The sequence below is a fragment of the Phyllostomus discolor genome, chromosome 2, assembly GCF_004126475.2.
Source record: "Phyllostomus discolor isolate MPI-MPIP mPhyDis1 chromosome 2, mPhyDis1.pri.v3, whole genome shotgun sequence".
Taxonomy (NCBI): Eukaryota; Metazoa; Chordata; class Mammalia; order Chiroptera; family Phyllostomidae; genus Phyllostomus; species Phyllostomus discolor.
Genome location: NC_040904.2, coordinates 35,602,735 through 36,525,829, shown reverse-complemented (window position 1 = coordinate 36,525,829; position 923,095 = coordinate 35,602,735). Strand labels below are relative to the sequence as shown.

Genomic DNA, 923,095 nt, shown 5'->3' with positions numbered 1-923,095 from the left:
CTTTAGACAAATAAGCAATACAAACTAAAGTTGGGAACCTAGAAGATTTGGTCAAATCAGATTAAAAAAAAGAACAGCTTGCCTGAGATATTTTGGTCAACAAAGATAATTCTATTCATTTTTTGATGGAGACAAAACTCACCACCTAATTTTGTGTGAGTATTAACCCCTCAATCACCTGACTTCACTTCAATGTACATTTTAGTTGAACTCTTGGCACTCTGTAAATTGAACCTTAACATATGGGCTTTTGAGCCTTTTGTGAATTTATCTGAAGGTAAATTTTGACTAATGAGCATTTGCTTTTGAACCTTTTAAATCCATCATTAATTAATGTCAATAGTAAAGAATAGAGAGATCCTCTTTTCAAGCTGTTTATGAATATAGTATAATAGTTATAATTAAGTTATATCAATTTGATGACATTTACAAGTGCCTTTTATACAACTGAATTGAACCTTAGCATGCTAATATGATTTTTATCTAAGATTTTACATAAGGTGACATTGGAAAGGATTGTTGGATTGCAAAAAGCTGTGTTGTGCTAACTTCAAACTTCAGTGTGGAGAGGATTTCGTGCCACACTTCAGACACTATTACAACACTACCTGTTAAATCACTACCTAACAGAAACAATAGTTAACTAGCCAGAGAGCCTCAACGAGTTTGTAGTTTCCGAAACTAACGTCAGGAATGCTGCTGAACACTGCCATCAAAACCGAAGTGGGATTCTCAAGCAATACGGGAGCTTTAGCTGAGAATTGTTCCAAGATGACAAGCTGATCCAGCTCAACAAGGGAGGACAATCTTAAAGATACAAGTCTTTGTTGTTCTCTGTCAACAACATATATGTACTAATAGAATCTGTTGTACATATTTTAGAAGAGATCTACTCTAAATTAGTCAAATCTACAACACTCTGGCCTCTTTAGACACTTAAGGTAGTTTGAAGTATGATCACTCTATGGTTTGGGTTTTTAGGCAATGTCACACCTAAAACTGTTCAGGCAATTAAAATTTTCATTAGTAAAATAACTGTAGGACATAGGAAGTCCCACTGATTTCTGATTGGGGTGTAAATTGTTACAATCTCCAATAGAGAACAATTTGGTAACCATCAAAATTATAAACACCAACATTTTATTACCCTTGAAGCAGCTAAGTTTTATGTGAAGTGACTTATAGAAATAATACATATACAACATTATTCATTACAATCACAAAAGTTTGGAAAAACCCAAAAGTTCATCTGTAGCAGCTTAGTTAAATTAATTATAAAAATTATAGAATACTATACCATAGAAGGTATTCTATGCAACTATAGGAGGAAATAATAGAATTAGAATGAAAAACTCTTTGTTCACCACAGCACTCTTTTGTTTTGCTTTTTATTTTTAATCTTTTTATTGTATTTTTACATCACCTTTTAGTCCTCTTATACCTCCTCCCCCTAGCAATCACCACACTGTTGTCCATGTCCATGAGTCCTTTTTCTTTTTTGCTCAATCCTTCCACCCACTAACCTCCCCCACCCCACAACAAGTTGTCATCCTGCTGTCTATCTATGAATCTGTCCACATTTTCCTTGTTAGTTGAATTTGTTCATTAGATTCCACATATGAGTGAAATTCTGTGGTATATGTCTTTCTCTGACTGAGTTATTTCACTTGGCATAATGTTCTCTAGGTTCATCTATACTGTTGCAAAGGGTAAAAGTTTATTTTTCATGGCCATGTAGTATTCCATAGTGTAAATATCCCATAGTTGTTTTATCCACTCATGTACCCATAAGTAAGATCACAAGGTCAAAAGGCAGATCCATTTTTAATTTTTGAGGTATCTCCACACTGCTTTCCACAGTGGCTGCACCAGTCTGCATTACCACTAACAGTATACATGCAGAATGCCAAAGATTTCACCAAGAAACTGGTAGAATTGATAAGTGAATTCAGGAAAGTAGCAGCATACAAAATCATATCCAGAAATCAGTTGCATTTTTATACACCAATAACAAATTAACAGAAAGGGAAATCAAGAAAACAATCCCATTCACAACTGCTTCAAAAGGAGTAAAATACCTAAGAATAAACCTAACTGAGGATGTAAAAGACCTGTACTCAGAAAATTATAAGACACTGAAGAAAAAATTGAGGAAGATGTAAATAAGTGGAAGCACACAGTATGTTCATGGATAGGAAGATTTAACATCATTAAAATGTCCCTGCTACCCAAAGCAATCTGTAGATTCAATGAAACTCCTAACAAGATTCCAATGACATATTTCACAGAACTAGAACAACTATCTCAAAAATTTATATGGAGCCACAAAAGGACCCACATAGCAACAGTGATCCTGAGAAAGAACAAAGTTGGAGGAATCACACTACCTACTATCAAAGTGTACTATAAGGTGATAGCAATCAAAACAGCATGGTACTAGCATAAAAACACACACATAGATCAATGAAACATAGTAGAGATCCCAGAAATAAACCCACACCTTTATAGTTAATATTTGACAGAGGAAGCAAACACATACAATGGGCTAAAACTGGTTTATTAAATAAATGGTGTTAGGAAAGTTGGACAGATGAATGCAGAAAAATGAACTTATACCACTTTTTTACACCATACACAAGAATAAATTCAATCAAAATAATGGATCAAAGACTTAAATGATATACCCCAAATCATAAAAATCCTAGAAGAAAACATAGGCAGCAAAATATTGGACATTTCTCACAGCAAATTTTTATTGGGTATATCTCCCCAGGCAAGGGAAACAAAAGAAAAAATAAACAAATGGGACTACATCAAACTAAAAATATTTTTGCACAGCAAAGGTAATCAACAAAAAGACAACCCACATATGAGTTGGAAGAATATATTTGCTGATACGTCTGATAAGAGGATAGTATCCAAAATTTACAAATTACCTACAAAACTCAACACTAAAAAAACAACCCAATTAAAAATGGACAAAGGACCTGAATAGACACTTCTCCAAAGAGGACATACACATAGCCAATAGACATAAGAAAACAATGCTCAACATCACTAATCATCAAAGAAATGCAAATTAAACCACAGTGAGATACCATCTCACACTTGTAAGAATGGCCATTATCAATAAATCAACAAGCAACAGGTGCTGCCGAATATGTGGAGAAAGCAGAAAAAAAACTCTTCTGTAAACAGTTTCGGGAAATAAAAGATACATAAAATGAAAAGCAAATTACAGAACAATGTGAAAATATGGTACTGTTGTCTGTATAAAGAGCATATATTTTACATTTACTTGTACATGCATAAAGAAAATCTGGAAGAAAACATAAGAACCTATCAGTTACCTAACTGGGAGGAAGGTCAAGGTACTGATTGAACTGAGGGAGGAGGGCAAAGGAGACTTTTCATTGCACACATTTTTGGTTTTGTTTGAAAAAATTAGTTAAAAACATGCCAATAGTATTCACAATGTGTAAAAAGATAAAGTGGGAAAAGTGATTTAAAATTGAAATTATCTCCCTTTTTTAACCCCCAAAATACTGGTTTACTCTTAATAATTTGTGCTAACTAAATTATTAATTCTTTGTACACCTGTTTTGACTATAAAGATCCTTAGTATTTGAAAAAAGCAGATAAACCTTCATACACAAACAAAATGCACTTTTATTCTTTCCAATTAAAGTTTCCACTAATAGAGAACTTATAGATAAAGTAGTACTATGTACCCTATGCTAATTAGTTACTCAGAGTCTCCACAATTTACAATTATTTTGCTAAAAATACTGTATAGTAATAAATTCTACATTTTAATTCTGTAATGACTAAAAGAAAATAATTCTTAAAGTACCTTTGAAGTGCAGACTTTCTCTAATTATTAACTATATAAAGTTTCTGCTATTTCAAATGCTTTTTGGGTAAGTAATGGCCCTAATATGAGGAATTCAATAAAATAAATACACAAATTTAAATCATTCTGCTTACAGAGTGTTTTGAGTTTTTGCAGAAATTTATCTGTATAGTGAAAATTACTTAGCTGAGAAAGGGATGTCCAGGAGGTGTTGACAATATGTCAATGACTTTTTTGAAAATTAAGCTGGGTAGCAGAAACTGTTAGTCTCACTAACGTCTGCATTTAGTAGCCTCGCTCCCCGACCCATGTTCTAACTCTCCATAATTTCAGTTACCTGTGGTCAACTGTGGTACAAAAATACTAAATGTTAAATTCCTGAAATAATGTATGTTTTAAGTTGTGTGCAGTTCTGGGTTGCATGATGAACTCTCCTGCCTTGTAGCTCCACCCTGCCCAGGACATGAATCATCCCTTTGCCCCACCTCTCCACACTGTATATACTGCCTTCTCATTAGTCACTCAGTAGCCACTCTAGGTTATCAAACCAAGCACTACGTAGTGTTTGTCACTACATAGTGACACTATCATAGTGCTTGTCTTCAAGTCACCCTTGTTTTACTTAATAATGCCCTGAAGTGCAAGAGTAGCGATGCTGGCAACTCAGGCATGTGAAAGAGAAGCCATAAACAGTGCTTTCTTTGAGTGAAAAGGTATGTCTGTACAGGAGAAAACCTAGTAAAAAAAGGGCATTCTCCCAGCTACTGATTGCACCTCAGGGGCTCAGAAGATGGACCCAGTGGATGAAACTCTGATTTCTTGACAGGGGCACAGTTGGTTGCAGCTGACACCACTGAGAACAGAGGACCAGCTCTGGGAGAAGCAAAAGACAGCTGAGACCATGTCTAACTGTAGTTGTTCAAATGGTGCTGACAGGAAAAAAGGCAGTCTGCTTTTTCCTTCTCCATTTTTGTGCCACCTGTTAGCACAAATTAAACAGTGTCTCAGAAATGTAACCCATCCTAGCCCTAGCATCACAGAAGACACTGCGGAAAGTAGAGTTTGGAGCCCAATCGATACCCAGCAAATACCCAGCTGAGCAAATACCCAGCACATTCCTAACCTTTGTCATCTCAACATCTGTACACACCCCTTCTCACATTCTTTTAAAGTTCTGTAGTGACAACTTCATGCTTCTGCATTTATTGAATCAGAAAATACTCTTACACTCTTCCAAAAAAGGGGAGACACAAACATGAGTATAAACATTATCTTACCAATGTATGGAATAGCTCTAGTCTATAACAGAACATGACTGTAAAAACACTAACAACCATCACCAATCCTTCTTTAAAATAATAGTGATGTAAGAGGAAAACGGAACAGTCTTTTATGCAAAATTACTGGAATACTGGTTTCTGTAACTAGTGAGAAGGTAGTTAATGATGATAACTGTTCTATTACCCATTGTATGTTCTTTTGATCTCAACCAGTGTCTTTGCTGGTCATGGCTATTGAGCAGGCAGAGTATTTAAATCTTTATTCTTAAAAAATCTTGCTTCAGCAATTGTGTCTTTAATGAAATGTTATAGTTCCATTAAGTTTTACTATTAAATATGTGCACACTAAGAAGTAACCTAGATGATCCACTATGTTCCAGATATAGTCCTCTGTGTTCCCAGCAGAGAGGAAGACTCCCCAGGTTGTGGGGCTGCAGTCTAATCTTTGCTTGATGATCAGCATCAATCACTTCAGCTAAGAAAGTATGCCCTCACTGCCAGTTATTTCAGTGACATGAACAGCTCAAAATGACCAAGGGGGCAGCCTCAACTTCTGATTCAAAGGAATAGTTTCCATGTCCCCGTGTCCCATGGTGGGAACACTCCTTAGTTCCTTGGGAACTGATGTCACTAAATCACAGAATCCAAAGTGTCAGGGACAAGAACACTCAAGAACACTCCTTCATGGCAGACAGAGCTGAAAAGATGAGAAGAACCTGGGTCCTGGACATCTCCTTAGAGGAGAGCCACTAGGAGATCTACAGAATCAAAACCATCTGCTTTGGAGTTTGTGTGGAAGCAGTAAACTTTTATTGAATGAAGCCACTGAGATGTTGGTGTTACCTGTAATAGCATTTAGCCTATTTTGACTAACTGAAGTGGAATATCAGCCTTCCACAAGAAATAAAAATAATTCTAAAACTTCATGAAATGGTTAAAGGCAAACAGTATATACAAAACTTTATTTTTTAACATATAATATTAAGAAATCCACATATTTCTGTTGATCTATTAAGTTTCCTATCTTCATTCAGAAGTGATTTTCTATGTCTGAAATCATTAAGATAATTTGTATTACTATTATTATTTAGTAGTTTTACTATTATAATTGATTGATTTTTTCAAAATAACAATATGTTAAGTATCTCAAAATGTTTCTTTTTGTCTTCATGAAAAGGTATGTTTTATTTTAAAAAATCAGACAAAACTATACATAAAATCAAAATTTTACTTATTCAAAACACTAAAGTCAAGATTCTTTACCTCTATTCTTATTTTCTTCTTATGCACCCCACAATTAGCTTATTTTCTCATTATATTTCTGGTATTCCCAGATAGTTTATTAACTGAAAGGTTAATTTTATGACTTCTAGTTTTTTTATCATATTACAAACTATTAAAATGTGATTAAATCTTGAAAATTCATTTTTACAAAAATTATTGATACATGCCTAGACTGTAAGGTGAAAATAAAGACGAGAATTTCTCTTTTCCTGGCGTTCATATACCAGATGAACCAGAAAGAAAATTAAATGGTATGTGCTGCCCAAACTCTGTTTATGGGATGGATAGCTTAGCATAAATATCTGTGAGAGTTTTCCATACTAATGCATGTCTTAAATAGCTATAGCAAAACAGTCCTAAATATGATTTAGAGTTCACTTCAATATAGAAAAAATGATTGCTTAATACAATACAGAACAGTTTAAATGACTTAATAAGTCTTGTATAAGCAAAGACAAAACAACCCATTCCAAACAGTACATAACATTTTTCTTCCAACTTTCTTTGTATAATCTATATATTTGGGGTTTCCTCAGTTCATCACGTTCATGATTTTTCTATTAAGTATGAAATTTTATCTATTGGTATAATTTTAATCTTTTCTATCCTAGCATTTTAGTCTGCACAATGAATATATGCTACTCTACACCCCCCACCCCCAACCATATGTTCTTACCTTTGGGGAAAGGTTTTTTTAATCCAATATGAATCTGATAAGACTATCTAGAAAAAGACCCTGCCTCCACCAGCAGATCCAAAAATACCAATTATAATTCTTAGGGGAAAGACCATCAAGTTAGAACACTGGGCAAGCCCAGCTGCTGTCTGTTTTAAGATAGAAGCAGTATACAGAGGCCTGGGCTCAATCAGGCCCAGGGATCCTGAGTAAGCTGTAAGAATGGATGGCCCAAACCCCCATGTCACTTGCAACTGTTGCATTAACAGCTCCTCTAAAGCCTCATGGAAAGGAAGTAAGTTTGAGTTTGATCTATGAATGAACTGTCTTGGTATATGATTGCAAACTGAATATAACCTGATATTTTTACTATATCCACTAGTTAGAAATGACCCTGAAATACAGTGGTAAAAATAATCCTCTCAATGGACAGAGCATCAGCCAAGTCATCAGGTCATTCACTTTATGTAGAGAGAGAAGTGGTCCAAAGTTAAATGTGTACCTGGAATTTTAGGCAGTGATGAATGGTTCAGCTTTTTGATTAGCAGTCTGGAAGAAGCATGATTAGAAGACTGGGCTCCAGTTGGCCTAGGAAAAGGGCATGTGTTTAGACCTATGGGAGTGGGTGTGTGATGTGAACATCTTGGTATCACATGCTAACAACTCTCCCCACCCCAGTTGATGACATTTCTCATTAAAGCTATGAGATCATTTGTACTGCAGAACTTCTCACACTGTTCCACTGGACTGACTGTATCAGTGTGGTATTAATTAGCATGTTCCTCCAAACCCATATTTTTGCAGTGATCTGGCAGTAGATGCAGAACAGACTCAATTAGATTAAGTTATTCTCTCTCTCTCTCTTTCTCTCTCTCTCTCTTTCTCTTTCTCTCTCCCTCTCTCTCCAGTAATAAACCACAAAGAGTTAATATCATATGTACTTTCTATTGCATCTAATCAAGAGCACTATATGATTATCCCACTTTTATTTAGGTTAAGTTGGTTCAAATGTCATCAGCCATTAAATTTTTTTCTTATAAATCTTTCATCTAGTAGTTTTAACACTTATTATTTTGTTGTGTGTTGAAAATTGTGATGTTCAAATTTTAATATTTCTCCTAATTCACTAGTTATGGTACTTCTATAAAGAAGAACTTTCAGAAGAGAAGTAACAATTGATACCACAGAAATACAAAGAACTGTAAGAAGTTGCTGTGAATGACTATATGCCAAGTAATTGGATAACCTGGGTGAAATGGACAAATTCCTAGAAACATACAATCTTCCAAAACTCAACCAGAAAGAAGCAGAAAATCTGAATAAACCAATAACAACTAGTGATATTGAAGCAGTAATCAAAGAACTACCAATGCACAAAAGCCCTGAGCTAGATGGCTTCACAGGTGAATTTTACCAAATATTCAAAGAAGAACGAACACCTATCCTCAAACTATTCCAAAAAGTTCAAGGGGAAGGAAGACTCCAGCCTCTTTTTATGAGGCCAGTATTTTCCTAATCCAGAAACCAGGTAAAAACACAAGAAAATTACAGGCCAATATCTCTGATTAACACAGATACAAAAATCCTTGACAAAATACTAGTAAACCAGGTCCAACAATACATTAAAAAAATCATACTCCATGATGAAGTGATATTTATTCCAGGGATGCAAGGTTGGTATAATATTTCCTATTGGGAACCACCCTGCCTGTTTTTAGAAGCTGTAACCCCCGCCATGGCTAAGGCTGAGGGAATGACCTTGGACCATAAGCCACCAAGGAGACAAAGCATATCTCCCTGGCAGGAGCGCCACTTCTGCTCCTTTTACTTCATCCATAACTGGCCCCCAATGCTTAGTCAGTTAGCCAATGATGTGTAAAATTCCCCAAGGTGGGAATAATCTAAGACAGGCATGATCACGTGGGAGGCCCCCAAGGAAGGACTTGGGGGGCTACAGCAAAAAAGAGTGATGGACCCTCACCCCTCAGCTTTGACAAAGCCTGAGTCCTCGATGTCTGCGAGAAATCTCCTAATCTCTTGGCTGCCTTACTTCCCTTGCTCCACCTAAGCCTGAAATAATGACAGAGGGTGGTGAAGCCCTGTGCTGGAAAGGGCGGGTTCCCTGGGTGATCAGGCCTAAGAAAGAATATGTAAAATCCTGTGAAACCTGCTTTGTTTAGAATGATCTCAATTAAATGATAAGGGTCCAGGGAAGAAGTAAGTTTGTTCCTCAAAGTTTTGCAGCTCTTTAGCTATCTGACCCTGACTCAAAATAGGCCCTCAGAGTTCTTTGTTATCTATTGTTTGATCCTTACTGCCTGGTAATGATTAATGAGCATTATCTGTATTCCTGTGCAAATGAACTCAAGAAAAGTCCATTGAGGAACAGGCTCCTGGCCCTTCTCATGTGAGAGATCCACCACCTTTCCTCCCCAAGCAGATCGTGTCTTGGTAGATTTATTCTCATCTGTGGCAGCAAGGGGGATCCTGTGGGCAGAGCCCCCTCCCCCACAATTTGCAAATCAATAAATGCGATACATCACATAAACAATATGAAAGACAAAAACCACATAATCATATTAACAGATGCAGAAAAAGCATTTTATAAAATCCAGCACCATTTATAATAAAAACATTCATCAAAGTGGGAATAGAGGGAGCATTCCTCAACATAATAAAGGCCATATATGAAAAACCTACTGTCAACACATTCTCAGTAGACAAAAACTAAAAGTGCTTTTGTTAAGATCAGGAACAAGACAGGGATGTCCACTTTCACCACTCTTCTTCAACATAGTACTGGAGATCCTAGCCACAGAGATCATATAAGAAGAGGAAATAAAAGGCATCCAAACTAGAAAGAGGAAGTAAAACTGTTATTATTTGCAGATACCATTATTTGCAGTCAACATAGAAAACCCTATAGGCTCCATCAAAAAACTTCTTGACCAATAAGTGAATTTGAAAAGTAGGGGGATACAAAGTCAATATTCAGAAATTGATGTATGTCATTTTTGTCCACCAACAATGAACCATCAGAAAGAAATACTAAGAAAAAAAATTCATTTACTATAGCAACAATAACAACAAAATAAAGTGCTTAGGGATAAATTTAATCAAGGAGGTAAAAGACCTATGCTTGGAAAACTATAGAACACTGAAGAAAGAAATTCAGGAAGTTACAAATAAATAGAAGCATATACCCTGTTCATGGATTGGAAGAATTAACATCATTAAACTGTCCTTAGTACTCAAAGCAATCTATAGATTCAATACAATTCCTATTAAAAGACCAATGGCATATTTCACAGATCTAGAACAAATACTTCAAAAATATATATGGAACCAAAAAAGACCCTGAATATCCACAGCAATCTTAAGGAAGAAGAACAAAGTTGGAGGAATTAAAATACCTGATATTAAACTATACTACAAGTTCACTGTAATCAAAACAGTCTGACATAGACATAAGAACTGACACATAGATTAATGGAACAGACTAGAGAACCCAGAAATAAATCCATGTCTCTATGGTCAATTAATATTAGACAAAGGAGCTGTGAACATACAATGGAATAAAAATAGCATCTTCACTAAATGGTGTTTGGAGAACTGGACTGGTAAATGCAAAAAAATGAAACTAGACCAACTTACATCATACACCAGAATAAACTCAAAATGGGTGAAATACTTAAATATGAGTCATGATACCATAAAAAATCTAGAGGAAAACACAGGCAGTAAAATTTCAGATATTCCATGTAGCATTATTTTTTCTGATTTATCCATTAGGGCAAGGGAAATGAAGGACAAAATAAACAAATGGGACTGCATCAAATTAAAAAAGCTTTTGTATGGCCAGAGAAACCACCATCAAAATGAAAAGGGAACTGACTTCATGAAAAAACATATTTGCCAATGATACATCTGACAAGGGTTTAAGCTCCAAAATATATAAAGAAGTCAACACCAAGAAGACAGCAATACAATTAAAAAATGGACAGAGGATCTGAATAGACACTTCTCCAAGGAAAACAAACATACAGATGGCCAATAGACATACGAAAAATGTTCAATATCACTAGCCATCAGAGAGATGCAAATTAAAACCACAATGAGAAATCACTTTACACCAGATGGAATGGCCATCACTAATAAATCAGCAAACAAGTGCTACTGAGGTTGCGGAGTAAAGGGAACCCTAGTGCACTGCTGGTGGAAATGCAGACCAGTGCAGCCATTGTGGAAAACAGTATGGAATTTTCTCAGAAAACTAAAAATGGAACTGACTCTTGACTCAGAGATTCCACTGCTGGAAATGTATCCTAAAAATGCTGAAACAGCAATTCAAAAGAACATATGCATCTCAATGTTCATAGCAACCCTATTTACAATAGCCAAGTATTAGAAACAACCTAAGTGCCCATCAGTAGATGAATGGATTAAAAAACTGTGATACATCTATGCAATGGAATACTATGCAGCAGAAAGAAAGAATAAGGAATTCCTACCCTTTGCAACAGCATGGACGGAACTGGAGACAATTGTGCTAGGTGAATTGTCAGTCAGTGTAAGACAGATACCATATGAACTCACTTATAAGAGAAATCTAATTAACAAAATAAACTAAAAAGAAAAACAGAAACAGAGACATGGAAACAAGGAACAGACTGACAGCTACCAGAGAAAAGGGGAGAGAGGAGAAATGGGAAGAAGGGGAAGGGAGTAGTCCAAGAACATGTATGAATGACCCACGGACATGGGTAAAGGTGTGTGGATGGAGAGTGGGAGTGGGGGGTGGGCAAGACGAAGGAAGACAAAGGGGAAAATTAGGACAACTGTAATAAAATAAACAAGAATTAAAAAAAGAACTTTCATTTTGGGGTGGTATTCTGAAATACTTTCTGAAAAAAAGGCAGAATAAATAAATATTTGCTTTTTAATTTTATTATTATAATAATGTTTCTGTCTTATTAACCATCAAAGTTGAGTAATGAGTTTTATATTTTAAAAACAATTATGCATTTTAGGATATATGTTTGTGTGTACAGGGTGGGGCAAAAGTAGGTTCACTGTTGTTCATATGGAAAATACAATAATCACTAATACAAGAAAACTGTTTTGCATACTCACAACTGTAAACCTCCTTTTGACCCACCCTGTATATATCAGACATTCTGATCTATTGCAGTCATTTTTTTATTGCTTACTTTGTTCTATCATTTGCAAATGGTAATAGGAAATACATTTTAGAGATAAATAAATCATAAATTTGTTATTTACTAATTTATTTGATTTTATATTTCTATCTGTTCTGTTGCTTTAAAAACATTGTTCCTTAATGACATAAATGTAATTATTCATTTGCTTTATTAATGTATATATACAAAATGTACATAATAATGTGTTTACCAAATACCAAAATAGGGATACCAACATTTCTACTAACAACAAAAAACCACTGAAAACAATTTCAGTGGTTTTTTGTTGTTGTTTGTCTTCCTTAGGATATATCCAGTAGGGAAATAGAGTCAAATACTTGTTTTAAAGTTATTTGAAATGATTCTGGACTGTGTGGTTATGGTGCCAACCAGATAAACACTTAGGTTGACTGGTATCACTTTTTTTTTTTCAAATTTGGGGCAAAGCTTATTATGTCACTCTTTAATTTATTATTTTTAAAAAATACATATGACATTTACACAATATGGCATTCAAAACTAGCTTCCTTCCATAGTCTTCCATCCTGGAACACTATGCTGTTCTTTTGTCTTTGCATAGCTAACCCATTGTATTCATTTTTGGCTTGCCATTGTTTTGGACTTTGGACTCAAACCCAGGTAGTCAGGTTCCTTAGCCCATGGTCTTTATAAAAATGGACTGAAACGGCTTCATCAGAAATTACCAAATCCTGCAACCCAGGCATGTGCCCTGACTGGGAATTGAACCTGTGACCCTTTGGTTTGCATCCTGAGCTCAATCCACTGAGCCACACCAGGTTGCAGGTCAGGTCCCTAGTAGGGAGCACACGAAAGGCAACCACACATTGATGTTTCTCTGCCTCTCTTTCTCCCTCCCTTCCCCTGTCTCTAAAAATAAATAAATAATATCTTTTAAAAAAAGAAATGACCAAATCCTTTTTTATTTGGGGGGATGAAGTTGAAAATTATATATATTTGTAGTAGTTCTTAAGATGTATACTTGGAAAATATCATTCCACTGCTCCCTGCATGTCTCACCTCCTCCATCACCCCATCAAATTTAAAACTACCAGACAGCAGCTAAAAGCCTCTTTTATGGCTTTTTGTGTTCCAAAGCTTATGGTCTTAACCCAGATACCTACTTCATAGATTCATAGCATGCAAGCTTTGCATATATTCTTTTGAAGTTTGCATTTATAAGTCTTTGTGTATCAGCTTCTGTGAATTTCCATGTGACCTGTCTGAACTTCTTGAAGACAGAGTGTGAAGAAACATTACAAGCTTTTTGTAAAAGTGAATGTAGGCTCCATATAAAAGGTTTTACCTAAGTCCCATTGTATCTCCTGTAACTATCCCTGTTCATTCTCACAAAGTTTCACTAGCCTTGGTTACTATCACATGGCTCTCCTCTCCTACTTTTGCTTGAATTCCTTCCTGTATCTCTAACTGAGTTTCTCAAAAACTCTGTTGAGTTCCCAGGGCCTACTCAGCATAATAAAGGCTGACAGCAGGTGGAAGTGGTTTTAGACAACAAAAGCACCAAAGCTGGGTTGTTAGTCACTTTCTAACCACCTACTGTTCTTTATGAATGCCCTAAAGAGTCCTCAGTTTATCCAGTTATACTTCAAATTTTTCATGACCTTTGACCTAGTAACTCCTCTGGGAATCTAGCTCAATAGAGTAATATAAACTGGTGCAACAAATTATCCACAAAGATGTTCATTGCAAATTTTGTATAAAAATTTAAGTTTATTACTACCCAAGTGTCCAGCAATATGAGAATGATTAAATAATGATAGCTATAGTAGGCTATTAAGGATTAATTATATAGGCTATATTAAATTATACTTTAAGGACAGACATCTTAACAGCATAATGGCTTAAGATAAAATATAAAAAGGTGATATATGAAAAAAATATGATAATTGTTAACAATATTTTTTAAAAATCATTAATAATGATGCACAACATTCCTTCCTATATTTTTCAAATTTTCAAATCGGGGATATGTTACTTTTATTAATACCACACACACACACACATACCACAAGACTATAAGCCTGTGAGCTAGATGTTCAAGCTTTTTATGTCTGTAAGAGACTGATGTGAAGGACAATAGTCCACAGAGAAAAGATGGGGTTTATAGAATATCATAGTAAGGATGTGAGCTTCAAAGGAGGATAGTTTTCAAGTGAAGACAGACAAAGTCAAGATCTGGAAAAGATAATGAGAGAATGCAACTGACATCTGCTGACCTTATGGTAACTAGGATGTAAGAGAAAGCATAGCTCATACTGGAGAAAGTGACAATGGTATTGGAGTTTTCAATAAAAAATCAGGATGACATTAAGGTAGCACTTTAAAAACTGAAGTCATTTGAGATTTTTGCCATCTTTACTTTCTACTTATTTTATTGTTTTCTCAATAATCAACTCATGACCTCTATTTTTTCAAAATCAATGTGAAAAATGACTCTGATATATTTTTCTAATGCACATTAAAATAAAATACAACTATTAAAATTTAAACATGTATCCAATAAACAGCTTAAAACGACCTTCAAGACATTCCTTTAGAGCAAGCAGATAAAAAGAATTTTTTCTGCAGAGACTGAGTATGCAGATAAGAGTAGTTGACCAGGGAATGAATACCAGGGTGTGGAGGGCAGTCAACAGGACCGTGGGAGGTAGGCTGGATGGTAAAGCAGACCTTCAAATGAGAGAACAGAGTACTATGCCAAAAGAATCTGCAGTTTGGGTATGCTTAAGCATTAAAGATGTGAAGCATGTATTATTTGATCTATAAGCATTCACCTTTGGTTAAAGTTATCTTAAAATGTGATGTCTAGAACAGGTAGTGTGGACCCTGCAGGTATTGTGTCCTTAGTGCAAGGTGGGAAATGTCTCTGTAACCTAATGGCCTGAGGACGTTGACTCCAGGTGGTAATTAAGTCCTGAGCTAGGTACAATATTAACATCAGATTGCTGGCTAAAATTCTTCTTTGGTTTCAGAAGGGAAAAGCTACTTCAGATTTTTTCCCAAGTTATCAACAAAACCCAACTTCACTCTAAAACATGTGCACCTAATTTTTAAATGAAGAGGAGAGAAAGATTAAGCCTTTCTTGGAAGTGAACCAATATGTCAGGTATTTAACACAAATGCCTGAGGTTTCTGACTTTTCATGTCTGGGGTGCTGTTTTGTACATGTACTGAAAAGACATGGGAAGAAGAAGGAATACAATGATTAAAACTCACCACATTAAATAAAAATTATCTTTAAATCATTAATGAGATTTAAGTCCGTGGCCTAGATCACATCTCATCAAGGAATAAACAATTGAATAGGTATACCCCCACAGTCTACCAGCATTAGAGGGTTAAAAAATCAATGACTATTGATAATACACTAAAAAAGAAAACAACAGAAATATGTAATTGTTTCTGGTATTTCAGAATTCCTAATATTGCCCAAATCACTTCCATTCCTAACTGGGTACCAATTTGGTGCTTGTTATGACTGCAATATGTACATCTCTCTTTCTGTAAAGTGACGTAAATAATATTGCATCTCTAGTCACCCCCAACCTGGGCCCTTCCTTGCCTTCTAACCCAACTTCTCTCTCTTCAAGTGGCCGATGCTATCAATGAGTACTGCACTGAGTCCCTATAATCTTCAGACTCAGGACACAATTTTTCTTCCCTCAGACTGGAAACCAGTCAAAACCACTTTACTGTGGCTGGGCCAGGTAATTTTTCTTGAGGCAGTGAAACTGTTAATGCCCATCTCCATCTCAATGACATGGCAAGGGGAGGCTGCTTGTGCTCTCTTTTACAGGCTTGAAACATTCTGCTTTACTCATTCCGAACACCTCTCTTCATCCTCCTTTGCCCAAGACTCAGGAAGAGTCTGTGGAACACTTGTCCAGCATTAGTCAATCAATCAATTCCACCAGGATACCTAAGAGATATTTGTTTAATAAACCTCTTCCACCTCTTCCAATCAATTCCACCAATATACCTAAGAGATATTTGTTTAATAAACCTCTGCTCTGCGTCACTTTCTCTTCGAGGAACTGAAGATACAGAGGTAAAAAAGACAAATTTCCTCCTTTTATGGAAATTATATTTCAGTAAGCAAATTAATGAAATAATGTTCCATTTTGTGACAATATTAAACAGAACACTGCCTGTTAATAAAGCAAATATTATTGTCATTGTATCTATTTGATGCCCTAATCTAGTAAAGTTAAAGTCCGTTTCGATATCTATGAATAGACCCAAATATAAGGAACTAAAGACATATTCCTTTACTTTGGCCATGTGTGAGATTAGGTTTTCCTTCCCTATCTTCCTTCCAGCTGAGCAGGGGTATTTCTTTGGGTAACTAGAGGTCTGTTCCCCCAAAGTTCTCTGGATTTAGTGTTTGCAAAGCCTGTCTCTGCTGCTTAGCCCTCCATTATCTATAGATTTAATGTTGCCTCTGTTGGCTAGCAGGCTCCCTGTTTGTAAATGATCTTGCTATGCTAGGTTGCCACTATTTTGGTCCTGTTGTTTGAGGTCCAACTTCTTCCTTCTCTCCAAGCTCCCTACTTTTTCCTGTTTTAAATTTCCCCTTTTAATGGTGTTCCATTGGGACAGATTCACCAGCCAGCCCCCTTTGGCCTATTCTAATAACACAGAAGCAGGCAGGCAGCGTTGCAGTATTTCCATGCTCCACTAATATGATACCCTCCTTACTCTCCCCAGTGTTCTCTCTGTGAAGAACAGATTAGCTATATGCCTAGATAAGTGGTAACATATGTGCCAACCATTCCTGGCTGTAAACTCAGACTGATGGGGTTCAAATGCCATTTGTACCACTAATATACAAATGTGTATGAAAAATTAAGTTGATTTTTTTAACCTCACTTTCCTGTTGTTTAAAATGGGATACCTAAATCTTGGGGAATGCTGGTAACTCCAAGATTTAGAGAATAAGCTGCCCCTCACCCCCAATACTACTCTCTAGCTACAGAAGTATTCCTGGGTAACAAAGAAGAGAGAGTGAATGGATTGGGTACAGCCATCCTCTGATTTCTGGACAAGATCCCACAAGGGATTGCCTGCCTTATGTTTCTAAGCAATTAAATCCTCCTAGGAAGTACTTAGGAGGCAACCTTGGCTCTTAATGACAAAGACACATGCATGGTTTCCAGGACCTCTGGTAAGCAGAGAAACAGAAGACTATGATTTGAGCTAAGGAAGCCAAGCAGAGAGGATTAAGACAGAGTGAACACTTACATGGGCACATCATTCAAAGACACTTTGGGGTTTCCTTCTACCCTTCTGTGCATTCACCCAGCAGCTGAGTTTCAAGCTTCCAGATGAAGACTGCCTGGATTTGAATTGAGCTCTGTAATTTAGGCAAGTAATCTATTTTATTTGTGCCTCAGTTTCTTCATCTTTAAAATGATAATAGTCACATTTTCTACTTAAAAGAGTGGTTTTGAGGATTAGAAAAATTCATATACCTAAATGCTTAGAGCAGTGCCTGGAATGTAGTTAGCACCTTGTACGTGTTAGTTACTGTGTTGGGGAACCCTTGGGTTGGTGATTTGCTGGAACTCACAGGGCTCAAAAAATCCATTATACTCACAGCTATAGTTCATTTATTTATGTTTTTCAAGTTTATGGAAATATAACTGACATACCACATTGTGTAAGTTTAGCATATAACTTGCTAATTTGATACATGGATATATTTTGAAATGATCACTACAGAAGCGTTAGTTAACACTTTCATCATCTCATATCGTTATCATTGTGTGTGTGGTGAGAACATTTAAGATCTATCCTCTCATCGACTTTCAAGTGTTTAAAATATAGTTGGTTAACTACAGTCACTAAATGGCACATTCTAGATCCCCAGAACTTGTTCATTGCATGACTGAAATAATGTGCCCTTTGACAGACATCTCTCCTTCTCCCTACCTTCTCTCAGCCCAGCAACCACCATCTACTCTCTGTTTCTAGGAGTTAGCTTTATTTAATACCACATGTATGTGATATCATACAGTATTTGTCTCTCCCTGTCTGACTTATTTTAATGAGCATAATGCCATCAAGGTTCATCCATGTTGTCTCAAATGGTATGATTTCCTTCTTTCTCATGGCTTAATAATATTCCGTTATAAATCCCTTTTTTATCCATTCATCTGTAGACAGACACTTAGGTTGCTTTCATATCTCAGCTAATATAAATAATGCTTCAAAAAACAGGGGTGCATATATATCTTTGAGATTCTAATTTAATTTCTTTGGAAATATACCCCAAAGTGAGTTTGCTGGATCATATGATAGTTCTATTTTTTTTTTATTTTTTGAGGTACCCCCTTACTGTCCTTTTTCTCCTCATCCCCACCAGCACCTGTTATCTCTTGTTTTTTTTTGTTTGTTTGTTTTGGGGGTTCCTTTTTAATAATGGCCATTCTATCAGGTATGAGTTGATATCTCCTTGAGATTTTTGATTCATATATCCCTGATGGTTCATAATGTTGAGCACCTTTTCATGTACCTGTTAGGAATTTGGATGTCTCTTTGGAAAAGTGTCTCTTCAGTTTCTCTGCCTGTTATTTGAGTTGCTGTTCTCTTGCCCTTAAGTTGTATGAGTTTCCTATATTCTGGATATTAAATCCTTATAGGAATATGGTTTGTAAATATTGTCTTCCATTCCATGAGCCACTTTTTCATTTTGTTGCTTGTTTCTCTTGCTGTGCAGAAGCCTTTTAGATTGATGTAGTCCCACTTCTCTATTTTTGTGTTTGTTGCTTTGTGCTTTTGTTGTCATATGCAAAAAAACAAAACAAAACAAAACAAAAAAACAACAACAATTGCCAAGAACAATGTCAAGGAGAATTTGCCATATGATTTATATGAGTTTAGTGCTGTCAGATCTTATGGTCAAGTCTTCAATCCATTCTGAGTTAATTTCAGTGAGTGACATAAAATAGAGGTCCAGTTCATTTTTCTGCATATGATTTCCAGTTCTCCCAACATCTTTTTTTGTGAAGAAACTACCTTCTCCCCATTGAATATTATTCTTGGCTCTGTTGTCAAATATTAGTTGATGGTATTAAGGAGGGTTTGTTTCTGGCTTCTCAATTCTTAATTTTTCTGTCAGTTTCATGACAGTACTATACTTTTTAAAAAAATTACTACACCTTTGCAATATAGTTTGAACTCAAGAAGTTGATGCCTCAAGCTTTATTCCTTTTTCTCAGGATTGCTTTCATTATTCAGAGTCCTTTGTGGTTCCACAGAAATTTTAGCATTATTTTTTTTCTGTTTCTGTGAAAAGTACTATTGGAATTTTGATAGGGATTGCATTTAATGTATAGTTGGTTTTGGGTAATACAGAAACTTTATCCGTATTAATTTTTCTGGTCCATGAACAAGGGATACCTCTCCATTTATTTGTGTCTTTTTCAATTCATTTTAAAAATGTTTTATAGTTTTCGGGGTGCAGATCTTTCACCTTGTTGGTTAAATTGATTCCTTAGTATTATATTATTTTTAATGCTATTGTGAATAAGATTGTTTTCTTTTTTCTTTTTTGGATATTTTGTTGCTAGTGTATAAACTGCAACTAATTTCTGTATGTGTGATTTTGTATCCATTAACTTTATTGAATTTGTTGATTTAGTTCTAAGAGATGTTTGGTGGAATCTTTAGGATTTTCCACATATAAGATTATATTATCTGCAAACAAAGAAACTTTTACTCCTTCCTTTCTGACTTATATGTCTTTTTGTTTTCCTTTCTTAATTTTTGCAATTGGGACTTTCAGTACTACGTTGGATAGGAGTGGTGAGAATGGGCCTGTTTTGTCTCCTTCCTGATCTTAGCAGGAAAGCTTTTACTCTTTCATCACTAAGTGTAATTTAAGCTGTGAACTTGTTATATATGACCTTAATTGGTTTTGTGTATTTGTCCTATACCCATTTTTGAGAGTTATCACGAAAACATGCTTAAATGTCATTTCTTCATTTATGGTAATGATTATATGATTTTTATTTCTCATTCTATATTTATTAATTTGCAAATATTGAACCACCCTTCTCTTCCAGAGATAAATCCTACTAAATCATGGTGCATGGTCCTTTTTAATATGTTGTTGAATACAATTTACTAACATTTTGTTGAGGATTTTTGCATGTTTATTCATCATGAATATTAACCTGTCTTTCTAATTTCGGTTTAGAAAATCAGACATTTTCTAATATCAATGAAAAAATTGGAAAATCTCTAACCTTTTAGACTTAGGACATGAGTTATAGAAAAGTAAAGGTTTTTGCACTTGAGTTCTGAGCTGCTGCGCAGACCACTGTTGGTATTCAGGATTCATGACGGGATACATGAATCACGAGGATTTAGGATTCATGAGGGACTCAGAATCTTCAGACAAAGATCCTGTAGCACAGCTCATGTATTCTAAATCTCTCAATCTTCATACTGGAGGTAGAGAGAAAGCAGAAGTTTAATCCATCTGTTACTGTACTCATCTTTTCGTATTGAGGGTCTTTGAACATGCTGTTCTTTCTCATTGCAACATTGATCCTCTGCTACGTCATTAAAATGATGGACCACCTCTTGACTTTCAGGTCTTAGGGTTAGGGAAACTTTTCTTGATCTCCCTCATCATCATTCTCTCTTCCTACACTGTCTGAGTCATACCACTTATTGCAATTTTTAACTGCATATTTGTTTACTTGGTAATCATCTATCTTGCCAACTAGACTCAAGATCCAGAAGTACAGAGATTCTGTCTTTTTTGTTCCTCTTTCAACACAGTCCAGGTGCTCTGCAGAGGCCCAGTAACTTTGATGAAGTGAGGTGTGAAGTGAAATAACAATGAGTGGTTTTGAGCCAGGGAATTCATCTGAGTTCACACTGAGTCTATCCATTATTTTTAGATCAAGAGGGAAAAAAAGACTAGTTTTACAACTTAATCTGATATATTATTATTAAAGTTGAGAGTAAACAATTTACACAGAGCAGAATGGGGTGACAGATGGGATCTGGGCGGTTTCTTGTTAAACTGTAGTTAAACAAATAAAAAAGATAGTGTTTTCCCAAAGAAAATATAATTATTTAGTGTCTAATGATATAGGAAAAAATGCCTGATTTTTAAAACTGGTGTAATAAAATGTGGTTGAAAAATTCTTATAGTTGTTCAGGAAGGAATTTTTAAGCTAGGACAATTTTACAATATATAAGCTGCAGTGTCTAGTAGAATGTTCAACCTTTGTTTTCATTAAGTTATTACATTTTTATACACATTTATATTGGTAGATTACCGTTTATTAATTTTTTCTTGATATTTTTATTTCAAAATGGGGATGAGGAGTCAGGTAGTAGGGAGGGATGAAAGAAAACATGTCCCAAAGAAGAAATTTGTGAAGCTTTTGTGTTCTCATTTGTATAGCTCTTAGAATCCTTCCTACTCTGCAGTTTCATTAACAAGTACAAGATTTATCAGTGTCAATATTAATTTGTACCCGAATTTCCTCATTTACCCATTCCTTAATTTATCAAATTCCTTATACTCCACTGTAAGTGTGAGAAATGAGAGAGAAATTTTTCAGCTGCGGTCATGTTTACAGTGAAGCTTCTTTTCTCTTGTGTGCTTTGTGTTAGGAGCAACCCACTGAATCACAATCATGTCCACAGGTCACATCAGTAGGGCTTCCTGAGATTCATAGAGTACAATGGGAGCTCTGGCTGGTAGAGGGGAAGCAATTTGAGTTTGGGTTCAGAAGCCACAGGTAAATACATCTATTCTTTCCTAAGCGCCTTCAATTTCTCCTGAAAACTATAATATAAAAAAACCTTGAATTAAACAATTTTACCATGAGTTTAAATGGGCAATTTTATGACGTGTTCCATTTCAAACCAAGGGAATCAAAAAATGTTCACAGATAGAAAAATATTTCAGTTAAACAACAAAAACAAATTAATATGAGGAATAACAAAACATAACTGAAAGTAAACACAAGTTTGCCCCTAAAATGTAACATGACTATGGTTTATTGAGCCTGCCCACACAGGGAGATAAGGCTTGATAAAAGACGGTGAATAGTAGAGGGAAGCCTATGGGTGCAAAGGCTCATTCTTTGGCAGGTATAGTCTTCTCTTTACACCATTTTAAACCTTTTTTTTTTTGGTCTTTCTAAGGCTCATGGATATTTTATATAAATCGTTACTAAACTTATAGCTCAAACAGTTTTAGGATAAAGGTGTTTAGGGCAAAATAGAGTAAAATGTGAGTGCTACCAAAAATTTGGAAGTCACCCAAGTTCACAATAGACTAATAAAATCAGAGAAGATATTGTTTCATTCCTTTTGAGTATATCCAAACATAGAGTACAATTTAAATTTGTTCATATAATATTCTCTCACTAGACAATCTTGTGATAAATGGGTTGGTGTGATTTTGCCTAAAACTATAATGCCAAAATATAATTTAATGTACACAAGTAATTTAAGGCATTTTAGGTTTTTAAAAAGTTGTAATACTGAGAAAAAATAATTGTCTGGAAATGGTACAACTTTTCAAGGATCTGAATGTTGAAAGTAGTAAACTGAATAGTCACTCGGTATGGCTAAGACTGTAGTTTTCTACTAAGCTCTTTCCCAGATTCTGGTTTGAAGGCAAAAGAGAAAAATGACACTTTCTGAAGCCATTCATTCATAAGGGCTACTGAAGTGCCTCCGCTCTGATTCTTTGCTTCTGGAAATAGACACATATACTATGAGACATCCTTTCATCCTGACCATTGAACAGAAATTCTGCAAAGAAAGAAAACGAGCAGCAAAAATAGAAACCAGATTTGATAGGGCCAGCTGTATCTTACGCCCCCATTTCATGTGAGTATATCCTCAAACACACCTCCTGATATTGCACATCGAGGAAGACTCATCCCACACTAACTTACTCTTTGTGTTAGATGTCTCTATAATGTTGATTCTCATGGCAAGGTAGAATTTTCCTAGACATAAGTTTGACACTAGGAATTCATATTTGCAATGCTATTTCATTTTTTAAAAATGTGATCTTGTGCAAGTTACTTAACTTCTCTGTGCCTAAATTTCCTCACCTATAAAATAGAGGTAAGTAGTATGTAGTTCCCTTATAATGTAAATAAAATGAGGCAATATATCAAAGTTGTTAGTTCTATTCCTGATACAGAAGATTACTATCACATGCCCTTCACCACCAAGAGGACAATTTACTTATCCACCAGAAAACTATACCCTTTTCTTAATTGTGGACATTTAAAAGTCTGAGTTAAACTGAATTTAACCTCTACCTATAAAAAAGCATGATGATAAATGGTAGGCAAATACGAGGCAAGAGATAAAAATTATTGAAATTATTGATAATATTCCTTTAGTATATTCCTTAGGCACTGGACAGACAGAAGTAATTGGGGCACTGATGAAACCAATCAGCTTTAAAATGAGAATCTTTTATGAGTAAGTAAGTTTGGCTTCTTTCCTCTGGCCATCATTATGGATTATTTGTAGAACTGGAAGGTGGTAATGGCCAGCAAGGGAACATCATTTGACCCTCACTAAGTAGAGTGGCAGATCTACAGATTTTACCAATGACTCCCAAATTATTATATCTAGTGGATCCCTTTTAACAAATATTTTAATACTGTCTTAATCATGTAAAAGTTAGATTTATAGTTAATATATCCTATTTACACCATAACAAAATCAATATATAATATAATTCATATAGAGGAGGAATAAAAGAAATGTGATTTACTTTTACCTAAAGAAAATATAACTTAATTATGTGGCTTAAATGATTATATAGGCCTAAATCCATGCCCCCTCACCAACATTTTCTAGTAAGGGAGGACTTATGATACTCCAGACAAGTTTGCTCTACCCAGGAAATAGTTATCAATAATGTGAAATGCCTCAAGGAATGATGGAAAGGTAATTGCAATATCAAGATTTCTTGTGACCTTAGGAAAAACAACTTTTATGGATTTATGTGTTGCCGTAGGAGACATGCTTGGAGGTGATGATATGGAACCAAATATGCCTGGTTATAAAAGAAAAAATATTTTTTTCTCTTGCTAATCTGTCTTTTCTCACCTTAATTTGCAGGCCTTCAAATAATAAGCATAAAATGGTACAGGAAAAGTACTTTTCTACCTTGACAATAGCACACCTAGCTAGAGGGAATTGAGAAGCAGAGAGGATTATTTTGCTTTTGAAGACGGAAGAAACTGAAACAGATTTATATGCAAAAGGGAGAGGGTCAGTAGAGGGAAAATGGTTCACACATGCTGAATGAAGCTGATCAATGAAAGCTGCATTTTTTTGTGCACACAGAAGGATGGAGTGGGAAAAATGGTGAAGGAATTTTTCTTAGACTACAGAAGAGATCAGCCATGGGAGTCAAACAAAAATATCCAGGGATTTAAAGTCAACTCCAGGGAAAAGCTTGGGAATTCATGAATTTTACCCAATATGTATAATCATTAAATTTGAATTATATCCTGAGTAGATCTGGGAGTTTATTAACTTAGTTTCAACTAATTAGTTACACTTAAGCATTCATTAACTGTTTATATAAAGTATAACATGCAAATAAAATTGTATGAATCATGAAATTATAGCTCAATAAATTTTCACAAACTGCATAAACCTCTATACCCACCACCCAGGTCAAGAGACACAGTGTTACCACAACCCTAGAAGCCCCTTCTCACCCTTTTCAGCCACAGTCTCCCCACAGCAGTGACCCCTCATGCTCCTTTTAAACCATAGAGTAGTTTGCATGTTTTTGAACTTTATAAAAGACATGGCATCCTATAATATGTCATTTTGTATTTGACTTCTTCCCCTCTACATATTTTTGAGATTTGTTTTGTGTGCTTGTAGTTTGTCAGTCATTGCTGCATAGATTTCCATTGTATGTACACATTCCCTATACAGTTATCATTCTACTCTTTATTTTATATAATTTTCCATCATTATTTGTGCCCCCTATATCTCCTTCCACCTCCAACCAGCCCCCTTCTCACTGCCCCCCCCCCAGCAATGCCCACATTGCTTTCCTATCAATGAGTACTTTGTTTTTTCTTTTTTGCTCAGTCCCTCTACTCTAAACTCCAAGTTTCTAGTTTTGGATATTATGAATAGTATTTTTTTTGTTTTACACATTTATACATTTCTTATGGTTGCACACTTAAGAATAAAAATACAAAGTAAATCATTTTCTTTTTTAACTGCCAAAATTTGTTGCTTCATTTTGCTAGCATGTAGAAACAGTGACATCTGGTGCATGAAATAATACATTTCAAGTCTTAGTGTGCATTTGAAAATTTTAAGGAATCTATTTTTAAAGGTAATCTGAAATCTTATAAGAATCTATATGTACAATGAGCTTATAGTTACTACTCCTAATATTAAAATCAATCTAAAATGTATTCACTTTAACAATTGAATTTGAAAATTAAATTTTAAACTCTTAAATAATTGATAAAACCAAATAATTAGATATCATTGATAGATTTGTGGAAGAAATGCTCCATTGACGTGTTCTAATGACAGTATTTCTAAAGCAAATCACCACCATTAAAGTTGTTACACAGTGAAATATTTTAGGGTTTGTGAAGTACAAACTCTTCTTTCTAACTTAAACCAGTAAAATCCCAACAAAATAAAGTACAAATACACACAAATAATATTTTATAACAATTAGAATGAAAAATTGATTTATATATTGGAATTTTATTGAATTCAATTAAGGGAGTTCTCTGTCCCTTTGAAATTTTCTACCTCTATTGAAAGATTAAACTTTATTTCCATTATATATATATACATGAATAGGAAACATACATGTGCATAGTACTTCATTTTTGTGTGTAACCTTGTTGTCAAAACAGGTGGGGGGCGGGTTAGGGATATCTTTTAAGACATCATTTGGATTTATACATACTGTTCCAGAGGGATGACACAGTTTTCTTCCTTGACACCGAGAAGCTCATAAATCAAGGTTTATCACTCTGAAACTTAATGCTTTTCCACATTTATTTTACAAATGTTTATCATAACCTTTTATTTGCCAAGCATATTAAGCTAGTGGAGTCTTGAAGGCAGTTTCTCTTTCTCCCTCCTGCCCTGACTCCTTTCTTTGCTTTTTTCTTTCCTTCTTTCCCTCTTTCTTTCCTCTATCTCTTCAGCATGAAAGAGGCCTGAGTAAATGAAGTTAAGTGCTGACAAAAACAACAACAAAAACCTTGTTCACCAGTGATGGTGAAGACACAGGAGAGACCTGGAGTGACCGATGAAACAGAAACCAGAAAAACAAGAATAGAGGCCATTAACTTCAGTTAGGGGAAAAAAAATCCTTTCAAATTGTGTCAGGGAAAAAGGCAAGAAGGAAAGCAGAATTTGGTTACTGTTTCCTATGAGGTAAAGTCTGAGATCATGTTCTGAAAGTGACATTGGAAGAGGTATCTTTCTAGTTTGAGGAAAGTGAAGAAAGTTTATGGTAGTGATTGTTGACAGTTGCTGCGAGTGGAAGCAACTAGAGGAAATGCATTGCATGGGATTCTTGAGCAGCAGTGAAGGCCCAGCTGAGGCAAATGGTGTTGAATTTGTAATGGTGCCAATCATCAGCAGTGCTCACCAAGCAAACTTCCGTCAGAGAGAAGGAGGATAGGTGAAGTGAGGTAGGATGAGTTTTTTTAAAAATATGCATAATTACTGGCTGGCGTAGCTTAGTGGATTGAGCATGGGCTGGGAACCAAAGTGTCCCAGGTTCGATTCCCAGCCAGGGTACATGCCTGGGTTGCAGGCCATAACCCCTAGCAACCGCACATTGATGTTTCTCTCTCTCTCTCTCTATCTCCCTCCCTTCCCTCTCTAAAAATAAATAAATAAAATCTTTAAATAAAAAAGAAAAAGAATAAAAAAAAGTTTTAAAAATATGCATAATTAAAGATGAAGGGCCAGAGAGATAAAGCCTACAAAATGGTTATGAAAATATTTCATGGAGTTGATGTTGATCAGAAGAAAAAGATGTTTTACAGGTAGATCAAAGATAGATTTGGACAAACAGAGAATGCTGATGATTCTTTCTTACTTGGCAATTATATAAGGAAAAGTGTTACATTAATAATAAAAGAGGAGAGCTGGTAGGGTGAGAAGGTTCAGGTCAGAGAGAAATTGTGAATTTATAACTTTGAGAAACATTTGCAGTGATGCGAGTGGCAAATATGAAGTAAAGATGGAAGTCATTGGAAGTGAGAAAGTCAATAAAATGAGAGGCAAAAAGATTGGATGGATGTTGATACATAACCAGAATAATTGCAGAATTTAAGAAAGTTTGGGTGACTAGGCTTTACAAAGCCTTTATTGAATGAGTATGTTAGTAGAAGAGAGTAGTATGTGTGAGAACCAAAGTAAATGATGGAAAGAAATTAATAATTTTCCACAGAAGGAAATTAACTGATTAAGAAACCTATAAAACTATGTTCAACTTTCTTATTAATAAAATATCTGTAAATTGAAAAATTGAGAAACCACTTATCTTGTTCCTGAAATTAACAAAAGTAAAATTATTGTCAAGGGTATAATTCAATAGACACTTTAGTAATGTGAATGTAAATATTCAAATATTTTTAAACAATTTAGGAAGCCCTGGCTGGCATAGCTCAGTGGATTGAGTGCGAACTGGGAACCAAAGTGTCCCAGGTTCGATTCCCAGCCAGGGTACATGCCTGGGTTGCAGGCTATAACCCCCAGCAACCGCACATTGATGTTTTTCTCTCTCTCTCTCTCTCCCTCCCTCCCTCCCTTCCCTCTCTAAAAATAAATAAATAAAATCTTAAAAAAAAAAAGGAAGCTTCATTTAAACCTAGGATTAGAAACAAAATCTTAAAAAAAAAAGCAATTTAGGAATATTTATTAGATATGTATCAATACCAAGTAATTCCACTTCTGGGAAACTATTCTTAATGGATTGTACAAAAATCACTGTAGTATTATTTCAAACAACCGAATGTGAGAAGAATCTGAGTCAATAACAAGAGGGAAAATGCTTTTCATATGTTAAGTAGAAAAATATCTTACAATATTTTATAAACTTTATGATCAAATTGTTTAAAACCAAACCTGTGCATATAAATTAAAAAATTGAAAAAATGTCCCAAGAAGAAAGAAAATGAATGCTTTTTCACTAATTTAAAAGTATTTTTCTTTGTGTTTGTCAAATTTTCCCTAATTAGTGTTTTACCAATTTTTGATGCAAATACAAAATGAAGTATATTCACAGTATAGATAACACCAATGACACCAGCAACAAAAGTTTTAATTGGCTAAAATATAAAAAAAATTACATGGAAAACATCAAAATAAGTAAAATTTAAAAATACTAATCTGAAAGAAACTCTAATGGTATTTATAAGAAGAATCTGATAAACTGATGGTGAAGGAATTCTTGAGGAGTAAATGAAACAAGAAAAATGTATTGTGAAAAGTTTAATTTAGTGGAGGCTCTTTGTAAAAACTATAAATATTTTAAATATGTAGACCCTTTGACATAACAATTTCATTTTGGGAACTCCAACCTATACAGTTTTTAGAACAAATGTAAAAGATATGTATGTAATATAATTATTTCTTTTTTTATAATAACAAAACCCTATAAATAACTTAATTGCCTTTCACTGAAGAATGGTTAAATAAATCAGGCTTTCTGTGTGTTATAGAATGCTACTCCGCACTAAAAGGAATGAGACATGGTAAGTGCCATCAAAAGATACTGAGGATATACTGCAGGTAAAATAATTTATAGGACTTCCAGCTTCTATTAATAAAGGAATACCAGACTCACTCTTCTGCTGCCAATAATTATAAATTGTGGAGGAAACAATAGAAGCAAGATTGTTAAAGGCAACCAAATCAGACAGAAAAGGTAGGCAGTTAGATCCCTGGAAGCAAAGGACCCTGTCAAGACTGACAAAACTCATTCAGTATTCTAAACTCTAAATTCTGGCTGCATTTGTCTTCAATCTCTGTCTTCTCAATTTGGTGATAATGTTGGCTGCTTCTTGGGTTTACCTTCCCTGTGCTAAAAATCCGGGAATGACTTCCAGTCAGAGAGCCAAGGCAATGACAGCACTGAACTCACTTCTCTTCCTCTTCTCAGGGCTATGCTGTCTATTGCCCCCCATATGAAAATCTCTTTTGTTTTCTATAATTTTTCCATTTTCTACTTGACAGAAAGAGGCAATTCTAAACCATCTTATTCCCGCATTGGCTATAAGCGGAAGTCTCACCTAGAATTTTAGATCTAGCAAAAATATCTTTTGAAAATGAAGGAAAAATAATAAATTTTCAGATAAAGGATAGTTGAGAGAACTTGTTGCCAGCAGAATTCACAACAGTACAAGGAATGTTAAAGGAATGTCTTCAGGAAATTGATGCCAGATGGGAATTTAGATATGCAGGAAGTAATGAATAATACTGGAAAATTACATACAAAGGTAAAGATAAAATATTTTTCATTTATTTTCTTAAAATTTTAAGCATGGACTAGTTAAAACAAAATTAAAACACTATATTGTGAGGTGTATAATATATGTAGAAGTAAATATATGATTCATTATTGCAAAGAGTGGGAGCACTGTTAACTGAATTTTACTACTTGTTTTTAACATAATATGTGAAGTGACATAATATTAATTCAAGGAGACTCTGATTAATTAAGGATGTGTACTATAACCCCTAGAGGAAACATATCAAAACCCCAAAACAAAACAACAAAAAGAAGCAAAACGCTTCACAAGACAGTATTAGCTAAACAGTCAATAGAAGGGATAATATAAAATGTTAAAAAAATGTACTAACCCCAAACAAGATAGAAAAGGAAGAAACAGAGCAAATAGAAAGCAAATAACATCATGGAGATTTTATCTTGACCATACCAATAATTTGAATTCAGAGTTTGTCAGACTGCATAAAAAAGCAAACCCCAACTATTTTCTGCCTGTAGGAGAGCCACTGTAAATATAATTATATATATGAAAATGGGAAAAGATACACCGTGCACACCCTCAGCACACAAAACCCAGTATGCTATTCAATGTCAGACAACACTGACTTTAAGACAAGAAGCATCACTACACATTAAAGGGTCATGTTATAATCACAAAACAGTCAACACACCAAAACACAACAATTCTAACATGAATATACTTAATAATCATATTTTACAATACACAAAATGAACAGAATTAGAGAGAAGTGGAAAATTTCCCCAAATTGGAGATTTTAATACTTCTCTCAGTATGCAATAAGTAGACAAAATATGAGTACAGCTCATATAGGAGATTTGAACAACACTATCAATCCACTTGATCTAAGTGACATTTACATGATACTATATCCAGCAACTATAGAATGTCCATTCATTTCCAGAACACATGGAACATGCACTAAGACAAATCATATGCTGAACCATAAAACACACTAACAGACTTCAAATCATGTTTTGAAGTCATGTTTTCACCCTCAAACGAATTGAAATTTTAAAGTAGTTAAACAATATAGATGATGTGATACAGTTTATGTTAAAACAGTATATGCATGTACAAGTATAAAATATAAATGGCAATACAGATCAAAGATATCTTGAGAGCAGAATAAAAATGGGAAAGCGATCAAGAGGAACAATTATGTTGATTTGTATTCACTTATCACTTGTGCATTTAGGCTGGTAAAATAAGTCTTATAAATTATAACTGAAAACAAAGGTCCACAAAAGGTTTTACGAAGAATAGTGATGAAGAAGGACCTGCCCTTCCTCTATCAGAAAGTTTTAGATAGTTGTACTTGAGGGGCAGTTACAGGAAGCAACAAAGACCAGAGTGAAATAGAGTCCGATAACAAATTATTACATATAAGCATTAAGTAGATGGCATTTAAAATTACTGGGCAAAGGATGTAATCAGTAAACAGTGTTAGAAAAATTGGCCAAACACTTGGGGAAAGAATTAGACACCATTGTAGTCGCACTGTCCTTTAAACACTGTCAGCTATCTCTAGCCTCGTGGTTGAATTGTACTGCCTCACCGCCTTTCAGGTTAGGTGTGGATCGTGGCTGGTTTTGGCTAATTTCTTTCCTGCTGTTCCAGTAATAACTGAAGTACGCAGTGAGATAGCACCTCTGTCAGACTGGCTCTTTAAGTGACACAATGAGCAGAATGCCCTCTACCTGCCGGTGTTCGACGGGAAGCACTAGGGAAAAGTAAAATGCTATCATATTTAGTCACTAGACTTTGGGTGCATTTCCTGCTACACTGTAAAATGATTAATGTAAAAATTGTTATCTAGAATTTTGGAAGTATCGTAATAGGAAACCCAAAATTTATTGCATTGGCATGGAGGCTGGGAAGCAGGTGGGAAGAAAATTATCATTTGAGGATAGAATATTTCTCCCTGCTCCGCAGTAGCAAAACTTATCATAAAACTGGTGCTCACAATGATGTGGATGACTAATTATGTATCTAATGAACTTTTTGTCCTAAGGGGAAAAAATTGGAAAACGGAATGATAGTAACAGGCTTTGGCTGACATAGCCTGAGTCTGGCAAATTATTATAAGAAGGTTAGCTCACACAGAAATTGCCATTTTGCAAGCATAAACAAAAAATAGTATAACAGAATCTATGAATTCATGAATTTGTAGGGATGGAAGAAGCAACTGCTTTTTAACCTCAAATAGCTAAAGGTAAAAATTAAAAATAATTACTTTAACAAATGCAATTTAAAACTCAGCTTTAGTTTATTTATAATTGCCCCAAACTGGAAATAATTCAAATGTCTTTCAACTGGAGAATGGAGAACACACATAACTGGAAAACACAAAGGTTTCCATCCAATGGAATGCTACTAAAAGGAATAAATGACTGATATATATATATATATATATATAGTATGTATATGCAATAAAATGAATACATTTCAAATGCATTAAACAAAATGAAAGAAGTTAGGCTCAGAAAGCCACATATCTATTTACATGATGTGTTTGTAAAGGCAAAACTACAGGAATAAAAAGCAGATCAATCAATGATTGTCAGAAACTGGGGGTAAGGAGAAGGCTCAAAGGAAATTAGAGGTGGGGGTCATTGAACTCTGTTTTTGTTATGGTAGTGGTTAAATGAGAGTATACATTTATTGAATCTCATAGAGTTGTACACTTAATAAAAGGTATACCTGAACACATTTGTAAGCCCAGAAAGAACTTTTTTTTAATGACTAAAATGCTGAGCACATGTGGAAGACATTTGGTGATCCTAGAGAAGATGGAATAAATTAGCCTTTCTGAGAATGAAAGAAACATTTTCCTCAGAGATAAAAATAAAAATAACTATTTCTTGAGCACCTATGGTGTGCCAACTAGAGCCAATCTACTAAGCACATTTATGTAGAGAGGTATACTTCATCCTGAAACCTTATAACATCCTGTGGTGGAAGTGGAAGTATTATCATTCCCATTTTTAAGGGTACTGAGTTGCAGAAAGATGAACAAGTGTGCACAAAGTTGCTCAGCTACAGTGTATTGAACCCAGGCAGATCTGACTGTTAAGCCCTGGTGGCTTCCTCGGTATAATGCAAAACGTAGAATGAGTGATGATAGCGATTCAGGTGGGAAAAGGAGGTTTAGTAAATTATATTCAGGAGACTGCTATAGCACTATTATAAGACTGGGCCATCTGTTGATTGTGAAGGGATTAATGGGGTAAGGTAACGTTGAAGCCTTGAGTAGACTGGGAAAAATTAAAGAAGGTTGTGATGATTTTGACATTATTTGTTCTAGTCTTTGTCCTTAAATCTTTGGGATAAGACACCATTCCATTCTCGGATACATTACAGGAAAGGAATCCTGTAGCAAGTTGCAGGAGGCTCACAATTGTATTCACTGGGTGTAGCTTATCATAAGAATGTGCAATTTGAGGCCCTCTTATTTTGCAAAGACCAATTCTAATCCATTCCCCAAGTCCCATTTATTTCTGTGTTCTGTTTATAAAGAGTGTGTCATTGAAATTATAGTGTATTCCTGAGGGTGGGAGAGAAATTTTGAAGTATAAAAAGAAATTGTAATTTGCAGATGAGTGTCATACTGCTCTCTGATGAACTGATTAACTTTGATTTCTCAAAAAAAAATTTTGGATTCCAGAACATAACTGGAAAGTATAACATGTAAGATTACAACTGCCAACTCCATACCTATAACATTGATGAAACACAGGCTGGATTCAGAGAGACCTTTTCTATGAATCACACTAGACTAAATTGTAAAGTTCATGTCAGTTTCCTTTTATAAAGGTGTGTATCATGAAACCCTGGATATTTTCATGGTGGATATGGTGGGTAACATTTAGTGTTGAAAGTATCAGGAAACTTTCATAAAGCAAAACTGAAATGATTCAAACAGTGGTAAATGGGAAGAAGTCTTAAAATAATGTAGTTCAATTTCTTCCCTTTGTTTATGAGTGAAATAGCATGGATTAAACAATTTTGTCTTAACTCAGGAAAATTTGTTAACCATTTGCAGCATACCTTTAAAGAAATTGGTATTGCATTATATATGCCTTTATCAGCCTTTCTTATACTGTGCCCACAAGGTGACAACTAATAATGTAAAAAAGTAAAAGACAAAGTTACTCTGAATAGTAACGCATGAAGGTATTTGAAAGTACTTTTACATGCATTATATTTTTTTGTTTACTTTGGAGGCAGGATAACAAAAGAACAGTGGGTTAGCGGCCCGAAGACAGAGTTCTAATACTGATCTCTCTCTTCACGGCTCAGTTTCCTCATTTTATGTTCTTGGTTCCCCTAGAAAGTAAAAATCACACAGTTTTTGAAAAAAATATTATTAAAATAAGTGAGATGCTTTTAGATGATTATATAGAAGCCCTTCTTATAAGTTGGATGGTTTAAAAAAAAACTTGAAAATCATGTGATTCCTGTCCGAGAGTACATTTATAAAGAAAACAACCAACCATTAGTCTTGAATAGTGTTGAGATATTTGGAGACAAATTTGTAAATCTGACAGTCTCCTGAGGTTTCTTCCAGATCTATATAGTCTTATGAGTATGTCCCCAGTATAGTAGGTGAAATATAGCTTAATAAGTTCTCATGATTGCAGAGTTTATCTATAGATTCACAAAATCCTTCTGCATTACTATTGGTTCACCCATGTGCCCTAGCATGCTGGAGGTGGCATCAAGATTGTAAATAGATGATCTTTTAAACTTTTATAAGAAAATAGTTTAAATAGAACTACATTGACTAGCTGAAAATGAGTATTTATTGTGTTAAAGCTAGTATATTGGTTAGAAGCTGAGTTCTGAAATCATATTTAAATATTTTCAAAGATATCTTATAAAATGGGCAGAATTATTATGAAGGAAAATAGTAAAATAAAATAAAATAAAATGGGAAAAGTCTTTAAGCATAAACGAGTTGTTCTTTACACAGGAATGATAATGACAACACCACTGCCATTATACAGTCTCTCTGGGAGTGTTTCTCACTGCAGCTGTGATGGAAGAATGAAAGCTTCAAGACTTGGGAATGCTGCATTTTTATGTCTGGCGCTCTCCCATTAGGTCGCACTGATAAAGGCACATTGCTTTCCTAAAGGGGACCTTTCCTTCTTCACAGCAGGCCCTTATACTCTGCTTTTGGCTTCTCTCTTTCCTTGTATGCCATGCAAACCACCTCATTACAACAGAGTGAAAATGGTTCCTATGGAAAGCGTATCACTGTTGGCTTAAGTGGTTATTATAAATATAAAAAACATAGTTTTGATTTTTGGAAAAAAGGGGAAACTATCTTACAAGTTATATCTGGACATCTCCAGGAATGAACAGACATGAAATAGGACTGCTAGCATTTGCACAGTACATGTGTGTGGCTGCTTCTATTATGGTGCAAAGGAAGGGTACAAAGATGATGCCACACTCCCTGAAGAATAGGGAGGGGAAAACCCCAATGTACAAGGCTTATTCTCATTTACCTACATGCCCAACAGTGTCAGGATCCTTCCACAGAAGAAAAAGGAGTAGAGAATATTGTGATTCTGCCTTCTTTTCAATTACTTATCTTTTTTCTCTTTTAGTTGTTCAGGACCTTGAGTTTTAAAATATCATCTTGACTTTCTCCAGCGAAATGTCAAAGGGAGTTTCCTCTAACAGAATGCTAACTCTCTTCCTTTAAAACCTAGTGATGTAATTTCATCTGATTTCCCTTCTTTTTTTTCCTGCTTAAAATCTGGGCTCTTTACAGAAACTTAGAACAAACTCACAGATATTAAAGATATGTACATATTTTTGTTATTGTGAAAACCACTTTCTGGCTTAAAAAATATAGTAGAGATGTTCTTCATATTTGAAGATGACACTGGAACATGCCCCCCAAATTCAGATAAATAGCAAACTACCCTTCCTGAGCCAAGCAGCTGTTGGACCAACTGACTGGGCCTAGAGGGTATGAGCCAGGCCTTGGCTCTTCCATGAACAGATGGAGAGAAATGAAAGACCTTTTGTCCTTCTGTTCTTAGAATGCCTCTGGAGACAAATGATGGAGAGCTATGAGGCACTGATCAAAATTATATGAATCCTGGGGAGAGAGTTTGCCCTGCGGAGACCCACAAATCCCCAGGAGGAAAGATGAGCACTCCTGGGAAACATAATGGTCTCTCTGAGCCAGCAAGGATAGCCAAACAGGTGGTGTGTATCCTTTCTAACACCAAGGCCTGGGAAATGATAGCTTCTGCACATGGATACAAACAGAAAAAGTCTTCATGATGGTGCATCTATTTGGGACCGACAAACTGCGGTTTCATACCCACTAGCCCTTTGCTGTGCATGGTGTTGTGCCTCCCCAAACAATGGTATCACCTGGTTTCTTAATGAAAATGCAGAATCTCAGGCCCTAGCCCAGGTCAACTGAGTTAAAATTCACTTGGGATTTTAATAAGATTTCCAGGCGACCTATACACACTTAGATTTTGAGTAGCCTGCAGATGCAGAGGCAGTTTCATTTCTCTTCACCTGGGGTATTATCACATTAAGGTAGATTAGCAGTTGGACTCAAATCCCACTGAGAAAATTAAAACCCCACCAATGGTGGCTCTTACCCAAGTACTGCTGAAGGGGGATGATAAGCACCTCAGGAAAAAAATAACTTTTTTTGATGTTGAGAAACTTGGTGTTTGAAATGAAAAAGTTAATAGATTATTTTGAAGATGAAATGTAGTTGTTAAGACTTGACTAAGTGGTCTTAAATATTAAAATGAAAGAAATGCTTAAAACAAAAAAAAAACCCACAAATGGGAATAATGAGGAAAATCATAGAAGAGGATAAATTCAAAAATATTAAATTCACATAATATAGGTTCTAGAGGAAGAAAAAGGATAGATATGAGAAACTATTTAATTTCACAAGCAGCAGAAGAAAATGCCCTATCCTGAAGATCCATTGGAATCTGTAGATTGATGGAATTTAGCAAATTCCATGCAACATTGAGAAGAAAAGACAGATCAAACATGTCATGATAAGATTCTAAGAATAAGGAGAACATTTTACAAACTGGATAGAAATAAAAAGTTGCTTTCAAAATGAAAAAATCAGATTGACATTTAATTCATGTCCATGTCTATCCTTAACATAGTCCTCATGTTAATTTTTCTTTTTATTAAATATTTTGTTGTTGTTCCCTTACAGTTGTCCCAATTTTTCCCCTTTGCTCTCCTCCACCCAGCTCACCCCCAGCTCCCACAGTCAGTCCCCACCCGGTTGTCTGTGTGCATGGGTCATTCGTACATTTTCCTTAACTAGTCCTTTCCCCTTCCCATTCTTTCTACCCTTATTTCCCTCCCTCCTCCCCTCTGGTTGCTGTCAGTCTGTTAAGGAAAATTGTAATCATGCATAAAAGTGTACAGCATAATATAATAAATCTCTATACACTAATTCAATAACTTTAAAAATTAACACCTTTCTTCCAATTTTATTTTGTCTGCATACTCATCCATTCTTTTTCTTTTTGGAATATACAAACATATCCTAGTATCACATAGTTTCACTCATAAACACTTCAATTAAGAATATTTTAAATGAAAAAAATAATAGGACTATTCAGTAGGTCTGGGTGGAATCTGACATTCTTTGTCTCTAATAAGCTTGAGGGTGATATTGAAGACTCAATTCGAGTGATACATTTTTTAAGGTCCTAGAGCACAGGTGGCAAACACAAGGCCCATGGGCCAAATCTGGCCTTCCACCTTGTTTTATCCGGCCCGGCAACTTGTTTCTACCCAGCAGCAGTGCTGAACTCTTCCTTAACTGTTAAGGAGTAGTTACATTTATACAGTCCTAAAATTGCATTGGGCCCTTTGAAGGCAACTGTGAGGCTGATGTGGTCCCCGGTGAAAATAAGTTTGATACCCCTGTCCTAGAGGATGCAGACATGACCTCCTATCCCCCTTTTCCACGGTTAAGATACTGAGATGACCACCAGATAGGTAAGATGTGGGTTGTATTCTGAAACTACCAGACTTTTGATCTTCCTTTTTATTTTGGGTCAAGAGGTGAAAAAATATAGAAGCTTTGTATTTAAATGAAAAGTGTATACACATATTTCTGTTCCTAATCTTTAGGCACATCCAAGAGCAAAAATTATCTGAGATTAATTTGAACAAATTTGATATTGAATGTCTTTGTTTAGACTCTTCCAGAAGCAACCCACGAAACAAAGATTTGAGTCAGTAAGGAGGCAGTCCCAGGAAACACCAGTACATAGGAAATACACAGAAAAGAGAAGGCAGGCAATAGAGAGTACATTTTACCACCATGAGCAACTGGAGTTTGATTCCATCAGGGAAATATGGGAGCATGTGCAGATTATACCTTTGAATTATCTCTAGAGATAGAGGCGATTTCTTCTTTGAGACCTCCTCCTAGGGAAATGAACTCCTATCACTTTCGTCTTGCCCTGATAACTGATGTACTGTGCTACCAAGCCAAGAAAAATAAAGTAGCTAATAAGAAACCACACTTATTCAAAGTAAGCAGCCTTACTTAGCCTAGAGGTGAGCACTGAGCAGACATGGGTAGGACATGAACAGCAAGTGCTCCCTGAGTAGCAGGGGCTTTTGCTAACACACAGATGAGAGGTAATTCACATAATACCCTGAAGAAACTGTGGAAGTTTCTGATCAAGGAAAGAAAGTTTCTGTCACAAACAACCTTTTCTACTGAGGGTTTATAACAGGGCCCTCTGAGAGACGGTAAGGTATCCTTGCAAATGGATGCAACCTTGCTCTTTTGATGAAAGCTCTGTTTTCTTTATAGTCATCAGCTGGAACTGCTATCTGGTAATACCCATTCTGCACATCTAACAAGGTGAACTGTAGGTGTTCTTAACAAGAAGTCTATTGATTGCTTTTAGTTCAGCATTAACAGTATGATAATTCACATGCTTTCAATTTTTTTCAGACTCCTTTTTCACTATCCCAATTGAAGAGGCATATGGACTATGATTCTGTAATGATCCTATTAACCAACAGTTCTTTGAAATGATCCCTGAGGTCATTAATCTCCCACAAAGCAATCCTCCTAGATTGTTCTGGAAATGCCCTTGAGTCATTTAACCTGATGGCGTGCTGCTCTCCTTGGGCACATCCCACAGCCTGGTTTGTAGGGACTGACATCAGTTTTCACCTGGACCTCGCCTCCTGCTCAATGCTGAAGATACCAAAAAGTACAAGAGCCTCAGGTCATGGGTGTTTCTCAGACAATGCTAAAGAGAAGGAAATAAGGGCTCATTTTCCCCCTGCCTCCATGTGTGGGTAAGGCATTGTACATTAGACATGTTTGATGTGATTAAATATCTCCTAGTGCTTGGTGCTGGCCATGGCGTTCTATAAGCTGTAGGGAGAACTAAACTTCAACAGATCCACTACTACCAAACCTGGTGAAACAGTACACATTGTACAGTGTTTACTGGCAGACTGCAATATCTCCAAGGGATATCAGAATCATTTTGTCACGTACCTTGGTAGGACTTGCTCGTGGTACTCAAACCCAGTCTTGACTGGATCAGATGTTTACGCTAGAAGTACTTGAGCATCATCTTTATTCATATTGCTGTGGCATGGTCTTTTCTAATTTCTGGATGTCCTGCAGTTCCTGAAGGTAGAGCCAAGAGATCTGAGTTGAGTCTATTCTTGGAGGGTTCTTCCCTGATTTTCACTGTTTTGTAGTGTTCTTTCATTGTTGAACTACTGTGGTAACTTTCTGACTGGCCTTTTATAGTCTCTACTTCCCGATAGTGAGAGGGGAGCTTCTTTGGTGCTATCACTAATACTGACTTCACTGAAATTTCCCTACATCTCTAGCAAAATGAAAGCTCAGAGTGATGTTCTAGGCTTTGTTTCATTCTTTTGCAGGGAGGGGCGAGGGGAAAAAGAAAAATTGGGTTTTATTTTGGGGAGAGGAGAGAACATCTGGCCCTTGTACTCACAGAAGCCTCTATGCTACAGATTTGGCCCCAGGGTATACATAGTGATGCCCACCACCAAACCTAAGTTAGGCCACAGCTACTGGTTCTTCAGTTTTATATTTTGTGACTTAAACTTCTAAATTGGCTGCTTTTGCCTTGTCTTCTGGGATAAGAAATCATTAGTAGTGAGGAATTAGGTAGGGGAAGGGGTCACTCCTTCAAGGGGTCAATCTCACATACCCATAAACTTTCAAAGGTTTTGAAGCTCAAGTTAAGTACAAAGCCTCTGTGTCCACTGCTCTAGGTGAAACTGATTTGCTAATTTTAACTCAAAAGACAGCTTGCCTGTTACTCTTTACAATAGGCTTTCTAGCACAAGTGACGATTATTTTACTCATTCGTGGTGTTCATGTGAATTAACCTTCCAGATCTTTCTTAAAGTGTTAATTCATTTTGTTGCCTTTGACTTAGTCAGCTGTAGTCCTAGAGATTTCCATAAGGTGATCCCAGCCATCCATAACACAGTGAATCTGGAAGCTGAATCCTGAGAAATCCTTAGCACTACCCTGTGCTGTGCAGTAAGGATGCTTCATTCTTCCACAGGTGTAATCATGTCTTGTCAGTACCCAGGACTGACCTGCTAGGATGTCAGCTCCTGCACTAGATAGCCTTTCCCACTTCCATGTTTTTGCTTTCCCCATACAGCTGCCTATGAAGAAAAGGGGTTACCCAAAGAATTCTTTCTTTTCCCCCCAGGTACTGGTCACAGACATTTCAATCTACTTTGAGACTGCCACTTCAGTCCAGTTTTCTGAGGTTTTATTTTCAGACATTTACCCCAGTAATATAGATATTGTTCTCTTTGTTATTATTTTTTTACATATGTAGCTGACTCAAGTCTTTCTCTTTACAGAGAATGTGCTTAACATATCTGCGTCAATAAAGATCCACTGTTGTGTCATCCAGAACATCTATTTTTCCACCCTTTTCTTCTCTGAGATAGACTTTTTCTTGTCTAATAGCCTTTTTTTTTTCTCTGAAAGGTACTCTAACTCATGTCCTTCTCCAACTTAAAATACTGAAACTTAATGGTGAGAAACCCTGGTGAGAAAAAACATTAATAACAATTTAATGCAACTTTCATAGATGAGGGTTCTGAGTGTCAGAAAAGTTGTGACTAAATAGATGGCAAACAGCTATTTCATGCAGTACTAGGGCCTGAATGCAACACACCAGAGTTGCATTGATGCTCTTTCCTCAATGAGACAAGTCTTACAGTTTGTAAGCCCCAGACTTTTGGTCAACATGTGGTACTTGTCACATTCTGCTATTTATTTATCAACATTTGTTTGATTGTCTTATACCCCTTTTATGATTATAAACACTTCCCAGGCAGGGGTTGTGTCTCACTCTTGTCTGTATTTCCTTTATTATAAAGTACAGTGCCCTGCCCTGGGAAGCAGTTGGCATTCACTAAGTGTTTAACTGCTAAACAATGCATGAACAAAGAAGTGAGTGCTCTTTTGCTAACAGTTATAAGGCAATACAATTAAATTGGAAGAAGTAATGGGTGGCTTGGAATGCCAGTTGTTTTGCACGGCGTTACCCAAACAGCTGGCTAATTTAAAACTAATATGAGTCAAACCAATGTTTTGTCATCACGTAGACAAAAATTGGCTCATTAACTGGATTGTTCACTTTCCAGTTTGTGGCTGTGAGATCATGTAGTTAGAAATTCATAGTGTTTTCATCTTTTGCCTAGATAAAGTGATGTTTAATTGGGTGATCTTGACCAAGGAAATTAAAATCCCCCTGGGTCTTCTCCTCTCCATCTGCTAAACCGTGTAGTCAACTCTGCCAGCTCATTTGCCTCCCAAGGAAATTGTCACACCAACATTTTCATAAAAGAGGATGTTACAGAGAGAAATAAAGGACCAAGTGGCCTACTTCCTGTCTCCTCCCAAAGAAGATTCTGTAAATGAATGATTTTATTCTAACTCATCCACCCTAATTTGTGCTCGAGCTATGGCAATTTGTGAGGCGTGGACTCCTCAGCATCATCCTTATTTTTACATCCTCACCCTTGGTTGGATTTGCTCAGTAATGTGATTAAAAATAAAAACACAATGGATTTTCTTAGGTTCTTTGGTTTGTGTGATTCCTTGGACTATAACATGCATACCCATACGCATATACAAACACACACATTGAGAGAGAGATTTGCTTTTGATTATATGTAAATTCTTTGGTTATTGGATTTCTTTGCCAATAAAATAAAATAAAAAGAAAAAATCAATACTGACTTACTCTGACACATAATCTATTTTTTGTGAGTTTTTAAAATGGGAAATTCCAAGATTTAAAGGGGATCGACACATAGCCCAAACACCTGACATATTCATACATGATATGAAATGCTCCTTTCTCTCCACGCCTCCTACCAAGTCTCAGTCATCTTAAGCTTTCTCTGCCTCTATTTCCTTTGTCCATCAAATCATCTTCTACATTGCTACCAAGTCCATCTTCAAAACACATCTTTGATCAAGTCCTTCTCAAGCAGCCCCAATCATTCATTACTGACTATAGCAAAGCTTGTCAAACTATGGCATGTGGACCTAATCCAACTTACTCTCAGTTTTCATAAATGAAATTTACTGTAACACAGACATGATTATTCCCTTACTTATTGCCTATGACTGGCTGCTTTTCTGCTGTAGCAGCCATGTTGAATAATTGCTCCACACACCATATATCCCACAAAGCCTAAAATATCCACTATCTTGTACTTTACAGGAGAAAAAAAGCCGATTTCTGAACAACAGGATAAAATAAAAACTCTAAAGCCTGGCATATATGGCCTTTCATAGATGGTAGTTAGCAGGTGATCAATAAAAGCATAATCCAGGTAAAAATTTATGCTGGAAACATCCCACACTATTAACTCCTAGCACAGTCTCTTAGTGCCAACAGTTTCTGTCTCATTAGGGATAGTGTGCGGTGAATTGTCAGGGCACACACATAGTCTGAGTTCAAATTCAAACTTCAACATTTACTAGCTGTGTGACCTTGACTTTTCTTTTAAGAAACCTCGTTTCCTCATTTGTAAGATGGCTTCATGAGATTATAAGAATACAATGAAGTAACACATTTAAAGTACAATGCCTGAAATACAGTAGTCACACTCAAGAAAGGCTATTGCATGGTTTCTTGATTAGTACAGGAGATAGGATTTCCTGAAGGATATATTAGTCATCCCAGGCTGCCAACATATACCACAGGCCAGTGGCTTCAATAACAGAAATTTATTTCTCACAGTTCTGGAGGCTGGGAAGTGTAAGCTTAGGTGTGGGGGGGACTCTGACCACAGGGACCCCTGGCTGCCACGAATAAGAATAAGTCTACCAAGACATGATCTGCTTGGGGAGGAAAGGTGGCCGATCTCTCACAGAAGAAGGGCCAGGAGCCTGCTCCTCAATAGCCTTTTATTGGGTTCATTTGCACAGGAATACAGATAATGCTCATTAATCATTACCAGGCAGTAAGGATCAAACAATAGATACAAAGAGCTCTGAGGGCCTATTTTGAGTCAGGGTCAGATAGCTAAAGAGCTGTAAAACTTTGAGGAACAAACTCACTTCTTGCTTGGACCCTTATCATTTAATTGAGATCATTCTAAACAAAGCAGGTTTCACAGGATTTTACATATTCTTTCTTAGGCCTGATCACCCAGGGAACCCGTCCTTTCCAGCACAGGGCTTCACCACCCTCCATCATTATTTCAGGCTTAGGTGGAGCAAGGGAAGTAAGGCAGCCAAGAGATTAGGAGATTTCTTGCAGACAGAATGAGGACTCAGCCTTTGCCAAAGCTGAGGGGCAAAGGTCCATCACCCCCATTTGCTATAGCCCCCCAAGTCCTTCCTTGGGGGCCTCCCACGTGATCATGCCTGTCTTAGATTGTTCCCCCCTTGGGGAATCTTATCTGTCATTGGCTAACCAACTAAGCATTGGGGGCCAGTTATGGATGAAGTAAAAAAAGCAGAAGCAGTGCTCCTGCCAGGGAGATAAGCTTTGTCTCCTTGGTGGCTTATGGTCCAAGGTCGCTCCCTCAGCCTTAGCCTTGGTGGGGGTTACGGCTTCAGAAACCAGGCAGGGTGGTTTCCAACACTCAGGTGTTGGCCAATTTGGTTTCTGATGAAGGCTTTCTTCCTGGCTTGCAGATGGCCAATTTTTTGATGCATCCTCACATGGAAAGAGAGTAATCTCTCTGGCATTTCTTCTTATGAGGACACTAATTCCATGGGGTTAGAACTTCATCCGTATAATCTCATTTAAACTTAATTACCATGGAATAGGCCATATCTCCAAATACAGTCACATTGGGGTTACAGTTTTGACGTATGAACTCTGGGAAGATTCAGTTCAGCCCATAGCCCGTGGCATAGAAAGAAGGGTGATTGACTGTGGATCAGCTGATGTTTGGTCCTGGCCAACACACACAGAGACGCAGTTAGTCCACACCAATCCATTGGAACCCCAAGTGCCATTACCAGGTAGGCTACTGAGTCAAAAAGGGTTTTCACTGACAATCTCAACACAAGTATTGGAACCATAAAGCGTGTTAGTATTTTAATTTATTAATCATGTAAAGCCAAAGAACAAATAAACATTATGTACTATTTGTGTTACAGGGTGCAGCTAAGAGGGGGGACCCCAAATGGGCATTTGAAATGGGGTCCAGAACTTAAGGTGTCCAAGAGATTTTAAGATGTCTCCACCCCCCACCGCCCACATGTGGGTTGGGGGAAGGGACATATGGAGCAGGACCTTTGAGAGCTGTTTTGCATAACAACAGCCTTGTAGCTAACCTCTGGTGTGGTCATTTAACATATCTATAGCCTTTGGCTGGTCGCTTAGATATGTTAAATAGCTGTGGCCCTGCTCTGAGCCAGGAGAATGGAAGTAACTTCCCCACCAAGATGTGACTGGGGGCAGGTCCCCTGAGCTACAGTGCCTGCATGGGAGCTTGGAGAAGATTGGCTCCAGGACTTGGGGCCACACCTGCCCAGACTCATGATGGCAGTCCAGTAAAGCTGGGAGGGTATGAGTTCTGGCATGAGAAGCCGAGTGTGGGAGGAGTCGGAAATGGGGCTGCAGAGGAAGATTGGCGTGGGGATTTAAACCGAGATGCGGCAGCTATCTAGGAGAGAGGACCACACAGCTTTAGCAGAGTGAAGACTCCTGCGGCCCGGAGGGGGAGAACCATGCAGCTGTGGAAGTGCAGAGAGGATCATAGCCATTGAGCAGAGAGAGAACCACACAGCTTTAGCAGAGTGAAGACTCCCGAGGCCCTGAGGGAGAAAACCACACGGCCTTGACAGAGTGGAGACTCCCACAGCCCTGAGAGGGAGAACCACGCGGCTCTGGCAGAGTGGGGACTTCGTGGCCTGGGGAGAGAGGACCACGTGCCTTTGCCAGAGTGGGGGCCCCCGCAGCTTAAGGAGATATGATACTCTGGACTGGGCAAAGGGGGAAGGAAGGAAGGACTGTGTCTGTTTGTGGGTGTTTTAAGGGACTTTGGGATTTTTGATAAAGACATTAGGTCACTACTTTAAGTTTGTATAGCATTAAATAAACATTTCTTTTCCTTTTCACAAATCTCCGGCATTGAGAGACGTCTTTCCTCTGGCGGCGGACATAACGGACCTGGGGGCTTCTTTCAGTAATAGTATATTGTCCCAGGCCCCCCGTTGTTTGTTCTGTAACATCTGAACCCAGGGATATTTTCTAAGGATGGATATTGGGGGCAGGATAAAATATCCAGGTCCATGTGGCATGGACCAAAAATGCTCACAGACATTTTGCATAAGACTAAATATCAAGGACCTTTCGGTGTGGACAAATGTGTTCGTGGATGTTTTGAACAGGACCAAATGTCCTGCAAGGTGCAGCTTGTACTTGGTGGATTGGCCATTGTATTTCCCACACAGTGGGTTTCATGTTAATGGGAGTGGGCATTTGGTTTTCAAACTTCAAAACCCTGTCATCTTATTGTCATAGTATGACATTTATGTATACTGTTACTGCAAAGCATATTATAGAACTTTGTATATAGTATATTTACCTTTTTTGTAAAAATACGTAGAAAAAAGAATAGCAAGATACACAACCACAAATTAAATAAGGTTATTTCTTGGTGATGGAATAATGGACAATTAAAATGTTTTTCTTTTTTATTCCTTACCTTTTATATAATGAATATGAATTGCATATATAAAGGCATAACATGAAAAATACTTAGGAAGGTGCTTAATATGTGTGATTGTTGGATAGGTGTCAGCTGTTCTTATGGAGTGTGTTCAGATGACTGGGATTCCAAGTCAGATTTCTAACAAAAATGTAAGATACAGCCATATTAAAAACATAATGTAAGCACATAATATAAATAATAAAAAAGTATTAATTATTTACTGCTTATAGTTTCTACAGTAAAACAATATTTGCAGATTCTTCCTAGATTTTTAGGATTTATCCTCCATATCTTTCCATTCCATGACTCACTTTTTATTTGATGACCTTTAGTTAGCTTTTTTTCTAAAGCATTTACTTAGTTTTTATGTAAGTTAACATAATAAAGATATTAACTCTCACTCACTTTGCACTCATATATTCTATCTATGCTTCACTATTTTGTGTAATTATATGTCTCTAGTGTTCATGGCACTGAGCAGCTCACTGGACTTGAGTTTTCATGTGCTGGGAATGTTAGTAAATTTTATGAAGTGAATGAGTTTCTAGTAAATCTAGGGGCTGCTTGAGTAGAACTTGATAAAAACCTTTAACTTTTTATGGCAATATCTGGAGGAATTTCTACCAGCTGCAAAGTTCAGTAACAATACATGCTTGCTTAACTCCACATTCTGCAAAATATGAAACAGAACTTGGCATATTTATTAGGTCAATAAAATACATCAATATTTGTGGTAACTTTTTTAAACATGGAAAAATATAATATTACGATTTAAATTTTGAACACAAATAAGTCTTGAGGAGGAAACTGTGGCTATAAGTGATAGGTTAATATATTTCACCTGCATGACTATACTTTTTTCTATTTATTAAAACTTATAATGTAGACAATTTTGATGAATAAATAAAAAGTAACAGAACTTCTGGTTTCCGTTCCCCCATGGAGACAGCTTGGAAGTCTGGAGTTTTATACTTATAGCAAGGAAAAGCTAAACAAATGGAAAATCAACAATTGTCCTTAATCCCATAAGATAACTGAGGTCACAGGACAAACTGCCACCAGGAAATCTGTAAAGATAGCTAAATCCAGAAAGTCACAGTCAAGGTCTTCTTACTTGAAGTGGAAGCAACTGAAAGCAGAAACCAGTAGGAACACTTAAATGGTGATTTTGATGAATCGTTGGAATTTGAGGGATGGCATTCTATTGTGGTGCTAAACCTCTACCTATCTCTACTCACTCTCACAGCTTCATCTAAAAGCCAGAATGGTTTATGGGTTGAAAGGGATATAATTTCATCAACCCTGAATTTGTTTTCTAAGACTGGCTTGACTTTCTAAGCTGCTGGACCTGTAGAACAAAGCTGTGAGGTTGCACTATAAGTGGTCATTTGAGACCCTGTGGTTCTCACTTGCACGAGAAGAGCTAGGAGCACTGGTGGGGTGGCTTACACAACAGAAGGAATCTATATTCACCCCCACTGAGGATTGAAGCTGGGAGAGCTGCTTTGTTCCACGTGGGAAGGAAACACTGCATATTCCCTGCTGTAAGCTATGTGAGTTCTTAACATTTAACCCATCATGGAACATCCCACAGAAGCTGGCCTGGAACTGTTTTGGAATGAGACTACAGAGACAGATGCCTGTGGTCATACTCTGTATAACTGTTTTCCTCAGATGTCACATTTAAATTATATTACGTTTTAATAGTCATTCAAGTACCCTATAAACAGAGCTGCTGCTCAATTTGCAGCACTTCCATTACTTGTAACATTATATCCTAAATGGGAGGCCATCTCTAAGGAAGTGATTGGCAAGTTGACTGAAGCTCCTTCTCCTTGTGTTAAAAGACCGAGACCTATATACTTTTCACTGTGTAATTTAGTAGCCTATGATTTTAACGATTGCCTTGATCCGATTATTTTGTCAGGTATCAAGTAAACTCTAATAACACTGAACATTACCCTCTTGGTGTTTGTCGGTAGGGTATTATTTAATTTAAGATAGCTCTAGCACTTCTTCTTTTAAAGCTGCAGCAGATACTTTAACTGAGAAATGAATTTTCCCAAGTATGTCCTTCCCTTCATCAAACCTTTATTATGGTGTGTTTTATTTCCAGGGGAATAGATTTTTTCCTGTGTTTTAAATTGTGTTTTAAAATATAATATAATTGTGTTTAAAGTGCATCATAACTTGGGAGTATTCTTTTCTTATTTATTACCTAGGAATCTAAAGAGAACAAGATAAAGATGTCATCTTAATCAGCAGAGTACTTATGTGAAACCTAAATATTTACATTTAAAGCAGACCCTTTAAAAATTTTTGTTGATGAGCAATAGTAAACATGATACACTGATACAATAGAATGATCAAAGGCATCGTACTACCATCACTTACATAGAGATGAGGTGAAATAGAACTTCAAATACAAAAGTGGTCATTTAGTAACTGAGGTGTGAAGAAAACAATAGCTGCAGAACTGAAAAGTTAATTGGGGAAAAGTTTCTATTGAGGGGACTCACTTTTACTCATTTTTTTTCTTATTCCAGATTTCATTGGGTCTGGCTACTTTTAGCATGTTTGCTTCACTATCCTCTTTCTTACACCTTCACATTTTTCTCTCTATTAGCTACTGCTGTAAGCATTCTTAAATAACCTCAGTTCACAAAACAACTTCCTCTGAACCTCTTCCCTTCTGTCTATTGTGTTATAATTCTTCTTTCCTTTATTCACCTGTAAACATGGTGAAACTTTACTAACCTACCATTTATGTTTCAGTCTTCTGCAAACTGTCACTTTGCAACTGTTTTCGTTCCATTATGGATTATCTTCATAAACTATCTCACAACAGGAATTCTGTCCCCAGTATGCATTCTGCTCCTGCTTATCACATGAAATATCTCCTCTTTTCCTGGCTTCCTGGATAACACTCTGTTTTTTCCTTACCAAACATTTTCCCCGTTGTGAATGTTTTTTATTTTATCCCAGGATGCCTCCTCTATGCCTGGCCCTGGACTTTGCACTCTGCCCCCCACCCAGCCTTCTTCTCAGTCTGTGGTATTGCTGAGTGATCTCATCTATTACCAGCGCTCCGTCTCCCATTAACATGCTGATGAATCCAAATTCTAAATGGAACAGACAAAGGAAAGTTACACTAATTTAAAAAGAAAAAGTAGACACTCTGGGTAATAAAAGTGAAAGGATAATTTTAGAAAGGTTATGAAAGAATACTCAATACATTTGATTACAAAGTAGATTTACAGGCTCTGGCTATTAAAGAAAAAGAAAATTGACCTGAGGCACCGAATGTAGAGGATGTGAAGATAATGGGATTACTGAAGACTAAGATCAAAGAGTCCTCATAGTTTTTGGAGCTTAAAAATGCTCCCTCCTCTTCCCTGGATGGAGCAGGAAGTTCTTGATCCATGGCTTCCATGTCGTTTGTACTAAATAACAGACAATGTCAGCTCATGAAATTTTCTTGCCATGCAGCTTGTGAAGGAGGGAGAAGAACTAGAAAACAATAACAGGCAATAGCAAACATCAGGATTTCTGAATCAGTCATAAACTATGCTTTTACCACATCTCAGAGTGACAAAATGAGATGAGTAAGCAGATGACTTAACAATGTTAAGGCAAAATGGTCCAGCAGCCATTGCTGACTCATTGGGAAGCATACGTGGCAATGTACAAAGCAGAACCTGAAAATATTGCCTAAGTCAGAAGTGGATTTTGTGGGGAAGCAGTAACATGTGGGACATGCAGTATAGCTTAAGGAAGAGGCCAGGCTTGAGTGAGGGTACAATACAGAGTACAGTGTAACTGTACTTCATATTCCTCTCGCCCCCCAAAAAAGCACTGTACTGATTAAGTAAAGTCATGACAAGTGTTTACTAACAGACATAGCATCTGTCTGTTAGACTTCCATCTTGTGGGCCATCATACCAGGTAGCCTCTAAAAAGTAAGGGGAGTTAGAGAAATTTAAGGACATTCTTTGTGTTAGAAAACCACTTCAACAATGCTTTGCCCCAACTACATAAGCATCAACATTTATTCATTCACAGGGGAAATGGTAAGTTACAAAGGGTGACTGACAAACACTTCATTGTTTCTTCTCCTCTTCAGCAGCCCACAGCCTTCCCAGCATTGTTGGCTGCTGGGACAATTTACTACTTTCAAAGTTCTCCTAATTTGGAGCTGAGATGCTCAGGAAATCATCACACTTAAATGAAGAGCCTGACTGCTATTTCCAAAACTTGGAAAATTTTGGAAAAGAACAGGAGCACAAACTTTCTTTGAAGTGCTTAAGGCCTTTGCCATGTGAGCTTCTCCAGTTTAAGAGGCTACTTGGCTCCTGTTTTAAATAGATAAGCCCATAGCTCCTTCTCATGTAACAAATCAAGTGGATTTATTTTTTTGCAGTGGGATTATTCCATTGCAGACTTCTCTCTCTCCTTTTGCTTGATGATTAGTAATTTAGAAGTATCTACAAATATTGCAAATGACCTAATTTAATTAGAAATACAATATAGATGAGAGGTATATATTGAAATAGATTTTATGGTAAAGTAGTCAGACTTTAAATGAGAAAGGCCCACTTTCTTGTACAGCCCAGGCATCCGTGGCAATTGGGTTTTGGTAGATATTCTTAATTTCATTTTGTTATGCTACCTGAAATTCCTATAATTATAATATGTGAGCTCAAAAATAATACTCTGATACCTTTGCCACACTTCTGGAAATGGTAAATAGCTATCAGGCATTTACATATTAGTACGGATTTATTTAATCAGGCTGTTTCCCTCCTAAACTCAGCTGACCTTTGAATATATGAGTTCTTGTTTGGAGAAAGAAAAGCAAATCATTTGAAAATGGAACACTTGGGTTGTTGTAGACCAGGTCTGGAAGGGCAACCTTGTCTGAGAGGAAGAACACTGAAGATAAAGTTGATGAATTAAAAGGAGAGTTATTTTTAAGTTCCCTCTGTTCTCTGGATGGGTGTATGCACACGTACACACACACACACACACACACACACACACACTAGGTTATATTCAAGATCTCAGTTCTACCAGGAAGTACAACTCAGGGAATACCAATAACACCATAACAATGAGCTATTTTATGGCTTAAGGAGCTTTTATAGACTTGCCAAGAAAATCTTTGTGAATTTCAAATTACAGACAAAAACAATAGGGCTTTGTAGTATAATTGGATTATAAATTTTTAATTCCTAGACAGCAATAAATAAAAGCAAAGCCTCTTGGATAATATTTAATGTAATACAATTATTTTTAGGGTTTTACACCCCTAAATGATTTTTCTCTTTGAAGAACTGGAAAGTTTTCTTTAATCACATAAGAATTTTGTGTCTCTTTTGGTTCGATTTTTAATAAATTCAATTTGAGACCTAATCATATTAACAAAAGTAATTCTTTTATGAGCTTATATGCTGCCCTTTCCTTTTAATTGTGTGAGTTGATATTTCTAATAATGCAACCTAATTAGGAGCTGCCTCATCTCTTTACAAAGAAAATATGGTAACTGAGAGAAAAGGGAAAAGAAACAGAATGCTGCTGTGAACAATGTGCTGCACGTTACACCCGTATTATTACCTCGGTTATTCCTTTTATTCCTTCCAACGACCTATGACATGGGTCTTATTATCCCACTGTCGTGAATGAAGCTGGGTTCAAGCAGATCTGAAGGACAGTGTTAATATTCAGACTATAGACCCACTGTATTGAATGAACGATATTCTGATAGGTTATAATCAGGACACGGGCTTTTCTTTCTTTCATGTTTGCATTTGAAGAAGATTCTTTGTGTGTCCTCGTCACTTGATCAAGAGGTTGTGCGATATTCAGTCACTTTCAGCTTAAGGATACTTTTGATTTCCAGGTATTACCAAACCTAACCTTTCCTAAAACAAATCTTCAAACATGCATCCAGTTCAAAGTTTTATCTTGGCCTTGGCTAAGGGTTGAGCCAGGCATAAGGGATTGGAAGGTAAAACTTCTGTAGGCTTTTCCCTTCTCTCCACTTACTCTGTAGTTGGCAGCTGCAGAGTCCAGGTGGGAGGTTGTAAGAGTCTGGAGAGGGGTCGGGGGGAGGAGTGGAAAAGTAATGACTTTTTTGCAGTAGGGCTCTACTGCAAAAAATAATTCCTATCTTGGTGTACTCTTTGATGGCAAGCTTCCAAATGCTGGCCGTCACAGGAGATTCACTTTCTGGCTGACTTCTTAAAACTTCACCTCTCCTGTAGTGAGGCACATTCCCAGCTTCCTCCTGTGGAACACCCATTGGGCTGGAGTCCACCAACATATTTTAAACTCCACCTTCCAAGTAATCCATTTGGAAGGAAGGAACACAAACTTGCTTCACTAAAAGCATTTAGAGTAGTCTGCTTCCCACTGTTGCCCTCTCTATTTGCCTTGCCATTCATATCAGTTGAACCGTCTTCTCTCCAGAGCACTCCAGGTAAGAGGCAGTGAACAGCCTCTGGGTTTGGATAGATCCCGGGATTATGGCAGATTCTACCAATAGCCAGGCGGGGAGTGAGATATCCAGTGTGTCCTTTTAGAAACTCCTAATATTTTTGTCATTTAAAAAAATTCTTCTCACTTACCTTGAGGTTGGGGGTGGAGTTGGGGGTGGGGTGCGGCATACTCCAACAAGGCTGATAAGTCTTTACCTTGATTAACCTACTCAATGAACTAGCTGTTATGTAGCTAGGAAGTAGGGGTCAGTTGCTGCACTGATTTTGCTGCCTGTATGGGTGTATGTATCACTTCTTCTTTATAATGTAGGGAGTATCTATCATTCATTTTGTCAGTCTTGGGGCTTCAGCTGAAATTCAGAGGCAATAGGACAAGAGCTATTTAATACCTTGTGATACTATTTATCGAGTTCATAGTGTTTTCATTATAAATGTGCTGTTTTCCCAAATTTACCTTAAGTGAATCTGCTGACATATTCTTCCAATGTCCCTCTTTAACCTAGGAGTACAATATAACTATAAATGTTTATATGATACATAAAGTGAGCAGACCTTATACCGTGAAACTCTTTTCTCTCTGTTGTCTTTTATGAACACCAGGTACATGTTTTCTGCTACACACAGAGTAATGAACTGCAGCTCTAGAGATTGTCAAAACGTCAGTATTTGCCAGACCCAGCAATATTTCAGCGGAAATAGTTGCAATCAAGCACTAAGGACTTAATTTTGGTTTCTTTTCAACATGGATACCAGTGAACCAGTCAAATGTGTCCTACAAAGAACAGCTATTTGAAAAAGGGTGTAGATCCTATTTTTGGCCTTAGTGCTACATAGTCATGTGAACTTGGTGAATATGGTAACCTCTCTTTCACTCAGAGTTCTTACAATTAAAGGATCTTACTAAGTAATCTTGATAGCCACAAAAGGTGAAGCATGCGCATAGTGCTTAGAGGAACCATTTCAATGAAGCACTGAAATCCTTCTAAATAAAGCCAGGGCCATTGAAGCTGCTGACTACAAAATATCCCCTGACTGGTAATACATCTGGACAAGCCATTATCCAGGATGGCTTGCTTTGATTTCAGTAAAGTGAAGTGCTAATCTAAGCAGTTAGTGCTTCAGAGTTTCAAGCAACTTAAGCACACTTACAGAGCATGTTGGTTTTTAAACTCACAATGCAGTGTGTGTGTGTGTGAGCAGAAATTAATAAATAATGTTCTGATATTTTCACAAGGAATAAACTAACATTTCCAAATACATATGTTTTCAAAATGCAAGTGAATATTCATTGGCTCCAGGATAATAATCAAACTCCTTGGTATAAATTGTTAGGACTTTGTATGACCTGGCTTCTGTTAATTTTTTTGGTCTTGCCTCTTCCCTTGCCCTGACTCAATATCTGTCCTACAGCAGTACTCAGCTACTTGTTCCTGCTCGGAAGCACCAGGATGTTTTAAGCCTCCCTAGTTTCTCACAGGCTGTTCCCACAGTTTCCTGTTCTAGTTATCTACTGACGTATAATAAATTATTCCCAAACTTAGGGGTGGTCCTGGAGTTGGCAGGGCTTAGCCAGGTCATCCTTACAGAGCGTAGTCTCTCATGTGGATCCAATCAGATGGGGGCCAGAACTGGAGTTGTCAGAGACTCGCTAACTCACATGTTGGATCCTAGGCTTAAAAGACTCAAACAACTGGATTCTGAAATGGCTGCCTCCTTGGGCACCTCTCTTTATGTGCTTTCTGGAAATGGTTTCTGCAGCGTGGCAGCTTCAGGATAGTCAGACTTCCTATAGAAGACTGGGGCTAAAAATATATATATATCCATAGAACAAGGGAGTCTGGTGGGAGCTACATTGTCCTTGATGACTAGCCTTTAAAGTCATACAGTGTTTCTTCTGTTGTGTTCTACTAATTAGAAGTAATGACAACCCATGCTCAAGAGCAGGGGGATTAGACTTCATTTCCTGGTAGAGGGATTGTCAGAGAATCTGTGGACATGTTTTTGATCACCACACATACGCGGCAAATACCTCTTCTCTTTCAAGACACAGCTCAACAGCCTTCGTACAAGGAAGCCTTTGGGCCGTGTTCATGTTTCACCTGATTTCTCCCTTCCTCAAGTTGACCATTTGTTCCACTGTACCTCTACTCTTCCTTGTACCTGCTTCTATTATTATACGTATGCTGTCTTTTTTTGTATCTATATTAGTTTATGTTTTCTGACATATTAAAACACACATTTCTTAAAGGCAGGTAATGTTTTATATATCCCCTTCTTTAGCCCTATTATTTGTCCTACTGCCTGAATAAAAGGAGGTCTGTTCACTGAAAAACTAATGAATTGAAAAGAATATTGAATTAAGAAACATGAGTATATATATGAAGCTTATTGATATCAAGAAATTAATTTATTACAAAACAGATTTATTTTTTTAATGGTGTTAAATTATTTTCCCAATGCTAAAACATGTGACTTTGGGCATTAAAAAAGTTACAATTTGCTTACAACTTTGTCCATATTGAGCCACAGGTGACAGGAAATCCTGAATTTATTTTTTCCTTGCTAATATTATAACCATTGAAAGCAATGTGTCAGGTTAAGATCCCAGGGTCTTTGTTTTGAGGCACTAAAAAAAAGAGAATAATATAGAATATATTCATCTTCTTTCTCTCATAGAATTTTAGTCTATGTCAATCTTGTAGATTTTCCATATGGATTACTGTGAGAGCCATTAAAGGTCCATAAAAGCTCAATACAGTAATGGAAGAAGGAACTTCTCCAAAATGAATTTAAGATGTGATGGATTTGCAAAACGTAATGGTTAACTTCCTGGCAATTGTGTAATGAAAGATAAGCAGAAATTAAGCAATGCACTTCTATTTGCTTTAGATTTATATGTTTGCCTTATGGATACATGCTGGCCACTTAAATTGACAGCATTAATCTTTGGCATCTTCATTTCATTTCCTCTATAAAAGCTAGTTTAATAAGATGTCACAGTTCTCACCCAAATTCATGGAAGCAAGGTTATTTATATTTAATTTTCCCAAGAGCCAGACTTTTTACTTCCTATGCATTTCTATATCAATATCAGCACTTTGGATTTTGAGAAATTCTAAAAGTTAAACAGTTTACTGGCATATTTTGGCAACCCAAGATCTCTGCCACTGGCAATCGTGATTGCATGGGGAATGGGTAATTATTCTTTAATAGTAGAAGAATAGTAGGGGTCACATTTGGCTCAGAGTCATGGGTAGCGTTTTCATTAAATATCATCCTGCAGTCATTACTCACTGTACACTTTAGCAAGACAGCTGATAAGGAAGGACGATAGAGCGGGCACATTGCCATCAAGAGGCAGAACACACGGAGGCTCAAGGATGTAATTTGGTTCAACTCGTACTTGGAGACACTTACTTTCACGTTACGTCACCCCACAACTGAAGAGTTTAGGGGATAAAAACTGTTGTTTAGGGAAAATGTGTGGTTGTCTGGTGGCACACACTTCAAATTATGTTAAAATAAAAGCTAAGACAAGTGAGAGATTCCACCCACTCTATTGTGCCTTCAGTGAATTTTAGGGCATTCAGTCCGCAGTTTAATAATGTTCCCTTAAGGAATACATGCAATAGTGTCTTTCATGCAAGTGATATGAAGTGAAACATGATGTCCAATCATTATACATAAAGCTTGAAAATAGAGGGAGGTTGAAGCAGGGCTCTTTTACTGGTTTTTCTGTAGCATTTAACATAGGATGATGAACTTTTACACTGATTCCTATCACTGTTGTTTTATAGAATGTTACTGTTATAGTTCAGAAATAGCCATAACTGCAATTGCTCATTAATTTTCAGACATTTTAACTCTGATCCCTTGCTTTGTTATTTTTTTGTGTGTTCATAAAGTGAAAACCAAAACCAAAAGGTATATGTGGTGTTTCGCGTCAGCACACAGGGATGGCTTAAGATTTAACCCTTTCACAATTTCTATCAACCATGCTTCTCTCCTTAAGCTTTCACTGAAGAAAACATCCTCTCCAATAAGCAGTGAGCAGGCACATCCAGCACATCCATCAGATAAGTTTCTGAGCCTCTGATTCCAGTCAAATCACTCCATGTAATTCTGAAGTGGTCACTGCTACATTATTTTCATTGAAACACCTAACTTTCATAAAAACAGTCTACTTCAAAAATAGATACTTGCAGAAGATAGGAAAAATATTAAATCTAGGTATTATTATTCATAATGATATATTATTTAAATGAGGAGAAACTTATATTTAGAACTCTGTTAGTCATCTGTGAGGTCTAAAATAAAAAAACTGTTAATGGATTTTCTCTCATTTCCCCCCATTATCCCTTCCCCTCTCCCCTCTGGTTACTATCAGTTTGTTCTTTATTTCAATGTTTCTGGTTATATTTTGCTTGCTTGTTTGTTTTGTTGATTAAGTTATACTTACTTACAGGTGTCATCATATGAGATTTGTCTTTCACTGCCTGGCTTAAAGGAACATGTATAAAGGACACATGGAGAAAGCCAAAGGGGGTAGGTTCAAGGGTGGGGGGCAGGGATGGGTGGAGTGGGGGAACATGGTGGGGTGAAAATGTAGACAACTGTACTTGAACAACAATAAAAAAAATAAATAAATATTGAAAGAATAAGAGAATGTATATGGTCAGTATGTAATAATAATACATGCTTAAAGTAATTTTGGAGGGTTTTATAAACTTATTTTGGGAAAATGTTCTCTTTTACTTTAGGCTTCATGTCTTTACTAGTTTCTTATCTAGATGTTCAGTCAGTGCTGGTGTAGTTTTCTGGCCAATGGAAGCTTTTACTCACTCACTCATAAGACTAAAAAAAGTAGAAAACAAGGCAAAAGATTTATTTCTTTTTTTTTTTAAGATTTTATTTATTTATTTTTAGGTAGGGAAGGGAGGGAGGGAGGGAGAGAGAGAGAGAGAGAGAGAGAGAAACATCAATGTGCGGTTGCTGGGGGTTATAGCCTGCAACCCAGGCATGTACCCTGGCTGGGAATCGAACCTGGGACACTGCAAAAGATTTATTTCAAAAGAGGGGATGGAAAGTGACAGCAAACACACTCTGCCTTTGTCTTTGGCTTATCTAGGACTGTCTGTCATATTTTCCTTTTCCTACCTATTGTTTTTAATTTGGCTTCTGCTTTCTAGATGACTTTAATGGCTCTAGGAAATGCGTTTTATTTTCTCATTTAAAAAGTAATGGTGACTATATTATGCAGTGCATAAAACGTAATGTAGTTTTAAAAATAATTATACATATCTTATATACATTATCTATACCCAGAGCTGAATCACATTTGGCCCCATTCCTTGATAAATTTACAATTTTAGTCGGAAAGAGACAAAAGTAACTAAATATAATGAAATGTTATAGATATTTTGAAAGACAAATGCATACATATAGACAACCAAAATGAAGTATGGCCAGTTGTATTCTGTTGGGGTGAGGAAGGAAAGGCCAAGGATGCTTCAGAGATGAAATTATAGGTTAGTCTTAGTCTTAACAGGCCAATGAGCAACTACCAGGTGAACAACAAGGTGGTCCCGGATTCTATCAGAGAAGCTGCAAGCCATTGAAGTGTGAAAAATGTTGGCATATTTTAAAACCACAAGCAACATTGTAGGATATAAGCCTGGAGAGGGCCTGAGTGCTTGACATGTTCTTTGTAATCTCAGTTCTAAAGTTTGTGTAAGATAAGCCTGTGTACTTGGTGACCTGACACAAGGCTGTTTAGGTAGTCCAGGAAAAGATTAAAGTATGGATTAGGAAACATGATCACATTATGAAAACTTGAGGACTCTTTTTAAAAATTCAATTTGAAGGAAGTACCATTTTCAAGAATTATTGATTAATTGGATTTAGACTGCAATGAAGGAGGATGTAAGAATCTCTTATTCTAAGAGACACTCCTTAGGTTGATGGTGATACCACCATGTAAGATATAAAATTCAGAAAATTTGATCCTAGACACAAATTTGGATATAGTGGAATTTATGATTGGTTCTATTTCTCATCTCAGCTCTAGTTTTCAAACAAAGAAAGGCAACATTAAGAAGAAAAATAACAGGGGGAAGAAATATAGAACAAGGAGTCATTGGGAAGTGAGTGCCATGTGATCATTTGAGACTTTTTTCAGCCAATGTATGGTCATTTATATCCAGTATATGTTTCACTATCTTTACTTTTGTGTTCATTGCAATTTTACAGCATGGCTTTTTAATTAACATTACAATAATATGACCTTGAATTTTATCTGACACCAGTTTTTGGACACCCACACCTACTTAGAACATTTTGGTCAAGTTCTACTGTATAGAAGGGGGAGAGGGTCAAAGATGTTAAATTGAGTTTTGATATTGAGTTTATGGTGCTTGCCATGCACGAACATAGAACTCATTAAATAGATATATGCGCACATATATTTGAATATCAAGACTATTTCAGAGGAAAATATAGATATGGTTGCCATCAGTATATATTGGTACTTGAAATTAATATTATATTTTTGTGTAAAGTTGGTACTTCAATTGTAGACAGAAGAGAAACCCACATAGAAAACAGAAAAAAAATGATCATGCTCAGAAATATTTCAGGTGATCCAATGAGTACAGAATAATGCAAACTGAAAGAATAGAGTAAATTTGAAAAGAAAGAAATGAGACAGTCACATAAGAATGAAAATTTCCTCTCTATTTGATAACAAGAAAGCAATTTTTGCCCTTCGTTAGAGCCATTTTGGTAGCATTCTGGAGGTGGAGGGCAGATTGTAGTGAGATGAGAAATGAATGCAGCTAACAAAGCAACATGAGTGTATTTTCAAAATGTTTGAATGAGAAGGAGAGGATAGAATTTAGAGGTAGTTATTCAAGCAGATAGGGTCAGGAGGCTTTATGATGGGAGAAACTTGAGGCTGTTTGTGGTACTAGTGGCCAGAGAGACATCTAAGCCTCAGGCGAGGGAGAGGGTTGGCTATAGAACAAATCTCTTGGATATCAATGAAAATTAGGTCAATTGTCAGGATGGCAGGCTGAGTTTGCAAAGGAGGAGAACTACCTTTTTCTTAGGTTAACCAAGATAAAATTAGCATAAATTTGTATGCCAGAAGTAACCAGAAATAGATCTGAAGGAATCAGAAATAAAATGTGAACGTGTCTGCTGGCCTCTATTCTTCAAAGGAGGTAGAAGGGAAGGGTTGGTGGCACACCATCTAAAGTGGCTCTTGGATGTAAACTAACCAAAATTCAAGACTGGTTAATGTGTATGAGTGAGGAAACTACCAAAGTGTACCAAAATACTTTATGTTTTCTTAAGTAATTTTATAAAAACACCCTATTGAGTTGGTGACTAAAAAGAAGTAATCAGAAAAAAGCTTGTTGAAGGAGCACTAGACTCTTAGAAAATCTGGAGACAGGCTTCTGATATCCATCTTGCCATATTTCCAGCTTCATTATATTAGACACACTGATTTAACAGGTTTCTCATCTGAAAAGGGAGAATTAAACTAACTGACCTCTAAATGTCTTTCCTGATACAAACCTAACTTTTCCATTTTAATTTTGATAAAGGCTACTAAAAAGTGTGAAGAAATTTTTAAGCCACACCATTTAATTTATATACCCATAACTTGCTGAGGATATCTGGTGGTAGAAGACTTAAAATATAGCTTCAAGTATGAAGTAGAATTTTTTACTTATTTCAAAAATATTTATGGCATTTCTGCTTTGAGTCAAACACTGTGCTAGGTGTTGTGTGAATAAAAAGGTATATTTGATGGGTTTGAGTCCTTGAGGGAGCTTAGAAACTAGTGAAAGAGTGGAATGTACATCTTTCAAATGTTGAAACTATAAAACCAAAGACATGAAGAGAAAATAAACATTCAAGGACTGAGCATAACAACATAGATAGTCTTTGTTCCCAGGCTGTTTGTTAATTGCCATAGACATTTGCTGTTAATTGGGCAGGACATTTTCCAGTTCAGTTCATGTGATGTGCTGCTCGTTCCCTCTTGTCTACTAAATCTGTTGCCACCATAGCCTGGAGAGATCCTAAAAGCACCACAGAAGACTACAGAAATGTTATCTCCCTGCAGAGGGAATTGGTTTGGGCATGAACTCATGAGCAGTTTAATGTCATTCAGCTGATGTCGTGTGTTATCCTTGAGCTAACTAAACTCTGCCATCAGAATCAGGGTTGCAGCTTGGGGCCTGGGGATTGGGGAGTTTCAAGGAATAGAATTCTCTTAAAGTTGGCATTAATTCCTCATCTGCATATCTGCAAACCAAATGAATTTCCACCACTCCTCCTTTCCTCCCTCCCTCTTTTCTTCCCTCTCTTTTTTCCAGCTTTTCTCTTTCTCTCTTCCGCTGTTGTTTGCTCATATCATCTATATACATTTACCTCAATTTTGGGGGGGCCCTGTGCTAGATGATAAGAATGTAAAGATAAAAATATGGTTTCTGTCATAGAGTTCATAGTCAGAGGAAGAATACAAACAGATCTTATTAATACACCTTGATAATTATTTGGGGGGTATTGCGCAATAAAGAAAAAGAGAAGTGATCCACCTAGAGAAGAGAGAGAGAAAAGGGACAATGGTCAGGGAAGAAATTCTGAGTCGAGTATTGAAACAGATGTGAGCCCACCTGTGCATTTGCATTTGCTTTCTGGGGAGGAATTATTGCATCTGCAGAAGCCTGAAGCAAGAAAGAGCCACACATGGGAGAGTCTGATGGAGGTCTGAGTAGTCTGTCTCTGATTTACATGGTGAAAGAGAAGCTGGGAGCCTCAATCCTACTTCTGCTGCACACCTGCCCAAGTGGAGTACATCCCTCCTCCTTTCCTATTGTATGGCACTTTCTCTCCCTTAAGGGCATTTCATCTAAACGCCCTTGGGCACATTCTCAACATACACCCATGGCCCTCAGGACCTTATTCTATTCTATTTGAACTGCTTAAAAGAAAAAGAAGAAAAGTCAGGGTTTTGGGGGGAAAATGTCTGTGTGATGTCACCCATTTTTACTAGTCAGGCTGTGGAGAACAGGACCATGCCAGGGTGGTGGAAATACTATTGGGGACACAGGAGTAAGGAATGCTGGGTATGAGATTAGAAAGGTATACAGGAGTGGGAGCTAGAGGTGTCTAGTGTAGATCTTATTCTGAAAGTGATGAGAACCACAGAAGATGTTCAAGAATGGGAAAGAAACAATCATACCTACATTGTGTAATAGACATGATTAATCATATTTCATAATGTATAAGCAAGATTTGGGCATTGTACATAGATGGGTCTGGACTTTGCCCTCAACTTCTGGGAGGTAATCTGTGACAAACCTGGTAGGAGTATCTTTGGCCAGAGTGAGGGATGGGTTTACCAAATCTTAGCATGGAGCCAGTCACACTTGAATATCTTAGGGTAGGGATGAATTATGCCAGAGGGTACAGCCATGCAATTTAGGGTGGGGTCATGGGTATCAGTCAACCTGGAAACTGAGATCAACCACACTAGCAATTAGTCAATCCTCTGTAATGCAACTCCAATAAAAATCTCTGAGTTCTGATGCTTGGGTGAGTTTACTGTCTCATGTTGATGCTGGAAAAGTAATGAATCCTGAGTTCAGAGGGAGCACACCAAAGAAGCTCACATTTGGAGCTCTCCTGGGCTCTGCCCTATGCATCTCTTCTATTGTCTGGTTTTAATCTCTATACTTTCCCTGTAATAGATTGTAATCATTACCCTAATAGATTTCAGTGAGTTTTATGCATCCTTTTATTAAATTATTGAAACTAAGGGTGGCTTTGGGCATCTCTCTCCCAAAACTTTCAGTTGTTGTCAGAATTGAGGGCAGTCTTGGGATGGCACCCTATATCTTTGAAGTTGGCTGAAACATCTCACACATGAGTTGGCTGAAAGTTCTTGGACATAGCACAAGAACAAGCTTTGGAGTCAAATCTGGATATAAATCCTAGCTTGGTTACTTTGCTTGGTTACTTTAATTTCAAAGTTTTACTTTCTTTATCAGGAACAGATGCCTTTGGTCCTTTGTCACCTCCCTCGGCTTACCTTGGATTTAGTTCCAGCTGTGCTTCATAATTCCATCTGAGCTCAGACTCACCTCGCTGTGGTAATAGTGTGTATTGTAGATCTCAAATGTGTGCTGTTTATCTTTTCCCTTTCTGATCCTGGGCTGGAGAAACCTCTCAGTCAATGCAAATATGGCCCAGGGCTAGTCCTTACCGTGGGAGATGGTAGCTGTAATAAATGCCCTAAACTTTCACTTTTTGGATGGCCATTTATTGTAGGAATTCTGTTTATTTCTCAGATATTCCAACTCCTGTTGCTTATCGCAGCAACAATGATTAATGTACATTATTCTGGCTTTTCTTCTGATTGCTAAAAAAGCTATCTGCTTTTTTAAAAAAGATTTTATTTATTTATTTTTAGAGAGGGGGAAGGGAAGGAGGAAGAGAGGAAGAGAAACATCAATGTAGAGCTGACTTTCACACGCCCCCTACTGGGGACCCAACCCACAACCCAGACATGTGCCCTGACTAGGAATCAAACTGGTGACCCTTTGGTTTGCAGGCAGGCTCTCAATCTACTGAGCCACACCAGCCAGGTCTGTGTTCTACCTAAGACCTTTTTCATGAACTATTTTAGAAATTAGAGACACTATCACTGTCTTACTATATAGTCTGAGATAACACATTTATTTGAAAGAGATTTAATGCTTAGTATATAAAGGCTGTTGTAGAAAAAAACAGAAATCAAGGTAGTATCTATACCTTGATGGTATAGTCTTCTATCTACCTGAGATGGCAGAAGGGGATTCATTTGAGAGATTTTGGGGGGTCATCTGAGAGATTTTTAAGATGCCAGACAGGTGTAAAATCTGGTTAGATTTACTAAGGGATAGTGAAGAATACAAGATAACTCTCAGATTTCTGACCTTGCCACTCTTTGAGAAAGAGACTATGAAAGAGAAATACATTTAGTGGTAAAAAGTGTTGAATGTGATATTTGATATGTAAAACTTGATATTCCTATGGGTAGACAAGTGGGACTGTTCATAATATGGTTCTTTCTATGCATCTAGAGCTAGAAAGACAAATGGTCTAAAAATGAGTTACCACTGGTCCTAAGTAACCCTTGACATCATCAGAGGGATGTATACAGATAGAACAGCGGTTATAAACTAGACCTGTTAGACACACATGTGGCTCTTGTGTGGTCTGAATAGTGCTTCCCCATATGAAGATTTATCATCTTAAAAATTCCAAGATTCTATTATTCTCAAAATGAGTTTTGTCCCATTTTTATCCAAAATGGTAATTTGAGGATATGTAAACTGTGGTGATTATGAAAATGCTGCTCTCAGAGCCCTAACTGTAGAGAAAATAATTCATGAATGGCCCCAGTTGCAGCACTCTGAAACCCAAGACTACAATCAAAACAACACAACACCCGGTCTCTTGCTGCAGGTACAGGAGTGGGAACCAGGACCCTGTGGCTGGGAGGGAAGGCCAAAGATTCTTTTAAGAAAATTGCAGGCTAACTAGATATGGGGGGGGTGGGGGGAATTGCCAGTTTGGATAAGGCCAAGCTAAGGAAGAGATCATTAAGCTAGAAAAGCAGAGTCAAATTTCACAAGAAACTGGAGATTCCTCACTCCAGTCATCTTTGAGATCTCAGTCGTGATCTGGAGAAAAAGCTACCTGCAAATTGGACATGTGAGACCAATGATGCTGTGAACCTGGGCACTCTGCACCCGTGCCATTGGCCTGTGGATCTCTGAGGACACTCTCCCCTGAGGCAGACTGCCAAATTCTCCACTTTGCCTTGGGATGATGTAAAAAATTATTTGTACAATGAACCTTGTGGGTAAAACAAAGCAAAACAAACAAAACAAACAAAAATGACAACACAGCAGATTCTGGGGGCCACTCCCAGGTCGTGACTGCGTACAGCAGGGATATTGGTGCAGGCCCACTGCTGGGGAACGTGGGACTTGTTGATGGCCAACTTTGGTGTGAGGACTGCTGATCGATATTTTGACGTGCCTCTGGTCTAAAACTCTTCTACTGACCTTTATTTCTTCTTTTTCTTTTTTATGGGAATCAGTCTGACTTTGCAGTCTGTTGGCTCTTCTAAGCTCCTGTAGCTTCATCCTCACTTCCCTTCACAGGCACTCCTTGTAAATCTTTTTCACATTTAATTCCAGTGTACTGTCTGTTTCTTGCAGGACCTGAACTGTCACACAAAAGAAACTTTTCCCCAGGGCCCCCAGGCACATGGCATTGTCTCTCGCTCATATCTCTGCTTTCCTAGAAAGCATTTCTGTGATAAATCCCAATTCATTCAGAAATGCACTATCCAAATTAATGGGTTCCAAAGTAGAATTTCCTCCCATTTTTCAGTTAATGTCACTTCCTGACCCTGCACATTTTTCATCTTCCCCTCTCTTTCACTCTAATTCTCCCCGCTCCCAGAAAAAGCAAAAGTACAACCTCTGTCTTAATTTTAAGCTGTAAAGCTTGGCCTGCATGCCGCCTTGAGAGGAACACAACAAACCACCAGACAATGGTGAACTATGCACATAGGACCAAAGCTTATTATGTGAAGCACACATACCTGTGTATGTGTGTATATAAAAGGACTTGTTGGCAAACTGGAAATGGCAGCAATGAAGAAAAAATTAACTTGATGTGTGGTTGAGGGGTTAGGTTTTTGGCTCTAGTCCATCCTCTGCTAATAGAATATGACCCCTAATAATTTCACTTGGAGTTTTTCCTTTCATTCTTTTCCATTCTGGGTTCCTTTTTTTTTTTGTCCTCTTCATGGGTCTCACTTTTACATCTTTCACTCTCTTTCATATACTACTACATCTTCAGAGAAGAAATGGACTCTTTTCTAAAGCATATAAGCATTTTTTAATCATCTTCCAACTAAATAAACAAACAAAACTTAATACTTTCTACCATCTCTACCTACCCTATGACAAAATGATTGATGGCCATGAAGCTGACTTGCTATAAACTCCATGCAAACAGGGACCGTATCTACCTTAATCTGTGTTGCATCCCCAGTCTTTTGCCCAAATTGGGTCATGACAGAAAACAAAAAACAATCATTGTATGGCTGAATAGAAAGTGGTGTTCAATACATATAGAAAGGCATTTATCAATCCATTTTTATCTTATTTTTGAGTAAACTTACTGAAGTGTAGAACACATTCAGAAAAGTGCACACATAATAGCACAGCTCAGTGACATTTCATACAGTTACCACATTGTGTAGCCAGGGCCAAGATCAAGGAATGTGATACTACTGGCACCCAGCATTTGAGCGTTCCAGTCGCTACAAACCTTCACACACCAAGCTTTCTTGTACTCAGTTTAACTGATTCAGCTTCTTGTTTGGGAATTTTACCCAGATTATTTTGTGTCGCTAATTCATTCTCATGGCTATGAAATATTCTATTGTATAAATATGCTAAAATTCACTTATCAGTTCTACTTTTGTTAGACATTAGAGTTATTTCCAGTTTTAGGCTACTATGAATAGTGCTTCACTGAACACTTTTTAATATGATTTATGGTGTATTATATTGAGGAGTGAAGTTACTAGGTCATGTAGTTGAGTTTTTAAAGATATACATTAAAATGCCTCCTGTAAATATTCCTAAAACATCTAATGAGAAATAGAAAGTCACTCAAGTAAAAAGAATATTATTGAAAAGTACACAAATTCCACAGAATTCAAAAAGGCAGGAAACTACCAAAAGCAGACATGTGACTTCATAAAGCATAGCATTTGGATTTAAACAGCTCTATAGTTTAATAGGTCCAGAAGCATTTAAGTTTTATAACCCAGAAGGATGCTCATGAAAAGGCCACTAACCCATCAAGAACAAATTAAATTGTCAAGGTTGTATAATATATTTTCAAAAAAATTATTTAAAAAATTAAAATGTAATTTGGATTTTAATAAGAAAAATATTTGCAATATCGGAATATCTCCTATCCTAATCTTGCTTTATTAAGAAGTTTAAATAGCTACTATTTTATTGAAAAGGGAATAAAAATACTTTTTTCTATAGTGAGGAGAAATACAATGGGGAACACTTAAATTTACTTTTAGAGTATTTCAGTTTTACATTTTATATACTTTAAATAAACCCTTTATAATGATTTACACATAGTAACCATTTAATAAATATATTCCTACATATAATAATTATATAATTATCTTACGTATAATAGACACACAATGAAGTACAACTAGAAGGACTTTCATTAAAATGTGGTGATTAAATATCTATATAGTGCATATAATATGTATTATGTAAATTTTATCTCCATCTTCCTACATTATTAAAAGTTCTATTGACCACACAGCTCCTCACAGGTGATAAATTTGTGCTATAATTTTTATTCTGATTTTCCGAGTGATAACCTACCTATACCATTAGGGAAGTAATTACTGTTTTGTCCAGGTGCTTACACAGGTGACCTCATGCTTTGTTATTCAACCTTCACTGAAACGTGTCATGAAGTGGAAGAAAAAACAGGACTATTATATTATTAGATAAGCAAACCTATCCCCTGAGTAGTTCAAAAGGACATTGTAAGATTAATGAGATTATATTATTGAAGTACCTTTAAATACTGCAAGAACTCAAACTATGTAAATGGTTATGACTTTAAAATAATCACCAAAGGTGTATTTCAGGAGTTTGATTGTATTCCATTCAAAAATCATTAAGTCAATAAATTAGCTTTATAATGTCACTTTTACTAAATTCAAAGGATAGACTCTTGAACTGATTTAACTTCTGTGAAGAGGCCTTTTCAGTAAGGCAGTATTCTCCCGGTTGCAAGCCTGAAAACCCAGCCCAAAGGGGCTAGCTATTAAAGGGAAATGATTGGCTCTAGTAATTGAAAAGGCTGGCAATGGTATAGCTTCAGGCATGACTGAGTGTGGAGTCTTAAAAAGTAGAACGGTGAAATAGTCACTCTATTCTCAGTTTTGCTTTCTCATAGAGTACTGTCATTCTCAGATAGGTCCTACTATGTAACATCATATTTGGTTAATAACAGCTTCAGAGCTTTCTCAACCCACAGGGAAACCCCAGAGGGAAAGGAAAGCTGATCTTTTCCAACAGTATTATGAAGGTCTCCAGACTATTATTGGTCCCCATGGTGATGTGTACCCACTGCGGTCAGTGAGATGTGGCCTTTGTTAGCCAAGACTGGGTTGTCCATGTCTCTCGGATTCAGTATTTCTGGTACTGGCTGATCCATAGACAGAGCAGGCAGAGGCTGGCTGCCCAAGGGATGACCGGAGGATGCAGCTAAGGGCAAAAGTGGGAAGAATCAAGATTCCTTGCACCAGCATGAAACATGTAAATTGGGAAGTGTAAAAAGAGAAATTCTGCTACCAAACCCAGTTTTGTATTTAACATTTCTTAAAGATTGAAAAAACAGCAGTTTTGTGACTAAATATTCTGCCACTGTAAATTACCTCCTAAGCTTAGCAAAAGTACGTGTCAAAATCTTCATGACTCTGTGTTTCAGAGATTCACTGCCACCTTTTTCCTCAGGGAGATCACAAGTATACACGTGTTAATCGGGATATTTGGGACCTTTAGTTAAAGAATTAAATGATATGTCAGGCAAATCAGATCGACCCTGTCATGTCTGAACTCATACTAATTAGAAAGGAAGCTGTAAGATTTTAGGGAACAAGTGCATGTTAAAAACTCCAACAGTTAGAGGAAGACTAGAAGACTAATCCACCCGACTTTCTCTGTACAAGAAAGGCTCCACAAATAAATAATTAAAAAGGAATTTTGAGCCTCAAGGGAAAAAATAAGATCTTATCGAATAGCAGGAAAATGTAACAAGGGCAAAGAAAGTTAAGTTACAACAGATGTACTTGTTGGTGGGTCATTTGAATTTTGCTGGCGGGGTAACCCCAGCAGGAGGGGCAGTTTCACGTCGTTTAGCAGAGGCCACAGCAGGGATAAGGAGTTCTAATCACTTTATTAGAATCCCAAAGTCATTAAAGGAGGCATGGGCATGTGGGAACTATTTATAGAAATATTCAATGAAATGCTTGTGTGACTACGAGAAATAATGGCAAGTAGATGTAGCTCATGAACACATTAAGAGAACAAATGATTTATTTTGCCTGAATAGATGGACTCATGAGATTCTCTCTGGCTAAGGAAAGAGCTGTTCTGAGAATAAGGTCAGGCTGGCAGTTTTAGGGCACAACTGTGGACCATCGGCTCTAATTAAGTTCTGACACCTCCTTGGTTACAGAGATTAAAATATTAATCTACCTTATAAGGTTGATTATAATATAAAAACTTGGACAGAGTTTTTAAAAAATCACTTTTGAAAAGGGAGTTTTGAACTATTGGGGATTCTGCTTTTTCTGTCAATGCTTTCTTAATGAAATTGTTTAACCTAGATACAACAGTTCTTGGTGATTCCATAAACCTAATTTTGCTTTTTAAAATCTGCTGATTCATAACACCAATCTTACTCATATTCATGGTTCAGAGAAGTCAAGTTTGGATGAGGGTTGCTGTGCTCAAGTAGCAACTGTCAACCGTAGACCAGGGTCACTTTTAGGCAATGTGGGTATTCATTTCTCATTGCTGTGAAACAAAGCACCATCATTTAGCAGCTTGAAACAATACTCATTTGTTAGCCCACAGTTTTATAGGCCAGAATTTCAATGGTTGAATTTTCTGCTCAGTGTTTTTCAGAGCTTAAAGTTTTGGCCAGCTATATTTTCATTTGGGGGCTCTGGACAAAATCGGTTCATTGAGGTTGTTGGCTGAACTCAGGTTCTGGTGGTTGTAAGACTGTGCTCCCTGTTTCTTAGCTGGCTGCCAATGGGGCTGCTTCCCACTCCTAGTGACTGCCAGCATACCTTGCCACATGGCCCCTTTTGTTACCATCAGTATTTAGCTAATTATTAATAAAGGTAAGGGAAACAAAGGGACTTAAACATTGACCTTAGTATACCGGAGAGCATAAGCCTGCTTGCTTAGTCAGCAAGCTACAGCTTCACACTGAAGGGTATTACAGCATTGCTCCACCAATAAGATTAACACTCCTCTCTTCACCCGTCCATACTGGATCTTTGGGGGGGGCACAGAGGCAGGTTCTAGACCACAGAGGCCTGTCAGTCTAAATAGGGGGTGGCCCTATCAGAAGTTCACGAAAGCTTGGGAAGTCGACTGGTCATTTTGAAAATGCTCTTGGTTGTAACCCCAGAGGAAGAACAAAGAACTCTCTCTCTCTCCCTCTGTTTCTTGCCCAACGACCAACACTGGCCCAGTACACTCTCCTGTTCTCCCCATGTCCATGTGGCCCTAGAGGTTCTGTGGCCCATGAGTATGTGAATTCCACACGCAGGCTTCATGTGGGAGCCTGAACACCATAGCACAGCAATGGACTATAGCTGGAAACACACTAAGCTAGCCAGATGCTGGACTGACCTGCACACTAATATGGAACAGAAACTTTGGGCAGTGGCCTTATTCTGGCCCTACTGAAGATAAGATTAGACCTTTTCTATGGCAAGATGGACAGAGATGGGACATTAGAAAGTCAGGAGGGCAACACCCTTAATTTTACATCATGGGGAAAGTTTACCACAGAACCCCATCCTCTCGTGTGCATCTCAGGAAATTCTTTCCCTTGTGACACTGTGAGAACTCCTCTTCCACTGATAACACTTTTACCTGCAAATCCAGCAATGGGGAATCTTGCCAAATGTCTCTTAAGTGCTGAATCTCTTGAGTTCAGGAAGAGCACAATTCCATTTATGATCTACTGATTAGGTCTGGCTTACTCAGGATAATCTCTTTTTCAAAATCATCCATCCCAATTACTACAATAAAACCTCATAATGGGAGAAGAATTCATCACATTCACAGCTTCAGGGATTATGCAGGCCATGCCTCACACCAGGGAGCAGGCATTTTGTGGGTCATCTTAGAATTCTGCCTACCACAGGTAAGCCAATATCTTTGTATGACCTAAATGTAGGTGGTTAAGTCTATAATGGTTTGTATTTCAAGCAAAGAAATCAGCGGTCTAGTTTTCAACCTATTTCCACTTACTTATCACCACCTCCCCAGCCATGAAAACTGCCCAGTTATGACACAACACTATGCAGTGATTCCCAACCTTAAGTGTGAGTGAGTCCTTCTAGGAATATGGTTAAATTTGTGGGTTTCTGGCTACCACTGCTTAGAAATTGTGGCTCAATAGGCCTCAGAGTATGTGTTTTAATAGTGATTCTGATGTATGCAATGAGCAGAACACAGTTCAGGAAACACTATTGCTTCGAAATCTATGCAGTGATCTCGGCAGTCTGCTTTCATCAGAGAGAATTCTCAAAGCCTGGCGTACATAGCATTGTTCAAACTGAAAAACTGTGAAAATTCCGAAAATAGTTGAGAACTAAATTTGAGATCTACTTTATCTAGTTTTTAAAATGGCAAATTATTTTAATGTAAAGCACATTCAGATGCAAAACATAAAACAGGATAAAATGAGACAGGTATTATAGAAGAATTACTTTTCTTAAAGAGTTTTTGTGTTATTTCTTGAGTACTGTTGTTAAAATTGTCATCTTTTCAATCTGTGCTATATTTTGTTAGATTTATATTAGTCATTCTTCATTGAGATGAAGTGTCATGAATATTGATTGCATTTTGCTTGTATTCATACTTAGTAACAAGCACGATATAAAACATGAAAAAAGTTCTGTATACTCAGCACTATGGTGAAAGAAATAGCCCATTTTGAGATCATCTGTTAAAGTTTAAATATAGAGCCAAAAGCTTGAGTTATGAAGAGAAATTAAAAATGAAAAATAAAAAAATATCATCATAATAAGGAACACACTCCAAAGGAATGGTTTTTTAAGACGACAATTTTTAGAGTTACTATAAAATAGGATTGTTTAATCCCCTTTTAATTTTGATGACTTCAGTTTATTCGCATTTTATTTTTCAGGCCTTTCATTCCATCATTAAATTAAACCCTGTTTGTCTCTGTAAAGTATCAAACACTTTAAAGAAAAAATTTGTGCATTTCAACTAATGTATTTGCAATCAAGCATACAATGGGTTTCCCTCATGATCACGCCACTCTTTGAAAAACAATGTAGTAGATAGAAATGCAGATACTCTCTCCAGGAACTGTAATCCATATAAAATGCTCACCTTACCTTACGTGGTGAAAGGGAAATAAATCTTTTCAATTACCACTAGTGGCAATGATTGTGGTAATAAATGAATATGAATATCCAGCTTCATTTTTACTTACCCATTCACATAAACCAGTATAATATAAATTTATTTCATTTTCATGCCTGCTAATGCTACTATTAGATAAAAATCTTGACTTTTTAAAAGCAGAATTCCATTTGATAACTAAACATTTTATATGACACTGCTATAGAAAGTTATTAATTCCAAAATGTGTTAACATATGGTAATTCCTAAAGCAAATAAATCCTAGAACATATTAATTCAGCTATTATGGTTGAAATGGCAGTGTATGTCAGTGGCCTGCTTTTTCATATAAGTTCTTCCCAGGAAATATGTTTCTTCTTTTGAATTTACACCCTCCAGTCTCATCCCCCCAGTGAACTGAAAGGCAGTCTGCATTCTCTCAAGTTCAGATCTTCCTTGAATATCTCCCATAAGTGCATGGCCCTTACTTACCTATGTTTTCTCCTCTTTTCCTTATTGGTTTAAATTCTGATGGTCTTGAATTTCCCTAAGGTATTGAAAGACAAAGGTTGTAATTTAAGTAATTTCCGTAATTTCCATCACCTTTCCATCACCCTTATCACTTGGAGACATGGCATAGGGTCTTCCTCCTTTTTACTGAGGTAAACCTAAGCCCTCACACATAAAGTCCCATAAATTCCCTCTGATTTCTTCTCTGCAACTCAAAATAGATCCATATAGCATCCCCTGCTTGACTGACAGAAGAAATGCCATATTGTATTAATGTTAATTTCTTTGAATCTGGTTGGAATCTAAATGATCATTTCTCTTCTGAGAACTGTTCTATCACCACCTGCTTTTGGTTTTCAGTTTGACTAACTTTTTCTCTTTAACTTAGTAGGGGAGGAAAATTATTTTACCTCTGCCCTTCTAAGTTCTCTCTGAGACACCACTGTACTAAATAACACATTAACACTAGAAAAATTAAATTGTGTACATTAAGTACAGGGCCCCCACAAAGCTATGAGACTCAGAAAGCAGTCAGATAATTGAATATTATGCACCATACCAAGTTAAGAAAAAGGGGAGAGGTCTGGGCCTTCAAAGGGAAGAAGGCAATTAATGGGAAGATGAGAAGAGGAGATATTTGGTAAACAAAGTTTGCCTTGCCATGCAGGTAGGTCTCTCAGGTAAAATAGTGCCCTCTCATAATGGCTCTCTTCTTGGTACAGCCCTTCTTTCTAATGTAAGCTTTCCTTACAAAAGGTGAACTTCTACTTTTTTCAGAGTTTCTCCTCTGTCTGTGGTTTCTGAAAATAATCAGCTCAAAATAATCCATTGTTAAAGAGACATATTTAGGGGTGGCACATTTTGCTCCCCTTCAGCTCAAAAGCACATTCACATCTCTTTTAAATAATTCTCTCACCAAACCAAAATTACCTAGACATGCTGACTATTTATTCTACCACCAAGTTTTCCTAAAATGTCAGTCTACATAAACTTTCTCCATTTCTTATTTTTAGCTAATAATCTCTTGTGTTCTACCTTTTCCTCCTATAAACTTTCACTTTTCTTCTGAAAAATTTCTCTTCCTGGCCTTTTCTCTTTTTATTCAATATGTCCTCATGTTAATATTGATTACTCCACCACTTTGGAAACTATCTTACATAAGTCATTATCACCTTGGTGATATCCCAGCATTTTTGTTTTTCCATTATTTTATATCCATCTGTAACAAATACTAACTTAGCCTTCTTGATTTGCTTTAACAAGTTGTATACTTATATCAGTGTCCTAGTTTTGTATGGGCCTGTTGTAGTACAGCATTCCCCCACTAGGTGAATGTTCTAGGAATGCATCTGTATCAATGTCCAGCTGACATTGTTGTGAGAGGTTGCATTCAGCTTCAGGGAATTTTTTAAATACTCTTTCAATGTATTTGCCCATTTCATGATGGGTGATATATTGAGTGCACCTGCCAACATCGTACTGCGTGTTCAGCAGTTGAGCAAAATCCCCATACCTCACCCTCCCTATTCAACCTGTCTCACTCCAAGTGACTTTTTTTTTTTGTTTTCCTGTATGAGAAAAGTCCTCAAAGGGAAACGTTTTGCCAATGTGGAAGAGGTAGAACAAAAAAATGGCAGAAGTACTAAAAGGCATCAAAATTGATGAGTTTAATAACTGTTTCGAGCAGTGGAAGAGAGTCTCAGTAGGTGTATTGCATCAAGTGGAGAGTACTTTCAAGGTGACTAAAGTTTAAACATGTAAGAATAAATTCACTTTTTTATAAGTACATTTCTGTTTTGGGGGGTCTGCCTCAAATGATGATAACTGGGAAAAGTAACCACCTAACCACATTTCTCTTAAATTAAATTCTATCTTGAATTTGAAAACCACCTTTTCAATTATTTTGCTGCCTATTTCACATGGATATCCTACCTGAATCAAAGTTTCAACTTACCCAGAACTGCCACCATCATAATACTAGTCACTTTTCTAGAATGGTGCTCCTTTCTTTTCATCTTTATATTTCTACTGTTTGGCACTGGGAAGAATTCAACTCTTAAATAAAAAGCTTGCAAGGATGAAAGCTTTTCTGAATGAAAGGATTTGTTGAACCCTATGCTATCTCCTCCCACCCCTACTCTCTGAAAAGACCAGGTCTTGGGCCACGCAGTCTGAAGCTCCAGCAACAAGGCTAGGTGAGAAGGAAAAACATGTGTTCAATACTGGAATTGATGGGTTCTTTTATGAAAATAGCTTGGAGAAGAAATAATTCACTTTGGCTATTAGTAGAGGGGGTAGAAAAAGGGTTAGAGCAGAGTGAGGGCAGAGGGGGATAATGGAGAAAGAAGGGGAAAGGGGAACAAAGGGGAGAGGTCAAGTCAAGAAACATGTATACAAAGGACCCATGGACAAGGACAAGGGGGGGGAGGATTGAATGTGTGAGGGGGGATGGGCAGGGCAGGGGAGAGTAATGGGGGGAAATGGGGAAAACTGTAATTGATCAACAATAAAAAAATTTTAAAAAGGAAGCTTATAGCAGTACACACCTACATTAAAAAAGAAGAAAAATCTTAAATACACTAACTTTACACCTCCAGGAACTAAACAAAAGAACAACCTAGCCCCACATTAGCAGAAGGAAGGAAATAATGAATTAGAACAGAAATACAGCAAGGAATAGAAACACAATAGAAAAGCTTAATGAAAGTAAGAGTTGATTTTTTGAAAAGATACAACATTTAACTAAACTTTCTAAGAAAAAACTCAAATAATTAAAATTAGAAATTAAAGAGGAGACATTACAATTAATGCAACAAAGATAAAAAGAACCATAAGAGATAATTATGAACAATTATACAACAGGCTAGATAAATATCTGAAATGGAAATTAGGAAAAATTTCCATTTACAATAGCAACAACAACAAAAAATTACTAGTGAATAAGCTTAACTAAGGAAGTGAAAGACTTTTACACTGAAGACTAAAGGGCATTGATAAGAGAAATTAAATGAGACAATTGAATATGGGAGGTAGGGCTGGGCAGGGCAGGGGAGCAATGGGAGGAAAATGAGGACAACTATAAATGAACAACTATAAAAAAAGAGTAGGGTTTACTTCTTTGTATTGTTGGTGGGCAACATTCCAGAAAGTTATCGCATAAGCAAGAAGTAGAGACTCCTGGTGGCTGATTGTACCTGGTTAATCATGGAAATAGCCGCCTGGAAGTTAATTCAAATTTCTAACATTCATTCAGAAATACAAGATGTCCTTTGTTGGTTTTGCCTTTCTGTTAGGTGATTAACCTCTCTTGTCTCTTCCTTTCATCCTCCAGCCTGCTGTAATCAATTTAGGACATATGTCACAACAAGTTCTTCCATCTCTATCATGGGTCTTTCTTTTTTACCTGTTACTTAGGTTTAAGGCCCTAGAATTTTTTTAAATCCTTACTTTCCTTGATCATCAATATCAAAAAAGTCCTGCCAACCCAACCTTTGAAATATGTCCTGCTGTCACAGTCTTTTTTTTCCTATTGCTTTTGTCTTCAGCTTCATGCATCACAAGAGGGCAAGGACATTAGACTGTTTTGTTCTCAATATTAGCCTACGTGTCAGGCAAGTTCTTGGTACGCAGACAGTGCACAATAAGTATTTGTTAAACTGAATCAAGGGTTCTTTTTTTTATGTGAACTATTACGATAGCCTTCCACCTGAACTCTGCATCCAGTCATTTTTCTAGCCCATCCTGCACACCACTGTCACTTATACACTATAGCACCCTAATCTTGGTATAAAAATTCTCAGTTTGAAGTATATGCCACTCTTTATTCTGTCTCATAGCTATCATGGTTATTTCCCATGATAACCAAACTCTTGGTTATTTTCCAATATTCGTTCAAGCTTTAGATATATAAAACATATTTTTCTTCTCCATTTCAAATCATGTCATCACTGTGAGTACTTCAGTATTTATGTATATTACCCTTTTACATCAATATCAATTTCTAATTCATTGTATGAACCATCCAGAAATTACTGAATAACTTTTAATTTGAGAGTATATAGTCTAGGCCTTTGATGAGGTGTCCCTATTCCTTTACTTGCCCAGCATTTCCTTGAGGTTTATGGAATGGTGCTAAAATCAGAAAATAGCTTTGGTACTTTGTACAAGCCTTCATAATACTTTGGTTTCATGAAAAAAAAATTGAATCTCCACAAGACTATAACTTCACCTCTCTGATGTGGAAGACTGAGATGGAGCTCAAGAAGCTCATTTTAAATCAAATTGCAAGTGATTAACTTAATATATTGAGAAGATAATATTCCATAAATGATCCTGCCAGACTTTGTAGAGACCTTCTGTTGGGTTCTTATGAGCAGCTCTCCTTGGAAAAACAAATGATTTTCTGAATCTGAGTTGCCAATCCATTTATCTACACTTTAATCAGATTAGCAAGACTCTCATTTTACTCTTTGCATTATACCTGAATATAATATTACTGTAAAACATCTTTTAATTGGCTTTATAAATATATGATCGATGGTAATTCTACTTTATGCTCTAGATCTGTTTTGAAAAAGTGCATATAAAATGGACAGCATTTTTTGGAGCCATGTTTGTGTTTACATCTGTTTCATTTCATTCTCATGCATGGGATGAATGGGATTCCTTCATCATTTAGCAGAATATGTTCCTTGAACTGTCGCCCTTATTTCAACTATAATTTGCATGATTTTGGTATTCTACATGTTACAAAAATACCCAAACCTAATTCCCTTTAAACATTGAGTTATTGTCACTCATCATAATTTAATAGTTTAAGGCATCTCCTTGCCATCACCTGCAGTCTGTTGCAGAAAGCTTGGAATTAGAAATATTATCAATACATACTTTTGAAAATTGAGCTCATATAACATTAGCAGCATTTTCTGCATTACCACAGATGCAACAGTTTGTATATTTTAATGCTGACTTGATTAGCTAAGGTCAGTTACTTAAAAATTCTAGTTCAGAAGAAAGTTAACAAAATTAAAATTAAGAAAGGCAATATGTAGGAGACCATTCTGCATGGCTCCCACTTGGAGATGCACAGGACCCACACCCCCAGATAGGTTCTCCCATGGAGAATCAGGCCTGCAATGTACCTAGGCCACTATGAGTCTTGCTTTTTGCTAAAACTCCCTCACCCTGAATTGAGGACATTTACTGCAAAGCAACTTCCTAAAATCCATGCTAAACCTTCTGATGATAAGTATAACTGGCTCAACCACTTTTGCCTTTTCATTTGCAAATATCCCTCTTCTGTGATATGATTAGCAGCATTGGCTTCTTTGTTTTCTGTAACAGGTAACCACCTACAGAAAACCTGTGCATAGTAAATGAGGACCATCATACAATGGGTGAAGAAACCCAATAAAGGTCTGTCCTGGTGGAGGCCGAGGCTTTTGCGCCCCTTGAGAGAAAAGCCATGCTGTCCCTTTTCCTCCACCGGACTCGGTGGTCCGTGTGAATGCCTCATTTCATCCATAATGATGGGGACACTGCAGGCTGGTGGCTGTATCAGCAATAAAAAGAATAAAAGTTTTAAATTAGAAAACCTTAATGAAATGGATTATTTTCTGGGAAAGTATAAATTGCCAAATTTGAACCAGGAGTAATTTTAAATATATAGCTAGAACAACATGGAAAGTGGATAATAGTATAAAATAATTATTTCTAGCATATCTCTGAAGCAAGATAGCTTGTTTGGCCAATATTTAAAACTTCAAAATGCGTAATACTTATAGGACATAATAAATTACACAGCATAGAAAAAAACTATCCAAATTGATTTTTAAAGCTAGAAAACCTTGATAGCAAAACTAGAAAAAAACCTTTAGGTCAATATCATTTAATAATATAACTTATAAATAAATATTAAGTTGAAATAAAATATTAGTATGTCAAATTATAAATAACAAATAAATATAATTTGTAAATAAATATATAAGTATGACTAATTTAACTTTACATTAAAAACCATCATCTATCATGACCAAGTAAAGTTCATTCCAGGAAAATATAGATGATTCAAGCTTAGAAAGTCTATTAATATAATGTGTCACATCAAACTGTCAAGGAAAATAAGTTTTATGATCATTCTAATCAAGTCTAAAAAGGTTATTTCCCAAGAATACCTCTAAGAAAACTCAGAAAAAATGCTTACTTAAACTCATAAACAATATCTACTTTGACCAATAGATCATTATAATGGTGAAACATAGAAAATTGCCTTAGAAATCATAAACAAGATAAGAATGGTTTCTGGTTGTCATTTCTAAAGGAAATATAGCCAGGATCACAAGATCTTCTAATATCTTTCAATCATCAGTTGCTGATATAGTTGTTGCTATCTACCCTTAGTTTTTACACATAAAATATAACACCTTGTCTTGTATGCTACGGCTTCAACCATGCTATTGTGGAGGATGCATGAAGCTGAAATATAAAACTCAGTTTGTTGTATGGTTTACTTACTAGTGAGAAGACTAGTCAGTCTGATAGGAAACCCATCAGTCTCAATATTATTAAACCATCTGCATTACTGTCTAATACAAAGATCAAAACTAGTTTTCCTTGGTGGCCCTGTAACCAGTACATGAATGAGATCCACTGGCTTAGATGAAGAACATAAGAAAAATGAAGTGGTTCTTCCTTTAATTATTTTTTAAGTAGCTATGACTTCCCAGGTGTTACCAGTAAATTAATATGAAATGTAAATACCAAATATATTCTATAATTGGTACCTTAACCCGCACTTTCTGCTTGTCAACAAGCTATATGACATGCCAACATTATCATAAAATTGAGGTCAGCCTAGGCTCAGAAAAAGGAATACAGTCACATGATTTTAGTTTACAGTAATAGTAAAAATATCATAAGAACAACAGATACTACTTGTATTAATCTTCTATGGTGGCATAAAAAAATTTCCACAAACTTAGTGACTTAAAACAACACAAATCTATTCTCTTACTGTTTCCATAGGTCAGACATCTAATTATGGCTTAACTGAATCATCTGCTCAGGATATCACCAGGATGAAAATAAGATAACATCCAGGACTGTAGTGTCACCTGAGGTCTGAGATCCTGTAACAATCTCTCTGGTTATTGGAATGATTTATTTCCCTGCATTTCTATTACCTCCCATTTTCTTGTTAATTTTCAGCTGGGGAACTACCTCAACAACTGGAGATCACTCTCAATGTTGGCCCATGACTACCTCCTCTTCCAAAATGGATGTCCGCTTAGTCTCTGAAGCCAGCAGAATCTTTTTCCATTTTTTAACATTTTATTTTTTATTATTTAAAAAAATATTTTATTTATTTGTTTTTGGACAGAAGGGAAGGGAGGGAGAAAGAAGGAGAGAAACATCAGTGTGTGGTTGCCTTGCATGCCCCATACCAGGGACCTGGCCCACAATCCAGGCATGTGCCCTGACTGGGAATCAAACCAGTGACCCTTTGGTTCACAGGACAGTGCTCAATCCACCGAGTCACACCAGCCAGGGCTCAGCCTGCTTTATATCCCATATAGAACTGTCTGATGGTGATTTAAGCAAAGACAAACAAAACAGCAAATAAAACTTCTGCTCACTTGGTTGAGGCTCAATCCACTGAGCCACAATAACCAGGGCCAGGAGAATCTTTTGAATTTCAAATTATTCAAATGATTAAGCCTAGCCCACTGAGGATAATCTCTTCTGATTAACTTATTGTCAATTGATAGGCATCTTAAATGTAGAAGAGATGCCCCATTGCATTCACTGGTTCTTGCCAGTGAATATGATGATTAATATGAGGGAGTGCATGAGAGGAGGGAATCTTTGTGATCACCTCTGAATTTGGCATACTTCACTCATAATATTTATTGAATACATACTTCATGTCAGGCATTATTAAAAGCCTTTTATGTGCCTTATTTTGTTATTTTGTTTTATAAAGCCCTATGATGCATATACTGTTAGTCTTCTTTTAGAGTTGAAAATATTAAATGTCTCCGAACAACCTTCTCAAATTATCACAAGAAATAATTGCTGAGCCAGAATTTGAACCTAATTTTGAAGCACCCAAAGTAAGTCTGCTTTACCTGCATACTACATTTTCTTTTCTTTTCTTGCCATTACTTAGTAGAACAACTCTTGGTTGTGCCTGATACTAATGACTGCCCTTGACATTGCTTGTGTGTGTATTGGGTGTTTTGTCTTCTCTCTGCATCATTCATGACCACATCCTCTTCTGATGGATATATTCTTAAAGGTTTTTTATTAAACTCAAGTATTGCTGGCTCTGGAGCCTTAAGGGGGTTTGGTTATCTCTGATCTTGTCCACCAATTTTTAATGTAATGTCCTGAAGGCAATTTATTTCATCATGCTCCTGGTATTCCCTGCAGAATTGTGGAAGGAAACATCAAGGAAGAGCTGAGTCCTGGAGAGTTCACTTCTAAAAAGTTATAGTTTTTCTCACATGAGGGAAATATAATATTATAGACACTTTCCTCTGAGGAAAAAAAAAGGATATTTTCTTCAGTAGAGTTGTTGTTTTTAATCAAAGGTTATGTAAATCTTAGTTTTATAATTTATCTCCTTTTGGAATGTGTGTTTTAAGTGTTAGGAAGTTTACTCATGGTAGTTTCTGAAGAACTGGAACAAAATGCCTGACACCAGGTGAAAGCCTTCCTCATTTCTCTTAGTGCACCTGTGAACCCCTGATTCACATATTCACAGATTTCAATGCTTCCTGTGTAGTTATACACTGTAAGAAGGATTTTTCTTTGTTTACTACTCACTCATCTTCATATCCTCGAATCACTGTTATAATGGGCCACCTTGCTGATGGAAGTAGATACTATCCTTTGAGTGTGTTACTGCTGAAAAATTATTTGAGAATAATGGCCTGGAAATTAAGAAATGTATTGAAGAATGTTACTCAACTTTTTTAGCATGTATCAGTACTTTATTCCTTTTTTCCCACATTTTTTATTGTTTTTCAAGTACAGTTGTCTCCATTCCCCCACTCTACTCCCCTGCATCTCAGCCATCACCACTTTCCACACTTGATCCTACCACCTTTTGGTTTTGTCCATGTATCTTTTATAGATGTTCCTAAAAATCCTTCCCATTTCCCCCCTTATCCCCTTCCACCTCCCCTCTGGTTACTGTCAGTTCTTGATTTCCATGTTTCTGGTTCTATTTTACTTGCTTATTTGTTTTATTGATTAGGCTCCACTTATCGTGAGATTATATGCATTTGTCTTTCACTGCCTGGCTTATTTCACTTAGCATAATGCTCTCCAGTTCCAATCATGTCACGAAGGGTAGGAGCTCCTTCTTTCTTTCTACTGTTAGTATTCCATTGTGTAACTTTCCTATTACCATAACTTTTGCAGCATCCCATGAGTTTCAATATGTTGTACTTTCATTTTTATTTACCTCAAAATATATTCTAATTTCTCCTTATATTTCTTTTTGTATCCATTGTTTGTTCAAGAGTATGTTGTTTAATTTCTGCATATGGTCACAAACATTTACGTGAGTATTTTGGTGTGTATATGGCTTTCATGGTAATTATTTTTTCATTTTGTATGTCTGTGGGACATTTGGTATCTCCTTTCTTTTCTGCAGCACCCTGTGTCCACCTCTACTATTATACATATTACGTTCCATTTTAATAATTGTTACACCATCACTCACAGATCCCTGGATTATAAATACATTAAAGGTATATTCTGATCTAGTCTTTATGATTCCAAACTCAGTGTCTGGTGGTTTATGGACACAAGTAAATTATTACTGAAACAGTGAGTAAATTAACAGAATTAAATATTTATGTTACCAGGTGTGTTCTAACATCCCCTAACCAATAAACAAATGCACCAGGAATATGTGCATGCTATAAACATTGAATTCTGAAGCCAGCACAATTTTAAGAAGTGCATGAGGTTTGAAGGAGAGAGTGGCATCTGTATCAACCTCAGGAGGCACTGCAACTAATCCCGTGTTTGAAGGCATGAGTAACACTTCATTACAAAAGTCAATTTTCTGCCATATCCCTAGAGCAGCTAACACAGGAATTGTCAGTTTCCAACCTATTTGCAACTGTTGTATTTTATTTTATCTTCAAAGGCAGTGTGGATTTCAGCAACTTTAGTGCTTTAGAGAAGCATCACATCTGAGGCACAAGACCGTTCTAATAAAGCAGGTAGCTGACCCTTTAATTCTCTGACAGTTATGTTGTGTTGCTGTTTCCCTCAATGAAATAAAAGACTGGGACATTTTTAGAAAAAGTTTAGGAGTAGACAGTGAGCCCAAGGAAAAAATTAAAAGAAGTCTAATAAATCCATATATATTAATCTCTCACTGTATACCACTCAGTCTAGAGCAATCTAAGTAAACTTGTAAAACAAATATTTAATATTGTGTCTTGATTTGATTCAAATACTTCAAAGGCAATTTGCTTTAATGTTAATTTTTGTCTTTGCACATTTCATCTATATTTATATGTTGAAATAATCATAAATGTATTTATATATAAGAGTTTCTTTGTTACCTAAGTGGCTTTTTTCTATACCTGTATATTCTTTGCCATATTTAAGTTTTACATGTCTAATTCAACAAGCCTTTATTCTTCCTAATTACAGGTGGAGATTTCAAGTTATATTGCAGAAATTTAAATGTGTTCAACTCTGATATAATTGACACATACTGTTTTGGTGACAAATCATGCTGATAATTATCTCTTGACTCTCACCAGAATAATAGTATATCTAATAACATGATAGAAGTTCATGGGGAAAAATAGTTCCATATAGTACCAAAACAATGTCATTTTGTAGGATGGCCCTTTATAAAAAATTGTTCTTACAGTTTACAAAATGTTTTCACACGTGTTTTTTGATCTTCAGCTCCATATTACTATTCTCATCAGGGAACTTTAGGAACTTTCCCCTCATTACTCATGTCAAGGGCGTGGCAAGGGTGCCAGGTGAACTCAGATCATCCAAGCACCCATTTTACAGACAGCCTATTAGGAACACACCTGTTAGGTGTGTGTGTTTATGAAACATCTCATTAAGCCTTGAGAACAAAAGCAGAGGTACCCTACTTACTGGAATAAACCAACCAATCCTGAACAACAATAAATGAATACATTGTGCATAAACAAACTTTATTCCCATCATTAAAGTAACAGGTACTTCAGTTTCCTCCAAATCTTGTAAGGTTTGTAACAGGAGCTTATAATGTTTCAGATGACATTATATGGAGTCTCCTTGTGGTAGCATTCTGTAATGGCATGGGAGCAATGCTTCCTTTTAGACTACCTTGTTAATCACTTTCACTATCAGCAGCTCACTACAGTGTCACTTCTGAAAGGTAGTTGTTTAATATTTATTGAGTTATTGTATATGTTAGATTCTGTTCAGAATACAAATAGCCTAAATCCTTACTCCCTGGAACAGTGGTTCCCAACCTGACACCACCAAGATGCTTTGCTGCAATTTTTCTTTCCATTGACAGTTCAGACAAATATTTTGTCTTCTAAGGAAACTGTTTACAATAGTTTATTGTGGTTTTATTTGGGGAAACAGAATTTTTCTCCTAAGGGTTTTTTTTCCAAGTATTTAACTTACTTTGAAACTCCTGCGGCTACTTCTTGGGTGTGTGGGTTCTGAGCATGCTGGTATCTCTGTGCCGAGCCACACATCCACATGCTCGGAGAAGCTGGCATCTCCATAGCGGAATAACCATCTATTTCTCTGCCTGGGCACGTTCCCTACTCCAAAATCCCCACATTTTCACTATTTCCTTGGGCAAATTGAATCGAGGATCCAGAAGGGTCTTAGTTTTTAATCCAGAAGTAGCTCTGAAGGAGAAAACTCTAAACACTAAATGTTGGACAGAGAAATGGAATAAATTGAGAGAAGCTGACTAAATAAGAGAGAGCAGGATGTGGAAAGATTTGACTGAAGAGGCTGTGGGAAGCCTGGAGGTGACTTGGGAACAGTGACAACGTGTTATTGCACTTAGCCTAGCCCCATGAATTACTGAGTTTAGTGCAGCCAACATAGCATGTCTTTTGTCTATTTCCTGTAGTAACCTCCCACTGCAATTACAAGGTTAACATTGTTTAGAACACATTATTTTTTTTTCTTTTCTGCTTTCATCTCTTTGTATTTCTTATTTGGTGTGATTTGGTGGGCTAGGATTTCCTTGGCAGTGTCTAGGCTCAAGTTTAAGAATATTAAGAGTTCTTCTAATTCTATTAAATTGAGGATATGAATATTGCTTATTAGCAAATATGAAAGCCTAGAATTAAATGAATTATCTAAATATTCAAATAAGATTTACTTTAGGTTGTAATAGGATATGAGTACTACTTTTGGCTTCAAAAAACCTGTCTCCATCTGTGGTCAGGTGTGGGTCTGTTATGCTCCCTGCACTTTAGTTTGGGCTCTGTGTTAGCCTGGACTGGGGAGCCCCTGGGGAGACTTCTAGCAGTATTACTTCATGTTCAGTGGGAGAACACCAAATGTCCTTGGTAATTTAACTGGGGGACCTTGTAGAAGACAGGCTAGAGGAGCTGATTATATAGCATGAGATCATATTATAAAAGAATATAAAGCTAAGAAATGATTTACTGCATAATGATACTCAAACCAAATGTCCAATATGAATTATTAGCTGAAAGTGGGCTCCTCTTGATTTAACCAGATGCCAGAAATGTTGCTTTAGGTGCATTTTTACTGAAGAAATAAACACACACGTATATGCTTTAACAACCTAGGGAATTCTGGTTCCCACAACCTTGGGAATTCTGGTTCGGTTGCTATTCCAGACTGATCAGAGCCAGTTAGCAAATGAGAGGTACGGTTGTTTTACTTAAACAGTCTTTAAAATTGTAAAATATAATATATGTGTATTTAAAAGCATAAAATATGAATGTATAGATTAATTATTATAAAAATGAACAATCGTGTGTCTGCCCCTCATTTCAAGAAAGATGATGTTGCCAGCACCTCTGTAGCTTCTGTGCACCAGCTCCCAGCTGCAATCCTCTGTCTTCCCCTTAGAAATCGTCCCAACTCAGCTCCTACCAGAATCACTTCTTTGTTTCACCTTATAATTTTAACAACAAAGATTACATTTTGAGGCAAAACAATTTAGTTTTGCTTGTTTATGCAGACAATATATTTTGGACTAGAAGTGGCTTAGCATAAGTAGAAGCACAGATTATCACCTCTCTCTACCAAAAAAGCACAGTCAACATGACCCAGTGACATAGGACAGGCAAAATGTGTCCCCCCAAACAGCCTAGCTTTGCATTTATTAACAAGAAGTTAACAATTTAAAAAATATATTTTCTTCCATTTAAGCTCTTATTCCCTTGATTCCTCCTTTTTCATCTCCCTGCTCCTTTAAACGAATATATACACTAAAACATGGTTTTACAAAAGAATTTTTTAAAAGTCTTGGGCTATATCTATAGTCATGGCTGTAGACTGTTTCAACCTTGACTTCAATGAAGCTAATCAACTACCATTTGTCCACACAAAGGTGTGATTGTCAGGAGCTGGGAGGTATTGATTAATTCAGTCTCGCTGGTGTCTGTAAAGACCGTTGAGCCATTTAAAAGAAAGTTGCGACTTGGACGGCTCTTAGTACCATTCTGCCATCTCCTGCCTAGACCAGTCTATTGATCTCATCAAACTTGTGGATGTACGCCAAATTGTTTTACTTGTACAAACCAATCTAAGAAGAGTTTAGCTCTTTTAAAAGGCAGCTGCAGGGCGTGGAGAGGCTAAAAGTTCAATGCCTCAGAGTATTTGGGACTAGTAGAAAAAAATGAAGTTATTTTTCTTCAGATCAAAAAAGACTAAGGGACAAAGACTCCAACACATTAATAAATGAGATATGACCCTTTCCACTGATCCCAGATATTAAGGCAGCTTGTCCAAAGTAAAAGTTTTATTTTTGAAGAGAGACAGGGTCATGTGGGAAAGAAAAATATCAGAAAATGAAAGGTGATGTCACATCAAAGTAGTTATAATTAATAAGTGTTACTAGAAACACTCTGAAAAATGTCAAGAAACTAAAAGAACACATAATTTTAAATTACTATTGTAACTTAGAATATTGTTCTCAGAAGAAAAAATTACTTTCAAACACACATTTTTGTGTGTTCAATCAAATTGAGCATAGTCACAATTAGGTTAAGCGTCAGCTGTGAACTAACTGATTTCAAGGCAAGTGGAATTCATCTCTCTTAGTTCCTCATGTGAAAAATGGTAAGTCCTTTTATGCCCAATATTTCTTTATTTTGGGAACAGTATTAACAATATGTTAAAAGACTTTGTTGTATGGGGAATCTAAAATATATGTGGACGTGGAATAACAAGGACTTCATGTTGCCATCACCCACCTTCAACAATGGTCAGCTCAAGAGCAGTGGTGTCCTCGCTGGACACCATGGCATTCCATTAGTCAGTAATATTTCAGCACTTACCTCTGAACACATGGATGTGAATTGTCATTTTTATAGGTATTGGTGGTGTACAATGTTTGTAAAATCTTTTCTCTTGAAAAATTACTTCATATTTTTTTCTCTCTCATATGAGTTCTCAAAGGTTGGTGTAGCTGAGAATCATCAAAAGAACATCTATGATAGAGTTCAAGAATGTTCGTGTTAGACACATGTACTGGAAAGTTTGATACTCTTGATCTATGTAGCACACTTTGAGAAACATGACTGTAGAATTTTGTACTAGAGCTTCAAAATAATTCAGTGTGTTAAAAAGAAAATGTATGCAGGCCCTGGCTGGGTGGCTCCATTGATTGGAGCATCATCCTGTGCACCAAAAGGTTGCAGGTTCTATTCCCACTGGGGGCACACACCTTGGTCGTGGGTTAAATCCCCGGTTAATGTTTCTTTCTCATGTCAATGTCTGTCTGTCTGTCTGTCTGTCTCTGTCTCTCTTTCTCCCTCTCTCTTTCCTTCCTTTTCTCTCTATATAAGATCAATAAACATATGCTCAGGTAAGGATTATTCCAAAAATGTGTATGAAGGACCCCTTTAAAGTTTCTTCCCCTCCACGTCCATTTTAAGTATTTAGAACTGATCAGTGTAACACTATTTAATACTTCCATTTATGATGATTCTACATGTTCTCTGCTTAACTAATGTTTAAGTCTGATGTAAGTAAATAGAGGTATTATATTCTCACATAAATCAGGGTTTTATCACTTCTTTTAGGAGATGTTTTAGAAAATATTTTCTGATCCTATAGGAATTATTAAATATTTAATTTTATAAATTGCATGCTGAAGTACTCTTGGAAAGAAGGACATAACTTTGGATTTTTCTTAGAAAAAAAAAACAGCTAAATGCAACATGGCATTTCTCCTGTCAGCTAAAGAAAAGTTTAAAAATCATTGTTCTGGTGCAGAAAGTTTCAAATACTCTAGTTCATCTTTCTGACTGTCCAGGAAAAGAGAAGCAGGAAATGAAACATGGTGGTTGGGGGCGGTGAGGGGCGGTGGGGAGACGTAGCAACTAAGCTAACTTTGAACAAAATTCTTGGAGTAGAAAGATCATTATGAGGAAAAGCTAATGACTGCTCTTTTATATGTTGTAAGTAAGCAGGGGTTCTCACTAGAAAGACAAACAATAGCCTTCCATGTTCAAAAAAACTTAAATAGACATTTAAAAACACTCCAGGCAAGCATCAGTGTAAATGATTTGTATCTCTACTGGCCAAAAAGGCAAGTCCTACAAGAAGAGGTCACTAAAATTCCCCAAAGAAAAATGAAAATCTAAGATTAATTTTCCTGCCCATAAAACAGCCTTAAAGAGCTGCCCTTGTTTTGGCTGCCCACTCTTGGCTGCAAATAAAAGGGCCTTCACACCAGAGACCTACATTTTCAACTGATTTTCCTAAATAACCCAACAGTGCACATTTCATCTCTTGTTCTTCTTGATCTCTTCTCTGGCCTGAGACCAGATCCAGATGAATCTGTGTCTCAAGCCTTCAGCGGAGATGTATTTCATACTCCTGGGATCATTATTCTTTATGCCCCACCCCCCTTGCTGTGACTCCTGAGTATGGAAAGGAAGGAGGCTTGAGGAGGCACCTGGACTCTGTCTAGGAAGGAGCAGGTCTGGGTTCCTGGGCTTGCTCATATGCCCCTTCCCACACCCTTTCCCAGTGACAGCAGAAGTCAGATTTCTTTGTGGAATGTTTTAATACCTTGGAGCTGTTCCATATTGTACAAAGACAGCTCTCACCACTGCAAGAAAGGGCCATTTTTTTAGTATGTTTGTTTCTCATCTTGCATCACCCATGGGGGGCTCTGAAGCCTGGGATGTAAACACGTGTATAAATGATGGTATGCTACACCTGTGGAGGAAGATAGGCTTCTTAAGGTAGAATTTGATACTTTCCATCATGTTCAGTTCCTTCTGCTCTTAGGATAAAGGTAATTTGGATGTTGCAAGAAGGTCCAAAGAACATCTTATGGTAGATGTTTTCATGAGGCTTAATACAATTCCTATACAGTTGGGAGTATATTTGAGGTCCTCCTAAGTAATCAGCTATTGGAAGTTATTAGCTCATGTAAAAGGCAAATGTGGCACCGAAGGTCAAAGAAAAGCAAAGTAAATGGAACTTATAACTTCAATGAAATAGATTATTATAAGTAGAGAAATGCAGGGAGCTATATTCAAATTCTTTTTTTTTTCATTATGTCCTATTTTTTAAAAGAATTACTTATTTATTTTTTAGAGAGGGGAGAAGGGAAGGACAAAGAGAGGGAGAGAAACATCAATGTGTGGTTGCCTCTCCAAAGCTCCCTCCACCAGGTCCCCTCCCCCCACAACCCAGTCATGTGCCCTGACTAGGAATCAAACAAGTGACCCTTTGATTCACAGGCCTGTGCTCAACCACTGAGCTACACTAGCCAGGGCTTTTATGTCTTATTCTTTAATATAAAATTTTCACTGTTGTTTAATCATAATTGTCCCCTTTTTCCCATTACTCTCCCCTGCCCTACCCCCACCACCTCCCAAACTTAATCCTCCCCGCCCCTGTTGTCTTTGTTCATGGGTGTTTTATACATGTTCCTTGCTGATACTTCCCCTTCTTTCCAATAGAATAGAATATTATAACTAGAGAAATGCAGGGAGCTAATTCAAATTCTAAGGTATCCAGGTCAATGCACCAGGAATGTGGCAGTAGGCTGTACAGAAATACAGATATTCTAGCGGTTGATTGATATGCTCCACTAGGCAATCAGCTTGATTTTTGTGTTGGAGATTTAAAGCCTTTGAGCTCCTTAAACAGTGTCATGAAAAACCATGAGACATTTGGAAAAGAATGCCCTTATTTAAAGGACACATGTTTATGCATTTGGTTACGTGTCAGAATATGTGCAACTTCTCCCCCAAATAACTCAGTCAAAAGAGAGAAGGCTAAAACAAACAAGGCAATTTACCAGTTAAGAACTGGTAAGTTTCAGTAAAAGTTTTCATTCTTTCAATGCTTTTGTGACTTTGAAAATTTAAAAATGAAAGCTGGAGAGTAAAAGTAATGGTACAAGTATATTTATATGTATAAAGACAAATACCACATAAAGTAATCAAATGAGTTGAAATTGATTTTCCATGGAGAGAGAAATCTGATATCAGCGGCTGACTGCTGTTTCTCATTATATGACTTCATAACTGAATCTTTAAACCCTATGAATTAATTCTTTGACAAAGAGTAAACACTGACTTTAAAAGAAAAAAAATGATATACACAAACTGGGAAATTAGATTGCCAGATGCTTCATGGATTCAGAAAACCCATTGATAAATACACTGGGACAGTTTTATCTACATGTATAAGAAAAAAAAGTGCACCATCTCTGAGAAGAATACAGTCACTCCAGGCAGAAGAAGATAATTACATAAGAGAGCAAGTCAGAGATGAAAGATAGAGAATCTGAGTGTCAGGGGAGAGGACAACGTTCTTTCTTTCTTAAGAAGTAGTACAAGATAATTTATTCACGAAGAATAACATGACTCTGGTTATTTCACAGATCCATTGAAATCACTAGATGCTTTTACTTACTTACTATGTCTTAAAAGTCATTGTCTATACTTCAGCCTCCTCTATAGGTTGTAGATGTCCTAGAAAGCTCAATTACTAACTACTGGCCCTTGTTCAAGAAGTCAGAGGTCATCGTAAGTAGAGGAATACAGGAAGCTACTTCACATTCTGTGATTGTAATAGGGAAAGAACTCACCATTCTGGTGTTTATGTTTTTATTTTATTGTTGTTTTTTTTTTTTTTTAACGAAAACATTAGGTTCCCTAACAAGAGAGAAAATCCTGATGATACTTTTCTATATTCCAAAGGTTGCGTCACACCTAGATTAACCATTCTCAAGAGAGCACATTATCTTCGCTGCACTATAATCCAATCTAATGATCCTGTAATCCAATCCTGGAGCAGCTTTTCCCCACCTCCATATAATCTTTCTTACATCACCTCCTTAATTTCAAATGTGTGAAAGAAGCTGCAACACTGTTACTCTCTGGAGTATTTGAGATCTTGCTTCCTGGCATGTGTCATCAGTTTAACTCAAATAAACTCATAAAAATTCTCTACAGGTTTAGATATTATGTTGACTGTTACCTAGTGTTTGGTTTCAGATTCATTCCCAGCCTTTGTCTGCTCAGTATCACAAGGGGTTGATCCTGCTGGTTTCCATTTATTTCGGCCAACAGAAGGAATTGGTAAGAAATTGGAAGGCAGAGAAGTGAAGAGACCAGAGTTTTATTTCCCCTCTTGCACACTGCCTTGGGAGAACATCATGGTAGTGCCTTTGCCTCTTCTTGTGGCACCAGATTACCATTCAGTTCTTCCTTCTGTGGTCTCTTTTTCTTTTTTTAACCTTTATTTATTGATTGATTTGAGAGATTGGGGAGGGGAAGGAGAAAAGGAGGGTGAGAAACATTGACATGAGGAAGAAACATCAATCATTTGACATTTGCACACACCCTAACCAGGCACTGGACCTGCAACCTGGGCATGTGCCCAGATGGAATCGAACTGGCAACTTTCAGCTTTGTGGAATGATGCCCAACCAACTGACCCACACCAGCCAAGGCTGTGTGGTCTCAGTTTCTATTGAGCATTGCTGGCTCCTAGGTTCTAGTAATTCTATATCGTGTTTTGTTTTGTTTTTAAATCCCTGAAGCCCGAGGGACAATCGTTGCTTTCTGTTATTGCTAAAGTAAGTGTTGTCTCATCACCCATATGGTTTTGCATCTCTTTCAACACCTTTGTAACTGTTCCCTCCATTTAAGGTCCCTTTAGAACTATCTGTCAAGGGCTCAGTTTTCCTAATTAGACCTGGTTGACCTGGGCTGTAGACCTTACTGAGGTCCCAAGAGCAAGGATTGTATGTAATGATGGGAATGACCTTTAGACATAGGGGAATATAGAAGGTGATACTATTGGATTTGTGAAGACATTTGTAAAAGATCCTTGGCAGAATGGGACATTGAGGAAGGAAGATGTATTTTATGGGATGCCCATACTGGAGCTGTTAGGTGAGAAGTATGTATATTCTGCATCTAATTATTGCCATGTTTTTTTCTCTCGGTTTTGACTAGGTGTACTTGGAAAATCCTCAGAACATCTAACCTTTCTCCTCCTAGCTCGTTAGAAAGATCTGAGTCTGAGTTTTTCTGTTAATGAATAACTACACTCACTATGTCTCTAGGTGTCCAGGTGAAGACCCAGACTTCAGTAATAAACACAAGTTGTTTGGAGGATTTATATGTGCATTTTATTAGGTCAACTTTCTTTTCCATCCAGATTTTGACTTTTGCAGGTGGTAAGGCCTATATGCAGATTCTGACCCACTTGCTAGTGAAGAAAATAAATCATGCCAATGCTTAAAAATGTTGGATACAGGTTCACAAATGCAATTATTAAAGCAAAAAAATGCCTACTTAAAAATGATTAAACTAATAAATTCTTATTTGTTGTGAACACATTGAAGATTTATTTCAAGGTTAAGTGTGACTAACAGTGTCTATTAATACAATAAAAGTTTATTTATCAACTTAATTACTGCTCAAAAATAAAAAAAGCTCTATGTCCTTCTAATAGTACTGAATATAGACTTAACTAATCTATTTTTTGACCATTTAGTTAGTATTTTAGTATGACCTTTAAGCAGTTGCTGAAGAAGTACTTTAATTCAGTTCCTTATATTTCTACTCAATTCTTCCATTGCTAGTAATTTTTCTTTAATTAAGTGCATCATTGTGTTTATAAAAAATAAATGATACCATAATAATATCTGTAAAAACATTCAAAATATAAGTTCTTAAGTTTTCCACTCATAAATTCACTTTTCACAGTGAAATGTGAGAGAAAAAGAAAGGAAAGAGGTGAGCTTAAATGCCATGAACTCGTATTTGTTCTAAGCTTTTGGAGAGAAGTTATAAATGGCTCAGGAAGAATGTTAAAGACCAAACTGAAAATCGCTCTATTTTATTGCAGCATGCTTCATTTCATGCTTTTGAAAACCTCACCTAGGTGATGTGTACTCGCAGTGGCAGATGCTCCAGGATTGTTTGCACAACTCCATTCAGGCAAACTGGGTCAGCGAAGGCTGCATGATTGAAATGACAAATTATTCCAGTTCTCTTTAGATTCTTTCTCCTCTCTATCTAGTTATCTCTAAACTGTTATTAAAGGGAAATTCAGATCCTGCTTCCTTTATAGACATTTTCTTCTTTGCAACCCTTTGCTTATCCCTAACCTATTTGGTCTCACTGTTGGTGCCTGTAATCGACACATTACACGGTGGGAAATTCCATACCATTTTTCTTATTGCACTCTTGAATACATTTCCCCCCTTCAAATGTGACTTCCTTTAACTTAAAAAAATCAGAAAAACAGGCATGTTGAAAAAAACTCAAATAATGCCAAATAATTGTAGTTTAAATGGGATATAGTTAAAATGTTTATTTTTCTTCCTCAGGGCCTGCTCCCTCCCAGGTGTAAACCTCAGCTCCACACGTTTTCACACGTGCTCTCTCACGCTTCCAGGGCTGCACCCGTCGTGGTCCTCAGCCTGGAATGCGTTCCCACATTCTCTGTCCATCTTTCAAGTCTCTGAAAAGGGTCATGCTCTGTAAACTGTTTCTTGATACCCTTAGTTAGCATTCAGCATTTTGTTCTCTGTGCTCCCTGCTGTGCTGCTCATACTACTTGACACTCATTTCATTCTGTCCTGTTTTGTAAAGAAAAACTCTTTACTTATTATTTATTATAGTTATTATAATAGGGTTTATTATAGTTACTTATTATTACTTATAGTTTCACTATATTATGTTACGCTTTCCTTAATGAAATGAGCCTACTTTATTCACCTATGTATCCATTACAAAACCCAACCAAGCCACTCTTACTACATATTTAAGTCATTGAATTGAATGTACATAAAGTACTATATTCATTATTCATTTTATGAGGCTTTGTCACAGCCAAACTGTCCATCTTCTTAGGACAGGGGCTGAGGTATTTTGCTTTTGTAATATAATAAAGATGGCAGTAAATTAAAATACTCGGACTGCAACCCGGACTGGAATCTAGGCTTTCCAAATCAATGTGTATGCATATGCCTGTCCCCTTAGGCCTAAACTCTGGGCTTATACTCAGCATTCTTGCAGGAAGCTGCAAACAACTTGCCTTTGCCATCATCCTGCTTCCATTCATACTCCATAGTCTAAGATACCACTGCAGACTGCTCTCTCCTGGTGAGAGGAGAAAACTGATGTTAGAGAAGTTAGGTGACTTGGCCATGGTCAAATAGCTATCTAGAGGCCCTATCCACCAAGTTGCCCTTACTCTTGCCTCGTGTGACCGACACTTTTTCATTTAATCTGGATTGACCCTGTGTGAAGACAGCTACATTAGCAGGAACAAAAGCATCAGGCCTGGCTCCAGACATCAGGAAAAAAAACAATGTATCTCTTGGCCAGATAGCCTCAGAGCAATATGGTAACATCACAGAGGGGGATGATTAGGATGAGGAAGATAGTAAAGACTCAGAGGATGATGAGGCATAGAGGATGTGGATGGGATGAATGATTAGAGTGAGTAGCCTGATGACAGAGGGGTCATTGAGGTGGACATGGAAGCAATGAACAGGGTCAGGACCAGTTGATAATGTAGTGTAAGCCCTGATATTTGTCTTTTTTCTTCTTTATATAATGCAAATGCCTGATTTTAGTTTGATCGCAAAGGCATCCACTGCAAAGAGCCATCCACTTCAAACACAGCTATCCACAATAAATACGTTGCCTAAATAAAGAGCCAGACCACCTCCCTCATTGATGCTCTCTTTTGTTTGTTTCTTTTTCAGAAATCTTCTTTGAGTTCAATAATTAACCATTTGGGCCACTGGTTTGTTCTTCCTTCATTTGCTTTAAGTGCTTCTTTGATGTCTTCAATTCACTAGAAAAAGTGATCTCATGAAACCTGAGGCCTCTACCCTTGATCCCAACAAAAGCAGAACCACCGGCCCATGTGTACACTCTTTCTTTCTCTACTCTAGATCTTGTGGTGTGGCCCCACGTGTGTGGTGTTATTTATAGTCTTGCAAATTAAATAAAATATTTCAGACTTTTCAAAGTTTCCTGATGATTATTGCTGAAGGGTGTGCTGCAATCATAAAAACCACAAGGCTTGGTCCAGCCACAGTACTGGTTATTGATAGGCTAAGATCAGTACAAAGCAGATAATCTAGGTAGACAAAGCAGTGTAGCCTTAGGAAGATTGCAGGGCAGCCCAACCTGAAGCGCTTTTTTATATGATTGTATTTATTCATTTTTAGACAGAGGGGAAGGGAGAAAAAAGAGAAGGAGAGAAACATCAATGTGTGGTTGCCTCTAATGCACCCTCCACCAGGGATCTGGCCTCAAACCCAGTCATGGGCCCTGACTAGGAGTCGAACCAGAGACCCTATGGTTCATAGGATGGTGCTCAATCCACCGAGCCACACCAGTCAGGGCTCAACTTGCTTCAACGTGCTTTATATCACATACAGAACTGTCTGATGGTGATTTAAGCAAAGAAAAACAAAACAGGAAATAAAACTTCTGCTCACTTGGTTTACTTTTAAGAAAATGTCACATTCAAGCCATCAGAATAAGGAAATACAGACAGTAAAATTGTCAATAATTTACTAAACTGAAGAGGTTTATCTGTTTTCCATGAGTGAGTATCTAGTTAACATAAATTGGTTAAAATTATACATCCAGTAATTGAAATTATTACCCATGAAGTGGAACCAGGGAGAAATAGATACTGAACTGTAATGCATTCCACTCACATTCCCAACACATTGATTCTGCCAACCGCACTCTCCTTCCTTTATTAAAATTTGTACGAATTAAGTTGGAAAAAAGGAAATGTGGCATGTGAATAGCCAAGCAAAAAAGTGTGTTTAACAAAAAGAATAAATCCTCACGTGCATTCACACACTATGCTTCAGTATAAGGAGACTGAAAGCCCTTTCAGTAATTGGCTCATATGATGTCAAAGAAAGTGACCCAAAGAAGTAAAGGGAATTGGAAATGTATAGGGGTTTGAAGTTCCTGTGATGCCATAGAAATGTTTGCTGGGAAGATTTTAGCAAATAAAATTAACAGCAATTCCTGAAGTTTCTCTGCTTTAGATCAGAGCTCCTGAAATTTGTAATGTGTAAGTGAAATGAATTGCTTGTGGATATTGTGAAAATGCAGATTCTGATTCAGTAGGTCCCTGGGGAGTATCTAGGTTTTCCTTCTCTCACCAGATCCCATGCGTGCTGATGGACCACACTTTGTAAAGCCGTGGACTATGGTAAGCACTTCTGGGGTGCTGAAACACTGACATTCTCCTAAATGATTGTTAATATTTACATCTGCAAAAAATGCATTGGGGTCAGTCAGAATGTGCCAAAAAATATTCTTTATCTGGATTAATGATGGTGGAAAGCCAAATCATGAGTTAAAAGTAGGCTCTGGGGCCAACTTGAGTCATAATGACGTCAGTTTCAGAACTTGTTTTAATCCGTATGGTGATAGGCCTACATTGTTTCTCATGTCTGTTAGTAGTGAATTATTCATATGACTGCTTCGGAACAGCCTTCTATAAATCAAACAAAGAGAATTGAATTAGGAATTGCAATGGTGAGAAATTTTGAGCTCCTAACCAGATTTACCTGGGCTCTCTCTCTTATCTTTCTTTTGTTCTGACCAAATCATTCCTGCTGATTTAATAGCACCTAAATATAGCCTCAGAGACTCTTTCATTATGGCATGTGATTTTTCAGCTCTGTGATTTTAAAGCCTTGTCAGATGGATATTAGAGTGGATATTGAAATCTCAAAGTGCCAGGTGAGAAATCTTCTAGAGAAAGTTTGCAGTGGTTTAGTCCAATGGTTTTTCTTAATTAACAATGTTGGACTAATATGACTCCATTAATAGCTAACTGTGATAAAAGCACCTGATCCAACTCAATTACAGGAATATTTTGTTATTCCATCTAATAATAATACAATGTTCTCTCCTGTGCCCCTCAGGATAATGTGGTTTACAAAAGAATTGAAAAATTTTATATAGAAGAATTTCAATCATTGGCATTGGTTTTCTGTTGGTAACTACCTCCAAATTGGGGGCTGGGAAGAAATTGTAGTAAGAAATTGAATACGTTGCAAATTATATATAAAGAATTTTAAATGAATTAAAGCCATCATCAGTATAATAAAAATGGTCCTAAGACCGATTTTTTAAAGCTAGCTTTAATAATGCTTTGTCTTGCCAGCTTCAAAAGACTGACTCGATCCAGGGTGGCAGCAGAGTAGGTGGATGTTGCACTCACCCCCTCCGAGGACCAAACTGGAATCACAACTAAAACACAGAGCAGTCAACCTGACTAGCCAACTGAACACTGAAAATAAGTCTTGTAACAAAGGATTTACAGAAGAAGCCACATTGACACTAGGGTGGAAATGCATAAAAAGGCCAGCCCTGCTCCCATGGGCGATGGCTGAGATTCTGGAGGGATCTCTCAGCTGCAAATTTCCCCCCTGAGAAAAGTGGCTTCTTAACCCCAAGCGAGGCTAGCCATCCCAAGAGCACCAGAGCCTGGAAAGGGCACTCAAATAACACCTGGCTGTGAAAATCAGCAGAGATTCTGTCTGCCGAGTAGAGACAGTGTCTGCTTAGAGACACGGGTGTCCTTTTAAAGGGCCAATGCACAAAATACCATTGGCAGCCACTTACCCTGGGCTCTGGTAGAGGGAGGGCAGAGCAAACTAGAGTTGCTTGAGGAGAGATAGGGGTTTGTGGTTCTGGGGCGACAGCTGAAGTGCATGATACTTGCACTGAGTCACTCTCCCATTATGCAGACACCATCTTCCTTGGGTGGAACACTGCTCTTCTTATGGTCTCTGCCTGTGGGAGATGCAATAACCCCACTCTCTGGACTCCCTGTAAACACCTGCCATGGAACTTGCAGCCTATGAAGTTAGCTAAATGGCCGAGGATGTAGAGATCTGAGCACACTGAAGGGTGTCAGTGACTGAGTGGTGTGGCTTTGAGATAGGGGCCATTCCCCCCACCTTCCCATGAACCTTATTGGCATTCCCCCTCATAAGAGATTTGCTAGCCCCACTCTCTGGGCTCCTGTTAGTTCCACCCTGCCAACATCTTGCCAGAATCCAGGACAGACTGAGCTTTGTGGCTTTGGGGTGAGGGCCATTCTCGCCGAGTTCCTTCAAGCCTGACAAGAAACTCTTTCTCACAGGAAACCCACCAGCCCCATTGTTCTGATTCCTGATGGCCCTGACCTTCTGAGATTAGGCTTCTGACAGTCTGGGACAGACTGAGTTGTGTGGCTCTAGGACAGAGTTTATTTTTCCCTTGTGTGCATGAGTGGTGCAGAGAGTTCCTGTCACACTGCCAAATCTTGATCTGTTTAGGCCTGATAAACTGCTGCTTCACCCTGACCTCTCCCTGAGACCTCACTCTACACTAAAGTGTGCAAACACCCAGTAGGTGTCAGCTAGAATAGGTGTACCCTGGGGCATTTGCTGAGTGGTCTTGAACCAACCACTAGCAGCAAGTTTGAACCTATATCAGTCTGGAGAACACTACTTATCCCTACCTGGTGATTCACTGAGAAACTACCTCATGCACCTTGAGTATCACCAGAGGCTCTTTCAGTGACTGAACCCAACAGGCAGCTGACAGGTAGAGGGAAGCCAAGGCAGATGCTGAGGCACCTTGGGACTTTTGCTGAACTACTTTCAAGTCCAATGCTGGTAATAGCTGGCCACCTTATAGAGCTCCATATTTCTAGCACATACCCAGGCTCAGCAGACGCAGCCACAAACTGTGGATCTCTTTTTTGATCCAAACTGGTTGCCTATGGTTAGTCATAGGCAGCGTCTGACATTGGCCTGCACCAGAGTCCATCCCAAGAGATCCAAGAACCAACATGCCCAGTGGCAACAGCAGTGCATGACCTAATTAGCTTCACAAACAATATATCCCAAGAGAGACTTTTGCTAGGCACCAGATCCTACTGAAACAAATTCACATTAGCTCATGTAGTGGGGTTGAGGTTGATCCTCACAGCCCGTCAGCCTGAGCGTTGACCTGATGCACAAATGGGCCAATAGTAATCAAGACTCCATTGCAACAGAGGGGCCCACATAACCCGCAAAAAAGACATTCAAGGAGACTCTGCTTCTGGGTTTCACAGGACACCTAGTACATAAGACAATGCTATCAGGATTGGAAGTCATAGGAGAGCTATCAAATTATAGGAATAAGCACAAAGAGGCACCCAAAGTGGGGGGACAAAGAAATATACCCCCAATGAAAGAACAGAAAGAAATCTCCAAAAAACAGCTAAATAAAATGGAGGCTAGCAATGATCAGATATAGAGTTAAAAAAATGGTTATGGAGACACTCAAGAAACTTAGTAAGAACTATGACAGTGTGAAAAAGAACACAGAAACCATTAAAAAGAACCAGTTAGAAACAAAAATATAATATGTGAAATAAAGAAAACACTAGAAGGAATTAACAGTAGGTTAGATGAGGCATAGGATCAAATCAGTGATTCAGAAGACAAGGTAGCAGAAAACACCCAATCAGAGCAGCAAAAAGAAAAAAAAAGAATAAAAAAGTGAAGGTATTTTAAGGGACCTTTAAGACAACATGAAGCATAATAAATTTCACATCATAGGGGTACCAGAAGGAGAAGAGAGTGAGCAAGGAATAGAGAACTCCTTTAAAGAAAGAATGACTAAGAATTTTCCCAACATGGTAAATGCAAATACACACAAGTCCAGAAAATGCAATCAGTCCCAAGCAAGATAAAATAAAAAAGACAAACACTAAAACACATCATGATTAATATGGGAAATTAATGACAAAGTGTCTTAAAAGCAGCAAGAGAAAGATAGTTGCCTGCAAGGGAGTTCCTATTAGATTGTCAGCTGATTTCTCAACAGAAACATTTCAGACCAGAAAGGACTGGCATGAAATATTCAAAGGGATGAAAAACAAGGACCTACATCCAAGACTGCTTTGCCCAGCAAGACTATCATTTAAAATTAAAGAAGAAAAAAAAGCATCCCACTTAAGAAATGGTTAAATGAGTTTGTTACCACCAAACTAGTATTACAAGAAATGTTAAAGGGCCTCCTTTAAAAAGAAGAATAAAAAACAGAGGAACATAGTTAAAATTAAAACCACAGTGAGATACCTACCTGTCAGAGTTCTATCATCAATAAATTCACAAATAAGCGTTGGCGAGGATGTAGAAAAAGGGAACACTTGTTCACTCCTGTGATTGCAGGTTGTTACAACCACTGTGGAAAGCAGTATGGACCTAAAAAATTAAAAGTGGAACTGCCTTATGACCCAGTGATTGTACTTCTGGAAATATATTAGAAGAAACCTGAAACACTAATTTGAAAGAGTATGTGCACCACTATGTTTATTGCAACATTATTTACAATAACCAAGATCTGGAAACAGCCCAAGTGTCCATCAGTAGATGAGTGGATGAAAAAGCTGTGGTACATTTACACAATAAAATGGTACTTGGCCATAAAAGAAAGAAAATCTTTTTTTGAGACTGCATGGATGGACCTGGGGAGTATTATACTAAGTGAAATAAGCCAGTCAGAGAAAGACAAAAACCATGTGATCTCACTTATATATAGAACCTAATGAACAAAATAATTTAACAGAGTAGAGGCTAAAGCATAGCTACATAGAACAGACAGACAGCAGTCAGAGAGGAGTGGGTTTTGGGGGTGATTAAAAAAAGTAAAGGGATTAAGCAAAACACACACACAACTCATAGTCACAGACAACAGTGTGGTGATTACCAGGATCCCAGAGTGAAAAGGAGATGGGGGGAAGTAGAACAGGGTAAAGAGAGGATAAATGGTGATTGAAAGAGAAGTAACTTGGGGTGGTGAAGATATAATACAATATACCAATGATGTATTTGTAGAACTGTACACATGAAACCTGTATAGTAATTTTATTAACTAATGTTATTTCAATAAACTCAATAAAATTTTTTAAAGGGAGTAAAAAATAAAATAAAATGTAGAAATAAAAGATTGCCTTGAGGATCAAATAAAATAATATCTTTGAAAATCATTTGTAAAGTCTAAATTACATTGCTATTTTACTCCCCTCCTACCAAACATTTTACATAAGGCAAGCAGATTAATCTTCCTGAAGAATCACTTTGATTACATAATTTCCTAGTTCAGATACCTTTAATGCTCTTCCCAACTTCTGATGAATTGGGCTGGGCTCCCCTTGGCATTTAAGAAACATCATGCTGGCTTTCTAGCCCTATTTCCAGCTATTTTCCTATTCTAGCCTCATATTCCAAGGCTTTTTGGTTACATCAGATCTCCTCTGGGTTCCTGGACTAAATTTTCTATTTCTTCAGGAAAATATCATCTGGTTGTTCAATAGTGACCATAATACCAAACATGTCCAAAACTAAGAGCATGAGCTTTCTTTATGTATTTCCTATTTTCCTTCAGTTGCCCCAATCAGAAAATGGGGAGCTCTTGTTGTTTGTTTGTCTGTTTTTTGTTTTTTACCTGCATGTCTCTTTCTCAAGCCCACTTTCAATTAGTAATAGGAAGTTTTTCTTTAACAGCCCTTCTCCTTCAGGCCCATCCTTAATTGCTACTCACACCCATAATTTCTATCAGATATTTTTTAGGCCAAAGAGCCTATGGTTCTTTGGGTGAGCAAATATTTATGAATCACTTGACATGCATTGGCTATTGCATCAGTTTTATATTGTTGCTATAATACATTATCACAAATTTAGTTGCTTATAACGACACATTTCTCATTTTTAACTTCTGGAAGTCACAAGTCCAAATGGATATCACTGGGCTAAAATCAAGGTGTAGGCAGATCTGTGTTTTTTTCTGGAGGTTCTGGGGAGCACTCTATTTCCTTGCCTTTTCCAGCCTCTAGAGGCTGCCTGCCTTCCTTAATGTGTGTGCCTGTGCCTCTTCCACATTACAGCTACCTAGTGGATCATTTCAACCTGTGCTTCTGTTGCTCACTCTCTCCTCTGATGGTGACTATCATGCCTTTGTCTTTCACTTCTAAGGATCTTTGTGATTACATTTAGGTTATACCTGGATAATCCTGGACAGTCTCTCCATTTCCAAATTCTTAACTTGGTTACATCTGCAAAGTCACTTTGATACAGAAAGATGGCTGTGATCAGATGGATCCAGATACAGTGTTGTGTATACAGAGGGCTGAAAGGGAATATTTTTGGCTTAGAGAAAGCAGGGAAGACTTCACAAATGATGTCTGATTTGGGCTGGGGTTCTAAGGATGGCTGGTTGAACTTTGGTCACATTCGTGCTAAGAGAAAACATAAAAATGGGTGCATAGTCTAAGTCGCTCTTAGGTAGAGGAGTCAAAGGTTTCTGCAGAGTTCTTGGAATCTTTAAAAATCAGTTGAAGGGATGTGAATTCTAACTACAGTTTCATCTGTTTCAAACAGAATTATTCATATACTTCTATTGCTTCCACCAAGTCTTCAGAAAGATTTCTGCTATAGTTTGATAAGAGAAATACTTAGAAATAAATCAGATATTTCCTTGTTAGAATGAGAAATAGTAAGAAATTCACAAAGCACAAGAATTTTATTACTAAACATTTTCTAGAGAAAAAAACATTCATAACTTTGGGAAATTATTTTATAACAATTCATTCAGTGTATATTAAGCACTGACTATGCAAAACAATGTGATAAGCAATGTGGAGAATATGAATATTTTAGGACATAGTCCTCTTTTTGAATCTATTTATTTTGGTAGAAAAAAATGTTGATTGGGTTTACGCTACAAAGCTGTGTGTGACTCATGTGACACATTTAGGATATAGATCAGATCAATTCTAGTGGGTCTGATAAGGGAATACTCATGCAAGACAGAACACTCGAGTCTGATCTGAAAGAATAAGCAGGGCCCAGGCTTGTATATTGGGCTGGAGGGAGCATAAACTGGTAGGGATAAAATTGAGGCAAAAAAGAAGAGCATGTGAAAAATCATGGAGGTAGAAAACAGTATACTTTAAGGGAATGTACATGCCATTCTCCCCCAGATCTAAGCTGAGCAGTAAGCATGGGGAGTACAACAAAAATAATTGTGTTCCTGACTTTAAGGATTTTACAGCCTTGGGGATGGTGCAGAGAAACAGACAATTGTAGTGGGATTTATGTTGTGGTGGAGATCAATAGAGAGTCCAGTTTTTACCTAGATTAGGAGTTGCAAATATCAGAGACAGCTACCCAGTGGAGGTGCCACCTCAACTGAGTCCTGACGGATGATGGCTTTGAGTTGGCTAAGCAAAAAGAAGGAAGATGGAGAAGTCTGTGCAAAAACCCAGAAGAGGGACACCAGAAGCACAATGCATTTGGAGAACTTCTTTGTGGCTGTAGTATAGGCATTATAGAACAAGGATGGGGAAGACTGTTGATTTAAACAACATTGGATGTTTAAGGATGGGTTATACAGGATTTTAGATACTAAGTAGGAGGCTGTATAACATACAAATCAGTGTGGTTGAGGGCCAAAACTATGAAATGTCAATGGGGTTAATAAAGATAATAAGGGTGAGATAGATATGAGATGCATAAAAGGAGATCTCTAGAAACTTACTCAACTTGGGAGGGGTTTAACACAAGAGGTATCCATGGACATATTGCTTTAGAGAATGGTAAGAAAACATACTCAGTAGTCAAGCCAAGGCGAAAATGATTAGGTGGTGTGCCCAGACAGAAAGGCAAAACAAGTTTGGAAATAGAAGAAGAAAGTTTAGGGGTCATGGAGGGTAGGAATAGTGAGGGAGGAACCTCAGGAAACTCAATGAAATGTTCCTTTTGCATAGAGGCCAATGTTGGGAAGTGTCCTGCCTGGTTTCAGAAGCTGTAATCCCCTCTGTCTAAGGCTGAGTAAAGGACCTTGGGACCACAAGCCACTTAGGAGACAAAGCTTATCTTCCTTGTAGGGACACCACCTCTGCCCCCTTTCTCTTCACCCTGCTTGGCCCTGGGCAGATGACTGGTTAGCCAATGATGGGTAAGATTCCTCTAAAGAGGGATAACCTAAGACAGGCATGGTTGCAAAGGGGCCCTCAGGGAAGGACTTTGGGGACTACAGAAAAAGAGAGTGATCTCCACTCAGCTTTGACATAGCCTGAGTCCTCATTCTGTGTGCAAGAAGTCTCCTAATCTCTTGGCTGCCTTACTTCCCCTGCCTGACTTAAGGCTGAAGCAATGCCTTAAGCCTGAAACAATGCTGGAGGTGAATGTGGCCCTGTGCTGGAAAGGGTGGGTTCCCTAGGGCGATCAGGCCTAAGAAAGAATGCATAAAATTCTATGAAACCTACTTGGCTAATACCCTCAATTTAAATAATAAGGGTCCAAGCAGGAAGTGGGTTTGTTCCCCAAAGTTTTATGGCCCTTTAACTATCTGACCCTGACTCAGAATAAGCCCTCAGAGTTCTTTGAATGTTATCTATTATTTAAGCAATTCTGCCTAACAATGATTGATGAGCTTTATGTATATACCCTGTATTCCTGTACAAATTGAACCCAATAAAAGCTCGTCAAGGCAAAAGTCGAGGCGCTTTCCCCTTGAGAGAGTGGCCGTGCTGTCCCTTTTCCTCCACAGGACTCGGTAGTCGTGTGAATTTGTCTTGTCTCATCCATAATGCTGCGGATCCCAGGAGCCGGGATCCATGTTAGACCAATATAGACAAAACTAGTTAAAAAGTAGCCTTTATAATGAAGTCACTTTAGGTGGGTAAATGGAACTTGATGGTTCTTTTGATCTAAGGTGCAGAAGAGTGGCTAGATGGTTTGGCCAAGATATTTAAAGCTGAATCCTCATAAGAAAAAACAATCTCACGAGCCTCAAATCACCTACCTACTGTTTCTGTGGTATCCACAGCAAAATGAGGCCACAATATTTCCTGATAGCTGAACATAGTTACCTTTATGTCAAAAGTATATAGATCTGTAGTTTTACATTTGTTGATTAATTTTGAAAAGAACCTTCTGATTTAGGATGGGGAAAGAAAATATTTAACACAGGATTTAAACTGTGGAAAATCCAAGGGGAAATTGACAAGACTGACTTCTATTGATGAATATTATCTTGAAGACTGCTTCTTCTCTTTTAAGACTTTTCTTCATAAATAATGGTTCCTTCAACTTCAGCTGTAATTACTGGGGACCCTCAATCAATCCCAATGGCATTACAGCCCTGAAACAAACACACGTGCTTATTATTCAAAGAAACATTTGATCACCAGAAAACTGGGGGGAAGATAATTCTGTCCCTTAACACCTTTTTACATCTGTGGAATCACCCAATTGTTTTTTCTTCCTTCTTTTACCTAACCCACCCCAAAATGTTTTATTTAAAACTGCACACATTACTAAGCTCTTTGTTTTGTCTCCCAAATGTTGTGTGCATACATGATTGGGCATAAGTAAGTTTACAGTTGTTTGTATGGAAAACAATATAATAATTAATAGATAGTGATACAAGGATAAACTATGTTTCAAATACAACTATAAACCCACTTTTGTCCCACTGTATGTGTAGCATGGTAACCTGATATAGACATACGATATGTGGATGTAAAGTGTACTAAGACTACCAATTAAAGGGGTTCTTTACAGTTTGACTCACACATTACCAATTAACTTTAAAAAAATCTTCTTAAAACATATAGACCTTTATGGCATGAACTTATTTACCTTAACTAAAAGCCTTCATGGAAATTTGAACACAAGTAGATTTTGTTAAACATTCTTCAGTGTAGAGCCTTTTATTACTTCCTTTTATTTATTTGTTTTTAAAATAGCTGTTCTTAGGATCTTTGAGGTTTAGGGTAAAAAAAATATAGAAAGAAATCATACAGCAGTGTGGGCCCCAAATATCAATCTCAAAAAAAGTGGCCAGAGAATTGAAGATGCAGTAGCGAAACAGATGTCTTCATCAATGAGGAAGCTAGGCAAACAGCTTAGGTCTTTCTCAGCAGCAGGAGAAGGTGATCAGATTACATTCTGTTTCACAAGCTTAAAACCACCAAGTAGGGTTCTTAAAGGCATCAAGATAACTACTGTTTCTTTAAAATATGGTAATTGGTCTCTGGCAATCCTCTGGCAGCATCTGTAAGGCATTTGGTTTAAGTCTGTAAGTCCAGAGGTAGGTGGAGGTGTGATTTTGTTGTTGTTGCTCTTTCCTGATTCCAACCTAGCTCCAAATAAGTACCCATCATAGTTCTTGCTCTTGGTTTTTTGATTATACAGCCCAGCAGACTTGTTATTCTTAAGTATTTTTATAATGAGACAATATAGTTTGTAGATGTGAATAAACTGCATGTTCCAAAGCCCCATGACAGCACCTGTGTGCAGACAGATCATAAGCCAGAAGACCTTCTCTCCACTGGCTGGAACTCTTTGGGAGTTCCATATTTGAAAATCAGATGTCACATACCGAAGGAGCAGGCAGTTTTCTGGCATAGGCATGCAAGGAGATAGAAGTAATAATTCACATATGGTTTCACTAGCATCTTGCTCTTCTATAGTCCTATAGGCTTCAGTGGCTGAAAATAACAAATTCTCAGCTTTCCAATAAAATAATCCATTTTACTCATCTGAAAAGTATTAAATCTTGACTTCACTAGGAAAAAAAATAAAACTAAATTTCTCTGTTATGTCAACATAATTTTTAAATGAATCAATGATTTAACTATAAACATACTAAATACAGAAAAAATATGAGCAAATTAAAAAAATCTTGGAATGGGGTACATTTTCTAAGCAAAACACAACATCCAGAAAACATAAAGGAAACTGATACATTTAAATAATACAACTCAAACATTTCTGCCCAGCACCAAATAACAAAATTAAAGAAAAAAAATTGAGCAAAATTACTTACAACACACATGACAAAAAGTACTGATTTTATTTATCTAGAGAATTCTTATAATTCTGTAAGAAGAGATTAATAAACAAATAGAAAAATATACAAAGTAAAAGAAGGCATTTAATATAAAAAGAAATACAATGGCTTATAAGCATAAGAAAAGATGCTTTACCTCAATTTAAAAATGCAAATTAATGCAATAATGATTTTCTGTTTACATTAAAATGAAAATAATAAGAAATTGTTAATTACATTTTTTGACCAGAGTGTAGGGAAACAGGTACTCTAATATACTGTTGTCGAAATTCATGTAACATCTTTGAAAATCAATCAGAAAATAGTCAAAAAAGGAGAAAATATCCTTTGATCCAACCTTGCTATTTGTAAGATCTATCCCTTAAATATACTTTCATTCATATATACAATACATGTTCAAGGATTACAATCCATTTCTTATAGTACTTTTGTTTCTTTTTCTATATTTACAATGATCATTTTGTCAGTTGCTTGATTTTTACGGCCTCCCCAAATTCAGCAAAATAATTAGAAAATCATACAAATAACATTTTTGTTTTCACACAATGAAACACACCTGATGCTCTATCAGCTTTAATTTTATTCTAGAGACATATCTACTTGGGTCCCCAGTGTCACCCTCTGAGCAGGACCAATTGGCCTCTGGCTTCCTGAGCGGTCACTCCGGGTGTGCCCTTGATTTCCCTTGTGAATGCATGCTTTCTTTGGCTGATCTACTGGACTAACATTTAGTTTAAATATAAAATTATAGGTTGATCATAATTTCTCCTAAAAACATGAAGGCATTTATTCAATGTCTTCTAGCTTCTGGAGTTGATGTTGAAATGAGAACTCTTTTTTTCCCCCCCTCTCTGAAGCTTTAGGAACTTCTTGTTTCCTGATGGTGTGCCTTGATGGGTGTGCTCTCCATCCTTTATACTAAGCAGTTGGTAGGCCCTTTCAGATAATAAAACTCATATTCTTTACATCTGAAACCGTTTTTATGTGTCAACTTTTTTATTACAATCCTTTTTAGTAAAACATAACACAAGTACAGAAAAACCTGATGAAATAAATGCTTGGATTAATACATCATTGGAAGAGACATACTCTGGGAAAAAACACCCACATTAAGAAAGTCAGTATCACAAACCACCCCCAAAATCCTCCACATGCCTCGTCTCAGTCACAACTTCTTTCCTCTTCTATAAATAATCACCAAATTGGAGACTTATTTACCCACTAAAGCCAGGGGTTTTTAAAAAAATTTTACTACATTTTTCTAACTTTCATAAGATTTTTTTAATCTGCATATTATCATGTCATGTCTTTTGCTTGCATGTATTCATTGAAGAAACCAGGAAACAATTGATAAAATGTTCTGTAGTATGAATTTTGCTGATTTTATCCTCATAGTGTATTTTAACCTGCTTCTTTGTCCTATATGTTTCCTAATCATTGAACCTAGAGATTTCATCAGATAGAGGTTCATTTTTGGGTGCAAGTCCTCTTCAGAGATGGTGTTGCATATTTCTTTTCAGGAGGTACATAATGACTGCTTGTTTCTATTTTTGTGATGTTACCAGCCTTCTGAGTATTGAGTTACCAATACTCAATAATTAAATCCATTAATTCATTAGGAGTGAAAAAAGGGTGAAATTCTAATACAATGATTCCTCCTCTTGTTAGCTGAAATGTTTCTATAAAAAGTAAATTCCCTTCATCTACTATTTGGTAATTTATATAGTTAATAAGTGGTATGACAAATTATTTAATGCTTCATTTTATTAGTTTTCAAGACAATGAGTTTAATTCCTGTAGTCATGTTCCATAAGTGACTGAAGAGTTTTTTTAACCAAAAATAACTTTTTGGATTTCCATGTGATGTGTTTCAATCAACTGAAGTTATCCTTACTGATGTTCAAATTGTCTCATCATTAGAAAATGAAGTATTTCTCAGGTTGGCTCTTGAGTCTTTGGATAAGTCATAGGACTCTCTGACAACACGATCCCCATTTGTCTTGTGCAGTTTGTGATCTGGGCCTTGGAGATACTCACTGCTACTGGCCTGGTCATTGTTTGCATAACTTTTTTGGTTGTCTATTCTGATACACATTAATACTCAAACCACAGAGTTTATCCTTAACTACTTCTATCTTGCAAAGACAGTAAAGATGGTGATAGAATTAGCATATCACAATATTCCCCATTTGCTGTATCTGTATCTCTCATTGGACAGATGAACAGTTCCAGTGTAGCAACAGCACTGCTACCAACAATATGATTACTGACTACAATTAAAATTTTTGCATATGATTTTCCTACTCTCCTCGCACTGTATATAATTGTACTATATCTACATAGTCAAAACATATAGCCATTGTATTATGTACTCTCCACCTTATAACCCTCATTTAGTCATACTTCTTTGAATAAATATGTATTGAGTGCCTATCATTAAATAGGCCTTATATTAATATCACCTTTCTGTTTGTCTGAAGGCCATTTTCTGGTAAGTTTCTCAGGAAGTATTCATGAGAACAACATTCCCTGAGTTCTTGAATGTTGGTAACAGTTTGTCTGCAGCCTTCATACTTGTACATAAAGTAAAGGTAGTTTATGGTTGCGTACAAAAATCAATGAGCATGTTACATATGCTACTCAATTCTTTTTCCTAGCATAAAGCATTACTTTTAAAAATTCTTATAATAATCTAATTATGAGAGTCTCCATTATAAGAAACTTGTTCTTTTTACTTGTATGTAAATGCCCAAAGCAATATCTTTCTTTGATATTCAATTACCTTATCAGAATATGTCTTAATGTTGGTCATTTTTAAAAATCAGTTTTCTCAGATACTCAGTCCATCCTTTCAAAACTTATTTCAAATCTTTTTCTGTTACTCCGAGAAAGTTTTCTTGAACTATAGTTTTCATTGTACTTATTCTATTCACTGTTTTGGTTTTCTGTTTTGAAGATTCAATGTATACATATAGTGAATGTATATGCTGAATATATACATATACATATATCTTTGTCTCTTAGTTTATTTTACTCTTGAATCCCACTCTCCTTCTTTTTTTATTTTTGTGCTTTTCTTCTTTTATACATTCTATTTCTTTTTAGGCATTTTTAATAATATATTCCTTAAAGCATTCTTTGCTCTTGTGTTTGTTTCAGTGTAATCTTAACTTTGAAATCATTGCTTCTTTTACATAAATTCTTTCTTGAGTTCAATTAAAGCATCTCTTAACTTTTATAATTAAGATTTATATTATAATTTTTAAGTTGTATTATTTCCTTAATATCATTTAGTTTATCTAATTATTATCTTCCAAAAAACTTCTTAGAACTTGTCATCTATTATTATTATTACTGTTTTTATTCTCTTCTATTTTTCTTATTCTTATGGGTTTATGTGTTTTTTATTCCTTTTATTTTTTTTGTGAAGATTAGGGAGAGGGCAGAAACAAAGATGCTTTTCCATCCATAATATTTAATTAGTCCATTTTTGCTTGCGCATTGTCTTTTCCTTAGTGATTTATAGAAATTTCTGTTCAACACTTTAATTAACCTTTCATTGCTTAAGCACTGTAAATATTTACTTTCATTATGTGACTGTCATTATTTTAAAAATCTCACCTGATGCATTAAGATTTAACATCAATTTCCTATTCTTTTGTTCATGGTTGGAAGTGTTTGTGTCTTAATAATTTTCCCTTACTTCAAGTACATCTATTTTTTTATCTATTCTCCTAAAACATTTAAAATGTGCTTTTCATATGAATACCTTTAATTTATGAATTGTTATTTGTGTGTGGTATAACACAGAGGTAATTTTATCCTGTGTTGATAGCTATTACCTGGAGAGTTTACCTGGACGGTTTATCCTCTCTTCTAATGTTACTTTAGCATACACCAAATTCCTTCTTTTTAATAAGTCTGTTTATGAGTTCACTGTTATTCACCATTTGTTTCTCTCTGGATTAATACTACATTATTTTAATTATAATAGCTTAATAGTAACTTTTGAAATGTGATGGATGAAATAGATGCTCCTTACTGTCTTGCTTCAAAATGATCTTGGGCATTCTTGATGTTTAGCCATGTAACATCTGGAAACAAACAAACAAACATACTCTGTTGCAATTTTTGATTGGGATAGCTTTAGATTTATACAGCGTTTTGAGACTGATTTTTATTGACCTTGCTTTTCTCTAAAGCAGACATATAGTATGTTCCCATAGGTTATTTTCCAGATGAGTTAGAAAAAATAATATATACATATAATGTGCCCCCATATATATACTTTGACAATAAACATTTGAATGTACTTGAACATGAATGGAATATTTAAAGAAATATGTATGCAAGTTAGTAACTGTAAAATATTTCATTTTTTTACCTTGAATATGTATTACTTTTCTATTCAGTGATCCCATTTGAAGGCTATACTTGACTAGCTTAAATCAATATTTTAATTATGACATGTGCTTGGTGAGAGACTTGGGGAAAATATCATGGTGGCAGAACCACATTATTTTCTATGATTTCTTTTATTTTTATACATAAAGCATCAATAACTCAGAAATATCCATAAGGATGACTATGCTGCCATTCAAATATGTAAATGGAAAGTAGATTATTCAAATGTATCTAACAATGCTCTTGTGCTTTGTGTGTAGACAAAGTGAATTGATCATTTGGTTTTCTAGTAATGGGAGGACAAAGGCTAAATTTTATTCACTTTTTTATCACCAGTAGCTCAGTAAGTCATATATAACAAATTCTCAATAAGTACCTTTTAGGAAATGAATTAATGAGTAAGTATATTCAAAAGTATTGGTATTTTTTAACTTTTTAAAGTGTGACATTTATTGTACTTTTTATATTACATTTTAGTTCCCTTATATCTCCCTCCCTGCAGCAATCACGATTGGTACGTATTTTTGAGAGTGGCATATTTTGGTGTATTTTAGGATATGATACAGAACCCAAAATATAGTGAGTGCTCAGCAAATGTCAGTTGTTGTTTTTCTCAGTATTTTACTATCTCTATTAATATTTCACAGCTTTGTTTCAACCTGATTCTGAACATATTTTTTTAATAAATGATCTGAGGAAAGATAGATGTTATGTTTATTACTTTATTAGATTTCATGACTCTGGGATAGATAGAAAGATATTCATAGGCTAAAACGATGTGGCAAATTTAATGAGATGAAATTTAATAGTGTTCAATATCCTGAAGATGAAGTAAAACTCAAATTATCAGGGACAAGATAAAGGCGGAATTTGTTTAACAGCAGTATATGTAGAAGTTTGAAGGAGTTTTAATAGAAAGTAGGTTTCAATCTGAATTGCTAGTGTGCTGTAGCCACTAAAGAGAGTAACACTACCATAAGTTGTATTAAAAATACACTCTGTAGTGACAAAGTTGATAGTAAACTCTATTAAGTACAGATCTACTTATACTTGAAGCATTTATTATATTCAATCCTAGATATCACATTTCCTAAGAAACTTAGGCTTAGGGAAATATTAAAAAATGATTAGAATGGTGAAAAACTGAACTATTTGGAATGAAAATGGGAAATTGTGCTTTGAGGAGAAAAATGTCTCATGGAAGATATGATAGTTGTCTTCCAATATTTGAGGAAAAGTCAGATGATGGAACCTTTGAGACCTTTATAAGTAAAAAGTGAACAGTTGATCAATATAAGGAAGAAATTCCAAATGGTCTCATACTTAGCCACTTGCTTTAGAATTCCAGGTCTGTGGTGTTATGCGGTGTTAGGGTTCATAACCACATATTTAGATAGAGGATTAAGGAATCAGTTAACAGGTTGGATCAGATGAGCTTTAAGCTAGAAATTTCATATTCTGTGATATATTTTGGGACAATATAGTGTGGCTTCAGATATGGCCATATTTGTTATTGGGAAGGATTGCTACACACCTGCTTTTATTGATGGACTTGCTCAATAAAATTCAAATTAATATGGCTGTGAACTCGACCAATAACTTTAGTGTTTGCCATTTTAAAACATAGATAATATTTTTAAAACCTACTTTTGCTCACCCGTGTAGATAAAACAAGGTATTGTACAATGATTTGGTATAGTAGATAACACAAAAAGATGATATGGGTAGTGTCTGTGTATGGCTATTCCATGCTTGGAAATACTTGTATGCTGAGGTAAGTCATAGGGCAGTCCCATTATTTAACATGTGACACTGTCTGGCAATGGCGGGCACCATTTGTTGAGTGAACGAATGACTAATTCCTCTCATTGCTTGATTGATGTTTACCAGCTTCCAACCTGCCTGAACCACCACTTATTTACATCATGTTAAGACTTTTCCTACAAATTCTATACCCCTGGAGAAGGCATAAGTGATAATAGAAAAAGGCATGAAAATAGAAGCTTCAGTAATGGGTGGGAAGTTTTCCTCTCTTGTATAGGATGTCAGCTGTGAGGGGGAAATTGACTATCTTCAGGAGAAAGATAGAAAAGTTTTAAGGGGACATTCAAGTCAACTCTCCAATATTGGATCAGCAAGAAGTGCTTCAAATTATAGCACTCCATTGGGAGATACTGCTTTCATAGGAACAATTACAGGGTAAATTGGAATTCCTTTTTGTTTTTAAATTGGAATATCATTTTTTCTTTTTTTTTGAACTCAGAAATAATATTGTGTAATCTGTAAGGAAATGTAAGATTGTAGTGAGAAATAGTAATCATATAAAATAACATCAAATCCTGCAAAACATCAAAACTCTTGTGAAAAGTGACACTCTTGGAATGTGTTTCTGAACTGTTTATTTGACATGGATGGCTATATGCAGCCATGGAAACTGCAAAGTGATGCCAATTATTTTATTTAGCAATTTGGTAATAACGATCTTTAGGCCACGTATAGGGAAAGTCTTTGATGTCTCATCTCTTTGTTGTATTTTTGTCTTGGGCTGTGTTCAGATAAGAGTGGCCAGTATTTCACATAGTCTTCTCTACCAACATCACTATTAAATGCATAGTGGAAGACTAGAAAGACTAGAAATACATCACTCTGGATTTGTTTGTTTGCTTCCAGTGACACCTTTGACCAAGAGTTGACTCATGAATTAAATTTCTTGTTTCATTCTAATCTTTTCTCTAAGAACAATAGATTATGGTTTAAAGGTTTTTTTTTAAATCTCTCTGTTCTCTTTTTAAATAAACTGTTATACATCTTTATTTAAAAAACTATTTGAAGGCAAAAAAAATATCAAAGAGAAAAAAGTGAGTTTTCCTTTCTTTTTATTCTCCCTCATTTCCTTACTCCTATTTTTTTCTCTTTCTGTTTATGTTTTCCTCTCTTTCTTTTCTGACAGGCTATATAAAAACTGTAGGAAAGTTTCCAAACCCTACTCTCAAATTCTTCTCTTACACTCACCCAGAGGTGAACAAACCAGACAGCATCATTTCCATCAAATCGGAACTGTCAGCACATGTGTGGATGATTCAAAGAAGTTGTGAGAGAACATTTATCTTGAAAATGTTTTTTTTGTATGTCAAACAGAGAAGGAATCATTTCTTATTTTAAAAATAGCCAGCACAACTTAGAAAATGCAGTAATATTTATTCATGATAAACCTGTTTTTAATGAAAGCCATGAATGTCCAAACACAACCCGAATGATGAAAACCACATGGCCTTTTGTACAAAAACCATGACATATGTTCCATTAATTTGCTTAATGATATGAGTGCAGAAAAGATGAATTAAAAATGCTAAAATCCTTTTAAACACACTATCTAATATAGATATCGACCATGAACATGGTATTCAAAATTAGTTCCTTAAAGTTTATCTGCTGAGCTTTTGTTACTGTATCTTTACAATTTTCTTTAAAGCTTTAATTGTTATCATTCATTTCAACACAGAACTACTGGTATTTTGGCTTGACTTTCCATAGAGGACTAAGTTCTATGACATTAGTACATATATATAAAGGTATAGAAAGTCTTTTGTAAATATATGAATCTGAAAGGGCCATCCTAAGTATCCTAAACCATTTAATATTTAAGATATATATATATATATACATATGTGTGTGTATACATACACTCACATACCATATGATATATATAAGGACTGACTAGAAAAATTATATATCTGTCTAATTTATGTTTGTCCCTAATGACTTCAGACTTCTTTTAAATTAAACTTAGCTAGTATTTGGGGAAAAGTTAAAGTTCATTAGAGATTTAGGTTTCTACACTTAAAACCACTAAATCAGATGCCTAGATAATTGTCACTTTCCAAAAATGCACTTCACTCTTTCTCAGGAGTCATTTGGACCCATTTGATATCATACAAAAATAAAATAAAATGCAAGGAAAAGAAACTTCCTAATAAAATTTTCTTATTGGAGATTTATAACATGGTCATCATGTTGTAACTTTTAAAATGAATTATCAGGCTCTGAAAATTTTTTAAAAAGTCAATAAGGTTTATAAATCCAATCTCAGGAAGAAAGGCACTTATGCCCTGCACAAGGTTATTCCAGTATGTATGCTCCGCAACCCTTATAAAATGGAAGTGATTTCTGGTCTGAAAACAAATACAGGAAAGTGTTAAAATTGAATCAAATCAGAATGCTTATGAAAAAAGCATTCTGATTATGAATAAAATCAAGTTAGGCCACCAAATGTTTCACACCAGTAGGAAATAGCTTTAGAAACTTGTGGAAATTTGAAGTATATGTTGTATCAAGTTCAGGAAAGGTATAAGGCCGTTGGAGAAATTCCCCCAGTTTATTGACTAAAAAGTCAAAAGAATTGTTGTTAACAGTAAAGCTTGACAAGATAATTAAATTAATGATAACAAAATCTCAGCAGGGAAGTGCCCATTAATTGAATTTATTTGGGAGTGTGTTTTCACAAGTCTAACCAAATTATCTAATTTTCACTTACATTAAAAAGTGATAGTCAATAACAACTAATTAGTAGAAATGATAGAAAATGCCAGCACTCTGAACCAATAAAACAGAAGAAAACAAACATCAAAGAGTGACCATGATATTTGACACCTTCCTGAAAATTTCATTCATCATTTGCCCTGTGAAATATTTCTGTGAAACTCACCAAGAAAAAAAAAAAAGAAAGAATCCCAGTAATTCCTATGTAACGGTGTCTTTAAAGCTGGAACACATTTACCACATTCTTTGTATCCTTTTGTGACATTGACATGTGTGTCAGTAAAGCCAACAGGTGAAATAACGGAGAAGAAGGACATGTTGCAGACACAGCAACTGGGTTTGGGCATTTTCTGTAAGAAAATTAATGCCATTCTGGTTTCCAGTTTACTATTACATATGGTTAATGTATTTTCTTAATTGCTGCTATTTTCATGTTGTACCAATCAAAAAATCTAAATTAAATCATCATTATAGTCAACTTTTACATGTGAAATGAACAAAATACTCTGTATTTTACTCAGATTTTCTGCTTTAAGCTGCTGGCATAATGTCTCCAAATTAAAATGGGATATACTTAATGTCTTAGCAAATGACTTTCTAATCTCCATGCAGTTAATGATGAACCTCATAATATATCTGTAGTACTCAACTAGATTTTGTTTACAGTCAATACATTTAATAGATATGTAAAACTATGAAATCTGTCACTTTTATTTTCATTCTCATACTGTAAAACATTAATCTTTTGATAATGTTTTCACAAATTTTAAGGAGTCTTGACTTTGCAGTTTAATCTGAAGCAGGAATGTCTGAATTAATAAGTAATATCTAATATAGTTTTTTAAATTTGTAACTTTTTTCTAAACAAAATTATCATCTACATAAACACATTTTATACATGTTGTTTAAAATTTAATAACAATATTCAAAATATGTCTTGCATTTAAAAATTATGTTTCAGCTTTAAAAACAGTTCTTCATGTTCTGTTTATTTTGGGGTATCATTGTACATTCAGAAAACTAGCTGCTGTAATTGTAGAACTAGGATCCAACACTCATTCACAATGACTTCATCACAACTTGGGAACAGTAATGGAAACTAGAACTGCATTATCTGCAACAAAGTCGGTACTACATTAATTTAGAAGAAAGAATAAGGCTATGCTTTGTTTTCCTTAATCATTTTTCTAAATTAATACAAAATAGATGTCAGTTATGATATAGATAGGTAAATTGAATGACAGATACATTTAGAAAAACAGACAAGTACATAGATATCAGTATGGCCATCATTAAAATAGAATGTTTGGTTTTTCTAGGAGAAATAATTCATATGAAAGACTCCATTCATACTTTATTTTGTTATTTATGTTTTTGTTATTATCTTTTGTTCAATCAATACAGTAAAACAATTTTTCCACTTAAATAGTATTTTATATGCTAAATAATTATTTATATTGGTTTACATTGTCAGTTTCCAGTCTAAAAGCATCACTACATCAGGCAAAAACTGCACGGAGGCCACTCTGGATGCTGAAGAAAGTTTGCTTCTAACGGGGATTTTTACTTGAAGTTATGGAGCAATATCTACATTTTACTGACAGTTAATAATTAGGGCTGGGAATTATACGCAAAAAAATTTCTTGAAATAGGAGATTTTATCTCTTAGTATCAGCTTAATGTCTTGCTCAGCACTTTAAAATTCCCTTAGAAGAATAACTTTCTATTCATTACTTTATGATCGTTCAATCACCCTTATATTATGAACCTAGATTTTCTCATTCCATGAAACAGCACACATTTATTTCCAATAGACCTTTTCCTCAATGAGCAGAACTGGAACCTGTGTTTCTAACAGAAAACAATTGGCACATTTTATTTCTCCAACATTTTTGTATGAGATATTTAAAAGTACAAAGCTGATATTTTCCACAAGTCCCTGGGCTTCTAAATTTATAATGTTAAATTTTCATCAGTTTCATCTTAGTCGACAGTTGCCTATAAACACATGATGTGTTTTCTGAAGTTACCTACATGTCTTCAAAAATTTGGTCTAGAAAAATGACTCTGAGGCAGTCAAGTTTCTTTTGTTTGTTTTTTTCTTAAAAAAAGACAAAACAGCAATAAACATTTTAGCTCTTTAATGAGCAAAGATCATGTCTCTTATCATTGGACTAATAGTCATTATCCAGATTATCTTTATTTCACGCAATGACCAGTGACATGGCCAAGATGTACAAAGTTGGTTCCATCAAGTAGTATACAATTTTTTTTGTATAATAAGCTTTCATTCTTGAAAAAGAGTAACTGAAAAGAAAGGTTTCTGTTACTGCAGTTAGTTTGTCAGAGAAAGTTCTTTGCATTATCTTACAAACTATCAAAATTGCTAGTCATCTGAAAAAATGTAAAAAAAAATCACATAACTTTAGTCTAATAGAAATATAGTACAGGTAAGAGAGAAAGTATTTATTAGGATGTGCTCTTTAAGTCCATCTCAATTTTTTTAATACAAATGTACATCTGATTACATATACAAACATTTGGAAAGGTCTGTGATATACTGTTACTGGTAAACAACAGGGGATGAAGAGTTTCCTGTGGTCTTAGAATATTCATTTAAAATCACACATTTGTGTAAGACTAAAATCCTCCTGGTGTTGACTCTCTTTCTAGGTTCTGCATCTACGTTGTACTCTACTGAGATTGCATGAGCAAACTGCAGTGAACGAACCTCAGTGAGAAAGATACGTGATGTGAGGAGGGACATAACTTTATATTGAATTATTAGTAGTAAACATTTTGTCATGCAACATGAGTAAATCAATTAACTGAGAACTGTAATCAGAGTGGTAATTTGGGGCATCCTCATATTATAAAAGACTGTTGCAAGTAACTCTTTGGACACACTTCATCTTACCAAAAGGAACAAAATACAGAGTAACAAAAACCACAGCAAATTATAGATCCTGTAACACATATCCAATTAGGGTTATATTTTTATAAATTATTTAGATGGGAATGAAAAGAACATTAAAAACACAGGAAATTGTTTGTTCTGGGATTCATATCAGCGACTATTCACCACTATGCCTATAGTTTCTTCAAATACCTTTATAACTAATTCCTTCTATTATTGAAACTACTGTGAATTATTTAATTGTAATTACTTTTGCCCCTTAAAATCTTCTTTAGGTTCTGCCAATTGATGGAAGAAGCTTCTATTAAAATTCCAATGGGATGAGAAGAATTTTAATTACAGCTTAATCAGCAGCACAGCCACCAAGCATATAAATTATCATGCACATCGTGCTAAAAATATCCAGTTTCCTTTATCCCCACAACTTTATACTGACAGCACTTAAGTGATAATGTGGTACCTGCCAGTCTTTAAACTTCTTTGTTTTACTGGCAAATTTCAGCATGAGCCTCCGCTAAGGCCCAGCATTAACAGCATTGGTGCTTTGTGTACTTATCCAAACATGTAAATGTGGTCTACACACAATAAACTGCTCCAAATAAAAACTGGTGAAAATTATCTGACATTCCATTGGTGTGTCCCTTGTGCATATTCATGGTTGTTTTTTTATTTTTATTTTTTATATTTCAGACATAGTTCTTTCCTGTTTGGTGTTCCACATGCCTAATTCCATCATGAACATAAATCTTCAAAAAATTAATTCTTGAATGTGAATGAAAAAGTATCATTCAGAACAATTGCTTCAAGCAATTGAAATTCATTTTAAAGTTGATTTGTGTATATATATATACAATTCATTTTTTTCAAAACCCCCAAAGTTCTTGATATGTATATTCACATAATATTCCTCCTTATTTAAATAGTAAGAGTCTTGTAGGTTGAAAGCCACGGAATCTTCAGTAATCTTATACTGCAATCCATCAAAAAAATAGAGTTTGTTTCTCTTATCTGGCTATACCCTGGTTGTTGAATGTGAATGGGGGTGGGAATGGGGATGGGGCAGCGTATTGTTCTGTCCTCCAGTAAATGTGTTGAATGTGTGTAAGGGCTGAATCCCCGGTATAGTGTTGGGAATCATCGTGATGGTGTTGGGCGTCATTAAGGGAACATCATCTGGTGACCTCCTCATAGCTAGTGTGTAATCTGGGGGGCAGGCGGTCCGCAGAACCACCTCATGTGGATGGATGGACTCACATTCATGATCCAAATCAGTGTGCTTCATTTGGAGGGACATGATCTCCTCTTCTTGTGCATGGGTCAGATCGTTGGTAGTAGTACGCTGAGGGCTGCATCTCCTATGAACATCATGTTTCCTCTTATCCTTTTTGTAGTAAAGAGCTGCAAATGCCAAGATATTCAGAAATAGCAGTGATGCACCAACTGCTATGGTGACGCTCAGCTCGGTGGAGTAGTCCCTTTGATCCACTGAAAATGGACTTGGTTGTTGTTTGGGATCATCCTGCTTGGCAGTGGGAAAGGCTGATGTGACAGGTACAGAATTTTTTCTCGTAGGTCTGAAAGTGATGTCGGTTGATGGCACTTTAGTTGTTGTAGAGGTATACTGAGAAATGTCATTGAGATTATGCAGATGAGGTACAAGCTCCAACCAGAGGTTCACCTTATTGGCTCTATAATGTTCTTTAACTCTTGGTTTTAATCCAATATGGAGATACAGTTGATCTTTCTGGGAATATCTGGTCCATGCTACTTCTTCAAAACGATTAGGTTTGGTATGAATGAATTTTGTGTCTTGAGGGACTGGTTGATTTGGGTCACTAGAAAGAAAAAAAGCAATTATGAGAACAAAATTACTTTATTATTTTTCTTAATAGAAATAGTGCCAGGTTAACATATAAATCAAGAGGTAATACAGAAAGGCTTTAGACTGTGTTTTAATAACAACTTGGGTTAATTTAGAAATATAACTCCCATTGCAGGCAGATTGTTAAATGGATAATGATGTAAACCTGAGTAAGCCTCACATTCTACCTGAAGATTTAAATATTCATATGCCTGCGCTTTGTCTCATAGGCAAACTAGAAGAGACAATGTGAGATAGTGGAAAAGACAAGTAGTGGAACTGGCAGATGAGGATTCGAGGCCTAGAACTGCTACATACTAGACATACGAATACCTATATGAGACTCTGATAGCCTCATGTCCCTTCTTTGTAAAATAGAATTAACAATATCTGGCCTGCCCCACAATAACAAGTTAATTGGGATTATCAAAGGGCATATAGTACTGTAAATTAGAAAGCACCCTAAAATAATATCTGTCACTTTTGAACAATAATATTAATGTTTTATGCAATTGAAACACCAAAATAAATTTAATTGTCAACTAATGCAATAGAAGTATAAGCCTTCTTAAAAAACTAAAAAGTAAGAACTAATAAAGCAATAACTTTTGAAACACCACATTATAGAATTTTGAAACAAATAAAGTCAACATATTGCCTGTATTAATCTGTTAAATCATTTGGATGCAAAATGTATATTACTTTTAAATGCTTAAAGAGATATTTTTATTAAATTACAGAAAACTTTATTCCTTAGGTACATACCCGGTTTTAGCAAAATTTGTCCAGTATGTCATTACAACTGCACTCAGCATCACATCATTTTTGGAGAAATTGCAAGGAAATAACTCTGTAGGTCCAATCATGGGGATTCCTAGCACATAGGGAACCTCATCTCCATGAGCTGCATCAGCCCAAGCTGGTACCTGATCTGTTTGGCAATGATGGTAAAAGGCATAGAAATATGTAGGTGAACCAAAGTTTGAGTGAAGATCTGCTGTAGCTACAGCTGGTGCCACCCACTGATGGTCCGTAAACAAGGCCAATAATGTCTTTCTTCTGGTTTCAGGGTTATGACGGTCAGCCCAGTCAGTATACATGAATTTAATGGTTTCTCTCAAAACATCTTTGCCTTCTGGATATCCATATAAATGATCAACAAAATTGGAAACAGCAAAGTCAAAATCACTAGCTGATATACCATCATCACTATCTACTATATTCTCAACAAATTTTAATCCCTCTCCTTGGTTAACCCCTAACATTATGTCATAGTTGAGGAACTCTCCTTGCTCCATCAATATCTGAGGGTCATCGGGTATTACATCACCATCAATCACAGGTCCAAAGGCTATGTGGTATCGTGCTGGTTGAATATCTTGGTCAACAAGTTCTTTGTAAGGCTTCTTCTGTAGGCATTCCACTAATTCTACTGTGTCTGAAACATTGCAACCAACTTTTGTGGCCAACATTCTCGCATATTTTGCAGGTTGGAAACTAACAGCCCAGCTGGAAAGGGCTGTTCCACTTTGAGCTATTGCTCGTTGAAAAAGTCCTATGGGAAAAAAAAACAATAAGGAATTTCATACACCCTTTGAATAACATTGTGGCAAAACAATAACATTAGATATTTTAGCCATGTATATAAAAACCCAGATACAACTCAAGAACAGGGAGATAAAGACATTTTTGCTTAAGAGAAAGTACATAGAGGCATCCCCAGGGTATAATGAATCAGAAAAGTGGACTCAGTTTTCTCTTTGAGTTACAACCACTTCAGAGATCAAGAGGTATAAACTGATTCTGTTTCAAAGAGGCAGTAAAGGAAGGAGAGGAGGAGAATATGTAAATACAAGTGGTTAAAAAGCCCCAAATATGTCTGTGCTCAGCATGTAAACACTTATGTTGTTATCAAAGCCAACCAAAAGGGGCCAACTCTCTCCCCTTTATCTCTTCATCAGACTCTAGGATGTCTTTGAGAATATTTCCTCTAATTTGGCTGCATTTTTCTTCCTTTAGAATGACTCTGCAAGTTTATTTTAATCAGATTTTATTTGAAAAAGCATTGTTAAGAGCTCACACAACAACTAAGGCTGGAGATTTGCTAATACCCTGGGGATAGCCCTGAGGCACACAAAACAGAATATCACTTCACACATACTCCTAGCTCTTCAAGTCTGACACAGTATGCTGAATATTCATCTTTCAGAAGAAGACATAGCATTTGGAGTGTTTTCACTGGGTTAAACAAAAAACCATCAGCAGAAGGATTTTGTGGGGTGTGGTTTAACTTTTTCCAGTGTTGAATAGGCACTGTTACATTTTATCTTAAAAGATAAAAAGTACAGGGTCCACTGCTTTTCACTTAATTGCATTTTAAAATTATAAAATGGCCCCATCTGCAGGTTGATTAGAGCTGTATGCCATTCAAATTTACAAATGTACTTTATCTACTCACTAAGGTATTTTCAAATAAAATCTTTGTGTTAAAATATAATTTATCTATTTTCTTTAAAAATTATATTTGTTATCATTTTCCAAATGCAGTTTGGAGTTTGGTTATTTAAACACATGCTCAATTATCCATATGTGTTAATGAGATAAAAACAGTTTTTACAAAGGTGCTAAAACAGTGTTTGAATTAGAAGCAAAATTTTAGATTTTTCTCCAAACACACATATATATTAAAAATGCAGGCTGTAATATGTTCCTAGAGAATTCTAAAAGTATTCAAAATGTCAAACAATACTTATTTAAATGTACTTTTGTTTCTGACATCTTTATGAACATATTTTTAGCTGGCTAGAGCAAAGTATGCTAGAGTAAATGATATAAATACAGATAACTTCAAAAATTATGTAGGCTATGTGTCTCTCAATATTTTCTCAGATAAATATTTTACTAATTAAAAAGTTTACAACTAAAATAGACCTGGTGATTTCTATAATACCCCTTCCTTTTCCAGGGACTTAAAGACATTAACTATATACACTGAAAAACAGTTGAAGGAAAATAAATATTATTAAACATAGTCTGAAATATGCCATCTAGATGGTACTGAGAAAAACCATATCTTTTATAATTAGTGACAATGCCTGTTGTGTGTTCGCAAGCTGTGGCTGACTCCTGGTTGATACAGGCCTGAGCATTGCTGCAGCCCTGGAGGGTTTACAAGCTTAAAAGTTTATGTCTGCACGGGAGACAGAATTACCTGCCTCTTTCAAGACATCTCCCAAGCATCTCCTGGTCAAAATCAGAAAGCTTTGTGGAGATAAATTTAGGATTAGACCAAACATAAGTCCATTCATATGGCCAGGCCTGGACGGATTTCCTTGAAGAGGGTGATCGAATGCTGCTATATTTTCAATTGTTTGCGTAACCACTTGCCATGCAAATAACAATGCTAGCCAATGAGCCTATTGATTCATCTCTTTATATTAAATACTAGTTTTATACTGGGTAAAATTGGCTTTGGTGCCAGTTTTATTTTTATTTTTATTGTTTTTTTTTGCTTTGTATATACAAATAGTGCTAGAAAACCTAGAAGGAAAACATTTGCAAGCAAATGGCCCTAAGAAGTCTGAAGAGATTGCCTAAAGTTAACCTTGATAAACATTAGCTTACTTACTGTAGTCCTTAGCCTAGAAAAATATAATCTGTTCTATTAAAAAAAACAACAACTAAGTTTGTTATTTCAAAATAAAGTTTCCGCTACAGACCAAAATCTTTATACAGTTCGAAATGTTCTCATATGTGAATTTTGCCATCTTGAGTCAGGACTCTAATACATATGGGATGTTACAGAAACTATATCTATAAATTACCATATTTTGCCATGTATAATGTGTTCTCGTGCATAATGCACATCCACCATGTTTTTAGCCCAGACTTCCAGGGAAAAAAAATTTGTTTTAATTGTTAATTCAATTATTTATGTATTTATTTATTTATATTTAGAAACCAAACCAATTATTGTATTCCTGGGCATTATATCGTATATGGATATTGTTATTGATTTCTAGAGTTACACTTTCAATGCATAAGCATAAGTAAAAGAATTAAAAACATTTATACAGATATAAGATTAGTACTGCCCATGTACAATGTGAGTTCTTATTTTTCCCTCAAAAATTTGGGCAAAAAAGTGTGCATTACACATGGCAAAATACAATAGGTTATAATGATATATGATTTTCCAAGTATATATACTTACTTAATTACTGGCTGATCTTTTGAAATTCCTCATTAATGTATCTTTGATACCAAAAACAAGTATTCTATATTTTGTACTTATAAAAATCAGTCTTATAAATTAAGATATTTCCTGAATAGTTGACAGTATATACTTTCTTAATACATAAAAAATGACCAAAAGTATGGCCTATGTTGATGTCTATTTTCTATTTTTCTATCACTTATGTATGTATGATGGAGAGAAAGTATTTGCTTTTGCAAACTTCTCCAATTAAACATGTCTGTTCTTGTGGATATAAGTTAATAATGTAAGTTGAATGAGTGACTAAACTCATGGTAAGATGGGAGTCAATAAAACTGCAACATTATGAGCTTTGGACAGGCACTTCAAAAAAGTGCCAAGGCCAAAACATGGAGACAAGGAAAATGTTTCAGGGGTTTAAGCCTTATCAGTGCTCCACGCTGCTTTGCCAAGCTTGAGGTTGAGGGGTGGGTGGGAACACTTTTGGAGTTGAAAAAGCACAAATTTGAACCTATTTTTTAAATCAAAAGCTCTTCTAGTGACCTTGATGCTTTGACAATTTTGGATCATGCATGCAAAATAATCAAACATCCACTTTTTACTCAAACAACAAGTGAAAAATCTTATTTCTAGACAAACTAGCTTCTAGCTGCTTCCTTCTTACTAGCAAAGGGTTTTAAATGTCTATTTTGTTAAAAGTAGATTGCACCTTATCTTTGAATTAAAAAACAAAACAACCTTGTCTTTGATTTTGACTACTGAATACACAGAGATGACAGAACTATGAACATCTTTGATTTTCCCCAAAATCACCCATTGGAGGAAAGAAAAGTAACTGTGATGCTAACTATTATGAAGTGTGCTTGAAAGGACATCCTTACCAAGCTCCACAGGAGACAAAGAGTTTGACAAAAATCTGAACATGCATATAAAAGCTAAGAAATCAAAATTTTAAACAGTTATTGAGTTCAACCTGACACTCAGTTTGAACATAGATATATATACAGAGCATCACATACTACTGATGGTGGTGGCATGCAGACACCAAAATTGTCAAAATTTGCAACCTGCATAATACCTTTGGTTGAATTGCTCCAACGGTTACCTTCAGAATAATGGGATAAAGTCAGAAGATTGACACATGAACCCCCAGCGCCAGATCCAAAAACAGTGATTCTTAAGGGGTCACCACCAAAGAATCCAATGTTCTCACTAGTCCATCTTAAAGCCTGTATGAGATCAAGGAGTCCATAGTTTCCTTTTGCAGCCTGATCCCCTGTGCTCAAGAAACCTGAAAAATAGAAATAAAAAGACATCTTAGAAAACCCTTTTGATTTGACATGAACCAAATGGGCATTACATTTAAATACAACTGAAACCTGTGTTCCTCATGGTGAGTGCAAGTTCTTTAGTAAAAATTATTTCCCACCAGAATAAAAGAATTTACTTTAGGAAAAATAGAAGAGACTAAGATCTGAAAAAATGATATTTATCTTTCCCAAGTTATCCAGATAATAGGCAACAGGGTACAGATAAAATGAAGGAAAACATTCTGAAAGACCTCAAGAGAGACATTCCAGAGGCCCAGTTGCTTGTTGGGGATATTTGGGAGAGTATCATGGGGCATTTGTGAATGTGCTTTTGTGTAAAACACTGTGTCAGTCCTCAGGTTGCTCATGGTCTAGCGTGGTTGGAATTTAAAGTATGTGTAGCCGAGTGGCAGCATGTGAGGGCGAAGAACATGTGTATTTTTCTAAAATTTGTGAATAAAATTATATGCAACTCTCTGCGTGATATGTATGTACACACTTTTATCGATGATGTTCCATGGTTAAGAAAGATCACTCTGTTAGAGGTAATTTAAACCATTTTTTATGGAATATTTTAAATGCTAATGTGAGGCTTGCTAAATTAGAAAACAAGGTAGAATAATTGAAGATTTTTGAAAAGTTCTGATTCATATTTTTAGAATGCTTGAAGCTCTACTTTATAGTGAATCTGGTAATGAGGAGTGAGAAATGTTGCACGGCAGAAAGAATGGGGTGGAAGGGTCTTATACAGGTCTGAAATGGCAGCATGGCAAAGGCAATTGATAAAAAGGAGATAGAAAAAATATTGCGGCAGTAAGAGCTGAATGAATTTCTAACGTAGTTGTTGATCCTTGAATAACATCATTTCATGCGATGTCATTACAATACCAAGACGCCTTGGGAACTGAACTCTTTTTTATATCAATTAGCCCGTGGTAAAATTGTTATATGTTAATTTCCTTAAAGTCACAGAACCTGTGGATGACAGTAAGTGATGGCTTACAATATATTGAAGTTATAGAGAGAAGAGTCAAATACATTAATTTTATAATACTTTAAACAGAGTCATTTATTTTGCTGACAACAGCTTTATACTGTTTGTTATAAGTTATAAAACAAACATCTTTCTGATATGTTTCTGCATTTGATATGAATTTGGTAAAAATGTAGAAATCATTTTTATAAAATATTCCATTTTATAGACTATATATTATATAAAAATGTTTAGAGATATATTACACACAAATTGATTAATTATATTCAGGAACATAGTTTCCAAATACAACAAGTTTATAAAAATAATTTTTTTAAAGATTTTATTTATTTATTTTTAGAGAGGGAAGGGAGGGAGATAGAGAGACAGAGACAAAGACAGAGAGAGAGAGACAGAGAGACATCAATGTGCAGTTGCTGGGGGTTCTGGCCTGCAACGCAGGAATGTACCCTGGCTGGGAATTGAACCTGGGACACTTTGGTTCGCAGCCCGTGCTCAATCCACTGAGCTATGCCAGCCAGGGCTTATAAAAATAATTTTTAAAAATTAGATTTATTTTCTTTTTGCAGACCCATAATAGAAGCTCAACATAATGGTTCAGTATTGTGGTAAAAATTATTTTATCCAATTTGTAAAAATATAATTCACAATTACATTTGTGAAAATGAGACTGTGATATGGTACCTATCAACTGAGTAAAATCAATCTATACCAAAATGAATTTATGGACAAGAAATTCTTTAGAATCATTATAGAAGAAATAAATTTGAGAAAATATATAAACCAAGATGATTAGCCCTTCTTTTTCTATGAGAATAAAAATCCTAAGAAAAATTCTCTACTCCAATGTGTGTGTATGTGCATGTGTGTTTGTATTTGTGTGCATAACCCTGAAAGTATTAAATCATCCTTGAGATGGAACCTTTTAAAAAATAGGTTCCAATAAACACACATTTCTGGTCATACTCACTTCCTTTTATTGAATCTGCATAACAATTTAAGAAGATTTTCATTTAAAAAATTAAAAAAGCATTTTGAAATACTCGATAGCCATATAAATAAGAGCATATTAAAATACAAAACAAAAACATGGTAAGGATTTTTTAAAACTTTATTTACTCAGGTAAATTTGGTGTAAAAGTTAACCATTAATTTAAGCCTCTGAAGGAACTTACGGCATGACTGACGGCACAAACCCTGAAAACAGCATCATGGAAGGATGACTGTATATTAAATGGAAAGGCTCTTGAAGGATACAGGAGATATGAATGAGTGTGTGTGTTTGTGTGTGTGTTAGAGAGAGAGGGAATGAATTGAATGAGCATATACTGTAGGTAGTTTATCACCTATAGTTCTATGTTACAAATATATTCAGACAGGAATTTGGTTTTTGAATGTAGCTTCTGCCATTCAACGCAATTCAGGATTTGCACTTAACTCCCCTTGAAATAATATTGAATAACTCTAGTTTCATTCCAATAAATATTGACATTCATATAAAATGGATTCACTAGTAAATTAATCATTATTCAATGTGGAGCATGTAGAGAACCATATTGATAAGATTATTTATGTCTACATTAACTGAATAGCATCTATAGCCTTTGTAGTTCCAGTTTTAGTAGCACCATTTCAACTACTTTGGTATTGGTCAAGCAGTTTTGTGTTTACATACAAATTCTATAAAAACATGCTAATTCTCTAAAGAGCAACTTCTACCTTATACATATATTTTAAAGAAATCTTGTAGTATCTTCAAGAAAAAAAATGTACACAAAATTAGCTGAATTCCAAAATTACACTGTTAAGACACTGCATGGAAAACAAAGTGATTCACCAGGTACAAGCCAGTGTTGTAAGCACGGAATGCCCAAACTACTCTATCAAACTCTAATTTTACCCTTCAGTTCTGAATTGAATTGCCCTCATTCTTGATTTCTGTATCATGTAAATGCTCTATTTGCCTATTTGTTATCTATCTATCTATCTATCTATCTATCTATCATCTATCTACCTATCTAATCATCTATCATCCATCATCTCTTTCCAGTTTGGAATGAATGCAGAGAGTCACCATGAATTATTGTTAGGAAAAAATGATAGATATTGGTTACATTTACTAAGGCTAGCCAACCAATCAAATCATATCCTGTTAGACTTGATAAATAGATACTACAGGCTTGCATTAATTCTTTGATTTCTGATGCTATATATAAACAAAACTGTGTAGCTCATCTAAGGACACAAAATGAAAAAATATGAAATAAATCACTACTCAAAAGATACACAGTTTACTAATTACCCAAGTGATGTACATTGGCATTATTCTTTATACCTGGCCATCCAGAGAAGTGCTTTATTCATTTAAAGTTCTGTTTTTAAATTGTTACATATGGTGTCCTTGACAGCAGAATCATTTCAGATCACTCTAGTTGAACTTCACATTGAACTGCTCAACTACAATCCAGCCATGGCAAAACTCAATTTTGCAAAGATCTGAAAGTGTTCCTTACTTTTATCATTACTTTGGAAAAGATTGTTCCTTAATGTCACTGAAATTAGTCTTAACAAATTGTCATTTACTTGATCTGGCTTTTTCTGGCCTTTAGTTGTGAGCTCCTAGTGTGTAACTAATTGATATCCTAACACACTGCCACATTATTTTTGTAAGATAAAACAATAATGATTATAAAAACAAGCAATAAGATCTTCTCTTTGTGTGTGTGGGGGGGGGAGAAGTAGCAGAATATTTTTGGAAAAATTCAACTTGACTCAAATATAAAACCTTGAAAAAATTATCACATTTGAACTTAACAGAAATTTTTAAACATTTTAATTATTATTATGTCAAGAATTGTTTCACCAGCTCAAGTATCTACTGTAATTGTCATTCAACTATGTTTTCAAACAGAATTTATTTAATACTATGCTTTCCCTTTAAAAATTCATTCTATTAAAAGCATCTTCAATCATTGCTCTGCATGGAAATACTAGTTCTACTGTTATGATTAAATTCACTGAACGTTCAGATTAGACGTCAATTTGATGTTTACTAGAACTAGCAACTAGGATTATTTCCAGGTGTTAGAGAGAAAACTTAGAATGCAAAAACCAAATAAATCAGGTAAGGGGAAAATAAATAAAGACATATACATATTGTGACCAAAGTGTTGGCTTGGGCTGCTGATGTCCATTGAACTCAGACAGCTTGCTGAAGGAGTATGGAGCAGCTGAGTTATAGTGTCTGAGAGCAGCCCTGCAGCTTATTGGCTGACCCAATCTGTGTTCAGGTCTCTTACACGCAAACCTATGGGCAATGTTATTAGAACGTAAAAACAAGGAATGCAGAGTGTTTCTCAGTAGACAAAAACACCTCAACATATTCAGGGAGGAAACTGAGAGTAGGAAAATACAGACTGTTTACTTGTAAGGTGACATCTAGAATGTCAGAAATTTAAGATTAGTGAATCTATATTATAGCTGTGCTTTCTTTTTTGGGACAGATGGGCAAATATGAAAAACTATGTTTATGATATTTAATTTATGGGATTTCTTAATAGAAAGATATATATATATTCCATAGTATGTAGTTCTTGCTATTCAGAGAAAGGCAAATGTAGGTTTATAGCTGTTTCTATGGAAAATAATATAATAATAAATAAGAACACAAGCATAAGTACACAAGCACCTGTGTTTTGTGTACTCACAACTGTAAACCTACTTTTACCTCATCCTTTAAAGAAGTAGGAAAGAAATCTTCTTTGTTTTCATCAATGCCATTTTCAGAATACAGATGATTGTAGTCAAATTGATAAATAGCTCAAAATAGAGACCACACGAAGCATTAAAGAGCCATCTTTGCAGATATGACACTTTAAATTATGGTGAGGCATCCTTCTGGGAACTTGGGAATATAGATCAGACAATAACTCATTAAGGATTTTGCATCTTAAACATAAAAAAATTAAAGCTGTGGAATTAATACCTCAAAATTTCCCAACTGAAAATTCAATGGGAAATCCCATGGACTACTTTCTTCTGTCTTCTTAGTTGCTTAGTACAACCAGTTCTTCCTTGCATTCTGTCTGTCTCCTGCTTTCCACTCATGTCACTGACTTACTTTAGGCCCTCGTCTTGTCCTGTTAGACTTTTGAAATCTTTCTACTAGTCATTCAACATCCAACCTTACAGCAAACAGCTACTACCTTCTATTCTGTCACCTGACTTGCTTTGAAAAATATTCTGTTTTAATGTCTATTGCTATATCAAAATAAAATTATCATGTAAGATATAATTGAATAGCTTTCCTTCTTTCTATTTAAGTCAAGATTTACAAAATGTAATGGTTTAGAATTCCCCAAATTGGAAAATTTGGGGTCTACATAGGGAAAAAGCACACATAATACTGTTTAATTACCCATCACCTCTAGCTAGTTTCTTTGCTGTTGTGTTCTCTTGAGAACTACATTCCTTGTATGTATCCTCTGGCAAAAAAAAAAAAAAAAATTGCTCTGAAATGAGGCTGATATCTTAATACCATATAACTTGGTGCCATTTTCAAAATTTTATATTTTGGTTTGTTTATTTATTTATTTATTTTATTTGGATATAATTGCTTTTTAATGGTTCATCTGGAAGATCAAACTGAGTTAATGGACAAGGCTTTTAGTTCCTGAGAGCTGGATGTGGAGGCATACAATGGGAAACAAGAAGGTGACTGCCACCAAATGCCTAGGAAGAAAACACCTGTAGATACTTCTCTATTTCATTCGGTCCCCCAAGATCACAATTTTTACCGTCTCTGAGCTAAACAGCTGAAGAAGCCGATTCTTCTATGTTATATTCAGTTTTAATATTTGTGACACCTTTTTCCAAATGGAACTAAATTTTTTATTTTAACCATTTCTTTCTGACTATAGATAGTCATGGAGAGAAAACGGCGTTTATTTGCTTAGCTCTAAATTACATACACTAATCCCCCTTCAAGAACGGTCCAAGACACTGGGGAGAAAGGAATTCCCAGACCCAGCTTTCATGTCATCCCCTTTATTCTCCAGCCCAAACTAAGTTTGTTGATATTCACACTTCTTGGTCTGCATGTCAGAAAAAAAAAAGAAGCTTATCTATCATTCCCTGAAGTAGACTATGGTTTATTTCTTGTGTATATCAATCTGGGCAACAAACCTATTATCAAAAAGTGATGAAATTTCTGTGCTTTCTGAATAACTGCTCTCACAAAGAAGTAAAAAAGGAGAAATCTCAATTAAGTAAATGTTAATCCTATAAAATATATTCTAATTGATATAGGTCCCCTATGTCTCCTGAATCACCTGAAAAAGTTGCCTTAGAAAAGAGCTAAATATTACAATGTTTTATTTATTTATATTTAAAATTTTTCTTCTTGTTCAAGTACAGTTATCTCCATTCCCTTCCCACCATTCCCCACCACCCAGCCATCCCTACCTCCCCCCCTCAATCCTACCCCATTTTGGCTCTGTCCATGTGTCCTTTATATTTGTATATTTTTCTTACTATGATTCAAAGATCATAAAAAATATTTTCTGAATTAAAAAAGGATAAATCTCCCTCTAAAAAGGCGATTCAAAGAAATCCCATTGTTCTTTTCTAATTGTTTTGATTATGCAGGAATGTGTGTGATGATTTCAGTGCATAATTTACTTCAACACATGACAGTGAAGGAGTCACAATGACTACCACACAGGAAAAGCCTTCAGAACTACATTATATAACTTCAGGAACAATAATAACTGCAACAATTATGTAAATTCTAACCATCTAATGCATATTTTGGTCTCATGTGATCCCACTATAATGTGAATGTCTGTGTGTGTACTTTGTAATGTATAAATTGTATTTATAACTCATTCATGTCCTTTATTTCCCTGGACTGTGTGCCTGCCCCACAGTGGCCATTCTATATGTGTTTGCTGAATGAAGGCAGGATCAATGCCTTACAGCTCTGTTACCACATAGGGACCAACCACTAAATTTTCCAAATGAAAGAGGTCCAGGTATAGCTTTTCTTTCATAGCAGCAATGGAGTAGGAATTTAGAAGATAACCCTCTCTGCAGCCAATGCATAGGAAATGCTCTTTGACATAGAGTGCATGGCAGCAGTTTTAAAGAAAATATAATAGGACAATACTGGGTAGGGCCTACACGAAAGAAGAGGTCATATGGATCAGTAGGCAGCCCAGATTATTGGACAAAGGACATAAAGTTTGAGAGGCACTTGAGATTTTCTCAATAGTATTGTGAAAAGAACACCAGACTTCATAGGACAACTTGGGTGTATAAGCAAGTTACTGAGTACAACAGGTAGATAGTCTCTCTGAGTCTCAGATTCTTAATAGATAATTTTTATAGTAGTGCATACCTTACAGAGTTATCATTATTTGGCACACGGGAGTGTTTAATATATTTTGGGAATAAATGCTTTGGCTTTAATCAACTAAATTTCACATTTTTCAAGCATACCAGCTTATTCAAAGTAAATCATTCTTCCATCTTTATTAAAAAGAATTATAAATTTCAGAAGAATTTAAAGAAAAATGTTTTTGAAAAATTACAAAATTATTAAACATGTACATGTAGACAACAAGTTTAAATTTACACAGAGGTTTTAAAATTGCTCCAAAAACTATAGTTGGAAAGACAACTGAACATACTTATATTGCAATCTAGGTTTTAGTCAAGTAGTAAGGGTATTCGTTATATCACTTAAGCAATCCTATTAAAGGTAAAGAACATGTTTGTATTCACTGTAGATAGTTCCTGATAATTCAACTCAAACATTTAAATGGGTTGTATTATAAAGAAAATAGTTTTGTGAGCCAGAACTATGTGATGATGATTAAGTGGAAGACATTTTGTCTCAATTTGCTGATCACTTTAAGAATACTTAGAAAAATTGCTAAAACATATTAGTAGTACATGGTTTTAGACTATAGAACAGCAGGAAAAAGAAAATATAAGTGATATGTATGTAATTTGAGCATTATGAAATAGTCAGTGGTAGTCAACTTCATAGAGCTGGGGCCTTAGTGGAAGGAGATATACTGTGTGCTTCGATCCCATACCGGCTAACCCTTGACAAAGACGCAATAAAAAAGAAAGAGTAGGAGATATGGTCTGGGTAATGAAAGAAGCTCACAAGACATCACAAATTTCATATGAATATTGATGAAATCCCAGATTATTTTATTTATTTGTTTCTATAATTATAGGGTTTTTTAAAGATAAATGTCAATCTAAGGTATAACTGGTAAAATATGGTATTCATTAAATGCTACTTTTAATATTTTCTCTACTACAAATTACTTGACTGATTTAGAGATTTTAAATATTTTTTTTAGTTTTCATTTAAAATGTTTTCAATTACAGTTTACATTTAGTATTATTTTGTGTTAGTTTCAGGTACACAGCATAGTGGTTAGACAGTCATATACTTTACAAAGTGTTCTCCTTGATATATCCAGTACCCAGCTGGTATCATACATAGTTACTGCAATATTACTGACTAGATTTCCCATGCATACCCATGACTATTTTGTAACTACCAATCAGTACCTTTCAATCCCTTCATTGTTTTCCACACTGTCCCCCAAAGCTCCTCCTTTCTGGCAACTATCAGTCTGTTCTCAGTGTCTATGAGTCTGTTTCTCTGTTCTTTGTTCATTTATGTTGTCCTTTAGATTCCATATACAAGTGCAATCATATGGTATTTGTCTTTTCTGACTGACTCATCTCAGTTAGCATAATATCCTCTGGGTCCATCCATGTTGTTATAAATGCTAATATTTTGGTCTTTTTTATGCCTGAGTAATATTCCATTGTTTATTTACCTCCATTTTTTTTACCCACTCATCTATTGATGGGCACTTGGGTTGCTTCCATAGCTTGGCTATTGTAAATAATGCTGCAATGAACACAGGGTTGCATATATTCTTTTGAATTAATGTTTTGGGTTTTTACAAATATATACCTAGAAGTAGAATTCTTGAGTCATAAGGCAGTTCTGTTTTTAATTTTTGGAGGAAACTCCATACTGTTTTCCATAGTGGCTGCACCAATCTGCATTTCCACCAACAGTGCATGAAGGTTCTTTTTCCTTCACATCTTCAAGGACACTTGTTGTTTGCTGATTTATTGATGGTAGCCATTCTCACAGGGATGAGGCATTATCTCATTGTGGCTTTTATTTGCATTTACTTCATGATTAGTGATGTTGATAATTTTATGATAAGTCTATTGGTCATCTGTATGTTCTCTTTGGAGAAATGTCTATTCAGGTCCTTTGGCCATTTTTAATTGGATTGTTGAGTTTTTTTCCTGGTGTTGAGTTTTGTAACCTCTTTTTAAATTTAAGATATTAACTACTTTTCAGATGTGTTGGTGAATATGTTCGCACATTCAGTGTTTTATCTTTTCATTTTGTTGATGATTTCCTTTCCTGTGCAAAACCTTTCAGTTTGATGCAGCACCATTTGTTTATTTTTTCTTTTGTTTCCTTTGCCCAAGGAGATACAACAGAAAAAAATTGTTATGAGAAATGTCCATGATTTTACTGCCTATGTTTTCTCCTAGGAGTATTATAGTTTTGAGTCTTATATTTAAGTCTTTAATTTTGTTTTTACTTTATACATGTATATGGTGAAAGTAATTGATCTAGTTTCATTTCTATGCATGTGTCTGTTCAATTTTCCCAACACCATTTATTGAATAGACTGTCTTTACCTCATTATATGTTCTCACTTCCTTTGTCAAATATTATTTGAAAAGGGAACTAAGAAAACAAACACACTTATAATTTTTATCAAAATACCTAGGAATAAATTTAACCAAGGAAGTAAATTATAATTGAATCAAAAATACCCAGGAATAAATTTAACCAAGGAAGTAAAAGTCCTGTACTCAGAAAATTATGACACTAAATAAAGAAATGGAAGAAAATGTAAATAAATGAAAGAAGTTAACATGTTCATGGATAGGAAAAATTAACATTGTTAACATATCCATGCTACCCAAAATGATCTATAGATTCAACACAATTCCTATTGAAATACCAAAAACATATTTCCATAGAACTGGAACAAGTAATTCAAAAATGTATATGGAACCAAATAACCACAGCACTCTTAAGAAAGAAGAACAAAGTTGGAGGAATCATGCTACCTGGTATCAAACTGTCCTGCAAGGCCATGTAATCAAAGCAGCATGGTACTAGCATAAAAACAGACATATAGGTCAATGGAACAGAAAAATGAACCCAGAAATAAAATGTTTTATTTTTAAATACTTTTGGTATTACATAAATGTACCAAGAACAGTACAAAAACTACCCTATACCCTTAACCCATATTTCCTAGATATTAACATCTTCCTTTTTTCCCTCTCTTCCTCCCTGCCTCCCTCTCTCTTCCTTCTTTTCTCCTTTCCTTTGGCACTCTCTCTTTCTCTCTCTCCCCCGCTATCAATTCTGGAGTCACACATTAAATTTAGTTTCCTATTTAATCTCCTTAATTTTGAATAATTTGTTGATAATTCTTTGTTTTTCTGTACTTTGACATTTTTTTACCAATATAGGTCAGTTATTGTGTAGAATGTCCCTCAACTAAGGTTTGTTTATTACTTATCATGATTATAGGAGGAGGGATCCCCAAAACCACAATTTATTTATTAAAAATGTTTATTATATGTTTAAACTTTAGTCACCTTCAAAGTACTCTCCATTTGATGCAACACACCTACCAAGACATTTTTTCCACTGCTCAAAACAGTTTTTGAACTCATCAATTTTGATGCCTTTTAGTGCTTCTGTTATTTTTGTTTCACCTTTTCCACATCAGCAAAACGTTTCCCTTTAAGGAACTTCTTCATTCAGGGAAACCAAAAAAGCCATGCAGGGTGAGACCAAGAGAATAGAAAGGGTGGGGCATGGGGATCATGCTGGTTTTGCTCAAAAGCTGCTGAACACTAAGCACGGTGTGGGCAGGTGCACTTGTAAATCACCCCTCATGAAATAGGCAGATGCATTCAAAGAGCCTTAAAAATATTCACTGAATTTGAATGCAGACTCTCTCAACAATGCCAGCTGGTACACTGATACAGATGGGTTCCTAGAACACTCAACTTGGGGGTGGGGAGCCTGTACTACAGGAGACCCGCTCTCCAGAAGATAATTCCATTTTGGGGGTCCCCCTCATATTTCCTTAGGTTAAGAATTTTCAGCAGAAAGGTAATAGAAATAATATTGCACCCATCTCAGTGCATCATATTAGATGGCACCCAAAGTTGAGTTGTTCCACTTAGTTAAGGTGGTAATTTTCCAGATTTCTCTGCTATTAAGTTACTATGTTTTTTGTGTTAATAAATATAAAGTAGACAGATAATGCTGAGACTCTCTAAATGTCCTGTTTTTCATCATGCTTTCTTCGACTAATTTTACCATCTGTTCATGATTCTTATATGAAGCAAATATTAATTTCATCATTTATTTTATTATTAGTTGAAATTGGCAGATTTCCCTTATCCCCAGTTTGCATTCATTATTAATTCATTTATTCATTCACTCATTCATTCATTTATATTGTTATGAACTCATGGGTTCTTATTCATTCTAGGGGTCATAATCTTTTATTACCCATTAATTTGATGCTTAAGTTGTCCCATATTTGTCCAGTAATAGTCTCTCCAAGCTGCCGCCTATGTCAATTTGATATGTCCTCATCGTCTTTCAGCACATCCTTACTTCCCTTTGACACAATAAAAAACAGCATTTTTGTGAGAAGCTTATAACTAGTTGTATGATCTTGGCCTTCACCCTGGTTAAAATGTTTAAATAGTGTTTTCATGTATAAAAGAATTTAAAATTTCTGAGTAATTATAAAATTAATTACATTTACAAAGTAATTTAATAAAAGTAAATTAATTAAGGTTAAAATAATTTATAATAATTGCAAAAATAATTATCACAAAAAGCAAAAATGAAGCTTATTTCTGAATTTTGGAGTGTAAGATATCTCATTGGTGAAAAAGTGGCCTACAATGCTCTAAAACACTCATCTGGAACAACACTAAATCATCTCACAAACCCCACATACCCAAACACCAACATGCCACTATTCACACACAAACACACACGATCACACCAACAAACACAGACAACCAACAACAAAACTATAACTCCGCCTAGCTAAAAATATTTTTAGTGACAATGTTTTTGAAAGATGGAAAAAGCATGGCTATATGAGTAACCTAGATGGTGCCAGTAGACTAAAATAAAGTCAGTGAGGAGAGCAAGGGAGCAAATTCTTCTTTGAAGGCTTCAGCTGTGCTCTGGACATTGCAAAAGACAGGAAAGACATACATGAAGTGACTTAGCACCCAATCCTTTGGCTACCACCATATGAGCTCTTCTCACGTTGCATTGTTACTTGGGCATTGGTCTATCTTCCTAAATAAAGAGAAAACATTTTTGTGTTTTTCACACTTAATTACCATTGAATAATATTCCATATAAAATTTAATAAATAGGTAACAAATTAATGAATTTCCTATCTGGGCTTCTGCTGGTCAACTCCTTCTTAGTCTTCAAGGCTCAGTTCAAATGTTGTTGGGAAAACCTGGAACACAGTTAGTCCACCTTCCTTTAAATGCTCAGCTTACTCTGGACATTCTTTGGGAGGGATGTACCAGCACTGACCTGTAATTACTTATTTGACCTTATTTCCAGATGGAGCACAGTGCCACACATATAGCCAGTGTACAGTAAATGCTTATGGAGTTAAAGGTGGCTATTTTTACATACCTTTGATTCCAGCAGCCTAAATACAGATATAGTTCGACTATTCTGTGTTTACATATACCAGAAAAATCTGGCACCATTCATGACATTATTTAGACAATTACTAAGGAGAAACTAAACCCCCACAAGATGGACCCAGTAAAGGTAATGTTTACTTTATCTAATATAATCATCCATGATTATGGGTACAATAGTTAAATGCAAAGGTGAAAACAAGAGTCGTGTAAGCGTTCCAGAACAAACAGTCTAAGAACATGTAGATTGAGAAGTCTCAGGTTAGAAGTAGTGAGAGCTACAATATAAAGAAAATTACACTAAGCTACTTCCTAATAATCAGATCTCAAATAACACTGGGATGATAATTCAAATTTCTGACTCCCTCAAAATTTAAATTAGAAAGATATATTTTTTAAATGCAACTTTTCCTAGGAAGGTTCAATTAGTGGTTCTTAAAAGAAAAGCTTGTGAACCCTAGATTAGGGCCATATGGTGTGCATTATGGAGCAGCTGCTGGTGTGCAGAAAGGCATTAGAACTGGGAGCCGGAATATCCTGAGGCAAATCACTAATTCAGCTACCAGTGTAGCAGCACCAGCAGTTAGCCTCGGGTCTTCTTATTTACTCATGCAAAAGGAATGTATGATAGATAAGTCTTAATTAGGTGTTAACAATAAATCCACCTAATAATGAAAATTGGAATTTTTTCTTTTTTTTTTTTTTTTTGCTTTTGGGTTTTACTTAAACCTATGTAACATGGTGTGATTGGTCCCCTGCAATCCATAGGAAGTATTGCCTTAAGCCCCAAATCTTTTGCTGTGTTAACCAGTGAAGGTTCACCAAGGAGGAAATTATTCATGTAACTTGGCCTTCAGTTAGAGGAATTGTTCTGAAGTTTTCCTAGCCCAGCAATTCCTGCAGTAGCTAATAGGGCTCTTCAGTGCCAAGGGTCACAGAATGCTGTTCTCGAGTGAAGAAAATACTGAAACAAGTACAAGGTCAATTTAGAAGAAGCAGTGATCTGAATCACCCCCCACAGGGTGCCCTCACATTAAGCTTGGGATTGTAATTGAAAATAAATCTTTCATGTCTGGGTGACAAGTCTGAGGTCCTGTCCTGGGCACAGTTTTCACTAAGCACTATATTTTCCAGCCTGAAGTCATTGTCTTTTTCAGCTGATTTGACCTGCAACGCCACAGTAGGGTGTTGGCTGCCAAGTGATTAACTATTCAAGAAAAAGGTGGAACGAATCTTTGTATTAATATATATGAAGTCAAATGAGAAAGAATTGGAGAATTGAAGGCACAGAGACTGATGTTACAAGCCGTGCAATGAGGCATACTCCCCCAGATCCAGCAGCAAAATCAAACCCCATAAGGAAGGGTGACATTTGGCAGAGGTGGTACAAGACACAGCTGCCATGGGTTGAAGTGACGGTTTGAATCCCAGTACTTAATGTATAAAGAGTTAGTCCTTTTTCAGACTAAAGTGAGCATCCTGTTATCATGCCACTGAGTAAAAGGCATACAAATGCAGAATTCTTTTTTTGTTTGTTTGTTTTATATTGAGGATTGGAGGGGAGCTATGTTGAAGAGAAGGCATAATTTTTAAATTTTAATTTGCTAACTTAACAGAGTACTTTACATCAATTTGTAGCTACTAGAAACCTCTATAGCCTATCTTCCTTCTGTTAGAAATGACCCTCTTTCTCTTAGAAAACCATATATTATGAATACGTTAATACACCTTTGAATGAAAATAGTTCATTAAATCAGCATTTGTTGGGTACCCACTCTTTGCCTAGAACTATACTAGTTACTCAATACACAAATTTAATAAGATGTGACCCTGTTCTTCAGAAAGTTAGGTTTTGCTTAAATGTTTCTTGGATACATTCCTCGACTTCCTGTAATCTCACCATGAAGAAAGTATATGAAAAAGAGATTTTGGATTCCACCTGCTGAGTCAATATCTGGGAGGGGCCTAGCATCTCTGGGGGTAGAATCTGCACTTTTTGCCAGCTCCCAGGTGTTTTTGATATACACTAACATTTGAGAACTCTGATATCTTAAAGATAAAACATGTAAGAAATTCTTAAAAAATGTTATGACTGAAAACAATTTCAGTAGCTGGAGCAATCACATAATCATACAGGTGAGAAAACTGGGGATCAGAGAGTGCATATAAACTGCCTTGATGTCAGAGTTGGCCAGGACCTATTTTCCTGTCTTCTAAACCCCATGCTTGTAAAGGGTGAGAAGCAGGTTGTGGATTTTTTTTTTTACTCAAACAATTTACTACATGTTCTATGCCCCCTCTTTTGTTCTCTACTAATCAACTGTTTCTGTGTAACAGTGTTTTGTGTTATAGGCTAAAATGACAAAAATTTGGAGTATGAAAATACCCTATTGACCTCTTCTCCACTTTTAATTGTTCTAGAAAAGCAGGGGTGTTTTCCTGTGGGGAAAAATCGGTTGTTCCACAACAAACAACAAGAATAAAAGGAATGCACAAGGCCTGTTATATAGACTTGAATTTTTCTTGCAGTTAAAAATAACAATTTTACCTACAAATTACCCCATATTCCAATGGAAAGGAAAAGTTGGATTTTAAAAGGTAGGACAATAAAATCCTTAATCTTACCTTTATGGTTCTATCTACCTTGGGGAAAAGTGTTCTCATATAACCTAATTTTATCATTCTCTTTGCAAGAAAATTATTTTCAGAGCTGAAATATCTATGTAGCGTGAACCAGTTTCCTTTTATTCTGTGCTCACAGAAGATGGAAAACATCTGTCAGGTTCTTTTGGCAAGACATTCAAGGAAAATCTTTACTCTTCAGGCAAAATTATCTCATTCTCTTTTGTCTACATTGTATGGAACTATTCTCTAACTCACATAAATGAATAAGTACATAATACAGATGAATATTTGTTGATCTGAGCCAAGTTGTAGTAATTTAACTTGCAATTTATTTGAATAATGTTAATGATAACAAAGTCAATATTATAAATTCTACAGAAAATGATTTGCTCTTTAGGTTTTTCACCTGTTGCCTATGTCAAGAGAAATACTGTGCAGTGTGCTAAGAAGTTTTTGAGCCCACCGAAGGGGAAGACGCACTGGTATGTTGCATCTGACCATGTTCACCCACGTGCCATAGGGTGGCCCACAAACAGGGCCCCCTCCTGGTGAAAAAATTGCCATGGCACAAAGGAGTCAGCCTGCAGGGAACGCCTCTTCCTAACTTACACAAAGGTGCCTTATGAGTCGGTGGCAGCTGGCTCAAGAGGTCCACTATAAGCTCTGCCAAGTGTTCAGCATTGTTTGCATGCAAACAGGCCTAGACTCTTCCTGTAGGTCTTGAGAAGGCCATTCCACCAATCTTGTGAAGAAAACAAGAATACCGCCAGTAAATTCTACACTGCAAATTGGTCCAATGTTAAATTAACAATATTTGAAAAGTTTTCATTTCTTAGTGACCATGTCTTTGAATATCTGAGTTGTAAAAATGGCAGTTTCCTACTTTCTAAATAGTTTCCTTATGCTTTTTATTATTATAGTTGATTGATATTGCTATCATCTTTATCACTGAAGATGAAGAATTAACTCCACCAAAGCACATGAGGTGGGGTGGGCTGACTCATAAAAGTGGGCCGCACCAGCTATCTGTGCAAGCCTGGCAATAAAGCAGCCCTTGATTCCCCAGTACTCTGAGCTGATACAGTTATACCGGGCTCAGTGGTAAAACAAACAAACAAGCAAACAAAACAGCCCTTTCCTTGTTAAAAGCAGCATGCCAGATTCTGCCCAGGGAAACCTTGCTCAAAGGAACAAGTGTAGCTCCGAAGGTAGAAGAGGTAATCAATATTTGATTATCTATATATCCTAGGTCAGAGCTGCTTTTTCTCCCCGAGCTGGGCCATAGTTCATCTTAAATTATTTATGATCAGAAGAAAGAATGTTAACTTCTCAAACCCAGCTTCCAGGCTCAGCACCACCCGCTCTACTCTATGACCTCCTCTCCCTCTCCTCTCCTCAGGCTCTTTGATTCAGCCAGGGCAGGCGTCTACTCCCTCCCTTTCTGAAGTCTTCCTCCAGGTTCTCAGCCGTGTCAGTGTTCCTCAATGTGTGTTTCCTTTGCCATCTTAAAGTTTCTTTGCAACAGATCCCCACTCCACAAGCAATCATTTTTTTTTATTTTATAACCACTTTCCCTGAAATAAACGACTTAATTCAAATAAAATAAACAAATGCAAATAAAAAACAATTACATATATATTTGGTCTTTCCAGAATATGAACTAATTACATGATTTTAGTAATGCCAATTCTATTATATAGCAATTAATAATGCTGATTAGTCCTATGTAATATAACTAGAAATTGTTAAGAAGCTTACTTTATACTAAGCACTTGGTTAAGTTTTTTGCATAAAATGTTTCATTCTGTCTATATAATAACCTTGAATAATAGATAAGAGTTTGGGGTTATCTAGTGAGTCAATAGTCAGACTTAAAAGCTTTGTCCTGAAAAAAGTATGTACTTAATATTTTAATAATGAAGTATGTCTTTATCCATGATCTTCTTTAAAGCAAAATATTCATCTACTGTAGCAACTTAAAATAATTTTTTTCTGGGCTTTTAAGCATCTCTCTTCTGAGCACTTAACTTTTTTCTCCTTTAACAAATCAACCAGCCTACATAACTTCTTTCTTTTCCTTGATAATATAATCTTCTCCTTTCCATAGGTCACACACTGGAACAAATGTATGATCCATTTGTGACAATGAAACACAGCAGCCTCTTTCTTATAATACAAAGGCACAATCAGAGAGGAGAAAAATAACAAAGCAAAAAAAGGAAAGTGGAAGAAAACTCCTCTGGCTTTAAACATCACTCAATAGAAAATTTGTCTTTCATCAAAAGTATTTCTAGGCTAATGACTTGTGGTTTCTTCAGCCTTCATTTAAGCAGAATAGGACTCACTTTTCATAAAGTAGGTAAGTGGATAAAGTACTCATTCAATTCTACATTAATTTTAAAGAGAATGAGAACTGCCTTCACTTGATATGAGCATTCCTCTAAAGAAACCTGGCTGTCAGGTAAAGCTCCTGGGGATAGAACTGTCATTTTATTTCAAGAAAGGGCCATATTCACAGCCATGAAACTTAAACAGACTGGCATTGGACCTTTGCCCTGACTTCTCTATTCCTTTATATCTTGCCTCAATTATGTGGTTCTAAGAAGTGGGTAAAAACTCCCTTAATTATATTCAGAACATATCTTGCAGTTCAATTCAAAGTCGTATTGATGGGACCATGTGACAGGAACCAAGGTTAGAGAAGCATGGACAGAAGCAACACAGGAATTTGAGCTATCACATGAAATGCAGTAAAAGAAGTGCTGAAAAAAGTATGTACTTAATATTTTAATAATGAATAGTAAATGAAGCGGCAACATGATGTGCAAGGTGGAGGAGAAAGACTATCTACAATAGGTAGGTTTTTCACCTCTAGAAAATAGGACTTCAGGTGTGCAGCATTTTATTCAGAATTGAAAGCTATATGTAAGAGACAAATATGTGGGCCCTGATGTACTTATATTATTCTCTTTAGATTTCCTTGCAATGTTCATCTGAAACTTTTAATTGTATGAAGGGCTATCACAAGCCTCCTGTACACAGAGAAGCCACAGAGTACGGCTCAACAGAAGGTAGGATAATAACATTATGGAGGTGATATAAAAAGCTCTAATATAAAGATTGTAAATTGGATATAGTGCGCATTTTTATTCTAACCTCCCACACTGTAATCTGACATACAAACTTTATATTAGAGTTCTCTATTATGCGATACATCCCTAGAATACTTCCTAACAAATAGTACACTCAATAAATGTTTGCTGAAATGGTGACTATACATTTTTATTATGGATAGTCTGTATAAATAGTTATGCTCATGAATGAATCTTTTCCATGTTAGACTATAAACATTTGAAGGAGCTTGAGGGGGGGATAAAAGGAATTCACCTTTGTGTCCCCTGACAGCCTTCCGCACATAGTTCACTAGAGGTACAAATTTATAGAATAAAAAAATGGTAGATAAATTTAAGTATCATTTTCCTAAACCAAAATGGGGACTCGGCTCTGCTGCCCCTTCTGTATATCCCTCACTTGCTAATGATCAAGCTGAGCTCTGCTTGCAAATCCGAAGGTGTAGCTAGAAGCCTGGTGCCTACAATTCCAAGCTGAACTGATTGTGCAGCAAGGCACAGCATACACTAGCACAGCCAATATGAGTGCATTAGTCAGGCCTGGTCTGCTTATTCCTTATGTACAGTCACAAGCTAAAAGCATGTCCTGTGGATTATTTTTCCTCAAGAATCTGCAATTTACACACATCACACATCTGCAAATTTTCAGGCAGATTCACAGACACTCCCAGTCTTTATTCAGATAAAATCACATATTGGAGCAAAGCAGAAGAGTAGCCCTCACTGTGAAGGCTGAAATGTCTAGCCTTTCACAGCCAGGGAGGTTTCCGGCTGAGATGGCTGTGAGCGCCTTCCTGAGATAGCTGTAATGGACTGTTGGCTTAGGTTCTCTATCTCATCTCCAAGCTGGGCTGCTTGATCGGTGAATGATGAATGAAAGTAGGTTTAGCTGACAGCTGTCCACTACCAAGGGGCTATAGATAACTGTAAGTAAAGTTAAAGATTGAAGAGTCTCCTTGGCTGCACTGATAAAATCATTCAGATGAGAAGTCTGAATAAGAGGTAGAGTTGTAAGACTGAGTCAGGACAAGACAGACTTGTCACTAGGCCTTCCCTAAGGATTTTGAGAGACAGATTCTTAACAGAGAAATGGAGGTTGGCTTTTCTCTCAAAGACATAAAACATACCTTCTGCCAGTTATGGATGGAGAACCAGTGTTAAGAAGCAGCTCACTGAGTGGTGAGCCTATAGAGGTCAAAGTTTATTGTTACAGTTTCTAAGTGATATGTATCCCTAGGGCTTGACGCATAATAGACAATAAGTATTCATGGATTTGAACAGAAAATGGACACAGTTCTATCAGGACTAAAAAATCACCTTTGATTTTAGTCTCCAGTTGCCAAAAAACCCCCAATGATGACTTGTAAATTTTACTGGCATTATAAAGAAGCATGCATAACTTTCTTAATACATGATTGATTTACAGTACTTTAGATAATGCTTAAGATGTATCGGTCTTCAGATTTGGAAATGCTACAATTATATAGACTCTTGTGCTGTCGGTTCTTAAGAATTAGTCTGTCTGAGTGTCTACACGGCCCACAACATAACAAGGTTAGGGATCAATGGGCATTTCAGTTGGAATAGCTCAATACACGAATCACTGTCTCATAGTAGACGAACTGCGCTGCCTTCAGTTCCTACTGATCGCACCCATCAGTGTGGCCATCTGCTGATTTATCAAGCGCTATTCTTTCTCTCACTGTAAAGGGCTTAACCACCCATTTATTCATGAATGTATTTCCTCTATGATCCAGAAAATGACCTTATTAAAAATGGAATTAGGCTCATCCCAGTCAGTTTTTTTCTAAAGAATAATAGTCCTGCCTATTCTTTCCACAAAATTTTATCTGTGTGTGGAAAGCTAGTTTTGCAATAATAATCAGTTGGATTTTGAGATAAGATCATATATAGAACAACCAATATACTGAAAGGTCAATGATTTCATTTCACTAAACTTGACTCACAAAGTAGATAAGAATATGGTAGGAATCTTGCCATTTCTGCATTTTTTTTAAAGATCTGTCTGTTTTCATCTAGACTCAGCAGGAATCCAATGTTATCTTGGGCCAGTACTACCATCCTCCTTCCTCAGACACTTATTTGGAAACTAGTTAAATAATTTGATGAATGCTTATTGAAGTATAAGAGTCACTTAGTGTGCATCCCTCAGCTAACACTTAATAGACACTCAATAAATATAAATAAACTTGAACTGAAAATGGGCATAATTCTGTCAAGGACAGAGATTCACCTTTGATGTTAGTCTTCAAGTTATGCAAGTTAGGATGCCCATTACGTAGCATTTTAACATCTTCATGTAATAGGAGACTTTTGGAGACAACATTCAGAACGGGTTATAAGTCTTAAGAATGTGAAAAGTATTTGGGCAGAATATATGATCAAAACACAAATTGATCAACTTGTTTATATAGAGAAATTATAAAACTTACATTTAGAAGACACCTAAAGGTATAACTCTTGATACTGTTAATATTTTTTCATACCATTGAGAATTGGAAAGCAACTTCATCATCACTTTTAGTCTTTGTATAGTACACTGTATCTATATCTATTCAGTAACTGTAATGGGAGACCAGATTGATTCTCTTCATGGTTTTTAATTCCAGGTCAAAGCTAGTAAACCAAGAATATTTTTTCCACACAATAACTAGTTAGGAAAAAAATAGAAACTATATGTTAAAATCAGCTACCAATTAATACTCAGTGGCTATTGGCAATATGTTCTTTCAACAGTTTTTAGAATTGGTGGAATGCAGTCCTTAGTATCAAGCTCATTCATGTTGACCTTCCCCGAATTCTAGACGGAAAGCTTACTTAAGTCATGTTTTATATATTAAACAACAACTATGTAAGAGAATTAGTTTAAAAATAATAGAGGCAGTTGCCTTTTGAATTAAAAATTACAGAGACGCTAAATGCCACCTTGAAAAAAAATGAGTGCTATTAATCTACTCTTTCCAAATGGAATCTGGGGAGATTAAGCTACTGCTGGCTGCACATCTGTTACAAAAAACAGCTGCATCAGAGGATATAGATTAAATAGAAATAGATGGTGCAGATGCTTTCTGGCTCTAGAATATCCTTATAAAACACCTGGCCATACACAGTCTCCCTCTAATTTTCTAGCAACAATTTAAATAAATACAAGATGTCAGACAATAGTCCCAGTTCGGGGGGAAAAAGGCTTCAATTCTACCTAAGTTAATTGAGGCTAGAATCATTCCTGCGACATCTATGGCAATTTCACATCGGTGCACTTCAATTAAGGAATAATAAGAGTGCAAAGTAATTTATACTCATAGATTAGATGTCTTCTGTGAAAAATTACCGATTAACTCAAAGGCGGCCTCTGGAGTGCTCACCAAGCATTTTAATGGTGGTCTCTCTGTCAACTCTTGTCCTATTATCTGGTCAGAAATGAACAACAACCTAAATTTGCCTTTTAAAACACTCAATCTACCTGTTTTACACATCTATGACTTCCTGTTTTAAAATTTCTCAAACCACAACTGTTTTGAAGTAATAATCAATTTTAATCATCTCTGATTTTTTTACTATTTTACCTATACTTTTAAAAATTTTAATTATTGTAGTTTTACTTACCATTAAAGTGGATTTTCTTTAATAATGTAAGAATAAAAAGGCATTGTTTCTGATAACATTGTTATTCAAATGTTCTGCATTATATTTCCACCTCAATGAGCATACACAACTACTCTCAACAATGAGAAAATGTAGTGTTTGTAGTAAGGAGAGACCAGACTCTTAATTGCTGTTTTCTCGAAACTAAAATTTTGTCTTAATAGATGGTAATACTATGGAGAAAATTTTGTGCATAATATTTGACCTTGTAAAACTCTTTACAAATTAAGCAGGAGGATTATCACTTGATTATCTGTTCTCAAATCAATACTTTCTTCAAGTATCTAAATACATGGCTAAGACACATTAAATTAAAGTAAAAATACTAAAAAATAGCTTTATTGAAACCACTACTTTCCTTTTCTTCTTTGGGTATTATTTGAAGGAAAAAAAATCCTGAAACTTAAAGAAAACCAACATTTATTTTATTAAGGGAGAAAATGCTCTACATTCAGTTATTAGTAATTTATTCTTAGGAAAAAGAAATACCAAAATCAAACACATGTGGCAAGTTCACATCTTTCTTTTTCCTGTGATGATGGAAATGTCAGAAAGTTTGGACCTAAGAAAGCTAGGAAATCTGGGTCTCACAGTGGGTTCTGCTGCTTACTGTTGGTGTGAATTTTGAATGAACATTTTGACTTCTATGAAAGTGTTCTCTGAAAAATGAGGCAATACCTCAATAAGCTGAGGCATAAATGTATTAACGTGTTCATTTTACATAATAGGGGCAACTGTCATGAAAAAGAGATAAAGAGGGAAATTTTAAAGACATTTCAAAAAAGAAAATGTCTACAATCGTGAGCTAGCTAATGTAATATCAGGTAAAAATTTATGAGCTTACAATAATTAAAATGTGGTTCTGTGTTTGGTTTAGAAGTCTTGTTTTGTGTCATCAGCTTATTTATGTTGCTAACGCTATTTATTTAAACCTGTAATTACCATAGTAACTAAGTCTCCAGGCTGCCCACCCACAAACCTGAACTGCCATATTAAGTCATTCTGTGAGCTCTAGATCCGAGTAGATGAGATATGTTTGAAAGAAGGAATTTAAATATGATCTTCTTCCTTGAAGCAAAAGGTTATCAAAGCAGAAAAAGAAGAAAAACAAATGAGACCACCAACTCAAAATGGATAAAGCACTTAAATTTAAGTCATGAAGCCATAGAAATCCTACAAGAAAACATAGGCAGTAAAATTTCAGACTTCTCTTACATCGACAATTTGCTGATATGTCTCCTAAGGCAAGTGAAACAAAGGAAAATAAATAAATAAATAAATAGTATTACCTCAAACTAAAAATGCCCCGCACATCAAAAGAAACCATTAACAAAATGAAAAGGGAACCATTGTATGGGAAAACATATTCATTAATGATACATCTGATAAAGAGTTAATCTCCAAAATATAAAAATAATTTATACAGTTCAACACCAGGACGACAAATAATCCAATTAAAAAATAGGCAAAGAACCTGAATACACATCTCTCCAAATAGGACATATAGATGGCCAATAGACACATTTAAAAATCCTCAGTATTACTAATCCCCAGAGAAGTGCAAACTGAAACCACAATGACATATCACCTCACACCTGCCAGAATGGATCTGATCAGTAAATCAACAAGCAGCAAGTACTGAGGAGGATATGGAGAAAAAAGAACCCTACTGCACTGTTGGTGAAAATACAGATTGGTGCAGCCACTGTGGAAACAGTATAGGGTTTCCTCAAAAATTATAAATGGAACTGCTTTTTGACCCAGCACTCTTGTTCATGGGAATATATCCTAACAATCCTGAAACACCAATTTGAAAGAATATGTGAACCCCTGTGTTAACATAGGCATTGTTACAATAGTCAAGATCTAGAAACAGCCCAAGTGCCCATCAGTAGATGAGTGAATAAAAAAGCCATGGTACATTTACATAATGGAATACTATGCAGCTATATAATAGAAAGAACTCTTATCCTTTACAATAGCATGGATGGACCTGGAGATTATTATGCTAACGGAAATAAGCCAGTCAGAGAAAGACAAATACCATATGATTTCACTCATATGTGGACTCTAATGAACAAAATAAACTGATGAACAAAATACAAACAGGGGCAGGAATACATGGGACAGGCAGACCAACAGCTGTCACACTGTATGTGGAGGGGGAGACTGAATGAAAGAAAGTGAAGGGATTAATCAAAGAACATATATGCACAACCCACAGACACAGACAACAGTGTGGTGATGGCCAGAGGGAAGGGGGGTGGGCTTGGTGGAGGTGGGCAAAGGGAGAACAAATAACAATGTCTGTAATAGTGTCAACAATAAAAATAAAGTTAAAAGAAGAAATGTCTGCAATTAACATTTAAATATATCAGTGACCTGGGCCTATATAGTTATTCCACTCAGCTTTGCAAGTTTTGGAATTAAAAATGGTATGTAATCAAAAAACCCCAACATACCCTCTCTCAATTTTCCTTCCAATAATGAAAGAGACATAGAGAAATAAAAGGGGTGAAGTGATAGTGAAAACCAAGGCTGGGAGTTCAAATTATAGTAAGCATCTTGGAGGACTGGGAAAGGTTATAAAGTTGATCAAGGTGGATTTTATTCATTTATCACCAAAGTTCAATTGTCATACATGAAGCAGTCTAAGTAATTTAAAAATGTTGACTCATTCCATCTTGATTAACCAGTGTTAATACCTTCAGCTCAAAATCATGCAGCTGGTAATAAACTGAGCCTGGATTTCAACCCAGATGCTCCCTCTGACTCCAAAGTCCACTCTCAAAACCAGTATCCTTGGCTGCCATGAGAAACTAGATTAAGGACATGAAACAGCTGCTGTGCTCTGTTAGCACACACCCAAACTGACAAAAAAAGAAAAAAAGGTGGGTGGGTTCATCGGTTTCTTACCTGTCTCCCCTAAACACTGTAAGATCCTTGAGAACAAGAACCATGTTGATTTTGTTCATTTATGTATGGTAAGTACCAGGGACGTGTTAATTTTTTTCTGTATTGGTAAATAAGCCTGAACAACGGCTAGGAAACTATATCTAAGTGTACTGGCTCAGAAGTCCAAGGTCAACACATGGTCGGGCATCCACTTCCATACTGTGTGAAAACTGCTTTTTAAAGTTTAATCATCTTTTTTAATGGTAAAAGCAGTATTATAAAGAAAACTTGAAAAGAGAAAACAAAAATTAAAATATAAAATAGAGAAAATACTAAGTTCACGTTAGAAAGAGAGAAAAATAGTGACTTAAGTTACAGACTAAGGCTTTTAAAAAGATGTAGAGTTATGTTCAAAGTTCCTAGTAATTAAAGTGATTATAATAAGACCTCATGTCTGCTTTTCCAGGAATGGAATAAAGAAGAAAAATTGTGTAGTGTTCAAAGTAGTGTGCAACTCTTGAAACCGTGTTTTGTCATTGTTAGCAAGTGTTAGCCTAGGACAGCACCTGCTATTTTAAGCAGTCATCAAATAAGTTGAGATAGGCTATCTCAGTTGTAAAATGGACGATGTGGCACAAAGAACACATTTTTGAAATAGTGGGGATGGATGTGTGGAAGCAGAGGAGAAACAGCTAAGGAAAAATGTAGAGCCCAGTGTCTCTCCTGGGTGTAGAATTCCCCTCATAAGTTGCAATTCACTGAATTCCTGAATTGGGGGCAAACACAGTATGGAAAGAACCATAAATCTTTTTATATGTACCATGTGCTTAAATCCTCACTGTAGTTTCAGGATGAATGCAGGTATGATATATATTCTGAGCTCTTGAATATCTGAGAGTAGAGATTTTTTGTGTGTGTAATGTCTTTGAGTTACAACGTTTTTGCCTAAAACTCCATGATCATAGATTTGTCCTCTTCTGCAATGAAGTTGCAGCAAGGACAAGGGCCAGGCTGATTTTTGTTCCTTTCGCTTTTTTCTTAATATTCTATCAGTTGGTTGTTTTCTTGTTTTCTTTATGGACTTTTTTGAGAAAAGGGAATCTGGATAATGCATGCATCTTTCATTGTTTCTAATTCAAGGTGTCTCTTTTTCATCTTTGCTTATAAGAAGGAATTCTCTTTTAATTTGGTTAATCTGGCCATTTTATAGACTCCAGGAAATTCTTCTGTAATATATTCTATTATTCTTCTATTCCAATTTTTATATCTTTTTAAGAAAATTCTATTATCCTAAAGTTAGTTTTCCATATTTTAAATATCATACCTATTATTTTATCTCTCCTCATTTCAATTCTATGTTCTTTCTTTTAAATATTATGAGTAAGCTTTTGAAGAATGACCTCCACATCAATGAATCAGTTTTCTATGGTACTGAATTTACTCTTTAATAACATCAATCATTGTAGATTTAAAATCTGCTGTTACTATTTAATTTTCTTGATATGCTGCCTTATCTCACCACCCATTTTTTAATATCAGCCTTATGTCTTTTATTTCCATCTATTTTCTCCAAATTGATTTATACCTCTGTTTCAGAGGTAATGCATTATAAATTCTAGGAAAAATGTCAAATTTCTAAAATGATATTCTGGTTTCTATATAATTTTCAGAGGCCAGCTTTTCTTTGAGTAAGGTGATAATTCTCTCTTGCTTGATAATATTTTTAATTAGAAAACTATTTTTTAAAGTTTTTATTTTTTTCCTTAAGCATAATATCCAGACCTAGAGTTTGCCAAATTATGAGTTTTGACTTGTCCTTAGTCCTAGTTAGTCAACTTTTCATTGTCAAAAACCCATCTTAGATCTGAGTCTGGATGATTTGTTGATATACGTTCTTAACCCAGTTTTTAGCACCTACAATTTTACAGACTTTTCAACATGCTAAAACACAAAGCAAAATAATAGGGAATTATTCAAGAGGACTCAAGCAAAAAGAGCAACAATAATAAAATGAATTTATCAGGTCATATAATGAAATAACAAAAAGTAATTGGTATTAACCATGGCTGAATCCAGTGGTTTAACCCCTATCATCAGGGCCCTTTCTTGAATGAGTTCTAGATACTAGAGGCCAGGAGAACATTGGTACAATACAAACATACTAGATGCAAATATATTAAGTTTTCATATGTAAGTGGCACACCAATCTGCTGTTTAGCTGTAGGTATAAAATAGGTATCTAAACAGCTCCTGGGTAAGTATTTAATAACCAAAGTTGAAACATTCTGCCCATCCTGTTGAGTAGGTAGTAGAGATGATATTTCATCTGAGGATAAGAAAACTAAAGAGAGAGAAAGAGAGAGAGAAATTATCTGCATGAACTAGAGTGAGTGCTTATTTCTAAAAATTACTTACTACAGGATTGGAAAACAAATACAGATACTATTATTTTGCATTCTCTCTGTAGGGTACTGTAGGAGACTCTTCTGTGTGGTGTGAGTCCAGCTCCTTCTGGGAGATCCACAGGACCCACACCCACAGATAGGTTCTCCCATGGAAAATCAGGCCTGCAATGTACCTAGGTCCCTATGAGTCTTGCTTTTTGCTAAAACTCCCTCACCCTGAATTGAGGACATTTACTGAAAAGTAGCTTCCTAAAATCCATGGCAAACCTTCCAAGGATGACCATAACTGGTTCAACTACTTTGGCCTTTCCATTTGCAAATATCCATCTTCTGTGATGTGATTATCGGCATTGGCTCCTTTGTTTTCTATAAAAGGTAACCACCTAAAGGGAACCTGTGCATAGTAAATGAGGACCATCATGCAATGGGCTGAAAAACTCAATAAAGGCCTGTCATGGTGGAGGCCAAGGCTTTTGCTTCCCTTGAGAGAAAAGCCATGCTGTCCCTTTTCCTCCACCGGACTTGGTAGTCCATGTGAATGTCTCATAATGACATGGACACTGCAGGCTGGAGTCTGCATCAGGGTACAAAAATATATTGTATGTGAAATTGGATTAGAAAGTCATAAGGATAAAATAAGCCTGAACTGAAAATAGAATCTGTAAGAAGGAAGAAAAACTTAAGAACCCCCCTTATAATAGACAGCAAAAGAACAAATACACACACAAAAAACAAAGAACAGAAATTAGAGACTGAGAATATGGCTATGTAAATGAAGAGTTACAGATATATATTCCAGGGGAGGACATCATTAGAGCAAATGCAAAGTAGGTAATTATCGAGTATAAATTAGCAAGACAAAAAAAATCAAGTATAGGGATATTATTTCTCTGAGTATAAAAACAAAACAAAACTTCTCATTTACTTGTTACTATTTATTGGAGAGCCACTGTGAGCCAGCAATTGATGTGGAGCTTGGCTCGTGGGGTCCACCACATTGTGGATGAGATACGAGAAATTCACACAGACTACTGAGTCCTGTGGAAGAAAAGGGATGACATGGCTTTTCTCTCAAGAAGAGAAAAAAGCTTCGGCCCTTGCCATGACCAGCCTTTATTAGGTTTCTCAGCACATTATGTGAAAGTCCTCATTTACTATGAACAGGTTCGCTTTAGGTGGTTACCTTTTACAGAAAACAAAGAAGACAATGCTGCTAATCACATTATAGAAGAAGGATATTTGCAAATGCAAAGGGAAAAGTGGTTGAACCAGTTACAGTCATCATTGGAAGGGTTAGTGTGGATTTTAGGAAGTTACTTTGCAGTAAATGTTTGCTGCCTCAATTCAGGGTGAGGGAGTTTTAGCAAAAAGCAAGACTCAGAGCAGTCTAGGTATATTGCAGGCCTGATTCCCTGCGGGAGAACCTATCTGTGGGCATGGGTCCTGTGCACTTCCAAGTGGGAGCTGGGCCCATGCCATACAGAATGGTCCCCTATAAGCAGTCCCCTGAGCACTGCACACACATCAGTGAATGACACAGACAAGCCCCCTGCTTTCTTAGATTTTAATTTTAGGTGGGGCAGGGGAGGGGCATGAATAAACAAATAAGCCGGTATATATATTGTGCATCGTATGGTGAAAAGTGCAATAGAGATAAATAATGATGTATAAGGGGAAGCGGGGATGATGATTTTGGAAGAGTTTATTTCTTGCTTTTTTGGTGGAATTTTTTTCAAACCCACTGAGAATTGGGGCTATTCCTATTTCTGGTCTTTAAGAAAACGCTGTTCAGTTTAGAATTAAGCCTTTTATAATTTTACAAAAGCTATTTGACCATAACAGAGTAAGTTAACAAATCCACACTTTAATATGAAAGTAGCAACTATAAATCCTATTTATAACCACAAAGAACATGAATTGATAAAATATCAAGCCTATTAAGGAGGATTTTCCACTTTTAATTAAACTAGATCCACTAGTTTCTTTTTTTTTCTGGTTCTTGGGAATCTGAACTTATGATACATCTGACCAGAATACTATAAGAAAATAATTGGGAATATGTACTAAAAAAGGTTCGTTAAGTCACTGCGTGAGAGTCACTTTATCAGACACAGATGCAGAAAAGTACTGGAGTGTGAACAAGTAGCTGCATTAAGAATATGCGCTCTCCACTGTTCGCTTGTCCTCATGCCACTCTCACTGGAATTCAATATTATTACTCCCTAGGACTGAGGTCTCAGCCCAAAGAAAAGTTCAGAGGAAAAGAGAGAGATACTTTCCCTGTAACAAGGAGGGGTAAGCAGGTGGACAATTCTGATTAAGTTCCCTGTTTCACCAAGTTAAATGTTCTCAAAAATCGATTTCTACATGAATTTGGGAAGAGATATTCTTGAACTTCAGAACATATGAAATCTGAGTTCTCAGCCCAAGTAAGTGACAAGGTTGAGAGAATTCAAGTCAAATGTTGTACATGTTGGTTTGATGTATTACTACTAAAAAAATCTAGACATCATTAAAATAATAAGAGCAATGATTTTGTTTGTTTGTTCATTGTTACAAAGCCCAAATGACGGGACATAAAAATAAGCATCAAAAAGAAGAAGTGTGAAGGGAAATTACTTAAAAATTCAAAATATATTAGATTTACTTATGTATTTTTAAATTGATGTTATAAGCTGTGAAATTTTATTTTACATTAATTTTTGGTACTAAAAGCAGAGCTGAATGATTTAGTGTGGAATGGCTAAATTTAATATTCTTTTATTTGCATGGAAATTAAAGAACTATAGGCTGATAAAGTTTAACTTCCCACATAATGAATAAAAATAAAAAGAAACTGTATTTCAACATCTAATAGCCACAACAAAAATATCTAAAAGTAGCATAGAATATTGAAAGTAATAAACACTGAATTTGCATTATTATTACTAAAGAATTAAATGGGTAGGGTGGTAATGGTACCCACTCTTCAGAGATTTGTTATTTACTAAATACCATTTTTGGTGCACAAATATCTGCTGAAATTTCCACACTTGAAAATCATTCCTCTCTCTCAAGAAGACAGTTATTCACATATTCTATTCAGCTATCAGTTTCCCAGAAAGCCAAGGAATGTACAACTTCATGACTTGATAGAGGATTAACCCAGATCTAGAAAAACAAGTGTATTTCTCCATACAACCACCAGGAAGGGGAGCTTTGACTGGTGGAGCCAAGAAAAGAGGCAAGAGTGAGCATGTCAGCACTGGCCAGGCCAGCCTGACTTAGAAGGGGCATCCCCATTTGGGTTTCTGGGTGACAGAAAGGCACAAGAGCCATGGATATCAGGAATCATGAGGCTGGAGACTGCTGGACTGGGGAGAATGTTACTGAGCAGAGAAATGAGAACTACCAAAGGCAGGGTTCACCTATGTGACCACTCCTATGCCAGTCCAGTTGGCAGCCTGCAATCTCAAACATTTCAGACATGCTATTTTGGAAATTGCACTCTGGGAATACAGATAGAAACAAAAGCAGTATTTTCTGGTCAATGAGAAACCCAGACCTATAATAAAAGATAGCATGGAAGGTGTAATAATAGAGAGTATAGAAACAGAAGCAGCCACAGAAAACCTAAGGAAGGCTTGCTGGAAGAAATAACATAGTTGGTTTTTGCAGGATAATAATAACAAAAGCTAGTATTTACTGAGTGTACACTGTGTTGTTGGCAGGAGCCATATTATGAAGGATCATGTATGCCATGCTAAAAAGCTTATCTTCTAACCTCACAGCATGGGGCTTAACATATAGGGGGAAATAGGAGGTTATATGGATCTTCTGTCAATTTGGTAGCAACCATGGAAGTTATATTAGAAAAGTGTGAATCTAGAAGGAGGAAATTTACTTTAAAATCTATAGGGTTATTCTTGGTGTGGGATGATGCCATCTAAAACTGAAGCTGTAATAGTGAGAAGGGAAAATAGTTTGTTGGAAATAACACCTTGATTTGTTACATTTTGAGGTATACTTGCATAGTGTCAGGGCTTACACCTTCACCAAATGAGGACATTGTTTAGAGTGAAAGGGAATGCTGTTAACAACTATATCTAGAAAGGAGGTGTAAATCAGATCTATTCCTAGTAACCCGTTTAAATTTGTTTTAAGGAAGTAGTGGTAGACTGACAGAGAAGTCATTTGTAAGTGATAAGGACAGAGGCACCTCAGAATGTCACAGCAGTCAACTCTTGAGAACTGTCCTGGTGAATCCTAACTCAGTCTAGTTCTTGGAGTACATAGAGCAAATGTGGATCATTCTTCAGCCATGACTATAAGATATACAGCTACCCAACATATAGAAGTTCCCAGACTTACTGTGACAACCAACTTTTCACTGAGGTGAGTTCTCAATACCACGTACCTCCCCATGGCTGTAGTGCTGCTTCTTTGGGCATCTCCTAGTTCTCCCTGAGTTCCTTCAAGCGACTGAGCTGAAGTTGCTGGATGTTCCCTTACCCTAGCCATGCTGTGATTGAGATGTCAGAGGGTTTCACAACACTCCTTAGCGTCTGAGCAGTACAAACCTAGCAACGGGCCAGATGTGCTTACGGGGGCTGCCGCTGGACATCATGTTGACACTTAGACAAAAGGAGAGACTATCAGATGACTTTCTGCATCAAGGGATACAATTTCTTCCCCACTGAGTTCATTAGAAAACTACCTGCTATGTGGATCAGGGATTAAATGAATGTCCATAAGCCAATCATATGCTAACATTTTAGAATACTTTGTTGTATTTTATGTCATTGGTGTTCATCATATTTCCATAGTTTAAAAAGGTATATAAGTGACTGTAATAGCATGCCATTGTTAAAGAATTAAGAAAAAGAAAACTATGCAAATGAACATAATTACCACCCATTTCTTCATCTGAATATCTACATCAAATAATGATATTACATTTATGTACACATGTACAAGTTTCATTTTGCTTTTTCACTTAAAATTTATCAGAAATAATTCCCTATGTCATTGAAGTCAATCTAAAATATAATACGTAATAGCAGGAAAATACTTTGCTTATAAATGAACTATGATTTATTAATTACATTTCTATATTTGAATGCTTAGAATAATGCCAATATTTTACTAAAATAAAAAATGCTTAAGTAAACACCTCTGTGCATAAATTTCCTTTTTTTCTATATTATGATCTACTTTAAATTTCTAGTAGTAAAAACACTGGGGAGAACTCTATTCATGTTTTAAGGCAGATGTAGAGCATGAAATATCTTTCAAGAAAATTTATATTTCTTTACACACCTACAATAGTGAATGCTGTATCCATATCATGCATTACTTTTAGCACTGGGTATTATAATTTTGTAATCATCTTTAATAATTTCATGGGGATAATGGCATCTCATTTTCTTTAAATTTGTATCTGTTTTATTTTTTAGTGAGGCTTAAAACTTCCTCATGTCGTTCATTGTATATATTTAAGATTTCTTGATTGAAATTTTCCCAGGAAAGTACTTATCTCAAGCCTCAGTCATCTTTTGAAGTTGAATGCAGTGCCTTTTCAATTTTAACTTTCTCTCCATGGACAGGGCTCCCTATGGCCCCTGCAAAGGCACTCTGCATATAGTGGGTGCTCAGTACATATTAGGGTGAATACCTTGTTTGCACCTCACTACATTGTCTTCCTTGGACATTTGAGGCCTTTGTTTCTTGGGAAATTTTCTAGAAAAAAAAGTATCTGAAAGCACTGGCTGATGGAGCTCAGTGGATTGAGCATGGGCCTGTGAACCAAAAAGTCACAGGTTAATTCCCAGTCAGGGCACGTGCCTGGGTTGCAGGCCAGTCCCCAGGAAGGGACACACAAGAGTCAACCACAGATTAATGTTTCCCTCCCTCTCTTTCTCCTTCCCTTCCCCTCTCTCCAAAAATAAATAAATAAAATCTTAAAAATAAATAAATAAGTAAATATATTTTTTAAGAAAGTATCTAAAGACTATAGTGAAATGGGGAAAAAAACGTTTTGATGAAAGGCATTTAAGGACCTCTCTAAATGTCATCTAGTTTCTTAATTCAAAAAGAGTGCGCTTCTCCTCGAATGAATATCACAAGAATTGGAGGCTTAAGTGTCTGCAGCACAGGCACGACTGGATAGGCAGGGCCCCAGTGCAGGCAGTAATTAGTAACGATAGCACAATAACAGTCTTTTATGAACGAGGCCACAGAAATTGTAGTGAACTTCCTACCAAAGGAAGTCTTTTTGAAAGTGTTATCACATACTCACAATTACAATAAAATGGAATTCTATTATATTCTTTTGCTTTTTTGTTATTGAAAACTTCCTTAAACCAATTCACCAAAATTCTAATCATAGTTTAAAGAGTTCTAGCAAATCTACATATACAATACATGCATGCATACATATGTATGTATTATATACATACACATATAATGCATACATGTGTATGTGTGTATAATACAAACATATGTGTATATATGTATTTTATATATACATACATATATAAAACATTTATATATATAAATGTCATTAGCAGGAGATCTTTGCCTAAGACAAAGACTCAAAAATGGTATATTATGCTTCAGTACAAACTACTGAAATGAACTTAATTGTTTCAATTTCATTAATTTTGAGATTATCTAATTTGATTTTGTTATAAGATTGTAAAATGAGAGAGAAGGGGAAAAAGGGGTGTGTATGATAAACAGGGACTGATGTATAATAGTTCTACTTTTAGATGAGGAACGTTAGACATATTTTTGAAAACTTGTCCTAGATTACATAGGTAGTAAGTGGCAGACTCAAAATTAGCACCTACTTCTGCCTGACACCAAGGCCATGTCCTTTCTACTTCACTCTCTGTCTTCCAGGTCTTGTTATAAATCCCACAGAAATAATAGCTTATTTAATTCTCTTAGTAATTTTATATGATGGAAACTATAATTAATTTTATTTTACTGTGAGGAAATATAAACACGGACAGCTAAAGAATTTGCCTGAGATCACACAGCTAGTAAGAGCTAGAAATCAAACCCAGGTACTCTGAGATTAGAGTCTGTGCATTGAACCACAGCATGACGGTACCTCTTGACATGCTGTGGAAATGTTTGTAGACAGAATCACTGATCTTCAGTGGGAAGAGGGCACTACAGCCTAATTTCTACAAGGTAACATCCTCCAGAAAATCATCAATGTCTACTTTAGAAATAATATAATACAGTAGTCTACTTACATGATGAATATTTGTACTATTTCTTGTTCCAGCACACTAGACTACAAACACCATGTTATTATTTCATCACTAAGATTTGTATAAAAATGCTTACTAAGGGGCTGGGCATATTCTGAAGAAGAGCTGTTTTCACCTGATGCAGATTAAGGGCAAACGAAATTTTATTTGCAGGAGCATATCATTGTGGGATTAAAATAGCAACTGTACAGTTAACCCCACACTAAAGAGCATCTGTGTTTCATGCCCTGCTTCTCCTTATATTCATGGTCAAGAAAATACATTGATGTGTCCAGTTGTTTTCTTAGCCTCCCATATAGTAGTTTCCTGCAAATATGTGTCTTTGGGGATGAAGGTAAATGATTTATGTTAACAGAACCATAATGAGACTCATAGTTGTGTCAAATCTCTGTTATGTAGAACTGCATGCCATTTGATTTGCTAAAGGTGTTCCATCTGACTTTACAGGAGAATTCACTTATGATGTATCATTTTAATTTCTTTCATGAGCACTCACTGGGAAAAACACTAGCAAACGACAAGGTTGTTTATTTGTTACAGTAGTGTTCCTTCAACATCTAATGAACAAAGGTAACCTTAATATTATGAATCAATTATCTTAATAAATACCTATGTAATCAACTGAGGAATTCTCTTTGGGAAAAACCAATTGAGAAATGATTTTAATATAAGAAAGCAAAAAGATAAAATAATAATTCTAAGCTAACAACAAACATTCTTACCACTATCAAATATGGTATAAGAGCTTTTATAAGTACATGTAAAATAAATGAAAGATCACTTAAGTACGTATAATGTGGAAATTATGTCAGATTTGATTCTGTTATTAAGGAACTGAAGAGAAATGTGTTTGAGTCTATGCTATAAGTCTGATGAGCTTTTCATCCTTCTATTAATCTTTTTGAGCTTTAGATTCCTCATCTGTAAAATGAAGATGACAGGAAAAATCTTATTTTTTCTTAAGCAGCAAGAGTAGGTATTCCTTTAGGTGACTATGTTTTAGTCTCACAATTCCACAGGAATTTGCCTAATATAGTAAATCCATAGTTGTTAAAATTACCTAAGTGTTCACTTAGCTAATTGCACGACTACTGAATATGGCTTTATGTTTTTCACATGAAGTCTACAAGTTTCTGGCAGGTAAGTACAACAGTTGCTATTTCTAATTTATAAATTCAAGTAAAGTCTACTTAATTAATCCAAATCACTCTGATCAACTTACCTATTATAAACCTTACTAAACCAGGCCTAAAGTTATTTTTCATATTTAAATCACTAAAATCAAGATTGTGTCTTTACCAACTTTCTTTCTTGTATACCAGCAACAAATAACTAGGTCTTTAAAATATAATTTTATGAAAACACATGTGCTCCTTTGCAGCTGGGACAAATGAAAAAAGTCATCACCTCTGGAAATGACTACCCATATTTTGCTGTGTATAATGTACACATTTGCCCAAATTTTTTAGGGAGAAATAAGGGTGTGCATTATACATGGATATAATGATGACATATCAAGGGGTATAATAATTCCATATTTAATGTGCACTAAAACATGGATGCACACTATACACTGGAGTGAATTATACATAGCAAAATACGGTAATTCCCTGAACTGCCAATTTGGAAGCAATGGGCAAATTAAGGCAGCCTGAGAATTGGGGGCAATACTCACAAAGAAACATTTCAGCAAGTCACTTTTTCCTTTTAGTGTTGTTTTAAATTTAGTAGATGGTATATAGCCTTTTTTAATTGAGTAACAGACATACAGCACCTGGTTCTTATGTTATAGGATACTTAAAAAGTAAAGCAAGTAACAATAAAATTCAGTGCATCATGAGTCTAGTAAAAGCTGAGCTCAACAAAAACTAGTCTAGGAGTGTCTCACATAATGTCATTAACAGCACCCCAATGTTACAGCAATATAGAAAGTCGCTGAAACCAGAACTTAAAATTACCATTTCTATGTCATGTTAATTAAATAAGAAAAAAAACTCATGTAAAAGCATGACCTGTTTTGTTCTTCACACTGAGCTAAGCCAGGCTCTTGCATTGTATGAGAGATGAATGGTCATAGATACATCTAGATAACCAGGGGAGAGCAGCTAATGGCCCATCTCTTCCCTCTATGATGCAGTATGTGCCTTTAATTAGAAACCATATGCTTTCCTGGCACCCACAATTATTTCCAAGCTGCACTCATAAAAAACTTTCTTGCTTTCTTCATAGCTGGGATAATTCCCATAATCTGTCTCTTAATCATCTCTTTGAACAGATTTTGATGATGCAGGAGGTAATAGTCTTGGCGGTCATTAATTAGTTTCAACTTCATTTCATATAAGAAACATGACATTCGGTAAAAAGGAGAAAACTATATAGAAATTTGTGATCATGTCTACTCAACATCCAATGACATAACATTCTTCTGTTCTTTTGCTATATTTACTATTGGTATTTCTGTTCTTGGAATTTTTCCTTGACTTGCTTAATGTGCCTTACTACTTTAAAGCTTAATTTTAGTAGTACAAAACAAAAACAATCCAAAATACCTGCTAAAGTGAAGATATTTCATAGTCCTAATTATAAAACTAGTGTTATCTACCTTTATATTTTTGATGTGTAAGAGTAATTGAATAGTACAGGGATAAACCAACAGAATATGACATATTGTTTCAATTTGGTTATTCATGTTACAAGTTAGTTGGTCCAGATACTGGATGTTGAACTTTCTCTTCTCTTGCCTACCACAAAAAATAAATGCCCAGTAAGCTTTAGGGGAGGGATTCCTTATATGGGATTCCTGGACATGTTTAGTGGGGTCCAAAAACCCTTAAAATTCCAGGCATATTTTTTTTTTAGTCTGTAGAAAAAGGACATATGTTTCATAAAAAATTCAAGTAAGATTCAAAACTTCTGTCTTGGGATGTTTTGAGAATATTGTATTGTAGCTAAAATCTCAGACTGCACAGAAAGCCCTTCCCAACCCAAGCATAGAGTTGAGATATTTAGGACAATTGTCTTTTTGTATCTTCAGAAAAGGTAGAAGGGAAGAAAAAAAGAGAAACTCATATCAACCTCCACCCCCAAAATGGGCTATAACATCCAAGTTTTCCTTTTGAGTTAATCCCTGATAGCTCTCCGAATTTGGACCTATCAATTGTCCCATTGTCCTCTGATTTCTTATCTCTCCTTATCTCTGAACAGAGCGAGGCAGGCTATACCAGTGAAGTTCAAAGCACGTTCCTTGATGTCCTGGAGGTTGTGAAGGTATTTTAATGATCTTCCCAGCATGAAAGACCAGTAGAAGGAAGTTCATTTAGCTTTATGAACCTCCTAAAAGGAAAGATAAAGGCTGTTGATGCCAGCTAATGCATCAATTGACTTCTTCAAGATAGCAACTTTAAGGAGAGAATCTTAAAAGCAGCAAGAGAAAAGGAGACAGTTACCTGCAAAGGAGTTCCCATCAGACTGTCAGCTGATTTCTCAGAAGAAACCTTACAGGCAAGAAGGGGCTGGAAAGAAGTATTTGAAGTCAAAAAAGGCAAGGACCTACATCCAAGATTACTCTATCCAGCAAAGCCATCATTTAGAATGGAAAGGCAGATAAAGTGTTTCTCAGATAAGGTCAAGTTAAAGGAGTTCATCATCACCAAGCACTTATGATATGAAATGTTAAAGGAATTTATCTAAGAAAAAGAAGAAGATCGAAAATACCAGCAGTAAAATGACAACAAACTCACAACAATCAACAACTAAACCTAAACACACACACACACACACACACACACACACACACACACACAAACAAACTAAGCAAACAACTAGAACAGGGATAGATTTGCAGTAATGGAGATTGCATGGAGGGTTATCAGCAGGTATGGGGGAAAGGAGCAGGGAATAAGAAGCATAACTGGTAGGTACAAAATAAACAGGGGGAGGTTAAGAACAGTATAGGAAATGGAGAAGACAAGGAACTTAAATGTACAACCCATGGATGTGAACTAAGGTAGGGGAATGCTGGTTGCCGGGGTTGTAGGGGTTGCAGGGTGGAGGGTGAGAAAGGGGAGAAAAAATGGGACAACTGTAATGGCATAAGCAATAAAATATACTTTAAAAAAGATAGCAACTTTAAATTACTTTGGGTCGTTCCTGTGGATTCCCATGTTATTTCTTTTTGAGATATTAAAATTGGTCAAACCTCAAAGAGAATGCTTTACATATGGTATGGTAATTATTAGTTTATAATTCTTTTTCGTCCAATAGGTTGTAAGTAACTCAAGCAAGACATTGTTTCTTGTTCATTTCTAGAACCTCAAAAGTAGGAGAAAAATAAGCAAATAGAATGTGAAGGAAAATAATTTATGAGACAGAATAGAAGATGGATTAAATGTTCATGACACAGACAAGAGATAAGCAGAATTATCAGGAGTACTATACAATACTAGTCCATGCAGTGGAATAGAGACTTGGGGTTAAACTTGAGGGATATTTAATAAGTGGAATGCTTATGACTTAATGGCAAACGTGGTAAGACATATGTAAGACATATGGGGGAGAAGAGTCCATGATAACTTTCAGATTTCTGTATTGGGGTCTCATTAATCAGGAGAGCTATTACAGAAGGAGAAGCAATTTGGGAGATAACGATGATTTGTTAAATAGTGGTCATGTCTATTGGGGCACCAAGTCTTGTGGCCCTTTGGTGTTTTGGGGTCTACATTGTGACTTAAGATGCAAAATGCATGCATTTCTGCGGGCTGCAGTCAACAAAGTTTAAAAACATTTTTTAAAGAAGTACACATGAGATATTCAGTTGTCAACAAAGTACTTGTTCTGGATCTAGAATACATATTTAGAAGTCAGCAAAAGGCAGCCAGCTGCATGCACTGATTTAAGAGTTGCCAGTGGGCAGCTTAGTTGAAGGCAGGTGAGTGAGTAAGATTAGGTACAGGAAAGTGAGAAGGAAAAAACCCTGGTGAATACCAATATTCAGGGACAGGGAGAGGAAAAGGAGACAAGAAAAGACATGGAAAAAGCATCCTGAAAGCTAAGGGACAAAATTATACTTGTTGGAAACTTAATTTTGTGTGATTGTTTGGTTTAGTGCCAAGAAAACAACACCAATTTGAACTTGTAGGAACTTATCATCAAGAACCAAAATGACATTGACCAAATTAACAACTATTATAAAGAACAGAATTGGCCCATTGATTTGGCACAAAGGGAGCCCAAGCTAGATAAAGTACATGTTTAATTAGGAAGGCAAGGGTGGGAGGAGAGGTGGGAGGTGCTGTGAGGAATAAGAACAATGTGAAGATATCAGCAATCCTGTGATCGATCTGAGAACCCTATTAGGAGAAGGCAAAATACTCTCAGTGATTTACAGAGGAGATATATGAAATCCCTGAAGGAGTCAAGATTGGCTATTTCCCTCTCTGGTGGCACAAAACATTAAGAATCTGGGCATATAAATTAGATGAAATGTGAGAATAGATTTTGAAAAAGTGAAGAAAATATTCGTGGTAAACTTTAAAAAGCAAAGTAGAACCTTAGAATGGTAAAAGTATGAGGGGAAAAAGTTCCATTATCAAATAAACACTGCCATTTATATCAATTCAGCAACTCCATATGGTAAAATAGGTACGAACAGGAGCTGGAATGGACTAATCAACACCTGAGAGGAAACGGATGAAAGGAATGAACCAATGGTGTGTGGACAGGAGATTACATTTACATGTGTCTCGTGAACCTGAAAAATGAAAGAAAATTGCAAAGTCAGAGAAAAAACAACTTTGCTTGCCCAAACAGGAATCTTATTTGGACAGATATGTTTTCTGAGCTGAATCTAATGAGTTTTTGAGCACACATAAAATGGACCCCAAACCTACCTAGGAGCCTTTTATGCTAAAAATGATTGAAGAGAACCATGTTGATTGTGAAATAATAAATTATTGCTTTGCAAGTCACATATTACATCTGTTTACCATAAGAAATAATGTGTGCATTGAATCTGGGCAGTGAGAAGGCTTTTACTTAACAGTTTTCTAAACCTTAAATCAGATTGTCTTGTGCCTACCATGTCACTATACAGAGCAAAAGAATGAGATATCAACCATGGATGTTCTTCGCTATGTGAAGTATTTGCAAAACGAAGGACAAGAAAGAATTATACTGCTTCTATTATAGCTAACTATCTAAGAGGTTTCAAATAAAACAAATATTTGCTGCATAAATTAATATACCATAAAATCAAGTGGACTATGTCTGTATGTAATGCATATATGCAATAACCCATTAATGAAAAGACTTATGATTTAAATTGAATACTCATGTATGTTCATCTCAAAACATTAAAAAAATGTAAGACTATAAAATTAAATCTCCTACAGAATGGGGTTGAAGAGTGTCTCCCCTAAATTTATGTTCTCTCTGAACTTCAGAAGATGAACTTATTTAGAAATACAACCTTTGCAGATATAATTAGTTAAGATAAGGTCATACAGAATTTGGATACATCCTACATCCAATGACTAGTGACTCTATAAAAGAAAAGTGAGGGACATTCACACACAGGCACACGGGGTGAAGGCTATGTGACAATGGAGACAGAGATTGAAATGGTGTCATGACAAGCCAAGGAACACCAGAGATTGCTGGGAGCCACAGAAGAGGCAAGAAAGGTCCTTCCCTAGAATTTGAAGAGCATGCACAGCCCTGTGGACAAATTGATTTTGGGCTTCTAGCCTCCATAAGTTTGAGAGAGTACGTGTCTCTTGTTTTGAGCCATCGAGTTTTCAGTCATTTGCAGTGGTAGCCTGAGGAAGGAAATACATCACTTTTTTTAGAAAGGAAAATGTTCATGTATGTTTATGGCAGTGCTGCTTATTTAGGAATCTGACTTCTGACAACCTTCAAAGATGCTTCATGACACCAAGAAGTGGAGTGATTTGCCCAAGGTCATTTGGTAAGTCTGCATCTTTGTTGTAATTGGAACCCAAGACCACCACTTGTTTAGAGTGTTTTCTGTAGTCACCGCTTCTCGCTGCCTCTGACTTTATGAGGATAATTCTATAGAAAAATGACTCCTGTAAATTCTGCTGTCAGTCAGTGGGAGCTGGCAAAGTGCTCGTGCTGATGGCTTTCATGATTAGAATGCAGGGCTAACAGCCCCACACTCTGGCTTATAAAACAAGCTTAAGTGTCGCCTGCTCCCTCACCTCATCATTCCTAGAATGGTACTTATCTTTCAAGCCACAAAACAGTGCTGATGCCAAGGCCATAAAAAGTATTATATGGTTCTGCCTGCCATCTTTTCAAGGTGGGCTGGCAAAGCCGAGGACCACAGACAGAAAAATGGAGTAATAAAGTTTAAATAGTAGGCAATAATATTAATCTGCTGTGCTGCAGTGCCGATTAAGAAATTGAACCAACTCCCTGCAGTTCTAATTGGATTTTCCTGTGTTTTCTACAACCCTTAGGGCTCTACACTGATAAATCCTATTTTTGCTTGCCATTTATTCCCCATGAATGACTCTGTATAATGGACTTCTCTGTAAAAAACACACAAATGCTTGTATGGCCATAGAATTTGTTTTGTGGTTTTCTTTGCAGATTGCTGGTGTGTTACTTTCTAAAAAGCAAACAATTAATACACTGAATCACTGGGCTAATTGCTGTCTAAATATTTCATATGCAGAATAAGGTATCAGGCTATAACTCGGGTAGTGGGAAAGCACAATCACTTATAAAGTGATGCCCTGGGAAACTATTATGCTAAGACTAGGAAGATAGATCCATACATTATGAAGAATAATATCTGAGGTATTTAAAGTAAAATAAAAGAAGAATGAAGCTTTACGTATATTATTCATGTCACGTATTTTTTTTCAAATCTGTAAGATAATTTTCACATGTTCAATTCACTATCATTTTTGAAATATGCTCTTTTGTCTAAATTGACTTTTAAGTGCGTGCAGCCAAAGAACTTCATTGTCAACATATTCCATACATAAAGATCTAATCACTGCTTGGTTATGATTCTAATAACAACCAAGTTAGTTCCAGTTATGAAACCTTAATTATATATTCCTAGATCTAGATCAGAGATGGAGAGTGTTGCATTATTGCCCCAATAGGTGCATCTCTGCAGGAGATCTCTTTACTGCGTTAGAACCCAAATTTTGATTGAGCAGGTCTGCTTAAGTTGTCTGATTTTGTCGTAGAACTAATGATGCTTCTGTTTATCTTCAGCATGGTTTTAGTTTTGAGCTATTCTGTTATAACCCCTGAAACTACCAATCTCTGGTGATTTGCATATTAAACTTTCCCCTGCAAATTCCCAAACTCAGATAGGTTACCAAACTTTCTGCTTTGGACTCCCAAGGCAAAATCTCTGTTCTCCAGCCTGTGGTATCTTGCTCCTCAGACTTTATGGACACCTTCGTCCTAACTGCCACGAGTCTACATCATCTCTCTGCTTGGACCTTTCTTGCTACAGTATCTGTTATATCTGTTATATCTTTTTCCTTCTATTACCTTCCTGATAGCTTCTACCTGTCTGATACCTGGTGATGACCCTTCTGCCATGACACTTGGAAAAAACTGGACCAGAGTTGGCAGTCCTGCTTATTTTCTGATGGTATGCCTTCCTTCTGTGTTGTTTCACTTGAACCAAACATTCCCTGATTCTTCTGGTCTTTGCTTTGAACTCTGATGAGCGATTTCTAACCATCTACATCAACAAAGTGTATTGAATACCTGCCAGGTGCCAAAGAATTGGACTATTGGGCATACAAGGGTGAACGGGCACCATTCCCTTTTTCAAAGAGCTGATGGTTTGTCCCAGATAGATCTGTTTTGTTGTTCTCCTACTATATAGCAGGTGGTATACACTTAAATCTCACAGCTGTGGTTTTCTAGGCTTGGCAGGGCTGATAGTCATCTGGGATGTTTGCTAAAATGTCAGAGATCTGAATTGCATTCCAGATTTATTGAATCAGAATCTTCAGGGATATGTTCTAGGTATTTGCCTAGGCAAGCAACCCCTGTAATTATGTGATTGTGTCATGGATGATCTGAGGACCCAGCCTTGAAATAGACTCTCATAGCAATGCAGTGGAGTAGGTTTAATAATCTCCTTTTACAGGGGAAGATATTGAGGAGTGGAAAGTTACATAACTTTAACAACTGAATCGTGAAAGAGGCAGGATGCAAACCCAACTTGTATAGCTTGAGAATCCTTGTCATTTACACTCTGTTTTTTCACAAAGCCTCTTACCTGTGCTTTCATGGGGCTCTGGTTCCCATTCCAGAGTGGTCCCCCAGACAATCTCCATAATTATGGCAGTAACCAGTACTAGTGACTATGATGGTTAATTTTATGTGTCAAATTGACTGGGCTATGACGTGCAGGCATCTGGCCAAACATTAGTTTGGATGTGTATGTGAGGTTAATTCCTGATGAAATTAACATTTGAATTGGTAGACTTGGTAAAGCAGATTGCTCTACATAATGTGGGTAGGTCTCATGCAATCAATTAAGGACTGAACAGAACAAAAATGCCAAGTAAGAAGGCCTGACTGCTTAGCTAGAATGTTGGTCCTTTCTGCTCTTTGGACTTGGACTGAAACATCAGTTCTTCTTGAGTCTTGAGCCTATTTGCTTGTGGACTGGAATTACGTGTCAGCTTTCCTGGTCTCCAGCTTGCAGACTGAAGTTCTTGAAACTTCTCAGCTTTCATAACTGCATGAAGTAAGTCCTTAAAATAAAATTATATATATGTCTCATATTGGTTCTGTTTCTCTGGAGAACCCTGACTAATACAACAGCATTTGCTAGCATTTTAAACAATATCTTGACAAGTTGCCTGAAGTTAACTTGGAAATTTTGTACTTATTTTTAAAGAGGTAGACTGAGTATGAACAAATATGGCAGAGAATGATCTAGGTCAGAATGAATCATCAGCTGCACAGAAGCCACAATAGTCTGTCAAAACTAAAGCATCATCCCAATTTTGGTAAATGGCAATAACAACCCAGAGGCAATCCTTCCACTTTTAGGGAGTTGATGAAATGCTTCCAAACAATAGAAAATGGGCTACTGTCAGCTGTATCTGTCCTGAACAGAGTGGGAAACTTAGAGAATGTCAAGAGGCAAGAAACTGCAATTACAACAATGCACATAAAGGAAAATAAAGGTTATGTATCTGATACAAAGCTCAATGAGCAACACCTCAATTATGCTGTTTTGATGCACTTCTCTTCAGAGTAGTCTTATTTTGAAAGTGGAGTCCACCTAAGACCCCATCTAAGAGCTTTCCAAACATGAGGATATTCGTTTGGAAGGAGGTCCACAGTATGGACCTTGGCTGCAATACTATTGTGAGTTGAGGTTCTCAAGGACATAACCACTGTTTATTAAAAAAGCAACTCTCTCTTTGTGCTGAGAGGCAAAGAAAAAGAGTATTTGTACTAACAAAGATTTTGGTTAAACTAAGAAAAATTTATAAACCTGATTGAAGTAAGGCAGCATTATGCTTAAACCATTTCTGATAATCTCTGTCTTATTCCTTAATCTCCCTCAAGGAAAGACGACGCAGCAATACTGCAAAAAACTGTACTGGGAGCATTTTTATTATCTGTCTTAAATCCCCCCTACTGCAATTTTACCTTATTACTCTCAGGAAGGTAAGGGTTGGTCGATGGATGGCATTAGTCATAGTTTTCTTGGTATGCTGTATTCCCTGGTGGTAGATTCTATTACCATGAATATTCTCATTTTACCTTTGCTTGACTATTTAAAGGGAACTTAAGTGGTACGGATTCCACTTTTCTAAAGCATTATTTTTTTTTCCCTAGGAAAAAATGGTGTAAGCCATAAAAAAGCTGTGAGAGGGCCAAAGACAATTTTCAGAGGAAATTATTCATTGACTTAATTTACATTAAATTGCAAAACTCTGCTTCTAAGTTTACTTATCTTCTGGCCAAGGCAAACTCACTTTGTAAATTCCTCATCCCCTTGACTCCTTTAGCTCACATAATCTTTTGTTGCCCCTGTTTGACACCTGATATACAGTCTTCTGGGTGACCAAGGATTGCCCTTCATTGAATCTCACTTGGGACACCACACTGGCTTCGTTCTGTGCTTCTTCATATTCTCCCTACTCTCTCACTGTCTCTCTTAACGTCATACAAACTATCCATCTTTTGTCATCATTTTTTTCGAGGTTCTTGCTTTCTTCTAGGTGAGGTCTAACTAACCGGATAAAAAATGTGTTAAGGGAAATTGTTATGATTTAAATTGTGCCTCCACCAAAACATGTTGAAGTCCTAACCACCATTACCTCATAATATGACCTTATTTGAAAATGAGGTCATTGCAGATGTAATTAGTTAACATGAGTTCACACTGCATTAAGGTAGGCCCTAAATTCAATATGACTGGGGTCCCTATAAGAAGCAGGCACATGAGAAGAAAACATGATGAGATGTCAGAAGCAGGGATTAGAGTTATGCTGCCATGAGCTGAGGAATACCTGAGGCTACCAGAAGCCTAAAGACTTTGGAAGGAGCATGACCTTACAAGCACCTTGTATTTAGACTTCTAACCTCCAAAACTATGAGAAAATAAATTTTATTTCTGAATAACATACTTATGTCTATTATAATAAGGCTATCAGTAGACAATGACATAGCAGAAGCAATACCACTAATGATGTGACTCAGGTACCTGACAGGTCAATGAGAGAGATATTTTGAGATGGAAAGGGATATGTGGCATCCACCAACTAACTACATGTGACAGATCCAGATTTCAGGCTTCTCTGAGCTGACTCAGCATCACAACCTGACCTCTAAACTATCCAGTGGAACTTCAGTTCCTAAATACTGCAAATACAGAGATGGACGTGGAAAGGGAGATACCTATCATCAGTTGAGAGCCTAACATATCAGACACCTTGGTAGATCCTCGTTCTTCTGCAGTTTTGCTCCTCATTCAGTTTTCTCCATATCTGGAAGGGCTCCTTCCATCTACCCAGGTGCTCATGGCCAACATAACTGAAAAATGGAAGAACAGAGACTTCTCCCCCTTGAAGCCTCAGCACCTTGCATAGTGCATGGTACATAGAATGTGTTTAAAAGTTATCTGAAAGAATGAATGAAATAATAATAAGTCTAGAAAGCCTAAACTGACTTATCCTTATGACAGGGAGTCACTATTAGTTGAGGTTTTGTGGGTGATTTGCTGGGCAAGCCCTATGTCCCTCCATTTATCTCTCTTACTGGTTCCATGAAGCTTTTTCTAATCTTTGAATGCAAACCTATTAACTGGTGATGACAAGGTGAACAGAAAGAAGTATCAGGGAATAAGTGGGAGGAGCCCAGTCTCTGGCTTCAACTCAGCTACTACCCAGATACCCAACCCTGGACAGGGCATAATTTAACAGAAATCATTAAAGAACAGAGTAGTGCAATGGAAAGTGGATTGGAAATCCAGTAAAATTGGATTTCTAATCTCTGTACTGCCAAAAAGTCACTTGTGGCATTGTCATGACTCTCCTATGGGCCATATTTTTCTCCCATGAATATTAAGGAGATTTGATTATTTAAACAGAAGTGAGCATGAAGCAATTTGACTCTGTGGAGTGCGGGGGTTTGGCAGAGTAAGAGGAATGGAGGGAGGGAGGTTGTTACCTTGGGAAGCTGCAGCAGAAAAGATAAAAAATATCGTTTTCTTTCAGAGCCAGCGATTAGTATAGAAGTAGTTTTCTTTTACTGTCCTTAAGTATATTCATTGGCAACACACTGCCCTTCTGTTACATTTCCATGGTTTCCTGTGACCTACATTTACTATGATGTTTTACTGACTCCTTCATTTGAATCAGCTGCTTTTTTTACATGCTTCCAAATGCCATTATGAATCACTGAAGCTCAGAACCATCTATCACCCTTACAAGGCATATAAAAGATGACAATCATCAGTCAAATATTTTCACTCTGCCTGAAACAGAGTTTTCTCAGTCTAGAATAAATACTTTTCCTCCTGCTGGATTAGCTAAGATTTATACTCCTAATAGGCAAATAGTCCACAAAGTTTTAGATAAAGAAAACTATTCCATGTCTTGGCTCAATCATAGTCAGAGATATAATTTCAAATAGGTATTTCAGCTTTCATGCTTACTGACAGGCTTCTGGAAGAGTCTTGTTTTTATTAGTGGGACAGCAAGTGTCACTCTGTGTTCTTAATATTTCCCTAAGGATTTCTCGGTTTATGTCTTTTTAAAAATATATTGTTTTTCTATTACAGTTCTCCCATTTTTCCCCTTTGCTCTCCTCTGCCCAACCAACCCATTGCTCCTGCAGTCAATCCCCCACACCATTGTCTGTGCCCATGGGTCATCCACGCATGTTTTTTTGACCGATCTGTTCGGATAGCTGTCAGTCTTTTCCATGTGTCCATGCCTCTGGTTCTATTTTGCTCATTAGATTATTTTGTTCATTAGCTCCCTTTTATTAAGTGAGATTATATGGTGTTTGTCCTTCACCAACTGGCTTATTTCACTTATCACAGTAGTCTGTAGTTCCAACCATGCTGTCTCAAAATGCAGAAATTCCTTGTTTCTTTCTGCTGCAAGGTATTCCATTGTGTAAACACACCACAGTTTTTTAATTCACTCATCTACTGATGGGTACTTAGGCTGTTTCCAGCATCTGGCTATTGTAAATAGCACTGCTATCAACATAAGGGTGTATAAGTTCTTTTGAATTGGTGTTTTGGGACTTTTAGGGTATATTCACAGCAGTGGACTCGCTGGGTCAAAAAAAGTTCCATATTTTATGTCTTAAGTATGTCAGAAACCTACATGATAATAGTTAAATCCAACCATAATTTGTTTCTTGGGCTGAGAAAAAAAATTATTTAAAAATAAAAATATAAATTGCAATACATTATAAAATCACTGAAATTTTGAAGTGGAGGAAACCCAAAGCATGTTCACTATTAAGTCATATGATAATTTGAGATTCAAAGTTTAGGTCCTTTATTCAGGGGAAACTTCTAATTAATGTTAGTTGGGCCTGAAATTCAGAAGTATTGACTTTGATCTGAGCTCTCTGTCAATTGCATTAAATTCTAATAGTTTAAATAATTAAGTTTAGCAGAAACTGTTCATTACCACTGAATATTCATTTTTGCCTTCCTTATCTGATTTTACCCTGGGTATCAATGCATCCAACCAAAAAACTACATTTTCTAGGTAAGTTTTAAATAATTTAAGTGTAAGGATTTGGTACAGTTTCTAAGAAGCTGCCATCATGGACTGTAAGGTGACCTTTAACAGGAAATTCAGGTGAAGATTATAGTATCCTGGGTTCCTGATAACTATAGATTCACCCTATTGATAATCTGATATCTTCTTTTCCCTGAAAAACAAATTATCACCTCTTTCATAAGCCACTATTATTTTTGGCTTTGTGTGCTATATATAGCCAAGACTAATTCTAACTGTACACTAGATTATTGCTATACTTACAAAAAATAGAAATAAAGAACGAATGAAGGCCTTCTAAAAACTGAGTAACTATATGTTTTAGAATTTGCTATCTTGGATAACTAAAAAGGGCATGTGAGTATGGGTCTATTCTTAAAGATATAATAAGCATTATCTCAGGACATTACACTAAGAAGTGTGCCTATAAATATGCTAAATACTGATTAACTCTTTTAATATGTACCACTGTTGTTGAATGCCAAAGAAGGCTAAGAATTCACTAATTACTGTCTATTTCCATAAGCTACTTTCACAGCAATTGACTAAACATTGCAGAATAGTTAACGCAAATCCAGGTTATGAAAAGTTGGCATAAATGAAACCATTTTAAATGACAGCTTGGGCAGTCATTCCCAAGGCACTTTGCAGGCTTTACTCCTTAAACCTTTGGAATGTCTGAACTGGGCAAAATAACCTTTGGATTGGGCCAAGCCAGCCTTGTCTTCCAAACAGCACAGTAACAGAAAACCAGGGATCTTGACCCCAAAGACTAAAAATCAAGAACATTCTTTAAAACGAGTAAAGAGCCATGTATAGCCTAAAACACTACTTAGCTTATTAGCACCAATAGAAAGTCCTTTCTTCTACTCCTATAATCATTTCCCTTCTCTGTCTCAGGAAAAACAAATGGGGACACAATTTAACTTCTTACCTGAATCTATGTCTCTGGATTATAATTGCTTTAATCAAGTAAACACTTGTTGCTTCTCACTTTGGCTTTTTATTTTTAGGTTAACAAGATAAATAATTACACATTTCAAGTGTCCCAGGTTCGATTCCCAGCCAGGGTACATGCCTGGGTTGCAGGCCATAACCCCCAGCAACCACACATTGACGTTTCTCTCTCTCTCTCTCTCTCTATCTCCCTCCCTTCCCTCTCTAAAAATAAATAAACAAAATCTTTTAAAAAATAATTACACATTTCAGAAACTCAATACAAGGCAAACAACAATTCTGAGGACATAACAGGCATTGTTTAATTCATTTCTGGTATTCTGGATTTTGGTTTGTGTTGATAAAAACAAAATGCCAGTATTTTAAAGGCACAAAACTCAGAGTAACATCAACATCAACATTGTTATTAAAATAATGTTTCACATATATTTTCTTGTGAATCTTTAAAAAGTTCTTTAAGATAAATAATTATAAATTAGGTATGGTAAAATAGAGTTGCTAAGTCTTTCATGCTTAATCTAAATCCAAGGGAGACAAACTTTATTACTCATCACCTACAAATACAATCATTTTCAGAAGTAAATTGTAACCTTAAAATTATGCATAACTTTTAACTCAGTAGTTTTTAAGAATTTCATCCTAAACTGTAAAATTATCCAAAACTTAGAAGTGACGCAGAAGAATGACTGCAGGTCCTTTAGTGCCATCCTCTCAACAGGGCCACACAAGGATTAAAAATCACCCAGGAGAGCACCCCTGGATGTTCAATGGCAGTGCAATATTGTGAAGTTACAACTTAACTAGCAGATTTCTCTCTGGTAGGAAAGAGTAACCTCAAAGGTTGTAATCTTATGGACATATAGAACATTGAACAGTCTTGTTTCTTAAAACTAGCAAAATCATTCAGCATTTCTTTAATTATATACACCTCTGTTCCCCATATATGCCTCTGAATCAGTCTTACGATCATGGCTTCTTTATTAGTTAATAAGGTAAATAAGATGTTTGACCTACGTTTATCTCAAACTTTATGTGAGAGTCCTATTTTAAACTTTTAGAAAATTATACTTTAATAGAAAAATGAAATATAGATGTGAGCCACTATATCAGCAAAATTTATTAACATTAAAAATGGCCTACAACCCAAATGATGCCACATATCCCAAAATGTGAACCATAATTATATTGGAAGAGGGTGATGTCATACTTTTTTCATATTGCTCCTTTCAGGATGCATAATACCACTCCCAGATGTCCACATTCTAGCCCCCAGAATTTGGGAATATGCTACCTTACACAGAAGTTTTCAGATGGAATTAAAATGGCTAATTAGTTGACCTTAATATAAGGACTTTATCTTGGATTATACAAGGTGGACCAAAGTAAACACAATGTCCTTAAATGTGGAAGAAGAAGAAGGAAGAGAGAAAGTCAGAGTGATATAAGAAAGGACGGGCCACTGCTGCCTTGGAAGATGGTGAAAGAGAGCTTCCACAATTCAGAAAAAAAGAAAAAAAAAGAAATTAAAAAATAGAAAGAAAGAATGAAAAAAAAAGAGGAAGTTGATTCTCCTCTAGAGGCTCCAGAAGGGAGAGCTGTTCAACTAACACTTTAATTTTAGCTCATGAGACCTGTGTCAGATTTCTGACGTACTCAGCTGTATGATAATAACTTTGTGTTGTTTTAACACACTGCATTTGAGGTAACTTGTTGTAGCAGCCATGGAAAACTAATAAGCTTCTCTATATTTAAAAATGCCATTTGTAATAAAGCTAGTAGGACAGTTCCAGTTTAGAGCCTCATGGTCTGAAGCGGGTGGGGGTTTGGAAGCAAGAGGGAAAACAAAGCAAAGATAATAGACTTTGTCTCAGTTCTGCCAGTTATCACCTGGGAGACTGAGAATTTCATTCCCTTTGGGCCTCAAGCTCTTTCAGCTTCTAAATTCTATGAGATTTTTAGGGCCTCAGCCAATTTAGTCACTAGGAAGAATATACGGTGGTCTCCTCCCTACCTTTACATTCCAGTTGCTTTTATTAGCACTGTCTACAATCCTCTTTGAAGAAAACAGTAATTTATTCCAAAAATACTTCTTGTGTACCTGCTGTGTGCTAAGACCTCGTCAAGGTGCTTAGGGATACAACAGTAGATAATATAAACAAGGCCTTTAATTTCATGGCTCTCTCACATGGGAGAAGAGAGGAATACACAGGGAACACATAAGAAAATAAGTATGGCACATTTAGATAGCGGTAAGTGAAGAATGCCAAACAAAAGAATGGGACGGACAAAAACTGGTGCTCATGTGTGAGGGAGGGGTTGGGGACTATAGATGATATACATTTTATGGGAGTGACATATGATCTCATATATACATGTGAACGATAAACCTGCCACATGAAAATCTGAGGGAAGACCATTCCCTGAAGAGGCAACAGAAAATCCCTAAGTTAGGACCACCCTTGGCAATTCTAAAAAGAGCTAATGCCAGGGTGCCCATGGCATGAAGACCAGAGTGAAGGTAGTAAGAGATAAAGTAGGACAGGCAACAAAGTAGCCAGTGGGGAAGTAACAGTGTGGTGACCATCATCCTTCCTTCAGAGGGACAACATGACTTCTCAAATAAACACATATTCATTCTCATTGGACCCAACTACTTTATTAGGCTTTTGTTTCCAGGAACATGTTACCACTGTGGTGAGAGATCCACTGAAAAATACAGGATTCGTACTGTTTTTATGGTGACAAGTATCAAGAAACACCAAACTTTCTGATATTCTTCCATATCCTGATCTGAACTATGTATACTGTACAATGCTAAAGATAGCAATAAGAAAGAAATAGAAGAATGGTGCAGTCACAGGGAAAGATGCAGAAAGGATTTAACAAATCATCAAAACAAAAGTAGCAGCCCCTCAGTTAAAAACAGAAAATTGCTACCTGCCTGTATCGCTAGACTAAGACACACACATTGCTCCCTGCCACAAATATAGTTAAAGGCCCTTACAAACACAGCAAAAGGAAGAAAGAAAAGATGAGTATTCGGTTCTTTTAGGTCTGCTGCTGATTTCCTTTGGGCCTTTGCTGATTGAATTGAGGTTTTAGGCACTGTGCTTATTTTCTCGGCCCTCATGGTTGATCAAGTATTCTCTTTTTCCTCCGTAACAACATTATCTTCCAATAATGGTACACCTTTGAAGACACCATATGGATAGGCTGTCAGATTTATAAATGCAGACTACTTAAGGCCAACTATGTGCCAGCACTATTAGAGAGGGTTAGGGAACTTTCACTGACGACTTAGACTAGAGCTGATCCCAGACCTAGTTCTTAGAAGTAATACTAATCAGATCTCAATTTGGTGTTGGGTACGGGGGTCATGTCAGCTACACAATAGTAAATTATCTGCCTTTACCTACCATTTGCTGCCTCTTCTTCTCTGAATAAACTTCCTGATAATGCTATGGTAGCAAATCATATCACCCCCAGCCCTGCTCTTTGCTTCACAGATTCAATACAAGCTTTACTAAAAAAAAAAAAAAAAAAAAAAAAAAAAGTCTGACCTGATTGAACTCAACCATGTCCCCACTTCCTACAGACTACGCTCCCTTTCAACGGAGAATGCAAAGTCAGACTGCTGCTTTCCTTCGGTTGGTCATGCAAGAAGCGTAGAATTGGAAATGAGTGATATTTTCATGATCTGGAAATAATGGGGAAAGGACGTCTTTTTATATCATTCATTCATGTCCCCAAAAGACATTCTTAAGAAATCTCTGTTAAAATAAATTGATTTTCCTTTTGCTAAAGCTTTGTTTTATAAGGTGTCAAGGGGTTTGAAAAATCTAGGCAGTTTTCAGAGAAAGCAAAGCAAACACATGCAGTGTTTGCATTATTTACCAATTAGAATTTGGCAAGCAGTTCTAGTTTGCATATATTTGAATCAAGAGAAATTCATTTGTATGTCTCTAACAATATTTTTTTCAATTTTTACCAAAGGCCTAGAATGTGAAAATTTCTGCTGTGTTTGGCATCATGAGGGGCGCAGAGAGAAAAAAGAGGTTATAGTTTGGTGAGGCAGCAAGACGCATGAGTAAAGAATTATTAATAGTTATGAAAAGATACAGGCAAATGTCTTTGGGGACAGTTATTTCTGACTGTCTTACTTAAAGAATGGGGTAAGAAAAGCATCCTAGAGTACAAAATATCCTTATAATGGAAATTTCTCATAGCCTGTGGCATCCACGGATAGGAGCCACATACATTTGAGCTATCCATAAAATTTAGTCAGTTTGCACACTTAGCTGGGCAAGAGAATGCACATCAACATTTTTGTAATAGAAAAGATATTAATTTCGTTTCTAATTGAGCTGAGAACAGAACTGCATGCTGTGTGTATCCTTGGACTGGGACCCTTTGTGAGACAGATGTATCCTGAGTGCCTACTGATTGCCAGGCCCTGTGCCTAGGTTAAGGGACCTGTTGGGGTCTCACACTGCATGGGACCTAGGCAGAGCCGTTGCACCAGAAGATGAAATGGGGGGTATACTAACCAAGTATCTTATCGTCATTTATTATTAGCATTTTTTGTCTTTAAATCTTACCTTCTGCATCATGAACGAAACAAAACAATGTAGAATCCTCACGTACACTCTGTATCCCTCAAGTCTAAACACTAACCTACTAGCCCTAAGCATCCAGATTTCTCTTATTTACTGTTCTCTTGACTCCTTTCAGACAGCAATTAATTCTCCAGAGGTATATACCCTCAAAACATAAACACCGTTCAGTTTCAAACTCTCATCACTCTGGAAGAAGAGAAAAGAGAAAGAATTTTTGTTATCCTTTTACTTATCCCACGAAAGGCTAAACCTGCAGCCCTCGGGCCTGAGCAGGGCTGTTTTGCCCATTGTGAGTCTGTGATGTGTGTGTTTCCATTGTAACTCTGACAGTAGTCAGGGTCTGAAAAAACAGAGGATCAGGTACATGTGCAGGAGATCATTTCACATTCACATCTCACATTCTCAGGCAGAAATAAGCTTTCTTGGATAACCTCAGAGGCTTATGTCAATTGAGTATGTTTCTTTGGGGGGGGGGGGCATACCCTGTACTAGGCCTTCTGAGGTAAATAAAGGCACATTTCTGCATTCTATCAACTTTCAGTTTCACAATGAGAGGAACGTATGGTGCTGCCTGGGCTGTAATGCTCTTCTCCCCATTCTTCTCAGTCTTGTGAATGCCAGTGAAGATGAGCAGTACAGCAAGCAGTTCTCGGCAAAGAAGATCTTAGTGTGCATCATTTCACCAGGAGCTACAAAGAAAGCCTGGAAAACCTCAGCAGGTAACTTTTACAGAACACTGACAGGTGTCCAAAGCAGTTTGGAATGCAGAGGAGTGAGGGGATGAGTCTAGAACACATGGCCCTGCTTCCTTGTCTGGGAGTGGGAGACCTTGGAGAAGAGCAGAGGTGAGAAGTCTGGAGCAAATGAAGGGTTTGAGGGGAAGTCACTGAGGCAAGGCAAGTAGTATGAGGTAAAAGAGGGGTTCTCTCTGGCAAGATGGAAAAGTGTTCTAGTTAAAGCTCAGTTTAGAGTTGTGCCCAGAACTGGCCCTGCTTTGATGGAGCCTGATATAGCCTTCCCGACCAGGACCTTGGTTGACCTTAATGGCTAAAAGCCCACTTGGCTAAGAGCCCACTTGAGCTCTGGGCACACTGATTTTTCTCTTCTCACCAAGAACACAGAGGAGACCAAGTGGAGAAAGGGACACAGTATACCCCTGAGATTTTTGAAGGTCCCTACTCAGAAGATGATCTTTGATTATTTTGAGAGAATATAGGCTGCATTTTCTTGATCTGAAATCAAATCATACCACTTTACTTTTGGTTTGAAACACATATGGTCTTCATATCTAAAGAGTTTTGGCAGATTTGGGGGGCTTTAAGTGTTGAAGTGTTTGCTCAGTTGCTCCATTTGTTTTTGGGGTTCTGGACTGACACAATTAACCACATAATTTTCATAGCCATTTGATCTACACTGATTAAAAAATTTAATAAAAATAACCATGCCCACTGACAGACACTGGGTACTAGGCACTGCACTGAAGAAGTTGAGGTGTAGTTACCTTGGCAACCCTCACAAGAACCTGGTAAGGTTGAACTTAGAAGTTCAGTGACACAGTGTTTGAAATGGAGTCTTCCTTTCTCTGGAATATATTGTGGACCATTTCTAATCAGAATTTAAGTGCCAGTGCATTTCTTATTTGAATACATATATAACTTATAGTCATGTATATCGCTATTTTTAAATGCAATATCATAGAGATTAGAAAGATGGACATATCTTCAGATAATTTAGTTCATTATTTTGCTATTGTAAAACTCAGTTTTCAAATGCCTGTTAATATAATTTAAAAAGAAATACAAAAGCACTGCACATATATACTTACAGTGAGTGCAAAAAGATTTGAAAGTCTTGAAGAGTTAAAAAATTAAAACAATGATTGTCATAATAAGCACTCAAATGTTATTTTCAGTAATAAAAATGCAGTTAGTTTGGTTTTCAATATTAACTAAAGATAAAATCTTAATTTATATTAAATTTGGAGAGTTGTACATACTAATTATGAAAAAAGTACTAAAGTAACAGCGAGAAATGGAATTTATTCACATCCCCGTTTTCTTTTTGAAAATTGCATTGATATAATTTTTACTTTTAATCTCAGGCTAATTGTATTTTGAAAAAGGAATACGACAGAATCAATGTTAAAATTTCAAGAGCTTTGTTTTGAATATCTTAGTTTTCTTAAGTACAAAATTTAGTGGGTTACTAAGAGTAAAATTACTACTGTTGTATTTCCATGTCATTTGAGATACTTGTTGAATCTCTAACATTTTCTTCTTTTTAATCATATGAAATTTATAAAAGTGCCATAATCATTTGCCAAATATTTGTGTGAAACACAATTACATGATTTTCTAGATCAAAACTCTGCAACCAAATCATTATATGACTAGTTTTGTAAGTTCTGTGATAGGCAGACCAACTCATTGCTGCCTATCACATTTAAATCCTTCTTCAATAAACCCCTGCAGACTAAGATATGATATCTAAAGGTAGATAATCCAGAAGGCTTTTCAGGTAACATTTAAGAAGGAAAAAATAAAACCTCTTTGAAGTTTAATTCATAGATATTTTAAGGTTTTAGCTGCCTAGAAATTCAAAAGTTGGGAAGTTGTGGTAGATGACATACTAAGTTGTCTTAGAGATGGAACATTACCTACATTATCAACCAATGTCTCCATCTATAAAGCTTTTCTCGGGTGTTAGTTATGGAAACACCATACTCTATAATGTACTATATACATAGATACAAATCCTGCTAATCAGATTACATCTTTGCTTCTTCATGAGCTTATGTTGTCTCAGAATTTTTACCCCAAATTTAATTTTTTTTTAGGAAAACAACAAAAACAAAATCAATCTTCAGTGGAGCACATACCAACAGAATCGGGCATGCTCCACTAACATCACAGGACATTATTTACCATTCATGAATGGGTATATCTTGTGAACGAATACAATGATCGATCAGCAGGAACCTTCAATAAAGATTTTTTTACATCAGTAGAAACATAATAAATTTAAGGTTTTAGTTAATTAAGTTTCAAGGTAAAAAAGTTTGTTTCATGTATAAACAATATTTCTCTCTCTGGAAACAAGTCTAGAGCAGTGATTTTCACCTGAGGTGCTGTAGCACACAGGTGTGCCGCAAGAATTTTTAAAACATGCAATACCTATCTACTCAGGGGCCCTGACCTCTTTTGCCTTAGATTGTCGAATAAAAAAATGACAACAGCCCTGGTCAGTCGGTGATGCCCTGGTTGGGCATCATCCCACAAACCAAAGGTCCCAGGTTCGATTCCTCATCAGGGCACCTACCTGGGTCATGGGTTTGTTCCCAATTGGGTTATGTGGGAAAGGCAACCAGTCCATGTTTCTCTCTCACATTGATGTTTCTCTTCTTCTCTTTGTCCCTCCATTACCCCCTCTCTAAAATTAATAAGCATGTCCTTGGGTGAGAATTAAAAATAAATAAAACATTAAAAAATTATAACAGCCAATACAACAATAGCTGCCTGGTGTAATGAATCAAAATTATTCCTATTTTTGTCAGATCAGCCAAAAATATAATATATTATTTATAATATATTATTCTGGTGTGCTGCAGAATTTTAGTAATTAGTTTATATGTGCCATGAGATGAAAAAGGTTAGAAATTATTTGTCTAGAGTGTTGTGGAATGATAAAATATATTCTGATTCATTGTCCTTAAAGAAAATCAAAACTACTCTGGCATTAGAGGTTATTAAATACTTAAATAATATGCTAATTTTATAAATTAAAAAACCCACTGCTATACAAAAATATTAGACATTTGGAGAATAACCCATATGTAATTAATAATTAATATATTTAATTAATAATGAATAATTACTACATAATTTCATTTTACTTATGTAGATACAAGTCTGTTGTTTCTTATGCTTAATGGAAAGATATAAGAAAGGTAATTTTGTCCTCTGTGTGGGTACAGCCATGGAGGCAACTCTACACACAAACCAAATGTTATCAGTCAATTTTAGCAAATTTTCTTTCTGAGCCCAAATATCTGCAAGACCATGGACAACAGACTCAATATGCTGCTTTGATATATCAGTTGAGACCTACTTTCCATCCTTTTGATAGACTCTCTGAATATTTGCCTCCACAAATTATGAGAAATATATGTTGTCATATATTTCCTTTTCTTCTTTCACCATTTCAGCCTTACTCTTCCCTTCAGGAAACTAATCACACAGAAAAAAATGACTATGTAGTGTCTATTGTATGCTTGGCACTGCCCTAGATAAATAATTGCCAATTTAATCCTGAAAATAAAGCATTATTAATTGTCAACATAGTGCTTTAACAAGCATAACATCAAAACCTGTGTCTTTTTCTATAAAATAAAATTAAATAAACAAATAACATTAGATGAATTTTCTAAGATTCAAAAGATGGTACATTTTAATTAGGTTTTATTTATCTTCATAGTCTGCGTGTTTTTAAATAGCAGGACTCAGAGTTGTTTCCTATACTGAATCACCTACAAAATGTCTGATGTCATTGTGTCTATTGTACATGAAAAGTGAATGAAGGGCAGAGATCACATGTCAATCAGATCTTAAACAAAAGACTAAGAAACATCTAAAGTTACAATAAGAGTGACTTAGGTGAAACAGGATTTATGCTGAGTAAATGATTTAAATGAATGGGTGGTGTTTCAAATTTAACTCTCCTGTTAATAGAATTCTGTGTGTTGTTTAATTTTGTTTTGAGTCTGATTTCTTTAATCTATTTTTCAACATGCAAATGCTAAATACAGTCCTTGGTACTTAAAGTGTGATTTGACCATAATGTTTTAGTGGCTTTTTCTAATTATGACTCATGTTGTTTGGTTTACACTATAAAGTTTTGAAAGACTTCTCTTTCCTCAGTGCTCCAAAGGGTAAAATGTTGAAGTTCTTTACTTATATATTACTCCATAAAATGTTCACTTAGAGAGAAAAAAAAGAAATGCAATTTTGGCATGAGTTCCTTTCCCTAAAAAATGTTAATGCATTGAGAGGAATATCTGTACAATCATTATAATTTTAAAATAATGACTCCAAAGGAAGTTCTATGTTATCTCAATCAAATTATAATATGTACCCAGGAAATGTGTTTTGTGTCTGTGTTGCTATGGAAATGTTTTGTTTTGTTTTTTAATAAAGAATGATTGGATTAAATCTCTAATAACAACTGAATAGCTACAGCTTTAACATTCAAATCTAGAAATTCTGTAGAAATATACTGAATAAAAATCTACCTCTTTCAAGATCCTGCTTCATGAGCTACAGTGTCACAATTCCTAATTTATATCTGTGTAAAATGTCATCCTATGTCCGTGGTGCTGGGGAAGAGGCAATGGAAGGCTGTTGTCTGGTCTTTCATCCATTTCCTTTGGATATATGGGTATCCTGGATATATCAGATCTATATCTGCCTTTTGCAGCTGAAATAATATGGTTGACGATGGAATAGCTGTGCCCAGGGCAAGAAAAGCAAGTCCTGAGACAAAACACTGGAGGAAAGCATATTTATGCTGGCTTCCCTTTTCTCTAAAATCCATCTGCCTCCAGCTGTCCAGGAACAAATGTGCAACCAACTAATCCGCAGGTGTGAAGCCCTACATGCTCCCCCCACCCTCTGCTCACCCCAAGACCTTCCAAAAAGAATTTGAAACATCTCCCAGTGTAGGAAATCCTTAGTAGCAATTGGAATAGTAACCCTTTGCCAGATTGCACAAGGGCAGAAAATTACTCCTCTTGTCCAGGTCACTGCAACATCAGGGGATTTCTGCTAGCCAGGGGTGTGAGATGGTGGGTAAACAAGGCCATGAACTCTAATAAGCATAGAAGAGGTTTTAAGTGTGTGCTTCACTAAACAAGCACTTCATACAGACATAGCTGTTCATTGACACGTTCAAATCTGTCAAAAAAATTGTAAAGGAAGTGTTTTCCCTTTTATAAGAAAGAGAAAATAGAATCCAGGACTTCTAACAGAAAGTAAGGGCAATTTACTTGACTGACATGCTTCCGCACTCACAGAGGGCTAAATATCCACTCATGTGCAACTCTCTAACTTCGAGAGTGCTGACCTCTGTTGTTACGGCCACAGATATTTATTCCTGAAGAACAGATTTTTGGATGAGTCACACAGGTTCTCCTCTACTTCCCCACAGTAATGCCAGAAATCTTCATTTGCATCTCTGTTGCCATGGAAAAACGAACATTCTGAAAAGCAGGCAGGATTACGAGTTTAAGGCAAAGTCTAATGGTAAGGAACAGAGAGAACCCAGGTTGAAAACAGACACACACCACAGCTCATATTATAGAAAAATGGCAACTTAAATAACAAGAAGCAGAAAATAGAATTCCATTGAATCTCTGATCTTTTAGATAAAACATTTTGAGTTTTAAAATATATTTCAGGGGTTTTTTTTTATTAGAAAAACACCCTCAAGCTTAGGAATAAAGTAGTCATGCTGTTTTCACCACTTGGTGCAGAGCGGCTGACAGGAAGGCCATTGTGCACCGAACAGCAGATCATTGAATTTCCTCTGCAGTGTGAGCCTGCTACATCATTAGCAGTCTTTACATTTGGGAATAGATGTCACTATTTAAGAGGAGCAGGAAAACAAGAATGAAATACCACGCCCTCTGTGTTTAGCTTAGTAGTCCAAAGGGTTTATATCTGGATCCAAGTCATTTTATACCAAATTCCTCAAGTACCATAAGTATTGTACACAGAAGACATGTTTTAAGGCACAGAAATAAGAAAAAATGAAGAAAGACATCAAGAGACATGGGTATGTCAAGATAGTAAGACAAGAAGACAGAAGACTGAGAGTATAAGAAGAGAAAGGAAGAAATAGAGAGACAGAGAAAGAAGCATAAGAAACAAAAAGAATGATCAAAGATTAAGAAGCAAAGAGATAAAATGAATGGAAAGAAAGTTGAATGGAGAAGAAGACATGAAGGGGAAAAAATCTGCCTTCAACCAGAAACTTCACCTAAAAGGTCTGGGCAGAATAGGTAAAGGAGAATCTTGGGAAGAAGTTAGGAGCAATGGAACATTAGTATCATCCTAGACTCATTATCTTGTCCATCTAAGTGAGGTTTCTTTCTCTCACATGTAGGCACAAGCTTTGGTAGGAAGTTAATGGAAGTCCTAGTGGGAGACTTTTATATATGAGAAGTCTCCTTTAACGTTGCCCTCTCCTTTCATTTTAGCTTTAACAAGAATTTGAGGATTTCTTGATTTTTTGGTTCCTACTTTTTGTTGGACCTTATCCATTCAAATTCACAATCCCTGGATCTTCAGGCTGCAATTTTTAACCAGCCTATCCATGGGGCGAATAAGCTGTCAGTGACCTGCCGTTGCTGAGGAGAGGTGATGTGATATGCAGGGTAGAGAGAAAGCAGAACCGAGAGGCAGGAGACCCGGAATCAACCTCAGCACTGCCATTAAGAAAAAGAGACTTTAGCAGAGGCAAGAACATGCTGGAGCTAATTTCTATTCTCAGGACATACTCACTTGAAGATTCTGAGGATACTGCTTCTCAAGGGTAAGATAAAAAGGTTATCAGTGCTTTATACTCTATATGATTGGAATATTCGTGCCTGCTGGCTAAGGAGAATAAATAGCGAGAGAGAACTAACTGGTCTGTTTAGGGTCCAGTAAGATAAAGTTGCCCAATTTAATGGCTGAGAGGGCATTTGGAGTGAGATTTTAGTCCCAGATAAAAGCCCATATAAAAGGAAAAGGTTGTTAATATTACTACCCTGTGACCTTTATTAGTTGGAAGTAATCTTTCTTCAACATTTATAGCACTTTCTCTGAACTCTGTCCTGTTGAAGCATTTACCACTTTCTACTATGCGTACCAATTATTGATGCTTATACCTCATCTTCTCTGCTAGACTATAAGGACTTTCAGTGCCCAGCCTGTGTCTTATTAATCTTAAAGCCTTCCACAGCACCTCTATAGAGAGCCTTGTGCACAGTTAGCACTCAGCTTCCATTTGGTGTATAAATGACAGAAACAGGGAAGAAGGTCTTTTTCTTGGTGTGGATTTGAAGAGTTAAGCTTTGGGCTTATCTCCATGGGAACTTTGAGGCAATTGAGTTAAGAACACAGTATTCAAGCCTTAGAAGTTGAGTGGCCAGCACCTGAGTTATTAATAATAATTATAAATTAGTAGTGTGTGCTGGGAGATTTAAAGCAGTTACATTACCATGGCAATGTAGCTGTTATTATCTCCATTTTATAGTTAAGGAAAGAGAGAATTGAGTTGTTTGTCCAAGGAGACAGACACAATGAGGAAAGGGGGCTGAATTCAAATTCAGGGCTCCTGGTGCATTGGGATGGGACTAGAGGCCTGAGCTGCCCATATTGGAACTATATAACTTTGCCTGTTAAATCTGGTCTCCAGAGAGCTCTCTCCAAGCCCAGATGTCCAGAAAAGGCCACTAGTAAAGGGAAAAATTCTAGACTTAGTATGATGATAACTGTAATCTTTGGGCAAACATTAAAGCCCTATAGCATTTGCTTCCTCCTCTTCAAATAACTACTCTGTAAATAATAGTACTTCCTTTACAGCTGTTTGGTACATTTTTGAGTTATGTTGAAATGGAAAGTTTGAAAAGCTAGAAGTGCCTCAGCACATGTTGGGAGCCTCAATGAACACTGTTTGAATGTGAATCTCTGCAGAAGAAGTAAAATGGAATTTGGGGCACCATAGTGATAATGCGGACAGTTTCTTTCCACGAACCTTTAGAGCACTTATTTGAGAGCTTCTCCAGCTCTGACCCAAACTGCAGGACAAATGTCATCTAACTGTTTTATGCATTCACTGAAACAGGAATTTGCCCAGTGAGAGGGTCATGCTGAAAGGGGCTCTCCTAGATTTTAAACTCTAGGACAACCATCCTACCCTGTTCAGACTTGCTTCCTTCTGCGTGTAGTTCAGATCTCCCAGAATTTAGAATACTGTGTTGTAACAAAAGATAAGCTTGACTACACATCCACCCTCTCACTCTTTATACTCATACCACTATGACTACTGATAGTAGCTGACTTCTATAAACGCTAGAATGAGTCACACATTGTTCTAAATTAATGTCTTCCTTCATTTAATCCTCACAACAAACCTACAAGGTGTATACTATTATTACTGTCATCATTTTACAGGTAAGGAACCTACTGTTTACACCCTTGTCACAGCATTATGTAATCTCAGTGTAGTAAGGTTAAACTGAGTCTCATAAAGGTGCTCCATAAAATAAGAATAAGCAACCCAGCATAAGACCAAATCAGAAGGGATTCCACTCACATTACCTTTGTTATTAAATAATATCTCAGGAAAGAGAAGTGTGGGTGGGCATGAGATAAATATGGTCCAATGAATGTAACCTAATTACAATAACTATGAAATAATTAGTGGAAATATAGCCAGTCTTATCATTAATCACAAATACACAGTAAAATAAGATCCTGTTTGTTTAAATTTGAAAATTTAAATGATAATGCCACATGCTGGGAGTCATGTTAATGAAATTATCATTTTAATAATCTGCCGGGGGGGTAAAAGACGTATATTTGTAGAGGCAAAATGTATCGAGGGCTTTGCAAATTTCCACATTCTTTGATTTAATTATTCCCCAGGTAGGAATTTATCTCAAGCAAGCTGTACAAAATAATTATATGGAAGGGTATACATCATAATAGACTAAATATTAACACAAAGTAATAGCTAGCAGCTAAGAACACAAGCTCAAAAGATTGTCTGGGTTCAAAGCCCAACTCTAGTTGCTATCTCTTTGAACTTTGGGAATTTTATTTCCCTAAGTTTTAGTTTCTACCTCCATAAATTGGGACTTTGGAGAATGTTTGACATGTAACATGTGCTTAACTATTAACTATTTAATTTTTTTTTAATTTTCTCCATTACCATTGTTACTTATTAAGTTAAATGTGCAGCAGTGTGGAATGGTTTCATTATATATGAAACCATCATCTACTTAATGGAATCATACTTCTTTTTTGGAAAGACTTTATTTATTTATTTTTAGAGAGAAGGGAGGGAGAAGGAGAGAGAGAGAAACATTGATGTGTGAGAGAAACATCAATTGGTTGCCACTTGCACACCCTGGACTAGGGAACTGGCCTGCAACCCAGGCATGTGCCTTGACCAGAAATTGAACCAGTGACATTTTGGTTCATAGGCTGGCACTCAATCTACTGAGCCACACCACCCAGAGCTGATGGAATCATACCCTTGAACATTAGTGATATATAGAAATGATAACAATCAACTAAGTGACAAATATGTATTGAACAACTACTGGAAGGTTGAAACCATGAATATCTGTGGGATTTTGACTGCGTATATCTATTCCCATTTTCTAATGATAAACTAAATTGTCTTTCGGAAATGTAAGCCCCCCTTCTCCCATCGTAGCCAAAGAAGAGTCATGTTACTAAAGCCAGGTTAGCTGAGTCCCTCTTTATTAGAATTTAAATATAGGATTTGAATAAAGCAGCAAACAGGTTGAAAATATTTAGAATTCACTCCTCCTGTCATGGCTCCCTTGACTACTCTCTACTTAATATAAACTCGGCCTATAGTTCTGCTTTTTTCTCCACCAAGATGTAACTCCTGGTAGTTTCCAAGCTTATTTCTCCAGCCTTCCTCAGAGTCTGTGGCCTCACAATATTGTTCCAATACATTTCCTTTTGCTTCGGGTAGTGAGAGTTATCTTCTATTACTTACTACCAGAGATCACTTCACTTGGGCTTAAACTATAGTCATGAAGAAATGGCTAAGTAAAAGCTCATTAACTCATTAATGTTGGCTTCAAGACATGCAAACAATTTTGGTTTATCATTAGAACACAATACACACTATGTTGTTGAATTTGTCCTTGTTTTTCAGTCCTATGCTCTGCTTATTACGACTGGATACATAAAACTTTCTCATCTTCTGTGGGCATGACCTACCCAGCATTTCAGCAAAGGTGATGGCTAGAGAGTATAATGATTGATTGATCAATTGATTATTTGTTTATTTGTCTATTGCCATTTATGCATCCACAATAACAAAAAATGTTACCAAAAACTGTTTTAAATAGACAATGAAATGCTCATTAAAATACTGAATCTGGGCTAAGATGAATGACCTTGAGAAAAGTACCTAACCTTTGGTTTCTTCATCTGTAAAATTAGAATCATAACAGTTTCTATTCATATGGATGATATAAAAGTTAATAAAGTCAACATATTTAAAGCACTCAAGATAGAGCCTGACATATAAAAAATTCTACATGTGTTAGCTATTTTTTTCTATACATTGTGGAACGTGACAACATTGATTACTGGTCACTATTTAAAATTTAACTGATATATTCTTCAAATTGCTAAGTGTCATATGACTATTTGTTATAAAAAAATAAATCCAAAATATTCCTAGGTGATTTTTATCTATGATCAGTGAAAATGCTGTGGAAAAGAGGACCATTCTATAAAAAAACACAGGAAAATTGTAATGAAAGAACAACTTTTGTGCATGAACATTAAAATCATTAGCTATGGTAGATGGTTATAATAATAAATCTGAACACATTCACATTTAATTGATAGTATTGCATGCAGACTGTATCCAAGGTGAATAAAACTCAAAATGAAGACCTTTGAAATGGATTTCAACTTTTAGTTTACAAATGAATATAAATGAAAATCTCAGTAATTACAATTTTGTATGACCATTGGACGAACCTGGAAAATCTGATATTCAGACTATGTACAAAGTAAGAAAAAATTGATATACAGAAGAACCCTCTGATTTATCAGTAGTTCTAAAATTATGTTAGGTGCTAAAAAGAAAAACTAAATATGACAAAATTCCAGATTATGGAAAGTTTAGAGAATATTGCCAGGTCTATAATAGTTATTAGTGAATGAAATGATACTATTTAAGTGAATATGTTAAATTACTTTTTAAGAACCAAAATTTTAAGTTTATTATTGTCAGTCTCTACCTTCCTGGATGCAGTTGATTTATTGGTCATTGGAGATTCAATTTACAGGATTAGAGTGGCTTCTTTCCCAGTCAAATCTCTTCAATCTTAGCTAATGATAGCCCTGGGGTTTCCATCCAGTGTTTGGGGTCTAGGACTGAGTTTTAATGTCTAGGTGTGGTGCTTGATATTCCTGGAATGAGCCCCCTGAACTGCAGCCTACCCCTAATTTATATGAATGTTTGACCAATCCATATTAGTAGATTTTCACTTTGACCTCTGATTAATTATACTTCATATCTCCTGATACAGACAACTTTTTCTGAGCTTTAGCCTGCTTCACTGATGGTTTCTAAGAATTGGGCCATGATTCCTGTCTCTACCACTGTCTGGGGACATCTCTTTTAATATAGATAGAACATATGAAATCCAGATGATGTGGCATGTGAGGAAAGAGGTGTTGCTTGTTTGCAGACACTTGGGCTATCTTGTACAGTCAGTGGTTTGACCCCTAGAGATTTCTCTGAACCCCCACTCAATCCAAGTCCAAATACAGATGCAAAATTTAGCTTGTGAGATAATCATAAAATAATCTGACCCCTTATACCTGCAGTATCTTTTCTTGCTGTATTAATTTACTTCTTCAGATTGTCTCTTTGAGTGTTAATCTAATAAATCCTCAATTATTCTTGTCCACTTACTAAAGCTTTTTATCCTATGTTTCACTGATACAATGATAATTGATGTTAAGAATGATAACTGAAATATCATTAAAGATTTCCCTAAAGGCTCTGTTTTCCCAGCAAGAGAGATCATAAACTTTTTGTATACTTTATTTTGAACATGAAATTCCAAAAATTATTAAATACAATGGGAAGAGAAATAGTACAAAACAGAAGCCTTCTGTGTTTGGGCCCAGCTGTGACCTGTGTAAAAAACATGAATTAGAGCAGGTCATTGAAACTTCCTGGTCCTCATCTTTTAAGATTTTTTTTTAGTGAAAATGTTGTACTTTGTTATCAATATTTCTTTCAGTTCTAAAAGGTGATGCTATACCTACTTATGTCTACATCTATAAATCTATATTTATATCCATGTGCATGTCTGTGTCATATATCTAACTATAGGTAAATGTAAACAAACAAAATGATAAAATAAAGTTTATTCTAAACTCCAGGGAAACTATTAACTTCTAAATTATTTTTAAAATTAAATTTATAAAACAAATATAAAATAATACCAGAGAAAACATTTTAATACATATTTTCTGAATCAAAGCTTAAAAAATAGTAATCTTGAAGAAGGTAGCACAGTGGTGCTACTTTTAGAAATGATAGCTGGATAACTTTGTTTTTCCTTTGTAAAATCAATTATTCATCCAGTCTTCCCACCTATCCATCTACACTATTTTTCCATGGCAAGATGAAATAACCTTCGTCATAACTTATTTTCCATACAATAGCAATTTCTCCATCTCTCATGAAAACCTCAAGAACTAAAGGACTGAGACAGGTAGATTGGTAAGAAGTTTTTGGATTGTGTTATTGAGCCTCTGAGAAAATTCTTATTACCCTTATTTCTGCTGCTGCCTGAAAACTCACAATTCAAAATCTACTTCTTTGGTTTAAGGTAATTTATCACTCATTAAAATGTAAAGATTTCTGGCAAGAATATCATCGTTACACTAAGGATCTCCTTCCCAACTGTGGTGTGGAACATTTTAATGTGACAAGCTTTTGAAGTAGAGAAGAGGAGGGTAAGAACTCTGGGGAATCAAAGAGTGGAGGAGTGTAAAGAAAGGGAGGGAGTAGGGAGCAACCACAGACAGAATTATCCTCAATGTTTTAGCCAATGGTAATTCTCAGACTAAGTCTGAAATGCACCTAATTCCCTTTAACTACAATATTTCATCTTGTTTGTTCTTTTGTACCAGTTGTTATATGTCACTTTGTAGATGCTCATATGTGGCATAATATTTTGACATGGTAATTTTAATGAGACTGCATCAAAAAGTAAAATCACCAAGTTGCCAACAGATATCTCTAGAGTCACCTTATTCCTCATTCTCACTTTCTCACTAACTTCTACCCCATCACTGATTCTCACCCGGATATTTCTACTCACTAGAAAAGAATTTGACAGCACTAATAAAAAAAAAGTATGTTATGATGAGATTTAAATATACAGAGCAAGAAAATGTTGGCATGAAAGCGCAAGAGAAAGAGAAGAAAGAGGAGGAAAATGATAAGCAACACTGCAGTGAGGAGGGTGCAGGATACAAAGGTAACTGAAGCACAGCCCCTGGAATCTAGGAGCCCACCATCCCAGCAAACGCCTGACATCGCTTTTACCAAAGAGAAAACCATGCTGGAGATTAGAGTCAGGGAGTGGTTCTTCCATCAAGTTAAGATGGAGCTAACAAATAGTTAATGTCATCATTCCTAACTTTTAAGAAGCTCTCAGCTTAGAGGCCTAACTCTAAAGTTCGAGGGCTTTTGGAGGACTCTGTTGGATTTGGTTTACTCCCTACTATGGTTGCCAAATTTTCTAAACACATCTGTGCTTATAAATCCCTAACTTCCTGATCTGAGGTAGTAAGCATGACACTAGAATAAGATTTAAAGTTCTTTCTAGCTCTTGTTATGGCTACTAAATGAAAAGAAAATAATCAGCCACTAACCATACTGCTGGACCATGGTTTAAGACAGGACACATCATGAAGAAAATGACTTGATCTGAAATATCAAGAAGGGCTACTACCACACTTTGCTCTCACCCACTACTTGTCCTGTGGCCCCCTTTCTTTTCCCCACAACCACAATCTGTCTGTCCATATTATCCTGTGAGGGTAGAACCATTTATTTGTGTCATCCCACACCCCCCAGGATAGCATGGTGCTTCATACACTGTAGGCATTCAATATTTAGATAAATATAATTATTAAGGAAATTAATAATCTACAACAAATCTCCTGGCCATTTGAATTATTGTGTATAGTCAGTGCCCTTCTCCTCACATTTTGCCTTTCCATTTTCTGCATCTAAATCCTACCAATCTCTAAGCCTCAGATGAAATTCAAGTTACTGTTGAACCAAAAGCACTATTTCTCTAAACTCTGAAAACATTTTACTAAGTGTCATATATGTGTGTCAGGCACAGAACAATGCTAAGATATGCACATCTTGGCCTCTGTTATGTGCCCCCAGAAGAAAAGGTTTGGCTTTATTCAGATTATAGGTTAATAATTCAGAGACAAAAATCAGTATTATTTATTTTTCAAATGAAAAAAGTAAAGCTCAGAGCAGTTAATGTATCATGTCTAATGTCACACAGCTTGTAACATGGGAGCCAAGTACAAATCCAAGGCTGTTTTATCAGGTGTGTGTTCTAAATAATTGTGCTAAATGTAATCAATTTCTGCTTTGTAGCAATTATATACATATCTTATGTGTCAGAAGAGACCATATTGTTTAAAATCAGGTTCATGCATGATTTATCTCTATGTCCCTCAAAACACTTAGAACGCAGTCTTACACAGTAAGTGGTTAATAAATATCCTGGAATTGTGCACTTGAAACCTATATAACTTTATTAACCAACGTTACCCCAATCAATGAAATAAAAAGAAAAATCTCTGGAATTACCATATCTGATTTTATCATCAGCAATCTAATAAAGACCCGCTTTCTTACTGATTTTTAAACTACCTGGAAGAAGAAGAAAAAAGTAAAGATGGAAGCCAAACTTGCACTTCCCAAGGGCAAAGTAAAACGATCCCTTCTGATCTGACAGGGCAACTATGCTCAGAGGAGCAGCACTGAGAGGCAAATGTAACCAGACTTCAATCTATCAGAAATGACAAATTGGATATGCTAGTCAACATGTTAGGTCTGAAACAGAAGATTAGGCAAAACTGCAATTTATTCTGATTAGTCTTTGGTGACATTTTTATCCTTGCGTACTCTTAAGCACCTTCCATGAGAAAGTAAAAGGAAAATTCTACTCTCTTAAGTTCATGGCAATATTAAAAGAAATAGTGAGAGAGGAAAATTTAAATCTAAAAGCAATGGTACTGCGTAGAACAATGGGTGGAAGACAGGAAGAAAAAGACAACTATAATTTTGTTTTAGGAAGTTATGTGAAATTACACTTAGAGGTTTATTAAGGTGTAAATACAAATCAGGTAGATGCTGTAGAATATGTTATTGATGATAGTCACTTAGGGTCTTTGCAATAGCTATTCCTCCCTTCTGAACATCAACTTTGATTTTATTAAAATAGTTTATTTCCTGTTTTATCATTTATTTTTCTTATGCAATACACATTACTTAGTATCAACTATGTTCTAGGCTTTATGTTAGGATCTAGGGATGGAGTGAGATCAAAAGTATGTGTTCTCAAACAGCCTAATGTTTGATGACTTTGATAGAACTGAGACAATATGGAGATAAGTATAAAACATGTTTCACTTTAAGTCCAGTTCCCCCTGAGGTCTTTTTTATCTTTCCAGCCCAAAATTTTAAGACCATGCCTGAACTGTAGAAGTACTCAACACTGAAACCCAACAGCAATTTCATTCTGCTCTACATGATAGAGCTTATATTCTGGCTTCCACAGTTCCTCGCTGTTCCCACTGTTAGTGCTGTCTTCCGACTGTGCTTCAGTGCTCTCTGTTTCTTCTGTTTCCCTCAGTGCACTGCTCAGCACATATGCAGGTGTTCTGATCGACTGATATGATAACCGGCTATAACTCAGTTTTGTTCAGCTTCAAAACATATTGAACTTAAAGCCTTGCAGGCACTCTAAGTCCTGGAGATAAAAGATGAAAATAAAGAATGAAATAGAAAAGTACTATTATACTTTGGGGGTGGGAAATTAAAATACATATATTTAATTGTTTTAGGAAAATAGTTCAAAGTAACACTAAGGTTGTTCTCATGTAGTGTGATATTGCTCTTTACAATATGAGTAATGGCCCATTGATATTTTTATTTACATTAATTTTTGGCTTAGTGCTTTTTGTTTGAGGTGAGATACACTGAATATTTTTTAATCATTTTACTCATTGAGTAAATGGCCCACTGTTCTTTTCATATTAATGATATAAGGTTTCTGAGTAATAATAATTCTGATAATATAATTTATTTAGTGTAAATGACAGGTAATCTTTTAAACTATTCATCTGTTTGACTGCTTATCACTTTGTCTAATGTTTTCGACTTTTATATTTTTCTATTGAGCAGAGGTCTAGAAAAGATGATAAAGATATTCTTCCCTTTTACCGATATGATCATTTATGTGATTTTCTCATGAATTACTGTGGGGCATGATTTATTTTTATTCAGGATCATCTTTGAATTGCTCCCTGACATTCAAGGTTGAGCTTTGCTTTCAACTGAAAAATAATAATTCACCTATGTTGTCTATAAGCACAGCCATGCCATCTATAAATAGGAGAAACATCGACTGCTCTCACCATGAGACCTTTCATTTCTGTTCAATCCAATATCTGAGACACAACTTCCAAGACCTAGACAAATACTAAAGTCACTTGAAAAGAAGGAGTATTCACACACTTTTCTATCTTTTCTGTTGATTTCTGGAGCTGGGCTAAATTTGGTAGAATGTTAGGGCAGCTTAAATTATGAATATGTGTGTGTGTGTGTTCACATGCCCATGTGTGAGGTAACAGACACCTCACATGTATATAGATGTTCCCCCCTCCTTACTGCAGTGTTTCTTAGCCTTTTCCTCCTGTCTTTTTCTCCTGCTCTTTCATGCCAACATTTACTTCATCTGTGTACTGAAATCTCATCACACTGTGCATTCGTTTTCTTTATTAGTGCTGTCTTAAATTATTTTCCCATGAATAGAAATATTTGTGGAGTAACTAATTATGATACTTTCTTTCTTTCTTCTTTCTTTTAACTGATAGTTATTGAAATATCTTGTATAATTTGAACGTAGCCTTATAGTTAAAAGATGCAAAGAAAGGTGAAATTCAGCTCTTTCCAAGGAGAGGCTCATATGGAAATGGCATCAGTGGAAATAAATAGAAGAATGCGATGATATGTTATGTGCTATGGAAATTAAAGAACACTGAAATATCTAATGTCTTGCTTGACTTGCCTGGCTAGTCAAGGCAGGCTTTGGGAGGAAGAGAGTTTCATCAGAAAGATGGGTACACTCTGTCTGATAGACTATTGGGACAGGGCTTTCTGCGCAAAGGCAGCAGCCTGTGAAAAGTAGAGGTGAGAAAGAATGTGGTGAAGCCATTGTGAATGTAGATTATATGTGGGGGGAGTGGTCAAAAGTGAAGCTGGAGAGCTAGGCAGGCTGGATGGGAAGAACCTTCAAATCTGGAGTCTTTACAGCAGGTGATGGGCTCCAATCCTTGGAGTAAAAGTAGAATTTGTATTTTAGAAATATCTGAGCATACTTCAGAGGATGAATAAGGTGGTCGGGAGAAAGAGCGGGAGTGTGATTATGCTGGGAACATTCAGGAAGGCTCTAGAGAGGACACAAGAAGTGAGTCAAATCTTAAAAACTGGCTGGGAATAGGGCATGGACTTACCGTTTCTTGACTTATGTTCTCTAACCATGCAGAATTTTTATTATATGAGGGGGGACCCAAAAAATGGAATTCATTTATAAAAAATTATGTATTTATTCTTACATGATTGTACGTCAGGCACATTCAAAGTACTCTCCATCTGATGCAGTACACCTACCAAGGTGTTTTTTTCCACTGCTCAAAACAGGTTTTAAACTTGTCAATTTTGATGCCTTTAAGTGTTTCTACCATTTTTGTTCCACCTCTTCCACAAGGCAAAAGATTTCTCTTTGTAGACTTTTTGCATATGGGCAAACAAAAAAAAAAAGTTGCTCAGGGTGAGGTTGGGTGAATGAGGAGGGTGAGACGGTGGGGGGGTCATTCCGTTTTTGGTCAAAAACTGCTGAACCATGAGGTGAGGACAGGTATGCTCATAAATCACCCCTCATGAAACGGGCAAATGTATTAAAGGATTCCAAAAACAAATTCACTGAAGCTGAACACAGTCTCTCAGAACAATGCTAGCTGGTTGGTTCACTGATACAGATGGGTTCCTAGAGCACTCACTTAGTTGGGGGAATACTTTACTATAAGGTGTCCACCCTCCAGAAGATAATTCTGTTGTTTTGGGTCCCCCTTGTATTTCCCACTGCCTCCACAAAGCCTACTTGCTCATAGAATCTTCACTATGAGGTGCCTCTAAGGCACTTAATGGGTTTTAGTATCTCTGTTCAAAAGGTGGTTTACAGACAAGCAGTACCTCCACCATCTTGGAATTTGTTAGAAATGCAATATCTCAGGCATCACCCAAGAACTACTGAGTCTATATTTTTGTAAAATCCCAGGTGGTTTGTATGCAGAGTGTACTTTGAGGAATGCTTTTTCTCAGTTCTGCATGTTAACATTAGAGTGTTTTGGGAGTAGAGTGGTCATTTTTATGTTCTGATTCTTCTGACTCTCCCAAAGCGCATATTGCAGGTGTGAAGCCGGTACTTGCAAGTTGATTTATTCTCAAAATAAGAGTGTTACTTTAAACAAGTCAACCATTTCAATTTAATAGACATTTATTGCAACTGGGAGACCAGTTAAGAGGTTATTGCAATATTGTCTCCGTGAAGAATGAGGTACTGCATTAAGGCAATGATAGTAGAGATAAAAGAAGAAGTGGCAATGGAAAAGAAATATTTAGAAGGAAAGATTGCTAGGTTCTGCTAATTACAGATATAAAAAGTGAAAGTGGGAGAAAGTACAGGATACGTGGGCGGGGTGAGTATAACTACCCACTGATTTTAATGGCCATCTAAAGATTGAATGAGATTCCAAGGTCATTGAGAGACATTCTTTCCACATTTTTCTTTTTTATTTTTTCCAGTCAACAACATTTCCCAGTCAGTGCCTCCCATAGGGCAGGCTTTGTTCCAGGTGCCATAGATAAAAAAGCTCAACTGATATGACTTGGTCTTTGCCTTTAAGGAATGTACAGACTAATGGAGAAGATACAAGAACAAACTGGCAACTGAAATAGAATGAAGTGCTGTGTTGAGGGTAAAAGCAATGGGCTGCATGGCCCTAAAAAAGAGTACTTAATCTAGATTTAGCATGGGTGGCTTCAGAAAAAGGCTTCTCAGAAGAGGGGGTTCCCACATGGGCCCGCAAGACCGAACAGGTAGCCAAGTATATGTACATATATTCAGTGGATAAGAAGGGAGGATGCTGGTGGATTCTAGGCATCTAGGAAACCATGTAGAGAAGGGCTGGGAGAGTGAGCATAGATGGTTTGTTCAGTAAATTTATGTCGTGATGTGTGGCAGCAGTGTGCAGTACCAAGAGTTGCTTTGCTATGTTGAAATACACAGGTAAATAATTTACAAATTGCTACCTATCTGCTTAATGGAGATCAAGGTACACAGTAATTTCTTTCAAACCATGTCTTTCACATGGAAAACACAGCAACTTGGTGTTATCCTTTTTCCTCGTTTGCAATGAACTAAATCAAATTTAAATGTTTTGTTTGCACTCTAATCACTTCCTAGAATCTGCTGATCTTTCAAAACTCATTTATAAGTAAATACCTCTTTAATTAAAGAAGCTAAGCCATATTTTTCTCCCATTTCTATAATTTCAAAGTTTGTTGCACCCCATTATTCATGGGCTGCCCTTTCTGAGAGTCTTAAAGTCTCATTGTCTGAGTCTTGTACTTGCTTGTGATCTCCAGGAAGTAAAGAATATTCTCTCGTTTCTCTTTATAAACACCTCAGTCACTGATATCATGCTTGGTACAAAGTAGTCACAGGATAGATTTGTTATTGCACACAAATTAACGGGATTCTTACATTGTTGGGCTAGATAAATAATTGATGATACAGGTGAAAATTGTCATCTTTATAAGAAAATTGAAAGAGGGCTTTTCCTCAAATTTGCTTCATATGCATAAATTATTAGACTTAAATGAAAGGCTTTAAAGGGGGGAAGATTAGCAACCTTTGTCCTCATTAAACCTTTGTTTCATTAGAGCCATTTGTAACTTGTAAAATATTTCTGGACTGCACATCTGCTTTTGCTATAATTGCATGACATTTCTATCTAAACAACTCAGAAATAAATTTGCATTTGTTCATTTTCTTTGTTAGCTGAATGCAATTGTTCATCTAGGTCAATTTCACACTAAAATTGGGCAACTCCTGGTAGCCTACAGGACCGAGAAATAAATATAAAGCCACAGACGTTCCCTCAATCACGGGTGGTTTCTTTTCGTGAGGTACCGATTGCCAGTGATAGTGGTGTCCTTGATATTTTAGTCTCATCTCCCTAATGTTTGCTAAAAGGCATTCTTACTTTTGCATTGTGTTGAATTTTTCATTCATCTCTAACTCTTCTGTGACTCTTTTGCCTCCTCACTAAATTGAAAGGAAGTGCTGCATTCTTTTCATATAGAAATGGCAATAAGGGGCATAAATTGTGTCTGACAGCTCTTTTATTTTATTTTATTAAAGAAAAAATAGATGGCTTCACTGAATCAGCTTGGGATTATATTGCTATAATTCTGTCACTGTTTTGGAAAGAACGTCCCTCTCAATCCAGGCTGCCATAAATGATTAACCACGAGCACAGATCAAAGGCTGTCACTAGGTGGACTCTATGGGAGGAGGTCACAAGTTAAAAAATATATCACATTGTGGCCTTGTGGACATTTCTCCTTAAAAATGGATTTCAAATGAAAACTCTGTCCTTAAATTATTAAGGACCTTGTTAGAAAACTGAGATCACATTTGGATAGCAGTGTTCAGGGTAAAAACCCCCAGGAATATCCCATTTCTCTAGAATTCAAATATATCCATCTATCTAAAGCAGTGTATAATATTCTCATTTTACAAGTGGACTGTGTGTTGACCCCTTCCTCTCAAGACCTGACATGATACTCTTTAAAATCTACAAAATAAATGTTTTAAGTTAAAATATATTTATACAATAGTAAACTTTTTTATTGCCAACATCTAACAAATAATATTAAGGTGGCATGGTCTCAGTCTGGGATACTTAAAAAAATCTTCTTGATATTTGATCCTGTCTATGTGTACATCAGAAACGGTCTGCAAACTGATGATTCTCATTATTCTATTACAACACTACAATCTATTTTCTCTCCCACTGCACCCATCACTTTCTCAAATACACATATTCAATTTTACCTAGTCCTTCTCTTCTGCTGTTTTTCATGTTTCTAAATATTCTTGCAAGTGTACACGGACCTTAGAATCTCATTTTTTTCTACATAATCAAGGAAAAAAGGTAACTTGCCATGTAACCAAGAACTCAATTTAATTCTATTTAAGTATAACTCAATAGTTTAAAATAGTATTCTCTTGTGAGGCAGGCAATTCATTTAAAAATATGACATATCTAATGTCATAATCTTGGCCCAAAATTGTTGCATATTTGAGGAATCCAGCAACAATCTTTGGTTTATTGCTATCATTATGGTAATCTCCACAGGTAATAATAGCCTGCTGACTTAAAAAAAAAAAAACAACTGAAAACTAATGATGTGGTAGTTAAAACGAGTTTGAATCACATCTTCCCAGATCTATCACAGAATGATTGTATAACCTTGAGAAAGTCACTGCACCTCTTTGTGCTTTTATGCTGATCTCTTTGAAATAAAGAAAATAACTTCACCTTATTATCTATTTCAATGAAAGATATGAAGACTAATAAACATAAAAAGCATATCAGGCTTTCAGGGAGCCAAACTCAGTATAAATATAAAATATTTATGTAAAACAGCACACGAAAAATTTGTTAGTACAGAGTTTTTATAATGTGTCTTGGAAGAAATACATGATATAAATAAATCACACCTTGATACTAATTTTCTGAAGTATCCCCTGCATTATTAGTCCAAATGAAAGGCCTGAAGGAATGTTTATGTCATTACATGTAACATTCAGCCATGGCTTCCCATTGCTAGGCAGTGAAACAGTCATCTTCTACGTCAAGTACCAGATGTACTGCTCCTAACGGGAGATGTGCTTTGGTTCTAAGATCACAAATAAGAATTATGCCGAAGCAATTACTCTTAACCTCAGTTTGCTCGCCTTGCTTGCAGTGGGGTACTTTCATCTGTTCCATTTATTTTCATTCTTATTTTGGCCTGGAGGAATTTCTAAATAAATCAATCACAGTAGATGTTGAAACAAGTCTACTGAGTAACACCTATTCTGGCTACAGACATTGTGTGCAGAATGGAGAAAATTATAATCTGAGTAAAAAAACAAAATATACTTCTGGAATCAAGGGGAAAAGCTTTTGCCCTAGATTAGCTAGTTTCCTTTCTTTTCCACATATTCTTGTGAGTACAGGGACAGCATTTGGTGTGGCAAATGTAAAGTAAATTATGCACTGCCTTCTTTCTAAATAATTTGTCAATACCCCACATAGTACGCATGACTTTCTCAACAAACATAATTGGTAGAAATAACTAATTATTACTATAATAATTGTTTTTCTTTATCATGAACTTCCTACCATGTCAGACACTATTAAGCACTCTACCATTTTTATTTCTATGTTGTAGATGAGAAAACAGGCAAAGATTACAGTTTGCCCAAATTCACAAAGCTAATGTGTGGCAAAGCAAAGAATTCATCTCGGGTCTGGCACTGGAGCCTTTGCCTCATCACGTTACTCTTCTACTTTCCGCAGATGAGCCAAATGCAGCACAGAGAAGTACTGCTGTCCAACGTGTCATCACATCACAGGTGAAGGCTGATTTTGCCGTGAAGAATGTACTAAAAGTTTATTAATTGTGACTGTGCTTTTATCCCCATTATCAAGACCACTCATACTTCTTGAGAATAAAACACATTGAATGATCATGAGTAAATGATTATATTTTCACTGTATGCGAGTATTATTGAATAAGAAAACCTGTCATTTTTCTTCACATTGAGACTTGGCTAATCAAGAAATAATCTATTTTTTTTGTTCTTACTTGGGGTCAAATAATTATGTCTCTTAACTAAAAAACTGAAAAGAATCTTGTTCTATTAACATCTCATAATGTTGTCCTTTGTCAAAGGTGCTGACTTGTAAATTGTTATTTCTTCATATTTACCATATGCAATATATATGTAAAACCAGTAATGCAGTTTATACACAAAGGATTCAAAAAATTTTTGTTAACAATCACTATGCTCATTGCTTCTAATCAGAATACTAAATAATGTTGTTTTTCAGTACATATTACAATTTTGTTCTCTATTTACTGATTTTCTAAAGTAGCTCTTAAAACCAAAACTATAAAATACTCACTCCATATAGGAAACTGTGGAGAAAATAAATGTAAAAAGAAGGGAAAATATCACCTATAATTCGTTCATTTGGAGAAAAACAGTGGGTTGGCATATTTTCTTCCTATTTTTCCCATGAATACTTTAATAATAAATTATTTTGTTGTTGAACTAGAAAGTTTGTACATCCAAAAGTTGAAATGGTTTCCAAATCTTCAGTATAGTATATATAGGAGCACAGTTAAATTATAAAAGTATTCTCCTAAAATGAACACTATGTTTTATAATAGCATCATTTTAAGTTAAATATTTATAGTTTGTGAGATTATAGAACTCGTCTACTCTAGGCCTGACCAGATAATTATTTTTATGTGTTCCATAACATTTAGCACTGCATAGTTAGAAGCCTGCATGGGTTCATTTTGATAACTCTAAGAGGCAAATTTCAGCTGAAGCAAGTTATTCATATGGCCAGAAACTTTTTTTTCTATCTGTATATGATGTGTATACATTATGGCCAAATGATATTAACTGTGAGTGTGTGCACATGCACACAATTGCATCTAAAAATATATGCTTGTGATTTTAGGTGCAAATAAAATAATGTTACTGGCCTCTGCTTCCTTTTGTACAGCAATATATATTGCAAAGTCATTATTCACTGTTCCTTCACTGTTTGGCACTTGAACACACAAGACAATTTACAATCTTTTGCAAAAAAAAAATTTTTAATTTGGATACTAAGCTGTAATGTCTGTCCTTCCCAAAGAAGCAGTCTGCTTAGCAGAAAAAGGGACTCTTACATCTGATGGTCTGCAGAAAAGCTGTTCACTGTACATGCAAAGCTCATTTGTTCCATATTTCATGGTTGGAAGTTTCAAAATTCCACTGGAGATTCATTTCATGTATACATAAAATTAAAGTCAAGCTAAGAGAGTAAAGTTTTAGACATGGTTTGAAAACTTTTATTGTAAAAATTAGAATGTTTGTTTAGTATCAGAATTCAAGAGATTCTAAATTGACTACTTCCTATGTTTGATTCAAATCTATTTAATAAAACTCCAATTGAGTAATCTAAAGTGAAAAGTGAAGGGTACTTTACACTAAAAATAGTTTTATATTCCTATTTTCCAACCCAACTTCTAAACTATATAGCAAAGTATAATACTTCAACAAAGCAAATTTTGGAGCAAGAAATCTGACCTGAAAACAGGATGACTGGATGTGTATTAAGTACAAAATGACCTTTATAACATGTGCCTTGAACTTTTTTGTAAATATGGACTTAATACAAAAACACATGCTCAATGTGGTGAATGGGAAGGAGAAATCTAATATTTCACCATAGGTGTGAGAAGATAAATATCACAAACGCATTCTCAACAGCTATCACACCAGGGGCAAGAGTGGCAGAGTTGTTAAGAAGGCATTATGATATCTCTAGCATGTAGATACCAGGATTAGTGTGGTTTTTACCTAAGCCAGGATTACATTACATTGGAAAAGTCTTTGAACCTCCTCTAAGTCTCATTTTCCTCACTCTGAAAAGGGTGAAAAATATCTCTGATGGTTTACAAATCTTTTAAAATAATTAAACATTGAGACACTTTATAAATGCTAAAGCCCCCTGCCCATGTGAGGTAGAGAGGTTAACAGATGGCACTGGGTTCTGGGAGTGGAATTTTTATGATGAATTCCCATGCTACTTCATGCCACTCAAGTAGTAGGTGGGTGTTTTAAAGGTCAGGAGAACTTCATAGGAGATATTTGGCATGCTAGAAAGAACCTTGGGAAAAACACTTAGCATCTAAAGATCTAAAGATAAAACTTTAAATATTACCCGAGGATTACATTAAAATTTGGGGCTTAGCAAATAAATTGGAAAAAAGGTTATTATATTAAACAAAACAAATAATTTGGTATAGATATAAAAATTGGGGGACATAATGAAAAAAATAGCTACTGTCACCCAAGCTGGTGACCCTAACATTTGGAACAGGAGTTTCTCACGGTCACAACACCTAGAGTGAGAGGTGAATAAATTGATGACAAAGAGAGAGTCCTAGGACTGTCGAAACAAGAAGTCAGTTTCTGTGGTTAAATGTTTCATAGTTTCAGAGTAATATAATAGTTGAAAATTAACAATCCCAAAGTATGTGATGATTTGTGGTGCTGTTTTTATGAGAGCTCTGTAAATATGCTTATGAATTCATTTTACCCAATTTTATCAGTGGCCTCAGAAGGAAATTAAAAATTTCACCATTTAAATTTTTAACATAAAAGACCTGAAAATTTTCAGGCATATTCAGGATAACAGATATCATGAGCTTTGTCCTAAAATGCATTTAGTTCACAATGTTATTTAATTTAGGAACAAAGAAAAGCAGTGTAGGCAAAATTCAGACCCACATTGTCTTCCAAAGCCCTTGTTTTCCACATGCTCCAATGGCAACCAATAGTGACGCCTGCTTTTAAATTATCTTTCAGAGTTGTGTAAGGTGTTTATTTAACTTGTTTGCAAAAATATTGACTTTATTATTCTCGAAAACATATTACTGTACATTTCAAACTGATTCAAAATAACTAACTCAGAGATTTAATCATATATTTGTCTACTCTTTCCAGCATATTAATTCCCTAATAAATGTAGAAATTTAATCATATATTTGTCTCGTCTTTCATCAAACTTATTACTACCTTACCAAATGTCAAGTATTGAGTAAATGAATTACAGGTTCATGATTGGTTTTCCTTAACAAGAATGCAAATTTTTGTTTTACCCTTATCATGTACAAATATGTAAATAGGGAAATTCAAATTCAGTGATAAATCTGTTATGACAAGGATATAAAATGTAACAAGTAGTTAATTAAACACTTGAGTTAGTAGAGCAATAGCATACATGTGTTATACTTACTGAAGAATCAAAATGCACATATTAGAAAACCTATAGTGATACGACTAAAATTTTTTCTTTAATTCAGATGATTCCAAGTCCTTTTAAGATGTTGCTGAATACTGCAGTCACCATTAGGCACAATAACTGGAAACATACTTTTAAATAAAAAAAGATTCTATCTTGTGAACCAAAAAATTTGGTGGTTGCTCTCACATGTATATAATTCAACACAAAGTTGAAAGGTATAGTGAGTTTTCCTACTTATCCAGACCCTTTTAAACCTTTTTTTTTTTTGCTTTCATTGGGATTAAAACAAATTTTTGAAAGAGGCCTACTTGAAGCACGCTCTTTCCTGTCAGCCTTTGTGCTGATGACGTAATGCAATAATCCATCATGGAACCAGGGAGCCCTGCTGATGGATTAAGGCAATGGATCATCCATGTGCCCCTGTGCTCTGTAATGCACCACTAGCAAGGCACAGAAACAAAGGTGCCTTACTAAAAATTCCAGGAAATTTGGATTGTTTTTCAAGTTTAAAATATGTCACTAAAGGTTGTGGGAGATGAGAAATGTTGATGGATGAACTGATCAAAATTTAAAGTTGTCATCAAAGGAAAAACAAAAAGTTTTCTAGGTTCTGATTCACATAAAAATTTACTTTGTATATTAAAGGAATGACTTAACTTAATTAGAAGAATTAGGTTTAGAAATGCCCATGGCAGGTATATGATGATCTCATGAAAAAGAGGGTAAAAAAAGTAACTTTCTAACATACAGAGGAAGGTTGGTGCTTTCCCACACAGTCCTACCTAGCAAACATTCTAGTCTAGCAGGTAGCAGTGACCTGTAGTTAGTAATAACCTTAATCTGAACAGCATTTATTAATGAGAATTTACTTTGTGAAGTTTAATCTCATCTGTGTTCCACTTGAAGATGAAGATCCAAAGGGCATGCTGTAATTCTTGGCTAATAAATGGTGGATAAAAGATGTGACCTGAGTGTCTGGACTTTAAATTTAATGTGGTCAAGTACAAAGAGAACAGAGGCTGTTGGATACTTACAGATAAATGTCAATAACAGTGATAATTCATATATCTAAACCTGTGCCTGGCAAAAGAACAGCCAGAGAATTAAAATGATTTTTTTTCCTTTCCCTTGTCCTCATTTAAACAGATGTCTGCTCCTTGAGGCCATCCTGATGTTCAATGTTGGGAACCGCCCTGCCTAGTTTCAGAAGCTGTAACCCCCCATGACTAAAGCTAAGTAAGAGACCTTGGAAGCATAAGCCACTAAGGAGACAAAACTTATCCTCCTGGCAGGGGTGCAACCTCTGCCCCCTTTGACCCCTGGAGGATGGCTGGATAGTCAATGATAGGTAAGATTCCTTAAGGAAGGAACAACCTAAGATAGGCACAGTCACAAAGGGGCCATCAGGGAAGGATTTAGGGGATTGTGAAGGAGGGACAAAAGACTCTCGCCCCTCAGCATCTCAGCCTGAGTCCTCATTCTATATGTAAAAGTTTCCTAATCTCTTGGCTGCCCACATCCTCCACTGGATTCAGGCCTGAAACAATGCCAGGGGTCGGGGGATAGTGCAGCCCTGTGACACACTGGGCAGTTTCCAGCTGGGGGGTGATCAAGCTTAAGAAAATATGCATAAAATCCTGTGAAACCTGCTTTGCTAAGAATGCCCTCAATTTAAATGTTATGGGTCCAAGCATAAAATTAGTTTGTTCCCCAAAGTCTTATGACCCCTTGGTGTCACTGTCTATCTGACCCTGACTCAGAATATGCCCTTATAGTTCTTTGAATGTTCTATATCCCTTGATCATTACTGCCTGACAATGATTGATGAGCTTTACTAAATGATTGATATGCAAACTAAACACAATAAAAGCCCAGGGAAAGAGGTGCTCGGGGCCCTTCTCCTCTGAGAGATTGGCCACCTTTTCTCTCCAAGCAGACCTTGTCTTGGTAGATTTATTCTTATCCTTGGCAGCCAGGAGAGCTCTGGTGGACGGAGCTCCCCCACAGTTCTACATCTGAACCAGGGAGATGGTTCAGATGTAGAACTCTCGACTGCATCTCATGTTAGTAAAGTACAGAAGAATTGAATAAACAGGGCCAGGGAAAGGGAAAAAAAACAACAACCTAGGAGTAACAAAAATGTTCTTATTTCCATTTGTGTGTGAAGGGTATAATGTTTTTATTTTCATGTCTACATTGCTAAAAAAAAAAAGGCATGACTAGGACATATAGGTATAAGGTACTCAGGGGCCAGATGTTCCTCAATTTAGACATAAATTATCCAAACATACGTTGGCTATTTTTTATATGACTGAGGGAACAACTGTGATTTCGGGTGAATTAAATGCCAGAAGATTCTTGCATTAGATGCATCTTTGGACCAGGCATTTAAGCCTCTTCCAACCCTAGAATTCTTGATTTTGTGGGAGCAGATGGAAGCTGGTGCTCATGGTAATGAAAATCTTAAGTCACATTGAAATGATTTTTATATAAGCTCATACAAGCACATGTATGTATTGAATACATATTAGGTACCCAGTAAATGTTTTCCTTCCTTGATTTCCCCCAGGAATTTCATGTATTAGGGGTGCCCAACCACTAATACATGAAACCTGCATGCAGCCCAAGATGGCTATGAATGTGACTTGTACACACAAAATTGTAAATTTACTTAAAATCTTTTTTTTCTGCTCATTAATTTTTGTTAGTGTTTGTGTATTTCATATGTGGCCCAAAATAACTCTTCTTTTTCCAGTATGGTTCAGAGACACCAAAAGGTTGGACACCTCTGTTAGATGCTACCTACACCTAAGCAGAGTCCAAGTGAAAAAATATCTTCCTTCTAAATAAATATTGTGCCTCTGACATGTGAAACTCTTGACAGTGAGTCATGGTTTTCAGGTCAATGTTTTTGGTTGTTATTTGAATTCTGAGCTATGATCTATTAGACTGAAAATTTGTTACATATTTTTTGTCACAGATACAGAGTTAATTTCACAATGCTTTACTCAACTTAGATAAAAGAAAAGAAAACATCTGCATTATTAGGTTGTTTTAAAAATTGATGATCATTTTTTCAAGAAAATGAAAGTGACTACACATAATATATGATATATGATATAAAATGATATGATATAACACATGATTTATATTATATATGATATGCATGTATACTATATATTATATTGCATGCATATATGTTATGTAACATATTATAATATAGTATGTGTATATATTGATATATCAATATGATGATATAGCCCATATATTATAATATATTATGTCAATACATTAATGTATTATGTGTATATGTTGTGTTTATATATAATATGTTAACATAATATATGTATAATATAATAATAAATCATATATAATATATATTATATTTATATACTGTTACAATTGATATTTAATTAGGTTAACCCTTAAGATTGCACTAATTTTCAGTGTAGGATTAGAGGTAACACTAAATAGAATTTTCTCCCAACAACTTACTAAAAACCAGAAATGTTAAAGTCAAAATATTATACAATAATAACATGCCACAAAGGACTTCATACTATACAAAGAACACTCACAAATATTCTCATTTAATCAATAAATAAAAGAGAAATGCATCACAGTTAGCAGGAGTACTGTGGTGTGAAAGGACTAAGGTAACACGCTGTGTTTGCAAGCTGTGTTTGGAGAGAGTAATCTGGCCATGATTGGCCAATAAATGCAATAGAATATCCTATCATTTTATTTGGAGAATAGGATCATCAGGATCTATATGTGTACAAGTTCCTCACAGTTGGCTCAGGAAAAAAATAAGAGAAAGAAAATTCAAACGTGGTAAAATATTAATATTTGAAAAATCTTGAAGTTTTTTGTATACAATTTTAACTCTTCTGTATGTTTGAAATTATTTTAGAATACAAGATAAAAAGAAAAAGATGTAGTTGGTGCTGTTTGTAGAACCTGTGTGTGTGTGTATCTATGTCTATTTTGGGGTTCTGAGCTGGGTGAAAAGATAAAAAATCAATGCTAAAAATCAAGGAGCAAGCTGAGTATGTATTTTGCATGAAAAAGAGAATCCCACAATAAACTGATTTCATCTGGCCCATGCCATGTACTTAAGAGATGCTATTGTGTGGCTTTAACACTGCATCTAAGAGAATGAAATCAGGCCTCTATAGAGGCCTTCAGGGCATCTCGTTAAGTATCTATTGAGGGTTAGGCATAATAAGAACAGTTGAAGAGTAGTGGCTAGTGGGTAATTGCCCCAAAGCACATTCGAATTTCAAAGGATAGGGATAGCAGGTGATAACTTACTTTGATGACTGTAGTACAAATAAACTGTGGAATTGGACCAGCAGCCTAACTTGATTAACACGTCAACATCATAGCCTAAGGAACTTGTCTCTTGCAGCCTCTCTATTTTTTTTCTCTTCGGTGTGATTTTCTTTTTATAAGTTATTTCTTGCCTCCCCACCTCTTTTAGATCTCTTTTCTTGTTGAGATTTCTTTGTCTTTTCTTTCTTCCAACATTTCACTAGGTTCTGTTTCTCTTTTTTACCAATTCCTGTTTGTATACTCAGAAGCTGGACTTCATAAGATTGAGTTACTGAATTCAGTGAATAATGGGAGTTTTACTACATTATATTTAGAGCTAAATTTAAAAAAATACTTCTCTCAGTTAAAAACTAACCTCAGATTGATATTTCCTTGAATTTGGTCCTTTATTTATTTATTTATTTATTTTTTATTGTTTGCTGTGGTTGAGTGACTCCTTTTAAAAACGGATCAAAATGTAACTGTAGTCATGTAGGAATAGATATAAGCAGCTGTTCCCGTGGCCTGTAACACAGAAGGTGATGGGAGAGGCCTAGAGGATGAAGGTGAGTTTATAAGGTGGAGTTCAGAAGCTCAGACATGGTGAACCTGATGTCTGCATTAAGTGAGCCTTGACAGTTGGATTAACAGGGTTTTCAAATGTAGTATGCATGTCCTGCCCTGACTTCCCTCATTCCCCTCCTATCTCCTCAGCCCCTTTCCTTAACAAGTAAATAAGCACCCACATTAAAAAAAAAACACTGTTCTACATTAAGAGTTTCTCAAACATTAATGTGCACACAAGTCACTTGGGAATTTTACAGAAACACAAATTCTGACTCATTAGATCTGAAATAGAGTCTGAAAGCTTGTATTTACATCAAGCATGTAAGTGTGCCCAGGTGCTCTGGTCCATGGACCACAATTTGAGGAGCATGTCTTTATATCATGATGAGTTTCTGGTGGATGTCAATGACACCCTATCTTATATTGGCTCAATGTTTATATGGTTATAGATGTTATCTTTCCTCCTCCCAGATTTCTAAATTATTTGGGATTTGGTTTCTATTTATATTTTATCACCACATAATGTACACAGCTCCAGGTACACAGTAGGCATTCAAGGAACACAAGCTCAAATAAATTCTACTTTAAATTGTATCACTTCATGTAATCTTTGGGCAAAAATTTCATCTTCACACAAGAGAAACTCATGTGTGAAATTTTATTGGTTAGCACCACAAAACAGCATCAGGATAACTATTTGATTGGAGGAGAGAAAACACACTTAACAAGGTAAGTAAACACAAAACTGCTGTTTTGTCCAAGCTTAATGTCATTGGCACTTTATTTATCACAGATACTCTCTCCCACTTCTGACCTTCCAGAAGCCCCACAATAGATGAACTAATGGACTGGAAAGTGTGATTTCTACTTAGGGCAATGGCAAACAAACAATTTTAGTGCATGGTCTTATAATCTTAGATTGTGGTTTAAGGCTAAAAAGTAGTAAAGTAAAGAAAAAATGGCTGTGATCTAGGAAAATATCTTACTAACATTTATTATGGTTCTTTTAAAATGTTTATTTCTTCCCTGTCCCCATTCTGTTTCTTAATCTCCTCGCAGGACTTTTTTCTTTCTTTCTCCCCATGTTTGGAGAAGCAGTGACTGCCAAGTCATGACTAGGACAGTCTATTTCCAGGAGGTAGAGGGGTTTGAATAGCAAGTAAAATTTCTTAGGATCAATTAGAGGTGAAAGAGACATCTGCAATGGTCTCAGCCAAATGTGCAAATAGAAATGTGTATAAATGTGCAAGTTGAAATATACATATATTTACATATTTACACATACATATGTCATGCTATTTTAAAAAGCATGTTCTACTTTAACAATAAATAGCAGCGCTCTTTACAAAAGCCAAGTGCTAGAAACAACCTAAGTTCCCATCAGTAGATGAGTGGATCAAAAAACTGTGTTATGTATGTACACACAACGGAATACTATGCAGCAAAAGGAGGAAGGAACTCCAAACTTTTGGGACAGGATGGGTGGAACAGGGAAGTATTATGCTAAGTGAAGTAAGTCAGTGAAAGACAAACATGATCTCAACTATTAGAGGAATCTAATGAACAAAATAAACTAATGAACAAAATGGAACCATGGGAATGAAAACATGGAACAGACTGAAAGTGCCCAGAGGGGAGGGGAGTGGAAAAATGGTGGAACGAGGAAGAGAGGGAAAGGAGTAGACAAAGAACATGTATCAAGGACCTGTGGACACGAGCAACAGTGTGGGAATTGACTGTGGGCGCGGGGGTTGTGAGGGGTGGAGGAGGGCCAAAGGGGAACAACTGGGACAACTGTAATAGAATAACAACCAAAAAATCTTCTAGAAACCCCGATAAATATCTAACATTTATTGAGCACCACCAATATATTAAGCATTTTGTCTCTTTTTATTTATTTATTTTGGGGTAGGAGAAGGGGTTTATGTTAACTAAAGCCTGTGGGGAAATTAAAGCATATACTTTAAAAATATATAGGGTGGGGCAAAAATACATTTAAAAATAATACAATAATTAATAAGTAATAATACAAGAATAGACTGTGTTTTGAATATTCACAACTGTAAACCTACTTTCACTCCACCCTGTATGTAAATTATCTAAATCTATTAATGATAGGGGAGAAATTGGTGCTCATCAATCATATTTACTAATATGTTTTGTAATACTTTTTAATGAGCAAAAGTGTGTACCTTATATAAAAATATACTATATTACTTATTTTACTTAATATGCTAATGCATGGTAATGTGAAAGAGAAAAAGTGTTTTAAAGTTACCAATTCCACTGGTCTCTTTTTAGTTAAATTAGCATCTTGTTAAGAAGAACCCTTGAATATAAATGATCTAAAAATCTTGTTCACAGCATATTAGTCAAATTGGCTTTGGAGTAAAACACCCATTTTCTTTCCAACACATCTTCAGCTGTACCTCTCACCAATTGCTTTTGAAATTCTTGTGTTAATGTAATGCATAATTAAAATACAGGGCATGTTCATGTTATTTAAGGAATATACATATGTGCATTTATAAATGTGTGTTTACATATGTAGGGTTTAATTTTTTTAATCAAATGATTTAAATGACTCCTTACACATGATAGTGAGATATTTCCACTTATCATATTAAGTGGTATTATAGGGCGGGAATAGAGTAATATATAGTTTATAAATCACTTAGCTATGTTTGCAATTAAATTTTTGATGATTTTTGTTTTAAATGTTAGCATTAATTGTACATTTTTGTGTAAAAATTAGACTGTTAATGCTAGCAGTATCATACTCTTTTAAATTTGCATATTATAAATATGAGGATCTCCTTAAATGAAATATTCCTTTATGCTTTATATTAGACTGTGTTAATTAACATCATTCTTGAAATAATTACTTTTAATACATAAGTATCAAACCCATGTTACCCATAACAGAATTGTATAGGAAAACCTCACTTTTCTCTTTGACTAATTATATAAAGTCACTCTATGAAAGAGGTTTCTAAATATTCCACTCAAATTAAATTATCTAATTTTTATTCAGAAAACTAGAAGCATTAAAGAACAAAACAATACAAGGTAGGTCAAAAAGAAAAGTCTGCTGCTAGGAACTAAATTATTACCCTAATTCAAATGTTAAAAGCCCTAATCCCCCAAGTGATGGACTTTGGGAGACAATAGATAATTAAATTAAGATCATGTTAAGAAGATGGAGGGTGGAACCCTCCTGATCAAATTAGTGTCTTTTAAAAAGAGACGCCCAAAAAACACCACCTCTCTCTCTCTTCCCCCTCACCTCTGTGTGTGTGTGTGTGTGTGTGTGTGTGTGTGTGTCTCTGTCTCCCTTCCTCTGTTTTTCCCTTTCTTTCACTCCATCCACTTGACCCCCCAGCCTCCAACATGTGAGCATGTGAGGACACAGTGAGACGGTGGATGCTGCAAACCAGCAGAGGGCCCTCACAGGGAAAACAAATCAGCTGCAACTTGATCTTGGACTTCCAGCCTCCAGAGTCATGACAAATAAATGCCTGTTGTTTAACCCACCTGGTTCTTGGTATTTGGTTATGGCAGCCCACACTGACTAAGATACAAGGCAATAGAAATGAACATATTTCTGGGAGCCCGACTCACTTTGATCAAAATATCTCCTAGACAGATTTCCCAGAAAAATTAGCCATTTGAAGAATAGGTGTTAGTTAAAAAAGTTATACTATAGTATTAAGTCAGCTGATTGGTTTAAATAGTATTTCTACACCATCCTATAAACCAGGCGTGTCAAATTCATTTTCACCGGGGACCATACCAGCCTTACGGTTGCGTTCAAAGGGCCAAATGTAATTTTAGGACTGTATAAATACAACTAGTCCTTAACAGTTAAGCAGGAGCTTGGTGCTGCGGCCAGGCAGAAACAAGGTGCCGGGCCGGATACAACAAGGTGGAGGGCGGGATTCAGCCCCACCCCAGGGGCTGGTGTTTGCCACCTGTGCTGTAAACAATGTTTCAAGTGCCTGTATCCCACTTAGGCCTTAAAGCAGAAAAGAAACTTGGCATGATGTTGCTCATTAAAGAAAAACAACTTTTTTTCACCAAGGCCTCTGCCACTGCCATTAACGCCTTGACTAGTTAAAGCTGGTAAATTTTTTTTCTCACAGCCTATGAACCATGATACTTAAAATAATCATTGTGTGACTTAAATTTGGTTTCCTGCTGGTTTATATTACCATGGAAGGGGTTTCAAAGTATTGTAGCTAGCTTAGAAATGAAGACAAAAAACACTTGTAAGGAAAAAATGTAAAGGAATACCTTTATTTTTTCTGTAAAACTTATAAAAGAGATTTCACTAAGATTTGCTTTGCTGTCTGAAAACACTGCAAGGCTTCCTTTATATCACACACACACACACAAAAGTGAACACACTCCACTTCTTGCCACTCTTACTTATTTTAATACTTCTTTATTTACTTTGCATACCCTTGCTTATTTTCATTGCAATTTATGCTATATACTACTTCTTAATATACAGAAACTCTAGCCAGGGAGACATTTCTTTTGTGTGAAAATGAGAACAAACTGGAAAAAATCCATTACACCCTAAGTAGCCATGTTATTTGACATATCATTGAAACCTGAAAGACATACCAGTAAGATTTTCCTATATTGTGTAATGGAAAGTTTGTAAGCATATTTTCAGTAAATATTGTTCACAAATGCTTCATTGTCTCCTGACAAATGGTCTGTAGCAAATCTCTAAAATCTTCTCTTGCAGTACTACAGCTTAAAAGATTCATCCCATCAAACACCACACCTCAAAGGCTAATGTCTAACTCTCCAAATTTCAAATACCGTAGCCTAATAAAAATTTCAAGTCTGAGCTCCTCGCCAGGGAGCAGCTGTCAAGCATCTCTTGAAAGAAAGAAACATAAGCAGCTTCCACCTAGGGTACCAATGTCTTGTCTTTGAGAAAAGACATAGTAAGGGCAAGCGGTTTTTTTTAATTAAAAAATCCAAGTTATGCTATTTGATGTTAAAATGATGGGATTTTGATTTCCCAATAACTGAAGAACAAAATTGTTCCAAATATGTCAGATATGTTTAGGAATGAAAAATAAAAATCTCTATATATGAAGACACACACACATTTATGCATGAACATACACACACATATTTTCTATTTTGGGGACACTGCTTTTACGTTAAATTTTCTGTGTAAAGTCAGATTTATTTTGCTCAAAGCTGCATTACGTTAAGTCACGGTTGCCCCTGAGATAAAACAAAGTTCATTTTATCTCAGCAGCATTTCACGTTTTGCTCTGCTCTCAGTATGTTCCTTCAATGATCCTTCATTTACACTTTCTGGTTCAGTAACATTTTTTTGCAGTTATACTCCTTCATAAAAGCTTGATCTGAAAAATCTTGTGTGGAAAGAACCAAATCACTTACTTTATGTTATCCACAGTACAATTTGAGTACAGAGAGCCCCAGATTAAATTGGAAAGATTGCCACTTGCCTTCACAAAAATGCAATCTCATTTCTCAATTACAGCATCTTAAATGAATTTATACTATCACCCTAATAAAGAAACTTATTTAAAATCCGTTTAACATTAAATTTTTTATAGCATAAAGTAAAACTATCTTTTTCGTGGTTCATTTTCTGTCCAGGATGCCTTCTGCTGACTTCTGGTTTGAGAAGAAAAAATGATCTCAAAGAATAATATGTCTAGATTCTTCCCTGATACTCTAATAACTTAATATAATTCAGTGAAAATAGGTTACCTTTAAAAATTTTCCATGGCCATTAACCACATATGGAAATGAGTTACATTTTAGTTAGGTTACACTGTGGTTCATTTTTTGTAAATATCAAGGAAAATAGAAAACACAAATGGAGAAAACCGTAAGCAGCCATTTTGAATTGACAAGTGTTTAGAAAAATAGTGACCACTTTAAGGGGAAAAGATTCAGTTGAATTCACTCAAATCATCTGCATTTACAAATTTAGTAGTTATATGCATATTCATCCATAATTTCTTATCCAAATTATTTTGATAATTTGATTGTATCCAAACATTGTAAGCCATAATAATTTAGTACTATTTATGACAAAACTTTCAAAGTGACCATTTAGTAATTGAAATTTGGTAATTAAAAATGTCACAATAAAAAATATAAAACAATATTCAATTATAATTTTGAAATATTTATGGTTTAAAATGCAGCTGATTTTTTTAATTAATACTACAATATGTTCTGTTTTTATTCTGTGATGATGAGCCAAATCTAAATTTAAATGTAATAGAATCATAGGCTTATCAAATATGTTCATTATTTTAAAATCATGAAAAAATAAGTATAAATAGGAATGTTATTAAGTAGTATAGTTGACATTGGGTCAAAAAAGGTAGGATTTCTAGCCATAATATATGCTATTTGCAGTACTATTTGCTCTTTAAGAAAAATGCCACATATATCTAAACTATGGTTACTTTTAATGTGTGGAAATGTGAATATCACCCTGTTTATTTCACTTTTTTTCGAAACTGAGGGAAATTCACATTAAATTTTTTCTTAAAAAGATTCTTCCCTTGCTTACATTAAGTACACTGGTCATACCATTGTCTTATAAAAATGCAGCTGTCACAATTTATCAAAATTATAAATTGTGATAAGTTTTATGTGATGCGGAGAAAGACATAAAAGAGTGACATATTATAGGTAAACCTCTTCAAGAAGTGCCATTTCAGCTAAGACTTGAAGATGAAGTCAGCTAACAGAAAACCTGGGTTGCCCAAGAAGAGGACCTAAGCTGGTGTTTTATGGCTGACTGGAACTCAGTGAGAGAGGGAGATGAGAGAAATGGGGTAAAGTTGGAGAGGTGGGCAAGAGCTAGACCACACTGAACTCAGTAGGAACTGACAGGGAATTTTCATTTTATTCTGAGTGCATGATGGAAAGTTATTGTAGACATACAAGCAAAAGAGTAAAATGATTTGATAACTTTTAGGGCACTGGTAGTAGGTGGTACACCGAAGTAAAAGGTTTAGGATTTTTTATGTTATATTAATTATCTAGATTTCTTATTTGAGTATGAAATTTAAAAAAGGTTTCCTATAGCATAATTCACTGGGCAGTCAATGAATTTTATGTGCAAGTACCACTCATCTTGAAATTATCTTTCTCTTCATTGAAATTAAGAACATCTATTCTCTCCTTCAGGTGAAGAATCTTAATATGCTAAATATGGTTCAGATGGTATGCTTATGCATAGAGGCAGGCAGAGAGACAGACAGATATATGGGTAGACAGATGTAAGCATACATACATATTATATATAATTTTTGCTATATGAATTGTACATAATACATTTGGAGCAATCCTAGGTAAAAAGTTTAGTTCTACTTTTCTTTAAATATTTTTAAATGTTTTATTGTTATTCAAATACAGTTGTTCTCGCTTCCCCCCATTACTCTCCTCTACCCTACCCACTGCCACCTCCCACATTCAATCCTCCCCCTATCCCATTTGTCTTTGTCCATGGGTCCTTTATACATGTTCCTTGAGGACCCTCCCCCTCCTTTCCCCATCATTCCCCTCCCCCCACTCTGGTCACTATCAGTTTGTTCTTTATTTCCATGTCTCTGCTTCTATTTTGCTCACTTGTTTGTTTTATTGATTAGGTTCCACTTATAGATGATGTCATATGGGATTTGTCCCTCACCGCCTGGCTTATTTCACTTAGCATAATGCTCTCCAGATCCATCCATGCTGTCACAAAGGGTATAAGCTCCTTCTTTCTCTCTGCTGCATAGAATTCCATTGTGTAAATGTACCATAGTTTTTTGATCTATTCATTTACTGATGGGCATTTAGGTTCCTTCCAGCACTTAGCTATTGTAAATTGTGCTGCTATGAACACTGGGGTGCATAGGCTGTTTTGAATTAGTGTTTTAGGATTCTTAAGGTATAATCCCAGCAGTGGAATTGCCAGGTCAAAAGGCAGTACAGTTTTTAGTTTTGGGGGGAAATTCCATACTGCTTTCCACAGTGGCTGCGCCAGTCTGCATTCCCACCAACAATGTACTAGGGTTCCCTTTTATCTACAACCTCACCAGCACCTTTTGTTTACTGATTTGTTTATGATGGCCATTCTCACTGGTGTGAAGTGGTATCTCATTGTGGTTTTAATTTGCAACTCTCTGATGGCTAGTGATGCTGAGCATCATTTCATGTCTCTGGGCCTTCTGTATGTCATCTTTGGCAAGGTGTTTGTTCAGGTCCTTTGCCCATTTTTTTAATTGGATTGTTTGTCTTCTTGGTGTGGAGTCGTGTGAGTTCTTTTTTTAACATTTTTAAAATTGTTGTTCAATTACAGTTGTCCCCATTTTCCCCACATTACTCTCCCCTCCCTTACCTACCTCCTACCTTCCACTTTCAGTTCTCCTCCATTGTCTTTGTCCATGGGTTCTTTATACATGTTCCTTAACTTGGCCCTTTCCCTTCTTTCCCCATTATCCCCGTCACCCCTCCTCTCTGGTCACTGTCAGTTTGTTCTTTATTTCCCTGCCTCTGGATCTATTTTGCTCCCTTGTTTGTTTTGTTGATTAGGTTTTACTTATAGGTGAGATTATACGGTATTTGTCTTCCACCATTTGAGTTCTATATATGTTTGGGAGATCAAACCCTTGTCAAAGGTATAATTGGCAAATATATTTTCCCATACAGTTGGTTCCCATTTCATTTTGCTGCTGTTTTCTTTACCTGTGCAGAAGCTTTTTATTTTAATGAAGTCCTATTTATTTATTATTTCCTTTATGTCTCTTGCTCTAGGGGACATATAGGTGAAAAAATTGTTGTGTGGAATATCTGAGATTTTCATATGTTCTCATTTACGACTTTTATGGTGTCACAACTTCTACTTAAGTCTTTTAACCATCTTGAGTTTATTTTTGTGTATGGTGTAAGTTGGTGGTCGACTTTCATTTTCTGGCATATAGCTGTCCATATCTCCCAACGTCATTCATTTAAGAGGCTATTTTTACTCCATTTTATGCTTCCGTCCCTTTTGTCAAATAATAATTCACCATAGAGACTTGAGTTTATTTCTAGGCTCTCTATTCTGTTCCATTGATCTATGTGTCTATTCTTATGCTAGTACAAGACTATTTTGATTACAATGTTTTAGTTGATCATTTTTATTCCCTACCATTGTAGTTTGCAATTCAGAAGAATACAAAAATCACACCTATACTAGTTTGCTGCTTTACCATATGATTTATGATTAAGCCTTTTTATTATGTTTTGATATAAGAACTAATATACTGAAGTGATTTTGTACTTATATTTTTCCTTCAAAGCCATTTTCTTTTCTATTCACATAATGAGGTCCAAAAAGTGTTAAAAATGTTCATGAGATATGTTTTTCTTAGATAACTTTTAACTTGGAGATGGGCTTTTGAAATAATTTTTTGTCCATCTACAGTGTGGGAACCAGTTTAAAAAAAATAAAAGAAGAGAAATTCTAACTATTCCAAAGGTTTTAAGAATATCTGGATCTCATGTAATACGTAAATAGTACAGGCAGCATATTTGGTCTAAATCAGTCATGCAGTCCTTAATGTAAAAAACCTTTTTAGAACTAGGCCACACAAAGGAAATCCATAAATATAATACAATGATCTGAATAAATCCATACTAAGCTGTGCTTGTTTTCTGAAGGCTATATAAAGGTATACAAAGAACAATTGTTCTAGAGATTCATGGGAACTTAATCTGCCTGTGATAAATTCTTAGGAGAAGTTTATTTGGGAACATAAATATGTTCTAACTCAGATGCTTGAGGACATGTGAACATTCCAGAGAAAGGCAAACAGACACATAATATGGCAGAGATGTCAGAAGAATGTTTTAAAAACTGTGCACACAACCAGCATGTTCAATGTGACAGCAACTATTTGAAATACCTGGGGGAGGTTCTCAGAAGGTAATGTAGGTAAGACATAAAACTTTAAAATATTAACAAGCATAGATTGATTGATCAATCAATAGATAGTAATCGTTCTGTTAATACACACCATGTTATAAGTTGTAATTCAAAACACCTTTTTATGCCTTGGCTGGTGTGGCTCAGTGGATTGAGTGCTGGCCTTAGAACCAAAGGATTGCAAGTTCAATTCCCAGCTAGGGTGCATGCCTGCATTTCAGGCCAGGTCTCCAGTAGGGGGTGCTTAAGAGGCAACCACACACTGATGCATCCCTTTCTCTTTCTCCCTCCCTTCTCCCCAGTCTAAAACTAAATAAAATCTTAAAAAAACCACCATTTTATAACTTAGTTAAGCAAATTAAGTAAGAACTTCTTTTATATAACTCAATGCTCCAAAATGAAATTTTCTTTTGTTATTTTCTATGTGCAAAGACCACCACTTGCCAATATATGATATTGCAGCCCTGCTCTGTTAGATTGGATAAACAGAGGGAATTATGAAAACGGTAGGGATGTTTCCAGATTTGGGAAAAAACTATCTATGCTCCAGGGATTTTAAGGGCACAGGGGAGTGCTTGCAGTGTGGAAGATGCTATAGAGACCAATGGCCTGCTGGATCAAGTCCTGCTAGTTTGAGAGAACTGAGTTAGCTGGCATAACTAATGAGGTACTATGGTTAGCATGCTACCTAATTAATTTTTGTTTTAGAATTTTTATTAGCAAGAATGTGTTCCTGAGTATTTTATCATGTCTTATGTCATTGGATTCTCCAATATTAGAACTTTGTATTCTTTCCATCTCTACCCTTTCCACTCCAGATAAAAGTAGTGATTTACCATATCTTCTAATATATACCTCCTGAATCTCTTCCAATTCTGGTCACATCCTTTATAGCTTCAACAACAATTATATAAAATGTTTTAGGACTCAAATAGTGTCACATTAGTTTAAGTTGTGTGACTCTCCTACTCCTGGCTTACCTGCAGCCCTTGCTCCCGGGATAACCCTGGCAACCCGAGATGAGCTTTAGAACAGAGATTCTTAACCAGGAGCACTTTTACCCTAGGGGAGATATTGGCAATGGCTAAAGATATTTTTGGTTGTCACAACTGAAAGTGTGAAGAGTTCAGAAATGTTATTAAACATCCTGCAGTGTACAAGGCAGCCCTCACAACAAATACTTAATTTGGCATAAGATGTCAATAGTGCTGCGATTGAGGAGAAATTCTGCTCTAAAGGCATTTGTTTTATAATCAACTCTGCCAAAACACATGGATCTTGATATAAAAAAGAGAAGGGGAGGGGCTTATTTTTGTAGCTGTTAGTAAAGATTTACATTTAAAATATTAACAATGTCTACTATGTGGCCTTATTTCTGATATTTTTGAGGAATAACTAAGTTTCTGCAGGATGGATTTTATAGTCTATATATCGTTCAAGTTACTAGCTGTGTTCCTTTTTCTATAATGTTAACTACATTGTGACTATTTTTCTAATCTTCAATTACAGAGTAAATAAAGAGAGGGGAAAATAATGCTTTCAAGTTTTCCTGGCCAAAAGGAGTAAAAGAGTAGACATTATCCATCAATAAGGATTAAAAGTTATCCATGTATTGAATAGCCATTTGTTGAGTTTATAGGAAAACGTGGGTTTGTAGGTAACATTTGACAGAACCTGACATCTGTGAATTCAGTATGTTTCCCCTCAGTAACCTGCTTGTCCAAGTTTCTTGCAATACCCAATTTTGTTATCTTAGTTTCTATCTTTAACTATTATCTAGCTTTGTTATTCTAGTTTTGACTTGTAAATAACTTCAAATAATTTTAGAGATTGTTGGATTAAAGTTTTTAATGGTATTCAATTTATCAAATATTTTTCCAGTGCCTATGTTAAGAAAGTGATGAATGTTTTGAAGGCCATAAAAAATAAGAACCTAACTCTCCTTAGGCTCAGGGATTTTTACAATGTGACATACAAATAATGAGAAGCATGCTAATAACAAGCAAAGCAGAAAACTTAGAGAAGATAGGGATAGACTACAAGTTCAAGATACTGAAGTCACTGCTTTTTGTGAAGGAGAGAAGTGTGAAGCTTCAGGATAAAGGTGGCTACCAAAATCTAAGCTCTTAACAGGTGGGGATGTCAGAGGAAAAAGGTATTTCAAAAGACTAGTATAAAGAAAGATGAAGATTTATAAAAGAATGCTAAGTTTAGGTTACAGTAAATATTTGTGGAGACCACTATTGGTGGATTAGTCAGTAGTTTTGGCTAAGGCATGACTGTGATCCAATTCTAGCCAATGAAACATTGGGGGACACCCAGGGTGGGCTTTGTGCTACTTTGAAAGTCTTTCCTCTTTGTTCAAGTAGGAGAGCTAGATGACTCCGAGATGAAGCCACACTTCCAAACCTTCCTTGTTCACCAGTTCCTTGTCAATAAAAATATTCTGATTAATCATATGACCAGATGTTACTGGAACATTGTACACATATATTTGATGAATAAATGAAGAAATGAAACTGTATAAATAGTTATTATACAGTCTTCAATAACTCTTAAGAGTTTAATGTTTTGACCCTTATTTAATAAAGCTATTTGGATGTATAAGTAAAATTTCTTAGAATACATCTGCAAATGTAAATGGTATGTGTTTCAAACAGATCTATATACTTAAGTGGGAGGACATAATTAAGTGCTAGTAAATTCAGTTACACTGCTGAGTATTAAATTATATGTTACTGAAAAGGGATTTAAAAGAATATAGGCAAGACATATTCCCTCTACTGGAGAGGGAAAAAATGAATGTAGCATAGAGATATAGCATATATTTTCAAATCAGTAAGGGGGGAAATGTTGCATATTTATATTTATTTATGCACCTGTAAGTAATGAAGAATTACCTACTATTTAGGTATAATTACTTTTACCTTACCACTTGTACAGGTAATGTATGTCTTCTGTAAGACTGTATAATCTAGAACATCCTGTGTCACTTTTGAATGTAATCTAAACTAGTGAAACTAAACAGAAAACCAACTGCACTCATAAATGATACATTTTTCTAAGGCTTTTCTTTTTTTTCAACCAGAAAAAGGTTTCTATATCTACAAGTGAGAAGACACCAATACTCCTTAGTCAAACTGGAGAATAGCTGATGTTTGTCGCTGACAAAATTAAAAATTCATTGTTCAGTTCAGTAGCTTGAAATGCTGTTATGTCACATTCTTCACCAGATGACACACATTCTTTTGTAGAGTGTTCTGTTAAACGCACACTAGCATGCTGGTAATTGGGGCATGCAAATTTGTTCTGCAACTAAGAACAAGAGGTGGATTTAGAAGCTATTTTAATGTGGTGGTACAGTTGTGTTTAAAGTACAATAATATCCATGTCATTATCATGTATTATTCATATGCAGTGTTTGAAGTTGAAGTCTTTCCAAATATATTAAGCAACTCTTATTCACAATAATCTAATTAATGCCCACACCCTCCCTTCTTCTGGCTTTAGCAAATGTGAATCATCAGGATGAATTCTATCACCAGCTAGAAATGGGCACCTCGAGGGACTGATCCCGCCAGCAGTGTGTTGGTTTTCCTCACACAGTGTTTCATTTAAAAAAATTATTTGCCAGAATCTAAAAATAGGAAACAATCACATAAAATCCAGATTTTCAGTCTCTTCTGTAAAAAATCAAAAGAGCTGGTGACAGGGAGCCCACATTTCTGCATGGCAACAATTTGTTCTTCAGGTTCGACCTGTAGGTTGGAGGCTCAAGCTCCGATTCCATGCAGGCCCCACTGTGCTGTACTTGTCTTCCCTTGGTGTAAAAAGACTTATCCAGCTCTGGGAACATTTATGATACTTCCCCTGACATTGTTACACACAGCCCAGTTCAATTTGATAGGCTCTGGCTTTAGCTGTGCTTTGGCAGGAATAAGAAATATTGACTACAACTAGAATGCTATTTTTAAACTGGGGATGAATGGCAAAGCCAATCTCAACTGTCGGGGAATTCACTGGGTGTCTACAGCTATAAACTGTCCTGAACGAAAATTTTCAATTCTGTTAAAAAGGTGTTTTCACCCTTGTTAAAGCACTTTTCATGACCTAAATTTCCTTTTTCTCATACACCATTTTTTATGTAAGCCTTACTAAAAAAAAGGACACCCTATAAATTAGGAGTTACTTTTTTTAAAGGTCCACTTTGTAATTCAGATTCATATCAGCTATTTTATGAGTTTTGTTCAAATTATCTATAAATATTCAAAAGTATTTACTTTGATTTAAAATTAAAGTTATTTACACCTTTACATTTATGGGACAATTACTATTGGTTATAAAATTGTATTGATTAATTTGCATGCATTATTTCATTTAATCTAAAAAAAGCCATATAAAGTATGTGTTATTGTTATCCCAGTTTTACTGCTAAAATTAAGTCACTCCTCTAAGATCTCAGAGCCATGAAATCAAGTCTTGAGGTTGATTTTATTTGACTTCAGAGTCATGCTCTTTATCACCACCGCAGTATGAGAGAAGGACAGGGAAGAATGAAAGACACAAGGTAGGAAGGGAGGCTGGGAGGGAATGAGGGAGGAAGGGAGAAAGGAAAGTAGGAAGAAAGGGACAAAAGACTGGAGGAGAATAGAACAGAGTAGAATAAATGAATACAATAGGCTGCATCTAGGTAGATGCATATTTTAGTGGTAAATTTTGATTCTGAAACTTTTGATGCAGTTATAAGGTTTGCTCATGTACATATGTGCACATGTTTGTGCATACATGTTGGGAAAGATGTAAAATATACATGCTAGGAAGGATGTAAAATATTTTTTCACAGTGCTACAAAGGATGTAAAATATTTTTCTTACTGTAAAATTTAATCAAAAAGTGTAAAACCATTTTACTATAAGGCTTATTGTCTTTTCCTAGTAGAACTTTTAATATTTAATGGAATTGTTTTAATATTTTAGGTAGATGTTTAGAAGTAAACATCTTTTTAAAAATATATTATGATCCTTAAGTATGACAGTCCCCAAAGTGCTAAAATGTATTATAATTTTACAAACTAAGAATATTTGACATATCCTAGATATTCTTAGTCATTATGTACTCTTTTAAAATGGAGAATGTCACTGGGATAAAATAAATGGACCACATAATGCAAGTAGCAATGCCTGAAATTTAAGGCTGATGACTCATTAAAAACCACAAAGTTATATTTACCAGTGACGCCTCAGACAAGGGTTTGGCCTCCAAAATATATAAAGAACTCACACAACTCCACTCTAAGAAGGCAAGCAACCCAATTAAAAAATGGGCAAAGGACTTGAACAGACACTTGTCCAAGGAGAACATACGGAGGGTCCAGAGATATATGAAAAGATGTTCAGTATTGCTAGCCATCAGAGAGATATAAATTAAAACCACAATGAGATACCACTTCACACTGGTGAGAATAGCCATCATAAACAAAGCAACAAACAACAAATGTTGGAGAGGTTGTGGAGAAAAGGGGACCCTAGTGCACTGTTGGTGGGATTGCAGACTGGTACAACCACTATGGAAACAGTATGGAATTTCCTCAAAAAACTAAAAATGGATCTGCCTTTTGACCCAGCAATTCCACTGCTGGGATTATATCCTAAGAATACTGAAACACCAATCTAAAAGAACCTATGCACCCCAATGTTCATAGCACCACAATTTACAATAGCCAAGTGCTGGAAGCAACCTAAATGCCCATCAGTAAATGAGTAGATAAAAAAACTATGGTACATTTACACAATGTAATACTATGCAGCAGAAATAAGGAGCTCCTGCCCTTTGTGACAGCATAGATGGAACTGGGGAGTATTATGCTAAGCGAAATAAACCAGGCAGTGAAAGACTAATACCATATGATCTCACCTTTAACAGGAACCTAAACAACACAACAAACAAGCAAGTAAAATGTAACCAAAGACATTGAAATTGGGAACAAGCTGACAGTAACCAGAAGGGAGAAGGGAAAGGATAATGAGGGGAAAGGATGAAAGGTTTACGGGAGCAAGTATAAAGGCCACATGGACAATAACAGGGGCGTTGAAACAGGGAGGGAGGTGGGGAGGGGTGGGGGGAGGGCAGAAAACTGTACTTGAACAATAATAAAAATAAAAAATATTTTAAAAAACATAAAGTGAAATATATGTTTATCAATGCCTTTTTGTTTAACTATTTTGTCTAATTATTTTATCTTAAACACTGTATTTCTTCTATGGATACAAGGTAGACACATTCATTAATCAGGTGACACTGCTGTATTCATCTTTGTAAATGTTTAATTAGTAGTTAATTTCTGCTGTGATGAGTTTGTTAATAAATGAGAAACTCATATCTGGTGGAGAAAAATAAACATATTAAAACCTTAAATAACTGACCATAATTTCATACTTAAGCTGTTTCTGTGATTATGCCCAAAGGTGCTTTGTGGAACAGGCTTTCAACATGAATTCTTCATTGGCACCTCACAAAGTTAACCCTAAATAAAAAACTGAGTTTGATCTAATTTGTCTCATGCTGGTTGCTTCTCAGCCAGAATTATCAGCTACCACATCCATTTGGATCAAGGAGATTATGAGAGGTGACATCTTGAGTGAGATCAATTGCATTTTACATTAGAAAAATAATTGTAAAGCTATGGCCAAACATCCATCACAGCACCTTTGCTTTTTATGGTTTTCTTCACTTTGTTTTCATTACTTGGAGTTTTTCATAACATGCAAAATTCCCAGTGACTAACAGTGGCTTCAGTTGTCTGCTTGCTCTATGTAGTCTGTGTCAGTCTATAAATTACATATATATAAGTTATTTTATTGTTTGTTTCTATATGTTATATAATAATGTGTTATATATTATATAATACCCAACTCTGTCATATATCTATATATTATTAATATATAGTATGAACACATATTATTAATATAAAATAAACGCATATAAATTTGAAGTTGGTCAACAATCTGGTCTAATGCATAAAACCATATACTCCTCATTCTGATGACTATTTCTGATGTCCTACAAGGTTACGTCCTAAGTTTTAGACCTATTGCTGTGTTTTAGATCCTCAGCCCTTCTTTCCCTTCTTAGAACAACCATGCTCATTCCACCTTAGGGCATTTGCTTCTATTTCTCTTTGTGTAGAACATTCTATATCACATTTCTAGGTATCACTACTTGAAAAACAGAAAATGTACCTAGAAAATGTGAACACTGACATAGCCTGTGACTCAGAAACTCACCTAACTACATACCCATAGAGAAACATGTACGTATCGGCTTAAATGTATGATAAAAGATGATCAGACCTATGTTACCTGTAATTGCAAATAAATAGAAAACAAACAACCTGGAAATAATCCAACCGCCAATAGAAAGCAGAATGAGAAAATGGCCTGTGATAAACTGAACAACTAGAATATCATATATGGCACTGAAAATATATAAATATGCATCAACATGGATGAATAACAGAAACATAGTGTAGACCCCAAAAAGTCAGTTATAAGAAGAAAAGCTATGAATTCATTTTTATAACATTGTAAACATGCAAAACTAAGCAATGTATTTTCAGGTACATATTCGGTTGATAAAATCATTAGATAAGCAAATAATAAACACAAAATTAAAAATGGTGGCAATTTTTGGAGGTGAGGTAAGAAAGAAGTTAGATAAGAAGGGTAAATAAAAGCTTCAAATGTCTTATTTCTTAAGCTAGATTTGGAGAAGCTGCATATTTTAGTTTTATATATGTGAAATACATATATGATAAATACAGGGGCTGGCACAAATAATGCCCCCCTTTTATTACAAAATCTTTTATTACAAAACCATAAGCATGTAATTCTGTAACATAACAATATTATACTCAAGTACACCATATGCCATTTTAAGTGAAATGTTCTAATTAAAACTATAAATTATTATACCCATATTATTACTCTACCAGCCACACTTAAGCAGGTGTTATTTATGCCATATCCTGCATTATAAATAATAGTATTAAATAGTAACATTTTATGTGTTTAATATTTAAAAACTAAAACAGTAAACTACCAGTCCTGAGTTCATCATGTTTCATTTCCTCATAACATCATTGCTAGTAATTCCCATATTCATTTATTGCTGATCTGTTCATGATTTTGTCTCTCTCCCTTTCCCCACCAGACTGCAGGCTTCACAGAAGCTGGTACCTGTTCTGTTTGCTTCAGAGGTCAAAATAGCAGAGTGCCTCCTATTTAGTAGGCACTAAATATAGTTATCTATTGATGTAGTAAATATGTATTATCATATTCTAACTGAAGAGTATTGTACATTATTAGGTATAAGTATATGTTTGTTTACTTATATGTGTGTACATATTGTTCCCATAAGGGTCTTTAATTTTGATCATATATGCTCAACATTATCAACATTATGTAACTTCAGGAAAGCAAACTGTTTTCTTATCAAACTACATTTTCCTTTTATGCACCCATTGCTCATCCTTGTATAGCTGACCATCAAAGTGTGTGATTTTATTTTTATCACAGGTGGCATTTTGAATTTTGGCATTTAATGAATCCTAATGCGACAAAATGAAAGATTAGGAAACACTTCAACAACCCTCCTCTCATCTATTCTATCACTGGTTAGGAAAATTACTGCTAAATTTCCTGAAGGATGTGATCCTTTTCCTGTTAACTGCCTGAAAAAATAATTTGCTTGTATTAAAGAAATGTCATCTTCTTGCTGATTGCTTAATGAAAAACTGTGTAGAAAGTATTACTTAAATAGCATGGAAAAGCTCAAAGTACTTAATTACTAAAGGGAAACCAGAAAAATGTTAAGCGAAGTGTAACAACAATTATAAAATGAGTTAAGAAGCCATTAAACAACATTTAACATATGTATTTTAAAATTTTGCTTTTACCCAAATTGCACTATTTGACTGTTTAATTATTTTAGAAATAATAAATGATAATACTTTAATGTAGAAATCACAATAGATTCCTAACATCATTCCCAAGACTTTAGTTATTACTAATATAATTTTTTCTTAATCATAGAGTTATACAAAAATCATTAAACTTTTGGCTACATACTGCTAGTTATAACCATTTATAGAAGACATAATCTAACTGAAGTGATACCTTCTTTCTCAGGAATCTCCTCAAAATATTCATATACTCCCTGAAAAAAATAACTGATTTTTTGTTTTAAAAATTAATCTACAAGATGGAAAACTTAAGGAGATATTACCAACCAAAAGAAATGATAATTTTTTTAAAGTGTATTTTTTTTTGTATTTTTTTTTAGATTTTACTTATTTATTTTTATGTAGGGAAGGGAGGGGAGGGAGGGAGAGAGAGAGAGAGAAACATCAATGTGCGGTTGCTGGGGGTTATGGCCTGCAACCCAGGAATGTACCCTAGCTGGGAATCGAACCTGGGACACTTTGGTTCCCAGCCCGCGCTCAATCCACTGAGCTATGCCAGCCAGGGCTTAGAAATGATAAATTTTAATGTCCCAGAAAAGAGGAACAAGGTGTTCAGTAGTGCACTATAACAACAGACAATCCCAGGTGGCAGAGAGAATATATTGCCTGGGTGTGATCACGATCTTCACTACGTATGAAAGAGTTGTATCATCTTCAGTAAGTTACTTCCTCTTTGCCTCATTTCCTATCCATAAAACGGGGATAATAGTTTCTCTCTCAGAGAGTGTTGAAGGTTGAATGAGATTATACACACAAAAAAACTTGGAACCCCCCTAGCATATACTATGTTTTACCACTGCTAAACTAAAATAAAACTTAAAGAGTAAAGATTAATTTATTGACTCTTAAATTCTATGTTACAGAAAAATAAGTATTTTATAAAATATCTATTAAAGCCTAGCTCTAGTCAATGACCATGTCTAAAATAAACTTAAGAAATATATTAGAAATAGTCAAGTTAACATTCATCTGGCAAAAAAAAAAACAACCCACAATCATATATTTAAAATTTTATAGTAAAAGTTTGCTCATCTGAAATCACAAATCTCTTTAAATTTGGAAAAAATAAACAATGCATGACTAATCACCTTAAAGTCACAGCTAATATTTCTATAGGAAAAAAAAGTGTCTGGTCAACAGAAGGACAATGCAAGCCACAGACCAGGGGAAAATATTTGCAATATGACATCTGATAAAGGAATGCTAAGCAAAACACAAAAGAATTCTTAAAACTCACCAATAAGAAAACTAAACACAATCTGAAAATGATCAAAAGTCCTGGGCAGTCACCTCACTGAAGAAGATATATAGATAAAAAGCAGGCATAGGAAAAGATTAGGGAATCACAAATTGAACGGCAATGAGATACCACCACATACCTACTAGAACGGCCCGACTCGGAAACATGGATGTCACCAAATGCTGGCCGTGCTGTGGGGCAACAGGACGTCTCGTGCATTGTTGATACAAAATTGTGCAGCAACTTTGACAATTTTTAAATTTATCCTCACCCAAGGATATGTTCATTGATTTTTAGATAGAGAGGAAGTGAGAGAGCCGGGGGGTGGGGGGAGAGAGGAAGAGAGAGAGGGAGATATGTGAGACAGATACATGGATTGGTTGCCTCTTTTATGCTCCCTGACTGGGGATCAAACCCACAATGTAGGTATGTGCCCTGACCAGGAATTGAACCCACAAACTTGTGGTGTGTGAGAAGATGCTCCAGGGGATTAAGCCACATGTCCATGGTGACAATTTGACAGTTTCTTATACAACTAAAATATTTTATCATACAATCAAGCAATTATGCTCCTTGATTGACCAAAATGAATTGAAAACTTATGTCAATACAAAAACCTGCACACAAATATTTGCAGCAGCTTTATTTATAGTTGCTAAAATTTGGAAATAAACAAAATGTCATTCAGGAATTAAATGGATAAATAGACTTTGGTACATAGAGACAGTGGAATACCATACAGTGCTAAAAAGAAATGAACTATGAAACCACGTGAAGACATAAAGGAAGCAAATGCATATTTCTAAGTAAAAAAAGCCAAGCTGAAAAGATTACGGACTGTATGATTCTACTGGGGCCCAGGGCAGGCTGCCCCCAAATATCTCACAATAGAACATTGATTGCTTGAATTAAAGTTACCTGACAAGCAGCCAGTACAAGGCGGGCTTGTTGACCCTCCCTTGTCTCCTCAAATGCAGGAAATATGAATAAATCTCCCCTGTGACAGGTGCCTTCCTTGCTGCAGACTATAAGAATGACACCCTAATTGCTAGAGTTAAGCAATCCAGAGCCAAAAAACATGCATAAACAAATCTTACTCCTTTACTAATTACTCCCCAAGTGCAAACTTTGTTCAGATTCCTCACTAATGACAATCCAAACCTAACCTGCCTTTGTCCTGATAGTTTTTCATAGATTTATTGTTTTTCATTTTATCCAAAAAGTATAGAAAGCTGGCTGGTTCATAATTTCTAGGGCCATCATCATTTATGACCCCTTGTGCATATATTAAATTGTTTTTATTACATTTAATCTGGTCTTGTGTCAATTTTATTATTAGTCTAGCCATATGAACTCAAGAAAGGTAAAAAGGGTGAAATTCTCCCCCTTCTTAACAGTTTCAATTCTGTGCCAGTGTGAAGTGGCAAAATTATGGGCATAGTTAAAAGATTAATGATTGCCAGGGGTTAGGGGGGCAGATCACAGAGAGTATTTTTGAGTAATGAAACAATTCTGTATGATACTTTAATGGTGGATATGATACATGTCATTATATACCTGTCAAAACCCATAGGCTATACAGCACCAGCAATGAATCCCAATGTAAACTATGAACTTTGGGTGATAACGATGTCAGTGTAAGTTCATCCATTGTAACAGATTTACCATTCTGGTACAGGATGTTGATAGTAGGGGGTGTGCACCTATATGTGGTTAAGCGTTAACCTGGGGTAAAGGTTAATGGGAAATCTGTACTTACCCTTTAATTCTGCTGTTATCTGAAACTGTTTTAAAAATAAAGTTTATTAATTAAAGAGTTTCTGGAATGTAGATATTGACTAATCAATATACAGCAATGTTATTAGAATATAAAATCTAATCTTTCTGCAAAAGATTTTGAAAATAGGTATTAAAAGTGTATTTGGCCTATATACCTTTTAGCCATGATAAAAACAACCAAAGGATTAAATTCAAATACAAAAACAAAAATGCTACAGAAGGCATGGGGCGATAAATAGTGATGGAAGGAGACTTGACTTGGGGTGGTGAACACACAATACTGTATACAGATGGTGTACAATGTTACAGAATTATACACCTAAACCTATATAACTGTATTAACCATTGTCACACTAATAAAGTCAATTAAAAATTGTTACAAATGGATTGTTTATAATTAAGCAACTTAATGATTTAATATTTTTATTTTTAACACCCCTCCCTCCCTTTCACTGTCTTTTTGTGAACAGCCAAAAATGGAAAAATAAAGATTGGTAAATGAAATTAAATAGTAATAAATTACATAAATAAATTACAACTTAAATATAAGTATGTCATTCTAAGTTGCAGCTTTAGAGTTAAGTCTTGAGAAGGTAAAAAGCAACCTTATTAAAAATAATTTGCATAAATTTTGGCAACCAACATTTCTTTCTGGTAACTTGAATTACTTGAATGACTAGAATTAACTTACCTAGAGGCTCTATATATTGGAGAATAAATTTCCATGCCAAATTTCAAATAACTGCTATATATGTAGCATACTATGTATTTTATGTATTTGTAAGACTGAACTAGTAAATGTTCCAGAAAAACAAGATTCTGCAGTCAAATTAGTCTGGAAAATCTAATATATTAGCACCTTTTAACAGTCAATGGACTAAGGCCTGCAGTAAAGCTACCTGTTTAACTTTGAAAGAGATCCCTTTGTGGTATAACCTGAATTGATTTAATCAGCTCCTTTTCTCATGGAATGAATTAGTGCACAATTGGCCTTGGAACAGCTTGTGAAATAGTACTTCTTTGGAGAAAATGTACTGAAAAAAATAAATGTTTGTAATATATAAAAAATAAATATTTGTAACATATAAAGAAAAAATATTTATTTTTTAAGTTAAAGCCTTGACTCCTCTAATTTAAATGATTAAATTATTGTTATCATTTTAGCATTTGATGGGCAGGAACTATATATTACTCATCCTCTTATTTCCTGTTAATAATTGCTGGGTAATAATGCTATTGTGTGAAGAGTAAAAATAAATGTATACTTAATTTGTAGTAATTTTCCTAGTACTGAGTAAATAAGTTACAAAGAAAAAATTAGAACTCTAACCTTGAGATCTTTCTTCTCTTTTCACATGAGAATACAAATGTACACACACAAACACATATACATTTTTAAAGAAAGGTAAGCTCAGAGGATAACATAGTATAGAGACAACGCATTGACTGAAGAATACTTCCATGATAGAAAGTGAGTGGAGAAAAGGGAACCCTAGTGCACTGTTGGTGGGGATGCAGACTGGTGAAGCCACTGTGGAAAACAGTATGGAATCTTTTCAAAAAACTAAAAATGGAACTGTCTTTTCACCTGACAATTCCACTGCTGGGATTATACCCTAAGAATCCTGAAACACCAATCCAAAAGAACCTATGCATCCCAACATTCATAGCAGCACAATTTATAATAGCCAAGTGCTGAAAACAGCCTAAGTGCCCATCAGTAAATGAATGGATCAAAAACTGTGGTACATTTACACAATGGAATACTACACAGTAGAAAGAAAGAAGAACTCCTACACTTCATGATAACATGGATAGAACTGGAGAGTATTATGCAAAGTGAAATACATCAGGCAGTGAAAGACAAATACCATATGACACCATCTATAAGTGGAACCTAATCAACAAAACAAATAAGTGAGCAAATATAACCAGAGACTTTGAAATAAAGAACAAACTGACAGTGACCAGAAAGAAGGGGATAAACAGGGGAAAGAATAGGAAGGGTCAAGTCAAGGAACATGTATATAGGACCCATGGGCAAAAACAATGGGGGGATGGGGAGGATTAAAAATGGAAGGTAGGGGGTAGGTAGGGCAGGGGAGAGTAATGAAAAAATGGAGACAAGTATAATTGAACAACAATAAAAAATTTTTTAAAAATTAATGAAGCTAGTTTTCTGGTAATAAAAGATTATTTTGCTTGAAGAAGGAAGGAGGGAAGGAGGGAAGGAGGGAAGGAAGGAAGGAAGGAAGGAAGGAAGGAAGGAGAAGAAGGAAGGAACTGGGGGAGATAGGGAGGGAGGGAGGGAGGAAGGACCCCCCTCCCTCCCTCCCAATGTTGAGTATAATGCTCTTAACATCTTCACCAGAATGCTATGACAACACTCTAACTCCTGTGAAGGCAGGAAGTGTATTTCCTTCACTATACAGTACCTGGAAGTTGACTGAAAGGGACATATGGTATTTGCGGAATGAATGTATAAAGGAATCTGTACAATTCCTGTCCTTTTAGCATAATTTGATTAGTTTTCTCTTTGGGTCAGAGAGCTAAGAGTATCTTCAGTTAAAAACTCCTAGTATTTTCTTCCCATAGTTTGTTTTCACTGAGTAAGTTTGTAGGAAAATAGCTTCCAACCAGGATTTGAAAAGCAGTGACACAATAACATGATTACAATTAAGTCCCAGGCATAGAGTTGTACAAAAAGATCATTGCAGAATTAGATCACTACCAGCTATGCTACTGGTGAGTCTGGGCCAGGGCCAAAATGGCCTTTAGGTGCTGTTATAATCATGAATGATCACCCTTTTTTGGTAATATCTGGCTCTAGAGATAGCTCAGAAGCCTAGAGGGCTCTGCCTAATTCCGGAGCACATCTCCCTGTCCTGAAGTCACATGCAAAGCTGCAATTGGCAGATCTGCCCTGAGCAGATACATTTTTAAGCGGAAGGGAGTTAGTTTATTTATGGAAACTGAGTTGTATCCCTGGGACCTATTGAAAAAATGTCAACAAAACAGTATTTCTCCCCTGCCTCTAGCAAAATCCCCTCCCCAACTTCCTTTTAATCAGATGATCTGTACCAGGTCTGTTTTTCCTAAAACATTATAGTTAGGTAATTCTCACTGTAAAAACAATGGTGTTTGTCCACCTAAATAAGTATAAATATTTCTCTATATTTAATCTAGCCTTGTGGGCTCACAATTCAATGACTTAAGTCCAAATTTGATAACACTGAGACATAAGTTTAGAGTTAGGGTTCATGGAACAAGTGAGTATTCATTTGACCTGGTACCTTCATATAAAATGTATCTGAAAAGTAGAGTTAATAAGCACAAATAATATGTATGGTTATGTACCTTTTATTTCCCTGTTCTGAATATTAATGTGAACATCTCACAAATACATCAGGTACATATTTTGGAACTTAACAAACATCTGCCATATTGTGTGAGTTGCAAAATACTCAGTAATAGAGAACTGTTCCCATCTTGCAATTTTGGGAGCAAAGATCCAAGCCCTCTACTACTGTATATGTAGCTTTAAACATATTAGAATAGAAGCTATGCCATGTTTAGTAAGAAATAGAAGGGTCAGATTTTAAAATTTGAAACAAATGGTTTGCAAATAAGAGTCACTTTTCACGTATTAACTTTTAGTTTCCAGTGCTTCTATTTCTTTATTTGACCAGATTCAATCTAGCTCGGAAGCTTAAAGATAGATTTTTTTAGAAGCACAAGTTTAAAATAATCAGGAATTACTTAGACAAGATAACTTTTGATCCGTAACTTTTATGTTACATACTTAGTAATAAACATCAATTTGTGTTTTAAATGAAGCTAAAGTGGACCCTGTATCCCCTAGTACCTGCAGGCCATATTTGGAACCCTACAAGTACATACATTCAGTTCTTGGGAGATCTACAATCACAGAATAGACTGTTAAAGTCCAAACTGTAAGAATGCTAAACCCAATTATGTAGAACAGGAGTGAAGAACACAGCTTGCTATTTAAAGTATGTCTTTGGATTATGAATAGGAATCATTGAAACCTTCTGAAGGTTAGAAACATTGCCCTCTCCAAGCATATTTCACATTGTTTACCTTGAAACACATGTTACAGCCTCATGTCACCTGCCTATCATTGGGATACAACCCAAACCAATTCTACTATGCATTCTAGGTAACTACTCACAATTGTAGCTGTCAAAAAATAAAAAATAAAACTTTACACCATTCATTCACTCAGTATTTTCAGACAATTATCTAATAAATAATTTAAAATGAAGGTTCTGGGAAACATAATCTTCATAAAATTGTCTCAGATGCGGTTAACTTAGGAAACCAAATGTCTGATTAAGATGCATTGGAAATCTTAAGAAACAAGAATATTACCTATGGGATGATCAAAATGATAGCTTTTATAATGAAGACATTAGGGAAATGGTTTTAATAATCTCAGAACTGTGGCAGAGCATTAAACCACCGTTTTCTATATGAGAAGTAGCTACAATTGTTTGTGAAAAGAAAGCATCGATAGCAGGTTCTTGCAGGGAGGGTGTCAGCCCCTCCAGGAGTACTGCAGAGAGCCACAGACCCGGGTTTCTCTTGTATTCCTTTCTGAGGGTTTGCTTGGTGTCTGGGAAGGCAGGATTAGTCCCTGCGCTGCGATTTCACACGAGTACCCAGCTATACCTCCACCGGTCAGCTAGCATTTCACTGATAAATTGATCCGGTCCTCACTCCCCTGTTGGCTTAGAAAGTTTCCTCAGAATCACTGAGGTCCAGGCTGTCCAGCGTCAAGCAATTTACTCAGAAGCTGCAGGCTCCTTTGGGCCTATGAAGACATATCAAAGATAAATCAGGTTCCACTGTCTCCTTCACACGCCTCAGTCTTTTTAGGTAATACCATACTGGGCACCCACCATGGGCCTGGTTTCTTAACCTCTCAGTAAAATTAGGAAGGGACAATACCTCTCATTCAGCTTCACAAAGAAATACAGATTTTTCTCTCCTCAAAGCCTTTAATGCACATACAATTTAAATTAGAAACCTTCCCAAAATGATGTATTTAACTTTGTGGCTAAGTAAATTGCTTCATGTACATGAAAGTATTGAACTGATAACCAGATAAGATGGGAAATATTTGGTTTTCCCATTTCTCTCAGTTTCACCCTTAGACTTCATAAAAGCATTGTTGGTTTTTACCTCACCAATTCCTCAGGATCTATTTAGTTCTTAACATTTTGCAAACTGGCTTTTCCATCCACTGTTTTCTAAAATGGTCTTTCTGATATTCTTCTCAGTCTGTTGACTGCTTACCCTGTTACTGTCCTATTTCTGTCCTTTAATTATAACCATTCCTTCTTGGACTTACAGCTGCAATAAAATATAATTTGCCCTCTTCCTTTACCTTCAAGATCAAAACCAAAGAGGAACAAGGCCTTGTCTAAGAACCTATTAATTGTCTAAGATCTTACTAGTGGTAACTTCAAAGCTATTTCCAGGTACGGAAATAACCATGATAGGTCCGCTTCCAATTTAAAAAAGGCTCAAATTTAAAAAAAAATTGTGTGTGTGTATGCATGTGTGGTGTTGTGTAGCTGTGTAGTGTGGGGTTGTGTGTTTTATGGGGGGTACAGTGGGGAGAGATTTTTAAAAATCACTAGTTTGTGTAGTAATGAGAAATAGTCACTACATTGTGAGAAAGATGCCCTTGCTACTTAAGAAGGCCGGTGGGAGAATGTTTTTCTCTTATGGATTTGAAATACTGCTTCCCCAAAGTTATTATTTATCTTTGGCAAGTGTGTGATTTACTCATACACACAGAGGACTAATTAAGGTCTGCAGTTCACACTGGAAGAAGAGTTCAGTGGGACTAGACTGAGAAGGCTTGTCCACCAAAGACTTATGCCTGGTGAGGAGCACCAAAGCCTCTTTGACCATCTTCTCTTTCGTTGGTACTCAACCCTCCACCTGCTCCCAACAAAAGCCCAAGTTGTGCTTGATTCAAAAGGCAAAAGTCCTCTAAGAACTGATTGGCAGATAAACCAGGTACTGATTCACACTAAGTTCCTTACACTTGGCACGTGTACTGTTGGGAAGAAAGAGGTTCTGAAGGAGGTATCCAATGGATGGAGTTTCCTAAAGGTAGTTAGAAATTTAGATGGCCAAGATTAGAAAGATATTTTCCCAGAGAGGCTCAACCTCAGGGTAAAGAAATGGGTTACAGTCCAGAATCTTTTATCAGGGAATGTCTTGTGAAAGTTTGAACTTCTGAACTGATTTTTCTATGGTTTTAAATCTTCCCCTTCCCTAAAAACCATTAATGTTATTGACCATATAACTGCTCAGAATATTTTAATAAATACAAAAACAATCTTTGTTTTCATATGAAAATCAAGGTACTGGGCTGAGCTGATTTGAATGGAATAAGAATTGAATTAATTCACAGGTAGTAGGTGAGTGGAGGGTAAGGTGATCCTGAAATTCTGTGGCACCCAAGGGTTCATAAATTTGGGGAAGGCAGGCACTGGAATTTCCACAAATTATGGCCTGGGAGATGCCTAATTTATCTGTGGGTGCAGCACAGAGCGATCCTAGCAGATTTATGGATTCTGTACTTAGTAAACATTGCCTGTGACTCTCCACCTTCACGCCCTTTAAGAAAGCTCATCCACTCCCTTGGCAGAGAGCACTCTGACACCTGGGACACGTTCAATCATCTGTTAGATTGAATTTCTTTGTTGAGATCACTTAAAATAATCTCATTACTGGATAAAGAACAGAATTATTTTGCTGACACCAAAGGCAGTGACTGAGTCCATTCTGAACACTGTTAAGCCTACAGTGACTAGTAGAGAGAGACTTGAACTCTGGGAAGTGCTTAGTAAATGTTTATTGATAATTAATCCAAAAGGTTCCAGAAGCTTTACAGGAGGTTATAAACAGGCTGAAAAAAAAATCTATAAATCCCTCCAGACAGGGCCAGACTTACAAGAGTATTGAAAATGTTTTCTCTGAGGCAGTTTTAAAGAAAAGACACATGAAAGGAAAATTCTAAACAGTCCATCTTTATGGCACAGGTTTGCAATAGCAATTAGAAAGCCAAATATTAATACAAAGAGCTTGGCTCTTTTGGTTTCTCCTTCCATTTTGCCACTTTCTATTATGAAAAATATCAAACAACAAAAAATTGATATAGTAAAATGAATGCTTATATGTATGCCATCTAAATTCAAAATTAAAAATATTTTGCCACACTTGCTCATTCTCTTTCTCATTCTAAGAGGGTTTATTTTAATGTAAATTTCATGTGTAAGTCCTCCTCTCAAATAATTCAATATCTGTCTTCTAAGAATAAAGATATTCTTATGTATCCATATTATCACACTTAAAAATTTAACAATTCTCTACTATCATCGAATACCCAATTCATATTTAAATATTCTCTATTGTCCCTGAAATGTCTTTTAGAGCTATTTTTTTTCAAATAATGATCCAGTAAACATTCCCATTTTACATTTATTTGTTATGTGTAGGGCAGCCTCTCTCTATTTTTACCCCCCTACAGCATAGGCTTTTTGAAGAGACCAGGCCAGCCACCTTGCAAAATGTATTTTTTTTAATTGTTTCTTCCTGGGGTTAGTTAACCTGTTCCTCTGTTGTCTGCATTTCCTGTAAATTGGAAATTAGATCTAAAGGTTTGGTTAGATTTACGTTTAATATAGTTTCTTCAAGAATACTCCATAGGTGACACTTTGTACCTTACATTACCTCAAATCAAAAGGCACATAATGTAAATTTATCCTAGTATTAATGAAGTTAAATTTTATCTCTCGGATAAGGTGGTTCCCACTAGATTTCTCCATAGTAAAAGTCAATTTCCCATTTGCAATTAATAAGGAATTTGCAGAGTGATACTCTGAAACCTTGCAGTTATTATGTTTCCCACCCAGAACTTCCATATAGGTTTTAGCAACCATTGGTGATCCATTTCTGAATCAATGCTTTACTGGGGATTACTAAACAATTTTTATTACTACCATAACCAAAAGTTAAGTGATATCTTGAGAAAGCGAAAAGAGGACGCTAAACAATTAATAGAAATGTTTTTGTCTTGAACTCATTCAGAAGCCTCTAGATCCACATTGAAATTAACAGATAGATAGCAGATGAGATATGCTGACCACCTAGCAGAATGTATTTGTTTTTATGGAATGGATATTTGAAAATTCGTTAAAAGATATAGGGAAGTTTGAAGAAGATACTCTTTGTAGTTTACCATTCATTATACACCATGATGGCCTTCATCAGTTGTTAGTTAACTTATTTGAAGAGAATCTCGAACAGTTTGATAACAAACATATTAGAATCAACTACCAAGAAACAAGAAACATACAGGAGGGGGGAGTCACATAAACAGTCAATACCTTGGAAGTCTGAATAATAAGATCCTAAATGTAATTTAAATTTGAAAGATGAAGGAGTGACTTTAACAATGGGAAGAATTCTGTATTTCTCTAGGGCAGAGAACCCTAAATCTTCATGAAAATCAAGGACTGAATAAGTACAAAGGAATGGGAGTTCCTGGAGTCAGGAAGACTCACAGGGGATCTGTAAAGTAAGTTTGTGAGTTAGAGTTACTCAGATGATTTTGTCAGCCTGTGATTTCATACGCTTATTTTTCCAGTTCTTTGATTTGAGTTAGAAATACCAAGTTTTCCTTTATTGCTTTCTCTGAGTATAAAACTTGATTATGTCATTAGCAAAAATAAGTAAAAATTATTAAAAAATGAAGGTCACCCCTAATTATGCCATTTAGATAAATGTTTTCTAATATTTTGGTGTCCATCATTCAAAATGTTTTTCCATCATTCATGAACAAAAATACAATTATACTTTTGTATTTTTGTAATCTATTTTTCATCTAATATATCTTATGGACATCTTTCTGTGTAAATAATACAGTTCTATATTGTCACTGTCATGATGAAAATTATTATATTGTGTAGATGTGTTTCAATTTATTAAATAATATAATAATCTGTTGCAAGAAAGAAGGCATTGTCAGTTTTCACCGTTGTGAAGCATATAGCAGTGGTCATTCCTATATTTCACTTTTTGTGCATTGTCCTATAATTCTCTCATACAAAACTCCTAGAAGTAAAATCATGAAGTCAAAAGATATGTACTTAAAAAAACAACTACTTGCAATACATTTTTATTGCTACACGTTTAATTGCCCATTTAATTGTTTTGTCTAAATCTGATTCATGCCTAAATCTAGTTTTTAGAAACTTCCTTATCATATATAATTTTTAAGATTCTACAAACTTACCAGAAAGGTATATATAACATTACCTGTAACGGTCTGCTGGTCTTGTAAATAGCTTTTGCCTCTAGAATCAGAAGCTAGTGGGGTTGTAGATTTCCAGGCTGCTGGGCAGTGTATGACAATGAAAATGAGCCTTACACCACATTCTTTAACAAAGGTGATTGGCAAGCAGATTCAAGCATTGCCATACATCCTTCTCAAGGCAGCTTACACTCTGTACTGAGGAACTCTGGAAAAATCGATGAATGAACATTCCTTTTCTTTTATATCCTAGGCAGATGCAACAAAGGTAGGGCCAGTCAGTTTTTGAGCAGGTCAGGCAATAAAGTTCTCCATGGAATGGGGGGGACACAGTACCAAATGGAAGGCCAGACCTGGATCACATTTCTGAAGATATTAAGCTGTTGAGCTTTTTGTATCTTAACACTTTGTTTAGGAAAAAGCATTCAGATCCTTACCACCTTTCCAGGCAATGACAGATTTTAAATATATGGCATTTCACTATATAGATTCCTAACATCCCTTGTACTATTTGGCAGGCTCTCCAATGTAGTTTCATTAATAATATTTGAAATGCTTACATAGGTACCTTGGAATATGGATTTCTGATTACTACCCTTCAAATGCTTAAGTATGGATTATAATTGATTTAAACAGATGCATGTAAACACATTATTCTTTTTACACCAAGTTTTTAAAAAATATCCTCAGATAATATAATAGGTGTTATTATTTATTATTATTGTTATTAATATAATACTATTATTCCCATTTTTCAAATGAGAGAACTGAAGCTCAGGGAGTTTAAGTACTTTGCTCCAAATCATATATGAAAAAAAAAACCTTTGTATAAATCAGAACTCTGCTATGGGCTTTTATCATTCACTGTTAAGAGGCGATTGGCTTACACAGTTTTCTCATGCCTAATAGAAGAATCCAGAGAACTAACAGGAATATGTGTAGAACATTTATAAAAAAATGGTTTGGACAATGGCATAGGCAATACATTTGTCCTGAATAATTTGATCAATGTGCAGATATTCCCATGTGTAATTATTTCCTGCATAGCTTTGGAAAAAGGCAAGGGTGCTGTGCTATCTGCATAAGGAGATAAAGCGCATGATGATGCTTAAAACTTCCTGGTGACCTGGCTCAATATTGAGATGAAGCTCAAGGAATGAATGATGAACACATCCATTACACTATTTTTTCTTCCCTCTGGAAGGGGGTATGATGAATAAGAGTCACATGAAGATCTTTCACAGTATACTTGTATATGTATATCCTTGTGACAATTTTTAAAAATATTGTCTCAGTGAGCATTTGGCAGAGATAAATGCCAGACACTACAAAAATACAATTTCTAGCAAGTGGTTTCAGAATAGGCATTCTCTGATATTGACTGAAGGACATTCTGCATGCTCTTAATTTTCAGTATAGAAACCAAATGTCTAAACCCAGTTTGTTTCATATTTTCTCATTTCTATTCCTCTTATACATTATTTTTCTGTCTTCATAAATAACTGAAACTCTGCTAATGTACTGTCTTGTCATTTGCCTTTATTCTTTTTAAAAAATGTTTATTGATTGAGAGAAAGAGGAAGGGGGAGAGACAAGTGGAGAGAGAAGGAAGATATATAGAAACATCAATATGAAAGAAAAATTGATTGGTTTCTTCCCATATACATGCCCAACTGGGGATCAAACTCACCACCTAGGTATGTGCCGTGACTGGGAATCAAATCCCCAGCCTTTCGGTGCATGGGACGATGCTGCAGCCAACTGAGCCACACCAGCCAGGGCTGCCTTTATTCTTGCTGCATGCTTCACCTGGCACATCCTCACCATGCTCTCTCATGGTCACTACCTCCCACCTTTCTCTTATCTATTTGTTTCTTCTACGAACCACAATGCCTGGCATATCTTAGGTCCTCAAGACTATGTGGAGTGAATAAAGACACATATTTATTTTTATTTATTGTATTATATAACATTTGATTCATTTAGGTTCCCCAGGATTTAGAGATACCAGACAAGGAGAATATTTTGACTTGGAAACTGGGAAAGATTCACAGGCATGTGAGTGGTTCTGCAACACAGTGATTTGATCTCACAGCATTATTATTTACTGGCTGCTCTGATGCTCTATCTCTTTCCTTGTTTGTGCTGCAGCTATATGCTGTAGGCTAGTATCAGACAGACCCCTACATATGCTGCTGGTTACAAGACAAGTGTGGATTCAATGACCAACATTGTGTGATCAGTAGTGAATCCTAAGACATCGTTTACTTGGATATTACATACAAACTTTCAATGGCAAATGTGTTGGAGCAAAGAGTGAAAATTTATACTCAGGGCCCATTTAACTTATATTTGGTATCTTATTCTATAAAGCACATTTGTTACTTTATCTTTGCATTTCAAATTATTATCAAATATAAATATTTCTTCACATACATGGTGGTATGGATTGACATAGTTCCCAGTCCTAGGCTTAAAGATGGAGTTGTACTGTTTCATTGATGTTGATACCCACCCAGCCACAAATTTTAAAAACGTCAAAGTCCTCAAAGAAGCCACCAAGTCAATATTAACCCAAATGTCACATTCACCTTGACTGCTAAACCTTTGTAAACTTGGGAAAATTCTCATTCCTTAAGAACATATGCAAGTTGTGGCTGTGGATATTTTCAGTCCCACTTCACATATTTAGTAGATACACTGGAATTACTGTGTGCATGTGTGTGTGTGTGCATGTGTGTTGTATACCTGACAGGGGAATAGGATGAATGGTATTGTGATGAAGCACATTTATTAATCCATTTCATACCAGCTGACTGAGATTTTCACCTGTTTAAATTCTGAGCCCCCAAAATGAATTGTCTGGGCCCCCACATTTCTAAGTTTTGAAGGTACAGGGTAGATAAATTCTCTGGCAGAATGAAACTTCTCAAACCAAATGAAGGCCTAATAAGGACTGGACAGTCATCTACTATATGATACATATCTGTTGGTGTATTAGGTCTTTCATTTCCAGATCTGATGACGGGCTAACCATACTTGCTTAGACATGTTTGAATGGAGGATTGTTAGCTATAATGTCTAGGTAATGACCTCAAACAGATACAGCAATCTTTTGCTCTGCACAGTACAAACAAACACTCTGAAAATAAATATGTCTTTAATTTTCTTTGTTTCCCATTTCTCTTCTGAATCTCTGAACTGGCTGTATTTGGCAGCCAGACACATTTTCCAGATGAGGCAGTGACGAAGGCAACAATCAGGACCTGCTTTATGATGTTCTTTTCAGGTGGCTTTGTGTGGCACCATATCTAAAGAACCAGCCTTCCTGAATGTCCAGGCAGGTGGCTCCTTTATGAAGCCCACTGAAATAGCTCATCCCAAAATGGACAAGTTACAAGCTACCAGCTGAGCAAGTAAAAGCACTGCACTCTGGGTTCTGTAAGGTCAGTCAGTTTGACTAAATGTACAAAGACAAGAACTACATGGACTATAGGCTGCTTTTAAAATGGGTCAATAAATAATCACCATTCAATCAGAACAGCAGTGAAGAGACCAGATGTATTCAAGGGCAATAAAATGGAGGTGAAAGCTACTTTCTTTCCATTTAACTGGGCTGTTGTAAGGATCAGGAGAGAATCCAAATGAAAATGTTTCAAAAAATGTTAAATGCAATTTCTATCTATCCTCTACTTTATCTTTTCTATTATTATTTCACAATTTTTCATGACTCTAGCCTGAGAGAAGATAGAAGTAATATTTGAATTATTAGCCTATATAACATTATTATAAATTAATTTCCTTTAAAAAAAAACAAAGAATGGGTAGCATATTCATGGCTTTCAGGTCTAGCTTGGTCTGTAGATGCATTTTGCCAGAACCGACTTTACATTTTAATGGACTAGTCATCCAAATTAAAAATTCAAAATGTTTTCTAGCAAGAAATTTGGATTTCTCTTTTTTTTTTTACTGAGAAATTAAGAGATTTGTAAGCCATGGTCTCTCACTTAGCATTCATTTATTCAGTCAGTCAGTTACTCATTCAATAATATTTATTGAGATTCTATGTGCCGACACATTTTTAGGTATTGAGAAAATGACAGGAAAAAGTCTGCCAAAAGTAAGCAAAAAAAAAAAAAAAAAAGCAGGAGCTGCTTCTTTACACAAGCATATGCTCCCTAGCTTTATCACAGACCCCACCATACCTGTATTATACAAGTATCCTGACTACCAGTTCCACCATATTCAGTATTGTAACTACCTGGTCCCAATAAACACCTGTGTTTATGATGCTTGCAATTTACTTGCAATTTACACATAGTCACTCAACTTCTAGAGAGAGATATTTAATGGACCCTCTTTCTCTGGGACTCCCCTATAAAAGGAATATTGGAACAAAATGTCCCTGATACCCTTTCTGGATTTACTAGTCTACAACTTTAGAGCTGAATTTTGGGTTAAGATATACATTTGCAAGTTTAGATTTCAGTTTTTTAAAAATCAAAGTGAGACCAAGTTTGTTCTGATGATTACATGGCTCTGGGTGCCAGCACCCACTATCACAAACAGGTAAAAAACAAAAACTAAATAGGTACATCTTGGGATGTACGCTTGCTGCTGTCACCCAAAACACCAGCTCTCCTACTTCCTTCTTGGGGGACACTGCCAACTTGGTGTCAATGGATAGGACCACCTACAGGACAGGGGGCAGAGAGGGAGCCCAGTCACCCCTGGATGGTGTCCATGAGCTCTGACCAGGAGCAGGTTGGTACCAGGCACTGAGGCTGCAATGGCAAAGGGCACAGACCCAGTCTCAAGAGGACTGAATAGAGAAAAGGAGGTGGGATGTGAGTCTTGGGGAAGTGTTTCCAGCAAGGGCAATGACCTGGAAGGGGAAGTGAACAGAGAGGGGGGAGAGGTGAAAAACAGTGAGCAAGTGCAGTGGGGCAGGTATGGTGGAGGGCAGATACAGCTGAGGAAATCAATCATGTCCAGAGGGCAGGTGAGACTGGCAATGGGGCAGGGCCAGAGCATGCATAATATTGCCAGCCAGCCAGGGCAAAGGATAGAACTGTGGGGAATCCACAAATATACAGGAGTTTACAAGGATGAGATGCCACATCCCTGGTAGCAGTGACAGTGGGGACAGCAAATCAAGGCCAAGAGGGGACATGCTGCCCACAAGCAGGTCTGAAGATGAGGATGACCAAGAGGTCCAAGCCAAAATGAGTGGGAGTAAGACCAGGGACTAAACCCACAATTACATTACCAGATAGCCACATGGTCAAAGGTGTTCTTTGTACTCTGGAACAAACACTAGGTTAGAGGCCAATGATCTGACCATGGGGTGGAGGCACTGTGGGCCTGGCCTGGGGTCAGAAAGTGGGCAGGTGTACAGGCTTCACCTCCCCTGCCCCATTGGTTTGTACATTTTCTATAAAGGAAGTCTTTAACAAACAGTATTTTAAAACAATAAAATAAAAGGTAGCTGGCTAGACCAAAAGGTTAGCTAGACCCAAAAGAAATTAGGATCTAATGGATAGAATACCAGTCTTACAATTGGAAAGATATAGGATTGTCTCCGCAGTAATGACATTTGCTGCTCACAGGATATCCAAGTGCTTTTCCACATTTTCTAGGCCTCTTCTAATAGTTAAGACCCTGTAATTAGTTCTGGCAATTGTCTGTGAGTAGGAGTGATGCAGACCACTTCTGGGATGAAAATTTTAATGTGTCAGTCCAGTATGTGACTCTCTAGGTCATCTTCCATGGTGATGAAGAAGGCCCCTTGATCCAGATGCTATAGCTATATGATGGTAAAGCTTCAGTCAGCCAAGGTCTTGAATAATCATATGGAACAAAACCCCACATAAGCCCACATGGATATGAACCATGAGTAAGAAATAAACCTTGGTTATGTTAAGTCACTGGGACTTAAAGACTACTTTGTTTCTGATATTATCTGGCTAATATAGTCCACAAGTCTTACCAAATTTTCTATGTATTCATTGAAAAGGTGTTTGACTACTCCAAGCCTCATTTTCTTATTTTAAAAATATGAATACTAGACTTCTGACCAAGATGGAGGCATAGGTAGACTTGCTTCACCTTCTCGCACAACCACAAGAAGGATAACAACTGATTAAAAAAAAAACAGAACTTCCAGAAAATTGAACTGTATGGAAGTCCAACAACCAAGGATTTAAAGAAGAAATATTCACCCACACAGATAAGAGGGGTGGAGAGGACAGTGTGCTGTGGTGAGGTGGTAGTGGAGGCGACAGCAAGGTGGCTGCAGCACATGGAACTGGTGGTCCCACATTAGAGTGCAGTGGATAAAAACCAGGAGGGACAACTGGGGAAACAGCAGTCCCAGCCCCAGGCCAGACCATACAGCCCAGGGTTCTGTAATAGGAGAGTAAAGCCTCATAACCTCTGGCTATAAACCAGTGGGGGTTGGTACAGAGGAAGAAACTGCCAGTCTCTCAGGAGAGTCTGTTTAAAGGACCTCCAGGGTCCTAGAACATCTGCGAACCCACTCACTCTGGGAATTAGCACCAGGGCGACAAATAGAAGGGTGTTTGACATTTTCAGAAAGTGATTGGAAATGGCCAGAGTCAACAAGCAGCACTGTTACCTCTGACTCCTCCCCCACATACAACACCACAAAGCAGCAAAGAGGGCTACCCCACCCCGGCAAATACCTAAGGCTCCACCCCTTACAATGTGACAGGTACATTAAGCATGGGAATAAAAGCAGTTCTATACACAGAAACTCAGGGAGGCTGTCAAAATGAAGAGACAAGGAGAGAAGGCTCAAATGAAGGAACAGATCAAAACTCCAGAGAAAGATCTAAGTGACTCAGAGATAGCCAACTTATCATATGCAGAGTTCAAAGCACTGGTGTTCAGGTTGCTCAGATAAATGAGTGAATGCAACCACAAAATAAAGGAAGAAGTGAAGGCTATGCAAAATTAAATAAGAAAAATATACAGGGAACCAACAGAGAAGGGAAGGAAGCTGGGATTCAGATCAACAATTTGGCACAAAAGGAAGAAATAAACAGTCAACTGGAACTGAAAGAAAAAACAGAATTCAAAAAAATGAGGAGAGGTTTAGGAACTTCTGGGACAACTTTGAAAGTATCAACATCCAAATCATAGGGGTGTCAAAGGAGAATAGAAGAGCAAGAAATTGAAAACTTATTTGAAATAATAATCAAAGGAAACTTCCCCAATTTGGCAAAGAAATAGACATACAAGTCTAGGAAGCTCAAGAGTCACAAACAAGTTAGACCCAAAGAGGACCATGCCAAGGCACACTGTAACTAAAATGCCAAAGGTTAGAGATAAAGAGAGAATTTTAAAAGTGGCAAGGGAAAAGGAGAGAGTTACCTTCAAAAGAGTTCCCCTAAGACCATCAGCTGATTTTTCTAAAGAAATCTTGCAAGCAAGAAGGCACTAGCAAGAGATATTCAAAGGCATGAAAAGCAAGGACCTACATCCAAGATTACTCTATCCAGCAAAGCTATTATTTAGAATGGAAGGGCAGATAAAGTGTTTTCGAGACAAGGTAAAGCTAAAGAAACTCATCATCACCAAGCCCTTGTTGTGTGAAATGTTGAAGGGACTTATTTAAGAAAAAGAAGATAAAAACTAGGAACAGTTAATTGACAACAAACTCACAACTATCAGCAACAGAATCTAAAACAAAACAAAACAAAACTGAGCAAGCAACTGGAATGGTAGCAGAGTCATAGAAATGAAGATCACATGGAGGATTGCCAGTGGGTAAGGGTGGGAGGAGAGTGGAAGAAATGGTACAGGGGATAAGAATAATAGTTGATGGGTACAGGATATACAGAGGGGTGTTGGGAATAGTATGGGAAGTGGTTAAGTCAAAGAACTCGTATGTACAATCCATGGACATGAGCTAAGTGGAAGGGGATCGTTGGCAGGAATGGGGCTACAAGGTGGAGGGGGGCCAAGGGAGAAAAATGGAACAACTGTAATAGCATAATAAATAAAATATACTTAATAGAAAATAAAATAAAAATATGAACACTAATGCTTTCCTAATTGACAAGAGGATTATATGAAAGCTCTTGGTATGCTTGGCAAATAGGAAATGCTAAATAAATGGTAACTATTGTAATTATTGAGTCTTACACTATATAAAAGTAACAAGAAAGATAAAGTGACAAAGTATATAAAGAACCTGAAGAACATTTTTTAAAGCCGAGCTTATTATTGGATCTCTATGCATGGCTTATAACTATAAAGCAACTAAAGAATATTTCTAATACAATGCATAAGCAGGGTTATAATTTGCACCTATTTTATAATTATCTCCTGTTTTGGCAGCAGCATCTACAGGCCTTTCTTTTGTTAACTGTCACCCAATTTTCCCTGGGAACCTTTCTCTTCCTCCACTCTCAACCAATATTCTTCAGGTGGAGTTCCAGAATAAGTTCCAGAATGTAACACATGACTTAAAGCTTAGTCAGTTATCACACTTTTGGGCCACAGTAATTGGTTCTCAGAGCCACTGAGATGCAATGAGAATACTGGGGATCTTGAATAAAAGCTTATGTCATTCTCTTCCCATTTGAAAATGAGATGTTGAAATATCTGGAGATGGAGCAGCTATCTTGAGCTACAAAGCAAGAGCCTGTGAGAAAATATAACTAACATGGAGGTGAATGGTACCAGGTGGAGGGTGGTGATGGAGAAATTAGGGTGTAGTGACATTGTTCAAATGCCTGATCAAGCCTGTGCCTGAAAACAAAACAGACCCTGAGATTTTCACTTGAATTAAAAATTATTAATGTAATCCAATTAAAATGAGATGTTAGTCAGAAATTATGTTTGGGTAGTTCAAAAGCAAAGTGGTCAATTCTGACTAGAAGGGGCTAAAATTTGGATCACATTCATCTATACATGATTCCTTCCCATTCCTGGAACTCTACAAATCTTTTTGTCATTCTTCCTGGATTCTGTATCGATGGTGAAACTACATGTTTTATAGCCAAAAATGTTATGGTTGCAGTCTTCAAATTCATGTAAAGTATGCACATAAAAATTAAATATAATGTTTATGTTATACACTAGTAGATTTTAGAATACAGGTGAAATGAGAATTCAAATAAGAATACATGGCACTGATAATGTTTCTGAGCTTATTAAATAGATAAAATATGTGTTAGTAAGTTTCTTAGCTTTAGTCTGTTTGAATCTTACACATTTTATAAATAAAGCTATAAATTCTATATTTTTCAAAAAAATTGTAAATATGCTGTGGTAGAGAAAGTCACCAATGCTGTGCTTAGTACATATGTTAGTCAGCTTGGGCTATCAGGATACCATGAACTAGGTTGCTAAAACAACAAGTTATTTTCTCACAGTTCTGGAAAATGTAACTCTAAGATTAAGGTTGCAGAAGGGCTGGTTTCTGGAGAGATCGCTCTCCTTGGGTTACAGAAGGCTGCCTTCTCCCTTTGTTCTTATATGGCCTTTCTTCTACGCACTAAGGAGAGATAGAGAGACACCTCTGATATCTCCTCTGCTTCTTATAAGGACACCAATCCTATTCAATTAAGGTTCCATACTTATGATCTAATTTAATTTTAATTACCTTCTCAAAGGCAATTTGTCCAAATATAATCACACTGGAGATTAAGCCTTCAACATATGAAGATGGGAATGACACATTTAGTCCACAACAATACATATAGTGAAAGAAGAAGTTAGTAGAAAAAACAGATTCTGACTTCAAATATGCAAGTTTTATGATCAAGTTCTAGGGGATCTTTAAGTTGTTTTCCATAAAAAGAATGTCTTATGAGCAATAAAGTACAAGAAAATCAGATTTTTACTATGTTCCATCTTTGTACAAGCAGGTCATTCCTTATATTTGAAAGTGAAGAACTGCTATACTTTGCCAAATATTTCAAATCATTCCTAGTCCAGAAATGCAGACATGTAGCACCTAAATAGCCAAGTTTTGACATGCAGGGGCCAGGGGTGTCCAACCTGGGGCCTACAAGCTGCATGCAGGCCAGGATGGCTGTGAATGCGGCCCAACACAAAATCATAACTTTACTTAAAATATCATGAGATTATTTTTTGTGCTTATGTTTCTAATTGTATTTAATGTATGACCCAAGACAACTCTTCTTTCAGTGTGGCCCAGAAACACCAAGAGGCTGGACACCCCTGAACCTACACTGGATGTTGCATATCACAGAGCTTCAGTCCCATCTTCTTCTGCATTCTCTCCTGGAGCAAAAGTAACACTCCAAATGCCATGCACATGCTCAGGTTGCCCTATGTGAAGGGCAGCATTCCTGCCCCTACTACATGGAACAAGTGTGGAATGCTGAGCCTACTCAGCATCTCACCAAACATACACTGTCAGTGTCTGGAACAAAATTGCTGAACCACAACTTCAGTCCCCTGATGACATACCACCAACTCTTTCACATTTTGCTTCACAAATTTACTTGACTGCTGCCTTTACCCTCAGGTCTTTTTTTCTAGGAGGAATGTGAAAGTACTCAAATTATAATTTTGTAGTCACACACAAATGGGAAGCTACAGTTAGTCTAAATGAGATGGAATACACAGAGATGCTACATAGTCATAGACACCTTGAAATCTTCTTCAGGTTGATAGCACACATTTTTGTAAACAAGTAAATGTTCACATTGCAAACTAAGTACCAGTGAAAACTTTCTTTTATGGAAAAGAACTTTTGAGAAACCTTCAGTGTTAGCTGTATAATCTCAGGTGAATTTCTTAGCCTTTTAGAGCTTCAATTTCCTTAATAGAAAAATGAAGTGGATAATGTCTATTGCATAAAGCAGTGGTTCTCAAACTTTGACATGAATCAAATTACCTGGGGTGCTTACTGAAAATGCAGACTCTTAGGCCATGCTTCAGACCTACTGGGTAGGTATTATCAGGGTCCTGTGTTAAGAAATGTTATTCTAGCAACTAAATTTAATGAGAAAATATGAAGCACCTGTTCTTATTAGCAGTACTAATCTTAGTAGTAGTCATTATTTAGAACCCCTACTCATCCAAATCTGAGATGAAAAGTGTTTTTTCAAGACTCACTTGATGAGAAGAAAAGAAAAGAAAAGAGAAGAAAAGAAAGAAGACATCAAAGTATCATGGCTAAGTACAAATAAACATAAACAAAACAGACTGGTCTGTACTGGAATGAACCATGTCAGCAGGTATTGTACAAGATTCAGGCCAGTTACTCTGTTCTCTTTCAAGAGGCTCATCATAACTGTCAGAGCAACAGCCACCTACCGGATGCTTATTATACTGAAGTGACAATGCATTTAAACATGTGACCTTAGAACTGGAACCTCAACTGACAAGACCAGAGAAATATGTCAGGTCTACATGTATCCAGTAATCTATGGAGTGAGCAACCCAGTGCAATAGCCCAATAGGGGCACCCCAAACAGGAGGGTACATTTTTGACCCAATCAAATTGTCTCTCTTAGAGATCTTCCATCTGAACCATATTTGAACTTGAAAGGGATGCCAAAGCTGTGTTCCATTCTCATCCATGATCCAGAGCTCCTAAGTAGGGTAGAAGGGTAGTGAAAAAGAGAGAAGTACTGTACCTATTTGTCCATTCATGACATGTAGGCATTTCCCTGGCAGAGTGGATTATAAAATCTGGTCTTGGACTAGGTGAAGCATAAGATGCTTTGGGCAGTTAATTTCAAGAGTTAGGATTCTATTGGTTAGTTTGAAAAATTACCAAGTAATTACCCAGCAGGGAAGTCTATTCGCCAGTGAGGAGAAAGGAAAATGGAGAGATGAGTGGGAACAGTGAAAAAATGAAGACCTGGGCCTTACCTGGGGTTGGGGGCTACTTTCTACCCAGGGTACAAAGAGTTGCATACCACCAATTGAAGAACGCCAGTAGTTTGATAGTAAGACACAGTTTAAGGACATATTAATTACCTTGGTCACAACACTTCCCATTCCTATGAGTTTTATCCTCTCTGTGTGTAAATCTTCTCACCCGTTATACGGGTGTCCCACTAGTAGCTATCTCATAGATTTAAGAGATTATGAGAGAATGCTTATAATGTTGGCTTTAAAAAACATTAATGGCTAGACCTGTGCTATGAAACCATTATGAAGCAACATGCCTCAGTCATGTTTTCTCTGGTTCCTGAAGGAAGTTTTGTTGAGTTCACATTTAATGTTACAGTGTTTTTTACATGGTTGACATGAGAAACATTTAACTTTTCTTGAAACCAGAGTTTTGCATTATCTGTTGTAGGACTCTTGTGTGAATTGTAAGTCCTTCCAACTCCAAAAGTAAAATGAGAAGAGGGCATAAGAAGGAAATCCACAAAAGAACAAAGACAAACTTCCACTGAAAATAAGAAAATTTAAATATTCTCAACATGATTAATACAGAAATGACAATTAAAACATCAATGAGGCATTATTTTCATGGGTCTTGTTGTGAAGAACAAAATGTTAATTCTCACTATAAAATAGCAAAATAAGTGTTCTCTTACTGATACTGGTAAAAATTGGTTTGAACTTTCTGGAAAGAAATTTGATGATATGTATTAAGTAGTCTAAGATTTTTCTTGGTTCTAACCCAGTAATTCTACTTAAGGAAACTTGTTCAAAGAAAACACTTATGGATGTGTGAAAGAATTTGTTTTCAGTATTGCTTTTATTTTGCTATATTCTCTCTCCAAAATCTTTAAACTACAATAATAGGACATTAGTTAAATACATTATGATATAGAAATGCGTGGAAATACTATCCATACAGCTATTTTAAAGGCTATTTAGTGGGGAAATGTTTTCTTGCCATAGTATTATATTTTTAAGAAAGTATAGGGAATTTAAAATTTTATTAAAAGTTTGTACTGAAAATGACATTTATAATTACCATGATTCCAATTATGTATGAAAGTGTTCATGATATATTGTGTAGTTAAGGAAAAATGGATTACAACTGTAATTTTTTATAAAAATATATTTCTAGATGATATTGGAATTCTATATGGTAGATGTGAATAATGCTTATTTCTGGAAGCTGCAATTGATTATGAATGATTTTAATTTCAACATTTATATATTCCTGTATTTACTGATGTTTCTCTTAAAATTTAAAATTGAGTTTAAGTACACAAGTAATAACACACACACATACACATTTACTGTAATAAAATATTCAAATGATACTGAAGTATAAAGTAAAAAGTGAAAGTCTGCCTTTTGTAGCGTTTTCCTCAAATGCCCCAAATGCTGATGCTCACTAGTCATAGGTCATTTGGAGTATCTTTCCAGAACACTTTCCAGGGATTCCCAAACCCTACCCTGCATTCCCTGCATCATTTTACAGCTTGCAGGCCACAAAGTGGTCTCTTTCAGCCACTTTTCCTGGGCTGTTCTGGATGCACTGCTCTGCCGAACATGGGGCTCCTCTATGGGGCTTCCGGCATCCCCTACCAATGCCAAGGGAACAGGAACTTCCTGGAAGTTTCTCCTGACCCTCTCCTCCACTTAATGACCCTAATACTGTCTGTGCCCTTTGCTTCCCTCCTCTTCCTTTGCTCTCAACCAGAAATGTTTCCTAGTTGTGGGTATGAATGCCAGATTTTTTTTAAACCTTTGGATTTTGAAAACTTTAGGCTCAGCCAACCAAGCCTTGGATTATAAAGGAATCTTTACAATAATGAAATTTATTCCCAATAAATCTTGTCTTTAAAGACTTTACTTCTCCTTTCCCTTACAGTTGGAGTATATGCCAAAGAGCCTCACATCATATGAGTTAGACTAAGCATCTATGGCTCCACTAGCTGACCACACAAATGCATAACTGGTAGCATTGACATCTGCTTCCTTGCTGGTTCCAAGTCCTGCTCAAACAACGGAGGATATTTCATACACGCTTACTATCTTAAGAAGCTCTCCCCTTATCTTAGTTAAAGGATGGAATATTTATTTGTCATCTGTTTACTTTTAATTTCTTTACTTTTAAAACAATTTTACTTTTAATTTCTTTATTTTTAAAATGATGTGATACTGAAATAATTTTTTTTACATTTCTGACTATAGAGCAGTCCCAGCTATGAAAAAGAAAGAAATCTTTTTTCTCTCTATTATTTAAAAACCATAAAATAACCACGGACAGGAATGATTTTTCCCAGGTTGAAGAAGCCAGAGCAAGCAATCTTTGTTTTTGGAGATCTAGCTCTAGGTTTTGGCTTAAAAACAATGCCCTTGTTAAATCTGAAGGTCAAGCTTGCCACCTGGTAATCATGGGGATATTGTAAATTGCATTTTTCCCTTCTCCATAAAGAGGTTATTACAGAACAAGAATTATTTTGAAAATGTCATCAGAGAGGTAGAAAAATATAATCTCCCCCTCTAGATAGAAGATAATAAAAGAAAAGGGAAGAGATCCTGGTGGATTTTCAGCTAACAAAGGGCACAACCCTTCTCTCAGTTACAGTAAGAAAGAATCAAACAAGGTTACATTTCCTTTGTATGACCCTGCTATTTTCATTTTGTGGTTATCAAGCCTTCCTTTTATGCAGAAGCTCCTGTAGAACATGCAGAAAGTCAATTTTCAAAATGGGTTAAATTTTAAGTGAAAAAATTGTGCTTTCAAGGAGTTTACCTCTTAAAAGAGAAAAAATAATTAGATGCAGGTGGCACATAAGAACTTACAATGATTTTGTTGAGGCTGAAAATGGGCAGTATGACTGAACTTAAGAAATATGTTTAGTCGCTTTTCCTGTCCTGCTTTTTCTTAATTCCACAAGACATTTCAGGCAGCATAATCAAGAGCCAGTCCGGAGGGGAAGAGATTTCCAAGACGGGAAAGAGAAGTCTTTACTCATGAAAGATGGGAAACTTTTTTCACATACATGACATAGGGTAAAAGAATAGATGGAGGAGAGTGTGGTTGCAAATTAGAAGCAGATTTAAAGAAACAAATGACAAGTGCAAGAATAGTGAGTGCCATTTCTCATATTTATATGCTCATGTAGGTTCAGCTCCACAAAGTAAGGAAATTAGAAACATATGTTCTAGTAGTACATTTTAGTTTATGATTTTGTCCTCATAAAATCTCATGTACCTTAAATGATGTGTGATTTAACATGTGGGCATTTAGTTTTCATTGTGTAAGATCCTAGAGGTGTAGGAGTTTGAACACGAAAACTGTATTTAATGAAAAATTCAGTGGTGAGGACTGGAGATTTAAACATTCCGGAAACGAATCTATTCAGAACAAAATTTTATTCCCCTAACTATGAAGCAATTATTTTCCCTTCTTTTTCCTGTGCTGAAAGCCTACCTTAGAACAAATGTCTGGGGCTACTCAAAGCTCAAGCCTCAATTGCTGGTTGCATTAGCTAATCCTATACACTTGCCAACTTGTCTGGAATACAAATGTGGACCTACGTGGCAATGTTGCCTCGTGCTTTACACACAGCTTTTCACACAAAGTACAGGTCACCCTACTGGGTGGAATGTGTCTGGTCAGTGATCTCAAAATAAAATGCCGTTGTACACAATAGCGCTCTGAAGCACAGAGTGGAGGTCAAGTAGAGTTGAAAAGGTCAAGGGGCTCTTAGACAGAATTCACTGCTTTTGTTCTTTCAAGTACTGTCACTAGTTACTGCTCCAAAACAGCAGAAATAATGAGCATATGTGCTAGGCCTGAACTCTTGATGTTTTACCAATTGTAGGGCACATGCAAGGCTACACAGTTGACTCTAAAGGTATCATTCAAGTTGAACTTGAATTTCCAGGGCTCTAAAGTACTTCCTAGTACATAAGCTACAGGAATTTGAAAGTCACACACTATTAGGTTACTACAGTAAATGGCTAACATAACAAGGCCCATTGCTCTTCAGATTCACATGTATTTCAGGTCACATAATGAAAGCTGGGCCTTACTCTACCAAGAATCTGGAACACAGGCAGCATAGTGATGCCAAGTGAAGGCTGGCTTCAGAGTTAAGTAGATCCTGAGTTCTAGTCTTGGTTCCAGCCTTTTTAAAATGTTATGCCTTGGCCAGGAAACTTTATCATTTCAAAATTTAAAATTTAAAAATTTACCTTTGGGGAAGGTTTAACTTTTCTCTGTCAACTCAACCTCCACTCCACTAAGAGAGCAAGAGAGAGGCACAGATGTTTTTTCTAAAATTCAAATATGACCATGTCACATCCTGCTTTAGCATCTCCAGTTGTTACACAGTGCCACAGGATAAAGCTTAATTCCTGAGGAAGGTGAAATGGAACACTGGTAAGTATTTTCCAGAGAGTCAAATCACAGATGGTTCAATGAGATGACCAGAGTAGAGAAGTGGAACTGATGATGATAGGACCGCAGTTTGGAACACTATGTATTTGCTATGTACTTGATGTCCTGTTGTTCATATCACCATCTCATTTGATCTCCACAATAATGCCACACTTATTTCTAGTGATATCCTTAACTCTACCATTTGATGATACTTGGAATTTAGTTCACCAGAGTTTGATATTATTAATGAGCATTTTGTGAAATATCTAGACATCTAGACCTGTGGTTCTCAAACTGTGAAGAACCAATATTTCAGGAGAAATAGTTACTACTTTAAAAAGGGGTTAGCATTCAGCCCTGGCTGGTGTAGCTCAGTGGATTGAGCATGGGCTATGAACTGAAGGATCGCGGGTTCAATTCCCAGTCAGGACACATGCCTGGGTTGTAGACCAGGTCCCCAGTAAGGGCCACATGAAAGTCAACCACACATTGATGATTCGCACCCTTTCTTTCTCCCTCCTTTCCCCTCTCTCAAAAAATAAATAAATAAAATCTTTTTAAAAAAGGGTTTAGCATTCATATTAATAAATGATATATTAAACATAGGTAAATAAGTTTATTTACTACAAAAACTTTCTGACCTATAATATTAGTTGGTGCCCATGAATACCTAAAGGGAACTAAGGCAGTATTGTATTATATGACAAAGAGATTGCTTTGGGTTGAAAACCTATGGAAGTATATTAGTGTACCACAGAACACAATTGGGAAATCCTGATCTAGATAAATAAATCCTTCAGTGATAAGTCTTGGCCAAACATTCCCAGAGTACTTTCTATGCAAAAAAAGAGCATGCTGGCACCTAAAGGTGTGGCTTTTAAGTGAGTCATACAGTAATCCTATAGCCATTCTAGGAAGAAATCCTTGTTTTGAAGCTATTTTCGAGCCCCTAACAAGAGCATGAAGTGTAGAACAGAGGATCTGAAATAGAAGTCTCCAGAACAGTTAGAGATATATGATAAAACTTTTGTACATCCGTGTGAAATTAGAACATTGTCTAATCTGATAGATCTGTACAAAATTTTAAGAGAAGAGGGATTTTAAAATTAATTATGATAAATCCAAGCTATCAAGTACTTAGAAGCAGTTAAATAGAATGAGGTAACCATATGTGTACAGTAGGGAAATTTGTCTATGGTCATTTTATTAAGTGAAAAAGAAATAGTTAAATAAGCATATTATATAATGATTGCATTTATATTGTTAAGAAACATGTCCATTTAGAAATGCATGGAATTCAGTCTGGAAATGCACCTAAAAATCTCTCAATTGTGTTTTCGGAAAAGATCAGTTGAGGGAGAGGGGATGAGTTATGGGAACAAAAAGACAATCAATTTTCACTCTATTAACTTTAGTATTGTATGACCTTTCAATAACAAGCATGTTTTGACATAGTTTTAATTGACTCATGCATATTCTGAGCATGAGGGAAAAAACATGCTACAGTGATTATTTTCTATGCCCCCTGCCTTAACTAGGGATGAAATGTCAATTAATATTGCCTTTAAAAAGAATTATAGAAAAGAATATTGAAAATGCATAGGTTCCATTTACTATAGATTCTAGAAAACATCAGGCTCAGTCAGCTATGTAATCTATACCAGCCAGGGGTATAAACAGGAAGAAACACACCATGGCCATTAGTTTGGAACACAAAGCTACCACCACCTTACTTTGCACTTCACACAGGTATAACTTCTTTTCAGACTCTTCCAAATACGTAGACTTCCCCATGCTCCTTGTAGATCATGCAGAGAGGCAAATGCTAGAAACAAACTTCTTTTTACTCCCCTTCTCAGCCTCACGTTTTTGTTAAACATGTAAGAGTCCTTCAGCTGTAACTTCAGGATTTTACTCTGAGTCCCCTGACTCAGCTTCTTTGACACTACAAATAAATAAATTACTGGTTTTAAAATTTAAACCTTAGCACTTGTTACAATGTATTAAAATCTTTGTATAACCTGAGCTTTTAACACTAAATTATGTACACTTTAAAACAAATCTGTATTTATTTATTTCTTAATTTCCAGAGCCTGCATACAACAGGGTTTGTAGTCAGTACTCAATTAAGTGTTTAGAAAATAGATAGCTTTGGTTATGGAGTTAGGATGCCATATGCACTACATTATAGTAAGTTTTCTGAGGGCTCTGAGTGTAGTAGACTGTTCCGCATGGCGTGGGCCCAGCTCCCACTGGGAGATGCACAGAACCCACACTCACGGATAGGTTCTCCTCTGGGGAATCAGGCCTGCAATGTACTTAGGTCGCTATGAGTCTTGCTTTTTGCTAAAACTCCCTCATCCTGAATTGAGGACATTTACTGCAAAGCAACTTCCTAAAATACATGCTAAACCTTCCAAGGATGAGTATGACTGGTCCAACTACTTTTGCCTTTTCACTTGCAAATATCCCTCTTCTGTGATGTGATTAGCAGCATTGGCTCCTTTGTTTTCTGTAAAAGGTAACCACCTAAAGCAAACCTGTGCATAGTAAATGAGGATCATCAGGTAATGTGCCAAGAAACCCAATAAAGGCCCGTCACGGCAAGGGCCAAGGCTTTTGCTCCCCTTGAGAGAAAAGCCATGCTGCCCCTTTTCCTCCACCAGACTTGGTAGTCTGTGTGAATGTCTCATTTCATCCATAATGACTTGGACACTGCTAGCCAGTGTCTGCATCACTGAGGCTGAAGCAGGTATGGATGTTCCCTCTAGGAAAATATGTGAAACACATACAAAGAAGTATAATACTAAGAAGAAAGTGATTAGGAACATGAGAGAAATTTGGAGAAAATGTTTGCCTTTCCCTCTCCCTAAAAAAAATTTTTAAAAAGTTGAGCAGTTGTATATAATATTGGCTTAAACAATTCATGAATTTTAAAAATAAAGATAAATTTTAAAAATGAAAAGTGAAGTTTTAAAAATAGATGAAAATTGCCATGGCAAGTGTAGCTCAGCTGGTTGGAACATCCCTCTGTACACAGAAATGTTGCATGTTCGATTCTCAGTCAGGTCACAGACCTAGGTTGTGGGTTTGATCCCTTACATTGGGACATGAAGGCAACTGATTGATGTTGCTCTCTCACATCAATGTTTCTCTCTCTCTCTCTTTCTCTCTCTCTCTCTCCTCCCTCTCCTCTCTCTACAAAGCAATAAAAATGTTTATAGGTGAGGATACATTTTTTAAATACAGATGAAAATCAACAAAAAATAAATGTTAATGACATGACCTTAGCTGAATAAAGAAAAGAAAAAAACCTCCTTGTGAAGCAAATTATTCTCTGTATATAGGATTTCTTCATTCACTTTGAAGCCAGATTTGATTCAGATCCTGAAACAGAGTATGGACTTGAGTGTCTGTTAAGATTTTATGTTAAATAAGAACATTCGTAATGGTAATACTAAAAAAGAAAAAGATCTATGTACATGGAAGTGACAGAGTTTCCTTTTCATCTTTGGTTGAATCAATCACATGTTTCATGGGCAGCTGAGCGCCCCAGTTGGTAGGCAGAAGCACAATGGTGTGTCGCAGAGAGGTTGCAGGAGTATTAGATATTGACCTCTGGCTACCCTCCGGGCCCGTTCCTCACCAGCGGTAACCAGTTGGCTCATTGATCCCAGTGACTTTCTTTGTGTGCATTGATATAAAACACTTGAGAAACATTGATTTACTGTTATTTGAAATCTTCATTCTTTCATATAAGCCAACTTTGTGATAAATTCCTCTTAGAGATGGTAACATAACTGAAGGGGATGGCAGCAAAATAAAATAGGATATAATGTTTAAATATTAATAATCATTACAAATTTAAAATTCTGTGTTGTTAAAAAAGTGACTTGCCCACTTTTATCCTTAGTTTGCTTGTCTGTAAAATAGATAAAATAATATCATACTTTCACATGATTGTTACAAATCTCAAATAAAACACCAGATATAAAAGTGCTTTGAATTCTGTATGTTATTAAATTATAAGGCTGTCAATGCCAGCTTATATTTTCTCCCTCTATGGGATAGAAATCACTTTACATATATCATCCTGTTAATTCTTCTGAGAAAGTCATTCAGGTGAATGACATTCATAAGTGAAAGTCATTCAGGGCTGAAAATTTAACTGGAATATGGCTCATATGCCTTCAATTTCAATTGTTATTATCTAAGAATGTTTGAATTCTACACTGAGCTGAGTTGATATTGAAGTCCAACATCAATATCCAGCTTTTTGGTGTATGAGTAATGAGTATATGGTTTCCACATGCTGTCTTTGCTTGTGTATTCCAATAATATTACATGTCTCAATTCATGGTATAGTACATAGTGCTGGTTAATATAATGTAATGTTGATATGATATGTAATATGCAATATGATAGTAATGTTGATGTTGATGATAATGCTTATGGTGATAGTGCTGCTGGTAATGATGGTGATGAGGATGATGATAATAAAAATCTTTCACATTTGACTAAAACTTTATACCTTTAAAGCCTTTTTGTTATCTAGTGTAACATTTATAAAAGTGATTATACAAATTCCATGGAGGATATTAAGTTTGGGAATTGAGGAGTTAATAATTTTCCATTCCTACTGAACTTTAATATCCCTAGAAGATTTAATATCCCTAGAAGTTTTTATTATAAATTTTCAGAAGGTTGATGGCATATGCAGAATTTCTTGTATAAACATTTAATTCCTTCAAAACATCAAGTAGAATACTAAGTATTTAGTGGAATGTGATTTAAGATATTCTCATATAATGTATACATACATAGAACCTTAAACTTGAAGGTGACCATGGTCACATGTCATCTAATTCCACATGTTGAGCACATGGGGATTTAGAGATCAGAGAAGTTAAATGGCATCATTTTTACAAAGATTTTATTTATTTAATTTTAGAGAGAGGGAAAGGGAGGAAGAGAAGGAGAGAAATATCAATGTGTGGTTGCCTCTCAAGCTGTCGCTACTGGGGACCTGTCCTTCAACCCAGGCATTTGCCCTGACTAGGATTTGAACTGGCAACCCTTTGGTTCACAGGCCTACACTCAATCCACTGAGCCACACCAGCCAGGGCTAAATAACATCTTTAAGATCTCCCTACTAAATTAGTGGTAGAGGAAAAATTACTGTCCAAACTTCTAAACCTAAGGTTTTACGGTTTTTCATTCCACCATCTAAGGTATAAGAATAGTCCCAGATTTCCTTTATCTCTGCTCAGTCTCTAAGTGAACCCTGCCACACTTTTTTCTTATCACATGTTCATGGATTCACACCTCTAATTTCTTATATCGGGAATTCAAAAGTTATCTCCATGACCTCCAGGCTCTCTGGCTTCAAGGACCTCTCCATGAATCATTTATCTTTATATGGACTCTGTAATATGGTTATACATATCTGTTTAACAAATGAGGGAAACGATACTCAGACACTTATATTTGCTCAAGGTCACACGACAGTTTGTGACACAGAGAACCAGCCAGGGTGGGAGCCTAAACAATGCCTGATATGTAATTCCATTTTCCCATGTCTTTGTATTTAAAAATATAGCTATTATTTATTGAACTTCAGTGTTAGGAGTTGTACTTAACTGAGCACTTTACTTATCTCATTTGAGTCATTTCATTGGCAAATGAGTAAACTCTGTGTGACTGAAATGCTTTCCAAGAAAGATCCCACAACTAGCAAGCGGCCTTACAGGATTTATTTATTTATTTTAATTTTAATTTTTTATGACTTGAATTTTTTATTTATTTACCCATAGTTTTCAGACGATTAGACACAGCCCCAAATTTGGGAGGAAAATGGGGGTGCATCCTATAGTCCGAATGTAGCTTACCTGGCTCACTGTTGGGGGGGAGGGCGTCAGCCTATGTTATTTATGTTATTAAATATTTTACCACATTTTTTGCTTCAAAAATTTTTTCCCTATTTTCCTCCTCTAAAACTTAGGTGAATCTTACAGTTCAAAAAATTCAGTATTTTATTGTTCATGAACTTACAGTTGTCCCACTTTTTCCTCTCTTGCCCCCCTCCACTCAGGCCACCTCCCACTGCCATAATCAGTCCCCTCACCGTTGTCTATGTCTTTGGGTCCTCCATATATGTTCTTTGTCTAATCCTTTCACCTTTTTTCAATCAGTCCCCACCTCTCCCATCCCCACTTATAGCTGTCAATCTGTTCTATGCCTCTGGTTCTATTTTGCTCATTAGTTTATTTTGTTCAACAGTTTTCCCATACATGAGATCATATGGTATCTGCCTTTTACCAACTGGATTATTCACTTAGCATAATGCTCTCCAGTTCCATCCATGCTGTCACAAAAGGTAGGAGTTCCTTCTTTCTTTTTGCTGTGTAGCATTCCATTGCGTAAATGTGCCATGGTTTTGTTTTTATGTGCTCATCTACTGGTGGGCACTTAAGCTGTTTCCAAATCTTCACCACTGTAAATAGCACTGCTCTTGGGGGCGCATAAATACTTTTGAATTGGTGTTTCAGGATTCTTCAGGTATATTCCTAGTTTTGTAAGATTTAAGTGCAAGTCTAAACTCAATGTTCTGCTTCACTGGCCACACTTTGCAGACCATGATTTTTAATTAGCAAATAGGAAAAACCAAATTCATAATAAATTTTAAAGGAGACACATAGTCCACAGTCATGGGACCACTCTAAATATTGGTGTAGTCAAAAGTCTTTTGCTAACTGGATAATAAGTATGTCTCTGCCAAGGTTTGAAAAACATAGATTCCAATCCAACTTTTATTTTTCTTGGCTTTGTCATCTTAAGCAAAGTACTCTGAACCTCAGTTTATTTGCCTTTAATGTATGAAAAAAAAATGATGCCTACTATTTCATAGGCCAGTGTGAGGTTTAGGGATCTGGAGAGTCAGCAATGATTGAGACTTGGGAGACCCTTCTCTTTGAGAGAGGTGACCTATAGGCATTGCTAGGAATCTACGAGCTGCAGTAAAAAAATGAGCATTAGGTAGAGACGTGTTTGCTGGGAACATCTGTGAGGTAGACAGTGCTAACCAGTAACATAGAAGTGCATGTAAACTACACAGCCTGATATAAATGTGACAAACGTAACTAGAAGCAATGTGAGCAAAATCATGTTCACCAAATTTGTAATTTAAGAGGGGACAGATTTTTTAAAAAGAAAGCATGTTTATTTTTTGCTGTTGTTTTTGACAGATTAATTATTTTTTGTGACTTGGTCTAGTTGTAACTGAAAGCCTCATTGAGTAAGGCATCAGATAAATTGGTATGAAGCATCCACTTTACAATATTTAGAGCACTCCTGGGAGTTTTGAAATTGTTTATATGACATTTTAAAATGGAAGATTATGCAAAATGAGAGAAGAGATCATTTTAACAACTTCAGTCATATTACTGGGGGCTTTATGTTGATATTCATAGATTGGTATTTTAATGAGTGACATAAAGTCTCCCCCTTAATGTTTATGACATGTTTGTTACTGCAAGCTGTGTTTCTAGGAACTTAAATGCCTAAATGCTTCTAATATCCTAAAAGCCATGTGGGTGAAAACAGCCCAGGAATATAAGCAGGTTGGATCACATGGCATAAAAACCAAAGCCTGTCCATGCACAGCACTGAAAAAGTAAAGCCAGTGCCTCAGCCTAAACTAACAGGATGCAGAAATATAGTTATGTTACACAAGAGTAGTTCTATTTCATGTATGTTGAATATTTCCAGCTAATCTTTGTAGAAGAAGGGGGAGATAAAGTTAGAGAGTAAAGCTTCTGGCAAAATAAAAAAATTGTCTTTATTATAAGTTTCACCTACTATTGCTGTGTTGAAGTTGTGTTTGAGCTGATGTTATAAATCCTGATTTCCAAAGATTTATAGTTTGAATATGGACATGGACAAAAGGCTGGCAGTTACAGTTACTGGGGGGGAGGGGGATAGAAGGTGACTAAATGGTAATGGAAAAATATCGTAAAGATTACATATTTTAAAAAATGAAGAAGATGATACAGACCCTTCAAATTTTCAGCATTTAAGATTTAAGTTGAATCATTCAAGTGCAGTTATGATATATAAGAACTTAATAACAATAAGCTTATCAAAATATCAGAAATACTTTAAATTATTATTACATTTCTAAATATTAGATGCATAAGACCTATAAGAATCATTTCACTAAATCTATATAAGAGCCTTATGACATAAGTGGTATTTGCATCCACACTTTAAATAATTAAATTGAGGCTCAGAGGAGTTAAGTGATTATTCCAAGGTCATGCAGCTAATAAATGGCAAAACTAGGGAGGCTGACTCTCAGCTGCAATTTTTAACAATGTAGATGTTAAGCTCATTTGTTCCTATTATCAGACCTGAAACAACATGGAGCATCTCCAGTTGTCCTTAGAGCAATAATTGTTCCAAAGTCCTCAGGACAAAAGGGGATTTAAATTCATTTTAGCCAAGGGATACAAGAACAATGGGAAAGTCATAGTACCACAATGTTTAAATCACTTCTTATTGACTAATAAATACTAGAAAGAGTAAAACATATTTGAATTAAATAGTAAAAAAAGTTTCATAAACTTGGATCTCATTTTGCATTGCTTCCCCCTTATCATTTTCCTTTAGAAACATTTGGAGCTCAAAATCACTCCATGTGATCGTTTGGCTCTTGGAAGATCATTTTCTGAAAGTACATAAAATTAATATCCTAATCTACTAGCAAGTGAAAATGTGTCCTTTGGAACTTATATACTGTTGACAGCAAATACTCAGGAATGATTGATTGAAGTGAGGAAAAATGTCAAAGCACTTACTCATGGTATAGAACATAAAAAGTAAATATTAAAAATCTAGTATGAGTCGTAGAATTATTTCTATTTTAACTATTCTCATTTTTCTTTCCTTACTAATGCTTCTATCCTTTGATAACATTATTATTCCATGGCAATAAGAATGCAGAAATTATAGAGGATACATGTGCTTGTGGGCATATGTGTTTTCAAACATATTCTATAACAATAATACATGCATGCATGCTTGTGTTTTAGTGATAAATGTTTATAGTTTCTATCAAGTTTTTTTGAGGATCCATTAAAGGAGAAAAAGGTCAAGCCTTTAATTCATTTGTTCACCATTTATTGAGTGCCTACTATATACTAGCCACTGTGCCACATGCAAGACCAATCAATGACAGGCCCAAAATAAAAAATAAATCATACTTGCATTTTAATTTAACATCTCTTAAAAATGTGGTAGTATTGCCTTATAAATAATTTACTTTGATTTCCTACTGTTGAATTCATCATTTTACTACAGATGCAGGAGTAATGAGTGATATTTGAGAATGACTTTTCAATACAACTGAAGATTTAAAGTCCCTCCTGCATCTGACCCAGGCAGTTAATCTGTGTCATGGATCTATTGAAAAGTGAGCAGGACAGAGTAGTATTAGAAAATACCACTGAAATGACATTGAATCAAAAAAAAAAAAAGAGAAATAAGAATTGCAATGATAAGTTCAGGATAATAGCAATAATATTACTGGCTTTTTCCACATTTCACATTTATTTTAATGGCTATATTTATGAGGCTCAAACTCTACTTTGTGAATTAGTTCTTATATTCCTAACAGCCTTCTGAAGTATAGGAAAGACTTTTTAGAAAATTATTGATAAAGTAAGGAAGTAGAAAAAGTTTAAATATATATCTATCTATCTTAATATCCAGGTGACTCTTTTCAACTGGAAAAAGTGACCTTGTAAAGTTCCTATGTATAAACAACCTGTACATCAAGACCTAGTTCTTATACTTCACATAGAAATGTTTAAGCCATTAGAGAATTCCCTAATTCATGATCTAGTGCCAACACTTTTATATTAATTTGGCAATTATTCAGATATTACTTTGTGACATTTCTTGAGTCACTTTATTAAACTCTTATTTGTCCTACATTTCAACCTCTCACCTACATAATAATCATATTGCTAGCTGTGTCCTTCTCCTAGAATGGACATGGAAAATTGGTGGACCAGGCTCACTAGTAGACCTAAGAGTATGTATGTTTAACTTGGTCTAATAAGCTTTCTAATTAAACTTAATAAGCACAGAATTTAACCTCTGTTTCATGAAATACTTCCCTTAGTTATTTAACTCTCACTTGAAAATGTAGTAGCACTCAGGACCCCTTCACTCAAACTGTAAGACAGGACCTTAATAATAACCTATATCTAATAATTTATTCCTTTCCTTCCTCCACCAAATGTAATTCCCAGTCTGTATCTTTTGTGTTCATCATTGCATTGTTTTCCTTTTCTAGAGTTTTACTGAATATGCATATATTTGTTAAAACTAGATTTTATAACTTTAAACTTTCCAAAAATGTAAAAGGCTAAGTGAAATATGGGGTAACTATATTTTGTATTTGATATTATTTAATCTTTAATTGTATTGTGTATTTTCTCATAATTTGTTTGTTGTAAACACAGTGGTTTTAAAGACGCATGAAATAATTGCCACTGTTTAAAGATTGGGAGGGTAGAGTTCAGAAAAAAAGCCAAAGTTTCAGGTTCCCTTAAACAATTGTAATCAACCAAGGGGTAAGAATCAGCTACTCTTTCCCCTGGGAACTGTGCTTTCTAGTCCACATCACCTTCTACAGCTCTGTCCCCTGCCAACCTCACTCCCCCCACCCAGCATACTATGGAATATGAGTTGGTACACCTTCTCTTCGACTGCTTGGTTAAGTATTACTTTTGTAATAGTTTCTTAACTATTACTTTAATAATTAAGAAAACCACACAATCTCCACTCTTTTAAATGCCTTTAAAAATGAAAATGATAATTTAAAAATGATCTGTTTTGGCTGATCCATCAAGACAAAGTTCTAGCTACTTAGTGCCAGGTCGTACCCAAGCATGTATAAGGACTGACAAATATTTTTTCAACACTTGTCTTGGGTGTTTCTGAGTGTGACCTTTAAAAAGCAGCAGTAACTACCAAAAGCCAGAGAAGGATTGTTCTCCAGGATAATATATTTTTCATTAAGTGCTTTAAATTTGTTTAATCCATCTATATTTTTCCTTGGGTATCCCTGCATTAAAAAGAAATATTCTAAGACTCTATGTTTATGTAGTCAAATACATTGAAAAACTGATGCACTTATGTATGTAACTTAAGCAAATAGCCATGTGATCAGAAAAATAATTTCTTGGTCAAAATAACATATTTTGACAGTCTACATCAAGCAACCATACTTTATCCTTTATAATTATTCATTTGTTTATACAATGGGATGTTCTTTGAGTAACTACTATATACTAAGCATTGTTTTTGGAGTTTGTGTTATATCAGTTAACTCTCTATCAATAATGTTCATTTAGTTTTACAATGTACTTAACCCTACAAAGAATACTTAAAGAACCAATTAGTCAGGAACATAAACATATGTTTCCAATTGGTTTCAGGTTGTTCTTATTTTCCTGGGTGTCTGATCCAAGAAACAGGAATAATACCTAACCTGACCCAAAACTATGCAAGGAAATAAACATCCCAGGCACAGTAATAATGCAAGAAACCAAACTCAGTGCTGTGAGTAGTTCATTTGGGAGGTAGAGATGTGGAAAAGAAAGTGCAAATCCATAGGGAAATGGAGCATGGCACCTGATGGAATAGAGAAAGAACTACAAATCAGGGAAGCCACCCAAACGAACACGGGCAGTTTCGAGCTTTAACAAGTCTGGGGCAGTCTGTACCAGCAGAGTGTTCACATCTGAAAATGACAAATCAAGTTTATACCACCCTGAAAAAAATTGGGGAACACCTCACACAATTCAACAAAGGCAGTGCTTTAGGGTTTTGTGGTTCTCTGACATGTCTTTAATTCACAAAAAGGCCTTTGCATTCTCTCCCCTTTCAATCGACCAAGAGACACGGTTTAGGAAACCATGGGCAGCTCTTGATTTTTCTTCAGATGTGAGTGTTCCATGAGAGAGTAGCATTGAATGTGACCCTAGAAGGAATATTTAGATGCTTAAAATATCTTCACATCTTTGCTTATCCTAAATATCCCAATGAGGTACAGCACATTAATGACTAATACTTTTTTACTCTCTGGATAAAAATTCAATTGAGTCAAAATAAATAAAGATAAAGAAATAGTTTTAATATATTAGTTTCTTTATAGGGCAACATGGTCAGCAAAGGAAAAAAGGCCATCAAAAGAAAAAAGTGGGAAACTTTATTTTAAAAAAACACAAGGTTTAAAAAATTTTTAAAGATTTATATTTATTTATTTTTAGAGAGAGAGGAAGGCAAGGAGAAAGAGAGGGAGAGAAACATCAATGTGTGGTTGCCTCTCATACTCGCCCTACTGGGGATCTGGCTTGCAACCCAGGCATGGGCCCTAACTGGGAATTTAACTGGTAACCTTTCAGTTCGCAGGCCCATGGTCAATTTCCTGAGCTACACCAGCCAGGGACGAAAGTGGGGAATTTTTTGATGGTGTAGAGAGACTTGTTTTTAGATTATATTATGGTATTGTTTTTCATTTCTTTTTTTGCCAAATAATTGAGTTAAATCTAAAAGCTTAGGAAAAAAAAACACAATAAGACAGTATAATACAAAGTTATTTAAATATTCAGCATGCAACTATACAAACAGCTCTATTAAAACCTAGATTACTTTTTGCCGTAAATACATTGAACACTCACATTTATAAAATATAGGTTGACTCAATATTAAAGATGTTTTTTATACTTTATTATACATAAACATAGGTATAGATACATATACAATATATGCAATCAAATACATGAATCTCCAGAAAATTAGGCTGAGTAAGAAATGCCAGTCCCAAATCTTACTTACTGCATGATTCCATTTATATAACACTTTTGAAATGGCAAAATTATAGAAGTGAAGAACAGATTAGTGGTTGTGAGTATGTTAAGGAGAAGGTGGAGATGGAGGGAAGTGGGCGTGGCTGTCAAAGGGCAGCATGAGAGAACCTCAGGATTGAATTATTCTTCACCTTGCTTGATTGTTTCAATATCAATACCTGGGTGTGATACTGTACTATAGTTTATCACCACTGTAGGAAACTGGCTAAACGTAACACAGGGACTCTCTATTTATTTCTTACAACTATATGTTTATCTATAAATATCTCAAAAATATTTAATTAAAATGTGTTACACAAATTCATGGCTAGTAACTGCTTTAAATGCAGTACAATTATTTTCAAAATCAGTATAAAAGACCAGAAGAGAATATTTTCTTGAGGAAGCCTAAACATAGATGACTAGAGGATTTTTATACATTTGCTTCAAGGTCAAGGGGTATTGAGAGAAAGATCAGATAGAAAAACTCTTAACTTCAGCTTATAATATAAAAATGTAACCAACCTTGAATTTTTGAGGCAGTATTACATTCAAAGGAATAATGCTAAGTTTTTGGAGAAAAAAGCATATATGAGAGAATCCCTTAATCTCAAAATTTCATGTTGTTTATGAATTTTAACTAGGACTAGATTCTAACATCAGTTAAAATCATTCCTCCATGACTTTAGTTCTGAGACTGGTCAAATGATTTAACCTTTTTGAACTTTAATATGTCTACCTTGTGTTATATGTTATATTATATGTTGAATTCTTAAAATGTATATTATGGAATTCTCAAGGTGAATCCATGTCTAGCGAGATGAGTTTCGAATCCCCAGTGGGCTCTATGGCACACATAGAACACTTAGTTCTGAATGTGCAGTAAGTATTTTTGAGTAAACAAGTGAAACTGCACACATATGCATTCCTTTATAAATATGCTGCAGGGCAATATATCTAATAAATGCTCAGTAGGAGTTATTTGAGTAAAACAGCTTCAGTGAAATATTGTAATATTTGTAATGTTCACATGGTCAATTTGAGTGAAGCATTACTATAATGTTTTTGATGCCCAAATAACCAAATGATAACACATGAATAGAAGGACAAGTAACCAAACAACTGCACAAGAAAAAATGGAAGTAACAAAGGCTTAAAGAATAATTTGTAGCCCTGGCTGGCGTAGCTCAGTGGATTGAGCGGGGGCTGGGAACCAAAGTGTCCCAGGTTCGATTCCCAGCCAGGGTACATTCCTGGGTTGCAGGCCATAACCCCCAGCAACCGCACATTGATGTTTCTCTCTCTCTCTCTCTCCCTCTCTCTCTCTCTCTCTCTCTCTCTCTCTCTCTCCCCGCCTCTCCCACCCTCCCTCCCTCCCTTCCCTCTCTAAAAATAAATAAATAAATAAATAAAATCTTTAAAAAAAAAGAATAATTTGTAATACTTAAAAAAATTAGACGCCTTTGTGAAAGACTAGGAAATGAAATACTGTATTAAATATATGAGTTAACATAAAATAAAGTGAAATAATACTGTATGAGATAGAAAAAATTGGTTTTTTATCTGGTTTATATAAAAGATAAACCAGAAAATGCTATGAATAACCTATACATGTAGGGAAAGGAAAAAATAAATATCAATTGTATGAATTGCATAATGTTAGGTGTCAAAGACAAGTGAAAAAAATGAGAAAAGGTATTAGACTCTAGCCATTTCTTCTCAAAATCTTAGAACAGGTTTATAGAAATTCAACAGGCAAGTATACCATTATGTCATACGGTACAGACTATATTCAAGAAATTGATAGTGAGAAATCTAGGTGTGATTCTAATAGGCAATAATATTTGATCTTATATACGACAGTTCCCCATACTGCAAATGCACTGCAACATAGCAGGCTGTGTTTCCAAGGCATATTTTCTTATGAAGTGTAGATGGGTTGTTATTTTACTATATAGCAGTAACATATTTGATAATTGTGCATTCACCAGAAAATTTAACTGCCAAGAAAGACCCACTCTCCCACCGTTGAGTTTAAAATAAAATCTAAAAATTCAGATGAAATGATTCTCTGGGTCTTTGTGACTGTCTTTTCCAACAGAAAATTTTTAACTCGAGGGAGAGTTAAGGATAAGCAAGAATTACTCTTTAGAATATTCCCTCTTTTCAGTCCAAAAATTTGTGAGGAAATTGTTTTTACCTCTAATCAGTTTTCTGCTTAATCAAAACCTTTCTTAAAAGAATTCAACAAATGTAACACACCAGGAACTTCTATGTAGAAAGTGAAATGCTAGGCACTATGGCTAACTTCTAAAGCAAATAAACCCAAATGTCAAAACAATGCAGAAGTTATAAGTACAACTGGAAGCAGAGAACAAGATTTACAGTTCCTCCCAGTCCCCAATGTATTTTATAGCTGCCATATGAGATTTTATTTCTGGATGAAGCTGCATTGATAAAGAGGTTTAATTGTCTTTCAGCATGCCTTATGGCGAAGTTGCTTCATTTACTTTAAGCCTGAATCTTATTACCAGTTCAATTCTCCAGGCTCCTCTCCATCTTAAGGAGGTGCTTAATTAGTGTAACTCTGGCGACGAAGGAAGATATGGCATGCTTTCCCTTCCCCACCTTCTCCTGACAAATCTAATAGACTATTGATTTTCCAGTCTCAAACAGATCAGGCCCCATTCAGTCATATTAGGTGTCTGTTACCTTGAATCCACCACTCTGATGGGCTGTCAACACCATCAAGGCCATTCAATCAACCAATCAACACCTAGGTAGCACCTGCAGGAGACACTCTGAAAACCTTGCCTCAATTTCTGTTCTTTGATAGTATTTCCTCCAATGAAGTTTCTGCTCCTATCCTCATTTTTCTTATTTAGCATTTGAATGGGCTTTCATTTCCTAACAACTATACTCAGAAAGAGTTGTTTGCTTTTGAAAGGTTGAATTGTGTTATTCTGCCGACAAGCCATAATTTTACTCAAAACTAATTCTACCCCTTTTCCACATCTGTAATATTTTGAAAATAATCTGACACTATAAACAGTTGGAACTTGTCAAAGCAAATAGATCCTTCTAATTTTAGAAAAAATCTCTTTATTAATTTCGACTGTAGTTTTAGAAATGTTATCATATTAAAAAGCAAAGGAGAAAAAAATGAACGTCTCGCTGCCCCACCACACATGTACATACATGTTCAGCAGTCAAACCAAGAGGAAAAGAAAGCCTTGCTGTGAATTTTTTAATTGCATATCAACATAAAAGGAATCACAGTCTGCAATACCTCTTTCATTGAAAAAAATAACAAAGACAAAGGGTTCTTCAGAGGATAGAAAGTCTAAACCTTCACATAAATTTTAGAAATATTCTTTGCTATATTTTAAAGTTACAGTACATATCATTTACTAAGATAATCATTGTACAATAAAAATATGGTGGCCATGACCTTTGTCTGGGATGCCATTTCTTTTCCCATCTTTCCACATGTTGAAGTTTAAGTACCATTTTCTCTGTGAATGCTTCCTGGTCCCCCCAGTGGAAACAAATGCCATTTAGTCACTAGTCCCACTGTCTTATTATTAGGACACTACTGACACAGAGCATGGCTTATATTAAAGACTTTTTTGTTCCTTTGAGGCCAGGTAATATATCTTCATTCACTCGTTCATTCATTCATTCATTCATTTATTCACTCAATCAGTCATTCAGTCAGTCAGTTAATCATTTTTTAGTCTTTTATACATTGGTAAAGCATTTATTACAAATCTAATGCAGCAGCTACTGAAAAATAGATGAAAGGCAAACACAAGTCTTTCTTTAAAAGGCTCAAGGTCCAGTGAAGGAAGTAACGTGTAATTACAACATAGTGCCATTAAGTTAAAAAGGAAACTGGAATTTATTGAGAGCCTGTAATGTACCAGTCACTAAGCTATGTGCTTTGCATGTATAATTGAATTTAAAATTACAAACCACCAGAAGTTAGCTATCATTTATGGATGCAATATCGAGGCCAAAAATGTTAGTAACTGTCTATGTTTAGATCACACAGTTAATAAGGCTTTGAAATCAGACCAGGTTGACTTGAAAACAAGCAATGCTCTTGGCCTTTTATTTGCATCATAAGATTTAATAGGTATAAACTGACTTTCCTCAGCAAACCAGGAAAAATGGCCACTCCGCTTAGAAGACACACCTTGCACACACCCTTTACAGTGAATTTAGAAAGCTTCTAGCTGGAGGTGACATTTGAGCTGAAATTGAGCAATTTTGGAGAAAGAACAAAGTGGCATTTTAGATATAATCCTCAGCCTGAGAAAAGTGGCTGGAGAGAGGATGGCCAATTGGGGGAACCACTCTCAGAGACAATATAGCTGGGATTTAGCATGTGAGATGAAGAGACTGGATTATAAATCTGGGTAGGCAAGGCCAGATCATAAGAAACCTTTTATGACACACTAAAGAGGTTTAACTTTATTTTAAAAAGACTTTGGGCAACAGGACTATTGTAGGACTTTAAATCCAGAAGTAAGATTAGACATATACTTTTAGAATATGATGCCAGCAATGGGACAGAGCTTAATAAAAGTATGTTAAATTAAATTAATAAAAATGGTATAATTCATGGTGAATAATATAGGATAAGTCAAATTAAAATAAACTCTTTTAATATAAGAATTTGTTGATTCATGCAAAATGTGAAACCATGCTGAAAGATTCCTAAATTGTCTAGGCTGTGGCATGACAAATAGAAACAACAATAAGAGCAGATTATTTTGGCAGTTTTCATTTCAAGTAAAACCTTAAAAATCTCACAGAAGAATTTTCTTCCCTTTTTTTTGTGCTCAACAAGGAATATCAACCCCATACTCAATGCAACATCTGAATAAACTAAACTGCATATACCTCCCATAGTCCACACAAAGGTCTCAGGTTCACCACGGGTCATTTTACGGTTTTAAGACATGTTTAAAGATGATGCATCCACCTTGACGGTTGCCTTGAGGAGTCCCTGACTCAGCAAAACACATCAGAACTCTATCCCATCCATAAGTGAACATCCAGAAACACTGAAACTTTTGAAACAAAAGCTCATTGCCTGAGAGAATTAACTCCACAGATATTTTCACAGCTTATCTTCCTTTGAGATACATGTGTTGACTAACAGTAGGGTTTCTTTTCACAAGAGTGCCTATTTCACGCTAGCAAACTCTTCTGAAGTTTTTACTTATGAGATTAATTAAGGCTTTTTTTCTTAATTTCTTTGCCATGTTGTAGCAAATGGCTTAAAATAATGGCACTTATATTGCAAGTTAAAATAGTCACCGACGTTATCACTAAATACGTTGTAATTACTCTCTGTAACTGTTGACCCAGATATGGAACTGAACTCTCTCCTGTAGTCCCAGGTTGCAGGGACACAGCTTTTAGTAAGAACAACTAAGTTCACTGCACATTTAAATGAAGTCTGTGCCAAGAAAATCTGTAAACATAATTTCAGATGAAACCAGGGAATTTTTCAAAGTGCACTATGAGATAAAATTGACCACTCTCTCCCTCCCATGTGTTAAAACCCAGAAATCATAAAACAGTTAAACACAGTAAATTACCCTGTGTTCCAGCATGGACTGTCTCATAGCCTGGTATCTACAGTAGAAAATAATATTTAAAATTTTTAAATGTTTTAGGTATAATTTATAAATAATGCCAAAATGCACATGTGTGGATTTTCATTCTGATGAAAATTCTGATTTCACTACATATTTTATGAAATGTGGGGTAGCTGTTTGTCATCTTCAGTTTGTGGATAGAGGAAGCTTGTTCCATGGCAGAGCGGGGACTAGAATACCTGCTTCAAAATTCCTGCTGTTTTCCCTTGGATACTTGCCTTTTGATTTATACAATTGTTTCTAAGGACTGTTTTTGGTTTTAACAGAAATGTCCAGCTTTAATAAAGCAATTTATCTTTAATATGACTATCAAATTTCACAGCAGGGAGCACAACATAGTTGATATCTTCATTTTGTGTCATTTTTACTCATTTAATGAGATTTTATTTAAGTTATCAAAGCTAAAATGTCTGGTAAATGCATAGCAGACTCCTATGCAATGAATTTTATAATGGCTTATGCAATTTTAAGACAATACTTACTTTTGAGTTTTTGGTTATAACAGTCATTTATGTTATGTTCAGTTCTTTAAACTAGAAATGATTCTCTTAATAGTTTAATAAACTAACCTTTTGTTACTCACAGCATGATTGATTTGTGAGCAGGCAGCCTTTGTTCTATTTCATTTGAAACACAGAGACAGAGGCTGTACACTAAACTGACTCATCAAAATCCAAATTTCAACAAGATACACAGATGATTTAGATGCACTCGAAAGCTGGAGAAGTACTATTTTATACCCTGTTCTGTGTATCACTCCTGAACAAGGCTGCAGGGAGTGGAGATGACCAGATATCCAATGTTTATTTTCTTATGCAAAAGCATTTAAGGTAGCAGATTCCCTGAATTTGTTAAAAATATTCTCCATTGTTCCTCTCTGTAGCTCCACCAAGTAATTTGCTAAGTGGTAGTGAGCAAAGGGACAAATGCATATGTATATCATACAAAGAAAACTTTTATCATGCACATACTGTGAATATTATTCTTTTATTATAAGAACAAATTTTACAAATTTGCAAAAACAGTGAACTACCAGATGTGAAATATAAATATTCAAATATACTTAGTCCACAGTCATAAATGAAGGGAAAAATGTTTGGAGAGTTTATTGAAACTCACACAGGAAACTGGCCGGATCCCAGATAACCTCATTAAGGGCTTTACCTCAAGTTGTAACAAATTAGCAACATTATGAAAGTGTTTTGTATTTAATTCTCCTTTTTATTTTTCTTGTGAATGTGTATGCTTTAGTCCAACATTTATGGGAAATGCTTTGATTTTATCAGACGAATGTGAATAGCACCTCAGCATCTCCCTGCAGAGAAGGCGCTTACAGAGAAAACAGATAAAACAGCTAATCCAGACACATGCTTCACATGCTTAGAGCTCCATGACTTAAATGGTGGGCAGTTCACTGACAACTCTGCACCTCTCACCCACTGACAATCACTGCCTTATTAGGGGGAACTGGTGTGGACTGATAATGAGCGAGTTTCTTTGTCACTAATTAGAGGCTGTGCCACACCTCTGACCACTTCCATCAGAACTTGATCTCTCTATGAAACTCCAAGAGCTACTTCAGTTACTCTCTAGAACTGCTTTCTTGGTAAACTCAGAGCAAAGATTTTTCCATTATATAGTATGTTTTTATTCACAGCTGGATACACTGACTCCAAAATACTACATAATTGTGCCCCATATTCATACCAATTGAAATAATTTTTTATTTCAAGATTGACTATTCAAAAGGTTGAGTGAGTGACTGGCAGAATTCCCTGTATTTTTAACAGAGACTTGATTGATAGAAATGACTCATGTGTATTATATTAATATATAAAAACAATTGTTTGCATATCTAAATCAAACAATTTTAAAGGCTCCCGTTTTGGCTTGAATAATTCCATTTGACAACCTACATGGATCATATAAATTGAACAGCTGCCAAGTTTTCACTGCTGTTTGGCATTTAGACCATCCAAAGTTACTGATTTTTGTTCACTAATTTTTGCCCTGAGAAGTAAATATGAATGATTTCTAAAAAGTATCTGAGTTTGAAGCAGAGCTATACTTTAAATTTTGATTAGTGACAAAAATGAAATGATTAAGCCTTTGAAATTCCTTGCCACAAATGGAAATGTCCCATCTGCTTATTAAGAAAACATTCAGAAAATTGGATAATTATAGTCATTTATATGTAGCTACCATCTTTCTGCAGTGGCACTCACAGACCCATTGTCTCATTAACGCTCAGATCATTCCCAGAGTAGAGAAATGGAAGCCCTCAAAAAATACGCAATGGTAGCGAAATCCACAAGTCACTAGCTAAAAAATCTCACACACACACACACACACACACACACACACACACGTTTGTTTGTTTACTTAATTCACTCCAGTATGTTATTTCCAGAAATATTCTGCTTTGCCTTTTAAGGTCATGTATGAAAGTCTCAGAATGTTTCTAAATACCACTATCATGGTTCCTAAAAATTCAATTACATTTTTTTAAAGTCTAACAAATAGCTTTAAGAAAAACAATATTGAGAATGCCCACTAAAATAATATATGTCATAAGTTTACATAGCAATGATCATTTGTAACAAAAACCCAAATGGCAAAAAAGATTTTCCATTTTTATAACTTATATTATACAAATATTACTAGAAACCATGTCTTCATCAAATGTTCATCATTAACTATCTAAGTATTTATTTGGAGGTTTCCACATCTAAAAGTTATCCATTTTCAATTCAATCTTTTATCTACTTGTGTAATCAGGCAGTAGAGATATAATCTCCTGCCATTGCCCCCTGTTGGTCCCTAACACTCCAATTAGGGTTACCCTTTTTGACTCAGGCTTACAGGTCATTTTCCAATGTATGTGTTCTTTTCGAGAATGAAGGAGACATAGGTAGGTATTAAGCTACTCTGTTGATATTAACACCCATGTATTAGCCACTGTATATTACTTTATTAGATGAACTGATGCTCTCCTGGAAATCTGGATTGTAAAAGGTAAAAAAAATGAATCTGGAGAAGTGAGTGTGATGGTTGGCAGCATCAGGGAGAGGAGAACTGACTTTACCTTTTCTGTGAGTGGCTCTCAGGGACAGAATGGGGGGCTGTGCCATCTGTTTTCTTGCATTCCCATTAGCATCTGAGGGTATTATCTAATTAAGACCAGATGCATAAAGCACTGGTGCTACCTTGTCCCTAAAAGAATTTATTTACATATTTATTTATCAAGAGTGCTATTTGTTGGCATAATTTGAGTTCACTGGTTTATAAAATTAATGTTTCTATATTAATGTAAAATTATGAGCCTCCAGTGGCCCAGGGACTGTGCAATATACTAAGGCTAGAGTGACAATGTTACATGATTTCTGCCTTCAGAAGTCTGTAGTTCACTGGGGATCCAGAAAAGCTTCTGGAGCATTTAACAAACAGCATAATGAAGTATTAAGGAATAGAGGAATAGAAAAGATAGGCAGCTGACCCTGTTTGGAGGTATTTGACAGTTAATAAAGAATCCATTTGATGGAGGGAGGCAGGGGAGGAGCTCCTTGCAGCATTAGTGTGGTCAGATGATATTTCAACACCTGACTACAATTGCTTTGCCATTTCTTAGCAAAGCAGAAGAAAGGATATGAAACGAAGAGTTTTTAGATCTCCTTATTATTTCTTTAATGTCAGATGTCCTAATGTTTACTTTTAAACTACAGAGAGGAAGGAAGAAAGGAGCACTCACAGTTTCTGATTGATGACAAGTTTCTGTGAACAGGTTAGAAGAAGAATTGCAGCCAACCTAATGAAGCTGCAACCAGCCATTCACAGAAACCATGCCAGAAGAAAAGGTTAATAATATGTCAGGAGAGAATAAAGCAAGTGCTTGTCAGTTTGAGAAGAGCTTTATTTTTCTTTTTTTATTATTTTAAATTTGTTTCCCAAAATAGTTTCCAAATAATAGAAACTCATAGTAAGTGCTATGCAACAAAAAAGCAATCTTCAATGTCATCTCTTCTTTGATATTGATTTTGAAAACTCACATTTGTAATTTTTATTAACAATAATAATAGTCTTTGGCAATTTTCATTTTGGGATTTACTTCTTATTCTCCTGCCTACAAAAATATTGCATGGCTAGACACATCAGCCCTCATTACTGGAAACCTAAAAGAGCATACTGATAGTAGTGATCAAGAAATGAAGCTTATCTCTTAAACCACTGACTTCTCTTCTAGTATTTCTGGGGCCACACTCTAAACCGATTTCACCCTGCAGGCATCTCTCATAGGTTAATAATGAACTCACAGTAAGAAATTTCTCTCCATTGAAGACTGCCTTTCCAAATAAGTATAGTCTTTCTCTGGATTCTGTGTCAAAGTAAGTGTGATCCCTGGGGATCTTTAAAGAAGGCTAGTCTGCACTGGAGGTTGACTTGAGAGGTCCACATTATGACTCCTTTGCTTTAGTCCCACACTGATTTCTGAGGCCACGTGTCCTTTCTACATCTAGGGCATGGGGAACACAGAAGGAGTTTATTTTGCTCTTTATCTTTGGGAGTTAAGGTGATGAGTATGAATTCTGACTTCCTTGTAGAGTCCAGTGTGTGAGAACAGCTTTGCCACTTAAACATTTAAATATGAATAGAAGTTTACTTTGATAAGATTTACAAAGACGTGAACATTTGGGTATTGAAAAAATACTTTACCATAGCTTGATATATGTGGTATCTTGAGAAAAATAATGTTCCCTCATATGATTTGGTCTCCGGTCTTCCAGTTTCAGGCTATGCTGACCTGAGGTCCTATGAATGTGCTGAACTCTACCACCTGGGGCATTCCGTTTGCCACTCATGATGGGCATCACATAGATAAATGTACTTGCCGCCCAGATTCTTGGAAATGGAATTCTAATGTCAAATATAGAAAAATCACTTGATCTTCACTGCCCATGCCTTGGAAAATTTATGAGAATAAAGTCACAATGAGCCTCATTTTTTTTTTCAAATTCACTTACCAAATTTTCCTCAAAGCCTCTCTGAATTCAATAGCTCTTATGAGAATATTTATTCATTTTCTGACCTGTTGTAGCAAAAATAAGGTAGGAGGTATAACTTTATACAGGCAACTAATCCTCAAATGATATTTCTATGATTATATTTTAAGTGTGTTTTTATAAATGTTTACACTATTAAAATATGTAGGTTTTATGTGTTCTACATTAAATCAATCCAAGTTGCATGAATGACCTTTGGGGGCCACAATACAAGATGAAGGGAAGGCCAAGTGTGGGGTTTCTCATTTTCCCTCTAAGTGTTTTATTCACAGTAGCATATTTTAATCTATTTTACATATTCAATGTCCATTAAAATGATCATATGAAAAATTATTTCATTGCTTAAAATGTTTGAAAATTTGCTTTTTATATAAAGGGATGCATATAGTAGTATCTATAAAATGTTACACATTTTGGACTCTTGCTCAAAAAATGTGACTCCTTTATCATTTGGATACAATCTGATTCAGCATACATCACAGCAATTGCTAGTGACTTTCCAGGAAGGTAATCTACAAGATATGTGAGGACTGCCCTTAATTTGATTGGGATTGGCTACCCATTTGTTACTAAAATTAGATTTTTCTTCTTGAACTAAATCCAGCTTCATACCCATGTAATTTATTTTTGATAAAGCACCTATATAACTTACTTTCTAAATTTCTTCAGTAGGTTCAAAGTTTACTTGTCTATTTTTCAGACCCAGTCAAGTGACCCCTTATACATTATCTTATATAGTTATGATGGACAATAAAAAAAAATGGCTAGGTGCTGAGGCAGGAAAAGGCTTGTCCAGTCATAAATCCCTCCTCTTTTATCCCCAAAATACCCAACAGGAGATGTCCAGAAAATTTTTTATGGTGGCTTCATGACTGATCCACTGTCTTTGCCCCTTCCTGGGGCAGAAAAGGTACTTGCTAAAGGCAAGTCTTTTCTGATTATCTTGATCTTTCTGCCTCCTTATAGTCTGATTATCCCTTTACATTTCAAAAGAAAGAACCACTTGCTCACCAAGTCAAAAAGCTGCTGAGATGCAAAAAGTTGGAGTCTTTGCAAATGGCCCACAATGTATCTTTTGCTAACTGAAAATATATGCTCAACTCATATTTACTTACTTACTTACTTACTTACTCACTTATTGCATAGGACCAAAGAATGCTAAGCAGAAAAGCAATTTACTATCCCTAGAAAAATAGAGGCAGAATATTTATCAAGGTTTAATGGGGAATATCAAGGGAATCCAAAAAGAGAAATAATAGATACTATTGCTTATACCCACAGGGAAGGTTGTCTGAAAGAGAGAGAAGAATGGGCTTTGGAAGTTATATAGTAATAATGTTTCAATAATTGCCAAATTAGAGCTAAATTATTAGGTAAGGGATTTGAAGATATTTTGAAAACCATCATGACAAATATATTATCATTATTACAAATTATAGCTTGGCTCTACAAAGTCAGAAACTACTGAATCTTAAGTCAATAAACACTAGGCAGGAATTGACCATATATAAATTTAACTGTAATACCTGTGGTAACTAAGAGAATCTCTGCCCTTAAGATTTTTATAATTTGGTAGGAGACATAAGCATGTAAATAAGAATGGAGAAACTGGAGATGTGGAGATTAGTCAGGAGTTAATGCAGATTTTCAGATAAGAGATAAATGAACACAAAATAATAATGAAGAAAAGAGTCTTTCAGATGAGGAAATCTGTTTGGGTGCAGAGAGTGAAGAAGAAGAGGAACCTAAATATGATCCCCAAGTTTACTGTTAGACTAAGAGGTGGATGGAGACATTGCAAGAACTAGGAAATGCATATGGATGAGCAAGCTTGATAAAGAGTACAGGAATGAGAAAAATAATAATGAGTTGAGACATGTTGACCTGAAATTTTAGCAAGAAATCTATGAGGACATATTCAACAACAACTACTACTATTCAAATACAATCTCCTGAGATGGTGTCTCTGGACCAATTCCACTTTCACAAAGACACCTAATATTCTATTTTCTCTGTTCATTTATTAATTAGTTCATTTAGTTATCAACTATTAACTGAGTGCCTTGTATGTACTGGTCACTCAAATTCATGGAGAGAAAGGAATGAAACAGACATGGTAACCTTCTGTCATGGAGCCCACAGGGAACAGGACAAGGCAAACAACAAGTATGTTGATAAACAGGTATAATTATACAAAGCTATCAGTGCTATAAAGGGAAAAAAAGTAAAATAGGTGGGATGTATTTTAGATTCAATAGTCAGACACGTTTTCTTGGATGAAGTAACATCTAACTTGAGACACAAAAGACATGAAGGAGCTGGATATGCGAAGATTCTTTCAGTAAAACCCATAGCATGCAGATAGATCTTGAGGTTCATGAGAACTTGTCAGTTTTAGGAATTCAAAAACAATGTAGTATGAAATGAAACAGGTGAACGTGTTAAAGTTTGCCATGGCAGAGACCTCTAAACAGACAGAAATGTAAAGTATGCATCAGACAGGAAACCAGTTTTGTCCAGTGACCAGAAAGAAGAGGGGTGTTTACTAAGAACAAAGGACTCCTTTGAAAAGATAAACATATTTCTCATTTCCATGTACCTGGCATCAGGCCTTCTTCCATTGAGAAGCATCTCAGTGAAATGAAGCAGAACAGGAGTTCGCTGAAGAAAATGCAGGAGAAATTTTTCATCAAAGTAGGTCTGTGCTAATAGGGAACACGAAGTCCACAGGAGTTTTTGTTGAGGTTGAAAAAAGGGAAGCCCATATGTTTAGAAATACTGTCTAACAAGGAATGAATATTTTTAAGATGGGCTATTTCAAATGTGAATGCAAAATTTTGTTTGCTATTTATAACACAAACGAAAACTGGCAAAGCAATATTCAGAGTGATATTACAGATTAACATATGTAGCACAACTTTACAATTTACAAAGAGCTCTTTATACCTCTATTTATTTCTTAAAATAATCTAGAGAAATAGATGTTATTATTAATAATTTTATTTTATCAAAGAAGAGACTGAGATACAGAAAGAGGAAAATTGTCTATAATATTACACTAGCAAATGAGTAAAGCCCAAATACTCCTAAAATCCCACATTTATTCAATGATACTATTAGGCTTCACAATGTAAGTTTCAAATAGAATCTCTTAGAGATTTATTGTGGATAAATAGAAATTGTAACCTTCAAATGTGAGTCCAAGCAAAATGAAACCCAATGAATACTTAGTAAACTTCAATAGCAAATGCTCTAAATAATAAGCTGTATTTGCACATGAGGAAACTAAGTCAAACTGGTATGAAAGGACTGGAACTACAATCCATATGAACTTTGACTGAACTGAAAGATAGCAACTGCACCTTGTAGCTATAGGTTCCCATAAGAGATGATGCATCCTTAAAAGTACAAATGTTAAATAAATCACATGGAAAACAAAAGGTAGAAATGACCTTTTCATTTTGTTTTTACTATGCTATTTAAGGATATAATTTATAAATTGCTTATTAGTACAATCAAATAGTACGTCAGTGAAATAAAAGTAACAAAACAGTTTAAGAAAATATATAGAATCAGCTTTTTACCCTGGTTTTCAATTGGGAGCACTGATTCTTTGAATCTGGTATATGCAATAGTATATAGAACACTGGAATATAGTTTTACTTTCTTAGATAATGTTCAGATTTGTATATTCACATAATAAGGACAGATTCCCTCACTTAATTACAACAGAAAACAGAATTTGCTTACTTAAATTCCAAAACCAAAATACTGAATTTATTATATTTTCCTTTTTAGATATATGAGAATTTAGAAAAGAAAGATGATTAGAAAGGAAATTGATGAAAACACTTTAGAATGGATACATGTTGGGGGTGAGAAGAAGCAAAGAGGCTCAATCTTTATTTTTATAATAGGTAGTGGATATTAACTAAATAATTTGACATTGGCTAAACAGATTGCCTAAATATTAGAGGTATGCCAACTAGTAGGAAAATATATAACTTGAAAATTATGCCATATAATTACATTCAATTAAAATAATATATAAATATCTTTCTTGTTTTAAGAGTTGTTTGTTTGTTTATTCATTTTTAGAGAGAAGGGGAGGATGAGAGAGGGGGAGAAACATCAATGTGCCCCCTACTGGGGACCTGGCCTGCAACCCAGGCATGTGCCCTGACTGGGAATTGAACCCATGACCCTATGGTTCGCAGGCCAGCACTCAATACACTGAGTCACATCAGCCAGGGCTAAAGTAATACATAAATTACACATATTCAATTATAAGGTCAAACTTGGGAAAGAGGCAAATTCACAAGTATCAAATTCACACCTTAAATAAATGTTTCCCATGGCTTCACTTATATCAAATAGGCTAATGTGCAGCATTAACCTATTGCTAGGTATTAGCATTATTGATGAGTTTCTGTGTAACCATTAATCAGTTTGCTTCAGAGAGACAAACTACTAGTAATTTGTTTTGTTAACTATACTGAGATCTGCCTTTATTTCCTTCCTCTAATGAATATGTCCTGTGCAGTCGGGTATGTATTGCTGCTGCTCCAAGCTGTGCCTCTGAAACACCACCATCTTCTATCAGCTCTGTGGGGTCATACGTATTAAAGAGAGTGGCATCCTTAAAACATGTACCTTTATAGCTTGTACTTATTTAGCCATAACTGGATCCTTGCATCTGTTCAAATTTACTTCAGAGAGATACCTCAATTTTTCATTTTCCTTCTCTCCTGCAAAATTATTTGCTGAAATAAGGCTCTGTGTTGGCACAGTGTATTCCTTGTTAATGTAAACACAAGGAAGATTGTATTCCTTCAGATTTTTGATATGCGAGGCAAGGTTAAAGCTTCATTTTCATAAGGAAACTGAGCTTTTTAAAGCCACCTCAGAGTTTGATTTATTTTTTGCACTCACTGTTGTAAGGTATGGCCTGTGGGACTGGCCAGCTCAGGGGAATAATGATGAGCTATGGGGCCGCTCCCTTCTGGAATCCTGGTACAGATCCAGTTCATTCTGATAATGGCTAGAGAATTTAAACACGTGATGGATTATAGACCAGAGGAAGGAAGACAGAGGACAGATCTGAAGTTAGAATCCATGGGTCACATTTTAATTGGCAATTGTCCATAATTTTTGAAGACCCATAAAACTGAACATTCATATTTTTTTTCTTTACGGACACTATGACTGGACTAACTATATATCTTCATGAAAACCATGGTTGTCGTGCAAGTGCTCAAAGCGCTTCTGTTGCAACAGACCTGAGCACCAGAGACCTAGCTTCCCCCTCACATGGACAGAGAGAGAGATGCAGATGTTGGAGATGTAATGATTACAGTCACTTTTATTGGTTTGTCAAAGCTGTGAAACATAGGATCCTGTCATTGGTATCACTTTATTTAGTTTTTCTAAATTACCAAATGGTAACTAATTTTGTTAACAGTTTTTAACAGGAAACAACACAGCTCTGAGAGCACATATGTAAAATTAAATCTTTTGATGTAGCCAAATCCTCACTTTACCTCCCACAAAAATTTCTCTTATAATTGCTAAAAGGAAGACAAATCTCATTTGTCCTACTATGGTATGGTACATGTCCTCCCTTTGTGTGTGTGTGTAGATTTGTCTCTCTCTTTTTTCTACCAAATTTGTATATTTTCCTCTGTCTGCTCTCCTCCCTCGGGTTTTTTTCATATATCTTTCCCTGGTCATTGTTTTCTCCCTGCATTTGCCAGTCTACTATGGTCTCATGAGCTCTTAAAAGTCAATTGTTTTTGGCCTCTTCTCAGAACAACTCCACTTTGTAACATGTGTTCATGAGGTCATTAGCTATTTGAGGAAAGCTTGGCACAAAATATACTAATTTCATTTCTCTCCTCATACTTGTTTATTCTCGATGTATTTTTATTTATGATTATAATTTAGATATATTTGTCTCTCCATTATATGTTGAGAGATTTAAGAGCTCAAAGATTGTCAGAGGTGTATTTTTCAATTCATTTTCTCCAGGACTTCCTCATTACAGTATTCTTAGAATAGATTCAATTAATTTGTTTGATCTTCACTTGGGACTTGACTGTAGTTGAGTAGTGATATTATCAAAGTCTAGATGGCAGAAAGAGCTGGGAGAACCTTTGGTTAGTAATGAATGAGAAAATACCTTTTAAACAGTCATATATTTAAATGGAATTAGGTAGACTTCATAGGGTTGTATAATATTTTCAGTACAAAATAAAAAGCCCCCCAAATAAAATAAATGCATTACTTTTAGAAAACCAAGTTTTAATACTGTCATAAATATGTATTTCAGTACCTAAGGGGAAAAAAAAGATTCATTGAGCTATGTTAAAGAATGATATTTCTTGATTTAAAATAATAGTAACCACAGCAAGAACTCTGTTAGTTTTAAAGAAGAAAGTACTATGGAAGATCAAATAATAAATTTGCATCTAACATGGTCTCTGGTTGGATGCTATCTGATACTGGATTTAAAAAAATACTTCTGGTTTCCCTATTCTGGAGGAGAAAATACCCCGGGTCCTTTCAGGACTCTTGGTCTTTGGGGAATGACAAAAAACAAGTGAGGGAAGAAGGAGGAAAATTCCCTGGATCCCTACAGGATTAATTTATTCAAAAAGGAGATAATAGAAAAATACTCAACATGCCAAGGACTTATAAAGAAAATGAGGCAAAACCACACAACATGCCAAAGGCTGAGAAGGACTGCCCTTCACAAGAAGTACCACAGGAGGCGTAAGGAAATCCTTAACCCTCTCAAGAAGGTATGAGCCAGGAAGCAGAAGGAACCATCCAGGGATATAAGAGGATACTCCCGTTTGGACCCTGAAGAACTGCTAAGATTAGATGAGTTGAAAGGGCCTAGGGAAGAAATGAGAGTAAGAAATAAGTTTGTTGCCTTCGTAGCAAAGACATTCACACAGACCTCCTTATTGTGTGTGCTTTAGGCCTTGAATTCTATTTTTTTTTTTAAATCTGGTGGTAAATCTGGCCCTTGCTGTTAGCATTTCCTGATGTATTTTTTACCTTTTTACTTTTAATCATCTGGTAGAATTTTGTTTTAGTTAGTTTTCTTGTTACCAAAATCTTACTGGATTTTGTATTTTGACCCATTCTCCAGGTCCATTTTTCAACTGGGAAGTTTCACAAAAAAGGTATGAAAATATGTTCACTCCATATTGTAAAGTAAAAAAAATAACAAGTTAGCAAAAAAAGAAGAAAAAATAAAATATTTCTGCAACAGGTAACATTTGAAGGCAAACTTACTATTATTTTTTTTAAGTAATTGCAAAGTATTTTCTATCATCAGTGTAGTTCAGTATAAATCACTTAAGGAAATTTTTAAAATTCACAGAGGGTAGGGAATATATTTCACAATTGTTGAAGAAATAATAGAGGTCAATATGAAGCAGTGATCAAAATACAAAGCTATAGAAACAAATAGCTGTTTTATAAGGTTTAACTAGAGATGACCATCATCGAAGCCCTTGACTCATCCATTTCCCAGAATGATTCCAGATCACCACAAATTTCATGTTGACTTCACAAGTCCAGGTTAATTTCCTTCCGGCACCAGATCATCTAAGATCCATCACTGCTCTGGGCAGATCAGAGCTATCTGAAAAAGAGAAATTCTACCACACAGCGTCAGCACTGTACTTCCTCAGGCTACACCAACCCATGGTTCAGCAACATCTCAATGTTATTTACAATTATGAAAATCTGGAGGGGGTGGCAAATCTTTCCAAAGGCTAAACATTAGTGCTCTAAATCTAAAGTGATGATGAACCCCCTGGAGGGGTCAGAACATGGCCTGAGAATGGTATTTCTAACCAGCTCTGGGAAGTTTTCTATACTGTTGGTCTAAGGACCACACCTTGAGTAGACATGAGCTGAAAATCCCTGGGCTTTCTGGAAGACTGTTGGGATATTTAGGAAAAGAACAAAAAACTTTGTGCTCTTAAATCTCACGGTAGATCATGTACACATATCGCCAGTCCTCTTAGGTTTTTGATCCTTATGTGCCTCTATATCCTCATAGAGTTCTAATGGTTTTGTTACAGAAATTCCTTTTAGTTTAGTTCTGAAAAGACCAAATAACATACTCTATATGAACTAATCTCAGTGTTCTTTTCCCCTGAAATATCTTTGTGAGCTTTTTTAGAGCATTAAACAATTCTTTTCCTAAATTATTCTCTATTTGTTTTCTATGGACAATGTCCAGAGGGGAGAGAAGAGGGAATTTCAGGGGAGAAGAGGAAGGGTTTACAGGAACAAGTATAAAGGACACACGGATAAAAACTAGGGAGGGGGTGGAAAAGGGAGAGAGGTGGGGAGCACTGGAGGGGTGGGCTGGGATGGGAGTAAAAGACAGAAAACTGTACTTGAATAACAATTAAAAAATTAAAAAATTGTAACAAAAATAATTTGCATAATGTATAGAGAACATTTTGCTGGTTGTTACACAGAAACCAAACGATTACACAGAGGAATGCATGTTCTTCTTTATAACAGACAGGTTGATTTCTATTTGTACAGCCCTTGGAAACTTTTTTCTTTGTTCGTCACTTTAGAAATTAATGCATTGAGTAAATATCTCCATTATAAGATAAATAGTGGCAGAATTTGCTTTAATGAAAAGCAAATCTGTATTTATTAAACTGCTTTTTTGGCTGATAAAAAGTTAATGGGTTAAATAAAAAATAAAGATAAACCCAGATATAATGAATGTACCATCTCAAAAACATGAGTCCACCAAATATCATGAAAGAAAAAAATGGTTTGTTTATACAGTATCTAAAGCAAATATCGTACACCATGATTTGCCATGTGAATGCATTTGTGAATTTGCCATAGAAATTCTGAATGCCCATCAATGAGGGAATTACTTCTTGAAATTGATTGACTTAAATGAATCTGTTGCATACACCACATAAATACTACAGAACTCTTCTAAATGATTATTTATTGGTGGCCTCACCCTTTATAATAAGAATAAAAGTGCTGTGGAAAGATCTTTTAGATTAGTATATATTAATTACTTTTTTTTATTTTTTAAAGTAGAGGTCGCTCTTACCCCAAGGACGCATAAACTCAAAGGGTAAGAAATATTTTCAGGTACTTGGGAAAAACTATGCTCTTACAAAACTATGTATTCCTTTAAACTTTTGAAAGTCTGAATGTAAATTTTTTATATCCTTTCTTATTTTTTAACAAGGCTGCTATTTTTGAGGACCTTGGACTATATGTCCTCAAACCTGAGGCAGAATCCACAATTTCATGATATTCTGTTCAAGTTCTAGCTGAAAGAAATAAAAAGCAGTAATAAAGAGCAGGCTAGAGGAAGAACCACATATTGAGAATGGCTAGATAAGTTTCCAGGGAAAATATTTTAAGAAAATGGTACCCAAGACAGGTTATATGTTTATTTCCGGGACAAACTTTCACATCTTCCATTATGCTCTGAAGCAAATGAATGACGATCATGCTCCAGTCGCTGGAACTATATGCATTTAAATTAAAAATATAGAAAGCACGGCATACACTGAGGTGGGATCTATTGACTATGTCAGTAATAGCAGCATTTTCATTTTTCCTTTTGTAATAGAAGTCATTGTGTGTGTTCAGGATGGATTCTTGGTCTTTATTAATCTCAGCAGTGAGAGCGTTGGGAATTTTAAAAGCTATTGATTTTAAAAAAGAGATCGCAGTCTGTCCTATTCTCTGGTATTTTCAACTTCTATCTCAAACCTGTCATAAAATGGGTATTCAGTGCAGAGGGTCCTGTACTTGGTGATGTATTTTAGGTACCTCTCTAATAGGTCTTTTAAGATTTGGACACTTGTTTAATTTTAAGGCATAACAAGCAATATTGTTTTGATTGATTTTTCTTTGTCCTTTTCTCCCACCCCTTTTCTTTTTTACAGTTAGATCAACAAGGCCCTCCATTGTGACAATAAAGATTACAAAATGGGCTCTTGTAATGTGTCTGTCATTTGCCTGTTCTCCTAAGGCCGCCTAAGTAATCTATTTCTAATCATATCCCTCTGAATATTATCTTCATCTTTCCTGAAGTATCTGAACATTTGTTGCATCTCAGAATGAGTAACTTTGCTTCAAGTTAACCATTAACTTATGTGATTAACATAAATACAAAATGAATCTGAAAATGTAATGTTTTTTTTCCATTAATTAGTGCATACTTTATTTTAAATCATGACATTATAGGAAAAAACACAAAAAGTAATGAATTTTAACTATATATCATATAGTAAAATTTATTAAAACTTTGCTTGTATTCATAATGATTTTAAAGTCTCTACCCTACACAGCAGGACTACAAAGCACAAGACAACAATAAAAAAATCCCTCCTGAGATAGAAAACCTCTTTGTTTTCTTCCTCTGTTATGTAATTTGGAATTGAGAGAATACCAGACCTCACACAATTCTCACTCAGGTTTTAAAATGAGAACAAATGGGGCAATGGATCTTTACACTCAATCTTGAGGGATTTCTAAGGCCATGGGCAAATACGACACACTAAAATTAAGTTTACAGCGGCCACCATAGCTCTGGCACAGAACTTTGCATTAAAGGTCAGGCTGCACAGTCACCAAAGTCCCAGAGAATGAGTGTCTGCAAAGGTCGGAAACCTATACCTGGGTTTGGAATTTGGGAGGGAGAGAATGGTTGCATGCTTGGTGGCTAAATCGCTGAAAACTTGGCAACGGTTTCCTTTTTTTCCTTTCACACTGTCTTTGTGATTCAAGATAATAAAGGCGTTTTGTATGCTCAGCAATTTACGTAGGAGTTAGCATTTTGTAATTTTACATTTAACTGTTATAGAAGGGTTGATCAGCTTGTTTTTACTATGTTAGATATACAACAAAATGGCTCTAAGGAGATAGTGCTTCCAACAAACTGCTGCTTGCTTGCTTGCTTTTAAATAACAAGGGCAACCACTCACGTTTTATCTGTGAAAAGTTAACAGTATCCTTTAGAAGAGTTTTATATTATGCCCCAGATTAATTACATTTTGGATGCTAACAGATTTTTAATTTTGTCTTTGGGGATGTATAACTAGATAAATGAAAACCAACATCACAAAATATTTCGATTTATAAAGAGAAAATTGGATTTCTATAATATATGTTATTCAAAGTAGAATTTTTCAAATATATATTTCAAATAAAATACTACTTTAAATTTTCAGAAAGTGTTAAGGGTGCTTTGGGACATTAAGAGGGAGGGAAATTCATCAATTATACCACAAAGGTACAAAGACTTAAAATTTTTGAGTTTTTCTTTGCAGTCATTTTAAGTAAGTATGATTTACATAGTTATTTATACCATTAGAAAATGTGTTGTTTTCTGAACTTAAAATGATACTGTCTTCACTTCTTCATATTTCTACTGAGGCTTTTTTCCCTATAACTTAAAATCTTTCATGAATACTTTTACAAATATGGCTTTGTTCTTTAAGAGTACATATAGAAGTTATTAATTATTGAATTAATGTCTTGAGATCAGAAAAAATAAAGGTTACTTGTTTATCAATAACATAAATCCCAAATTATACTTATACATAAGCATGTACACATGCCTCATCAAATATCTATAAAAGAGTGATTGTGTTGAGGAGGAAAGTTGGTAGGATATTTGGACCATTTGATCAGAAAAGATAACCTTCCACTGTATGTATATATATGTACTATTTGACTTTTTAAAAACTCATGGGTGAATAATAATTATTTTATTCAAAAACTCATTTATTTCATTAAAAATCTATTATGAACTAAGGAGGGAGATCACTGGAGGGAAGGCGGGAACTGGATGGATGGGGGCAAAGGGGAAAACTGACACAACTGTAATACCATAATCAATAAAATGTACTAAAAAATCTATTAACAATCATTATTGCAATGGAAATCAGAGGAGTGTTAGGCAAAATGGTTGCTAGTGATTGTGCTGACCAATGTCATCTTTAAGAAGCAAGTTGCTCTAAGGAATCACCAGTTTGCTTTATAAGGTGGGCCTGAATCACCTGAAAGGAATGTTCTTACGTTGATAATTGCTGCTTTAGAATATCCAGCCCTTAATAAACAATGTACCACTAGGTTACAAGCCACCCCCAGTCCCTTTCAGGTACCATTCTTTTGCTACTGCCCAAGACTCTGCTTCTGTGCATAAGTTCCCTAAATCAACTATGTCTAATGCTGGACTTATGAGCCTTTTTCTGGCCTCTTGACCCAGTCTTCTTCTGGAGGCAGGTGCCAGGATACCCAGGCAAATTTTCCCAACATCATTCTATCCAAAGACTAATCTTGACTATGGTAGGTGTAAATTTTTAATAGTGAATATTAAAAATTAAAGTATAAATAAATTTGTTTTTAAAAGTTGAACTTAGATTTGCATGTATTTTGAAATCTATTTGCTGCCAACAAAATGAATAAATTTACTATTTCACTTTTTAATGAGCTGTTTAGCAATAAATAAAAATCAGAATTTTCCCACCACATAAACCTCTGCTGTGGAAGAAAAACAAAGAATTTTCTCTCAAAATATTAAATATCAGACACAATGACTCTAATACAATGTAGAATACAGGAGATAACTTATAGGCAAAGAGCTATATGTTATGAAAATTATTTAGCATAAGATTTTGAGTATCAGGTTAAAAGGAAATTTGAACAAGACCCAATGAATAAAAATAAAATCATCAATGGGGTTTGTATTGCCCAAGAAATGATGGATTCACAGTCAGTTTATGAGGATACAACTTCATGAAAACATATTAATAACTGAGTAATAACAGAAAGATAATTCAGTGAAACAATTAAAGCCCAATAAATGCTATTTTTCTTAATTTCAATAAGGAGTTTTTAATTGTTCCATTCTAAGAAACATATTTTCCCCAACATTTTATTTGAAAGTTATTCAAATATACAGTCAAAAGAATACAGTAAACAGTCATACAACACCTTTACATAACATTTTATTTTACTTGCTTTAATACATATGTATCCATTTACCTATTAAGGAGCAGATTTTAATAAATAATTTTTATATGTTTGTGATTATAAATTTTATGAAATTAAATTGCATTTCACAACCAATGTATAGTATAAATATTATAGCATTTTTCTTCTTTCAGGGATTGATCTAACTTGGTGATGAATCTTACAATCAAAGATACTTTGTAAGTGAGGAGATATAGAAAAAAATAGTTATAGAAAAAATAAATTAATTTCTGTCAGGTTTTTAAAAGAGATATTTCACATTGTTTAAATATTGGCAGTTAACTTTAGCAAGATATCAAGACTAAAACTCATCATTCCAGTATAAAAACATGAATCAAATTGAATTACAAAGAAATTGAATTTTATGGCATATAAAAGAGTGAAACAAAGATTATGGAAAGAATTTAGAGTGTTAAATGTCAGGAACAGTATTTTCTCAGGGAAGTTATTAACAAGTTGACATCACTCTCTTATTGGGTCCAGGTAACCATTTCTGATCTTTTTTTCTACTTAAATACTGATAAATGCAACCATAATCTCTCCTTTATTTTGTTTATCCGGGTTTTTTTTTTTTGAATTCTGAGTTCTTAGAGAATAAAGAATATTTTATAAGTTAAATCCCTTGAATATTTTCTCTGTTTTTCATTCTGTACAATCTTTTCAAGGAGTAGAAAGGAGCATATTCTTTACTTTATTTTTGTTTGTTTATAGCATTACCTTGAAAAGGGGGCATGAGAAAAGTTAGATTTTTATTGTAATCTGCTCATTAATAATTTTTCAAGAACTGCTGTTAGTTAAATTAATTGGCTGTGGCTGTAATGTAAAATCTATACAACCTTAGAAAAGTATATGAAAAAATACAACTGTGGTTGGATTTTTTAGTACTCAGTTATCTGAAACTGTTAAAAAATTAGCTATTTCATTTAATTATTTCTTCCTGCATCACATCCCACACAAAATTACTAAATTTAAAAAATAATCCTTCTAAAATGTGAGGGAAAGAAGTTCCTGCTTTACAAAGTAGTGAATTCTAATTGTAACTTAATGATAAGTTAGGAGAAAAATCACTGTTTTGTATTCATTGTACTGCAAAATACAAAGTTATATTTGTCTGCCAGAAGCTATTTGTTCCTCCACAGAATGAATGGCTCTTAGGCTTTCTGTTGTTGTTTTGTTATTTTTTCCATGACTCATGGCTATTATGTCTCTGTCCTCGCTATCTGACTTCCTCTCTTTCTCCTTATTCTTGTCAGATAGCCTGTTATTTATGGCCATCATCTTTTTATGCTCCTTATTGATTGTGGTTATAGGAGAACAATTGTGACCAGAGTAATAACATTGAATGCAAAATAAGACCCAACTTCTCTGAGGGCTGAAGAGTCTTAAAGAATGAATTATATGAGCATCAGTATTGAAATTTCTGACATCTATGTTTTAAATATTCAACATTTAAAATCCATATTTTAATATGTTTCAAATAGTTAAGGATTTTCAGTAAGTACCTCAAAGTACAGAGTGTTACTGAATATTGTAAATCCAATTTTAAGTGTTAACAAATTTTTTTAAAACACAGGATGTTAGTTTGTCCTTAATTCATAATGTGTTTTTAATTATAAAATTAATCATAATAGTTAATACATATTGACTGTCTTCTATGTACCAGGCATTTTTAAAATTGATTTATTTGCATTACATATCTGTTACTCCCAACACACCTATGAGTTCAAATTCTCAAGTACGGGTACAATTAATAGTTGTAGAAATGGAAGTAGAGAATATTGAGACAATTTGCCGAGAGGGAATCACAATTTAAGCTCAATTAGTCTGGACAGAGTCTACAAGCTTAACCACTCTAGGTAATACAACTTCACATCATTGTATTTTAATTTGATAGATATGTTATGCTCTTTTACAAACATAATTTATGTTTGTTAAAGAACACTATAAAAATATCAAAAAATACTTTAAATAATGACCAGAATTTCTGCCACACACATGAAAACAAACAATATTTTGGCATATGTTCTTATTTTTAAAAAGCTTCATAACTTTTAAAAACAAAGCTCTAATCATATCTGTTTTTATATTGCATGTGTTTTTATTCAATTTACTATTATATCTTTGTATTAAAGATGTTGTTTGTTTATTTATTTATTTAGAGAGAAATGAAGGGAGGGAGAAGGAGGGAGAGAAACACTGCTGTGTGAAAGGAACATCCATCAGTTGCCTCTTGCACCCTGGCTGGGGACCTGGCCCACAACCCAGTGTGTGCCCTGACCAGGGAATTCAACCAGTGACCTCACAAGTGTGTGGGATGATGCCCAGCCCGCTGACCCCACCAGTCAGGGTTCAATGTACTACTATTATATTTTAAACTCTTCTCCAAACTACCATGCGGTTCTTTTGGTCATGGCTTTTCAGTGACTAATGAACATGCCATCACTGCTTGTAAACTGATACTATATGCAACAAAAAGTCATTGAGAAATTATTGCAAAGGTAAAATCAATAAGCCTGACAAAACTGCTATATTTTTAAATGAATTTTTCACTGGCCCAATGATCTAAATAAAGTCTTAGATAATATATATATTGTATATACAGATATATAGTTATATATTAGGATGTATATTAAAAGAGAAGAATGAGTAGTCATGTCAAGAAAGTATCGAGAATATATGCATACATCTTATATAAATGTGTATTTTGTCTCATTAGAAAATCCTTAAATAAAGGACTCAATTAAAGCTGCTTGATATTTTCACTTTAAATAAAGAAGCATGTACAAAAGTATAATTTGAATAATGAAATCCATTTCTTAGACCTCCTTTTAAGTATACATCACCATTTAAGTAATAATAATAATAATAATACAGTAGCCATTATACATTTAATATCAGTCTTGAAGCCTAAGTAGTTCATATTAGAACTTGAAATTGCTCTATGATATGAGCTAAGCTGGGTAGTAGAAATAGCCTAAAATTTGATTAAGTAATTCAAGGTAAGCTTCTACAGTTGAACCATCCTACTTTCCCCAAGTCATAAATAAATATTATGTGAGGCCTTCTTCCTCTGATGCAAACCAACAGGGAGCAAGGCAGACGTTTTCTCTGTCCAGCTTACAACTCACAGACAAGTACATAGAGGAGCCTACACACTGATGAATGTGCTCTACAGGCTCAATAGTCCAAACAACACAGCAATCAGATTTCTGATATTTAGTCTCTACCAGAGCTACAGGAAAAGGTAAACTTTATCTATTATGATTGAACACTTCTGTCCTATTGGTTATATAATTTGGATGTAGTCACTAGTGAATTGTTTGTTTGAAAAGGAATATAAAGCAGCAGAAAAGAAAGAATCAGATGTAATGTGTAAAGACCACCAGCAGTCTTTAGCCAAATGTACTAACATTGCAATCTGCAGGATGAGTAGGAAAAAAACATATTTATATTTACACACACATGCATAAACATAAGTTTTACTATGGTATTTTGAATAAAATACAATCTGAGTTTACAGAAATCCAGCTAGTATTAAGGGAAACATTCTTTAGATTTGTAGGTGGGGGAGGGTTGTTGTGCAAGACAGTCCCCAATAGGAAGGTGCAATGCATAACTGAAACACAGGTCCTCTTTAAATAACACATCTGATGTTACTTCTAATGTAAAACAACAATCAACAAATTGATAGTCCTTGTGTTTTTCAGAGATGCTCATGCAAAGTAGGGAAAGTAAATCCCATCCTTGAGATCATTTTATGGAAAAAGAACCAAAGTCTCAATGATTGAATAATACTCCTCAAATTACACAGGTTGCAAATGTGAGTAAAAACTTATTTTGGTCTTTCTTCTGACCCCAAAGATTAAGTAAGCTCTTTCCATTAGGCCATGACTACATTTTTGTTGTTGGGTTAGTTTTGAAATATTCATACACTTCCTTGTGAGGAAAAATTCCTATATGTACATAAACAGGAAAACAAAATTAAGACAACATGGAATTTTAGAGTTGTGTAAACCTTAAGAAACCATATAGTCTAAATTCCTGCCCAGACCCCTTCGGATAGACAGTTGATCACTGTTAGTAGTTTTAATAAATGCTGTTGAATTCTTCTGTGTTTTTCTGAACTGAGCAAACTGTGCCAGTTCAAGACATAGCAAAAATAAGATGTTTTCAAACTTTTCTCCAAAAGGGATGAATGTAACGTATATGCTGGCTATCTTTTTACTCTCTATTAGCTCTTTTTCTAAAAATAAAGTCAACATATATAAATTAGATTTCTGAAATAGTCTGCTTCGGAATTTTTTAGCAATATCATGTATTTATTTTTCTCTATAGGCAATCAGCCTTGCAGCAAATATAGATAGCTTATTGCTTTTGGTTTTCTACCCCCTACCCACAGTAGGTCAACTTCAGGAAACAGCCTTATAATTCATTACAGAGTAACTGAACATCAGAGTAATCTAATATACAGAGTAACTGTGAGATTATTTTTAGGCTTTAGTTCTCTTTAGAGTCCAAATTCAGGATATTTTGAGCTATAAAAAATGTGCCTTCTTTGTCTGATTATCATTCACTAGAAAACTGAACAGTAAAGATAAAGGTCTAAACTTACCAATTCCCTTCATGTTACCTGAATATTTTCTGAGCATTTGGTATTATCTATACAATTAGTCTCACATTACCTACTTTATTATTGCAACTTATAAAATAAACTGCTTCCCTTGAATAAGACAAGTTCCAATTACAAACCAAGTCGGTACAGCTATTTTGCAGATTTCAATGTTGTAGTAGCGCATTAAACTCCTCTAAAATTAGAGAATCTCAGTTGATGCCTTCCGGTCTTAATGGAGCAACACTTCAAGAGCAGTGTGATGCTCTGTTTCCTCCCACAATATATTCTGCATAATCTCATTTTAATAGTGAAATAGAGTTTTTTCTTGGAAAAAAATCTAGTTTTCTCTTTAATTTGCCACTTGGTGTTGTCATATTATTTATCAGCTAAATATGCACACACGATGCATAAACTCTCTTGGGAATCAGTTTAAAATGTCCAGTGGGCAGGACAAATCAGCTTTTATAAATATCTGAAGAAAATTCTGTAAGTTAATTGTTCATAAGGTGGCATAACTAAATCTACTTTAAATTCAATTTATTCAAAAACAGGTTATTTATTAAAAATATAAAACACCTTAAATTAAAATTACTGGTCTAAAATAATTGTCTAAAATTGGACAAATAATATAATATATAATGTTATGTATACTGTAACATAAATTATAATTTAACTGGATTAGCAATTATAAGCTAATTGAATAATACAGTGTAGGCAGAGAGATATGTAAAATAAAGTGTTGTTGTTTAGCTTAATTACCTTCTCAGATGTTGTTATACCCACAGTGGATCCTCACATGACAACATGAAGTGTGTATTCTTAATATTAAATTGGCTATTTCCATGCATGATTTGATGCTGATAAAGTTAATTAAAGCAATAAAATTAAGATATTAATAGTGTATTTTCAGTTGCACAGAGATTTATATCTAAATGCTGACATTGACACTGAATCAATAATCAACGCTTACCAGGCTTAGTGGTAAAAACGGGAGGAAGAGTCGTATTAATTTGCAAAAACGTCTACTACTATGTAGATCCATTCTGCTCTGCATCAGAATGTGCAATTCCTGGGCAAGTTATACTGCCAACATATGTATCAGAAATAAATTTTGATTCATTTTGTGACATTTTCAATCATGTCTGGCATTTACTTTAAAGGACCACTTAACCATAACTGTTTCTAATTTAGGGGCTCTGATTATCATTTAAATTGATTTGTTATTCACTTGTTGAAAAACACAACCAATATTATGTGGTTTAAATTTTTCATATACTAACTTATCTTGACAATATGTTTCCTTAAAATAAATTATTAAGTATATCCTAAATTCTCCAGATCCTAAGACATGGAAATACATTTTTTCAAATATTAATGGAATTTTTTTCAGATAAGTTATAAATTAAGTTAGACTATTGTAAGAACAATCTTTAAATGTCACTCAGAATTGGGATGAACATTTATGGTAGATTTTATACTTCTCTGTCACATAGTCACTATAACTAAGTCAGTTAGCATCACTCTGAGAGACACCTGCTTAACTAGACCTTGCTGTGGACCCACAGCAGTCATCTCAAGAATGTACTTGGTTCAGGTGGGATAACCTCAGGTGGCCAAGACAGATAGAAAAGAAGTTTGTTCATAATTAACTGAACAAGTTACTTACTATACACTAGCAATCATACTGTGCATTGTATACAACCATGAGATTGATTACAAGCTCCTAGCTCAGGTGTAGGGTCACCAGCCTACGTCTGGACAAGGCTGTGTACCAGCCTGTTTCACCCTCCTGTTTCCAAGGCTGGCTGCTGGGAGCAGCAGAGTTCTCAGAATGTCTGGGGTAACTGTTACTCATCAAGAATCACCCACCGACATTCCCGCAGTGAGGCCTCATGGAGGAAGTCCAGGAGCTCACCTCGATATTTGTCATAGGATAATATTGCCAGTTTCTCTGCTGTTAATTTTGTACTTACTTCAAATTCTTTCCTTTAGAAGAGTAAACCTTGTATAATTTGCTAAAGTTAAATCCATGTCTGATTCTAAACATTATCACTTCCAATTTATCCAGATTTTCAATATGGTTTTGACAAGAAAATAAGTAATACCCCAGAAATTAAACTCACTCTTTTTATCATTTAATTGTTTATAACTATGAAAAACAGTTTTGAATTAAATATTTCCTTTTTCATGTCGGTGTTTCTAGCAAAATAAACATTATTTAATTAGTGTGAAATTAAAATCACAAGCAACCCTTAAACCACAGAAGCTTAACCATAAATATTAGCACAACATAAATTTGCCAGTAGGAAATGGGCAATAATTGAAATTTATAAGATCTGTTTGATTTTCTTTATTTTCCCGGGTATTTAAACAGAGCCATTCTTAGATAAAAGCATATGAGAGATATCATTTATACCCCCAATCCTCCATTTGGAAATAAACATTTTATGTAGAGATGTTTCTTTCTACAGTGGACTCTAAATAAACTTACATTACAAATATTCCCATTAGACCTTTTCCTGACCTTTCCATTGATTTCAGTTTGATTGAGATTGACACCTTTCCTGAATATTGTACTGGTTTCTGTTTTCTGCTAGTGTGTTCAATAAACCAGTGTTTTTATATTCTGTGGAAGCTAACAGTTTACTTATTATCTCATTTCAGGTAATTATTTACATATCAAGTCAGGATATTACTAGTGTTTTAAAATAGTGGTTTTCATTTTTTCTTTCACTTACAAAATACCACTTTAATTATCCCCTGTATGTCTCATGTTTTGAAAGATTGTGGTTATCACTTTGTATTTTTGTGGAAAAAAGTGATCAAAGTGGACACTGTGATGACCAGACATGAGATTCAGAGAAGTGTGTCTGCTCCATCAATCACATTCCAGAAGTTTCTGTGATGTCACTAACAGTTAATCTGAGATTCCGATTGGCGTGAAATTAGGATTGCTATACTTTCAACCAAATGTGAAGAAGCAAATTAAGGTTTTCATGAGGATTTCTAAGATAATCTTTTAGGCTTCATTGCTATCCATGTGGACTTCTGGAAGGAAGGGAACTGAAGCAGAGAATCAGTGTCTTAATCCAAAGGATTGATTTCAAGGTTTAGAATTTTCTACCAGAAGAGGAAATGATTTTAGGTAAATCTCATCAGCTCTATGCTTAAAAGATATGCTCTTAGGCATTCATTCTGAAACAATTCAAAAAAGATTCAGATGGCCTTTTTCTGTAAGAATTCTGAAATTCTATGTTTTAATTGTTACTAAAATATATGCAGCACAAACTGTTAGTCATATAGTAAAATACTGAAATATGTAAGAGTTGTGTATATACTTTATAATTAAATATTATTTGGTATTAAAGGAATGATCTCTCTACCCTTAGTACAACTTTATTATGTTTCTTCATTTGAAAAAAACACAAAGAGTTGTATTAAATATTATATTTCTAATTCCAGCTGATAGTTTATGCTCTTGAACTCATTAAATCTAAAATTTTATTTTCTATTGGTTCATCATCCTCTTGAGAACCTGATTAAATATTTGAGTGTTAATACCATATAAACATAATATAAGGGATTATTTAGTTAATGAAGCCATTTGATACTTAGATAAAGGTCCAAACAAGAAGAAATGTTTTATTCAGAGTCATTCGTTTTATTAATAATGGAATATGATACCCTTTTTATTGGGAGCAGCAATGCATTAATGTTCAATTTCAGTCATTTATGTATGTTTTGAATATTCTACACAGGTATGGACACTTAATACTGGTAATGGCTCACTCATCTATTTTCCTATCACTCAAATATCGTTAGCTTCTTCATAGTTACTCTCTGGCCATGAACTTATTTCAGACTCTATGGTCCATTCCTTCTGTGGGCCTCCCAAATCAATCCGTGGCCCTTTGTCTATGTTAAAATGGCCATACCAATACCCTTCTCTTAGTCACCCACAGTGTCTGCCGTGGCAGTTCCTTCCCTAGACTGCAAACATGGCAGCAAGCATTTACACAGCTTTACTGATCCAGTGGACCACACAGTCATTTTGTCCAATTTCAGCTCAGACCTCACCACTGTACCCAAATCCTCTTTTTTGTCATCAGTGCCCTTGATGTGCCCACCATGTTCATAGTTTTATTATAAGCTGTTAACTTAGAATTCCTGAGTCTATACTTTCTATTCTTGATATGATGTTCTACTGGAATCTGCTATATAACAATCTCAGAACAAACTTTTCATCATCAGGCCAGATTTAGTTTTCTGCTGCCTTTTTCTGATCCCTGTGTGACAATACCATCTTTTGGTTCACCCAAGATCAAAACCTTCTTCCTCCTTTGCCCCTACCCCTACGGACATAAAGTCTCTCCGTGGGATGGGGAGTCCTCCTATCACACTTTTTGGTTGTGATTTTTGACAAATTAATGGATTCTCTGGTTCTCAAATTTCTCATTTGTTGAATGAAAAGAGCAAGAGGAAGCAACTACCACTCAATTTAACTGTAAGGATTAAATACAATAATGTGAAAATAGTGTTCTTCCCATAGACTTACTATCCAAAGTTTCTCCACTATGTTTGCCCTTTTCTGCAGCTAAGCAGCTTCATTGCTTTTACTTCTCTGTTAGCAACCATGCTTGTTTTCCACCGTTATTCATTCAGATGCCTTCCACATGGAATGGCTTCTATTCTCTGCCTGTTAAAATCATTATTGAAGGCATTGTCAGTCTCCTCCTTCAGAAGATGTTCCTGATCCTGCAATGAGATCTAACCTGTACATGAGAGCTAACCTGTACATTACCCACTTGAAAGCAAAACATTATCTCTATATCCTTGGAACCTGTTAGCATCGTTTTCCACAGGAAGCATGTCCTTAATTAATAACTGAAGGAACTGAGGATATTTATTACCTGCTTGCCAGAATTATATTTCTATTTGCCCACCTGACTTCTTAGGTGGGATAGCCTACTTTTGCCTCATATTCCACTCAGTAAAACTAAATTTTCATTTATTCCTACTTAATTGATTCTATTTCCCTGCTTACCTATATCCTTCAATATTCTATGAATATTTCTTTGTCTTCCAGGGTTAAACACTCAGTTATTAAAAATAAAATTATAATCAAATAATAAGAGAAAACTGAGAGCTGCCTCAGATCCTTATTACAAGAAATTCAGAAGTTTTATTTATAAGACAGACTTATACATGGAGAGCTGTCATCTGACAGCTAGTGGGGTTGTGGAGGTCAGGGGCTGAAGGGAAGGAGCAAGTAGGAAAAAAGGACTCATGGACAAGGACAGCAGTGTGGTGATTGGTGGGGGAAGGAGGTATAAAGGGGCTAAATGGTAATGGAAAAAAATTTCATATCTTGGTCACATTCTTGACTCTTAAATGAGTACACCAACTTCATAATAATTATCAGTTTACATGTTTAGCCATTCCTGATGTTCTACTAAAAATAGTTTTAAAATTAATGTTCTGATATTCAATATACAAACTTTTATATTAAAATGTCAGTGATTGTGATGCCTGTGTTATAAATTATCTGGCAAAAATAACCAACTACAATGTATAGTAACATTGACTTTAAATTTAATAGAAAAATCTTAGGCAGGAATCTTCTATCTAGGTTTTCTTTAATTTAGTCTTTCACAGTCTTAGCTTTTTCTAGCACTTCAGAAAAAAAAATCAGACTCCATGACCTCCCAAACCATCATTCTCTGCCCATTTGTCTACATTAAACACCACAATAACAGCTAATATTTATGTACTGATCAATTACTATATGCCAAACTCTACACTAATTATAGCACATTAGCTGTCTCATTTAATCTTCACAATCACTCTGTAGGAAAGTCATGTCATTGTTTCCACTTTATAGATGAGGATACTGAGAATTAGTAACATTTAAGTCATTCAACCCAAGTCACACAGTAGTGAGTTTTAGAGATGGTACCTAAAGCCTGGTCTTTCTGCCTCCAAATCCTGTGTTAATAACCACCCTGTTATACAATTTTTTCAGAAATAACAAGATTAAGATTCAAACTACTTTTCTGTCACTCACCTGGCATACTGAGTTGGTTGCTTTATCTACTCTTGACCTCCAAACTACAAGCTCTCCTGAGGCTGCACAACCAGTGACCTCCCTCCACTGTCGCCTGTGTGGTCCCGTTTCATACCTCTGTGCACCACTGTCAACTCAGCTGGTGGGATTTCTCCTCTATCCAACCTTAAAGTATTCATTTATACCATAAATATATGTTTAGATAACATAGGTTTTATTTTTACTGCATGTAGGAGAAAAACATATGACAAACATGCATTTGGATATTTCAGAGGTTTCATAGCCTCCCTCCCTCTCCTTAATGTGCTATATTTATATAAACAGAAATTCTCATTAATTAATTTTCCAAAATGTCTCCCAGAGTATTCCTTGCTTTTCATTCTATTATTTATTTTTATTTTTTTATTGTTGTTCATATACAATTGTCTCCATCTTCACCCCACCACACTCCCCACCCCACCCTTCCCCTCCTCCCACCATCGAAACCACCCCCTTTGGCTTTGTCCATGTGCCTTCATACATGTTCCTTGATGCCCCCCCTTATTATTCACTATTATCCCTCTCCCTCCTCTTCTCTGGTTACTGTCAGGTTATTCTTTACTTCAATGTCTCTGGTTGTATTTTGCGTCCTTGTTTGTTTTGCTGATTAGTTTCCACTTATACATGAGGTCATATGATATTTCCCTTTCACTGCCTGGTTTGTTTCACTTAGCACAATGCTCTCTAGATCCATCCATGCTGTTGCAAAGGGTAGGAGCCCCTTCTTTCTGCTGTGTAGTATCCCATTGTGTAAATGTACCACAGTTTTTTGATCCACTCATTTACTGATGGGCGCTTAGGTTGCTTCTAGCACTTGGCTATTGTGAATAGTAGTTCATTCTACTATTATCACTTATCTGGTCACTGCAATATCCTTCTAAGTTGTCTTCCTCATCTTTTTCCAAAACACTACTTTGGTCATAGTATACCCATGCTCATAAACTGAAGGACACACTTCAATTATTTAGCCTAGCATCCAAGGCAATTATTCCTCCTCAGTACTTAATCTTACTTCCTCCTGAGGTTCTGCTACATCTAACATTTTACTTATTCTATGGTTTACTCAAACTCACACTTATTCTAACTTTTATGTCATAGAGCTTCTCCTTGATTTTCCTGAAACATTTGAACACCATTTTTCATACCTCTCCAAAGCCTGTGCAAGCCTCTTGTCTGATAAAATGAACCCCTTTTTCAAAATTACCCTTCTTGACCCCACCTCAAAGTTTAACACAGGACTACACATACACACAGCAATAACTCTTTGACCCACTAACTCACTCACATCTTTCCACACCTGGCATGTTATAGGTATAAAAAAATTTCTAGTATCATCCCTTCACATATATACCTTAATGTGTAATATACTTGCTGCTTAACAAAAAGCTTTCAGTTTGATTTATTACATTAAAAATTAAAAATATTTTAATCCATCTATTATCTCAGATAAATGTCATGTTAAGAGTTTAAAATGAAGCAGAATTAAGGTCAATTAAAGGGAACTCATGGCTCAGGTCATTTCTATACCAAATATAAGTCCTCAGGAAAATCAATATTTTCTAAATCCATTACATTTTAAAACAAACTGAAAAGCCTGCAAATAAAATCAGTCTGAAGTCTAATCAGTCTAATTTCTATTAAACAAGTAATGTTTTGCTAATGCCAAGTATAAAATGGTCTTACCAGGTCCAACTGAGTATACAAGCACACACAAGGTTCAGAAGGAGAGACAAAGAGGTCAGCCAATCTACCACACCAGGTTCATGGAAGCAGGCTGGGATAGACTTGATGCTTTCAGGGTGTTGTTCTACAAAATTTGCATTTTATACAACATTTTTGCTCTGCTACCTAACTTATCTTCAAGATGGGGCCCTAGAGTGCTTACAAAGAACAGGTATTGGCTGTAGAGTGAATTTAGAACAACTGTAAAAGGCCACCCTCCACAGAAACTCTTTCCCTCTCAGCTATTTTTGCAGTGCCTGAAAAGCCAATTTCCAGTAGCCCAGTTAAAATGCAAATGCACATATATTGCTAGAAGGAATGACACAAAGGCAGAAGAAGTACTCAATCCTCACCCACTTCCCAGTTCTGCTTCAGGCCAGCCTGCTGAGAGAAAATCCTATGTTGCTTCAAAGTAAAAAACTTGGGTGTGCTGTTGAGGACTTTTGTGTCCTGATTCTCAAGGCAATTCTCTGCACTTGAATATTCCACATTTACTTTATTTAATATTTATATCCTTTTGAATCTTTCCCCAAAGGCCTCAAACTATTTTCTTCAAATAGATACATTTGATAATCTCATTTCTTAAAAGGTGTCTAAGTGTAGACATCTGGGGACCCCAGCATAAGGTGTAACAAATAACTTGCAGCAGAGCTGGTCTGCACGGATTTATAACAACTTCGTGACATGACATTCCTCTGATAGAACATTGTGTCCCCATCAGAGTAGAGGAGAACCAAGAACAATTATTTTCAGAGAAACCTACTCAGATCTGTCTACCTTCACCCAGCAAAAACTTCAACTATATCTCAGTAACATCACTGAAAAGTAAAATAACAATGACTTTCCACGTGGACCTTTAAAACCCATTTCTAAACAAATGTTATTATAACTCTCTTGTCTAAGTTAAGGCAGAAGAAAATCAATTGTGTATATTGAATTTTCAGTCACTGATCTACAATTTTTAAATTCTCAGTATAAGTAAATTCTACTAGACTTCATACAGCCTTTATAGTCAGTAATAATACATCCTCAAAATACATTCTGGATTTACTAAATTCTCAGTTGTACTATGATTAATTTAAGGGGCTTGGGGGTTAGAAAGGTAACTTTATCAAGTTTATTTCAGTCTCTTAACAACAGAAAAAAAGATCAAGATTTGCCCACTCTGACAGCTTTAAACATAGTATTATTATTTACCTATTTTATTTTGTGACAGTATTTAATTTTTTTTCTTCATCTCAGGGAGTTACTAAGGCAACTTCTTTCAGTGAAACAGTGAAATAGTTATGTTAATTAAGTGAGAGACTTAGAAATAGCAGGAAGGAACAGTATTTTCAATTGTGTCAAATAAGTCTCTTTATCCTATTATTTTAATCATCAAGAACATCAGAGTCTGAGAAAAACATTAGTTTCAGTGAGAATATTTGAAGAACTACTTGCTATCAAATCTCTGTTGTATCAAATACCAGGCCAGTTATCAGAACAGACTGGGGTTCTGATGCTTTGTGTATATGTCATAATTACCAACACAAACAAGTCATTCTTATATGCAGTCCTGCCAAAGCACACTTTGCCCCTTGAAAGGACCACTTTGAGTTTAGCACTTAAAAAAAAAGGATATTGCCCTGGCTGGTGTAGCTCAGTGGATTGAGCACAGGTTACAAACCAAAGGGTCGTCAGTTCAATTCCCAGTCAGGGCACATGCCTGGGTTGTGGGCCAGGTCCTCAGTAGGGGGTGTGCAAGAGTCAGCCACACATTGATGTTTTTCTCCTTCTCTTTCTCCCTCCCTTCCTCTCTATCTAAATATAAATAAATAAATCCTTTTTTTTTAAGCTTTGGTGAGGGAATCTAGAGATTCCATTCTTTTTTTTTTTTAAGTTTTTATTTATTTATTTTTAGAGAGGGAAGAGAGGGAGAAAGAGAGAGAGAGAGAAACATCAATGTGCAGTTGCTGGGGGCCGTGGCCTGTAACCCAGGCATGTGCCCTGGCTGGGAATCGAACCTACGATCCTTTGGTTCGTAGCCTGCGCTCAATCCACTGAGCTACACCAGCCGGGGCTAATAAATAAATCTTTTAAAAAAAGAAAAAGGAGTCACAGAGACATAATTTTATCTTCTGGGTACATCATAACTCCTTGTTGATAAGATACTAGTTATACTTGCTACAGTAGAACTATCCATAATCTAAAATTAACCAAAAGTATGAGATGCATATGCAGATACATAGATTTGTTCCATAATCCATCCAAATACTGTATTTAGATGGAATTTACATCTGGGCCAACAAAAAAAATTAAATAAAAAAATAAACATTTTATTTTTAAAACATGGAATAGATTGACAGGTTACCTACTCGTATTTGAAAGCACTTGACTGGATATCAGTACTCTTTCTTAATAAAACTTCAATTTTTTCTTTGAGCCATGTAATTCTGGAATCTATTTGAAAGCCCTGTTCATTATTTTCCATTTATATTAATTACTAGATTATCTGTTCTAAATGAAAGGGACAGAGAAAAAAGATAAAGAATGAACTACCTCTATAAATTTGTATCGCTAATGTGAGACCATAAACAATTAGTTTAAAAATCATTTATATAGTGCTGCAGTTGGCAGTAAGTCTGTTGTAACAGGCCTTTTGTGATTTCAGGACACTTGGCTAGATCTTGAGAACACCATGCAAAGTGAAGCAAGTCATACAGAAATAATCCAGAACCATATGATTCCACTTATATGTAAAATATGAAACTGAAAACTACAAATGAACAACCAAGAAAAACAAAAAAATTTCTAGACACAGACAACAATATGGTGGTTACCACAGGGAAGGGCTGAGAAGATAGTGAAGGGTAAAGGGTGTAAAATGCAGGGTGATAGACTCTGGCTGGTTTAGCTCAGTGGACTGAGCACAGGCCTGTGAACCAAAGAGTCACTGGTTTGATTCCCTGTGAGGGCACATGCCTGAGTTGTGGGCCAGGTCCCCTACAGGGAGTGTGTGGAAGTGTACAACCACACATTAATGTTTCTTTCCTTCTTTTTCTCTTTCCCTTCCCTTTTCTCTAAAAATAAATAAATAAAATCTTTAGAAAATACTTGGTGATAGAAAATGATGATTTGACCTTGGGTGGGTGGGTACACAGTGCAATATACAGATGATGCATCATAAAATTGTACCCTTGAAACCTAATGTCAACGCGATAAATTTAAATTAAAAAAATAAATGTTATTATGCCATTTTGCTATTCAGATTTGCTTTAAAAATATAGTTTGCAAACCCAAACGTATTAGTTATTTAATGCTGTGAGACAAATTAGCCAGAAGTTTTATGGCTTAAAACAATATCATCTCACAGTTTCTCAAATTTGGGTGCTGCTTAGCAGGACCCCGTGGCTCATGCTGTCTGACAACACTGCAGTCAATGTGTAGGCCAGGGCTGCAGTCATCTTAAGGCTCAGATAAGCAGCCTGCTTCCAAACTCAGCTATGTGGTTGTTGGCAGGACTCAGTTCCTTCACTGTTGTTGAAATGAGATGCTCATTTCTCTGGGGCCCTTGGTCAGAGGCTGGCCTCAGTTCCTTGCCTCATGGACCTCTCCATAGGGAAACTCACAGTATGGCAGCAGAGTTCCTCAGAGCAAGTAAGTGAGAAAAGTCAGAGAGAGAGAGAAAGCAAGGGCAAGACAGCAGCCACACTGTTTTATAACTTAACCACATTAGACATAGTCTATTGACTAGAACCAAGTCAGTAGGGACCTTGCTCCCCAGAGGGGAGGGGATTACACAAGGAAGTATAAATACCAGGGAGTAGGATCATTGAGAGCCATTTTAGAAGTAGCCTACCACACTACACAAGGGGATTTGAACTGGTATCTTAAAATGTTTAAATCATGCTTGAATTACTCTCCTACACCAAGAAAATCTCTTTCAGAAATTAAGTTTGGTAATGTATTTTAAGAATATTTTTCAAATATATTTCAGAAATGATTAAATAATTAATGCATAATGCATAAATAATTTATCATAAAAATATTTTTTTTGTTTCAGGGCTATATATGGACTTTATAAAATAATTAGATACCTCATTAAATATGCAGAAGTTTTTAGAAAATATTTTTAAATGTTTTATTACATATGAACTAAGATTTCTATAGTACTTACAATGTGCCCACTATTGTTTTAAGTAATATATACGAGTATATGTACATGAGTATATCCTCATAACAATCATACAGATAGGTATTATAATTAAAGTTGTTCAAAGCCTAGAGAAGTTGAGTAATATGTCGAAGATCATATAGCTAGTAAGTGCTGGAATCAAAGTTGAAACTCAAACTATAATTCTGGCTCCAGAATTCATGTTCTAATTACTGTACTCTATGTTACTGTACTGTATGTTCATACAAGTAAGGTGTTGAGTTAATAAGCAGAATTATTTTCCTTTTCTTCTTTCTACTTTTCCATCTCTCAAGTTCCTTTTCATTAACTACTTCACCCAAATATATTTTGCATCTACTAAATTCCAGCACTGTGTTAGGAATGAAATCTTGCCTTTATGCAGCTTCCAAAATGTATTCCTCAGGATATTGCCTTGTTTATTTCTTTTTTATCTTTTAAAATGTATTCAGTTATTGGTACTTCAACAGCTGCTGTTTCTTTTACTCTCTTTTTATCATTAAAATTTTTCAATCTATAAAGAAGTTGAAAGACTAATAAATACCTATAAATCATTTTCCTAAATTCACCACTGTCAGAATTTTACTACATTCTCTGTCTCTCTTAATTATCATCTCTCTCTTTCTCTCTCTCATTATTGCTTTTGCTAAGCAACTGTAACAATTTTAGTGCTTCATAGAAAATATGAGAACCTCACAAGAGCATTTCATTTATTCTCCCTCCTTTGTGCTACTGTTGTCATATATTTTTATACCTACATGTGGAATAAACCTTAGAGTACATTATTATTGAAAAAGAGAAATTTTTAAGGAAATGAGAATATAAAAAGCATTTATCTCTTCTTTTTACTTCAAAATTTATTATTTCCAGCATCCTCCATCTCTTCCTCTAGATCAGAGTTACCACTGGTATGTCTCACAGCATCAAGAACTTTCTTTTTCCCCTGACTGGTGTGTCTCAGTGGGTCAGGTGTTGGCCCATGGCAGGAAAGGTCATCAGTTCAGTTCCCAGTTAGGATAGGCCTGGGTTGCTGGTTCCGTCCCAGGTCAGGGCATGTGAGAGAAGCAATTGATCAGTGTTTATTTCCTTCTTTTCCCCCTCCCTTCTGCTCTCTCTAAAAATAAATAAAGTCTTCCTTTAAAAAAAAGCACTTGTTTTTTTGAAAAGTATTTTTTGTAGTACAGGTCTGCCAGTGATGGATTCTGTCAGTTGTCTTTTATCTGAATATGAATTTATTTATCTCTTAATTTTGAAAGTTATTTTCACTGAAGTAAAAAGTCTTGGGTCCAGTTTTTCCTTCTTTTCAACACTTTTAAGATGGTGTTCTGTCTTCACCAATACTCCATTAATTCTGGTGGGACATCAGCCATCATCCATGTTATCCCTGTAATGATATTTTACCTTCTCTGGCTGCTTTCAGGGTTTTCTCTTTAATTTGGGGTTTTAGCAGTTTGACTAGGATGTCTGCATGTGGTTCTCTTTCTATTTATCCTGCTTGATATTCACTAAACTTCTTGAATCCATAATTTGATATTTTAAAACAAATTTGGTAAATTTCCAACTATTATCTCTTCAAAAATTTTCTGCACCATTCTTTTTATTTGCTTTTTTGGGGATGCATTTAAATGCAACTTAGATTCCTTGACATTGTCAGGTTATTCAGACTGCTCATTGTTTTCAAGCTTGTTTTCCTTGCTCTTTGGGTTGAGTAACCACTGCTGGTCTGTAGTCAAGCCTACCACCTTTTCCTTCTGCGATCTCCAGTCCCCTTGTAAGCCAATTGTTGATTTGTAAAATTGCAGGTATCGTAATTTTTAATTTTAAGATTTTCCTTGGCTCTTTTTCATAGTTTCTGCTGCTTTGATGACATTTCTCCATTGCTTTATTCATTGTGAACTCCCCTTCTTTTAAATCCTTCAATGCACACAATAAAGTTCTTTTCTATTAGTTACAAAATGTAAGTCACCCGAAGTCTGTTTGAATTAACTGCCATTTTGTTGATTATGAGTCATATTTTCCTGTTTATTCACATATCTAACATATTTTAAAATTGTTGTCCTAAGTAGTAGGGATGGTATCTTGCTGGAAGGTTAAATGATATTGTCAACATAGATGACTATAAACTTTACTCTTTACAAATCACAACATATCCTGGAACCTATTTTATATCTTTAGATTGAGGTATTTCTCATTGTTTTTCATAGCTGCATAATACTCCAATTTGTGAATGAATGCTTTATGTGTTTCCTAGGAAACCATCCATATCATCTCAGTTTTCTATTTTATTTTCAGAGAGTTAGAAAAAGTAACCTCATGATTTTTAGTCTCTTCTATCTAAATATATAGTAACATATATCTTACTTCTTTTTATTTTTCTCCCCTTATTTCTTGATCAAGATAGATAACTGTTTGTCTAATATTAATGTTTCAAAATTCCAATCTTTTTTTTAAAGACTTTATTTATTTATTTTTAGAGAGGGAAGGGAGGGAGGGAGAGAGAGACAGAGAGAGACAGAGAGAGAGAGAGAGAGAGAGAGAGAAACATCAATGTGTGGTTGCTGGGGGTTATGGCCTGCAACCCAGGAATGTACCCTGGCTGGGAATCGAACCTGGGACACTTTGGTTCCCAGGCCGCGCTCAATCCACTGAGCTATGCCAGCCAGGGCTAAAATTCCAGTCTTTTAACTTGCATATTAATTGTACTGATTTCCCTTTTTCTACTTAACTTCAATCTCTTTCTTCATTATTTACTTTTTGTGGTATTTGTATACTCACATGCATATTTACCTTTGTTAGTTGATATATTCATTTATATCATTTTTCATAATATTGATATAAATATGTAAGGTTATAGATTTTCCTCTGATCACTGCTTTATTTGTATTACATAAGTTTAACTATATTGTACTTTTGTATTAATTTTTGAAACTCTGGAATTGGGCATTTTAATTGTCTTTTTAATTAATATCTAGTTTTGTTGTATTTTAATAAAAAAAATGTTGGTACTACTGAAACTTTGTAAAACAAAAGATTTTCTTTTCCACCTCGTGAATGATAAATTTTTATGAATGTTCCAACTGCACCTGAGAAGAATATATATACTTTATTATCATAAGATAAATTTCAATGTATATTTATAATATCTACCTTATTTATTAAGTTATATAGTTCTGTACCTATTTCGCTTTGTCCTATCTTACAGAAACATTGATATATTAAAGTCTGCTTTCACTTTGCCATGCCATTTTATATCTGCAACATTTTAAATTAAAATGAAAGATATATGCCTTTCAGAAGAGTTTGCATGCTTATATGTTAAGAAATTTCATGATTTATCCACCTTACTTATCTCGTAGCTCATCTTGAGACATCTCTCTGAAATTCACACTCAAACATCAGATTCGTTTTCCATGCTTTTTAGACCATATAACTGGTATATTTTTCACTCTCGCTCCTTGAATAGACTTTGCCCAGCCAGGTTCAATTCATCTGCCTAAGCTACTGCTTCTTCTTGTTCCACTTCCTCCCTGACTGAAGTCATCCCAATCCACTTAGGAAGCTAACGAGTGCCTCCTCTCCAGGTTGCCACAAGCATCGCACATTGTTTTATTTAAGCACTTATCATGCTGGACTGTAATGATTTTTCCCCTTAGTTCTTCTACTGCCTCCTATATTTGGCAGTACTTTCTGTAAAGGCAAGATTTCCTTTACTTTTACATCTTAAGTCTTATACAGTGGCTGGCACATAGAAGAGCCTCAATAAATACTTGGTAGATGGTGAGCTAATAAACTCTAATGACTCCGATTGCTTTCTGAAATCGATACCCTTAAATTATCTCACTTCCCTCCCCACAATCACCCTGGTTTCTTATACATAACAAAAAGTACCCTTTTGATTACTATTGTATGTACTATACGTATATTTATAAATTTCCATTATATATACACCATGTTGAATAGCAATTATTTTCCTGTATATCTGGCTCTCTGCTAGATAGGAGGCACTTCTCTCAGAGGAAACATTCTACAGCCTGTTATAGAGCAATTGCTTAGGAGCTTTGTTGGATGAGTGAATGAATGAATGAATGAGAGGTACCATTGCCAAGTCAAAGGTTTGTTGCTATAATCAGTATCTAATATAACGTCACACTTAGGAGACAACCTACTAAATGCAATATTTAGTATACATCATTATCATACTTAAATCAACATTGAATTAGTAGAGTGTTTTGAGTATGTATACTTTAAAGGAAATGTAGTGTCTTAAATTGTAAAAAATAACATTAATAAGGAATTATGTTTTTATCATCACAAAGGCAGTGATGTCAATGATACTTATATTTTGGAGAAAAAATTTAGATAGAAAAATAATTTTCTTTTCGAAACAATAAGATTATTTGAATAAGTAACACATATAACAGGAGATCAATATAGTTTCAAAGGACAATGACATAACATTCTAGTTCATATAATTATTGTTTTACTTTCAAGAAATACTTAAGCCACTGAATAATACTTCCTTTTTTGTTGATATTTAGTCAGAATATTTGGAAAGCAAAAATTTAAGAAATGTTAAGATTGCTATCTGTGAACCACTCTAACTTCCCTTGGCCCAGGGAGGTCCTTTAATGGGTGTTGTTAGGGAAAAAAGTCAATTTCTACATAAAATAGAGTGCCACCTATGAAAATAGAACTATAGGAATTTTTTTCTGTTTTAGAGGATAGGCCTTGAAATCCTAACATGTTATAATCACAAAGCAAAACTTTTGAATAAAATTGCCAGTAATTTTCCATTGTCCCTTAATCCCAAATTTTTAAAACCTTCTAAAAAGTCATTTTAACTTTTCTAAAAAATTTAATTATTCAATTTAGATCAATGGGTCTGAATTAAGTTGAAACTTGTAACAGTAGTCTTAATTTTATAACATATTTTATTATTCTTTATTTCTCTTTATAAAAAACTTTATACCACCCCCTGGCCTCCCAAATACTCCTAGAGAAATACATTGAACTAGTCCTGTGGAATATCTAGGCTTCCAGTGACTTCCAACTAAAACTCAGGGAGTTGACAAGTCAACAGATGGTTTGGGGCTTGTTTAAAGAAAAAATTATTTCACTCCATATGTAAGCTTGTGAGATGTGCAATCAACTGCTGCACTTTTGCACATAATTTCTAGAATTCTATTTTAGGAAAATGCATCTGAAGAATATTTAATGAAGAACTGGCACCTTTTGAGTTTCATCCCTTTCTGGGGTGGCCCAGACTTCATCTGCTTACCTTACTGGTCCTCACTACACAAACTAGCTGGAAGCTGCTGCCATTTTGATGTTATTTTTATCTCAAATCCTTTAGTCAATTTTGTGATAGGTGTTTTAATTAGCTATATGTGCAACATGGACAATTAAAGCTAAAGACAATTCTGCACATCTTTTTAAGATTCAAACTAATCATTTATGCAAAAATTCTTATGAAAGTATTATTTCATGTGGGTTAACAATACTTCTTACAGCGGCAACCAGGAAGGCTGATAGGCTTTATCCCTCTAGTTCTGCTGTTCCCTTTGGCTGGCCCATCCACAAAGCATTTACCAATTCCACTGGCTTTCCTCTGAGTGTAATGACTTTCCTTGTACTCTGTTAAAAATATATCCCCACAAATCAAGGAGAAGCAGATTCAGACTAAGTGGCTGAGAAGATTTACATTCTATTGCTAACCCAGTTATTACTCTGCTGAAAACCCCATAGCATCAATATAATGAATCCCTCAACTTCTGCAGCGAGCGCAATTTTTCTTCCCAACCTCATTGGCTCCCAACTTTCTGCTTGACCTTTTACAATCTGTGTGCAGCAGAACTTCATTACAACCTTTTAATGATGCACAAATGGCACACAACACCAAGGTCATGGAAGATCCCAAGTGAAAACTTTTGAAACACCACTGGAATAGATATTGAGGCCTGATTTAAGAGGCAGAATAACCTTATGGAGAAATCATACCTCAGGATTCAGTATGTTTCCCAAAGGTTGATAATACCAAATATTGATAATATGGTAAGTTGAATACACTTAACAACCCCTCCCCTTTTTTAAGAGGAAAAGAATCTGATTCCTCAAGCTAAGAGGGACTGAAGGATCTAAATGGCCCTTTTGGTGTCCTAGCTCAGTGCTGGAAGGATAATAGCTTTAGAATTTCAACCCAGACAGATATTGTTACATAATTCACAACATTTATGTAAGCTCAAGAAGCCAACACTCTTAGATATTTCTCTTATCAGCTTGAGCCAGCTAAAAGCACCTCCAAATCCCATTGTAAAGTAAGTTAAGAATGAGAAAAGCACATAATTACAGCATGGCTCTTCACATGATTGATAGACTGAAAGGGGAGGAATCATGACGGCGTAAGAGTAAGCAAGTTGAATTGCAGGACAAGAGTAAGCAAGTTGAATTGAAAAGTGGCGAGAAAGAGAAAGGGAGATAGATGTTGATTCTAGTCAGCAATCTTCTCCAAGAAAAATGAATATTTGCTTGGAGAGGAGAGAGTAAAGGGGGAGATCTTCAAGGAAAAGTTTTGTCCCAGTTGCTTTAAATCTTATTGTTTAAGTAGAATAGAAGAGAATGCATGTCTAGTTCTTTTCACAGATTTAAATTAGTTCCAGGGTTGGTTTCCTTCTTCTCTTTTCCTGTCCTACCTCTGCTTCCTCTTTATCTATTTTTCACAACCAAAAAGGTACAAATTAGGCTTGGACAAGGCTGTGTGATCTGCTCACCTATGAGTTGCGGCAACCTGTTTAGGTTTATTTGAAATAGGGGAAATCTTCTAAGTAATGTACTGTTTCACCAGCCATTTTCATCCTCAACTCACATTTTTATTACAGAACACATGCTGCATACCACGTGAAAACACAAACAAAATATATCAAAATCTTTGAATCGAAGACCTCCAGTCCAACCATTGTGGTTCCATGATGACCACCCTCAATGTTTTAGAAAAGATAAGTAATTTTTATGGATTGCCCCATTCCAGTCCACACATTCACCAGCAGTGTTAAGGAGAACAAAAGTCAGAATTCAGGAGCCACAGACATTAGTTCTGAATCCACGAGGGTATTGAGCCTTTAGGTGCAGTGTATATGATGGAATTAAAATGTGTTCTATTGTCCTAACACAACCAGGTTCCAATGTCCAGCTCAGACACTTGCTAGCCATGCCAGTTCAGCAAAATTACTTGCCTTTTCTGTGCTTCAGGCTTTTGCCTGTCAGCTTGTAGTAGCATCTAACTTACAGAGTTATTTTTTTAATTATAAATAATAATACACATAGAGCTTCTTGCACAGAGTTTGCATGAAAGGATTCTCATTAAATGGTGATGGAGGTCATCATAAGGCACACAACTTGATTCTGATATTACAAGAAGTCATGGATATTCATTTTCACCAATAAGAGTCTCAATAACTGTAAAAAAATGGCTATTAGTTTTAAAAGCAGGTATGGTTTTCCCAAGATTTTTGCAGAAACAGCCATTTGATTTAGTTTAGCACACTGTTTGACAGAGAGTAAAACTGGGAATAGAGGCTGATGCATTTATATGATGCCCACAAATTTGGTTACTTATGTCGCCTCCCCCATCTCTTCATTGAGGGTAGGTCCACTCTTAAGCAATTCCATCTCATTAGCACTGAAAATACTGTCACATGTAACTCTAACACACTATCTTTCCCATGCAAACGTGCCTTTGGGCCATGATAACCTATGGCATTACATCATAGTCTAAATCAATGCTGAGAACAAGTGATCTCTTTACTATATATATATATATATATATATATATATATATATATATATATATATAACTAGCTAGGCTAGCCCAGGAAGAAATACTAAATTGCACCATTTGCCCTGTCAGGCTTTCTGCTCTAAGCTCTGGGGCCCAAGCAGTATGAAGACTGGAAGCTCTGGCAGAGGCACAGATGGAGAATAACTAAAGGGCCCAGTTAGCATCGGGCACATTGTGGAAGCGCAGAAAAGTATTAAACAGCAACGCAAAACTGTTCACATTCTGTGAACATACAGCTGTTATACACATTAGTGAATACATTTGTAGATCAGATTACTCACATTTCATCCTCAAGCCTACAGGGTTGAATGTGAAAAACCTGGCATTTGCTTTAAGAGTTCTCAATACCTTGCCCAAGGAAATGCCTAACCTTTGACAATATAAATTATCTGCAGTCATGGATATAGCTGCAAAATTATATTCTGCATAGAAATTTGCTGCTTCAAAATGGTAGAAAATGGTTTAGATTACTGTAAGAAATAAAATATTTTCACAATAATCATATAAAGCTCATGTCTATTTCTAAACCACTGTTCCATGTTCTGGCAGAGGTAAGTCAGGAGAAATTTAAAATAAGAGATTTATTGATATTTCACTACTATTTAAAATACATATGCAAGTGATTTATGATGCAAATTCCTCCAGTAGTTTTTGACTCATTTTCATATATTACTTATGAATTCTTAAGTAAGAATATATGAGTATCTACTGATTGTGTTTTAGGCAATTTGATTAGCCCTGGGAAATGACAAGAAAGAAGTAAGACGAAATACAGAAATCTCTCTATGTAGTGCTGCAACATGGCACTCCAAGTGCTTTTCCAAAATCTGTAAAAGTGAGATTCATCTGCAATGGGATGGGAGCTGTGTCCAATTCATGTGCTTTTAACTAATTTAACCGAAACAGGTACTCTCCAGGAAAATGCTTTACTTTGCCATAAAATTTCATTACAGAATGTGTCAAAAATGATACAAGCACATGGAGTTAGAGTTAAGTTTTCATAATTCTAAAAAGTCAACTGTGAAAATAAAAACTGCCTCTCCGGCTGATTTCCCATGCGCAGGCTGCTTATTCATGAATAATGATATAAAAGGCTCTGAACTCATTCACTCAACAAAGAGGCATAAAAAATACTGGTAAATATATTCTTACCTGCCTTGTTACCACTTGCCATCTGTATTGTTACTGCGTTCTACAGTCACTTCACTAGAAATGCAAAGAAATCATCTTAGCTACAATGTTCTCTTCCCTCAAAATCACCATCAATGCCCAGGGAGAATACCAAAATTTGAATCTTCTACTCTTCCTTCTCTATCTGACTTGACAAAGACTTCTCTTCAACATCTAAGACTGTTTCCTTTTTATTGAGAGAGAGGTAGAAGGATGGACGTAGCAAATTAAAGGACTACAAACAGGACTAGTTTTGTAGTTATACTCAGGGAATTTGATGGCTTTAGTTGCCTGTAGCTGACCTCTGTGTGGGAAAGTCATCCTGTCTGGTTGAGCTTTGAGAGGGATGCTAATGGAGAACTGAGAGGGTGAAAAGGATGCCACCAAGCAAGTCAAATGAGCAGAAGGAACTCTGGAGAACATTGGGTGATAGTTGTGGCAGCCAGATTCACACCATGACCACTGTACGAGCAGTGTTACTTCCAGCCAGAACTGGCTTCTGGTGGCAACAATAACAGATGAGAGATTAGAATATTTATGGAGGAGAATTCTTCAAATCCGTTTCCAGGCAACTCATTTCTATGCCCTGTGTCTTAGTGGAAGGTTTTGTATACATACAGCAAACCATACTTTCAACCTTTCTTTCTGGCACCCAGATCTGGGGCCCTGGGATGCCCACAAGTCCCTGAAATCAAATTGAAGCTCATCAGCATCTCCAGAGCTGCTGACTTCTGTTTCTGCTAGGCATTGCAGTGTTGTGTCTAATTACCAGGAATTCTCTCTCTCCCTCCCCCAGGAAAAACAGTGCCCTGCCAGATCAAGGCCCCTAAGTTCTGTTGTGATATAAAACTCCTAAATTATGACTTCCTTCTCTTCTCTTCTCTAATTACAATTTAAGGTCAATTTGAAACAAGTTTAGTTCTTCATCCCCTCCCACCTCAGTCTGCCACTAATAAGCCCTAAGTTACAAGAATATAAGAGGCTGTGGAACATCAATCTACAGTCACAATACTTTTAGTAGAGTTGTCATGAAATTAAAGGATTACAAAATGATTGCATGTAATTAGGTGAGGGGAAAATAAGATTCAACTCAAAATGTCAGTCAGCAAGTAATTAATCATAATATAGAAAAATGAAAAAATGTATATATGTGGCTTAAAAATCATTTTATAAAAAAAAAAAAGCCATGATTTCCTGAAGTGAATGAAAGCATCCAAAGACAAATTAGAATTCCTTTATTATTAATTTGATCAAGGTCATGTTTATCATAATAAATGACAAGGCTTCTTGATTTATTAAAATTGCCTGAAAAAAGAATGGTTTTCTGGCCCTGGCTGGCATAGCTTAGTGGATTGAGTGCGGGCTGCGAACCAGGCATTGCAGGTTTGGATTGCAGGCCACGGCCTGCAGCAACCGCGCATTGATGTTTCTCTCTCTCTCTCTCTCTCTCTCTCTCTCTCTCTCTCATTCCTTCTCTTCCTTCTCTAAAAATAAATAAATAAAATCTTATAAAAAAAAGAATGATTTTCTTAAGTCTGAAAAATAGCACTGGAGTTTCTTTGCAAAAGACATACAGAAATGTAATGATTAATTCAGTGGTTTATTACAGGAAAATAAAAACAGAAATGGCCATTTTATCTTTGGGGAATGATGGTAAAAATCCCATTATGTGTACTGGCGTTAGAGCAGTCCATAGTGAGAACTTTGAATTCTCCTTTTGCCAAAAGTAAAACCTCCAATAAAAGATGTTAAGTTTACTATGTTTTAAAAAGATTATAATGCTGAGTTAGTAAGAAAAAAATACCCAAATGTACTTTTTGTTTAAATCACAGGTGAATGATAATAATTTTATGTTACGTATAACTCAATAAAAAATAATTATTTTTTCTAGAAGAAAAAGATTTTAAAAAAGAAAATCTTCCAGTCCATCTTTGTTTTCATCAATATGAACCGCTTTCAGAACCTCAAGAACCTGATTCCAAAAAGCAGAGGAAGATAAACTACCCTGCCATTACTAAGAAAACACACTTGAAAAAGAATAAAGCATAAAGTATGGAAGAAATGTAGACTCACCCAATGCAGTTATAACGTCACTGCAAAATATCTGAAGTGTACTTCTGGATAAACAGGCTGTAAACTATGATTAAGAGCTTGATTTCTGGGGTTAGACCCGTGCTCAAATTTCCCTAGGCAAATTACTTAAAATCTTTAAGACTTAATTTTCTCATCTTTAAAAAAGGGATAATAATAGTATCTGCCTCATAAAGGTGTGAGGATTAAAAAGTAGAGGTAATAACGCTTAAAACCCCTGAGCACACTGCTTGACATAATCCACTCTCAATACATGTTAGCTCTTATTGAAAATACAATTTATACTTACATTCTGTTGGGACAGATATACTGGCCATAAACTACTTCTAAAAAGGACCAACAAAACAAATTCAATGTCCTATTTTATTGGATACACACACCTGACATTAAGATGTTCTGAGTTCATTGGTAAGATTAAGGGGGAACAAGTCAGGTATGGAGGTGATTATTGGTAATGTTTATGAGGTGCTTGCAATGTGCTAAGCATTATTTTCCTGTTTTACACATGTTAAATTCTGGCCAAATTTCTTAACAGAAGTTGCACTGTTGCTTGTCTGGCTATTCCATTAGGTGTTTGAGGGTGAAGATTATGTTTTAGAGGGAAGACAAAACATAGTACATGACACTTAGTTGTTGCTCAGGACTGGTGAGTGAACACATGAATGAACCTTTCCAGAATGCCCAGAATCTTTAATGATTTTACAAATGCCCTGTTTTTCAGGTGTCTATCTATCTACCTTTGTCTGCCAGAAGCCCATCATTCTAACCACATACTAAAACAAGTAACAGTTTCTTGGTCATATCACAAACTCATGACCAATGCCTCTTTTTTCCCCCTTGCTATTTCTGCAGCCTAAAATATGTTGGTTGTTCCTTATAACCACTGTTTTTGAACTCTTTTCTGTATTTCTTTACCTCCTCATTTTGGCTGTCTCTCTCTGTTTCTATGAATTAGGTGAAACAGCAAACTCTCCTGGTCTTAAGGAGTGGCCTTGTGTAGGGGCTTCCCCTTCTGTGGACTGGATGGGTCAGTTGTCTTTGGCAGCCCAGTTGGAGCTGTAGGTGGAGCTGGTCAGGGCTGAGTGCCAGGGATAAGCTTGGAAACTGGTGCAGGCCTGTGGTCTGGTCCCCTCTCTGAGGGCCCAGACTGGCTGGCTTTAGCACCTAGATGTGCTCCTGTCCTTGCAATCAAGGGGACAGAGGATGGCCTCAAATGATGCTTCTGATGACTCTTACACCAGAGAGAATTCCCACTTCGCTCATTTGTCAGATGTTCTAAGTTTAGTAAATAGATGTCCTTCCCATACAGTCTAGGTGCCCTTTAACTACTGTTTTTTCCACTGTTCCCAGAGTGGGTGAGTCTATGCATAGTCCCTTCAAGTGATCCCTCTCTGTTCCAGGTTGGTGTGTTGGAGGTGGGGTTCCAGGGTACCCTGTGTCCATCTCTCTTACCCATTTCTGTGTGGTGACTCTCTTGTTGGGCAGAAGCTAAGTCAGTCTTCAGTTCTACCTCAGGGGAATTGCTCTGTACATATAAATTCAATGTGTTCATCGGAGGAGCTGAGTTCAGCGTCTTCTTACACTGTCTTCATGGACCAGAAGTCTACATTCCTCTTCTCATGCCTGCCAACTTCCTCTTCTTCCCAAGGCAAGTTCAAAGGTGGCTTCTTCAGTTAAATATTGTTTAGGTCACAGGTGGCAAACAGGCCAAATTCAGCCCTCCACCTTGTTTTATCCAGCCTGGCACCTTGTTTCTACCTGGCGGCAGCACCGAGCTCCTTGCCCCTAGTTAAGGAGTAGTTACATTTGTACAGTCCTAAAATTACATTTGGCCCTGTGAAGGCAACTGCGAGGCCGATGTGGCCCCTGGTGAAAATGAGTTTGACACTTCTGCTCTAGGTCCTTCAGCCGGAATTAATATCATCCTATTCTGCCTTTCCAAGTCATTTACATGCGCTTTGGTTTATCTGGTGATTCATTTATTCAGTAATTAGATATCAAATGTTGATGATGACCACCAGGCACTCTTCAGTACTGTAGAGAAAAGACAGGTCTTTTCTTTAAGAAGTTAACACTCAGAAAAGTGAACCCGTGTGCTCACATGCAGGTAATGAGTGCTGTGGTATATGCAGAAGGTAAGCATAGTAATGGGGCTTTGAACCATAGTGTCACATAGCTTTTGGAGGAGGTGGCTCGAGGTGCTGAGTTTTGACAGCTAAGTTCTGGGTTAGGCAGGAGTGTTGGGTAAAACCATGATCCATTAACTTACTGGCAAACCACAAAAGATAAGAGATATCCTCAAGAGATAAAATTGGGAATAAAAATGTAGATACTTTTATGGAAAGTTGACCGTGCTATGACATCAAAGTGTTAGTGGACTCATCGTTGACTTGACTATGGTAGAAATGAGTTCCTGAGTTATACAGGGAGGGTAGCAAGTCACATGTATCATGAGCCGTGTCCTAGTCACATGCAGTAGGATCATGTATTCCTCCACTGTGAATTAGAAACACAAAGTCAAAACCAACTGGTCCTTAAATCTAGTTTGAGCAGCACTGACTTAGCACACTTGAAGCATAGAAAGGGGACATGGCAAGAAATTAAAATAGACAAAAAAGTGTCAGATTATATAGGGTTATGTGGACCAATATGTTTTATTAAAGAACTAATGTAATTCCTCAAGATCATAAACTCTGATCTTATTACAGACATCTGATTGATGTCTTTAATGATTGATTTTATTACAGACATCTTTGTATTCCTCAAAACTGCCTAGGTCTGTACAACCAAATATTTTAAAAATTAAATTGTTTGTGTATGTGTGTGTGGTTTGCCCCATAGAAAAAGTCTAGTTGGACTCTATATAGCAACTAAGGCTTTCCTGATGTGTAAGTGTTATTCACTGCTATGTCCAAACCCTGGTTTAGGTTGACCAAGTCTCAGTTTTTCATTTTGCTTAGTTACTCAGAGCTCTGAAGTTGGCACTGGGGATAAGTGATGAATTAGACCTAGCCCCTGCTGTCTAGTTGCTCATAACTGGGTGAAAACACATCAGGGAGCCATTGCTGTTGTTCAGAATTAAACTATATTTTGAACAAATTAGCCTCTTTACAAAAGTATGGCAAGTCATTGTATGTCCCTAAAAGTTTCAGTGATCTTTTGAAGACTACCTGCATTTTGGGACCTGTTCAGATTTGTACAGGATATGGAAAAGCACTTGAGATATGGAAAAGCATCTCCTGCCAAACTGGCATGAGATATTTTCATGTTAAAAAACCCAGAATTTTCAATAATAAAGGAAAATAACAATTTTCAAGTTATAATTTTAGGCAATTTTGTGAATTTTCTTCCCTAATAACTAGACACCCGAGGAGAAGGTAGCAAACATGAAACAAATAAGGAATGGAAAAGTAAAAGTTGGGAGAGAAGGATAAGAATTAGGGAACAAGAAAAGAGAATAAAGACAGGATGGCTCTAGGAGAAAAAAAAAGAGGGAAAAGGTAAGGCAAAAATCAAAAGGGAAACAATGGTTAAATATTGCCACCTGGAGATCAATGATCATTACCCTTACCAGCTCCCTATCATTCTTTTTCCAGACACTAATCTATCAAATTAATGACTTCAAATGTATACAAAGGTTTAGCTGAAATGGTTTCAAACTAATAGAAGTAAAACCAACTGAAGAAAGTACATTCAATTTGATGTCAGAATTATAAATAAATACAGCCCATTTGAAATGGTGAATTTATGGTTAATAAAATTGTGGCTGTAAGATGACATAGAAGCATAGATTTTTAAAATATAACAATGATCATTTGTCTGTTGACTCACAGTTTACAAAATACTTTCACCTTCTTCATCATTTTTAATTATCAAAACAGCACTGGGACTTGAGTAGAACAAAAATTAAAATTACTCTTATGATCCTTAAATACGTGATATTAAAATCTTGAAGGCAAGAGACTCACCCAAATTGGTTTCTTTTATGTCCCCCATAAAAGTGTCCTGATAATAATAATAATAATATAAAAGTGCTTAAAGATAATATTGCCCTGACAGAATGCAATAACTCGAAGAAGTTCTGCACATGTGTTAGTGACAACGATGCTGAAACTGTATGTCCTCCAAGAGCGACACCCAGTTACATCACTTTTTTCCTACTATAAGATGAAAGTTTAAATAAATGATACAGTAACATATTAGCCTCAAGGCTGCTCATCACATAAATTTTGTTGGTTCCATTTGATTTTTAATGCCATGTTAAAATATACCTCTATATCACCCTACTTAATGCATTGAGATACATGCTGTCATAAGAAATATGGCTATTTGCTAAAATGTATTCAAGTTAAAATATTAACAGCTCCTAATGAACTTTGCCTCATGGCTTTTCTAAGTGGTGATGCTTACTTATTATAAATTATGCATTCCCAAGTATATTCCTTGCTTAATTTTAAAAAAATTATTAATTCTCTTAAGTTTCTAATGAAGACCCCAGAGAAAACAGTTAATATTCTTATGAAGAAAAAAAAAAGTAGAGCATGCAATCAACCCAGAATCCTGTCAGAGCATGTCTTACATACACATTGCAATTGATGCACTGAGGAATTTTGTCCCCACCTAACCCAAGCCCTCCCTCTGCACCAGGTTGAAATGTCAACTTCATTTTACATTTCCCATCTGGCACAATTCTTAAACTGATTCATAGGGGGAAAAGTCCACTGACTTCTCTATATGAGTGTGAGGCTGCAAGTAAAAGGAGAAATTAACATCTTACTGAAGAACCGTTTGAAGTGTGTGAGCCTTGAGCTAAGTGGTAAAACATTATGCCCCATGAATAACTAAGTTTCCCCACAGAAAAAAAAGGGGGGGCCTTAATGGGCATGGGAAAAGCAGAGAACACGAATGTCTAAAGCTATTACTGTTGAACACATAAATCTACATCTCTTTTTACTAGTATTGCACTACATGTTTTTTCAGACAAACAGAAAATTAGAGCAAAACATGTGAGACTCATCTGTCTGCCAGGGATTTACATTCACATCTGGATGGGTGGAATAAATAGTGACAATATAATTCCATAGTCTTTTTTGAGGCTTTTACAAAACAAAGTAATGTCACTTATTCTCTCAAGAAACACCTCCATTAATTAGTTTGATTCCATTAGTATCTCCCCCTATCCCTGAGTGACACAGTTACCCTTTTCCCTGAGTTTTTGTGATGTGCCCTGACTTAATAAGATTTTCGATCTCATTCACATCCTCCAATCCCTGAAGCATCCTCCAGGCATTCATGTAGAGCTGATTACCGAACATAAGGGTAAGAGAAAGTCAGAGCCATTCCAAATTGATTATAAGAAATCTTCCTTGCAGCAGATTGTAAGAAATCTGCTACAACAAATGCCAATTCACAGAAAGCAAATGGGAGCTCTCCTTGGAGTGTGTGGCAGCCAAACAGCAGACAAAGGTGAGATTGGAATGGTCTCATCAGTGAAACGCAGGGCTTGGCAACATGTCAGAGGTGACACGCCAAGTCTTCATTTAGTCTGTCTCTTAAACTTGGGCTATGAAATGAGCCCACTTGGGACTCTTCACAGATGTGCATGGTGACATTGCGGGTGGCACCCTGGGATGAGAGACCAATGGGAACTTCGCGAGTCACTTCGATTCCCTGAATCTCACTTTTATTTTAAAAAGAAAACACTTTTTAAGAGTAGAATCTTCACTCAGTGTAATAATTCCTGGAACTCCACTATGTTAAACAAGTAAAAGCAGACTTGTGGTGGAACCAGAATAGGGAACCACCCTCCTGCTTGGCCTCTTGTCTCCTGCATTTGGCCAGATAGAAGTCTAAAAAATAATAGCCTCTCACAGAACTTTCTTTGAAAACCATGAACTTGTTGCTTTCCCCAATTCCAAATACTCAGTGAAATGCCTCTGCAGTTTCGAGCAATTATACCAGCAATATCCTTAGAAGCACTGGTGAGGCATTGCTTAGAAACATTTCTTGACATTTCTTCACTGATTGTAGGATTCCAAAGTTAGCCAAAACTTCTCCAAGTATCTGACCTCTCAGCCCAGCACTTTCTTCTCTATGTGGCTCCAGTCATTAAGCTCTACACGTTAAATAGACAGAAGTGACACCTCTCACCCTCAGAGCAATAGCTCTAGTCCCCATTTCACCATAACAGTTTCCCTCCTGTGAGTCTAAAATGTTCTTCAACATTCAGGAGTGCAATTTAAAGATATCATTAGCTGAGGACAGCAGAAGCTTTAAAGCAAGCCTTGGAGAGAACACGTCCAAGGGTTTGGGATGCTATGATTCTGAAAGAGGGAAAGTCTTAAGACTAATGTAATTCATTTCATCTTTCAATCCAAAACATAGCTCATTTTATGATAAATAGTGCACTATTTTCTATCAGTTTATCATAGACTTTTAATCTGTGAAAAATGCTTTTCAGTCTGGTCCATACTCATGTTAGGAATGAAAAAGTAACATGTTTTAATGTATAAATTTTGCTGAATTGAATTTCTTTATTTCCATGGTTATCAACATAGGTATCAGTTAAAAACATGAGCCAAAAGTGATTTTTTTTGGAGATCATTAGGAAGGTAAACACTTGGGGACTCCAAGTGTTTTATAGTATTATATGCTATTGGAGTACTGGTCTTAGGAAGGTACCAGTACTCCAATAGCATATAATAATGCCTATTATTTGGCACTCCAGTCATTCAAATTCCAGAACTCTGGTGACTATTTTTTAAATAAAATGCCATTCTATAATGCAGCTGCACATGGAAGTGTTGATCATCTTTGGTATAAAATTCAGAATGTACACCCCTCTGCACAAGTGTTCCCATCCTTTTTCATAGAAGCTACAAATGACCTCTAATTTTTATTTTAAAATTCCTTCTTATTACTTCTTAATACTAACTAGTGAACCCAAAATATTCACTTTTTCTCTTGAAATTATTTAACATAACACAGCTCTCTTTCATCAACATTAATTCCCAAATGCGTTATCCTCCTCCATTTCTCTTTCATTCACTATTCTTCTATCAGTGTCTTTAGCCTTCCACATTAAACACCATATTGATTATCTGGCTTCTTTCTCTCTCAATACTCTTAAACAGGTCTCTAATGTTGGTCTGGCACATCCATCATACTGTATTCTTCCTTTATGCTTACTGAATAATTGTATTTACATAGTGTCCAGTTCCAAAGAATTAAAGCACTTTAGGTTACTTTGAGGAAATATGTGTAATCAATTCTGACAGCATCTCTGAGACAGGTGGAAACAAAACACCATAATCCATTTTTACTAAATAAGAAAGATGGCACTGGAGATAAGGCATTAGCCTTAGGTCATACTATAATGTTCCAGTAGTTACAAATGACATTCAATTTCTGGCCAAGTTTGCTAAGCCTCCCCATATTCTTTCCATTCTTACTACGACCTGCCTAGTTCAGACTGCCTGCACTACTGCCATAACCACACTGCCTACTGAGACTTCCCCCTCCAGACTCTCCCTGCCCAAATCCTGCTGCACTTTGCCCTATTTGTCAGAGCCAGATGTGTCTCTCTGAAGAAATTTTTTAATCATGCCACTTAATGGCACATACATCTTCCTCCATATCTTCCTATCATCCATCAAATTAAACATAACTTTTCTTATACCATCATTTTGGGTCTCATCCTAACTTTCAAATATATCAATAATAGCTGTTTTATACATATCCCAATACTCAATGTGACTCCCACATAGTTACTAGTTGTTCCCCAATTGTCTCAAATTTATTCCCAAGGCTTTTCCCATGCTCAGAAACAGCTTGTCTCCTCTCTGCTTTAATCCTGTTACATATTTTGGGGGAAGATTATTTTGCATTTTTCTGCTTCTATGAATCTCACCCTGGATGTGCTCCTATTCAGATGTAACCTATCTCTTTCAAAGGGGTATACTTTTTTGCTTGTTTTTTAAACATTTATGATAATCTAATTTTGTTTTTCTTTAAACTTATTTTACCAATTTTCATAGAATAGCAAAATTTTTAGACAAATAACTAAAGAATCTTGTTACCCAGTATCGATAATTACTTATATAATAAAAATTATTATATATTTAATTTTTATTCATTAATTGTATTTTATCATACTTACTAGTGTATCTTATTATGAAGTGCTTTTTATTGTAATTCACAAATCATTATTTAACATAGCGTCTTGAAATTCTTGAATTCTTTTTTTCTATAACTTTTGTTGGCTCCTCTTTAATCTCCTGATTTTTGCATTCCTTATGGTTTAGCACATCCATCTTTATTAATTGGTTCTTGTCTGTTTTATAGTCTCTCCAGGAGAATATTTTTCCTCATGGCTCTAATGGGTGACACATGGCACTAACCTACAATTTTTTTCAGCCCTGATCAGTCTCAGTTGCTTTATTTCCAGCTGTCTCCTTGAGTTTCTTAGAGGATATCAATTTACATATAACCAAACTCTGCCTCTGAGTCTCCTTTGCCAGAATTCACACCAGTGACATTACCTCTCCTTTCCCTGCACATTGAGCTGATATTTGTTCCCTCAATTAGCCAATCTATCTAATCCTCTCAGTATACAAAAAAGGAAACTAAAACTTTGAAAGGACCGGTCTAAAATTATACAACACAACTGATCTGCAGATCAAATTAATATTGAACTAGCAGTCCACCTAAAAGGATTTCTTATAAAACAAACCTATGAAATCTGTTGTTTAGAGCAATGATGTGTGGAGGACGTTGACTCTCTCCCATGTTCTCTTTCTGAGGGTAGACTCAAAACATTTCTGTTCTTGCTGAGTTCTGAGAATAGATAGGCTTCTTGTGCCTCTGCTTTATTTAGACCTTCTAAATGGCAAACTTAGTCAGATCTCCTTTCGTATTGCCTTCTAGAAAGATCACACTACAGTTTTTTGCCCCCCCCAAAAGTGTTTAAACCTGAGAGCATCAATTTTGAAGCCTAGTGTCCCTCTTTGATTTTAAATTGTCACAAATTTTTTTCATATAAATTTTGTGAACTATTTTTGTCTTATTGTATTTACTTTTGGACTATCTAGCAAATTTTGTAGGAATAAAACAGAATAAAACTATGTAACTATGCAAATAAAATAGTGATTACAATAGAAACAGTTATGAAATTTCTAGATTCCAGTAATATACCATGTCCTTGATGTTTTTTATATTTACTTGATACACACAAGGGAGACCCCCAAAACACCAGAATTATCTTCTGGAGGGCAGGCCCCTTGTAGTACAGGTTTCCTCCACTTGCTAGACAAGTGTTCTAGAAACCCAACTGTATCAGTGTACCAGGTAGCATCGTTCTGAAGCCTGCATGAAATTTCAGTGATTTTTTAAAAATTACTCTTCCAGTGCATTTGCCCATTTCATGATGGGTGATTTACAAGCATATCTGCCCACACAGAGCTGAGTGTTCAGCAGATTTTGACCAAAAAAAGCAGCATGAACCTTGAGTTCTGCCCTCTATTCACCTAATCTCACTGAGTGACTGTTTTGTTGTTGATGTTTTTTTCCCCAGATTAAAAAAAGATCCTCAAAAGGAAATGTTTTGCTGATGTGAAAGAGGTAAAACAAAAAACAGTAGAGCACTAAAAGGTATCGGAATTGACAAGTTTACAAACTGCTATGAACAGTAGAAAAAAAGTCTCTACAGGTCCACTGCATTGGATGGAGAGCACTTTGAAGGTGACTGAAGTTTAAACATGTAAGAATACATACATAATTTTTTTTATAAATAAATTCAATTTTTAGGGTTCCCCTTATATCTATGTGTACCTTTGTGATGTGTGCTTATGATTTATTAATTTTTCATATTCTTCCTATCAGATAGTAAAGTCCCTAAGGAGAAAAACTGTCTTTAAAAAATATTTTTGTGACTTTCTTGAGCAAGAACAATAGTATTTTCATATGGTAGCAGCTCAATAGATGGAATTGGGTTGCTCCCAATCTATCACCAAACCCTAACTTAAATCTCAAATTTCATTCACCACCTCGCTTATATATGGAATTGTTTATGTGACTTTGGCTAAAACTGTAATCCTTTATTTCATGGAATAGATATGCAACCTTAGGAATTACTGAAAACTAAATTTCTGTTACTAGAATCTTGTATTCTCACTAACTCAGAGGAAATGAAAAAAATGTGCATGTCATAAACATATACTTATAATGCAATCAGTGTTTAAAACTAGGACAACATGATATTATATAAATGTATACTTATTTCCAGAATATTAGCAATATTGTTTTTTGCTTAAGTTAGTTTAAATATAAGAAACATAGTAAGTAAAGGCACAGAAAAATACAACTTCTGATCTAATGACATCTATTTTATTTATTTAAGATTTATTTATTTTTAGAGAGAGGAGAAAAAAGGAGAAAGAGAGTGAGAGAAACATTGATCACTGTCCCACATGTGCCAGAACCCAGATCTAAACCAGCAACCCAGGTATGCGCCCGACCAGGAATTGAACCAGCAACCTTTCACTTTGTAGGACAATACTCAACCAACTGAGCCACACCAGTCAGAGCTAATGACAGCTATTTTATATTTTATTTAAGATTTATTTTAATGTGAAAGTAGAAATATTTAAAACTCTAGAAATCACACATATTAATCATTGATAACTTCCTTTAATATTTAAAGTATATTTGTTTTTAACTCTTCAAAATTTAAAAAAGTTCTCTCAGCTATACTGTGCAATTTTTACAAATATTTGCTATTGGTTCCTGTAAAATTTGTTGGATGGATGATGCCACTAAAGAAAATTAAGGAATGAGAGAGAAATTTCTTTTTTTAACCTTGGAGTCAACCCTCTGATACTTCACACATATACAATTATACAACAATTGTATTTGATATTCACCTCAATTTTATAAAGGAGACAGCTTGGATGTGGAGAGTCTGCTTATGAAATAAAGGTATACATCTATATTTCCTAAGATATCATCCTTAGGAAAGTTGCATTAAGATTTTTTTAAAATTCCATGTAAGCAGAGAAAAGCGTGTTTTTGCCAAACATTGTAATGTGGATTCATTCATGGAGATAAGAGGTAACTGGGGTCCAACAAATGTCACACTGTGCCTATAAGATCACAAGTAGATCCCAGAAATCCCACACAGCCCCACTTCCCATGCACTACTATAAAGCTACAGGAGGCAGAAACAAACAAGGGAAAACAGTGAAAAAAGTCTTTTTGCTTCTCTTAGAGGCACTGTGCCTACTCTTAATAAAGCAGAGATAAATGTTATTCCACCAATGTTCAATTTTCCAGTATTATTTAAGGAAGAAAACACATGTATTAGAGTCCATTTGAGGAAATACTATTGTCATCTTTTTATATATAAAAGCAATTTCAAGTCACTGCTAAATTATATGTAAGAAAATATACTATGGAACCTCAATTTTTCACATGCTTTTGCAAAAACAGTAGACCAGTTCTTACTAATATGTTTGCAATAGAGCTCACACATATTTAGATAGCATTTTTTAGATCATTGTTGAAACATTAAAAGTATAATGCCTTGAACAAATAGTTTTTACTTTAATAGTATAATACCTTGCTTTTTCAGATTTTCTAAAACTAAGCAAATCTGATTTGAGAGCAGAACTCGTGTTACAGAAATTATTTCAGAAGATTGAGAAGACTTCTTTTTTCAACTCATAAGAAAAAAATATCATTTTAAAACTTAATGTCTATGCTTATTCTTTGCTACACTGTTTTTAATCACATTTGCAATCAGACTTATTCAAACACTGTTAGTACAATATCTGAGAGTAAAAACATGTCATTAAAGACATTGAGATAATGTTTAAAGAAATATTGTTTTGAAATTTGTATTTTCTTAAGGTAGCTTGTAGGTTCAAACATGCTCTATGTTCAAACAGGCTAATGTTAAATCACTTTCCACCAGATAAAATGCATGACTGGCAGGCACACTTATCTTCATCATGGGACAATATAGCAACTGGTTAGAAAAAGAGTTTGAAAACCCAGATAGACTTGTGGTCAAGTTTTAATTGTCACTTATGAGATATGTGACATAAACAAATTATTTCACCACTTTAAGTTTGATTCCTTATCTCTAAATGGGCATAACAAAATATTTAATAGAGTTGATTGAAAAGTTAAATAAAGTAATTTGTGCTAAGAAATTTAATCTATGCTAAGAAACAGCATATTGACTATTAATTTTTGGCTGTTTTTATTAATTTTATTTTTAATTAGTCACAATGTTTTTTTGAATAAACATAAATGGTCTTTTTCAGTCAAATGCAAGTTTAGAATTGTGCTTTTTTCCTACTAGCTGTAAAATCTTGGATAATTTGTATAAAAGTCTCTGAGAAGAATCAAAGCAACCAATAAAGAAGAGTCTTTTTAGCAAAGTTCTAGAAAATTGGATATCCACATGAAAAAACTAAACACCTACCATACATCATACTTAATAACTAATTTGAACATTGGCTTATCTGTAATATCTAAAATATTAACTATTTTAGAGAAAATAGGTGAGAATATTGGTATGACTTGGAACTAGACAAAGGCTTATTAGATCATTGAAAGTAAAATTTATAAAAGAAAATCAATAAGTTAAAATTCTAATTTCCTGCTCATCAAAAAATACCATGAAGAAAATATATAGAAAAATCACAGAGTGGGAGAAAATATTTGTGAAAGATACATGTGATAAAGAACAGGTACCAAGAATATAAATGATTCTATAATTTAATAATAAAAAGTGCAATAACCCAACTTTAAAAATAGGCAAAATAGTTGCACATACCTTTTATACAGGAAAATATACAAATGGTCAATAGGAACATAAAAATGCTCAAAATCATTACTCTCCAGGAAATGAAAATTAAAACCACAATGAGCTAAAACTATAAATCAGAGTGACTAATATTAAAAGACCAACCACTACAATTTAAGTATCTGAAGCAATTGCAATTTACCAATATTGTTTGTAAGTACAAACTGGTGCAATCATTTTGGAGACATATCTCACAGCAATATTATTCCTAGGTATTTACACAAGAATATATTTTTGGAAAAAATGTTTCTACAGTAATGTTCATAGACATTATATTTATAATATCCTGTAACTGCAAATGGCCTAGGTGTCCATTAACTGGCAAATGAATGAACAGATTGTGGTATAATAATAGGATGGATATGTCAACTCACCAATAAAAAGAAAAAAAATACTAACAATATGGATAGATCTCAAAATGACTTTGCTGAATAGAAGAAATATAATGGAAAAAGTGTACACTCTGATTCCATTTATAAGAACATGTAAACAAGCAAAATTAAACTATTGTGAAAAATGTCAGAATAGCAGCTGCCTCTTGAATGACTCTGGTGGTGATGCCAGTGTCCTGTACTGTCCTCACCCTCTGCCTGCACTCAGGCGTGTTTGCAGTGGTCAAGAGCAGTGAGTAAACACTTGACATTTGTATGATTCTATTCATGGTATGAATGTGCTTATGTTTGGATGTCTTATGTCAAAAGAAAAAGAAATAGAAGCACATAGCTAATTCTAGTTAATAATATATATGCTGAGGTATTTGGGAAGAAATGTACTAATGTCTGAAAGTTACTTTGAACTACATAAAAAATAAGATATATTAATGGGTTGATAGAGAAATGAATTGATGGGTAAACACATAGTAAAATAAGTATAGTAAAATATTGATGATGGAATTTAGGCAGCAGATGTGACATTTACTGTACATTTCTTTCAAGTTAATTGATGTTTAAAGTTTTTCATAAAAATTGTTAAAAAAATTAAAAATTTACAAGAATGTTCTTTCATCTTCTGGAAAAGGAAAAATTATAATTTCTAACTAAAAGAGTTTTCTGAAATATAATAAAACAATGATGACTGAGGTATATGTTTTGTAAATTTTTTTTTCCACTCTGGGTTGCTTATTTATTTTCTAACCAGCATTCATCAGTGAACAGAAGTTTTACAGTTTGATGTAGTTTATCAATTTTTCCTTTTATAATAAATGAATAATATGGCCAGCACAAAGTTGACCTTCAATAAGTGTTGGTTCTTTTACCCTTTACTTTAACTTCACTCCCCTAGAGGAGATTTCCCTACCTAACTTTTACGACTAATCTCTCCATATATAGCTGTCAATCGCTTGCTCAGAGTTTCTAACCATGTCCTTGACCTCTCCTAGCAACACACTTATTTTTCCCTGACTCCCATCACAACTCACAGAGCTAATCAGTAGGTCCATCACAGGCACTGAGCCTTCTTTGGCCCCAAGTCCTTTTTTCTCTGAAAAGAGAGAAGGAGAAAGCAGAAGGAAAGAGAGCAGAAGAATCACGTCAGCCTGGATGGCATGTGTAGTATGTCAAATGCTATGAAAAATCAAGGGGGATTAGGACAGAGGAAAATGTCTTTGAATTGTGGGAGTTACAAACATTGACCTCAGGAAGATCATTTTCAGGAAAGTGGCTGGCACATCAGAGAATTGGCCTTACTTCTATTCTGGGCTTATCAGCAGCTCGACTTGTACAAACTTTCCAACCAGCATTGCTGAAACATGAAGGCCCTACCTATTTTAGTTTCTCACATTCTTAAGCAGAAAATTGTTACCTCTCAATGTTCCTTATCTTCCTACACTCAGGCAGCCACAGGCCTACAAAGGCACTGTGCACACAAACGATTCCAAACATGCTATCCTTTGCATCCGCACTGCCAGAAACCCTGACTGTGTTTGTTGGTCCTGGAAATCACTCTATTGCCGTTTTCATTTTTCAGGTGGATATATTTTGTCCTCTGCAAGGAGTGAGCTCCAACAGCTTCAATAACTTACTGAGTCTTATCTTTCTAACCTGATGCCTTTGAATCTTTCATCCTCAAGGGGAAAAACATCACTTAGAGCCAAAGAAAAGGCTTGGGAAATACACAAATTAACCTACGGATCTTGGACAGCCCTTTCATAAAACCAACCCTTTTGAAGTAGAAAATGATGTTCTCAATCTGAAGGTAAAAGTGTGAGGTACGAGGGACTGGATGCCTGCTTTCTAAATGACTGGCTTCTCAGGCAGCTTCTCTTGTTTTTAATGACCAGAGGAGTCTCATACTATGTGAAACAACTTCAATTGAAATTAGAGCTAGCTAAGTGAATTATGTTTAGAGCAATGAGCGGTTTTGATGCTTGAGATTAAGACAGTTTGTATGGAACATATAAAAGAAAAATACCATGCATTTTTTCTAAAGGGTTATGTACATGAAGCAATTATGGAATATTTCAAAACGGAAAATGATCAAGCATCACCGACTACTGTGGGCATGGAAGGACAGGCATTGAGGGATGGACTCTGTTTCCTTAGCTCTTCAAGCTTTCCAGCAAAGGAAAAGAAACACCACTTTAAGAAGGGTTTAGGAAAGGTCACCTGGATACTCAGAAAATGAAATGAAAGAGATTAAAGACTGCTCTAGTTTCAGAATATATATATATTTTTCCAAAGCAAAAGACTTTAACTCTTCATAGTTGCTATTTTTAGTTTTTTGGAAGGAAAGGGTTTCCTTAAATTCACCAGTGATGAATTCAGTGTGTGATTTTAGAGGAAACGTTCCATGAGACAAAGCACATCACATGGACATTCTGAATGGTACTTGGGGATGACATCTAAAAAAAGTTGGCATTCAATTTTACTTTTAGTGTGTTTTTATTAACACTTTACTACACATCATCATTTAGTAGGTACATGGTGCACAAACTCTCCTTAGGATAAGCTGTAGATGAGTTTTACTGCTGAGAATATTCTTCTGAAAAGGTATTCTAGGGAAAGTCCACGTCCTACCTCACACAAAGGGCAGAGGATATGTTTAAATTCATTTCGATACCATGAATCAGTTGAGAACTGAGCAAAAAACGGAAAGGCTGACACCTCAACGCGTCGACTTGGTACACAGAGTGAAAAAGGCTGCCCAGTAGCCACAAAGCAATTAGGCACTGAATTTTAAAAAAGAATTAGTTTTTACCAAAATGTAACAATTCAGTAGGGCAGTAAAGTTCAATGACTTGCTTATAGAAGCCAAATGGGATTTACAGAATTAAACCTGATGCGAATTCTATTGTCCAGATTCACACTAACTGCCACATTCTCTCTTTATTACCTTATTTTAGTTGATATTCTTTCAGAGGCTTCATGCCTCATAACAGTCTTTGAATAAGAAACACCATTTTCCATATTTGCAAATATATTTGCATCATAAAATTCATTCAATATACTTTTATCATTATTAGGGGAATTAATATCAGCCATCATCTCTGCCCTTAATTTTTACATCAACCCTCTCTCCTTCAAACTATGGAAACCAGCGTGCTCGTAACATCCTCCTTCAGTAATGTCTCACCACACTGTCATTTGTACTTTGTTTTTGTTGAAATTACCACCCAATTAATATACTCAAAACCACTCTTATCCTTTATCTATTACTGCTAATCACTCTTCTCATGAGTTGTTCTTCAGAGGAAACAAAAGGTGCTAAAACATGCAAAATAGCATTAGTGACACATATAGACTTAAAAAATTAATTATCCCAGAATAATGCATTACAAATTCAAGTTCATCCTTAATTAAATAGTCTGGCTTCCTATAATATTGCCTCACCATATCAGTAAGTAGTATTTTGTGTGAAGGCACTGTCTAAATATGCGTGTTCCATGGAGCTCTATGTTATTGAGCACTTTGTTCTGAGGGACATGGCATTGCTAGTGCTGACCTCAACACTGGGACCTTGAACACCAAGAGACAGTGTTTGTGAGCTTAGTCACGCTGGTGGAGGTCAGCCCCCTTGTCATGAAAGTAGCACATTTGTTTCTGATTCTAACGTGTGGAGAAACATCACTGACAATACTCAATTTTGAAACATAAACAGAGGTGACTGAAAGTATGTTCATGTAATGTGACTTACTGCTTAAAACCTCTTTCCATAAATATTAAGGGTCATCAGATAGAATATATTTTGGTATTGCTCCCTACTTTTTCTTCCTAAGAATTCTCGGTTGCTAGACTTACAGTTTGATTCAAACTTCCCCGTGCTTAATGAGATTTGGGATTCTACTACTGGTCTTTATTTGAAAGGAAAGAATATGTTGAAAGATAAAGCTGAGAAGTGAAAGAATGAGGGTCATATATTGTAAAAGGGAGTATCTGGGAGCTTTGCTTTTCATTCTTTGTCCATGGTTTGACCGGTGTCAGAATCACCTGGAGAACTTGTTAAATCATATATCTCTGGATCCCATTCACCAGGTTTTTTATTCTGTAGGTCTGGTGTGGGTCCAGAAAAATTGCATTTCTAACAAGTTCCCAGGTGTTGCTGAGGCTGCCCACACCTCGAGGACCATGGATACGCTCATCTTTCCCGTGACTAACCTGGTGCCTTCCTAATGCACTGGGCTGCGTCCTCTGTTACCCTCCCAAATGCTCCATGCTCTCACCCGTTCTTCCACAGCCACGTACCACCAGGCCATATTCTTTTCCCTTTTGGGTCACCCAGTTCAATCATTCTCAAGCCTAGTTGAAATGCCCTCTCCTCTATGAATTTTCCTCTATGCTACTTTTTTCTGTGAGCCTTTAATAATCACCTCCTGTATCTCAGCACACTTCAACATCTTTCCCATCTGACACAGCTTTCTGAAGTCAAGACCCTAGTCTCTGTATTCACTTTGTGTTCCCAGAACATAGCCTGGTAGCTAGTTATACAGCTAGTACTTCAGTACAGGTACTCAGAATGTCATTGGCTGCCAAGATAAATGTGTACACTTTAAGTAAGGTCTGCTTTGTCCAGCTCGGTGCTGTCAGGCAATTAAAACAGGTAGAAAACATGTCTGCTCTGAAGGAAAGAAGTGAGGGTCTACACAAATACCCCTCAAAGTCAAGACACATAGAGAAAAAATGAAGAAACTGGATTGGAGACTCAACTTGTTTGAGTCTAAACTTCACCGCACATGTCTTAGTTTTGTGTAAAACCTGAACTCCTTTGTGCCTTGTCTGGTTCCTCTGTAGTCAGTGAGCATCAAGGGTATCTTACCATGATTTGTTAGAGCAATAAAATGTTTCCATAAAAAGTGCAGCTTGGCCTGAAGTAACAGTGAATTTTAGCATTGGGGATACACTATTGTGCATCCAATGATACAACACAGAAGTGGTTATAACCTCAGATTATGCAGCATCTCTGCCTGGTGGGACTCTCAGCTCTGCCACTGTCTAACTGTGACTTTTGGAATGTTACTCAATCTTCTTGTGCCTCAATTTCTTAACCAATAAAAGAGGAATAATACCTAATTCATACAATTGTTAGAAGGATTAAATAATTTCATATTTATAAAACACCCAAAAGGATATCTGGCATCTGATAATCACTATATACAAATGTGTTATATAAAAGTAATAGTTATAAAATAAATCCCAAAAGCTAGAAAGTGTGAAGGAAGCCTGTGGAATTAATATCCAGGTTTTATTTGCTAAGGTTCTCCTGTTGATTGACAATATTTAAAAAAATAATATTAATATTATAGCATTAATGGTTTGTTTTTTTATGTAAGTTCAAGAAATGTTAAGTAGATTTAATAATGAAAAGATGCTATTTCCTTACTGCAAAGTTATCAAAAACCACATCATTTTGTGCATCAAATTAAATAATAAAGATATTGTCTACATTGTAAGTGGAGTGTATAAGGTTGGTGATCCAGAGGGTCATGTAACCATGAATGGGGCAGTGATAATTGGATGTAGAGTTGCCAGCATGTGGATTTCTCAGGCAGTTTCACCAGCAACACCATCAGCCCTTTTCATTATTAAGTGGAATTGCAGATCACTGGCAACAAGACCCTGGATTCTAGCCAGCTCAGAAACACTGAAGCTACACTCCCTCCAGCTCTTCTCTGTAGGGTGAGATGCTTGTGGATGATAAATTGTAGCAGGGCACCAAGGCAAGAGCTGCATTAAGTGGAGCAAACTCAAACTTGGCAGGCAGATGAAATGTGCTAACCACATACCAAATACAATATTAAGCCATGAGGCAAAGCTGCGAGACACTGGGGAGAAGTAGAAATTGACACCAGGATTACATGTGACAAAGACGACATGACATCAGTAACCTATGAGACAAAGATGGCCACAGACCATACATGGCAACAGGCTGGTGTGAAATATTCTGCTGTCTTCCTGGGTCTCTTGCCTTCCTGGGAATAGTAACAGTGTATGCAGTTTTGAATAGGCTCATATGACAATAATCAATGTAATACAAGATTAACAAACATAATGGCATGCTGAGTTCCTGTTTGCAGTTTTCAAATGTCAATTTTCTGTTTGTTGTTTCAATATAATTTATTTAGCAAAAGGAAACAAATGCAATGCCATTGTTTGCTCTTTATTAACTTCCTTATATTCAAACATAGAGTGAATGCTACCCACCAATTGGATTTACATGAGGAATAAATGAGATAATGAAAAGAATAAAATATGTCCTGATGTTAGACACACAGCTGGTGCTTCATCTGTAATACTCCTCTTAATACTTGATTATCTCCCTTGTTCCGAAATTGGCTACCTCTGAATTTAACATTGCTACTCCAGTGTTGTCTTGATTAAGTTTAGTATGATATGTATTTCTGCATCTTTTAATTTTTAACCGATGTGGAGTTTTCATACTTAAAGTAGATTTCTTATAGACATGTGTATTAGACACGTGTATTATTTATCCACTTTCAGAATCTATCTTTTAATTGGTCTGTATATACTATTCAAAATTGGAGTAATTATTGACATTATTGGATTAATATCTACCTAGTTTGTAACTCTTTTCTATTTGCTACATTTGCTGTTTTTAGCTACACCAGCCAGGGCTGAACAAGTATTTCATATGATTCTATTTTTTTCCTTCTTTTAGTACATCAATTCCATTCCTTTAAAACTTTTAGTGGTTGCATTGGAGTTTACAATACACATTTCCAACTAATATAAATCCACCTTCAAATAACATTTTACCACTTCACATGTGGTGCATATGGTTTATAACAGAGACATCTCAATTCTTTCTTTTCATCTCTTGTGACATTAATGTCATTCACTTTATTTAATCTATAAGTTATACTTACCCAATGCATTTTCAGTATTAGTACTTTATTTATTTTTTCAAAGAGAGGGGAGAAAGAGAGAAACATTGATGCAAGGAAGAAACATCAATTTGTTGCCTCTTGCTAGTACTTGGACCAGGAACCAAACCCACAATGCAGGTATGTGCTCTGATGGGGAATCTAACCTGTGACCTTTCGGTTTATAGGACAACCCGCCAACTAACTGAGCCACACTGGCCCAAGCACTATTACTACTTTAAATGGTTATATTTTAGGTCAATTTAAAATAAGAAAATGAAAAGATTCTATTTTGTCTTCATTTACTGCTTCTCTGGTGACTTGTTCTATATGTAGATTCAAGTTTCTGATGTATAACATTTTCCCCCTGCATGACAAACTTCTTTTAATATTTTCTGCAAATTAAATCTGTTGAAAATGAATTTTATCAGTTTTTGCCTAAAAAGTCTTTAACTGTCTTTCATTTTGAAGAACGATTTTGCCGGATATAGAATTCTCAAAGGATGGAATGTTTTTCCTTTGTCAGCACTTTATAAATATCTCACTTCATTCCCTTCCTGCTTTCATGGCTTTGATGAGAAGTCCCGTGCAATTTTTATCCTTGTTCCTCTATAGCCAATTTGTTTTCTGGTTTCTTTCAAGATTTTCCCTTTGCCTTTGATTTTCTGCAGTTTAAATATGATATGGCTAATTGATTGTATTTTTTGGTCTTGTTTTTGTTGGTTTGGTTGATATTTATCTTGTTTGTAATTCTCTGAATTTCCACGATATGTAGTTTTGGTGTCTGTCACTAATTTTGTCAAGTTCCAGACCATTATTACTTAAATAACTTCTGTTGGTCCAATCTTTTTCTCTTCTGATATTACTATACATATGTTACACCTTCTGAAATTGTTCCACAGTTTGCAGCTATTATATTCTTCCTTTTTAATTCTTTTATGCAAGAGAATTTACTTTTCAGTTTAGGAAGTTTCTATTGACCTGACTTCAAGTTCATTGATTCTTTCTTCAGCTGTGTCAAGTCTGTTAATGAGACTGTGAAAAGTATTAATTTATCTCAAGTAGTTGGGATTTCTGGTATTTTGTTGTTATTTTTTAGTTCCCTTTCTCTACTTCTATAAGGTTTTTGCCTTTTCTAATCACAATATTATCCTCACTTCAAGAGATACTTAATTTGATAATTTCCTGAACTTTTTGAGGATTCTGTACTATAGATTAGGCCACTTATTGGTTTAGAATTTAGTTTCCTTGATATTATTTAATCATTTACTATTTGTCCATCAGATTTCAAGATTGCAAAATTTTGTTGTTATTTTCCCTTTACCACTCTGTCTCTCTTCTTCTCACCCATGAAGTAAATGTTTTTACATTTGCTTTTGCTGTTATTTTAGTTATTTTTCAAGGGTAGGATAGGTAAATACATGTGGTCAATTTGTCATCTTTGATCAGAGGTCAAATCTTTGAGGTTAGGAATCACAGTATGGTGTATGATTAAAAGCACCGGTCTTGATGAGTTTTTAATTGCATACCTTACATGGAAATTCAACTTGGCTACAAACTATCCAGATGTTTCTAGGCAGGGTACTGAGTATTCCTGTCCTGTACACAATAAAAGTGATAAAAATACCTCTCTGAAAAGTGCTATTAAATGAAGTCATGCTCTTGTCATCCAAGGCCATTAAAGTCTATACAGTTTTACCAATGATCATAGTCAATACCCTCTATGTATTTATCATGAGCTGTACAGTGATCTCTGAGTTTTATGCAAAGTAACTCATGATTATGATCCTTAAGACTGATATGAAAGACCACATTTCCCTATTTGTAACTTTATGTTCAAAAAGCTAAAACAAATAAACTTTTAAAATTTTATTTTACAGCAAAACTTGATCTGATCTGATCTGAATTTATTTGGGGGCAAAACTTGACCTGAACTGACATGAGTCTCTGTGCCATATAGTGTGACTATCGTATGTCTTGTGGTAGAATAAAATAAAATAATTTTTATTATATTAATGCAGCCCAATATCCTTTGTGATGATTTTTATGTACCATATTTATTCAAAAATCCTGAAATGGAATTCTGAAATACCTCTGGCTTCAAATGGGCATGACCTTGTGTGAGTACTTATTACTTTTTCCTCTAAGCTTTATCCACTGGCTTTATGTGTTGCCAATTAGGGTAATGAGTAGAGTTGCAGAACTTACAATGAGTAATAGAAGTAGGTATATTAAGAAAAGAAAACTTAAACAAATCCAAAAGTTGAGGAAGAGGGTTTGAGGGGAAAATGTTGGAGCTGTTTAGGGAAGATGGATTTTGGAGAGAGTTGTTGTAGGGTGAATAGGAGCTTAGTCAGACAGCTGAGCAAATTACATTTTGGTGACTCCTTCTGGGTGTTATACTATGCATATTGGCTTATGCTGTTTCAAAGCCTTGGTGAAGATCAATCTATGCTTTTAGTTCTTTTTCTTCCTTTCATTTTTTAAATGGAACTGAACCTAACTTAGCCAAGTTTTACTTGGCTTACATTTCTAATTATAATTTCCTTGAACACCTAAGACAATCAATCTCTTGCACACAACTGAAGCTTAATAAATGTCTCTGAATTGAATTATAATAATCCTCTTAGCATAAATGTTTTTTGGAAATATTTACTGAGAAAGCAGAACATGATATAGAAATAGGGTAAGATTAGGGACACAAAATCGAGTAAATTTGCTTCAAGCTCTGCCTTTGCTGTTGATGACTACATAATAGAGGGAGGTCATAATGGAGGGAGGTTTGTTTCCTTATTGGATCCCAAGTGCAGAGGGCTGGGTTAACCATTGCTAACAGTTCATGGCACATTGTCATGACAAGTATTCTAAAACTATTGACTGATTGATTGATTCCTCCTTTTATTCTTGATCCCCTCTTTCATCCAACCTCCCCTTGCCTCATACTCCATTATATTTAATATGTCTTGAATTTTGCTTGTACAACATGTAGAAGTATTATATGTTTATCTGTTTTTGTTTATTTATATGAGTAGCATTTGTGAGATAGGGTACATTTTAGTTGTGAATTTTATTTTGCTTATCATTATTTTTAAGATTAGCTATGTGGCCATATGTAGATATGGGGTATTAGGATTTTTAAAAATTATCTACTTTAATCTTTTCAATTTTTACTCATCCAAAATTATTTAATATTTTAATTTTTCCCTAATTTCAATTTTTAGTAAAAGGTTTGAAACTATTGATAAAATGGCTTCTTTTTCCCTCTTAAGATGTAAGAAAATATTTCCCACAAAATACAAGTTGCTGTTTCTTTGTGACTTTTTAAATATAGGATTTTTGTATAGCTACATTCTACCTTGTAGCTGATGCAACAGAGCAGTCTTATAAATGCTTTTTTGCCAGTGATAACCTTTGCCCCAGAAAGGCTCAATTTTTAGTAAAATTGAGCCTTTTACACTCCTGTCAATAGTGCAGAAGGGTTCCAGCTTTCCATATCCTCAGTAACCCTGAGAGTTGCCTCTCTAGTGTTTGCCAGTCTGCCGAAATGCTAATTGTCTTTTCACATTTTTTAAATTTCTGTTCAATTACAGTTGTCCCCATTTTTCCCCAATTTGCATTTTTCCTACTTATTAGTGAGCTTAAACTTGTTTTATAAGCTCATTATCCATGTGGGCTTCTCTTTTTGCATTTTTCCTTTCCCAGGTACTTTGTCCATTTTCTCATGGAGTCCCTGACATTGTTGTGGATTCGAAGGCTTCCCCAGTATATTCTAGATAACAATCCCCTTTATTAAGTTGAGATGCTAAATATATCTCCCATTAAGCTGCTATCTTTCTTTTCACTTTGTGTGTAATATTCTCCATTGAACAGAATATCTTACTTGCCTTGTTTATGCTTTGTATTTTTTTATTTGTTCTTGTTCAGTCATGGTAAAGCCATATTTTTGAGACTCTAAGTCAAAAAGAGTGCAGGCTACTTATTTAACGATCCTCTGTGTTCGTGCTCTCATTTGGAAAATCTACCTTCAGCCTATGTGCTTGATAATCAGTTTCCCAAAGCTGGATTTCTAGAAAAAAATCTACCTAATTTTATAATTAATCAGAACTGAGAATTTAGTTAAGTGAAATAAGGTATGTAAAACATTTCTAAAGCTTGGCCCCCAAGAGACATATACTAAGTAACAGTTACTATTGTTATATTATTATTACTATTATTATTATTATTATTATTGGAAGTATTAGCAAGAAAGAGCTAAAGAAGGACAATGTGAGTTCATAAAAAAACATTGGGGTGATTTAGGGGTGGACATTTAATTTTTATCTTGTGCAACTGAACATTAACAAAATGGAATGTGTACATTTTCTCTTTTAAAGATTTCTAACTGAAGCATGGCAGAAAATATAAATGGCATTACTACAGAGCCAACTATTTAACAATAGCTGAATGGACAGTACAGCATCCATTGTACATTCCCAAAACACAGGCGGAAGGATGCAAGGAGTCTTCAAAGTTCATGAAAGACCTGATGGATGGTGCCCCTTGGTGGGCTATCTGACTTTTACCAGCATTTTCAATCCGACTGATAGAAGATTTCAAAGTCTTCCATGGCTTTGAAGGGTGACTATTTTAAAATATTTTATTTTTTTTTTCCAGAAATGCCCTGGGGTGGTCTGTGGAGGGCCGCATATAAATAATTGTCTTGTGTTTAAGGAAAACATTTTTCTCAGTGGGATACAGAAAGTCTAACTTTGTGAAGTATTATACACAAGCCACAAACCTGAAATATTCCCAATCCTAGCCTCTTAGTTATTACTTAGTTATTCCTTAAAATGTGATTGATTCTACACAGCAGATAACCTACCTTCCTGAAGAGAAACACATACTCATAGAGTCTGCATTACCTGTATTCCTCATTCAGCAGGCTAGCATTTACTGACTGAAATCATGGGCTCTCTCTCATTCTGTTCCCCAAAATACTTAGCGTTTTAAGCCTTACACCCAGTAGGTACTCAAAAAATATTTGCTGACTTATGGATGATCTATTCTCTACTGTGGCAGTTTAACTGTGGTCAAGTTCATGTTATTATAGGGGTGGTAGTCACACCAGGGAGCTATGAACTTCCAGCTATAGTGGACAAAGCCCTGGTGTCCTCTTTGGGTCCTTGCAATGAAAACTTTTTTTTATTTTCTTTTCTGTACACTACTATCCAAATGTCCTTACCTGCACCTTATGATGTTATAAGCATACTTTATTTCCTAAGCTTCTACATGTGATGGGTGCTGCACAAGAGCTAGGGAGATGCACTGACTACAACTCCCGGAGGTGTCATTGGCAGTCAGCTCTTCCCATTTTCCAGATCAGCCTGCCCTTCCCATAAAAGCTGCAGCTGCTGACTGCAGGGCCTGTCACCGGTACCAGTTCTGCCTCTTCATCACACAGTCAGCATGACTTTTTTGCTCAATCAAACTTACCCCGATTCGGAAATGTTCCGTTGGAGTGGTCTGGCTGCTGCCGCTGCTATTTCCCAGCTATTAACATAGACATTACAGCGCTCCAGCCACTCAGAGACTGCAGCAGCACAGTCATCCTGGACGGCAGCCACTTCAGGGAGATCTCAGACAGATGGCTGTTTGCAGAGGGCAGAGAATTTAACAGCAGTGCCTCTCCACACTGAGATGATGAATTTCCACCTCAAAGGAAGTAATGGGCATGAATCCCCTTGAGATTTCATGATACCCATTCTCTGCTCCTCTACCCATATCCCATTCCTCAACCTTGCAAACAGCAAGCAGATGCCAGCCTTTCGCATGCCTGAGAAAAGGGAGCTCCAATGATTACCGAAAAGCATTGCCTATATCCTGGGAGAAGGAGGCTGCTCCCAAGGAGACCCCCATCTCCTGCAGGTAACAGCTTTGTGAACCTGGAATCAGGTAACTTTGCTGAGAGCTCCTAGTTTTCTCATCTGTAAAGTGGAGATGATAATATTTAAGTCACTAAGGTTTGGGGAGAACTGAATGAAGTGTATCTGTGCAGAGTACTCCTGGCCTTCAATAGGTGCTTGAAAAATGTGAGCTGCAGCAGGGGGCCACACTGTGACAATGGCATTTTACCTCTCTCACCTTCCTTTTTTTGCCTTTTTCTCTTTATCTTCAATGACTCCCTCTTCCAGTAATTTATGGATGCAATTTTACTAGTAATTTTTATTTCAGACTGAGCTTTTTTGTTTTTCCCTTCTTAAGTAAAAATGTATTGAAGTATCCCATATGTAGAGAAAAGAACCCAAATCTTAAATGTATAGCCTAATGTACTTTCCAAGGGAACAAACCCATGTGACCAACTGCCAGATCTAAAAGACACCACTACTAGCATCTCCAGAAGTCCTTTTTGTCCCCTTCCAGGTCCTGTGAGGTTTTGAAGGAAAGTGGAGAGCCAGAATACACTTAGCAGATTCAAAGAATCTTGAGAAACTCTGGGCCAGGGCCACATGATACATTGTACACAAATGAACGCTCTTCCAGAAGAGGGCCTGTAGGGTCTCTTCTCTCCCTACGCTGCATCTATCTGCTTCAGTGCTCATGGACAGCAGTGTTTCAACCACTGACCCCAGGACTTCTACTCCAGAGATTTCTTTCCTGACTTTCCAGAGTCTGTATTCTAGGCTGTGTTCAAAAGATGACTGTCTATCTTACATCTTTCCACAAGTTATTCCATAAACTGTCTCAGCAATGCAGAATTGGCTAAAACTGTTGTCCTAACATCATTTGTTAGACTTGGACATAGACATAAGTTTATGTCATCAAGCCCGTGTTGTTCAATGGTAAACTGTATATAAAAATAATCTGCTGAAAATCATACAGGATACCCCAATGTCCTCATTTTGTTAATAGTGAAACAGCATTAGATGGTAAACTTTGATCCTTGAGTTTGACTAAAAAATGAATTCAGAGCCAAGGAACTAAAATTCAAGCAAAACTTTATTTTTTAAAATATTTTTAAATTCATATTTTTTCAGAGGTAGAAGAAGTAAGCCAACTGGGCTGCTTGGACTCAGAAAACAAGTTATAGAGGCAAAAAAACAAAAACAGGGACACTTGGGGCTTAGGAGAAAGAAAGGCAAGAAAACACACCTGGAAGAAGGAGAGGGGGAAAGGCACTGGAGCACTGGAGAGAGCAAGCCTCCTGGGGGAAGAAGGGGTGGGGAAAGGCCCGGATGTGCTCTACGGAGAGTGCAGTGTCTCCTGTGTCCTTTGTCTTAGGGCTTTTATCTATTTTCCAAAGGTGGGGATTTTAGGAGGGGTCTCAAGAGAAAATCTCAATAGAATATTCATCAGCTTTCTAGATGTGTCCTTTCAGGGCCGTGATTACTATTGATTGATCAGTACTAGGGGAGGGAGTCAATAGTCATTGCATTGATCCTGATGCCAGTCCTGGCATTGCTTTGTCTGGTTTTGTTGCTTTTCTGAACCTGAAGCTGAGACACAGCTGAGGTTTAGATGTTATCTCTACTTTGACCCCAACTCTGTCTCTGTGGTCTACAGGTCTGAGGCTTTGTTCTTAAGATTATTTGATGTGCGTCAGAACCTCATTTTCCAGAGGGCTTAATGCTTAAGGGACTGGTTGGGCAAGGGTTTGTACAGGAATGATGTGAGGCTATTCTCTAGCCCCCTTGGTCTTCCTACAAGGGGGTCTACCACATGAATAGTGATATGAAAGATCAGAGGGTCTAAACTGCCTGACCAGCAATATGTTAGGGGAGAAAAGGTCACCCTGGGGGCAGGGTCCCACTCTACAATTTTTGTGTTCCCAGGTTTTGCCAATGCTAGGCACCTGGGTCTTTCCACCCTGGTGACCTTCTGTATGACCTACGGTCCCTAGTCTGCTCACACCTATCTAACTGCCTCCTATATCAGCTTCTGCACATCAGCTTTTACAATTTAAATGTTCCTGTATTCTTTCTCACTTAGCAATTCTGGGATTTTCTGGGTTGCTTTATGTTACAATAACACACATGTTAACTCTCAGCTAAGTCCCAGAGCACACTGAATAAACAAAAGGAGCTGCTTTATTGGTATTGAGAGGAGACTGGAGAGTTCCCCACCAGGGGAACCTGACTACCAGCAAGTGTTTGGCACTAAAAGGAGATTTATTCAAAATGGAAATCAACCAAGCATGCACCAAGAAGCTTAGAGAGATAATGGAGCATCAGAAATTTCCCAGGGTGTGAGAGATCCCCACCACCTATTGGCCACATACAAAACGCCAAGCAGCAGGGCCTAGAGAAGAGAGAGGAAACAGCCTGGAAACCTCCCCTCAGACTTGAGCCCCCAAACCCACGTCAAGATTCTCACTCACACATCTGACTGCAGGCATTGCTCCTGAAACAAAATGTTCAAGGCCCTCACAGGAAGCTGGACATTGCCCTTTCCAGAAACTCCTTCACCTGGACACACATGTTTGCCTGTGGCTGAAACCCAACTCAAACTCTCATGTGAAAAGGAAATGCATTATTTCCTTTAATTAAAATCAAGAGCAGAGCTGCACTCAGAGATGACAAACCAAAAATTTGATGACTTCTGAATTTCTCATGCTCTTTCCCAAACTTTTTCTTTCTCTTTCACTCTCCCTCTCCTTTTCTCTCACTTCACTTTCCTCTGATCTTTTGCACACACAGTTATTCTCTCAGATCTGCTTTACTCGCCAGCCCAGAACCATGGAAGTTGGCAGCTTTGAGGTACGAGTCTTCACCTGAATGCTGAGCAGAACCACCTTTCTTCTCTTAGCTTCTATTACATTGCTCTCAGGGTTCCCGTGTATTGTAGAATAGTAAAATTAAAATTTAAAATACATAAATATTCAGGAAAACAAAAGACAATCTCTGTCTTATTGGTTTCCCAAAAGAGATATAAAGAAAATAGAATAACCTTTCTTTGACCAATACCATTGTTTTTATAAAAAGGTATATTGTAAATTCAAAATAGGTAGAGTTATATAATATCAAAATAATGTTTTCTGTTTCACCCACGAATGCACTATCACTGACCAGCACCAGTCCTTATCAATCATTGTTCAAAGATATGAAGAGATACAAGACAGTTGTTAAGGTACCTATGGTTTGAATTTATTTCTCTCTCTACACAATCTTGTTTTAAGTTTCTCATCTTTCCCACTGCCCACTATTTTCAACCCATTAGCTTACCAGAGACCAGAGCAAAGATGGGTTCATCAAAAGCAAGAAATCATGGAGAAAAGAAATACATTTGCTTAAAGATATATTCAGTGGTCTCCCATCCAAGTACTAGCCAGGCCTGGCCCTGCTTAGCTTCAGAGATCAGTCAAGATCCAGTGCATTCAGGTTGGTTTTTAGGACACGTGGACAAAATCAAGTTGGGAATGGGATCAGGGGAGGGAGGTATGGATGGCTGGGGTAGGGGAGGGTGGTGGTGGGGAAAATGCAGACAACTGTACTTGAACAACAATAAAAAGGAAAAAGATGAATAATATCTCAGTGTTTGTTAATAATTGCAAAACAAATATAATAAATTTAGTTAAAGAATGACATGTCTGGCTGAAGACTATGGTCACATATTTTAAATGATTAGCTATAATATTAGTTTTGGAACCCAATATTTGCTAATGTTTTTAAAATAATTACATCTGATGACAAAAGATCAAAAAAATATACTCAGTGGTAAAGTCACTTAGGGGAAAAGCATGAAGTCTGAAGGGGACTGAGATATGTCCCCTCAAAATAAGCCATTTTGACATCTGACTTATTTTCAGCTGAAGACATTTGAGTTGCTGAAATCCTTTTGCTCTCTAACAGCAGGCCTACCCAAAAGAACTCAATTGTCATAAATCCCCTGCCTCAATGCAAGTCATAGAAATATCAGGGGCTGGAAGGACTCTCTGCTCTCCCCTCTCTTCCATGAAGCGGGTCGGAAGACTCATGAGAAAGATGTCTTCCCTATACCTACAGAAAAGCAGTGTCCTGTCTCCAAGGATGAAAACTGAGGAATACCCAGAGGAATCAGAAAGAAGAGGCCTTGCTGTTTCCCCCAGTTTACCACCCTTAGCTCATACCCTCTGTCCTGTGATGGTTTACTTTGACTCCCCACTCTTTGTTAAGTTTAGAATGAAAATGATCAGGCTTAAGTGTTTCTTTGGGTCTTAATTTCTGTGTCACATAATTATGTGACACAGGAAGGCTCCTGTGTCACATAAAATTTACAATAAATAAATGTGTATGCTTTTGCTGTTAATCTGCCTTTGTTGGCTTAATTTTCAGATCCAGCCAGGGACCCTATAAGGAAAAGGTTTTCCTACACTACAAGAGCCTCAATCCTTCTGGACTATGTACTTTTAAAGCCTTTCCTCTTTGAATCTGCTACACAATATAAAAACACAGACCACACCCCTAAATCTTTGCTTTTAGCGCCCTTTAAAGCATACAATGTTACTTATTCAGTTTCAAATATTCATGTAAGAATAAGCATGCTAATTTGCTGGTATTGTTTTTTAATTGCATTTTACCCGTCCCTTCCCAATATCCATAACCATGAAATCTTGAAAAGAAAAGTTTTTCTCCACCACTAAAGAGCAAACTGCTCCACTGAAATGTTCAGCCATTCATCAACAAGCCATGCTTTCAAATTAGCATTTGCATTAGTGAATGACCCAGATATAATACAAAATTAATTCTTTACAAATTTATACAGGCTTCCTCAAACTGTTACTCTAATAGATTTCCTTATGAAAGCACATTTAATTACATCTTTGAGGGAGAGTAGTACATCAAGACCTATACATCAATGTTTAAAAAATTAAGTAAAATTGCATTTCTAGCAAAAAAAAAATGAAAAGTAAAAAAAAAATCCAAAATAATACTAAAATGATCTACATAGTTTTCAATCTGCAAAAAAATCTGATGCAAATTCCCACCAATCACTTGTAGTCATTTTGGGCAGAAAAAAATGATGTCCTTCCAAGGCAATGCAGATTTTACTCAAACCTGAAGTTAAAATTTTTCTCTTTGACAAAAAAGTCACATCATATCCATTCCCCTAGCATTTATTACAGAGAACCAATTAACAGTAAAGTTAATTACAAACTATAAAATTGCTAATTGAGACAAATTACACATGATGGCTTTGCAATTTGGGTAAATGACAGGTTCAGATGGGTATGTGACCTATAAACTTATGTCATCCAAGATATTTGTCTTTTTAATAAAAATTTCAACAAGACACATGTATTAAAATACATGAGCAGAAGCTACTGTAATATATGACAGCACAAAATTGAATAACAGGAGGTCTCCAACCTAGAGACTTTATTACTTCAAATTTTGGAAGCAGGTCCCTGAACATTGTTGAACTCACACAACCTTGTGATACAGACCCTGAGGGCAGGACGACAGTGAGAGTCAAAGTATGCTGTTCAGATGGTTTCCATCACGCTTGCTCCCTACCTATGAGTATTACGTACGAGTCAGTCATTTGTTTGAGCACGTACCCATCCACGCAAATAGTTCAAACTCAATGCTAAATGAAAATAAAACTCTTTGGAGTTTTTTTCTTTGTGAAAAGTAACTTCTCCAATATGAAGTGACACATATTAATTATAGGAGGCCTAAATGAGTAAGAAGAAAGGCAAAAATCACTTACAATTCTACCATGCAGAAATAACTCAGTTTGATTATATTAATGCCTTTCTGTCTACTTTTTTGTGTGTATTTTGAAGTGTTTCTTGAAACAAAATAGTATCATACCACACATAGAATTTAATAATTACTTACATAATATTTCTATTTTGTATGTATTTAGACATATTAGGAAAACAATTCCTCGCCTAAATTAAACAATATGTTTTTATTACTGCTTGTATTTAGTATTATTAAATAATGACTTAATTAATAGCCCACTTTTGTGACATTTGGGTGCCTCTGTTTTTGTTACTATAAACAATGCTGTGATTGTCATCTTTAGTTAATATTTGTTTATATTTGTGGTTATTTTTCGCTTCTTCTTTCTTATACTCCAAAATAAATGGATATGCATCTTTATTGGTTTGCTCTTACTTTTTAAAAAATATGTGATTAAAGTTAAAACACACATATGCACATTGCATGGGATATAAATTATGCACAGGAGTGTGTGGCTATTTAAACTAAAGGTAATATTCAATCCCGTACGTTCTAGTCTGAAAGGGAAGTTACAGAGGAAAGGAAGAAGGGAAGCAATCAACGTCAGTTCACTGTTTTACAGACTTGAAAGAAGAATCCTGTGTAGAATGTCCTCTAGAGGCAATTTTAATTTTGTATAAGAATGCTTCTAGATGTATCAATAAAGTCTGATTGCTTGAGAAGTCATGTAGAACTGTCTAAAATGACCACAAACTGAACCAATCTCAACAATTCTGCTGGGAGACAAATCATATGAATGGATCTCAAACTAACTAGAATACTCCGACAGGACGTCAAAGAAATTGTTTGATACACACCTCCCATAGATTAAGGTATAAAAATCTGTATTAGAAACCTGGCCTTAAATAAAACATTTATAGACTCTTATTAAAGCCCTAGACCCAGCATTAACCAAAAGAAGAGTGAAAAGCAAGATAAATATTGTGTTAGCGTGGAACTATGATCTATTTCCATCTACTCAACTACATTCATCCTTCAACAAATGAATACCTACAGTTTGCAGGGTCCCTAACCATACAGGAGCAGATGATGGGGCTCAGGTCCTGCTGCCCCCACATAGAGAATTTTGGTATATTGAACATTTTTAAGTCAAGGAAACTTGAGAAGTGGTATGCATAGGAGGGGCTTTCTGACCTTACCCTGAAATAAGTCATAGAACTCTGATGTGAGAGGTGTCCCCCTCTATACTCGAGAGAAAGAGCATCGTTGCCTCTAAGACATGAAGAGGAATCTGAATAAACAGGTTTTGCTCTTTCCCCCAGTTTACTATACTTAGTTTATTCCCTCTTTTGTTCCACTACATTTTTTTCCATGACTTTCCACTCTTCATTAAACCCTAGTATAAAAACACTGAGGTTTAACCACTTCTTCAGGGTTTTCTTTTTTTTCCTTATGCAGGTCCCCATGTCATGTAAAACTTACATTCAATAAATTTGTATGCTTGCTCCTTGTTAATCATTTTTTGTTACAAGAGTCCCAGCCAAAGGCTTGGAATGCTTGAGGAAGATGGTATTTTTCCTTTCCTACACAGCCTTGTAAGAGTTCCTTGTTGATTAGATTTTGTTTCATGTATAGTCTTCTTTCTCTACTTGTTAGCATGCTCTTGTCAAGTGCTGTGTATTATGTTCTCCAGATCATGACACCTATCTTCCATGTCCCTCCTAATAAAGTAAGTCAAGCAATAAACATTTTTCTTGCTGTATTGGCCTTTATCTTTCCTTTCTCTGCTCCTTTCTCAACCCAACCCAATGCCCTTGGCAGTGTAGGAGTCCAGTGATATTTCTCCCCGCCAGCCTAGGAATTTCTACTGTTCTTTGTGAGGAAGTCTTGATGGTCACATGGCTTCAGGCATTTCCTGATCACTTGCTGAAGCTTGCAACTGGGGATATCCTTGTTTCCAATGCCAGAACCAGCAGCTCAATTATAGATATCCACAGAGAGTGCTGCTATTTCTTCCAGCATCTCTCCTGTCTGCTGATACCCAGCACTGAGGATGCCACAGTCTATGCCAAGAAAACCAACTCTAGTCACGGTGCTGGCCCTGGTGCTGCTGGCGTCTTGTACCCTCAATGTCCCATGGCCATTTTAATGAAACAGCTCTTTCTGGGACTTACTCTTTCATTACAGTGCTCAAGTAAGGCATGGTTCTACAGGGAACTGGTCATGACACAATCAGAGTTGTATCTGGACTTGTACCTGTATCTAGACTCTGCCCTGTATATTTCAAGCTCTGTTCTAAAGCTCTATAAATTTTAGAGGAAGTTATAACCCAGAAGTTTCTCTGACTTGCACTCTGAAGTTCCCCTGGTAAACTTACATTTTTAGGTTTCCACCTGCATCTCAGTCTTAGGGCAAACACACTTCAGGCTCAGATTGGAGCATCTGCTACCTACACAGTTGTTGGTCATTATTCAGAACTCTTCGGGACATACTGTTATTGTGGTCCCACACTGTATGCTCTAATGCCTGGAAGGTATGTGGCTGCTTTATATAAAATTCCATCTCATGCAACATCTGCTATTCCTTCAAGGCTGCTTTAACCTTCCGCACACTACTCTCCTATTTCCCAATTTCCTGCCACCCCTTGGATGATCATTTTCAGTCATCTTTTTCTCTCCCTCTTCCAAAACTCGGTTCTCTTTTATTTTCTTTGCTCTCACTCTGCATGTGCTTTCTTAGTGGTTTGTGGATGTCTGCCACTTTATGTGCTACTTATATGCTGAGACAGTGGGTGAAGTCTCACAGAACCTGAGTTTAGTTCCCTTTTATCTGTTAATTGGTGTGGTGACAAGAGAGGTTAGGGCAAGCCACCTAACCTCTCCTGTCTCCTATTTTCTCACTTGTAGAATAAGGGAATTTGGAGCCATGAAACCTAAGGCCACTTAAACTTTATAGATATATTGAGTCAAATATTTTTATATATAATACACAATTTGATAATAGATTCTATAATAATATAATGTGCTGTTTTGTTTACTGATGGCTATAAAATTAATATGTTAACATACTTTTACCTTAACATCTATAGGAATAATATAGTCAAAATATGGTTTATAAAGATAAAAATACAACTTTAAGACACAGAGTAAGAAAAACTATGCTTTTGTCCACGTGGGATTCTACAGCTACACAGTTTGTTCACCAGTACTGGCCCTAGTCACCATGGCCACTTTCACCACTGCTCAGGTAGGCTTGGAAATGACCTCCCTTCTACTACCCTTCCCTCAAGAACAGTGATGACAGGCTGTTAATTAAACCTCTACTCAGAGTCCTACATGGTCTCTCACTTGATTCCTATGACAAGCTTGAGAAGTAGACTTTTACCTTTATTTTATAGAGGAGGAACTGTCGGGTCAGACAGGTTGAATGTCTTCCTCTAGGACATACCACTTGTGAACTAGGATTTAAAATCCTACCTTGTTTCTCTGGCTCCAAGGCATCTGTCTTTTAAGATATGTCATTAGGGTTTAAGGATAAAGCATGGTCTCTTTCCTTCAGAAACTAACAAATTAATGAATGAGCTATAGGTAAAGATCAAAATGCAATCAAGTGGAGAAATGGTGTAATTATTTAATAGAAGTGTTCAACAAGTTGACCAGGTGAGGGTGAGGTGATAATTTCTTCCTAAAATAGTAACATTTAAATAGGGCCTTGAAGAATAAGTAGAATGTTGACAGATGATGAAAAGGGAGAGAACAAAACAGATAAATTCAAGGATAAGCAATTGCCAGATATGATTTAAATTGAAGCAAAATAAAGTATCATTCTTAAAAGGTAGATCGGGATGGTATAGTAAAAAAGTTTGAAGTGGTATGCTAACAAGTTTGATGTTTATTCTGTAGGACAAAAAAAGATAAATCAAATGTTCGCTTATTTACATAAAACAATGTGGTGTACCTATTCTAAGATATTTAGAAGCTATTTGGTTATTTTGTCTTTTTTATCTTTTCTTTACACTTTCCTTGGGGCTTGCAGTGTTTTCAATTTCGAGAACCTTTGTTAACTGTCTTGTTAACTATTCAGCACATGTAAGATCTTGGATAAAGTTTTAATTCACTTAAAACACGTAGCAGTATCAACCATGCCTTTGTACTAATAGGATCTTTATAAAACACCATTTCAAGATTTTAAAAATGATAACTTTTCTAATGCTTTTTTTCTGGCTTAAAAAATGTATTGGAGGCATCACACATGCTTGAATTCTGTCTTTTAGTCTGAAATTTTAAGTTCTATTTTATCACCAATAATTTAAAATAATTGGTAGATTATCTTGCAGTTAATTAGAGGTTGATGCCATGGTATTGAATATGATCTTTCTGAAGACAAATTCTGACTCACTACGATAATTGCTTCTGGGTTGCTAAAATACTATTGCTTAGCATTTTAATTTTGTTATGATTTCAGCTAATTGTGAACATATTGGTCTTAAACTCAATTGTGTTTTTATTTTGAGAAAAAAACAATTAGTTGTAAATCATACATCATTTGGAAACTTTCAGATTCTTTGTAATAAAATATTAACAGTGTGAGGACAGCTAGTAATGAAGATTCTGTTCAAGAGCACTCAAAATCCCAAGGGTCTGTTATTATTTCAAGAAAATGCCTTTAACCAGGAATGGACTCACTTGAAATGCACTTCTTTGTGAAAAATACGGAGGAGCTCTTTGAAAGACCTCATCTGTCTTGTCTATCACAATTTGAAGTTATTCTTGTTTTTGAATTTATTAAACCATCACATTTTTGTAGCACCTGCTCTTAATTTTTGCTTTCCTTCCATGCTTTGTGCTTTAAGCTTTACTTCTGCTTTGGCAACTTAACACTGAAGGGTACTAGATTATGTCACCACCCCCAACAAATATGCTACATGGGTTATTTTGACACATGGGTTATTTTAACTTGAAAGCAGCTGAGAGAAGCAGATCGAAAAGTTTTCTGCCTTTCTCCATTTGCCTAAAAGCAGGATGTAAGTTTACAAAGGTGTCTCTCCTACCCTCTCTACCAGTAAGGGCCATGGTTAATTTCCCTGTCACCCTGAAGAAGGCACCAGAGGAATGTGCATGACAAGTTTTACTAACTACCCTCTTTCTCTGCCTTTGGAAGCCTAAGGCTGCTTTCCTTTGTCCTGTCCTTTCTCCATAAATTTACTGTTCTTTGTGGAAGATGCTATATAAAGTAGAATTCTAAGCCACCTCAAGGAGTTACTCATTTTTTCCTGTCTATCTCCCATGCATGTATGTATACCTACTAACCAACTTCCTTGTTTTTCTTTTGTTAATCTGTCTTTTATTACAGGGGTCTCAGCTAAGAACTCAGTAAGGTACAGGAAAAATTATTTTCCTCTCCTATGACAACACATCAAATTCATCAAAGAAATAACAAAAGTTCTTGGCTAATTGGTATATCCAAATCTAGCAGCTCTACTACATCACTTGAGACTGGTATCTATAATATCAACCTTATTACAAACAAGCCCCCTCCAAAAACAAAAAACAAAAAAGCATTGTACATGACAAAGAGAATGTCATCTTTCCTGGAGTTAGTCTGTGAAAGGGAATAGACCACTTTCTGCCATCATCTTAGGGTTCTGATCAATTTTTAAAAGATATTAATCAATCAATTAATTAATTATTTTGAAAGCTTTTATTTATTTATTTTTAGAGAAGTGTAGAGGGAGAAAGAGAGACATCAACATGTGTCAGAGAAACATTGATCAGTTGCCTCTTGCACACGCCCCATCTGAGGATTGGCCTGCAACCCAGCATGTGTCCTGACCAGGAATTGAACCAGTGACCTTCTGCTTTATGGGGCAATGCTCAACCAACTGAGTCATGCTGTTCAGGGCTATTTATTTATTTTTAGAGAGAGGGGAAGGGAGGGAGAAAGAGGGAGAGAAATATCAATGTGTGAGAAAAACATAGATTGGCTGGTTGCTTCTCACAACGCCAGCATGTGCCCTGACTAGGAATGTGCTCTGATGAGAAATCAAACTGGTGACATTTTGCTTTACAGGATGACATTCAACCAACTGAGTCACATGGGTCAGAGCGGCTCTGACAAAATTTGACCCAAGTGTTTTGAAACTGTGATGGTAAGAATAGAATTATGAATCTTCAAGTAGTTCGCTTCAGAACTAGGTAGCTGAGGCCAGGACAGGAAGAAGTTGTAGAGGTCCTCTCCTGGAGGAGAAATGGTAGAGGATGTGGACTGGGCAATAGGCACCTGGCAATGTTAGTCAAGAATAAGTGATAGAGGATGTTCCGTCATGTCCTGCTAATTCAGTTCTGTCAGAAGCTGAGAGTAAGAACATGTGCTCTTTGCATGGCAAATGGTATTTCATTTCAAAGCCAGTGAAATTTCCCAGACATTCACACTGAAAATAAAAAAAAATTAAATTAATGAGTGGAAAAGAAAATATTAAGGAAATGGGCCTCATCAAGAATGGAATTCGGGTAAATTCTTTGTCTGTCCACCAGAGCAGTAGGGCGATGTGGACTTGGCATTCCTTCAAGCTAGTGTGTAGATATCGGAGGGAGATGATGTGGGGCACCTTAGAGGCCCAGGACTATGCCATTCACAAGTTCAGAGGCCCAGACTAAACTTCATAGTGGCCCGAGGGGGCTGGGGAACTGGAGCACGTCTTCTGAGCTTACAACTAGATGTATCCTTGGGTGCTTTGAAGCACCGAAGGATACTTTTGTGAGAAGTTCTGGTCCTACAACTATGAAAATTTGGCATCTAAAAGAAACGTCTTCTAATTTTGTAGGCCGTAATGATCAGGAAAGAATGAGCATCTATTCTAATATTTTTTTTAAAAATACAGTTGCTTATGATAAAATATAAGTTCCAGTGAAAAGAGACATTTCTAGGTTTTGTTTACTGATATAATTTATGCTTAGACCAATGTCTGGCACAATGTGAGTCTCCAAAAATGTTAATAAATACATGTTACTTTATTTAATCCTTACAATAACTGTGAAAAGAGCTTTTCCTATCCCTATTTTACAGTTGAAGAAATAAGACTTGCAGAAGTTAACAGAACTACAGAGCCTCATAGTTTCAGAGAGAGAAAGAAGCAAGTCTAGTCTTGAACCTGAATCCCTTCATTACCTTGACACTGCTGCAACTTTTTCAGTATAGTATGGACCCATGAAACATTAACTAAAGCTTTGACAAGTTCTAAGCTCCAACACTAGTTTGAATCTTGTGGTTATAGCCACTGTTTTGAATTGAAACTCTGAATATATATTTTTTCTTTTAGAAGTACCAAGGAATTTAAAATAAATGGGCAACATTCACTAATGTGAAATTAGAACCATTTTTCTTCCAGTCCATTCAAAAACAAAGGCACAATATGCAGTACAACAAGGTAGGAAGGCTAAAAGGAGGGGAAAAGCCAGCAAATACTAAAGCCAACATATTACTCCAATAAATGTCAGGGCAGTAATTGTGTGGGACATGGATTAATATTGAAAAGAATGAATTTGTGTCACCCTTAAAATATAAATATGAATGCTTTTGACCGCAGCAGAGTTAATAAAAATATGTTGTCTTCCATGACTGGTAATTGATGTGAAACAGTTACTTTTATGTTATCCTGTAAATGGTAGAAACAAAGCTTCCACTGAGGGGGCTGTTCACACATAAATTGTATTTAATGGTTTCCTGTTAATGTGTTCTATTTTTATAATGAAAGTCTAGCCAAATTATAGGAGAGATGCTCTTAACTCCTTTACTGCAATCAAATTGAGCAGTAATTGAATCGGGCAAGAAATCCCCTCTGACCTTGAAGGCTGAGATTTAGATTTTACCTTCTTGTCCCATCATCAAATTTGAGACATGATATTAATTTTTCTAGCCTCTTATATTTCAGTGGAAACCTAATAGCAGTAAATAAAATTCTTAGAATTGAAAATGCAATGAATCATCAACAAACTCATCAATTTTCATACAAAAAGAAGACATTTTGATGAAGCTCAACTTTAATTCCCTAATTCAAATTTTTCATTCAATGTTTCACCTGCTATAAAACATTTAACTCATAAGCAATTCAGATGTTATGTAAAATCTGTTACAAGAAAAATTGTGATCGCATGTAGAACAATCAAATCTGAAAGAATTGTAGTGTATGGAATATATAATATCACTATTAGATGTCTTAACAGAAGTATTCCTAAAGCATTGAAATAACATTTAATTCAATTGAAGAGTATTATGTCTTTGTATTATTATGTTATGTATTAAAAAATCAAATAATATTTTGAAAAACTGTATTTTGATTCAACATGTTGAAAGGCTGCCTCTTTATATAACTTCAGTGATTTTCAGAACATGATTTACATGCAATTGGCAAATTACAAGCTACATTAGACAGATCCATACCCATTTCAAGGGAGCAAATGGCTAATTGCATTCATGCTCATTTGAACTTCAGAAACTGAATTGGTCTTAAGCATGACAGAATTTGTCTTCAGAGGTATTATGTTTTGACCAAAAATGTATTTTTAGGTCCTGTTTTTAAGCCATCCTTAAAACTATCACTCCGTATTCCATAGACCAGCTATAAAAAGTTGATACTGATTTAGAGGGGAAATTGCTCCCTATCAACTCCATAAAATTGTCCATATTCCACTAGTACAGTCACTAAGGTCCTTTGTAATCCCAACCTTCTCTAACCTCCCTAGGTATCCTCTTCATGTAGCATAACCCAGGTCTGTGCCCATTCTCCCCACACAGCCACATCTTTGATTGTGCTCAAGCCACAGATGCCCTCTACCTGTGAAACTCCCACTCGTTCTTTATGCTCAGATGAGTGATTGCCCTCTTAATGAAGGGTTTCCATGCCCCGTTTCTGTTGACTGTTAGAATTAATCACTCCCATTTTTCTTTATGCTTCTATGGAGCTCAGCTAACTATCTTTTGTTTTCTTTTTATTTAACCTATTTGTTTAGAAATTGCAACTTCCACTCATTAACAACTAGATAATAAGTTTCCTGAGAAGGCAAACTATGTATACTTAATGGTTAAGAGTGTGGGCTCAGAAGTCAGATTCCATGATTCAGGGTCTAACTACCAATTCCTAGCTAAGCAAATATGGTAAAGTTATGTAGCCTCTCCAAGCCTTTTTTCTTCACCTGTAAAATTATAGTATCTACCTCATAAGATTCTGTAAAGATTTAAATAAATAATGCCCCTTGTAATGCATTTATCATGGTCCCTGAAATATAATAAACACTCAAGAGATATTAGATATTTTAAGTAATACTTATTTAGTACTTTTTATAGCAGAAATCAGAACATAACAGAGTAGAGACTCAATACTGTTAGATGGATGACTGAATAAATGAATGAAATAGAGTCAATAAAAAGAAAACAAGAATCTAATTTGAAAAGGGGTTTTCAATCTTTCCCAAGAAACACCGCACATATAATACCATAAAAGAACCCTAAGTTTTAGGAAGAAATTTGCCTCCAGATTGGGTAGATAATTACATATGGAAGCAATCTATATTTATGGCCCTTTTACCTCACATTAATCTGTGTTTCTCCCTAACTCGACAGACCATGAGCTCTACTGTACAATGAGGATCATTATTTCAAAAACATTCAGGACAGGCTCTTTTTCTCCAGTGATGGGCAAGTCTGTACAAGCAAACTTTAGTGGCTGCCTGAAGAGCCAAGAGTGAATGACTTGTGTTAAGATGTTAGGGCAAGAGTACAGGTAAGGATCAAACTATATAAGAGACTATAAGGAAGGAAATGCTAAGGCAAAAAGCAGTGGGTGGGTAGAGATTTTTCCCTGTACTCTAAATTTTCTGCAAAATTAAGCATCAATATAGCCCTGTTAGAAAAGAGTCCCTCTCTATGGGAGACAGCAAGCTTGGCCATGTGACATGGCTTGGCCAATGGAATGTGAGCAGTAGACACATATGCCACATCTAGGCAGAAACTTTAAAACATGTTGTGTGGTCCTTTTATGATCTTTTCCCTCTGCCTGACCTTTGGGAAAAATAAGAGAAAATAGAAGAGAGATACAGCTAAACTATAACCTTTTATTATTGCAACAATAGCAATTTGGGAAAATATTACCACAGTAAAACTCAGCAAAAGCTGACTGACACAGAACTCTTCTGGGGCTCATGAACTCTTCTCTCCCCACCTCACCGAGGCGGGCTCTCTGTCTCCTCTGTATTCTTGCCCTTATGGGTGCCTACTACTGTCACTTTGGGAGTTGAACATATTTTACCTCATACAAGATACACAGACAATTTCTTAATAATTATAGTAGAATTTCCTTAAGTAATCATCATTTGTTCAACTCGGTTGGTTATTCAAGGCTTTCTGTTACCTTTGTAAACAAACTGATGGCTTTCCAACACTTATGGAATCTGGAAGGTAGTAGGATTCTCTAGGAATCACTGACTGACTTTCATTTCCACAAGGGGTCTTAACTGCTTGCCAAACGTGTTCCAGAGATTTTTTTCTCATATTAATGAGTAATTTTCTTTAAGGTAATTGAAATATTTGGGGTCTCTTTGTAAAGTACGTGGCTGCCTAACTACTATGCTGAACACTTGAAACTAATAGAAATAATATTGAATGTGAGCTGTAATTGAAAAAATTTTAAAAACAGACTGGAAAATGATAACCTGTTTTAGTTAGAGCATGGGAGTGTTGAGGACCTGAGAAATGTATATTAATATATTAGGGCTGCCATAATAACATATTCCAGACTGAGTGGTTTAAATAATAGAAATATATTTTCTCACACTTCTGAGGTCTAGAAGTCCAAAATCAAGGTGTCACCAAGTTTGGTTTTTCATGAGGTCTCTCTCCTTGGCTTGCCCATGGCCACTTTCTAATTGTGTCCTCACATGGACTCTCTTCTGTGCAAATACACCCATGGTGTTTCTTTGTGTGTTCTAATCTCCTTTTCTTATAAAGCCACCAGTTCTATCAGATTAGGGCTCTGCCCTAATGACCTAATTTTAACCTAATAAATCCTTTAAAAGCCCTATGTCCAAGAACAGTCAAACTCTGAGATACTGGGGGTTAGGGCTTCAGCGTGTGAATTTGAGAGCAGGTGACATAATTCCATTCATAACAAGGTGAGCAGAGACAATAAGGTAGGAGCTGACTGGTACCTACAAAGAACTGAGATTTTGAGACCAAGAGAAAAAGACACATTTAGAACTGATTTAGATAGTGTTTGTGTGTGAGCTGTATAGGATTAGGAGAGAGGTTGAACAGAACTTTTTAAACACAGGCAATTGAGGACCTCATTAAAGAGAATGTCAGTTGGAATGAAGGGAAGGAAATAACATGTGGGAGAAAATGTGACACAGAATAAATAATGAAAACAAAAATATAACTGATTTTATTTTTGTAATGGGACATCTAAATCCTGATTACAAGAAAAAGGTAAAATTCTTGATGAGAATAAGAATAGAAGTCTTGAAAACAACCACACAATCTAGAGAGGTAGAAAGAGATCCTGGAGTGAGCTATGAAATTAGAGGAGGAAGCTTTTAAAAAGTCAGTGGGGTCTTTATAATTGTTTGTGGGGAAAACAAGCAAAAATCCTGAGATAGTTCATTAGATTTGAAAATATTGATAGTCTTACCAAACAGCCTAGGAGAAGACAGGTCATGGAGAAGATGGAAGGGGAGGCTGAAGAAGGAAGCTTAACTATGTAGTAGAGAGGAGTATAAAAACAAAGGTCTTGAATATAGTAAAAAAGAAAATAAAGCTAATTTTGTTAACTGTTTGGCTATTTAACTTTGACAAAAACATACAGGGTAGAAACCATCATAATCCTTAGTATATAAATAAGTAAAATAAAACACAGATGAGTAAAGTATTGTATCTAATATTAACAGCTAATGAATCAAACAGCTAGATTTGACCTCAGGCATCTCACTCCATAATACATATATTCAACTGTTGTTCATTTATTTCTCTCTATAAATTTAGCTTTATGAGAAAATAAAATTTAGTTAAGGTGGCAAGAAAATAAAAGCAATTTCATATGCCCAAGGCTGAGCAAGGCATGCTCTTGTGAGGGATTGGGGGGTGGTGTACCCTGAGAGCCGCACAAAAGCAGCAGAGGGCGGATGTTGTGCACTCAACGTAAGAAATAAAACAGGTGCAATTTGATAAAATAAATAAAGTTTCTGTATTTGTACTTTGCAATTGGAGTTGTTTCCTAAGTGAAAGAGTGATAGATGTTACAGTTCATTGGTACTTTCATTCAACAAATATTTATACCACCTTCATGCACTTACACTAGAATCTAAAGATATGATGGGAAAGAAATACAGACATGGTCCCAGATCTTGTGCATTTTCTAGCCAGTAACCCTTAAAGGGATTGTTGGCAATTTGATAAAGAATAGTGCTACCTGTTTAATATCAGATGCCATCGGTTATAATAAAACTACTTTCTTTATTAATGGGACAAACAATTCGAGAAAAGTCATTACACCTCTGATATCACAGTTTGTCCATCAATGAAACAGAGATCAAATTATAACAAACTGTTATATCCTTCAATAAATGGTACATGGGAGAGGTTAAGCAATAGTAATAAATGAAGATAGCATATAATATTATTTAATAACAAGAGATCTTCATTTTATTTTCATTAGGGAGAGATTAATTATTGGATTTGACCCAGGCAGACTTTTCTTTTAAATACATTGAATAATCTTTAATACTTTCATCTTTTTCTCTAGAAGTAATAAAGCTATAATTTGTAAAATCAGAAGTTAATTAAATAAAAAATCTTATAGTGAAATGATGTTATGGTTGATATTTAACACCAAGATAATTTAGGACATTGTTAGGGCTCCCACAGCAACCATACCTGACCATACTTCACCCTCTTTCTTTGTAACCTTCACTCTGTTTAAACAATAGATATTAACAGGTGGACTTACATTGTTTTCTGACCAAATCTCTGTATATTGAAATCTTGATGAATAATAGTCATCAAGATGTAAAGATACATCTTGATATTACATCTTGATACATCAAGATATTAAAGGTAAAGTAGAAAAACTTTTCCTGTTGCTTATGAATTAGCATCTTTGCATTGAGAAAGTAATTAGCCAAACAGGAGCCAGCATAGATTCACAGAGAAGCTTCTTCCAAGCTCAACTAATTTTATTCTATATAGTAACTATGTTTGCAGATCAGAAACCAAGAACATTTTGATTTCAGCCAAGCAGTCTCTTAGGTTTGAACATTTTGGTCAGGTAGTTAAATAAAATATTGACAGGTATATAAAATCTGCTGATGGCACAAAACATGGAGGGGTAGCTAACATGAGAAGTGACAGTATCAAGGTTCAAATTTTTCTTGACAAATACTAATAAGCTGGTCCTAAACCCAAGCAACTGGTAATGCAAAAGTTATGTTTTTACTTTCAAAAAATTCAACTGTACAATCCTAGCATGGTCAAGAGACTTTTTGGCAAGAGTTCATGAGAAGGTGTTCTGATAGTTTTGGTTAGCCACAATTTTAAACAAATGTTTCTAAATAATGTTGATAGAGATATAGTAATAACAAAGCTTATCTGTAGGCTACACAAATCAAGTGGAGTTTCTAGATCACAGAAAGCGATCACTGCTTGTGGAGCTGGCACTTGGTTTAATTCTGAGAGACATATTTTAAGTTGCCCTGATAATCAAACCTTCATCTAAAGACACAGAAAAAGAAATTGCAGAACTGAATGTGAATTACTTTAGGTCATTTATAAGGTCTATTTTATCATTAAAATTCTATGATTTCATGCAAAATATGAATTAATGCAGAGCAAGCTTATATCAAAGAAATCCCATTAAATACTGCACATATAATCTTTGATTATATACTGCAAGTACTTCTAAAATCTGAGTTTGCATCAAAATTATTGTTATCTTGCCCAATTCAACTGTAAAATGAAACCAATTTTTATCATATTAACTCAGGAAATCCTTTAAGCTTTACAGGTGAAACAGATGAATATATTTTTTCTTTTAAAGCTTTATTTTCCATTCAGTTTTTTTTACAAATTTTATTTTACATTGACATTTACATGAAGAGATGTTAAAGTTAGAAAATAATCTTTTATATTCTTGCAGGACAAGTATCTATTAGATAAAAATATTTTAAATTATTTTCAGATAAGCAGGTTTTACAATATGAGAGAAAGGGTTTCCCAGATTATTTTGGTTTAATATAAATCTACTCACCCAAGTTCAACTCCATGAGTTAGGACAGTGCTTCTCAAATTTTAATGTGCATACAATACACCTGCAGCTCTGTGGTGGAATCTTAAATTATGTATTTCTAGCAAGGCCTCTGGTGATACTGATGCTGTTGGTCTGTGGACTACTCATTGACTAGTAAGAATTTAAAGAACTCTGCTTCACTCTGCTACCGGTTATTCTAAAGCAAACCCCACTAAGTATATCATGTAAAAATAAAAGCAGCTATTTTCAAAACAGGAAAATAACCTTTGCAAATTTTTTCCTTGCAAGTTCTTAGCACTTCTGATGCTGTTCTTCTGAATTAAGTCACTGTTACTCATTCAAAAGATTAAGGCATTCATTACACCTCCTCCACCTAAAAGGTGAGTCCATTTCTCTGCACATGGGCTCACACACTTGTCTCTCATTCAGTCCTTGACACTCCAGCTTCACTCCTAATCAATTATGGGCTACTTCCTTTTGATTTTATGTTATACTCTTTTCATAGACCCTTGAGATTGTTATGGGATGAATGTCAGTATATTTTCAAATTTTATGTGTTAAAACCTTACCCCGCAATGTGTGGGTATTAGGAGATGGGGCCTTTTGGAGGTCATAAGGGTGGAGCCCTCATGAATGGGATTAGTGCCCTTGTAAAAATCACCAGACTGCTTGCCTCCTCTTCTGCTCTCCTCCGTGTGGAGTCAGCAACAAGGCAGAGGGCCTTCACCAGAACCTCACCTTGTTAGCACTCTGATTTTCAGTGCCTTATCTCCAAAAAATAATTTTTGTTGTTTATATGCTTTCCACTTTATGGTATTTTGTTATGGCAAGCTGAACTAAGACAGAGGTCTTCCATATACTTCTCTAATTTCTTTTTACTAAAGTATTGACATGTTATGGATAAATAAATTACTCGAAAGACTATCCTAATGTACCTTGAAATCTGAACCTATAAATGAACTTCCACATGCTATGACTAATCATACTTCTGAGCCTAACAACACCATGAATGAGTAAAACTGGGGCAGCCCAAACATATCCCCTTCCTCATACTTCCACGGCTGCCCCAAACTTCTTACTAACAAGTAGCATAAATGACTTTCCTCACCAGACAGAAAATTTCATAGTAATTCACTGAGGCTGTTAAAACCTGTCTGCCTTTTTAGGAACAAAGACTCAAGGTCCAAGTTCATACCTCCTTCTACTTATTAGTGATTTCATCTAGGCCAGCAGTTCTCAACTTGCAGTGCCATTAGAATGACTTGGGAAGTGTTTACAAATGATTGACTCCTGGATCCTACCCTCACTCTCAGAGTCCCATTCCATGTTTCTGTTCACTTATTTCATGTTCATTCCAAAATCCCTCTTTTTTTTATTTCTGTGATGTCTTTTTACTCAGGTTATGGCATTTCTTTCATATCAGGGTTTTTCAACCCTAGCAGTTTGGCATTTGGGACTGAAAAATTCTTTGTTGTAGGGCTATATCTATCTAAATATCTAAATATCTATATAGTAAGATATTTAACAGCATTCCTGGTCTTTCTGAGTGAACATCAGTGGCACTCTGTATTTTAACATTAAAAAAAAAATGTGTCTAGACATTGCCAAGTGTCCTCTGGTGAGAAAACTCATGTTGAGAACCACTTCTTTACATTGTTATAATTGTCACATTTCCACCACATCATCCCTCCCACATCAACTATGACTTTCTGTGTTCCAATGTATTATCTGCTGTACACAGGTAATCAATTTCATTTAATCCTCCAAATGTGCTTGTGAGGTAAATACATGCTTTACTTACGAGGAAACATAAGCTTAAGAGATACAAAGATGGTACAAAAAATTGCCAAAGGTCCCAACCTTAAAACTGGTGGATGCAAATTCAAACTTACATCTTTCTGATTCAGACTCTAGGGTCTGAGCTGTTTACCCCCACAATATTTGTTGTATTTACTTGATAGACTCTTTAGTTGATGATCTCCTCTTAAAACAGTCAGTTCTCTGGAAGCTTATCTCATGATGGTGTATCCTCAATCCCTGGCATATAGAAGGTATTGAGTTAATATTTATCATAGTAAATGGCATGTAACAATTAGTTTGTTTTCCAGCCAAAGTTACCTCCATTTTTCTGTAATTTTTGCAGGTGTCCCTGTCTTGCTTCTCACTCCAGTCCTGAGTTGTCACTTATCCTCCCTCTTGCTAACCCTCTCGGTACTTAGTCTTAGAAGCCCATCATTTTCCTACTCACCTCAACTTAGACCTGGCCCTCTCCAGTGGCCTTTTAAAATAATTAATATACTTTAGTTTTTAGAACAGTTAGGTTCACAAAAAAATGAGTGGAAAGCACAGAGGGCTTTGATACACTTCTTGCCCCCCTCTCCATATAACTTACTACACTATCGATACCCCTACCATAGGTACCACTCTGATTAATGAACCTACATTTGACACACCAGTATCACCTCAAATCCAAACTTTGCTCAAGGGCTCATTCTTGATGTTGTACATTCTATGGTTTTAGACAAAATGATAGTGATAGGTATCTACCCATTAAAGTATGATACAGTATAGTTTTATGGCCCTAAAGTCCTCTGCACTCTGCCTGTTCACCCCTTTTCCTTGCTGGACCCTGGCTGCCACTGTTCTTTTCATTGTCTCTTCAGTTTTATGTTACCCAGAAGGTCAAATAGTCAGAATTACACAGTATGCAGTCTTTTCAGATTGGCTTCTTTCGCTTAGTAACAAACATGCATTCAAGTTTCTTCAGTTTTTTCAATGTCTTCTTATAACTTGATAGTGTATTTCATTTTAGTGTTAATATTCCATTGTCTAAATGTACCACAATTTCTTTATATATTTACCTACAAAGAACATATTTCTTACTTTCAAGTTTGACCATTATAAATAAAACTGCTATAAATATCTGCAAACAGATTTTTGTTTGAACTTAATTCATCTTACTTCATTTGGGCAAATGTCAAGGAGCATGAATCCTGGATCACATGGTAACAGTATGTTTAGTTTTGTCAGAAAACACCAACCTGTGTTCCAAAGAGGTTCTACAATTTTACATTTCATCCTAAAATGAATGAGAGTACCTCTTGCTTCACAGGATCACCAGCATTTAGCATTGCCAGTGTTTGCAATTTGGGCCTTTTTAATAGGAGTATAATAGTATCACTTTTTAAGTTTGCAATTCCCTAATGACTTACAGTGTTGAATAAGTTTTTATATGTTTATTTTCCATATATGTATCTTTTTTGTTGAGATGTCTGTTCATGTCCTTGACCCACATTAGTTTTCTCATTGTTGAGTTTTGAGAGTTATTTATATGTTTTCAATAAATAGTTCTTTATCAGATGCATTTTTTGCAAATATTTTCTCCCAGTCTGTGGCTTATTTTCTCATTCTATTGGCATTGTCTTTGGCCATGAAGAAGATTTTCATTCTAATGAAGTCTGGTTTATCAATTATTTCTTTTATGGATCATGACTTTAGTGTTGGATCTAAAAACTTACTATACCTAAGTTCATCCATGTATACTACTATGTTATCTTGCAGTAGTTTCATAGTTTTGTATTTTATATTTAGGCATATGATCCATTTTGATTAATTTTTTCTCAAAAGTATAATATTTATCTACATTTTTTCTTATGGATGTACAGTTGTTTTAGCACCATTTGTTGAAAAACATTTTTGCTCTATTATATTGCTTCTGCTTCTTTAGTCAAGATCAGTTGATTCTATTTACATGGGTGTGTTACTGGGCTTTCTATTCAGCTCTGTTGATTAATTTGTCTATTGTGTCCCCATTGCACACTGTCTTAACTATTATAGCTTTATAATGAGTCTTGAAGTCTGATGGTGTCAGTCCTCCAATTTTGCCAAATTTCAATGCTGATTTGGTTATTTCAGGTCTTTTGCCCTTCTATATAAACTTTAAAATCAGTTTGTCAATATCTATAAAATAACTTGCTGGGGTTTTAATTTAAACTACATTGAGTCTATAGATCTAGTTGGAAATAGCTTACATCTTGACAATATTGAATCTTTATATCCATGTACATGGAATATCTTCTCATTTATTTAATTCTTCCTTGAGATATTTCACCAGACTTTTGTAGTTTTCCTCATATAGATCTTATACCTATCTGGTAAGACATACACCTATTTCATTTTGGGGGTGCTTTTGTAAATAATGTGTAATAATGTGTATTTAATGTTAAATTCCATTTGTTCATTGGTGCCATATAAAACAGTGACTTGTATATTAATCTTGTACCTTGCTACCTTGCTCTAATCACTTATTAGTCCAGGGGGTTGGGCAGTTATTTCGTATTTTCTACATAGAGGTCATGTGATCTACAAATAAATAAAGTTTTCTTTCTTTCTTCTTAATTTGTATGACTTTTTTAGTGTTATTACATCAGCTAGTATATCCAATACTTTGTTGAATAGCAGTAGTGACAAGGAAAAGCCTTGCCTTATTTTTATTCTTGATATTAGCAGGAAAGTTTCTAGCTTCTCACCATTAAGTGAGATTTATTAGCTGTAGATTTTTTACAAAGTTTTTATTTATTTATTGTTGAGAGAGGGAAAGGGAAGGAAAAGAGAAGGAAATATCAATGTGTGTTCGCTTCTTGCACTCCCCCAACAGGGGACCTGGCCCACAACCCAGGCATGTATCATGACTGAGTATCAAACTAGTGACCCTTTGGTTCACGGGCTAGTACTCAGTCCACTGAGTCACACCGGGAAGGGCAGCTATAGATTTTTTTGTAGATTATTTTTGTCAAATTGAAGAAGTTTCCCTTTATTCCTTGTTTGTTGAAAGTTGTGCTGATCATGAATGGGTGTTGGATTTTGTCAAATGTTTTTTCTGCATCTATTGATATGATCATGTGCTTTTTCTTTTTCAGCTTGTTGATATCATGGGTTACATTAATTGATTTTTGAATGTTGAACTAGCTTTTCATATGTAAGATATTAATGATTGCCACTTGGTTGTGGTGTATAATTCTTTTTATACAATATTATATTTGATTTGCTTATATTTTAATGAGGATTTTTACATGTGTGTTCATGAAAGTCATCGGTATTTAGTCTTCTTTTCTTGTAATGTTCCTGTCTGATTTTAGTATTAGGATAATGCTGGTCCCAATGAGTTAGGAAGTGTTCTTTTTATTCTAGCTTCTGAAAGGCATTGCCTAGAATTGGAAACATTTCTTTTTGTAAGTGTTTGATAGAATTCAGCCCATTTGCATCTGTTGCTTTCTGTTTTGAAAGGTTATTAATTAGTAATTCAATTTCTTTAATATATATAAATATTTATAGGTTTATTCTAATAGTCTCTTAACAATTCCCTCTAGTTCCTGTATTTCCCCCTTTAAACACAAATTGCATTCTCAATAAAGATACATATTTATTTATTTTTATTTTTATTTTACATATTTTAGTTAATTTTTATTGCATTTTCCCATTACCATTCATCCCCCTTTTACCCTCTAACACCTCCACCCACCCTGCTCCCCACAATCACCACACAGTTGCACCCCATTTTCATCACAGTATTTTTTACAGTAGCCAAAATTTGGAAGCAGCCCAAGTATCCATCAGTAGATGAGTGGATGAAAGAGCTATGGTACATCTACACAATGGAATACTACTCAGTCACAAAAAAAGAAGAAAATTTTACCCTTTGGGACAGCATAGATGGACCTGGAGAATATTATGCTAAGTGAAATAACCCAGTCAGAGAAAGACAAATGCCATATGATTTCACTCATAAGTGGAATTTAATGAACAAACTGAACTAACAAGCAAAATAGAGACTCATAGAGAGCAGGTGGACAGTTTTACAGGTTGGTGGGTGGAGGGATTGAGCAAAAGAGAAAAAGATAAATCCTTTAAAAACTGGAATTTTAACTCCTTAAATATTGAATTCAAATTATTCCATCATGATATTTAAGGAAAAACATGAAAATTTTAGGCTGGCAGTTTGAAAACTTATTTTAATTTTGCTCCCATCTGCTTTTCCAAATTTATCTTTTATGGGAGATACTGGATTACGGTGTTTTACAAATGTCTTTGGCTGATGAATCCTTTATGCAATTAAATCTTGCATTTAAACCTGACAAAGTAGAATGGAACTTGTGTGGGATAGGTGGGAGGCAGGGTAGAGGGTTAGTGTGCATTAACCTGGAGTACCACACCACAAACACTCCACACACAGTCTTTGATTGGGTTCCTAGATCTCATAGAGTTTAGATGAGCTCAAGGTTAGTGACCACCTTAAACCCCTACTTAAAGTACTTTAATACTGGCCAAATGTAGAACACATGTGACACATGTCTGGACTTGCACACACTGCCTCATTTCTCCTTTCAGGTCAATGTTACTCCTTCCCTCCTTCACCTCAACTATTTAAATCTACTTGTCATTTGAGTTCCACTAAGCTCATTAATTCTTCTCTCCCACCTCACCCAATGGGATCTCTGTCTCCTCCGCATGCTTTCCCTATGGATGCCCACTACTATCACATTGGGAGTTTAACATCTTTTTTTTAAAATATTGTATTTATTTATTTTTTAGAGAGGGAAGGGAGGGAGATAGAGAGAGAGAGAGAGAGAGAAATATCAATGTGCAGTTGCTGGGGGTTATGGCCTGCAACCCGGGAATGTACCCTGGCTGGGAATCGAACCTGGGACACTTTGGTTCCCAGCCCGCACTCAATCCACTGAGCTACGCCAGCCAGGGCTGGGAGTTTAACATTTTTTACTTTACACAAGATACACATGTGCTTCCTTAATAAATATAGCAGAATGTTCTTGACTAACTTTTATTTATTCAACTCTGTTGATTAACTGAGGCTCTTTATTCTCAAAACCTACAGAATCTGAGAGGCAGTAAAATTGTCTCTGATTCACCCACTCGCTTTTGTTTCTCCAAGTGGAGTTATCTGCTTGCCTAAATTGTTTCTGACATTGTTTCTGCTAGTTGAATTTGTTTATGTATATAAATTAGTTATTTTGTGTAATGATAATGAATGTGAATGGAAATTGGCATTGCTATGAAAACTAACTTTGCTTTGAAAAACTCAAGTTGTTATAAATTAGGTGTATAACACTTAGTAATAGGAAACTCAAAAAAATTAGAAGTTTTTTTCTCATGTTAATGAGTAAGTTCTTTGAGGCTTTCCTTTACTTTAAAGAAATAGAAACCAAAAGTCTATAGGCAGGGTGTAGATGAGAAAGAATAAGAGGAATTCCCATCAGTGGACCAGGACACAAATGAAAATCTTTGATCCTGTGTCAAAACATCAGCACAATAATGTACATTCACATTTTTAGAGATCCTAATGGGTTTAAGGTTTTCATGCAACTCTTTATTATGATTCCCTGCTTTAATAGGCTTTTAAAATCTAGTCATATTAGAAAAAAAATTCTGTTATTTCCTCAAATTAGTAACTCTAAAAAGCCGTGCAATTACTGCATTGTTTAAAATAAGTCCTTACTCTTCTTTTGGAGATGCCATTGTACTCTGAAGTGCTTTGCCCTGTGATGTGTTTTCATCCTTCAAGGGTGGATTCAGTTCTTTGAAATTAGTTGAATGTCAGTTGAAGCACTTCTGTGACTAAAATAATGATCATGCTGGGTAATATCCAGGTTTGGGCAGGGCAGAAACAAGGTATAACTAGAAAGAAAATTGTCTCTTTGTCTTATAAATTGACTACAAAGACAAATGAAGTGGTAAATTCCAAAAATATTTTAAGGATGTTAAAATATAAACTGGTGGTAGGAGAATAAATGTATCCTTTAGCCATACCTCTTGAAAAAATATATTCTTTTAATCAACAATTTATATTTTTAAACATCATAGTCTATGAAACTTCTGTTATTTGCATCACCTTGCTGTTAGTGATTTTTTCCTATTATTACAAGATGCAAAGTTGAAATTATATTCCTTGCTACCTACAACACAGATTCAGAGATACCAAAGGTAAACTTATCTCCCAGAACTCCTCTAGTGTTATTTATGACCAGATACTTCAAATGAAGTTAGTTCCAGAATTTTAAAACCATGAAGGGTAGTTGTTACAGAAAAAACAATGTTATTTAAAAGCTTTCTTCAACACTCCTGGAAATCCCTTTTGGGGCAGAGTGTTCTGTTCTGGAGAAACGCCCGAACAGGCATTCTGTTATGAGAATATCAAGCAGCAACCCTCTTCTGAAATGGTATGACTACTTAATTCTATAACTGAGGAGTTCAACTGTTCCATCAAGTCCCAAAGGTGATTATATGGGACATCCAGAGTTGCACTGCATCTCTGGAGATAACCATGCCTACAGGCACAGGTATTATATACACAGAACGCATGCACTAGGTTTGAGGACTGTTGCTGGTGCTTACAGAAGTAAGCATGTTTCGTTTAATCAGTGTGTACAACTACTAATGGAGTGTAGGATCTGAAGACCAGCAACAGAAGGAATTGATTGTGAGGGACCTTTCACAGACTGCTATAGGAATAGTGCTTTCTGACCCAGATGATAACATTGAGCATGGAGTTGAGGGGAAAGATGAGTGAATGGTGGCAGAAGCTTGGAAAACACTGGAATCAGCACAAACATGGGTATTCTTACTCAGGAGCAATAGTAGGACAGACAGTGACTCCTGATGAGAATTGATTTAATTCTGGACACACGTCAGAGTTGTGGGGACTCTGACATAATTGGACTCTAGCTGGCTAAACTCTAGTGAGCTGGGAAAAGAAATTATCATAATTTGGGCTTAATAGAATGATATTTTTATATGATACACATAATCAATTGAAGCCTGACTTTGAGATTACACTTTACCATTTCTTCTTAATATATTTTAGTTATCTACTAAAATTAAGTAATATTATTATCTCCTCTACTTAAACACTCAAGGAACACAGTTTTTTTTTCAAAAGGTGTAACAGTACTCCTTGAATAAATTGCATATGAATAGAAAAGCTGCCTCTGAAATAGGCATATTTCAAATTCAAAAGTCACATGACAATGGAGTGCCTGGCAAGTGAATTATCAATGGATGAGATATAAGGAATAAATACATTAGAGGAAGGTTGTACAGAGAGTTCAGCCTGCTTGTGCATCTTACTAAAAAGATAACACAGGAAAAGCTACATATTCTTTTTGGCCTTCACTTTCCTTCTCTGTAAAGTGCACATATTAAGAGTCCCTACCAGGAGATTTTCTAGATGGTGAAAGCTGGACGTAGTCCTCCCATCAGCTAAACTTGTGTGGCTCAATTCATAGAGAAATTTGCACTGGTGGTATTATGTTTCCCACCAGGACATTAATTGTCCAAGTGTACTGACAATGGCAGGGTCTTGTTTGAATCCTCATTTAATGGGAATGACAATGAATAAACTGTGGGTCTTAATTTCAGCCCTAGATACCTTGCATCTATTAAGCCTGATTCTTTTATTCCATTGAGCTATAAAAGATTCCTTCTTAAATTAAATGGTGGGGATAGATCAGGGTCTTTTAAAAATAGGTTTATTTGTTTCTTTGTTTTGAAACCTAGTATAGTTGTGCTCTGAGAGGAATAAAAGTTAAGAACACAATCTGGAAACTTGGTCAAATTTCCAAAACTGAGGCTCAATGTGCCTCAGTTTTTTCAACTGAAAAATGTGAGTGATAATATTATCACAATCTTCATAGGATAGTTATAAAAAAGTGCAGTGCTAACAATAGTGCTGGGAACATAGCAAGAACTGAATAAAAACTATTAACCCTAGATTCCATTTGTTAAGAGCTTTAAGTGATGAAGGATTAAGGATAAAGAGTCCTACTCTCTTAGCCTCCATTTCAAAACCCTGAGCAACTACTACAACATTATTATACTCTTAGGATTCTGGATCTTTCATCCAAGTAAAAAGTGTCATGACTTTTGAAACATTTGAAAGATACAGAGTCCTAATCAATTAATATGGATTTCTCATGCTTCCTATGTTGGATAACTAATCTCTAGGTTGACCATAAGATAGGAATAGTGCTTCTCCATCATCTCATTTTGCACAGAAGAGTGCCCTGAAGCCCTATTCAGAGTCTTCTTACCATTTATATATCATCTAATAGTGATTTAATTCAGTTTACTGTAAATTTTTATGACCATGACCTGTATGGTGAAACAAAAGCTTCTAAGTGTAATAACTACTTTGGGTATAAACTACAGTCTGATATTTTCCATCCAGTTCCACACATGCACAAAAAATTATGGATATAATCCACTAACTTGATTTCATCACTCAGTAACATGTCACAACCCACTATTTGAAAAACTTTTTTGTACAAATTTGGGGTTTATATTAGAATTTATTAGGGTGTTTTTCTAGCAGAAATTCCTACAGGAAATTGTGGGGCCCTACTCATACCCAGAGTGCATCAGAAACTCTGGGTATGAGGTTGAGCAACCTGTTTCAATAAACTCTGCATGTTCTTCTAATGCACTGGAAAATTTGAGAAGCACCCACTCACAAAAGGAGAATTTCTTTGCTGCTACATATACAATAAGGATCTTAAAATAGAAATAATTTAAAACACGTGGAAGGGCAAGAAAGTACTGTGTGAACTGCCAATGCTGAGCCACAACCATTGAATAGAAGCAGAAATTAGAAGTGTTCTATTTGATGCATTTTGTGATTTTGAACTTTACTTTCAATTAAAAAACTGACAACACAAATACACTAATGCTTAAACTAGTGCTCTACTCATCTTATTTGTTGATATTTTGGAACTAATTAAAGCCATTATTATGATTAAAAGCAAAACACAAACTGGTCTATGATTAATCAAGGGTATTTTGGAGCATCTGATCAAATCAATTTACAATAATTTTTCCTTAATTTCCATTTGATTCAGGGCAGAGGGTCTTTTGCAGCCATTTTGCACAACGGGATGCCATCTGGACACATTTAATTAGACCAGGATGAGTACCTGAGCTATTCCATCTCAGAGTCTCCCTTTTAGGAACGTGGGATTGGGGTTCATAGACATCTATTTATTTTCCCTTTACGCAGCTGGGCTTAAAACAAAAATTCAGGACAAGCAACCTTTGAAAGGGAGAAGGCTGGTCCACAGAAATAATGAGACAGGTACACAGAAGGAGAGAGTTCTTTAAGTCACTGGCTGCAGTTCCTTACTTGGGAACGATGGCATTCTGGCCTTTGGGTTTGATAACACCTGAAAACCTTCTCACAAAAATTCTTTTTAGCTTAAGCCAGCTCTAGTTAGTTCCTCTCATATGCAGCCAAACATTATAAACTGTAAGCTGGTTGCTAGGTCATTTTTAAGAAACTGAGAGTTGGAAAGATGAAATCTTTGGTACAAGAAAATCCATAGAAGTAATGTGATCATGTAGTGAATAGGAGCTACAGACAAACATTTGAAAATTTGACTTTGTCTTCAATATTTTTATACCTAATATTTTTGAAGGTTGGGTGCCCAAATCTGTATCTTTCACCCCTCTCCTTCTGTTCCACTTTGCAAGAGTACAATTTCAGACATTTCTTCAGGAAAACTGTTGACATTGGTCTAGTTTTTTGCTTTATGTACTTTAACTATTTGATATTTGTAGAGTGCTCATGGTGTTTCAAAAACTGTTCAGAATTTTAAAAACAAAACATAATCAATCCCTTTCAAGCATTTCGCATGTCCCCATTTCTAACCTAAAGCCCAGGCATTAGATGCTGGTCAAGTGAAAATGGATTAATGCTGTCACTCAGTTTGCCTGGATCTTTGCAAAACCAAATGTTTCACTTTAAAGGAGGCATGAATCACACATGAGCTTAAAATTTTGCCATCAGAAGATAGAGAACTACATTTTAATGGGTTTTAAAATAGAGTTAATGCATTACTAATTAGGCTTTTGTGCTTGTTCTCAAGGTTAAATACAGAGATTTCACAAGAAAGAAAATCTTACTAGGTAGAGTCTGCTGATACATTGTCTCTGTGTTTCACAAGTTTTTAACTAAAATATGAAACTAATTGGTTTTTTAGATTTATTTTATTTTTTCCATAAAACGTAAACATGAAAAACACTTCAGGCAATCCGCTTATATTGATGAATATAAAATGCCTACAATAACATGGGAGAAAAAATGTATTTGCCTTAAATTGTGTCAATGTATGTGGGTATATATACACACACACACACACACATTTTTACTATTTAATCACTAAATGGAAAATCTGAGTTATTCTTAGTTGTCCCCTATATACCATCGTTATATATTCTGTTTTGAATAAAGTGGAAGTATAAAAAAAGAACATAAACTGTCTGGGATGTGAACTCCATCTACTGACTAAAAGTTACCTTATCATTCTCAGATATGCACACACACAATTTTTTGACATTTGACCTAAGCACTAGCAGCTCTATTCATTTCATTGCATGATAACTTGAGTCTGCTCTGCAACAAGGAGAGTGATCATCTGTCCAAATTGGATCTGACATTATGCTGTAATTACAATTAGCATAAAATGGACCACTTAGAGCCCACATGGCATATCTTTGACAAACCATAAGTAGCAACATGAATAACTAAATGAGTGAATTGCGTTAGCCACATACAACTGAGGATAGAGGATAGATGTTTATGATAGTTTAGGTGCTCCCTTAACACACTGAATGCATTTCTATAAAAATGTCGTATCACTGAATATGGGACCTGACTGTATGTAGACCACCCATTATAAGAGTAAACTGTGACATCAAAAGAGTGAAATGCTTGTAAGGTGCCCCTCTTCTACTTATTTACATATTTTAACAAGAAGCAGTAAAAATAATAAATGATAATGAAGAACCATTTATCCCCCAAGGGATTGAATAGACTCTTGTCCTATTATACCACGCAACCATTAATTTTAATTGCTTCAGATTGTAATCCACATGGATAAAATTAAGATCCATTTTGACAGGAGAAAAAATAGACTAAGATTGTTGTAAATAGAAATACCTTCCAGGCTAATTTTTAACAAATAAACACAAATATTGTTGCATTATTTTGCTTAAGGGTAGAGGATAAATATATGGGCTCTTACAATGAACAGAATTTTAGACTATGTGTGTGCTATTAATATATTCTTGTCTTTTCTGAGTCTATAAAAATGAAAGAATACATTAAAAACTAAGAGTGCATTGAAACTACTTATTTACTGTTCAGCATAAAAAGTTCCCACAATATCTTTGTTCATATTCATCACTGTATTTAAAAAAAGATTAGGCTATGTTATTTATGAAAATAACTCTTACATGGGATATTTATGTTTTATTTTTATGGCAGTTAGACACTAATAAATATGCAGTTTATTTTTGAATCACTTAAAAGGAAAAATAAAGCCACAAGTGCCCTTGTTGAGTCAGAAATTTCTTAGTCACACAGAGGGTACCCATGGCTTAGTGCAGGTGGACCATAAAAGGTGTTCTCCCCCTGCTGTCTCTAGGCCTCTGCCCTGAGCTTTTAGGTGCAGCTGCAGGGCCTGAACAACAACAACTAAAACAATTGTTTAATTTGGGTCTTGACACAGTGTTGAGTCATAAGCCATTTTAATGGGCCACCCACCAGATTTTTAAGTAATGAAATACAGCAGAATATAATTAAAAAGATCAGTGTTCATTGCACTAATAAAGATAAATATGCTTTTGTGAAATGTGTTTTGTATGTGTATAAATACACACATTATATATTTTCTATGTATTCACATATATATTTATTTCTATATAATGATCTATGAACTGTATATGAACATACACATGCAACTATATATGTGTATATATACACATGTGTATATGTATTTTTAGCTTATATATGCATGTGTTCTGGGTAATGAAAGATGAGCTTCTCATTATGAATTGTGGTAAAAAAGCAGAAATGTTTTACAGTCATTCGCGTGACAGCAGCAATTGATGCTAGTGCTTTTGGGCAACCTGAAGAACCCATACAGGCAGACCTTGGAACAGTGTCTTTCAAAGTGTGGCTGCCAGACTTCTGTGTCAGAATCGCTTAGTTCTGAGCTCCACTCAAAATCTACTGATCAAGCCTCTCTGGTGTTGAGAATCTGGATGTAAAATTAGTTCTCCAGGTAATTATTCTGTGTCCTGATATTTGGAATTCATTGTACTAGACACCACCATCTCCATAATCAGGGAGGGGGCATTGAGAGCTTTCAAAAATGTACAGAAGTAGTCTTCATTCTCTTCATACTTCCTTCTGGGTCTATGATGTCCAATACAATAGTACTAGCCCCATGTGGCTATTTAATTGAAATTAATTAATTTAATAAAATTAAGGAATCAATGCCTCAGTTATACTAACCACATATCAAGTGTTCAATAGATGCAAGTATGGGTGAATTTTGACAGTATAGATATATTAATGCATTCTACAAGTTTGGATAATTGTATAATGACATTATAATATCATACAAAGTAGTTTCACTGCCCTAAAAATTATCTATGCTCTACCTACTTACCCTCTTCACCCAACATATTGATTTTTTGAAATGTTAAAAAAGAGTAATTAATATAATCTAAAAGAAAATACCTCTAAAATCAATAAAATATATTATCTATATGACTTTTATGCATTTTAGAAATTATATGTGGTTCAATATCCTAAATTTAATATGAATATATTCAATGTCAAAACAGTGTGTGCCAAATTCTATAGTTCATTAAAAACATCTACATCAGGGCTGTTCAATCAAAAGTTGTGCAAAGACACAAATGTTCTATTGTATAAGACCCTGAAGAAACAAAGTGAGCAAGATGCAAATAGCTGGCAGCATATACTGCGTTCATGGATAGGAAGAATTAACATCATTAAAATGTCTGTACTACCCAAAGCAATCATAGATTCATTGCAATTCCTATCAAGATACTAATGGCATATTTCACAGAACTATAGTAAATATTCCAAAAATTTATATACTTGTGGAACCACAAAAAAACCCAAATAGCCACATTACAAGACCATGGTAATCAAAACAGCATGGTATAGATCAATGGAACACTACAGTGAGCCCAGAATTAAACCTACAACTGTAGTCAACTAATGTTTGACAAAGGAGGCAAAAACATGCAATGGGGTAAATATAATATATTCAATAAATGGTTTTGGGAAAAGAAGACAGATACATGCAAAAATTAAACTAGACCATCAATGTACACCATCCACAAGAATAAACTTAAAATGGATTAAAGACTTAAATTTTAGGCTTAAAAACATAAAAATCCTAGGAGAAAACACAGGCAGTAAAATCTCAGACACTGTTCTTAGCAATGTTTTTTTTTTCCTGATTTACTTCTTTGGGCAAAAGAAACAAAAGAAAAAATAAACAAATGGGACTACATCAAACTAAAAAGTTTTTGCACAGCAAAGGAAACCATCAATGAAATGAAAAGACAACCAAATGAATGGGAGAGCATATTTGCAGATACATCTGATAAGGGGTTAATACCCCAAATTTATAAGAAACTTATCAAATTCAATGCCAAAAACAAAAACAAAAAGCAAAACAAAACCCACAAACAATCCAATTAAGAAATGGGCAAGGGACCTGAACAGAAACTTCTCCAAAAAGGACATACAGAGAGCCAAGAGACATAAGAAAAGAGATGTTGAACATCACTTATCATCAGATAAATGCAAATTAAAACCACACAATGAGATACCACCTCACACTTATCAGAATGGCTATCATCAATACATTAACAAACAGCAAGTGCTGGCCAAGATGTGGAGAATATGGAACACCTGTGCACTGTTGGTGGGAATGTAGACTGGTGTAGCCACCATGGAAAGCAGTAGGAAATTACCTCAAAAAAGTAAAAATGGAACTGCCTTATGAGCCGACAATTCCACTTCTGAGAATTTATCCAGAGAAATCCAAAACACTAATTCAAAAGAATATATGCTCTCCTATGTTCATTGCAAAATTATTTCCAATAGCCAAGGTTTCAAAGCAGCCCACATGCCCATCAGAAGATGAGTGGATAAAACAGCTATGGGGCATTTACACAATGGAATACTACTCAGTCATAAATAGGAGAAAATTTTACCCTTTGTGACAGCATGGATGGAACCAGGAGTATTATGCTAAATGAAATAAGCCAGTTAGAGAAAGACAAACACCTTATGATTTCACTTAAATATGGAATTGAATTAACAAAATGTACTAAAAACCAAAACAGATTCACAGATACAGAGAACAGAATGACAGCTGTTAGAGAGGAAGAGGGGATAGGTCAAAAAGGTGAAGGGAATAAACAAAGAAAAAACTTCTCATAGACACAGACAACAGTATGCTGATGACCAGAGAGAAAGAGGGTGGGGGAGGTAGGAGAGGGTAAAGGGGGATAAATGATGATGGGGATTCTTGACTTGGGGTGGTGAACATACAATACAACATACAGATGATGTATTATAGAATTATATACCTGATATCTATATAATTTTATTAACCAATGCCACCCAATAAATTCAATAAAAAATGAAAACGTAATGAGAAACAAACAAAAGTCTCTGTACTTCTGTTAAATTTTGTTGAGAAGCTAAAACTGCTCTAAAAAATTAAGTCTAGCCCTGGCTGGCTTAGCTCAGTGGATTGAGCTCGGGCTGCAAACCAGGCATCGCAAGTTCGATTCCCAGTCAGGGCACATGCCTAGGTTGCAGGCCATGACCCCCAGCAACCACACATTGATGTTTCTCTCTCTCTCTCTCTTTCTCTCTCCTTTCCCTGTCTTAAAAAATAAATAAATAAAATATTTTTTAAAAATTAAGTCTAATAAAAAATCAATATATGTTTAGAAAATGTTTTAATAAGAAATTAAAGCATCTCCAAACATTTTTATTTTTTAATCCTCACCTGAGGTCATTTTTTAATTGTTTTTTACAGAGAAAGGAAGAGGGGAGGGAGGGAGATAGGGAAAGAGAGGAGAGAGAGGGAGAGGGAGAGAAGGAGAGTGAGAGAGAGACAGACAGACAGACAGACAGACAGATAGAGAAATTGGTTGCCTTCTCACATGCACCACAACTCGGGGAATCAAACCTGCAACCGAGTATGTGCCCTTACTGGGAATTGAACCCACAACATTTTGGTCTTTGGGATGATCCTCCAACCAACTAAGCCATACCAGCCAGGGCTCAAAAATCATTTTTTACATTCTAATATATTTTATCATTTTTATTAAGAAAAATTAAATTAATATATTTTATTAGAAAGTGTTTATGAATATTCATAACTATACATGCACATTTTATACCAACAGCTGTAACTTGTTTACCAAATTTCCTTTTAAACTATGATGACATTATCTCAAGAAGGCACATATTGCTTGAACTGCCATTATAATCAAGTTGTCAATAGAGTAAGCAAATTTCATGATACTTATTGCATCAAGTAATATTCAAAATAGATTTAGGCCCTTTGAAAAATAAAATTTTAAGAAGATGAAACATTATTAACTGGGGTTTTTATGTGAATTGTGTAAAAATTTGCATGTGCACATGCAAAATATTTTCTAAACTAGTTGAAATCTTAAGTATATTTGTGTTGAACAAAATAGACCTTTCTATAAAGCTACTATTGACCTATCTTCTCTTCCCCTTTTTTATTGTTGTCCAAGTACAATTGTCTCCATTTTCCCTCCACCACTTTCACTCACCCCACCCACTCCTACCTCCCACCCTCAATCCTACCCACCCTTAGTTTTGTCCATGGGTCTTTCATATATGTTCCTTGACAACCGTTCCCATTCCTTCCCCCAGTATCCCCCCTTCCCCTTCCCTCTGGCTTTGTTTCGAGCAAGATAGGGAGAGTAAAAAAATAGTCAACAGGCAGAGCCTGGATGAGAGAAAGAAAGGTAATGTAAGGAATACATGGAGAAAATGATGAGGTTGCTTACACTCTAAGAATTGGGAAATAAAGCAAGTCACATTTCCTTAAGATATAATCACCTAATGGGATGTAGTGTGGCAGTCATTTGTACTTCTTGCTTTCTAAGAGAACCCCATCTTGAACAAAGTACCCAGCTGTGCTGGATGGATCCTGATTATTTTAAACCAGTTATGTTCATGCTATTCTTCTATGCCAGCCGTTTGTCTAGAGATGAGCTGGGTATGCTGGTCTTTACACAGACAAGTAAAGTGGGAAGGAGAGCTTGGAAAAGGTGGGGTGTGGGAATGATTCTGCAAAAAGTGTGCTCCATGATGAGAGAGCCCTTTTCACCCTTCCCTCCCTTCTTCGTTTGTGTGCTGTTCTATGTGGAGTTGAAGCTGCAAGCATGATGATATGAAAAATTAAAGCACTGAGTGTGGGGAAAGGGAGTGTGGGAGTGTGGGAGAAGGTCTTCAGTAATATAATTGAGCTGCTTGTTATACTTGCTTTGACACAGTAAATTCTCAGACTTCTTTTTAAATGTCTTCATAGGTGTAGCCAATGCAAATGGGATTTTTGGTCACTTCTGGTTGAGCACATTCTAAGCAGTGTAAAGGGTGAGGTTGAAGAAATTTTTAAAATGTCATCTTAAAGTTACAGAAGGTTGGAGTATAAATTGACTCAGCATATCACCATAATTAAGAGAAGACTATCCTTTCTAAAGGAGACTGCTCAGAAATGAAAGTATAGAAAAAGAAACATCAGAAAAAAATAAATCCTGACTTCTCTTTCAAGGGCTAGAGAGGGGATTTTGGCAACAAACCTGAAGTATTCTGACCCTGTTGTCAAAATCATCTTTGTGGTAAATAAGACTTATTCAAACTTTCTTAGCTGAGTGAGGATCATTTCTTTAAAAAAAACCAAAGTCAGGTTGTTTTGAGTACATTTGCCTGAAGGTAAGGATTGTGTAAGTCATGCTGATGCTGTTAGAGCATTCGAGGTGACTGTTGGGTCCCCCATTCTAAGATAGCACAGACTTACACCTCAGGCTCTGTGGGCCTTAGTTAAGAAGTAACAACCTGTGAAAAATGTGACAGAATAAAGTTAACTGAGCCAAATCCTGGTGAAGTCACTGAATTAAGTGACAGCTCGTGAAGATTTCTTGCAGCCGGCTGGTCTCTCTTGCCAGCTTTCCTTACTTTTCTTCAACATTTTAAGTGAGGAACACAAAAGAGATGGAGAGAGAGAGAGAGAGAGAGAGAGAGAGAGAGAGAGAGAGAGAGAGAGAGCACATGAGAGCAAGGTGGAGAGAGGACTAAATAAGATGACAGGAATGGTAGGTAGGTAGATATGGTAAGGTCAGTCACATACTCAAGAAATAGCAGTGGTATGAAAGAACAAGACAATTACAGGTATGTTGTTAATAGAAAAAAATAAAGTAGGACTGATGAGTTCACTTGAAATAGAACTACATAAATATTATTTAGGGATAAATACATTTTCAGGACAGAAATATTGGTGTATGGAATTCAAAAATGTTGATCAGGGAACAAAGGAACTAGAAGAGAAAAGGCAACTTCTGGCTGAACAGGTGTGTGTCCAGGAAGCATTATTTACATTTATTACAACAAATATTATTCCTTTAAAGTTTTGATATGTAGGCTGTGCTAAGAAGGTAAAGCCCTTCCATTCTGGTTCTTTCAAATAAAGTCAGAGAAACTTGCTCTTTTTCTTCATTCACCCTAGAGTTGCCTAAAAATAGTGGCTTTGGGAAGTCCTAAGAAAACCCAGCAGGCTATGATCAAAGATTGACAAGCATGGCACAGGAGAGAATAAAAACTCTGTACCTTTACCTCTTTTTAGAGAACGAGCTCTTTTTAGAGAATGAGCTAACTCACACAGAACTTTATTCTCCATAAATAAAGAACACTTAAATGAGGATCTGCCATTTGTTGTAACTCTTGTCCCGTGGAGAGAAGCAGACTGGAGACACTGGGCCCTGCCCCTGACAGAGCTATCAGACCAGACAGATTACACTCTGGGAGCTTGTTTCTGTTTACTCTGAAGTTTGTGTTCCCAAATCGCCTATGTGTTTAGCAACAAAATGACAAACGTACTCATGAGTATATGAAGTATATTTCAAAAGGGGGCATATTCAGTAATTGGGTAGTTTTTTACTTTAGGTAGCAGAAAAAAGCAAGCTTTTCCAAATGTAGCTGTGCATCTTTATTGTTGCTTTAGTCACATGGGCAGGGTAGAAACTACTAGTTTTAGTAAAATGAAAATATACTTTAAAATGTTGGTATTGATTAAGGAAAGGCATTTGGGATAGTTTACAATAAAGCTATAACTAATTGACAATCTCATTAATTCTCAAAGCAAGTGAGAATTAGGAAGTAAGACCTTCCTTGTTCATAATACCAAAAAAGAACTATTAAGTCTTATTTGCTAAATCCAATTGAATCACAGGCTGGCATATTCTCAATATAACGATATAACTATAAATGACTACACAGCACAGCTAGGCCTGCACATTGATCTTTGTAGAGCTTCAGGAGGATAAAGCACTTAATGATTGTTTTGTTGGGGAAAATGAAGCTAACAATGATGACGGTAATGTTGTAGGTGGTATTATTCTACTAAAGTAAGTTGGAGTAATAAAGAAAGGAACCCTAAACTGACAAGAAGAAGTCCTGGCAATTTTCACAAAACTTTTGGATTCAAACCTTGATATTTTTCATATTGTAATTATTTTCATATATATATATATATATATATCAACTCTCATATTGAGATTAGTACTGAATAAAAGTTAAACATGGGCACTGAGTTCCTTCCCTAACTGCAAAATAAAAATGATGATCTCATTTTCCCATCTGGTAGCATTCTTAAAGTTGATTCCCTCAGATCCAAATCCCTCAGATTTGGATTTCTTGATTCAATAACAGGGCCAAAGTCACTTTTAAGTAACATCTGAACTAATTAGTGACAAGAGCAATTCAACTCTTCCTTTTGTTACAAGTGCCATTTTCAAATTCTGCCTGTGTTAGCCAGAGAGGTAAGAACTACGTTAAGCTAGTCCTTAAGGAACAGTGGTAATGGTAGTAGGAATTTCAGGGAAGAGCCACTTAAATTTTCTATATCACCTGCTTCTAATAATCACTTAAAAAACCCAGACAGTTTTTCCCCCACATATTTTTGGTCAACTTTATGAGGTTGTACAAAGTGGGTTTCAAAGTAATTTTATTGCCTTTTGGTTTTTATTGAAATATTTGTAATTTCTTCCAACCTTTGCTTGTTACAGCTGAAGCAAAAATATACTAAAACAGTGGAGGAGGTTTCACCAAACATCACTAAGGGATCTACTCCAAGCTGTGAGCTAAACCAGCTGTTCTAGTATACAAAAACTGGAGAAAGTGGTCTGAGGATGGCTGCTCACTGACCTGAGCTGCTGTGTCCCCAAACCACCAGACATTTGATATTCTGGAGGGAAAAATTTATCTAGTAAATTTTTAAGTGTTGATAAAGGACCAAGAGACTGGATTCCAGCATTCTGACCCTGTATTAGTTTGCTAGACCTGCTGAAACAAAGTATCACAAACTGGGTAGACTACAGAACAGAAATATATCATTTTATATTTGTGGAGGCTACAAAGTCAAGAAATAAAGGTGTAGCAGGTTGGTTATTTCTGAGGGCTGCAAGGGAAGGATGTCTTCCAGGATTCTCTCCTTGACTTGTAGATATCTATCTTGCCCCTGTATTTCTTCATATCACCTTCCCTCTGGGTATGCTTGCCTTGGTGCCCAAGTTTCTCCTCTTTAGAAAGATGGCAGTCACATAGGATTATAAGTCCATCCTATCCCAGTGTGATCTTATTTTAACTTATTAACTTAAATTTAGGTCACATTCTGAATTTAACACATACATTTTGGGGGGACACAATTCAACCCAAAATAGACTTCAATAGTTCTTTTTAAAATTACTCTATTGCCAAATGCATGACTTCAGCGCTACCTAAATGTTCTTGAACGGAATTGTTATTCATCTGAAGCACGGCGATATTGTGTGAATGACAATCAAAAAGAAATCTTTTAAACTCCTTCTTTTGTTTTTTTTTCCATGCATATTTTCTGTGGAAAAAGAAAATGCTTCTCTGATAATCAATCATCTGACATAAAAATGGTTTTCTTCCACCAGGATAAAGGTTTTCTTGGCCTGAGCCCTTTAATCTTTGTACATCTTCTGAGACTCAGAAATTGCCAGGATGGAGAAGGCTGCTTACACATGCTCATTTAATAGAAGGGGGCTATTTCTCTTCGAGGATTTTGTAAGCCTTATGGATGATTTCAGCACAGGAAGAAGAAAATTTCCCATCGTTATAGTTCTTTCTTACTGCAGATGTAAGCCAGTTTTAGGGGGATTGCAGAACTTCTAGACTGGATAGTAAGCATGCTTAAAATGTGGCATGAGACCAAATGAACCAGAAGATAGCTATGGGATCATTTAGTCCAGCATTTCTCATACTGAATTTTGTGGAAAATTAGTTCATCATTGTTGCAGGAGAAAAAGAATGCTATGGATGATATAAGCTCGATGAGTGCTAGGTTAAATCAATATAACAGATTTATTTCCTGGAGGATTTCAGCATTTTAAAGTTGAAAATGTGTATTGTGAATCTCTGAGAGAGAGACAGTAGTTTGAACTTTCTACATTTTTTGACCATGCAAGTGTTTGGGAAGTTCTTGAATAATTATTAGTGAATCAATATCTATATCTTAATGAGTTAACATTTTGTAGAATGTAGATTGGGCTACGAATTTAACTCCATTCCCTCCTTTTGCATATGCAAAAATTTAAGCCCTGAGAGAAAAAATCTCAATGAAGTTCTTAGGGTCTACAGTCTTCAGTTGTTTGGTCTAATGAAAGTAGTGGAGTTTCAATAGCAGCAGAAAGAGACACTAAATGTCAACAATAAAGAAATAAATAATATCTAACATTATTAAGTACTTTTTTTAATCAGTTCTTTTTTTTAAGATTTTATTTATTTGTTTTATTTTTAGGGAGGGGGAGAGAGAGAGAGAGAGAGAAAGAGAGAGAGACATCAATGTGCGGTTGCTGGGGGTTCTGGCCTGCAACCCAGGAATGTACCCTGGCTGGGAATCAAACCTGGGACACTTTGGTTCCCAGCCCACGCTCAATCCACTGAGCTACGCCAGCCAGGGCCACATTATTAAGTACTTTAACAAGCATAATATATTAATGAAAAAAAATCTTGTGAGGGTGTGGGCTTACTGCTGGTAGTGAACTTCATTGTGTGGGGGTTCCAAATGATATGAGACTTGAATGAGCAGAAGAAACCATTCATGAGAAAGGTGGGAAATGAGAGATCCAGGCAGAGGAAAAGCTGTGCATAGTTTCTACTAGAGACATACTTGGCATGAATCAGAGACTAGGGGAGGTTGGGGCACAGGAACAAAGGGGTAGGTAGAGAGAAATGGGCACTGAAATGAGATTTCTAGGATCCAGCCTCAGAGATTTTGATTCAGTAGGTCTGGGATAGACTCAGGGATATGCCTTTCCATCAAAAATCAGATGTTTCTAATTCAGGAGGTCCATGAAAAACATTTAAGAAAATTCTGCACTAATCCTCTGGGCATACACTGGACTCAAACTGGAAGCATTCCCTGAGTGGAACTAGACCTGTGTTCCCCACTAACCACCTAGATATCCAGGGCAGCTTAGAAACCACCCAACAACTGGTTTGATGAAATTTAAGGAAAGGGTATCTTGTAGTTATGCTACATATAAAGCAACTTACTAGTTAATTCTTTAGAACTTGCCTATTGACAACGTCTACTGACACACTTGTATAAGACCAAGTAATGTCTTGCTCTTGTAATATAAAAGTGAAATTTTTAAAATTGACAATTTTATGAAAAATATACTAAGAAGCTTATACAAAATAACAGGAAACTAATCTCTGAGCAGTAGAAGAAAACTTGTCATTTCAGATTACATTATCTGCATTTCATTATTTTTTATAATTTAGAAAGAATAAGTGTAATAGGAAATAAAAATGTTTTCACGAGGAAAACACTAGAACTCCAATTAGTCCATCATTCTACCTCCATGCAGTATCTTTAGATGACCATGCACATTTTATTCATTTGTCTAGTGACCAGTGCCTTCTTTAAGATGGGTGCCTGGGTGTGGAGTTGTATCAAGTTGCTGTGCCACAAAGAAAAGTTTGTTGGTGACAAGGAAATGCAATGCATGACCCTCAATTAGGAATATATTTGTAAAAGCAAACTGCAATCAGAACTTAACTGCAAAAAGAGAGTCTGATTATATGCAAGGTACTTAAATGTGCCAGGTACATACTGGCCCTGCCCTCACTAAAACTCACAGCAGCGATAGAAATGAAAACTGGATCATCCTTATTGATATGACAGGTAGCAGTTTGGCTCAGAAATTGATACAGGGTATGTCTGGCAGAGACTATCAATCAGTTCATTCATGGCTTATCATTTTTAAGCTTTCTTATTCTCTAGAATGATCAATAATCCTTCACTCACACAGTTAACTGTCCTTACTCTAAATTTACTATCCAGCACATCCTCTGACCCCTTATCTGTGGGTTCTTTAGTTCTATGGAAGAACCATTAAGGATATGTAGCAGAATTAGAATGACAGACAATTGGAGTAGGATTTTTTTTCTCCTAAAAGCATTTTGGATTTTACCCTTTATCCTTATTATCTCAAGAAAAAACAAAGTATATATGTAGTAATTAAATATTAAAATATACATTATTCAATTTCTCATTTTTCTTTTTATTCCAACATATGAAATAATTTCTTATTTTCCTTTATTTTTTTACTCCAATTTGTGGAGTAATTAAATATTAAAATATACATGATTCAATTTCTTATTTTTTCTTTTCTTTTTAGATAAAGCTCCTTGTCATATTTCTCAGCAAAGTTATTGATTTTCTTTTAATCTTCAGAAACCAGAATGCCTCTGTCTTGGCATTCACATTTATACCGTACCAAAGAATGGCACAAATGAGTGGTTAGAATAGAGCTGTGGGTTAGAGACTTGGGTTCTAGTCCTAATTATTTCATCTTATATTTATGTGACCATAAAAAATGCCATTTAATCCCTTGGAGTCTCAGTTTTCTCATTATAAACAAAGTACATTAACATCTGTTCTCTATTCCTCACATGTTTCAGTTGAATATCAAAACTGATTTTTAAAAAACACGAGCGAGGGTGTTTTGAAAATCATAAGAATGGTACAAAAATGTCATCTATTAAAATCATTTCACTTGAAGCAAAAATGTAGCAGTGCAGCAGTTTCTCTCTTTACTATGACACTCATATGTGGAACTTAAGTAAAGTGAAATTTATTAATCAAAGAGAAAATGAGTGCTTGTAAAATGTTTTGAAAATTATAAAGTGCTATATAAATACGTGTGTTACTGTTATATTGTTATATGCAAGAATATATACTTGGTAACTTTATGAATATGAATAAACATACAACACAAAGAGCAGACACTTTTACACAGATAAAAATTATCTCTATATTAAAAAAGGACAAACCCAATAACAATAAAATAAATAGCATATCAAATCATGCCTTTATATAGCAATACAAGAAACAGAAGACACATCTAGCAATCACCACTGAACAATAGATGTAATCCATTGAACAGAATTAGATTAATATTATAATATAATATAGAAAAAGTTAGAATTATGTGTGTTTCAGTGATATCTGTAAGCAATAACATAAACTTTCTAGCACTTTGAGGTAGAACAAGTTTATATGAATACATATTTGATCAATATTCCCACTAAAGACTTTACCATTCTATAATTTTTTGCCTGCTATAAAACTACCCAAACAATATCAACTCAAAGTCTTGATGAATCTACAAGGGGATGATAAAATAAAATAAAATCAGTTAATCTTAACTTTTTTGGCTGATAATCTAAATCAGCAAGTGGCCGAGTTTGTTGAGAACACTTAAGTACTTCATATTTAATCCTCATACAACTGTTATGCAGTAGTTATTATCATCCCCAGATGAGGAAACCTTGAGGTTTAGGTCACCAGTAGGACAATAAGAGAAGCAGAGCTGAGCTTTGAATCAAGTTTCAAGTGACTACAATGCCTTGATCACTAATAGACATTGAAATATAAGCTTCAAGTAGAAATTTGATACAACTTTTTAAATAAAATATGTTATAGAGATTTGAATATAATGAAACAACTATAATAATTGGGAGCATATGAACTGAGAAGAACATATGGCTTGAATTACAAAGAAATTTGATAAATATATTTATAAGAAATAACTGATATTACTCAAAATACAAATGGGCCAATATCAGTACTCAAATACTGAGGTTATCACATAAATTTGAAATAACTCCTACCCCTGCCCAAAATAATTAAAGCAAAAAAATATATAATTATATATATAATTATAAAATTATATATATATATATATATATATATATATATATATATATATAACAAATATTTTTATACATGACACTGGCAAAGATGAGATGAGTCTGGAACCCAGAGTGGCAATACATAAGTTTTTCCTGAAAGCATACCACTGTTCACATGGATGCCTTTATATTTTAACCTTGGGAGCTAAAGATCAACAACCTCAGAGGAACAAATTAGTGGTTGTTAAGATGGCAAGTAGGAAAGCACATCTGAATCTATTGTATTGAATGTTCTTATATTTAAAAACCTTTGGCGTGCTTCGAGAGAGGATAGAAAGGAGTATTCTAGGGTCTCATAAGCTAGACTTATCTGGATAGATACATAAGCAATCAATAAAATGATATGGTGATAGGACTAGAATGGGACTATTAAAAAGCACCATAACCATGGAGGATATAATGTGTCCCTGTGGTAACCTTAGGAATTGTTCTAGTACCACGGTTATCTTGGATAATTCAGCATCGTGTATCAGGTTTAGCATAAACTGTGTTACAATATAACTCAATTTAGTTGTTGATGCTCAGTTATACTAACCATATCTGTAATTACTCTCACTGGGGTCTTACAGCATTGGAATTTCTTTTTATTTGTTACCCACTAACCCTAATTTATCTTCACACTGTCCCTATTAACCTAGATAATGTGAGCTATTGATTTAATAAGCTGTCATGTTTAATAATCCTCTGACCTTGTACTCTGTACTTGCCTTGTAAAATCTGTGTCCTGAATTTCATCCCTTCTCCTCTGTTGATATTCCTTATATTTTATATACCTTTAATTTATCCTTCTCTATTGGATTACTCCTAGCTACATTCGAAATGGCCAGGTGTCTCACCAAACAAGTAAGATCACGTCTCTGGCTTGCTTTCTCCTTTAGCTACTACTTCATCTTTTCCTCTTCACAATTCATTTGGAATGCTTATATGTACTTACAGTCTACCATCCCTCTTCAGTTCTGGCGCCCTCATTCACTCCAATCTGACTTAATCTTCCCCTAGTTTATCAGCAGAACAACTCCTGATATCATTGACATCCTTAGTTGCTAATTAAAATTGATGTTCTGGTGCTCATTTTATTCATTCTGATTTTATTTGACTCTCAAGAGTATCTGACAAGAGTAACCACTCTCTTTTTTATGAAAGTCCTTCTTTCATTTGCTTCAATGGCGACACCACATTTTTAAAATATTTTTCTTCTTCTATTTTTTGCTTTTATTTATTGTCTATTCCATTTGCACCTAACCTTAAATGCTGGAGTCTCTCAATGTGAGGTGCTGAGCCCTCTTTATTTTTTAAATATGTCTTGTATGGGCAATTGCATGTACTTTTATAATTTCACTTATCAATTTCTTTTCATGTTAACTGTCTAGTCAACATCTGCACTTGGATGTCTCTCTCTCAAATCGACATGCTTGTAACTAATCTAAAAACTTTGTTCGCATTCTGCTCTTTCTTTATATTATACATCTTAGGGAATAATGCCAATATGTAAACAATTGCACAAGCCAGACTCTGGGATCCACATTTAGTGCTTCCTTATCACTCATCCTTCCATCTCACAGGCCACAGAGGAAGGTAGAACCAATGCCACAGAAAGCAGAAGGAGGAGATGTATGGTTCATAGCAGTGTTGTATGATCAAGGTGTGCACAAAGCCACACCCATGCCAGATGTTAATTATAATTACCAGTTAATAAAAGCCATTTTTATTGGTTACTTGTATAACAATAGATTCATGACCTGTTATCCCTTGATTAGTCTCTCATAATCATCGACATGGTTGATACTCTTTCATTATCTCCTCATTTTCCTCCAATTGCTTTGCCTCTCCTTTTACACTATTGGCATTCTCACCTTCCTTCATGTCACAAAATGTTAACATTTCTCTAAGCTTCTTAGCTCTCTCTCCTTTTCTCACTTGATACTTTCTCCCTATGTGATCTCATCCATGCAGATTCAATTATCATCTAGTCACAACTGATTCATACAATTATATCTCTAGGCCATAATATTCCTGTGAGTTCCAAATTTGTATAACCAACTGCCTATTTTACATCTCCTCCTGGGTATTTCAAGGACGTCTCAAATTCAACATGACCAAAATTGAATGCATAATTTTCCTTGCCTCACTCTCCAAGAGTCTGCACTCTGTCTTTTGTTCCCAGTCTCAGTAAATATCACCACTAGATTTCCAGGAGCATAAACCAGGTCATTAAAGTCATCCATGGCACCTTGTTTATCTAATATAGGAAATTCAAATTACTGGTTACAAACCCTCAATGGTTGCCTATTTATTTTAGGGTTAACCCACTTCTTAATATGCTCTACATGATCTCAGATAAACCACCTCCTTCACTCTTTTCACCCTGGTTACATCACTGCACTGTTCTTTTGTCTATCCTTTGCCATATCCCTCCCATCACAGAATCTTTGCACATGCACCCCCTCCCCAATGTCCCCATCTGAAGCATACTTTTTCCCCTGATTTGCTTAATCACTGTTTGGCCATGCCTCAGATTTTAGCTTAAGTGTTCTTTTCTCAGCAAAGCCTTCCTTGATCCCTGGCAATGCCAAATAGCTCTATCATATGTTCACATAGTATGGATTTCTTTCTACTATAGCATTTGTCACAGATCTATTATATCGATCTGTGTGTGTGTGTATGCCTCCCTTTCACCCTACCAGTCTAGAAACTCTATAAAGGAGGGACTTTGATTATACTTGCTTACTATTTATTTTATCTATAACATCTGGAAGTAGCTTTGGCACATGGTGGATATTCAGTACATACTTGTTACATGAAAGAGTGAATGAGTGTGAATATCTTTGCTGTCATGCTCAGAAGATTGAGTTTTGAATACTGTGTTTGAACCTGGACACAAATCAATAAAGTGACAATATATATGCTTAAGAGTTTGACAAGTGCTAAAAAAATCCAATTTTTAACAAGTTGAAAAAGTATTAATGAAGAAAGATGAAAGTAACTGCCAATGTTTACTTAAGAAAGTGCCAGTTAAGAATCATAAAAAGTTATAGATTCATTAAGGGCATATGTCAGACAAAGAATCATTGGCTTATAGAGTCATGCTTTTCAGTGTAGCCCAGAAAAAATTAACTGATTTTTTTTAAACAATGGAGAAACTGGCTCACAGTGAGGCATATTATTCATTTAAGGCAGAGAAACAGTAAAAGAATAACTAGAATTTGTAGTCATTTATAGTAGAAAAATAATCAGAACCAGAATATCTGTGTTTGAGTTCTAGCTCTACTATTACCTTGCAGCCCAGCTGGCTCAGTCGCTGAAATGTGCTGAGCATGCCTTCTTCAGCAGTATGTTGCCTACGACAGTTCTAAAATTCTGATTCTATTATTCCAGAAGAGTTTTACATGCAATGAAACTATGAGTTACTCAAAAGAAGGGACCACATCTTATTCATGGATGCACATTCCCTAGGGTCTAGCATTCAACATTGTTCCTAGTAGACTATGTTGTTAACCTTGTTGAATCATTCATTCTATAGCAAACCCTTAAGAATATTTTGAGTCAATAAGTCTCTTACAAAAAGATATGCAGTATTTTATGAGTAGGTTAGATGTACATTTGGGGGGAGCAATAGTTTTTATAGTAGAGTCAAGTAAAAAAATAAAACCCTAAATGTGGGTTTCATGAATATTTATGTTACCTCTATAAATCCTGATGAAATCAGTCTACATAACTCAGTTGGGAATACCCTGATTTATCACCACCTAAAACAGTTTGTATAGTAAATAGTCAGTTAATACATGATTCTCGTGGATTTACCAATAATGTCCTAGGTCCTGGGGGTATTGCAGTGATAAACAGATTTAGAAACAGCAGTAAACAAGAAATATTATTGCCCTCAGGAGACTTAGTTTCTAGTGGAGGGAAACTAAGTAAACACGCAAACATGAAAATCAATCATAATGATAAACACAAACTAAGTCACAAAAAAGAGATAAAGGGCAATGTAACAGACAGTCACTGGAGTGGGAAGGAGTTGGTAGGATGGTCGAAGAAGGCCTGGGAACTTAGGTTTAGAGTGTAAAGGGCACTGGAAGAGGAGTCATAAGATGCTAACTCCAGATAATAGCTCATATAAGCTGTGTAACCATCAGTGAGTTGTGTACCCTTTTGAATTTCCATTCTCTCATCTTTTCAAAGATATCCCATACATATTTTATGTATTTTAAAGAATCATTAAACTTCTAAGTTTCAATGTTCAGGCGATTCACCTTCTTTGAGAGTCAATTGCACTTTTGTTCTGAAATCAGTATTGCCGCATGGTTTATGTAGCACCAAACTGCCACCTCCTTGTGCTGTCATACTCTTTCCCATTCTCTTTCTCCAGTGAACCACTCTTCACTGATTGGAAAGTGAGATGACAGAAAAGAGTAGAAGGGCACAGGGGGAGGGTATGGAGGAGATGCCTGGGGTTGATCCCCACCCACCACACGTCCTTGGGAACTCACTTCGTACTTTCCCAAATTTATGAGATGAAAGCTAGATTATTTTTAGCCCAAGGCATATAAGAAGAAATTATGGACATATCTAATAATAGCTGAAGATGTCACTGTACTTGTCTTCTGAAGTGGGCACAGTCCATTTCCATGATGCTCACACCACATCAAAGCCCTGTCCTGGAAATGTATAAATCCCACTGGGCATGGGTTTCCCTTCTTCTGGAGAGCGGTACCCTGAGTCACCATGGCATTTTGAGCTCACTGAACTTGATGGTAAATATCCAGGTGACAGGTGAGAAGACAGTTATTGGTTCTTGAATCAAAGAGTGGAGAGCCTAATGTTAATGACTTGTGACTCATGGCTCTACTTCCAGTTCCCCTTATCCAGGAAATAAGACAATGAGACTAGGAAATCAAACATATACTTTTAATTGGTATAAAGATGGTGCACACAAACTGAGAAAACATAAAATAGGGCCCATCTTATGGAATATTAGAAAACAAAATATTCTTATATTTACCAATATGTGTAGCAGGTTATTCAAACTTTTAAGAATTAGGAAACAATCCTAACACTTTCCCTGAAGTCCCCACAAAAGTAATCACTTCTTTTAAATTTCACAAGTGATTTATTTGTACTGTTATAAAAGGGTTTTCTATTTCTTTCTCCCTTAAATCATAGATTTTTATAAACATGTTTTAGTTCTCCACAAAACTCTAATCTCAAAGGTCAGGATGTGTAATTATTTTACCTCCTCTCAGGTAAGAGGTAGTGATTCATCAGTGTTTCATTTAGAGCCTTGCATCTAGTAAGCACCTAATGAATACTTGTCAAATGGATGCACAAGTGAAGACACTTTTAAACAAAAGCATATGTGTTTTATAAAAAATACCAGTGCAGTATGAAACAGTCTTAAATGTTCTTAAATATTAAAAATGTATGGGATATTCCCTTCTTTTTAAAAGCATTCAATGATTAAGACTACCAAAACTTTTTTTAAAGAATGAAGTAAATCTTTCATCAAATACCCTCCTAAAACTTTACAATTTTATCTCTCATCCTCTCTTAATCCTAATTGCACAATCAGACTTTTATTAACTCTAATTGCTCTTTGATCAGATATTTGATTATTTACACTGAGGCTACATTGTAGATTCTAAATTGTTCTGCACAGTTGTAATTACCATATGTTTTCATTAATCTAATTCTGTTAGCTGGCTGTTTACTGAGTGGTCTTAGTGTCAATCAATTATCCTGCTAGCCCATGCATCAAAACAATTAGAATGGAGTTTAGTTCTCAAGGTGTACTCATTAGGTTACTTTATTACACACTTCCAGCCTGTTAGAGGGTAACCAGAAAAAGACAAATAGGAGTTTTCTAATGTAGTTGTACCATTGATACCAAGTACGGATCTACTAGAGACTCATCTATGTAGCTAACATTATGATCCAAGGATATAGGTCTTTGAAAACATTATTAAACACTTAAAAGTATTTGAAAACATGATTAAACACTTAAAAATGAAACCATATAGATCTAAGTGAATGAAAAAATAATCAATGCAAATTGACATTTTCTTTCAAATGCCTAGAGACCGGGCTTCTCTAGTTAACACAAAAATTGACCGTCACCAGACCACTATATTTAATATAATTTGCTAGTAATATTTTTTCAAAAAAATACTTAGTGTTCCCCCAAAATTTCAAAACATAATTATATTCCTCAAAAATTAGTTATCACATATTTGTTAGAAATTCCTACAGAATTTGACTTATTCCATATGTGCTGTTCTGAACACATTGTTTTGCTCCTCCGTCTACTTCTTTCATCAAACAGTCCTCAAGCCCATGCCTCAGGCTGCTAAAGACATTGCACACAGAAAGGAAAATATGAGACTGGTCCTGGGCTCAGAGTCTTGTGGCAAAGGATTAAAATAATCAGTCTATGCCACTATGGGGGCAAATGCCACAAAGCAAGGCAAACACATTAGACTAAGCAGAACTGCCAAGTCTTACAGGGGTACTTGGCATTTTATTTCATTTTTCCACAATAGTAATAATTAGCATTAGTTGAGCACTTTCACTATACCAGGGACTGTTATAAAGATTGAAGATGCACTGAGTCATGCAAACTTTACAAGAATAGTATGAGTTGGTTGCTATTAAATATCTTTATATCATAGACTCAGAAAATGAGGCATGAGAGGTTGAATAATTTGGTAAAGGCACTCAAAAACTGACAGTGCTATGATGTAAACAGAGTACCACTATGCTTTTAAACCACTCTGTGAGACTGATTCAAACTCTACAGTGTACATGAGAATCACCAGGTAGGTTTGTTAAAACAGATAGCTGGGTTCCGCTCCTGCAGTTTCTGATTCAGTAGGTCTGGCCGTGACCCAATAATCTGCATTTTTAACAAGTTCCCAGAGGAAACAACACTTTGAAAACCGCTGTGCTATTATATGCCAAGCCTCTAACAGTTTCTTCAATTTTCTGGTCTACCCACCACCTCATTACTTCTCTTATCTCTTGGCACGGAAGCTCATCAATTCCCTGAGAAAATGTTACCCAGCAAGTCATATTTCTTCTAACCTATTTCTGTTCTCTCACTCCACCCCCTCCTCCAACTAATTCTTATTATCTTCCTCATCAACTCCTCCTCTTCCACATTTGTAAAAGTTTGCTATTCAAGGTCACTGTCACTAAAAGTGGACTCCATCACTCACAACCCCTTGAGACTTTATTTAACAACATGTATCAGCATGCTGAATTAGCATGACTTGTTGTATATTATTAACCTGCAACTTTATTTTTGTGTTCTCTTGTTCCCTTACATTTATTCAGTGGAGGAGTCCATCTCCTCTACCCCCACTGCTCTAAAAATACAAACAGTCCATGACTTTTCTGGTCATTGGTAGGTAGTAGAAGGATAATCACTTTAAATAATAAATAGAGTATCTACTAAATCATAATTCAGCTCTAAATAACAATAACTCTAAACCATTATCCAAACTGAAGCTTCTCCCATTGCAGTCAGGCCTCCTGTCGTAAAGGAAAAGAATGTCGTAGTCTCATGCTTTTCACTTTCTCCTCTTCCACTAAGCGAAGGTAGAACACTTATTCTGACTAATGCTGTTATAAAATGCTTTATGTTCTCTGGTCCTCTTATATATTTAAAGCTGACTCTTCATGGAGATGTTTGTGGGTTCCTCAGAAGTTCCTCAGCTGAGCACTTTCCACTGCAGCTGTCATGACTGGCCAGTGGATTTCCCTGGTTTCCTGGAAGTCCACACCTCACAGACCCATCCATCTCATCACCACTCCAGGAAGCCCACCTGGGCAAGAGTCAGAATCACTATACTCCTGTTCTCCATTGTAATTCAAATCTGCTTCAGAAGGAAAACTCACAGATCCTTGGCTCCAGCAAGTTCTTGGAAGGCACTTTTCTTAGATGTTCACAAAGAGGCATTAACTTTCTTGGTGTGAGCTGAGCCCTGTGATTGAAGGGAACCCCGATCACAGCCCCAAGGGAAGCCCAAGAAACCTCAAAGGACATCTCTACAGAGCGGTTGGTGCCTCATTTCATAATTTTGTATTTACTGTTTCCCAGTATTTTGGGGAAAATTTTCAAATAAAATTTATCTTATGAAATTCTTCATTTTTTATGTACTGATCTTCCTCAATCTTTCCCAGGGATATGATAATATACCCAAATTAAAAGAAAATAAAACACATCCTTTAACCTTCCCTCTCAGACTCATGTTTCTCTCTTTTATTTTTTTCAGCCCAATCTTTATCCTATTTCTCCATTTCTTCACATTTCAATAATTTCCAGTCCATTGAGATTTGATTTTAGCCCCTTTTGCTCCCTCATAGTTGCCAGTGACTTCCTAGTTGCTGTCTTCTATGGATATGATTCAGCCTTTATCAAAGCTGACTTCTTGTGGGCAACCCATAGTATAAACAGTTTCTTTCCTGGGATCTTTCTTTTTTCAAAAAACAATTTTTTTAAATTTATTTTCAAAGAAAGGGGGCAGGAGAAAGAGAGGGAAATACCGCTTGGTTGCCTCTCTCCTGCTCCCAAGTGGGGACCTGGATGACAGCTCAAGCATGTGCCCTGACTGGGAATTGAACTAGCAAACTTTCAGTTCACAGGCTGGTTCTTAATCCACTAAGCCATACCAGCCAGAGCAGATCTTTCTTTCTTTGACACACTTTTTCCTAGTTCCCTTTATGAATCTGTTTCTCTCATTTGGAGTCTTCATTTTTTTCAAGACCATTTCTCAAATTTTGGATAGTGTACCCAGGTTTTTACCTTTTACTTCATGTCTATATCTTCTTTCTAGACAATTTCTCCATTCAACACTTCGTTGTCAATTACTAACAAACTGATTTCCACTAGATCTCCACTTTCCACCTCAAATTCAACATGTCTAAACTACCAAACTCAACACCACTCCTCTTTCAGTCAATTGATTCAGTCAATTCTCTACTAGCACTCAATTCCTCCATCTCCTCTAGTGTTGAGCTCAATTCCACTTTTTAAGAAGTAGAAGTAGCAGCTAGCATTAGAAGCAACAATTACCAGTTGTTGCATACTAAATAGGTACTGGGAGGTATTTTGTAGATAAGGACACTTTAAAGATTAAATACCTTACCCAAGTCATAGAACTCTTAGCTGGCAAGGTCAGGATTTAAACCTATATCTATGCAGGTCCTTTTTGTCACTATGGTATGCTGCATTCTGGTAATAACTATGAAATATACTCTCTCTATAAATCTCTAAGCTTTAATTCATGCCTTATTACTTTTAATAAAATCCAATGTTCTTTCCATGACAAGCAAAACCCTTCATTATCTGGCTTATGCATCCCTTCTTAATCTCTTCTTATCTATCCATGAAATGACTGGACTATAGCCACACTGAACTTCTTGCACTGGAATTCAGCTCTCATTAAAATGCCATTCCTTCTAGCTAGAGTGTTTGTCATCTGACTAACAATCGAATGGCCTTCGGGGCTCAGTTTGGTGAGGTGCTTTTCCTCTGTTTTCACAAAGCACCCTGGGCATCTTCTCTCACAGTTCTTACCACAGAATACTGCTCATCTTTACTAACACTTGCTGGTCTCATCCTCTACTTAACACAGGTATTTTATTGGTCTTTGGCAAAAGAAATGTGCTTATCTTATCCAAGGTGCTCAAGGCTACATTTTTATTGATCTGTATTTGAAAAATACCAATCTTAATTACTGCTATTGCTTTAAGTATCAAAATCTATGAAAAGAGTTGAAAAAGAAACACTACTGTTAGATGCAACACATGATATGGATCTATTTAATGCATTAAAATAATTGAATATAGTTCACAAAAATATGACAGGGGAAGAGAAAGAGAGGGACAGAAATGTTGCGAGATGGAAACAAAGATTGGTTGCCTCTTGTGCATGTCCCAACTGGGGACTGAACCCCCAACCCAGGCATGTGCCCTGACCAGGAATCAAACTGTGACCTTTTGCTTTGCAGGATAATGCTCAACCAACTGAGCTACACCTGTAAGGGCTATGGTTAATTTTGTTTAGAGCACACATATCCTCTCCATTATTTGTGAAGCAGAGCACTGAGATTTCAAATAAATTATCAGGCAATTACTTGGAATGAGTCAAACTCATTTTTGGTAACAATTTCAGTTCTCCATAGGCACCCCTCTGTGCAAAAGTGGTGAGAAAAAAAATTAAGTATTTAAATTTTCATAACAAATGTTAGTTCTCAGCAGACTTACATCATGTTTAAAGAACATGATTGCTATTGAATCAACTACACAGAATACTGGCACTTGAGAAACTCAAGACAGACTCCAGCCCTGAACTGACTAATACTTAATCCTATAAAAGCTCACTAAAATCAAGGATATCTGAGACAGGCTGCTCAAAGGATAGGCTAAATTTTCCTCTAGGTTTCTATATGTTGTCCTTGTATAAATTTAGAATTTAAATTATCTAAACATCTGATAATTTCCAATATATTTACTAATGATTTTTCACTCTTGGCATTTATAATGCATGTATAAAACTATATGAAGAAAATCCTCCCTTCTTCTGCAAAATATATTTCCCTTATTTCACTTTAAAGCCCTTTTTAAAATTTCGCATATGATTCAGTCTAGAAAATAATTTGTCTCTCTAGATGAACTGGTATGCACTTTAAAAATTGTATCACATGGCAAATTGACCTTGTAGCTTTGACTTCAGGGAAATTAAAAATTCTCATAATATGATTCTTGTCCCCTTTGGTCACATTTTGATGTTAAAATCATCCTCTAGTCTTTTATTGTGACAATAAGGACAATATAAAAATAACTAAAATGACAAATATGTATCAACAAGTTGACCAGAACAAGGAAACTTTCTTATTTAAATTTCCTTGCATATTCTTGCTTTATCCAATCTGGTCATGTTAAAGATGATTTTTCAGTAATTGTAAAGTGTTAGAGAAAGTAAATACATTTACATTCATTTTCCAATAAATTCCAAGAAGCCTAGGATTTTATAATGTATTGATTGTAGAGGTTTAATTATATTTGAAAAACAAAAGTCCAGTAATCATATAACTTGTGTGGCATGTAAATTAGCAATTCAAAATTCAGTCATTAATTTAAAGATTCATTTTCTATAGGAGGAAAAGATAATCCTGATAATAACTAAATCAGATTAGATGTTATGAACTTGAGAAATGCATGCAATAAGTTCTAGACCTACTCTAAAATTATAGAACTGAAAGACCAAGATATTTTCAAAGACTGTGGAAGTTTCAAAATATAATTATACACTTTATTATAATTTAGAGAAAATAAACACCAATGTGAACTACTCAATTTGTATGGGACCAAAGGAAGTTTGAAAACTGCAGCAAGTTGCATATTATGACATTTGAACTGCATATTACTGGGGTACATGTCACCTACTATCAAAGCTTTACAAGTCTCTGAGCACAGGCTTCTTAATAGTAGAAATCTGAACTTGAATATGTTTCAACCAGCTCTGCTTATTTGAGATTTCATGCTGGGGCTTAGACTTTATGTCAATTTTCTAAGGCAGGAAAATGAATTGTTTGAAGAAATTGCAGCAAGCATGAAGTAAGATGATGGGCATTCACTTAAACTCTTCATTTTTTCTTAGCTACTATGAAAGTTAGGGTTCATGGTACTAACACGTTCTTAGACAAGATAAGGCAGGGGGAAATGGCATAAAATATTTTTCAAAGGAAAGAAAATAATAGACCTCATAAACAAGAAGTAAAGGTCATACAGAGCCTGCTGAAGGGAAGAGAAGGTAAATAAACATTTCTGAGAAACTGAATTATGTAGTAATATGAAAACTTAAACAGAGGTTATGAAGGAAGTCTGGGGTGACTTAGGAGTGAAAACAGGAACCTGATGAGGGTGCCAAAGGAGACATTGTGACAAGAACTCTTTCGTAGTGAAAATATTAGTTGTGTCCATATCAACACCATGAAGACTTATCTGTATTTAAACTATTTCAAAGAGAAAGCATGTCATTTTACATCTCTATGGGGTCACTGTGCTACAGTTCAGAAAGGAGTCCTAGAGTTTGCATAGCGCAGTCACTAAAAGGGAACCACACGGGCTCTGATTGCTGTGTGCCAGCATGGTCTGTTTGTTGCTATCACTGTCCAGCAGTCGGGAGTTATGCCACATTGCTTCAAGGCCTTAGAGTACTTCTTCTGCCTACTGTGCTTACAATCACTCCATTTCAGCTAGTCTATCAGCTGCTTCGACACCATGCTGTTATCCATCTCCCACACATATCTGGCCCAGTAAATCTGAATTTCAGTGAGCCTGACTTCCATGCTGATGTCCCAGGATCCTGCTGCTGTTGACCTTGTGTTGCCACTAGATGTTAAGTATGACTTGTAGGCAAAGTTGATGAAGTTGTCCCGGAACCTGTATAGGTTTTTTGTTTGTTTGTTTTGTTTTTAGATTTTAGTCTTCAATTAATCAATCTACTGAAGAAATTTTGGCATTATCATCATTTAGCCCTAGACTTTTTTCTTTGGATGAGACTAAATGCTTCCATGTCATGGTTCCATATACTTATCTGGAAAAATATATTCTACTCCATTAAAACACTTTCGATTTGGGGGCTTAGAGAGGTCTAGTACCAAGATTGCAATGCATTAACTGTGACATTAGTTTAGAGATTATTTTGTTTATTTTTGTACAGTGTTCTATTCAGTTATTGTTCTTTTAAATCCATGAAATTTGATTCTGCTGAGCTAGCAATATCACAACTCATCCAGTTTGCTTATCACTAACTGGTAACATAAGGCAGATGGACATAAGTCAGCTTGTAGAAAGTGTATACACTTTCAGTGACCAGCTGGAACATCCAAACATTCTTAAATTAATAACTAGAGGTTCCCCATATTATTTTATGTAATGAAAAAATTGATTGGTATGAATAACATACTTTTAGGTTTACTACTTAATTATCTTTATATGATTTGTTTGGTGACACAATATCTGTTTCTGATTTTAGCTTCTTTCTATCTTTAGACTAGCCACATGCCACATACTTTTTGATTTATGAGAACATGCTAAGAGGAATGAACTGAAATGAGCTTTGAAAGGCAGAGCTGTAGATTTTCTTTTAATAAGTCAGATATTAAGAATGGGAAGGAGTAATTCGAGGTGAGAGTCCATTGGCTCTATGGTTACAGAAGGGGACAAGAAAACAAACTGTGATGGAAATAACATTTACCTTAAATATCAGTTAATGCCAGCAGAAGTTAAAATCTTTTATTCTCATAAAAATTATAAAGTAAATACTACTGAATTGCACAAAATCGGAGCATTTCCAAAAATGTATAAGCCTGGTTAATGGTAGATAGTTTTACTGATAACCCTCTTCCCCAAAATCTATGTACATACATGAATGCCCATAATATAAAAATATTTACATATGTATATTTTTAAAATGTATTTTCCAATTTTCATATTTATAGCATTTCATGTATCATCATGAAATACGTTTAATTCAGCAATTCCTTTATAGTAGCAATTGTACTTTTACTCTGGAAAGACAAGCATTTATGTTCAAAAGAGGTTTTAAAAACTTGACTCCTTAATGAAAGATCTTGAAGAAGAAGAAAAAAAACTAACTCAAGATAATTTTCTCCCAACTGTGGAACACTTTTATCTTTAAGATAGTAATAGATGTTCCAGTAAACAAAAACAAAACAAAACAAATACCTGCTTTGTGATGAAAGAACTTTGTAAAACATGGATTCAGCAAAGCTGATCGAGGTTCTTTACTATAAGACTGTTTAGACCTTTAACTCTGCATTATACATTTGCACACAGGAATTGGAAAGGGCTGTATTAAAAGTATGGCACCATTTGCCACAGAGTTATTTATTTAAATAATTATTATGTATTACTCAAGAAACACAATTTGGAAAACAATAGGTGAAAATATAGACCAAGACACTGGCATACCACTCATCATAGTTGCCCTGCACAACTCCTTTTTGGTTATGTTTTTACTAAGAAAGGCCACGTAGATCTCTTCTCTAAGCAGCTACCACAAAATCCAAAACACTCTCTACGTTTCAATCCACGTGCTTGCCAATACCATTCTCATGTACTACCTGAACATGTTTACTATAACTCACACAATATTTCTATTTTTTAAGGATATTGGCTTAAAATTTCCTAATAGTTATCTGAATTTAAACACATAAATAAATGTAAGGACATAAATATTCCTCACTAAAAACTACCATTAAAAAACCACAGTTAATTTTTACCAATTCAGAATCATGACTAAAAAGTAAAAGATTTACAGCTGATTCACACAGCTTCTGCTGAGTAGGGCAAGTTTGGAAAGCAAATGCAATGTTTTTCCAGCCTCTCCCTATATCCTGCAATGTATACTCAGGCTGTTGTGAAGAAGTCCTTTGTGCTTCCAACACCAAAATTATAAGCTTGAGTCTTTGTTTCCTGGTATAGTGGAAGGAACATTGAGCTGGGAATCAGAAGTGAACCCTGGTCTTGGCTTTGTCCCTACCCAGCTACATGACCTTGAGCAGGTCCTGTACCCTCTTAAATGTGCTCTACTGGGACATGGCCAGGCTGCAGTAGGTAACTTTGGGGTCTTTTCTATCACTGACATTCTGTAATTTCAATATGGTACCAAGATGAACTGCGGGATGTTGTATTGTCACTCACTATTCAGAATTACATAAAACAGTGCTACCTAATGCTAAAGTTTTAGGCTGCTACTAGCAAACATTTATGCAAATTAGAAAAACACCATTACTTCTGAGATGATGAAATATCTCAGTAAAATGAGAAGACCAAAAAGAAAAAAATAAGCCCCATTTGCTGGGAAAATTTACAACAAAAAAGCCTCAGGTTAGAGTTCAACATCATCTCCCCCGACTAGAGCCTTCCACAACTACCTAGGGCACCTATTGTAGGCCTTCCTATTGAGATTCAGGTGCTGGACTTCCTTCAAGACCTCATTTTGGTATCATCTATCAGTTCAATGTCTCAATTTTCTCTCTCCACAGATAAATGTATTTAAGTCACCCTAGTCAAGCTCTTCTCTTGATTTCCAGCTACTTAGCTCTTAATTTACTTCTCTGCACACCCTGGCTCTATAAAGCTTCCATTCACTTCCACACCTAGTCACCTGCAGTTTGCCCCTGAACACTTAGAGCACTGAGTTCTCAAGTCTGCCCACCTCGGTCTGCTCACTTGCTAACTAATGGGCAAACCCTCCTCCAGACATCAATCAAGCCTTTTACTTCATTCCAGAATTCAATATTGTTGGCTATTCTCTTTACCATAAAGTCTCTGTTCTATTAACTTTGGTGATAACCCTGTTTGAATTAATAATTGTCTTAATAGCTCTAATTTTTACTGCTTATTAAATACCAATGGTCCCCAAATCCTACCTTTGTTCTCTTTCTTTTTAGCCTACAAAACTCATTTAAAATACCATCTCCATGCCTGAAAGTTCAAATTCTATAATTCTAAAATAATGATGAATTTCAAAGCCATGACCCAGTCCCTTTTTCTGAACTCCAGGCCCCGACATCTAACTATTAAGCAATCCCTTCTAAAATCTTACTAGCATGTTAAGTAAAACATTGGTGAGATAGAATGTCCTTCTTGCTTTGTTCTGATCTTTCCACATTATCTAAGTCACATCTACATTATTAAGGCAATTTATAAACCTACAAAAATGTTACATAAGATTTTAAAAGTTCTTTAATGAACCCCCTTTTCTAACTTTCCCTTTTACCTCGCCACTCAATTTCCTGGCTCCCATCGTTGTCTTAGTTCAGACTGTCCTTTTTTTCTATTTTCAGCTGCCTTAACTATAGAATTGAAATGATAACTCTCTCACACGGTTGTGGCATGAGTCAGATGAGATGGTGCACTTAAAAGGCCTGGAACACAGCAGGAGTGCAATAAATGGTAGAATATTATTATTGTTGGAAATATTACTTTTATTACTACTAGGATTATGAGGTTCCATAAATTGCAACTTGACCATAACTACCACTAACTTTATTTGCTATAATAATAGTTTAGGGTTGAGCTTGATTGGATTTATTAAATTAGTTTTAAACTACATAGCATTGAAAGAAGAGATTATAGACTAACTCAACATAAGAGATCCCAGCTTCATTTCGAAATGCAGACAGATATCGTATACTGAGCATCAGTTTTCGAAAGTTTAATTAGAAAGTACCCTTAGGCTATTCTGTATCAGAAGAATAACTTTGTAGTTATTGAGTCAAATCCAAGAATGTGTTTGTTAGTTAATGAAACTATTATATATGTGTGTAAGTGTGTGTACACACACACAGGCATATATATAAAAAGCCATATATATATATATGCCTTTGTATTAATGAAGAATTCCCAAGTTTCCTGAATAATAAATTCTTTATCCTTTCAGAAATTTAACCTTTGGGACTAAATGTCTCATTTGAACTAACCAATGATTATGTAGAAACTGTCTAAGCCATTTGAGCATTTGTTTTAGAATTCCAAATTAACTTTAAGTGTGTTTGGCAAAGGGGAGAAATAAAAGGTCCAGGCTGACAGCTTTGACTAAAATGTGACCAGCCATGGGAAAGCTTTCACCAAGTACCCACTAGGGGTGAGTAAGTTCAGACTGAAAAGAATTTTTGAGTTGATGCACTGTATTATATAAAAGAGAGTGAAATACTCTCTCTCCTGGGCTTCCAATTTAGGATAGTAATTGACTAAGAAACTACATATTTGATCCCTCTCTACAATGACACAGAAAACTCATCTAACACTCAAAACAATGCCTGATCCAACTTTTGCCTCACTATGGATGGAAATCCTACCAACCGTTGATTGAGACAAACAAGAAAAGGAAAAATCTCTATTTCCAACTCCACCTCCATGTCCATCTCCATGTACCATATAGATTTCTGCTGTTCATCTCACTATAAACCTAGAGTCTTTTGTTTGGTTTTCAAAGCTGAACTTCATTTTTAAAGACTTTCTTCCCAGTAAAAACCGTTTATGAAGTAAATACAAAGGTTCAAGTCTTTTAAAAGCACTTTACTGCTTTCTCGTCTCCCTATATTCAGAGCAGCAGGAGACAGAAGAGAAAGCTTGAGGAAGACTTGTGATAGTCACAGAGAGGCTGAAAGTCACTTCTGGGGATCAGGATAGCTGAGCAAACAGTAGGGACAGCCCTTGTTAATGTTTAAGTGGTTAATGAAGTTTTTGTGTTTTTTTTTTTAATTCGAGGTAGCTTGTATAAAGTTATTTTCTCAATTGTCTTCTCAAAGAAGAAGAATCATCAGAAACCCCAATCCTCAGACCCTCCATTCTGCATGGAGTTGAACCTGCTCCATCTATACATGGGGTACCATCCCCATTGCTGCTGTACTCTGAATTTTTGTCCTGCCACATGGTTGTTCTTTAGGCATACAAAAAATTGCACACACCTTATACTTAATGTCTATGTCTAACACCCTTCTCTCCTACTATCTTAAGTAGTATACAAATACAAACTACTTATATGTGTATATATTTCAGATATTACAAATAAATTGTCTACTTTATAATCTTTTTAAAAATAGCCCTTATACACAAACAATATTTTTATGGACTACTATATTGGCCCTGGAATGGATGGAAAATCAAATTACAATACCCAGTGATTAGTAAAGCTGTGAGTATCTTAAAAATGTCCTCAAAACCAAGGTCTGCTACACATTTTTGGTGTATATCATCTGGGCAATGATTTTCTTTAGTTCCTCTCAATTATTTCCCCCATATTGTATTTAACTCTTCATATGGCAAGAATAAGTTTCAGGGGGGGGAAGCAAGATGACATGTGGTAGGAGACTGCCTGGGAAAATATAGGTAGATGGATATAATTTATATTTTATTTCATATAGCTAAGAAATTTCAAGTATATATAAAAAAATCAGAAAAATGAACAGTAGGTTATCAAACTGGTTTACAAAGCCAAATTCAAATGTCTAAAGACAGTGCCACACCTAAAGAATGTGCCCCCAGAAAATTAAAAATAACAAGACAGATAAGGATCAATACCGAAACAACATTCAAATTCAATGTGTAGATAAGACACACATAGTATGAAGTGGCATTTCAGACACTGATGTTGCAACATTCATAATTTGTATAATACAAATTATAGGTATTTGTACAATACAAATATAACAAGCATGAATATTTACAAAATGAATATTCTATTTAAACATATAAAGAAAAATGTTTTATAATTTCAAGGGCAAATGGACAGAAATTTTAGAATAGAGGGAAAAAATAACTTGTGTCATTATTTTAACTTAAGTATGTAGCAGATAAGTATGCCAAGCTTCTGAAAAATAAAATTAATACTTATATATAATATTTCTCTTTACATAGTTTTAAATTCTTCATTTTAGAAGCCCATGCAAATATATTTAAATTATCATGTAGAAGTACCAAAACATTTAAATAAATCTCCAATAGCAGATATGTCCACATTCTCTAAACCCAATACTGTAAAAATTAAGGTTAGTAATAAACTATCAACCCTTCTAAAATTCTCTGAAATTTAAAATAAAAGAACTTCACAAAATAACCATTTGGGTAAAAGAGAGATGAAAATTCCACTTGGGTATTAGTAAAAAAGAATGATAGTGAGAATATTGTGTATAAAAGCTTTGGGGGCACAGTTAAAGGCATAATCAAAAATTACAATTTAATCAACACAAAAAGGTAATCTACAAAATGGGAGGAAATATTTGCAAATCACACATCTAAATAAGGGGTTAATATTCAAAGTATACAAATAACTCATACAAGTCAACAACAACAAAAGTTATTAAAAATGAGCAGATGATCTGAATAGGCATCTTTCCAAATAGGCCAATAGGCACACAAAAAATGTTTAACTCTAATGATTATTAGAGAAATGCAAACCAAAATCACAATGAGATATCACCTTACCCCATTAGAATAGTTATTATGAAAAATTCAAGAAACAGAAAGTGTTGGAGAGGACATGAATAAAAGGGAACCCTGGTACAGTGCTGGTGAGAATGTTAATTGATGCAGCCACTATGGGAAACAATATGGATATTCTTCAAAAAATAAAGAATAGAATTACCATATGATACAGCTATTCTACTGCTGGGTATGTATCCAAAAACACTAATTAGAAAAGATATATGAACTCTTATGTTATTGTATAGTTATTTATAGTAGCCAGTATAAAAAACAGCCTAAATGTCTGTTGATGAATGAATGATTAAGAAGATGTGATACACACACACACACACACACACACAATGGAATACTACTAAGCCTTAAAAAGAATAAAATCTTGCCATTTGAGACAACATGGGTGGATTTTGAATGCTAGGTAAAAGTCAGAAGGAGAAAGACAAATACCATGTAATTTCAGTCATATATAGAATCCTAAATGGACAGATAAACAAAACTAAGACAAACTCACATAAAGAGAGAACAAATCAGTGATTACTGGAGTGGGGGTGTGGGGGAGGTAAAATGAGTCAAGGGGGCCCATGGTGTGGTGCAGGAGAGTAACTAGACTTTTGGCAGTGATCACTTTGTAGTGTATATCGATTTCTAATTATAATATTATACATCTTACCGTATGTACGTAATATTATACAACTTACATACTGATTTCAACTCAATTAAACATTTTTCTCTGCAAATGCTTTGATGATTAAGCAAAAACCTAAAGACAAATTAACTAATAAATTAATTCAAATGAGAAAAAGAAAAGCAGGAAGAGACAGTAAATAAGTTTTACAGTAAATACATTAAAGAATTGTAAAGTAGAAAAAATCTTCGAAGGTTATTTGAGTAAAGTAATAAAATAGACAAACATCTACCTTAGTACTAAAGGGGGAGGAAACAAGAGCACCATTTAAGAATGAGAGAGAAGATTCAAAATATTTTTTTAAAAGTTTGAGAATGTGCCTGGCTGGCGTAGCTCAGTGCATTGAGCGTGGGCTGCGAACCAAAGCATCGCAGGTTCGATTCCCAGCCAGGGCACATGCTGGGTTGCAGGCCACGGCCCCCAGCAACCGCACATTGATGTTTCTCTCTTTCTTTCTCTCTCTTTCTCCCTCCCTTCCCCCTCAAAAATGAAAATAAATTTTAAAAAATCTTAAAAAAAAGAGTTTGAGAATGGGATACACAAACCTTTATAATTTTCAAATCTCAGTGGTATAAATATATGTGCTTATCCAAAATTGACCAAAATGAAAAAAAATAAAAAGGCTTGAAATATCAATAACCACAGAAAAAAACTGGAAAAGACTGAAAAAATATTGAGGACCAAAGTGGTTCAGAAACTGTTTCTTTCAAGCTTTCAAAATCAGTATTCCTCTGATGTCTAAAATATGCAAGAACACAGAAATCATGAAAGATTCTGAAAATTGTTGCCTGAATTTAGCATTACTCTGATGTCAAACATTAAGAAAAGAAAAATTTACAGCATAATATTACTTTTTTATAAGCATGTAAATAGTAAAATAACAGGCAACTGAATTAATTGCAAACCACCCAGTAGAGTTTATTTCAAGAATGCCATTAAATGCATTCTGTTCCTTGAATATTAGGATTCAATATTCACATAATTCATAGCATTATTAAAGAAAAATTATATCATCATCTTAATAGATAAAAGTTACATTATAAAAAGGAAAATTTTATTTCTTTCTGATGTATCAATGTGCGGATCCTCAGTCCAGGCTCTAAGCATGGTGGCCCCAAGCTTCCAGGACTCAAATCCCTTCTCCCTGATTGCTCCGTCATTCCTGAATGTTTCCGTCTCTGGTTGTGCAAACATGGCCAGTACTACATCTATATTTAGGACCACAGGAGGCGGGCAGAAAGAAACTACTATTTATGTTTTGGGAGACAGAAAAGTATGCAGATATCCCATTTAAATAAGATTATTGATTGTTTGGGAACCTAAATAAAGCAGCAATAACTCAGGAGTTCTCCAAGAAGACAAGAGTGGATACTCTTGCCAACAATATCTGCTTTAGATCACATGTTTCTTTTATTTTCAGTATTTGATTCTAACCAAAGAATAATATTTCAAAAGTTCTTGATAGACTGTAGCTATCTAAAAGACAATGAGCTTTGGTATTTATATATGCATCATGATCTACAGGGTTTGAGCATCTCTTTTGGAGGAGAAAATTCTCTGAATGTTGTTCTTTTTGCCTTAAGGTGGGCAATGATTAATTAGTGCTGGTTTAACATAAACAATTTATCTATACAAATAAATGTCACATTTGTTTCTCTCAGAAAGTACTTTTAAAGGTAAAATATTTAAAATTTGTCTTATATAACATTTGATTCTTATTAAAACACTTTGCCTCAAAATTGTTAATTTTTCTGTAATTTAAGAACATGCATCATAATTCTGTAGCTATATCTCTATTATATTTTGGTTATATATTTGGTTATAGCCTTTCACATGAAAGCCTAAAGTCACTATTTCATGATATTTCCATATCATCACACATCAAGAAAACTACAGCTCTGTAGGAAACAGTGTTCTCTGAATAAAAGAAAAAAAAATCATATGCTCAAATCAGTGGGGGAAATAATTTTCTAATTCCCATATAAATCTGTAAGATATTTACTATGCAGGATTTTACAACTTTTCCTTAGGATTCTGGATGAGAGTATTATATTTCATGATATCAATAAGAAGTTTCAGTCATAAACAGTATATTTAGTATATTTAGTGTATTTAGTATATTCAGAAACATGGAAATATACAGTCAGAACCACCATTCAGGCATTCATATTTTATACATTGTAATTTAAGTGAGAATACATAACATGTATTTTTAAGGATAACTAATGATAAGTAATATTTAATTCTTTCAAATTACAGTATCAATAATTTACAGCTAGCTTTCAGAAAAAGGGGAGCAGGAAAGTGAGGGGGGAGTACCGGGAGAGGAGGAAGATGAAAAAGATGATGACCTTTTGGCAAAATTAAAACATTATTTTTTATTCAGTTTACTAGCAGGATTTCTCTTATTTCTCTTGGTTATAGAATATTATATGACAAAAATACACAGATTATTGTCTTAATTTACCAATAATTTGCTATGTAATCTTAAATAAGTTTTTTTTGCATATTTCTAGTTCATGTCTTTGTTTCTAAAATAAAGGATTTACTGCTTGGGGAGGAGATGTTGAGGGGTCTGGAGGGAAAGCAGGCACTGAGAGAAAAAGAGGAAGAAACTCCTGGACATGGACAACAGAGTGGATATTGCCGGGCATAGGGGAGGGTGCAGGTGGAGGAGGGTGTAAGAGGGACAAATGGTGAGGGTAAGTCAAGTCTCGGGGGGTAAACACACAGACGATGTGTTCTGGAATTATACACCCAAAACCTGCATAATTCCGTTAACCAGTGTCACCCCAACAACTTTTATAAAAAGAAAAAACAACTTTAAATAAAATAAAAGGTGTTTATAAACTGCATCGCCAAGTGACTGTTCCAATAAATCCTCATTTATCAAAACAGGCAGTGGACTGGATCTGGCCCACTATACAGGCATAGGACAGAGTTTGTTGACCTGTTCCAGATCTTAAGCAGAGTGGTTGGTTGACAGCTGATCATTTTGTGATGATGCTTCACAATTTTTAAGCATAAGAACATATAAAATAGTAGGTAATACATTTTAAGATTAATTTTCAAATATGTATCAGTAATTGGTAAAATCGAATAAGATCTGTAGGTTAGATGATAGTATTATAATAATGTTAAAAGAAACTCTGCCTCATCAAATTTGTTTTTTTTTATTTTAGTGCCATTTAAGATTTTCATAAGCTCTAGGAACATTTTTTCTATGTAGTTTTATATTAAAAAATCACTTCAATAGCAAAAATATTACATTATTTTGCTATTTGATATCAGGTTATAGTTTACACTTTCACATGACAAACTATTATATTCTTGAATGTTATGTCTAGTCTCTATAATTGTATTAATAATACTGATATGTGTAGTAGAATTATTTTTAAAATGAACTATTTGACTAAGCAATAAATTAAATCTCAAACATTTTCAAAATTCTTGGCTCTCATCATTAGATCACATCTTCAGTTATAAAAGAAACAATTTTAGAATAATTTATAATACATTCATATGTTAATAACATTCTTCTTCAACTATTTTCCCTTAAAGTTTAAATCATGCAATGACCAGTTTCCTGTTTATATTCCATAAGCCAACCTATCAGTCAAACTGTGACTATGGCCAGATACAACGTCACACCTATCTATAGCATTATTTGATTGGCAAGAAAGCAGGTTATACATGAAACTGACATCATATCTCTGCATAATAGTTTCTTTTGACAGTATATTTGTCATAAACTCTTTGTGTAAAAGCCACTTAGAAGCAGTTGTTTTTATAACATTTCCTAGTGCTATAATAATCTGTATTTTCTAAAAGAAGAAGAAAAAATATAAAACCTCTCTTAAGGAGGGATGGGAGTAAAAGACAGAAAACTGAACTTGAACAACAATTAAAAATAATAATAATAATATTGAATATAAACTATAAACTTGAAAAATTTTTTAAAATTGATTTTAAAAAGTAAAAAATAAATAAATAAAGTTGAAGAAGTCAAAAGCCAAGGTAGAGAGATGGTTTGCCCTGGTAAATGCAGTGAGTTGAAACAATCAATATAAAATTTTAGTTCTATAAAGCTCTGGTGTCAAATTTGAGACTGGATAATGCTGGATATTTGGTTAAATTAATACTATATATTTAAATAGTTCACACAAATTGTTTGCAGTATTAAATATATAATTATAAATAAAGGGTAAGATATTAAAAAAAGGAACCTCTTTTTAGACATGCTACATGTACCTTGAAGCACATTTGAAAAATTTTGTTGAATGCCACACAGAATTCTTTACTTTTCTTCCTTTCTTGATGAGGCACAGCATTAATGCTCCGTGACACAGGTCAGCAAACTATGGCTCATGAGCCAAGTTCAGCCCATTGCTTGTCTTTCTGGGGTCTATGGGTTAAGGATAGTTTTTGTATTCTAAAGACTTTAAAAAGTACAAAAAAGAATTTTATGTAGTGACTTATGACAATAATATGAAAATCAGGTCTCAATGTCAGCATTAAGTTTCCTTAAACACAGCCACACTCATTGTAATGTTTTATCTGTGGTTGCTTTTTTGCTACAATGACAAATTCAAATAGTTGCAGCCAAGATCAGATAGCCCCTAAAGCCTAAAACATTTACTATCTGGCCTTTTACTAAAAAAGTTTGCCAGTCCTTTCTCTATGGTCTGTTGATACCTTAAGAAGTTTTCATAGAGAGTGCAAATACTCAGTATTATTTCCATATTCAGTGGATAATCGACATATTTGTGAGCTAGCCCACTATTCCTGTATTGGATGTACATGCATATATAGCTATATAAGGTAATATAAATAAAATGATGAAGAGTCTAGAAATAGAAACCTTAATCTCATTTTTTCTTTGTATCTCAGCCCTTGTTTAATATGGCTTAATATGAGTAATACATTATGAATGACTTCTAAATAATCAGCTATTTCTCTTACTGCTCCAAAAGCGGATTTGTTTCTACTCAAAGAATATGCATGAAGAAGACAAGACCTAAGAGAAGACAAAAATAAAAAATTGACATCTTGGTCAATTTGACAGGTGCAGTGAAATGCTGACTCCACTTTAACCTAACAGTTAATTCATCTTGCAAAGAGCATTTCCCGTAAATTTCAAATGCAGGTTTCCCAGTGACAACGGTTACGCCTCTGTGCACTTCAGTGATAATGATAATAACAATAATAACATTTTACATTTATCTCAAGATTTACAATTAAGAAAGACCCTCTTAGTGCTGACTACTGGTGCAGATAATTAGTAAAGATGCTTCATTTAGCACAGTCTTGTTATAGAATGCACTGACATAGACGAACCAGGTATTATCATTGGGTCAGATTTGATTCTTGTTTCTTAAGAATAGTTTTTTGAAGGTTAGTGAATACTGCAAAAGTTAGCAGCAGGCATATACTACTTTTATTCTTCTTTTCAATAGACTACAGTAGTATAATGATGATAGTATTTGAGATTTTATAAATTGTTTCCATATACACCATTATAAAATGTCTTTCTGATACCTTGTTTATTGTCAAAGAGGTACAAGTTTCTCACCAAAACTTTTTCTCTTATTATTGGGTTTTAGGGTCTTTGGTGGCCATAGAATTTTCTTCAAAATTGTATATTTTTGATAGTTAAAAGAGGGATTGTTTATAAGCACACCAAGAAAACATATAAATTGAAACTGACTTAGGCAATCTACAACTGCCCATCACTTACCAGGATATCATCCTATTTTCACATCCATTTGGATAACAATTTCTAAAAATTAACAGAACTTCAGAAAATGGTATGTCTTTTTTCATGAAGCTTTTTCTGCAAGATAATTAACATGGTATTCCTTGTTTACACAAAGGTTTGTCTTATGGTAAAACCACCTAAATAATGATAATAAGATTGAGTAAGTGCTAGGTAAAGTAACCTAATACAGTAACTTGATTTATAAATGCCAATCGTTTTCTTTCACAATGTATTATATGATTAGATACAATTCATTGCCTTTTACTAATATTTTTTTACATTCAATGCAGCCCTGAATTCAATAGCAGAGTTGATAATCACCTATTGAAAGAGACAAAGGTTAAAAAGAAATTTAATTACTTTAAAATCAATATTAAGAACAAAAATTAAATGAAAGAAGCAATAAGTGCTTATGGTTTATTTTTCCATAACAAACATATGTTTTTCTCTGTAAGAAACTCCATGTGGCTGTGGTTATAAATATAGACTTTGATTTCCATCAGGGATATTATTGAACATCTAATCCAGTCCCTGGCTTTGTAGATGAAATAACCACAGTGCAGATTATTAAATCTATCAGTTATTACTATGTCTATCCTCTTGCAGTTGCAAGTGATATAAATCCAACTCAAACAGGCTTAAACAAAAATAAGTTCACTTTTTAGCTGATATAACTGAAAAAATACAGGACTCAGATTAAAACGGAACAGATTCAAGAATAAAGGGTGTCACGTGGAGTTTTCCTTAGTGAGCTCTCCTCTAACAAGCAATGTGCTGCCAGTAGTTCCAGGCTTACATTTCTCACCCCAGTAACTCATTGGACAGGGTCGAGCCAAATCTGGGACTTAAGACTCATTGGCTTTGATAGGGGCATGTGCCCATCTTAAAACATACCTCTGGGAATTGGAATAGACGGGTTGTCTAGGAATGGACCACATGCTCATCTATGTGTCCGCAGGAAGGAAGTTACCATACCTAAAATATATGGACTGATGCTGTGGGAAATACTGATTTCCTAGAGAGCCCCACCCCACCACCAAAAGAGTCTCATTACAATAAGAAAGAGAAATCAGCTAGGTAAAGTATCAGGTGTCATATTAGATGTCCATGCCAGTATGTGTGCCTTTGACTATAGACACATATACTTTCTACTACATTGTGTATCAATTATACTGTGAGAGAACTGTATGAAATGGCTTAACAAACCATGGTGAAATCATGTGGCTATATAAAGACATACATTTAAATGTACAAAGATGCTATGGTATAAGACACAGAATACAAAGGTAAGAATGACTTGCTATTAATGAGGTTGCATCTATTAGGAAGAAGAAGAGACAGGATCAGCTGTTTTGGGGCTTCGGTATTATTATACTGATCTATATGTACTATTAAAAATGCAAACCAAAAGTTTTAGTCAAAGTCTGATATTATCAGATAATATATGTATGTATTAGACTAATTTTAATAAGCTGTAAAACTACCACTAGTTTTCCAAAGAAATTTCTTAGTATTTATTTTTTTCCAGTTAGAGATATATTTTCTTGTAACATCTAATAGTGTAAATAAAAAATCTTTATTTTTTATTATTTAATACCTTAAAAATAAGTTTGAACATGACTATATTTATTTAAACTCTCCTTTATATGTAAGCATGTATATTTAATAAGATTAAATTTATACTATATATTTAAACATTCTAATTCCAGAACCTTTTGTGACTATATAGAAACTATAAAAGATATTGTATAATTTCTAATAATTATACTTTCTTGTTAGTGAATGCTTACCTAATATTTATAAATGAGACAAAAACAGCCCTGGCTGGTGTAGCTCAGTGGATTGAGCTCGGGCTGTGAACCAAAGTGTCACAGGTTTGTTTTCCAGTCAGGGTACATGCCTGGGTTGCAGGCCATGACCCCCAGCAACCACACATTGATGTTTCTCTCCCTCTCTCTCTCCCTTCCCTCTAAAAATAAAAGTAAATAAAATCTTTAAAAAAATGAGACAAAAACATTTGACTAAAGGAAAGTATTACCTTTACACAGCCAGATTTTTAAAGTATTTCCCTATTTTTTTTCTGTTTGCTCAATACAGTTTAAAAGTTAAGCATGAATTACTGTATTAATTGTTTCTTGGAACATTTTATGGATAAATAAAAGCAATAATTTTACCAAATTCTCTCATTTTCTTGCTTAAAAAAGGATACTAATTCTCAATATAGATAGTCATAGAACCCCAATGTTGGTTTAAGCCATAGAAGCCACACAGCAAACAATTGTACCTTTCAATTGCTAATAATACTGTTGCTAATAATACTTAATAAACTGTTGAAACAATTTCCAGGTCTGTAAATGGAAATTTCTCCATAAACAGATGGTTAAACATCCATCAAAATCAGAAGACCAAAATTTTTTAGAGGCCGCAAAGGTAATTGATCCAGCAATGCAAGGCATAATGATTTCCTCCTGACACCTTGAAGTCTAGCAAGACTCTGGTAAATCTACCGTAATAAATCCTTATAAATTCTAGGTTTATTTAATTTCCTTTATAGGATTATTGCAATGCCACACTTCACTTTCTGACATAACATTATATGGATATTCCTTGGTGTTTTTTAAGCTGAATGTTTATAGGATGCCTTTATTTTTTAGGACTTGGTTTTACCAACCGAAGAATATTTGACAATTCATCATATTTAGCCTGAAAGTAGTAAAGACAAGTTTTTAAAAGCACAATTCAGATACCTCTTTTACTTCCGAGTGTATAAATTGATATTTATAGCACTGGCTGTTACAGGATTTTTTTTTGAAAATATAAATAATCAGCAGTAAAATTTCCCAAATGTCTCAGGTCATATTGGAAGATGAATCTTTCTAATTACATTTTATTTATAGTTTGCTGTTTTCCACCTTGTATATTAGGAGGCCTTACAATTCTTAAATGTATCATTTCTGCTAGGAGAAAAGAGTGACTAAAGGCTGTGTCATATATACAGCTCCCTTTTGGCAGTTAATTATTGAAATAATTAAGAATATATTCAGAAAGGATATTTACACCTTGAGGATTTGCAACTGTAATAAAAGACATCTAAAAACATGTCACCCTATGTAAGGGAATTGCATATCTGGGAAGAATGTGCTAGGAGCTACTTTTCTAAATCTTAATTTATACTGATTATCTAATTGTTTAGCTGTTTCTCTTTATAAGTACCATTTTTTACATTGGTTGACTAGTTACAAAACAAAGAAAAAGAGGTGTCTACACAAAGGACAAATCTTTTCTGGGCTTTAAAATTGTGATTTTAAAAATTTAACAAATTATTTTCTACTTCTTAAAAATATCTTTAAATGCATTGTTACAGGTTTCTTCAAATCCCTTTCTTTTTAGCTAGGGTCTTTCTGAATTGCCACTCAATTTGAGTTTATTGCAATAAACTAAAATTTCCAGACATAGGATCACTTTAATAAAACTTCCGGAAGAATCAGGGCGGAAAGCATTTGTTCATCAGTCAGTTCATAGGCACAGGGACTGGAGTTTCAGAACAGTGTAAGACAAGCATAAATAGTCGTGTATCTGGCTGCACCCATCATTCCCCTTGCCTCCTGATGCTGTGGTATAACCATCCTTCCTCCTTTCTATGAAAGATTTTCTCCTCCTGTGTCCTAGGCTCTCTTCCAATGCTCCTACTTTGTCAGGGACCATCTTTCTCCTGTAACTTTTATATCTGTGCATTTACTCACGCATATACTAATGGCAAACAAATTGATTTTTCTAACTCAGATCTTTGTTCTAAGTTTCAGGCATGTGCATCCACTTGTCTTCTAGTCGTCTTAACTCTGTTCTTTAGGCAACTCAAAGTCAAAACTTGAGACATCAACCAAATGCATGGTGCATAATCCAGCATTGTCCATACAGTAATTACAATATCAACAACTAACACTCAGTTAGCTGCTCCAGGCCTTGTGCTAAGAGCTTGAAATTCCTTATTTCATTTAATTCTGACATTAACCTCTGAGGTAAATGTCCTCCTTTTTTAAATGAAGAAATTAGAAATTGGAGAATTTACGTAACATAGGTAGTGACAACCAACTCTAAGTGGCAGACCTGAGGTGTGAAGATAGGTTTCCCTGACAATGAAATGTGTGCTCATTGCCAATGTTGGTGCTGCCTTCCCATTGTATCAGCTATATGTATGCTGATGTTATCTTTCAAACACTGTCACTCAACTCTACTTGAAGCCCAATGTCAAGCCATTGAGAAGCAAATGAACATAGTTAACTGTATGACTTTTCAGTAGCTTGACCTCTTATAGGAGTGGATGTTATAATTGAGTAAATTGGAGGAACCATTGTTTATTTGTTTACTTGTTTTTACTATCCAGATGGGTTGTTTTCACGTTTCCAAGTAACTATATATCTGCTTTATGTACTTCATTTAATCTGTATATTCCAATTGTGACAATGAGTATGAATTGGCACTTGATATGTCAATAATAATTATATTACTAGCTAATTTATTTTTAAAACATTATTTGCAAAATTTTATCTTATGTTAAGCTAAAAATAAATTTTAAATTGTCATTCACAACATTTAACATCTACATTGGATATTTTAAAATAATTTCATGTGAATGATTTGAAGATGTTTGATAACATTATATTTCATCAATAAAATTAGTCTACATATAGCCCATGTACAGTCCATGTATTGGTCCATGCTGTGAAAAAAGTACAACAATTTTTAAAAAATTAACAGGATATTTGATACAACAAGAATTATATCAAATGTTTTATATAGCTTCATAACATAGTAAAAGAACTAACACATAGAAAATGCTAAGGATAGTGCCTGACACTCAGAAAGTACTATAGAAATATTAATAATATTCTTGCTGTTATTATATATTGGGGAAATATTATACAACATATAATATGAGAATGTATTAATCCTAACAATTGATCTGTGAGATAGTTACCACTGTTGTCCACATTATATCAATTAGATAATTGTCCCAGATCTCATGACTCAGGTGAAATATTGTGGGGAACCAGGACATCACAGACCTCACTCTCAAGTATGACACTAAGCTGCTACCTGAGCTGGTTTGCATGACTGAATGGAATGGCCATTAACCATATGATAACCATTTAACCTCACCAATGTAAATTTTTAAAAAATTACATTTTTCACCTGTTGTATTTGCAATGATTATAAAGAATCTCAGTGAGTAGAGGCCAGTGCAGAAGAGGAGTCTTTCTTCGTCCACTAGTGGAAACATAAGAATAGTTCATCTTTCTGTGGGGCAATTTGTGTTACATACAAAAGATCTAAAATATGCATAGGCTTTGACCCAGTAATCCCATGTCTAGCAATATGTCCTAAAGGCATGATCCAAGAAATGCACAGAAATAATTTGTGCATAGCACAAACTGAGAAATGAGGTAAATGTCCATTAATAGGGAGATAGGTGAATTAAATTATTGCAATGCCACATGAGAGAGTTAGTGAAATCATACCGTAGACCACAGTTACAGACATGGAAGATGTTCATAAAGTAAGTAAAAATGTGAGCTATATGAATACATAAAAATGCTACATTTTTTGGTGAAGAAAGTAATACATATCTGTATGTAGATACAAACATAAACACATACAAACCCTTACATAATCCGCAGGAAGAAGGCACTAAAGTATTAAATTGGTCATCTGCATGGTGGATTAACAGGTTATTTTGGTTTATTAGCAGAACTTTTATAGATTGTGTGTCTTTCTTCCAGTTGAATGTATATTACTTCTATTAGAAAAAATGTTATTTTTAAAAATCTAATTTAATAAGAGGAAAAACATTGCATGGGTTTTCCCTATTATGTGGAATTGGGTGAGTGTGGAAGAAGCTGACACATCTCTAAGGAAAGGGACGAAGACACAGACACAAAAATATGTACTCTGCATTGGCTTATGGCACCAGGCAAAATCACATTGTATTTGATTCTATGTGTGATGCCAAAACCCACCCAGACAGCCCAAGGATGCTCTCCTTAAGAAGCAGTCTACTTTCACAGGGAGACTGCAGCACATCTTTGTCCTTTCCTTAAAAATGCAACATATAGAGTGGAAGATTGACAGGTTGTTAAAAGCTAATTAGGAAGAGTAGGAGAGAAGCAAGCCTTGTGCAACCAAGCAGGGACATTTTTCTCCCTCAATTATGCTGAAAACTAAACCTCTCGTAAATGCAAGTGGGAGAAAGTACATTTATATACCAAATGTATCATGTTAATATGTGTTAAGAGTAGAAATCCTGGATTCAAAATATAATATATGTGTAAAATAAACAACTTTTCACTGGCATTAAAAATATGTGCATATTTCTTACAGAAGAAAATAGTATTCTAGCTCATTAAATTATGTCAAGAATCATAGCAAAATCTCAACACAGACTGTCACCTAGCATCACACAAATAATATGGCATGGGCTGGCAGCTGGATACTACAGACTGTGCAAATAATGACAAGGAAAGCTTTTATTCCCAAACCACTTAGTGCAGATTTCAGCCAGCTCTGTAAACTTCAGAGGCACTGACATTATGCGCGGGGGAAATTAGGTTTACACCCACTTCAAAACAAAATGCATTTGTTAGCATAGAGGTGTAGGAGAAACACCAATAGCTGCACAGATGCAAGTGATGGCACCAGAGAGCGATTTCTGATTCCTGTTCCCATCATCCCCTCTAAAGGGAGCAGAGGCATGAGGGAAAATATCCATCAATTTCAGAATTTCCAAAAGACTCCTTAATTCAAGCAGATGAGGCATAGAGTTATTCTCTCAGATCACGTTATTGACTTTCAAATCAGGTCAAATGAAGCCCAGAATGGCTGAAAGCAATCCAATCAAATTTCCATTTATGTCCAGGTAAAGGGGCTTAAGGATCTAAATTATTTAAAAAGTGGACTCCATCTCATTTTTCTTCACCATCAAAGTTTGTCAAATATAAAGTTACCCAGAAAACTCTCAGACAGAACAAATAAAAAGCTTTGTTTAAAATTTGTATCTTTATTGGGAGTAAAGGGGAGAAAACTGTATTTGAACAATGATTAAAATAAAATTTAAAAAAAATTTGTATCTTTATTTGATGACCATTTTTGCAAATAATGATTACTGACTACCAACTCTGGACAACCAACATAAACTTGCATGGCCATTTTCTTCAATGAGTTTAACAGTCTAGGAGGGTGAACAAGGATAGAAAACAGATGGTTAAAACACAGTGCATCAAAATGTCAGGCTAGAAAGCCCTGGAAAGGAGTAAAGGGGTAATCAAACAGCCTAGGAATGATGGAGCAAGGTGAAAGCAAGGGAGTTTCACAACTCTCCAGCTGAATTTAAATTGATAATAGAAAAAGTCAATGAGACTGGACTTGGCCACAATCCTTTCTAATCCTAATCAAATCCTCTTTTCCTCTTAGCCTTGCTGGTCAAACTTCACCCATGACAGTGAATACTCTGTGTTTAGGATAAGATGACTGACTGCTAACATTTCATCCCAATCCGCCTGTCCAGGATGAGAGAAACCGCCTTCCCAGTCTCTCTCTGCAGTCCAGCAGAGCACATCAGGGCAATGTTGCCAGGAGGGTTTCTGTTGACTTCTTGCCTGTGTACGCAACACTTCAGACACAAGTTCAGGTTTGTCCCTTTTTAAGATGGTATTTTTCTTCCACTTGATCATTCATGATTTTTCCAATTGAAAATTAAAATAAAATAAAACATGAACATAATTTTATAATGACCAACTGCGTCTAAGAAAAAGGTACCATGCTCGCCTCTTGAATATTTATTTTCATTTTTTTGTACAGTGACCAAAAATGTTTGTAATATTAACTGGACATTTAAAATCAGGTTTTATTATAAGAAATGATGAAATGTTTCAGTTCCTCATTTTGTTTTTTGCTTTATCTAATATTAGCTGGCACATTTATATATGTCTGTCAATTAGTTGCTCATTATCTGCATTTCCTGTCACTTCTCTTGGAAAATATAAGCAATCATATTTATTACTAATGATGTTAAGAAGAGACTGATTTTCCTCTGTTTTACTATGTCGTGAATAATTCTTTAGCAGCTGCGAAACATTAAATGTTAAGTAGAAATACAGCATTGCTTCCTGAAGTGGTTCTGGAATGACAAAATGTCACTGCTTCACACTTGGGAAGCCTTGTTGGGCTCCTGAATGCTGTTCTCACTGTTACAGGCAATAATGGTAGGAAATGTGAAAAATCAGATGGCAGTAAAGGAAATATGCCTGTAAAACACAAAAGTTCAAACCCTCCAAACCAAAGAGGTTGAATTCCTCTGAAAGCTCCAGTCATTCATTTTCAATTATTAGCGTTCCCTGGCAAAGCAGATGACACTAAACGTTTCCTAACTCAAGGAGGTGCAGATACTCCAGGTACCTACTGGAGAAAAAAGGAGCTGGAATGTAATAGACTGTGACGGCCTTCCACTGAAGTTAACTTCTAGCCTTAGGTGCTCTCCTGAGCTGAGGCATTTTCCTGGTGAGAGTCACTGGGGGCTGCACTAAAGACTAAAGAACTAAAGAACTAAAGTCTAGTTCTGAAAATCCAAGAAAGAATGTATGGCCCAGCAAAAATTGCTTCATGGTTACAAGTAGAGAAATAGATAAGTTTCCTTTGAAAAGGAATTTATATATGCTTTGGCTGGTGTGGTTCAATAGATTGAGTACCGGCCTGTGAACCAAAGGTCACCAGTTGGATTCCCAGTCAGGGCACATGCCTGGGTTGCGGGCCAGGTCCCCAGTAGGGGGTGATTGAGAGGCAACCACAAATCGATGTTTCTCTTTCTTTCTCCCTCCCTTCCCCCTCTGTAAAAATAAATAAATATATATATATTTTAAAAAGTAACTTATATGGATATCCTCCCAAAGAAAAAATGTTTGAGTATTTTATGTCTTTTATTTCAGGGCTACCAATATGCTAAGTTGTCAGTCCAAAAATAGAATTGAGAAAACTGAAATTATAATTAAATTATATATGAAAATTTAGTTTTAACACTAACTCCAAGGTCTGTGCCTTTTATGGTTGGCATGAATATTACTATTTTTATGGAAGCTGTAATAAACTGTTAAATAAAAGGGAAACTAATGCAACTTTGTTCTCATAGGCACAAGAGTTCCACATCTCTTTTTATTGCATTTTGCTCTTAATGGATAAAAACATTTTTTCCTTCAAATTAAAAAAAAAAAGGCTTGAAACTGAATCTTGAATTATAAGGCTCATGCCACTTTCAGTAACTGTTAGTGTTATTCCGAGACCAGTATATGCTGAAAATGCAGTAAAACCCAAACCACGTTATCATCTAAACCAACCTGAGGTTTTCCTCCTCAGCTTACAATAGCTACCAGGTTAGTCCCAATGAATGATACACTTTGGGCTTACATTTTTTGATCCTGCTTCAAGCCAACACCACTAAAATGAGTTTCTCTTTCTGGGGTTACTTTTATGAGTTAATTAAGCAGATGTGACTCTAAACTTGATTGACCATAACTGTTGGCTCTAAAAGAGTAGAGCAGTCATTATAAGCTACTAAAAATACATAGTTAAACTTTAATATAAATATAAATATGTATTTACCCCTAATATCCTGAACCATGATGTTTGCCTGAAAAAAGGACCCAAACCCAAGAACACACTTAGCAGTGGAAAAGAAGAAACATCAAAATTCCACAAGTGGAGGTGTGGGCAGCTCTCTTCATCAATGTCAGTGTCTGACTGGGAACCAAGAGCCAGTGCCCCATGACATCTGTGGATATTTGCTGTTCGTAAGGAGGATGTTTTTAAGAGGAATGATACATGTGCATTCATGGTATGGTGTTGATTAGAAACTGATGATAGCTCTACTGGAGAGTGAAATGATCAAAATGATATAAACAAAGTCTAAATAATTAATCAGCTGCATAGTGAGCCCCTGAATAACCCAAAGGTTACTGAAGAAGGACAGTCAGTTCTCTCCATCCTGTTTCCCCTGGAACACAAACTAAAGAGAAACCCTTTTAGAGTCAAGAACACAGAAGGTTTGTAAAAACTATCTGTCTGTCTGTCTGTCTGTCACTATCCAATGATTCATCTAAAGAAGCCCTCAAAAACCTTGGCTTTTCTTTATTTGAACACCCAGCAGAATAATACATTTTCATATGCTTAATGGAGTACATGAAGTGAAAGTCATATCCAGTCAACTTTTTAAGCCACTTGTTTTGTTTGAGACTTCAAACCATGGGAGTGGGGGTCCAACAGGATAATCCAAGCTGTCACTCTAAAGCATTTAGAGATGTCTGATTCTAATTAAGCATATTGACTCTGATGCCTGACTTCAGTAAGACAAAGGGTGCCATCAGTTTGATAAGACTGTGCTAAGCAGGGTTTAAAATTAATTCATAATTTCTTTTATGTTTGTCATGTGTTGTGAAAATGAACTGCCTTTCAATTTTTCATAAGCCATGCACAAGCAAAAGATTTCATTTCAGGCAGTGTTCTGGAAGGCCTGGGCAGTTTGGGGAGCAAATTATGATTCCATACTGTGATCTTCATATAATTGGAGCAGCAAGCAAACCTATCTGGCGTGCAGACATTGACATTCACTCTCAAAGTCAATACACATTTATACAATTAGAGATTTCCCCCTGTTTCTCCCCATAATTAACCCCTGACTGCTCCTCAAAAGCTCCTTTATCAAACTGCAACAAGTGTAACATTTAAAATGCCTAAAATTGTCTATAATTATGAAAAATGGGATAAGAATTGTGAAGTTTCAGAATCAGTAAAAGTAAATGGTGACCATTGAACGATTGATAGAATATATATATATATATATATATATATATATAGTTGACATTTATTATTTTAAATATATAATGATAAGCAGCTGGCAGGTTTCAGGAACACTCATTGACAAAGGCATATAGACGTAATCTTAAACTGTTTATAATAATGATGTCACTGTCAAATGTCATCAGGGGGAGAAATTATAAGGCTACTTTATGAAAGAGGAAAATAACAGAATATGATTATTGGAAGATATCAAAGAATTTTAGATGAGATATTCTGCCTCCCTGTGCACAAGGGTTTTCAGAGGGGTGGATCTCCTTTATTCATGTTGAGAGTTGGAGTGAAAGCTTTAGTTTGGAATTTATTTTGTTCAGATTGGCTTTTCAGAATGGAGTATATCAAGTCTGTAGTTCTACATTGTATAAATGCTAAAATTTTCAGGGCAAAACAAGGGAAAGATAGATTCATGCTGATCAAGTTAATGGGATCCATTATTTTCTTCAAGGAGATCTGGGTATAATATATATTGTAGACCAGAATCTGGAAGATATAACTGTTGGAGTGTGAAATGTTTAAAGGTGAGCTTTAATGTATTCATGGTTTTATTTTCTGTTCCTAGACCAGTGCTTGAGAAATAAGCTTAATATATTTTTGTTGATCATGCAAAATGTGTTTTATGTTCAAGGCCAAATAATTATTTTTTAATTGAAGATGCACTGAACCACCTTTCAGAATTCTAAGATAAATATTATCCAGCTTCTTTTAGATAATAAAATTAGACTTGACTGGATGTATTAGGCATTAGCAAGGCAAAAGCAGAAGCAAAAACAACTCAGTAATATTCTAATGGTGGCACAAGGCATGTTTCATGATTATTTGTGCAAAAATGCAAAGGAAAAGCTGAATTCTCGATTAAAAGACTTATTTCATTTTTAATATCATTATAGTGAGACCAAAAAAAAGTGGATATGAAAGCCAAATGTTAAAAAAACATTTTCTGCCAGCTGGAAACCCTTATGTCTGTTTTGACAAACCTATCACATATACACACACTGTCACAAGGGAAAATCTTTCAGTTTCCTCTCAGGAAGACCATTACGGGCCTTTTCTATCGATTGTTTCCTGTGGTATGTATAATCCTCTTTGTGGTTTTGTGCTGTCCAGGGAACCTTTTGTGTGTAAACAACCACAGGTGATTAGTGATCAATGAATGATTTTAACCTACGAGATAAATACAATAGGACATGGACCTTCATGTTAAGGGCTGTTTAGTTTTCATACCCTACAGACTTAACTTGATTCTTTTCAGCTGAAGGGAGAAAAACGTGAAAAAATCAATGTTGCTGGCTGAATCCAGTGCAGTTGAGCTCTGCTCACAAGAACTGTTAGATGAAATTTTCCAGCTGGGATTTTAAGCTGCATTGTGGACAGTCATTTTTCTAGTATGTGCTTATTTGACATTTTAGGGTATGCTTTTACAAAACAATTCATTTATGTAAGCCTATTTTGTATAACCCACATAACGCTTTTCTAATGTAGAGAAAAGTGAAGTAAGGCACAGAAGCCAAACTTATTCAATTGTCAAAATTAAACAATTAAATGACAATGGCACAATCTTATAGTTTTTATGGAGATATTTTACAATCTAACACTCACGTGCTGAAAGAAATCCTATAGGTCACCTATTGCAGGAGTTTCCAATACAACTGACCATTGGAATTACCTGAATAGTTTTCAAATATTAATACTGCTGGGGTTTTCTTCCATATATACATAATCAGAGCCTGTGTAGTCCTGGTAATATGGATTTAAACATGTACTTAGATAGAAATTTATTTTTTTAAAAAGCAACATGTAGTATAACTATTGTAAATAAACCTATTTTAGCAAAAATAAAAAATTAAATGTATATATTATATATATATATATATATATATATATATATATACATACACACACATATTATATATTCCACACAAATACATGCACACATTTAATATTTCTGGAAGCATACAAAAACTATTTACCTTTGTCCTTTTTTGTAGTATTACAATCTAAGTGAGGGAAGTGATTTTTTCTTTTTACCTTATAATTTTTTGGTTTGGCCTGAGTTATCCTTATGTGTTATAAGCTTGAAAAAATGAACTTTTAAAGCAGGTTCCTTGGGTTATTGTGTTGACTAGCCTGTTTTGGAAAAAAAATGATGTATTTGTTTTATTCCCTAATTTTATCCCTGACTCAGTTGAGAGGTAGCAAATTCTGTGGGGTAGAGATTGCCGTCCCCTAAACGTTGCCCTGGCCGCCAAGGACATTTGTCATAAATCAGTGAGCTGGGAGCATCTCAAGAGAAATTTCCTTCTCAGCCCTTCTCTCTGCAGAAGTTGGTAAGATGGGATGCATAACATAGAAGGAGGGCTGGGAGGCTCTCCCAGTCAGGCGAGTATTTGCTCCAGTCCACCAGTCAAGTGACAGCATTGGAGAAGCCATGATAGTGATTAATTACTCATTTGATCCTGCTTATCACTAGCTGGAATAGTGTGCTGAGAACCTCCTCCTTTGTGCCTCCTTGACATTTTAGGCATAATAGCAGCATTATGAGATAAGTTATACTGCAATAGCAAAGAATTCTAAAGTCTAAGTGGCTTAAAACAACAACTAAGTATTTCTTGGTCATTGCTCGTGTTCAACACAAATCACCAAAGGGCCTGCTCACTCAAGTAGATGCTATAGTAAACTGCATTAATAATGTCAATGGGTTGCCATCTGTCATTGTAATTTTGGTCATCCACACAGATTCCCAAGGGTGTTAGCATGCTTAGATGTGATTACCCTTATAGTGCTATAATAAATGAGAGAGAACCTGGATTTCTAAACTTCTGATGTAGGGACCTGAAATAATGCAAACTAAACACATCGTGATAAACATGAATTGTACTTATGAGGACATATAGGAGGTAGACACACCTATATGGCTATGCTTAGGATAAAAAATGGTGCTCTTAAGGAGAAAGCAGACATGAAGACTGGGTTTATAAACTACAAAACAAGAATAAATGTTTGACACATATAAAAACAATATAAAATCCGACCACTCACCCTCAGGCTATTTTGTGACAGCTATTACAAGGATTTTTTATCTAATTTTTGCCTTAAAACATCAGAGAGCCCACCAAGAATTTGAATAGATGTAGGGAAAGAGAATAAGTGTACACAGAACTTGATTCATTATTACCTTTATACTTCACAGCAAACCTACAAGGTTGGTTTAATTACCAACTCAATGTATTAGACAGATTAAACATTCTACACAGGATTTGAGTCAAAGTTCATTTTTTAAATTATAACATATAGAGTGAGGAAGAACAACTTTTTTCTTTAAAAATGAGATTTCTAGAAAATTCTATTTAACAGATGCCTCTGTTTAATAAATTTACTCTAAAAAATATTTCTAGGTGGGTGGAGGGAGAAGTAAAGGGTAAAAGGTTCAAAGATATGGTGATGGAATAAGATTGGATTTTGGGGGCTGGGCACATAATATAATATACAGATGATGTATCACAGAATTGAATACTTGAAACCAATATAATCTTATTAACCAACATCACCCTAATAAATTTAATTTAAAAAAGAAAATATTTCTTATATTTAGGTCCTAAATCATCTTGATAGCTGAAGTTACCAACTTTACAAGTAAAATAAACATGCTAGGCCTTGAGAGAGACCTGATTAAAATAAATCAAAGGAGGTTTCACATTGTGGAGAAAGACAGACACCTTCCACACTGAAAGTAGTTTTAGGAGAATTAAGAATCACTGCCTTAGGTCAGGGTTTACAAAACTTTTACCGTAATTGTCCAGATATTAAATGTTTCCAGCTTTGAGGGCCTTAGGGCGTCTCATTAACTACTCAATGCTGCAATTATAACACAAAAGCAGGCATATGCAATAATTAAAGAAATGAGCTGGGTTGTGTTCCAATAAAAGTTTATATGAACATGGAAACTTGAAATTTATGTAATATTTACATGTCTTTAAATATTCTTTTGATTTTTTTCAAACATACAAAATATAAAAATCATCCTTAGCTTGTACAAAAGTAGGCAGTTTACTGGATTTGACCTATGGGCTGTAATTTCCTGATCTCTGTCTTGATTTTGCTCTTAAAAAAATTTTGTGACAGTTGCAAGTGAAAATAATAAATTTTAAAAAATAAAGTTAACATAAAAAGAGGAAACCATTCATTTTGAAGGGTTAGTATTAATGTGAAAATTCAGCAATCTTTATGAAGCAAGTGATAATTTTGCACAAAAAATTCATGTCTATGAAGAGTTTGGGCAACTAGTTAAATATTTTCTATGAAGCACTGCCCTTGAAAATATGATTAAAAATTTTTAACTGGCTCAGAACAGCATTTGCTGAAGGCCTTGTCTTTGGAGTCTAAAAACCTTTACATATCATTTGCTATCGTCCCTCATGGTATAATTCAATATTTTCTTTTATTCTATAAATTCTGATACTTTTTGTGCCCTAGTTACTAAAAAAACCCACTTCTTTGAATGTCAAGAATTGGTTTAAAACACTCAAAACACACATACAAAAATAAAACAAAATTTCAGACCAACTACTTAGTCTATCCAAAATATCTCATTCCTGTTTCAATGGATTTTTTGGCCCAAATCAATAATACAAAGTTTGTGTGTGTGTAGGTGCGTGTGCACTCTGCAGACTCCATGTTCTCATAACAAATGGAACTGGTCACTCTGAACTTCAAGGGACTAGAACTTGTCTGATTTTGGGGAGGTGTGTCGTTATTGGATTGTTTTGTTTGTTTATCTTGGGTTTCAATAAAACTAGCATCTATTGACCTTCAGGACAGGTACAAAAATCTATATTTTCATGCTCTTCTGCATGAGAGGAAAGTTTTAGATTAGATTTTTGCTATTGATTCTTGTTTCAGATTTTAACTGAGAATTGTCTCTCACTTTTGCTAAGTTGCAGCTGAGTTCCTTCTCTAATATTTTTAACTGTATGCCTTTTGGCAAGTCTCTTAACTTTTATAAACTTCAGGTAGTTTAACTGTAAATTGGCAGACATGGGCTGGAGTTCTCTATGCTGGAGAACTAGTTTAGATGTGATACCAAATGATGACGCAGAAAAAAAGAAAGAGAAAGACTTCAGAACTCTCAGAAAGAGGGAATTTAGCATGGAGTTTAAAAGCAGTGGCTAGTCTAAAAACTTAGATTTGCTTGTGAATAAGGGAGTGGTCCAGACAATCAAGATATAAAAGATAAAGGGAAAGTCTTCATTACTAGGAATAAAGATAAACTGCAATGTGTTCTCTATTGCAGAAAGTCAGGAAGCTTGGAACCCAAAGAAAAGTGGATTGTGAATCAAGTAATTCTGACCTTCGTTAAAAATAAATAAATAAATAAATAAATCTATATCTAAGTTGAATCAGTATTAATGCAAACGTGGTTGGCATGTAATCACTAAAAATATCTGCTTATAATTCAAATACAAATCTTTACTATTCACATTGCTATTCATTTGTTTTTTGCAATCTCTTTCTAAAACAACAAAGTGGAATAAACAACTTAGATATTCATTGTTTATTTATCTGCCACAAAACATAAACCTTCCCAACTTTTTTTTTTCACGACTCTGGTAGATTGTTAGATGTTACTTAAAATTGTTCATTTATATCTCAATATACAGTTGCTCTACTTGTGTATGTGGTTTTTCTATAATGATATTATACAGTCTTAGAAAGTGATCCAGTGTCTTGTGTACTCCACTTATTACTGAGAATTACAACTGCCCATCACTCAGGTGTTAAACATTTCTCCTTCAATAAATGAAATAATTGTTCATGATATTGTTATATAGTAAAACAACTTTACTCAATTGCAATAATATATGTATTAAAAGGACTGTGATCTGACAAATACCTTAAGAAAAACAAAATCTATCAAAACCAAATTGAGCCTTTGAAGATCTGCTCAAATATATGGGACTAACATTTATGGAGTACGATGAGAGTGTTTGATGTTATTAAGAACACAGAAATAATCTAGTCACTGCCAAATGTGATTTGTGTCTACATTAAGGAAAAGTAAATAAAATATCACTAGAAAGCTCAGTTGATTTATCTGAGAGTCATTACTATTTCATCATATATTTCTGAAAGACCGAAAAGGCGGAAGGAGCAAGGTGCTTGGGGCCCTCTCTAGAACCAATGGGTCTGAGTCACTGGTAATTTTGTAGCTAGCTAAATAAGCTGTCACAAATGCTTGCTATCTTTAATTGTCATTCAGGATCATCATTGCCTACCCCTTCTTAACACTTTCTTTCCACAGCACTCTCTCTAAAATCCCCATCTATAGTCATCAAAACTACTTAATTACAGTTCTTTTTAGCTCCCAGCCTTTATCTGAATTTTTGCTTACTGTGCAGTGTTCTGCCAGTGAAGGCTCATTTTATTTACTTGTAAGTCCAGGGGTAGCAAGCATGTCCCTTCTCTGCACAAGGAGGCTTCCAAACCCAACTTTGCTATACTCCTTTCTCCTGCCACTTGCTGAAGTTCTAGTCTTCATGTTCAGTACATTATTCCTAAAGAATTTTCCATCTAACTTACGGTCCTTCTTATCCAACTTCTATAATTGCCTTGGATGGACTCCATTGGCCCCCTGAATGTTTGTTTTCTCATCTCTTTGACTTTTTAAAAATGTTTATTTTATTTATTTGCAGAAAGAGCGAACGGAAGGGAGAAGAGAGAGGGAAAAACATCGATGTGAGAGAGAAACATCAAACAATTGCCTCTCCTATGTGCTTCTGACCGGGGATGGAACCTGCAACCCAGTCATGTGCCTGACTGGGAATTGGACCATTTTGCTCCACAGAATGATGCCCAACCAACTGAGCCACACAATTCAGTGCCTCTTTGGACTCTTGATCCCTACTTTTAACCATTAATCATTCAGACTCCCACAATATCATTTTTTGTTCATCACTAGTATATATCTCTTACTTGCCCCTAAGATCTCCTGAGCTTTCTTGCTGCCTGTCCTTCTCAACATTTGCTTGTTTAAGACTTCCTGTGGTTCTCTGAGCACCCTTCAGATAAATACCATCCTCACCTATCACACCAGCCACTTTTATGTTTAAGTAATCTCCTTGATCTCAGGTGGCTTCTACTAAAAGAAACTTAGCAGATTCTCCCACACTTACATGTGAGCTGAGCTATAATACAGCAGCTCCTTGAGAGAACCAGGGTCTGGGATGAGTCATGCTTACCTGACTCGTAGTGTCATACATGCACAGCAGTCATTTCCTGGTCCTCAGCCAGTCACCCAGCCAGATGACTTCAAGGGTGCTAAAGTCATTCATTCTCTTTATCCTCTATGAAATTTGATGAAACCATCACTCAAATCAAGATAATAAAGAAGTGTGTTAGTAATTCCATCAGTTTAGCAGTTTGGTCCCCTCATGCCTGCTACCACATTACCAAGAATGTGCTCACAGACCTGAACTTCGGTCTACCCTTCTCCCACATTACTTTGTAGAAATTCTTATCACAATCCTTTTTTTGTAATATGCACTTCCCATTTCTCTTACAGACAAATTTCCTAGTTGAGGATGGGTTATCTTCTTACTGGCTGTAAATCTTTGCTCTTCAGTATACTGGGATTAATTACAACATACCTGTGTATTTTCCTTCTACATCTATAGTTTAGTAATAAATAATGAAAATTGTATAGTAAAAGGACTTATAGACTAATTTGTTTTCTATGAATCAACTTTAAAAAGAACTAAAGGCTAACTTGTTGAGAAACTAACAAAATGAATTCAGAAGAGTAATCTTTTTTTGCTTGACACTTGGTAGAAAGAGGAAACTCAAGAATAACTGGATAAATATAAGCGAGTAACTTATCAATTATAGAGCCAATGTTTTCACTTCTTAATCCAGACTCAAACACACTAACAACCAAACAAAACAAAACTCTGCCCTCAGTTAACAGAAACCCAATCCTTCCATTTGCCCAGGCAAAAGCCTTGGAGTTACCCTCACTCCATTTTTTTTTCTGTCATATCTCTCATTCAAACTATGAACAAATTGCTTTGGCAGTACCTTAGAGACACCTGGAATCTTGGCACTTGTCACTACTCTCACTGCTACTACCCTTTCCCAAACTGCCATCTCCTCTCACATGAATTATTATGACTGTCTCTTATCCATTCCCCTATCTTCTCCACATAGAGGCCAGTATGATCCCACTAAAAGGTAGATCAAAACACAAGTTGTCTCGGAACTCTCCTGGTTTCCTTTCTTCTACTCAGGTACAGCTGAAATTCTTCAGTGACCTAAAAGTCCCTGATATTTGGCCTCGTACTCTCCTACCCTATTTCTACTCACACCTTTCCCTCACTCACTGCTTTCCAGTCCCTCAGGGGTTACTGATGTTTCTTGAACACCAGAGCACACATCAGCCACAAGGCCTGGGAATGTGCTGTTTCCTCTCCCTGGATTGTTCTTTCCTCGTTAGCCACAGGACTTGCTTTCTCACTTACTTCAAAGGACGTCTTTAAATATCCCCATGTTGAAGGCTTCCACGGCCAATGTATTTGAAAACAATGTGCTTAGCCTCCACACCCCTGCCAGCCTCCACACTCATCCAGCTTCCATGCCTCTGTTTCCTCCAAATTACTCCTCATATACACACACTTAATATTTATGGAGTTACTATGTTTGCTTTTTGTTCACCTCCCGTAAATAGAACATTGGGACCCATGAAGGTGGTACATTTTATTTGTATTCTTATTAATTTATCTGAAGTCCCTAGAATGATGTTTGAATAATAGTTTCGTGTTAGTATTTATCAAATATCTGAATTCTTTTAAAGTGAAATTATTTATTATAAGAGACATAGAGGCAACAAATATAAAAATGTTAATATAATTAATCATAGTGGTTAGAACTAGGGTCCACAATTATACTAAAATAATGTTAAAAAAATATAACACTGGATTGTTCATGTTGCTTGTCATTTATAAAACACTTTCACATATACACACTCTCACTCCCTTAACAAGGCCCATGTGAGTGAGGAGGTAATGTTATCTCTCTTACGGGCAGGAAACAGCATCAGTGATCCTAGTGACTCCCTAGCAACTGAGAAGGCAGATTTTGAGAAGCAGCCACCTCGAGTGCTTGAACAATGCTATCTCAAGGAGATTACATTGCTTACCTTTTGTAAGAGAACTCTCCAGACCTTCAAACCACCTCCCAAATTCAGATAATGATAGGATGTTAAAAAGCACTGTGTTCCCTTTTATTATGAAGATTGGGCATCAGCAGCACCAGGATAAATATGACAATTGAATTACCCTCTATTTCTTAATTCATAGTTTAAGGTACAAAAGGCATGCTTTAACTCTATCCTGCTTTCTTAGATTATCTCATTCTGTCCTGTTTCCTTAGCAGAGGTGGAAAAGCTTTTCAACCACTTGTATTGCATTACCTTAAGTACTTAAATTTCATTTTCATGAAACCCTGTTTAATGAATATTATGAGTATGTCCCTGCAGTGTTCATTCAATGTGTAGACTTTACTTCACAGCAGGCTACAGTTTACATTTTGCTTTTTATTGCTAAAATGTTAGCCACACAAATGGATGTCACTTAGGAATATGAAAATAACAGTTCCTCCTCTAACTGTAATATTTCCACCAGAGTCACCAGGTGCAGTATTACTGTTGCTAAAAAAATAAATAATAATAGAACTTAGATAATTGGCCCCAATCCACTGTAATATTAATTTATATATATATATACTATTATCAGTTCTTTTTTAAATTTTTATTTATTTATTTTTAGAGAGGGAAGGGAGGGAGAAGAGAGAGAGAGGAAATGTCAATGTGTGGTTGCTGGGGGCCGTGGCCTGCAACCCAGCATGTGCCTGACGGGAATCGAACCTGCGATGCTTTGGTTCAAAGTCCAAGCTCAATCCGCTGAGCTACGCCAGCCAGGGCTAGTTAATATTTTGATAGATGGCATTAAGTACAATTCTCTAGTAGGTGCAGAATTCCTAGCTAAAACAGTCATCATTCTACAAGCATGAAAAGCAGATGTTGGGATAGATATTCCTTTCTCTCCAGAATAGCACTACTAGTTCTTTCTCTAGGATGTATCATCAAGGGAGTTTTAGGAGGGATGAAGTTGAAAGTGCTTATTGGACAGACATACACTTTACCAAAGAGATTTGCTCCTCCCAGAAAAGACCTGGGAAACTTTTAAGCTGCTCTTTTTTCTTTCCTTTTTGTAAATGACAGTGATCATCTATGAAATATTCCATTATAACTACAGAATCAAAGTCAATTATTCCCAACTCAGCAAAAGATAACTCCAATTAAAACTCTCAGTGGGTGGTCTGACATCTGATACTGTGTGGGCAAATCTGACAACCTGCCATATACTCTGAATTCCTTAAGGTGAACATACAACTTAGCTGGTAATTTGCATGAAAAAAAAAAAAAAAGAATGTGCAGGAATGCAAATAAATGACATGAACCATATGGTGTTCGGATTGTAAACCTCTGATGACAACAAGCTAGCTGATCATCCTGTAACTGTTTAAGTCCATCCCCCCAACCCAGCCCTGCCATCTGAAGTCATTGTGAGTCACCGAATCATGCAAGGTGCACTTGGCTGCTCTCAAACCAGGAAAGAGAAAGAACTTCATGTCACTTCTGTGCATGAGACGACACAGATTAAATAAAATTTATCTAATCTACCCAATTGATAGAGAAACCTCTGCGTTGGGTATATAGAACCTGACATTCACCAGATAATTTAGACGTTCTTTAAGAAAGTGACCCTGGACAAACTAATTGACCTTTCTGAGTTTCAGTTTCCATGTATAAAGGAGTAAGAGCACTAACCAATTCTTATGCTTAATAATAGGTAACTCAGAACTCAGTATGTTAGATCTAAAGTTTTTAAATTAAGTTGTTCAGAATAACTTTATGGCCATGATAATAAAAATAAATAATGGAAATCTATACTTGTATTCCATGAAATCTGTGTGGGACCCTGAATGCTGGTGAATTTCACTGACTGAGGCTGGGGGGTTATTCAGTTCCTTTATACAAGGCCCTGTGCTAGGCACGAGCAGGTCCTTCCAAAGCATGAGACTCTTGGAGTCCCTCTTCCTATTACTACTAAAGCCCCAGGGACACAGGGACAATAAGGGGTAAGGCTGCCGTTCAGCAGCTGCTCCCTGCTTCAGAGTGAAGAAAGGCCTTGACATTCTCTGTGGCACACTGGAATAAACTATATGTGAACTATTGTCTCTGTGTGCCTTACTTGTGTTTGTATGTATGTGTATGTATGTGTACAGGTGCAGCCATTAAGAAGGTGAGACCATGGTCACTCCAGTGGTCTCAAAATGTCCCCAATCTGAAATGAGTCTATTCTTAAATCAGGTACTAATGCTCACAGTTCCCAGGGAGGTCCTCCACACCTCTCTTACTCTCCCTCTCTTTTCCAGCTTGGGAAGAACAAGCAGCAGCGCAGTGAACTGGGGAGAAACTGGGAGAGAGAGGAACGGTAGCCGAGAGGAGCAGGAGAAAACACTGATTCCATCCCTATTCCCACCTCTCATTCCTGAGCCAAAGCTGGATCTGAGCTAGGAGAGGGCAGAATTCAAATCTGATGACACATTTCAGCTTTAGCAGTAGGTTATACTCTCAACTTTAAATACTGAAATGATACAAATTTCATTAATTCACTAAGTCTCCAGAAAAGCTATGAGGAGTTTTTTAATTATGGGAGAAAAATATGATTTGCTAGAGCTTTATTAAAAGGAGAGGGGGTAAGAAAGATTCAGCTGGATTTTTGCTTATCCCTTATCAAAGCCAACCCAGGCAATAAAACAGTAACACAGCCATAATGACATTTTGAAGGCTGGGCTGGATTGCCTTAAGATTTGTTAAGGCTTCTGTTAAAATCAGAACTGATCATGCAGCCTGCGCTCCCTGCACTCCCGACCCCACCCACAACCACGGTTCTACAATTTCTAACACATCTGTGTTCCCTGGCTTCACTGGGCATGTAGCTACACATACTCGTACATACGGAATGTAAAAGAACATTACAAAGCACAACAATTATAGGGACCTAAGATAGTACGGGTAATAAAAACTTCCTGAGATCAAAGAAACAAAATTTACCGTTTACTAGTCTAGAGACACGAACTGTTTTCATGTAGGTAAAATCTGGATGGGTCACAGAGAATGGCAGACATGTGAATATGATAAACAAAATAGGTTCATTTGAAACAGCTTATTCCTAAAATTTAGTGTGAAATAAAGTTGGGGTCAAACTCAAGGTATCCTTACAAAGCAGACTCAAGTGAACTTTATTCTGTATGGGAAACTATACATTGTAGTTGGGTTTCAGGGTTAGAAAGGGAAAATAATGAAATTAAACAGTATTATTCAGGAAAAGTAGAGTTGGGGACATGACTTTTTCTGAGGTTTTAGGACTACTTCAAGTATAATTAGTAAAAAACTATAAATAAAGTATATTAGTAAAGTATCTTTTCCGGAATGCCAAAGTCGGTAACTTTGTAATTAGAATGGCAATTTTTATGATACAGTTTTTGTTTTTAACAGATAACATGAAAACAAAACAAACAAAAAACCCAGACCATATAAAGAATAAAAATACCTTAAGAAATATTTTGAGACTTGGAGATTTAGAAGTATTTCATTGCACAGTCACTTTAAAAAATTTTTAAATGGGACTATAGTATGCCATGATTTTAATAAAAATGAGCAGTACCAAAATAAGAACGAATGACAGTGAAGAAATTTTGAATGACATCTATAATTTTTGAAAATCGTTGCATCCTAACTGAGTGGGAGAAATCAGAACAATGACATAAATGTTATTTTTAAAAGAAAAAAAACTAGAAAAAAACTTTTAAAAAGTACTGCAATATTCTATTCTCAGTCTGGGTATTGCTTTATTATTATGGAAAACTATGATATATATTTTTCACACCTCTATGTGTCTATAGTATATTTTTAAATAAAAATTATAAGATAGAAATATTTCAAATTAGCCTTTTCAGATATGCATACAAATATATACTTGTCATTAGATCCATTTGGAGGGGGTGCAGAATCCAATGCTGCCTTCCACTGTTGTAGGGAAGGGCTTTGCCCTGGGAGCTGGCTCTCCCTGTCCTGTGTGCCACACCCAGGAACAGGACTGTAATTCCTCCAGCTTCTGAGTTAGCAGCAAAGAACACAGTGGTTCTTTAAATTGAGAGCTAAAAGAAAATTTGGTCAATAATAGTTGTTACTGCTCTACATTCTAGGTGTAAATACCTTTTGAATTGTTCTAAATTGGTAAAATAAAAAGCAACTGCCCAGAAATTTCTGTTATTCTTGAATGCACTGGGCTGGTTTCTCTATTGGGAAGTTCCTGTCCTTAGAATTTTTTAAATAAACTATGTTTTTTCTTCAAAATGTTGTTAGTCCAGAACTTGAATCAAATACCAACATCCCCAAAATAACTTCCATGACTTTTATTGCCCACCTACAGCTTTCTAAAATTTTAACTTAAGCACTTAAAATCGATTGTAGTAGACCCCATTTATTTGAGGGAATACATTCCAAGACCCCCCTAATGAATGCCTGAGCCCTATATACTATGTTTTTTGCTATATACCTATGGTAAAGTTTAATTTATAAATTAGGTACAGTAGGAGGTTAACAACAAATAATAATAAAATAGACCAATTATGATAATACTGTAATAAAAAATATATGAATGTGGTCTCTCAAAATATCTTATTGTACTGTACTCAGCCTTCTTGATGTGAGATGACATAGCACCTACGTGATGAAGTGAAATGAGGTACTCATAGAGACACATACTTTAAAATGTATAAATTATTAATTTCTAGAAATTTCCATTTAATATTTTTAGACCATTGTTGAACACAAGTATCTCAAACTATGAGTAAAGCAAAATCTTGGATGAGGAAAGCTACTGGCCCAGTATGTGTTTCTGTGTGCATAGTGTTATGTTCCTAAAAGTTTTAGGAAGAATATTAAGTTGCCAAAGAGAATTTCCACAGCAAAAATAAAAATATTGAAAACAAGTTTTTAAAGATCATAAGACTAAATATTTCCTTAGCAATTTTGGGCAAGATTATACATAAACTTTTATTAAATATATCAAGTAACTATTACTTCATTTTCAAAATAATCATGTAATCATAGATGATTCCTTAAAAAGTTTCACCAGTCATCCCTGACCAGTGTGGCTCAGTGGGTTAAGCATTGTTCCATAAAGCAAAAGGTTACTGGATTTCTTCCCAGTCAGGGCAAATGCCTGAGTCGAGGGTTGGTCCCATTTGGGCACATGGGAAAGGCAAGCAATAGATGTTTCTCTCCCTCTCTTTCTCCTTCCTTTCCCCTTCTTCTAAAAGTAGATAAGTAAAATATTTAATTTTTAAAATGTTCCACCAGTCAGTGGCTTTTCAAAGCATTTTTGCTTACACATTTTTCTTTTACTATTTTGTACTAGAATAATCTTATTTTTTCACATTTTTAAATTGTTGTTCAAGTACAGTTGCCTCCATTTTCCACTAAAAATATTTTAAAGACTTTATACTTTCATACTATTTAATATCTAAAATCATTTGCCCATAAATTTATTTTAAAATATATAATTTCCAATACACCATAAACATTGGCAGATTAAAATAATTGTTCTTTATTCTTTTATTTGTATTAATTGAATCTAAATGTTATATCAATTTAATAACTCCCCTCAGACACTGCAAAATAAAATACATCAACAAGCTTTAATTAAAAAGTTGAAATGTTTGCATCATTTCTTTTTCTCCTTGACATTTTATTACTACCCCCACAACACTGTATTTTAATGGAATAAATTTTACATTTGAAAGACCTTTATTAATCATCCTCATAATTTTCTGACACAAAATAGGTATATAAATAGAAAAATAATGAAAAATCCCAGTGCTCGTGGTAATCTAAGTGTTAATATTTTCTTCCAGATTTACCTTATAGTATAATTATTACTACTATATACTTGAACAAAATAAATAATATGTTTTGATAATTACTAAACACAATTTTTTAATTTGAAAACTAATTTCTTAATGAGATGGATGGCCCATGTATTTTCGACCTGTTCAATATTAATGGCTGAATAATTTTATTGTTATAATAAAATAGTATTCAACATAAATTATTAGTTTTTATTTTTATATGTCAGTCCTGAGAAAAATAACTCACATAAATGACAAAATGAGAAAAGAAGGAGTTTTGTTACAGAAATATCATTCAATTCTTTGAACTCCTTCCAAATTATGCACCAGAAATCACATAGTAATCTATAATAAAAAATTATTGTTAATGATCTCTCAGCTGACGACTCAATTAACATTGACTTCAATTTTGCTGAAAAGAAAGAACTGGAAATTAATTGACTTGTTAAGGGATTTTTTACTCAGCCATTCTCTTTCTCAATACAATCATCAATATTTTCTCTGTTTAGTGCTCTGAAGACTTTTTGTTTTAATTCATTTATCAGATATATAGTGAAGATTTAATGAGCTAGAAGAGGGAAATTATATCATACATCACTCAGAAAACTTTAAAACCATTTCCTCAACATTGCTTCACCTTGGAAGCTGTTTAACCCACTCAAGATTTTTAAACCATAGGGATCCATAAACTCTGAGAGATGGATTCCATTCCTTATGAAATGGTCTTCTAAAAGGAGAGGAGAAGGAGCACAGTGTAATGCCTCCACACCAGGCACAATGGCAGGCAAATCCAGGTAAGAGGGGAGTAGGTATGGCCATTAGAGATGGAGATGGATGTTGCTTCCTTCAGAAGTACCAATTCTGAAAACTTGGAAAATTTGGGCTTTCCAGAGGTTTGCCAGTTTAGCTAAAGAATGCAATAGGACACTCTACTCTTGGCCTCTGATAATAAAGTGAATTTTCCACCTTGCTACCTCATTTTTTCTATTCACTTTTAAGGCCTATATAGTTAAATTTTTTAAATATAGTCACATGAATCTTGAAGATATTGGATTAGAACATCTATCTCATCTTTTTGCTTTTTAAGTAAGCCTTTGATTTAAAAAATAACAAAATGTGGTGGCAGGAAAATAGAGACAACTGTTTCTGCACAACAATAAAAAAGAAAAACAAAAAAGTATAAATATATATAGATAGCAACTGATTACTTTGTTACAGCAATATTAGCTTTCACATACCCAGATCTTGGTTTCTAAGTTATTTTACATATCACATAGCTCCAAAAATCTGGAAAATAGGGTCTGTAAAATGTCCATTGGCCTGAACTTTTTTCCTTGCTCATTTGCTCCTTTTTTTTATGTTGTTATGGATGATAATCCATAAATGAGATCAGCCATAATTAAAATAATTAGATTAAAATCCATGTGATCATGATAAAACTTTTACATGACATTAGATGTGAATGAACCCCTGTTAGAAAACACAAGCTAGGTAATTTATTCCTGTTTTGTGAAAGCAAACCGTATTATATTTTTACTGAATCAAACAGTACTCAGTTACAGATAATTCTGCCAGAGATTTCCGGTGTTAAGAGAAGGCAGAAATGTGTGTGTTTTTCAATAAAATCTCTAGTTTTTAATATTCAACATTAACTGCATTTCTTTTTTTAAGACAGCTGGGCCTAAATAAGACTTGTAAACTCTGCTTCCTGGCTCCAGTTAAGAAATACAGGCTGCTCTGCTGCAAAGTGCAGCCTCATAGAGAAATACCCAGCAATTTCACTGCAGGAATTATATCCTAAGAACCCTGAAACACCAATCCAAAAGAACCTATGCACCCCAATGCTCATAGCAGCACAATTCACAATAGCCAAGTGCTGGAAGCAACCTAAGTGTCCATCAGTAAATGAATGGATCAAAAATCTATGGTATATTCACACAATGGAATTCTACACAGCAGAAAGAAAGAAGGAGCTCCTACCCTTTGCAACAGCATGGATGGAACTGGAGTGCATTATGCTAAGTGAAATAAGCCAGTCAGTGAAAGACAAATACCATATGATCTCACCTATAAGTGGAACCTAATCAACAAAACAAACAAGCAACCAAAATATAACCAAAGACATTGAAATTAAGAACAAACTGACAGTAACCAGAGGGGAGGTGAGAGGGGATAATGGGGGAAAAGTGTGAAGGGTTTACAGGAACAACTATAAAGGGCACATGGACACAAAAACAAGGGGGGTGGAAACAAGGGGGGAGGGGGGGAGGGCGGGGGTGGTGAGGAGGGTGGGGGAAGTCAGAAAACTGTACTTAAACAACAATAAAACTCAAAAGTATTTAATAAAAAAACAAACAGGAACACCAGGGCATTGGACCAGTGAGTGAAGAAGCCATTGTGGATATTAAGCACAAGTCTTCAGATGACTAAAACCACGAGGGCCACCTGACAGAAAAGCCCAAGTGAAAACCATCCAGTTAAGTCCAGTCAACCTCAGAACTATGAGATAGCTCAAAAAAAATTATTTTTAAGCCACTGCGCTTTGGGTTGATTTGTTATGCAGCAACCAATCAATAATCAGAGCAGGAACTGTGTTGTCTATGGGAATATGCCCCAGGCATGCCCCAGGTTTACACATGCCACAGGTTTATTATCTCTGGTCCTCTGGTCAGGGGCATACATTAGCCCGTTGACTCCTAAGGTTGACTGGTTATCTAGAAATCCCCATCAGAATTTCATCTTATTTGTGTTTTAAATGGTTTTATGATCTTGACTATATTGTTTAAAAGAAGAGTACAGACAATATATTTTCTCTTTTTTTCTCATATTAAGCTCTTGTATCATTTGAGCTAGCCACCTGATATACAAATGACTAGCACATGCTGCAAGTCAATGTCTTTTTGTTGGTTTGTTTTGTCTGAAGACAACAACTTGAATTGAAATACCTGCGTCATTACTGAGTGATTCCAGATACCTTTCACAAACATGTCTAGTGAGTCACCAAGACCTCCCATGAGTGCCCAATGCCCTCACCAGCCCCCCACCAAAATCTAACATTGTATTCTTCCATGGCCCAATTCCTCCAGATCTTTAGGGCATATACCTTAAATCATTCATTTGATGATACCATGCAAACAAATGATTAAATAATTCTCTTTGAGTTTATTTTAATAAACATGAAGCAAGAGACATATTGCCTGAACTATACAAGATCCATATGGAAAAAGTCCAACCATTGTTAACATAATGAACAGTTTGCAGGACATTGATGTAACCTCGAAGCCAAGGAGAGTGGACTAGAACACTCATGAGTGAACAATGATGACTTCACTGTACTATTCATTGGGGGCAGGGAGTCCCTTTGAGGGACCATGTGTGCTGTGTGGCCATCACATTCAAAATGACTGAGCAAGTCGAGCAAAGAATCTGCATCAAATTTTGCAGCAAGCTTGAACATTCCTCTGCAGAAACTGTTCAGATGATTCAGAAGGATGTAACTATGGTTATCTGGTGATTGGCAGCTTCATCACACAATGTGTCTTCTCATGCATCACATCTCACAGAGAGTTTTTTGGTGAAACATCAAATCACCCAGGTGACTCAACCCCCTAAAGCCCAGCTTTGGTGCCCTGTGATTCTGTTTTTTCCCAAAACTAAAATCACCTTTGAAAGAAAGGGAAGAGATTCAGACTGTCAATGAGATTCAGGAAAATACAATGAGGAAGCTGATGGAGATTAGGAGAATGTATGAGGTAACATGCCTACTTCGAAGGCGACTGAGGTGTCTTTGTCCTATGTACAATGTTCTTGTATCATGTATCTTCTTCAATAAATGTCTCTATTTTTCACATTACGGGCTGTATACCTTCTGGATAGACCTCATATATATTGTTTTTCTCTAATGCTTGGCAAATAACCTATGAAAATGTATCAAAAATATTCAAAAGTAAACATTTAGTTCTTTATAGAACTTGATTTTTACACCAAGTTGGAAGAAAATCTATGTCTATACACTTTCCTAAAGATTTCTAATGGTAACAGCATGGCAGTGTGGCCATTTTCATAAAGCCTTATTTTGTTGAGTGATAAATTTAGCAAATAATCAAGGAACAACATACCTAATACATTAGACTTAGGAGTGTGAAGCACCACTCTGGTTGCTAAGGCCTGAACTTAACGGTGCTATATAATGCAGTAAGAATGGCTTGGGTAGAAAATGTGTGGGAAGTAAGAATAGTCATATCCTAGGGGTCTGTTTCAGTCAATCAAGTGATTCAAATAACCCCAATGACCACATCAGCAATGATCAAGAGCTCTTAATCTTCATGAATTCAATTTTTGATACAGTAAGTCCTGACTTAGCATCCTTGATAAATTCTGTAATTTTAAGTGGAAGCAATGTATAACGAGGCCAGTTTTATGATAGGCTAATTGATGTAGACAAGAGTTAAGTTCCTACAGTAGTTCATCAACATTGTAACAAAATTGGAATACACAAAACAACCTATTTAAGGAACTGCCATTTTGTATTTTTTAAGTTTTATATATAGAAAAACATCATGGTGAGAATACATACGAGTCTTCAGGGTCTTCAATTCCTTTCTCATTTTGACAATTATTTACTGTATTATTTGAGACAGGTCAAAAATTCATGTGCACTTTAATTTCTTCCTTCAATGAGAATAATAAAATCCAGTTGAGAAATTACCTTAATAATCTCTTGAGTGACCTGAAAATTCATTAAATTCAATTTTCTGTGAAATAATTTTTCTGGGGTAAAATGCATGAGATTTGGTCATACTCAAAATATATAAAACAGTAACTCAGTTGGTTAGAAGTCAGCCCACTATGCCAAGGTTGTAGGTCCAATCCCTGGTCAGGGCACATATAAGAATGAACCAATGAATGCATAAATAAATTTAACAAATTCATGTTTCTCTCTCTTTTTCTCCTTCTGTCCCTCTACCTCATTTCTCTCTTAAATCAGGAATAGAAAATTAATAAAAATACATATAAAACAGTCATTAGAGTGATGAAAGAAAACTGAAGGTCTTCAAATTCATTCCATAATATTAAACTGAACTTGAACACACACAAAAAATAAATTACTACAACCAAAACAATAGGTTACTAAAGTCAATTGCATTATGGTATTTTCTACTCTATCTACATTAAGCATCAAATTGTAATGAAATCTGTTGCTTTGAGCTCCATGTGAATTCCAAGTTGTTTTGGAGAATTCTTAGGTTTACTTCATTTATATTCTCAAAACTTGAAGAAATCATCTTAGTTGAAAAAAAGTCAACAATAGATCTTGATATTGAAACACATATGTGGAGTTCCAATCAGTTTTACATTATGTTACTTGGATTTATAATTCAATTGTGAAACTATAAGCTTTTAATTTTAAACATGCTCACGTTACACACTTGTCAAACCAGGTACAATACAAGGTTCGAAAATAGTGATTTTCTAGAGGAGAAGCGGCAGGAAGAAAGGAGAGAGGAGAGGAAGAGGAGAGGAGAGGGAGAGGAGAGGTAGGAGAGGAGAAGCAAAGAAAAGAAAAGAAACATTCCAACTCCTCCCATCAACTAAAAACTCACTCCATACTCTCCTCTCCTCTCCCTCCTCTCCCTCTCTCTCCTCTCTCTTGTCTTCTTTCTCTTTCTCTCTCCCAAACTAAGAACTGAAAAGCTCTGTTGGGAGGCCTGGAGAACTTAAGTATTCTTTTCCTCCATAACCCTCCCTCTTTCTTTAAGTGGCTCCTAAATGACTTTGTGAAGCACAGTTTAAAACATATAGGTTAGGCCAGAGACTGGCAAATCTTTTTACATAGTAAGATGGGCTAATGGTGCCTATTGCTTTTGGGAGGAATTACAACAAATGAAGTGGCACATATACCTTTTCACAAGTTTGAAGATGGCTGAGGATGAAAACAACCATTAGTAGGTTGGTGGATGGTGTGGTAAATCTTTCAGCTGAAAACAATCCACACCCACACCTGTTATCCTGGGTAGACTTTCTGTTAAACTGTGCCTTCTATTTCTTTTTTGTATAAGATATGATACAATATTTAGTCCAAATCTGAAGTGAACTAAAGGTTAGAGTTTTCAACTCTTATTTAAATTAATCATACTTTTCTTTATTATATGATCACTCTCGATGAAATAACATACACGTATTTCCACCCTTTTTCTAATACACCTGCTATAGGAATTAATGAATCATTCAACCTAAAGGGTCATTTACCTGATTTTTTGGAATTATCAGTAGACTAGGTTACTACAGGTGTTCAGAGTAGAACACCTAAAAACCATGAATAAGAATCTATTTTATTTTATTTTATTTTATTTTATTTTATTATTTCCATTTACTGTAGAGACTAGAAGTATTTTTGTTTAGTATTTTCAGACTGGAAAAACAATATTGGAACTAATAATTGAGATATGTCTCAATATCTCATCCTTACTCAGGGCAGTTTACAGTCTAGGTTCCCTCTACAGAAACTTAAATAATAAATAGCATCTCCATATGCTTGTTAATTAAATAAAGTTGCAAAGCTCTCTGACATCATGTTAACATATTTTTCATATTGATTACATATCTTCTAAGATTTATGCAAATCTTAAAAAAGATATTAACTATTTGTTATGAATAAATTGGTCATCTTTTTGTGTAACTGTTCATATCTAAACAGCTGCGTATGTAATAAAAATATCTTTCTGTTGGTATATTTTTAATTTTTACTTTAGTAGCAGATAAACTCATTGGTAAAATACATAAGCAATTACCTATGTAAAGTAGCAAAGGAATCTTTAAGGATTTTTACATTTTAGGAATCATTTTAAACCATTCTAATTAAGATACAATGACTTAAGGCAGAGCGTGAGCTTGTTAAGAGGATGAGATTGGGAATCGGGTAAGCTTGTTCCAAATTCTTGATTCTACCAGTAGGGTGGCAATGGACGAATTGCCCTTTTAAGAGTCCTGTTTCCTTTTCTGTGAAATAGGGGAAAGCCGCCTACCTAACAAAGTGGGTGTGGTTTAGATAATTTACAGAAGTTATGTAACTTACCTTGCACAGATTCCATTACATGATAAAAACCCAATACAAACTTTTTCTACTGTATCTCCTTTGATTTTTCCTTGTAAAGTAAAATACGAACAACATTAAACTTGAATTTTTCTCTTGTTATGGCCTCTATGGCCTCAAGGGAAGAAGCAATTTTTCCTTTAAATTTGTTTTCGTAGACAAAATAATGACTTCCCAAAGGTGATCAAGCCCTAATTCTCTGAATCTTGATTACACACAGCCTTACAAGACTAAAGGGATCTGACAAGATGTGACTAAAGTAAGAATCTTGCAATGGGGACATTGTCTTGAATTGTGGGTAGACCCGGTAAATCACAGGAGTCCTTGTGAAGGAAAGAAGGAGGCTGGAGAAGGTGAACCAGAGAAAGATACATGATAACAGAAGTAAAGTTCGGAGAGAGATAATGAGACTTGAAGATGCTCAGTTGTTGGTTTGGAAGATGAAAGAAAAGGGCATAAGCCAAAGGATATAGGCAGCCTCTAGAAGATAGAAATGACAAGGAAATACATTTTCTACTAGATCCTCCAAAAGAAATTGTGACCCTGCTGACAACAAAATTGATTTTAAGAATTCTGAGCTCCAGAACTTGAAGATAATAAACTTAAAGTTGTTGTTTTAAGCCTCTACATTTGTGGTAATTTGTTATAGAATCAATAGAAAACTAATACCATCAGTGAACACACGACATGGATAGGAAGAGGCTACTGCCCTATGCATATTAAAATTCTAGTGCCTAACCCCCTTTGGAGATCTGTAGCAAGCTATGGAGAACTGTGATGATACTCAATACCTAGGTCATTTTATGCAATGACTACATATAAAATGTATTATGAAGATTATGAATCTAATACTTTGGCAGATATTAATAAGTAATAATATATTATTTATATTAATAGATAATCAAAACTTACTGCAATTACCAATAAGATAAGTAGTTCCCATACATTATCTCATTTAATTATGAAAACAAACTTAGAGATGGGTGTTCAGGCTGCAATTTTACAGATGAAAGACTAAATCTGCATTTAGTCTTTCAAAAAAGACAAACAAAAAACTTGCAAAAAGATAAACAAAAAAGGAAGTGAAACGTTTTGAGCCATGGTCTGTTGATATAAATTTTCATGGTCACACCAAAGATAAACTGAGATGAGGTAATAAAACAAAACAGCACAAAAAGCTGAATAACAAGAGATTGCTCTGCAAGAGGAATTTCAGAGTGCCTCCTCCTAATTTCAGGTAACGGTAGCTCATCCTGCCACAGATATGAGGCTTCTCAAACAAGTGGAGGCCATCAGATACCTCAAAATTTCTGCCTCACTTAGGGTCTGAACACTCTACTTAATAGGGAGCAATTGATCTATCCATCACCCAGGACTAGCCATTTTAAGTTAGGGATTAGAAAAATTTAGAGATTAAACCAGATTTATTATATTTACATTTTTTGTTTTTATAAAATATGCTTTTATATTCAACTGATGTTCTAGGTCCCACTTTTTTCTTAAGAGGTGAAGCACCAGTATTATACAAGCAATTGAGGAAATTTAACTAATATTTAATAAATATTGATTTAGTGTCTGGTCCTATGCCAGTTATCATCACATATCATGCATTATATGTACTAGTGTTCCCATTTTTACAAATGGGGCCCTAAGCCTCACAAACTTTGTCTAAAATTACAGTCAATTTAATTCCATGTATAACTGATTCTAATCTTTATCATAAAGTGTCAAACCAGAGAAGTACCTGCATAAAATAATCCAAAAGGATTATTGCTATCCTTTGTTATAATAAAATGTGTGAACTTCCTCCTTATACAGTAAAAAATTAGATTTTATAAACCAAGTCATTTACCTCCAAATTTGGTCCTAGTATCTGTAATGTAGATTTTCAAATTTCTTTGGATTGTACTTATTCATATTTTCCCATTAGAACTAGCTTTTGAACAATGTGTATCTCTGTCTCTTTCTAAATTATTCTCACTCAGTTAAGAACAGTGCTGGAAATCAGTTTATTCGCATTGTAGTCTGAAGTTGAAAAAACAAAGCAAAATGCCCATATTGGCACAAAACAAGTTTGCTTTCTGGCTCTCTGCTTCCTTTAATAGTTTGGTCTAATCATGGGAATCCATCCATATCATTTACTTCCTCTTATTTTAAAAAATCTATACTGATTAAAACACATAAGATTTGTTCTCAGTATTCTCCAGAAGGCAGTGAACCCTCAAACTCACAATACTAGAATATCCCATTAATAAACTAGAACATCCATCCCATTTTCCAGTCTGGTCAAATTCAAGCACTTTTACAAAAAGCCTCATGTCCATTTTCCAAACATTTTGTGTAATTCTCACTAAAATATGTATCTCTTTAGTATTTTCAATAATTAAAAATAACATTAAAGGAGGCATTCTGCTGAAGCTGCTGTCTTAAAGGTCACAAGTGATTAAATGGACACCTTATCTAATAGTTTTCATGCAATCCTTTATTGTCATTATTATGATAACATTTACAAAGAACTTTTACATGTATCCAATTATTTGGTATTAAATATTATAATTAAACTTTATTGTAATTATGGACTGCCTTGTATATTATTTCCTTCAGTTAGAACTTATTATTCCCTTTTCCCAATGTCCCTCCCTTTATGGTGATCAGTAAATGAATGAGCCAATGATGGCACAAATATTTCTAACATAACACTGGTCATTTCACCAATTGTGTTTGGAGCATTATAAAATTATATGTATGAAATATCTCCAATGCAATATTAATATCTGTTCAAGTATGAAATGTATAATGGTTTGATATAGTTTACCCAGAATTTTAACTCTGCTTATTTAATGCTTCATGATACCTTACAACATGAAATGACCTAGTTATCAGGTATCATCCCAGTTCTCTATAGCTTGCTCATTAACCCCAGAAAGGCAATTAGTCTCAGGCTTCTCAGTGTATGATGATCGTAAGTGACCACAATCGCATTAAATTTTACTGTGTGCTACATGCTACATGCTACACTGTACTAGTTTATTTAATGTGCTACTGACCTCCATTTACACAAGAAACCTAAGATGGAGAAAATCAATGCCTAAATTTTATAGATATAAAAACATAACTAGAGGAGTTAAATGTTCTCATGACATCAATGTTCTAAACTCTGTTGCTTTTCTTACACAACCTTGATTGAGCCTAAAATAATATTATAACCTCCCCTCCAAAATAATGTATCAGAAAAGAATAAGAAGGACTAGGACAGGCTTCAAATATGAGCATCAATCTGAGAAAAGTGCTACATGGATATTGGAAATAAAAGAACATACCTTATGGTTTTTGAAAAAAAATTAAAAATCTAGTCAAGACCTGAGTAGGGGAACAGCAGATGACAAGTTCATGACTCAAGCCTCTAACTGCAGTTCCCCACTACTATTTTCTGACGTGTTTTCCAGAATGGCTTCCTTATTTTAATAGATTGAATTATTAATGGTGAATGTAATTCTAGAAGTTTCCTGGTTAGTTATAAGGTGATAAATCTTTAGCAGGAGAATATCTTTTCTTTTTTTTCCTTCTTGAAACATCTTGGAAAACATGGAAAAGCAATATTGAATATTATCGAACAATAAATGTCCTGCCCCCAGAAATAGATTTCAGCCTACTGATCTGCCATGTGTAAACAATGTTATAAAATAAACTTGTTTTATCCTGACATCCATGTAGGCAGCTACACTTGAAAATGAATGGATTAATTAGGTCTGGCCATATGCAAAGATGCTAGCTACTCATGAGATGTAGGTCATAAAATTTGAATTTTTTCCAATAGGAAATCGATTTCCATTGATTTGCTCCATGCTCTTACAAAATACCCCTTGAGACTAGAGGAATGCATTTAAAAGTGGCAAGCTGGGGTTGGAGGGACAATCTATAATCACAGAATGGTGTAAGGTTTAGCCAGCCTTTAAAAAATACATGCCTGTGTTTTTGGCCTTGTTAGTATGTTGCTCTAACCAGCTCAGCTAAATAGCTAAAGTCAAAATGAAAGTCTAAATAATTTTTTTAAAAAAGTCGCAAATAATGCTGTTACTATTTCATCTATTATTTTAAAATTCGGAATCAAAAATACTGTCATCCAAAAATAAAATCTCATTCAACATTCAAAGATAGACATATCAACTAATGAAATTATTAGAATATCTACAAAATATGGCACGTTTTATCTTAAATCAAAGTCAAAACAATAATCTTGAAACCTGTTATTGATTTGCGGAACGACCTAGAGCTGACCTAGCATTAGAGTGAAGGACCCATATCGGGGGAGCTCAAATCCTTTCTCCACTCAACCTGCTAATCTTTCCACATTGATTCATGTTTGCTTTAGTCCTCCTGCCTGTCTCAGTGTCTCTACTCTTCTGCCTTCCCTTTTACCTAGCAACAACAAACACACACACACAACACTCCTCTACTAAATATTTTGCCCTGGACCATGAAAGGTATGCATAGTAATAGGTAATATTAATATTTTTACCCCTGTATTTCTAATTTCCTTTTCCGTATTCAAGCAGCCTCTATGCTTCTTCATTGACTCAGGAGATATATAAGGCTGACCAAAAATCAGGCAGAGCCTATAAGTCTTATTAGCTTTTCGTCTTACAAAGGCCTAAACCTTTGAAAGAGGCCAAGGGAAAGAGAGGGAAAGGGAGGTTAAGTAGAGCAGATATTGGCCTCTAATTTGAAAGTGATTTCCCCGGGGATTTGGGGCAGAGACGTGTGCAGCTGACATAGCAATGGGAACTTAGCCACATGCCACAGAGTGAAGAGATCTCAAAGAGAGATGGCTCTGGGAGTGACGAGAGAGGCAGAAGCACAGCCCAAAGATGTGACCCATGAATCATAGGAAGGGCAGGGCCTCCAATTTTGAGAGACCACATTGACTTGCCAGTGAGAATTCCAGTGGCATCCATACTTGGAGTTTAGTACCCTTTCCTTGTTTGGGGTGTATCGTATAAGTCAACCGGTATGTGGTGGATTCTGGCCTAGGGAGGGGACCCTCATGATGAATGAGACAGCACTTTTACTAAAACTGACAGGATGGTGTTCAGACTATACTTTTAATCTTTTTCAGTATATATTCTGTTGTAAACAGCAACCATAAAATTCAACAGAGACTCCTCGGTAAATTAAGTATCACCTCCCTGGTTAAAAGCAGAGCTGCCTAGATAAGAATACTGTGAAAACACTTCAGGCATGATTTTTTTTTTTTTTTTTGGCTATTACTGAGTTCTGCTTGACATACTTTTTGCATGAAATAAAATGTGGCCCATCCTTGCCAGAGCAGATAATGGTACCTGGACACCAGCCAGTGTAGCTAGAATGTTGAGAGCGGGGAGCATGTCAGCATTCACTGCAAGACTTACCCAGCTGCCTCCGTCAATGCCTTCTTATCTGTCTCCCTCACTCCTTCCTGGGCTGTCAGCACTGAACCTGGCACTCCGTGAGCCGCTCCACTGCCACTTAAAAAACTCAGCTAGAAAATCATTTGTCTCTTAGTTCCTGTGATCATTAGTTTGACGTTATAATAAACTTTTAGCCCTATGGAAAACACTAGAATGTGGACTACAGCTGCTCTTCCCATGTGCCTGGGTCGCTAAGGCCTAAATGCTAACTTTGGAAGAAAATACATTCCAAATGCAAACCCACCTTTTAATCAAGCCTGAAAATTGCTTTCACTCTTTCTCTTCTCCACTTACTCTGTCTCCTTGGTGCATAAACTGAAATTCTTTCACACATGGATTCTTTCTTGTAAATTCTCTTCTGATTCTCACTTGAAGCAGCACTGCTCTGGGGACATAAGGGGAAATGTTCAAAAGTGTAACAGAGCCACATTTTCGTGCCTGCCGTGGAGTTGGGTGAATGGGTATTCCTGAGTGAAAAAGAAAGAGGAATTTAAGCTGCATTCTGCCAACCTTCCACATTAATTTTCCACTATATTTTTTCAATTGAAAAAATCAAGTGTCTTAAGTAGGTGTACTACATCACTATAGCAACCACTCGTAACCATACTACCTGTACTAGTTTCATGTGGCACCTTCTTCATATACTTATATTTTATATATTGATAGTGTATTATAAAGCCCATATACCCCTGCTCTTTGTAATACTATGATTTTACATCATAAAATTTCCTCCCAAGTCATATTTATCAGAAGTATTTTAAAAATAATGACATCTCTCTTAGTTTTGTTAATACAGCTGGTGTAGTGATACAGAATTTACTAACTCATGTTTCTAATTCGAGGGCATATGGATTATTTCAAAGATTTGCTTTACAGATGCTGCTGCACCGAGAAGCACTGCATCCTGAGAGCTCTGATAGATACACAGGGCATAGACCCGACACTTACACGTGATTTATAAGGCTCCCAATCACTGTTCAGGGTGGATACTCTCAAGTCTGCTTTACAAATGAGGGAACTTGAGGCTCGTGGAGGTAAAACACTTCCCCAAGGGCACTCCGGGAACAAGTGGCAGAACTTGGATTTGAAATTCATATCTATCTAACTCCCAATCTCATTTTTTTCGCCGCGTATGTCATAGAACTCTTTCTTTAGTGGAATATCCACAAGATAAAATCCCCAGAGTGGAACTGCTGAATCAAAGAGTGTGACTATCTCTACAGTACTTGTTAGTTACCCATCAACGAAAATAACAGTGAAAAGGAGACATGAAAAATTATGTGAAAACCTATTGTCTACCTTCTCTAAAGATCTCAGGCTCTTTCAGATCAGAGGAGAGCACCATCAGTCTCCGTTTATTTATATTTGAGAAAATTACATGCAGGGAAATTTAGTTATTAGCCATTTTTCATGCAACCAGCTTTCTTGTGGTTTTATAAAAATATTAGAAAAAGTGCTGTTCAAAACTTCAGCACATTAAAAAATAAAACATTATCATCATAGAAGATTTAAAGACTTGTTTGCCACTCTATTGGCATAGATGGAATTCTTAGTAAAGGGAGAAAACACATTTTTAATCTGTGAATAAATAAGGGGCCTTTGTGTGGCAAAAATTAGAGGGATCCCTTTAGCCAGAATAAAAATAAATGTCAAGGAGACAAAGGAAGGCTTTCATGGTTTGAGATACACCATTATTATTATGCCTTTTCAACAAGTATCAATGCTCGCTCTTCCCTTTCACTGGAAACAGTGGAACCTTTGCTGAACTGACAGTGAGCTAGAGTCAGTCAACAGAAACTGCTCGGGGTCACATGGCACCAAGAACTGTTGTTGCCATCGCAACTGCACTATGATAAATTAGCCTGTCTCCACTCAGGGTTTGGTTTGCCACATGCCCTGGAAGGTGCCGTTTCGATATTCTCCTTGACAGTTTGAGCTAATGTCTGATCAACCTTTTTAGTAGGCTTGCTGACATTTACATATAGTGGGGAAGAGTAATTGGAAAGTAATATTTTTTGCTTACTACATACATGTGTCAGTGTTTTTGAATGATTATCATAATTAAGGAGTATTTTTGCATTCTCGTGAAGTTTGATTATTGTTTTACAAGCCATTCTATGCAAGCCTAATATGGATTTATTTCACCTCTTACATACTTACATATTAGTGTCACTTAATAATTGAGATAAACTACTAGATTTAGCAAAGCTAGAGGAAAAATGTTAGCTATAAAAGCACTAGAGCTTGTAATAGCTTAAATAATGATTTTCAAAAAATTAGCATGTTTTTATTGTTTGGGAGATTACTTTCTTAATAAATTCTCTGTAGATTTATAACAAACAGTTTATTTTCTCTCTAGAGGTTACAGTGACTTCAGGAGGGTTTTTTTTTCTTTTTTCTTTTAAATTTACCGTCTCTTGTACTTTAATGAAGTTCAAAGATACTTACTTGCATGTGAAATGCAATAAAATATATTGTGACTTCAGAAAAATGCATGAAAACTAATGAATAATCAATATTTAGTAACTATGCAAAATTGTAAGGTGTTTCACATAAATTTTCTCTTTTAATCTTCACATTTCATACCCATTTGATAGATGATAAAGAACAATTGTAGAAGATAAGAAAATTGCCAATGTTACAATGATTAAAATCACCCAGACTTAAAATCAAATGTCTGACTTCAAATATAGATTCTTAACTCTACAGCACCACCAAAAATAATTGTTTCTCTTTTCCCCAGGAAGTCTGAAAGTATTTATTTACATCATATACACATTAGCTGAGAACATGGCATTCCCATTTTTTTCTGTATGAGATAAGAAAAGAAAAAGAAAAAGAGGATTTCTATACAGGAGAATAAATTGTTAGCAAATTTCAAAGGTTTAGACTAGAATGACACCTTGAATTACTAGCAAGGAAAATGAAGACTGATATTCAGTTTGTTGTAGGAAAATGCTGTTTGCTTGTTTTTTTTCTCTTCTGCCACAGCTACTCAGATTACAGTCCATGGATAAATAACACAAGCTGGCCCACTGAGGGCATGTTAGAACTGTAGAATCAGAAGTGCTACCCAGTTTTACTGAACCAGAATCAGCATTTCAGCAGAACCCGGGTGATTCAGAAGCACATTAATATTTGAGAAGCATTATATCCACTGGAGCTGCTCATAATCAGGAAAGAGAAGAAGGAAATTGACCCTCTTCAACCCCAGTGGCCTGAAGTACTTGAATCAAGATTGCAGTGACTTTAGGGTTTAAAACTAGGAGGCCATGGGTTAATAAATCTCTCATCCATTGACCTAACATGTCTTCCCTATAAGAGTTTGTATAATGGGTGGGTGCAAGGCAGCTCTACCTTGAGAAGTACAGGTTGAAATACCAGCAAGTGGCACAACAGTATAATCCACCAGCAACATTTCAGGCGAATTGGTTGCTCAGTGGTGGAGACTAAACAAAGGAGTCTTGATATGAGGTTTTTAAGATCTAGGATGCCAAGAACTACACCTGGCACAGAACACACACACACACACACACACACACACACACACACACACACCCTTCGAAACTAAACTTTGGGAAAAGGCCCAAAGCATGCAATGATTCTGTTTGGAAAGTCTTCTAATAAAGGGTGATCTGCAGAGTAGGCCCCTGGAAGCCATTTACCAACAAGAGTATTCAAAAAGGAAAGAAGACTTTCCCTTTTGTTGGGAGACAAAGCCTGCTAGCTTTGTTGACTAATGAAGCCCAGGGTTAAATTGAAGCTTGCACAGTTTTTCTTCTCCAGGTGCCAAACGCTAGGTCTACACTTTTTCTATATCTTAACTGAGCCTCCCCACTTCCCTCAAACAAATCCTTCTTGCCTTGATCATTCCCAAAGGACTTCCTCACCTAGTGATTAATATAATAAAATGCATATGCTAGTCATTCCCTAAAAATGAATAATATTAATCTTGGGAGATAATGTCCTAATCCAAATGTATGCCAGTGATGAAAGAATGATCTATTTTCCAGTCCAATTGGTAAGAAAAGATACTTTGTGCAAGTTGAGACAATCCGTAACTCTAAAGGCACTGGGTTTAAGCTACTTGAGTCCAAGCAGCTGAAGTTATTACATCTTGATTTTTAGATAAATTAATAAAGCAAAAAATATCATTAGCTTGGCAATAGTTCCCATTAAAATTGTTTGTATAGACATTAAAATTATGCTAACAAAATTCAAAATGAAAGGACAATAATTATTGTACAATTCCTTTCTTTCAATAAGCCAGATTATTGTCATTATTTTCTATTTTCTTCTGGTCACATATGAGCAGTATCTATTTTTCAAAAATACAACTTCAGCAATGATGTAAATATTAATTGCCCCCAACTCTCACAGCCATACTGGAGCCTGCAGATACCTGCCACCAGGAGGCTCCGTTCTGCCGGTCCCGGAGCCAGCTCTGCACTCTGACAGGCTCCTGACTCAGCACAGGCAGGTGGTGTTATATTGTTGGGCGAGGGGTGTCAGGAATAGAAATTAATATTGTTCATTAAATTTTAGGTTATTTAAATTGCTATGTATAATAAATAACTCTGGGCCCTTCTCATGTCACTTGTTTTCTTATTTTAAATTATTTCTTTAGGATAATTTATCACTAGTGAGATTATATGGTTTGGAAATGTAAACAACTTTTTTGTAGCTCTTTAAATATTAAAAATATTAAATATTTAAATATTTTGTAGCTCTTGAAAATTATTTTCAAAAGTATGTGGAAGGTCGGCACTGGGAAGTTGTATGAAGTTTCCACAGGGTCCTCGTGCATGGCCCTAAATTGAGACCCAGGAGATAAGGGTGATGTTTTCACTGCAATCAAACTAGCCTAGATATTTTCATTTAATATTTTTTCTATTTGAGTAGTATAAATACTTTCTTATTCCCTTATGCTTATAGCTTTCATTGACATATATTTATTAATATTTCTGTAGAATGTGCCCTGTTTTCTCCTGCTAGATGAGCAGTAGGGTGAAAGGTAAAATATAATTGGAGCAACTATAAGTTACCCATTCTCTAGGATACTCTTTCCTTCCAGAGTCACTGCCAACTCTTTCCATGGGATAAAAGGAGGGAAAATGACTCTGCTCGACGCCAGAAATACAGGGACATGGAGAAGGAGATTGTTTGTCCTTGGCTCTAAAGAAATCCTCTGTGGAATTCTAAAGTCTGGAAATTCGATGAATGGGTTGTCTGCTACCAGCAAAAGGGACAATAGGTGTTTTAAATGGTGCCTTAACAGGGATAAATGGTGATGGAAGGAGACTTGACTTGGGGTGGTGAACACACAGCACAATATACAGATGATGTATCGCAGAATTGTACACCTGAAACCTATATGATTTTATTTACCAACGTCACCCCAATAAATTCAGCTGAAAAATATATCAAATATTAAATAAATAAATAAATAAATAAATAGTACCTCACAGTCAGTCGGTATCACCTGATGCAATATTTCAATGTGAATAACAAGAACTTGCTGGGAGAAAAGAAAAAACTCTTACACTCAAGTACCTTTTCAGAAAGGGATGTAAGAAATGCTAGTGGTAGCATTTTTTTAATAATGAAGCAGAGCTAGAGGCCTGCCTGCTGAGCCTGACTGGTTATAAGTAGATATTTTATGTCACCAATTCCACTTCTTTAGCTTTTAATGATGACTAGCCCAGACGATGGGAAAGACCTTCCATTGTTCCCAGGGGAGAAAACAGACAAAAGCTATAGGAAAAAGTAGTTTACATTTTGCTTATTATTTGAGGTTTTCAAAGACCTTTTCAAGCAGTTGTTAATTAATTACAGATAGCCTTAGTAAGGGAGATATTTTTAACATTTTATTTTTTTAAAGGGAAAGAAACATAGTGTACCAGAAGAAACAGATTGGAAATAACCCCCCAAAGCAGGCACCATTTTGCTCTGTGTTGGGAATGATGTAAGTGTTGTTATAATTTGATCAAGTTTGTTTACAAAAAGCAATAAGTTGGTTAGATATATAGCAGTATAGCAATACACTATACTAGCATTTTTTCAGGACAGGGGTGATACGTCTATCTTTTATATCTCTAGAGACTCACAAAGTAGGCACACGGTAAGAGTCAGAGGCACTGACTTTTATCAGCCATTAACACAACTCATAAATTTGTTTATCAGCTGCTTACTAAGTGGAAAGCTACAGAGATGGCACTTTAGTTGACTAATGTACACAGTAGGTGAACTGCATAGGCAGGAGGATAGATAGTAACAATGGCAATAAAACAGAGAGCGAATGATCTCATGCTGAGAACACACAGGCTTAGTGGACAAGTTTGGATTCAAATTCTGACTGTATTACTAACTTAATCTTTGTAATCTTAAATGTGTCAGTTACTTAAACTCTTTCTTCCCAAGTTTCCTAATCTATAACATAGTGGGTAGTAACTAGTGAATAAATTCCAGTTTTCTTCCCTCTCAAAATTAGAGATCCACTTGGTTAAGGTGCCTCAGTTTCCTCACCTAGGAAACAATAGTAGTAGAATGGATGACCCTCATGCCTATCATGGAGTAAGGTTCTTACTCCAAGTTTTTTAAAATTCTACAATCTATTTATATGACAGAGTTCAGTTTCCTTAGTATTCCACAAGGATAGGGTCCTTGTGATTAAATTCCAAGGACCACCTACAAACTGATGGACAAGATTTTTATTTCTGTTAGGATAAGGGTATTTAGAACTTTGCAAATCCTTCCAGGTCCATGATATCCATTTTGCCTCAAAGAAAGATTATGTGCTGAGACTCCCTTGCAATCATAGAGGCAAATCGGCTGGAGAAAATATTGTTGGATCCATGTCCTCTGTTATTTTTACCCAACATTTCTGTGCTTGCTTGAAATGCCGAGTGATGTATTTCTTAGCATATCAGCGCATCATCACTTGCAGACCTAGTAATATAACACAGCCAACATCCAACTGGCCTGAGTATGCCCCAGGGAGAGCCACACAAGAGGTCTGTCTTTCTCTCTCTTAAAAGATTTAGGATATTGCTAGACCAAGAATGAGAAATGTCAGGAATGCATGCTATCACTCCCCTCCCTGGCCTATGGGATATATCCCTGATGTTCTACAGTTCTCTCTCAATGAACTAGTGGAAAGCCTTGGAATCCACCCTAACATATTGCTCTAAGTGGGGAGTACTAATTAAGGTTGGAAGTTAATAGAAAATCCTTGGCTCTCCTCACTCCAGAGTCATTGTAACAATTGGGTTGGAGTTGCAAATTCAACCAGAGCAAAATGAGAATAAAGAAATAGCCAAGAAATTTATAGTGTCATTCACCTGTAGAAAATTAATCTATTTTTGAACCTGAAAGAATAGATCTCAGGGTCCTGAGGCCTCAGCCTCCTGGGGAGGTGGTCCACTTGGCAAAAAGAGCTTGGGCCAGTGCATAGGGCGATTCTGGAATTGTTACCAATGACTTGTTACCCATCAGGCAGGTACACAGAACTTGCCTTTATTATCAGAAGGAGCCAACGGGGTTCAAAATTCCATGAGACTAAAAAATGTTGCTTTTCCAAAGTCCTTATAGAATCCCCATCTCAAGAAGATGTGAAGCAGCAGGAGCAGCAGGGCCTTCAATGGGTCTGGAGAGCCAGGGCAGCATGGCCTTCCGAAGGAAGCATGACAGTGTCCACATCTCGTGTGCCTGTGTTTGTCAGCTCATCCTTTAGCTACCTGCGCGAAGCTCCCCCTTGTTCTGCCTCTGCTGGCATTTTTCTTATCACCATCACTTTGCTGACTGTCAAGCAGAGGCACAAATGCAAACATGCTTTATAAGGTCAGATCTCATCCAAGGCATTCCCTCCCAGAGGGAGAAGTGACCCAGAAGAAGACACGAAAAGATGTGCTATCCAAATTTTCCTCCACATTGTGGATGAAAACATTCAGTGGGCTTACATGTCACATGTTTGAGTTTGCCTGTTTGAAATCTAAATGAAAAAAAGTAAATGCTCCCCTACTCTCATATGTATGAAACTGCAGTCTGTTTATGAGCAAAGAGGCAGAAAAAATTTAAGCAAGATCCAAAAAATGCAAAGGTTATAAAGAAAGAAGCAGGTGAGAAAGAAATTCTAAACGCTTGACAGTAGGGATAGCCTCTTATTCTTTTTGTGTTTCCAGGGCTAGCACATGCCTTAATTGTAATATCCCAAGAGTAATTATTTGTTGAACTAAAAAAGAATACAGGAAAAGAGAGAGAAGGAAAGGAAACAGAAAAAAATGAGAGGGGGATTTTTATACTGTACCTCTTTTATTTCTCAAAAAAGTGATGCAATAATAAACCAGCATGTGATGCCTAAAAAAAAAACCCACAAGAATTTGTATGTAAACTCAAAACCTTCCTTCATTTGACTTTTCAAAAAATAAAATAAAATTGGCAGCCAAAATCATGCAAGTTGAATATATCACAAAGTTCTTAAAGTTCCAATTGTACTGTCATATAGAAGACCTTCAAACTTTCTTGGAAAAGTGCATCTCTACTTCAAAAGTAAACTTTGTAGCTACTTAAAAATGGGAAAGAAAGAAGCCTTCTATGTATGTTCCGGGGGGAAAAAGACTACAAAAACTACAAGTATTTTAAAACTAACTTCTAGAGGGCACATCAGGATTTGAAAGGAAATAATAAAAGATCCCCTTACAGCTCCCTGAAATATATGACAGTATTTCAGGGAATTTGGCTGAGACTGACACAGACGCTCATGTGAGACTTTAAAATAGAAGACGAACTGTCCCAGCTTTCAGCAGCTGCTTAATTGTTTCAGAAAGTATATACCCTCAGGTACAGTTCCTACCTTCTCTTCTTTATCCTGTACCTGGAATACAACTGCCTTGATGCTATAGGCCTGACTCACCAACAGATAATTCTCACTTTTTAATCACCTCTTCCCAATCTGCAGCTTCCATCTGTCCCTTCTAGTAAGGAAATATGAAAATATGGTACTAGAAAGCTTTACTTGTTAAAGAATTTAAAGAAGTATGTTTGTATTTTATATAAATATTTTATACATTTGTATAATCAAAACACAAATATGAAATCATCTTTATCATGTAGATGTTTGTTCGTTTTCAGAAGCACAGATATGTCCTAAGATAAAGGTTTCATCAACTACTGAGGCCATGATTAACCTTGACAAACCCATTTCTCACTCCGGTCAGTCAGTAGCCAAGTCCGATCTCGTCTGTTCTCTCTTCAAACCACTGCCTTCTCTTCATTCAAATCTCTTTTCCTGAAATCTAATCACTGGTTACTCTCTGTTTTGTTGTAGAACTGATATGATAAGGCGATAGCCCTATTAAATGCCTGTTGGTGGTGTCCCTTTGTCCCCAGGATAAACTCTTTATTAGAACATGCAGTGCCCTTCCTGGCCTGGCCACTGCTTACTTTACAAGTCTCTTCTCTGTGCTAAAATTTGCACTCAACTTTTCTAGACATTTATGAGAGGCATAGTGTCATCTACGCTACATAGAATACCCTGATTCACAAAAGCTAATTTAGGTCCAAACTCAAGAGTTTGTGTAGCATTTTTATTACAGCACTAACTACATGGTGCTTTACTTGTATTGATCTATCTCACTCTGTGAAAGATCTGCAATACCAGTACTGAGTCTCTCTTCTGCTTTGTTTCCAAAACCTGCACACAGTAATCACAAAATACATAGTTGTTAAATGAATGCTCCTGATATCATCTTTAGGCTTGATGACGTGGGTTCACAGTGTAGTTAGAGACCAGTACAACTACAATCGTGCTCTCAGGTTGACTAGAAACAAGTTCAAACTCACTATTCTGTGTCTACTCCATGCTTAATTCAATGGGGAGAAAGAGGAAGGCTAGCTAGCCTTTTGAAATATCCAATAATGAAATATTAAATATAGCAACTAGAGGCTTGCCAGTATGAAAATGGGGTTGAATAGCCACTGGTTACTCAAATGTCATTGTGAGAATAAATACAATCTTAAGGCATTCCATCTTGTGAAAAGCAAGTCTATCTAATAATAACTAGTAGGAAACATTGCTATACAAAATCAAGTTGACCTGTAAGTTTTGGGATATCACATTTTTCTTTATGTTCACACAAACTCTTAAAAATAGCACTCTTAGTTTCAGGAGCTACAGATTTCTATATCAGTCCTGAAACCCTCACCATGCAAGAAGAGAGGTGAAAATGCGGGCCAGTCATGTGCCCATCCATGTGGAAACACTATCCCACAGACAGAAGCTGAGATCCCTAAGTGGACTGTTCCCTGAGTCCTATCCACAAGGCAAAGGTAAACTGTGGGATTTGCAAAGTTAAAGGAAAAGTATCCACGCCAAATAAAGTTGACATACGGGATGAGGCAGAATGAGGGAAACCAGAGGGTTTCTTGAAAAAGTATGAACACTAATTAGGATAATCAAATAACACGTGGCCGAGGGCTGTCTATGTAAGGAACTGAACATTGGATGCCAAGCAGAATGCAAACCTGACATAATAAAAAGCTACATCAGGAGATCTGACCATTAGGTTTTATACCAGCTTGTCATTAAAATGACTTAACTATAAAAGCTTAGGCGAGAGAAATATATCTGAAGTTCCATATACACTGTGCAATGTTGTGAGACGAACGGCTCCTACTCTGACAGAGCGACTGTAATACGTCCTTTCGATTCAGCTCAGATCTCTTGAAGGGCAGTGCAGTGATTCACAAAGTAAATCAATACAATTTCACAGCATTTCTTAAAAAAGAAGTTAAGCCTCTTGTGTAAAATCCAATCATTTTCCAATAGTTTCTAAAACACAGTGATCAAATCAAAATATCTTGAGCACCATGAAGAGAGATACCACTATTTTGTACTACAGTTTTGCAAAATAGAATCTTTTCTCATTTTGTAGGGAACCCTAGAAATGAGGATCTCATTTGCCTAAATTGTATATACAGAATATGCAAATCTTGAATAAGCAAAATAAGGAATATTCTTTAAGGGGCAGCTAACAAATGGAATAAACTCCAAATGAGACTGCAAACCAATTCAAGTGTAATTTCACATTATTTAAATCTAACATGCAATAAAGAGAAATGCCAAGCTGCTGAAACAAAACAAACAACCCCCAAAAAATCATACTAGCTTCCAAATACTGTTTCTATTTCTACTTTTTAGTTATTGGTTTAAGAAGCAAATCTCTACATTAATTGTGCATCTTCTTTTCCCCCTTGCACACCACGGTGGACCACACATAATACACATGCATCTTAAAGAAAGTATATATGTGCAAATTCCTCATGCATTGCCTGTCATGAATCCGTGTTAAACACTGGGAAAGAGTTTTCCTAGAAGATGAGGGGAACTAAGTTTATATGCTAAATTTTGATAAGCCAAATAACATTGACTGAAGAGTTTTTACTTATTTTAATTTTATTTTAATCATGTTCAAGTACAGTTTTCTGTCCTTTACGCCCATCCCAGCCCATCCTCCCATCCATCCCCACCTCCCTCCCATCCCCCCCTTGTTTTTGTCTATGTGTCCTTTATATTTGTTCCTCTAAACAGTTTTTAAATTAGATGGTCCAAAAAGTCTAACAGAGCACTCTGAGGTGCTTTTCTTAAGTTCTACACTGTTTCCCTTGAATAGTAATTGCAACAGATATGGGGTTGGAGTCAGAAGACTTAACCTCAAAATGGGGCTATATTAGTCTGTGCCCTTGTGACCTTGACATAGTCACCTCACAGTTACCTATTTTTTTCTGTTGCAATATGGGGAATACAGCACAGGCTCCACTCTCAGGATAAAATGCTAAGCAAGTGATAATGAAGCCTGAATTGTTTTATTGATATACTAGGATATCAATAAATACTTACTGGTTACTTATAGATACTTACTTATTGGTTACAATGTGTGTTGCCCTGACTCAGTGTCCGTGCAATCTCTGCATCTTTGTACTTTGCTCATCTGCCTTCATCTTAAACTTTGAAGACCTCAAGATGGTTTGGAATTTGGGTAGATAATTCAAAGTAAATCTTGCCTCTTAAAAAATCTTGCCTCTTAAAAATGAGAAGTGAAATTCTGTTTACTCCTCCTCCACAATTATGAAAACCTATACAGGGCAGGGGAAGAAACAGAGTTATTCAAAACTACAGTTAGTAATATAAGGAAAGTAATAAAAAGGGATTCATGGGGAGAAATCTATGATTTTGCAAAATCTACTTTTGGCTATATTTGGCCAGTGTTAATGTGGAGATCATTCTTTCCCTGTGGCTGGTGACCTGCTTTGCATATAAGCAGGACAAATGACTTTAGGGTATATTCATATTTACAATGTAACAGATGCATCCAAAGATATGGTCAATTTCCAAGAAGGTCCCGATTATTCCAGTGATTAGAAGCTCTTAGTATTAAAAACTTGAAGTATTGCTAAAACAGTTTACAAAACTTGGGCACATGTGAAAAGCATATTTGACAAATTATTGCTTTTAGCATTCAGTAAAATAAAATACAATATAACAGAGAGCTCTCCTAATTTTTGCCTTGAGCATTATAATTGGACTTCTCTCTAATACTTCCAAAGAGTTTTGTCCTTCTATCCTCTGTGTTTTGGTGAGGAGAGAACATGAGAAATAGAAGACCTACCAGTTGCTCAAGAGCTCTTGACTATAGATGATTGAGAGGAAAGGGAAACCTGAAAACGTAATCTGTTACAAACTTAGTAGACTGCATATGCATTATTTCATTGTTTACATGTTTCATAATTAACTTTTGTTGCTTTGATACCTTTAAAAATGTTGATCTTGTTAATTTGATTCAAATCAAAAGGATAGATTAAAAATAAAAAAAAATCGTAGTGTAAGCCTTTTATTTTTTTTTCTGAGAAGGACCATAGAGTAAAATTTTTGGCTTTGCAAACCATATCATCTCTGTTGCAACTGCTCCAATCTATCATCATGGCCCAAAAGTATCCATAAGGTCATGGAAAAGAATGGATGTGATTGTGTCCCAATAAAACTTTATTTACGGAAATTTGAATTTTCTTATAATTTTCACATTACAAAATATTCTTCTTTTGTTTTTTCTCAAGTATTTAAACTTGTCAAAACCATACTTAGCTCGAGGGCTGTGTAAATCAGGTGGGAGGTCACATTTGGCCTAACAGTCATAGTTGGTCAAGCCCTGGTTTGACACAGCTAGTCTTGTTTAACTGAGAGTTGTAAAGCAGTGGCCAACGTTTACTTACATTCTCAGTGGAAGCGTTTCATACAGGTGACTTCTTTTAGCTTTATTGAAAATGTTAGTTAAAAAAATTAGCCCTGGCTGGTGTGGCTCAACATATTGAGCACTGGACTGCGAAGCAAAGGGTCGCCTGTTCAATTCCCAGTCAGGCCACGTGCCTGGGTTGCAGGCCAGGTACCCTGTAGGGGGCGCTTGAGGGGCAACCACACATTGATGTTTCCCTCCCTCTCTTTGTCTCTCCCTTCCCATCTCTCTAAAAAATAAATAAAATATTTTTTAAAAAAAACATTACATCAATGTATTCTATGAATGCAAGTCAATCTAATTTTTCTTACTAGTTTGAAAAACTGTCAACATGTTCATTTTAATTGCAAAACTTATTAACACACACTGTATTCTCACACTATATCAGGTTCAGGAATATTTTGTTATTCGAGGCCATCCTTTAGGTTATTTAATCTTATGTATCCCAAAACCTCTAAAGCTTTTTGTCTCTGCTAAACTAATCGAAACCCACAGCTTGATGGAGATTGAAGTGGAGATACTGGAGGAAAATCAGAAGATATAGAACTGGCTTCCTGTGCATATTATTTTGCTATAAGATTCAAATATGTATATTTTTTATAATTCTATCTCTAAACTGAATTATTTATACTTAATGTTTTCAAATAATTCTGTTCTTTTTGGAAACAGCTAACTCCTTTCCCCATTGATCAAACTTGATTTGTTATTGCTATTATCATTTCCAATGTTCTCTTCAAACTAACTGAATGGCCCATAGGACAATTTCATTTCTCCTTTAAATTTCAGTTTACTTACAGTCCTTGAATCTCTAAGAATGTGTGTTGATTCTTTAGCTGATAGTTTATTACAGTGACTACTTGTGTTTGTCGCACAACCTTACTACTAAAAAAGGATTCAGAGTCCATAATGACAGCTTCACTGTAGAAAAGGATAAGTCCCTAGTTCACTCTAGAAAAAAAAAAGCCCTAAACCAAACCTAAATAAAAACAAGAATAACCACACACATGACACCAATAACAACAAAACAATTGGCCAGTCCACTTGGCTCCCCAGATCTCATAGCTAACTGTATTGTTATAGGAGATGTATAGAAGATGTATACATATGCTAATACCAATGGCATGCCTGTTAATGCTTACAACCAGTTCTCCAGGGGAGAAAAGCCCTGATTTGTAGCATTTGTTGATTTCTATTCCCACTGGCCCATTTTAAACTACCAATGTGATATCTGAATGTAGAATTGAGAAGAGACATGCTTAACACCAGTATGAGTTAGCTTCACCAAATCACCGCCTGGTACTGTACTAAGAAATTATAGTAATTTTCCTCCCCATGACTGAAAGAAGAAATGAAAAGCAAAACTCTTCCTTATGTTTATTTAAGCAAAATGTAAAGTAAAAATGAACAATGACATATATTCATACAAAATGTACAAAAAAAGTCTTCTAAATGATTAAAATATGGCAAAATATTGAACATAAAACACATCTTCAGGAAAACTTACATATAAAGACCTTGACACTTTACATCTTTTATTGAGGTTTAAAGCTGGTACATATAATAAAGGAGAGATCTAGCAGGGAAAAATGATCATTTATAAATGTCAGTGGAAGATAATTTTAAGACATAACCTTTCATTAGATATATTTTTCCCTCTCAAATCATGGCAATTCAATCTTAATTTCAAAACTCATTTCTTTTGCATGTGGATTTTACAGTCTTTTTCTTGCCCCACTATTAAGTTTTTATAGTATACAATGGCTTTTACAAATGCAAATCTGATTTATTGAAATGACTCATGGCTGCAAGAACACCATGCTATTCTTTTATTATTGATTTGTAACATGAGCCCTAGATGTTTACAAGGACAGAGGAAATCCATGGTTTTCTGTAGAACTGAGTCCCTAAAGCTGGTTCAGTTCAGTGAACAAGACTTCCTTCTTTTTGGATATCTGTTGTTGAGCTTGCCTTCGCTGGTGAGAACAACAATGTTTTACTTGTTTTACATTCACATAGGGGTATCAATATGACATTCTAACTAACACAGACATGATGAGATCAAAATGTAAACAGTCCCTGGTTTTAAGGTGCACACTGTCAGTAAACTCTCTTATTAAGAAGAGCCATGCCTGCTGGTGATTGAAGCTATAATTACTAGTTCAACAACACATCTGAACTTAGCGTTCATATTTGGAACCAGATTTCTCAGTTCTAAAAACCTGCAGTGGGCATTAGCCCATGTGTTTATTGAATGATGGATCTGTAAAACTAAAGAGAGCATGATGGAATATATTTAGTAGTACATTTGGGATCAGAGCAGTTTGTGAACACCAACTGACAGTCCAGCTCAAGGAAGGGGGAAATGTGTGACAAGGGAGAAGGCATTTCTTTGAGTGAAATGAGAATTGAGAGTCCCAAGTTCTTGGCTGAGGGGGAAATGATTAGGTGAGAAGAGCAGGTGGGAGTGATGATCGTTTAGAAGGCTAGATTGAGAGAGCTGGAGTTTCAGGGCTGGACGGCCCATTATAATGAACAGGCGATGTCCATTAAGCGAACAGGAATGTAGTGAGAGGTTGGAATGGAAAGGAGAATGAAAAAGCAGAGGTAATGGCAGAGAATTCCTAGGATAGCATATACTAACTTTCCTCCAGATGCCTACATGTCATAAATCAAACTAACATGCTAAATAAGGTCCTACATGCGAGGGAAGCAAAATGCTTTCCCAGCGCAAGGGGAACTCACCCACACAATCCAAATCATTGCTATGCTAGAGATGCAAGTCTATGTCCAGTTCTTTCAGATTCCACACAATAGGGTATTCAGAAGACTCAATGTATGGTAGCTACCCTATTTCCGAGAACCAAGGGTACTTTTATTCCATATGTCATTAAACTTCTAACTCTCGGAAGGACCAGCCTGACAGTAATTATTGTTTCCAATGTATAGTAGGCAGAATAATACTCCCCAAAGACGCCCATGCCCTAATCCCAAGAACCTGTGAATATGTTACCTTGCATGGCAAAAGGGACTTTTTAGATGTCGTATCCAGATAGGCCTAACCTAATGACACTAGTTTTTAAAAGGAGTGTGGTCAGAGAGGCACAAGATGAAAGCATAGAGGCAGGGGTGATTTGTGGTAAATTTGGGAGGCTCTAGAAGCTGGGAGTGGCCCTCAGATGACAGCTCACTGGGAAACGGGACTCAAGTTCTGCAACTGCAAGAAATACTGTCAACAGTCTAAAAACAAAGAAAGATGTTTTACCCTAGAGGTTACGGTAGAAAACAGTCCTGCCGAAAACTGATTTAGCCAAGTAAAAACTATGGCAGACTTTCTCATCCTTAACTATAACAGAATAATGTGTGTCATTTTAAGCCACTAAGTTTGTAATCATTTGTATGGCAGTAATAAAAAAGTAATATGGTATTAGTTATATACTCTGAAGTATTTATGTGAGAATATCTTCAATGAACATCAAAAAAAGAGTAAGAGTCCATTTATATAATCTTCCAGGGGAATGAAGGTCTTGGGGACTCCTTCCCCCAACTCAGGGGGTTAAAAAAACTTGCCAGCTACCAAGGATTATTCCATTTATAGAAGCTTGAGTTTCTGGGAGTGAATTATTGTTGGCAGCTAGCTTGTATGCCTTTCTTTTACCTCTTGGTGAGGGGCTATTCTCCACTGGTTGCCCAGAGCTCCCGCTCAGGTTTCTACTAAGTGGTGTGCTTGATCTCAGCATCAGTAGGACTAGACTAGCTATGTAATTATAATTGCATCATTATAATGATTATTATTGCTGCATTATTATTATTGCAGTGCCCTGTGATAGAGTTGTAATGGAAGTTTATACAAAATTCAGCATTTCATAAAGGAGAAAGCAACCAGCTTACTTCGAGGAATGGGAATGGTAAGAAAGAGGAGGTAGAAGTGTTCCATGAGATTTAAGTAGTTTACAGTTTTGTTAGTTGAATAAATTGCCAGGACAGTTCAGGCAGAAGTGAGTGCCCAGGTAAAGTCATGAAGAGGGGAAACAATGTTGGCTTCTTTTCATTCATATCCTGCATGAATGGGAAGTAAGGGTTGAGAAGCAGAAGGCCAAGGATGCTGCTAGATAAATATTTGGTTTCCATAGCATGAAAGACCTGCTATGATATAAAAACAGTTTGGGAAAGAAGGGGAAGGGTCAAGTCAAGGAACATGTATAAAGGACCCATGGACAAAAACAATTGGGAGGGAGGGTTACATGTGAGCAGTGGGGGTGTGTAGGGCAGGGGAGAATAATGGGGGGGATGGGGATAACTGTACTTGAACAGCAATAAAAAATGTAAAATAAAGTTGGAATTTATAAACAGTAGTCAAACTACTGTAGCATTTTAAGCAGAGGAAAACAAATTGTATTTGTGCTTCTGGGGCAGCACAAAGGACAAATAGAGGTGGGTGAAGCGAGAAGAAACAGGTTTGCAGCCTGTTCAATAATGATTATACGAAAAATAATTAGGGCCTAAGGCAAAGTGACAGACAGAGGGGAAGATTTGGAAGAACTTAGAATCTGCAGAATTTGATGAGCTTTTGTGAAGGATGATTGGGGAAAAAAGCCAAGGATCATCACTAATCATCACGGTCATCATCATAGTTAATTTTTACTTGATCACAATAAATACCTGTCACTACTTTAAGCACTTTATTTGGGTTGTATCATGTGACTTACACAATAACACTAAGAGAAAGATATGATCGTTACATCCATTTTATTGATGGAAAAAACGAGACTTAAAGAGGTAAAGTAAGTAAGCTTTTCAAAGTCACACTGTCAATGTCAGAACCAAATTCAAATCCTGGCAATCGGCCTGAGAACCCACTTACTGAGAAAGCTACGCTCTTAACTACTACGACATTGCCTCAGCAAGGCTCACATCCAGGTTGCCAGCTTGAGTGAATGGGTGGGTGAGGTTTCTCTAACTAAGGAAGTTGAAAAAGAGAAGTAATAGACTGAGATTAGAAATACATTCACTTTAGGACAGAGGTTTCAGATGCTAGGACACATATAAGTGAAGAGCCAAAGGACTTTTGGATTTATGGGTGGGTCTGATTTTTCAGGGAGGTGTGGACAGTGGATACCTACTTCCTGTCTGATTCTCATGCTGGGTCAAAATTTAATGTAGCTATCAGTTATATAAGAGGCAGTGATTAGGGAATTACTGTCATACAGATTAACGTTAGAGATTATAAAAAGAAAAAAAAAAGCTTCCCCAAATTTCCAAGTCAGTACAATATTGCCACCTACTGCAGTGGCTGTCAAGGACAATATATCTTCTGAGTCAGCTTAGACTTTTAACTGCCGGTTTATGGCAGTACCTCTTGTTACTCTTCACTTTCTCTTCCACTCGACCTGATGGAGTCCCCCTCCTGTTTCTGAGTATTGTCCCGCAGCTTGGCTCCTGAACCATGATCAGGATACAGAACAGGGAAGGAACACTGCAGGTGTCTAGCAATTGAACATCACAGTAAGTGTTCCAATCTACAGATATTACAGAATAATATCTCTTCTTTCTCGTTCCTAAACTGTCATTTTCTTTGCTTGTTTTGTGTTCTTCTGCTGCTGATACTTTGCAGCCTGTGGGAAGTTTCATACTTTTCCAAACTCAGTTTCCTCATCTGTAAACTGGGGCTACAACTATTCACCTAAATGTGCTATTCTAAAGGTTCAAAGAAAAATGACATGTAACAAACATGTATAGGAAAATCTTGCTCCTCCCACCCTTCATTTTACCGACCTCCATTTAGAAAGAATACAACATATCTGAAAAATAAGTTGCATGACAAGAAAATAGAGAACAGAGATGGCAGGAACTATTGACAAAGACTGAACTGTGAAAGAGAACTAACAGCAAAATGCATAAAAAAGGAAATTGCAAAAAAATGCACTTAAATATGGGTAACAAACTTCTACTGTCTTAATAATGTAAAATATACTTAGGGAAATATATAAAGTAAAAGTAGATACTCTCTCAAGTTGTCAGCTTCCATTATAAACAAAACCATTTCATTTATGTGTTTAAGTAGAATGGTGATTCAGCTGACTGTTACTTCCCCGTGAAGCCTTCTTCCAAAAATGTAATTGCTCTGACCTTGGCTGTAGAATGTGCATTCTGCCATTTAGTACACTTTCCTGCATATTCATTCATCAAGTATTTATTACTCACTGCAAGGTGTGAGGCGGTGTGCTAGAAGCAATATTGTCTTTTCTGCATGATGGGCATTATTGCGACTTGATTAGGACAGAGCTAATGGGTTTATTTAGGGGTGGTATGATTAGATTTCATCTGAGCACAGGCTATCAGAAAGACCCAACCTTTCTAAATTTGAATATGTTGGATTTGAGAAGAGTCCCTAGGATCCCTCTGTGGGGGCCACACGCACCTACTGTCCTGACAAGTTTTGGGATTGCACTGGGAAGGTTGGCAAATGAGCTGCTTCTGATTTGCTCCTGAACATTGGCCAGGAGCAAATCATACCCACTGTACCAGGTCTGTGGATGTTTCAGCTAGGAAATACCAGATTCAGGAATTTTAGAGGGAGGAATAAAGATCAAACTAAGTATGTAGAGGAAAAGAGATATGCTAAACAAAGCATAACACACATGAAAAAGAAAAACTATTTCAGGGTTGTGCTTTGACCAAATGAAATGCTCTGAAGGAATTTGAAAACCATTTGCTATATAAATATTTGAAATGATATTCTGATTATTTAGATAACTTGAAAATACAACAAAATACTACATCAAGTTAAAGAGAATCTGGGGAGATATTATTAACCCGCAATACTTGCAGCTGGGAACTGAGACATGGGGTTATGTATTTGCTCTTTTCTATTATTTAGACAGGCATTGCACCTGATCTATAGTTCAAAGAATGAACAGTGCGCACTATTACCATTGCATCCAGAGAGTTCATAATGCTTTGCTGGCATTGCCTGTCAACCTTTTTGACACCTCTGTGTTGTGTGGAACAAGTGGTCTTGTATCATCCTGTGCCATCACAGAACTAAACAAGAAGAGAGAAATGCTTTGATTGGAAAACAGCTGAGGAGAGGCCATGTCTGCTAATCTCCACTCTGTTCTCCACCAGTCTATACATTATTCCCTTCAAGATAAAGACTCAATGATGAAAGGTTCAATATTTAATTTCCTTCTCAATTTTCCCACAATCATTTAATTGAGCTCTCATTACAGGTGCAACCAGTTCTTTTTCAATTTGTAGCTGAAAATTGCCGTAACACACAGATTCTGACCATATTTTAACGAAGCCTTTTATTAGCACAGTGGCTTCCATGGCTACGTGTGAAGGGGCTCTCAGATTTTCCATTAGAGGCCAAGCTTCAGACGGGTTTACAACTTGAAAGTAAACCTTTTTGTCAGGTTGAAGTAGGGCAAAAAAGGTTTCAACCTTAAGAGTAGTTTGTTATTTCATAATAATAAATCAAATTTCATTCAAGATCAGAGTGCAACAACAGTTTTCTTCCAATACTATCTTCTTGCATTTCTCCAGGCTCCTACAAATGACCACCTATTGCACATTTTTAAATTCAGAAAGTGTTTGTTTGGGGTCAGGGAAAAGGATTCAAGAGAAAAGCAGTTGAACAGTTAGTGCACAATGCTAATGCAATACCCATAAAGGCCGCGTACGTTTTGCACTAAGGGGAATCTGTGTACCGGAGGCAAAGGCTGCATCTCCAGTGCAGACAGCCATTTTACAGATGCGTTCTGCTGATCACCCCGGGATTAGACAAGCAGGTGTGTGTAGTTCTGATTCTGAGCAAACCTCTCACCATTGTCTGACAAAGGGCAGAGGGGATAGATAGTTCCCAGGAACGAGGTTCACCAAAAGGAAAGATGGTCCCCTGTGTAAGTGGTAATGCCATCACTGTTAATTTCCTCTTCATAGTCCAGGTTCACACATATAGAATTGTAAAGAGACCAGCTTTGATTGTGGATTCCTACTCTGTACCCTTCACAGCTAAGGTAACCTTCACAATGAGGTAACTGAACATGTTCTTTGGGTCACCAGAAAATGCTACAGAGCCCAAATGAACGCATGCTAATTTTACCTAACCACAAACACACCTCACTCACACATGCGCATTCATACATACACTAAACAGTGAGCCCTTCATTTTTGACAAAATCTCTACCAATTTCCACAATTTGATATTCTTTCCTATGATTTTTTTGAGTCATTCAGGATTGGAGTTGGTGATGATGATATTCAAAATATAAATTTATACACTGTATCTCTTTTGAAGGCTGTGTGTTTTATTGGATGCATCTGAATTAAACAGCTTTCTCAACCAGTACAACCCGTCCTTATTACTGCTGTTGGCAGCCAAACAACTCTCATGGCTGTTGCCAGACCTTATGCTTGCTGTGTTCTTTTATTCCTTTTCATGTATCACTGTCTTTCACTCTCAACCACCCTAGCTACCTTCTTTAACATAAATTGGAGAGAATTTTAAAACATCATTTAACAACAACAAAAAATCTTTTTATTTCTTGACAACCCCGAGAAGTAAATTCTTCTAAAGGAAACGAATTGCTTTAAAAACGACATGTCACAACTAAGTGGTTATGCCGCTGAGCTTTATAATAAAAGGTATTAACCCCTTGGGGTTCCTACACTGACCTCTCTTTCGCTCCCTTTGTCACTGTCTCCAGTACAGCAGTGGCAGGTAGCTGGCTAGAGGCTACGGTTATGCAGAAAGAAAGGGCAGGGGGCAACGTGGATGCAAAGATGGGTAATCCACCTGTCAGGAATTCACCATCCTGCTCTCCCCAGTAACTCTCTTGTCAGGTTGCCTACATGCAAATCTCCTTTTGCTTATGTGCAGCTCTGAAAATTATGCTTATTATTGCTATGATCTCAAAAAGGCAAATTATTATTATTATTCATTCCCATGGCCTACTTTCACACTGAACAATTATGACTTCAGATGAGAATTAACAGCTTCATATCAAAATGCTCATACATTTATGGAAATACATAGCTGTCATTCTGCATAAAATTAGAAACCTTCAATTTTAGTTTCAAAATCATTCTACATGCAAATAGTGAATACAAACAGAAATTTTCTAGAGCTGGTTTGAAAAGTAATATTCAACCCTAACCACAGAAAGTTTCCAGCCAAAGCAGTTAATTACCAACTAAATCATGATAAGCCTATCTTTGGGTATGTCTTGTAAATGGTGAGCTGTCAATAGTCCATGCTGGGTAACAAAATGAGGACCTTTCAGCTTCGGCTTTAATTGGGACACTGAAGGGTTGAAATATTCCTAAATTCTTAATACCCTCTAAACACCTAGGGGAAAAAACTCATGTATGTACATAATGTAGAAAGAGAAACATACAATAAATTATTGTCAGATCTATTCTTAGGCATCAGTTAATATTAATAAAATTTCACAATATAATATGCATTCATTATGTATCAAAAACTAGCATATGTGAAATTAACATAACACAAAAATATGTTCAGTGCTATTTAGTTTATCTTTGATGTTTAGAAATACTCCAGTATCTTATATTCCTTTAGGACATCTATTTTTGTCTATTATTGTTGGGATAGGAGGTTCCAATATGCTTATAATTAAGAGTCCTGGGAATAGAATACAGAGGGTATTGTGATTTACAAAGATTTTATTCCCTGACTCATATATATGGATGACATACAGTGCACCAATATGTTCACTGTCACTTGCAATAAGCAGTTCCTATTGGTTTTAAATAGCTGCATTATTTTAAGGAATGGGATAGAGTTAGAATGCCAGTTAAAAGTCACTTAGAAAGTTTTAATTAAAATTTATAAATAATTTCCTTGAAAAGAACCCATATTTTATTGATGATGGTGGTGGTAAAAAATGGGTTTTTAAATGTTGCTTTTGTTGTTTTAAATCTTCTGTGTGAAACACAGGGTGGGTAGTGTTAAAAACCAGTTATTAAAATAATGGTAATGCTTAAGAAGCTCCCTTTCATAGCTGTTTATTTTTAGAAAGCAAAAATATATTTTACTAGTATATTTAGAAAAATGTGTTTTAAAGTTAACCATGGAAAATTAGAATTAAAATTATCCTAAATAGCAACATAAGGTATTGGATAGAGCACTGAAAATGAGTCAAGAGATTTGGGTTTTCTGTCAGAATTCCAATTCTAATTTAGCTCTTGCCCTTCAGCAAGTCACTGAAAGTTTTCAAAAAGAAGGTTGTTTAGAGATTTTAAATAAACATACTTTCTCTCAGATACATAAGTTATGCCTTAAAAAATAATGGCAATGACAAATTTTGACTTCCAATTTTGATGTACATGCTGAAGCTGAGTATCTCAAGACTGATTCTGGTGACAAAACTCTCCTAGAGTTAGCTTATTTTATGGTACAAGAGGAATCATGGTGTGTGATTGCAAAGGCATGTGGGAGCTGAGGGTTATTTTCATAGGTTTTAGTGGTCTCTGGTTATGCATGTGTTATGCTGCCAGTGAAGTTATAAGGCTACTCTTTTTCCAGAAATTTCCTATGTTGAAACACCAGGATGATATTTATTATATAACTGAAGAATTTCATCAGCCATTTTGATTTTTACACTCAACATATTTTAGATTTTATTGGTAAAAATGCATTATTAAACTTATTTTTGGTTTTAAAATATCTTGCCTAATATGCTGTTTAAGGGCTCAGTTTATAAATTTAAGAGCTGTAGAAATTCTGAGAACCAGACAGATGCTTGAATTTGCCCCGTTGAATGTTCTTTGTTTTCATAAGAAATGTAAAAGAGTAATTAATAAAACTGACAAAACCATTAAAAATGTAGATATACTTTATTTTTAATCTTAAGATGCATTTTTGTTTTTAACCTTAACTTTTATATTTGCATTTAAAAATTAACAGTTGTCTAGCAGTAAGTGTGAGGAGTAGACAAAGGAGAACAAACATTATTCATGGCCTTTCTTTCATAATGTATATAATCTTAAAGTTTTGAATTTATTTTTATGGTAAATTTCCATAGATCTCATAGCAGTTTTCCATTTTATAGTTAAATTTATTGGATTGACATTGGTTTACAAAATCCTGCAGGTTTCAAGCATACAACTCAACAAAACATTTGTATACTGCATCGTGGGTGTATCACCCAAAGCAAAGTCCCTTTCTGTCCCCATGCCTCCCACCTCTGCCCAACTCCACCTGTCCCCACCCCCTATCCCTCTGGTGATCACCACACTCTTCCTTCATCCAGACTCCTAACCTCCTCCCTCTCTGACAGCTGTCAGTCTGTTCACTGCTCTTATTTTGTTTGACACTTTATTTTCTTCATGAGTTTCCACCCATAACTGAGATCATAAAAGGTATTTGTCTTTCTCTGAATGGCTTATTTCATGTAGCATAATAACCTCCAGGTCTATCTGTGCTGTCACAAAATGTAAGATTTCTTTCATTTTTACAACTGAATAGTATTCTATTGTGTACATAAATGTACCACAGCTTTTTCATCCACTCATCTACACATGGGCACTTGGGCCGTTTCCAGATCTTGGCTATTATAAATAATGTTGCAATAGATATAAGGATGCATATATTATTTTGAATTAATGTTTGATATTCCTTCAGATATATTCCCAGAAGTAGAATCCCTGGTTAAAAGGCAGTTTCATTTTTAATTTTTTGAGGAAACTCCGTACCGTTTTCCACAATGACTGTTTGTCTTCATTGTCACCAACAGTGCACTGGGGTTCCCTTTTCTCCACATCCTGGCCAGCACTTGTTTGCTGATTTATTGATGACAGTCATTCTGATAGGCTGAGGTAGTTAATTTGCATCTCTTTGATGATTAGTGACATTGATCATTTTTTCACATCTCTATTGGCCATCTGTTTGTTCTCTTTAGAGAAGTGTCTATTCAGGTTCTGCTCATTCTTTAATTGGTTTATTTGTCTTCTTGGTTTCAAGTTGTATAAGTTCTTTATGTATTTTGGAAATTCACCTCTTATCAGATGTACTGAATCATTGGCAAATATATTCTCTCATTCAGTGTGTTCCCTATTTTGTGGATGGTTTCCTTTGCTGTGCAAAAACTTTTTAGGTTCATGTTAGTCCCATTTATTTTTTCTTTTGGTTCCCTTGCCCAAGGAAACATTTTGGCAAAAATACTGCTACAAGTAATGTCTAAAATTGTACTGCCTATGTTTTCTTCTATGATTTTTATGGTTTTATGCCTTACATTTAAGTTTTTAATTCACTTTCAGTTTATCCTTGTATATTGTATAAGTTGGTGGTCTAGTTTTATTTTTGTTTTTGTTTTTCACATGTATTTATCTAATTTTCCCAACACCATTTATTGAAGAGGCTGTCTTTACCATATTGTATATTCTTGCCTCTTTGGTCAACTATTAATTGACCACAAAAGCATGGATTATTTGTGTGTGTTCTCTATTCTGTTCCATTGATCTGTATGCCTGTTCTTGTCCCTCCTCTTGAATTTTTTAGAATAGTTTGAGAAGGATAGGTGTTGGTTCTTCTTTAAATGCTTGGTAAAATTTACCTGTGAAGCCACCTGGTCCAGGGCTTTTATTTGCTGGGATTATTTTGGTTACTGTTTTGATCTTATTAGTTGTAATCAGTCTATTCAGATTCTCTGATTCTTTCTCATTCAGTTTTGGAAGATTGTATGTTTCTAGGATTTTATACATTTCACCCAGATTGCTCAGTTTCTTAGCATATAGTTAGTTGTTCATAGTATTTTCTTACAGTCCTTTGTATTTCTGTGGTGTCAGTTGTTACTTCTCCTTTTTCATTCTTGATTTTATTTATTTGGGTCTTCTCACATTTTTTATTGATGCATCTGGTTAAAGTTTCATCAATCTTGTTTATTTCTTTGAAGAACGAGCTATTGGTTCCATTGATCTTTTCTATTGTATTGTTAGTCTCTATATCATTTATTTCCACTCTGACCTTTATTATTTCCTTACTTCTACTTACTTTGGGTTTTGTTTGTTGTTCTTTTCCTCATTCATTTAGGTGTTAGCTTAGTTTGTTTATTTAAAATTTTACTTGCTTCCTGTGTCAGGCCTGTAATGCTATAAACTTCCTTTTCAATGTTGCTTTTGCTATGTCCCACAGATTTGGGGTTGTTGTGTTTGTTTTGTCTCCAGGTGACTTTTGATTTCTTCCTTGATCTAATTGTAAACCCATTCGTTGTTTAATAACATATTATTTAGCTTCCATGTGTTTGGATGTGTTTCATTTTTTTTCTTGTGGTAATTCTGTGCAATAGTTTCATACCATTGTGATTAGAGAAGATGTTTGATATAATTTTAATCTTGTTGAGTTTATTAAGACTTGTTTTGTGTCCTAATATGTGGTCAATCTTTGAGAATGTTCCATGTGCATTTGAGAAGAATGTATATTCTCCTTCTTTGGGCTCAAATCTTCTGTAAATATCAATTAAATCCATCCCATCCAGTGTGTCTTTAAGGTCACTGTTGCCTTGATTTTTTGTTTGGAAGATGTATCCATTAATGTCAGTGGGGTGTTAAAATCTGCTGCTATGATTGTTTTGATGTCAATCTCTCCTTTAATGTCCACCAAGATTTTCTTTACAGATTTAGGTGCTCCTATGTTAGTGCATACATGTTTACAAGGGTTATATATTCTTGTTGTATCAACCCTTTTAGTATTATGTAGTAACCTGCTTTGTCTCTTATAATCATTGTTTTGAACTCTATTTTGTCTGGTATAAATATTATTACTCATGCATTTTTCCATTTCCATTTGCATAAAGTAATTGTTTCTCTTTCAGTCTGTGTGCATTTTTTGTTCTGAGGTGGGTCTCTTATAGACAGCATATATATGGTCATGTTTTCTTCTTACCCACTCAGCTATTCTGTCTTTTGACTGGAGTATTTAATACATTTATTTTTAAGGTTATGATAGGTACTTATTTATGTCATCGTATTCTTTATACATATGTTCCTCTCTTTATTTCTTGTATTTGCCTCCTTCTTAGAGCAGGCATTTTAACATTTCTTGCAATACCTGTTTGGTGGTAATAAACTCCTTTAGCTTCTTTTTGTCTAAGAAGTTCTTTATTTCACCCTCAATTTTAAATGAGAGCCACTGGATTGAGTAGTCTTGGTTGTAGTTCCTTGCTTTTTATCACTTTGAATATTTTATGCCAATCCCTTTTGGCCTGAAGTGTTTATATTGAGAAATAGCTGACAGCCTTATGGGAGCTTCATTGTAGATTACTGACGGACTCTCTTTCATTGTTTTTAAGATTCTATCTTTGTCTTTAACCTTTGCTATTTTAATTATGTTGTGTCTTGGGTTCATCTTGATTGGTCCTCTCTGTGTTTCCTGAGCTTGTATGGCTTTTTCTTCCACCAAGTTAGAAAAGTTTTCAACCATTATTTCTTCAAACAGGTTCTCTATCCCTTGCTCACTCTCCTCTCCTTCTGGTACCCCTATGATGCAGATGTTATTACACTTAATGCTGTTCCAGAGGTCCCTCAGACTTTTTAAATGTTTTAAAAATTCTCCTTTTTTTCTGATGCTCTGATTGAATGCTTACTTTTATTTTGTTCTCTAAATTGCTAATTTGACCCTCTGCCTTATCTAATCTACTGTTGATTCCTTTTAGTGTATATTTGATTTTAGATATTGTATTCTTTATTTCTGAATGGTTCTTTTTATGGTCTTTATGTCTTTTTTAATGCTTACTATCTCTTTGTTTAAGTTATCATTGAAATCATCCATTCTTCTAAGTTCTTGATCGTTCTCATAAATATGCTTTTAAACTATACATTTGGTGTCTTGGTTGCTTCCATTTCATTCAATTCTTTTTCTGGGGATATATATATATTTTTTTTTTCATTTGGGCCATATTCTTTCCATTGTCTCCTCATTTTGTCTCTATGTATTAGGTAGATCTGCTATGACATCCAAAGTTGTTATGATGGATATATGTTTTGTTGGGCTCAGTGGTCCCATCTTCCAGATCACCCAAGCTTGGTGCTCCAGAAATGTTTCTTGTGGGTTATGTGCATCCTCCTGTTCTAGTTGAGTCTTGAATTTCATTGGCCCTATCATGGATGGAGTGAACCCTTCAGGCTGATTGACAAAAAGGATAAACTTTGATTACCATGTATGAGTTGCTGTGCGGGGTCTGCCCCTTGAAGAAGAGTTGTTCCCAGAAGGGCCTGGTACATGCTAGAATCCCCCTTTCGGTGTGTCTTTTGTATGGATAGTTGGGATCAAGCTCTGGTGTTGTCTGAAGTCTGTCACTGATTGTGTTTTTTCTGGGTCCACTTGGGTAGAGTTCAGGTACAGGTCAATGTCAGACATTGTGTGTAACCAGTTTTGGGCTACTTGTCTGGAACTACCACACCATTCACAGTCTGTGGCTGCCTCTATTTGGCTTGGGTCTGTGTGGGAGGAACAAATCTCTGTACAAGGGTACAGTTTAGAGCTGGGACAAATCTATAAAAGATCTGAAGCTCCTTAAAGTTCATCTCTACCTGTCAGCTACTCTGCCTTCCACTGAGTTTGCCTGGTCTTCTTTCAAAGCTTTCTGAAGAAAGACTATAGAGTGGGCCCAGGCTGGTTGCAACCAACAGGCCCTTCCATAGGTCGTAAACTCTGTAGGACAGTGAGGATGGAGCCATGGGTCCCCTACTTGGAGACTGCGCAATCAAGCACTCAAAGAGGAAAGTGACTCCTGCTCCTGAGCCATATCACTCAGCCTCTGTCAGAGTCTCCAACTCCAGCTCTCCTAGAATGTGCCATAGGTTCAGTTTCAGTACAGACATCTGTCACCTCTGCAAGAGCAATCTCAGCAAAACAAAACCTTGGGGCTTGAAAGGACAGGTCAAAAAAGTCTATGTTGGCTGTGTCCACAGGATAAGGCCAAGCATCTCCATCTTTGACAGCAGCCTTCATGGGACACACTTTAAGTGTCCCGGCTCCAAGTATTTTCCTTTCCCCACTATGGAACTGAGCTCTGCAGAGCTGGGCCACCAGAACTTGAGAGGACAGATCCGAAGAGTCTCTCATTAGGGGTAGCATCAGTAAGCCTATTGTAGGAGGGCAGTCATATCTTTCCCTTACCAGGCAAAAGCCTCCAAGAAAGGTGTGCACAGAAGGTCCCAGCTCCGAACAGCTGTCGGATTCCCCTCAGGACTGAGTTCAACAGGATGTGACTCCTGGCTCCTAGAAAAGTGGGTCAAATGGGTCTCCCACTGGGGAAATAGGCAGGCTGAACTCACAGGTGCAATAAGAGTCATCCCAGCCCCCAGCCATGATGCAGCCACACAAAGCAGTACTCACCCTTGTGATTCCCAGATAAAAACCTCCCTGGGAGACATGCTCTGAAAGTTCCAGCTCTCTATAGCACTCTGATTCCTCTGCAGGACTGAACCAAGCAGGGAGGGGCCACACAATGTAGAAAGGCAGGCCAGGTGATTCAACAGGTGGAGAGAGGAAGCTGGCTATGCACTCAAGGTGAGAAAGAATGGACCCCTTTATGAATCCACACTGTTCAATCACTCTCTGAGTCTCTGCTAAGAACTTCTCGAGAAAAAGGATGCCCCCAAAGTCCCTGCTGTGTGCAGCTAGCAGATGCTTCTGTAGGACCAGAACATGGCAGGGTGGTATCACCAGTGGTTGGAGGACCAGGCAGCTCATTCCCCATGCTAATGTTATAATAAGGAGTGTTCCACCCCAGGAAGGTGATGTCTGGGTCTCTAGCAGGCTTTCTTCTCTCCTAAGTGGACTGAATCCCCACTGATATTCACCAAAAGATGCAATGGGAGCTCTTTTTCCTTCTCTGTCGCTCTGTGTTGGGGATCCCTATGTGGGCCTGAGACCTCATACTCCTGGGGCAGAGGGAGTTTTGCAGCCCAGATATCCCTCCAGCTTCTTAGACACTGCACATGGCATGTAGATGCAGGGACCAGGCCTTTCCATGTTTCTGCCCTTCTTACCAGTCTCCATGTGGCTTCTTCTGTAAATCTTGGTGTGCTATTTCAGTTCAGCTAGCCTTCAGCTGGTTATTCAGGTTGATTGTTCTATAATTTAGCTGTAAATCCAGTTTGGCAACAGGAGCAGATGAATGCAGCTTCTAACTTCAGAACCTTCCTTGAAGTACTAATTTCATATTCCTTTCATAAGTGTTCTTCTTTTATAAATATAATCATACTGTTTTTACCATTTTATATGGTGATATTTAATTTAGCTATACCCAATAAACATGTTGCCATGACCTTAGAGGGTCCATGTGTACATTATGTCTAATGGCTACATAAGACTCTTGTGGGTATACCATAATTTCCCATGGCTTGCTTAAATATTTCTTTACTGATTGGGTGTTTAGGTGGAGTAGAATACTTCTGTCTTGACTAACATAAAAACAAACATCCCTATAGTGTAATTTTCTCATATTTTGGATTCTTTCCTATCAATATATTCTTTGTAAAGAAAGCAATAATAACAAATAATATTAGCATGTATACAGCTCCTGATACAAAATTCCAACTACTTTCAAAAAAAAAATCTTACCAGTGTACAACTGATAGCATAAAGGGTATTATTATTATTTAACAATTGTTAATTTTGGGATTGAAAATATTAATACATCTTCAAAGCCATTTCAACTTGCATTCCTTTACATATAAGAGGTTAAATACTTTTGTATATTTATTATATTTTTCATGATGATTGCTTCTTGCCTTTGGCCATTTATATTCTGAGTTTTAGTATATTTTTAGTATTTATGAGTGCTTCAGGTAATACAGATTTTCATTATTTTTAATATTTGTTGAAAATAATATCTCAATTTAAAATTTTTTTATTTCCTGCAGTTTATTTCTTCCCTGTGTTTCCTCTGTTTTGAGATTTGATGTTTAGCAGTTCAAAAATATTCAAGTGTTTAACTTAATATTTAGTGAATTCATAATAGTGGTATTATAAATTTTGTTGCTTTAGATACTTAGCTATTAATCATTTATTGGATGCCCTTCTTTTCTATTAATTACTTATGGTACTTATTTATCATATATTTAATATAGTAAATATATCAAATTATTGTATGTAATAGTACCTACTTCTAGGCTAAGTATATAGCACTTTCTATTTTAAGTATTTTAATTTTATAATATGTCTTAAATGTCTTCCTTGCCTTTAAAATCTAATAGTGTAGTGACAAATAATTTAACCATCTTTTCACTTCTCAGTAATCTGCTGTGCATGGCACAAATACTTTGAATTTAACTTATATAAAGTGCTTCAGATGAGCTGGACAAATATATTTATGAAAAGAACAAGATACATTATATGAGTATTTTCTAAATCATTTGGGGAGTTGTTTACAAGAACAACATTAAATAATAAAATTGAGGGCAGGAAAATCTGTAGGAGATAATTTCACATTATAACATTAATATCTGCTGGATTCCTCAGGGAAGATCTTCAGAATCCATGAACATTTTGACAGTTGAGCTGAATCTTCTATATTTGTGGATTATATACATGTTCATCTGATTTTAACTCACATGAGATAAAAATAAGTACATAGGTAGAGTCTAGGTTCCTATGTATGTACATATGTAGGGGACTTCCATTTAGTTTCCCCTGTGTATTAGGAGCATGTGTGGGTGTCAAATTTGCAACTCATTCCAAATTAGGTATGTCCTCATTAAGTGACCTAAATCAGTGCTTCCCATCATTCACTGGTAACAATGCATTAGTCAGTCATACAGAAAGTGTTATATTTATTCTTCTTCCTTGAAGATCACTAGCAACAGATGTAGGGCATGCCGTAAATCTGAAACCATTTAAATTCAACTGTTTCTAATTACAAATAGCGCATAAGGATAAAACCTGAAGACTAAGATAGGTAGTTTCAGCATGTCCAGAAATAAAAATTAGGATCCAAGCTGAAAATTATAGGTGGTCCTATCTATATTTTTCTGCTTTTTTTTTTACTTTTAAATGTATCTACTTATTGTTCTTTCTCCTAAGAATACTTATCAATTATAAGGCAAAGAATTCCTGAAAAGTCAATGTAAATTTGTTACTTTTTCAATGTTGATCTAATTTCATTGGAATTTTTTTTTACATTATCAAACACATTCATAGCTTTTAAAATGAGAAAGAAAAGGTATATCTATATGCAGGATATAACTACAAAGTAATGATTTTTTAAAAGTCCCCCAAATTTGTATGTACAGCATTGGTCTGTTTGCAAAATATACTCTGACACTCAAAGCATTTTAAAATACATTTGAGAAATGCTTTCAAGAATCAGTTTATAAAGCATTCTATTTCTGGCCATGGCCAAGGGGATCCTATTAGAACAACTGTTCCAAAGTACAACTCTGAGTTCTGGAAAATACACAAAACTATCTAAAGACACTAGGCAACAACCGCAAACAGGCAGATTCCAGAGAGAAATGTGCACAATCTAGAGTCTCCACACTGCTGTTTATGATGACCATTATATAATGCAAATAACATTAAAAGAAATAAGAAAGCATGATACATAGTCAATAGACAACTAATAAAAACTGGTTCTGAAGTAACCCAGGTGTTGGTATGAGTAGACAAGGATTTTTAAAAAGGTATTATAACTATGCTCAAGGATGTAGGGAAACTATGCTCAGCCTTACTGAATTAACATGTCATGTCAGCTGAAAATACAAAATATAAAAAATAAACTTGAAAACCAAATAATACAATATCGGAAATAAAACTTCACTAGATAAGGTTCATAATAGATTGGAGACAGCAGAAGACTCAGTCACCTTGCAAATAGCTCAACAGAAATTACAGCAAAGAACAGAGAGAGAAGTAATTAAAAAAAATCGGTTGACTGGGTCTCTCAAACATTTCTGTTGGGTTTGTAAATTGCCACAAATTCCTTAGGCAACGATGTGACAAGTTGGTCAAAACATGTAAATGTGCATCTAATTATTGACTCAGCAATTCTATTTGCAAGGATTTATTCTAAAGCATATGAGATCCCTAAGGGCAAGGGATAACCTGTTCTGTTCTCTGCCATAATGCTAGCATCTTGAACAGTTCCTGGCACCTAACAGTTAAAAATACCTAAGTATCCTTGAATGAATGAATGCAAAAAAGGATGGATGAATGCATAAGCATATAAATGAAAAAAAATGATACAAAATATACATGCAAGGATCTTCATAAAATCATTTTTCTAAAAAAATAAAACCAAATATCTAAACACAGATACTTGATTATATGAAATATAATATATTCATAGAATTAAATATTTAAAATAATGCAGATGAGTAATTATAGCTAAGGAAAGATATTCAAGGATATAATGTTTAATAATCAAAATTGTATATATGTCATGTATTTTAATTGAATAAGATGATTAAAACTATTTCTTTGAAGTTTAAAAATAAAACCCATCCTAAGACAAAAAACTGCTAGAGTCATTACTGTATGGCCACAGATTATTTCTTTCCTCACAGCTTATTATTTCAAACTACCTAGCTTACTTGGCCCTAAATACTTTTTAAAGAACAAACACATTCTCAAAGACAAACATTTGCTAACATGCAGGATGTTCAAAAGGATGTGCTAGAAATTCTGAAATAAATTCCCAAGGTGTTTAAAGCAAAGGTAACATCATTATAGGAACAGAATTTCTCATAGGAAAGTCACTTATCTTGGATACCACTACACAGTAATTAGAATGCATATTGTAGAGTTAAAATTCTGGTTAAGGTCCTTCCTTCACCATTATCAAGAAGTGTGACCTCAGGAAAAACCTAACCTCTCTTTGCCTCAATTTTATCATTTTTAATATGGTGATGCTAATAGCAACTACAGAATGTTGTAAACCTTATACGAGTTAATATGTGTAAAGAATTTAAAACAATGCCCGGCACATGTTGTTACATAAGTGTTAGTCATTACCCTACTGTACATGTATGTTTTATTATAATAGTTCTTTAAAAAACTTTTTACATTGAGATTAATACTTTAGCCTTAATAGAAAAGTTGCAAGTATAATACAGTTCCCACATATCTTTCACCCAGGTTCTCCTTATGTTAACATCGCATATAACAAGAATATCGGTCAAAACTAAGAAATCAACCTCAGTGCCAAACTATTATCTAAAGCACAGACTTACTCAAGTTTCTCCAATTTTTTTCACTAACATTTTCGTGTCTGTCCATGTATCCAATCCAGAGTCCTGCATTGAATTTAGTTGCCCCATCTCTTTGGTCTCCTACAATCTCTGACTGTTCATGTCTCTCCTTATCTTTTACGACTTGCCAGTTCACATACTACCCAATGATTTGGGTCTGTGTGATGTTCTCTTACAATAGATGGAGTGTGTACATTACTGGGGAGGTGCCAGAGAGAGGACGTGCCCTTCTCTGTGCATTGCATCGAGGTACATTGTATTGACACATACTACTGGTGATGTCAACCTTGATCACTTGGTTAATAAAGTGTGTGTCAGGTTTCTCCATTGCAATGTTATTATTTTATCTTTGTAATTACACATTTGGAGAGGTAGATACTGTGGGACTCTGTAAATATCCAGATTCTGCTTAAATGTTTAATCACCAATTTTTAGCATCTACCAGTGGATGACAAAAGCAATCCTTACTTTGGTGTTCTCATGGTGGTTTTCTTATTTCTCTCATTCTTTCCACATTTATTCACTAAAGTTGTTACTTTAACCCCATTTATGTATTTATCCATTTATGTTTTGTGTCAGCATGGATCATAAATATTTAAGTTCAGGGTATCTAAACATTTACTTATTTAATTATTTTATTCATTTATTTATGCTATTTATTTTGTTGCTTAAGTTTTTCTAACTTTGGCAATAGGGAGCTCTTTCAGGTTAGCTACTATGCCTCCTGGGTATGCTCTATTTTTTTTTTTTTTTTACTTTTTATTTTCTGGTAACATAAGGTGCCAGAGGCTTATCTGATGTTTTCCTGCCCTAGCTCTGGAATCATATAATAGCTTTTAAAATAACACTGTTTTTTAGCAAGGCTCCATATTTCCTTCACAGTAATGTAAACTAACAAGATCTTTCTAAAAATTTTCCAATTACTTTTTCAATTTTAGTATCCTCATTAATTATTCTAAATTGAAAGCTGTTGCATGCACACACCTGAACAATATTAATGAAATCTTGCTAAATTTTAAAAATAAAATAAACTCCTGAAATGCTTTAGACTATGAGATATAAATATTTGGTGGTTGAGGTATGAAGAGGAAAAGTATTTTGAGAAGTGATTTAGGCTGTTCTGACACACAACCACCAAAAATGCACGGTCAAAGTTACCGACTTCCACGCCATCATAACCTGCTGCTCAAAAATTACACATCTTGTTTCCTCTGAGAACCCCTACCAACTTGGCATTTCTTAATATGTTCCTGCCTTCCTGGGGAATCAATTTGATTTTTCAGCTCTTCATCATTGTTACTATACTTAGAATGTTATCACATTCATCAATCACTATCTTCAGTTTTAAGATTTTCTCAAGAATATTTTTGAGAGTCTTTTAAAGCATGCATTTGGCTTTAAAAACTCTTACCTACTGCAAACTGCCCTGTACTAAACTCTTGTTTGTAAGCCTCTTCTAAGTTCTTACTGGATAGTTAGGTTTTACTTATAAAGTGTTATCTGTGGTTCTGCTAAGCATATGAAAATTAAAGTCTGTCATTAGATGAAATGTTCAATGAAATGATGAAATCTTGATAAAACTTTAGAGTCAGAAATCTTACATTTAAGGAGTCTAAATGTAAGAGTCTAAATGGGAGTCTATCCTATTTATATTATAAAACATATTGAAAACATAATTCTATAAAAATGTAGGCCATTATTAGGAACATCCTTGGGCTAAAGCTTTAAAATCAAAATGTGTTTTCATTTAAAAATAGTGGTACCTTTTTATTTAATATTCTTTGAATAAATAAAGTCTTGTCACATTAATTTTCACTTGCTTGTACAATGTTCACTATGTTTATTTTTACTACCATATTATTATCTATATTTGCATTGCACTTCAGAACTTCTAATAAATGGTTTTGGCATGTATTACCACATCTGATGCTTTAAACAAATCATTTTAGAAGGCAGAACAGGTATGTTTTTATTTGGTTATACGCATTTTATAAATGAATATACTAAGAAAGAAATTCAGTGTACAGTCCTGAATCAGGCTTGGAGTGCAGATCTTATGGATTAAGTCTCCTGACACAGGCTATGCCTGCCAAGGGAGGTATTGGTGGAAGTGGCAGCAAGGCACTCTTGTGTATACAGCGAACCCTGGGTGTCACTGTACCCAGGGTTCAGTGTGGGCTGCTAAAACAAAATATTATAGGAGGGGTAGCTTACAAAACCACAGACATCTTTTTCTCACAGGTCTGGAGGTCGGCAGTCTGAGATCAGAATGCCAGCATGGTGAGGTCACAGTCCTCTTCCAGGTCACAGACTTCTTGTATCCTCACATAGGAGGTGGCTAGGGAGCTAAATGGTATTTTTTTGTGATTTTAAAATCACTGATCCCATGTATGAGGTCCCCACCTCAACTAATAACTTCTCAAAGGCCCAACCAATGAATAGCATCACCTTTGGGAATTAGGATTCCAACATATGAATTTTGGGGAGACACAAACACTCCAACCTGAGGTCTCTCCCACCAAAGCCCACATTTCAGCACTTTCTAAACACCTTGTGCTGGTCATGTCCTAGATGGAATGGTCTGACCGGAAGCCAGAGTGCTTACGAAAAACTCTGCTCTGTTATAGGAGCAACTGAGGGGACCTGGTTTACAACCCTGACAACATGCTGTCTTTAACAAACAAAATGACCTGCTGAAGTTACTAAACATGACTGTGTGGTTGCATTGCCTTAGTGCACATACCTCTAAACACTTCAAAATCCATTAATTTAAAAAGGCAACTGCCTGAGGCCTTGGGTGAGGTTATTTTTTTTCTGTAATCAGATTGTCCCTCCTAACCCTTATCTTTTGGAAACACACTACTTCTTGCAGAAGGGTAGGAGCAAAAGATGGGACAGATCTCTGCAAATTTATTACTCAAAATTCAAATCCTATTAGGTAGTCTCAAATCTTTACTATTTTACACAGTGGAGATAATGTTATCAGTGTCATTCTATGACAGGGGTTCATAACTTCAATCCCTGAACTTGGGTGAGGAAAAATATTACACATGTATCATCACTAACCTCTGACTGAAATTTTGTGTAGTGTTCCACTTTGAATTCAGACAATCAACCAGAGTGGTATTAGCAGTGCTGTGACTTTGTCATCAACAGAAGGCACAGATAATTTCATATCATATTCCAATTGTCATACCTATGCCAAAATATTATTTATGCTCATCACTCCTTGGAAATGATGGCTGCTATCAGACTCATTTGCAGTTGTTATTCACTGTGTTTGTAAGGATGCTCATACAATCTGAAACCTTGCATTTAAAAATATTTTGATATTTTGTATTTCTTCATAATTGGTCTCCTTTACAATTTTACACATTTTATTTTATGCATTTAAAACATTACCCTGAGGAGGGATCCATGGACTCATCAGATTGCCAAAGGGGCCTATGGCGTGATCACTACTGAATCCCTGCTAAAAGGGAAAGGCTGGCAGTCTAGTCACCCTCCAGGGTGAGGGGGGAAGTCTCTCAACTGCCCCATGTCATAAGACAATTGCTGTCCAAAGTCTGCAATTTTAGAGGCCAGATGTGTAGCCGAAGGGGGGAAATTCTATCTCTGAAACCAGGATATGACAATTTAAAAGGAGCAAGCTTTTGCAGATAACTGGGAAAAACATTCACAAAATTTACAAGTATATTTTGTAAAAAAATCTGAGTAAAAAAAAAAGAAACAAATTCCACAATAAAATGAAACAAGAATTTTAAACAAGTTCTTGTTCTATACAAATATGGAAGAAAAACATCTAGAATTACAAATGACTTGTTCTTTTAAATAGCTTATAGTTTAAATTTTGGGTAATTGTATTTATTTTCATTATATTGATAGACATATTTCAATGCATTGTCTTCGATTAACCATATAATATTTTACAATGCACAGTACATGCCTTCTCCCATTTAGCAAGTAGTCATTGAGTTCCTCCATGAGCCAGGCACTGTTGACTTGCGGTTTTGAGGGTATTTCATGGTCCTGTGGTGTGCGTGACATCACGTCATCACACTCCATGTTCTGGCTCACTTCTTTCACCTACTTTTACTATGTTCTCTCTGTCTCCTTGTGTAATAAAGAAGAAAAGACAAAGTTGCCAAAGAATAAGAGAAAGTTCCAGATATTGTTCAAATGAAAACCCTTTGTGCAGAGAAATAAACTACAGACAGTGAGATTAAAAGCTTTAAAACCCATACCAAAACTTTACATTTAGAGAAGCCAAACAGAAGCCAAACACTAAAATCCTTGAAGCATGCTCCAGGGCTTTGATGGGAAAGAAAAACAGTATTTTGATAGCCCTGACGCACTTGGGCTCACCCCAAACACTAAAGGAGCTCATGGGGAGGTGCCTCCATTCAGCCTCAGGGGACTAAGGAGCTTCGGGGGCCAAACTCTCTCACTCTCTCTCTCTCTCTCACACACACACACACACACACACACACACACACCAGGGAGAAAGACTTTTCCACAGTAAATATAGCATAAAAACTATTCTCAAAAAACAACAAACAAAAAATGCTTTGTTTTGTCAAGACAGCGCTGGGCAAATCCAGTGGTTACTTAGGCACTTTCCCAGGGGCACTGTCTGCCCACAAAAATAAAAGCAGGTGGCAGAGAGAGTACAGAAGCCACTGTGGGTCTAGATTTTTTTGCTTTGCTTTAGTTCAGAATACACTGCAGTCAAAATCACATTCACTTAATCACTAACTGGAGACGCATTAAAGACTCTTCCACTGCTCACATGCTCAATTTAGTCTAAATAGCTAGTCAGTCAATAAGTCAAATCAAATGGTCCTCCTGCCTATTTAGTGCAGACCATGGGCTTCTCTTGACTGCCCCAGCCTCTCTCAGTCCATGAGAGACAGGGAACTTCCAATGCCCTGGCCCACATGATCAACTCTCCAATCTCATCACCCAGTGACCCTCATGGCAGCAAGGACTGCCTCACTTCCTCGTGATGGATCATCCAATCAGTCCTCATTTATTTACTTTATAAACCAAAGAAGCCATTCAGTAATTTATTTCTTATGAATTCCAGTTAGCTGCCATGAGTGTTTGAAAATGAAAGGTCTTATGAATAATAAATATATTGCATTTTATTTGAATACCACCCAAGTTTAAAAAAAATTTATATCCTGCCCTGGCTGGTGTAGCTCAGTGGATTGAGCACAGGCTGTGATCCACAGGGTCGCCAGCTCAGTTCCCAGTCCGGGCACATGCCTAGGCTGCAGGCCAGGTCCCCAGTGGAGGCCATATGAGAGGCAATCACACATTGATGTTTCTCTCTTTCTTTCTCCCTCCCTTCCCCTCTCTCTAAAAATAAATAAATAAAATCTTTAAAAAATGTATATCCTTAACAATGTCCCCAAAGTTCCTGGCTCAATCAAGACAATGATTAGGCATATCACTTATTACCAAAAGCAGCGAGGCATGTATGTTCCTATGGCCTCTATCTAGACCATCCTTCTACTAGATGAAAAGTAACACAAGCAGCAACACACAGGCTTGGCCCACTGGGGAGCTTGTTTGGAGACACAATCAAGTCTGTAGTCTAGACGTGCCCTTATTGTACTATTCCTGGGTTTCAGGTATCATACACACACACAGACACACACACACATACACACACACTAGTTGGGCTATCCTATCTTTTGGAGAATAAAAACTGTGACCTATCTCTAACTTGCCTTTTAACTGAGATTGAGATATTTCAATTTAAGCAACATCTACTGAGATTCTCTAAAGTGCCAGGTATTTCATTAAATCCTAGAGAAACAAAGATCAAATTCTTTCTGCTACTGGCAGCTCCTCAAAGTAAAATCCTCACTCAGTAAACATTTATTTTTACACTGTCCCTTTTAATTGAAAGATTCCATAAAAAAACCCATAAAGATTGTTTCTGTCCCTTAAATATATATATATATATATATATATATATATATATATATATATAATTAATTATATTCTAGCTTTATGCATTTTTAAATTCAGAACCCGGTAAATTTCTCATCACAGGTACTCCTTCTATTGGATAATCAGAAGAAAACCAAAGCATTGCTTTTTTTTGGCTGAAATTACCAGAAACCGCCGAGTTAAGAAAGAGACACATATCTATGATCTCACTTACATGTGGAATCTGAAAACAAACAAACAAAAAAATGCTCAACTTTATAGACACAGAGAATACCATATTTTGCTATGTATAATGTGCACTTTTTGCCCAAATTTTTGAAGGAAAAATAAGGGTGAGCATTATACATGGATAGTACTAATTCTGTATCTGTGTATAAATGTTTGTAATTCTTTTACTTATGCCTATTAAAAGTGTAACTCTAGAAAGCAATAAATATATCCATATGCAAAATAATACCCTGGAATATAATAATCTGTTTTGTTTCCAAATGTAAATAAATAAATAATTGAATTTAAAAATTAAAAAGAAAGGTTTTTTTCCTGAAAGTTTGGTCTAAAATCATGGGTGCACAGTATATAAGGGAGCACATTATATGTGGCAAAAAAACAGTGGCTGTACTGGTGGGTGCCAGAGATGGGAAGGCGAGGTGGGGCCAATGGTGTAAAGAAGGTACAAAGTTCTAGTTAACTGTACATTGGACTTGTAATATACAACAATGTCAAACATAATGCTATTCACTTGAAACTAATATACCTTAAGAAATATAAACTTATAAAATGTCAACTGTACCTCAGTAGAAAATGTAAACTTAAAAAAAAAGAAAACTTTGGGCTAAATTAGCACTAAATTTTATTGCAAACCAGCTTCCAGGTTTCATTTGTTTTTCTAGTTGTTTTTTTTTTTAAATTTCCCAAGTTGCCTCAAACTAAGCATTCATTCCTTCAACAAATAAGCCCTACCTAGGTGAGATGTACTTTATGAAGATTTTGTGAAGATGTGTTTCCTATTTTCATGGAATTCATAGTTTTTTGTTTTGAAATCAGGAGCAGATATGCATGTGTAAATTTATTTAAAAGCTTGGGTTTTAAAGAAGATAAAAGCAATGGGAAATATAATTATGCAACTTAATAACAGATCTGAAGAGGCACATGGTAATGTGTATTAATTACTAAAATTATTTGATACAAAAGCAAGGATCTGTACTAAAACCTAGGACAACTTGCTCTAAACCTACTTTCTGGTGACCTCCATGCTTCACACCCTGAAATGCACTCTTACTGGTCAGCGCTTCCTCTCTCCCAGCCTCTGGATCTATTGCTGAATATCACAGTTAGCAGTGAAGTCAGCCATGTCTAGACAAAAAGACTTTTTTTCAAATGTGTGCTCTATCTGAATCAGATGCCTCTGCCTGCTGGAATTCTTGACACAGACTAAAATTGTAATTTGTCCTCTTTCAAGCATCTGATGCAAAGAGCAACAAAAATACCAAAAAGAGACAATGAATTAGAGCCTCTTTTGCATATATTAATCTGTTTAGTTCCCGAGAGTCCATTAAAAAATGGGAAAGGGGAGTAGAAGTGGAAAAATGCTGTTTTGTGTCAATTTGAAGGCTTCTCTTCCCACACCCAGAGCCTGTTTCCAGTGAGGTCAGGTGAGGCTACAGACCACCAGCAAAGGTGGCTTCCTTCGAGACATATTTTAATCCATTTTCAATTTTAAAAATAAAAAGAGTGTCCTCTTAAGTGTAGATTCTAGGAATGGATTTAAAAGCAGCTTTCATTTTTTAAACAGCTCTTACATATTTTTCTAATTAAAATTGTGACGTAAGGATCTTGTGTTTCGAGGATTCTAGCATCTCAGTTCTCTTTTCCCTAAAGAGCCATCTCTTCCAATATCAATGTCAATGTTATCAATCTTCTTTCCTATCATTCTTTTGAAGAATAAATAATGTCTAATAATCACATTTAGGATTACCCTTCCAAGATATTTCAAAATATCAAAACATCATGTTTAAAAATCAGGGTAAATTCTCTGGAGTCGAACTACTTAAATTTAAACCCCATGCTTCCACTTCCCTGTTGGGTTCCCTTGATCAAGCTTCTTCCTCCTTTTGTGCCTCTGATTTTTACCTGTAATCTTGCCAATATAACAGGATGTCCCTTGTACAGATGTACTCAAGAATAAATGATTTAGTATATGTAAAGCACTTTGGTTTCTGGCACATACCGTAGTATACCCAATAATTGTTGGCTAGTATGTTGTAGCACAAGAACTAGGCAGTCATTTAGATTAAAGCTATTTGGAGGTTAGGAAGTGACATTCCTAAAGATACTGAAACAATAGTATGTATGTGATCATATAACTACCTTGCTCTTAAGACGTTAGGAGATTAAAGGTGTAATGGTGAATTCAAAATTGAGGAAATAAAGAATTAATGCAACCAAGGCTATGTTTACTTCATACTAAGTCTCTAAAATAAAGCTAAAGATGCCAACATGGAGTAGCAGTTACTTTGGACAAGTATTATGTTAAACTCAAAATCTTACACTGGAGTTAGTACCAGCTAATTATACCATTAAACTGACATCCAATCAGAAAGAATGTAAACAAACTTTCACTAGGAAATATCATCTACATAAACTTTCTGTTATACTTTCAGTAGAAGCTGATGGAAATGTATCACATAACCAGTGAAAGCCATGTGATTTTCTCACCAAAAGGTAGTTCAGATTCTCTTGCTCTATTTTTTTTTCCATCTTCCTCCTCCACAACCTACCTTTCCAGAGTTCTTCTACAATAACCCCTTCTTACCAGTAGAACTGTTTACTTTAACAGCTTCTTTACAGGTTAAAGAGGTGTATGAGGTCCATCCAGAAAAAGTCCAGCCATTGAGAATGGTTTGTGCAATACCAATGTAACCCGGAGGCCAAAAAGAGTAGACTGGAATGTGCATCTGTGGACAGTGACAACTTCACTGTACTAGTCAGTGGGGGCGGTAGACACCATTGACTGAGCATGTGTACTGTGTGGCCATAGCATTCAAAATGACTGAGTGAATAGATCAACAAATCTGCACCAAATTTTGCATTAAGTTGGAACACTCCTCTGCAGAAACTACTGGGATGATTCAGAAGGATGCAGCAATGGGACAACTGGTGACTGGAAGCTTCAGCACAGCAAAGCTCCTGCTCTTGCATCAGGTCTCATGCAGAATTTTTTGGCAAAACATCAAATCACGTAGGTGACCCAGCCCTGCTACAGCCCAGATCTGGTACCCTGCAACTTCTTTCTGGCTTTTCCCCAAACTAAAATCACCTTTGAAAGGGAAGAAATTCCAGACTTTTGATGAGGTTCCAAAAAATACAATGAGGCAGCTGATGGCAACTGGGAGAACTGTGCGAGGTCTCAAGGTACCTACTTTGAAGGGGATGAGGCATCGTTGTCCTATGTACAATGTTTCTTGTATCTTCTTCAATAAATGTCTATTTTTCATAGTACATGGCTGGATACATTCTGGACAGACCTTGTATGTGCCAGTGTTAAGACCATGGAGGTAATTGTAAGACCATTCAAATTTTTCATAGCATGGCTGTAAAATTAATGGCAAAATAACTATATATTTAAGGTAAACAGACAAAACATGAATGTTTTGGGGAAGACAAATGTGCAAATATTAGTCAGTAAAAGTAAAATATTTCCCTTATTATTTTCAAGATGCCAAGTAGTTTAAAAATTCCAAAGTTAAATGATTCCTAGTATGATTTTCCTTTATGTACTGTTTTGGTAAAATTGCCTTATGATAAATATTTTGCTTAAGGGAAAGAAATTTGTTATTTATGATGTAAATAGATTAAAGACAAAGGAAGATTGCATTATAATTAAAAATGCGACAGTAAATGATAGTCTACTAAGCAAATTGTCAATATGTATATCCAATAGCTGTCACATCCATAAACTAGGACAAGCTTGTGTTACTTCTATCTCATTTTTACAATGGAGACAAAAGGTTATTCTTCCTATCATATGCTTGCTAAACCAAGAAGTATAATATGATATTTCATAAACACTAGGCTAAATTCTTGCATTTAAACAAGACATTCAACAGCACATAACTGGACCAACAACTTTATTTATACCAAAACAAAGTGGTTGCATCTTTCCTTTCTGATTACAGTTTTTTTCCCTTTGAGACAGATCATTACTCTTCTCATTTTCTTCTCACCTCTATCATCCAAATATCAGAAGCCACGGTGTCAGGTTGTGCTTTGGATTTGAGGGGAGAATTAACTCTGTTGCAGTAGACTGATCACTTTCCCTTCATTAAAATAAAATAAATGCTCAGTGACAGCTGGCCAAGTTCTCTTCTGCCTGAAGACTTCCAGACCTCATCTTCTAGGTTTCTGCATTAAGGTCACCATCCTTTTGTGGGTGCCGATTCTGCCAGTGACACAACTGATTTATGTGAAGCCAAGACAGAGCAGGGAAATACCTCCAGGAACTTGAATTTTACTTTTGTTTTCAGCTTTAGTCCAAACCCTAAAGGGAAATGGAAACTCATTGGAAGTCACAACCATCAAATTAGCCATGTGCATAATATCCTTCCCCTTCCTCACTTTGGACATGACTGAAGCTTATTGTCTATTAAAGATATTCAGGGCCCTGGCTGGCGTAGCTCAGTGGATTGAGCACAGGCTGGGAACCAAAGTGTTCCAGGTTCGATTCCCAGCCAGGGTACATGCCTGCGTTGCAGGCCATAACCCCCAGCAACCGCACAGTGATGTTTCTCTCTCTCTCTCTCTCTCTCTCTCTATCTCCCTCCCTTCCCTCTCTAAAAATAAATAAATAAATAAAAAGATATTCAGAATTACTTCATTGGCATGAGTTCTAGCACATTCACAATGAAATTAATTGAGGAAGTAAATGCCATTAAACATTTTGTACTAGACCTAATTTTATTCTAGATAGGACTTACAAAAAAGGGAGCACTCTGCTTAAGAGAATTCTAATGTGTAAAAGTAAGCAAAAGTTTCTGCTGCCGGTTTGCAGATACAAAGGATACTAATGAAACTTCAGGAAATACATTACCCATTTTGAGGAAATCTAGATTAAATAGAAACCACAAAAATAAAAGGAAAGTGTATGCAACTGAAAAAACATAAAGTCACAAATGAAAATATGCTGTCTTTAATCTTTAACCATAATAATCTGAACTTTTTCAATAAGTATTATTATTTAATAATGGATGTGTATACAAATAGATAATTTAAAATATAAAGATAGCAAAATAACAGAAAAAAAATAGTTTCCCATAGGCTACCACTCACATTACTATCTAAGTAACTTTTAATTTTAGTTACCAAAAGGTGTTTTTTCTTACTGGTTTACATAGATTATTATATAAAACAAGTGATTTCATTTAATGTGTACCCACTGTATGTCACATATCATATTAAACACTCTGCTTACATTTAGTGATTCATTCCTGAAATATTTGAAGATCTGGGGATCAACCTGGACTGGCCGCCAGGACTGCAGGTGCAGGCGAGGCACAGAGGATTCCTGTACCCAGAGCTGAAAACTTGAACATTGGAAGCTCAGAGTAAATTAGGTTAAGTTATGTATCTTGACAATTAAGTTATTAGGAATTTAATATTTTTCTATTAAAATGTGTAATCAATACACTGTACAGGTGAAAAATTTATATAAACAATAAAATAAAATACAAAATAAAACACTACCCAAATAAGTAGTCACTGTTATTAGTTTGGGGTGTTTCTGGATATTTTCCATGCACTTATTAATACATACATATATCCAACTTTACCATTTTAAAATAGAATATATAGTAAAACATGTAATTATATGTATTATGTTTTTATTTTCTTATTCATATGAAAAATTTGATTCCATATAATTATATACAGATGTGGCTAATTATTTATCTGAACAGGATTTCTTTACCCAAATATAGGATATTAAAGTAATTATAAATTCATGTACATGATTAATTTTTTAACCATATAGAGGAGTATAAAATTAAAAGTTTAAGCCCTGGCTGGCATAGCTCAGTGGATTGAGCGCGGGCTGCGAACCAAAGTGTCGCAGGTTCGATTCCAGTCAGGGTACATGCCTGGGTTGCAGGCCACAGCTCTCTCTCCCTATCTCCTTCCCTTCCTTCTCTAAAAATAAATAAAATATATTTAAAAAAAAATAAAAAAATAAAAAAAAAAAATAAAAGTTTAGAAACACACACACATATATACCACAGTCCCTCATCTGAACTATTCAAGAGTTTTTATTTGTAATTGTTCTGTTGGCAATCTTTTAAATTTGTATTTCTAATTGCTAAATATTATTATTAAAGTTGTGCAGTTAAACTATTATACTTGTATATGTACATCTATATATACATATACATGCCAATTACTGAAATTACCAGTCGTACCAATATTTGAATACTGAATAATACAGCATGACTTTCTGCATGTGAACCCACTCAAAGCTATGGGAACTCTTTATCAGACCCAGTCTCAAGGCTATGGGAACACTGCTTATCTTAGTTCCACAGACATCTGGGTGAGGGAGCCAGACTGACTCTGTTTACCCTATACTTTCATTATTTTGCTTTATTATTTTGAGATTGTATTTATTTTTTTTGGTTTTCTAAGTATATTTTATTGATTATGCTATTAGAGTTGCCCTATTATTTTCTCCCCCTATTCCTCTCCACCCAGTAACCCCATTCTCTCCAGTATCCCCCCTCCTTAGTTCATGTCCATGGGCATACATATAAGTTCTTTGGCTTCTCCATTTCATGTACTATTCTTAACCTCCCCCTATCTGTTTTGTACCTACCAATTACGCTTTTTATTCCCTGCACCTTTTCCCACTTACTCTCCCTTTCCCCTTCCCACTGATATGATCGCCATTCCATGTGATCCCCCTCCATGTGATCTCCATTTCTGTGATTCTGTTCCTGTTCTAGTTGTTTGCTTATTTTGTTTTTGTTTTTATTTTTTTTTTAGGTTCAGTTGTTGATCGTTATGAGTTTATTCTCATTTTACTGTCCATAGTTTTGATCTTCTTCTTTCTCTTAGATAAGTCCTTTTAACATTTCATATAATAAGGGCTTGGTGATGATGAACTCCTTTAGCTTTACCTTATCTGGGAAGCACTTTATATGTCCTTCCATTCTAAATGAAAGCTTTGCTGGATAAAGTAATCTTGGATGTAGGTCTTTGTCTTTCATGACTTGGAATACTTCTTTCCAGGGTCTTCTAGCCTGTAAGTTTTCTTTTGAGAAATTGGCTGATAGTCTTATGTGAATTCCTTTGTAGGTAACTGTCTCCTTTTCTCTTGCTGTTTTTAAGATGGTCTCTTTATCTTTAATCTCTGGCAACTTAATTATGATGTGCTGGGTATATCCCTTTTTGGTCCAACTTCTTTGGGACTCTCTGAGCTTCCTGGACTTGTATGTCTATTTCCTTCACCAGGTTAGGGAACTTTTCTGTCAATATTTTTTCAAGTAAGTTGTCAGTTTCTTGCTCTTCCTCTTCTCTTCTGGCTCTCCTATGATTTTGGATGTTGGAAAATTTAAAGTTGTCTCCTCAAGAGAAACTCTATAGAAATTTGTTCTAAAACCTCTCTTCATTTTTGGAATTCTTGTTTCTTCATTCTGTTCTGGTCGAATGTTTATTTCTTCCTTCTGTTTCAAATTATTGATTTCAGTCCCAGTTTCCTACCCTTCACTATTGGTTCCCTGTATATTTTTCTTTATTTCACTTTGTATAGCTCTCATATCTTCCTTTATTTTGCAGCTGTACTCAATCATTTCTGTGAGCAACCTGACCACCAGTGCATGAACTCTGCAGCTGATAGGTTGGCTATCTCCTTGTTGCTTAGTTCTTTTTCTGAAGTTTTGTTCTGTTCTTTCATTTGAGCCATATTTCTTTTTCTTGGCATACCTATTATATTGTAAGAGGCAGAGCCTTATGTATTTGCCAGGGCGGGGCAACACACTTTGCTGCTTTGTGGTGCTGTATGTGGGGAAGGATTCGGAGGGGGAACAATGCTGCTTGCACAGCTCTAGCTCCACTTTCAGTCACTACCTGCTGCTTCTTGCAAGCAGACTGTGTCCTTTGAACTGCTGCCTGATGTTGATTTCTGGGTGGGTGGGCTTGTAAAAATTCTAGAACCCTGTGGGCCTCTCCAAAGGACTGTCCTGATAGACTGGGAGTTTCTTCCACTGCAGCAACCCCTATAGGTTTAATAGCCAGAGGTTCTGAGGCTTTATCTGCCTGGCACTGGAACCCTGGGTTGCACGGTCTGTCTCACTCTGCAGTTGTTCCACCTGGTTTATTTGCACACAAATGTGGGGCTACCTAGTCAGCCAGCTGCCCCTTTGCTGTGTGTGTGTTCTTTCCTATCATCCGAGGTAAATGTTTCTTCTTTAACTCCATGGTTGTCAGACTTCCATACAGTTTGATTTTCTGGCAGTTCTTGTTGTTTTTTGTTTGTTTGTTTGTTTGTTTTTAAACTGGTTGTCATCCTTCTTTTGGTTGTGCAAGGACGCAAAGAGTATATACCTACCTTCATCTTGACCAGAAAGCCCCACCTTTTTAATGTACTTTAACTAATCTAATGATGACATAAATTTTCCCTCTTGCTCTAACTTTTATATCTGTATAATAATTGATCAATTCTAAAAGTATTCTTTGCGCTCTAGAATGAAATAGATGATCTTTATATAATTACAATGGCCTTAAAATTGAACAAATACAAATAATTGGTAGCCTATGAACTGCTACGACAAAAATAAATATTATTAGAAATTTAAAAAGAGCTAAAAATTCACAGAAATTCAGAAACTCAAAGAATACACTTCTAAATAATGCATTGATAAGAGAAGATACTCTAATAGAGGTTTCTAAATATTTAGAAGTGATCAAAAATAAATATTACCTATAAAACATTTTCAATATAGTTAAATGTTAATGTTTAATAATAAAATAGTTACCAACATTAAATAATAAAAAGGAAAACTAAAATTAATGAATTAAATGTTCTAGTAAAAATTACAAAATATAACCAAGTAAACCTCAAACAACAAAAAAGAATAAAATATGACTATAAAATATAACTAGTGATAATATATATAATCCAATCTTTGGATTAATAATACCAAATATTGAATATATGAAAAATACATAAAATAAACACACCTCTTGTAGGGTTAAGAAAATAAGAAATGTTCACAATTTTAAAAAAAATTAGGAATAACAAGGTGTAGCAGTGATACAACTACCAATGCAATTGAAATGTAGAAATATCAGGAGAATACAGTGAACAACTTAATGTTAAAATTTTTTACATTCGGATAAGCAAACAGTGTTTTGTGTATGTGCTCTATATAATATCTTGAACAAGATTTTCCAGTATCTAAAATAAGACACCATATCTATAAATTATTTGCTTCAAGGCCTTAAGTGTATAGTTGAGGAAACTGAAGCTGAGGAATAAACTTCAACTTTTCAATGCTGGGGGCAAAAGCTGCTTTAATTAACTGATTTTTTATTTATTTTATCAATGCACTTGAAAAACATTATCAAATGCCTGTTTTACCGTTATCTCCCTCCTTCACATCACAGGACTGTATAGCATTCTAAAGAATGAAACAAGCCCTGGCTGGCGTAACTCAGTGGATTGAGCACAGGCTGGGAACCAAAGTGTCCCAGGTTCGATTCCCAGCAAGGGTACATTTCTGGGTTGCAGGCCATAACCCCCAGCAACCGCACATTGATGTTTCTCTCTCTTTCTCTATTTCTTTCTCTCTCTTTCTCTTTCTCTCCCTCTCCCTCTCTCTCTCTCTCTCTCTCTCTCTCTCTCTCTCTCCCCCCCTTCCCTCCCTAAAAATAAATAAATAAAATCTTTAAAAAAAAAAAAGAGTGAAACAAAGACCCTTTCCAAGACTCCTGCATGGGGGCTCTCTGAATTCACTGGGTGTGGCTTGCTTTTGCAACAAAGAAATAGACTAGTAAACTTTGCGGCATCACAGTTACAGAGAGGCAGAAAAAAAAGGAGAACCGAAGGCAAGATTTTATAATACAAACAGTAATTTTCAAAATATAACTATATTGTAAGCTCTTGGAGAACATGATATAGTTTTCATACTGTTGTTTATTAGGAAGATGTTCAAAATACTTCATTATTTTACTGTCAAACTAGATAAAATATCAAACCCCTTGAATCAGAAAAAATTCCTTTCTTTCTTTCTTTTTGCAAGATTCATTTCTATGCAAAACAAACCAACAACAACAAAAACAAAGTGAAGTAAAACCAAAGTAAAACCAATACTGAAAGAGAATATTAAATATACATCTTTTTAATAAACAGAGAAATGCCTTTAATTTATATTTTGATTTTCTCCAATTAAAAAGCTTAGGAGGTTTTAAAGTAGACAAAAGACATTTTCAAACTAAGACATGATCCATGGTTTCAATTAACCACTGATATTACTAGCTGGTTTCTATGGTTGTGAATATATGAGTAAATGATGTGAAGATCATTTTCAGACCATCCCAGTGATTTTTGCAGGGATGTAGTAATGAGAAATCTAGTACTACTTGTATGAACTATACATGCAATTTAGTCCTAATGATGAATAAGAAACCTCATATAAAAATTTCACTTGGGCTCAATACTTACCAGTTTAAAACTGACATTCCAAATGAAATTAAATAATGTGTATTGGGAATTGTTGTGGAAACCATCCACACCGAATCCTTCTGCTATTAATGTGTTTACAATGGAATAACCAATGGTAAAAATCATGACCCATTGTAATCAACAACTGTGATGAATAAGAGACTTCATAAATCAAAAACCTTATAAAATGGCAAAGCTCCTTGAAATAAATCAAATCTTAGAATTTTACCCAAGCTCTCCATAGGTTTGATTACTAGATTATAATTTTACAACAAAGGGTAATTATTTTTTCCGGACCTTATAAAAGTGTCTGAAATTATACATACCGGAACAGGAAATGACAAATCGTCGTATCCTTCTATTTTGTCTGGTGTGTGAATATAGAGAAAATATATGACTCGGTCCAAAGCAGAGAAATCTGACAGAGCTCATTTTTCTTCACTCATGCATTTTTAAAAAATCCAGCACAGCATTGTCCTCTGAGAATTCAAAATGGAAGAGAGGAGGCTGGAAATCTCTTTCCAGGCTCACTGAGCATGTGAAGATGATAATAAAGAGGTAATTGTAAAATGAGGTCACTGATACAGCAAAGGAAAAAAGTTACAATAAAAATGTTTTTACACCTAGGGCAATACTAAGATTTAACCTTTTATAAAAAAATACAATATTCTTTCTATTATTATCTCTTGGTAATTTTGAATTTAAAATTTGCTAATGTTTTTCATATAGGGAATACAGGGATCCTGGGGGCTTTGGATAGAAAAATAAGAAAATGGGAATATTTCGATGATGCCCAATATAGTCCAACAGATGGAAGCAGTGCTCTTGAAGTGTTTTACCCCTTTTCTCCTTCCAAAGTGGCAACATGATTTTTTTGTACTTGTGGATGGATTTTCAAAGCTAGTTCAACATTATCATTGCCAATTTCAAAAGCATTATTTTGTGTCACCTTGTAGGATGGGGAAGTGGGAGGCAGAAAATCAGCCAGGTCAGTCAGGTTTAAAATTGCAAGTTGACTTGGGTTTTGAACAAATATATCCTAAAATCTCCAAGACTGATATGAGAGGGAGTTTCAGGTGGAGAAGACGATGCACAAATCATAAAACTGCACATGTTTAGGGCACACGGGAGACATCAAGTGGCCTCGTCTCTCAGGCTTTTGATCACAAAGAGGGTGGGAGTGCCATCACACCTGGCATCCTCAGTCGGTGGGTTACAATATGTGCCTAGGTTGCCATGGCTCTCAGCTTCCACCTTCTGGACTTATAGACTCCCCACCCAAGGCCCGCCCCCTTTCAGACTGTTGGCAGTTCTGACATGTTTCGAGAATATTTGCCAAAAGAGCCTTTCTAGGTTCCCAAGCCCAGGAGGCAGGACACTGTTGGGTTCTGTGTAGAAGAATGGTGACTCTACCCCTGCATGGATACTTCCTTGTGAATCTGGGCCCTAAAACTCATCCTGTCCTGAGTCTCACAAAGCCTATCATGAAATTTCATCTGTCAGCTTCTGGCTTTCAGGCCACATTTTGGACCTCATGCCTCTAATATTCCACTACTGCCTGGATGTCCGTGTACAAAACCACTCTTGATTTCTTCAGATTCCCCGTGAAACAGTTTATGTATATGAATTTATGCATATGAATTTATGCAAGTAGACTCCAGGAGGGATCACCAAACATTCAGTTTTTGCACAGCTGGTTTTGAATCTCAGCTTGGATCAAACTGTCATGCCTGGAGTATATAATATTGCTTTTGCTTCTTCCAGACAAGAGCTCCTGGCTAAGATGGAAGTTCTTACTGACAAACACAGTTACTAAATACAAAGCTTGTGATCTGTATGTAGTCAGGTCGTTTTTACCTGAGAGCAATCTGCCTTATATTCCTACTTGACTATATGATTTACAGAATGTTTTAAAACCTCTTTAAAGTTCAGTTATGCTCAGTTGCCAAATAGGACTAACCATCTATAGTACAGATTGTTTTAAGGATTAAATGAAATAGCCTCATAAAAGCAAAGCACAGCACAGCAGATAATGTGTAGTGAAAGACATGAAAAAATGCTACTAATTCCTTTTTAGTAATGTTACTGTTACTACTGCTTCAGCAAACCAAACATGTTGCAACAATACTACAGAGGTGAAGAAATCTCTGTGACATTCAGAAAGCAGCTTTATATTCTATGTAATGCTAAAACAAGAGATGTACACTTGACATAGTATCCCAACAGGAATGCCTCAAGATCCTGATACCAGATACAACTGAGGAAAAGAATGAATATAACATGTTTGCTTTTTGCTCTTGGTGGGGAAGTAAGACATGATGATGAACATTCAGGGAAAGATTCTAAAGGACAGAGTGGTTAACTAACATGCTCAAGGTCTCACAGGTAGTAATAGGAGAATCTATAATCTGAATCCAGGTAATAAGGCTGGAGGAATCATGCTCTGCCACTATGGAGATAGCTGGCATAGAACAAATCCTCAGTATGGGGAACAAAGGTACTGATTTATTATGAACTCCATTTATTAGACTGTGAGCTGCTTGTGAGCAGAAAACTTGTTTATCGAATGACTTCTATTCATTGCTTTGACATTCTATTCACCTAGCCTGTTTTAAATCCTCAATAAATGTTTGAATTATACAAGTAGGTGGCATTAACTTTAAATTTGTCTCCTATTGATTTACTGGTTGAGTGAAAATAACAATTATCCTTAAGGGGAGTAATTGATATGGTAAACTTTATTGTTATTTTTAAAAATGTGTCCATGTGGCCAAGGCTAGATTACAGAGAGATGCAGGTAGAAGAGGTGAAAGTAAAGGAATTTCATAATATAATTGAGTTTTATCTTTTCTCTACATCTTTATAATACAATTTTATAATAAATAAACTCTTTATGAATGCCTACAACAACACAATAGTATGACCTCTTTTTTAAAAAAAACTTCTCATTGGAACATACCACTCTCTTTAAAGCTAATGTTTCTGATATAACTAGAAGCAGTCATTGTGAAGAACACTTATTTGGAAAGTTGAGGACTTGATCAAAATACCTATTTTCTCTTTGTGTTTAATTTGCATTCAGTAAGTAACATAAAAACCCTGCCATCTTTAAGATGTAAGGAAATGCATTTAGAAATCTAATTAATGTATAAACAGTCTTTCTGCCCACCCCCAAGAAGAGCAAAACAAAGCTACTTACTGGTTGTCATCTCAGAATGCAATCCCAAGACATGTTTTAGCAACCTCTCATAGCATTATTTTTTAAGCAAGAACACATTTAACTGTGATTTTCAAGTTCATCAATTGAAACAGTTTTTCTTTAAACATTCCATCAGATAAAGAAAGACATGTAAGGTAGACACTTTTATATACTTTTTAAGACAAGTGCTTTGGACTATTATTAAGCGTAATGGGCAATTTAACATTTTATTTTCTGATGCACTCATGGAACAGTAAAAAAAGTAACTATGAAAGACTTTAAATTCTTTTAAACTATTGACACTTCATGGAGATATTTACTAGACTGTTTCCTTGAATCATTTAGACAGAAGGAAAATGTCTATTGTTCACATGACTATTAAAGGAAAAACTTCCATTTGATTTAGTAACTCATAGACAGCAGAGGATTACATCGACACACACTCAGTGATACTCACATGCAGAAGACTGCATGTCTGATTGGTGTAGGACTGTGAGCACACTTAATTCATTTTACCCTTGAGCAAATGATTGATCTTTGCATTGTCCATTTTCTCCTCAGTAAACTAAAATATCCTCTCGAGATGCTCTGTGGTTCAATTCTGGACATTTATTGCACACTGTGAAACCAGATTCCCCATCTCTCCCAGGTCAGAGTCCTGGGTGTAGCAATGAGAGAATTTCAAGACTTGAAATTGTGCTGAGATCTTAATGAGTTTCCTAGTCTTGGGTCCATCCTATCTTTCTTCCACCTGCCCTGGTCCCAGGCACTCCAGGTAATTTTCAGGTCTGTTATTAACTTCCATTCTAAATACTTGGGAATGTGCTCCCTCAGAGATGTCCCTGAAATTCCAGGACCAATGTACCTTACACAAAAGCACTGAACCTTGGGTGACCTGCTATCTGCTGAGAAAGCACCCTGTTGGCCAGAGAATCTAACAGGGTGGGGAGAGATTTTTCAGTTCAATGAAGCTTCAATTGGCAACAATGAATGGAGCTTTTAGTAAAGAACTTAGAATTTAGAAGCGATGGGTATTCTTTCATTCAGACTAAATTTTTTCAAAACCAGCTACTATGTTCTAAGAGTTGTGCTAGGGACACAAACAAGCAAAACATAGCCCCCAGAGAAAACTACTGTCCTGCAGGTGAGTGATAAATAGATGACTAAGGTGGATATAGGACCAGGCGTTGAGTACTATGGCATCAAGAAATTTTAATTAAAATTTAAAACATAAAACTTCTTGTTTTAAACTAAGAAATAAATATTAATAAAAATAGGAGAGTAAAGAAAACTGGATTCTAGTCCTATTTCTTCCTCTCAGTTTTTCCTAACCTCACCTTAATTTTTTACCTATAAGAAGGAGCTTGACTAGATCATTTCTACTTTGATAGTCTGTTTCCTACTATGTTATCTATTAACCATCTATCTATCATTCATCTGTTGTGAATAATACTGAATACTAAAAAAATTATTAAAGATGCATTCTAGTAATAGTGACTTCTCATTATAATATCAAGATATGCCAGGTATTTTGTTTTTGTTTTTGTTTAATAGAACATCATTGACCTAGATGTCTTACAGTAAAAAATAGAAGGAATTTGCCCTTAAGCCTCACAGCACACAGCCATCATATATTGAAGGTCAAATTAAACATACCTTATTATGTATTAATGCTGCAATAAAATTTCAGGGTTTGATCACTAAGACACAAGCTCATTTTACACAGTATGAGACAACTTCAAAGTATGCTTGTTTAAACATATATAGCCATGTAAGCCTGCTACTGTATTAGAATTTGTTGTACTAATATCAGCAGGAATGGTGGGAACATAGAACTAACAAAATGAAGATTGAGATACCATTTTACTGTGAAATGTAAAAAACTACTGTAAAACTCAGTAGTTTTTACAGTCACTGAAAAATGCATTTTCACATAATCCAAACCCTCCTCCCTAGAGATAGCATCTGAAATTCATGGTTTCACCAATGCAAAGAATTTCCACAGATTATAAGATAATATCTTTATTACTATGTCAGAATTTCCTCTGCATTATAACTGTGCATCATTTTAAACTACTAGACTGTGAACTCCTTGAACTTAGCAACTGTGTCTTTCTTTCTTTTTTTGGAAGGTGTGTCACCTATACTAGAGGCTCAATAAAATTTGTCAAGTGAATAAAAATATTGATGAGTAATCATGTAAAATAACTGTAGAATGATGCTTACTTTGTTAAATACAAAAGTCTATAAATGAATGAAAACCATCAGTATTCATTGTTCCTTCCTTCCAATACTTATAGCCTAAATCAAGAAATCTAAATACAAATGAAGTGTTTTTCAACCAAATTGTAAATTTTAATGACTCTGCTGTTAAGTTTTTTAGAAAAGTACTCTGCATCCAGGCCTCAGTTTCTCAGTCTCAGTGTTTCAGGAACTTGTTACATTAATTATGAATTTCCTTACCAAACTCTTATTCTTCACTATTTTGATTTTCATTTTAAAAATTTTCCTTAGAAGTACACAGAATCACCTCCTCCAAATATACCTATCCATATGCAAGCACAGCCACCTGCACATTCCACCAGTGTATAAAAACAAAATAGCACTGGCTGGCCTGCGAACCAGAGTTACTGGTTCAGTTCCCAGTCAGGGCACATGCCTGGGTTGTGGGCCAGGTCCCAGTAGGGACATGTGAGAAGCAACCACACATTGATGTTTCCCTCCCTCTCTCCCTTCCTTCCCTTTTTTGTAAAAATACATAAATAAATAAAATTGATTAAAAAAACAAAAATCAAGACAACACTTTTCCTCCACTGGTTTTTCCTCCTCTCCATTGTATTCCCCCTCTCTACCAAACTTCTTGATAGAGCAGGCAGCAGGCTGTGAGGGTGCCTTTCCCCCACTAAATGTAATGTTCCTTCATCACTTATTGTTTGAATTCAGGACTAATCATCCTGTTAAAACCATGTTCCCAAATGTCACCCATGACCTCTGAAGTCACCAGCATTTTTCTATTACCTCCTTGGAGGACTGAGCACTCCGTTTCATCATAGTTCACCCCTGGCTCTCCTTTCACTCCTCTTTCTTCTTACTTGTGCTGATCCATCTTCTACCCCTATAGGTTTTTCCAAAATTTCTTTTTCCAATACATTTTGTCTCCAAAATTTCTCTTCCAGCGATGTCATTTGTATACATGACTGCAGCTATGCTCTCTAAAGATATCATTCAAATGTACCTCTCCAACCAACGGTGTCCTCCTGAACTATAGACCAGCATTTGTTATTCCTCACTGGGCACGTTCACCTCACTATCTCATAAACGTAAATCAGTGAACCTGTAAAAGACCACTCATGTCTATCTTCCCTGAGCAACCTTCTCCCATCCCATATAGTTTGTGAGTGTCAAGACAGTCATTCCAATCTCATGCTAGAGTCAAAACTTTTCCAAAGTTGCCTTAATGGACAAATACATTCCCATTCAAGAGAGATGAGGGAAAAGTTATATCAGATGGTACATATTTGAGGAAAATGTATATACTAGCAATAATGATCAACTTAAATAAAATATTAACTAAAATATCACTACATACATTTTATGGAATACCATGCAATTATCCTATTTGATTGGTATTTAATTTGGAATACATAGATGAAGATATAAATATAGACATAAAGATAATAGGTAGAGCTTTCAAATACACCCAAAACTTGAGAAGTGACTTAATACTGTAAAAAAGTAGAGAATTATCATTATAAATCCAGTAGCTTCTATGCTTACAATGTAAAATCATCTTTTATGTTTATAGTTCTTTGCATTGGATAACCTCTAATGAAGTTGTACAGGTTAGTTGAAGTCAGGTTGTGCAAGTATTATAAACTGGATGGGGTATATCAAACACATAATTTCATCTTTGACTCCTACTTCCCTCCTCCATGCATGAGGCATCCTGAAATGGCTTGCACAAGCAAGAACAATCACCCTTTCTTTTTGTGCCCCCATTCTTAGTGCAACCCTCCCTCCTCTCTAGCTCCTTCCTCCTTCCTTCCTCTCTACGTTAGTAATGTGTTTCCTCTTTATAGCTTCTCACCAATATTTACCTATATTTTCTTAACCACAGTCCAGACATATTTTTTGTCTCAAAAACTGTCACTAGCCCTGGCTGGCATAGCTCAGTGGATGGACCGCGGGCTGTGAACCAAAGTGTTGCAGGTTCAATTCCCAGTCAGGGTACATGCCTGGGCTGCAGGCCATGACCCCCAGCAACCGCACATTGATGTTTCTCTCTCTCTCTCTTTCTCCCTCCCTTCCCTCTCTAAAAATAAATAAATAAAATCTTAAGAAAAAACTGTCACTAGATTTCTAATCTTAATTTGCCTGTCAAATTAAATATAAAATATACCCTAACCCAGGTTTTCATCTATAAAACAGTACAGTAGTTAGGCTGAAATCTCTGCCCCAAACTATCTCTGGGTTCAAATGTTCATTCCATTATTTATTAGCAGGGTGATATTTCAAGTTACTTATATTTTTCTGTGCCTCAGTTGCTTTTTCAATTAAGTGGGGGGAAAATAGTAGTGCTATTAGCTATAGCCGTAATAACACATTTCCTGATGTGATGCAGAGGTTTTAGCCAGCCCATCTGAATATTCTCCTCCCTGCTAATTTGGCAGTGATTTAAGCATTATCCACACAATCTTAAATATTTGTTAGGAGAGTGGATATCATGTTAAATGTTATTACCCCAATTTTTAAAATGTGCACACTACTTTTTAAAGCTCCTCAGAGAGTGTACAGGGTCTCATCATAGTAATGACCTGACCTAGCTCATCACTGGTGAAGCTCACACACATGGCAAGTTTACATACATGTAAACATTCTAAATTAACTTGAAACTAAAAAAAAGTAACAAAATGACAGATAGGACCACTATTGACTTACATGATTTAAGTTTAATAAATTAAGAATAAAATTATGAATATTTTTTCTATTCAGATTAACCAAAGGTGACATAAGTTACTGGCTTGTATTCTAATCAGGATTAAAAAAATAGCCATTCAATTCTAGTTAAAGAAAGAATACTGCAAGAGTTCTATTTTTCAATTCAAAATTTAGTTTAGTATAAAATTGAACTAAGAAAAAAATAGTTTGCTCAATAAAAGTAATTCATACAATGTAACATCTTGAACTGGATGAATGCATGCAGAAGAAAAAATACAGTCCAATAACAGTAGGACTTTTCATGTGAAGCATCAGTCAAAGTAGACTGCTTGCACATCATATTTTTATTCGCACACTCTCAGGATTCCAAACATAGAACCAATTTCACTCTTTGAGTATAGAATCTATTGCCTCAGCGATCATAAGTCCCAGTTTTTTCCCTCTCTCTAAGCAATTCAAAAGTTCTTGGAAATGTTCTGAAACTCTATCAACATCATTATCCACTTTTTCTCTTACAAGTTCCATAGAAAATCAGCAGTGAGCCATTCATTCATTCAACAAATATTTCTTGAAAGCCTCTTGTATGACAGGCAAGAATTTAGAGCTAGGAATCTAGCACTGAATTAGACAGACAAATTCCAGTTCTTATTAAATATTCATTGTAGTGGAATCAACTTTAAGGCTAGTGTTGGTAAAAGTTATTTATTGTACTAAACAAAGAACTTAAATGTACAAGGGCATACAACATTACTAAGCAAATTTTCACTTGATAAATGTGATAACCCAAATCAGTAAGTAAACAAATCCCTACATAAAGGCTAAAAGACTAAATGTTAATTTTAAAGATAAAATCATGAATCTGCCACTCATCAAACACAGTATGATAAATGCAAATTATCAAAAACATGATACATACATATATATAAACTATCTAAAATCTTTGGGGTTATACTTTTTTTTTTACAAGACTGTGCTTTTAGCCAAATCTGATATTAAAGCAGATAATTTTGTTTTTGTATGTTGATTATCAAAATACATCTTTCAACTTTTCCCAGTCAAAATACGAAACTGACCAGATGGTATGCAGTTTCACCTGCTCAGACTAAACAAAATGCTCAGGCTAACCAGTCTCTGTGTGAAGGAACAGGTCTTGACATGGGAATCACAAAATCTGGCTTTAGACTCAATTCTTCTATTGTTCCCTGTCAGTTATCTGAGTGCCACTGGTTCCCATTCTGTAAATGAAAGTCTGACTAGTTAATTTTTTCCATGTGTGTGTCATTTGTAAAATTTCAAAAATATGAGTTTTTGTTGAAGCACTATTCACAATAGCCAAGTTATGGAAACAACTTAAGTGTATATCAACAGACAAATGGATAAGGAAAATACAAATCATGGAATGCATATAATGAAATACATACAGTGAATATTAAGCCTTAAAAAAGAAGGAAACCCTACCATCTGTGACAACATGGTTGAACTTGGAGGACATTACGCTCAGTGAAATAAGCCAATCACAGAAAAACAAAAACAGGATGATTCCACTTCTTTACCTAAAATAATCAAATTCATAGAAGCAGAAAATGGAGTCATGGTTACCAGAGGTTAGTGGATGAAGGGAATGTGCAGTTTTCAACTGCAATAAAATTTCAGTTATGTAAGATGAATTACTTCTAGATATTTGTGGTACAACATAGTGCCTAATGTCAATGATGCTGTTATGCACGTAAACATTTGTTAAGAAGTTAGATTTCACATTAAATGTCCTTACCACAAACAAAACATAATGAACACAGCAACAATAGCAGCGAAGATATGTGAAAAAACTTTTGGCGCTCAGGAATATGTCCATTAAATTGATTGTGGTGACAGTTTCATGGTATAGACACATTTCCTAACTCACAAATTGTGTGAGTTAAATACATGTAGATTTTGGTATATCAATTATACCTCAATAAAGATGTTTAAAAAATACCAGTTGACTTAATAAAATTTTGTTTTCAGATCAGGAATACCTTCACATTGGCTAGAATTGCATACAGTCTTCGGCAACTTCCCACCACCCCCCTCTGCATGGAAACCATAGACACCGTTTGGGTTAGTTATTCTTTCATGTTTTTCTGACTTACCACAGTAAAAAAAAAAGTATACTAAAGTACCCTGAGTAAATGCTCTGCAGTAAAAAAAATTAATTAGCACTTTAACATATGAATGCAAATGTAGAACATCTTTTACAGTGAAATTTATATTTAAATGGTCAAGAAGTCACTGAGTTTCCATGTTGAGACTCAGAGTAACCTCAGGTAACAGCTTTTTCTTGTACTCAACAATCAGACGGCCTTGTAAAGAATAGAGGCTGGCCTATCTACTGTCCAGAATAAAGATTTTCCTTTATTCTATATTTTCTGTGGTGAGTATATTTAAGCATAAACACTTTAAATTAATAGTAATGTTACTCTAAGGTATATGCATCGTTTTACTTAATTTTATATGCATTTAGACCTTTGTCTTTCAAAAATAATGCAGCTTTAGTATGAACCAGCAAGGAAGTGAATTAAGAATGAAAATATAGTACTCTTAATTTTCTCTTTCTTATTTTTATGTATATTTTGGGAAAAAAATTCCTCAGTGATGATTTTAGATTTAGTCCACAATGAAAATACATGGAAATGATTCAAAAATTCCAAAGGAGATATTAACATATCTTATGTAAATATATTTTAGATGATTTTCATAATATACATGACAGTATTTTTTCAAAAATGAATATCATGTTACTCAGTAGATCAATATGGGGCCTTTAGATCAATTTAGCAAGTAATTATATATTCAGAATCCCTTTCCAGATGTGAGCATTATCGATTTGTTGACAGCTTAAAAAAAAAATCCAAATCAGAAATACCCATTTCAACTTAAAGTTATATGAAATGCTATACTGTTCTAACTTTTGGTGACACCAGAGGGATTATATCACACTGTCTGAATATAGAAAATTATAATACAGGGATAATGATGGGAATCTGAAAACTTTTATCACTCAGTAATCAAAGAGATGGAAGTTGAGTCTCAAAAGTCTAGGAAAATTTTCAGTACCATAATACCATAATTTTTCCAAGTTTACATCATTTTATTTTGGAGAATATATTGTGAGGGCTTTATCCATTTTTCTTTAAAATTAAATTTATAGAATTCTCTGATTTTTATGTAAAGTCTATAAATCAATAAACCATTATTATTGTTGTAATCGTTTGTATTATATTTTTACTACAAAACTAATAGTTGTAGAAATAATTGAAAGTGAAGTAGTAATGTGGTGTTAACCACAAAGAGTAATCAATTTCACTGTGTGAATAACACTTTAAAATGCCAATATACATCTTACTTATAATAATGTTATAAGACTCCTAAGTCATTATATAATTGTAATGGTTGAGACTTGATATATTAAGCATCATAAAGTACGGATTATATGCTGCAAATCATTGTAGTGTTCTCGGTATCTCCCATAGTTATAATGGCATGGATTTATGTTATAGATTTTTCTTAACTATTTTTGTTACATTGTATCTTGAGTGAGGAAATCTGGTAGCAAGTTCCAGACTCTGGCAAACAACAGCTACCAGTGGAGCCATCCTTGCTACATCCGTGAGTGTGACTCACACAGTGGAATTGATGCTTACCTGGCCAACTTTACAGAGATGTTGTGAAAATCAAATGAGACAAAAAACTATGAAAACAATTCATAAATGCCAAAGTGATATGCAAAGATAGTATAAGTGAGAGTGATTATATATAGATACATATAGTTTAGCAAGACGAGAGAAAGCATGATCTTTAAATTCATGCAGATCTGGGTCTGATTACCAGAACTGCCTCCAAATAACTGAACATACGTAAGTTACTTAACTTCTCTGATGCTCAGTTTTCTCATATGCAATTACATGGTGCAAGAATTAAATGAGATAATATATGTTAAGCTTGCAGCATAGTGTTGGGAAAGACAATGTTCCCTAAATGGCAATGGCTGTTGTTGTTGTTATTATTGTTACTATTATTATTGAATTCAAAAGTTTTAGACCACATGTAAATATGAAAATTAACTAAATAAGCTTTACTTGCATCAGTGGAAAACTACAGGTTCTCTATAGACTAACTCAACATTGTGGGATGTTTTCTTCTTTAAGTGATATTTAATAAAATTCCAATAAAAATATAATAAAACTTTATAACGAAGTAAGCTGATTAAAAAAATGCATGTGGAAAAAATAATACATGGAGAAAGTTGGTATTTTCCTAAAACTAAAGAGTAATAAGGGCAGAAACTAGCCATGCCCAACCACAAAATGTATAATAAAGCCATATTAAATAAGTTTGGTATGAGTATATGAATACATAAACATAATCTGAAAGACATAACAGAAAGTCCAGAATATGAATATGTATGTATGTAAGTATAATACAAATTTGGAATATGAAAATTAGCATTTTAAATTGGTGAATTTGTGTGAGTGTGTGTGTATGACATTGGGTCCATCATTTAAAGAAAACATGGTTGTAAGCATCTTGGGGGCAGAAAACATTATTCTGCCTACCACACTACCCTTTGTTCTTTGAAAACCAAATTTGAATGCCATAACCATGCTTTATAGGTATCTAAGCAAATTTGTAACAGAAGAAACTTTAATAACTTTGACCTTTAATGAAATACTGTGAAAAAGCAAGTACATGGATTCTCCTCTAAAGCTTCCAGAATACAACAGCATCTAACTGTTGATTTTTATCTGAGTGAAATGCACTTTGAACTTTTGCCTTCTAGAACTGTAAAATAATCAACTTATGCTGTCTGAAGACAGACAGAGAGAGAGAGAATATGTGACTGTGGGGGGAAAAGTCTGATCGCCATTTTCCACACACTAAAGCAAAATTTTTCCAACATACCAAAATAAATCCTAAAATAATTATGTTTAATTAAAAAAATCCATAAAAGTAGTGAGATTCTTAAAAAAATCTTAGACTGATTTGTAAAGATCACATAATCTTGGTTTATGAAGCAATACATAATACAATAAAGCCAAGAAGGAAAAACATATGTAAATTTGACTATGTAACTATATGTAAACTTGACTACATAAAAAATTTTATTGCCTTATATGAGATGTTAAAAATTATAAAGGTTATGAATCTAGGATAAAAGAAAACATTTTGCTTTCTCTTTTCTAATCTTTATTAATTTATTTACTTTTATCATGCACATGTATTACTTTTTCAATAAATAAGTTATAATACATTTTTTTGATAAAGCATTTATTAGACATCATTCTTTCTACCACTTTTACATGTAATGGTTGCCTCCTCCTTTTTTTTCACATTTTTTATTGTTGTTCAAGAACGGTTGTCTCCATTTCCCCACTACCACTCTCCCCACCCCAGCCATCCCCACTTCCCACCCTTGAACAGTGTTTTTTTAATGTGGGCTAGAAGTGAACTTGTCATACTTCCCTAAATTAACAAAATAACTCAAGAAAATATTAGATTTGATAACTAAAAGAGTCCTTTATATATTAATAATCTTTCTGCTCTTTGAAGGAAAGTATTTTATACATCCTTATTTTTAATGTTTATATACACTTTGATAGAAAACTCATAGACTGAATTTTGTAGGGGTAAAAATGCAAGTCATGGCATAACTAAAGAATATCACATGATAAAAAAATAATAACCCCATCATGTGGTACAACTTTGAGGAATAATGATTCTGTGAAATGTGAAAGAAACAAACTGAATAGGCAATGCAAGAAGAACTTTCCAATGTTAACAGAACATAATGTATGTGTTGGAAGAAATGTGAGAACTTTAACGATTCAGTCATCAGGAGAAATCACTTTCTTTTAAGAATAAAGAAAAAATAGACAAGTTGCATGAAAAATATTAATAGTTAATGATGGGTTGTCCATTTGGCATTTAAGTTAAATAAGAAAAATGGCAGTGAAAAAAGAACTCCAAAAGTTTCTGTCTAGATTATGTGTATGACTGATGAGTTAGAAGACATAATGTGTGGCTGTGGCACCCAGCAAGAGCTCTCCCATGAGTCATCAAGTTCTTGATCAAGGGTCCTCAATTAAAAGGTTGAACACATTTTCAGGAATATTTTTAACTGCTATAAAATGATAGTTACTATACTGACGAATATTTATAGTAATACATGCACTGATGATGAACTATCATTCATCATCAGTATTATATTTGTCTATGATGTAAATAATGTGTAATACTGGCTTACATTGTTTTGCATTTTCAAAAACTATATATTTTTTCAAAATTATAAAAGGCTGAACATTACAACAAAGATTTTAAAAAACTAGTATGTGTTCCATTTGTTACATGGGCTAAGTTTCTTCAATGTTTCCTAGCTATATGGTGTCATCATATTTAAAAATATGTTAAAGCAAACATGTGTTCTAAGTAGATAGATAATGACAATTTATTTTGTTAAGAAGGACATAGAAATAGGATTCACATTATAAAAACTATATATTTTCGAGAAGCTCATCTCATAAATAACTTACCTGGTGTGCATTGCAATTGATGCCGAGGCTTATCAGGCACTAACCTCTTGTTTATTACAGACCTATTTTGTCATTTTGATGGTATCGATTCAAGTGTAGCAATCTTCTTTCCTTTCTCTGCTTCACTAGCTACATGGCTTCCTTTGGCCAAAGCCATACTGAAACATACACTTGAATTTTGCACGTTAGGGCAGCCTGGGAGCTGAATGGAATCTTATTAACTGACCTATGAAATTAGAGACTTAGAAATCACAATGAGTGAGTACAAGTTGGGTTGTATACATAGATTACTGTTTTAAATATTTACCTCTTTAACATGACTATAAATCCCAGTAAACAATTTAAAAACATGGAAACATTGATAACTTGTATATTTTTTAGCATGTTATACAGGGATGGGCAAAAGTAGGTTTACAGTTGTGAGTAGGTGAAACACAGTTTATTCTTGCATTATTAATTATTATGTTATTTTTCATATGAACAACTCTAAATCCCACCCCTTTATGTTCCAACTCTAGCAATTCTATAATTTGCTAAAACTCATCTGGAAAATAGTATGTCTACTCAGTAGGGAGTAGACATCTTGGGATCCCATCTTGGGATCAATTAGCTGTTCACTGTAGATAAAGGTAAAACATCACAGATGACTTATAACCATTAGATGTATGAATATGCTCAAGACCAAGTATTGAAAAAGATGGGCAAAATGTTTACTGTTAGAATACAAGAGGGAGAAAGAAAAAATAGAAATCTGAATGAAAGGGATTTGAGAAAACAAGTCAAGTAAACCCTACCAATGAATGCAAACCCTGAAAGTCATGATTACTTAGATTATGAAAACCCAACAATTTCCAAAATTTTCTCTTGTAGCCCAGACTTACTCCCTGAACTCCAGACTTACATGTCTAATGACCAAGTAGAGACCTCCACTTCGATACCTAATAGGCATTCTGCACAATATGCCAAACTGAACAGTCTTGCTACCACAGAGTTGTTCCTCCTGTCCTCTTCAACTCTGTATATGGAAGCTCCTTCCTGAGGTGGCTAAGGACACACACCTTGGAACCATCCTTTATTCTTCTAATCTATCCCTCCAGTACTATCAGCTCAACCTTCAAAAATACAGAATCTAGCAACTTCTCACCACCTCTACACTTACCACCCTGGTCCATGCCGCCATTGTAACTTGCCTGGACTACTGCAGTTGCCTCCCACCTGTCTAACCTGCTTACATGTCTATTCCTCTCCATTCTATTCTCATCACAGATGTCAAAGGACAACAGTTAAAAAGTAATTCAGGCTGTAGCATCATTGTTCAAACCTGTTCAATGCCTTTCCACAGTACTCAGAAATGAGAGCCAATTTCCTTCCAATGGCAGCACCATTCCACTCTCCCATCCCACTCTCTAGGGTATGTCTGACTCATCACAGGCCAAGTTGCTGTTTCTTAAACACACTAATCCCCCTCACAGCTCAGTTCCTTTGCCTTTGCTTTTCCCTCTGTCTAGAACATCTTTCTCCCTGACGTCTATTGGTGTAGTTTCAATCAGGTCTTTATTCAAAGCCTTCTCTGGCCATCCTATCAAAATTAGCTACTTTTTCAAATGTAGGTAATCAATCTACCTTCTGTGATGATTTTTTTTCCTCAGTGTCTATTACCATTCAATGTACTCTGTATGTTACTTATCTTGTTTATTGTTTTTCTCTTCTCATTAGAATATGAGACAAAACTGGGATGAGGATTTTCATTTTTTGTTGGCTGCTGTGTCCACGGTATCTAGTGGACATATGTCCACTAATATGCTGTGAATATTAGTGAGATGAATGTTGAAGGAGTCTTACTACCTGGGAATCCCCTTCCTTGATCATGCAGAAAATGATCCTTCCATCCCCATTTCTGGGCATATACTCTTTGACTAGTTTTGTAAAGTTCATAAGCATTTAAAGGGCCTACAAAATTCTTTAACTTCTAAAAAAAATGACAGGATTCATACTACAAAAACAAAGAAATCTGCAAAGTTAAAATTAATAAATGTTTAAATGTGTTATATAACATTAATTCAAAAATTACATAATTATATAAGGCGGGATCCCCCAAATGGAATTTATTTACTTAAAAATTATTTATTTATTCCTACATATTTAAACTTCAAAGTACTTCAAAGTCACCTTCAAAGTACTCTCCATCTGAAGCAATACACCTACTGAGAGTTTTTTTTCCACTGCTCAAAACAGTTATTGAACTCATTGATTTTGATGCTTTTTAGTGCTTCTGCCATTTTTTGTTTCACTTCTTCCACATCAGCAAAAGGGAAAAACTTTTCCCTTTTAGGACTTTTTCCATCCATGGACACACAAAAAAAAGTTGCTGGGGAAAGGTCTGGTGAATAGGGAGGGTGGGGCACGGGGACCATGCCATTTTTGGCCAGAAACTGCCGAACACTCAGCATGGTGTGGGCAGGTGTGCTCGTAAATCACCCATCATGAAATCGGCAAATGTGATGAAAGTGTTTTTAAAAAACTTCACTCAAGCCAAAAGCAGCCTCTTACAGTAATGCCAGCTGGTACACTGATATGGATGGGTTCCTAGAACATACACCTAACAGGGGAAGCCTATACTACAATGGGCCCACCTTCCAGAAGATAATTCATATAATGAAATTTCAATCATAACAATGAAATAAATAATTTTAGCAAACTCAAGATTATGAAAATTATGAAAACATCTCTTATTATCTTTAGGCAAGGCAAATATTAATGAGGAGATTGGTACAATTGTGTTTGTTTATTTTTGTGGGGCTCTTACAAATAAGAAGGGGGTCTTTTAAGGTGCTATTCCTTTGTTATGCATATTTCCAAATTCTTGGCACAGTGAAATATTACTATACTCCCATTTTCAGCTCTAATAATAATGTGCAGCTTAATGTTCTCTACACGCGTTGACCCTCAGCTCCACTGTCCAAGCCAAATCACACTCATTCTTTAAAATGCAGCTCAGGTATCCTCTGTCCTGAGTTGTTTTCTCACTGACTCTCTGCCCTGTTGCAAGATAATGGAAACAAGTTGGTTCCTATAAACAGCATATGCTCATTTATGTTACTTCCCTAGGATTCTTACCTCAGCCTGCAGGCCCTACACACCCTGGATATTGCCTCCATTCCCAAATTCATCCCTAGTCACTCTCTTCTCATATATCATGCTCCTGTGTCACTAGTCTGCTTCTATAATGTAATTATAATTTAAGAAACTTGGTCCTTTCTGTTCTTTTCTCCCTAGGATGTTGCATCACCAAATCTTGGAATGGCTGGCTCCTTGTGCCTCAGCATGAATGGCCCAATCTCAGAGCAGTCTCTTCTGATCTCATAATCTCAATTAGCTGTTCTGCTTCATCTCTGAGCATCATAATGCTTTATTTTCTCCAAAGTACTTTTTGACTATGTAGTGTCATTTTGTTTTGATTTGTTTATTTCCTAGGTCCCTTTCCCTACCTCATCAATGATAGAATCACTGAATCAGAAAACTCAGTCCTGATCCCTGTTACAGGAGCTCACACTGAAGGGGTAACAAATAAATACTTGTTGAATAAATGAGGTATTTCCTATAGCAGTATAATTTATAAGTCTACATATCTTTTTTTTTCACAAATCAGTCAGTTTCTAGAAAGTAGAAAGACTATGTCTCACTTCTTTTTGTATCCCCAAAACTAGTCTAGGAGAAATTCCCCATTTTGTAATTGTTTTTCAAATGTATGAATCATCATTAACACCCTCACCGGAAGCCCTTAATTTCAAAATACTACAATTAGAAATTTCAAGAAAAAATATGTAGGAGGGAGCTCAGAATGAATGTTTGAGAGATCAAACACAGGAAGTTTGTGGTGTCTTAACACATCATAGTGGAAGTAGTAACGCTCATGACATTTCATCTGTTTCCCTATATTTACCAGCCCTCATGCAGTTCGGTGGAGCCATATCACTTTTCTGAACTGACACAGTGAAGAGGCTGTGTGCAATTCTGTGATCTTTCTATGCCTCAGGCATACTCACTTTAAATAACACTGTTACCATCAGAGCATTAGCTCAAATGCACTGTATTTTACTCTACCATAAAGCCTATTTAAAAACTACAATCTCAGTTTAGATTAGACGCTGTTAGCTATTAGACAGAATGTAGAGTAAAAGATTTCTAATCTTCCACCTGGGAAATCTCAAGCATTTTAGGATGTAAAATAAAAGCTCTAAATGAGGAGTATGATGATTTCAATTCCACCATTCCTTAGATCCAATTTTTTAGTTCTGCTTTTCATTAGTGGAAAAGAGCATATCAAACAACATGTAAATAAAGATCATGTTAGGTAGAGATAAACATCCAGCTAATTCGGCTGGGAAGTCCTGGAGCATTGGTGAGCAGGGTGCCAACAGCAATTATTTTTGACTAATAAAAGTACTTACATTTTAGAAAAAAAAACCAGAATAAAAAAGAAAACTTCAAGTAACAGAATACATTGTACTGATATTACCCACTACATATGGCAAGGATATAAAAACTACAATCAAGTTAAAACAGGAAAAAATGACATAATCTCATGTGTTTTTCCACACCATAAAACATGAGAAAAAATATTTTGAAAATTTCTCATTATCACCGTGGTATTAACAAATAAACAGTTACACTACAAATTTATTTTTTAAACAAATATCAACTACAATATAAACATTTTAAAACATCCCTTAAAAATGCTTTTGCTAAAAAGCTTTCTCAATCCCTGCTAGTAGAGTATCATAATCTGAAACGTAATAAAGCATAATTTGAATTCTTAGGCAGTGGATGAAAATGAGGAATATTTTTAAAGTAGAGATTTTTATCTGTCTACTCTTGCATTGGTTGTTTGGCTCGCACGGCTTCTGTGCTCTTCCCTTGGGCACAGTTTGAGGAGGTCTAAGGAGTGATCTGGCCCACTTTAAGGCTGCCAGATTGTTGGATGGAGTTTCTATATACTCACAAAGCTGAAAGCACCCATATAAAGTTTCTGGTCTATTTAAGAATATCATGGTATGCAGAGTTATTTAATGAAAGGTATTTCTATTTACTTTTATTGGACATAATAAAACTGCTACTGATGGCCAATAAGCAAAAATACTCAAAGCAAACTGACAGCATATAATATCACCAAATCATACTCTTGATGATAAGGACGATTTTAATTTAGACCAATAGTCTTCATACTAGCCAGTGATTACCCAAGGAAATCACAATATGATCCAAAGAGTGTGGGAAGAAAATAACAGATATTTATATTTATCTTTTATAAAAGAAAAAAGAAATTTAACTTTTGTAATATATAGAATGACACTGAAAGCCTTCCTGGATATGTAAATTGATCACACCATTTAAATACAGATGTCACAGACACATGTCATATGCAGTTCATGAGGACCCCTGAGGACAGGGAATATGTTGCCTAGCAGCCTGCTATGCCCTTGTTAATTTCATGGTTTTAAGGCATGCTTCAGATTCTGTGAGTCCGGGTGCATGCATTTATCATTTATGCTGTCTAATTTAAATAAAACTAACACTGACAAGGGGTAAGTGGCTTCAAAGGATTCCTGCAAGTAAGTCACATATTGAAGATGTTGCAAGTAGCAATAAGCCACAAAAATGGAAAAACTGACACTTTTTTGCTGTTAAAAGTAAGCTGGAAGCCAATTACATTCCAAGAAACCATGATAATTTAATCCTATCTGACAAAAATTCAGCCCTCAGAACTATTAAAAAGACTAGTATATGACTTAAAATACACTACGCTTAGCAGTGAACTTCAGTGTATACTTTGGTGTCTCTGTGAATCATCTTTCTCATCTCTAATAGCCATTAAAACTAAACATTAAACTGGCCTTACAAACAGTTGTCCAAATCTCTGGATGATAAAATGTAAAACTAATATCTGGAAATAATGAAGCTTTTTATAAACATATAGCTTTAAAAAAAGAGATGTTTCAAAAATGGGTAAGATAAAATAACTATTTTAAGTGTTATTTCATATTCAAAATTTCTGTCTTCTATGTATTTTTACAATATATATTAGTCCCATGGTATATATGTATAATTTACAAAACATCAATGAGTTGAAAAGTTTTGATTCAAAATGTTCTCCAAAGAGATGAGTTAATAATAAAAAAAAAAAGTTCAGTATAATAGTCTAGTGCTGTGCTGCCCAATACAGTATTTCCTGTCTCCATGTGACCACTGAGCACTTAAAATGCAACACACTTTTATGTTTTAAGCACTTAAAACATGTGTTACAGAAGAACTACATTTTTTATTTTATATAATTTTAGTTGACAAATTTTAAAAATGAAGCAGTGTCAGATACTGTTTTCTGTTAAACACAACTACATTTTTTTGGTAAGGCTATATTTTACTTTAGCTGTTGAAAATATAGCATCTGAATTGAGATGTTCTGTAAGAATAAAATATAACACCATATTTCAATGTGTGAAAGATTCAAGATGTCCAATAATAAGTTCATGTTGATTTCATCTAGAATGATAGTATTTAGGTTGAAAAGATACTAACTTGAACAAAATAAATTTTTTAAAATTAATTTTGTTTCTTTTTTACTTTTTTAATGTGTATACTGTAAATTTTAAAATTGCATATGTAGATTGCACTAAATTTCTACTGGACATTTGGTCCAGAAGCAGAAAGTGGTAGATGGGGAGATCTATAAATGGAACATTTAAGAGAATGGGTTCGTAACTCTTTCAAGATTCAAAACTAAAAAAGTAGACCAATTTTTCTAACATGTGAAAGGTGTATTATGCATACAATTTTGAAATATTATAAAGATATTTTTAATTAAGATTTACTGAGCTTAATGCAGCTAGGAATTCCCATTGATACCTACCATACACCACTTGAGTTATATAGAAAAGTCATATCTGGTTAACTAGCATGACATTAAATTGAAATTACAAAACTTTAATTCTATGTCAGGAACATAGCAGACCATTTTTTTTCTTCTGTGAAAAGACTGGACCAAAAGCAAAGGACAATAAAATAAAAATGGATATCAATTTGATCTTTTTAAGAGGACAATGAAAAACAATGCATTTCAGTTCTTTATCATATGCCATGGTTAAAACAAAAACTTAAAAAAAAAAGACCTTAAGTAAATTATCCCTTCTTCTTAAGGATATCGGAAGAACTGGGCCAACCACAGAGACACCTGGTTTTTTTCAAACACACTGACTCAGTCTGCCTAATACAGTGAGTCAGCAAAGTAAAATAATTGGTAGTTTTCTCATACAAAATAAATATCCAATTAAGCAATTTTCCTATAAATACATAGCATTGAAATCTCTCTTTCCATTGCTTTATTTTCGATCTTTCCTGCCCGCTCCTGTTCTGTGTCTGGGAGATTCCTCTTACAGGATTCCAGTAACAGGAAGAGAAAAGGCAACCCAAGGGGTAGGCGGTTGCAGGTATGTAAAGCACACCAAAGTATTGTACATGAATGTGTTTGAACAACAAGGTTTGGCCTGTTTCTTTTTTTAAACATTCCCACATAGAATACTGTTTTTATAACTCTCTCCTAAAAATGAAATCTCACATGAGAAACTTCTTTGGAAAAAAGTAGTGCCTAGAATACCTTTGATCTCTCTGAAGAACTAACATGTTTCATAGCTGTTCTGAAATTCGGATATAAAACTTAGTAGAGTTTCCAGCCCATAGCCCAAGGTAGCAATCTTGGAAATGTTTTAAAACTATGTTTTTCTTTGTTTTGTTCTGCCTTTCCATGTCTTCTATTTTCTCTAAGCCTCATTTTTTATTTATATTTGAACGTAACTTTATTTTATATAATCATATAAGCTCTCACAAAAACTTCCTAAAAAATGGAGGGCTAAAAAGAGGTAAGCTCTTAACAAATGCTGTTAATTACCTTTCAAAATATCAAGATTATGTAAATCATAATGAAATATTACTAATAGAATATGTGGATGGTACAGAGTAGGTGGGATTAGGGAAAAGTTAGAGATGTCTGCTATGGTCCCTCGTAAACAATGTTCTTCTAGAAAATAAAAACAAATGTTAATAATAGATATAAACTGTCAGTGTTGGTATAGATTGGCTCTAAAACAAAATGGCAAATATACACTCTGATAAAAAGAATTTCTTGTTGACTTTAAGTAAAATTGTGGTATATTTCAAGGAAAAACAACATCTAGTAAAGAAATCTTTTTATTTATGTTACAAAGGAAGAATGCATATTTTAAGGCTTTTTTCCATAAAGTCAAGAAAACAATAAAATGACATTAAAATCATTACATCTTTTCTTTCAGGAAAGTTGATGCTAATTCTAATGATACTACCACAAGACTCTATTTTTAATAACTTATTTCTGTTTGAGTATGTCACAAGTCTCCAAAAGAACTGACTTTGTTGCAGAAAAGGTGTGGATTTTCAGAGCTCAAATTCAAGGAAGGAACTAGTAAATATCAGAACAGAAATTAATATTGTTCTTGGATATGTCTCATTTCATATGAGGCATATGTCTCAGTTTTTTAAGTGTGTTTCTAAATGGGCACTTTGTTGATATATAAATCAATTGAGAAATAGAACTTTTCTCATATTTGGAAAATGTTTCTAAGAATAATGGTTAAATCTATGATCTTCTCTGTACTGCTAGAGAAAACAGGTAGGTGTGTGAGTAATCAATAGTTTAAGATCTCTTATCCCAATCTGTCTGTGGCAATAGTTACAAACCTGTAATTCAATCCAAGATAAAAGAAAAATAAAAAGGCAAAGATAAAGAAATTACAAATATTTTCCTTTTCTTCCCCCCCCTTTTTTTTTTTTACTACAAAACCACCTTAAGCTGAGCTCAAGGAACTTACAGAATTCATAGCCTGTTACGTATATAATGTCACTGGCTATACTTTCTGAAATATTGTATATATTGCAATTCAAAGAGTGGTGTTTCAGCCATATTTTTATGTTTGCTTTATGCTTATGTGCACCAATCTTTTCACTCACCATATGCTAAGCAAAAAACAAAATAAATATTAAATGCCTGGTAAATGCAGAAATTGTGAATGAGTTTAAAATAAATTACAGCTTTCACACAAGACATTTCCAGTTCATGGGGCATTTCTCCAGTGGACCCAAGCACTTTTCCTGACTGCTACTGGGGACTAAGCATTGTCATCGACAAGACCTCGCCTCACCTATGTGGGACGCCACATGAAATTGGCATGTACCTGGGTAGCACTCTTCGGTGCACACATCCTTCACTGCCAGCCATTCTTTCTACTGCTCTGTCTCCTAAGACATTCATATCGTAGCCCAAGAAGAGGACAAAGAAAAATGCATACGCTTATTGATGACTTGTGAATTGTGTACACAGAGCACTCAGACAGTCTTGAAGAAACTGGAGAAGCAGGTAAGACACAGTGTTTGTTTTTTGGTTTGAGTGGCAAAGCATCAACTCGATTAAGAAGTTAATACACACAATAACAAATGGAGTTGGCTTTATGCATGCCAAGGTGAAGGCTAGCCTGCCTCAGCTACGAAGCCTGTGGAAGAGATAGATCAAGCCAGCTTGAGGTAATTTTATAGACAAGTCAGGTGACAGCTGGGTTATGTAGACTGGACAAGATGGGTGTACATAGCAAGCAGAAAGTTGGGAATGATGCTGTTAGGCAGTGAGGAGGTTAGCCAGGTTTGAGTGGACGGAGCTTTCCAAAAACTGATAGAAGACATGGTGTGTTAAGAAGAGCATCGACATACTGTGGGAAATGACAGGAAACCTGTGGAATGGATCCCAGAGTTGCTGAAAAACATTTAGAGATATAGAGCAGGAGAAAAACTAAAGAAACTGGTATTCTGTTATATTTTTTAGGTATGTTTAAGGTAATCTAAGATATAAGTTTGCTCTGGAGGTTCAGGGGTCAGAAGATCTAGCAATCCAAGGGGCGTAGGTAGGAGTCATAGGAATGGAAAAAGAAGAATACAAATATAAGGGATTTAAAAAATATTGAACTGTGCTGACTAAAAACTGAACAACAAAAGGAAAAGGACAAAATCCCACTGTTTGTGGAGTAATAGTTCAAGAAGGACTTTAGAAGGAGAAGGATAGTATAAGGTGTCCTGGTGGTGAAACCACAACACATTTCTAAGGTGAAGTAGTGAAAGTGGATGAAATGTCAAGGGTAAGGGCATGAGGTCACAGGAAGGTATGGGAGCATCGCCTTGTTTTCTGACTGAGGAACCATCAGAGGGAGGACAGCACCATTGAAAACAAGCCAGCTAGAAAAGCACAACCCGAGACCTCACTGTTTGGAACAAAGAAGAAAACTGACCCGCAGTGAGAAAGAGATCCATATCTCCATTTAAAAAAAACAGTAATGCAGGTACCACCCCCCTCCCCCACTGCCACAATGCCTGGCTTTTCTCAGAGATACAGGGTGGGTGAGGGAGAAAACATTTAACTTCCTCTGCAAAGCCCTAAGGTAATAATACTCTCATCCTATTGATACAATGGCTAAAGGCTAGTCACTCCCTTAAAACCCTTCCTCTGTGCATTTGTATTTCATAAACCAACTTTGCTCATTTTAATTCAAATAGAGAACATTGCCTGGTTGTTTGTGGGTGGTCTGTTTGTTTGAATTTTTGCATTATTACCACAGCTGCTTGTTTAAATGACTTATTTTGGTTTCTAATTATCTTTCATATTTTAATATTATTTCAAAACATTTTAGCTATCATGTGACTGTGTGAACGCATGGAAAACAACAACAGCCACCACCACAAAACCCAAACCAGAGCTATGCCGTCATGACAGAACAGAGAGGCCTGTCCTGGCTTCTTTAGTTTATTTTTCACCTCCACAAAAGTTATTTTTCTTAACATTTTGGCTTTTCTTGAAACACAACTTAGCAAAATTTGTGCTAACAGTTTTATTTCTTTGTTTAATGCCAATGTTTCTTATTCATTGGGGGATCCAGGGAGGAAGGATTGAGTTTGAAATTTTGAAATACCGAGAGCATAGACCTGGAACTACCAGGAACCTCTACTGGGCACTTAGCAGATACTAGTGGAATTACTGAATAAATTAATAAATGCCTAAGTGAAGATGGTAACTTCTGCTCTGAAAAGGAAACTAAATACCTTGTTTATGGCTTGTCTAGTTGCCGTTCTTTGAGTACCTGGAAATAGTTCAGTTCTGGAAGAGAAGACCTTGACTAGGAATGAGTGAAATTTTTTACTCTATGTTCTAAGGTTTTATTCCAAATTTTGAACTTAAAGTCTCAAGAAAATAAACCACATATTCGCAACTTACTCCCAGAACTAATAAAAAATAATAATATCTCCTTTTTAGGGCAATTCAGAGGTTAAATGAGACCATATTAATAACTTAGAAAGACAAATTGGGTAATACCATAATACAGTAAATTATTACAATGTCTTATATTGACCACACTCTGGAATAACTGATCATATTGATTTACACCCTCTCAAAGCAGAAATTCAAAAGAGCTCTCCATAAATATGGTTTTATTCCTTTCATTATTAAAAAAAGAGAAATTGGCAAAATCTCTGTTGCTCCTTGTATAAAAGGCAGATATTCATACTTACCTGAGTCATCCAAAGCTTAGTTGGTGCCTCAGTCTTCTCTGTGCAAATGTCAGTCCAACTCACTAACTTGTCAAGCTCTTCAGTTTAATAAGACACTAGCCATGTTTTTTTTTTTTTAATATTCATAGCAGAATGTCAACTTTGATCATGGTCTAGGCTTACTCAGCAAACCTTTCAAAATACAAATCTAATGATGTCACTTATCTACTCAATGTCCTATCATGGTTTTTCATTGTTCTTAGAAGTCCTAAATCTTTAACAAGATGCTGCAGGGTCCCCTGCCTCTTTTCAACCTTATTTGACACTGTTCACCTCCTATTCAAAGTGACCAGCTGGGTTTGCTCAGTGCCTGTGACAAGTCAGGTTTTGCTCTTCCTCACCTTTCACCTGCACAGTCAAACTCAGCCCTGCTTTCCACTCTACAACCGCATCAGATCAGTACCTCTTGACCCTTCACCATCACATTAAATTCATTCAACACATATTTTCTTAGCAAATACCATGTCCAGGGACTATAGTAAGCTCTGGAGAACTAGATGACAATAAAACAAATAAACCAAATATAAACAGGAAATATTTGGGTATGGTCAATATAATACAAATAACTTCTAAAAGTGGATGACTTGTGATGTGGTGGCTCTTTTTGGATTTGATATATATAGATGGTTTCTCTAAGAAAATATTTAAGCCAAGATCAGAAGAGCAGGAGCTAGCCTTGCAAAAATCTGGTGTAGAGGTAACAGGAAATATAAAATTCTGAAATAGAAAAGAGTTTGGTGTGCATGGAGAACAAAAGAAGGTTGGAAAATAGAGAAAGAGCATTCTGAGATGAACTAAGAGACACAGGTACTAAGAGATACAGATAAAGATTTATGCAAGGTTTTGTCAGTCAGAGCAGAGAAGAGTTCGAATTTTGTTCTAAGTGAATAATGGAAAGCAACTGGAGCGTGTTAAGTGGAAAAGTGAGATGGTATAATTTATGATTCAAATAGATAATCTTATTTTGCTTTGTGGAGAATGGATTATGTATATATAAGAAGCAAAAATAAAAAAGGAAAATAATACAAGAGGTTCAAGGAGACTTGGCTTAGTTGGGTAAAGGGGGAAATAGAAAAAAGGAAACTGAGCCAGGATATATGTTGACAGTTCTGTAAGAGAAGCTAACGACTTAGATGTTGAGCATAAAGTACAGACACATCAGAGAGAATCTGTAGTTTTTGTTTGATCATCACAGTGGATGGCAGCACCAATTGTATGTGTACAGTGTTCTGTTGAAGAGAAGACCACCTGGGTTACAATACTAGTTCTACCACCTAATGCTGTTTGGCCAGTATGACTGTGAAAATGTTACTTAGCCTCTCTACACGTTTGTTTCTGCATTTACGAAATCAGGAAAATAATAACCCTATTTTATAGGGTTACTGTGAGAATTTAATAACATAATTATTTTAAAATGTTTAAAAAAGCTTTTTGGCATATCAGTCCTCAACAATCAGTTATTATTATTGCAGTTATTATTATAATCTAAATATGGGAGAAAATGTAACATGCAAACTTGAGAAAATCTACACATTTTGCCATTAAATTTGAGGTATTCATTAGACATGCACATGGAGATGTTGGTAGGTAAGCACATGAGTCTGGAATTCTGGGGAATAGTCAGTCTGGATGATACAGTTTTGGAAGTGACTTAGCATCTAGAGCCGTGTATGAAGTCCCTTAAGGAAACACTGTGGAGGAAGAAGGGATGTGATCCCCACATTGTAATGATGCACACTTCAGTGATTAGAGATTAGGGTAAGACAGGGAGCCAGGAAGGGGGCTGAGAAAGAGTAGACCGTAAGGTAAGGGATGATCCTGGAGTGATACTAAGGAACGAACATATAAGCAGGGACTAGTTACCTATGTCCTGTGCTAGGGAGAGATCACGTAACATATGAATGGGGAGGTAACCAAAGGAATCTATCATCTGGAGGTCCTTGGGTATCTTGACAAGGATTTTCTCAGTAAATATAAGAAATAGAAACTTGAATGTCACTTCACCTGGGACAGCTTTCCTGAGTGTCTAGAACAGATTAGCTCCTTTCTCAAGGCACCTGTCATTTCTCTAGCACTTATCATACAGGAGATTATAAAGAAAGTCAACTTCAAACCAAATCATTATCTGCATAAAAGATATCCTTTGTATAATTATTCATTTATTTTCTATTTCTCCTAATTGCTATTCATCTACTGGGTAGTAAAAATCACATCTGTCTTGTTTGTCACAACATCATCGATAACTAGCAGAATGCCTGATGCATAACACTGCTCAATTCATACTGGATGAATGTCTGGAGAAGTAAATCAATGAATGACCCAATATTGCTGCACTTAAAACACATTTTTAAAATCCTGACTTCTTTTAACTAACACCCACACTAATTGACATGATTAATTTATGTTTATTTCTAAGTTTTTGGCAAAAATAAATAATTACTTTTATTGAAGGCCACCTGAAATCATTTTGGAAGAAGTAGGTAGAATAAAATTAGTAAGCAGGTACTCTAGTTTGCACTATATCTATCTAGAGTTTATTTTCCAAGAGAAGAAACAATATCTCTACTTCAGGATATTGCTTTAGCACTCAATATAAAATTGATTACTATCCAGTCCTTATTAAAACCCAGTAGATACAACTGATATTTGAGAAAAGAAATCTATTAGTCAAATTAACTGTCCATTGTTCTAAGTTGATTTTTAAATTTATCCTATTATAAGTGAAATTACCAAACATCTTACTTGAATTACATTTTGATTAAGTCTTTGCTGAAACGATACTACAGAAGTAGTGGGCATCTGTTATCATGTCGGTGGCAGGTACAAAGAGTGAATGTAAATAATTACTTACTAAGAATATTTCTGAATCTTCTATAAAGACTATCACATTTTGTATTGCTCAGGGTCCCAAATAAAAATGACTTACATGATAAACTTATTTGCAGTACAATCCACTGTGAAAAAAACTTTGTGTCTTTTTTTTCTGATTAATATGTATTTTTCCTCTATCTGAGAATAACAATTATGAAATTCAGTCCATTATCCTTTTGATCTTGATTTTAGGAAACTGGGTTGTACATTTCTGTTTAATTCCAGTAGATATTCATTGTCTAAGTTCCAGTATCTTTTCTGTAATATATATGTACTCCTAGTCAATATAATTTTAGCAACCTATATGTGTGTATTGGTCACAAATTATCTCCACTGTTTTGAAGTACAAAGACCATGATAAAATAAAAGAAAAATAATGTTCTTCTTTCTTCTCTTTTGTTAATACCAGAAATAACCCACTCTTCTTGGTCTTGCTCAAATAAAACCACTTTTATTGAGACATTTTTGACTCTTCAAGTACAAACTTACTCCCTCTCCTACATTCCAAGAACATATTATAAGATGAACACATCATCTTATAAAATTTGCTTATATTTTACTCTCCAATATGAGGTAACATTAAGTGTTTAAAATTCATGTATTTGTTTTAGGATTTAGAGCCAGAATGAAACAAAAACAAAGCAAAAACCCTAAGAATAATCATGATGACAAATTCCATTTTAGAAATTAATATTCAGAAAGAATAATGAACCTTCCCTGGCCTTTACTGAATCTCCTTGCTGCTAGGCTGCTCAGATTCAAATGTGGGCTCAGATTGATCCAGCTGCTATTCTATGCTTCCATTTCAGTTGTTCTGACTTTTCTTTTTATATATCATGACAATATATATATACAAAAATTAATTAATAAATTAATATTATAAAATATGAAGTAGCATATCAATTATTATTTTAGGCTGTTTATATTTCCCCTGATTAGTTGGAATAGTCTTTAAAGATAAGGGCTATATTGTTCTTTTTGTCCCTCGTGGGAGACACTGCGGGAAACAAGTGTTATGTATACAACAGCTTACCACCAGAGTTACAACTATTTCTCTCACCTGTCTGATAATACCTAAAGGATTATTGTTGCATAGACAATACCATTAAAAGGATCAACAAATCTCATTAACCATTTTAATAAAATAAAAAATAAATGTAGTGTTCGCTGAAATTGACATGCAGTTAACAAAAACTCATTTTAAATGATTTAGTACTACATGGCACTATAAAGTAAGCTAAATATGATTCTTCAAATACAAGTAGATGAGCTAGGATTTTAAATTATTTTTTCCATAGACAGATAGTATAGACATTACGGTATTAAGTAAAACATTTAATTAAGCTCCAAAAATTTGTCAAACTTTCAAATAGTTATCAGTAACACTTCTAAAATCTTTAAACATTTTTTCTAAAATAAATTACACATGCTTGAAATATGAACACATAATTGACTCTAAAATTTGTGTATCCAGATAAAAGCAGCATTAAATTTCCTTCATATAAGAATCTTATGTTAACTCAATTAGATCCTAACAGTGGTATAAACTTTTCATTTTTCTCTAAAAATGACTTATATATCTATTTTAAATTAAAAGAAGTGTTTGCAACACATTTTAACGCCAAATTAGTTAACACATTTTTTCATTTTTGAGATTTACAAATGTATAATTTATATTGTTTCTATTTTTAAAAATATTTATTGCACAATATCTTATTCTGAAGTGAACAAGCTATTTCACATTTTCTCCCAGTTCTGGTCTATAGGTCCATGTGTTTATCCTATTTACCATCCTAACATTTATTATTTTCTTCCTTTAAGAACACAAAATCAAAACATTTCTCCCTAGCTTTTCAATATGATAATTTCCATTAATTATATATGAGAGTAGTAACATAACTATTAATAATTATTTTGAATATATTTTAAAAGCAGTATGTAACCATGTATAACATAATAGAGGATGGAGAGTTACCACTGGATGAGGACAAAGAATATATATAGTCAAGCATGAATGAAAGATTAAATGTTCCCTAGACACGTAAGACTGACTCAGAGAAAGTCACAGAGAGAGTTCATGACAAAGCTGAGAAAGGGCAGCTGTCAGGCAGAGCCCTGCAGCCCCTGACTTTTTTTTCTCAACCTTATTAGCAGTTTTTCTTATCACTACCAACAGCATTTCCCATGCCATCGCAGTGATGGGTAGTCTGTGTTACCTACCACCCTAAAGGAAACCCCAAAAGGGTTTTGGTTGAGGAACTGATCCAACCTGTTCCCAGCTTCTTTGGAGCACTGCGAGCTATTTTATTTTTAAGGTATTTCTACGTTGTAATAAATTTTTCTTAACACAAAAATGCTTTAAACTGGAAACTTGGCTGCTAGATTGCTGTATGAATTGTATGACTAAAACATTATCACATTTTTACTTATCACTAAAACAACAGCAAAAAAAAATGTAATATTTCTCCTCCTGGAAGGCAAATCCAAATCCATACGAATTGCACTGCCTGCCTCAGACGTCCTGGTTTTTTCTGTCAGTCATCTGTTAGCAACAGCATCATAATTAGCCAGTTCGTACACAGGCCCCACAATGCATTTCCTTCACACCAAAACACCCAAATCAAAACACAGTTCAGGATTTCCTCTGATGTGGGAGCAACTATTATTTTTTACTTGATTTCCAGCATCATCCTAAGAGCAAACTAAACAGCAACACTTTTGGATGCTGGAAACCTTGGCTTACCTTGTTACTGTTAGACAAATATTAATGATGACATCAAAACCCTACTGTCTTTATTGTGGTTCTGTCAGATGAGCTGTTGATCTGGCTGTGGCATACCATACATGCAAACTGTACTGAAACGAATGTCCTGAAAATTTACTTTTCATGAGTCAATTAATGTTAATACATTTCACAAAGCCCAACACATATTTGAGAAGAAGGGACCAGATGCCCTTAAAAGCAGTACTAAGAGTTTTCTACTTTTCCACACTGAGAGGAAATCTATGCAGAATCAGCATTCCTGGTGATGGCTGTCGGTGCACAATGTGTTTCAGAGGAAGAAGGGAGCCAACCATAGTTAAACCCTGAACTGCAGCAGGGCACAAACAAATATTTAACCCTGGGAAAATTGTCCATCATCAACACAACATTGTTTGCCATTTTACAGACCAAACAGGAAACTGAATTCTTCATTTTTTAGCTGGTTCAGCTGCTGTCCTGCAACATAATCATTTTGAGGGTGGCACTTAAAAACGGGATACGGGAATGCGTGTGGAATTCAAATTGGATCAAAATCAGGTCCTCATCAGTTCTGAATGCATGAAACACCAGTAAAGCTTATATTAACATAAAAGCATAGCTCATTTTATGGAAATCTTACTTTATGTGATTACAATCAATAACATAACAAGGCAACATGAGGTGTGACCAAAAGATTTTTTAAAATATCTTTTTAGGTGTGCATGCATGAGACTAAGTGGATGTTCAAGTCTTTAACAACATTGTTACCACACTTTAAAATATAATCGCAAATTTTCAGTTAGCAAACTGATCACTGCATCAGGATTTAAAACGTGAGAAATTCAGAAAAATACGAGAACAATAATAAAAACAAGTGAGGTATAAACAGTACTTAAAATAAAATTAAGTGCATTAAAGTTATTGAAGATCCTCACATTAAAATGATCCATAAGAAACAAATGACAACACTAAAATATTTAAGAATTACTATGACCATCTCTATTAATCTTCTAATCTACAGAGTATTCAGAGGTAGGAAGACATTTAACGCTGTGCACTGAAATTATACGAACATCTAAAGCACTGTTTGATTAGACACTATGGAGACAGTAATGTATACTTGAACAAAGCTGCATAAGTATTGTATACATACAGTGATATAGTATATCTATTATAACATTCATGATATTCCAAATTTAAAATAGAGAAGTAGAAAAAGATCAAGATTTTAACTTTGCATGACTAAAATATCTCATTCCCCCAAGCACACAAATGATTGATGAAAAAGATTCTCTTTTTATATTTTGAGATTAGCCTAAATATAGGATTATAAATACATAGGAATTAGAATAGTGATAACTAACACTGAAGAGAAAAACAATTGATTTCTTGATAGCTAAATATGTAATATTAACAATTATTATAAAAGCAATTATAATTAAAATTCCTTTTTCAAAATATTTTAAAATAAAGAATGAAAAAGTAAGGTACCTCTTTGTGCCCAAATAACATTGTAAAATATGCCTACTTAAGTATAGAGTATGGAATAAGACTTGTAGAACAATAAAGGTTTAAAAAATTAAAATATTTTGATGACTTGTACTCTTTCAGCAAATAATAACTAAAATACTACATATAAAGGTGTTTTATTAATTATATAGTAATTTTACTCCTCGAATTTTGACAATACTAAAAAAAATTTTATACAATTAGCATAGCAACCTTATTTTTTAAAAGCTGGTTAACTGAAAAAACAACATGCCTGTTTCAGAGTACTTAATAAGTTATTTTGCAAATAATATTTCTCTACAGATATCTTCAAACCAGGAATCTCCAGTTTGATTTTGCTTTACGTGTACACAATTAATGAGTTGAACACATTGCCACTTTAAATCAATGCATGCTTTCCAAATAAATAATTTTCAATCAAAATACATTCAGACAAAGTATTCGAAATTATTACCTGACAAATTAAAAAAATAACAACCTATACCACACTGGCAAATAATTATGTCACAAAGGCAGCCTGTGTATATATTCTTGAAGAGAACATAAACTTGTTTCTAAGCTCATGGCAAGCCTCAGGAAATTTCATAGCATTGTAAAAAAGAAAAGTAGAAGAGGAAAACTTTGTTCAGGGGTGAATTCTTCTTCAGAAATGCCTTGCCATTTTTAACTTCCACAGTTTTTACCAAGCCAAACTTACGAAGCCTAGAACATTCTTCAACAAGGTGAATAATTTCCTTACCATTTGCTTTTAAATCTTAAAATCAAGACTAGCTGTCTTTCATCTAGTAATTTACGAACATTTCTAGAATTTATTAAAAATGTGGGAAATTGTGTTTTAAACAAAGTCAATAGGCATAGAAGGATGAGTGAAACAGAGCAAAGTGAAAGTCAAAACGAAACTATCCCATATTTCATGAGCTAACAGTGTAAGAAAATAGACTTCTTACCAAGTACCCCAAGTCGATAGTTGACTGTGATGACGATCACATTGCCATAACTTGCCAAGACACTCCCATCATACAAATTTCCAGTACCTTCCATATATGAGCCACCATGGATATACACCATCACTGGTTTGGGGCCCCCACTGTCCCGAATATCTGAAAAACAAATGGTTGGCAATTGTTCTTATCCTCAAAAACACAAACATAATAAAGCAGAGAATGCAGTTTCCATTTTAGGGACAAGAGGACATGGTTTTTATGTAGTTCTTTAAATTGCTGTTTTTGTTAAAGTGTTTCTTAAGCAACTCACAGTAAGAGCTGTTGCAGAAAAGAGCAATACCATTTTTTTCTATCTAAAATTTTGTTTGAAGTTATAAACTGAACTACAAAAGTTCAACAAATCAAAAGTAGTTGCGAATTTTAGTGTTTTTAAGTTAATTTCTAATGTGGCAGTAGAACCAAAAGAAAGAATATAATAATTTTTAGAACTACTTTTTTAAAAATGTTACAGGCTTCATATGAAATTTATGAACCATAAACTAAGGCCAAAGGTATCACTGCTATTATGAAAAAAAAACAGTTTCCATTTCTTAGTAACTGTAAAGATTTGTACTGAATGCATAATTACATTTATACTCCAATTTGTGACATAATTACAACATTGTGTTATACATTGCAAAAAAGTTTAATTTTGCTACTTAAGTACTAACTGTCACATGAATGTTTAGGCAGTGAAGTCATATTCACCTATACTTCAGGGGTTGTTGCATTTGGTGCGTATAGGGGACTGTCATTAAAGAATGTATTTTAGTTTAGTCCAGGACATCTGCTCGTTACACCTACCCATACCCTCTGGGGAAAAAAAGACTAAATTATATTTTTTACCTCTTTGCATTACTGTCATACTCTTCTTAGCCCCACTTTGGCTCTATAATTTTGTCATGTAGACATGAGATAGGATACAGCCTAATTTAATTATAAAGTGCCAGTTTTAGTGATGTTGAAGTGATTTCTGCAGCTCTGAACTTTAATCAAATGTAGGTTTTTCCAAGATACTTTCCACCAAATCTAGATCAACAGGATCTGGAAATAATATATAGGGGGCAGGAGGGAAGGCAGTTTTATAGTTGAGAATACCTGAAATCATTTACTCATATATTCTTATTTATTAATCATTGTATTATTTTCCATATGAACAATTGTATACCTACTTTTGACCCACACCATTTAAGGAAAATATAAGCATATTTAACTGGTATGAAAAAATACACTAATTTCTATAGGAAAAAAATGTTAAACTATATATTGGCCAATACATTTTTAACTATTATATAGATTGAAATGTGATATATTTATATATGATCATGAATATATGTACATAAGATATTATTCCATAATAGCCAATGATATCATCTACCTTTAACTGAAACAAAAATTGCATCAAATGTATTATTTTTTCTTTAAAATTCCAATATTAAAGTACTATTTAAAAGTACAGTTTTTTTCCATTGTTTTTGTCATTTTTTATCAAACTTAAATCTCCTATATATTTATGATTGAAGTTTCAGATTTCAGTATGGACTAAACTGATGCAGTCATTAAAAAACTAGTGATTATTTATAAGCTATTTTACATTTTCCATGAAAATATTAAAAACATATAAATGTCTTGATTTTTCTCCTGTAATAATAAAATTTTTTTAAATGAATTCAGGAATTGCAGCTCAAGTTGTTTGTCTAAAATTTCAACTTGGGGCACAAGCTCACTGCAAAATTTAGAGACACTTTAAAAGTACTATTTAAATGTGATTGAATACCAATGCATAAACTTGCCATATTCTCTCTCTCTCACCAAGGGGCCATTTGAGAAGAATGTCTTATTTTTCAGTGGTGAGTGGAGGAAACTTTGACATAGAAACCATCCCCTAGACACCGCTACATTTAGAAGGAAACCTTAATTTATTTTCTTCTTAAGTCCTTGGGAGGGAAATTGATATTCACTCCTTTATAAAGGTTTGGAGGCATATAAAGATGTAAGGGTAACATAGAGAAAAATAATCCTTTTGGAATTTTTAAACTATCCTCCTTAAATGTCTATTTGCTGCATACAGTTTTAGCTTCCTTTTCTACTATGTCTGGCACTGAAGAAGCAATAATAAATTATTAAATTGAAATCATTAACTGACTGCTCACAGCAGACACTGTACTCTGCTAATTGTGTGCTTGGAGGTAGCACAGAGGGTGGCTGTTTCAGAATTCTTCTTTAATTAAAATTACATAGAATTACAAAATACCAACTGTGAACAGTAATGAAGTCTTGGTCGATCCATTCTGTTCACCTGGAAAACAATACAGCCCACATTGAGAAGACCTGCCACATTTTATACCTAATAACAGAATGGGGTGGACACGGCCAAGGAAGGTGAAAATAAGACAATAGATTCCGGGAGCTATATTGAGTGGTATCTCTTTATTTAAAAAAAATTAGACTAGAAAATATTTCTGAAAATTTGGCCTGGTTTGAATTTCTGATTTGTGTTTTCAAACTTATAAAGATTTAAGCCTTGCCTAAAAACTTAACATACCAAATAATTTTTTCCAGAAAAATTCTATAAAATTCTAAAGTTGTATTCTGAAAAATATTGGCTTTTGCTTAGAGTAACCCTAATTAATGCTGTATATGGTATTAATTACCAAAGTGGGTAAAATTCTTGTACATAAAACTTTTAATAATGCAATAAAATTGGGGAAAATATTGTATGTCTATTACAGGACAATTAGAATTCTTTGATAGTGTTTTGATTATATCAAATAGAAATAGTTTAAATTATATCTATATTTAATTTTCAAAAGAACCAAAATCTTTATAAATAAAAAGGATATAATCTGATAGGCTACTATTGAATACTATCTGCTGATGCTGTACTTTTAATAATAAAATTTTGAGGAGCCACTATGTCTTAGCAAATATACTAGATGTACTTTAGTAATTTACAATTTATTAGAGTCAATTTGTTCTTCTAAACTTTGTCTCACATTTTTCCTTACAAATAGATTTCACCTAAGATTTCTGACTTTGCCTAAACAGCTGTTAACTGACTTCACTAAAATAAAAATTAACTACACTCGGAGATGAAACACTAGTTCAGGTCCAGTAAAGCAACACATGTTCTTAAAGCATGTTTATACTTAATGTTGTTTGCCAGTTTTTAAAACTTTGCTTAGCATCTAGATCCCTGAAAAGAGTTAGATGTTAAAAGGAAAATACTACACTGATGACTATTTTCTACTAAATTTTTGATGGCAAAAGAGTAATGTTTTCACATTAAAAAGATAAAATTAGAATCTGAGTAACACCTTGACTTTAAATTTTAGTAACTATTTTACCTTTCCAATAAATCAAATTTTAAGCCAGTGTGGCATAGTTGTTGATAACTTCTTTAAGTTATCAAAAGAACTTGAATAATTTAATGGGAATTTATTTGTGCCTGGCAGCCAGTGTTTGGAATCATAATTCCTTCTAATGATCCTCATGAATAATTATTAGTCACACAACTTCTTCCTTATTGGTAGCTTTCTACCTATGGTCTTATGAAGTTTTAATCATCCATGTTGTAGAGTTTTGGGCAGGATATTTTTATGTCCCTTACTCACTTCATGTGCCTCAGTTATCATTTCAAATCTGCAAAATAACATAGAAATGGTGGTAGAACATACATTTGTTAAACTTGTACTTTACCAAAAGCATATATTTTAGTTCAAAAATCATTTAAAAAATGATAATATCAAATTTTATATATGATTTATGTAGAATATAAAGTTGTATTTTAGTATTAAAATATTAATATTAAGATATTATTACAATTTTAAAATTTTGTAAATACTCTTAAATTCCAAAAATAAATTGATGGAAATATAGAATGTTGCTCTGACCCATTTTTTATCACTTCAGATTTGTCTTTTTGAAATTATGGAAATAACCAATAAAATATGCAGTTCTTTTGGTTATTATAAAACACAAATGAAAAGTGATACACCTGTGTTTGAGCTAATGATGGCAAAAGAGTATGGCAAATATGCAGAGGATTAGAAATAGAGAAAAGTGGGAAGGCCATGGGTCAATTTAAGTGAGTGAGGACCAGCCTACTCAATGTCTGGCATAGCTTCTGAATGAGGTGGCTGAGATAAGGTCCTGGAAATCAGGTACTGGAGTAATCAGGAGATAATTGAGGATGCCATATAAACAGACTTCTGACTAAAGTAAAAGAAGTAGTTTATCTAATAATTTATATCTGTAGCTACACATCCAGTGATATTAATTGAAAATTCAAAAGTCTTTATCTGGGAGAATATTGCAATTCACCTTTCTTGTCTTCTAAATAATTATCCAAAACAACAACACAGAGGAGTAGACTGAACTTGAATTGACTGAACTTGAATTGACTGCTTCAACATTCTATACTTCTGAGCATTTCAAATACTTATTGATTTGATGACTCTTGCAACCAACTTGTTTAGTATCCTGAATACTACCTGCCATTTTAAATAGGGCTTAAGATATATTTAATGACTATTTTAAAATGTTAAATGTGCTGCAAAATAAATATATAAAATATACTCACATTTACAGGGCTTACCTCAATTATGGTTGTACTGTAAATGTCCTACTTGATGTTGTTTTTACCAAAAAGAAGAGAAAAGAAGTACCATATTTTGCTATGCATAATATGCACATTTTTGCCCAAAATTTTTTAGGGAAATATAAGGATGTATATTATACAAGGATGGTACTAATTCCATATCTATAAATGCTCTTAATGTTTTTATTTATGCTTATGGGTAGGCTAACCAGCCAACTGCAACCTCTTGACCTGTAAGTCAACAAGCCCTTTAAAGCCCTAATAAAGAAAGAATGGACACCATGGATGCAGTAGGCAGGTAATGATTTAACACCTACAGGTAAGACCAAGGAAGCATCCATTGCCCAGGCTTGTGACTGGGCCTAAGACCATGGAACAGTGTCAAGAAGGCAGTGGTTGTGAAATCATTTTAATAATGTGGCATCAGCAATGCTATGGATAGAACTAAGGATGATGAAGTTTACTGGGATGAGGAAAGTGACATTTTAGAAGACATCAGTAATGTAGAAATTGAAGAAGATGATACTTCTGATATTGACAGTGATAAAGAGTTCTTGGCCTTCTACGATGTGTAAATATTATGAATTTGTTACTGGTACATAAAATTTCTTGTACCTTGTATTTGTTTTTAATTTTTTTGTAACGTAAAATTTTTTGTACCATACTATGTACTATTAAAAATAAGTGCAAAAATTCCTTTATAATATGAAAAACAAGTACCTAAATATATATAAGTAAAAACTGAATTAAAAAAAATTAGAATGAAAGATTTGTTTTTCCTGAAAGTTTGGGCCAAAAACATGGATGAGCATTATATATGGCATAATACAGTGCATTAAATCAGCAATCAAAATATTTTGTAAATAGAAAAATGACATACACTAAACTTGTAAGAGCTTTGAAAAAACTTGGAATTTACAGAGCTATACTCTAAGAAGTCCCTTATACTGAAGTATCATTTAAATAACAAATGTCTTCAAATTAAGGATCTCTAGAGGGTTTAACAAGTTAAAAGTCCTAACTGAAAGATGTCATCTTTGGAGAGCCGGGAAAAATAAAACACATCCTCAAAGTCAATACATTTCCTGAGTGTTCGAATGCTTCAAATTTCCAAGAGCATTTTAAAAAATCACAATTTACATTTTGGTAAATTTATTTGCAGTTATTTACCATTTAAAATGATACTCTTGGTCAGCTATAATGATTTGTTTTAAATATTAATGATTGCTTTGTGTTTAATCTTTATTTTACTGTTGGGGTTCATAGTAAATAAGTTTTTAATCAAATGTCATAAATTTTATGAAAAAATAATTCTTAGATACTAACACCCAATTTAATGTTATGCTTTTAATACTTCACCTCTATAATTTTTATTTTCTACTGTATTTTAGTAAAGAGATATCTCAATGAAAATAATTAGAATTGTTTAGTAAGGATTCATTCAATCATAGTTGTAATTATGAAAATAGCACTTCTGCTGGCCTGCTTGTGGACTGTTTTATATTGGAAAATATTTCTTATCATGTCATTAACATCTTTATGAAATTTAATTTTTAGGATTCTGAGAATTACTTTAAATCCTAGGATTACATCAGTTACCTCTGTAAGAATCACTGCTAGGGTAGCATTAAAAAAAAGAAAAAAACATAAGCCCTAATCAGAACCAAGATAAACTGAACAAATCAAAGGGCCTTTATAGACCCTCCACCGAGCACCAGGTAAGATCCACAGTAGAATAACAGATGTTGAGTAGCACAGCGTGTACTTAGATTTACAGAGTAAAATCAGAGTTTTATGTTATAAGAAAATGGGAAAGGCAAAATAATATTTAAAAAGTTGGAAATATTTTATTGCTTATAGGTGGTGATACTTTGAAAATAAGTATATATTTATTTACCAATCTAAAAATTATGTCTTTGAAATAAAAGAATATCATTATAAGCTTGCTGTAAAAAAAATGCTATAAATTCTACCAAGAATACTCACTGCTATGAGTCCAAAGTATATAAGTTATTGTTTAATGTTTACTAAACCCATCTAAATAGGTGTAATTACTTTATTATCTATAAAACCTTACTCATTCATGTGATATTTAAGCCTATTAACAGAAAACAGCATTTAAAGATCTCAGCTATATTGCTCAAGAAACACTTTATATCAGCTTTTAGTTTTGTCCTTATTGGGTGTGGGGTTCTTTTTAAACAAATATCAAATGTAAAAATGAAACACATTTTGATATTGGAAAGGATATTTACATATATTAGAAAACATGCAAAGTGGGTACAGAGAGACTGCAGGGGGAGAGATTGTTAGTTCAAAGAATATGGACAAATTTCAGTCAAAACGTGGGATGAAGCATATCAAAAGTCAGTTCAAGAAAACAAAAAAAATGCCTCTCTTCTTAAAACATTTTAATGGTTGGCATCAAAATGTAAAACAACATTCATTTTTTTAAAAAATTAAAAATGTATATTTATATGTAACAACAAGCAAGAAGACAAAACACATCAAAAACGAGAATTAAAAACAACTCTTCAAAAAAAGACAAGAAGTAAAAAAATAGAAAGGAGTGGAAAAAATGATTGAGGTCCTTGTCATGCAAGTAGATTTGGTGGAAAAAATACCTTCATCTTCAGCACCGTCATTATCACCTAAATCATCTGTCTGTTTCTTTGAAAGGGGACCTAGGATTGAGAATGGAGAAATGGAAGGGAAAAAAAAAAAGACAATTCAAGAATAAACAAGACTGAGGGGAAAAAATAAATGTAAACACTAAAATTCTCAAGAGTATTTCCAAAAAGAGTGGGGAAGTAGTTATGTCAAAGTTGGCTATCGATTTTGTTTAAGAAAAAAAATACCTTTCCCCAAAATATCTCATAGAAGATTTGATTTGTGAGTATATTCAGTATTAAAAAAAATAAATTATGGTTTGAAACTCAAGGCATAAGCAAAGAAAATGATTTTTAAATACCCATTGCATACAAAAAGTAAATAGTTTTATTATCTGAAAGAACTTAATTTATTCAGTGCCTTCTCTAATTAAAATTGGTGACAACAATAAAAAATAGGCTAAACTCACTCTTTAATTTGGGACAATATAATAACATTAGGGAAACAGACATGAACATTTTTAGTGTGACTTTTTCCCTTTTTCTTCATTTTTTTCAAAGGCAATTAACACTTGGGTTTTACACATTTTTATATCATACATTTCTCAAAGCTGTGACTTTTTAAAATTACTTGTCATTAAATATTTCCCCATGTATTGTGATTAAATATTAGCTGTGGATTTAAGTAAGACATTTGCAAACTGCACAAATGTGCCATCAATGGAAGTCAGTGTTTAGCTCTCAAGGTTAACTTACCTTGACTCTTAACAGAGTCAAAACTTATATTTCATAGTCAATTTTGGAATATAATAGAATTGTGCCCTAGTGCAATATCATGCCCAGTATAGTTATTTATAATGGGATCATGTCTTAGGAAAATAATTGTATTAAAACACTGTGAATGTTTAATAAATGTTTTATTGTACTTAACAATGCTAATTAGTTATGATGAAGGAGCACACCAAAGGGGAAGTTGAAGGCCATATGAAAGTAATTTTAAGTGTCACATAATTGACATACTCAAGTACAGAAAAAAGCAAGTGAAGCCCCACATTTCATTTTGTTTCCACAACCATTTAATTTGTATGACATTTCATAATCCTCATGCAGAAAGCAATCATTACAAACACAGGACAGTCAAGTTCAAAGACAGCCAACCACATAGCAGTAAGCAAGAGAATTTTGTCATGCATAAAATAAGTAATAGAAAAAGGAGGGGAAAGAAAGAGTGAAAGGCACATGTTGATTTCAGTAATACAAATAGTAAAGAAGCAGGCATTAATTCTGAACACACTTCACAGGGGAGGATTTTAAACGTGAGAAAGATTTCTAAGTCTATTCAGTGATTGCTCTGCATTATATTTATAATTCAAAACTACACCTAATATCACAACCCTCAAAGAATATAAAACACCATCACAGAAAACAGAAGGAAAAAAGAGATATAATAATCATGTTTCACTAGCTCAGAGAGACAGCTTAAAATATTAATAATTGGCAAAGGTCAAAAGTTTGAAAATGGAGAAATTAATAATATAATTGAAATGACCTGTTGGCTACTCAGTTGTAAGGTCATGATTTCAAGGTCATTCCAAATGCAGACAGAGGAGCTGTACACAACAATTTAAGTGATATACTTTTATAGTCACTCGTGCCAGCAATTGTTCCATTAAGAGAAAACCTAGATGAAAACAACAGTTTATGTTAATTGACACTGAGTTGCAAGTTCACAGAAATCTATGTTTCTTTAATATAATTCTGTTTACATGCAAAAAGAACCCTAGTATTATTTGATATTCATGGAACAATGTTGCTACATTTTTGGAAAATTTCATATTTTCATTTGAACTTAAAAATTGCTATTATCACAACTACATTTGAAATATTTCAGATTTTAAAACATGCAAAATATCAGACAGGAAATTATTTTTTCAAGTGCTTTATCTTTCTGTAAATATGTAAAGCAATAAATGAACAGACTTCAACAGATATACTTTCCTTTGGTTCTCTTTTCAAGGATTCTACCTAGAAACTATGGTTTTATTTACTGGTTAACAACACAGATTAAGTACAGTGGCAGTTATTGCTGTCTACTTCAAATTTCTGTTAAATTACTTAATTTGCTTAGTTCTTGGCTATATTAAGAACCCATTAATGTGAGCTCAAAATTTTTTTGCTGAATCATATGTAAAACCTATGGCAATTAAATTAAGTCAGTCTCTTCATTTTGTGTAGGGATTTACAAAATATCTCTCTTGGACAATTCAGAAGGAGGAGTCTTTCCTTCCCTTTCTAGGGTCCCCAAGGCAATTCACAGGGCTTCCTTGGGAAGCCCATTAGGTTCTACAATTGCGAGCCAGTGCCATACTTTTTGCACATGTACAGAATTGCTAGCTCTTGGTCTACATAAAATGTGATAGTAAGAGAATTTTTATTAAAACATTGTCTCCCACTCCTCTGAATAGGGGACATAGTTCTCAATTGCTATTTGACTTTCAGTCTGCATAAGCAGAGAAGCCATGGAAATGATACCGCATATAGAAAGAGGATTTTTTCCAAAGATGGAATTGGCTGGCCCAGCTTTTTGCTACATATTTATCATCACCTTCCCTACTCAGGAGGCTACATGACTCTTAACTGTTGTGGGATAATGATTACAAAGGTAAGCTTCATGGGACATCTCTTACTACAGTAAATTTGATGAATTAGAAACAGATACAGATATTGCTTCAACATCATACGTGGATGGGACATCATTATCCTAGAGTAGAATTAAGTTGAGTTCTCCCAACTAAAAAATTTCATTTACTGACTATTCAAGAAAACCTTATTATTAGATGATATTAAATTGTGCCCACAGTATGCGTTTCAGCAATATTTGGGAGTTCAGTATAACTGGGTTTTCTTACTATTGATAATTTTTTACACCTCTGATCTTTGAAGGTTCCCTGGGAGAAACAGGGCTGATCATAGTTTTTGGCAAAATTGATTATAAAAAGAAAGAAAACATATTTATTTTATCTTCTGTGCCTAGAGGCACTAAGAATCAATACTGTAGAGGGTCCATGGTTGCAAATTGAGAAACTCAGTATTGGTTTCTCTGAGGAAGCCTCAAAAGAGTCAACATATGCCAGTGGATTACAGAAACAGATCCCGACATGATCTCAAGATTCCTTGTTCCCAGGCTGAAAAGGAAACAGCCCATCGCCTTGAGCCTCCGTCTGTCTAGGGTATCAGCAACTTTGGCTCTGTTTCCCTTTATTGTAACTGCTACAATTGTAGTTACGGATGTTAAAACTTTTTCAATTGAAAGAAAATGTTGTAAGAGGTAATAGTCACTAATTTTCTTAAGAATAGTAGACAACCATGTTTTAGAGGCCACACATTCCTGCAAGCTGATCAGCGTGATTTTCCTGAAGGGTAAAACATTTATCCTTCAACAGAAATAACTATCATTAACAGCATTCCAACACTAGCCTATGTCTCTTTTAAACTACAGATAGTGCCTGTTCAATACCAGTACCTTAAATAGGCAACTTAAAGCACCAACTTATAAAGCAAGTGAGTCCTCTAAAACCTGGGTGTTGAAGTGATTTATTCTGCCTTGAAACTCCACAGGGTCTGTGCTCCTTGAGGAATGCACACATAACTCTCATTAGAGTTAATGGGAAAGTAGACCTTGTGTCATTTTGAAAGGGAGTGAGAGTAATTACTATATTTTATATCTCTTATAGGCAATAAATAGAATCAGTGGTGAAACAACAGGATCAAGGAAAGTAAAGGGAACTCCTCGCTGTGAACATTGGACTCATTTAAATCCAAAATAGTTATTTTGCCATTAACATAAGCCTGATGCAAAGTATAGGCCTCTATAAAGGACATTCTTACATTACAGAATCTGACCATGTGCCTTTTATTTTTTAAAAAAAGAATAAAAATATCAGCATTTTTCTGTAATTAACTGGAAAATAATTGAGCTCCAAAATAATTATTGTCCACCCAAATTAATGCTGCTTTTTATCATCCCCTTTGCTGAAGGATTAATATACTTTAGGTCTCAAATACATTAGAAGTGATTATAAATTCCTTCATTAAGGGTTCAATTCATCAGAAATCATCTGTACTTTGTGTTACACATATCTACAAGAGGCAAGTCGATGGAGGATATTACTAGCTCCTGACTTAGAAAGCTGGCCGTGAGAAATCTGTCCTTCTTAACAGACAAGTCTTTGAAATTTTCAGGATTATTTAGAGCTCCGGGCTCCACTGAGTCCTATCTTGATAGATGGAACGCCCCGGTTAATTTAATGACCTTGCTCTCCTCTTTTCCCACCCTCTTTACCCAGCAGCCTTTGAGATAAACTGACTCGGAAGAATTCCTAAGGCCATTTCCACAGAATGGAGCAATTTAAGGATGTTGCCATTGTTGTTCTGGGACAATTGAAAGCAGGCTAAATCTTTTCATGGGTGTTTTTAGAACAAAATTTAGTTTATAAAATTAGGATCAAGGATATAAAAACACCTGCATATAACAAAAGGATATAAAAATGCCTGCTCCATATGGTGGACAGTGCTAAAATTCAATACATTTTAAATTAAAATTGCAGTGTATTACCATATTTGATTTTTTCCATATTGACAAACATTAAAATACAATGACTTTAAGAAATTAGATATCAGAGCAGTTGGTGTCATTGCAAAACTATTGAATTTTACCCATTGAAATTTAGTCAATTTTGTGGAACTACAATACACACCACTTGAGAATATACAGAAATAAGTGGAGGTGACTGATTTGAAAAACACTAATTATTTTCCTATCACTATATTGATTTAACTAAAAGTAATCACAGCTCTTACAATAAGAAATATATAAACAGAGATAACCAAAGCTGAAAAATATTTTTTTAAGTTTTCAATTAAGAAGTTAAACATTTTTGAGTCATGTAATAAATCTACATTATGAAAGAATAAAGATACAGAGAGAACCATTGCGATGAGATATTGAAAGTAAACTTTGGAACAATTGAAGGTTTTCAGAAAAATCCATATCTGTGCAATTTTTGCTGGCACTACTGTGTCATTCATGACGTTCAAGTCGCTTTTGGTGCACTGCATGTTTAGCCTAGCACTTCATACATATACATGCTGTGAAGAAAAAACAGGCCCAAGAGGATGAATGCAGCAGGCGTGGTCCATGTTTATTTTGTGTTGGAAGAAACCTCTTATGTGAACACAAAACATGTTCCCTCACAGATTTTCAGAAGCAGAGCACAGCCTAAAACAAGACTTCTCAGAAAAGAGAATCTGATGTTAAAATAGGGCAATGATAGAATGAGAAATCTTTTGAGGTGAAGTAGGTGGAAAAAATCTCACTTATAAGAAAGATAAGTTTTTTTCTTCATAAAATTATCTTGAATAACAAACCTTTGAATTCAAAAGCATCCTTTTCTAGAATAAAAGTGATAGCATCTGGAGACAAAAATTAGGTGAAACAAAAGTAAGTAAAAATGGCTAACCCCTAATCTGAGCATCACCAAATTTCCCCAAGCTTGTTACTTTTTAACACTATTTTTTTTTAAATTCAGATGCATTTAATGCCAAGGCGGTATTCTTACAGCATGAAGAATGGCAGAATGGCGCATCTTCTCACCTGGAACAATGTGGCTGTGTGTTGTACAAACCCTTTAGTACTCTGTGAAATCATACTTTCCATTGCTTTCCACACATTGCCCAAATATGCCCCTGCAGTATGGTGAGGACAAAATGCTACCAGGTGCTCAGAGATATCTCAGTGAGACTTGAGACTTAGATGGCTTCTACAGCCCAAACTCCTTAACATGGCTGCAGGATTATATTATGCAAGGGGCTCAGGACACATGGAGAGTAAAACAGGCAAGACTCTTGTTCTCATGCAAATTAATCTTGCCAGAGAAAGAGATATTAAATACATAATCACACATATAAACCTATACTTACAAATTGTTTTAAGAAAGAGGGTAAGTCTTGGTGTTATGAGAGGTTATACAAGGGGACTTAACTGAGTTTAGGAAGTCCACAATGAATACAAGTGCCAAGTGGCCTGAAGGCTGGAAAATAAGTCAATACTAAGCACATGAAGAGGCTGAAGGTGGGTAGGTAGGATGAGAAGAGGATTTCATCTTGAAAAAAACTAGCATTTGAAAAGGTTACAAAATGAGAGTAAGCCTAGAGGCTAGTGTGGCTGCCATACAGGGATCAGAACGGGGAGGAGTGGGAAACGTGGAAGGAGAGCTAGACAGGCATCAACCAGAGCCTGCAGCTCCTCTCGCCTGAAGATCTTTGTCTTAATCCTGAAACCCATAAGAAGTAATTTAAAGCATTAAAGCACACACTGGCAAACTGTGCCCTATCTGAATCTGAAACAGAAAATCAGAAAAAAGAAAAGTCATTCTAACAAATATGACTGAGAATATTTCATACAGAGACCTGCATTATGTTCTCATCAGAGGAGAATAGCCTTATTAGAAGAAATGAAATCACAGAAGAAGAGTCTATAATATATTATTCTACTTGTGTTTGCAAATAAACCAAATATCACCACAAAGTAAAATCTAAAACTTCAGTGCATCTAAAATTTTCTAAATATTTTAAAGGTTTTCTTTATTACATTTGCATTCAGAGTTAAATTGACTTTGCTTTACAATTAACAGAGAGAATTAACATACACTAACTATCCTTATAGGCATATGAACATGGATATTCTTCAAGCCATTTCTACTTGGGTATCTTACCCTCACTTCACTATAACAAGGATATTCATCATGTCCACCTTAAAGCCAGTTTTACCTACCAACACAGGTTTTGCTCTCAGAGGTATAACCCTTCCCTCTGTTTCCCAACTCTAAATCTGGAAATAATCTTTAACCATCTCCTCTTTTCCTCTCTGGTCTCAGCCAGATTCATCAATTTTTCAAGAAAATGTTGCTGCTCTCCTTCTCTTTGATTCATATTAGCCTATTAGTAGTTTAGTTTGAGGCCATCATTACCACATGCCCAAATTATTTCATAGCCTCATGGTTGCTTCCATCATCTTCCAGACTCTAGACTGTTTCATAAGCCATTTTGTGTGCCACAGGTTTTTGCAGTTGTAGATAGTAATGCTGGCAAACCCCAAAGATGTAAACACCATGCATTATCATCAGCTAAAACGCATGCATTATTCAACTCCATTTAAGATTAAAATAGTAAGCACTCCAAGTGATTAGAAACTCAAAAGAATATACAACAAACATGAACTGTGAGTTTTAAAGTAGCTATAACAAGATATTAAAACTATAGCTTAGCACTCAATTTGATATTTTAGAAATTCATGAGCAAAAATAAGTTTTTTATCCAAAGTGGAAACAATTCCTTTAAAATATTACTTTAAATTCACTTCTGATTCCTGTTCATGAAACATCACTTTCATTGTTTTACTATTCTGTTTAAAAGTCCTATCTTCTTATTCCTTATTATTTTAGATTAAATGTCCCAGACTGAATCATAAAACCCTCCTTACTCTTTTACATTTTATTTCTTCATCCTACTGCTTTGCAAAACACATATTTTTCTGAGTTCTATCAAACATTTAATAAGAACTAGTAGCAACTGTTCTCAAACTCTGTAAAAAAAAAAAAAAAAAAAAAAAAAAAAAGAAGAGGAAGGAAGATTTCCAAACCCATTTTACAAGGCCAACATTACCCTGATACCAAAGCCAGACAAGCACAATGTAATAAAAAAAAATTACAAGCCAACATCCCTAATGAACATAGATGCAAAAATTCTCAACAACACATTAACAGACTGAATTCAACAATAGATTAAAAATAACATACGCCATAATCAAATGGAATTAATTCCAGGCAAACAAGGATGGTTCAACACCCACAAATCAATCAATACGATACGCCACATTAACAAAATGAAGAATAAAAATCATATGATCATCTCAATAGATGCAAAAAAAGCATTTGACCCAAATCCAACATCTTTTCATGATAAAAACTCTTAACAAAGTGGGTATAGAGGTGATAGAGGGGAAAGCACACAACAAACACCATACTCGATGGTGAAATGCTGAATGCTTTTTCTGTAATATCACAAACAAGACAAGGATTCCTACTATCATCACATCTATTCAACATAGTCTTTGATCTTATCCAGAAAAATTAGGCAAGAAAAAACACAAAGTGCATCCAAATCAGAAAAGAAGCAGTAAAATTTCATCCATTTGCAGATGAGGTAATATTATATATGAAACCCTAAAGACTCCACTAAAAATCTAACAGAACTAATACATGATTTCAGTTAAACTGCAGAGTAAAAAATCAATAGGAAAACTATGCTGTTTCTATATACCAACAATGAAATATCAGAGATACTAATTAACAACCTATGTATGATAGCATCAAAAAAAGAATGAAATGCTTAGTAATATTTAAGCAAAGAGGTGAAAGATAGATACACAAAAGCTATACGACATTGATGAAATAATTGAGAGAACACAAATAAATGAAAAGATAGTCCATGTTCATGGAGTGAAAAAATTAGTATTGTTAAAGTATCTATATTATCCAAAGTAATCCATAAATTCAATGTAATCCCTATCAAAATCCCAATGGCATTTTTTACAGAAATAAAACAAATAACTTTAAAGTTTCCATGGTGTCACAAAAGACCACTAAATAGTACAAGCAAGCCAAAGAAAGAAGAGTGAAGCTGGAGGAATAACAGTTCCTAATTTCAAACAATACCGCACAAATATAGTAATTCAAACAATATGGTTTTGGTGTAATAGGCAAACACATTGATCAAAGGAACAGACTAGAGACTAAGAATATACTATAGAAAAAGGGTAATTTCTTCAATAAGTAATGTTGGAGAAAATGAAAAGCCACATGCAAAAGAATCATACTGGACCACTATCTTACATGGTACACAAAAATCAAATGAAAATGGATTAAAGACCTAAATGTAGGACATAAAACAATTAAGTTCCTAAAAGAAAACATTCACAGTGAATTTCTTGACAGTAGTCTTGGCATAGTTTTTTTTTTTTTAATTTGACACCAAAAGAAAAGGCAGCAAACAAAAACAAACAAGTGGGACTACATTGAACTGAAAAGCTTTTGCACAACAAAGGAAATCATGAATAAAAAGTGATCTATATAATAGGAGAAAGCATTTGTAAACCACATATCTGATAAGTGATTATTATCCTAAATATATAAGGAATGTACAACTCAATAGCAAAAAACAAATAATCCAATTGAAAAAACTGGGTAAGGGACCTGAATAGTCAGGCTTCCAAAGACCTACAAATGGCCAATGGGTACATAAAAAAGTGCTCAACATCAATAATTACTAGAAAAATGAAAATTAAAACCACAATATCACTTCACCTTTGTCAGGATGTTGATTGTCAAAAAGCAAGAATGAAGAAATGTTGGTGAAGTTGTGGATGAAAGGGAACCCTGTGCTCTGCTGGAATCCTTGTGCACAGTCACAATGAAAACAGCATGGAGGTAACTCAAGAAACTCAAAACTGAACAGACAGAAGATTCAGCTGTTCCACTTCTGGGTATATATCCAAATGAAACAAAATCATTCTCTGAAAAAGCATAAAAATGATAGGTAGGGGCTAGGTGCTGGAAAAAATTGTAAGGGTTTGGTAAAAGGGTGAAAACTTTCAGTTATAATATGAATGAGGCCTGCAGATCTAAAGTACAGTATGGTGGATGCAGTTGAAATATTCTGTATTGTACTGTATAATTGAAATTTTCTAAAAGTATAGAACATTAATTTTCTAAAAGTGTAGAACAAAAACATGTGACAAAAAAACCCTAATTTTCCATATGAGCCTTGTTACTGTTGCACAAAACAGTAAACCTACATTCACACCTGCATGTTTTATCCCGTAGAGTTGATTACTTCAAGTCTTTATTCTAATCAGCTGACTTTGGAGAGGATGAAAAAAAGTGAATGAGCATAGGGAATCTCCACTAAACTAAAGTATAAGGTTTTTTTTCACTTTAAAAGAAAGGAATACTCTGAAACCTACACAACTCTGAAGAAAGAAGTCAAGGAAGACACGAACAACTGGAAGCATGTACTATGTTCACAGATTGCAAGAATTAACATCATCAAAATGTCCATACTACCCAAAGCAATTTATAGATTCATGCAATCCCTATTAAGGTACCAATGACATATTTCACACATATAGAACAAACATTTCAAAGATTTATATGGAACCATAAAAGACCCTGAAGACTTGCAGCAATTCTGAGAAAGAAGAACAAAGTAGGAGGGATCACAATACCTGATATCAAACTGTATCACAAGGCCACTGTAATCAAAACAGCCTGGTACTGGCATAAGAACCTAGACCAATGGAACAGAATACATAGCCCAGAAATAAAGCCCAGAAACAAACTCAAGTTTGTATGGTCAATTTATAGTCGACAAATGTGGCAGAAGCATAAAATGGACTAAAAATATCCTCTTCAACAAATGGTGTTGGGAGATCTGGACAGCTGTATGCAAAAAAAAAAAAAAATGAAACTTGATCATCAGCTTACACCATACATAAATTCAAGGTGGGTAAAAGACTTAAAAATAAGCTGTGACACCATAAAAGTCCTAGAGGAGAACATACGTAGGACGATCTCAGATATTCCACAAAGCACTATTTTGTCCCCTAGAGCAAGGGACATAAAGGAAATAAACAAATGGGACCTCATTAAAATAAAAAGCTTCTGTACAGCTAAAGAAAACAGTATTAAAATGAAGAAGGAACCAACCTTATGGAAAAACATATTTGCCAATGATACCTCGGACACGGCTTTGATCTCCAAAATATATAAAGAACTTACATGACTCCACTCTAAGAAGACAAGCAATCCAATTAAAAAATGGGCAAAGGAGTTGAACAGACACTTCTCCAAGGAGGACATACAGAGGGCCCAGAGACACATGAAAAGATGCTCAGCATCAGTAGCCATCAGAAAGACACACATTAAAACCACAATGAGATACCACTTCACACCAGTCAGAATGGCCATCATAAACAAATCAACAGACAACAAGTGTTGGAGAGGATGTGGAGAAAAGGGAACCCTAGTGCACTGTTGATAGAGCAGTCACTGTGGAAAACAGCATGGAATTTCTTCAGAAAACTAAAAACAGAACTGCCTTTTGACCTGGCAATTCCACTGCTGGGATTATATCCTAAGAACCCCAAAAGACCAATTGTAAAGAACCTATGCACCCCAATGTTCATTAGCAGCACAATTTACAATAGCCAAGTGCTGGAAGCACCTAAGTGCCCATCAGTAAATGAATGGATCAAAAAAACTGTGGTATATTTACACAATGGAATAGTACAAAGCTGTAAAAAAGGGGAGCTCCTACCCTTCACATCAGCATAGATGGAACTAGAGAACATTATGCTAAGTGAAATAAGCCAGGCAGTGAAAGACAAACACCATATGTTCTCACCTATAAGTGGAACCTGATAACAAAACAAACAAGCAAACAAAATATAATCAGAGACATTGAAATAAAGAACAAACTGACAGTAACCAGAAAGGAGGTAGGAGGGAATAATGCGGGGAAAGGGGTAGGAACATCTGCAAAGGACACAGGGACAAAACAAAGGTGGGGAGGAATCAGGGGTGGGAGGTGGGGATGGCTGGGGTAGAGGGAAGTGGTGGGGGAAAATGGAGACAACTGTACTTGAACAACAATAAAAAAACGTAAAAAAAAAGTAAAGAAAAAGAAAGGTGTACAGATGTGTGTTTGGGCCTAAACTGCTGTCTGGAAGACATGAACTAGATGACCTCCTGACACCTTCAGGTCTCATGTGTGCCCCTCCTTGCTAAACATCTCTGGGTCACAAGAATGCCCAGTTTTACTGCTCCTTCTACTACATGAGGTTCTCCATGTAATTCTTCTTTCTCACCATGCAGGCTGGAGTCTATCAGAAACCCAGTTCTGTATTGTCTCTGACCTGATACAATATATGTTAAGGCTACACTAGATAGTAAAGAAATACTTGTTATATCAGTGATTATGTGCCCAGATTCACAGAAAACTAACGTGACAAGGGACCTTGAGGAATGGTTATCAAACCCTGTCATTTCATAGGTCCTTAAGGAATCAAAAGTACAGTGTGGACTGATTTTGGCCAGGCCCCAACAGCGCTAAATGTAGACCTAGGTCTCAGGTTTCTTTTCATTCAGCCTTGTTATCTCCTTTCTAACAAGTCAAATGGCAATAGAAGACAAATAGAGAAAAGAAAAATAAATAAACAAATCACAAACCAATAGATCTGCTATAACTATTTCACGATGATAAAACCTTTCATACTCCTTAAACCAGCATTTTACTGAGATGTTATTGAGGTTAAAACTTAAATAAAAAGCAAATATTTATAAAAACACCTTTAAAAAGAAAAAAAATTTACAAATGAGCCAACAAATCTGGAAGGGCAAATACCCTAGAGTCAAAACCAACTAACAATACCAGTTAAGGGAAACAATTTTTCAGTAGTACATATTCTCAGACTGAGTAGCATGTAAAATAATTTAAGTAGAAGAATTAAATAATCAGCCTGAATTAAAAGAAGAACAAGAATAGCTAGGGCTAATGTATGGGCATTTGAGCCACTGAAAGTGTGAAATGTTCTGCATAGGTTAGTAAATATTTCCCAGAACACCTGGAATCCCTCAACTTTAGCACCTAAGATGCTTTGGCCCTTCCCCAGGATGCCCTTATTATAGCATGATTAAGAAATTAAAGGGTTAATGATTGGCATACTATGAGTCCTCAGCAACAGTGCTATGGGATAATAACCTTTCTAATATTTTTAATATTACTTCCAGATTAATCTTGAAGAATTTTCAAAACCTAAAAGTCTATGACTCTAAAATGCATTTTCAAAACTATATATTTATTCTACTTAATATTGTGATTCTGTTGTAACAGTCTTAAAAGTTGAAATTGAGAGGTTTGAATATTGGCTCTTTCATGTGATAGTTGCATAAACTTGGACACATTTTTTAACTACACAGAATCTAGGAGCATAATGCCACCCCCCTCAAAAATAAACATTATTATAATAACAATTAAAAGTGTGTAGCAAGAGGGCTTACCAAGGAATAATTCAGTTACATTTTGGTTATCTGTATCCTCTCCTCTAATCATTGTCTCCGATCAAATCCTTTACTGTACTCCCCCCCCCCAATGCATACATCCTGGTATAATACTTGCTAGAAAAATAAAAAGACTTTAAAATTAGGTCAGCCTTGCTGAGGCACCTACCAGCTATGTGACCCCTCTATATTACTCTTATTCTTTAAATGTACCTTTAGCAATGCCCACATAACAAAACTATCACAACTTATTCAAGATCATATATATAAAATATCTAGTACAGAATCCATTCTATAAAGATAGTACAATAATAATAATGTTAATTATCATTGAATTATGAGTGCCTTAATATGTACTAATGCCTAACATATAGATATTACAACTGTTTCTACTGAGTTTATATATTTGACCTAGGCCCCAATGCTTAATTAGCAGAACAATTTAATTAGAGTCTAATATGTCTGCATTCTTGCCAAATAATCTATCACAAAACATGTACTGGCAAAATGCAATTATGGTATCTTGCACTGACCTTGAAAAGCATTAAGGCAAATTTACCAGAGTATACCTCAGAAGAAAACAGCATGCAAGCTTTATGACTCCTACCAAGCACCAAGCAACCTAGCAGGCATGTAGCAGTAGTTGAATATATGAACATTATTTTCCATCAATGACTTCCAGAAAGACTATGCTAAGTATTTTATCACCCAAGAAAAAATTTCCTGCTAGCTACACATAACTCCATATTTTGACAATGACAATCTGGCAGAAAAGCTTTTTTAAATGCATCATCAATTGAGCATCTATTTTATGTGTCTAACACATAATAGATTTGCATATATTTTTAATTGTCAGGCTAAGCCAAGCAATACAGCATAGTAATTAAAAGTATAGGTTCTAAAACTATCAACCTGCTTTTAAGTCCTGCCTCTGCTGCTTAAAAGCTCTATGATCTCAATTCCTCTTTGCCTCCATTTTCCTGTCTGCAAAATAAGGGTATGAATAATGGTATCTACCCATAAAGTTGTTGTAAGAGCTAAATTAGTCAATTTATCATATTGCATATTTGATAGAATGTAAATGTTCGAGCAAGCTATTGTTGTGAGGTCAGTTGTATTATCTTCATGGAATAGTTTGGGAAATAGAAGTGAAAAGCTTGTTTTAAAAAAATGGTGCTATGCTAACTACTCCCCATGGGTTATCTCATCAACTCTGCACAACTACTTCAAATTCCAGGATTCCTGTTATTCCATTTATCGGTTTGTTGACAGGGAATTTGGAGCTTAGAAAACTGATAAATTCATCCAATATCTTCTATGTAATAAATAGCAAGGCCAGGAAATGGACTCAGTTCTGTATTATTCTATAATTCACACCCTCAAGAATATTCTGTGTTCCCAAGAGATACCCGAAAATGTCAAAAAATTGCTTTCATGAAGATCAATGGAATAGCAGTGATAAATCTAAGAGTGTCTCATTAGGATGGAGAATATATATATATATATATGAGGATCCTATATATATATATATCCTCCATAACCACTCATAGCAAAATCTGTTGCTAATTTATTAATTACATAGCCTTTGGTGAGTTGAAATAATAAAGAAAAAAATAAAAGTAACAATTACAAATGTGAGAAGTAGAGATGAGATGTGCTGGTTAACTGTTCTGCAGTGTCAGGAAAAAGAAGCAAGGTTGTATACACAAAGATGTAAGGGAAAAAGGCATGTGAGTACAGTGCTATGTAAAAAGAGAGTCTTATAGATGCCCTATAGATACCATATAGAAATGCTGAGGAAGCAAGACAGGAGTAGCTTCATGAGGGGAGTGGCAATCTGGAAGAAGGCAAGAAAACACAGTTTTTTTAAATGGAGAATGTCACACTTGAACCCGAGCCTGTTACTTCTCAGGGGTGTAAGTGACAGTGGTTCTCAGATAGTGAAGCTGTAGTGCAGTTGCTCCCACACGGAGAAGCCTCAGCAGCATAAGATGGCTCACCTCCAAATGACAGCTGTCAAGTTCTCTGGTGGAAGAGGCCCTAGTAGCATGGAAGCACTGAGTTCTATGTAACTAGGTGACAATCTGTATGCATTGTTCAAGTCAGTTCACCTCTCTGAGCCTTCCTTTCCTTAGGGGTAAAAAGGGAGACAGTGCCCTAGAATTGATATTGCTGTAGAATCAAATAATTGAGTGTTTGTTAACACACTGAGAAAGGCTTTTCACACATAATGTAAAAGCTTTATCTTACTGGCATTGCTAACACATAGTGAGGTAGAGAGAGTGAGGACTACGAATGACAAAGGTGGTGGGTCTGGCACAAAGGAGCAGCTGCACCACCACATGCTGTCAGGTTGCGCAGTTTAAGAACATCTGCAATAGGACACGTGGCCACTGAAAGCTCCCATTCTATCTTGCACACACCATGTGTTTTGGCAAACCCATGAGCAAAATTAAGGGATTTGATCTTCAAAATATAAACGTGGCATCTTAAAGAGGCTTATCTCTCAAGTATTCAATGTTTGCTGGATTACAAGAATCAATATAGGATAAGAGGCCCCATGCTTTATTGATTCTCTCCTTCCTTGCATTTCATTCTTCCCTTTCAACTGTTAAAATGCCTCCAATAAAAGCCGCTTTTTGTAAGATAGTCTAGAACAATATTTATAAAAGATAACATATTTAATACTAATATTTTGCTATTGGCTTTAAAAAAAATCTTTACCAATATAAATAGAAATGCTTTTACATTTGGTCTCCAGCATTTTTACAAAAGCTGTTTGTTTTCAAAATATATGGCAATCACTTTTGATTTTGTGAAGTGTTTCACATTTAGATAAACAACCATGTCCTCAATATTACAGAATTTTGATTTTAATGTAGCAAGCTAGAAACAGCAGCATTAAAATGTAAGGCAATAAAAAATATGCATTTGACTCTAGGCAAGATATGTGTTTCAAAAATTTGCACATGAATCAATGTTTGTACATATTAAATACACTAAGAGAGCCTGCAATGTTGGTACCCTGTGGTGAATTATTTGGATAAATTCCTCTTATAAGAGAGTAATCATCCCAATATGTGTTTTCTAACTTACTATTCCTATGTTTTTTTTCCTTTGCTTATGGATGCATCTGTATGTATTTAGTATTAGAACTCACCTCTTCTGATACATGTTAAGAAACAGTACCTAATGTTTTATTTGCATCTAATTAAGGTGATTTTATCTTTTGTGATTCACCCAGAGATAACTTTTCACTGAGAATAAGACTTACAACATTATTTTACTGAAATGGAGTACAAATTTGTTTCTGCAGGCAGCATAATTATTCTAGACATTCCTTGTTAAGAAGCGCAGTAAGAAAACTCATAAGAGAATAGGAACATAAAAACTAAAGTGGTTTAGCATTTAAAAAATGAAAGAAGAAAAGAAAACTGAATAGATAGGGATATTCAGGACATTTCAATGTACAAAATTCATAGCTAGAATAATTTCCCCACATCTCCCTGCCTCTGTACTTTAACATATTTTTCAGAATTAATCTCTGTAAGAAAATCAATAAAATTTAGTCCTCCAGACAGTGCTTCTCCAGCATGAGTGTGCATAAAAATACCTAGAGAGCTTGTTAAAAATGACAATTTCTAGCTTCCTTTCCTCCTGAGATTGCTTAGGGTCAGCCTAGAACTCAGTAATTTAATGATGAATAAGGTCTTTTGAGCACACTTAGAGGAAATCTTGGAATCAATTTTCTGAGTTGGAGGATCTTGACTCTTTTCCTATTTTAACTCTCATTGGGAAGTAAAATGCAAATCAGTACACAAATACATAAAACTGACCCCATGGAATACATGCTTGATTATGACAAAAATCAGCTATAAATGTTCGTGTGACTTCAAGTTCAACTTGAGTGTCTTCTTACTCATAAGAAGATAGTAAGAAAAAACAGTGCACCCTATTTTCAGGTAGTGCTTTATTTTGGGTGAATACCTTAAACAGATGATAGATACATAAACAGATAAGTAGAGAAATTGATATATAAATATGTACATATACACACGTACAAACATATATCATACATAAAACCCATGCACATACATACATACATGTGCCATTACAAGTATTAAACAGCACTTTTCCTTTGCTTTCATATTTAGAAATATAGTCTAGAAATCACTGCTATCTCAAAATACTTCATACCATATTGGTTTAATATTTATTCAAGACTGACTAATTTTAGATTCATTGAGGTTCATATATTCCCAGAATATTTACCTTACCACCTCACATATTACCATACCAGGCTTTAGCAAAACTATGGTTGGCAGGAAGAAATCATTTTTAGAGAAAGCAATGAACCCCACTTGAAGCATTTCAGACCATACTTTTAGAAAAATTAAGGAATATAACATAAGAAAAATGCACAATTTATCAAAAAATATCCAAGGGGGATAAATGTCTGTGAATGAGTGAAATTTTCTCCCTAGAACACAATGAAATGAACAGATGTATCAAAATGCAGAAGGAATGCAGAACATTGATCCAAGGGTAGTGGCACCTTCTGTGGCCTGGGAAACAGGAATCCTTGGTTCCCCGCCTAGTGCAGGAGCCAAGAAGGCAAGAAGCTTTAAACCTTCAGTGTAACTGAAATCTTATTCTTTTTGTCTTCCAGCTATGGATATCTGTGTCTCTCCCCTGGTTTGTGTGTGTGGCTGTCAAATCTGCCTTTGAGTGTGTATTTATTTGTGTGTGAATTTTTCTGTCTAGTTAAGCATATGTTTTATGTTTGTGGAGTTACATGTAAGGCTTTTGTTTTGTGTATAAGTGGCTCTGAATGTACAAGACTCTACTCAATTGTCTTGCTGCCTGTTTGCATGCTTCTGCCTTGAGCATCTCCCTGCCAAGGTGTGTGTGCTCTTTCCCTTCCAATCTGTTGTATATATTTTGTGTCTCCACTTATGAGTCTCTCTTTTTCTGTTTTTGAGTATCTTTGATACCCCGTGTGCCTATTCTATCTGTATTGTGTATATTTCTGTGTGCCTCCCTGATCATTTTGCTGTATCAGTATCTTTACAATGGATGTCTCTGGGTTATTGTTCTGATAGCACGAGTTTCTGTTTCAACATATATCCCTGTGTGTATGTTCTCTTTCTTTCTTTTTTTACCTCTGGGTATGGTGTGTGTGTGTGTGTGTGTGTCTTCCTTGCTTGCTTGTTCCTCTTTGTGTGGGCATCACTAAGTGCATGTTTCAGTGTGTCTACTTTTCTGTTTATGTATCTCTGTTGAGCATGCTTGGGGGACAGTAGGCAGACAAGAGGAGCTCTCATGACATGTACCCTCTCTCAGACCCAGTGTGCCAGAGAAAAGACTTATGGAAATTATCTAGTGCTTTACTGCCTCCAGACAAGGCTACTGCTAACATATTCCATAGAGACACATTAATATTCATCTTTCCTATCTTTCCTCATACGTTCTGTTGACACTCGAGTTTTACACTTAGGATATCTGTTCTGTGATCTAAATATCTCTAAGTGAAAATGAAGATAATCACCTTTTGTTGGATTGGTGAGAAAATTACAGTTTTAATGTTTCTAGTATATTACCTAGCACATAGTTGATGTTCCATAAATTCTATTACTCTTACCAGGCTTACATTTTTGTTGAAAAGTTACATTTCTTGAAGGAAACTGGCTACATAGTCAAACATTTTTTAAGAGAGATTAGTTCACACAATGTCCCTACCTTTAAAAAAATAATGCTAGAGGAGCATTATAAAACAAACCTCTTCAAGGAAATATTAGGATACCTTTTTAGATGGAAAATATATTAGATCATGACTTTCTATGTTTCAGTGGCCTGTTACACTAATTCAACAGCTCCAGATTAAATGCAATCTTAGATCAATTAAAATACAGCTCAAAATGACATCTAGGGCATGATAAAATCTACCACAACCTCTTCATCCCATCCGGGACTGAATATTGTAGTAAAACATCTGCAGGTTAAATAACTATTTACTCCCAGGTGAAGACACTGAGGCCACTGAGGCCAGGAAGATGGAGAGTCTGGTGACTTGCCCCAAGTAACAGGCACCAGTGGCAAATATGCGACAGAAACTCACACCCCTCAGGTTCAGAGTCTATGCTGTTTCCATTGCATTTGCTACCTCAGTAATGGATTTCAAAATGTAACTTTAAAAATTTAATTATGTCTGTCCTGACTGATATGGCTCAATGGATTGAGTGTTGGCCTGCAGACTGAAGGGTTGCCAGATCCATTCCTGGTCTAGGCACATGCCTGGGTTGTAGGCCATGTCCCCAGTTGGGGACGTGCAAGAGGAAACCAATCAATATAGCTTTCATACATGATTCTCTCCCTCACTTCTTCCCTCCTTTCCCCTCTCTCTAAAAAAAATATGTCTTTTAAGTAGATCATTCATTCACAAAATTGAAAAATCATATCAATATCAAGATTCATTGAAAAGTCATGGTCCTTGAACAGGCACTTCTTCAAGGAGGATATTCAGAGGGCCCAGAGACATATGGAAGCGTACTCAGCATCCCTAGCCATCAGAGAGATACACATCAAAACCACACTGAGATACCACTTCACACCCATCAGAATGGCCATCATAAATCAACAAACAACAGGTACTGGTGAGGTTGTGCAGAAAAGGGGACTCTAGTGGACTGTTGGTGGGGATGCAGACTGGTGCAGCCATTGTGGAAAAGAATATGTAATTTTCTCAGAAAACTAAAAATGGAACTGCCTTTTGATATGGTAATTCCACTGCTGGGATTATACCCTGAGAATCCTGAAACATGAATTCCAAAGAATCTATGCACACCAATGTTCATAACAGCACAACTTACAATAGCCAAGTGTTAAAAACAACTTAAGTGCCCATTAGTAAATGAATGAACAAAAAACCATGGTACATTTACATGATGGAATACTACACAGCAGAAAGAAAGGCACTCCTAGCTTTTGCAACACCATTGATTGGAACTGGAGAGCATTATGCTAAGTGAAATAAGCCAGGTGGTGAAAGACAAATACCATATGATCTCACCTATAGGTGGAACCTAATCAAGAAAACAACAAACAAGCAAAATATAACCAGAAACATTGAAATAAAGAACAAACAGTAACCAGAGTGGGGGAGGTGATAATAGGGAAAGAAGGGGAAGGTCATCAAGGAACATGTATAAAAGACTCATGGACAAAGCCAAAAGTAGGTCGGATTGAAGATGGGAGGGGGGTTGGTAGAGTGGGGGAGAGTGCTGGGGGTAAAATAGAGAAAACTGTACTTGAATGAAGAAGAAGAAGAAGAAGAAGAAGAAGAAGAAGAAGAAGAAGAAGAAGAAGAAGAAGAAGAAGGAGGAGGAGGAGGAGGAGGGGGGGGGGGAGGAGGAGGAGGAGGAGGAAGAGGAAGGAGAATAGTCATCATGGTCTTGTCTCATTCCCCCTAGCTCCCTTGTGCATACCTCTTCCCTCATAATCCTATTCATGCAAGTAACCACTCTTTGGTTTTGTATGTGTACTTTCCATATTCTCTATGCAAACTCAAGAAAATCACTCATATAGCCTGATGAATTCACTTTTTCCCTCTTGCTTTTTCTACCCAACCATATATCTGAGAGATCTTTCTATAATATGTATATGAGAAACTTCCTCATCTTTTTTATAGCAGCTTCACAATATCAATTTTTTAAAAAAATATAATTAGTTATGAATACTTAAACCAAAGGTTAGAAAACTAAATTGTAGTAATAAAATATAAGGCTATGATAAAAAAATGCCCATACCACTTTTAATTCATGGGTGGTGAGGAAAAGACAAAGAAGAGGGACTAGGCAAGCTTGGATTGGAGCACAATAAAAGCTGCCTGGCCACCCCTGTTCCCTCTCCTGTTCTCCCCAGAGCAGCCAAAGGAGGAAACAGACAAAATACCTACAGTTACCTTACTATTTACTCCCAGTAGTAAAAGTCATAACATTAAAATGTCCATAAAATAGGAGCTGTTAGGAGAAAGTGAAATTTTTGAAAATATGCTCAGACCTACTATTTCATTAGTTTATCAACACATACACATGCACATGTACACACACACACATGCATATTCACACACACATGCACACAGATATGCACACATGCACAAACTCAGATTTTTCTTACAACAATTTTTTGGGGTAGTTTTATAGTCAAACAAAGTATCCTGCTGACTTTTTTACATAATTACATTACTCATTGCCATTACTACACTGCAATTAATTTGTTATCTCTATTATTCCAGGTAATTAACATTTGAATGCCTATGAGCCTGTCAGGAAGGCTGTTAGGTACTGTATGTATTTTCTCCAATTTAGGTCTTTCAATACCTTATCTTCCCTAATTGCCCTATGGCAACACAATTAGATTCTGTGTCTGATTTGCCTTACTCCTCCCCATCCACAAGATACAGTAGAAAAAGATAACTAGAAACTTTGGAAGTTTCCATGACAGCATGGTTGTTTTTGTGGGGCTTACCAGGCCAGTTGTAGTAACAGTAACTACAGGAGCAAGGAAGGCAGATTTATCTGCTCTGTCCTGCCAGTTGCCCAGTGAGATCTCAAACTTCCCTTAAATCTCAGATCAAGTAAAATCTAATAAAATAACATTACCTTCCGTTCTTTTTCTGGGTAACATTGCCTAGGTTTGAGCTAATAGTTTATGATTCTGCCAGCAGCATGAGTGCTGAATCTACTTTACATCTAAAAAATATTTAATCTTTTTCAAAACACTTCTACATGTATATTGCTTCACTATATTCCCCTGTCTTGTAATTCAAGGGCTGATGTTTCTATTTTATAAATATCATCCATCTTATAACTGTAATCGCAGAAACACTGGAAGTTAACCCCTCCCGTCCAAAGGTACTAACTAGTGGAGGCAAGTCCATTGTCTCTGTATGTGATCCAATACTCTCACAGAGACCAATGTAGCCCACCCTCAGTCTCAGAAATGAACAGGCAGCCTTGATAACAATGTAGTCACTGAGTCAACTGAAGAAAAACAGGAATGATAAAAAAGCACACTGGCAACTAAAACATCCATCTAAGTTTTTCCCCATCCATAACAGTGAACTCATTCAGTCTTACGTATTTGTCAAAATGAATTAGGTAGATCCATACATTCTGACAAACAAAAAAGGCAAATTCCAGAATATGGAAAACATCATCTCATTTGTACATAAAAAGGATTAAGCACAAGTTTAAATACTCATAGACATCTCCTAAATGGATATCCAATAAACTACTTTAAATTGTTTTCTCTAGGAGTGGGTATAGTATGTGATGTAGAAAAATAGGCAGAATTGTTACTTTTTCACTTACATTCTTCTCAATGTTTTCATTTTTTAAATCATGAACACATATTAAATGTTTTTATCACTTAAATATCATATGGTCAGAAATTTTAACTTGCTGTTGAACTTGGGATGAAATAAGTGAACACTCTAGGTATACCTTTAGATGAATGCTTCTCACAGATTACTTCTTTCTGTATGGTGTTTTGATTTTATGTGTGCCCCCCCAAAAAAAATACTCTATTGACCCTGAATAAATATTTAAGTTTTCTAATTTATTACAATACTAGTAGGGAGCTTAACCTGTACAAAGAGGGATAAATGTATTAAGTTTTTACCTCATCAATAAAATGGCCATTCAGAATGATATTCTGGTTGGATTAGCAAGACACATGCTGTTGGGAACCGCCCTGATTGGTATCAGAAGCTGAAACCCCCGCCTAGGCTAAGGCTAAGGGAACGCCCTTGGAACTGTAAGCCAGCAAGGAGACAAGGGCTTGTCTCCCTGGCAGGAATGCTGTTTCTGCTGCTTTATTCATAACTGAACCCCAAAAAGCTTGGTCGGTTAGCCAAAGACGGGTAAGATTCCCCACGGGGGGAACGACCTAAGCCAGGCATGATCACTTTGGGAGGCCCCCCAAAAGAAGGACTTGGGGGGCTGCAGCAAAAGAGGGTGACGGACCCTCGCCCCTCGGCTTTGACATAGCCTGAGTTCTCATCGTCTGGGAGAAAATCTCCTTATTGCCTCAGTTCCCCTGCTAAGCCTGAAACAATGACAGGGTGGTGTAGCTCTGTGCTGAAAAGAGCAGATTCCCCCGGTGATCAGGCCTAAGAAAGAACATGTAAATTACTGTGAAACCTTTGTTTAGAATGCTCTCAGTTGAATGAGAGGGGTCCAAGGAGGAAGTTTGTTCCTCAAAGTCTTACAGCTGTTTGACCCCCACTCAATAGACCAGCAGAGTTCCTTGTTTTCTATAGTTCCTTACTTCCCCCTGATGAGTACTGTACTTTACCTGAATTATTATGCAAAATGAGCCCAATAAAAGCAGGTGTGGACGGTAAATCAGGGCGCCCCCCACTAGGGGGGGTGGCCATTTCGTCCCTACTTCCCCACAGAAACTAGTTTGTCTCTGTGCATGTTTGTTTGTTTCTCGCGTGTTTTTCGGTGAGCCATCCACAGCGTTCCATGGTCACTGCTGGCCGGTGACCCACGTGCAACACATGCTATTGTCTTGATTACCAGTGCACCTGACATTGAAGATGGTGATGGACAATTACAAAGTGTGTATAGTCTCTGAACTATTAAAAGCTTTCAGCTATTTGCACTTACTGTAGCAATTATTTCAGCTGATAAACTATTCAGTTTGTTTTTAAATCCACATTTTGGACACATGTATAATATTGTAACCCATTTATAATTCCAATAAGCATATACATGCATGTGCATGAATATCTTTATGTATCACACAAAGAGAAACATGTAGGGATCATCCTTGAATATGAACTAAGTGACAGCAGTAGCAACTCCAGAGTAATACATTCTTTTACTCACATTATGATGCAGGGAAATTAGAAGCATTGTAGCATGAATTAAGGGCAAAGTGTCAACTTTAAGTTTAAATATGAACTTTTCAAAGAACAAATGATACATTCAATGGACAGCTGTCTGGAGAATGTATAGCTTTTTATGCATGCAACTTTGAAATTCTATTCATGTATTTCAACTCCCTGACTCACAGACCTTATAGGTAAATTAATAGCACTTCTCAGTAAAAACAAAACAAGAGAAACACAAAAAACAAAACAAACAAACAATGGTTAAAGGCATTTGTAAAATGAAGAGTCATTTCATGAACACTTCATATAATCTTACAAAAATAGTAGCTGATGTAGGGAAACTAGTCAAATATTTTCCATTATTTTGCTCCATATTCTGCAACTCACCTTTAAGGTCTGTTACCCACTACATGGGACCTATACAGCTGATAACTCTTCTCAAAATTTACTTAATGGAAATGCATTCAGCTTAATTTGATCATTTTTGAATATGCAGATTTATCTTATGCTCTGTAACAGTTAGTTCAAACCACATTAATCATCCCTGTCATGCTGCTTTCAGTTGGTTTGAAGCATCTCTGGGTTCTCCAACGGATTTTGAGCACCTGAAGGGAAGAGGCTGTGCAGAGTTCATCCTGATACCTGAAGTAACTGCCCAGGGTTTGGCACATTTTGGAATTCATTAAAGGTTTGTTAAACAAACAAGGGCGGGATAACAAATACTAAGAGAACTTACTGGAATCAAAAAATAACCTTTCACCTAAAGCAGATGTCTTCTAAAGATTCACTTAAATCTTTTCTACCTATATAGTTACAGGTACCATATGGTATAATAGTAATTGATATTCAGAATGTTGATCCTGAGGATTTTTAGACACTAAGTAGAAGGTAAAAAATAAAACAAAACAAAAAAATTGTAGCCTGTGTGCAATACAATGTATTCACTAAGCCAGAAAAAAATCCAATAATATTTCCTTGGTTTCTGAAAGGCCATTTTTGATACAGAGGCTGAGGTTGTTAAAGCGTATTTTTAAAAAGTGTGACATTTGTTTAGTGTCCATTTTTACCACTTTATGTATGATCTGTGATTATCCATTTATATTTACATTTATACTTATAAATGTCTTGACCATGCGAGCCCTCTCTTTTAGTTGAGGAATTTCTTATTTAGTTGAAACCACGTCTATGTATTGCCCCCTCACAAAGTACCTCTGCATCCCTATTATTGTTGAAAAATAAGAAAAAATTTAAAAGGTGCATCCTTGGAAAATATGTAGAAGACTTTATTAGGCAAAGTTTTAGGAAACAGGAGTGAATTTTTTTTATGAGCCAATGTTTCCATCTCATTATAGATGCCTCTTGCTGGCAGAAAATAAGGACAGAAGAAAGCCAATAAACTTGCCATCATTTCCCTAAAAATATATACATAGTACAGCATATTGCACTTACAAACAAATTTTTGCCATTATTCTCTACTAATGTGTATATAAAAGTTGTTTTAAAATACAAATACAATGTTCTTGTGATGGGTATGAGCAAGCATGTAAATACACAGGGAAGAATGGAGACATACTGATCATCATAATTGTTTCTGGGAATGGGAAGGAAACAGGGTTAAGATTAAGGGAGATTCTAACTTTACGTGTAATTGGAGTGCTTACAACCAAGATATAATCATATTTTCTTTGAACTTATAAATTTGCAAAACTAAAACAAAATAAGGGAAGGACATCATGAAGTTTCAAATGCATTGAAATGTAAAGAAATAAATCTATAAGATTTGATTTAGTGTAAATTTGACAAGCACAGTAATTGTAATTTTGCACTGTTCATTTTTCCATATTGTTTTTAAGCTGAATGCCTTGTAAATTTCAATGTGACTTGAAATTCAAATGTGACAATTTCAAATGCCTTGTATTGTTCAATGTAAGAAAATGTGGACAAATTTGATTTTCATTTCATTATAATAAAAAGTGTTCTTTCAAATTAAAAAAAGCCTCTACCATACAATATTTAAGGTAAGAATACAAATTAGTCAAAACTTTAACATCCATTTAGCAGAAAATATAAATGAACCAATAATCTTTTAATCTGTTCACATCTCCCTTTAAGAAATGGAAACACACATTTATGTAACTTATAAAAGCATTCGATGGACTTTGTTTCCTCTCTGGTCAATGGCAATGATCAGTAAATTCACCTAGGGAATTATAGAATTTTTAAAAATAAGGTTACATTTTTCTATTTTTTGCTGTTATTGAATTCAAGACTAAACATACTGCAAATTATGATATGTTAAAGTTAGAATTCTCAATTATTTCAAATTGCATATAAATATATATCTATATCTATACATAAAAATATAAATCTATACAGTATATTTTGTTTCCCCATTTTCTTCCCAAAATAATTTTATTCTTATAAGAGAGCATGTACAAAATGTTTCTTTAATGAATATAAAATTTTGCTTTAAATTAAAATCTGGTATAAATATTCTAACCAACTAGTCTAATGTGGTTACTGTATTTTAACAATTTTGAGATATTGGAGGGTATGGTGTTAATAATCTTTCAAAGTCTAGCATCCTGCTGATGGCTCAATAAACATTTAAAAATAATGAATGGATGAATGAAGTTTTTGTGTTTACCAGCTATTATTTTTAAAATAGTGTCACATACAAACTTTGTATAAATGAAGTTCTTAGTTCTCCCCTTGAGGACTTGCTCATTCAAGGAGCATTCTTTAGCCCCACCAATTAAATATGAGTGAATTTATCATTGCTTTCCATTCAAGAAAACTTCTTCTTTAACTTTCTAGAATTAGGATATTTCTCAATGTGCTCAAATACCTTAATCATCACGTATGCTGATTTCAGTTTATAGATTTGATTTTAAATGATGGCATATGATTTCAAAATTAAGATGAGTCACAAAGATAATGAAGTTCCTTATTTTTCCACTCAGTTTAGTTCAATACTTCTTTTAAAGATCCTACTATGCACTAAATTGTGCTAACCATTCCCCATATGTTCACAGATTTCATTTTATTATGGAAAGGCAGACAAGTATACAATTTTAAAATCACAATGATTCAGCCCTGGCTGGCGTAGCTCAGTGGATTGAGCGCGGGCTGGGAACCAAAGTGTCCCAGGTTCAATTCCCAGCCAGGGTACATTCCTAGGTTGCAGGCCAGAACCTCCAGCAACCGCACATTGATGTTTCTCTCTCTCTCTCTCTCTCTCTCTCTCTCTCTCTCTCCCTCCCTTCCCTCTCTAAAAATAAATAAACAAAATCTAAAAAAAAAAAAAAATCACAATGATTCAATAACTGATCTGAAAGTGATAAGAGCAAACTACTACAGAAGGGAAAGGAAAGGGATATTAGATATCTCAATGAAGTCTCAGTGAGGGCTTCTTTATGAAGAGCATGTAAGATGAAACTTGAAAAATCATTGGGCTTCTCGGGAAAAACAGATGAAAGGTGATTGTGAGTTGAGGAAACAAACTGAACACAAAGCAAAAAATCCTCAGCAGAGGATTTTTACTTTATAACCTGCATAAACTCTGACTTCATTTGTGAAGGGCTATGTCACTGGCCGTGTTTTCTCAATCACAAGCTGTACTATAAAGGCAGAAGAGCTCTTAATGGCAAAATGACCGAAATAGCAGAAATTTAACAAATTTTTTGTTGAGGGCTTACTATATGTTAGTTGTGTCACATTCAGTACCTTACGTAATCCCCTCAAAAGCCTTATATGGTAAAAACACTGCCACACCCATCTCACAGATGAGAAAACTGAGTCTTAGAAAAGTCAGTTAATTTGTCTAAAGTCATATTTCTTGTAAGTAGTGGACTACAGTTGTGATTCAAGTGTCTCTCACTGGAAAGCCTATGTCTTTTATCATTAAACCATACTTTCAAAGGAACTATGCGTGCATGAGAAACTAACTGAACTAGAATTTTAGATATATGGTAGTAAACATAGATATAATATCCTACCAACAAAAAAAGCAAAATATCAAGGGGTTACAGTGACAATAATTAAAATATTCATGTATCATTCTATAGTTAATAAAATTTTTAAACAATTTTAGAAAGAGCAAAGGACAGGTTAGGATAATTCATGTGCACCCTAAACTTTAGATCAACCACCAATTATCTGTGCATGCAACTATGGGCAAATTTACTCACCTCTTTGGACCCAAATTTCATTTTATTTGTGTAATTATCTTATTAATGACATTTTTTTAACTAAACTGAAATTCCCCAAAGAAGAGCTTGCTTACTCATTTTTGTCACATTGCCAGGCATTTTCTTGGCATTTTCAACCATGAAATGGGTGATGGATAAATGAGCAAGAGTTTCTTTAACTGTGAAATAAAGAGTTGCTCTAGATCTCTTAAGATTCCTGACAGCTTGAGAATTCTCTTTAATGGTATCTATTTTCTAGTAGTCCAGGAGGAGAACATAACTTCCAAACACCGCTGCAGCATTGGAACATAGTAAAAACTGGGAGTCTCCAATAATTGCCTTGAGCTTCAAAACTGTACATTTTGTATGCTGAAAATATAAACAGCAAGGACACTGGATATTTCTCTGGTATTCTGTAGGAGAAATGCCACCTTTTTTCAATGGGGTGGGTGAGGCAAGGAAAGAGTATAGCAGAAGCCAACTGACTCTGAACTCTTCTTTTATGTGGCTCAAACATAACCAGTAAAGCCCTCCAGTTCATTTATTCAGACAAATGCTTTTAAAAAGTTAAGTTGATGAACTCTACTTTCTACTGCTCATCTATCTTTTCAAACAGTGCCTCTCCCATTAGCCTAAAGCCCATCTCCAATCTTGCCCTGTATAATTTGTGCATGGCACTGGATGGACCTCCATAAATGCAAGATTCTTTGGACATAGACCCACCACTCAAAGAGTTAAGCATCTACAAAGGCAGGCAGCTCCACACATAGCATGTATTTATACATACACACCCACATGAGTTGTCAAGGAAGCATGTGTTGAAAAGCTCAAAAGAGGTTTCTGAGCTGAATGTTGCGTTATAAGAAGAAATGTGACTGGCCTGAAACATACATCACTGGTGTTTGTGTTTGGGAAGACTGTTGAGAAGTGAAGTATAGGTTGGGAAGCCAAATAGTTGAGATTCACCAAAACATACACTATAACTCAAGCAAGAGTGGAAGATGAGGGACAGGCCAAGATATGGCTGCTCCTGTAAACCATGCTAATTAGCTTGGTCTTTCTCCTGGCAGAAATGGTGAACCACTGAAAGATTTTGTCAGAGAAGCTTCATGGTAAATATGATATCCCTGCAGTTGTGGAGAAGATAGATCAAAGGGAAGCAAAGGTCACTATTAATGCCTCCAAAATTATGCTGACTTATTTGGACTTTGCATGCCATAATGAGTCTTAAACACTATAGTGGAGATCTTCCTAGGTCAATTGAAGTGTTGGCTTTGGCTTTTGGAGTTGTTGTTTTGTTTTTGACAGGAATAATAATTTAGTATTTCTGATTGACTGTTATATGTGTTTGATTAAGTAAAAGGGGGGAAATTAATTAAAACATAAATGCAGTTTGATGGAATAAATTTTTTCAATCAAACAAGTTCCTAGGAGGAGATAATTAGAAGGTGCCCTTGAGGAAATATTTGGCATACGGCATATGTAAGGTATAGTCTTAAGAATAAAGATCATTCCAAGTTTGAACATTTTTGAAAGTGGTATGCTTCAGATGAAAATCTTCTCTTAATCCTAAACAGCAAATCTGCCCAGGGTTATTCACTGGGATTAGGGGAGGGAGGGACTACTCATTCATTAATAAAATACTTTGTGCATAAATTGTCTCAGCATTTTTTCTCATTTCTTTTTAAATTGTGTATAGTAATTGACAACTGATGAGTCAATTCATTCTTGATCAGAGAAAACCTTCAAAAAGATTGTCTCTGCTCTTACACAGCAGAAATTTAATATTTTTTTAAAAACTTAGTGCAGTACTGCTCTCTGAACAACAACCCTACTTTTTTAATTATCAAACTCAGGAATTGAAAAATCAAATTATTTTATTATATATTTCACTACCTAATTTACAACTTCTAATGTAAACAAATTTTCTAAGTATTTCATGAATACATATGAATTCGAAAAGGAATTTCAGGTAAGAAAAAATAGAAGTCAATATTAGAAACTCATTTCTCAGAAATAACTGTACTTAGCTAATATCGAACTGAGATATTTAAATAAAATTAATTTTTAAATGTTCAAAGAAACTATTAAAACTACAATTCAAGTTATAAAAGTTTGTTTATACATAAAGACAGAAAGTAAAATGGTTATGAATGCAATTGAATCAAATAAGCTTTTAAATCGTGGAATTTTAATAGATGACTTGATTTGTCTAGTTTTCAAAGCTTGAAACTATTATTTTAAAAAATAAAACTTCAAAAAAATAAAAATAAAAATAAATAAAAATAAAACTTCAAAACACATAGAATATCAAGTAATATGTGCCTTATTAAGGCTCCTCTAAATTAAGTGGATCACCATTGTTTATTCTGTGTCCACTATCTTATTTAGTAAACAAGGCAGTTATATGTACAAAACAAATTGCATAATTGGATTAATTAGCTGGATAATTTAAAGCAAATAATATATTTCTCATAGAGAGAGCTTGAAGAGCCAATATCTCAAACTACCTGAATAATTTTCTAGTACTATTATTTTTTTAGGTGAAAATGCCTGTCCTTTTTGTAAATATCATTGTATCCTTCAGATTTGGGCCATCATTTCCTAGAGACAAAATATGTTTTTTATGTTAAGTACAAGTCAACTATTAGTCAATGTTGCCCATCACTCACATAGTGAGTGTTGCTCACTCACTAACATATGTTGACTACCAATTGTTTGCCAGGTACATGCTATATTTTTCTTATTGGAAGAAGTTATAAATATACTGTAATTAGGTCATCAAGTATAAAAAGCCCCTTTTGGCTTAATGTATTGCTTTAATTACCAGTTTCACATTTCTGGCTCAGTGTCTATTAGAAGACAAATATTCAATATTGAAGGAAAACATGCCAGTTGCCACCTTTGTTTTTCCAGGTTGTTAATTTATTCTCACATTATAATTACACATTAAACATTTATTGCCACTTACGCTTGAAGTTTTAAAGTACTCTCTCAAGATAGACTGTAATTCCTAACCATTTTGTCACTTTTAGATCTGGAGAATGGAGCATCAATGGAGATAATTTTAGAAGGAGATGCAGCAGATCATTTTTAATAACAATTTCAAAATCATTATTTACCTAGGTAAAAATTTGGTAATAATTTTTCCATTAACTCATGAGTTTATCATACTGTCTACGCAAGAAGATGTAGTTCATGTCTTAATTTGATTTATATACTTATTCCTCAATTATACAAATGGGAAATGTTTATAATTATTTGCATATGGAAATAATTTTCCTTGTTTCTTTCAATATCCAATGGGGTTTGGGGTCACTTCTCCTTACTGTACAAATTATAAATTTTTAGCTTAGGTATTATCTTGATTCCTAGACTCAGTGCAGGGGTCCTGAGCTATTAGCTGTGTGACATTTTTTTCCTTCTGTTTCTACCCAGTTATATGGAGAATAACATCATAGGGCCATTTTTAGTATTACACATAATATATGGGAGGTGACAAGCATAAACTTAACATGTAGTCATCACATACCATTCTTACTTGCTACTAATACAATTTCAAATACTGCTATTACTAATGCAAATAGGAGGAGAACAAAGATAAGGTGAATGAGAAAAAGTATGACAAAAAGGTGAAGAAAAGACAACATAAAATTTTAAGTGTTTGCACATGTACGTGTGAGTATAATATGTGATATGATATAAATGTTATATGCAATACATAACACACATGCAGTGATTTAGAAAATAGAAATTTTTCTCCTCTACTGTGCCACCAAAACCACCAAAGAACATAAGCAATGGAGTACACAAATGATAGAAGAAGGCCTGCAATTAAATAAGTATATACCTGTAGTGGACTGGTTTGTTTCAGTCTGGCAAATGTAACTCAGCTCTGCATGGAAAACCTACAGAAGCGAAGTGGTGGGCAGGAGCCAGACCTTCAAACTGAGTTTTCCTGTGGGAATCAGGCCTAGAAAATGCATACTGATTGTTATGGCTTGCTCTTGCTAAAACTCTATCACCTGGTCTCAAATAACAAATGTGCATCATATATCTTCAAAGTAATTCCCAAAGCCTGTGTGAATTCACCCAAGGACAGAGCTAATCAGCTCACCACCATTCCCCTCTGCAGGTTATTTTCATTTCCTTGATTGTACCTAAAATGTAGACAACAATATTCTATGTAATAGATAATAAATCTTTCTCTGATATAAGCCCCAAGAAAAACAATAAAAGCCTGTCTAGGCAAGGGTTGGGCGCTTTCCTTTTGAGAGAGTGCCAAGGCACTCATAGGCTCTCTCTCTCCCTTTGAGAGAGTAGCCACGCCGTTCCCTTTTTCTCCACAGGATTGCTGTCACCTGTGCATTTATTTTCTCTTTCAGCCACAACAAGGCGGAACTCTGCTGGCCAGAGTCCACCACATATACCAAAATAAAACGTATTGGAAGGAAATGGAAGTCATTACATTTTATTCTCATTGAAGCAAACACTAAAAGTGTGTGAGCACCTTCTCTTGGTATTTTCCCTGCATAATATAAGCTTAGGGCTTTGCATGGCATCGATGGTCATTCTAAAACCTATGGAATGAAAGGAAACTGGATGAAGGGATAGAGAGAGATTGGACCAGTGGAATAAATGGTTTGAAAATAGTATGTAAAAAATTTCTATGAAACAGAATGCCATTTCTACTAAGACAATCATTGACTCTTTTGGGTTCTAGGAAAAGGAGAGGTCCATAAGATAGAAGATTCCAGTTTAACAGGGAGAAAAGAAGTTTCAGTTCCCCTTTCTTCTCTGGCCTTAGTGGTGAATGTTCTCTTTGTTTCTCTGTATATTACTACACCTGCTCTCTGGAGACAGTATTACTGGGTCCCCACAATCTGCTTAGCCAAAAATGCAGGAATAGGTTTTGTCTGCCTGACCACTTACTTTTTATTATAATTCAAGCCCATGCAACTTCCCCTTCACACTGGTTTAGATTTTCACACACTGTTCTGTGTATCTTTCTTCACTAAATTAAACTTTCTCTGCTGCCCCAGATTTCTTTTTTCTTCTTGTCAATCTTCATGAACCAGAAGGAATTCTGTGAGCCAGAAGGAATCCTATCCCTAAATAAACAACCGCCCCCATAGAAATGTATGGTACACACACACCTGCATGTGCAGTTTTGGGCACATGCTTTCACTGCACTTCTTCATCTTCAACCCCAATGATGAACACAAAGGCGTTTTTAATGAATTAGCAAAAATTAGTCACTGAGGAATTTCAAATGGTATGTACTGTTATAAAAGTACTGCAAATGAGTGATGGATTCATTGGTATAGGAAATAAAAATTATCCTAGGAAAACTATACAAATATACTTGTTAATAAAAATTTTTGATATACTAGTGAACTCTATATTTTTGTATTCTACTCCTATACAGAAAATTGTGTTTTTGAGTAGAAAGTGACATAGAAACCCTTTCATTCAACCATCCATCTGATGACTGCATCCTTCCAACAACATTCTTAGCAAGTTGTCTAGATTATACTAATTGTGACTAATGGTAACTTGGAATAGCTCAGTCTACTTCTGACATCCATAACTATAATAATAAGCTCTGAAAAGTGAGCTGGAATACATTTCTTAGAGTCTACTAACTTAACCCCTTGGATCTACAAGAACGCACCTTCCTGTAAGTGAAGGCAGCCATGCTATCTCCTCTGGTTTTGCTCTCATCTTGCTTGAATCAGCACTCAAATCTCATAGGAGGCAGTTACTCAACTGGTCAAGCCCTAAACAGAGTACAGTCTATCTACAGCCCATGGTCCACAGCCCTCTGTGGCGAATGTAAAACAAATGGTAGGTCTGATCTGATAGAGTGTAATTATCATCTTCTTTCTGCTCATTACTTTCATTATGACGCTTCAGATGAATTAACTTTCTTGATGACCACATGCCACTCTGAACTCACTTGAGACTCCTCTTTACTGCAGTCACAAGATCTTTCTGTCATGAGTTCTCATTAAACTCTCTCCATCTGAAACTATAAAGGCTTTTATTGTTGTTTATTTGTGTTTGTTTTGTGCTGTTTGTTTGAAATTCATCCGTAAGAATAAAAAAAAATTCACAACAGCTTCAATGGTGACTGTGTCCAATAAGAGAAGGTTTAAAAATAATAGATGCATAGTGTTTTATAATTTCTTAAAGGCAATATCTCAGACATTTGTTAGGTTATTAAACATGAAAAGATTTTCTTGTAGATGTTTAGATACAAATGGTTTTTTACTTCGCAGGAAAGAGTGAGTTGCTGTGCTTGATGTGGACAGGACAAATGAGTGTGAGTTTGGTTTTGTCTTTACCATTATGGTTTCTTCACTTCTGAACATCTTTGTCTTCATTTTACATTTGTGTCTCCTTTCTATCCCATTCCTTTCTTTTTTGTTCTGTCTCCCATTTAAATTTTTCTGCTTATTATCTCTCCTTTTTCTTATATCTGAAGAATAAGAGAGATGTAGGTCCACTGGGAAGAAGCTTGAGAAGAACAGAATGGAAGGCATGGGGCAATTCTAGTCCCCATAATCAATCTTAAAATCTGTTAGCTATATCACTTATGCAAATTAAGTCACAAACTTCATAGGATCAAAAACAATGACTCACAGGTCTGGGGAACATTCACAATGAATAAGAAATAGAACAAGGTAAGAGAAAAAATTGTAACCATCCTGTCAAACTACAATTATATTTATAATCTAAAAAATAAACCAAAACCATGAATTTCACTTAAGTGTTTCTCATTTTATTAAAAAAGACATGGCTAGTTATCCTGTCTTTTTGCTACCCTTTGCACATTATCCAGTACATAATAAACACATGAGTAAATATTTGTTGAGTAAAGAAATAAATTAAATCAAACAACAGAAGAGATATTCATACATTTTAGTGGAATTTGAACAAAAATGGAGGGAGCTTCCCCTACATCATGTGCTGTCATAAGATACCCTAAGTAATTAACAATAAATTTATCTGTCCTTAGCATTATATGAGATGTAGAAAAATTTTCTGACCAAAAAAGTTTAAGAGGTTGGGAAAAGAGAAAGGAGAAAGTTCTTCAAATCTTTTCCATTTCTTTAATCATTTACCTAATAGCAGCTGTAGCAGAAAACAGGCTGCAGTCTGGAAAAACATGAAACCACATGCCACCAAAGACATGTGCATGCATGTGTGTGTGTTATATCACAGACACACTTTCTATTGTTTGGACAGTTACACGATAATTATTGAAATGGATAACCTAGATACCCTAAAGTATCAAAAATCAGTATTTAGACTTTGGGTCTCAAGTTTAACACTTTTCCATCTTCTTCTATGTTTCCTGACATGCTCCAAACCTACCCCAAACTTTACCCTAATGCTGGCAGACTCAAAGTCAATGAGCAAGCAGTCACTTTTCAATATCTATGTTTCTTTCTTGGAGTGAGCTAAGCACTTAAAGAGATACATTAACTTTCAGGCCACTTGGGTGCTATTCAGGGTAATGGTTTATAACAGTTAATAATGTATAACATAACTAGAGAGTGCCTTAGGCAGGCTCATTGCATAGTAAACATAATAGAATAGTTTCTTTTCAGAATCATTTGGAAGTACACTATTTACCTCACCATTAAGACATAGTTAATGTAGAAAAAGATCACACTATTTGCATATTTTATATAGCTCTAGTGTATTTTATCTCATTTAGATTTTAATCACTCAAATACTTTGTTGATCACTTTTTGTATTATCACTTTTAAAAGACACAAATACTTTTGCATTATGATTTTTATGATGGATCCCTTGCTTAGAGACCCACTGTTAAAATCATCTGTTTTTCTTTTTATTAAAAAGCAAAATAGTGCTTCTTTACCAGGGATGACAAGTTAGATCCTCCATGTGTGCTAGTCAGAGAACATGATTCTCCGGGGTCTACTTCAACACTGTCTTACTGTTACCTTTTCTGCCTCTCTCCTCTAAGCTCAGGAATACCCAAGCCATGTTTGGCTTATTTCCTGTCCTGGAGAAGTAAATAAAATAATCAAGATGGCACCAAAATAATGCCAAAATAACATATATAAAATATGTTATATAAATGTTATATATAAACAGAAAGTAAGTTGCTGTTACCTAGCACACTGTTGCTGATGTATGCTAGGTAGTTAGGCCTATCATGGTTGCATCCATGCTGAACATGCACAGACTTTTTTTCTTGTCATTATTCTCTACCCAATATGGTATAAGAACTATTTTCATAGCATTTATATTGTATTAGGTATCATAAATAACCTAAAGCAATTCAGTATTACAGGTAATTTAAACTAAAAGGGAGATATACATAGGTTGTATGCAAATACTATGCCCTTTTATACAAGCAACTTGATCATCTGCAGATTTCGGTACCTAGTTGGGGAGGGAGGTTCCCAGAACCCATCCCCCATAGACCTGCATTACCGAAGAGTACTAAAAGTCTTAGCAGTGCATAAGATTCTCACCCATCCAACTGCCTCTAACCCTTTCACTGCTTTCTTCTTTTTAAAAAAATTACTTTACTGTTGTTCAATTACAGTTGTCTGCATTTTCTACCCACCCCCCCACTCCTCGCTGCCCCAGCCAAACCCAGCTCCCTTCCTTGCTTCCACCCTCCCCCTTTGTTTTGTCCATGTGTCCTTTATAGTAGTTCCCGAGAACCCTTCTCCCCACTGTCCCAAATTGTTCCTTTACTTTGAACTCTGAGAACTGAATGTCTCTGTTGGCCCATTCCCAGGATTTAATCAAATATTTTGGTATTAGACTGGTGATTCTTGGCTCATTTTTATTAGGTTGGCCTCTGTCACTGATTTGTTCCTGGTAAGAAGTCTGCATTATCTATCTCAATTGAGAAGCTTAAATCAAAGTAAAAAAATAATGGGGATCAAAGAATATATTTAAAAAAGCATATGTTGAATCCAGTGGTGGCCAAGGCCTCACTTGCTCATTTGACTGCCTTTGGAGCCACTAGGAGAGAAGAAATATTTCTTTAGGAAATGAAGATCACAATAGAAGAAGAATCTATTAAACATTAATGGAGGGCCCCTGACCTCAGATATGTTATGATCCATTTAATAAAAAATTTCATAAAGAGCTGCTTAAAATGAACTAAATAACCATATTTAATAGGTGGCAATGTTTCTCAAAACTTGCCAATCAACCTATTTTGTCATAGCCCTCAGTTTTGTCCCCAGTGCCACTGTACTTTCGATTCACATGTGATTGTTGACACTGGCTTCATGACATGTCACCCATTACTCCCTATCTATCTGTTAGGGCCACTATGGGCAACTTATCTGACTAACCTTTCTTCATTATTTGGAACCTCTGCCAACTTCTAGGGAGCTTTTCTTTCTCTCTTCAGAGAAAACAATGGGTCACTTCAGTGAATTTTGAGCCCCCTACCAGAACAAAGCAAATTAGGTTTTTGGAGTTTTCTTAGCACAACAACTGCATCTTGGTATTATCATTATGTGCTAATTTGAATATTGAAAGTTATTGCATGGTGGCTTATATTCAGTTTATATGCTGAATATAAAGAGAAAAATATGTCAAAAAGAGCAAGACTGAGTCAGCTTTCAGCATTTCTTAGTGTACTGTACAAAACAGCTAGAACTGAAGCATAATTTTTTTTTTATCTTACCCAGAGGCTACTACAAACTGTTCCTCTACAATTGTTATAGGCCCAGAGTTAAAGGTGAATGATTTTGGGCAGCTCCACGTACACATCTGTTAATTGCTCTGTTTTGCTGATTTGAATATCATGATTTGTGTTATGCCAACACATTAGTGAGTTTGAAATCCTTGTTGCAGTGACTTTTCTTTGCTATTGTATTACAACAAATTTGGAATCTCAAAAGTCATGATTAAGAAGATAACAATGTTTCTTGAATCGTGCAGATCTATGAACTCATCTATGTCATTCATGGTTTTAAAAAGTAGAATAAATAAAAGTAAATCAAATTGAAACATCTAATAAATGTGACTACCGTACAGTGAACTATGCATGCAGAGGGTTCTGGAGTTACGTACTAATGATTATTTGTGTTTAATCATTAGTATATTCATTCAATAACTATATGAGAAGTTTCTAGATTTCTCAAGAAACTGTGGAGAGTGCAAAAAATAAATTAGATGGGGATTTTCATTTCAAGGATTATGCAGTGAGATTGAGGAAAGATGTATATAAACAAGGGTAATTTGAGGTAGGAAGTACTAATTGCCTTAAGGAAAAATAAAATGCTATGATACCCTAGAGCAAGAAGACAGAACTTCCAGGTAATAGGAGAGAAGGTTTTGTGTGAATGAAAAATCTTAAAGCCACTGGCTGAGAAGCATATGCACCCAGAAAGATATCACAAGGTATTGTGGTAAATAATGGATCACTTAAGAGGTATTTCCATTCACTTAAAAAGGATGGTCTGATTTAGTCAATGGATGTTACAACTGACTATCCTTTAGAAGAAGCAAGTACATTGGATCCCTGTCTCACCCAATTCCTGTTGATTAAAGATGTAATTATAAAACAATAAAAATCTTATAAGTCAATTTATATATACAACCTAGATATTTGAAAGCTCATTAAAAGCAAACCAGGAAAACTAGAAGATATGAAACAAAATATAAATGTATTTACTACATAAATATTTAAAGTTTGTACACACAAGTATAAAAACACACTTGAAGTAGTTAATAAATAATACATTGGGAAACAAACACTTGCAGTGAAGATAATAAAAAATGGTTGTTATATTTAATGTAGTAAAAGCTTTAGAAACTGATAACAAAAAGACTGACATCTCAGTAGGAAAATGTGACGAAGAATAACAGACAAGTGTCAGGCAAGTCAAAATGACCAACAGACATGTGGCAGTGTGACAAACTACCCCACTGACAAAGAATTGTGCAAATACAAATAATCCTGAGATGTGGCTACATCCCCAGCAGATGGCATATGGTCAAAGGCGTGATAATGCCTCACATCCCCCATGGAATAGGGTACTGTCATACATTGCTTAAGGAAATGTAAATTCTCACATACTTTTTAGAAAGCAATGTGAAACCATGTGTTGGAATAAAATATACCAGTGATTCCACTCCCATAGAAGAAAAACCACTTCTGTATGCAAGCATGTTCGTTAATGTATTGTGTTGGTGGCAAAACTGAAAATAAAACTCAATACTTACCCTTAGGGAATGAATGGTTGAATATATTTATCTCTGCTGTGAAATATTATGAAGTTATTTTTGTAATGAGTCAAGTCTCCCTCAACTGATATGGAGGAATTTCTGTAACAAGCTGTTAAGTAAAAATAAATAGATGGATAGGTAGATAGATAGATGATAGATACATAGATAAAATTAAACAAGTAAAATACAGAGAAGTATAAAGGAAATATTCTTATTTTGTAAACCAAAGACTTGGAACTTGTGTATGTGTGCATGTATATAATAACATCAATTTAAAAAATGCGGAAAAATGCATAGAACCAAGTTAAAACAGATCCTGGGATGAGCATGAAAATGGTAGGAAAGGGGAGGAAAATGTAGAATTTAAAAGAAAAATAACACTTCATATGTACAGTCTGACATTCTGCAAGTACATAAGTGCAAAACTAAGAACTCATCAATAAAAGTATTGAAGGTAGGAGACATCCCTGCACCAGTGGGGCTCCCTGAATGAGAGCCATAGGAGAGGATCTATAATTCTACCAGAAGTAACCCTATAGCCAAGCTGATTAAAGTTTATTACCAGTTCCCTAGGAAGGAAAAATTGAGAGCTGATATCAGAAACTACACAGCCTTCATCTATTAGTGGCATATAACCGGGTACAGTAACTGCTTAGTTATCTTTTTTTTATTTTCATGGAAAAAATTGAGCTGAACTTGAAGAATCATTGCAAATATAAATGGAGACAGAGTATTTTTGATGATGTAAAGTTAGTTCTTTTGGTTGAAGTGTAAGGATATGTTACAAGAGCGCAGAGGGAGACATTTCTGGAAAGATTCATTTAGAATATAATTATGGAAAAAAATGACAGGCTACAAGCTTAGACTTTCTCTTGTAAGCTGTAAAGTACTATGGATAATGTATTAGCAGGAAAGCTACTAGGTCAGATGAATTGGGGTTAGAGAGCTGAGTAGCAAAATGAGAATATGAATTTCAAATAACATTTTATTTTTATTGACATGGGTCAAAAACTTTTGGCAGAAGAATTTTTTAATTTTCAAAATATGTAAAATTAGAGAGCTTAATATAATTAATTCCCATATGCCCATTGTTTTAGTCTCCAAGATCTGTCATAACAAAATACCATAGGTTGGGTGTCTTAAACAACAGAAATGTACTTCTCATAGTTCTGGAGGCTGGTGATCCAAAATCAAGGTGCCAGCTGAATTAGTTTCTGGTGAGGACTATTCCTGGCTTACAGACAGCTGCCTTCTTGCAGTGTCCTCATGTGGCCTTTCCTTGGTGCTTGCATGCATGTGGAGAAAGAGGGATACCCTCTCTCCTCCTCCTTTTATAAGGCCACCAATCCTATCAGGTTAGGATCTCACCCTTAGGAGCTCATTTAACCTTAGTTACTTCGTAAAAGCCCTGTTTCCAAGTGTAGTTTCATTGGGGGTAAGGATTCAACATACGGATTTGAGGGAGACACAATTTAGTCTTGAACATTCATCATCCAAGTTGGATAACTATCAAGATTTTGTCACTCTTATATCATATATTCTACTTCTTTTTTTAAAAAATGAATTTATTGAGGTGACACTGGCTAATAGGGTCGTATGGGTTTCAAGTGAACATTTCTCTGATACACATATAAAGTATTTTAAAGTAAGTTTCAGGTATCATTTCATACCCATAAACTTCAGTATAGAATTTTGAAATATTTGAGCTTTTATTTCCATAAACATCTGGTTATTCCATACCTAATAAAATTAACAATAATTCCTTGGTACATTGTAACAACTATACCATTTTAAAATCAAGATTGTCTCCAAAATGCTATTTTTCTGTCATTTTGATTGAATCAAGATATAAATGATATTCACACTTGCTATTGGTTGTTCTATATCCTAAATATCTTTTCATATAACTGTCTTTTCTCATCTATTTTATCCTATCATTAGCTTAATTAATAAACTGAGCCAGATTTTTTGTAGAATATCTATTTTCTAAATGTATGTTTTCTTATGGTGTCATTTAATTTTTCCCATAATCACTTGTATCTCTTGTAAACTAACAGTTAACTTTAAAAACTTCATTAGATTCAGGGATAACTTTTTTTTTGCAAGAATATTTCATAAGTGATTCTATTTATTTGATTTTCCAAAATATCATGATGAAAATGTCACATAATGTTGGTTTGTCGTGCTTTTAGTAATTTAAGATTAAAAGTAGATCAAGATGGTGATATCTGATTTCCAAATTAATTTTTTATCTAATGGTTTCATTTACTGATGATTTTACCAAAATGAGTCACTTCATTTAGCATTACAAAAATATGGATTTTTGAAAATTATACTGTCTTTCACAAAATTTATATACAGAATTCTTTATAAAGGAGAATCTTTTCTCATCAGCTATTAAATGTTTTAAAAGAAGACTCAGTACTGTCTTGGGCTGACTATGTGTTTGAATATTTATTTTCTTGCATTAGTGACAAAACTTTTATTCATCTTACAGATTGTTCATTCATTTATCAAATATTTCTTGCATTTCTGCTATATGCTAAGCACCATACCAAGCCAGGAGATACATTAGTGCACAAATAGTAAAAAATTCCTACACTAATAAAATCATTAATGGGAACACTGATAATAAACCTTAAATAAGTACATTATGTAGTGTTGTATATGGTGATGAGTTCCCTGGAGAAAAGAAGAGAAAGAACACTGGGGGGTGTTAGGGAAAGGGGACATTGTAATTTCGTATTGCATAGCTAGGAAAAGCCTTCAAATCTGATGACATTTTAGTGAAGACTTAAAAAACTTGAGGACCACATGACACAGATAGTAGAGGGAGAGAACATTCTTACAGAGAGAACATTAAGTAAAAGTCCTGGGGTTGGAGCACAGCTGCCTTTGAAGAAGCACATGCAGGCTCGTGTAGCTGGAGCACAGTGAGAGAACAGAGAGTAGATGACTCAGAGGAGCAACAGGAGCTAGATTTTTGTAAAGTCTTCTAGGCCCCTGAGTGGGCTGCGGTTTGCATTCTGAAAGGAAAAGGAGTCACTGAAGGGGTCTAAGGCGAGGAATAATACAATATGCCTTATGTTTGAATATAATCACTGTGGCTGTTGAGAATAGGCCTAGAGGGGCAAGGGTAGTAGAAAGAAAACTATAATTCAGATGAGAGATGATGGTGTTTCAGACCAGGTTGCATATAGTAAGAAAATATTAAGTTTGAAATATAGATGGTAGGGGAAAAGTAGGTTTAGAGTTCTTTGCATAGGACACAATTCAATAATTAATAAGTAATAATACAAGAATAAACTCTTTTGCATACACACAACTGTAAACCTACTTTTGCCCCACCTGTATTTTGAGAATAGAGACCACACAATTTGCTGGCAGATTAGATATGGGGTATGAGAAAAAGTTGAAAGTCAAAGATGACCTCAGGACTTTTAATCTGAGCCATTGGATGTTTGGAGTTACTTTTCACTAAAACAGGTAAGATCATTAAGCAAATATGGAAAGAAGAATAGCTTGGACATGTTAAGTTTCAGATGAACACTGGATACCCAAATAAAATAGAAAATAGACAGTGAAATATCTGAATATAAATTGAGGGGGAGTCGTGGAGCAGAAATTTAAATTTGAGCCCATAAATTCATACATAGTATTGAAAGTCAGGGGTCTAGATGAAATAAATAAATGAAAAAGTATAGATTTAAAGAGAACTCATTCAAATATTGAGCTCTGTAACTTGTGTATATGTTGATGGTGCCACAAAGGGTGTTAGGTGGAATTTCCTGGAACAATACCCGGGGGCTGGCAAAGGTGAAGGTGTCTAGTATACAAGCTGAGGGTTTGGCCTTTCTTGGAGGATAAGGGTAGAGATGAAGGTAGGCAGCAGGTAGACAGAGCTGAGTAGACATTCTTTTCTCATTGCTTCTAAGTTTTCCTTGAAATAAAAAGCAAGGCAATCAGCTGAGAGTGAAGATGAGAGGAGCTGTTAAAAATTTCATGGGAGGAGAAGTCCACTATGGAAGGAGGAAGGAGAATGAACAGGTAAACTGTAATACAAATACTGGCCAGCCTGGGAGCCCCTTGATGTGGGCCATGTATTTACAGTAGTGGGTCACTCAATAAGGCTGCATTTTGTTTTTTTTTTCCCTCTCATGCTTAGCAGAATGAGTGGAGAAGTAGTCAAGCAGGCTTTAAGAAGACAGAGGTGTAAGGGAATTAATTACAGTGGTAGGTAGGAGATAACAAAGACGGACTATGCGCTGTTTAAACAGAGAGAAGAAGATATCAATGGGGTAAGAAACAAGACCTGATTGAATCAACAACTGCATTGCTGAGTAGTACTGAAGAATGTGTAATCTTTGCCGCATTGAGGGGAAAATGTAGCTGGTGGTTGGAGAAGGGAATGCTGGGAAGCGAAATCATGGAGGAGACTTCTCCTTATGACAAGGTATAGAGTGTGCCTGTGGGAGTGAATGGCTGACACCAGAGTGGAGGGCAAGAGGAAAGGAGAAGTGTTCGGAAGGTTGACAGTATGCATATTAAATACTGGGAAAGTTTTCCACGTTCAAAGAAGTCAAGTCAAGAACACAAATCTACATTTTTAAGAATCAGGAACATCTGTTATTTGCTCCTTAGAAATCTGATAGGAGGTACATTTGGTATAACCACAGTCCTGGAAATAATGTACATTCATGAATGAAATTTTGAGACTCAAAAAAAAAATACAAATATAGTGTCCAAAATCCCTTAAGGCCTTCACCAGCCTGGTAGAGATTGAGATTCTGACACTTTTCCCAGAACTGTTTTTTCCAGCTGTGCCAAGCCACTCACATTCAAACACAGTGCTCTCACAATGCAGGAATTGAAGTCAGAATAAGACTCATATCACAGCTCCATGGTTTACTATGTGTCAATTTGGTCAAGTTATTTAACCCCTGAATCCTAACTTCTTATCTGCAAAACAGAGAGAGTAAAATTGACTTGAAAAATGGTGTGAGACTCCCCTTGTATATGTAAAACTCTTAGCATAGTGTCTGGAAGAGTGCTTAGTAACTATTATAGTTTATTTCCAAATTTCCTTAAATTTTACACTTTCATGACTTTCCTTCTGTTGTTCTCTTTTAAGGAGACACTTTTCCTTTCCTGCTTATGACAGAATTGTTGATTCGCCTATCTAGACTGCCGATGCCTTGGCAGAAGTCTTTGTCATATCAGTGGGCAATTCTTAGTGCCTCAGACCTAGACCCACAGAGGAAATTTAGTTAAGGCCCGTTTGACTGAATTACATAAATAGATGCCACGTGGCCAGAATTGAGGGAGAAGTGATAGCTATGCTTACATTCTTTTACTTTTATAAAAATGTATAGCAAATAAAGGTGACTGAAGTAAAGCTACTTTGTTAAGAACTATAAATCAATGTTAGATTAAATAAAAAATTAGAACCACCATGTCTTAAATAATGTGTATATTGAATAAGTGATAAACATACTATCTGCTTTTATAATACTCCTTTGCAAGCAAAAAGTTGAAATGAAAATTGTTTAGGTCATTTGAAATCAGATCATGGGAGTTACTTCTTTTTCAAGAAAGCGAATGTTCCGTCCTTACGGGAAACATTATGATAGCTAATGTAGTCCTATTATAGGCATGCCCCTACTCTTCTCATCTTGGAATCATATTTTGAAATTCAGAGCTATACCTGCTATAATTTGTAGCCAGAATTCACAGTTATAAGAAACATATTTGTCACATGGCTGAACATCTGGCCTTCTAATTGTTTTTTGAAACATATTCTTCTGAAACTATTATGCTTAACAGGAAATTTCCTCCAACTGCAGTGGTTAAAGTACTTCTTCTGAAGCACTGTTCTTTCTCCAGGCAGTTGAGTTGTACTGAACTGTTCTAATGATCCCCAGGTCAAATACATTACAAAGAAATTTTTTTGTCTCTGAATTTTCTTCCACACATCATAACTCCATTGGAGTTTGGACCTTAATGTAAATTGCAGCAAGACCAGCATTATATAAAGGGATTATGCACAATCTAAAGAATTAACTACAGGAAAGTTGATTTATCTACCCTCTATCAAAAAAAAAAAAAAACCCTCTAACTGCTATTTCTGCAGTGTACAATAATTAGAATGCATAATGATTTCTTTGAGCCACAAAGTGCATTCTGAATTCTCTACAGATATAAAATTAATTTGGTACATATCCACTACTACTTGTACCAAACTGTGTTCTAGTTCTTAGAAAAATGACAAATCCCATTCGATCTGTAAGCTAATGTTTTGTTAAGTTTTGTCAAGTACAAAATATAATATTCTGACTATGCTAAGGAAATGAGTTTTCTAACTTAGTTCAGTAACCTCCAATTTGCAGAGGCAATGCAATCCAGAGACACACTCTCATCAGAAATGGCATTATCTGAATTTAAAACAAATATAGGAAGCTTATGGATATGGTCTAAAGCATGTAAAACGTGTTGTGGTAATAAAATATTATATGGAGCACAATAAAGTCACAAAGCCTGGGCAATATACACATAAAATAGACTTAAGCAGACAGTTCAAAATAATCAGCAGGGCTACAAGGGGTGGAGGGAGAGGATGGGTGTGTCATGTGAAGGACAAAGGGTAAGGGGCTTGGCTTCAGTACCGGGCAAATCAAGGAGGGGCAGGTTCCACATTCTGGAAGAAGCCTATGATGGAATGACAAAGTCAACTCCAAAGTTTCAGCTGGACCAAGTTCTGACCAGAGTAAAGGGAAAGCATAGGACAGGAGACCGGGGACTAACTTCTTTAAATTTACTTAGGTTGGGCATTGCTGTCTGTAACTGAGCATGAAAAAAACAAAGATACACAAAATGTACATGAAATGCTTCTGTGCAGATAATTATATAGGTTATGAAAATGTTACTGTACAATGATATAGTTACCCTGTTACCAAGGCAGTTATTCCCCCTAAAATCAGATGAAGAAAGCACACCTCATTCTGTTAGTACGGACAAGTCATCATGGCACAACGACAGCAATGTTTAATGAGTTAAAATAGTGTTTTATTAGAAATGTTTTGTTTTAATATTTTTATTTATTTTTAGAAAGAAGGGAAGGGAGAGTAGGAGATGAATCATTTGACCATTTGGTTGCTTCTCCCATGTCCCCCACCGGGGACCCAGCCTGCAACCCAGGCATGTGCTCTGACTAGAAATTGAACCAGTGACATTTCAGTTCACAGGCCAGCACTCAATGCACTGAGCCACACCAGCCAGGCCCGGAAGAGAAATGTTATGAATGTACACATTACTATAAGTTAATTTTTAGAATAGAAATACTAGTTAAGGGAATTGTTTCTTACATGTGGAATAAGGATCACTGGTATTGTTTCAAGCTGGGAAGTTAAGCATTTATTTTGAAGACAGTGTTTCTAATTAATTACATCAAAAGTTATGGTTTGATAGATTGACATTCAAGTTATGTCTACATGAATTAAATTTGTCCACAATTTTTAAGTCATGGAACCCAGTATAAAGTGTATGTTACAATTAGAAGGGATCTTAGAGATCGCCAGCTAAGACAATCTCATCTTACAGATGAGAAAACTGAGGCCTAGAAAGACAAACTAATCCATCCAGGGCCAGTAGGGTTCCTGATATCTACCTGTTCAATAATATTTTAACTAAACTGTTTGGTCATAAGAAAAAATCACTTTGTAAATCTAGCAGGCCATAAATCACTTTCTTATTTTGCACTTTTACTTTATGTTAAATTTGCTTTCTTAATTACAGCAAAAAAATGTTTAGGTAAAAAAAATGAGTGAGTGAGAAAAACATTTTTTTGAAGACAATCTGTATATTTAAGTCAATTATAGGGTTTCTCCCCTATATTTCCAGTTTTTAGTCATTGGTTAACTAGAGCAAATTAGGCATAAAATAAAAATATTCTACCTAAGTTTCTCCTTCTCTGGTGTAGATCTTTAGTTCCTTTGAGAAAGAAAGCAAAAGGAAAGAACGTAGATAATTTTTTTAAAGGAAAAAAGAAAGCACACCCAAGAGTATGACCAGGAAAAGATGACCATCCATCCAATTAGGTGTCAAAACAGGAAATGTCACCAGCAGGACCTAATTGGTGTGCCAAAGCTTTTGAGTGTGCCAGAGTGATACTTAAGCATTCTAATTACCTACATATGATGGCATCAGGCATACAGAAGATGCCACATATGTGCAAAAAAGGCACATGCACGCATTTGAACAGATCTTTTTTTTTCATTCACAACAACAAATCACGCTGTGTACATACCATGACTTCACAAGTTTTGCAAACGCAGGGTCATAAACAACCTAGATTCTCTACTGCCAGGAGCAGCACCAATGAGTAGCCCCCCTATTACATCAATTACCTTCTCTTTGATGCAATCCAAACTTCTCCAAATAAACAAGTAATCTTCCCCAACAGTAACCTTGATCTACGAGAACACAAATGTTGGGTTCAGAGGTAAATGCAGATCTGCCACTCTTCCAAGTGCATTGCTACCGAAAGCCTCTCATAGAAATTTTGGAGTTTCTTCTTGTCCGTTATGTATGAGAACTGTAGAGTTAGGCTGGATCACATTCATAATGAGTAGTGCTTAGGAGGCAGCACCTAGGCCTTTGGGCTAATGTGTAAATAGACTTTAATTTGGAGTCTATGTGAGAATTCAGACCCAATAAACCATTGAGCAATGCAATTATCATAATATAATGCAGACTGTTTTAAAGAATCAAATTATCCCATATATGTAGGCAAGAACTTGACCTCACCTAAAAAGGGGTCTGACCTTTGTCCTGGCTAATTTAAACTCTTGGAATTCCCTGAGTGACAGGAATGTCTTTGTACTTATGGCCCCTCTCCCCTCAGACCTTTTACTGAACTAGTAGACCAACTGAACTAGTTGGTTTGTGGAGGGTATTATGGCCCACACACAATATTTTATGATAACAAGGAGATTTAGTGTTGAGGGCTGGCCATACTAAAAAAGCCAGCCCCGTGGTTTCAAGCCACATGTCTTTGTGTATCTCAAGGGAGACGAGGGGAGCTAGAAACTGTGTTTGATGTTTTGGGTAATAATTAAGTGAATTATGCCCAGGCAATGAAGCCTCACTAAAATTCTGGACACAAAATGCTCAATTGATCTTCCTGATTGGGAATACTCTGTATTTTCATACATCGATGCAAGGAGGGTAACTCATCTGTTAGAATGATGGAAGTTTCTCCTCTGGAACTCTCTCAGACTTCAACAGATGTGTGTCTCCCTTTTTGTGGCATACGTGGTATAATGTGGCATAATGAGACACTGCTGTGGCTGCTGTGGCATTCTTGCCCTAAATTCCCCTCATTTGCAATGAGTGTTGGCTGCTAAAGGTCACTGCTTCACCTTTCCTTGGAAGATTGTCTTTGGGCAAACAGATGCCACCTCACCCAGGATTAGGTATTGCATCTCTGGCGTGCCCCTCCCCACTGAAGAACATGTTGGACAAAAGAACAACTGCCCATACATCAAGGTGGGACCAGCTCTTTGGGATAATTTGTGTTCCAGGGCTACCTGTGAGACGTAAGACCACTTAGCTTATGAGCTTTATCTCCTCCTGTATCCTGCCTCCCTAGTGCTGTTTCTTGCATGGGCATTTCTCCCAGGGCTCACCTGTATAAGAATTTTCCACCTCAGGCTCCACCTCTAGGTAACTTGAGATAGGGTGAATAAATTAGTCAGTATAGGAGGAATTGTGCTATAAATAATTGTTATATCTTTAAGTCTTATAGTTCATATCTCACATTGTGAAGGATCCTTCTATTTTCTAATGTTATAAAAATGCTAATTTATTCCTGGCCTTTAAACTGAAAACAAGTAAATGTATTTTCACCTATTTTAAGTGCTGGGTGTGGAACAGACACTGTGCTGGGTAGCACAGCACTACATGTGTGCAGATGCACAGAATCGTTTTGTCTCTTCCCTCATTCCGTGGGACCAAACAGGAGCCAGGAGCTGGGGATTGGAGAGGTCTGAGGCCACACTTTGTCATTTTTCAGTCACTATGCCATTCCCTCAGAAGATGATATGAATGTCCTATATGCTACAGCACTCAGTGAAAAATATTAAAGCATGTAAATAAGCTGAAATTCTGATGATTTTGCAGTATGTCACTTCTGTGCATGCATCTGTTTTATTTATTCATCTCTATTTATTTACTTTTTTATACTGCACCTTATTCCACAAAGGTTATTTTTGGTTTTGCTTTTAAAGTAACTACAATTAAATTGCCACATTTCTTTTTAACTATGTGAAAGGAGAATGTTTCAGCTAACTTAACTCTCCACCCCTAGACACCCCTAACCTAGAAATAGGGAGCCCATATATGCTCATGTAAAATTCATTTTAAGAGTAATGGTTTCAGCCTATAATTAATTAAAAGCTGAACATTAAATGCTAATAAATTTTAAATTAGTATTGGAGGATAACCAAAATGTTATTAACTACACTGGATAAGGTGAAATTATCAGTTCACTTTCAACTTTCAAAGTTATTTCCAAAGACTGATAGATACTAATTGATGCCAACAATATGAATTCCTAGTGGGGAAAGTGTATGTTTATAAATATATTATGTGTATAAAATATATTTAAACCAGATTACATATACATATATAAAATGTGCTTTACACACTAAGAATTGCATCAAATTAAACTGTATATACAAACTAAGTATTTCTAAGCCATGCTCTAAAGCCTCATTATTCATACAGCATTTCCAGCTAGAGAGATATCAGTGTTAATAAGGGGAAATCTTAGCAACAGCAGAATCTGAATACAAGTATATCATTATAGTTTATAATCTAAGTTTCTAAAACTATTCTCTATGTGAACATGCATTTAATGGACATGACTTAAATTTATTATACCCAGAGACTAATACTTGCTTCTGCAAATCTGAACATGACTTTCCTCTCTAATGTTTATTAATTTTTGACATGTTGATTATGATAACATTTTTACATCCTTCGAGAATTATTGTGAGAATTCAATAAGAAAAACGTATTCAAAAATATTTGGTGATATTTCAAAGCTAATTCCAATATTGGACACTACTGTAATTGTTAGCAAACAATGGGAATTTATCTGGCCATGATCAGTTCATACAGAAAAAGTCTTTTAGCCTCGCAATGAGAAGAATTTGGAGCCACCATCAGATTTACTTAGACTTCATGCCAATATCCCAATGCTGTGCTACTATCGTTTTAAACATGTTTTCCCAAGGTATGATATTGTGACCACATTTGCAGATAGGTGGTTGTTTACATAGCTGAATACTGCAAATGAAGATTGAAAAGCATGAAGGTCACGGTCAAGCAGTTTTTTGTTAATGGGTCATCTTATGGAAAAAGGTGATTTTTTAAACATTATGTCTGGATGTCTTGTTGATATGTAGACATACTCAGTCACCATGAGGCTAATTCCTCCCATTCATCTTTTTCTTATTCTCCCTCTCTCATTTAGATCTGAGGAGGTAAATAGTCCAAGTTTACATAGAGATGAAATATCCCACCAGTTTCTTCTCACACACATTAGAGGATAACTCTGGGGGAGACACATCCCACTGTGGTATTTTCTCTCTAGAAGCTATCAAGAGGCACAAATCGATCTGCACACACTAGGTAGTTACCATTTCCTCCATTACAATTTCCACTTGCCCTATGAGACCAGATGGAATGCTCTGCTTGGGGAAGTGGGGAAGTCAGCAGCAATGGTAAATCTAAGGCGTAAACTGTTTTCTTCTGTGCTTGAAATTTTCTATTACTTGCTCCCTTCTAGGAAAAATGTTTCCGATTCTTACAACAAAAGAAAACAATGCAGCTATTTTCAGGTCAATAATATATCAACAAATAATATGCTTTTATGCTCTTAAATATATGTCTTCAAGAAGATTTGGTTTTATGGGCTTCATATCACACCCCAGTATTTGCACCTATCCTAAGCATATTCTTTAACTGACAAAACTGTGAGTGGCTTTGGAACAAAAAACAACAGTATTCATTGTTGTTGGGTTTTTTTTTGACACCCAGTTTCATTCAGCAGGTGATAAGTAAATGTGTGCCAATGAATGAATGAGTGCACAAAGAAATCTCTCCTAAAGAAGCTGGAAGAGAGCATAAGAAAACATACCTTTGAGATTAGAAAGGGACTCTCCCTTGTTAATCAAGCGGAGTAAGGACAAGTCATCCTTAGAAAGAATCATTCATTTATTCAGACAGCTACCGAATAATTGTTGAGGGCCTAGTACTATATGCCAGGCTCTGTTTTATGTGCCAGGGTGATATATTGAGCAAAAAGAAATGATCCCTGTTTCATGGAAATTACTTATATTTTGGAAATGAAAATACATCTTGAAAAAAAATTCTATAAATAAATACATCAATACATCGTGACTATAAAGAACCCATTAAGACATTCTATAAAATCATGTGATAAATCAGACTTAATGTAGAGAAGATAGATGGTTAAGAATATATTTCCTGAATGGTATTTAGACTCAGACAGAAAATGAGTCAAAACTAGCTAGTGTAGAGGCAGCAGCATGTGGGAGTCCTGCAAAAACTAGAGAAAAGGACAGTGCTGTGTGGCTGAACGGGAGATATTAGGAGATGTGCCAGAATTGCCAGAAGAGGGTCAGCTATAGACGGTTAAGTAGAATCTAGATTAAGGAATTTAAAGTTGATCTTCAGAAAAATATTGAAGGCATTTAACAACATCCCCTTCACCTGAGATCATCTTGTAATGGATGGATGGGTATAAACCCTCTCTTCCTTCTGCTGGCTGAATTAGGAGAACAAGATGTCAATCTTCAGAGAGAAAATCCTTATAATTATCTTCATAACCCACTGTCTTGTACAATTCCTTTCTTAGGGAGGCATTCAGTGAATACTAGGTGAGTTTTGATTAAATCTGGTGCCCTGGCTGCAGATCAGTGACACGTACTTGGTTTGGCATACTGGGATGATGCTCTAACCACCTAAGATACCTGGCTAGGACCATAGTTACACATCCTTGCGTGACTGCAATGCTCTCAGTCTTCATTTTCCCTTCTATAAAGTGAATGTATCTGATTTATAGTTGTTCTGTCAAAGTTTGCTTTTGTCAAAAGTAAATGAAGGAGAAATATAACCCCCTTTTTTTCTGGAGTAGCTGTTTCCTGGCACTAGGTCACGAGGCAGCAAGTAGTCATGTCACATTGAATCCAAACATCTTACCTGGTGCTTGGAGATTCCCATAATTTCCTGCTACATGATCTAAGGCATGTCACATATTCTCATCTATAAGACAAGAGGTGTAGACTGGATGATTTTAAAAATTCTTTTTAGTTCTCAAATAACCCATTATTTGAGAACTTCTGTTCTCCTTTCTGTTCTTATCACAGATGCAACTTAGGCAGTGCTAGTTTCCTTTGGACTTATGTCTGTGCAAAATAAATAATGAACCAACTCTTCCCTGTGAAAAAGCTTTAGCTATAATTATGTGGAAAATGATGTCATCAATTTATGTAACTAAATTAGCCAATCACTAAATGCTAATCCAATTACGTATAAACTAGGTAGGATCTCTAAAGATCTAATACTTAAAAAATGATGTTAGGGAACATATTTGGATGAGAAGGAGATAGGAAAGGAAAATGAATGTTCTTTCAGTGCACAGAGAAAGCTGTCATCTTTTCCTAGTTTCTGCCTTTTTTTCTTTATTTGAACTGTAATAAGGACATTAGTCACAAGTAAAGCATCTCTGAGCACAGAAAACATGGTAAGAGCTGAATTATCAAGTCACTAAGTTCTACAGACATTTCACAGTAGATGAAGAGAACAACTGCCGCTCTGCGTGTTTGCCACTGTGTGCTCACACACGGGGCTCTTACGCCCGGTTAGAACGAGCCATTAAGAATGCACACCACTGATCCAGCTGTACCTCCCAGTTTCAGTTTAATGCAAGAAAAGACAGGTGGCCTGTTAACAATGCTGGGAACATCTGGAGTTAGTGATGTGGACAAAGTGATTGATGTGCTTCTGCTGAAGGATAGAGAGATTTTCTATTGGTTGGAGGGTGTGTGCACTAGTGGATGAAGATCCATCAACCTCATCTCAAGAGAGCCATGAAGAACCCGAAGATGAGGAACAGCCTCCTTGGTATCACTGCTGATCAGCGGCCTCCAGAAGTGACCTGAGGCAGGAACATACAATGGGAAAGATGGAGGGAGATCCAAGGATGGGATGCACTTCAGAGCAGCAATCAACTAATTACAATTCTTTGCGTGGATTTTACTTTTCTAGAGAAAGAATTAAAAGACTCATGTTTCATAATGGTGATGATAGTGATGGTGATGGTGACGATGACAATGATGATGGCTTTTAACCTCTACTTATCTTTCAGATCCAGCTCTTAGCTCAACTGTCACCCTCTCACAGCAGTCTTCCCTGACCTTAGTGACAAACTCAATCCTAATACGCTCTCACCTGTCCCTCCCTGCTGCAGTACCTGATACAGTGAGACTGTGCCTCTATTTGTATGGCTGTCTCTTTGGTGCAGTTCTCGCCAGTCAGTTATACTGTCCCTGTGGGCAGATGGCACATCTGCTTTTGCTTATCATCGTCTCCTGCAACCTAAGCACAGCATCTGGGGGTTCAATACATGTCTGTTTAAAAGAAGAAAAATGGAGGATGAAAAAAACACTTCTGTACACCTGTGATGTAGCATCCATTTTCCGGATATGCTACATATTTCTCATGACAACCCTTCAAGGTCAGTCCTATTATTTCCGTTTCACTGAATCTCAGAATGAAGTGCATGGTCTTAGGTTTTACAACTAAAATGGGTAAAGCACAGATATAAAGCGTAATCAGTTTGACACTAAATCCACGCTTTTTCTACCCCCTTACTATGTCATGCTGTTTTTTTAATGTTATAGAAATTTGGCTTCCTAACTAGCTCATTTAAACTTTTTAAATGGTGATATTCCAGTATTCAGAAATCTGACATGTTGATAACTATCTCTTTTGTCAGGTTTTATTATGTTTAATATGAAACTTATGACAAATGAAATTTGAGAATCCATCTCTGAACACTGGATTCTGCAGGCAAAGAAACTGCATGAGCTGGAGGGAACCCTGAAGGACGGACAGAGAACCCGCCTAGACAACCAGAGTCTGTTCTTGCACAGGCCCCACGACCTCCCCACCAAACTACCTGAAGAGTGGCCCGCAGGCTTCTGCTTCAGTTATATCATCCCTGTAGCCCCAGCAAAGATAAAACATTTCCTCTAAAACAGAGAAGAGCACGTTGGCAATGCTGTTTCCAACTTGAAAAATAAATGAAAAAGAAATACTGAAGAAAAAAAATATCCTGTTTTTTTCCTCAAGTCTATGTAAAGGGGGCAAAGATGGGAATACCTGCTACAATATATTTGATAGTACAAAGCACTGACATGAAGTAATGTGAATAATAAGTAGCAGCTGTTCAAAGAAGAAAATAAAGCATGTTAGAATAAATGGTGGGTTAGTCCCTTGAGCTGATGAGTACTTAGTCACTACGAAATCCTCCTCACAGAGAACATAATTTAGACTACACTCCAGGACGCGCTAGTTAGGATTCTATAGATGTCATCACTTTATGTTAGATATTTGTGTGATTTTAAATATTAAAGCCATTATCAAATATTAATGATAAAAATAAATTAAATTTAGGCTGCAGAACTCCACTGTTCCCATATATTGCTGAAGTGTGAGCTTATTATGAGTCTTTAAGGGTCAACAGCAATAAACGTCTATGTAGAGAAACGTCATAATAATCCTTCTAGGTAAGTTTGGGTAAACCGAGCATACTGAGGAAACCAAAGGATGCCCTGTATTAATGTTCTGTAGCAAAGCTGCTGCTATTAAAAGAGATGATCTAGACAGTCAATATCTTCACTGAAGTTTTTAATGGTTGGTAAAATTATTTACCAATAATTTTATTGGTAAAATACAAATAACCCACTCCAAAATCTACAGGAATAATTCATTCAAAATGCCATTACATGTATTTTCTGCCTATATTGGTTGTATATTGGCAGGTCCTGACTGTATTAAAAAAAGCATATGCATTTTATGTATGTGTAAAAGGTAGTCCATCCTTAAACTGTCAAATTCACCCAATAAGGTGATGAAAGTGTGACTCCAGTGTTAAAGAAAAGAGAAGTCATAATTTTTCAATTACCCCTACTGTATGATTAAACCAGTATAACACAAAATACTTTCAACTACCTAGTTCAGTTGATGCCTAGCAATTTCCATTGTTTGGCTTCTGTGGCAGCCCCCAGGGGTAGTACTCTGCGATAATTTACCTACCTACGTATTTTACGTGTTTATCACAGTAAGTTGGACCCATGTGGAGGAATGAACTGTTTTTTAAGTCACTTACTAGGCTATACAACCTAAAGCTAAGGCAGGGTTTTTTATTTTCTTCTTTTTTCATTAAATTTATTGGGGTGACATTGGTTTAAAATTATATAGGTTGCAAGTGTATAACCAACTGCAATTGTTTCATCCCCAGTATATTTTAAACCGTCTGTTAGGAAATAAATCACTGTTGCAACACTGTTTAATTTTCTCCTGACCATCAATCCAGAGTGAAAGAAACATACCCAGAATTCAGGAGTTTCTACCACCATTACCAAGACAAGTAATGCTGAAGAGTGTTCACCACCTTTGTTTTGTGAACAAATCGTTTATTCACTGAGCTGCTGGATTAGAAGTCCTGAGCCACAAGGCAGAACCTCAGCCTTTTTTGTAAAGTATAAAAATATTTTGACCAGGCAGTTATATTTTACCATTTTCCAAGTAGAGTCATTTTTTTTCTCTGCCCTTGCCATGATATGACATTTAATTATGGATTCCCCAGAAACCTTTCCCTGAGGTCTTTTACATCAGAAGTACCTTTTCTGGGGAGGACTCCAGGGGTGTTTTTCATTGTGACAGCAGCTCCCTATGGCTTAGCTTGCTATTAAATTCTGAATTAATATAAGCAAACCCCTTCCATTGACAAGATAAACAATGTTTCCCTTTGTTTTCCAGGAGATCTACTAGGCTGGTTGTCACAGCTGGGAGCCTTTAGTAGGTAGCCTTTTGTATGGGTTAAAATCTTCACAGATACACATGCTTTCCATCTAGTAAGACTTTACAACCTCTACCATAGCACATCCTCAATCAAAAGATGGCAGTGGTTCAGCATTGCCTACCTGTACAGGCTAAACCCCTAGAAAATGGCGTTCCTTATCAGATAGAATTTAATTTTACAGAAAGAAGAACAAATAGATAGATGACAGAATAATGATAGATAGATAGATAGATAGATAGATAATAGATAGATATATTGTAGGTGATAGCTATATCCAAATCTATAAAGAATTTTTTCTTACCTCACAATGGGGGCAGAGACATCTTCTTTCTGGGATACCTAAATTCAGACTCAAAATGTTTTCTTCTGGCTATGACTTATTGGTTAAGATTGGCATAATTTTGGTATTTTATATATTTCTTTAGCTATGACACTAATGCACAGATGTGCTAAAAATACCAAAATAGTTTTAATTTGTATGTCCTCATTTTTCCTGCTGATGCCAAACATATTGAATGAACATAAGGCAAGGGTGAGTGCATAGTTTTTTTTTGTCTCTGTCTGAAAATTTCAGCCTGGTTTTATAAATGTTTTGCTCTATAAAAGTGAGGCTACTCCTAAACAAAACACAAGCAAACTATATCTGGGAACATATAAAAAGGATCATCCACCATGGTCAAGTAGGATTTATCCCAAGAATTTGAGGTTGGTTTTACATTCAGTTAATGAAATATAACATACCAATGGAATAAAGGACAAAAATCACACAGTTACTGCAATATAGGTAGAAAAAAAATTGAATGAAAGCCATATGCCTCTGCATGATAAAAACACTCAACAAACTAGAAAGAGGAAGGGCCTTAACCTGACACAAGGCATCCACCAAACACCCAGAACTCAAGTCACCATTTCAATTGTAAAATACTAAATGCCTTTCTCATCACCTAGAAAAAGACAAGCATGTTTGCTCTTGATACTTCTATCCAACACTGGACTAGAGGTTTTTGCCATGGCAAGTAGGCAAGATACTAAAATCAAAGGTACCATATTAGAAAGAAAAAGCCTACCATGTTTTGCCATAATGTGCACCCACATTTTTGTCCCAAACTTTCAAGAAAAAATTTTTTTCATTTTAATTTTTTATGTATTTATGTTTAGAAACAAAAGCAACTATAGTATTCCAGGGTATTATTTTGTGTATGTATATCATTATTGCCTTCTAGAGTTATACTTTTAATGCATAAGCATAAATAAAAACATTTATATGGATATAGAATTAGTACTACCCATGTATAATGTGCATCCTTATTTTTCCCTCAAAAATTTGGGTAAACAAGGGTGCATTATATATGGCAAAATATGATATACCTAATTTCAGATGATTTCTTGTATAAAATCCTAAGGAACACATTAAAAAACTATTAGTACTAATAATGAGCTCTGAAAGTGTGCAGTCTACAGGATCAATATAAAAAATAAATTGTATTTTTATATACTAACAGAATAATCAGAAAATGAATTAAGAAAACAATTCCTTCATAACAGCATCAAGATAGTTATAAAATACTTAGAATAAATTTTAAAAGGAAGTATAGAGTGGCTTGTCTGAAAATTGCAAACTACTTTGAAGACAAAGTAGTTCTGACCCATCAACATGTGAGGCCTTTCTTTTCATAATGCTTAACGTTGTACAGTTGGCTGGCAGTGACCTCCAGCCTGCTCCACAGATCCAACACAATTCCTATAAAAACTTCAGCTGAATGCTTTGTGTACATTTACAAACTGGTCTCAAAATTCACACAGGAATTCAAGAGACCCACAAAGGCCAAAATAATCTTGGAAGAAAAAACAAAGTTGGAGGACTCATAATACCCAGTTTCAAACCCACTGCCAAACGATACTGTGTGGTGCTGGCATAGGAATAGAAGTCAGAGTCCAGAAATAAATCCTCACGTTTGCAGTGATTAATTTTTGACAAGATTTTCAAGTCAGTTCAATAAGGAAAACATAGTTTTTTCAACAAATGGTATTGGGTCAAATAGATATCCACATGTAAAATAATGAAATTGAATCTTTTCCTCATATCACTAACAAAATTAACTAAAAATGGATGATAAACCTAAATGTAAGAGCAAACCTATCAAACTCTTAGAAAAAAAATAATGAGTATATCTTCGTGACCTTAGGTTAGGCAAAGCCTGTTTGGAAATGACAGCAAAAGCACAAATGGCAGAAGAATAAATTGATTAATGTAATGTCATCATGATTAAACACCTTTGTGTTATAAAGAATACCATAAAGAAAGGATCATCCAGAGAATGAAAGAAGATATCTTCAAATCATATATAAGAAACACATCTAGAATATACATACATACCTACCTACATATATATGTATATATATGAAGTTCTTTCACACTCAGTAATAAAAATGCAAGAAGACCAATTAAAAATGGGCAAAGGATCTGCATACATCTTTATCCAAAGAATACATACAAATGGCCAACGGCTGTTCAACATTAGTCATCAATGAAATGCAAATCAAAACCACAATGAGATACCACTTTACATTCACTAAGATTGCTACAATCAAAATGACAGATAATAACAAAGTTTGTGAGGATAAAGAGAAGTTGCAACCCTCACAACTGCTGATGGGAATGTAAAAGGGTGCATTTACTTTGGAAAACAATCTGTCAGCACCTGAAAAGTTTATAATGCAGAGTTTTCATATGGCAGAGCAAGCTCACTCTTAGGTGTGGACACACCTAAGAGAAATGAAAACACATATTTCGTGCAAAATCTTGCACACAAATATTAAAAGCAGCATTATAAATAATAGCCAAAAATAGGAAAAGTCAAATGCCCATCAACTTATAGATAAATAAAATACTGGATATCCATACAATGTAAAATTATCTATCAATAAAAAGAAATAAGCAGCAGTAAATGATATAATACAGATGGATACTCAAAAGATCATGCTAAATGAAAGCCAAAAGTTTAACTATTGTTTCACCCATTTATGTGAAATGTTCAGAATAGGCAAATCAACAGACAAAAAAGAGATTAATGGTTGTCTAGGGCTGTGAGGATTGGGGGAAAACGGGTAGTGACTTCTAATGGACTAGGGTAATAAAAATGTCCTAAATTTGATAGCAATGATTGTACAACTCTGTTACTATATTAAAAACCCATAAACAATAAAAAGAAAATAAAGAAATTAAAAATACATCTCTACTAATTATGTACTGAATATTTATAACTTCAGAGATAATAAACCTATTATTTTAAAATAGAAACATTATATTAAAAACTATTGCATCATGCACTTTAAATAGGTAAGTTGTGTGTTATGTGAGTTGTTTCATTATGTATATAAATCTGTTAACATTTTTTTAAAAGATTTTATTTTTAGAGAGGGGAAGGGAGAAAGAGAGAGAGAAACATCAGTGTGTGGTTGCCTCTGGAACGCCCCCTACTTAGGACCTGGCCCACAACCCAGGTATGTGCCCTGTCTGGGAATCAAACCAGCAATCCTTTAGTTCACAGGCCAGCATTCAATCCACTGAGCCACACCAGCCACTGTTATGGCCACTGTAATGGCTGTTAATTTTTTTTTTAAGTGAAGCTACTCTATGTCAGCAACCATGCTCAGCACAAGAAATAATTTTTGTTGGCTAGTGTGTAAACAGCTCACACTGGTTCACACTATTCCTCTAAGAAAATTAAATCTGAATTCCAAACAGGTTCACAGCAGAGTTGGCCTTTGTACTTATCAAATTATCTACTAATACAAATACCTTTGGTTTAATAATATGGCAATGATTTGAAAGATTCTTTGTAAAAAACAACAGACATTTTAAAATGGGTAAAATGAAATCATAAATTGGTCCTCTGATTTACTGTTAAGCATTAAAATTGCAGATAACCTTTACAATGAATTGTCTGAAGTAAATTGCTCATTATTAAATGTGTTATATAAATGTTTATAATGTTGATTTATCAATAATGAGCATTTCCAGCCAATGTATGGAATATATACAAGTGTATTTCTACTTTGAACTCACATTTTTATTGTACATGAATTAAGTTGAGATTGTAAAGTTATTTTATAGTTTAATAACTAGTTTACTAGTATCTTTAAATACTTGATGTGTATATGGATCTCTAAGCGAAAACTCTCTTTGTTAGCTCTAATAGCTCCTTTCTTACACAGTAATCCTCCTCAAGCTCCCAAGCCTTCCTCCTAAAAAAGAAGTCTCCATGAAAAACTTTTTCTGTTAGGAAATAAAAACAAAAGGAAGAAGGCTTAATCACATCTTGTAACTATGTTCTGGTTCCTTTCTGTGTTTCCATTTCTCCTCCATTCCTTTGATGTTGTGTCTGAATATCTGTATGTAAATCATGTCCCCTGGATATGACAATTCCCACTCATTATATACAAAGTGTACAGAATGAACCTACATGCTTTGTCCAAGCTCAGTAATCCTGTTGGCAGGGCTTTGCAGGAAAGGAGGATGAGGTGCAGGACAAATTCCCTCTTTCAACTGCAGACATTAATGAGCAATTTCACCTCTTTGGATGAGAAGGAAGAAGAAAACAGGAAGGGCAAAAGGACTGAGGGTGGATAGAAAGCACTTTCTTTTCATATATTAAGTAGCAAATATAAAGCCAAAAAATGAATCAAGGTGAGTTCATTTTTGCTCTATTCCCACAATCCTATTATCTCTAACCTAGGATATCCACTACCTTAAGCCCATACCTATCTCCCAATTTTTCAATAGGTTTATTGAAATATTCTAACTTTTCCATGCTACCATCTGCTTGGAGTTTGGGAATAAAATTTTGAAGAGCTATTCTGAAGACCAAAGTCACCCGAAGGGAGATATGGATATAGAAAACTAAAAAATATTTGTATAAAGTGCTTAAGTGGCACACAATATAGGAAATAAATTTTAAATGCCACCTGTAATTTAAAAAGTAATATGTACATGAAAAAAAATGTATTTTTAAAAAAATCATGTGGATATCACCACTCCCCTGTGCAATGAGTCAATTCTAATCCTGAGAGTAACAAGCCTAACTGAATTGTTGATCTTTAAAGTTATTTCAGGACCCTAAGAGCAGAAAATTCTTGCACAGTTTCCGATGAAAAAGGAATAACAAAAATAACAAAAGCAAATTTTATCCCCAAAGGAACTCTGCTCCTCTCAGAACTTATCTCTATGCAGATTTGAGACAAGAAGAGATGACCTGGTGTGCTAGTAACAAGCTAACTAGCAGCATGCTAGTAACAGCATGCTGCTGAAGAATGAAAAGTGAAATATAATTCATGAACTGGTAAAAAAATTTTAGTGCTTTTCATAAACTGGTAAAAGTGGTTTTTTTCCTAATCCTTTGAGTTTGATTTGCTGTCATCTGGGGCATGAGATGGAATGGCTTCCTTAGTATTTTACCTTCCTTGTCTCCAGCTCTGCAGTAAAGTCAAGTGGTCAGTGATGAACTGGGAATGGAGAAATCTGTTCCACTACTTCTGATGTGCAAGAACCATAGAAAGAAAGGACATGAAAATAGGCCCCGAGATATAAAAACAATAAAATATTCACTTCCTGGAATCAAGATTGTTAAGACATTGGCTTTTATTTGTTATTAGTTCTTCAGGAGCAGTTGGAGTTTGAATGAATCATCTTTGCATTTGCATTTTATGTTCATTTATAATCATTAAAAATGTGGAAACTGAAATGGTAATATGACATGTAAACTGAAGGAGCACACACAGGCAAACTGAAGTTCTTCCCCTCATCAGAGACTTATCAGACCCTTATCTGCATAACCTGATTTATGACTGACAAATATGGTACTAAATTTAATTCTTAGAGGAAAAAAGAAACATCTTTTCAGAAAACTATGTGGTGCCATGTTAATTGTGCATTAGGAGGTCTGTACATAATCTAAGGAAAGATCCATTGTGGATTTGATACCAATTGTTCTGACCACTTTAAATCAAGGTCCAGAAGGAAACTATTACAATACTTAGTTGAAGATATTAACCCTGGGAGAAATTCCACTGAGGAAAAATAAGAGAAAAGCCTTTTTTTGTTGTTGTTTTTAAGTAGGAGGAAGTGATTTATTCAGATTACTTACTAAAATGAATTAAATATTTACATAACTTAATTATTAATATAACTTACAATGAATAAAGAAACAGCACACCAATTACTTCAGAAATATAAAGTAGGTATCATCCTAAAGCAGTGATTTTCAAGTGGAGCTTTGCAAGAAATTTTAAAACAGGCAGTACCTGATTATTTAGTCAGGGGCATTAGCCTCTTTCCCTTAGATTGTCTAATGTAAAAAAAAAATGGCAACAGCCAACACAACAATGGTCCTCTGGTGTGAATAAATAAAAAATATACCTATTTTTGTCAGATTGGCAAAAAAGATCATATATTTTTTGGTGTGCCGCAGAATTTTTGTAATTCATTTATATGTGCCATGAAATTAAAAGGTTGATAATTGCTGTCCTAAACTAAAGAATCCAAAATCCTATCTATGGTTCAAATAAATTAGACTAGGACATTAAAATTATCAATACTATAAAATATTTAGTAAAAACAACCAATAAAGGGATTCTGTAATATTGAGAAATGCAATATAAACTGTTCTGATTGTTTCTGCAGAAAGAGTAGACAACTAAAACTTTTTTTTATATTTAATATTTAAGATATAACAGTAAAGTGTATTTAATATGCTCATAGAAATAGCACTAGGTAATCAGCCTAATAGGGCTCTTTGTTATTTAGGTTCTATGTTCATTACTAGTTTGTACATCTAAATAAAAAATACACAACCTATTCAAACCCAATGATTTTTTTTTCTTTCTTGTTCAATTTGGCTAAATGGACAACTCCTTTCTGGGGAATTTAGTACATAAACACCATCCTTCACTGTGACAAATGCCAAAGGACATAACTTTGTTACATTTCAGAGGTAATTTTGAGGACCTAAGAAAGTGAAGTCTACAAGAAGAGCTCTGCATGCTAACCAACCACAGGCAAAAAGAGAGATCAGGCACAGAAGAGTGAACTTGAAAAGCGGAGCCCTGAGCAAACACCAAAGTGAGGTCAGGAACCTTCTTGAATCTCTCCCAGGTGATGCACGTGCAGGCAACATGCCCGAATCTCTCCCTGTACACCTGACAATAGAAACAATATATTACCATTTCCACCACCCAGGTGCTCTGCTTTGGAGAACATATTTCATCCTTTCTCCCTGACAGTACACCAGCTGAAAGCCACTGTGAACAGGAAACCATGATTAAACAGGAAGGGAGGGAGAGAGTGGAGAGCAGTTAAGACTATCCATTCCAGTGACAAGTCAAAGCCCTAATTATTTCTCCTCAAAATCATAATGACTGTTTCAAAATAAACAAAAATAAGAGCAACCATCTTTGAAGATGTTGCAATATTCTTTTTAAAATTTTTGTTCTGAATGCACTTATAACTCAAGCACCACCTACTGGTTCAGCACTGGATCTCCCTGCTCAGCCAACTACAATTCCAATTTGACGTTTTTGAATAAGCCAAGAAGGCAATTCAATTTTTCATAGGTATGAGGCAGGCTACTATTGATTTTTAAAGCCAGACAACCAAAAATTGTGTAAATATTTAAAACAGCCTTTGTATTTCCACTCTACCTTTAAATTCGAACAACCAGCTTTTGGTGAAATATTAACAATTTACTATTACAGTAACTGAAAGATAACTTGTTAATATGAATGACAAAACTTAGGTGCATATTAAAATTAGTGAATATTTCTGTTACTCTCATTAGTCACTATGTTACAAACAATGCCTTACTAATTATTTTTATTGTAAAAATATTTTTATGATAATATATGGATCTTTCAACAGTTTAATAAAAATAAACTGTGATATTTACCCCACAGACAAAATGAGAATCTAACAATAAAAGACACTATCATATGAAGAAGCTTGTATAAATGACTCCCTCTGATTTAGCTAGTTACTCTTCCAGTACTTCAAGAACCAAAATATTATATTCTTGGTGAATGTGCCTTACAATTAGGTCACAGAAGCAATTTTGCATTTGTTTCTAAAACCAGTAACTTTTATCCTCTCTTACAGAAAACTGAAGTAAAATGAAAATAACTGTTTTCAACATAACTACTCAAAGAATACAGTTTGTTGTTTCATTAATCAAAATGTACCTCCCCAAAACGCCTCTGTTAAATTTTTCTAATTTATTAAAAAGCAGCACTTCCAGGCGTGGCCTCAAAGCCCAACTCATAGCAGCATCTTAGGGCTACATTAACTGTGTATCCTAGGCAACCAAGTAATGGCTAAAGCACCACAGTGTTTGTTTAAAACGTGATGTGGAAAGCAATCAGAGGCGCTTCAGTTCCAGGGAAATTCCTTTTCAATGTGAGCCTCACTGTATTAGAGCGCTGCTGTTGGTGCCATTATAATTAACATTGTGGCACCATATTCATTATTTTCAAGGATTTGTAACTGAGCTGTAAAAAATTAGTCATAGTAATTAAAAGATGGAGAGCATCTAGTTATGCTAAGATGTCCTACTGGGGCATTTAGGGTCCTAGTGAAGGTGTTTGAGCAATTCAGATGATAGAAAATATGCTATCTTAACTAGCTTAAAACACTCTCCTAGCCACCAACAAACTGAAGGCGTCCATAAGAAAAAGTGTAAAAAAATAATTTAGTCTGTACTTCTTTTGATAAAAGTATATACCAGCTTTTCTTAAATTATGATTTTTCTTTATAATTTCCATTGAGCAAATTCCTTAGTGATTTTATCTTTTGGTTGACCTTGGCAAAGACTAAGACACGTTCATTTCAAAAAATTATTTTTAATTTTTGACTACTTCAAGAATAAGTTATGATGCAAAATCTAAATACCTTATTTCCATTTTTTGCTTAAATATTTACATATCTACATAATTATAGGAGCAAGATTTTGTTCTTAATGTATTTTTTAAACCAAGTTTATTTTTTCCCATTAGTTTAAGGGAGAAAATAATTTTTTTTCATCTGCTGTTTTTCAGATTGAGGAAAGAACTTGATTTTTTTAATAGTGAAATAGGCCATAATTGGAGTAAAAGAGAAAGGTAGCTAACCTTTACTAAGAGCCTGCTGTAATAATTACACAATGCTATATGTGACATTTACTTCTTTTAATCCTCTCAACACAAGTGGAGATATTATTGCTCCCATTTCACATTGAAAAAGCTCATAATCCTAATGGACTCAGGATCCAAAGCCCATACATTCTCTTATACCCTTTGAGTATTTTGGAAGTGAAAATTTTAAATTAAACACAGTCTGTCCTATATTTAAGTGATTTTACAAAACACTAGAAACAAAATTATAAAGTAACTCCATTTTTTCTGAGTCTCCACAGTCCATTGCCAAGTTTCATTGTCATATTTAATTAACAAATGTATAAAACTTATTAGGACTATAAACTCATTAAGAATAAAATGAACCTAAGAATTGAAATAAAAAACATTTTCTACTTAAAGCTGTCTAGTAACAACACAATCTAAATTATACATAAAACAGTGCTGAGACTCAGTGTGCTAAATATCGGCCTGAAAACAGTCGCGGGCTACATGGTAAAGCTACTCTGCAGAGCTGCTCCCAAAGAAAGAGCTCGCTGGCCAAGGATCTCTCCAAGCACATGCCATGGCTTCTTAGAAGCCTTTTCCAAATGTATACATGTTTGCATTTTCTTTAAATTTCTAAATTTAGAAGATATTTGGCCAATCATTTTTAGATAACACATTAGAGATTTTCTTATCTACTCTTGATGCCCAAATTTCACATTTTTATAATGTAAGCTCTGAAACTTTTCACCTTTATAATTTTAAAAAGTCCTTTAAATAAATCCTATAATTTTGCTTTTATATGTAAATACTTGAGAGAACAATTGCATGTAAACCTTTGCTACTCCCCATCTTTTCCACTTGAAGAATGTGGAGCAAAGAAAAAATAAGAAATGTATGAATTCACCAATGACTCCACTTCAAGTGGAGAAGACAGAAAAAAATCAAAGTGTCTGTCACAGTGGCCACTAGCCACATGTGGCTATTGAACACATGATGTGTGGTTAGTCCTCATGGAGACATCTTCTTGTATGTGTAAAACCCATTGAACTTTTTCAATGCATATTTTAAACACACACACACCCCCACAAATGTAAAATGTCATTAATAACTTTGATATTACTTTTTGTAATGATAATATTTGGAAATATTGGGTTAAATAAAATGTATTCTTACCATATTTCATCAATTTGGGGGGAATTTTTCACATGGTTGTAGAAAATATTACTTTTGTGGCTGAACACTATAGTTCACATTTGATTTCTTTAAAACAGCACTATGTTAGACAAAGCATGAGACACTGCAGTTTGGATTTGAAGTCATTGATATCACCTACAAAATATTTCCTACAACAAATGTGTTGCACTATTTCACTTATACCCTGATATTTCATATATAACTGATACAATCATGTCTTATACATACATATAAGCATATATACAGATTTTACGCTCCTGTTCAATGTTACATTGTTAATGTCTAGATAGCATCTGGCTAGTAATAGGCACTCAACATAAAACTGTTGACTGTATTTTGAACCAATGTGGTCTTCCGGCACTAAACCCAATTCAGAGTAGGAGACTCTGGTTCCCAGCTGCACTTACAAATTCAAAGTTCCATAAATGTAATATTTGAAACAAAGAAACATGCAAATGAAAATGGCATTTATGAAGCTTTTAGAATATTATGGAAATTGGCAATAAATAAAAATTTTACATGATCATATTTTAATACCACCTATTTATACATTAGACAATGTATATACTTATAATGTGGGCAACCTGGGAATTTTAAAATGCATTCACCTTTAATATAGACAAGCATGGCTATAAAATATACATTTTAAGCTTTCTATTCAATATTCGTGATATTTCTCATTTAAAAACAAAAGGTCACTTGCCAGTGAACATCTTTTATAAAAGCAGTAACTCAGATTTGCCTTCCATCAAAGACCTTATGATAAATTAAGAAAACCATTAGAAAAGCTCAAATATTCTCCATACTGCTGCACTGTGACTTTAACTGTATGGGAGTGTGTACATTTAAACCCACCCACACAATTTATGTCCCTGGGTAAAAAAAAAAATCAAAGGTTATAAAAATCTTTAGATACAAAGCCTGAAGAATTGGAAGAGCTAGAAACAAAATAAAGTTCTTTCAAGTCCAAGAGGCTCAGAGATTCACAGAAGTCCCAAGAAGCCTAAACGAAGAAGTAAGAGGTCTTGTCTGAGGCAGGAACCCTTGATTCTTTGCTGGATCTAATTAGTTAATCAAAAAAATGTTTTTGTAAAGATCCTTAAACCTTAAAATGTATTTGCCAGGAGTTGCTCAGAGCTGATAGAGGAGAAGAGTTAATTTGCTTGGTGGGTGTTAAGCTCCACTCTTATTTTAAGAATCCTGCCTCCACAGTTACCACCAGGGTGTCCTCTAAGCAAAAATCCTTCAAAGCTTGTTTTTTTTTTTTTAATTTAAAAAGGATGTTATAACTATCCCTCCAACACAGATTTCCATGAACTTATTTGAATAACGTACTAAGTTCTGTGTCTATAACAAATTACCATAGACTTGGTGGCTTGCTATGACAGAAGTTAGTTCTGGAGGCCACAAGTCTGAAATCAAGCAGCTGGTAGGGCCACGCTCGCCTTGGAGGATCCACTGAAGGATCCTCCCTTGACACTTCTGAGCTGCCAGTGGTTTCTCAGCAATACATGGTGTTCCAGGACTTGTAGCTGCCTCAGTCCACAGTCTACCCCTGTCTCCACATGGCTCTCTTCCCCATCTGTGAGTCCCCATGTATCCCCTCCTGTCCTGTAAGGACACTGGTCACTGGGGATTGGGACCACCTTAATCCAGCTGGACTCCTCTTTTCTAATTACATCTACAAAGACCCTATTTTCAAAAAAGGTCAAGTTTTGAAGTTCTGGGTGAACATACATTTGGGAGGGGCACTATTCAACCCATGACAGATATTTAACTAATTCAAAGGCTCATATGGCTTTAAGCAAAATAAGAGAAAGGCAAAAAGGATAGAGTATAAAAGAGATAGTCACCTCTTACATAGTGTCTTCCTGAACATACCTATAATGTCTAATTCAACCTATAGTGCAAAAATATTTTTTTTCCATTTCCAAAGCTGGGCTTGAAGAGAGCTTCTAGTAAAGTGTTTTTTTTTTCTTAAGATTTATATAGACTAGCCACATCTTATCCATCTGCCATTTACCTCCTGTCACTACGTCTAGCTATTTTTCTCTACTGTGTATCTCTCATATCTACCTTTCTTTCTTACTTCTAATTCTACCCAAACTTGATACTTCACACCAGCATGGATATAATTACTGTCAAAGCAATACCTGCCTGAAGACTTGTGAATCATGGGAAAAACCACTACAGATCATTTTTCTAACTTTCTTTCATATTTTCACATAATCACTAAACCATCAGTGGCTCCTTATCTCTTTGGGGTAGAAGGTGAGCTCCGCAGACCAGCTGCAAGCACTTTTGTGATCTGACCCAACCAGTTTACCTAAATATCCTTTCATTTACAACTAAATGGCAAACCACAAGTCCAGGAAGCCCAGGTTTATTTTGTCTGAGGACTTCCTTCACTTCTTGCTCACATAGTAACAGAAATTCCTTTCTGGTCATGTCAAAAAATGTCCAGAAAAATTGTGCCTTCATCTCAAAAGGAACTTTTAACCAGTGTTCTAAGGTAGGAAAGTTTTGTAGATGTACCAGAATGTCTTCTCAGAATGATAGATAAAGAAGTTGAATGCATATTTTGGGGAGACTGGGCCCCATGGCACATACGAGGTACTGTTCTTGTGGATAAGGAAGGGGAAGTGGGTGAGGCAAGAACTTGGATGAAAGGTTAAAAACTAGCTTTTGCCATAGTGAATTTCAATTGAAAGAGGAATATTCATTTGGAAATATCTAGCAGATGGTGAAGAACAAGCCTGGGCTGTGTCAATATAATATCTAGGAGATCATTTAAGATGATAAAAGGGCATACTATACTAGCACTAAATAATTGGGTTGGCAAAAATGTCTGTTTGGTTTATCCATAAAACAAAAGATACATTTTTCATTTTCACCAATATCTTTATTGATTTGGATATTTTGAGTATGTCAGCTATATCCTTCATGGTGTAAGATTGATTATTCTTAATTAATGCCTCGATCTGATTACCATCAAATTCAACTGGGCTACCAACCATGGAGTATTGTCCAGTGAGAAACCTCTAGCAAAAAATACAAACCACTTTCGACATGTTTGATCAGTCGCAGCACCTTCTCTACAAATCTTTTTTTGAGTTTCAGTTGTGTTTTTACCTTTCTTGAAATGATAAAGTATAATGTGCCCAAAATGTTGTATATTTTTCATCTTCAACATTAAAATGACTACATAAAAATTCACCAACTATGTTCTTTTAAAAATGCATGCTGATATGACAGCTGTCACAGTACAATCTAACAAAATTGTTTGTAATGAAGTTAAAGACAACTAAGTGCTACGAGAGACATCTTACGGAAAAAAACAAACCAAATTTTTGGCCAACCCAATAGATCAGTCACAGGCATAAATGGAAGATATTGGCAGGACTGAACTACTTTAATGAGTATATTAGGAGATGCATTTGATGAAAGTATTTTTTTTAATGTTGGAGAAAAAAGTTTTGGTCTGCAAAAAAAGAATATGTTTCTCTACCGGGAAGTCAGCTCTGTACATCACATAAGATTTCTGAGAATGGTCATTTAAGGTTGCCCCTTGACCACTGACGTGGTCCCATGGACTCAGATTTCGCTATGCCCTAATCAGCTCTCCTTCAGATGCTGACTGTTGCTTTCTCCTCTCAAATACAGATATGGGTCTTCTGGGATTTGGAAGCCAAAAAGTCAAACAAATCCCCAATTCTATTTTCAATATGAGATACTGAGAAGAAAAATTAGGCTTCAAGTTCCTTTGTCTTTCTCTCTCTTTCTCTCTTTCTCGCCTTTTTTTTACTCCCCTGATAAACCACCAGAAAGCTTCTGATCTTTTTATTTTAATAAGGAAATAAAAGTGAGTTTCTTCTGAAGCAGGAACATAACTTTTATTATCCCTATTCCCTGTTACTGACTGTTATTAATTTTAAACTTTTGTTGCATTTTCCGGGTAATAAAAAAAGCAATAAAGTAGTCCGTTAGTACAAACTGTGCAACACTTGTGTTTTGCTTTAAAAATCAAACATATTTTGTAAAGGAAGGTAAAACTATCTACTGCTCCCAAGATAAACAAGACTAGTTAGAAACCAAATGGAGAAAAACATGTTTTATTTATTCAAATAAGTAAATTTGAGAGCTTCCTATGGATGAGGTTTGGAGCAAGGTGAAGGGCCACAAGCCGTTCATAACATTACCATATCCTCCCAAACTGCAAATGAAAGCTCAGAACCAGAGTTTAATCATTGATAAAGAATGCTGTTATGCTCAACATTTATCTTTACATGAGTTATTTCATATCATAGTCCTGGGATTCCTGGGAGAAAAGATGCTAGGAACACTGCCATCACCATTTTAAAGATGGAAAAACTGAGGTTCTGACAGACTAACTACCTTGTCCTATTCACATGACAAAAGTGAAAGTGCTAAGATAGGAGCTCATGTCTTTTTACCTTTAGTCTGTACTCTCTTATTTCATGATCAACATGAAGAACAGAAATTTCACTCTCTTCCCTGAGTTGTAGGTTGTAGGGATAATCTGGATAAGAGGCAGAAAGGCAGGAGGACATTAAGTAGAATCCTTACAGATTCCTCTCTCTTTGAGCATGTGCATTGCAATTTACTTGTTTCTGACCAACAGAATATAACAGAAGTGATTTTATTTCCTTGATTAAGTGACACTATATGACAAAGATGGTGGGTTGTCATTCTCCTAAGTATGTTATTCTATATCCAACTTAGCAGATGAGAGCTGAAAAGTTTCTCTTGCTGTCCTTGAAGAAGTAAGAGGATATGCTTTAAGCTGCCTGTGGATAGTGTCACATGGCAAGGAATAGGAGGTAGCCTCTAGGAAATGAGAGTAACCCTTATCCAACAGCCAACAAGTAGGTGGGGACCTCAGTCCTATACCTGAATGCTGCCCATAATCAGAGGAGCTTTGAATTAGAACTTTCTCCAGTGGAGCCTACATTCCTGGATAGCATCTGGTTGTAACCTAATGGGATCCTGAACAAAGAGAACTCAGCTAAACTGTACCCAGACTCCTGAGCCACCAAAACTGATATGCCAAATGTATGTTGTTTTACAAGTTATAATAAAGCTAAGATTTTTTGAGTTAGGCATTGTTGAAGATCTTTGTACATTTACATCAACTAGACTTCTAAATGTTGGAGAACTCCAAGACTCAGTCCTTGGAACACTCTTTTCTAATCTCATTCTTGCTCAAGGCCAGTATTTTTCAATCTGATGAGTGTGTAGTAACTTTGGGTTTTTGAACAACAAAAAAAGAAAAGCAGAGACAAAAAACAAAATGTATCATGGAGAATAAGATAAAGTTACATGAAAAAAAATACATCTCTTCCAATGTGTAGGTTGTGTATATTTGTGATATAAAATATTATTTTTTGTGGATAGTGGTCAAAAGCTTTGAGAAACACTGCTCTGGGTGATGCTATCTTGTTTCATAGTATTAAAAAGCATCTGTACTAGGATGTTGTTTTAGGTCAATTTTCTATCTCTAGACTGTATCATTTCTCTGAACCACATGTATATGGGTAAATAATTTTTGACAAAGGAACCAAAAGCATGCAATGAAGAAAAGTAAGCCTCTTCAATAAATGGTGCTGGAAAAATTGGAAACCCACATGCAAAAGGAGGAGACTAGACTACAGTTTGTCCCCATGAGCAAAAATTAATTCAAAATGGATCAAAGACCTAAACTTAAGTCTGACACAATAACTACAAAGAAAAAAACATAGGTACTAAACCTACAGACCTTGGTGTTAGAGCAGATGTTATGAATTTGACTCCAAAGGTAAGGGAAGCAGAGGCAAAAATAAATGAATGGTACTGTATCAAACTAAAAAGCTTCTGCAAAGCAAAAGAAACTTACAAGAAAACATGAAGGCAACCAATTGAATGAGAGATGATATATGCAAAAAATATCTCTGACAATGAGTTAATATCCAAAATATATAAAGAACTCACACAACTCAGAAACCAAACCAACAAACACTCCAATTAAAAAATGGGCAGAGGACCAAAAAGGACCCTTCACCTGAGAAGACATACGAATGGCAAACAGAGATATGAAAAGATGCTCAACTTCACTAGCTATTGGTGAAATGCAAATGAAACCTACAATGAGAAACCACCTCACACCTGTTAGAATGGCTATTATTATTAACAACAAGGCAGATAATACTGTGTTGGAGAGGCTGTAGAGAAAAGGAACCCTCATTCACTGCAGGAGAGAGTGTAAACTACTATAACCACTATGAAAACAGTATGGAGTTCCTCACAAAAGTAAGAATATAGTTACAATATGGCCCAGCAATCCCTCTTCTGGGTATCTACTGAAAGACTTGAAAACTTTTGCTCACAAAGACATGTGCACCCCTACTATACTCATTGTAGCATTATTCACGGTGGCCCAAACGTGGAGACAACCAAAGTGTCCTACAACAGAAGATTGGGTAAAGAAGATGTGGTACATATACACTGTAGAATACTACTTGGTCATAAGAAAAGATGAAATACTGGCATTTGCTACAACATGGATGGACCTGGAGAATACTATGCCAAGCAAAATAAGTCAGAAAAAGCTAAGAACCATGGGATTTCACTCATATGTGTGATATGAGATGGAAACTCACAGATGCAGACAACAGTATGGTGGTTACCAGAGGGAAAGGGGTTGGTGGTAGTAAAGGATAAAGAGGGTCAAATATATGATGACAGAAGATGATTTGACTTTGCGTGGTGGGCACACTGTACAAGTGGATGTACCATAGAAATGTCCACTTGAAACTTATTCAATCTTATTAACCAATGTCCCCTAATAAATTTATTAAAAAAGAGAGTTTCAAGTAATTTTATAAGCATATTTATGTATTTTTAAATATTATTTAAATTTTTTATATCTCTCCACCCATTTCGGAAACAATTTGAATTAGATAGAACCATACCCTGAATGGGATCACACAGGCAAGCAATGCATCAAATTTCAAGATAATCGTTGACTTAAATCTGACATGTAAGGATCATATGTACATGCAACTTCTAGTCAGAATTATTAATTTTTACAATTGACTAGAATTTTTAGAAATATAATGTACAACTCCCTTCCCTGTAAGTTGTGTGATGTGGTCTAGAGCAGTGTTTTACAAACTGAGAAATACTTACAAATACTGAAATTGCTTTAGTGATTTATAACCAGCATTTCCTTTGTATGAAATAGCATAGAACGAAATATAGAGTCTATTGTCTGTATGAAAAGTATTATTCTGTGAAACACTTTTTTAAAGATTTTATTTATTTATTTTTAGACAGAGGTAAAGCGAGAAAGAAAGGGATAGAAACACCAATGTGTGGTTGCTTCCCACACGTCCTGCACTGGGAAACCTGGCCCACAACCTAGGGAACCTGTGCCCTGACTGGGAATTGAACCAGTGACCCTTTGGTTTGCAGACCAGTGCTCAATCCACTGAACCATACCAGCCAGGGCCTGTGAAACATTTTTTTTTCAGTTTTTAACATGCTTTGTGTACACCATGTCACCCTGTAAAATGTGTTATGTGCTGTGGACATAGTCTAAACAGCTTGGAGATTACTGGGCAAAGGCTGTTCCAGAAAGCTAGAACCAAGACCTCTAGCTTCCTACCTCTCATGCACTGCCCACTGTCTGGCTTTCTATACTTTCTTGGTAGAAATGGAAATGAGAAACTATCAAGTCAATATACTTCCTTTAAGAGACCATAATATCTAAAAAAAAATAAAAATGTTTTTTCTTTATTCTTTTTTCATAAAATTTTCAATTATATTAAAGTCTGGCAGAGGATAAAATAAACATAACCATTTCAGATCAGACTATATCAAATTCTATTAAAGACCAAAGTTCACTCTACAAGTCCACTAAATCGAAGGATTGATTCATAATACTGAATTATCTAGCTGAAATTTCTTTTCTTAAATGTTTCTTTAATGAACTTCTCATGACAATGCAATAAAAGGATGAGTTTAGAAGAAGTTAAAAGCCATCTACTAAAGCTGGAGTCACTTAAATGCAACTTGTAATGGTTGCTGGAGGCAAAATCAAATACTAGAAATGAATTCAGGTGTTGGGATCAAAGGCGCAGTTTCATTAATGTGTCAGGATAGACAGTCTGAGGCAGTCCCATACTTTCCATTCATTCAATGTGCTGCTATGATATCTTCATAAAGTTACAGGAAATTATTCACCTGGGAACAGTAGGCAATAAATGAGGGTAGAAAAAGGGAAACATCCTAATTAAAAGGGCAACTTATCAAATAATAATCTAAGCTACGTTATACTTCCCCCGATTGCGGCGTTCTTTCTCGGACTTGAGGATACATTTGGCTCCCAGCAACAGTAAAGTTCATTATAATCGTCATTAAAATAACATTTTTCTCAAGCCAGCAGGAGTGGGGTGTCTTGCTGAAGCTGTGCATTCAGCCGCCCTAGAAGGAATATCAGGCAGTGAATCAAGTGAACCCCTGGGATAAACTTGAATGGGCTCTGATGAGCTCCAAAGGGGTGTGATCTCAAGGTGTTCTGGGGACAAAGACACTGCTGCCTCTTGCCTCCAGGCTGCTGTAAGAGAGAAACTGAAGTAATGAGTCACTTTCTTCTAGATTATCTATATTGTGCTTCAAATTGAAATGCAGACATTATGTATATATGTTATATGCAACACACAAATAAAAAATCAACCTATTGACAAGCACTCATGTATTTAGATAAAATGAATATATCTATGGAATTGGTGACCAATCTTTCCAGAAAATGAAAAATGTTCCAGTTAAACTCAGAAATTAGAAATGTCTATAAAGATTAATTCCTTTAAATCCCTTTTCTAATACTTCAAATTTACCATCTCGACCAACTCTTGTATATAGCCAGTTTTGACAGGAAACCAATAAAGTTGCAGACTCGCTCAATTTTGTTTTGTGAAATAGCTCAAAGCTTTTTATATTAATGATAGGATTGTTTTATGAATATCTCTGGCTATTGTAAATATGTTTATTAGGCACTTTAATATATTCCAAGTAATTTTTTAAAAACAACTTTCTACTATTTTACCTAAATGTTTTTGATCAGCTAGAGATGAAAATATTAATAAAAAGCTATGTAAATAAGTGAATTTTTAAAAAATAAGCCTGAAACCCCATTTTCCTAGTATTGTAACATAAATGTGTAAACAGAACAAGGATTTTTTTTCATTAAATTATCGACCAAAGTAGTATGTGGAATACTTTATATATTCTTGGCTAATTAAGTTTCTATATAAGCAATTTAATTTTTCTCAGCAATGTAATATTGGGAAGTATAATTGAGTTTCTATATCTGTTCAATGGGCAGAAAATGAAGAGAAAACCAAAATATACTTTGTATAAATAGGGATAGAAAACCTTTCCCCTGACACACAGAAATAGCTCACTTAGTCCTTTTTTTGCTACCTTTATTATGTAATAGGGCAAAATAAGACCCTTAAATGTTAAAGCTCTTTAGTAATAGAGATGAATCACACCAAGAAAATTATTCATCACTTAAGGAATGAGAAAAAAAGAAGTGGCATATTCATTTCGTTTATTCTCTAAGTTTTGGAGCCATGGATTTAACAAATTTCATGTAGAAATAGTGTCTATGATATTTATGGAACTGAACATGAACAATACTTACATCAAGGCCATCATACATGAGAATTACAAGTTCTTATTTGGCAAAAATACATCACAGTGTCCAGATTTATACTTGGAAATAAAGTTAAGATGTGTTTGAAATAATCATTTAAGCCAAGGCCTGTGCTCCAATGTGAAGAGGTGAGGAAACATCAATCCCTATTGATTTCTCCTGACTAGAATCCATCCACTTCTGTCTAGACCTAATGTCATGCCTTTTGTGGGGGCTGCAGTGACATCCTGGCTGGATTTTAGGAAGCACTTCCAAAGTGCTTACCTTTCCAGAAACCGCCTTCCTTTCCTTTGCTCTCCCTGTTGTACCAAAGTGAAAAAAAGAGTTATTTGGCAAAGTTTCAATTCTTCTCACGTGAGTATTCCAAGGAAGCCCCGGCAGTCTAACCTCCCTAACACTCAGAACACAATCCTTCTGATCTCACCCGCTCACCTTTCTCTTTATCTCCTACCAACTGTTCCACTCCCCGAAGCCTACTATCACATTTTTCTCCAGCTATACTTGGCTAGTACTTGAATTTTCCCAAAAGTATTCTGGGCACATGCAGTTCCTTCTACTTTTGTTACCCTCCCCACTCTATTCTCAGGTTAATCTAATTTTTTCAGGATTCATTACAAAGATTACTTTCTCCAGAAAGGCATTCTTCGTTCCCTAAAATAAATGGGTCCCTATTACTCTTTATCTAGCAACAGAATATAGGTACTTCTATCCACTTCACAACAATTATCGTGCTGTATTTTAAGAGTGTGTCTATTCTTTAGTTGCCTCCAAATGACTGGCTATCTGGCCGAGACCATTTCATCACGTCTCTCCTAGCCTAAGGATTAATGTAACATAATCACGGTTATTATAACGACATGCAAACATGGTGTCAAGCGCAGTTCTAGGCCCTTTACCTGCATTGGTGCATGTAATCTCATAACTGTCTGATAGACACTATCATTGGTTTTTTTCTTTCAAATGAAAAAGTCAAGGAACTCGAAATGAGAGATTATTTAGGATTGTAGCTATCAGAAATGGAAATGAATGTTGAACACTAAGTCATTTGACCCCAGAAGCTGTTCTTTTAATTTAGTTTTTCAATTACAGTCTACATTTAATACTATTTGCTATTAGTTTCAGGTATACAGCATACAGAGCCTGTTTTGTTTTGTTTTTCAATTTTTAAAAACAATTTTTAATCTTTTTAAAATTAAAAACAGATTAAAATTATGGAAGAGAGAAAGAAAGAGAGAGGGAGAGGGAAACCTCAATGTGACAGAGAAATATCAATTGGTTGCTGCACATACACACACACCCTGACCTGGGATCGAACCCAAAACTTTGGTATGTGCCCTGACCGGAAATCGAACCTCCAGCCTTTTGATGTATGGGACAATGTTCCAACAAACAGCCAAACTGACCATAACTCAGAGTTCATTTTCTTAAATGACACTTTTTAAAAAGTTCTTAACAAATATTTTGTAAATGAGTGAATGAAAATTTATATACCTAGAGTTATCAAAACCTGCATTTCCACTTCTAAGACATTATCAGTTGAGCAGGCACTATAACATGAAAAATACAAATGTTTTCAAAAGATATTGTTATACCCAATCATTATAACCAATGTAATGCTGTAACTTGAACCTTAACCAGTTAATATCCTCAAAAGACATTATTATCTAATAATATAGAATAGTAAGTATATTTTCATTTGCATTCAAACAGTTGTCCCTCCTTTCCTTTTTTTAGCCATCCCTTGATCTTTCTCTTTTAGCTGTGTATCCTTGACCATCTCTAGCTTGATAAAGACAGAAAATAAATAAAAAGCATGACTCTTTAGGAATAAATCCATATAAAAGGAAAGTATCACTTAGGCATTTTTATAATATCTAATAAGTGCATATATAACTTGTTTTATGGGAAATAAATTAAAGAATATAACCATGCATATAATAGCTACTGCTGGTAGTTAATATCTATTGAGTATAGATAGGTATAAGGCACTATTCTAAACATTTTTCCATATATTATCTCAATTCCCAAAAGAGCCCTGTACTGTCATTCATCCCAACTTAAAGACAAAAGTATGGAAAAGTCAAATAACTCTAAAATTGCCATATAGTAAGTGGTGAGGTTCAGATGCAATGCTAGAAAATCTGGTCTCAGTCTACAGGATTATTACCATTTTAAAAATGAAAATAAGTTATAAATTTTTAAAAAAGTAAAGAGAGTAAGCACCAAATCTGAAGATATAAAGATCACATTTGTGCGATCCTTTCCCTTTTCTTAACTGTTTTACTCTTCCCGTGCACTATCCCATCAGCACTTGGTTCTCCTTAAGTAAAAAAATAAAGTTGGTTTTAAAACCAAATGAAAAACTAAGTTATAAAGCCACATGTCGCTGTTATTTGTAAACAAGTGGGCACAGTTTATTGAAAAGAGACCACTGATAAAGTATTTCTTTTCTTATTTTTTGCTGGGGACCTATCTCTGTTCTTTACACTGATTTCACGTTTTTAAAGAGTTCCCAGTGACACTGTGACAGCTATTTTTTGGAAAGCTTCATTTCAGCTTACATCTAAATAAATACAAATAAAGGTATGTTTATATCTGCCTAGATTATGAGAGTATAACCTTGTTTAAAGTAATAGTTCATTTGAAATCACAATCTAATTGTATTACATGATGAACAGTCTCTTGAGATGTCTATTTGTGTCTTTGTCTTTAAGTTTACTGTCATCTCAAACCTGGCTATTGCTGTGTACATATCTTGCTGCCTCTCCCTCCAAGTCTGTCCCTTTCCTTATCATTTTTCCTTGCTCTTTTGTATTCCTTTCCATCCTTGCCAGTTTTAAAGTGTTAAAATGAATTACTTAACATAGTATATTCCTCATCTTAATTTTGAAAATTTGAATTTTAATACCTGAAGTGTAAAAAAACAATTCATTCATTTATTTATAAGGTTATTGTTTCATCCTTAGTAGGATATCCAGGTGGTATTTGATATTTAGTAATAGTAAGGATAACAATAGCACTAAAGGCTACTATTCTTTTTTAAAGACAGAGAGAGAAGGATAGAGGGAGAAAGAGAGGGAGAAACGCAGTGTGAGAGAGAAACATTGATCAGTTGCTTTGATCAATTGATCTTGCCCACCCTCAACTGGGGACCTGGTCAGCAACCCAGGCATGTGCCCTCACTGGGAATCGAACTGGAAACCTTTCAGTTTGCAGAACGACACCCAAACCACTGAGCTTATAAGCACTAAAGGCTTATATTTATGAAGTACTCATTATGGGCTAGGTGCTATTTGATATAAGTACTTTCTATGTATTAACTCATTTAATATTAATGATACATACCCTAAGAATTAAATTATATTATTACCCTTGCTTTACTGTGAGAAACCTAAGGTTCAAAAAAGTAAAATAAAATAACTTGTTCAAGTTCATACATGTAGTGAATGGTGGAGCCAGGATCTGCAGCCTTGTCTGGAGTTCAAATCTTAACCACTAGGCTAAAAGTCTAGACAATCCTAGACTTGGGTTAACATGGCTAACGTAATAAAGAGTGGCTACGTTAGGCTGTGAAATTCGGCAGACATGGGTTTGATCACTTTTCTATTTACTGGCTATGAGTTCCTAGGCAAGCATCTCACCTTCTTTAAACTTCCTTTTCTTCATCTGGAGATCCAGGTATAATACTTATGCCAATGTGAGGAGTGAACTAACACACCAAAGTCAATCGACACAGCGGCTAGCATGCTGTATAAATTATTATTAAGCACAGCCATAGAGATATGTACTGCCTGATTTGTATTCAGTTCACTTTTCAAAGCTTCATGGAAGCAGGAACTCAATGGCACACTGTGGTTCTGAGCAAACATCAGATTCAAAAGTAGAATGGTCTGTACTACTCTGAGCCCTCACAGTTCTCTACTACTCACTCTCTGACAATTCGGTGATTAGCCTTTGTCTCAGCGCCACTCCAAACCTTGAACAAGTACTGCCTGTCCTCCGGGGAAATGTAAAGAGCTGTTGCTCAGCTTGTTGGATGGCATCCAGGCAGCCTTGTTGCCAGTCAGGATCTAGGCTCTAACCTTACCTCCTCGGGTAGCTAGATTGCCATTTCATGGAATTCAACATCCTCCTGGTAGGCCAATTCCAGTAACAAGCACACACAGGCCCCATACATTGTGGGTGCCCTAAGAGCAGGTAAAAGTCCAAGATGAAGAGAAATCCCCTTCCCACTGCAAACGGACAGCCTCCATTTTTCTTTTAACCCTTTGGCTGACCTGAACCTAAAAATATGAAAATACTGAGCTTCTCTGCCTTCATGCATTAGCATGGGAAACACAGATGATGGGCAGTAAGTGGTAGCTGTTACAGCCCGTGTTCCACTGGGGGACTTTTCCTGCCGTGTGTCTCAACGTGGGAGCCTGCCCTTTGCCTCCCTGACCTGAAAGGCAAGTTATACTCTGATTTTCTCCCACTGTCACCAGAAGCAAATTAACTAGCCCACTGTTGGCCCTGGAACCAGAAAACATTGAAACATCGATACCTGTGAAGTATCGCCCCAAATCATTTAAATCCAAAAACATGGCCACAATGAGCTCAGGAAAACTAGGTACCTGTTATAAAATCAGCCCTATTATTCCTCCTAAAAATGTTTGCATCTCTTGATTTTATGTTTTTTTCTGTTTGCCCAAATTAAAATAAGGCAATCAAGGGACCTCCTTGTTTATTAGGGTAAATACTAAAATATATGTGTGTATATGCGTATGTATACATATGTATACATACGCATATACACATGTATACACATATACACATCTATATACATACTACATAAACTAGAATCTGGGTTTTAGAGTCTCAAACTCATAGCCAGATACCCAAATTTTGCCCATGAAAGTGTTTAATTCCATGGCACAGTACTTAAAAGTAGTTCTAATTTGAAGGCCATTTAGAGATGTATGCATTCCCAGGTCTCTGCAGGAGCCACGAGTCTCGGTTTTCATATGGACCAATTTACCCTCTCATGGTACTTGAGTGGTTCTGGTTATGCTTTTGAGTTTGCTAATCCTGCATTAGAAGACTCCAAAAGTCTGACTCCGAAGTATCTCAGGTAAAAAAGGATTTCAATGCTAAAATATCCTCAGCTAATGAAAAATTTACAGGTGCAATTAAAAATGTAATTATTAAGGTTTCATCAGTTTAACAAAAGCCCTGCTACCAGAAGCAATGCATGTGTGTGCTGTGCTGCATTGCAGGCACAGACTTAGAGAATATTCATAAACCAAGTTATGGAAAATTAAGTTACTTTTAAGCAATATGTCTTAATTTTATTAGGTAAAATTACAAATAACTTATAAATACTGCATTTAAATCTTAGTTTAGATATTTAAATGCTGAAAAATGAGACTTCTAGACAGTTAAGTAAGAAACAAATGCATGGATCTTGGGAAATCTATGCAGTTTTTTTTGTGTGTGTGAGTAGAAATACAGTTAATAATAGAGTATTAAATGAAACATTAAACATGGTGAAGTTCCAAAAATTCACAAAGGGAAATCTGGGTACCATGTTTGTCCTTTTTTATTTTATGTAAGTCTAATATTTGTTGCCATAACTTTGGTGTGTTCATTATAATTTTCTTAAATATATATTCATTGATTAAGTATTTGAAAAGTCCATAATTGTGTCTACCAAATTTCAAATTTAGAGATATGTCCATCACCAGTTTGGTATGGTATTAAAGTAAAACTAATGTGAGATGGCCAAATATTTCACAATCAACATAGGAGCATTGCATTAAATAGTTATACTTTTAAAGTCTATTGTAAGGGCTTAGTTTTTAAATATTACAAAGGTACTGAAAACACTAATAAAGTTTTAGAAATGTAGACCCCATACCCAAGGAAAGTGTTGTTAACAATTTGGTGCCTATGTTTCTAATGTTTCTTGATTTTCTACATATGCACATGTATACAGTACACAAGGTTAGTTATTAATCTTGTTAGATTAATACCTGGACTTGTATTTGGTGCATATACTTAATGGCTGTGGTTTTGCCTGTGTTTAAATTATTTAGCATGCTTTCTATCTCTGATACATGGAAACTAGATTTCTCAATAACCACATGCCCCATAAATATGTTAAACAGAAACAATACCACAACACAACAGAACTCACATTACTAAGAACCTTCTTTTTAAAACAAAATTAAAATACTAAATAATGCATTGGCTTGAATATAATTCTTTTCTTAAAGTGCCTATAATTTAAAATCAGTGCATTCGATTTATTATCATCCCTGAGATATTTGTGCCATTATCTCATTGACATCTCTGAAATGTATTCAGGTGCTCAGAGGTGGAACTGTGAGCCTTGTACTTTACAAGGTCTCACTACAGGTCGCTGCCATCCTGTTGTACTCTACCAGGGGCAAGGAGTCTGGAGGGCCAAATGGATGTGTCCACCTGCAGTTTATAGTAGCTTTTCTAGACATTCTCCAGGTATCTAAGACTCTGACATTTTTTGCCCTGATGGTCCTGAGCCCAGGCCAGGGCCTGTGCAGGTCTCTTTCCTGGTCCACCCCCCTGAAAGAATGCTATGTATCCCTAAACCTACACCAGAATGTTGGCCAAGGTATAATAGCCTTTGGGGCATGGGAGGTGGTGTTAAGAGGCTTAGAGGTATGATTCACTAGAAGCAGAGTATGAAATCCTTCATGCTGCAGCTCTCAGCAGGGCTGGAAAGGTGATGGATCAGGCAACAAATTAAGGGCCTGCTGCTCAGCCGAGATCTGATGTGAAAGTCCAAGAGTTGAAGAATCCTGTATTCAAATCTGGGGTTCTAAGCTATTATGAAAGTATATTCATCAAGAGAGAAGAACATATTTAAGAGTTTAACTTATGTTACAATTTTTCTCTATTTTCCCACACCCCATAAAACCGTAGGGGCAGGACGATATATGATTAGTACTCAATCTCAGTATAAAACTGTGATGATCAAAATATAATTTCTTTTATAATTGCCAACATAAATTCAACCTGACTGTAAGGAGCTTCACCTGTCACTGTTAATTAAAACTGTGCTTTGTCACCTGTGATGATCCATTTATTACAGTAAAAGGTGTTAATTTTTGGACCAACAACAAATTACAGAATGTAATTGCAAGGGCTGTTTTATTTCTAAGGACAGGTAGCAATATCGCCTTAGTATTCAATGATGGCGGGTGATTTTTGAGTGTTAACATTCCTATCTCACAGGCCACTGGGTGTATGTTGGCAGTAGGCCTGCTCTAATTTTTCAGTTTCTTAATTAGATCTAGCCATTAATTTAACTGTTCTATCATACAGGAAAGAGAGTATAACCCTATTTCTGAGTTGATTTTCTTTCTGCTTTTACTAAACAATTGCTGATGCATGCATATGGTCATAACATTTACATCTGGAATCCTATTATCTATTTGTGTACTTAAGATTCATATCATCGAGTAAACATCCAGAAAGCTCAGTCTTCTTATTTACTTTCCACTGATATAAAAATTCACATTTTTGCTATAATAATAATATTTATGCTTACAGACAACATGTAAAAACAGTCTTCTTATTTACTTTCTACTGATATAAAAATCTGCATTTTTCCTATAATAATAATATTTATGTTTATAGAAAAAATGTAAAAAAACACTAGTCAAACCATTATATTGTTTATCCTTCATGTTTTGCAGAGTATATTGTTATTACTTTCATTTCACAGATGAATTAAACTGAGGATCATAGAAGATAAGGAACATCCCAAAGCCACACAGCAATTAAGTGGCAAATTCTCTGACTCCAAATCCCATGTTCTTTTCCAGAACACTATACTTCTCAAAAATCATATCTTCTATGGCAGACGATGGAAATTCAGAAGTACACAGCACTGCTTATTACCTTCCCCAGATCAATAAATATCACCAGATCATAAGGTACCTGTGGAGGATAAAAGATGAGTGAGACACAGTTCCTGCAACCGGAGAGCTTACTGGCTGATACGGAAGCTGAGATATGCGTGGATCAAATTAAAGAGAGTAGAGTAAGTGTCCCAGAGGAGAGCAAGTCACCACAGACATTCTAAGGAGGAAGATAAGATTTCTGACTGGAGCAATCAAAAACAACTATGGCTCAGTAGGGATGGTGGAATAGGAGCTCAGCTTCCCGGGATGAATCAAGGCAAATAGAGAGATATCAAAGTTTCCAGATGAAACAGCATAAGCAAAGGCTTGCAGTGAGGGGGTGGGAGAGCGAGTGTGTGGGTTTGTGTGTGGGCACGCACACGTGCCTTGCCTGTGTCTACATCTACATGTGTAACTATACCTGTACCTGTACCTATAAGTGTGTCGGAATCTACATCTATAGCTATATGATCTATATCTATATCTATATCTATATCTATATCATCTATCTATAGGTTTGTTAATACTTGCTGGATGTGACAGCTGAAAAGAGGACCAACCTACTAATGGAAAAGGGAGGCAGATTTAAAAACCAATCAGAAATTTTAATGTATCAAAGTAAAACAGAACAAAGATAATTAAGGACAATGTTACTGAGGAATGTGGAAACACAAATTTTCATACACTGATGCTGAGAGTGTGAAATAGTGTCAGCTGACTAAATACCTTTGAGCCAGCATGAATAAGGACGTTTACTGTGGTAGTACTATTGATAAAGGCAATTTGAAAACAGCCCAAATCTTAACCATACCGAATTGTTTAAATAAATTAGAGTACATTTATTTCTACACTGTTATAGATCTATAGGTATTAACAAATCCTCATTACGTTGTTAAAGGAACAGAGAAACTGATGGACACTATAGTATGCCTGTATTTACATAGATAAAATATAAGTACTTACTTATGCATAAAGAGCATAGGTGGTAAATAAATCATACACCAAATCATAAACATAATGATAAACAACATCTTGAAAATAGGATTGAAAAGAACTTTCAAGTTCTATTTAACACTGAAATGATCTGAATGTTTGCAAGGTATATGCAAATTATTTCTAGTTTAATTATTTCAAGTTTAATCATCCTACGTTATCATAACTCCTAACACATGATTCTGCCCAAAAACCCTACTGCATATAAAGGATAAATTATTCAAAAAATTCCAGTCTTATTTAGAATGTTTTCCTTGATTATGTTTGATCATCCAGATGACACAAAACAGCACTACAACAGACTTCCATAAGGTCTTCATACTTTGAATATGAAGGACTTGTTTTTTTGGCCAAACTGTCCAAAACATAGCGTGAACAGGTTTAAAGGATCGTGTTCTCAATGGAACATACTTTCACATATAAGGGGGATAAGGACAGGTAGCCTAGGCTTCCTTCACGACAGATTAATTATTCCAATCATTTTTATGATGAAAAAGGTCATATTAATTTAAGTAAAAATTTCTATCTGTTCAGTTTTTTCTAGGGTTTTCTATTTTCTTCATATCTTTTCCATAAAAGAAATACTCCAATAATCTTTCAACAATATTTTAATAAGCCAATTTCTTATACAACTATAAGCCCCTGTTAGGATTTCAAGAATCTCAGGTATGCTTCCAAGCAACAATACTAATTGTTGCCTATTTTTTGCCTATCTGAAATCCATTACCCAAGATAAAATTTGCCAAGTGATAATATAAAGGTATTTTTCTGTTACTTCTTTTATCCAGGAGAAAAATTGTTAAAAAATTAAAGTTAGACAATACACATCATAGTGCCACCACTGGTTTCTGTGAAAACACTTTCACAATGACCTATTCCTTTATATCAAAAATGACAGGCCCGCCCCACTCCCCACTCCTGTATTTCACCATGGATCATGCAATTTTATACAACATTTTTCAAACTTTCAGGTTTGCCACTAGATTTAGGATTTATCTTGTTTCTATTATTTCAGTAAAAGAAATGTTTTCAAATGATACTAGTTGAAAAGTAGTATGGATTTGTACCTGCACAGGTCTATGGCTACCATTGCAATTTGGGGGCCGATCACTCCTGATGCTGTAGGTCTGAGTAAAGATGGTGAGTCAAGTAGAATGGTAAGACACCTAAGCAAGGTAATTTTCCACTAAAGATGAGTATTAAGGCTGAAAGTACGTGAGCTGTTATTAATTATTTAGTATCGGAAGTAGAGTTCCTGAGCAAATGGTAACTGGCTAACATGTTGAAGATACAGAGAGGACAAACACTATTAAGTTCAAGTTGAATGCAACGTATACACACAGAGTTTACTGTCAGTGGATAAAAGTTTTGGAAGAGGGAATGCCAACTCATCATTACAACTGGACAATTTATTCCAAGGCACCCTGCAGTCTATAGGAGCCTTTTAATATAGAAATAACAATGCTTTTCATCACCATTAAATTATTAGCAATAATCTCATTGAGTCCTTCTGTGTCATGAAGAATGCATGTGACACAATGACCAAAATAATCAAGCATAATTTTCTACCATAATATCAACTTCTCTCAAAAACTATTAAAACTTGCAATATATTTTATAATACTGCCAGATCTTGCCAGCAGAGTGTCTGACCCATCATGCAAATCGAACTCGCAGAAACAAAATGATTGTTACAACTGTTATACACACTTTTGAAAAATGCCCCTATTATTTACCTCACTGACAACAAGTAATTTCCAACTGACTATAAGAAACAAATAATTATTCTGGTTTAACATATCCATACTTACTAAAAAAGTATAGTTTGGTCACTTCTGGCCACCCTTTTAAATAATAAAATCACTTTGCCACATTAGAGAATAAGTAAAGACTTATTTTTCTACTCCTGAGAACATATTTATTCTGGGGACAATGTCAGACATCAGGATGCAATGCCATGTGCCAGACTTATACTCATATAAAAAGTTTCTCTCCCTAGCTTATGACTCCCAAATCAATTTTTGCATTGCCTAACAATTACTCTCTGTACTCATAAGTAATTTAAACTTCTGCATCTGCTACTGCAGGTAAAAAATAAAAAGCACCTGGCTGGCGTAGCTCAGTGGATTGAATGCGGGCTACAAACCAAAGTGTCTCAGGTTCAATTCCCAGCCAGGGTACATGCCTGGGTTGCAGGCCATGACCCCCCAGCAACCGCACATTGATGTTTCTCTCTCTTTCTCCTTCCCTTCCCTCTCTAAAAAATAAATAAATAAAATATTTTTAAAAATAAAAAGCAGGCAATAAGACAATGTACATGTGATTTAAGGGACGGTTCCACTATAGGCTCTAATTGCTCTCAGGATCTGAATTGGCAAAACTATAAGACATTCAACAAAAGACTCTATACAGGTGGGCCTATAAAACCTAATTATTTCTCACAAAGCAGACCATCCCATTTAGAATAAGAGAAAGCTATGAGCAGTAAAGACCATGCCATTAACAATTAGTCTTCTGCACATATGATTAGACTCAGAGAGATAAAGCAGCTTCTAAATTCAACAATGGAGCCCATATTTCTAGTGGGTTCAATATTCTGTGCTAATTATGTTGAAAGTCCTTGTGCTTCTTCAAAGTACTTGGACTGCAAAGTACAACACTATCTTTCTGAATTCACTGTTAACAGTTAATTTTGATATTAAACTACACTCAAATGAATGAATTTAGGAGTGATTTTTTTTTGTTTTTGCTTTCTTAAAGCCATTTCTAAAATACTTCCTGGTATGTCTGTAATTCAGCATTTCATAGAACTTTAAAGACAAGCAGGCTTTATGTGAGACAAAGAATCCTATTTGAAGGCAGAGTTAAAATAAATTAAAAGGTCCAACCAGTAAATAAAGCCAGTGTAAAAGGGAATTCATACTGGGGAGTCATATCTGCTGTCTAGCAAATACTTTTTAAAATAATTTAAAATGAATGATGCAAAAAGAGGCAGAATGGAACCATCAGAATCCAGGAATGAACACTAATGCAGCATTTCCCTATTAAATAGGATTACCATACCTTCTCTAAGTGGAAAAGATTTGTTCTTTCATATAGCTTTGTACTCATTTGGTTCTATAAAGGGTACTTTCTTACTAGCATGCAAATACAACTCCAGTTAATAAAAATGGAAGTTATCTACCCACCACAGCTGTGCAAAATACCAAAGTTGAAGTCATTGGTAGTGTTTCATGTATAAGTTGTTTAAAAAACGTAAGTAATATAATGCCAAAAAATTTAGATTTATGAACCACAGAGGAAACACTATCTTTGCCATTAGAATGGGATAGTTAGAAAAGATCTCATTTTCTGTTGGACTGTACTTAATTTCTTTTATAGTCTTTGTGAAATAAAACAGAATCCTATTGGCATTCAAATGATATTGCCTGAAAAGAAAACCATTTTAATTTTATTTCTGAATGTGTGGAATAGGAAAACAAGTAAAAACAGTTTTAAAGCCACAGGGAAGCGGAGGAGTCTTTTTCCCTCTAACTGCACAATAGTTAGAGTCTCCATAGAAACTGATGGCATGGCAGTGAAGTGTCATCAACAAACCTGGGCTTCTAAAATGTATACGAGTATATTTCCAAAGACGTCAAAAAGCACAGATGTACTGTATGCAACCTTCTCAAAGTAAAAATCAATTATTAAATTTCCGCAGAGCGTGAAAAACAGCTCAAAATCATGTGATGCTCTCTTGATGAAACTAGATTCTGTTTTTGGTCATTATCTTATTCAAAGCCCATATAGATTAATAGGAAAGTTCCTTGCATATTGGGATTGAAGAATACTTTGCAGAATCTTGCTCCTTATAAGTTGTTAATTAATTAGAATTATTTTGTTTGTGTGTGCCTTCCTAAGTAACATATACGAAGAGAGCAGGGGCATTGGCTAATCCATTCATGACTATTTGCCTAATCGGGAATTTAGTAGGTCATATACAAATTCTTATTCTGAAGTGACCTCTCCCAAGCCTTATTCCCTCAGCCTTACTTTTACCTTAACTTTGCATCACAACATTTGAAATACTTCTTAAACTGGGATCTTTTTGTAAGAAAATGTTTTCAAGCTATGAAATAGAATCAGTATGGTAGAAATCAGTGGTGTAAGAGCCGTATGCAGCCCCAGATTTAGTCTCATCTTTGTCACTAACTAGCTGACACCTTGTCACCTTCAGCAGGTCACTTACTTCCTCTGGCTTCAGTTACTCAAATGCAATTGGCTTGTACCACTACAGATATATTCTAGTTCCAGTATTTGAAAAGGACAAAATGGCTCAGGGCTGTGTCTGAAGCACTGTGTTCTCATTTATCCCTCAGAATTCTGTACTCTAAATTTAAAAAGACAGAGTAACAACTGTGTATTAATTTTCTGTTTAGAAATTACCACAAATGTTAGTGGCTTAAAATGTCAGAAACTCATTACCTGACAGTACTGGAGGTCAGAAGTCTGAAATCAATTTCCTAGGGCTGAGTTAAGGTGTTGGCAGGCCTGCATTCTTTCTGGAGATTCTAGGAAAATAAGGCTTCTTTGTCCTTTCCAGCCTTGAGCAGCAGCCCTTGCTCCTGGCTACGTCATTGCCTCTGCTTCCTTGTCACATTTCCTTTGGACTCCAATTCTCCTGCCTTCCTTCTATAAGATCCCTTGTGATTACATAGGTCCCTCCAGATAATCTAGCATAATCTCCCCACCTCAAGATACTTAATTTAATCACCCCTACAAAGTCACTTTTGCCATATAAAGTAACCTATTCAAAGATTTCATGGGTTAGAATGCGGACACCTTTGGGAGTGATTGTAATTCTGACTATACGCTTCAGAAAAACTTTAAAAGATTTTCTGGCACCTTTTTGAGATCTAGATTTTAAGATTCCTATTAGCCACTCCCAAATACAAATGTTAGCATTCCGCTCTAGCATTTTCATAATTGGCTTGCCCTGCCATATAACAGTTACAGCTTTTATAGGAAAATCTTTTGCATGCAAAAAAGAAATGTAGCAAAAATCTTTGGAGACCAGGTTACACTCAGGTAATAGGAGGACACCAAAAATACAAATGTAGGTTTCTGCCTACAGATTATGCATCAAAAAGGAGAAAACAGGGATTTCATTATATACAGATGACATGAAAACTCCATGAAAATATGACAGAAGTTCTGTGTTCAACACAAGAAACTCATTATGAAAACATAAATCACTACCATTCAGCTCTCCTCACACAGTCTTAATGATGGTGGAATTTATTGGTTTCCACCTGTAGAGTACAAAGTAAATTACAGTAATACAGAGGTCTGGGTATATCTTTTCTCACCTTGAGAGAGTCATTAACCAGGATTCACATCTATAACAAGACAGTTTTCTGTAAGGTTTAATTAAAATGAATGAACCTGGCTCTTTTGATTGCTTTTCAAATTATCCTGTGTTTTTCCAAGAATTAGAACATTATAAAAAGTAAGGAAATATAGCACTTCTGCAGTAGTGATTAAACATAAGTACATTTACAAGAATTTTTGTAAATATACAATTAACAATAATATTTTAGTATATTTCCCAGGAGCCTATGGTGTTTGGCATTTAGGGAATACATTCCATTATGCTGATTTGCCCATATCTTACCCAGTTATTTCCCAAAAGATGAATAACTAGCTAAGCTGAGTTTCATCCTTCGGATGGGAAGAATGTAAATTTGCTCAGTTTGGTACGTGAATTAGCTTTTTTTTACCACAAAGGTCCACTTAATAAATTATGCTCCAGTGCCCTAAATAGTACCTCTGTGACCTGCAAAATACTTTTTTTTTCTTTTTCTTTACTTATGGTTCTCTAACCTTCCAACGGTGGGCAATTTTCTCCCCACCGCTGGGAGAAGATATCTCATTATTATTTGTGAGACATTTTATAGTGTCCTTATTCACCAGCCCTCAGAAAATTACCTGTTGCTGCTCTGATGTCTTTCCACATTACTCTTCTCCAAAAAACCTTAGGCCGTAAAATAGTCTCTCTCATACTATAAGTTCCCATTTCCAAGAATGAAAACCAAGAAGTCGAGGCCGCAGAAGCTACATGGGGACTAGGTACTGGAGACAAGGACTTGGATCTGTGACTTTAAAACTCCCATTCTGTTGCTTAGCTTACTGAATAGGAAGTTATATTTATATTCACTCTAAGAGCAACGCATTTCAAATAATCCACGAGAAAGCAGAATAGTTTTTACTGCTTCTCCTGAAAAATCAGGCCATCTGGCTGCCCTCATGACACATTTGAACAAGAATATCAGGTTAGAAATTTAGGTCAAAGCAAACCGAGAGAAAAGGGCTTGACAAGGAAGGGCAAGCTAACGTCTTTAATGTCAAGTTGATTTTGGATTTGCCCTACGATTTATGGATGTACATTTTTAAACTGTATTGTTGACATTTAGTTTGGATTCTTTTATCTTATGTTCATGCTTAGTAAATCATCATGAAATTTGGGCTTTGAAATAGAAAAAATAGGTAAGGTAGACAGAATACAGGATAAAGTTAAAATGGAGGGATTTTAAATTGCTCCTATTTTTTAAGGTGCTCCTTTCTCTTAGAAAAATGCTTGTTCATATTTAGGGAAACAAAAAACAGACTCTACTGTAGAAATTAATCATCAAGTTACTGCAAATATAGTTGTACATGAAAATACCTATACATGTACAGCAATATCATGCACGAATTACTGTTAAGTTTCAAATTACAGTTAAACAAATGACTATATTGAGGTAAGGCTTCGTAAGTTTTTTAAAAATGTTATTGTATTTTTTCCATTACTTTTTAACCCCCTTATGTCCACCTTCCTCTTGCAATCACCACACTGTTGTGTTTAAAACAAAGTATCACATGTTTTTAAGGCCATATCCTGTTTTCGAGATGAAAATTTATTTTAGCACCCAAATCATTATCAGTTTTGATTACAAGTATGAATACAAGAAGTAGGTCTAGAAGGGAGCATATAAAAGTAAAAACAAAAGGAGATATGTTATAGATTATAATACTTAGGTCACAGTGTTTTACAAATTAATGTTGTTAATACAAATAAAATTAACATTTATTTGGATTACTCTTCTTTATGATTATAAGAAGTATTGTGACAAGTGACCATTATTAAGCTAAGTATACATTAGACAGCTGCCATAATTCTACATCCCAGACAAAACATACAATTTGGGACTCACTATACTATTAATTCATCAAAAATTGTTTTTTAGAGCTAGATCGAAGAGACACTTAGGACAATGAATAAATGGTCTCATGATTGGCTATTATGAGGATTTAATCATGATTTATGGGTATGGCTGAATATATTAGTAATCTATTAATTGGTTTTGCCATAATTAAAGGGGTAAAAGGTCCCAGTTTTTTGTTTTTAACAATTCATTGTTTTCAAATTGTACAATGTCCAACATTTCTCCCCATTTCATGACTGGCACTCCACAGAGGCAAATAATACCAAGAGAGAAAAAAATTAAAGTCTTTTTAACTAATTATTTATATAATTGGGAGAGCTTGCTTGCCATATGTGTGGACAACAGAGTCAGAATTTCAGATTTTTTCTCCATACAGAAAAAAATATCTGGCACAAATTTTGTTTTTTTGGAGACGCATTTCTTTTGTATGCTCCACAGGGCATGACATAGAACAAGGTATACACTGAGAACGGAATAAATATGGTAGCTAACTGATTCTGAGAAGTAACTACCATTTTAATATTTGCCATCCTTTGGTCAAGCCTTACACATTAAAAAATAATATGGTTGTTCTCCTATTAGAAAGGACATGACTCTATTAGGAGAGCAATATCTATGTAATTGAATAGTTTGGAAAGTCTCTTTCTCATTAGTGGAAGAATAAGCGTTTGAAAGAACAGAGTCTGGTTTTGTTTTTACTTGTGTACAGGAAAAAAATCTTCCATGTGATAATTCAGTAATGCAATGTGATCATTTTCTCTCCTGGACTTCCTTTTCTTGGAGAAAAATGAAACACGATTATGATCAAGTGGCATTTATTGAAGGTCTACCAGTTCAGAGGAGATACAAAATCTCCACACATCAGCAGCCATCTGCAACAAAAGGATGACTCTCCTAAGAACTTTTGGCCCTTACAAACTAAAACATGAGAAAGCAGATAGGTTTTAAGCCATCTTAAAAATGAAGCATACAGAAAGAAAATTTTCTCACATTTAAAGCCTTATCTTTATGCTTTTAGGCCACTGGTCACCATTCAATTTACAACATGGTCCCAGTAATCTAAAAAAATTACTATGCTACTAAAAAGTGAGTAATTTACACTTTAAAAACAGAGAGGGGCCAACCTACAAAAGAGACTGACCATGAAAATCTGATTGAAAATCATTCTTCTCCTCCATGTCTCTCTAACAAATATAGATATTTTTATGTTACTTTGTTAATCTTATTTAAAAATTGTATAAAATCAGACAACAAAAGGTAAAAATGGCTGCTAATTCATTCACAATTATCTCTATCATCAGTAACCTATATAAAAATACTGTATTTTAAATATTTTGCATGAATTATTTATTTAATTATCACAAAAGATCTTATAAGATAAACAGTATTTATTATCTCCATTTCCTTTTTTAACAGATGTAGAGATTAAGGCTTAGAAAGGTAAAATAACTTGCTTGGGGGAACACAGACCTGAAAAAAAAAAAAAAACTCCAAACACTGGAGCCCTGATCGGAACCCCTCCAAAACCTGTGCTTCTAATACAGTGCCATGTTAACTCTCATCGGGTTTTTCTGTGCATCTCTATGAAATTTTACTGTAATTACAATATGTATCTACATGCTAGTAAATAGGAGAATGAAGAAAATCTGAAGAGAAACATTAATTTTCCCCAGGATCAGGACTGATATGGTAACATTACTTCTGAATGCATTTTTTAAATTATATGAAAAGAGCAGCATTGGTAATTACAGCCAAGTACACATTTCAGCTAACTCTGTGACTAGAGCAAAGGGTCCATTTTCAGGAGAATCTAGTCTACTTTCTTCACAGAAGAAAGTGACTTTCTTCACTTTTCTTATCTGAAAAATAGTTTTTTATCAAACACACTACTCCGCTCAGATGTTTACCTTATTATGTTTTCAGAATTCCTTATAGGTGAATAAAGATGGTAACATAATCATGGAAGTATAATTAGTTTACAGAAGTTCATAATTTTTTGTACATAGGGCAAACAAGTTCTTGGGGGTGTCAATGGGCCACATTCTTCTTAGGTAAAAGGGGAAAAAGAGAAGGAAAGAAGGTGAAGGAAGGAAAAGAACTAACAAGTGGACGAAACAGGGCTTTTGCCCAACCCTTTTTCCATATTCTAGAAACATCAGTGTACTACCTCCTCACAGATAGGTGTTGTGTAAATCCTTACCTTCGTTCAGGATAACTCCTTTCTTTAGTCACAGGTGATGAGTTCTGCACAGGTGATGAGTTCTTCACCACCTGGATTAATAAGGTCACTCAAATTGCCTTCATCGGGTTAAAAAAATGGAAAAGAAAGCATTGGGAATAAAATATCCATTTTCTCACTATGCTATGGAAAAAGTTAGAATTCTCTGGTAGTTACTGAAGTCAAGATGCATGGATGGAACTGGAGAGCATTACGCTAAGTGAAATAAGCCAGGCAGTGAGGGACAAATACCATATGATCTCACCTTTAACTGGAACCTAATCAACAAAACAAAAAAGCAAGCAAAATATAACCAGAGACATTGAAATTAAGCACAAGCTGACATTAACCAGAAGGGAGAGGGTAGGGTATAATGGTGGAGAGGGGGAAGCGTTTTCAGGAACAACTCTAAAGGACACATTGACAAAATCAAGAGGGAGTGGAAGCAAAGGAGGGAGATGGTGGGGGGGGGGGTGGATTGGTGGCGAGTAAATGCTGACAACTGTAATTGAACAACAATAAAATATCTTTGTAAAAAGAATACAAAATCCCTTAATGGTATCAGAAAAAAATCATAAAATAATGATACTATGATTTTTAAAATATATGGCTAGTTTTTGTAAAAATATTTTATAGTAATATGCAATGAGTTTTTGTTATTTATAAATTAATTTAAAACACATAACTTTCTGTTTTAAATTATAATACAAAACAGTCAGTATTAGATATAACTCATTAATATATCAATAAATATAACTCATTAATATTAATATATAACTCATTAATTTATCAGTAGATATAACTCTAAAAAAAGATGCAGAGACAAGCAAAAACAAAAGATTAAGAAAGAATGTTGTCAGCACTTAAACCTTTGTGGTTATTTTGGAGGGCTGGTTGCTTCTGTCTAATGCCATTATTTTATGGTTCAATTTTTCTTGAAACATCTAATCCAATGGATTTCCTTCCATTTTTTGCTCATGTTATTGGGAGCTTTATTTTGCCACAGACAGCATGAAAAAAATCACAAACAAATGGCTACTACACATTGAGTATCTCAGTATATGCTGGGCACTGTGCCAGACACTCACAAAAGTTTTAATAGTCACAGATAGTCTGTGACAAAGGTATTGCTCTCTGCATTTTACAAGTAGAGAAACTGAGTGAGAAAGATCAAATTGCCCAAGGTTTTACTGCAAGAAGTGAAGAAGACCAGGTTGATTTATGGTTGCAGACACAGTTCCTATGACACTGGTTAGGAAAAAATCTGTGGACTATTAACAGGTATCGGATTTTAAAATATCAAATTTTTAGAGGTACCATAGTAGTGGGAATGGCACTGGAAAATAATAAGGATTGAAAATTCAAATATGAGGTCCAGTTTTGCAACTGAAATGTTATCAGTATTAGAACAATAAATGGGTGGTAATAAAATCCAAGTATGAATATATCCCTGTGAGTGGCACTGTTTTTCAAGGAGGATTTTGTGGAACCTAACCACCATTTCCTACTTTAAAAAACATAAATGTGAGAACACAACTCCTTTGAAACTTGGGGACTGACTATATTAATAATGTTCAGCTTGATAAAATATTTACAATTAAACAGACATATTTTCAAAGTACTTCTGGTACTGAAAGTAGATATTCTCTTTTGCTCTTAAAAAAGTAATTTACTTTGAAATACATCCTTTTGGCAATTTTATTTAGCCTGTACAATGTATGACTATTACTAATTATCTAATCTCTGTGGTCAACAGTATGGAATTTCCTAAAAAAATTAAAAATGGAACTACCCTTTGACCTACAGATTCCACTGCTGGGAATGTACCCTAAGAATCCCAAAACACCAATTCAAAAGAACTTATGCATCCCTATGTTCATAGCAGAGTTATTTACAATGACCCAGAGTCCTAAGTGCCCGTCAGTAGATGATTGGAGTAAGAAACTGTGGTACATTTACATAGTGGAATTCTACACAGCAGAAAAAAGAAGGAATTCCTACCTTTTGTGACAGCATGACTGCAACTAGACTCATGCTAAGTGAAATAAGCCAGTAGGTGAAAGACAAGGACCATATGATCTCACTTATAAGAGAGATGTGATGAACAAAATGAACTAATGAGCAGAATAAAACCAGAGGCATAGAATCATAAGAATCGACTGACAGTGATAAGACAGGAGGAGGGAAGTGGGGACTGTTTAAAAGAGGGTGAAGAGATTAGTCAGAGAACACAGGTGAAGGACCCATGGGCACAGACAACAGTGTGGGGATTGACTGTGGAAGTGAGGGGTGGGCTGAGTAGAGGGGGGTGAAGGGGGAAAATTGGGACAACTGTAACAGCATAAACAATGACAATAAATAAATAAATAAATAAAGCTTAATTAGAATTCCTTAACTATGCAAAGGTTTAACATATAAACTAAAAGTCTCTAGAAAAGTCTCAAACACCAAAGACAAAATTTTCAATACCATTACTGAAAAAGCAGATAATTGACAATTATTCTCATTTAATTCTCAGCACTGAGGAGAAAAAAAAAAACCCTGAGTTTCAACCAGCAGCAACCAATATATGTCCCACAAAAATCACTAGTAGGGTCGGTCAATCTCACAGAAATCTCTGTTGATACTTTAGGATTCAGTTTCCTCTGGAATCTCCTCCTGCTTTCCAAGGACACATTCCTTCCTATTATTTTCCTGTATTTCCATTATTCAGAGTGTGTTTTCCTTAAAATGTATTCTCTTCACATTTTTCTACAAATTTCATTCTGCATCATGGATTAAACTAATATATCTATAGTAATAGTTTTCTAATTAATTTTATCTTATTTTCCAACCAAGTATACCAACTTTCCCTAAAAATATTTGCTCTGGATATAAACTCAACATAAATAAACTCAAGAAAAATCTTTTTTGGTAAATTCACTTTTGCTGTTTTTGTTCTAAACACATTTTTCTGTTTTCTTTTTGTTCATTATTTTCTATGACATCTTTTCCCCCAAATATTACTTGTAATTCTGCCCCACAGCCAGTGTTAGAGGGAAAACAATTCTCTAATTCATGGGACTGAATTTCGGGTAGTAAAGGCTAATATGAATTAAAGTTCTTATAAAACACAAATCTAACCAGCTTGGCTTAGTGAGGGAAATTCTCTTCAATAAATATATAATTTAATGTATTGAGAGTTTAAGTAACTTTCATGGGTTTTTGCATTCTGAAGTACTAGAGAAGTTTAAGGTTGCAGTTTAGAATTTCCACTGAATATTACTCACTAATTGTAATCTGAATATTTGTGGTAAAACCCTTTAGCATATGTCAGAATGATCAATCTAACATCCTGCGGTCTGAAATTGGTCCTGCAGGTGTTAGTTTTTCTTGCCCAATTGTAAAATATAAGTTGGATTTGAATACTTGTTGTGTGGGGTCATTTACTCTGCATTTTCCCATATCCTCACTCCATTGTTCTACTCCATTTCCTGCCCTGATAAGTTACATATTTCTGCTGCTCAGCTACCTGTAAATGCATTTGCAGCAATGGCAGTTGTTTTCTATAGCTAGGTAGGTCAATTTTATTTCAGTTCCTCCTTGAATTTTACAATTAAAACCTATCTCCAGTCCTCTACAGGACTGACTTTCCAGATGGTCCATGGTCATCCAAAATACAGCCTCCTGTTCTGCAAGGTCTGCAGCACTTCATCGCATTCTGCTTCAAGGTAACAAAATCACTGGCTCTATCCGTTTATCATAAAATTATACAATTTCTTAGCTAGCTTCTCACTTACTCCAGTTCTTACTCTCACTCGCAAGTATATTTTGAGAAAATCATTTTAACAAATCTCTCTAGGCCACAAACTTGCACCACACAAAATGGCAAGTAGACTTATTTGATTGAACAGTCCTACTGGTGAGAAGACACTTGCGTGACTGGCTTTTTCTAAAATCAGACACATACTCTTGATTATACCATGGATGTTCATAGGGAAGTGACCCCTCAGTATTTCTATCAGAGTTATTTCCAATGTATTTAACCCTGTTCACAGAGACCATCTTCCGAGATTAGAAGTAATACTTCTAAAGACTTCTGAGTATCTTGCAAAAAAGTTAGCTTTTAAATGTAAGGTGTTATCATTTTAGTTCATATTAAATTCTAGCAGCTCACCTTTGCCTTCAGGGCAATTCTAAATCTCAGCTATCAAGCTCATCTCTAAAATATTCAATGTAAAAGAATGTCATACGTTACCAAGGATTTTTGACACCCACTGCAGATATTTGGTAAGTCCAATCTTACCCCTGCACTGCAGAGAGATGTGGTTAGGAAAAGTCAAAGATTGTGTTTTTATAGTATTTTGTATTTCCAAAGACATAGCTGATCCCTTGTTTTGTGATACAGCAGTCACATGGTATTTGGGCCCTACAGAGATGAATTGGTGGTTCAGTGGTAGAATTTCCGCCAGCCACAAATGCAAGTAAGTATATCATTGCTTTTCTAAAACAAATTTAAGTAACAGTGCATTTCTACCATGCACAGAGAAGTGACAGCTGCTAAACAAGATTTATAGTTTCTCCTGTACACCTGAAAAGACAGTAATATAAGTAAATGATGTAACAACATCTATGATATTAATATCAAAACAACCTCTTCAACACTAGTGGGCTTAACAAAATGTTGATTTTAAATGAAAATTTCTTATATCTAACAATTAAATATAAATTAAGTCCCAATGAAGCCAGATTTTCACATAATATGCAATACATTCAACTTAATTTACTGATTATTGCTACTGGAAATAAATGCTCACCTAATTTCCAATATAGTAAATCCACAGTATGCAAGATATTATATGTACCAACAACGATGAAATTAGTTTTGGAGCCAGTTACAAAGTGTCACATGCCTGACGACCCTGACTTTCACATGGCTGAAGTCCTTCCACAAATGGGAACTGAACTCATATTTCAGTTGCCAGCCAGAAAATGATAACTCTCTTTCAAAAATCTTCAGTGTAAAAATATTTCACCTAGAGAAAGTAATTGTTGTTGCTTCATTTTGTTTTGATTTGGGGACAGACCAATACCATTCAGAAAAACGTACAGTGAAGCTGGCATATGATCAAGCTAGATAACACCACTGAGGGTAAAAAATGCAATACAAACCACGGGTACTGATTTCACATTCCATTCCAACACCAGCTCTAGAAAGGACTCTAAGGTCTCCTCTAATTCTTAAACTTTTATTTCTAAGTTGACACTTGGATAATAGGTTCTCCCACTTCAAGTTAAAGATATGAATTAAACACACACAAACCTAGATCAATAATAGCTGGCGTACATAAGAACATAATATATAATCCCTAGCTATAGAGATCTTATTTTCCATATGATATACACAAGAAACTCTGGACTACTGAATGAGGCTATATAATAAGACAAAAAATATTTTAAGAAGTCAACTAGAAATTAAAAGTGAAGAATTAAGAAGGATGTTAATTTTGTAGTGAATGCAATAAATGTAGAGGGTGTGGAGAGAGGAAGAAGGAGAAAGGGTGAGGGAGAGAAAGAGAGAGGTCATTGACTGGAATAATCAGAAAAGCCTCATGGATGAAGGAACTTGGACCATTCCTTGAAGGGATATGAGCTAGAAAGAGGTGGGAAGAAAGGGAAAAAGAATCTTCCAGATGGGAAAACAGCATGAGCAAAGGACGGGAGTAGGAGTACTCCCTGAATGTTATTTCAAGTTCCCTTTCTCAAAAGCCAACAATGGCTCCCAATTATCTCCTGAATATAATTAAAGATTTCTAACCACAAGCTTCAAAGCTTCTACACCCCCATCTTCTAGACTCCCCAGCTCATACTTCAGTCAGACATATCAATTTAGTAACCTCGACACAGAACTTGTGTTCACCTTTTTACAACTTCTGCAATTTCTAGAGCCTCTCCTAAGGCACTTTCCTTGAAGCCCATACTTCAAGTGGTTTTCACTCTAAAGCCTTTCTGCCTCTGGATTTCCTCACTAACCACACTTAGCTCTGGTATGCTTTTATACAAGATTAGTCACATACCTATGTTTGTGTTTTATTGTGCTTTTATTCTTGTATGTATTCAATGTTGTTGTAATCAGAAGCAGAAATTATGTCCTTCATTAACTAAATCAGATTATAAAGTCCTTCAGCCATTTATGTACTAGGAATTACTATAAAATATAATAAGATCATGGGCCTTCCTTATATACTTAATGTGCTCACTTATCAAATATTTACCGGTAACTGTGAGCAAGGCACTACATAAAACTACAGTATGTAGTATTTGCATCATAAACAGGTTTCATTTCAAGGGGAAGCCAAACAATGATTCAAGCAGCATGTGGAAAATTACACATAAGATAACATGAAGAGCTGAGGGCTTATTTCTAGATGTGATAATCAAAGTTAGATTTATGAATAAGGATGTATCTGAGTTGAAAAAAATATCATAAAGCCTAGAAGTGAGAGAAGATGACATTTTAGGAATGAGAAACCAAAAGCACAAAGCTGTGGCATATGTAAGTCCCGGTGGGGGTGGTGAGCAGCCTAGTTTCACTGGCACAGAGACCCTGTGAATATTTTATAACATAATATTTTATAAAAGTCAGTCTGACTGTTATGCCAGAACAGTTATTTCATTTTTTAAAGTATCACCTGCAAATGGGTCCACTCAGCGAGAATTCTGGAGTCCTGCCTCCGATCCTGACCGACCCTGCTAGTCACTAAAATGATTACTACATGGAGTATTCTAAGTCTCGGTCTCTTTAAATACAAACAAAAAAATAGAACTACCCGATTTCTTCAAACCTCACACTGTTCTCTTCTTTAACCTTCTGTTTACTTATTTTGTAACACTAATTCTAATTTTCTTTATTTGTATGTACTTATTTTGTGCCTATTCTCTACAAATGCAATGAAGGTAGGGGTCATGTCTACCTTCCCAATCACTGTATTCAAAATGGCTAGTTTACTGAGGATATGTTTTTAAAAGTATTAAAATTCTGTTTTGGTGTGCATTTTTGAGTTTTTAATTATAGATCTCCCAAGGTACTTAACTGAATGGGGCAAGGGAGAATAGGAAAGTTAGGTAACAGATGGACTATAAAAAGAAACAAATCAAAATAAAATTAAGCTTTTCATATTCAGACTAGTGTTTTACAACACACCTCAGCCTTGCAAACCAGGCTACTGTCTTGAGAAATAATTGTCAAAATTCTATTGACTTTTCCTTTAGGGTAACAAGGGTCAGACCTGGCAAGGAGAAAGGGAAAAGGTTATGGGGCCAAATCCTGCCCTAGTTTTCCTACCCCAGAGACTACTGGGAAGGAGCAAAAGAAAGTAGAGGAGTCATCACAGCAGATGTGTGTTTCGACTTCCCCAGATTTGTTCGACAGATAATGGAGAGGTACCAGGTAAGTGCGGGTAATATTAAGAGTGCATTGGGGCTTCTACAACTGCAAGCTCCACCATTACTCCAGTCTGTATAAGGAAGCCACCTCACGGGCCATCCCATACTGTTCCAATATATAGCTAAATCTCGTAATTTTGAGACAGAATTGATCAAAAGCAGCTCTTTCATGGCTTTGCTTTTCCTATGTGGCAAGCACCGCCCCACATGGCCGAGACAGTGAGTAGAGAACCAGCAGGCCTGCTGTCTGGTCCACCAGGGTCACATACAGGAATTTCAAGTTAAAAGTGACCCAGGGCAAAAACCAGGGTCTGACTTTCTTGGAGCCAAACGGGGCCCAGGCAGTAGTCAGAACGGGATATAAATTGTATTAGCTACAGATGTCACTCACAAATAATTGGGACACCCAAGCAGAAGGTGCAGGGATTAAATGTGACAATAGCATGTCCAAGCGGAGAAACTCAACTTTGCCTGTCTCGTATATACAGACCACTGTCCCAAACACTCTCTCTGGCAAGACTATAGGGAGAGAAAGGGCAGTGACTAAAGCTGATTTCAGAAATTAGCGAATTTGTCTATGAGATTTTGAAGACTAATTTTAAGTGCTGACAGAAAGGACTGTTTAAAACAGATTGAATGCTTAATTTTTAACCAGTAGGGGAAGGTGATTAGTTTTCCTACACATCCAGTTAGAGTAAGAGGGGGACCGCGTGACTTGCCTAAAATATCTTTGATAGCATAGTGTCTGGCATACGTTTAATGTTCGATAAATGACATTATTTTAATGATGGAAACAATTAAAGAGCTCTCTAAATAGCCATGACTCTTTGATTCCAGTGTATTGTAAAAATTAAAAAGAAAATGTAAATGACCTTTACGTTGCTGTCTGCTGCCCAGCCAGGCAGCACTCAGAGGAATACAAGTCCTAAGAAGGCAGTATTGTTTTCAGAGGCCCAAATTCAAAGTCTAGTGAATCACCAACTTTATCTAAGCTTATTTAAACTTACTACCCCTCGAGAACAAATGAATTAAGAGGATTTGATTCCCTTCTCAGGAGTCATTAACAGATTTTTTTGTGTATTTCAGAAAATCTCCATAATGGAATTGTTAGCATTTGCAGTTTCTTTAAACAGTTTACAAAGCATGCTCACATGGGCCATGCCGTGTAGTATCATTTAGTATTAGAAGAAAAGAGCATTGAGCGGTCAAGGCACACGGCCACCAGGACCTCACTCAGCCTTGGTCTGGGTTTACAACCCAAACAAATACATGCATTTCTACATATGATTTTCAGAACAACTGTAATAGCAGGCATTTTCAACACCAGCATGTCTTACAATTACTTTCCCCACTATTATATTTGATTTTAGACCTTTCCTTATTTCAGAAAACAAATGAATTCTGTCTAATTTATTTCCTGAAATGTAACTGAGATTTAAAAACTAGTAAAGAGCTGCTAATGTAGTAGCTGCCATCTACTGTGGTTGTGTCCTCCTGCCTGTTTATTTTTTATTGCTATTTTAATGTGGGAGTCTCTCTCATTGACTGTTAGGTACTATCGCTACATGTTCTGTGTTCAAGAACAATCCTGCATAATAAGAGCTTGGAGATGATGAACTCCTTTAACTTGACCTTATCTGAGAAGCACTTTATCTTCCCTTCCATTCTAAATGAAAGCTTTGCTGGATAGAGCAATCTTGGATGTAGGTACTTGCCTTTCATGACTTAGAATACTTCTTTCCAGCCCCTTCTTACCTATAAGGTCTCTTTTGAGAAATCAGCTGACAGTCATATGGGAACTCCTTTGTAGGTAACTGTCTCTTTATCTCTTGCTGCTTCTAGGACTCTCTCCTTCATTTTAATCTTGACTACTGTAATTATGATGTACCTCGGTGCATTCTTCCTTGGGTCCAACTTCTTTGGGATTCTCTGAGCTTCCTGGACTTCCTGGAAGTCTATTTTCCTTGTCAGATTGGGGAAGTTCTCCAAAACAGGAAAAGAACCATAGAAGTGGAGATCCCATGGAGGGTTAGTACAGGGAAGTGGGAGGAAGAGAGAGGGGGAAGAGGTACAGAGAATAAGTAGCATAGATAGTAGGTAGAAAATCAACATAGTAAGAGTAGTATGGGAAATGTGGAAGCTAAAGAACTTATAAGTATGACACATGGACATGAACTAAAGGGGGGAATGTGGGTGGGAGAGGGTGTGCAGGGTGGAGGGGAGTGAAGGGGGTAAAATGGGACAACTGTACTAGCATAATCAACAAAATATACTAAATAAATAAATAAATAAAGTATTTAAAAAAAAGAACAATCTTGCAGAATAATTATCCTACAACTCACATAGCTTTCAAAATACCTTGCAGAATATATGTAAGTGAAAAAAATTATGTACACACAGTTATCTAAGCCTATGGCATAACTCCGTTTATATATATTAATACTTAAATATTTTATTTTTGTTAAAGTTTAATATAAGTATGAATTCTCTCAAAATACAATAATTTTACAGACCCAGGGAAGTTTGTATTTTATTTTCCAAAACATCATCAAGAGTCAGTTACCACTTAGGAAAGTCAGGTGACTGACCACAGAGTTGCTTATGGTATTTGTGTCTCCAGCACAACACAACTGTATCTGCATGTCAGCCTCTCCACGTTAGCTGTTCTAAGTATAGGCGTGATCATCTAACTTCTACTGAAGCCATATCCATGCATATATACATAATAAAATATATACCATTTTAATTAGTTTTCAAAATAACACACATCTGTGGATAATATCATTTATCAGCTTAATTTCAGTATAATTAAAAGTACTTTACAAAGGATTTTGCACGAATGAGTTACTAGATCTGATCATACTGAGAACCACTGTTTTACCAAAGTCCACTGTGGTTCTACAAACTTATGGTTAAGTCCAAATCCGAGGAAAACACGCTCGGATGTGGGTGGGAAAACACTTTCCCACCCATAAGAACCAATTATCTTGGAGACACATTTCTATGCAACACACAAGATTTCATATGAGGTCCCTGAGAGTCTGTTCATATGCATGATACTGGGGAAGGGTTATTGATCTCACCAAATGGCTGGGAGAAGCCTGGGTAAAGAACAAAATACCTATGATTAGAAGTTGACATAAATTTATATAGCAATGAAAACAAAAATTAACCATCCTTTGGAAATCATCAAGGGGCATAATTTCAGTTCAAAACTTTAAGGATACAGCACTTCTGACTTAAGAGAAGCGCAATAAAACAAAAACAGTTAAAACCATTTTTACAAAATGAAAATAAGGAAAGCAAAAGAAACTTTCACTCATTAAACTGTGGGATAATTATGTTTTTGTTTTGATTTACTTTGATTTAGCCAAATACTTTGTGTTGTCCTGCATGTCACAGTATAACATTAAAAGAACTCTGAATTCAGTGATTCAAGAACAAGGTAAAATTTCTCTAGCTTCACAGTTATCTCAGTATTGCTCCAGAGTAATGCTATGAAAAATCAATTGTGTACTGTAACAAAAAGAACAAGTTCTAGCTCTGGGTGTTAACTCACATTGATCCCTCCCATCATGCTGATCTTTTGACATAGCATCTATAGAAAGTCCCAGTCCCTACCACAGTTATCCCAAATTACCCAACCTTTATATGTTAGGTTGATTTACTTAATACTCTGCATTTGGGTCTTACCAGACGTAGCTGTCTTCCTGTCCTATCAACGTGGAGTTCACCATCTTGAATCACTGACTTCCAACCTATCTCTGATAATTAGATCCTAATGTTCCCTTTTCTTTAGATTTGATGTCTGCCTGGCAGACACAGATTGTATGCAGGACTGAAAGATGACAGTGGTCCTATTAACATAAGACCTTCCTAGGAACCATGCTTCCTCCTAGGAACCATGGGAGCATTTTTACTATAGTGTTCAGGACACTTCAAATCATTGATGCATTTAAAACACGTTTAGCATTTAATTTTCATGAGTTATTAGTAACCTCAATCCACATAGCTCATAAACCTGGAAATATGTCTTAACCATATGTAAAAAAAATGATTCAAATCTGTTCTCTGCTTGTCCACAGGGTTTTTAATCATTTTGCCTCATAATTAGTAATTACCAATAAACTTCATTTTGTGTCTATTGTAATATTGGGAGCAACTTATTTAAATTGACTGCTACTAGGTATCCTGTAATTATCTTTTATGTAACACGAACCATACAGTATTAAATGAGTTTCCATTATTAAAGAGAAAGGCCGGTGGATGTTCTAACAATGAGGGCTAACCTCATGGTGTGACTCAGCAGGCACCGCCTTGGGGCACAGAGGATTAAAATGGCCGTGCAAATTAAGTTCTATCAGGATGAAATAATATATCATGTGCAATGCAAAAGAACTTTATTAAAAACAATAACTTCTGAATCATCAGATGTAGGACAAGGGTTACTTACTTTTAAAGGCTTTTGGAATAACATTCCATTGTTCATTTGATTAAGTTTTAGAATAGCTTACTTATGACCTTGTGCTTAGTTATGAGATGAATATATATAATTAAACCACATTCAACTTTCAAATTTCAAATATCCTCTCCATGACATACAAACTTGATATAAATTCTCAATATATAGTTTTAAAACAAGCAAAACAATAATAATAAGCTGCTTCAGTGCCTGTAACTTTCAATATGCTCTAACTTGGATATCATATGAGCTCAAGCATCTAGAGGGACTGCTTTAGCACATTTTTCAAATTTAGTTCTTTGGACATCATAAGCATATTTTCCTTTGGTCTAGTTCTTCAAAGCTCACATGTGTGGAAGGCTAATGGCCTGTAAGTAAATTACAGCATTAAACATCTTTTATATCTTATTACCCAGGCACATTCATACTTACACGACCATGAAAACATGGAAAGTACACTATGTAAATTCTGACTTTTAACTTTCACATTCAGTTTTTTCAAATACGCTTCATCTATTTCCTGAGCTCAAAGTGAAAAGCCACTGTAGGGGCACATCAGTCTAGCTGAAACACAGTTCTGGAAATCGGTATATAAATGAAGTCCCTAAAAATCAAATTGTATTTTAATGGCACTAGTAAAAAAATTTAAAAGGACACTATTGTGTCTTCTAAAACAAAGAAATCTTTTAAAAAATTAGTAGTTACTCTGAATGATTTTCTGGTTTAGCATATTTGAATTTTAGCACACTGAATAAAATGAGATGGTTCTCATATATATTTAGGTAATCATAATAATGTCTTATATTTATACATTGTGATGAAGAATAAAGATACTAGCTTTGGAATCAGCTGGAGGTTGGTAGAAATCAAACCCTACTTATTAGCAGGTATCCTCAGCCCCCATTTCTTCATCTGAAAAATGGTGATAATATGCATTTCTTAGACTTGAAAAGGTGATTGAGTTCAAAAACATTTGCCAAATACAAAGCATAGTACTCGACATACCTTTCTCAACTTTCCAGTTCATCATGTACTGCCATATACATTATCTTATTTGATCCTATCAATTATGTGAAGGGAATTATTGTCTAAAATGAATGGATGGAAACCGAGTTTGAGAAAGCATTAAATGATTTGCTCAAAATAAATCATTAACTTGAAATTAATTCATTAATATTTTACTACTGTGAAAATGGGGAGTGAGAAAAATCATATTTTGAGTTACTACCTCTAGGTTATCAAATCTAGTCTTGTCTTTAATCCTTATCCTGCTACATGTCTCAGCAATGCTTACTGCCTGTCACTGGGAGTCCCCCATGTAAAGTCAATCCCACATACTCAGTTTTGACAGGCTAAGGAAAGCTTAGAGGGATCTGAAGACATGTCATCTCTACCTTCCAGAAAGATAACACCAGCACTCACTAAACGTGGTATTTTCAAACACATAGTGCATGAAGCAGTGTTGAAGTTACATGGACGGGAAACAGAGGGAGGACTTGAAGTATGTAGGAATGATCATTTCTATACTGGGAAATAAAGCAATAAAGATGAAAAAATCAAATGAAATCTCTGTATTTTAAAAAGAGAAAAATAGCTACTTGCACATCATTTATAAATACATGCCAGCTACATATTAATACCAAATGGAAGAAATATTTAAATTTAGTTCTGTAAAAGTAACCACAAAAATGCATGGTATATACAGAATTCCCTATAATGAAAAGCACAACTTTAATCTCTGTCAACAGCTGCAAGAGCAGCAACTTATACAAGATGACAATTTAATAAAAGTCTCCGAATATTCTCTCTTGCTGCAGAAAACTACTTAAATTACAATAGCTTTGGTGAATTTCTACAACTAGAGAGGTGTCTAAATTTAATATGAACCTCGGGTTTCAACATCTATAACTTTCTGGTATATAATTCATTGATACCTTAGGCAGCAACTTAAGACACTTAAATACTTAGATATGGAAAATCATGGCATATATAGCAGTAGCTATCGCTTTATAGGTGGGCAGAGGTGACTTCACAAAGGGAACTATTTAATTAAAAATTTCAAAATAATATTAATAAAACAATGACTACTATTTCTTGAATTAACTATGTCAGCCACTATGTGAAGTGGTGTATATACACTCTCCTATCTAACCTTTCAAAACCCTTTGAGGTGACTATTATTATTATCATCACCATTTGCAAAATGAGAAGTGCAACAAAGAGAGGTTAAACAAACTGCCCACAGACAAACACTAGTATATGGCATAATGAGGTTCAAATCAGGTCTCAAACTTCACAACCCATTTTCCTACTTAATAGATCTTACATATATCTTTCAATTCTTAGTAAGTTCATTTCACAAACCTCAGAATGCTTTACAACTTTTTTTAGAAATAAGGGGGTTGACTGGAGTAGTTAAATGATTCCCCAAACATCATAGTAAGTACAACATTAAGCATTCATTGAGTGCTTGTTAGCATTATGCTGAAGGCATTACATGACTGTTCATTCAAGTGGACAATGTCCCCGGGAGGTAGGTTACTATCTGTTAATATTCCCATTCTCAATTTAGGAATCTGGTGCAGACCACTTGAATAACTTGCCCTGATCATACATCAAATAGATAGTTACTGGCAGTCTGAGTCCACAGCCCAAGCACTTAGAACATTTAAATGCTTCTTATCCAGGGAGTTTCTCATAAAACACACACACACACACACACACACACACGCACAAAACAGTTCCAGGAAGATTGCACAGGTCTAGCCCTAAGAGGCAGGGAATGCAGAGATGCAAACTTCAAGTGTATCAGTCAGGGAGAGTTGGAGGGGCCAAGGATGGATTCATCATGAGGCTCCAGAGGACTGTCACAAAAATACCTACTTACAATTACCGATAACAGCTTGAGCCACGGAAATATACTATTTAGAATGACAGTGAGGAAGCCTCAGTGAAAATTCATCCATGCCTTTGGAAGAGTGAGAACAGCTAAGAGTCGATTATTATCCATCAAAACATCAATCTTTTATTTCTCTCTCATATCCAAACACTGACCATAAAGTCATTTTGTTACCTTGGCATGAAGCAAACATTTCATGTTTCTATTTCCTTACTATATTTTTAAAAAATAGTGCTCAGCATATAAAACAACCCCTGCTTATCTCATCTCACAGAACCAAAAACGTTACATATATTTTGAAGACAAGAGTAGTCTGAACATACACTAAGTTAACAGTAAATCCTGTCATCTCATATTTGATTGCCTAACAAATTTCAATAAAAATATGTAGCTAAAATCCCTACTGGTAAACATCATTTTCTTGAAAAATACAGCTTTAACAAGAAGCAAATGGGCAATCTTTAAGATAAATTGTTCTAAGGGTTATTTTTTTTAAGGTAGCCTGCAGCAGAAAGAAAATCTGACCCAGTTTCCTGTGTCTCAAATTCAAATTCTAGGCCTTGAAATTGTTTAAGTTGGAACCAGAAAGGGTGCATTTGTTTCAGTTCTTGGTTCAGAATGTTATTTGACATCATATTTTTTATATATATATATATATATATATATATATATAATGTATATATTAGAATGCATATTTAATATGTATGATATATGTATATATGTATTTATAAATACATATAAATATATATTCATATATAATATATGTTTATGAGAGATCTGCCCAGGAAAATTCCAGCTATTGTTAATATAATGAGAACAGTTTGTGCAACATTGATGTAACCTGGCAGCCAAGGAGAGTGGATTGGAATGTGCATGTGTGAACAATGACAACTTCACTCTACTAGTCAGTGGGGGTGGCAGATGACCTTGAGTAAGCATGTATATTATGTGGCCATCGCATTCAAAATGACTGAGATAGTACAGCAAAGAATCTGCATCAAATTTTGCATTAAGCTTGAATGTTCCTCCACAGAAACTACTGAGATGATTAGAAGTCCGAAGCTATGGGTAACTGGTGATTGGCAACTTCATCACAACAACGTGGCTGCTCATGCATTATGTCTCATGCAGAATTTTTGGAGAAACATCAAATCACCCAGGTGACTCAAGTCTCCCTACAGCCCAGATTTAGTGCCCTGCAACTTCTGGCTTTTCCCAAAACTAAAATCACCTTTGAAAGGGAAGAGAGTTCAGACATCCATGAGATTCAGGAAAATATGACAGGGCAGCTGAAGGCGATTGGGAAAACTGCGAGGTCCCAAGGTGCCTACTTGAAAAGGACTGGGGCATCATTGTTCCTATGTACAATGTTTCTTATATCTTGTATCTTCTTCAATATATGTCTCTACTTTTCATATTACATAGCTGGATACCTTCTGAACAGACCTTGTATATAAATACATATAAATATGTATTTATATATAATACTCATATATACATACATGTGATATATATAATATATATTATATATGATCAAAGAACATTCTGAAACAACAGAAACAAATAAAATCTTATTTTTCAAACCCCAAAGTTACTTCAGTTTCCTTACATAGCCCAAGTCACAAAGGTCTAACTAGATTGTCAACAAACGTTCTCTCCTTCAATTAACTGCCATTAACATATTCCAACTGTAGTCTGGGCTATCATCATTATCATAGAATGGTGTTATTGAGAAAACAAAAGAACCATGACCGTAATCCATTTTGCCACTTGACATTAAGAGAATTAGAATTTAAAGTAAATTTGTATGATTACTGATGATTACATTTAAAATTAAACCAAAGATAGCATTGTTACCTTTCAACCTTTGCTTTTACTTATAGGATTTTCTAGAACTACTACAGCGGTGATTTATACTAAAAAAATATTCTCTTCATCCCTAAAGTGGCATTTTTTCAAATAATACTGTTACCTTTATATAAATTACTTGGTCAATAAGCAGCATATTAGTGAAATACTTAAGAAATCTGTAGTATAGTCATATAAATGGGCATAAACATCATACCCTGAGGTGGGGGGGACTTTTAAAACTACATTTCCCCACAGCATAGTCTTCCCATGTTCTCCTTTTCACTTAGCCTCAAAATATCTTCTATTTCAAAATATTTCCAACTTCTTTTTTCTCAAGCCAAAACCCTGTACCCCTTCCAGGTATTAATCCAATATTGTCTTTTTTTGTAGAACATTCCCTGACTTCTTCTCCCAGTCATAATTGTTCCTCACCATGCACTTTCCAAAGAACTATCATAAAACATGCCATACTGTTAAGGACATAGAACAGAATTTTGTGTGTTAGCCACCCGTGGACAGTGTCTAGTGACAGCACTCATGCAGTTGGTTTGTTATGGTGTAGCAATGACAAAATCAAATATTGGTACTACCTCAGGCATTTGCTTGGTTTCTGGATTCAATTTTAATAATATAATTAATACATTCATGAAAAACTCTTTTCTCCTCAAGGCCAATGGATTTTACTATACTACCCTTTATTCCTCTCCCTAATCATTTATTTTACTGATCTTCCAATCATTCCCCTATATTAAATAAATTAAAATAAAATAACCCACCTTACAGTCTCCCTTTTCAATCTAACTCCTGTAGTAATTTTGAGTGATTTCAATAAATAGAGAAAACCTATTCAATTTCCTAGTTTTTCAGTTTTTTAAATCTCTTTTCTATAGTAATGTTCATCCCCAAATTACTTCAGCAACCTCACTCATAGGGCCCTAATCTATAAGGTAACATATGACTCAGAATTTTTCTACACGTAAAATATTTAAATTATTTTCAGCACTTCTATTTCTTTGTTCTTTCTGGAAACTTTCATTCCTTGATATGTATTTTTTGCTGATCAGCTTCTTTGTGTTCTCATTCCTTTTTACTAAACCTGCTATATCACATTTTTCTCTCACCAAAAATCTCAATCAATCCTTGTATTTGTCTTTCATCAACCCTAGATCACTTCGAAAATCTGATTGTAACCTTTTTGCATCTCGGCTGCATAACACAGCAGAAAAGATGTGGTGACAGACTAGGTCCGTACTAGTTGGTGGTTTCCAGAGTATTTTCAAACTCAACAACATACTTAAACCAAACTTATTCAACTCCCAACTAAGTGCTACTCCACTTACTAAATTCTTTATTTGAGTTAACTGAACCACCCATTTATTACAGACTCTTCAACTGCAGCATGTTTTAAAGCAACACAGTCTCCTAAATATCTCTAATATCTGATCCTCAATTCCCACCGTCAACACCTTAGTTGAAGGCCCCAGTATTTCTCTCCTAGAATAGGTCTGTGGCTCCCTAACCAGTATTCTTTCAGTTTTTTTCCAAATATTTTTCCATGTTGTTGCCAAAGTGATCATTTTGAAATTCATATCTGACCGCATCACTCTCGTGGTTTAAAAAAAATAGCCATAAGTGGGTTTTGTTACCAGGAGAATGAACACTAAACCCCTTGACTAGTATACAAGGTCATTTAATAACTGGCCCCAACATACCTCTCTAAGCTTCACCTTTAATCACTTCAACTCCTTTACTCCATAGTCACTACAGTAACAATGAACTATTGCAGTGCCCTGCAACTTGCATTGCATGGATCTTCTGTCTGGAAAGAACCCAGCTGTTGTCCACCTGATAACTCCTACTACTCCTTTGATTCATAGGGCAAGAATCCATCACCTCCTTTGTGAAGTCTGCCCTCGTTTCCCCACAACTTCATAATAACTAGACAAAGGTAAGCTCACCCTTCTTTGTACAACAAATGGCCTTTTCTAGTACCTCTACCTTTAACTACTCTATGTAGTCAATATTTCTCACACATCCCTCCTACGGGTCTGTGAGTACCTTAAGAGCAGGAACCATGCCATATTCATCTCAGTTTCCCAGTATATAGAACAAGTGTGGATAAGTGGTAGGCATTTAGCACATGTTTGTTAGATAACTTTATCAGAGATTCTGTGAGAATGAACTACTCCTGTGACATTTAAGGCATGTGGGCTCTCATATTGACTAGATATATGGTATTCAATATAGAACTGTTTCAATAGCTGGCATCATAATTGCTTTCACATATAGCAACATAAGGGACAAACTGAAGACATTACCCATATATAATCTCACTCACAAAACTGATAAATTTTTTTAAAATACACCAGAAATTTGTAGATAACAAAATCAAATTTATATATATATATACATATATATATATATATGTATATATATATCTGCAAATAGCAACATGGTATCACAGAATGAAGTCATAAAATACAATCTCATCTCAAGTATTTTTGTGTGACTTTTAAATACTCAATATTTCCAAAGTTTTATTTCTGTACCTGTAAAAGCTGGTCATTAATATACAATAAAGGGATAATTGTTAGGAAGTTATGTGAGTAGTTACACACACTCTCTTACTAAAAACAAGATAGTCTTTTATGGGAGTTCTTTTTGTCATGGATCTAAATACTTATTTATCTATACCTACTCTCCTGTCTATATTGAAAATATTCTGAAGACTACATCTTCAGAATGCAAAAGCTCTATACGTTGTTCACATAGTTTTAAATGTCTATGGGGGTCTCTGGGCAACAATATTTCTGTCCATCTGTGAAGAAACTGTCCTGGTTAAAAAAAATTGTTGATAAGGAAGTCAAAACAACTTCTCTCCTCAATAATTTATAGGAAACTTGAATAACAATGATAAATTTATTAATAAATTGAGGCAAATGAAAAAAACAGTGAAAGCAGGCAAATGAAATATGAGATGCATGCAAAAAAGCATAAATTTTGTATATGTTTCTGGATAAGGCTAGATGTCAGAAATATATCCCAGCATTCAGCTCAGAGCAGATTCAAGATGGTACTACCTATAGTCCTGATAGAAGACAGCACTCCATATAATTGACTGGCTCCCTGTTTGTACTCCTAGCTGTGAATCTTGGTCTCCAGATCACACCTCTAGCCCAGATGGTAGCTGCATTTCATTCCACAGCTGCCTGGACATCTGTACATCTATCCTGATTTCTTAACAAAGCACTTGCCTGATGATTAATGAAATATTGTTTCTCTGTGTTTCAGGTTGTTTAGCTATGATTCTGTAGCTTTCACTTTCCCTGAAAATTTAATATCGCTCAGTAGAGTTATACATGCTATGTCACCAGATTTTTGTCCCTACAATTTACTTTTAAAGTATTTTCAAACTACATTAATTAAGCAACAGTATTTGCAAAATATTATGCTAGACATTGAGTCCCAGGGTAAAAGGAAGAAGAGAGACACAAAGAAATGAAGAATTATTTCTAGGACTCAATGTCTAGACAGGAGAGAAACATGAAAACATATAATTATAAGAAAGAATGACAATTGCTTTGTTTGGAATTTGTTTGGAGCTATGCCACGAAAATTTAGACATTCTTAACTCTAAGGGTAGATATTAACTTAATATTTCCAGTATTCAGTGACTACATGTTCACAATAAAAACTTAGTTGATTAAATGTATTTTCTATTTTACAACATGTATATTTATATAAAAATACAATACACCAAAATTAAATACATGAAATCAGTTATATGTTTAACATACTACTTTTATTATAAAAAGGCACACAAAAATTTATATTATCTGGAAAAGACAGCATATGTATTCTTTATTGTAGCAATTATTGTGCCTGAATGACCACATCAGGGCCCAAGAAGGGTAAACTAGCTAAAATTCTTTACATGGGAGTGTTACTAATTTAGAATATAGCAGGGTTCTGTCCCCATTGCCAGGCCTTGTTGTTTGTTCCAGTTTCCATCTGGATCCTTTTACCATCCAGTCCTGTTGAGCCGCCTGTTAGCCTCCTCAGATTCTACAATCTGTTAAAGACGTCTCTACCCCACTCTCTGGCTGAGCAGAAAGCAGGAAAGATCAGCAGGCTCCAAAGCTCACTGAAGGTTTCCCTTTCCATGTTCCCATGGCTACCTTTTTAAAAATTTGACTTGTTTCAGATAACTGCAGATTCACATGCAGTTGAAAGACATATTGCAGACAGACCCCCTGTACTCTTTACCAAGTTTCCCCCTGTGGTAACATCTTGAAAAACTATAGTATCATAGATATTTACGATATCTGTCCTTATGCAGATTTCTTCAGTGTACTCATACTTAAGCATGTGTGTGTATGCATGTGTGTATATGAATTTACTTATATACATGTATGTATATGGATGGTGGTTGTGGGTGTGTACAGTTCTATGCACTTTTATCACATGTGCAGGTTCATGTATTCATGAACAAAGTCAAAACACAGAACGATTCCACCACCAGAAAAATCCCTTATGTTGCTCTTTCATAACCACATCCATCCACTTCTGGCTTGCCCCCTCCCACCTACACTCCTTTCCTAAACTCTAGGACCCATTAATTGGTTCCTTGTGTCTATAATTTTCTAATTTCAGGAATGTTATATATCCCTGGTTGGTGTGGCTCAGTGGATTGAGTGCCAGACTGAGAACTAAAAAGTCACAGAATTGATTCCCAGTCAGGGCACATGCCTATGTTGTGGGCCAGGTCCCCAGTAGAGGGTGCTCAAGAGGCAACCACACATTGATATTTCTCTCCCTCTCTTCTCCCTCCCTTCCCCCTCTCTAAAAAAAATAACTAAATAAAATCTTTTTTTTTAAAAAAGAATGTTATATCAATGGAGTCACATGGTATATAACATTTTAGGATTAGCTTGTTTCCCTACTGAGCATAATACTCTAGTTTCACAGAACTTGTTTAGTGTATCATTAATTAGTTATTTTTTATTGCTAAGTAGTGTGCCATGGTACCATTGCTACATATTTTAGTGCATTCCATTCAAATAAGGCGTCACAGAAGGGACCATGGGATTTTGAATCAGGCAAGCTTGGGTTCAATCTCAAGCAATGTAGACTTGAAAAGTTATATAACTTTTTAAATGCATACATCAACCTCAAATATTTTTAGAACATTAAATTAGGTATTTAAAGATATCTAGCATGGTTCCTGCCATCAATAAATGGTAGTTAATAAAGGATTGGCACTCACCAAGAATAAAATATTGGTAAAAAGTACAGGGTAAAGTGATACTTTCCCTACTGATAACCACTTTCTTCTTATTTACCTATGGTTTAATTTTCAGATGAGTTCTTCTATTTAAGGACTTATCAGAGTTGCTTTTGCTTATTTTATCTAATAAATTACCCAGTTTACATCTGCAACCCAAAGTTCTTAAATATACTAAAATTAACAGTTCTGGAGATCGATCTGGCTGGTCAATTGAGAGATGCATGCGCAACGAAGCGAGCCTGGGAAACTAGTATCTTAAAAATCAAATATTTTGAAGACCAAAAATAAACAAAAAAAGAATATTATTGTACATTCATTCATGTTCAGATAAAAAATATTTTATTAAGAAGGATCCACATGGACATCAGTGAAATTATTTTCAAATATTTAATCAACAAAGATTTCTTCCCTTTTATTGCTTCTCACTCCCTGTATACTAAATCCAAAACTTTATGTTCTTATTACTAAAAATATCAGTTATCAATAATCAATACATTTTATAAATCAGAGCCATAGAGCTGCCATTCAAAACTTCTAGGCTGCATGGAATGCTACCATCTGGTTGATGGAATTTAAGTAAAAACAAAGAAATTTAGTTAACCTGAAAAATCTCATCATGCAAAAACATGGGAAAAATAAGGATTTTTGTAACAGTAAATATAGATCTCAAATCCCTATTATTACCATTCATTACAGATTCTGAGGGGCCAAAAAACCTAGCTTAATCTGGGTCATTTTCTCCACGTTAATGAATGTATGCCTCAGCCCAAATACAAGTCTAAATTCTCTCACCATATCTTATTCATTACAAATTGGGGAAAATAACTTTAGGAAAGGACTTTATGCTATAAACTTTAAAAACTGCCCAAATAATTAATGGGCTTCAATCCTTAATATACTATTGTCTTAATTAACACTTCAGCAATTGTATTTTATGTAGGTACAGAGCTATCCATTCATTTCTGAAAGGAAGGCTTTCATTTCTTTAACAAATTTTCCTATAGCTTTGAACAAACATGTTCAATATTTAATACTAATTTTTAACCTATAGGTCTTCCTCTTCAACCCAAGAGATAACATAGCACAGACTTTAAAGTTATCAGGACACTGGCTCAAATCTTAGCTTGTCCAGTTAAGCCCTTGTGACCTTGGATAAACTATTGAAACACCCTAAGGCTCAGTTTCTTCCTCTGTAAAACTGGGAGAATAATGTGAATGCATCATGGTTGGTACACAATAAGGTTTCAATAAATACTCTTGATCCAATGACTGATAATTAATATGAAAAACAATATTTCAGATAAGATCATTCTACTGATTGTCTTTATATTTTCTTTCTTCATTTACAGAAATTTGCCAAATTTTTTTTTAATTTTTGTGTATTTTTCATTCACCTTTTATTACTCTAGAACATAAAACAAAACTAGGACCTTAACATGAATTTCTAGACACTAATGATTACTGGATAATTTCATGTATTTTTTAAAAAATGGATATTGTAGATAGATATTGCATCCTGATGCCTCAGTGGTTGCATGAAATTAATAAGATATTTATTCTCTCCAAGCCCCAGTTTTCTTGTGTGTAAAATGAGATAATAGCACTGAGCTTACAGGATTATTCTAAGAATGAAATACCATGATGTAGGTATGGGACTTGGCACCATGCTTAACAATCCTTTCCTTTTATATAAAAAAATTATGTTTTAATATTACTGCAAAAATCATGATCAATATGTATGCCACCTTGACATACCAGACTAGTATTTCAAAAGTAGTAAAACAGATTATGTTTTATTTCACTTTTAATTTTTTATTGTTGTTCAATTACATTTGTCCCATTTTCCTCCATTACTCTCTCCTGTACTACTCACACTCCACCTCCCACATTCAATCCTTCTCCACCATTGTCTTTGTCCATGAGTCCTCTATACACGTTCCTTGACTGGACCCTTCCCCTTCTTTCCCCTATTTATCCCTCTCCCCTCTTCCCTCTGGTCACTGTCAGTTTGTTCTTTACTTATATATCCCTGTATCTATTTTGCTCATTTTTTTGTTTTGTTCATTAGATTCCACTTATAGTTGAGATCATATGGTATTGTCTTTCGCCACCTGTCTTATTTCACATTCCAGCTCTCCAGTTCCATCCATGCTGTCATAAAGGGTGGGAGTCCCGTCTTGCTTTCTGCAGCTACTAGTCTTTTTGACCCACTAATTTACTGATGGGCACGTAGGCTGTTTCTAGCACTTGGCTATTGTAGATAATGCTGTTATGAACATTGGGGTGTGTAGGTTCTTTAGAATTGGCATTTCAGAATTCTTAGGTTATAATCCCAACAGTGGTATTGCTGGGTCAAAAGGCAGTTCCATTTTTAGTTTTCTGAGAAAATTCTATATTGTTTTTCACAGTGGCTGCACCAGTCTGCATCCCCACCAACAGTGCACTAGCGTTTCCTTTACTCCACAACCTTGCCAGCACTTATTTGTTGATCTGTTTATGATGGCCATTCTAACCAGTGTGAAGTGGTATCTCACTGTGGTTTTAATTTGCATCTCTCTGATGGCTAGTGATGCTGAGCATCCTTTCATACTTCTATAGGCCCTCTGTGTGTCCTCTTTGAAGAAGTGCCTGTTCAGATCCTTTGTAAAACAGGCTATATTTTAATGCTTCTTTTTAAAATATGTTCTAATGTTGTCATACTGCTTTCAGAATAAATGCACAAGAATTCTATCATAGCAAATGGGAAAACATTATATCACTCTATGTGAATGACATGACCACTCATCATATATTAAGAATTGCAACAGGAGTTAACTGGAACTCATACCTAGTTATTATCAAAGGAATGATTCAAGATGAATTATACTCAAACTAAAATCAGTGTCTTTAGAGACATGCTTCACAATTTGGTCATTATGGTTTTTTGGCAACTAACTTTGCTTGATTACTCAGGGGTATATTTCATAGTATCAAGAAAATGTCATTTTAATCATGAACAATTATCCCACACTATTTATGAGGGAACATATTGATACTGATAACATAAATCTTTGAATTACCTATTAAATTTCCTAAGATCTCCATTTAGTCATTTAAAAAACCAAACTATCTATCACAAACCAGCTCCTTTGCCATGGTTCTTAAAATTATATCAAATTCCAAACTCCTTTACTCTCAGAGATCAATTGTTTATTGACAAAGTTTAAACCAGAAAAACCTACAATGACTCCCTAAAGGACTGTCTCCTTTTAAAATATCTCCTAAATAATGAGTAATGCATAATCATTTGTGCTGTTATAAAGTGACATTGATCTGTATTTTTCAGCAAGAGGAATAAAAAATATAGTTGAAAGAGGTACACACTAATAGGTACTTAAACTTGAGGATAAAACTATAAAATACTGTAACTATAGTAATGAGGTGAATAGTGACTAAGCCTCATGGAAGTAACCTAGGCTAAAATAATAAAAAACTGTCCTAGGTGGTGGGGAGTGGAGAGAGGGAAGAACTACATCTTAAGAGCATCACGTCTCTCTTAGGCAATTTATGTGCTATCCTTCATTTAATCCTAAGGCCAACTCTGTCCAAGAGTTATTACCAGCTTCCCAATAGTTACTAATGAAGCACGAAGTCTCTCCGTGGTTTAATAACTTGTCCAAAGACATTGAAAATTCAGCCAGAATTTAATCTTCACCTGTCCAAGGATTTCTGCATCATAAGTTGTCTGTCCCTTAAGCATTTGGGCCAGTCTTCATCTACTATAATGGCCTCTAATTGCTATCTCACAGGTGTATTAATAACATTTTAAAAATTTCTTTAATCTCTTTGGAAGAAGCATAGCATATAAATTCCAAGTGTTACTCTGCTGTAACCCTAAAGACCAGTATAGCTTCATGACTACAAATAAATCGTTTCTTTATTGTTTGGACTCTGCTAAATTCTAAGTCCATATTCTGGAGGGCGTAAAAGGACAAAATGGTAATGGAAAACATGTAATAAAATTGTATATAAAAATAATAAAATTAAGAAACCTGCCATTATATACTATAAAACTTTGCTGTTTATGACATTTTACATTATTGCAATTTATTTGAGTAGTTTTGGAGAACTGTGTTTTCTTTTGATACACTGGAATTCACAGTACCACTTTTAGCCTTTATTTTTATGCTAAAACTTATGACATTTTTCCATTGGAACATAATGATTAACATCTTTGCTTTAGGCCAGAAGCTAAAAACTGATAGGCCCCTGCATACAGCAACACCTTTCACAGTCACACACTTCAGCAGCTATGAATTTTCCAGCCCAGTGCCAGAAGGTGACATTTTGATAAATTTGCAAATGATTTTCAAACTATTTATTAGTTCAATACATGAAAAAGTACACCTTCGGTAATGACATTTTGTTCTCAAAAACAAATTCATATCCTTTCCCAATTTATTTATTTTTAAAATGAGCTACTTACAGGATTTTTGAAAATACCACCAATAACTTTTAATTAACAAATGTCACACTTATGTTTCTCTTCTCATTACGCTGAAAAGCATTGCATTTTTATTCAAAGTCCAAAATTATTTTCCCAGAAATAAAAATCACTGACATGACTCTTTATAATTTTCCTTTAAATGAATGAGACAACCATCATTTTTCCTTCTTCCTCTAGGTTAAAATAAGACCAAGTGATTTTAAAGTTATTTTTCTCAGTATCAAAAAATAGGCCAACAGTTAAACTAAAAACAGCATGGATACAGGAAAACAATCCAGTGCACTACTAATGTCACTTGTGTGATGTGGCGCTATAATCACATCCGGACACCAAGCACCTACTAAGCTTTTCTGTGCTCAGAACATAATGATAGTTTTCCAACTGCATGAAAATTAAGATGTAGATGTAAAAGCTATCAGTTTTGATAAATCCATTGGTGTTTTGAATTTTCTGCTTTCTCTTTATTTACAGGAGAAATCAACTTAAAGACAATTCTGGGGAAAAATCATACTTTTACTATCATAATAAAACTAACAAATTTAGTGTGTTAAAATTCAGACATGTGTATACATGCATGTTTCTTGCATAGTTTTAATTATGTTGTAAACAAGATTATAGACACCATCCTACATTTGCCCAGTATTTAAATGGTGAAGTTGTTTTTGATTAGCACAAATGAGCAGAGGCAGCTGGTTCTATTATACAACTTACATTATAACTAAAAAGTAGTTATAAATTGTTACCATATCATTATCACAATGATGGTCCCAGAAAGGACCATTTCATCATCTGATCCTGAACTCAGAAAGAACAATGTTATAGGTTTACTTGTGTCCCCATAAATTTATAAATTTGAAGTCTTAACCCCCAGTACCTCAGAATGTGACCTTATTGGCAAAAAGGGTCATTGCAGGTGTAATTAGTTACAAGGAGGTGTGACTGGAGTAGGATGGGCTCCTAAACCAAGTAAGTGGTGTCCTTATAAAAATAAAGCTACACAAGAAGATACGCATGCACACAGGGAAAATGCCATTAGAAGACTGGAGTTATGCTGCCACAAACCAGAGAACCACCAGAAGCAAGATCCATTCTTAGCACTGTCAGAGGGAGAATGGCCGTGCTGACACCTTGATTTCAGACTTCTGACCTCCAGAACTATGAGAACATAAATTTTTGTTGTTCTATGCCACCCAGTTTATGGTACTTTGTTATACCATCCCTTGAAAACTAATATGAACAATATATCAAAAGATTTTACACTATTGCCCTCTACACAATCAACAAAATATAACACCTTCCTAAGAAGTCTTACCGTCTCTTAAATCCCTTCATGCCATTTCTCAAATTGCCACAACACTGTTCTTTCTTAAATTAATAATGCAATCATTTTGGCAATGTGAATGGGTGCAGCCACTGTGGATATTACCATAGAGGTTTCCTAGAAAATTAAAAATAAAACAATCATATGATCCAGGAATCCCACTTTTGAATGTATACCCCAAAGAAATAAGTGCAGAATATTGGAAAATATATCTGCATTCTTGTGTTTATTGCAACATTATTCACAACAGCTAAGACCCAGGAACAACCTACGTGTCCATCAGCAGATGAATGGATAAAGGAGATGACACACACAGACACCTATTATTCAGCCGTGAGAGAGGAAATCTTGCAATTTGTCACAAAATGGATGAGACTTTGGAGAATGATGAAATAAACCAGACTGAGAAAGGAAAAGACTGCCTGGTACCATTTATAAGTGGCGTCTAAAAAAGTCAAATTCTTAGAAACAGAGGTGGAAAAGCAGTCCCCTGGGGCTGGGATGTGCAGAAAATAGGGAGGTGTTGGTACAAGGGTATAAGCTTTCAGCTGCAAAATAATGTGCGCAGACCTGATGGCTCTGATAATATGGTGACTCCACTTGATACGATTGAAATCTGATAAGACAGTAGACTTAAATGTTCTCACCAATAAAAAAGTAAATAAATATGTGAGGTGAAAAATGAAAAAAAAAGAGTAATTATTTTCTCAACTAAATGTACCCAATCCCAGTTTTTTAAAAAGAATTGTAATCAACTTTACTCTTCTGCTTAAAATGACTATAATGACTTCATGTCTATAGGGAAAAATTAAACATAGCATGAAAATACAGCAGTGATAGCTTTAATATTTGTGATAATCTACTTTGGGCTATGCATTAGGTTTAGCCACATTTTTTATATTCTCTTAGCCTCCCTTTAATTAAGTATTAGTATTCCCATAATTAAAGATTAAAAAAAAAAAAGCAAATAACCAAACAAAAAACCTAAGACTTAGTGTGGAAGTCAATTACCCATGTCCACACTACTACAGAAGGGCCACTACAGAAGGTAAGATAGTTAAGGTATACAATGTCATGATTTGATATACACCTGCATTGTGAAAAGACACCTCCTCTCAAGTACCTCCATCATCTCACTTATTTACCCTATTTACCCTTTCTCTCCCCCATTTTTGTGAGAATGTAAATGTGATTAAGTTAAAAGGTTTTATATGGTTGCAAGTTTTTGCTATTTTAAACAATATTTCAATATTTGTACCAAAGTGTAAGTCTTCATTCTCTTTAATGGATCTTTCTGAAACCAAAGAAGACAGCATTTCCTGGCCCCAAGTAACTGCTCAATATCTGTTTGAATAAATGTTGAATCTTAAACATATTTTCTTGAATGTTGCTGTGGGGGAACTCAGAGATGCAACATGGCTGCAGCAGCAAAAGACTTTAGGAAATGTTGGGCTTTCTGTCTAACCTTCTGTGACTGTTTAACTCTCTGTAGCCTCAGGCTTGGTTTACCAACAAGAAAAATGCCATGCCCCCAGGAAAAAGGTTACTGAATATACAGAGTGTAATAGCAGCTTGAGTCTGTTAATTTAGGAATGCGTTGCTCTCTCTGGTGGTCACCATGACTTCCTGTGGTATGGTTTTACTGTTAACCCCCTGTAAAGAGAGGGACCCTGTCCTGGGAGGGGTGGATAGTTCCCTGCTGGCCACCATTGGGGGAGCACAGTTGTTTTGCCCGTGTATGTAAGTTTCTCCTATTAAACCTCTTAGGTATTTGAATAAGGCTATGTGTCAGTTCTCCAGAATTGATCCTGAATCTAGACTTTTGGGGTTTTTCTCCAACAACTAGCCAGCAGGTAAAATAAATAGGATAGATCTATATATATATCGACACTGTTAAATCTAAAAGACATAAGGTTAATGTTGAAGGGTCAAAAGCAAGAAGAGAAAGTATATGGTTTTGTACCTATGATATGATTTAGATAAAAATTTGCAATGTATAATGATTTATAGTATCTATGATCAAATGTAATGTATGTAAATATGATGGATGTGATTAATAAATGACAAGTTCTTAGAATGGGAAGGAGAGTAAACGTGAAATAGAAAGGAATTTAGTTGTCTATTATGTTGTATTTCTAAAGATATATCAACACAAAATATCACATGCAAAAATAAGAGATATAAAGTACTAAGTGTTATCAATTTATTAAAACAGGTTAAGCAGTGCCTAGATAACTGATTATTTTCTGAATTTTTAAATTATTTGAATTATTCCCTAATTAAAAATAAAAACAAACCATTTAAAATGTGTAGGATCAATATAGAGGGAAAGGAAATTAAAAAATCCCCATCAGGCAAGATTCATTAATGGACACTAAAGTTAGCGGGCAAAAAGTGAGGACAAACAAAATGCTTGTGTAGCCTCAAAGTATCTCTTCCAAGGCACTTGTATTAATTCCAAAGGGAAACACAGCAACTTTGTAGTGGAGAAACCCAGCAGATATCACCTTATCTTCATGCTCAAAGTGGATAATGTGACCAGTGGAAAGACATATGACACCACAAAACCCACTGTGAGAGAAGTGATGTGATTTCTCTCAGACTCTTGACAGAAATGCATAACTTCATTTGAATCATAGGAAAACCTCATATGAAACTACACTGAGGAATATTCTATAAACAACTGACTGGTATACTTCAAAAGTGTCAAAAATCATGAAAGGCAAAAAAAGACTGAAGTGTCACAGATTGGAAGAGACTAAAGATGAATAACAACTAAATGCAAAGCGGGAGAGTGGTACAGAAACGACATTGCAGAGAACACTGGTGAGTGCACGTAAGGTCCCTATCACGCCAATGCCATTCTCTGGTTTTGATGGTTGTCCTAGGTACACTACATGGTACCATTAAAGGAAGGGAGGGATGTTGGGAAACCCTCTCTGTTATTTTTGCCATGTCTCTGTCCATCTAAAATTAGTTATTTTTTAAAATTAAAAAGTGTGCATGAATATTAATCCCACCAGTTTACTTATAAGAATTTATCTCAAGGATATAATCCACAAAAGCCCACAAGGCTCGGTATGTTCATGTAACAGGGTGCAGCCAAGAGGGGGGAGCCCAAATAGGGATTTGGAGTGGGGTCCAGAACTCAAGGTGTTCTTGAAATATTAGGATGTCCTCACCCCCCACACACAGGTGTGGGCTGGGGAAGGGACAAATGGAGCAGGGCCATTGAGGGTTGTTTTGCATAGCAACAGCTTTGCAGCTAACCTCTCCTATGGTCATTTAACATATCTATAACCTTTAACTGGTTACATCGATATGTTAAATAGCTGGGGCCATGCTCTGAGCCAGGGGCATGGAAGTAACTTCCCCACGGAAAGGTAAGGGTGGGGGCAGGTCCCCCAAGTTACAGCACCTGCATGGGAGCTTGGAGAAGATTGGCTCCGTGACATGGAGCCACACCTGCTCAGACTCACAATGGCAGCCCAGTAAAGCTGGAAGGATATGAGAGTGTCAGCAAGTGTAGCCAATTGTGGGAGGAGTCGGAAATGGGGATGCAAAAGAAGATTAGCATGGGGATTTAAGCCCAGACACGGCAACCATTAGAGGGAGAACCACGCAGCTTTGCCAGAGTGGGAACCCCTGCAACTTTAGAAGGGGGAACCACCACCCAGCTTTAACAGAGATCCCGGTGACACAGCTGATGGTGCTGGGCACCGAGGGAGGCCTACCAGCTGAGACGGATTACTGGGAAGAACCAGGGGCCGCCTGAGCCACGGACTTCTATTTCCTTTCCTGAGATACGATACCCCAGACTGAGCAAAGGGGGTAAGGAAGGATTGTGTGTGTTTGTGGGTGTTTTAAGGGACTTTGGGATTTTAATGAAGACATTAGATCACTACTTTAAGTCCGTATAGCATTAAATAAGCATTTCCTTTCCTTTTCATGAATCTCTGGCATCGAAAGATGTCTTTCCTATAAGGCGGCGGACATAACGAACCTGGGGGGTTCCTTTCGGGTAATAGTACATTGCCCTTGGCCCCCCGTTGTGTTCTGTAACATTCATACATGTTCATGTGTGTATTCTCTTATGGCATGGTTTAAAAATTAAAATGGAAATAACCTAAGCCCAACAAATAATTGTTACATCACTATATGCTGTCATAAAATTTATAATATTCCTTTAGACTTATTGACATATAAAGATGTTTGCAATCTATTGTCATGTAAAATAAAAACTGTAAAAACTTACTTTATGTGTAAGTTTAATTTTTTCCCTTTAAATATAAAAATTTCTATTTCTGAACATGTGCAAAGAAATTGATCTTAAACAATATTAACTTTCTATGTGAATTAGGATAATGAGTGCTTTAGTCATAGATGTGTATTTTCAATAGTTCTGACAGTGCTATTAAAAATTGTGTTGTTTGCAGAATTTGAGAGATTTTGGTGATAGATACCAGAAAAAGCAAAGTAATATTATAAATAAAGCTGCTCATCTTATTATCATTTTAGTAGTATTTATGCAAATGTAGGCTTTAAAAAAATATCACTGGAGCAGAGATTTCACCCTCAGGATAGCAATGAATCTCTGACACATCTGAAAAGAACTGGGATCATTTTCAAAGAAAGACAGCACCATCCAGAGAGTCCCCGTTAGGGAATGATTGATCGGTTAATCACATCTGTGTGCAGGAGGAAAGCTCCTTAAACCCTGACATCCTTTAATTAAAATGGAACTGTATTGTTTCTAACAACACAATTTTTCTTCAAAAACAAATTGTTTTAGCACAAATATTTCAAGCATGCTTTCAACTCCAGTCATAGTATAATTTTTAACTATTACTGTATAGTGTTCATTTAAAGTGATACACATTTTGGTCCAAAATTATGGTTTGGCCCAGAGTGGCATCAATGTATCCTATCAATAGAGAACTTAATTTTTTATAAAAGGATCCTTAACTTGTGTTTATCTATGTCAAAAGAATATAACTATCAGAGAGGAAAAAGGCTTTGTGATTGTACTTATCAGAAATTCAAAGTCAAGAGGCATTAAGAGAAGGTTTAAGGCTAACATTTCCCATTCAGGATGATGCTTTTCTCAACCATACCACAATTTGCATCCTTAATCATATGCAACAGTATGGGAAAGCATGAATTCAGCCATTAACCACCTGCAGGGATACAGAGATGAATAGCCAGTCTCTGCCCTCCAGGTGTTCGTGAGAAGAGGTCAGGCATCCAAACAAAATGTTTGAGCAGCACTCCATTGCAATACCAATGGGGGCTAGAAACTAATAGCAACTAAGAGTCTTTTAAAAAATGTGAATAATCCTAACAAACCTCATATTATGAAAACAGTTTACCAGAAGGATTTGTTCACAATTATTTTAGATCTCCTAATTACAGTTTATTTTCCCCCATTTCACATGACCAATGCACAAACTATATGAGTAAATGTAAATGGTGTCCTGTTAAATACATGTACATTTATCTTTCTCATGTTGTTCTAAACAAACAGTACTTCTGAACACACACCTAAAGGATTGTTTTCCTTTTTTGGTAAGGTTTTTCAAGTGGACACATGTTGGTGTCTTCAGTGTCAGTTACGTAAACCTTGTCACTTCAGTAGAAATGTTACTACACATTTTTTTAACACTGACCTGCAGATGCTTTGACAGATATACCACTCTCACCCTTGTCTGACAAATGGGGACAGACATACTTTGTGGATATTTTTAGTCTCGGCATCTAATTAACAAATATTTGCAGGAACCAACCTCATGCCAGTCACTAGACTGAGTGCTTAATGAGTGACTGAGACGCAAGAGTCATGGCTCTTCACAGTGAGAAGTTCATCTCTCAGTGGAAATTTAAAGTAGTGATCTTGAGAGTGTTTAACTAAAAACACATATAATGCAAGGCGTGTGATTTAGAGGGAAGGGCATCAAACTCCAGAGACCTTCACATCTGCACTCAAATTCAGACCTACACACTAGCTGAATGAGCTTAACCTTTCAGCGATGCAGTATCCTCATCTATGAAATATACACAACACAGCTCCATTCAACTTGGGTGGCTATGAAGATTCTATAACAACTCATGAGAACATGTCAGAAGAGTACTTTACCTACTGAGGCTGCTCAATGACTAGAAATTGCCTTATCCTGTTGCCTTAGGACAACAGAAGAGAGAGCGGCTAATTGTGTTTACTGCTCTGTTGTTAGACAATTTTTTTCGTACCCAAGCTGCCCATTTCTTTTTCATAAAGGAAATGATCTTGCCATACTTACTCCAGAAGTGGCTCCATGTACAATAAAGTGTTTCTATATTCATAAAAATTAGACACTGACTCCATTTAAGTGTCCATTTTCAGAAAGAAGCATCTTAGTAAAAAGAGATGGTGCACATAATATATTCTAAATTAAGCTGTGGTGAGCTTTCAGGGAATTATTAAAATTTTTCTAAAGTTCATTTTTGGTCCAACTGGAAGAGTAGCTCTTAAAATGTACTGATAAAGATTTTAAGTACTTTGTTTCTGAAAAAAAACAGTGTAATTTTTTAAATTGAGAAAATAGCATTCTCTCTGCTAAAATATATGCATAATTCAATAGGGACCCAGTTCAATTGTTTCATTTTATGGAGAAGGCATTTTTTAACAATTCATATTGTTTTGGCACAGAAATAAATTACAGTGCTAACAAGGCCCAGAATAAATATAATGACAGCATACCTCATGTTGAATACTCCTCCATCTTCCCAACAGTTTGCCAAAGGGGAAAAACACCTAAGAAGTACTTCTGCAGTTCTCTCAAACAACGCACTCCCACTCATTAGGTAAGAGTCCTTTGGGAAACAGACTGCTCATAATAGAAAAGAACAACACTGATATGCAGTTTAAACTGATGATTTTCAGGGAGCTTGGCTATCAGGTGTCTGTGAATTCATTGCTCTACAGCTGACCACTTTCTGGTCAAGGTTATTGACCCTAATAGGACATGTCAGTGCAGTAAAGATGAAATGTTTAGAAATAGAACATGTTGAAATGGCTTTCCAGCTACCAATACATTGCTAGGCATCTTTCAACTGTGGCTTTTTTCTGATTCATTTGTGGGTGGTTTTAATATCTTTAGGAGCTTCTCTTGTTCAGCAGAGTTCTGCACAGTATCTTCCCAATGCTATTTATTATTTTGGCACCAGTTACTATATATGCAAGTATTTTATTTTTAAGCATATAAACTTATTTTCCATATATTTTTAAATGGGAAAATACTTTTCTAAAGTTTTTTTCTTATTTTCTTTTCTAGTTTCAATAAATAATAGAAGTATATCTCAATATTCATTTCTGCAATAAAGCCTTAATAAATAAGCTAAACAACTGGTACAAAGATAAATTTGATTCATTTAGTAAATTGATTTATTAAATCAATGAACAAAATCATACTATTCACTAAAACCATCGTTAACATAGTTATGTCATTATTCACTTTTAAACAGTTTTTAGTTGTAAGCAGTTAAAGCTCTATTTTAAGTCTTACTACAATGAAGGAAAGACATAATTAAACACCTCTCCAGATAAGAAAACACGGACACACAAAAGAAAATAAGTTTTCAAAGGTCATATAATTATCAAATGATAAAATGCAGATATGGTCTCATGTGTCATGGACATACACTACAGAGTCTATCTCTTACCATCTAACCCACTGTATTTCAAATATTTCTTTGTAGAGATTAAACATAGAAATTTTTCAAAACTAAATCATGCTTGATGCTTTTAGTATACATGATACATTGATTTATACATTTTCCCTGTAATCTGCCTTACTAATATTTGGTACAAAAAAAAAAAAAGACTCCCAGACTAGTTCCTCTTCATTCTAAAGTACTCATTTATTTTAGAATTTCGCAACCTTAGCACTATTGACATTTGGGTCAGGATAATCTTTTCTTGGGGTGAGGGGTCTGTACTTTACATGGTAGTATATAAAAGAACATTCTTTCCTCTCCCCAGTTTATGACAATCTAAAATGCCTCTAGACATTACCAAATGTCTCCAATTAAGAACTATTGATTAAGATAAAGGAAATTACTAAATTTGTATGCTAATGGCAAAAATGATCCCCATTTTCTGTAGAGAATCAGATATCTAATATTTTATAAGGAATAAGTAAGGATAGAGCAGCATACAGCCATCTTGAAAAACTAGGTATCTCAAATGGGCAAATTTGGAATCAACCTTAAACTGCAGAGATTATTCCAATAACTTTAAATAGACATTATAAGATTAAACACAGACAAGCAGGTTTTAAGATATCATAGATGAATGACAGCTTGAATTGTACAACCGCCTCATTTCATATGTGAGGAAACAGATTGAGTTGGTCAAGGCTGGAATTTTTTTAAAGGAGTAGAAATAAATTATATAGTCTTATTTCATTATTCCCTTCTCATGATTTAAGTATAGGACCTACCAGGGCCTAATTGACAATGGAATTAGACAGCCTTAATATTTTTTTTCTTAACATCCTACAATGTTCTCTGTTATGAATACGCATGAGCTAAAAGAAATCTCTAGTAACCAGGAAAGGATATCTTGTTTACCTATCATTGGAAGGGTAACACAATTATAATCCATACAATGAAGAAAGTAAAATAATTAAGGAATGTAATGTGTACAAACACATGCATGAGTCTTGTCAGTTGAGTTCTGACAAACCAATATCTTCAGTAATCAACCGCAGGAACTTAATTCGTAAAAAGCTGCTGTCCTCTGATTAACCAGGATCCCAAATGCTATTGCATTCACCCCTGCATGCTCTGATGTGCCCTGTTACCTTGCAGATGGCATAAGTTAGACCACGGTTTACATTAACTATGCAAATGTAAAATTTTTAATCAATAAAATGGTTATTGTAATGACCTTCACTAAATGGCCAAACATGTTGACAATGATATTTACTTACTGATTTTAAATAATTTATAGTCATGAACGGCAGCTTCACATAGAGATAGCTAAACACAAGGAATGATATACATTTCTCCAAGCACAACATAGACATGTCTGATGAAAGAGTTCTAGGAACATGCATGCCAAATATCTAATCAAAGCAGAAACTCTTTTTACAAATGTGGAAGGTAAACGAGGTTTCCTAAAGGGCATTATTAGTGCTCTACACTGTCACTATCACTATATGATATAATAATGACTATGTACCTATAGTTTGGTACAGTACCTAAAAATGGGACTTGGGCTTTTAAGTTATACACAGAGTGAAATCCAGGTGTTCCCACTTATTAGCTATGTAATACTAGATAAGGTACTTAACTTCTCTGATTTTAACTTCCCCTTCTGAACAATGGGAATAGTATCACTCACCTTTTACTAAGACACATAGAAGCAAGGCTTTAATAAATATTAAATATTATTATAATTATCATAGAGCCATCAACCAAAATTCTTCTCTGGGAATTCTACAGAGACTCCACAAAATGTTGTAATTCCTTTGATCCTATCCATCTAAATATTTCATTACTTAGTTTACTTCTTTCCATCTCTGCTGCTACCACTCCTACGGAAGGCATGACCATCCTCCAGTGGACTATTACAACCTTAACTGGACACTACTCACTCACACTTGCTCCCCAGTCTCTTGAAATGTCACACAAGCACTCTCATACTCTTGTGGTTTCCAACTGAGGAATCTCATGCCCAAATAAGTTCATGAACTTGAGGCCACACAAAGAGTAAATGGTTGAACCTGAAAATCAGCCAAAGTTCCTTCTAGCACTAATGATACCACCAAGTGTAATGTGAAGAGAGGACAGATTAGGAAGACTCAGATAAAATATGAACCGATATTTCTCTCAACAAAGAGACTTTAGGATGGAGAACAACATATACTTTGGTCCTGATTCCTCATTTTAAACTAGTAGTAAAGTTTTAGCATTTTAATAGTGTCTTAGATAATAAATAATACATTAAAGCAATTTGTTACCAAATGTAATTGTTTGACTTTACCTCTAGTTTGTAAAGCTGAATTAATATATAAAGCATCACGTTCCAAAGATCTTCACTTAAATGCCATTCCCATATTAATTGACTATAGTGGTTTTCATCCTCATTCAGGCAATTTAATAGTTTTGATGACTTTTCAGTGATTACAATAAGGAAATTATATTCAGAAATATATAACACAACATTTGAAAGTTGGGGAAGATATATTTCAATGCATACATCCAGAAAATATCTTTAATGGACTTCCAAGTATATTTTTCACTTCAAGAGAAAATACAGGTATGACAGGTCCAGTGTGGTACCCTTCCTTCCTCTGATAACCAGGTTTTGTCCCCAGAGCTATGATATCTGAAACAAGTGTTCCATGGGTGTCAGTGAAGTTTAACGAGTGATTTATTTTACAATGAAAACTACTTTACATTCCCTGTAGATGCTTTTGCTGTGTGTAAAAAGACAAAGCTCCTCTAGGTTGGGGCTGACATAGTGGAACATAATTCACCTGCCTCTGTCTCTATCATGGAGATTTCTACAGAATGGCAAGAATAACCACTTATTTCACTAGAGTATGTCCCACATTTTTTCCTTCTATATACTTAGAACATGAGACCTACATAAACCAAAAGAGGAAAAAACCAACAGAGGAGGAAACTTATTTATACTTAAACACAGGAAATAAATAAATTCAGAAAAAAACACATAAGACTTTCAGGCATCACAGCTTTCAAGATCAATATTGGGTGAAAGTCTGCTATGATCCAGAATTTTGACAAAATATAGAACCACACACATATAATTCCTGGTTAAAAACACAGACATGCAAATAATAAAAGCAGTGAAGAGCCCTTCACCACCCCCCCCCAAAAAAACAGGCATGCAAAGAAGCCCAAAGAGCCACAAATAAGAAGCAACAATACACAGATCAAGACCTGAAGCTTGCAATGCTATAAAATTTGTGAATCAGGGTTCAAGACATCAAAATGTCCCTTTTATGTCACAAACTCAATATGTTAGCTGGGAAGGAAGACCCTGTGGCCCAAGGCTATTTTTTAAACTGCTGCTCTGGAAGGTTCTAAGTGCTAAATGATTCTGGTCATACTTACTTGCTTTTTAAATGACTCCCATATGGTTAATATTTCTGACATACCCTTGTATACTCCAGGTAGATGGTTATAACATGCCATGATTGTCATTTCAGCTCTCACAAACAGTAGACAATTCAGCGAAAAGAGGAGTCAGCAAACAGGACAAACTTAGAAATCACCGCTTGCTTGTTTGAAAAATTGCAATACTGATGACTTTTCTCTACTCCACTTTGTTTTTAACAGCTTATGCATTACCATTAAATATGAGAATATGTATATCTTAATTTGTCACTGTTCTGAATTCCAAAGTCCATCTATATTTATGGTGTATTTTCACCAGATATTTTATTATTACTTGCATTCATTTATTGCTCACAATAACACTAATAGTAAATCAATACTCTTTAGTTAAAACATAAAAATAGAAGCAATAGAAGTTAAGGGCCCCATGCACCTAATGAGACATCCTGAGGTTTCTGGTTCTAGCTATTATATTTTTCTATAGGAGAAGAGAGGACTGAAATAATTGTGTGCCTGTCTTCATAGAAACATCAAATGAGACTACCTGGAAGATTTATTCTCTTTGAATAACTGCACTATTTTATAGGACAGTTTCGCAAATGTTTTGATGATAGAACTCCATTCTATGCATCTGTATAAATCATATATATGTAGTACTTTAAGAAGAGATTATAATGTGCATTATATACCACACAGATATTATGGCTCAATGGATCATTTGGGGCCTCCACTGAGAGACCACTGTTCAATAGCACTGGGATCAACATCATGCCTTCATACCCTTGGAACAGGACCCTGGGGAGGTCTGGCAAGATTAAACCACAAGAAAGTCTGGGTTTAACAACACCTTTAGCTTTGAACCAAAGCAAATTAGCAAGACAGCTTTGGTACGTTCTTCCCCCTCACTGCTTCCTGCAAGGGCATGCACCACTGAGACTGGACACATTGGAAGTCATCTGATGTAACAGGAAGGTCCTGTGCTATTTCCAAATTAATGTGAAAATAGGCAAAATGCTGCAACACAGAGATGAAAATAGGATTGCACTAGCTTTTAAAAAATTCCCTTTATCATTCTTACAGGTCACTATCCTAGATTCCACCTTAAAAATCCAGATTGCTTTTCCTATTTCTCACCAAAACTTGTCTATCCTAACCTACTTCTCTATTATATAAAGTAATCATGGAATTTCACCCAATAAAGAGGCAGTGAAAGAGTAATATAGAGTATTATCGCTGCCTAATCACAAGCCTGGCAGCAACAGACCTAAAAAAGATGAGAAGCTGTGGAACCTGTTTGGCAAAGGCCAAGGATCTTCCTAAATGCTAACATATATATGATGTGGTGCCTTGAATTTATGGTACAAATATGTGTAGCCACAACCATCTACTAATATATATACTGTCATGTCCATTAAGTTACTCTAACTTAGATACACAAGTTATGCCATTTTTCTCTCCTTAATTATCTATGTTTAATTGGTAGGTTTAATGAAACCTGATTTCTTTCAACCCCCTTTACTGGATTTTGGTGGAAGTATCTACGCACCGTCAAACTTAGCTTTATCACTCCCACAGAAGATAGAAGCACCCATCTGCTGTCACATTTATCAGCTTTTATAAGATAAAAAAAGAAGTAATAAGAAACTTAGAAAAGAACATTGCCAGCAAGGATCAACATCCAATACTTTTCAAAATTCACATCCATTACTCATGGCTCCCTTTCTCTAGGGTAGCCTTGGTGTGTGTGTGCGTGTGTGTGTGTGTGTGTGTGTATGTATGTATTTAATATTACTGAGAATGAAGTGATCAGTTCGGGGACTTGCAGTGGGTAAGATAATTCTAAACTCTCTAGCTGAAGGCTATATATATATATATATATATATATATATATATTTGCCATATTTTAAAACAATGGTGTGAATCAGGTTTCCAACTAATAATTTTGAAGAGAAAGCATTTGCAATTTAAAATAATAAATTCAAAAGAAACACTTTGTATTAGATTTCAGTACTTGGCAATACACCTTAAAACAACAGCTCAAAGCCTTTGAAACACACAAAATTTCACTAACAAAAAAAGAGAGAGCAGACAATAGTACTATTTTAGATGCCAGGATGCAGAAAAAACAACAAGTACTTAGTTAAGAAAGTTGCTCCCTAAACTGGCAGAAGAGAAGGTCCAAAATCAGCCCAATTTATACTGCAGAACTCCTAATGTCCCAGGAACTGGCAGCAAAAGTAGTTGCAAGGGAGGTAAATCCAAGCCTAAAAAGATGGCAAGAGTGTTTGAAAGTCTGTGTGAGAAGCGGGATTCATAGATTACCTCATCCCCAGAATTTAAGGCTCTTACCTGAGACACCATAGGGAGTGGCATTCCAGGTCAAACACACCATGAAACCCCAAGTTCCTGTGCTATGCAACTTCTTTAGCATAGTTAAATTTTTACACCATGTTTTCCATGATAATATTTAAAAACTGATTCTCTCTTTTTTTAAAATTTCATGGTCTTCAAAACACTTTACATTTATTGTCTAATGTGATCAGCACAACAACTGACTCCAGTAGGTAAGACAAAATACCTTCCTGTTTTTAGATGAGGAAGAAACTGAGGCAGAATTAACCAGCTTGCTAGTTGGGAAACCTTGGATAGTGGCATCAAAAGTCTTGGGCTCTCAAATTTGTTGTCGCTTAGATTGCTGCTCATCTCTCCCCATAGGTCTACTTCTCTAAGAAAGTGATTTGCCAACATGAATGTTTGTAACAACCTGCTAAGGAACTTGATTAAAATAACCCAGTTCCAAAGATTTTTATTGAATGAGACTGTGGTGAGTTTTTAAATAATTAACTATTTAAAGTGATTCTCATGCAGGTGGTGGGGAAATACTTTATTAAATATTCTAATTGTCACCAGAACAGAAGGCAATACATCTGGACCCATTAGCAATGTCTCACCAAAAACAAACAACTAAAAAAAACCCAAATCCAAAACCAACTAACACTTTGACCAAATGACGTTATCGAGGTATATGCCTGACTATTAGCAAAGGTGACTGAGATTTGGAGAACATCTCTGCAGCTTTTACAGATACTCTGCAGGGGATATTTCTCCTCATTAGAAACTATGCAAGAAATTTTTTTTCAGAATTCAGGACAAGAAAAAGTAAATAGAACTAAAATGTAATTAACTTGGAAGAGTCTCTATTATAACAATGTTCCTTTCTATTTTGCCTACTAGGAAGTTCAAACCTAACTTTGATATAAACTACCAAGATTTTTGACATATGTACTTTTTCACTGAGAACCTCACCCCTACATAAACTCATATGAGTTTGAGCTATTTTTTAAAGATTTTATTTACTTATTTTTAGAGAGGGAAGGGAGAGAGAGAGAGAGAGAGAGAGAGAGAGAGAGAGAGAGAGAGAGAGAGAAACATCAATGTGCGGTTGCTGGGGGTTATGGCCTGCAACTCAGGCATGTACCCTGGCTGGGAATCGAACCTGGGACACTTTGGTTCCCAGCCTGCGCTCAATCCACTGAGCTACACCAGCCAGGGCTGCTATTTTTATTTTAATTGTCACATTATACTTGAATTTTAAAAAGTTATCTTAAAATCATTGGTAAATAGGCAGGGTACAAATTACATGTGAGAAATAAGTAAATAAATTAATGTAGAAATAATTTCAACATGAAGAAAGGACAAGGAGCTAGAAATTTGCCATAGCAAAGTGAATTTCTGCAATACAAAATGGTTTGTACACACTTAGACCTTGAAACTGTTGATTATTTGGGGTCTCTTTTTAGACCCTAAAAAATTTTTCAGAAGCACTTTTTTTACTTGCTACAGGGATGATAAATATAAGGGAACAGTAGCTGATGTAAATGAATAGCATCTGCTTAAATAAATCCTATTATGATGATGTAAAGTCTTATTCCCCTTTTCTTTTTTCCCCCATAAAATACTTGGCTATTTTCCTCCCTTCTAAAGTCATTCAGCCTTTTATTTAATAAACATTTGCATAATGCTAACTATCTGCAAATAATTTCCTATATGCTTTATACATATTAGCACACTTAATCTTCATAGCAGACTATAATATAGATAAAATTCCCCACATTCACATAGCTACTGTGGAAGAGCTGAGATCTGAATGAACTCAAGCAATCTGATTTCAGTACCTATAACCACCATATACTTTACTGCTTCTATGGTATAAATTTTGCAAAAAGAGCACTGCCTTAACAGAGAAAAAAACAGAATTGAGTATAAATTCCTCACCTCCTATGCAAATTAGAATATGTGTCTATCTACATATGCCATTTCAAACAAAATGCCTGAAGAATTTTCTTGCAGATAATAGACATCTATGAGGTCTGTCCAGAAAAATTCCAGTAATTATTAATATAATGAGAACAATTTGCAAAATATCAATGTAACCTGGCAGTCAAGGAGCATGGACTGGAATACACATGTTTGATCAATGACCACTTCACTGTACTAGTCAGTGGGGGTGGTAAATGCTGAGTGAGCATGTGTACTGTGTGGCCTTTGCTTTCATCAGACTGAGCAAGTAGAGCAAAGAACCTACATCAAATTTTGTGTTGAGCTTGAACATTCCTCCACAGAAACTACTTGAATGATTCAAAAGGTCACAGCTATGGGCAACTGGTGACTGGAAGCTTCATCACGACATAGCACCCACTCAGACACCATGTCTCATCAAGAGTTTTTTGGTGAAACATCAAATTACCCAGGTTACTCAGACCCCATGAAGCCCAGATTTGGTGCGCTGAGACTCTTGGCTTTTCCCAAAACTAAAATCACCTTTGAAGGGGAAGAGATTTCAGACCGTGAATGAGATTCGGAAAATACAATGGGGCAGCTGATGACAATTGGGAGAACTGTGTGAGGTCTCCAGGTACAGGCTTTGAAGGGGACTGAGGTATCATTGTCCTATGTACAATGTTTCTTGTATCTTCCTCAATAAATGTCTCTATTTTTCATATTACATAGCTGGATACTTCCTGGACAGACCTCATATCTATAGATATTTTAATTGAGGGGAAAAAGTTCATGATGTATGCACAATTCTTTGTAAGATACTTCTTTGATTTAATAATAGCCTTGGGGGAAAGACCAGTACATTACACATACATATCAATCACAAGCAATCTAATTGATAAATATTAACATGCTAAAACTATGAAAATTAGAATCAAGAAAATAATATCATAATTAAATCCCTTCTTTATATAGGTTTCTCCTTCAATTTTCTTATAATAAGGACCTGCCATATGTATGTGTGTGTGTGCATATATACACATACATACATATATATATACACACCTTTGTAACTATCTTGAATATTTATTTAAAGCAAATAAAAGTAATAAGGATATTGCTTTTAATTGTAAGAAATTTTATTTCTTTTACAATAGTTCTCATGTCATTCAGGATTAATGTTTTATAAAATGTTACCAAAACTATCGCTGTTTAAGGTAAAACATTTTCTTAAATACAGTATACAAAAATCATCCCAATATTCATAGAATACAGTAGGAAAATAAAATTATGAAGCATTTACAATGGCATCTTAGTGTACATGGGAAGTTAAAATATTATCTATCTAGCTTTAATTCTCCCTTTGGTAACTGCTCTGGCAATCTATTGCTATGTAATAAACTACACCAAATATCACTGGCTTAAAACAGCAATAACCTTTAGTAACTATTTACTTCCTTTAAAAATCTACAACCTGAGTAGAGCCTAATCTCTGTTCCATACAGCATCAGCTGAGGTAACTGAATTAGGCTGGAGAACCCCCATCTAAGAAGACTCACTCAAACAGCTGACTGGAAACTTTGGTTCCTGTCCATGTGATCTCTCCATGGAGCTGCTTGGATTTCCTTACAGTGTGGTATCTGGGACCCAAGAAGTCCCAAAGGACCTAGAAAGTATCTGTGACAATTTCTCTCCCCTAGCCACTAGATCCCAGACTGTCACTTCTGCTACATTCTGATAGACAAGCTAATTACTACGGCCTGCCAAAATTCAAGGGAAGGGGAACTAGACTCCACATCTTCATGTATAAGTATTAACGTATTTGTGAGTAGTAAAGAATTTGCAGGATCTTCAACTATATCAGTATATAACTTGAACATATCTATAAAAATGCTAAGTTTTTATTTTCTGGAGCTAAGTAAGTTAATGCTAACATTAATATAACAGAATAAACATGTAAGGATAGCTAAGAAATCCTAGATAAGAATAGTTGGCTACCAGTTCTGCCAGATATGAAAACATGCTCTATAGCCCGTACAATTAAGACTGTATGATGCTTCTCAAATGGAACAAAATAGAAGACCAGAAATACACTAAAAAATCTATGGAAATTTAATATGTTAAAAATAGTATTCTAAAACAATGTGAAACAGATATTTCAAACACATTATGTTGAGATAAGTGGACAGTCACTCTTAGAACAGATCGGCTCTGCCCTGAAAGATGCCCCAACCGCTTGCCTGCCAGCCATGCTGCTTGCTGCCAGATCCAGTCCTATAACCTTCACTCTACTTCTTGACTCAAGTTACCTTCCTGCCTAGTTGATCTTCCAGGACTGCAAGACTCTTTCCTTTCCTATCTCACTTCATTGGGTAGGTAGATATGAGAGAAATTGCTGTTGCTTGGGAGCATTTCCATAGGATGCCATCCTAACTTAGCACCAAAAAAGGAGAGGACAGGAGAGAGAAAGAAAGGGAAGGGAAGGGAATGAGAGGGCAGGGAAGGGCAGGGGAGGGGAGGGGAGGAGAGGGGAGGGGAGGGGAGAGAAAAGAAAGGAAAGAAGAAAGGGAAGGGAAGGGAAGGGAAGGGAAGGGAAGGGAAGGGAAGGGAAGGGAAGGGAAGGGAAGGGAAGGGAAGGGAAGGGAAGGGAAGGGAAGAAGAAAAGAGAAAGGAAAAGAAAAAAAAGAACATGCTGGCCATGAAAACTATATATTGATTAGGTCATCTATTCTTAATTACCAGTCCCATTATTTTTAGAGCCACAAAGCAAACATTTAAAACAAAATTTTAACTGGGTGAAGTATCTTATATCAAAGATTCAAGTTCAACAAGACTACTTCCCCCATCCCTACAGCACTCCCAATCACTTTAGCATTTCTGTTTAGCATACAAAACAGTCTAGAAATAATACAAAGTCATTACAATCACTGAATTTAAAGTTTTAATTATTTTTCCTTTTTATAAGCATATCACCCTTATTTATTCATAAATAAAATAAAGTATCCCATAATTCATGTTTTTCATAAATGATTCACCTATGGTAACAGTAAATATACTAGAATTTAAAAGTATGGAAGTTATCAACTCTGGAGCTGTGTTTGAATTTTTCCTTAAGCTCTCACTTCTTTGAATTGTTAATATTATGAACATACTTCTCCAATTTATGCTGCATTTTGTTCAGTGTATGGTGGTAACTTCCTGCACTACATGCATATATCCGATCAACTCGAAAAGCAATTGATGCTTTTAATTAGTACATGAAAATTAATATATGAAAAGAATTCTCCCCTTCAAAGCTACTCTGGATACTTCTCACAGTGTTTTATACAGGAGAAATGATCACATAACCAACATCAAATTTAAATCATATTTTAAAAACTGTTATTTCCATAAAGAGGATTTCCCTCATGAACCTTACATCTCTGATAAAACAATCCATTAGAAGCATGTGGTCTTAGAGTTAAAACTCACACTTCCTCAGCTAATTGCTTGTATAGTAGGTATCGTATTCATTTCACAGATGAGGAGCAAAAATATCAGAGAGATTAAGAGAACTAACATCACATGTTCAGGGTTGATATGGGGGAACTATTAAAAAGTAAAAGCAAAACGTTTATAAGAATATGATCTCAACAATGAAAAATAAAAAAAGAAGAAAATAACATTTTGCACACTTAAAAAATCCACATCTATATTTTTTAATAATGCTTCCAAACCTACAACTGATTGGCCTTTCAATTTTGTAACAATTTTTACATAACCTTTCTTATTAAAACATAAAATCAACATCTGTCTACTGAAGTTGACTGAATCATCAAGCTCATTTTACACCCACTTCATTTCACAGCTACAATTACACTTTCTCACCCTGGAACATCAAAACAGAGGCACAGCCAGAGCTTTTCACCTTTATGGCTGCATAAAAGAAATACTCTAACAAATGCATTTTCCCAACTATTCACTGGTTTAAAAAAAAAAAGTACTCTACTGATGAATGCATAAAACCAGAGTTTTATCCAGATGGGGCAAAAAAAACATATCTCAAGTTTTAGCTCTCTGGAGGATGCAAGAAAAGCAAACATCTCTTAGTAAAATCTACCAATATACTTGACAGTTTATCTCTACATTGAGTGATTTAATATGGAAGTTTCACAATTGTCACTTCCAAATGTTGAAAGGTAAGAAGGAAACAGTATCTTTGGTTATATTTGTCCTGTCCAGAGAGCTAAATCCAAAACATAGATACAAAGAAGCATAAACACTCATCAAAGTTTATATCCTATGTGCATACTATCGTGATCTAAGCCCTCCCCAAAAAACATTCTCATTGCTCATCAATGTAATTTCTTCATGGTCTTCTCAACCATACCTCACTTCTGTACTTCAAAGCATCAGAGATATTTTCCTGAGCGCAGTTTCCAGAGAGCAAACACTTTTGATATGTAGACATGCCTAATAACATCACAGTATCTCATTATCTTTACCATAAAATAACTATTGTGAAAGCAATAAGGGTAATAAAAATCTAATTCTGGTTATATTGGGATCCTTAAATAAATATACTGTTATATGGCCAGATTTTAAATGTGACTTTCATTACTTTATAGTAACTAACATAAAAGCATATAAAAACATATATGAAGGACTAGTGGTAGAAATAATTTTCTATGATTTACACCAAATGTGGGTCATTCCACTTGAATGCTATTCAGAGGCCAATTATGGACCATTCTGACCAGTCTTATCTTTATATATTATGACAGAAAAAAATAAGAGCATACTAAAATTATTCTCAATATTTTAAATGAAATATTCCAAAGATATTTTATAATAAATTGTCACTTAGATATAGTTACCTAATTACTCCATGTATAATACGCTAAAAAGTCTCATAGGCCTCTTTAATTATTTTCCTCAACTCTCATATTTTGGAGACAGATAAGTCCCTACACAGCCAAGTCCTCTTCTTGGGAATAAAGAGTGTTCCATACCACCCAGTGTGGGCTGTTCAGCCAAGGTAGTGTTTTCTTTTCTGAGTTTACCACGAGGGAACCTGAATTATATTGTTTACTATTAGACTAAAATAAAAGGACAAAAAATTTTCCTCAAATTTATCTTATTTCTATTTGTACTTTAAATCATAAAATTAACAACTGAGAATTTATTTATTTTTTAGACTGGTTGAGGCATAGCACAGTCAGGAGACACTCTATTGACCTCTTTTCACTAGAAGTCATTTTCACCCTAATGCTTTGTTTTAGATTTCTAATTTTATTTGTTATTATAATTTTTGTATTTATTAATGGCTCCAATAGTGTATGAATCCAAAAACATATGTCATTGTAGAATCTAGAAGAAAACTATTCTTTCCATCATTACAGTTATGTTGGGTTAATGTTAAATCTCCACCGAACTATTCCTCAGCTAGTACCAAAAATGGACAAAAGTTGGTAATAATCATGTTCTGAAATTCCAGACCAAGAGCCCAATTCTTTTGGCTTACAAATTTTTAGTTATAATATACCAAAGATGTACTAGTGAAAAGAATTAAAAGAGAGAGGTAGAGAGAGACACACACACACAGAGACTAAGGGTGAAAAATGAAAATGCGGGATGTTCTGGTTAATAGTATAGTACGAAAAAGGAAGGAAAGAAGGAAGAAGGGGAGGGAGGAAGGAAGAGAAGGAGGAAAAGAGGGAAAGAGGGAGAGAAATGTCATGGACAAATTGTGACCTTAGGAGAGATATTCAACTTCTGAATCTCAGTTTTGTATTCTACACAATGGATACAATTTTCTTGAAGGGTTTATGTCACTCCTTTAAATTATTTTTTAATTTTCACCTGAGCATACATTACTGATTTGAGAGAGAGAGAAAGAGAGAGAGAGATGTGAGAGAGAAATATGGATTCATTGCCTCTTGTATGCATCCCAACTGAGGATCAAGCCAGCAATCTCTCTCTCTCTCTCTCTTTTTTTTTTTTTTTTTGGTGTACACAGGACGATGCTCCAACCAACCAAGCCACCTCTCCAAATCTTGCACCTTGTTTCTCATGCTCTTCAGGTTTCTGTATTATCCCTACAAGTAATACAACCACCTCCTTGACCATTTAGTTATGCATTGGAAAAGGTGGTTGATACAAAGAATTTTTTCCTTATTTTCTTTCTTCTTGCACTGGTGGAAGTATCAAAAGGAAATGACAAAATGTGCTCTTGTTTGGCAATGCAGCAGTGAGGTGGGGGAAACCACAGGTATAACTTGCATATGGCATTTTTTCGCTTATACTGATTAACTACATTCTACTAAAAAACAAACGGATAAATATCAGTTATTTTTTTACATTTTAATACAAATACAGAAACTAGGATGGGTTACCAAATAACAAATCAAACTATTTTAGAAGCTGGGAATAAAACACTGCCACTCTTGATGTCTGAATGGCCAGTAAATAACTACAGGTCTCCTCTGCTTGGAATTGCACCCAGGAGCCTGCTCAAGTTCTCGATCACTGTCATCTGCCATGCCTATTTATTAACAGATCGATTGTAAAAGAATTCAATAGAATGTGGGTTTCACTTATTGAACATAAGACTCTGTCCTTTCAAAAATATTTTATCCAATTACCTCCCTATAGACATAACTTTGAGAAAGAATGAATGTTGTTTTGAGCTTTAGTTGGTAAAAAAAAATGTCTTCTAATTAATAACAGTAATGAGAAAATTAAGATAATAAAGGAAAATTATTTGGAGTATAGAAAGCACCCAAACAAAGGAAGAGAATTCAAATTGTCATCAGTTCCTCAAATGGCCTGGTGAGCATTCATTTCCAGAAAAGTGTCTTCTGAAATCATTTTCTTCAGAAAAATCTTTTCTTGTATATTTCTATGTGAAATACGGTGAAGATATTATGGATACTTGTGATTGTCCTTATCTGCTGAAGCAGTGTAGCTCCAAAGATAATAACTCCCTATAAACTTAAATTACTTAATATCTCCCAACCACATAAATCAAATAAAACAGGAATGCTTCCCTCATGGAGGGATTGTGGACAGCAGATGGCATGTATATAAGAAGCAAATGACAGATGAAAACATACAACAACCTATAGATATTTTGTTATTATTCATAGGATTATACCACTATTAGTGTTTTGAGGCAAAATAAATGTTCATGGACTCTGTCAAAAGTGATTTAAAGCGGTGTTTTACTACTGACGACCGTCTGTCTCTTGACTGTGTCAGAGTTTAGAAAAAATCCAACTTAAATTTATCTATCCACATGTCACAGTGGAATCATTTCTGCAGTGTACAGCAAAGCACTTTCTTCTTGTCTTCCCCACATGGCACTGTGTGCACCTTTTCTCTGAGTTCCAATTCTTAATGCACACCGATGACAGAACAATCTCTCTAAAGCATTGTTCTCACTAACAATAGTAAATAAGCTGAATTATAAATACTCAAAATAAAGTAATGCTTAGTATGCATTTCCAAATATATTTTCAAGACAGGAATTGTTAAATGAATCATGATATATTCCTCCTACTACCTATGTATTAAAAATTAGTAAAAAAAAGAGATATGCATTATCGACATGGGAAAAGGTCTATTAATGTATTATTACTTGAGAAAAAAGCAAATTGTTGAAAGAGATTTATTAGGTCACTCCATTTTATAATAGTAAGTCATATACTTATTCATATGACAGATACTTGAAATATATATGTAAAAACATATTACATGAGACATAGTAATACATGTAAACACAGAGGATTATGAATTTGCAGAAAGCAATCATATCTGTAGAGTGGAACTTGGGAGCATGGAGAAGATTTTATTTACTTATTCATTTCTTTTATAGGAAATATAATGGGCATTTTGTTAAACTTATTTTTCTATTTAACAATATTTTTGATATATGTTGTCAACAGATTAACTAGTGAAACTAAAGAAGTCCATGGGGATTTTCACTCATTGTTTTATCCAATACTATATTGCCTATTTAAAAAAAAAAAAAAAGAACATTTGTTTCTTTAGTAATTTGAAAAAGTTTAAGGCCCATAATTTTTTAATTAAAATATAGATTTAGGCAAGGCTATCTTTATTGGCAGATGCATCCTTGAATTACTTAGACAAGTTGTCATTTATTACACTATCATCTCAGAATTGTATTAAAATGCGCAACAGACAACACCCCACAGAGTTGATGTGAGTATAAGCTAATATAAGCAGATTATACACAAGAGGCTTAACAAACTATGGGAAATCAGCAAGGGTTATGTGAAAATCAGCCCAATATATTCTCTATTCCTATAAACACTGTACTGCTAAACAAGGATTTCTAGGAAAAATCAGGAGTTTCTTTTTCTGGTGTGGGCCCTAGAAGTCTCATTTTCTTCACCTGAGAGTCTTTAACAGAAATCCTTTTCTCAGAAGGACTGTGTAAAAGTTCAAAAGACTGTGCGTCCTTTGCAGTTGGCAGTTTGCCAGCTTGTCAGTGGAGGATTCCACATGTCTGAATGCTAAGGTAAGTGTTTGAATTAGACACCTCTAAGGTTCCTTCCATGTGTGAGCTGCTGGGCTACAAAGTTCCTCTTTCCAGGAATTTACAAATTCTACCATTCCTATCAGATCAGTTGTAAACACTCAGCCTGTCACTTACTGATATGCAGTTCATGTATACTGAGCTAACAGCATACCATAAGAAAAAGTACCCTAGTGAAAAATATATCAGAAATGCTAACAGAAGGACAAAGTGACTGCTGAGTGAGTGTAGAATCAGACAAAGCTAGAAAACTGGCAGAGGCCAAACCATAATGAAGAGCAAATGAGCACCCTAGAAGAGTTTTTCACCACAGTCTACAGGAGGATGATAAAATAATCAGTCAGTCAGAAAGATATCCATTCTGGCTGTATTTTTAAGAACAGATTGAAAGGGGTCAACAATGTCCACTTATGTCAGTCCTTGGCTCACATCCCTGCAAAAACTGCTCATCTCAAAGAGTAAAAGCTGAAGTCCTTAAAGTATACCCTATAAGTCTTTCTGAGTTCTCAGATTTTAGCTCCCATGAAGCTCTGTTACATAACAAATCTTTCATTGTATAAAAGTCAAAAATATTTTGAAAGCAATATACAAACGTTCGGCGACTGAAAAAATTGTGTCTTGAAACAATTAGAGCAGGTACCAAACGTAATCTCATCCCATCTCTTTTTTAGAAGACAACAACTACAAAAACCAGCTCTCAAGGGGAACCCTCTGTGCTTAACAAAAATCACCCTACCTACACTATTAAAGAAACATAAATATCTGAGGCTGTTCTCCTTGGTTCTTAATCTCAGGAGAGAAAGACTAAACAGTAGGAGCCCAGTCAACTGTAAGAAAATCCTGCCTCATTGAGCTTCTTAGAACATATAAATATTTGAGCACCCAACTGGTAGTCAAATATCTAACGGTGGATTGACTGAATTCTCTGACCTTCACCTGAATATAAAGCATAAAATGAGAGAGCTAAAAGTAAACCAAGGCCATTTTGTTCTGCTACACTTGGTTTCTGGTCATTTGTTGAATTTGTAGATACAGACCATCAACAAAAGCATACCTTCAGATATATAAACTCACAGTGATTTCAAGCATTTTCTATAAGACTAGGATGCACCAAAATTTTTGAAAGGGAAGCAAAATGAAATTTTTCAACCTGCTCCTAGAAAGTTCAGAGCTATGTTTCCCAGACATTGTGGGGGAAAAAAATGAAGCAGAACAAATGTTTGCACAACCACCATTTGGGAAGCCCCATATTGTAACCAAAATGTCTAGTGAAATTTGAGAAGTACTAAGTGTTATGTACAGCATACTAAACCCATTTCCACTGATGCTGCCCTCAGCAAAATTATTATTTTTTCCTCCAAGAGAAAGAAACTTCATTTCCTACAATCTGGAACGCTCAAGATAGACATTGCAGATGCATCTGAAAACAAACTTCTATGTTGTCAGCACATCACGAAGATTGAAGGCTGCCTCCTAGCACTGGTAGATTTAAGTTTATGGCAGCATTTCTATTATAAACAACATTTTCCAAGGGTTTATAACCCAGCTGTAAAAAATCTGTTCCCAGATCAAATTTTGTTGGTTTAAGAAAGGAGAAAATAGTAAAGTTCATTACAAAATAATAAAACTTTTTAAACCACTTCTTGAAATTGGAAATTATGAAAACATAATTAATAAGGTAAACAACAAGGTTTAATTTACCACAAACTAATTTTAATATGTAATGCAAGAAAAACAAAAACCAAAAATTTATGGAATGAAAACCTATTTTCACCTATTCAGAATGTATGCTGAAAAACAACCACAAGTAAATAACTGTCATTCAGAATAAATTTTACTCCTAGTTAGGCCAGATTTACTCTTGTAGCCATGGGTATAGGTAACTACAAATATCTGTACTTACTGAGTTGTCAAAAAATATTATACTTCAAAAACAACTCTGGGATAAAAACCAGCATTTGTGAAGTACAAAGATAGAAGTGAAATTGTTGCTTCTGGTAGCATCTCTTTCTTTCTCTCATATATACATACATCTACACAAACCCTTTGTCTCCCCCCACACCCTATATATATATATAGATCACACACACAAATGGACACAGAAGTGCCAAGGACAAAGCCTTTTATTGCTTTGGGGTTTTCAGGAGTGAAAGGAAAGTTAAACCCCAAAATAAATAGGAGGGGGAAAAAAGGATCATTAAGCCCTGAAAATTAAAAAATCTACACTTAGAAAAGATGAACAACTAGTATAGCAATCATAAACATTCTTAATCCAAACAAAGATTCAGTATTCTCTATATGTGCAAACCTCTTCGTACTTTGTTAAAAGGACATTCCTTACTCCATGACCATTTCACAGATAGTTGCTAATGATAATAACTTAAACCACACATCTGATTCAAAATAACCACTTTCCATATGAATTTATCCCTCCCAGATTATTTAAATCTAAAACTACCAATGCAGTTATCAATCAGAAAGATCAATGAGAAGGCCAAGTTGTCACACCATGCCTGCATCTCCTAAGAAGGCAACTTACCTGCTGGTTTTATCTTGAAATTTTCTCCGAAGCACCCCTGCTCTGAGTAACTTCCACTGAACCTGCCCTCTTCTCTCCTTTATTTCTTTACTATACCTCTCATTCTCGACTCTTCCAAGAATCTCCCTCCCCATCCTGCAGTAATTTCAATATTTGCATACAATGTTAATTGGAGTAACAAAGTCAAGAGGTTTGTAGCATTTGAAAGAAAATTTAAGCAAGATGCGTCAATAGGATATTACTCTAAAATAGGGAAACAAGTAAGAAAAGAACTTTTAAAAGACAATGATGTTTAAAAAGACATGTCCTTACAGAGATAATAAATAGACCTCACAGAGGACTGGAAGTCTTTCTGTAAAAGAGAAGAAATTCTGAAGGATGATAATATTAAATAGGGGTGATATTAAAATGGATTATTGCACCCCAAAAGGGGGTAAGGATGAGATGTACTTATAAAAAAATGGTCCATATGATCCACCTGAAGGGAATATACTGGACTAGAATAGAGTATATTCTAGTCTAGTGTAGACTAGAATATACTAGAATATACTCGATTTGGGAGAAAAGGCAGAACTTTGTCACCACATGTACTTAATATAGTTTTAATTTTTTTCTTTAAGATTATACCCAGCTTTATTTTGAAATGGTCTTTGGATTTATCATCCTAAATATACCAGACTTACTCCCAAATTAAAGAAGAGTAGGTAAGTATGAGAATAATTACAGTTAGGGATTCAAAATTTCAAATATTTTACTTTAAAAAGATGACTGTTCACTGTTCAAGATGCCAATAGAAGGAAACATTAGCTCTGAGCCTTGAAAAATCTCCCTCCTGCTTTGGAAAGAATATCAGCCATTTAAGTGCTTCCCTAAAAATACTTTTTTCCTTGTCTCTGTAGAATTGGTAATACCTTCCAAAATAGCTTAGCTTCCCAATTACATTTGACTTGGCCCTGCCTTTGTTCACTTCCCCAGGCATGGCTCCTAAGTAACTGAAAAAGATAATTTATTCTAAACACATGCATTTTTTTCTTTTCCTTTATCTGTAAAAAAAATCCTCTCAAACAACTCTTGCCTTCTTTAACCTTCAGCATTTTACAAGCTCTTCTGAATTTCTGGTACACGCTATAAAAAAAACTTTTCTAGAAAAGCTAAAAAGAATTTATTGAATTTTGAAGGCTTTTTCAACTATAATTATACAAGTCTGATAAAGTCCGAAGTAGAGATCAATGTCTTCAGTGTTTTAACAAAGTCAAGCTTTTCTGAAGAAATGAAGGTACAGATATTTAAGCCAACAATATGAAACAAAATATGGAGTTGGAAATGAAGGAATTAGTTATGCATATATGATTCAAAGAGAGTCATCTAATAGAAATTTAATATAGAGCTTGCTGAAAGGCCTCTATTCGAAGGATTCTCAAGCTTCAAACAACCTTTCACTGGATATTTTAAAACCTGTTGTTATATGGCTTTTCCTTTAAATCTAAACTATTATTTTCTTTATGTAGTGAGAAAAAGGCTATCTCTGAAAAAAGAGAAATATTTTAATTTGAGAAGTATTTGTTAATTGAAAAAGGTAATTGTCAATTAATTGTTCTGCTCTTCTTGAAGCCTAATTTTTAGAAACTTAGGGATGGTGTTTGCCAACCTAATTACATTAGATCAACCCCAGTGTGGGAATATAGTCCGTGTATAGGGATATAAATAGATTATCCTATTTAGAAGACTTCAGGGAAAAAAAAAAGAGTAACAAAATATTCTATAACTGAGCTACATCCCTCACCATTGTGATTAAATTGAAGAATAAAGAAAGAGGATTATAGAAATGTTAAAATTGCTTATACAGTAATAATTGTTATTTATATAATGCCCTGAAAAAGTGCTTTGACCTCATTAAGTAATTAAAATATTACATTCAGCTTTTTACACAAAATTTAAGTTACATCAGGCCCTCAAACAAGTTAATTTCTTAAAAAATGAAGATGTGGCTTGAAGTATCTCTAAGATTCTTCCCAGTTTTATTAGACCATAACTACAGGTTTTACATACTAATTGAATGCATATTTAAAACTTTTATTTGCAGTATCCTATAACTCCTTTCTTTGTGTACATATTTACACATTCTCTTCCATATCTAAGATCATAATCACAAAATAATAAGTTGTTCTGCACAGCTTGGATGCTCAATGGCTATGATTAAAGGCAAAATCTAAGGCATTTTCTTATGAATTTCCGGCATAAAAAAGTATTGATCATAAAAGGAATAACAGAGAAATGTTGTGAGGTTTTTCCTCAGCTAAGTGGCTTGCTCTATGGCCAAATGACATTCTCACATCTCTAAGAACAGAAAACAGTCTCCACTAAGAAGAGCATGTTATACACAGAGCAAGGATATCCAGAAGGTGAGGAATTCAAGCCCTCTCCAATAACCAATGGGCTCCAGAAAGCTTGCTTCCCCCGGCTGCCAGGCTCAAGTTATTAAGAACTATTTTCACTGTCTAAAGTTCCAGCTCTGCAAATGATAGAAGATGAGAGCACTATCTGACAGGAAGCAAAATGAGCATTCACATAAAAAGAAAGATCTGGAGATATAAAAGAGAGCCATTCAATGGACAAATACTGGAATCAGGTACAACATCAACAAATGCCTCATGGGAGACAGCAGAAGAATTCACACAATGTTGAATGGTTTCCTTTGTTGAACAGACAACAGATAAAAAGAAAACAATCTCACCTGGATGAAATGTACAGCCAGCTGCTTGAATAATTTAAAGCATGAGTCTTTGTGAGGAAAAAAAAAATAAGTACGCAAAATAAGTGACATGTTCCTTGCTAAAATTAGGAAAAACCCAAGCTGCTATTAAAAAAAGCATGAGTTTTTTGAGGAAATTCCATACTGTTTCCACATCAGCTGCACCAGTCTGCATTCCCACCAACAATATACTAGCGTTCCTTTTTCTCTACAACCTCACCAGCACTTGTTGTTTGTTGATTTGTTTATGTATCCACTGTGGAAAACAGTATGGAATTTCCTAAAAAAAAATAAAAACAGAACTGCCTTTTGATCCATCAATCCCACTGCTGGGATTATACCCTAAGAATTCTGAATCACCAATCCAAAAGAACCTATACACCCCAATGTTCATAGCAGCACAAATTACAATAGCCAAGTGCTGGAAACAGCCTAAATGCCCATCAGTAAATGAATGGATTAAAAAAACTGTGGTACATTTGCACAATGGAATACTATAAAGCAGAAAGAAAGAAGGAGCTCCTACCCTTTGCGACAGCATGGATGGAACTGGAGAGCATTATGCTAAGTGAAATAAGCCAGGTGATGAATAACAAATATCATATTATTTCACCTATAAGTGGAACCTAATCAACAAAACAAAAAAAACAACAAAATATAACCAGAGACATTGACATAAAGAACAAATTGACAGTAACCAGAGGAGAGAAAGGAGTGGGATAATGGGGGAGAGTAAGGGGAGGGTGGTCAAGGAACATGTATAAAGGACACATGGACAAAGCCAAAGGGGAGCAGGATTGAGGGTGGGAGGTGGGGGTGGGTGGGGCAGAGAAAGTGGTGGTGGGAAAATGAAGACAACTGTACTTGGACAACAATAAAAAAACTTCCAAAAAAAAAAAAAGCATGAGTAAAAGAATAATAATCTTAAAATTAAGAGATTTATACCAAGGACTGGAATAAGCTTATTTGCTACAAAGAAACCAATGCTCCTTGATATGATGCAATGATGCACATCATACGTATTTTGGCTCCAGGTAAATATGTGAGAATATCACAAATTGCAAATGTTTTCATTTAATGTGTTCAACTTCAAACCATGGCAGATCAGAGTAAAGCAAAGAAAACAAAAAAGAAAATACTGCTGTTGATGACATTCGTCTCCTCATGAGCCAGTTTTATGAAAATTTTTTGTTTCCCAGTCAATGACCTCCAAGAGATCCTAAAGGAAATCTATATTTTTCTCCCACTGGTATAGTTTTGCTGTTTTTGGCAACAGCTAGTGTTTGAAAATGCAGAACAGATTATGAATCATTAGCACAGTCTTAGAAAATGATTTGAAATGTCAACTGTTATAATGGTCAATTTAAAATCTCTAAAAAAACTTTGTGAGAAGTTTGTAAGCTGAGAGTCATAAAAACAAATAAATATATCTCTAAATGATTAAGTCATTTTCAGGAACCCATTCTAGAGTAACTGGGGGTATGTGGCCAATTTGTTGTATATCCTTAGGATAAAATATGACATACATTAGTTCAAAAAGCAAAAAGTTCTTAAGTATATATCTCTTGGGAAAAGTATCAGCAAGAACACCCTACATAAAATAGCCTTTGTTGTAACAAATTCTTTTGAATGACTTTTGTTTTACTTTTAAAGTAGTGATAATAATTTTCCTGCAAAAAAGAATTTGTAAAGCGCTAGTTAGGGAAATTTTATAGTATTATTCTAAAATGACTGATTAAAAATAATCATACAGCAAGTGTTAGAAAGGATATGAAGAAAAGGGAACCCTTATGCACTGTTGGTGGGAATGTAAACTGGTGCAGCCACTGTGGAAAGCAGTGTGGAATTTCCTCAAAAAACTAAAGATGTAACTGCCTTTTGATCCAGTGATCCCACTGCTGACATTACACCCTAAGAACTCTGAAATACCAATTCAAAAGAAACTATACACCCCAATGATCATAGCCTTGCAATTTACAATAGCCAAGTGCTGGGAATAGCCTAAGTTTCTATCAGTAAATGAATGGGTCAAAAATCTGTGGTACATTTACACAAAGGAACACTAAGAAACATAAAGCAAGAAGGGACTTTCACCCTTCGAGACAGCATAGAGTGAACTGGAGAGCACTGTGCTAAGTGAAATAAGCCAGGGGGCAAAAGACAAATACCATATGATCTCAGCTATAAGTGAAATCTAATGAACAAAACACACAAATGAGCAAAAGAGAACCAGAGATACGGAAATAAAGAACAAACTGACAGTGACCAGAGAGGAGGTAGAAAAGGGACAAAGGGGATAGGAGGGGAAGGGTCTAGTCAAAGAACATGTATAAAGGACCTGTAGTAATGGGCAACAAGTTGGGGACTGACTAAGGGAGTGGAAGGGTGGGTGGGGCAAGGGAGAGCAATGGGGGGAAAATGGGAACAACTGTAATTGAACAACAATGAAAAAAATACTTTATATATTCTATTTAAATAAGTTAATTTCCTATAATAATGTCTACCTATTTTCTTCCAGATTAAAAAAATTTAAAAACACAGACATTAAACTGTTACTCAAATTTGAAAATCCTAGATGACTGTTATTTTCTATTGGTAGCTATTTTTCTAAAATGGTAGCTATTAATCATTGATAGCTATTTAAATTTTAATTTACATTAATAAAAATTAAATAACATTAAACAGTTCTCAGTTGCATTAGCCATATCTTGAATACCCTACAGCCACATGCAACTAGTGGCTGCCATATCAGTCAGAGCAGACACAGAATATCTCTAGAACACAGAAAGTTATCTGAGCTCTGACCTACAAGCTGTAAAAAAAGAAGGGACTTGACACATTTGAATATATTGTGATATAGATGCTAAATTAAATTCAATTGCCAAAGTTATATTACTAGCTATAGAAAAATGAATCATACTAAATTTCAAATATGTTTCTATCATCCTTTATATTATAACAAAGTCCACAGTCTTACCAGTGAATTTAGTTTATTTTTGTACTGAGCTTTTCAAATCTCTTGTACTCTTAAAAGTCAATTGATGTGTGTCTAAAAGCTCCTTAAAGACTTACACCATTTCATTAAACATTTCAGGGCTTTCTAGGCAGATACAGGTGAATATTTCCTTGGGTGAGTACTCCTTAATTATCTTATTATTTTATTAGTTACCATATTCTTTTAATATTGTATCACTAACTAAAGTAAGAATCTATTATCTAAGTCATAAATATTGCATAGCAGGTTATTTAGTAAATGGTTCATTATCTGTAGCTTCAAACACACATCTTTTGTGTCTTTTAAAGAGAGAAGAGACAGAGACTCTCCCAACCATACCACACCCACATGAACACATTGACTGGGAGGAGGGAAGAGGCAGTCTTTTCAAACTGTGCAATCACTAAATACCTGCTCATATCTCAGAAATGGTTCACATTAGTTTATCTCTAAAACCCATATCAAGGATACTTTTTCTAATTCATATAATATCATTCCTTTACCCCAGTTTTTCACCTTCTAATTCATTTGTCCATTTTTGTTCCATAAAATGAGAAGGGAAAAATTTAAAGAGAACAACACCTCTAACAGTGAAATCCCCAGCAAAGTCAGTCTGCTAAATACTATTTAAATATCATAGAATAAATCCAAAAACAACTGCAATCAAAGAAATGGCAAGTGGATGGAGCTGAAAATATTTGACTCACCCGTTTTCTACACCTGTCTGACAAAACAGATATGGATGTAATCTCTGACAGTTACTGTAGAGTTCAAGAAGATTGTCACTTTAATATATATCAATCATGTTATCCTCACAAGCCTTTTACAAAACTAGCTGAATTCTCCCAACAGGAGGGTAACAAAGAGAGAGAGAGAGAGAGAGAGAAAGAGAGAGAGAGAGAGAACAAGGTAATAAAATATAAAGGAGAACTGTTAATCATATTATCTTCCTAGTTAAGAAAAATTAGACAACCCGTGAGCCATATGTTGGAAACACTACCATTGGTTGCCTAATATTCTCTATGTTCAGTTATAATTAATTAATTAAAATGCAATAGCTTCTTTTTGTTCTTAACTTTCTTGCATTTGTGTTTTCACAGCAAAACTAGGTTATTTAAATGATCCCCTAGCAGATATAACTACGATACACCAATATTATACCCCAGCTAATTTATTTAAATTGATATTCTAAGTCTTCTTAAATATAAAGAAGAAAATGTACCCTGGATGTAGCCTTAATTCATTGTAGGACATGGGAGCAGACATCTGCAACAGTTTAGTTTCTTAGAAACAGGAAAAAACAGCAACAGTAGCATGACAAGAAAACATTAAAGATGGCATTTAAACTGTTGCAAGAAATGAAACGAGCTCATGCTCCATTAAATTCATGCATGAAGTGAACTAATCCTTCTTTCTAGAATTCTAGGGGAGTCAGTGAAATAGGCAGAAGAAAATGCAGACACATATTAACCCTTTTATCCACTGCAACTGCCTTTTTTCTTATAAAAACCTGAAAATGTGAAGAAATACAAAAATGACCCTAGAGGTCATGGAGCCCAAACTCTCATTTCAGAGAAGTGAAAACTGAAGACCAAAGAGGTGACATGACTTGTTCAAAGCCACACAGCCAGGCAGTGACAGAGCCAGACGAGGAAGCCATGAATCCAGCCATAAGTCTTTCCAAAGCTAATAATGCACAGGGAACAAGCCAGAAGCCCCACCCCTTTCCCAGAGTACAACCTTTCAACTGTATGTACCGGCTCTTCCAAAATACCTTTCTTTCTTTGAGAAAAGGAGGGGAAACAAAACAAGCTACAACATACTTTATTGTCAGCCCTTTGGAGCCTTTTAAACAGATATCAATGGGACTGCAGGAAAATTTAAGTATTTATGAGATTTTTAAAATCACTGATCAACTACTTGTCAGATGACACGATTATATGAAAGGCCATTAACAATTTTTTGCAAGTCCCAGCCTCTTATAACATCAATCTAACCAAAGACAACTAGCAAATTAATATTCCTAAAACATTTTTAATCATGTCACTCTTTTATGCACAAACATCTGGAGGCTCTCCTTTGCCTACCAAATTAAATGTAAAATCCTCTCACTGGCATTCAAAGTCCTTCACAAAAGTCCCAATCAATCTTTCTCTCCTGGCAAGTCTTACCTGTTTCCAAGCCCAACTCCAGCTACACTGTAGTCACGATCCTTATTCTTTCCCACCTCCATGCCTCCCTTGGCTCCTTCTATTCTCTTTCTTGGCACACATTCTCTCCTTCCGTATCTACCTGTCAAAAGTCTGTATTATTCCAGGTCACCTCAAAATCCTATCAGTTTCTGATTGTCCACTCTCTAACCTCATCCAAAACACATTCACAATTAGGTATCATTCCTCCTTCTTTTTAAGCCTTCCAAGACTCAATTCTTCTTCATTAATGAACATTACCATACTCCCTTACATTTAAAAAATGTATGTACCTATCCTAACTCCCTTTCCCATCAGACTGAGTTTCTTGACTGCACACTCAGTAGACCCCCCTACTGCCTCCCTTCAATCAGTATTGCTTACTTGCATGCCAAAGCCTTTTAAGGGCAGAATTCACAAGCCTTATTTAACTTTCACTAAAGTCAGCCGTCACTGAAGTTTATGTGGACTCCATGTTAGAGGCTACCAACATGGACATGGAAAGAAAAAAGTGAACTAAGAGAAAGAAATATATGTTGCTGTGGATGGTGGTGGGCCAGGCTGCTTGCATTTTGGATTTCAGAAAGTCATACTCTGGCTCTTCAGTCAGCTGAGCTCCTCTAGAACTCAGTACTCCCTTGGGTGTTGAATGCATTTAGAGGCTCTTTTAACTCTTTCAGCATAATTAGTGCACTGAAGGAAGTCATTTGTTCAATGATGTGGAAGGCAGTGTGCGCTCCACTAAGGCCTGCATCTGGTATTGGGCAGGAAATGTGGCAACTTGCTGTGTTTACTAATTAGGTCAGCCAGTAACTTTGCTGTTTTATTTTTCAGAAATCTCAAATAATAAGTAATTTTCTTAATTGAATCATATTAGGAAGTATGATCAGTATGAACACTTGACAAATGATAACTTTCATTTTCCTAAAATGTCAAAATGAGTTTGATTTTTCCCTCTTATTTTTTCCCCCTGGAACTATTTCTCTTCTTCTTCCAGCAGGTCAGCATCAAAAAGCAATCTGGGCATTCTATCATGTTCTGATCTCGCCAGATGTTCCTGCCTTTGCTTTAGATAATTTTCTACTTCATGCCCCACATTCTGTATTCTCATGCTTTCTCTGAGGTTGATGTGGTTTTAATGATCTAGGTGTAGAAGCCTCAGGGAAAAACCTTACCAGTCCTATCTGTATTTCCCACAGCAAGACATGTAGTCTCACCACTTTCAAGTTCTTTGGGTCGACTCCACTTCCATGCAAATAAACCAACACTTGATATGAACAGTTAAATAGCTGGAAAAACAGGCAGAGTCTGTGCAATTGGCCTTGTATACATTCCTTAATCTTGGCTTGTCAGTGAGAATTATACTCACACAGCCTATGGCTGTGGGTGGCCTTTTTTTCTGAGAGAAGTATTATGTACTCTATTCATTTTTTGTCGGGAAATCTAGCACTATACACAGCTCAGAAATGACAGTGATAGAGAAATTTTAGTGCAGAAGATGCATCATCTTTTTGTTCTCTTCTTTGGTAAAAGCTGAATATAGGATTTTTTCCAAGAATTTCTTTGTGTTAATGGGGCTAATATTTTATTTGAATGCACTACGATGGCATAAATAGTTTTCCTTACACTTCCACATTGATAGGAATAAATAAAAAGAATGGTAAATTCATTTACATGATCAATGTTGCTGAAAATTTCACATGCTCATCTATTCTGGGGTAGATCTGGAAATAATGGTTTATTAATAGCATCACCTGCCTCTGGGCCATACAGTCTCCAATCTGCTGTTAACCTGGCCAATGTCTCTTTGCTCACTTCCTGCCTTCATGTTTTTGCAATCAGTTTCCAATTCTGCCTTGAAATGTCTCTCAAATATATCAACTTTTTATTTATCCTCCACCACTTTTTACATAAACCATAGGGCTATTGCCTCTTATCTAGTTTCCTTTCATATAAATTAATCAATTACCCACACTTCCTGCTCCTTGCTGACCCTCCTCTGAAACCATACTCATTGTTATCACAATCACATGCCAAAAACACCATTCATACATAGCAGTTGATAGTGAAACCACACATCTTGGGCTGCGAGGCCTTTGGATATTTCACTACAACCAATATTCCATCACAATTAGTATACTCTATGATCTCAATAACTGAATACTCACTGCCCCCAGACTTTAACTGCTATGTTTTGTTTTGTTGTTGTTTATTTTTGCTAAACAAAAGCCTTACATCTCTGCCTTCTGAGAGATTGTTCATTCTTCAAGGCTAATCCAAAATATTACCTAGTTTAAGAACTTTTCTGTTTCTTCTTCTTTTTATTGTTTATTCTATTACAGTTGTCCCAATTTTTCCCCTTCATCCCCCTTCACTTAGCCCAGCCCTTACTTCCTCAGTTGATTCCCACACCATTGTTCATGTCTTTGGGCCATTCATATATGTTCTTTGACTAATCCCTTCCCTTTTCTTCCATCTTCCTACCCTTCTCCCCTCTTATAGCTGTCAGTCTGTTCCCTGTTTCTATACCTCTGGTCTTATTTTGCTCATTAGTTTACTTTGTTCATTAGATTCCAGTTATAAGTGAACTCATATGGTGTTTGTCTTTCACCAATTGGCTTATTTCACTTAGCATAAAAGTCTCCAGTTATACTCATGCTGTCAAAAAAGGTAGGAATTCCTTCATTTTTTCCACTATATAGCATTCCACTCTGTAAATGTACCATAGTTTTTTAATCCACTCATCTACTGGTGGGCAATTAGGCTGTTCCCAACACTTGGCTATTAGAAATAGCGCTGCCATGAACATAGGGGTGCATAAATTCTTTTGAATTGGTGTTACAGGATTCTTAGGGCATATTCCCAGCAATAGAATTGCTGGATCATAAGGCAGTTCCATTTTTAACTTGGGGTGGGGGGAATTCCATTCTGTTTTCCACAGTGGCTGCACCAGTCTGCATTGCACTAGGGTTCCCTTTTCTCCACATTCTCACCAGCACTTGTTTGTTCATCTATTAAATGATGGCCATTCTGACTGCTGTGACATGATATCTCATTGCAGTTTTAATTTGCCTCTCTCTGACGGCTAGTGATGTTAAGCATCTTTTCATATGTCTATGGGCCATCTGTTTGTCCTCCTTGGAGAAGTGTCTATTCAGGTCCTTTGCCCATTTTTTAATTGGGTTGTTTGTTGTCCTGGTGTTGAGTCATATGAGTTCTTTATATAATTTGGAGATTAAACCCTTGTCCAATGTATCATTGGCATATATGTTCTCCCATACAATCAGTTTCTTTTTTTATTTTGATGACGGTTTCTTTAGCCATGCAAAAGCCTTTTTTATTTTGATGTAATCCCATTTGTTTATTTTTTCCTTTATTTCCCTTGCCCAAAGAGATACATCAGCAAAAAATTGCTATGTGAGATACATGAAATTTTTCTGCCTATGTTTTCTGCTAGGACTTTTATGGTGTCATGACTTACATTTGAGTTTCTTATCAATTTTGAAAGAACTTTTCTGATTAACACCCAGCTCAATAAGTTTTTGAATTCTTATGGCTATCTATAACATTTCATTTCCAGCCCCCATGACCTCTCTGGTCTTGTGGTATATGCCATTGATTATTTAAAATTTGCCTTCATTCTAGATTTCAAATACCTGAGTCCAGTGTACATGTGTATGTCTCTATGTGTTACTAATTTGTATAGACTGGATTTGTATTCCAATCCCTAGCATAAAGCATACCACTCAGTACTCCAAAAATACATGTTGAATTCAATGAACATGTATTTTCTGGGTTACTAGTGTTCTAAAAAAATTATGTTCATTTATCATGGCATTAATACAAATCTACATAAATTATGCACCTGTCTGTTCTTAGCAATTTTCATTTAACTAAATGATTTCTTTCCAGTTGACAGTTTGTGATTTGTTGTCTGTGCACATATTCTTCTCATTTCCAAGATGTCCCCAACTAAGGGTTAGTTACAGAGTTGTGACTCTTTCCTCTGTCTCTTTGCCACACTTCCTGTCATCCGTCTCTATCTTGTTCTGACACAATTATCTCCCCTTCTAGTTCTATTTTTAAAAGACGACTCAGTAAAATAAATATAGGTATGTGTGGCATTATTTTCAACAGTTTACCTTACATTTAGCATATAGGAGATAAAAAAATTGTTCAGTATTCCATCCCATCCTTCTGTTTGTTTTTTAAGGGGGAGGGGTCTTTGTTTTCCTTTTATCTTCCTCCTCTGCCACTTGTACTTCCCATTTTCTCAAACTTCATTCCTTTATTTTAACTCATTCTCTATCCTATTCCTCCTTCTTCAGTCCTGGTGAGGAAACCATGTTAGAGAAAGCTGGTTAAGGACAGTAAGAACCACAGGTCAAGGAGAAAGGCTCTGGCCAGTGACATCCTAGGCTCCATCCCTTCCTCTGATCTCTCAACAACCAGTCAGCCCCCCAGTCCTATGGAGCTGCCAATAAACACCTCTTATCCTTAATTTCTTCTTTCCTACCTCAGTCATTGCTCATGGTCGATGACACACCATTGTATAATGTTCTTGCCTCATCTTTGGATTCCGTCATTTATACTGCTGTCAGAGAGAATAGTCTAAAGCGCTCACCAGATCATGTCAAAACTTTGCTTGAAGTTTTTAATGACTCGCCATCACCTAGAGAAAACCCCCAAGCTCCTCAGACACAAAGATCCAGAAGCTGCCTTATCCAGGTTTATCTCTCAATGCATTCTCTAATCACACACTGCTCTCTACCCAGCCAGCCCTCTCGCCTCATCCCGGGAAATCCTCTTCCTTCATGGAGGGGCCATTTCCTCATTCTTCAAAGACCCATTTCAAGCAAAGTTATTATGATAAAATATTTTCTCACCATCTCCCATCCAAGATAGAGCTGGTCATTTCCTCCTTTGGGCAGCATCCTATCCTACACAAACTTTAATTACTTCCCTTGTAGCACCTCTAACATTTGGTACACTTAGTAGCTACACACACAGTCAATAGAGTTAAGGTGTTTGGCTTTGGATCCTGGCTCTACCTCTTTCTAGCTGTGAGACCTTACACAGTTTATGTAACTTATCTGTGCCTCATGTTCCTGATCAGTGCAGTGGGAATACCAATAGTAACAATTCCAAAGGGCTTTTGTGAGAATTAAGTAAGTTAATATAGTCATGTGCCACATAATGATGTTTCAATCAACAATGAACCCCACATACGATGGTGGTCTTATAAGATTATAATGAAGCTGAAAACATCCTATTGCCTAGTTGTGTTGCCTAGTTTGTGGTGATGCCGGTGTAAACAAACCCACTGTAATCCAGTCATATAAAAGTATAGTATGTACAATTATATACAGTACGTAGTACTTGATAATGGCAATAAACCATGCTACTGGTTTATGTATTTACTATATACTACACTATACCTTTTATCATTACTTTAGAGTATACTCTTTCTACTGATAAAAACGTTTGCTAGATAACAGTAGGCAATGTTATACTGACAGCAGCCTCACGCATCTCGTGTTTACCACAGCTCCTGATTGCATCATTTTCTCATCTGCTTGACTTAATTTCGTGTTGTTTTGTTCATCCTGACTCCTAAGCATTTGCACAATAACAAAATCACCTAATAATTCATTTCTCAGAACATATCCTCCTCACTAAGCAACATATGACTATATAAAATCCTAAAAACAATGGCCACTTTGTGATAGGCACTGTACAAACAGTAGCTATTAAATAATTATTTTTTATCCCTTGCTTGATTTCCCCTTATGGGCAAATACCACATATAGTTGTTTTTATCCTGTGTCTATTATAGTTCCTAGGACATATTAGACACTTAATAACCATTTTATGAGAGAGTGAACAAACCAATGATAATAGGCATAAAAAAACAGACCTTTTATTTCCCCAGGTTATGACATGTCCTTTTTCCATCGTTCCCCTTAGATGTGCAGGGAACTATCAGGGTACAACACAAATGTTTGTAGTGTTTCAGTTAAGGGTTTTAACTGAGTGTTTCAACTTGCACAGAAAGTTTCTATTCCACTATCTTTTCTAATCATATGAGCACCTAGGAGTATGCACCATGGGGAAAAGGCCAGCAAAGCCAGGAACCAGGACTGGCTGCACAGCTTGTGGGGCTCAGTGCCAAATGGAAATGCGGAATCCCATGTTCAAAGATTATTATAAATTTCAAGATGACACTAAAGTGTTTAAGTGTAAATCTATTTTGAGCACAGGGATTGGTTTGACATCCCTGATTGCCTTTCCATGAAGCCAACTCTTCCAGGAATCTAACACCCTCTTTTTCATCAACTCCGACAATGTGTCTTAAGACATCGATCTAGTCTCTCTTACTGCCATATTTGTCTCTCCAATAGAGATTCGGTATTCTAGATGCTCTGTAATGCTCTTACCATGCTCCTCCACCCTCAACCGTCTAGGTGCAGTGTCCACTATCCACTAGAAAAGCCAGTGGCCTCTCCATGAATCTTAGTAATCCAAGCTGCCCATCAGCTGTCATGCTCAAAATGTTACTTTATTTATCAACAATTTACTGGGTACCAACCATTACCCAAAACTCTGCCATGGTTCTGTATATACAATAAGGTCTCATCCTCTGGTTGGCCCTATTTTATAAAGTGGTTTCTGTTTTGTTTTTTTCTGGGGAAGAAGGTAGTTGTTAATATTGAATAAAAGAAGAAAATAAGCCCTGGCTGGTGTAGCTCAGTGGATTGAGCGCAGACTGGGAACTAAAGTGTCCCAGGTTCGATTCCCAGCCAGGGTACATGCCTGGGTTGCAGGCCATAACCCCCAGCAACCACACATTGATGTTTCTCTCTCTCTCTCTGTCTATCTCCCTCCCTTCCCCTCTAAAAATAAACAAATAAAATCTTAAAAAAAAGTCTGAAAGGTTTATAAACCAAAAAAAAAAAAAAGAAGAAGAAAATATAACCGTCTGGATGCATGTGCATGTGAATATGATAAGAATCAACTAAGGGCTAAATCATAAGGAAGGAGACCCCCAGCACAGATCTCTGGAGGGCTTTTTGATGGTGTGTAGAATATCCATTAAACAAATCCAGTTTGACCTGTTATTAGATCATCCAGACCTCAGGCTCTGCCTCTTCACAGATGCCAAATGATATTCCTTAGCAGAAACAGCGGCAAAAAGTCCTATCACAGAGATGGATGGTAGAAAAAGGACAAAGAAAGTAAAATAATTGTGAGACAAGATATATGTATCACAGGAAGGAAACCGGGGTTGAGTAAGAGGAAAAGGAAATTAAATTAGAAAGTGGAAAGGAAAAAATGAAGCTTTTGGTCTGGAAAAGAAAAATCATTCTCCATGCTCCTATTACACAAATGCACTGTTGGCATCCTGTATTAAAATATAAATTCAGCACAGAGGCAATAAGGCTGGAAGTAACGTGCACAGGCAGAGAGCCAAGAGCCTCGGCTGTTGGCAGCCACTGGGCCCCGAGGGCCCCTGCAACAGAGTCCAAGTTATATCTGTCAGACACTGAGCCACTGAACACTGTTATTTCTTAGTTAAGGACTCTGATGTTGGCTTTGAAATTTTCTTCATTTGGGGAGCCATAAACAAATAGTGATTGCAGAGTAGAAAGGAAGAGAATATATTCTTACATGCTATGTCTGGTGAGGAATGATTCCAGGTGTAGTATTACTCAAATAAATACAGATAGTGGAGATGAAGGATCTCTCCAATGAAGTGCATTGTTTCTTAGGGCTGTTTATGTTTTCAATGAATATTTTTAAATCCCCTGTGAGTACTGGGGATATAGCAGTGAAGAAGAAAAATGTTCTTCTGGGACAGACAGAGAGTAAATGTGTAAGCACATAAATCAACAAGATAACTTTATATAAAGATTAAAGCATAATGAAGGAAATATCCAACTGTATGTAAAGTAATAACTGGAGAAAGAAGGTGAGGTGAGATCTGCTCAAAGGAGAGCTCAGCAAACGCTGCTTAGACAGGTGGCGTTTTTCCCAAGACTGGAATTATACGACTTAGGAAGACTGGTAGACACTGTATATTCAAGGTAAAAGGAACAGCAAGTGCAAAAGTCCTGAGGCAGGACAGATATTGACTATTCCAATGACCAGAAAGATATCCAAACTAGACAGTAGAGTGCAAGGGGAGACATATTACGGAAGGAGATGGTGGAAGTGGACAAGGGTCACTACACAGGGTCGCATAGGCCATGGTCTTGAGTCCTACATTTATTCTAAAAGCAACAAGAAATTCCTGAGGGAGTTCAAAAGAAGCGACATAATCTAATCTGAGACATTAAAGTAAAGATCACACTAGATGCTATGTGTAGAATGAATTCCAGGAGCAGAGTCAGAAATAGGAAGACCTGTTAGGAGGTTAATACAGTGGTTCAGGAAAAAAAAATACAGAGGTTTTAAATTAAGGTGAGAAAACAGAGAAGGATGGAGGGGACAGGTGCACAGAAGTGGCAGCATACTATCTGCAATGTCCTGAGATTCTGGTTAAGCGATGCCGGCACACATCCCAGAGAGGTCACCTCATGAGGACAGAGCTGGCTCCAAAAGCCTCACACTTATTAAACACCTCATTTATGGGGAAGTTACTTCCTCAAAAGCCTCAGTTATTTAGTAAATAAAACTGAAGTAATTGTCTTTGAACAAAGTCAACATATTTAAGTTGCTATGGATTACTCATAACGGAGACACTCATATCAAGCCTATTGGCATTTATTTCGCAAACAAATGTTCTTTCTTTGTTTTGTGTTTTAAGTATGGTTGCTCTGTTTTCCATCCCAGGAGAGATCAGCTGGAGCTCCTCAGAAGTGAGCAAGCAGTGTCTGTAAAACCTGGCAAAGTGGGAGCAGTAAAGAAAATAACTGATATCCAGGCAATGAAGAAGGAGACCTACACATACACATACATAGATGCCCACACACACAAATAAACAAACATTAGTTAAGGACTCAGAAATATTTTAACCTGAAGTTACACAGGAAAATGACCCCACTGACCACACTAGCAAGGGATTTCAAAGTCATTCCTGAGGGCTCACATCAGGGACAACTTTTTATCACAAAATAATTCTAAACCATAGAAACCTCTCCTTCTGTGTTCCCATAATGCCCCTTTGCTTCTCTTCCTCAGGGTGCTTACTGCGTTGTTATTTTCTCTTTCCCTTTCTCCTGCCCTCGCCCCATATTTAGCACTTCCAAGGGCAGCCTTTTAATGCCCATTTTATCTCTGTGTCTCTGGGATCAAACACAGTTTCCTGCATAAAGTAGACACTCAACCCAAGTGTAGGAAGAGCCATTGAGTGACAGCTATTAATTTCCCTCTCAAAGAGACAGCCTGAAGCCCAATAACAGCAGCTGCTTTATCAGTGGATAAAGCATTCCCAAGCTTTACAGAGATAGTATAAGTACAGCATCAGCTTTCTTAATTTTTTTTAAACAGGTGGATAGAAAGTTTTAAACTACTGCCATTTGGCAGACCAACTAAGGTGGGCTTAGGCAACATGGCTGATCTAATTATAATTTTGGTTTTGCCTGATGTGTTTTATTCTGATGTGCATACTCTGTGCTCCATATGCATTTAAAGATTTAATTAAATGTTTTATTATAGGAAACACAGTGCCAAATATCAGCATCATTACCATATTTTTTCCTAGAAACTGCCATTCCCTCATTTACTTTTGAAATTTTAATACAAATCAGGGTTACATTTAATTGGGAATATTGACATGGCCATCAACAAAAATGTCCTGTTTCTTGTTATAAGTAGGCTGTCATTGCAAAGTAAGCTCCATCAGGGCAAAAAATATACCCTGCCCAACTGAGCCTCAGTGGTGCTGGACATGGGTAGCTTGCCCACAGTAGATTCAGGCTGAGAGAAAGAAGGAATAGCTACGCAAGAAATCCGAAGCAGTGCCTTTTGGGCACAGAACACAAAAATGGAGCAAAGCAACATCAACAGAACACAAGACAGAGCAGTCACAACAACAGTAACGACAACGGTAATAATAATAAAGGAAAGAAGGGAAGCATTACTATGATAATCAAATATTCCATTTTATGACATTCTGACATGCCAGTACACACCCTACAAAGACTTATGGTGGTTTTCTTTTTCTTCCTCAAAATGCCCTTTGTTAAACCACACAGGTGGTCAAAGGTCTTCATTGGAAAAAAAATCTCATTCCTGCCTGGCTTTTCAGAGTGACTTGGAATACAAAATATTTTAAATGGTCATTATAGAAAAAATTTTCTCTTCAGAATCCAAATTTATAGAAATTTTAATTTTCACTAAAATGAGTTCCAAACTTCTTGAAAGCAACAGAATTCCCATCCACCCTCACTTTTTTCTTTTATTTAAAAAATCTTGGCACTGTGGATGAACTCTCCCTATGTGTAAGGGATGCAAAGCCAAGCTGCCCTGGTGGTTTCGGTGTGTGAGAGCATGAAGGTATGTGAAACAGTGGGGATCGGAGTCAAGGGGGGTCCTGGTAGGATGCTGAGATGCCTACCTCTGAGGCATTCCTTTTTCCAAAGACTGCTTTATGAGGATATATCTATTCCTAAGAGGCCTAGGAATCCAAATCAGAGGGGGCATATATAATCTTAACAACTACCCAGGGCTCCCTCCTCCTGTTCTAGGAACAGTGTATGTGCAAATACTTCTCATCTACTTGGCACGGTTCCATTTGTTCTCCCCTCCTACCTGCTCTGCGCACTTACCCCTCTAACCCCTCTCTTTTCCCTTCAACCTTCACTTTGAGGAAATTGGGAAGAATATTCTAGAAGAGGAGCTTGAGCTTTTTCAGGAAACAGAACAGGGACCCTTTTGAGAGAGAAAGAGAAGAGAGTGAAGGAGTTTTTGTATTATCCTTCTAAGGCTAGAAGACAATATGTCATTTCTTTTTGGCGTAGTTGCTTTAAAGATCTTGCCTCAAAGAAAAAGGATGAAAGGGAGAATAAAGACCTTCTTCCTTCACACCTGAAAGGACGAGCAGAAAATTAAGACCATTGTTGATTAATCAGGTTGTCTACTTTTGAAAATTATTATTATGATTGCAATGACCCCACTTCTTTTATTATGATTTCTTTTTGTCATTGTTTAAAGTTGATTTTTGCAATGTTTTACATGCTTTAATGAGAATTATGGGCACTATTAAATTGTTCTAGTGCTGTCATTACAATGATACCACATGAATGGGATTACAGTAAACAAAAAATAGGCCTTAAATTAAAAATTATTTTAAAAAGAACTTCATCTAATTGCCTAAATATGACACATGAAACAGCATTAAAAATCAATGCCACTACACTTTTAAATTGATAGGATCTTAATTTTAACTAAAACCACATTTGCATGTAAGTACCCAGCTGGATAAAATGCTTAAAATTCAGGGGAAGATAAAAAATAATCTAAATCATTTTGTCTATATAGAGTCAAATACTTGGATATGTACAAGGAACTAGACTAATGCACATAGTAATCAATCTTGACATAACAAATATTTAAAAACACATTTTAAAAAACACTCAGGAGAGCACAGAGAATCTGTATCTGTTGGAGATGCTGAACATCCCATGACATTTGAGTTTTGACTTTAAAAGGAGGTCCAGCCTTCCTCACTAGCAGCCATGTGACCTTGGGGTATTATTTAACCCCAATAAACAATTAATTTTCAACATATAAAATGGGCATAATGATATGTACATTTGATATTCTCAAAATGGGCATTGTGAAATCTTCTAGGGAATTCAATTTGAAAAAAGTAGACATGTGCTTGCTGTTCCTCAAGAATTAATATCCAACTGGAACCTCAGAATTTGACTAAATTATGTTACCCCCAAATCCATGTTTGCATACTAACCCTGGAAAGCTTGTACATGACCTTATTTAGAAATAGGGTCTTTATAGATATAACTAGCTAAAATGAGATCATTATTAGGTGGGCTCTAGCCCAATATGATCAGTGGCCACATAAAAAGGGGTCATTGGAACAGACAGATACAGGGAGAACACTGTGTGCAGAGCCCCAGAGAGAAGATAGCCATCTATAAGCCAAGGAGAGAGACTCAGAACAGATATTTCCATACAGCCCTGTGAAAGAACCAACCCAGCTGACTCTTTGATCTCAGACTTCCAGCCTCCAGAATTATGAGACAAGCATTTTCTCCTGTTTAAGGCATGTGGTTTGTGGAACGTTGTCAGGGCATCCCTAGCAAAGATGCAGGGGCTTTGCGAATATAATTAAGATGAGGTCATACTGGATTAGAGTGGGCCATAAATTCTATGACTGGTGCCCTTATAGGAAGGTCATGTGGAGACTCAGAGATGCTGGAAGACACACAGGGAGGAAAGCACTATGATAACAGAGGTAGACACTAAAGTGATGCAACTACAAGCCAATGGCAGCCAAGAACTGCTGGCCACCACCAGAAGCTAGGAGCAAGGCAGGGAGAGTCTCCTCCGTTGACGTCCCCAGAAAGAACCAAGCTTGCCAACTCCTTGATTTTGGACGTCTCCACTCCAGAACTATGAGAGAACAAATCTCTGCCCTTTTAAACCACAGTTTGCGACAATTTGTTACAGCAGCCCTAGGAAACCAACATAGAAAGTGTTTATATGAAGCTGTCCACTTGTAAAGAGCTCTAAAGATTTATGATTAAAAAATATAGCTTCCACATCTAGTACAGAATTTAAGATTATCAAATTCAAAATGCACTTAAGATTATTACTACCAAATTTATACACCAATGTGACTTTTAAGTTATTTTTCAATTACAGTTGACGTTCAATATTATATTAGTTTCAGGTGTAGAGTATAGTGGTTAGACATTTATGTAGTGTACAAAGTGATCTCCTTGATAAGTCCAGTACCCACCCGGCACCGTACATAGTTATGGCAATATTATTGATTATATTCCCTTTGCTGTACTTTACGTCCTGTGACTATTTTGTATTGTCAATCTGGAGTTCTTTACCTCCTCAACTTTTTCACCCTAAACCTCCTCACACACTAGTTATTTTTGAAGTTGGCCATTTCTTAAACTACTTTACCACTATGTGAGAAGGAAGAAAAAGAGTATGTATAAGAGAAATATTAAAGGCCAAAAGATTACCAACAAAATCTGTAATGGTAAGTAATATAGAAATGAATTAAAACAAAGATCATATCATAATTATTAAGCTAATAGTGTGTTGGATATATGAAAACAATACATAAAGAAAATGTTATTACACTGGATAGGAGAAAGGAAAGCAGTTTCTACAAAGGATTTATTTTATGGCATAACTTTTTGCTGATGGCATAGGTCTTAAATGTTTTCAATTTCAACCCAAGTTTCTATAAGAAAAAAAGTATTTATTCTCTCAGAAAATGGAGTTGGACAACTATAATGGCCTTTTAATCATCTGCTTCAGGAGACTATCTCTGCCTGTCAGTAAACAATGGAGCAATTGATGTCGTTCTTTTAGAACATTACAGCCCTTTAGATCTACTTCAGTTCAGAGTTTCAGCTTAAACAGCTCAGCTTTGAGATGACTTAACCACATCTGTCCAGGGCTACTAACACAAATATGAAGAAAAACCACTCGTTCATCTTGTTTCTCATTTATCTTTAAACTCAAAGTAAACTAGATGTGATTTTTCTAAGAGCAAATTAGCTGCCATTTCCTGTGTGATCTGGAATCCCACATAAACAGTTGCTGTTTTGTTATTTTGTTTTATCCCCTCTGTTCTAAAATAATCTCCTCAAAGAAAATACAGTTGGTCATCAACAAATTCCGTATCTTTGGGCAAAATACTTAACCTCTTTTGTCCTCCATTTCTGCATTTGTGGCATGGGAATAAGGACATCATAGGATTGTTGTGGTATTCAATTAATTAATAAGGCTAAATGTCTAAAACACATTAAGAGTTGACCAGTTTTAATTCTATCACCATGACCATTAATATTACACAGAAAAAACTAAAATGGGAGCAATCAGAAGAGATTAGAACCCCACTACCATTTCTACCCATGTACTGATAGCCTCTGCCTAGTTATGTGCTCATCTAAAGGATCTATCTATGATCTTTTTAATCCCAAACCTTCTATTGTGCACTATGCCCATCTTTCTCTCAGGATATTGTTCTAGCAGGCTACCATCTTTCTCCTATATTTTTCATTGTTCACCTTCCTTCTATATACAAACATTTATTTATTTCTTCAGTCTTAGCTACATCATCAAAAACAACCTCTATTGTTCTTGTGTTCCCATGTTTTTCTACTCCTTTTTGTATAAAAATTCCTTAAAATGGTTATATTTATGTTCATTGGCTACAAACCTTCTTCCATTCGATTGCAGCCCCACTCCATGTGCCACCCCCAATCACCCTACAAAAGTTCCGTGGTCAGAGTTGATCACTATATCTTATTTTTATGTATTTTCTTTATTTCGCTTCCAGGGCAACAACAACAACAAAAACTATTGCTTTGCATCATATCTCAAAATGCAACACTTTCCAGTCTCCACTGCCTTCCCCTTCTCCTCCCAGACCTCTTCATGTTGGAATGTCCCATGGCTTAGCTTTGGTAACTTTCTTCTGATTTCTTTTATTTGTACTCAGCTTCATGACTCCAAATCCTCACCTTCTATATCACAATGACTGCCAAGTTTGTATGTCCGCCCAGACCTCACTCCTGAACTCCAAACTGGTTCCTTGATATCCACAGTTGGATATCTACAAGTTACATGAATTTAAACATGCCCAAAACTAAGCATCATCTTTCTACTGCACCTCCCAACTAAACCATCTTATCTTCGATTTTTTTCTATCTGAATTGATGACAAATCTGTTCTTCTAGGCACTCAATCTACTCTTAATATATCAACCTGGATGATCTCTTCAGCATAAACTCAGATTATCTGAATCATCCCCTCTCTTTTTCTACATTTTCCAGGTGTACAGCACCACTAGATGTTCCTTGAACACCCAAGAGGGACCCTCACCTTAATGCATTTGCCTCAGTTGTCCTCAGGTACCCACTTCACTTTCTTCCCAGTGAGGACTATTCTGATTATCATATTTAAATGTACCTTCGTCCTCCACACCAGCACTCCTGATCCTCTATACTCTGTTTATTTTCATCCTACACCTTTTAAATGTGGTTGTTTATTGTCTACATTTGTCTCCACACACTAGGATGTAGTAAGCTTTAGAAGGGAAATATTTGTTTTGTTTTTCATTTGCTTCTCTGATATATTTCTGAGATCTATAGCAGTAATCTAGTTGGCATGGTATAGGGACTTAATAAATATTTATTAAATGAATAAATAAATTAAAAATATATCAGCAAGAAACAGAACATTCTAGAATATAATCTTTTAAAGGTCCTAAACATGTTGATAGTGACAGGAGTCATTATATATATATATATATACATAATTTTGGAAAAATCATTGTCTGTTCAACAAACAACCAAACAAATCCTAAATCTGTAGAAAAGTTTTTTAATGAGTTAAATATTATTTCAGGTAAAGATGATTAAGCATATCATATGAAAACAAAATACTTACAAAAAGCACTAATAAAATGCTCAACAAGTCAAGAATTGTACCAGGGACATCTAGAGATTTTTATTTTCTGTACACTAAAAATTAGGGTAAATAAAAAAACAATTTCTTGACATTGCAAAAATAAAAATTAACTCTGTATTCATCTAAAAAGATGAATAGTCAACTAATAGTCAAATTACTGGGAGAATACAAAGTTATACAGCTATAGGATATCCATGAGCCAGTCGATTTGTCTCTGGATTCTCTGCCTCTCTGGTACCTCTTTTTCATATTACTGCCTGATATTTGACCACTGTACCATTTGCTGACAACTCTGAGAGAAAGCAAACCTGAGGGAAAAAATGAAACACGAGCAAAATAAAGCTTCTCTTGATATCAGCCAGGAGACTACACTGGGCTCTTGGTCCAGACAGTGAGAAAAGAAAAAAAACATGGAAGCTATTTAAAAGTATTCACTAAAATTAGTACAGGAAATGTTTTCTGGAAATCAGCTGCTAATATTAGCTGACCCAATTCAATTGAGGTGAACATTAAATTTGTCTTAAATAGAGTCAAGTGATAAAATAAAAAGAATTCATAATACATTTAAATGTGCAAATGAAGGAAGAAAAAAGGGAGGGTAGGAGGGTGGAGAGATACAAGCGTCTAACATAGAAATTATCTACAGGAAGAAATATAGCATAATGAAAAGGCATCTAATATAAGCAAGAACTGGGAACAAATCTGACTCCACCACTTACTACCAGTAGGAAACAGGTTGAAATATTTAACTCATAACCTACTTTCTTATCTGTATAATAAGAATAGCAGTAAACTTTTCTCATAAACTTTTTGTGATAAATTATGTCTGGATAAATTCCAGCTTCTATCACATGTTATTAGCCTACTTCTCCAAGTAATGATAGTCTTCTCATTTTAAGCCTCATCTTTTCTTTCAATTTTACAAAGATAAAACCCTAAAGAAATATCTAGAGAGTAATTAACATATAGCCAAAACTGTCATGGGAAAAATAAAAAGCTAGTTGAAAAAGTGCAACTGGGACCTGTTTTAAATGAAAGGCAGCCTACTGGCAAAAATATGTTTTTCTTCAATTGCACAGGAAAATATAAAAGCTCTAATTAAAAACTACGGCAAGGCATCTCTTGGAGGAGGAAGAAGATTTTCTTCCTTCTATACAGACTAAAATGCAAAAAAATGCTTTGTTCTTTGAAAACTTAGTTGAAAGTAAGTTCTATGATGAGAAGGATCTTTGTTTCATTCATTACGAACTCCCTCGAATAGTTCAGGTCTTATAATTGCCAATTAAGAAATAGTTTTGAATGAATACAGTACACACTTGGCACAGGGGTGGGGTCCATCTGCCTCTGCAGTTGACCATATACAATTTAAAAAGTAATAACAAGCCAGAATTTAACACCTATATTATTCACACCTACATAAAATGCAACATAACTATTTTTATGGTTTATGAGCTATCATTTATAAACACTAGAATTTTGTTGAAAAACTGCATAGTCCATATGCAATATCTATTAGTATATGAACAAAGATAAAATATCTAATATTTTATTGAACCAAGATAATATGTTCTTGAAGTGACCAGAATATAGACCCTTTATAATAGAGAAGGAAAAAATGTTAATGTTCAGAGAAAAATTTCTACTCCTCTGCTTAGAAGTCAAGCTCTAAACTTTAGCTTTGTTTATTTTAAAAAGACCATGTAAAAATAAAATTTAAATTCCTTGTTATTTAGATGTGGGATGATGTAAGACAACTATAATATTAGCAGGATATAATATTTTAGAATGTTTACTATAAAAACACAATAGATATGGACTGTAAATAACACAGAATAAAGTGGTGATCTATAGACATTGTCCTCGGGCTAATTATGAATTCGTTCAAAATTTACCAAAAGAAATAGCACAGCCTACTTCCCTCCTTGCCAACTCTCTCATAAAGCAGATAGAACCAACAACCCAAAGGGTAATGAAAAAGAATTCTCTAATGAATCCATTCCCCTCTGAAGTTGTATTAGAAGAAAGGTCACTTTCTCACTTCCTAGCTTATCTTTTGGTGCCCTTCTCATTTTTTGATTGTTGATATTTTTATGTATTATGCTGCATTTATGCATTCTTCAGTAGCATCTTTATTTATGACTCTGTGAATCAACATCTCTGTGATAAGAGGTGAAAGTCACTTAGCTAATTACACATACATACTTGAAAAGTTGCATAATAATAACCATTGCAGTATTGTACATTAGTTGAAGAGATGTAAATTACTACAGTGATTCTCATTTGAGGAAAGACAAGAGATTTTGTTTTAGTTGTTTAAAACACCCTTCTTAGTTGCCCGCACATCCACCTTCTTAAATATACTACAATTTTAACCCAAACCATGGTATCAATAACAAAATAAAGGTTGAGTCTCATTCTACCAGTATGCCCAAAGACATAAGAACAAAAACAAAGCAAAACAAAATTCAATTCAGTGCAAATACTTCTGATCTGCAGGCAAGACTTTTTTTATGTGAAGCTTCTTCCACACAGTACAATCCCGGTAAAACAGAACAGGTTAGTCACCCCCATCCACGAGGATCATTGTAATGAAATCTGACTTGGCCCAGCCAGGAGATTAGAAGCACATAGAGAAACAGAATGTACAGCACTAGAATATTAAGATGACTTCTGTATGAAGATTGGAAATTCTACAAAGTTATGAATAAGGTCAAAATAACACTTAGATGATTTACTGCCATAGAAAATCATAATCTTCTATGAGTGATTTCCTGCATGTTACATAAAAATGAAGTGTGGACAAGCTACATTCAGATGCAAGCTTGCAGCTGTCAGTGTCTACATTTGCTCAATCTGGCTAGAGGATGATTTGAAGGTTGATTTAATTGTAGCTTCTGAATCATGTTCTTCTCTATGTTTTAAAGTGTTTAACATAAATATAAAAATGTTAAAGTAATTTTAAGACTGTAAATATTTAGTATAAAAATCTGCAAAATCTCATTCTCTTCTGGGAGAGTAACTAAAAAATGAAAAGACTATCTGGGAAAAATACCATTACCTAATAATAAAAATTGCCCAATAGTTGTGTCAAGTTTACCCTTACATGAGAAAGTTCACAGGGTGTTCAGAAGGAACTAAAAACAAACAAACAAAAAACTAAGTCCATGACTGAATTTATCAGTTTTAAGAGGAATAGAAATCTCTGTAGAAGAATTCAGAGTTCAAAAGTTTACCAGTTGGGAAGGAAGCACTGTTTGGGTTCCTTACAGGCAACATAATAGCCTAAGTATCTTTTCCTCAACACACCAACTCAAAGTAGAGATTCAAGTCCTACGGATGCTACCAGCACCAGAACACAAAGCACCACCAATGAGCTCTGTAAATCTCATCTACTCACCTAGACTCTCCTTAACCATCTTTCTATTCCTTGACAGCCTTTATTAAATTCCACATATTACCTAACCATTCACTTCCCAACATCAGCACATCAGCCTTAGGGAGAATATCTGGTTCTTCCTCTGAAAGCTTTTTCCCATTGTTTTATTTCCACTTTTATACATACCTCCTTTTCTACATATTTTCTTGCCGGGTTTTCTGGCACATTCCTTGGATATTCTTTTTACTGAAAAATGAATAGAAGACTAGAAAATAACATGGCGCTCCATTACAGACCGCCGTAACATGCAACACCACTATCTAACTTAATATGCTCCTGTTTTTACTGAGTGCGAAAGGTCCCCAATTTGTTGAGCCTGCACATGCAATGGAGAGATGTTGATGCATCTTCTCAGAAGTCATTCGGTAGGAAATGGAAAGGAGGAACCCATTTCTACCTAAATATACGTGCTGTGGAGGAAAGAAAATGAGTAGGCACAGGAAATAAATAAGAACAGGTACACCAACACACATAAACAAAAAGAGCAGCATGCACGCATGTAAAATATGTCTACATGCCAACAGGAAAAGCCATGCATGCTACCAGTACACATGAAGTAATATTGTTAAAACTTAGAGTAGAAAAGAAAAATATAAATATATCTCCCTGGTTTTCCTGCAGTGAACTCACCATCCTCAGTTGGGACATATATGTTTAAATACAGGCAATCTTCACTCTGGTCTTGTACATATGATGAAACCACATCCAAGTTATTAGTAAACCACACAGGAAGCATGACTTCTGGCAATCGGCCATCAATGATATTCTGGGGACACACTGGAGCAAACTGTGTGGCATTCCTGACATCTGACCAGGGAGACGGTGGTTCCGGAGGCTGAAAACGATGTTCCCCTGTTGGTGGTGCTGCATATGGAACCCCAAGAAACTGAATAACAGGCCCCAAAATTTCATTATTGAGTTCTTTTTTAATCCCTCTTATCTTGCCAAAGTTGGTAGTCACCAGTGGATCTGCATCATCCAGTTTTTGGGAGATCACCTGGGCAGCCTGGAGCAAACATCCCAACACACAGAGAGTCAATGAGGCACCCGATCTCCTGTGTGCCAAGCATGCCATCGCTGCTCTCCAAACATAATTTGGCCACGTGTATCTGGGTAGTGCCATGGTCCCACATTAGTTGTCCAGTTGTCCGGTTACAGTGAGGCAAAGTATTTGTATCCACTTGAGAGAGACCTTATAATGGCAGAGTACACCTCCTTTCTTAAAGGTGAGCTTGTCGAGAAAAGCTCAGAAAGCTTTTCTTGCAGCCAGGACCTCCCATTGATTTCACAGGTGTTGAAGGAGCATCTTCAATCATCACTACTTATCAGACCATATCCTATTGACCATTCTGTATTCCATGGTAGCCATGCAGTGAGAGTGGCCATTGACTGTGGATTTCCCTCTTATAAATCAAATCCAGTTAGCTGCAGGTCTAAATCCTAGAGAAAAATGAAAATAACTCATTAGTACAGACAAGCTAAAATAGACAGAATGATAACTAGATGTTTTACAAGCTACAGGACACATTAATAGTGGCTAGAGTCAAGTAAGTTAAATATTACTATAGGAAAATTAGGGTTTGACATGAGATGACAAGTGAAATACCTATTAGACTGAAAAATGTCTCTGCCAACTTTATACACTTTCAAGTGGAGGCAGGCCTTGTCAGAAATACAATTTCAAGAGCATTTCACAGTACAGCTTTTTAAAAAGTTATGTGTGAAATTTCCCCTTTATTGATAGCCTTCAGTCACTTCAAAGAGACACATAATTATCAGCAAACATGCTCAAAATTAGAATTTGATAGCATAAAACCTTTTAAAAATATTGATAATTAGTACAATGTAAGCATAATCTTCAAGAATGAGTAAAGAACAAACAAAAAGTGGTCCCCAATCCCATGCTATGCAGAAAAAACAAAGCTAAAGTTATAACAAGAAAACTACTATTAGATGAACTATGATCATTTAAATACAGCTACCTAATAAGGTAAACCTCCTTGCTAGTTCTCAAAAGTCTGCATATAATCATTAACTACAGGCCCCTCACCTTAAATTAAGATGCAAAAATTTTAAACACAAAGCAGCTTTAGATACAATGTGAAAAGGAGACGGAGATTGGCATCATTTTTGTAGGGAGTTTTTTAATCATCTAGCAATACAGATTAGATATTAGTAAATCTGCAATGTAAAAATTAATTTCTAAGTCAAAGTGAATATATTTTAAATTATAACTTTTGTTCTCATTATTTGTTAGAAATCAGAAAAAGACTACCAAAAAAAAATGCTGCTCAGTAAGTTAAAAGAACAATCATATGTAATCATGGCACCATGCATATTAACACTGATAAAACATCTAACACTGTTTACCCAGTTCAACTTAAAATGCATCAGAATAAAATATAACATTCAATGCAGTGCAATTCACAGTGTAATGTTACATTAACTGCAAAATAGCATACAACTCGACAAATCTGTCTTTTCTTATTCAAGCAACCTTTTAAAGTGCTCACTTTGAAAATAATAGTGTTGATATGTATGACAGATGCTTCTGTCATATTATGGAAAGATGCCTGAAGATGCGCTGGTCTGGCAGTGAGGCTGCCCTGACTGTGTTATTGAAAAGGTGATTGTAGAAACCGGAGAGGGCAGCAAGAGATTTGGTTCAGGCCCAGTGTTCCTTTAGCTCTTAACAATCCATCACAGAAGGCAATAAGGAGATAAATGTCTTTCTTCAAAGATACTTCAGTGTTAATTCGAATACCTTTGCTGTGAAAGCACATTATCATACAAAAGACAGGCTTAGACCTATCCCATTCCTGTCCTAGAATTCTCATATATTGAGGATTTAGCTACACAAACCCATTTCTGTCTGGAGTATATTATGCTTATTCTTGTGCAGAATCCAGGTGGGTCGCAGCATGGCTGAGTCTTTCCTGGTAACACTGTGGTGTTAAAAAGCACACTTTTTGTACCTAAAATAAGGAGCCTGTGGGGAGGCCTGAAAAGTCTCCATCAGCCTAGTTTTCAAGTAAAACAATTTCTAAAAGTTGTTCTTTACATACTTCTTATTTCATTAATATTTCATTTGTTCAGTTATTAACGAAGTGACACTTCTTTTTGTATTTACGAATCCTTACCTGTGTTAAAAATAAAGGGGATCCTGCTTCCCACCGATGTTCCACTTAACACAGACTGTGAAGGATACAAATTCTGTATGCCATGGCAAATTTTCAAATTAGAATAATGCTTAGTATCTGAGGTTACAAAATGTCCCATTTTTTCAATGGGCTTAATGTACGGAGAACTACAATATTAACCCCAAAGATCTTTCAGAAGTTGCTGTTATAATAGCAGTCATCCAAGTCTAATACGAAAATATAGCTTGCTTAAATAACTGAAATTAAAAATATACATAGATGTATTTTTCCTACTTATTGGTCCTTCCTTAGTACATGTCAAACCCCTAGTTTCATGCATTTACCCCTCATTCACAACAACCTCATTATGTAAGTTCAACATTGTCCCCTTTTCACTCATGAGGAACCAAGAGTGAAGGAGGTTAAAAATCTTGGCCAAGGTCTCTCAGCTGATTAGCTGATCAATAGCAGATCCAGGAGCCCAGTGACATCTGATTTAAAGGCCATCCTCTTGATCATTGTACATGATATAGTCTTTAACTCTGCAATTAGCACTTTAAAAAATGATCCTAGCACATTTAAAATTGAATTGTAAGAGTATTTTAAGTTCCTTCAGAAGATAGAGTCTACATAAATACTCTGACAGTTTTATCAAAACAGGTCTACCCTGTTCTTAATGAAAGTTTAGATTTTATTGTTACATTTTTTACCTTTTCAGCTTCACATTGAATTCAGTGATTGACTGTTTATGTTAAAATAATGGGTAACTAAAAAAAAAATCACTACTACATAACAGCCTAAATGTCCACTAATAGATATTGATAAATGAATTATGATATATTCACAAATTAAAATTCTGTACTTCAATGAAAATAAGGGACCTCAACCTAAATATATCAACATAGATAAATATCAAAAATTTTGAATAAAGTTGCAGAAGACCTGGTGCAGTAAAATGCTATTAAATAAAGCATAAAATATGTAAAACAGTACCATATATTATTCACAGATACATAAATATGTATTAACAAGACATTTGTCATCCCTGGGTAAGGAGGAAAGAGAATGAAATTAGGTCTAGCTAATAATTAATTAATTCACACAATTGATTAATTAATTGAAACCTAAGATGGATAATCCTTGGTGAAGCCTTTTAAACCAGCTATTAATTAAGTTTTACATATATTAGCATTCCATAGTGTTGGGTGATAACACACACACACACACCTTTGCTATGGAATTCTTCATATTTTCCTGTATGTTTGAAATGTTTTATAACAAATATATTAAAATAATGAGGTCAGAAAAGTCTTACTCAGCAGACCAGGCAAGTAGATGAGCCTATTAATCAGTACAGGACTAACTTCATCTGACTCTGAAGTCTGTGGAGATACTGGCTCACAAATCCCTCCATTAGTTCTCCCTTTGGGTTAAAGCCTGTATTACCACACTGAGAGAAATAAAATAAAAAATAAAGAATACTTAAAAGACATAAATGGGAATATATTATCTCACTTGTATTAATTCATTAAAATAACTAGTTTGATCAGCTAGTTTGTTCCTAAGTGAGCCAGACCAAAGAGATGATTACAGAGAGAGTAGAGAACTGTCTGGGATATTAGATAATCACAGTGGGTGGGCCACGTTCATCAATTTTTCACTCAATCAACAAACATTTGCTAGCTGTCTGCAAAGTGCAGGCCATTGTGCTAAATGTTACAAAAATTTAAAGACAAGTACAATCCAGTCACTGCTTCTAAATAGCTACAATATTGTAAAGGGATGAGTAACATAAAGAATGGTGTTAATGCAGGTTGGAATGTGACATTTGTTCAGTAAATACATGAGGAATGGGGGAGGTGGTGCTCAGCAGGAAGTCTCTGACTTCTAACTTTACATAGCTTTTCATGTGTTGTCTTTTTAATTTCTACCTTGCTTTGCTTTTGTTCTATTGTTGAACTCAACTCACCCCACTAGCACCTCCACTGAATTTCTAATCCAAGGGCAAGGATTTCATGTTGATGTGTTTTTTTCAATAATATCTTTATACCCATCATAAAATCTATGTGAAAATCCTTTACACAGTGAAGGCGTGGGTAAATCTCAGCTGATCTGGATTGACTGCGTGTTTATCGCCGAGCTATGTAGAGCCTGGCCAATACAAGTGATTGACATCATTCACCGTAGCTATGTTCTATAAAGTCACTGCAAACACTGAATAAGGGAACACAGATCCATTGTCCCTAGGGAAATGCACACTCAAGCTCACACACACAGAGCCAAACATACACATATACACACATATTAAATATAGTTATAAATTATAATCTTAAGTCCTACAAATAATTTGTTAGTATATTCTATTATGTTTATTCACAAAAGAGAAAACAAGATTCTGATGTGTTAACTGACTTGTTGGAGGATACCTCAGTAACAGGGGCCCAAGCTGGGACTCAATCCCTCCTCAACTGACCAAGAACTAGAGTTTCGAGCACTACACTGCACTGCCTCTCTCCCACCCCTCTCCTCTGTTCAGCTCTGTGTGAGAGGCAGAGCAAGAGGGTAAACAGAGTGTCACTTTGTTCAACGTCAGCTGGAAACATGCTCTAAGGGCGACTCAAATCTTGTACAACTTTGCTCATGCCTGTGAATGACTGTGAAAGCACCATGGGTATTGATTTGGAGTTACATATACATCAAGGCAAATTTGTAAATAGAGATCCAGGAATAACGAAGACTGCCTGTATTAACTAAAGTTAAATAATAATGTTTACCTGTGAATTTAGTTTTGAGTTCAGAACATATCAGCCTGCTAACACTGCTTAGTAATAATATTTTATTTCAGAATTGTGTTCAGTAAGAATAACATAAGAACACTTGAATGTAATAATAGTTGATTTCAGTGGAGTGGCCATTGATTTTCAGTGGCCAAGTCTAGCCATGTAAGCGGAATGTGCCTGTGTAAGCAGCTCACTGTAAGAAAACCAAACAGCCAACACATGTTGGGCTTTCTGTACCAATATGTTCCACATGCTCACTGGTGTTGGTTCGAACCTGGAGACAAAGGGTACCCCGTGTGACCCTGCAGTGTGAGAACAAAGAAGGCTGAGTCTGAGATTTCCAGACCCCGCTCAACACATACCCTACACTTGCTGTTGCTCTATTATATTCTTTGCCTGTAACGAAGCTGTCCAATGAGTATAAACTATTTGAGTCCTGTGAGTCCTTTCAGTAACTGAACACTTAGAGTAACTAATGTATCATTAATTTACATAGAAACGACTTAAAATGGGATGAATAGTAAAGGAACGTAATGGCACAAAATGTCACTAAGCTTTAAAAGAAGAGACAGGTCGACTTTGAACTAGTAGATTAAGAAAGTTCACAAATTGGAGGAAATTTCAGATGGGCCTCAAAAAATGCACAGGACTGGAACAAATGTTGAAGGTCATCAAGGAGATCCCAGGCAAAGGGCACATTCTAGAAACAGTAGAAAGGATATATAGCAGATACCGTGGCACTCAACCTCCCTGGGGTGAGCTCACATTCCAAGGACTGGTCCCTGCCAGTGTAGGAAGCCATGGCCTTCTTGCCTCAGCGCAGACCAACTTGGAAGGGTCACCCCAGCCACAAGGCTCCCTGTGGAAAGGGGTATGGGAGGACTTGGTTGAGATTCTCTCACTCCCTTCCAGTATTTTGTCCAATGACATGCCCCCGTAAACATCCTGCGGGCAAACTTCCATCCCAGAGTCTTTATATTTTCCCTGGGAAATCTAACCTATCGACAGAAAAGGAAAGAAGAAGCCACATGTGAGGAGGGTGCAGTTTAGTTTGGCAAGAATACAGAGTAAATGAGGTTCAGCATTGAGTGAGACAGGAAAGTCAGGTTACAGCCAAATCAAGCAATCCCTTCATTAAAAGGCTAAAGAGTCTGGATTTTATTCACTGGATGATGAAGAGCCATTACATACTCCTAGCAGGGGAAGAGTATTATAAATTAATTCACAAGAAAATTAAACTAGCAGTACTGTGGAGCAGGGATCTCCAAAGCAGTGTGCTCATATGCCACCAGAAGACGGCCAGATGGGAAAAGAGGAGGAAATCGCTGAAGTTCTGTGTATCATAATATTTTACATAAAGCAAAAAGAGAAAGAAATTAAGCTTTGCTAATGTGAATACATGGTCTTAAACCATGGTACTTCACATGGTTGTGTGGTGCCTATAGCACTAGAGATGCTCTTGGGAAGGTATGAGACTCTAATGAGGTAGGTTTGCCAGCAGTGGCATTTTACTGTTGTTAGGGTTCTTTTTCAATGTATAGTGATGTATTAGAGTTTACATCATTGGATAGGTGGATTTATACATTTACATCCATCATGTTTTAATTAAAGTAACCTTCACAAAACAGACTACCAGATTTTTTTCCCCACAAGATAAATGAAGATTAAAGGAGATACTAGTAATACAATCATAAGAACAAGAAACAAAGAGAAATGAAACTTCTACTTTTAGTACAAGCTCTTCTTCAGCTTCATTGCAAAATTAAAACAGACTATTTAATCATTTATAATAACATGAGACAATAATATTTGAAAGTGTTGGGAGAGACTGGGTTTGTTGTGCTGGCAAGAGAGCTGACGGGACAGCCCCAGAGATCCCTGAGCTGACTTCCTGTCCCACACCACAGATGCCATCTTTTCTGGGTGGAGCACTCTACTCCATAGGACATCAGTCTGAGGAATAGCAATAGCCCCACCTTCTGGACACCCTGTAGCCTGACCCTGAGGAGGATCCTGCCCAGGAGTCAGCTGCCTGGGCCAAGGTGTAGAGTTCTGGGCAGACACAGGGGGTGCCAGTAACCAAGTGGTGAGGGTTTGGGGCAGAGGCCATTCCCCCCACTTTCCTGTGAATGTGACTGATTCTCCTCCTTAGTGAAGATTCACTAGCCCCACTCTCCGAGCTCCTGTTGGCCCCACCCTTGGCATTCCTGGTGGCTCAGCCCTGCCAAGGTCTGGGTAGACTCCAGGACAGACTGAGTTGTGTGGCTCTGAGGTAAGGGCCACTCTCCCCACCCTCTCCCAAGACTGAACAGCATTTACCCCTCAAGGAAGATCCACTAGCCCCAGTCACCCTACTCCTGGCCCTGCCCAGCTAAAATCAGGCTCCAGGTAGAATCTGGGACAGACTGAATTGTGTGGCTCTAGTATGGGGGACATTTTCCCCTCGAATGCCTGACAGGGGCAAAGTACTCCCTTCACTGGCCAAATCTTGATCTACTTGGGCCTAGTAATCTCTGCTGACCTCACCCTGATGACTCCCTGAGACCCTGCCCAACAGGTGGCAGCTACAGTTGGTATACCCTGCGATATTAGCTGAGTGGCCTCAGACTCAGCACTCTCACTGAGTTCGAACGTATACAGATCTCGTGAACACCAGTCACCTCTATCTTGTGACTCACTGAGAAAGTACCTCATGCAACTTGAGTACTGCCAGAGGCTCCTTCAGTGACTGAGCTTAAAGGCAGTTGACAAGTGGAGGAAGGCAGAGACTAATGTTGTGGTACCTTGGAACTTTTGCTGACCTGACCCTGAGCCAGTATTGGTAAAAGCTGGCTTTGGTGCACAAACTGGTCCTTCCAATATACAATCAGACCCAGCAGAGGCAGCCACAAACTGTGGATCACTTTGTAGCTCCAAAAGTTTGCCCAGGGCCAGTCATAGGCATTGTCTGACATTGGCTTGCACCAGAGCCGCTCCCAAGAGCCCCAGAACCAACACACCCAGTGGCCAGCTTCAGACAATATCAGAGGACGATCCGATTAACTTCACAAGTGGCACATCCAAGGGGAGATCTCAGCAGGCACAAAACCCTGCTGAGGCAAATTCTGCATCATGTGGTCAGCACCTGCACAGCAGTTCGTACACTGTGGTCAGGCTTGATCCTCACAGTCACACAGACAGCCTGAGAGTCAGTCCCACACATAAATGGGCCAATAGAAATCAAGACTCAATAACAGTAGGAGGGTACACATAACCCACACAACAGACATTCTTGAAGCACCCAGAACAGATGATCAAGGAGACTGTGCCACAAGTCATAGAAGATCCACCTAATACACAGAAACACATACAAAGAGGCAGCCAAAATGAGGAGACAATGTTGAAGATATATACCCCAAGTGAAGAACAGGAGAAATCTCCAGAAAAAGAGATAAATGAAATGGAGGCAAACAATTTTTCAGATTTGAGTTCAAGATGCTCAAGGAACTTAGTGAGAACTACAACACCATGAAAAAGGACATAGAACCCATGAAAAAAAAGTCATAAATGAAAATGCGATATCTGAAATGATGAATACACTATAAAGAATAAACAGTAGGTGGGATGAGGCAAAGGATCAAATTAGTGATTTGGAAGAGAAGGTAGGAAAAAAACACCCAGTCAGAGCAGCAAAAAGAAAAAAGAACTTTAAAAAGTGAAGGTAGTTTAAGAGACCTTTGGGATAACATGAAGCACACAAACATCCTCATCATAGGGGTACCAGTAAGAGAAGAGAGAGAGCAAGAGATTCTGGACCTATTTGAAGAAATACTGGTTGACATTTTGCTTTGCTCCCCAGTGAGACTAATTCAATGAATTCATATGCTGAGTTTGAAGGTCTGAAGAGAGTAAAACACCAAGGACACCAACAGAAAGGAAATAAAAAGACTGCTAATCTGCTGAGTGGGGTTAATTAATAGGCATAATTTGAAGCAGTTCCAAACAGTATGGTATCTCGACTTTGCCCAGCAACACTGCATAACCTGAAGCAGACAATAAATGATGGAAGTTAGAAGTGTGAATAAGCAAGGCAAGAATAGTAGAATTTCAAGAGCAAAGGTCATGATAAATGGTAATTATAGTGTGAAATATAGTAACTAAATTTGGGTAGGAAGGTATTTGGCACCAAAATGGTACAAGGAGAAAAAAATAAGAAATAATCAGAACCAAGGATTATGAAGGGGCTCCTCTGAGATGGAAATATCCAAGTTCCAGACCTTGATTATGTAGACGTTCAAAGGATACCACGGACCATGTTGTGTTCATACTAACCCACAGCTATTGAGAACTAATGTGGTGACAAATACATCCTGCCATGACCATTATTAATTAATAACTGGATTAATGGCTAGCACCCACTGAGCACAGACTAGAGCCAAGCAGCAAGCTAACTGCATCATCTCATTTAATTGTTTCTAAATACCACAAAGTAGAGACCATTATCATCTCAGTGTAACAGATCATTAAACTGAAGGTCTGAAACACATAGTCACTGAAATACTTTTCAATAAAACAAGAACAGTTTTGTGAATGTAGTAAAGTCCAACAAATAGAGATAAGGCAGAAGAATTAATAGACTTTATAAATAGACCCTGCCTCCTTCTCAATTTTGTCCAGAAACTCCTCCTAGGATGAAAGGTAGGCAAGTCTCAAGTTTCTCGGTTACATCCTATTCCCTCTTCTGCTGCAGAAATTGTAAGCAATTCTACTTTTCTCTTTCTCTTTGGGCTACTTCTACTCTAAATGAACCTTTCCAATCATGTAAGAAAATGAAAAAAATAGAATGTTAAGGGGAAAAGGCAAACCAAAATTTGACAGTAATAGAAGAAACAAATTACTGACTAAATATTTTGAGGAATATCTAGGAAAAAAATCATGAATGCTGGCAGAGGTTATAGTTGGTGGTATCTATCTTTGTGGAAAAAACCACCGTAAAGGAAGGCAGCACACAGCACTGGGGGCAGTGGGCAGTAATTGGGCCCAACTTGTTTACCAAGACCTTTCTTGCTGGGAAATACTCTCCCTCAAATCAGTTTTTACCTGGAGGGACCCCAGAGAGCATCCCACAAGGCCTGGCTCCAAGGTCAGTACTTCCTTTCCAGATTCTCCCAGCCACAAAGACAATCCCTCCCCTCAACTGTCAAAGCTCATGCTATCTCTCTGGCAACTGAACGGGTAGTAGTCACAATAACTTACAAGTAAGCTTCCCTTTTCATCCTTACATTATTCAGTGTGAATTACTGGAGAGGCCAATGTGAACAAAGTAGGAATAGTGCTGATTCACATGGAGACTACAGTTCAGTGGGGCAGATAAAATTTATGTAAATCAATTACACAGAAACCATCTAGTGATGATGCTTTGCCAAAAATGATAATGCAGGGGGTCCTAGGAGGAGACTTAATGAATCTGGAGTGGGAAGGTAATCTTGAAGAAGTGATCTGCACACTGGGTTCTGAAAGATGAGTATGAGCTAGCAGGTAAAGACCAGAAGACAGAATGGGTCAGACAGAGGCAAGGAAAGTCCTGAATGCTGTGAAGCCAGGGGTTTTCCAACCACACGGAGATCAGTGTGACTTCAGAGGAGTATGGGGCAACAGGCTGGAAAGGATGTGACAATTCAAAAATTTCTGGGCCATTTTAGGTATGTGAGACCATATCCCAAGTACGAGAATTATAATAATAATAAAAAAAGAACATGATCGGATTAGCCTTACTATTCAAAAATAGAAGCTATCACTCTGAATTGTTGACTTCTAGCAGCTAACCTCAGAACAATTCATTACAGTGTAGGTCATCAGAAAACATCTCTTCAATGAATAACCCATTCATTCGTTATATTGCTTTTCATCTATTAACCCTACCTTCAGATTTTGAAAACCCTGTTTGTGGGGACTGATCTCTGCAATGGCATTAACTTGATTGGAGCTGGAGCAGGAGGGGTTGCACAGAGAAGATGCGGAAGCAGATGAAAGGGCACCCATAATCCTTCTCAGGCAGGGGAGTGAGTGGATGGCCATAGATACTAGTAGCTAATTCCACTATTGTTTGGCAAAAACAAAACAAAAAACAAAAACAAAAACGGGATTCTGAGATGCCATCACAGCTCTTCTGACAACAGGAGGAAAAGAGGTCAAAGTGACTGAGCCCTTCCTCCTACATGCCACAACTGAATGTCTGCAATAACCACCACTATGACTAATGCGTGAATATTAGAGAGGGTTTTGTTTGTTTCGTTTTCAAGAAACAGCTGAAACAAGCCATTAACATTTAACTATATGAAATGAGTTTTAATTTCTGTTCACTCTAAACCTACTCTCAGATAGAATCTCCAAATACTGTTAAATCTAGAATCTACTTAGAAGTCTTGACTTCCCAAGCATGAAGAAGATGAAGTTGGGTGAGGGGCAAGAATAGGTAAGATAAAATGTTGAAATTTTTTAATATATGGGCAATGATTTTGATGTATATGTAAAATACTGCAGGGCACATTTTGAAGACCAATTGGCAGCCTTGTGATCCCCCAGAAGAAAATGAATAATTACTCAAGAGCTCAGGAGAGACAGCTCAGGTAGAGCTGATTACTTCCCTTGATATTAAATTGATGCTTTGGTGTGAAAGGGGCCACCTTTGGGTCACAAGTTGTTGCTTCCAGAAGCAACTTAATTATGCCTGCCAGTGTCTTTACAGAGAAGATAGCACAACCTAACAGAAGTGCTACATTATCAATTAACTATTTAAGCTTATTTTTTGTTCCTAGAGAGTTACTGTGCCTGGGAATAGCAAAGAATTGCCATTCCTGGGGCCCTGCTTAATTCAAGTCCTCTTATAAAATATCCCTCCTTGCTAGACAATAGCTACAACTTTGGCAGAGACAGTGTTAAGTTTCTCAGTATGGCCCTATGCCAGAGTGTGTCAGTTTTGACCCCTTGGAAGATGATTAGCAGAGACGAGGTAGTTAAACATTTGTGTGCATTCACTCCCAGGCTTCTGCTGGAATTGGCAAATGCTATAGTAAAACTGTTTAGAAAGTAACTGTCTACTAGAAATTGGACTAAGACCACCAAGTCCTTTCATATAAGTCACCACCAACAATAATGGCTTCCTGTCACTCCTGACCTGTCTTAGAACTCAACCAGTGCCCCAAAGGAGAAAAAATATTACACTAGCAACCTTCTTCAGATATCCACATCTTTTATTTCCCTTCATATTACAATTCTACTAGTGTAATATTAACAAGATTCAAAACAACGTTCTGTTCATGGGCCACTTGGGTAACAGAACACCAATGATACTCACAAGAATTTAATATACACATAGAATAAAAGTTGCTAAATAAATATACCATTTAAATAAAATTGGATAATAAGGAGCTTGGAACTATGTTGTTTTTTTAATGAAAAAAGTCTTAAATAATGATCAAAACACTAAACGTCATTATATTATATTGTCCATGTTCTGAGTGAATGAAATAATTTTTAGTGCTTCCAAAATTCCTTTAGATATATTTTCTTCAAGGCAGAAAATAACTCCAATGTACATTTTGGTAAATTATAACCAGAAATAATCCTATTGCACTTGTAAATCTAGATAAAAATCATCTACCAAAATAAGGTAAATAAACTATATGCAAAATTTCAATTATTATTTGATTAAAATTCAAATTTTTAAATATATTCCTCTTCTACTTTTGGAATTCTGCACAGAACTTCAAAATTTCTATCAATTCAAATAAGAAATAATTTATTTAAGAAAAAATAAAAAGCAAAAATGAAGTGACCAATTATTAAGCAAAAAGGTGACATGCAAGGCTAAAGCCAAGTCTTTTTATTCATTTAACAAGCATTCATTGGTCTCCAGCAATGTGCTAGGTGTTGTTCTGAGGGCTGGCGAGAAACATAGTTTTGAAAAAACAGACAAAAATCCCCGCCACCATGGAAGTTAGACTGCTACTACAATATTGTTTCATTATGTAAAATATTTTACCTTTGTGTAATCAATAAATCCTCAGATGTTATTACTAATGACCACAGCTTTAAATAATAGGAACCTTTGGTATCAATCACAAGGTACACATACACTTAGCATAGTTAAAGAGATAATGAAACTGATGTTTTGTTTTGTTTTGTTTTGTTTTTACCCATAAGAAAAAGGATAGATAACATTGTCACTTATGTGTAAACTTTTGGACAGCTAAGTAATATAAATTTAAATTAAAAATGACAGATGCACTTCCTTGAAACATAATGGTTACTGATGTGAATCTTTATTCCTTCTGGTGTTATGGTTAATCATTAAATGGCTCAAAAATCACTTTCAGGTACACATTTTGTGACAACTGTTGTTCAATGTCATAAGCAGTAATCATTGTCAGTTCTGTCATAAAAGAAGTGGTTGTCCCATAGGGAAAATTTATACTAGTGATAATCCCAAGTTAGTTTTATCACATCAGGGTTCATTAATTTAATATGTGTCCTTGTTGACTTTTCAAGCATAGTGAATATTCCATGTGACAGTACAAAAGTACTCACCCTAACTTTTTAGAGAAATGTAACAAACATTTTTAATTCATTTTGAAATATTACAATTAACTTCTTTTTCCCCTAAAAACTCAACATTCACTGGGTTTCTCAAGAAGAAAACACTTCTGTTACACATAAGTGATGCCAAGCATTTGTATGAAGAATAAATTGTACATCAGTTGGATGTTTCCAAAAAGGTAGTTCTTGAGAAACATATCTAAGACCTCCATGTTGTTGCTGGACTTCTCCACTCTTTTCAGAACTTACCTATTTACTTAGATACAGACAAAATGTAAGAAAACCACATTCTAAGGACATATTTGCTTGATAGTCCATCTCCTCCCTACCTTCTGCACCCCCAACACATTGCAACTACCAAATAAATAAATAAGCAAGAAAACAAAAAAATCTACTTATTTTCTAGATTATGCCAAAAATTAAAAGAATGATTGGTGCAGGAACATGGGTATGTTTCCTATTGAAACACCCACGTAACAGCACACCCACAGGGATGACAAGGCCCACAGGCAGCTCTGACTGAAGGTACGTGTGGTTTCAGAAAAGCAAGCTACAGAAAAAGAAGAGGTTACTCTGTGGCCTGTCTTGAAGAAAAAAGTTTATGTACAGAAGGCATGGCTACACATATAGTTAAAATAATAAACAAACCTTGCTACAGAGGTGGAAAAAAGTGAAAACACTGTTACACATATTCTTCTATTTTTTAAGTCATCCCAAGCTCATCAACTGAGGGGCATGTTCTAAGATGTCAACTGCATTGAGGCCCAGCCTGAAACTTTGTTTCCTGTGATACGTCACTGTGGTTTCTGATTTTACATCTGTAGCAGTAACTTAAATTGAATTTGTTCCAAAATGAATTTCATGCTCAACTTGTTTTTCTTAATTAAACTTCCTTTAGCAGTCCCTAATATGTGTATTATTAAAACTCATTAGCCCTATTCACGCTTGCCTGTCAATTTTTGGCTACACACTCATATATTGAAGTGCTCTGTTGCTATATATAGGAAGAAAATGAAATAATAAATATGGGGACTTGAACCTTTTATGAGTGTCAGAATGGGCGAGTGCCTGCAAGGCCCATGAGGTTTCACACAAAAGAGGCATTACTGCTACAGCTAACATGCTGACACATCTCTGATCTATAAAGTCTGCAGTAATGGCAGCAGTAAAGTGCTTTGCCATTGACTAGGTTTCTCCTACATGCAACGGAAGTAGGCAAAGAACAGATTATATTGACTGTTATAAAAAAGAATTCATGTTAAACCCCCTCAAAAGTTTAATGTCTAATCATTTCAAATGCCTGGGGTGTTTTACTAGTTTTCTCTGACTTCAGTTAAGCTTAGATTTGGCAGTCTTTCTCTTTCATACAGTTTGACCACCAAATGGGTATAGTTGTTTGAGGGGGGTGGGGGGAGAATCCTGAAGGCAGAACACTCTTCTAAGAAATAGGGGAGAATGTTGCTATCCCACAAGATAAAGTGGTTGGCTACCTCAAAATATTTCAAATTCTCTTTTAAAATGTATTAAAATGACACTTTAGATTAATTATGAGTGTTCACTACTTTATTTTTTAAGTATTTATGGGCTTTGCACATTTGAGATACTAAAAATTGCAATTTCAAATGAACTGATTTTTTTTTCTTACATTTTCAATAAAGCCAAGATTTGCATGTGGGCATGCCATTCGTTAAATTTCTACAAATCATTTAAAAAGGATTGCCCTTTTCATTTTGCTTTCAGTTGAGTGTGCAGTAATTTAATTTTTAAAAATGTAGAATAACATTTAACTGTATTTAATCATCTCAAAAATCAAAGGAAGCTGCAGCAAATGTGTTATCTCCCCGTGAATGTTAGGCCTCTCAGAACACATGGGAGGTTTTCGAGGGACAGGTGCAACTGTCAAGCAAAGCTCCAGCAAATGCAACATCAATTTCTCAAGTTTGGGGAATATGATGTGATTTCTTGTCACATACACTAGGAATTGTATTTGCAATTTTTAAGGCAAATTGAGAGCTTCTATCCCTTTACCTCAAACTACTACATTCTGTGTTATTCTGTAGCAAAATTGGAACTGGCAAAAGCCACCATATTCTTCCTGATAATCATTACCAAAAATATGTATTTGCATATAGTAGAGCAAAATGTAATTTTCTAAGTGAACTTTTCAGGTTTTTCAGTAGTTCTAGGAGTCATCCATGTTATTTATGGAGAACATTTCTTTAACTGGGTACTTTCCCCTCAGTTACTGGCTAGTTTTAAAAATTGTTGTGGTGTGGAGTTTTGTTTATTTCCATTGCTATTGACCTTTCAAAGTGAATTTACTGCGTACAAAGTTACCACAGTTTTGTGTAGGAACAGCTTGTAGAAACCTAAGAGTAGGCCAAAGTTTCCCCCTTATCATTCTCTCTGCCAAAAGAGAGTAAGATGAGGGAGTAGAAAGTACTGATTATTCTTAATAGAGAAAAGCATTCTTCAGACAAGACAAAGGCACATTAAATAGAGTTTTCTTCTTGAGCACTATAGAACATGCCATGACCACCAGCTCAAAGGTTGCAAAATATGCAAATTAACTTTTAAAAGAACCCCCTTTTTTTCATGTTTCATACTATTCACCTACATTTATATCAACATTATATCTTTGGTCCTAAAATGAGAAATCCCAGCCCACCTCTTATTCACCTTCACTATTTATTTAATATCATCACTTATTATTTATTAACTAGCTATCTTCTGTTGCTAATTTCATTTTGTTAAGGTGTTAAATTTTGCTGGACTGCTGTAGCTAGGATCAGTGGCTAGAATGTACCAACACAGAGAACATCCATTCTTCTAGTCCACACTGCACTCGAACCATGTGACTTAGAGCTGTGAAATAAAAGGCAAAGCTAGCCTCTCCGATATCTCCTTAAGGCTCACAATTGAGCTTAGAGAAACTACTCCTTGCTATTTCTATGATTTTGAGGCAAGCTTGTGCAGAGTCTGCAGCAATAAAAATGAACTTTTCCACTGTAGGACTCTTGGGAGACAAAAGTTTTATATTTGCTATTTCATCTTAAAAATAAAAAAATAGAAATAGCATGTGTTTGTTTCAAAATTTAGATTTAAGAAACACATATGCACACACAAAGCCAGGAAGAAAGTTTGGTGAGGCTCCTCTGTTAATACCAGAATGCCTGATGCATCTTGAATGCCTGAAGTTAAGTATTGGGGGAATGAGTGCTTCAAATGACATTGAGGAGTTGCCTTTCAATGAGTTCACAAATCTTGAAGAGGCTTCAGTACTAAAACCATAGAGGTATCTACACACATTTCATAAGCTGTAAACAGAAACCCCTGAAAAAATATTTGATGCTTTTCTTCAAAAGATTAAAATGTACACATATATTATTTTACAGTTTAATGACTATCTCCATTTTATTCTAATGCATTTGAATATCTGATGGTTTAAAATTTAATGATTTGGCCTTAAATTTAAAAAGCCGACTGAAATTTGAATGCTGACATGTCAGAAGGATAAGGGTGTTCATTAACTTATTAACATATCTATATATCTATGTACATACTCTAAATGAATCAGTTCTTCATATGTCATTGTTCTGAACCTATGTGGATTCCAAAATTGGTTCAGAATAATATGCTTTTCTGGATTCCAAAGCAACTTTTAGTTCCCTAAGTCAATTAATATTCACTCATTTGAATGATTAATTCAAATTATATCTGCTAAAGCTGATTTCGCTTCTACAAGTAAAGATGAGCTTTTCTTGGGGTACAAAAATCCTCTTTTTTAAAAAAACGGAAAAATGCCCTGAATTCTGCTGCAAGAAAATGTCTGGGAACGCGCGCGCTCCGCTCAGTTGTAAAGAAAAGCCAGTAAGTGGCGAGGCACTCAGGGTAGGGACGCATCAGAAATGCAGCCGGCTGCCTGGCACACTCGCCAGCCTGGGCCCTGGGCGGAAAGGCTGCAACGCCTTCCTGGACTCGTCCAACTCGAAGAAAGTTCCCTCGGACTGTATTATGCAAAGTCGTGCAAGTAAATTACAAGGTAGCATATGTGGCGAGTCACTCACTTCTGTCTCTATCCCATGCAGTAATCCTGTAACCCTTTAGTGATCGGCTGAGAGAAAGGGGAAGCGGAAAGGAGAAGGGAGAAAGAGGGGGAGAGAGAAATAGACAATATGAAAACGGCTAATTTCCTCTGCAAAATTCCTTAAGAAGCCAAGACAACCTTCGAAACCCGGGCCCAGGCAGCCGCGATTTCCGCTGGGGCTTTCCCCCTCCACATTCACGTTTTCCAAGGCATCCCTGCCTCTTCTCCTTAAAGTATCACTAGGAGAAAACACTGGATTCAGAAGGGCTCTCTCAACTGAGATTTTCAATGCAAAGTTGAGAGCTTGGAGGGTTGCTTAGCTTCCCCACCGATGCCTCAAAAAAGGTTTTTAAGCTCGATCTAGGTAGCTCCCTAGCGATCCATCCGGAGATGCTCGAGGTGGTTTTGCATCCCCTCCTTTGCTCCCATGTCACAGGCACCGCGTCCGCAGCACCTTCGGCGCAGAGGCACACAAACCCCGGCAGCCCCCCTCCTCAGCAAAGACCCCCAGACTTACCCTCAATAAGATAAATCCAGAGAGGGAGACCCCTCATCTTCCCCCAGTCCCCTTCCAATAATTCAAGGAGACAGTTTCTACAACACTTCGCCTTCAGATTGAAGCTGAATTGGTCAAAGTATTTACCAGTTTCTATACCTTTTTTGTTTTTTTGAGTCTTGAGCACCCTCGTTATATTGTTTCAGAATTCAAGATGCTTCCTTTATTTTTTTTCTTCTTTAAGCGGCCGCAACCCCAGTTTTGCGCCCCCTCCTTTTTTTCTTTTTTCTTTCTTTTTTTTTTTTTTTATTCACCCACGAACACTTCCAAAACGTGTCGATTGATCTTTTTTTCTCTCCAGCTGCAACCAGGATCCTGAATCCTGGGGACCCAAAGCCACCTCCATATAAATCCGACCATCAGGCAAGAAATACAAATGATCGAACAACGTTACTTCTTTCAGCTGCAATCAGATAATCCTACTAATCCAATAGATTTATCTCGATTGGAAATTGACCTCAAAAATGAATCCCCGGTGCTGATGTTCAATAGAGAGCGATTTCATAGCCCAGTTCGGGTGACGGAAAGAACTGTGGTTTCTTTCTTGCCTTCTTTCTTCTTTTTAAAAATCTTTTTGGATTCTGGGTGCACTGCTCGCAAAAATGCCGAGGACCCTGGTTTTCCACTAATATAGGTTTCTACTCCAAATCGGTACAGATGAAAAATGGTACAAAGATACCCCTAGTGGCTCGAGGTAATATTGCAGGGATTTCAATCCCCCCGCAACCCCTCTCCTATACCTTTATTTCCCCTCCTCTCCCCTTGTAGATAACTGGCTGCTATAATAGTTAAACAAGGCTGAATGGAGAGTAACATGAATAGTATATGACTACTTGCAAAAATCATCTGATCTTTTTGTTTTACTTTACTAAATCTTCTATGGTTTTCTCCCCAGTATCCATCTTCCCCCCCCCCCCCCCAGAACTTTCCCCAATGGCACTTAGTAGCTAAAATGCCAAATTGGGGGCAGCTAGTGATTTCAAAGCAAGTGTATCTGTTTCCTGAGTAACTATAGATATCAAAAGAGGCTGTTTTTCTGAATATAATGCTTCTGGTAAAACTTTTGACATTTTTGCTTTCTTTAAAATATGAGTATGTATAATCATATGAATGTGTGTGTGTGTGTGTGTGTGTGTGTGTAATCATGTCTTCTCATTTTAGACTTTGGAAGTTCATTCAGCAGAGCAGATGATGGCTGTGGGGGCCTGTGGTAGAAAAGCAGGGTCTGAGAGTCATTATATGGGCCTGGAAGATGCTTGCCTGGATTCTTTGCAACTCAATGACCTCAAGATTGCTACCAGCATGTTGACAGGTTTTGGAGAAAAAGAGCCAATGCAAAACATTTTAGGACTCCTTTTTCAATAATACTTCACAGATTTACTGTGCCTACCAACAACCCATGAATCTTTTTAAAATGAGGATTGTGATTCTGTAGGACCAAGGAAGGAATGAGATTCTGCATTTATAACAACCCTGCTGACCACACTCCAGTTTATCAAGAGCATAGTAAACTCTGGAAGTCGGATTCCTTTTCAGGATGGTGGGTGCAAAAGCTGCAAGGACTGCAAGATATTTTTGTTAACTAACTAAATAATTAAGCCTTTTTAATGCAGAAGCTGTTATGAAGTCAAAAGACCTCCCTTTTACCACCAGTTTTGCTATTAACCAGCTGAATGTGGGTCATCAATTTTTGGCCCATAATACATTAATTTATTATAATCAAAGAGTAAACCCAAATGAATGAACAAATATGTATCTTCCCAGATTAGGGAGACTCAATATTGTAAATTAATCTATAAAATTAATATAATATTATGAAAATCTCACTATAGTTTATCATGTAACTTGGAAAGTTAATTCTAAAATGTGTTTGCAAGAGCAAAGGTTCAAAACTTGTCAATACAATTTTAAAGATCATGGTATGGGGAATTTTAATATAAACTTTTAAGGCTTAATTTAAAATGACAGTAATTGAGGCAATGTAGCTTTGCTTCAGAAATAGAAAGTAATTAATTAGAATGGAAAGCTCAGAAATGTATTGATGTATTTACAGAAACTTGATAAATAAGCAGCATAAGGGAGCAGTGCAAATAAAAGAATTATTCACACAATAAATTAAACATATGAACATGTTATAATACTAGCTCTTGACTTCACACCAAAATATGTACTTAAGTTAGAATAAAGATTTAAAGATTCAGAGAAAAAACTTAAAAGCATTTAGAAAAAGATAGCTAATGATTTTGGGCAGATTGGAAGAGAAGGGTCTACTAAACATTAAGACACAAGAAGTAAATTCCATAAAGAAAAATGTTAAATTTAATATTTTAAATTAAAAGTTCATGCACATCAAAGAAGTCAAGGCATAGATTGAGAGGGGATACTTGCTATGCCTATAACCAAAGAAGGATTAGTATCCTAGTACATAAAGATTTCTTATAAATCTATAAAGACAAATGATAGGGAAAAAATGAGCCAAGAAGATAAACAATTAATAGAAGAAGAGTATTGATGTCCAGTAGACATAAGAATAAAGTATTTAATTTCCCTAGTTATTAGAGAAATACAAGTTAAATGATAGGACATCATGCCACAGCTTGAAAAAAAGTTTATAAGGCCAGCAATGTATTAATGAGGATATGAAGCAACCATGGAGAGAGTATACAGTAGGGCAACAACTTTAGAAAGCAGTTTAGTAATATTTAAAGATTTGCATATCCAGTTTCTCCCCTCCTCTGTACTTCTCCACACATGCATAGACAATATGCATTACATAACTACTTGAAACAGAAAAAAAAGGAAATAATCTAAACAACTTTGGATAAATAAATGAACAAGTAATTTATAGGCTCTTCATACTGCAATGCTGTCGTAAATGTGGTAAAATGAGAAAAGGGACTCATTATAACTTCTAGAGTCAGCCTGGATTTATCTCCAAAATGCAATGTGGAGTACCAACAACAAAAGCAGGTTGCAGAAAGGGATGATACCATTTATAAATCAAGTTTAAAGCATGCAATTATTTTTTAACATACGTGCATGTAGATAATATGTGTACACATGCATAAAAATGGTAAACATGGAATCCAGGGTAGCAGTCATCTCCAAGAAGATGGAGTATAATAAAATGGGGAAGACATCAGAGCAATTTTCAGCCAGATCTTCAGTGCCTTATATTTCAGGCTGAATCTTGAGTATACAGATCTTTATAATACTACATACAATTTGTTTGTATGCCTGAATTATTTCATTAAGAGGAAATAGTTAAGCTAAATTATTTCTATGGACTCAAAGTATTAGAAAATTTTCTAATTAGAATAAATACATGTAGAAGTAAAAGCAAACAATATGAGATTTTGGAATATCATGATGTGTTCTAAATATGCAAATTTAAAAATCTGTAGTACTTTATAATTCTAAGGAGTAAAAATGGATAGATGCTTATTTATTTCTGTAATGAATATGAAAATTTCTAGCTAGCAAACAAAAATTACCACTTAATGAGGAAAATGTGTTGAAATAGGAAAAAAATACAACCCTCAACTTACTCTCATACTTTTCCTTTGATCTCACATATCGTACCTCATGTATAGTAACAGCACGGCCTCTGAAATTGTGAAATAGGTAATCAATCGATCACGTTCAGTTCCGACCATGTTGAGACTCCCCTGCCAGAAGAGAGAACACCAAAAGCCAGACTAGCCCTAAGCCAAACTACAGCACGAAAGATAATTCTTCCAGAATATTTAAAATACATATGTGAATGCAAATAGGGAGGCTTTGTTTATAAAAAATATGAGAACTGAAATCTCATTTTAAATTCATTAAATAATATTTTTCATAAATTCATGAAAAAAGGAACAGACAGCCAATACTAGGAAAGAATCCTTTTTTAGAGTCCAATCTTAGAAATAAAATAGTTAGAGCAGTAGTTAATATCAACTCAGGCTGAACTCAGGAAAAACGGGTTCAATCAATTCTCAACTATTCAGAACAGTGTCCCTGAGCAATAACCAAAGCAGTTTTGTGATAAAGAAACACTAAGAGGACAATTTAATTTCCTTTGGTTATGGAACAGACAAAGGGGAAGAAGTAGATGTAATATATGTGACATTTGGAGAGGTTGACATTCTTCCAACAACCACTTACTGAAAACTACTCTTTGCATACAGGACACAGCACAGAGCATTTCATGGGAGAGCTGACTTGAAAACAAACAACTACCCCAAACCCTTAACTTGCTATTAATATTGGCTTGGCCAACAAGTTCATGTGTTTTCTTCCATAAGATGGCTCTAGTAGCACTTGGTTATCTTTTAACTTCATCTGAAACAATTCTGTTAGGTTATATTGCGACAGCTGTCATATTAGCATACATTTTTTAAAAATCTATCAAAATTGGTTCATTTTTGTGCAGCTATTTTAATATTGAAGATTGAAGAAAATGTGCAACATTTCAGTATATTATGGTTTGTTCTTTCAAGAAAGGCAGAAATGCAACTGAAACACAAAAGAAAACTTGTACAGTGTATGGAGAAGGTGCTGTGCCTGAGCAAATGTGTCAAAAATAGCTTGCGAACTTTCATGCTGGAGACTTCTCACTGGAAGATGCTCCATGGCTGGATAGACAAATTGAAATGGATAATTGCCAAATCAAGACATAAATTGAGAACAATCAACATCATACCACAGGGGAAATAGTCGTTGACATATTCAAAATATCCAAATAAATAAAGTTATTGGTGAAAATTAAAAATGTGTCTTTTACTTTATGGAAAAATCTAAACAGACATTTTGGCCAACCCATAACTAATCTCTTGATTGTAAACGGTTAGTAGTTATTTTGAATTGGCACTTCACTATCCATACTGAAGATGAGATAATAGATATTAATACAGAACTAAAGGTTCATTTTCAGTTTGTGTAAGTACAAACTGGTTTGAAGTTTAAGGTAGCCAATGAAGGAGGAAGAATAAAAGAAGTAGGAAAATAAAGATGAAACATGAATGAAATTCATTCCTTCCCCTGGTGACTTACTTTACAGAGAAGATAGTAAGTTACTTAATCATTGTGCCCCTCGGAGAACAAATTAGTAATAAATGAATGACAATGGATCAAAGAGTGAAACTAGTTGGTACATGAAAAAATTATTCTCTATATTGAATGGACATGCTAATACCTTCTCAGAGAATCAAATCAGCGAAGGAGGGAAGTACAAAGAAAATACTCTGACTAACAATAACGAGGAAGGAAAGGCCAAGATTAGCAGACTTGAGTGCCACTTGGAGTACGATAAGATTGCCATTTGAGTATGTCACTAAAATCACAGCTGTGCTAAGCCCCAAGGTAGGATTACACATCCCATTTTTTCTATACTTTAAACAAATAAAAATGATTAATTAATACCACATAGATAATGTAAAGAAATAGCATGGGTCTACTGAAACATAGATGAGAAAGTGTTTCTGCTTTTAATGCAGTAAGAATCATTATGAAAAGAGAGCTGTGATCTTTTTTTGGGAAGGGGCAGTAATTGATATAAAAGCACATCTTTTATGACCAGATCAAATCAATTACCTTTTGCTTGGTAGTAAAAACTTTATGATATCACAAAAGATGTGTGTTCTATGTCTAAAAAAATAAATAAAATATTATAAAATAGATTTCTAAAACAAGTGTTGGAAAAGAATATTCCTCTACCATCTTCAGAACTCCCCAAATATAACCTGATTTTAAGGGCTTAGACTTGAATCTAAATGAATGGTAATTGGGAATTATGAAAGGCATAAAAATAAAGTTTTGCAACATTACAAGGCCTAACTACTGCAGAGGTAGCTGTTTATGAAGAGGTTCTTTCTACAGAGAGAATCTGCTCACACAATCCTTAATTAGAAAAGACTCTTTAAAACACCTGACTGATACTGAATATTTCAGGTATGCATTGGAAGAAAACACCTGCTTTAATGCTAAATTTACCAGGTACATTTTTATGTTTCATGTTTTAAAGACTTGTAAAGGAAACCAAGGAAGTAATGATTAAGACTAGATAATTTAGGATCAGACTGTCACACAGAGAAATGGAACTTTCCTGTTAAGGTTGCTACAACATATTTTTTAAGTTAGGGGCTTACCCTGGCTGGTATAGCTCAGTGGATTGAGCACAGGCTGTGAACCAAAGAGTCATGGGTTCAATTCCTTGTCAGGGCACATGCCTGGGTTGTGGGCCAGGTCCCCAGTAGGGAGCATGTGAGAGGCAAACACACATTTAACTTTCTCTCTCTCTCTTTCTCCTTCCCTTCCCCGCTCTCTAAAAATAAATAAATAAAATATTTATTTTTTTTAAAAAAAAGCAAAAAATAGTAAAGCTAGGGACTTAAGACAGAAATAAATCCAAATTTTCAAAATTTATTCAAATTATTTTTAACTGTTAAAAACTCTCAAATATTGGTGCCATTATGCTAATAATTATTTTGTTTCTTTTTTAATCTTATTGCTTCTTCTTTACATCTATAATTTATAATTATACTTAATTGCTACAATTATTATTTGCTTAAATATATAAATATTCAACTTCAAAGGTTTTAGCTATAAATACGTTAACACATTATCTTGTGAAGTATTTTATTTATTTTGACATATATACTTTTATACGTTTGTGAAACTAAATAGTATTTTATTGACCCTGTAATAATTTCATAGCAGATTTTCTTGATATATTAGCTACTTTTGACTCCATCATAACATGATTGATGTTAGTCCACTGCAGTATAGTCCAAAATGGTTAAGTTACATGAAATTATCTTAAGTATTTCCATAGGCCGGTTTCAAATACAATGTAGAAAATGAAATTTTGATAATTATTTCTAAATTCTACTAATAGGAAGGGAGAAAAGCAAAAGGAGAAAATAGTAAATTTTAAAAACAGTTGCTTAAGTAGATTATGCAGAAAAGGTAATGTCAAAAAAGTTCAAAGTTTTATCACAACTAAGATAGACTATTAGGGTACATAGTTCATTTGTTAACAGAAATTTTACCTGTTACATGATGGAACAAGAGTATAATTCTTTCCTAACTGCAATACATTAAATCAATTCATAATTCACATTTTCACCATTCACAAGTTTGATAAAAAATATATAGGACATACCTTACAGCTGAAATTGGTTTTTACCAAGACTCAAACTAATCATTAAAACAAATAGATTACATTTGAACTATGGCCCAAAGAATTGCAGTTTTATAGTTCTTGTATAGACTCCAAAGATTTCCTTTTGCTAAACAGAAAAAAGCCAAGAAGGCAAATGGCTGAGTTAATAAGGTCACACAGAGTTCAGTGGCATCACTAGATGAGAAGCTATTGTACCGTGCCACTTCAGACTATGCTTTCAAGTTTGGCTCTTGGTATTAAAGTGTCGTTCCTAAAGTATTTGACCACAAGCAAATTTTTAAAATTAAAATTAACTAATTGAGAAAGCACAACACTAAATATACTTAATAGAGGACACAGAATAAAAGATGTCCCTAGAATGCTAAATATATTTCCTTACACGACACAGGGACTTTGCTGATGTGCTTGGGTTAAGGATCTTGAGATGGGGCCAATGTAATGCAAAGGTCCTTATAAGAATAAGGCAGAAGAGTCAGAATCAGAATAAGAGATGTGGTAACAGAAGTAGAGATCAGAAATAGATGTAACAAGAAATTTGAGGATGCTATCCTACTGGCTTAAGAGATGGAAAAAAGTGCCATAAAACCAAGGACTGTAGGTGGCTCTATAAGTTAGAAAAGGCAAGAAAATGGATTCTCCCATATAGCCTCCAGAAAGAATGCAGCCCTTGGCAACCCACTTTACAGTCCTGGCTTCTAGAACTGCAAACTCGTACATGTATATTGTTTTAAGCCACTAAACTTGTGATAATTTATCATAGCAGCAACAGGAAGCTGCTGTGCTTAATTAAAAATATTAAAACTATTCTGGGAATAATCAATGCTGCCCAATAGAAATATAATGTGTGCTACATAAGCAATTTAACATTTTCTATCATATGCTTTAAGAAGAATCAGGTAAAATTAAATTTAAGATTATATTTTATTTAGTCCAATATATAAAAATATCATTTTGACTTATAATCACAATAAAAAATTAATAATGAGATCTTTTATTATTTTTCATACAAATGCTTCAAAAACCTCATCATGTACTGAATATCTGGTGTCTAGAGCACATCTCAGTTTGGACTAATTCCATTTCAACATGAATCAATAGCCACAGATGGCTAGTGATTGCCATATTGTATAATGCAGCTGTAGACTGTAAGGGACAAACTAAAAAGAAAAATTCATATACTTTATACAAATTATTCTAATATTCCTTTGTCTGTAATGATCTAAATTAAGAATCATAAAGGCACCTAAAGAAATCAGGATGGTAGTGTGGCCAGTTGTCTGAAAATTTTGTACTTGAAAAGTATACTTAAAAAGTGCAGAAAAGGAACAAAAACAAAAAATAACATGAAAGAACAGGATGATTACTTAATGATATGTAGTTGTCTGATGCTTATGAAAATCGCTAAGGATAAAAGAAAAGAATTCTCTGGTATTTTCATAGCAAAAAGATAGCCAAAGATAGAATGAGAATGGCATTACTTGAGGCCAACTGTGTAACATGACCAACAGAAAAGCAAAACTATCAAAATTTCAGCTTCCAGTTCCTTCACAGAGAATGATACTGCAAAAGAATATAATGATGAAGAAATGACAAGAAAGCCTGAAGGTGATTTAAATTTGTTTTAAGATTTGAGGTTCAAATCCATTACCTACCTAACAGGATAGTAAAAATACCTGGAAATACGTTCTTGGAACTAATACCTAATGTCTTTGAGTTACCATGGAGAAATGCCATAAAAACTGTTAACTGTACTGGTTTTCAAACAGGATTCCAGGAACTAAACTCTATATTTCTGACAACAGAAATTCTAGAACTCATGCTCATATGTGTTCATTAAGTATATGTCTAATCAGAATAAATCTTTTTTATTAGACTACTAGAGTAGCAGATTAAACATGTGGTTTGAATTGTTTATGTTGACTTCATCCAAGACCCTTTTATAAAAACCACTCATAATTTTCTTCCAAACAAAATTATGAAGTATAGGGGTGGAATAAAGCTATAGTTGAGTATACCCTTTGAAAGTTGAACTACCATTATTCTGCAGCATTCAATGAATGTTATTTGATGTCCTCTTCTTTTTACCCTGTTTTGAGGATTAAAATTTCTAAAGAAATTTGTTTTGTAACTAGGTCTGTCCATTAAGCAAATTAGTCTAATGGTGTATATGAGCGAGACACTAGCAGGAGCCGACCTTAAGTCATAGACTTTTAAATAGATTACTAAAACCATCAACTGTTTTTGGAATTATGTTTTCTGATGATACTTTTCAAACTGTTAAGGAGTTTGATATAAATTATTTTTATATTAAACTTTAATTTGCATTCTAATTAAATTTAAATTTTAGCATCTAGAGTCTCTCTGTGTACTCTATTGTAAAATAGAAATCAAGATATCCTTATTTTGGTTTGTTCACTGATGAAATATAAATATTTCTGTCTAATTAATCAACCGTATCTTTTGAATGGTATTTCTTATTGATAGTATTTCACTGAATTACAAAAACTTTAGGTTATAGACTGATTTTAATAACAGCTTCAAAATTAATCCAAACTTAAGTCAATTAAAATGCAACTCAATATCAATCTTAACTTTGGCTACATACATTTCAAACAAACTTTTATAATGGCTCTTCTTTCATCTTTTTGACTCTTAATCTAGGCAAAATAATTTCTCTATCATCCCCCTCCCCAAATATATGAAGAGGTAGATCAGAAAGCAATATAATAGACAAATAATAGTAACAATAATCGAACACAAAAGAAAGTATCATTACAACTTGCCTCTCTCCTTTTCTCATGCTGTCTCTTTCTATGTTCCTTTCTCTCTTGTTTTTATACATAATACAACATATAATGTATAATTATATTTTATATTAAATATTTAATCATGTTAATATATTTAATATACATATAATGCAATAAACATAACATACAAATGAATATATACATATTCCCACATGGCTATTTGCAAAGACTAACATTTTTACTTACTTCTTTGCTCTCTCAGCTTTCTTGAAGTTATGCAGTCTTAATAGTCATAATGAAAAAAATAATGTCAACTCTCATTTATTGAATGCATCCATTGTACTAGGATCTTGTATGTTTCAAGTTTGAAGGGTACATTTAATTTTTCCTATTTTTACATGTGAGTAAACTGAAACCCATTAACAAACACTAAATGACTTGCTGCCACTAACAGATTAAAATGAGATTGTAATCGAATTTAAATTCAAGCCTCTTGTACTTTCTGTTCACTGTGAACTCATGAAGCTGCAGAGAATGGACACTGAAGCAATGCCTGAGCGCTCAAGAATGAATAGAAATGGAATGGTCGGTTGGGATACACCACCAAAGCAGAGAGGATCACCCTTGGGTAACGTCCCATGCACTTCTCAAGAGGCAGGAACAATACCATGATTAGATTAGCTTCTGTCACCCTGTCTCCTATAGGGCCAATGCTGTTGACTGTTTTGTTTTAAAGAATAATAGAGGGTGAGGGTGTCCCCTGTAGAGACATGGTGATCTCATCCTTCAGAAAGTTGGAACTATGTACTGAAGTGAGCGACTACATCAGGAGAGCTTTGCCAAGCATTCAACTTGAGAGCAGTTAGCAAAATCCTATTTAAACACAATTCAGATGAAAGAAAACACCCAGCCAGCACTCTGGTTGGTTTCCCTGATTATCTGGGAAATAGCACTGGCTAGCAACCACAGAGAGGACCAACGTTGAGAGATGTAGCCTGACAGACCAGGGAAGTATGATCAGAGTAAACTATGACAGTGAAAGTGTCCACTAAGGTTAGAAATTGAGACCACAGAATATCTGGTGACAAGATTCTTTATCCAGGAATTGCAGGTGACACTTGAATGATAGACACAGACCCATGTCAGTTCTTGGCGGCTGCAAGGTTGTGCCAGCCTCTTCACCAGTCTCCTTTCTCCTCATCTAATTGTCCTTCTCCCTTCTTCGCATGGACACTGCTTTCTCTATTAATTATCACCAGAACTGGTGGTTTTCACCACTAGAATCCCTTGAGGGGGAATGTTAAAAATATCAATGCTTGGGTCTGTCTCTCTCCCCCAACAGACCAATTAAATCAGAATTTCTAGAGCCTAAGCTAGGTCACCCACACTTTTAAAACACTAGCAACTGACTCTCATTTGTAGCCAGAGTTAAGATCACTGACCCTATGGTACATTTAGACTCCACAGAACGGTAATAAAGCTTTCTTAGACTTGACTCTACGAGCACAGAGCAATGTGCCCAGGATTTGTTCTCAGACAGCCCTGGCTTCAGTTCCCAAGTTTTTCACTTGCTAGTGGCAATTAATGCACTCTGAGTTTCTCTTTCCTCATCTGCAATATGGAAATGGATACAGTATTTGTGCAAAGACAGAATTATCTATTTCCCTCAAAGTCAGTCTTTCCCTTCTTCACTCATGGTAAAGATCTTTAAACCTAACACGTGTCTAAGTTTTGCTACTGGAAATGATTGATATTATTAAAAGAAAGGCTTGTTGATTTTGTAAACATTCCATTAAAACACCACCGCCACCAATAAAAAACCCAAACACCTAAACCTACTCTCCACAGCTTTGTGAGGAATATAGTATAAACAGCAGATACATAGTATTTCAACTTAATACATGCTCACAGAGTGAATAAGTAACTCATGGGAACATCCTGGGGTACAGGATTTCCATCACTTTCTATTGAAGTATAGAATGCTTATTAATATTACTTTTCAAATAAAATCCATTCGGACACATTTTAAAACTGTATGGCGAAAATTTTCCAGGACTAAGATTTTCATCTCATTTCTAGGGAGATAAATTTGAGCCAATATTTGTGTAACATAAGAAGCTAGACACTTCCATTAGATAACCAGATCCTTCATGCCAAGGGCATCTTTGATATAAGGAATTCCAAAACATAGAAACGTCTTTCAGCAGAAGTGATATTCTCCTTAAGAAAAGTATGAAATAGAATATACAGATATCAAATCATAATGTATACCTGAAGTTTATATATAATTACCAATGTTACATCAATACATTTAATTTTTATATATATATATTTTTAAAGATTTTATTTATTGATCTTTTAGAGAGGGAAGGGAGGGAGAAAGAGAGAGAGAGAGAAACATCAATGTATGGTTGCTGGGGGCCATGGCTTGCAACCCAGGCATGTGCCCTAACTGGGAATCGAACCTGCGACACTTTGGTTTGCAGCCTGAGCTCAATCCACTGAGCTAAGCCAGTCAGGGTAATAAATTTAATTTTTAATATATCAGTCATTTATAAAACATAATTCACTAAGTACTTTAACATATTTCATTTTTTATGACTTTTGAAAAATACCTTTTTGAGAAAAGTACAAGAAACAAATGGACTTCTTTATGGCCACATACGATTTGTTCTCTATGTACATCAGACCTTGGACCCTTAGCCTGATCTTCTTCGCAACAGTACACATTGCTATATTTTTCTAAATTGGCAGAAAGACCTAAGATAGCTTAATCTTATAGCTTTCAAATATTTTTGGTAGGGGTAACTTTTCAAAAACAATAATCATGTGAAATGGTAAAATACTTCAAATACAAACAGAACTGGTATAGTAGAAGAGAAGGAGGCATGTTTGAACTTATTCACTGTCACAATAAAAATTTTGCTGGAAGAAAAAATGCAAGAATGAATAAATGCTATTTTCTAAGTAATTGTTTTCAGGAAGCGTGAATGTGGAACAGTGCAGTTTTCTTTGCAGGAAAGTGAGCCTCACTTGAACTTACTACAAGCAATATCATATTTCCAGGAAACAAGACTGCCATGACCTTCAGCAGCTCCTAATTTCTAGCCCTAAAACTTTACATTCCTGAGAAAGAAAAAGCTTCTACATACCTATATTAAACAATCTAATTTTGTATTCATAAATGTGAACAGAAAAACAAAAACAGCAAGCATTTGAGGGAAACAAATAGCATTAAAAACAAAAAAGATAGATAAGTTTAAAAAATTAAATACAGTGAGGAAGCATATATTTAAGTAAACAGAAGAAAATATTTTTTACACATTTCACCTGTTACTCTGAATGAGGGTCAAGGGACTCTTGTTTTAAGAAAACAAAGATTGGTTTCTATGAAAATATATCTATATGATAATAAAGAACTTTTAAATATAAATTGAATATTAAAATAAAAATTAATAATAGAAGCCTTGAGTAACCAAATGCAGACTGCTGAAGAATAATTCATAACTGAAAAATGGGGTGAAAATCTCCCCCGTAAGAAATAACACACAATAGATTATGAAGAAACATTTATATGAAGGCTCAGAATCCCTAGATTTCCCTTGATTTCTTTTACTTCTGTTGCCTTCAAGAAAAACAATGTAATGATTGTATTAAAATTATTCTAATAAGACATTTTCAAGCAGTACACAGTGCTCTCATATAACTGATATGGTAAACTAGCACATTATAGATTTTACTGTACATTTTAAAAACCACAATGTTTCCATTGTACTTTTGCATTTTTCAGCTCAGTCAAAAGCACTGAGAAGACAGACATGTAGCACTGGAGAAATAAGTCCTGGAAACTCCTTTTCTTTCTGACTCTTATGTTTTTCTAACTAGCTTCTTAAATTATTTTGGGTCTAATATTTAAATTGTTCCTGAAATATCTCAAATAATTGTCATGAATTTCATTAAGCTTTGAGATTTGAATGCTCAACAGATTTCTGTATTAAAAAGGAAAATATTTCCACTTTTCCCTAAAGGTGTTTGCTGGAGGTTAATATAGCCCAGTGGTTTAATTATCCAATTTCTGGAAAATTTATCCAAAGAAATAAACACAAAGACAGAAAATCTATATATATAAAGATGTTCCTTGCAATGTACTTTATAATAGCAAAAATAAAAACAATAAAAAATCTAGAATTAAGCCCTGGCTGGCATAGCTCAGTGGATTGAGGGCAGGCTGGGAACCAAAGCATCGCGGGTTTGATTCCCAGCCAGGGCACATGCCTGGGTTGCAAGCCACGGTCCCTAGCAGCTGCACATTGATATTTCTCTCTCTCTTTCTCCCTCCCTTTCCTCTCTAAAAATAAATAAATAAATCTTTAAAAAAATCTAGAATTAGTTATATGTAAGTATATTTAAGTGATAGTTAAGAAAATATTTTTTAAAAAAGAAAATATTTCAGTAAAATATGGTGATACGCTTGCTTGATAAACATCAAGAGTTATGCAATAACAGGGAAAAATGCTCAAGACACAATATAAGTAAAAGAAAACATTTTCAAAATTAAATTTGTGCTCTGATCTCAATTATATAAAAATGTAAATATTTGAATTTGAAGAATTTTGAAGTAGAACATAAAAACCATTTGATTTACTTAAATGAGTATGTACCTCCCTTGTTTCTATTTATTTTAATAAAGTTAGTGCAATAGAATTTTAGGAAGAACAACAAAGAGGAAAAACAGCAGAATTTTTCATCCTGACCATCAATATCTCAAATTTATTGAGATTGAGGTACCCATAATAGAAGAAATATTGTTTCAAATCAACAGAAATAATGTCCCAATGACATGAAATTTGTGGGTGGTCTTGAAATGGATGAATGTGCCTTCTCTAACTGACCTTATTATTTGGAGAGTGATCATTTTAATGCAGCAACAGAAATTCACAAGTGCATTACTTTGCAGTTTCCAGAGTTCGTACACACACATGCACAGTTATTCAGTTCTCTTAACCATGAAAAAGGTTAAATAAGTAAGAGAAACAGGCATTTTTGGTGTTATCTTCCTTTTAATAGGTAAGAATAAAGGGGTTAAATGATTTTTGTAAGGCCCCAAAGGGGCATAGAATAAAATTCATTTCCAGCCCTTTCTTCTACATTAGTGTCATCTCATGACACCATTTGATATTAAAATAATTGATTACACATTTAACTTACAAAGGGGAAATGTTGTTTTAGTTTTCAAAGTTTAAGAAAGTTTTAATTCTTTATATTTCATTTGTTCATTCCTTTTTTCAACACAACAAACTATGAAGACACATTATGTTCCTCACAGTCTACCAAGTCCTGGGGATGCCTAAGATACAGTCCATCCCTAAAAGATCTGCAGTCTACAAAGGAAGACATACAAATAAATAAAGAAGTATGAGTCAAAGTGAAAACTGCCGAAGCAGAGATATCAATAGCACACAGATTTAAAAAATGCTTACTCATGTGTGGGATGAGGGTAAAGCGGAAGTTGCAGAGTTGAGATGCTAAGTATGGAATATGAATAGCAGTTAATAAGATGTGAGACAGGGCAGGGAGTGATAATAGTTTAGAAAGTAAATTATTTTTCCAAATTTAAAGATGTCATAAAAGTCTATGAAGCGATGTCACTAAAGAATGCAATTTTGGAAGCATTATTTAATTCACAAATAATTTAGCCTTGATTCACATATGGTTTGTTCTATTAGACATATTTTAGTGACCTACTAACCCATGCAATCAACCAATTTATCTGAATGCCATTGAGGTTGAGGTTAGGAAAAGTCAAGAACAATGCCTAACAATTCCACGCAGCAATATTTTCGCCAATATGTCTCCTAGAGCAAGGGACATAAAGGAAAGAATAAACAAATGGGATCTTATCAAAATAAAAAGCTTCAGCATGGCTAAAACATCAGCAAAATAAAAACAGAATGAACCGTATTGGAAAATATATTTGCCAATGATACCTCAGACAAGGCTTTGATCTACAAAATATACAAAGAACTCACAGAACTCCACTCCAGAAAGACAAAAAACTATTAAAAAATGGGCAAAGGACTTGAACAAACACTTCTCCAACGAGGATATACAGAGGGCCCAGAGACATATGGAAAGATGCTCAGCATCACTAGCCATCAGAGAGATGCAAATTAAAACCACACTGAGATACCACCTCACACCAGTGAGAATGGCCATCATAAACAAAGCAACAAACAACAAGTGTTGGAGAGGTTGTGGAGAAAAGGGAACCTTAGTGCACTGTTGGTGGAAATGCAGTCTGGTGCAGCCACTGTGGAAAACAGTACAGAATTTCTTCAGAAAACTAAAAATGGAACTGCCTTTTGATCTGGCAGTTCCACTGCTGGGATTATATCCTAAGAACCCTGAAGCGCCAATCCAAAAGAACCTATACACCCCAATGTTCATAGTAGCACAACTTAAACAATAGCCAAGCACTGGAAGCAGCCTAAGTGCCCATCAATAAATGAATGGATCAAAAATCTATGGTATATTTACACAATGGAATACTACATAGCAGAGAGAAAGAAAGAGCTCCTACCCTTCACAACAGCATGGATGGAACTGGAGAGCATTATGCTAAGTGAAATAAGCCAGGGGGTAAAAGACAAATACCATATGATCTCACCTATAAGTGGAAGCTAATCAACACAACAAACAAGCAAGCAAAATATAACCAGAGACATTGAAAATAAGAACAAATTGACAGTAAGCAGAATGGAGGTGATAGAGGATAATGCGGGGGAAGGGGGGACGGGTTTTCAAGAACATCTATAAAGGACACATAGACAAAACCAAGGGTGGGTGGGATCAGGGATGGGAGGTAGGGATGGCTGGGGTGAGGGGGAGTGGTAGGAGGAAATGGAAACAACTGTACTTGAACACCACACACACACACAAAAAAAAAAAGAAAGAAAGAACAATGACTAACCATTAAAAGCCTAGGGGAGAACCTAGGATCTGTAGCTTCAATCTCCATCCTGAAGCTATTTCCCGTTGAAATCATGATGTGAGAAATTTGTGGCTCAGTTACCCCATTTACTAACCAGATATGCTGATGAATATTTTACAGCTCTCTTCAGATGAATTTGAAATAATAAAGTACAATTGTATAATAAACACCAGACATCAGCCATTTAGGTGCCGTTCATCATTGGCTTACATCTCTTACACCTCACTCCTTATAGGTCATTCTGTCCACAGTTCACCACAGTCAGCAACTCTCCTTTCTCTGTGAATCCTTCTATTTGCTTTGAGTTTGAAGAGGATAAACATAGCAAGGGAGTAAAATTCTGTTTACATTTAATGAAAAAATTAGTTGAATTCACTGAACTCTTAAATGCCTGTAACTGCTTTAGCTGATATTTTCTTTCATTCAGATAAAGTGTTCTTCAGTGCACATATCTATAGTTTAGTAAAATTGTCATTGTAACATCTGCTTCATTTTCACTTCACTTGATTCTGATGAAATTGTCAGATCTTTCTGTCAAAGCACCTTGGTGGTAGTATAAATCAGTTTATGTGGTAACTCATGTAACAAAAAAAAACAAGGAGCCATATTGCAAAAGCATCTTTCTGAAACTGCTCCTTTTTCTGTGGTGGCAGATATCTTGCAACTTTCCTTTTTTTCGCCATGCAAAGGGAAAAATACACCTATCTCTCTAGAGAAGAGTCTGTATTTCTTCTACCACCTTTTAGTGCTTCGCCTTCCCTAGACCCATCATAATCGTTAGAAGTAGTTACTAGCTTTCAGAATGCCCTCTACCTCTTTTCCCAGCTTCAGCCAAGTAGAACAAGTGATAATTCAGCAGCCCAGGTCCTGGGATTTAGTAGAGTTTGAAAAGTATAATTTTGCTGCTCAGCTGCCAAATAAATCCTAGTCACTTTTAGGCAATCTCCCTTTTCCAACTTGCATGCTGCCCCACTGCAAAATACTTGCCCTCACCTCCACATCTACCTCACCCTCCATCTGCCTATCTCACTCCACTTAACCTACTCAGGGGACCTGGAGGTGGCTACCCTCTGTGTTCTTCACTGACTGCCTGGCCTCTACCTCTTTCTCACAGGGCCCATTTCAAGGTCTGAGCTCTCATGGTTCTCTGCTGCCTTCCCAACCTTACATGGGTTGTCACCCAGCTTGACATCCCCTCCAAATTTCCCCTGCATTCCTAGTTTTCTTCATCCTCATCATCCTGGCTTGGATTTCTCTCTGGGCAGGAGGGTGTCCCCATAACTCCCTCTGCCCAACACGTATCCCCAGCTTCTGCTAAGCTGTAAGCTCCATGAAGAAAGGACATTTTGCTTATCACTGTAGTCCTAGTGTCTAGAAAATAGAGGTGGCTAATACATATTAATTAAATGAAAGAATTGATGTTCCTCCTGAATTCCTGTTAGCTTTCTGACTTCTTCATGAAAGATAGGACTGGTAACATAATGATAGATGTGAAACAACAGTATCTCATTCAAAATAGGTTAGGTAAGGCTATAACAACAAATTTACAATCCCTGTGGTTTATGCATGCACATGTCAAACAGCAATTGAATCAAATGCTATTACAAAGATAATCAAAAATAAATTTCTAAGAGTCAGACAAGTTGCAACTCTCATGAGCGATCTTAACCAACTGATCCTGCTCTTTCTCACTACCTCTCCTTCACGTAAAGATATTAACATTATGCTCAGGGGGGATGTTTAGTCTCCTTTCATATCTAAAAATCACTGCTGCCCTGCATATCAGCCAGCAGAGGGCTTAATGAGAGAATTTCCAAGTTCTCACAAAATAGCTAAGAGCACCTCTGTTAGTCGCCTTTGTTAAACATGTAATTTGCCTCTTAAATCCGCACAGGCAGTGTAGCTGATTATTCTTATTAGTTGTTAAACCTAACCACTACTTAATGTTCCTTCAAACAGTTCTCTTTTCACTTGTCACATATATCCAATTATTCACAGGCATTTTTAGTACCGGAGTGGACAAATCCAAGAATTTTAGAGTTGAGAGTCATTTCCGAAGTCATTCCTCTGAGCTCTTTCAGGTTAAATCTTTTACCTAGGAGGCTCTTGTAACAGTGCTCCTGACAGATAATTGGGTAACTTCTGCTTGTGGAGGAGAGATAAATAGGTATCATTTATGAGGGAATGTACTGCACATATTCACAGTTCAATTATCTGGCACCAAAATCACTTTCCCATAAATTCTGTTCATTGGCCCCAGTAATTCTTTCTGCACCTACATGGGGTAATTTTAATTCCTCTTTTAGAGCTTCCATCATGTCTTCAGATTCTGATATGAGTCTTAGTAAACAATATAATTTTATTTTCACATCTATCTACATGCAATTAGTTCTCTTTTTATTTAGATTTATTTTAATGAACTAGTTAACTGTGGTGATCCCCATCACTTTGGAAATTTGAGTTTGCAAGACTAATCCCTCAAGTATTTGTAATTTGGATGTGTAACAACCTCCAAAGTCAGGAATAGCTTTGTGTTCTAACCCAATGCCTTTCAACCTTTAATGTGCATTGAATTACCTGCAATCTTATTAAAACACAATATCTGATTTAGTAGTTATGGGGCACGGCCTGAGAGTACACATTTTTTAAAGAGCTTTCTTGTGGCTGGTCCACAGATCACATTGAGGAACAGGGTCTTAATAGAGTTTCTTAAATTTCACTAAATTTCAAACATATGGCATGCTTTTCTACACAATTTTATGCAAGTATATAACTAAAGCAAAACATTAACACCGGCACATAGATACAAAAAAAATGTTGTTTTATTCAAGGACCTCAGATTTGTAGGAAAATTAGAGGCGTTTACACTAGCTAACTACTGCTAACAATTATTATCTGATAGGTGGATGCTTTGACCTAGGAAAAAATATACTTTCAAATTATCTCAGATTTTTAGAAGCTAATAATTGCTGAAACTTGTGCTGTAATTAAAATCACCATAACTTTTCTGACCCTGTAGCTGTTAATTAAGAGTATGATTTCCATAGGCTGATTTCCCTTCCTCTCTGGTGACCAGCTCTCACTTTTGCCATCAAAAAGACTTTTCCACTTTTTCACAAAGGTGAAAATGAATTTATTATCCAGGGGAATAGGCACACATACTACAGAAATTTTCTCCTGTGTTACAGCATGAATTTTCCACAATGAGTCTATTTCAATATGGAATAAATAATGTTCTCTTCCCTAACGAGAGAATCATCCGTTGCTGAACAGTGGATCATCACTGGGCTGCCTTACAGAGAATATTCTCTACCATTTTGGATACATTTGTTTTACTTAGTTTTGTACTAATTTACTAATACAAATTACTATAATTTATGATTGTATAAATGATAATTACTGCTATTTTACTGCAATGTCTAGAAACTATATAAGAGCTTTCATTAATAACAACAGTAAAACAATGACTACCATCATTTAATGAATGCCTGTCTCATGAAAGTACTGTCATTGTTTGTGCCTCCAGAATTATGGGTAAGTAAGTATAATTGTAAGTAAGTATATTGTAAGTATACAATATAATCATTATATTGATGAAGAAATGGAAGTTCAAGGATGTGAAATAGCCCAGCTGGGGCCACTTGAGTAGTAAATGGTTAAGCTGGGTTTGGAGCCAGGTGACTTTGGAAACATAATAACAGTGCAACTCTGCCTGCCTTTGGAAGGGGTTTCATATTAATGTATAAAAGTCTTTCTGTTTAAGAAAATAATTATTATCATGGTTAAAATATGGGATTACATCAAACTGGGTCCAAAGAACATACAAAAGACAAAAGGACCTTTGTAAATATGGAGTATCCTCACGACCCAAGTATAAGCCTTCTTAGGGTCAACGATCATTAAAAAGAATTTATGTCAAATGCAATACTTTTTAAAATGTGAAACAATTACTATAGCATTTAAGGTATTTAAATTTCACATATTAACTAAGTGGTTAGGAGCATTCAACCAACTTAATGAATCAACAAAACAGACATTAATAGAACTAACAGCTCATGTGTTTAGTTTAAGTAAGCCCTGAGTTGACCTAGCTTTGTGCTTTGTTTTCCAAGATATGATGATCCTTAATTTCAATTCCTTCCAATTTTACTTCTCTTTTTTTTGTAAAATTTTTTGGTAAGAACCTGAAAACCGAACTACCTATCACTGGTATTCCTTTGCCTTCTGTAGTTATCACTTCACCTCCTGTCCACAACTTCATCCCAACTCAACCTGTGACTTCTCCGCTATATACGTTATAGAGCAGAGGGTGAGACAAAAGTATTGGTGATTAGAACAACCAGAATAGCTTTTTTCAGATAAAGTAATCTGATTCGATCTACAGAAATGTTTGAGATGAGAAAAGACAAGTTGTCGTATGTGTAGGGAATTTATATAAAAATGTATTCCTTGTACATGTAGCTATAAGTGTTTAAATTGCATTTCATATTTTAATAAGTCAGAACCTCTGGATGTCCAAGATGTATCATGGTGGTATCTTAGTTTTTATTCTATTGTTAAAGTTACTGGTCTGCCAGTAAAATTTATGTTAGTAAAATTAATTGTGCTAAGTTGTAGGATAAAGTTCTCACAAAGTTATTGCAGGTTACAAATGTTTGTGGACTTGAGAATTTAGCAAATACTTTTAATATTTTCCCAATAGTTATAGGAAATGTACATAATAACAAGTAGCCATATGATAACTATGATAGCTTTCAGGTTATTTGTCAGTTTTGTGGGGAGAGTATGTTGAAGGCAAATGTAAGATAAATCCCTACCATAATTCTTAGTCATGAACTCATTTATGTCCTCTTCTTTACTCACCTGCTTCCCTGAATGTCAGTAATTTGTGAAGACTTATGGAGAACACAATAAGAGCAGAAGATCCTTTCCTGACACCACATATGTGTGTTTAAACATGCTATTTATCAAAACTCAACATGTACTGAATCCCATACCTAATCAAGGGCTGAAGAGGATATTATGGCTGTTTGCTCTAAACCTCTGCATGTGTTTATTAAAAACAAAAATTTCTCCACTTTAATTATGTAAATATAATTCTCATTCACTTGGAAAAATTTATAAGATTACTTAAATACAACAAACTGCAATACTGTACAGGAAAGGCAAAACTGATACTAAGTTCAACTGAGATATTGAAAGACAAATCTTGCCTGAGCCAACAGGACTCATGACCCCTTTCCGCCTTTCCAAGTCTAACTCAAGTGACACAGATCCTCATAATCACTCCATCACCTTCTGTATTTTGAAAACTATCATCTGCCAGTGACCTGTGGAATCCACCACTGAGGTAGAAGGTAAGGTTGTGTCACCAAAAACAGCCTGCTGGGAAAGGTTAGCTTTTAAGAGAGACTATGTGACTGACTTCTATAATAGAATAAACAGGGTTGGATGACTTTCAAGGAAATACGAACATAATTTATAAAGAATTGGTTTGTCCTCCAAACCCTAATGGTTAACATTGTCAGCTGGCTAAATTTGTTCCAGAAACATGCACAGTCATCTTCCACGAATAATATAAACACCATAAAAAAACTGGTTCAAACATTTCTTATAACAAGCAGTGCATGATTTAGCATCCCTCCTGTAAATAATTTAATCTAATAAAAAAAGAGGAAGCATTGTTTTCATTCAAGGAGAGAGTAAATTTTAGTATAAAATGAGAGGCAACGTTTTTATTGACACAGGAGGACGGACCAGCAAACAAAGGAGAAATAACTGTGTGGCTCACTGAAACCTCACAGCTATATTAAAATAGATACGCAATGTGAAAGTTATTATACGTAATCATTCTGTTTGCTTAAGCAAAATTTGAAATGTTTTCTTCTGCCTTCTACTAAAGAATGTTTAGAGCTTATAAATAGGATGGTATCATATTCTGAGAAGCAGTCTTTCATTTAATTGGGGAACAGGTGAGTAAGTGTTAAAAGAAAAATCTTGATATTCCTTTTAATCATTGAGTTCATCTTGATTTACTACCTAATTGGGTAAAAGGGGGACAGTCACAGATTATTTTGATCCACAGTAATGGTGAACATATTTATCATCTTTATACATAAAGTATGGTACTTTTGATCTAACAAAAATTCAGAGTTACTGGTTAAAAAAAGCCCAGTGCATAAACATGTCTCACACCAATCTTTTTCTGAAATGACAGCAATTGTGATAGGAAGGATATAATACAGAAATATATACTCAAAATATTGAAAGAGTCACAATAGATCAGTGATTTTGAAACTGCAGTTTATGACCAGTTAATTGGCTGTGAAATAAGTCTAAGGACACATGACCATGTGTTTTTAGCGGTACACAGCAGAGCAGAAGGGGCAGAATATGCCGCAGAACACTGCACAGAGTAAAATAAGAATCATTGAATAAAACCTCCATCTCCTATCATATATATATATATATATATATATATACACACAAATCTGTATGTATTTACATATATATTTATGCATATACACATGTCAGAGTGTTTTTGTGTACTAGATCTTATTGTAAAACAATAGAACTTTTTGTAAGGGCTGGTGAAAATAATTAGAAAACTAGTTCAAAAAATAATATCAAAGCTCAGTCTTTATCACTAAAATCATATATTGTGCTTTCCTTCAGAAAACTAAAATTAAATGACCACAAATAGCTCCATAGTCATATCGTATTACATATCATACATTATTTCTAAAACCATCACCAAAACATCACATATTCTGGAAATAAAAATTTAGGTACTGGTCTCATAAAAACATTTTAGTTTCCAAAAAGGTTTCAGTATAATTTCTTCAATGCTTTCTTTTTCACCTTTTTATTATATTAAGATGTGAAAAAGACTGATGTCTAGCTGAATTTTCGTATCTTCATTTGACTTGGTCAAATTTCTACAAACCTCCCTTGATATCTGGACTGGAAATTGATATCTTGCTGGGAACCGCCCTGCCTGGTTTCAGAAGCTGTAACCCCCACCAAGGCTAAGGCTGAGGGAATGACCCTGGACAATAAGCCAGCAAGGAGACAAAAGCTTATCTCCCTGGCAGGAACATTGCTTCTGCTTCTTTTACTTTATCCATAACTGGTTTCCAATGCTTGGTTGGTTAGCCAATGATGGGTAAGATTCCCCAAGGGGGGAACAACCTAAGACAGGCACAGTCATGTGGGAGGCCACCAAGGAAGGACTTTGGGGGCTACAGCAAAAGGGGGTGATCGATCCTCTCCCCTCGGCTTCAACAAAGCCTGAGTCCTCATTTCTGCAACAAAATCTCCTGATCTCTTGGCTGCCTTACTTCCCTTGCTCCACCTAAGCCTGAAACAATGACAGAGGGTGGTGCAGCCCTGTGCTGGAAAGGGTGGGTTCCCCGGGTGATCAGGCCTAAGAAAGAATATGTAAAATCCTTTGAAACCTGCTTTGTTTAGAATGCTCTCAATTAAATGATAAGGGTCCAAGCAAGAAGTAGGTTTGTTCCTCAAAGTTTTACAGCTCTTTAGCTATCTGACCCTGACTCAAAATAGGCCCTCAGAGTTCTTTGTTATCTATTGTTTGATCCTTACTTCTTGGCAATGAGTAATGAGCTTTACCTGAATTCTTGTGCAAATGAACCCAATAAAAGCCATTGAGGAAAAGGTTCTTGACCCTTCTCCTTTGAGAGATCAGCCACCTTTCCTCCCCAAGCAGATCTTGTCTTGGTAGACTTATTCTCATCCATAGCGGCCAGGGGGGCCCTGCGGGCGGAGCCCCCCCCCCCCCCCCCCAATTTCAGAGAAGCAGAAGACATTTATAGCCCATGTGACAGGATGATAAGCCATGATGTCTCAAGAAATTTCGGGAACCGGTGGCTGCAGATGTTGAGACACCAAAGATGTTTTTGGTGGGCATTGGTTGGGTCAAGAAAAACAGAAACAGTCACAAACACGATCTCAAAACTTTTAAGCTTTTGAGTGGTGGAAGAAACAGTGAATGAGTAAGTTAATAAATTTATAAATTATCATAGTGGGAAGAAATCATTGGGGTGAGGAAAAGAAATTTTTATCAGGGAAAGAGCTTTTGGGAGGGAAATTAAAATATGTACAGGTTTTGTTCTTATAAAGTCATTCAAAATAAATATCTGGTCTCCTTACCAAGACTTCTGTTCTTGCTGTCTGTAATAGCAATTGTGCTCCTTCCTGCTGGCCTGGAATTGTAATCAGACCAGCTTCATTTGATATATCCCCAAGACAGTGCTAAAAACTTCTGATAGTCTGGGAAGAATTCAAACCACTAGTCCATTGTCTATAAGCACTTTATTCTCATACCAATGCCATAAACAATCTAATTCTGTAAAATCTGACACATAATACCTAGTATGAAGAAAAGAACTTACACTTAGTAGCAACCTGAGGAAAAATGAGTATATAAAATCAACAAGGAAGCATCAGTGTGGTTCACTAGAGATCAGGGACTGCATATCTGGATATAACATTGGATAAATTGAGAAAATTAGGGCAATCATGGATCAAAAGTTGTAAGACAGCATTTTTGTGTATCACAGAGACCCCTCAGGAAAACCCTGGCTCAGCAATGAGTTCATTTATCACAGGGATAACAACCCAAAAACCTTCTTCTGGAGACACTGTGGAAACTATTTCCTTTTTAAAAGAAAGGCACCTGTGGAACTAATTAGAATGAGGTACTTCTTGCAAAGTATGGGCTATAATCCTGTTGAGTGAATAAGAGATTTTCAAGACTGTAGTTCAGAATGAGAGAGAGAACAAAAATGACAGCTAATGGTGGCCTTTGGTATAAAAATAAGGAGATTTGAAGAAATTCAGACTGATATTCACTGAGACAGTTGCATGAGAACACAGTAATTGTGCCCAAGAACAATTTAAATAATGCAAGTCACTATCTCCCCAAATTCAATTACCAAGTGTCCCAAAGTGAATAAGCCTTTCCTGCAATGCATATCTTACTTATAGATTCGAGGGAAAGTTCTAAAAAAATGGTTCCCTCCAGGGAGTAGGCTAGGAAATTAAGGTAAGCGATAATGTTTTTATTTTATATCTTTTAATTTTGCATTTTCTTCTTTTTCAAAAAGCATTTGTATGAATTAATTTTAAAAATAGTATTAAAGAAAGAATATTGTTGATTATGTTAATAGATATAAGATATTTTTTCTTAATTGAAGATGCAGAATGATTTTTTTGTTTGCAAATTTGTGTACATTGCTCAATTGATGTATGTAACTAAAAGCATGTATAAGTGAATGACATTGGATGACTGCTCTCATTCCACTGTCAGCTGAACAATAATGCAGAGATTTGATAGCACAAGCCAACTGCCAAGGCGAATCATACCCATACATAACAGAGAAAGGAGACATTCTGCAACCAAAGAATCAGAGAGACCTTAGAGATCTAGGGAAATCTAATTCATGTGCATTTTCTTTTTATTCATACCCTAGTAAGATAATCTCACATTTGGCTTAAAATTAATATATTTATCAACCTAGCTTAATCTACCAATTCTCCCCTGACAGGGCTTCAGAGAAAGCCAATTCTCATGTAGTTCCTTAGAGTTATAAGTCTTCTGAAAAGTATATGTTTCTGTCTCTGCCTGTACATTGCCTCTGAGGCTTCAGTTCATTTTTGTCAAAACCTTTGTGGCATCATCAATGACCTTCTCATAGCTAAATCTAAGATAACTTATACTCTTTTCATTTCACATTTCACATGATACATATCATTTCACATTTTTTATTACATCTTCCCTCCCTCTTCCTTCACCTTCTTTCCCTAGTTCTCTGATATATTCCTTCTTGTTCTTTCTTGAAATTCTAAGTCTTTGTTGGTCTCCCATCTCTTCAATGTTAGAGTTCCTCAATTTCCTCTGATGGACCCTTCCCCTTTTCATGCTAGCCTCTTTCCGAATTGTGAAATGAACTCTATGGCTTCATTTGCCACCTGAGTAATGAAAATTTCCAAATATATATACTGGTTCAATTTTTTAGAAAAACCTATATTTTTCTAACTACTTACTACATATCTCTATTTGGATGTTCCCCAAGAACTTCATACTCATATATCTTGTCTTAAGGGATTTCTTCAAACCCAGCCCTTTCCATGAATTCTTTTTGTCAGAGGATATTGATGACCACTTAGTTATCCAAGCAAAATGATAGTGCTTCCTCAGTCTTTTTTCTTTATTCATTATATCCAACAAATTGCTACAATATACACATTCTGTAACATCCACTTTTCTCTGTTCTCATTGCCACTTCTTTATCTTACACAAAATAAATACTTAGTCCTGTGACCCCTTGCTTTCTTATGCTGCTTCTCTCTCAACTATTCTTTACACAGCAGCTAGAATAATAGCCGCCCTATCCTTCTATCACACCCAATTCAACATAACACTCGGTCACTCAAAAATATCATTCTGTTACTCAGTAACACTATGTTTCAGAATTTCCAAGTGCATTTTCTCTAAAACACCCATCTTTGGCCTCCTATTTGCCTGGTTAACTTTTATGCATCATTTAGATTTCAGCTAAGCCGTTATTCCCACTGGGAAGATTTCCCTGACCACTACCCCTTCATCCAAGTCTTTGTTTACTATCGCTCATCTATGTAGTCATGACAAGTGATGTTTTGTTGCATTTATCACATTGTATTACAATTCTCTCTTTGCTTGTCTCTGAGCTTCATGAAGGCAAGAGCTGTGTGTGTTTTCTCTACCATTTTATTTCTAGCTCCTAGCATAGTGACTAGTACAGAGTTTGAGTTCAGTAAATATTTTAATTGCATGTATAAGTGAATGAATCATCATCATCAATCTTATCAATATCTTATTCTCAGAAATCCAAGGGTCTTTGGGTACTCTTACAAGAATTTCACTTATGATATCTTACTTTATTTAATCTATTTTAGTGATGTTTTGGAACAAAATATAATATTAGAATATACTTGCTGTCTTCTGATAAATTTCCCACTCAATGGACACTGTCAAAGTCATCAAAAATCTTCAAGACAATTATTGAAGAACTGGTTTTATCTTAATGGATATGCTCATATATATACATCAGGAGTTTATGTGCTGCTTTGAAAAGGCAGGATAGTTCTGGGAATGAATTATTATCGTGAAGATTCTCAAAGTTCTTTACTAAGTTGTGCCAGGGAAGCCCCACATCCAAGTAATAGATTGCATTAGTAGTATATCCATTTTTGCTATTTTGTAGAACGTTCCTAAGTGCTATGCTAATAGACAAAAGTAGAAAATCGAAATATATGTCAGGAAATTAGCTGGAAGCTATATAAACAGTAATGTTTTCTTTTTGTTCTGGATGAAGAGTTCTGGTTCAAAGGGTGCAAAAACATCATTTATGACATTTTAATATGCAAGAAAAATCAATGAATAATGGGTGTTTCAAACAGAATTTAAAAATTGAACAAAATGAAGCAAGGTGGTATGCTCATCCCAGAGGGATAGTCAGTGTAGCAGGGGAACTAGATAAAACGCTGTAACCCAGGGGTGTCAAACTCATTTTCACTGGGGGCCATATCAGCCTCTGGTTGTTTTCAAAGAGAAGAATGTAATATTAGGACTGTATGAATGTAACTACTCTTCAACTATTTAGGAGCTGAAATTACATTTGGCCCTTTGAAGGCAACTGCGAGGCTGATGTGGCCCCCGATGAAAATGAGTTTGACACCCCTGATACTGCATTTTCCTCAATACATTCTACTGGACCACTTACTGCAAATTAAGAGTTGAAAACAGGTTATCTGAACATGGTAGGATGGAAGAGTTAGAGGAGCTGTTCAAAATACTAGAGACAAATAACACCAGCAACAACTATTTAGACAAAAGGATGTATTCCATAGTTTTTGTAATGTAACAGACCATAGACATGCAGCATGTATTTTATTCACTCTTACAGTAATAGCTGACACTTGTAACAACAATTTCTTTAAATTTAAAGGACAAATTTATATAATAACAATAGAGTTGATGGATAAGACAAGAAACTGAAAAAAAGGGGGGGAATTAAATAATAGTCTCAAAATATAAGCTAAATACCTAGCAGTTCATCCCTTAACCATGGTCAAAAACAAAAACAGAGGGTTATATTTTCTCTAAAGAAAATATAAGAAGAAAACTCAGCATCTGACATTTATAGCCCCAGTGTAAGGGCTGGTTTATTGCTTATTCACCATAAAGAGAAAGCTGATGGTCAATTCTGTGCAAAACTAAAGAGCTTTGAGGAAATGTTTACTCACCTTATTTCTAACCATTAAAGGTAAACAATGATTAATAGTTATTTAAGAAAAATAAGCAACGTGGGCAAAAATAAAAAGACAAACTAAGCCAACAGAAAAATCAACTCCAAAAGAGACAGGAAACAATTAGAGAACAGAGTAAGACTTTTAAAAATGCTTTCATTGCTATCTGAGAAGATCTAGGAAAGACCTTATGTTCATAGGGAAAAAAAGTCAAGTCAACAAAAATGAAGCAATAAAAGAACAAGAATGAGCTCTTAGAAAAGGAAAATAAAATTTCCAAAATAGAAATCCAATAAAAGAAATCAAAGTTACACTTAAGAAAATATTCTAAAAAGAGTAAAATATTGAAAAGATGAAATAAATAAGAGAAGATATGTAATGCAGGAGTTCAAACAAAAAAACATCCATTATCTATTTAACTAGAATACAACAACAAGAGAATAGGGAGATAAAATAGAGGGAAAGAAATTATCAAAGGAATATTAGAAGAGAATTTCCCATGGCAAAGGGATATGATTTTTCAACTGAAAAAAACTCATCAAGTGCTCATCAAAAAGAAAACAAATACACATCTAGATACATATTTATAAAAATTAACATCAAGTTCAAGAATGAAATCACAGATTCTTTTAGAAAAAAAAAATATGTCACCAATGAAGAAACTAGAAATAGACTGGATTCGGGTAATACAGGCAGCATGGAAATGAATAGAGCAAACTCTCAAAGTAATGGACTGTAAACAAAGAAAGCACAACTAATCTATCAACTGAGTATGAGGGCATAATAAACACAATTTTAAACATGCAAAGAACCAAAAATTTACACTCCTTCTCCTTTCTTAGAAAGTCAGTCTTCCCATCCACATCACAAAATCAGTTTCCCCCACGGACACCTTTGCAATTTCAACAGTATAGCAAAACCTCCAATCAAATGTCATGAATCACAGACCATATGCACTGACTCACCATTCTGGAGAATCAGAAAGGATATCAGTACTCCCACCCTCCCCTCATCCACTTTTTTTTTCTACCCAAGTTTTGACAGCCTTAAATTTATATTTATATAGTAAGATTAGTTTCAAAATTTCAAACATCGTAAGTATTATGACTATAATAATGATGCTCCGAATGTAGTTTGTACAACCTTCAGTCACATACTAGGATTATATCCCATCTCCTGTAAGTCTAATGTTCCTTATTCTTCTACAAAATACCTTTCTGAGTCAGAATGAATTCTTCTTTTTATATCCTCTACCAAGTGCCATTACCATATTCTCAATTTTGTACAAGTTGTTAATGATTCTTTATATTTTACAGAGTCCCCCTATTCCCCAGAGTCTTCCATCCAGCTTTTTGTTCCTTTAGTGCTCTCTAAGCCAGAAATACAGCTGTTATAGTGATATAGGACGTCACTGTGCTTCTCAGCTAAACCCACTTTTTACTTGACATCATGTATTCATCCCTCTTTGTATATCCTCTTCCTACTTCCTTAGAAGGCAACATAGTGGGGGCAAGGGTCAAATGTAGGAAACAGAGAGAAGGTGATGGGGTGAATGACCTAAACTCTTCTTTCATAGCAGAAAATCGATAAATAGTGTATAAGCAGGCTTTTAAAAAGAAATATCAACATATCCTGGGAATATGAACTAGAAGAGCTAAGCACAGAAAAAGAAATGATTGTCACTTAGGGACAGAGCCTGTGCGGAGGGAGTTTAGTAATAAGCCCTTACTTTTCAATATAACTGCTGCTATTTACCAAATATTCCCAGTATCTTTGCCCCCTGAACACATGGCAGGACTGTACTTCTTGATCCTGGTAGGGTTGCATGAAGTTGTATTATTAGTCACAGCCAATGACTTGTGAGTGAAAGTGACATGTCACTTCCAAGTAGAGACTTTTAAGAGCCAGTATACAATTCACCACTCTGTCTCTTTTTCTTTGTAACATTAATCAGAAAGTTGGTGGCTGATCATCAGAATGAGTACACATGTTTCAGAGCTGGCCTTCAGACAACTTGTGATAGATATACAGCATAAGCCAGAAATAAGCCTTTTCTATTATGAGCCACTGTAATTTTGAAGAGCCTCACTGCAGCTAATGTTAGCTAAAAATGCCATTTGGTCTGTTTTAATACATGCATGATTTTCTTTGATAAAAAGACATTTTAAAGCATCCAAAGACATAGCAAGTCTCTAATTTGTCTTAAGTAATATAAACATCATGTCTTTGTTAATGGTTAAGAATGTCAAATTTATAAACTCAAATTATAAATTTGTAATAGTTCTCTTAGTTCTCCTTCTTAATGAGATTCTTCCTCTGAATTTCAGAACACAGAAAATTAAGTGATTATTTTCTCCATTATCCTAGCATTGGTACATAACTACTATTATAGTAGATGCATAAGAGGAAAGCTAATTCATTACATATAACTGATGTCCTAGGTCATTAAGGATTAACTCCTGGCAGATCCCCAGCTGAGACAGGTTGCTTGGACCACAGTCCCCATAAGGAGTTACTTTGGTGACTCCAAGAAATATAACTAGCCATTCCCTAACACTGTGATGCCAGAGTAAAACATTAAATAATTAAAATCATAAAGAGCAAGTAAAATTACATTTTTGCTATGCTAACTTATATAAGGTACTGATTCTCAAACCTTACTGAGTCTGGTATAGGGATGAAAAATTTACCTTTCAACAAGTACATGAAGACATTTTGATGTGGATATTCCACAGACATACTTTGAGAATACTGGCTTAATATCTGTATTTACAAATCAAGTTCAAAAGATTGTTTACTTTTTCTCCCACATATCAATAAGTGATAAACTTAGGGAACAAAATACTGAAAATAGAAACTGGAAAGAAGTTGAAAGCACAACTAAAATAGAATTAAATATTCATTATCAGTAAAGATTAACCATGTCAAGAATTTCTGTGATTAAGATGTGGCAGACACACTGGAGATCCAAGATGGCAGCAGGGTAGGTGGATGTTACACTCACCTCCTCCCAAAACCAAACTGGAATCATAACTAAATTATGCAGCAATCAACCTGAATAACAAACTGCAGACTAGCTAAAGAGAAGTCTTATAATCAAGGATTTATGGAGGAAGCCATATCAAGATTGGTAAAAAGGGCAGAGGTATGAAAGGGGCTGGCCCCACCACCATCGGTGGAGCTCAGATTTCAGAAGGATATCTCAGTTGCAAAAGTTCCCCCTGAGAAGCATGGCAGTCTCACCTCCAAGCCAAACTCCCCAGCCCAGGGCACCAGAGCCAGGAAGAGGTGCCCACACAACATTCTAGCTGTGAGAATCAACATTGTTTCTGTCTGCCAGGGAGAGGAGGAAATCCACTAGGGACACAGGCACCCTCTTAAAGGGCCAATGTACAAAATCTCACTCGTAGCCAGGCTACAGAGGGAAGGCAAAGCAGACTACAATCTCATGAGGAGAGACCAGGGTTTGTGGCTCTGAGGAGAGAGCTAAAGGTACAGCCACCAGGATCCATGAACTGAGTTCATCTCCCATACCACAGAGCCCATCTTTCTTGGGTAGAGCACTCCCTTTCATAAGGCAGCAGCCTGGGGGAAGGCCCCACCCTCTGGACTCCCTGACACCCTGTAAAGCTTGAGGAGTCAGCTCTCAGCACCAGGTTATAAAGGTGTGGGCAGATTCAAGGAGTGTCAGTAACTCAGTTGTGTGGCTTCAGGGCAGGGACCTTCCCCCCACTTACCTGTGAGCCTGACTGGGGCCTCCCCCTCACCAGAATCCACTAGCCCCACTCTCCACAGTCCTGGTGGCTCCATGCTCTCGACTCTTGGTGACTCTGCCATGCCAAGGCCTGGGAAGAACTTAGGACAGACTGAGTTGCATGGCATTGGGGTAGCACCACTCCTACCAACTTCCCCTAAACCTGGCCTGCAATTCCCCCTCCCGGGAGATCTCCTAACCCCACCCTCCCAACTCCCAGTGGCCTGCCTTGCTGAGATTGAGCTCTGGGCAGAATCTGGAACAGACTGAATCGTATGGTTCTGGAACAATGGGCATCTTTCCCTTGCACTCCTGAAAGGTGCCAAGAACCCCTTTCACACAGTTAAATTTTGGTCTGATTGGGCCTTATAAACTCTGCTGACCTCACCTTGATGACTCCTTGAGACCCCATCCACCTACAAATGTTTGCAAGCACCCAGTGGGTAGAAACCAGAACTGTAAGCACTGTGATGTTTTCTGAAGGGCCTCAGACATAGCAATGGTATGGACTTCGAACCTGTATCAATCTGGTGAGCACCTCTTGCCCTTACAAGGTAGCTCACTGAGAAACTACCCCATGCAATTTGGGTACTACCAGAGGCTCTTTCACTGACTGAGCCTAACAGACATTCAGCAGATAAAGAAACATGGAGATAGATCTTGGGGTGTGTTGGGACTTTTGCTGACAAGCCCCTGGGTCCAATTCTGGGAAAAATAAGCTTTGGTGTGCAGCTTGGTCCTTCCTGAGAACACTCAGGCCCAGCAGAGGCAGCCACAAACTGTGGGTCACTTTATAGTTCCAAACAGGCTGCCCAGGGCCAGTCACAGGCACTGCCTGACATTGGTCAGCACCACGGTACCTCCTAAGAGACCCCAGAACCAATATATCCAAAGGCCAGTTTCAGACAACAAAAGAGCAGGATGTAATTAGCTTCACAAATGGCTTATCCAAAGAGAAATCTCAGCAGGCACCAGACCCTTCTGAAGCAAATTCCTCTTCATGTGGTCAGCACCTGCACAGCAGCTTGTGCACTATGGTAGGGTTCATCCTCATGATCACACAACCTGAGGATGGATCCCAAGCACAAATGGACCAATAGAAATCAAAACTCAGCCCTGGCTGGCGTAGCTCAGTGGATTGAGCGCGGGCTGGGAACCAAAGTGTCCCAGGTTCGATTCCCAGCCAGGGAACATTCCTGGGTTGCAGGCCATAACCCCCAGCAACCGTACATTGATGTTTCTCTCTCTCTCTCTCTCTCTCTCTCTCTCTCTCTCTCTCTCTCTCTATCTATCTCCATCTCCCTCCCTTCCCTCTCTAAAACATAAATAAATAAATAAATAAATAAATAAATAAATAAAAAGAAATCAAAACTCAATTACAATAGGAGGTCCAATATAATCCACACAAGGAACATTCCTAGAGCACACAACTCAGGTGATCATGGAGACTGCACCACTGGGTCCCAAAGAACATCTACTATTTAAAGTCACCTTACCAAGACTGGGAGTCATAGCAGATCTGCCTAATACATAGAAACAAACACAAAGAGGCAGCCAAAATGGGGAGACAAAGAAACATACCTCAAATGAAAGAACAAGAGAAATTTTCACAAAGAGCTAAGTGAAATGGAGATAAGCAAATTATCAAGTATGCAGTTCAAAAAAAGTTATAAGAATGCTCTAGGAACTTGGAGAGAACTATACCTTTTCCAGTGTGGAAAAGGACATAGAACCCATTTTATTTAGAAAGACAGAATGCACCACATTTAATGAAAAAGTGAGTTCTGTTGTGCTGTGTCACAAGGCAAAACACATCAAGTAGCCATGGAAAAAGCCATGCTGTATTTAATATATTTCCACTACACCAAAATGTGCCTGCATATGTTACATTTTCCTTGAGCAAGCTGTCTTGCCATACTAGGAAAACTAAATTTCATACTTATTATATATCCACTTTGGTGTTATACTCTTATTTTCCTTTATTCCATTTTTTTCCATCCATTTATTGTTACTCTGATAAATCGTATGAATTTTTGCAAGCTATCTCACAGCATAGCCAGGCTAAAAAAGTTTAAGTAATACATACGTAGCAAATGGAGCAAGACAGAGAGATAGTGTACATGTATAGATGATCCGCGCACTGAAACGGTGGCACTGAAGCTTGGGAGGGAACTCCTGCCCACCTGAAACGGACCCTCCCAGAATGTTGTGTGATTAGTCTTCTTTCATTAAGGTGATGGAAGATAGAGGTATTGTGTTCAGTCATTTTTACTTATGCCTTTTATCCCTTCAGCTTCTTGTGAATAATGTAAGAATCACTAATAATAGTAATGATGGTTAAGAAAATTTGAATGTATTTATTAATCAAGTAAAAGCATGAATCGAGGCACTATGTTGACTGTTCCATAGGAGTTGGCCAGAGGTGGGGGGCAGGAAATGTGAACGGTAATACAGAACTCCGGTTTTAGATAGAGGCCAGTTTGGATTTGAATGCTTCCTGTTGGCATCACCTTGGGTATTGGGGAGCATTTTCTAGTTTGTGTGCTTTAGAGATTTCAACTGAGAAGAGGGCTAATGTGAACTTAGTGCCAACTTTGTTTTCCATTCATTTTTAGTTGATTCCTATTATGATAGTTCCTTCCATAAAAACTTAAGCTTTATAGAGCATAAGTCTTATAGACAAGACTACAATTGAAAGGTACATGTAATGCATGTCATAAAAGTGGCATGCGCAAAGTGGTGTGGGAAGAGAGCAGAGAAAGACATGATCAAAGTCGGAGACCCAGCTGCGGAGCCAGCTTGAAGAACAAAGGGCTACCGAGGGTGTTTGAGAACACACAGTCAAGGCACATCAAGACTCAGGGTTGAAGGACAAATTGGAACAGGCTGCACAATTTGAAAGTAAATTTTTTAAAAGCTATCAAGAAGAAACTAATAATGAGAACACTTCTTTTGCGAGAGGAATCCATCTGTGAAAAGTACTATGTTCTTTATGTTGACAACCATTAGGATGTGGAGCTCCATTATAACTCTTCTCATAACAACTGCCATTTATTGTACAATTAATATGTGCTGAAAGTCTGTTGGGCACATAACAATCCTACCAGGTAAGAATTATCCCCATTTTCTAGAGCAGATGAGGCTTAATGAGCTTAAATACTTTGATTAGAGCCACTTAGCAAATGGCGCAGTAGAGATGCTTCCTGGCTACAAAATGCACAGTCCAAAGCCTGTGATCTTCCATGATGAGCCTTTGCCTCTCTGCATAATTACATCTTATGGGATCTTTTTTGATGATCATGGGAAAAATGAGGTTTATTTGTTTTCCCTTTGGGGTCCTCGTGTAAGATTTTACAATAACTCTGTGAGAGAGTCATTAGGTGACCTTGAATAAATAAGATTACAGGTTTTATTTTCCAGAAGAAGCAGGTGACATCAACACCAGCTCTGTCTCAAAGAAAGATTAGTTGCCCCTATACCCCTGAGGTAAAAAGTAACTCATTTTTTCTGGACTCCCCATGGCTGTAACTCATGAGAGTCTGTTAACTGCCACAAACTCCCTGCTATACTGGAAACACGTCTCTGTAGCATTCTGAAGAATACATACAAAGTTTTTCAATTTGGAGAAATATAGAGAGAATATAATGTACAAACAAAATGAAGCAATAACTTTCCAAAGTTTGTTTTTCCAAATTTTCAACTACATATTGAATTTGAACTGTAACTGTTGTGTGCAGTTTGTCCAACGATGACTAAGCCTTGCTCAGAAACTGAAAGTACAATAACTTAAGCTGCCTCTAAAGGTTATTTAGCAATTTTCATTAAACTATAAAAAATGATGGTCTGATTGCCAAATAGCATTTTCACATAGCCAACTGTACGAAAACAAGACAATTGAGGCCATTTCACATTAAAGGGACTATAATCAGTGGAGAAAAGCAAGCAGAAAGAACTTTCCAAAAGACTGTATAGTATTTATGTCATTTGCCATATGCTTTTGGCAGTTCATCTCTTGGAAGCCTTGTAGTACTATACATCCTGATATCTTGTTGCTTTGTTGGACCATGTGACTTATGCTGGTCAATGAATCAACAACAGAGTTATGAAGTAAGTCACTCCCAGGCCACAGTATTTCATTATTTATTCAAGATCCCTAGAGTTCTCTTTACCTGGCAGGCTTGAGATAGTGGCTGCTCCATCAACTTGGGATCAACTTGGGTGATGAGATACAGAGCATAAGTTTTAGTCAACCAGCAACTGCATGAGGGAGAATTAAACCATCATAACTGAAAGTCACTAAGATTTTGTGGTTCTAACTGTAGCATAACCTTGCCCAGTACTGTCCAATAAAGTAAAATGTAAGCCACATATGTAATTTTAAGTTCTCTAAAAGCCACATTTAAATGCAAAAAGACACAGGTGGAATTAGTCACTAGTCACTTTTCAAGTGCTTAAGAGTCACATGTGGCTAAACAACTACTGTACCAAATAGAGCAAATTTTTCTTATTATGGTGATAGGAACCATATATAGTATTTAATTAATCACTGTGGCTTCCTTGAGGAACATACAGTAAGACAAATGGTTTAGCAATACAAGAGAGTTGGTAAATTCTGGTTTGGCCTAAGATGGCAATGGGTTATCATAGTGGATATCCCCTCTGGGCAGTATAACACACAGAACACACAAAAAAGCATAGAACATTAGAAATATAGATGAGTTCCAATTATTATCTTTCACTCTGCCAGTTCCTGAAAATAGAAGAGTAGAAAGCTCAGTTACCTTGAAATTCTCACAGTTGGTCTCAAGAGCCCAAATAATATAAATGATTTTTTTTTTAAGTTTCAAGATACATCTGAAAGAGATGACATCAAACATCTACTAGTCATACGGTCTTGGGGCTGAGAAAAAAATGTACCAAAGAGAGTTTTAAAAATGTCTAAAGTAATCAAGAGTAAAAATGCAAGAACAGAGTGAAACCTTTGGTTTTATATCAAGAAATGATGATTAGTGACATTTGAAAGCATTGCTTTGGTGAATTCATGAGTTAAGGGACCAAATTAATAGAGCTCCATTTTAACTGAAAAGCCCAGGGAAACTTAATAAGAGAAAAACAGCCAATTGTGGTTCTGTGTGAAGCGATAATGACATGCAGGATTTTACAAGGAGATGAGTGACATGGGCAAAAAAGAACAGAGGTCTTAGATAAGGATCAAATACCCTATCTGGAGGCTTAAAGGAATAAAATGTAAGGTAGAGCTTCAGACTGCCTACCAATCAAAGGTGAAATATAAGATCTATTGAGAATTACATGTTTAAATAAATGGTTACCTTGACTTTGTGTGAAAGGAAAAATGGGATTTATAGTAGCTAGCCATTTAGCTGGTATAAAGAAAATGAGAACATGATTTCTATAGAATGTGTATGCACTTTTTCATACAGGTAAAAAGGAATAAAATTTTTAGAAAAAATAAAAATAAATCAAAATCAAGTCCATCATATAAATTAGAAATAACTTGAGGAAGAAAAACTTAAAAAAATGATTTGAAAAAAATGAAATACCATAAATAGATGTGTGCTTTTAAACATCCTAGAGAATAAACAATAATATCAAATGCCAGAAAAGTTTTTCCAATACTTATCACCATGTCATATTATTTTGTTTATGCATTATTTTCCTAAGTGTATACCAAATTTCAAAATTCTTGAGAAATCAAGGTCTCCAAAGACTATACCTCTATATATTCTTATCTCCCCCCCCCCATACATTTTGACATCAAAGTGTTTGGGAAAATACCAATAGCACTAAAAAAAATGAAAGCAAAAACTAAAAATTCTCTGGATTAATATGCGTAAATATAAAATTTATGGAACATATGTTAGTTTTAAGAAAAGTAAGAATCACAATAGATTAACATATATTTCCTTCCTTACAGGATAATAATACATGTTAAAAGAGAAGAGCAGTATAGATTACAGAGTACCAAAAACAATAGCAAAGATTTGAGAAGAAAAGAAAATATTTTGTTAGATTCAAAAAAGCTAGAGAACCGGAATGTTATGTCAATTAAAGCAAAGCCCAAGATGATAAAAAATACTTTAAGAAAATGATTATTCAAAGAAAAGCATAAAACAGTAAAGAAAATTTCAACTAAAACTAAAGAATAGTTTAAACATAATTGTACACTAAGACTAAGCAATGCAAAGCAAAAGTGATGAATATAAAGAAATAGTCTATGAAATAATTGTTTATACTCTATCTTTAGAATTAAAACAAAAAAGCAGGCATTTGCTTAGCATCAAATCATATTTCTGAATAGAAAGTTAAGAAATTAAAGAACTAGCAGATTAACAAGCAACAACTAACTCAGTGATGCTTTCTCAGCTGATAAAAAAAGACCAATACCAGCAGTTCCCAATCAAAGGTACTATATTAGGTAAAGACGATGGACATTCTTGATTAATTCAGATCACTAAATATCTGGAAGTAATCCAACTAAGCTCACCTTTGGAATTCTCTCACAAATAGTTTCTGTGTGTGACGGTAATATCTGTTACTGTCCAGCAGAGAATATTTCTTCCTTAGGTGAGTTTAGCTTCTGTTCCATTCATCCTCCCACTGTCTCTTTTTATTATCCAGGATGACAGCACATTGAACCCATCAGTGTCCTTTATCCCTTCCTCTCTCTCTCACTGAAACACCATGGATGAGCAGAGCTAGTTCAGAATAAAGGGTAGGCTCCAGGCACACATGGGGTGAGAGAGCCTGGGCTTTGAAGTCAAATAGCCTGGGCTTCAATTATCTCAGATCCACCACCTACCAGCAAGATATTTAACTTCTAGAATGCTTACTTCCCTCATTTACTAAATGGGGATAATAATATCTACCTCACAGTTACTGCGAGAATTAAAGAAAATAGTGCAGGTAAAGCATCTACTGCATCTTGGCACATATAAAGTGTTCAATAAGTTAATTCTATTGTTAAAATCTGAGTCCAAATCCTGCTTTGCCATAAGAAGCTCTGTGACTCAATTCTTGATATACAGTACCTACTTCATAGTAATGTTGTGAGGATTATAAATAAATTAAAATACATGAAGTGTTTAAATAATGTGAAGTAAAAAATAAAGTTCTTCTTATTATTAGGCTCAGAATTCCTAAGTGAGTTAGGAGGTTCTAGAAATAACAAAGACCTAAGGTATAGGACTTTTTATATAAGGTTTAGAAGTCAAATTTTCTATAAGAGCAGAAGGATCAAAAAAGGGGCCAAGAATTTGTAACCTTCAAATTTAGTGGAGAACAAGAGACCAGACCAGAAGTACAGTTCAGATTCTAGGGATTTCCACCCATTTTTAGAGTCATTGCCACAAGTGCATGTTCAGTACTTGCAGGGACATAGCAGCCACAAAAAGGAGAACTGAAGTTGTACAGATACAGTGGGTATGGATGGAAAGTGAGTCCCACACAGGGATATCACACACACTTTTCAGTGTTGACCTCTGGCATGGTCAAGCACAGGACTGTGAAATCACAAGTCATCACTTCAGGCTTGTGGTTGTCTGCTTGACACTTCTGTTTTCCTCATTACACTTGAGGCAGAAGCAGGTAGACAGGGTCTAATCCTGGCTCTGTTGCTTACCAATTTTGTGACCTGAGCACATTGGATATAGTGTATCTGACCCTTCACTTATGCAACTCTTGTCTCTCACAACTGCTGTCAGGTTTGTGGATAGGATATATACAGTGTCTGGCACGCATTCAGCAGGTAGTGGACAAATACTAGCTACACAGTCTCCTTAACTTATTTTTTTTCTAAGTCTCACACCATCAGAATGTGCCTATTCTCAATGCCGTTTTCCGTACATGAATAATTCTTACCCCTCTCTTGGCTAAGTGCCCATAATGCCCCAGATCCTCCTCAGGCTTGTGCACACATTGATTTTTATCATGCCTTGTTAAACCTGGTTGTTTCTAGTACCTTCTCTCTATTCCTCCTCTGAAGCTAGAGAAAGGTGCTACAACCAAGATGGCTGGATAAATAGAATGAGTTCTACGTTTCCTTTCAGCTTTTATATTCAATAACTATAGTTGCAAACATTGCTCTATAAACCATATGTTTTAAACTCAAGTTGTCACTTTTTTCTGTTCATGGATCACCTGAAAACATCTCTGTTTTATTTCCTAGCAAACCATACCTAGTTGCTGCTCCAGGTATATTTCACATCAAGCTTTCAGTCTCCAGCACAACATCAGGACTCCTGGATGTCCCATGCACCACTTCTGCTTTACATTTCCCTCTATCTCCCATGACAAACTTAAACTTGGCCTTCTGAACCATACATCACCACCTATGATGCTCTTCCCAGCTCCCCCAAACATCCCAGATTATTCTGGCCCTGAATTTCCATAGCCAGGCCACACTACATCACAATTTGTTGAATGTTCTTCTGACCTACTTGGCTATGTGGAAATCTTTGAAGAGAGAATGTTTTATCCATCTTTTTAACCCAGGATTAAGCACCTTGCCCTGCTTCTGGCATGGGCTTTAAAAATATCTGGTAATTAAGATTATTACTTTTCTTCAGTGAAATGACCAATGCTATTAATAATAAGCTTCCACATTTTCTCTTCCCATCCCAACATAAAACTTTAATAAAAATACTCAACAGAATTTTTTAAAACTACAAAGACTATTCTAAATACCACATAGAATAAAAAGCAATAAAACTAGCTAGACAAAATAAAGAATAATGAGAAAAATATATTACATATAAAAATATATCATAAGATTATCATTATTAAGGTGAAGAAGTAGAAAGAGGAATCAGTTTGAATTAAATTGAAACCTATAAATAAATCACATATGAAAACATCAAATGATCAGTGACTTGTATTTTTTAAAAATGACATTTCAAGTCAATGAAGAAAATATGTATCATACAGTGAATAGTATTTTGTGACAATCTGAGAAAGTATTTGAAAAAAGTTAGAAATTACCTCATATTTATAACAAGACAAGTTCTGATGAATTAATGATTTAGATGTACAAATAGGTTAATTAGTAATTTAATAATGCAGACTATTTTTAAAACATAATTTAAATAAAGAATGACTTTAAGAATTTCACAAAAATCAGAGGCAATAAAAGAAAAACTAATAAATTTGACTACACAGAGTTGAAAGTTTCTCCAAAGAGAGAACAAATTCCATGAACAAGTCAGAAGATAACATGTATATGGGGAAAATATTTTCAACTCGTATCACACATAAATATGAATATATGTATGCATACACATAACTTCATGATACATAATTGTAATTATATGAAAGTGTATAACTATATATATATGCATACATATATAATAATTAGAGTTGAAATATTTATTAAAGATATGTATATATGAATATTATTACAATATATAATTTTGAACTAAATCATTGAAGATCTACAGTCCATTAAGAAAATAATGAGCAGAGCATATGGACTATTTAAAAAAAATCAGCTGTAAAGGGCTCTTAAACATAGAAAAGCATAGTGTATCTCAGTCACATTTGCAGAAATGTAATTAAAACTAAAGTGAGACAGTTTGTGACCTATTTGGTTAGCAAAAATAAGCCTGCCTGACAGCACATCACATTGATGGCAGTGCCTGTGAAGAGAGATGAAGATGGAGCTGATGGGAGTACAGCCTGTGCAGCTTCCAATGGAGACAGTTCAGTAAGATCTTTCAAGATTAAAAATATATGTTCCCTTTGATTGATAGCATTACTGATTTTCAGTATTTATTTTCATGTGAGCACAATGGTAGTTGTATGGGGATTGTTTGTTACTGCAGAAGGCAAAGCACAGTCTAATAGTTCATCACTGAAGTGAGGAAAAGATTAAATAAGATTTGGCACATCCATATAATGGAATTCCATGAAAGTTCAAAAAGAACAAGGTAATGCTTTATTACTGATAAGAACATGTTAGATAGGTAGATGATAGATAGATAGATAGATAGATAGATAGATAATAAATTGCAGGAGCAAGTGCAGAAAAGTGTGTGTTATGCTGCTGACTCCATATTTTTAAAACTATGTACATATAATCACACATATGTTTAGGTATATATATAGACTGTGTTTTGAAGGAGAAAAGGAAAGCTGATCACAGTGATTGTCCCCAGCATGAGGAAAAAGGTGTTTGGTGTCAAGAAACTCAGGATATTAACTTTTCAGTATAGTCCCAAGTATACATATACATTTTGTAACATGGGTATATTTTTGCTCATGAAAATAAACAAACAATATTCTAATACTTATGATAAGAGACATCCCTCCTTTTCAATAGTTTTCTTACCATTTCTTTCCTAAGAAACATTCTTTTGCTGCCCCCCTTCCTTCTTTTCCTTCCAAGCATCTTCAGATAATGCTTTCTTTCTATTTAAATATCAGACATTTTTGTGGGGAAGAACTGCAAGAATACAAACAAACATCCCTGTAATTATTTATGTTGTTTTCCATCTGATGTCTTAATTTTTATTCCTCCATTAAGAAACTTGTTTGAACAACCCATATGGCAAACAGTTAGATTCCAGAGATGCCTTAGTGAACAGGACCAAGGTCTGTGCTCTCAGGGAGCTGGCAGCCTAATGCAGGAGACAACTAGTCAGGCGGCAACGGAAAAGTGTGATAAGTCTTACACTACAGAATACATAGGATAAAATGAGAGCTTATAGAACACATGCCTCACACATGCTTTGGATGTCCACAATGTAATTTCCAGAGAAAGTAACTCTTAAGATACACAAGAAAGATGAGTAGGAAGGAGCTGGTCATAAGAACGAGTTCCATTCAAGAAAATCTCAGTGAATACTTACAATAGGGAACCTACTGCCTTTCTCAAAAAAAACTTTAAAGTGATGGACACTTCAACAAGTGCTTGTAAACAGTTTGATGAACGATGGATATTTGAAAGTAGAAAGACTGAAGAGACAAAGGCTGATTAGATAATAACATAGGTTTGATAATGTGGGGGAATTTGAATATATTCAAGAGACTTTGAAGCATTCAAATACACAAGATTTAGTGATTGACTGGACACCTGAAAGGAGAAAGAGAGAATTAAGAATTATTCCAAATTTTTCCACCAGACCAATATGGTGGGATTGATGTCATTCACTAGAATAAGGAAAGCAGAAAAAGAACTAGAGTTATGGAGAGAATCTTTGAACTCAGTATTCTGCACACAGACTTTAGGGTGTCTGAAAGATTCCCAGTGGGGCTGTCCAGTAAGCACTTGAACATGTTGGTGTGCAGCTTATGGAGATTGACCTAAGCTGGAGGTGTAGATGTGGGAGTCATAACTATAAAAGTTGAAATTTAAGCCACGGAAGTGGACGTGATCAGTCCAGGAAAGTGCACAGAGGGATAAGAGAAGAGGCTTTAAAGTAATGTCATAAAGGGAGCCATGGTTTATGGGGTAAGAGAGAATAAAATATCAGAAACAGAAAAGTAGAAAGAAAAGTTAGAGAATAAGGAAACTAGTATCACAGAGGCAATGGAAGGGAATATTTCAAAAAGGTTTACTGTGTATGTGTTAAATACAGTTGAGAAAACAAGATAAGAACTAAAATTTAGATTACTGGTTTGGAATAAGCTATTTCATCACTGAGTTGTGTGTGCAGAACTCAGTATTGCATTTGGCTAAAGAATAAGTGAGAATTATAAGATCAGGCTGTCCCTTATTTCTTCAACTAAAGCCTCCATAACTCTCTTAACTCCTGCATTCCCTCCTCATTACTCCATTTAAACATCATAAGCTCCCAGTGAAGAGCAAAGAAAATTATAAGGAATAAAAAGTGGTCCTACATAATGATTAAAGGGTCAATACTTCATGAATACATACAATTCTTAATGTGTATGTATATGCTTACACAGCATCAAAATACATGAGGCAAACATAAATTAAACAGCAAGCAGAAATACATGAATCAACTATTATAGTTGGAGACTCAAATACCCCTCTATTAGAAATGAACAAATCCAGCAAACAGAAAATCAGTAAGAATAGTGTAGTTGTAGTGTAATGGAACTCAACAGTACCATCAACCAACTGGATATAATTAGTTCATCCAATATTAGTTCATCCCACTGGATATAATTCATCCAATATTAGTTCACCCAACTGGATATAGACTAGTTCATCCAATAACAGATTACCCATTTTCTTAAGATCACATGGAAAAATTCACCAAGATAGAACACATTCTGTTCCATAGAATGCATCTTAAAATACTTAAAAATTAGAAATCATACAATGTCTGTGCTAGGACCACAATGGAATTAAATTGGAAATTGATAAGAGCAAAGGAGCTAGAAAAACCCTACATACCTGAAGATTAAGGAATACATTTCTAGAGTACACATGGCTCGAAGAAGTAAAACTCAAGAGAAATTTCTTTTTTAAATTTTGGACTGAATGAAAATGAAAATATAATTTATCAATATTCATGCAACACAACAAAAGCAGTGCTTAGAGGGAAATTTATAGCAGTGGATTCACATATTCAAGAGACGAAGGATCTGGAATTTAAAATTCCTTTCTCTTAGAAATTAGAAAAAGAATAATTGAAGTTCAATAAGCAGAAGAAACGAAATAATAAAAATTAGAGTAAAATTTTTTTAAATTGTAAAGAGGAAATCAACTAAACCAAAAGCTGGTTTTCTAGAAAGATAAAGGATTAATGAGCTGCTAATGAGGCTAACTGGAGAACAGTGACAATACTGAAAGCTGACAAGGATGTGTACTAATAGGAACTCTCACTCATTGTTTGTGAAAATGCAGAATGGTGCAGCCACTTTACAAGACAGCTGGTCATTTCTTATAAAATTAAATATATTCTTACCATATGATTCACAATTGTGCCCCTTAGTTTTTATGCAAAGAAACAGAAAACTTATGTCTACACAAAAACCTGCATGTGGATGTTTATAGCAGCCTTATTCATATTTGCTACAATTTGGAAGCAACAAAGATGTCCTTCAGTAAGTGAATGAGAATATAAATTATGGTATGCCCAGATAATGAGAAATGAGCTGTCAAGTCTTAAAATGACATGGAGAAAATGTGAATGCACATTACTAACTAAAAGAAGCTAAGTTGAAAAGGTTGCATACTGAAAGATTCCAACTACATGACACTGGAAAAGGCAAAACTATGAAAACAAAAGAAAAAAGATATCCAGTGGTTGTGGATAGGGAAGGAGGGGATGAATAGACAGAGCACAGAAGATTTTGGGCAATGGAACTATTTTGTATGATATTATAAATGTCGATTACATGTAATTATACATTTGTTCAAACACACAGAATCCACAACAGAAAGAGTAACTTTAATGTACAATGTGGACTTAGGGTGATAATGGTGTGTTAGTGTAAGCTCATTGATTATAGCAGATGTACCACAGTAGTGTGAGATATGGATAGTGGGTAAGGTCATGCATCTGTAGAAACAGTGGTTATATTGGGACTCTGTATTGTGTGGTCAACTTTTCCACAAATCTAAAACTGCTCTAAGAAAATAAAATTTGCTCATTAATTAAACAAAAAAGAAAACAGCAAGATGATTTAACTAATCATGAGTTTAACACCTTTTAGTGGAAACATAGTAATTTTAAGAAATAACTTTGTCTTTCTCTTCAATACACAATGATATGCTTTGATATCAAACATTTCCATGAAATGGATGAGTCATAGACTATGAATGTGTCATAGACTAGTAGCATAATCATAAAATGACTGATATTACCTTAGCTTCATTAGAATTTTAGGCATCCCCTTTATTTCCATAGAACACACAAAAGTGTATTGCATTTGTCCATGCTAGATTTAAAATAATTTAGTATGGGTAAAAGGAAAACTCCTGTAAATTTGTAATAATCTATCAGATATCAAGTAGTGGTAACAATGGAAGTTTTATGCTTTGTCCTGTGTTCTTTCCACATTCTTTTCCAGACAAGACTCACAGCATACATCCTACATATGATTTGTGAAAGGAAAAACTCACTGTGCTCTCCCTAGGGCCTTCTCAGCTCCTGCCAGGCCAGTGAACAAGATGAGTTTCTTTTTATAACGACAAGGCACAGAGATAATTCATCAACTGGAGAGCACAAACAATCCTTTATACAGCAGAATGACAAAAGGTTATTTAGCTTTTGGCATCTACTATAGTTCTTGCAAGAACCAGGCCCAAGAGCCAATATAACAATTAATAAATTTCCAACATCTGGGCAGTAAAACAATATTTTATGAATGTTAAACAATGCCAGTGCCAAATTAAAACTTCCCCTTCATGTAGTTATCTGAAGCTTTCACTGTAGAGCCAAATTTGCCAGTGTTCTGGGTATAAAATGGGGATAGTGATGACATAGTAGGAAGATATTACACAATTTGGGAAATCCATGTTACAAGGGTCATTTAATCATATGGACAGTGATGATATCATCCACTGAACCTAATAGTGAATAAGCCTTTGCCAAGAGTAGAGGATCAAGTTAAATGGCACGTGAGTGATACCAATCATCACACTGAATAAAAGAGCCACATTTAATGAAACAATTGGAGTCACAGTTTCTCTAATTGTCCTCTAGCAGCCTTGTTCTATTTTTTTATAATAAATAGAAAAAACAATTTTGGTTATGTGGTTATTGCTTGCATGAGTTAAGAAAGATGAGTTTCCAGTCCTAAAAGCCTTCATAAACTGAGAAGCACCAAATCTTAGAACTGAATTGAGCAGATCATCCAGTTCAAGCCTCTCTTCCCTATCATAGATTTTCTAACTAAAACAACATATGATTATGACTATGGTTGTGTTAATTAGACAATACATGCTATTAGAATTTTTAAGGAGAAATAAATGTGGGATAAAGTACTAAAATCATTTTATGAGATAGTATGAACTGTATAAATCATAATCATATGTAGATGCATTACATTTATAAAAAAATCAATAGGTGCAAATTTAAAAAAACATAACCTATAATAAAAATGGCTAGGTATATTTGAATTAAAAGAGACTTGCAAAAGGGGGAATTTGTTTGAAGACATAAGGTTTCCCTTTGTTGTTTAATTAAAGTATCTGTGTATGAGAGACACTCCTTGTCCAGATTTGACTGGAGTCCATTATTAATTCTTTACATAGAAGTTATATTTGGGGATGAAATTATTAATTTTTAAGATCACTTTTAAGAAACTTGCAATTTTTTCAAAGAATCAGAAAATTCAACAGTGAATGATATTTTTCAAAATGAGATTTGTGTACCCCAGGAAGTTCATAGATGATGCATAGAATTGCAATAACACCTTAGTAGAGTAATAAAATACACATATATAATAAGAAGAATACATATTTTAATTTCTCACTTCAAACACGTTTTTATCAGTCAGAGTGTGTGATTTAAAAAGGTTAGAGAAGGAGGACAAATAACCTAATTAAAAAACAGGCAAAGGACCTGAACAGACATGTCTTCTAGGAGGACATACAGAGGGCCGAAAGACATATGAAAAGATGCTCAGCATCACTAGCCATCAGAGAGATGCAAATTAAAACCACAGTGAGATACCCCTTCACACTGGTCAGAATGGCCATCATAAACAAAGCAACAAACAAGTGTTGGAGAGGTTGTGGAGAAAAGGGAACCCTAGTGTAGTTGGTGGGAATGCAGACTAGTGCTGCCACTGTGGAAAACAGTACAGAATTTCCTCAGAAAACTAAAAATGTAACTGCCTTTTAACCCAGCAATTCCACTGCTGGGATTATACCCTAAGAACCCTGAAGCACCAATTTGAAAGAACCTATGCACCCCAATGTTCATTAGCAACACAATTCACAATAGCCAAGTGCTGGAAGCAACCTAAGTGTGAATCAGTAAATGAATGGATCAAAAAACTATGGTATATTTACACAATTGAATACTACACAGCAGAATGAAAGAAGGAGCTCCTACCCTTTGCAACAGCATGGATGGAACTGGAGAGCATTATTCTAAGTCAAATAAACCGGGGGTGAAAGACAAATACCATATGATCTCACCTACAAGTGGAACCTAATCACCAAAACAAACAAGCAAGTAAAATACAACCAGAGACCTTGAAATAAAGAACAATCTGACAGTAATCAGAGAGGAGGAATTAGGATATAATGGGGGGAGGCATCAAGGAACATGTAAGAAGGACACATGGGCAAATCTAAAGGGAGCGGGTTCAAGGGTGGGAGGTGGGGGATGGGTGGGAGGTGGGGATGGGTGGGGTGGGGAAGTCAACATGGAGACAATTGTACTTGAATAACAATAATTTTTTTTAGATATTTTTTAGATTTTATTTATTTATTTTTAGAGAGGGAAGGGAGGGGGGAGACAGAGAGAGAGAGAGAGAAACATCAATGTGCAGTTGTTGGGGCTGTGGCCTGCAACCCAGGCATGTGCCCTGACTGGGAATCGAACCTTCGACACTTTGGTTCGCAGCCCATGCTCAATCCACTGAGCTACGCCAGCCAGGGAGAATAACAATAATTTTTAATGAGTTGATGAGCAATGTCCTAGAGTGACAAGGTTCAGTAAGTATATAACCCAAGTGAAAACTCGGGATTATGTAATAATAATTCATATACCTAAAGGTAGAAAAATAATTGATTTACTCCTTTCTTTATTCATTCAACAAATTTAAATTGAACCATTTGCTATTACTAGTATCTCATTATTTCTGATTCTAAACAAACAGCAGTTTATGTGGTTCATTGAAAATGTTGCCAAGTCTTTTACATGCAAGGTCCATGTTAACTGTTGCAAGGAACACAAAGATACCTCTGCCTCTAAAGAGGTATGTAGATTTATAAAATTTGTACAGAAACAAATATACCATGCTAAACTTCCATGGTATTAAAAAGAGCAAGAGAAAGAGGTGAAAAATGGCTTTATTCTTGTGATTTTTGTTGTTGTTGTTTTCTTTTCTGGATTTAGTCACATGATTTACCATTTCATGCATAATTTTCTAGAACTGAAGCCAATTAGAGTTATGCTCAGACCCAACACTTAGGAGAGGGTAATGGGGGCACTTATTCACATTTCACCATCACAAAATGGCACCAGCCTTGGTAACTGACCTAATGAATAAGTGGGAGTTTTAGACAGATACTGTGAAATATAGCTTTATTAAAACTTTTTTCTCTCTTTGATTTCTGAATGTCCCCTGCTAAGCCCATAAAACCCTCTACAACTTCTTACAGAAAAGTAAGCCATTATAATAAACATAAGTGTCTTTTCCTAAGCCATTCAAAAATCTGTTGGACTTTCTTGCAAACAAACAATAAACAACTTTCCAATTCAGTTCATCATTTTCATCCAAAACAGCAAATACGGTGGCAAGAAAGGGCAATTATGGAGTGCCTATCTGTGCCTAGCAATGTGAAACTTCATGTTGCTGCTGACTAGCTAGATTGCCTAAGAGTTAAACACAGTCATTGGAATGAAAGCTATATTTATTTAAAGTAATTTCTAGTTTTAACTTGAATGTCAGTGACTCTTACAAGAACCCTTCGTCGTAGAAAGCCACGTACCTGTTTTCTGACTTGACTTTGTGATGCTTCCCAAGGAAAAGCAAGTATGACACAAATGCGTACTTGCGCTTTTTAACCTGTCACAATTTTTAGATTTTAAATCTCTGTTTCATCTATCATACGTGAATACAAAACATAAGTCTGTAATGATGATCTATATTTTTCATGTTATTAATTGAATGCTAAGTCAGGCAACCAAAACTCCACCTCTTTTTTATGATATCTGCTGATGAAATGCAGACATATTCCTCTCCACACCCAACTGGATACTGTCCCTCCCCATACCCGCCCCAACTCTCATTCCCTTTTGCTCTGTATGGAGAAACTATATGTCTCTTTGCCCCAGTAGGTTAGGAGCTACTTCAAGTTCATACCTTATTCATTTCTCTCACTCCAGAGAATTTAACAAAGCTTTTTCCAGATTTGGAACAGATGCTGGTTAAAAAAATTGGGAAACATTAATAAAGAAATAAACAGCTTAAGAAAAAGGGGGGAAAGAGAAATAGATAGTTTACAACAAAAAACAGCAAAAACAAACATACAGAAAAACGGATGAAAACTCTCACAGAGACACAAAATGAAGCCTAGTGGTGAAGGATAATGAAATACCACCATAATCATAATACAGCAAACCTAGAAGCTCTTTAACTCTATTTTACCTTTTGATCCCTTAAGTGAAGGATTTATCTTGCTGCATTGCTCCGTATGTAAATTCCTACTACAGCCCAATGTGATTTCTATCAAATCTATTCCTACGATTAAAAACTCTATTTTGTGTGCTGAAGTTTAATTTCATGTGCTTATCTCCTTCACATCATGGGTCATTTTTGTATTTCCTATAGTCTTTTTAAAGCAAATCCATTCTCCCGAGGTTAACTTGTTGATGAAAAATATAGCAACACGATCAATTCATGAGTTCAGAGTAAAAGAAATTGTACAGAAGTATTTTCAAAATTCAAAAAAAATGTACTACATAAACCTTATATTCTCATGAGAGGTTGAATTTCTAATGTTCACAAATTACCTAACATTTTTAGAAGTGTTTTACACAGTTTTGAGGCTCAGTTACATATTCTGATGTTGCCTGCTAATGAAAAAAAATTTTAAATCCATGAATATAGAAATTTACTTATAAATTAAATATAAATTTGATAGCAAAATTTGGACTAAAAATTAAAAGCAAATAAATAAATACAGGGTAGTAGAAATAGTATACAGCAAAAGCTTCAAATGGAATTAAAATAACTTTTAAAATATTTTTTCAAAATAACTAAATGTTGAAAACATTTTGGTAAGAGCATGTTTTGGCTCAGCCAGAACTGAAGGTTATATTAAAATTTTCCTCTGTGCCTTGTTTGGAGTAGAGGGCAGAAGAGAGAGGAAAGCCTTCTAACTGTTAGAGAATATTTCATTCACTTTCTGTCCCAAAACAATCTTAAATATGAGCCCCGTGGGGAAGAAATTGAACCTATTTCAAAATCACCATCCTTTTGACAAACAGAGGATTTGAGAATGCCAGGAAGACAGCAAGACTCCCAAGGAAAATTGCAAGAAAGGGCATAAGAAGACATCTGGTAGGGCTGGGCTGGTTGAGCTGAAGCAGCAGTGTCAAGTGTAGTCAACACAAGCATATTTGGCTGGGCTCAACCCCACCAGACTCAGCCTGCCCCTGTCAGCCTTGCCTATGGCTGCCTGCCCTGGAGAGGAGAGTTTGATATGATTGGAGAACTGTATTCCTGAGGGAGCAAACTTAAGAGCTGTGGCTTCTCCCAAACAGGACAATAGTAGGTTGCATAACTTGGAGGACTGACAAGTGTCCCACACTCCAGCTCTCCAAGGAGCAGAAGGAAAGCAGAAGTGTTCTCCATGACAGAGGAACTGTACAGCTGAAGACATCTCTACAAGATGAATCATGTAGCCCTATCCAGTCTATGACATCCCTAAGGGTACATTCATGTCCCTTCAATGTATGACCTGGAAAACCTAGGAGACACTGAAGATTGCATAGAAAACAGCTCTGGATTACATTTGTTGTTCACAGTAGTTCCTATAATCTCAAAAGAGACCGAATAGAAATGAAAATGAAAAGCCTCTGAACAACATTAGGATCTGTGAGAAAAAAAATAACACCATGAATCATAATATGACTCATTAGGTCACTGATCAAACAGGAGGAGCATATGCATTGACTATCCCTGTCTTTATATAAAAAGAAAGAACTGCTAATCATAACACTAAACATTATGAACCAAATCTACAAAGGGAGGAAGAAAAGCCAAAGCAGAAAAAAAAGAAGAAGAAAAGAAAAGAACTCCAAGGTACAAATAATCTTTAGGCAGTGATAGGCTAGCCACTAAAAGTAAACAAAAGAACACTAGAGTAGACCATTCATATAAGAAAAATGTATTCAGTTGTCCTGAAGGTAGAATTTCATAACACACTAATTATGTCTCTACTGTTTATTAGGCATCACATATGTACCTCCCAATGTTTATCTACTATTTCATTCAGTTAATGAGGTAGTATTAACACCCTCTTTTTACAGTTGAGTAAACTGAGCTGTGACTAAATAAATTGCCCATAGTCACAAACTGCATGTTGAACAGAAGAACCAGAAATCAAGCACAGATGTCTTGCTTCAAAGCCAATGCCCTTCACAATAATACTTGCTCTCATTTTTGGTAATCTGGAAATGTCAGGAAAAGCAGATCATAATTAAAACAATGCCATATTTATGGTCACAAATCAGTTTTAGGATGCAGAAATACATACATGTTTATATATGCATATGTGTATATACATACATACACACTGTTTATGCAAGCAAGAAAAGATGTAATGCATTTAGGAATTTCATCAATAAAATGAAACAAAATTTATGCATTTGCAAAATAATCAACAATTATCTGGAAAATTCACTAAAACATACAATTAATTGCTAGTTTTTAAAGGCCATTATAACATGGTGAAAATACTGAGTGCTATTTTCAGTATAATCATAGAATTACAATGTATTACTTCTTATTGCAGGGTAGTAATGACCATCTGAAATGAAAAATGCAGTTCAAACAACAGCAGTTATTTTTTTTATTTTTAAGTATATTTTATCGATTATGCTATTACAGTTGTCCTAACTTTTTCTCCCCTTTTAACCCCTCCACCCTGCAGCCCCCTACCCTCCAGCACACCCCCATGGACTTAGTTCATGTCCATGGTCATACATATATATTCTTTGGCTTCTCCATCTCCTATACTATTCTTAATCTCCCTCTGTCTTTTTTTATGCCTACCATTAATGCTTCTTATTCCCTGTACCTTTTCTCCCCCCATTCTCCCTACCACCACTGATAACCCTCCATGTGATCTCTATTTCTGTGATTCTGTTCCTCTTCTAGTTGTTTGCTTAGTTTTTACTGTTCATAGTTTTTGATCTTCATTTTTTTAGGTAAGTCCCTTTAACATTTTGTATAATAAGGGCTTGGTGATGATGAATGCCTTTAACTTGACCTTATCTAGGAAGCACTTTATCTGCTCTTCCATTCTAAATGAGAGCTTGGCTGGATAGAGTAATCTTGGATGTAGGTCCTTGCCTTTCATGACTTGAATACTTCTTTCCAGTGCCTTCTTGCCTGTAAGGTTTCTTTTGAGAAATCAGCTAATAGTCTTATGGGAACTTCTTTGTAGGTAACTGTCTCCTTTCCACTTGCTGATTTTTAAAATTTTATTTAAATTGTTGTTGCAGTACAATTTTCTATCCTTTACTCCCATCCCCACCCACCCACCCAACCCTCCCCTCCCCCCTCCCATTTCCACCTGCCCCCAGTTCTTATCCATGTGTCCTTATACTCATTCCTATAAACCCTTCCCCTTTTCCCCTGAAATTCCCTCTCCTCTCCCCTCTGAACTCTGTCAGTCTGTTCTTTATTTCAGTGTCTTTGATTATATTTTGCTTGTTTCTTTGTTTTCTTGTTTAGGTTCCTGTCAATGGTGAGATCATATGGTATTTGTCTTTCACTGCCTGGGTTATTTTGTTTAGCATAATGCTTCTCAGTTGCATCCATGCTGTTGCAAAGGGTAGGAGCTCCTTCTTTCTTTCTGCCCTCTTGCTGCTTTTAAGATTCTCTCCTTATCTTTAATCTTAGGTAATTTAATTATGATGTGTCTTGGTATTTTTCTTCTTTGATCTAACTTCTTTGGGGCTCTCTGAGCTTCCTGGACTTGCATGCTTATTTCCTTCACCAGACTGGGAAAGTTTTCCTTTGTTATGTGTTCAAATAAGTTTTCAATTTCTTGCTCTTCCTTTTCTTCTTCTGGCACCCCTATGATTCAGATGTTGAAACATTTAAAGTTGTCCCAGAGGTTCCTCTGCCTCTCCTCATACTTTTGAATTCTTGTTTCTTCATTCTGTTCTGGTTGGATGTTTATTTCTTCCTTTTGTTCTTAGTTATTGATTTGAGTCCAGGTTTCCTTCCCTTCACTGTTGGTTCCCTGTATATTTTCCTTTATTTCACTTTGTATAGGCTTCATGTCTTCCTTAATTTTGTAACCAAACTCAGTCATTTCTCTGAGCATCCTGATTACTAGTGTTTCAAACTCTGCATGTGACAGGTTGTCTATCTCCTCATTGCTTAGTCTTTTTTTGGAGTTTTGATCTGTTCTTTCATTTGGGCTATATTTCTTTGTCTGAGCAGCAAAGTTATTTTAAAAAAATGGCAACTGTGTTTTTTTTTTCATTTTAATTGAGTAGACTTGATTGTCCTTCACCAACCATGACAAAGTTTCTCAACCAACTCCCTCAATCTCAGTGTGACAAAATGATAGGGATGCTTCTTGCAATCTTCTTCCATTCAGAAGCACAGATTTGTGTGGCCCAGAAATAGAGTGAGCCTGAGGTTAATTTTTTCTCATCAGCAGCAAACATGTATTCACTCTCTACAGAAGGAGTAAAAAAGGTTAAGGAAAAAGAATTACATCCTTGCAGAGAAGTATAAAATAGAAAGTGATCAAGACCCCAACTCTGCTTCAAAATCTCACTCTCAGCCTGAGGTGAGTAGGGTTTGGATGCAAAGCAAGATAAAGATAGAAAAGAGTATTGCATGTTAAAGTAAGGAACTTAAAAAACAGTTTGAAAAAACCAAGGTCTCAACTACTGAATTGAATATAGCATCTGTGGCATCCATTTTCATTTTGACTCTTTTCAAGACTGAAGGCTCCTCCCTAAAGAGTTCTGTTTTGTTGTTTATTACAGTTGTTGTTGTTGAACATGAAACAAAATTAATGATAAAATTAATAAGTAGCATAATTCAGGAGTTCCTTACATTTTTGTGATATGGAAGCCTCAGAAGTCTGGTCAAACCTAAGGTCTTTTTTCAGAGTAAAGTTTTAAAATCATTTTAAACACCCATAAATTCTAAAGTAACCAATCATACAGTCTTCAATACTTTAAATAAGTCAAATTTGTAATATGGCATTTTATGTGTCTATCAGAACATTTAATAACAAATAAGAAACTATGGTAGCAGGTCAAATAATTAGCATACTTTCAAAGCAGAGATTACTTAAAATAATATATTGAGATGTCTGCAACAACTATAATGATATAAAGATTTTTTATTTTTTATAACAATGAAATCACAATTAGAGCTAATACTAATATATGTGTTGACTTTATAATCTAAAGAAATGTAACACTTTAGCAGAGGACACTGAATTTGTCCATGTACTCTTAGAAGTTAAAAAAAAAACTTTAATAATATCACAAAATCAGTTAAACCTAGAGTTGCAGAAAATATTATGCAAGTTCATTTTGTTAAAATCTGAAATATGTAGACTCTGACAGAAACTTCCAAGATATACAAATTTATGTAAAATATTGTGTATTTATTCTTAGATGTTTAAACTTCAGTCATCTTCGAAATACCCTCCATCTGATGCAATACAGCTTATAAAGACTTTTTTCCAATGCTCAAAAGTTTTTGAACCTGTCAATTTTGATGCCTTTTAGTGCTTCTGCCTCTTTTTGTTTGTTTGTTTCACCTCTTCCACATTACCAAAATGATTCTGTTTGGGAACCTTTTCATCCACAGAAATGAACAAACAAACAAAAAACTTGCTTGGAGTGAGATCTAGTGAAACTGGAGTGTGGAGAGGGAGGGTCATGCCATTTTGGGTCAGAAGCTGCTGAACACTCAGTGTAGTGTGGGCAGGTGTGATCAGGAATCACCCATTATGAAATGGTCAAGTGCTTTGAGTCTTCGAAAAAAAATTTACTGAAGCCAAATGCAGCCTCTCACAATAATGCCAGCTGGAACACTGAAACAGATGGGTTCCTAGAATGCTCACCTAGCAGGTGAAGCCTATAGTACAACGGGCCCACCCTCCTGAAGATAATTCCAGGATTTGTGTCCCCCTTTGTAAAATGATAACTATCCTTTTTAGTGTGTTTCTGTCCAAGCTCTTTAAGTTCTCTAAAAGTATGCTTTCAAGAGCATAAAAAATTCCCTTTATCAAAGCGAAAAAATAAATATCATTTTTATAAAAAGGTACAGTTAATCTGTCAGGGATCATTGTTTATCAGAAGCATTCTTTATTTAAAGAAAATATGGGGTTGTTTTCTTGTATTCATTGATTTATTTATAAACAATTATTAAGCCCTAGCTGGTGTGACTCAGTGGATTGAACTCCAGCCTGTGAACCAAAGGGTTGCTGGTTTAATTCCCAATCAGGGCACATGCCTGGATTGCAGGCCAGATCCCCAGTAGGAGGCACATGAGAGGCAACCATACAATGATGTTTCTCTCCCTGTCTTTCTCTCTCCCTTCCCCCATCTAAAAAAATAAAAGTAAATAAATAAATAGAAATTTGGAAATCTTGGGTATAAACAGGTTCTTCCTGACCTTGGGCTGTGAATGGCAATAGACTCATGAGAAGAATAAATGTGAAGTAAAGTGATTTCAAGGGTCCTCATACTTTTAGAACATTTGAATCATGTGATATGTACTTCACAAACTCTCTTTTTTCTCATTTTTGGATATAGTTTGAACAACTGAAGCTGATGAAAAATAAGTTCAAAATAAATTTGATGTAAAGAAAATAAAAACATTAACTATTTCTGAAAGTCCTAAAAGCACATGTGAGCTATCAGTTTAAGAATCTCGAAATGTATTCCACCTTTTTTTTTCATAAATTCACCAAATGCCTTATACATATGTTCTGTATTATGTATAAATGAGCAAATAAATAACTAGAAATAACATTTCCTGCAGTTTACTGATGAAAATCCTGAAGTAACATAAAAAGATGTGCCCACAGTGGTCTAAGGAAACAGAAGCAAAGTTACAACCTGCAGAGACCACTGACAGCTGTCCAAGTCTTCTGGAAAGAGGAATTACTGGTTAACCACATTCCATCTCATCAGGATTAATTGGCAGTTTATGACACATATGTGCCATTGCAGACATCCAAATTACCAAATTTCTGGTGTGGCTGTTGTCCTCTTTTGTTGCCAGTAACTCATGTGTGCTATTTCTTTTCTTCGATGAGCAAAGGAAACAAAATGTCTGCCGTGTGGAATAATAAATGAAGGAGAAAGAACCCCAGCCAGCGGTTGAATAAAGATATGCAGTCACAATTTCCCATGAAAGATATCATAAAGTGAAAATTACCAAGTACCAGATTTACAGTGCTGCTCTCTGCAGTACCTTTGGAAATGGCATGAAGTCTTTCAGGATAATTAGAGACTGGTAAACCAACAAATTAATAAACTATCCCCAGGTGGCCTCAAAAAGATAATGTGGCTCCTGCAAAGTGACAGCATACTCAGGGAGAACAGCAGGCACTAGCAATGTCTAGTTCTGTAACAACTTATTAGGCCAAAATTGATCAACAATTTTAGGATGTAAATGAGAAGGAGTGATTTAATTCAAAATGCAAAATATTTTGCAAATGATTTTGTGTAAAACTTACTTATAGAAATTTTTCTCATGGACAATTTTGCTTTATAAATTATCAAATGACAAAAATAAGCTTTTGCACATTATCTCATGCTGTTTAGTGTTTGGCTTAAAGCCCAGGAGAGGGTCATGTCTTTATAACGATGGAATATGCAACTATAAAACAGTCGAGGGGTTCAGCAAGTACCACTGAGGAATGAGAAAATGATGTCCCTGCAATGCTTTGCACACAGTAGGCACTCAACAGATATCTACTAGTACATTTGTTCTACATTTGTTGCCATGTTGCTTAAGTCACATATATTTACTTTATGTAGGCTTTAACCACGGTTTTCGGTTCCAAGTTGTTGTATATGGAACCTAATATTAGTGAGACCTCAGGATAGTTACTTGATGTCTTTAAATTTCAGTTTTTTCATTTGTAAAATATGCTGATGTATGTATATAACATATACCATGTGTGTGTATATATACACACACACATATATATACCCATATATACCCATATATATATATAAAGCCAAATATATATGGTTACATATATAAAAAACACTCGTGTGTGTGTGTATATATATATATATATATATACATATATGTGAGACCACATATACAAGGTCTATCCAGAAGGTGTCCAGCCATGTAATGTGAAAAATAGAGACATTTACTAAAGAAGATACAAGATACAAGAAACAAAGTACATAGGAGAATGATGCCTCAGTCCCCTTCAAAGTAGGCACCTTGGAACCTCACACAGTTCCAGTCACCATCAGCTGTCCCGTTGTACTTTCCTGAATCTTATTGACAATCTGAAATCTTTTCCCTTTCAAACAAGATTTTAGTTTTGGGAAAAGCCATAAGTCTCAGGGCACCAAATCTGGGCTGTAGGGGGGCTGATTCATCTGGGTGATTCGTGTTTTGCCAAAAAACTCTGGATGAGACGTGATGCATGAGCGAATGCGTTGTTGTGATGAAGATGCCAGTCACCAGTTGCACATTAGCTGTGGCCTTCTGAACCATTACAGTAGTTTCCAGAGAGGAATGTCCAAACTTAACACAAAATATTATGCAAATTTATTGTTCTACTCACAGTCATTCTGAATGTGATGGCCACACGGTACACACGCTCACTCAAAGGCATCTAACCACCCCCATTGACTAGTACAGTGAAGTCGTGATTGTTCATGAATGTGTATTCCAATCCACTCTCCTTGGCTGCCGGTTCATATTGATGTTGCATAAACAATTCTCATTATATTAACAATGGCTGAATTTTTTCCGGACAGACCTCATATAACGTGCAATATATTTTATATACATACACACATACATATCTTCTTACATGTTAATTGTGGGGGGAAAGGAGATACTGTTCATGATAAGTCTTCAAAAGTTGTGAAAGATCTATCAAGTTGTATATAATGTATAAAAATAATGTAATTCACATATAATTTAACTTTAGTTTGTGTAACTAAAACAAAAAGCAATTCAAGTACAAGTAGGCTCCGAGACTTGGAAATGCCTTTTGGCTTCTGTTGCCAGCCTGATCATTGCTTCCTCCAAATGTTTTAACATGAAACTTCTTTGTGAAGGTCATAGAGAAAGTTACAAGTACTGCCAGGGGAAAAGGTGTCGAATAAAATTCAATGATGTGTGCCATTTGTCATTTCCCTTTCCCAGTTGTTCTACACTTAGTATTTATATGGTGCACCAAATTATTAATACCTCTTCAGCAGGTGACTGATTTCATAAGGAAAAAAACCCATATATATTTTCAGCATAAAAATAAACTGAAACATTGGGCAAAACACATAAACCCACATATACAAATGAACTAGAAACATGTATGTGCACATGAAGAAAACATAAACCAGAAAAGCATCAAGCCCTCTTGTGCAAAACTGAATTGTGGAGACATCAGACTAGTAGTTCATATTCTCAGGAAGCATTGTTAAGTGTGTGACTCGACACGGCATAAACCTCAAATCACCTTAATTTGTGTCAGCTAAGAGTTCATACGTGAATAGACATATCTTGTTTCATTGAAATGACTCCTTTAGACCTGGGGATTTATTTATATACTCCTGAGATTTTGAGACATAAGACCTTCTCTTTCCAATTCTCTAGGAAAATTGCCAAGAACTAAAGTTTAATGTTTATGGAAAAAAATTAATAATCACTTCTAACCCCGAAGAACAGAAATCCACTCTTGATAATAGAGTTTGATTGCTCTACTTACCACTTACAATGTTTAAACTTGCAAAAATATTTGTAGGAAAATTATTACAGTCTGAATTAAAATATAAAGTTGTAAGTGTCTAGCGAACTGAAAGTCTAGGTCATAACAGGTATTACTAACTCAAAAGCAAGTGAGAGGATATGATGTTAGGATCTGCCATTGACTTGCAATCTGTGGGTTCTCGGGCACTGTCTTATTATTATAGGGCCATGATTGTATTAAGGTATGCAGATGCCCTGGGTAGACTAACAATTTGGAATCTTTCCAACTTTAAATAATTGTTCAGCATTTATTTAACAAGCCATGAAGAAACTCATTTTCTTTTGGTAAGATGTTTTTTATCTATATCTATTCTATATATTATAAGGTATTTTTTGACATTCACTGAACATAAAAATAAAATTGTAATATATGTGGAATTATCTTCCATTTCAAAATTTTTCCATCTCTCAGAACTGGACAATATCTACCACTCAAAATCACTAATAACAGAGCTAACATAAATAATACATAGTAAACAGCACTATTGTAGTATGATTAAGGAGAATTTTAAATGAGAAGCAGGTCAGGAAAGTCCCTTCCAATTTTGGATATTATGTTTTATTTTTGTAAGGGTTTTCTTTTTTTTTGCTGTTTTTAAAAATATTTTCTAGGCTCTTATAAAATAATTGTCACTAAAACCTGTGAAAGTCTGAGAGCTAATCCTTCATACTCATCCTTCCAATCTCCTGATCACAACTTGGAAATATATTATTGGAAGAGTTAAATAATCCTGGAGGATGTTGGCTTAGAAGATACAGATGCATAGTCCTTAGATTACCGCTGACAACCAGCAGTATTTCCTTCAGCGTCTACCATGTACTAAGCTTTGTGTTAGATGCAGAGATGGATGAAAAAGCACTGTTGATCCAGGCCTTCTCAAAACTCAAATTGCAGCAAGAAATCAGACAACTGGTCAAGTGATACTCTCAGTGGGCTGAGTGCTGTGAGTGGGAAAGTAAAAGCCCAAGATGCCATGGGAACTAGTCACATGGGGATCAGCACCACACGCTGGGGAGTTAGAGAAGGCTTCTCCTTGAAAATGAAGCTACTTGCAGGAATGATCCTGCCCAGTTTGGAAGTAAGATACAGGAAAACAGGGGTCCACCTCCCTGCAGGTGGTCGTGTAAATGAGGGTAAGTTTGAAGGAAGCAAGTTGTTAATCATAGCTAAGGCTTTATCTTCTAACCAACAAAGAAGTTTTTGTTATTAAAATTACCAAATATATTAAAATATATGTATAAAGACATTTATTGCAGCATTATTTAAGTAGGCTCTTTTTTAGATGTCATAAAATAAGTGCCATTAGCAAGTAAAAATTATTTTAAGGCAGACATTGAAAATAGCCTATATGAATGTAGACTTACTTTTTCTAATACACTCATTTTATTTATGATTTAATAGAATATCAGTTTATAAACTGTCAAAATTTCTGACCAGTAGATTTTCAAAGTGAGGGAAGATTTGAAAACAGTTTATATAGCTTACAAATCATTTTATAATTATTTAATAACTTTACATTTTGTTTAAGGTGCATTAAAATTTATGAAGTTGGCCCTGGCTGGCGTAGCTCAGTGGATTGAGCGCGGGCTGGGAACCAAAGTGTCACATGTTCGATTCCCAGTCAGGGCACAGGCCTGGGTTGCAGGCCATGACCCCCAGCAACCACACATTGATGTTTCTCTCTCTCTCTCTCTCTTTCTCCCTCCCTTCCCTCTCTAAAAGATCAATAAATAAAATCTTTAAAAAAATAAAAAAATTATGAAGTTGGTATAAATAAACATGTATAATTTTAATCCCAAGATTTTCATAGAAATAAATGTCTTAATTATCTTGTGAGTTGATACTGCTGGGTTCCTGGATAGCTATAGGAGTTTAAGAGAAGACATAAATAACACTTTCTGCAGAAGAGAAAAACAACAACAAAGTCAGAAGACAAATATCCTTTGTCTAGAGAAAATGTATTCATGGTGATTCACGAAGAACAATGCCCTCACACTGCTGCAAAACTTGTTTTCTTGCCGTTTTAGAAGTAATTGATACTTCTTACTAAAAGGACTGGAGGGCAGAGTGAGAATCACTGAAAAAGCTGCTGGTAAAGTAACAGAAGCCCAAGGCTTCAAATCTCAGAGCTGGATTAAGAAGGGATTTACTAATTAATAAAGACTTAATAAGAACTCTAGTCAAAATAAGAAGCCATACTTTTTTAAATCTCACTCTAACTTTTAAGTGTGTTCTGTTTAAACATGAGTAATATTAATCAGTTATACAATCTATTTTTATATATTCTCATTATGAAAATTCTGTTATTTCTATCAGCCACATTTTTGTTAATGTGCCAAACTCACAAACAAGCATCTCTGTCAGTTGTGGTGAGTTAACATCAGAAAGGCTCAATATTACTGTGTCCTAACTGAAGAATCCACGGAGTTAGGCTCTGCACTGCTCACGAGTTCAATGTATATCAGACTTCCCCGTGTTTGCATAAAAGTGCTTATCTATTTAATGACTATTACCTACTTGGTTTCAATGTTCTGCAAAATAAAAAAAATAAAATTTAGTGTACATGACGATAACTTTTATTTAATCCTGTTCGCTTGTCATACATGCTGCTCTTTTAATGAATGTAAATTCAATATTTTATGTTAACATAAAACAACATTTCTTATTTGTGTGAGATGGGGAATATTTATTGCTCTAACATTTAACTGCCCCCTATATCCCAGAATAATAGCTTTGCTACCCAAAATGTGGTTTCTGAACAAGCAATACTGGCATTACTTAGTAGCCCATCATGCAGAAACCCAGGCCAACCCCAGACTTTCTGTACCAGATTCTTCTTTTGAAGGAATCTTCAGGTAATTCATATATAATTAAAGTTTATAAAACACTTTTCTGAAACCTTGATATTACTATAGTTAAGAAGTTACCAAGATATGTTACAACTGTCTTGTTCACCAGGTTAAGATAACTATTGACAGACTGTAAGTGGTGATGATTATGGGCTAAATAAGAAAAAAAAATAAATAACATGTTATGATTTCAATAGAATTTGGAAGTTTAGAGATCAAATTTGGCATAAGTGATGTTTTATTACAGTTTTGAAAACAATATGCAGTATGACAAAAGGTTTCACATAAGGGTGCATATAAGTGTCGACTATGTATGTAATTGATGGCTATTCAATTCAGTAATACATTGTTTATTGAAAGGTATTATGCTAGGGACTGGTGCCAGTTTTGAAGATGAGGAATGGCAGAGTGTATTAAAAAAAAAAACAAGAACCACAGCTTATGCATGTTTGCATCTTAGATGCTCGGAACAACACCTATAGAACACAGGCACTCAACAAAGGACAGACTGACAAATACATGGTGATAAAGACATGGACTCAGAACTTGGCTGGCATAGCTCAGTGGACTGAGTGTGGGCTGCAAACCAAAGTGTCACAGGTTCGATTCCCAGTCAGGGTACATGCCTGGGTTGCCAGCCATGACCCCCAGCAACCGCACATTGATGTTTCTCTCTCTCTCTTTCTATCTCTCTCCCTTCCCTCTCTAAAAATAAATAAATAAAATCTTAAAAAAAAAAGACATGGACTTTATTCTCAAAGTTGGGTGATGAAGAGGGAATGGAATTCTGCTAAGGAGAAACGTAAGAAAAGGCATGGAGATATGAAAATCGAACTGTAATTGGTAGCACAAAATGCATAGACTCTGAGAGGAGATGAGAAGATGAGCATAAAGAAATTAGCCTTTTAAAAAAATGAAGTCTAGAATTGTGAACTTCAAAAGGGAGAGGAAAGTAATTGCCTTTGCGGCCAGAATTTGCAATGTGAGGAAACAACAAAATGGTAGAAAGATAAATAATGAAACTAAAGCTTATTTGAATCAATGGAAGTTGCAAGGGAAAACAGAGTGCAGAGTAAAAGAGAAGGAAGAAAAGAAAAAGGAAAAAGGAGTAGGGCTGAAATTTCACCAAATTGTGACATGGAAAGACATTAACAAGGATAGAAAGGGAGTACATGTACCACTGTTCAAAATAATGTAGATGATACAAAGAAAATGGATAAAACATAACCTCCTATCCAGAGACACAGAAGAGTTTAAACTTAAAATTCAGGAAAACTTAATTGCACAGTTAAGTTGAATAGCTGGGAAAATATACTCTATAACTAAGAAAATGTGTGTGTGTGTGTCAGTGTGTTGTACTAAGTAAATGAACTCTCAATTACTGCTTTATGACAAAGATAACTCTGCTAACAATAATAGAATGAAATTACGTTCAATACAGGACTCTGATCATTCAGAGATTTATGTAATATATTTGCAACTAAATTATATTTTGATGATATAAGTAGATTTTTTTTATTTATTTATTTTTAGAGAGGGAAGGGAGAGAGAGAGAGAGAGAGAAAGAAAGAGAGAGAGAGAGAGAGAGAGAGAGAGAGAAACATCAATGTGCGGTTGCTGGGGGTTATGGCCTGCAACCCAGGAATGTACCCTGGCTGGGAATCAAACCTGGGACACTTTGGTTCCCAGCCCGCGCTCAATCCACTGAGCTACGCCAGCCAGGGCGATATAAGTAGATTTTTAAGCAGACATAGAAACAACTGTCAATCCACCAATTTATCAGCAGAGTCTCAGAAAGCAAGGTACAATTTTAGATCTAAAATACAGGGTCTGGTACAAATAATGCCCCTTTATTACAATTTTTATTACAAAATCATAAGCACGTGATTCTATAATATAACAATATCACAGTCAAGCACACCATATGACATTTTAGGTAAAATGTTCAAATTAAAACTACAAATTATTACACTCATGTTATTACCCTACTGACCACACTCAAGCAGGCCTTACTCCTGCTGAACCCTGTGTAAAGGATGTGTGAAGATATAAAAGGGTCTCAATATGTAACTCTAGCCATTTCTGGTTGGGTAACTAACTATAAAGGACCTGGATTTTTCCAGTGAATAGGCAGGTAATAATTTTCCTTGTTTAGTTACCACTTGATAACCTGAGTATGAACTGTGACAATACTTTTTACTCTACATTAAAAAAAAAACTTTTAATAAAACCCATAGTAGTTGCTTTCTTTAATTCACATAATAATTATTGACTAAACACTTTATTAGTGATGTTATTGATAGCAGGAATGTCTTCTCAGCAAATGGTGCTGGAATAAGTGGATATCAATGAGGGAAAGAATGACTCTTCAGCCCTTATCTCATAACATATATAAAATAATTCAAGTCATGTATTTAAACATAAAATCTAAAATAAAAAGCTGTTGGAGAAACACCCAGAAATGTCTTCATAATTTGAAGGTAGTCAAACATTTCTTAGATAGGTCACAAAAAGCAAATCAAAAGAGGAAAACATATATATACTTGTATATATTTACATTTGCATATGTCATATGTCAAATCCAAAAGTTCTACTTTTGTAAAAAAGACTATTAAGAAAATGAGTAGGAAAAAAAATGAACTGAGAAAAAACATCTGTAAAACATTTGTCCAGCACAGAACTACTATCAAGAATATATTACAGAACACTTACAATTCAGCGATTAAAAAGCAACCAGTAAAACAAATGGGCAAAAGACCTGGAAAAAGCCCACTTTACTATAGAAGATATACAGATGGCCAAAAAGCACATGGAAAGCTGCTCAACATCTTTAGTCAGGAGACAAATTCAAATTAAAGCCACAATAAAATATCACTATAACTATACACTATCTCAAATGGTTAAAACTAAACAAAACAACAAAATACCAAACACACACACCCAATTAGTAGCACTAAATACTGGCAGACATGCAGAAAAACTAGAAAAATAGAGGATGGGTAAATAAGTTAAAAAAAAACTGCAGGGAACCAACAGACAAGTCTGAACTACAGAACATTTTACAGAACACTTGATCATTTTGAGATTAAAAAATACTGTAAATGTTGATAGTCTATTATAGTTTTTCCAACTTTTATAAATCTATAGAAACTTTCAAATATGTGCAAAACTAAGAACATAAACTCTGAGAAAATATTTTTATATATTTAAATTAAATAATTTACTCTGTGCATGTTAAATCTCTTTCTATGTGTATTTATTTTATAGAGTATGGTAAAAATATCTACGTTCTTGTGCTTCCCTGCCTGAATGTTAATTTTAGTTTTTCACTTACTGGTTGTGTGAACCTGGACAAGATGATTAACTTCACTATGACTCAATTTCTTACTCTGCAGAATGAGAGTGATAAGTGGACCATTTAGGTATGGTTGTGGTTAGCACTGAGTGAGTTTATGCCAGTAAAGCACTTGTAATTTTGTCTAGCATAAGGTAAACACTTAAAATGTTAGCTATTAGAATATTACTATATATATTAACTCATGTAAATCATCCACTCCATATATATTTGCAACTGACGAGATTATACGCAAGTTCTTGAGTAACTGATTTCCATTTTTATTGGCAGGTTCAACTGATTATTACAAATTGCAGGCTGTTACTACATTTTGAATTGGTGTCATTCTATATTCTTTGAACCAAAAGCATGTAAAAATGAATCCTTTCACTGTTTAGATAAAATATGGCACATATCCAGAAGGCAGAGACTGTCGCTCACTCTTCATGAACATGCCTGGATTGAATTCTCAGACAAGTGACTCATCCACTATGGGATCTTGGGAGTGATATTTAATGTTACCAACCTTCAATTTCCTCATTTGTAAAATGAAGTTAGTAGGACCCCATAGGCATATATTGGAAATCAAAAAAATGGAGCTCTCATTTCTTTTACTACTTTAAAAATATGTATTAAGATATAGTAATAAGATGTCTCAGGGGCCTATTGCTGGAGGAGATGCTAAAAGACCCAGAGAGCTCCTTCTACCAGTACTCTTAGAAAGATGCTTATATTCACCGTGTTACAATGTCAACATTCCAAAAGTTAATCCCAAGGCAGAGAATTGCACTATCAAAATAAAATTTCCTGATATGGAGAATATTATTTGTCCTTTGACTATGTTGTTTTTACAAAACAAATTAAAAAACTGTGACTATTTGACAGGGAGAAATATGAAATAATTTTTTTAAAATCTTGAGAATTATGGAAGAATTATGCTTAGAATTCTCTCCTTTTTGTATACACATCATTTGAATATTTTATTACTTGAGTTGATATCATCTTCTTAGGTAATTCATTTCCCTCCCCAGAATTTAAAAATGTAGTATATTTACCTTGAGAGTCACGAGCATACTTTTGTAAAAGGTCATGCATTTTACTACTAACAGCAAATTCAGAAAGATACCATTCTTGTTGTCTAGTTGCTTAATGATTAAAAACCAACATACTCACTTTATCTTGTTCTTTAACAATTCAATGCAAATAATTTAATCAAAAGTTACTGGTTTCTTTATCCTTCTGTAATGTTCTTCTAACCTTTTCTACTTTTCTATTGGCCTTCTGATGCAGTGAATTATTGTATTTGCAATGGATTCTGATTTAACACGTTTGAAACTGTCTTCCATTGCCAATTATATTATGTAATTATGACTAATTCATTATTAAATTCTAATCTCTTTATAATTTAATAATTTTAATAAACACATGAATAACATTTATGTACACTTATTTTAACCTTGTCTAGAAAACACCCACATCTACAGAAAATCCTAAAGTAACAAACACTATCATTTATAACTTCCGTCTATTTCTACATCAAACATTGCTTGATTGACTCATAAAAAGTATACATGTATAAAAACAAGTTGAAATCCTAAAACAAGTTGAAACAATAATGCATAAATCGGTGAGGTTGCAGTGAGTAAAGTTAAATAGTACTCTAAGGTTCACGTATTATGGAAAAGAAGAAATGGCTATTGTTTAACGTCAGGCACTGTTTTTGCAAGTAAGACTGTATAAAAGTTTAAGTATGATACTAAAATAATAGAAATAGAAAAACATAACAAAAAATGAAAAATCAAAAAAACTCACAAAAACCAGCAACAAGATAAATCAAAAACTATTAGTTATGGAGCACATATAAAATAAAAATGAAATTCAAATTGATGAGTAAACAATGAATGTACATTAAACTCAGTTTAGAGATAGAATACTCTTAGAGTACATTAAAAATGACACCTTTGTGTTGTTTAAAAAAGAAACAACCAAAACATAACAATATAAATAGTTAAAAAAGAAATAAAAAGGAGAAATTAGGCAAATATTCAGAGAAAAACTGGTACAGTTATACAGATTTCAGAGAAAGTACACTATATGGCAAAAAAGAAATATTAGAGGTAAAACAAATAATTACTTAACAATAAAAAAGAACAATTCACTAGGAAGATATAATAATATTTCAACTGTACAGTCCCTTGTGTGAACTGTTGTTAGGAATGCAGATTGGTACAGCCACTGTGAAAAGCAATATGGAGTTACCTCAAAAAAATAAAAATGGAGCTGCCTTATTACCCAGAGATTCCTCTTCTGAGAATATATACAAAGGAACTGGAAACACTAATTTGAAAGAATATATGCACCCCTATGTTCATTGTAGCACTATTTACAACACCCATGATTTGGAAACAATCCAAATGTTCATTAGCAGATGAGTGGATTAGGCAGCTTAGGTACATTAACACAACAGAATACTACTCAGCTGTAAAAAAGAAGAAAATCTTACCTTTTGTGGCAGCATTCATGGACCTGGAGAGTATTATGCTAAGTGAAATAAGCCCGTCAGAGAAAGCCAAGACCATATGATCTCATTTAAGCATGAAATCTAATGAAAAAAAAAAAAACTAACAGGCAAAATAGAGATGGAGACAGAGAACAAACTGTCAGTTACTGAGCAGGGGGCAGGGTGGTGGTAGCTGGGGGTTGAAAGGATTAAGCAAAAAAGAAAAAGAGAGAAAGAAAAAAAAATTATGGATACAGACAACAATGTGGTGATTGCCAGGGGGAGGGAGAGTGGGTGGAGGTGGAGGAGGTTATGAGGGGACAAACAGTGATGGATGGAAACTTGACTTGGACTGGTGAACACACAATACAATACTGAAATGATGTGTTGTGGAACTGTGCACCTGAAATCAACATCATTTTGTTAACCAGTGTCACCCCAATACGTTCAGTTAAAAGGGGGGAAAAGAAAAAACAAAGTCACTATATATAAATTAATAAGAAAGAGATAATAAAAAGCTCAGCAATTCATGAGAGAAATAAAAATTACTAACAAACATAGTGTTTTATCTTATTAATATAAAATAAAAATTCAAGTATCAATGAAATATAATTTTGTCACTTATCAAAGTGCCAAAATTTTTAAAATGAAAATATTCATGCTAACTAGGGTGTAATGAGATAGGTACTTTTACACTCCGCTGTTGATTATAAAGGGAGTATCTTTCAAAGAACCTTAAAAATCTTCATATATTTTAATTGAGAATTTCAACATCTAATAAGTACCTTTACTTTTTTTCAACATATATAACAATGGTCATCATAATTAAGATAGTAAAATAATGTATTCACAAAGTATCCAGCAATACAAGACATTTAATACATCATAATACACACATATGAAAATGTTATATCCAAAAATAGACTTGATTTGAATAATATGTAGGAACATAAGAATATATGTTGTTCTCATCAAAAGAAGCAAAACAAAGACTTATTTAAATTTTGATCCAAATTTTGTAAAATAAAAAAAAATATCTTAAGTAGGTCAGAACAAAATAGACCAAATTGTTAACAGTTATTAGTTTTGTATTATGGTTTATGTGTAATAGTTTCTTTTTTATCTTTTCCACGATATTCATGTTACTTTATAATAATAATGAATGTAATTGTAAAATAAGAGGTACTCCACTAAAAATATTTCCTTAGTTGTTATTACTGAATTTTATCAGTTCTACAAAAAATAAAAGTCTTTAAAAGAAAACTTCTCTAAAATGGCATATGCTGAGAGCAAAATTATTGTTTCAGCATGAAACCTGGACCCAGAGGCACTTGGTTTGAATGGGAGCTTTCTATGCCTCAATTTCCTCATCTGAAAAATCAAAATATCACTACTAAACTAATAATAATAATAGAGTATGATTACCTTAAGATGGTATATATCTTAAGGCATGTTTGTGAAGATTTAAATGAGTTCATGCATGTGAGGTATTCCAGAGAATGTCTGACACATAATAGGTAAAATACATGGATTTCTGTACACACATGTAAACATACACACACAAGCTTGTGTTCATGAACAGTACTTACTCAACTGCTTTTATTTTACTTCTCTGGTGATGAATAAGTGAACTAAATACTTTGGAATTTCGCTGCAGTGTAGGTAGTTTCAAAGACTCTATAGATACTAAATTCAAGTAAGATTTATCAAAAAAGCATAAATAAGTGAGTTACTAATTAAATAGAAAAATTAAAAAGCAAGAGCTATCACCTAGCCAAATTATCTAGATTTTCTATTGATGAGTTAGAAAATTTACTATATTTGCTAGCAATTTAATCAGACTAAATCCTGTTGGTATCCTTGATTTGTAATTATGTAATGAGAAATGGAAAGGAACTGCCATAAATCTGTCTTAATATCTACCCAGACCCCATAAGTTAACATCTTGGACTGATCACTCTTTTTACATTTTCCATCAGTTTATTCAAACCTCTGTGCATGTGTGCAAAGCATCACCAATCGAGCAGGTTCCTCTTTAAAATATTTCAAAACTGGGCAAAGCAAAGTGGACTCTGGTTTATTTTACATTTTCTGTTCAGTGAAAATTAGATACTAATTTTAAATGAAAATCTATTCTTCATTTCTTTTCCAAGAAGCAAGTTGTGTGCTTGTCTTCTGTATTGTTTTAATGCCAGTTATCTGATTCTGGGTCTGAAAGTCCATAATGCACTGACCTCCTAGTTTGTGGCCAGCCCTGAGATTCACATGTTTTGCACACTTCATTTGTACAAATGATAAAAGAAAATAATGGCGGGTCAGAGAAGAGGAATCGCTGAAACTCACACAAACAATATGTGGTAGCACTAGAATATACTCCAGTCCCTCTGAACCAAATCTAGTATGAAGCTCTATGGAAGACAGTTCCAGCCCTGAACCACAAAAGTAGGGGAGTTAGTAGATTCTCTCTTTTTTTTTTTACTTGTAAAATGTGGACTTGCCATTTTACAGTATGTATCAGTTCCATCTCCTCCTACCCTCTTCTTCTCTCCTTTATTTTCTTACCTCCTTCATCCTCATTCTTACCAAGGCCAGATATATGACCTCCAGTATTCTGGATTTCTTTCCTTCCACCTGCTCAGGAACTTACCTTCACCAAATCATTTTACCTTCGCCTTCATTTTCTACATCTTCAAATAATGCCTTCCTATTCAGTGTTTTTTTCTACTTCACGTAAACACTTTTTCCCCCCACAAAACAAGCAGAGGCATCTTCCCTGGCATATCCTGCTCTATTTCCCTCATTCTCTTTCTACTTTCCTTTAAAAGTAAGCTTCCTGAAAGGATAGTCTACACTTGTTCCCTTCACTTCTTCATCTGATCTTAACCCTGTTTACTGTGTTGAAATGCATCTTGACATACTCTTTTCCAAATCCAATTTTTACTTTTCTGTCCTTGCTTTAGTAGGCTTACCTTCAACACATGACATTGTTGATTGCTAGCTCCTTGAGATTTACTGTTCCTTTGGCTTCTATGCTTCTACTTTCTTTGCTTTGCCTCTTTCATTATTCAGTCTCAGGTCCCTTCTGGAGATCTCTCTCCATGCTTATCCCTTAAATCGTATCATTACCAAGGTGTTATTCTTGGCCTTATCTCACTTCCATAGCTTCACTGACCACCTATATGTAAATGACATCCATGTCCACCTTTTTAGTCCAGATCTCTCTCCTGAATTCTAAGCAATAAATCCAATTGCTACCAATGCCATTCCACTTAAATATTACACAGACACTTCAGTATTAACAAATCAAAACGTGAATCTCCCACAACCTGTTATTTCTCTCCCCTTCCTCATCTTGGTCAGTGTCATCACCATCCCTTCAATTGCTCTCACAAGACTTAGGTAACATCTTAGATCCCTCTGTCTTTCTCCAACTCATAATCAATCCATAATTAATACTGTGTGTTCTACCTTGTATATGCAAATAAATATTCTACTTCTAGCATACTGAAATATTCTATTACTTTCCTTAACTCTGGTATAGCCCATTCCACTCACCCTCAACAGAGATGTCAGAATGACCCTTAAAAACACAACTCTGATCTTTTACTCCACTACGATGATTGACAAGGCAGATTCTTTACTGTGGAATAAAAGACATTTCATCTTCTGGCCCTTCTTACTTCTATAGTCTTACCTCCAACACCTATGGCATGTACTTATTACACAATTCCCTAAATGCTCCATATTCTCTTATGCCTCTAAGCCTCTAGCTCTCCTGTTTACTGTTCCTGAAAATCCCACTCCATTGTCAAGCAGGCTCACACACACAGAAATTCCAGAAAGTTTAGAGCAGTTTTTCAAATAGATGATAGATATATAATTATCTTGCCTAATTTTTTTAACTACTAAAAGCTACAATATTAAGTTTATCCCAACCTCTCCTCCACATACAGGTTAAAAAAATCATTGTTATATAGCTTAGTTTAAAATTTTTACTCTCTCTCATACCTCTCTGGAACTCTATCTCCAACTTATATCATGACCACCACCACCAGAGGACAAAATCCCTGCTCAGGCTGCACTCCGCTGTACAGGGAGACATCAGCCGGCTTCCGAGTTGAATTATGTCTTCCGGCCACATGGGGTTTTTATTCTCTTCTTGGCTTTCTCCTTAGGTAATTCTGCAGCTTATCTCACTCTACTATCAAGTGGTCAATATTTATGAGACACTGGAGGCAGCGAACTATAGTCATAAAATATCATAACACCATGTTGACTTCACTAATTTTTCAGGGAAGAAAATGACCCTCTTCCTTCCTTTCATTTTATCTGCTGCAACGAACACCACTTCTTTTAAAGCACGATGCTTGTTTAGTTAATGAATGGACTCAATTAACTAATTCTTAACAGCATTGAGCTGTGGGTCTCTTGCAGTTTCAGATGCAAAGACTAAATTATTTACATCACTTCCAAATTTTATAAATCTTGCTAAGAGTGAAGTGCTTATTCAAAAAAGATGAAACACACACTTGAAGAATGATTAGTAATAATTGCTGTTCATTAAGTAAATCAGTCATTCATTAATGAATGCTACAAATATTTGTTGAATTCCCACCATGTGGAGGGGGCAAAAAACTCAAAATTGTCTTCTGGAGGGTAGGCCCCTTGTAGTGCAGGCTTGACCTGCTAGATCAGTGTGGTAAGAACCCATCTGTATCAGTGTACCAGCCGGCATTGTTGTGAGAGGCTGTGTTTGGCTTCAGTGATTTTTTTTTTTTGAAAATTAAAAGCCCTTGACCATTTCATAATGGGTGATTTACCAGCAAACCTGCTCACACTGCACTGCATGTTCAGTAGTTTTTGACCAAAAATGGCATAATGGCTGTGCCCCACCTCCTTATTACCCAATCTTGCCCTGGGCAACTTTTTCATTTCCCCTGATGAAAAAAGTCCTCAAAAGGAAATATTTTGCTGATATGGAAATGGTGAAACAAAAAATGCCAGAAGCACTAAAAGGCTCAAAACTGATGAGTTCAAAAACTGTTTTGAGCAGTGGTGAAAATGTCTTGAAAGATGTGTTGCATCAAATGGAGAGTACTTTGAAGGTGACTGAAGTTTAAACATAGATACACAATTTTTATACATAAATCTGGGTTTTTGGAGTCTTCCTCATATACCTATCAGTCACCATATAAGCATGAGGACTCAGTGGCGGACAAGATGTAGTACTTGCTCCCAAAAAGATTTACTACACAGTCAAACTTGTAAGCATAACTTAGCATACCATATAATGTTTTGCTTTTAGTCAGCTGACTCCAACTCCTACATTTTCTTGGAGATTTGAAAATAAAAATAATAAATAACTGAACATTTAATTGTCATGTAAGAGAGTTTAGTAATCAGATGTGAAGTAATGAATATAGATATGTAAGCATGTAAACATGTATATATATATACATGCATACATGAGAAGATTGTAGTTATCTCATATAAGGTCTTTTATTAATCAGAAAACAAGAAAATGATTAATTTCAGAAAATGTTTAAAATATTATATACATGTAATTTGTTACATATACATAGCATTGTTTACACTAAGAAGTTATTTTTTTGCAATATCATTGTTTGTGTAACTACATTCCATTTTCATAAATTTCAGGAATTATAGATGTGGTGAGTTACAACTCTAAATTAGTAAAAACAAAGTTCATTTTTATCCTTTTCTTATGAAAATCTTTCACTCAACATTAAGTATGTAAGACTAATTTATGTTGTATCACATAACAACAGTTTGTTCTTATTCATTGCTGTGTAATATTCCATCATATAAATGTACGATTGTTTATCCATTCTACTGTGAATGGATATGTAGTCATTTTCTTTTCAATTTTTACTTTGAAGAATAAAGCACCTATGCACATTGTAGAACAAATAAAATCAATTAGCCAGGGTATACGTTTATTCCAAGAAAATTGATTATGCATTTAAGATAAAGTGAAAACTGTTTTTAGATTATGTAATAATGGTATCAGAAACCTTATTAACTTTCTATGCATAACATCTGCCATTTCATTAGGACTTATAGTAAATAATATTCACGCTTTATGTTCAGAGCAACCAAGGAAAACTATTAGAATCACTATGCTTGTATTAAACAAACTACATCAAAATAACTTCTAAAATATTACCTTAGTCAAGTGGTTCTCAAGTTTTTCAATTATGTTCTGACAAATAATTTTGAAACTTCATTTAAATGCTGCATATTTATATGTGTGGATATTCTTTTTATCTATACTTATTTGGATATATCTGTATCTATGCATATAGATTTAGATATCTTTAAGATAATGAATTGAAGTTAATTTGGGGGGAGATAGTGCTACATTCCACAGAATATGTGGCACTTTTCCGATGCATGAATTCCAGAAGAGACAATTAAACTGGGTACTGGTTCAGGTTTATTTTCCTTTTTTTCAAGTAAAAGAGGCATTATTCTTTTATAAAGTACTAAGTATCCTACTTCATGCTAGCTGTTGGTGGGTTTACAGAATAAAAAAAAAACTAAGTTGCAGAGGAAGAAGATGAACAAGGAGAAGTAGGGAAGGAAGAAAACAAGAAACATTACACAGAGGACAATGAACTTCACTCCAGACCTGGCCTAAGTTAACAACATATTTTACTTCCGGTTTGTTCTATGTTTGAGGCTACCAGTAGCAATTTTTCTGCTGCTACTAAAAGAAACTTCTATAGAAAAAGGCAACCCTGTGCCAAATTACTACAGAGACCAACATTCTTAATTTCCATAGGTAGGAAATCTGCCACCTCCTTCAAGGGACTGCTGTGTTATTAGCTCCCTGGCATCTCAGCAGCTTGTAGAGCACACAGCAGTCTTGTCCTCCTGATCAGTAAAAAGACGTGGAGAAGCTGACTTAAGAATATTTCTTTGGAAACTGAATAAGGAAAGCACATTAAAGTGCATAGGAATCACTGCCCAGTGCAAACAGAAAACCATTATTTTATTACATAATATTTCTCTTTACAAACAGATCATTGGAACTATCAGGAAAACTGAAGAGGAGGAGTGAGAGGTTTATGGAAGAGACCATGTTGCATCACTATCTGAGAAGAGTAGTACAAAAGGTTCAAATTTTTTAAGTGGCAATTATTTCACCACAGCTTCATGATTATACATTTTTTCTCTCTGAACCAAGGTCCATATTGGTAGTTCAAAGCAGAGAAAGCTGACTTCATTCTGAATATCTTTTCTGCAAATCAGCATTGACACAATCTCAGTGCTCACTTCAACAATGGGGAATTAATTCCTACTTTTAACCAATGGCCAACATTCGAAATGAACCAAGAAAAAGTCCTCTTTGAAGCTTTGTTTCATTATTCTAGAAAGGCCAGGTACTCTTAATAGGATAGAACAGATTTTTAGTTTGCAGTCATTATCAAGAGAACTTTATAAAAATATTTCTTTTATTTTGTAATAGCTTGAATTTGCAAACTTAGAGACAACATTAAAATTTTTCATGGGAAACCTTAATATAAGGAAAAACAATGGATCTTCTGTTTTCTGCTTACTAACTCTATGAATATCAACACTTTTGATTTCTCATTACAGGAAAAATTTCTCTTAAGACACACTTGAAAATAAGTTTTATATAGAACTGGCAGATTTGCTTCCTTAGTATATGTGTATTTTGTAAAATAAATATGCATTCTGAGATACTGTGTTTTTGATGGAATTTATAATCCAACATTGTTTAATTATTCATGATGAGAGATTCGTCAGGACAAAAGCTTTCTGGGATGACAGATAAAACCTACTTGCTATGTTATTTGGGTCAAACCCTCACACTTTAACAAAAATGACTTAACACTGTATAAACAATAGGTTTCAAGTTGACAATTGAAAAATGCTAAGAACAAGGTACTATAGTCACAGAAATTAAATTCTCCAAGAACTTATATCCTTCTGACACTTTATGTGCTCACATTCCTGATAAGACTATTCCTTTATTAAAATAATAGAAGAGCAAAATATTAATTCTAGCTAAAAATATTGAATAGACTATAATTTTAATAAGTGTAAGGGGGTGGTGATATTAATAAATTCCTTCTACTCAAGACACAATGCTAGATACTGGGAATTCTTTAAGGTTAACTCAAATATAGTTTGCTAAATGAAGCTATTCTCCATTTTAACTATTAAATATAATTCCTAACTGTAATTTTTATTCTTGAAATATCCTGTATGGGCAAGAAATATCATTTCCTGTATGGCTCACATAAACATTTTATGTTTAAGGCAAGATTTAAGAATGTAAAACAAATTATTCATAAAGACATGAATAAGAACAAAAAAAAGACAATAGATGAGATTTTTTTCTGTAGGAAAAAGAAAAAAGAAAGAGACAGTTTTAACTGTATGGTCAAATTTTAAGAGATATTACCACTGGGCACAGGAAAAAGCTAAGCATTTTCCAATTTAACTTATACTGTAAACTAACCGGCATCCTCATTCTGCGTTTAGGGATTGAGAATACTGTGTTCCTTAGTTTGAATATAATTATCTTTTCTTATAGGAAAAACTACATATTCCCCAAGTCCCTAAATTCTATGATATCTCTACAGTCCCTCTAAAGTACTTCTGGTGAGTTTTTACTTCTGGTGAGTTTTATATTAACCCCAAACACTTCTAAATTAATAATCAGATTTTAATTTCTGGTAGCAGGAAGTCATCACCTTTTTTCTTGGGATGTCAACACTGCTAAAATTTGCAAACCTGCCTGTTTCAGCAAAGTTCAGGTCCATAATCTCTAAGCAATCATAAACCTATCTATTTGGATAGAAATTTCTTTATTGCTCAGGAATACCAAGTATCATAGACACAATTTTAGAAACATTAAATCTGTTTACTCTTGGCACTTAAATTGTAAAAAGCAACATTACCAGAGAACCAGTATGAGAGCAAGATCATGTACCCTGAAATTCTGCTTTTAATAAACTTTCAGAGTGTTCTCTAAAGTCTACGGTTATGGGTTAACCACGTCCCTCCAAAATTGTATGTTGAAGCCCTAACCCGCAGCATGTCAGAATATGACCTTGTTGGGAATTAGTGGCTTTAAAGATGTAATTAAGATGAAGTCATGCTAGAGTAGGTTGGGAACCTAATCCAACATGACTTGTGTTCTTATAAACAGGGGAATTTTGGACACAGTTATGCACACAGAGAGAACACCATGTGAACATAAAAGCACAGATTGGGGTGATGCATCTCCAAGCCAAGGAACACCAAAGATTGCCAGCAAACCATCAGAAGCTAAAAGAAGTGGAACAGATTTTTCCTCGCAGCCCTCAGAAGAAATCAACCTTGTTGACACATTGATCTCAGACTCCCAGCCTCCAGAACTGAGGTAATGAATGTATGTTGTTTAAGCCACCTAGTTTGTGGTACTTTGTCACAGCAGCCCTAGACAACTAATACATCTATGATAAACGTTGACCCTAGCAATTATCTAATTCTGAAGTACTATTTCCTTATTGTGAATTTTTATTCTAAAGGATATATTTACATGTCCTCTGTCTCATTTACATTTCTGAACCAACAGAAGCATACCAAAGTATAATGTCTTCCTTTAATAAATTGCTGAAATGATAAGGGCTTTAATTGCATTTTTGATATCAACTTATTCTTTCATTTGATTCTTTTTCTAGAAAGTAACAGAATTCTTATTTGTTCATTACCAATTACATAAGAATTTACAAGCTGAAGGCTCCTCAGTACAGATTTCAGCTTTGTGTTACATTGTGTTCAGTAACCTACTTTGTCTAGAAAATGGCATTACCTGTAGCATTAGAAGTATTTATAATTCAAGAGTAAACTCAATTGAAGGCTGGGCTGTAGCTATGAAGATGAATAAACAAGAGTTTTAACCATTAAAAAGCTAATAATCTGTCATGGGAAACTGATAAATAACTAATTAAAATATACTGAGCTGCATTCTACAAAAACTGTAGTTAACATGTTATTAAGTGCTTACTATTTTCCATAGACTGTACTAGGCACTTAGAATTGTTATCTCATTTAATCCTATAACAGGTTCAAAAGGTGGGTACCATAATTCTTCTTACCTAACAGTTGAGCAGCAGAAGAAAAGACAAGGAAATTAATCAAATTCATATGCTAAAAAATTACAAAGCTGGGATACAACCAGACAAACCCATGCTTTTAGTCCCTGTGTTACAAATGCTATGCATGTTAAGAGTAGGAAACGATGTTAAGAAAGCCAAAACAAAAATGTGTCTTTAAGGTGAGCCATGGATGAATTTAACAAGGAGATTAAGAACTATCCGAAGAAAAAATTCCCCAGAAAAATGGTGCAAGGCACAAGTAGTCAAAAGCAGTCTGATAAGGGTGGAGCTGAGGACAGGAGACTAAACACAAAAGTGTGCGCACAGTAAGTGACCTGCAAAGCAGGTTGCAGATCACTCTAGAAAAGAAGCAGTCTTCATTAGATTTTGAGCACATTAAACAGGAAAAAAAAAAAAGACACCTAAACAGGAAAAAAAGACACCTACTAAGAAGGGATCCTAGTGGCTCACCGGAGAAAAAATTAAAAGAAGAAAAAACGGGAAAAAAAGACACCTACTAAGGTGGGATCCTAGTGGCTCACCGGAGAAAAAATTAAAAGAAGAAAAAAGCAGAGCCTAGCAGCCATTTCTGTACAGGGATCTGTCATGCAAACTACTTCACTGAGAAGCCTCTGCAATGCTAAACTGCCAGTTTCTGCACTAAACGGCCTGCCTGCAGTGTGCTTCTGCCATCTGAGCCAGCCCTTTAAAGGAGTTCCTGGCATCCTTTTTCAACCAGTAGGACTGACGCTTACCTTATCCAATCAGAGCTGCACAGCTCTGACCAATCATAGTGGCTCTCTTCTAACCAATTGGGACACTGCTTTTGGACCAATCAAACTGTGATGATTCCGCATCCTAATTTAAATGAGGACAAACCAATCAGGCACCAGGAGTGGGAAATTCTACCCATATAAACCAGCTCTCCTCTACCTTGGGTAGTGTACTTTCTCCCCAAGAGGGAAGACTGTGTCACTGGCTAAGCTGAACTATTGAAGATATCCCACTGAAACATAGTGAAGCTGAGAGCACAGTGAAGCAGACCAGTGTGGAGTGGAGCAGAGTGAGACAGACCATGGCTGAATGGAGTAGAACACTGCAGACGACCGAGGAGCAGAGTGGAGGAGAGCTGTCTAGCCAGAGCTGGCCTGGCTCCAGGGCCACCTGGCCTCAGAGCTGTTCTACAGCCATGCTTTATCACAACTGAGTCGTGTGCACTGCATAAAGTTTCCTTCTTCACTGCACCCAAAATTGGAAATTCCTGTTGGCATTTGAATTCGTGCCCAAAACCATCGGTTGACAAGAGAAACAGCCATGTCTGTGCTATGAGAGACACAGCCCTGGTGGCTTGTGGAAAAGAGCAAGTTAGTTCTAAAGTTAAATCTGGTCATGCCACACAGATGTCTGAGAGTCACTCTCAAACTAGGTCACAAAATAATTATACCTGTACACATGTGTAATTATATTTGAATAAATATACCTATCATTAATGTATAATTATAATAAGTATATAAAGAGAGAGGTAAATGGGTTAAGATGTTAACAACAGGCGAGTCCATATAAAGTGTCACAGGTATCTTTTGCACTATTTTTATTTAACTGTTCATAAATTTGAAATTATTTCCAAATAAAGTTTTTAAAAAGCACAGAATTCAGACTGGTGTTGGCCAGGGACTGGGAGTGGGGGAAGGAGAATGGGGATACATTGTTTAATAGGTAAAGTTTTTCACTTTGGAGTGCTGAAAGTGTTGTATATGGTAGGTGCACAACACTGGAAATGTACTAAATGCCACTGAGTTCTTTTTTAAAAAGTTTAAAAGTGTATATACCAACATTTTAGATTTAATTCTGCTTCACCGATATCCTCCAAATTTGAGTTTAATCTAGCTACCCTAACAACATTTTCTTAAATACTTAAGCATGATAGGTACCTGTGCTACAAGTCAAGTAATGTTTTGAAATGACTCGTTACAACAGCGCATGTAATGGGACTGCCTCCCCAGGAACCATTGGAGAGAAGAGGCGACCATCAATATAAGCAGGGGTAGAAGAAGGAATAGGCAACCTAGGAGAACTGCTATTTTTCAGTAGCCCACTCCTGATGAAAGGCCTAGTTAGAAACTGACAAACTTACTCTCTTTGGAGAGATATGTTAGCAACTATTTTAAAGGTGCATTATCTATTATAATATAAAGAAGAAATTATTGCAACTCTTGTGTAAAACATATCCACAGCAGCAACAGCTAGAAAAATTGGTAGGTTAAAAACTAAGGCTTTGCGAAAAGTATAAATAGTATGTTATTTAATATAGTAGTATTACTTTGTTTTGATAATATTTTTATTTCTTCTGAACAGCTGACCTCACCTAAGCTTAACAACCATATGATGCAGACATTCTTGAGATGAAGGCAACACAGCTACTAGGAGTGAAATTAGAAGTAGTTCTTTCTATCACACCCTAGTTCTTTCTATCATCACCAAATCACATCAGTTCCTCTGTTCCAGAATACACAATGAATTTCCCTAGTATACATCAATTGTTCATTCAATTGCAGTGGATAACATTTAGAACAAATTTTATATTTAGTTTTTTCAACCATAATATCAAATTGTGTTGAATGAATTCACTTACAACATGTTGACAATAGTTAACAATAGTTAACAATACTGTACTATATACTTGAAAGTTGCTGAGAGTAGATTGTCAATGTTCTCAACACACACATACACACACTAATTATGTTAGATAACAGAGGTGTTAACGTTATTGTGGTAATCATTTGACTATATGTGTATTAAATCATTACATCATACACTTTGAACTTATGAAATTATATTTTATGTCAATTGTAAAATTGTCAATTATATCTCAATAAACTAGATAAAAAGTAAGAAAAAAAAAGAAGTACCCTGAGTGAGCTAATTGAAATCACCCCGAGCAATGAGATAGCCAATAGATGGAAGAAGCCTGAATCTCTGAATGAATGCAAGTAGCATATGCCTCATTGACCCGCATTGAAATTGGAACGAAAAATAAGCATTTATTGTGTTGACCCACAACTCAGACCTATCTAGCTATTTAGTAAATAATGACTATGTGTTTGGGGGTGTTTTAGGTGCTTTTCCTTACATCACCTCATTTATGTACAAGATGTGGACTCTGAGTCAGTATGACCTAGACCATGTGGTTTGAAAACAATGGCGAAGATGTTAATACTGGCCGATGGCAAGAACACAGAGAGATGGGTACTCTTATATATTTCTTGTAAAAGTACTAACTGTTTTCATCTTTCTGAATTCAAGATTTAACCAATTTTTACTAAAATATGACCAATTCTACTACAAATATGAAGCAATAACCTTATCTTTTCACCTCCTAATTCTACTTCTACTTCTAAGAATTTACTATTAGAAATGTCATAAATCTACAGAGAGATATATGGGATTGTCCACTGTAGCACAATATAATTATGAAAAAAATTGAAATAACCTAAAAGGTATGTATGTATTTTAAATAATACTGATTTTTCCATTTGGTGAACTATTATGCAGCCATTAAAAATCATGTGTTCCCAGAAAAGGCAGTCCTGAGAGGGAAGTTCATAGCGATACAGGCCCACCTAAAAAAGTTAGAAACATTTCAAACAAACAACCTAACCCTACATCTACAAGAACTTGAGGAACAACAACAAAGACAGCCCAGAGCAAGCAGAAGGAAGGAAATAACCAAGATCAGAGCAGAATTAAATGACATAGAGACTAAAAGCACAATTCTAAGGATCAATGAATCCAAGAGCTGTTTCTTTGAAAAGACAAACAAAATTGACAAGTCTTTAAGCAGACTCATCAAAAAAAAGAGAGAGAGGACCCAAATAAACACAATCAGAAATGAAAGAGGAGAGATTACAAAGGATACCACAGAAATACAAAGGATTGTAAGAAATTACTACAAAGAACTGTATGCCAAGAAATTTTAAAACCTAGGTGAAATGGACAAATTTCTAGAAAAATATAATCTTCCAAAACTCAATGGAAAAGAAGCAGAAAGCCTGAACAAACCAATAACAGCAAAAGAAATTGAAGCAGTAATCAAAAAACTCCCAACACACAAATGCCCTGGACCAAGAGAATTCTACAAAGCACTTAAGGAGGAGCTAACCCCTATCCTTCACAGGCTATTCCAAAAAATCCAACATGATGGGAGACTCCCAAACTCTTTTTATGAGGCCATCATCATCCTAATTCCAAAACCTGATAAAGACACAACAAAGAAAGAAAACTTCAGGCCAATATCGCTGATGAACATTGACGCTAAAATCCTCAACAAAATACTGGCAAACCGCATCCAACAATACATTAAAAAGATCATACACCATGACCAAGTGAAATTCATCCCAGGGATGCAAGAATGGTTCAATATTTGCAAATCAGTAAATGTAATACATCACATAAACAAAAGCAAAGACAAAAACCACATGATCATATCAATAGATGCAAAAAAAGCATTTGATAAGGCAGAGCACCCATTTATGATAAAAACACTCAGCAAAGTGGGAATAGAGGGAGCATTCCTCAACATAATAAAGGCCATATATGAGAGACCTACAGCCAACATCATACTCCATGAGCAAAAACTAAAATCTTTCCCACTAAGATCAGGAACAAGACAAGGATGTCCACTTTCACCACTCCTATTCAATATAGTACTGGAAGTTTTAGCCACAGCGATCAGACAAGAAAAAGAAATAAAAGGCATCCAAATCGGAAAGGAGGAAACAAAACTGTCACTGTTTGCAGATGACATGATAATGTACATAGAAAATCCTACAGACTCCACCAAAAAACTGCTTGACCTAATAAATGAATTTGGCAAAACTGCGGTACACAAAGTCAATGTCCAGAAATCAAAGCCATTTCTGTACACCAACAATGAGACAGCAGAAGCAGAAATCAAGAAAAAAATCCCATTTGAAATAGCAAAAAGAAAAATAAAATACCTAGGAATAAACCTAACCAAAGAGGTAAAAGACCTGTATTTAGAAAACTACATAACACTCAGGAAAGAAATCAAGGAAGACACAAACAAATGGAAATATATACTGTGTTCATAGATTAGAAGAATTAATATCATCAAAATGTCCATACTACCCAAAACAATTTACACATTCAATGCAATACCTATTAAAGTACCAATGGCTTATTTCACAGACATAGAACAAACACTTCAAAAATTTATATGGAACCATAAACAACCCTGAATAGCAGCTGCAATTCTGAGAAAGAAGAGTAAAGTAGGAGAGATCACAATACCTGACACTAAACTATACTACAAGGCCACTGTAATCAAAACAGCTTGGTACTGGCATAAAAACAGGCACATGGACCAATGGAACAGAACAGAGAGCCCAGAAATAAACCCAGGTCTATACGGTCAATTAATATTTGACAAAGGAGGCAGCAACATAAAATGGAGTAAAAATAGCCTCTTCAACAAATAGTGTTGGGAGAACTGGACAGCTACGTGCAAAAAAATGAAACTCCAACACCAACTTACACCTTATACAAAAATAAACTCAAAGTGGATAAAAGACTTAAATATAAAACGTGACACCATTAAAGTCCTAGAGGAGAACATAGGTAGGAAAATCTCAGATATTTCACGAAGAAACTTTTTTACTGACATGTCCCCTAGAGCAAGGGACATAAAGGAAAGAATAAACAAATGGGACCACATCAAAATAAAAAGCTTCTGCACAGCTAAAGAAAACAATATTCAAATAAAAAGAGAACCAACTGTATGGGAAAACATATTTGCCAATGATACCTCAGACAAGGGCTTAATCTCCAAAATATATAAAGAATTTACACGACTCCACTCTAAGAAGACAAGGACTTGTCTTGTCACCCAATTAAAAAATGGGCAAAGGAGTTGAACAGACACTTCTCCAAGGAGGGCATACAGAAAATCCAAAGACACATGAAACAATGTTCAATATTGCTAGCTATCAGAGAGATGCAAATTAAAACCACAATGAGATACCACTTCACACCAGTCAGAATGGCCATCATAAACAAAGCAACAAACAACAAGTGTTAGGGAGGTTGTGGAGAAAAGGGGTTCCTAGTGCACTGCTGGTGTGACTGCAGACTGGTACAACCACTGTGGAAAGCAGTATGGAACTTCCTCAGAAAACTAAAAGTGGATCTGCCTTTTGACCCAGCAATTCCACTGCTGGGACTATATCCTAAGAACACTAAAACACCAGTCCAAAAGAACCTATGCATCCCAATGTTCATAGCAGCACAATTTACAATAGCTAGGTGCTGGAAGCAACCTAGGTGCCCATCAGTAAATGAATGGATGAAAAAACTATGGTACATTTACACAATGGAATTCTATGCAGCAGAAAGAAAGAAGTAGCTCCTACACTTTGCAACAGCTTGGATGAAACTGGAGAGCACTATGCTAAGCGAAACAAGCCAGGCAGTGAAAGATAAATACCATATGATCTCACCTTTAACAGGAACCTAAACAACAAAACAAAGAAACAAGCAAAATATAACCAAAGACTCTGAAATAGAGGCCAGGCTGACAGTGACCAGAGGGGAGAGAAGAGGGATTTCAGGGGAGAATGGGAAAGGTTTACAGGAACCAATTTAAAGGACACATGGACAAAAACTAGGGGGAGGGTGGTAATGGGAGGGAAGTAGGAAGGGTTGGGTGGGTGGGCTGGATTGGGAGTAAAAAGGAGAAAACTGTACTTGAACAATGATTAAAATAAAAATTTAAAAATTAAAAATTAAAAAAAATCATGTGTTCCAAAATAGTTAATGATATGGGAAAATGCTCACAGATAAATTTGTGATATATGCTATATATGTGATATAGCATACAAAATATCTATTGATGTATCTACTTGTATCTATTTATGATACATACAAAATATTTAAGCTTTTAAAAACATGAATTCAAAAAAGGTGGAAAGGCAATAAACCAACATGTTAATATCAACCACCTCTAGATAATGAAATTTCAAATAGACTTTTCTCCTTTATATATTTCTATTTTAAAATGTTGTATAATGATCTTGAATTATTTTTAAATTCAACATATATGTTATAAAAATAAATAAAGCAGGAAGTTTTCTAATTCATTTTTGAAAAGTTTACACATAAACTTCTTTAAAATTAAAAAATGCTGGTGCTTATAGGAAAATTCATTTATGTGAAACATCTCATTCCCTGATGATGTTAAGTAAGTAAGGTGTTATTACAGTATTTCTAAGAGTTGTCTGCCATCTGTGAGTTTATTTTTCAATTGTTTTTTTCATATCTAAATTTAAAATTGTTTTCAAGTATAAATATCTATAACTTATGGTGATTTTTGATACCTTGAATTTTTTTCTGCTTTTGGTTCCATTAAAACTTTTCAACAATAGCTCTGGCAGGGTAGCTCAGTTGGTTAGAGCATCATTCTGCTCTGCCAGGCTTGTGGGTTTGTTCCCAGGTCAGGGCACATGTAAGAATCAACCAATGAATGCACAAGTAAGTAGAACAACAAACTGATATTTCCTTCCCTCCCTCCCTCCCTCCCTCCCTTCCTTCCTTCTTTTTTTCCTTCTCCCCATCTTTCCCTTTCTCTCTCTCTAAAAATAAAAATCAATGAATTAAAATTTTTTTCAATAATAAACTACTTATAAAAATTTAAAAGTATTTTCTCCAATTTACAGATGGGTCAAGTAAAAGCATATATATGTTAATATACCTAGAACACAAAGCAACACACACCAGGACACTGGTGTGCTGGAGATGGCTCGTACTGGCCATTCTCATGTTCACTGGCAGGATCTGGCTCCTACACCAGTAATTCACAAGTCATCAATGACTTCTTTATTAACAAACACAATATTATTTTCCTCTCTTTACTCCTCCTTACCTAGAACATTTTACATGGCAGGAGCCATTCTGCATATCTTTCCCAGCCCTGTATCAGTGGTATCATTCTGTAGCTAGAAATTGACCATTGTTTAAATATTTATACCTAGAAAGTCCTCAAACAGTACATCAGGGTTTTTGTTTTTATTTTTTTATCTTATTTTTTCCAGTTAGCCAATTTACTGCTACATCCCTGCATATATACAACATGACTCTTCTAATGATGCTTAATTAGCCCAAGGCCAGGAGCTTTTAAAAATTTTTTAAAGATATAAGGCTTCAGTGTAGAGATTTTGGGTTAAATTATTCACTGATACATTCTAAGCACCAGGAACACTGCTTGCATACCACAGGTGCTCAATGAATATATCTTCCATATGTTTACTAGACAACCTAAAGATTATGAAACTTTTCTTTCAAGTTATCTATGCACCATCCTAACTTCACTTACCAGTCTTCTATAAAACCTTGTATATTTATTTGCATCTATTTATAATCATTATCTTTCCATTAGTACCCTAAGCAATCATCTTAATTACATTCTCATGTTCACTGGCAGGATCTGGCTCCTACTCCAGTAATTCACAAATCATCAATGACCTCTTTATTAACAAACACAGTATTTTTCCCCTCTCTTTGTTTCTCCTTCTCTAGAACATTTTATAAGATTACAAAAATATTCTTTCCTAAAATTTATCACTAGACCTTGAAGGCACTTATATATTCTACCACAGATTTTGTTGTTGTTGTTGCCATTTTTACCTTGTTTTTTTCTTTATCCTCCAATCTAACAGGATTTATATGAGGTTTAGCAATCATAGCCTTAACCTTATGTCTTTGTGACTTCTATTTAAAAAAAGTGCACGACTTTATCTCTCATCTCTAATCCAGAACATTTACTTCTATAAATTCCATCCTGTTCTTTCCCTAACCTCAGTCACAGATTTCTAATTGCCTACTTGACATTTCTATTTGAAAGTCTAGCTTTTACACTGAATTTGACTAAAACAAATCCTTTCCTCAGATAGCTCCTGCATTTTTTCATGGTAGGTGGGGGTGGTCCCCTTCTCCCTGCTATCCTGGGAGATTGTCACCTACCAGGATCTTGCCCACCCTAAAGTTCATTTAAGGTTGCTACAAGTTGAATCAGTTGTCTCTGAATCAGTTGAATGAGCTCCTTCTTCCAAAAGTTCTCAGGAACAAAGGTAATCATGTTTTTGTTGGTTTTTGGTTGGGTAGGAGGGATTCCGAGCAATTATGTTGGCTCAATCTACAAAAGCTAGTATCTTCTGTGATGCTGTTTTCTGAGTTTCAGGACACAGCACCCTGCAGGCCTGACAGCAGGTCAGTTAATTGATCAAAGCTTAATTAGGCCCTAATAACTTTGAAAATCTTAATTTCTGTGTGGAGATGACTAAGCATATTATTAGGAAATGGAATTTTGAAATATTTTCAGATCAAGTTAAGCATCTACAGTGAATTAACATAAAATTAGGCTTTGAAAGCTTACCTTACATAGAAGTTGAATGAATTGTGTTCCTTCTTTGCAACCTAGTGATTTCAAAACTGATATCCCACTGTCTATAGGAGGCAATCCAGAACTGAAAACAACTTAGAGAAAAAATAGTTCTAAATACAGATAAGTCATTTAAAGATGCATCTTTGCCATTGAGGACTTCTGAAAAATGGCTGTCCACATCTATTCAATAACCAGCTTGTTCATTAATTACTCATATATGGAATTGTAATGATACCATGGGAATTGGTTTTAGAAATAATATGCATTTATGGTAAATAGTGTTAAGTAGTAAAAAGACACTGGAGATTTGGAACCAAGCAGTAGTCTGACTTTACCACTTAGATTTTAGGGAAACTGGGGGGATTCCTTAATTTCTCTAAATCCCAGTTCCCATATCTGTAAAAGTAGCATAAGAAAACCTATTTACAGGGTCATTTTGAGAATTGGGTATAATGTATACAACATTCCTCTCTATAGTAGACTGTCTGTAAATTATATTATTACTTATGAAACTAAGGAGTCTGAACAGATATTCAAGCATAATAACAAAATGCCCCCTATATTAATGCTTAAAGCAATAGTTCTCAACCCTTTTGGTGCCTGTAGTTAGGATATATCTACAGATATTTGCCACAAAAGAATATTCAAAATATTAATTGGTCATCTCTAAATAACAATAAATTCATTACATATTAATATCAGCAATATATTTTATATAAAGTAATAATATGCTCAAAAATAAAGCAAAAAAATCAGTGAGAAAAGTGGCACTGGTTTACACTTTTAATGTTTCTTTAATGCTGGGCCTAATTAAGACAGCTGGATTGCCGTGGATTACCTGCTTCTGCATTCAATCTGTTGCTACATGTTGTTTTGCTTGACACATTAGAAGAAACTCTGGGCACACGGGTATATATTTGAAAGGATATATCCTTTGCTTGAAGTTCTTCAAGATAGTTTCTCAGAGGAAGATGTGAGTGATAAGTCAATTCGATGATGACAAAGATGACAATGGTAATAATAATAGCAGTAATAAATAAACATTAACTTGGCAGAAAAGCTACAAAAGAGCACCCTAGGCAAGGTTAACATCTGTAATTAAGGCCGGTGTGTGGAACTGCATGTACCCAATGTAAACTGTCATGAGGAGACTAAGCCAGCAAAAGTGTTGAATAACAGATTTGTACTGAAGAGAACTGAGAAAAAAAATGGAGGAAAATTGGGTGTGTCAAGGGTGGAGAAAATGTGGGATGTAAAACTTCTGAATGCAACTGGGATTAAGCACACTTTGATTTATATTTTGTATTGATTTGTTTTCAAATTGATTAGCATGAATGATGGTCTAATGATGTTTTTGAGCAAGATGATCAGTATTAGTGAGAGCGGAGTATTAGTTATTCAGAATAGTCAATAATACCAATGCTTGGAGATACTTACAGAGTCACAGACCATTTTCAAAATAACTAGCACTTGCCAAGGAACTTTAGCCCATAGTTTGGGAACAACAATTTTCTTCACAGAACTAGATTTGAGCAAAGAAAGTGTCTCAGAGGGATTACAACAAGATGCATGTCTGAGCTATAAAGAATCTTCACAGAAGATGTGAGGGATGAATGATGGCTAGATGGATAAAGGAAGCCAAGAAGAGGTTGGGTTTGAATTCTGAATAGAATAGCTAGCTAGAGGACTTATCAATGGAGTTAAAATAAACCTCGAGGGAAAATAAATAACTTTTTAAAGTTTGCTTGGAAATATCAAGTTAGCAACACTTGATAGAAATTTTAAAAGAAAGCAAATGAATGGCAATCATTCAAAGTGGGAAGGGGATATTAAAATGGTAAATACTAACCACTGCATACAAAATAATTTGAAATAGAAAAAATGTTGTGGTAGAGAAAGCTGTTATCTTAATCTGGGAGTGCAATAACAAGGCCAAAGATTATTTGAATTAGAGACTGGCTATGGAAAGATACAAAACCACACATGCCAAAAGGAGGGAGCCCGAAGTCCAGTGGTTAAATTTTAGCAGACATTCAAAATAAATTAACAAGAGTAGTAAAGGTGCTGAGAAAGATGAGAATTAGTAAAATCCTAAGGGAGAAAACTAAGGAAGAAAAGAGTAGTTTGGAAGACAGTTAAAAAGGCAAGAAAGGCATTAAGAGTGTCATTGTTACCTTGCATGTTTTCAATGGAAAAGCACATACTTACTGACATTTAGTATGAGAGGGGTACTCTTTTAGGGACCAGTGGTACTATCAAGTACTACCATTTGCTGAAGTGTACCCTATCAGTTTGTGATGAGAGTACAGAAATAAGAGTACAGAAATGAGAGTAGCTCTGAAAAATATTTATAACAGTTTGACACAGTTCTATCTGCTGAATCTAATCATCAAAACTTCTTTTGATTTTGCACTTAATATTTCCTTAAGGAAAAAAAAGCCTTCCAAAAATGGTCCTGCACCATAGATAGTCTGAGAAGCACAATTTTACCTGCTTTATCTTATATATTTCTCAAAGCTATGCCTTGAAGTATTAATCTTATGCCCACTTTAGAGGTAAAGAATTGAGGCTCTGAGCAAACTCACAGTGGTAAGAAATTTAACCCATAAAGGTAAGGAAAATTTAAGTCAATGGGTGAGGAGAAAGAAGGAGCAGTAAGAGGAAATTTTTCATAGGATATGTACAGTATATTTTTATGGTGTAAAGAAAATATGTGGGGAGAGAATCTTTCTAGTTTAGTTTCTTTTGTCAGGGTGTGGCACATGGTTTGGTAATATTTTCTGGACTAAATCATAAATGTTTATACAACAACACTAAAGCCAACTTGAAAAATTTAAAATGGTATTGGTGTTGATGTTGACTTTTGAGATATTCTATTCCTCAAATATGTAAGGAAGGCCGACCACACATATGACAGGACGCAATGCTGAACAGTGGGCACTTTTCTAAGCCTCAGTTTCTACATCAATATATAGTGGTCATAATAATAAATTTTTCCCCATTTGAGAATTAGTGATATGGTCCATGTAAAACTCAGCACAATGTCTGACTAATGCAAGGACTGAAAAAATGAAAATAGAAATAAATGAGGTGAGAGGAACAAGTGTACTCAGGAGCCTGTGTATTCCCAAGAGGGCTGTATAGCCATATGGTTAGTGAGAATGTAAAATTCCCCAAGTGCTCACTAAAAGCTCCAACTGAATTTGGTGCTTTACCACCCTTTTAACTCAGAATCATGGATTTCAGCCATGCATAGACAGTTCAATCTGTTTGATCGATTTCCTTACATCAAAGCTCATATAGGTGTTAATTGCTTGGAGTTGACTGAGAGATATATCTGACTGTCTTGTAATGGACCTCCCTGGCACTCAATAATTTCTAGAGTAAACTCCTGTCTGTCCATTCTCCTGCCTTTCTCTCTGATTCATTCTGTGTGAGATGCTGCCTAGATGTCTGTGGAGAAACAGCCTAAGTCCCTGTCAAACCCAACTCTAAGATGGATGCAGAATGAACAGAACTGTGCTTTAGGTCTGGAGAGAGAATTCCCGGGTAGTTCTTGATGCTGTGGGAATATCAGAGCAACCTGGGATCTAAGTCTAACCTCAAAGATAGTTTATTCTTAAAAACTTCTTTTTATTGTCCTATAGATATTAAAAAAAACTGATTATAAGCAAATTAATTTTTTTTACCCTTTGTAGATCCAAGTTTTGTCTGTGCCAGAGAAATAGAAAATCTGCAATATGGACCATATCTAAATACATAATACATGTGCAAAGAATCCAAATATTCTATTGCTAATTCTACTGAATTGGACTTCTACCCCTGCTAGTTCCCAGGAAAAAAAACAATAAAATGTGCCTTGAGTTCTTGAGTTCAAAGGTAATATTTGGGTGAAAACATCCAAGATTTTAATAGTTCAATCTTAGTTAATCAACTATTACAGACAGCAGGGATGCCAGTGTTTGAAGAAAAAAAAAAAAAGAGCCAGAGAATAGTTTCTTTTTATTGTTGTACTTATTTTCATTTTATATTTTCAATATATCTGCTCTTCTCAATTAAACACTAAGCTCCCTGAATGTTAATAATTTTCTGGAAGCCATACTGGTTGTCTTAGTTATGAAACATGTTGGCTTCTTTAACTTAATATTGTTTCTTTCATTCTTGTGGCCTGCTTTTATCTAGCTTAAAAGGATTTCACAAATAACTAAGAACACCTGCAATACCCTGTTTTACGTCCAAAGAGAAACTACAGTACATAAAAATTCTTACATGATTCATAAAAATACAAATTCCAATTCCAAATTTGCAATCAACTCTTATTACCACAGTACCTAGCATATGTTGGTAGCTCTAAATATGTGTTAATATGTTAGTTAATAAATATTTTTAAAATTACTGTTTAGGGTATGTATGTAAGAATTCTCACCACAACAAAAATAATTCTGCACTGCCTATTTTCACCCACATTTCCCAGAAAAAAATTACTGTTTCCCATTAATATTTTGATTTTAAATTAAAGTTCATTAATTCCCAATAACCCTGAATAACAGCTTTGTAAATAAGATCCCTATTATAATTTCTTTTAAAATAAACTAAAATTATGTATGTGACATACTTACAAAAAGTGCTATCATAGTGTTTAAATCCAAATTATTTGGGACTTGCCTCTCACTCAAACCTATTATAAGGACTCTCTTGAGAAGGGTCTGTGTATAGCTTATCATTACAGCATAAAATTATCATAAGTACAGTTATAGTAATAGTTTTAATTTTGTCCTGTAAGTGCAATCAGACATTAATTTCTTCAGATTATTTCAATTATTAGAAAAAATGTGATCACAGAAAAATATGCCATAATTTTACATAATCTTATTTTCAACAAGAAACTAAATAATATCCCATTCATCTAGAAGCCACCTATTTGTCAATCTCTGCTTACCATAACAAACTCAAGAACAAGAAAATTGGCATGTAAGGCCTTTGATTAACCATATAAATGTCACAGAGCATGTGTATCAGTTACAAGAGAGTGATTCTTTCCAAGACTGCTATGACTTCCACAGATGCACGTGTGCACACACACATCTGCATAATCTCCAACAAAACAGAAATAGAATACTAGAATTGTAGGTGTAGCTAAATGAAGATACATTAAAATTTAACCCTGGCTGGTACTGCTTAGTGGATTGAGCACCGGTCTGTGAACCAAAGGGTCACTGGTTCCATTCCCAGTCGGGTTGCGGACCAGGTCCCCAGTAGAGGACATGCAAGAGGCAACTACACAGTGATGTTTCCCTCTCTTTCTCATTCTTTTCCCCTCAGTCTTATTAAAATAAATAAATAAAATATTTTTTTAAAAAATTCATTCAATCATTAAACAACTACATTGTAATTAACTGAGTTAAGCAATGAGCTATGAAGAATACAGCGGAGAAAAAGAGAGATATTGTTTTAAGATCAAGTGGTTTAGTCCTGGAGGAGGCAGGCATTCACTGGTAATCTAATAAATATACAAACTAATGAATGCAACTCAGGAAAAGCACAGGAAACTATAAGATTGAAAGAGAAGGACATCATGGCACAGTTCAGATAGAGGGAATTAAAAAAAAACTTTCCTAACAAAGTTACTTTTGAACTAAAATTGGAAGCTAGATGGGCATAAACTAGATGAAGGGGTGGGAAGGACTCCAAGGGAAAGACTGAACAGCTTGTAAGAAGTTCCTAAGGCAGGGAACACAGTTCAACTGTCTGAAAGCAGATATATGTGGCTGGAGCGCAGAGGTCATGGGATAATGTGGTGCTTGGCAGAGTCAAAATGGCAGGGGATCTAGCTGTAACACATGCATAGGCTACTGGGTGAGGGTACAGATTTGGGTTTATCCTAAGAAAAATGAGAAGCGTTTAGAAGAAGTAGACATATGAGAAAAGAATTAAAGAGCATAGTGTTCCTGAATCCAAAAAAAAAGCTTTTTCCAAAAGAATGTTTAAGTCAAGTTAAATAAAACTAAAACCACAATAGAGCTGTTTTTCACAAACTGATATGAGAGCTCTTTGGTGGTGGGATCTGGTGGAAGCAAAAAGAAGTAGTGTGGCAGACAGCATTCTATCAAACTATGCAACAGCCATTGCCCCTTTAGAGCCTGTCTCACACTCCTGAGGCTAATGATGCCAGGGCTTTGCTTTACTAGCTTCCCTTGCAGCTAGAGAATGTGTTTTAGCACTGGCCAGCAAACCTGAGTGACCTCTGCTGGTGGCTTCTTGAAAGGTTTTTCTTCTTAATAAAATGTAAAATAGTGAGAGATAAAAATGTGCTATGTGTGAGTACCGTATTTTTGGACCATAAGACACACCTAGGTTTTAGAGGAGGGAAAATAGGAAAAAAAATTTGAAGCAAAAATGTGGTAAAATATTTCATAACATAAGTAACATAATGTTTCACCAATGTAAATGTAAACAGAACTCAACAGCAGCATTAGCAACCATATTCCTCCCAAATTTGGAGGGGAAATGGTGCGTCTTATAGTCTGAAAATATGGGTAAGTATCCTCAGAACTGCTGCAGCTGCCTAATAACTGTTAGGAAAACATCAGATCACAAATCATCACCATCTCTGAATTGTTCAATTAAACATGCAGCCTTTTTCTTATATAAAAAATAAATCCTCATTTTAAAGTCACTTATGATTGGGCATTTAGTAACTTGCTACCAGAAGAATCACAACTCAATAACTATATTAAGAATTGCTTAGGTCATTTAAAAAAAAAAACTTGAAAACAGAGTTTACTCTGTTTTTGAAAGTGACTGAAACATTAAGGGATGGGGAGATTGTTGAAACTGGAGTTTGGAGAGATATTTGTAGTTTTGTTTGTTTTGTATCGGTTTTCATTTTTGAGAGAAAGGATTTCAGCATAATCAAGTGAATATTGGAAGAAAGCAATGCAGAGAAGATAAATGATACCAAAGAGAAAAGAATCATTTTTAGGGCAAGCTTCCTGGGACTGAAAGAAGGAGGTGGGATGTATAGCTTCCAAGAATAACAATCCCTTCTTCTTAGAACACTTTCTTATTCTTTACATTCACGTCATACCTGGTTTTCCTCCTACTTCACTGTCATTTCTTCTCACGCTCCTGTTCTATACATACCTTCATTGGATCTCTCATTATTGAGGATGACCCAGGGGCTCAGTCCTGAATCCTCTTCTTTAACTATACTTTCCATAGCTCTAAATACCATCAATATGTTGATGACACCTAAGTGTGTATTTCAGGTCTCAATTCACCACTGACTGCTGGAATATGTCCTTAATATATCTACTGATTTGCCTCATACCCAGGTCAGAACTTTTGGTTATGTGGTTGCTTGTCACTCCCTCCCCCACCAGCACACATGAAAATACTGGATTTCTTTTATTTTCAGGCTTTCACTGTTGGTAAATGAAAATTTCAACCACTTAGTTGCTTAAACCAAAGATCTAGAATTATCTTGGATTCTTCCTTTTACATCATCACCAACTCCCATCATATTCAATCAGAAAACCTTATGGGCTGTATTTCTGCATATCCAGATTCAGTCCACTGCTGGTCCCATTACCTCCCCTCTAGACTAAGCCACCATCAGCATTCACTGAGGCTGTGATAACTTTTCTGCTTCTGTGCTTCCCTGCCCACAATTCAATCTGCAGGTAGCACCCAAAGGTGTCTTTTATAAATATAGATCAGATTAAGTCTCTGTCTCATTTAAAACCCTCAAGGGCCTTCTTATTCTGTGTAAAATACACTTCAAAATCCTTAGTATGACCTGTAAAAACCTAGAGGACCTGGCCCTCCCTGTCCCTCCAGTTGCATGTCTCCTTCAATTTTCCTTATTTATTTTACTCAGACTGATCTCATCTACCTGTTTTGTAAACAGAGTCTCTGTGAATACCAGACCCTAGAGTTACGTGCTAGACAATTTGCACAACATGCAGCAACCCTGCTTCAGGGCACTGACACGTGTTCTCTTTCTGGTACTATCCCCCGCCAATCTCAGAATGGCTTGACTTCTCAGCTCAAATACCATGTAATAATAATGACAATGATAATGATGATGAGAGCTGATTGTCTACCATCTTCCCCAGTTTATTCTCCCCCCTTTGACTCCTTGCCCTGTACTAGGAAAGGATCTCCACCAACTGCCCTACCTAAACTCCATTAAGCTTTGAATTCTGGTCTTGGGCGGCTTGTGGTAATAAGTAGTGCCATGAGACTGAACGGGACTTTGACAATGTCCAAGTTTCTCCACGACCACAGCTCTTTGTAAGGAGGATGTTCTGTGATAGCTACTGCTCCCTCCCACATGGCTCTGGTCATAACGCCATTCTATCTCTTTGGCCCTTCGGGCTTAAAAGTAGTTTTGTCTTCTCAGTGTTGCTATCACCTGGATGATTTGCCATCTCTAGTTGGTTTCCTTAGCTAAGCCTGCAACTCTGTAAATGGCCCCTCACTTAAACTCTCTTTGGATGAACTCCTTTAAGTATGTGATTGATCTTTGACAAATAGAATACTACAATGAACATTGCCTCTAATCCAGGCACTATTCTAAACACATTACATAATATTAATCTTCACATAATCTTATTATAAAGGTCCTGGTAAGGCTCCAACTTTACAAGTGAAAACAGAGAATTTAAACAACTTTCTCAAAGTTACCGAAGCAGTAAGTGGTAAAACTGAATCTGTCTATAATCTTAATCACCATGCCATATTGCTTCTCAAAAAGCATTTTACCTTGCCACTCTTGCAAATGCTACCTTCTCCCACCCCACTCTTTCATATCACCTGCTTCATTCTCTTTCTGGAACTTTTTAAAAAAATGTTTAATGATCATTTATAAATAAAGTATATATCTTTAATGTTTGTCTCTACTGTAGCTCTATGAGACCAGGAATGAGTTTGCCTTATTCATTTCTGTACACACAATGCATAGATTTAAGTTTACATATTTTAAGTATTTAACAAAGTTGACTTTAATTTTATTGCAACAATAATAAAATTTGAATGAACACTGGCAAGAAAGTTGACACAATTTCTGATAGCCTTTATTTTCTCTGTAAAGCAGGAAACAGGGTCATCTGCTCATCACAGTAAAGAGGAAGGTGGATAGATCAAATGTCTGTATTGCACAAAGTGGGAGACCAGAGGACAGTAGAATTGCTAGGCTGTTCTCAGAGTTTCACTGTGGCTAGTCAGTGTGAATTTAAAATGTTCCCACACTTCCCCATTTTCTAATTTCCTCCAACAGTGCTCAGCTGCCCTGGTGCAAGCACAAAGGAAACAAACCCTAGTGGAATCAACCAAGAACGGGAAGAAGTTGCTGATCTATAAAAAGCACAATGACTCCAAAGGTTTAGCAATCTGAAGTCATTTAGTGTGGAAGAAAACTGTCCAACATATCTCAGCAGGTTCTGAAAGCATTAGTGTATTAGTGCAGAGAGCAACAACTGAGCTCACCATATGGGGAGGGCAACAAGCTCAGAATTGGAGTCAATTCAGTCATTTACTAGCTGTGTGATCATTGGCCAATTACCTAATCTCTCCAAGTCTCAGGTTTTGCTTCTATTATTTCAAACATGTATGCCTTCTTTGAAGGATGTTTTGATCCTGGGAATTAAGCTTTAATTAACCTGGGAACTTCATACATATGGAACAGATCATTCTGCTATAATATTGGATTTAAAAAGGCACGGATTGACAGGAACCATGATGGTTCTTCACATGAATCAGTTTGTTACACGTCTCTTTACAGCTTCCATTTTTGAAGCAGCAGAACAAAACAACAAAGAAAACATTTTTTATTATTTTAAAGAACCATAAAATATGCATATATATTATATGTATATATATATTTAAAGAACCATAATATATGTATATATATTAAAAGTAGGTTAAGTATTCAGTATGATCCTGTAAACATCTAGCCTTTGAAGCCAGGGAGTATAAAAATTCAACAATTATGATAAGGACATTATCAAATTTCAACCTTTTTGATTATTGCCTATTTTCTTCAAGGCAACCAAATTGCCTATTTTCTTCAAGGCAACCAAATTGAAGAAAGTAAAATATAAAAAAAACATATTTTTTGGCTTTTGATTTTACTTTTACAAAATGATAAGAGTCGAGGTAAACAGTTTTTAAAGACCAAAATCTACACATTTGTACTTAACAGTTGCAATACCTAGTTACCTTCTCAAGATTGGAAGAAGAGAACGACAGACATAAACATGGAATAAATGTATACCAAATGTGCATGAAATTGCATCAGTGCCTCATTTAATGTAAGCAGAAGCCTGCATTTTATCTTCCAGTTTATGGATATTAGAGCTTATCAATTCTGATGAGCAGCATTACCTGCTCTCCTGCTATACAGACAGATAGCCACAGAAAGCTATCAGTCATTTTCTCTAGGCATACTACTTAGTATCAAATATGGAATAGATTTTATGATAATCTTAAAAAAAGCAGACATTGAGCTTTCTAAAAAAGATGTTTTAAATCAGAATTTTATGAACAAGACTGTAATTTTGAATTTCTATAATTTTGAATTATATTCAGTAATGTTGCCAAGATTTTTAAAAAGTGCCCATTTTATGCAATACTTTTCAAACTGTATTTTTTGCAGATTTTTTCAAGCTAAATATATATATATATATATATATATATATATATATATATATACATGTATATAATCAAACATAGAGTGGAACATAAATTATGAGTAAATAAATACCAAAGTGTCAATGCCATAGTTAGGTAACTTATTACCCCCCAAAAAATTATGTTCAATGGTCAGTTGAGTCATTATTTACAGGGTGGCATGCTGTTGGTGAATAACTATAAGTGGGTATAAATGATCTATTTCAAAATCACATTACCTTGAAAGAATTTGATCCCTCCTAGTCCTTTACAGCATTGCAATTTTCAGTACTTAATGGTTATGGGTTTAACATGCATAATAGTGTTTCTACTGAGAAAATACAATAAATTGTTCTATAGAAAAAATTCAGCTTAACAGTAATGCTTATATTTTTTTCCTCTTAAAGCAATAGAAATTCATAAATTGCCAGAAAAGTGGTATTGCTGAAAGTGAGAATTAAATATCCAAATGTCAGGTCTGAAAATAAATATAAAAGATCTGTGAGGGCCAGACCAGTAAATATATAGTGGTTCTACATAGCCAACCATGTGATCTACAAAGACTTGAGGCTCAATATTATCCACTCTGCAAATATGAATGTGAGATCTGTCTGGAAAAAGTCCAGCCATTGTTAATATTACGAGAACAGTTTGTGTGATATCAATGTAACCTAGCAGCCAAGGAGAGTGGACTGGAATGAGCATGCATGAACAATGACAGCTTCACTGTACTAATCAGTGGAGGCAATAGACCCAGTTGAATGAGTATGTGGACTGCTACACTCAAAATAACTGAGGGAGTAGAGCAACAATCCTTCATCCAATTTTGCATTAAGCTTGTACATCTCTCCACAGAAACTATTCTGATGATTCAGAAGGCTGCAGCTATGGGCAACTGGTGATTGGCAGCTTTATCAAGACAACCTGCCTGCTCAGTCATCACATCTCATGCAGAGTTTTTTTTGTAAAACATCAAATCACCCAGGTTACTCAGCTCCCCCTACAACCCAGATTTTGCATTCTGAGACTTCTGGCTTTTCCCAAAACTAAAATCACTTTTGAAAAGGAGATTTCAGACCATTGATGAGATTCAGGAAAATATGACAGGGCAAGCGTGAGAACTGTGTGAAGTCCAAAGGTGCCAACTTTGAAGGTGACAGAGGTGTCATTGTCCTATGTATAATGTTTCTTGTGTCTTTTTCAATAAATGTCTCTATTTTTCATATTACATGGCTGGATACCTCCTAGACAGACCTCATATATATGTTATCAAAGAGAAATAATAAAAACTTGGCATTCAATATTAAATCTTAGGTTTCGACTTTTAAACAGACAGCTAATTGCCTTCCTGAGAAAGATTAGTAATACAAATGCTTTATTACATAAATTGACTTCAAATCACTGTGTTATTTCTTCAAAGCTGGTTATACAGAGTTATAAAATTGTATTATATTTTGTTAATGCTTAAGGAAAAATATATATGTACAGTTGTTTGACCAAGTCATACTATAATTAATCAGGCAAAGTATAAGTTTTAAAAGATTTACAACTAACCACTACTAATAGCAGTCAACTTATTAAATTCAGAAACTATAGGAAATACTGTCTCCCATAGTGTTTATCATTGAATATTGCAAAATTTTAATAGAATGAATCAAGTACTTTTCAAAAAAAATGTAATTTTTAAAGTTTTAATATAGTCAAAAATAGTATTTTAGGGTTTTTTCTAGTCTGCTGTTAAGATTCATTAATTACTGAAAATATAGGAAAACTAAAGTGAAATTCAAAACCTTGAACACAGATATCTATATAAGTCATTTATGTGGTAACACAGTAAAATTACAAAAATTAGTCTGTAGGAGTCTTACTTTCCTTGAGGAATATTAGACAAACTTAGAATACCACACATTATCTTAGTTGGATGGAAGAAAAAATATGATATACTTTTTACTCAAAGGAGGGACTAAGCCAAGTTATTCCCAGAATGAAAATAATTAGAAAGAATTAGATGGAAAAAAATGATTAGTATTACAAAGAGCAAAAATAACCATTCAACACATATTAAATACAGCTCAATATTCTTCATTCAAAAATCCCTTCTAGTTCTTTATTGCATTACAATTTTCAATATTTAATGATTTTAAAATCAAGAGTAAATTGACAATGTACTCAACATAAACCATTGCATGGGGGGAATTGGATAACAGAATTAAGCTCCCAAATGTTTTTGGCATTGTTCCAACCTACAAAGATACTTTCTTCCAAATGTAATTGCTGTATTCGCATATTCTTACATAATTTGAGTGCAAGTACTATGATTCTTAGCTAAAAGACCTTTTATGAACCACAAATTTCGATAATAAATACTTGTTGAGGTTTATTTCAAAATACTGATACTAGAATAATGCAGAAGCTATCCAGACATCTACCTCATGGCCTGGTGGTTTAGCATACACTTCATTTACATTATTTTCCAGGTGCATGGAAAGTGCTTTTAATGGTATAACATAAACCTCAGCTTCTCTATATATGTGAACCCAAATCATTTTTCCCTTTGTGTTCTCCATCCTGGTACACATATTCCATGGGAACAGAAGCAAAAAGCATTTACTCAGTCTCAAGGTAATTCTCTTGTATAGTTTCCTACATATTTTTTCTTTAACTCACATTCATTCCTTGGATTAAATTCTACAAGTTCACAACCATTTCTTAATATAATTTTAGAAGTCAACAGTGAGCTTCAACAAGTGGAGAAATTCGCTCTTCAGGCTTCAAACCAGTGCTTCCTAAACAGGTGTCAAGAGAAAACTTAAATAATGTGATGTGTGCTATGGGGGAAAAAATCTCCCCTTGTGCACATAAACTGTGTTGGGTAAACATTAAGCAGACTTCAACAAGTTCTTTTTTTTCCAGGACTTCTCAGAGCCTGAAATATGTTAACCTGTGTTGCTAATATCCAAGAGGGCACATAATATGCAACATTTTCCTAAGCATCTTTGACTGAGAAAATCTTAGAAAATAAATATCTCTGAAAAATTGTGTTTCTACTGAATTTATAAATATTGAAAAACTCTTTTAAGTCCACTTTTGAAGCACTTCAGAAAGGAGAATTCTAAAAATACCCACAGAGAATCTATGGTTTTGACTTTTCTTATTAACATTTACTACTGTTCACTGTAACCCTCAGAGAAGAAGGAACATTCAGTGCCCATTAACCTCCCCTGAAGGCAATTGTACCACTTCTCTTCTCTGGACTGAATAATTGCAATTCCTTTCAGCTTTCTTCAGAGGTCCCACTTTCAAACTCTTGAGTCATTTTTAAGGATCCCTAAGTCTTCTGCAGTTTGTCTGTGACTGCCTTAAATATTGGAATAACCCTAAACTTTTAAAATAAGTAAAATATTTATATTTTCTAAGTGATTCCCAATTATTAACAGATATCAAGATTGCATTAAGTTTTTAACAGTAAGAGTTTATATAATGCACTTCTTCAGAAGGACCGCATGGCAGGCCTGTGATCCTGACATGTGGATAGCCCAGAATCAAGAATGAACCGAGAGAAATTTTTCTGAAAAAAGTTGGCATTTCAATTGGTTCTTTCCTTAATTTTTGTCATTTTTCTTTATATAATTTTAATAATAAAGACAATATAAGAATCAGTTTTTCATCATCTTATTTAAAGTCTGTTCCTATCTTAACCAGGGGATTGCATTTCTGCTACAGAAACTATACTGCACAGAACATTTATTCATGGAGAAAATAAAATAATTTCTATTGGCAAATAACATTTCAGTTTAGAAATAGAGTCCAAAGGAAGGAAAAAAACACTGCTAAAATTACATCAAAAATAATCAAGGGATCAAAGGTGTAATCTTATTTCCTCAAGATAAAAATATATTCCAATGTATCTACTATAAATCCCAAAACTAATGAATTCTTGAGGATTAACCTCTCTTTCTATAGTCTGTAGTATTAAAAACAAAGTCCAAAATGCCAAACTTTATCTTCTGTAGAGAATGAATATCTAAAAGCTCAGTTTAAGGGTTGAAACAAAGAAAATGGCAGTGGTGTAAAACAGTTAGTAACAGAGATGGTGGTGGCAGTGCTGAAAGGTGGTTGATATGAGGAAAGGCGGAATCAAGGAAGGCAAAGATGGCCATACACGTGTGTGTGGAGGCAAGGAAAAGCATCAGATGGCCATACACATGTGTGTGGAGTGGGGAAGAAGGGTAGGAAGTTGTGGCAATCTAAATAAAGGCATCAGCAGAGGACAAACCAAGAGTGATGGTGGAAAGAATAACATTGGAAGAAGCAAAGATGGTAGCTTCTGCATGATAGTTGGCATATTATAGCCTAGGGGCATCATTTCAAGGACATCGGAAGCCAAATGAGAGGAAAGTCAGTCATATAAGCTAAATAAAGAGTCAGACCAGAGCAGGGTAAGATAGCTACAAACCATTCCCCACAGAGCACAACTGGTATGGATGATATCCATCAACGTTCCATAGTAGGAGGAGTGCTGGAGAAATTCCAAGGCATGTTTTATTTCAGATGTCACTGTCTTTTACTAATGTTCCTGTAAAAGCCTCCTCTTTCCTCAACCCACCTTAAATGGCTTCTAATCACTATAAGTGATGAGGTCTTCAAAGTAGGAGTGAAGGTGAAAGCAGGAGTTACTGCCACAGTAGGCAGAGTGGGGGTGGGAAGCAATGCCAGTTTCTGAGTAGCTTATTTCAGTAACAGAGAAGGCAGAAAAGCAGTAGAAAGCAGTAGTCAAGCTACTTTAAATGTAAATGTTTTCCAGGCAGATCATGTCTTAAAGATCTTCTTTAGATTTCCACCTTATTTCTATGTCAAGAATGGAATTTTGACAACCAAATGTGTTATGTAGTACATCTCATTGCTGTCTCAGTCATGCAAGATTCAGAATGCAAGTCAAGGGGTTTTAATAAAAGACAGTTAAAAGAGGTACAAGCAGGGTGAAGGAAACCAAAAAGGAGTGTTGTGGCACCCAGAGAATACCAACTAAAGAAAAGCAATTCCTGGCCCAGGGCAAGAAAAAAAGAGCCAACAGTGTTCCCAGAGTTCATTAGAGCTGGAGACATGGACAAGGGAATCTCAACCATGGCTGTGGTCCAGAAAGGATGCAGTCACTGCCAGAAATCATGGCCCACGGTGGGAAAGAATGGGGAGGTAAGTAATTACCCAAACTCTCTCTCCCACTACTTGTCCATCCTCTGGCCATTGACAGGCATCTATCAGATTTAAACAGAAGCTAGCTGTTAAAGGAGCCTAAGTGAAAACAACTCACTCAGGTCAAGTTCATCCTCCCAGGGCATAGAACAAGACAGAAAAGAGCAGAACATGGATCAGGGTGGGGTGGGGTCACAAAGAGATAATAACCAGTAGATACATTGTAGCATTAATGAAACACACAGTTAAACCCCACCTAGAAATCAATTCTCCTGGACACAAATACCAAACTTCCCCCTTTGGCTTCTCTTTAGCTTAGGGTCGCCAAATTATGAGATGGGTCATCAGTGGTAAAAAAAATTCAGAGTTATTAAAAATGTGTTCCAAAGCCCCTGTGCATACCGTGTACATCTGCCAAAGAATGAGAGCCACCAACTGGAGCAACAGAAAATGTACAATAAACAATAATCTTTTGTTCTAAATACTTTTAAATAATTTGATTATTAGAAAATATATCCAGATATTTCTTTACTAGCATATTTGAATGGTAAGAAAATTATTTTTCTTTTAATGTTGGTCATTTAAAGCTGATTTCTTAATATCTTAATAAGGCAATATAGTAATCATTTGTCTCTTTGTTTTAGCAAGTGCAGGGTTCACTTAGTATTTGATGAATTAGTTTAAAAAGAAAGTTTTAAACTTGCTCAAAAGTAACAGCAAAACTAGAAATACACATCATATATTGTTTGATTTTTGTCTTGTTTTTGTAGTTAGTCAGTTAGTTTCTGGGTATAGTTACAAAAAGCAGAGTAAGATTGCTGTGGGTATGTCTGTCAGACTCAAAGTCCATTATTTTCTCCTCACAATATCCCTCCCTCATTCTGGAGTAAATGCACGACATGAACTGTACTACACTTTTCCCTAAAATGACTTTTTTAAATTAAGCTGATGCCAAAATATCACAAAATAATGTTTCAGTGAGCATGAGGTTTTTATAGATATCTGTACCATTAAAAAAGGATCCAACTTTGTAACATAAAACAGCATATATTTAAAGCTTAAATGGCTAGAGAAAAATTTTAAAATAAAGTCAACTGTTCCATGGCAGATGATGGGAATAGAGTGAGGAAAAAAAGTGAGAAATAGTGGTTACACTCAAAGCACAACATTAAAGGATTATGCCAATTTGTGAAAACCATACCATATATTATATGGAGGAATGTATTAAAATTACTCAACAACAACAAAAAGTCAATGGAACAAAAGAGATAAGTCTTTACTGTGGCAGAAAGTCAGGAAACAGAATCACTGTTTTCCGCGGGGGACTTTGCTGCTCCTCTTCTAACACTTCAATAGTTAAAAGGAAATCAAACTGTGAGAACTTACTGCCACTCCAGTGAGCCCTGGGAGACGTGTCACAAAATTGGAACCTGAGTGGCCTCAAGCTTCACAGCTCTGGTCCTCATAAGTGACAAAAAGCGAAGGGACCAACAGAGAAAGTAGAGCATTAGTTACACAGAACTGAGCACCAACATATTTTGAATTGTTGAGCAAACTTCAGGCCACCTTTTAGGTTTACATTAGACCAAAAGACTGAATAATTTCCTTCAAAACATGTGCTATTCTTAGGAGTTTCCAAGCAACAACCATTATTTGGTAGCTATTCAAAGATAATTCTGAATGTACTATTATTTGGAAGAAAGCTTCTCAAACACTGAAAATTGGATAAATAACTAAAAATTAGAGTAACTTTGCAACTTCTTTTAGACTATTTGTATGGTATCATTTTACTAAAAACCTAAGAAAGTATAGGAACAGTCAAGGAACTTAGCTCTTGGTCCCAGAGAAATGATGAACATGAATAGCCTGTCTTCATAGAAAGCAGTTGACTCCAACTATGCAATGCTCTGTATTCCCCCAACTCTGGCACCTTCACTGGAAAAATATGCCTGATTGTCTCCACTTGTAACAGCAGTGTAGTAGCTGAAATATTGTTTAAACATCCTCTCACTCTAACTCAGTGTTTCTTTTTTATTGTTCAATTACAGTTGTTTCCATCCCCCACCCTTACACTCCCTTTCCCTACCCACCCCCACCTCCCATATTCACTAGGCCCTGTCCCACACCCGTTGCCTTTGTCCTTGGGTCTTTTATACATGTTCCTTGACTTGACCTTTCCCCTTCTGTCTCCCTTATCACCCTCCCCCCTCCCATCTGGTCACTGTCAGTTTGTTCTTTATTTCCATGTCTCTGGTTCTATTTTGCTCACTTGTTTGTTTTGTTGATTTGGTTTGGCCCATGAATCTGCTGTTACCTGGAGTGTTTTATTAAAGTGCAAATTCCCAGCCCTTACACAGGTAATTCATAGGCATGTTACCATTTAAAAAACAGGTTTATGAAGAGTTCCTGTATTATTTCAGGAGCAAGAATATGAAAATGAGATACTTTTAGAAGACTTTAAGAAATGAATGGAACCTGATAGAAGAATATTTTGAGTAATTTTAGAAACACTTGATGTTTCTAATATAAGTTAACCACAATAAATAGCTTTAATTTTTATATTCCCAATCCCATGTGATCCCCACTTTTTGGTTAAGGATTTTGGATTGAAGTTGACTCAAGAATTGTGTATAATTACATATATTCTACTACTACGGTGTGGAAGGAAAAAAATTTTAAGCTTAAAGATCAACCAGTATGTTAGCTGATTCTTAAATATATTTAAAAATCCCTCAATTTTTTAAATGTACTAATTTTATGTATCTTACTATAATATATTAAGAAAATATAAATTACAAAATAAATTTTAATAATAAGCAATAAATGTTATGGATATTTTCATTTATATAACTTTTTCCGTACAAACACAAACTATACAACCTAAGCAAAGAGCTTCTCAACTGCAAAGAACTTTTATCTACTTAAGAAAACATCCATTATGCATTCAATGATATGAAAACTAATGTTATAGGAAAAGTCTGAATAAATACATATGAGGATAAAGCAAAACAACCACTATTTGAAGATGAAATTATGATTCCTAAATTGAAAATGATTAAATCTATATAAAAGAGCTCAAGAACTCAGCTGGTTATAAACATTCAACATATAAATAAAATTTTCTTATATACTAAAAATAAGGTGACAATATTTTTTAAAATGCTCACAATACAAATAAAAATATAAGATAGCTAGGAATCTAACAAGAAAACTAACAACAAATATAAATTTTGCTGAGGTACATAAAAGATCTGGCTTTCTTTTCTTCCCCTTATTTTTCCTTACTAAATAAAGAGAAAGTAGTTGAATAAGGCTAAGTAAGGAAAGCATTTTCATAGGGCAGAGCATGGATCCATGAAGGCCCAGAGCAAGGCCTTGAAAGGGGCAAGGGGTTCATATAGGGAAGAAACCAGTGTGTGGTCGGAGCATTAGCAAGGTGAGGAGGGCACCAACAAAGAGACAAGCACAGACATTAGGCTGTTGGTGAGCAAATGGGGGGATGAAGAAGGTGTTCACGCAGGATGGCAGGCCCATAAGGACATCAGAACCCAAGTGAAGTGAGGAGGGCATCTTTGCAGAGGAAGGGGCGCTGGCAGCAATGAGATACTGTTTTCATTCAAGGGAATTGGTAGATCTTAAAAATACTGGAAGCCATGTTCTTCACTAACAGATAAGCGATTTGAAAATATGAAGAGAGAAAACCAGAATGAATTCTGTAGTGTTTGATCAGAATTTTAAGTATTAACATAAACTCATTGTTTTAAATAGATGGGTAGGAGTTGTACACATATTGATGTAAATGTGTATGAATTTATATTCCCAGCTCTGTTGGGTGACAGCCTAAGAGAGTGACACTCCAACAGTAACACCTAGCACCCAGATCTCGGCTATTAAATATAATTTCCCTCTACCATGAAACAGTCCCTCCTAGAAGATAAAATGAGAGAAAATCTAGATGACCTTGAGTGTGGCGATGACTTTTTAGGTACAATAGCAAAGGCATGATCTACAAAAGAAATAATAGATAAGTTGGGCTTCAATGAAATTAAAAACTTCCAGTCTGCAAAAGACACTGTCAAGAGTTTAAGAAGACAAGCTACAGACTGGGAGAAAGTGGTTACAAAAGAGACCACTGATAAAGGTCTATTGTTAACATAGAAAGAACTCTTAAAACTCAACAAGAAAACAACCAGATTTTAAAAATGAGCCAAAAACTTTAACAAACATTGTACCAAAAATATACACATGGACAATAAACACATGAAAAGATGTTCTACATCTTATGTCATTAGGAAACTACAAACTAAAGCAATGAAATAACATTAAACCTATTACAATGGCCAAAACCCAGAGCACTGGCCACACACCACACGCTGGAGAGGCAAGGCAGCAAAGATGCTCAAAAAATTGATAGACTGCTTGTTAGAATGCATAATTTAGCACTTTCTTAGAAAACTAAACATACCCTTATTATATGATTCAGCAATTACGTTCCTTGATATTTACCCCTTCAAAAGTTGAAAACTTATGTCTACAAAAAAACCTGAACACAGGTGTTTTATAGCAGCTTTATTCATACTTGCTGAAATGTGGAACCAACCAAAGTGCCCTTCAGTAGATGAATGGATAAATGCACTGTGCTACATTCAGACAAGTAAATACTATTCAGCACTAAAAAGAAATGAGCTATCAAAATACAGAGAAAACTTCAATGCATATTACTAAGTGAAAATCTGAAAATGCTGCATACTGTATGATTCTAACTTACATGACATTCTGGAAAAGGCAAAGCTACGGAAATAGTAGAAAGATTAATGGTTGTCAAAGGATGAAGGGATGAAAAGGCAGAGCACAGAGGATTTTTAGGGCAGTAAAATTATTCTGCATGATACTACAATGGTGAAAACATGTCATTATGTGTTTGTCAAAACAGATAAAATGTGTAACACCCAGAATGAATCCTAATATAAACTATGAACTTTGGGGGACACTAACATGTTAATGTAGGTTCATCAATTTTTCACAAATGTGGCACGCTGGTGGGGCAATGTCGACAATGCGGGAAGCTACATGTATGGGCCCTGGGAGCGTGTGAGAAGTCTCTGCACCTTCCACTCAATTTTGTGTCGAATCTAAAACTGCTCTAAAAATTCAAGTTTTTATTTGTTTTATGTCCAAAAAATGCAAAAGACATTAATTATCAAAATGGAAAAATTCTTACATTTGTTGACTTAATCAGATATGTCACTAAATGTGCCATACAAATAAAAGCATTTCTATAAATTTATGAAATAAATATTTTATATAGTATATGTATTTGTTCCATTTGATAAGAAAACTGAGATGACTAAAAACAGATATTGACTTTCTACTTGCCCACACTACTCTTTTCCTAAGAGGAACAAAATGAAGTGTAAATGACAAAAAAAAAGATATAAAAAAAGGAAAGAAAAAAAAAAACAAAAGAGAGCTCTGTGGAGAAGGGAAAGTACAAACGTCTTTACTGCACCAAAAAGCAAGGGGCGGGCTCCAAGCATGGTAGGGGCATGTCAAAAGGGAACAAGGTTCTCCCTTCAGTACTCTACCTCATCAAATATGGAAAATGTAAGCATGAAAAAACTGAGAGTAATTTATTGTAACCCATTAAATAAAATTAAATATAAGAAGAGTATCCTGCTAAAAAGAGTCAAGTTAGCTGGAAATGGGTTATTTACACAGTCTTCAGGTATCTCCTTCAAAATAATTATTAATTACAATGGGGATAAGAATAACTTCACAAAGAAGAAGACTGGCAGACATCACCTCCATTAAGTACAGCCTGAGAAGATGGAATGAAAAGTATATAACATCACTTCTGTAACATTCCTGCCTAAGATGCATGATCTAAAGCTAACCATGAAAAATATCCAACAAACCCAGACTAATTGACTGTCAAACAACTGCCCTATAACCCTTAAAATGTCAAAGTTATAAAGTCAAAGAAACGTTGAAAAACTGTATCATATTGTAGGAACAAGGCTAAAGAGACATGGCAACTAAATACAAAACATAACTCCACACTGGATTTTTTGTTACAAAGAACATTTTGGAACATGTGACAAAACTAACAAGGTTTGAGAACATATCAGTGTTAATGTCCTGATTTTGATTGTTGCACTGTAATTAAGAAAGAATTCTTTGTTTTTAGGAAATGAACACTAAAGTATTGGAAGGGGAAATGGGTAAATTACTTCCATATGGTTTAAGAAAAATACAGGCATTTGTACTCTGCTTGAAACTCTTTATAAGTTGAAGATTGTTTCAAAATAAAACATTAAGTTTAAAATAAAATAAACCTTTGAAAAAACTGACAGATTGGCATACTGATTCTGAAACTTCAATAATATAAAAGATTATTTAAAACAATCCACCTGGAACAAAAAGTGGATGAGATAGGAAGCAAATATTTAAAAAAGAAGAGTAATACAACTTGTATTATTTAACACCATAAAGTCATTAGAAATACATAATAAACTAAAACAATGCAGCATTTTTTTCTAATAAGCAGACTGATGAAAGTAAAAAAAAATCCAAAAGATGCAGGTGCTTATATTTTGTGCCTAATAATGAACACATTTAAAATTACTATGGGAAGATGGGTTCTTCAATACTGCTATTTTCTTACCTTGTACATCATAACAAAACAAGTTCTGAATGAAACAAAAATTTAATTTGTTTTGGGTTTTGGTAAAACACCCAAAGCATAAAGGCATCTAAAAAATATAGGGTTTTTTGGATTCTTTTTTTCTTCTTGCTTTTCTGATTAGGTGATTTTCTCTATCTTATATTCCAAATTGCTGATTTGTTTCTTGGCTTCATCCAGTCTACCATTGATTCCCAGTAAACTGCTCTTCATTTCAATTAGTTCATCCTTCATTTCTGACTGGTTCCTTTTTTTATGGTTTCTATATCAATTTTTATGCTGTTGAAGTTCTCTCTGAGCTCATCTGCTCTTTCCCTAAGTTTATTGAGTATCTTTAGAACCAGTATTTTGAACTCTGAATCTACTAGGTTGCTTGTTTGTGTTTTATTTAGTTCTTTTTGTGGAACTGTGTTTTATTCTTTCATTTGGGCCATGTTTCATTGTCTTCTCCTCATTTTGGCAGCCTCCCTGTGTTTGCTTCAATGTATCAGGTAGAGCTGCTACAACTCTCTGGCTTGGCAGAGTAGCCAATTGTAGTAGGGTGTCCTATAGGGTCCAATGACAGAACTTCCCTATGCCAAAAAAAAATGATAGTGTAAGGAGTCCCTGGGATAACTTCAAGCATACCAACATTCACTTCATGAGGGTGGCAGAGGGAGGAAAGAGAGAGCATGAAATTGAAGACCTATTTGAAAAAATTACAGAAAACTTCCTTAACTTGGTGAAGGAAATAGACATACAAGTCCAGGAAGGGCAGAGAGTCCCAAACAACCTGAACCCAAAGAGGCCCACGTGAAAACACATCATAATTAAAATGCCAGAGGTGAAGTACAAAGAGAGAATTATAGGAACAGTAAAAGGAAAGCATCTGTTTAGCTACAGGAGAGCTCTCATAAGACTGTGAGCTGATTTCTCAAAATTAATTTTGCAGAATAGAAGAGAATGGCAAAAAATACTCAAAGTGATCGAAGCAAGGACCTGTCATCAAGATTACTCTAAACAGCAAAACTATCATTTAGAATTGAAGGACAGTTAAAGAGCTTCCCAGACAAGAAAAATATGAAGGAATTCATGGCCACCAATCCAGTTTATATGAAATGTGAAAGGGTCTTATTTAAGGAGAAGGAGAAGAGGATCAAAACTATGAACAATGAAATGGCAATAAATACCTAACTATCAACAAATGGATCTAAAACACAAAATAAACAAACAAGCAGAACATAAACAGTATCATACAGGCAGAGAACATTTTGATGGTTGTCAGATGGGAGAGAGGTTGTAGGGATGGATAAAAAAAAGGTAAATGGATTAGGAAGTACAAATTGGTAGTCACAGAATAGTAACAGGGATATAAAGTACAGCATAGGAAATGGAGTAGCCAAGAAACACATATACATGACTCATTGACATGAACAATGGTGTGGGGATTGCCTGAGGGGGTGAGGGGTGCTGAGTGGAGGGGGCAAAAGGGAAAAATAACAATAACTATAATAGCATAATCAATAAAATATAATTAAAATGAACAAATAAAAATTAAAATACAGGTCAATATGTATATAATTTGGTATCACTGAACCTAACCTTGATGTCAATGACAAAGTATGTAGGAGATCTACATTCCCATAAGCAGAATAAAGAAACAATAGGTTAGAAAACTAGATACATGTAAAAGATGTAATCCAATTGGCAAATAAACACATTTTAAAATGTTTAGATTATTAGTAACCAAAGGTTTATCAATTTAGGCAATGAGAAATACCACACCTGCTGGCTTGGCAAATATTTTTTTTAAAGATTTTATTTATTTAGTTTTAGAGAGGGAAGGGAGGAAGAGAGAGAGAGAGAGAAACATCAATGTGCGGTTGCTGGGGGTCATGGCCCGCAACCCAGGCATGTACCCTGACTGGGAATCGAACCTGCGACACTTTGGTCCGCGCTCAATCCACTGAGTACACCAGCCAGGGCTGGCAAATATTAAAAAGAATGTAATGTCCATTAGGAAGAGGACACACTGAACCTTTGCAAGAGGGGTTACATACGGCCACCACCATCAGAGAAGGCTGAAAAAATTCCCCATCAAGAATTTACCCTAAGAAAATAATCAAATTACTCTGCAATGTATAGGCAATGTTTGTTGTTGATAACAGGAAAAAAATAGAAACAAACAATCACATAATTAAATGTTAAATTATGTCATTGAAATAATGAACTAACAACTATGTCATCTAATATTTCACCTATAAATATGACAACTAAATGCATGACAGCATTAACAGAGTTTTTCTATTTAAACGTATGGGTGTGTGCATACACACACTTTCAGAAGGAGAGAATTACAAAATAGAAGACAGAAAGAAAATAAATGGATACCAGACATTACCACAGGATGATAGCATTGTAGCATTTGTGTATCTGCACAACTATTCCTTTTCTAATTATTAGAAAATAAGCATGCATTTCTTATTAAAAACAATAAAAGCTATAAAAATTATGAGGAAAACAACCTGAAAATTAATAAGAAAGCAGAAAATGTACAAAAATGCTTAGTTAAAGAAAAAATAAAACATCTAAAGAATGGAGTTAATTTAATTTTTCATATTGTTCATTCTCTTCATTTTTGTATTACAATATTTGCTGTCCGATTTATGGGTAGTAGAAATATTAAGTAACAGGACAGTTGTATAAATGATAGTCAATATCATATCTTTAGAACCGCAAGTCATCCTTGCAAGCAATCTGTTATCAATTTTTACATTCCTGTGTAGTTTATGATATAAAACTAAGAAACTCCAAATAATTAACATTCTTACTTGATCCATATTTTCTCAGAGAATTTAAATCCACATAATGAAAAAATATGAATTACTAATTTTATAAAGAGAATGATTGTTTCTATGAAATTAGAAATGCTTATATGGTTCAGATAATTGAGCAAGATAGGAAAACATTCTTTTTAAATGTAAATAGATTACTTAGACAATGAGTTGAAGTATCATATCAAGAACTATTTAAATAATTTTAATTAGTGAACTTTTAAATGATTCTCTAATTCTATAGTCTTAAAATAGAACAAAAGAATTTTTTTAAAAAAATCATCAGGAAAAGATATTTTTAATTAATTTTCTACTGCCACAGACTTTCTTAGATGTTCACAGAATATTTAAATTCAGTGACATGAATGACCAAAACAAATATAATTTGTGTAGCCACAAGGAATACATTGTTACATGGAAGAGTATGTCTAAATGTAATACCTAATACAAAAAGGTAAGTTGTTTTCAACATACAAGCAAACAACACAAAGCAGTAATTTCAGATAATGGATTCCCAAGGTCACCAGTTTCTATTCACATGAAGTTTTCATTTTACAATTATAAGAGCATATACTGATATTACTGAACATGAATGTTGAATTAAAATAGATAGGTGAGATGTTATGGTTCAATCCATGCTAACAAAAGGATATATTCTATAACAGACTCCCAAAACATAACTGTGGACTTCAAAATAAACACTTGGATTTTCTTGTATCTCTATTAATGTGCATTAGATTCACTTCAACTAAGTATTTTAAAGTGATATAATTTGTGTGCTTGAACCATGCCAGCATTCATTTGTTCGTATTAAGTTCTAAAGGGTACAATTATTCATTGCAACCGTATACCTCCACATCCCTCACTGCTAATTTTGATTCCTGCACATTCTAGATTGATATCCAAGTGAGGATGAACACACTGTTTTGTATGTAACTTTTTACATTGCTTTTACTAGGTAAAATCTCAGGATTAAATGCGACAGGGGTCTGCTCTGTGATCAAAGGCAATTTTTTCTGAACTGACACAGTCACTTAGAAAATGGGAAAGCAAAAGAAACGTGAGTTAAGAGAGTTCGTGGAGTGGAGGAAGCTGCTCCTTGATGCCTGTTTTTCCTTTGGCCCTTCAGTGTCATCTCTGACAGTTGGGTAATCATTGAAAGAACAGAATGAAATCAATCCACTGTGGTGCCATGTAGTCTATACACACTATCTCATTTAATCTCCCTGTGCTATGAGGACACTATTGTTATTTCTATTTTATAGATAAACAATAAGACTCAGAGGGATAAGGAGCTTGCCTAAGGTTATACAATTCCTAAATTTGGAGAATAGAATGCATATCTTGGGCATTTATCTTTGCTTATTCTCTTGGTGATCTAATCCAGCCTCATGGCTTAATACCATCTATATGTCAACACTCCCAAATATCTATATCTGTCTATCACTTATATCATCTATATCTATCTATATCTATATCTTCCTACATATCAAGCCTGGACTTCTCCCTGAACTCTGGATTTCTTTGTCTACCTGCTTATAAGACATCTCTACTTAGATTCTTAAAAGAGTACTCAGTTTCAACATATGCAAATTTGAACTATTTACATTCACCTCTCAAAACCTGCTCCCCCCTCAGCCTTTCCCATCACAGTTGATGGCAAATTCATTCTTCCATTTTTTCATCAAAAACCTAGGAGTCATCCTGGACACAGCGTCAGAATTTACTTTCAATTCATAAGAAAATCCTGTAGGCTCTATTATCAAAATTTTCCTAAATTCAACCCCCCTTTTTCTCTCCACCCTCCATCTCGCTGTCCTGGAAAAGACATAATCACTGTTCATCTAGATTATTGCAATAGTGTTTTAACTGACCTCCTCACTTACAAACTTGCTTTCCCCATACTTTTATTGATTCAACAACCAGAGTTATCCTTTTCAAATGTAAGATTCTTCTGATCACACCCTTCCAATGGACTCAATCAGAGTAAAAGCCGAAGTCTTTGCAAGGGCCTGGAAGGTCCTGCATGATCTGTGCCACCCCCTTACCTCTGAGACCTCGCCTCCTAATACCCTCCCTCCTACCCCTTCAACTCCAGCCTTAGTGCCCTCCATGATGTTCACACAGACATGCGCTCACTGTAGGAATTTTGCACAAACTGTTCCTCCACCTGAAAAACTCTTTTACTCATTCAAGTTTATTCCATCATCACCTTCTTATTGAGATGTACTTGACCATTCAATTTGAATTTAAATGATACCTTCCATCCCCAATCTCCCTCACACTCCATCACTGCTTTATTGTTTTCTTATATGGCACTTATCATCTTTGAACACATTATACAAATTAGTTATTTTATTTACAGTCTATCACCCCTGAAAGTAGGATATGAGTTCCATGAACACAGGAATTTCTGTCTGCTAAATTCCCTGTTGCAACTCCAAGAACCTAAAATTGAACCTAGCATCATAAATATCGTTGACAAATAATGACTCAATCCAACATTAGATTCTAGTCAACTTTCACTATTAATCCTGTCTCACCAACTCCTCCTACCCCCTTTTGTTTGTTTCTCATGAAGGAGCATTTTACCTTAGTTAAATACCTCTGGATTGATTGCCACAAATTCTATAAACATCTGATTGTCCAGCCTGCAATGGAATCTTCATAAAAACATGCCATGGCTAAACTAATCTTGAATTATACATGAACATATGTTCATCCTCCACTGAATTTTGTCAGTCATTTTTCTAGACATTCCCATCTTTATGTCTAAATTCCTTATGTTATTTTACTCTCAGGAAATAAGAGTGTATGACCAGGGGAAAATTTCAGCAAGAAGAAAATGGTGAAGTCTAAAAAAAACATCTGGTGAAACAATAGTAGGGTGAAGAATGAATGCAAAGACAAATTTCCATGACATGGAAATTAATGTTTCCATATTTGGACCATGAAAAAAACCCCTGTACAAAAGCACAGAGTATGAGGATAAAGGTACAGGGTAGAAGTCACCTGAAATATTAGCCTATCAAGTTTTCTGGTTGAAAGGGATCACAAACTCTCTGAGAAAGCAGTCAATATCTGTCCAGGAAAAGTTGAAGTGTGAATGAAAAGCAATGATCTTTATTGAGCTCATCCTACATCAACATTTTGGGCACTTAGCAACATATTGATGCCCAAAGAGGTTAGTTAACTTAACTGAGTTCATAAAATGGCCAGAAACAGACTGGATTAGAAACCATTCCTATCTGATTCTAAAGCTTACTCAAGCATTCAGAAAGCAATACCTTTTCTCTGCTATAAGTCAAAGCAGTTTTTGGAGCCAAATGACAAAGATAACTGTTTTTTTTAAAAGGATTGTCATACCATACTACCTACAGGTTCTGAAAAAGCTATGCCTTTATTTCTCTGAATACCCCATTCCAAGATCCCAGTAAGTGATTCAATCCTACTCTTCTTTAGCGACTGAATTCAGGTGCCTCTCTGTCAGAGAATCACTGATCATCACCAGATAGCATTCAGTACCCTGTCTATGCGAACCTACCAGCAGAGGATGAGAGGAAGCCCTCTAGCAGTATGGCAACAAATGACTGAGGAGGCCTTCAGAGTGGTCATTAGTCCTCCAAACACTCACTGAGAACCCAGCACTCACTGAGAACCCAGCAGAGTTAAGCCCGCAATCTACTTGCTATTAGGAATACTGAGTTTAAATCCACAAGTCCTCCTGTATTAGTCCATTCAGGCTGCTGTAACAAAATACCACAGATTGTGTGGTTTATACAATACAAATTTCTCATAGTCTGAAGGCTGGAAGTCTGAGATCAGAGTGCCTAATTGGTTTCGTGAAGGCTCCCTTCTGGGTCACAGATTTCTTCTTGTATCTAGAGAGGCAGAGGAGCTCTCTGGAGCCTCTTTTATAAAAGCACTAATCCCAGGCATAGTGGTTCTGCCTTCCCAACTTAATAACCTTCCAAAATCACTTCCCGGAAATCACCACTTCCTATGGTTATCGCACTGGGTATTGGGATTTCAGCATATAAATTGTTCGGGGAGGTGGGGGAGGGGCCTGACCAGTGTGGCTCAATTCCTTCAGCGTTGTCTTGCAAAGTGAAAGGTTGCCAGTTCGCTTCCTAGTCTGGCCCCAGGCCTGGGTTAGGGGTTCAGTCCCCAGTTGGGGTGCTTCTGAGAGGCAACCGATGGATGTTTCTCACATCAATGTTTCTCTTCCTCGCTCTCTTCCCTTTTCTCTAAAATAAGTAAATAAATTTTTTTTAAAAAATTGGTTCAGGGCACACAAGCATTCAGATCATAGCACCTCCATTTCATGGAGTTCAGAGAGAGTGGAGGAAGACAGAGGGTAATGGGCTGCAAAGGCACAGAGTAATATCAGAGAGTGCAGCCTTACCTGGGGCAGGGCAGGGAAGTAATAAGGGACAAAAAAAATGCCCATTGGTAAGGCAGTCATGGTGAATAAAAAGTTAGAAGCAGGTACCATCACACAGATGAAGACCTAGCTTAATGGATTGCAAACAGCAGGTAGCAGAACCTTAGTCACAGGTAAGGAAGGCTCAGGGGCCCATTCCCAGTCAACATATCTATTTACCAGGAAACCAGCAGATCTCCACTTACCAACTAGAGAACAACGAGATAAGAATTGACCCTCAGAAGCCAAGTAGAATTCAAATTATCTGTGACTTGTTGCATCTCCAAAATCCAGGTCTTTAAAAACCTACTTTATGTCCTTGTGCTCTCACGAGGTAAGGTGGGATCTTTCTATGGCTATAGCTGTACTATTGCTCCACTGCGTTAGCTTTGAGAAAGAACTGCTAGAGGCCAGTAATTAGGAGGAGCCACAAAAGATAAGGGCGAAAAATAGTTTTTGCATTCATTATATTTTTAAGTATTTGTTTGCAGACCTGACAAGTCATACGCAACTATAAGAAGAAAAAATAAAGTCCTGACAAATTGGCAAAAGATTGTAAGTATTCAAAATAGATAAACAAGAGTCATAATGTGTTTGAAAGGAAATTATATATGCTAATTATAAAGAAAAAAGGAAAGAAATTGGGAAAAATGTGAAAAGGGCCAAGCAAAGGATAGGGAAAGCAAAAAGAGAAGAGAACAATAAGCAGGGTAAAAGCAGGAAGTAGAAAAAGAGAGACAAAGAGAAAAGAAACATATCTTTCCTTCTCCCCTATAACCATTGGTGACCCTCTGGATTTGCTACCACAAGGCTTTAGTAAACATGGCTGCAGCCAACAGATAGAGAAGGGGTGTCCTCAGTATTCCTTCGTTGTGCCCAACAGGTCTGTCCATCCAGCATGACGTTCATTCACCCAGCTGATGACCATGTGACACAACAGATGGAGGATGGAGCAGTCCTCAGAACTAGATAGATGATAGATGATAGATGGGTAGATGGATAGATGAGAGAGAGAGAGAGAGAGAGAGAGAGAGAGAGATACCACTAATACAATGCTAAATTCTGAGTCACCAAGTTCCCCAGGTGAAAAATAAATCAGTGTACTTCCTATACATTGTTAGGAGTAAAATATACAGATTTCAATCCTTTAATATTTCAGACTACATATAGTGCTCATGAACTGATGTGTTATATAGAAAGAGAGTACTTGGGCTTTGAGACACCTGTCTGCAAAGTTGTTGGGTTTATTATTTCTTACATAAACTCACTTGCATCAGCCATAATAGTCACACCTAGTAATAGTGAATATTTATTTTCACACCCCTATGTGTTAGTCTTTGAGTCAGCCACTTCATATATATATTTTCCTTTACTCCTCAAAATGTTCCAAAATAAAGCAATCCTTATCTTCCTTTATGAATAAGGAAATTGAGTCATAGAGATATAAATAGCTTGATGTAAAGCTGGAATTCGTATCTGGGCCCTCTGACTATACGGCCTATGCTCTGAATCACTCCACTGCCTGACTCCACCACAGGATGCTGCCTTCTGCTCTGATGTACTCAACAGTATCCTGTATTCATACAGAACTTAAAAATATATAAATGGTCTTTTTAGGCTTTGACTCATTTGATCCTTACAACTACTCTATGAAACAGGCAAGGTTCATGTCTTTCCCATTTTATAGGTAAAATCATGTGACTCAGCCAGATTAAGCAACTTCACAGCTTCCAGCAATCATTAATACACGACAAAGTTAGAACCTACATGTACATCATCCACCTCAAGTCCCGTGCACTCTCCACTTCATCAAACTCTTTTCCATCTTACATCTTCTAGGAACAAGCAAGATTTGTCTTCATAGTGCTAAATGACTTGTTGAGGAGTACAAAATAATAATAATAATAACAATAATAAGGATCAGAGAGAGATATAATGCTTGTCAATTGCCTTAAATTATTGTCTTCTCCCACCCCCTGCTATCTCATTAAACAACAATCCCTACAGAATAAGGAACTATAAATTTGCCTATTATGCACTTGACAAAGATTTTTGTTGAAAGCATTGCTTGAAGATCCAGAATTTAACCATATACCAGTGACCGCTATACTTAATTGGAGGAATGTTAAATCTAAGGATTTGGAATCACCATTTAATCATAACTAGCTTGAACACCAAATGTGGTTTTCAAGATACTTCCAATGTTCTGATTTTGTTTGATAAACAGTGAACTAAAAACGAAAGACAAGTTTTGCTTATGTTACAATTTCCTCCTTCAGTGCTCCTTGTCTCTTTCTATATCTTACTTTGAGTTCTTATTTCATTTTATTTGCTTAGAGGTTCTTTGATGGAGCTTTTCGCATGTGGTCTTGGGGCCTCTCCACTGCACTGTCCCAGATCCCTGCCCACATCAAACTTTCTGTTTCCTGCTGATTACTTTTTTAAGCCCTAAATCCTCAGCCTTCTCAACACCACTCACTCCCCCCTTTGTGGTCCTGCTCCAACAAACCTGACTTCAAAGCAACAGGTTGTTCCCCAAAGACATTTGGTGAAATCCCCAATGCAATGATACTTGGAGGTGGGACACTTGGGATGTGAGGTCCTGAGGGTGGAGCCCTGATCAATGTGATTAGTGCCTTTGTGAAAGAGATCCCAAGGACGTTCTCTCCCCATTCTGCTATGTTCTTACGTGGCAAGAAGACGGCTGTCTAAGAAGCAGAAAGTGGGCCCTCTCCAGACACAGAATTTGCCTTGATCATTGGCTTCCCAGCCTCTAAAAGTATGAGGAAAATTTCTGTTGTTTAAGCTGCCCAATATTTGGTATTTTTGTTTTAACAGTTTGAATGGACTGACAAGTACCATATATAGCTACCTTCTTTCTCACACTTAGGTCCCTATCCAGGCATTTCTCTCTCCTTCTCTTAAGCCAGTGACATAGCTACCATGTTACTGCCAGACATAGTTTGGACACAAGGTGCTCAGATGACCATTTCAGGTCCCACAAGATCCTCTCCTCTCTGGGCTTCCTGTTGAGATATGCCACACACCCCAGTGCACTCTAAGTCTGGAGATACCATTGATGCCCCTGTCTGTGCAAAGCTCACGCCAACTCCTCTGCTTTTGAGGGTGGTCTTCCATACCACCATCATTGTTCCTTTCTCCCTCATCCTCATCCTCCACCCAGGGAGGACAGGTTTCTTTCTACCTTCTTGCCCATGAGGTAGGCAGATCACCTCTCTTAGGTCCAGGGCTTCCCACCTCAGCCCAGAACTTCTCTAAACACTTGGGGGCCAAGGCTCCCCGAGGAAGTACTAACCAATGCCTGCCAGACTCCTGGCAACTGGCAGAATTCCTGTGGATCTTTTCCTCAGTAATCACCCCTGTTCCTAGACTGAGAAGTACTATTTGAAAAATTTAAATGAAATAGACAGATAAATGCATGGATAGATAATTGCATGAATGATAGATTATAATAGATAGATAATAGTTAGATAGGTAACACAGACAGACAGATGACAGATAAACCAAAAAAATAAATATTTGCTTCTTTGCCTCAGGAGCAAATTTGTACACTGAGGTCCCACAGACAGAGGAACATCTGATCAGAATCCTCTTGCATTCCCCCAAATACCCACCCCCAACCTCTTCTCTCACAAACAGATTGGATATGGGCAGTTTGTCAGAAAGCAGCTTGGCTAGAGAGCCAATGCAGGAATAGAATAAAAGAATGTTTATAAAGAAAGAAGACAATACTTCCAGAGAGTCAAGTACAACTAACTTTCACTCCCATTTCCTCCTTTCCACCTGCAGCACAAAGCACACATAATGAAGTCCTTTCTCGAAGAGAATGACTGTTACAGGAAAAGAAACATAAGAAACCATTTGTCACCAGCGTCATGCACTGCAATCTTTATTGTCTTATTTTATTTATTGTAATCAGATCAACAAAGTTTCACTACATGATCCAGTGGATATTATTTTATTTTATAGAATCATCCTTTCTTGTGATTGTGTGGAATGACATACACCTGATGCTGTCAAAGCTGGGGGCTGAGAAGCAATAAGAATAAGGCCCCATTGTTCAGAGGGGAACTACAGCAATTCTCTCCTTCCAGTGTTTTCATAAGTCGGGTTAGAATAGGTGAGGATTAAACAACAGAAAACCTAGTCATGTACACGAAACCCCTGAAACAACATTCAATACATTTTCTTAAAATATTTTGTCAGCATGGTAATTAAAGAGTACCCTCGAGACTGTAAGCACTTGGCCATTTCTTCATGAAAAAGGTCAGCACAAATAAAGGTACATGACTTCCATTTCTCTTTCGGTGTACTGATTCTCTCTTCCCCACCACGGGACTCAGAGACTAGCTCACCTGATTTCTTCACAGCAACCCTGGCTCTAGTATTTTAACAACAAAATCACTAGTGCAGATATGTGTGTGTGTCTGTTAGAGAGAGATGGAGAATGACAGAGGGAGAGAGAATGTATTTGGGAACTGGCATGTTCATCTAAAGAATTTTATTCTTCATCTTTATTTTTGGTAACATCATTTCCATTACAAAAACAGTACACTGGCATAAGTTTCAAACATCCAAACTTGCTAATAGTATTCTAAAAAGGGACAATGGCAGGATCAGAGAGAGAATGCCTCTTGCTCCAAATACAATTTTGCATTTTGAAATATGATTTACTCTCTGGATTGCAGCCAGGCAATTACCATTCACAAATATTTCAAGTGGGAAAAATAAAGTGGTTGCTACTAGCCCCTTAATTTGGAATTGCTGCTAACAGATTTTACATATCAACTTTTCTGCCATTCCTTTTTTAAAAAAAATACAATAAAATCTTAATATTTCTGCATTCCAGACCTTACTGTCAGCTCTGCTGATGCTTGAGACAAAACTGTGTGAGTGGCTCCCTCTGGTGCTGCTGCTAGTATTAGTTCCTTTTTTTTTTTTTAATTCACAGCCATAGGTGTAAGCCAGATTATTTTAGAAAGGTAAGTGAAGCCCTCAAGCCCTGTATTACAGGAAATGTCTCCTGGGATAGAATTCCACCTGGAATGAAAATAGATAGAGGTGACGTCGTTCATGATATAAGAACAGACATAAATTCTTCTTTGGTTTTTTTTCTTCATTTCATGTACACCAAAGGGGATCTACAAAAGGTAAAAGACAGGTCATGTCCACTAAACCTCGGACAGAATTCCCCATTCTTGTTGCTGAAGACGCTAATGCCTCAAGAAACTATTTAAGTACTTCTAATGGACCTCACGTGGCCATCAGTCACCAGCCCAGGACTCCACTTTGACCGGTGGCCTACCCAACAGTGACGAGAGCAAAAGTGGGGTCATAAATAGTCTGTTGCAAGGGACAACTGAAGGGTCCAGAACAGCATCTCCGAATGGCAGTGGCAAGGCAGCTGGCCAGATGTCCTCCATGGCTGCGATCCATAGCTGTCTCTGACAACCACTCTTTTCCGTATCAGCCCTACCCACATGTTTGAAATTTAGGCTTCTAGCACAGTCACCACAGGATGAAGCCTCAGTGATTAGTCTAGGGCAATCTGCAGGCTCTCCCATGCTGATGTCATCCTCCTTTCTGCCCATGGGGCAGGACATCCTCCCCGATCCATCTTTCCAAAGCACAGCATAGTCTCCACCACCAGCCAGAATGTTAATGCATTATCACTCTGTACACTGAGAAAACAAGTGACCATATGTAGCCTATGCCAGTGGAGCTGTAACTGTGAAGAACAATGGCTCTGAGTCAACAACAGAATTAAATAACTCCCTCTTGTGAAGCTCTTCTGAATATTTTAAGTGTTGCCTTGAAAGTGTGGGATTATGTGCAAGCGTAAACATTAGCTTAATGCAACTTTTTGGTTCAGAATATGCCGGAGTTTAAAAAAGAGAATTGAAATGCAGAAAATAACTTTGGGGATAAATTTAATTTTTTTCAAGTGTGATTAAAACATGATTGAAGAGGCATACTTTATGTATAATTAAAGTTGCTTTGTAATTAAGAGATTTAAGCATGTATAGAAAATGATACAGCTTAGTTTGGAGATTTTACAAAGGCTCCTATTAAACACTCACTTCCTTGCAAGCCTATGACTCAAATGTTTTCATTCTAATGCTGATAGAGTCCGTGAATTTTTTGAAAAGCTGTCAATTTCACCATTTCTAAATGACTTATGCTTCTTTTATGTGTTAGAAAAATAAAAAGAGCCCTATCTTTCCTGCATTAGCCAAAACAGGGGTGTAGAATATTCTATATCTAATTTCAGAGGCTCCGAAGGCTTCCCAGCATGTCTGAGACATGGTTTGGCTTATCTTTTTCTTCTCTACTGTGTCTAGCACCATGTCTGACCTAGTACATAAAAAAGGTGTGATAAATGGCTATCATTGAGTGTACACGTGTGGACGGCTATCATGGTCATAAGAACCCTTCTGGACATTCTTTATGTGCCTGGCCAACATGCTATTATACATCGTCTCATTTAATTCCACAGCAGCCCTACGAGGTGGACATTATCAACCCTACTGAACAGATACGTAACCTAAATCAAAGAAGAAGATTACATAGAATCACACATTTTACTACTAGCATAACAACAGGGTGAGCTTTTGGGCTAAAGAATGAGGCAGAACAAACTTGTTTTCTCAGTCTTGTTAATTTTTTAGCCCCCTTTCTCACCCTCTAGTTTCTCAATCTCCAAACCTCCTCAGAGGTAGTCTCTTGGTCTCTCTTTAAGGCCCTAGAGCGTCCTTCTGGTAAGCACCTAGCAGGAACCAGGTCTTCATTTCACAATGGTCCTGGCTGAAACTGATCTCTCTGGCCTTCCCCATCAATTTCTGTTTCATTCATATTAGCCAAGTATCACACGGGGGAGGGAAAAATTCACAAGAATGTATTTGTATAAGAGTGTCGGCTGCTGACATTCATAATTAGGAGGCTTTTGCAATAGTCCCATGGTGTGATGGAAAATAACAAATTTGGGTTCTGGTTTTAGGTACAGAAAGGGAAACAAGGAGAGAATGCAGGGAGCAGGAGGCATGGGTGTAGAGGGAAAGAAAGAATATTCATCAGGATAAGAAAAAAGTATGCTGGGTTTATTTTTCTGGTGACCACGAACACATTTCCTAGTGTCTTTCCTCTTTCTCATCTGAACAGTATATGGGATATTAACCACCTTTCTAAGAAAAGTAGTCGTTTCTTCTAATGCTTTCTCAAATCTGGCATTCACCTACAATTTCCAATTAAGTCACACAGATAGATGGACGGATGGATAGAGAGAAGATTGATATACATACACATGTATATTATTACTGTTTCGCAAGCTTGAGTATAGCAGGAAATTTAAAGGATACTGCAAACATGAAGGTACTCTTTATACACTGCATCTCCCTGATAGAGTGATTATCTCTTCCAGGGACTGTGCCTTCTTTCTGTCCTACAGCATCACCACCTCACTCTCCTTTCCTTTTCAGGGTTGCACAGTACAGGAAAAACCCCACAAGGAGAGGTGGTTCTGTGAAGTCTCATGCTTCTTTAGAGTTGTAGAGAAGACTGGTGTGGTAATGGCATTCTGAATTGAACACCAGGCCTACTCTGTGTGTATTTTCTGACTGGCAGTCATCATGAACTGATTTGTGAGAAAGTATTGATTATGACCATGTGTATGGAGTTCTACAGAAAACATGCTCACACTTCTGATTCCTTCCTTGTTCCCTGGGTGCTGGTTATTCTAGCCACTGATTTCCAAAATCAACTGCTGTTGTTACAAAGAATGGACCCAAGGAGAGTCAGGAGGGACATATTGATTTCATGTGCAATTCTGTAGAAACAGAAGGATATATCTCACTTGAAATTGCACCTCTTAGACCTTAAAAAATGGTACAGTTTTTTTTAAGTGATGAGGATGATCGCTGGGTGTTAAAAGACAAATTAGCACCAGCTAGAGCCTTAAGCAAATGAGATATTTTGATTACAAGTGTCCTATAATCAGCAGATCTGAAAAAAACTGACTGAAGCACTCTACTGAAAGGAAGGATGGGAAAGAAGATATGTTTGGGCAGATAGAGTGTTTCTGGGAGGCAAAGTGCCCAAGTTAGAAAACAATATCGGGAGCAAGCTATGGTAAGAAGATCTCCTCATTCAGAGACAAAAAGTCAAGTGATCTCTAATGAATTTGGGATCAACCAGTGGCATTACTAGGTATTGTGCTCAGAAAGTTTTATTGTTCATTTTAAATAATTTGTTTTCTGGTGAAAATGATTCTTTTCTGGTATGAGTAATATGAACCAGTTTTTGCAAGGACCTGTTTTACTCAGGGTAAATAGATAATTGATATTTCTGATCTGCAGAGGTTCTAAGCCAAAATACTCAACACAGAGTGAGAAACACCTACCTTCTCAATGAGCACCTTCTTTTTCCTGACAACAGTTATTCCTTAATGTGAGTTGTTTTATTTATTTTTTACTTTTTAAAAACTCTAGAATGACCAATTACATATGGTACATGTCCTATTCTTAATTTTTATTGCTTTTGTTCAAGCTATGCTTTGCTTTCACTTTTCCATTTATCCATAACCCAATGTCCTTCCAGTAACACTTTCTTTCAGTCACCCTTCCTAAAAGTAAAATTTCATTCTTTATAAGTTCTGGCAATTATTTTTGTACTGCTAAACTAATAATTCTATAATCACAAATATACATCACATTGGGTGCTGATATATGTCTTACTGCCCTGAATGTAAAATTGACATCATGAAGGCATTACACAAAGATTGAGATATTCTGGATCAAGTTCCATCATTGTGTAAACCAAGCAAGTCATGTCTTGTCTCAGCCTGTTTTGTCCCCTGGAGACTGAGAAGGTTGACCTGTAATTGTCTAAGAAATCATTATAACCCTTTCAACTCTCAGCTGAAAATACCACTGGATATTTATTGAGAAAAATTTAAGTGAATTATTTCTTTTTGCAACATGTTTTACAGATTATCTGGAATCGAAAATTGTGATTTTTATCATCAGTCACTAAAATGTGATTGCAACGTGAACATAATCTCAACACACTATTTAGTAGTCTAAGATTCCAAGCCATTAAGTAAAATTTCTCATCTTAAATACTATTATCTTAATATTTTTCTTATAGACAAAGTGACCTAAGGAGAGGATTAAAATAATTTAATTAATTATTCAATAAAATTCTACATACTTGCAGCAATATTATATCTGCATCTTATGGATTTCTATACTTTAATTGTATTAAAAAGATCTCTGAGAATATATGGTAAAAAAAAGGAAAGGTTTTCTTCATGCTCTATAAATCAACTCACTTTATGGCCAAATAGGTAGGTGAGAGGGAACACAGTGTTTTCTTTGCGGTGACTGCAGCCACAATGAGAGAAAGGAGAGCGGCATGCCTCTGGAGAGCTTGTTATTCATCAGAAAGTAAGTACCCAGCTTTCTGGCCACTTAAGAGCAGTAGCAATTTTCAAATACAATACAGAGAAGAAACACTGTTGTCTGTGGAATTGCACAGTAAGAACTGTCAAGAAATATCCACAAATACTAGCATCTGACCGATACAGTCCAAGACTCCTCCTTGTTTATTCATATCTTTTTAAAAAATCAGCGGTATGTGGTTGAGTAATGATAAATCAAAACAAAAAAAACTTCATTTTTATCTGCCAGTTTTCTCTAGCTTTTTACTGATGACTCTTTTTCAGCAGAACATTTATATATAGTGATAGTTAATTCCTTGTGGAAGTCTTTTTTTCTTTCTTAATGGAAAATGCATTTTCTCCTTGCTTCTTCCCACTTTTGCATTCTTTTTTGGCTTTGATGCGTTCAGTAATCTTTCTCATCTGGTGTATTTGAAGAAAAGTGTCCTAAGCCCTACCTGTTCTGTTGAGTCTTCTGCATCACTTACAGTTCTTTAAAACACAAATAAGATATTTATGTGTAAGCCTCAAAAAAACTATAAAGTCTAAAAGCTATACAATATACAATAAATCTTAAAGTTATATGTAAGGTTGGGCTAATGTAAGTTTAGAGTTGTGAATATAAGAAACAGTTCATTCTTGTATTACTATTTATTAATTATTTTATTATTTTCTATATGGACAATTATAATTATTTTATTATTTTCTATATGGACAATTACTTTTGCCCCTCCCTGTAATATACATTATTTATCTTAAGATTATCATTTAAAGTAACACCTATTATTACAGTTATATAAAACAAGCTTAACTATATTATTATAATGAAAATTCTTTACTACTGATTATCTTTACCCAAAACAGTTCTGAGAGCCAAAAGACATGTTTAAATTCAATTAGTTCAAAGACACATTTTAATCAGAAACCAAGGCTCAGAGAGATGATGTACATTACAGGAAATGACAAGAATAGTTATTAGAAGAGTCCGCTCTACAAATATAGGTCTTTGGATGCCTGGTCTTGTGCTTTTTTCATCCCACCATATCTATTTAGAAGACTGACTACATTTTATACACTGCAAACTGGGAGTGTGTGTAGAGAAGAAAAATGGATAGAATTAGATTATAATCATACTGTCTAAGAATTGTGTAGTGACTTCTCTTATACAAGTGTTCACAGATTAAATAGTCAGTTGATTAATAAACATGACTGAATTAGCTAGATTAAGAAATGAGTGCACGTCTGATGAACATTTTTTTCCAACATTAACATCTCTGCAGTCAGGATGTGTTGTATAACCCCTTAAAGCCCAGCAGCAATGGAGCCACAGTTGCCACTGACCCTGCAAGGAAACATTGGGTGTATTCCTCTTGCCACAGCCAGACAACCACCACTCCTGATTTTTCAGAACAATCAAGAAAGGAATATGGCCTTGGCTGGCATAGCTCAGTGGATTGAGTGTGGGCTTTGAACCAAACTGTTGCAGGTTCGATTCCCAGTCAGGGTACATGCCTGGGTTGCAGGCCATGACCCCCAGCAACAGCATATTGATGTTTCTCTCTCTCTCTCTTTCTCCCTCCATTTCCTTTCTAAAGATAGATGAATAAAATCTTTAAAATATATATATTTTTTTTTAAAAAGTAAGGAATATGAAATACTGTTGTTGATTGAAAATTTTTCAATTGTCACCTTCTAATAAGATCAAGACACCAGCATCAAACCTTGCAGAAGGTACCAGGTGCTCAGAATGAAATCCTGAAGAAATTCTGGAACAGACTTAAGAAATGGTACATCACCAATGCACAGAGACTATTGTCCAGAAAAACACAAATACAGATGGCTCTGAGTCAAAAAAAGAAATTATTCAGAAGAGTGAGAACCTGAATAGAATACAATTTTTTGAGTTCTCTTTTAGAATATGTGCTGCCAAAGCAAGTGGCTTTTTGAAGTCTCAGAGCAATGTATCTGTTCATATTATACTTTTCTACATGTAAGAGATTGATACATTAGAGAAATCTACATCTATTTAAGTCTAATGGCTTTTTATTAAACTATAAAATAAAAATTTTAACTGGTAGAAAACACTGTGTAATGATTTAATTTCAGTGCTTCTTCTTTCTAAAGTGTACATAAACTAATGATGCGCCCTGTAATCAATGGTCCCTCAGTTTGGGGGTAAATATGGTATATTAAAAATATGATTAAACATTTATTCCATGAGAGAGGCTTCAGGAACTTACAACACCTAGGGTTAGTGCTGTGAACCAAATTATCTCAGAGTGGATTGTTGAATACAAGGTATTGCATAGGTCCAAAAATGTTGTTCAGAAAGATGTTCAGAAAACATACTTCCCAGGAAGTCTTCACTTGATACAAGAGTGCCCACTAAAATGTGCATCTATTTAAAACCCAACTCTACTATGTTTTCACTTTCAAATATACCTTCCATTAAAGCAAAGGAGAAGCATCAGTTTCTGACTCCACAGAACGGAATCACTAATTATCATTTTAAGCATGATTCAGAAATCACACTTGCCCCACCACCCTACCCTAGGCAAGGATTCCAGGTCAGAGGTGGTTTCTGTGATGCAAACAGCTCCAGGCATGGAGCCTGAGAAAACAGCACTGACTAGAAGGATGAGAGCTCTAAAAATGTGGTCTGAAATGCTGATAGTAAAGCCATGAGAGAGCCAAAGTCCATCACAAAATTTGCTTTGAGACAAACTGGTATCAAATCCATTCTTTTCTGCTTCATGTTTCTTTTACAATATGGCTTTCATGTTAAAGTTTATTTGCCCCTTTGTACTGGATAGAAAGTTTTTTGGTAGAAGGGAAGTTATTGAAATTCTAAAGCTAGAGGAAAAAGTTGGAAAAACAATTGCTCTCTGATCCTAGAGCAAAATATGTATAGTGAATTCATCTTATTTATACTCTCACCACCTTCCCTGCCTGAGTTTCCATCTGCCTGCAAAGTACAACATGTATCTCCATCAAAGTGGTCAAGTACCACTGGTATATTTTTTCCCTGAAATCCCACTGTACATGCCAATGGGAACATAACTCAGTATTTTATAGCACACAGTGTTGTCTAATTTCTGAACATATATTCATTCAGGAAAATGACATGTATTGAGTGATATATGACAGCCTTCATTTGTTCGCATATGCATATATACATGTAAGTATATATTCTTCTTCCTTCCAAAAATATCTTGAAGCAGCTTATGATAAAAATCTCAAATACAATGAAATCTTGAAGCAAAGTTTAAGTTAAAAATGGATTCAGATAATGAAGTAAGGTAAAAGGAAATAGTTAAAGGCCCCTTTTTCAACTGAACACAGAATTGGCTGTGATTCCATGAAGTCGAATAAAAGAAATGGAAATAAATCTTCCTTTGTTAAAAAAAAAAAAGACTAAACATTCCATGAGAGATATTCAGTGCCTTAGATCCTCCAAGTAAACAGTTATCAAAAGTAGAAGGGTAATTTGAATTTGGGCATAAATGAGATTAAGTCCTTCTTCGTGACAACAATGACAAAAGGGCTCAGTCATTTCTCACATTACTCCTGAATGATGCTTGTAAGATCACATGACAAACACAGATGAGGTAGTCAGCTAGGAAGGAGGACATGTTCTGGTTTATCTATGGTGGTCACATGATGTAGCTCTAAGTTGAAAAGGTAGGATTTTGGATTTAGACATGTAACATAGTTTAATGTTTTTAATTACTCTCTCCAAAGACCATTCCTACATTTTCTCATTCTCCAGATATCATTTTTTTAAAAATCTCTGGGACATCATGAGAGCAGTCATTCTACATCAGAAGCATATAGCCTGATGCGTACGGTTTATGTCCAGAGTTCAAAGACCATTTAATTTGTGTATGTGTGTGCACACATGCATTTGATTATAATGTAGGCATTTCATATTCTAAGAAATTTGATGAGGACCTAACACCACATTGCGGCACACCAGGTTAGGTACCCCAGATTGCAGCTATTGCCTCGTCCCACCCAGTTCATAAGAGTTCCCATTTTGTTTAAGTGTGAAATGGCTATGTCCACAGACAGCAGACCTCTCCTCCAACCCAGGGGAAAGGCCATGATGTGATTAATCAAAAACCGGTGATGGAATGTATTTTCTTTGCCAGTGATTAGGAGTGGGATGGGTCATAGTGACAGTCCATCAGGCATAAAGGAAAGATGGATGTTACGTTTTGGGAAATTTTTCTTCCCATTGCCATGAGACAAAAAAAAACTGCCTCTCATCTTTTTGCTTTGAGTGGGACTATTAGAAGATGTTATGTTTGGTTCTGTGGTAAACATATTACCTTCTTTCTAAAATGGGGAGCCAACAGAATTCTAGCACAACTGTCTCAGAGTCCTGACATCCTTGAACTGCTGAGTTACCTAGCCCTGGCCCAGCACACTGCCAGAATCCCTGTTCTGAAAGAAAATGAAAGTGTTTACTGCTTAGGCCTATAACTTCATACTCTGTTATTCACAAACTAAACATTCTTAATAGACAACATACCTTATATTTCTATATTCTACACAAAACTGAGAAAAATTGTCAATCAACAAACTCATAGAGAATGAAAAGCAATGCTAAAAAATTTAAAAAGCAAAAAAACAACTTTGTATTGAATCACACCAGATCATTTACCATCACAGCAATGTTGATACGACTTTGTAAAGTAGAATTCTTCCCTCTAATGGTATCCAATAGGACTTTTTTACCACACTGATACAAATAACTGAGCAACCTAATTTAAAGTTACTATAGCCCATGCTAAGACATCTGTACAAGAAACCATTATTTAACCTAATGCCATCACAAGCATTTGTTGCCTTTCTAAATACAAGCATTACAAAGTATGAAAACACTAGATCTGCATTTTTATCTCCTTTGACAACATTTCTAATGATTGACTACCATCTAATACATATGAATAGCAAAGCTACTGATTTATTCATTGGACTAGAGAAGATGAGGTGCTTCCATTTATACACACACACACACACACACATACGCATATGCATGTGTATATGTACACACATATATATGCATACACATATGTACATATATGTACACACACATATATACACACACATGTAAAAGCAAAATGGCTCCATTCTACCTAGCTATTTTCCAAGTAAAATGCCATCTAGAGGGGGGAAAATCACAGTGTTATCACAATTGTTTTAATCACTAATTTAGCATGTGAAAAAAGTATATCTACATTCTATTTTGACTATTTATTTACTTTTTCTCTTCTTTAAAGTATTTAGGTAAATTTTACACATTCATTTATCTTGTCTTAGTGGCCAAACACTTCTAGTTTTCAAACACAAATTCACTTCTTGTTCTTTTTTCAGATTCTGATTTTCTTCAAGGTAGTGGAGAAAAGTACATTTCCACAACTTCTCTTGTAGCTACAAGTGGCCATCTGACTGTTCTGGAAGTGATAGGAGAATAGAAGTCTATGAGGAAAATATCCACATTTTTAAAAAAGACAAATTGCTCAAGAAAAAGGCTTGTTTGGCCCTTTCCTGTCCTTCTTTTCTTCCTTTTTTTATTTTTTAAAAACAATTTTGTAAAGTTCTCTACCATTTATTAAGCAAAAAAAAAGAAAAGAAAAGGAAAGAAAGAAAGAAAAAAAGGAAGGAAGGAAGGAAGGAAGGAAGGAAGGAAGGAAGGAAGGAAAGAAGGAAGGGAGGGAGGGAAAGGAAGGAAGGAGAGTAAGGAAGTGATTAAAAGCAGGAACTGAGGGAGGAAATTGAGAAGGAAAGAAAGCCTCCCTACCCGAAGAGAAGGATCCTGCATTCCTTCATTCCCCTTACTTCCTCCCCCGCCCTCCCTCCATACCGCCCGCACTCAATCCCTACAGAAATAACCGCACGAAAGAACAACATCACAAACACACCCTTGCCCACCACCACTGCACTGCAAAGAAAAATGGGAAGTAGGAAACAGGGAACCAGAGTATCTGCTGTCAACCCAGAATGCTGTTACCTCTACAGGACATTTGGCAATGTCTATCATACTCATACTCTTGGTTGAATGAGTATGAATGGGGCATGCTACTGATATCTAGTCAGTAGAGACCACCAATGTTGCTAGACATCCTATAATGACAAAGACTTATTTGGCTCCAAATGACAATAATACCAAAGTTGAGAAATCTTGTCTTAGAATAGTCTGTTATCTTTGGGGGACGGGAAAGCTAGAATGCAGACATGATGCCAGAGGCACAACAACAATCTTGTGACTGTGAAAAGTACCAAAATGATGGAAGACTGATTTCTTGATTAAATGTTAAGCAACTGTTTTCTTGAGTTTTTATAATGTAAGATTAACCCTTATTTGCTTAATCCACTGTTAGACAGCTTTTTTTTTAATCTTCACTGGAAGATTTTTTTATTATTATTGATTTGAAAGTGAGGAAAGGGATAGAGCATGTGGAGAGAGTGGCAGGGGGAAGAGAGAGAGAAACATTCATGGATTGCCTCTCTACATGCTCCACCCAGCCCCTCAACTGGGGATCAAACACACAACCTCGGACGTGCCCTGACCAGACAGAACCCACAACCTTTTTAATATACAAGATGATGGTCCAACCAACTAAACCGCCCGACTAGGGCTGTTAGCCAGGTTTTCTATTGCCTCATAGTCAAATGTATGTTTAAATAATACATTTAATATTCACTCATGGTCTACTTTACGTTCAGACACAGGGCTAAACACTCCAAATGGAATGATAAATCGGATAAGGCTTTTGACATCTGGGAACTTACTGTCCAGTTAGTGTGCCAACCATCAAGAAATATGAAACATGGGCTACTCTTGCTATAAATAATATATTGTAGGAGCTTAGAACAAGGATACGGGAAGAAAGCAGGGAGGAAAGACCACTCTAAGGAAACAAAATGTTCTTTGGCCCTACAATCGCTCTGTGTGTGTGTGCACATGGGGGCACAGTGGCAAGTAATTCATGAGGAATATTAGCATAAGCAAAGCTCAGAAGCCTAAATGGCATGGACTATTGGGGAAAGTAGTAAATAAGAGTCTTGTGAATGGAATAATGAATAAATTAGGGAGGAGTTCCAGGTGGAAGGTGTTCAAATCTAAAAAGTTGGGGAGTCAATCTTGAAAGGAGTTGAACGCCATCAGTCTTCTGGGCTTTAGCATCCACATTATCAGGAACCACTGGCCATGGTTAATAAAAGCTATGCAAGACCCAGCTCATGTTTTAGGGGGGGAAATGAGTTTGGTGAACTGGAATCAGGGGACTCCATTTATAAATACTTAAAATATAACTGAGAAATCATAGGAATTCAAATAGGAATCTTTTCATCTACAATCTAATAAGACAGAAACAAAGATCGAACATCACTTCAGAATACTTTAAAATGTGCAAAAGTGTATTGTTGAACTGCTATGGTATCAAATCCTACTGTTAATTCCACTTATGTTTTGCTTACAAAAACCACAAATTAGTATTTGTTAGGTGGTTCCCAAAATGATTTCTTTGTATAACAGTAAAGAATACTAGAAATAAGGAATTACTCTGGTTTGCTAAAAAATGTTTCAAAAAACTGTAAACTCAGCTTAAATCTATAACTATAAACTGTATTATCTAGTTCTAGTTATTTAATTATCCTATTAAAAACCCTAAATACTTAGTTTAAGGAGATAACCACATGAAAGTAATGGAAGTGGAATAACATGTGAGAAGTTCAGAGTTGGGAGAGACTTCAGGAAGTCCGGGAAGTCACCCAGTCATGCAAAGTCATCAGGCCTTCAAACATTCTACCTGCAGCAAATAAAGTTCTCAGCCCACCTTCGGTGAGTTTATATACCATCCTCAATTTCAAAACAATCCAGGCATTTATATTTGAAAACATACTATATCTAAATATAAAAGGAAATTTTCACAAAATGAATAACTACGGAGGGAATGAAGATAAGATTGATAGAAACCACCTTGCGGGTGGCAGGAGGGGGGCTGTGGGAAGGTGGGACGGTAAAGAGGGATTCCTTTACCCCACGCTGCACGAACTGGAGTACAGAGTCTGCTGAAAGACTGACTTCCCCAGTTTCTGCTTATGTTAAGAGGATTGGAAAGACTAACTGTAGAATAGCAGGCTTACAGAAAACAGTTACTTCTTTTAATCAAACCATGTAATCAGAAGGCCTGAGTAATGATTAACTTCCACTTTCTCTGTGAATCATTCAATCACTCAGCAGTGCAGAGAGATTTAGATTCATTCTCTGCCAAGGGCACAGTAAACAATTTTTTTGTAGTTAACATTTAATATTTTAAATACTTGAATGGCTCTTGCTTCTGAGCTCATTTCAAAAAACCTAGTGTTCTGCTAGGTTGTAATGGCTGATTGAAATGCCAAGACATTTTATAGGTTTTACACTGAAACACATCCACCCACACCTTTTCTTAGTGATTTTTTTATATATGGACTTATTTATAATTAAGCACAATTAACTTTTAAATACATTTGACCCTGCATTTTTCATGAACAACATGAGAGAAAATAGACTGCTGTAGTTTCAGTAAAAAAAAAAAAAATGAAAAGAAAGATGAGTACACATTAAGTACCTGTGAAAATGCAGAGTAATAGACACAAGGTTAGCTAGCTATCTGAATTCATATTTCTTAAGTCCTACATGGATCATTATGGTCCTGGAAATGAAAAAAAAGAAGTAGTATAAATACCTTTGTGGAGGCCAACTGCTCATGATTCAGAATAATCACAAATGAATCAAATTTTAGACACATAACTTCCCTCATCTCCATAAGACACTAACAATCTCCTCTGGAATAAATTATTCCCAATTTTAAATTCACTGACGGTGGTTTTTCGTTTCTGCTCACAAAGCATTGGGCTGGACAGTCAGAAACCAGTACAGAGCGTTTTTAAACGTTTGGGCTACCACCTCTTCCCGAAGGGGTTTATTGCCTGATAATGTATAATCTAGTCGCTGCTCAACGCGGGGGATCTAGGGAGTGACATCTTGACTCGAATCACGCAGCTGTAAAAACCGCTTCGCAGGAAATGCGAGGAAGAGCAACTTTCTTACATCCCTGTCAAACTGAGAGGCAGAACCACCCCCTGAACTAGCCCACGGGCCCGGGGAGAGCGGGAGGCTGGAGGCAGCTCGTCTGAGCTCCGCCCGGGCTGCAGGCAAGGGTTTTCTTCTGGAGGCGGCATTGTTCCTCCATCTGCTCAGCCTCCGTATTTCCCAGGAAACCCTCCCCTCTCTCTCTTTTCCTTATTTCTTTGGTACCTCTCTGCCGATGGCTCGGCTCTTGGTCTCGGTGGTCCCTGGGCACAGCTCTAGGGTGAAAAGCTGCAGTGACTGGGGCGCCGCTCTAAGGCGTTGGAGGCGACTGCACTCGTCTGCCCGAGCTCGGCTGCGTGCGCGCCTCCCACTCGCTTTCTCCCCTTTTTTCCGTGTCTCTCCGGATCGGACGGGCTCTCCCGGCCTCCGATCTCCGACTCCCGCTCGCCTTTCCGGCGGTCTCTCCTCTCACCAGCTCCTTGCGCTCGGCGTGTGCAGCCCGGACACGACGCCCCCCCGCCCCCTGGCCGATACCAGGGATGGAAGGGTCAAGGCGCCGTGGGGAGGCGGGAGGAGGGGCGAGGAGATCCGGAGCAGGTGGGGGGCGCAGGGGACGCGGAGGGGAGGGGGTCAGGGAGGCAGGAGAGAGAGCTTTAGAAGAGAAGATGCATCTGCTCTGAAAGCGCCAATGGAGAGAGGACAGAGGGGGCAGGAGTGGAGAGGAGCAGAGAACACCCCCCAGGAGGAGGGGGAAACGGGCAATTTGCAAAGTGCCAGGGCGAAGGATGGTGAGCGCAGAAGGAAGCAGGTCGGAGGGACTGAAGAAAAAACAAGGACAAGTTTCCACCTCTCTTCCCAAAAAATCGAGTCTGAAAACGGGTCCCCCGAATGGGGAGTTAAACAGGGACTGGCCATGGTGTAAAGGGCGGCTTCACAAAGGAATTAAGTATCGTGCAGTTTTCTGCTACACTAGACTCAGCTCCATCTCCCCCAACTCTGGTGAATGGCCCTCCAAGTAAAATGCAATTGGCTCTATGCAGACACGGCAGTTGAGTTTCCTCCACGGTGGACTCCTCCTGAGGCATTGGTTTGGCTTTAAATGAAAGTAAGCGTTTTGGAAGTTCCATGAAACCCAGTGCTAAAGAAACCACCCAATTCATTAAAGTTGTTTTTTATTGCTTTTATTTTCAACAGAGGATAGAGGTGAGGGTTTGGCACCAAGAGTTGTTTAAAGCGGCTATCTAGGTAGCATTTTTTCAAAAAGACAAAATGGGTTTCCTAAAACAGGTAAAAGGGGGCTGGGAAACTCAGTTCCCCTGCTGAGGGAAGAGAGAGAGAACGAGAGATTTAAACTCTACCAGGTGATTAAACCTCCAGCACCCCCACCCCTCCCCACCCTACTCCCCTCCGCAACTGGAAAAGGGATAAGCGTACAGGTGAGACACAGCAGGGCAGGGTATGTGAGAGGTGGGAAAGGAGAGGGAGAGGCTGGGAGAAGTTCTCGGCAATCCCCGGGATTAAGATAAACACCAGAGCTCGGAGGATGCAGGAAGATCCCTTACCTTTCTCTCTAAGCCCCGTTTGCACCTGATCTGCAACCATAAATACTTCGAGATGCTTAGTGTGCAGCCAAACGATGGCCGAATGTTAAACAATTCTTCATGCTCCCTCCCTTTTTTGAAAAACAGGATCAAAAGAATGTTAATACTGTTCTCGTTATCCATCGGCTTCAAAACATTCCGCTTTGTCGGGAAGAGAGAAGAAAACCAAGTGCTTGGACACGCATATATGTATTTATATATTATGTGGTTGGTATATAAACATATATACGTTTCCTGCATAGAAATCCAAAAAGAAAAGCACCACAGATGCCTCTGAAAGACGGAGGGGACGGGCAAGATAAAAACTTGGCAAGCCAAATGTATCCAAAGGTTTCGTATCAGGAGCCACCTGCTCCAATTTGTAGAATTCCCAAGAAGATTTAGAGGGAGAAGGAAAAAAATAAATAAAATTAAATAAAATAAAATACCCCAAACACACACTTGAAAGTGGAAGACGGCTGAGACGCGTGGAAATGGAGAGGATGAGAAGATCTCCCGAGGGTACAGATCCGTCCGTTAAGTGAGCAATCCCCTCGGAAATTCACAGGAGGGGAGGTGGCTGCAGATGCGTCCCCTGCTCCGGTCCCCGCCGCCGCCGCCGCTGCTACCTGTAGACACGCGCACACACACACCCGCACACACGCGCGCACACACGCAGCACAGCCTCCTCTCCCACTCCCCCCTCCGTGGCGTTGCCGGGTTCAGGAGCCTGAATCAAGCTAGACCCATTCTTCAGACCCCCGTCCTGCCCGCTCACAGCCACGATTTCCTCCCTTGCCACCCCTTCCCGGCCCAGTTTATTGCACAGCATCCCCCTCCCCTGTCCACCTCCTCCTCCCCCCGAGCCGGAGCTGTGATCGCAGTGGGGGTGGGTTTTCAGGGACGAGTGTCCGGGGTGGCCGACTTGATGTTGATGGCGGTCCCTCTCTTTACAAGTTTCGCCCTCATCCCTCACGCCCTGGTCCTGCGGCGACCGAGCAACCTCCACCCGCAGCGGCCGATGCACTCGAGGCGGCTGGACCGGTTAAGGCCCCCGGGCGTCACGAGTGACGTTCACCAAACCACTCTGAGGAGCCAGCGAGTGGACCAGCACCTCCGCGGAGCCGCGAGGCCTCGGACGCAATGAGTTTCTCCGTTCTCGGCGTCATCGTGCTCCCCTTCCAGGCCCCTTCGTCTTGGAGACTAAGAACGTGGAGTTGGAGGCAACAGCCTTTTACTGTGTCTCTGCAGTTTTTTTTTTTCCCCCTTTGGTAGATCTCTTGCCACCAAACTTCCCCCATCCCCCGCCCCCCCCCCCGCATTTTCCGTTTCCACCAGCTAGAGGCGGAATAAGCTCCAAATTGTAGCGTCTGTTTTGGTCCCGTTAGTGGGAGCAGTGTAAATGCAGCGCCACTCACTGCCTTTGGCCTCTTCCCCGAGGCTGCGCCCACATCTGCTGCTGCTGGGTAGGTGATTTTTAAAAATTCATTATAGCTAATCAGTGATAGGTGTGACTCATTACCCCACATAGTTTACACCCACCCACCTCCTACCAGCGTCCGTGGGTGAATTTTTAAATGTGAGTTGGGGAACAGGGCCTTGCCAACAGAAGCATTAAATTAATTGATCGCAATGTGTAGTAATCAAAACAACAACAACAACAACAACAACAAAGATCCACCAGTAGGAAATCACTAGGATAATTCACTGGCAGTGTAGACATTTTTTTTTCTTAAGACTTGTTTCATATACCTCAATTGCATGTATGTTTTAATCTGTAAAGTTCTGGGGAAAGAAGGAATTTTTAAATAACCAACACTCAGATAGCAGTTTCCCCGAAGTATCACTTCTTTTGAGATTTTCTTTTATTTTTTTTAGAGAGAGAGGGGGAGAGGGAGAGACACACCATGTGCTGCAGGAGAATGGGCTGCCTCTTGTCCACCCCCAGTCAGGGAAGGACCTGGTCCACAAGCCAGGCCTGGGCCCTGACTGGGAATCTGAACCTAGACCTCCTGGTTTGCAGAAAAAGACCAATACATTCAGCCGCACCAGTTAGGGCTGAAGTATCACTCTTAATTAATTAACAGCAATAAATAAAAAACCTAAGGTTCCAACATATGTAATGTGATTTTTTAAAACTATATTAAGTGTGACACATCATTCCTTCTTTTTAGAAGGGATTCAGTACTGCATTTTCCCAGGACATTTGCTACTTCCTGATAGCTATGTGTCTTCCTTCTGCACTCATGTAGATCTCTGCTTAAATGTCACCTTCAAAGAATGTCTTCACTAACTACTATCTAAAATAACATTCTCTTCCCCTTCAATCTCTGTCTCCTTAACAGTTTTATATTTTCTTCAGAGTACTTACTAAAACCTGATTATATTTATTTGTTTATTATTTGCTTCTCCTCACTAGAAGGTAAATGCTATGAAATCAGAGACTTAGTCTGTTTTGTTTACTGCTGATGCCAAGCCCCTAGAAGTATGCCTGATTCATTGTGGTTCTCTACACATAGTTGAATGAACAAATGAGTGAATGAATGAAGTCAATTTGACTCACTAACAGGAATCTTAGGGGCATGATTACAGACGAGCTCTAACTTCAGCCAACTATGTTATAGTTGAACATAAAGGCATAGGAATGTGCTCAGATATTCTTGAAAGGCATTTCTTAAAAATGTCTGTCTTACTTAAAATACATTAAAGCCATAATTACAGGACATAGGTCCCCCTTTTTTGAGATAATGTTTAGAATGGACATATATTAGCCCTAAATGTGTTCATAAAATAATGATACAGTACTTCCTGAGATACCTTGTTCATTTAAGAACCAATCGTACTTTATTACATATGACTTAGATTCTGCATTTGCTCATTTCCCAGAGTTTTACTGTTTTAAAAAGTATACCTAGGTAATGTTCTTAAGTTCTGAAATTCTTTTTTTCATAATTATCTAAAGATCTGAAATTTATGGAAACATATAAATACCTCAAATCATCTGTATAATATATTATAAATTTAGTTCTTAAGTAAGTCAAGATTGCTTTGTATTATTCAGTAAAATGATCTCTCACTTACCAATCCTTTGAGTGCCCATCTGTACCCATTACCCCATTATTGAAGGATCAAAAGAACTATGTGACTTGGTTCTTTTCCATTTGTACAATATCTTTTGAGTAGGATCATACCTAGACAATAAGATGCCATCGTGCACAATACCAAAAGACTTTCCAAGGAAGGGCATTCCAAACAGAGGAGCAACATGTGCAAAGGTATGAGCACACTGGCAGGCAAAATGTGTTATTAAATGCAAGCAGCTCAGGTTAGTTGAAGCTGGGGAGGCATGTAGGCAAGTTGCAAGAAATGAGTAAGAAGGGTTACATAATGAGGGAACTTGTGTGTCAGGCAATGAAATTTGGACATGACACTTAGACAGGGCCAGTGGAGGGCTTTCAGTAAAGTAGTGTGATGTATTTTAGAAAAGTCTGTTTGCAGCAGCATGGGGAGTGGATTAGGAGGAGAGGTAAAACCAAAGGCAGGAAACCAGTTATGAAATTATTGCAGTAGTACACACACACACAAAAGATGTAGGTGTCTGAACTACATAGCAACAACAACGAAACTAAGAAAAGTGCATTAATATAAGAAACACTTGGAAAATGTTTGATTATGGAGTGTGAGAAAATGTTTTTGAAAGATTATTGATTTTTGAGCCAGAGTGACTGGGTGCATGGTACTGTCAATCATATCATCTTTATGATTTACGGATTTTCAGGATATCTGTTTTACAGATGGAGAAACTAAGGCCCAGGTAAATTACCAGATCTAAGGCACAACAGTGTAGACTTTAAACTATGCCCACTGATTCCAAATTCAATTAACCTACCATTATTACACATTATCTTCCTGAGCTAAAAAGAGTGAAGAGGTATGAGAATATGGCTTTCAAACATTAGTTGCTTCAAGTTTGTATTTAATTGGAGTTTAGGAGAAAACTTTTAAGTTGAAGATTCCTCATAAATGCCTGAAGTTTAGTTGTTCTGTATTGTTAAACAAAAAAAGTCAAGAACTGTCTAAAACTTTAATAAGTATAAAGCAGAGAGAGAGAGAACAAATCCAAGGCAGCTAGATCAATTTGAGGACTGAATTTCTAGTTAGACTTATCGGATTAATTTGACTTATTTTATGTGGAGGAAAGATAAGTAACTCATGGCCTGAATAAATTTGTCTTCTAGATAAACAGTATTTTTTTTAAGAAATTTGAAGGACTGGCTTCTGATAAGGGCTGAATAAGATCCTATTAGACTGACCTTCATAAAGAAAACTATGAACTCTGGACACAACAGAAAAAAGCAGATACATAAATGCACTTTATAATAAACAGAAGGATGCAGGATCTCACAGGAAATTCACACATGGAGAATGGGAACTGGGTAGAGTGAGTTCCTTTTGCAGATACTCACCTGGAACCAGGAGTAGTCAGTGTGATGGGAAAACCAGTGATTCCTTGGACTGAGGAATCAGAAGACTGAATCCAGGGGAAACTAAGAGGAGACTATCAGGGAAAATTAAATAAACATACAGGAAATGCTCAAATTTTGTCTGCTCACATCTTTGATTAACCCTGAACCATATGCATATGCAACAAATCCATAATGGCTTGGTTAAAGAAAATAGATCTCAGTTAGCATTGAAATTATTGCTCAAACAGTTTGCAGCTAGAATGAAACCAAGAAAAATTTTTGCGGAAATAAGAAGTAATATACTTTAGAGGAAAAACAATGGAATTTGGAGTCTCCATAACTTAATATTCATAATGTTCAAGATATAATCCAAAATTATAAAAAATGCAGGAAAATAGAGTGTGTTCTCAAGAAAAAAGAAAATCAATAAAGACCAAACCCTAGATTATCTATATGTTGAAATGAGAGAACCAGGATTTTAAAACAGCTGTTATAATTACCCTTCATAAAGTCTTTTTATGTATGCTTGCAGTGAGGGAAGGAAGGAAGGAAGGAAGGAAGGAAGGAAGGAAGGAAGGAAGGAAGGAAGGAAGGAAAATAAATAATAAAAAGAACCAAAAGACATTCTAAAACTGAAAAATAATATGTAAGAAATTCACTGGACAGTCTTAAAATTGAAACAATGGAAATGACTGAGGAACTAGTCATGAACTTGAAGATGGAACACTAAATATTATACAGTGTAAAGAAGAAAGACAATCTAAAGAAAATAAACAGATAATATAAACAGACCCAAAAGGAGAACAGCAAAAGGGCCAAAAAATATTTGAAGAATTAATGACAGCTGAAGCTGTCATATATTGTTGGTGGTATGCAAAATGATGCATCCACTTTAGAAAACTCTTTAGTAGTTTCTTATAACAATATACATATATTTGTGATAGGACCTAGCAACTCCACTCATAAGTATTTATCATAAGAAGTGAATGTATAGGTCCACACAAAGATTTTTGTGCAAATTTTCATAGGTGTTCATAATGGCCCCAAGCTGGAAACACACTAAATGTTTATTGGCTGGTGAAGGAATTAACAAACTGTGTTATAGCTATACTTTGAGATACTATCAGAAACAAAACAGAACATTTAATATTGAAAGGCACACTATGAAAACAAATCCCAAAAAATATACTAAGTTAAAGAAGTCCAACACAAAAGTCTGCTTGCATCATGATTCCAATGATATAAAATTCTTAAAAAAGGAAAATTATTGTATAGACTGAAGATCAGTGTTTGCCTAGAGCCTGGGTTGTGTAGCTTATAATGGCAAAGGGTCATGAGGGAACTTTTGAGACTATTGGCGATGTTCTGTATCTCACTTATAATGGTGGTTCTGAGCTTACAATTGCCAAAACTGATCAAACTCTACACTTAAAATGGATGAAATTTATTACATGTAAATATTATACAGCTAAGTAAAAATAGATGGTATGTAGTTGAAAAACTAATGCTGTGAAGATTTTGCAAATGAAGCAAATGAACTTGGACTTAGTGTGATTCCTCGTAGGAAAAATGTAAGTTCTTATTTATAGAAAAAAATAATGCCTTAGAAAGATTATTCTATCAGCAGTACACTAATTAGACTAGAAGAGGATACATATGGGCTAAGAAATCTGTTCAGGTCATCAGGTCGAACTTTACATGTTAAAAACTAGAATGGAAAGAGGAAGATCTATCTGAAAAATTTCAAAGGAAGAAACTAATTAGTTATAATATCACTCACTAATAAAAGAAAAATTAGAAATACTACACATAAATGTAAAATTAAGATAAGAAAGCATTCATCCAAAATATTTCATCACATTGGGAGAGAGTTAGAAAACAAGCTTTTTACATTTTATAATTTATACATACCCTACGTTGAACATTTTATTTCAGCCACTCCCTATTAATAATCTTTCTGAATCCTTACAGCTAAACTATGATTTAGGTTTACTAACCCCATTTTATACATGAGGAAACTGAAGTCCCATTTTTATGTGAGTTGTTCCACATCACACAACTAAAACATGGTAAAGCTGGATTCAAACTAAAATCTGGCACAAAGAGCATAATTTTTAACCCTTTCTCAGTTTGTAATTTTTGTCTTGAAAAAAATAAATTATTAATATCATCACAAACTGTAAAGAAATTACAAACTGAGAAAGAGCCATTGATTCTAGCAACACTTTTGCAGGAAAAAATGAGTAGAAAAAAAGGGGAAGACCATTGGGTTAAGAAGACTGACTAATCAGGAAATGGATGGATGAAAAGTGATATAATTCTGATTACACAGTGCTTTCCTCAAAATCTTCAGTAGTCTTCTGTCTTTACAGTAAAAACCAGATTACTTTTCAACATCATCCACTCTCCTTACAATGTAACTGACAAAAACTAACTCAAGCTTAATGCAGTAAAACAAGCAAACTCTCAAAAAGCAAAAACACAATTTATTGGGTTATGAAACTCAGAAATTTAGGGTGCACTGAGCTCTCAGCATGACTCCATTCAGAGGCTTAATTGAGGTCATTTTTTCTGTTTCTCTGTCTTCATTCCTTAGTGAGCCTCAGCTTTATCTTCAGGCGGTCTCTCTTTAGGTCTGGAGCAAGATGACCGTCAGCGACTCCAATATGCCCTTCAAGCTGCATCCCTAAGGAAAATTACTTTGTTAGCCCCAGAAAAGAAATCCTATGGGGGACTTCAAAGGATTGTGCTTGGATCACATGCTCTTTTCTATGACTAGAGGTAAAGTTAATATGCTTTGCCAAGTCCAGGACACATGATACACCCCTACACTGGGTAAGGGGGTCCAACAAGATATACACAAACAGTGGAGGCTGATGTAGGAAAAGCCTAGGATTGTCACCAGAAGAAGAGGGGTGAAAAACTTTCTGGGCAGACCTAACCTACAGCTATAATTACAGTTTACCACATGCACTCTCACTTCTTCTCCCATCCACTCCTTTGCAGTTCCTTCTCTCTAGCCAAAGTAAATTACATGTTGTGAAACCACACCTTCTGCTTTTTCATCTCAAAGTCTTTGTTCAATTTGTTTATGCTATTTTGAGTTCCATCTCTAAACCTGCTTGATGAAATACAGATTCTAGAAACTAATGCCTTGAATACATTAGATGTTTAGTGAATGTTCATTGAAAGGAATTGTCTAAGTAATTCATTAGACATTCAGGAGACAAGAGGATGCACAGGACAGTCACTACCCTCAAAGAGCTTTTACTTAGGAGGTTAGCCAAAACAATATACAAATAACAAAAGTATGAAGCAAAACAGTGCAAGCGAATAAATAGAGTAATGGGAATTCAGAGAAGGAAAGGATCGGGGACTAAGGGGAAGGGGAAATGGACTTCTGAAAAGCCTTTATTAAGAAAGAAGTATCTGATTCAACTCTTAAAAGGGCTTGAAATTTGCATATGTGTTTTGAATTAATACATAAACAAATGAGTAAACTGATGTAAATGAACAAACAATACAGCATATGAAATTTAGACCACCCATGAAGAAAGTAAGGTTAGGCTTTTAACTCCATAAGAACTGAGCATGTTTGAAGAAGAGAAATGTGAAGTGGGATATATTAAATTCATAAAGAAAAATCTGGCTAGATGTAATATTGAGGTCCAGAAAAGGTGCAGAGAATGAAATCTAGGAAATAAAAGAAGTCTTAATGCCAAATCTTTTAATGAAAAACAAGTCTTAAATAGACTTAGAAAAAAGATACTATAGAAAAATCTATTTTTAAAAAATAACTGACTTAAAATAAAGGTGGCAAAGAATACTTTGGAGTGGATTTTGTTGTTTACAATCGATAACTGTGTTTTGTTTTAAATGTGTTCAATTATAATTTATGGGCTACCTTAAAGTAGCAAAATACTTCCTCATACAATATCAAGTGAGTATTTCTTAATAATCTACTTCAGCAGAAACTATTATATATATATATATATATATATATATATAAGTGTTCCTCCAGTATTTATATATAAATAGAGGTGTTGTGTCCCTACCATATTAGGAAATCAATATAAATATGTAATGTAAAGAAAACAAAATTATTTAAGTGTCTTCAAATTCAAGTTGCAGATAATTGCATTCTCCCACTTCTTGCTCTTTTTCTCTTTTTTCAGAGAAATAAAAGTACTATATTTGATACCTAAAATAGTAATTATAATCTTTAAATTCATGAACCAGGTTGCAGGTCTGGAGTAGCAAGTTCATAATTATTCCAGCATTCTCACAAAGGAAAATGTATTAGAAGAACTCAATATTTGTGATATAAATATGAAAAGGAATCTTTTTGGTTTTACCTTAAATCCATATTCTTCTATGTTGAAGTTTCTGTTTATTTATGTAACAGCCACTTAGAGTGAACCATAACATTTTGATTACCAGGAGGTGCTAGATATTTGCTCCGACAGGTACAGGGAGCTAATGTAAAGCTTGGAAGGATTCCCTAATAGAAATTTCCCCTTGTAAAGACTGCAAGGGGAGGGAGGAAGCAGGTGTACTCTAACTCTAGAGTTGTTAGACTTGATGAGTAAAGTGCACAGAAGAGCCATTTCATCATTCTGGGTCACACCTCATTTTTGCAGAGTCCAGACAGATGCCCTTTCTTTTTCAATTTGGTGAGAATTTCTAATATGGCCCTATCTCCTCTGTATGTTCTTAATACAATGCAATGTACTGAGGGGGAGGGAATGTTGAAAAATGCACACCCATGAATTATGCTAAGCATTTATTTCTCAGCTTATCTTCTACTGTATACCTCTAAGCACCCTGCCTTGTGGCCAGATTCAATGATTTACATACTTGCACCCTACAGGTCTTAACTTCATTCTTTCTTTTCTTTTTTTTTTTTTTACTTTACTTTCTGGAGCATTCCTTTTCCAAGCACTTCTGTCCCTTTATCTTTTCCAACATAGTACCCTCAAATATGAATAATTCAGCTCAAATGTCCCCTCTTCCATGAAACTTCCTCCCTTTTTCCCCAGAGTGGAAGTAATGCTTTCTTCTGAACTTCTCTGGCACTTCATCTGTAATAACTTTGTTGGAAGCATCACTATTTGACTCATAGTGAGTTTTATGCATTTCTCATCTACCTAATTGTAAAGTGATTTATGAGCTTTTTCTTTTTAAAAAAATTTGTTATAGTGTTTAGCACTTTGGTTATCTTGCACATGTAAATACTTCATAAGCATTTTTTGATAGATGAGTGAATGATAAAGAAATATATGCATATCCAGAGATATTGTGGTTTGCTTCCAGACCACTGCAATAAAGTGAGTTGTAACCTTCTTACTGATGGAAGATCTTGACTTCAGTTTGCAACATCCGTGGAGCACAAGAAAAATCAAGGATGCCTGCATGTTAGAAAGAAGAGTGGTTGAGAGGTTATTGCTGTTATTCAGTGATGTTCACACCCCTCCTACCAGGATGATGGTAGTGTATGCTAGGGTACTAGCAGTGGAAATGGATGAAAGTGGAAAACTGTGAAAGCTAGTCAAGTAACAGAATTGACAGGCCATGAGGAGGAAGGTGAGGAAGAGGGAGAATTCAAGATCATCTACAGATTTCCTGCTTGAGGAAATGAGCTGCTGGTTGTACCTACCATTTACTTAGGCAGATAATTCTGAAGAACTAGCAGTGTCGGGGAGGAAAATAATTCATTTTATTTGACTATGTTGAATTTTAAATGCCTGTGAAATCCAAGTGGATAACCCCAAGCCCTGCTGGTGTGGCTCAGTGGACTGAGTGCCAGCCTGTGAACCAGAGGGTCACTGGTTTGATTCCAGTCAGGACACATGCCTCGGTTGCGGGCCATGTCCCCAGTTAGGAGTGTATGAGAGGCAACCACACACTGATGTTTCTCTTCTTCTCTGTCTCCCTCCCTTCCCCTATCTCTAAACATGAATAAATAAAATCTTAATAAAAAACAACTGGGTGGATGATTATGGATCTGAAGTACAAGAGAGCAATACAGACATTTTCTTTGGAATTGTCACCACTTGCATGGTAAGTGAAGCTGTACCAGTGACTGGCAGAGATCATTAGGGACAGTTTGTAAACAGGGAAGAGAAGAGGCTAAGAATCAGAAGAATGGTAGCATTTTTGAATTTAGGTAAAAGGGAAATCAAATTCTGGTGAGGGGGAGCAGAATGAGAACTGGACAGTGTCCAAGGCAGACATCAGTGGCCTCAGTACAAACATTTACTGTGGCATATTCAGAGCGGAAGTCAGACTGAAGTGTGTTTAATTGTCAGTGTGAGGGGAGGAAGTGAAAACATCAATTATGGAAAATTCATTCAAAAAATTTGATTGCAAAGAGGAGGACAGAGATTGATTTATAGCTGAAGAGTGAAACTGGGTCAGAGGAGGTGTTTTTAGTTTGGAGGGTTTTGGCTTTTTGTTTTTGTTTTTATTATTAGAGAGATTGATTTTGAAATGTTGATGGAAAGAAAACAAGTAGAAAGGTCAGGTTAATGATAACAGAGAGAAGGTTGATAAGGTTCTCCAGAATGTAGAAGAGCCCTGCAGCTAAAGCTAAGAGAGGGGAGATAAGTAGAAATACAGGTAAATCTGTAACTTGGATGGGAAGTTAAAGGAGCCTGGTAGTTTCTACTTGTTCGATGACATAAAATTCAAAGCCATACATAAATTATGTGTAAATGTGTTTTGTAGAAGGATGTTGAAAGTTAGATATGACCAAACAATATTTTAAACAGCATAAATACTTATATTTAATAGTCAATGAAACTAAAAACTAAACATAACATCATTATTAGGCCTATTGAAATTTTTCTTTGTGTGTGAATAAACTTGACCATTGTATGGATTTAGGTTTGTAGGGCTAGTGGGTAGAGCCTAAAGTATAATAATGTTTGCAATCAAGACAGCTAGTATAGAAAAATAAAAGTACAGGTGAAAAACTTCAAAGCTATGACTACTTAGGTCTCATTCCATGCTTTGCCCTAGGAATAAATAACTGAATGCAAAAAAGAATGTACATACTACTTAATTTTGTATACACCCATAATACATAAATACAAATAATAATAATAATAACAATAATAGACAACATCTATTAAGAGCTTTCTATGTGTCAGATACTATTCTAAGCTCTTTATATGCTCTTACTATCAGTCCGATGAAATAGGTACTATTTTCCATCGTTACTAGATAGGTGAGTAGATTGAAACACTGAGCTTAAAGAATTTGGAAGAATTTGAGAGTCATGACCAACCACAGAGAGAGTAATTGCTGGGACTAGGATCTACAGCTATATCCATCATTATCTATCATCAATTTATTCATCCTCATTATATTTGTGATTAAATTCCATGCACTATTTACTGTGTACAGTTATCCAAGTTATAGTATTGGCTTAAGTATTTATTTGTGTTGTTAGACATACATTGTTTACTATGTGAATTTGTCTACTTTTTATTACAAAATGGAAGTGTAAAATGAATCTCATCTAGATTTCTGGTCAAGGTGGTGGTGTAGATTCATGTTTAAGTGCTTTTCTCAAACCAAACTTAGATAAGCAACAAAATATATTTTTGACTGGGCTGTGGGGTGCCCAAATATTTGGTTAAACATAATTTTTGGGTGTGTCTATGCAGATTCTTTTACATAACATTAATATTTGAATCAGTAGACTGAGTAAAGCAGATTGCCCTCCCAAATGTGGATGGATCTCAATCTATTGAAAGCTTGAACAGAACAAAAAGACAGAATAAGAGAGAACTGTCTCACTTTGCTTGACTGTCTTTGACCTGAAACACTAATCTTCTCCTTTCTTCAGACTGACTTGAACTAGAACTTATTCCATAAACTATTCTGTTTTCCGGACCTACAAACTCAGAAGATTGAAACTCTGCCATCAGGTCTTCATTTTACAGACTGCAGATGTTAGGGGTCCTTAATTTCCATAATCATGAGTCAATTTCTTATTTTATATATATGTATACACACACACACACACACACACACACACACATAGCCAACAGAATGTATATTTTTATCCACATGTACTCTATTGGTTATATTTCTCTGGAGAACCCAAACATATTAGTAATGCTCAAAGACTTGATAAAAGCCTGGAATAGATAAGAAACATACAGTGGTAAGGAGGGTTAAGGTCATAGGCCTGTTAGTTTCTAGAGCTGGAATAACTTAAGAGGCCATGAGGAAGTCAGTTTCGGCAAACAGAAAGGGACTAAAGCATTACTGTGCAGCCAAGGACATTCTGTTGTGACATCAAAGATTAGAACTGATAAGCAGGTGACCCCTACCTAGGCCTTCTCCTCCAAGCGGGGCAAGGGGCATCTGTGCAACCTGGACATGGAGATGAAATGTGCAGCTGATACTCTATGTGTATCAACAGCTCCGTGTTACAAAAATAAGATCTTGTTCCGAACTTGGGACCCAAGGATAGAGAGACCAGTAAAATTGTTAAAAATATATGATGGGCAAACACACAAAGAAATGAACTACTCAAAAAAAAACCCCCCCTGCAAATTAGTGCCCTAAATTATTACTGAAAAACTGTTTTTGAGAAACTCAATTAACAAAATTATAATCCAAGACTAATTCATTTCCAATGAATTGAATAAAACAGAGCAATCTAAAAGTCACCTTAACATAAGTAAACTTGATATCCTCAAAAAGATAGAAGAACTGACACCCATAAAAAATATAAACTAAGAACCAAAGATTATCAGCTATAAATGAAGAACAGAAAAATATGAAAATAGATAATCCTAGAAAAAAATTAAAAATAATAAAAATAACAAAAAATAAAAGAACTCCAGACTTATAAATTTAGAAATCATATTGAGTACTCACCCCAAACATAACAGAGAAAGAGCAAAATAGTAAACATTTAAAAAAGCTACAGTGCCTGGTGCTCCTGCCTCAGACCCAGGCATGTGGAGAACATGGCTCCTGTACTGAGAACAAGTAAAAATCTGAGAAACTGCAAAATTACACCCTCTCTTGAATCCATCAGAGAGCTAAGTTCGCAGGGCAACTAGTAGTATGAATTCCAAGGGAAAGGATCCCTGCAAGCAGAGACGAGACATGAGCACACTTCATCTGTGGTGCGTAGCATAAGGAGAGGAAGATACGGATGCCAGATGCACACAAACAGGTAACAAGAATTCAGCTAAAATGTTCAGGCAATTTGTGAGAGAAAAGGCTCCCTGGGAGCCACAGACACGATGGGAATCTTCACCCACTTACAGTCTCTTCTCTACAGGCTTCCAGCAGATGCTAAGAGAAAGATTGCTGGCAGGTTAGTGACTAAAGAAAATTTCTGTTAGTGGTGCAGCCTGGAGGAGGCAAGATGTCCTTTCTGCCAAAGAAGCAGGAAACCCCAACCAGATCCTAAATCCTATGGAACAAAAACCTTCAGTCACTGGAGGAAGTGCAGCAAACTATCATCTCCCAGAGAACAGTTGAAGACCCACTGCAGCTGTGGGATGAATACAAAAACAAACGAACAAAAAAGGCCCTCTGCTGTACACTGTAGGTGACGCCAGATATAAATCTGCCAGCATACTGGCATTTCTCCCCCTGTAATATCAACTTCCAGAACTTTTGCTCCTTTTTTCAAATAAAGATATGATAATGCATAATGTTCAATGACTTCCTAGGCAGTATAACTTAAATTAAGCTATCAAGTAAAGAGCCATGAAAATCTTGCTGAGTAATGTTCTTACTCTTGAAGCAATCACCTTCTTCACCATTGTTGTGTAATAACCCTTTGGGCTTTTACCATCATTATTTTATTTAAAATATCAATAATTTTAAGGTCAATGACACAATGATCATATACCCTCTTATCTGCCTGCATACTTACCCAAGTTTATGTGTTCTGTGATGAATATAAAAATAAAACATTCTTCATTGTTTCAAAAATGTGTTAGTGTTTTGAGAAAAGTGTATTCCTGAACCACCAAAGCCTGATCACTCTCTGAAGAGAATGTTGTACTAGTGCTGATATGGCAGCACCCCACACATTTCTCCAGACTCTCCCTAAACCTGACCTTGAACAGAATTCTAGGCACAAGTGATTGCCTCGCCAGTGTCTTCCTCCTGTTAAGAAGACGTTAGGAATACTGTAGTTCTCTCCTGCTGAAACAGTTCTTTTAGCCCATTGTTCAAATGTGTCATGATATCTAAATTGCGGGATTGTTTAGGGGCTAAATTAAATAATGAGGCAAGAATTCAGGATCAAACTAATACTTTACAACCACCCCTAATGAACTGTAATTAAAGTCTATTTTTATCCAAGTTCAATGACCTCAATAGCATGTTCAAAGTATTGAGTAACTGGAATTACACCTGGAGGTTAGAAATCTCAAGATCCAAATATTTTCCTGCTAGTGCCTCTAAGGAATTCACTGTTAAAAAACAACCCACCCAAAAGCCTCAAAACTAACCACAGCAAACAAAAACAGCCAACAAATTCAGGAATATACCATCTGTATGCTGAATCTAACAGCCTCATCCGTCTTTCTAAATTGCCAGCCTCAGAGACTACCATTATAACTATATCCCTTACCACTTTTGTCCTTGATCACTAGACAAACACAACACCCTGTTGGAAACACTTTGTCAACCCCACAATCCATGCACAACTCTGATTTCTTCCTTTTAGCTCTTTTTTTAAGTTGATTTTTCTGTCAATCCATCCCAGTGCTCTCGGGAATCCTAGCTGCATGGTAAACATATTTATCTACATCTTTTTCACTCAATGCTTCCTCAAACTTCCTACACTAACGAAACCAAGTCAGGGCATGCTTCCCCAGAAGACCTGTCCAGTACTGCCTGTTTCTTCTCATATGGCCTGGTTCTGCTACCTCAGAGAGCAAAAGGCACTTTGGCAATCTCTTAGCTCACCATTGCTAACTCCAGATATATTACTTTTTCTCTTGAGTGCAAAATCTTTCCTCATTTGATGTGTAATATTTGGTACCACTCTTCTTTGCTGCTGTCACCCTTGACCTTCTGCTCTTTTCCTCAGTTGAACATATGAGAAAATGACCCATGATTTCTCTTTTTATCACAACACTTGCCATCATCATAGGGTCCTTCAATTTTTGTTTGAACAACCACCAAGATTCTCAAAAAATGCTTCCGTGATTGAAAGTTCTAGAACAATAATATTTACTAACAATTTTACATAAGCTGATGGTATTTTGAAGCAGTTATTACATACAAAGAAAGACGATTTCCTCTCTACTTAAATATACCTTAACACACGGCTTCAGTCAGCATCATAAACTGCTCAGCCGTTGGACAGTGCTTACGAGAGTGCAGCACACTTCACAAGGAATAGGCTTTATAAGGTGGTCATCTTTATGGAAACATATGAAGAAACAAAAGGCTTAGTACAGGATAACAGGACACATGGACTGAAAAAGGGCCACACATTCAAAAAACTATCAATGTGTGAATATGTATTAAAAACTACAAACAATTGCATCGTGCATGTGCTCTCCTCTTGAGACCGTGTGTTGGGTGCAAGGGGAGGGAGGGCAAGGGAAAGAGTTCTGTCTCAGGTCATTTGCATTCTCTTCCTCTTCATCCAGTGCTGCCATCTGCTGACCTCCTCCGCATCCCACATTTTTTATGTCCTGCATGAGAACAGAGCCACGGTTATTAATTTTAATAGTAGAGAATTCTCAAACTCCCTGGATAGAGCTGCCTTACATTCAGACTCTTTGGAGGTGTTATCTGTGATATTTCTGTAACCTGTAGCTACTCTATTGTCTGCATAATTCTGGGACTTAAAATTTACTCTTCTTCCAAAAATTTACTCTTCTTCCAAAGCTCTGAAAAATGCTCATCTCAGCCACTTAGTGCCTGGGAATGGTCTTTCTGCGCTGCGTGTTCTCTGCTCTCTACCTTCTGACTCTGTCTGGCCCCTTCTAAATTGTGCTGCAGGGCTGTAAGAGGCCAGCTTATTAAGCTTTCTGGCAGGAAGATGGCAGTTCAGTCCATTTATGTTCAACAAAAGCTTATTGGAGCTTCTCGTTTGAGTCCTACCTCACAATGACTCCCTCTACGCACAGAAAACTGGAATCCAGGTTACTTGATCATGACACCTGATACTGCTGCTGTTGGCTTCAGTTGCCAGGGTTGGACTGCTCGGCTTCTTGTGCTTCCTTTCTGTAGGCCATAGGCAAAAATGGCTTCTGGTGTGGGAGATATATATATATATATATATATATATATATATATATATGTGTGTGTGTGTGTGTGTGTGTGTATATATATATATATATATATATATATATCACAGTCTTACAGTCAAACTTTCCTAGATGATTTGGAAAAGCAAAATCTGACTTTTGAGTTATGGGTCTGAATCACTATAGTGTCATGTCAAAATTCACATGGTTAAAAAAAAAATCAACTATACATCAATTAAAAATCATAAGGTTCTACATGTGTCCTTAAAAATATTTTTTCCTTTGCAGTGAGTTTGAGCCAGACCTTCAAATTTGTTAACAGAGAACATTAGTATACAGTGTGGTTGGGGTCAGAGTATTTCAAAGTATGGTCTGGGCCCCCCTTCAGATCCACTGACCACAAATGCTGTGGAGTGGGGCCTGGGAATCTGCATTTCCAGGGTGCTCACCAGGTGCTCCTTATGCACAAAGTTGAAAATCATCGTACACATGAAGTCTCCATTAATAGTTCTACCTTAGCTGTGCATCAGCATATCTGCAGAGCTCTTTAAAAAATAGAAATACCTGTTGTCCATCCAAGACCCACACTGACTCAGAATATTCAGAGCTAAAGCTTATCAAATGCTTCTGATACAGAGGTAGAGTACAAAATCTCAGCGTGAGGCATATATTCACTTCATTGATTAATAATGATAGCTGCCATTTATTAAATACTTGCTAAGCAAAGTACATGTGAACATATCTTTTAATTCTCACAAGGATCCTGTGAGATTGGTAATATTATTAAGCTTTTATTATTGTTGCCATTTCTCAATGGACAGCTCAGAGATCCTAAAGCAGTCACTCAGTGAGGAAGTTGTAGGACTGGGGTTAGAGCCAATTCTGTCCGACTCAAGGAAACGACCTGCTGTCTTCACAGTCACCCACGGCCATTGCCTCCTTCCCATCAATCAGGTTTTTATCACTGCCATGTTAAATGTGTACACAGATTTTCTTTCCTATTTTGTTCTTCTCCTTTTTGGTTTCAAAATTCACACCATCTTTTTATGTTCCTGTTCTTTATTTTCTCATTGTAACTCTTGATGCAGAATTAATTCTTTGACATCCTAACTGATATGCCACTGTGCACAGAGCACTTCATGTGCGGACAAGTCTTGCTATAATGTCTCACGGCTTAGCTGTCACCATAGAAATAGGATCTTCACCCACAACAGGGTTCTTTCTTTGATTATTATTCCTAGTCTAGTGAATCAGGCAGGGTGCTCCACCTGTGTGCTCCTTCAACAAGCTTTCCCTAACTGTGTCTTAATTGTCACCCCATGTTATTGCAAGGATACAGTTGGACACTTCTACCAGATTATGAGCTTCTGAAGGATGATGGGGGCTGATAGTTCCACATGCTGAAGGCTGCCAGTCTGAAGGCCTTCAGGACAATGTACCGAGAGGCAGGTGGCTCTGTGCACCGCCCACACCATGCTCGCACCATGTTTATGTGTACCCCTGACATTTAACTTCACAGGATCCTGAGGCTTTCGTTTGTTGTAGCGGCGTAATATTTATCTGTTAGGCTTATGGGGAAGTAATGCACACAAATCATGTGATGCTGTTAAACATACATAGAGTGGTTATTATTGCAATATGTTGCAAAATAAAATGGTCATTCACCACTTACTCATGGAGTGCCCACCGTTTTGCTAAAAACTGTGCTAGATTCTACTGATAGAGTAATGATGAGCAACATAGAGCTCATAGGATTTGGTATGATACATTGATATAAGAGACAATTTTTAATAAATTATATGAATGAAAAGATAGGGGTAGAAGAAAGAGTGATTTGAAATCATATAATATCAGTAGATAATCCCATGTGAGGAAAGGCAGGAGGAAAGGGAACACTGCTCAGTGAGTCGCAGAGGCCATCCTGAGAAAGCCAAACTCGGTCCTTCTCTTTTCCTTGGCAATTCAGGAGGCAGCATGGAGTCCCAGGTAGAGAGGAAAGAGTAAGGATTCAGAGAATTGAAATAATTATGGCAGGTAACGGAAAGAGATCTGACTATAAAAGATAATAGAATCCTCTGGCAGTCCTGAGGAGTAAGTTCATGATGGGCATGAATTCTGAGGGTGAAAAAAAATCTCAGCTCTATGGTTTCCTCAAGGAGAATTCAAGAAATGAGAAAAAGAAAAGTTGTTTAGTTGGGTTCATTCAGGTTTGCAGATTGGCCAGGAAAGTGGTAAAAAGGTTCAGAGTATTGATTAAAGGGTGATTAAAATTATGAACTACATACTCTTTGTTGGATACACTTGAAATTGGCAACAGCAGCTGACTGACAGCCATGCTGAGAGTCACTATCTGGAAGTCCTGATGAGACCAGAAAGCTAATAGTGGAAGTAGATGAGCAGATAATTTGAAGTTAGAAATTTGTCATTTGAAAGTGTGACATTTGAATTAGTTAATTCACAGATGGAACAGTTTGGGGAAATACAAATCAAGATTGTGTCCATGGAAATTGTGTGGCTGAAGTGGAGAGAGAGAATTATCACTGAGCACCTGGAGGTCATGCAGATGAGAGCCCTGAAGTTGCCACCTGGACTTGCACAGCGAACCTTGCTATTATCACTGGTAGTGAGAAGGGACAATCAGGAGTTAATAACAACAATGCAGGGGGGAGAGAGTGAAATCGCATAGGAACAGGGAGTAGGCAGTGTGGAGAAGGAACAGTGGTCTGGGAGCAGTGAATGGGAGCAAGGAAGACACTGCCACGGCCTGAGATTAGCAGATCCTGAAAGGATAAACTTCTTTCAAGGGAAAGTTTTGCTGAGCAGCCAATTTTCAGTTAGGAAAAGAAAGTTGAGTTAATACTCTAAGGAGGTTCAGAATGTAAAGGAATATTTTGATCATGGAGGCCCAGGGGCTCAGAAAAAGGAGAGAATTAAAGAAAAATTAGGTCAGAGAAGAAGTACACACTTTTATGTAGCATTTGTATGAAAAAAAAGTAGATGAAAGATAGGTGCATCAAACAAAACCAGCAAAGTTGGGAATGGGGATTTTACCCTATTAGTGGGTTTACCCTATTGTACTTTGAACTATACGTCAATGTTGCCAAATTCATCTGCAGCCCTAACCCAGAACCTAAAGTGTGGCATTTCTTGTTTCACTTTGTCCCTTATTTATTTGACAAATATTTACTGAGTGCCTATTATAGTCCTAGCCATGTTATAAGTGATTAAAATACATCAGTGAACTAAACAGGCAAAGGGCCCTGCTCTTATGCTCTTTGTGTTTAAGAGAGATAAGACAGACACTAAACAAATAAGTAGCTATACATAACAAATAAGAATATAGCATAGTATTTTAGAAAGTAATTGGTGCAATGGAAATGAAAAGTATAGAGCATAAAAGTGGGGGTCATGTGTGACCAGAAGAATGAGTTAGAATGACCCAGGGTGGACAGGTTAGTATGCAATGACATAGTGATATTTAAACAAAGCTCGAAGGAGAAGATGGAAAAAACCATTTGGATACCTAAGAGGAGTGTTCCAGGCATGTGCCTGGATATGTTTTAGGAATAGCCAGAAGCCACGCAGGTAAAGCAGAGTGAGTAAGAGAGACATCAGAAAATGAGAACTTCTCAAACTTTAATGTGCATACTGAGTACATGGAGATCTTGTTAAAATGCAGTAACAGATTTAGTCAGTGTGGCACGATGACTGAGATTCTGTACTTCTAACATGCTCCAAGGTGACAAAGGTGCTGCAGGACCGTGGTCCATGCTTTGAGGAGCAAGGATTTAAATGACTCTCACTTTGGAAGAGTGAGAAAGTAATTAAATTATGGAAGTATAATATCATTGTTACGTGGTTTTAAGGACTCACTTGAGGATTATACTCATGAATTTAACATGGTGTGACTATGCATTTTCTTCAACCATATTTGGCTACATAGAGTCAAACTGAGTTGGCAAAGGTTGGATTTAACCAGTGGTATAGTTTCACTGTGATGAAGAGAGAGATTAAAATGTAATCAAGCATGTACACAAGGAAGTAGTATAATGACTAACCATGGGAGTTAATATGGGTAATCACGTGGCTGGCATAGCTGATGGAAAGTCACACAGGTCTTGTGGCCCTTCACTGCTAGCAGGGAAGTGGACTTAAGCCATAGTTACTGAAGATGTGATCTCACTCTTCATTGGGTCAATGGTACATGGGATAGGTAGTTTCAACAGTTTAAGGGAGAAATGGTCATTTCAAAGCAACTTGCATCCAAGTGTCAGTAATAGTAGGAGGAGTGTAGTATCGATGTATAGAAGTTGTTAACACATACACAGTAACATGTTATACTGTTAGGAGATGGAAATTTGCGATTTAGGAAGTATCTCATCATATTGTCTTTTTATCGTAGCTCTGATCACCACTGTTTGAGTACTGGCTGTTCACAAGTTTCAATTACTTCATTAATGTGTAATCACTACTGTGGCTGCAAGTGAGCCCATGGCTGATTCTTTAAAACTTATCTACCTACAATTGCAAAAACTTTCTGAAGACCCAAAAGGAAACCCTCAATACCTCTGAGTTACAGACTACCCCATAGAACTCTTCCCTCCTTTTCCTTAGATCTCAGTTTGCTTGTATTTTACCTTGCTCTTGTTCCAATACTGGTATTCATACTGATTTAGATTTTGGCCTCTGATTCTCAGAGATTGAGCATTTTTCCTAATTCTCCACTCATCTCCAGCATCCAGACCTTTGTTATTCCAGATTTCCTGGGTTAGTTTGCTCCTCTGGCTCTATTATATTGTTTTAGTTAGCATTCCAGGACTCAATTACTGACCACTCCTCTCCTCATTCTCATTTTCCCCAATGTCACTAAAAGAAAAGATGCTCTAAATTTCTATTGTTCTTTTCCTTCTTTTTCTTTTCTTATCTCTTTGTTCTCTTTTATTTAATACATGCTACTCTTTCTCGAACACACAAAAGTCCCACTTTTATTTACACTTTAGTCTTCCTTTTTTCCTCTTGCAGAAGTAATCAATTACAACACAGGGCTGTAACCTTGGGGTCTTCACTTCATTCAGGCTTGTTCATTTGTTTATTTCAAGAGTCTACAGGCAACAATTCCTCCATGATAAATGGAAATGGGCAGAGGTGATACTGTGTGTGCATGTTTTCTCCAGTTGTTTTCAGATTTGGACCAAAGCCTAAGATTTTTAGGATGCCTGGTCTCCAGACAGCCAGCTTTACTGTAATAAGCAAATTGTACATAGAGATTACCACTAATAGCTACAATAGGAAATAACATTAACTCTGCAATTAAGATAAAAACTTTATATACATAAGGAAATGGAAGGATCCTTTATGGAATCACAACCATTTTTTAGAGCTGGATGGCACTAGGATATTTCAGATAAATCCTGAGATGAGGAAAATTAAATATGTTCTTATCAATATATGATATCACCTCCATCACTGGGAGGCATTTTACTATAAGCTACATTGAAATGATATAGATGGAATATTCATTAATTCACATGTCTATTGATTAAGCTTTAAAACAACATTTACATCTCTCTGTTCCCACAGCACTTGGTTCACACATTTATTATTCTGCATCTCATTCAAGGCGTATCAGGAAGTACAAGAATTAGGACCCAGTAATAGGACAAAAACCCCTTTCTCAAGCTACCTTTTCCAGAGCTGGCTGGACCCCATAAAGCATGACTGACCCTAATTGTTTTATGAGCCTTTATCCTCAGGACTAGAAAATTACTGGAAATGCCTTAAAAGTGCAGAGGCTCCAGGAACTTATGAAAGAGGATACGCCAGGCCACAATGACCACCGGACCCTGCACCTGAAGACAACATCGAAACAAGCTGCAGCCCAACGGAAACATCAGGTGGTTGTTCCCACACCTGATAACCACTCACAGCCCTGGCCCCTCAGTGCTGGTGCCAGTGCACATCTCTGCACCAAGCCATTTCCCTCCCTTGGGAAAGTAAAATTAAAAACTTTGTTCTCTGCACTTTTTTCTCCTTGTGAATTCTTTTTTTTTAAGATTTTATTCATTTATTTTTTTTAGGGAGGGAAGGGAGGGAGGGAGGGAGAGAGAGAGAGAGGGAGAGGGAGGGAGAGGGAGGGAGAGGGAGGGAGAGAGAGAGAGAAACATCAATGTGTGGTTGCTGGGGGTTATGGCCTGCAACCTAGGAATGTACCCTGGCTGGGAGTTGAACCTGGGACACTTTGGTTCCCAGCCCGGGCTCAATCCACTGAGCTATGCTAGCCAGGGCTTCTTTGTGAATTCTTTCACAGCCTGCGTCACCAACAACCCTAACATTCTGGTAGCTCATGCAAGGACATTCTCGATTTCTCCCTCTTCTCTGGCCTCCTGAGACTTACGACTAGGGGAAGAGTGAAAACTCAGGGCAGTGGAAACTCGACCCAGGCTGACCCCTCACCCTGTCTCCATGAGGCTTGGAGAGAGGATTCTAACACTTCTCAGTCTCTCTGGACTCTGTGGGACAGCCTCTTCCTCACCCATCTTCATGGCCAGTGATTGGTAAGTCTCTCTGAATCTGTGGATGAAAGCATCCTATCAAAAGTGATAGCTTATCCCCTTGTCTCATTATCACTGTCATAAACCCAGGTACTGAGTCTATCACTTTCGCAGGGTTTCGGCTGGGAGGGACGCCTCCAGCCATCTCCCTGTGGGTTCAGTCTGCTCCGGGGCCCAGCGATGCCTAGGTCTGAGGCAGAACCTTGTGTTCAGTCCGCCCTCAGGCTTGAGGATGCTCAGCTCTGGCTGCAGACCTTAGGGACATTTGAGTTGGGAATGCCTTTCTCAAACCTTCCACTCCCCTCCCTCAGTTTTTCTCATCCCTGAGATATCCTCCCCTTTTCTTTTTCATGATTCTCACCATGGGCAATTCTCAGTTGACCCACCCAAGGACTCTCCATTGAGATATCTACTTAAGAACTTGAAGGCTGTGGTACTTACTGACCTCAAGTCCAAACACTTGATTTTCTATTGCAACAGGGCCGGGACTCAATACCGAGTGACAGAAAGTCTGGCCTGTGAACAGATCTCTTAACTATAATGCTATCCTCCAACTTGACCTGTACCATCACCAACTCCATCCCCTATTTAGGTTTAGTTACCAAGAGGACACAAGATTTTAACCCTTGGTAGGGATTCCAGGAATTCCAGGCCTCTTTCTCTTTGTTCAAATTTGCCTCGCTCTACCACCGCCCTTGCAGACTGTAAAACACTCTAAATTCTCCTGGAGACCTGGGAGCAGCTCAGTCCTGGGAGCAATTGGGCCTGCCTCACAATGCAGAAAAAAGTGGCATTTTAAACCTAAGCTGCTTTCCTGCCCCTTTGCCTGACTCATTAACAACACCCTTTCCTTCTCCTCTTTCTACTTTTCCTCCTCAGACCTCTCCACCTTACCTCCAATTTAGACTGGGTTTCTCTCAGCTACACCGATTCCTGCTGTCTCTTTCAGGAACCTCCGAAGAGAAAACTAGTCTTGAGACTGACTGAATGTTCGCTAACCATCTTTTCTTCATTATTAACTTCCATGAGAGCCTCAGGGACAGCTTAACAGGGTATCCACTCCACTCAGAATGGCCCCAAACCGCCCAGAGACTTACAGGAAAGCCTCTAACTCTCGGCTGATCACATATCTGTCTCTGCAAACAGGGTGAATTCATTCCCAAGGCATCTGGCTGGAGCCCTGGTCATTGGTAAGACCACACTCAGAACATGGGGCAAGCACATCTATGGGTCAAATAGGCTTTCTCTCTCAAACATGCTTTCTTTCTCTCTGCCAGCGTGGCTCTCTCAAATGGGCTGCCTACAGAGTCCCCTGTCTGAGTGGGTTAAACCCTTTCCCAAGGCACCTGGCTGGTACTCTGGTCATTGGTAAGGTCACGCTCAGGCACAGGGTAAACACATCCATCTCTTTGTATTTCTCTTCTGGTGTGGACTATAACTGCCAGTCCTCCGTCTGCAGCACACATCTTCTGTTACCAGATCTCTGGCCTTCCAGGGGCCAAAGCAACCCTGCCCCGGCTCTTTCCTGCTGCTCAATTCCTTGGAGCCACCACTCATTAACAGTCCTTAAAGCTTTTATTTAGAGTCTCAACGGGTTTTCTTGCTTGGTATTGAGCACCTCCCATCCTGTTCTCAGTCTTCTTAAAAGGTGTCAAAAGCAAATGAGAAAGATATTATGCTTTCTCTACAAAAATTAGTAATTCAAATTATGGGTATGGTCTTTATGTGTTGTCTTCCTGTGTATGGTCTTCACATGATATGTGTTTGTCTGTATGGTACATGTGGTGCATTTTCTGACTCAGGCTGACATAACTAGGGTGTCATATTTTATTGTCCTAAAGATATGAAATACTTATGTAAATTAAGCAGGATCCTGTGTTCTGGGGAAAATATTTGATGTTAAAATTGGTTTTAAGTTTAAGCTCTTTTAGGGTTACTCTCAAAAATATGTATTTGTTTTACAACAAGGTTATGTCATAATCTTTTCATTAATCTTGTTTGACAGCTTTCCCAAAGTCTGAATTTTAAAAAACCTTTTAACTGAGAAATGACTTTGAGTTATTCCAATAGGCCCTTGGAATACCTCAAGGATTTATTCTCTCTTCTTACTAAAAAGAAGGCTTTTAAACTAATTAGGCCTGTTTAATATGCTCAAAATTACATGGGAAGCTTTGCCAAATGGAATAATAATGACTATGCTCTATTTGTATACATATATTTTTATCAAAATAGATGTTATGGAAATTTCAACCTGTCCTAGAAAGAAACTTGAAAAAATTTAAAGCCAAGATCAAACAGCAAGCTCCCAGGGGTAACAGATGTCCTATCAGTGACACTGAACAAGCCACGAGTGATGGTTCCCTGTGGGGACGTCAAGCAGTGGTAGTCTGGGTGTTTGTAACCCACACATCAGGAATTTATGAATTGTTTCCAATGCTCAGTGCACACTTCTGCCGAGAGTCCTGTACAGCATTTTAGAATTTTGCATAGAGTTTGATCTTCATATATATTGAAATCGTGTGTTGAATCTAAAACTAGGGGCTTTATATTGTTCTTTTATGTCATTTCATAATCATTATTACAAAACTGTTTTCTTGAAATGTTATATCTTACAAAGAAGCAAAGTTCTTTATCAATTGCATTATAATCAAATATATAAACAAGTCACTTAAATTTTTTCATTTATAAACAGTCATTGGTTTACTCTAATGCATTTGCAAATGTATATGTGGAAAGAACTCTGACTTACTTTAAATTACAGATATCTAAGCAGGTCATACCTCTGAAGTAAATGAAGATTTTTGGAACCTTAAGGAATAACTGGATTCATGGAAATACAGGCAAATAATCAAGACAAACAAAAATTGATTCAAAATAGTGTTAATTTTAAATCTCTTTATCTTTCAATTACAAGGAAACATATTTGTTCCCTAGAGCAATTTAATAAGTTATACCCTCATAAGCAATATTGAAACATTTATATTTTTCTCCCTATATAATACCTCCAGAAATCGGCACCTCTTAATGAGTATTATTTTCATGGCAATATGTTTGCTTGCATAAATCTAATAAGAATCTATTGTGTTTACAGTAGCACCTGTTTCCAAATGTTGCTTTATTAACCAAGTCTTTGTCTGGGATGTCATAATCAAAAGAGTCATGTCTGGACTCTGGATGTCACTAGAAATCTTTAAGGAACTAAGATTGCCTTTTGAAACCAGTAACAGCCCCTTGGAGGAAAGGTCTGATATCTTGTTTGGTCACATGGTTCATGGCAGTCTTTCCAGGTAAGGAATGAAGGTTGCTTTCCTGAAAGATAGCAAGGAAGGAAACTCAGGACATTTTGGGGACCTCAAGAACTTGAGAAATCCACTCAAACTAATAGGTATTTCAGGCAAAACCACATGGCAACTGTGTGGCATGGCTTCTTTGTCCTGAGAGGCTAATTAAAGCTCAGTCTGAAGGTTTCTTGTAAAATTCCAGCAGAGCAGATTTGAAAGAGTGTGTGTGATTAATTACTATTCTTGTTGTATTCACAAAAATAATCAGGCCGAACTGAAACTGGACTTAATACAGTCTCTTTGATAAAATGAGGGTGATTTTAGGAAGAAAAATTGGAAGTCACAATGTCCAATTGTCATCTACAAACTGAATTAAATCCTAATTTTTGTAGTTTTTTTCCCAAGCTAATGTTTCATTTTTTCTTTCATCCTTGACTTAGAATCATTGACAGCTATTGATGCAGTATCAGCTATCCAGAATGTACCTACTACTCCACCTTTCTCTCTTTGGGATTTTAAGGCCAATATCTAGTCCTAGTTTTCCTAAGGTTCTATTGCAGCTTTTCTCTTATTGTCACTCTCGGGCTGTGTCTCCTAAGATACCTAATGTTTTTCATCCAACAAATCACCCAAGCTCTAGGAAACTCCTTTCACAAAGGCCCCGGGCTACAGACAGCTCTGCCTTTCAGGATATCCAGTTCCACCCTCTCCCTTTAATGACCCATACCTGGGTCCACAGGCAGTGACAAACGTATGGCCATAATCTGCAAGAAGTAGTTCCAGACAAAGAGAATTTCGTCCCTACTCCCCAGAACCAGAATGTGTCTAGATCATTAAGAATAAATCCATCTCACTACTTAGAGGGGGAGGTAATAGTACAAAAGCCACTTTCTCAGGCCCTCTTTCCCAGAGCTGGCTGGACCCCATAAAGCATGACTGACCCTACTTGTTTTATGAGCCTTTGTCCTCGGGACTAGAAAATCGCTGGAAGCGCCCTGAAGATGCAGAGGCTCTGGAAACATACAAAACAGGACATCAGACCTCAACCACCACCTACCAGACCCTGCACCCAAAAATAACATTGAAACAAGCTGCAGCCCAACAGAAACATCCTGCTCTACAACTGCCTTGTTCTCCAATAAAAACACAAAGCCCTAACCCCTCAGGGCTGCTGCTGGTGCATTTGTCTGGGCCTAGCCCTTTCCCTCCCTTGGAAAGGTTAAAATAAAAACTTCACTCTCTGCACTTCCTTCTCTTTGTGAGTTCTTTCACAGCCCATGCCACTGACTGCCCCTAACACCCAGGGAAATGAAGTTTCCCTCTGAAAGTTTAGGCTGTTTAAGAAACACATAATTTGAGGCAACATGTCTCCCTGAAACCGCTGTAGTTTAAACAGGGCATTCTTAAAATCCATTTCTTCCAAAGACTCTTTAAGCAAGGTAGCTTAGAAGTTACAAGTGTGTCAACTTTAGAACCAAACTGGGTTCAAATCCTGGTTCTTTCATTTTCTGACTGTAAAGTATGCAAATTACTTAACTTTTCTATATCTCATTTTCCCTACCTGTAAAATAAGAATATTTCCTGCCTCATAAACTTGTGTTAAGGATTAAATTCAAAAGCGGAGTGACTTGAATATCTACATTCTCACCATGGCAAAAGGACATTTTCAATCATTTATTCTTCAGTATCCAGGATTTTGTCTTATTTCACTGGTTAATCATCTCCCTTGACTGCATTGATGTTGTCCAGTTTCTGGACCGTCAAGGGTGACAAACACACTCTGAACTATTAGCCCACTTGCCTGATGGCCATGTGCATGCTGAAGTTCTTCCATTTAGCACACATACATCCAAGACTGTGTTGTATTTCTTATTCACTTGCCTGCTTTCCACATCAGATTCTGAGCTCCCCAGGATGGGGATCAAACTTATTTTATGTTGGTGTGACCATTGAGCAAGAGTGCTATTCTTATATTTGAATAGAACTTGGATGCGGTGCTGGAATATAAACATCTTGCAGGCAGGGTCAGTATCTTGCTTATATTTGCAGTGCTTGTTTGTAATGAAACGCTTAGTTCACAGCAGGGACTGAGTGGCTGTTGGTGGAACCTAACTAAATAAATGTTGAGGGGTTTTTTAAATGATAAATCTAGACAAATTCCAAGGTGTAAGTATCCGAGTTTCAGAGTGTTCAGTTACCAAGGGCTCATAGACACAACAGCTCACAGAAAGAAACTAGATTAAACTTTTCCTCTTTAAATAAAATGAAAAACATTATTCACATGTGTCAATCATTTTATTTAAAAAAATAAAAATACAGAAGTAAATATGCTTTTCTGATAATTTAAAAAAACTGTGTTACTATTTCCCTTGTTCTATTTATAATCATACTGCTTTTACATGTCAATGATTCCTTATTAAAATAAAAATAGTGTTAATGAAGTGACATTCTACAAAATTTTTCTTTTTAAGTATTTTATTGATTATTCTATTACAGTTTTCCCAATTTTCCCCCTCTATCCCCCCTCCACCCTGACCCCCCAACCCTCCAGCATTCCCTGACCCTTAGTTCATGTCCATGGGTTGTAGGTATAAGTTCATTGAGTCCTCTGTTTTTTATGCCATTTTTATCTCTCCCTATCTATTTTATGCCTACTAATGATGCTTCTTGTTCCTTGTACCTTCCCCCCCCATTCCTCCCTTCCCCCTCCCCACTGAACTCCCTCTGTGTTATGTCCATTTCTCTGATTCTGTTCCTGTTCTGGTTGTTTGCTTAGTTTTTGTTTTCATTGTTTTTTTTCTTTTAAGTTCATTTGTTGATTCTTGTGAGTTTATTGTCATTTTATTGTTCATAGTTTTTGATATTCTTTTTCTTAGATAAGTCCCTTTAATGTTTCATATAATAAGGGCTTGGTGATGATGAACTCCTTTAACTTGAGCTTATCTGAGAAGCACCTTACTTGCTCTTCCATTGTAAATGAAAGCTTTTCTGAATAATCTTGGATGTAGTTCCTTGCCTTTCTTTTTTTTTTATTTTAATCATTGTTCAAGTACAATTTTCTCCTTTTTACTCCCAATCCAGCCCACCCACCCAATCCTCCCCACTTTCCTCCCATTACCACCCTCTCCCTAGTTTTTGTCCATGTGTCCTTTAAATTGGTTCCTGTAAACCCTTCCCATTCTCCCCTGAAATTCCCTCTTCTCTCCCCTCTGGTAACTGTCAGCCTGTCCTCCATTTCAGTGTCTTTGGTTATATTTTGCTTGTTACTTTGTTTTGTTGTTTAGGTTCCTGTTAAACGTGAGATCATATGGTATTTGTCTTTCACTGCCTGGCTTATTTTGCTTAGCATAATACTTTCCAGCTCCATCCAAGCTGTTGCAAAGGGTAGAAGCTCCTTCTTTCTTTCTGCTGGATAGAATTCCATTGTGCAAATGTACCATAGTGTTTTGATCCATTCATTTACTCATGGGCATCTAGGTTGCTTCCAGCATCTAGCTATTGTAAATTGTGCTGCTATGAACTTCAGGGTGCATAGGTTCTTTTGGATTGGTGTTTTAGTGTTCTTAGAATATAATCGCAGCAGTGGAATTGCTGGGTCAAAAGGCAGATCCATTTTTAGTTTTCTGAGGAAGTTCCATACTGCTTTCCATAGTGGTTGTACCAGTCTGCAGTCCTACCAACAGTGCACTAGGGACCCCTTTTCTCCACAACCTCTCCAACACTTGTTGTTTGTTGCTTTGTTTATGATGGCCATTTTGACTGGTGTGAAGTGGTATCTCATTGTGGTTTTAATTTGCATCTCTCTGATAGCTAGCTATATTGAACATCGTTTCATGTGTCTTTGGATTGTCATTATGTCCTCCTTGGAGAAGTGTTTGTTCAAGTCCTTTGCCCATTTTTTAATTGGGTTCCTTGTCTTCTTAGAGTGTAGTCATGTAAGTTCTTTATATATTTTGGAGATTAAACCCTTGTCTGAGGTATCATTGGCAAATATGTTTTCCCATACAGTTGGTTCTCTTTTTATTTTGATACTGTTTTCTTTAGCCATGCAGAAGCTTTATATTTTGATGAGGTCCCATTTGTTGCCTTTCATGACTTTAAATACTTCTTTCCAGCCTCTCCTTGCCTGTAAGGTTTCTTTTGAGAAACCAGCTGATAGCCTTATGGGAACTCTTTTGTAGGCAACTGTCTCCTTACCTCTTACTGCTTTTAGGATTTTCTCTTTGTCTTTAATCTTGGGTAACTTAATGATGATGTGCCTTGGTGTGTTCCTCTTTGGGTCCAACTTCTCTGGGGCTCTCTGGGCTTCCTGGACTTCCTGGAAGTCTATTTCCTTCGCCAGATTGGGGAAGTTTTCCTTCATTATTTGTTCAAATAAGTTTTCAATTTCTTGCTGCTGCTCTGCTCCTTCTGGCACCCCTATGATTCAGATATTGGAATGTTTCAGGTTGTCCCAGAGAATCCTCAGCCTCTCATCATTTTTTTGGATTCTTGTTTTTTCATTCTGATCCAGTTGGATGTTTATTTCTTCCTTTTGTTCCAAATCGTTGCTTTGAGTCCTGGTTTCCTTCTTGTCACTGTTGGTTCCATGAATATTTTGCTTTATTTCATTTTGGGTATCTTTCATTTGTTCTTTCATTTTTCAACCAAGCTCAATCAGTTCTGTGAGCATTTTGATTACTGGGACTTTAAATTTTGCATCAGATGTATGGCAATCTCCTTATCACTTTGTTCTCTTTCTGGGGTTTTGCTGTGTTCTTTCATTTGGGCCATATTTCTTTGTCTTGGCACAGTGATTGGTTGTAAGGGGGTTGGGCCTTAAGTATTCACCCGGCTGGGCAACCTTCTTTGCTGCACTGCCTGTGTGGGAGGGGCCAGAGAGGAAGCAATGCAGCTTGCCTGCTTGTCTCTAGCACACTTTCCAACAGATTCTCATGTCAGACTGTAAGTGTCTCACCAGGGCAACCCCAGCCGTAGCCCACAGTCAACTCTGAGTGTCAATTTTGCTTTTAAGTCAGTCCCTGCCCCCCAGCCACTTAGCCTAGGTTTTTCTAAGTCAGCCCCTGGGGCCTGCCTTACCGGAATGGTTGTTCTGGTTGATTTTTTTCTTTACTTCCTTGGTTGTCCAAGTTCCATGCAGTTGGATTTTCTGGCAATTTTGGTTGTTTATTGATTTTAGATTGGTTGCTATCTTCCTTTTGGTTGTGCGAGGAAGTGGAGGGTTTCTACCTACACCTCCATCTTGGCCAGAACTCCTGATATTCTACAAACTTTAAGGAAAACAAATGTTGGACCAACAAGCAAACTGAATTAATTAAGCTAGCCTTGTTTTATATTTTCTGTGCAGAAATGTTTTTGAAAATGCAAGAAGCATAGGCAGAGGGGACAGATAATTTCTTAAGCTGCACACTGTTCCACACCATAGATTTTATTACTCGGATACCTCCCACCTCAAAATCTTCCAGCTCAAGTTCTGTTTCATAATGCAGAGAATTCAAGAACATCACCAAGGATATGAAAAACATTAATCTTCTCTTATGCATTGTCTGTTAAAGGGCTGAAGTCACCTCTGGTCAAGTACTGAAGAGATCTAAGAACCTCAGTGAGCACCAGTTTTAATACAAACACCTGGAAGGGATGTTTGGGAAGACCAAAATGACCATTCAAGAGTCACACTCAAGAACAGATGGATTTCTTTTTTCAAGACTTGATTATAGTTTTGAAGGTTTGGAGAAAACAAGACCAAACCTCAATCTTGCACTTGCTGCGTACCATTCACTGGACTGTGATGTCTTAGTAATTCCTGAGACACATGTAGTATAGGCATATAATTAGGACCCATGCCACAGTATATTTTTTTTAGTCTATGATGACTCTAAAGCTATTTTCATAAGTGAATAAAGGAGCACTTAAACAGAAAAGAAAAGCACAACATCTACAATATAAATTTATTTGGCTTGCATTCTCTTATTCAGTTACTTTATTCCAAACATTTGAAACAAGGAAACAAGAGAATAGAAAGGATCACAGAACTTGAATGATTATTTGGAGCCAATTATGACTCAAAAGAATGTTGCTCATATATTGCAAATAGTGGAATTACTTTTCTTATAAATTTTACCACATAGCTCTTAGGGATACATGATCCCAAATAAAGGATACTGTGATAGAATAATGGTCTTCAAAGAATATCCACATCTTCATCTTTGAAACCTGTTACCTTACATGGAAAAAGAATTTTGCAGATGTGATTAAGCTGAGGATCTTGAGATAGATAGAGTATCCTGGTTTATTCAGATGGGTCCAATGTAATTACAAGGGTCCTTACACAGGAAAAAGAGAGGCAGGAGAGTCAGAGTCAGACAAGCAGGTGTGAGAATGAAAGCCCAAGTCTGAGTGATATTGCCATGAGCCAAGGAATGCAGGTGGCCTGTAGAAGTTGGAATAGACAATAACAGATACTTCTCTAGTGACGGAAGAAGGAATGCAGCTCTTCTGATACCTTGATCCCTTGATTTTCGCTACATTTTAGATTTCTGATCTTCAGAAGTGTAAAATACTGAATTTCAGTCATTTTAAACCACCAAATTTGTGGCAATTTGTTGTAGCAGAAACAGGAAACTAGTAAAGATACTATAATTAAAATGTAGCTTTTGGCAAAAATATAAAACTAGATTCTAGGAGGACTCAGGTTGTCCAGGCCAAGTTCTAATACTAAAGTGATTACAATGCTATAATGGATCACAGAAGACAGTTATAAAATCAAGTTCACGAAGAGCTAGGGAGGGTGCTAAGCACACACAGTCACCTAAAAGTAGTTCAAAGGGCATGTATAAAAAAAAGGAACATTAAGCTTCAAAATTCACCTGTTTGTGACAGTTAGCAATAATATCTATATGAATTTTTCTGCAAAGCAGAGAAAAAAATTACTATCATCTAGCATCTTTGACTTTATATCACACAAAGTAACCCATAAGCAAATAGTTTATATCTACCACTTGACTACTGATCGTCAATCTTCATCTTGGTTTGTCTCAAACAATACATCTCCACTTATGTTAAAATTACTATTTCCTGGTTTGACACAAGTTCAAAATGAGTACATACAGAGAGCAAAATTTGCAATTTGGATTCAGCAGGTCAAATATCTCAGGGAAAACAACACAAAAGATCTTGAATTTTATTTTCTGAGAAACATACATGAGCATGCCCAAATTGTAGTATATGAAACTAGGTCTATGTCCTTTGTTATTAGCTTTTCAGATAGAAGCGTATTGAGCTTTATTTTGCCTTTTCTCCTACAAAATACAGTGGATAAAAATCCGTATTTCAGCCAGGCAAGCTTGGGTTTGCATCCCAGCTCTCCCACCCACCAATACCTTGCTCATGTACAGTATTTACTTTACATCTCTATGCTTTACTGTCATCATCTATAAAGTAGCGATAATAATAGTATCCTGCTCATTACGTTGTTCAAAGTAAGTAATGAAAAAAAATATATAAAACATTC

General features: G+C 35.7%; 1 protein-coding gene and 1 long non-coding RNA gene across 6 annotated transcripts; both read right to left on the bottom strand.

Moving 5' to 3' along the window:
* Nucleotides 1-118,102: 118,102 nt before the first annotated feature.
* Nucleotides 118,103-887,730, bottom strand: NLGN1 (neuroligin 1). 5 transcript variants are annotated; one of them, XM_036017708.1, is made up of 7 exons: nucleotides 887,685-887,730; nucleotides 731,561-732,370; nucleotides 554,624-554,683; nucleotides 547,364-547,516; nucleotides 126,097-126,309; nucleotides 121,568-122,357; nucleotides 118,103-120,776 (listed from the first exon to the last, which is right to left on the bottom strand). In XM_036017708.1, exons 2-7 carry the CDS (start codon nucleotides 732,051-732,053, stop codon nucleotides 119,954-119,956), a joined length of 2,532 nt encoding a protein of 843 aa, XP_035873601.1. In that variant the 5' UTR covers nucleotides 732,054-732,370; nucleotides 887,685-887,730; the 3' UTR covers nucleotides 118,103-119,953. The 5 variants fall into 5 exon arrangements, with proteins under 5 accessions (XP_035873601.1, XP_035873600.1, XP_028360606.1 ...); XM_036017707.1 differs by lacking the exon at nucleotides 887,685-887,730 and adding an exon at nucleotides 750,032-750,788; XM_028504805.2 differs by lacking the exon at nucleotides 887,685-887,730 and adding an exon at nucleotides 750,032-750,788 and having other exon boundaries at nucleotides 126,124-126,309.
* LOC118498814 lies at nucleotides 457,403-460,376 on the bottom strand. The gene is made up of 2 exons (XR_004901280.1): nucleotides 457,959-460,376; nucleotides 457,403-457,657 (listed from the first exon to the last, which is right to left on the bottom strand). It is a non-coding gene; the product is annotated as an uncharacterized LOC118498814 (long non-coding RNA).
* Nucleotides 887,731-923,095: the final 35,365 nt, after the last annotated feature.

Bases quoted from the DNA above. Each gene is read 5' to 3' on its own strand.
- NLGN1 (XM_036017708.1), bottom strand. From the start codon at position 732,053: ATGGCACTACCCAGATACACGTGGCCAAATTATGTTTGGAGAGCAGCG. The intron at 554,684-731,560 runs GTGAGTTCACTG...TCTCAATCCTAG, and splicing joins ATATGTCCCAACTGAGGATG to GTCCCCTTTCAAAGAAACAG. The intron at 547,517-554,623 runs GTATTTTTTCCA...TTTGTTTTTCAG, and splicing joins TGACGGTGCTGAAGATGAAG to ATATTCGGGACAGTGGGGGC.